The sequence below is a fragment of the Melospiza georgiana genome, chromosome 2 (assembly GCF_028018845.1).
Source record: "Melospiza georgiana isolate bMelGeo1 chromosome 2, bMelGeo1.pri, whole genome shotgun sequence".
NCBI lineage: Eukaryota > Metazoa > Chordata > Aves > Passeriformes > Passerellidae > Melospiza > Melospiza georgiana.
Genome location: NC_080431.1, coordinates 9,251,884 through 10,405,316, shown reverse-complemented (window position 1 = coordinate 10,405,316; position 1,153,433 = coordinate 9,251,884). Strand labels below are relative to the sequence as shown.

General features: G+C 38.2%; 3 protein-coding genes and 1 non-coding gene across 8 annotated transcripts; 3 read left to right on the top strand and 1 right to left on the bottom strand.

Annotated features, from left to right (window-relative positions):
• Nucleotides 1–13,679: 13,679 nt before the first annotated feature.
• Nucleotides 13,680–20,661, top strand: HSPA13 (heat shock protein family A (Hsp70) member 13). The gene is made up of 5 exons (XM_058045419.1): nucleotides 13,680–13,717; nucleotides 15,235–15,575; nucleotides 17,216–17,429; nucleotides 17,993–18,160; nucleotides 19,059–20,661. The coding sequence occupies exons 1-5, from the start codon at nucleotides 13,693–13,695 to the stop codon at nucleotides 19,712–19,714; spliced, it is 1,404 nt and encodes a 467-aa protein (XP_057901402.1). The 5' UTR covers nucleotides 13,680–13,692; the 3' UTR covers nucleotides 19,715–20,661.
• Nucleotides 20,662–32,053: 11,392 nt separating this feature from the next.
• Nucleotides 32,054–48,853, top strand: LIPI (lipase I). The gene is made up of 10 exons (XM_058018362.1): nucleotides 32,054–32,108; nucleotides 35,563–35,939; nucleotides 37,833–37,941; nucleotides 38,807–38,908; nucleotides 39,923–40,012; nucleotides 41,555–41,722; nucleotides 43,138–43,230; nucleotides 44,647–44,758; nucleotides 45,105–45,278; nucleotides 48,766–48,853. Exons 1-10 carry the CDS (start codon nucleotides 32,060–32,062, stop codon nucleotides 48,851–48,853), a joined length of 1,362 nt encoding a protein of 453 aa, XP_057874345.1. The 5' UTR covers nucleotides 32,054–32,059.
• A 200,408-nt stretch (nucleotides 48,854–249,261) lies between these two features.
• On the top strand, nucleotides 249,262–1,115,384 carry ROBO2 (roundabout guidance receptor 2). Of its 5 annotated transcripts, XM_058019190.1 has the most exons (29): nucleotides 675,597–675,738; nucleotides 720,180–720,506; nucleotides 964,753–964,910; nucleotides 966,938–967,058; nucleotides 976,786–976,924; nucleotides 991,093–991,220; nucleotides 994,438–994,449; nucleotides 1,007,891–1,008,015; nucleotides 1,012,404–1,012,575; nucleotides 1,018,504–1,018,709; nucleotides 1,022,853–1,022,934; nucleotides 1,023,613–1,023,778; nucleotides 1,025,799–1,025,965; nucleotides 1,029,792–1,029,913; nucleotides 1,037,589–1,037,820; nucleotides 1,043,566–1,043,690; nucleotides 1,046,438–1,046,609; nucleotides 1,052,138–1,052,320; nucleotides 1,061,459–1,061,501; nucleotides 1,063,041–1,063,168; nucleotides 1,067,271–1,067,552; nucleotides 1,067,931–1,068,056; nucleotides 1,072,356–1,072,512; nucleotides 1,077,498–1,077,758; nucleotides 1,081,010–1,081,224; nucleotides 1,095,047–1,095,217; nucleotides 1,101,546–1,101,809; nucleotides 1,107,526–1,107,726; nucleotides 1,108,717–1,115,384. In XM_058019190.1, coding segments are annotated over exons 1-29 (4,542 nt in total). In that variant the 5' UTR covers nucleotides 675,597–675,683; the 3' UTR covers nucleotides 1,108,719–1,115,384. The 5 variants fall into 5 exon arrangements, with proteins under 5 accessions (XP_057875172.1, XP_057875174.1, XP_057875175.1 ...); XM_058019189.1 differs by lacking the exons at nucleotides 675,597–675,738; nucleotides 994,438–994,449 and adding an exon at nucleotides 249,262–249,875; XM_058019191.1 differs by lacking the exons at nucleotides 675,597–675,738; nucleotides 994,438–994,449; nucleotides 1,067,931–1,068,056 and adding an exon at nucleotides 249,262–249,875.
• On the bottom strand, nucleotides 565,839–565,911 carry TRNAK-CUU (transfer RNA lysine (anticodon CUU)). The gene has a single exon. It is a non-coding gene; the product is annotated as a tRNA-Lys (tRNA).
• Nucleotides 1,115,385–1,153,433: the final 38,049 nt, after the last annotated feature.

The window sequence follows — 1,153,433 nt, the reverse complement described above, 5'->3', positions numbered from 1 at the left end:
GGCTGGCTTTTTTTTTTTTTTTCTTTTTCTCAAGTACAAGAGGATTAAAACCTTCCTGGTCAGGAAGAAAACCCAGAGGAAAAGAAGCCAAAAGTCTAACAGGGCTATGAACCTCACAGCTATAGCAATAATTTTGCAAATGACTAATAATAAGGAGTCGATAATCCAAAGGATGATCTCTGAAGTGAAGAGCACCAAATTGCTTTGGGGAGAAAATCAATTATCTCCTTTTGCTGCTGCACAGCCTACAATATGCAAATGCACAGAAGTTACCATAGTCACAGAAACCTGAATATCAACTTAGAAGAGAAAAAAAACCAAGGAATTTTACAAGGATTGCTCAAAAATATCCTCTTCATGAATGGATGCGTATCTGCTTTACTGACACAGCTGCAGTGTTATTCTGATATTCTCCATCACAAAGGCTGACAGCCGTCTAGAGATGTCAGCATCTGTGAAAGAGATGCTGCACTATGGTGAAAGCAGAATGGGGCAACTGGGTCTGGAAGGCAGCAGAGAAATCAAATTATCATCAAATATTGTGGACAGATTTTTAACATCTCTTCTCTTGCTGAGTGGTGTCTCACTCCATAAGTGGGTCACTGAAATTAATGGAACTACTTGCAAGTAAAACAGTACTCAGCGTGCCTTAGAGCATCAGAGTCTGACCCACAGCACATATTCAAATGTCACCTTGTATTTTAATGTATCTCAGACTTGAGGGGGTTTAAAAAATATTATTAATTTAGAAATAGACTCCTTATTGGGATCAGGCTCTTTTTTTTCCACTAGAAGCACAAATGTCTTTAGAAGAGATGTCTGAACATTTGGCCACTTGTTACTAAAAATCCCATTTCCATGCCTGTGTAATCCACACTCCCTGAAGGTTTTGAGAGCAAGGAGCTTATTGTTGATGAAAAGGGAGAAGTGCAGCCTAAGGGCTGCCTGGGAACTCCAGATGGATGGAGGTCTCCAAGGGGAGGGGTGCTTTCCTCGAGCATCTGCTGGCGAGCCAGGAGGATTCTATGGGACAGAGCTCAGGCACGGTGCAGTTAAGCATCGGGTTTAGGGACTTTGGTTAAAACCTGTTTAACCTCTGGATTTAAGGATAAAATGCCATTATCCCTATTGGGGGATAACTGACAAAAGCACTGTACCAATTGTGCTTGGGACGATGAGTTTCCCTAATTACAAGCGCCGCCTTTACGACCACACCAGGGAAGCCTCTGAAAAGACTCAGGAATGAGACAAGGAAAGTTTTATCCAGAACAGCCTATTTAGGAGCAAAGATTTTTCTCAGCCTCAGCATATCCCTGGTATTTTCTAAAATGGGAACAGAATGGTGTCACTTCTGAGATGCTGAAAAGAGCTGAAAGTACTTGGACTCAAGCCACAGAGAGAGCAACCCAACTGAGGGACATGGATAAGGACCTCCTAGTCCTATTACATGATTTGAGAGAAGGCATGAGAGAGACACTTCACTCAGTGCTCAAAAAAGGAAAGCAAAGCAGTGAGACATCTTTGTGCCCCACAGGTGAATTTCCCCGGTTCTGGACAAAAAAATTCTTAGACTTAACACAGAATATGGAAAAAGTGTTTGTGAATTGCCTCACTACTTAAGTCTCTGAGAGACAGACTGGGGTTAAGGCTTCTCTAGGAGAGGAAAGTCTCACCTAATACCATTTCATTGTTCCTCAAGCTTATTCTGTAACCCCTTTTATATCTGCTTTAATACCTGCTCTTCAGAGACACATGGGGCGATAAACACCATCATAGATAACTTCATTATAGTAGGAGTACTTGTAAAATCTATGTATTGTATAAGTGGCCTTGCCCCAGTCCTAGTTGTTCTAAATGGGCTGCAGCTGTAATGTCTTTAATTAGCTGTGGCTAATGAAGATACCTGGGATAAAAGGGGGTGGGCTCTGGCCGGTCAGGGAGAGCCTTGGAGGAGCCCTGGTGAAGAAGCAGGACACACAACACTGCTGTGAAGAGCTGCTTGTGAGAAAACCAACCAGAAGGTATGGGGCTCTAGAAATATGATAACAACAATAAGAGACCAACACATCATTTAGTGTCCCAAGCTACTGGGATAAGGCACTAAGCTGAAGCTATTTAAATTTTTTTAAGGTAACTCCTAAAGCCTGAATACAGAACTTATTAATACCTGTAGTGCTTCACTGAAAACATGAAGAGGTCAAGAAACTGCAAACTTGTCCTGTCCAAGGTCCACTGAAATATTTGTACTCCACAGGCCACCTGCCTTGAAACCAAAGGTTGCCTCCAAGGATGGTTTAGGTCAGGCCATAAAGTTCTGGGCTTTCAGCCTTCCTCTCTGCTGGGGTGTTGCTGCTGAGTTAATTTTCAGTCCTGAAGTAAAATGACACTGCACCTGCATAAGAACTAAACCTTCAGTGAGCGAACTTTTTTTTTTTTTACATTGGGTGAATACTACAGTTGAGTGGCCCACAAAATCAACATTTATGGTAAAAAAAAAGTCAGTCACAGCTGAGAAAACAAGGAAAGATCTACTGTGCATGTGATGCCTCACCTATAGTCTTCACTCTTTTGGAGCAGTGCTGAATTATGACCTCTTGCCAGCTGTAGGCTACAATGTGCTCTAATATCAAAAATATGTACTTGGAAATAAATAGTAACAGCAAAAGGTACAGGCTGCACACCACCTCCATGCCACTGGGCATTGCTTTGCTTAGGCTCATTCCTTATAGGAATTACATAGAACTAAACTGGTTGTCTAACACAGCAAGTTTCAAGAGCTGTCTCAGAAAAAAGTGCTATAAAATATTTACACACATTAATTCTCTGGAGTCACTTATGGCATGTGTAGGCCTTAGAAAAGTTTTGTCCTGCCACAATTTTGTACAAGTTGGTCATAATTCTGCAACTTGAAAATCATTATCCTCTCCATGAGCTTCTGTTCTTATTCTCAACCTGCAAGACCAGTCTGAGGCACCCACGACATTTAGCCTTTTATAAGACAAACCTCATCAAGAATTCAGTTCAGCAAATCTTGACAAGAATTTTTCTTTGCAAGTAGCAGACAGGCTATGTATATATATTTAAGGATAACATGGGAGTTGGTTGCCTTAGTAACAGGATCTTTCAGCCATTGCATTTAGTATTTACTCAGCACTGGAAACGTACACTGTATTGAGAAAAAATACAGTATTTTTATTAGTCTGCCCCTGTGTATATGCCCATCAGCAGCAAATACACACTGTGTAGTTTGACTTTTCATTTCTGAGTTATGTGAAACCTCTGAGAAGGGAGCATGCAGAAATGAAACCAGGGCACCTGGTGCAATGTATTTTTGTTACAAGTGTTTTGAGAGAGAAAAAAAACCAACCAAACCTGTTGTGAGAGTTTAAAGCTCTGCACTACAGATATTCCTTGTTTCTCGATAACACATCCAGAAGCAGAAAATTATCAAAGCATTTCTATCCCATGGTTTCATACTCTGCTGAAAACAAATATACAGAAAACAGTTATGAAAGAGGATATTTGTAAAGGGGCAGTTTCCCCAACTGCGTTAATGTGCACTACCAGTTAACAAGATGTGTTAAAAGGCTGCTTTACTTGGCATTTAGGGGGATGGAGGAGAGTGTACCTACATTTAAAGTGCTATTTCAAACTCTGCTTCACTCTGGGTGAAACAAGGCACCAGTTACATCTACATCAATTAAAATGCAGGAGAAATTAAACAGAATCGAGCCATTGAATTTTGGGACCAGCCAGCATGCCAAAAAGTTTGAATCTCTTCCTGTGCAAACATGGCATGGGATTTTTCATCCTCCCAGCCAGACAAAGTTTGTCTTCAGGTGCTGAGCACAGACCCACCACCTCGAGCTGCCTGGGACAGAGCGGATGTACCTTGGCACAGAGTCCCTCCTGGCTCTGGCAAGTGCAGAGCAGGGAATTGCTTTGCTCCAAACCCACTGGGTTTTCACACATTTTATCTCAAGAGCCAAGGACAGAACCAGGCTCTTCTGCTTGGAAGTATGAGGGCAGGTCACCCAGACTTTATGGTCCCAAATGTTCAGGGCTCAGGCTGGAGAAGGCTTAAGCACGTGAGCCAACCTAGCAGACTGTTTCTTCTAATAGTCTGTGCATTACCTCTTTCTGTCATGGTAACTCAGCTCTTGCACTGATAAGAAATCCACTCCTAGGCTGTTCTTTCTCATTATAATTTAAGAATGTGTAAAACACTTCTGTATTATAGCAATTTAATATCAGATATGGCCTCTGTCACAGTGCTATATCACATCCTTACAGCATGATGGACTCCAGTCTAATACAGCTTTTCCTTCTCTAACTACTGCAATCTTATATCCATTTTGCAATCCAGATGGAACAGACCCTGCTCAGACAGGAAAGCAGAATGTTATAATCTCATAGAATAACTTAAATGTAATTACAGACAAAACATTTATTCTGCATTAAAAAATAAGAGCTGGAAAATAGCTGTGGAAAAGGCCTAACAGTGGATAGATCAGGCTGAACCAGAGAGTTCTGCTGGTTTAAAGCAGTGCCCAACAAATGCAAGCTTTTTCTTCTATCATGAACAGTTTTTCCCCAGTCCTGACTTTCTCAGTTTTGTTTTTTTTTTTAGCACAAAATATTGTTGCATAGATGGGTTTGCAATGGACTTTTGGGTTAACTGCTGAAAAGAAGACCTGGAGACTCTGCTAATCAGCATTACTGGGCTTTGCACTCCCCCCAGAGGGGCAGCAGTGTGAGCCACTGTGCTCATGTGCAGGGCTCTGGAAAAGCCAGTGGTGCCACACAATGTCACTGCAAGGCGCTGGCAAAGCACCCAGCTGGATGGGGAACAGCAGCAGGAGGAGCAGAGAGGGGGATCCATTACCCAGGTTGATTGAAATCTTTGTGTTTCAAAAGAAAAGTGGCTTTTTTTCCCCATTTATGTTGCCATCCTTCAGTGTAATACAGAGAAAGCTTAGTATTTCTGCAAAAAGTGGAGGGGAAAAAAAAGTAGACAATACACATTGTTTAAAAAAGGCATAGAGATGGCAAGCTGCTTTTCCTGACAGGCCCTCCATGAATTACCTCATTATCACAAGCAGCAAAGTAAGCTGCATTGTCTCAGGACTGTCTTTTACTGCTGCTGTTTATCACACACTTGAACTAAAATCTATCAATTTGTAGTAAAAAAAAAAAAATAAAAAGGAGTTCTGAGAACTGGGAAAAGGTTTCAGCTAGTAGAACTTTTTGTCTAATTAAAAAATAAATCTTTGCTTGTCCTGCTCAGATTTTAGGGTCACAGAATTCGAAACAAAAATACATAAAAGTCACACAGAGAGGTTCATCTGCAGAATTCTTACCACACAATAGTCAGAAAGAAGAAACAAAATGGCAGTGAATTACTAACCCTCAGTGACTGCAGATAACAGACATTTCAATATTATTTTATGGGAGACTCCATGTACAAAATCAAATTACCAAAGAGTTTTAATTATTTGGCTCCCAATCCCATACACTTTGGAACTATCTAGACAAGCCATATTTTCCATGTATTGACCAGAATGTGTAATCCAACTTCAAAAAGCTGTGTATTAGTAGCTGTGACCATACAGAGCATGATATACAAGTATTGTTTTGCTTTCAATTAATGTAGTGGCAACAAGGATGCAGACAGATCTTGCCATTTGAGTTATTCATTACTACTGAAATTGCAACACCTTTTGTTTCCATTTGTTTTATTTTGCTGATAAGCACATTGCAGCTTTTTTAACTCTATTTTTTTTTTTTGATTGGCACAGCACTGTGCATCTGTGTCTATCCTAAAGTGCTTCTGTCATACCTAACTGCTTCTGAAATGAAAGCACAGACGATGGTGACTGCAATAAACAGCAGACAGAAAAGGACAGGTAGTTTGCTGTATTGTTCCTTGGATCCTTTTCAGCAAAGTGAGTGCAAAGTATTGATGTTGCATGATGTGAACTGCATCTACATCTCCTCATGAGAGAGAGGACAGCTACAGGGGGAGTAAACAGGTAAGGAGAAAAAAAAAAGGGTGAGTTTGTTGTTCAGCAGCTGAAGCTGTCAAGGTCCTTAGGAAAGGGAAAATCTGAAAGAATCGACATCTGTCAGCTCTGCTCACTTTGGGACTGACTGACAGCAAGGGAAGAGCATTATACTGAGATGGGAAACATTTGGGACTGCTCCACACCATGAGGGACACATTCTCTGTCCCAACAATTCAGCAGAAATTGATATACTTCTACTGCCTCTTCCTGAGCTTGTGAGATCCCTCCATCACACTGTTTAATTGCAGCTGTGGGTGCTGTGGGAGCACCTGAGTGTGATCACAGCCACAGAGCCCTCTGTGCTGTGTACTGCAAGCAGGAAAAGAAGAAAAAGGCAGTCCAGCCCAATGAGACTGTTTGCACACAGAAATTTTTCTTAGTACCATGACATAAACATACTGTTGCATTTTTATCAGTATTTTGTATTTGGTAAAAATATTCTGAAGCTTAAGGGCTCAGCGCCCACAAATATGCTGGCACAGAGATTTTGCATATCTTGTAAAGTCTCTGCCTGTGCTTGAGCACGTATAAGCAGTGGCTGATTTTTCAAACATTTCATATCTGAGCTGCAGGACCGAGCCAAAAGCAGGGCAATGAATTATGGGCTGCACGAAGGTGTTGGTACAGCCCAGACCTACACACAGTGCAATCATTCAAGAAAGAGAGAGGAAACTGGCATGGGACTTTGATTTTATTGTGATTGCAAAGAAAGCTAACCTCTGCTTCTGTGGATGGATCATTTTCCCTAGCTGCACACACTTCTCCTGGAATGGCTCTAACTCCTCAGTATCTGCTTCCAACAAACTTCTCTCCAGGCTAAACAGACACTTGCTACTCACACCACAGTGCAGGGGGGGTGATGCTGAAAAAAGAAGACGTGGTGTGGCTGACATCTTGGCTTGGCTTGTGGTCTGAGTAACGTCGGAACGATTCCATCAGTGCTGTCAGGAACAGGTTCCCGAGCCCTCCAGGTAGGTTGCGAGCCTTGGCACAGGGAACAACTAATGCAGAGTGGTTGCCAATTGACCAGAGGTTCTGGGAAGGTACAAAGCAACACCAAGGACCTTGACTTAGGCTGATGACACAGTTTTCTTCCTCTGTGTTCTCAACATTTCAGCCCCTGTTTCAGAGGGTATGAGAGAAGCATGGTGGGCTATGCTGTCAAGTGCTATTGGTTTTACATATGGCATTCAGGAATGAGTGACACCAAAACTGAGTTTGTATAATGCTGGATGAGCTTGCTCACATCTCAGTTGTACCTGAACCATGTACCCACTAAACTGAAGTAAGCTGGGCATATTTACACAATAATGGCAACTCTGGTTCCTGCACAAGACATGTGTACTATACAGATCATTAGGAAATGCCATTACCAGGAGAAGTGTCCTCTCCTCTCCCATCAGATCTTTGATGATACTCCTCAATAGAGATTCCTAAAAATAATGGAAGAAGGTTGATGCTTTTGTGAGATCTCTGGAACAGTGTTTCTAACTGTATTGACCCTCCAGGCTTGTTATTTATTCTCGAGTCACTGACCTTCAGTGTTCCTTGGCTTCACACAGTGTAAAGAGGAATACATGCTCTTACCTGTTAATTTTTCCTGGATTGGAAGCAATATGGGCCAGGGAGCTGGGTCTTCTAGGAAAATAGGCAGAGCATAGCTGCTCCTGGAGTACCATAACACTGCTTCTAAGTGATGACTGAAATAGACCTTCTGTGCCAGTCAAAAGATTCACAGTAAAGGCCCAAAAGTTCTTATCCAGTGTACAAACCCACTGAGGTAGTGTAGGCTACACCTCCAGGAAAAGAACAAATGTAATACTTCTGCCTGAGTACTCCACAAAAAAAAAAATTAAAAAAAAAAATTAAAAAAAAAAAAAGAGAACAGAACTTTATCTACACACATTGCAAAACTTCTCTGCCTGGGGAGCTCACTGTTCAGGCAGCTGTATTTGAGTGCATTCTTGTGTTTATCCTTTTGTTGTCATTTACAATAGACCAAATTGACAAGCCTGACTGACATCTGTATGGATTTCATATACACAGCAACAACATGAATGAGGTAAAGTGGCCTCCTGGGAGACTGCTGGAACTCCTATTATTCATTATCATTATCACCATGATGATTGGTGCAGATGATGAGGCTCCCAGCCATCCCATCCTTGAGCTCTGCAGCCCTTCACGCAGCGAGGTGCTGCAAACACTGCTGTGAACGATCACTTTTCCTGTCACCCCGTGCAGTCCCTCTCTCCCTGATCCCACACAGGACACTCAAGCTGAGCACAAGGTGGATGATGTGCTTCAGGCACCAGCATGAGTCCCAGCCAAGCCACGATTCAGACCCACTAGCCCAGGCTGATGTGGCTGGGGAGAATTCAGCCAAGTTCACAGCTGCCTTTTGGCCTTGCAATATTGGCCCACTTTACCATGGTCAAGCAGGAAGGTAAACTCTCAGTTACCAGATCAGGAAGTGCCAAACTGCTTTCCCTCTTCAATCAAATGTCTCTGGTTTTTATTTTTCACACCACAGAAAGCTGCATTGGCATTCAGTCCGACTGAAACTCAAGAATAAAAGTGGAACAGATAAAAAAATCTGTGAAAATCTCTTTTCTCTTCCAAATTGTTTTTCCTAGACACCTACTGGCTTACATTATACTGGTATCACTGCAACTGTATTCATGAAAGGGGAAATAGTAATTTCATTGTTAACCTCAAAATTATTTCACGGGGGTTTGGTGAAATGGGTATTTTAAAGCAATTAAAGAAACTGTAATGAAAATGTGGCACCGTTTTCATGAGTTACGCCTTTACAAGACTTTGGATAACTCCTGCTAAAGGTTAATATGCTTTATATGAATCTGCAGGTATCTGTCAGACACCACAAGCAATCTGGGGAAGGAATGCTGCATGGCAGAGACATCTGCTGGGTGCTGCTTGCACTCCTCCCACACCTCGTGGTTCAGCTCTCTGGGACTGTGGATCCCGGGAGAAGCCCTGATCTGCTCCTGCTGCCTCCAGCTGGGGAGTGAGTCTGTGACTGATGGAGAATGCAGCACACCCCTGCCCAGCCACTCAGCCACTCAACAGGAGCCAGAAATCTTTAGGCTGTGTGCTGGAATTTCAATGGAAACTTTTGCATCTAAATTGAAGGCTGTGCTCCTCTATCCAGCTGCCTGACATTGAACTGTCAGAGGAAGGCTGGTGAAATCCATCCCTTTCCCAAGCATATACAGCAGGAGAAGATCAGCGTTTTAATTAGGGAAAGGAACTATCAGGGACCTCTGCAGTTTTGACGACGTGCTCGCACTAAGGCACTGTTATCCACGTTAAAAATTGAAAATGAGGTTTCAGATTCTAGCATCTCCTAAATACCTTGCACTAATCACCTCCCTTCTCAGAGAGACAGTGATGCTGCTCTCCACCTACAAAGTGGATCTCAATCCCTCTCCCCCTTCCTCCTTCATAGTGGGAAAACATGGATTGATCACCCTGGGTTGATGGGATCACACTGTGCTTTGACTATATCCCAGCACCCGGTGTCTCAGATTTAGGCACTGGCTGAGACAATGCAGAAAGCACTCACTGATTTCATCCTAGAAAGATGAAATCCTGTTTTGCACAACAGCAGAAAAGAGAATGCTTTGCAAACTCGATTCCCTTTTCTCCAAATGCAGGAATCCAGCTGATGCAAAGCATCCTGCAAATGAAAACAAGCTGTATTTGATTCCACGCACACCAAATGCTTGAACTGTGTTTAGCACATCACAGGTGTAGGGTTTGAGTGATAATCCCCAGTGGAGCAGGATTTTTCCTGCAGACACCAGTTCACATCTGATGGGAGACTGTTTTAAAACCAGCCTCTGCTCTTACATTGCAAGTACAATTCTCTCCCTCAAGCTACTTGCAGACAAAAACATGTTTACCTCCACCTATCAAAGCACCAGGGGAAAAGAACAGCCCCTTGAAGGAAATTAATCCCTGAAAAGCGTTTGAAATGTTATAAACAGCTTACTACCAGAGTGAACAGTTGCACTAAGAAGGATAAACAAGCATTTGCCCAGCCCCTCAGAGGGAGCTGGTTCCACGCCCCCTTTACAGTCATGCCAGGTGGGTGTCAGGGTCCCAGTGTGTGGTGGCCAAGGATGTGGCCCAGCCCAGGTGTCCAAGGCAAGCAGCTCAGGTTGTCCTGGCACTGCAGCATCTCACTCAGGGGCACCCAGAGAACCTTTATCACAGCTTTTCCAAGCAGTTGTGCAGGTCTGAACCTGCACTGCCCACCCTCAGGTGAGGGTGCTCACCATGGAGTAGGTGCCCTGCCTGCTGTGGCAGGGAAGTGGGAAAAGCCCAGCACTCCAGGAAAACAAAGAGCAGCCTTTCAGTGTTTGCCCCTAACACATTTATGCTTTTCCCATGAGGAGAAAACATAAATGCCCCCCCACTCTGTGGGGCAGAGGCTCCATAGCTTTCTCTCCCAGTCAAATAAGCCCCTCCCTCATTGCCCAATGAATATTGAATTATTCTGTGCAGAATCAAGCTGTTTTCTCCAGAAACACGGAATGTTCCCTTCTGTTCCTGAACAATCCATGCCTGAGTGTAGCTCTCCCTCAGATAATGGAGGAAAATGGAGACAGACCCAAACAAGAGTAGGTAAGAAAAGGTGATACAGAAGACACAGTGGCAATGCCCAAAAACACACGGGCAAGATCACCAGGATTAGTTCTGCCTATTTTGGGGATGCAAGACAAGTCTGGCATCACTGTGCAGAGTCCAGGAGTATCCATGAGCAGGTCCTAATTAGGTCATGGAGAAGACCTGGAGGGAAACAATTAGGCAGTTGTGGACTTCTTTTAAGCACATTTTTTGGGGTCTCTAGCTTGTCAGAATGACCCCGAGAAATGTTAGAAAGTCTCTTTTCCCAGCCCGGTGCTCAAAGAATGAGTCAGAGCTCTTCATTTCTCGCTGTCAAGGTTGTTTGTTGTATCTTATCTATAAAATTCTTTCTCCTGTCCTGCTGAGGTCCATCCAGCAGGACAGTTCCAGAGACTCTGCCTGCCCCCAGGGCAGTGTTATGTCTTTATACTAAAAACTATGTATGCAATGTTTACAATTACTTTCCAATACACATCAGTTTTGTTAGACAGTGAGCTTCTACTCTAAACCAATCTGTAAGTGCCACCATCACAGCAGAAGATGGAGGCCAAGAAGAAGAAGGAGAAAGGCTGGACACACCCAGTTCCTCCATCTTGCCTCCTGAACCCCCATACGAAAAACCCCAAAATTCTACTTTTCTACCCTGTGATAACTTCACTATTATTCTACCTAAACTGTTGTGGCTTGCTGATCTTCATATAAGGTTGGTAACTTGCTCCACGGGTCATAATCAAAACCACAGGTGCTTTGGGCTCTGTGCCAGGGTCTCTGAGCCCCCTGGCAGGGGTCTTGGCCATCCTGGACAGCCAGAGGGATGTCCTGGGTTCCAACACACATCTGCTGAAGACCATGTGCTCAAGGGACTACAGAATCCTTGTGGTGGACCAAGCCCTCAAACTCTGCAGCAGCCCCAAAGCAGCTACAGGGGAGTCAGTGGCTTCTGCAGAAGCTTCTGGCATGGCAGAGCTTTGCTGCAGGGCAGAAATCCTGCTGAGATGCTCCCCTTGACTTGACTGCCAGGGAACAGCCAGGCCTCCAGGGAGTCAGTCAGCTGGGGAGGCCCTGACTGACACACTGAATTCAGTAAGCTGCTCTGCTAAAGAGAAACAGAACGGAAATTACACAGGAAAAAATAAAAGGGCATTTGAGTTCTGTCCTTGGGCAGGTATGGTAACAAGTGATCCCAATGTCTCTTAGAGGTTTAACCTCAAGGACAAAACCCAAAGCCCTGCCTCTGCTCCAGAAAAGGAAAAAAATCTCTGAAATGAGGGGCTTGTGTCAGTACTTTTTAAAACACATCCCTACATATCTGCACTCTGCAGCATCATATTTCAGATGATCTCTATGTATTAAAAAAAAAGCTGCTATTAAATATCAAAATCATGACCAAAGTCCAGTTTGATTGTACTCCCTGTTTGTGCTAAACCTTTTTTTTTCCTCACCATCCACTGATAGTACCATAAAACACAAGGTGCCTGCTCATGAGATTAGGAAATACTGTAAACAACTATTATGAGTTTCCTCCCACTTAAGAATGAGCAAAATTACAGTGGTCCCACTTCAAGAAAAATGATTAAAGTATCCAAAAGAAATTAATACAAGAAATTAAGTTACCTAAGTAATTAGAAAACAGGCAGATCATGAGCCATTAAGGAGGCTGAATGATTTAACCTTTTCTTCCCTTTCCAAAGAGTTTCCACCTTCTCATGCTGAGAATGAAGCACATCACTATATGTTAACCATAAATGGAGGATGAATGCATTTTTTACTATTAATTTAAAGCAGTGCCACTTTCTTTGCATATGGAAGATTTTAAGAAGTGAGCTCCTGGGAATTACTTTTGTGTTATGTGTCTTTCCGTCACTTAGGAGAAACAGAGATGCTGCAGATGGTAATTGCAGTAAGACTTAGTCTAACTTTTCTTTCACGATACTACTTGCTACCAGCTACTCATTTGAATATTTTTTTTTTATTTAAAAAGCTTCTGACTTAAACTTCTGCCTGAAACAGAAACCTGCTCTGCAAGAATGTGAAAATCCATTATTCCTTATGACGAGAGGGAGGGAAGGGAAGGGAAGGGAAGGGAAGGGAAGGGAAGGGAAGGGAAGGGAAGGGAAGGGAAGGGAAGGGAAGGGAAGGGAAGGGAAGGGAAGGGAAGGGAAGGGAAGGGAAGGGAAGGGAAGGGAAGGGAAGGGAAGGGAAGGGAAGGGAAGGGAAGGGAAGGGAAGGGAAAAGGATAACTGATGAGAAGCAAACCACAGAGTTTGCTTCCCACTGCATTTCTTAGTGTTTGCTAATTCTGCCCCTCCAGGAGGCATTTTGGGTTTCACCTGCATTCTCCTTCCTTCTCTAAGTGCCAGGTGGACAAGAAGCAAATCTCCCCTCACCATTAGTAAGAGAGCTCGTGGCCAGTGAACTGTGATTTGTTTGCTGCAATGAATATATTTATTGTAAAGATTTGAGAACCAGTGTGCTTGATGTGTGGAAAGCTTCTGCCTTGCACACTGAGCAGAATGAACAGTGTCTCCTTTCCGAACCTGGCTCTTGGCCGTGTGAAAGACACCACGGCCAGGCTCTCTCGAAACCCTCGCAGAGAGGGTTTCGGTACTTTCTAGCTGAGAACCGAGGGGGATAAAAGAAGACAGCCGCGGTCTCTGACGCCTCATGGTGGCCGGAGGCCGCAGAGCACCATGGCGCCGGGGCCCGGGACTACCGATCCCAGCAGCCACCGCGACTCCCTGGCTCAGGTTTGCGCATGCGTCCTTGAGACGGCACTCCGCCTCCCCTGCTAACGGGTAACGCGCCTCCCCGCCCATTGGCTGGTACCCGCCGGAACCGGCCGCGCCGCGATGCGCACTGGGAGTTGTGGTTTTCTCGCCCACAGCATCAGTGAGGCTGGCGGGATGCACGTACTACCGTTCCCAGCGTGCCCCGCGCGGCCCGGAAAGAGCCGTCAGCGCCGGAGCCACGGGCAGACATGGCGGGGCAGATAGCTGTGCTGGGTGAGGCGGTGGCGCCGCTGGGCTGCGGGCTTTGGGGGAGTTTTGTTTCTGCTGTCGCGTCTTTCTGCCACCAGTGTCGCCCCGGGCTGGCCCTCCAGGGTGGCACGGACTTCCCGTCCTCGGTGTCTTCCGTGTGTCCGATTCTGGGTTCCTCTGTACCAGAGGAGACATGGGACTCCTTGAGCGGGTCCAGCGGAGGGCAGCAAAGATGAGGAGGGGCTGGAGATTTTAGAAGCAAAGGCTGAGGGGCTGAGGGTGTTGGGCCTGAGAAGAGAGTATTGTATTGTTTCATCAATGTATTGTTTCCATTCCCATCAATGTATTCTTGCAGGGAAAGGTCAGAGCAGGGACCAGGCTGTGCTCGGTGGTGCCCAGCAATGGGACAAGAAGCCATGGGCAGGAATTGATGCACAGGAAGTTTTACCTGAACATGAGGAAGAAATTCTTCACTGTGCAGTGAAAGACTAAAAATTGGAACAGATCCCCCAGAGAGGGTGTGGAGTGTCCCTCACTGGAGATGTTCCAGAAGTGTCTGGACACAATCCTCTGCCGTGTGCTCTGGGATGACCCAGCTTGAGCAGAGAGGTTGGACCCACTGTGGTCCTTTCCAGCCTGACCCACTGTGGGATTCCATGAAAGCCAGAGTGCTCAGTGGCACATTGCTCAGAAATATCTGGGAAGATTTGCAGCCCAGAGCAAGCCAGAGCTTTCCAACCAGTCTGTTTGAAGCACTAAAATGACCACTCTTCCCTGCTGGGAAAAAAAGAGGTCACCCACTCTTTGAAATTTAACTTTATTCTTCTTCAGATTTTGTTTGTTGGGGCTTTTTTTTTAATTTTTTTTGTAATCATTTGAGGCATTACTTGATGCTAGAATTTTGGGTTTCATGTGTTCGTTGATTGTAAGTAAAAGTAAAAGAAAATCAACGAAACAACAAACTCTTCTGCACATAAGCTGGTCTTTTCTTGGGTTTCAAGGTGCAGGAAAGATTCAGAGGTGTGGGAATATGCTTTTTTGGGAGCTGTGGCTGAAACAGAATGAGGTTCTATGGGTTTCTTTCCCCTTATTTTTAGACTTTTGGTGAAGCTGGAGGTGTTAGGATTGTGAGTTTGCCGTTTCACTGTGATTTTGGGTGGCCCCATTAACTCAGTGTCCTTTTGGGGCCATTCATAGGCAGCCTCTGCAGAAGCACTAATTACCCTATGTAGTAATTACCCTGTGTTACTGCAATAACGTGCAGAGAGAAACAGAATTATTACAGCCTGGTGATATTTTTGGCTTGGCTGTCTCTTGGCCTTTATTTTCCTTGATCAGTTTAATATTTAATGCCTTAAATTCTTGACTTCTAGCCGCTCTCTGTTGAGCAGGAAATTAGAAACTAATTAGGCGGCTAACGAGGCTCCGGGGTGTGAAATAAAGCAGCAGGAGGTGCAGTGTGTCACACAGAGTCACCTGTGTAGGTTTGTGGGTTTGCAGAGTGATGCCCTAACCCCGCTGTTCCCATCTCCATGTTTCAGGCTCTGCTGTGCTGGCCCTGCTCTTGGCCAGCTACCTGGCACAGCAGTACCTGCCCATGCCCACGCCCAGGGTGATTGGGATCGACCTGGGCACCACCTACTGCTCCGTGGGCGTGTTCCTGCCGGGCAGCGGGGCTGTGAAAGTCATCCTGGACGAGAGTGGCCACAGCAGCATCCCCAGCGTGGTCTCCTTCACGGACACGGGCGTGCACGTGGGCTACCAGGGCCTGGAGCTGGCTGATGCCAACCCCCAGAACACCATCTACGATGCCAAGAGGTTCATTGGGAAAGTCTTCACTCCAGAGGAGCTGCAGAGTGAAAGCAGCAGGTATCCCTTTAAGGTAGGCAGCCTCCTCCTGCAGTTCCCTCCAAGCAGGATGGAATCCAGGCTGGGCATGGAGACCCAGAGCAGCCCTGGGGGTGCTGTGGGTGAGAGGCTGGCCATTGGGAGCCCAGAGCCCCCCGTGTGCTGGGCTCACCCAGAGCCCGTGGGCAGCAGGGCAGGGAGGGGATTCTGCCCCTCTGCCCCCTGTGCTGAGAGCCCACCTGCAGGGCTGCATCCAGCTCTGGGCTCCCAGCACAGCAAGGACAGGGACCTGCTGCAGCCAGCCCAGAGCAGGCACCGAGGGCATCAGAGGGATGGAGCAGCTCTGCTGGGAGGAAAGGCTGAGAGAACTGGGGTTGGAGAAGGCCTTGGGCTGAACTAACTGTGGCCTTCCGACACCTAAAGGAAGCTTGCAGAAAAGATGGAGAGAGATTATTTACAAGGGCCTGGAGTGACAGGACAAGGGGAAACAGCTTCAAACTGATAAAAGAGTAGGTGTAGATTAGAAGCTAGGAAAAACATTCCTTACTGTGAGGGTGGTGAGGCCCTGGCACAGGTTTCCCAGAGAAATTGCAGATGCTCCATCCTCAAAAATGTTCAATGCCAGGTTGGATGGGACTCTGAGCAACCTGGTCTAGTGGAAGGTGTCACTGCCACTGGCAGGAGATGAGCTGGAAAGTCCCTCCAACCTGATTCTCTGATACCTGAAACGTGGTTGATCATCTTATCAGACCTTGAGTTATATGGCCCAATCTGATGTGCCTGAAAACAAGAAGTATCCGGAGAGCAGAAGGAAACGGTTGTGGAAGTTGTGTACCTCTGCTGAGGTACACCTCATGAGAGCTGATAATGATTTTCCAGAGGACCCTGTGTTTCCCTATTGAGAAATGTGTTTCTGGGTAACCTTCTAGTCCTATCTCTGAAAGGATAAATTTAAATTTGAAATGCTAACTGTGCTTTGCTGAAACTATACTTCTCCCTAAAATTGTAAAATAAAAACACAAAGAAACAAAAATCAACAAACCTCTTCCTCCCCGAAAAAACCAAAAATCCAAAACCCAAAAAAATTTTAAAGCCACATCTTCTCTGTCCCAGTGTGTTTTTTGCTTCAGTACTTTACTACTTACTTGACCAGCAGCAGAACTTGAAAGTTGCTTTAAAAAACACTAACCTGCATTATATGAGCATGGTGCAAAATTGGTTGAAAAAATAATTTAAAAATTGTGTACCGCAAGTGGTCTTTTCCACTTGCAGTGGAAGTGGAGAAGTGGAAGTATTTTTAATTTTTTAATATTGTTAAGAGAAGCTGTTTCAGTAGCAAGCTGTTTGTTTCCTTTCAGAAACCTGAAAGATAATCTAATGATTAAAAATCCACCCCTTCTGTCTTTGAATGAGGTGTTGGAAGTTGACTCCACGGTTTCTAGGTCTTAACTTTTTTTAATGTGTTTTACTAGGGCATAGTGAGTGTCATTTTTTTGGATATACTTTCACCCCTTAAGTGGCATGTTTTGCATAATCCTCCTCATCAAGGAATAAAAGTGGCCCAGAAATGGCAAAAGCACATTTAAACTTTTCCTGAATTAAGAGACTACATGCAAATAAAATATTTGGTGGGAAGATTTCTCACTTGGGGGTTGTGTTGCTTTATCCTTCTAGATTGTCAACAAGAATGGATTAGCTGAATTTTCTGTGACAACTAATGAAACCTTTCACATCACTCCAGAGCGCATTGGCTCTAAGCTGCTGCTGAAACTGAAGAAAATGGCAGAAGCCAACCTTGGCATGTCCATTTCCAAGGCAGTCATCTCCGTGCCTGCGGAGTTTGATGAAAGGCAGAGGAATTCTACCATTGAGGCAGCTAACCTTGCAGGTGATGTCTCTCTGTTCCAGAGTTTTTCTTGGAGAGCTTGACGTCTGTTTCACTAACAGTAAGGTCTTTGTGGAGGATATAGAAACAGTGAATCAGTAACAGAGAAGCTTAGAATGGATTTATTGTGAGGAACAGCTGAGAACTTCTGAGTACCAGCAGGTGCAGCTGGCTAATGCAGACATAGGTGCCTGGAAGTAAGTTTTACTTCAGAGAAAATAGTCTTTCTTATAATCTCCAAATAGGGAGACTATATAGAGCACCCTTGGACAATCATTTGAACAGAATTAGAGTGCCTGGAATAAATCTCCTTAGCAAAGTTTCTCTGGAAGCAGTGTGTCTGGGCACATTATGGTTTGTGATTTTGCTCTGATGCTGAAGCAGCACTATTTTAGGATTTAGTAAGGAAAAGAGTTCATTGGATATTACTGATTAGGAAACTACTTCTTTAGATCTGACACTTAACTTGATTGCGGTTAAAAAAGCCCAACAAGTAATGGCAAATGTCATTGTGATGTAAGAACTGCAGTTTGCTGAGTGTTGCTTGTTGTCTCTGCTCCTCACAGGGCTCAGCGTTCTGCGAGTAATCAACGAGCCCACAGCTGCTGCTATGGCTTATGGGCTGCACAAAGCTGATGTCTTTAATGTCCTGGTGGTGGATCTGGGTGGAGGAACTTTGGATGTGTCTCTTCTGAACAAGATGGGAGGGATGTTCATCACACGAGCCATGGCAGGTGAGAAAAGTGCTTTTGTTTCTCAAGGAGTGGGAGGCAAGGTGCACCTGAAGTCACCGTTGGAGGGACTTTTAAAACATACCATCCATGTCACAGAGTGTTTTCCCAATGCACCCTCTGCTGATTTTCATGCAAAAGTAGGTTTGTGGCTGGTTTCAGCAATTAAGACCATACAGAGTGATAGGTTTTGGCAGTAAGTTGTGGTTTCATTTTATCCATTTCTGTTAACTTTTGTGCCCACTAGTAAAGTGCTGGTGCATGTTACACTTACTGTGACCAAACTTTGGGGGGTTGGGATTGTTTCAAATCTTTCTGTCACCCTTGCCCAAACTGGGAATATTGGCAGATCACTGACCAGTGCTTTGGTGCCTCCTTGCCTGGGGTTTGGTGCCAGTTGAGCTGAGCAGGGTTTGGGAATGTGCAGGCCATTAACCCAGAAGTTTTGGGATTGGTGTGTGAATGGTTCATCCCTGAGCACAGAGCTCTGGCAGCAGTGTTTGGTCACTCTAGTGAAGAGACAGCCATCCTTCAGCTGGCCTGCATGCCCACAGTGCCAGCTGCCTGTGTTGCTTTCAGCAAGCAAGTTCTGATGTGAGCTGCTGCTGCTCAGTCCAGTTAGAGTGGAACAGCATGAAAGATTGAGCAGCTTCGCTCTGATTTAATTAGACAGAGATCCACTAAGTGAGTTACTGTTTTTAGTCAAAACAAAACAGTGGAAATTAGTATCCATCATGTGTGCAGTGGAGAAGCATATTTGTCTATTGTCTCTGTGAGCTCGTGTACTTGTGGTCCTTCTGTGATTGTTCTGGCCCTTGAGCACCATCTCTCAGGAAAAGAGAAGCTGCTTTCTGGGGCTTTGAAGGTGCTCTGTCTGATGCCTTCTATTCTTTTCTTCCAGGTAACAACAAGCTGGGAGGACAGGATTTCAACCAGAGGTTGATGGTGTATTTGTATGATCAGCTCCGTCAAAGGTTTGATTCCCTGCCCACGCAGAAGGAGGAGATTCACCGCATCAGGCAGGCTGTGGAAGCTGCCAAATTAAACCTGACTGTCCATGAGGCAGCTACACTGAGGGTGCTGCTGACTCTGCCAGCAAACCAGCTGACAAGAGAACTTGCAAAAAGCCAGGTAAAAGCAAACAGTGCCTCACAGAACACAGAAGGCCTGAAAAATCTTGGAGACGCTTCCAAAGTAGAGGGCAACTTTGTGGAAGTCGTGTTTGAAACAGAAATCTCTCGGAAGCTGTTTGAGATGTTAAATGAGGACCTTTTTGAGAAGATCCTTGTGCCCATTGAACAGGTGTTGCTGGAAGGGCACCTGCACAAGGCTGAAGTGGATGAAATTGTGTTAGTGGGAGGCTCCACACGGATTCCCAAAATACGTGAAGTTATTCGGGACTTCTTTGGGAAGGAACCCAACACCTCTGTGGATCCTGACCTGGCAGTGGTGACAGGTGTAGCCATCCAAGCAGGAATTCTTGCTGGGTCCTGGCCTCTCCAAGTCAGTGCTATAGAAATCCCCAACAAACATTTACGGAAGACTAATTTTAACTGAAGAGAAACTCTCCTCAGTTGCATTCCAGCTCTCCAAAAGGATCCATACTTATCTGACTGGCAATGGAACCTGATCTTAGCTTCATTCTATTCAATTTTCACCTGTTCCCATTAGGTGTTACTGGACACCTACCTGTGCTAAAGCTTGATGTTACTTTAAAGGTACAAACGAGTTCTGAAGTGTGCTGTGTTTACTTGGAGAGGGGATATTGGATGAAAATGCCAGTGATGACACACCCACATTTTCTTGCTAAATTTTATTAGCAAATCCTGGAGTGGTGTGTATTCAAAGTATCAAGGGAGTGTGACCAAAGGTTTGAGATGATGTGGTACTGAGGTATTCCTGGGTCCAGTGTATTTCCTTGGAAGGACTGTGAAGCAGCATTAATGCACAGAGCACTGGCAGTGTTCAGCTTACACTTATTTATCAGACTGAGCCATTTGAGCATTTAGGCACCTTTCCTAAAGGCATCTTGCAGCTTAAATGAGACTGAGGCATTCACTTGATTCTTCTGCTGTTCATAACAGCATAATGGTATGCTGAGGCTCCATGGCAAATTGTCCCATGATTAGGAAACCTTACTGAAAACGTGGCTCTTGCCAGTGCAGTTTCTTGGTCTCCAAGGGCTTCATTCCTGACCTGGCTGTGATGGTTAAACACAGGTGCTGATGTTCTCCACAGAGAACGAGGGTATATTGCCAAATATTCATACCTGCCCCTGCCTTACTTTAAAACTACAGTGATTTTATGAATCTTGAAGCCACACTTGCCTGTCTTCCCTTGAATTTGACCAACATGAATTTCATCATTCTGCATTTCCAAGTGTGTGACATCTTCTCTGTGAAGCGCCCCAAGCCATACTGTCCTTGTGGAGAAAGTGTGGGACAGAAGGGATGGCCTGGATCAAATGTAATTCCTGTAGCCTTAGTAAATGAAAATTGACCCAACCACTTTGTGCTTTTTAGTTCTTACGTGGTTTAAGTTTTTTCATATCCCTACTCTAAACAGAACAGAGGTTGTTGTCCTGTTGGGAAAGAAACAGTGTTGTGTGCAACTCAGGGTTTGAGGTGGACTCTCTTTTAGGCAAATACATCACTATCCAAATACCTTGAAAATGTGTTGTGAGGAGAACAAAGTCACTGATCTGAAAAAAAAAGAATTGGTGACAGTTCTCTTTGCAGGGATTAAGCAATAATCAAGCACCAGCTGAATTCTGTTATCTGCTTGGAACTTCCTACCAAAAAAAACATGTCTTTCAGCTAAGACTGGTTTCAACATCCATCAGCCCAGTCTTCATCAAGTAAGCTCTACTAACAGGTGATTTTAAGGATTTTCTTGTCTTCTCCAGAATAATGTTGTATTAACCTTGCTAAAATAAAGTGTGGGGCTTAGATTTATTGTTTTAACCTATGACTATATTAAAATAGGCTTATTACTCTCCTGGCAGCAGGCCTGATTTATGGCACTGCCATAAATCAGTTGTGCTGGTTCAGCTGTTTGCATAGCTATTGTCTAAATGCATCTTTGAAGTAATCCAATTAAAAACCTCTTAAATTGAATCATAGTTGCACACAGCCATTCCATCTGCATTGTTTAACTTGACAGAGGATTCCCAAAGTACTGCTGACATCTGCTTAATTTTCCTGCATTGAAAACGAGGAATTTTTTTTTTTTATTTGAGGATTCTTTCCCTCCTCTTTGAAAGTGACCCCAACCAAGTGTGGAGCTTCCAGTAAGTAAAACTCCTGCAGTGAAAGAAGTGCCTCTTCAGTGACACCATGGATGGGTGCAGTACAGTCCTCAGTTGCTGCTTTGTAAATGTGTGTGTGCAACATCTGTACCAACTCTTTAGAGTCACTGTGGCCTTTCCTTCTGCCCTGCTGTAAGTTCATCCCAAAATCCACTGGAGGTACAGTAGGACTTTGGTCTTCATGTCTTTAATGCACTTTGTTAAACAAGCAGACCTATATAAAACAGAACCACTTCACAGAGAAGTTAAACTATTAAAAGCTTTGCAGTTTTGGGACAAGTTAGGTAGGAGCTGTTAAAACTCTCAAAGCAAATAAATGAAGTATTTTTTTCTTTCACATTCTCCTTCACCCTGGGGGAGTTAAATCTCCTTCAGTGTTAATCTGGGAACTGGAAGGGAAGGGCAGGTTGTTTACTTGTAAAAACTAAATCCACAAAAGAGTATTTATTCAGAGATCTCTACAGGTTGGAGTTTTTAGTAGAGAAGTTACTATACACTGGATATCACAATGCATCCTTATTTATTAGATTTTCTGAATTATTTATTTTGTATCTTTTAATACTGTATTTTGGCACAAACAATTAAATTTTAAAGACGAGTCCACTGCACTAAGTGGATATTTCCAGGTATGCACATGGGCTGCTTACCAAAAGTCTCTCTGTAAAAAAGTTGGTACTTGAAGGCTGAAATCTTCCTGTAATCCTTATGATTGCCTGTGGTGGTAGGTGTGTAACCAATTTCTCTAGCTAAGCCTTGTTTGGTGAGTTAAAATTCTGAAAGCATCAAGAGGCCTCAACAATTGTGTGTTCCCTAATTGTTTCCCAGTGCAGATGATGAAATGCATTTTATAAATAACATTTTAGATTTTTAAATAAAAGCAATTTCTACCCCTTGGATCTGTCTTCTTTCACTTTCTCAAGGAAATTGTTCCGCAAATTCCTTTGAAATGTAGAAGATGAAGTTGTGTCAGCTGTGAGAGAGTTTGAACATCAGCTTTGTCTTGGGGAGCTGTAAAGTGTGCAGAGCCTGAACAATTACAGTGTTTCATAAATGTTTCAAAGCTGGCAAAAAGTAGAAGTTACCATCAAATATGAGGGGTACAGCTCACTGAAAGAGAAGGAATGGCTTTGCTGACACTAGTCCAGCATTTGCTTTTCTCTCAGGCTTTGCCATTGTTCAGTCTGCAGCTCTCCCAGCTGCATTCTGAAAATAACTGGAAGTGAAAGGTTATGTTGGCCTGGCAGTAAGCACAGAAAGCTCTCCCCAAAAATTAAATAAAGTAAAAATTACCATGCACTGATGCCTCTCCTCAGACTGTTTTCTCTAGACCTTGCAAAAGGGATTGGTTCCTAAGGTATTGATGGCTACCTCCCCTAGCCTACGTGCACATAACTTTCCCTTGGGCAAGAAATTAAGATTGTACTTGATACACCAGGTGTCAGCATTAAACTAATATAACAGGGCTGTACCCAGGAACTTTATTACTTTTTTTGGGTTTTTTTAAGCAGTTGATGGCGGATCTTAAGACTGATTACATGTCAGTATTAAATTTCAAGAGCTTCAGGAACTGCAAGAAAAATGGAAATAACTATTTATGTGGCCTACAGAAGCAGATACACTCAGCTGACACTTCAGGTAAATGTACATAACCTGTCCTGATTCTGTAATTAGTAGGGAGGTTTACATTAATATTTACCAGCAAAGAGGCAGCTCCACCTGACTGCAATTTTTGGGATTCTTTCACAATGACATTTTGTAATGCTCAGTTAGATATGTGAGATGTGGTTTTCAGTTTTTCAGAAATCACAAACGGAAAACTGACTTAATGGGGCACATTTAATGCCTCAAGAACTACCTAAGTAAAAATGGGAGGATGTATTAAAATTAGCCCCAAGTGACATCTGTATCTGTGTCCACACAACAAGCAGTTTTGTTTTTTCCTGAATGTGTAATCATAATAAGAATTAGTAACTAAATTAGCATAATATCAGTACAACTTAGACGAAGTTAAGAGCAGCATATCAACAGCAGAATTATTTTTCAATCAGTCTTTACTAATGCAACAGTTTTAGCCATGAAAATCCATCCCTGCTTCATTCTGTTGTCCCAGTGCCAATATGATAAAACAAGTGATTTGTATAAAATCTGAATTTTAAGAAACCTTAGCAATACATACAGATTGTAGCTGTAGTAAACAGCAATGCTGCAAGGAGCTCTTGAGTAAGTCAGTTGTTTTATATGGAATATAAAATACTGCACCTATATATATGGAATGCCAGAAATCCTTTGAGTTTCCTTCAGAATTCACTTACTAGTTTTCATCATCTTATCCCAGCCTCTGCAACCATTTCAGAAAAGGCACTTTTTCACTGTAACAAAGTCTGTGGTGTATCATATTCTAGAATCCTTCATGCATCCAGAACAAGCACTTTACAATACAAGACCAGAAAGATTACAGAAGAAAAATTAGCTCTTCAGCCACATTTTCTAGTCCTAGTAAAGATATCTCTGGATTATGGGAACATATTTCAAGAAGTAATTTATTTTTCAAATGGCTTATCAAAACTTACCTCTCTGAATGCATGACTGTGTGTAACCTGTAGTAAACAATGTGCAGTTGTGAAACTCTCTTTTGATGGTGGACTGCACAAAGTTATCTGTTTCCATGTCAACAGAAGCTGTCACCTCCTCTAGAAGCAGATTTTTGTCTTCTGTAGCAAAGCATGGGCCAGACAGACCAGCTGTCTATGCCCAACACTGTCAAAAATACATTTGAGAAGGGCAAGTCAGGCACATGGAGGAAAGGGAGCACAAGATAAAGCTGAGATTACCATGGAGCATGTCTGTACTTCTTTCCTAACAATATTTTATGCTTCTGAAAAGACTACTGAAATATGTTCATCCTGCTTTGGAATTTTATTTCTTCTTGCTCAGCATATCAATTGTAGTTAAGGTAGGACTCTTCAACACCCATGGCTGAATCTTAAAAGAGTCTTCAGTTTTATATTCACATTATAGTGTGCGCTAGGAATGAGCCAGATTGAATGCTGAACCACTTTTCAATAACGTTCAGTGTAACAGTTTGGATACTTGTATATGTTAGCTGTAGCATGCACCTTCCAGAAATGTCCTCCTGAAAATGATCTGTCTGAAAAATTCAGGTTGATACCCAGTACACTATTTAAGACCTGTGCCTTTGCTGCTGAAAGCTGCAATATTTGTCTCCTCAGTTTAGAGTTCTTTTATTTCAAGTGTCACCCTCCTTTCATAACTGGGGGTTAACGTTTCAAATTTAAAATTGAGGTTTTTTGCTTAAGCAAATAGAACAAAAGAATAAGCTCTCTGTACCTTGGTGGGTTTCGAATTTGTTGGGTTTTTCTTGGTTGATTGTTTTTTGTTGTTTTTTTCTTCTTGTTTTATTTTTTAAATTTAAATAAATGAGCACTTTTCTACCCAAATTTAATGAGGTGCTGCATGAGTTGCAACACCACACTCCCCCCTTCTTTACACTTGAGCTGAAAATAGTCTTGGCTTCTCATACAGCACAGGCCATCAGAATTTATACCGCTGTGACCAGTTGGTCACCTCAAAAAAACTTGCACTACCAGAATAGTTCTACTAAGAATGACAGGAGATGTGTCATTTCTATCCTGATACCTTCTGAAGTAAATTTTCTGGAAGGATCACATAGTACTGGAAAATAACAGCATTAGCACTTGCTTGATAATGTACCTGAGATTTTCACCACCTTCTGAAATCTCACGGAGGAGCTTCTTTGGCAGTGACTGGACAAAGTCCTTTAAGTCACATAATTCCAGCACCTCCCACAGTTCAAGATCAGAGTGTTTTCCTAGTGGATCCAGATTTGAAATCTCAGAAAACAAGATTGGGTTCCAAATAGCAGCAGAATGTGAATGCACAATTCCAACATGATCCTAAAATGGGCTGTCCTAAATCCTTACATTAATAGAAGGAATTGAGACAAATAATCTTGGGAATGGAAATTTTAACAGTTTGAAGCTGGTGAATGGAGGACAAAAATTGTGTGCAGACTCTGTGAGCTCAGTTCTTCATTAAGGTGCATCATAAAGGGCAAGAGATTTCTTGTGCATTCTCTGTGCTCTGGTTTTGTGGCTGACTAAAGGCCTGCTGCAGCACATGAATTATTATTAAGGTTTGTGAAGCACTCAAGACTATATTCATGAGCAGTGTTTAGAAAAATTAGAAGGCTATGACTCTAAGTTAAACGTCCTTAATTTCCTATAGGAAAGATTACATGTTCAGCAACAAGAACACCTGCAGAGATTTATAGACTGAATTAATGCTCCCAGAGATGGTGAACTGACACCTTGACCAAATGCAGTCACAGTGGCTGTGACCCAACAGGCATAAGAGGCCAAAAACAGTCACAAGTTACATCCAAACAGAACAGTGACAATTGTGGGGGAGCTCAGTGACCAAACAGTACAGTTGAAGGGGTAGCAGAGCTTGTGCCTGTTCCTCATTTAAACTTCATGTTACTTGCACTAGGACAACATTAAAGTAATTTTCTAATCTGTACTTTAATGTGATTCTTAAAAGCTGTGTGTATGAGGTGTATTTGGCTGATCTGAAGAAGTTACATACACACTGTCAGCTTTGCTATTTGCCATGCCCTTGTTTCTGTCCCAGATTTTTACCTTCCTCCACTCTCCTGACCTGTGCAGGTCAACACTCCAGACTGCACCTACTCCTCACAAGCTTCAGTCTCCCTTTTTTTCACCTCTCAGTTCTATTCTGAGCCCAGCCTGAAAGTTCACTGCACTGTTGAGTTCCTCTCAGTTCAGTTGTCTGGATGTGGACCCAATATATTCCATCCACAGCAAATCAGATTCGCAACTGCAGTTGAGAAAATACTTTGTAATTACATACCTAAAATTCCAGTAAAAACCTTTTGTAAGGTATTACTTTAAACTCAGTAAAGAGATGTAAGAAACTAAAAACTGCAACTGCAAAGGAAGACATTTTTATGAAAAGAAATGTCCAACTTTTTCTATCAGTGATACTTATGTCACCAGCAGCATCTTCCTCTCTATTGCTATTGTGTATGTTCCACTGATCAGAGGAGGAGCTGCAAGCAAGAAACACTTTAAAATATTCTTATAAAAAAAACATGCATATATTGCTAAGCAAAAAAGAACACTCTATAAAATCAGGCAAATTTCTCCTGCTTAACATACTTTGGTTCCCACAGTGAAGCAGCCCATGAACTGAACCCCTTGCACGAGGCACATTCACTGGATTTCTTTTGTATAGAGGGAATCCAGAAGATGGGCTCCAGGCACATATTCCAGCCAGCTGCTAATGGGCATTTGGGCTTAACCCACAGCAAAGCAGGGTGGCACAGCCTTCAGCACTTCGGGCTGCTCTGGCATCACAGTTGAACAGTGGCTCGGGGCTTTTTAATACCTACTTTTTAATATCTACTTTTTGTGTTTCAGCAGCCTTTTCTGTTGCAGACTCCTGCCCAGTTGACCTCCTCCTTTGAAGAACTCACTACATTGGAAAAAAACCAGAAAAATATTTTCAACAATATACCATGAGTAGAAACATACAGCACAGGAAGCCAAAAGTGAAAACATTGTGGTTTTTTGTGTTTTTTTTTTTTTTTTTGTTTTTTTTTTCAGTTTATAGTTACGATTCTGTAGCAAAATTTAGAATGCTCTAAATTTTCCAGCAATTCTTTCCCTCATTTCCGGGAATAGAAGAAGGAATATATTGAGAAGCTGGCATGAAAAGTAAAAATACTTAGCAAACACAGTATACAAATTTTGTCACGTTCCACTGGGCTTGTCTCCTCACTCGTATGCTCTGAACTGAAGACTTGAACAAGCTCAGAAAAATTGCCTCTCCTGAAATGAGTTCTTGGTAGGTTCCTATTTGACTTATTCCTCCCTCTTTCATCACTATTTTTATATCAGTGTGAGGGAGGAGGGTGAGGTTATGGGTCACCAATATACAAGTCTGAAACACAATGTTTTCTATTCATTTAATATAAACATATTCATTTAATATAAACATATACTAAAAGCAGCCATTCCATTATGATAGCTGGAATGTTATAATGGAATTCTCCTGTGATTTTGCTCATGTATTTGTCTACCTTATTTTTATCATTCTTCTTATTATTCTTGTTATTTATTGCCTACTTTGCTACAACACTCTTTTAATTGCTAATTGTAATGTCAAACTATAAGCTTTTAGCTATTTGCTATTATTTATATGTACCTGTTTGTTAATGTTTAATGTTTTTTCACCTGTTTCCTGCTCAGGAATGGCTTAGAGTAGGTTCTACAGAAAAGAATTAGATACTCCAGCTTTTAATACACTACATGAAGTTTGATAGTCTCAATATTAAAATCTGCTTACAAGTTTACCATTACTGGAATTCTTGCTTCTGCCAGACATTTATAAGCCATGGAGGAGATAAATTAAGAACAGGGAGAAGGGAAAGAGGAAAAAGACAATAGTGAAATCACTAATGCTGACCCAATATTAGGTATTTCATGTTAATACATGTGCTTTGCAGGCAGCAGTGGGAATAATCTGTACTAACTCATACTGCTGAGATTTTGACAAGTCTTACCTTCCCACATGAATGGTTTTTAAATGGGAGAATGTATTCCTCCAGATTCCACCTTCCCATAGGAACTTCTTTGCTCAACAAGAACCCTTTCATTCTATAACCTGTACTGGGTGTACCCTGTACTGCTTTTTGTTTAACATCTTTACTCAGAATAATTGTCATCAGCCTGTTAGGTAAGAGACGAGCTTTTGTAGAATGACTGTACAAAGCAGTTTGTACAATTTGAAAGGAAGCCATTGAGGTTACCTTGATTTTTAGGAGATCAGAAGGCTTAGCCTCAATTAGCTTCTCAAAAAGATGCTTTCCAACATGTACATCTACAGCAGGAGAGGGTCATCCAGGAGATGCAAGTCAGCCTTGCTGTGCACAGCTCTAGCAAGGCTCACTCTCTGCAGTGATCACATGTGTGTTTTATGGCACTTCATTCAGTGTTTTATAGCACTTGATTCAGTTTTCCTCTCCGGGGTTTCCCCTGCTGACAGGAGGAAAGGGTTGATGTTGGCAAGCCTTGCCCGGCACAGGAACAAGGCCCTGGGAAGAACTGTGTGTGCCACAGGGTATTTCCTGCTCCTCTGGGTGACACTGCAAGTGAACAGTGAATAACTACTGGGAAAACACATAATTATGTAAAAATTGGGCTAAGAAACTGCACTCCCCAAATGCTGCCCTCATCAGCATGGTAAGGCATTGTAATAATTACTGACAAAATACACATATGAAATATTGGATTTTGTTCACTTCTCAATAAAGATTACTGGAGTATGATTGCTGTCTTTAAAGATGGAGTTACACCTGCATTATAGCCCACAGCTGTCCTGGTTGCTGCAAACAGGTTTCAATCATGTCCACATATTCAGCATTCCAAGTATATTTACAAATTGTAATTTTACAAAGGAACGCATTATCACAAGTCATCCTGATGACAACAGTGTGAAAAATAATCATTAAAGAATTTATTTCCCAAGGCATAAATGGTGTGCATTGCCTCAGAGCCCATATTTTCTAAAGGAGGATTAGTCACCAACTTGTCAAGTCTATTTAGGAAGGGATTATCAATTTACAGGAATTGCCAGCATCAGTGTAGAAGACAGTAAGTCTTACATTTCTTCCAACAAGTCAGAGTTTTTTGTTTGCAATCTTTAGATAACTTATTTTCATAGTTAAACACAGGGCATTGCAAAAGCCTGGTGGGAGTTTCTCTTGCCTGGAAGGGAGCAGTGCTCTTAAGCTTAGTGGTTAGAGAAGAATTTTTCTGTAGAAGAGGCTTGAGACGGAAGAGAAATGAGAGTTGTTCTGAGAATGGGATTTCCCAACACCACGGAATCCCAGGGGTTAGAGAGGGGATTAGAAGGGGAAATAGCATTTGCATATGACCACAGATCAGCATATCAAGGCTTGTGTGAGAATCCCATTTTAATCTTGAGAAACCACACTGTAATGTTTTTAGACGCTATTTTATCCAAAACTTCTGGGTATAAATTCAATTGTAATAACGCCATTCTTTTATTGATAAACCACAGCAATCTTGTACTGTATTAAAATTAAATTTTCATATCTTTCTTCAGCTTGAATACTTAGCCAGCAGTGTGTGGGATCCCCCTAAAATTATCAGGGTGGTGACTCTGGCAGTCCTGAGCACTTTGGGGGTCAAAGTCCTGAAGAGGCAGTGCCAGCATCCTCCTCTGGTTTGCATAAGGCACTGTTGAAGCAGATAACTCTGAATTTCAGTGTGAGGGAGAGTGCATCTTTGTGGGAAAAGATGCATAATGAGTGTGCATAACAACAATGCAGCAAAGTGAGACAGGAAATAGCTGAACTCTGGAGTTTGTGAGAGTGTACCTGGAACTCAGTCTCACCAGGAAGGATTTACCTGGCAGGGAGCTGTCAGTAGAACCTACAGTGTAACCAGTAAGAGGATTTGGGATTTCTGAATTTCTCAGAAGCACAAGTGCCACTGTTGTTGAGCACAGTTCCCTTGTCACAGGACAGAGACATGAGTTCACCCCAGTTCAGCATCCTGATGAATACCACAAAACTTTCTGGGCATTGATTTGGTAAGGGAGTCCTTTCCCATGTTTCAGAGACCTTTGAAACCATTTCAGGGGGGGGGTTATATCAACATTACTGGGAGCTGGGCTTATTTCAGTTTTCAGTTCAAGAGAAACTTAAAATGTCCTTTCTTTTCCTTGTTTCTGTGTAAAAGAATAAATGTTAGTGGTTTATTCACAGCTAGAGGCATTAGGTACATATTGCAGTACCTATGTAAGATGTAGGATTTTCTTCTAAGATCAGGTGGTTGGCTCTTGTATAAACCCAAGAAATGCTTTACTGGGACTGTTGGCAATTTGGTTTTAGTGGTGTTGATCTCTCTATGCTTTAACTTGTATATGAATGAGTACTGTGTACAGAGTGCATCCTGAGGCTCCCTGAAGGTTTCTTGGGGCACTAAGCTTTTGTTGTAACAATAATCTAGATTAAAAAGTTGTGAGAGGAAAGAGCCAGAGTGACACCCTGCCATTACTTGTTCTAAGGAATATGTGATGTCAGCAAAGCTGTGCTTTTATAGCAGTGGTTGGGCAAAGTGTCAAAGATTTGAGATGACAGGGAAGTGCAAAGGAATTCAGGAGCTGCCATAGTGAACTTTACTCCAAACAAAGTGACATATTTGAGAAATGGGAGCAAAAATTATTAAAGGTCATTTGTTGAGCTGAGTTGATTTTCATAACAGCAGACATGCTGCATCTTTTGCTCCTTGTGACTTCATTCAAAGTGAAAAAGACGCCTTTGGTGGCACCTCCTAAAGGCTGTCTGCTGCAAAATCTTGTGCAGCACAGCTTTGAGGAGCTGCTCAGATCCATAAAGCTGAAGACAATGATCACTCAAAATTAAATAATGAAACACATTAACACACACTCACACACAGTTAACTGTAGTGGAAAGAAACAAAGGAAACTAGACCTATGCTTGGAAGCACTGTAAAGCATACTCCATGCAAAAAGACATTCCTAAGGTGCATTTGCATCCTATTTGAATGGTTATGGGATGGTTTTCTTTCTCCTGCACTGGAAATAATTGGGCCAGAGATGTAGGCAAGCTGAGCATCCACAAGTCACACCTGAATAATGTGAGGCTTATCTGCCTTTGCCTCACTTCAAACTTTAAAAATCTGTAGTCTGCACTCCTGTATTTACCCAGTGAGGTGATGTGTAAATAAATGAGCTTAAAAAAAATATTTCTTGATTTGTTTTGCAGCTGGGATACAGAGGGAATGAGGTTAAAAAACACACATGAAATCAATATCTGGGTGAGGTATGTGGGACTCTAAGCTCCACCTCTCTGCCAGAGAAGCTTTTGCATTGCAAAATTCAGATTAGAGAATGAATCCTGGGAAAAGCTCAGATGATAGTTTTATGGAAAAGTAATCTCTGGATACACAGTTCTCAGAACTATTTTCAATTTCTTACAGGGAGATCCTACCATCAGCAGAATGACCTTTTGTTCTAAGCTCCTTTTGCCCATCCATCTCGGTGCTCCTACTTGCAGTTCGGTTAACTGAACTGCAGTTCAGTTAAAACCCCCTCACTATGGATCTTTAATGGCACTTAAACCCCCCTCACTGTGGCTCTTCCGTGGCCTGCATTAGTTACCCCACTTCCCAAGCTCCACACCTGCAGGAGCTGCCAGCAACACATGACATCACTGGCTTGCGTGTAAGTCTGCTGATAGACAGAGAGGGAAATAGATTAAAAATCAGTCCCAACCCTCACAGCCCAGTAACCACCACCCTATCCACTGAAGTCACTCAATAGGAGGAGTCACAAGTGCAGAAGCTTGGCCACAGCTTTATTTTCTGCTTCCTACTCACTCACTTCTTTGGTGTCCCTCAGTTGTGTTAAACATCTGGCATAAGGAAACACTCAATTTGCCATTTGTTTTGGGATATTACACATCACTTTTGCTCCACTTCCACATGCTGAAATTGTGTTTCTTCCTCTGTTTGATATACTGGGTGAGATCAGGTAAGAACCATTAGCTTGCTTGTAATGTGGAATCTTTGCTTTAATCAAACATTAAAAAAAATGAATATTCCTTCATTTAAATTGGCCAAAAGATTAAGCTAAAATCTTGTGAATTATGCCTAAGGGAGCAGATGATTAGTAAAAAGGATTCAATAACTTTGAAACTGAGACATAAGTTTATGTTTTAAAGTAAATAGAACCAAGCCTGGTACTTTATCTGTGGCTGTACTTTGCCCACAGACCTACCAGGTATGTGCACTTTGTACAAAGCAGACGTAATCATTAAATAGTCGTAATATACTCATGTGGGTTTATTGGTTGTTGCTGATGTGATAGGTGCTTAGATTTTCAAGTTATGTGTTACATTTTAAAATTGTTACAAAAAGAACTAAGATTTTCCCCTTTTTCAACCACACAAGATAATTAAAATGCTTACAAATGTGCTCAAGAGTGTTACAATTATACATTAACTTGCTTAAAATGCATACCTAACAGCCCAATGCCTAGGTGTGTGTTTTGATTGCAGAGAAAAGAGTACACCAACAAGAGAGCACAAAGGGCAGCTGGGTATTGCTTCCAGTGTTCAAGGAGAAACAGGAGATTGAAAAAATTCCCCCTATGACTCTTCGCTAAACAATTCGAAGTATTAAATCTATAAAGCCTATTTGCATTACTTATCTAATTCCACAGTAAAAACATCATCATTTCCCTTTTATTCTCTATTTACTTTTGAAAGAATAACTTCTGTCATTTCACAGCCAAGAGTAAACAAGTTGCTTCTCTTTGACATTTGCCAGCTAGTAAATAAGTTTGGCAGTTAAAATAATTTCCTTATGATAAATTTCTCATTCCCATGGAACAGACTCTGTCTGGTTCATCTCACTGTCATTCCACTGATTTTAGAAGAATTATTTCTACCAATCAAATGATTTAAAAAATTCAAAATATTTAAAGGGATACAGAGCGATATCTTAGCATGAATCTTTTATATTTTAGATATGAAGGAGTGAATTTTAATGATCAGTTTAATGACTAAACTTGGATTTAAAGACCAGATCAGGCAAAATGAGAATTTCATGTTGTACCATTGAAACTATAATCAAGTGGCTGGTTTTTATTTTCACTTTGTAGGTGAATTTAGTGTAATGTAATTTATATTCTAGTTTTATCATAATATACAAATATATGAAAACCAGAAATCAAATGTGACACATATTGTTAACATCTCAGGATCATGTCACATGCATGACATTTTACCAGGTTCTTGATTATTATTTTTATAAAATTCAAGTCCACTTCAGCTGAACAGTTTTCAGTTTCAGAACTTCTTGGTAAGTCCAAGTGCTGAAATGAGTTGTCTTCCTGTATCACTTCTTAGTTAATAACCTGTCTAGGAATCTCAGTTAAAGTTATTTATATTATTATGGGTTTAGATGAGGAAAACAATGGTATTTATTTTTCAATATAATTCTGTCTTTTTCTCCAAGTAATAATTGTAGTTACTGTCTTAACACGATGATAGGCATGAAAGTTTTATCTGATTGGTTTGCAGCAGGGAGTTTCAGCTAATTTTTAACACTGTGTAACTTCAATCCTGCTCTTGTTTGGGCTATATCCATTACTTTTTGTGATGTCCAGCCCAGAGGTGACCAATCTAGGCCTTGTAGATGATACATGGTTTGGAATTAGAGGTGACTGGGCTAGTTCCCTAAATTAGTGAATCAGTGTCTTTAGTGCCTTTACTGAACCTTTACTGCACCTTGAATGCCATAAATCGCATTGTTCAGCTTTGCTTAGCCTGACCTGTAGTATTGAACACATATTTCAGATACCTTGTAAGCCACCCACGCTTGCCTTTGGCAGATTTAAGAGAGAATGCAGCCTTGCTGTCCATCTCAGATGTGGTGGATTTGGTTCTGCCTGTGAACTGTCCTCTGGGGAAAGGAGAAGGGCTGGGACTGCTTCTCTTATGCCTCAAAAAATCTGAGAAATTCAGGTTATTTTTTTAAATATTATTTTTACGGAATTAACAAGACACAATTTATTTTCTCACTTTTGCTTTCTTGAAAGTGACTTGTTTTGCAGAGATTTTAATGATGGAAGAGTTGAAAAGGTGCCATCAAGTAATAGAGAGACAAATGTATTGTGTAAAGTAATGTAACCCACTGGAAGTCCAGAGATGGGCCAAAAACCTTGGCCAAAAACCAACTAACAGCACAGCAAAGGTGAAGAGGCCATTGCAGGAGAACTGACAGGTGTTGGTGTTCTGCCCAGAATCCTGGAGTGGTTTATCCACACAATGTGAACTCAGCAGCCAAAAGAGATCTTTAAAGTGTGAACTTTGGATGTTGATAACCAGACAGGGGAAAAATTTAGGGTTTTTAGACTCTTTTGAAAATCTCCATCCTCTTCTTGAGCAGCCTAATCTGGTACACTCTAACTATCCAAGTACAGACAGAAATGCTAAATCCTTCTGTTTGTCATGTGCCATTGTGTACACTGACCTTAATTCTTATTTTTTCAAACTCAGAGCAAGATTTTTTGTTTTTTCTGCTTTTGTTTCTTGGTAACGGTGCCATTATGGTGTTTCAAAGCTAGGAAAGAGTTCTGGATCATTGCTATTTTGTCAGGCAGATATTTCTTATTGCTAGATCAAATAAACAAGGTCTAAGGATTGGCAGCACAGTCACTCTGGCCCAAAGAGGAAGAAACAACCACAACAGCCTTCCTGTTTATCCAGCACGCACTTCTTGTAAAAAAATTCTGAGAACCTGCCTTTGATGGTGAAGTAAAAGATCTTATCAACACTGGCTACTAATTAGTACTTAGAAGGAGAAAATACAGAAACACTGTTCAGGAAAAATTGGGATAATTTCACATTTGAAGAGTTCAGAGGAGCCTTAGAGATATATATATATAGTAGTGGTATATATATATATATAAAAATATAATAGTGGTGTATATATATATATATATATATATATATATATATATATATATATATATGTATGTATATAAATAGTGGTATATACATATATATAATAGTGGTATATATATATAAAATAGTGGTATATATGTATACATATATACCACTATTTTATATATATATATACCGCTATTATATAATATAATAGTGGTATATATAATATATATATATATACATATATATAATAGTGGTATATATATATATATATATACACACACACACACACACATATATATATATATATATATATATATATAATAGTGGTATCTGCAGAGACGTTAGTTAAAGTGTGGTACCTTGTTCAGTGCACGTTTTGATGTTTTGACACCTCTTTCCAAAGGTCAAGAGTAAAGAAAATGGAAGTTCTCCACTTTCAGCAGAAAAAGATATGGAAAGAAAAGTGAAGAAGTGGTATTTCAGGTAGCCCAACTCATCAAATGACTGTCTTAACATTTTCATCTTTTTCAGATGACGAAGAAAAATGTCCCGAATTTACAGACCTTAACCTAGGCCATGCTATTTCTGGAACAGAGCTCCATGTTCAGCTACTCCTGTACACAAGGAAAAATCGAGATTGTGCTGAGAGACTCATTGAACACAATGTTACTGCATCTGAGTACCTGAATACAACCAAGAAAATTGTCTTTGTTATTCATGGCTACAGGCCAACAGGGTCTCCTCCAGCATGGCTGGGTGACATGAAGAGGCTTTTACTGTCTTCAGAGGATATTAATCTCGTTATAGTTGATTGGAATCGTGGTGCTACCACTGTGATTTACAGAAATGCTGTGGAAAACTGCAGAAAAGTTGCAGAAATACTGAAGAATTATATTGACCAGATGCTGGTAAGGCAGAGCATTGAATCTGTTCTGAATGAGTGTGAAGAGCATGGTTTGAGTGGGAATGGATTCTTAAAATGCATCTACAGAGAAGTCCAGTGAACAATATCAAATCACATTTCTTTATAGAGGTATTACTAACTTTACTTGCAGTTATTATTGCATATATTTAACTTCATCTGAGTTCTTAATTCCCTTTCACTGAAATGTGCCTGAAAGTCCATCTGATTTCTTGAACCAGCTGGAGGTTTTAGGTCTTCTGGAAAGAGTGAATTCAGCAGTGGGAAAGTGGAGGGAGAGATGTTCAAATTGTATGTGGCATAAACATGTTACAAAGGCTTTGCACTACTATTTTTACTGTTAATTTACTGTAAATAAAGGTTTTAAATGAGAAATAAGCCACTGACAATGATATAACTATTAATTCAAAGATGATATAAACTTCTTGCTGAAACCATAGTTGATGCCAATGGTCTTAACTGGATGTTAGATTTATTGATTGATCAAATGGACAAAACGTGATGATGTTATTTACACCGTTGTCTGATTTGTCACTTGAATTTTCATCTTTTCTCACCATTTATTTCTCAGCCATTCTCAGAAATTCTGAATGCTGTGTTGTAGGGGGATAGAATATAAGAAAGTAGAGATAGTGTGGAGAGTAATCTCACCCCTAAGGAGTTGCAGCTGGGCCAATTATCAAAGATGAGGAGCAGGTCTGACTTTAACAGGCCACAGCTGTGAGCAATGAGAAGAAGAGTGCTGTAAAAGAGTGGGGTGGCTGGGTGAGAGGGGAGTTGTGGTCCGTGGTTGCTTTGTGAAGAAGAAAGTAAGTGTCAGTGCTCTGAGGAGCTACCCACGAGAAACACCAAGAAGGTATGGAACTTTTTGTGATAAGGAGACAACAGTAGGGAACCCCTGCAATGGCAACACTGTGTAGTAGCAAAGTATTCCTGTGGAATTTCAGAAAAACATCCAACATTTTGAGAAAGGCTTTCTCTCCTTTCATCTCAGCCTATCAGCATCTGTCCTCTGGGACTAGATACAGTGATAGCAGTTTGCAATTGTGCCAGTAGATTTATTGTTATGGAATAAAAAAAAAAATAAATAGGACTATGAGAAGATTAATTAAGCGAATTGCTGTTTACAGATCTGCCTGGCAAACAGTGACAGTGTGTGTGAGTCCTAATAGTGATGGGACAGGAGGGTCTGTAGCGTCCACAGCTATCACTTTCACACTTACAAGCTGCTCTGGGGCCCTTCTAATTCATTTTAAGACATACTAATATTTCAGATCTTGTGTGTCACCCCATCATTTTGCAGGGATTGCAACTAGGTCAACTGATGCTGTTTTAGAGTTCTTCTGTAGATTTTCATTTGGGTTTTTTTGAATACTGCCTGCTTTGTAGAATAAGCATTTTAAGGTGTGTATTTGGCACCATTATTCAGCAGCTGTGTGACAAAAGTACTGGTTAATGGTATTATGTTTTTAATTTCTTTTATTGGAAGGATAAAGCAGGGCAAGATGTTTTTTCCCTCCTTCATTGTTTTGGTTCAACTTTCTTTTATCTGATAAATGTCTTCCTCTTCCCTTACCTGCTTCCCTTCTAACTAATGTGGCATTTCAGGAGAAATGTGACTCAAGCTTCCTTTTTACATTTTTCTAGGTAAAGAATTTCATAATTTCTACACTTGAAAATACTTTCTACACTTTTATAATTTCTAAACTAATATAGAGTTGTAAACTGAAAGGAACTTTGTAATATTTTTTTTTTTTTAGAGCCAGAAAATTAGAAATATAATTTAAAGTACTGACCAAAAATGAGAACTAAATCAGCCTAGTGCTTTCTGTTCCATTAATTCTGTGTGTGACTGGCTTTGGTGTTTTTCCCCCGATAGGTGGGTGGAGCTTCTCTTGACTCCCTACATTTAATTGGAGTGAGTCTTGGTGCTCATATAGCTGGATTTGTTGGCCAGAAGTATAAAGGCAAACTTGGCAGAATTACAGGTAAGGCTTTTAATTCCTGTGCACACATTCTGTTGTACCTTGTATTGTTGTCAGAACTCTGAGACATCGACAAACGAGAACTGAATATTTAATGACATACATGAGGAAAAATATAGCCCTGATAGAAGTTCAGGAAATGGGGCAAGTCTGCCTTCAGGACATAAATTACAGATTAAATTTTTATATATATATAAAGTATATATTATAATATTGTATAAATATATTAGATGTATTATAAATATTAAAATATATATTATATAACTTAGATAATATATTATATACGTTTATTTGTAATAAGTTTTATATACATTTATTTATGATAAATTTATATGTACATTTATTTATATAATATATTTATATAAAATATGTATTATATATATTTCTATATTATATTTATATATAATACAGGTTGCCTCTAGCCTCTCAAACGAAAATTGAGTGCTTCATCCAGGTGACACTTAGGTTAAATGGTGTGCTACCTGAATGTCTGACTAGTTGTGTTGTGGAGGTGAGAGCAGTTATATTGGTCATTTTGGTTTTATAAAATGTATAATAGGTATGGTGTTTTCTGGGGAAAAGGACAAAAAATTTTCCTGACTTGATCCCCAATGCTGTTGGTTTATATTCACCTGAATAAATGGGAGATGAGCACATCTAGTTATGGAAAGAGAGAAATTCAACATATGGGTTGATCAGTCTTGTGGTAGGAATATTTTTTTTTCTTAACAAGTTAAAGAGAAAAATCATGCTTTTTAAAAATTTTTAAAGCAAGAAAATGAAGAGTTACTGCTGATTAAGGCTCAGGTCTTTTATATATCTGCAGAAGGAGCCCAGGGTTCCTGATGCAAATGTTGTTTTTATTCAGGTCTGGATCCAGCAGGCCCTTCATTCACTGGAGAACCGCCAGACCACAGGCTGGATCCTACTGATGCACAGTTTGTGGATGTGATCCATTCAGATATTGATGGTAACAACAGCTTTGACTCTCCTCTTTCAGCTTGAGGAAAGACAGGAAAGCAAAAGGGAAGGAAGAGATTAACTGTTTCAGTAACATCCAAATGGTGCTGCAGGAGAATATTTTCTGTTAACATGAAGGTTCTTTTGCTGTGCAAGTGTGTATGAACACAGAGGCTGTAAGCACGTGGTTATCACTGAATTAATCCCTTCTGAGACAGTCAGACTCTGCTCTATCAACTCAGTACATCACAGAGCCACTGCTTAAAATACTAAATCATGTTACTGTAAGGTTAAAAAGAGGAGCATTGTAAAGCCCTGCTTCAGCTGTGCTTTAATCTCTGGTTTCATTTTTTCCTCAAAACCATAAGTAAACCTTTAGTACCACAATTGTCCCATTATTTGTGTAGTTTCATATCAGTTTCTTAAATATTAAAATTTAAGCCTTTTCCTATATCCATTTCTGTAAAATGGCAATTTTTGTAATGCTCCCATTTTGTGAATAATGTGTGGTAAAAAGGAAGGTAGGTCAGATTGAATTAACTCTTACTCATGGAATTTTGCTTACTTTTACCGGACGGATAGAAATTTTCTTACTTTGATTTACTGCTAATTTTAGTGTAGTTCAGAATCTAACATCTTGCAAAAAATAGAAAAGTTTACTCTAATGAAAATTGCACTGGGAAAGAATTTTGGTTGGAGAAGATATGAATATCATAAATTTGTTTATGCAAATAATATCAGTTACAGCTGTTTCTGCTCTTTCTCTTTGGCAGCAGTAGGAATCTTACACAATTTTGTATACATTTGTGTACAGCATTTTACAGATATATAATTTTCTTAAAAAGAAAAAAATCCTTGACTTTTACATCATAGCATGACCTTGATTTACAGTACAGAAAGAATGGTATAATTGCAAAAATTTTCTTTAAGACCTCCATGATTTTAGGAGTGAATGTGATGATAAATAATTGCCTTCATAATTCTATTTATGGGATTTTTTTCATTCATGATGTTTTTATTTTAGTACTAGGTTTCAAGAAGCCTTTAGGAACCATTGACTTCTATCCAAATGGAGGAATGGATCAGCCTGGTTGTCCAAAAACATTTTTCAGTGGTAAATAAAAATCCGTTTCATTTAATGAGAAGAAAAGTTTGAGATCAAATCAAAAAAGGTTAAATTGAATTGAATTTACACTGCACTTTGTCAGTAATACAGGAGCTGAGACTGCATGCTTTCTTTTCCGTCTCTATGCAGAAAAAGAAAAATAACCAAGATATTTGAAAATAATCTTGCTGTAACATAATTGTCTCATCATATAATTAATATTGGCAATATGAGATTGTTATTGTATTATATATAAAACCTGAATATACTGATGATTATTTTTCCCTGGTTATATGGGTCCAGGCATGGGGGAAGGTGTTTGTGTCCCAGTGGTTTGGGCAAGATCCCTTGCCTGTGACATGGAAGGCAAGGCTTCGACATCCCCACTGCGTTTTGGGTTCCTCCTGGCTGGCAATGATGAACTAGGTTTTGGTGTTGGATATGTCTTTCAGGCTCTAGAATGAAAACAGTTTTATGACATTAACTTTTGATGCAGACTTTTCCTTATTTCAAGTTCCATGAGTGTTAGGTTGTTGGCAATTATTTTTGTGTACTCTTTTGGATATGTTTGTTTCTGTCAGTGCTTCCCACTACTAAATTGCTTTCAGTGCTACCAGTTAGGGCTGCAAAGGCATAAGGCTTCCACTTGTGTGTTTGTGAGTATGGGAGAACCCCTTAAGCCAGGACAATCATCATCTCCACAATTCCCAAAGCTTGCTTTGTCTGGAAAGGAAGGAATTTATTTCCCCAGAAAAGTAGAGAAGAATCTCTGAAGTGTTCCTCATGGTAATTTTCTTTGGCCAAGTTGTCACTGAGAGAGTGGTAAAGCACTGGCACAGGTTTCATGGAGAAGCTGTGGATGTACCACAGGATGAAGCCTGGAAATGTTCATGGCCAGCTTGGATGGGTGTTGAGATGAAGGGAGAACGACCATCCTTTAATGCATCGAGCTCGGGTTTATTGATCAATCAGTCACTTAAAATAACAGTGTTAACGAACTTCATGCATATTCCAAAATCCAAGTTCAGGATAGGCTAACAGAGACAACTCTAACCACTCCTTTTGTTTTACAATACCGATAATTGTTTACACAAAACAAAACCAGTGTTCCCACTGTGATATGAAAGGTTCCCAAAATTTCCACATCTGTTCTCAGGGTGCCATCTTTTCCCAGAGAGGATGTTTTGCTTGTTATGGGAAGACTACCTGAGAACCTTATTGTTTATAAAGTGATGCCTGAGAGAGTCTAATTGTTTATAGAAATCAGGCTGGGTACTGCTTTTGGAACTGCTTTGCAATTACCTTTTACTTTTCTCTCAATTGTATGCCTTCATGGCCTTTTCCTTTAAGCCATGCTTGAACTAAACTCTCCACAGATGGGGCTCTGAGCAACCTGGTGTAGTGGAATGTGTCCCTGCCCAAGGCAGAGGAGTTGGAGCAAGATGATATTTAAGGTCCATTCCAACCCAAACCATTCTATGATTCTACTTATACACAATCCTTTTTTAATTAATAAAAATTAATCTTTTTATATTTTTCCCTTCCTTGAAGGATTGCAATATTTTAAATGTGACCATCAGAGATCTGTCTTCCTCTTCTTAGCATCTTTGAAAAACTGGTGTGACATGATAACATATCCTTGTGACTCTTACTTTGATTACAAGAGAGGAAAATGTATGGATTGTGATGCTTTCCAGCCCATGTCCTGCCCAGTAATGGGTAAGTGTTACCACATCTGTTCTGGGCTGGATGAGATTTCCTGGGAAGTTCAAGTAGTTAAATTATTTAAGTTTCAAGTGTTTAAATAAGGTATTTAAATTTAAAGTTCATGGGTTTGTCTGCTTTATAGTTATCTCTGTTAGGCACAGGTGCTGAATTTTCCTACCCGTTGGTCTTTATGCTTTCCAGCCTGGAATGGATTCAGTGTTTCCCTTTCTAGAGAAAAACTGCTTGTGCTTAGTTCATCACTTCAGGCTTTAAGAGTGTAGTGTGATCCCTAGAGGACGTGTGGTTTTTATTTAAGAGTAATAATATTTAAAGCAATTTCTGGAGGTTTTTTTTTCTCTTCCTTTGGAATAAAGCTTTTATTTGGAGGGTGTTTTAATTGTTTTGGGGGCTTGTTGCTTTTAGAGAGGATTTGGGTGCAGCTTGAAAAGAATGGCAACAGTGTGAGCATTTCCTAGTTGGCAGGGTTTTCTTAAGAATGACATTTAAAATATACATAATTAGAAGTTTAAATTTAATTTTTTATCTTGTTGGGTATTTTTTTCCACCCTTATGCTGGGATGTGTATGTTACATTAGTTGGATCAGGCTAGAAGAAAAAGCATAGATAGATCAGTGTGTTATTTCCTAAAAACCCAACCATAATGAGCCTTTATAGTAGGACAGAAAGACTCCAGGACTTCCCCAGCAGGGTTATTAGCCAAGCCTGATGCACTTGGACAGAATGCCCAAGGTAGAGGTGGAGAAAACTGAGTGGGCAAGCAGCATCCTTGTGCTGCAATCCTTCCTGCTCTGCAGTGGCAGCTCTGCAGTCTGGAATTAACCTTTCTTGTCCAGACTAGGTAGAGAAATTAACAGGGAGAGAACAGGATCATCCATTCCAGAAACAAGGACTGTTGTCAAACCCCAAAAACAATAATCATGGAATTGGGTAAATTTCTTTGTGTTAAATCCATGAGCTTAGGGTGTTTGCAGAGTATCTTATATTTTATTGAACAATAGCTACAAATAGGCTAAAGAATTAAAAGATATTTAATGATTCAAGTGAAGGAAAGGAAAGCTATTCTGTAAGTTCTCTGCAAATATGTGGGCTACATTTTTAGGATTGTTTTTATTACCTCTGTAGGATTTTGTCAGCACTACTTTTTGGAGTTAGTACCCAGACTAAAGAGGTTACTATTACATTATGACAATTTTAGTGATACTAATATATTAGAGGAATTAAATACTTGTATACTACAGTCTGTTTTACTCAGAGGGTTCCTTTTTTCTAGTCAGTTTTCTTTCTCTGAGGCTATTAGAGAAAATTAAAGCCAAATTTGTCATGGTGTGAGATACACAAATGTTTGCACAAAAGTATCACGATTTTGCTAAATGTCTGAAATGAAATATTTCAACTTTGGATTTCAGGTTATCATGCTGATAGATGGAAAAAGATGTTGATACCATATAGTTCACCAACAAAAGCTTACTTTGATACCTCAGGCAAAGACCCATTCTGCAGTGAGTAACTAAATACATACATAAAAGTTTATGACTAATTTTTTAGCTGATCTGGAGTGAAAACACGTTAAAAGTAGAAGTTAGTGTTAGCCACTGTGTAAAATGATGTAAAAAACCATTAACTAAGGGTCAGTTCACTGACTAGAGGAAGAAAAAGTAATACTGTGTGAACAGGGAAAGAAATGTACCTGTAAAAGTAATGGGATGGAGTGCCAAGAGGAGGAAGTAAGCCAGAAAATGAGAATCAAGTGGGAAGGGAAAAGCTGGATTGATGCAACCTGCTTGGATGGGATCAATGCTCCCATTTCCAGAGAGCAGGAAAGGGAAGCAAGACTGCCCTGGGTGGGGGACAACAAGAGAAACCTCTATGTTCTACCCCAGGAGATCACCCTACAGTCAAATAAAGCTTCTCCATTCCTCCCCAGCAGTAAAACAGGCAAGGGAAACCTCAGCTGGCTGCTTCAGAGTTATGTTCCGTGTCAATGAACTCTCATGGCACGGGCTTCAGCTGCAACAGTTTAGATACCTACCTACCCTTGTAGGACCATGCTGGGCTCTCATCCAGTTTCTCTTGGCATTAAAAGGCTCTATCACCCTGATAAAGAGCCACATAATTACATAATTCTAATTAGCTGTGTTTAAGGTTTTATCATTTAGGGTATGGGGACAGGCTTGCTGGGAATTAATGTGAAATTAGGTTTTCCCATTAGTTTTGTCCATCCTCTTGGCAAGTTTTGTGACCGGGATCAGATGGTCCTAGTCATGTTTGCTGACATCCTTGTATCCTCCAAAGGGTTGAGGAGAGGTGAATGAAGTGATGGTTTTTACATAATTGTTTTTAGGTAAAATTTATGTAAAATAACTCTTCTTCCAAGTGTTTTTGAGCTCAACCCAAACCTGTTACTACTGTTCTCCCCTGCCCCTCATTGGTGGTGGTAAAAGGGAGAAAAGAGGAAGAGAAATATATCAAAGATAGGAGGAGGCACATGGAACAGAGTAAGAAATATTGTAATGACAGTGTAAATTTAAAGGAAACTATGCAAGATCAAGAAGAAGAAAAATATGCAAAGTCAGGAAGCAAAGCAAACCAGTCTGAAAAAAGTGTATTCATTAATTAAAGCCTTAGTTATTAGATATTGTAAACTTGAACAAGACAGGACCTCATGAGTCCTGGTCTTTTAGTAGAGAATGATAATAATGATAATTTTTTGGCCACATGCCATGTCAGGGTTTGTGAGGGCACCAGGCAGGTCAGCAGCAGGTCAGCTTTTCATTCTCCTTTGAACAGGGAGGGTGAAAGTAAAGAGTCACTATTCCTATCACCTGCCAGTAAATACATTTAACAGGGTGGGGATATCAACTGTTTGCTGTTGAGATCATTATTTGATTCTCATGATTTCCTATTTCTTCCTGCAGTGTATAACTATGTATTGGAAATTATTACCTGGAATAAAAGCACTAGGAGCGGTTTCATTAAAGTTAAAATAATGGATAATGCTGGAAACACAGTAGAGTCACAGATGAGTAGGTATGTTGTTCTTTGTCTTTAAATCTTTTTTTAAAAATCACTTTATAGGACTAATTTTCTGAGTTTTCTAAACCTTTTAACTTGTTAGCTTGCAAGTTGAAAAAGTATCTTGAGTTTGTTAAGACTTGGCCAAGGCCCCATTCCCTGGATTTGGCTTAGTATCAGGGGCAATGCCCTCACACTGAAATGATCCTTGCTTGGTGCTGGTTTGAATCCTATTCTAGCTGGGCTTGTTTTGAATGCTCAAATTTGATACATCCCACAAGATTTCCCAGTTAAATAATAATACTTAGCAGTAATGAATATTACTCAGCTAACAAAAGCCTGACTAAATATTTTTCTTTAGCGAAGCTTCAACTTTTCAGCAATATAAAAGTGTCAAAATACTGACTGGATTTCCCCGAGACATTGAAAAAATTGTAAAAATGTCCTTGACCTTTACTACGAAGGCTTTAATAGGCCCAAGAAGAAAGCTTAAGGTTCTTCAGATGAAGCTGAAATCTGTCAATAATCCCACAAGGTGAGTGTTTGTCATGTATCACAGCTGGGTATCAACTAAGGTGCTCAGGATGTCTTCTCAGTAACCCTGCATTTATTCTTTTTAATTGCATATTCCCAAGTGTATGAATATTCTTCTCATCATCCTGATGATCAGATTTGTCACATGGAAGAGCTGCTGTGTGCATTAACATTTAGTGCACAGCAGTTTGTACACAGAGGTGTCACACGTGCTGTCACAGCTGTGCTTTCATGGACCAGCCTGACTTGCATGGTCAGCATCCTCATGAGATAAAATTAATCAAGCACTTTTCTGATTTTCTCATGTGTCTGTACACAGTTTTTCACACTCAGGGGTGAAATGGAGCACTTCAGCAGCATGTGTGACTGGAATAGATTTTTGGCCTTACTGATGATGGCAAAAAGTTCTGAGATCAGAGCACAGTCTGTGTCTGCTTACAGCTAAAATGATTATTTGTAATTGAGTTTAATTACTAAGCTTTTATTAATTCTGGTTTAAAATATTTCAGCATTGTTACCATATATTCATTTTTAAATCTCCAATTTTACTCATACAGTAACTCTAGCAGTTAAATTTTGTGTTTACATCTTGTGAAAAGAGCATATTACATGGACTAGGTAAGAAACATCCAGGAGTAGCAGGAGTACTTCATTTGAGTGTTAATTTGTTGCTTATTAATGGCAGATTCAAGAAAGTCAGAATATAAAATAAAATTTAAAATAAAAACCTAAAAATGCATATTAAAAAAGTAATAGTAAATGAGTCATGAATGAAAATAATATTACAATATTTATTAAGTCTTAAGTCAGTATATTTTATTAACTTGAGATGCAACATTTGAGGATTTCTTATACAGTACATGATAATAGCCTAGTAAGAATTGGTTATGATACTTTGCAAAAGTTATGAAACCTTCTTAAATTAATCTACTATTTTAGATTTACTGAGGAAGAGAAAGAGATGGATGGGAGAAACTTAGGAAGAAACAAAACACTCAGTAATTGAAATAGTCCCCTAGAATGTACATACATTTGACTTTATTAACTTATTGAAAGCCGTAAGTCTCAAGCTCTCAGGTGAAAATGGCATGATTGTATTTCAAAGCATTTGGTGATGAGAGAGGGTGAAAAGTTCTAAATCATATTCCAATTTTTTTCTCAGCCCAGTGGTGATAAATCAGAAGGTACATTTTGTGTGAGCCTGTCAGATCTTGGGGCTTTCTCAGATAATGATTTAGCAAGCAACAAAAAAGATTTTCAATGAACAACCCTTATAGGGTTTGAGTTTTCATTCCTGTTAGTCTGACTCTTGTTAGTTTAAAAGTAAGATGCACTTGATGTGTTTTAAAATAAGATCCACTAAAGTCCTTCATGTGGAACCTCATCAGATTGCAGCTGTGGAGGCATGTCAGATACTTTAAGAGAACAGTGAAAAATACTGCATTGAATCAGCATGTGAAGGTAATTTAAATGCAGGTGTTAAAGCACTATTGGTATAATTACCTAATTGCTCTTTGTAATTATATCAACCTATATTTACCTTATTTACATATAATTACAACAATTACTTGAATACAGGATGATCAGCTAGAAGCTATGTTAAAACTATTTGAATTTTTCACAATAAAGTAGTAGATAAAAACCAGGGGACAGATGCAGGGATTAAAGACAATAGGAGTCTGTCTGCCCAGCTCTGGGTTAATGGCAAACTCTGGGAGTTTGGGGAATATCACAGACAATTGTCTGCTGGGCTGATCCACTATTCACAGAGATGGTGTGTGAGTATGGGAGTGTGAGAGATACACAAAATTTTCATACTCTTCTTCTGACCCTTGAGATAAATAATTTCTGCTCACCCATGAAACCGGAGAGCTTTGCTAACTTGTGCATGTCCGGGTGTCAGTTATCCCCAAAATCTTATGAACCTGTCAGTGAATTCAGATGCAGTTAAAGAGGAAGGCGAATGACTCAAAGATATTTAGCCGGACACCTCAGGGTTTTTTTGACCAAAACAAGAACAGAGATAATGTAAAGAAACCTTGCAAATAGCTCTTCTGAGCAAGTGTGGCATGCCCATGATTTTTAGAGACAGCAGAGAAGCCGTTTGGGTTGGGGAGTTAAGGAAGCCTCACCTGACAAAAACATTTTTTGTGTTTTGCTCCTTGTTGGTGAATCTGCTCCCTGCTCAGGGCTGCTCTCCTGTGAGGCATTCCTGTAATCAGTAATCACAAGCTGAGATGGATTGCACTTCAAATGATATAAAATGTGTTGGAAAACATAGCATTTTATTTCTCATATTCATTATGGTTTGGCTAGGTATTTTGGCCCCTGTAGTTAGATATAAATAATATTGCAAAAATACTCTAATAATGAGACATTGAATTTAAATCAAAACAAATTGTTGATGAAGGACTGGATGAAATTCTATGCTTTGCATTGTACAGAACACCAGGATTCATCTTGATATTTTTAATCATAAAATTACTGTCATAACTTTGTGGAGACCTTAAAAGGAGTGATATTTTTAAATAGAAATGACATTCCTTTTGCATACAGGCAGATGGAGCCTTAACTGGTAGGAAATCTTATGAGAATGGGCATCAGTGGAAATGCCTGGTGTGCTGTTCTCTCCTTTTGCTGTTCCACTGTATTCTACTTCCCAGCCAAGGTGAATTGTGTGGTATAGCCGCATCTATGAGTTCAGAGAAATAGAGAAGATAATTTTAAATAAAATTAGTCTTATGGCTTGTGTGCTATGGAGGTTCCATCTGAGAGTGTCTCTCATTTTCCGGTTCATTTCCTGTCATTTTCCTCTCTCCATACATTACAATAGTGCATGAAGAGCAGGACTGTGAGCTGCCTCTGCCCTAAAAGGCAGAGCACTTATGTTGACCTCAAAATGCATGTTTTTCATGTATATGTGGCTGCCTTTGTGACCTCTTTGTGTGTTCATGTGGTATTAGTCAGCTGTGAGTTTTCTAGGTGTTGAGAAGACAAATTGCTTTCTTGCGTTAAAATTTCTTACACATGCTGTCATTGAAAGTGAAATAGAAAATATTATGATGTGGTACTTTACTTTCCTATGTAAAATAAAAGCAGAAATTTCCCTATCTAGGGAACTCAATAAATTATTCAGGCCCTGTGTTAACAGGAATTGTGCAGATTTTGGGTCATGCTGCTAAAGAGTTGATTTGAATGCAGATTAATAGCTGTAATGGATGAAATGCTGCATCTTTGTACTTCAGACCAGTGTGATACACTTGTTTGCATCATCCAGCTGATGTTTGGTTGCTTTTCAGTCCATCAAAGCTACTCTAGGAATGCATGAAATAAGGTATAAACTTATACAAGGAGACACTTCTTGTCCTGAGTACTGTCTCTGAGAGAGCTGGTAAATACGGAAGGTTTAATAATTCAAATACTGGAATATTTTTTCTGTTAAATTTAACTTTTTCTGTTGTGAATTTCTTCTTTCTCTGCTTTTGTAGGCCTCAGCTATGCAGATATGATTTAATACTGGTGGAGAACACTGAAGTGATCTTCAAACCTATTCCTTGCCCTAAGAAGGGTACATGAAAAGAGAGCTCCTACTAACCTAAATTCTCTCAGGGCAGTGACATTTTGATGCTTCCTCAGGATAAAGACTGCAATGAGAAAGGAAATGAGATAAGCTAGATTTATTTTTTTCAAGAGTCTACCTGATAATATGCATTACTTGCTCTGGGTGCCTTAGGCTGAAATTAATTGAAAAGTTCAGACTTGTATGTGCCTGGAAAATTATTTGAGTAAAGTAAATGTATCATGGTGGAGAACATGCAGTGGTGTGTTCATTACTCTTTGTTAGCAATGAAGCAACTGCTGAATTAAATATGAATTATCTGCATAATCCTGGCATGTTATTTGTCATATATATATTTAAATATTTATTACTTGTAATGGCTTTTACATGGAAACATAACTATCAGTCTACTAAATTAATTTAATATACTGTCCATGTGATCTACGGATCTAATACACAACAGTTTTGCTGTGTTCATTGGAGAAATTAATTCATATTTTCTCTTTATGTAACATCTCAGTATGAGGAGTGGAACAATAATATTTTTGAGTACATTTGTAAATTTTCTGGTTTAAGTCTGTTGTCTTTATCATAGATGGATGCTATTGCAGGCATTCAGAATTTTTTTTTTATAACTGCTATGGACAGAGTAGTGTAGCTGAAACAACAAAGTAATCTAATGTCTATTCTGAAAAGAATAACTTAGAAGTGAAATAAATGCATTTTCATGTTGCTTCTGTTGGGGCCTCTTGGAATTAGAGCTGCTGTTCACACTGAGACTGATGAAAGCTTTCCACCTATTGGGATGTGAGCAGGAATAAATGGTACAAAAAGATAAAATGTTTTTCTGAATTGGAGGAGGTATTCTTGTCCCACACTGCCTTTCCTGATGGAGCTGATTGGGGAAGAGATGGGAGAGATGTGTTTATCTTCTGTAAGGCTGTTTTATGTGTTTGATGCTGCTTTCTCATGCAAATGCTTCCTATGTACACTATCCATTTCCTTCCTCTCTCACGTCCCCCTCTGTTCCTACACTTGACTGCAATGCTTGGTTGAACCTATTAACCAATTTCATCTGAATGTCAGTGGAATGGGTTGTCCAAAACCTGTGAATTTTATCTTTTGTTGTGAGTCAAAAGCTGGGTAATTAAGGAACATGGAATAAAGTGACCTTAGGCAGGAAGGTTTTCCCTGCTGGGGACAGCTCCAGCGTGCAGGTCAGTCCATGCAAAGCTCTGAACCAGCCACTGCACAGGCTTTTACTTGTCTGGATAAACCAAAAATACACAGACTTGTTGACAGACATGCTTATGGACTTCACAAGAAAAAATTAATTATTGAGAAATAGTAATTATATTACCATAGGCAATTGCCATAGTTCTAGTCAAGTTCTCAGCTTTAGCATTTTTCTACATAGTTCTTTGTTCCTTTCCTTTGAGGCAGTCATTCGGAGATAGACATTTTTGTCTGCTTATATCCTTGTGTATAAAGAAGTGGATTTTGAAAATTTCTCTTTTTTTCTGTTCTTTGAAACTGCTGTTACTCTCCTCATTTCATTCTGCAGGTATTTGTCCAGACTTTCAGCTACCTAGTCTGACCTTAACAGGTCTGAGTCTCCTTTTCTTCCTCACCTTGCCTCCAAATGCCTGCTACTTATATCCCTTTAAACAAGCACAGAGGCATGAGATTAGATTTCAAATGTCTGGAACTTGAATCTTTCAATGTGTGATATAAATATTATAGGCATTGAATAATATGAAATATTATAAGTATTATATATATAATATTATGTTAAATTATATAAATATTATATATATTTATATAGGTATTATATGAATATAAAATAATAAAAATATTATAGGCATAGAAATATATCAGACTGAGACACCTTCCTAAATTTTTTGTTTTCTGTTGACACAGGAAGGCATACAGACATGACTAAGTGTTGCTCAGTGCTGTGATAAGGGAATGATATTTTATAAAGGGAATGATATTTTCACATGTCCCTATTAAATATGTGGGACAGGAATAATGAGTTTTGCCTTGATTTTCATAAACTTTGGATAAAAAGGAAAGAAGCAGCAGGGTTGGTAACTCTGGAGGTTCCAATAAACAGCATGAGACAAAGAAACTCTTTTCCCAATTTCCAATTTTAGCTGGTGTTTCCTTGTTTAAATTGTTCTAAGCCTTCTGATGTTTGTGTTCTTGTAAAAAATTCTTACTTTATGTAAATAGCTTATTGTTTTGCATTCTTTTATAAAAGAAAAAAATTGATACTGTTATTTTGTCTAGTGTCATTGGGGAAATGACCCTGTCATCCTCCAATCCACTGTCACTTTTAAAAATCTCTAAATGTTAAGTCAAAAATTAAACACCCTGTTTTTTACCATAAAACTTGTATTTGTGTTGTTTTATTTCATGTCCTAAAGCAACAAGCTGGTTAATTCTGTGTTGTAGGAGGGACTGTTCCAGCACAGAATTGCACTTCTCAAGTGGCTGAGCACTTGTGTCTCCCAGCCCCAGCAAAATGGGCTGTAATTGTCTGGGAAAGCTTTCTGTGGCTCGCTGCCACATGCTACTTTGTACTAATTGTGTCAGCTCTCAGACTCAGCAGATGATGCAGAAAATGAAAATCTTGCAGGGAGTTCCCTGTTCTGAAGCAAGTGCTGGTGGCTCAGTGCAGCAAACTTCTGCATCAGAGCTGGAGAGAGGCTGGACTCAATTGCACTTCATTTGTGTGTTTGTGTTCAGAGTGCAGAATACCCACTAACATTGTTCCTTTTAATGCTAAAAGGTGTCACTGGGGAAATTCAGAAAGGGCTGAAAACACCAAATCAGCTTAGAGAAAATCCTAAGTGGTGAATTAGGTAATTTCAGACCAGTTTGATTTAGAAATAAATGTTTGCCTTATAAAACTGCCCTAAATGCCAGTTTTCTCCAGGTTCAGTATTTGGCAATAAACCCTGTTTGGTTGCCATTGTGCTCTGATTTTTCCACATGTAAAATGGAAACCCTTACCAATTTGTGATGATAAATTTGTTAACTTTTTTTTTTAAAAATATGCTTGTATCTAGTTTGTTAAACAGTAAGGCAGAATCTCTATACATGGGAAGGAAGATAGATCCCATGAGTAAATGTAGGCTCTGTAATTAACCACTGTATTGTAGTGATGCCAAAGGGATCTCATTAATGCGTACTTGCAGTAATGAGCTCTAAGTCGGTTTCATCAGATGCAACAAGCTTAGGAAATTTAATGCGGTATTTATATGTAGTGTCTAGACATAAAGAGATTAAATTGTTAAGTGGCCAGTTTAAAAAATTGCTACAAAATTATTTTTCCTGTGTGTGTATAGAACCTGTTTAGTATTTGATAAATTCATTTTTTCTTTTAACTGTACTGTTTAGAATGGCATGACAGGAAGGATAAGTCGAGAAACTCTTTAAGTGCTAGGAGTCACTGGAGCAAGCAGGATGTTACTTGGATGAAAGGCAATAAGACAGGAGATGTTTGCTGCATCATCATCTTAATTCATGATAGGCTGAAATGCTCCAGATCAAAGATCTGCAGGACAAGACCATTTGCTAGTTTAATTTGGGATGGCTGTATTGATTTCAGTGATGCTGTATGGAGTTAAGGCTGTGGTTTATGATCTCTGCCTCAGATAAGGATTGATTACACATTGGAATTACTTATTTGTATAAGGTGAAGTGCAGATATGTGATGGTGGAATTAAGGGCTGGGTTTATATGCAGCTAAGTGGAAAACAATTGAATAAGGAGATGCTGAAAGGAGGTTGGGTATCTTTTTAAGATGAAGAAAGCACTGTAAAAACATCTACTCTTCTCATGCAAGTTTTGTAAATAGAGTTAGAGGTTACTTCTGAAGGAGAATTTCAGGGTAATGAATAATCACATGGGGCATTGATGTCTGGATGGAAGCTGATGGGTCAAAGCTGATATGAGTCAGGAATGAAGGATTCAGACATGGGGTCCTAAACAGGTACTAAACCAGGGTAAGTCCACAGTCACCTTATGCACTTGACAGCTGCCACTGGCAGCACTCTGCTTTTTTTCCACTTTGAAGTTTCTAAGGTTTCTTTTGAGCTTTGGGACAGAGGAAGCACAGGATAGCCCAGAAATTGGATTTCTCAGTCGAGAGGGACTCTTGGGTGAGAAGCCTTACTTCAAGGGCTGTTAATATAATTTTAACACTGAGTGGTCAATGTGTAACTCCTAAAATTCTGTGTTCAGTTGTCAATTTCAGGTGAACTGTCTGTCCTTTCTTTCAAGGTAAGAAGGCAGCCTGTATGGCTGTACCACAGAGCTCTGGATTTGCTGCAGCTGCCAGGAAGGCTCTGCAGTGTGGCATCAAAATCCAGTTTTATTTCAGCCCTTGCATCCTTCTGTGTACTGTAGGAAAGGAATAGCTGACTCCCCAGCACTGGTCAGAGTACATTCATGTGCTCCTGGAAAGCTTCTTTCTATTTAATTTCATTGAAGGCAATGAAATGCTCTACCTGTTCTGAGACCAGTCTGCAATGTGAAGTTGGATGTGGTAAGTCAGGATTCAGACTGAAAGACTTACATAGATACTGCCAAGGTGCTGTGGTAGAGAGATCCATACCATGGGAGTGTCTGAAAAATGGGAAGATGACACCTGTTTAAAAAGTGCAAGTGTGGCAGTTAATATTTTTACCACAGCTCAAAATATTAGACATATACTTGCTTCCTGCTTGACTGAGTATGAAGTGTGGTGATTTTTATCATATTTATCAAATACATGCAGTTTGCACCTTAATTGTTTGGTGTATTTAGCCCTCTCATGTTTTATTATTCTGAATATGAGTATAAGGAGTAGGGATAATGGCCCTATTGATACAATGTACAGAGAAACAAAGGAGAAATTATAAATGGAGAATACAAAAATGAGCAAAGGCTTTTGTAGAAACTGAAAAGTTGTCAGAAGAGGGCAGCCTTTTCCCATAAACTATAAAGCAACAACATAGAGAAAACATCTGAAATTATTCCTTTTGCTAGAGTTAGGCATGCCACTGTGGGGTTAACCTTGTTAACCATGGAACATGCACAAAACTTGATCACAACAAGAATACTTCTCTTTTGTGCTATCTACAAAGGACATAGGCCTGGCTTTGTAGAAATATTTTTTTCCTCTTATGTTCAGACAATAGAGTTAGAAATGATTGGAAGATGAGTCAACAAAGGGAAATGAAATCATCCTCCTTTTTGGTTTTATTTTTAGTTAAAGAGAAATGAACTTTGGATATTAGGGACAAAAGATGGTTGCTTAAATATTGCAAAGAAGTAAGTCAATCTTTAGATTAAGAGTGAACAAAGAACTAGAAAATTAAATGAATGATGGTTTATTAATGTATTCTTAATCACATCAATCTGTCTCAGTATTTATTCAAATACAATATGTGGTTCATGAAGACTGTTTCAAATAGTGTAATTTATGTCATAAACAATTGGCAGACTACACTGGGTTCCTACTGAACTCATTGCTGTCAGTAGGCTCCAGCTACAACTAGTCTGTAACAATTCCAGTGAATTTGTCACTGCCGTGGAAAAAGTGCCAGAATTTGAATGAACATCATTTGTGAACTGATAAAGAGATTACTAAGATATTTTTTATTTTTGTTGTTTTGTTGGGATTTTTTTGATTGTTTTGGTTGTTTGTTTTGGTTTTATTTATTATTCTTTTAATTTTTTGTTCCTGTGTGGAAGGAGCAGCATTTTGTCTGTTTGAATTTTTTTTTTTTTTGTTTTAATTTCTTGTTCCTGAATGGAAGGAGTAACCTTTTGGCTTTTTGTGTTTTTTGTTATTATTTTAATTTATTGTTCCTGAGGGGAAGCGATAACCTTTGGTTGTGTCTCTGTAGGTAAATTGGCTCCTGGTAGGGCTGGACTGTGGAGCAGAACTCTGAATGGAAAACCAGGCCAAATATCTAGCCTGGGAATTTGGGTCTAGACACTGGGCTGAGTGAGGACTCAGCTTCAGTTAATCAAGTTTTTAGATCTTGATTCAGCAAAGAAGTTCAACTCCAGTCATTTAAGTGATTGGTTAAGATAAAAATTAAGCACTTTAACAGAAGTCTAACTATTTGTAATCTCAAGGACTTAAGTGCTTTTTGCTCAGATATTAATGATTACTTCAGTACTTAAAAACATCACAAAATATTTACTTTGTGTGTGATATGCATATTATGCCATTGTTCCAGTTAAGAAACAAACAGCCTATTACCGTACTGCAGGAGAGCTGAATTTTGGATATTTCCCAATGTTTTGACTGGCAAAACACATGGATTCCTGGTAGGTCCCCATTATTGAAGAGACACATATAAATTGGAAATTCTCCAGGAGCAGTATGACTCTGTTTGTTGTGATGTTTCCTCCTGAGCCTGGTTGGAGGCAGCAGCCTTGCATCCTTGTCTCTGTTGGTGTGTGTGTGGTGGCCTAACCCCGGCTGGGTGCCCCCAAAGCTGCTCCATCCCTGCCCTCCTCAGCTGGACATGGGAGAGAAAACACCACCAAAGGCTTGTGGGGGACATCACTCGGCAGTCATTGTCACAGGTAAAGCACACTCACCTGGGGATGTCAGATTAACTTATTGCCAGTCACACTGGAGCAGGGTAATGAGAGAGGGAAAAAAACTTTAAAACCCTTCCCCGCATCTCTCCTTTCTTCCCAGGCTCAGCTTCACTCCTGTGTTCTCTGCCTCCTTCCCCACAGTGGGAGCAGGGGCTCTGTCAGTTCATCCTGGGCTGTCTCTGCTGCTCCCTCATCACACCCTTGCCCTGTAATGGCACAGACTCATCACACAGTCTGTGGCATTCACATTTTCTGAAAAATCCCCTTGCCCAGGATTTTACTCCTGGAAGCTAAGAAGCCTCAGAGAAAAAGCAAAACAATATTATCTCATTTGCTTCTCCTGTGTTTTGCTGCTTTAGAATGTGTTTGGAGATTGTTTATCCAACAGGAGAGTGAGTGTTCCATTGGTTTTCTGTGAGTTGTTTTGACTCATTGGCCAATTATGGCCAAGCTGTGTCAGGGCTCTGGAAAGAGTCATGAGTTTTTCATTATTATCTTTTTAGCCTATTATCTTTTTAGTAATTATCCTTCCTGTATTCTTTAGTATAGTTTAGTTTAGTATTCTTTAATATAATATAGTATCATAAGATAATAAATTAGCCTTCTAAGAACATGGAATCAGATTCACCATTCCTTCCTGTCACGGGGCACCCCATAAATACAATAGTGGGCTCCTCTCTCCACAGGGCCAATGGTCCCATCAGGAGCCTGCTCCAGCACCTGGTCACACAAACCCAGTACACCACAACCAAAGTTTCTCCCCTCACAGACATTATTGTTGCCTTGTTATTAGGATTCCTAGGCCATCCTTTAATTTTCAATACCTGGATTATTTTTTTCCCTCATTTTTCCATTCCTTTCTTTCTGGACAAAGAGGGGAAAAATCAGTTCTGGTCAGCCAAATCACCCACTTTGAAATCAAGTGGCCTTATTGTGGAAAGATGACTTTTAAAAAAATCTTAAGCTAAAATCATTTTAAAAATAAATATAGTAAATATATAATATAATAATGGTGAAGTGTTTATCTCTGTAAAGGGTAGGGCTTATGCTGATTTATATTCAGGTAAATCCATCTGCCTTTCCTGTAAAAGTTATTACTGCTCCATCCACCTCAGTGTGCTCTGGTTGGTGTTAAAGACCTTGTGTCCCAATTGCTTCAGCTAAACTGTGCCAGTCACCTTGATTTGGATAGATAGGAAGCTTGCAGCTTTGAGGACATCTCTCTGTTCTTTAGGACAGGGATGACAAGTCCTAAAGAACAGAACTAAAAAATAACACAAATTATCAACCTGATCAGCTGTGTAAAGTGAGAGAAATAAATGAAAACCAAGTCTTTCAGAAGGAGAAAGTAAAAATAATGACAAAGTCTGGAACCTGTCCAGGGTAAAACAGGGAGATTCCTGGATGCAGTATTACCTGGGAAAAGAACTTTGAATTGCTAAAACCTGGGAGGATTTTGTTGATAGACATAGTTCCATCCCAGGCAGAGCCAGATGGGGTTCATTCTAGTTCAGATGAGTGGGTCTTAAAGCCAGAGCTGGATCCTGAGCTGTCTGTCAGCTGCAAGTGCAGCTCTCCATGCTGGCACCCTTTTTTCTGGGAGCCATGCCACCTAAACTTGGCTCAGCAGAGAGCTCCTCCCTCCCCTGCCCACTCAAGCACAGAACATGGAGTCCTTATCCCTGGAGCTGCCTGTGAGTCTGGCAACTCACCCATTCCTGCACCGCCCTCCAGCAGCAACTTTTCCTCCCAAGAAAAAAAAAACCCTACAGGACCACAAACCCTACTTTACTGCTTGGTTCTTAAAGGTGATGCTCAGTGACAGAGTAACCTTGGTGTTTAACCAAACAGAAATGCCTATTGCATAAAAAGACTCCCAATAAACATTATTGACACTCTTCAAAGCACAAAGGCTGAAAAGAGAAAAAAATGAATGTCTTTTGGGTTTCAATTAAAGGACTGAGGCATGGTCATAGCTAGTGAGTGCCAATACTCCTCACTCCATGCCTTCTCTGCTCCACATTTGTTAAGTTGCAAGGTACTGTACTTCTTTTTTTTTTACTAGCTCTCGAAGTGTTCAGCAGAGTCAGTGGAAAAATTCCTCCTGATGGCAATGAGCTTGGATGAGCCCCCTCCTACCCCTGACCAACAGAAAAAAAATAGGGTGATTAAAAAAAATATCAACATCAAATCTAAAGCCAGTGAAAGGGAAATGAGGTATAATGTCAATGAAACTTCAAAAATTGAATCCATTCTAAAAAATAGATATAACTAGAGCTCTTGCAGCAGTGTTATCCCATTATCTGCAGAGACATAGACATTGCACTTGGTTTCTGTCTCATGCAAGACTTTGAAGAAGAGATAGTGCTTTCAGGCATACAAATCACTGGAAGAAAGATCCAACATTGAATAAAAGAAGCTTGAAATTATTTTCAAGATGGAGATGCAGATTTTGCCGGCAGCGTTAATATATTACAGTTTGGCATCTCTGAAATACAGCTGTGAAGGATGCTGTGAACTTGCTAATTAATAAGACTCCTTTCCTCAGACATTTCATTAACCTAAACTTTTTAGTTTTCTGCAGATGAATGCATGCATGCCTGTTTTTAACCTTTGTACAATGGCTCCTCATGTTATAATTAATTTATTTCCACTAGCAAGATGAGACTATTGGGTTATAGAAGTAATTCAAAATGAGTCATGCATCATTTATACTGATCAATATTGTTGAGTACAGTGTTTTATTTTCCCTTCTGACTTTTCATTTTATAGAAATAATGTATTGTCAAAAATATAGAATTCTAACATTTAATTTATCATCTAGCTTTAAACAATAGACAGGTAGATATTTAGGAGGATGCAGAGACCTTCAAGATCATCTAGTCTGACCATCATCCCAGCACTGCAATAAAGCCCTAAGTGCCACATCCAGATGCCTCCTGAACACTTCCAGAGACAGTGACTGCACCATCTTCCTGGGTAATTATTCCAATGCTAAACCATTCTTTCAGTACATATTTTTTTAATGTATCTAATCTGAACCTCCCCTGGTGCAACCTGTGGCAGTTTCTTCTTATCTTTTCACCTGGGACATGGCAAAAGTGACCAGCACCCACCTTGCTGTTTGTGTGCTTGAAAATTCACCTTGAGGACTACTGCACTCTGCAGGAGATTGAAACTGAGCAAGGGGGAAATTTACTGTTATTAGGAGACTGGGCTGGTCAAGTTTCTTTGGTTTGTTCTGATTTGATTTTTCTTCAGCTGTATCCACGGTAGAAGAAGAACAAGAAGGTCTTGTTATCTGATAAGCCAGGTGGGAAATGGGCTGTCAGGAAGAAGGTGAAAGGCATTAAAATATCTATTTTCTCTGAGGTCACAGGGTAACAAATAACAGTGATCAGCTCGCCTTTGATTTTTAGCCATGGAGGGACTGAAAGATTGCTACCATGTCAGCAGGGTGAGGAGCACCCTCCCAAATGGGCTGGGGCAATCATGGGTGGAACAATTTACTGCTGAGAAATGATCCCAGATTTAATGAAGCTGCAGCCTAATTAAACTATGGCCTTTGTATCTTGTCCTTCTCTTTTACCTTATTTTCTTCCTTCTTGGTGCCATTGCTGATGCCATCACCTTGCAGAGAGGGGAATTTTCAGTGGCTCCCTGCACTCACAGGAATGCAGAGGATAGATGTCAGGCTGCAACAGTGCTGCTTGATGAAATGGAAGGATTTCTGTTCTATAAATAACTCCCCTGTGAAAAGCCACCAGGAAAACTCACATGTTTAAAAGTTTTAAACACTCACGTGGTTAAAGTTTTGTTTCCTGTGACAAGTGCAGCACTAAATGCAGCTACCTGGATACTTCCCCAGGACAGATCCCAACTGATGTGAATTTTACTACTGATGGAGAAAATTCCTTGTGAAATTAGATTTAAGTCCTTGTGAGAATGAGGCCTTCATTTACCAGGCAAAGGGAATAAGAGCTCTCTATGTCTGGGAAAATAAGACACTTCTATAGCTGTAATTGCTTTAGGTACAATAGAGGAGGAATGTGAAGCAGGTGTATTGGTGCTGGTTAGAGAAAGGGTGTTGTAACTTTTATTGATGTAGGCTGTTGCTGTCCATGGTCTGGATGCCTGTGATCAGGTGACTCACAGGAAAAAGACCTTCAGTGAATCTCCATAGGCAAAATAAAACTTTTCCTGTTATTGTATTAAGTTGATATCAAAGTATTTAGGTTCAGTCTTGGCTGTGAGCAGACCTAAACTTATTTTAAACAAATGATTACAGGTAATCCTTCTCTATTTTCTTTTATTTTCCATTTTATTTCCATTTTTTAGTGTCTTTTGTGAAAAAAATTATCGTATGGTGCCTATATGTTAATTTCATCCTAGCTGGAGAAGTTTGTAACAAGATAGGATGTCATAAAAACAACATTCTCCCTCTCTGCACATTTTGGTAATAAATATATTTTCAGGTGTGCAGTCATACAAACTGTTTTGAATTTATCGTATTTTTCAATGTGCAGATAGCATTGGGTTCCCTGCTTTAGTATTCATTTTGTTATTTCCCTTGTAATTATTCTGGCTTTCTTGGTGTTTATTATGCAGCATTCTCATAATTATATGCTTGCACACTCCAAAGTTTAGGTATTTGTGTGTCTGTTATGTGTCTATTCCACAGCTCATCATAAATTTCTTTCAGTGTGCTTTGACACTAGTCATTCCAGAAAATAACATTGAAACTACCCTTAATGTCTTGCTAACTTGAGGGTGGCACTTCAAGTTTGTTTTCTTTCTCATTCTTATTCCATATATTCCTGCCAGGCATTTTGGCAAAGTGAAATGAAAATTGCAGAAAGGCAGGAAGAGTGAGCAAGGCAGTAATTACCTACTTTGTATGCTTACATTGTGAGGTATTCCATCCTGAGTGTTTTGAAGATTTATGGATGTGTGCTTATTCAGAAGCATGTAGGGTTACAAAAATCTTTTCCTCAAGAAATGGTCCTGAGCCTGCATCAATCTGCTTAATTTGGATCTTGTCTCACCTAATTTTTTTGAGTAATTAAAAATGAAAGAAGCTGAAACCCCCGTCTAAGTGCTGCTCAAACTGTGGTTTCACTACATGGGTGAATTCAAAGGGAACAGAAAAGCTTGGAAATAATAGCAACAAAAGCAGGAAAGAGTTTTGGCAGAGCCCAATTCCCAGATATTGTTTGTAGAATGCTCTCATAGCCAGCCATTCTAGCTCAATTGAGTCCCTGGCTGCTGTAGCTCCTGTGGCTTGTGCCAAAGCCAGCTAGTTCTGAGTCTGCCACAGCTGCTGAATGGTCTGCAAACCTTCTGGGATTTGGGAAATTCTTGCTGTGGTTGGAGCAGTTTTCCATCTTACCTGTTGCATCAGGCTTTCTGCACATCAGTTTCTTCACACTTAAACTTTCTGGCTGGCTACTTGTCTTAAATTGAGAAGCTGTTCTGAAACATCCCTTCTCCTCTTTGTTTTTTCCCCCCCCTACCCTCATGGTCTATTGATTTCTAATTTCTGCCAGCACACTTTCAAAAGGGAAAAATCAGCAATGGAAAAATCTGTGTGGTAAAATAACTAAAAGACACTTTTCAAACATTTGTAAACCTGTGAGTTACAGAAATACATCTCACTGTGCTGACCTCCAGCCAATTGTATGAGATAATTCAGGGAAGATAAAATGAGAGCATGAGAATGGTCTGTTTTTACTGCAAGAAAGAAACATGTTTTAAAGCCCTCCTTTAGCCTGCGTTTTAGGTTTTGTTTGAAATCATTACAGCAAGATGGCAAATAGCAGGACTTTGGTGAATCAATGCAAGGGAGCTGAGTATGTGCCAGTGGCAGTGTTTTCATTACAGCAGACACAGGAGGCTTATTTCCAAATAATACAATAAATCTTCTTGTCTTCAGATCTGAAGATAATATTCAACTGTTTGTGTTGGTTTTGGAAAGAGAGCATGACTAACAGAACATTTCAATTATTATGACATGTCAGTAGAAGTTATTGCTGCTCAGATGTCATGTAATGATAGGAAAGAACATAAAAAGAACATGAACCCATAATGGAAACAAAATATGGTTTTTTTTTCAGTCTACTACAACATTTTTAGTATTTTCTGGATCAAATTTTAAAAATCGCCATCAACAAATTCCAATTTAAAACCCCCAAATCTATAGCAGTTCTTATTGAAGCCAATATAAGTAGATAAATATTTGTTTGCTATAAACACTTATTTCTGCAGGTAAACTGCCCCAATATGTATAAGGAAATATCATCATTCAGACATGATATTGGAATTTCTCTCTTCAGTATTGTTCATTGTGCAGGTATCAGTGACCAGCTGGGTTATCTCCTAAAGTGATCTATGCACATTATGGTCTCATGACCTTTTCCAAAGTCAGGGCATTACAGATCATAGAGGTCACAGGAGATCTACTTGTCCCTAAATTTTATCCTTTTCAGTTGGGTTCTTTATGAAGTACTTGTTAAATAAGTGGCCTCCATTCTCATATCCATACTTTTCATATGTAAAAGCTTTCAGTATCAAAGTACTTTAGTCTCCATCAAACTCCAATTAAAACAAGTAGGAATTTTGATTGCAAAGCAGTGGGCAGGACCTTATCTGAATGCTGCATAACAGCTCCTCTTATCTTTCAGACTTCCCAGACTGAATTGCTCTGCAAGAGCATTTGGGGTTTTTCAGTTAAAAATAAGTACACCATTTTCATTATTCAATTATCTGTCATACATTGGAGGAGTTTCAGTTTTTGAAAGAGGAAGAAAGCAGAAAACATGATTTTCTATTTAAAGTAGGCATTCCTTTTATCTTATTAGAGCCATACAGAGTGTTAAAACAAAAGAATTAGAAATTATAAAACAAACTCCAAGAGACTGATCATTATAATCAGATTTTCTCAAAGTTGAAGTGCTAAAATTATCACTGCAGCAATGACTGGCTCTGATTGCATCCACTTGTGTCAAGGATTCATTGGCAATCCAGTTTTTTGAACATGAACAGTTTAACTAAATTTGTATCAGAAGTAATGTGGTTAATTCATTAAATCTATACATTTTTTCTTTATCTAGTAGTAAGACAGGCTTCTGAAAAATAAAGTATTTTAATCTACAGTCAAGGAGACTAGATGAAAAAATACAGAAGAACCAAAGAAGAGTTTAGAATCTGGGAGCATAGGAGAAACATTATCTGTGCAGATACCCTACAAATGTGACTGTATAATTCTGTGGAGAACACAATTCCATAGAAAGTGCTGCAGGAAAAGGCAGTGGTAAAGTCAGCAATATTTTGTTTATCTAATCTTTTTGTATTATTTTCTTCTATAGAGGAAAAAGTTTCATGTAAAATGGACTGAAGTAATGTGAGTCTGGAAGAATGAAAGAATTCAGGCTCCTTTAAGAAAGTCCAGGAAAAAAAGCAGCAGAGGATATATTCTGATTTTCCCTCCTGCTGGTGCCAAGTTTTCATTGATGCTGATGGCTTAGGACAGTTTGGCTACAGAAACTGTAAGTAACTGAGAATTTTAACCATTTATTCTGGCTGCTCCCCAGTACAGTTCTGTGGCAAATCCTGCTGAAGAAATCTGTATAGAATCTGTTCCTTCCTTGTCCACCTGTTGGCAGCCAGAAAATTATGCCTCTGTCTCAGCTCTCCATCTGTAAAATGAAAAATAATGGTCCTCCTCTACCTTCCAGAAATGTTGTAAAAATACACTATAAGTCTTGTGAAGAACTTGCTATTTAGTGATGCAAAAATATAGAGGAAGGAATGCCTTGTGAAAGAAAGCTTTTTTGCTATTGAGGAATTCTCCATAGCATTTATTTAAGATTAAGAATCAGTTTCAGCTGACTAGAGATTTTAGGTCTGGGTTTTTTTTTTTTGTTGGTTTTTTTTTTTTTTTTTTGTTTTTTTGTTTTTTTGGTTTTTTTTTTTTTTGTTTTGTTTTGTTTGTTTTTTAATTGCAAGTGCTGTATTTCCAGGTAAGATTGAGCTGTGCTAGACTTGATGGCAAATTAAGACCTTTACCTTATAAGATTCCTATGTTTTTGTGCCTTTCATTGTGAATGGACATAGTGTCCATTTACAGAGATGAATTGCTTGGAACAAACTTAACCCCAAAAAATGCTTGACCATCACCAGAGTGTGAATTTAACTTCTTTTTACATTATACTGAGGAACTAATGGAAACAGTAGCTTGGGGCTAGCTCTGTGGGCTGCTGGTGTAGCTGCAGTTTTTACAATGAGGAATTTAACCAGCACTGGCAATGGGAAGATCGAGCCTGTGGCCATTCCCACCCTGGAAGAGTGGCTGGACTCAAACCAGCCCTGCTGAGCTGGTGGAAGAGCTCTGCAGTTTGTCCCTGTCTCTGCAAAATCAAAGCTTTAAAAGCCTTGTAAAACCCTACACATCATCTGGTTTCACTTGGGGGAAATATTGGTGTGCAGGCCTTGAGTGTGACCCCATCCCACCCAGGGTGGCTCTGCCTGGGGATGGCCAGGCTGTGGCTGAGCCCAGCCACCTCCCCTGGCCTCTTGGACCTTGCTGAGGAGGTGGCTGGTTAGGGAAGCACCATGACCATGGCCTCCAGGGTGCCTGGCACAGTTTTATCTACTGGATTTGCTACAGTTCCCATTAATTGTAATGGCTCAGACTTATCACAAAGTGTGTGGCACTCAGGTTTTCTGAAAAGTCCCTTTGCCCAGGATTTTTCTCCTGGGAAGGTGAGAAGCCTCAGAGAAAGAGGAAAACAAATTCTTATCTCATTTGCTTCTCCTGTGTTGTGGAATGTGCTTGGAGATTGTTTATTCACAGGTGAGTGTTTCATTGGATTTCTGGTGTGAGTGTTTTGATACAATGGCCAATTGGGGCCAAGCTGTGTCAGGACTCTGGAAAGAGTCATGAGTATTCATTATTATCTTTATAGCCTTCTGTAAGTATCCTTTCTGTATTCTTTAGTATAGTATAGTATTCTGTAATATAATATAGTAACATAAAATAATAAATTAGCCTTCTGAGAACATGGAGTCAGATTCATCATTCCTTCCTGCCACAAGGGTCCCAGCAAATACAATAATACAATAATGATAACTTCCAGAGGATCTATTCAGCCCACTTCCTAGGCAGCAATGACTCGAAGTCCTAGAGTTCTATGGTTTTGATACATCCCCATGTAGGAGCAGGGATGAGCAGCTCCATGTGCCCATAGCTGGTAGGAGCAATGTGTGGGGCTCTAGTGCCAGGAGCAGAATGCCACAGGGTGTGGGTCACCTGGCTGCTGGCTCTGGAGGGATGCAGCAGCAAAAGTGGGGCCATCTCAGCTGCTTGCTGGGACAGCACTTTATGGGACATATATGTCCCAAATCCTTTTGGGAAGAAATATTCTCCATGCAGGATACAAATCGGAAGAACGGACATTTCAGATTCTCCACTCTATTACAGAGCTGGTTCTCTAAACAGGCATAGCAGGAATAATTTCTGGTGCTTGAAGGGTATGATGGGTGCCCTGATGACCTCCCACACAACATCTTTGTGATGGACATTCCCTGTCAGGAATACTTAATGAGTAAAGTTGTCAGGGTTCAGTCTGGGAGCACGTGGATTTAAAAGCTAATTGTACAATCAAATAATGGCCTAAGGCAGGAGGAATGGTTTTGAGAGGATTGCTTTGGGCCATGGAGCCAGCTTTAATTTTGCCTCATGTTTTAGGTTTATTTGGTAAATTATTTCACACACACATGAGGTTTTGTCCTGCAATGGGCACCCAGAATATCATTTGTATGATTAAATGAATAGATCAGAGATCCAAATACACAGAAATGCTTCTCAGAACAATATGCAGTCTAATGCTTCCTATGGAATTAAATAAATATAAGCCTGTCACCTTAAACATATGGAAATGTCTTGACTCTAATGATACAATTGCAAGACGTTCCTGCAGCCACAAAGCACAGGACTAATCTGGAGTGAGTCTTTGAAGTGCAAATTGTACATTTCCCACCAAACACTTGAAGTAAAAGATGGGAAACATCAATTCACACAACTGACAAAAAAAAGACTTCAGTTTGTCAAAGGAAGAAAGGTTTTAAATTTGCAATTTTCATCTATAATATAAGGTGTTAATGAATTTTGTATTTTATCCAGATGGGTATGTAAATTCCTTCTGAACTTTGTTACAGAGCATCTATTGTTCAACTACTAAAAAGGGTAGGGAGTGTAGTCAGTTGAGGGGGAAAACATCTAATTTACCTCGTCCTGATATTTTTTAGTTATTTTATGGATTCTAACACGGTATTTTTCTCAAATGCCGTTATTGAAATCAGGGAAAATATATATATATATATATTTTATTTTTAAATAAATTTCAGATCAGACCAGTTTTGGAAGAGGCAGAAAATTCCTTTTGATTTTTGTCACTGTAGACAATGTCCAACACTCTTACTAATTCAGTTTTGGATTTGTTTGTTTGTTGGTTTGTTTTTTTTTTCCAGATAATAAACCACATTCAATAAATTAAAAGACATTTCTTGGGGAAGAAGTAGAGGCTTCACTGTAGATGACCTTGATCCTGTGATCCACCAATGGCAAACAATGAGTGCTCCTCCAGTTTTTCTGCAGAAGCAAAATAGGAGCTGTAGAGTGAGGCTTCTTTTCCTGAAGACAGATCTGTTTCAACAACAACCCCCAAGCTGTTGAACTGTGAGGTACAGAAAAATTTAAGGTCTTCTGTTGAAGTTGAAAGGCTGCTTTATATCTAGAGTAGCTGAATAACTTGCAACAACTTAATAGGAATTCATAGTTGGAGCATTCCTTTTATGTTTGACTGGAATATTTTGTATTGCAATTTGTGCTCCTTATTGCTTCTTATTCTGTCAGTGGATACTCCTGAGAAGAGTCTGGCTGCATCTTCTTTATGACCCTAATGCCTGTGTAATTCAGATAAAACTGCTTTAAGTGTTTGCAACTCCAAATTAGAGAGGAAGGTGAGCAACAGATTTTTGGTTTGAATTTTTTCCATTTCCTTCTTCAACTCTGTTTCTTAGGTATAGCTTTTGTTTTGGTGTATGAAATTAATTACAGACACAGGAATGCGAAAATATATTAAAAGGTGAGAAGCAATCACCTTTACAGATCTGTTCTCTAAATGTGAGCCCTAAGAACTATTTCATATTTGAAACATGCACTTTCAGTCATAGGTGCCTGCATACATCTGGCCCTTCATAGTAGTTCCATCTCTGACACATTTAAAAGTTTTTTCTCTGGAAACACTCCTTAAACACGAATTCTATGTCCAGTTACTAGGATTTTCTCAACTAAGGACCATTTTCTAAGTGCACAACTGAGTCCAACCTATATCTCTCCTATCTGTGGAATAAATCACTAGGATGAATTTCATGCTTGGCTACAGCAGCATAAATGTAAAGTAGATTCATTGAGGTCCACTGGCTAGCTGCAGATTTATGTTGCCATTAGTGAGACGTGATTTGCTGGAATTGTTTGCTTCTTCACTCTCTCATTTCTACAGTTTATATAGTAGAAAGATGTGGGATAGCTATTATTTAGTCCTAGTGGCATTCTAACAGTTAAATTTTAAAGAGATAAAACTTGCCCAAATCAGGTGTAAAAAATGATGTAACAAAAATGTTTATTTCCTGAAGGCAGTAGGAAACCTGGGTTTCCTAGCATATAGGTTATGATATCAGGCTGCTTTTCCATACAGTCATTCCTTTGAAAAGTCCAGGTCTTCTGTTAATGCAGATACTGTGGTCTTTGAGACAGTCACTTTTGCATTTTCTGTCACTGGGTGCTGAGGACAGACAGACACCATTAACTCCCCTGAGGGAAGGAAAGGCAGTTGGGTGAATTTAGTCCTTACTAAGTACCAGGGAAACCATGAGGGAGAAAGATTTTACCAGTGCCTCACCCACAGGAAGACTTTTCCCAGAATTCAGAGATTTCAACACAATACAACACCTGGTTTCATGAGCTTTGTTGCTCCTGAAAATCAGCAGATTTGTAAATAGGAGCTTCTCCAAGTTAATATTATTTCCCTTGTGTAGCTGGAGGAAAACAAAAGCATACCAGAGAGGTATTGGATCTCTGAAAATTGCAGGAGGACTGTTTGAATAATCCATTCCTGTAAAATTCTCTTTATTCTAATACATTTTAGTAGTAGATTGCCCAGCTGCCAGCAGCACCAGATTTGAGGCTCTGTTGCAGGATGGGTGGTGAGGGAAAAATGCTGAGAAACTTCAGCCTTATTTTTTGAGCTTATGTTTATGGCAATGGCCATTAATGCCAGAGCCCATTGGAAGAAAAAAGGAAAATGTAAAAATATTTTTCAGGCTTATCTGAAATAAGTTGGATATCAGCTTTGTCATGGGCATCTCAAGAACTGCCTTGTTCTTTAGCATTCAGCATGGTTATAGTTATCAAGCCTCATAAAATTGTGCTTTTTCTGTGACAACCCTCTCTATTTCAGCAAATGCAATGGATCAGCCCCTCCCCTGCTTTAATTCAGCAGATTGATAGTGTACTTTAGTTTATTGCAATATTACTGGTCTGCAATGTGTATCTGCCCTTGTGGCTACCTTCTCTTCTTTGGAAAAACACTTTCAATCCAGCATTTTATTGCCCAATGCGCTGCTTAAAATGTCACATAAAATTGGATTTTAATAGACATGGTTGGTAATAATCAATGACCTTTTAGAATATGTTGTGCCAATAAGTGGTTACAGACTGTCTTTCCTGAAATATCTTCAATGAGCCTATTCTTTCTCCAAATATCTGAATAATTCCTCCAGGAATTTAATGAAACTTCACAGGCAAGTGGATAGGTTCTCTAGCAAATAGTCTCTCTTGCCTTGTGATCTGGAAAAAAAAATATTTTTGCAAACAGCAAGTAAGTGGAATAAATGGTATAATTTTCTGTTCTGAAAGTCCATATACAGTGTTATCACATCTGATATAGGTCATGGCTGTTCTGAGATCTTAAAAGTGAAATTTCCCTTAGCCCAGCCACATTGTAGTGGGTTTTTCTGGCTCTGCTGGGCACAGATACAGGTTTGCCTGGCTGAGCACCTCCCCTGAGGTTCCAGGTGAGTTAATAGAAAAGTTTAAACCTGCCCTCCTATGGTTAGGTTGTTTCAAATACCCAAATTAACTAGATCAAAGTTACAGTACAATTACTGTTTGGACTGTGTTTCAAGCAGACACTGGAAGAAGGATTCAGGTATGGGTTTGTGCACTAGAAATATCAGTTTATTTAAGAGGAATTAATTGTGTCAATTGAGCAGTGTGCGACTGCCTTTCTCAAGGAAACAGTTCTGTTAGTTTAAAAACTCTTTACTAAAAAGGTGACACTAGGATGAGTTTACATCATAAACTGCCAGCTGCAAAATGTTCAGCTTCATTAAAAGCTCGCTGTTGTGTGTAGCACATTTCACTTATTTGAATTGTGCCGTGTGAGACAGCTCAAGGGAGGAGGGAATTGCTCTCCATATGGTGTCCTTCAGCTCTGTCCCCAAGCAAGGACCTTGATCAAGACTGGGCAACAGGTTGTTGGGCAGGCAGGAAAGGATACAGGAAAGGATAAAATACACGGAATAACTTTGCAAGTGTTGTGGACTGACCCCAGCTGGCCTCCAAGCACCCACACTGCTGCTCACTCACTATCCTTGTGATGAGAAAGCTCCTGTGTCAAATAGAGACAGTTTGATGGGTGGGGGAAAGAGTCAGACAGTGTTCAGAGGGGTCTTAGGAAGAGGGAAGAGATGAGGATCTGACTCCATGTTGCAGAAGGCTTGGTTTATTATTTTATTATATATATTACATTAAAACTATACTAAAAGAATAGAAGGATTTCATCAGAAGGCTAGCTAAGAATAGAAAAAGAAGGAATGAATAACAAAGGCTTGTGTCTCGGACAGAGAGTCCGAGCCAGCTGGGCTGTGATTGGCCATTAATTAGAAACAATAAACATGGGCCAATCACAGATGCACCTGTTGCATTCCACAGCAGCAGATAACCATTGTTTACATTTTGTTCCTGAGGCCTCCCAGCTTCTCAGGAGGAAAAATCCTAAGGAAAGGATTTTTCATAAAAGATGTCTGTGACAGGTAACAAACAAACCGAAACTGAGGAGAATTAGTCATGAGCTGCCTGTTGCCAGCAAAGTGATGCCAAGAAACCTCTGAGCACCAGCCACCTCCAAAGCTAACTCTCCCTGCCCTCCCCATCCCCTCAAACCACCCAGCCCGTTCTTTCTTTATCCCATAATATTATGGTTCATAGAATCTCCCTTCAGCCAGTTTGGCTCAGCAGTCCCAACTGTGAACCCTCACTGTTCTTCTAACCCATCTTCTTTTCTGCAGGCAAAACAAACAACAAAAAAAAAGGAAAGGCCTTTTTTTACTCCTTTTGAAGGACTGCTCAGCAATAGTCCAAATATTGATGTGTTATCAGCACATTTTTAGTCACAAATCCAAAACATGGCACCACATACAGCTCGCTCTGAAGAAAGTTATCTCCATCTCAGTCAAACCAAGTACAGCAAAAAGACAGCATAATCAGAGCAAAAAGCAAAGATGGCTATCTATGACGAGTTTTTGATGTCCCTTGTGTAGGAGAAACTCAGCAATATTTATCCCTAATTGAGTCTTGTAGGAATAGGAGAAGGTCAAAGCCCAGTTCCTGATGCTTTCTACCCCAAGTGTATGAATCAGACAGAAATTTAATTGTCAAATATTGAAGTGAAGATGATTTATTGAAAAGCATCTTGAAGATGCTTCTGGACAGATTTTCAGAATATTTTCAGGATTTATCTGCAGAGATTGTTTATGAAGGTGTTGAAGAGCACAGGGCTGAGGATGGAACCCCACTGGTGACAGGTCACCAGCCTGATGTCCCCTCATTCACTGTAACCCTTTGTGAGCTGGTCACTCACCCATCCCATGCTGTGTCTGTCCAGCTCTGGGATGGCCATTTCACCCAGAAGGATCCTGGGAGGGACAGGATCAAAACTATACTGAAATCCAGAAAGATCTGGATGTGAATTTTCTTCACTTGGTCAGCTGGGTGTTTTACTTTGGCACAAAAGGAAACCAGGTTTGATAAGCAGGAATTTCCCCATGAAGCTGTGCCAGCTATGACCAATGGCTGTTTTGTCTCCAGGTGTTTTTCAATAATCCCAAAATAATCTCCTCCATAACTTTACCAAGCACTGAAGGGAGACTGACAGCCTGTAGTTTCCAAAGTCCCCCTTTTTGAAAATCAGGACAATGTTCATCAGCTTCCAGTCAGCTGGACTTCTGGTTTTTCAGAACCACAAAAAAATCGTTGACAGAGGTTTTTCTTAGCCAGATCTTTGAGGAGTCTTGGATGAGCCCCATCAGATCCCATAGATTTGTAGGGATCCAAATGGAGCAGCAGATCCTGTACAATTTCTCCTGGGAATTGTTCATTCAAACGGGTGCACACTGTTAAAAAGTATGGCTTTATCTTGCCTTAAGGGTAGAGGTTCTTTGTTCTAACTTACAGTAGTGTGTATGTTCATAAAAATCTGCCTAAACTCCTTTTTATAGGACATGTAGGCTATTTATTTTGGATTGTGCAACAAATTCTTCTTCAAAGATGGTCAGTATCTTTTTTGCTATTCAATTACAAAGTGTGTGCTACATCCACTTCTTATGACTGCCCAGCACAAATAATTATGTGATAATTAATGGCTTGCCAAAAAGCTTTCTTTTTTATAAACTACAATTTATTCAAAAGGAATTTTAAGCAGGCACTTTCAATCCTCAATTGAAGTATATCATGGCAGACACTATATATCTGCGCCAGTATTTGAAATATAATAAACAAAGTTTGATGCACTACAAAGAGAGAATTGAAAAGAAAGTGCAAAACACTTAAAGGAAGTATTGAAATGCACTGAACTCAGCAAAATGCTGTGAAATACATCATATTACCAGTAAGGTGGCAGTGGAGGGAGGGTCATAAACAAGCAGTAATACATTTGTGGCAAATGGAATACTGATTTTCTGTTGCAGCCATTATCTGGAACTTGGGAGAGCAATAGAAAGCCAAATGATGTTATATTTACTAAAAGTGGGTACTTCTGAGTAGGGGAGGGTTGTCTACAAGTACTCTCAAAGTAAGCTTCTTGCAGTTATTTTTAATGAATTTTAATCTTTGTGTAGAGTTGAGGTCTCTTTATGTATTCAGTTATTCATTTTTGTGATCAAATAACATTGATGTTATGGACTCTATCAAGCAACATTTGATATGCACATTAGCCTTGCCTTGACACTACTGGTTTGGTGCTGCAGCCCACAGAGCGGGTAGAATTTCTCTTAGCTTCATTGCAATGGATGATTAAAACAATTAGCAGGATCAATTCTGTGGCTCTTTGCTTATGCAGATAAAAACTTCTTGAATTTTGCCTTTTCAATGAATATCTTTTATACTCTCTGACTGACAATGGGAGAGAGTCCTTATTTTGTGTTCTCCCTTCTTATCCAGATCAATTGCTGTTTCTTGAAGGGCAGATTAGCTGTCAGGAGTTCTGTGTTCTATGAGAGCTTCTGGTATTATTGCTTACATTTGTTTTATTTTTTTTCCATTTGTCTGTTTTGAGTTTTCTGGGTTTTTTTTCCCCTTAACTTTGACTGTAACTCAACAGCTTAGAAATTCACTGTTTCGCATAGTGACAGATATCTGTCAGGGCTGCTTTACTGATGAAATCCTTAACATTCACAGAGCATCATGTTGCATTGGTGAAATAATGGAAATTATTTTACACTACTGTAATAATGAAAATAATGGCATCACAGAAATAACATCTCTAATTATTCATTAGGATTTGGAAAGATTAATTAGCATACCAGTTATGCTCTTTGAATTGAAACATGCGACCTACTTTTCCTATATTCAACCATATGCATGCTGCAGAGCTCAGATGCCTGATTTGAGGCGTGGGCTCCTCATTGTTTGGCAAAATGTAACAGAAATGAGAGGAGGTGTGGATGGAGGGATGTTTCCTGAGGGTTCAGAAAGAGCTCAGGCAGCCTGGATTTGACCCTTTGTACATATGAAATGGAAATGTCACAGTCAGAGGAACTGAAACTGAGTATGGACGTGCTGGGGAAGTTGTTTAACAAACATCTCTCTTTGATCCTGCTCTACTTTAACAGCAGAAAGGCATCAAGGTGGAAAAGGAACAGTTGCTAGAAGTGTAAAACTTAAATTGTGCCGCTCCTTAAGAAAAGCAGCAGAAGCTTTAGCACACCATCATGTTTCCTCTATGAAGAACAGCAACAGGTTCATTCTTCTTAGCATGTAATAAAAAAATAGATGCAATAATAGAAATGATGACTACCTCTTCCTCTGCTGGCTTGATTTTTTTTCATTTTTTAAATTAATAGATCAATGATTAATGTGCACATGAGGGTGTGAGGTGTAGGGGGATCCAGTATGGGTAAATGGAGAATGTAATCTTACCCCCTAAAGAGTTGCAGCTGAGCCAATTACTAAAGATTAGGAACAGGCCTGATGTTAACAGGCCACACCTGTGGCCAATAAGCAGTGTGTTATAAAAGAGTGGAGTGGTTGGTTGAGGGGAACTGGAGTCAGTGGCTGCTGTGAGGACAAGGAGGAGTCAGTGCCAGAGGAGCTGCCTATGGGAAGTATCAAGGAGGTATGAAACTCTAGCAATATGGACCCCTTGCAATGTAATGATAATAGAACTCTTGCACTGTAATAACAACAGTGAGACACTGGAACAAGCTGGCCAGAGAAGCTGTGGGTGTCCCATTCTTGGAAGTGTTCAGGGCCAGGTTTGATGGGGCTCTGAACAACCTGTTGTAGTGGAAGGTGCTCCTGCCCATGGCAGGGGATTTGGAGCTAAATGCTCTTTAAGGTCCCCTCCAACCCAAAGCATTCTACAATTCCATGGTGTGCAATATGGACTGCCATGCCATTCTAGCTAGTGGCAGGTTCTTGCTGAACAGCAATTAATTTGTTCCATCACATTCAGTTGCATTTTCATCCAATGGCCTTATCTTCTGTTTCTCTTGCTATCTGTAGTTTTCAGGTGGTGTTTTCTTTGCATGGCCTTTGCTCCAGTTTTTCAAAACTGGGTAAATGACCTGCAGAAAAGGACTCTTTGTGAGTACTTCCTGTTAAAGCCCATATCTCTTTAAATTTTTTTGTAAAATATAAGCACTGAGAATTAGAGAGCATACTTGAGTTAATGTTGCTTCATAAGAGGCAGGAATTAGTGAAACTGAGGTTTGTCTGTCTATGTAAAATCCTTTTCCTTTACACTGTGATTCTAGTATTACCATTAACCTTGCAGTAAAACTACAGCATACTTAAAACTGAAATATTAATTCCTTACTGGTCATAATAATAGTAAAGCATTTTTAATAATAAGCCATTCCTATCAGTGGAATATAATATCATTACTAGTTTTTCCTTTTGTATGGCTGTGTCTAGGGCAGTGTAGAATGAACAGTGCTTTAAATACAGTTTTTGGGAAGGCTTATTTGTCTTATGTGTGTTTGTCCTACAAAAGGAAGTGCACCTGCCTTCTACGTCTGCTTTTTTCCTGCATTCATTTGAAATAGCCATGTCCATCAATACACACCTGCCATTGCTGCAATTTATAGAGAAATTACTAATTCAGTCACATTTTTAGACACAAATAGCAAAGCTACTCCAGCAGCCTCTATGCAGCTGAGAGAGTTGCATGAACCTGTCTAATCTAATTTCAGAGTTCCAGCAGCTGGGAGGTCAAGGAGGACAGTGAGTGAGATGGAAACAACAACAACAGCAGCAGCAGAGAGTAGGAAACCATTAACTAATTGGGAGAGAGAGGTGTCCGTTCTTTGGTCAGAGAGAAACCCTGATTAAAATATGTCAAGGGTTCAGCTGAGAAGTTGTTGGGAAAAGGAGAGAGAAAAATGCTTTCTCAAACACTGTGATGTGAAAGGGAAGGTTAGAGAGATTGCCTGAGGCAGTGGTACAGAATTCTTTTTGAAACAAGGGGAGGCAGTACTGTAGGCTTAGGCAATTTAGCTGGATACTAGCTATAGATAGATTATTTAGGTAGGAACCAATGTTAAAAGATAAAAAAAAAAAAAAAAAGCTGTGAGAGCAGCATAAAGAATGGATTAAAGAGCTGAGGAAGTAGCATTTGCATTTTTCCTTGTCAGGCTGGAAATCTGTAGCTTTTTTCACAAGGCTTTCATAAAGATTCATCTGACTTCAGTCTTTTGTAAGTATATGCTCCCAAGAAGTAAGGGTAAAGTTTGAAGTTCCTGTGGTACCTCTTCTTGCTTTTCCAGAACTATTTCTTAATGGGATCAGAATGGAATAAGCTCAAAACTCTCAAAAATACAGAGTGGATTGTGAGCTAACAACTGGTTTAAACCTGAGTGGCTGCAGGGTAAGGTTAGCACATGAGCACCAAGAAAGAGCAGAGGGTGAACAAAAATTTTCTGCTTAATTTTCTGAATTTTTCACAAAATGTTGAGTTCTTACCTTTCCCCAAAGCAAAATGTGAACATCCAATTCTGCTTTTTACAAGGATAAAACAGCCAGATGCAAGAAAAAAGGATGTCAGCAAAGCAAGGGAGGATTCAGGAAGAGGAAAATGCAATAATCATGCATGTAAATCATGCATCAGCCACACTGGCATTTTCAAAAAGCCATTTAATTTTTCAGGAATTATAGATAACACAGAGTATGTGATTCTGAGGTGTTTTTCAAGGTGCCTCATTTATCCTTTGGGAGGCTTCCCTGTCCAGTCTAATTTGAGTTGCTCAAATTTCAGTGCATTCTAGCAGTCCCTGAAAGGCTTGTCCCAGGTAAGGATGGCTGGAGAGCAATTAGTTCCAGACTAAAAGTTTCTAGATGCATCATCAGTACCTGGGGAATACCCAGTTAGTTGTTTACTTTTCTGTCTGTCTAATACTGAGACAAAGAACAGGTGCTATGAGACAAAATATAGTTTAAGACATCATTTTTTAGGTGGCCTGTCTGTCAGTCCAGTCACTCCTTTCCTGACAACAGGCCAGTTCAAGGCAAGAAGAACATGCTGCCTTAATTTCTTAACATCAAGGCAAGAGTCAGGACACCACAGCACAAAACCCAAAGCCATTAAAGTTATTTTTACACACATATTAAGGTCCTTTAATATGCTGCAAAGGGAAAATTTCAGAAAATATGTTGCTTGTCTTCTTTTAACATGAACTAGCAAGAATATATAAAAAAGGGTCTTAAGAAGCGAAACAAAAAATATTGCATTAAATCCCATTAGATGAATCTATTGAAACTTCATGGCCAACACATGGTATCTTCTCTTCCATATTAGCTGTATGTCCTATAAAACACAAATGTAATCAGGAACAAGTAGAAAATGAAGGAAAACCCTCCAGAAACTAGTGGTCACTTCACCTTAGGAAACTTTCTTCTGAGCTGTGGAAGGAAGGGTGCATTGCTGAGTCAAATCTAAGCAGAGCCAATGAACTGGCTTCCTCCTTAAGCCAGTGTCGCAGACATCTTTTTTGAAAAAACCTTTCCTTAGGATTTTTTCTCCTGAGAAGCTGAGAGGCCTCAAAAAACAATATGTAAACAATGATTATCTGCTGCTGTGGAATGCAACAGGTGGATCTTTGATTGACCCATGTTGAATGTTTGTAATTAATGGCCAATCACAGTGAGCTGGCTTGTGAGAGCTGGGCTGTGATTGTTATCATCAAGCCTTTGTTATCATTCTTTGCTATTCTATTCTTAGCTAGCCTTCTGAGATGAAACCTTTTCTTCTATTCTTTTAATATAGCTTTAATGTAATATATATCATAAAATAATAAATCAAGCCTTCTGAAACATGGAGTTAGATCCTCATCTCTTCCCCAATCCAAGAACCCCCTGTGAACACCCTCACAAGACAGTTAAGCTTCCTAACCAGTATATTTACACTTGACAGTAGAAATTCCCTTTGGAATTCAAAGAAGATCTATTCATAAAACTTTCTGGGAAGTTGCAGAATAGGAGCAATGCTGAAGTGTCGTTTCCAAATCAGAAACTGTGACTCAATGGCTTTCTTCCCACCTTTGTCTCAATGTGCTGTTTTCAATGATGCACTTCAAGCAGTAAAGAGGCAGCTAACAAATATGAGAATTATAATATTATTATAGTATTATATATATATTATATATTATATAATATATATTAAAAATATTATATATATTATATATATTATTAGTGTATTATATATACTATATATTATAATAGTATTGATTCAGGGTAAGACATGACTTCAGCTTACAAGGAGTTTGTAGGTAACAAGGTGAGGTTAATGTGGCTGGCAGCTCCATGGTATTTGGTTGCTGACTGGTGATAAACCATGACAAGGATCAAGTGGAGGCCTTCAAATCTGCACAAACTCCTGCCAAACTAAGTGAGATGTAACTTCTCAGCAGTTTCTTCCTATCAAGGTCATTACAAAGTGTCATGGGATGTGATGGCATTTTTCCATTTCATGATGGCTGGGTCCATTGCTTTTGTCTGCCATACACAAACCATTCATTTTTCTGGAGAATATATTCATTTATTCCTGTGATACCTTCTTCAGAGTTTTCTATTGATTTTTGCTTTTCATCTGTCATTTATAAGTAACCATTCCAGCCCCTGTGATTTTTTTTAATCTATTCCCTAGATTCCTGTTGCTATTGATTTCTTTTTCTACTTTTGTATGCTATTTTCAGAATTAATCCTTTTTGCAGCTTTACTTTTTTTTTTTTTTTTTCAATACATATGGTAAGAAAACCTGGAGCAATACATTGACTTGGTAATAAAGGACAACCAATAACTGTGGTGCTATATTTCCAACTCCTCATCTTTCAGAGATGTATTAATGATTTTTTAGTACATCCATTACAGAACAGTAGCAAAAGGAATTGAGGTTTCTTTGACTATACTAGCTCATTCTCTTTGTTGCCTTGCCTAAAAGTGCTTTAGAAAAATAATTGAAAAATCTCGTTTCAATTTTGGGAGTGATTTCCACACTGAGTTCTCTTCCCCTTTCTAATTGTCCTTTAAAATTCCTTTTTCTAATTCTTTTAAATTCTGCAAGCAGTCTGGTGGCTTGAGGCATCTGTAATGGAATATCATACATAAAATCTATGCATAATGTGTCAGTAAAAGACAATTGCAGGCCTATAAGGGCTCAAGTGAATTGCAGATGTTTTGATGGTTTAAAAGCCAGCAGACATGCTTCATAAATTGGTATTTTATAAAGTTAGGTAAACTGGGAGCAGTAATTATAATTTTTAGTTTCCGATAAAGCTCAAGCAATGTGGAGCTACTCATCTGTATTTTCACTGTACTCATATGTGCTTTAAAATGCAGTTGGAATTTTTCCCTTCATACATAGCAAATAAAAATATTATTAATTAAAAAAAAAATATGGGATACACAAAACTTTTTACTTTTTGTGTCTGAAAGAAACTAGCCAGCATATGGTACATGACTTGCTTTGCACCAAAGGAAAAAAGTCAATCTTCCCAGCCTAACACAGAAGCCAAAGAACACTCCCTCCACTGGAAACATGATTTGACCTATCTGGAAGTGTAAGCAGTAATAATAGTAACAATAATAGTAAAAAAAAAAAAAAAAAAAAAGTCTATTTTGACTCCTCTTACTGAATCTTGTGGTTGTCCTTATATTCTTGTGTATGGGAATTTGGTCCTAGTGACATTGTTGAGGTTTCAAAATGCCCCTTATGAAGCGTTGAGAAGCAGATTTTTTAATTGTTGTTTTTATATTAAAATTATATGTCAGAATCCTAGCCAGTGAGGTGATAAATTTTTTCCTAGTTCTATTCCAATTGGGTTATCCCATACACAGACGGTAATTGCCCTCATTGAATTCTGCTTACTGGAAAGCATCAGCAAGAGCATGAATTCCTTGATTTTTCTTTATACATCTTCATGTTTTCAGTTCTACTGCAATGTCTAAAACCACTCCACTTTCCTGACAGGAAGGGTGCAGTATTTGCCTCAGCTGCACTTTTCGTGGGAGCAATCATCAGTCATTTCAGCTCTGATTTTCCCCACCAATCCATATGTTCCTTGCAATGTGTTTTCCCAGCCCCAGACCTCCCAGGCTGCAGGGAGCCCTGGAGTTCTCTCCCTCGCACTGGCATTTTCTCCAGCCCTGTGCTCTGTCACCCAGCCTGCAGCAGCCTCACAGGTGACAGCTGTGCCCTGGCCAAGGCATGGGAGAGGTGCTCCCTTCAAAGGAACCAAGGGCTTCCTTTCTTCTTTGCTGCTCAAAGATTTTTTTTTTTTTTTTTTTTTTTGCCTCTCAGTCAGTAGAGGAAGGGTTTGAAGTGTGGGGGGTTTTGGTTGTTTGTTCATTTTAAAGTATCCAAATATTCATGTAGTAACTGTGTAGTTTTGGGGGCAGGTTAGTTGCTGATAAAAAAGCATTGATCTTTGATTTTTGTCTAAAATGAACTTTGCTGCTGAAGAGCTGAAAAGATTAGCAAAGGCTTTCAGTTCAGTCGCTCTAATTGTTTCCAGGGAGTGGGAAGTGAGAAATAGACCTTATTTATGAATGCTACTGATCAAAAGAGATAAAACTAAACCTTAGTTATTTGTGAAATCTAAAAGGACTCCTAAGCACTGATTCATTGTTGTGAACAAAGTGTTCAGAAGCCACAAAAGACAGATAGATGCTCTGATGTCCCCCTGGAAATAAGGCTCCCTCAAACATCAAAATGCTTTTAATGCTCATTGGTGGGGGGTTGCTGTGCAGAATACTTTTTCATTGGGGGGAAAAAAGCCATCCTTCTCAATTTCAAGTTTAACAGCCTTGCTTTTGGTATGAAAGGCATTTGGCAAGTGAACCCATTACAATAATCAGGAGTGCAGCTCTAACAACTGCTGTCAGGCAAAGAGCTCCTGCTCTCTCTCTCTCCTCCCTTCCTACTCCTTTACTTTATTCAGAGAGCAGACCCAAGCTGTAATAAATAACTCTTAAAGACACTGGCACTCAAGGGGATGGCCTTCAACTACTACACTTCCCTGTCTCTTCTGAAAGAAAATGTAAAAAAAAAAAAGAAAATTGACTCTGATTTTGCATTCCAAGAAGTAGTGACATGAATAAAAATGAACATTACTGCTGAACACATGCTTACTGCTTTAATTGCCAGGATATAGCAGGGTGGAAAATGCCCATCCAGCATGACTGCAGCTGTATCACCATGGTTTAATCTTAAAAAGTGATGTACTAACTTATAATTAAAGTGCTCTGTGTATGTTGGGCTTATACAAGACTACTGGTACAACTATTTGGGCAAAACCCCCTGCTCTCAGCAAAATAGTTGGACTATTCTAGTAAATATGTACAAATTCACTTATGTATTGAACTCTGTCCATTTACAGATTTTGAGCTTATTCAACATGTGGTTTTTGGCTAAGCACTGATTCCAAAATTGGTATCTCTGAGACTAATTAAGATCATTAGCATACTATTGAACATTTTCAAAACAATGTAATTGAGACAAAAATTTGATTTCTGTACTCCCTGCAGTTTTATCTGTGGTTTTGCTTTCCATTTGGAAGTGAAGCCAAGGTCACAGAATATTTCAGTAACCTACAGTGGATGGGCTGCTAAATGTCATTGCCTTGAATACAATTACAACTTTAAAAAAAAAAAAAGTGCATTGTCCATTTGCTCTAAATGCATCTTTGATGGATGCTTCTGTATCTTTGTGATAGATTTTCTTCCCTCCCCTCCTCTATAACTCAATTGGATGAAGTCTTACATAGCTGTAATAATCAATGGTGATATAAAATCAATTAGAAATTTGTTTGGCATTATGAAACTGAGATTTTGGGTCAGATCTAGGTAGGAAGTAGCCAAAGAGTGCTTAACCTTCTACACTACAAGGGGTTCAGAGGCTAATTTTCACTCAACAGCATCATTATACTTTATTTTTGACACAACTCAGATCAAATCTTAATTTTAAAGATAAGCAATTGGAAAAAGGTGAATGACTTCTTAGTTCATCCTGATAACTCAATATTTTATTTTGTATTCATATCTGATACCACAATGATGGATTTGCTCTTATTTGTCACATCTCTTTTCTGTTTCAGAAATCCTTCAAATGGGGCAATACCTTTGGGCAAATAGAATGTAAATCTGACTTCTAAGTTGAGGCTGACTGGGGGAAAGAAAGGTGTTAATGGATGTGCTTCTAGTAAGAAAATGTGAATCACAGTAGTGATTTGCTTATATTTCATTACAGTTTTAATTAGGGATGTTACATTTACAGCCTCTTCTCCATCCTCCTCTCATTTTGTTGACACATTCATACCTCATACCTACTAAAATTGTTCAATAAAATCCCAATTCTGCTGAAATCACTTCCAAAATACTAACTAATTTCAATGGTGCTAATACTCATAGATACAGAGAAGAAAGTTGGTTTCTCTAATTGATCTTCCTATCTCAATTACAGGAGGTGATTTCCTGCTATTTTTTGCTGCTTTTCAGTAATATTAATATCTTCAAAATCCCAAACACACATAAGAAAAAAACAAAACCAAAAAGTAAACTAAACCACCACAAATAATTACAATACCCAAACCAAGAAAAACCCCACAGGCTGTCCACAAAGATACACTTTACAACAGGTCTAGGATAACTCTTATATTAATGTTCTTGCATTGGGTCATAGGATGACTGAGTGGTGTGGGTTGGAAGGGAAGATAAAGATCACCTTGTTTCAACCTCCTGACAAGGTTGAGGACGCTTTCCACCAGACCACACTTCCCAGAGCTGTATCTAAGCTGGCCTTGAACACTTCCAGGGATGGAGCACCCACAAATTTTCTGGGCAACCTGTGCCAATGCCTCACTGCCCTCACAGTAAATAATATAGACTATATGTGTTTAAAAAGACTGCATAGCACACAATTATTACATAAAGATGAGCATTTCCTCTTAGCTCTGAACAGTGAGCTGTTGATACCTATCCCATGTAAACCCTCTTCCTTCAAGAAGACCTGAGCAATAAATGCTACTGCTCCCAAGTGGCAGAGCCATAATGATAGTAATTGCCTAGATTTTTTTCCCTTTCTCTCTATGTGTATTTCCAGTTCTATTTTGTTTCAAAACAAATGGATGTGAACCTCAAAAAAAAAAAAAAAAAAAAAAAGAATGAAAGCTATCTACTTATTGCTGTTTTGGTGATATGATTAGAAATGTAGATTTTCTGTATAGTCAACAGAAAGATTTTCTCAGGCATCAGTGGAAGGCATGAATCCCCACTTGCCTGTTTACATTTAATTAGATACTTTGTACTCCCTTATTGAAACACCTGGAGAAGAAAATTCATTGTTCCCTATAGTAACTAATATTTTTGAGCCTGAATTACTCCTTGGAATACACTGTAAATTTGGTGTTGCTTGGAGCATATTTTTGGGAGGGAAGATGATAGTTTGTAATTATGAAAAAATATCTGCAGTAGTTCAGTATCTTTCTCCCTCAGGCTTTTCCTTTTCTTCATATTCAAATCTGTTGTATCTGCTTATATCATCCCAAAACCAGTTCCAAGCCAAGATTTTGAGGCTTTTCCTTGGCTCCCCCACCAATCTGTTTAACTGTTTATTAAGTGTCCATCACAGCAGTCTCTTTCTTACCCTGTGCACGTATTAGGAATCATTAGCTTTGTCACTAGAGGATAAGCATCCACATGGAAAAGCTTGTAATGCACACAAGGTACAGTCTATTGACATTACATCATATGCCTTGTTATATTACCAAAACAATTAAGTTATCTGAGTATCAACACTGCATGTACACATCACATCATTTCTAAATCAAAGCACTTAGCAGCAAAGAAATTAATAATTAAGAACACTTAAAACTTATGCTGCCCACACAGCAGTACAGTAAGTACATTATTCTTCTCAAGACTTTTACCTTAATAGACCATAAGCTCTTCAATGAAGGCAGATTTTTGCTGTTGCTGTCCCATACTTTGTCTGTGTCTGGCGTAAGAGGACTTTGTCTGCTCTACAGCAAAATGGAGGAGGCCAAAGATATCTTTTCTTAAGAATGTGTTCATGCATCTTGTAATTTTAATTACATTCTGAGCTGATCATTATTCAGTCCTTGATAATTTCTGATCATAACTGTTTGGCCTTTGTTTAATTTTGATTTTTCACTGTCTGAAAAAATTTTTGTCTGGTGGACACTGCGCTGAGACCATGGATGCCAAGAACTTGTGCCATGTCAGACACACTGCCAGGTGTCAATCATGAGGATGGTTTTGATTTCCCTGTAAAATGAGCACACCAGACTGGACACTACCCTGAATGAGCTTCCTGACTGGGAATAAGTGTCTAGCCCAGGGCAGCAAAGCAAGTGTTCTCTGCCACAGCAGGATGTCTTACATTGCTTTATGCAGTTGGTCCCAGTCAGTTCATGGCTCCTGCCACCAGCATTTCAGCTCTCTTCTTCCATGCTCCATCTCTCAGGCCATCTGTACAGCGAGGTGACTGCTGGGTGTGAAGCCATAGCAGCCTGAGTTTTGACACAGCCATATCCATAGTCATGGATCAGTACTGGATATGCTCCAAGACACTTCCACTGAAGAGGCCTGTGTCTCTGCTGCACAATCTGTGAGGAGCCTAATTGGCACACCTGCTTTCAGGCTCTTGTTGGGGAAACTTCCACCAGGCAATTTTAAGTGTGTTGCTACTCTAAATCCCTTCTTCTAAACTTATGTTACTGTCTACATCTCAGATTCTGGGATTTCAAAGCCTTCCTTTCTTTCAGTTTTACTCCATTTTGCAAAATGTTGTAAATGCCTGGAACTGGGTTTTGTCGTGTGTGTGTGTATGTACATATATATAGGTAAAATTTTTTCTTAGCTAACAAAAGGAAGCTCAGCAGAAAAAGAAGACATTTTAGAATGTACGGTAAACACCTTGGGAAGGCTGAATAATTTAAAATAAAATACATATATACCAAACAATTATTTAATTACTTTAATTACTTCCATCTGCCCAGCCTTCCATACTCTCTTCCACTTTCACAGCTGTAGCTTGTATTCTCATGCCATACATGTATTTAGAAAAGGCATGCACATGAGTAGATAATATAAATGTTGATGAACTGAAGCGTCATGCATTTTGTTTCTAAGGTCTTTCTTGATCATTGATGAACTTTCCACAAGTCTGTCTTCATTTTTTTTCAATCGCTAAACTATATCTCACAAACAGCAAGTGGTGAGTACTTTATTTCCACTTTGTGTGAATTACTAGTAATGAAAATTTCCTTTCTCAATGTAAAATTCTTTTTTTTTTTTTTTTGGTGGTTTTTTTTTGTTTTTGTTTTTCAAAAATAACTTAGCAGTGCTTTTACAATGATGTTGAACACAGCTTGTTTGTTGTCCTGGAATATTTACTTAATATTTCATGGACTGGAGATAATAAGCATTTAATTTCTGAAAATTTTTTTTTGCTGAGGTTTACAAAAGGCAAATACTCCCCTTTCTGCTTGAGAGTGCCTAAAATGTGAATTCTTACCTGACTTGCTTGATGGCCATCTCTGTGTAGATAAAACATCTGGTTCTGTTCTCATGCTCCTTATTGGTTGTTTCTCACAAAACTGCTTTATTTTGGGGTATTACATTCACAATACCAATTTTCTGGAGAACCTCAAGTCATATTTCTGTACTTGAGGAAGTTCTATAAACAAGTATTGATAACCAAGTTGTAGTGTTACTGGGATGCTACACTTGAAGCTACCCAGAGAAGCTGTGGATGCTCTATCCCTGGGAATGTCCAAGGCCAGGTTGGACTGAGATCTGAGCAACCTGGTCTAGTGGAAGGTGTCCCTGCCCATGGCACACGGGTTGGAATGAGATGATGTTTACGTTCCCTTTAAACCCAAAATGAAAGGGAACTGGGGTTCTCTTGAGTCCATGATTCAACACAAGAAGCAAGGAGGAGGGAAAGAAATGATCTGGAGAGGAAAGCCATCCCACAGGTTAAGTACATGCAGATCTGGATTCATACAGGGATCTGGCTCTGTGCATGAAACATCAGTCATTTCTTAACCTCACTGTCCCAATGTCCTCAGCTGCAGAATAAGGTTAATAATATTTACCAGCCAGTGGTAGTGGATCACTAGTCTGTCAGAGTGCCTGCAATAAAATATAATTTCTGTGTATTGGGGGGGATATCAGTGATGCTTCAGGCTCTCATGACGTGATCCCTATTTTCAGAGAGTGCTGGCAGGAACCGCTTGGCATATTCCCAGGAGGGATAGCATGCCATCTTCAAAGGGTGATAGAAATTTACGGTTGGAGCAGCTTGCCGGGTTTTCCATCAGCGATTCGGCGGGCGGGCTTCCCCTCCATGTGCGGCTGCGGGTGCCCGGGGCCGGTGCCGCTGTCCGCGGTGCTGGAGCTCCGGAGCGCCGCAACTTTCGCGCCCCGCCCGGCCGTGCGCCCACTCGGGCACGTTTCCCTCATTAAACTAACTCCTCCCTTCGCCTGCGGAGCCCGTAGGAACGGGGGCCTTCCTCTCGCTCTCCATCCGCTCCCCTTCTTTTTTTTTCACCCCCTTTAGCAGAGCAAGGGAGCCCGCTCCGCCTGGGCTGTGCTCGCTGCGGACCCCGCACCCCGCACTGGGCTCCAGTTCCAGCGGGATCTGCCCCCGCCCTCCCCGGCAAACTTCGGGCATCTCCCAGGACCGCGTTTCCAGGTAAGAGGGGAGAGGGCAGGAGATGAGAGGTTAAAAAAGGGGATGGGGGGCGGAATCCTGGGGTTTATCCCCAGCACAGCCCGAGCTGGGCCGGGGCTCACCCTGGGGGCGGGGGTGGGCGCGGCGGAGCATCCTCCCCCTTGGGAGCATCCTCCCCTTTGGAGCATCCCCCGGGAGCGCCGGCCCCGGCCCCGCACCGCCCCCGGGAACCCTCTGCTCCCTCGGCTGGTGCCTCCCACCGCCCAGGTAACTTCCCCAAGTTTGGCCGGGGCTGGAGGTGGGAAAGCGGGAGAGGCTGGTGGGCTCTGGGGGCGCGGAGCCCAAGGGCAGCGGGGAAAACCCCTCGTGCTTCCAGCTGGGCTGGTCCTGGGCATCCCTCGGAATCCTAATGGCAAAGCTAAGGGAGGAATCAGTAACGTGCTGGCATGAAGAATGAGCAAAACTCCGATGTTCTTTCATCCTCTTTTACCTACAATTTAATGCATCAAAATGCCGGCTATTTCAAATTATGGATCACAATATAGCAAGCAGTTCAGCTCATAAAAGGTGTTAGAGTGCAGTATGTAAATTGGAAATTGCACACTTCCTTCATTAATTTGGAACTAGCATAATATATTGAATTTGGCTGAAGTTAATAATAAGAAAAAAGTTAGGCAAGAAAGATAGTTGTAATTAGCTTTGGGAGACGTAATACAAATGCAAATGAGTGTGGTGACACCTCAGTACAGACATGTTGCGCCAAAGGAAACCCAACCTGATGAATTTAAGCTCTGTGCAACCAACTCAGAAGGAAGCTTTTTTTTTTTTTTTCTTCTTTCTCTTAAGTTTGGATAATGGGAACTATGTCCACCACATACTTATGTGTATAGGTAAAACATTTATGGTCAAGCAAGAAGGAATAGTAATACTCAAGATGGGTCCAAACGTAGGCCTATAGGATTGCAAAAATAGGCTCTAAATTTTTTCTTAAAAATCTTGGGTCAGGGTTTTACAGCTTGGTACCAGCTGTAAATCTGGGCAAGTAATTTTTCTTCTAGCTTAAGGTACAACCTCCAATTTAAAGCTATTGATACTGGGTTACTTATTTCAGATTTAACCTACATAAAATATACTTAATGAATTAAAATACTTGTGGAAAACCAACCATATTTTATTCCTAATGTCACAGAAATTAATGATGAAAATTAGTTTTGGAGTTACATGTTACTTGTTACATTTCAGGTATTTCATACCTGGTACACATTTCACTATTTCTCTGGCATTTTTTCATACAGCTGGATATAGCAAGAACATAGGTGGTTGTTTCTGGTCATTTCACTTCTGTAAGCCAGAGGCACAGAGGCAAAATTGAGAAAAGCATTAATTCCCTTGCCTCATGTCTCCTGCTGGGTGGTGAGAAATAGGTGCTCTCTACTGCAGCTCAAATTTGGTGCAAGTAGGAGGTGTTTACCTGCATCTTCCCATCCAAGGCTCCATCAACAGTGTCAGAGAAATGGTTGAATGATTAATGGAATGAGAGTGATTAATATGGGCACAGGCTGTTGCTGTAACTCACAGTTACAGTGGGCATTCACGTGACATCTTGGTAACATTAATAACCTTTGTACCATTGTGGAAAACTCAGATTGTAAAATTTCAGATTTACTAGATATAAAATTTCTTTTCAGTTAATATGTAGAAATTGGGTGTAAATATAAGTCTTTCCTCTCTTAAATGACCTTTGCCTGTGTGCAGAGGACTGCCATGTGATCTGCATGTTGCTCTAGCTACTGGAGTTCTTACAGTGCAGTTATGGTGTACTGTTTCTCTGAGTAGTTATGAATTTCTGTTGCACATTTTACTCTGGCTTCAGAATGAATTAAAAAATATCTGTTCTGATATCAAATAGCGTTCTCAAAATCAACAGAAAACAATATAAGTATATATGCTTATACTGGAAGTCCCTTTATTCCAAAATTCCTAAATTAGGTAGGTTGTAAACATGAGAATTAACAGGAAAAAGAATCCCACCAATCCTATTTCTTAAAGAAACAATAAGGAAAAGAAATACCATTATGGATGAAAGCCACTTCTTGATATGTTTTTACTGAAATTTAGCAGGATTGATGTTTCCAATGCAAATTTTTGTGCAGGTTCAAGTACTAGGTGGGTGTTATTACCTTCCTTTCTCCCTCCTTGACTTCTTGTTTGTGCTAAAATTAAGTTTCCCAACAGTGAGACGTCACCAGGCTTTTTCACAAGTAGCAATTGAAATCTCTTAACACGCCTACAAAGCTGAAAGCCAAGTCATCTATTTAAAGAGTGTTTTGAAGTGGTGCTTTTCTTTGTTGGTTATCTGGGCAGTGGAGAGACAGTTTATCTGACACCAATTCCCTTGGAATATTTGGGTTTTTCTGTGGAATACCTGATCTTAATGAATGTGGGGAATTGGCAACAGATTAAATCTTGATCCATGGTTCAGCTCAATGAAAAAATTCAGGAGTGCCTTCAGCTCCAGGGCTTTGTCTTTAAACATTGAATGTAGAGAACCTGTTACAAGGTCAGCTAGAAGTTATAAGCAACAACAAATGGCCACCTATGAAGTCTCTACTGATGAGACATTTTGTGAGAAAGACAAAGCAGTCTGCATCATTTGGAGGGAATAAAATCCCTGGAGCCCAAATACCTGTACCTGAGTATCACAATGTCTGGTCTCTGATCTCCTAGTGCATGTTTAGCTTGCTCTGAGGGAGAGAAAAGTCTTGGCAGAAAACAAAACAGAATCAGCCTTTATGAAAGACAGAAACAAGCTCTGTGCCTGCAATTGGAACTGAGGCAGGAGTCACAGAAAAGCATAAAATGTCATCAGGGGTGAAACTTAAGTGAAAGTGGAAAAATAATGGCAGTCTTTGTCCAAAAAATCCCCTCAGTCAAGGTGTCAAAATGAGATATTGCTTTTATTACACTGCACTGATGCTCAGGCATTGATTTTTCTTTTATCTGCTGGTCTGCTTCTCAATCAGCAGAATTTCTTCATCAGCTCCACCTTGCACCTCACAACTTCATGGGGTTTGCCTGGGAGTCATGACTGGGCTTCTGGAAGGTAGCATGTCCTTGGCTGTGGGAAAAACAATGTTAAATACTATGTTGATTTTCACAGTATAATGTTTTCTTCTTTTCTAACCTGTTTCCAACCATGATTTGTCAAGTAGCTTTACTTTTCTTCTTTAAGGCAGCTTTCAAAGCCCAGGGCCTCCAACAATGCTAGTTTTTCTTTTAAACAGAAGACAAAACTCCCAAAGCAAAAAATCCAAACTAATGGCTGCAGAAGCATTTCCTTCCCTCTTCACCCTGTAAACACGAAGTTTCTGTCACAGAAGTACACTTAGCTAGAGCCTAGAATCAGAGATATAAAATATTGAATGAACAATGGATTTAAGGCGGCACATTCTCAGGAAGCTTCATCAGAATAAGGACCTCTTCAGGTCACAGAGGGCAAGTGTCTGCCCTTAAAAGTAGAAGTTTCTAGCTCCTATAGAGCAAGTCTTTAAAATCAAAAGATGCAACATTGTTATGCATAGGAAAGTTATCCAAATGAATTTCTTGAGGTTTTTAAAATTTATTAGCAACTGTGCTTTTTATCTTATAGAAGCCCAAACAGCTAAACTCTGGAGAGATCCTTTAAAAGAGATGTAACCATAATTCCAATAAATATTAGAAACTGCTAGACTACTCTCAAAAAATTTTTTGGTAAATTATGCACTCTCTGAACATATGAAGGTATGATTGCTTGTATGGGTGGAACACTGACTGTTTTATTCCCCTGGGATTTATGCCTACTTGGATTTTGCATACTCAACATAACAAGAAAAAAAGCCCTAACCAACTGTTTGCATCTCTGTTGGTACTCCCATTCAAAAAAATTAGGTGATTTTTTGACTTTTCCCATTCTTCACAGTTATTCTGTGCCCTGACTTGTTTTTTTTCAAGTCCATCAAAATTAGCTTAGGTCAGGCAGGGGGAGATTTACAAGAATAACTGTGCCAGTGTTCCTTGTCAGTGGTAATAATGTAAAAATATGTAGTACATAGACAACACTGTAATATGAAAACTTATTAAATAATGATCAGATTTCTTAGCTATTTCATCTTAGGTGATGAAATACGTTCACTGGAATGTATTCAATAGATCACCCTCCAGCTAATTTAGTTTTTCTAAACAGTCCTGTACAATATTAGAAGCATCTGTAACAGTACAAAAGAAAAAAAGATAAAAGACAAAAGGCAGCAGGGACTCAAGGAAATAATTTGGAAATTCTGTGCATATGAAATAGCACAACTGGGACTTACTCATTTGTAGGTGGTTAGGAGAGGTGTCAGGCTTTGAACCTACTCAGACTTTACCACCCTGCATGTATGCACCTGAGCAGATGCCCAGGTCAGCCTGGCATCTCCCACTCCTGAGTTGCTCTCCATGAAAACCTGCAAGACTGCTGGCTGCTGTAAATTCTGAATTATTGAGTTCTGCTCCCATGTTGGGGGAGCTGGAACGTCGTGGTGCTTCTTCACTCCCTTGAGAACACAGGACTGCACAGATCCTGAGCAAATTCCAGCAAGTTCAGCATTCCTGTTTGTGTATGAGACATCCAGGTATTCCAGAGTGGTTTCCAGTCATTAAATATACATTTGACACTCATACAGTCCTTATACTCTGTCCTCTGATGGGGGCAGGGATTTTTTTTTCTCCTTGTGTTTTCTTGTCGAGTCAGAGCAAAGGGCCCACCTTGAAAATTCCCCTGCTAAATTCTAGCACTGAAAAAACAAAATTTGGGTTAGAGCTTGTTTGCTGAGCCATAGAAACTTCCTTACTCTTCTAAGCAGCAGGCTGAAATGTGTCAGCACAAGCACACTTGCACTGAAAATTCTTCATGATGCTTTGGTCAGACTTATGGAACTTGCAAGCCTTGCTTCCAGCCTCACCAGACCAAAACACACTGGTGGAAAGTCTCTATTCTAATTTTGCCTCGCCACCCAGCAAAAACAAAAGTGAAGAGGTGCTTTAGGCAAAATGTTTAAAATCCCAGAAGGAAAAAAACAAAAAGTTACATCAACCTCTGTGGACTTCTGATGTGTGTTAGAGACAAATCAGACCACAGCAGCATGTCCAGGAGATGAAAGGTGGGCAAGTGGTACATAAATTCTTTTATTTATTTTTTTTACAGAAATGTAGTTATCTAATGTAGTGCCCCTCTTTCTCCTTTAAAGTGTAACAGAAGAAAATACATCTTAAATATATAATACATCTCACCATTTTGTCATGTAAGTGTAGAGTGGGGAAAAGAGATCAGAATAATGAATGGTTCAGAGAAGTGCAGATGTTTAAGCACTCTGTTATGCTCCTGCTCCTTTTTCTCTGCTATTTTTTTGTTATCTCTATTTTAGACATGAGTGTTTCTCACAGGGTTTTTTTTTTTTGTTGTTTGTTTGTTTTTGTTTTCGTTCTAATCTTTCAATATTATGCTCCACATGTGTTTGAGATCAAAATAGTTATCATCTGAATTTAATTTAGTACACCTTTCTCATTGTGATGGTCTGCTATTTCAGAGAGTACAATGCTACTATTAATCATCATAAAGACAATGCATGAAAACACTCCAAAATATGTGTCAGGTACTTCAAGGTGATGGATGCACAATAGATAGCCCCATTATTATCACTCAGTAACATGAAAACTTTTGGTCCTCACATTTTCTCACTTTAAAACATCATTAACTTGTTCATGGGATCCAATACTTTGTGAAAAATGTATTACTCTCCTACTCACTTTTTCCTCATCCTTCATCTGTATTGACAGAGCCAATTACCTGAAATTTCTTAATGCATTGGAAGTTTACTTCTCAGTGTACAAAATAGCAAAGAAAACCAAAACAAATGGTTTTATGGAAAAAAAAGTCAATTCTATTGATTTTGGTTAATGCAAAAGCAGAAGGTATGAGTGATTGTAATTAGGGAACTTATGTTGATTAGTCACAGTTTTATTTACTCATTTGTTCTCTTTTGTGAATCAGAAAGACTTAAAGGCTAAAATATCCATGTCAACTGAATGTAGCTGATGTTCTTCTTCTTTTAGGATTGTTACAAAAGTTACATAAACAAGTGAGATTGACCAGTGCAGCCCACAGCTATTCCTCAGTCAGAGTATGGACATGATCTAATCTAACCATTTGGGACTAAATTTGTTGCCTTTTCCACAACTGTCTTCTGCTCTCTGTAGTGATAAAGCCAATTCCTGTATCAGAGGCTATAATCTGAACAACTGGATGAAAAATCTTAAAAGCCAAAGTCATGCAATATTTAAACTTTCTATTGCAAAGAAATAGATTTTTTGCAAAGGAATAGATTTTAGAAATTGGGGTTTTTTTGTTTTTTTTTTACATTTGGGAAATAAAACCTTTTTAAATCTTAATGAAATTGCCTTGAAGGTTCATAGTGTTTCAGAAAAGTGAAATTGCTAAGTGTCTATACAAAAAAGAATTTGTAAAGGTCCAGCTTAAAACATATTTGCCTTCATTGAGAAACCATTAATTCAGTTACAATATGTCTGTAAGTAATTTTTATTTCTCCTAACAGTACACGTTACTTTCTTTATAACATTAATCTGATGTTTAAAAAGTTCAATCTTAAAAATATTGCAACTCTTACATTTTTCACTTATATTTTAATCAGAGAGCGTGGAAGAATCAATAGTTACTTAAACTTTGAAAGGTTCTGAAAGCAAACCTGATTATAAGTTAGTGACTTTATGATTTAGTATGTTACTGAATAATCAATAACCGCTATCAGATGTTCTGAATCACTGTTACTAAATATGTTTTGGGAAGTTTGTAATTACACCACAGAAGTTTCAGGCAGGTGTGCTGAACTGAAGAAGACATCATCAATGACACAGAGAATGGACTGAGTGAACCCTCAGCAGGTTTTGCAGATGGCACCAATCTGAGGGGTGTGGGTGACACAGCTGAAGGATGGGATGCCATCCAGAGGGACCTGGACAAGCTCAAGTAGCAGCCCATGGGAATCTCATGAGGTTTAACAGACCAAGTCCAAGCTGCTGCACCTGGGTCAGGGCAGCCCCAGCACCAATCCAGGCTGGGGATGAGCAGCCCCAGAGCAGCCCTGGGAGAAGGCCCTGGGGGTGCTGTGGGTGAGAGGCTGGCCCTGGCCTGGCCATTGGGAGCCCAGAGCCCCCCGTGTGCTGGGCTCACCCAGAGCCCGTGGGCAGCAGGGCAGGGAGGGGATTCTGCCCCTCTGCCCCCTGTGCTGAGAGCCCACCTGCAGGGCTGCATCCAGCTCTGGGCTCCCAGCACAGCAAGGACAGGGACCTGCTGCAGCCAGCCCAGGGCAAAGGCTGAGAGCACTGGGATTGTTCAGCCTGGAACAGAAGAGGCTTCCGGGAGACCTCATTGCGGCCTTCCCGTGCGTGAGGGGAGCCCACAGGAAAGATGGAGAGAGAGTATTTGCAAGGGCCTGGAGTGACAGGACATGGGAGAATGGTGTTAAAATGACAGACAGTGGGTTTAGGTCAGATATTAGGAAGAAGTTCTTTGCTGTGAGGGTGGGGCACTGGCACAGGAAAAGCTGTGGCTGCCCCACCCCTGGAAGCGTTCGAGGCCAGGCTGGATGGGGCTCTGAGCAACCTGGTCTGGTGTCGCGCCCATTGCAGGCCCTTCAAATTCAAATCCTTCTAAGGTTCTGTGATTCCATGATCTGCAGAGGCCCCTTTTCTGATGTCACAAGAATCTGTGCTCCAGCAATGGATTTGCCATCTCAGTTGAGCCATGGCTGCCTCCAGGCTGGCAGGTGTCCCAGGTAATCTGTTCAGCCCATGGCTGCTCGCCTTCTGTGCACAAAGACGGTGTCTGGCAGCTTGGAATGAGGAGCAGGAGAGCTCTGGCCCAGCGAGGGCAGCACTGGAAGCCTCTGGTGTGGTATGAACTCTTGTTTTGCTGCTTTTGTATTGCATCTGGATTTAAACAGGCAAAACAATCCTGATACTGCAGGGAGGTCCTTATCTGATGGTATCTGGTTCCACAGATGGCCCTCTGAGAGACTTTGTATTCATAATGTCTTTGGTAATGCACTAACAGAAATGAGGTTAAAAATACAGTCTTTGTAACAGGCAAAGTTACACATGAGTGATAAATTCAGTTATTTTAAATGAATCAGACCAGGTTCTGGTTTCAGCTCCACAGATATAAAAAGGCCTGCTGGTACCATAGGCTTTTGTTCATGCAAGGATGTAAGGGGATAGAATATAAGAAAGTAAAGATAGTGTAGAAAGTAAGCTTACCCCTAAGGAGTTGCAGCTAGGCCAATTACCAAAGATGAGGAACAGGCCTGACTTTAACAGGCCACAGCTGTGAGCAATGAGAAACAGAGTGCTATAAAAGAGTGGAGTGGCTGGGTGAAGAGGGAACTTGAGTTGGTTTTGCTTTGTGAAGAAGAAAGAGTTGGTGCTGTAAGGAGGTGACCGCGAGAAACACCAAGAAGGTATGGAGCTTTTGTGATAGGAGACAACAGTGTGGAACTCTTGTGATCAGATGACAACACAAAGGAGGTCAGAGTCTTGTCTCAGGGTTGTAAAAATGCATCTACTTTATAATTTGTATTAGAAAAAATTTAGTCTGTCCTTACACTTTCATTAGACATCAACATTCAAAATATTTATAGGATATTTTGTGGGTTTGGTGATCTTTTATCAGTATTTTGGGGGTTGATTTCCCCCTGTTCTCCCTTTTTCCTTTGCAAACTTTTAATGTACCTGCTAGAACTCCTGTGTTATGTTGCCATTTCAGAGAGATCCAGCTGATATGTGAGGCTGGCTGTATTAGCAATGGCCAGAGAACCCATTTATCCCTTCCTACTATCTATACCTGATATTTCATAGATGCTGTGTGGAGAGGGAAACTGTTCTTTAAATATTGTTTTGTGGCCAAATTCTATTTCACCTGCAATGGTAACTTCCACTTTTATGAGGCAAGTGACAATCCCATGATTTACCAGGAAGCTGTTTTTTTTTGTTTGTTTGTTTGTTTTTTTTGTTTTGTTTTTTTGTTTTGTTTTTTTTTTTTGTTATTTGCTAAAGATTTATGAAGTGTGTGCTTGCATAGAATAAATATTTTAAAAATATGCAGTTTGTAGAGCAACTTATAAATTAACTGTACTAAAAAGGATACTTGAGTCTACATAGTTGATGTACTCAGTGATTCAAACGAGACAAAAGCCTATAAAATAATCCAGGCAATAACAGTAAGAAAGCAAAATACATGAAAGTTGTTGCCACCCACAAATCAAAGCCTATGGATTTTAATGGATTGTGCTATTTAGGTGGTAACAAATCTCTGGAAATGCAGCTGAAAGCCTCCCAGCTCTTCATGCCAACACTGCTTCAGCAGAAGTCTCATCTAAAACAAACTTTAGACTTTGTTAGAGTCCTTTATATGACAGATTTATCCACGTTCCATGATTTCCTGCCAACTGACTGCACCTGGTTCACTCTAAATTAGTTGCTGTTAATTGTCAATAAATGTGAAGAAGGTCTTCTTTCCATTTTCTCTTGGCTGTGAAGATGGTGAGTCTCATGGCTATTTATTGGTTAGAGTTATCTACGCAGGTTTAGAGGAGAGAAAAAAAAGACTAAAATAGAATGCAGTGGTAGCTGTTTTAGTATTTTTTTCCCCATGTGTGTTTTAGTGCAGGATATGTGTGAGCACAGCTGCATTAAAGTTGAGATGTTATTTGATTCAGCTGACTCTTGGTTGGATGGGCTATAAAGGGTGTGGGGGAGGAGCTGGGCTTTTTTTCTGCTTGTGTAGGGAGAATTGTTGGATTAGAAGGAGTAGGGTGAAGAAAGATTTACAGGTAATTTTTTATTTCCCCCTTAGACAAGTGTATATTTTTTTCTCTTATAGTGACTTTGGAGGGTAATATAAAAAATAGGTTATTCTCTGTGGAGTTAGAGTAATTAATAATTTTTTTTGTGCCTTTGAGAGGATGTGATTTGTGTATCTCTTGGCTTTCCTTCAGCAGGCCTTGCAACAACAGAAACTTGCTTTAAAAAATTATTTTGTCTAATTGCAATTTCTGTTCACCTCTTTACAAGCTAACTAAAGGAAGGGTGCAAAAAGAGGACTTTTTCCTGCCTTCTGCCTCTCTAGACCTGTTGCACCTGCTGTTCCTGTTGATTTGGCATATTTATGGCTTGCTTCTGTCCTTGGTCATTTTATTCCTGTACTTGAGGGGCTGAAGCAGCACTAATGTAAACCCAGATGCTGTAAAGGTTAATTACAGACTTGCTAGTTAAGTTTTCTTACGGTAATGTACTTCTCTGTTAGAAGAGGTGTTCTTTAATTTAAAAATGTGTTTGTCTGAGATAAACCCGTTTGCCTGCACCTGTGTGAAAAGTGAGACTCAGGAGTCACAGGGGATTAATAGATTTGAATCTGAGGTTTTCTTCTTCTGTAATGAAAGCCTCCTGTTGAATTTTCCTTGGGAAATTGAAGCTCTAGTTTGAATTTTCAATTACACGTTTGTCGGTTGCTGTTCTTTGCTTCTTTCCCTCCACAAATTATCTCACAGAAGACAAGAAATATGACAGGAATAATATCTTTAAGGCTTAGATTCATGACGCAGACATCTTTTCATGAAAATCCTTTCATTAGGGTTTTTCCTACTGAGAAGCTACAGCAACAAAATGTAAACAATGATTATCTGCTGCTGTGGAATGCAACAGGTGGATCTGAGATTGGCCCATCTTGGATGTTTGTAATTAATGGCCAACCACAGCCCAGTTAGCTTAGACTCTCTGTCTGAGACATAAATCTTTATTATTCATTCCTTTCTATTCTTAGCTAGCCTTCTGAGATGAAACTTTTGCTTCTATTCTTTTCACTATAGTTATAATATATATTCTAAAATAACAAATCAAGCCTTCTGAAATATGGAGTCAGATCCTCATCTCCTCCCTCATCCTGAAAACCCCTGTGACCACTGTCACAGCTTCCCTCTCTTTGGAGTTTTGTGATGTTGTGGGGCATGCAGCTTTCACCCAGTCCCTGCAGCCTATTCTGCCTAACTTTTTCTTTTTGGGATGGTTCCTGTGTTATGAAGAAAGTGGTTCTTGGATCCAAAATAAAACCTTACAGTTTTTGCTCTTTTGTTCTTAATTGGAATACTATTGATACAATGTCTAGAGCTATTAAGGTGGCTGTTTTATTCTGTCTACTAGTTATGGACTTTCAAGCCAAAAAAGATTTTCTAAAAGTTAAACATTTCCTGGTGAGCTTCTGATATAATCACAGAGTTGTTTGTGTTGGATGAGACCCTAAAGATCATTTGTTTCCATCATCTCTGTGCCATGGGCAGGGACACTTTCCACTATCCCAGGCTGCTCAGAGCCCCATCCAACCTGGCCTTGGACACTCCCAGGGATGGGGCATCCACAACTTCTCTGGACATCCTGTGCCAGAGCTTCACAAGCCTTAAAGTGGGGAATTTATTCCTAATATCTCATCTCAACCTACTCTCTTAGAGTGTGAAGCCTTTCCCCCTTGTTCTATCCCTATGTGCCCTTGGAAAAAGCCTTTGGATATATTAATGGTTTCTGAGCTGTAATATTTATATTACAGCTAGCAGGGCTGTAGATGCAAATGCCAGCTTTTTGTGCAACTCTAGCTTTCTGTAGACACAGTCAAAACAAAAATTATCTTGGACATTTTAATTAATTGCAAAGTAGGTAAATAACTAATTGAATACCATCTGTTTGCTTGGGCTGAGCATCAAGAATGTGTCTGTTAGTTTGAGGAAAGAATATTCATGAGGCAGAACATCTCTTTTTCAAGATACTGATTTTTACAAAACTGTTTCTTTGACCTTGCAGTGCTAATGTGAATATATTTCAGGACATTTATTTGTATTTATTGTTCTAAATTTTTTGCTTTGTAATTCCCATTTTCAGTCGTTTACTTCTCCTTTCTTGTGGGGGTTAAATAGTCCAAAAAAGGCAAGGCCAAAACAAACAAAGCTTTTTAGCATCCCTTTCTCTCTTCCCTCCCTATGCCTGAGAGGGGACAAAGAGGAGCTGTGTGTGCTGGCTGGGGAGGGCACTGTTTTGCTGAAACAACAGCAGCTTAGGGGACCTCAAACATGCTCTTCACAAGAAAATCAAGGTGTTTGTGACAATGGGGAGGTTCCGTTGTTACCTTCCACCACCAGTTTTAAAGCAAAAGACAATTTTTGTTCTGAACAGCTAAAGGAAGTGCATGGGCAGATGCTTGGTGGTTAGAGCACTGATTAAATGCAAAAGTGGAAGTCTGAGGGTCACAACAAACAGGAAAATTACCCCTTCCCTTTAACCAGTCAACCAAAATCCTCTCTTGCAGGAGCTTTCCCTGCCTGCCTTCCCTCCATAGGTGAGGTGGGTGAGAGAGGGAGAAAATGAAGTGTAGTGTTCTACATGTCTGCTTTTGTAGCCTTCCTTAGGTTCTTATTCTGTAAATAGTCCTATAAATAGGGGTTTTAAGATGCATAAAGCAGAGATTTTTCACTGGAGATTATAGATCAGAATTGAGAATTATGGGTTATAGTTTCAGTTGAATGTTTTCTTATGTATGGATGCTGCATCCACGAGTTTGGAAAGTAACTCTTTATAAAAATTACTGCAGTTGCAATATTAAAAGTATTGGCTTAATCAATATATAAATATACCCATATACCCTTATGTTAGTTTAGTGTTTTCCCTGGGTTTTTTTCCAAGTTGATTTTATTTTTTTAATTGTTCTCTTCACAAAAGATTTAGAGCTCTTAATAGGAAAAAAACACAAGTTTTTACAATGCCACCTTTTTAGATAGTACTTATTGCTGCAGCATTTCCCACATGTTGGATAAATTTCCCAAACATTCATATACCAATTTCTGTAATAGCTGCCTGTGCTTTGGACTAGAAATGAAATTCTGTTTTTTCCCAGCCAGTCTTGTGTAATTGGTGCAGTTGTGACAAATCAGTATTTGATTAAACAGATCTTCTGAAGGAGCAGATCTGAGTCAGAGTGCTATGAGGAGGTGTGGTGTGGAATAATAAATAGGTGAATGTTGCCAATGCCAGTGATGATGCCCAGAGAAGCTGTGGCTGCCCAATCCCTGGAAGTGTTCAAGGCCAGGCTGGAGGGAGCTCTGTGAAACCTGGGATAGTGGGAAATGTCCCTGCCCATGGCAGAGGGTTGGAAAGAGATGAGCTTTAAAACTGCTTCCAACCCAAATAATGCTAAATTATGAAAGTTTGTGGTGGCTGGAAGATATAGTTGGTCCCTAAAAGCCCGCAATGAGAAGCAACTGCTGACACATCTCAATGTTTTAAAGCCCAAAATTAAAAAAGTAAAATCAATTTTAAAGTTAACTGAGGGACTTTGCCTCAAAAAATTTTCTATGCTATACAATAAGACTTCTAAGACACTCAGTGAAGTACTGCTTGTCCTGGTCTTTTAAGCCTGGCTGGATCTGTTTTTGGGTTTTTTTGTTTTTTTGGTTTTTTTTGTTTTTTTTTTTTTTTGTGAAGCTCAGGCTTTCTGTATGAAAGGGAAATTCAAGCATTTTCAAAGCAGCTTATTTTGATTTTCTAGTGGCCTATGAGGTGACAGTCTTGAGCAAACAGTCAGGGAGGTTCTGAATGAAAAAGCATTTTTGCCAGTGAGTATTTATTAAAGTAGAGTTATAGATGTGTACTGAGGAAATTTATGGGAGCTTTTTGCTTTCCTTCACCCAAAGCTATATTTCCCAAGAGTTCTAACTAAAGCATTCAATAATATTTCTTTGTGTAGCTTCCAATAATGCAATGGCTGGAAGACAAGGAAGTGGCAGAGTAGCAGGGAAGATGCACTGGATATTGGCAGTAATTCCCATGCTGTGGGGTCACCAGATCAGTGGACAAGGGCAAGGTAAGTGAAGATCTTTTACTGCAATTTGCTATTGGCATGGCATTGCATGGCACTAGTGAGAGAAAAAGGCTGTGTGATCAAGGGATGAACTTCTGTGAAGAGCTGACAAGAAATAGGGATAGAAAAATCAGAAGGACTTCAGCTGAGAAGTCTAATTCTGTTTGGAAAATGATGTCTTGATGCCTTCAGGGATTATCCAGAATCTGTTTTCATGTGCTCAGTGATCGAAGTGTGCCTTGAAATGCATCTTCCCTTTGTATGTGTTGTTGGCTCTCCAGGTGTGGAGAAGTAGCTGTTTAAGAGATTATAGACATGGGTACTTTGTGTTTTTTGGCTGTGATATCTGCAATATTCAGAAAGGCTTTTGTGGCCATGCTATAAATAATTTCCTTTTTTTCCCCCTGTCTCAGTCACTGATGGTGGTGCATAATAACAGCTGTGGGGAAGCAGACAGGCAAAAGAAAATGTCTTAGTAGGTTTTCAGTTCTGAAAAATGAAGCATTATTGCATGTTTCTGATCTGAGAGCTGCTAACAAGAGAGGTAAAAGCAGGCTATTGTGCTTTTTAATATATGTTTAGAATAAAACATGTTTGTGTGCTGTGTCAAACTGGGAAAGGGGAAAATGTCATTTTGAGGTGCTGAAATTAAAGAGAAGTGGATAGGCATCCCTTTTTGAGGAATTCCTTTATCAGGCCTTCAGGACATACATGCAGGCTGAGATTTCCACATCCTTAATTTACTCCTCAAGTGTGGAAAATGCTGTATGTTTTTTGCTAGAGCCTCTCTGTTCCCTATTACTCCAGTCTCTGGCTACAAGCATGGGGCTGGTCAGTGTGTGATCCATTTCCAGAGGCATTTTTGGGCTGCAGAAAGAGTTCTTGGCTGTTTGGAAGGATAATGGTGTTCAGTCTTGCTTGGTGCAGTTTTAGAGGTTGGAATTGGATGACAACTGTGCACTGCAGTTCTGCTGGGAACTTCTATGGCATTTCTGTGTGTTGTCTCCACAGATCCTAAAAGCCAACCTGGCAGCCTGTGTAGGTCTTGAGCAGCAAAGTGTCATGAGTGTTTTGCAGGTAGTAGCCAATTTTTCTGTGATGTAAATTGTATTTGTACAAAAAGGGGTGTTGCTTTTCTCAAGTGTCCATTTTGACATTGTAGTCACTCAATTGGAAAACCAGATATATTTGAGGACTGGCTATTTTGTGGTATTGTGCTAAAATGTGATGGGAATGGTAAATTTTTCAGTTTTATGAAATCCTGGTTAATGGCATTGGAAAGAAACACAGCTACAACATCTTGAAACAGTTTGTTTTCAAAGTGGGTGATGTGAGGGCTCCTGTGCTGTGACATATTCTTTATGTGGTTCTAAACCCTCTGTGATAACAAGGTAGTCTTGATCTGTGAGCTGACCTTTACTGATGTAGTTCTATGTGTTTCTGTTTTCTAATAATTATCAAATTGTAACCACCTAATAACTACCAGATTGTAGAAAAATGAACCTATTATGCCAAAATAGTCTAGAATGCAAAATGTCTTCCTAAAATTAGGAAAAGGATTATGGACCATGATCATGTTATTTTGCTTTGATTTTAAATAACATTGTGAAGTTGTAATGCAGCTTTTGAATATTAAGTACCTCTAAGCAAGTCTAGTATAATAAAAGTGGCTGTGTTTCAGTCTTTGTAGACTTTGTACTCTAATAGAAGTGTAGTGCAGACTTTTGAGCATACATTTACAGCAACTGCTGTTCATTGCTTGAACCCTCACTTGAGAAATGTGAACTTTTAAGGGCAATGAAATAGTAAATTATAAACAAGGATCAGATTTTTTTTGCATAATTGCATGCACAGGGTATTTAAAAATTGAAAAACCTGGGTTTCTGGACATATCTGTAGTTTTGGTTTCTGTTAACACTTTATTTTTCTAAAGTAAAAAGTAAAGCCCTTTGGGCATGCCTTGCAGGAGCCTGAGAAATATAATTTCTGATTAACTTGAGTAACATTCATATTAATTATAAGTTTTGGTTATTTGGAGACTATCAGGACAATAAAATGAAGAAATAATGATTCTGTATCTGGGCATAGAACCAAAAGTGTTTAAAAGCCATATGGCTGCATTTAAAGAAAACAGCTTCTGAGTCACAATCACTTCAGTGTGAGTGGGTTGCTATGGAAGTTAGAAAGAAATCAACATTTGTTCCACTTCCATTTCCAAGCAGAATAGTAAACTTAAATTGAAAATCCTTTGTTTTCCAACAGCTCTTTCTATCTGTCTCTTTTTACACATTAGCCCATCCCAAGAATTATCTGGTTTTTGAAGTCCATGGGGCTGCATCTTCCTCTATTCATGTGTAGCTTAGGACTAAACACTTCAGTCCATCCAGTGTAAGTGTCCAGTAGAGACTGGAGTAAGGATGAAACTGTTTTAATTTATTTTGCACTCTACCACAACAGGCATATGTGTAGTTTTTAGTGTTTTGCATCCATTCTGCTTTTCTCACATCCCTGAATATTGCAGGTTTACTCCTCAGTCTTCAGAGGAGTAAATGTATTTTGGCCTGTATTTTGTGTACATAAGTAAATTTAGAATACTTATCTCTAACATTGAGCCCTGAGTAATTTGAAGAGTATTTTGAAACAGACTTGTTTTTCTTGGTAAACTTAGAAATCCTATATCTGGAAGTCTGAAGTTACTTGAACAATAAGCAGGCAATTACTGTTCAGTGATACCCACAAATAGTGTTAGTATTGATATTTAAGACAGAAGATGAACAAGGAGTCCTGGAATCTAATAATGTTCAGACTTGTAAAAGAAGGGAATGTTGCTTAATACCTGGAATTTCACTGCTGTAGAGATGAAGCAGGTGCTCCCTTTGAAGCTCTAGAGATGCTGGATAAAACAGTGTCTGCTCTCTGAAGTACACAACAGCAGTGCTGGTGTTCTTGGATGTATCCTTCCTGCCCAAGATGTGCCTTTCAAATCCTTTTTTTTACAGAGCTGCCAGGGTACAGTGTTGACAGGTCGTTTTATTTAATGATCAAGCACAAAGGCTGTGCAATGTGCCACAGCCAAGAGGCTTCAGAGCTCAAACAATGTGCTAGAAAGCAGTGGGTGTTGCTGGCTGGCCAGGCTCTGACCCCCCTGCCTGCAGGAACTTTATTTTTTTTCCCCCAACGCAGGCCTAAAGGGGCAAAAGCACCTTAACTTTTGAATTGAAATAGTATTGTGTGTAAGTATGTAATCCTTTTGGTTTCTTTTTTGCATTTTGTGACTTTAACTGATGATAAAGCAGGCAGCAGCATTATGGCTAACTTGGAATATACAGGAGTAAATATCAATGTGCCTCCAGAAACAGAGAAAAGTGAGTTTTTGCTGGACTTCAGAGTCATGAAGTGAGTGCTTATAGCTGAGGACAAGTGTTCAAACTGCCTCAATTTCACCTCCTTTTGTGTGAGCTGCTGACAAAGCCCAAATGTTCCTCAAAACATACTCCAAAAACAATGAAGTCTTCACTCAGTCCTGAGATTACTGTGGTTTGTAAACAGTGGGAAGGAAGGCAGATTGAGGATACCTAAGATTTCTTCCCAAACCCATCCTTAGTGATGTGTTTTGACTATGAAGACTGAGCTGTGGTGTCTATTTCCATCCACTGCACTTTGCTGTGGGCTAGAGCAGCTGTGTGTCAGTGTCTTTGTCTAGCTCAGCTGTCTCTCTGACCAGGTAAGGAAAAGTATTTTGCATATATGGAGTGTGTATGTGTGCACATGTACAGTTTTATGGTACTAAATGACTGGCAGTGATTTTGGCTTTAAAAAATGTAAAACCCTGAGAAATAACAACTGTGTGTAGAAATCATGAGTCTTGATTCCCAATTTCAGCTAATCCTGAAATGGTACATGGGTGCTGTGGTGCCATGATTTGTGTTCAGCGTTGCCAAATCTACCAAGTGCATGTGTGTAGCCTGGCTTGGGACTCCTGGCTTGGGACTCCCTGTGGGAAGAGGAGCAGCCCCATGGTGACATGGAGTGGCATCTTGGTGGCACTGCTGCCTCAGGGGTGCTGCCCACACCAGCCTTGTGCACATCCAGCTCCCAGGTCACCCAGCCCATCCAGAGCCTGTTGAGGTCTGTTCTGGGTGTCTGATGTGAGTTGACTTGCAGGTTTTTGTTATTATTATAACTTCTGCTGTCTGAAAATCAGTCCTCTTGCATCAGTCTTTCAAACTCACCTTTGTATAAATGAATGTGCAAAGCTGCAGGTAATGTATTAATTGCAAGACCTGTGCTTAGTTCCAAATCTAGATTAAACCCAGGTGACAAGATGAAGCAGTCTTTGCTTGTGTGCTACCACCTGTTATAAATTCAGATGATACAGTAATAATTTTATAGGGCAACCAAAGCTCTCAAGGCTTTGATTGTTGTTGTGTTACCCCTTCTGTTATTCCTTCTGGCTTGGTGCTTCCTCATTGTGGAATTCTAGTGGATATTTGAGTTAAGTGATGAAGAAGCTAAATAATCATGTGGCTAGACCTGTGTTTGTATCCTCACTGTAGGTGTGTGAAGGCACTTAGAGACATTTGAGTGAGTTTTTGGAAATAACAAACCCAAAACATTTGTTTTTGAGGCCAAGGTGTACTGTGCTGGAAATGTGTGTGAATGATACATCTACAACTCATGTTCTCACTGCTGTCTTTGCAAATTGGATGCTGTAGGTGGAAAGGTGGCTTGTATATACCCCTATGCATGGAAAAGATAAAAATTGAACTGCAAAGTCTTGGTTTTGGTTTAGCAGCCTGTATTGAAGCATCAGCCTTAATGCAAAGTGATTGCTGCTTCTCTCATGATCATGTTTCCAAATACATTTGAAAGCACAGTATCAGCATGTACCTTTACCCTATCAAAGTACCAGTAGCTTTTTTATAGCAATTGAACAAGATTTAGTACTTAACCTTTCTCTCTTGTGCATTATGCAGCTTTGCTAATGGATAGCAACACTGTATTTTGAAGGGAGGATTTGTTTTGTTTTTAATGGAATGGTTAATAGTAGCCACTTTAAAATTGGCAAGTAGCTTTTAAAAAAGGGGAAAAAAGGCTGTTAACCAATAATATATTACATTTTTAGAAAAGAGATCTTAATTTGTCGAGGCAGCACCTTTTGCAGGCACTCTTGATGGAAAAGAAAGTCTTTGTTTAAGGTATTCTCACTTCAGGTGCTGGCTAATGAAAAGGTGAAATCTGAAAAAAGGCAGCTGCACATACCACCTTGTAATGCAGCTGAGCTTCTGCATGAGCTGTGGAATTTCAATTTGATCACAAAGCATTTTTTGCTTTCAATCAATTATATTTCCATTTGTCATAAATCCTTTTTCCAGGCAAAGACGCTGCACAGTTAATGCAACCTACAAATACTGTGTTTTTCTTTAGAATTAATCTTCATGGACATTGACAAAAAGTGCAAGTTATTAAGCATGCAGACATTGCTCTTTGTGGCCAATAATAAGAAAACACTTCACGTCTTGCCTATTTCAGATAGATCCAAAGTAACTCAAACAGCAAACAATTAAATATAAGACATCATCATTATAGAATCTACTACAATGTAATTTTCAAATCATGCAACAAAAGGTAAAACTATTTTTAGCTTTTGAGGATATAACTTGAGCAGAATAGCCATTACTAATGAGGAAGTAGAAAATTTGTGGTGAGAGTGCTAAGTAGTCGAGGAAAAAAGGGTTCTTATTACTGAAGTGACAAAAACCCATGAAGTTTTTGTATCAAGTGATAAAGCAATAAAAAGGGCTTGAGAATTCTCATGCAAAATGTGAACTATCTAAGCATAAATTTAGGTTTTCCCCATTAGTAATCTGCAAGATTTTGACTGAGTTTATTTGCATGACTGTCTTATGACTTGAGAAGTATCCCTTTTCTGTGGACTGTGTTTTCTGTTGCTGTTTTCCCCCAGGTTTGTTAGTCTGCACCTGAGGTGAAAATCCAGGTTTTGCTGAAAAGGTTCTATGGGGAGCAGGCAAATAATTGCTCCATACTGGGGAGCAATGCATAGGAAATTAGAGCTGGTGCAGGAGGTGAATGCAATACCTAAAAACAAAAGGTCTCCTGTTCCATGCAAGAAGAGCACAAGTAACACCGTTAGCCTTCTGTTCTCATAGGTTAATCAACCAAAAATCAGTGAAAAAGATGAGAACACGTACTGTGTAGTTTTGCCTTCCTAGTAGAACTTTTGTTGCAAAATTTGTTATATTTTTATTACATGAAAAATTAAGAGACACTGAGATAATGTTAAATGCTTGAATTAATGGCCTAATGCAACTCAAGATGTATGATTTTTTTTCTAACATCATGCTATTTATTGGGCCATAAATAGATATATAGGAAGAATGTTTTTGAGATGAGGTGCATGCTTTATGTGATTCTGTTTTAAGTAGAAGATTCAGCATTTGCAACAGGTGAAATCCTCAAGAATGGCTTTCCAGGAAGCTTTAGCATTGAATAATGAGAACTTTGTAATGAATGTGTGTGTAATTGAGAACCTCAGATGTCATCACCTGGAAACCAGCTTGGATGATGCAGACAATTGGTGGTGCTGCTGTGGCAAGGTGTTGTTGTTTTGTTCCAGGTGGTTTAGGACTCCTTTCCCATTGTGTAGGAATTAATCATTTTCCTGGCACTAACCTGAAACCCAATTTTTATTTTCCTTGCCAAAAATCAAACTTGCTTATTAGATGACAGGATATGAATAAAACCACCACTTCATACAATTTAAAAAATTTCATTTTATATAATATAAAGTCTTTTATTTTGGAAAATATGGTGTTCTTGATGTTTTAATGGAATGTATGAGGCTTCAAAAATGTTCTTGGCAGTCATTGTGGTAGTAGGCTTCATGAAAAATAAAAATTGGCAGTAAGGAGAATGATACAATGCATGTAATATAAAACACTTTATCCTGGAACGTGTACAAGTACTAAGTGTCCTAATGTATATTTATTGAGATAGAGCTTGAAGCTTTATTTATGTTGGATTTTAAATGAAAGTACTTCAGTATTGAGTTGTCTTTGCTCATTTATTTTATCCGCTTCTTAGTAAAAATTACTATAACCATGAACTATCAGAGCTTGGTGATTTGAACTTAACCATTAAAAGGAATATTGCAGGAAACTCATAGTTAAAACAGGTTTTTTTTTGATATCTTGGGCTGAAATATATTTCCTTTTAATCAAGGTTTCTTTTACTGTTCAGTCTTTGTTTGGGCTTCATCTCTTTGAAAAACAAAATTAAAAAGACAAAATAGACAAACCCAACAGCAAAGCCATTTTAGCTTTTCTAAAAACAGATCCCTCTATGAATAAGTGCTGTGAAAGCTTTATTGGATGAGGATGCCAAGCCTGGGTTCCAACATTAATAGTTATTTTCCTGTTAATTCAGCCTTTTCTCATCCTTCAGCTCCTGTGCTGGCTGTGTCATATTTGGGAACAGATACTTATTTTTTTCCTGCTGCCACTTGCTGTTCTGTGTTTAGATCCTCACTTCTTCAGGAGAAATAAATCACCATAAAGGTTTTGGAATGGCAAATGTTAATTGGAATAAAGGCAGTAAAAGTCCTCTCAGGTTGGCTTTACTATTGGTAATTGGGACACCAATTCTCAACTTCCAAAAGAAAAAACCAAAAAATCTGTGGAAAACTGTCAAGATGTGCCAGAACAAGTGATGGTCAGTAACTACTAAATCCTGTGAGGACAGAGAAGGGGCAGGGAGAGGTGGGAGGTGGCATCCTTGGCATGCAGAGTGAAGCAAAGATAAAAGGTCATCAATAACTCTTCTAGCTCTGCTCTGGAGGAACTTGGGAGCACCCCAAGAGCATTTACCTGCTGGTCTGTAGCAATATAAAGGCACAGTGTCCTATGCAGTGCCTTGCATGTGAATCACTTAATTGCAATTTGTGCCTACAACTAAGGAGGCCTTTTCAATGCTCACTCTGGAGGCGAATTATCTGGGGATCTTAAATCTTTCTGTACCTCAACACCAATTCTGGAATCCATCCAGTGAGGGCTAAGAAATATTTTTTTTAAAAAGAAAATTGGTTATACTTATTGGGTGACATTTTATTAAAGTGAGGAACTTCTCATTAACACTCAGTTCACGGAAAGTGGTCTTCAAAGAATTATCTCATGTTTTAGATGAAAGTGTTCAGTGATTTGCAATTTCAGAACAGTTTTTCATTCACAGTTTAAAAATTGCTAGCAAATGCACAATTAATTACATAACAATTTAACTTTGACAGCTCATTTCTGGATCAGATAAAATAAGTCACAGGTTTTTCATCTTGCTAAATGATGTTTCATTGCTTGGTGACTATGGTTCATAGTTATAGGGTCATATGATTAAAAATACATGGGGAAGAATGTTGTTTCCATTATTCTAATAGGTAGTAGAAAATTCAGATTATTTCTTAGCTGTTTAGACCTGTCTAAATGTGAAAATGAATATTTTCAATTTTCTCAGTCTGTGTGGAAAGTAGGGGATAATAATGTGATAGTGGGGGAATAACACGTGATAAGTTTTGTTGTTGTTGCTAGTTTCAGGCAAAAAATACAGAAATGCTTCAACCATAAAAGCAAAACCTTATTGCAATGAACTGAAGTTTTATTTCACTGAAAAGAAATACTGTGTTGCATAGTTAAGAGTCGAAAGCATGCCATGCTCTTTATGATCTTTCTGAAATCTGTTTCTTTCAGAAACTCTGGCATTGATCATTACCAGTAATAAAATCTCTGATGTTTCCCTGTTGTTGAAAAGTAGCCTAGGGCAATTTTTTTTCATGTATATTGTAAGATTGCAGACACAGATATATGTGTATGTGCCAAGCACTTTCCTGCTGGCTTGATTTGCTACATGATTTTATTATTTATTAATTTGAAATGAATGAATAACCCCATTTACACGAGAGATCTGTTCATGAAGTGCACTTTGAAAATTTGTCTTCAATGCTAAGACTCTTAAATCACATGCTATAAAACTTTTAGATGTTTTGATTTAGACTAGGATAAAGTTCCCAAGAGAACTTTGAGAAACGTGGGGCTTCAGGTTTCAGAATGTTTATATTCAGCGCCGTCCACTTGAGTCAAAATCTACAAGTGTCTTGGGTAAAGTCATTTCACTTTTTTTTTTCCTTAAAATCTCAGTTGAAGCAGATAAGGTGAGGTTTTGAGCAGTGTGTAGAAAGAGGTAAGGTGTTCTCCCAATGGCTGAGATTGCAGAGGTCATCTGTGCTAAGCTCCCTGCTCAGGAACATGTGCAGACACCTCTGCAATACAAATATTTGGTAGAACTAGAATTATTATTGCTCTGTAGACCATTTTAAAAATATGAGGGGGAGGGTATTTGCCATTCTAAATGTAACTTTGCATATTAATTTATGCATGTGTGTGACAGGCAAACTGTGATTGTTTCACTGGGCTGTCCATCAACGGCAGAATGAGCTTGACAAATATGTTCATTCTTGTACAGATCAGGAGGCAGATGCTGTGTTTGAAGTGCCACTGTACACAGCATGGGCTCATACATGTCTGTTGAGAAAAATAAACACAAGCATGACAGGCTTCCTGTGAAACTGCTAACTTCATCTGGCAGGTCACTGTCATTATCTCGGATTTGAAATGCAGTGGAAGCTTTAGAATCCCCCACTCCTCCAAATCTTTGTGTTTTGTAGACCCTGTGTTTGGAGTGAGGTATTTGTTGTGAGGAATCCTTTGTTTTAGCTTCCAGTGTGCCTAAACATTCTGAATTCACAGCACATGCAGCTAAACAGGCACGTTGGTGTTCTAGCTCTGTTCAAATCTCTGAAGCTGTGAATATTTTGCCAAGCTGGCCCCCTCTCTGATGGAATTTTATCTTGATCAAAAAGAGCTTTACAACCACAAGTCAGAAAAATTAAATTGTATGCCAAAGGTGTCTTCTCTATTATTGCATGTGGCTTTGTGTTGTTACTGCTTTTTACAGTATAAGTACTAAATTGGCCTTCAGTAGTCATGAATAGTTGTGTGCAGTTGATGCATCTATTTCTTCTATCAAAAACTGCTTTATCATTTTGTCTCCTTGATTTTTTTGGTGCTCTCTTTTGACATAAGAAATTCTTCTTTCTTTCACCCAAACCCTTCTAAAGAGCTAATTTTGACTATTTCCAGCTAAAAGTGAGTGACATGCAGGGTAAATGTGATCAAGGGTGTCATGCACACAGGCTGTGTGTAAGTGAGCACCTGCAAGATTTAACTTTGTAAGCCCTCAAATAAGATGGACAGCTACCCTTTTATTAACAGAGCCTAAATATGTAGAATTTGCTACAATTCTGATAAGAGTATAATTCAATAGCAACACATTTGACCACTTTTGGGCCCTCTGTTGTGTGTAGTTTTTCTTGACATCAGCTCTGAGGGAACGCAGTGATTTATTTTGTCTACCCCAGCTGGGTCCTAAATCAGCTTTTTTGCATCCTGTTAATAGAGTCCTTTGTTCTTTACAAGGCCACTGAAAAGGCCTGTGACTTTCTGATAACAGACTGTGTATCTTTGAATGAATATTTTTTCCCTCTTAAAAAGAAGAAACTCTGCCTACTCCTCAGTGTTTTCTAAATCTGATACATGGAGCACTTCTAGAATCAGCATAAAATTATTAGCTTCTCACACACCTGTTCAAGAGAGTCTGTATTTCAAGGTGTATGGAACTTTCAGTGAGGGATTTTTTGCTAAGGCTGGATACAGATCATCTAAATACATTAATTCTGTGAAAATGTTACCAAGCAGTTGTTGGAAGAGGTGGCTCTTGCTGAGGTGGTGCTGGGGAGTAATGCATTCTAATTAAATTCCACAGTGGAATCCAGAAAGCATTTCACTGAGGATGCTCTGCAAGCTTGCTGAAGGCAGCAGTCTCCTATCACTGTAAAAGCATGAAAACAAATGGCTCTAATTCTTCTTGTTTTTGCAGTAATAACTGTCATAGGTTAAAACAGATATTTCCATTAGAGCACTTGTATTAGGTTAGCTTAGCTTGTGGAGAGGTAATAATGACTTTCCTCCAAGGGTAAGGAGGTAAAAAAAGAAAATCAAATTAATATCAAAGGAAGCTGCAAGTACTTTGTAAGTAAATCAAGACACAAGTTAGTCAGATTTGTAGTAGAAATACATATAAAGGATGGTCATAGGTATTTTAAAACTTTTTTTCACTGTCTTAGAAGTTGCCTTGTGAAATTACACAAATTTTACATCTGTGTGGATGAAGGCAGCCATTATGTTGTGCTAACATCACATCGTTTCTCCAAGGAACTCCTTGGGGGTTTTCCTTTCTTTAGAGGGCAAAAAGAATTCTGTGAGTATGATAATATGGTTTGCTTTGTGTTTGGATTATAAACTGAAAGAAGCAGTGACATAAATTCCCTTGAGAAATGATTGATGCCCCATCTCTGGGAGTGTTCAGGGCCATGCTGGGTGGGCTCTGAGCAACTTGGTCTAGTGAAAGGTCCCTGTCCATAACAGGGGGGTTGGAACTGGATGATCTTTAAGGGCCCTTTAACCCAAACCATTCTATGGCTCTGTTTTGAAGTTGGCTGCAGGCCCCTTCCTCAGGGGAACTTTTCCTTGTATCATGCTGAGAAATTGCACATATAATAAAACTATTCACTTTATTGTATTGCACACATGTGTAAATGGTATTAATAACTCCATGAACAGAAAGAATTTCATTATTTAAATAATCTTAATGTAAATTTTCTATGTTTCTGTCTTCCTCTGTTAATGGGTAATGTGTAGGATGCAGTGGACAGGATGTGAATATTATTTCAATAGAGGGGTAAGAAGGTATTGCTTATGTTTAAAGGAAGTTAGAGTCCTAGAAATGATCTTGTATTTCTGGGAAGATACCAAATGCTCTGTCCTGTCTCCTGAATGTCCAGTATTAGTAGAGCCTGGAGCAATGCCATTGCCTAAGCTGCTCTTTGATCAACTTGGCCAAGTTGTGAATAAGACACAGCACTTGTTTCTCCCCAGGCCCTTGAACCAAATCAGTCTGAAAGTGATGACTCCTGGCCTTGGGTGTTTAGAACACTCTCCTGGAGCAGAAGCACTTGGCTGGTTGCCTTCTGACACTGGGACATCTCCCTGTGCCTGGGCTTTCCCTTGGGGTGGCACAGGGCTGTGGCACTCTAGAACAGGGACACACCTGCACCACTGTTCCACCCTGGAGCTTCCCAAGCTCTCTTGATCACAGGCAAATGTGTCTTGATGTTTAATTGATAACACAAAGCCTGTGATTAGGGCCAAGTGGCTGCCTCAGAGAGGGAGGATCTGCTCCATCCATTTATATCCTGAAGTTGGGCAGGGAGTCACCATGGAGGGTTTTGGCAGGGGACCAGCCAAGCATTTACTGTCACGTTTGATTCTCTGTGAGGCACTGGAAGTGGGTATTGGAGCTCAGAGAAAATGAGATCTAGCATAAATACTGCCCTAATTTTTGTATGTTGACTGGGTTTACACCAGGCTTTGGTTTGTTTACTTTCAATTAGAGATGGTATGGGAAAAGATTTATGTGATAATCCATACCAAAGGGCCAGTTACTAATGAAGACATTGGTAATTTTATGAGTAATTAAATTTCATCTGAGCTAATTACTGAGGTATTCTGATTCAGAAGCCTCTAGCCACAAAGATTCAAAATGCATTTATTTAACTGAGCTTTTACTTAGCTTGTTGCACTAGCTGATAATACACAGTAATTTCTAAAGCATTTCCCTTGGGTGTCCTCTCTCTCTTGCTGTGGTCCATAGATCCTTGCTGTTTGAAATACGGTAGAAAATGGTCTTCTATGCATCCAAGTGCCCAGTAAAGCAGTCCAGTGGAGTTTCTTATCTTTTAGTAGTACAAAAACTATTATTGAGGAGAATTGAATCCATGTATCACATATCTTGTATTATTTTCCCAGTTAGTCTCTCTCCAAACATTAAATCCTGGTGTATCATGCTATGTAAAGCTTGTTTTAGTAGCTGTAATGTGCTCTTGTGAGACTGGAGCTGATAGCAGAAGCTAATGGAAAAGAATTCAACTCATGATGAATTCAGAATATGGCTGCAGTGAACTTACTGAAAAATCTTAAATATCTGAGGATCTGGTTGTACTTGCATTTGAACATAGCTTAAAGAGAGTTTATTGTATTACTTGATGAAAAAATTACACATTTTTTCATGTGTCCTTTTTGCAAAGAAAGGCTTTACAAGTCTTGGGAGCAAAATGCAGAACTTAGTTTGTGTGCCTACTTTTCCAGATAGAGAGCTTTACAAAACTTTTTCACAATAAATACTAAGTGCAGTGTTACAGTAAATTTTAAGCAAGGCCTTTTTTTTCCTTAAATGAATAATGGTATTTTTAGGTAGGAAGTTGCTTGAAAATCTTGTCCTAGAGAGGTGTTACATAAGTAGTATTTCAGAAACTAGAAAGATCCAGTTTTTCAAAAATGCTGAAATAATTTCTAGCAATACTGATTGTTAATTTTCATCAGCAGAGCAAGTGGAGGCCCTGAAAGCTCTGCTAGAAACTATTGCACCTGATATAAACCCCCTAGGATTTTTAGGGAATTTGCTTTCTCCAGTAGCCTGTGATACCTCTTGGGGTTTTCTCTTTTGGTGACTGCAGTGATGCATCCATCCTCTGGCCTTGATTGTAATGTGGGGGACCTCTTTCCCCTTTTCCCCAACTTTAATGCCAAACAAAAGGACATTGTTTTGTGTGAGAGATGGTGTTTTGTTTAGCATCACAGCTGTGGGAAGTTGCTTTGATGGAAAGGTAGGCTTGGACTTGAGTTGTGAAAATTGCCAATGAGATTAATTTTGCAAGTTAGAAAGAAATGCTACTCAAGTTATTTGCTATGCTACTTTCCATAAATAATTCAAAAATTGGAATTTCAATTTTCAGACTTCTCTGTAACACATTTTACCCATTTATTCACCTTGCATCCCCTTTAAAAATCCAATCAGGTTAAGAGCATTTTAATGCACTTCTAATATGTGCATTACCTCAAGTTTTAGATTAAAGTGGAAAATGGGTCTTTATGACTGTAGTGAGTGATGCTCCAGGGTTGCTTTAGGAATGACAAAACTTGTTCCATTTAGTGTGTGTTGTGATCAAAATACTTTGCAATTTAAAAGCACATCCTCTGAAGATCACCTTCAGTGATGGGACAGTTGCACAGCACCTGCTTTGACCCCTGCTCTGGAGACAGTGAAGTGAAACCAAATTTTTTTGCTAATAGTAAACATGATGAGCAGGGCTTGGTGCCTCTGAATGGGTGGCTGGTCCACAGAAGTCACACAGTGAATGTGGCTCTGGGACCCCTGCACTGCTCAGGTGTTGTTGGTTTTGTAGTGCTCAGACTGAAATGATGGGTAAATGTTTAGAAGCCCTTAGAGAAACAGCTACGTAAATCCAGCTGTGCTGGCTAATTGATTGTAAAATGGCTTATGCTTGTTGGAATTAGTTCTTCTGTTTCAAGCAAATACTTTTCTCCTCACACTGGATGAAAAAAAGTGATCTGTAGCGGCACAGTGCTCAGCGTTATGATGCACTGGTTCCTCCTGATGCTGGAAGAAGGTGGAGTTTTTGCTTCCTTTGCAGAAAGAGGGAAAATGGAAAAGATCAGCATTCACGGAACAGCAAGTGGTCCAAACAATTTGGAAAATGAAAACTGATTGTCAGCAAGGAAAGGTGATGCATTATTTGGGGTTGTCATTTACTGAATTAGATATGGACTTCATGAAATGGATGTAGAGTTGAAATAACGCATGGAGGGAGGTTCTATTAACTGGCAAATGCTGTGTTATACTGTGGGTTACTGGATGAATACACCTGTCTGGAAGTTAGCTCTGTTCTTTGTGTTCTGCTGTGTTTCTGGTGGAAAAAGCTACATTGAACGCATCTTTGTTGTACCTTCATTTTTGTCATAGTTGTATGTGCAACAGTGCTTGGAAAGTAAAAAAATGTTATGAAAATGGTGCATTACAAAGGGGTAGGAACTGGAGGGAAAACAAAAAAAATGTTTTCATACCAAAATGTTTTCTTATAAAATTATTATTTTTATTTCAAATGGATCGATTTTTATTTATAGTCATAAAACTGAAGTGACTGATTGGGTCATCTTTATTTTCAAGGCCTCCTTTTACAAAAGGGTGGAATAAGAGAACCACTTTATTGAGAAATCCTAATGATTCTCTGTCAGGTGTGGAAACATCCCATGAAATTGAGTCCTTTTGTTGACTTCACTCAGTTAATAGTCACTTAGAGTCCCTGTAAAATTATTTCAGTATGAAAATGGGGTTACTTTTGTGGCCTTGATTTAAAAGAATTTTGATAGATTGCCACAGTGGCTTCTCTTGCATTTAATGTACATGATTTAGCATATTAAGGCTTAGGATTTATCAGCATAAAATGAATTCAAATTGCAGGCTTATAGGTGAAATACAGCAAGCAGATTTGTGGCTGACCCATGTCAGTGGCACTGATGCACAAGCCCCGTGGCGGGGGGGGTGTTCCTGAGGTGCTGGATTTTTTTTTTTTGCAGGGATTTTTTTTTTTTTTTTAATTCAAGTCCCCTTATTGGATTAATTTTTTGTACAGGAAAATATTATGTGAGGTATACACATCTAAACTTTGTAGTCTTTATTGTGAGACACAATGAATACTAGGAATATTAAAGCGTGTCCATCTTTGTGAAGCTCCAAATATCCTGTATATGCAATAGATGCTGTGGTTTGAGGTTGATGAAGCTGTCATGCATTAACTGAGGAAAAGACCATTCTTCAGTGCTTCCAAGCTTGTCTCCTACATGATGCTTGTAATATCTTCACAGCAGCTACTGACTGTCAGACTTCTTTCTTCCTTTCCCCTCTTAATGTAGAAAGCTTTGAAGGAGTTTCAGCTTTTATTCAAGGCAGTCACAGTTGGGCTTGATCCAGCTCTGCAGTGTCAGGTTGCATTTGGGAAGTACTCTCATGGCACTGCTTATTTTCCTAAAATGTTTGCAGCATTCCACGAAAGCCAGGGAGTGAGGAAAAGCTTTTTTGTTACTTCATTACTGCATATTTTGCTCAGATTTCACTGCTGGATTGGAAAGGTTGGCACTAGCAGCAGAACAGGCTCAATCATAGAAAATATTTCTACAACAGTCATTGTTAAAACTGAAATATGAACATAGCAAAATTGTACTTCTGAATGATAAAATTGTTTGTATAGTCTAATGTGTTTAGTGTTATCCCTAAGAGAGGTCAATGCTTTTCCAGTGGGTAATGCAAATATATAAATAACTACATTGGAAAGGAATAAGGTAATGCACTTTTCAATAGCTGCAATGGTTTTCATACACCTGGGTAACAACTGGTGAGCCACTAGAAATATTTGAACAGAACTGTCCTGATATCAGCATTGGCAATATTCCAGGGACTTCTACTTTAGCATCCAAATTTTATCTGAAAACTGAGCTACTTGTGTTTTGGCTCTTTGAAATGTACAGAGAAGGGAAAATGTAATTGAAAGAAAAACCTTTTGCTTGAATTAGTATTGATAAAGATTAGCAGATAGCGAGTAAGTATGAGTTGTAGTAAGGTTTTCAGACAAAACTCAAGAATGCAGCAGCATGAACTAATAATACATGAGACCTGATCTTTTTCTTATCTCTTTTCATCCTGTTCTATCAAATACATACTTTGTAAGTTCTAGTTTTTTACTAAAATAGGTTTGAATGTCTCAAAGTACGTATTTTATGCATCTTGGGAAGAAAATTAATTTTAACTGACTGAAAAAATAATTAATACTTTTATTTCTCTTTTAATTTAGTTTAATTCCATATTGGTAATCAATTGGTAAAATATATTTCTATAGTAATTTTTTCGGAGTCATCTTAAGATCAAAACTTTCTCCTCTTCCATAAGCAAGTAGTACCTGTACACTTCAAGTCTTGCAAGTTATTTACTTGGAAAATAAGCTTGCCTAGCTATTAGTACAGAAATCAGAATGTCGCCTATTTCTGTGGCTGGAGGATATTACTACCATTCAGGGGCAAAAATATTCACAAAAATAAGTATATTTTGAGATGAAAGGAAATACACTCCTAAAATCAATATCTTAGTGAATCTTGGAACAAACCTGGGTGTCACTGTCTGTTTTGCAGGAATGACTGTGGGCAGCAAGGGATCATATTGTCTCAACCTCCTTTTTAAACATTTTCTCTTTTTTTTCATTTTCTCAACCTTTTAAAATCTATGGTTTAAAACATAGTATTTAGCTGAACTAAGCTGGCATGATTTACTTTGGATGCTTCAGGTATAAGCAGAAGTGAGGAAATGTTGTTTCATGAGCTGTTTGTCCATTTGCTCAGCAAGGAGTGGGGATGGCTGAAAGATTTCACGCCATCAGTCACCTCTGCCATGTTGGCAAGGGAGAGCCTTTGCTTTCCTTGTACATTTACACCATTCAGAGCTCAGAAAAGGCAGAATGGTTAGAGGTTCAGCTGCAATTAACCTTTGAGAGCTGTCTATCTAGTTCCCATACGTGTCTTTCAAAAAGTCTTTATACATCTCATTAATTTGATTCAGTTACTTTTTGAAATGACAAAAATGCATTTGAATGCATGGCTCAAAAAAAATCTGTTGGGCAATTTTATTTTGTATGTGTTTTGCAACCAGCCTGCAATATTTCTCTATAGAAGTCATACAAATTTAGAGCCCTATGAGCATAAAAGTCAATATGCATTAGTTGTGTGGTGGGAGGGTAATGTTAGTTAAGGCATTCATAGAATCTTTGCTTTTTTTTGTTCTGCTTTTCAAGATTTTGGCGTTTGGCTTTGATCAGCAATTCCCAAAGGTTAGCTGTTTAAAGATAAAGCTGTAAAAAGAAAACATGCCTTCTGATGTAAGCAAGACTTAAGTACTTATACTGCATGCAATGCTGCAATACCAAAATCCATCACAAGCATTTAAGGCTTTGTCCCATAACATGGCAAAGTAGAGTGCAACCCATTTTGGAGAGGAGAGCTGAGAAATTGAAGTGCTATTGGTACAGACTTGAGGGGCCTGTCTTCCCTACTGTGGTACAGTGATGCTGTTGGCAGTGCTAAGCTCAAAACTCCTGAAAGTTCCCCTGGATAGTCTGGGGTTTTTTTGAGCCCTTCAGCCCCCTCTTATTATGTTGAGTCATCTTACAAATTATGGTGCTATTTTTTAATTTATTGCAATAGATGTTCTCTTACTGTAGAACATGTTGCTTTATGCTGCGCATTTGTTCAGTCTCTAAATACAGAAGTTGTGGTCTTGAAAATTCTGTTTATGTATAATTGATGTACAGTTAATTTGCCTCTGTTTGAACCCCAGTTTACACAGGACAAGGGGAAGCTTTTTTGTTGCACAAGTATTTAGGAATACATGGAGAATACTTTTGAAGAAGTCGCAGTATTTTTTTCTCTATATTATGAACTCCTTAGGTTGCTTGCAAAATTTCCTTTTTACTCATAACTGTTTCACTTCCTGCCTTCAGATCTGCAAGATCTGTTGCTTACCAACATTTACTGAAGCTGAGGTCTAGAGGTTTCTTAGATATGTAGACAAAAGACAGAAAGCATGTGAGGATCTTTTTTTAAATAAGCACTTGTGTGAAATAGGAAGACTCCCAGTTGAAGTCAGTGAAGTCAGATGTTGACCTTTGGATTTGTTGAGCTGCCAATTATCTGAATCTGTTTCTTTTCTCCCTTCCACTTGTGTGCCATCAAGAGCACAAACATGTTTGAAGTATGAGATTTTGCTTGCGTGAGAGGTATGATGTTGTCAGAAATATAATGATTTTCCTACCCAATTCATATAGAAAATATGCTATAGTTATTAATGTGTTTTGTTCTAGCTACAAATTCCAACACATCAAGTACAGCTTTCTATACCAGCACTCTTGAAACAATAGGTTTTTGTGAAATATCTTGACACCTTTTAGAACAGACACAATTTGATTGAACTATAGTCCTTACCCTTGTTTGTATTAAATATGCAAGGTTTGCTTAAAAAAAAAACTGAAAAACTTCTTTTCCACTTAAAAATAGTTTGTGCTTTATACATCACATAATGAAATGAACTTCAAATGGGTGAAGTTATCTAAAGTTCTGTAACCTGCCTTTTACCCTGCATTATTTCATATTATTTGTCCATGATTGCTAAATTTTTATACAAATTTCAGTGAGTTTGCAAATCATCTGCAATGAATCATTCCTGTTTGAGTTTCAGATGGCATCCAAGCTTGGTAACAGAAGGTACAAGGGATTAATATTTCACTGCAAAACAACAGTTTGAGCAGGTGGTACTTGATGCTATTACACATATAGGTCACTTGGGAGAGTGCTTAATCACTGAACTGAATATTAATTAGGACAGCTTTCTCAGCCAGTTTTTTTAAAACAGGAATATTTCTTGAGGAGGAGGGGAAAAAAGACCAAACCCATCCAAGTCTGGAGTTATGAAAATTGAGGTGCTTGCTGTAAAACCTTGCTATATAAATTGAGTTTGAGATTTTTTCAGGGGAACTAATATTGTGATAAAAGAAGTCCCTGTGGACTTTGAGTACAAGCTGTGTGAACCCAGTCTTTCTTTTTAATTTCTCCTGTTGAAACTTTTCTCTATCTGCCTGGATTTCACACTGTCCTGTTAAATGCCTGACCAAAATTATTTGGTCGCTTGAAGCTGTAGGTTTCCACAGGTACAGAGCAGTACTTTAAAGAGTTTTGGCTTGAGATCCTGAAATGTGGGATTAATGTATCTGAGTTGAAAAAATTAATTCTTTATATAATTTAAAGAGAGAAGCAGCTTAGTTGCATGAGTTGCAGAATGTAAAATCTACTTTCTTTGCCTTTGTTTTCTGTACCAAATCATGCTTTAAATAAGTTCAGAATGATTCTCGGTTTAAAAGAACCATTCTGAAGATTTAAAAGAACAATGGTTCTTGTTTTACAAGGTGTAAAGTTTGTCTGCAAGATGCTACAATTCTCTGAAGCACAATATTAATCTGATTTAGTCATGCCTGATGGTACCATGGATTAAGTCCTCTGAAATTCAGGAATGCTCAGGAAGAGCTGAAGGAGTTTCCTGGAGATGGTGCTTGCTGTTGCCTCTGCAGGACAGCAGCTGGCATTGCCATGCCCTATCAACACTCCTCTGCTGCACTGTCTGAAACTCCTCTGGGAGCTCTGGTTTTCCCCAGTGCTCCCAGGGAGCTGCTGGCTGTCACAGCTGTGTGACAATGATGGGCAGCAGGAATTTTCCCCCACTCCCCAGGCAGGGGCATAGAGAAGGCATAGCTGTCTCCTGGAGTGGATTCCTGGAGGCTTTTCCACTCAAAGGGATGAGGTGTTTCACTTGGAAAATGGGCTTTAGGCATGGGGGAAGTGAAAGATGGTCAGGGGGAGGGCGAGCATGGGGCTGGGATCTCCCAGGACCTTCCTGTTGCCTGCTGAGTTCAAAACCTGCTGCCCCCACCACTTCTAGCACTGAGCTTTCTGTGCCTTAGCAAGAGGTCCTGGCACAGTGTCTTGTGCCTGTGCACATGTAGGCAGAGCAGGGTGCTCTCACCTGGGCTGGCTGCTCCCCTGAACCTCCTCGAGGCACCTCGCACACGGTCAGGTGTGCAGTGACAGCAGGGCACACCAGGGGACATGCTGCAGCATCTTCCTTCTGAGGCCTGGCTTAGCATCATGCAAGGATGGAGTACTGTGAATTCTGCTGCTCTGACATTTCCAGACACATTTGGGATAGCATCAATTTATGGTCTGTGTTCATTAAAACCTATCAGTAAAATTCAGATTTTATATGTATTGGTAACACAGTCCCATGAATTTGAACTTGTTTCCATTGTGGAAGCTTAATTTCTTAGCTTAATATCTTCAACTTTATATCTTATATCTTAATATCTTAGCTTTATATCTTCAGATGTTTGGAAGGGGAGAAATTTTTTTCTGTTCTTTTGTTAGTTGAGAGATGAATTTAAGTATTTTATTAAATATTGAAGATAGTGATGTAATTGTTGATTCAGCACTGAGGTGGAAGATGTTTATCTTTAAGCACCTTGCAGTGTGTGAGTTTTCCACATAAATACAGACTAGAGGAAACATCTAGAGAGGGGAGAAGAAAAGCTGGGTTGGAAATGAATTTGAACTGGACTCTGAATTAGATCCGACATAGAAACAAACAGTGGCAGCCAGATGGCACTGTCAGATAGCTGGGATAAGGAGGTAATGCAGTGGCATAGGACTTGGGGGGAAACAGAAAACATGTCTTGATTTCAAGGTGGATAGATGGAAACACGGGTGACTGAGGCTAGGAGTGTTGATTCTCAGAGCAAGCAACAAAGTGAGCTGGGGATTAGGAAATGAACCAGATCTTGCTGGAGGTTCAAGTGGTGGACATGTGGTGTCTAGCCTGAGGAATGTAAGAGAGGGAACTAAGAATCTTACAGGAGAACTAGGTGATGTAGGTCAAAACATTGGGATAGACTTATATTGAAAGGAGATCCTGAACTTTTAATAGGAAGCATAGGGTTGGAAAACTGAGATTTGAGAAGCAGGGGGTAAAAAACAGCGCAGGACTGATACAGATTTTTGGTAGAAGGCAAAATGTATTTGGGGGAGTTGAGTAGTTTGACAAGTCTGTTGCCACAAGAGCAGGTCGGTTTCCCACAGCAATGCTGCCCATTCTTGACTTTTTATTTGTCAGCAAATGTGTGAAATTGTTGTGGCCAATTCTGTCCCAAAAACCCACAGGGCAGCAACTGCTGCCATTTACTCCCCCAGTCTGTTTGTTGCACATGAGTTTCGAACATTGATAAATGGGCAAACTGGTTGTGAAAGAAGTGGGATTTGGTTTTAATTCTGAAAAAGTAAACGAGGGTATTGCATGCAATAAAAATAATATTCACAGAAAAATGAGGAGTTTATACTCTAGGTATGGTTAATGATTCTTGCAACAGAAGTTTGCCTCCAGTTGTATGCTATACAGTAATTCTTAATTATGTTATCCCATGCTATTTTTGTTCCAAACTATTCTTGCCTTATTCAGGTTTTTGGATGGACAGAGTTTGTTTAATGAACAGATGTTCACTGTTTTGTACAACATGAGGCCTCAGGCCTCATTTCCTGCATGTTATTCAGACCCTTACCATGAAGTCAGAATGATTCTTTTCCTTGGGGGCTTTTCATGATGCTCATCACTGTAATATCTGAATAGCTTCTCTCAAAATAATTAATTTACCTTCACAACACCCTTGAGCTGTGCAAGTTTTATCTATTTTTACAAGCAAGCAATAAAGGAGAAATGAGATCAAGATGAAATATCTCATCTCTTTCCAGAGTGCCAAGTCTGAGATCTCCAAGACACTGCCAGGATTGTCACTTTTTTTTTTTTTTTCAGCTTCTTTTCAGGTACGCAACATTAAATTTTGGACTTTTGTTTCCAAATTTTAGTGCTTGCTTATATGGCATGGAAGGGATAAAGTCAGGTTAAAGTAATAGATTTTGGTGCACTATTGTTTGGGTTTAATAACACTAGTAATGTTAGTTTTGTTTAAAGAATAAAATAATCTAGAATTTCACATTTTCATAGGGAATAAAAATGAGGGCTCCCCAATTGAAGTAGCTTATGAATTTGTAAATCTTTACATGTCAATGTAGTTATAATAAAGAACTCTGCCAATTTCTAAACATTTGTAGGGTGCTTACTCAGGTTTTCATAAGAAGGTAAGACATCATCTGTGGAACTTGTAGTGCCTCTGAACTAGTTAAATCAAACAATTAAGGAGTCAACACACAGCATCAGTATGAATAGAAATTAATTTTCAGTGTCATAACTAGAGCAACTGTCTAGAATAATCCTGACTATAGAGAGAGAATTTTTTACAAAAGTACTTCTCATGATGTTGACAGGAGGATTTTTATTTTATTTAATCCAAGGAAAAAAATTATGGTTCTTGTTGCAGAAAGATTAACTACTCAACTACTCAACCCACTGAATTCCAAGAGCATCTTGGAATACCTGGTCTGCCCTGGATAAGATGGTATCACTTCCTCTGTGATTCTCATTGCCTGATAAATCCAGCTTTTTGCCTTACAGTGCTGATTCATTATTGACTTATCAATAAAAATCATATTTGGAAGACTTTAGTTAGATTTACCAAAACGTAGCTAGTTAAATTTAACATGAAACCATCAACATTTATATGCAGCATCATACCTGGTGAAGCTCCAAGCTTGCTGGTCTTGCCAGCTGGAGCCGAGAGATTTTTTCTCCTGTTATTACTTGTGTGCACCTACACTTATTCTCTGTCATAGGAGGCTGCTTCAGGACAGCCCTTTGGCTTCCCCCTCTGTTAGGCCTATGAAAGCTGTTGTGCTTTATAAAAAACTTAATTTGGAAATACACACTGTGCTGGGAGACAGAGTAAAGATAGTCAGATTTATGGCTTGGGCCTTTTTCATATTAGGAAATACTCAGCTTCAATCCCTGTTTCAAGTTTAGGTCAATGTTTAGTTCATTTTTATTGAATTGCATTCTGTGATAGTGGTAGTATTTAACAAGTTGTGTGTATCCCCTTCCCTCTGCTCTGTTTAAAGGCTTCATGCTTTCTAAGCTTTTGAAGTGTTTGTGTGTCCTGTTTTACAGACAGTCCATGGTTACAGGTAAGGGCTCACTTCTGTGCGGCAGTGTTGCTGAAACAGATGTGCAAGCTGACATCAGGAATGCTGAAACACACTTCCAAGAGGTTCCTGGGAAAATCCTGCTCAGAGAAGTGGTTGCTGAAGTCTCTGTTGCTTTTTGACCATCTCGCTTCAGGGCTGTGTCCAGGTGATTAAACACTTAGACCTGTCAGCTCTGAGCATTTTAATGAGTGTGCCCTTTGTGGATTTTACTTTAGTGTCTCTGTGCCTAATGCTCTGCTTGGCAGCGATGTTTCTGTCACAGGTAGGTGTGAGAGCATAAAACACTCAGAATACTGGGCTGGGGATGCATGCACAAAGATGAGAGATGCAAAGGCTGCTTGATGCCTGGATCCCAGAGCTGTGGGACCCCAGGGGTTTGGATTGAACTAAGAAATGAAGTTTTGGGCCCATGGGAAGCTACTCCTATAGGGATGTGCTACTGGTAGGATCATTTAGGTCCTAAGGTGATGCTGCTGTTTGGAATTTCAAGAATCCACCTGCCCCACCTTGTTGATAGGTTTGTTTTTGTTTGTTTTTTTTTTTTTGCATAAGTATGGTTTTTTATTTATTTCAATCTTAATCAGACTACCCTGGAGCAGACAGCAGTTAGTCATTTTTTAATGGCATTTGCGGTGCAGTTTTTCCTTCAGCAATTCAGCCTCTCTGCCAATTCCCCTGCTGCGCAAGCCTGCGCTGATACACTCCTCCCAGTGGCTGAACTTGGCAAATCTAGATTTTTCAAGCCAAAAAAGTTGCACTGAACTTCAAGTAGCCTTGAGTATTACCTTGTTTTGGTTTGCTGTACCCCAGTGTAAAATCTAGGGTGTAAAATCAGGGATGCAGTGAGCAGCCACGGGCAAAGAGAAGTGTTTGCAGCCCTGTAAGCCAAGCATCTGTTGTCACTGCTCCTGATATGAAAGCAACACTGCCAGGGTTAGGCTGTTTGGGGAAACTTTGCTTGCTGATCTTTGAATAGGGAAATTACTTCTAAGTTAGTGGCAGGGCTTATGTGGAGTAAGGTGTGTGAAAAAAGCTTTGTTCATAATGCATCCTGTGCTTGGATCTTGGGTATTTTGAAGCAGCACAAAAGGGGAGGAAAGATGAGCAGCACCATATGGGCTGCTGGAAGAGAGAAGCCCAGTTGTGGGTGGGAGTATAATGCTTATTTAATAACAAAGACTCTGTGCCTGTCATAGTGCGTAGGGAACGTGAAAATAGCAGCTCACACTCTGCTTTTCCCAAACTGAAGCTGTCTTTTGAATGACTGGATCTGACAAGGTCAAGATCTCTGTCTTGTGAATTTGACTGATCTTAATGACCTGGAACAGGGCGAGCAGAAACCATCACTGTCAGAGGAAGGTTGCTCAGAACAGCAGAAAGAGTTAACAGAATCTAATATTTATGAATGCAGTGGTGAAAGTTGCTAACACAACACCAAAATGTGCAGTGTGCTACCTGAACCTCATTGCCAGCTCCTGCTCTGCCTTTCTCATTTGCAGGCAATTTGGTGAAATTCATTGATGTTTTCTGTGACCATTGTGCGTGTACTCACATGACAAACATTTTCTCTGTCATTGAAGATGTCAAGTGGACTCCACTGACATGTTTGTTCATTTTTTTTCCCTGAGTGCTGAAGGAACAGTGGGTCAGACAGACAATAAGAAAATGTTCTGCCTTTTTTTTCCCCAGTTGTATCTGAGCTACAGAAGTTACTGTCAGTCATCTGTGACCAATACATCTGGAATTGACACTTCCAGCTGAAACATTTGAGGGACATAAACAATGCTGAGAGCTCCTAGGAGAGAGTCTCTTTGTCTGTGCTTTTGTATTTTCTAGCATAGTGAGTTGGATCCTCTGGATGGTGAACGTTAAGAAAATTAGAGAGGACAGGTTTTTGACATGGAGTTACTCAGTAATCTCACACCATGGAAGAAGAAATGTTTATACTAATTAATAAATTAAGTGAAATTGATTTTGTATTATGATTTGGAATTACTTTTAACCAGGTAAATCTGCTTTCAGAGGTGTTGTACAAATAGAATCTATTATATACCTGTGATCTGATCATGCTGATACAATACTAAGCACTCACTGTGTGAGTTCAGTAAGTCACTGCTGCCCTTCCCATTGATGTTTAGGTCATTTTTGCAATTAGTTTGGTGCAAAGATGTCTTTACTTTCTGATCCCTGTCCTGCAATGCTGGGGAAGACCACTGGATGGAACTATTACATTTTATTTAACAGGATGATACAAAACCATGCTGAGAGTGAAATATGTGTTCCTAAAATAAAAAAAAAAGCTTTTATTAAATAAAAGCATTACCATTAATATTTGATTTTTTAAAAAATGTATAAAAGCCATAAAGTGAGCAGATTTTAAATAGTACTTCTATGAATCTCAAATTATCAAGAGACTATATTTTCTCTTTGGCAATCTCTAGTTATTCTATTTGGAAGAATCAGAGTTGAAAAAACCAACAGAACTTTAATTATACTTTTTGAAGTCACAAGGGCTTTTAAGAAAGATACTGTGTACCCTGTGCAGTAGTATTAGCCAGCAGATTATCCAGCCAGAAGTTTTTCAAGACTTAATACTGTTTGGCAGATAGCAAAAATCTTCCACTGTGGGAGATGTAAGGCAAGAGGCTTTTAAGAAGTCATGCTTCAATTATTCTGGTTAATTAGAAAGAAAGAAAGTCTGTAATTAAGGGAGTAGTTATTCCCTATTTTTTCCCTCTCCAAACAAAGTTGAAAGTTAATTTGGAGCTAAGATTATGGGGTTTATTTTCTCCTACCTTTCACTTTGATTGGATGGACATGATAGCTGCTGTCATAATACTGTGGGACCTCCAGAGATGAACATTTTAGCTGATCAGCAGCTTTAATTTAAAGAACTAGTTCCTATATTTGTAAACTTTAACAGATTCATGTAATTTCACTCTTTGTGTGATGATAGCTGCAAAGGTTTACAGTAGAAAGCTGCTTTTGTAATTTTCTAATGAGGCAGTTGCAAAAATAAAAATCATAAATGTCTGTGTATTATCTTAAACCAGACCCCTCTTGAAGATGAAACTATGCTAATAAGAACTCATTGTGGCATCATCCCCTAGGCAGTGACAGCAGGCAGGTCTCATTGCAGCCCAAGCTCTGTGCACTCACACTGGAGTCCTGAAATATTCATTTGTCTCACATGTGTGTCAGGAGGTGCTGCAGAGGGAGACCACATCCATGGGTGGTTAGCAGCTGGCATGGAGCAGGGATGACATGCAGAGATCTTTCCTCCTTTTTTGTCTTATTTGTAGTTTGGAAAAAAAAAAGGAACAAAGCCTCAATGCCCGTAGCACCTTGTAAAGCATGGGATATTCAGGCCTTTAATTAAGGAGAGAAACAGAGTCATTAATTATGCCATACAATATGAACATTTTGTTGGTTTTTGGGTTTTTTTTTTTTTTGAGTAGTTTATACTTAAGGCCAAACAGTCCTGGAACAACAGACTATGGAAAAAGTAGGAGTGCTCATAGCCTTTCTATCAGCACAGCAAGAGAACTTGAGGAGCCCAAACAGAAGTTCAGACAGGTGACTGCAGTCCTGCTCAAGCTGAGGATCCTTTGCAGATGGTGCCAGGGTTCACCAGTGGGGTGGCTCTGATGATCTGCAAGTGAAATACTGAAATTCTGCTTGTGCTGTGGAGTTTGCCAACCTGTAAAGTGATACCAAAGCTAGGATAAATATGTAAACTCATTATTTCTTCTGAAAGGGGAGGAAAGAGTGCCTGAGAGGCAGCCTTCTAAATATGGAGCAAATCTAGTCATGATCAGGGAAGGACATGTCAAAATTGCTTTGTGAAGGAAAGAAACAATTAGAGTAAGCTATTTGCTTCATGGTTTTTGTCTGTCTTTTCATATTGCTAAAACCCAACAGAGAAAATCTGCTTCCTAGGCTGGACTGGCTAAGCCTGCTGCTTTGTCTCCTTTATCATGACTTGGGTAGTGTAGCTGTTCTTCTTCAGTCACCTTAGTTAGTTGTCTTGTAATTGATTTTTTTTTTAAGAGGATAGATTTCACAAACTAAAAAAGGCCTTGCTTTTTGGATATTTGTCAAATATGACTCTTGAAGTTACAAGTAAAACCAAAACCATCTTATTTCTTCTGATAAATTAGCCTTTTTATAATGTTTGCCACTTGCATTCATTTAGCTCTACTCCAACTTCTTGCATAGCAAGAAGCATTGCACCTTAAACATTTCCCTATAGATACTTGGTATTTTGAGGTATTTCAGGCTAAATAACTTCTGATTGTGAAGAATTGTTTTACATGGCTGCTGGTTTAGATGGCTTGTTCCTTTAGATGGATGCTGATTTAATCAATAGAACAAAGCACAGAATGCAGTTGGAATGCTGACCCTGGATGGAGCTTTCCTTTAAGGAAAGGGAAAATTTGTTCTGTTTGATCATTATCAGCTGTGAGGCCAACATCTGCTTCTTGTTTCACAGCACCTCCCAGATGCTGGGCCTCCCAATCTGCCTGGCTTCACAGCTCCTCACCTGCCCTGCTCCCTGCAACTAAACTACCACTGTGTAATTGAGAATTTCAGGCTGCACAAGCATCAAATGATGAGATTTTTTTTTTTTTTTTGGTTTAAGCCTAATTAACTGTTAACTTGTTAATTGGTGGAAATTCCTTCATCAGAGATCAGAAGTTTGTGCTGCTAATTATCATGATCTGGTACATGAAGCTGTGCTGACACTGGCAACATTGGCAGACTGAGATAATTAGAAGTAGAGAGGAGCAAAACCAGAGTACTTATCTAATTGATTTGATGGAATATTCAGTTTTTCATTGCTCCTCCCTGTCTCAACAATAGGAATCAAGTATGAACTGCTAGGCTTTGGAAGCTTGGTTGGCATCTGAGTATATGACCAAGCTCTACCCAGAAAAGCCCTGTCTGAATTGGTACAAAAGACTCTTTAGGAGCGTACATCTGTAGTTTGCATAGCACTCAAAAGGAGAGCCACAGCTGATTGGTTTTCACTTTTGGCTGCTGAGAATCACCTTGTGGCTGGGTCAGCACAGCTGCCATGGGGGGTGATAGCTGTCGTGGTGCTCAAGGCTGGTGGCAGGAGAGGCCAGAACCCCTTGGTTGGTCAGAGATACCCCATGGGCAGAGCTGGCAGAGTAAAAAAATGCATAACGTAGAAAGAGGTCCAAACACCTCTTGGGTTTTGTGTTGCTGAAATGGCTCCTGAGGTACTAAAGAGTCTTTTATCCTAGCCCTGCAACCGAAGAACAAGTCAGGATTCCTCAGCTCTGGTTCTCAAGGCTGTTTATTTTCCATTATCTATTACATTTTTTCTCTGACCTGGCAGGTTGGGTTGAGGCACATTGACTGCCCTCAGGGTGGTGTTATCTTTTTATACTAAAACCTACATGTACTTTATTTAGAAAAATTTTCCAACATCTATCATCCATGTTAGACAGTCTGTCTCTACTCTAAACCAATCCAAAAGTGCCACCATCGCCATCACAGCAGAAGATGGAGGACAAGAAGGAGGAGGACACATTCAGTAGTGTTACAACTTAATTTTAAAATATAAAAATGCTTTTGAATTAATAATTTTTACCATGAATTTTTTTACGTTTTGCTTTTACATACATAGCTGCAGTGTGGGCTTTTTGGTTTTTCTGGTGTTATTTGTTTTTGCTTTAATGTGGAAATGTGTCCTGCTTGTAGGACAATATTGCTAGGCCTGTTATTTTGTATTTCTTGCCTTTCCATTTTGTTCTTTATCATCACTGTTATGCATTTTTCCTTTTTTTGCTTTCTTGGGCTCTTTTATTTGCCAGTGCAGAATCTCCTTGTCATTGCAAGAGGTGGTGGGGAGAAGTTTTCTCCTGCAGTCGTCTGTTTAGACAATGAGCACAGTGAAATGTCAGACCAGTGCTTTGTAGGATAGGGAATGCACTGGAGTGGTAACCAGAACCTGTTTTGGTCATTTTTAGCAATATAAAGAACTAGACAGATGAAGTTAAAGAGTGGCATCTTGGGTGGATATTGAATATAAAGAAAGAACAAAAAAGGGAAACAAAGCATTGAAAGATGAGTTAATGGTTGCCCACTGGTGATGTGTTATGGAGCTGTAACTACAGTGTGGGTAGGAAGGCAGGGGGGAAAAAGCCAAGGGGGATGAACAAGTCCATGAAAAATACAATTGCAGATAAGAGGGGAAAAAAATTGTGTGATGAAAAGATTTAAGGAAAGCCTGGGAGGAATATAGAAATAAGTTAAGGGAATATAAAAATTGATGAGAAAAGCAAAGAGGTTTTTTAAAAAGATCACACTTTTAAAGAAAGAGTTTGAGATGAAATTACTTTTTTTACAGGTAGAAAAAGTGCTTTTCTCTCCTTAGAAATCCTGAAATGCCCAACAGGGCAAGACTAGGCCTGGGGTGCCCCGTGAGAATGGCTCTCTCTGGGAGTCAGGGATGGGAACAGCCATGTCCTGCAGGGAAAGGAGGAGCAAAATCCCTCCCCAGGCTCAGCTTCACCTCTCTGGTCTTCCCACCAATGCTACTGGGAAAATTCCCCCCTCACTTGAGTTACCTGCCTCCACCTTGCAATTATTGGTATCTTGGCACACTTTGGGTTTTTCCTTGAGTAAGCTGCAGTTGCTGCTTTGCCAGGAGCATGGCCAGCAGGCAGCATTTAACCTCTCAGGAAAATGCAGCCACTACTCCTCAAACATCAGCCTGTGCAAAAGAGATTTTTCTGCTTCCTTGGTTGAAAGCAGCATGGATTTTCTCTTTTTTTCTCCAGTAAAAATATCTCTCCTAAGTACTGGAGTTCCTTGGATTTGAAAACAGGTGATGGAATAGAGACCTCAGATGAGTTTTCTGGCTCTCCAAGTCTTGGCAGCTCCTGCAGGGTAAAAACCCAACAAAAGAAGACCCTCCCAGCTCTTCCAAATTCCATCTTTAATTTAGCATTCAAATATTTTCCTGCGAATCCAAGTGCTGAGTTCAAATGCCCATAAATCAGCTGGGAATTTAAAACGCCATGGAAAATACAGTGGTTTAGCAAAGAAAAACCTTGTGGTGCAAATCAGTATGTTTTAACAAGATTTTTTCTTTGTCTGAGTGAGATGGATTTTTCTCAGAAAAACCTGGGGAATGGTGTGAGGGGGAAAGTGCCTGACTACAGCCCATAGCTTGACCAGTGTGGCTTGTGTTGGGGCAGTGAGGTTGAAGTTTCTGCTTTGAACAGAAGTGTGCATTCATCTGGTATGTGTGTTCTGTTCACATGATGTTTAAAAAGAAAGATTTGGATGACCTTAGATCAGTTGTTGTATGGCTCCTATTACACCATATGGAAGATTTACTTTGCCAGGATTCCTGTTTCTTTTAGCTGTTCCTTTTCAAAAATACTTAAGATTTTACCTGCAAATACTTGAAACCTGCATACTGATCCAACAACAACAAAAAATGTTGCATAAAATATATGGTGCATGATCTGGACTGTCAGTTATCTGTCACTTGTTCAGTTTTTCTCTTGGAGGTGGGAGGAGGTTATTTTCCAGTAGTTTGGCTGCACGTTTTCCACTGCACGGATCATGTGCTCATGTATAGTAATGTGACCTGTAACTCTCAGACTTTGGGTCCCCAGGTAGATGAATGCCATGGATTGATGAGCAGGGACATTTCAGTAACATCTTCCCCAGTTAAACTTGACAGGTTAGAGTAGTTCTGTGCTTGTCTTGTCACATAACACCCAGAGAGCATCAGGAGGGTCAAGTAATATCTGAAAATGAACTAATCCCAGTGAAAGTCTGTACAAGCTTTATGTCAATTTTTTTGAGAGCATTTTTTTTTAGCTTCTTACTTTCTATGTCTATTTTCATGGCTGTAGTCCTCTGCTGCTAGAATTAGTTTGTGGCACTGTTGATAGGAGCAAAGACAAAAAGATTAATTCTTCCTCCTGTTTGATTGTATCCTTGTTAATGTGTAGGTGCCTATGCCAACAGTATCCTAGAAGAAATGTGGATTGTGATTTAAAGAGATCCAGGAGAGGAAAGTACAGGAATCAGTGGGATGGTGGCTGCTCTGTTGCAACCTGCTCTCCCTATTTTTTTGCATGGGTCCACCCCCTGCTTAAAAGGGCTACTGGAGTGTGATGGCTGAGATTTGCCAGAAATCAAAGCAATAAATAGAAGGCACCAAATACAGCTGCCAGGGCACTGCTGACTCAGATTCAACTTGCCACTGGTGCTTTTCACCCTCTTGTCCTTCACTGTGTGTGCAAATCCAGGGTTGTCCCATCCCAGGGGCAGAATCCAGCGCTTGACTTTGTTTGAGGGAGTCAACAGCTCCTCCCAATGTAGTATCATTGGCATATTTAGTCTCCTTTTCTGTCCTGAGCCCAGGGAATTTATGAAGGTGTTGAAGAGCACAGGGCTGAATATGGAGCTCTGCAGAACCCCACCAGTGACAGGTCACCAGTCTGATGTCCCCCCTGTCACTGTAGCCCTTTGTGCCCAACCCATGAGCCAGTTCTCACCCATCCCATGGTGTGTTTGTCCAGCTGTGGGTCGGACCTTTCATCCAGAAGGATCCTGGGAGAGACAGCATCAAAAATCAAACAATATTTACTGAAATTCAGAAATTTCATCCACCATCTTCCCTTGATCCCTGGGCAGGTTACCCAGTGCACCTCATCATAAGAGGAAATTCAGTTTTTTAAGGACTTTGCTCTCATGAATCTGGAATGGCTGTGACCAGTGACTGAGATGTCCCTGGAGTGTCTTTGAGCATAAACACAAATGTTGCTTTCAGCTTCTCTTAAAGCTTAATGTGTTTAAGGTGAGCTGGGATGGTGAAGCTTTTTAATCCATCAGGTACACTGACTGACAGTGTGTAAAGCACAGCCACTTGATGGTTTAGTACAGAAAAGGAATCTTGAAAGCTTTGAGAAACATCACAGACAGCATTTCTGTAGTAACACAATGAAATTTACAGGTAAAATTTGTGGAATTACCTGTCACTTTAACCCAGTGCACATATGCAACAGAACAAGCAAAGTAAATTTTAAAGATTTTCAAAGTAGTTTTTAAGTACTTAATAACAAAAATGACAGAATTACATGTGCATTTTTTGAGTATTATTGTATATTTTATCTGAAAACAGTAAAAGTATTTCTAATAGATAGAAGTCATAAAATAGTTACAGTGTGCTATAAAAATGCAATTTATTTTATGCTTGGTAATGCAGGATGGAGTAGAGTAACACTAAATAAAATCTGATGCAGTGAATCTTGCAGACTACTAACTGTACATTTAGATGACTGTGCTATTAACCTCTTTCTTATACCCTCTCTAGTTTGTGGGCTACCTTTTATTACAGCAATAAGTGATAAGGACTACTATTAGCAGTATGAGATGAATACTGGCCCCCAATTCAATTTTCTCATCCAAACTGTTATGACAATGACCTATGATGTCTTTAAGATGAAATTAATTTTTGTTCAGAGGGCCAGCATATGGCTTATGATTCCCTCAAGTCCTACTTAAGCCTGAGCTTGATGTTTTATTTAGAATATCTTGTATAATAATGAAGCACTGACTAGATTATTGTGTTAGTTTTGCCTAGATTGAAGGAATTTTTCCAAGAAAAGAACAATACTTCAGGAAACCACGTGCTTTATATTTGTATAGTTTTGTAGTCATGAGCCAGCTGCTGCAGCTGAAGCTGCCTATTGCATAATCTCCAACTGTGCTCCTTGAGGTGTGCATCAATATTTATCCTTGGATTATATGGTTTTGTTACATAATAAAACATTCTTGTAATTTATATACATTTTTGTGCAATGTGGATCAGAAGGCATTTTTTTAAACTATCATTTCCATTAATATTTTTTTCCCTTTTAAACTTTAATTGTCCTTCTGGATAGTGATGCTTTTGCTGTGAGTGTCTTACAAGTTATGTGAAAATATTTTGTAAAAGGGCATCAATTTTCTCCAAGGTGAAGCTTCAGCTAAAGCTTACATCTTACTAAAACCCACACCATTAATCAGAAAATATTTTTGAATGTATCAAACCACAGAACACCTTTAGAGTTTGTATCCTATGTATGCACCAAGAATCATTCCTCTGTCAATGACTCTCCCTACTTTGTTTCTCCACTAGCTGACATAAAATGAGTTGAGCCTGAAGAATAAATGGGTGCTAATGATAATGGAGCCCTAAAATGTGAATATAATGTGAATAATTTTATAAATCCATTGAAAACCAAGCGGTGGTCTCCTGTAAATTAATGCATGTGTGTCCTTCATGTGAATATAAACTTTGAATTTTTTTTCATTTCTTACTTTATGTGATTTTTTTCCCCTTTTATATACTAGTGCCTTAATTTTAATGCCTCTCTATCTTGGTTAGGTCAAACTTAAATGTCTAATGAATTTCACTCACTTTTTTCTTTAAGGGTATTTAAAGTTTGTGTCTGATTCTTATTATTGTGTTATGATAGCTATAGGGACTCAGCCTTTTTGCATGTCTTCATGTTCAATCCTGTGTCCAGTGCATCTAATGGAATTTTTCTCTGCGTTGTGTAAAAATTGGTGTTTGTGCAAAGATTAAAATCCAGAATGCAGCCATGATTCACATGAATTCTTTTAAAGGATGTCAGAACAATGTGTTCTACTGTAAAATTCCTCATTGCTTTTTCCAAGTGTATTGAGCCTTGAAAGCGGAGATAAACTGAAAAATAAAGTATGTACTTTTGAAGGCAAGGAAACAATAACAGCACAGATCGGAATCCAAATTCCAAAGGCATAACTTAGTCTTAGAAATGCGTTTTAGGAAGATGTGGCACAGACTAATCCTAAATTCTGTCATAGGTCACATGAGACTGTTCTGACATTTAGAATGGTCCTCAGCCTGGCAAGCTTTCAGGGTGACATTTAGATGGAACTTTTTAGAAATATATCACCTACTTGGGGAAGTGCTGTGGAGTGGAGCAGATTTATAGAGCGAAGAGCCTATTATGCAGAACTGTAGATCACTGTCGTCCACCACTAAAGCCAGATTTTTTGCTAATGTTCACCAAGTGTCCTTTGCCTTTCTCCTCTCCTTGCTAAAGTAACAATTCAATTTGATTGCATTCTTTTAAAATATTTTTGCTGGGAACACTAAACCTCTGTCATTTGTCCCATTGCCTGCTCAATCCACCAGATGCTTTTTCTTCCTTTTTCTTCCATTTTGCTTTCAGCTGCTTGTTTGCTCCAAATTTGGTGGTAGCAACATGTTGTACTTTTAATAATGTAGCTGTGTTCTGGATAGGGCATCCATCATATAATTGTGTACTCTATATATACACTGGCAAAAAAAAAAATTAATGAAACAAGTAATTTCCAGAATGCAATCTTATTGTGTGAAAGTGCAGTGCTACCCTGAGACAAATTCACTGTTATGAGAATGGAAGAAAAAACCATTTCAGAAAGAAAGGGGGAAGGGGAGGCATGAAATGACTGCAGTTATTTGTTGTCAAAAATTGTGAAATGACTATTAAGGAACACTTTTGGAATTCTGTAAATTATATGGTATTTTCTGGAATGTTTATAATATTTGGTATAAATTTGTAACTGTAGTGTTTCAGCAATGTCTAATATTTTTTGATAAATCTGTTGTCCTTAATCTGCTGCCAACACAATTGAATTCAGACCATCTGAGTCCAGAGGCTCAAATCCCAAAAGCTTTTACTCATGCACCCTCCTTTTCCCAGTGTGTCCAATTCATCCAGTTCTGTGGAGCAGAGCTTTGGCTGCCTGTTCGTTTGGATTCAGCAATCAGCTTAATCAGCTGTACATGATAGGTACCCGTCATTAGTGTTTGGAATGAGGGTTTCTATTCTCTATCAATGAGAAGGGCTGATAAATAGGTGGAAATGAAGAATGAATTATGTGAATACAATGTGCTAAATAAATTCCAAGACACAGCTGGGTTTGAGTATCAGGAGGCTGTTTTCTGGTGACGTTACAGAAATAAGCAATGGGAATTTTAAAGATTTGATATTGTGAGAATGATGGATTGTTTTGTGTGGTTTTCAGATTAATTAGTTCTTAAAGTCCATTTTACTGTCACATGATCTCATTTTTCTATGCTCTCATTTATATTGCTACTATATTCTACTGCTGTAGAAGTATATTCTAATTAACTTTGTCACAGACTAGTGTAATTGAAGATAGAGCTTGGTAAAGCTGAGGGTCAGTGCACCTTCCTGATGACTGGGGGATTAGGAAGATATTTAAAAACTTACAGTTGATAAAAATGCATGAGAGGAGAGCCAGTTATTAACCTGATTTCAGCTAAAAAGAAACCTGCTATTACTTTTGTGATATTAATAGTCCTTCTGATTTGTAAAAAGCTCACTGCCACCTTCTTTCTATGCAAATTTCCTAAAATTATGTGAACTCTTGATGTTGCAGAATGTAGGATGCTCAATTGGTCTACCTATGCAGATGGAATTAGGTGTTTTTTGTGCTAATGAAGAAAGGGAAGTATCTGACATTTGATTTTTTTTTTAATGATCCACATCCTCATACAGAGATTTACAAATTAAATATGGCAGGCTATCCTTCGCATCAGTCTGTAGAACTTGTGACGATGGGACCAGCAGGAAATATTCTCAGTGTCAAGCTGTAAGAGATTCACTCTTCAGTTAAGCAGGTAGACGGAAAACTTAAAAAATTACCATGTCAAGCCAGGCTGAATTAAATGTATTTGTGTGCAGTGTGAGAGCATCAGCTGTCCTTTTCACACACCCCAAAAATCCTAGGCCTGACATGGTGGCATGTTGCTTCAAATTTCAGAGAAAAACAAAATCCCAAAATGAGTCAGGTTGGAAGGGACCACAGAGTGGGGGTTTTAGGGCTGTTCCTGCTCCCATGTTTAGGAGTGTGCTGGATGTCAAGGAGATAATTTTCTTAATGACTGCACTTGAAGAAGACTTCAAAACTACAAAAGAGCAGAACAGAATTATTGAAATAATCTTTCTGCATTAGACCTTTTAGGGGGATCAGGAGGGTAAAAGGATGTTACTGGTTTAGTTTATTTCTGGTGGGTACACTGCTGTTGGAGTGAAGTGTGGATGTCAGCGTTTGTGGGATGAATTTCCCCTCCTTCCTGTTGCAATCAGGTATCTCAGCAGCTGGAAACAACTATCTCAAATGTTAAACTTGCAAAAGCATGTATGTAATGACAGTAAATAACTTCATGTGAACTACTAAAAATACAAGTGTTAATTGAGTAAGCTTTTTTTTGCACCTAACAAAAAAAATTGCTAACTACAGCTCTTAAATGCATGTTTGTCCCTGTCTAAGTTTTTGCAAAAAGCTGTAAAATAAAACTGATAGCTAGATTGATTAGAAATTGAATTGTTTCTTTATTAAAACAGGACAGAATGTCAATTCTCTTTGCATACAGAAAGGGAAAGCAGCATGTCCATAAAGACTTCATGGCTGAACTTTTGTAGTAAGGCATTTTAGTTTGAAAGAGTAAAAGAAATCAAAGGGTTGAAATAGATTCAGTTTTCTTGGGAGATGGCAAGTTAAGTAAAAGGGATTTTTATTAGTTCATCTGTACCTGTAAATAAATTCGATGGCAAAACTGACAAGTAAAACAACAAACTCTGTGTTGGAAGTAGTGTTTCTGTGAATAACTTATGCTGGCCGTAGCTAAGATGAACAAACAGAAGACTCTGGCTTGACTGGAGTCATCGTGAAACATTTTACAGAACTAAAGAAGATTACTGCTCTTATGTTATTGGTTAGCTCGCATAACATTTCGATAAAGCTTTATCTTTAATCTTGTTCAGCAATGAAGAGTTCTTTGAAATCCCAGCATATTTTTCTGCTTTTCTCGTGGAGAACAACCTTGTCTTTGCCATGAATGACCACAGGGTGGCAACGTTAAGAAACGAAATCCCAGAGCATGAGCTACAGATCCATGGGTGTGGTTGAGTGTTGGGTTGTGTATATTTTAAGGAGAGGGCAAAGACGAGCAGAGGGTATGTCCCAACCTTCCAGTTTTTCATCAACTTCCGCTGTTTGAGACCTCATGGCTGCAATTTCTGACTTCACTTAGGCATGTAGGAAGAGAAACTCTGTTTGGAATAAAACGTTTGTCAGTCTTTGCTCTCATCCAAAAAATTTTGTGATGGGTGGTGATGTTTTATTCTTGAGTGGAGGAGTTACTGCTCTGTTGAAAGCATTGAGGGCAGGGCTGGCTGGTAGTCAGTGTGATGCACAAAAATATGCTGCAGTGTTACCTGGATAAAAGAATAGGACAAAGAGCCAACCTGTTTGCTAGTATTAGTACTCATCTGGAGATTTAGAGTTAATATAATTAATAAATGTAGCAGATAAATTGATTTTTAGAATGCTTAATTGCATATTAAAATGAAAACAACTTTATTTTCTTTCTAGTATGACAAACATATAAAACATGATTTTAAATGCATGATTTCTTGTTTATTGCTAGTTCACAATTGGTTTGTGTTTTTCTGAAAACATTGTGTGTTTTTTTCTCTTTAAGCATGTGAGACTTCAAAAAGCTTGATTCTTGAGGTATCTACAATTAACAGCTGCTTGCAATGAAGAGTATTGCAATGTGCTTATAAATGCATGTGCTACACTCAATTTTAGAAATTAGCTTCCAGAGGTGTGATAGTTTTCTATTCTAATATTCTAATAAAGTGAAGCAGGCTGAGGAGGTGAATTTAGCCTTGTTGTTTAACCAATGAATGGACTGTAAGCTGTTTCTCAAAAGGGGTTTTGTCCATGTAGAATTGGGTTTCTGACTCTTATGGTTTTCTCTCAGCTCCTTTACTGGACTTGATTTGTAATAAGTAGGAAGAGATTCTGAATGACTCACTGGAACTTTGAACTCCTCCAGGAGACAATTAGGAGAACATTTAATAGTAAAAGATTTAGTACTCAGGCTGAATAATGGCAAGACCTATTAAATCATCTTCCTTCATTTATTAAAGCATTTCAGTAAAACTGACACACAATCTACCTTTGCTCATAAAAAACTGAGAAAGAGGGGGAAAAATACCCGCTGCATATCAAAATTGTTATCTTATTGTTAGGCACATTTGAAACAAGTGTGTGCTTGCATGTGAACACATCTACACAAAAAAGTAGCCAGACCACTTAAGCAGTTTCACCAACTCTCATCTAATGTAATACATAAAAATATAAATTCATTCCAGGCTTGTAAGTAAATAGTGGGGATTTTTTTACATACTTTCCATGGGTTTTAGGGGTTTTTTGTTTTTTTTTTTTTTTTTTTTTTTTTACTTTGACTTGTATAACAATAAGTGCTAAGTGATTAGCTTTTTCATTGGTTTTATCTGGCAGAAGAAAATTTAGGAACAATAATAATGAAAAACTATTTGCCAAATCATTAATTTAAAACCTGTTAAACTAAGAAGTCACCCAATAAATTTGTAAATAAATCTCTGATGGGTAAATGCACCCTAACCTATGCTATCAAATATTCATCTATTTGATTTTCATACTAAATGGCATCCAGACAGGATTGGTCCACATTGCTAGAAGGAATAGTAGTGTGTGACTAGACATTTTTATTTAATATTTTGTTGTGTTTTTTCTGTCTTGTAAAGATTTAAACTTCTGCCTTGTGCTAGGAAAATGTGCAGACTTTCCCTTTTAAGGTGGTGACATCCCCTGCAGATGTTGCAATTTATCACTTGGCTCTAACACAAATGTGACATGAACTCATTAAACTTCTGCCACGAGGTTTTATTGCTTTAATAATTTGTTGCAATATTTATAGGATAATGTGATGAATTGAATTGAATTTATCATATTATCCAAAAAATAATGTGGCAGAACAATAAATCAATCACATTTTAGAAAGTGTTAAAATTGTATTGTCTTAACATTCTAGATCCAAGCATAATAAGATCTCCTCTGAAAAGGCAAGCTTATTATCATGAAATATTTCATAGAGACTGATTGATTTGGGTCTTGATCAAAAATCTCTCAAGCTGTTATGTGGTATCTGCTGATGTAACTTTTTAAAAGAGTATTCAAGCAATGACTTGTCTGCTTGTGGAACAGACTGAACTCAGGAGCAGAGAATGAAGACTCACTTGAGGCTCTTAGCTGAGCTGGGTCCTGCCTGATGCTGATTTTCTTTTAATTTTCTTGATAGTAGTGAGACAGTTCCTAGAAGTAAAGGAGCAGCAAAGAGAGCAGAGTAACAGAGAGCAGAGCAATTTGTAACAACTACTGCTTTTTGTCTCAACTGCCTTTTGAAGGAACCAGTTGCTAATTCAAGATATGTGTGAAGCCCCAAGGAGAGCTGGGCTGTGTGAAATACAGGTATTCCTCTGTACCTGAAATTACACACCAATAGGTGTTAGGTAGCAAGAGAATAACATAGTAAAAGAAGGGGAAATAAAAATCTTAAATTAATGATAAAGGCAGTCACTAGATATTTGATCCTCCCGGTTATGATTTTTTTTTTTATTTGAAATATGTTTTGTATTTGTCCAGCCTCCTCCACTCCATGCACTGATTCATTCCAGAGTGATTCTGTGGTTATTTCTAAAATTGCAGTTATTGCTTTTATGAACTTGTGTAAACCAAATAATCCAAATCAGGGAGCAGGACACCAGTGTGATGAGAATTATCTACATGCAGAAATACTCCAGACACCTCTGATGCAAATCCTTGACCTATATTGTCAGCTAAGTATGCAGTGAGAAGAGAAAAGGTTGCAGACAGATGAGAGTTCAAAGAAATAATTAAACAATAATATCTATTTGACTCAGACCATCAGAAGCCTTATTAAATTAAGATTTCTCAGACACAGAAGTAGAATTTTAATGAACATAAGAATTATATTAAGACTGATCTTGTGAGTGCATACAGGATGTCATCTGAGCATAATACATAGTGTTCGCTTTTTATAACAAAAAAATACAGAGACTCCAATTTTGGCTGAGTGACCAGAGTAATAATTGTGATTTCTGTGGTAGCCTGGGTTTAAAAATTAAAATGTCTTTTGGTTTCATAATTCATGTCTCTGTGTATGTCTTCAACATTTCAGATGAGTTAAACTTCCTGGCATTGTCAAAATGAAACATTTGCTCTCTTGTGCATGGAACTGAAGGAGAAGCATGTTGTTGCAGTTCAGTTCCACTTGAAACTCTCTCTGCCTCTGGAATGTGTGCTGTTTTTTTCCTTCAAACCGTTCTGTATGTGTGGCAAGTGCTCTGTTTTCAGTGGGTGCAGGTGTGTGACTTCCATAAAGTGCAGCTTTTTTTTCTGTTTGAACAGACATCATGGGAAATGCATCTCAGCCTGGTCTAGGCAGGGCAGAGATGAGGTCTAACTGTACCTCTCTGAAAACTATTGAAATCCACTAAGTGGAATAAAAGTGATAGGGATTTTTCATCTAACACCATCTTAATGAGATAATTGTCTAGCTTTGTCCATCTTGAAAGTGTCTTATTTTCCCATCCCCCTCACCCCCTGCCTTTTTATTTTTCCTAGCATTATTCCACCTACCTATCTTGGTAGGTACTTAGCAGTTTCCATGAAAGTTTGGTGGAAAGGCTGATGGTATCTTCCAACCTTACCTTCTCTGAGATTTTTTTTTTTTAATTGCTGCAAATACTTTGTGAATGAATGTGTGTGTTTCTGCTGACTGCTTTGAATTTTCCAGGATGTTTAATTTGCCTTAAAACCATCCCCACCTCCAACAAACTCATGGACTGTCTCAGACAACCAAAAGCCCTCTTTCACTATATCACATGTCAGGCTTGGATTTTTTTCTGGAAAATCAAGTGATTTAAAGGGTATAGCAGATTTAAACCTGCTTTTGAATGCATACAAGGGCTTCAGGAGTGTGAGTTGACATACTTGCTTTTAGCTGCTTTCTCTAGGCTGCTGTGTCCAGGTGCTGACCCAGAGCCCCAGCTTTTGAAGTGAGATTTTTTCCACCAATGCTCTCCATCTTTCCCTCATTGGTGCTTTGGAAGCAGGGAAAAAACTGTTGGCATGGCTTTGGGATATGGAGAGGGGCTTCCAATGGATTTGACAGAGAATCAGCAGAGAAAACAAGCCTTCAAGCTCACATTTGAATGATGTTGATGATCTTTCCTTACTAAGTTTAGTGTTGTGTTTTGAAATAGTTTTGGTGGGGTTTTTTTGTAAAGTTAGAGAAATAGGACAGATAATATTTGTGGTACTTTTACAGAAATATCTGACACAAGAACTGCTCACTTTTTTTAGCAATAGGAGCAGAGCTAAAAGTTTGCTTGGACTTTGGAAGTTTTCATGACTTTGTTGTTACTGTGAAACTATTGCTTTTCTCCATTTTTAAAATGTTACATATGTTTATGGCCTTTAAAGGTAAGGTTGCTCACTGTTCATGGGTTTTATTTACCTCAAGTTGGCATAGTTTTGTTTCCTCTTGCACCCTCTTGAACAGCAAATGGGTAATAGCTTTGTGACTCCCCTCTAATACAGCGGCAATTTTAATTTCCACACATTTTTCCTAATGTAGGGATAAATGAGATGTGGTAGCACTAATTTATTGGAAATATAGGAACTCTGAGTTCTAAAGTTTACCATAAAGACTACATTTTCTCATTCATCAAAGACTTCACTGAGACAGACATTCAATGCTGTAGGAGATAAGCATCTATTAGGTATGGCTTTATATTTTGAACATTTTAGTGGCACTGGAAATTATGACACATAAATGAATAATAATAATGATACAGGAAAATGATAATAAAATATCTTGGGTTGTTCTGAAGGATTTTTCTAGGTATGGCTAAATTTCAAGTTCAGATGAAGAAATATGAAAAATCATTAGTGAAATTTTACAATTTGATTGCTAAATTTACAAAGGATGAAGGCAGTGGTTCCCCAATGGTTCTGTTCTCCCAAGGGAGCCAGAAAGGCAAATAACCAATGTCAGCTTCCATTGCAAGCACTAAACCTGGAATTTATAGGTGCACATTTTAGTAATTATCTGCTTATACCTTGAAAAAGAGGATGTTTTAGTGATGTAATCAGAATTGTAAAAACTAAGTTTCTCTTGCATTAAATTAAGTTATACTTGAAAGGCCATTGGAAATGCTTGAATACTTCAAGGAGAGTAAGTTGTACAGATATTTGTAATCTAAGCAGTACTGATTGTGAGGATTTTTATTTTCATAGTGGCCATTTTAGAGACAAATGATTCTGTAAGACCTTGAAAGAAAAAGGTCACTTAATGCAGAATGTACATCTGTACAATTTATATGCCAATTAATATCCTGATTCATGGCAGACAACTGAGTTAAAAATCACTGTGGTTTCATGCCAAAATCCATAATATAGCATTCATTTTCCTCTGCATAATAGAGTTTTATTTGGAGAACATATTTGACTAGATGAAGACATCAGTGTGTCTTGGATAAGAGTCTGACAGCAATCCCATATATTTGCCATCATTATATTGTACAGTTGTCACCATGTCTAGCATTGAGAAAAAAAACCCTCCTTCCTTTGGAAGGCTTCCTTTGCCTTCCTGTGGCTCCCTTGAGGGCATTTTAATGGTTTTGGAAGGATATAAATGCAGTTAAGTTAAAAAATATATATACAACTTGGGAGCTGTTCAGGTAGTTTCCTTAAGGATTCAGTCATTTCCTAGGGCTTCCTATATTTGGATCTGGGATACCATGGACATGAAGTATGTAGGGAAGTGGTGCAGCTCTTGCAAACCTTAAACTGTTGTTTTACACACAGCAGTAATCAAGGATTTTAATTTGATTCTGATTCTTCCCTTATCAGATTGTACATACATTTTCATGTAGCCTTAAAGTACATACATAATATGAAACATAGGAAGAAATAATTACCATTTAAAAAAGCAGTTTACATGGTATTAAAAAGTAGCCATTTGAATTCCCCCTAGATGTTGGTTTAAATTAGAGTTATCCCCCTAAATTATCAAAGGGTTTCTGAAAGTCTAATCCAAACTGCATAAGCTAACAGTATTTTATAAATCTTCCAATTTATTTTTTTTAATGTTCCTGGACTGATCAGTAGCCTAATGCATTTACCCCTGGGAATTGTAGAGTATCAGTTTAAATGATTAAGTAATGGGAAAAGAGCTTAATCTCTTACAGCTTGTCTACAAGTACAGAAGATCAAAGACAGAGCAATCAGGTTTGCCTGCTTTGCTGCTCTTTGGAGACTTGGGAATTTAAAACAGTCCCTCGTAAACTTAGATTTGTAGTCCTGTCCTGAACAAATATTTTCATAAATATATGGGGAGTTCAAGAAGAGGACAATTTGTCATAACTCTAGAGAAAACGATTGCCTTCTTTAAGAACTAATATATCAGCTTACACAAGGTGTGTCAGGTCAGTGAGATCAGCTCCAGGATGGGATCAGCTGGAATTTCTCTTCAGGAGTTGTTCTTCTGTACCTGCTGGAAGCACAGCATGCAGACACTGTGCCATGAGCTTCTGTGGCTCCAAAGCCCTGCAGCTTTATATCTGGAAATATCCCTCCTTGGGCAGTGGTACTCAGGGAAACAGACACTCTTGTCATTCATGGAACTGATGAAAATGGATCTTCTCCCAGGATTTCATGTTTCCTCACCTTTTAGTGTAGTTGAAACAACACCTGAAGCAGATTTCCCTGGGTATGTGGGAAATCAGGCGGCTCTGGCACTGGGTGGGATCCTCACCTGGGGAGCCACTTGGTCATTTTTATATATTTTACACTTTTCCTTCTCTTTCCTTTCCATCTGCATCCAAATTCACGCTTTCTACTGCACATTAGATAAATGTGCTTGGATTTCTTTGTTACCCTGGAAAACCAATTCTTCCATGCACAAGTAAAACAAATTGTAAGCAGCTCATCAGTAATTTATATTTGAAATTATTGGAAGCAAAGCTCCACACAAGTGAAGGCAAATTTTAGCAAAGCAAGCCTGGCAAGCTTGAGGAGTAAGTGCTGGGCACAGTTCTTGGAAACTTTGCAGATCTTCAGAGGGTATAATTTCCTCAGGGATATATGTGAAACCAAGGGCAGTTGTGCTTTAACTGTAACTTCATTCATATTGAGTATGTTTTCCTCCCCTCTGAAGCTGAGTTGTAATGCCTTGAAATGTTTCTGCTTGGAAAAGAGGGGTCAGTGTCTTCAATGAAATAAGAGCTATCTGAGGAGAAGAGAAATTGATTTAAATACTTGGTCAAAAAAATCAGAGCTTAAGCAAGAAATGTATGGGGATAGAAACTTTTTTATTAAATTAAAAACTTTGTGAAGAGAAGGTTTGTGTATGTTTAGAAATGCCTGAGATGTTTTTCATTATGAGTCTTGCACCTGTGAAATTTCATTTGATGGATAGGTTATTCTGGGCAAAGAACCAAAACAAAGTAGCCAATGGACAATGATTTGATAAGGGAATGAGAGTGTATTTCAGCCAAAAGGACTTGGGTGCAGTTTTTCAAATCCTTTGAATGAACAGCAATCTCTTGAAACTTCTCTCATTAAATATGATAGTTATAACAATTTTTAAAACATTTGAGTTTTAACAACTTAATAAAATCATGTACGACTAATATTTCTGAGACAGCTGATAATTTGCAGTACTGTCTGCTGCAATAAACTTTTATTTCATTAGTTTCCAATATAGTAATTTAGTTAAAATTTCAAAACCATTACTTGAAACTTGGGTATTCCACTTTGATTTGATTTAAATTATTGAGAGAAGGCAACCAAAGAAGAAAGAGCTCAAAAGAAGCAATTCTGTAAAAAAAATATTTGAAACCTCTTTTCAAGACAATAGAATGCAATTTTGCATCCTGTGTGTCAAAGGTAATCACAAATTTGACATTGTAAGGAAAATTCATTAGTTTTGCATTTTAAAAGTTTATTTTCTAGGTATAAAAAGGTATAAAAACTTGAAAATGCCTTGAATTTAGACTAGAAGAAAGAAGACATAGGTTTAATTGATTGAAAAAATAAACGCTTGTGCTTGTTCAGTCGTGGCTTTGGGATATTTGTGAGGTGTATTTCCTAGAATGAAGTTTTCATTACAGACTGAGTAGGATTCAGAAACCAGATTTCCTGGTATCTTTGAGTTGGGGCTGTTTTCTTTATTTTTTTTTTTTTTGTAATACCTAGAATACACATAGAAAGTACCATAAGGAATACTGTAAAGAGGCTTGTATTAATTTCTCTGCCATAGAATATTATACATTGACTTAGTTAAGCTACCAATTTAGCTACCAATTTATTAAGTTTGATGGCATAAAAGGAAAGTATTTCCAAAGCTTCTTATAATGAAAGCATTCTGAAATGTTTATTTTTCTGTATAAGATAGTTTGTTTTTTTTTTTTTTCTGTTGACAAAATGCAGTTCAGTTAAATTGAAGAGAACACTAAATGTCAAATTTAACCTGATTCTGAAGTATGGAATCACATTAAAGTTAATATAGGAATATTGTTTTCATAAATCCATTGGTTGAATAATATGCATTGAGTTATGGGCATAAAACTAAAAATATCTGAGAAATTGTAATGGCTAAATTAACCCATAAATCCATTCTTCACGTTCCAGGACCCATCATTGCACAGTTCAATATCATCTGACTTAGATGTGAATTAATACCTGGTTATTGTTTTGGAGGTTAAGGAGCTGAATTGAAAAAAAATAAAATAAATATTAAGTTTAATCCTGACTGAAACAATGTTCTCTTGAAGAGCCTTTTTGTTTTTCAGGGGGAAAAAAATCTTTTAGCCTATACAAATTCTTGTTTTAAGGACTTTAAAAAGGGGCTGTTGTTTCAGGTAACAGCCATCTAAATCATCCAAGGCATAAATGACGCAGAGTTATATTTCTGTTTTTTTGATATAATGGAGAATTTTTTAGTGTTTTGTTTCACATATCAGAAGAACTTTATAACTGTTTTGGTGGGATAAAGTTCTTCTAATGCTGTCTTTGACATGAGACCTGTACATATTCGTGCTAAGTATACAAACATTATTGGGAAAATACCAGTTTTTACAAGCAAAGATTGCTTCTGTCTGAGCTCTAGCTCCTGTTGCAGTGACATTTTGATAACTACATCAAATAATTGCTGTTTATGTGGAACAAAACAGGATTTACAAATAACCACTCATGGTGTGATTCTGGGCCCTGAGCAGGGCCAGGAGTTGGATTTTGATCGTTGTGGTTTTTTCCAGCTCAGGATATTCTTTGATTCTTTATAATGTTGTATTTGAGGGTCCTTGGACGGGTTGTGAGCCTTCCATCCTTAAAATACCCCAAAGCCAACTGGACACAGCCCTGAGGAATCAGGTCCAGTCTCAAAGCCAGTTTTCACACTTCATAGACTGGCAGGTTTGTGGGGGATTTTTTCCTGCCTCTTTCCCCTCAGCCTTGCTCAGGAGTTGATTTTAACAAGGCTGGCAACATTCTGTATTACAGTAGAACATGTAGAAGGCATGCTGTGAAGAACTGTAGAGGCATTTCACGGTATATACATTCTTTTTATAGGTGAATACTCCATTTAAATGTTAAGTTGAACAAAATTTAGGTAGTAATTAAAAGTGTTTAACCCACATAAAAAAATTTTATGTGGGTTATGCAATTAATTTTATTGCCGAAATTGCATTTAACTTAAGAACTGATGACCTTATCTTAATGCAGTAATGTATTTTTCATTAAAATGAAACATCCTGTTAGCCAGGCAATAACCAGCCAGAAAGGAAGAGATGGAAAAGGTCCACAATATACCATGTACAACATCTGTCTGAAAGAAAAAAATAGCCAGTAATGCAGCATTTTTCAATTTATTACTGTGTCATATTGGAAAGTTTAAACTGTAATTAAATGGATGGGAACTACTAATACACTGTCATTTTACAGCTTGGATGGCTTCTACTGCTGAGCTGTCCTACCTCCCTCAGTAAATTACAGCTGTTTCTTGGTCTTTATGCAGGCTTTCACACGTGGGATGTATTAATCATTGAGGAAGATTATTGAATGCATTTCCAGACACAGGAACAGCCAATATTTCTTCTGTCAAAAGCACCTTCCACCTGTTTGCTGCAATGCTCTGTGCATTTTTAGGGGCTTCTTGTCTTTGTTGCATGCTGATGACAACATAGATCTTGCACATGAAGTTTTCTAGGTGACTTAAGATGATAACTCTGAGAGAGTGAATATATTATTATCACTGCTCTTGCTGTCATTAGATTTTTTCCTCAGTACAGCATATTATTAAAAGTGTTTGGTATTAGCAGCAAACAATATTTTAACAATGTTATACTACAAGGAAGAGGGGATTTTTATATCTAACAGGTCATGGCTTGCCTATAGAATTTTACTTGCAGGTGGTGAACAATCTTACCACCTAGGGGGTGCTGGTGGGGTTTGGACTACTTTCCTTCTCTTCAGATTATTAAACTGCTTTTGATGGCAGGTAAAAGTATTTAATTTTATCTTTTTTTTAACCATGCTTTTAGATGCCAGTACTTTGGAAACAGGTCACTTGGGTAGAGCATGTTGTTTAAAAACCCCCCAACTTCCTAAGGTTTGTTTGTATTGTTATTATTGAGAGATATTGTTTTGGATCAGCTAGAGATTCTTCCTAATATCAACACATTGATGGATCTGATTCTGCAGCCTTTGTCAGCAAATAGAAATCAAGAATGAAGAAAAAACCCACCAAGCAAACAGGGAAATATTAAGAGTAGAGGTTGAAATAATGAAACAACTTTCTCTGGTTTTGAGTAAAAAACCAATTTATTGCTTTGGGAGGAAGAAATTCTCAGTTGGCTAATTTTAGGTGTTAGGTCTGTTTTATGGTTGGCTTGAGTAGGGGAAGTTCCCAAGGCAAGTGATGTGTACAGCAAGAATAGTCTTCTTTCTTTATTAGATGGCTTGGTAGGTTTTATGGCTCATGTTTAGCTGCTAATAGTGTTCATTCTTCCTTGAAGTGGTGAGAGACATCTTCTGTAAATCTTTTTGTTCTTGAGCTGGATCAAATGCTGTAATTGTAGAAAACTGAAAGAAAAAAAATACTGATTTTGTTCAGTAGGGAAAGTACCTTTTGCTTGCTTATATTGGCTTTTCAAAGGTGTCAATGGTCAGTGGACTAATTGTAGTAGTTACAGTGCTTGAATAGAAAATTTATTTGACTTAATTTAAGATTTCTTCAATTTCAATGGATTTTACCTTCATTTTGGTTGGTGTTTTTTGGTTTGATTTTTTTTTTTTTTTTGGTTGAGTTTGGGTTTTGGTTGGTTGTTTTATTTGTTTAGGGCGTTATGTTTGTTCTGGTTTTATTGCTCTGGGGTTTTTCTGATTTGTTGGGAGGTTTTTTTGTTTGTTTGGGCTTTTTTTATTGTTTCTTTGTGGTTGTTTCTTGTTTGCTTGTTTTTTTCCTCTGCGGCAATGGTGTGTGCATGTCTGTTTCTTTTCCTTCAGTTGGTGACTATTGTCAGGGCAATAAAAACAGTAAACTGAGATAGATAACCATTTAATGAGTGACTTTTTGAGGAAGGAAGGCACCTCTGGAGACTGTATAATCTAACCCCCTACTCAGGGCTATTTCTCATGAGTTTGGAGTATCTCCAGGGGTGGAGGCTCCACAACTTCTCTACCAGTGGAACTTCTACCAGTGTTTGACCACTTTTGCATGAGGAAGATATTTTCTTGTGCTTAAGTGAAATTGCTTCTGTTTTAGTTAATTTCTCTATCCTGTTTTCCTGTCACTGGGCACCCCTGACAAGAGCCTGTCTGCCTCTTCTTTGCTTCCCCCATCTGGTATTAGCACATCTGGATCAGATCCTTTGCATTTCCCATTGGTACAGTTCCTGTCAGCAGATTTCTCCAGCCTGTTGAGGTGCCCCTGGATGGCAGCACGAGCCTCTGGTGAATCAGCCACTTCCCCAGTTTTGTGTTATCTGCAGAAATGTCATGCTTTGTGTGTAAACACGAAACTTGTTTCACTATGCAGAAATCATGCTTAGAAACAACCCTGAGGCTGAGACAGCTGACTGCTGCTGAGCTCTTGGTTTTTAGAGTAGCTGGATGCCAGCAATAATTTTTTTTTTTACTTTTATTTTCAATAGACATTTTGCAATAAAAATGAATATAGCATTATGGTCGTCCCCTAAGTTTTTTTGGTGATTATTTGATGATGTCTTAGGAACGATGGTCATAAAATTAAACTGATTGTGTTAGCTGTTGTGCTTGTTGTAGCTGATGATCCATTGCCCGCATCAGCATTCCTCAATCCAGATTTTTTTCACTTTGGTATTTGTTATTGGTAGAGGTATTGTATATAGGTTTTATTTCAATATTAATTTTAAAGGGAATTACAGCATGTATGAATAGCAAGTAGGTTATACTTCCAGTTTCTGCAGAGAATTAAGATTCTGCAGAAGTTGAAATCCTGCAATTGCTAAGAAATTAATGGATTGCCTTCAAGGAGCTTGACTTTTCTTGGGTGGGAAAATGGACTGGAACAGACAAATTTACAACTCCTGTTAATGTTTGCACTACCCAATAAATGTAAGCAGGTTTCAGTCAAATGGGCACACAGTACATACAGGATAGCTCTAAGTCCATAATTGAGGCCTTCCTGTGCCTGAAGGGAGGAAAAGATTCTTTGCTGGGAGGGTGGTAAGGATGCTGGAATAGATTTCCCAGAGAATCTTTACTTCCTCCATCCCTGGAAGTGTTCCAGGCCAGGTTGGAGTGAGCTCTGAACAACCTGGTCCAGTGGAAGATGTCCCTGTCCATGGAAACGGGCTTGTAATTGCATGATATTTAGGGTCCCTTCTGTAATCCTAAAATTGGTGTTTTAAATGTTATTATTTCTGCCTCATTGTGAGGCAGCAAATAAAAGGGCAATTGCAAAAAAAATAATTATTATGTACAGTCTTCTCTTTATTGCTGAGGTTCCAAAACCTTTTACTGCTTGCTCTTCTGCCTGCACATGGCGCGTTTGTGTCAGTGCTGTTCCTGAAAGCACAGAAAGATAATTTGAGAGGGTTAATCAGGGTATGCAAAGTTTCTTATTGATAAACATTTCAGACAGGACTGCAAACTTAAGCAGAGCATTAAATTATCTTCTTTTCTCTTATGGATATGTTGCTGAAGGTGCTTTGGCTATAAAAACCTGTCAAGCAAGAAGTCTGTTCAGATATCTGTGCTGACACTCTCGAAGCACTTTACTGGCTCACCTGGCAGCTGAAAAAGGAGAGCAAGTGGGTAAAAGCCTTGGTGGTACAGGAGGTTTTTTGGAGGCAGCAAGGAGGGTTTGCGTGGCTCTGGGGTGTGGCATTTATATTTTCTGAAAAAATCTCTTTGCTCAAGATTTTTCTCCTGGGAAGCTGAGAAGCCTCAGAGAAAAAAGGAAACAATTCTCATCTCATTTGTTTTTCTTGTGTTGCGCTCCCAGGTGGAATGTGGAGATTGTTTACTCACAGGTGATTGTTTCACTGGATTTTGGTGTGAGTTGTTTTGACTCTCTGGCCAACTGGGGCCAAGCTGTGTCCAGATGCTAGAAAGAGTCAAGAGTTTTCATTATTAGCTTTTGAGCAATCTGTTAGTATCCTTTCTGTATTCTTTAATATAGTATAGTATTCTTTACTGTAATATAGTATTATAAAATAATAAATGAGCCTTCTGAGCACATGGAGTCAGATGCATCATTCCTCCCTGCCACGAGGGTCCCTACAAATACAACACTGGGGTGTTGCAGAGGGATGTGTTATTTTAGGTGTGGCCCCAGAGGTTCTTTACCAGCTTCCTGGGCTGTGACTTGGTGTGGGACTTCCTCAGCACCCAAATTGTGAGAGCTGCCTTAGCAAGAGGTGCTTGGTAATTGGGGTGGATTTACACTGGCAGAGAATCTGCAAAGGTGTCCAACAGGCTGCTCCTGCTGCCAGCTGGGAGAGGGAGAGAGGAGCTGAGGGAATCCAAATTTCTCCTCTTGGGTGCAGGAGAGCTTTTTGTGTCTCTTGGAGATCTGGTAAATTGGTATGTGAATACTTAAGGGCCCCTGCAGGACAAAGCCAAGGAAGTTATTTAGAGGTCTGATCTCTTCATCCTGGAAGTAGTTGAAAACACTCTCACCAGGGCTTTTAGGGTGCATGTGAACACAACATTCTTCTTTGCTCACAAGAATTGGGAGTTGTCTGAAGCACCTTTGTAGCTGTCCCTAAGTAAGCACATGCTTCCATTTTTTGCCTTGGAGCAAAGACCAACAACTTCCAGAAGGGGTTTAACCTGGCATGTGTGACTTGGCATTAAAGTAGACTGAAGCACTCATGCTGTAAAGTGCAGATGAGATATAGATGAAGAAAATTTTCTTCAGTGTTTCTTGCAGTCCCTCTGCACATCACTCATTGCAAACACAGCTGGCATGAGCACCTGCAGATCCACCACTTGCGCTCACCTGCCTGGCATGGTGAGAGGAACTTCAAGTGCAGAGGTCAGCAAGTTAAATGTGGGCAGGAAAGTCATCCCTCTGGAAAACAGCCAGGCTAAGGCAGGTTACACTCTGCACTTTAAATTTTAAACTGAGCTTAGAAACACAGCTACTCTCAGCAGTCAGAGCCTGGCAGCAGAGAAAACACCTGGTTTAATGAGACCAGATGTTGGTTTTGGGGATCCTGGCCCAGGACAGACTAATAGACTATTGGGGTGACAGGTTTTCACATGATTGCTATGGCAGATGCAAATGTATCTTACCCACTTTGTGAAAACACAAATGCAAATAATAAACTGTGGGGAAGAGATTAAAAGGTATGTACTGCTTGTTAATTAAGAATGGTTATATTAACAGAATATTAATGAATCTGCTATAAAAGAAGGGCTCATCTGAAATGTTAATGTGAAGCAAGACTTGATCGAAGTTACTAAATATAAACTCTGCATTTGATTAATCACTTTTTATTGTGATGTATTTTTGGATTGTATTTAGCAACTACCTCTGAGAAAGTAATTGTGATGGGAATCAGAGAGGAGTAATTGGAAGGCAGGTGATACAACAGAGATTGTGCAGGAATGGCTGCTCATGTTTTTGCTTTGCTGTGGGGAGACAGGAATTTAGATTTAAGCAGTAGGTCCAGGCAATGGCGGCTGTGAGGCTGTAACTATAGAGGGAGCCTGTACTCCATCCAGGGAAACGTGGCCTGGTGTGCACTGAACTGAGAAGAAATATAGGTGCTTCTTCTGGCATGACAACCTGAACCCCCTGGGTGACATCCAAACTTGTGTAATTGCAGGACCTAGATGACATTAATCACTCAACCACAAATTGAGTTTCAAGCTAAAAAAGTATCTGTCTTTCAGCAAATACACTGTTCTTGAATACATAATAATTTCAAGTGTTTGCTGGGCTTGGGGAGAAAAGATGAGCTCAATGTAGAAATAAAAACCTGCCTGACCAGTTCAGTGTCTTTAATTTTAATAAATAACCCATTTTTTAATGGTTCTAAAAAAAATTCATTTTTTTAAAACACCACAAAGCTATTAATGCTGTTTGTGTTTCTATGCTTAAAAATCCCACAATAGATCTTCCTGTAGTGAAAAGAAACTGATTGTTAATATTTTTGCTGGAATTTAAACATTAAATTCCAAAGCAGTAATACCCAAAAATCCATATGCATTATGAAACGAGAATTTTATCTGTTTGCTGTTCAGAGTACATGTAAAGATGTTTCTTTTAAAAAATGAGCAGCAGCCTTCTTGTGCAACTGCCTGCCTTAGTGTGTGGTGATATAACTGGAGGTAATTAGGAGGTGTGTATGAGGAACAGCATGTAAAATCCTTAAATAGATGCTCATCTTGGAGGATTCAGCGCTCTGTTAGATATATTCAGGAGAGGTGCTTTGATTTCTAAGGGGTTTTTTATAACATTTTGGTATAGGGGTAAGGAACAGCTAAACCATTCTGAGAGTGGGGCAAGCTTGCCAGTCTCCCCTGCCAAGAGAGCAGGCTCTTCCAGAGGAGGTGACTTATTTTATCCTACAGATTGTGTCAATATTCATTCTGTATTTTCAGCTCTGCAGTTAAATACAGGAAGGTGAAGCTTCCATTAGTGTCAAAATTGTTGAGAACAATTTGGAGAGAGAAACTTGAGGCTTCTAGGTTTTAAGCAAACTCTTAAGGATAGAATTTCCTGAATAAAGACACTGAGTATTTTCATAATCCCTCTATGGATGGGTTTTTGGATACAAATTTTTGATATTCCTATTTCTTTTAAAGAAGCTAGGATTCGTTGGTAACAAATTAATAAAGCATGGAGCTAAATTTCATTGCTGCCTGTAGCTTAGCATTCTGAGATTGTGCAGGGTTCTGTCAACTTCACTCTGAAACTGTTCAAACTGAAGTACTGTGAGTAACCATGAGATTATATCTTTCCAATTGGCAGCATTGATTAAATTTCTTAATTTTCACTTTTCCTTTAAGCGGCATATTTCATTAAGTATCTCAAGGAGATTTTTAGACTCTGGTTTTGGATGAGTATTGGCATAATTTGATTTTAGGAACTTATCAGAGTCCTAATTTTATTATTTTTCAGCCATCTGTCATGATGGTCTTTCCTTTTTTTTTAAGGCTCATGAGAAGTACACCAGCCTGCTTCTTCAGCAGAACATGTTTCAAACCATATTTTTACATCATACAGGCTGCATATATTGCAGTCCCAGTCCAGATTCCCACACTCTTCTCTCTTCATTGAAAAATTATTTTCCAACTGGAATTACATCATTTAGTATAAATCTCAGGGAAGGAACAGTTTGGTGAATGTGGGCTCTGTTGGCTTTGCAATGTAATTTTGGTCTCTTGTGAAGCTTCGTGCAACATTTTAGGACTTTGCAAAACTTGAGTAAAATTTTTTTCTCTAGTGTTAACAGAAAGTTTATGCCCCAGGGATTTTGGAGGTAAGTCTAGGATAGATCTGTTGGCAGATAGAGCTGAAGATGAAGCCTTTCAAAGTGTGGAAACAAATGAAATGTTGTAGTCCCTGGATAAAACATTGTTAGCCCCTTGCTTAGCCCCTAATTAAAATCTTTTCTGGTAGGTGTAGAGTTTGCAGAAGGGTGTAGAGAAAGCTGCATTGCCATCTGTGGGAGAGGTGTTTTGAGTAGACATTTGAAGACAGTAGAGGACGTGCTCTGAAACACGTTAATTTCAATGTATTGTTTCTGCTGAAAAGAGGAGTGGGACTGAAATCAGCGTTGCCTGTTCAACACAAAAATTAAATTATAGGTGGTGTTGTGTGCTGATTCAGGTCCATGTTAAAATAATTTGTGGGAGGAACTGACTCTTTCAATGTTCTTTTCAAAAGACATCCTAACTTCTTGACACTGTTATAGCTCAAATGGTAATTAAAGGAAGTCTTGAGGCAGGGAAGAGAGAAAACGTGCGGTGCATTTTTATTCTCTTGCTGGTACACATGTAAATCTCATTTACACCTCTGCAAGTTACTGAGTAAAATCTTCCACTAGTAAGGCAGTGTGTGTGATCTTGCAAGTTCTTTTCAGACCAAAGGTTTTATCTAATAAAAATCACTTTGTGCCTAGAGAAAAATCAAACAGAATTAATTACATGTCAGTTATGTAGGGCGGCATCATCTTCTATGCAAGTTCTTAACAGGATTTTTACTGTAGAGGAACAAGTTTTAACTGCTTATTTTTCCCATCAAAAATCTAATATTCATAATGGATTAAATGCTCATCAGTTAGAGGGATCACTTAGGCTAGTTGATGTCTTCTTACTGTCATTCACTTTGTGGACTGGCATTCTAAGTATGAAAAGAGAAGACAGAAACCTTCTGTTGAAGGTTATTTTTCACAGTTCAATCTACAGTGGGGGTAAGGAGAATGACAAATTAAGATATAAAATGTCCCTGGAAGGTGAAATTACTAAAATATCCATACATTAGTCAACCCTTCTGTGAGATTTTTTAACAGTCTAGAGAGTAGAAAGGTCTTTCTAGAGAGAGAGCAGTGAAATTGATGTTTTATGTGTGCCACTTTACTGGCTCTTTGTTTAGCTGGAATAAATCTGTATGAAATGGCATCATTTAAAGGACTACATAATCTGTGGGAGTTGATGATGAATTTTTAATTTGAGAAAGACTGGCTTTTTACAAAATAAGCCTCATGATCTAAGATGTAATGACTACAAATTGCTGTTTTAAATGCCAAGGCTGTGGCTTCATTATTTTTTGCACATTAAATAATGATTTTAATAAAAGTCTAGAGTTCATGTTCTCTTCTGAAAGCTATTACCTCTCAGCTACTGGCATATACCTCTTTGTCTAGAGGGCAAAGTGAGCAACATCTCATATTTTTCTTAGGCTCTATATGAAAGCATTAATTTCCTTCTGATGCTTTGATGGAGCTCCAGTGCTGTGGGGCAAGTTAATGCAAAATGATCACGTTTTCACTCATAATCAATATAGCTGTATGACAGTGGGCATCTATTTTTCATTTCAGTAAAGCTGAAATGATGTGTGGATTTTGTACAAAAGTCTCCTTTTGAAAAGCAGGGATGGAAATAGCAGTTTTAGCAGGTGGCTGAGTCACTTTTTTGTAGCTGCAGTTGCCTCCCAGCAAAGAAAGCTCTTGATGTTTTTCACCACAAACATTTTCCTTTATTGTTTACCTGTTGCATTTGAATAAATGAGATATTGCCATTTTACTTAAGGAAAGCAAACAACTAGCTATTGATCTCCTAAGGTTTTAGTGGAATTATTTTTTACATTTGAGAATCTCTGTGATCTTGGGCTCCTTACACCAGGGTGCTGAAAGCAGTTCTTGCTGAAGATCCTTGTCCATTATTGAGAGGAGAAGGATGGAAGGAAAGAAGTGTTGTTTTCAAGATGGAAGCTGAAGCATCTGTTTTTTTGATTCTAGAGTTTTTAGGTGCTGAGACTTAGAAATCTGAGTATTTGCATATTATAAAAAGTTTGTGGAGGACTGTGTCCTGTGGGAGGAATTTCACGCTGGAGCAGGGAAATTGTACAAGAAGGAGGAGCAACAGAGAGGTGATGAACTGACCACAGCCTGTCTGTCCTCCTGTGCCTCTGGGGAGGAGGAGGCAGAGAAAATTGTGAGTGAAATTGAGCTTAGGAAGGAGGGCTGAGGGCAAAAGGATTGGTGTTTTTAGATTTGGTTTTATTTCCTATTACCCTACACTGGTAATGAGTTTGCATAAGTTTTCTCTAAGTTGACTTTGTTTTGCCTGTGATGGTGACTGGAGTAGGAGCCTTTGGTAGGCCACTGCATCCACCACAAAATTTTAGTATAATGTTTGAAAAATATAAACTTAAAAATAATCAAAATTTTCTGTGCTTCAGCCCAGTTACTAATATTAATAATGTGTACTAGATTTTTCTTGTTATCAAGCGGTCAAGATTGAGGATATGTTGATATAACATCTTTTGTCTTTCAAGAAAACAAATAGAGGAACTGTGACCGTGTTCACAGGGGTCTTAGGATGAGGGAAGAGACAAGGATCTGACTCCATGTTTCAGAAGGCTTGATTTATTATTTTATTATGTAGTTTATATTAAAACTATACTAAAAGAATAGAAGAAAGGATTTCATCAGCAGGCTGGCTAAGAATAGAATAAGAAGGAATGATCATAAAGGTTTGTGGCTTGGCTCTGTGTCTGAGCCAGCTGACTGTGATTGGCCATTAATTAGAAAAATCCAACATGGGGCAATCACAGATGCACCTGTTGCATTCCACAGCAGCAGATAATCATTGCTTACATTTTGTTGCTGTGGCCTCTCAGCTTCTCAGGAGGAAAAATCCTAAGGAAAGGTTTTTTCATAAAAGATGTCTGTGACAGAGGAACTTTTAAAAGTCTTTCTTAGGGTCTCTTGACGTCACTTTCTTAACCTAATAAACTGTCAAAATATTTTAGTAGAAGATAATTTTTGTTTCATTATTTCAGTAAAGAGTTATAAATGGAAAATATTGACCTCAGAAGCAAATAACAGCAGGTGTCAGAAATCATGTAATTATAAACCTCTGATGAGAACATTGTGAAATGCATTACAGAAGATTAGCTTCACTTTAAAAACTCTTATTTCTGGCAAGAAAATAACAGTGCAAAAATTCTCAGAATTCTTAATTCTTCTCAGTGTTGGTATAGAAGATAATTCTGAATTACAGTATTATGTAAATTTGGGGACAGGCAGATGGAAAAAAAACCCTGTTCAGAGAGGGTTCAGAGAGAAAAATTTTGATATTCTGAGAAAGAGGTGGATAGCTTATCTCACATGATAAAGCAGGTATCAACAGCCCCTTTTTGATTCATGGTGTGTAATTGTGAGCTTTAATTTCTCTTGTAACTGAGTTGGAGAGCTGTAGCTCTGTCTGTGAGTTCTGAGCAGGATTGATGGATTGTCCTGAGCACGCTGCAGCTGATCAACTCAAAGCATGTGATGTTTCTGCCTTGTAAATGTAAGATTTCATAGTTGCATACATTGGTGTGGCTAGGAGGGGGCCAGAGAAACAGAAATGTACAGAGATGTCCACATGAACAAGTCGTGTTTGTAAGCTCTGCCCCTTCTTCAGAATGCTTCCACCTGTCCAGACAGTGTGACCCTCCGGTTATCAGCGCTCTGTGTCAGCCAATTGCCTCCTCTTTTGGCCTCTCTTTCTGCCAAAATAATGAAGTGTCTCCTTTTGAGGCCAGAGAGGTCTTAAAAATTTGTTCTTGTCAGATAGGCTAGAAAACCATCAACTATGTTATAGCAGGCTCTTCATTTGTTTGCTTCATTTAACTAGTAAAGGAATAATTTAACAAGCTTTCAGCCTCATCAGGTAGGACAGATTGGGCACTCTCAGATTTAAAAATAAATAGATTTTAAAAATCTAGTCATCAGGATGTGGAAGTATTTATCTTTTTTTATTCTGCAGTTTTTGGAGGTCTAGCACTCTTAGAAAATGCAGGTGACTGCTGATTTGTCATCCTTAAGACAAATTTTTATCGGATACCATCTGCAAGTTTGGCTAAACTTTTCAAGCTGTGTGAGTCACAATTATCTTGCTACCTACAATTTGAAAGATAACAGATAATTCAATTGTTACAGATTGGCTTCCATGTTCTCATTTATGTTATTATTAGTAGTTTCATAAATTAAGTAGCCAAAAAAGACTGTACCAGCCAGAAGGGAGGAGCTGAAACATTAAACACTGGGTTATCTGGTAATTTGCCTTTTTTTGTTGGTTTCTAAAAGTGATAGACAAACTCTCCAGTCTAGTGTTCTCTAGGATCCAACTTGTAAAACGGAAAGTTTTTTCCTGGTTGTTTTGGGTTTTTTCCCCCCTCTAGAATTCATAAATTCAGTGCATTGAGAGAGCTGCTCTAACCACAAAAAGACTGAACATCATGGGAGCAAATGTAGGTCAGTGAGAGGCTGATACCAAGGCGTGTTTTGAGCAGTCATGTACAGAATCATCAGAGTTTCAGATGCTTTGGGCCGGCAAAAGCAGAGTTATCCTTGGGGAACCAGTGGGAACAGCCCTGGTTCTGTGAACTGGGGGCTGCCTTTGGTCTGCACCATTGCTGAAAGGCAGATCTGTCTTCTTGGATGGCTTTACTTCTGTTTCACAGAGCTCTTTGCCTTCAAACAGCCAGCATGAGAGTGAAAACAGAGCTGTCTGTCTAGGGCAAGGAGAGGAAAAGGCCTTTGGTCACTTGTGATCCTGCTCCTCCATCACAAGGGAGCAGAGGCATTAAATATGGCCAGCTTTTGGTTGGTGCTCCTACTGGCACAGAGCTGCAGGTGTACTTCTGCTCCAGCTGGACTGTGCTGCCAATCTTTCTACACAGGTGGAAAAATAAAAGCACAAGGAAGTCTGCTGGCTCAGTTTTGTGGAGTAATTGTACTTCTTGTTCACGTTTTTGCACACTGGTCGTGATTTGAAGCAGCTTTGTGGGATTTATTTGAGCTCTTAGCTTTTCGAGATTCCTCCCTTGTCCTGTATTTTGATCTCCTCACACTCTCTAGATCTCTGCTCCTTATTTCCAGTAGCAGAGTTCTGTTTGTCCCTATTGCCCCCCAGTCCAGTTCTTTTGGACTGGTAGCACCCTCATAGCTGGGACTCGTATCCTACCTTTATCCTTGACTTGTGGATGTTTCCCTACAGCAGTAAATCACACTTCACAAGTTTTATCCACCACTACCCACAAATCACTCCGTGTTCTGCACAGTGTTATTACTGAATCTATAAATAAGGGAATAAATCATTGGTTTCTGACTGGCAAAGAATATGCCACCACATAGGAAAATACATCAATTTTTAATTCATTTCTGAAGGTGACCCAGAAGCAAAAGATCACCCTGCAAGTAAAATAGAAATACACATATAATACAGTTCCCTGATGAAGAATTATGTTTTAAGAGCACCTGTAAGATTTATGATTTCATATTTATAATTTGCATATGCTCCAAATTTGTTTGGGATTTAATACGCTGTAAATTCGTAGCAATGTAAATAAATTCAGTGGGAACTGCTGCCATCTCCTGGTCAATAGTAAAATTAAATACCAGACTCGAAAATTCAAGCTGGCATTACAGGAAGATTTTCAAGGTTTTCATTGCTAAAACTGAGCTTAAAATTCCCAAACACTTTAACTTGCAATATAGAACCCTAGGTATTTCACAGGGTGGTGTTTAATAGATGCATTTCAAGATTTTTAAATTGAATTTATTATTTGTTTAAAAAAGTTCGTAATTGCAAATATGAAGGGTATCTGATGCCTTATAAAACCTTTCCCAAGTGAGTTTACCATTTCTAGTAATTTTTAATTCTTCCCCAACCAATGAACCTGTTACCTTTTATCTTTCTATAAACAATTGTGCTTAAAGAAATGTCAGAATGGTAAAATCTGTCAAATGGGAATATGAGCTTGTTGAGCTTCCTTGTTAACCTGTTCATGTTCCTGTTTTGTAATTAAATGAGTTATGGCTTCATAGTGAATTCCACCACTCTGAATGGATGTAATAAAAAACTATTTCTCAGCTGTGTGCTTTCAAGCATGCCTAAAACATGTCAAAACTTAGGAAATTTGTATGAAACAGGTAATTTTGTAGTTTTTTTTCCTCAAAGTCTGTAGTGGTACAACATTATGTAAACCAAAGACATCCTCCTTCTTTCTCCTTGTCTTCTTAGTAGATTTATCTCATTCTGAATACAGAATGTGAAAACATCTCATCAAATAATGAAGTCACAGTTCTAACACTATTTTTTTTTGCACATGGCCTCTTTTAAGTTGTGCTCTAGGATAGTGGATGTGTGCAGTGTCTCAGTACTAGCACTGCTATCAACCTTCAATTTCTTGTTCCTGTGAGCTTTTAACAAGTTCATTTTTTACACTTATTGTTGTCGTGCTATTTAGCATCTTCCTTTGCAGCATAGTTAGGTGGACTAATTTTTAATGTTAAGTGATTTTATTGGCTCATGCGTGAAATGAGAGGAGAAAACTTTGAAATACTCTTTGTAGTATCATTTTCAAATTCGGGAGTCAGAGAGTTACATTCTGTTGGCAGATTTATGTAAAAAATTGAGCTCTGTCTAGTCAGTGTGAAACACCTGAAAGAGTCTGGGGACAGAGAGAAGTAACCAGAGGAGGTGCAAATCCCCTGTGATGCTTAGTTGGTTTTCTAGATGTTAATGCAAAGGCACACAATGTAACCAATCTTTATGATTCTATCTCATACAAAAGCTGAACTGGGCAGACAGCCACTAATTTCACTGTTTCATCTTTGTACATTTAGGTATATGACTGGAAAAATAGCTGATAATATAAATAATAGGGAGAAAAGAAAAAGTGAAATTATCCAAAGAAGGGAGTAGAAAAAGGAAAGATGGTAAAGATCTATTCCATGTGAACCTGATTAAATGCAGAACTGGACTCAATCTCATTGAAGGTTTCTGTGCTTTAGATTCTATATAATTGTGTTATTGCCACAGACAGAAAATCACATCATTGTTTTAAAACTCATCTGAGTATGAGTAGTAGAAGCAAAATAAAAAGGTTAAAAGTGTAGTCATTATAATGAATTGGGACAGAGTGGCTTTGTGGTGTTTTGACCTTAGCCTCACTGAAAAACTATGAATTTTTTTCTGTGGTGACAGGAGAGGATATGAGGAATAACTAAAAGAAGACTATAATAGGAATTTTCCACAAATGCAGATCTGTCTTTCTCCAGACAAGTTAAGACAAATCAGTATGTTGCTCAATAAATGCATAATTTATGAAGGTATTGATGTAAACAGCTTAAGGAAAAACATGAAGAGTTGGTATTGTCTCAGAGCTTAGATGATCAGCACCAGTGCCAACCTGACTATCTCAGCTTACTCATTGTGAATTTCTGCCTCTGGATGCAGCATTAATTAGACTTGATGATCTTAAAAGTCTATCTAACCTCAATGATTCTGTGATTCTACGACCTTTTCTGTGGAGAGGTGGTTTGATCACTTAAAAGCTCGAAAAGTTTGTGGTTTTGTGAGGGTGAAGATGATGTCAACAAGGAAAAAATGTCATGAAATTATTTAGTCTAAGTTCTGTAGTGTCATTTAGTTGTGAATCAGGATTTACTCTTTCATCATCTTTTTGTAGTGCTGCTGTACTGCCAAACACAGCTTTTGTTCCTTTATTTTTTTTCTGCAGAGGTTGGATGTGTTTCCTTGCTTGTGAGAGGTAGTTCACTGTTGCACATAATGTGCTTTGTGAAGGTCTGGACATCCTTTCCATTCCCATTTAGGAGGCTCTGTGTGCCAAAATTCCCTGTGTGCAAGGTGTGTCCAAAGACATTTTAACACCATATAAAGCAAGGAGGGAATTGCTGACCCAGCTGATTGGTTATATATAGTCGAGCACTTGTAGTTGGTGTAGTGATGCTACATCAACTGTCTACAAAGTGTCTTGTGTACATAACTTTTAAATTTAATGTTGTAGTAACAAAGTTTCTATTATTTCCTTTAGATAAAGATTTTAATTACACACAACTAAAAATGAGTTCTTGGCTCTATCGAGTATCTTAAAGAATCTTTTCTGACACAAGACCTGCTTTTCTCCAAAGAACTGCCATTGCACTGGAATTTGCAGCAGGTGAAGGAAATAATTATTTAATCAAATATGCAGCTAAAGCTTCTGGTGCCCAAACCCCCCAAACAATCTGTGTTTGAGGAGCTAATTGTATTTACATTCTACAAACAGATCAGATTTGTTAGAAATGAAATTATCAAAAAGCTTAGAGGTAAAGTGGGTAAATTGTTTCATTCCACTGGAGGGAAATACTGTAAACTTCAAGGAATTTCAGATATTTCTGACAAGTAGGACTTTAGCCCATGGTTTTTAATGCTGTTTTCAGTAACACTTGAAGACATCTTGTATGATTGGAGTCTTGCATTTGCACGCCCTGTGGTGGTATGCATAATTGACTAATGATGTCTGTAATTTGCCTGTGTGATTAATTCATTTGAAGCTATAAATATTCTATATTCAATTATGCAGAAAGTCAGCAAGTTTTTATCTGATTTATTGAAATGAAAAATAATTTCTGTATTTCTTTTTTGTTCACTAAACATACCAAGAAAGAGAGGAAATCAAATGGCAAGTTTTAATGACGAAAAATTCTTGCAACACTAAATAAGTACACTGTTTCCTGTAATATGAATAGAAGGAGGAAGTTTGCTCTTTTGCTGATGTTTTTTTAAAAACTTACTCTGTTAATATTTTTACGAAATCATTCCATTAGCTTACGTTTAGTCTTTGGAGAACCCAGTAGAGAAAAGGTTTTATGGAATTTGTATTGGTTATTTTCATGATTTCTTTATGAAACTTTTTCTTTTCTGTTAGACAAAATTTCATGTTTTCTCTTTCTCAGAATGTAAAAGGAAAAAAACCCCTGAAAAATAATGCTGAAATGCTCAAAATTTTTGAAACAAAGTTTTCAATTTTTTATAAAATGGACTAATGCATTTTATTCTTGTTTTATTTTGGGCTTACCAAAGCAGCTTCCTGATGTGTAGAGGTAAAAGTTTAATAGGAAGTCTATTTTTATTTTACATATCTTCAGTGATTTCAGAACACGCTGCCTGATCTGGAAGAACCTATAAATATTCTGGACAACTTGGAATGGGGAGGAGGGACAAAGAAAATAATGATTTATATCTTTCTTTAAAAAAATAAACAGCTGAGAAGACAAATCCTGTTGTGACAGCTTTGAAGAGATGCAGAGGTTAACAAACCAATCTCAGGAAGGGAAATGTGGCCTGATTAAATCTTAAATATTTTCCTGTTGTGCCTCACTGTGTGTTCAATCACACAGTGTATCATCCTTGAAGTGCATGAAGAGAGGGGCATTGGGACTTGTGCTGACTTTTTTCTAGGAAGTTTTAGACTGTTGTTGCTCAAGTAAGTTGGGTGAGAATTTTTTGTAGTTTGTGTTACTGGCATGGTTTCCATGCATAGGTATATGCAGAGCATAGTCAAGATCATTTTCATGTGGTTCAGTTCCTCTTAAAAAAATCTTTGAAACATCCATGCTGTTAGAGTGAGTTATCAATAGAAGTGAGATTTCTGCACTCAATGCTATAGCCTAATTTTTTGTTAGCTAGAACTGTGTTCTAGTATTTGGTGTCTAGTGCTTTGAGTCTCCTGAGGGACAAAAAGATGTGGGAGCAGTACTGAAGTTGAGAATGCTGGTGTTTAGAGAGGCAGTTCCAGGTACCATGTGTGTCTGTGATGAGGGAACATCACCTTGCCCACGGCATTGGAAAGGTTTCAGTGACCAAACCCCAAAGATGCTGGGGCTGACTCCCAACAGAAGGCACTGTGTGAGTGCTGAGGACTTCAGACCAACACCTGGAAGACTGAGAAAGTCTTTGGATGAGGCTGGCCACAAAATCAGGAGTAAGCTGGTGAGCTACTTCTGGTATCTGAAATGCAGAGGAGTCAAGAGCAGCAATATAGGTGAGGGTTCTCTTCCATTTATTTGTAGCTTCCACATTTCAAAAAAACCAAAATGGTCTTGGAGACTTCTTTGGACTAACTGAGCCCTTCTGGGGAAAGGTAGTAAGGAGAAGAGTTAATGTGTTGCTGGAATTACTGCAAAGCTGTGTGGGAATTACATGTATTATGGCTGGATATTGGTGGATAATTCAGCTATGGGAGTTTGCTGTCCATGTACTTAAGAGGCTATCTTTGAACATGCAATTTATAGAAGGATTAGCTAATCTTTGAAAATACAAACTGGAGAAATTGCAGTCAGAAGTATATCAAAGCCCATGATGTTTGCCCTAAAGCTTTCAGGTTAAGCCCATGTCCTATGGAACATGTTAAATGAATGGCACTATTAGGAGCTGCAAAAGTTTGACATTAGAAATATTACAGCACTAATTGGCACTGCTTTTACAGACCTTAATATTGCTACTTTAAGTTCTCATTGTTCGCTTGCATTACAAATCTCGTGATGAATAGCTTTTTGTACAGGATTGTCAGATTCAGCTTTGACAATTCATTTAATTTAATGGGCTGGTAATTCAGACAGGTTAACTCCACAATGAAAGGGTCATCCTGAGAGTGTCTGCAACAGAAAACAAAGTAATCCCTTTCATCTTGAGTCAGAAGATGGTTCACATCTATAGATGCTTAAACAGGAAGTATATGCAAACTGTAGGGTCCAGATCATATGTGTTGTCCATTAAATATAGGAAAAATCTATTTAAGGTAGAAGTAGCCATAGTTACACAGGAAACTAAAAAAGTAAATGGAAAGTAAATTCAAGTATGTAGTCTTGAAAAATTGGAAATGCTATTTGAAATCTTGTTTAATAGACCAGATACTTCATTAGCTGCCATAAAATTCATGCTGTGTTCCTGACTGTATAACCCAATAAAAGATCATGAAACTAAATCAGTAATCTGTCATTCATTGAATGACAATTCTATATAGTGTGATGCCATCATAAACCAAAGCAAGGAAAATGCTCTGAATGTCTAATCAACCTGGAAGTCAAATGGAAAATCTAATTACACTTTTTTTAATAGTGACAGCATAACAGCTTTAACTACAGTAATATCACTCTCCTTCCTGAAGTGTGACTTTTAGCAGATATAGAATATAAAAGTGGCCAGGATACAGCAGTGTATTGGGAAATGACTGAGAAGATGTTGATTCTGTGAGTAGTGATCCTTTTGAGGTGACAACAGCCCCCCTAGAGTGCTTGCCCTGTGCTTAGAGGGGGAGGTATCTCCTATTGCCCTGCTCATCCTCCTCCTGACTGCAGAAGTGGGTTCAGCCCCTGTGATATTATGAGAACTGCAGGTTTGGTTTTTTGAACTCATTAATTCTGCAGGGATGGATCACAGGCTATCCTCAGATAGCCCTAATTACAAGGGACATTTGTACTGTTGCTTCTTTTTTTTTTATTTTCTTTTTAGCACATTTGTATTTTCCTGTCTTTGTCCTTCCCCCATTAAGCTATCCATAATTACTTTTCCCCTGCTGGTGCCAGTTTTAGTAATTCCATACCAAAATTTGGTGTTTCTGACACAGTTGCCCAGGTAACCTTGGCCCTATGGTATCACTGGAATGGTGACTTGGCTGTGGAGGACAACTTCAAATGCTCTCCAGAGCTCTCACTTTGGTTGTCTGTGCAGCTTGTCTTATGTAAGAACCCAATAACCATCCACAAAAGTCACAAACCATCCTGCTGCTGTCTGAGAGGATGAGGACCAAATATCTGAAAGGCAAGTTCTACTCAGGGCAAGAAGATGGAAAAAGTCCAATATATCAGCATTCTCCATTACAGATTCTGTTCTTTAAAGGTGACAAGCCTGGCAGCCATGGAATCTGACAGGGACCTTCAGGCAGCTCCCTATTTTTATTTCATCTGCAGTGCCAGGAGCTGCAGTGGTAGGTTCATGCTACACTTCAATTTCCAGACATGTCTTTGACTTCAGGAACTGAGTTTCATCTGTCAAAACCTAGACACTGAGGTTCTTGAGAAATTCTCTGTAGGAAATGAATGCCCCTGTAAATTGTTTCAGTCCAAGAGCTGCAGTGGACCTGGCCATGCTGGCAGGAGATCATCCCAGAGTAAAGCCAGGTAGTGATGCTGTGCTGTTCCATACTGTATCCCTGCCACTGTTGTCTTCCTCCCTGGAATATTGCTCCTCTTTGGTACTCATTTTAGTGTAGCTAGTTGCTTTAGAAGGGTCTCCTGAGTCCCATTTTGGAATGTTGAACACTCATAACTAATACTCTGAAGGGAAAATAAAATTAGACCTAATAAAGAAATACTTAAAATCTCATGCATGTGAAGGTTTTAAACCTAAATGCATGGTATAGTGAATAATTATTTGTGACCGTGTTCACAGGGGTCTTGGGATGAGGGAAGAGATGAGGATCTGAGTCCATGTTTCAGAAGGTTTGATTTATTATTTAATGATATATATTAAAACTATACTAAAAGAATAGAAGACAAGATTTTATCAGAAAGCTAGCTAAGAATAGAATAGCAAAGAATGATAACAAAGGTTTGTAGCTTGTACTCTGAGCCAGCTGACTGTGATTGGCCATTAATTAGAAACATCCAACATGGGGCAATGACAGATCCACCTGTTGCATTCCACAGCAGCAGGTAACCATTGTTTCCATTTTGTTCCTGAGGCCTCTCAGATTCTCAGGAGCAAAAATCCTAAGGAAAGGATTTTTCATAAAAGATGGCTGTGACAATTATTAATTTCACAGTGGAACTGGAGTTCATTATAAGGTAACCACAAGACTAGGCTCATGTATTGTGCATCTTGGAAGCAATGCACTAAATGCTTTGGTGCCTTTTAAATGTGTTGCCTTTGCTGTCCTTAAGGTGTGTCTGGTAAGGATTGAGTACCTTGCTTCCTACCCTTCAGGCATAGATAACAGATATGTAGGGTAGAATTTAAATTTTAGCTGATGGTCTTCAATTTTTTTAGCTGTTTTCAAGGTATCTTTCATGAATGTTCCCTGAAAAAGAATATTGGTTCCCAGAGCTGCTGTGAGTTCAGGAGGATTGCAGAATCAGGTCATGACTAAAAATTATCGTACATCATTAAGAACAGGTTTTGGTGGTAATGTGTCTTTCTGGAAAGTTCAGTGAATTCATATTGCTTTTGTTAACTTCTTAATTTCAGAATGGAAAACTTGGAAGATGTTTTATTTTTGAAGTTATCATCCTTTCTGTTGTGTTTGGACCTTACATGTGCACATTAACATATGTAAATGTCAGCTTTAAAAGTATGCCTGCTATGAATGTGGTGAAAATTAGCAGAAGAGTGTTCAAGAAAATGCCAATATGTGGCCAATGCATAGGATACTATTTTCTAAGACTAAGCAGATTAGAAAATGCTACTTTATTTTTTGAAATGTAGAGAAATTTCATCAAGTCCTTGCAGAGGTGTTGTGGTAACTTTTGCTAACCCTCTTATGCATTTGTGTTAAGATAATTTTACTAAATAATTCAGAAAAAGTTGGTATATCAGGAAAAAAAAATTCTTCCTAGACATTTGTTATTTAAGACTAAAACAACCACCACTCCCTTCTAACCCACTTATTATGGGGGGAGAGGAATGTAGGTACTCTAGATAAATATTAGATAAGAATTAGAAAAAATGTCAGACACAATAAAAGGATTTCAGTCTCTGGGAAAATTTGTCTATGTTAAAAATTAGAAACTCTCAGGACATAATTTTTGCTGTGTTGCAAAAATCACGTTGTCCGCCATGAAAAATTCCCAGTTACAACATCTGTATGAAACAAAGATACTGAAATGTGAATTCAGATGTCCTAAGGATTTCTCTGCAAAGGTCTGATCATTAGAACCAAACACTGATGCTTTATTTTCACTAAAGATTTTTATTAAATTACTATTTAGAGTGCAAAAAGATAAGTGAGTTCTTGATTCTGCTAGGGAATCTGTGAAAGTCAATTCCATATATTTATGGAATAAGAAATAATTGTTGATATGGCATAGTGCAGTGCTATATATATGAGTAGGTGTAGCTTTTTGAGACTCTAAAGTGGTAAAAAATTCAGGAAATTGGGCTTTTTTCCCCCTTATTTATTATAGCTCAATCAAAATACTGTATGAATTTAAAGTAGCCAAAGAAAAAAAAATAAGGAAATGTATGCAGAAGACAGACATTTTTCTTTAATTTGAGGAAAAGATCCCAACAGAATTAAGGGCCAGGAGAGAAATGTAGCAGTTTAAGTAGCCTTAAGGGTATCAGTCCTTGTAATGTTTCATGTATTAAAGTCAGAGAATTGAGAATTAATTCAAACTAACTGTGGCAAAGTGTGGAAATATTAGAATCTAACTTTACCCTTTACTAATGCTTTATGGTAATTGATGTCTCTGATCTTAGATGAGATGGATTTAAGAAAAATACAGCCCAGTTTTTAAAAAAGATCCCTCATGGTCTTCTTTTTACTACATGTATTTTCCTACTGAAATGGCCTTTAGGCATTGCCAAAATGCAAATAATTAATAACTAGCATTACTAAAATATGAGGCAAAGAAGTGTCTGTCATAGAGTTAATTTTTTGCAAACTATAATTACAAGATTTTAACACTGATTGTAATTACTTGAACATATGGTGAGAAATAGGTAATGAAAGTGTTTTTTAATTGTGGTATAATGAGTTTCTGGATGTTCAATACTATTTCCACTGGGATACCAAAAAATTTAAGAAATGAGAAGAAAGAGAAAAGGGGAAAAAAAACTGTCTGGCTTGGAGTTAGTTCTATCTTTGAAATGAAGGAAAATGAAATTTAAGAGTAATTTGTAGATTTTTTTAAAGTATCTTTAGCTAAGGTTGTTATTGTATAAGCTGGGTATGTTTGGAGAATTCTGAAATCTGTTTTTCTTAACATTTTGCAAGGAAAGTTATAAAGGGTAGCAGATTGCCTTCTATTCAAAATATACATAAATACAAAGAGACTTTCTTCTCTTATGTTTGGCTATGCAGATGAATTCTGCCATAGTTATAACTCTGATGGACCCTTCATACTTGCCTTTTCCTCACTTTTTACAGTTTTTGCACTGCCCAAGCCCATAACTATCCCAGTGATTATTCTCCAAAACCTAGTTACACTCTGCTGTGCTCAGCAAGCGCCTGCCAACTGTGGTAAATCAGAAATAATTACCTGTGGTGTTACTGAAGGGCTTTGATGGTGTGGGCTTGTGATTCGTATTGTTAAATGTTCAACATACAGGACAGAATGAGATCTTATGCCTCAGCATAGCTTTAAAATTTTCTTTTACTTCATTTGGAAGAAATTACAGTTTTTTAGGATGTTTTAGCCGAAATATGAAGGGATGTACAGGATTCATAGCCTGATGTGTGTTTCTTCCCAAACTCTGAAAATGTTGTAGTGGCCCATATCTCAACTCTGTGATAGAGTTCATCTTTATTTTGCCTTTTCTGTCTGAAATATGCAGAGAAACATTGACTGTTGTAGCCTAGGGTGCCCCTCAGTTCCTTCCTGAATCTGTGTTTGCTTCTGGACCCAGGAGTTGCCTGGACCCTGTGGTGCAGAAACCAAATAAATAATTCTAGGCACGTTTTTTTACAACACTCTACCAGAACATTTCATCGTTTTCTGTGACTGCTCTCCTTTGCTAGAGATGGAAAACCTTTTTTTTTTTTTTTTAACTGACTTAACTAGGAATAATATTTCTGTAAAAGCAGAAAAGTAAATGGCTTTTTCTTTTAGTGTATGTCCATAACAAGCTCTTTACATTTCAAAATGGTTGTCAACATATCACTGCCATGCTTGTCACAGCCTCTCTAAAGCTGTTAGAGTCAGACAGTGATTTTTCTGCCAGAGGAGCCTGGCAGTGATTACAAGCCTAGTGATACCTCTGCTGTGCAGAAAATTATTATTGATGGTGATAAGGATAAGCCTGATGAGGAAAAAGATGTTGGGCTGAGTAATGTTAGGGGGAGGCGGGGAGGGTTGGGTTTTAGCCTGGAGCTGCCCCAAGAAAGTAATACCCTTTTGTAGCACACCTGCTACTAGACTGCACAGTCCTAATCTTCCTCTGGTTTTTCCCCACTGTCTTAAATTGCTTTTCCAAACAGTCTATTAAAATTTCTGGGGTATCTTGGTGGTATCAAAAGAGAAATATCAAGTTTGTTTAAGAACAGGGAGTTTTTCAAAGACCATAAGCGGCAGTCTTCATACAATGTAAGGTTAAGTAGTTAAGGTTAGTAGTTAAGATTAAAAATTCCTAATGGTTTTCTCCCAGTAGCCCACTGATAACTTTTCTGTGTACTCATTTTAGTAAAATGCTTGGTTTTCATTCCATTTGGAGTTCTTGGTTTCTCCTCTGTGATTATCTGTAGTGCAACCATCTTCTCAAGTGGTAGTTTTATATTGATCTCCATTTTCAGCAAAGGAAGCTCTAAGATTTTCACTCATGGGAGTTATGGCTGTATGTAGCAGGAAATCAGAGCCAACAATTGAGAGGCTTGTGTGTTTCTTCAAAGCACCTACTTGAAAGTAGCTATTGGTGTGCTTTTAATTGTTGGCAATAAAATTCACCCAGTGCATCAGTTCCTGAATTTACTGCTGAGTGCTTGAAGGGTTTTGGTGAGACATCAGTGCTTTTTACTCCTGTGTACCATAAAAGCCCTGATTATGCTGCAGATAAAAGCACCAGATTCAGTTGTGTTGTTTTCCTTGCCCTCTCTGAATCATACCCTGGAATGAAATAAATAAAATATGGAGGGAACTTAACTGGATGCTCTTCAGTTGTATATATCTGGGATATCTCTGCCTTTAAATATCAGGCTTTGAAGATGGCTGAAATGTGGAAAAGCATTTCTAAATATTAAGAGGAGGAGCAAGAAGGAAAAGAACCCCCAAACTTAGCTTGCCAAAGGGGAATTTGCTGTTATTATGTAGGCATCAAGACAGGTCTTTATTAGCAAAAAAATATGGTTTAAGTATAGTTAGAGCAGTGGCATTTGATTTGTTCACATTAACAACTCTCAGGATGATCCATGGCATGATTTTGGTCCAAGCCTCATGCCTGCAGGTGTCCAAGATGAAGCTGGAGGTAGCTCTTGCGGAAGGTGTCCCTGTCCTTGGCACAATGGGGTTGGCACTAGATGATCTTGAAGATCCTCTCCAAACCAAAGCATTGGATGCTTTTCCAGAGGTGCCTGAGCATGGCTGGGGATGGCACAGCCTGGGGCCAGCCTGGCTGCTGCTCCTGTGCCTTGGGACAGGGGACACAAGAGATCCTGCAGGGGGCTGCAGAGCATGGATGCATGTTCCTGTGGGTGTGGCCCAAGTGCATTTTGCTTTGAGCCTTTGGGGATTTCATGTGGGATTTCATGTTTGGGATGCCATGTGGTAACCCTGAGTGTCTGCAAACAGAAGTTGTGGTAGGAGTCAAAAGCAGCACAACCTTTTTTAGATTTTCAAAATAATCTTTCCTGTAGAGCAGCAATGGTTTTACTGCTGGAGGTGAAGAAAGCTTGCTTTGTGAGGATACATCACAAACAAAATATATCTGAATTTGTTGGTAACCTCTCTGTAGGGAGTTGTGTTCAACACAATGTCCCTGGAGTCTGGGAGATAACATCCATATTCGTAACTGATTTCTTTTAGGTGTGAGTTTCTCCATGCCTTAGCAAAAGTTCAACCAGTACTGGAAGCAAAGGGCATTTACAGAACAAGGAAATAAAAAAATCCAAGATATATTCATAGTAACCTCTTGGACCATCTACTTACACTTACCTACATACTATTTAAAAATCTATTGAACTGCGCTATGAACATCAGATTGGGAGATCATATTCTGATGCAAGGTGTGTTGCTGAAGTTTTTGCACCTATTTTTTTTTGTTTTTTCCCCATTTTTTCCTTTTTTTTTTATTTAAAAGAAAACAAGGGAATGTAACAAACCTGAAACAAAAGCATATCTGAGGAGCAGAGGAGCAGCAATGTTGGGGTGCATCATGTCATGTGTGCTGTGCCATGGGCTCCTCCCATCCTGTGTCACCCCTTGCTATCTGTGTTTGCTTAGGATGTGACCATCACCCCACAAATGGCACAAGCCAAGAATAAGCACTGACCTTTAAGGCAGCCTCTGCTCCTTTCACTCTGTCCTCTTTGACCCTGAATAAGCCATTTCAGTTGACTGAGTGAGCAGAAAAGGAAAACTGAATTCAGTTTTGCGTCAGGAGCTTGGCTTAGCAGACTCAAAGAGCTGCTGACAGATAAGTGCTGGGGACAGAAAGGATCACAGTAGTGACTGGGAGCCTGCCTGTGGCTGCCAGGGAATCACAGCCTGGAAAAAGGCAGTCATGCCTTCCTCTCCCTGCCTATTAGCAGATCTGGGTTTTCACACAGCATGGTGGAACTTTTTTAGTTACTTGTGGTACATTTCTCAGTCTCCTCTCTATGAGAACAGCAGGAAAAACTCATCCCTCCATCTCCAAATGAGAATTTGAGACTAGTCAGTCTCAAACCTGCTAGACAAGAGCAATACAATTTTAGTTAATAGATATATGCATTCACTAGACTGCTTTCTTGAAAGCATAGTTGGAGGGCGAGAGACAGGGATTTTTTAAAAATAAGTTTATTCTGCATCTCTCAGAGTGATAAAGCAACATGACTGATGTGAAATAAATAAAGGTCTACTTAGGATTGCATCCTTTGGAGATAATGGATAAATCTCTCTCAGCCCCATGATATTCTTTCAATTCTCCAGTAAATATTTTCAATTCCAAAATGAGCTTCAGGGGAATCTCTTGCAGCTGCAGTCTCTTGGATGCTTCAAGGATCCAATCAACTAGATACAATGTCTTATTAAAAACTGATCTACAAATATGTTCTTCCAGGAAGAGAGGGAGGATGTTTTTAACAAGACAAAAATCAGATTTTTATGAAAATTTTGGTTTACTCTCTTTTGATTTTTCCATGCCATTACTGCATTTGTGAATAGTTAAGGAGAATAAAAAAGTAGTCACCTAACTCATAGTCATTGCTCTGCTGTTGATAACATTTGTGTGTGTAGGGGACAGGGCAGGTACCACAGGTTGTTCAGGAGGAAAGTTATTGAAAACCCACCTGCAAAATTGGAGTGACTACATCTGTTTGTTGTTTAACAGTCACTAATTAGTATATGCTACAGTGCTTTTTAATATCACATACATATCTGACAAGATATCTTTTAAGTAAATCTTCATTCGAGTTTTCTTTTTGTGATATATATTTTAGAGGAAGCTCAATTGTGTATTCCATGCAGCAGCTGACCTTGCTCCAGTTAAATAAAATCTATTTGAGCAGGAAAAGTGCCAGAAGTCTTTAAAATTTAAGTATCAATGGGAAAACTTAGATTTTAGTTTGCAGTAAAAAACCCAGAAAGTTCTAATATATTTACAGATTTTTTTACAGATGTTTCTTTTTATCAGGTATGGACTGTTGTAGTAGCATATAATTTATCATAGTTTTAGTATTGCATTGTGTAATATAATAGAGGAGGCCTACTGGGGTTTGAGGATCACAAATGAAACTCAGATTTGATTAGCTCTGGTTTCATTAGGCTTTATTTGGTGTTAAGGAAATACCCATACAAATGTGAACTTACGCTAAAAAGTTACTAGCCTTAAAATTCCTCTATCTTGCCTTTTTGTTGACATGACCAGTCACAAAAAGAAGTGTTTAGCTGGAGGATGTTCACAGAAACAGAAAGTTCTTGACTGCTATTTCATGAAGGTCTGCGGGTGGAAGATGTGTTAAAGCTTGTCTTCTTTGCCCTTGCAAGTTGTCATAGAGTAGAGACAGCCACGCCAGCAAAGCTGACAGGGACAGCACAGCACCCCCAACCTCCTGGGGATCTGGATCTGCACCTCTTGTGCTGCAGTGCAGATTTTTGGAGTTGGAGACACCCATGAGTGGGAGCTGGCAGCAGCTCCAGTTTGGCACCCGTGTGTGGGCAAGGCGAGCAGCGTGCTCCCTTCCCTGGCTTACGCTGTGGGGGCAGCAACCTCTTGCAGAAGGGTGGCAAGAAAAGACAGCTGAAGGAGATAATGTGATAATGTCTTTCACTAGCACAGCTAAATTTGGGAGGTGTTGTTGCTCAGCACCCTCATTGCCAAGTACACTGTGCCTTCCACCACGCCTGTGGAACAGCAGGTCCCTTTTTGAGGGAACACCAGGCTCCACGGACACAGAGGAGCAGCAGACGTGGCCTTGGGGGGATTTTTGCCGTCCTGGGTACCCCAAAATGTTGTGGCATTCCATATTTATCTGTGCTTCAAATTGTGGCTCTCTCCTTAAGAGCCTTGTGGCTTGAAAATGGAGCCGGGGCAGAGTGAGTGGAATTCTAGCCCTTGACTAACTTCACTGAGTAACTCCACTGTTTTTCCCTTTTTTCCTAGGGAGTTAATAACATTTAGCATCTTTATACCTTTTTATTTTGTAAACTGCTATTTTTTCACTTATTACTGCTTGTATTTGGTTGGCTTTTTTATTTCTTATTGGTGGAAAGGGATTGGTTAAACTAAACAGTAGGTAACTCATTTTAGTATCCCCCTTAAATTGTCTAAAACTAAAACCTTAGCTTTCATGATTTAGTACTCCAGATAAAGGAGTAGACTTTGTGCTGCTCTGTGAAATACTATTTATGGTGTTTTTCTGTCATATGAAGTCAGTTGTAACTTGACTTGAAAATAATTTTCCTTCTTTTTATTGCATTTTTCATGTTACGAGTAAATTGTGCAGAAGATGAAGTCTCATTCTCACAGGGCTTAGATTTTCTTGTTACAGGGAGCACAATTGCTTCTTTGCATTTAAGTGCTTGGTGTCAGGGTGCTGGGACAGAGATATCCAAAAAGGTGGTATTCTTTGGAAAGTAACTTTGAAATCTAAAAATTGGTAAAATTTTTCAGGTCCTCATAATAAAAAACAATAGGGTGATTCTGAAATTATATTACAGCATTACTCAATTCTAAGTTGATATTAACTAAGTGGAAAAAATTTGATTGGCCAAAAAACCATGGTATTTCAGTCTTTCTGAATGTAAAATTATATTTAAAGGTAATCCTTTAAGACCTGACAGACTGGGGCAGAGTGGTGCATGCTGCTCCAACAGATAAGTGTTGTTTCAGCCTTGGTGAAGGAAAAATGAGTTGTCATTTGAGATAGAGGGTCAGACTCCCTTCTGACTCATCCCAGAGTGGCTTGGTGCAAGAGTCTTTCCTGTTGCCAAGCTCCTCATGAAAGATAGAACAAAGTTTTTTGAAGTTGGAAGAATTTGTAAGGATTTCTAGGGACAAACTTAGTTTTAAATTTAGAATTAGTGAAACTTCATTAGGTTGGCAAACATTTGGCATTTGGAAACAGTTCAAGTAAATAAAAAGAATATATCTGAAGTTTTGAAATATTTTGGCATGATTTTGACATATTCTGTTTAGTGCTTTCCCTACATCTTGAATTATACTTCCAAATGTAGACTTGTAAAATTAATAATTATTTTAAATACCTTGTATTCAGTGGGCTTTCTGTCTTCAGGAGTTCACAAACCCTTTTATTTTCTAAGATACATACTATCACATCTAAATTTCATTCTTAATTCTCTGTAGATTCAAAATTTAAAATGGAGCTAGGTAAAGATACCATACTATGTTTTACTCTCTGTCACTTCATGTGACTCTTGTTTGAAAATCAAATGGGAAAAAACTCTCTACTGTCACAGAATTGGGGCTTGGATTGCTTTGATTCCAACACCTGTGCATGAGGAAGCAATGGATGCAGGTTCTCTTGGTGGTTGTTTAGACAGGTGGATCTGTATGGATGGCAGGCAACTGTTGTGCTTTTCTGGACTTGAGGCCTCAGGTGAAATATCCCCCTGTTTTGTAACTTAACCTGCTAAAAAACAAACACCAATACTAGCAACAAAATCCCACTGAAAAACCCTCTCCAAAAAATACCTCACAGAAAACAAAAAACCAACCTACCAAAACCATTTTAAAAAGCCACAAAAACCCAACCCTAAAAAAACCAAGGATATCAAACCCCTTAATGACCACTGTTTTCTGGATCAAATGTACCTGGAAATGCCTTAAAAAATTAAGCAAGTGACTTAAAAATCAAGACCCACGTGTAGGAAAAGGGAAAAAATAGCATGAGTCAAAATCTCAGTGGAGTATTGGCAGAGGCAGGTGGTAGTGGGGGCTGAAGAAAAGCGGAAGAGCAGGTCATAGTGGGGAATGCTGTTATCCAGCTTGAGCTCTGCTCAAGGTGACTTTTAGAGACACGGAGAAAAGTTTTGGTTTGCCTTCTGAAACAGACCCCAGGGAAATGGTCTGTTGCCAAGTGTTCAGAGGAATTGCTTCTTGTACCACAGAGATTTGCATAATCTTCTTCCTGGGGTGGGGTTATGAACGGTTGAATGCAAGGAAAATCATATCTTCAACCTTGGGCACTTTTCTCCCTGCTAGGTCCTCAAACTATGAAAAGGAAAAGGGTTATCTAGAAAAGCACAGCACAACTGGTGCAGCCCAGGCATTCACAGTTTGTTGAGAGAAATTTTGGGCACATAGGCTGCTAAACATTGTTTAGCAAACACTTAAACAGTAAGAACAATATAAAAATGTAAGACTATTGGGAGAAACCTTGCTGTTAAATGAAGAACATAATTTGATGATTGAAGAGGTCATAAAACTCTTCAAAGAACACTTTATAGCTCTGATTAATATAATTCATTTAATTAAAAAATATAATAGTAAAGGATGGAAAAATAACTTGAAAAAGAAACTAACTTTGAAGAGTTCTCCAAAATGTTAGCAGGAAACATTTTAAAAGAACCTAGAGGTTTATAGCCTGGCAAATGAGTGATACCAGGAGGTCTGTTCAGATCACAGAAAAAGCTGAAAATAACTGGATGCATCCTAGTGCCATGCCTGCTTTCCAGAAAAAGAGAAGAATTTATCCAAAGTGAGGCCAGAACACCAGCCACAGCTATTTCTGATATAGCTGCTTCTAAATCTTTCTTTCATTGGTTTTGGAGCTTAGTTTTCTTGTAGTTGGTAGATGTGTGAAGATGGATTCAGAGATCTAGCATACAATTCATTTGGTTGGGAGGAAGACAAACCTCAAATCCAAACAAGCCCAAACACAAAAGCAAAAACACTCCCACTAGCAAAAAATCACAAAACACAAACACAGCAACAATAATCCTTGCTTTTGTGTATTGTTGTTCTGTGATTTTTTTATTTAAGCAGGATTAATATTATTAATCTGAATATTAAAAGGTGTGGTGTAAAGTGCAGTAGATGTAAAATGGTTTGGGTTTTAACTAAATTTATTCTTGCCATGTGAGCAGTCAGCCTGGTGCACAAGAAGAGATGAGAAGCTGCTGTGTAATGGCCCTTTATGTGAGTCTGGAAATGAGCATGCTCACTGGGAATGGGATCTGTCACCTAAACAGGCAGCTGACTATTTTAGACTATTTGGTTTTTTCCTGAGTGCTTGTGGTGTCCCTTTGTATAGCAAGTGAATATTCAGCAGTGTCTGGAACCCATTTTTCAGGTAACTATACTAAAATCACACCCTGAATAAATTAATTATTATGTATTAGGAAATCATTCTTGAGGTTTAAATGCACTTTGCTTTCATTAAAAAGTGGGCAGGTGAAATGCCTTTTTCAGCAGTGATAGAAGCATGCCGGCATGGGCTATTTTTTCAGTACATTACACCCAACCCTGAAAAAAGGAGTCTTATGTTTAGAACTTGCTTTAGAATCAAAGTCTAAGATATGATCAGCTGAAGAGGGTTTACACTAACCTGAATTTTACCTTCAGAGAGCACAGCATAGTATTTACCCTGCTTTTACTTCACAGAAGGAAGGAGTTGCTTAGCTCAGCTCCTTGTGTCACTTGTGTTGGGAGTGTGAAAGACATTTAAATATCATTTATCTGTAGCTGACGTCCACACTGAAATATGATGAGAAATTCCCTGGCTGATGCTGATTGTCAGTGTTACTTTTTCCAAAGACCTAATGTGGCTGCTCCCATCCATTCCTGTGGAACTTAAATCTGAGCCTTTAAACATATTGGCATAAAAATCAATGGAAAACCAGAATGTAATGTACAGGAAGAGACTAGACTTGAAAAATTCTTCTGTCCAAGGTAGAAACTGAAGATCCTCTTTGTCACTGTAACTACAGGTGCAGCCAAGGCAGGGCTATAGTGTCTTTGGGTAGAAACTGGTTCAGAAGACGTATTAGCTAAAGACACACTAAAAGTGATTTATTACTTCCTGGTGTCATAGTTGCAGAATTTCTTTTCTGCAGGGTGGAGAAACTGAAAAATGGAGTCCTATTCCCACCTGTGCTGCTTCTTGGTGTAACTTAGGAGTTGGCACACATCCACATATGGGGAGGATCATATTATTCTTACATTTAGTAAGTGCATCACTCAGCTGTGCTCTGAAGCTCTTCTGGTTCAGTCCACTTGAATTGCTAGTCTTTTGACCTGCTGGTCTTCACATAGAAAAATTTTAAAAAGAAAAATCATTTTGTAATTAATATTTATAGAACTTGGTGCCTTTTGTCAGGTGCTTCAATTTTTGACTCCTTGACTGTCAAGCTAGCAACATTTCCAATCCTATCCAAGAGTGTCTTAGAACTCCATAATCCAGGCTATTGGTGCAGAGTTGTTCAGAAAAATGATGGAAGTCCAGGAAAAAAAAATCAAGGTGTTCCTTGGGGAATCCTTTAGTTGATGAACAGCACTTTTCCTGTTATGCCTAGGTAAACAGATTTATTCATTCAGCTGGAATTAGCATCATGCATGAACCATGGGACAATGTTTTGGCAAGAAAGGGGCTTGTTGTGAGCATTCCAATAATGAGTTGAGATGAAAGATTGTTTGACCTCTTAATCTTGTTACACATAGCACAAAACAGTAAGTGTATTAGAACAGGTATTTAAATGAGAACAAATCCTGATGTTGGACCTCCTTGAAAACAGTCTTTTCTCCACTCATATGCTGCTCTTAGAAAGAATTTCTTTCCACTTTGGGGCTATTTACTCTTCTCTTTTTTTTAATTAGTATGTTTTGATACGTACTTTCAATTTTTTGGCTTGTAAATGCTTGCATTTGTTTACAAATATATGCAAAGAAAACCACCACAAATCTGTATGAAGTAGAAATCTAGATTACATAACTATACTATATAATATATAAAATCATATAATAATTACAAAATTATGTATTCTATATTTTATGTTGTGTATTACAGGAGTATTCATTATATTCTGTACAACTCATAGGTAGTATCATGAATCAAGTGTTAGAAATATTCACATCCATTACAGGAAAAATCTGCATATATTTTATTGTTTTCAGGGGTGGTTTTGGAGGGGGTTTTACTAGTTTATAAGAGATTTACAGAGTAATACTTATGCTATCGTGAACTTCATGGAGAAGTGTGGAGAGTTTTGTCAAAGAGTGGCTTGAGGAGAGAGGACACAGCCGAATTAATTTGGTAAAGATGTCTTAACTAGGGCAGAAGCCTTTTTGCAGGCAGGGTGTCTGTTGAGAAAGTAGCAGACTAAAGAATGGAAAAGTACAAAGCCGTGGCTAATTCTAAATCTTGCACCTGCAAAGATAACGTGTCCTTGGGCCTAGCGGAGGATGATAAAGAAATGGACAGCGAGACGTGAGAAGTAGAGAACGTAGGCCCAAAGGAATGAGGATGAGTTAATGGTATAGTTTAACCAATAGATTGCTTGGCTTATAGAATATTCATAAGCTTATTATTTGCTGTATAAGTGTTTGATGCTTTCTTCAATAAACTGGACCTGTGATGAACCATCTGGTGTCCTGGTCTCCTTCCTACGACAGAGAAGAGGTGATAGGCAAGGCAGTTTCAGTCAATGGCTGTGACTTCTACTTGCTGCTTAGAAATTACTTCTTGGTTTCAATAGAAAAATTTCACTGAGGCAGGAATTGAAGTTAGGATCTTCTAACCTGTTTTCATAGAATCATGGACTGGTTTGGGTTGGAATGGACCTGAAGCTCACCTAGTTCCAAAATCCCTGTGCCATGAGCACCTTCCACTAAAACAGTTGCTCAGAGCCCCATCCAACCTGGCCTTGAACACTTTGAGAAATGAGTCCACAACTTCTCTGGCCAACCTCTTCCAGCGCCTTGCCACCCACACAGCATGAAATTTCATCCTAGCAGCTGATTTAAACCTACCCTCCTTCAGCTTAAGGCCCTTCCCCCTTCTCCTATCTTTATATACACCCTTGTGAAAAGTTCCTCTTGTGTTCTTTAGAACTGACTTTAAAAATTAAATAAAATCTTGAATTTTGTAGACTTAAATACTCAAATTCAGGTGTAGGGGCCTGAAATGAAATTAAACTCATATAACTGAATGTTAGACATACTGAAAAACACAAAACCTTGTGTTTGGGCTAGTATTTGAGGGTTTTGGTAAATAACTTGAATATTGGCTTTGTATATTTGCTCGATATATACCTGTAGCTGCAAAATTAGTGGATATGTTAGTGGATATTAGCTTATATTAGTGGATATGACTGCATATTCTTTTGGACAAGGTTCACAAAATACAGAATTGTACCACTATGCACATCTCAGCTGCTGCATATTCTCTGGGTACTATTGGTTGTCCTTGTTCATGTCAAGTAGCTCTGTGTACACACATCATCCCTGTAATTTTCATCACATTCATGAGATTCATTAGCTGTTCAGGAGGAGGAGACATGTCAGGCGCTGTAGAGAAGAGGTAGATTAGCTTTGAGGTTTTACTGAAAATGTGAAATAGTGTCCTGCAAAATTCCCTGTCAAGATATGCCTGATGTGTGTATACAAAGTAAATACAAGTGGTGGGTGACTAAAGGCAGGGCTTCCACAGCTGGACACACTTTCCTTTCTGGTTCCAAATGACACTGCTTGGAGCAGTTCCTGTCTATAAGGATAGCCAAACACCAGGGATTTGATAGCTATGAATGAGTAAAATTCCCAAAATCTCAATAAAGGAAGTGCTCACTTGGCATCTCTGGGTGATGGCAGGAGGGGAGAGAGAAAGAAAGAAAGAAAGTAGGTTACAGTATTTCATAATGTAATTACAAGAGGTGATTTGAATTTGATTGTCTGCAAGAAGTGCTGATAAGGCTGAATCTCTGTGCACTTGGAGATCTGAATGCTGAGGCCAGATCAGGTCTCTGCAGACTTGTGTGGAAAAGCACAGCTATTTCATGACCTCCTTCTCTCTCCCATTAGTCTCAGTAAGAGCAGGAGAGATTTTGAAATGCATTTTACAAATGCAGAAATGATCATGTAATTTTCAGGTATGGCTGAACAGAAAAATTTACTTCTGCTCATTGTTTGTGGGAAGAGATTAAAAAAGAAAAAACACTTAGGTAATCCATTTAATTAAAGCAGAGTGAAGATATATACATGCACTCCATTCAAATTTTGTTCTCATATAAGCAGCATACCATGATCCTATTTAGCCTTAATAGCAGGAAGAAGGAAAAAAATTATTGAAAGGATAAGCTGTTGTACGTAAACCAAAAAGTCCTTAATTTCTCACTGTAAACTCTGAGTTTACTTCTTTGATATAAACTTAATTGCATTTTGTAATTTTGTATGTAGGAGCAGTTTGTGATGAGTTGTGGCTTTTGAGTAGGCTTTCCCTGGTTTTTTGTTTTTCATTTCCTTTTTATTTCTAGTGGTATTTCTGACATGTCAGCAACAGCCCAAAGTTGCATAAAACCAAATCACTTCAAGGTCTTCTGTACAATCAGAGTGCCTTGGGTCTTTCACACATACCCTGAGGAATAGCATTACCAACATGCTTCACTATTTCAGCCCATGTTTATTTCAACCTCTTTGGACATTTTTGCCTGATCTCAATTATAAAACGAATGTCTAGGAAGTTGATTGATAAATTATTTGCTCCCTACTCCATCCCTCTCCCTTATTTTCCCTATCTTTTCTTAACACCTGTAATTCCAGTTTATCTTAATGATAGAAATAGCTGTTTTGACAGCTACTTTAAACTCATATGTTCATGTGATTTTTATAGGAAAAGGAAGGGAAGAAGTTATCTTATTGTATCTGAGAGTTTTTGTGAGACCTGGGGAAAAGGTTTGGATTTTGTAGGTTTGGATTTTGTAGGGTTCTTCTTGCTCACAGAGTGTGTACCTAAAATAGGTGAGGTGAATTGGTAGAAGACGCTAGAGAAATGTAGGGAATTGTTTCTGGATCAGCAGTTTAAATCTGCTCCTGCTAAAAAGCCAGACTGATACCCGCTCAGAACAGGAACCTGTATAGAAAGAAGATTATCCTGTTAGACACGTTTCTGATGAATGCCATACAAAAAATTTTGTAGCTCTTGCAGGGAAAAGCTCTCTACTCACCAAGCAGAGAAATGTGGCGCTTATGGCTGATTTGGAAGGGTTTGTAACTCAAACCTCAGTTTATTCATAGCTGGCTTTATTATATTGCATATCTGGGGGATACAGTACAACCTCAGCCATTTGTAGCCAGATAAGTTACTGAGCTGAACTGTTGAGACCCCTCCAATATCATCCTTCCACTGTTCTTTTGGTATTGATCTTATGTATTTTTGATTTTTTTTAACCATTGCAGTTCTATACGTGCTGCTGTCCCTTTCATTATTCTATTGTAGCTTGTCTTCAGGCTGGTTTTCTGATTGTCTGCATGAAGTTCCTCTGTCTCCTGGATCATTTGAATAAGATATTAAAAAAAAAAATGAAACACATCATTCTTCTGCTAGGTGGAGTTGTTGTGTGCAGCAATTATCCTCTTGTGAAATTCTGGTGGTCTTTATTGCTTTAGGTATTACTGCTTTCTTCTTGGTTAGGAACTAGAGCAGGAAATTTTCAAGTTGTAAATATTGCTGTGTTTACCCTATAGTAAAACTCAGGGTTTGCAGTAAATTGTGTGAGATTACACTTTTAATTAAGCACGTGGTTCCTCAGTACCTTAGAGCTACTTTAACCTGCTGCACTTAAAGCTTGCTAAGCAATACAACCTGTGGGGTTTTTTTTCTTTTGCTTGCCATTGCCAACAAGCATTATCTATCCTCATAAGGAAGCAATTTTAAAGGGTTTTTTTTCCCCTCAAAAAAATAGTTTAGGGCTTAAACAATGTGAAAAGCTCCCTACTACATAACAAAGCATGAGCAAACCTATAGGATGGAAAACCACAACAGATACTAACAACACCACTCAGGGAAGTATCAGTAGATCTCAATGGAAAGCTAAGAGAATGCGTTGTTCAAACAATTCTTTTGTGCAGAGGATACTGGGTAAAATATTGTTGACTAAAATGTGTATCTCCCACAAGTACATTTTACAATGCCTAGCAGAAGTTTGTATGAAAATTTAATATTTTTCTTGGCAATATCTTGGTACTAGTGAAATCAGCAATGTAGGGAGATATGAAAAATGAAGCAGCTGCTTCAGGAACAATTTTTTTTATTAGACCACATGAAATGCATATCAGTTGCATGAATAGCTTGAGAATCCCAGAAATATCTCTGAGAGAAGAAAAAGCACTCTTGACACAGTTACTAAATAGGAAGTTAATAAAATTGCTAATATATTTAATTTTCATTTGAATGCTAGTTTATGTCAAAGGAAAAATATGAAGTGACAGATGTTCCCATAATGCCATCCCTATATGATACACACTTTGTGTAATGTTACATTTAATGAGAGAGAAACAGGCCATCTTGGCATATTGTCCTTGATTTTTTTTTCCCTTTAACCAACTCAATAATAAGATACACTTGATATATTCTTTTACCTTTAAACCTGTTGATGCCTTAAACATGTGCAAATCCTAAATAACTTTGAGAGGAAAGCTTAGATGTGTGTTCCATGAAGGCATCCCAACAGTGTGGACTATGCCAGTCACTGAAATAGTGTGATTGGTTTAAATGCATGTACTCAGCCAATAACAGCAGTCAGTTTGGGATTTTTTTGTTAGTTTTTTTAGGCAGTTTTTCAACTTTGGAAGTTTTCAGATTTGGTGGTTTTTGGGGTTTTGTTTTTTTTGTGTGTGTGAGGGGGAAAGTTTTGTAGCTGAAACAGGCCCCAAGCATGTGGTCTGGTCATGTTTTGATTTCCATTGATCAAGTTTTCTGTACAGAAAGAGATAAAAAGCAGAAGTAGCAAAGACTATGTTCAGAAATCAAATGTCTTGCAGTTCTTCACAGAGATCTAAGGCTGAAATCAAGTATAGGAGATGTGGACATACAATTTACAATTCTGTGCATGGACAAACTTGAAGGCTATTAAAGAAGAATGCTTATGGACAACAAAATTAAGGTGAAATGAAATTAGGCATGGTTATGCTATTAGAAATTTAGTTTCTCTAAAACTTGCATTATGACTATTTTTGGAGGAGTATTATGGAGCCTTATTTTAAGATATCTCCTTAATGCATCTCCTACATTATGATGGGTTATTTTTCAGATTCATAGGCTAATGCAACAGGGCAACCCTACATTGAAAGTCTCTGTACTTCTGATGTTCTGCAGGTAATTAGCTATTGCACTTTAGCTCATTACTTCATAGGTGATAAATTTCTTTGGGGAAAAATGCTTTTAAAGACTTTGACAAGTTTAATTAACCTATTAAAACTTTGACTCTTGGATGAATTTACAAGAAACATCATCATGTTTCAAGGGCAGCTCAGCTACCACCCTCTAGCACCATGTCAAAATGGCAATAAGGAGCACAGAAAATTCTAATTTGCCAAAAGAAAAAGGTATTTTGTACCTGGACATCCAGAGTACAGGCACTCCGTGTTTTACTGAACATTCTGTCTTGGTCCTGCCCTTATAAAGTGGCAACAGGCAATTAGTACTCAAAGCAAAATAAATTCCTGCAGTCAGATTCCATCCCTTTTCCACTGGGGATGGTATTATTGAGTCTCAAAATCAAGGAAAAGAATATTAATGTTGTACTTGGAATGCAAATATGAGTATTCAAAAGGCAAAACAGGACTTTAGACTTCCTTAAGTGTTTGCATTCTGAAGTGTTTTAAAGTGGTGTATACTTTTTTCTCTTTTGCCTCACTTGAGGTACAAAAAAGCTTTAAGAAGCAGCCATTTGTCGTTCTTGGTTTTTCTTTCTAGTTTCATATGTTCATTTCAGTTTCTAGGCTACTGTTCAAATCCTGCTCTGAAGGTGGAATTACAATTTTTTTCTGCATTTTTTCCTTACTGCTATATATGTGGTTTCTAATATTTGACTTAAATAAATTATTTCTTTTTTAGAACAAGTTTGTAAGTCAAAGTGGTATAATTACTGGTGTTTTGTGTCACCTATGAGGTGATAACACTGAAAGCCAGTGGGCACCAGTTTGAATCACTAAAAATGTGACCACATCTCAGTGTATTTTGTGTTGTGAAACACTCAGAAATCAGGTGGCATTAACACAAATTACTGATGAGAATGTTCATCAGCTGGACATCAAGCTTTGGCCACAAATCAAATGAAAAAACAGTGATACTTTTTTCCCTGTTCATTTCAGGGACTTTCCTAACATTACACAGCAGTATCTAATTAAAGCATTCAGTTCTTGAGACCTGCCTTAAATGAAGTCATCTTTTTATTTCTTATTTTCATTTTTGCAATTTCTTTTTACTTGTAATCATCATTCTCAACAGGAATAGCCATAATCCTTAATAGGAAAGAAAGCTGTTTATATGACTTTTATAGCTCCACAGCTTTAATTTATTCCAAGACAATATCATTCCCACAGGAAAATGAGTTAGCAGCTAATAATAATAAAAAAAAATCTGTAATTGTATAATTAAAGACTTTAATATCACAAGCATAGAGAAGACTGAAGGTTCAGGGAGAGAAAAAGAAACAGCTGGCAAACTTTTGTCCCACAATCAAATTGCCTTACTAACAGTAGGCATGAAAATAACCAAAGCTGCAGAGTGGAATGTGTCCATTAACTTAATGCATGTGTTTTATCAAGTAGTTTTGTCTGTTTACAAGTTAAATTTAAAAAAAAAGCTCAGCCAAGAGCCAAGCTGCCATCATTTTTTCACTTCTTGGTCCTTGAATGATGGATTTGGTGTGTGCAGGTCAAGGTGAAAATGTCTGTCCATTGAAACTATTGCACCAACCAGAGCCTTGTCAACCCAAATGGATTCATGCATTTGGAGATTTCTGGCTATTGATTGAACTGGATACAAAATGGACAGGGAATCACTTGGTGGCTGTGGGGTTCCTGATGGGTGACTGACTCTACGCTGTTTTCTGGCAGGACACAGCCCCATTGATCCAGCCCTGCAGTGTAGGGCGCAAATGTGTGCATGCAGTGGGGCTTGGGGTGCCATTTGCTGATTTATCAGGAAATGTTTCCACTCTGTGTGGTACAGAGCTCCCATGGATGTAGGCCAGCAGCAGGAGATCAGTGTCCACCCCATGGACACTGGGTGCTAGTGAAAAAGGGTAGAATAGAAGGGTTCCTGCAAGGATTTATTTTATTTGCAATTCAGGAAAGGCCATTTGCTCCAGTTTGAGTAAAGAGTGTTTAACAGCAACATTAGTACTTACATGCACCTCAAGGCAAAATATTTTCTTAGAGCCCTGGGTGTTCACTTTTAATATTACTAAAAATATTTATCACTTCTTTCCCAATATCCTCCTGCATTAGCTGTGTTTTGGAAGAAAGGGTAACCCAGGCAACCCAACACTCAAGCCCTTAGGCAGCCTGCAGGCAGTCAGCCTTCACAGAATGGTAGTAATAATAAAAGACTCCTCACAGTGGTAGCAGCAAATTCAACAGCACTTTTGACAGGGGAAAGTCTGTACCTCTAAGGTAAAGCAGAGAGGAAAATAGGCAGCATGACTAAGTGCTATTTCTGTCAGGCTTATAACAGTGCCTTGGAGATTTAATAAAGCAAGATTTTTAGAAGATTTTGGGGACAGACTAAGCCGTATAAGAGCAGCATCCTGAGATGAAGGGTCAAGGCGAGAGCTGCAGGAAAGGAAATTTCTTTGGGCTCTGCAGCAGCCACAAAGGGCTGAGGACAGCAGTCCATTCCCACTGGCTTAACTTAGTGGTGGGAGAGGCTGACTTGGCTGTGCAGAGCCTATTTGCAGTCCTGAGCTTGTCCTCTCATACCATGGAAAGTTCACAGCCTGCTCTGTGTCTGGAACAGGCTGTGAACAGGATAAATAGTCCTCAGCTGGCTCAGGCAGACAATCCCTCCCCAGCAGGAAGACCCCACTAGTTTGTACATCAAGGCTTTTCTGGACAAATCCATATCCACAGACTGAAAGGTTTCAACACTGTATGATGGATGGAATCTGTTTTATCTATTTCAATTTCCCTTACTAGTTTAAGGAATGTTTTGACTGAATCAACGGGGAGAAGTGATTTCCCAGGAGGGAGGAAACTCTTCTTTGCCTTGGGCAATAACTGATCTGGTGCCAGGAGAGAGGGACAGTGGAGTGTAGGAGGCCAGGGGAGTAGGAGCCTCATGTGAATGGACCTAAAGTACAGAAAGGTTTGAGGAGCAGCCCCTCAGTCCACAGAGGACATGGCAGATTTGTCCTGACCACAGAGGCCTAGGCTGGGTTTGCTGGAACTTGGAAAAAATACATTTAGAAACAAATGCCTGCTCTGGTTTGGTGAATTCTCCCTTCCTCAAATAGTAATTATTCTGATTAATAGCCCAGCAGCCTCTTGTTTGTTGTTTTTATTTTAAAGGCCTTTAGATCTATTTTGATTAGATTGGTTCAGTCTGGGAAAGACTCTAGAACTCAAAGCTTTGGCCAGCTGGGGATCTGGTATAACCAGGAAAAACCATAACATACAGGGCCTGGAATTGCAGAAATCTACAGCTGCTCACAGATTGAGGGTCATGTATTCCTTTGGGCTGGATATGCTTCTTCCAGCCTTACTGTGTAGCATCCATTCTACACAGCTGACGTAAAAATTGTGGTTGGGACCCTGTGATTGTAGGAGTCACTCTAAAAATGCTTTATTTTTGAGAGCCATGAGACTCTGCAAAACTTTGGGGGTGTTGACCTTGACTTACTGAGTGATTTTGTTAAAAGCTTCATGACTTTTGTTCACACCTTGTGGTTCCTGTGTTGGGAGTGGCTGTTCCCTTCTTCCCTTAGGTTTGCTGATGCCAATATATATATGGTAGGTTAGTGGAAGAATATTATAAGTTATTCTTGGCTGTTGGAGTTTTTAAAATTTATTTCAGCTGTTATCAAGTTGTGTTCAGGATCATTAGTTATTTCTTTTGTGAAGCTAGAGAGGAGAAATGCTTGTTTGGGACATCAAGATGGATCAATGTGTGCATTAGATACTCAAATAAGGATAATGAGTTGCAACTATCCCATATCCCAAATTAAAAAGCTTGATAAATATCAATTTGTTCAGTGAGTGGGGCAGAGTACCTTGTTGGAGAGATGCTGCTTTATATGATCTAATTTAACCCTCTGTCGAGGCAGAGGCCTTACGACGATTGACCTATATCAATCATTTGTTATTTGGGTTCCCATATTTTTTGGGTTCTGTTCTTCCCTTTCCCTTTAAGGCAAACCTTACATCTAAGGGATCATCTGGATTTTGTACCTCTTCCTGCTTCTAGAGGGTTAAATTAATTTAACATAACCTTGTCTTCAGACTACTGCTAAGAATGTTGTCACACAGAGGTGTTAGCATGAGTGGATGTGTCATCATCTGCATGTGCAAAGGGAAAACACAATGAGGTCTTCAGATGTAAAACAAAATTTTAAATATTTGATGTTCTTCTTGGTTGTATGTGTATTTGGGTAAAGGTAACTTTTTCTACAAAGGTGCTGTAGAACTCATACCTGCACAGGACTCCAGGACCATTTCTTATGGACCCTTGTAAAGCAAAGATCTCTTCAGAACCTTTAGTGGGTATATCAGTTGTCTGCCCTAGTCACAGTCTTTTATTATAACTGAAATATGCCATGGATCAAGTGAAGTTAAGCAGCTGCATCAGGCACATTGTGGGGTTTTTATGCTTTCCACTGCAAGAGAACTTCTGCAGCTAATGTATAGCAGGTGCACATGGAGCTGTAATTTAGTAGTCTAACTTACATCAGATGATTATTCTTGCAGTGGTTTTTGCTAGATAAACCAAATGGATGACAGTTATATGAAGGTAACATTGTTCAGCCATGACAGATTTTTCTGTTTGCCTTGATGGCTGGCTTATTATTTTTTGAGAAGCTGAAGCTTTGAAGCAACTTCAGATTCCTGATTGATAAAGATCAAATAAAGTACTAAAATAGGTATGAAAACTGACAGAGAATGTGTGAGTGTCATGAATTTCAACCCACCCCCTCCCTGCTTTAAATTGGTCTACATGATGAACAAATGTAAGTTATTAAAAATCTGTGTCTGTGTGAATTTGTGTGTGCAAAAAAAAGAAATGAAGTAACAGCAACCTCAGCTACAAATCACAGCAGATCACACACAAAATCTGCATAGAAACAGGATTTTTTCACTTAGAAAATATTGCCATTATTCATTCTTCTGCCTACAAAGCTGCTTGGAATACATGATTTTGAAAACAATTATATGCTGTGTGAAGACCTGCAGTTAAGCAAGAAATAAAGAAAATACTGATTTGGGTAGTAAGGCTAGGCTATGTTCTTTAACCTCCACCAGCTTGTTGGTACTTTTAGCTCTGAATTTCATATCTGACAATCTTTTTGGCCATATTTTGCAATTTGTTCTAGCCAAGTAAGTCCTTTAGGATTACTCTTTCCGAAGGGTGAACCTAATAGAACCATATCAAGTACTCCCAGAAGTGATGATCTACTTGTTCAGCCCAAAGGAATAGCCAAATTCATGCAATAGACAGGTATAAATGGAGATAATAGCAGTCAGGGTCTGTATAAAGTACTAACCATGAGACACTGCAACAGGGCTGTGAAATGTATTAGTCAGTCAATGATTTTGCAGAGTTTAAAATTCTATGAAGCAAGGATTTTCAAATGTCACTTGTCTAAAGAGTGCATTACTGTAGCAGAAGAGATGATTTAATACTGCTCTTTAATAAATATAATCCTTAATAAAAATACCTTGGATGATTTTTTTCCTTGTCTCTTAGTTAAACTACTCTTCTACATAAGCACCAGAATGAGGGAAACTGTAATCAGTCTTCTCAAGAGTGTCAGCATTATCCTATGCTTTCCTTATGCATGCTACTGAGTTAAACTGAGTGTACATTTTTAGGAATACTGCCTTTAGGAAATGAAATTATTATCATAGATTACTAAAGGAAAAAACAACCCTGAATATTAAATAACTCGATCCCAGATATTTTGGCCACTGTTCTGAAGCTTGCTACAGAAGTAAAAATCTGAGATCTTGTTTTCAAAGGAGGGACCAGAATTCAAAGCAAGTACTCCAGAATCTGATGGTTACAAATCTCAGGTTTTTCCCTAGTGAATACTAATTAGCAGGTGTATTATATCTTCACAGACTTCTATATCACATAAAAATGCATGTAGGATATTATTTCAAGCTGCAAATCTGTGAGCATCCCTGTCCTTGCCACTGTGGGTTGGGGGGGTTTTGTTTTCACTTAGCTGTTCACTTTACCTGTGCTGTCACCTAAGTAAGAACCATCATAGCCCAAAAAGGAGGTAGATAAAACTTCTTTCCAAGCTCATGATGTATTTTAGGTGACAGGTCTGTGGCTGAAACCATCTTACTTTAGTTTTGGGTGCTTTCTGCTCTTTTGTCAGACACTGGGAGTACCAGAACTTACCAAGCAGGTACAGGATTCCTATCTGGCCTCCATGTCTCAAAGAACAGATATTATTTATTAGATTTCTCTATTTGAAATTAATACTGCTTGGAATAATGATACACAGACATGCCATAAACTGCTATACCATAAATTATGAATAATTTGAAATAAATTATTCAGCATTAGCAACTTACATTGGATTTCTTAAGTATCAGATTTAAATATCATTGTAGGAAAACCAATAAATGATACCTTTCTATAGAATTTACTGTGCATGTGTAGATGTGTTGAGATGAGAGTACTATGATTTTAATCATACTGTTAATGAAGAAAATATTTTAATCACTCCTGCATGAAGAAATTGTGGTACAGACCAAATCATGCACACAGTGTTGTTGTGTGTGTGTGCTGGCATTACCCTGTCTTTTTTCAAATGCATCAATGCCAAGAGAAGAATAAAAAGAGGCAAATGGTTTTGGGGGGCATGGATACTTGATTATCTTGAGAAGTAACAGCTGTAGAAAGAATGGTATAAGCAGGTGCCAAATTAGCTCCTTTTGGGTAGAAAACGTAGAGGTGAGAGATAATTACATTATTATTCAATCTGAAGCAGCTTTTCCTATATTTTCAGCCAATACCAAGACAAAAGCTAGGTATGTGAGTTTTGTCCAAGAAAATGATCTGGAAAATATGCAGGTTGTATACAAGTTCTTTCAAATGGACTGAATTATACAACAGTTTAAGCATACAAGTGCATGAAACTTTCTTTTAATGAGGTTACATGAAGTACTTAGCCATGTTATCATGGTAAATGTGAAAGTAATTCCAACATCTGGATTTTGTGTCTGGTAGTTCAGAATTCTCCTTCATTTCATCAGGCTTGACAGAATCACAGAATGGGTTGGAAGAGACCTTGGGGATCATTTTGTTCCAATCCCCTGCCATAGGCAGGGACACCTTCCCTAGACCAGGTTGCTCAGAGCTCCATCCAGCCTGGCCTTAACACTGCCACAATCTCTGGGCTACCTGTTCACAACAATGTTGGATCATTCATACACTGAGACAACCACCTGCTGCAGGAATAACACACCTTTCTGTATCCATCTTTTGTTCCTCCTTCTTTTTTTAGAATTTTATTTTGTTCTTCAGTCTTTGTGCCACTCTTGTATAACACCTAAAATATTAGGGTCTGTCATATATCTAACTGGGAATCTTAGGGCAAGTGGGAATATGAAAATAGCAGCAATCCATCTTGTTGTTAATTTATGTTTTGTGTTTGTGACAGTAGCTAAAACATTGGAACTGTAAAAGATTGCTGACAATCATTGTCTCACCAAAGTCTGTTCCCAGAAAAATAGATTAATATAAAACTGTTTCTAGAGAATAGTTATCAACACTTCAATTTTAAATTGAATGAATTACAAGTGGGATTCAGCATGGTTCATTTTAGGATCTGGTGTTATTGAGTAGCTTTGCTAACAGCTTGAGTAGTTGACTGGGATATATGGTTATTAAGTGAACAAATGGAATAGCTACAGAGTGGCTGTATCTTCTGTAAAAGAGGATTGGGATTTAAAATAATTTTGATAAAAATGATTAAAAGATCTTTAAAAAATAGAGTAAGTTTCAGCTAATAAGAATGAACAGTGCACTGTGTTTGTACTTCCATTATACTTTCTCTCAATCTGACTTCATTTCAAGAGTTCCCTTGTAGCTCCCTGGTCACTTTGTACCCTGGTTGGTGGATCCCTTTCTCCTCAGGAGTATAGATTTAGGGCAAGCATCGTTGGGGTGCTTGATTCCTCTTTAGTATTTTCATTGACTTTACCTTAATTGCTGTTGCTACCCAGGACATTTTGCCAAGGGTGGGTTGTGGGAGTGCCACATGTGTGAAAATGTCAGATTGTTGTATGGAGGAGCAGTACTCTTGTCTCAGGAGAAATAATTTCATGTCTGTTCCGTACTTGTAAGCTGAAACAGCCTTGTGCCAGATGTGGATTCTGCACCTGTGCAAATCAGAGAGCACAAAGAGTCCCAGAATGGGCAGGTTGGAAAGGACCAGAGAGGGTGATCTATGTCCAACTCCCTGCTCAGGCAGGGTCATGCCAGAGCACATGGCACAGGATTGCATCCAGAAACTTCTGGAACATCTCCAGTGGGGGAGACTCCACAGGCTCTCTAAAAAATCAGTTGCAGTTCTCTGTGACTGCACAGGAAAAAAGCTCTTCTTCATGTCCAGGTGGAACTTCCTGTGCCTCCGTTCTTCCTATTGTCTCTTGGCCCATTGCTGGTCATCACTGAATGGAAGTTGGTCTCTTCTCTGACACTGGTAGATGGGGATGAGATCTACTAAGAAATGACAGTTTAAAGAACTGACCATTGGAAGCACTGTAGCAAAGTTGTCTTTTGATGTAGAGAGGTGACTGATATGGAGTTTGTAACCCTTGCTCCTCAGTGGTTACAAGGGGGTGGTAGGAAATAACAGTTTTTTTTTTTTTATAGTAAGCAAGGGTAAGGAGTGTAGTAAGTTTACACTGTATATATAAATATCCATATTAAACATGAGGGACAGTTGAGGATTTTTTACTACCAGTTTGAGGATGTTGAAGGGCTGCCAGTATAGGAGAATTTTAAGAAAAAGTTATGGTTTTCTCTGTCAGGAATAGGTTAGGCAGAGTTGCTCACTTTTTAAAGGAGAGAGACCAACCAGAATATTCAACAAGTTTTCACCCAGTGTTCTTCTTACGCCTTTATTCATGGGTTGACATTCTGGTTTAAATTAGAGGTTTAAAGAGTATATTGGTTGTAGTTAAAGAGTATAAAATTATCATTCATTCTGCATTATGGTCAATGAGATTTTTCCACTGGAAATATATATACATATATATATATATATATTTAATATAGGTGTGTGCTTTTTTTTCCCTCTGTATTTCCATTCTGCAGATGTAGCATAAAGGAATGGCAACATAATTCCCCTTTCTGCATTCACTAACATAGGAGAAAGTAATGCTTACCTAATGTTGTGCTAAAAGGCTTCAACTAGCTTTATAAAAATTTTAAATCCAAGGTGGTTTTGGTTTGGACTAATAAAATCATCAAAGAAATGAAGCAGTGGAACAATGAACAGCTCAGGAAAGAGGGATTTTTATTTTAGAATGTTGAAATCTATGATTTGGCAGTGCTAAAAGAATTCATTTTAAAAATGCTAAATGGAAAGAGAAAACCCCTACCTGCTTTTTTGCCTTTGATACAAAGACTGAACTTCCTGTGCAAACCTACTGATTTTAAAGAGCAGCTATTCCAACTATGATCCAGTTTTTCTGTTGCCAACAGGAGTGTGTTGAATTAAAAATATCATAATTTTTGGTGGGGAAGTTGGCTGCGTTCTGGCAGACACAACACTGCTTGAACACCTCCTAGTGTGACTCCTAATCAAAATTAATGGTTTGTGCATCCTGTATGTGGATGCTCTGACAGGGTTATGCTGAAACTATCCCAGATCTATTTGCAGATAAAACAGCAGCTCATTCTAAATGTACTCCTTTAGCCAGCAGGTCTCCTCCTGAACTCTGTTGGTGTATGGCAAAATCATATTGCAATGCACCAAAATTTATCCAGCTAATTTATCCAGCTACTTTTACCCAGGCAAATAATATCCATATCCTCAGGTCCAATCCCATGCTTTTGTCAGGGTAGATTAATTTAATTAGTGCTATGTTCTCTATGTCTTTGGCACGTGTAGCCTGTAATACCTTTTGTTTTTGTCATTCAGCCAGTTGCTTTTATTGAGTTGGTTGGTTTGTAATTTTCAGTTCTGTGTTATTGTTTGCCATGGATATTACTTCCTTTTCCCACACTCTTGAGTGGCTACAGTGACATGATGGCATACATCTGGGTTTGGATTATGGAAAATTGGTGCATAGCCAGTAAAGCCAGAGAAGTGCTAAGGAAAAGTGTAGGTTTTGTTAAAGAGAGAATTTCTATAGTTTTCATAATAATCTATTTTACATTATGAATGTCAAGTTACTCTAAGTAGAGGGATTGCCAAACAAGCTTTAAAACTATTGACAAAAGAATGTCAGCCTCGTGGCACCAAACCAGCCCCTGATGGACACAGGGTCACATGAGAGGTGAACTTGTAGAATGCTAAGATATGGCCTGGTTTGTGATTTTATAGCTGCTTCCCTCCTTGGTGAGTGTCAGCAAGAGACCTTATTACATGTCTTTTAAATATGGTAATAGAATATAGAGTTTACTTTCTTTTGCTTGCTCAGTGACTCCTTCAGAGAAATATATTTGGGAAGCATGACTTCCCTTCACAGAAGATACTTAGGCTCTTTCTTAATTATCACATCAATCTACATTATTTTATTTAGGGCAGTCCTCATTCTTGGATCTTCCCTAAACCTATTAAAAATTCCTATATGTTTGCCATCAAAGAAATTTAAGTGATAAGTTCCTGATCGAGTTAGCAGCTTAGATATTTTATCCCTGAGTTTTTAAAGACCTTAGGCAAATAATGATTAGTCACTGTACAACCTGTCAGTTTATTCTACAAGAATTTGTACTGATATTTTAATTTCAAAGAGTTCCTCAAACACTTCCTTTAAAAAAAAGTAAAATTTAGCACACAAGCAGTCTTTTTGATAAATCCAAATATGAGAAAATCCTTAAGCTTTCTTACTGTATTTTATTTTATCTGTTCCTCTTCTATTTTTCTTTTAAATATCATCTCTGTTTGCTGTCTGTATCAATGCTGTTTTGCTGAGAAAAAATGGTTGCTTACTAATTTTCATGTCTTCTTCAAATCACTTCCAAATCCCTTTGGGCTAGCCTGGTGTTTACATTTAAGCTGTCAACATTTATAATCCTCTCTATTGCTTGGTTTAGGCATAACTTCACCTTCTGCAAAATATCCTTCTTATTTCCAAAAGCTTTCTAACCTGGTGTTTTAGAGGAAGTGTCTCTTATCCTCATAAACCTTTTTGGACAGGTGAAATGCATTTCCATTGGGACTCCACTACAGGGTCTATAAATACACTCTGCTTTGTGTCTGAATATTTTCATCTTTTAGATGGCTTTTTATCTTTTCAACACAGCTGGGGTTTTTTGTACTCTTCTTTTTTAACTAAGCACCATTACAGTTTATTTTCTGTCCACCTGTTCCTGTAATCTGTGTATGATTTTGGTATCAATATGAATACACATGCAGTATCAGGCACAGAAATTAATCACAAAATTATAGTGGAGTTTGCTTCATATACTGCAATTTCCTCTAATTTCTCAGGAAAAAAGTGCATGTAAGGTTAGTGCTGAGAATTATGAGCAGGTCCAACACTGCTCTAGCTATGAAATTCCTTTTCTGGATTCCTGACTTGGAATTCAGCAGGAATTCTTGCCATAATTTAAGAGAGTGACCTTACATGTGCCAAGAAGAAAAGAAACAACATCCTAAAATGAAACTGTATTTTTATCTTCCTTGGATCTTTGGTGTTTTCCTTAACGTTTATCTTGTTTAATATGCAAAAGATGTTTTGTTCCTCACACATTTCCTATGCTTTGTTCTTTAAGATAGGAATCTCTTCTCACCCATGTTAGAGAGTTTTGTGGAGCTTTTAGTTTATTTTGTTTTCTTTTGGTATTTAATGCATTTCTGATTCCTTTTGAAAACAGTTATTTTTCTGTCTGAGTTCAAATTACTTTAAATGCTTGTTTGATCTGCTAATGACTTCCATGTGTTCCTTTGTTTCTACCATCACTCTTAGAAGTTTTACGAGTGTTTGGAAAGATCTTGCACAACAGGGAATGATCAAAACTCAAAGTCATGGCATAAGAAATAGCACAGCACAGTAGAAATGTGCCAAATTGCCCAGAAGCAATTTGGATGGCTGGCAAACAGGGTCGCCTGCTGCTTTGTGAACAGCGTGGGCAATTTGCCACTCAACTCTCCCCTATTTGCTTCAATAAATTGTAGGGTACTTAGTACCCTACGATCTGTTATCTCTCTCTCTGTACTTCTCTGCTCTGTCAGTGGCTGACAGTGGCTCTGCTTCGTGTTGTTTGTGTCTTTCACTCTCAGCTTGATGGGAAACCTTTAAAAAAGAGGTGTGTGGCATTCGGGGGGCTGGGATCCAAGAGTTTGTACATCATGGGGCATCTGTGCAATATAATCCAAAAAATATAGCTAAAAAGGAATTAAGAATGAAGCTAGAGCATCTAAGATGTAGTTCAGCAAAAGTAGATGAAAATAAACCAGCAAGTTGTCACGATGCAATTAGGAAGAGTATTCAAGTAATAATTGAACAACCAACAGCCTCATAAACAAGGTGTTGTAAAATGGGACCCACATCTGTGCAATGCAAAGTTTATTTAACAGTGTTGGTCAGACATTCTCCTCATGCTAGAATGTCAACCTTTAAATAGAAGAGCAGCAGTTTGGGGGTTTTGATTAAAGGAGAAGAGAAATTGTTAACATGGTGGGTGAGTAGGAGGAAGAAAGGAAAGAGAAATCCTGAGCTCTTTTTTTTTTTTTTTAATGTTCATGCTTCTCCCAAGTCTTCCCTTTTCTATTGGTGTTGTCTGAGTTTAGCACAGACCCTGCACCAAAAACAATTGACACTGCTGCTTACAGAGTCCTGCAAGGGAATGACATTGTTAGAGGAACACATTATTGTGGCCAAGGGTTTTGAAGTCAGAGCCTTTGTTTTCCTATGAAGAGTGAAACAAATCTGTCCTTAGATATTTAAATGTACTAATGTGCAGCCTGGACAGGATTTTCAATATTGGATTCTTATTAGCTATTAGTTATTTATGATTTGTTTTCTGTTATGTGGCTGATATGAGGGTTTATGATTTTTGTTTCTGCAACATTGTGAAGACATACAATATATAACAGAGGAATATTTTGCTATGAATACATTAGAAATAATTTTCCTAAAAATCAATACAATTGATTACAAACGTGAAATAAGGTAATATGACTTCATGCTTTAAAATACATTGGCTTTGTTGGTAATAATTTTGTTGAGATATCCTTAGACCTTGAGTGAAAGGGAGAATTACTTTTTTTTCCTTAACAACCTACTATCCCCTCTAAATGCTGCTGTGTTAGAAACAAGAAATTATGTGAGAAACAGCTGCTTGACTATGAATCAGTAGTGCCATTTGGTGTCAAGTGAGTAACCTAAATGCTAAAAGCCCTCAGAATATATACCTATGTTTAAATGATAGTACAAACACCTAAAAATAGTTTGGGAAAAAAAGAGTAAAAAGCTATATCTGCTTTTCTTTTAGAAAGCTGATACATAAAGGATTATTTTCTTCAAATATAAATATGTATTGGAAATGCACCAAAGAATGGCATTGCAACAGGAAAATAACTTATTGATGTAAACCTAATTCCAAGAGAGGTAGCTTAGGCTGATACAAAATAATATGGGATACAAGATGGAAAATAGCATGTCTTAAAATGAGGGGCTCTGCAGTAAAGAGGGAAGTTTTGAGGGGATGAGAAGGGGATGTGGATGTAACCCTGGTCAGGAGTGCTGACAGAAGGGCAAGGGAGGAGCTGTTTTTCCTCTTCTCAGCTCTGGTGAGGCTCACCTGCAATGCTGGGTCCAGTGCTGGGCTCCCAGGAGAAGAGACAGGGAGATGCTGGAGTGAGCCCAGGGAAGGGCCACAAAGGTGATGGCAGAACAGGAATATCTGTCCCACGAGGAGAGGCCAACAGAGCTGGGACTGCTCAGCACTTCTCTGCTCTGGAGCAGAGGAGGCTAAATAGGCTTATGTTACTTTGAAATCCATATAACAAATGAAAAAAATTGTGTTTCCTCTGATTTTCCTATTTTTAGTGATACATAAAACTTGAGCAGATGCTATTGTCTTTTTGTTAGGTGTTTTTTATTGTATTTGCTTTTAGATAACAGACACAAATCATTAGTGGGAAAGACTGCTGCAGGATAATTAGAAAAATTTTTCTCTTTCAAATGCTGCTTCTGTTTCCTTTCAGTTTTTCTGTGAGTAAGAGACCATTGTCTCATTTGTAGCCTCCCATCTCATTGCTGGGCTCTCCTAATGAAACTGGAATTTCTGCAGGAGCCCAGGGTATGACTAACAAGAGATTCACTGTGCAATAAGATTTCCAGTTTCTGAGTTCTGGACACCTCTTCAAGGACTCTCTTGACAACTGTAAAGTCCTTTAAATAAATATTGACATGCCAGTCTGAAAAGTAATGAAGTCTCTTTTCTTCCTGCAATATGGAGCAGTAAAAGAGATGTGTGGATTTTTTTGGTTACTTTAATAGCTGGAATTGAAGCTAAAACAATGGGTAGTTTGATTATACAAGGACTTTAAAATGCATTACTTTGCTATTATTGGCAACTTGGAATCTAGGTTTGCAATTATCTGGAACTGTAAATTATTTAAAATCAATATGTCGATACCTTGAGTGATATGTGTTTAATATGGGGCTAGACATTTATTTATGATTATAACTCCTTTTTATTGGTCTAGTAAATGTAGCTATTTGGAAGATATTTCCAGATGATCATAATTTTAATAGCACATAGATATTACTGAAAATTATAGATGGCAGCAGCCCAGCATTCCTTCTATTTCTTAAATCATACATGTGCATATGCTGCAAAAGACTTGAATGGGTTCTACTGCAAAATCTTTTATAGCCTCCCCTGGAATGCAAAATTGGTTTTGTTTTGGTTTTTTTTTTTTCAAGAAATTAAATATAAGAACAGCATAGTAAATATATAAATGTGCTTATTAACAAATGTTGGGGTGTCATTCTCAATACAGAATAATACTGAAAAAGTTGGATGATTGTGGTCAGAAACTGGAATCATTTACCCAGTGAGGTGGTGGAGGCATCATCCCTTGAAGAATTTAAAAAAAGACTGGATGTGGCACTTGCTGCCATGATCTAGTTGAACAGTTAGAACATCGGCTGGACTAGATGATCTTATAGGTCTCTTCCAGTCTTGAAAATTCTGTGATTCTGTGATTCTGTCTTCAAAATATTTGTGAAAGTAATTTTCTCTTTACAAGATTGTGTTTTAGACCATTTTAAGTGTATCATCTGAAATACAGATGTCCAGATGTTTCAAACAGATTTTTAGTTTAACTGAAAACTTGGGTTTGCCCTGAAAAAATAAACAGATGAGAAATTCCAGGCTATTCACTTTTTTACTGTTCCCTGCTATGTCTTTTTATAGCATGTTGCTACAATTATAGCACTGGACATTCAGCTGAACTGATTCTTGTAAGGGTTGTGCTCTTGCTTTGCAAGAACAGGAAATCTGGGCTAATAATGTGATCATTTTCTACATTGTTTTTAGCAATAAAGGGATGCAGAGGGCAGTGTTAGGAGATAGGTGTATTAGCACAATTCAATGTAGGTGACAAATATTTTTTACTACAGCACTTCCACAATTCTTGATTTTGCATCTATTCTTTGAAATTCCAGCAGAGCTGAGTGCTCTCCTGCAAGTCTGGCAGAAGAGAGCTCTGCTTCTGACAGAATGCTTTCTCATTATTGCTTCAGGTGATCGCTCCTAGTGAGGCTCCTCAAATCTATTTTTATTTTCCCTCAAGGAAATTAAACTTCAAGTAAATGAAACTTCTTATCAAGTTGAATTTCTTTATGTAGTTTGATCTTTCTTGTCCTTGTCCAGAAGCTTGTTTGTTTAAAGTGATGGAGAAATACAGACCTGGGAATAATTCATAAACCCATAGGAGAAGTTTTCATTGAGTTTATCCAATACATTTGAGGAATATCTTATTTTTGTACTTATCTGTCATAAATCAAACTTCTTTCAGCTTTTTTTGTGATGAGTTCAGGGCTTCAACATCTTTAAAGTTTGAATGATCTATTTCTTGGAGATAATAAAAGGATGGCCAGGGATGTGTTGGTGGGGAAAGTAGAAATCTTTCTTTTTCCTTTTTTTAAAATAGTAATTTAGGAATTATAGCAATATTCTTCCCAAGGGAATAAGTTTCTTTTTCTGTTTTTTCATTTTTGGATGTGCATATGTTCTTAAGTTGGCAAAGGTATGCTAGGAGGAAGTGGTGGCTTTTCTATTTTTAAATTAAAGTTAATTTTGAAAAGTACTTTGGTAGTTACTTTTTGGTACTTGCTTCTTTTTATAGGGACTTTCTGTATATAATCAATATCTCTATGGGGTCTTTTGTTTAAAATAGGAAAATTTCCCAAATTCTGTATTTCATCAAGGAATGTATTTTTAATAATGCTGATGTAATTCTGTGAATCAGATTTCTATGTAAGGCCCAGAAAATCAACAGGAATTACACAGGTGTGAGCACTGAATGCTTAAATGTCTAAATATTGCATTACTGTAGTAGCTGAGTAGGCAAACCTAAAGTTATTTCTCTCTCTCTGAAAATTTAAAAGGGAATTTTCCTTAAAAATCGGTTGTGATCATTCACTTTCCATCCTCATTTATAGTCTGGCCGTTTGAGAGTGCAGTTCTGCAGAAGCAGATTAACTTCAGTAGCCAGTATTGACTTCAGGAGGGAACAACCCTGTGCAGTGGAGAGGGTCAGAGTGAGGGGAACTGGGTTGGAAGATCTGGGCCTCAAGAGACACTCAGCACTTCTTTTGATCTTATAGGCACATACCACATCTTTTCTATCCTACTGCATCAAAACTGCCTGATGGCAGCAGTGGGAAGTGTGTTGGCAGCAGCAATTTCCCCTAAAGACTGTCAAGGATGAGGAGAAAGTTTGTTTAAAAAAAATGGTGGGGGAGGGAACAGAAACAGAGCTTTAAAGAATGACCATTAATTCCCACATTCTGGTCAAAACTCAGAACGGGATCAAATGGTCAGCTATGTAGAATGAAGAAAAATAATTACTTTCTGTTCTCATGTTTTACTGTTGTACTGATGCAGCTACTTCATATCATGGTAAAGGAGGTGACAGACTCCAGCAGTGGGCACTGACCCACTTGGAGACCAACCACACCACCATTCTAACCCAGCATGAACTCTGATTTCAAACAACAAACAAAGTCAGAAAGGTAAAATTAGGCATATTTTGTGTTCAAACTTTTAAATTCTTGAAATTTTGTAGGAATGGATTGCGTGCACACCTCCTAACGCATCACTGAAAAGCAGATGGGCAGTTTCACTGCTGGCTTCAAACCAAGCTCCTGCCCTGAACAGTCACCCCAAATCTGCCTTGTAATTCTTTTGACATTTCAAAATGGGACCACATCAATATTCAGTCCATAACTTTCCTAAGTGTGTATGGCTTTTTCATTAAACTGAATTTCCCAACTGAGGTACCACCCTACAGTCCATTTCACTTTAGATTTGCACCAAGTAGAGCGCACAGAATATGGCCTGGGAAGGTTTTATGAGCAGCACATTGAGGGCAATTAACAGTGGAATTGAGTCTACATCAGGATAACAACAGGCGATAATGCTATTTAACAACTGTTAAATGGTGTTAATGGCCAAGTGTAGACCACAAGCCCCACAGATTAGGATGCAGTGAAATTCAGCAGGCATGTAAATTAACAAAAACCAAATGGATAATTTAGAAATGTATATGCCACTGAAAAACTGCAAATTATTTTAGAATGCTCTAATTACCTAAGGTTTTTTTGTGAGTGAAAACACTGGTGCAGTAAGGAAGGTCATTTTGCTGGAGGCTTTTTAAATTGGAAAAAAATCAATTTGGTTCAAGTGTTTTTTGAAAGTGATGTTTACATGCATTATGTTCCTATTCTATTTTTATGGCCTAGTTTTCTGAGCTGATAACTGTTATTTTGATGTGTTGTGCAGAACTTAACTGGACTTAACTGGATACAGGAACCTAGAGGACAATAGTAGGCAATCAAGTACCCAAATCCTAATTGAATCCTGGACTAGAAGCAGTTTGAAAGTTAGAGTATTTTGGAAATGAAATACTCTGTGGGAAGTTTAACAAACTAAAATATTTTTTTAAGTTGACCTAGCTTATTAGAGTGAGTTGCAATTTCATTCTCATTATAGAATTTTAAATCTATCTAAAGCTTAAATTTCTGCTGCAGAGTCTGTTTCACTGTTCTAAAGACTGCAATGAACACAATTTGAGCATAGTACTCAAGTTTGTCTTGATTTCTACCTATTCTGCCAGCTGCTCCAATTTATTTAGCATTTACCTCAGCATTCAGAAGAGGCAAATCAATACTTTCCCCAAATTTCTTTCTAAATGGAACTTTTCTGAAGGCACTTCAATTTACTCTGTGGGAACAGGAAAAGTTGAACTGGCTCTTTGGACCAGAGCTGCATAGATGTGAGGACGTGGTCCCAGTCCCTCAGGTATTGCACACAGGACAAGACTCTGAGAAATAGCTACTCACTTTGATTAGTTTAGGAAGGTTTATTAAACCTTATCAAAAATACGACAGAAGACTGAATAAAGGAAAAAGGTTACGGGGCCGGGAAAAAAGGATTTTCCCTGCCATGTTCTCAGCCCCCTCACAATGGAGGTTTTTTTCCTTTTTTAACCCTTTAATCCCTCCCAAAGTTGTATCCATCAACCCCTTCTTTGCTGTCCAGTGGTGGAGATCTCTTCCTCAAATCCTGACTGGGGGTCAGGTGTCGCCATAGTGACAAGCCAGCCCTCCCAGATGTCCCAACTCCAGCTGTCCCTTGATAACCACATGAAGGGGTAGAACATAACTATAAATCTATAAAACTTTTCTGAACCTACATACATGATATTTGTCTACTAATTGTAGTGTCAATCATGGCATTACTCGTCTGTCACAAGATGCCAGCGGCTCTGCTGAGCATTTCTTCTTATAGAAGAAATGAAATAAAGGTGTTTTTGTTACAGTAAATACATCTGCTTGCAGATTTTCTTACAATGCTGCCAGGTTTGAAGCCATTTGTTTTGGAAAGGTAGTTGCAGTGTACTGATATATTAGGCTATTTGACCTTTTTTTTTTTCACACAGATAGACATCCACACCCAATTTTGTACTCTTGCTAAAATCTTTGTGCAATTAGTTTTAGAATTTGGCCACAGGGATTTTGCTGAAATTGCCTATTTCAGGCAGCATTCTCATAGTTAATTATCCATTTAGTGTGGGCCAAATCCTTAAAGATCTTCAATTGCCTTTGAATGGCAAGTCCCTTAAGGAGCAAATGAATGGTGATGGGTTATCAGCCCAGATAGATGAGAAGAGAATAATGGAGGGTGTGAATGATTCATTAAAAATATCACTTTTTATGTTATCTTGACACACACACAGTAACATGCTCAGTCTAGGCCTCACTCTCCATCTGTTAATTCCATGTTATTAAGGTTTTGATTTCTTGAGAAAACAGATGGCTATCAACTAAAACAGGTGTTCACATTGCACTTTTTAAAGTTTAAATGCTGAACAGGTATAACTTGAAGTTTGCTTTAGTACAAGGGGAATTAGTGCTTTGAAAGATGTGTGAGTGGAGAATAATTTGTAGGAGGAGGGTCAAGCAATTCACCAGGAGTACACCCACCTACAATTAACTATGGACCTTTGCCATGATGGAACACAAGGAGAGATGACAGCAGAAAGATTTAAAGGAACATTGCTTGTTCTGAACCCATGTCCTGTATCTCTTGTTGAGAAAATACACCAAGAAAATGTGAACCAAGTGCATTGCAGTGGAAGAGGAGGATGTAGGAATTTACTGTTGTTCAGTGCTTCTTCCAGAATATTTGGGTGATCCAATGCACTGCTGCCTCATTAGAATACGAAAATATAGAACTAGACTTCCTCTGGATAAAAGGTAATTTACTTCAAGTTTTCAAATTTGCTGTTCCAGTAAATAATTGTAAAAATATCTCAAGTTCTGAAAAACAAAAATGTTAGGTAAAATAAGGTGACTTATGTCTGTCATAGAACGGCATAACATTACCTGTGAAACTTAAGGTCTGCAGTTTCCCTGCCTCATTTTTCATCCAGTTTTGCTTTGATAATAATACAAAAAAGTGGTTAAATAATGTAGCAAGGTTGAGCTATTCTCACATGCATACAATTTTCTCTACACTTCTTATCAAAGATTCAAGAAGCCCCTACTGTAGTGTGATCTCATGGTGAGTGTCCTGTTATTTTTATGATCTATATTTCAGCATACAAACTAGCATTCAGTGAAAAGGCAAATCATTTAAATTAACTTACAAAATTGAACCAACAACACAAATTTCTGAAGCTAAATCTTTGCTCATTTATTAATTAGCAGACAGAGACATCTCTATGCAAGTTGTAAAATATTTGTTAAATAGCACCCTGATTTACTCACTTGTGTGGACTCTGCCACTTTGTGACAATCAGCAAGGGAGAAGGATCAGTGGGTTACAAATTCTCTGCCCTGCTCTTTCTTCTCCTCTTGATGTGCTCTGAATGACTGAGAGGATGGAATAATTGAAAAAAACCCTTGACTTTCCTTCCTTTCCTTTTAGAAGCACTTTCAGAGTACAGGGTGACATTGCTTTCTACCTTCTGTGGCCATCTGTGTTTTCCCTTAAGAGCAGAGTGAAGCAGAGTTCTGACAAGGATGTTATTTATCCATAAATACAGGAGGCAGAGCAGCACACTGAGGTGCTGAGGATTGCTTCTTTCTCATCTAAGATTCCAGCCTGTAAGGATGGGATGCTGTTGAGCTTATTGAGATGTGTGTCAGCTTGGAATGGAGTTGCAGCTCTGGCAGGTGGTAACCTGAATATGCACACATTTATCCATCTCCTGCATGAGGAACAAACACTGGTCAGCCAAGGTACTAATAAACGTGGAACAGGAGAAGTTATTTACAATGCACTTACTTAAAATGTGCTTACTCCCATAGAAAATATCTTTTACCTTATTTTTGAACAGGTGTAGATAAGAGTAAAGAAATGCTATTATTATTATTGGAAGATGTATTGAATATTTGTAGGGTTGATCTACTATTAAGACTTCTCTTCTGGATTTTACCATTATTATTAGACTTTAATCCATTCCCTGGCTCATGAAGAGTATGGCTACATTAGCAGTTGGTTTTGCTGAAAGGTGCAAATTTGCTTTGCACCTGACCTTGGGGCCTTGCAGCCCTCAGCTGAGCACAGTCTGAGTGCACTCGAGGTGTATTTGCTTCAGGTGGAAAAAGGGTAAAATGAGCACTCTGAACAAGAACATTCTGCAGCTGGAGCACACTTAATTTCCAGAACAGACAAAAAGTGTGCCTGTCATCAGGTTATGATGGAGGAAAGTGAAGCTCTCTCCTTTCCCCTTTGTACCAAAATAGAGATGTACAGTGAGGGTGCTGACACAGTCACACGATGAACTTGGCTCAGTTCTGAGTGTGTAGGAAAGAAAGATTATATGGCATGTTTATATTATATTAAAGCAAAAAACACCTCTTCCTCACTTAAAAAGCTACTTTAGTCTGTTGATGAGGCCATACTGGAATCTGTGGAGCCAAAGGGTCCTTAGAAAATTCTCTGTGCAACTGTACAGATTCCATAGTTTGCATATGGATTTCATTACTCTAGATACAGTTTCTGGCGGTATTCTTGCTGGTTTTCTTTTGCTTTAAGAACTGGGATGAATGTGAATTTAATATTGCAGATATTGCTATGCAGTGAAAGTACAGAGCTGATGGAAAAGAGAGGGTTTGGGAATTATTATGCTCTACTTGTTTTCCAAATGAGTTGTTTTCTTGTGAGCCAGAACAATAGTTAGATACAAGGGGAAGGAAACATAGAAAATCTATTACTCCTCTAGTCAGCTGAACAATGGGATTAGGTGCACAGGAGCAAATACCTTTCAGTTGCTGAGTGATGCAGCTGATATTTTCTATTGAGAACAAGAAGACTTCATCTAAGAGGCCAATGCACTTTTTCATAGGTCAAAGGGAATTTCCCATAGCACAATCAGAGCAAAATCCATTTTTATAGGACTTACAAAGTCATGCTAAGAAATGCATTTGTTGATATGAATCAAGAATTTTTGTCTCAGTTGACCAGCAACAGGGAGCTGTCTAATTCTGTACATGCTGAGTCAAATTTCCAGCTGGTGTAAATCAGGGCTCCCCTACTGACATTTGGTGCTCAAGGATGGGCTGTGCCCTGCTGGAAGAGCCCTTCTCCTTTCTGCTGCTGTTTGCCCTACTAATTGTGGCTTCAAATGAATTTCAGGCATGCTTTTATCTGCCAGAGTGCTGAAGGATGGGATAGATGGAGGTGGTTTTTTAATGTTTCTTTAATTTTTTTAGTGACAGAGCCAAACATATATTTATGCAGCTAAAGTTTTTGATACCATGCTTTTATTGTCACACTAATGAGCACAACAGGGTGGGTGTTAGTAAGCTACTAACAGATGTTTTAGGGATGATTATTTCCTGAATAAATTATATAATATACAAGATATAAGAGTCTATTTGGCTCTTGTGGTGTCCAGCAAGCAAGTATCGTGCTTATACTGGCTGCCTTTCCATGCAATGCTGCATGCAGAACTACCTAAACCAGAAAAGCATTTCTAATTTCTGCCACCCCCTGCTCTTGCTGCCCCCCTCAGTGTATCAGAGTGAAGAGGAGCAGCCCAAGTGGGATATGGAGCTGGCTGAGCTGGCAGCTGGATCCCAGTCTCCTTTCTTTGGCACAGCTGGCATGAGCAGGGTGACCTCTGCCTGCTGCCCTTGCTTTCTCTCTTTTCAGGAATTTGTGTTTATTTGCATTCTTTCTCTCTTTTTAAATTTTTTTTTTATTTTTCCTTAATTAGTATCTATGCTTTGCTTCACTACCTGCTGGTAATTGGAGAACAAATGAGCCAGAAATAAGTATTGATTTGCTTTTTAGCTGTTATGGGGATTTATTAAGGATAGTGCTGAAGCAAATAGTGGATAAAAATTTGAAGGAACAGGGCTAAATCCAGTCCTTGGCATAATGTTGTCACTCTGCATGCAAGCTGAAGTGTTTTGGATGACTCAAGGCTGCAGTTCTGCAGCACAGTGACAGGAAAGCTAGGAAAAGGAAAAGATGAAGTTATAAGAGAAAAATTGAGAGTAACCCTAAAGCCAGTTCAGTGCCTTAAACAGCTTCTGTGCTTCACTTATGCTAATAGAAATATGGTGTGAAATTTAACTATAGCCAATTTTTACTCTCATCTAAAATATTTTTTGCAATTCATCACAGTGATTACTCTTTGATGTTACTGAGCAGTGTATGTGTAAGATGTACGTACAAGAATTCTGTGCTCTAAAAATTAAAGATGGTCAGTAATTAACATAATTTGTTTGACAGCATCACAGTATGCCTGTCTTAAAATATATTGATGATTTTTTATTTTCATGTTTAATATTCATTCTGTTCCGCTTAGTTTACATGCTAAATCTACAGAAAGGAAGGTGCCTTTACATTAGACATTATCTATTTGGGTAAATCCCTTGCACTAGCAATTAAAAATTGGCATTGTGGGGGAAGGGGCCACTTATCTTCCCCCTTTTCCTCAGAAATAGTGAAGTGGCTGACACAGAAAATTGTATCTAGGAATGGTGAATCAGGGCAGTGTAAACACAAAAATGCTATTGTTAATTTATTTGAGTGCTTCAGTGAAATAAATGATCATACTCTTCCTTAACATTTGCAGTATAAGGACTAAACTTGTTGGAATAATCCCATACATATTACCAAATGTATTGTTTCTACAGTGAAGTTGTCTTATGAGTCCTTGACTAATGTTTTGCACTTTTTTCTTTTTTTTTTAATAATAAAATAAAACAGGGATTTAGTTCAGATTTAATGATAATGAATTGCCTTAAATAAATTGCCTTCATGCTAGGGGAAGTAGTGGGTTGGGGCTCCAACTATAAAAATGTAATATAGGTCAATTAATATGAGATTTTTTTTCCCCTACTGGACTTATGATTCATTCTTAAAGTAGAATTTGGGAAGAAAAGAGTATCAATTTTATTTCTTATGTTCTGCTTTCAGTTTGTATAACAAGCCAGTTCAGATTTTTTATCTCCTCTATCTTTAGGAAGCTAATAATTGTTTGCATTTTGTCTTCACTATATTTAATTAACTTGATAAAACATTCACTTATAACTATACAATAAAATAATTAGAAGTATTTATTATATTATTTTATGTTATTTCAAACTTTAATATCTTTCTAGATTATGTTAAATAGAAGGAAATGGAAAACATAACCAAGGTTCATAGAATGAGTCAAAGACTAAGGATAATAGCAAAATTATAACAGTATTTTTTCTCAGACCTGTAGCATTTTCAGCATATATTGGAACAGGTTAAAATATATGTCAATTTAAAAAATTAAAAATAACTTTAATAGGAATTTTTGTCTGTGGCTTATTATGCAGCGTTTAAGGATTGATCATTATAAAGTTAGTTTGTATGTCTAAATGGTCATAGTACCCTTAGGAAAGCTAGACAAATTCAAAGATGATCTGAATGCTCTGTGTTTGAATCTGGAAGGGATTCTGAAATGCAGTGCTTAAAAGGTGATTCACATTTTGAGAAGAGCAGCTGCAAGTTGTCCCTTATAAATACTGAAGTTATGAGCAGTTGTAAAGTGGAAGGAATCTCCAATTTTTTTAAGTAGAGGAAACAGCAAATCCTGCCCCTCCAGGCAGATCTCTATTGTTATGAGCACACAGAAGTTCACAGATTGCTTGTGAGTGACTCCTCTGTCTCAAAAGCTGGTAGAGGATAGAATGGGCTAATATAAAGTTTTGCAATGATGTGAACAGCTATTTAATTTCAGACATGGTGGCTATTGCCCTGAAAGCCACTGGGGGTGTTCTGTGCATAATGTAAGCCATGAAGTAACTACACAGATCTGGAAAGGCCTCACATTGCAAGGTTCATAATGTGATAAATCATCTCCAAATGTAATTGATGTTTGTGTTCTCTCTAAATATTTTGCTGGAGTCCTGGTGAAATTTTACATTTGTATATTTTTTTAACATAAAAAGTTGGTGTCAAATTTTGTTTAAGTCTATCAAGGTGTCATGCAGGATGCCCAATGGTTTCTTTTTCTTTAGTGGAAAACACTGCAAAATGAACGATGAGCCCAATCAGGCAGTTGACGGCCACTCTTCTTTTGCAAGCACTCTGTCTTTAGATCTGTCAATAAAAATAAAATTGCCTTGGTAACTCATGGTGTGGAAGAAAGGCAAATGTTATGATGACATAGCTGCTAAAGCAAGATTTGAGACTTTTCTGAAAGTACAGCTCTAGGAAATGCCTGCAATGCAGTTAGGAATGGTGTTTTATGCCAAATTCCGTGATCTGTTAAAATGTTCTGACCCCAATGGTAGATCAAAAAAGATGCTCACTCCATCAGAAATACAGTGAACAAAATGTTCAACTTTGCTCCATATTAAGTTTGCAGGTGTAAAATTAAGTCCCTTGGATAGCAAAGCTGTTTTTTTGAGAAGAACATCACAAGCTGTGGACCCTGTGTTTTGGATGGGGCCCAGGGCATTCGTTTGTGGCAGAATGGAGCTGAATTAGCATTGTCTCATCCACACCCAGTACTGCAGCCCAGGAAATCTCTCCATAAATCTTTTGTGTCCTGCTAAATTAATTTGCCCTGCTAATCATTTTCCAAGATGCCATGGCAGAGTGATTCCAAGAGGTATTGATTTGAAATTGTGACATTTTGTGAGGGAAAGAAGCAAAAATAACTGCAAAGAAAGAAAGTCAAACTATGCCACTAGTAAGTGACTAGGAGCTTTTAGTATAAATAGTAAAAATTTAATAAATTCAGGTTGTGGTGTGTTTAAAATCACCCAAAGAAATCCCAGCTTGTGTTATTTAGACAAGTAGTCCCTTGGTTTTAACATAATTAGTTAATAAAACAACAACACAAGTGAGACGTTTGTCTAAACAAAACAAAATCAGTCACAACTCTCTCTCTCTAATTTCCTGAGAGAATAAAACATCTAGCTTTGTCCTCTGTGTAACTAAATACATATTTTTGAAGATAAAACAAATATTCCCTGTCTAAACTTATAATACTTGGCAAGATAAGTGACAAAAACATGACAGAATGAGAGCTGATGCCTATCCATCATAATTCCTCCTTAGCCAACTGGCAACACATGCAAGAAATGATGATAATTTATGTCTCTTTTTCATTCTTCAGATGTGATGGTGAATATAAAACCAAGCTTGTGCGTTGAAATCTTTCATGTTGAAACACTTAATATACATGTTAGAGCACTCTTACTGTCAACTTTCTGTGAGCAGCTGTGCAACTCTGGGATGTCACATAATTTTAAAGACTGGATAACGAGGTTCCATTTTCAGTGAGATTTTAGCTCCTAGAAATTGCTCCCTAGGGCAGTGTAATAAAAAAGTAGCATGTGTTTTCTGAGGATCTGTGCTGAACAAATAAGAAATCTACAACAGCCAAGGAATATTCAAAGTCCCAACTAATTTATAAGTTTTAAGAAAAACAAACACACACCTCCCTCCCTCTCCCCCACCCCTACCCACTGACCAAAAAAGCCAAATAAATACCCAAAAACTCAAGCCTGAAACTCTTTGGGAACACAGGGACAGTTATATTGCAAAGTACCTATATTTCCAAAGTATTGACTTTACTTTTAAAATAAGCAAATACTTCAGTTTTAATTTTTCTTCACCTTTATTGAAAAATAAAGCATTAGTTACCTGTAGTAAAATAAAGATTGGAATTATAGTTACTTCTTCAAACTAAAATGTGTTAGTAATTTAATTATATTAATGAACTGCTGAGCATCTTCTTTCATCTTTTTCTTTCCTTATGAAAAAAGCAAGGAAAGCAAAACCTAAGAACTGATGTGGAAGGAACTCTGATTCACTGCCCTGGCTTAATGAAACTTTTACACTAGAGCAATTAGAAAGAAGTAACTGATTTTTATTTTATGCTTAACTTTATGGTTTAACAATCTGCAATCAAATTAGCCCAGAGTATGAATGTCAGGAACATCATATATGTTTACCAAAAAAAAAAAAGGCCATTTTTTGACATGGTCAGAATCAGTGTAGCAATGGCATGGATGTAGCAATGAATTACCATTAGAATGGTAGTAATGAAATAATTTCACTTCTGTATCACACAGCAGAACCCATTTGACTCATTTATATTGTTTTATAAAGCTGTGTGCATTAAATGAACTTCATAAAAACAATACTTGTGGTGGGCTAACTGGAAATTAGGGACAAGTTCTCAAAATCATGATACAATTGCATGGGATTTTGTTTTCAAACTGCCCCACTGGTGATGATAGAAACTCTTGAAAGTTGGTTCTTTGCAGGTGAATCTGAGGTCTCAGCACTGTATCAGTTTTATTTACTCACTCTGTCCTTTGAATCATACTTTTGGGCTAGTCTTCTAAGTCTCAAGAAGAAATCCTGTGGTACCTATCTGTTTTTATTAGCATAGCAATCATACAAAAGCCAGGAAAGCTGAGGAGTTTGCCTTTGAAGAGCACTGAAATATTTGATAAAATACTGGATGATTTGGTGCATATCCTGAGAGATTTTACCCAGAGAATGAAATATCTTTATCTTTCCAACATGGCCACTTTGTGTTTCTTCTGCAAGAGGTAAAGTGCTGGCACTTAGCAGGACAACCTTTGTGCAGCAGTTTGCCACTCAGCCTTTCTGGCAGCCCTTTTTCCAGACTCTTTCCTTCTGCTGGAAGTGGTGTTTTACAGTATTTTACAGCTGTCCCAAAGGCCCCTTGGGACTCCTGGCAGTGAGGTGACCTAAATTTCCAATATGCATAGGGCATACAGTTTGATCCACAGTGAGCTCAAACAATGTGTTTAATGCCCATGTTCATCCTCTAAAGTGATACAAAGAGTAGGGAGGCAAAAATCATGCAAAGCCTCTCAAAAATGAAGAAAATTTTAGCATATTTTGTAAGGGAAAAGGTAGATGAGAGGCCTAATGAAATATGGTAAAAAGGCATGCTTCACAAAAGAGATTGACAGACATTTATAAAATACTATACATGGACAAATGGATGTTATTTTTCAATTTAAAGGTCTAGTCATGATTTCCTTTGAAAATAACATGCTATATATAAAACTAAATCTCAGGAACTAAGATGTAATAAATATGAATCCTTAAAAAGTCCCCAGTCCTTTAACTGCTGCTATGGAGAGTCACATGTTTTGCTACTGTAATATTGTCTCAAATGGCATTTACCCTGTTAACAATTGTGTAGCCTTATTAATACAGTTAATGAATTGATTTTATTGCTAAGACGCTCAAAGCAACCTACAAATAACATCATGAATGTTTAATCAGCCGTGGATCTCACTTAGCAGATCCAAACATCAGTCAGTCACATCAGATCAATTTTCATGGTTTCTTTGCATGCTATCAGTTAGTTGTTGAATTAAAGATATTTTGCCATTCCAAGAAAGCACAGACACTTTGTGTAGGAGGAAGAGTTCCCAGCTCTGCTCTTTGACACCCCTGACTTTCACATCTGTCTGTTCTTGTTTTGGTTGCTTTCAATCTACTTTTCCCTCTCTGAAGAGAAAGACCTGAGAGCTCAGTTTTATATATTTCCAGATTTCTCTGGCTGGCACAGTGTTACCAGTCCAGCTGCCCCTGTAGTATGGGGCCCATTACAGCTCGACTTCAGAGTTACTCCTGATGGTTCAACTGTTCTGCTCTGGGCAAAGCAAATGACTGCTGCCATTCCCTCCATCAGCTGCCACACATTTTTTATCTTGAAGTCCAGAATACATGCGTTATACTCTGCAAGAGATGAGCTTTTTCACAGAATAGGTTATCTCCTTGCAGCCTGGTAGCTGTGTTAATGACTCTGCTGATCCTTTGAATTGGAAAGGCAGGATCCCCTCAGATCCAGCCATTACAACACAAGTCTCCTGTCCTCTCAAGGACCTATTTTATGTCTCAATTACACCTGTTTTGAAAGGAAAAACTGTTTCATACCACCTCCTGCAATTACAGTAGCAAAGTAATAGGAAAAAACCTCAGTATGTCACCCCATTTATGAGTAAGAGATCATAGATAGCCAAGTCCAATCCATTTGAATGAAACACTCTTGCCCTTCTCTAAACAAAGCATAATGTCATGAATTTTTTAACAGAACAACAGAAAACAAAATTCTGTACATGACAATGGAAACATCTTTAAAATATTCAAAAGGAGAGGCGCTTGCTGAGATGCATTCTTAAGCTCCCAGAGATTTTAGCTTACATAATCTTTGGAAAATGAATATGTTAAGCATGAGAAAAAGACACATAGAGTCAAACTCACGGAATGTGAAGCTTTTTCATTAAAAAAGTACTACAGGAGGACTACTTAGGAACTTAGCATTGCACCATAATTTTATGACTGAACACCAGAGATAGTGGTGGTAAATACCACTACCCTCACCTGATACATGGGCTATTTTAAGCTGTTATTTTGAAGAAAGCAGAAGTATAATTTGATTCATTCCCCATATATATATATACACTATATTTTGAGTAGAAGATCACAGTGTTACATGGCCTTGATGACATTTTTGTGAATAGCCTTCCAGAGCCCAGGTGTCTATTGAGTTAATTCATCCTAGAAATTCTTGAATACTGTTGATATTTTTCTCTTCTGCTTCTATTAACCAGAATCACTTAGAAACTCTATTGAGTTAGTTCATCCTAGAAATTCTTGAATACCACTGATATTTTTTCTTCTGCTTCTATCCACCTGAATCACTTAGAAAATTGAGCTGAAATGCACTTTTTCAGGAAATTAAATAGTTTCAAAGGTATGGTGAGGAATTGGCAGAAGCTGTTTTCTCATAATGGGAATATTGTTTGACTTCTAGTTTAGCAGAATTCTATGAGTCCAGAAATGCAGCTTTGAACTTGAAATGAAGTTACTTTACCATTGGATTCACCACCACTTAAGTGCTGTAATCCAAAAAAGTCACAATTCTTGAACATTAAATGCAACCAGTGAAATTTAAAAGGATGATATCCAAGACTTTGACAGAAGCAGTTTTGCTGACAAGAGCTCAGTAGTGCTATGCTAATAAATATGCAAATTCTATTGTCTTTTTTAGCTCATTTTACTGCTTGACTTTCTTTAAAGTATAGATTCAGTAGAGATACCCTTTTCTTAAACTTCGTAAACTTAAGAATACGTTCTGTTCTAAAAATAAAGTGCAGAAGCATCAGTTTTCTAATAAAGGTTGTTCTTTCAATATGTTTTTGAGATTTTTGCCTTTGTTTCTCTATCTCCTTGGAATTGAACTTGATATATTAAAAAAAAGGAGAAACTTTTGACTGAAGGCATGTGTATGCCTTTCTCTGAGGAGGTCATTGAACATAATCAAACCACTGGATTTCTGAAAGCCAAATAGATTAAAAAAAACTATATTAGTAACAATGCTCTCTGCAAGGTGACTGAGAAACTTGGCTCTAAGTAAGGACTGAGATTTGCCCTGTAAACCTTCCAGCATGTTCCACTGAATGAGGAGTCAAACAGGAAAATTAGAATTGGCTTTGCAACTTTGGAAAGCTTTGCTCTATTTAGGGGGTGAGGGAAAGTCTATCTCTTCTGTATTTTTATGGATAAATCTATGACTAGAGTTTTGGGGTTTTTTTTAGTGAAATAGAAAGAGTTGAATTCCATTTAAAATTTTTAATGAAGCCTTTAAAAATACTTTAGGGAAACAGAGATCCCTTCCTACTCAGTATTCATGCATTAATATAACAAGTATGTATCCAGGTACTTTTCTTTACCAATTGACAGCTCTGATAAAGCCATTAAAATTTATTCAAAATTAAAAAAATCTGGTGTTGATCTTCTTTAATAATATCCAGATTGAGCATAAAATCAGTTAAAGTATTTTGTGTTGATGCAAATATAAAAAAGGAACCAAGTATTTTAGTATTTAGTATTTATTTAGTTAGTTTATTTCAGTAATATTGAACTAGCCTTTAAAAATAAGGCAGGAAAATATTTTATCATTCATAAGTTCATTTGGCCTTTTAGAAGTTTTTTATTACTCTTTAGTTAGACTGTCTTTAAAATATAATTTTTCTTCAAAATATGTTTCATAATTGTACAACACACGTAATTTTGAGATTTGGGTCATTAATTTATTTTTGTGTTTTTATTGTTTTTCACCTTGAATGTGGATTTCACTTTTTTTTTTTTTTTTTTATCTTTTCAGACCAAAAGTACTTCAAAATAAACAGAATGGACACTGGGGTCCATAGAAGAAAGTGGCACTATTTTTCAAGATATTTCAGTATAATGATAGGACAAAAATTTTCACAAATCTCTTTTTGCTGTAGTTCTAAGCAAATTTTGAGGTGTATTTCTGAGTGTTTTCTCCAGGAAGGCTGCAGAATTCTACTTTTCTTGCAAATACAAGGCTGCAATTTGTCTGACCTTTTTTCTGTTTTCCATCTGCATACATTAAATGAATGTCTCTCCATTTTGCAGCTGAGGGAAGCACAACTTTGGATGAAAAATGTTGCCATTAAAAAAGAGGGAACAAATTGCATAAATTATAAATGACCTGTAGAAACTGAAATGTGCTACCACATTACCGTGATTATACATGCATGGGGTTTTTGTCATTAATCCAACAAAATAGCATGGTAACCTATGGAACTCATGCAGATACAGATCTTTTGGTAAAGAAACAGCTCCAAATGGATTTAAATTTATAACATTGCATTATGCTTTACAGGGAGGAAAAAGAAAAGACTGACTTAATTCCTGACTTTATACTGTTAATTTTTGCACATCTGCGCAGTTGTGGTTTGCTGTTGCTTTCTAAAAGTTTGCCTTTTACTGAAATATTTTTTAAAAAAAGGATGCTTCTGTAGATCTCTGAGCTAGCACTTGAGACTGCACTAGATTATAAGGATTGCCATAGGAAAAGAAATCTGCTTATTGAAGCCTCACTGTGTCAAAGAATTTGGCTAATCTGAAGCTTAGGAGGTTTTCAATGCCTGCTTGCATGCTGAGGCATTTCGCAATTTCCGATTGCTGAATATTTATGCAACAATAAATCTTGTGAATAAATTATTCCATAGTTATATTAACATTATTATTATTATGGTTTCATTTTTGAGTATTTTTGGGATAATTTAAAGGACACAGATAATACTATGTCAGGCCTCAGACTCATCTGCCATACTGGCCTGCTTCTAGTGTTGTGCTACATGTAGGTAAAAAAAAATCCAGAATTTTCTCAGAATCTCTGTCAATCTACAGCTCAGGAAGTTAAAGGCCTGGATTCTTTTTCCAAGAGCATCTTCAGATACCTTTTAAAAATGTGTGAAATACAATAATATTGGTTAGCTAGCCAGGGTACAGCTGAGCTCTCCAGTGTGTGAACAACTCCACTTCTGGCTTCCAACTTTTTTTTTTTTTGTGGTTTCATATAATGCCCCTGATTCTTATGCTGAAGGATGGAGTCAACAGCTGCTGTCCTCCTCCTTGCCATTCATGGCTTGAGTTGTCTGCTATCAAATCCATATCTCATGATCTGTTTTCCAGGTTTAAGATTCACAGGGATATTTGTTATTCTTCTTCTGTTTGCCTTTATTTTTTTTAATCTTTTCAGTAGGTGCATCCCATTGAGATGCAGAGAAAAGCAAGGTTCCCTGCATCCAAGCTGTGGCTGTGTCCTTGTGCAGGCTGCCCCAGAAGCAGCTCCTCTCTTCTCCTCTGTGCTTTGCTTACAAATCCCAGCACCAGAAATTGCTTTCTTTCATCAAAGGCTGATCAAATAAATGCCCAAACTCAGGCTCCTCCATGCTGAATATATTTTTCTAATGCTTGACTAACCTGGAGCATTCATCTGCAGTGATTGTCCTCTGCCATGTGAATGCTGACTCATCTGGAAATGTGGAAACTTTCTTTTATGTTTTGTAGATAGCCCTTGACTGTCCTGACACTAAATATAATTAAGTAGCCATAACTAACTTTGTAATCTCACTTTTGCTCCATTTTCCAGGTCATTTCTGATGATTTTTGACAGCAGTTCAGGAGGCTTTTATGTACAGTTCAAGGAATGTTAATGAGTAGCATTTTCAAAGAAAAGACTTTTTTTTTCTTTTTTTTTCTTTTTTTTTTTTCACATTATATTTTAACAGATGAAGCATCTCACATTCTGTAAGTGATAGGCACTTAGTTTTTTTTTATTTCTCAAAAATAAATTACTCCCTCACGATTCTTTTAACCAGTAGTATTCTTGACACACTTCTGACATATTTTTTTTGGCAGTGTCTTTCTGAACACTTGAAAGTTGGACCAAAAAAAAAAAAAGCCTTTAAGTTTTTAAAATAGTGCTACCAGGACTATCAAACTAGGATATTTTTCACACCACCCCCAAGCTCTTTATGTCAGAGCAGGGCTCAAGAGTGACCTGAGATGACTTTTGTTCACTCATGTTCTTGAAGTGTGGAGTGTCTCACTGTGCTGTGGGGTGCTGTCAGCTCCTGCTGCTGGAGCCACCAGTCCAAGAGGCTGCTGGACCTTCCCCAGTTTTTGGGATTTCTCAGCTGTTTTCAGCCTCCAGGGGAAACAGCTCTGTTTCTCATTAACAGAGCAGGAGCTGTGCTGCTCAAGTGTAACTGGGGGATAGCAGGATTTTTCACAGTAGTTAGAAGGACGAAATTATTGTGTTTATACTCTTAGAAAAGGCTTATGGTGGTTTAAAGTTTTTGGCTTCTGTTACAACTTCACCTGCTTGTGTTTACACAACAACTTCAGTGGAAACAGCGCTGCATCCTACTCTGACATGTCAATAAATTGGCAAACAGTGACCTCAGGGTAGGGGATATAATGATAACCTCACGTCTTTAACGTGCCTACATAACAAAAATACTTGTTGGTTTGTTTTGTTTTTTTTTTTTTCCCAATCTCTTTTTCATGTAGAAACAAATTCAGAAATCTGGGAAAGGGAAGAGGCAAATTACAGAGCATGAAATCTGAGTTACTAATGAAAACTGAAGGATGTGAAATGTATTCCTGTGTTCATGAGCTGTTGTAATGTGATCATAAAAAGTGAAATCAGCTTTGTCCAAGTGAAATGCGTAATTTTTATTTTTTTTATATATGTACAATGAGTTGTAATCCTCCCCCCCCCACACTGCTGCATATGAAAAAGAACCTTTGGGGAAAAGGAAAACAAACAAATCCACCCAAACTTGTGGTTAGTAAATAATGCCTGCTTTTAATTAATGGTATTACTCTTGGATCCATTGAGTCCACATGTCTCTTGGGAAATACAAAAAGAGAGCTAAAATTACAAGTTCATCACATGAAAGAAACCCTGAAATAACTTCTGTCATTTTAAACTTAATGCTATGTCATTTTTCATAAACTTGATTGAGGATAAGAATTTATAAAATAACATAACATTTAAACTTCCTACAGTTTCAAAGGTAATTGTGGATTTTAATGGTTTTTCTTAATTAAAGGGACGGTTAGTTGTGCCTGTTTTCAGTAAATTAATTAAACTTTTAGTCATTAAGCAAAAAGTTAATTCATTGTTGAAGGATATTGGAAATATACAAAATCTGGTGTTTGAAATGACTCTAATTTGTCACTGATATTCTGGAATGACATATTTGAAACTGTTTTTGAGAGTATAAAATATTATAGGAAGGGCCTGGTGATTAACTAGGGGTGCTTAAAGCATTTTGGTTTGAGTCATCCTCTCCGATATGATAAACTTATGACTGGTTTTAGAAAAATGAATTTTTTTCCATTGGATATGTTAGTGTAAAATTTTGAAAAAGTAAAAGCTAATAAAAATCATGTTCTCATCACTGATTGGGAATGCTAAGATCCTTTTTAATATCAGTAAGAAACACAAAGCATTAGCACTAGAGGAAGGCCAGGTTTTACTACACAAATGAGTAACTTGGTTTTATTTCCCTGCTGGACTTTGCTTCAGATTTTGTTTTGACATGTAATTGCTCTGTTTCTCTTAGTGTAATTTTGTATAAAATACCTTTGTCCAGACTTCCAAAAATGGGATGTAGGGTAACTCTCAGCAGAATTCTTTACCCAGTGTCCTTCTCTTTTCAGAGAGAGGGGCAAGTGAATCTCACATACTTTGCATATTAATAAAAAGTAGAGCAGATCACAATTATGTTCTTCTTGTATCAAAATTCCCAGGGTGTGGTAAAAACCCCTAGAATTATTAGAGGTTTGGGCTTTTTTTTTTTTTTGTCTGGAGGTGTTTTGTTGGGTTTTTTTGGTTGGTTGGTTTGGTTTTTTACTTTGGTGTTTTATGTTTGGATTTTTTTTGATAGAAAATTTGTTTTAGTGAAGGTGATGCAAATCTACTTTCTGCATAGAGTTAAAATTCCTTTTTTAAAATTTCCTAGAAGTATAAAGTCTCTACACTTACATTTGTCTGACATAATGAGAAAAGGTGTTCTGTCCTTAGCTGCAGGAAAGCAGAGTGTGACAATGTGGCAGTACTAACCCTGTCCCTGACATCAGTGTTGTAATTCCTGCAAAAGCTCATGTGAAAGAACACATAAGCATGTGAGAATGTGCTCATGCCCAGTTATCTTTGGTAATGTAATTTTTTTGGTATCTGCTATAGATTCTGGTCGTGTAACACTTCACATTGGCTTTGATCAGGATATGAAAATTGTTATCAGAACTCCATAATCCAATTTATTGGTGTATTTTCCGAAAAGTGGCCGTGTTTGTTGAAATATCCATTTAAGAATTGAAAGGTTCAAAACAAAAATGGAGACTTCTGTAAACATTGCTTTCTGTATTTTCTGCATTTAAGAGAAATGCTTCAGGATGCTTATTAAAGAGCAAGTGCTATCATAAAAAGCAGCTTTCCAAACAGACCACATTCTAAATTTCCTGCTAATCTGTTTTCTGTGACAGCAAATCCTCATAAGGTTGGATGATTACATGATCAGCTCCAATTTTAACCTCTGCATTTTTGTTAATGCAGTGATTCTATAAGATGGGGCTGCTTTCTGCTCAGTGTCAGATAACTATGTGAATTTAAGATAATGATTAAATATCTCCCAGGGAAAAAAATGGTTGCCTGAATAACCATCTCGTAAAATTTAATGGCTTTTCCTTTTACAATATTACATTATTGGCTGTAGTAGATTAGGACAACTTTGATGGAAGAATCACACATAATTAAATTTTCATGTGTGATTCAAAGTGAAAAAAGATTAGAAGGCTATTTAAGAGGTGCTGGAACTGTCACACCATATCAGTAAAGTCTGCAAGATGGAGCACAAAAGTACTGATTTACTGCAACATGTCACATTATTATAGTGATAACCACAAGGAATATTCCATGGATGGGTGGGTACCTATGCATATGAATACTTGTAAAGATATTCTAGAATCCCTATTTCATCTTAGAATGGATGGGGGAAATGGATTTAGAAGATGCATTTAAAAGTTGTAATTTAATAATCTGTTTGTTCTAATAGCATACTAAGGACCCTTTGCTTTGCCTTTCTTTTCTCCAGGCTTATTAAAGCTTCTGTGCCATGGAAATTTGTGAATTTACTTTGGGAAATTTTACATTTTGGAGAGGTTTGACCTATTTTTCAATTCTGAGATGAGGGGCAGGAGTTTGTGCAACTCTGTAAGTGCAGGGTCACACCACTTAGTTCCAGACAAGAGCTGCCTGGCTGTGGTCCAGCTCAAAGGAGCAAAGATAGACCCATACCATGACCACAGCTTTTCAAGTACTTTCATTTTGTATTTCCCTTGCAGGGATAAGCTGATATTTATAGATGGAACATTGGTATGAACATATCTAAATATCTCTTTTTTTTTTTTTGGGAAAAAAGTATTGAAATCCAGCTTAAAATAAATCCTTGAAAAGAGTTACCAACTGTTTTCTTCCAGTGAAAGTTTGCATTGGGTCCAAGTGATAGGAAGGCAGATAATTTAAATACGCTTTAGTTATAACCCATGTATGCTGGAATAACCTGCAGCCAAGAGGCACTAGTGAGATTTGGCTGCCCCTCTCGTGTTTGAGATCACAGAAACACCTTCTAACAGCTGTGAAGCAGCAAATGAAATACTGACCATGTTATTGTGCCATTTAATCCATAATGATGCTGAATGCTTTTGAAAGAGTGGACAAGAGCTGTGGCAAAATCCAATTGTGTCACTCCTTGTAATCTTAGGAAATAAGACAAATCACAACATAATGAGAATATAAAAGGTTAATGTAGTTTTTGAAAACTAATGAACAAGAACATATTGTGCCATAAGACTCTTGTCTCACAGCCTGGCAGAGTTTGTGGATTTTTTTCTGTGTAGCTGGAACCAATATATATGTCCAGCATTAAATAATTTATGAGACTTTTATTATATTGTGCTTTCATAGGATGAGCTAAACTTCATTTCAGAAACACAGATGAAGTTATTAAGGAAAAAAAAATCCAAACCATCATCCCAGTTGGTTTGGACACAGGTGTTTCTCCATTATGTACAATATGTGGGTTCAAGATCATGCTTTGGAATTTCATTTCCTTGATCCTAAATTCAAGGGGGAAGAGTAATCTTTCCACTTGAAAGGTCCAGTGAAAACCAGCAGGAATTTTTGTGTGTGACTTTAAGGGAGTGGAAACTGGACTTTGGAAAGGATCTGAGTCAGAGAAGCATAAATGAGAGAGGGAATTACTCATCCATGTACTTCCCTGCTTAAAGGAAGGCTTTGCATTTTGCATGAAACAAAGCATTTGCCTGGGTTTCAATTCTTGAAATGCAGAGTGAACAATTCTCAATTCTGCTAGAATAGCCAGTGCTATTTCTTCCTATTATTATTTCCAGCTATTTCTTCTTTTTTTCCTTTTTTTTTATTTTTTTTGACATTTATGCTAGAAAAACAACAAAAGGCAATTCTGACTCAGTAACTCAAGTAGCAGGAGTAGAACTGAAATATGAAAAAGTAAAAAACATTGAAATTGAAGTTGTTGATTTGGGATTTATGGGATTTGATGAAGTTTGTTTGTTACCTGTGCTCTAGAAATAAACAAAAACTTGTTTTGATTCTGACCCTGAAGTAACTCTCAAAAAGGGAAAAGCAGAGGAGATTTTTGATATTAATAAAAACTTGCTGGTTCATTTAAATTATTTGGAAGTGGTGTTGATGCAGGGTTTCCTACGGATAAATACCAGTAGATGCAGATGTTGCTGTAGATCTGGGTTCAGTTACTTTATCCAAGCTTCCTCTTCCCCATTCTCTACCCCAGATGGTGGAGAGGTTTTTCTTTTTACGTGACTCTTGTACATGAATTCACCTCCACAAACACACCCACTCTTGTCACCACAGGAACCTTAGGAGCATAAAATTTCCTTGTCTTGTTGCTTCTTACCTGGGAGCAGAGACTGACCCCACCTCACTTCAACCTCCTGTTGGGAGCCCCTGAGCATCCTTTGCTTTCTCCTTGCTGGGAGTGGATCTCCTCTCTGATCCACGCCTGGCATCTTCTCTGTGTCTGTTTGTCACACTTAGAAAAATTCAGAGCAGTACAGAGAGCTACTAATTCTCTTTTATTGGTTCATAATCTGAAATTTTTATTTAAAAGGCCATATTTTTATCATTTAGGTTGCCTTTGCTATTTTAGAATAAAGACTGTGTGTTTTTGTATCAATAATTAGGACAAAAAGTGCCCATGTGTATATTTTCAGTCATATCTCTAATAAATTGAAAGAGTAAGCAAAGCTTGGAAACGAACTAGAAGTTGATCCAAATCTGATTCCAGATTTACTTTTCTCAAACCAAAACAAACAAGCTAAATGTTTTACCAGTTTAAAACCTAGGAAAGGAGTGTTCATTCTTCTGTTTCATCTCTTTTCCTTCAAGATGAATGGCTTCAATTCCTGCTTTTTTCTCAACAAATGGAAAGCTTTTACAGATTTTTTTTTTTTTAATTGGACTGGTACATTTTTTCTCACTAATCTCCCCCTGTGATTTCAAAGTAAGGCACAGTATGTGGAACCTGGGTTCACCTCTTCTCTTGCTTTGTACAGAGAGCACCTTTTGAGTTTTTATGGACCTGTGACCCCAGGGAAAGCAGAAATCACAGCTTTCTGCCACCAGAAAAATGCCTTGTATGGCAGTTGTTGCTTTCCTTCTCTCTCTTAGAAGTATTGTTTAATTAAAACCTTTGTTTGAATGAATGTTTGTTATAAATGTAGATATTTTTTTTATCTGCTGCTTATCAAGGAGTGTCCTGGAGGGATGTCCTCTCCATTACAGCTGCTGTAAACTTGAAATGTTAACAGCAAAAATTCACAACTCAGTGCTAAAAACTCCTGCAACTGAACGTAGCATTGCAATCTCCTCCTACCTTTGCAATTAATTTACATCTCTTGATGCATTAACTTGTGGTGCACCCAACGTGGCCATTGGTTCTCATGACTTTGGGGTGTTGATGTCATGCCATTCAAACTTTAGATTTGGTCTAACACTTGTTCTTGTGGTGCTTGTTGTGGTTTTGTTTGAATAGTGAGACAGTTTCTTAATTGACTGCAATTTGAGCCTTTAACACAAGAATAGGGTGACACTGATGCAGCAGCAGTTTCTCCTGTGTTGTCCCCACAATTGCATTTACACAGGAGAAAAACGTGAGGCATTTTTAATGCTCTTTGAAATGTCACAGTACTATGGCAATCTATAAATTTGGTCAATTCCCCAATATCCATTAAATTGTAGGCATATTTCTGGATCACCTTGTGGTATTTTTGTGATATGATAAGAAATCTTTAACCTCATTCATTCACATTTATCGTGAATTTATATTTAGCTTAGTCCTGTTTGGATCATAAAGGGTATGCCCATGTTGAACAGCTCCATTGTTGTTGCTTCAAACCCAAAAATAAATCAAAATATATATATTATATTCTTTATCCATTCTAGAGCACTTCAGGTCACTTCTTACATGGATTCATTCAGTACATTATTGTTGCTATTTCTGTTGTTGCTGTATTGGCTCCCAGGCTGGTTTTTGTGTCCCTGCAGGCACAAAAGAATTCTCCAGACTCTAATGTGTGTGGGAGAAAGAGCATCTCACCATTGAGAGGAGCATGTGGCAGCCGCTTGAGAGGTCTCTGGTCCCTGAGTAGAGAAAAATAAGGGTAATTTTCTGAGACCACAGCTAGTCTGCTTGGTGGAGGAAAGGAGCAGAGAGATGACAAGGCAGCAGGCCAAGAGCAGCAGGTTGAGAGCTGGCTGGAGAGGGTGATTGATGAGGGGAAAGCTGCCAGAGGCTGATGGCACACAGCTCGTGCTGGGGCTGCAATGAGCAGCACGCGCAGGGCAGCGATGTGTGCTCAGCCCTGGCACCTGCCCGGGCACAACTGGGACTCTGCTGGGACAATGGGGACTCCACAGAGGGGTGGCAAAGTGACACAGCTCCCTCAGGAGGGCTCTGGGGAATTCCAAGGACGTGGCAAGGGCAGGGATCAGGGAGTGCTGCCAGCATCAGCTGTGCTCCCTCCTAAACTGTCGTGGCGCAGAGCATTAGCAGGCAGCTGAGAAGAGGCAGCAGGGATGTCACTGCAGACATTCCTTCCAATCTCCTGCGGCCTGTGCCAGCTCCTCTCACTCAAACACCTGAAGTCTTGGCTCTCAGAAATTGAGCGCTGATCTTTTCCCCAAAAAATTAATTTTGCAATTGAGGATGCAATATGTATGCTGCTGACCTGAACATATGTTACAACCTGATAGTAACACAATCATCACTCAGCATCACTTCACAAATAAGTGTGCTGCTTAATCTTTTTTTGCTAAATCATGGCTTCTTTAGGACTGCCTTATCACTCTGAGGCATTGCCTCTTCCTCTTTTGCCATTAATCGTCCTGAACTACTACATTCCCAAAAAAACAGCTATAGATTCGTGTAGGTGAGATGCTGAAGCTGAATGTTGAGGAAATTGGAATGGCCACCTGTATTGCCACCTTTCCTGAGTGAAGTTTAAGTAAATTTGACACGCCCCTCTCTGAGAGTCCTGCATGAAATGAAATTCCATTAAGACAGTAGAAGAATAAAATATCAATCATAATTGTTTCTCCTATGGATTAGAGTGAAAGGAATAGGTAGATTATTAATATAATTTCAACTGCAAATGCTCATCAGACACTTGGATATCAATCACTCACATAAGAGAGTAAGAAAGATATAATTCAAGTAATTTAAACTACAGGAATGGAGTAGTTTAAACCACCTCATGCTGGTTTTGTGACTTTTTCTATGGTATGTTAGTGACACTTATAAAAGCTATATGATAGCTGAACTTTCAAATTGGTTTCTGATGTAAAGGCTTTAAATTTTAAGGTAAAATAACATTGCTGCAGGATGGAATCGTAGTCAGCAAAAACTGCACAGCCAGATACACAGGCACAGACTTTCATTAGCAGGACAGGAAAATTCCCTTTGTGTCATGGGGATAGGCCACCAGCCAGAGGCAGAAGGCCTTTGGAGCTGCTGCCTCAACATATCTATGGGGATGATGGCTAAAACCTAATCTGAAGCTCATCTCATTTATTTGGACCCTTTCCCCTGTGCAGGAGCACCAAATGTCTTGCACAGAACTGCCTGGCAGCGGGGTTTAAGTCATGTAGGTCTAATGGATCTATCCTGGTTGCTTTTTTTTCATCAGTGCTCCTCTGCAAATATATTGGGGAGCTAATGTAACTTGTCACGGTGCCTGTCCAAGCTGCAGTCACGGCAGTGATGGCAGCACGTTTTAGAACTGTCCAAAATAAACTTTAAATTAGCTAGCTCAGGTAGAAATACTAATCTGTGGCAAGACAGCTCTCAGGACAGAAAAATGTTCCTAGTTCTCAGGCAGAAGCAAATGTATTTTTCTAATACAGTGATTATTATCTTACTGAATATAGGTTTGCACCTAAAAAGGTGGGACTGAGCTGCTGTTTGTTCCTCATGAACTTGTATGCAGCTTTGTACTCTGGCCAAGTATTTTCCTGGATGATTCATAACTTATAATGTGGGACACCATTCCAAGTTAAATTAAGTTGTATTATTGCAGCTTCAATTTAAAAATATGTTAATTTACAAGTGTGGATTTTTATGAGGGAAAAATCCCGGATTTTAGCTGATCTGTTAGTGACTTAAATCTCTCAAACCACTAAGCCCTGCATAATCTTAAGAGCAGTAGCTCTGCATTCAATTTGCTACTTCACAAGTCAGCATCTTCTCAGAATATTTGAGGAGGAATTATTTTAGTGTCAGCTAACATGGAATTGCTGCATGTGTAATCCCCAATCAGTAAAACTCACACATTTGCACACACGTGCCCAGCACACATTTAGTAGGACAGAGCACAATTGCTGTGAAGTTCACAAGATTTTCCAGCAATATTCTAACAGGTTGCCATCATCTTTGAATCATCCTATTCTCCCAATATCTATTAGATTGCCTAGCACTCACCTTGTGATGCTCTATTAGTCAAAACATCTCCTTGCCCATATATTCAAATGAACTGTAGAGGTTATTAACTTGCCCTTGGCAAAAAGATTTAGCTTTCTAGGGCAAATGCTTTTATAAATTCTGTGTGTGACAGTTTTATTACATATTGTAAATAGAATACCCTGCCAGATTTTTATGACAGCCATCACTAAGTCATTCAGAGCTTATTACTTTTCATCCCTTCACATACCTTGAATATCTTTAATTTTTTTTTCTTTTTTTTAATCTTCAACAGGCCTTGCTTTGGTCAAGGCACTCTTATTACTTTGATAGCAAATTTTATTTACTAGCATAACTATTCAAAACATTTTGCATTAAGCCAAATATTTTATCTTGCAGAAAATCAAGGCTGTGTTTTAATTTGGCTCAGACACAAATTAATTTGCACATTCTGCATTTATAGTAATAGACTCATTTAAGCTTGTACAGTCTCTGCTAGCAGTTATTATAATAGTTTCTGTGCTCAGCTGCATACCTATCTTGGGCCTCACTATTTCTAACTAAATAAATATTCTATTGTCATTGACTTCATTTTACATTTTTACATTAGTTCACTTTACATTTTGGCAACACATACAAACAATGTATTTGTTGTGAAAAGGAGATGCACATAATCCATGCTGGTGTGAAGACCTGCTCAGATAATATCCTTTGTCAACTCATTTCTCTGATCCTAAGGATGCTGTCAGAGAAGGAAGAAGCCTTGTTGAAGAGGTTTTGTTTAAACATGTGGTTTATTAGTGATGGAAATGTCACACGTGTAAGGCTTGGTGAACACAGGTGATAAAATCAGCGCTGAAGTTTCTGCTTCAGTTTTGCTTTCTGCTGAGAAGACAAACAAAACAGAAGGAGAAGTGAGACTGGCTGTGGTAAAGATACAGTAAAAGTGAAGAGTAATGACTGCCAGAATGATGTAAGGAGCACAGAAGACTAGGTTCCTAAAACTAAAAATCCTTTGGGAATGTTGCCTTCAGTAGTCATTTAAAGGACAGCAATGAGGTGTCCCGGGAAAGGACATCTCCCCGCCAGGGGTGGCAGTGAGCCTGCCCTCCAGCCCTGGGACAATCCTGTCCTCCTGTGCCTTGGCAAAGCAAGCCTTGTCTCTCCCATGTCTCATGAGGGCAGATTGAAGGTGGGGCATTACCAATCATAGAAGTAGGCACAATTATATTTTAAGTGTATTAGTGCCTTCCATGTGGCACGGGTAATTTGCAATTACAATCACTCCCCCTCAGTTGTTGCACTACAATCTATTGGCAAATTACATTTCCTAAGGCCTAGAAACATTTTTTTAAATCATGCTTTAAACACAAGGGTTTTGGTTTCTTGATGGTTAATTGCTGTTTTACTTTTACACTGACTCTTAAGTTGTTTTTCCTTGTCTCCTATCACCTTTGAAACCAGTGTGCTGATGGTATTACCCAGCCATCCTCACCTTCTTATGCTGGAAAACACAAAAATACCCAGAAAGACACTGAAAAATCACACAGCCATTGAATAGTTGAAAATGAAAATGTTGATGGAGCTTCCACTCCCTGAAGCTGGTAGGAAGGTGGTGTGGTGGGCTGTGAAAGCAGGAAGGAGCTGAGTCCCTTCTGGTTTTCTGCTGCTGCCTGACAGGGCGTGTCTTCTTCCAACCTGCAGTTCTGATGAATCAGAAGAAAAATTCCTTTTAATAGAGAGCATTGAATTGGCTATAATGAGCCCTTATTTGAAAATTCACTGTATGTTGTTCCTTTTTCCTAATGTTTCTGCAAGTGTATGAACTCAGATTCTTATAAAGGAAAGAATCAGGTGATTTGCAGCTTTAAAGTTGTATATTTTGCTGTCTAGGCAACTTACAGTAGTTAGGTCACATTATGATAATTAGCCTATTTATAAGTTAGCTAATGGAGTTCTTTGTTTTAAGCACAATAAATTCTAAAATTAGTGAATAAAGCTAGAAGCTCGTTTTCAGATCCATTTTAGATGAAAGGTGCTATATAATTTTAAAGCTATTAGAAATGATTGAAAGATGTTTTCACAACTGCTGCTAGATTGCATAGGAATGTGGAATAGCATTTCAAAAGATTTCAAAATTAATGTGGCTGTGGGTGTGCTCTGGAGAACTGCTGAACCTTCACTACAGCTTCCTTTTTGCCGGCTGCTGACTATGGCAGTGTTTCAGTAATCAGGTACTCATTTTCATGCTAACTTTCTTCACTTTCAGCCCTGAGTCTCCCAGCCCCTCTGAAAAGGTATTTCATACTTTTTAAAACGTGTGTGTTTTTATATATACCTTCACACACATACACATATATTTCAACACTCCCATTTAATATTGATTTATTCTAAATAATCTGGTTAAAAAAAATTGGTTTGGGGTGGGCATCCAGGTGTATCTTAGACTCCATTGAGTGCAAGGTCTCCAAAACCAAACTATTCTAAAACTTGAAAACAAACCAGACTTCTATATTATGACATGGTAGGAGACACCAGTTATATTGTCATGGTAAAGATTGTGTTTCTCATTGCATTAAAAGCAGTGATTCTGGTTCCTTATTTATGTATGAACAGCATGTTCTTCCGATAATGATGATATTTGATTTAAAAAAAAAAACTGGTAAGGATGCATTTGCTGCTGAATCTCTTAATTATATTGACCTAACATTTACTTTTAAATAAGCACTTTAAGAGATTTTTTTTTTTCCATCTGTCAGACTTTTTTTTAAGTTGTTTTTGAAATGTTTTGCTAGTGGAGAGAGATGCAGTTCTTTAATGTCTCCTCACAATTAAAGCTAATGGAAATATCACATTTGTGCTTAATGTAAAGTAGTAGCTTTAAATAATTAACTCTCTTTGGATGTGTTGTAGATGATAGATATATGGGTCTCTTCTGCCTAAAAAGTTGCTTCAAAGTTTCTATAGAAGGAAAATAACAAGAAACTTTTGAAAGATGTTCTAAGACTAGGGAACAGATTTCAGCAATTCTCCCTATAATAATCCAGGAGTCTCATTTTTCAAAGAAATCCTATTTTTTTTTTAAAAAGACTCTTGACAATATTAGTTAGTAGTAAACTCTTAGATTTTCAAAAACTATCTTGGAGTTAATCCTTCACTTCCTGTTGGCTTTTCTTTATGGAGTGTCTCTCCTTCTGTTGGGTCTCTGTGCATCATTCCTATGCTATGCAAAGAACAGGAGAATGAAATCAAATAACAACCAAGAAACTAAATTGATTGTGTAACCTGCACTTTGAAAACTGGTTAACTGAAAGGTTTCTATTTTTTTTCAAGTTTCATTTCATTAACTCTTCCACTGGGTATGTTTTTATTTCCTTTACATTTCTAGCATAGTGAATACCTAGGGGTGAACCCAATAGAATTGTTACATAGTTTAATAGAATAGGATGTGACATGATGCAACTTGATATAGTGCCTGAAAATAGCAAGATACAATACATTGCAGAAGGCATTTGGAAATTCTGAGCACTGCAGGTAGAAAATAGCCAATTTCAAATCTGACATGTTCATATCTTCATTTTTACTCTCTAATTATGCCATAAACAAGCATAATTCATGATAGCACTTTGAAGTAGTTGGCAATTATTCTTTTCAGACTAAAACATTACCTGAGGCAGCAAGACTTTCCCTTCTTCATACATCAACATGTTATTGTGTTAATGTGCTTATTATTGTACCATTTTGATTGAAAATGCTAATTATGATTGTTCTTGAACTTAATGTGATTTTTCTGGCTGACAGTGACCATTTAATAAATGGGAACAACTTTTCACTACAAGAGCTATTAGTCTTTAAAAGGGAACTGCTCTTCCTTTTCAAAGAATCCTAACATTACTTCTCTGGAACAAAATCTTGCCTCATCATACTTTTAATGACACTATAGGAGGGTGTGGTTATCCCCAAATACTCACACTGGTAGGGATTTAAAGGCATTGTGTTCAAAGAAAAATCAAGGAAAAGAAAAAGTTCATAAATAACAAGTCAAGGGCCAAGGTTAGAACACTCTATTTTTTAATCTGTTTAATGAAACGTGAAAACACCTCTTGTAGTTTGATTTTAAAGTTATATGTCTGCACGTTAGGATAATTTGTGAATAACTGCATCTTTTTATTCTGTTGAATAAAAATATTCTCCATAAAAAAAGAAAAAGGAGCAGTTAATAATCCAACCCACCTGGAAGCAAAACTGGAAGTCAATGTCTGTGTAGAATCAGTGCAGACAAGTCAAATTTTTGCAAAATAAAAACTCAGCTGTGTGAACTGATTTTATTTTTTGCTACTATTCATAAAGCTGAATTTGTGCCTAGACCATTGTTGAGAAGTTGGCCATTGATGTTTGGATTAATTATTTTGCTATGGCAGATTAAATTGTGGCATTTGGCCTTTGTGAGGGCAGGAAGGGTCCTCTGGAGCTACGTTATGCTCTCTGAAATCAGAGAGATACCACCCTAATTAAACACACAGGAAGTATCTTTCCAATCTCATTTAGCATTATTATTTCAGCGTCCCCCTTAACCCACAGCATAATTAATTAGCATTAGAGCCATATGCTCGTGTTGTGTGCTCAGTCCTCTGAACAATGCCCGTGCTTCTGTAGGGCTTCCCAGTGTTCTGCCCTGTCCAGGTGTCTGGAGGGGGATGTGGAGGAGATGCTCTTGGAGGGGAGTGCATTTTTGTGCCTGGGGGAAATGAGTTTGGGGGAAACAACAATGAGAAATGCAGTTACAGCCCTTTGTGGGTAAAACTGTCAGCAGATTCTGCACCTCTGTTTCAATCTGGTGAGATCCCACCCTGGAGTGTTGTGTCCAGCTTTGGAGTCCCCAGCACAGGAAGGACATGGACTTTTGGAGCCAGTCCAGAGAGGCCATCAAGATGATCAGAGGGATGGAGCAGCTCTGCTGGGAGCAAAGGCAGTGAGAACTGGGATTGTTCAGCCTGGAAGAGAGCAGGCTCTGGGGTGACCTAATTGTGGCTTTCCACTACCTGAAGGGAGCCCACGGGAAAGATGGAGAGAGACTCTTTACAAGGGCATGGAGTGATGGGACTCCCAGGGATGGGAGTGGCTTCAAATTGAAAGTAGGTTTAGGTTGGATATCAGGAAGAAATTCTTCCCTGTGAGGATGGTGAGGCCCTGGCACAGGTTGCCCAAAGAAGCTGTGGCTGCCCCATCCCTGGAAGTGTTCAAAGCCAGGTAGGATGGGGCTCTGAGCAACCTGGGATAGTGGAAGATGTCTTGTTCCAACAAAGATGATCATGAAGGTCCATTCCAAACTAGGCCACTGTCTGATTAGCAGGGTAGAGGAAGAATAAATGGAAGAAAATAGCTGCAACCTTTTATGGATGGGCAAGACAGCCTGGTGTTGATCTTACATGGAAAAGACAATGATGAGCAAGAGGTTTTTTGGTCAAAAGTCATTGCTGTAAGGCTAGTGGGAGTTTGGAGACAGAAGGAATTGGTATGAGTATAGAGAAGATGAAAAATATGTTGTTTAGCTAAAAAATAGTACAGGAGCTGCAGCCCCATGATCACAAAGAGACTGAGACGTTCAGGCTGCTGGAGATGTGAGTAGTGCCCCAGCAGGGTCCTCCTCTCAGCATTGATTACAAAAGGAGGTTTGGGCTAGGAGGGTCCTAATTTAGACCTCTCATGCAAATGTTGAAATCTGCCAGGGGTTTGGGGTGGAGTCTTGCTATTTCTGGTTTTGTTCAATCTTTGTGCAATACAGCACCAGTCTGGGTTTCTAAACTGTGATTACTGTTCTAAGTATAAATAATAATAATAGTTCCTGCTGTAATTTAAGATATATTGCAAACAATCTAAGGGCTTCAGTTTCTCCTTGATAGGAAAATGTGCACCATAAAGTAATATCATGCATAGGAATAGAAAATATATTAAAAAATAAATTAATCCCTGTTTAAAATAAATTATGCTGTTACTCAGCAAGTTTTAGATTACTGTGGAAGCAAGATATCTGGGACACTTATGGGATATTTTAACTTTCCTTTATTACAGATTTTCAGTTTAATACTGGTTATCAGTGCTTAATAAATGCACTGCCTTTCGGTCTTGGGTATGTTAATTATTGGCTGCATTTATTGCTACTGGTATTTTCAGATTTGATTGTGAGTGGGGACCTCCTGGGACAGATGGTGTGGTGAAGTCACCAAATGATACCCTAACTCCAGAGGAATTAAGGCTTTCCAGATCTCACCTGGTGAAAACCTTCTCTTTGCTTTGACTTGCTTGAATTCCCTGCTTGCATTTTTTGCCTGGGATTCTTGCCACAAGCGAGTGCTCAGATCAGCAGCCAGACCTTGCCCTCAGCACCTCCTGTGGTGGCCCCTGTGCTGTCACATTTGGTTGTTCTCTGCTGCCGCTGCCCTGAGCAGAGCCCTGGTGGGGTCAGGCAGGGGCAGAGCTGAGCCTGGTACGGCTCATTGCCCTCAGTGCTGCTCAGCTGGGAGGCAAGGAAGGGATGGGGAGGGACAGCTGTTACCTTCATGGCGTCACAGCATCCCCCTGAACCTTGCAGAGCACAAACCCACTTTGTTCACTTGCCTTTTAATGCACAAATTTAGCATCAAGGCCTGGCATTCTTGTGGGCTTTCAAGGAATATTCACTTAAGTATACATTCATTTTTCAGACCTAAAGTGAAGTCAAATGTCCTGTGTGCCACTATACCTAAGTGCACTATGTTGCATTTTAGAGTGATTCAAATGTTTTTACTCTACAAGAATTCAATTCATCTCTGCTCAGAAAAAGACAGAAAATAAAATGAGTGTACAAGGTCTAGGCAAAAATATATGGGATTACAGTGTGTGAAATTTTGCTGCTATTTATAAAAAAATAAATTTAGTCTTTGATACATGGAAATTTTTAATACCACAAAAATTCTCTGGTATTCCCTCCAAAAGTCTTTATATATAAATGTCTATATATGTATATGATTCTATAATAAATGCACAGTGTAGTATTTGTTCTAATTAAACTATAACGATGTTTTAAAATTCCTTTAAATGCAAAAAACACCCTCTTAGTTGGTTAGAGCAGTTGGCACATGATAATAGTTTATCTGATAGATCATATATGTGTCTGCTCCAAAATACATCTTGTGGTATTTTAGTTGTGGAGTATTATTTAAAGGTCTCCTAGGGAGATGGAAGAGTCTGAACACTGTGTTGTGATTTCCCTCTTTGGTTTCCTAGGGGCATATCAGCAGTCATGTTCTCTTCTACCCACCAGTTTTGGAAAAGGTGATGGAAAACACACATTTATTAGGGAGAGGAGACATAGGGAAACCCACAGGTGCATAGTATCTACAGGTGACTCGTGATGGGATTGCTCTGCCATGCTCATAATTTCCTTCTGACTGCAAAGTGCCATCAAATCCCATTTAAGACAATAAAATGGAGCTGTATGCATGAGCATCTGGTTGCTAAAGTTAAGATCATGGGTGACAAACAAGTGTAGTACCAACAATATGGCTTTCTGCAGAGCCTCATCTAACCTGGCCTTGAACAATTCCAGGGGTGGAGCATGCACAGTTTCTCTGGGCAGCCTGTGCCATGGCCTCACCACCCTCACAGGAAATAATTTCTTCCTATTTTTTTTAATGGTAAAACTGGCTCCTTCTATATTAATATCTTATTTTTTGAATTTATACTAAAGCAAGCCCTAAAATTGAAAAATCTCTTAACTACCACTAAAACCAGTATTTTAATGTCATTTTCTTGGAAACTGTACCAGTTACAGTCTTTCTCATGTGGCTGGTATTTCAAACAAGAACATCTCCTCACAATTAACTACAAGTGCTGTGAGGGATGATTCTAAAAGTCCCTTCTTGCCTTAAAATCTATTCATTGGAATAATCAGCACATGGGCCCTTCTAAGCCTTTAGGATTGCTGCAGCAATTTGCATACTTAAAAAATGCTGATAATATGTACTGTAGTGTGAAGATACCAAAGACTTAGATTAACCATTTTAAAAGGTTTTGCATTGTTTGAACACTGTAGTCTGCTGTAAGTCTGCCTGAAATTAGGGCACTCTGCTGTGTAGGATAAGGTGGCAACATCATTTTATCTCAGGCTCTGGGCTGAAGTGAAGCACATATCCTAAAACAGGTCACCTCCAACAGTGAATATAAACTAACTCCTAAATTGTTCATTACAGAGCTGACAGGCTGATTTGCCTTTATCATGCACTTGTTAATCTGGGTCCTTAAATGAAAGCTGTGCATGGCTTTGGGTGAAATGCTTTGCAGCTAATGGCAGGGATTGGTTTCTCAAAGCCCTCCTCTAAATCATGGCTTCAGCTACAAACTGCCCAAGTCTTTAGCTCAGTTTGCATCTCAGCTGCTTCTTTGTAAACTGTCCAGTCTTCTTTCATGTGTGGTGAGAGTGAAGCCTTAAGGAACTAAAAGTTGTGCAGGTACTTTGATAATAAAAGCTACATAAATATGTAGATAGATTAACATATGGAGGAAAATGCCATCTGCTCCGACAGTGATAGGAGTTAAGAGCCAAAATCTGACAAGGTTTTTGTGCTTATTAAAGAATTTCTACCATTACCTTATTGCAAGCTTACAGGAAACATCTGCTTACAATTTTGCATTTTTATTCATCTTACATAATTCTCTGTTTTCTGAAGCGGCCACATGGTACTGTTATTTTATTTACAGTTATGTTAAGCAGACTTTGCAAAGCAAAGGGAAATCAGGTGTTGGGAAGGAGCTGGAGTCTTTGGATGCCATCAAAGGGCTTCTAAAGCAGGTTCCTCTAAGGTTCTTGTTCCTAATTGCATGTACAGATGTGTCCTGAGGAAGCAATAGCTGTCCTTACCTATCTTCAGTCTTTGCATCTGGAAGTCTTATATGTACAGCATAAGAGTTTTTAATCATTATCTCTGGCTTGTGCGCAGTCTGCTCTACAATAGGTGTGGGTTTGTTTTGTTTGGGGGGTTTTTCTTCCCCCATGGAAAGTGGTATTATTATTTTGAAAATTCAGCCATGTTATTTTCCAGTGCTGTCCATACTCTGATATATGATAATAATCTCTTGTAAAGAATTACTGCTAATGCTGAAAAATTAGCAGAATGCCATATTGTAACTATAAATTGTGCTTGACAGGGATATTGATCCAAAGTTTCTGCTTACTTTACTTATGCTTACTTCAGGAAGAGGAAGCCTAGGGATTTACCTAGGATTGCCTGTTGCCTATTTCAACAGAGAAATGCTCTTCCTCACAGAAAAAATGAGTTTTAAGGGGTTTTCATGCTTCATGAGGAGCAGTAGAACAGAGACTGAAATCTCCTCTACAGTACTAGACCATCTACATTGGTCTGGCAGCTCAAATAGGCACTTCAGAGGTGCCACCCATGGGTTTGTGAGGAGCTGTGCCAAGCCCTGGGCCTGACAGCTGGGCTGAGGAACGTGTTCATGTACTTGGTATGAGACCAACACCTGAACTTAATTTTGGACTGCAGGTTTTCAGTGAGGATCCATCAATGAGGGAGCTTAACAGGATGCTAAGAGCACTGCATCAAGAAACTCCGTGGACTTGTGATCTACTCATGAGCAGCCCATGGACCAGATGAAGTCCAGTTATCTATTGCAGTTCATTTCATGAACTGTATTAATCATAGACTTAATTTTGGCTTGTAATTTACTGATCTGATTTGCTCTAGATTATTAGGGCTTGAAGGCCAAGTCAGATGCCATTTGGAAGCAGTTTCCCTTGATTTGCAATTGGATTTCTAAACTGACCTACAACCTTGCTAACATAATGTTAATGAACCACACGTGGCTTGCATAGAGAAAAATGCAGAACTAGAGGTTTTTACAATTTTGCTAGAATAAGATTCTTATCTTTAATTCTTTTTGACATTTAACTTGTACGAATCTTGCATATGTATACCTTTGGGGGAAATTACATCTCTTAATTTATAAATATCTCCAATCATGTAGCATCTCTCATTTGAGAAACTGATAAAATATCAGAGGAAAAAGTAGGCAACTGAACCAATACAACACTGATAAATGTTACCCGTATTTTCTTAGTCCTGTGCCAACTGTTTGAGCTACATGGCACTGGGTATCTGTCATTTGATGTCATTATGGTGAAGAAAGGTATTTTAGTAAAGAAACACACTGTAATATTAAAAAAAAAATAAGTACTCTCTCTACTTTATATAAATGCATTTAATAAATAGCTGCTTTAAGAAGATAAAAATAAATGTCCCCCATGGGGACATGGGGATAGCATAGGATCAATTATGAAACCAAAGAATTAGTCAATGAGCTATAAAAGGAACATAGGCTATTGAGGAATATCTCTTAGAATTCAGAATTACTGCATGCAATCATAATGTATATGCAAATTCTCCAAGCGTATAAGGAATTATGGCAAATCTAGTAATTGTTTCCTATCATTCTTAAACTCTATTTTTATGCTTTTTAAAATTACTTAAAGTTGCAGAAGATGTATTTAAAAAGCCCCACCCTCTGCCAGCTGCACAAAGAGGTCAGAAATACTATATAATTATTGCTGAGCTAATTGCTGGGTGCTAACATACATATAGACATACAGTGTTCAACTCAGACATTATCACAATAGTGGACAATTAGGGCAAATTCAGTGACAGATGAAATGCAAATAGAATTTATAAACCTAGTACTCTACTGGATTTTTAATTTTTTAATAATCTTAGAATAATTGTCACTTCTATCTTTACCATTATGAATGCAATCTAAAAAAGGTGGCTACATCAGAATAACAGTTGCAAAAATTTTTTTTGGAAGACTATGCTTAAACTCAAAACTACTTATTGTAAAAATAGATTTTAGACACAGACCATGTGTTTTCTTCTAATGTTTATTTTTTTGAAACAGAGGATCTGAGGATTAGAAAGAAAAGTGGTTTTTGGAGAATGTTCTGCTGTTTAATTCTTGACTTCAAACTATCTTCTTGAATTACCAGTTTCGGTAAAATATGGAATTCTTTGAAATATGTCTTTTGGTATTTTGTAGAAGTAGATTAATTTCAGAATTACTTATTTTTATGTTGAAATATCTTAAGCTGTAGGAGGGATAGATGAGAAGATAACATAATTAGAAGAAATCTATGGCAACAGTCTGTGCACTTCACGAAGCTTAAGAATATTATGTCCCTTCTCAAACTTCAAAAATGTTCTGTAGCAACACAGCAATAACATGAAAATCCAACAGTCTCACTGCCTTTTTTATTTATGAATGTTGTTTAAAAATGTCAAAACAATGGAAAAAGAATTCTTCTGTGCATGTTTAGATATGGGTTTTTCATGGTCATGAGAAACAAGAACATGGAGTCTCATTTTAGGGGTTTTGATACAGGCAGTGCATGGTCCAGCTATACTTAAGCTTGAAAGAAATTACTGCTCTACAGATATATTCTGTTTGGGGATTAATTACACATATTGGAGTTTCCTTAGAGCTTTAAAAGTCAAAGAATTCACAGGCAGCTAAAATCACTTGAAAACTGGCATGTGTATATTAAGGAGTAAGAAATAATTTTAATTTTCATTTAGAGAGAAGAAGGAGAAAAGTCAGACAAGACAGAGGCTATGTTTAAAATCTGAAGATAGGTAAGGACAGATTTTGTTTCCTCAGGAAACATCTGTACATGAAATTAAGAACAAGAACCTCAGAGGAACCTATTTAAGGAGCCCTTTGGTGGCATCCAAAGTCTCCAGCTCCTTCCCAATACCTGATTTCCCCTTGCTTTGCAAACCACAAGCAATATGTCTTCAAAGTCTTCTACAAACTTCTGTTTGTTTCTTCAAAGTTTATGATTTATTCTTCACTCAATACAGTGGATGTGATTTATTGCCTGTTTCACAGAGGGAATGAGACTTAAATTGCTAAAGGTAGATGTGGGCAAAGCTGGGAGTAAGTGTGTGACGATTGATTTCAGGGATAAAAGGAAGCTTTATGGGGGCTGTGTCTGATAAGGCTAACTCTACCTGGACAAGAAAAACCTTCTCAATATGAGCCCAGAAGGATGGGCTTTGAATTGTACAATTAGCAGTGAAAATGACACTGTGAGTTTTAAGCTTAAGGTTGTAAGGTTGATGTTAATTCCAGAGAAGTTAGTGAGTGTATGCCACTTGCTTTCACTGATTTCATGTGGTTTTCAAGGCTGTCAGCCAGGACAACGACTGGGGCTCTTAGTAAAAGGTGGAAGGTTGATGAAACAGAATAAAGAGGTGAAAAATTGCCCAGCCTCTCAGAGGAGGAGCAGGGCTTGCTTCAGCCTAAATCTGAGACCAGATCAATTGCATGCGTGACTGCTCCCATTAAATGCTCATGCAGGTAGGACCTGATGATTTTGACTGATCAGGAACTGAAAGAATCACAACTCAGCATTTGTGACTTCTTGCCATTATTCAAAATCCAGTTTAAAAGGGAGAAGTGAGTTGGCACAGTATTGCAGTGTCCAGTGCTGATTTAGAGAATCCTTTGCATCCCACTGCCCAAAGGAGAGCTCTTACGGATGTCAGGATTCAGCTCACAGCCCAAAATCCCTCCAGTTCACCTCGAGGCATGTGCAGTACAAGGTCTGCTCATGTCAGCCCCCTGTGTTTGCCCTGGCTTCCTCTGGTGCCTGTCAGGGCACAGGCTTTGACTTTAGCCTTGGCACTGTGCTGGAGAGGCCTCTGGTACTCGGGAGTAGGCTTGTAGTGAAAACACACTTCTCAGGTACAAGAATGATGCTTTTAGCCATTTATGCTGCCCCTGTTGAGACCCTGCACCCCTGACCTGACGGTGGTTTTCTCCTGTTAGGTGTATCTGTAGTGAGCTGTTTGAAGCCAGAGGGACTGGCTCTGCACTGGGCAGAATTTTCTGTGCTGAGGGAGAGTGTGGAATTATTAGCAGTTAAACATATAGGCAATGACCTTATTAAAATCGGTGTACCAGGAAAAGCTACTGAAGTGCACTACCTTATTCATATAATTTAGGTGCCTCAATGAAATATGTATACGTATGCAAATTCCCAGTTGCTTCACTCAACCTGAGCAAGGTGTGGAGAGCAGAGATTTGATGCACTCTGCTGTCTGTGTGTGCAAATGCACGCACACTTGTTTGAACACCTAGGCCGTCCAGGAGAACTTGTTCGGCCTTCCTGGATGGTGGTGGTGGTCTGCTGCTGTGCTGGCTTGTCTTTGGAAGCTGCTCTGTCTTACAGTGCCATGATAAATTACAGCCCTTGCTGATTATCTGCTGTCATCTGGCCCCTGGTCAGCCAAGTGAAACCAATGAAAGATCACATTTCTTCCTACTGTGCTGCTATAACACATCCCTAGGATGCTGTAGGCAAAACCCTCGTTATAAATTGTTTTATTCAGTCATGCTTATAATGCTACCTCTGCTGAGCCTGCAACGCAGGATATCCAGGTAGAGAGGAATAGCCCAACTCTAATTTTGCTCCACATATTTGATCCTCTGATAGCAACAAAAGTTCTTTGCCTCTTTGTTTGATATTTGTTTGTTTGTTTTTGTTTAACCAGGCACTGGTTTTGTACAACTCCTCTGAAAGCCGCTTTCAGTCAAAGGTTTATGTAGTTGTTTAGTAATGCTAATTGTTTGAAGGGAAATTCATTCTTATGTGCTGAATGAGAGTGGAAGGCAGTTAACTCTGATGACAAAAGCCATCATTGGAAGAGATTATGCTTTTATTACAAAACCATGCTTGGAGTGTGGCCTCAGACCAACGTGGGATACTCTGACAATGGCTTGGCAGGGTGGGGTTGGTGATAAGCTTATCTCAGAAGAGGACTTACATATAAATTTTTCTCAATTCATGAATAATAAGTTGTATTTGCTAACATCAGGCTGAACAGACTGAGGCTAGGATTATAGCCTTGCTAAGTTTTTTTTGCCATGTGAATCAGCACTGTTAATAAAGATTTCTGTATGCCAGATGATGCCCTCATTTGTACCCAACTCCAGTGTGTGCACCCTCTGCCCTTGGTTATAGGCCAGTGGGGTTGGCCCTGGCATTGAAATGTAATTATCAAGCAGTACCTGATAATACTACAGTCCAGTTTGTTTCTCTAGTGTGAGCTCTGTAGTGCTAATAGAAGTAAAAAATAAAATCAGTGAATGAATGAGTGAATTCAGGATTGTGGCAGATGAAGTGTCTTGCAGTAGCTGTGCCTGTGTTTCATCTGTGAGCATTTGACCTTTTCCTGCTGCCTGGTGCACAAGCTCCCTTCCTGATAGGCTGTCTTCCAAAAAAAAAAAACAAACCAAGACTGGACCCAACATATGCAGGTAGCTGGATTGTCACATGGTTTGGATTTTCCTCCTACTGTAACACAGCTGGGCAGATGTAGCCCATAATTACTGAAGTGCGAATATCCTTTACCACCAGAACACTGTAAAACAGGGGTTTTGTCTCATTTTACAGAACAGATAAAGATATGTTTCTCAATATCTGCACCTGCAATAGAAATGGGGAAAGAAATAATGAACATGGCACTTGAACATGGCCTCAATCAGCAATTGGTTTTGCATTACTGTAAACAGAAATATTTTGAATACATAAATTGCAATTGTGCAAATATTTTAAAAGCAACAGCAGATACCTGCATAGCAGGCATCTGTATGGTGTTTATTTCAGTATTTCAGACAAATGCTGATTATACAATACTTGCTGTCTCTCAAAAACACAGCCTTAGAGTTAGAGAAATTCTCTAGTTTTTCCTTTATAACCAGAAAATTTAGCAAATAATAGCTATATTTTAATAAGCACTAGAAAAAATAATCTCTTTTTTAAATACTCTCAAAAGTTCCAAACATTTGCACTGTGATTCTTGGGATTGTCCTGTGCAGGACCAGGAGCTGGACTTGGATGATCCTTGTGGGTTCCTTCCAAATCAGGATATTCTAGGATTCCACTATGGAAGCAGGTGTGTCACAGTTGCTATCTTTTGCCATGTACACATTTATTCTTAACTTGAATGTGGTGTACAAACAACCCAGCCAAAACTGCCAAGCCTTCTGCCTTCTTTTGCAAATAGATTGCAAATCTGGGGCTCCACAGAAAATAATCCCAGGGTTTAAAGCTGCAGGTTTTTGAGCACTGTGGCATTTTGGCATGGCTTTCACACTGACACATTGCACCCTTGTCTGGTAAGGATTGGTATTTTTGATTTTTTTACGTGGAATCCCAGCTGACTAATGAGTTTCTTCGCTTGAGCACTGCAGAAGTCATAGGTAGAGCTGTGGAGTCGCTGCTGCACCTTTTGTCTTGAATGTGTCCTCAGGGAAACTTCAATACACCATAAAAGGAAAAGCAAGCTAATGTCTTTAATAACTGCAATTAGTCAGAGTTTCATTGTTTCAAGTCACCTGAAATGTGACACCTAAGCAGCACTGGAGGCATACTCAGCTGGATCAATATGTTTGGAGAAAGCAGATGTATCTCTTGTCACTGGCAGAATTTCTGGATGATCTCTGTAGCATCTTGGTCCTCCTTTCTTTCTGATCTGAACTTTCAGTTCCTATGTAATTCCATTTTCCAGCAGAACTTGTCTTCTTCCCACATCTTTATTATATGGAGATACCAACATTCCATTATTTAGCTTGTCTTCTCCATGTTTAATTTCTGTCGATTACATCCGGAGACGTTTGATTGACTGGTGTTAGTCGATTCTTCCTAATGGGGCTACTGGGTATTCCAGTGCCAAAGCACTTCAAAAATTCATTGGAAGCAGGAGCAGAGAGTCCAGATATTAGTTCTTTGTGGCTTCAAAGCTGTGCATAGTGAAATTTAAAGTAAATATGTCTAAAATACTCCCAAAGACGTCAATAAGCTGGAAAACAAACAAAAATATTTAAAGCTCTCAAATATTAAGACCTGTTTTATAAATGAAATGTGAGCTGGGCGTGTATTTTCTGAATGATAACCTGAATTTGTTTATTGACAAATCAGAGCCTTTAAATGCCATGGAAGGTGGGTTATGATCCCTGCATGTATGAACTGGTACCACCAGCCTTTCTGCTTTGCTCTCCCTTCACCATGGCTGCCAGAAATAGGCCTGCCAAAAGAATTTTTAACAAATTGGTGTGCCACTTGAAAGTATTTGATGAGATATTCTCAAAGTATAACTATTTCTTTACTTACAGTTTCTGAAAGTAAATTTTGGCATCTTTTCAAGCTGCAAGTTTCTTTGCCCTCAATTAATCTCTTTTCCCCGCTCCTGTTGGACAGGTATCATGTGCCACTAATTTCATAGTTGTGTTTATTTTGGATTAATGCTCTATTTCTCAGCAGGAAATAGAGGAAACTAGAACACAATAAGATAACATATAATAGGGTTTTCCAATACTAGAAAAGAAGTAAATCAGACCAGAATTGTTTGCTTTTTCCATTTCCCCTTTGTCAAAACCAGAAATGTATTTTCACTCTGCAGCACAAAACACAGTAAAGTGTCTCATTAGTGCTTTTACCTCCTGTTGTGATTTATGACTTCATATGGTATTTTTCTTACCAAAGCAGCTCCTTGGGAAACAGCATGTGTATATTGCTTAACAATTTGTGTTCTTTTTAAATAAATAATATTTATTACATATTGTTAAATATAATTATATATATATATTAGTATGTTACAATTAAATTGTTTGTAAAGTTTTTTAAACATACACAACATTTTTTGATAGGTCATGTTTAGCAATTACATTTCAAAGTAACACTAATGCACTTGAAAGCATTTAGAATCTTTGTGTTGGACATAGTGAATAAGATTTTTCTGAGTTAATATTTTTATTAAAAATATTTATAAAGCTAGAAGTTGGCTTTTCCCCATTGTTTACCAAGTATCAAAGCAGTTTTTGGTTGCCTACAAGCTCCATCAAGCAAATTTCTACTTTTTGAACTGAAACTCTGCGTGATTAAGACTGGTATATTCAAAGTGAATTATTATAACTCTGTATATACTTAAATATAAACCTCCTATAAATCCTGATTGATGAGGGCAGAATATTATGAAATAAATTTCATGTACTTTTTCATTCTACATAATATAATTTGTGGAGTATCAGAAAGGCCTTAGACCTCTAAGCATAAACAAGAAATAACCCTCAGAATAGAATGTGAATCTTGGACTTATTTTCCTTTTTTTATTGATGTGTTTCTTTTACTGCACTACAGCAATTATTATAGAGTATTGCTATGCATCGAACCTGCATGCTGTCTTATTCAAGAAGCAAAGCTACTGGTAAGTTATGAACCGGAGAGACACCATTTGGTGGGTCTGTATTATCAGCAAAAACCAAAATGAACATAGTATTTGGGGACTGGCATGCAGTGATAGTCAGAACGTCTTATTTGGTTATATTCATAACCAAGTTCTATTCCCTCCATTTGGAAGGGGGAATAGAAATGGTTTTTTCACAATACCTGCAATGATAGTGCAGACTGTGCTCTAGGAAGTCACTGGTGTCTTAATCCCTGAAAATCACGTGAATTGGAAGGAATTTCAAATATGTTTTTGATTTAAGAAGGCTCTGTATTTATTTGGCATGGTAATGTGTTACAAGTATCCTAAAATGTTTCTTCCATTGGTGTCCGTGGCTAACAGAAATCCCCAGGAGCTTTCCACAGATATTTAGAATGCCCTAAGCAGAAAGTATTTAAAATCAAAACAATTTTCATGCCTACAAAGAACTGAATTAATTATGGCCCACAGCAACTTGGACCTCTGTTTGTGGTGAAGGAGACAGCAGAAAAATATCCTTAATGCCTTCAATGAAGGATGTGATATTTCCATCTTGTTGTGTTTGGTGTTGATTATATTCCTTTTGCAAAGTTCATTTATTCATGGGTATTTTCATGCTGCCAGATGTCGGCTGCTTGGGATCTTTAGGATGATGGAGAAGGAGAGAAGTAGGAAAAAATGAAATCTTGGTAACTTCTAAGGAGGAGGGAAGGACATTTCAACTTCTGTCTCCATTCCTTCTCATCTTAGTCGTGACTATCTAAACCGTCATTTCTATCTATTTCTGAAATGTCTGAATTTTTTTTTGATAGTCCAGTGTTCTGAAATTGGAAGAATGAAGGCTGTGAATCTTTCTGAGCTTTTCTGAATGTTAGGACAATTCTATAATTAAAAAGTGCCAGGATATGCAATGAGAAAAGCCCGAATGTTGGGTTGGATGGAAGTGTTATTTCGTGAAGGATCTTGAGGAAGTCCATAACCTTCCCTGTAGTGAAATGGAATCTGGATGCCAAATAAAAGGGTCCAAGAACCTGTCAGTAAGCAAGCAGCCAAGGCTTCTGCCTGTGCCTCCTACAATCTCAAGCAGCAGAGCTCTCCAAAATATAACCTTTGCAAGACCATGTTGCTCAGGGCTCTGATATTCAAGCTTCTGTGAAATTGTTGTTGCTATTTATTCAAGCCTGAGGGTTTTAACCAAGTGCTCATACCAGCAGCCTTTTGTGCCTGATACAGATTAGTAAAAAGAGGGAAAATATGGAAAGGAAGAGTGACCAGATAGCTGGTTATACCAACTACAGATTAAACTAACTTGGACATATTTTTTCCTGAGTGTCTCACTAGTGGTTTGTTATTTAGGTTGTTGGTGTACACTGCCTCTGAGTAAACATCCTACAATTCTGTTAATTAAAAAGAACCTCTGTATTCATTAATGATGTAGACATTTAGAAGCATAACTTCAGCTTAATTGTAGCTGCTGCCCTTTGGCTTCATGAGCAGAATGAGGGAGAGGATATACAACTGCTAATTCGTCCTGAATGCTGCAGGCTTTTCTCTTGACTTCATCTTATAAACACTAAATTAGATCTGGATATACTTAAGGTGAAGGCAGCAAGGACAGCTGTGAGTGTAGGAATCTTTGGTCTGAGAAATTACTTTTTTTACTGGAGTAAGTTGTATGAAGGGTATTTAGAAAACCAGAATATGAGGAAAGGTGAAGAGGATATTTTTATTGATGAAACACTACATTATCTCAATAAATTTGTCAAATATACTTTTCAAAGAAATAAGAGGAAGTAATTAAATGCGTTGGACTCATTGCTAGGACCTAGGGGTGTGGAGAAAAGCATAAATGAATCAAAAAAGGAACTAAACAGTCATCAGGGACATTTACCTGACATGGGATTGTTTTGCCTCTTGTAGCTCTTGGAGAAATGTTTGCTGTAATAGTAACAGATTGCTTTTTAGGTGGTTGCTTTTTAATAGATATAGACTGGTTACTTTTGATTCTGTTTCCACTACTGCATACTGAAAGCATGAAATAGAATTCCAAATCAGTCATTTTACATCTCTAAAACTTAAAAATCATGATAGTTGAAAGAAAAATAAATGTTGGGTTTGTTTTATTTGTCTTTCTGATGTTACATCCCTCTCAAAGTTGGTATAATATTTCTTAAAACCATATCTTTGCTCTGGAGGCATTTCAATTCTGGAAAATTGAAATTCTAATGAACTTGGCATTAAAAAACCCCACTAAATTTCATAAGAACACTTTTTCTATTTTTCCTTGAAGGTTTGCCTGTTCACTCCTAATATAATGCTAAGGATTCAAAACTTACCTTTATAAAATAATGCCGAAAACCATCATCAGAGTGGAAGTGTGGGCACTTCAGGCATTAGACTGAACCAAGCACAGCCGTGGCCAGCAGCAGTGGTGGTCCTGCCCTTCTCCTGCTGTATCACCTGAGCTGCTACTCAGGCAGTACCTGATGCTGCTGAGCTGCTGGAGGCTCATGTCAGAGCTGCCAGAAGGCTGACAGCAACTCATCCTACCTTCCAAAAGCCACTGGTTTCATCAATGCTGAGAACAGAAGGTATTCAGGCTGGGTTGAATTTTTTTGCAGTATAGGGATCCAAGGGGTATTTTTAAGGATGCTTGCCACCATTGGGAACAGTTTTCCCCATAGCAGCTGACTTACTCATGGGTAGAGGTAGAAACGGGATAGTGTGATAAACTTTCAGGGGATTATAAGATTTAAATCAAGACAGAGACTGAAGAAAGTACATGGGAGGTAAAAGTGACATGAGGCTACAGAGAGGGCCAAGATAATCTGTAAAAAGTTTTGAGGTGTGACTGATATTGTCACACATTTTGGACATTGGAAGTGTTTGCTTTCTGATCCAAAACTTTTAAGTTAGTGAATTTTATGGTACCTGAGGAGGGTGGGGCTGTGGGTTGTTTAGTTTAAGGTGTTCTTATTGTCTGGATGCAAAAATCGTCAAACGTCTGTGAGCTCCTAAGTTTTTTTGGTTCTTCAACACATCACATGGTGCTAGCAATCAAAACAAACATGAGTGTTTGCCTGTCTCATTTCAGTAACAGTTGGGACAGAGATACAAGAAATTGTGTTTTAATTATTAGCAATGAGACTGGTGATTAAGAATGGCTTGATGGAGGAATTTAACAGAAGCCACAGCTTAGTGACTCTACGTGACAGATACTGACCTAATTTTTTGGCAACTAAGAGCCATAAACATCATCCTTGATGTATCAGACTCAGCATCTGGTAGGCTGTCTTATAACTTTTAAAAATTAATGCACAGAAGGATAAAGAACTGTACATCAGCATGTGTTTGTTTTCTGTCTAAATGCAAATGTTACATCCTCTCACAAGCCCATAAATATATTGTAGAACTTAAAAATAAAAGATCCTTTATCATTGATATGGTCATGGTGAAATCCCAGTGTTTCCTTGTTTGTGATATTAGATGCTGTTTGTTTAAAAAAAAATATCTCTGAACATATATCAGATGTTCGTGATTGTCTCCACCAGTCAAAATATCATTCTTTATTCAGATGAATAAGCAAGGCTTTAGATTTATTAATACCATCTTTTTAATGTTGCACTGAAAAGGGCATCATGTCTGTGGTTGAAAATGTGATAACTTCAGGGAATTTGTGACCATCATTGCTTTGTCATTCTAAAGGCATTGATTTTTTTATTTATATTAATATACAGCACAAGCTTTGTGGCTCATTGGTTTGAGTACTGCATGCTTATATAGAAACAACAAAATGCCAGACTAGATGAATTCAAGCTATTGGGCACACTTAAGCCAGCACTGGGCATCTCAAAACTGTTTGAGCAGTCTGAATGTCAGGAATCTTTCTCAGAGTACCTTGCATGAAAATCCAAAATTTTTCACAGAAAGTCCTGTGTTTGCTGATCCAGTATCAGCAGAGTCAGTTTGTATCTTAAATACAAATATTTGGAGATGTAGGTAGTAGCTCTGTTATTTCTGTGGCAGCAACACCTATTAAAGGGAAAATTGACTGCAATCTATTATTTTGAGAATGTGTGCACTGCTGAATGTCCCCTTTCTCTTTCCTTCCCTCTCCACCCTGTGCTCCCGCCCCCTGGATTTTGGGGATCCTAAGGATAGGCAGTGTGAAAATATAAAATGCATAGCTGCTCTGTGCAGTGAAAAGCTTGCTGCTACTCCTAAAGATTTGTTCTTCCTGTTTGCTACTTTAAGAAAAAAAAAATTAAAAAATCATGCAGGGCTCTTCCCATGCAATAATTCAGCAACGCTGCAAGCAGTTAGGGTGTTGGAGCTTGCATTTTAGTTTAGAACGTGAAGTAAAGCTTTAAGAAAATGCAGTGCAAAGTCCTGAGCAGTGGCACAGTGCAGAGCAGGAAATCTCCTGCACACAATAGAGATTAAATGCTCCCTGTGCATAGTGTATTCTGCTCAGCCCTCTGCGCTCGGAGCTGGGACCGTGGCAGTCGTTATCTCCAGCAGGTTCCTTGGTGATTTTCAAGCCCTGCACTACCTACCCAAGTGGCAGTGACACCAGCTTTCACTGAAGCCTTATTACTCTTAAAAGAGCAATTTGGTTGGTTGCACAGCTATTAGGATCAGACAGTCAGGCTTAAAGCTGTCAGTACAACTGCTTCTCATCTTTTTTCACAATCCTGACATCTTTTCTCTTTTCTGCTGGACACAAGCATTACTGTATTTATCATTTTCAATCAAGCTCACGCTGCAAGCTGAGGAATATATTCCCACAGAAACCCAAGTGAGGAGCAGAAATTATTTTATAGCTGCTGTAGTAGCAGCGGTGCTGGCTGCATGTTGTGTGGGAGAAATCGGATCAGTGAGAAATGTGGCTTTCCTCAGGGCTACATCATTGAAAAATTACTTCAACGTCTGAGAGGAGCAAAGCTACTCCTTGCTCTAATTTTTCAATGATTAATCACTCTTCCCTAAGTAAATACAAAGTGGGGGAGAAGATGTGAGATTTTTTAAATTTTTTTTTTTTTGTATTTTTTTAAAATAACTTGTGGAAATGTTGTTGTCATTGAAAAAGGGGAAAATCACTATGCTTGAACTTCTTTTCATTTTGATGTTGCTCTTCTCTGGACCAACCCTGAGCAAGCTTAGCAGGACCAAAGGCAAACACTGGAAGGGGGGTAAGTGGAAAGGAAAAGTTTTGTGATGGATGTTTGGGTAAGGTACTGAAAAGCTGCATTAAAAGTAATCTGAGGAGAATACCTGTGCTATTTTGAGTGACTCAGATTTCAGGTTGCTGTGTGGGCTTGCAGTAGGATGCTAAAAAGAGAGCATGGAGTTTAATTTGTTTTCTTGTTAGTTTGCCTGGCTGGCTGTGTGTAAGGTATGTATTCCTTGCAGGAATTTTGCTTTGCTTTGTACCATTAGCAGAATAATGTTTGGGGCCTTGATACAAATAAATGCATGCCATTTAAAAATGTAGTGATTTTTTGGATTGTAAGAATTCAGATTGTTCTTTTAATTATGGAGCCTCTGGGACTCTTGTGGCTTTATTGGAAGTGATGTTACCCCTGTCACAGGGGGCTGCAGTGTTGGAGAAGAAGAGAGAAAGAAAGCCTATTTTGAGTGCAGAATTGTTAGTATATGTGGTAAAAATGACTAGACAGACATTTTTTTTTTTAGAATACATGGATGTTGTGAAATGCACTGCCAGCAGCACTAATTGGCTGACTGGCTATGTCAGTGTTGATGTGTTAATAAAGATAAATTGCATTAACTTTATCAAAAAAAAAATGCTATGTTGAGAAAACACTTATGATTTTTGAAGGCAGCAATCCATTTTCCTCTTCTGTTGAAAAGTGCTGGGAAGATTTACCCTGTGTGTGCTGAGAGCAGTTCACTAAATGTGCCTTTTCATAAAGTTCACTTTGTTTTGCTTCCTTGCATGACATTTGTTTATGGAAAACACAGGTTATTGAGGTCTCCTAATCTAATATAGCTCACTGAGCATAAATGGTATCTCATAAATATTTGGACTGAGGGACTGTGGATTGTAGATAGTTTGATATTTTCTCCCTGGTTGTTTCTTGGTATTAATGATTGGAGGCACCCCCAGGATTTTTTTACTTGTTTTTTTTCCTCCCCTTACAAGTGTTGCCACAGCATGGTGTGTTTATCACAGCTTTAATAGCACTTCCAGCTTTTCTCTGCTGTCAGTATTGTGATCTGAGGTTAAAGAGTAGCATCAACATTAAAAAGAAGTTTTAATAATTTATCACAACATCTCAGCAGGAGACTCCTCCCTCCCCCCCTCGACATTTCCTTTTGTTGCATTTAATCTTCCACCCGCTGCACCTTCAAGGGAAAAGTTGCAGCACACGCTTAACCTGGATTGTCAATGCAGCACATATATCTGAAAATTATTTCCTGGTCCTGTAAATCACATTATCACATGTATCACACAGTGCTGCTGCTGGGTATCCTCGTTGCAAATTACAAGCTGTTATTTACTCTGGGCAGCATGACCTCTCCTCAGAGGTATGTGACTTAGGAATATATGTCACTGTCAAGTTCCTGGGATTTAAGAAATGCTGTTCACTTCTTTTTCTCTTTCTCCCATTTTCAATTAAATCTGGTAAATGAGGGCTGGATTGCTTTGGTCTCTTACCTACTCTCAGGCAGAGGTAAAGAGCTGAATTTTTATCATGGTAGAAAATAACCTGTGAACCTGACTGCAGAAAATATCTTAATATGGGCTTTTGCTGTTCTGAGAAGTGTTTTTTTGCAGCTGAAACAAAACATAAGGAAGATACCTGTTTCAAGGAGGCTAAGAAGCAATTTGTCTTGTTTGCTTGGAGCTCTGAATCAGCAAAAACCTCAGCATCCCTGCTGCCCAGTGGTTTGTTTCATGTGTGATGTTACTGTGAGTGCTGTGTGGCTTGGAGAGGACGCCTGCTTTCTGAGGAGAGCTCCAAGTTCAGGATCTGTCAGAACACAGTTGTAATGTCATGTCATGTAGTCTGAGTGTTTCTGACCTCCAAAACAGGATGTGTGCACCTCCCCTTCCCATTAACCATTAAGGGTCAGCTTTTGCTCCTATCTCAGTGGTGGGGCTTGTTTTTGTTGGTGTGCACATGGAATTCAGGGTGTTGCTTGGTGAGAGGTCAGCATGCAGACTTCTCCAGTGCAGCTCACTGGGAAACCCATCCCAAAATGGCAACAGAGGTTTCTTATATTCTTATTTTTCTGAGATTCCAGACAGCCAGAGATCTGCATACCAACTTCCAGCTCTGTTGCTGGAAATGCATTGGATGGCTCACATTGTATATACTCTCATTGGATTCCCTATGCTGAAGTGAGCTGTGTGATGGGTAGAAACAGCTGATTCAGACCATCCTCTAGTTCTTCTATACCATATTTTGTTTCAAAAGTGCTGCAAAGTGTGGACATTTTGGAAGGTGTTGGTATCTGTGTGGGATTTGTGTCTGTGTAGGTCCTGCTCATGATCAGTTAATGAATCTGGAAAATTTTCTGGTACAATTAATAAAAACTTCAGTCCTGAAGTTACAAGCTCTGAGAAGACATTTTCTATGGTCCTTCTGTATAATTCTGCATTTATGACAAAACCATCTATTTTCACCTGTGTTTTTCTCCTAGGAATTCACTAAAACCAAGAAAAATGGTCACCCACATACAAGTAAAAGAATGGAATTATGGGTAGAAAACTGCTCCTGATTTAGTTGCAAGGTTAGGTGTCAGGGTGTGAAATGAATCCTGCATGTGGGTCCAGAGAAACATAAAGATACAATTTTCTTTTCTAGCCGTTTTTAAGTCTGCATGCCAGAAAACCTTTCAGAATGATTCATTGGAATGCAGTCTCTAAATGTGCTTTAAACTGGGATTTATAAACTAATGATCAAGATAAACTGGAGTCTAAAAGCAAAACCTGGAAGTACAAATCAACTGGAATTTCTTTTTTCGCTTTAAGCTGAAATAACACCCCATGGTTCAAGTTTGAGAAGGATTTATAATAGGGAGACCAAAAAACTAGGAAAAGGAAAAGAAGAATAAGTATTGTTTTGACTTTATATTGAATCAGAAAGCAGATTTGAGGTGTTGCTAATGCCTACCCCCTTCTGAATTCTTCAGTTGAATTTCTTCAATTTCTTCCCTTTGCCATATATCTTGGTTATATGTAAGGGGGGAAGGTTTGAGTGTGGATATGCTTTGTATCTATCCAGTGGCCTCTGGGAGAATTTTTAGACTGGGAAGTAAGCTGCCCATTTGATTTCTGTGTGAAAAGCTGTGTGACAGAACTGTTCAGAGAGAGGGAGAGGGTGACACCATTAGGACAGCCACCACTCCTGGAGGCCATAAACCCCTCCCTCATCCTGGAAACAGCTCAGGCATTCCCCGTGGGGGGAAGCTGTGCCCATCCAGGCTGCTGGGCAGCTTTGAGGAGCCTGACTCTGTGCATGGTGGTCTCTGTGAGAGGCTCTGGTCCTTTGGCCACCCCAGCTGAGGGGTGGCAGCCTGAGCCACTCTGGGATGGTCCTTGGGGCGAGCTGATCCTCAGCAGGGGCACAGAGAGAATCTGTGCACACACCTGGCACAAAAATAATCTGTCAAGAGTGCTGGCAACACCTCCCAAGTGAAGAGAAGACCTTCAGGGCTGGGGAGAGGAGTTGGAGATGAAAAGACTTCAGAGGGAAAGGACCAGGCCTAGGGCTGGGAAATCCAGGTTAAAGAATGCCTTTTTCCCAAAGCCTCACTTATTCACATCATCTTTGTGCTTCACTGAAAGAATTTCCATTTTTAGAACTCACAGTGACTTGATTTACTTAGGATAAAATTGTAGAAGTAAAAATAAAATGCAACCACAGGGCATCACCCCGCAGAACTGTATGAGGGTGGTGCCTGTCCTTACTGTCTACGGGGAAGTGAAGCAATAATGTCTTTAATGACTAAATCAAAGTTTATTATGCAAGTGATCCAGCCTTATATTTCAGTTCCAATTTCAGCTCTACTGCACTTTAATCATTTTTATAGCAAAAGGTACCAGTGTTAGAAATTTTAAGTGTCTCTGGCAAGGCATTGCTGGTGGGGGTGATGCAAAGCTGTGCGCCTCAGATTCAGTCTCCCTACAGATTGATCAGCACATGCATTATTTAGGGTGCATACACCAACACTAGTTTAAATGTTAAATAAATGAAAGTAGATAGGAGGCATTGACATGGAGCCAGGTAGCCTGGATTTCAGTGTAATTGTGAGGCATGAGGGGTCTGGTTGGGTGTGGAGCTTTTGATGTGGTGGTTGAGTTGCAGCACTTGTAGAGCACAGCCAGCTGTGCTGGCATGATTCACTGTTTACTTTATGTGATTTTAAGCATAACACTTTATATAGTTTGCCATTTATCTAATTTAAGTAATTTATTTTATGTAACTTCAAGGATAAACTGCATGAATTATTTTTTAATATCTTACCATGATGTATGACTAACATTATTTCTTAAATATTGAGAGATTAAATATGCTGCTGTGCTCTTTTACATTGGAAAAGCTTATGAAATGCTGACCAAAAGTTTCAGACTCAGGGCCCTAAAAGTATTACCCTGTGTTTCACAGAAGCAACCTGATTTTGAGTAGTAAGAAATTCACAATTTTTTTCACTTCAGAGGAAGCTCGATATATTTGAGGAGGTGGCTTGTGCATAGCTAAGGATCTAAAGGTCTAATTTTAGAAACTGAGTACTGTAAGTGTGGATCTGCAGTTTCAGTTTGACTGCAAGTATATAAAGCATATGACTACACAAAGTATGTCATTTGATGTACCAAATGATGTTCTAATAGTTTTGCTTTCAAAATTCCTAAAAGGGGAAAGAGTATTTATTTGGATGCAGAGTGACTGTGAAAAATAAACTGGGTTTTATTTAGTCTTCTATTTTCTCTTAAGTCTGGATTTGGTCCTTATGCCATGAAGTAAACACATTTTTTGCACTTTCTTTTACACCACTTTATTCAGAGTAAATAACTTCTGCACATGTTTTGTTGAAATAAAAGGAATATATATTATCTGTTTTTCCATCTCTTTGAAGACATTTGAAGTACTTGATAGAAGTTTGGCAACCTCTATTTAGTCTCACACAGGCAGAGGCAATGGAGATGGGACCAGTGGAAAACTGAGCTTGTGAGAGTTTTCTTCTCAGCTGTAAGGGAGGGAAAATGATGTGGCTTTTGCAGTCACAAGGGGAACAATGTGGGGGAAGTGCAACATCTACTTAAGAGCAGAGCAGTGCTGTGACAAAACTAAACAGCAGCCAATAAAACATAGGCTGGGAGAGTGTTTCCAGACAACATGGAGAAGGGGTTGCCGATGGAGTCGGCCTGAGCCAGGTTCTCAGTCTCCTTCAACTTCCAAGAGTCCTGTCTGCAGGATCTCCCTCTGGCTCTTCCACTGGTGCCAGTGCTTCTGCACATCTGCTGGATGCTCAGGGAGCCCATCCAGGTGGGAATTGGCCAGAGAAGAGAGGATGGCATTCCTTTAGCTGATGGCATTCCTTTAGCTGATGATCCCTTTGTTTGGACCTCTCAGGTCACAGGGGAGCTCGGTACAGAAAGGAGCTATGGCCATAAGGGAAGAGAAGAGAATGTGATCATGGTTGGATTTAGGGGAGTTCAAGTTGACACATAGCTTCACCCTGCAGCTCCAGACTATCCAGGGGAAAAAAAAAAAATAATAAGGTGACACCTTCCTTTGAATCCTATGTCCACATCCTGCGCTTGGAGTATTGCTTGAAGTGTTTGCTATCATATTAAAAAGTATGTTGATCAAACAGTTATAAACCAGAAGGAATATTTAAATAACACTTCACCCACCACGCATACAGGTTCCTCTCCTTTGGTTATTTGCAATTTTTTTTTCTGTGTTGAACAGATTTTGGAACAACCATAAAGCATCACTGACATCAGAAAACCAGCAAGCACGAGCATACTCTCTTTACTTTTGTCCACAAATAAAATGAATGCATGTTCATTGCCTTTAGGTGTTGAAAGAGCACAGATCAGATGTGCACTTTCAAACTGATGAATAAGCTTAAACACATACCAGAATGGCTGAAGAAATGTTATTTTGGTTTCCCTTTCTACAAATTTTCAAAGAAAATATTGTTCATCAGTTAAACACTATTGATTTTTCACTTCAAAGCATGATCTAAGGAAGACTCAAGAGCCATTACTAAATAATCTCAGGAAATCTTCTTTTCTTAGTACATTCAAAAGTGGGGGTGCAGGGATGTGTGATGCTTTTACAGATCAGTTAGTTTTGGTAAATGTTGCTTGAACCACCAATAAAGTAATGCTCTTGCTTTAGAGCTTCTGTTAATAGTGAAAGTATCTTCAAATGAAATTATTTTTTCAGTCATTTATATTTGAATCCTGAAGTCTTGTTCTTAGCTGAATTGTGTCATTTTAACTCTCATCCTAGCACTGATTTCATCCTACTGGGTTTGAAACTGCATCAGCCTCACTAGCTAAATAGTAAAACAGCTTCATTGTTGCAGAACTATATGGCACAGAGAAGTGAAGTAAAAAAAAAATAATTTTTTTTCTAAGGTTTTCTGTCAAAATCAGTGGTTTTCCATTACTGTGTTTCCTTGCATGAGCAAACTTAAAATAATGGAAAAAACAAGAGAGAGACAAAAATCCAGCTTTGTTTCCAGAGATGCTGATCACTCAGCAGAAGCTCCCAGTGACAAGGACTCAGCCCTCACAAAAATCAGTTTTGACATGCCTAAGTGCAGCCCTCCTCTTTATCCTGTTTCATTTCAGCTTTAGGTTTCCAAAACCCTGTGGTTTCCACACTCACATAATTTGTGAGGAGGCATCACCAGGGAAATTTCTTCTGTGGCTCCAGGCATGGACAGGTCTGTGGTTGTGCAAATGAAAAGAAAAGTCTTCACTTCTTTCCTATGGAGGAGGCTGGATAAGTGTTCTCCTAAACACCACTAATTGCTTGAGTTAATAATTAACTTTCTACCTGCTGGACTTTGTGTGTTCATTAAAAGTGCAATGGGGGATTTTGGAAAGTTTAGAGGGAGAAAAGTCACAGATTTACCACACTGCTTGAGATTAGTGCCTCTGGCTTGAAAGTTTAACCCAGTTTGTAGGTCCATTGGACTGACAGTGGAAAAACAGAAAAAAATGATCCTTAGCTGTGTAAATAGGAGTAAAGGAGCAAATGGTTTATCCACTGGTTAGAGACTTACTGGGAGAAGAAATGGAAATCTATGTCAAGTTTGGTATAGGAAAACAGAAATGAGGAAAAAAACCCCACAAATATTTTTTGAAAGTTAGAGAAAGTGATTTTGGGAGATATTGAAGGATTTTACTCTGTTTACTTATAGAAAATTTCGGAGACAACTTTCATGCTATTTGAACATGTCACTAGCTTTCTTCTCCCATGAAGGTTAAGGTTCCTTAGAAATTTTAGAGAAATCTGTTGCAGGACTGGATAACTCAAAACCAGTGGCAGACACTCCCTAATAAAAACAATATCAAACCTTAGGTTGTGTATTTCAAAAAGCATTCTTTACTTACATTTTTAAGTTTTACTGACATATTGAAATTTTGAATTCCATTATCATCATTTTAGTATCATTAGTGCTTACTTTAAGAAACCACACATCGTGTTTTTAGTTTCTTTTATCTCCAGAAAAGAGGAAGGGAGAGCCTGTTTTTCACTCACTGTGTTCAGCATTTCTCTGGAAAGCAGTTGAGATACCAAATCTGCTACTTCTGGCTTAAAATATTAGCATATTACACAGAAGATATGCCCCTGGTTAAGAATCTTCTGCAAATGTAAGATTGTGTCTTTTTTCCTTTACTAGCTTGAGAAGAACTGTAGTGTTGTTCTGTATATCAGGGTGTGTCTGGGGCATCTGGAATGTGCTCAGCATCTTTCTTATGGCCAGGAGGAATTTCACTGAAATTTCTAGAATTATGCCACTTCAAATGAGAGGAAAATCTGCCTTTTTGAGTCTCAGCTGGGTATCATCTATTTGATAATCCATCCTGGCAGTTCTTGCTGAGTAGTCCTTGTCTATAAACAGATCAAATCAGTTGGGGAAGAACTGATCTGAAGATGAGAGCATGGAAAAGTCCTCAGGATGATGAGGACAGAAGAAAAATTGTGACACTGATGAAGTTCCCACTAGTTAGGATGATTCCATGCTGCTGGTGATTGTGGTAAAGCTTGAGAATTTTTCTACAGTCTGTATTTGCCATCCATAATTCTGCAAGGGGTCTGGCTGAGCTATTTATTATCTTCCTGATTATCCATGGACTTGAGATAGGTTTGTGCAGTAAGAGAGAATGTGTTTTAATGAATTACTGTTGTTTTGATGTCAAGAATCTCTTAATTCAATACCTTTCAATTTATGTATAAATTTCAATACAACTTAGATTAATAATACATGTTTAATAACAAAAAGAAAAAATACATACTTAAAATAGCTTAAGGTTACAGAGCATGGTGAAGAATAAAAAGTTCATTAAAAATCTGGACAAAAGTTGGTTTTCGACTTTGCAATTTTGGTTTTTTTTTCCCTCACTACTAGACTTTTTGGCTTCTGCTTTAAAAAGTGACAGTCTTAAAATCTGGGTAATGTTCTAGCTGTTTGTAGTCACTGTGGAAAAAAAAAAGAAGAATGACTCTATGCTTTGCTGAATTTTAATTTCTATTTTTATTTTTGAAGTTGCAATCTTCTGCTTTTGAGCGTTGAAGACAGCAGAAGGGAAATAGGAGGAGAGCTGAAGAAATAGCTTTTTTTAATCAAGTCCTTCATGCTGTTGAATATTGTTTTGAATGAAAAATATATATTTTAAAGACCAGGACTGTGGGAGTCTAAGAATGGAATTGCAGTAGTGTTGTGAAGGAACTTCTCTAAAGTTGGAGGTGGATCCTCCTGGGGTAGAGACAGACATACTCTACCATGTACCATGGAAAGGACAGAATTTTTGGTACTCTGAGAAAGAATCGTCATGGATAACAGTGACTAAAAACTGAATTTCAATCTCTCAGTCTTTTAGGAGGAACATCTACTATTTCCACTTCCTTTTTTCTTTTTTTTTTTTCCTAGTTGACTTATTAATGCATTGAGTCTGTGACCGTGAGGAGAATAAATTCTCTATTTAATATGGTCTCACTTCACTCTTTGTACAGCATAGGGCATATTTTAAAATCCAACATTTATGGAACATCACTCTTTGAGCTGTCTTAAGAGCTCATTTTGCATTACAGCTCCTGGGCACCAGTATATGTATGTTGGTTAAGTTGTTTTTCAGCTCCTTTGATTTTCACATTCAGTAAACACTTTTTTCTGTGTGGCAAATGTTTTCTAATCTTTAGAAGACCTTTTACACATGGCTATCTACAGAGGTTATTTATCAGAGAGTTATTAATTTCTTTCAATCAGTTTTAATAGATTTTTCACTGTATTTACATAGAAAAACTGCTAATAAGAAATGTTACCTTGAATTATTCCTATAGGGAGAGATTTAGAGACAATATAACAGATCATGAGGAACATGTAGATATGGTTTTGTTCCTGATAATTTGCTTTTGCTTAATTTATATTCTTGGGAAAATATGGCTCAGTATGAGCCATATTCTTGGGAAAATATGGCTCTTTACTGATTTCCTTTCTGGTGCCCTTTGATGGCATATTATTGCTCTTTAAACTGAAAAGAACACAGTAATTGGTGGGAGTTTTTGTACCATTCAGATTGCAGAAGATGCATTGTCTTTTATGAATTCTACAACATTTATAGCTGCTTCAAAAACTTGCTTAAAGCCTAGTTTAAACAAAATCTATGTTACAAAAGCTTGCATGTGCTCTCAAAAAGTGCATCTCATGTAGAGAAAGTGAGATGTGTTGAGAACACAGGATAATGTAATGTATTATGCATGTAAATTTGCTTGATCTATATTGGTCTTTTCAATTCCCTTTCCAAACAAAGAACATGGTAATTTCATTTTACAGATAATGTAGTTTGAGGCCCTAAATCAGTTTAGCAGCACACATTTTTGATTCATGGCAAGGGCAGTCGCTAGCTCTGAATCTATCTGTTCATAATCTCCCCAGCAGAAATTCAGCAGTGACTGATTTGTTTGGTGGCTCTCACGTTGTCTTTGCACATTGGGAGAGATCACGGGATGAGCTCTGTGATTCATCGATCACCACAGCACCTATGGACAGTCACCACAGGGGGAATTTGCTATGCATTCTGAAAGGAAAATAATTTGAAGAATTTCTTTCTGGCTTTCTGTGACCACTGTCTTCCACAGATGTGATTTCGGGTTAGGTTATTTAATTAGAGGTTTATTATTTTTTATGTGGGCATGTGCACTTGTATCACATTATATTGAGTTCCAGTTTTGCATTATGGTATAAACAATGGCTGGAAGCAAAAACCTTCCTATGAAGATTCCTGATTTATTCCTCTATTCCCGTGTAAGTTGAGCATAGATGGAAAACCAGCTTGAAGAGTGATCCTTTTTTTGCTGCTTGGTCTACAGGATGAATACACACCAGACAACACAACTGCTAATAAGCCACTTGTCATCCTTCTGTAAATTATCCTGTTAGTTTTCAAAACCCCTCTAGACACAGGCTTTTGTAACAGCATTAAATGTGCAGCAATTTCTGCCATTTAACTTGCACAAAATGCAAAGGAGGTGCCATTTGTATTGATTGCTATAGATTTTTGTCTTCTCTAATGGGATTTATATTTTTTCTATGAACTTGTGTTTTAAAAAAAAGTGAAAACAAATAGCGGCCAGACATAGATAACATATTTTAAGTATAGAAGTAACTCAAACCTTTCAATTTCTCGTGCATGCCATGGCATCCCTGGTTTCTAAGGCATCCAATCCCATCTGTCTTTTTGCCAAGACAGAGATGCAAAGGAGCACTGGAAGCAGCCTCCTTTCACTTTGCATTAAAGCAGACAGACCAGCACTCAGCTTTGTGCATTTTGAGCTCGCTGCAATAAAAGTTTTAAGAGATAAGAAGCTTTTTCTATTTCAGGGTTGCCATTAGCCTGAATAATATATAAACATGGGAAAAGGTCTGAAGTCCTTTTGAGGCTCACAGTATAGCTTCAATTAAATTATACATCATTATCACAGCTGCCAAGCCTGGTGTGGGATTTTAGCCCCCTATCTCACTAAGTGTTCTATGTAACTGCCTTGTCCAATTCTTTTTTCTTCCTTTTCTTAAGCAGTAATAGCACTCTTTGAAAAACCAGGCTTAAGGAATAAAGTGGAGGATGAGGTTTGGTTAATCAAGAAAGAACATGGCGATGTCAACAGTCAAGCACCAAGGGAGGATGGAGGTCAACTCTCTAGCCTTAAAAACCACTGGGGAGAAATCAAACACTATTAAGTCATGACACATTATGTTCCTTTTGAACCAGGGCTGTGTGTACTCCCTCTGTCTGCTGAGAGGTTTGCAGAGCTGCTCATGAAACCCCTTTGTGAAAGCTGAATTGCTGGGGATACCCACTGGGGATGTTTTCATTCCACAAAGCTGCCAGTGACAGTGAAACACAACCTAAGCAGATACATTCTTTGTCTCTCTGTCCTTTTATGGTTCTTTCAGGCTTTACCTGAAACCCAAATTTTCATGGTGGCTTGACATATTGCAGATGAGTGGTTTTTTGGATCTCAACAAGATACAGAATTATTCAGCCTTAATAATAAGTATCAGCTAGTTACTACTTTGTGTTGGCTTTGGAATAAATCTAGGATGTACAGAATTATTATCACATACTTAGGAAAATCATAATGGCTTGTCTTTTCTTATTTATTCCTATAATATCATCTGAAAGTGTTAGAAGTGTTTTGACTAATCACACTACCCACACCACTAGAGCCAGTGCAATTGCCATTGATTTTATCAGTTTTCTTGCCTTCTTTGTGCAAGTGTAACATTAATAAATATTTGGCTTGAGTAGCCATACATGAAAGCCTGAAATCAAGGTGGCATCACAGAGTTTTGTGTGTAGAATACTTATTTAGGATTATACCATACCATTGATTTTTTTACATTGAACAGGCTATTGATTTCAGTGGATGCTTAATGTGCAGATCAATGACACATTATAGAGCTTAAATAGTAACATTTGATACTTAAAAATAAATGAGACGGGTATCACTGACTTTCAAGCAGGACTAAGAAATATCTGATAAGAATGTAAACTTCCTTAAAACTTGAGACAGTTAGAATGCTCGGTTTGGGAGAAGCATCAGGTAAAGAATGCGTGAAGAAATGTATTTCAAATGTAAAATTGAGGATTTGCTGGGAAATGTGTTAGTTGAAAATCGTGTGCAGCAGGTTGCACCACAGCCCTGGTACTCACCTGGCAGGGCTTTGCTTGTTTGCTCACAGCCCTGGGCAGCCTGTGCTGGTGCTGCATGTCCTGCCCAGTTTCCCTCAGATGTGTTCTCTGGCTGACACAGCAGCAGTTTGCAGAGTAGCAAAAAAGAATTTAGCATACACTGGTGAGAAATCAGACCATGTAGCTCATTATCCCAGTGATCTGAATTTATGGGATGCAGCTGGAAATCCCTTAAGACAGTTTAGACCAAACTTTATGTGAACTGCATGCTTTCCAGTCCTGTTTGAGAGACAGGAAGAGATGCTTGACTAGGAAATGCGCTACAGATTTTTGGAAGTCTAATAAACAACAAGACTCTTAACTACTTAATCCTCCACTCAGCACAATTTGTTCTGACATAGGTTTCTTAAAAATTGGCTGAAATCCATGTTCTTAAATTTGCATTTTCAGCACTTGGGCATTTTTCTGAAGCGTGGCTTGTCACTTATATCTCTAGGAAGGCATTGAGATGGAGGATGAAGTGCTCATTTTTGGTGGTTTACACTGTTTGATTGATTCTCACACTGGAAAAGAAACTTTTTTTCATATTAGCTATGCTTTAGCACAGACCTTAGATATAAATGCAGGAGTTTTAAGCCTGTGCAGGCTGTCAGTCCAAATATGTAACGAGTTAATTTTTTGCTGTTCTGTGGTAGAATTTTTTTCTAGGCATTTCTGCTGATATTAAAAGAGAAAAGTAGACACACCTTCCTCAATCGCTTCTTCAAAATGAGTTGAAAAATCTGTTCTTCAGCACGTAACATATGCCCTTTAAAACTGCTACTGTGCTGCTGCCTGCTCTTATCAGTATGGGCCATAAATTTTGCATGGATATAGAGAGAACTGCAGCTTGAGGACTTGAAATAGTTAGCAAGATGCTTGCTGCTAAAGTATACAGAGTACACTGGCAAATGGGTCTTTGTAGACAGGCATCATTACCAAGACCCATCTATGCAGAACTGTGCCAGCCTGAGGAGTGTTAAAGGCCAGTGCTCACAGGAACCTAATTTTGGGTGAATGGAGTCCTTAGATTCATTGTGATATCACACATAAATGAAAATACCAAATGTCACTGACTTGTCAGTGAAAAAGTAGCCTGGGCTTTGTAACAAATGGATCAGTGATGTATATTTGGAAGCTGTGTGACATATTAAAGTAGTTTATGAGGCACAATTTGTTTTGGTGGTCTGCTCTGATTGATGGTGTGCTATCTGCCACTGCTTTAGATGTTGTGGTATGTTTGTAATAAATGTTCGTTCTGAGACAGTGCTAAATGTGTTCCATCTAAATCATTCATTACTTATAACAAGTTTCAGTGTATATGAATCAAAGCTTTTTTATACTTGCCTTCAGAAGAATTTATCATGTTGAAGCAGCTCTATCACCTGTGATGGGGCCAGTTGCATGCCTGAGTGCTCAGACCCTTTCAGCAGTGCCTGCTGGAACCAGCACAAAGTTAAATTTGAAGCAATGTTATGTTAAGTGCTACATTTAAAAATTTGTTGCCTTTCCTAATCTAGCATTCCTATTTACTTTTTTTTTTTTTTTTTTTTTTTTTTTTTTTTGTTTCACAAACATAATACCAGAAAATATCAGAAATAAGCACTGAGGGTTGAGGAGGAAACATTGGTGTAACATCTGGACTTGCCAGAGGAAGCTCATCAGTGGGAGGGATTTTTGCTGATGTTTTATAGCATACTCATTCATCAGAAAATGGTAAAAAATGTATGCACTACTCACAGGGGATTTCCTCTTTCTGGAAATTGCAGAATGCATCATCCTTAAGCAAACAGTGTACTTTGTTCCCTCTTGATTGGTAGAAGAAGGATTTCTTTTCCCCCATGGACTTTGTCTGCGTCCTTCCTCCAAAATTCAAGTGACGGTGGAGAAAACCTAAGGACTATCATTCCAGGATGATCAGTGTAGAAATACTACATAAATTTTTATTGTAAAAACATTGATTTTCATTTATATGTAGCATTTGAAGAGATTTAGGTTTCTCCTCTTTCAATAGCCACTAGGAAGTATAGAAAAATCACAGAATTCCACAATGAGTCACAGTGGGTCATCTGGTCCCACCTCCCTGCTCAAGCAGAGTCATTTCAGAGCACATGGCACAAGATTGTGTCCAGATGGTTCTGGAACATCTCCAGTGAGGGACACTCCACAGCCTCTCTGGGTGATCTGTTCTAGTGTTTGGTCGCTGCACAGTGAAAAATTTCTTCCTCATGTTCAGGTGGAACTTCCTGTGCATCAATTCCTGCCCCTTGTCCCATTGCTGGGCACTGAGCAGAGCCTGGTCCAGAACTGGACACAGCACTCCAGAGCAACACAGAGGTGGTTGAAGTAATCTTAAATTCTTAACAAAAAAATTGTGTACCTATTAATTTAGAATTTGAATGCTGTTGTATTTTGACTACTCTTTAAAGGCACTTGTTTTCAGATAACATAGCCAAGTAGACCAAAATGTAGATCAAGAAAATGTGATGAGACTTTTAAAAATTATTTTGGCTAGTGGAAGAAACAGTTAAATCATAACAAATATGTGAATCTCTAAACAAGAGTCCTTGGTCCCTTATAACATAAAAAGAAGCAGACTGTTGCATCAAACAGTTTGTAAAACAGAAACAAATTTGGCAAAGAATGGAAAAGGAAAACAGTACAAAGACTTGCCCAAGCAGTCCAGACTTGATGTAAAAACTGTCCTATTCCTTATTGTCTTTTTTTTTTTTTTTTTCGAATTTTGCATGCAAGACAGTATAAAACACACAAATTATGTGCTGGAGTTAGGAAAGAAGCATGTGGGTGTCTTTTCTCATCATTTTCAGAAAGAAAGAAAGGAAGGAACCCTATTACAGAGTTAAAGGTGCTGTAATGATGGGTTGAGGCTGTACAGCTGCAGCAACATCAAACAGTGGAGAGCATCTGCATGGCATAAATTAGTAACTTCATTCCCCCAGAGGTGTGTATCCATACCTGTGCTAAATTATTGTGGGGTTTTTTTAGCATATAGCCTGTGTAGCTATGGATTGATCCCCTTTCTCTTTTTCTGTTAATGTTCTCTTTCCAGAAGTTCTTAGCATGTTAATAGCATCTTCTAAGCAGCACATTCAGGAGTGTTTATCACAACCTGAAAAGTTATGTAACTACACCCAGAGGAAAAAAAACAAGATGAAACTCAGGAAACATAAGAGAAACTTGTGGCATCAGCAACTCATAATACAGAATAGTTCAGCACTTGCTGCTTTCTAAAGTTAATGAACAGATATGTGGCAGTAGGTGGAAATGAAATCTGCACTTTAAGATCCATCTTATCTACCTCTAACCCCTCTCTTGCCATTTTAATTGGAAATCCTTGCCTCTGCATATTCACATTTCTTTTTGCTCTGTGGATGTCTTTTTCTTTATCACGTAGTAAGCAAACAGTTGTTGCATTCTATAAAGTTTCTTATATGGGCTTGGTGGAAGAAGTGGCTGCTTTGGGAATGTTTGTCTATAAGACTGATTATCCCATCAGTTCACAGAAGCTATGACCATCCATGGGTAGAAAATGGTTTTTACAGATTGCTTGCTTATTTCTCACTTTGGTTTGTGGAAAGATCAAATATGCTTAGGTGTGACATATACAGCAGATATATATGTGTGTGTGTTATATAAATGATGTGTACACAATATCTGAGGTTCTAAATAATTTTGTAAGTCTTGCAACTCAAAAAGTGACTTATGCTTACCTCAAGGGGAAGAAAAAATGGGGAGAGGTGTTTCTACCATCTAATCACACCATGGCTCAGATTTTAGCAACATTAGCTGCTGTTCTGGCTCCTGGCCAGCAGCTGTAATATCTGGCTTCCATTTCTGCCTTTTTCATTTTTGAGAGTATTTAAGGGGCCAAGAGGAAGGGAAGGTGGAAACCCCAAGGTTGTCTTGGTGCTTTTTTGATATACTCTGTACCTTGTGCTTGGAATGAGAAGAGAAGGAAAAAGGAGACCTTGGAAATCACCGTGGTTTATCTGTGAGCACACAGCCACTCAAATCAGGAGCAATCTCAAGACTCCTGCTTTGAACTGTGGCTGCAGGAGTGAGCAGTGGCTTAGTTCATGCACCTTCTCATCCTGCTTCTTCCTCACCTGCTCTTTTCTCTGTTTCTCAGTTACAGTGTTTTGAAGTACAGCTGATGCCCCTATTGGCAAGCTGATTTTCAAGGTACCTGCCAATAACAGGTATTGCTGTGTAACCAACCATTTTTTCTTTTATGTAGTAACTTTTCACACCAGTTTTGCACTCAAGAATTTCATGAGAGTGGTACCAGGGGGTTTATACACCAAGACAAGGTCTTTTATTCAGGCTTTTTGACAGTGATGCATAATACTCACGGTGTCTGGGAGGAAGCAACACATTTGTCTTTTTATCCAGTTCAATAACCTCTCCTGCCTGTGTTTGCTGCTACAGTGGAAGGACTAAGCTGGGAATCAGGGCTTTAATTTTTGACTACCACCTGCTGGTGGAATCCGTTTGACCATGCCGTTTATAAGCCTAGCTTTGTTGAAAGGCAGGAAAAAAAACCACCAGTCTGCAAACTTTTCTACCAGCTTTGATGGAACCTACTGTCCAGACTCGTCTCTGATATTTTTTGCTTGTCCTACTTACAGGGGGATCTGCCCTTCCAAGCGGCTACCAATATAATTTTTTTTATTCTCTTCCTCTGCAAAAGTAAATTTAACCTCGCAGTCCTCTTGCCTGGGGAGAGTTTTATCTAGTAACTACATAGAGATCTGAGAAATGCAGAGGTTAGGTGATGTGCCAGATTGTGCTGCCTCTGTCTCTTACAGCACAATAATATAAAGATCTTTCCTATAATGGCTCTTTATTGCCAATTCCCTAGTTGTTCTTCACCAAAGTACAATTAATTAGTAAAGGGGCTTCCCATACAGAAAATTTTTGATGGAGCATCTGAGAAAAAGCAGTAGAGCATAACCCCATGGAAACATATTGTGGGGGGGGAAATGTATTTCCATCTCAGGCTATGCCCTTTGTTCCTCTCATTTACATTCTGAGGTTTGTGGTGTTTGGATTGTTGGGTCCTGTGAGCCCCCTCTCCTTTACTTGTCCCTGTCTTGATGCTTTGACTTCTGTCATTATCTGTTCTTCATTTCTGAGCAGGTTTAAAATGGTGAATGAGTTGTCTGAATGTTTTGCAGTGCGTTTGCAGTGGTAGCTCCAGGCTCCCACTGTCCCCTTTTAAAATTACATGTCTCCCTCCTGAGCTTACTCCAAAGGCTGAATTTGAATGCTAATCAGATTTTTATTATTATGTTTATTGTGATTCAATTCAGAGATTAGGGATGAAGTAAAGAGCTGGGTTTCTGACTGCTTAGGGACTGCTGAAATGCTACTGTTCCCAATGGTTTATTAGGGAAAAGACACAGTTTGCCAATATTTCCTTTAAATATATGTGAACTCAATCTTGCAGAAGCTGTAAAAATCAATTTCACTAATAATTAGAATTATAGAATTTTCTGCCAGTAAATGTGCTATATATAAGGAGGCATTGGACTCCACAAGGTCAATATACTTGCCTTCAAAATATATCCTGATATCTGTTAATGTAATCCACCAATTAAAAAGTCTATAAATAAGTATTTACTCAATAGATTATAATGTCTCCAAAGGGAGCAATTAGGCTTTTAAGGAGAAGTCTTAAACATTCCCATGAAGGTTTTAGTATTTTCTTTAACACTTTGTCTTACACAAATGTACATTTCAGAAATTATGTTTGAAAATCTATTAATTTATGATAAACTTGTAATTTGCATCCCAACGGTAAATAGTCTTAAGATGAGTGTTGATAATGTATAGTTAATTTATTTCATAAATTATAAAATTATGAAAGCGAGTTTTCTTTCCTGCTATAGTGTTGAATATCTTGCTGTACACTACAACAACCTTTAGTGTAATTACCAATCACATGAGAACATTTTTTGTCCCAAATAGCTCTCTATGTATTTTACATCCTGGAGATAAAGGGATTTAAAATACTGAGGCAGATTCTTGATGTAAATATCAGTGAGCTGAGCTGATTTAAATTAGCTGAGCATCTGGCCCATTCTCTTTGAAAATAGATAATCTACTTCAGTAATTGACTGAGATTTGTGGGTTTCATTTCTTTCATTTTATATTTAATTGTATAAAATAGTGGCATGCAAATCTAGCCAAGATTATTAAAATTATTGATCAATTATGCTGTCCAATCAGCTACAAACTAAGCATGGTTATAAACCATTAGTTTTAGGTTATATTAGAAATTCATCCAATTAGAAAAAATAATAATAATTAAAAGGATCAGGGGTGTGTGTCAAAATATAATTGCACATTGCAGAGATAGTAAATTGTAATAGTAGGACTGGCAGTCATTCTTAGGGGAGAAGGCAAGGGCAAGTTGTGAAAAATTCAAATATGACTGAAATGCCAGTAAATGTCATACTAATAAGAGTATACATTACAACCTACTGTGATTTTTTTTCTCCCATGGGTCACCTTTTTTCTCTTTTTCTTCCAAGGTTCCTGACCATGGAAGACAGCCCTTTCTCAAATCTCTGGCCCATTTTCTTTTTTTTTCTTTTTTAATTTTCACCTAATTCATTAAATTAATAGCTTCTATAATTAATCTACAACCTTTTGCAATAAAAGAGCTGTGAAACAGACACATGCAAAACCAAAATAAATCCCTGGTTTGAAATGACATTGTTTTTATATAATTCCTTAATATGGTTTACCCATAGCAGAACAAGATTCACCATGTTTTTTCTGCAAACTGAAAAATAAAACTATATATGTTGTAGAGCCACCAGTATAGCAGACTGTAAATCATATTTAGATATTTAGTAAGCAGTGGCAAAAGTGACAAAAAAGCAGCTTGCTTCAGTGATTACAAATATAAACCCAAGCTGATTAGCAAAGTGATTTCCTCTCAAGCTGCATCTGAAAGAAAAGCAATATCATTCCTGATATTGCACTGAAAACACCAATTGAAACAGGCACAGCTTGATTCTAGCAGGGATCTTCTCATTCCTGTACCAGAACTTTTCTTCTTATCCTTGGGATGTGTGAGTATTTTGGGTATTTTAGGGCAGTGCTTCAGATATGGAGTTTTCTCTATGCTCATCAGTGCCTCACACTCACCTGCCAAAAAGGCAGTCCCTGCCCTAAAGTAAGTTTGTGTTGTGTGGTTGGCATAGAGAAGTGCTGGAGTAATTTGGAATTTGTAGAAAATAATCTGCTACATTAGAGCTATGAAGTAAATAAAGACTTTCTTTATGGCTGTTTTAAATTGGCAAGTAAAGTTGGATCAGAAATCACCTTCCTAAGGTAACTGAGCTGCAGCCTCTCCAGTTCTTCCCTGGACAAGGACCACAGTCATAACCAAAACCATTAGCAGAGCATTTGGAAGAATTATAACAGCCAAAGGATGCCTTTTAATGCTGAGTGCTTTCAATGACTGAAATTACTGGAAAGCATCCATTTCCCTTAAGTTATTTAAGTGCCCAAAGTGGCAAATGGGTACAATTTTCAGAAGTGTATAGATGAATAATTCTAATTGATCTGAATCACAGAGAAATGACCAGGCTCCCCTACAAAATCCCACTTTGCCTTCATCTGCATCTTTAGATGTCTGCATATTGCAAATATTTTCTTTGGGCACCAAATCAAGGAACCATCTTTGCTTAGTTGCTCAGCTGTGAGTTCATGCTTGAAATGAGCACGTGGTTGTGTGCTTTCCTCAACACAGAAAACTGAAGGATGGGAGGGTCACAGAATCATTGAGGTTGGATCACACTTCCAGGATTATTGAGACCAACCTTTGATTGATCACAACCTTGTCAAACAGACCATGGCACTGAGTGCCACATCCAGTTGGGTTTTTTTGAACAAACCCAGGGATGGTAACTCCACCACCTCCCTGGGCAGCCCTTTGCAAGGCTTGACAACCCTTTCAGTGGAGAAATTCTTCCTGGTGTCCAGCCTGAACCTCCCCTGGTTACAGGTACATCTTGGTGCTGTTTCCTCTAGTCTTCTTGCTGTTTGTCTGGGAGAAGAAATCCTTCTGATCCAAAGTGCATGGAAAAGGTTGGGTGTAATTGCTAATTAGCAGCTGCATTGCTTCCTCCTAACTTCTGTGGCTCTAAAACTTTGACAGCCTGAATTGAGATGCAGTATCTTTTTGTCCAGAGGGAATTTGAAGTCTAATCTGTTAATGTGGAATGGAAAATAGATGGGGGTAGAGGGTGAGGGTGCTCATTGAAAGAAGAAAATGAAGACTTAGAAAAATAATCCTCATTTAAATCCCTTTGGCAGCATTTTGAAAATCTCTGCCTCGAGTATCAGCTGTGCTAGGGATTGATACCAAACAATAGGGAAAGTACTTTGGATAGTCAAAAAGTATTTGATTCTTAGATAAATAAAAAGGGCTATAGAGTGCTCCTTTAGTAGCTTTGCATAATTTTTTATTTTTAAAAGATGTATTCATTGAATAACAGAGATAAAAGATGCCAGACCCTCAAAAGGTTTTCGTGACAATGTACAACACTGAAGTCTTAATTTGTGTAGTTAAAGAATAAGAAATATATATTTCATAGCCTTTCAAAAGAATTGAAGATAAATAAGTGGACTGAGGATTGTCCCGTCTATCATTTGTAACAAATATCTTTAGTCTTGGTTGAAAAAAAAAAAAAAAAACTTAAATCTTGTAACCTATAAAATTACAATCATATAAGAGGGCAGAATTAGTTACTAAATAAGTGCTTTCCTAAGAGATATTTTTCTTTGGGGGGCATTGGGATGATAAATTTCCTGGTGTAGTTTGACTGCAAGTGAAACAGCAAATTGATTTACAGGCTGTGGAAGCTGGAGAAGGCAGGAGTGGCCTCCAGGCACTGTCTTGCTTCTTTTCTGCTCCTCCTTCTCCAGCTGGGAAGCATCAAACTGGCTGTTTGTGGATGCCCCATCCCTGGAAGTGTTCAAGGGCACATTAGATGGGGCTTTGAGCAACTTGATTTTTGTTGTTGTTGTTGTTGTTGTTTGGCAGGAAAGTGTCCCTGCCCACAACAGGGGCGTTGGAATGAGGTGATCTTTAAGGTCGTTTCCAACCCAGGCCATTTTGAAATGCTGTGATCTTACAGAATTGAATCCAATAGCCTTGGGTTTTGAAACTTTTCTCAGGATAGTTAAAAACAGTTGGTGAGTCTGGTAAGTATAATTTTCAACTGATGTTTTAATAGTATTAGAATGTGTAATATGAAAAAAACCCCATTGTGTACAGGTGTTATACTTCAAGCAAAAATCTTTGTTGCCCCATATTTAGTGCTCTAAAAGGAAGTGACAGCCTTTTTTACTGTTCTACATACACATCATTGATCCAGAAAAGTTATGTCAACTTCAGCATAGGTTTTCAGAGCAAGAAACCAACCTCAAGCTAATCATTCAGCCAGAGATAGACTTGTTTTCTTTAAGTAGTATTGCTTTTGCATTGTTTTGCTATGGGATAACATATTTCTTCATGAAATATCTCATATATATATTTTATACCTTATTTGGTTCCACCACACATACTACAGTCAAGGACATTATCCAGATCTGGAACAAGCCCCAAAGGATTTACATCCCTAAAATAACAAGATTTTTTCAGTTTTGCTCCATATATAATCTTGCTTCCTTAAATTAGGAGGCAATCAATAGGAAACTTTCCAGAACTCTCCATTACTCTAAGCTTTAAAAGAGCACCTACCAATCTGAGTAAGTACAGAAATCTTGGATACCTTTTCATATTAATAGCCTAGTGTGCAATTTGTGATCTGCCTGATTATTTTCAGTCTGTGTATTATGGTAGTTAATACAGGGTGTATTTGTTTTCCCAGCTGATGGTTGTGTTTCAGTAATGGAAAAGCAATCCAGCTGAGCAGTTTCCTTAAAAATCCTCTCACTAAATAAATGGCAAGTGTATTATAAATTCCATAATTTAAGCTAGGCTGTAAATTTATGATCTCTTGGGATCTGTGTAAGTTTTTCCTGCAGAGAGATTGACTTAGTCCACATCAGCAGGATTTTTTTTACTAGTAGATCGATGCAGTTATTCTACAGCTCTGCTTATTGTGTCCTGTCTTGCTACTGTAAGATTAGAAAGCTGGCATCAAAGAAGATGAACAGAAAGCTCCATTTATTGGTTTTCAGTTCAGTTTTGCAAAGCACAATAGTAATGGGAACTATGATATTCATGAAAAATGGTGTGGCTGGAAATAATGTGAAACTCGATAGGAATTAAAAATTTTAACCTGATATAAAATGAAGTAAGAAAAGGTTGCAGTTCCCTTTGTTACTGGCCCTTTTTAAGTTTCTATTTGTAAGGCATGAGAATTAGATGTAAAAAGAATGAGACATCAGTGGCATTGTGCACAAACAGTTTTTCTTCTGAAGCTCCAGATAGGGGCTGGAATTAGAGCCACTGCTTCCCTGGACATGTGGGATGCAGCCTTCCCTTGGTCATAGGAGCAGGTGAACGGTGTACCTGAGGGTCCTTGTGATGGTCTGCCTTTCAGCGCTCATGTGTATGGGACAGAGACAACAATTTTCTTCCTGGATGCAGGTTGGAAAGAGAATTTTTCTCCTTTCTGCACATTGTGATGCGTTTCACATGATTTGTATCAGAAGTAAGTTTGGTTTGGGATGGAAGATCCTCTAGTGAAAGGTTAAAATATCAACATCCTTAAAACCTTTGTGGTCTGTGCCTGCTACTTGTAACTAAATAATAATTAAATCTGCAGCAGTCCCTTTTCTGAAATGCTGAGTGACAGCAAAAAAGAAAATGTACTTTGCAAGGAGCTTTCTGGGGACTGCCTTTCGGTCTTCCATTCTGGATTTTCTTGTGGCATTGCCCCAGGACCTTTGCTTGAACACCTTCCTATTTCCCCACCCATCATTCCTTCAGTTTTCCAAAAAGGATGGATTGCTTGTTATATTTTTGCAGTTGGAACTTAGATCTGTCTTGCTTGACAGTAGAGCAAGTCTCTGCCCTGTGGGCTAAGTCCTCAAGGAGCTGGATGGACTCAGACTCCTCGAGGGACCCAAAAAAATGCAACACTGGTACATTCACCAGAGGATGGTCAGGGCATGGTTTGCATCCTTTCGCTTGTGTGAAGGACCTGTCTCTGTAATATGGAAATAATTTTTTTCTTTCTGAACAAAATGAAATTATAAAACAAACTGTTGCCTGTTTAGTCTCACTCATGTATACAAAAATGATTTAATAGATCTAGTGCTTCATGATTAATGATGATGATGTGCTCTAAATTTCTGGTTCCACTAATAAGCCTGTGGCTTGTGTGAAATAAGATTAACTCCTTCAACATGCAATATCAGTAATAAGTTAAAGAACAAAGTGGATTTTTTCTGTTCTGAAAAATTCAGCTGCATGCAATGCAAAGTCTTTTAAAAAAAATTATTTTTAGGGGTCCACCACTTTACTACTTTTTATAAATAATTGATTGAATGAAAATAATGTCTTCTAGAAATATTGGTAGTAATTATTGCAAAAAGAGAGTTTATATTTTTATTTATGGTGATTCATTTTTACAAAATTGTTTTATGTACAAGACTGAATAGATTTGTATGTACACACAACTTAAAAGTCCCATAGAGTGATTTACATTTTAGGTAGTGAGAGAATAACTAGTGCTAGTTGAAAATATCTGTTCATTCTTTAAAAATTAATTGTAACTTCTTGCATAAACAGTAGTGTTTCAAATTTCTTGGGCTAGTGTTTGTATGGAGGAAAACAATTTTAAAAACATGAAAAAGTTAATCTTAGAGCGCCTTTCTGTAGATTTCAGAAAGTTGTTTATGTGACCTCATTTGGCTGTTACTGCTTTTGCTGAGGTGGTTTCTGTGGAGCAAGCCTGCATTTTCAAGTGGGTGAGCTTCTGCTGCTTTTTCATTCAGCTGGCTCATCTGGAGCCCAACTGCACGTTGCTGCAAAGCAAACTGCACAAATAGCATGTAGATGAAGCTGTGACAGTGCAGAAAATCGAAAGGAGGGATTATGTGGTGTAATTATCTGTGTAAAACTCCGAGGGTTTCTGCCAGCAGAGCGAGAGTGGTTCTGTGATGGAGCTCAGCCCATGCACAGCCCACTGAGCTGAGAGCAGGGCTTGGAGCCTTGGCTCAGCGTCCTGGGCACCCAGAGCCACGGCCAGCCCTGCAGCTGTGTCCCTCTGAACCTGCTCGGGGTAGCAAACAGCGCCTCAATTCCATCTGCCTTAGAGACAGCAATATCAGGGCTTGATTTAGGCTTAAGGAAGCGTTTGGTCTCAGCCCTTGCCATCTTGTCTTGGTCGTTTTCAATGACAAAAACTTTAGCTGGACAAAAGTTAGTGGTATCTTGTTAACATTGATAAGCTCTGTAGGAAACGGAAAGGTAAGATATATGATAAAATTATAATTGAGTTCTGGTTAAATGATTTAGGTGCATTTTCATTGCTATAAAGACTACTTCTGTTATGCTTTAGCTGGACACACGTGATCTGAGTGCTCAGAAATTTCTGTGCTGTCTTTAGGATGCAGGTTTCTTAATGTTGTATTTGTCACTGGATCAAGTTCTAAATCCCTTCACACGAAACACAGCTATGAATCCTTCTGGGGTTATTTGGAGTATTTCCTTCATTAAGGTGCTACTCAATATAAAGTGAGGTAATGGAATCCTATCCTCACAAGTAAAAAGGCTTTAACTTGATACTGCAACCCCAACATTTTTAGCACTGTGCTGAGTTGCGCTCTGCAGTATTTACTGGCTAATTTACAAAGCTCTGTAGTGCAGTTTTGGTAATCGGTGCTATTGGTTTTTGATCAAAACTGGCCAGAAGAAAGCCTTACATACTGGAAAAAGCATAAAGCAACTTGAGAAGTATGTTTCATTGTAAATAATAAGCATTTTGTTTATGGATCTAGAATCTGTAGAAGCCTCTTCCATGAAGAATAATGCCAGATAGTCTCATGTGCAAAACAGAACACAAAGTTGAATGCATATTTTCAAGTTTTTTGTAACTTCATCTCTCTTCCTATCAACTTATATTTCTGTCTTTTCCTGCCTTTTTGATCTTGCTTTGTCTTCTGAGATGATGAACTCTTTGGAGTTCATTCTTTGCTAACAATTAACTAACTTCTTACATTTTTTCTCACTGCACTTTTCCTCCGTTTATTAAATTTAGTAATGTATTTATAGATATAATTTATGGTGATTGTTCCTTTTCAGTTTAATCTTCCACATAACTGCTTAGTATTTTTTTAGTTCTAATACAGGTTGTTAAAATATCTTTCAGTAGAGATGGTATAGCACAGTCTGAGGGTAAAACGTTGAAGAAAATCAGTTTTATCTACAAAGAAATGATACACCAAGATCTGGAGAATCTTATTGATCACAAACTTGTGAATTCTTGTGCTTGCTCCTACGTTTCATGATAGTTGCTCAGGACATGAATACCTGATTTTTTCAGCTGCACTGTTTTCTGATATGCATAGTGTCAAATACCTTAGGTAAATATCCTGGTGAAATAAAAGAATAGGTTTGAGTTCATATTTATACAAAAGAATACAGTTTCTGAATGCAATCTAGAAATGTTAATAAAATGAATCATCTCACTCTTTCTTCTCTAATGGAGAAAAACACTTTTGCTCTTAGTTAAAGGCTCATCACCTAACCTGTTTCATACTGCAATCCATCCTCTTTATTTGTTAACACAAATTTACAAACCAAACTTTTGCCATGTAAGGTCAGATTTAGCCTTCCTACCTTGAGTACCTCCAGCATAGATGTCAACACCCTAAACTCTTTACCCTGGAGTCCCTTTTCCAGTCAGCAGGAAGCAGTAGGCATTTTTAACACATTTGACAAGACAGGTATATGAACTGCAACCCAAAATGCCTGTCTACCTCTGATATCTAAGCCTAGGTGAAATAAAGCTCTACTGCAATTTAAAAAAAAAACTTACTATGCTTATTAGTATGGGCAGATAATTAAGTTATTTGAAATCCATCCGAATATTCCAGTTGAGCATGAGGCTCAGGGTGAGAATTGGCATGTTTGGACATGGAATTTCAGGAAGCTCAAGAGCAAAATCATAGCATTCTCAGAAAGGAGAAGATAGGATAAATCTCATTTAAAGTTTTGTTTCTGCAGTATTTTGTGGCTGTCAGTTTGCTTATTCACATATTCAGTCAGGAGTTCATTGTGCCCAGAAACAATGTAATAAGGATTGCTAGCATGGATTTTTAAAAACTTTTTAATACTCTTATTTCCTTTACTCTTATTACCTTTTATTTCAGGTGAAAAAATCCCTTTTATTTTCCTTGTGTTGCTGCTTGCATAAAAATTTGGAATAAAGGAAAATCATGAGTGGAAAGATAAATTGGCATAGTGCCTTGTAATTCTTTATTGCACCTGCTCATACTTCCTAATCCGCTGTCATCCTGACTTTTTGTGCGAAGATTCCAGCACTGATAACAGAGAGATTCTCTTGATGTTGATGGAATTTTGTGTGTAGGAGGATGCAGATAACACACACCTCCCTTCATCTAGGTGACAATTTTTCTGGTCCCAGAATGGCTGAAGTTCTCTGAGCCTGGTGGTGTTTTGCACTGACCAGGCTGGTGGCTTTCCGTGGCCACTGGCTAACCCTGCCTGCCACTGTGTTCAAGGTGCAGGTGACAGGAGAAAAACCAGCACATGGTGTTATTGCCAGAAACCCTGAAAATTTCTCTCATCCTTAAAATGCATGGATGCACAAAGTAACACTAAGCAGTATGAAAATTACCTTCTTTTTCCCCCCTCTTTCTTTCTCTTTTTGTGTGCAATCTTCTCTTTACGGGGCTTTGAAAAGGAAATCCTGAATCTGTTCTTTAACATATAATTTTGGTATCTAAAAACAGCACTTGGGATTAGCAGGCTTGTCAGAAAAACAAGAATTTAGATGTTCAAAAAAACTCAACAATCCACCCCCAGCTTTTCAACTGTGTCATGCATTATTGGCTGTACACAGCTGCTGTAAGATGAAGAGAGGGGAAATGCACTGAAAAGCAAAGGTGTTATTTTAAGGACATGATGAAAATAATGGAATCACCCAATCTGCTTTGTATAAAGTGGTTTACATGTTCTGCAAAGAGATGAAAATGCATGCTGATCTCATATTTGGGGAAGTGTTAATTATAGACTCACTGACAAGATCAAGCCTCTCAGAACTTTTCTTTCTTTTGGTTTTCCCTAAAAGCCAAAGAAACTATGACTTGATCCTCTTCTTCCTCTCCGATCTGCACACAGATACCAGTCTGTTTGTAAATCAGGAATGAAATGAGATACAGCCATCTGACACTAATAAATTATTTTTATGGAGGCATGGAGACTGCAATCATTATTCCTGACAATAGATAAAAAGTTGTCTTCTTCCTGATTCCATTCTTTCAAAAGTGTTTCTGTCTGCCCTTATTTGCTATTTATTGTAGATGTAATTACTGGGTCAGGGTTTTTTCTGTTCTCATAGTCTGTTTGCTTTCAACTTCTGTCCACTTTTAGATTGTATGAAGCTACAAACAAAAGATTAAGTTGTTATACTTTAAAATGGGTTATTACAGTGTATAGATTTATTTCAAGTACTTTGGTTGTGAGTGCCTAATAATGTCCTTTTTTAATGCTGGCAGGTTTTTTAGTACCTGCTGATCATGAAAGCTTAATTTTAAAACTTCTTAAGAAAAATAACCTGCATAATAACAAATTGCAAAATTTACTTCTGGGTTTTGACAAAGTCTGAGTTATTACTTCAGTTTTGCAAACAAAATTTCCTCTTTGTTCTACTTCTCATCCTTGGTCTCCATCAGCCCCAGTCAACTTGGATACCTCCATCCCCCAATGCAGGTTCAGCCACCAACCTCAGGTTATCTCCCTACTGCAGGGCATCTCCTGGAGTCCCCTCAATGAGAAGTTATCTTCATGTATGTGTAGCCACCAGCCCAAGCTCAAGAACAACAAATTTCTCTTTTACTTCTCGTTTCCTTTGTGGGAACTATTTTTAAAACCTCCTGCCTTATTGGTTTGTCTGATGGCCAGCCCCACACACTATTGTTCCCTTTTTTCCTTCATATCTAGGTGTACATCTGGATATGGGTGCACATAAAGGTACACAAACATTAATTGGAATGTTGGGGAGAATCATGGGAATAGCAAGCAAAAGAACACTAGTTTCTGAACTACATTTAAATTTCAAAACAAAACACTCAGGAACTGAGTTGAAATTCAGTGTTGTACATATATAATAATAAAAAGCTCTATTTTCCTACACTGTGCATGGCTTTGGTTGCATTTGCAGTGTGAGGTCTGCTCACAAACCCAAGGCACAGAGATCATCCTTTCTTCCTCCCTCTTCTGTTCAGAAAAATATTATAATGAACATGGTTGGAAAGCAGAGCCTTCTGTGATCACTTGCCTCCAAATTTTGACACTATCATATATAACAGGAAAAGATTTTATTAGAGGAGTGTCAGGATTTCTAGGATGCGTGTTTTCCAAGCACCAAGCAGAGTTTTCTGGAGAATCTGGCACTCTCTTTTGCTGACATGCTGTGATACAAGCTCCAGTGTGACCCATCACTCTGTACCCGAGAGCATCCTCTGCAGGGAATGGTTCAGCTAATGAATGACAGATTATGAGAAGAGCAAAGCACTGGAATAACCAGGAAAGTGAGGGTTCCTGCTGCAGGCCTGTGAGGTGAGGTGATACTGAGGTAAACAAATTAAACCTCTACAGGCAGGACTAATTGTATCACATCCATGGTTCCTCTGGAGTTCTCACTGTTTTTTTGGCTTTGCATGACACGTGTATCAGGTGGGAACTCACAAGGACCTCTGCCTTTGTGAGGCGCCACACCACGCAGCAGGGGAGCAGCACTGCCTCTCCTCTCTGCTCAGGTCCTCACAAGGCAAGAAGAAAAATAAGATTACTGAGAAGAGTAGGTTGTCTGTACTCCTCCGAGGGGAAATATCCTTGTGACATCTGCTCCTTGTGCTGAGACAGTGATGAGGGAGAGGCTGAGGAGGAGGAAGAAGCCTCCCCAAGCCATGTACTGTGTTCACAGGGGTTCTTAGATGAGGGAAGAGACAAAGATTTGACTCCATATTTCAGAAGGCTTGATTTATTATTTTATGATATATATATTACATTAAAACTATACTCAAAGAATAGAAGAAAAGGTTCTCAGAAGGCTAGCTAAGCTAAGAATAGAAAGGAATGAATTGAATAACAAAGGTTTGTGGCTGGGACAGAGAGAGAGCGAGCTGACTGTGATTGGCCATTAATTCCAAACATCCACAGGAGACCAATCCCAGATGCACCTGTTGCATTCCTCACCATTGTTTACATTTTGTCCCTGAGGCCTCACAGCTTCTCAGGAAGAAAAGGTCCCAAGAAAAGGATTTTCATAAAAAGATGTCTGTGACAATGTACCACATGCATCAGCCTTCTAGGTAGTCCCCAAGAGTGTAGCTTTGGAGTAGCTTTTTAATGTTTATTTTTTTCATCTTTAGCAATAAAATTAATTGGCTTAAATTAAATGTTTTAAATGCTGATTATAACTTCTCATATTTTTCTTTTTATTTTAATGGAGTCTATGGGCTATTCATTAGCCCATAAACTATTATGCTTACTATTCTAGGAATAGTATTTAAATAAAATATTTATACTGAATCTCTGCATGTGATACAGAAACGCTGGTGATATAAATTAAAAAATTATACTACATAAACAGTAGCAAAATCTAATATTTGAATCTTGCCTCCCAAAATGTCAAATTTGTCACTGAAACATTTGGTTAAAATTTGAAAGAAAAGCAGTTGTTAATCCCCTATTATTTTACGTAGAAATATTATTTTCATGACAGTGATCTTTTTCCTCAGTTCTTTTTCTACTTAGATTTTTGTGACTTTGGGTAATGTACAACTCTGTGATACTGAAAATAATCTTGTGCAGTTCAGCAGTAACAGACCAGACTTATTTTCTTCTACAAGAAAAGAATGAGTGTACAACTATTTAAAAAACAATTCACTCCAAAATTGAAAATTCCGTCCTATCCCTTTCCAAACATCAAAAACAAATACATGTTTGCAGTGTCTTGTTTATGAAAATAGGAAATATGCAAAGTATGGCAGCAACAAAATGAAATCATGTGGTTTGATATATTTCCATTTCATTTTTCTGCATGGAAATGCAAAATGCCTCCCCCTTCTGCCGTAACCGTTTATAGCTGGTTTCCATCTGTTAAAAAAGTTGTGAAATACATATGGGAAGTCTGCAAGTTTCTGACATTCACGTTTTGATTCTTCATCTTTTGGGATTCATCTGTGTCTAATCTTCCTTGAGTGTTATAGTGGTGCCAAATACTACCTCCCAACCCTATACATTTCAGCATTTATGTAGGAGGCAATCACTGGTAAATTGCAGGCCTTTCTACTCCTTGGAAACATTGTGGATTTTTTTTCCTGGAATATTAGAAGTTCTCTTTTTATTTGCAGTTTTGTTGAGCTGTGTGCCATAAGAGCACCATGTATTTGATTAGAGGTGTATTTATATTAACTGCAGCAATACAGATGCATGTAGACATTTGTAAAATATGGAGTGAGACAGACAAATTTGATAAAATTTATAACTTAAAAAAAAGTGAGATTTCTTTCATTGTATTGTATTGAAAAATTGTATTTCTCTTGGAAAACTATCAAATGGTGTGTTCCTTAATTTCTGGAATTGGGATAAATTGAAACATCCAACCCCTACCTTTGCATTTCGAATTCAAAATTTAGAATTAAATTTCTGGAGGAATCTAATGTAGTAACATTAAAGAAATCCACAATATAGACTTAGAAACTCTCCTGATAAAGGAGGTTAAAAAAAAGGACTTAGAAAATAAGTCATGATAAAGGAAATATATAAAAGAAGGAAACTTATGAGCTTGGATTTTGAAATATTCTGTATATTCTTTCTTATCAGTGCACTTTATTATTCTCTAACGTGTTGAGTATGATGGGTACATAGTAGCTGTGCTCTGACAGGTTTGTTCATCATTGTTCATTTCACAGTTTGTGAACACCATTTGTTTTTCCTGCTGTCCTTAGATGAAACTGCTGACATACAGTGCAGGTATTATTTCAGGACAGCGGCAGGTGAAGCCATCCCAAGCATTATCTGATGCTAAAAGCTAATCCTAAAGCTGGTTTTCTATCTGCTCACTTTTTGTGTGGGCTTATTTTACTGAAAAGCTGCCAGTGCTGGTGCAGGCTGGCTCAGAGAAAGTGTGAGCACTGAGGACACTTTTATAAAAGTGCTGTGGGACTGGGGTTGGGACAGTGCAGACAGGGCAGCAGAGGAGGGTGCAGCTGTCCCAGCCTCACCCTCCCTCAGATATGGACCAGCCCTCACCCGGGAATCTCATTTCCAGTTGTGAATTCTATTTATTTATTATTTTGTGTTGAAGACATTGCAGGACCTCAGCTCTATGGAAAAGATTCTGTGACTCCAGGCAAAATCTTGTTCTAACTTTGGAAGTGTTTTTTGCAGTTTGGAAATAGAACATTTTATGACTGTTCTGAAAATTATAGTAGCATAAGCTGTTCCAAATCCTATCAGATTTGAATTTGTTCTATTTTTTTTCCTTTTCTTTATCTTCTTTTGGATGTTTTAGTCTAGCATCTAAATGCATGCAACAATAAGAAAGGTGATCAGTTACCTCTGTGAGTACATAAATCCTCAATGCAGGCAAGACTACAAAAAAAAAAAGGAAGTTTAGGCGATGAGATTTAAATTATCTCAAGAACAATGTTTTCATATTTGGATGATTGGAGATAATGTACTATCTGGAAAAAAAAGAAGAGGAGAAATAGAACTGTTTTTGCAGTAATTTAAATTTACTTCAAATGCAACTCTACTACCTCTGCCATCAGAGCAGTTGTATTTCCTGAAATTCTTATTGGTGCAGCACTTCAAATAAAGAAATTCACTCTTGAATAAAAAGTATTTTAGGGGAATTTGGAGTGTTTTTTATGTCTGCATAAGTTTTCAGACTGGGAGTTTACTGCAGAAGTTTTTTGTGAGCTCTCTAGGGGGATTTCCAGAGGTTCCTTTGGTGTAGCACATGTGCATTGTATGGCACAGAATGGATAACTCAGTGGGCAGAGCAATCTGAAATGGAGTTTTGGACGTTATGTAAACCATGCAGTTCGGAATGCCAGGTTGCTCTTTCCATTTCTGGCAAGTCAGCAAACAAATAGTTATCATAAAACATTCTCAAAAATGTTTGTTTATAAAGGACAAAAATCTTTAAGGCACGTTGCTATGCATTTATCCTTGAAATGGGTAAGAACTGTGGGGAAGGGAATCAGGGAATCTTCACAGCAATCCTCAGGAACTTCCTGTTAATCAAACAGCCTCATGAGTGGTTTCAAGTGCAGAAGTTTCCTTCCTTGAAGCATTTTTCCCTCTTACTATTAATACTGGTGCTGTAACAATTAAGTTTATTTCTGACAAGTATGGCTTTCAAAGCTGGAGTGCTGAAGACATGAGGAGAACATTAAGCATCAAATGTATCAAATGACTATTGAACGCTATCTGGGGAAATTTGGCACAGCTTAAGAGGGATAATGAACTAAAGGAAATAATTTATTTTTGTCAGAGAAGAAGTTAATTTTGTTTTTGTAATCCCCTCTCTTCTCATTCTCTTGCTTTTCTTGAAATAATTTTTTGAAGTTCTTTTTTATTTTATTTTTACACTGAATTTTGTTCCCATTGACTGCATCAAGGAACAGATCAGCAAAGTGAAATGTTTCTATTACGTTAGCGGGATTTAGGTTAGGATCTGTGTTTATTGTTAGTAAAGAATCCCACTAGGATGCACAAACATCTGTCCAAATTTAAATTATGCAACTCAGTGTGTCTGTAATTTACTCATATATCATCTTCAAGTGAGAATTTGTATGTGCACACCTTCCTGGAGATGTCAAAATGTACTGATTCACCCCTGGTATTTTTTAGTTGACCATGCATGTTTAAGGATGTGCCAGCTGATGAGTTTCTGCAAGCCTCCACCTCTGAATTGAGCAGATTTTATTTCAAAGCTGCTTTTGATTTTATTTATATTACAGCTAGACATGCAGCAGAGGTAGAACAATGAGCCTGGCATAAGTGATATCACACGAATGAGCAAAAGAACCAAGATCATTCATGGAAGATGGAAAGAACATACAGCAGAGAGAGATATAAAGTAAATTTCTCCTATGGATAGCTTAATATGCCTGCTTTATTTATTTAAAGGAATTCAGAGTCCCAACTATAAAAAAAAAAATTGGTTTACTCTATTGAGGAATTTTTCTTAATTTTTCATGCAAACTGTCATAGAAGTTTCAGTTCAAGGTAGTTGAGTCCCCACGCTTGGGAATAGCACAGAGCTGATTTCTGGGATTCACACAGCCACCATTGTTGGGCCCTTTGTGAGCAGTGGGCCGCAATGTTTGTTCTAGACAATGGTCCTTGGTGCACCTTAGGATGAGCATCCTCTTTGGTCTTTCAGGGCTGCATTTTGCAAATGAGTTACATATTAAAAGTTCCTGGAGTATCAGAAGGCTTTCTACTGCAAACTTCTGAAAATTTCAAAAAGAAGGCATTTATTTGGTAATAAAATCAAATGAATGAAATGTTAGATGTGACAGTACACATTAGGCACGTGGAATTTATGACTGTTCCAAACAAAACGAAAAATCTTTGACAAACGTTTGCATTTACAGCAGAAAACTGAATGTGAAAATTAAACTATCTTGTAATTACTGTATTTTAATTTTAATGCTTCAGGAATAGTTTTGCTTTAATATTCCATTCCAGATAAAAAGCTAATTTCAGTTCTGCTGATAATTTAAAAATATAGAAGTAGACTTGTGTCTTGAAGTCAGTAGTATCTAATGCTGATGAGAGTTATATCCAATGAAACCTACAGTAGAAATCACTCAAAAAAAAGAAAAGGATAACTCAAAATGTTTATAGCAGAAAAGATGCATAATAAAAATAATTATATAAAGGTTTTGTTTCTTTAATGTTTTGTTCATCTATCACAAGTTAAAGAGCTCCGGTTTTATTTTAAAAAGCTAAATTTTTAATGGAAAGTGATATAAATATGAAAATGTTCCCCAAGATTTATGATTCAATGAAATTAGGATTTGGGGGAAAATCCTGATTTTTCACAAAAAAATAAAAAATCTCATCATTACTTTCAAAACCAGCAGAGATGTTCATTCTTTCTTAGCCATGAATATGGAAGATTTTAGGGGACAAAGATATGACTGTTTATAAATCTGTAATGTATGCATTACATCAAAAGTTCTCAACCTAAATTATTCTACCTTAGTCCATATTCATTGATTCTTTCCGTAGTGCAGATTATTGCTTACTGCTCCTTAAAAGACTTATTGGTTGTTTCAACTGGGAAAAGTTCTTGGGGAGGCTTGGTCATTATTGCTCTCTGAAGAATCACATGGAAAAAAACTCTGTTTGTGTAAGAAGTTTAGTCATATTTATTTTGGCATTTTGCATGAAAGATGGATAAGAAGTGTTCCTGTCTATCTCCAGTAATCCTATATTAATAGCTCCATGGGGAGTTGAATAACATTTCTGCATGTGTTTGATTTGTGCTAATTCCTGAAGGCTTATCAGTGTAGTACAGCATCATATAACTTTAAATCTCAGTTTATTTTCTTTTTAGCTTTTAAACTACAAGATATTATCTTTTACCTCAGTTCAAACTACTGTTCCCAGGAGAAAAGTCTACTACTGATTTAAATTTTAGAGGCTTATCATCTGGCTGATTTCCTCCTATCAGTTATTTGGCTGTTCTGTACCCAGGGAAGTTAAAGCAAAGCACTAGCACAGAACAGATCAGGTGTGACCTTAAAATACCTGTGCTCAACCAGTGTTTCTGTTTGGAGCTCTGCTTTGATCAGTAAATGAGTCTTCTAGGTGAGATATGAGTGGTTTCTACATATGTATGTCTTTATCAAGCCCTGTGTTATTTTGATTTTATTTCCTTTCAAGTTTTAGGTGAGCATTTTAGATTTTGGCGTGTTTGAAGTTAAGCACTTAAATCCTTGTTCAGGGATATGTGAGTTGATTACATTCCTGAGCACCTGAGGACTTGCACCTATTTACTGCATTTGAAAGTGATTTTTCAGTCTGAAGTGCCAGCTCACTTCTCATGGTGAAAAATACAAAAACCCACCTAAATTTAGGTAGCTGAAATTGCGCAGGTGATCTTTTCAAGACTTCTAGGAGATTAGAGTTACTCTGGGTAAAAACTGCCCAAATGCGTGTACATGAAAGTCTTAACATGAGTGATGTTCATCTGTCAAAACACTTCTCCTAATATACACAATTTATTGATACAGATGTACACTAAATGCGGTTTTATAGGTGAGGATTTAAGGGACACAGCACTGAAGATCCAATTTTGACAGGACTCTCTTCTGCCAACAATAAAAAAGATTACTTAATTCTGTAATTAGCCCTTAGGTGATTTGGCCAAAGCTATGTGGGAATTCTCTGTGCAGTTTCCCAGATCCATGCTGGATCCATTTTCTTTCTCTCACTAATGCAATAAAGAAATGAGAACTGCCCCCTCCTCCTCAACATCCAACCTCTGAAACGTGGGTTCAGCTTGGATTAATCACCACAAGTAATTCCCTTGAGTCTACCCCTCCTTTGTGTGCACAACCACAGCAGAAAGCGTGCCACACCCTCGAAGACCATTACTTTTAATAACTAAGTTGTTTTATTGACCTGAGTAGGGCTGTTTTAAGTAGCCCTGGACACTCCCTTGCACTGGAGGAGCCTCTGATGCAGGTACTGAAGGGCTGTTCCCTGCATTTTATTAAACCCCAGAGAACAAGAGGTGGCCAGTGGATACAACAAATTTCAGATAGTTCATGCCCATGGCCAAGTCCAGGCTTTTTTGGACCTGCTCTTGGGGCCATGCAAAGGGAACTGCCACATCTTTCCTACTGGGAGAAAAACAGAGTTCGTGTCAAAGGCAACAGAGTGCTGAATCCTGCCCCAAACCTATGTATAAACTTATCTAATCCTCATTGAAACAGAAAATTCTTTTCCCTTATCAGAACACTGAAAAAATTAGAATTTTGCTCTTGAAGTAGACTAAGCTTCAATGCCTAATGTAAGAAATATTGAAAAGATAATTTTGAGAATCACTTTTATTCAAGGCCTTTTCGTCTTGGTCATTCACCTTTAATTTTAAACACACCAACCAATTATGGGTTATTGATGTTGGGTTAATTGCTGATGTTTTGTGAAAACTTTCTTAGCTTTTTGATATTTAGTTTAGTAGACAGGCACCACTTCTTTCTTCACTTTTGGCAAAGAAAATATTTTAGTGATGGAAAAGTTGCTCTGTGAAACCATGTTTGCCTGTGCTGTAGTGCACACCCCATTCTGCTCTACAATTTATTGTGTTTAGACATCACTTCTATGAAAACCATATATAAAAACACTGATGGCATAATGGTTTTTTTCTGCTTTTGTGAAATCTCACACACCCTAACTATATAATTTAAAATACAAATCACTACATGTAAATTACTACTACATGTTTACTAATTGGTATTTAAATTGAAATTCTGATGTAAAAAAAGAAAATTGTAGGGTTTTTTTCACTCTTTTGTTTGTGAGTCCAGGCATTTGCTGAGTTAATGATGTTTTGGTCATTTGTAAGTATGTTGACTCTGGAAACACACAGTGATTGAAATCTAAGGAGGAAATTGTTTATAATTGTTGGGAGAAAGAAAGTGTAGGAATTAGCTGAGTACATTTGTTATAATGTGAGTTAGCTACATTTACTAAACTAATGATTCCAGAAAGAAAATACCAAGAAACCAATGTTCCAGTGTAGTAATTTTGCTAAAACAGAGGTGTCATAAATGAAAATAACTTATCACTAAACTATGTTTCATGTAGTCTGTATAAATCGTGAATGGAGAAAATTATTTTTCAGAGCTTGAAGGATTTTTTTTTTCCTTTGGGCTGTTCCCAGAAGAGAGAGGGATTTAAACTTACATTTCATGGTGGTATTGACCACAGCAGACCGGGCAGATTCAAATAAGTGATCAGCCAGTCAAGGCTGAATGGCAGATGAGTACCAGTTTTAACACACAGAGCACCACTGATTTGTCCTAAAGTGGTTAAAATGGATTTTTCATAAATCCACATTCATGCTTTCTCTGTTTAGTGCATGCATTCAGATGCATTCAAGAGGAATTTATTCAAAGTAGAAAATGTTTTCTGTTTTCCCAGTCAAGACTGTTGAAGTCAGGAAAAATAACATATAAGGTTAATAAAACATAAAAGAGCAAAAAAAGCACCCCACCCCCAGTTCAGCAGGCACCTTCTTGTTTTGCTTTCTGGAAAAAAGCTACCTGATCACTGCACAGTACTTTGTTTGCTACTCAGGAAATTGGTATCTGCTCCCTGGTTTACAGGGAGTGAGTTAGACCCTGCTCAGCCCAAGGAAAACCACACGTGCAAATCCTCAGGGAGCATCATGATGGCAGAACATGCTTCCAGACTGAAAGGACTGAAAAGGCAAGCAAATATAAAGTGTATGATATATAATTGATGAAGAAGAAATCTCTAAATGTAAGAGTTTCGTTCAATCATAATAAAGTAGTTGAGGGTGTGCAGACACTGGAATTAAAGATACATGTACTCCATTCAGCAGATCAATATTTATTCTTCAGTCCAAGGCACCAAGCATAAATTTTATATTTTTGCCTAAAAGCAAGAAATTTATTTAAATCTCACAAATATTGAAAAAAAACCCATGCTGACCAGATTTCTGACTAGGGTTTTTTTTCACCTTTGTAACATGAGCAAGTTTCTAAAAGACTGGGGAAAATTGTTCCAATTATAAGTAGATTGCATCAATCACTTGGAAGATCTTAAAGGAAAGTTGCGAGATGCAGAACAGAGAAGAATGTTAGCTGCAGAACACGTGCAAAGCAAGTAAACCACAACAACAACAACAAAAAAAAAAGGGTAATTGTTTTTCCCAGAGGTATTCTGGAATTTGTTGAGAGTCGGTTGTGACAAAAATTGCAATGCACCCTCTTGAATTCACAGTGTCTGGCAGAGTTATGGGTTTGCAAACTTTTCTGTGGGACCAGAGCTGAAAGGTCCAAGAGGGAGTGCTTGTACAAAGAATATACAGAGAATAAAATGAGTGTGTGATTCCAAATCGTGCTCTCTATTTGCCTGTGTTTAGCCAACTAAATCCACCTTGGATTTTTACCTTGTTCTCGTATGAAGATGAGTGGGGTGTGTTTATTTTTAATTTCGCCTGTAGGGTGGAGAATAGTATTTGAAGGGCTCAGTGGTGCTCTTTTAGCCCAGCAGTGAAAGGAACCTCTGCAGTATTCTTGGGTTTCTCAGGCTCAGCTTGGTGGGGATGGGGACAGAAGGAAGGAGCCATAAGAGAGATGAAAAGAGGACAGTCAGGTTTTTTACTTCTTACTCTGGTATGGTCTGCTGCAGTTTGGGAGGTTGTTGGAGGGCTGGAGAGCTTTCAAAAGTGTGTGATCTTTTCATAGAGACAGCATTTATGTAATGACTTTGTGCTTAGGTTTCTGATGGGCGTGATGTGACTGTCATTGTGATGTGGCCAGGGAAAACATCTTTTTTATAATGCATTACATTTGTTCATGACAGAACTCAGTCTGCCTAAGGAGAAACTATTCCTTCAGTGGTGCCCTCATTAGATAAAAGTCTTCAGACTACTGAAAAAAATGCTTGACACTCCCTCTGAAAGTAATGACAGTAGTGTCTGAGGTTCTGTAACACAAACACAAGTATTTGAAGTAAGTTGCTGTATGTAGATGTGTTGCACAATGGTGCTCAGAATGTGCAACTTTTCTGATGAATGTGGGATTAGTTTATACAAATTCAGTGCCTTTCCAAAGAGAATTTAGTGAAGGATGGTGGATGTTAATTTTGTGGGAAGCCAGAGATGTATTCCAAGTTTTGAATGTAAATTGTGTGATGTCTGTGTATCTCCACACTGAGAGGACCTGGAATGGAGTTTCTTCTCTTTTACCTCATGATATTGCTGATATATTGCCAGGCTAACATGGTACCTACACCTGTGCCCATGATATGGCAGAAACAGAAGTTAATAACAGTGCTAAGGATGCTTCTCTCTCAAACTGATTACCAACCAGTTATTGCCAGTCAGAATTTTTATTCACTTGCTACATTTATTTCTCATGAGAGAAAGGTCTATGCAAACACAAAAACTTCTCAGCCTTTTTTTTTTGTCATTGTAACATGAAGCATATTATTCCATCACATCTAAAATGACATTTCATATACTAAAACATAATTTCTTTGTATAAACCATTTGTCACTATGCAACTGAGAGGGTCTTTGCTCCTTCAAAATGGGTGCAGTGAAATCAGTTAATTCCACTTGGGTGTTACTATGGATAATTAATTTGCTTGTGGCCACAATGACTTTGTTCAGTGCTGGACAATAGCCAAAGCTGGAATTTCCACGTTAGGGATCATGATCCTTAGGGACTTGATTAATTGTGTTAGCATGAAGGAAGTTTTGCTGTCCTCTGTAGAAAGGAACAAAAATGAGACCTGATAAAACTTCTATGATAAAAGATGTGAATTCTTACTAGGTTTGAGATAAAGAGGTGGGGATCAAAAGTTTGTTTTTTCAATCATGTAATTTCCATTGTCTTTTTTCCCAAGTTTCATTCAACTAGCAAACACAATGATTAACTGGGCATGTATCAAATAGTGTAGCTTTCAATGACATTTCCTTCCAACGATGATAAAATGGAGTATTCCTGTGCTTAGAAATGGATAATAATGTTACTGCAGAAAGATTGTATCACAGGCAACACTTACTCATTTATTAAGATACTTTTTATTAATGTGATGTTTTATACTATCTGTGCCTTACATCCAGTGTAGTGGCTTTTGCTTCTTCATTTTATATTACTATAGATAAAATATAACCCAATATCTCTTTCCTTTTCTTTTTATTAATCTTGTTTACCAAAGTAATAAATTATTTTTAAGTCAAGGCACTTTGTGATTTGAAGGCTCTGAAGACATGTACAAATAGAAATGTTAAGAGCATTTTTTTCAGAGGAAAGCCTGGTCATTAATCTCCTCTTCTTTCATCTCTGTCCCATATATTTGTATTAAAATTGATGTACTTAGACTGTATCAGGAGACTAAGAAAGAGGATGTAAAATCTACTCTCATTTTGCATGGGTTTAAAGGTTGAAAGAAATTGTCCCTTATGCTTCAAATTGTTCTTTGTCTAAAGGATGCCTAGTGACACTTGAGTTTTTGTGGTACTTCTCGTAGTTTATAGCAAATACTTGATTGCACAGAGTGGCTGCAGCCTGGAAAGGCCACCTGCTTACTTAGGATCCTTGCACCTCAGGGGAGAGCTTGTCTGTCTGGGGGGAGGATGGTCAGTGGTCTAGAAAATGGCTAAGATGGACCACCATATTCCATCTGATTACCACAGAAACAAGCTAATTACCCACACACATCTGTGCATGCTCAGACACCGTGTAGATGTGAAGATTCAAGGCCATTTGCCTTGGGATTCTTCTCTCAAGCTCAGCAACCAGTTAAACTGGTCTTTAGACAAGCAAAAAGCTGTATGATTTCTATGTTCTCTGAGCAGGCATTCCAGGGAGTTTATTCTATCAATTGAATAAGATTGATAAATTTTAAAATCCCTTGCATGCTGGAATAATTATCTACAACCTTGCCTCTTTCTTTGCTCACTTTCACTCAGTTTTGAGGGACAGAGCATATGATACACTTTGTTAAAATTCCAGTGATTTAAGCTGCTTTCATTTCAATTTCCAATGGGTGGCAACCCCACTGCTCCCCATGTTTGTCCATGCACATCCTTTGTAAAATTAGTGAGAGATGCAATAAACTGGGGGATGGGAGGGGAACATAATTTTCCAACCATGCTTTCATTTCACCGAAAACAAGGTTAAATTTTCCCATGTTTGGGTCTCTTTCACTACTACTGGTAGATCTCAGAGCTTGTTTTATTTTTTTTTTCAACTCAGCAATTTGGTACCTAGCTGAAGTAGGTCAGAGTGGGGAAATGCCAGACTGAGTGGAAGGTGGGTAAACTCTGCTTTCATCCAGTATTGACTGGGAGTGACGTGAACCGTCCCTAATTTGTTTAGACTGGTAACATGGTGAGGCAGATGATGTTCCAGAAGTGATTTCAGCACACTTTGGTTTTTAATGGACTAGATTGTGCTTCATCTGAGAAATACATTGTATTGAGCATGGGGTGGAAATTAATCGCCCCAGTTCTACACAACCTTCAGCAGCTGCATTCAATTTATAATTACTAATGATTAAAATTTACCAAGATGGTGAGCTCAGCATTGCTGTTATCTATAGTTTTATTAGAAAGACTTAAAAATGACAGCACTTGTCATTAAATGTTGTGGGTTTTCCTTTTTTTTTTTTTCAAATCTGCATGTATTTAGACATAATTTGCAAGAATATCGGTTGCATTAATAATGCAAATCCTAATTACTTGTTAGAAAATTGATGTTACCCCTCCAAGCTACATTATTGCACAGGCTTTCTCCAGAGTAAGATTATTTGGATAACAGTCTCCCGAGGATCTCAGGTTTTGTGTTGTGTCAATTTTTCTGCAGCTCTGTGCTTGCAAGCTCATTTTTTTTGCACAGCAAGGGTGAATAATAATCTTGACTGGCTTATTAGTAACCCTGTTTAGACACCTGTACAAATCTTATTGTTTGGAAGAGTGATTGATTTATGTGTATTAATAAGGTTGAAAATACATTTCTTAGCTATTATACATTGATGATCTGAATCATTGATTTGAGTCTCGCTCTCTTTTCTCATTAAAAGTATAAAAAACATTCCTGCATATAAATTAACTGAGCATAAGAACCATTAAAACCTTGCTGATATTTTTAGAATTTTTTAATCTGAATTTTCTTACAGCATTCTTGATTCAAAAGCATAAAAAATGTTAGAAATACCAAAAATAACTGTGTTCTGATGTTATTAGTGGCTCTTTGTGAGGTGTTTAGCACAACATTATCATGGTGCTTCAGCTAGTAGTCTAAAAAGTCCTTCGTAGTGAAAATTCAATGGTAAATTTCTTGAAAATAAAGCTTATCTATGTTTTTGAGTCACTGGGCCTGTAAACCTTCAATCCTCCTGTTCTTAAAAGCTGAGGTATTCTCCAACTTTGATTATTCCTAAGTGCATATGAAACTATAAAGTGATTTAGATGTTTGAAAACTACAGCAATATTATATCTTTTTGGGATATCATTAGAGTCCATGCCCATTAGCAGAATTTCACACAGTTCTTGGTTAGCAAAGTGGCCTTTAGCGGTGCCATGAGTATACAGTCAGGAATGTTTTGCTGCAGACTGGAAATGGACCTCTCTGGCTTGTGGAGGTGTTTCAGCTTGCTGAAGAATTTCTGACTAATTTTGAAAAATGCTTTCTGTCGGGAAATGCCACACAGTATCCCTAAAGACCAGAATGAAAGCAAACCTGAATTGGTTGAGTTTCCTGTCAGAGCACACAGACCATGTTTGTACCAACTCCATGGACTTACTCCTCTGCAGTTGATTTCATAGTTCACTTCATGTTCTCTCCAGAGTTTTATGTTTTATGTTTAAGACAACCAAACCACAGGAAAAAAAAATTTAAAAAACACAAAAAACTCAAAAACCAACTCAAAACCCAACAAAAAACCCAACCAAAAATAAACCCAAACCAAAAAAACCCAAGATTTTTTCTTTGTCTCAATCACTATTCCAAATGTCTTGTCAAACACAATTAAAAAAAAAAAAAAACAACTGTTGTAGTACATTTCTGTAGCCCAATTATTCCTGATTGAGATTTGTATTTAAAAATATAGATAATTTCTAATGGAATGTGGGATATTCATTATGTCCTGCTCATAGGTTAATGAAACTAAGAATGATGTTCTTTCCATGGAAACCAATTTATAAAATTTGCAGTTATTTTTCTTTTAATATCTACAAATCTGTGTAATATTAATTTTTATGCAGTGGCCATCATCAAATATTTTCTGATATTTTATCAGCCTTTATTTCTCAACTTCCTCCAGAGGAATACATAGCTGTTATCTGTCCATTACAAAAATCCAGAAAAATGCAGTCATTTTTTATATTTCAGAAGGAACATGCAGTGTGGTATACGAGAAGCTACTAATATTTATATATGCACAGAGAAACTGCAGGAGGTTTATCTAAATTTTTGTACATCCTCCCTGTATTTTTCCTCACAAAAACTCTTTCATGCTGTCAGTGGTTGTGATGTTTTATTGAGCTGGGACAGGGAGGCAGAATGTTTGGCCCGTGGTCATACTGGAGGGGTACCCACTTCAGTCTTTGCTGTCCTCAGCTGCTCCAGCTTCCCTTGGGATTGCCAAGGCAGGAATTTTGTTCCTTGTTTTCTTGGTAGCAATACTTCTGTGTTCATGGAGCTGCTGGAGCTCAGAGCACAGGACGGTTTCCAGTGCTGTGTCCTGTATTTCTTACAGCAAAAAGGAGGAGAAGCTTCAGGTGACAGAATGAGGTGTCCACAATAATTTAAATTGGGCTTTTGGAAAGAGGTCTTTATGCTGCCCTTCAAAGTTCACTGGCAATATGATTAGAGCAATACTGAGCTGGGTCAAAAATTCAATGCAAAACAAAAAGAAAAAATATGGTAATGATTTGCTGATGAAGCAAAATAAAGTAGAAACAAGTAAGCTGTGTTTGAGAAATTTCATTTTAAAGGAGTTGTAAATATCTGCAGTTTATTTTTGATGTGATGAAAACTTTTCTGCCATTTGTCTGTCTCATCTTTAAAAGCACCAGACACATTATATCATTGCACTGAGGTAATATGAGATAATCAAGATTTTCCTACTAGTGATTTAATGAAACTTTCTCTGGCAAAATGTCAAATATCCATTTAACATGAACTACTGAAATATGTAAAGCTTAGAAATTTAGAACTACAAAGAATTCTTATTAGGAGAATATTGATTTAACTTAATCCAGTTTAATTCCTTTGTAATGTTTCAAAACTTAAAAGTGACGAGTTTAGAAGACTGCACAGTATTTCTCAGCAATAAAATTGCCAATTTTTTTTAAGGTAGAACTACTAATGTCACTTACTATTCATGATCTTAAGATTCTGTTTTACTGTGCTGTGTTTATCAGGCTTTTCTTTTTACTTTTAATGCTATAGATTTTTGGAGTGAAGGAATATGTGGTGACAGACTATTTTTTCAAAGCATTGAAAGGAAACAACATGGTAACAAGCTGTTTAATGCTGTTATAGCCGGGGATCTAATAGTGACAGAAATGATGTGACTGGAAGACTAAACTCTTCTAAATAAAATTATGCCCCAACTTCTCTTCAGACACTGTGGAAAGACACAGCTTTTGAAGGCTTGAATTTGGACTAAGTCTGTTTTAATGTCCTTGAACGGATTTTACTGGGGTCACAACCAGCACTCAGAACTTCCCTTTGTCTTTCACGTGGAGAGGGTGTTAACTCAGGAAGGCCAGCAATTAATACGTTAATAAGGAAATGCTGACAAATACACATAATTACTTCACCATCCTGATTATAAATGGAGGGGGGACAGTTTTGAAGTCTGATGCATGTTTTGGTTGCATATCATAGACTTTGCTGTGTTTAACTAATTGTGGAAATGCACATTTAGATGAGCAGATGGAATGCCACTGGGTAGGAAAAAGTATTATCCTCAAACAGCAGTGGGAAATTGGATCTTGAAGTTTCTGTTCTTTTTACTGATCACACCTGTACAATTCAAATTTTAAGAGGTTTTCTTTAAAAAAATTGTGGCTATAGAAAATGAAGTAATTAGATTATTTTGATGGTATATTGGAAATCTCCACACAATTGGGAGGACCCAGTAAAAACCTTCAATTTTGGTATGTTGGGATAGTTTGGTCTGTTGGTTATATTGTACATGGGAGTTATTCAATGCCCAATTATAGAAATTTGAATCCAGCTCTGTTCAGATGTCTTTGGAAAATGTTGACTATAAATTGAGAAAGTGAAGTGAAATGTGGCTTTACAAAAGTGTTGAGCATTTTAGTATTCTTCCTTCCACTTGTGTTTGAACAGGACCCCAAAGCTGTGTTTGTGAGGATTCTGGCTGGGCAGCAGCCCTGGTTATCTCTGGTTATCTCATCCCCCTGCTTTGCTGCCCTCTGCAAACGAGCAGACACACTGGTTCATCCCTGCAGGAGCTGCAGAATGAGCAGCCAGCCTCTCCCAAACTGGGTTCCCAAATAAGCTCAGCTGCCTGCAGTGCTGAGCTAGATTTGAAAATGTGCTTCAGCAAATTCTGTGGAGATCTGGGGTTGTGTGGGGAGATCTCTGTAGCAGATGTCAGGGCCTCAGCAGCTCAGAACTGCCATTTGCAGTTTGACTCGGTGCCTTTTCAGAAGAGATTTTCTTGTGGGAGAACTCTGGTTTTTAAATTAGTGCCTTTAGATCATCTGGAAGAAAATGGTAATTTTCTACTCTTTTCTTCTTCTTTCTCTAGCTCTTTTTTTTTTTTTTTTTTTTTTTTGGAAAATAGATTTTATCCTATAATTCAACTTTTACATAGATGAATCTCTGTCTCTAAAGAAGACCTGAGGGCAGAAGAATTACCAACAGAAATCCCTTTGAGGTCAAAGTCCTGGAACTACAGTTACCTTTTCCATAAGAAGTGAAAATGTACAACCTCCCAGTGGGCATCCTGGTAGCCTGAGGAGGTACAGATAAATTAATTTCTCAGTGGTGATATGCACAGAGCTTTGGTCCTTGCATTATGCCTCTGGTAGTCATAGGCACCTCCATTTGCAACTGGGGAGGACTTGGAAGAGGCAGAGTATGAATTTTTTTAGAGCCTGCCAGATGGCTGTGCTGGCATAGCTTTTCCATGTTGCATAGGGCAATATCTTGTGCCACAGCTCTGCATCAGGCCCTGTTCTCTCCCTTAGATGTAGATAGATCCTTCCTTGTCTGTGATCTGTGCCCATGATCACAGGGGTCTTAGGATGAGGGAAGAGATGAGGATCTGACTCCATGTTTCAGAAGGCTTGATTTATTATTTTATGGTACATATCATATTAAAAATATACTAAAAGAATAGAAAAAAGGATTTCATCAGAAGGCTAGCTAAGAATAGAACAAGAAGGAATGATAACAAAGGTTTGTGGCTCAGACTCTCTGTCCAAGCCAGCTGACTGTGATTGGCCATTAATTAGAAACATCCACGTGAGACCAATCACAGATGCACCTGTTGCATTCCACAGCAGCAGATAATCATTGTTTACATTTTGTTCCTGAGGCCTCTCAGCTTCTCAGGAGGAAAAATCCTAAGGAAAGGATTTTTCATAAAAGATGTCTGTGACAGTGATCCTTCCACTAAACCTATTTCTCCTTTTGTAGCCCCGTCTCTGCTAAACCAGAATAGCTTGGCCAGGAGTGTGGAGGTAGAGACAAGAAGGAGCACGAAACAATAGCTCTACATCAAACCTCCCACATCTCTGCCCAGCTAAAACTGCATCAGTCACTCACTGTAATGGTGGTGATGAAGGATCACATCATTTATACATAAAGCTTTGTCAGTGTGTGTTTTTGCAAGGCAGTAGATAAAATGGCATTAAAAATGGACTCACCCTGAAAAGTATTAGTCTTTTACTTACAATTGCATCCATAAAATGTATTCCAGCTAAAATCTGTAAAGAAGCTTTCAAAAAAATCCCCCAAACTGAGCTTATTGCATCAGGCTAAATATTAAACATCATAACAATTAAAATGTTGACTGCAAGTAAAATGTACTGTGGCCAAAAAAAATTTCTATATATAGACCTCACTTGGAAGCGGTGAGCTCTCTCTAATAAATTACAAACCCTGTGGTTTATGTATTACATTTTCTTCTCCACTGACTTAAAATATATATAGCCCAGTGATTTCAATTAGTTTTATACTTGCTTCTTGCAAAGCTTAACTGGGCTAGAGTCTGGGTTACCATTTATTTTTCTTTCCTCCTACACTAAACAACTCTGTTCAAAGATTGAAAAGCAATTGTACTTCATTTTATCTTTGCTACAGGGAAGAAGTGAGGAAGTTGATGGAAATTGTAGAGCTGTTGTGACACAGGGCTTCCACCTTTGTGGTTTCTCGACTTTCTTCTGAGCACTGTAGAGTCAGGGAGACCAGAAACCAAGAGATGCAGTGGGTTGGAGAAAAAAAAAAAGCAAATCCAAACTCTTCTCTCACTCAGCTTAGTGAATGACAGGTCTTGAGGTGCTCAGTCATCAATTCTGTAATCCACAGGCTGCTTCCTAGCATTCCCAATGTAAACATTTTGCTCTGTGTTCAGCTGCAGAGTCTTAGTTTGGGAGACACTTGGAGGATGCTCTTCCTTATCCCCAGCAATCATCTTTTGAAATGCACCAGGTTTTTTTCCTTCTCTGCTGCAGATATTTTAAAGCCGATTCCATTGCAGAGGAAATCTTTGTCTCCTTAAATCCTTTATGCAAAACCTTTTTTATGCTTGAGAAAGAAGTTTAGTTTGATATAAAATGTGTTCATGCTTCCTGAACAATTATTCTAGCAATTCACAGCCTTTAAAGGGATAGCTGCACTGAAGGTATTCTGTTTTCCTTCCCTGTTTTGGGGAGACCTTTATCCATTGTTCTGCAAGGTAATAGAAAACTAAAACTGCACTGGGAGTGACACAGAAGTCATTTGTTTTCCTCTGTACAGGAAAACGAAACAAAACACAGTGATGTGAAGATGGGAGGAAGTGTCATAACATGGATTTGTGTATAAAATAATAGCATCTCCTCTTCCAGTTTGATTTCAAATAGAACCACCTGCTGATAGCTCAGATTGTGTCCTAAATCACTTGGCTTTTGGTACATAAAAATGTCAAGGATGAATATTTTCATCCTGCTACGTTCTTAAAGTGTTTTATTAGTGAGAATAGCGAGTTTCTCAGAATTTGGAAAATATTATCTTATAACCATGATAAGCTCTAAAGATGTCTAATCTCAGTGAGGTGACTTTCAAGACTAGAGGATGGTTGATACCAGCCTACAATTTGTAGCACATTATTAATTTTTTTTAAATTTTGAAGCACGCTAGTGACATAATTTTTCAAGGTGTTTCATCCTGTAAAACTGAAAGCCTGGGATTCATTGTGCTTTTTTTTTAAGCTGAAGAATAAAAAAATATAGCTCTGTGTAGCATACAGAGCTGACAATGATAGATGTTGGTGTGGCACATGGAAAGAATATTTTATTGGGAGCTTTTCTGAGTCACTGACTGCATCTCTGCTGAGTGACTGGCACCAGGTACATTTCTCATGAGGGGAGGGGGCTTGTGGTGCTTTGAGCATTCACCTTTTGTCTGGCAGTTTGCAACTACTAATGCAGCCAGTGCTAATGCCAGCCTTGTGGGTTTTATCAGACCTAGGGATTATAATTTGGGGTTGTTTCCTATGACATTAAGCACTACATAAAAATGCTCTATGCCAACACTATTCAGGGAAGTGTGTGGCACACAATATGCTCACATATGTTATGTGACACGTGCAAATTTCCCTTCTGAGAGGCAGAGAGGAAGGGTGATCTTAAAAAAAATGAATTCCCCACTTTCACATTTGCCTGCTGAAAGTGGAAATGTGGGAAACAACACTGCAAGTGATACTGGTGGCTCAGAACTTCGAAGGGAAGGGAGCTTCTATACCCGGCATATGTTTCTTTGCAGGGAAATAAAACAGCTCTTGGGTAACTGGTGCAAATACTGGAGCCCTGAAATTGCAGTAGGCAAATCTTGTGTGGCACATGAGATGTGCTAGCTCCAGGTCCTTATCAACTGATCGATTTCAATGTACAGTGGCTGTTGTAGACTGGTGGGGTCGGCAGGACAAGAGGACAAAGGCTCAAGCTGCAAAGGGGAGTTCAGGCTGGACATTGGGAGGAATTTTTTCACAGAAAAGGCTGTTTAGCATTGGAGTGAACTTTCCAGAGAAATGGTGGAGTCACCATCCCTGGAGATGTTGAAGAAACAATTGGATGGAGAACTCAGTGCTGTGGTCTGGTTGGCAAGGTGGAGATCAGTCAAAGGTGGAACTCTTTGCTCTCATAGATCTTCCTAAACCTTGGTGATTCTGGGATTCTCCATGACTGTGATGGTAGGAGTGACACAGTTCAGGCCTTCCTTCCTTCCTTCCTTCCTTCCTTCCTTCCTTCCTTCCTTCCTTCCTTCCTTCCTTCCTTCCTTCCTTCCTTCCTTCCTTCCTTCCTTCCTTCCTTCCTTCCTTCCTTCCTTCCTTCCTTCCTTCCTTCCTTCCTTCCTTCCTTCCTTCCTTCCTTCCTTCCTTCCTTCCTTCCTTCCTTCCTTCCTTCCTTCCTTCCTTCCTTCCTTCCTTCCTTCCTTCCTTCCTTCCTTCCTTCCTTCCTTCCTTCCTTCCTTCCTTCCTTCCTTCCTTCCTTCCTTCCTTCCTTCCTTCCTTCCTTCCTTCCTTCCTTCCTTCCTTCCTTCCTTCCTTCCTTCCTTCCTTCCTTCCTTCCTTCCTTCCTTCCTTCCTTCCTTCCTTCCTTCCTTCCTTCCTTCCTTCCTTCCTTCCTTCCTTCCTTCCTTCCTTCCTTCCTTCCTTCCTTCCTTCCTTCCTTCCTTCCTTCCTTCCTTCCTTCCTTCCTTCCTTCCTTCCTTCCTTCCTTCCTTCCTTCCTTCCTTCCTTCCTTCCTTCCTTCCTTCCTTCCTTCCTTCCTTCCTTCCTTCCTTCCTTCCTTCCTTCCCTCCCTCCCTCCCTCCCTCCCTCCCTCCCTCCCTCCCTCCCTCCCTCCCTCCCTCCCTCCCTCCCTCCCTCCCTCCCTCCCTCCCTCCCTCCCTCCCTCCCTTTCCTTCCTTCCCTCCCTTTCCTTCCTTCCCTCCCTTTCCTTCCCCTCCCTCCCTCCCTGAGGGTGTGAGCTGCTTTGTGCCATGGAGGACTGTGGCTAGGAGAGTGTGTTTGGGGAATATAAATGTGGCCGTGGGCACTGATTGCAGGCTGCTGTCCCAAAAAAACAGTGCTGTGTGACACAGGTGTTTTTCTTTGCCACTACAGCCTATTTTTATATTCCTTTTTATTATATACTGTTTTTTATGGTAGAGTTTAATAGCGGCATTTGATGTGGAGAAGGTAAAAATGGCTGAATCCTTTACCAAGCTATCACAACTTCGGGATTGTAGACATTTCTGTGGTTTTAGGTGTACACATCATAGTTCTTACTGCTTGTGTTTCCAGGGTAAGGGGCAGGCATGACAAGCTCTAGCTCAATTTTGGCATTCTTGTTTTCTAAATAACCAAAGGATTCACAAAGCAGGTAAGGTGAGGCATCTTTGCTAAGCAATGGAACTTCAACACAGGCTTTTTTCACAGTGAAGGATTTCAACAAGGACTGAACAGTTTTGTTTTCAAGCAGGAAAGATATAACAGAATTGTAAAAAAAGGAATGTTCCAGGTAATGTCAGTATTTTTTGAGCTTGTAACCCCAGAATCACCACTAAATTTTAGTTATGCTATGGTATTGGTGAAAATACACCTCATCCTATTGTGTTAGCAAAGATTTTTGGACATAAAAGTTTTAAAGGTCATCTGTGGGTAGTCATGAACAATCATCACAACCATTCTTGATTGTGTATGTGTGATAGGAAATAAAATACAGAAATGAATTAGAAATTATGCTTGTTTCACTGCAGAGTGAAGTAAGGATATGAAATTGATATACTGATACAATCTAACAGTTTCCTGGCAATTATCAGGAATTAGTCTTCTGCTTTTGCAATTAAATTCATGGGTTTCTTTTGGAGAAAGGGATGCTTTATATCTCCCAAAAAGTATATGTCTGTGTTTGTGTGTTGTGGTAGGAGTTATAGGAGTATAATTGAAATGCTCCAGTAGTTTTTTGCATAATTTGGTAGCATATAAGTTATGGGAATCCTTGGAAGCAGAGGCTTAATATACATCATCAGACATCACGGTTTTTTGGTGAAAGTGAGGAAGTCTTGCCAGGGATTTTTCAGTATATTAATAATAGATAATTTTCCTTGCTGTTATAGGAGTAAACTTTCTAATCATTATTTTATTGGTTACATTTCTACCAAACAGTGAAAACAGAAGAAGAGATGGGTAGTTTCCTCCAATAGATATGAATATTGTGGCTTGAAGCAACACAAGTGTCTGTTTAATCTAATCCAGGGAAATGGTGTACCTTTGCAAACAACTTCAGGGTGTCATGTAATGCTTTCTAGAGATGGGTTTGTACAGCTGAGGTGCTTGTGCAAATAATTTGGCAATGAGCTTGCGATATTTTTACCCAGTGCAGTATTTTATTTTAATCCTTATTGTTACAGAAGGTGAATAAACCTGTGCACAAAGATCCAGAACACGCAATGAGATTAACTCCATTCTGCCTTGCATGGAACTCCCCTTCAAACTATTTCCTTTCATGAGGGGATGCAGTGCTATGAATGTACACATCCTGGAAAGTATATTTGATTTGTATTTGGTTTTGGTTTATAATCGTAAGTCTTTGATATTTCATTGCAAGGCTGAAGTCAAATTGCAGAATTATAGAATACTTTGAGTTTTAACATTTCAAAGGTCACCTAGTCCAAAGGTCATCTGGAATGAGCTTGGACATCTTCAGCTAGATCAGGCTGCTCAGAGCCCTGTCCAGCTTGACCTTGAATGTTACCAGGAATGGTGCATCTACCACTTCTCCTGGAGCTTGTTCCAGTGTTTCACCACCCTCACAGTGAAGTGTCTTTCTAACATTGCACATAAACCTCCCCTCCTTCAGTTTAAAGCCTTTACCACTTGTCCTATCCTTGCATGCCCTTGCCAAAAATCCTTCTCCAGCTTCCTTATAGGCTCCTTTCAGGCAGTGGGAGGCTGAAAGCAGTAGCTGATGTGTTTGGTTTCTCTGTGATTACATGAGACCATCCCTTGCAGAGCCTGAGGTCCCAGCATTCCTGAAAATGGGGATAAACTTTGGGAGCTTCCCCTGGAATAGCCAGGGAGTGCTGATATTTTGCTTTCACAAGTTGCTTAGCCTACTCCCGCTTTCCCATCTATAACACATATTTTTTAGCCATATGTTGTTCTCCTTTTTTTAAAAAAGCAGCTAGAGAAAGTTTAGGGTCTGCAGTTATTTCTGTTAGGAGAGATGTGACACGATGCATGTTTGATGCCAGCATTTTTTATTTTTTTTTTAAGGAGGTACAAATTTGTGATGAAGCCATCTTCAATGGGGGAGGGCTGCATTAAAGGGTAGGTTTCTGCCTTGTAGCCCTCTTGTTTCTCAAATAAAACCTTCTCAGAGTGCTGCCCCCTCCCTGATCACATAATGGGGAGGCTTCTAGCTGACCCTGAAGGCTCCCCAGGCACCTGAGTGTGGTGCCAGCTCCAGGAGCAGCAGGGCTACTCCCTGGCACAGGCACACCCTCTCCCCTCCAGCCTGTCAGCATTTGTGAGCAGCCTTCCAGAAACTTCTATTTGAAATTCTTTCCTAATTTCATCCATGTGGTTATTTTGCCCAATTGTCAGCTTTTTGCTGACTTTTTTCCCAGCCTATTTGTACAAATATTTTAACACTGTGAATTTTTTTTAATATCACCCTTTTAACTTCCGGGTCAGCAGGATATAATATATTATATGTCTACACAAGTTAGTTCAGGTTTTTTGTTGTCCTGAGTTTCCAACATTAAAATCTCCTATAGAAAGGAAAAAGCATTATCTGTCTGCCATAAATCCAGGAGAGCAGCAATCCATGTTCTTTCCCTGCTATTTATTATTCACAAATGCCTGTTTTATTTTGCCTCTACACTTTAAAGTCCTTTCTTTGCAAAGTGATCCTGGCTTGGTTGTTTGTTCCTTGTAGGAGAGTTCGTGCATGCCCTGGACTATTATCATTGCCTGCTCTCAGATATTCTCTGTCTGAGAATGCTTTGGTCATGCTTTGCTCCAGTGAAACTTCACCTGCTGGTGGCATCCTGCACTATTGTCTCTGGGGTTCACAACATGGATTTTCATGCAACTTTTCCAAATTCACATTTAGCAGACCCTGTCCTTGTGCTTACCAACTGAAAGACACTTCAATTTCCTTCCCAGCTACGTTAAACTCTAAGGTGAATGAGGGTTTCAGGCTTCTATCTTTAAATACAGATTGTTTTCCCTGTGTTATCTTTTTAGCATTTGAGGTTTAGAGGTGTTTCCAATAATTTTCCTTCTTGATAAATCTTTGCCATTTCTCTAAATGTTTCTACTGTTTGTCAGCAGTTCTCAATTATTAGCTGGCATGTTAATTATTTATATTTATGGCCAGATGATATAATTGTCATCTGACACATAAGCAGAGACTTCAATTGCCAGTGACTTTTCACAAAATATCAAAGAACAAATCCAAATCATGAGAGTTTGCATGTCATTAATACTTCTCTTTTTAATTTACTTTAAATTGAAATGTCCACGAAGCTGTAGTGAATGAAGGCATTCGTTTAATGCTAGACAAATATATTATAAACAAGAGTAAGAGCTTTTTTTTCCAAACTCATTTGTGTGATTCTTATAATAAAATTATAGTAAACATTAAAAGACTAGCTGAAACTTGGTGAAATATAAGAATATGTTTATGTAGTGAAAATAAAAATAGCTTTAAATAGCAAAAGAGTGTTTCATCTAAATGGTAATAATAAAGTATCTTTATATACTAAACACTTTTTAAATGGAATATTTTCCTTTCTGTTTGCTAAGCAGCTTTTGATAATTTCAAATAATTTGCTCTGTTCTCCAGCCACTTAAATTTTCAGTGGTTTTCTATGTGATACTTTTTTCAAAAGGATTTGGAAGTCCAAATAAATTATGTCAACTTGTTCTCTTTTATCCATTTTATCCATTATTATGCTTGTGGAGTATGACCCACTTTGAGAAGTTTATCAGATGAGAAAGAGTGACAGAGTGGTATAATAGAGACCAAGCTACTGTCTAAATGTATCTTCAAGCACCATAATGGAAAGTGGGACTCTTCAGATCACTGTAAATTAAATTGATTAATAATACATCATGATAAAATGAATTTTTCATGGTTTGGGAGCTAATGTTCTCAATTATTCAGCAATGCAAAATGTAGGAAACTTGCATATAAACAGCATGCAAGAGTGATCCATGAAATCTTTATTTAGAATATAACGATATTTTTCTTAATATGCTAGAACAAATTTACTAAAAATACCTTTTGCTTTTGGTGGCAAAAATTCAGAAAGAAATTAAACTGGCCATGTATAGACAGCAAAAGTATCCTGTCTGTTACAGCAACTGCACACACACTTTAATCATTGTATATTCAAAATTTTCCCATTTTTTACTTCTTCAATGCTATGAAATAAAAATTTTGTTCCTCACAGTTAATTTTGCACTTTTTGGAATACGTTTGCAATGTTCATATAGGAAGTTCTATTGTCTTTTGAAAATGTCTTTGTTTAGGAAATTTTTAGAACATTCAATTTATAAACATTGATGTTGTTGATTATGTTTTTCCTGAGCCCTGATTCCAAGTCGTAATCCTATGTGCTTAAACCTTGAAGTTTTTTAGTGGAACTAAATTTTGAGAATATAGAAATTATCTTGAGAAAAATAATGTCCAAAATGGATATTTTATGTTAAGGAGACTTGATTTTTTGGTTGCTTTTAACACATAATTTCAATTAGGATTAATTTTTATTCACAAATATTCTGAATGTGACCAATTATATTGGAAAATAAATTGCTCCTACTCCAAGTTTCTAATCTCAGCAGTACCTACATGGTTTTGTAGTATCCCACTATGAAATATTAGCAGTATAAGCTTCTGTATTGTCCTTTTGGACATTGTTTATTGTAACTTTTCATCACTGAAGACATGTATGGCACTAATAATGCTGAGCACTTGCAACATCTGAGTGCTCCAAAGTATTCAGTATTCAAAGTATTCTACTGTGTAGAAATGAGAAATGGGAAACACTTGTGTGTTTGTCTAAATCCTCTTTATATAAGTCATGGCCAATTCCCTAGTGGGTATTTTTTAAGAATAAATGACATGATCACCTCCTTTGTGGAATAAACTTTAACTTTGGGGGAAGGGTTAAAATGCAGATAGATTGCAAGATTCAACCTCTGGTGTCACTTTAGGTGACTCCAGATTAGGGCCTCCACACATGGTAGCAATGGTGGCAAACTTTTCTGAATTATTCTCTATTCAAACCTTGTATGAAGTAGAGATCTTGATTCTCCTTCTCTACATTGCTAAATAAATTATGTGGCTGAGATTGCAGGTGCACTAAACTGTCACTCCCTAATATATCCCTAACCCCAGACGCACATTCTCGGTGTGATATCTTTGCACCAAAGGAAAGTTCAGCTAAAGTCTGCCAAGCTCTCAGAGAGGTGCCCTGGCATGCAATATTTCATTTAGAAAAAAAAAGAAAAAAAAATCAGTGAAAAAAGTATTGTCTACAGGAGTACTTCTCAACATTAAAAAAAAAAAGAAAATCCAGATAATTCTCCATTTTTTCTACTCTCTTAAATCACTGCTCTCAAACTCATTAAGATGTTTGCTGTGCACCAGTGAGGTGTTTTGTCAGCCAGAAACTATTATGTGCCCAGACAAAGATCACAGTAATTGTCTAGAGGTTTTTGGTACATTTGGTTGCTTTTTCTCCTCAAAAACTGGTTGAATTTTTAGAACAACTGCAGAAAACAAAAATCTATTAATTGTGCTTATGTTTTTCAGCATATAAATGCAGTGACAGATGATTGGGGTTTGGAAGAAATGTGTCTTTCTTTGAAAATAGGAAGACAGGGAACTTATCCTGCATGACCCCTATTCAGTATCAAAGGTTGATGAACAAATTATTGCTAATGGCCTCATCTCTACTTTAGTCAATTAGTTAATTTGCATCTAAAGAGCTCTATTCCATGTAAGTAACCACCATTATGAGCACAAGATTATTATGGGTTGCATTTTGGGTCTGCCATATCTTTCTGTATGGTTGGAAAGAATCACAGTAATTTCCAGCATTTCTCTTCCTTACAAGAATGTTCACCTGGGTCTGGGAAAAAAACACAGTATTTCCCATGAGAATGAGTGGGTTGTTTCCTGGAGAAACAAAGATGAATCTCTTTCTCTCTGGTAGTTTCCTGTGAGCTGCTATCTGGTGTGGAGACCTAGGAACTCACCTGACTCAGCCATTGAGATTTCTCTTCGTGGACTTTCTGATTTGCAAAATATTAGTAGTTCATAATGAGAAGTAAAAAAATGTAAATTTGAGGGGTGGTATTTTTGTCTTTATCTCCTCCTCAAACCTAGTAGCAATGAAAGAAAACTGCTCCTCTTTTTCAGTGTACCTATTTCAGGAATTAATTGCAGATGCATGGGCAGGTGGAGATCCAGGTGTCTGGGCTTCAGTAGCACCATTCTCCAGGAGTCTGTTCAGAAACAGCATTTAAACCACAACAGTTGGGACTCAATTCTAGACACCAGGTTGTTTTCAGCCTTGCTATCATCAATCCTTCTATCATGCTTCCCCATCAAATCCTTCTCCCCTCAATATATTCCTTTGCTGTCCTGTTACCAAAGCTGTTTCTTGAGCGCAGATTTAGAATTGAGATTGCATGAGTGAGAACTAGCCACAGTATTCACTGATACCTATTTATCTTGGGCAAGATCTTTTAGCTGTGCAACATTTGTCAGAGCTCTGTTGGCAATGTAATCTAGAGCAATCATTTCTCTTGTTGTCACTGCAAATTCTGCCTGGGAAACTGTAAACCTAAAGTGGACTTCTTGGAGAGCCGTGCCGAGCGAAAACTGAAAGACTGGGAACTGCTGAATGTCAGCAAAGGTTAGGCAGTCATTCCTCATGGCACTTTGACAGGAGTGCCACTCACACAAGAGCCAGGAGCAAGGGAGAATTGCAGCATGGGGATCCAAGGGTGCACGGGAGGGACGGGAAATGGACCATTAATCACGGGCAGGATATGGGAAAGCTCCGTCTTTCAAAGTGGGGTGACCTTTAGGAAATACCTTGTTAAGCACTATGATTAATGTTCTGTGTTCATTTCTTAATCAGTCGCATTATTTACTGGGAAAGTGGGTGAAAATAAACAAAAACATAGTTAAAAGGAACAGCTTTTTAAAGACAACACTGGGGAAGTTCTGTTCACTTGGTAGTTTTTGATTAGATTTGGTACAATTAATATCCATGCTGCAGACCTTCAGTGAACACCTTTTGATGGTGCTGATAGGCACTGTGTACACAGCAAGATTATATTAAATTGCTCAAAGAGACACTGATGCATATTACTGCCCTATTGATTCATGATGTTTTATTGTAGAAAGTGTAAAATCACTGAACCTCAGGTTAAATATTCAGTGTGACTTGGGGTCTTTTAGTCATAGAAATCCTATTAAAAGAGAAAGAGATCATACAGCTAAACTGCTGTGAATGGCACTGAACAGTTACCTCTAGTGTCCTGTAATGATCTTAATAATGCAGAAGTCATTTGATATTCATTGTCGAGCCATTGATCATAATGGATTCATTCATTATTAATGTGGCTGTAGCACAGTGATGAAAGACCTGTTGCAAAGTGAGCAAGAAGATTAGTTTTGCAGAGGAAATCTTAAAGCAGCTTGAGATCAATAATCTTACCTGCCATGGTGGCAGTATCACTGGAGAGGAAGTTAAAGGACATCAGTGGTTGGTTGACTCTTCAAAAAGCTCAAAGAGGAAGAAAAAAAAATTACTAGCAGGAGATATTGGAGCTGTATCAGGAACCTAAATTTCCTAGGCTCAAATAATGCCATCATAAATTGATGGTTGTTTCCTATCATCACATGTTTGAAGATCACATGCCAGTCCTGGTCACACAGAGCCTGCCAGCTGGAAGCAGCTAGGCCAGGAAATGTAAGAAAACTCTGGGGAGAAAAAATGACCCCTGGACCAATTCTGCAAGTCATCTCTTGATTTTTCCCCTTACGCTTTTCAAGAGTATACAGTGATAGGTAGGTAGGTAGGAAGGAAGAAAGAATGAACATGATGGTTTTAAATAATGCTGAGCTCCAAAATGCCTTAAAAATCAGTGCAAACTCATTGATACACATGTCAAATAGCACTGTATACAGGTAAAAACCTAATGTGAGGTGTTTAGACACAGATACTTTAAAGTGATAAAAATCAAAAATATTCATGTAACACCAAACCACTTCTCTTTCATTCAAATAAGCAATAGTATGTGAAATGTTTGAGTGGTTATCAAAATAACTGAAAGCAAAAATGTCTTTCAAGGAATAACATCTATATCCATTTGAAGCAAGATTGAAGCTAGGCTGATAATGACAGGGTTCTGTAAAATTAGGAGTTGAAATAGTTCTCAAAGAGCTGCTGTTTCAACATTCCTGGACAGGAAAACATGCCCATGCATCAATTCATAGTCTTGTTCTCTTGCATGCCTGCACTTCTGCCATCTGTTAATGTGGCATTTTGCCCACTCTAGGAAGTGGTGTTTCATTTTCTGCCATGTACAAATATCAACTTTCTTTTTGGAGAAACCTTGGAAAAATACAGCTGTTCTTTCTGGCTTTTTTCTTTCCATACATTTCCTCTTTTCATGCTCTCTCATTGTGTCCTTTCCTTGGAGTGATGATGGAGAGTTTGGCTTTTTCTCATTTGCCAATTTGTCTTTTCTGAGCATCCACTGTTCCGCTGCCTCTAGATGACCAAAAATTCCACTGGCTGTTCAGATGGTGTGTTTAGGGTTTAAATATAAGCTCGGCTTATCTTTACCTGGCCACAAATGCATGAGGCACAACCAGTGCCCCTGTGCTCCCTGGAAGTCAGCTGACAATCTGTCCTTCCTAAAGCACCATCAGTGTATCTGAAAAACAAACCCCATGGGCCTTCTCTTCTAGAAACTCCCAGACAGATTTCTTCATCTTGGAATGATAATGAGAAATATTCATGGTGTTTTGTGGAACTTCCAAGCCTTTCTCTTAATCCCCTGATTCAAATTTCTCATATTGTGTAGCCTGGGAAAGCTACACAAAGCAAACTGTTTTGTTCTCAACTAAAAATGTGTTCCTGCATCCTCTAAGTCACTGGCCCCACATTTGTTAGTAAATGTCATGACTTCACGTGAAATGGTTTCCTGAGCACTCATATGAAATTAAAAAATGCAACAGCAAGATAGGTAACTGGCATATGGCTCACATGAGGTCTCTTCATCAGAGTGCTGAACTTGCACTTGAATGAAGAAATGCAGAGAGGGACAGTAATTCCCCTGCAGAAAAGTGACATCTGCAGGAATAATTGCAGGATGTGAGCAATCACCTGGGGCAGTCAAATGGAGGTTTCACAAGTGCCTGAGTGATCTGTGAGTGCAAGGGGAGCTGAGAGGCCCAAGCAGGAATGGGCTCACAGGGAAATATCAGTCAGCTACAGAGCAGCTTTTGTTGTGAATTTAAATCTCAGTGGCATAATTTTCTTGTTTATCACTGAGAATCAGATTTGACTGATGACTTGTGGAGATTTCCTTGAGATCACTGACAGGTATGCTTAATTAGAGGCAAAGATTCAGTGGAAGCTGAGTGAGGAATGACTCCCTCTGTGTCAGTGAATTTCATTTCTTTACACCAGCTGCATTTCACAAAGGGACTGGGAGGGAAATTGCATTAAGGCACAGTGGTTAGACTGGCATTTTCAGGCTCTTAGTTTTAATGTCCATTTCCAGGTAAATATAGCAAGAATATTGTCAAACAACATGGACTGAAAAAGTGGTTTTTATTTTAAAGTACTATGGGAATGTGTTGTGGCTTATGCCCAGAATGGTTGCAGACCAAGGAGTGGTTGGCACACACACCAGACTAGTAAGAATATGGATCTGTTTTTGGGGCTGGCTAGAGTAGAAGTCTATACTTGAGAAAAGGGGGCTGCTAGTAAAGGCAGCTAAGAAGTGTCCTGGGACTGTGACCATCTTGCAAGGTCTTCTCTCCCCTGCATACCCCTCCCTGCTTTTTTCCCACATTAAAGCTGCATGCCCATCCATCAGTCATCCTGCTACTCATGCCTGCTCCTGCCTTTTCCAGCTCCAGACTCATTCTTTCTGCCTGTCATTCCCACACCAGTTTGCCAGAGGTACAGCATTTGCACCTAGGGGAATTGTTATTTGCAGTTGTTAATACAAAGTGTTGTTGGTCCAATAATATATAACAGAAAAGCCCTTTCAAACTGGCTGGTTGCCATAGCTATTTATACTAGCTGTGGTAAAGCTCAATGATCAATATATACCTCATAAAAAGTTAGGCAGAGAAGTGCAGATAGGTGCAACTGATAAACCCTTAGCATCATCACAGTACTGTATACATTTGTACTTGAAGTTGCATTATATATTTATATGCATGTATATATTCTGCATGTAAACACACACATAGAAATGGCTTTGTGTTTACTAAAGGCACATAAACAATTTACAGAGGATATGGTTGGCTGATGCTGTGTCATGGCCTTTTAAAATAACTGTTGGCTGCACTTGGAACAGCTTTTGGATGTCCATTTCCCATAGAACACAATCTAAATAATTTATATTCTGTAAATAAAAAAATATTTAGTATATACTCATGTGTTTACACATCTGCATACACACATGCACATGTGTATGTTTATAAGTGCATCATTAATTCCATCTACGCTTCCAAAGAGGTTTTCCAAACCAGGCTCTGAAATCCCTGTTAGTTCCCTTCTGCCATTTGGCTGGAGAGCACATTTATCCATGGCCATTGTTTATATGGAGGCAGGTGAAAATGCTCATGACAATGGCAAGAAATAATTCCCCAGAGTTCAGGGACAGACTTTCTAGTGGGAAACAAGTACTGCTGAAAAATTTCCAGGGGTCATTTTTGTGGAGGTGACTCCAAGTAGCCATTCCAAACTGCCACCCCTGATTTCCCTCAGTGCACAGCTGGAATGGGAACTTGACTGAGCAATGAGCAACTCTTCTAAAATACATCTAGTGGTCCAAACACATTGTAGTGTTTTTCATATGCTTGCACAGCATGCAGTGGCAGGCATGAAATAGTATCAGTGTTTTGTTCTTCCTCCTCTGACCACATTTCATTTATATGGAAAAAACCCTCAAGCAAGCTGATAAAGAGCACTGAGATCAAAGAAAAGACCTTCATGAGATTCACATGCTTCTCTCATTTTCATTTATATTCCATCCACTGGGGTTGTCAGTATTTAAAATTTAATCCTTACTTCCTTGTCAATAGAATGTCACACTAGTGAGTGTTATGTAAGTAACCATAATGGTAATAAAGTGATTAAGTTCATGTGCTGGGAACGAAGAGCATGAATTGGAAAATGACAACTTGACATGGAGCAACTAGATAGAAGAGAAACATGAGATGGACAGTGATCAGACTATCAGTTTACCACTAGTACAGCCAAGGAAGATGAAGGACCAGATTTATGGAGCAGATGGAATGCTATAGAGATATTAAATGTGTTCTTTGAATAGTTGCTGTGTGAAAAAAAAAGGAATTTCCTAAATGGTCTATATAGTATTGACAGAAATAATTTTAAGTTTGGATGACAATAGTTTTTGGTATAATCTATTTTAATGGTTCAGAGATGATCATAATGTATAATTTTTTCAGATATTTTTTTTATTATTTTAAGGTAGAGAGCAAGTGCAAAGTTGTCCTTATCCAAGTGAGGGTGTCTACATGTGTCTGCATTTTGCTGTCTTGATAATAGTGAGAGTTACAAACCTCTGAGCTAGTGAAGGGCTATAATTTTGTTTCTGATGCAAGAAATTTTCACTGTTGTGTAAGGTGGAAATATATGGGCTTCCACAATCTGCTTCCACTTTCAATGGTGCTATGATATATCAGTATAACTCTGAAAACCAAGAGAAAACTATACCTGGAAATATTTAGCAAGGTATTAATGAGTAACTTAGAGTAGTTTTTCAGACACAATTTAAAAAAAAATCAGATCATGTTAAAGTACATAGCTTTTCTATGAAAGCTTTTCAGATTGCATTGACATATTTTCAATTTATGGATATAATGTGGAGAGATAAAAATCAGTGCATTATGACATATATTTACATGGACTTTCTTTTGGAAGGGAACTTGTACTACTGTTACTTGATAAATGTGGTTTTGCAAAGTCAAAACAATCACCACTGAGAATCTTTTCAATGTGCTCCTTTTGAAGTATATCTATATTATTGATTTTACATAATTTCAATGTGTCTAATATCTAAAGGCACAATAAACAAGACTGTGTTACTGTTGTCTGTTGTACACTGGTACATGGTAGGCTTTAGAGAGTGAACACAAAACATTTTCATATTTGAATAGTCAGGAGCACTGCCCAAAACAGTCATTAAAATATCTAAATCAGATCATCCTTATAAAATCGAGTGTATTCTTCCACACAGAGTCATTCCCTCTTGCATTAATCTAACATTCATGATTTCATTAAGTCTAGAATGTTGAAACATGTTACAGAAGACAATTAGCAGAAGACATTTTCTAAAGAATTATTTGGATAGAAAATCCAAAGATCTGCCCAAAGATGGGTTGTTATCTCTTGCTAGAAAAATAATTGGTTATTAGTATAGAATCTCGCTATAGCTAAAAATATTCCAGTCACTGTTTCAGTGATAAAAAATGGACCAATTTCATTTCATTTAGCTTAAATATGTTAGGCAGTCTGCATTCTGTAACAATTTCCTGACTTTTGATGTAGAGAGGACTGTCCCTTGAGGGTATAAAGGGCACCTTCATGCCCTGGTCTAGGGGGTCGTTAGATTGATTTGAAGAAAACCTGGGGCCAGTTTTCCACCAGCAGACATGGCGAGGAATCCTTTTCATCAGAAGACTTGCCTGTAGAATGGGGAACTGCTTTCTCTTCCCCGGAATGTGTGGAAAAATGTGTTGGGAAGGGTGTATCTCCTTCTCAGTTTCTTCTGAGTAGCTTGGGGTCCTCTTTAAAACAAGATTTTCTTAGATAATTTAAACTAATGTTTCTGGATATATTCTTTTATATAGATCATTATATCTTTAAACACAAGTATTTTCAGGATTATTATTGTGCTTCCTAAGTACTTAACAGGTAATAAACCCTGAATTTTTATGTACTAGGAACAACCATTCAACAACTATACCATCTTATTTTGGTGGACTGGATTTGACCTCAGAGGATTTAGCTGTAAAATGCTGCTAAATCTTTTTAGTTATGGGAGTAGGACCATAAAATTAAAACAAAACGAAAGAAGATTGGCTCTTTTTCAGCAACAACAATTTGTTTCTCTTATAAACAGGAAATATTTTCAAAGTTCCACTGTTCCAGATTTCAGAGTCATCAAATAACGTAAAGAGGTTTTGCTTGGACCTTGAATGTTGCAAATCTTTTGCTGTTAGGATTTCATGGGCTCAAGCCTAGATGTCAGCAGGTATTGAAGTGTCTGTCAATATTAGGTACCGGAATATTTTAAAGGTTACTGTGTCCATACATAACTCTGATGCTTTTTTTTTCTCCTGGACAATATTAACAGGCCATTATAACAGAAGACAGTTCAAATACTACACTTACTACACTTTTAAAAACCACGTGCAGCATATCTAACATGGCACAACTATTTGTGTGGAAACACAATTTTGAGTAAATCCATGATAAAGGCATAGATGAGGACTGCAAGTGTTTTAATTTTAATGTACTCCTTTACCACCAATGCACTGAAACTAAGCCTCAGACTCTTGAATGGTAAATGCTAGAAAATTACTGAGCCTTTGGAGCATTATAAAATACCTTTTGTTTGCATTTTTTTACTGCAGGGGTTTCTTTATAATTTGTAAGGCCATGTATATTTTAAATGGACAGTATCTACATAGCAACAATTTGCAACACTGCAAGGCACGAGTGTCACTGTCCCCTAGGGCTTGTGGGGGTGGACAGGATTATCCTTTCACTTGATGTTTGTTGGGTTTATTTTCAGGAGTACAGCACAATCTTTATGGTTTCTTTTCCATTTTGTTCTCAATCTTATCTGAAAGGCAGTTTTTCAAGATACCAGATGTCCATATCCCCAGTGGCAATTAAGTAGAAAAACAAGTTCCTCTGCTCACATACCTGAACTGGATGACCCCAAAAGAAAAAGTTGGGTATAGATGGAATTCTGTGGACATTTATTTCAATCTGAATTCAGAAATCACCATTTTTCCAGTAAATCAGTGTTGATTAGATGGATATGAGTGTAAACTTAATTATATTAAGAATGTATGTAATTAAAAATCATAGTCAAGCTAATGACTGTAATTAATCTCTCAACAGCATGCTGAGAATTCACACAAGATATTTCTGACACTGAATAGCTGTAGACTTATGAAGTTCACAGATTAGACTTTAGGCACTCACTGTGTACTAAAACTTGAACATTTTAACTGTTTGTAAATGCTGAGAGAATCACTGCAGATTTTTTTTCTCCCATCTTCTTTATTTCCTAAATGATGGTACTGTTCTGTTCCTGTGAAAATTTTGAGGCGTAATGATGTTACGCCTAGATAAGGATAAAGATAACTAGATAAGGATTTTTGTAAAGGTAAGGCAGAGTGCTGTGATGAGGAGTAATCTTCTTTGTAGAATAAAAAGGCAGGCTGACAGCAGTCTAAAGGGAATAAGTGCTGGAAACCAGCACACTGCAGGTGAAGGCTGGAGCTCTGTAGAACGTTGTGGCAGCCAGGTTGGGCACAAACACTGCAATACTCATACTGTGGCTCTGACTCTCAATGCTCTCAGTAAGGGCAATATTAGAAATAATATTCAATATAAGGTACAAATAGTATGTGCTGTCTATGAACATCCACAAGAGATAAGCTTGAAATAAATCCTAAATATTCTTTGGTTGTAGACCTAGAAAGGTGGAGAGAGTTTTTATGAGGGCATGTAGTGACAGGACAAGAAGGAATGGATTCAAAATAAAAGAGAATAGGTTTGGATTAGGTATTAGGAAAAAATTCTTTACTGTGAGGTTGGTGAAGTCCTGTGAGAGACTGTGAGGTTGGTGAAGTCCTGGCAGAGGTTGCCAAGAGAAGCTGTGGCTGCCCCATCCCTGGAAGTGTTGAAGGCCAGGCTGGATGGGGCTCTGAGCAACCTGGTCCAGTGCAAGTTGTCCCTGCCAGTGACAGAGTGTGGGAATGAGGTGATCTTTAAGGACCCTTCCAGCACAAACCATTCTCTTATTCTGTGATCTATTTGTAGTGCTTAGTGATGCCACTGATCCTTCATAGTCCGGATGCTGTAATGACTCATTGCTTTTCATTCCCCCAAAAATCACCCACCCTAAGTTAGCTGAAACCTCCCTGCCCTGAAAGACAATGGCACATCCATGTGCACACTTTCATCACAGAGATCAGCTGAACTGTGGCTCCGTCCAGCTGCATAGAAAACTTATCATTAAAACCTGGGAAAATTGCACATTTCCAATGAGTAGGGAACATTGGTTTTACATTATTTTAGCACCAGGGGAGCTTCAGACCCATGTCTTCCACCATAGACTTCACACTGAATATCAATTCAGGACAGAGTACTCAATGTGTTGGGTCCATGCTAAACATTTCCTGAAATTCCCTGGAACACCAGCTCACATTTGTGGGGTGCCAGACAGTGTCCATGGTAGGAGCAGGAGAATATGGGCACAGAGACTGCTTAATTTAGTGTGGCAGATAAACTGGAAATATGAGAGCTGCCTGTGCCTGACAGAAATGTAAACTCCTATGAAAACAAAATCAAATATTGTCTTTAATTTGGGGAGGGTAAAAAAACACCCTCCCCAAATTACAGCTATTGGAACTGGGTATTTGTAAGTGTTGCTTTAATTGCCCTCATAAGGTGTTTGGGTCCTATATTAAGGAGTATAAACACATCTATCCAAAATTGTTAGTAATTTCCTGTAATTTCTGAGACACTTGAGGCAAATGAGTTGTAAGTACTTGTTTCTATAGCATGCACACAAATGGGACTATACCTAAGGACAATACCTTTCCTTTAGTTATCTTGGTTACACTTTGTATTTTGAAAGACCTGCCCAATGTGCATTGGTATTTATAGTTTTGTATCCTTAAAAAGAATAAAATTATTCTGTTTTCCTAGTGCTTTAAGTGCTATAAAGTGGCTTTTTAGCGCTGGTTTTCAAACATACTCCAAAATACCATTAAACTAAAGAACATTCAGTGGATATAGGTAAACATACAGCTTAAGTAACCCATTCTGCTCCTAATGAATGTCAAAACTCTCTCTAGGTTTCAAAAAATCTAAAATGAGCTGATTATTTATCTTAAGGGGAAACATAAAAATTTGCTAACCCCTTTAAATCAGAGGTTCCACTTTAGCATTATTTGTAAATGCAATTAAATATGACAATCTTAGGGAAGACAAAACTGTCAGAATGATTAATTCCTCAGGTATTTCATTTAGCAGTTTCTTTCCATTATTGAAGTGTAGAAGTAAGAACTTATTCAAATCATAAAAGGTAATACATTTAAAAGTTTAACAAAACTTTTTATTTGAAGTAAATACAAAGCAAGCTTTAAAACTTAGGCACTACTGATTGATAAAATATTCATTTATATTGCAGTAGACTGTAAGCAAACTGATAATTTTAAAATCTTGCTTAAAAAGGCCTTCAGAACAAGGGGTGGTCTTGGATGTTTTTTATGAAGGAGTAAATAATTCATTTGGAGAGTTGCAGATACCTGTGGGGCACTGAGAAAGCTGTTTCTGTTTTTCAAGTCCACTGATTGGGCATGTTTTTCCAGAAGAGACTGAAACCCCAGAAAATGTGTAGAAATTATATTTTCATCTTTCATGGATTAAATAAACCCCATAATAGTCAGTTATAACAAGAGGGTGTCTCTGGCTTTTCAGCTCCATTCCTGCAGGCTTTTCAGCTCCAGTGTCCTGCATTTCTGGTGTTTTGAAATTTCCTATTTTGCTTTAAGGGTCTTTTTTTCCCCTTATTGTTTCCTTGTCTGAATTGCCCTTCCACCTGCCTGGTTGGAAGGACACTATCAAGCTCTCTCATTCTGACCCCATTTCCACATTCCTCAGTTATTCTCAAAAGTCCAGCCCGGTTAAAGGGTTAAAAAAAACTGCCCAAACTAGTTAGTTAATACCAGAATCAGACCCTTTTTCATATACACACATGCAAAAACCTATAAAACCAAAACCCAAAAAAGCCAAAAACTACCACTCCCAAAAAGAAAACCCAACCAAGCAACAAAACAACAATGCACAGTCCTTTATTTTCCTATAATGAAGCTTCCATGGTTTAAAGGCACATTGCCATCTGTCTGGGACTGAACTTGTGAACTTTCTGTAGAAGTTATTCCATGCTCCACAGGCCAGGAATTGTTTCAGTGACACAAATCTTGGGTCTGTAAGCAACTCTGAGACCTTGAAATAAGAGCAGTGAAGCTGAAATACAAATATGTTTTTTCAGAATTTGTGTTTGAATCTATTATTTTTCTATAGACTTCCTGCGCTATGTTTTTTCCTTCCAGTCCTGCTGGGATGAATTTGAGAGACCTCAGACTCTTGCAGACTCTTACCAAGTTGTTGTGGTTGCTTGCCTCTGGCCCCTCAATAGAAGACACAGGGAATTCTTCCCTTCTACACATCATCAGTGGATAAAAACCAGTGGTAGCCATAGTTCTTGGCAAGCATTTCTAAGAATGTTTCTAATATTATAAATGTTACAATATTACAAACACATTGCTAAATTCTGATATATTCATGGCATTACATATAAACCAAGGCAGTGCTCAGTTTCTGCTGTGATTTCAGTTCTGTTTCCAGGTAGTGTAGAAGACAGACAAAAAAAAAAAAAAAAAAGTTTTCTGAATATTAACACTGGTTCTATTGGTACTACACTTAAGAATTTACAGTTATGAGTGAGAGAAATTAAACCATCCCATGCGTTTGGAAACTGGAACAGAAATCAAATAAAATACCATGTCTTTCCTGCTGTTTGATAAATTAGAAGTTTACATTTCCACACATGAATGTAATGTGCCAAGTAAAATTACTTTACCTGCTGTCTGATATTTTGCTTATCTGTAAATACTGAGGTTTTCCATATAAAACTTGCTAAATTTGGCTTCTCTCAAGCTATTGAATATGTTTCTTTTAGGCCAATATTTGCTGTGAAAACACATAATCTGGCTTAACTCAAACTTTGGTAACCACTTTCTGAGCAAAATATATGGTGCAGTAGCTCATATTGACTGTAAACAGCTCTAAAATGTAGTTATATCGATTTTTTCCTTAAGTAATTTTACCAAGAGCAGAGTTGCCTAATATTTTTCCAACTTTTGGATTTTTAAATGTTGGTTCCTTGGTAGCTCATTTGTTCTCATGGCAATAGGCATGATTTTCTTAATTATTTCTGCAGATGCCTAAATCCAAAGTCCCCAAGGAATGAAAACCACAACATCCTCTTAAGCCATGTACCTATTACTAATTTGTTGGTGTTTTTAATCACCTTCCTTTAGAGGTCAGGGTGTGTGATGAGATGACTACTGTAGGTTTGGATATGAACATGAATCCTTTTACAAACTGGCAGATTTCCCTGCTTATGCCTGAGGACTGAGAGAACAGGCAGGTGCCTTGGGAGTGAACTCCTCCTTTGAGACTTATCACCACGGAAATTGCTTGTTTTAGAAACAGCATTTTAGAAAAATTTTAGAAAAATATTTAACATCTGAGTTGCTTGTACTAGGCTTTGTATCTGTTGTGAATCTTGGTTCTGTTTGGTTTTTTTAAAGGACACTACTTAGCTTTCCTAGTCACTGTTTCCTGGCACAGTGTTCTATAGTGCCTGAGAATATGTCACAAGCTCGGGGTGTGCCAGAGGACCATCACATGTTTGAATAAATCAAAAGAAGGATGCCTACTTGAGCTTTAATTACAAATGTCTTCTTCAGGGCACAGTTTAAAAATATTCTGTAGTGAACTGGTTGTGTTTCAGGCAGCGTGCACATGTGTTTGGATGTGCAAGGAAAATCTGTTTGCATTTTATGTATCAGTGCCCTTAAAAGTAGAATCAAAACCTCTAGGAACTTGTTAAACACAGAACAAATAGCATACCTAGTATACCCTTCTACAAAGTTACTCCTAACAATAGCTACTCTCATCCCCATGAATACTACTACTTCAACCTCCAAAAAACTATCCCTTCTCTTTATTTATATTTATCTAGCATTTCAGGTGGTAGCTCCAAATTATACATGCAGTAATTCAGTCTTCGTATTCATATAAAAATGTGTACATTTGGGATCTATTTGCTGTAGATCAAACTCTTCTAAAAATAAGTATTCTAGATCAAACATTTAAAAGTTGGTTTGTGTATTTGTAATAAAACCTGAAGTATGTCTCAGTCAAAATCTTACAGACAGCTTCAGAGCTGATTAATCCTGAATCGTAATACACAGAATCATGGAATGTTAAGGGGTTGGAATGGATCATCCAGTCCCAAACCCCCTGCCATGGGCAGGGACACCTCCCATTCAACCAGGTTTTGAAGACTTTTCCCATTTTGGTGACAACATGAAAATTAATGTATGCAAGCTCTCATGATGCGTGTGGTTATTCTTGAATAGTATTGAATTAACTTGGCACTTGTATGAAATAACTTAGCTGGCAAGGCAACAGATTGCAGCTGTGTCATTTCCCTTTTGGGTAGGTCTAGGTTCCTTTCTTTTCATATTTTTTCTCCAGCAAAACATATTTTTTTAATTTTTTTTTAATTTTTAAAAACCTTTGGGGCACAGTGTGAAGCCACTTAGGGGGTGAAAGGGCTTTTTTAAGGGACAGCTAAAGCTCATGGTATGAGCATGGTGCTGGTCTGCCTCATGTCATACAAAAGCAAGAAACTGTAAATGATGCATAACTTTTTAATGAGTAAATCAAAAGGACAAACTTGTAGTATTTGACAAGGAAGGCCAAATTTCGCTTTAAATCCTTTATACATTTTATTTTATAGCCATTGTTTTCAGCATAAAAATTAAAGATGTGTCATAATTGAAAAATGCAGTTATCTTATTAGTTTAATTGTGTATTTAGTCCATTCCAATGCTGTGCAGAATAAAACATGGAGCATCTCCCCTAAAGAATGTTTATTGTAGCAGTATTTCCAACAAGATGTAACAGAGCAAGCTAGCAAGCCTGAAATGAAACCACAGGCCTCATCCAAGAGATTTTCCTAATTTAGTGCCATGTGCAATGTGCTCTTTTAAGGCAAAACTGAGCCAAATCCACCAAAGAAAATTGGAGACCTTTAATTCAGATGCTACATTTAAGAAAGATATGTTTTAAGTTCATAACAAATACTTTTCTCATCTAAAAAGAAATTCTTCCAGACCATTTCTAATAGACAGGAGAAATACTATAATTGCAACTTTGAGAAATTCATATTTCTGATATCTACACAGTTGTTCAGTAAATACTATTGAAAATGAAGATTACATGTTCATGTGCATTTAGCTAAAGGCCATGGTACTAGGATATAGAAAGTAGATTTTCTGTTTCAAAAAATATGCAGGAAAAAATTGAACATGAATGAAAAACCATTTTGCAAACTTGCCACACTCTCTTGAAAGAAAATTATTCAATGTAGCATCTGAATGGTTGTAATGAAGATAACAAAATAACGTAGTTTTTAAATTAATAGGGTAATTTTATTTCAATGTACTTATTAAAGTGCTCTCAGAAAGCCAACAAGAAATGTTTTTGTCTCTGACTTAGCTATGGATTCACCTGTAATGTTGCTCGAAAGGATGGACACAGCTTGAAACACAAGATGTTGTTTTGAACTTGAGAATGTGGGTTAATGGATGACTGCTACAGAAGAGCTGAGATGTGGAAGTGGGGATTGTATCAGTAGAATGATCATTCCATTTGCAATTAGAAACCTAGTGTTCATCACTGCCTCACTGATTATTTTTTTTTTAATTTTGTCATCCTCAGGTATCCAGGAGAATGAATTTCAGAGCTTTATTTTCAGTGATGTCCTGGTAAATGTTGCTAGGAAGTGTACTGTGCTTTGTGCTGGATGGCTTCTGCAGCTCATGCACCATCCTTTTCAAAGGAAATATTAATGTATCTGTATAAGTTAATCAAGTGGACTCCTCTGTGCATCATAATTTCTTTATGTTTGGGGGAAAACAAGGAATTGTGAAAGGACTTGCATCAAGTTTATCAGGCATAATGCACATGCTTTCTATTTTACTGTGTGCCTAGAGCAGAGCTACCTCTCTGACAGATTCTTCAGGTTGTGTCCTCTTTTATAAAAGTATTGCAATGAATTAAAAATTATCAGTTTCCATTTACAGGGAGAAAAGAGGTTACTAATAAATAATAAATAATTTTTTCAGACGAAACATCTCTCACATAATTAAGAAAACCCAAAAATTTAACTGGTTGATATAAAAACATTTACATGTATACACAGATTCCAAAATTTTCTGTCTGCTTAACATGGGAATTCATTTGTGTGATTTTAAAGCAATTATTTAGAAATCATTGATTTTAAAATAATTATCCTGACTGGTTTTTAATTAGTTATCCTAAGTGGTATAAGCAATCCAAGGAAGATTTACAGTGTGTGTAGCAGATGGCATCTGTTTTCTTTGTGAGCAGGGTATGGTGGTTGCTCCTCATTAAGGGTGGAGGAAAACAGGTTTGTCTGGCTGGTCTGTGCCACATCAGGTGAACCAGGTGCAGGGAAAGGGAATTCTCCTCTCTCCTGGGAGCCACTAGGTGTACAGGAAGAGCATTGAGGCATTTCAGGTGATCTTATATTGCTCCATTCTTTAGCTGAGTTTCTAAATTTGCCTGTTTAAAATATTTAGGGAGGGAAAAAAATAGGAATGTTCCAGCAATGCTTTTAATGAAGGTAAAAGTACAGGAATATGCAGTGTTATAGTAACATATGTTATGTACTGCTATTTGACTGGAAACTTTAGGACAGATCCCCTTTCTGGAAAAAAACCTTCCAAAGTGGCTCTGAAATATTGGTTTATCCTCATGCAAAGACCTCTTAATCCCTGAAGTGTCTTTCTTGTTCTCATTAATCCATTGCCTTCCCCTCTAATGGACAGTGCTGGCTGCTTTGCTGAAGGAAGGAATCCTGCTGCATCCTGCTGCTCCAGCTTTTTCCTTTTTTTCTGTTTTTCTGAGAGCTTGTGGGCAGCTTCCAAGTTCAAATGCCTCAGCACTACAGCTTGTTATCAAAAGTTATTGACAAACTGCAAGATCACAGCAGTGTGACTGGTGGCAGAGCTAATGGGATTCCTTTGAAAGACAAAGGTTCAAAGAGCCTTTAGACAGACACATTTTGGCCAAGATGTGACAAGGCTCGATAAGAGCCAGCACCCGCCTGAGGAGTGCAAACAGGAGAAAGGAGAGGAAATTTCACGTTAGAGAGACTAGTTAATGGTAATAATGACACGAGATAAAGCAATTATAACTCCTGCCTGAATCTTAATGAGCCCCTTTGGATAATTAGATTTGGTGGCTCGCAGAGCTCCCTCTGAAGGGGAGTGTGGGTGGTGCTGCCAGGCTGTTGTCTGAGATTTGGTGCTGCTGTAGGAGCCCTTTGCTGGCTGGGAGCTGGCCTGGATGCCCCACTTTCTGCTCTCTGGCACTGGCAGCCTCTTCTTCCATGGCATTTGTTGAAGACAAAACCTTCAGCCTGAGTAGTTTATCAAGTAAATATGTTACAAAATGTAAAGGGACGTTGTACGTGCAGAGGAGGAAAAGGGAGACAATTTCAAAGTTCAGCTTTGTAAATCCACTGAGATTTATTTGTGTTTCTCTGCATATAATGGATCTGTGAAGTGCATTGTGCCGGTGGTTATTGGTCTGATGGATGACTGACATTATTATTCATTATCCACTTCATGGGTGCGGCTGCCTGACAGACTTTACTAATCCAAGAAATTTTACAGAGCTTTTCTTGGTATGATCACACTGCAAGTTTTATAAATCTGTTTATGGTACAAGGCATTAGACTTGTAGCCATCAATAGCTAACACTACAAAAATACCCAAAACCAACCAAATTTCTGCTTTTTTACAGTTCCCCATTCTGATTTCACAGGTTTTATTTGAAGGTGTGATTCACCATTATTATTATTATTATTATTATTATTATTATTATTATTATTATTATTATTGAGTGTTTGTATTAGTTTTTTCTAGGCTGGTGGTGAATGTGAGGTTGTCTAGGTCTATTGAACAGCTCTGTCATATGGGGTCTGTCATCTGACTCTCAAAATTAAAGGCAGTGATTGAATATGGCAATTACAGGATTTTGATTCCTCTTGCTAATGAAGAGATTTTCAGTATCTACATGTTAAAAGTGTATTTTCAGACTATAAATAAACCTGTATTGAGATTTATTTATAGCACTTCATTAAGGATACAGATTTTTCCCTGAACAAAACCATTCTTGTGTGTTTTTACCCATGTAGTGAAAAGGAAAAAATCTCTCACAACATGTATGCCAATTACAAATTGCTGGAAACAGATGCATAAATTTTCCACAGTAAACATTTCTCAAAAATGACTGTAAGGTAGCTATTAATTCAAATTAGGAAAGTGGAAGGTTTCTTGTCAGAAGTAATCACATTCCAAAAAACAAAACAAAACAAACAAAAAAACCCCCCCAAAAATACTAGCATCCATCCTTCCTCCAAAATAACAAAAAACCCAAACCCCTCTAGCAGTGGAATCATATTTAAGCATATTTTTAAGTCTAGCAAAGATCAGGTTAAAGGGTAAGTGACTGAAATAAAAAGAAACACTATGGATAACTTCCAGAAAATTGTAAGCAGTGGTATACGTTCTTAATATTTTTGTAGAAGAAATATAGATTATGAGGTGATCTGGAGGTATGAAACAGGGTGTGTTTCTAAGAGCTCCAAGTCATGTAGTTTCTGTGGGATCTCAACACAAGTTCAATACTGTACTTGAGTACAGCAACCACTACAGTGCCAACACAAGGACAACATTAGATCTTAGTCTGCTCCTTCCCCTTGAGTGTGACAGTGCCAGTGGGGAGCCACTGATTCCTTAGAGGGCTCAAACAAGGCACAATAAACCACAGCTGCAACTTCTTGTCAGTTCAAATGTATCCTCAGTGACTGCCAGAATTGCTTGGTTTGGCTTCCTTTTTTTTTCTGGTCTGCTGTGATGAAGATGTGTAGGACAATCATATAAAAGTAAGTTTCAAAATAGAAGCAGTTTTCTCTATTGATGCAACTCAGCACATACCCTTCCAATGGAGATATTCCAGGTTTCAGTTGTACTAACTGAAGCAAAGAAAGAAGAAATGTCAAAACTTAGACAAAATTGAAGGACTTCTGGTGTTGTACTAGTACTCACATCCAGTGTTTCATTTATTGTTTCAGACAGTACAAGGGCATGTCATATCATGTGAGAAGATGAGAGAAGGTGAAGAAACCTAATGCTGATTCCTTGCAAGCATTGCAGGGTAATCCAGGTCCCAATTCAGTTATGCCCCACTGATGGCATAAACTGAAATTACTCAGGGAAAATGCATTATTCACAAAGGAGATCCAATAATGCACACAGAGAGGCGTGTGCATTATGCTCAGGGTTTATTTTTAGATTTTTATATAAAGGAATATAAGGTAGTCAAGAATATATCTGTCTTGTAACATCTCTAATACTTGCTGTAATACTGCCCCTCCTTCAAACTGACTTTAAATAGAGTGTGTTAGGACTACTGCTAGTTGTCCTAGTCTGTGAGGAGTGCTTTGCCAGATGCTGTAAGGCACAACCATCCTACTTTGGCTCTATGATCTGTTTCCTCCATTCAGAGGGAAGTGATGTGCTTGGAAGTTTGTTTATTTACACCAGAAAAGGAATATTTAGAGGTCAGCCTTTACCATGTTTATCAATCCTACTTTATCTGGCATCTTATTAGTAACTTCAGCTGCTGCACCACATAAATTAGCTTGTGTCTTTACAAGCATTATATAATAAATAAAACAAATTTGACTCTCCAAAGGTTTTGATTTAGTCTGTGATCTGTTTGCATTCACTATGAGATTTCTGTGGGAATACTGGAAGTCTTTTTTTTCTTTAAAGTGCTTTTTCCATCCCAGTCTTGTGGACTAGTCTAGCTGGTAAAAACTTGTGATGAACTAAATAGAGCATGGCAAGAAATGGGCCTAGTTTGTCACTTCATCTCATTTTGAAAGCAGAAAATGAATTATTTAAGCAATGAGGCAGTATGGACTTTGCATCAGTGCTGATCAACGCCCATTCTGGATGTTTGCCTTGTTTCCCATCACATGCAAACAGTACAAGAATCAGCACTAATTGAAAAGCTAATGTTACTTATAAAGATTTGACAGTATTCTTTCCCTTGATGTTTTTTGAGAGTTTCTTCCACTAAAATTTATAGGTGATGGAAATGCTGCAATCTTATTTCCAAGGTGTGCAATGATCAAATGCATTCAAAACCAGATGTTATTTGCTGGGCTTTTACAGGAATTTCCTTTTATTCCTTGCTAATTACATACCTAAAGCACTTGGGATTTGTATGTTTGCAGTTCAAACTTTCTTTTTCTTGTTGCTTTTGCTTTTCTTTTTCTGGTATCTAATTTGCCAGTTTTTTATTTGCACTGTGCAGTTGTCTCCAGGGCAGGTAAACTAGCATTCCTTTGGATGGAAATGAACTGGACGACACAGTCCTGGAGCACCCCTGATTGCTCCAGTGACTGGGGGTGCTTGGTTTGTGTGACCAGGCTGGAGCCAGTCTTACCATGCCCAGCTGTCAGCACTGCCCTGCACATCTGCTCCCTTGGATTGCACCCCTTGCTGCTGCTGGCAAAGGTTGGGATGCTCTGACAAGGCTGTCAGGTAGACTCACCTGTATATTTTTCCTCCTAACAGAAGCGTTCCAAAAACACCCAAGGAACTTTTTCAAACTCTAGTTAAGATTTTACTTAAAAATAAAATAAACCTGTGAATTTTTCAAACACAGAAATCCAGTTTTGGGTGAAACAAAATAAACTAAAATCAAAGATTTAGCAAAAAACTTGCTCCTTGCTTGCTGTTTCCTTCCTGAGAAAATCCTTTCCTTCAGCTTTACTTTTAGTCCTGTAACTTTTAGCAGCCTTTTAGGTTGTAAAAGCCTATGTGGTCTCTTCTGAAACCCTCAGAAAAGCTTACATTTTCATTGTCTCTGCCACCTGTCTTTGTGTCTGGTTTTCCACTCCCCAGACACCTATGGTCAGTAACTTCTAGCAAGGAAGAATTTTCCTAGGCAGACTGTAAAGGGAATTACACAGTCCACTGTGCTAGGGCAGAAAAAGAAAAGTGTCTCAGTAAGACAATGCATGTGCAATAAAATGTGGTTATACAGATTTTCAAGTTATGTAATTTTCCGTATTTGGGGGTGAAATAAGGAATTCATTAAATCTAGTGTGTTTCATACACTAAAATAGAATTGTTTAAAAAAAAAAGATGAAGATAAAAATATCTGCCTCATTCTATAGAAGCTCAGAAACGACTTTGCTTTTATTGCTTCTCAGTTTATTCCTGGAGGTGCTTGGGGAGGAAGAAGGGGAAGGGTCTGTGCCGAGGGCACAGCACTCACTGATTTTATATCATTTGTGCTGTGTTTTGCACATCATTTGTAAATGGCCCAAGCACATTGAATGGTTTTGGGAACATCAGCTCTTTTATGCATTGGCCTTTGGGCTTACTTAATGGAGTGTTTTAGAAAGTCTTCATGTTATTACTCTCACATGTGGGCTAAGACACTATAAAAGTTAGGTTTTACTTGGAAGGAAGCATAGGAAACAAAGTGTGATATGCATTGCCCTAGGATCACTGTAATCTGTCTGTAAGTGATACAGGCCCCCGGTATCAATACACAAAAGATCCATTTTCTTCTTTCTGGTCTCTGAAAACTAGTTATGCATACTTCATGGCTCCTTTTCATACTGGAAATGACATCGTTTTTGTTTAAGTAAAATTTGGTCCTTTCTGAGTGCAAAATCAGTAATGAACTAAAGCTTAGAAATCTTATGACTATTGTTCACTCTTAGCTTCAGCTCAAATCTCAAGTTGTTCTGCTTGTTTTATCACAACCTCCTGTCATTTTCCCCCTCTCTTATTATTTTATATCTTTGCTGCTGAGATCTCAGCACTTCTTACAGTACATTTTAATTTCTTCTTCACTACTTCAAACATTCTCCCTTTCTGCACATCCAAATTGTTGACATCGTTATCAGCTGCATTGCTCTGATCACAATTCCCGTCTTCCTAAATTATTGATTTGGATTTCCTCTTTCACATACAGTTCATGTTCCTTCTTATGCTTTATATATTTATTCTAAGCTGCTCTCTGGCTCATCCTCTCCACACTTCTCCCTTCTCTTCCCACCTTCTTTTCCCCATAGCACTTGGAGTATGTTCATCTCTGTTAATCTTGCAAAGCACAGCCATCCTCCTCTTTGTAAGCACTTTTGATAATTTGTATGTTTGGCAAAGCCTGTAAGTGTAGGCACCCCTTGAAGAAGCCATTTAGAGCATAAGATGAGGTTTTACTCTGGTTCCCTTCAGCACCTGATGAAACAAGCATTTCTGTCATCTCTCCATGGTAGGTGCCTTAGGGGAATGCAGCTGATGGGACTCTGAGCTCTGGGCACTGTGTTTGGATTCCTTTGAACTTTTAATGTCATCTTTTAAGTCTGCCTCAATTTCAGCTGATGGCCCAAGAAAAAGAAAAAAAGAAAAAAAAAAAAAAAAGCTCCTTCTACCTATCTGTTAATACTGTTTTTTGCAACATTTTGGGACTTTCTTTTGTGAAACCCCAGATGAAGTTCCTAGGTTTGTGTTACAGCTTGAATGTGTTTATTTTCTTTTGTTTTGGGGATTTTGGTTTTTTTTTTGATTGCATTTCTTTTTAAAATCTAAAATTCATCTGAATGTTTCCTCAAGTGATTTCTCTGTCAGTATTAACACTCACCTGGCCTTGGGACCACTTCCAGATGATCAATGACATGAATGTCCTAGGCAATGGTGAATTAGAATTGTAGAACCCTGTATGTCTGTTTGGAATTTACTCCTGCTTCTGTGCCCAGCAGCAGCAAGGCTTCTCTTTGCAGCTGCCCACAAATATCCCTGCTTAAAAATGTCCTCTTCTGCAGTGGAATGTTTTGAATAATGTGGGTTTCTTTTCTCCAAAGACCAACAGCTAATGCACTTTCTAGTAAGTAACAATGATACTTTGTCCTGGCATTTGGTTGATAGTAAAAATCTTGATTTTTTAGTAAATGATTTTTAGATCCTATTTGAGTAATACATTCAAGTTTGAACCTTCACCTCAATTTTCATAATATGAGGAGCAGAGTCTTTGAAGATTTAATATGAGTTTATCAGCCAACTGTTAGAACGGTGTGTTATTGTAGAAATTAGAGAAAAAGTTACCCTGAGAAAGCCTCTGCATTCGGAGAACCTAATTTCATTTTGATATATTTAGAAATATGTAATTACATATTCAGGAGGAGGATAAAGCTTCTGTCATTTCTGAGTTACATATGTGGAGAGCTCTTAAGAAAGTGGAGATGCACTGGAATAGACAAAACCACAAGGTTTCTTTTAACATTGCCACATTAAAGCTTCTTGAAACTTCTCGAAAATACCTGGGCTTTTTTGCAGAAAATATTAGCCTTAGGGGAGCAAAATACTTCTTATAATTGCTAATTTATCTTAAAATATTTCCGATTCCATTAAGTACAGGAAAACTGTGCAGAGGTTGAGATCTCAATTAAGATTATCTTGCAGCAATATTTTGTCATTTAAGTTTTAGAAGTTTCATTGGCTAAGAGCATTTTTATTAAGAAAGACAATCCTACAGGGAAACTTATTTGGCACAGGCTTTTTTGTTGCCGTCGTTGTTGTTTACGAGCTGTGCTTGAATGACTGCAGCGTTCCCAGTGCAAGAATTCAGATTCTTCTGCTTATGGGTTCTTGTCTAAGCAGAGCCTAAAAGTGAGCTATAGCCAAGTTCCCAAACAATATTATCCACATGAGCATGTGTGCAGAGGTCTACAGCAGTTTTCAAGACAATGTATAGATAGATGTTTCTAATTTAAATGGTGCCTTTGAGCAAGTAACGTTTCCACTCTTCGTCAGATTGAAGGGCCATAATTTTAATATAGTCTTCTGTACACTATCACATTCTTTCCAATCCATTTCACAGGGAAATTGTCCACTGTTAGAAGGATATTCTTTGCATGGTTTGGTCCATCATTGTCACACTATTAACCTTCAAGTATTATGCACACAATTGACATAAACTAAAAGAAGCAAATCAAGATGTTTTCCCTTATTTTTGCAGTCTAGATGACAGGCATTATATAACATGCTCTTAATTTGACTGACAACAGACCAGGAACATGATACTTGTCTATTACAGAAATTAGCTATAGGAAGAATTTTGCAGATGTCACTGTTAGAAGAGTGTTTCTTTTCCTCTTTAAGTACCATAACAAATGACTGCCTAGACTTGAGCACTGACCTGTGGGCCAGCCAGCCTTCCATGGGGAGGAAAAGCATGTTCAGGTCTGCTGCCTGTAGTACTAACCCACATCCAAGAAGATCACTGTTTGCTTTGATAATCTACACAGGCTAGGCTTTGTTAGTTCCTTCTCATACTTTTATAATGAAAATTAAATAAAAATTGAAGCGCTGAATACAGTGCTGGAAAGATGTTCAACATATTTAAAAATAGTGGTTATTGTTGTCAAGCTCATCAAACCTTTGAAGTGGATGCTTTAAGATAGAAATCCCAGTTTACTGGAATAATTGAGCAAATTGCTATTTTGCCTGTTCTAAGATCCCTGAAATTGTTGGAAGAGAAATTTTTGTATTGTTGAAACGAAAACATGCGTAGGAACCTAATATTTTCTTCCTGGGTGATTTACAAGAATTTGGTCTTGTCTTAAAATCAAAGATGGCTTTTTCTCTTAGTTTTACAGTTCAAGTGCTCATACAAAGTTTCAAAGGTTACCTACATATTGGAGGGTTAAATTTAGTCTTCATGATCCCATTGGTGATTTTTTCCTTAATTTTGCACCTTAATTTGGTATTGTCAAATTTGGCTTCCCTATTTAAAACTGCATTGCTCTCTTTCCTCCCAACAAAATAGCCTTCCTGGAAATGCCTAATTCCCATGGACTTCTGCAAGTTCTCTTAAGTCTTCTGTCACAACAAGAAGGATTCTGCCACTCTGCCAAATTGCAGGGGGGAAAAAGGTCCTCTTTTCTATTGCTAATGAAGGTGTTGACTCCCTACTTTATCATCCAGGCTGTTTTGTGCTCTGCCCCACTCTGAGTGTGTCTCAGGGAGCAGGGAAACGGGAGATGGGAAGAAACAGGTCTGAGAGGAAGCAGGTCCAGAGTGTTTATTCTCCCCATTCACCCCACCCCATAAATCAGCTTCTCAGGCCATTCTCCACAGAAGGCTTTTCCAAGGACTGCCAAACACTTGTCATCATTTTCCTAATGACTGAAGAAAACTGCTGGCTTTCTTTTCACAAAGTGAGTACAATTTCTGACTGGAAAATCACATCTCAACATTAGATACAGCTGTTTCATAGGCATGTCTAAGGGATCCTGAATGCCAGTGTGTTGTTTGGCAAAAAGATAGGCGAATGTGTCTTGTGCTCATATAAAGTTTCAAAGCAAGTCCTAAACTAATACATTTCCTTTATAAAGTATGTGGGTTTAATGTACATGCTTATCAGTGGGTGGAGACCTGGGAAGGTTGGAAATGTTCCTGCAGTAAAGCATTTTTGCTGGTTTTCATTAAACCATAAAATGTAAGGACTCGCTCTAAATTAGGTTTTGTTGTGCTAAACTACAAAACTTTTGCCATAATGTGAGATTACCAATTTTAATTGTCACCACCTTATTGCAATTAGTGTTATCTCTGATACCTCAAAGAAAAAAATCACTGTGTTTGCTTTCTGGATTTTGTTATAAAGACTTAGCAGTGAGAGAAGTGTTTCTTTTATTTCAGAAATTCATAACAGCTGTTTGTCAATATTTTGAAATGGGAACAGGGAAAGACATGAAATATTAAAAGTGTGCCAAATCCCATCCTTTCTGCAAGCATGCCTTTGATTTCAGTAGTTCTGTTTAGTCTGGGTTATTTATACTTTTTCAAGAAGAATAATTTAAACATTCATATTCCTAGATCTCAGTTAAATATTTATCTAAGTTTATAAAGCTGTTTCTGCTGATTAGTGAGCTACCTGTTATGGGAGAACAAAGAAACTCAAAAGGCAGCAAATTAAGGTCACAGGTCAGTGTTCAGGCAAAATAGAGCTGGGCTACCAAATGATTTTCAGTTATTAAGCCAATAAATCAGGCAGATGTTGATAGATGCAAGCACTGGGGCAGTGTGTCAGCCTCATGAAAAAATTGTTTAACAGATTCAGGTGATCAATGCTGTCAGAATCTTGCATGTGGAAAAATAAGATGACAAATTGAGCTGTAAGGCTGTGACACCAGAGATGATTATGCACCCCTTCTTCCCACTCCCCACCACTGCCACCATTGTTTTACATCTAGCCTGAAAGCAGAAGCACACAAATAAATAAATAAAATTATGTATCTACCCATTTATGTCCCTTGGAAAGCCCACAAGTGAGGCAGAAGGCTAATGGATTTTCAGAGCAAATGCAACCTGCTGCATAAGCCCTGATTGAAGAGCTCTGAAGGGGAAGGGAATGGATAAAGGGGGCATTGAATTATTAATGGGGTCTATGATAGTGGTCTAATTAGAGCTAAAGAGTTAGCACTTTTTATTAATGTCACGATGAAAACAAAAATAGCCCATCAAAAGTCATTAAGACAGAAAAGATCCTAAAGTTGAATACCTTTTGATGGCCAAAAGTACTGCATTGAATTTGTTTACAGGAATTTCTGGGATTTGCATGTTGTAAAACACGTAGCCAAAAATTATGCCATTGTTTGGATTGTTTTGCTTTATTTTGAATGACACCAGCAGAGTAATCCAGTAATTGCTGTTGAAGGCATGACAACTAGATCCAAGAGAAGCTCAGTGCGATTTTCCTGGTCAGATCATTGTTGGGAGGCAGTGACCCCCAGTAAGCTCTGGGCTCACCAGCCCCACCACCCCAGTGCCTGGTACCAGAGATCCAAACTAATGATGTGCTGAGGTGTGAGGGACTCAGTTTTCCTCCTGGGCCAAGCAGGAGCTCTCTCCTGACTTCCCACCTGGTATGAGATAAGCCCATTGTCTTTGTAACAGTGCTGCAAAAGCACGTATACAAGGTGATATACAAATTGCCCAGCATTCAGCTAATTTGCAAGCTGATAAATATCACAGGGCTGCAGGATTGATGACTTTATGGGAAAAATTAGCTGAGGGAGACAACAAAAAGCATTCGTCTCTATCTTAGGAGATACCTGAAAGCCAGCCTGAGCTGTCATCAGGGCGTTTAAGATGTTTTCAGCAGTTACTCTGTCAGAGATATCAGATTACTGCTGTTACCTGTCTCATAGATGGACAGGAAAGAGCTGTGTGTGTGAGTTTTTTGCCTACAAGCTCTTCCAGAGAAAAAGAAATTGTTCTTTGAATGACACCAATTCCCTGTTTGTTTATCTGTCCCTGATTTTTTTCTTTAATGGTCTGGCCTATGCCCTGCCCTCAGCACACTCAGATGTGTGGATGGAATCTCTTTGTAGGTGCCTGGAGACAACTGCCTTTCTCAAACTCAAACGAAGCTGTTGGATGGGAAATATATATATATGCCAAAATATTTTTTTTCCCTAGATTCTCCCTCAGGTCTTTAGTTCAGTTCATAGTGCCAAAGTCATGGTAGATAACAATTGCTAATGATTTGAGATAAGTGAGTGACTGCAATATTCTAGCTCAACTCATATTTTTTTACAAGAAAATATAAATGGGCAAAGAGTGCCTTACTCAAGGGTGCCTTTCTTTCTCCTCTTTATTTAGCACAGGCCAAAACAGCTGCTCTCCTTGAGTCCAAGGCACCCCAGCTGAATTCAGATTGGCAGTGCACATCTTACTGTGCGGTGTTAGGGGTGAGAACAAAACTTTTATTGGCAAACAGGAACACAAATGTCTCTGCTTACCACCCACATGCACAACCACACAGAACATTTTGCTGTCAAAAACCAGCACCGCTATTCAGGAGTGTCTGGGTGGCATAGCTGGTTTGGGGGGCAGTATTTGCTGCAGATGATTACAGGTGTTCTCCCCCAAACATCACCTTTTATTTTTCCTTGGGTTAGGCACAGAAAGGGAGCTCTACATCATTCACACAAGGGCTGTGGCAGAGGTGCTGGCACTGTCAACAGCACTTCTGGCCCTGTGATGTACAAGCTGCTCCATCACACAGCTGTCACACAACTGTCTCTTGGATCTCCTGGATGATGATTTTAGGCTATTTCAGGCAGTTCTATTTCTTCTTGTTTTGTATAGGAGAAAAAAAGGCAAATAAGAAGGGATAGAAAGCAACAATTTACTAATATCATACAGACTTGTGAAATATTGCTTCCTCTGAGATCCTGCAGTAATGTATGAGCAACATAGATCAGTTTGTGAAGTTAATTTCTTTCAAGAAATTCTCTGTGTTGCAGGAAACTGCGTAAATACTCCATAACAGTGCCATTTGCTACACTGAAGCAATAACCATTTATTTTGGTGAGTTCCAAAGTATGAGGGTTTTTATTATTAACCCCAGTGTTTCCTGCTTAGGTTTCTTTCATCTTTGTGGAAACCTCATCAACTTTTAATTTTCATACATAGAGGGAATTGAAAAGAGCCAAGTGGGTACCCTAGGGAGCAAGGCATCACAGGTGATGTATGTTGTCATTTTAATGAAAACACACTAACAACAATTTCTGAATACACAGTGTACTTACCATGTGCACCAGAAGAATCTGCCTTGAAATTTGGGCTGAAAAAGAAAAATGTAAGTCCTTGGTTTATTATGTGTATGGCAAACTGTCAGAAGCCTGCATGTGGTTTTATAATTAAAGGCCACTCTAATTCTACAGCAGTGTTGTTAATGAGTCTTCTTTATTGAGGGTCTCTTCTCAGATAGAACTTAGGGTGCTGTATATTATCATTTTAAAAGAGCATGAGTACAATGGCAATTTATTAAAATATTGTTAATTCTCTCAACACGACCATGAGGCTAATTAAATATAACAAGTTTCCTTCTGGGATTGGTTCCACAGTCTGCAGGCTGTTCTTTCACCAGATCCTTTGGGGTTTTCCATCTGTGTGGGAGACCAAGAGCAGCCCCATGAAACACAATTTTCTGCACTTGGAGAGATTTGCAATTCCCTGTCAGACAGGTGAAAATTACATTTAGCTCTTGATTGCCTCCAAGAATAAGGGGCAAAAATTCTTGATCTAGAAGTTTGACTTAACGCTGTTAAGAATTTTTTTTTTCTTAATGGTGGGGCTCTTTATACTGCTAAGTTAAACATGGCTGCAAAAACATGATGGTCCAGTTCCTGAGGCCAGCTGATGAGAAACTGCTCCTATCCCTTCCTGGTTTAATTCTCTTTATCTATTATACCTCTGTGGTCAGTTGGACTCATCTGTCCCAGCTGTGTCCCCTCCCAACTCCTTGTGTACCTCCAGTCTAACTTGCTGGTGGGGTGGTGTGAGAGGCAGAAAAAGTCTTGTCTCTGTGCAGACGCTGCTCATGATAACAAAAACATCTCTGTGTTATCAGCATGAATCCTAAGCACAGCTGCTCTGGAGAAAATTACCTGCACCCAGCCAAACTGAGCATGGATATTACCACCTGGCCTGGAACATCCACATGTTTCTATCCTTTCACTGGTAGAATATCCACACCATGGATATTCTACCAGTGAAAGGGTAAGAAAGGGTTTTGTCCCAGATCCCATAGTTTCATGAGATGCTGTTTGATTTCTGGGTAACATGTGAATAGCACCATAGGCCAAAACTGCTCAGTTAAAATCCTTTTAATCAGATCAGTACTAAAGCAATTTATTGACTTATTAATGACACATATTTAACCAGCAATGATAAAATTCTAAGTATCAATATCACCAATTCAGCCAATGCACTGCAATATTAAATGCTCAGGCAATGTTAAGTAATGCCTAGAAATTTCTATGCATCCTTTCTGTAGCTAATCCCCAAAAGCTCTCAGCACACCCTCGCCAAGTTAGGGGCTCCCCACACTGTACATGCTTGAAATTGTGGATGCTGAAGTCTCTCACACTCCTGGCACTGTCTGGCCTTTCTTACCCTCTGTTGTCTAGGCCATTTTGTCAGTGGGAGCCGTTCCCACAGAGTGACTTCCATCTCTGGCAGACATGAATGTTGTGTTCAAGTGAACTACACAGCATGGAATGTATGCAGGTCTAACCTTTCTTTAAAAAACAAACAATAGTAATAACACCAATATGACAAGCTTGCATTTTAAATGTTTTTCTTCTGAGTAACAGTAAAACCCCTCACTTTAGAAGGCTCTATCATAAACAACTTTTTTGAAAAAAGCTAGAGAGACTTTCCTTCAGTGTTCTGTATAACAATCGAAATTGCTCATCAAAAGGAGTGAATACAGGCCATACTCACAGGATTTGATTTGCACAAATGAGATTGTGGACAGAGAAAAGCATATTGGTTTGGTTTTTTTTTTAATATGTATTTTCTGTAGACTGCTTTCAGCAAAGCCGTTAGAGTTTATGCCTTTTTTTTTTTGGTCCCCTTTTTCTTTTTCACTCCTTATCTCATACTTTCAAAGGCTGGAAGTAATCACTTCTCTGTTTTGTTGACATAAGAGACATTTCTAAATAATTTAGCTTAAACCCTCAGGACAGGCTTGACTAATGCTCCTTTTTTATAACTGGAATGACTCATTCTAGTGCTTGTGTAGGTATTTTTTGTAGGCTAAATCTATGTCTGTCATCTTCTCTGACATTTCTGCTCCAGAGCTGAATTATCTGTCTCTCTGTAATGCCAGCTCTGGAAGCCCTGGCAAGTGTTCCATGCCAGCTACCAACACATGGCTCAATTTCCTCGTATGTCCCATTGTATTTTTTCATGGGAGTCGAGCTGGTGGACCACGTTACACATTCATGGCTAGAGATAGGTAGGGTGGGCTTCCTGAATCTGAAAGTTTATAAGGTCTGCTTTAACTCAGCAAATTCTTTTTTAAATTATTCTGTTGTCAGGAGCACTTTTATAGCTGGAGTGATGCACTTAATTTAAGACTTTTGGAGATTAAAGAAATAGGGACCTCAAAATTCTGGAAGAACTATTGTCTCCTGGACTGTTTTCCTCTATCTCTGTTTCTAAATGTAATAAAGGTGTGTCACGCTTTCTTGAATATTTCAATCTTTGATCAAAGCATATGTATAGCAAATAACCAGTAAATTGAGTGCACTAGAATAAATTGTGTAACTTCCTTTCAGATTACCCCATCATCTCCAGGCAGTGTGTCTTACTTTGAGTAGCAATTATCCCAAACTTAATTGAGGCACGAATTACCCATAATTATCTATTTTCTGTGGTAAAACAAAACCTATAATTATGCTTTTTTCCATGCCTTGAATTTATACATGGTCTGAACAGAAATTAGGCCAATGTGTACTGAGCTAACAACAAGAGTGATCTTATTCTTTTAGCCCTGAACTTCTTCATAGCTGTGTAATTTGATTTTAAGAAAGGCAGAGATGTCCCCCAGAGCAGAAACAGTCTGTTTCAGGGTGTGGATAGTGGAGGCATAATCTAAAGTGTGTGTTTAATTTTCCTTATACCCTCCACTTAAGCCTGGGTTGAGGTGTGTGGTCAGAGTTCACTGTTTTACTGCTCTTTCCCTCCTACTGTGGCTTTTGGAGATGTGAAATGCATTCCACTGCATTTGTTTACAAAAGGCAGACAGGGCCTTGAACAGCTCCAGGATGGAGTGACCTTTGAAGGTGCTTTAAGTTATCCATCTCTGTCTGAAGCACAGTAATTGAGACTCAACCTCAGCTTTGCCTGAATCAAATCATTAGGCAACCAAAACCAAACCTAAGAGAATATTCCCTGCAGTAGAATAGATACGAATCTTTAGGATAATTCAGTCCTAAACATAATATCCTGAGATTTGGCATCTCATTTTACAAAGGCCAATAGATGACATGCTCTAAAACAAATATAATGCAGGAGAGTCAGAAACCAGATAAAAGGTTTTGAATCACTTCACTCTCTGGTGTGTATCTCTGTTATGTGTCCCATGATGGAGCACCTGCAGCAAGGCTTTCTAGAAATGACATATCACAAAAAGGTCAGATATCATGCAATTCCTCTGCTGAGGCATCTGTCAAGTCATGTTTGCCGTCAAAACAAGGTAATGTCCTGAAAGGAAGCAGCATGTTCAGCAGCCATCTGCAGCATATGGCACTGGAAATGCATGTCAGTGAAGCAAAAGTCATGCCATGTACCTGCTTTTCAGCTGTAACATGTTATTTGTCATAAAAAGCTGCAGTTGTTTAATTTTTCATAAGCAGTTTTCATGTCTTCACGTATTGCTTCATGCACTGGATTAAAAGCAAAGAGCAGGAAGCCTCTTTGTTCAGAATAGAAATGTACAGTGTCAGAAGGCAATGTGTAATAAACACATCATTAGACAAAATATGAGGCTGATTGTCATTTACACAAAGGCCCAGATTCAGCAGTGCACAACAATGTTACTTTCAATAATCCACAGGAAACTGTGAATCAGGCCCAAATACTTGAATTAAATTCTAGCTAACTAGAAGACTTCTTTTGAAAATCCTTTGTGTAAATCTCAAATAAGCTCTTTCAAAGACATGCAATGTCCTTGAATGCTAATATTTTTAGTGGGGAATGTACATGATGAAATGTGATTTGAAATCTGCATGGATACCACAGTGCTAGTAGCACTAGAAATAAGTATGTTGGATGAGCGACTCAAATATCTTCTTATTGGCTCCACACAAAAAAGAGTAAACGAAGTCCGGTGAAATAAAGGCTAAAGCACCTTCTGCCTTTACCTGTTTTAAACATTTGCCAACTAAAAGAAATTTAATTTCCTATTTTATCTCCCCACAGTACAGAAGTTATGTGTCTTATTTATAGGTCAGTGCACCCAAAACTTGACTAGGTCTGGGAGAGGTTATTAAAGGTAATAGGAAGGTGCAATTTCTAGTGAGGATGGCCTTTAAACACTAGCTGCCTTGATTTGGGAAGATAACAATTTATAATTGCTCCATGCCACGTACATTTAAATGCCTTGAGTGACTGCTGCTTTAGAAAAGGAGTTACACTATGTGGAACATTAGTTCCTGTCATTTTGTGCCTTTTTCTTGGTGGGGATAAATAAAAGATTGTTGCATAGAAATAAAGTCATAAAGCTCTGATGTTTGCAAACTTCTCTCCTTGCTATTTTTGCCAGTTCATTGCTATTCAGGATTATATTGGTATTATTGCAGTGTATTATAAAGAGATTTGTGTCTGGTAGAAATTAGAACAGCCTGGCTTCTGTGCTACACTGATGGTTTTAATCAAAGTACGATTACATGCACTGTTGTGAATATGTAAATCAGAAAATGTACAGTGAGATTACTCAGCAGTTTATGACAGCAGAGACTGGAGGTACTGTGTTCCCATCTAGAAATAAAGGCTGGGAATCATTAGGGCTGAATGTTGAATCTGCAAACTTTGTGACAGGCGCAGCCTTGCTTTGTGTATGTGTCAGAAATATCATAACTTGTTTTGCAAAGTGCAGCAGTACATCAGATTTCTGAACTCAGAAAATCTGTCCTATACTAAATCTGCTTTAAAACTAATAAACTTTCCAACCCCAAAGCCCTATAGGAGTAAATTGAGGGAAGTTTTTATAGGAAATTAGAGTTTATACAGAAAAAAAAAAAAAAAAAAAATAGCTGCATTTAACTAGTCTTGAAAGTATATTAAACAGCAGCTGTCTTCTTAGTTAAGAGGATTTTGTTTGGCTGGTCCTTCAAAGATGGCAAGAGCATTTAAAATGAACTGCTGACAATGGTAAAATCCCAATGAATTATGAATGTAGTGAGAAATCCATGAACCTATTTACTTGGATAAATCTAGACAGAGCATTTACTTTTGAATCCTCACTTCTTTAGCTGAAAATTGGGGCACTCCAAACTTTATTTAGGTTCAAGTTCCCTTTGGAGTACAGAAACAGGCTTGTGGTTCACACAACAGCCTGCCCTACCTTGGACAAACATTGATCTCCTCATAGCTGAATTCTTTAAGGTTTACATTCCCTAGGAATTCTCTAGAATTTGGACTGTTTTTCTGTCATTTCCCAAACTCTTATAGTCTTTTAAGCTTTTAGGCTTCTGTCTCTGAAATGCTTGATTTGGGAGTGTTTTAAACAAAGTATGTTTTAAACATAGATAACACAAGGCAATGGAAAATCAGCCATGCTCTTCAAAACATGTATTTCATTGCAAGGAATATTTCCAAGACTCTTATGTGGCAGTGTGAAACAGATCAATACACAGGCTGAGCATGTATGATGTGTTCACTCGTATGTCCTGCCTGGTTGGATTCACATTCTCTGAACCTGAGAGAAGCAGTGAGAGAAGAGAATGATCAAAACAATTCTTATCTCATTTGCTACTCCTGTGTTGTGCCAAAGTGGAATGCAGTATGAGATTGTTTACCCAAAGTGATGGTGTTTTGTTTCCTTGGCCTATCAGGGCCAGGAGTGTGTCCAGACTGTTGGTCAGGAGACAGTCATGAGATTTTGTGCAGTTGAGTTCTTGTTCAGGTTCAGTTTAGATGTAGTGTAATATAGCATAGAATAATATAGTATAATAAAGTAATTAATTAGCCTTCTGATATTAGGGAGTTCTCATCATCATTCCTCTCACCAATCAGGCAAAATCTCACTGATACTGTCTGCTCAGACCCAGCACAAAAAGCTTTGGCAGCAGCGCCATGTCTGTCTTTGAAGAACCCAGCTCAGGATTTGTTCAGGATTGAAACAGCTTTTTCTCAAACTGATATCTATGTTAGATACACTCTCCTGACCCTGCTCCTCATCCCTCTGTCTCTGCCTGTCTCTGTCACCTGCTGTGGTGCCAGCGCCAGCCCTCTTCCCCTTGTGGGATCAATTCCCCAGGGGCAGATGCCAGCCCTGCCGCACATGGAACCACAATCCTTGAGTGCCTGGCATGAAGGGCTAGGGGCTGAGGCAGGTTCAGGCTGTGCAGAGCTTCACCAAGTCCAGCCAGGGCTCCTTGTGCAGGGGAATGCTTTGGGAAAGGCAGCTCCAGGGGCAGAAGCACAGCCATCTTTTGTGCATGAAGGGTACAGGCACCGTGACCCAACATTACCTGGCACATGAAGTCTTGTATTTTGGACACCAGGCTGTTGTAAGGGGTCTGAAAGTTCATCTATTAACATAATTATGTCACAGAAAACAAGACTAGATTGTGCATTTCTCATCAGTGTTACCTCTGGAATCGGTGAGAAGTCTTGTACTTTTAGTCCTTATTCATCAACTTTTGAAAGAATTATGCAGAAATCCTATGTTTCTCCTAATGGTGTCTGCACTTCCAGAGCTGACTGTTTCTTTTTTTTTTCCTTCATAATTTCTCCATATCTCCTCATAATAACAGAGAAATGCAGTGATAAAAAATAAATGTACCTTGTCTTTCACTGCTGGCTCATATTTTAAAATACTTGATGTGAGCCAGAAAACATGTCCTTTAAACTCACTACTTTTTTCTCTCCCTGATGCTGCATCTTGAATCTAAGGGGATGAAAACTAAATTTCCTCATCAGCAAAGAATTCTTGATGAGATGAATTGTTTATGCATCTTTTCATAATTTAATACTCAAAACCTTCAGAATTATGTGGTCTACAGGGATATTAAAAAAATAGATGTATTAAAAAGCTGTTTTTCTTCATAGTGTGGTCTTGAGAATGTTTGAAGATGCGAAAACTATTCCAGTTACATTGTCTATCATGTAAAAAATCTGGTCTACAATATTTTAATTAACTTTATTCTATATATTTATTTGACAGTAGGATTCCTTTTAACACCTTTTAGTATCAAAAAACCCAACCAAGGTCTGAATCAAGTCATACAGGGAAAGTAAAATCGGGGAAAGCACTATTAGGTGGGTTAAATTTTAATAATTTCTATTTTGTTGCTTGTCTGGTGTTAGCCTATAAAGTTTATTGATTATAATAAAGAATCAGTGATTCAATAATGCTAACAGATGGCTTTCAAAATTAAAAATTTATTTCACAATGTTACAAAAGGACCAAATGGTATTTTATCATTAAGCAGAGGGAGCAGGTTAGAAAACTGTCTTGAATGTGCGCAGACTTACCTTTACATTGCATTTTAGTCACTGAAGGGGAAACTGAAGCTTGGATAAAGTAAATTCTATGTGCAGGCAGCAATGAGGTTTGTTTCTGTAGCCAGTTTGAATGTGATTAAACATCTTTATATTTTGGTACACATGAAAATATTAAAATATAAGTAATTTCCTTGTAAATAGTACCTGTCCTATTATTAACTCGCTGAACCTGTACTGGACAGATATTATTTTCTGCTGTTCTCCCTAGCGTTTCACAGATATCTAATTGTTCTACAGTAAGTTCAGCCTTTAAATCTTTCCAGTAGTCACTAAACTCTCTTCTGTCTTGCTTTTTGCCAGCACAAGGGCAAACTCTGTGTTCTCTGGAGACTTCTCTGGTGGTCTGTGATCTGCCTAGTGGTATAATTCTGATTCTTTAATTTCCAGCTTTAAACTTGATTAAAAAAACAGCTTGAAGTATTTCAAATACCCTTCTGTTATCTGTTTTCCGGATAATGAATTGCTGTGGTTGGTCCTGCAATCAGTCACTAGTGGGAAGAGAGGTGATCTGTGCAGAAAAGTACTTTGTTTCCTGTAATAGTGTCTGGAAATGGTGATTCACACTCTCAAGGCTCTAATTGGCTTGGCCGGGCTAGGAAGTAGCTTTTCTGAGATTTGGGATAAGAATTTTATTCTTCATCTGGCATTACTGCTCCTTACTGCAGAGGCACTGATGTGTGAACCTCGATGTGTTTGGTATCCTCACCACAGGATATCCTGGGACAAAGTGAAAAAGTGTTGGTAATGGAATCTCCATAAAATCATAGAATAGCTTGGATTTGAAGGGACCATGAAGATCATCCATTTCCAACCTTCTTCTGTGGGCAGGGACACCATGCACTAGACCAGGCTGCTCAGTAGAACAATCTCAGTCTCAAAGGCAATAATTTTCTCGCTGTGTAGCTGTTTGGTGCTGCTTTGCATTTCTGAGTTGCTCAGAAGTCACAAAACATTAAAATTGGTGGTAAAACACCCTTCTATTTTGTGTTTTGTAAATATTTCTGATTTGACTTTGGAGAACATTGTATACTCTGTGATTCTTTTCTTGTATTAAGCTGAAAAACCATATTCTGTTACTATTATACACTATTACAGCCATTAATTCACTAGATTGTGAGATCTGCTCTGGTGATGATTCTGGATAGAATATGCAGGAAATCATCTCTAAAATGCCCACTTCACTTCTTAGAGCATTTAGGAGCTTTTAGGAAAAGCTTTTTCATTTTCTCTTTTTTGCCTCTTTCCCCTTGTGTACTTTTACAGTTCAGCCTGCTCTGAAATATCGTTTCATGTGGGATTGATGGATTTATGTCTTATTTTATCTGTTTCAGTCAAGAGCAACCAGTCTGGGAGGTGTGGGGATGTCTTTCTAAGGGAGACCAAAGAGCTGTGCAGAATATGTTGAGTAGGCATTCCATACAAATGCATTTTAGAGCATTGCACAGAGCACATTCTAATCCTAAGGGGCCAAAGAAATGATACAATCATCACACAGGCTTTTGATAATTTAGTCAGTGAAAGAAAAATATCTGTAAACATGCTATCAAATTTACAGCTCATTGAAAGTGACAGGGAGATAAAAGAGTGGGCTAAAATGATATAATAGAACATGGAACATTGCAGGAATGTATAGCATTTAATCTTGTATACACAAATGCATGTAACATTTCTGCTCAGTTAATGATCCAGTGCTTAAGTCTGAGCCATAATGCATCATTGCCAGACACATCTATGAAAGTAAAAGATAACATTGTCTAATTAGTTTGGAAGAGGCTTGCTTTTTTTATGTTGGTGTTGGTGATGGAAATCTTCTCTACATCTTACTCTTTTTTACAGATGTTGTTTTCATGAAATTACACGCTTCTAAATTTTTATTGCTATTACATATAACATTCTGCTTTTTGCTGCTTTTATCTAGTTTCATAAATGTAATGGGTATTTCGCTTCCCTTATCCCTTTTATTCCACTTCCCCCTAAGAAAAAGAAGATGGGAGCTGAAAGTATTGTGAAATTGACTTGAAAGTTAAAATCTTTCAAATAACTGGTCCTGTCATTGACCAATCTTTTCCTTCCACTCTGGTGCTTTTCATGGTAATTTAGAACAAGTTTCAGAAATTTTACAATAATAAATACACTTCTGCTGAAAGCATACATTATACAAGCAATAATTTAAAACTGCTCATGACATCAATTATATTTTGTCATGGTGAAATATATAACACATTCCATTTTATCAGCACAATGAAGAGATACATTCCAGAATCATAAAGGTGCAAATCAAAATGGTCTTTCCTTTGCCTAATGGCTTTAATTGCAGGATACAGTAGAACGAGGTTGCTCCTTTTTTTTTAAAATTTCATTTCATCAGCTGTCTGTAACCTGTCACAGTCTGCCCAGTGCATGACGGTTATACCATTCCATTCAGTTCCACCTCAATGGACTTGTGACAATGTGCCACTGGATTGTTTTCTTCCCTTTCTTCAGGAAGGGGCAGGTCCTGCATGCTTCAGATTTATTAAAATGCTGTCTAAGCTCCATTATGGATGAGTACTATCCATTAGCCACTACCTGTCCATCTATGGACTTATCATCCATCCATCCATCCATCCATCCATCCATCCATCCATCCATCCATCCATCCATCCATCCATCCATCCATCGCCCACCATAACTGTAAATTTTTAGCAGAGTTCATGGGGCAAACAGACCTGTTGGAATGTAAGAATGATTGCAGTGCTGTCTGCATGGTGCATGGGCTGGCAGCCACAGAGTGTTTTATTGTCATGCCTCTGTGCCCATATAGATAAGCTTTACAAAAGTTGTTTTGAAAATAAATGCCTTTGGCAAAGCTTCTTTCCCTGCATAAATTAAAGACTGTTTTACTATAGGAGCGTATAGAATCCTAGAGCATTCTGAGTGGGAAGGGACCCACAAGGATCATGAAAGTCCAACTCATGGCCCTGCACAGGATGCCTCAAGAGCCCCACCACACTCCTGAGAGCATTGCCCAAACATTTTTGAACTGTGTCAGGCCTGAGACCATGACCACTCCCCTTGGGAGCCTGTGATATGCAATTACTTTTTCAGTCACGCCTGATGCATATAAATAAACTGTATATATAGAAATCTAACTTAATTCAATAGTTGGCCAAACTGTCCAGTAGCCATACTTCCTAGAGATGACCTGAAATAGAAAGGAAAAGCCCTGTTTTTGCTCTTGCACATGTAATGAAAAATAAAGGGAAAAATGCCATCCACTGTATGAAATGCAAGGTATCAGTGTAGAAATTATATTTAAAAAACCCCAAACAAAACAACCAAATTTAATTATATTTTATCTTATATTTAATATACCAATTATATTAAAAAAAAAAAAAAAACAACAAGTAAACCACCAAATTTCAGGGTTTCCATTTAATTTCCCAACACTTCTTAATCACTTAAGAGCAAAAATCCCTTTTTTTTTTTTTTTTTAATGAGAGATCACTCAGGAATTTAAGTGGATAATGTGGCCTCCTCTGAATTTTTGGAAGGGATTTCCCAGAACACAGACTGGGGCAGCTGTACTCTCCTAGTGCCTTCAGAGGTCAGATATGCTGCCCAGTGGCAATACAGACTCCTCATTTTCACTTGCTCTGCTTTGGTGAGCAGGAACCTGTTAAAGCTATAAAACAAGGAAAAGCCTTGCCATGTTAAATATCCTTCCTATCACAGAAATGCCTTGAATCTATTCAATTTACCAGTGTGGCTATTTCAACACAGCTTTAGAAAAAAAAACACCCTAGGGAGGAAAAAGGATGTTAAAATATAAAAAAGGACAATATGTAGATGTATTTCAATCAGGGAACTGACATCAAAAAAATGCTTATTTTCGTTTTCCTGAAAAGGCTGTCTGTATTTAATGATATTTATGGGCATTTAATAAAGACTAATATCTTCTCTCTCAGGTGCTCCTCATAACCAAAATTCAGAGTAGCTTGTCCTTGTGGTACATCCATTTATCAGCTTTAGCCTTGAGGCTCTCAATGAGTCCATCACTTTCAGCTCAGGGAATCGTCAGGATTTTCAATGAGACACAATATTGCAAAATGTAATGAAACAGAAGAAAACCAGAACCAAAACCACAACAAACATACAGCAAGCAGTGAATAATTACCTGCCATGGAATTAAACAGTCAGTTCCCTTGGGGGACACATGATGGGACTAGATAAAAAAGGAAATTCATTAGCTAAATAGCTCTGGATGAATAAACAGCATAACAGTTCAAGCTTGTCGTCTATGATCTTAGTTATAAAATACAAATATCAGGTATTTAAGAGTGTTGAAAGGGTAATTGAGCAAATCTTTGAAAGCTGGTGTTGCTCTTTGGACCCAGTTTTTTTTCCTTGCATAAACTATTACCAGCAGAGAAAAAATCAACTAGCTTAGCTAGAACACAGAAAGTGTATTAGACAATATGAGAGCTTTGGCAAGTTTATGCTTCTGATCCCTCTTAGACACAAGGTTGTCCACATTCCACTTTTAAAAATTAAAAAGAGAAAAAAAACACCCTAGCAATTTCCATTTATATGAATAGAAATAACAATTAATCATCAGGCCTTGCAATTATCTTTTTGAGTAAGAAGGAGTAGGTCCAACTACTTTGTAAAGAATGACTTTATTACGGCTTCATCCTCATAAACAAATTTGTCAATCAGCCACTTCCTTGTAATGCAGATGGAAATTTGAACAGGCAAGGATGCTGTGCTTTCCATAGGCATGGATTTAAGGACTGGAGTATCTCCATCCTATGAGGAGAGGGTGAGAGCTGGCACTGCTCAGCCTAGGGTGGAGATGAATCAGGATGGAACCCATTGATGTGAATAAATGTGTGAAGGGAATGTGTAGAGGGGATGGAGCCAGGATCTGTCATGGATTGTCAGTGTCGATTTAGGGAACAGATATGTATTTTCCATATTGATAAGAGCTACCTAACCATGGTGGAATAAATATTGACAGGCTTGTAGAAATAGTACCAAAGGACCAGAGCCAGTGGCAGAAACTGGAACACAGGAGGTTCCTTCTGAGCACAAGGAAACACTTCTTCCCTGTGACCAAGAGCTGGCACAGGTTGCCTGGACAGGCTGTGGTGTCTCCATCCTTGGAGACATTGGGAAGGCACCTGGACAAGGTCCTGGGATGTAGGTGGCCCTGCTTGAGCAGGGGGGTTGGATGAGATGACCTTCAGAGGTCCCATCCAGCACCAGCCATTCTTTGATCCTGATTTATGGTTATGAAAGTTTGCAATGATAAATCAATACTCCTTTTTTCCCCCCTTACAACATTGAAAAGGTGGACATTTTGATTGATTTCACATATATGAGAATATTCCTCATTGATTTCTTTTTGTGAATTTAATTTGTGGGCCCACTTCTATGCCTAACAGTTTCAAAATTTTGAATGCAGTACATTTCAAAAGTGTAGTAATCAATCATTTTAAAGGTTTCATAAAAATCTTAATGTATAGTTTGATAAACAATTACTCAAGTATTCACATCCTAGTCAAGCATATATTCAATGCATTAGCAATAGTGTATTGTACTGATGTCTAATATATGCTACTCTTGTCTGTCATATTCTTGTTATGGGGACAAGTAATCTTTATATTCTTTATTTTAAATTTTTAAGTGTGAGCATTAGGTGTTATGAAATTTTGTGTCTTGGGTCCAGAATTCTGTCTTCATCTGCCATATTTTGGGAGCTAAATTTGGTGTAGACACAGTAGTATTTTGATATAAAGTACCTCAAAGGTGTTTGATGTTAGGCCACAAAAGAGAAGAGTGCCTTGAATAGTCAGAAATGCCAAAACTTCTGTATCACTAAATTGTTAACACAAAAGACCAACCTTTTTGGGAGATCTGCTGGCTAGAAAAGTGTAAACCCATAAAAATATGGACCTCACACTTTTATCTTGGTACTGTCCTCCAGGACAAGAGACTCTCTGAGATGTTTCTTTGATGACACAATCTACAGTATCATAGAATAAAAAGCAGAGATTTGAAATGTGCCTTAACGTGATCCCTTCAGAGGAGGGTTGTTTATTATTATTAATTTTTAAAATAAATTATGTATTTTTTATTTGCTATTGCCTCTGACAGTAGCCATATGATAATTAGGGGAGATAGCCTAACTTTTTTCTTTTTTCCATACTCTTGAAATGTCATTGACTCTGAGGTAATCTATATGAACAAAAATCCTTATTCACTAATTACATTCCACCAAAAATATGTGCATCCTAGGCATGAAAAAAGACACTATTTGGAATAAAATCTAGGTCTGAAATGGAGAGAGAGAGCTGGTTATTCCATTGAATGTTTTCCTGCCATGTTATAATTCCTTTTAGGATTTTCATTTAAACAAAATTTGCAAATTCTCAAACCGACTTCTCTATATTTCAAATAACATGAACTGAGCACAAGAGTGTCACTGGTCAGGAGAAGATGAGAGGGATAAGTGATGCTCTGTGTGTTTGGGGAAGACTTTAGCCTGAGATTTGTTTGTGCAAAATGAGTACCCTAAGATGCTATGTAATTCTTGCATGGTGCTCAATGACAGAAACTGCAGTTGACTCAGGAAGATAAAGGCACTGAGAGCACTGAACACACCTCATAGGTGTTATTATGCTTTTCTCACAGAATTAATACCAGACAAATGACATCTCAGTCCATTATTTCCATGAAATTGTAAAGCAAATGCAGTCCCTTGTGAGATTGATGGCACTGAAGAGTGAAGTCCTCTCTTGACCTGCAGTGTAGGTCCATCTCTTCAGCAGCTCCATCCCAAACTATAAATGCTCCGCCATTTCAGCAGAAGAACTATCCTAGAAAAGAGATGCTGTGCCTGAAATTGGCCAACATAATTGTTCTGCTTATATACAATTTGAGATCATATCTGATATATTTCAAAGGAAATGGCTTCTTTGGGAAGGGCGTGCTTGAAATGTACTAGCAGGAGATCTTTACTTCTTGTGTGTGGGATCAAGTGTTACCAAGACTCCAATGCTGTGGTGTAATAAGTATATGAGGCAGGACATAAATAAAGTAAGTGGATTTTTTTTCCCCCAGGATAGTGATACCAAAATCAGGCAGTGGGGGAGATACTTAACAGACAGAAATATAATAGTTAAGGTTTTACATGTTAGTGTTTCTCAACTGTGCTGTCAAGCAAAGCAAACTGAAAACAGAATCTAGGACTAATTGAGACCCTTCTTTACTCCAAGAAACTTGTAATGAGCCCTGTTTCTGTCTTAGTCTAAAAAAGCAGTAGACAAAAGTTGTCTTTTTCAGAAACTTCAAGTCTACCTTCTCCATCCTCTGCAGTGTTAAAAGAAACTTTCTTCTTCCCTTAATCCCCGGTAGCTTCTGCCTCCCTCATTTTCTTGGCATCCTTCTGTGATTGAATAGATATTTTCTCTTCTTTGAAAGCCAGAATCCCATCCCTCTCTGTGTCCACTTCCAGACTAGAAAGTTCGCCCCTCCTTCAGTTGTGCTAATTCAAAATCTGAAGTGATCTGTATAGAAATAGTCCTCTAGACTACGTGTGTGTGTGTGTGTGTGTGTGTGTGTATGTGTGCACAAGTTAGGGGATAGATATTCATTATTCAGCTTTGTGTTCAGCACTGTAAATGGTTAGACACAAGGAAGAATAATTCCAAACCTAGACTGAGAATGGAACAAGAAAGATCTTGGATAGCAGGAACCTCCTAATTTATGATTATGCCCAGAAGCCAATTGTGGATTGTACACAATCCACAGTGTGACAACTGCTGACTCTGCAGTCCAGCAGCTTTAATTTGGCATCACAGAATCATAGAATGTTTTGGGTTGGAAGGGCCTTTAAAAGTCATCTTGTTCCAAGCCCTCTGCTATGGACAGAGACACCTTTCACTGGACCAGGTTATTCAGAACTCCATCCAGCCTGGCCTGGAGCACTTCCAGGGATGTGGCACCCACAGCTTCTCTGGGCAACATGTGCCTGTGCCCCATCACTCTCATCATAAAGAATTCCTGTCTTATATCTAAAACCTCTGAAAGCACTCCATGTTTTGTCTGTTACCTTGATTTACCAGCATTGTTTGCACTTATCAACACCTGTAGACAAGGGGATAAATCCAGGAGCCATAGACAGCAGGGTCCAGCAAGCCCAGTCACTGTTTTATATCACAGTTCTATTGAGCTAGGCAAGGTTACAGGGGGTGGCTGGGACTGCCCCTGCTCCCTTGGCTCCTTGACCCTGTTGGGATGAATTCTGTCTCTTATGAATGAAACAAATTGTACCATTTGCAATACAGATCAGCTGGCACTCCAATTTGCAGGCAGCACCCTAGAGTGACATGAAAATGGAGTTACTTGGAGGGATGCCCAGGTGGGCAGATATTATAGAAAGATCTGTGAGTCCCCACAGGTAATTTTCTGGCTGGCTCATTCCTGAATTCTGCATCACTACTTCTGAAATATGATGGCACAGTAATGAGTTCTAATATAAATAGAGGAGTGAAATGGCAAGAGTAGCTTCATATGCTAATTATCCTGAATCCTGTGCATTCTGCAGCAGGCTCACTGAATACACTATACACTGAAAATGGGTGATGTTAATTCTATTTAAATATTATGGATTGTCAATGTGGATTTAGGGAATGGACATATATTTTCCATATTTATGAGAGGAGCTACCTAACCGTGGCGAAATAAATATTGACAGGCTTGTAGAAATAGTACCAAAGAAATTACTAGACCAGTATCAAACTGCATGTCAAAAAGGCTTTACAAAAATAGTCCCTGATGGATTACAAATTATGAGGATGATTTCTGACATTTTATCAAGGCAGTGTGAAATATCAAATTTCAGTGGTCAAAACATTTTCACCTTTTTTGTGCTGTAGCTCAACCCCTAAAAGAAAAATCTGTTACCATCTGAAGAGGAAGCTAATATGTTTAACAAATAGATGATAAAGATGGCAAAGGAAGAACAGCTTTTACAGTTTTGAAGTTTATGAAAAACTGATGTTTGAGTTGATAAGGATTCTTCAAAGGACAACTCTTTTGAATGCTCAGTGTGAAGAAACCTGCAAGATGCTAAACAGATGCAATATTTTTCAGTTTCAATCAAGGCTGATGCTATACAGACTTTTCATGATGGTGGAACTTTTTTTATTTTTACTATTATGTAGAACAATATCATGTTTTAGGACTTTCTGTCTCCAGCAGGCTCATTCAAGCTGTACTCAAAGCTTTAAATGAAAACAGCAACATATCCCCTGTAAAACTTCCAATTCTTTAACCCAGGAGGTGGGAATAGTGATTGACATGGTCCAGGTTGAGAACAAGAACGTGTGTCTGTCTTGATTGTCCCTTTGCCCTCCTCCTCAGAGCTGCTGCTTTCCTGTTTCACATTGTTTTACACTCCCTGGCTGTGGGGGCTGCATTTGTGTCCTGCAGCCCTGAACCTGCCAGATGTTACCTCAGCACATTACCATTGTTCTCTTAGGCTCTGCCTGTATTTCCCTTAAAAAGCATGACACTGGAGACATTCCCATGGTTCTGAAGCGGCAGAGTGGGAACAGTAGGAGAAATAAAAATCTACAAAACAGGAAACCACAATCTATATCTGCAGTAATTAGATACCATCAGTAGCAGACATGTTTTCATTGCTTTATATATTTATTTTTAATGCATTGTTATTTGAAGTTAAATTTAAGACTTCTTCAGTAATTTACCTTTAAGCAAGTGCTGGCAAACTGGTAGATGAAGCATTTAGCTGTAGCCATAAAAAACCTGACTGACCTAGCTTCAAGCAACACGGCTGCTTTCAGAAAATTATGTTATTTGCTCTTTTAATTTTGAAGTCAAAGTCCCTGGTCATCCTGATGGCTGAGCTGCTCATAAATTCAGAGACCTTTGTAAAACAAGAAGATTGACAGGGACTGTTCTCTTGAAAATAACTCTAAGTGTTGAGTATGGACATAGTAAACAAGACAGAACTGTTACCAAAAGTCTGAACAGAAAAAGAGTTTACAACAATTATATTTGAGTGATAAAGATGGGAGACAGGTTAGGTTTTGCTAGTGTCCCAGTCAGGAATTCATTAATATGCTGAAGTCTCTTGTCACTTTTTCTCCTGGCTAATTTGCAAATTTGTAATGTAGCTGAAGGTACAGAGTACTTTAAGGATAAGTTTCTATGTGTTTGTTGTGTTCTTTCTGATGTCAGCTCAGCCCTCAGCTGACTGGAAATATTTGTAGTAAAACACTAAGTCATCAAACTGAAATGTGTGGAATTAAAAAACAATACATTAGAATCTCTTTGAACTTGTTCTTTTTTGTGCATTTCAGTTATTTCTGTTAGATGCCCATGACCTTCTGAGAGAGTTTATGGTTTTCTCAGTATGGCTATATCATTTGCCATAAACAGACAATCAAAGACCAGTGGTATCATAAGACATTGTAATTTGAGCAATATTAGGACTAGAGCTTAAATCTGAAGTATTTGTGGACTTTACCTCAATTAATTATACTTGCCTTTTCAAGATTTTTTCTGACTTCTGCTCCCTCTCTGTGCTGACTGAAAAGTCAAGATATGCAGTTCTTGACTTTTGTAAGCCAGTCAGTGAGAGGTTCTCTGTGTTCAAACACAGCTAAGATGTGAGCTCTATTTTTTGCAAGCTCTTAGGCCCAATTAATCCCTTACTCAGTTTTAGGCATTTTATTGAGTTGTCTAAAGTGAAGAATGGTCATCTTAGATTCCTTCTGTAGAGATAAATAGGCATGGGTACCGCTGCAGGAAAACCTGCCTCAGTTCTGGAAATCTAGCCCAGCAACTTCCCTCTGCATTCAGGCATCTGAGTCAACCAGAGTTAGCCAAGGTGATTGCAGACTGGTCTGTTCAGCCTGCCCTTCATCCCTGGTTTCTTGCAGCCTGCTCCTTGAGATTAATGGCTGTGTTAGTTCATGTTTATACAGAGCCCAGCTGGCTCCAGCAGGGCACAACAGCCCTGTGCAGGCATGATGGCAGGGAGAGTCCAGAACAGCAGAACTTGTGCAAGCAGCTGCTCATGTAAATGGTGTAAATAAGGATCAAGTCCTTCACTAGAAGGTGCTTCCAGTGCTTTTCCAGCCAATTTGTCCTTCCTGTCTCTGCTATTTTTAGGAACTTGCTGTAAAGGAGCACTTGATTTTTCTTATCTCTTCTATACAGGCTATAATTAGGATTAGCAGAAGTGTTTTACTTAATGTTGCAGCAGTTCTTGTGTACAGCACTCATATCTTAAGTATAATTAACACCGGATAGCTCCCATTAGTGTTTTTAAGCATTTAAAATGTTCTATAATGGCCAAAGCTAAAGTTGTCATTAAAGGCCCATTGCTATTTATTATGCTCATAAAGTAGACACTTTGCTACAGAAAAATATATCATTGGGTTCCATTTAGAAAGCAGTAACAGACAGCAGCATTAGTGATGGCACCCATGGGAATAAAGGACTGGTTCAAATTGATTCCATTCTTATTCTGCACAGGAGTCAATAGGGAAATCTAAAAGCAGGTGACAAATCATTGTGTTGCACAGCATAACTGATTAGCTGAGTTATGCTGTGGGGCAGGTTTGCTGTTTTTTCATGAACATTCCTTTCTGTAAATGCTTGACTTTTAGTTTTCAGTCTGTGTTTTCTTTAAAATTGCAGGTGTATTTCATAATTAATTTTTATTACACTCAGCTGGCATTGCTTTAAGCAATTATAAAAAGGGAAAAAAATTGTACTGTCTTCATTATGTTTTGGGAAAGGAGCCAGGTGCATTATTAACATGAGGATTTTGCAAAAACCTTTGCCTAGAACTCTTGATCAGATGCCCATAGCTGGGAACAGGTCAGGTTTCTTATTGCCACCGCTTCATTTGGTCCACTTGGCGATTGAATTATCAAGTTTTTACGAGTCATATTTTCTCATACACAGTCATAAAATGCTCCCTTACTTTCATAACTCCTTTTCTCTGAAGAAGTTAATCTTCTTTGCCAACACTGCTCTGAGGATACAGTCCAGCCGTTGGAACAAAACATGAGCCATTTATAGCAGTAAACAATTATCACTGAAATGAGATAACAATTTAATGGTTTTGCATGATTAATGTCCTACATAAATTCTTTATGACACAGAATTGAGGGATGATGTTATGAATGTATAATAGAAAGTCAACAGAATGTGTCACCTTTTGGTTAGTTTCTAAGGAAACAGGCCATGCAATCAGTGTTTTCATAATAATCAAAAGTTCATAACAAAATCATCATCTATTGCCCTTACTAAATTAAATTCCCAAAAGTGCAGTTGTTGGCTTTTTTGGCCTTAGTGCCCATTATGAACACAAGAGGTCAATTCACTTAATGGCATCCCTAGAGCCTTTTTCATCTTCATGATCCAGGGCAGGCATTTTCCAGTGTTGGTACCTACATTTAATTGAAATTGTTGTCCATTTCTAGGCATATAAATTAGTGGTCTGCTCTTCATAAATGCTTATTATCCACAGATGATTCTGACTGTCTACAAGGTGAACAGACCTTGGAGTTTAGTGTCTTTTAAAATCAGGGCAACAAACTTTGGAATCCCATACAATTGTCATGGAGAGGATTTTCAAAACTGGAAGTCTAGTATAACTCACCTCTGAGTTATTTTCTGAAGCTTAAAGAGTGTCTAAAAGTCAGTAAAATCTACTAGGCTTGTAGCATTTTTAAGATCAAAGCCTTTTTATTTTTAAGCTAATATTAAGGCAAAGTAAAGCCAACATCCAAAATCATTCGCTTTACTTCATAATTTCAAATATCTCTCTTCTTCCTCCCTATATATGTGTGTATATATATATATATATTTGTATATATACATATGCATGTATACACATAGAAAATAAACATAATACAGGGAGAATTTTTTTTTTAAAGTGTTGGTGTGGACCATCTGGCATCTGACCTCTACTGAAGCAATGCAGAGCCCTCTGCTGACTTTACTTGAGGCTTCCCTCTGTCATGCATGGCAGGAGCAAGGACATTTTGTCTTTCATTTCACTGAAAATTCTTATTTGCTCCAAAGGGTGCACAGAGATGAGAGCAAAATCATGTGCTTGTCCTACTGCCATGCTGTCATTGGAAAGAGAGAGGGAAAAGTAGGATTTCCTCTCCTGATTCTTTTTTTTAGCAGTGGTACCTACTAAACATATGAAAATACCCTTCTGTCAGTTTTATATGTAATTATTTATAAAATATATTCCACTGTTTCATCAGACTATTTAAAGACAGCCTAAAAATTGGTTTAGCTCACTTGTTGATTATTCCTTATGTTGGTCTTTGGGGAAATGGGCAATAGGAGGCAGAGCAAGAGCATTATTGCAATGCAGAAAATTCCCTGCATCTGCAGCAGGCATTTAGGGCCATGGCCAGAAGGCAAGTGTGGAGCTGGTACTCTGAAACTAAGAAAGATGAAAAACCATGTAACATGAATGAGAAAATGGTAGCATCCTAATAAGAGCATAGGTAATGGACACATAGAGTTACAAGGAAAAAAAAAAACAACCACAGGAAGAAAAGTATAAAAATAACGAAACACCTAATTTGTTCCCAGACCCTGTGTGGTTCTGTGGTAAAATATCCCATCATTTCACTGAATTTACTTCAATAAGGTATGTTCCCATAGCTGATACCCTTATATAGGGCATCAGGGTCATTTTCCTTTGGCATTTACAGAGTTCATGTCCTAAATAAACAAAACAAATCACTATGATTGGTTTGATACTTTTACAGTCTTATAGAGATTTGTAGTACATATGCTACAAATCTCAAAATAGCCACGGTACTAGTGTAGGTAGTAATTTATTTTTGCTGGTTCTGCTTGGGTATTTCCTGGTCATTTCTCAAACATAAATTAGAAACAAGGAAAAAATAAGGCTAATTGATCATTTTTAATCACAGCCATGTGAAGGTGTGCTTCCTCAAAGAGAAGAAATAGGGATACCTATTGATAATTAATTTCTAAGATATAAAACTCAATAAACTTTGTTCTACAGTCCCACTAGAAACTAGGACTGCATAAAAGTTCAATAAAAGGTCAGTAGCACATGTATCTGCTGGGATGCAGATACACATGTATTTTTGATGAAGTAAACATAAGTCATAATATTTTACAGGCTTTTTTATTAAGCAAAAGTAAGATATAGTAATTTACAGTTTTATTTATTAATCCATTAGTAATTAGTAAAGCTAATCAGAACTTGTGTTTTCCAACTGTGGATCTGTGGTTTCCTTTTAAAGTTGATATTTTCTGTGGGAAAATGTCAACTTTGACATGATTGTTTTGTTTTGTTTTCTTTGAACCCAAGTTAAAAGTCCTGTCTGAATAGTTTCACTTGTAATTTTTAACTTGTTGGGGGTGCCAGAGTGTCTCCAGTGAGGCACACTCGAATCCATATGATCCTGCATGAGGTTCCTGGCTCTGCTACATCTGTCCTTTGAATGAGGGAAATTAATCTGCTTTAAGATGATGCAGCAGAGATGTCATTCGATCAAAGAGCCCAGCATATGAAGAAACATATGAGCACCAAACTCTGGATGTTCAGTCACTGGTACTAAACTGATTGTGGCATGCAAGGCTTCTGAACTTCTATTAAAAAAAAAAAGAAAACCCAACAAAATAAAACCAAAAACCTTTCTGTTTGGTCTTTTTGCTCCAAATTGGGAGTATAAGAGAGAAATTTCCAGCCTTAGTGAGTTCTTCTTTAAGAAAAATCCAGGAAAGTGCAGTTATATTTGAGATAAAGGATGAAAGTGAGCGTACACAACGGTCAGTTTGCAATTCTTTTTTTTAGCTATTCTTGATAAATAGGAAGATGATACCTTAAAACTGCAATTCACAGGGTGCTGCAGTAAAGACCTGTGCAAGCAACCAGTGCATTTAGAGGTTTTTTTTAGATTCAGGATGGATGCATTGCAGATAATTTGTAAAAATTACTCAGTCCAACTCAATCTCTTTTGTTTGGGAAAATGTATTTGGCTCCATCTGATCTGAAATGAGTTTAAGATACCAGGAGCCACTCTGTCTGTTGATTACTTTGTACTTTTTTTTTTTAAAGGGGTGCTGAAAAGGCCCAGCTTTGCAGCAGTGTCATTGCTTTCCTCTTATGGCAGTTGCTAGCAGACTCCATAGTTTTTAGATATAACTCCAGCCCTTTTAAAATCAAGTGTTGCCCATCTTGTAGAATGCTGGTAGAAGCCCTACTTTACGCAAACAAGTCTTTTTTTCAGTCAGTGACAGATTATCACAGGACAATGAACTCTCTGGTGTTAATGGCACCTCACACCCCCTGCTCCTGCCTGATGAGCCCCACAGGGCTGCATTCCTGGAGATCACCAGTCTGTCACTAGGGCTGTCCCCACATCTTGATGTGTGGAAATCCCTTCTTTCTTTAGTGTACTTTACTGAATACCTTCTCCTAGATGGGCAACTCTGAGCAGGCAGAGTGTCCAGGAGTGTTTTGCAGTCAGACAAGCAGAAGTGTTCTGATGCGTTCTTCGTTATTCTTCTCACCACATCCTACATTGCGACAATTCTATTCAGACAATGAGTCTACCTGCAGTCCCTGTTTGTTAACAGGCCAGGGGTAAAACAGACCCTAAATCAACCATTCAACTATTTCTCCATCCTGTAGTGTAAAAACAACCACAACAACAGCCACCAAACCATGAAACAACCAAACAGGAATAGTAAGTAGGAAAAAAGGCTACACTTCTGTTTTCTTAAATAATTCCATTCAGTCTCCAACACTTTTTGCCCTGATTGTCTTTCTTGAAGAGAGCAATGAATAAGTAGAATAATTGGAGTATCCTCATATTTGTCTCATTTCCATAATGAGCATAAATAGACTATGACAAAAATCATTTTATCTGTGCTGAAATCAGTAGCAAAGTTCCCACAGCATTATAAAGGGTTTCCATTCCCCATGTGTTGGTGGGAGAAGTTAAAAAAGGGTGGTGTAAGGTATTTTTCTAAGGTTTGACCAAACAACCTTCTTATGAAGTCACATGAATTCTCCTGAAGTCTGTTGGGCCACTGCTGAATCCTTTTGAAAATACTCTCCAGGTAATATATTATTTATTTTTCATTGCTCTGTTACTGCATGAAATTCTAATGAGAATTGAGTTTTCTGTTCTTTCAGAAAATAAAATATTCTTACAATAATATTCTTACAATATTCTCACAATAGCTGAATGTTAATATTGCTGGAAAACTAAAAATACAGTTCATCCAAGTCTAAGCCTGATTTATTAGTATTAGTATTAGTATTAGTATTAGTATTAGTATTAGTATTAGTATTAGTATTAGTATTAGTATTAGTATTAGTATTAGTATTAATACAGAGGTTCTGAACATGGAGGAAACCATTTTGCCCCTTCCTGTTTTGCCTTCAAAGTCACATTTAGTAGGGGTTGTTTAGGAATGATTAGAGTCTACGAGGTCCTTGTGCTGTACTATTTCTTTCCTGACAATAATCTCAAAAAATCTAGGTTCACAGATAATTCTTCAATACATAAATCTTAAAAAAAAAAAAAAAATGCCCAGAGTCAGAGAGAACATCTGTTTATGAAAGAACATAGATCCTAAATACTGTGGGAAAATGCAGTGATATTAAGCACTCAAAAGCAACAGGGTTTCATATGCCTTGTCTGATTCTGTTTGAAAATTAATTATTTTGTTTTCCTTTGCTTTTGTCCATGAACTTTGATTTTGCTTTATTAAACTGCCTTTATCTTGACCCGTAAGCTGTTTTATCTCGAGCCCTATCCTATAAAGAGGCTTGGTGGGTACCTGACATTCCAGCAAGGTCAGCCCACCAAAAAAATTAGAAAAAACATTTTGGATGTTTGGTTATCCAGTGTGATAGCAAAGAATGTGATACCTAAAATAAGCATTTTTTCAGTGAATAAGCAGCTAAAAAGTGACATTTATTCTTCGGTGAATAGCCTGGAAATTGCTGAACCACCCCATATAGCCTCACTGGCATATCAAAGGGAAACAATTCAAGCATTTTGGAGACCCAGTTATTTGTCCCTTTGATTATCTCATCATCTGCCTTCCTGGTTTGTTTCCTACGTTAGTCTTAGACACTGAGATTCTCTTTTGATCACTGCAACTGCAGAAAAGTGTAGCTAAAGAAACACATGTGCTGGGGCTCCCATTAGAGATAAAATGAACATTTTGGCATGTACTTAGTAACTGCTGTCAGTTGCTGATGGTGGGAGAGCCTGAGGACCATAAGGATCTTGGGCTGTGCTCTCCTCCTGACAGCAGCTCCAACATCTGCAGAAAGCATTTTAGCAAGAGCTAGAAAAGTGGAATAAATAATAGTGAAATTACACATATGGTGTGAATGTGACACAGAGAAACGTATTTTCAGCTCTAGCTGTGCTATTTCTGACCCACCCTTTTGATGACTTAACTCAAGTGACAAGATACTGAGCAAGAGCATATGTGATTATTATGCACCATGTAGAGTTCAGAACAAAGCATAAATAATTGCCATGCAATATCAATTTGTTTGATCTAGAAATCAAATCTTAACCAGATTGTCTAGTGCCTGAGTGTAACATTGACTGGTTTTATTAGTACATATTATCTGAAAAAGCCTCATCTCTCTGAGAGATCAGCCTTGAGTGGTGCACAGCTGATGCTGCAAGAAGCAGCAGCATGTAGAAATTATTTGGCTGTTATTTGTAAAAATGGACTTAGAGCGAGGCTATTCCTTTTTATTTCATCTCTCTTACTGTAATGGTCTGAAACTTCTACTCTGTCAGTAAGAATTAGTCTCATTTTAGGAATGGGTTTGTAAAATGCACTTAATTTGAAATGATTACCTGTATATAGAAGGTTTTGAGATTTATCTTCTGTTGTGTGTATTTATTGAAAATTGTGCTGTCTTGACAAATTATCTAGTTTTGTTGCTAGATACTCCTGACAGATTTTTTTCCCACCCATTTCATCTGTATCAAGATCAACAATTTACTTTCAGGGTGGTAAGAGAATCAGAACAAAACCCTGAAAGGAAACCTGTCTGGTAAATTTTCATCATCAGTTATATCAGTGCAAAATTGCTGTTTATGATTTCCTGTCCTATTTTTTCACCTGCATTTACGCCTGTCCTACTTTTTTTATCTACATGGGCTTTTCTCTCCCTCTACTGCCAACAAAGCATATTTTTTGTCCCAGAAACCATCTTTTGCAAACATTAACGTTTTATAAATTACGTCTTGACAGCAGTTCACTGACCACCCAGGAAAAAACAGTTCCAGTATCAGACTCACTCAGAACACACACACAGCTTTGAGATGGATTTTCCAAAATTTATTTTTGTTTAATAATTCACTAGCATTTGTTTGGGACACAGACATATTTTCCAGGGTGCAACAGTCTCAGAAAGGATTTGCCAATAAGAACTCCAGCAAAAGTTCTGAGCACTCACTTGAAATGCAAGAGTCTGCCCGAAGCCTTAGTAAAACACAGTCACGTTCTCCTCACAAAATTTATTTACTCTGTCAGTCAGGGCAAATCTCTCATTCTTGTCAAATTACACAGTCCCTCTGGCAGGTCACAATAGCAATGGTGGCATTATCAATATTTTTAAAAGGTCATCTATCAGAAAAAGTGTGTTGTAGGTAATGAAAAGGAGGGAAAGACAACTGCTTTGTATGCTCAGAGAATTGAAAATGCCACAAAAAGATCATATACCTTAACAACAAGAATTTGGTGTATCTGCATTTTGCAAACCATATCAACATCCACATAATTCTAATTTCTAATTTTGCCAAATAAGACGGTTCATCTTTTTGCCACACTCTTCTGTACGATTGGTATTGGTCTCCACATGTCCCCTTCTCACACAGAAGGGGTTCAAATCATAGGAACCATTTGATTCAAACAAATAAATAAACAAACAGAAAACTGGTTTGATTTTCAAAAAACATTTTATTTAAATGGGTACGTGTTGTTGTGAGAACTTGCACATTGTTATCTGGAAGCAACTGAGTTTTTTCTAGCTTTCATTTGTCTTAAGCTGATAGGGAAGAAATTTAACAAAACAAAAACATCCTTGTTAAGTCCTCCAAGAGATCCCACTGCTACTTTGCTGTTTGTAGAAAACTGGGAAGTATGTCTGGTGCTTTACAGATAAATGTGACCAAGTTCTTGGCTCCAAGGAGCTTATAAGTTAAACCTCAGAGCTTGGTTTTATATATCAACTACATAATCTTTTATTTATATGTATTAAGGCTTAAAAATTGAACTTTGGAAAATTTTCTTTTAAGATTAGTAATTACTCTAGTAGATATAAAAAAGTGTTTGGATGTATTTTTCCCCTTAGAAAATGGAAGATAAGCCAGATGAAGGCAAACTTTTTTTTTTAATTTTAATTTTTCATGTCCAGGCAACAGAATCTAAGTTAAAACCTGTGATTTCTTTTGTGTACATGAAAACAGCACAACCTTATCAAAATTTCGGTCCAGAAATTATGGAGCTTCAAAGGAAATACCAAAAGGTCTTTTCATGATTGAAAATCGACATCTGACATCAGCACTGCATGTCAATGCTGTCAAGGTGTTCCAAGTAGTGAGGAAAATGTGGGAGACTTTCTAATTTCTTTATGATGGCTCAAATCTCACCGCACAGCCACTTGGATACACAAAAGATTCCTACCTGAGATATGTATGAATGAAAACCCCCTCACACTCTGCGTTGCTGCTTTAATGGTGGAGAACTGAGTTTCTTGAGACTCCCTGCATGACCCAGGAAGATTGGGAGCAGAGGAAACGTTGAGTTTGAAGCGTGTCGCTGCTGGGCTGGGCAGCGAGGGCTTCAGCTGTATCAGCAGTCATTTGGCACAGCAGGAGCAAAGAAAGCACCACGGGGGCTTTGGCTGGCAGCTCAGGTTTGCTCAGGCAGCAGCTCCAGGGCACTGCTGCTGATGGGGTAATTTCACCGCTGAAGTTTGTGTTTTAAGCTCCAGAGATGGTTCGTTAACAACAAGAAACTCCAGCTCACACTGTGTCTCTGGCTTTCTCAATAGCTTGAGGATGAAAAGCCTTTGGCGCTGCTTTCTTAGACTGAGATTCCCTGCTGAGAGTCAAAATACTGCTGTCCCCATTTTCTGGCATTGTCAGGAGTGCATATTTACATGTTGACTCAATGTCCACTAAAGTTTATGTACAAGCTCCACAGTTCCCTTGGCTTTGCATCAGGGAAAAGACAGCCAACGCTGGGTCTTCATGAGCTAAAAGAAAATCAATTTTAATTCCACAGGACGGAATTATTGGGGTAGAAAAGAGAAGTCATTAAATAGCCTTGCTTGCTCCAAGGCTAACGATATGGAAGAAGAACTGAAAAGAAAAATTTTAACATTGGATTCCTGTAATTGTTATAGGCACCCAACTTACGTTGCATTCCCTTGTTAACCTAACAGCTAGCTGGTGTTGGTATCTGTATTTTCTCATGGAAAGCAGTATAACCATTATTCTGGTAGACTAATAACACTGCTGCTTTCCTTCTCTAATTAAAACTAGTCACCATAAAAGAAGGCAATAGGATACCACAGCATCATATTTTAAAGCTACTGTGAAATACAGGCCTGTAACCTTGATGCAGTAACAATAAATGCATATAAAATAAACACTAACATTTAACTTTAAGGCAGGAATGAAAACTAAAAACAGGGCAGGCAGCCCAGAAGCTGGGCTGGGGTTGGGGAAGGAGCCTTGTTTTGTAGCAGGGCTGCCTGTCGCTATAGGACACGAAAGAAGACAAGAGGGCACTGCTGTTCTCAAGGTGAAGAAAAAAGTAAAGCTTGTTTTCTGACTCTAACATTTATAGTTTTCCCAAAGTGACCGTGGATTGGAGGGTGACAGTGCCATCTCTCCAATGAAACTGGATAGACCAAGTCCATCAACTTTCTCCTCCTCCATAAAAGAATGCAAAACAATGAGTTGTTTACAGAAAATGTGTGAGAAAGTTCAAGAATGTACAAGAATGTCGACATCAGAAGGTTTAGAGAATCTTAACCAGGGCGACAGCTGCCCAGGGGTGCCTCCAGGTAGGCTCCTTCTACAGGATCTCCAGGGCTGGCTGAAGTGCCTCACAGGATCCTTTTCACACCACCATCCCTAGCTGAGGGCGGCCAGCATGCTGAGGGACCTTATTGCCCTCAGCCTGTCTGCATACCTTGGATTTTAGCATTTGAAACAGGTCTGGTTTGAACATTTTGAGCAGTTCATTTCACTTGTCAGTTGTCTCCCAGAGCCCATATTTCTGCTATGGATACCTTTGCTATATATGCAAGTCTGCATCTTCCAGCAGGCTCCTCAGGCTTCTCATGTAAGGTTATATTCACATGTGCAAAGACTTCTCATTATAAAATTTTCTCTAAAGTTTGAAAGTCTTTAACTCAAGGAATAACAAGCACCATGTGAAACTCTGTTCATTCTCTGCTCTTCTAAGCTGACAACTTCCCACCAGAGAAGCTCAGTTCAAAATTCGAAGACTTCTTATGTTGTACTGAAGTCCCACAGGTTTGTACCTTAGTATGTGCAATTTGTGGATCTTACCAAAAGGCACTAGTAGGCATGTTTGGTCTTATTTTATTCTCATTTAAGAAGAGGTGAAGCATTAAAACATAAAGTTATGTTTTCAGATACCGTGTCAGGTTTGTGCCTTTTAAGTAGTTTGGTTTGTGTGCACGCTCTAAATTAACCGCAGTGGGTTATGAAAGGGCAGTAATCAATAAGACAGCTCGTTATCTATGATACTCATAATTATCCTGATGCCGGTACTAATGTATTGGTTTAACTAAAGCCTATTAAAAATAATGTCCTAACAGGACATCTCATTATCACCCTTATTTTTGCTCTGAAGTTTTATTAGAAAATCGTGCTACTCATGTGAACTACCACAACAACAGCATTATCCCTAGGGCGTTTTTTCATATCAAGGTTAATTTAAAGTGATTAGCGTGAGTGCTACAGATGTTGCTATGGGAATAGGAACCTCACATCTCCTGTGATGGACATCACATGACTGCTGTTACAGCTCCAGTATGATTGGATTATTTGTTTTAATGTCATGCAAAGTAAGTCACATGATGAAGATCAGAATCTCTTTAATAGCATTTCATATTCTGGAAATCAATCACCTTTTCTCCATTTCTCAGTGTATAAAGTGCCTGAAGAGCACATTAAACAGATGTCTTCTGTTTACTGCTAGTTGTATCTGACTGTTTGTCTAGTAACGTCTACCACTGGTGACTAAAATATTCACCAATTTGAAAAATGAAAAAAACAAGTAATTATATTTTACCATAATAAGAAGTATTTTCTAATAAGCTGGAATAAGATTTTAGCATGAAAATAATTAGATCACATTTTATAATAAATCCTTACTCTGAATATGTGTCAAGTTATGTTGGGATGGATGATCCCTCTGCCATTAAAGTCAAGGAGAAGCACCTAATTTGCCTCAGTAGGTGCCTCTGGATTCTCTTGTTTCAGCTCAGCCACAGGTATTTTAATATATAATATTACAGTAAAGGGAAAGATAAAAATGTTTTCTAGGGACTCCATATGGACAATAATTGACACATACAAAGTGGCATAGTCAAAATACCAATTTTAATGTTTTACTTAGTACTTTACTCTCACAAATGTGGACAAAAGACTGTGATTAATAGAGTCTTTAGCACTCTCACTGATGGAATGGGATGGCTTTGTCATCTACAGGGGGATGCTTTATAGTCTACGGGGTGCTGTGTGATGCCACTTGGAGGCCCTTTTCTCTCACTGGTGACTGCACAGACAATGAAAGCTCCTAAATTTGGTCTCCTAAATTACATCTAGAACACACTCTAAAGCAAATTCAAGTACAGCTTATTAACCTTTCATTCACATTCCTCTCTTGTGATTATTGCTATGAGTAATGTTTGGATTTTATATCTGCAATTTTCTTATTTCCAATAAAATAGAAGCAGTTAATTGAGAAACTACTCTGAATGCCATCTTTACTTTCCAGATAATTTTATGTCTTTGTTATGTGATGTGGTTTTAAGCATGCTAATGGTATTTTATACAGGATGATGCTATACAGAAAATTCATAAGTAAAAGGAAGAAGTAAAGAGGATTTTTGAACATACTGAGGATAACAAAGAATAGCTCGTACTTCATTTGCTTGAACACCGACTTACAGAACTCGCACTTCTACTTTTAAGGTGGAATAAATTTGTGATTTAGATAGCACCTTTCATCCTTCAGAGAGTGTCAAAGCTAATTAGAGATTGATATGATCCTCTCATAGTGGGTGATAGGTAATCATGAAAGCAGGTCTTGGAGCCCAAGCTAACAATAACACTGATTCATGAAAATGGATTTGTTTGTCAAGGTAGCTGCAATTCTGTGCTTTTACTGCCCTCTCTTCACAGGAAATATTCTGCTCTTTAATTTTCAAAGAATAGTCACCTGGGAGGGACAAGGATAAGGCTTCATGATCACTGAAATTTCAGCAGCTCAGTACTCAGAACCATGCTCAGCAAATAGAACCCAACTGAATAGAAGAAAGAATTTCAGCAGGAAATAGAGGATTATAAACTTGTATCACTGCACAAGCTTTGTGTCAGCTGAGCAGTTCTGTTCCCATTTGAGTAAGGCATGCAATATTTGGTTATACAGGAGGTAAATAGACTATAAAAAGAACAAATTGAGGGGTTTCTTCATGCCTCTGCTGCTTTCCATTCACTCACCACCTGTGTCAGGAGACTTAATGCTCAGTTCTTCACTCAGATTGATATTAATATTAGGGTTTAAGTATAAATAAATAAAATATTCAGAGGCCTTCCTCAGAGATGAGGAAGTTGTGGCTTTCTCAAAGCAGAACAGTTGTTCCTGACTGGAATCTGAAACAACTTCTACTCTGCTTGCAAAACAGAGGAATGAATTTGGGCCCCATCATCCAACTATCCACACAGAATCCAATTCCTCTGCAGGGAAGCTAAGGGTGTGGATCCAAGCTTTTCTCCCATTGGTAAACAATGGTGGAGTATTTGAAGTACCTGGAAACAACCAAAAAATCACGTGCAAGCCATTTTGGATGCTACATCAATGCTACGGTGCTCCACTCATGTAAACCAGACCCATGTCCTTTCTCCTCACAAGTTTAATATATCCTCAATAAACAGGACTCTTAAACACTTATTCCTTATGTGTTTAAGATGTGTTATATGTCCTTAAACATAAATTCCTTATGTGGTGATAGAACTAAAGTTGGTGATAGTTCTAGTTCTGGACTAGAACTAAACAATGCACAAATCCTTCTTTCTTTCTATTCAGTTCCTTCATTTCCAAGTCATTCAGTCTGACAATATTATAATAACATAGAAAATAAGGCAGAATTTTTAAGCACTTTTAAGGATTATTATGATTTTTTTAAATGGAAAATACTTTCAGAATAGTTTACCATGATGATATTACTCTAATAATTTTCAATGGCAATGATGACATAGTGGTGTAAAACCCTGATTGCTAAAATGGTACATCACACACAAAGTATTTTTTATTAAAAATCAAAAATTATTTTAAAAACATAATCTCATCTCTTGAAGCAAGGATAGACACTTAGGATGCTAATTTCATTTATACCAAAGGCATTTCAGAAAATTTCTAAAGACAAAATTTGAAGAGATTCAAATATACTATCCAGTAGTCAAAGGTATTAACAGTTTTATCATTGAAATATTTAGTGAATAAAAACATGAGCCCAACATTTTTAATGCAAAAATAATATTAATTTTCCCTATTTTTATTGTTTCTATACTTCCAGCTGCATGCAGAGAACTGTATTTGATAAAAAAATAGTGGCTAAAAGATTGTTAAGGAATCATCTTACAGTCTTCAGATTAAACAGAGGAGGAAATTGTATAAGAATTTCAACCCCTTGTGCAGACAAAAGCCTTCAGGAAATGTGTTACAATCTCTGACTTTTAGATTTACTGCATATTCCAACCAAGCTCCCAGAAATTCACCTGTCACTATTTAGAGTTACAGTATATGTTGACAATAGATCTTAAAATCACTCTCTCTCCTGCACTTCAATTTGCTATGTTCCACTTTGCTGCCCTACATACATTCTGTGTCTGTGAACAAGTGCTGTTTTTTTGTGGTTTTTATTTCAGTATGAATTTCTAAGTGTAGGATTTTTCACCCAGACTTTCTATGCAAATGCTTTGACTACTTTTTGGTTTTACTTATGTAACAACCTACTAAATTGAGACTCATTATCCTCCTGTGTTAACAAAAGCAATATTTTTGAAAGTTAACAGTTGGTTTATAAGGAAAAGGAACATTTTGTTCTAAATACAAAAAAATCCCTAAAATGGGAGACTTTATTGCTGGTAATTTCTCTTGTTAAAAGTTCTTTTAAATCTTTTAATTGTACCTTAGGCCCATTAAGGATCTTTGGAAAATTTTGTCATACTGGCACATTAAGTGTCATTCTGGCACATATTAAAGCATCTTTATAGCATTGTGAACTTGCAAATGTAAGGTCAATACTTTCCCAAAGCTCATATGTGGTCCCACTTTAATTTTATCACAACCAGTGAGATGCAGTTGTTGTTACCAGAGATCTCCCTGTGTATCTCTTAAAACCAGCAAGTGCCAGCTGTTGTGAATCAGCATAGCTCTGATGAGGTCACAATTTTAAATATGTGCCAGGAAGGGTTAGAAACTGGCATTTGGCACATCTTTCTTGAATGAGAGCTTGCAGCTTCATTCAGCTGATTTCAGAGTGGTTGAGTTTGCATGGGTGACTGGAGCCTCATAGAACACAACTTCACATAATTATTGTTTGAGCACCCAGAATTAACTTCTGAATGGGTTTTGTAAGAACTCCCAGTGCTGGAGTGTGTTCATGTTAAAGAACACAGAGTATTAATGTCAGTGGGAGCATAGCTATGATGAGGTCAGATTTTTAAATATGTGCCAGGAAGGGTTAGGAGCTGGAATTTGGCACCATCTTTCTTGAATGAAGCTTGCAGGTTCAGCTGATTTTCAGGGTGGTTGAGTTTGCATGGGTGGCTGTAGCCTCACAGAACACAGCTTCTCAAAATTATTGTGTTTGAGCATCCAGAATTAACTTCTGTAAAAACTGTCAGTGCTGGAGTGTGTTCATGTTAAAGAACACAGAGTATTAATGTCAGTGAGAGGAGACTTAGTGCTCTCCTCAGACCCACTCTCAACAAAAAATTGTCATTCAATAAGCTCAAAAAGTGCAACATCTCCTTGTAAAGAAGTTCTGCATTTTCATGTACTTAATCTGTGACCCTGATGTGCACCAGCCACTCAGGAGTTTGAAGTTCAAACAGGAATAATAACAACATTTAAAGATGTAAGCCTCTGATAGCTTCTACATTAAGTGTTGAGGGGTGGAGGTTATGGAAATGATTAGAGATTTTGTCAGTCAAAGGATATGTAGTTTTTCAAAGGTGAAGGAAGGAAGGGGAAGATCTGTAGGGTTTCTACTCCAAGGATGTGTGGACAGACAGAACTCTTCCTTTACGCTTTGTAGTGGGATCCTGCCTTTCTTGGTCATAGGTTTGATTCTTACTCTACAGTTTTCCTCATTAAGTGTTGTCCAGGCTTGTAAGAAAACAAATTAATTCCTCACACTCACTGCTGTTAACATGAGAAGAGAGGGCAAGGTTAGGGCAGGGTTTCAGACTGGGGTTTTTATTCATCATCTGTAAGCGCTTTTCAGACAGAATGGGAGCACCTACAAGGAAAGTGGAGAAGTCTTTTACTTCTACAAAGAGAGGGAAAGGATGGTGATGCAGTGAAATGTCGGAAGTGGACACCTGAGCACACACACTTCTCTTCCCCAGATCCCTGTGAATGGTCAAACTCTTTCAGGACTTGTAGACTTAAGGCTTTTTTTTTTTTTTTTTTTTACTTTTTTAAGGTCACAGTTCTGCTTGTTAATATTAACCTCCCAAATGAAGCTTTTAGTGGCCTATTTCATCCCATTTGTGAGAGATGAGAATTTATTAAGAGCTCTCTCTCTTTCTAAATTTCCCATTACTAAATTAAGCATGGAAGTGTGGTTTTCTTTTTCCTCAGATACCATTTGTTTCCCAAAAGTAATTACAATATCAGCTTGATAAAGGCTGCTAGTAATTTTGTTAAGAAATTTTCTGAAAAAGAGCAGGAAAACTTAACAACCTAAGGGAATTGCCTGTGGAATGGGGTGGTCTCTGGAGACCCCTCCCTCCTACCCATTAGGAATTCTAACCACTGTAATTAGCAGCAAATTTCCCTATCTCTGTATGTTAAACAGGGAATTCATCTTCGGTTTGTTTCTGCCTGGGGCAGAGAGAGGCTGAAGGAAGGGAAATGCAGAGATGTGCCTGCCTGGGTTAAGCAGCCGTAGCTGCACTGGAAGGAAGCAAATCCACAAATTACAGCAGCCTCTGATTTATAACATGTGCAACCCTCTCACAGTCAAGGGCCTCACTTCGGTTACAATCCAAGGGAAAATGCAAGTGCACAGGTAGATAGGAAACACCCAGGTAGAGAAATTATGGGGTTATGGATGAGGTTGTTTAAAAAGGAATGAATAAAAGATGAGCATTTGCCTTGTAGAGTTACTGTGCTGAGAAAACCAGTAACTTTTTGTGAGCTCTTTTACTGCCTCTGCAATAGCAAACCTTATCTGAGTAAATATTTTCTGTGTCAGGAGTGGTGAGGAATTGGGAAGGTGATTACTGCAGAAGAAGACTGAGAATATATTGTCTGACAGCCATCCTCTGAGACTCTTGATGAGCTTCCTTCTTGCTGAACAGTAATCCTGCCAGGAAAACAGACTGAAAAAATAAAAGATACAGTCATTGGTGTAATGAGTAGCAAAACTAGATGCTAATAAACCCAACAAATTGCCTTGCCTTGTGCATTATGCTTCATTATTTGTTTATCTATCCACTTTATGAGCAATCGTTCAATTGCTGGTTTAGATGCTAACTTTGTGCATCCCCCACAAAGGGTACTTAAGTAAATGGTCACTAATCTGTTCCTAATGCTCTTGAAATGTGCATAAAAGCCTCTAGAAAGAATTTCTAGTGTTCTCCTAGGGACATCAATGTATTTTATGTCATTATTTCCAGTGCATCGAGAAGGTGCATTATAAAGTTAGTTGTTTTCTTGCATTAAAAAAATGTTGTGTTATAAATATTTGCACAAACTGATGCTGCAATATGACCTATATTTGAAAGTGGACCTGAATTTATAACTATGTTTATATTAGTTTCCCTGGTTTCCAGAAACCAACTGTGACCTTGGACTCCTAAACAAAAAGAATGAGTGATAAATTTTGCAGTTTAGATTGTTTTCTATTTTTCTGGTTCAGCCACTTCTAAAGATAAAAACCGAGATAAATTGTGTTTTGAAATGTCTAAAAATATTATTAATTTAAAATTATTTTCTTTCCTCTAGCTAGGAATCTTTCCTGATGCTAGCTGGAATGACAGAATAGAGAATGAAGAGTGAACAGTGAACTACAGAGCAAACTATCCTGTGTGCCACTTAAAGCACCTTATTTTTAAAATCTGGGATAAATGAAACTATTTTAGATTTGGCTTTGCACTTGCACATTAAAAAAATAGAAGAAGAAATTAATTACTTTGGTGTCAAAAGCTTTCCTAATACAAACTAATTTGCATATTTTCTGTTGTTCACTAAGGTAATTTTGTTCTGTGTTGAAACAGTAATCTAAAAAGAGCTTGACTGTCTTTAGAGAAAAGAACAGATTAGAAAAACATAATCATCCCTTTTTGCTGAATTCACAAAAGGAAAACTGAGCTATCTGATCTTCAGAAGAGTGTACCCTAGATGTTAGTTTCCCAGGTGACCTTTCTTTTAAAATTGTTTATGGTGCTTATGCATCTTAACACTATACTTCAGTCCAGCCACTGAGCCACAGCTAAAACCAAGGGATAAGCTAATTCTAATTCAGAGAAACAGGATAACTTATGGAAAAAACAGCTGAAAAATACAGTGCTTTGAAAAGTAATGTTAGGAGAAAATAATTGCTATTATACACTGAGATTTTAATGCATTTTTACCCCAACAATCTGGACATTATCATAGCTATTCTTTCAATGGAAGTATTATCACAAATACTACATTTCTGACTGAGGTCTGTTTGTTTCACCTGTGGAAGTGTGAGTACCTGGTGAAGCTGGATGGAATTTGTTGCATGGGATTTTTGCCTTTCCATTGCTCTTAGGAACTCGTGACAATCTGACTGCTTTGGGGGAAGCCAGACCTCATCTGCAGCGTGCTTTTTGTGCCATTAATAGATTAGATTAATTACATGCCTCAGAGGCTTCTTTTGGTCACCTCCAGAAGGCAGAAAGCAATTTCTTTTCCCTTGCTGCACAACAGTGGTGGAGGGAAGAATGAAATGGGAAGCAGGTGAAGAGCTGGAACATCAGAGAAGCAGTTGGAGCTGGAGGCAGCATATGTTGCTGCTAAAAATTCTCATCTGCTTTGTGGACATGGTTTTGCTAGACAGAGTGAAACCTAATGATAACAAATTGTATTTATCCACTATTAATTGAGTATAATGGCGTTTATCCTCCCCTGCTTATGTTAACAGTTTTCCAGTCCCTTCCCAATGCCACAGAGTCCACGCTAGACCATCCTATAAGAGACTGAACCAACTCCTACTGCCAGGAGGATCCAAGGGGCTCTGCTCAGGGGTGACAGCAGTTTTGGGCCAAATACTCACCCTTGGAAAGCCAAAGAGAAATCCCTTTTCAAATATTGACAGCACAGGGTGGGTGTTCAGTTTCTTATAATTATCAGTGCTAGACATTTGTCATGGCACTGAGGGAAGGCCAAGGACAGGGGCTGTGTGACAGATGGTATAGAAAAATCTGGAATGTACTTTCCAACTTTATGACTTTTTGGTACTGGCAGCAGAGAAACGTCTCAGGAGGTTTTTAGCAGGGAAGAGAATTCATGTTCAGGGAAGAAATATCTTCTGCTTCTGAGAAAGAAACCAAAGTAACTGCAAAGTCATTATTCTTTGCTAAATCATTTGGGATGGGATATCTTTTTCCTACAGAATTTAAAACAAGTGCTTAAGAGTATGGCATTTGTATGTTTGCACACACGTGTCTGGCATTATTTATTTCTTATAAATAAACATGGCTGTCATAAAATCATTAAATAAAGAGAGTTTAGGCTACACTTGGAATCAGCCCATAATGTTTGCATGCCTGTATATGACTAATATTTATCACTACACGATCTTGAGTATTTCATCAGGATTTTGCATGTTTTGTATAATTACATCATTATTTACCAGAAAAAAGTGGTATTGACAGAAACAGGACAACTGAACTCTGGTGATGCAGTTAATTGCTCCTAGACCTTGGACCTCAGACTGCTTCCCAATTAATTTCTGGTTTGAATCTCTAAGTAGCTAACATCCAGCTGTAAATGTATTCAAGTGTCTTAGACCTGGCTGTTGGAATAGGATCCAAACAAAGAATAACTTGAGGAATTTTTATGCTTAGATACATGACTAAACTTTTTCCTATTTTTTCCTCAGGAAAGTTTTCATTCTAGGGTTTGTCTATTAGACTTTTGGTTCATAGTCTCATCTGATAATTTACATTATACTACAATATTGGAAAAAATTGAAATGGAACTGAAATGGATGTTTTCCTTTTTTTTTTTTTTTTTTTTTTTTCCCTTCTTGATCTCCTTTTTCTCTGCTTGGTTCCAGTTCTTCCTGCATTCGTTTGTCACAGATTTTAATTTTTAAATGCTGGTGGAGCATGGGTGCAGACTGCCAACATCCCTTAGCTCATCACCAGGGTATCTTGTCTGTAGATCAGCCTGTGCATAAATATTATATACCTCAGCTCCCATACTACCTGTGTTTCCATGTGAATGGCTTTATTTCCACCACAGAAGGAACTGTAATGAGGCCATTAAGTGACACAGAGCACACTCCTGTTTAGTCAGAAGGAAGCACACAGCTCTGTGCTGCCTTTGTGTATTTTATTCTGAATGTACAGGAATCTAAAGACTCAGGGTAAAAATACTCAAAAGACCATAGGGTAGCTTGTTCTCTTTCTCCTCTCTTCTTATGCTATTTTTAAAATACTTCTCCTATGTGACCTTAAAAAGGTCATTGCTTTCTGTGTAGGATACTTCTGGTACTCTTGCTTCTCTCTGCAGGACAAATGCTGATGGAAGTTAATTGTTCATAGCTGCATTAGAGTCAAGAAGCTGCCACTGTTTCTCCCAGATTGGTATCTGACTTCTTCTACCTGCCTTGTTAATTTTATCTGTTACTGAAAGCATTGCTTTCTGTGGGTATTTGTGAGTTTACATGTGCCACATGGAGCTGCTTGACTGAGAGATTTTGCCTGAGCACCTGGAAAGCTTTCAAACCTGAATTCCTTGCTTTTCTACTCTAAGCATGTAAATCCCCATTGAAACAGGGCTTGAATTTCTGTATACTTCTTTGTGTCAGGCTTTTACTGCTCTCGATGCACATAACACTCCAATAGGTTGAAACAGCAAAACCCTTACAAAAATTGTAACTAGACCTAGATAGAGCTATTCTGAAATGAAAAGCTCTGTTTCTGAGAGAATGGTTGTATTTCCCAGATGAAATTTATTTCTGAGCTCTGAACAGTTTAGAATCAAAGCAATCAAACCAACCAGGCTACACTGCTGCTTCATATTTTCAAGATATAAATCCTTAGTGTGCCAAATGTGTATCTTCAGGGCAGCAATATGAGGGGGAAAGAAATTGATTCCAGTATTTCTAAAACTATTTGACTAAAGCAGTTGGCATCTTCCACAGCAGGTAGAAAATCAAGAAACATTTAAACCAAACTATCTAAATACCAATTGATTAAAGTAGTTGCATCATCAGATGTACCAAAGGGAAAATAAAACCAAATACCTTTATAAAATGTATTAAACTAATTTATTTTACTGCACCTCAGCAGGAGTTAAAAAATAAAACGAGGACAAGCCTGACACCAGTAATGAAATAAAAACACTCCACAGCAGGAAGGAATAGAAACAGAAGGAGAAAAAAATAAAAGATTGAAGGCAATTCGTCATAGAGTACCATGTGCAACATGACAGCTGAGGTCAAAATAGGTGCACCTTTGTAACTACGTGCTGATGTTCACTCAGACATGACAATTTCATCCTATTATTAGCATTGCCTTACAAAATTGCTCTTGGTGTGCATTAAAAGAAGCTGAAAAGGCATCCCACCAAGATAGCTTAGTCACATTCAGTGTAACACTGCTGATTTCCATGGGGGTGTAAGACAGGGAAAATACACCTACACTGGAAACACTGTTCTCCAGGGCTCTGAGGGTCTTGCTGTCTCTCTCTGGGTAATATCCCAGCTGTTTTCAGAAAGGGATTTGTCTTGCTGTGCTGCCAGCTTGAGCCTCTGTTCCAGTTGGAGCATCCCCAAAGGCTCTGACAGGTCAGTGTCCATCAGCACAGAACAGTGCTCTACACAGAGGGCAGCCCATCAGCTTCTTGTTTCTGGAAAATCTTTCTCTTTGAGAGATAAGAAAGAAAAGGAATGCCAGATAAGCACAACTATTAACAGAATGGGCTTTAAAATGTTGTGTCTGTAGTGTCTGTCTGAGATCTTCTTTGCACTAAACAGGATATAAAAACGTTAAATGTGTATTTCACTTTTTTTTTTCTGTAAACATACTAATCTCATCCATTTCCATTTAATTTAGGTGTCTCTGTTGTGCCTAGAAGCATGTGTTTACTTCTGTACTAACTTCATTAAAGCAATTCTCACTAAATTGTCATCAGCTGTCTCAGTTTAATGTAACATTAAAGGTGTAGCATGGACGATGTGTGTGCACACATACCAGATAGGCACACACACACTCCTGTTCCACAGGGACACAGCTGGCACAGGACCTCTAGGGGGATGGAACATAAGTAAATAAAGGTAGTATAGAAAGTAATCTTATCCCCTAAAGAGCTGCAGCTGAGCCAATTACTAAAGATTAGGAGCAGGCCTGATGTTAACAGGCCACACCTGTGGCCAATAAGCAGAGTGTTATAAAAGAGTGGATTGGTGGGAGCTGCAGTCAGTGGCTGCTGTGAAGACAAGGAATAGTCAGTGCCAGAGGAGCTGCCTGCAAGAAACATCAAGGAGGTGTGAAACTCTTGCAATATAATCATAATGGGACCTACCAGGAATATGGTACTGACGCTGGTGAAGAGAGACCATTTGCACAGGGATGGTGGCATTGACGTAGACCACTGGTAGCACATTTAACCTGGTTTGGGGAGGAAGAAAACTAACCTGAAAATCCTGGTGAATTGAGAGGAACAAGACTGGAAGCTTCCCTGAGAATGCCTTTTTTTTTTTTTTTTTCATTATTTTGGCCACATGGGCTGAAACAATGAAGTCAGCCACAAAAGCAAAATGTGATTGGGTGGGCATTCCTCTTCCTCAGTGTCCATGGAAGAGAGTTTGTGGGTTTCCTTGTGGTTGTACTTGTTACTGTGGAATAACCAATCATTCTCATGTCATCCAATTACTTGTGGATAGTTAGAAATACTCTAACTTTTCATAGAAGCATGGAATGGTTTGGGTTGGAAGAGACCGTAAAGACCATCTTGTTCCAACCCCCTGCCATGGGCAGGGACACCTTCCATTATCCCAGATTGTTCAGAGCCCTATCCAACCTGGCCTTGAACGTTTCCAGGGATGGGACACCCCCAGCCTTTCTGGGCAACCTGTGCCAGGGCCTCACCATCCTTAAAGTGAAGAACTTCTTCCTAATATCCAGTCTAATCCTACTCTCAGTTTGAATCAATTCCCCTTTGTCCTGTCAATGTCTACTTTTCCATTGCTGATAACTTTCCCTCTGTTCTAGAACCCAGCATGGGAACTGGTCCAGTTTTCCAGCCTCCCATTGTCCTCATGTGTGTTCAAATACTGCTTTCATTGTCATCAGTCCAACACATGAAAATGCCTAAGTTTGAGGGATTTTTGTGGCCAGCAAAGAAAGGTTCACCAAGTGTCAGTTAAAAAATTTATGTGAGAGCTCTGTGTCATCTTCCAAAATACTAAAGTTAGAGATGTTCATTTGCTGCTAAGTGCAAAAAGAGGAGCTGATAATAAAGCTTCAAGCCTGCATAGGGGAGGTGTAATGATAAAATTGTGTGAAATCCATGCTGTTCCAAATGAATTCTTCTTAAAGTAAGATATTTTTTAAAGATGACTGATTTTCTTTTTAACTTTGATAAGTAATTTTGCATTAGCTGTAAGCTTTGCAACAACTGCCTATAATGTTTTTGATGCGCTTAAAATTATTTGGGATGGAAAAGTTGTAAAAGCTGAGACTGTCAGTATTCCCCCACAAAAAAAAAACAACCTATTTTTAATTTCCATTGTATTTCAGAGTTTGCAGGTGAAAATATTTGTTTTCCCAGTGAATCCTTAGTAGTACTTAAAAGGAAGATGCAGGGATGCCATTTTATGATTAAAGTTTAAAAAAGGAAGCAAAGGAAAGGTCCTTGGTAAAAATTATTGAAAAATCTTTAAATAAGAGAAAATACTAATGGCTGAACTGCAAGGGTTAGTTTTAGAGCCACTATAAGTTCTTACAAATTACTCATAAAAAGGGATGAAAAGCAGAATATAAGTTTGCTTATGTCATAAAATGAATTTAAGATCAAGCAATCCAAAGGACATTGGTAGAATTCAATAGGATTTGTACAGATTAGAGAGTAAGGGTATAACAGGGAGAGAGACAAAAGAATTGCTGCACAAAGGAAATGCAATACATGACATTGATGTATTTTATCACTTCAGGTCTAAATAGCAAAACTTATAAAGTGGTGTCATGGTCCTACAAATAATCTATTTTTTATAATAAAATTTATCTATCTTTATAGCCCTATGAGCTTGCAAACCTTGTCTACATAACAACCAGGCTGTGTCTCTAATGGAGCCACACCGCAATGCAATGTTTAGTGGGTGGAATTTATGAAATGCATTGTGCTGGGAGAATTACAGCATCCTGCCCCATGTCACCCTTAATGTGTGCAAACAGAATTCTGCTCCCCAAAACCTGCCACCCATTAACGCTCTGCTGCTGAGAGAGATAAAAAATTAAACAGGTCTCACAGGGCTGACTTCACGTGAGACCAGCCAGCCATGGTGAGTGGTGTTAAAGTGATGCTGTGGAGGACCAGTGATTTTTGGATTTAAGGAACTGGAAAGCAGACCTAGTCCTTCTTTCTCACTGGGTCGATGTTATTAAAGTCATCAAGAAGCATCCCCTGGCAGGAGAAGAGGAAGAATCTGTCATGTGTCCCTTCTCAAGGCAGCCCTCTCCGTTAGGCATGACATTGGCAGAAGGATTGAGTGTGCTCCCCTTGCTCTGTTTCCATGGTAAAACATTAAAAATAATGGTGGAAAAGCCATTCATGCTATTGCAAAAAGTGCTTGTTCATTTTGTGGTCTTCATCTTGGGGTTTGGTTTTTTTTTCAAACCAGAGCAATTTTGGGTTGTAATATTTGCCTGTTACATGCCAGAAAGTGCTTGGAAGTGATTTAAAAGTGCAACATGCTAAGGACCTGGTTCTACAAGTACTTCCAAAATCAGTGTTCTCTGAGGAAACTTAAATGCATGCATGCATATTACTAGGAGCAAAATACTGAGGAAAAAGTAGAATTTAAATCTAACCTGAAAACATCTAGGTTGTCACTTTTTGCTATTGTTTAGCACTTTTTTTAGGGATTTTTTTCAAGTAGAGGTTCTACCTTGAGCTTCCAAAGACAAGAGAGCATACATGCTTTCAAGAACTTCCTTTTATTAAAGATTGAAAGCTCTATTTAATCTCCAATCCAGCTGCATTTTGTTTCTTGTGTGATTTTCTCACATGGTCTTTTCCTATGTCACTGGTGTGATTGCAAGCTTAACATGCATAGTCAAAACTAAAGCAGAGCCTGTTGTATGCTTAAAATGTTTCATTTACATGCTTTCCTGAATCCATGAAAAGCCTGTAAATGGAGATGACAGCAGCCTAGCTATGGTCCTGATGTTAGGCAATGTATATGTGCTACTTTTCCTAAGGTATGCAGATATACTTAGGAAAAATGGAGCAACCTTGAGTCAATCACTGTAGAAATCATGTTTCAGTGGATAAAAGCTCAGTTCTCTTTGGTTCTAAGTGTGGTAGTAGGGCTTTGAAGAAGTTATTTGCAATAGTTCACATGAGCACTTGCACTGCTCTGAAATTCTTTTTATCTCTAACATAGAGCAAGAAGCAAGCAGGCAATGTGGTGCCTGCAATTATCTTAGAGAGCTTCTCCCTCTGTAAAAGTTACTGTGAGTGTATCTTGAGACTATGTGCAGATTTTTAGCATTTTTAGCACTCCCATTCCCTTTGTGCTTTCTGGGTATTTCTAGGTCACCAAGGTGCCTACATAAACTCATACAAAATCATCTGAGCCCCACTTACTCCTCTGACATTCTGACAGTGGGTTATTGCTTTCCACTTCTGTTTCCCTGATGTTCGTGTGCTTTCTACTCTGTGGAGTGAGTAATTCAATGCTTGTAGCCCTTCCTGCCCCTGCTTCCCTGTGGATGCTTTTCATGTCACTCTTTTCTTGAGCAAGGGGGAGCTCATCATATTCCTTCAGGACTGCTGCAGGAGGAGGGATGAAGCTTCTGCCTCTGCTGAACATCTGCTCAATGCCTGCAGGCAGAGTATGTGGCAACCAAAGGCCTCTAAGAGGGTGAGGAAGAAGCACGGGGTCATGCTGAGTGTTTTGGGTTTTCCCTGAGAGTGGTGGTAAATGTCTGCACTCAGTTTATTTGGTTCTGTATGAGTGATTTGCTATTTTTGGTCTTTGTTTTTAACTGGGGCAGAGATGCAGGGCATATTGTGTGGGGGAGCTGCATACCTGAGGCCACAGATCAGGGATAACCCAGGCAACAGAATTGATGCCTAACATTTCACCTTGAGAATGAACCCCAAAGGAGAACAAAATAAAATTTCTGTTATCAGGAGACATGCATATCTTGTTGCTTGTGAAAGGTATGGATAAACATAATCATTAGTTACTTTGCACTCATACTGAAACTCTACAGCTTGCTCTTCTCTTGTTCTTCTCTTGCAAAAGGTACAATGATCATGTTTCACATTTAATGTACACAAAATGGTGTTTGATTGAAAGAGTCATTTACATTGCTATAAATCTGTTAATGCAAAATAAAAGCTGAAAGATTCAAGAATGTTATCACATATAATCTTGAAATGCACTTGAAATATCAGTTTTAATCTGATTTTATCATCTCTGCCACTTGCTTCTGAAAGCATGCAGTATAAATATGGTTATGTAGTGGAGGTTTGTTAGAATGTACCTTCGTGTGTGGCTGTGAAAGGAGAGGTCAGGATGGATCACTTTTGCTGTAGTGCCATGTGATGCTCTACTGTGAGCCTTGGGAAGCCTTAAAACAGTTTTTATATTATTCTTACTGAAGATGAGAAACAGAGGAGAATTTATCAGCAAAGTGATGAGATGTTTCTTGTTTGTGTTTGTTTCTTTTATTGAGATTGATGTTGTACAGGCTTCTCCCCTTATGTGACTCACTTGTTCTATCTGATCTACAAAATTAATTAGGTCCATTCCATTTAAGTGGAAAAAAATGCATGGATTAATTTAAATCTCATAACAATATGCAACCAGAAGCAAGAAAAGCAATTAATACTGTAAGTTAGCGATAAGCCACAAAATTCATAACAGAGTTCCTATTGTACATTTACTGTGAGATTACATCTGTATGCAGCCATAAAACATAGTGTTCCAAACATTGTTTGCCCTGAGAAATATCCAAATTTTTTGCATTTAAGAGGAAAACTCTTTTTGTCTTGTCCTCTCCAGACTCAAATTGCTGCATGTATTACTAAACCCCATGCTTTTTCTGGAAAGAAACATCTGCCTGGGCTGGCCCCAGCTGTGCCTTCCTTGCAGAAAACTAGAGGCTGTTTTGGGGGGCTAAAATCACATTTCCTTCATTGCCTGAAAATTCTTCAGCATTGTCCTAAACTTTCTGAAAACTAGAGTTTCTGTAACAACATGGCCATTCTAATTGTATTCAATGTCAGTTTTTGCTTGCAGGACTTCTGCAAGGAAAATTATTGAGGTTCTGAGATGCACCTATTTTTTTGGTTGATTATTTTTTCTCTGTAATAGTGCAACTGCTTAAGGGGATACATTTATTTTAACACTTAACTTACATGTGTGAGGAAAAACTCATTATTTGTGGAAAAAATGCTTTCAGTGGAGTGGACTTAGGTAGCCAGCTCAATTTGAAGGTTTGATAATAACCTTTGAAACTTGATGGAAATGTGAGATCAGGTCTTGATGAGGGTGAAGATATAATGCTACAAAAGCTACATTTTGCTTGGTGTACACAACTGAAAGTCCTTTCTTGTGATGCAAAGATTTTTAAAAGCATTTAAATTTCACAGTGCTTGTGGTTTCTTCATCATGCTGGGGAAAAATGAAAAATTAGTATTGTTTTTGGGGGGAGAATTATGTATTATTGGAGAGTAATATTGTACCACTGTGGATTTTAGACACTCTAGTCAGTAACCAGAACATTGCTTTTTAGGGATTTGCACAAAAACAGAATTAAAGGGTGGCCTTAGTAGGGTTGAAAAAAGAGGAATCTCAATAAATAAAGGAAGTAATTAAAGAGGAAATGAAGGGGGGAAATAGCATAATATTTGTCATTATGATAGGCAGTTTTGTCAGTGGCCATGCTGTTTTCAGAGAGAGTTATAAGGGAGAATTTTAATGAAGCAATCAAGAGGTTTATGGAAAGCTCCTCCCACGGACAACAAAAAATACCTTGAAATTGAGCAGCAAAAATTATTTCCTTAATCCTTCTTTTGTTCATTTTTCCTTCCTTCTCATTTTACAGTTAAATTGCAGATTATCCAACTTGAGCACTGACTACAACAAGCTGTGTATTAACCCAGACATCTTGTACCTGCCTTTGGATGGTCTGGGCAGGTTTTTTTTGTCATGTTAAAAGCTCAATTCAAAAAGCAAAAACATCTTCCTTGGGTTTTTTTTTTTAGCACTGTTGTGTAGTGCCACAGTGGTTCAACCCTTATCTGTGTCTGTTCTGGATAGCACTTGATAAAGATGACTGAGGGAACAATTTTTCCTGACAGTGCAGTGCTCCCTGGAATGATAAGCTCTGGCTAGTGAGACTAAGTGGGTAACTTCAATGAATTCACTTTTACATTACCAGGGAGAATATCCTGCCCTGGAAAATGAGTGAGCTAAATGGTCTAATGAGCATTTTCCATCTGTAATTTCTTGCATATTAAGTACACTTTCCAAGCTTTCCCTTCTTTTTCCAGCTTGGATGAAAGCCTTGGTTTTCCTAAAAGAAAGAGCAGCAAACCTTGCTTTGCTGAAGGTGAAGGGGTACTTCCTGCACAGAGTAAATCTTATTATTGAGGGTCTTATAAATCTTATAATAAATTATATTTATTGAGAGTGCTTTCTTTGGGTGGGAGAAAAAGCTGCTACATGTGGCTTGCTATGGCAGCTGAATGTATGGGAGGAAGGGAGGAAGCAACATTGATTCAAGCCCTGCAGGAAAAAGTTTTCCAAGACACAAACATCCATAGCAGGTTTCGTGTCATCTGGGATTCAATTTCTTTTCTAAATCAAGTGAACTGTGGTACAACAGTTCAGATGTAGTTTAAAAGTATTCTCTCAGGTCAATTTTGGCCCCAGTTGCAAAATTCTTACAAATGTTTATTTTAGTCTTTCCTGTTTCTGTGAGTATTTTCTCACTCTGTCCTTTTGTGAGCTTTTTATTTTCCCTCTGCTGATCTTGAAGTGCAAACACTACTCCAGTAGTGGCTTACATCTACAATCAGGGAGGAAATGGACCTACTCTGAGACCAGTTTTTTAAAAAAGGGTGCATTTTCTTACGTCCATTTCACAAGTGCCATGCAAAGGATAGCAGAGGGCACAGAGAAAAATAGCTGCAATGAGAAAATCTGCAGAGGGCACCTGAGGAATCTGTAGTAGGACCTTTACATGTCCCTGCCACTTTCTTAAATCAGCTGAAAAGAGAGTTTCCTTTATTCTTTTCCCAAGACTGAGGTCATTGGTGGTGTTATATTGCATCTAATGTATTTTGTTTAGCTGCTCTCTCATGAGTGTGTACCAGAAAACATTGTACCTCAACAAAGCAAACTGAGTGTGCAAATATCCCAGTCAGAGGTGTTTAAAAATGCTTCGGGGAACAATTTTCAGTAAAATAAATATTTATTTTTAATTTTAAATCTAATCCAGCCCATTTGCTGACAGTCTAACTAGTCTTTCACATCCTAGTCTTTCATATTTCCATGCAGAGAATAGCTGTCAACATAAAAGTCTTTTGAGATGTGCTGGCTGCCAAATATTAATCTGGTGGTAAAAATGAAAGGAACCCATGCAGGAACACCAGTCAGGCACAGATCCATTAAGGGGGTAGGACTGTCTGTCTGCTTTGCATGCAAGGCCACCTCCTGCATGCATCTGTGTGTGTTTATGGGGGTGTGGATGCACACACCAGCTCAAGATGTGCAGGCTTTTTTTTCCCAGAGGAAAAAGGTGCATTCTCCCTGCTTTCCTCAATAAATCTGGATGTGAGAGAAGATGCTGACAATTAGACACTTGAAGCAGCTGTGGAGCCTCTGGCTATCTGAGGCAGCTTTAACCCCTGACTTACCTGCACAGGGCTCATCCTCTTTGTTTGAGGCTGCTTGAATTGGCCTCTTGTTTTCTCCACAAGCACTCTTCCCTGGATGCATGGAAAATGAGTCCATGTAAACTCCCATTCAGCTTTCTTCAAAGGTCTGGGTCAGGTTTTATTCCATGAGGTAATTGCACATGGATTTGTTTTGGTTTGTAGTTAGACAGTTTTCTCTTTTCATGCACCACCAGGGTGTTTGACTTCCTCTTCCACTGCAGTCACTGCTTATATTTTAAATAAGATTTAACTTGCATTATTTACTCTTTTTTTTAACATCTCTGGAAACAAAAAGGTCAAAACAGGGTTGTAGTTGTTAATGTAGAGACAAACAGGAGGCCATAACCTGTAGGGTTTATTAACAGGGGACAAAGGAAAGACAGCCATTGAGGTGCAGTCAGAATTCATGTCCATCTGGTTTTAATCTCTCGCGTCAACACAGTGAGTAGAGTGGAACAGGAAGAAGAGCACCTTAATATCATGATGGCTGCTGTGATGATTCACTCTCCTGTTTATGGCATGTTCTTGCAGTGCTAGGTACTTCCAGATGTTCAGGAACGCATAGATGCCACCTGTTTCTTCAAGAACAAAGGAAGACTAAGTTTAGGGCAGAAATTCAAGAAATTGAAGATTTTAGAAATGTCTTCATGATGAAGGGGAACTTAGGCTGATGGTAATATATTTGAAAGGTGGATCATAAAAGGAGGCACAGCAAGGTTGATAGACCCTGGGAAGGTCCGCATTGGTAACAACAAAGAAAATATAATGGAGGAGAGCAAGCCAAGATGTGAGGGTAATTTTCTGCTTAATGACATAGGTGTAATTCAGGTCTTTACTAATAGCTTTTTAATTGTGTTGCCTCCTTCCTGGTCATTTATGATCCCCTAAAAATGCTGCATTTTTTAGCTATTTGTGGAATTAGTTGTTGAGAAGCTTTACTATATTTTTACTGTGTAGGTTCTGATCACCCCTTTGATTTTAGATAAGGCATAATTCAAATGGATCCTAAACAAATCTCTTGGATTAGACAGTTTTGTATGCTAAAAGGACTCCAATTCACCTGCAGCTCTAAAGTCAGAGTTATTCAGACCCTGAAGAACTTTCCAATATATTGATGGCCAGGTCCGAGTCCAAATGGATGTGTCTGGGTACAGACCTAGATCCAAAGTTAAATTCAGAGCATTTAGGAACTCTCTCACCATCCAGGTGTTTTGGATTAGTTCATGTTTTGCTAGAAAAGCATCTTGGACTTTCAGTGATAAAAACTCCTTTTGTTCCCTTCTGGGAAGATGATAATTTCATTAGACAGATTACTTCGGCAGTGTCTTTTGGTCTAGCTCTTCTCTCTCCTCTCAGTGTCCTGTGGATCTACTTAAAAATAATTGTTGATTAATAAGATAAATAGATTTATTTCAGAGTGGCTCTTGCAGTGGGGCTCAGCTGACTTTGTTCAGACCAGGTTCCGACTACAAATTCATAAGGAGTAGTGAAAAATTGCCACAGAAAGGAAAATATCAGTTTTACTCTACTGGATTTTAATTTAGTACATAAATGAAGAAGTGATTTTCATCAATAATGCAAACTGCCATTTACTTTCACAAATGAAGTGGAACTTGGATACTAAGTTTTATTAGGACTTTGTGTTCCTGGGAGCTACCAGGCAAGGGAAACTCCTTCAAGCCAAGTGAAGTATTCATGTTTTCTAATAACAGGGAATGATCTCTGTGCATTGCTTACCCAGAGTAATTTCTAATTGCATCTTTGGGATTAGAATCTGGTTGCGTCTCTTCACTTCCCAAGGAAATTAGGTGTGTCAAGTACATGTCTGAAGTGACCTCCTGCAATACTGCAGAGTGTTTGTTAGCATCACAACACCAAACAATATTCTGTAGCTTTAAATTAGATTGTCATTCTCTTAAAATTTGCAATTATATATTTCCCTATTATTTTCCCCTTTCTATTGACTAAGTGTGACTTTTTACAGTTTCCTCTGTCTTTCTAAATGGGAGGTTTCTGCCTGTTCTTTTCTGTCCACAGACCTTCACTAGTAAAAACTGGGAATATAGTGATGTTTGTACTCTTTTCATCCCAAATTCTACCTGTTGTGTACATAAAATAATAAGTTAAAATTAATTTATGTAAACATTAACTTTTTTCTGCTGGATGTAGGGTTTGAGTTTACCTGCTTCTTCTACACTGATTTCAAGTTATCTGAAGAAATATCATTTATTTAGCCAGAGCTCCCTGAAAAACTAGGAACTCAGAGATAGTTATTCCCTGCCCTCCCAAAATGCCATTTTAGACTTGTGCCTCCTGTAGTTTTTATCTCCAAGAGCCAAAATAATGCAATAGATTTCAGTAGTCAGTGGGGCTTCATTCCAAAGTGCCCATCACACAAGAGGAAGCACGAGCAATAGGAAGAGTCACTGAAGTCAGAGCATTTCAGAGAAATACTCCAGAGATTTTTCATCTTGAGCACTTCCACATGGTCACAAATGTTTGGGTGGGTTATTTTTGTGGGACTATTTGTAGAACAAAATGAAAAAATTGGCATGCTGAATATTGTGTGCATGCATGCTTAATTTTTCTTCTAAGTTTTCAAAAATAACTTTTCTAAAGCATGATATTTTAACCACAAAATGTAAAATAATACTCAAAAATTGAGAACTGGATAAAAACTGGTAAACAGTGCAGTAAATACTTTGCAAATCCCTGAATAATCTCCGCAGTTTTGTTGCCTGCAGCCTCGGTGAGCCCTGGTTAAAGTGGTTGTGCTGTCGAGCAGGAGAGTTTGCAGGCAGACACTTGTACATGGAATTATTGGACAATCTTTTCAACAGAAGATAGCACTTAGAAATCTTCCTGCTGTGAAGGGACAGCATGGGCAGTGACCCACAACCATGCCAGTAATCATCTACTAGGGGGTGGGGAGCACTCTGTCAGCTCTGTGGATGCAGAGTTTGCTTCTGACTGTTCCTGGTGCTGATATTCCTGCCAAATAAATTGGGCATAGAGGGAAGAAGCACGATTACTTTTCCTATCCAGAAGAAAAGTCTTAAGGGAAAGCATAAGAATAGGCAGAAAATATATTCCTGTTGTACAATCCGTGAGAGGTGAGACTGCAGCTGTGAGCTGGGCTATAGGAGTACTCGAGTAAAAATTTTGTAAAAAATTAAATTAGTGATATAAAAATTAGCGATATAAAACAATCCCTTTTTCATGATTTTCAACGGACAAGCTACAGTCTGACTGGAAGATTGAATGTGTCCCATGATTTACACAAAGCCTGGGCATGATTCTGCACTTCCTTGGATGCTACAGAATGGTTTGTGTCTTTGTGTTTGAGCACAACCCAAATAATGAGCCCTTTCAGGTGGTGCTTCCGGTAGGTCTGTTTTCAGTTTGGTAATTTGAAATAATAATCCCCATACAATAAAACTAGGGACAGAAGTGTTTCTTGGTTGCATCAGTACCTTTTAAAGCTTTTTATTGGTTAGTGCTGTGCTTGAATGTATCCATGGGCAGGATGGAGAGGGCAGAGATATGGGAGAATGGCTCTGAGGGACTGGCCCTTCAGCACATTGCAGGGAGACCCTTACAATGCATTAAATTTAAATTTATGCACTTTAAATTATTTCTGTCCTGCTAAAGGAGACCTTGCAGGTGGCTCTGCAAGTGTGCTTACAGTCTGCCAGAAGATGCAACATGACACACAGGGCAAACTCCAAAAAGCAGGGCCAGATCTGGAGCTGGTGTAATTCAGTGTAGTTCTGGTGGCTGCAGGTTTGGCTGATCTAGTTCAGCTGTGTGGGGTGTGCTGGTGTGAGTGCTGAAGGCATTTGGTGGTGGTAATTATGAGTGATTGCTATCAGATGACAACATGTGGCGACATTTGGGTTGTTTTCATTCATTCACAGATCCTCTCTGACAGTGTAACCAAGCCTGGGAGTTAGTAACTTAATCACAAAAAAAACCCCAAAAAAACACCTAAGCAAACAACAAAACTAAACACCCCCCCCCCCCAAAAAAAAAAAAAAAAAAAAAAAAACCAACAAAAAAAACCAGGAGGGGACCAGAAAAGTGTGGATGAAATATTTTACTGTCTGCTTAAGCAGCAGAGAGGGATTACAATGGGCTGCTGGGGAAGCTTACTGCTTTCCAGAGCTTCCCAATGCATGGGATAACCAAATAATTCAGGCAATTCTGCACAGATACTTCAGAGAGCTGATGTCAAAAAGGAAAAAGAACTGAACCTGTTTCATCAACTGTGCTCTGTGGTGGTGTTTGCAGGAGTCCCAGGAAGAGATAGTGGGGCCTGTAGACAGCACTGAAGGGAAGCTGGTGGACAGTAGTAGAGTGGAAGTTTTCCTCTCTGGCTGGAAAGCAACAATTTCCAGGCATATTGCTTGAGTGGAGCTTTGGGGTTTAACAGGTACCTGAAAGTTTCAGCAATACAGAGGGAAAGCTTCTCCAGTTCTTTGGTGGCAGTAACTTAAATTCACCTGGTGCAGTATTTATTGAAAGTAATTATTTTTCAGTTCTTATTTCTAATGATGCAGCACAGATGTGGACAGGTCAGCCAACACCTGTGATAATTCACTTGTGGGGAATTTTAAGTAAGTTAGAGTCAGGACCTCTGAGTTCTTTTTGATGATATGATTTATGTTCTTATCTTCTATATAGGTAGGAAGGGTGAGTTCAGTTCACATCTTTGCTGCATGGTTCAGAATGTCACAAGGCCCTTAATTACAAGACCTTTTAAGGGGTTATTGACCAATAAAACACTGCCAACAAGGATATTTTTGGTTTTGACACAGTTCTTAAATATTTCTTCTTATAGACCCATGCTACAGTGTAAGCTTTCCTAGCCAATCATGTTATGACACACAAACCTACAATACTGCATTGAAAGGTCTTTGTTTACCTCTGTAACTACTTTTATTTTTTTCTGTATCTAAACTCTAAAACTGTAAACTCTCCTTTACTTAGCTTAAGGTGTGTCTGCATTAAACTATAAATCCACGTTCTCGCTTCTAGCGCTAAGTTTTGAAGGCTTTTCCAAGGTCTCAGATCAAATCCTGTGTGTAATTCTAAGCTTTGGCTTACAGGCCCAAAGTTCTGAGAGTTCATTGCATTTTGGATTCCAGCTAACACCAAAGCTTTTCTGCACCTTTAGAGTGGTGTCTAGTTGCATATTACGGGAATGAGCTGTGTGGAAATGGTAGCTGGAACCTCTCCAGTCACCAACCTCATGTAAAATCCTGAACCTTGTGAATCCCTGGTAGATATGATATACTGACATGCTATCCAGGTACTGAGTTTGACAGAGCTAATAATACTATTTATATGTATAATTATTGAAATTACCCATACTCTATGGCTTTAATGGTGTTCAGTAAATTGGCATGCATAATTTATACATCGCTGCTGTCAACCGTCAATCCAAATGTGAGGCAGCAACATACAAACTGAATGGCAGAATAAAGTGTTTATGGGTTTATTCAGGACAAGATCACCATAAACTATGACACTGGAAGTTTTCATATCAGTTTTTCAGTATTTGTGGGAAATGGAATGCTATCTATGGGATTTCATTTGTTGCATTACTGTAAAACCTCTTCAGTAAACAATTTAGGAGACAACAACTGCATCACTCTTCAAAAAGGCCCCAGGGACAGGATTTATTGTGGAAGTCAGTGTTACCATTTCTGCTTCAATTTTTGCTATGGTTTAATTTAAGCCTCTTATTGAAATGTCAGTCACTTAATAATGGAATGGAGCCTTAAAAATGTACAAATGCATACACCTTTGAGGCTTAATCAAGACATACAGTAGGCAAACCAAATTCAACTATTATTATGATAATTTAGAATAATAATTAAGACTTTCCAATTCTACATTTAAAGAAGAAATGCTTAAAATAACTATTGTCTTCACAAATCTGAATATGCATCTATGTGCTTGAAATTACTTTGCTTTTCATGATATTAATCAAAATGGCAGGGTACATTACAGAGGATTCAAATGCCCCAATCTCATTACATGGGACTGCTACAAAGTGCTATTAGTATTATGTTTTCATTTTTACTTTGTGAATGCAGTAAACAACTAATAATTCAAGATGTTCTGAAATTTTTTGCAAGGTGCCAAGCGCTGAAAGAAGTGATTACCATGAAATGAGGAAATCTATGAATAGAAACAAAACAAACTGCTGAGTTATTTTTGGCACTCTCTAGTGAATAAATGGATTGTTTTCAATGTCTGTCAATGAGTACAAGTGAATTTACACTGTGAAGTAAAATATACAGCCTCACTTCAACTTGTTTTTAAGCAACAACCTAAATCTAAACAATTAAAAAAATAAGGATTTGATGTTCACAGACTCATGGATCTAAAATTCATGTTTCTCATAGAAGCAAATTATCTGCACTTAATCAGTTAAACAGATTTTCATTAAAAATACATTTTGATTTTATACGTGAATTTCTATGACTGAACACTAGGTCATGGCTAGGGGCTACTTATCAAGTTAAATGTTAGTACAACTTTTTCATTACTTAAAAACACTTCTTTGGCCTCAAGTTAGGGCAGTAAAATAGCTTTTCTTTGATGACTGTTGATTTAAACCATTGAGAGATCAGACAGAATGGCAACTAACCCAAGGAAGAGCATTCAAAGGGTGCTTAAAAAGTAAATATATCAGCCAAATGTGAAAGCAATCATGGTACAAATGCATTTAGGACTAAGGTCATGATGCCACATCAAGCAAGTAGGGTGAGGATAATGCTTACCTACTAAGCAATCTGGATAAAGCAATGTATTTTGTGGCAGTGGCAGCATCCTGCTCTGAAGAGGAGTTTGGACAAGGCTTCCTGAAGTCCCTTCCATTCCAAGTTATCCTGTGGTTCTAACCTTGAAAAGTGTGAATGCAGTTCATGAGCTACAAGTGATGATAGCTAATGACTAGTACCTTGTGAATGTTTTTTCAGAAGTTTACGGGGTCTAGTTTCTTACATCTTGCCATCCTTATTGGTGAAATTTAATTTACTGGGCCATATAAGGTATTTAGAAAATAGTAAAAAAATTGTACAAAAAACATAGTATAAAATATAGTACCTCAGAGACTTTCTGTTGAAACTATTCTCTGCTGTTTTTACAGTCAGAAGAGGGAATCAATCCCTTTTATTTCATGAAGTAGCTGGCTGCTTGCTGGTGTGGTTCCTCCTCTGCCAGAACGGACTCTCCAGACAGGCCTGTGTGTCCCAGTGAATATAAATGGGGTTTGGATGACCTGCTCAGATATTGACACCCACAATGCAGACCCTGTGGACCTCCCTAAGCCTGGACCACCAGGCACAAAATGTCATGCTCAGAACCATGTGTGTTGTTTGTCTCTCTTTGTCTCTGGGCAAAGAGAGTCATGCTGTCAGAAAAGCATTTTAGCAGCAAAGTTTGTGACCTCTTGTTATGCCTCTAAATTATTTCTTGCAGTTTGTGTGAGTGATAGGAAAAGGACAGATTTGTGTGCTAATTAGCTGCTAGTGAAAGAAAGGCAACAGTTTTATCAGAATCCTGTTGAAAATTGTATATAAAGTTACTACAGTGTCCAGCAACATCATTTATAAGTGAAACTCTGCAACACAGGCCATGATGTCAAATCCAAGATGTCAACCAGATCCTACATGTGAAGACCCTTCAGCTGAACTCTTCAAAACCAGAATTTTGTGTGTTCCTGGTGTCAGGAAGAAGCACAAGGACAAAGCAGAAGCTTTGTGACATTTATCTGTCATGTCTAAAGATGCACTTAAAGCATTTTTAAGCATAACTTGAACAGGGAACAAAACCCTGTTCAATTTATGCTAATAAATTGATGATGGAGACTGTGATCAGATGGTAACTTCAAGAAAGATGTTCTTAGGATGCAGTGCCCTTCCTCCCTGACCATCCCAGTCCTGTAGCCCCCAGTGACCACCCCAGGCACAGCTGCAGGCCCTGGGCATGGGATGGAGATGAAGGAGCCCCAGAGGGATGATGTCTGGCTTATTAGGACTCAGTGCAGGGTGGGATGTTGGGCTTGGAGTTTCCTCTATTACCATTTGTGCCCGTTGCCTGTAGTCCTGTCCCTGGGCTCCACTGACAATGAGCCTGGCTGCCTCTTCTTTACTCCTCCCACCAGGAGTTTGGGCACATGGATCAGAGCCCTGAGCCTTCTTTTCTCTTTGTGTTTGTGTGACCATGTTCACAGGGGTCTTAGGATGAGGGAAGAGACAAGGACCTGACTCCATGTTTCAGAAGGCTTGATTTATTATATTAAAACTATACTGAAATAATAGAAGAAAGGATTTCATCAGAAGGCTAGCTAAGAATAGAATAAGAAAGAATGATAACAAAGGTTTGTGGCTCAGACAGAGAGTCTGAGCCAACTCACTGTGATTGGCCATTAATTAGAAACAGCAGCATGACACCGATCTCAGATGCACCTGTTGCATTCCACAGCAGCAGATAATCAAGGTTTACATTTTGTTCATGAGGTCTCTCAGCTTCTCAAGAGGAAAAATCCTAAGGATAGGATTTTTCATAAAAGGTGTCTGTGACATGATTGACTGTTTGTTTCTTTTCCTTTTAAAAAATAAATCTGAAAAGTTTAGTGTTAGCATTGGCGGGTAAACTACATATAAAAGGAGAATGCAAGTCTTGCGCTTGATGAATTCTTGGCCTTTTTCAGACTCTCACCTACACTGTTGTCCTTCATAGCACTCTGAGGGACACCTTTCTAAATTTGTGCATTCTTACTCCTGAGAAATGCACTCAGTGGAGCTGTGGGTGAGAACCTGAGCCAAGAGGCTGTGAGCTGCCACCCTGTGCACAGCAAAGGGCACAGGGAGCTGTGGCACAGCCAGGGCAGGGACACTGAGACATGGCAGGAGCTGATGGCTGGGGAGAAGGAGAGAGATTTTGGCTTGCTTGGAGTTTGAGAGGATAAAAGGAGGTTCCTTTGCTCAGGGTCCCTCCTTGGAGGAACCAGCTCAGGTTGTTTGTGTGTTACTGCACTGTGGATAAAATGGCACCGTGGAATGAGATATTTTAGGCTCTGCTATGGAAATCCTGGCATTGAGCTGGTGAGGAAGCCTGGTCTGAGTGTGAGAGGGTGTGCAGGGAGTCAGGCAGGGACCCACTGGGTCACTGGAGCCACCCCTGTGAAGGGGCCTTGATCCCAGCAGTGAAAATCTGTGACATTCAGAGTGTGGCTGCCTGAGGATCTTGTGAATGGGTGCCTTGGGAAGTTTCCTTAAAGCTGTGGGAAAACAGCTGTAACTCTGTAAACAGTATTGATTTTTATTCTTTAGGGTATGCTGATAGCTCAGAGAGAAACTGTGCTGGCCTTGATCATGTTTGAATGTCTGCACGAAAATGAGACTGAACTGGGGTAGCAGTATGATGCATTTCATTTTTATGACTCTTCCCTCTACCCTTTCTACTGCAGGCATTCTCCTCTCAGCAGCCACAGGAGTGTCACTGTCAAAGCCAGGCTGACAAATCCCTGCTGCCCTTCAAAATGCAAAGGGTTCACCCAGTGTGTGGCACAGGATGAATGGGTTCCCTAGCCCAGTATCAGCACTGCAAGAAATTGTCTTGTCCTTTGAAGTTTCTTTTGCTACTTCCAAGTTTTACCTCTCCAGGAGCATCCTGCCCTTCTGGAAGATGTGTGGGTATCCAAAGGGAGCACTGCCCTCTAAAGGGCGAAGGTGAGATGGAATGCAGCTTCCTATAGATCCTGGGAGGTCCTCTCAGAGTCACCTTTGTAAAGGTGTTTTAGGACATGGGCAGTAATTAAACATCCAGTCTGGACACCCTGAAGCATCACTCCCAAGAGTAATGGTGTAGCCTCGCCAGATTTACTGTCAGAATGAGGAATAGCAATGCAAAAAAAAGTACGCATATGTAATGTTCAAAATGTGATATAATTTAAGTTTATAATCTTAAGGCACATTTAGGGTTTGGTGTTTGTTTTGTTTTTTTTTTTTTTTAAATATAGTAGAAAATACTCAAGTTATATTTTCCATAGCTGCTACCCCAATGTTGTTTGTTTTTGTTTTACTTGCTGCACAGATCTGCAATTTAAAATGTTTAAAAACCCAGCAGTAGGTTCACCAATAGGCAAATGACAGGGGTAAAATTGTAAATGGATTAGTAAGACACCTAGAGGGTGGCATGTGATATTGAAGCAAAAAAATTGTATTAGACCCTGAAATTTTAACTGGTGCATTTTTTCATATATCAATAACTATAAATACTAAGGCAGATAGGCTTAGAAAGTTTTCCTGCATTTCTCTAAGGCATTGTACACTGGAAGGGCTTATTCTAAATAATCCAGTGAAATACAGATTTTTTTGGTATTTCAGGTCAAAAAGTTCAGATCACCTGCTGAAAAGACAAACCTAGGAATACATTTTCACTCTTAAACTATGGATGTAGTCTAGAATGTGAACAAGGTTATCTGAACAAAAAAAAAAATAGGATAGAATCTCCAGTTGGGAATTATGTGCTTAATAAAATATAAATCTAATGACAGAAATTTGTACAGCAAAACTGGAAGATAATGGTAATTGTAGTGATAATATTCTGTAGGTTGGTTTTGGTAAGATTTGGAAATACAAATGTGAATAAAATTTAGAAATCTCAGTATGACTATGCTGGATGTGACTGAGGGCTCAATTCAGAAGTCATCTGAGGATTCTCTGAAGAGGAAGTTCCCACAGTGAGTCAAAATGGATTTAGAGCCAATGTGTGCTGCCAGGATATCATAAAACCATTTTGGTGCCAAGAAGGAACAGGTCCAAAGAATCAGATTCTTGTCAAGTACTGCCTTGTAGAATATTGAGCAGATGCCACTTAGGTTAATGGTTTGATAAATGAAGGAAGAATTCATTTTTTATTTTTTTTCCTGCAAGAAAACTAATCTTGGAGCAGCCAAGGTCTTGCCAGAGTTCAACTCTGTGCACTGAACTTCTCAGCCCTCAAACTGAGAACCAAAGCAGTAGAGCCAAGATTTTTCTCCAACACTGACAAAATTTTTGAGGATGTGAGAGCTTTTCACACCTTTCCACATCACTGCAGCACAGGAAACTGCCAGGGCTCAGTTTTCTATCCATAAAGGAAGTATTTAAAATCACACATGAAATGAAGCCATGTGCAGTTTAGTACTGTCCTCCCAGACAGCTGTCTCTACCCTAAACAGCCAAGTGTCATTTTGGGCCAGTGGTTTCATGGACAATCTTTAGTTGGGAAAATATTATAATTTTATTTTAGTTTGTTTGGAGAAAGTCTGAAAAGTACTCTAAAATTAGAAAAGGAGTTAATAGCAGTTAAGAGACAGGTTATGTATGGCTACTACCAGGATAGAAGGGGGTTTTTTTTCAACATTTTTCTATTTTTAAATGTTTGCTGTTATTTGCAAATTACTTGCTCTTATTAAATAGTGCTGACCTTTGTTTTGCCTTTTTCCATTTTTTTTAGCTTAGCTTTAAACTATAAGAAACAAATACACATTCTGTGGTATTATCTGTAGAAAATCTATCCTCAGATAAAATCACTTAATTTTACCTCAGTTAATTTTACCAAATTTAAGGCAAGCATCAGTAAAAAAGTGTCAAATGCAACTTCTGAATTATTAACTGTATTCCTGGTATTAGAACCTCTCTTTTTAGTTTTCCCAATTTGATCTTCTCTAAAACTTCCATAGAAAGTGAGACAAAAATTACTTTTAAGATCATTGTGTGATCATTTAAAATTTTGGGTAATTTTCTGAGCAGAACATTTTGACAAAGCAATAAACCCATGGGGTTGAAGGAAAGTAATTAATTCTCTTTTCTTTCTACTGTGTTTAATATTTGTATTCTCCACAAAGCCTCCTGCACTGCCCATAGCTTTCTAAAATATGAAGTCTGGCTATATAATAGTGTTATGCATTGCATTAGATTTAATAAATTATGGTAAAACAGAGGAGCAGAGATTTCCTGGCAGGTTTATGCAAGAAAACAGGGATTTGAGGTAATCCCTGAGAAATATTTAACACAGAATCAGGTTTTCATTGCTGGAATGGTGATAGTAAAGCAGGGCTTTCTGTCATTTGGTTTCTGTAAAGAATATTGCTTTCAGTAACCTTCATCAAATTTCATTTGACTTGCATTTTAATAATATTTTCATAACCTTGCCCACTTGCTCGTTTCTTTATGGGAAGGAAGCTCATCATTGTGGCAAAGGGCTTCAAACGTTGTAAGTTCACAGAGCTTCACTGAAACCAATCAAGTTACGCTGTAATTCACCTTTCCTTTTTTCAAAATTTCAAAAGAATATTTAGTTTTTCTTTAGTGAGGGCTCTTGGGAATACCTACTTGGCTGCAGTACCTTGCTGTGCTTGAGTGATTCACAGTGGTTTTCCTATAATATGCAGTGATTTTTAGGGGTCTGCCTGCAGCTAATTTTAATGAGAACTGTAGCTAAATCAAATTTCAAATAACCATATCCATTGAGTCCTTCAATGTGTTCTGGATTTTTTTGATATGGCTTTTTATCAATATGAAATGTGTATCTCCATTAACTACTCCCTGATCATGTTTAAAGCAGGATAAATGCCAAGAAATCAAAGGTTATTTATATTTTCAGCCTCAGAATCAATTACTTAATCTGAGACACAATAAACAAGTAATCTTATGTGGACCAGATGTTGTTCTGGAATTTGAGATATTGGGCCAGAAATACTTATTAAACCTCTTGCTTACCTTGTATCCAAGAATGTTTGGACTCTACTACTGTATCCTTCAAGTGACTTCAAAGGCTTACAGAAGCCCTGCATGTGAAGAAGGGCTACTTTATTTGCCTTTTCACTTTATGTGGTTGCACAGAGACCACATAAAAAGGGTAGAAATTTAAAATACAGTTGTGCAAGTACCTCTAAAAATTTAAGCTAGCACATATTTGCCTGCTGCAATATTGGATCACATTCTGCCAGTCAGCAGTTTCACAGCTGTCTCAAAAACAGACCCAAAACTGAGGCTTTGCCTGTTTAGCTGGGGTGATAACCCAGACTGTGCTTGTTCTGTTGCTTGGTTGTTTTAAAGGAGCATATTTCTAACCCTTCTGGCAATGGAATATTGTCTTTTTCCTCTGTTATGAAACTTTTTCTTGTTCATTGATACCATTTTATTTTTCCAAATAAAAAGTTGAACTTAGTGAATAAAAATCTTCCCAGTGACATAAAATTTTGTAATTTTTTATTGAGTGAAGTAACTATTTACTGTAACTATTATAACTTCAAAGGAAATCATTTTATCCTGGCTCAGATACTGTACAATTTCCCAGTGTAAGTACTTTTTTTGTTTTCCAATAGAGCTAAATATATTTAATAATCATAGCAGCAAATGGTTTGTATGCAGTAAGCTCACTGGGTACCTTCCTCAGTTTATGCCTGCAGTTACCCATTTCAATTCTGTTCATTATTTATACTTCAATTCAATATCCTCTGAAAGCTTAATGCCACAGGAGAAATTCCTTCTCCTTGTCCCAGTGTGAAGAGAAATTGCACCCAAAATTTTAAGAACATGATATTTTTTCTTTTTTTTTTTCTTTCCCCGACCCACTTCATCATCTTGCCTAAGGTGATCAAGTCAGCTTTAAGTGTTTAAAGAATACTTAACTCTGTGTTTGTAGCATCCTCTGTGGCTGCAAAAGCCAAATTAACATGTGTACCAGAGTGCCAAACTTTGTAAGATAAACTTTCTGCTATGAATACACAGGTAATTGGCCTCTTTCTCCAACATCTGTTTCCAAGGCTTGATGCTGATCTCTCCCTGAAAAGTCATGGAGTCTCTGGCTGTCTTCATTCCTGGCTGAATCCTATGGGGATGAATCATTCTCAGCATTTTTCAGGTCTCAGTGCCTAAGGAATGGGCATTTATGGAGACTGATCCTGCTCCAGATGAAAAATGCAAGTCAGATAATGGTGTGGAATGAAACCACAGAGAGATTCCATTCTCCAGTCATTACTTCCTGCACTGTAATTGCTGCAGAGGTCCCTCTGGTTGTTACTGTGTTTTTTTTCTCATTGTAAGAGAGATGCCACAATAGCTAATGTGGTCTTTGGCTTATTAGTCCTCACGAGACATGATTTTCTTTACACTTGAATTCTCTATCTCATTGTTTCTTTGGAGAAAGGAATAGCAAGCAAGTGAGACCCCAAAAATTTTTATTACATGCTTTCCTACTTCTGCTCAAAAGATTTATTAAAGATATTTATTAGCTTCTCTAAATAACATTCTAATCAAGCATTTGGATCACTTCAGTAACTGATGTATATTTTTATAAGCAATACTTTAATTTGACACTTTGCATAATGCATGTGCAATAAGGGTGCCATGTTTGATGGATAAACACCAAGAAAAAATCATATTGCCTAATAAATAATGTTGGATTTAGATATCCCACTCATTTAAAGCAAACTTGTCATGGTTTATTAACTGTATTAACTAGTGGCTTTTTTTTATATCAAGTCATAAATAATCTGAAGCATTTTTGAAAGATGCCCCTTTCAAAGGACATAATATTACCCTTTTATTGTCTCAGATTATTCATGTCTTCTCTGTGGTGGGCAAGCTGCCAGTGCAGCAACACGTATTCGAGCATATCTTCATATACTGAACCTTTGCCTTGTCTCTTGGGATGAAAATTACTGAGGCAGAGGTGGTTGTAGTAAGGAAATTAGTAGGGCAGGACATTTTTAAAGGCAGGGATCTGAATTTACATGGGAGGCACAGGCACTCTCAGAATTATGCAGGTGGTAATGGTTGTGTGTCTCTGGAGTGGCTCCCTCCCAGTGCACAGCCATGGGATCACAGGAGCTGCTGTCCCACACACTTCCTGAGGATTTCTGTGTTGATTAGGATTGCTCCAGCTGGCTAAATGACAGGGAACACCCACTCTCCAGTTCCCTCTGTGACCAGGAATTCATACCTTGCTCTCCCAAGGGTTACCAGGGCATTGCACTGGTTATGTGGACAAAGGATGCCTTCAATAAGACGTGTTTAGGAAAGAGTGTCTGCTTGGGGTGCTGGTAGTGCCGAGCCACCTGCAGTCTCATTTTATCCCAGCACAGTCCATTCATAAAACTGTCTACCTATTCCTATTTCAAGTAGAATATGTTTTAAATATTTGACCCTTCTCAGTCCTCCCCACCTCTTATTTCAGCTGTAGTATCTCAACTACCCTGTGGTGTTCAGTTGGAAGTTGCTTATCTGGATTAAATGTGACTCTTCCTTTATGCATTTTCCAGTGTTCTTTTCCAAAACTGGGTTTTCTAGACCATCCTCAGGTAAACAGTTCAATATAACTGGGCTGTGACTTATCTCAGTAATGGAAACATGTGCTTCTTAATAGAGCTGTGTTCTTGATTATGTCATGGTTACCCCTTATCTAAGCCTCAATTTGCAGCAAAAGGTTTTTAAAATCTTACCACCTTTATGACATTAAAAGCAGCATCAGCAACCTGGTCTAGTGGAAAATGTCCCTGCCCATGGCAGGGGAGTTGGAACTGGAACATTTTTAGCGTCCCTTCCAACCCAGGCCATTCTGTGATTCCATGATTTCCTCTTTTAGATTCTCACTTTTGCTCTCTTTTTCTTTCATTCCTCTACATACCATATCGTCCACTTCAGAAGTTCATCTCAGATTTCTGTCTTTCTTTTTTTCCTCACCTTTATTTTTACTTCGATCTGAGTATTTGTGTTAGCTGATGAACACTGCTACCTGATTTTGTTGTTCTATCCAAATGAGGCTCTCATGCTGCCTCCTACAGCACTTCTTTCCCAGCATCTGCTTTCCACAACCACTCCTGTGCAGAGAAGTGCAAAGGACACAGACCTTTAACATAATCATGGTTATGGCATTTTCTGCAGCTCTGCTCCATGATCCACTTTAATTTGAGATATTGTTGTTGCAATAAATTAGTTGGAATCTGGGGGGGAATGGGAAAGGAAGGGGAATGTGTGTTTTAAAGAAGAAGAGCACATCTATCCTCTGCCCAATACCTTCTTAGTAGGGAAAGTGTTAGTTACTTGAATCAAAAAGAATTCCTAAATTTGAGGACCCTGATAGGGTGGAAAGTGTGATGGTGTTCGCAGGGGTCTTAAGATGAGGGAAGAGATGAGGATCTGACTCCATGTTTCAGAAGGCTTGATTTATTATTTCATGATATATATTATATTAAAACTATACTTAAATAATAGAAGAAAGGATTTCATCAGAAGGCTGGCTAAGAATAGAATAAGAAAAATGATAACAAAGGTTTGTGGCTCAGACAGAGAGTCTGAGCCAGCTCACTGTGATTGGCCATTAATTAGAAACATCAGCATGACACTGATCTCAGATGCACCTGTTGCATTCCACAGCAGCAGATAATCATTATTTACATTTTGTTCCTGAGGCCTCTCAGCTTCTCAGCAGAAAAAATCCTAAGGAAAGGATTTCTCAGAAAATGTGTCTGTGACAGGAAAGCATCATGGTTTTCAGCACAGAGGACAGCTGGGGAAAAAAGTTTGCTTCTTGGCCTTGGTTCCACAATTTGAGCTATGAGTGGAAAGGTTTAGTCTTTATCTGTGCCTGCAGTGGCTGGATTGTCCACTTCCCTGCAAGCTATCCCAAAATGGCACATCTTCCTGCATTCACAGGAACAGTATACAGAGAAAATTGCAACAGGTGTTCCCTTTTTTCTCTGTTCCCCAAACTGTGATAGGTCCCAGTTGTTTTGTATTGCTGCTGTTATTCTAGGTTAATTATTTCCTATACTGGGTAACTCCTTCAGATTGTATCTTTATGCAGCATTATGTATTTACACCCTCATTATGATTTTAATAATGCATTTCATTACAGTTGGCAATTGATGGTTTTCATTACTGAACAAACTGTCAATTTACTGCTAATGCTGCTTTAATTATTGACTTAGTTTGATTTCCTTGGTTTAATTCTTTCCATCTGTGAGGAAAAAGGTCTGTGTATTTGTGGAGCTGGAAATTTTAGAATAAAATTTTAAAGTTTTCTAAGGGGACTTTTAGGAAAATTACTGTTAATTTTCTTAGTTTCTGTCCTGATCTATTTTAGCATGTGTGTGTCAGTCCAGAATAGCTTATGGCTCACTGAAGACCTCAGGATAGGGCAGGAATGTTGGTAACATTACATAATCATGACTGTAAGATTTCAAACATTACTCCTACTCCATGGACAAATCTGACTTGAAGATATTGAATATGATGCCTAAGTATAACCTGCTGTAGAGTTCATTTCTGGAAAGGTAAAGGTTTTGTGGAAGCTACATTGTATTTGCCATAACACACATAACACATATTATTTATATATATATATATATATATAAATAATTGGGAACATGTGCAAATGCAATCTCTTCTTTGTAGTCCTGTCTTCCATGGTCTTTATTGAGAGGAGATTGGAAGAGAGAAAGTAAATTTTGATGACCCTTCAGAATTGTTCTGGTGGCCAGAGTTTTAAGATATGTGTCATTCTTTGGTGGAGGATCTAACCAATTGTTATACATGTACTGCAAATGGGCTGCAACAACTTTGCTTTTCCTTAACCCCAAAAGGCTGCAATACTTGGACATGGAAATCTGGAAATGATGAACATGTTTTAGTGGTGGATTGGTAGTGCTGGATTAACAATTAGACTTGTTGATCTTAAAGGTTTTTTCATGATTCTGTGGATCTATAGCTAAAACTGTTGATATAGTTTGGAACCTGTTTCTAGTCTATTCATATGACAAGTCATGCCTGTTCATGGGATTTGATTTCCCAGTGCTCTGTGCCAATTTTATGTTAGTGTATTTGTGCTGATTTCTGGCAAGTTGCATATGTTTTATTCCTCCCAGTCATATGATGTGAAATACAAATATCAAGAATTACTTTGCAGCACACATAGAAGAAAAAAAGAGGAAAAGGTGTTTTTGGAGTTTTGGTCACTGGAAGGCAAGGGTCAGTGCTGGTATTTGGGAGTAACTTCTCTCTCCATGTTTGTATAGTGACATTTAATCCAGTGGAGAGTCATGTGAGAGAAGTTATTATTTCCTCTCAACTTTTGAAGGGATCTAACCAAACTTGAAGTTAAACAAACAAATCACAAGCCTATGTAGAAATAAATAATTCTTAGTCACTCTAAGGTAGGTGCTGATAGTCTAAGTGGGTTTGCACTAACCCAGGAGGGGATATGTGAATGTAAAAAGGAAGGGAGGAGGGTGCTGTCTGTCACCTGAAAAAAAATTATTAGTTTGGGAACATTCATAGATCAAATCCTTGAAAAGTATTATGTAGATAATTATTGACAGTGGACAGTGATATTTTAAAGACTTCATTCTGTGGAGATATTTTTGAGTTGTATTTATTGCACCAAAATCTAAACCAATATATAAAAACAAGGAGGAGAAATGAGTAATGACATTCCTTAGTAAAAATAATTATAAAATACTACACTTGGTTGGATGTAAAGAAATTAATATACATGACAGAACTTTAGTAAAAATTTAGCTTAGTTTTAACATAATTAACTTATATGTAACCAGTGTACGTGTGCTAACTCAATTAGACGTGTATTTCCATCAGCCCTGGTGGCCTGTAAAATTAAAAGTTTATCACAGATATCTAGGTTTATGTGCTGGCAAACAATAGATTTTATCCTACCTTTCCAGTCCACTGTGTCTAATCTGCCTCAGCTTTCCCAGCTCAATGCTGCTCCTCTGCCTCACTCACAGCAGAAGGTGATTTGTCCTAAAGTGTGAGGAGGGCAAAGCAGTGATTTACTGGAAAATCCTAAAATCCTCTTGGACTTCTGACTAGCTGCATGAAATGTGAGAGCTGAGTTATTCACAGGCTAGGAAGAGGAAGCAGATCCATCCTGAAGAAAAGAAGATTTTTCTCCTACCATGCCCTTGCTGTGACTGCATTACCTCCAGGGAGTTTATGGAAATGCTCTCTGCCACCTCACCCCGCTCACTGTCCTTCTCCAGGGATGGGGAGCATCAGCTGCTGACCTTCATGTGAGCAGCAGGCCTGTGGAAGCAGAAGGAGATAAAGCTCTTTGGCCTTCCTGTGGCAGCCCTGGCCAGCAGCTCTTCCTCTGGAAGTGGGCAAGCAATGAGAGCAAGTGGCCACATGCTCCCCTCCACCTCCCATGGGCATCACAAGCAGGCACCTCTCACAGAGTCAGCTTGCCCCTTGGAAAAGCTAATTTCCATCTCCCTGGAAAAAGCCATCCTTTCAGCAGTACTTTTTTTCACTCATTTTAATAACTGTCAGCACTGATGTAGAGATATCTGCTAAAAACTGGGAAAAACCATTCCACAACTTATATCCTAAAGCACATCTTGGCTCTGACCCAGTGGGAAATGAGACTGAACCTCTGTTCTGCTCAAGAAACACTGGAAGTATTCTGGGACACCAGTTATGTTTCAGAGCATCAAAGCAGTACTAAAATTTTGCAAAATGTAGCTCCCTCTGGTGATGTGCAATAAAATAGGTACTAGGAGGCAACAGCAGAAGACATAAAATTCTTGCTCTGCCAATTCCAATTTTAGAAGCTATTTGCTTACAGCAGCAAAGGCTCATTGTGATGTGTAAGAAGTTTGACACATTTTATGCAGAATTGCTTATAGTGTCTCTTAAAATCTCCAAAATCTGTCAAAATTAGTTGGCATTTGATCACAACAGTTAGTTCTTCAAAATTACATGCAGTTAAGAAACCTGATGTCTTATCTGCTTATTATTGCATCTTCTAAAAATTTTAGAAAATAAGCTATCTAGATAATAAAATCTTCTTTAGAGGATTTCCTGAATAGTTTTCAGTGAATATTGGAGAATACCTCTAACAGAGGAATGTGGTTATACAAAAGTTAGACCAAAAGCAGGGGGAAAATATAATTAAAACAGATTTTATTTACAGTGGGTGTCTAAGTTAAAGTTTCTATGTTGTAGAAATGCTGAAGTTTTGGAATGAGTAATGCTGGGTTTGTTAAAATCTGCTGGTATTTCATTGGTATCAGCTATGCAAAATGACCAAGTTTCATTCTTGGCATCATCAATAAAATCATGTTATTAAATCCTAAAGAGTGAATAAGCAAAATTAAATGATATGCAATTCTTTATCACGAGTTCTTGATTGAATTTGATCAGTTTACAGATATTACTATTGCTTTTCTGACAATCAGATCTACAGTCTTGAAGTAGTCTTAAGGCTATTCTAGTTACAACTATCCTGTACACAGAACATGTTAGCCTCTCACTTGAGCTGAGGTATCAACAGGAAAGAAATTGAAGTTTCAAGTGAATTTCTCATGAGTAAAACAAATTAATTTTAAAAAGAGTGAGAAAATCTGTCTTTTTCAATGGTTGGAGTTATTTGTGTGCTTTTTTTCCTCTTCTGACATGGTTGCTATATGAAAGTTGTTAGTGTAGGCTAAACACTGTCTTTTCGATGCAAAAAAATTTAAACAAACAAAAAAAAAGAAAAATAAAAGAAAGGATGGAGTTGGCATTCATGACTAACTCAGGTGTAGTCATCTTTGATACATGAGTCTAAATTTAAGTGAAATTAATCTTATTTAAGTAAACTAAAAGAAGGAATTACACTGAATATGGAACAGATGTTCCCCGATGCCCAATTTATTTTGGTTTAGCTTGAAAAATTCTTACAGTACCTAGGGTAGTGATTGAATCTTTGCCCATTTCTTTGGTCTCCAGTGTCTGTCTTTTTAATTTCTTATGAAAACATACTACAGTATCTATTTTCAAGGGAGACATATTTTCTCATATGAAAATATATTGTAGTATATTTCCTATAGAGTAAAAGGGAAAATTACATGTTTTTTAGTAATTAGATATGCTGTTTACTTTGAATAAGCAGATAAGGTATTTAAAATATGAAAATCATGTGCACATTGCAATACTGTCTTGGCTGAACTGTGGGATCTATTAGGTTACCTGTATAATTTCTATTGACACTTATGCATATTGAAGGAGTAATCAGAATATTCTTGTTAGAAAAATATTATCATGTAACTGGAATAATGCATGATTGCATGACCACACTATTTCAGCAATGTGTCAGGCACAGGAATTAAGGTCACTTCTTATTTACTTCAGGTAATTTATTTTAAGTACATTGAAGAAGAGGGTTTTTTCTGTATGTAGTTGGTACAGAAATGCTTTTTAACAATCTTTCAGATACCATCACAATTTTTCAGTTTTATGTTGGAGGGAAGACACCTACAAACATTACATGATACAAATTTGAGTGTAGGGAAAATGGGTAGATTTTAGTCTCAGTCCTGATGCTGGATTTTAGAAAAAGCTCAATTGAAATTTTTATTCCATATAATTAACTGTTATGACTTGAATATTGTTTTTTTTTGTTTATAGGCTTCGGAGGGGGATTGGGAGTTTCAGCTGGATTTATCTTTTTCTTTTTTTTTTAATTTAAAATATAATGCTAGAGAATGCATCATGTCATATTAAACACACTTGAAACTCATTGGACTATGCAATCTCTCTCATTGTCATACTGCCTAAAAGTTCTGTTAATTACAATTATTTTGTTCTCTCTGAGACTAGGAATCTACAAAGTAAAGTACTGGAAACTGTTCAGCCTCACTCCACATCTGGCCAAAATGTTCACTGAGCAATGGAGAAGAGAAATCAGCACAAAACATTTCTTGTGTCACTCCATTATTTCCCAACAAACAAAATATCAAGTTTCCAGTGATACTCACTCCTTAAGTACTTTTTGAAGTAGAAGAAGCAAGGAAAACTAGCTTACTATATATATATATATATATATATATATATATATATATATATATATGTATATATGTATGTATGTAGAAAATAAGCTACATATATATATGTGCTATATATATGTGTGTGTGTAGCATATAAATAATAGATAACTATTATATAACTATATAAATATTAATCTCTCTTTTATGGGATATTTTCCCCATATTTGAGGAAGGTTTGTGCCCTCTCACTTGAATTTTATCTTTGCTGTTTGAAGGCCCTTTCTGATGGCAACCCACAGATGAGCAGGCTGCTCACAGAGGTCATGGGCAGGAGTTGTAATGCTTTGAGTATAACCTCCTCAGTAGGGTTGTGAGATTAAAGTCATAGTCTGCCTCCAAGAAGGCCATTATCATTATAAAGTAACACAGATCATTAAAGAGAAGCTCCATGAAGACCATTATCATTAGGTGGTAACACACCATTAGACAGCATCTTCAGCTGCACAGCCCATTGAGGAGGGCACACTCCTAATGTGACAGCTCTCCAGAGTGACATCAGTCAGTCTGCCACTGGCTTTCAGCAGGGGTTACTCGTGTCCCAGGGATGCCTCCTGACATCTTTTCTTAGCCACAAGTTTCTAAATAGAAGGAGTTGCTTCAGGATAAGCCCCAGGGATCTTTTAAAAATAAAATTCCCACTGGAGCTGGAGTATTCCTTTAAGCAGAATTCCTGCTTGGTTGCAAAGGGTTCAGACCTGTCCCTCCATGCCAAGGTGACCAGCTGGAGAGGGAAATACCTCAGGTGGCTGCACATTGCCTGTGGATTTCAAAAGGTGCCTGCACTATGGTAAAAAGTAGGCAGGCAGTGAACATTTGAGCTTACTGCTATAGAAAAAAATCTGTTTCACTGTGCAGTGGATACACCTGGCTTTCCTATTTATGCCATCAGGGAGTGAATTATCCTGACTTACAATAGGCTGGGGAGAAAACTAGATCTGTACTACCTGCAGAAATTGTGTTTTCCTGCTGAAATTGGAAAGTGTAGAAAGGTCATACCTCTATATTTTAGGAATCAAAATTGGTGATTGTTTGATTTGATCCAAACACATTTAGTTTTCTCTTTTGGCTATATAATTCTGTCTTCCTCTCTGCAGGGCTACTGAATGAAAGACAATTTTGTTGTCTATCACAGATACAGCAAGCATTTCTCTTACCAATCAGTTTTCATGGCCATTCTCATTATGCTGTATTCACAATATGGTATGTGCAAGGTATTATTTTGCACCAATATGCTATTCTTCATTAAAACTGTACTTTGTTTTCCTAAAATGCATTCTTCTGCCTTGTGTATTTTCATAAATTCTTATATGTAAAATATCTTTAGCTGGTCTTTTGCAAGAAACCATGCTTTTGTAAGTGAAGTCATTAATTTTCTGCTTTCATATTTTCTGGGAAGATAGTACAGAAAAGTTCCAAACTGTAATTCTAGAACATGTATTTAGGAGCCAGTAGAGGGTGCATTTCCACAGTGTTTTCCACAGCACACTTTAATTGGTGCTCTAATTAAGTATGTGAATAGAAATAGTCCATAACAAATATATTATTTTAGAATTAACATTCAGGAAATGAGAAGGAAATCTTCTCATAAAATGATTAGGCCATTTCTTTTTAATTATTCCATCTAAATTTTTACAATAATGCAGCACAAGTTGAAATATTTTCTTTTCTTCTTTTCTTCCTTTTTGCATCCAATGGCTTAAAATGGCTTCCCTTTATGACATGGCCTGAATACATGAGCATAATATTTATAACATCATTACTTGAGCCACTTTTTCAGTATATATGAATAGTGAATGGGACTGAACAAATGATCCTTTAACAAGGGTCCCCTGGAATGCAGGTTGAACCACAAATGCCTCAGTCGTCCTTGCAGATAATGTGACATTTCTGCTCCCCTTTAGAGGGACAAAATCAAGAACCAGTTCACAATGAGGATGTGGTAGGTGCACTGGGATGAGCAAAAGTCTGTGGAAACAGACAAACTATGTGATCTTCACAGCAACCCCAAATACTGCAGTGACCAGAGGAGATTTGGAGTCAAGTTTGCCAAGGGAAAATCTCCACAAATATGCAATTATTTATCTTGACCATGTTTTTACCTTTTGGGAGCACTGTGGTCTGTGCAGCCACTGTTTATTTTCTAAATATATCAAGCACACCAGTTCCAGCAACTAAATCCAGACTTTCTTTCCATTTTCCATCATATTTACATAGTTATACAGAAGTTTTAGTGCTTGTTTTTATGTTTTTCAAGCCACTTCGAGAATAGGAGTGCATTTCCCTTCCAGATCAGATTGAGATAGGGTTATATTAACTTCACAGCAAAGTGGGTCACTAGGCACCCTTTGAACAAATCCTGAGGCATGGAAATGTAGGTGAAGTTAAATGATATGGTCCTGGATCAGCTCTCTTTTCCTTCCTTGGAAGAGATTTGGCAGAATGCACTTCTGCCACTCACATCAGTGCTGCTGAGGCACCCCTGAGGAGGTCAGGGAAAAGCTGGGTACAAGCAGTGGGGATGTCTTTGTGGAAGCCATTGCCACATCCATATGGAAAATGAGAGGTCCTTGCTGCTCTCAGCAAAGCTGAGCCACATTTACCCAGCACGGGAGATCTTCTCACCTCTGGAGCCATAAATAGGGTGTGGAATTAGCAACCAATATGTTTCTGTGTCACTGTGTGTGTAATGCCTCTCTGTAATGGTTCCATTTGCTAGATGACATGTACTTAACTCTATTTTGAGCAGCACACATTCTCCAGAGGTCATTTGGAATGTAACTTTCAGACACGGTCACTCCTAATATGTTTTCTCCTGGAGATTTCCTTTTAACATATTTCTGAACTTGATGTTTCCTCTTATTCACTTGAGAATTTTTTAGAAAATAATATTTTGGTGTTACTAGGCTTTTTTCAACATAGAAATATAAAGTTTAGGGCTCCCAATGTCATTTGAAACAATTTGTAATGCAATTAATTCTCACTGGTAAATCCCAGTGGCGCTATATTCTTTTAAAAGGTAGTTCTCCTAATCTCTGATTAAACTGATAATTTCTGATGGATGTCTAAAGACTGCTTTACTGCCAAATTGTGTGATGTTCATAAGAGCATCTTTAAATTAAGGAATGAGAGGAGTAATTTAAAAGTGACTGCATAATCTCTGCATCTAGTGTAGGATGCAAGAGATTAAAAAAGTACTGAATTTACTAGATCAATAGCTGGATAAACAAAACAGAGAGTTGTAGAGAGAGTTGTAGTGCTCTACCTATTTTCTCTAGAAAAATGAACCAGAAAAACTTATCATTATGTTCTGCTCAAAGTCTAAAAGCAAAAGGCCAAAACTTGAACCTGGGATGCAGGATTTCAGGTGGGATCAGGAGAGTGAGGTCAACTTTGTGTTGAAGGACTGCTGTCTCTGAATTGTGAGTGAACTTGGGGCTGGGATCTGCTGAGAATGGGAGCATCTCTTTCTCATTTGTCTTTGCACTTTTTTAGTTGGTGTCTGGTCCTCACATGGCAGGCAGTAAAGGAATAGGGGCAAAATAAAAGACAAAACCCTCAAGTAATGGAGCTTATCTGGGTTCTGTTTGTTCCAAGAAGAGATTTCAGCTCTGATAGCCAAAACCAGTCGAATTTGCCCTGTTGTGTTGCATGGTAAGGTTATCTTTAGAGAAAATAAGGTTTCATGTCCTGTTAAGGAAGACAGAAATGAAGAAATGTCTTTGAGTAAAAAAATCTTACATCATTATTGACTGTGGAGTAGTAGGAAGGAAGAATAAAATAGAAGCCCTTTTAGATCAAGTCTGCTTTGGGGAAGCACAATGGCAGGAAAGTTTTTGGTGTTTCTCAGAGGACAGATCTGAATATAGATATGAATCATCTGTAATGTTATTAATCAGATAAATATTGGGAAACATTTAATTTCAATATATCAGTAAAATACCTAGACTTTCCTGCAATACTCTGTATCCTGCTATTATTAAAAGAAATGGTAACACAGTTAAGCTTGCAAGTGGCTACCAACATATTTCTTCACTTAAATTATCGATCAGTTCTAAAGGTTTTATTTTAAAAATATTTTACTTTCTGTAACTGTTGCCACAGTGGTATCTAATTGAGCAATCATTATTTCATTCATCCAAAATTAAATGGAAAGATAAATATTTTCAGAAGGACAAAGTTTGAAAAATTGAGGAAATTAACTTCTGCAAGCAGATGAACCATGAAGAACCAAGGCCTCAACAGGAGAGACATGAAAGCAAACAGACCTGCTGGTTGCTTATCAGTGTAGTTAAGGTTCTGGAACAAAAAAGAGATTAAAATATATGAAATACAAAACACTAAAGGGGAAAGATTGTAAAAGTTGTATAAATTTGTTATACAAAATGATTTTATAAATAGAGTTTTAGTGCAAGCTTTATTTGGATTCACTAAAGCATTTGATATGAAGTAATTAGTGAAGCATGAGAAAACAAGGGTTTAGCAGAGAGACTGTAAAGCAGTTAGAAATGGAATGAAAGCCAAGTAATAATGGGTAAATTAGAAAAATCATACATTCATTAGCAGGATTCTTCAGGAGTTAGGATCAGCCTTATTTATTAATTTCAGTATTAAAAATAAGAATTTACTGGCAAGTTTTACTGTTGACAAAGTTATTACATGGAAGACCCTCATGATCTGTGCTAAGAAGGAAATATCTGAGGAAGGGAAGTTTTTGGTTCCTCTGAGCATCACTAGGATATTTGAACTATCAAAATGAAGTAGCCCTGAGAATGAGACCCCAGGATGTGAATATTTATCATATTACCAATAGGAACAGGAATTCCTGGCATCATGCAGGCCACTGGTGGGCTCTCACTGGAACACAGTGTGCAGTCCTCTTCACCCTGGTTCAGAAAACCTTGACTAGGAGGGATGCAAAATAAAGCTACTACAGTAAATAGAGATCACAAATACTGTAAGAGGAGAAGATGAAAAATATTGTCTTAAAATGTGAAAAATTAAAAAAAAAGTCTTTACAATTGCTCTCTATAACTGCCTCAACAAGAAAAAGACAATGGGAAAAATGAGAAAAGAGCTCAGGGAAAATATCAGTAGAGAAGTTGTAGGTAGGAAATGGTGGCAGATAAACGTGTGTTGAAAATAAAGAAGCTTTAAGTGGCAGAGTCATGAGATGCTGGAAAATAGTCTCCCACTGGGAGTCACGGGGGCAAGAAGTTAATTAGTTTTAAGATGGAGATTAATCCTATTTTTAAACAGACTCTGTGAGATGGCCACCTGCAATAACAGGGGACTGGACTTTGTTCTGCAAGTTTTCTGCACAAGCCAGGTTCCAGCAGTTCTGTCATGAGTCTTCCAGTGCCTTGGCATTTATTTTAAGTCTCTAAGGGATTGTAGCAGTGTGAAAGCCTATTCTTTCAGTAACTGCCTTTCTTGAAATGATTACAGTGAACTTGAAAATGTGAACTTCAAGGGTGCAGTACCTAAGAAAAAAATAAGGTCCCATTTACATATATTTTAATACTTGCTAGATTTATTGCACTAATGTCTAGGAGCCAGAGAGAGTGAATTGAAGACCCTTAATGCTAATCCTTTATTGACTATCAAATACTGTCTATGACATCTTGTTTCAATTCCTAGATATACTTTAGACTGGGTTTTTCACAACTTGAACTTTATATGCCCTCTACTATTTTTTAAAGTGGACTCAGCATACCTTTAATGTTAAAATCTCTTTCAAAACTGAAATATATTGCTCTGCAAACTATTTACACCTTGATCTTGTTCTTGCAAAAACTTAGATGGGTCATGTCTGGTGTATGCCAGTGAAAAATGTCCATGAATGATCAATTATTTCAATAGGGCAGCTGGCAGGGAAATTAACACCTATGCATTTGTATGCAGAATTATGACCCTGATTTGGGAGCTCATGTGAGCTCTGGGTGCTGTGGATGCTCAGGGTGAGACCTTCCAGGGAGGATAGCTGTGAACCAGATCAAGGATCCTCTTTTTTCCACCTGAAAACTGTGTTTGCAAATGCAGTGAAATACTTTTCTACAGTGCCTAAGGGATTTTCTTGGCCTGCTAAATGGGAAATATTGTGCTCCGGTGCGTTTCAAGCCTTGTAAGTGATGTGCAATTGGTACCATATTGAAATGCCTTTTAAAAATCCAATCAAAGCAATTGATTTTTCATAGACAGAGCTCAGATTGTCATTGAGTTGCATTCCTCACAAACCCCAAAGAAATGCAGCATGCCAATAAAATGGACAGAATGATTACAAAATCACTATCAGTTTTGGTTGTGATGTATGCTTTGGCATCCTTACATTGAAAGGTTTTATTTTCTTCCAAGACTCAAGTGCCAAGAAAAAACATTATTTTATTTTGCAGCTGCCCACTAAACCTCCCAAAACTGAATAGGTAAAATTCCAGACTTTAGTGAGTTCCCTTCCCTTTCCTAACTGTGATTCATTTGCAAATAACAGTAAAATATTAAAACAACATTCAAGGCAGATATGTGGTTATACAAATCCAACCATATTTTAAAACGTAAAAGTAGAATTTCTATTTTAAAGATAAACAGATTTAAGGTAAAGCAGTAATTGCAATTTCAGTGGCTTTGGGAGGATGTATTTGGTTTGGATTTTTTTTAAATCTATTTCAGCTGTATAAGAGAGAAATGGAGACAAATAACAGAAGTTTTGCATATGCTAAGGAATGGATATGTAGCAGATGAAAACCAGTGTAGATCCACTGAAACCAGTGAAGTTTTTTAAGATCAAAAAATCAGAGAGAAGCAAGATTTGGCCTATTATTTTTATGGCTTTTCAAAATGGGCTTTCATAGACAGCTCAGTTTTCCGTCTCTTTTTTTTTTTTTTTTCAATAGACCCCATCAATTCACAGATGGTTTGCAGGCATGCTAAATAATAAAAGTGCATTTTTTATTAAATGAGTGTGGCTACAAAAACAGTATACTCATTGAGACATTACCAAGGAATGCTTAAGGCTTGCAGCCCAAACCAGTCTTGCACATCCCTTTGCTCAGAGCCTGCCTGGTTTTGGAGGTTCACAAAAGCAGGCACTGAAGATTCTGCTGTGTGGGCCCAGTTCCAAAGATTAATACTGAATATTAAAGCAGCTTATTAAAGCACTTAGCTACTGTTTTCTGGAGTTTGACCACCAGCACTTGATTGTTTGTTTGATATCAAAATCTGACTTTTTTTTTCACTCATATGAAAATACACAAAGCTGCAGAGGGTAATAAAAGTGTGATCAAGGTGTCTGTGGGCTTTGTGGTAAATGGACTGGTGCCAATTTAACTTTAGAAGCATTCCTATTAGGTGGATTTTTATAAATTTAAATCAGATAAATGTCAGTTCATTCTCATTACAGAACATTATTCTTAGATTTAGCATTTACTTGTATGCCCTTTGCTACAGGAAAAGTATCGTAGATGTTTGCTGGGTGTTTTTTAAATTGAAAAATTTGAATACTTCTTCTTTCTCAAAAAAACCCCAGAACATCAAAAAAGGCATGACAAAAAATCACAAGAGAATACTACTATTGAACTATTTAGGACAATGAAATATAATATTTAATATTAGCTGCAAAGTAGATTGGAATATGTGATGACGTATAAAGTGAAGCCAGCAATAATTTTCTATCTGTTTTAAAATCCACCGAAGTCAAATAGACTATTGGCTCCAGTGGGGCCAGTGAAGTTGTAGCAGGAGAATATGGCAGTAGACAGCAAATTCTCTGAATAGAGAAATTTAAGAACCAGAATTTTCAATTATTTATCAACTTAGATGCTGTACATGATTTTTTAAAATCAGAGATTGGTTTGGCACAGAGAAGGGTTTACCTTAGATTCATAAAAAGTGAAAAAAATTGTGGTGTTAGAGGCACATCCTGAGGTCAGTGACATGGTTACCCCTCGAGATTTTAGGTGAGCTCTGAGCCCTGTGTTCCCCCTGCATCCTCTCTCTCACTTATTTTAAGGGAGGCTGGCACTCAGCACACGCTTCAGCTTCCATTTTTTCCTGCCACAACTGTTTTGATTTAGTTCTGAAATGCTCTGAAAGCTGCAGAACAAAAGCAGAGTTTGAGTCTGGGGAGAGCTCTAGGGTTTGTAAGATTTTAATCATCCATCTCACTAGCATGTGTTCCAGTGAAAGAACATACAAATGGAGCTTGCTGAATAATGCCCAGGATCAGCTGCCCTTTTCCAGCAGGAATTCACTTAATACACAGAAGGATGAATTTTCAGCATGAAGTTTAGAGTCACACTGAAAGTGTCATTGTCATTTTACTCTATTCTTTCTTGTTTCTTTTCTTTTTATAATTTTTTAAGTTAATAAAAACACAAGGAAGAGAAGGTGGAGCATTCACTGAAGAATTATAGCTAGGAAAAAAATAATTGAATCAAGTTACAAAAGGATTGTGTATCCCACGAGACAGTCCTCCTCCTGCCTCATTGTATTAATTACTTTCTCCATAAGGAATGCCAAACAAAGACCAGAGGAAAAAAAAAATCAGTCCTTCTGTTTTGATTGGGATATATTTCAATCCTAGCAGGATATTGTCATACCTATCTTTTATTTGTAAAAGCTGGCAGTCATTCCAGATATTGCCAGTATAGCACACAAACACATGCAGGAATTACTGGTAGATATTAACTGTGTGTATTGAATGCTTCATTGCATCTATTTAGGAGTCTCATGAGAAAAATCTCAGCCTATGCACAGAAATGACATGTGTTGCCACCACCACAGCTGCTACAGTATTTTCACACTTTACTGTGCTGTCTCATGGCAATCAGGAAACTATTATTTTGTGTAAGAAATAAAGAAAACTCAAAATGGTGGCTTTTGTTAGCCCTTAGCACTTTGTAAAAAATCAAACCCCACACCCTAATCCCTGCAATCTACTTCCAAATAAAATCAGCCAGCTATGCATTCTCTGCAGCCTGTCTCCCAGAATATCACTCCTTCTCACTTGACAAAAACACTGCCTTTGGCTTTTTGTGAGAGTGGAGTGTAAGATGTTGTGAAATCTGGGATCCAAATGATACAGGACCAGATTTGCCAATGCAATGCCAAGTTACCATGTTTAACATACATGCTTGGAATATGTTTTCACAAATAAACTTAAAGGAATGCCCAAGCAAAAGTTGCTTTAAGTGTTTCTCCACTACAACTACATGGCCTGACATCCCCAAAAAAGGTCTGACACGGTGATGTTTCCATCAAGGCTTTACCTCCTTGTGTTTGCATATTTAGATTTCAAAATAATGAGCACCATAAATGCATGTACCCTGCAGTTTTCTTGATATACTTACAAAAATAAAATCTTTGTTGCTGTAGAATCTGGTAGTGAGAACAGAAGTTGAGCTGATGATCCGAGGAACAAGATCATTTCTGCAGAGACAAAATTTCTGCATTACTTGTTCCTAACACAGTGGGTCCATAGCTGTTAATCTGCACATGGCAGCTTCCCAGGTAGGAAGCTAAATGCATCTCTGCTCCCATCCCCATTCCCAACTGGAATTTGGCACCAAAATCCTGGTGGCTTTGTTTGTGTGTGTGCAGCAGCCTCCATGTCCCTTGTCAGACCCCCTCTTTTTTGGAAGCTGATTTTCCTTCAGAAAGGGTTTGGGATTTCCCTTGTTGTAACAAGCTATGAATTTTCTATGTGAATATTGAAAATGTCTGTTTTGTATTCTGCTGTGCAGAGCATCAATAAACCACACTGAGAGCAGGGGAGTCTGGAAATGTTCACACAATTAGTGAGAGCAGCATGGGGCAGCTCTTGGTGGGGACTAGAAAAGGACACAAAACGTGCCACAGAAGAGTTAAAAAGGAATGGAAAACCTTCACTGCCTCTGGGTAGACAGAAGAGAAGTTACAAACAACATATTTTTACCCAGAAGAAAGTAGCAGATGTTCCTGGGACAGCACAGAGAGCGTCTGTTGTGCCTGTAGTGATTGCAGTGTAGATTCTGCAGTTTTAACTTCATCTTAGGTGGTTTAGTGTAAGGAGTTAAAATCTTGACATGACTTTCATCAATGAGAAAGACATAAAGCTGCATTTTTAACAACCTATCTTCAAAAAAAAAAAAGATTGCAGGTTTTGGGTTTTGTCTTTGGAAGTGTTTGGAATATGCTGCTTTTCCTCTCTGATCCTTTCTGTCTGTAACAACCAAATGCCTTCATTACCAAAATGGAAATGCCAATGCCCAGCAGGTTAATGGTATCCAGATTTTATGTGAAAATATGTGTCCACAGCCAACTAATAGAGCACTGGGAACATTTCTCTTTTATTTTATTTTTCAAAGACTAAGAGAAATATACACTGTTCCCTGTACATATGGCCCAGTCCAACATAGACTTTGCAGGTTGGAGTGGTGTGATAAGAAGCGTTGTGGATTACAGATTCTGTGCCTTGAAGAAATGGAATGAGAGCCTCGGTTTTTCTGGGAGGTGGTTTACTGCAATGGAAAGTGATACACTCACCCAGGTGTACATGCTGCAGAGTGCTGGAAAAGCAGAAACACAAATGATACTGTGGTATTACTCTATGAATATGAGTGAGGGGGAAAAAGTCACTAAAGAAGGCAAAGTGTGAAAGAAGTTGTACATCCTTGGACCTTCAAGGGACATTTTCCAGCCACTTCTCACTCCAGATACTGATAAGAAAATAAAGTCTTTAGACAAAGTCTTTGCCTGCCATGTTTGTCAGGAGTCTTCCCACAGGTGCAAACTGCTTTTCATGGCCAGTTCTTAAAAATGTTTGAAGAAGATTTAGGAGGTTGCTGTCAGAATTAGAGATGGGGTTTGAAGGAGCCTTAGGTACAACAATATAGATGAGGCTTGACAGAACTGTGTTCCAGCATCTGACTTGGTGTAGCCTTATGCTAATGCCCTTTGTCTTCACCTGCCCAGTACAGCATTATTACTGCAGTGCTGGATGATTAAACCAACAGAATCTTTAATTAAAGAATAAGAAATCCACTGATCATTCCACATATTACAGTGGTACTAGATCTAGTAGCTATCTTATTACTGCTGTTGCTTCTTCTTAATATGTCTCCTAAAAATATTATCAGGAAAATAATTATTTTCCAAGTACATTGCACCATATCTGGTTTTCCTTGGTAAATTCACATGCACAGAAGCTACCTAATGACTTAGTAACCAATTATATGAAATCACATAAAATCACTGAACTATTGGCAAAACTCAACCAACTGCTTTTAAGGTTTGAATTTCTATTCTACGAGCTTATAAACATACAATAGAATTGCTTTTGTGATTATAGCAGAGGAATCACTGATTATTTACCAAGGAGAAGCTTATTATTAGTCTTGTCAAGATGACAACTTCATTAATTATCCAATGGTTTTGTTGATCATTTCATTTTGTCGTATGAATAATTTAAAACTTTGATACATACAGTAATTTTCCTGAAAGGCCTTCATATTGGTCAGCTTGTCAGACACACACAGAAGACTTAAAGCCCAAATTAAATACTCAGTGTCCTTTGCAATTTCAGGGAAGTTAATTGAAACACTGTTCCTTCCTTCATTTGTAATCCTGCTGCAACAGTCAAAAAGAAATTACCAAATAAAATGTCCGATCTTCATAAGCAAAATTTTAATTACCTTTATATTTTATTTCATCACTGCTACATTTTTGTGACACAAATAATATTTCCATGTGCTGCTTCCCATCTCTGCCTTATGGCAAGGCATGTTGAAGAATTAAGAGCAAGGCACAAAGAGACAAGCAATAGAAGAGACAATAAAGCATTAACTGTTGGAAAGTAGATCCAAATTCCCAGTCGAAAAAGAAAGAGAAACATGTCTAATATCATTTTATTATTACTTCTATGATATGGAATTGCTGAGGACCAACCTAAATGAAGTTTCAAATATGAGCTATGGTTTTGAGTTATTGCCTTTGAACAGCATTAATATTTTGTTATTTTGCTGCTTTTATTCTTGTGTTGGGTACTGATACCTTCCTCACATCCACAGTGTCTGAAGATGGAAGCATCACTACATTGCACCTTGGTGCCAACTCATTGACACAGAAATGAGAAAAAAGAAAATGTATTCTTGCTAAATTTGCAGTGTATTTAGAACCAGAGGTTGTTTTCAAAAGTTGATGAATAGAAACAAAGTTTTCCAACAAGGTCTTTTATCCAAATTAAGCACAATAAATATTTACTCTAGGAAATAATTAAATTCTCCCAGAATGTCCCTTCAGAATATAAATAAATATTCACATGCTAAGCATATGAATTGAATGTTTTCCACAAAACTCTTTCCTTAGCCAGTTATAGATCTGATGGGGTACCTGAACTGTGGTTTCTTATTGATTATCTCTCTGTGCATTATCTCTCTGTTTAGGAATGGGCAGCCAAGGGGTTTGGTGAATAACTTTTAGCTAACAAGGGAAAATTTTTCAAAAGTTATCAATAAGTTGCAATACAGAAATCAGGTTTCTTTTTTATAGTTCTACAGAAATCAGTCAAAAATGTGGCAATGGGGTTAAGCCATCTAGAAATGCAACATGCAAAACCAGCAGTTAAAAACATTTCTTCTGTGTTCCAATCTGTGGCATCAGGTGGAGAAAGGCATCAGCACTGCACTGGAATAAGCTTTGAGACTCTGTTCTGCCTTTGGTTGCCTTCCAGTGCAAAGACACCCTGATTCCTGTCATGATGCTCACCCAGATTCTCTCCCAGAGAATTGAGTCTCTTTTGACAGAGATCAGCATTTAAGGGACACCCCACAGAAACACACTTATTTCTGAAGTTGTTCTCAATTAGTGAAGCACCCTTCAAATTGGAGAGACTTTGATATTTTATTTCTAGCTGCCTTTTTGCCTAATGTGCTTTTAATAACAATCTTCATCAGCCATTAATGACTGATGACTTCTAGATCTTTCTCTATTGAGTATAATGCATAATTACCTCAAATTATTAATATCTGAGATAATAGTTGGACTTCAATTGTGTATCCCTATAGAGAAAAGGAAGGTAAAAACACAGCTAAAATGCTTGACATAACTCAAGGGAGATCAGCAGGTCTAAGAGCCAAATCTAGCAAAGTATAAATTCCAGTCAGGAGAAACAGGTAATCTTCATGGAATGTTTCTTTAAGTATCACCTTTTTTTCAGACATCATCCCTACTGTTGGAATGGGTTTTGTACCACATACAGGAGAGTTAGCCTTAAGGTAATGGAGCTCTGGGCACACCCTCTTGATTAACATCACCTGTGGTTTTCACAGGAATCTTATTTAAGCCTTTGTGCCTTGGGTCTTCATGTGTGTCAGTGGGATGAGAATTTGGGCAAGGCTGAACTCCCTCCAGCAGTAAGTGAGTACAAAACTCTTCTATCTCACTGTGCTCAATTCAGTAAATATATTTGGTATTGAGAATATTGATTTACTAGTGAAGCTTATGTGGTCAGATCAATTTCTTCCCTGGGAAAGAGACTTGAGAATTTGAATTTGCCTTTTCACTTCCTGAAGGGTCTGGCAGTGTATCTACTGTTTTGCAGGCTTTGTTCTCTTACAACAAATACACTTCCAGGGTCACTTAGCAATTTATTATCTCTGAAATGGAATTTATGCTCTTGGTACTGGAGGTGCATGGGAAAGCACAGGTGCTGGCCTGGCTTTTTCCTTTCAGATATTCTGTGGTTGAAAATGCTTTCACTCTTGTCCTAAGAAAAAATTCTGGTGCCTTTCATAATGCCTCTTATTAAGCTGTTATGCAGTGTTGATGACAATTATTATCATTCCTCCTACTTTACCAACTGCTAACACTTGGATCACAGGGGCGCTGCTGCTGTCCCTCTGAAGGAATGCAGTGCAGCTGTGCCATTGGTCTAGGGTGGGAATTCATCCTTGTTATCCAGGTGCTAATTAAGCCAATTTTTAATGTCCTACTACATATGCAGATGAGCGTTCAGGTGATGGTTGATAATTACTTTGAGAAAGATGAGGTGCAAAAGGAAATGGCTTCTACCAGTGTGAAATAAGTTCTGGAAGCACATCCAGTTACATACATGATGCAATGTATTTGTGGGGATGTTACAAATGGGGTGTGTGACTTCATACAATTTATCCCTTAACATAAGATTCAAAATAATCCTTTCCAAAGCTATTTGTACTTCAGTGAACTTTAACTTTTTGAGAATGTGAACATCTCATATTGTTCATGAGATTGGAGAAGAAGCAGAACTCTGCTCATCCTGGCATGCCACGCACATAAGATTATTTGTTTACAAGTAAACACAGCTTGCCTATGTATTCTTCTTTAATGGAAAAGATATTAAAAATTTTTGATTACAGACATAAGATACAGTTTCAATGGCAAACGTTCATACCACTTTTGTCTCTGGATAATTTTGGGTTTGTAATTAATTTGCAGAGAAGGCACATACTAGGAACCATTCAATTTGGCTGATCAAGATTAGGTAATGAATAAAGAAAGAAATAATCAAAGCAAACAGTTTGAAAACACTGTTTATGAAAAGTCAGAAGTACGCTAAATGAAGTAAATGTTTCACTGCAGTGAAAGCTTCCAATGATTTCTCCAATTATTTACAGCATTCTGAGCTGTAACACATAATTCCAGACAAAACTTAAAACATGTAGTACTCAATTAATAATAGGAAAAAATAATAAACCAAAAAACTGGGTCTAGAATCTGAATGATTTAAAATATTTGGGAAATAAATTATGTAAACTGAATTGTTTAGGTATTTCCAAAGTTTTCAGAAGAGCAAATGTCACATTTGCAGTTCATGTACCAAAAAATGATTAATTCTGTATTTTTTCTCTTCTAGTATCTGACACTTGTCCTGTTTAGATGCATGTGTGTGTATATATAGATATATATTTCTATTTGTACTATGAGTAGTTTTTTCAGAGTACTCCAGGAGAGAAGAGTTTTTACATGGGCCCACACAAATTCCTCAAGCCCCCACTAAACACAATACCCTTGACAGAGAACAGTATCCCAGGCAGCAAAAGCCAAGATGCAGAATAATGAAAAAATAATTGCATAAATTCAGGAGGGGAGAATGAACTCCCTAGATCAAGTTCTAAATAACAACTGCATTTGCTAAAAAAAATGAGAAGGCAACAAAAGCACTGTGACAAAGTGTTGTTGAAGTGATAATGCTGTCAGAATGAAACAAAAATTTCAGTGCATTAGCATCAAACTAGTCAGCCCTAAATTGTGTGATAAGTATACTTGACATAAATAGTAGTCTGGACAGCAGTAATAAAGTGTTCCTTTTTAAAAATATTTTTTTAAGAAACAAATTTCCTGAGAACACTAGAGTATGAATAGTCAATATCCAAGTTCAATGATGGCCTGCAAATAGGGCAGAATTGGGCCAAACTACTAAATCTATCATTTTGTTGAACTAAATTAGGATTATTTTCCATAACTTGAAAACACTGAGACTTTGAGTTGTACTGCTTGAGCTGGAGTTGCAAAATGTCAGGAATGGTATGACCAACCAATAGATACAAACAAAAATCATATAGAAGGGTGGGGAGGCTTTGAGTGGCTGGAGAGGAAGCATTTGTTCCTAATAAATTAATTATCTGAAGCACAGAGACGGATATCAGAGCTGCTGATTGCCAATCCTCCTTCATGTGCCTCATCCCCTGTTTCCTTTCACACGCTCCCTTCAGTCATTTCCCCCCACTTTTGATTCCTGAATGCAGGACTTTGGAGTGCATGTCCCTGTCAGGGTCTCTAGCGTGCCAGAGTGACCCCAAGATGTGTTAGAAAGTCTCTTTTCCTAGCCCAGTGCTTGAAGAAGGAGTCCGAGCTCTTAATTTCTCAGTCTCAAGGTTGTTTATTGTTCCTTATCTACAAAATTCTTTCTCCTGCCCAGCCGAGGTCCATCCAGCAGGACAGACAGAAACACTCTATCTGTCCCTGGGGCGGTGTTCTGTCTTTATACTAAAAACTACGTGTACAATGTTCACAATTACTTTCCAATACCTATCACCTATGTTAGACAGTGAGCTTCTACTCTAAACCAATCTAAAAGTGCCACCATCACAGCAGAAGATGGAGGCCAAGAAGGAGACAGGCTGGACATGCCCAGATCCCTCCATCTTGCCTCCTGAACCCCCATTCTAAAAAACCCCAAAATCTACTCTTTCACCTTGTGATAAATTCACTATCATTCTACTTAATTTGTAATGGCTTGCAGATCTTCATCTAAGGTTGTTAACTTGCTCCACGGGTCATAATCAGAACCACAGACTTCTTAGGCTCTGTGCCAGGGTCTCTGAGACCACTGCCAGGGGTCTTGGCAGTCCAGGACAGCCAGAGGGATGTTCTGGGTTCCCACATGTCCCCTTGTCCCTTTTCTCATGCCTGGTGCTCCCCTTCAGCTCTGTCTGTCTGCCTTCCTCATTCTCTTTCTTTTCAACTCATGAAATTTTACTCTGCCACGGGGGGGACTCCCCTGACATTGCTGTTATCTGAATGGTTTGTGGTGGGGAAAAGGACTCCTTTTCTGTAAACATTACCGTGGTTCTCCCTTCAGGAGGAATTCCTTTGTTGCCTGTTACTGACTGTGATGCTGTGTTTAAACTTGAGACTAATCCTGAGGACACTTTTTGCCTGCCTGGCTACTCATCCCAGTGATCCTGCTGACTCAAACAGCAGTTTTATGTGATTAAGAGTGAAACCTGGCATTTCCTCTTTTGTACTTAACAAAGATAGTCCTTCTAGGTATACAGCACTTTCAGGAATCTATCAGAGGTAAGAAACACCTAGCAGCAACCATTTCTGATCTACCAGTTTAAAAATAAATAAATAAAATCCATTCCCATCTAGGCCTGATTAAACTTCAATTTGAACTTGTCCTGGCCAGAAAATGAATGGTCTATGGTATCTGGATTTTTGCCTACTTGAAAAAGCTTGTGTGTGTGTGTGAGTGACTGTGTGTGTGGGGGGGGGAATATGATTTATGGAAGTATTGATTTTTTTTTTGTTAAATAATGAATTAGATGTCCTACCACAATATTATTTATCAAACTTTTTTGTCATATAATTAAATTGTCACATAATGGATTGCAGCCATATAGATTCATTAAATATTAAAACCTACATATGACACAGTTCACTTTTCCTTTAGCTAACAACACAATTCCTCTGTTCTTTTCCATTAAATTCAACAATAGCTGTTCTTTAACCTTACCATGGAAGTTGCAGCTTCCTTTTACCAAGTTTAGGAAACAGATGGTAAGCAAAGTTTATTAGTTTACTTATGTTCAGTTTGGAAGCTGATTCTTGATGATCCTAAGTCTGTTCAATAAACTTTAATTGTAAGAACTAATGGAGCTTTTTGCCATGGAGTTGTTCCATCAGTTGCCTCCAGGTGTGAAATGACCAAGTCTGCTGAGCTGTAATGGAATGGCCAGAGTCAAATTGAGCTCCTGTTGGGAAGAGAAATATTTGTTTGAAGTCTCTGTGTGACTAAATTCTTAGTCTGTAAGCAGGGAGCAAGAAAGGAACTTGAGAATAATATTTTCTCAGTAAATTTTGAGTAATACAAGATGAAGAGGGGAAAAAACCAGTGTTCGCCACTACCTCAAATGTACTTCTTAATAGAATTGAAAATATATTAAAATTGAAATATTTTAATCTGCACTGAAAGAGACGTATATAGATAAACTGTCATGTAATAATAACTAGAAATTATGTTTGAGAAAGAGAGGAAGTTGTCAACCATAGTTGCATCCAATGAAAGGCATTAAGACCCTTTCAAGAACAAGTTCTTAGTCAAAAAGGGACTAAACAACCTCTAGTTGAAGACAATGTTTTTAGAATATTTTCTTTGCAGTATAAAGTATATTACAATACTGCACTCAAGTGCAGAATTATCTTCAATTAAAGGTAACCCTAATGATCTCCCAATTGGCAGTAGTATTTCTGAGTAATCATTAGAAACACAACAAAGCAACAACCAAACCAGAAAATGAAAGAAACTCCCAGACCAGACTTTTAAAATATATTTTGTAATAACAAAGGAATTATTTGTTGTGAGGGAGTACTGCACTCTCCAGGTGTAGTCAATATGTTAGAGGTCAAATTTCTTTTTGCTGCTAGTTTGGTGCTGCATGATGTAAGAATTAAGAACACAGTTTTACAAAAAATAGGGATGCTTACAATTTTCACCCCCTTGATGCTGCACTATGGTGTGGGTTTTTTTCTTTTCCCATAAATAAATTTGACAAGCTGTCTGATTATTGCATTCCTAATATTACTTAATTTTCTTCTTCCTTCAAAGTTCATTATCATTTATGAGATTGTGACTTGAACTTTAATTACTTGTAACAGGAGTCTCACTAGGGATTTAAAACAAACTAATTTTGCACTCTACCTTTAGGGAAAGGAGCATGACCAAACTTCAATATACTCTGAGGAGTAGAAAACATATATGGCAAAGCTGACTGCTTCTAAGTGCCTTGGGTGGGATTCCTCTTCATTTTAGGAGCCTACAACCTGTCTGTCTGAACTAGTTACCTAAAGTTCCTTTCTAGTCAAGAAGGATAAATAAGCACCTTCAGGGGCACAAAATCAATATACTTGCCCCCTCTAAAGTGCCTCCATTGATTTTAAATAAAGCTTAGATTAAGAAGTAGTTGTTCTAGATCAAATACATGCATTCCGTGTTTTGTTGTAGATTGGCTATTTTAGCCAAAATAAATCCAGTTTCAGAATATGAGACTGAAGCAGAGTAATCCAGGCAAGGATATAGCCTCCCTCCCACCAATTTAGTATAAAATCTAGTAGTTTAAAAATGATGATTTTAGTTCCATAAACTTAAAATATAGGGGATTGGTAGTAAAAAGCCAGTAAAATTGTAAATGTCAGGTGAGTTTGTGTTGTTTGTGCTTTTTTTTCTGAAAATCCAGGACAGATTTTTCATGAGTTGTATGATTTTCCCAAAAGGGTTCTAAAAAGAGCAATTGTACCCAGAATAGGAATTGTGTGCTTTTGTAAAGGTACATATCTTCATCTGTTTAAGGTTGGAAGATACCTCTAAGACCATTGAGTCCAAACATTATTTTAGCACCATTGTGACTGACTTGGGTCATGAAGAGGCCAGTATTTTGTGGTCAAAATTAGGAACTCATTAGGCACTTCTTAGCTGTAACAGTGAGATAGTGAGATATGTGTCATCTCCTTTCTTGATCTTGTTTATTGAGTGCTTTGTTGTTTCCTGAAGAAAATTACTAATTTTTGGCTAATAGAGTAGTTTCAGTGTATAAGTAATATGTATTACTTATTGCTATGTATTACTCATTTCTATCTAGGGATGCACAGAGACATAAATATTCTGACATATCAAGTCTGCACTTTGTTTTAACATAGTCCCCAGCAAAAGAGTAAGTGGCCTTCTTGAGAAGCATGACAATTGTTTTCCAGTTTCTTTTGCAGTTTTGTTGGATTTTTTGGCTTTTTTATTTTTTTTTTTTAATGCTTATATTTTACATTATCTGTTCTCATTAAGCTTCTGGAAAATCTTGAATCAAAACTGATTCAAGTTTTCCAGTAAATGATTATTCAGATGAGATATAGTCAGTCTAAATGTAAGGAGCTAACATTTTCCCGAAAGATTTCATAATTCTCTTCACTCAGTGATTCAAAAGATATTGCTGCTGCCCATCCTGGTGTGGCTACAAAAGCCTTATGAGTATTTTATTGTATCTGTCTTTTTGTGTTGTTTCTTTTTGATCCATTAACATTCACAACTGCACACCAAAGCAGATTCCCATACGTGAGGAGTGAATTTTTCAGCTGCTAGAAATAAACTTTTTGCCTAGGTTTAAATTAGGTTTTAGGAAAAAAATCTTCATTTTGGGTGTATATACTGGCACAGGTTGCCCAGAGAAGCTGTGGCTGCCCCATCCCTGAAAGTGTTCAAGGCCAGGATGGATGGGGCTCTGAGCAACCTGGGACAGTGGAAGGGGTCCCTGCCCATGGCAGTGGGATTGGAACTGGGTGATCTTCAAGGTCCCTAGTCTGTAATTCTGTGATCTTTGGTGACAGCTGGTTCTTTCCTTGAGAAATAATTGAATGGGAATGGATGAATGGTTGAAGAAAATACAAAATTCTCCTGAATTATCATTCTTGCTTTAGACAGTCTTTTCAGATCCAGATTTGTTCTTCCTCACTTACTTCCTTTTCTAAACATTATGATTCCTTCTCACTTCATGTCCCTCTAACTTCTGACCTAGTGTACATTCCCTTCAAAAAATTACTAGATATATTTTTTTCTAATGTTGCAGTGACATCTTTTTTAACTAAAGGATAACTGGCACCTGCAGCAACTGTTCTCCTACACAACCCCAGAGAGTATGAAGGAAATGCTGCTCTATAAGATTTATATGCCAGCACAGGTGAAATTTGAATTTTCTGGGATGAGTGCCCTAGAGAATTAAGTCATCAGAGGAAGCATGGCAGAATCAGAACCATAATTAAGGCAGTAAAAGAAAGGGAGAACACCACACTTCAGGATGTTTTCAAACTTCTCCTGTGGCCTGTCTTGTTCTGCAGCGCTGAGGAGCTGCGGGGCCTCCTGCAGGCACTGGGAGGGAAAAAGGCAGGCAGAAGCCATGGGCATGGGGTAGTTCTGCTGCCCTCAAATCCTTCTGTGGCTGGGACAAGGGATTCCTGCATCCTGCCTTGGGTGGAAGTGTGCGCTGCAAGCCCTCTATGATTTCCTGCAGGGTTTCCTTACAGAGCCTGGGAAAAGCAGTGCTCATCAGCCAGGCTGGTGAGCTGTGAGCTGCAATTAGCAAACACTCTCTCTAAAAAACAGGATGATAAATAGGGCTGAGGAAGCATTGTAATCTATTGTGGAGACTCCTAAGAGTAAATGGATATTCCCAATTAATCCACAGGACGCTGATGTATGTGCCAGGTTCTGAAATTTTAATTTAATATTTAATTTTAATCTTTGTTTCTGTTCTCTTGAAATATCCTGCTTTAAAGTAAAATGTGTTTTGAGTATATTTTTCATTATATTCCACTACTGGCTGTTCCTTTGGTAAATTAATGTTTGAATTGACTTTTTGATATGTTTACTGCTAAATCGTTAAATAACACACCTTGCCTATTAGGTACCTGGCAAGCTTGGTATTAGATAAATATAAATAGACAAAATTGTTTTCCATTCCCATTAGGGTCTAAAGCATCTACTGAAGTTGCTGTGGTAGATGATGGGGTAGATAATTTTAGCCTTTCTTTCTGTTGGATTTCTTTATCCTGTCACTTTCAATTGATGCTAAGTAGTGTGACATGCATAACCACCAGTTCTTAATACATCTTAAAAAATCTGTAATCTGAATTGCACAGGGAATAAAATTATTAACTTTCTTATATTTTTTGCTGCACCTCATGCATTTTTTTAGAATGTTACACTATGCTGGTGAATGTAGTTTGGGATATTCTCTGTATGCTGCCTATTATCCAATGGTATGCAATGATGTGGAATGTTTGTTGGAAAATACATGTGTAAGAATTACTCTAGGTTTCCTAGACCAGAATTTGCCCTTGGCTTATTGTTTGAGAAATGATGGAAAAACATATGGACATGTATCAGTATGTGCATGGATAATTTCAAGTGTTGCTTCACACTTGAAGTGTGAGTCAATCTATTATGCAAAAAAATGACACTTTTGATGAGGCCAGAAATGCCAGCGGGAGAATAGTGATACTTTATTAATCATTCTCCTTTTCTTGTAATTATTCCTCTAATAAAAATTTGCAAGAGAACATGAAAAAAATAATCTATGAAAGATAATCTTACCCAGAAAATATTTAGAGCATAAAATTAGGATTCATTTATGATAAGTAATTTTAAAACATTTTCAAAAGCATTGTGAGAAACCAGAAAGTTTAAGTACTAAAATACCATTTATAGATCACTAGTGTCGTGCGTGCATAGTTTCCACATTTCCCACCCCATAGTCCCATATTTAATTTTTTTATTTTACTGAAACAGGTAAAACATCCTCTACTGCATTCAAATACAGATAACAGTCCCATATTTAATTTATTTTACTGAAACAGGTAAAACATCCTCTACTGCATTCAAATACAGATAACAATCAACCTTCATTTTTGGTGAGCAGAGAAAGTTTTGTAAGAGGAAAATATTGAAGAGTGCTATTTAAGCCACCCTTTTCCCAGAGCCTCTCCTTCTTTTGGTACTTCAATAATTAGATGTCAAGCTCCAGGTATACAAGCATGATTTCCAGATGTCTCCACAAGTGTTAGAAATGTAAAATACAGAGGTGTGTACCACAGAAATTTGTACTGTTTCCCTGGTTTTCCTCCCTTCCTTATATTTTCAATTTAATTCTGGAATCCCTTTGGTTATAAACAGTTTATTAGATTCCATAATGCTTTCTGACTTGATAATTAATAGGATAGGGAACTTTCCCAAATCCTGACATGGAGGTGGAGGTAGGTGGAGACTCCGCAGGTTATCATGTTTTCAGTGAGATTCTATTTTTACTGTGGGCACATCAGGATGAGATCTGGACTCTTGCCTTCTGAGTAGGCTTTGAGTTTGACATTTAAAAGTCTAGTGCATTAATAAATCATTAAGCTAATTATGGTTTTGAGGTTCCGTGTAAGAAGCAGTATATTCCTGTACCACCCACAGAGATGCACAGTGTAAAAAACATGCCTCAGAACTTGGTTTCTTTTGTTGGTGGTGGTTTTTTTCATCTGCCACATTTTCTCCATCTGCTGGGACCTATCCTGCCTGGCTCTTTGAGTTTGGAGAGGATGTGTCTTGTCTGGTCTATTCAAACTGGGGTGTGTGGTTTTTGGGACCACATATACAACCACATCTTTACTGTTGTTTTTTTACAGAGAATTAAAAACTATCTTTTCTTTTTTTTAATTAATAATTTAAGATAGTTTAAACTATCTTTAAAACTAAATTCTATCTCTAGAAATAAATACCTTATAAATAAGACTCATATAATATACTTACAGCAGCAGCATTTAGTCTTTGTATTGAATTGTACAACTCATTAATGAGATAAAAGACTTTAGCTCAAAAAAAAAGGTGTTGATTATGCAGAGGCTGCTCACAGTTATAAGTTTCTTCCATCATGGGTCTTTTCATGACTGCACAGCCCATCAGGATGTGAGCACAACAACACACGTACAGGGTTATTTGCATCACATTATCCATCTTCCAAATCTTTTGGCAATAATTTTAGTGCTATTTTTGCAATTAATTTTATAATTTTCATTACTCTTCATTAATTTAATTGATATTGCATTTTTCATTTTCTTTCCTCTTTGTTAAATTGGTATTGAATTTTTTTGTTTCTTGTGATTTTTATCTCATTTCGTTTCCTGAACTTCATACTTGGTCACATAAACATCAGCTGATTCTGAAAATTATATTTTGGCTGTGTTACCAAGGTTGATATAGTGTCCCCCTGCCTTTGTCCCAGTCCTCAAACCTTTGGTTATATTTTCTCTCCCCTGTCCAGCTGAGCAGGGGAGAGACAGGACTTGGTGGACACCTGGCAGCCAGCCAGAGTCAAGCCACCACATTTTGAAATCAGACAAATCTTCAAAAGGCATCACTGAGATCTACATCAGTGGACATGTCAGAAATCTTAAAATTGTTTCATTATTCTGTAAGGTCCACAAGTGGTTGAATTATTCCTTTTGAAAATCTAGGCAAAATGTGATTTACAATATCCTGTAATTTTTATCAGGGAAGTATTTCAAAGAGAGAAGATTTCTCTAGTCAGAAAAGGGGGCTGTTCTGCAGATGTGTGGAACAGAGCATTTCTATGTCCCTCACAAAGATATTGCACCAGGACAAGAGGAGTTCATGTCAGCTTAGCAGATCTGAGGCCTCCTCAAAGTTTTCAGAAGTGATCCTAAATTTACATCAGTATAAATGACTAGTACTTGTCTTGTAATGAGGTAGTATTAGCAGGAATTCATGCAAAGTCATATGAGTGGAAAATATTTTAAAAGCCCTAATCTTTAAATTGGGTAGAAGTATTGCTCATAGCCCCATGGCTTTAGTGTCAGAAAACATGGAAAAATATTTCCAATGGACATGGCAGATCCCATCACAAATGTACAGACAATAAATTTTGCATTTTAATTCAAATTTCCAAGCTATACCTTAAACAGAGCTGAGTTCATAGTACCCAGAGATTGAAGCTGGTTTCAGGACTGAGCCTCAAACTTTATGCTGTTTTGATTGGCTCTTGAATAAATGGGGCATTATAATTATGTAGGAAACTAAATTGGAATTACTGTATTATCTAAGCCTTTTCTAATAATGGGAATTGTAATCCGAAATCACCTGATTTCTCTCGAAAATTTTGCTGAGTCCTTCAATAGCTGAAGAGTGGGGGAAGTTAGTTGAGCTTTCTAAGTGCCAGTGCTGTTGGCAAGGTTTTGGAAGCCACCCATGCCTTGTACATGACCACTCTGCTGCATTCTGAGGAAAGGAGAAATAGAATTCTGCTGCTTTAGTGAAGGAACAGAATCTGTAGCTGTCTTGGCAAGAGAGCTCTTGGCTCTTCTGCTATTCTGAAGAACAACCACGCTGCAAGTTTGTGCTTTCTTCAGTCCATCAGGATATAACACTAACTTCATAGCTGATATTTCAAATTGTGAATTCAAATCTCCTTTTTTTTTGCCTGTATATGCAAATAGTCCCTTTTTATTTCTTTTCTTAAAATAATCTTATTCTCGTGCAACTACTGTATAATTCTTGAGTGATGTTAGAATCCCAAATGTATACGTTGAGCTCTTTTTTAGGGGAATAATTTGATTTTGATTGGTTAGAAGGAACTTTGTTTTTTTAAAAATAGGTTTAGATATGCAGAGAGTGGAAGGCTGGTTGCTTGCTATTTGTTGGTGTGTTTTTGGAATAAGGAGGTCAAAATCACTAATCAGAATTTGAGGTTCACTGACATGACTTGTTTTCAAATCTAATCAAATGAAGCTACAGTACAAGTAAAGAAGTTGCATTGCTGTTCTGGTGAAGTGACTAAAGATATTTCTCTATCATTCCAGGGCAGCAATAGAATGGCACTTCTTCTAATTACTAGTGGCACAGAGAAAGGAAAATACACATCTGCAATTTTCTTCCTTAGTTATATGAATTTCCAACATGTCACACAGATGATCAGTGAAAATGCTGGTGTTCAGTAATTATGTTCAGCACTTCAAGGGTTTGCACAGATATGTTAATAATCCCATTAATCTTCTCCCTTTATATGGAAATCTGCAGCCCAGATGTTGCATCATTTGCAAATCTTGCAATTAAAACATTTTATAACTTGCGGTTATGCAAAGGGGCAGCAGACTGGAAAATGGGTAAAATTGCTTGGCTAGGGCATTACCATGGCAACACACTGACCTCTCTTCAATTAGTTACAACTGAAGATCCAGCTATTAATTATAATGGTCAGAAAAGGATATCAACTGAATCTCCTTTTACCTTTTTAATACGGACATTTCTTACTTGCCATAAATCTCTGACTTTAAGCTCCAGACCTGAAGCATTAAAAGTGATAGTGCTGAAATGCTGATGGAAAGTGGAGGACAGTAAAGGAATCCCATTTATCAGCTGTAGTCAAGGTACTACTTTAACTTTTTGTGGTCTAAGCATTCTGTCAGGCAAGCTTCAAAGTGGATATTCGTTATTGCTCATTTTAGCTATTGAAATCTATGTTCTGTGTGCCAGCAATTATCTCTCATTTTAGAAAGCTGCTGTTAATTAGGGCCAAACTAATCACCATGGGTCTTGTGGAAACAGATAGATGCCTCCTTTTGACAGAGTTTTACATTTTGCTGTAGCAAAGTTATTATTTTCTTGGCATGCTATCAAAGATGAGTTATCTGTTAATTATAGGAGGCACTCCACTTTCTGACATGGGATCAGTCCATGTACAGTCAGTCAGAAGCAGCCTGGATGGGCAGTAAATTCCTTGGAGAAGGGTTTTTTGGGGGAGCTTGTGTGAACTACAGTGCCTTCCCACATCACATTCACTCCAAAAATTGCAAATCCTCAGCCTGTGAGGTATTGAAAATTTCAGGAAATTCGTGTCCTTCTAATTTATTTTCTTTTCAGTTTTCTGTTAACCTCTTCACTGCACTAAGCAAACAGAAGACCAGGTACTCTGCACAGTGACTTCTTCCTTCCCCTTGAAGTACAATATGTTCAAGATATATTTAATCAATGCTGATGTATTTAGGGGGGTTGAAATGCTTTCTTTCTATTTTCTTTCTTTTTTTCCTTTTTTTTTTTATACTGCCTTGATAGTTACAAAAGAAAGGGAGAGAGTAAGTAGTAGGATGGCCTGGCTGGGAATAGCATCCTAAAGTCACTCAGCTGGGCAAAAGTTTAGCTAAATGCAAGGGCCTGCAAAATATGGGATCCCTCTTGGACTGACTTCCCGCAGTTCTGGATTAGAACCATATAGATTAAAGTGTGCATTTAAATATGTCTCTTATGCAATAACCACCAAGAAATCTCACTCCAGAAGGTATTTGTGCACTTCTTATGAAAGTCATGCCCTGCACAGATGGCAAGGGTATAAATTGTATCCTGGTTTTTGCAGCCATGTGCAGGACCCCGGTATGGAACAAGAGGCAAAGAGCAGTGTGATACCAAATGGCCACTGAAATCATTTTCAGGTGATTCCTATACAAGATGTGAATTTGTGTCACTTAGCCCCCCAAAAAATGCCAGTGAAATCCTCTCAATAATCATAATTGCTCTACAGTGAGTGGTGGGCAATCACATCAAGCTCAGAACTCCTTTTAGCCCACTGATTATGGAGCTCTGACTGTTTATGGTTGTGGTTGTTTCCCTGTGTCCTCTGCAGCCCTTTCCTGCAATTCCTCAAGGAATTTAACTGTGGGGATAACCTCACTGCCTAGGTCTACTTTGCAATTATTTAAGGAAGCATATCAAGACAGAGATGATAAATTGATAAAGTACCTTTTTTATCACAGGCATTCCTTTATGTATTTGACAGAATACAGTCAGTGTACAGTAGATAGATCCAAGATGCAGATCCAGCATAACTCATTTTTAAACAGTCTTCAGCATATTGATCCAGGAACAAGTACAGGCGCTGAAACTTCCCATTGTTTTCTTGTTCTCCCCCAAATACATTTTGCAGTATGGGCAGGGGATTTTTGTTTTTGTTTTCTAGCTTGTTTTCTTACGTTTTGGTTGTTTTTTTGCCTTTTTAATTCATATTTAACCCCTTCTTCTGCATCAAAACTTGTTCTGTACTCTCTATCAGGATATCTGAACAAAACTGAAGTTCTTAGAAATATTTTGATAGCATACTCCTCCTCAATTGAGCAGGTTTTGGTTTTGTTTTGTTTTGTTTTGTTTTTTTTGTTGTTGTTGTTGTTTTTTTTTATTGGTTGTTGTTTGTTTGGTGGTTGGATTTTGTTTGGGGTTTTTTTTGTTTTTTTTTTGTTTTTTTTTGTTTTTTTTTTTTAAGTAAATAGTAAAATTGAGAAAGAATTTGCATCTGCTCTGGAGAAAAGACACATATCTATTCCCAAATGTAAGTTACTGAGTATATGAGGCACTCATAAAAGAAGAGCTTTAGGCAGTCTGGTAAGATAAGGAAAAAGGGGTCTGGGGGTGGAAGTTTGAGAACAGAAAGAACTTGTTTGTAAAAAAACGCTTTGAACCACAGTAAGGCCATTTCTCTGCTTTCCACCATAATCCTCAGCTTTTCTGTGCAAAAGTACATCTGCACAACTTTCTTTACACTGTGTGAACTCATACACTTGCCATTTGAATGCATTTGGAGAAGAGCTCATGTTCTGAATCACAGCAATAGGTTTCAGAGAGTGGTGTCTGGCAATAAATAAATTTACTATTAAATTTGCAAATTTACCATAATATGTGCATTATTTCTGCCTACTGCTTCTTGAATTGAATTTAAAGTTTTCCACCTTTTCTGTGAGATATATATATATATATATATATATATTTATGTATAAATACACATATATATATATATATATATATAGTGTTTGAACTTATTTTCTCCATGTTCCCTGAAACGTGAGCCCTGGGCTATCTGAACACTTGAGGCCCATCTAGTTTACATTTAATCAATACCTTTTTGAGCATTTAAATGTTTTCCATGATGTCCCTTTCAGCCATCTGTTCAAAGCCAATAAACCTGCCCAGTGTTTCTTTTTCAATGGGTCTTTTTGTAAAACTTGTCTTACACAGGAGAGTAGCTGAGACATAGAATCACAGAGGGGTTTGGGTTGGGAGGGACCTTTAAAGACCCAAACAATGACCAAAAAAAATTGAAGGAAGATGGTCAGATGAAGAAAAATACAGGATAAACAGAAACATCACTAAAAAACAGTGGCTACAACTCAAAAGTATAGACAGTTTAGCATAAAGAATACGCATCACAACAGCTATATGGCCTGACTTATCTCTTTACATCTAGTTCTGTTTACTTCATTTTAAAAGGTTTCAACTTCATATAAAGAACATAGCAGTATATCAAAATAAGGTACATTTGGGATCCAGAAGCAGAATAATGGCTAGGCCCTATAGTTCTCCCACATATCTGCATCTTATTGATTTTCTGTGGCATAATTATATGAGTGTTCACTTGAATAACTGCTTCAAGTATTGTATTTATAAAGATGGAAGTAGTTGTATTGCTGAATCTGTATATTCTTCATAATTTCTCTCTGAATTCTTTGTCAGAGTCTGGTAGGTAGAATTCAGAGGGTCTGTGTTTTGTAGCAAATAGATGGAGAAAATATTGTCATCTGTCCCTGCAGATAGAAGGCACAGCACAGCTTTTTCCATGTGGTTAATTTCCTTCCTCTCCTCCCTTTTCCCCTCTCTCCCCAGACAGAATGGCTTGGTTTCTTCTGCCTGCTGAGAGTGGCTCTTGATCCATGATAGTTCCTCAAATTATCCCTGGGTATTTTCTGGGTGCAGCTGGTTGGCAGAGGGCAAATGTGTGTCAAGAGTGTGTCAGCAATGTGTAGCATTACATCCTAGTGCTGGTTTGTCATCATGGGTGCAGCTAAAAGTTCTATCATCCATATCCATATGGGAGACTGCAGCAGGCACAGCTCTTCTCTAGCCACAGATGAAGTGGCAGGACACCATAAAAGCTGTGTGACAATCCCAGCACAGCCAAAATAGATATATGCTGAATATCCAGAAGGCTTATTATCTCAGGCTCAGAATTGCACTTATATTTTCACAGGACTTCTGGTTTGAAGTTGGCTTGTGTTCTATTAGCTGACGAGGCAGAGCTCTCTTGCATCTGCCTGGAGAATACCATCTGCTGCTGCCTTGTCATTAGCAGATCCAGCAACAATAATCCTGTGTGGTTTTACACAGAGTGAAATCCTTGCCCCAGAAACCTCTTTTTGGAGTGCTGCTTCAATTTAGTGCCAACACAGGTGAATGAGTCTCAGAGGCTGAGTTTCATTAATCACTGGGAATGTGATGTCATAAAGCAATAACTTGATTTTTTTCTCAAGCATTTATCACAAGTATATATTAAGAGATGCTTGCAAGCAGTGTGAATACAGGTATATGCATATGCATGCACACATGCCTGCAAACACGTGTGCATAAATGTAAAAAAAGTACACTGGAGACAGTCTGTATTTTAGAACTCCAGACTGTACCACTTGCAGAGAAGTTATTTGAGGACAAGGGTGGTGAAATCACTTTGACCTGAGGAGAGGGTTTTGGAGAGAACAGAATTCCTTGTGGCATGTGGTAGGTGTGCTTTATAATACCTGCATGACACAGTTTGTCCTGTGGCTGCCCCTGGTGCATGATTCATTAGTGTGCAGGAAATGTTCAGAGTTGGCTCAGAAATACTTCAGAATACTTTTTCTTTCTTTGTCAAGAATATGAGCTTCCATTTTAACTAGCCCTTGGTCCCTGCAGAAGGAGAGGAAGGGCTCTTCTTGCAAGCCTGCAGTGGTGGGGTGGATTCTGGAAGTCTGCAGTTTCAAGTGGTTTCTATCCACAGCTGAACACTATACAGAAGACAGGAAAAAATAACCAGACACATGTGTGTTCATGGGAAAACATTATTAAATTATGCATTGTATAATGCTGTACTATAAAACTTCTCCCTATGGTTTTGATTTTGTTTTTCCTCCCCCAAACAAATTGAAGTTAGGACCTAAAACTTATGTTATGGCAAAGCTAAAATCAGAAGAAACAGTCAACTTTGTTAGGAAAGGTTGACACGCTGTGACCCAAATGTCTAACCTGATATTTCTCTCATTGCTAGAAGTCACCCTACAGGCATTATCAAAGCAATTTAAACTGCTGTATATCTAATTTGCACTGACATAATTAGAACATTAGTAAGCTTGACTATCTAGTCATTGCAAGTCATCATTTGTGAACAAGATGAAGTTAGAGCTGTATGAAGGCTCTGACACTTTAAGGCGCGATAAACTAGAAGTTAATTTTTTAGAACATTTCAATTTACCAAAACAGTTCTCTTTTTTAATTTTTTTTTTAACCTGTGCTGCAGACATCCCTTCAATAAGATCCCATGTCTGCTGAAGCTTTGACATTGAAGCATTGTAAAGTGAACCAAAACGACAACACCGAGCAGGGAGCTGTGTTTGGCATACAAAACAGCCCCCTTGCTAGATCAAACTGCCACACATCATTCCCTGTACATCAGTAGACGTTTCTTAGTCCCATCAATAGTTTACTGACCTGTGCTGTGATAACATTTCCATCTCTGGAGTGCACGTTTTGCCAGTGCAGTTTCTGGGGGAGGGGGGATGATGCTCATGCTGCTTGTCGGTGCGTGCCGGGGCTATCGATCGGGCACAGAGCGCTCCCTCCTCTGCTCGCTGACTGCCACCCCTCCTGCCCGCACAGGCTCTGAACTTGGTGGTGCCTGGATAAATGGAACAGTTTCCAGCGAGATCAGCCAGGTCTCAGGAAAACAAACATCAGCCAAATTGAACAAAAAAAAAAAAAAAATAATGAAAGAAGTCCTTGACATTGCCACAGTGCGCTCGATAGTCACAGACAGGCTTGGTTCTGTTGCAGGCTGTTTGACTAAGAATGTAAAAGGCTGCTTGAGACAATAAAAATTTAAACATCTTGTCAGACACTTCATGCCAGAGCAACTGTCCTTCCTGCTAGCTTCAGGTTAACACTGAAAGTGAAAGGTCAGAATACCAATTAACTTATCTTCCTGACAAAAACTCCAGTCAGTTCGGGAATATTATGTAGCTCAATGTTTTATTAACATATTAATGCTTTGATCTGCATTTACTTTCTGAACCTATACTGATTTTTCTTTAAATTATTTTATTAATTATTCATATAATTGGAAATCAGTCATCAGTTGGAAATAAAGATTTCTGTACTTTGTTTTTATTTTTGTTCATTGTAAAAGGTGATCCAAACCAATGTGAACTGTCAGCCATTAAAGTCAATCTCATTTTTTTTCTTTTGATTTGGTGGCTGAAACGATTATTGTAAAAGTGTACACTACCAAATTATAGGAGAAAAGATTTTAATATTGTACAGCATCATATTCTGAGATTAATTTTCTGAATTAACAGTAATTTGCAAGTTCCAGAAAAAGTTAGCAGGGGGACTAAAGAGCAATGAACATGCAAAAGCACAGTTTGGTTATGCGAAAGTAAAGTGTTTGAATGTTTTCTGCCCCTCAGTTGGAATTTTTCCAGAGGTTCCTAATGGAATATTGTACATAATATCAGTAATTATTCGTCTGAGATTTTCCTTACTCTTCACCTTTTCCTGTATGTTCTCCTCTGATATGGATATCCAAGGCCTGTTGAAGGTCCCTGACTTTGACTATGCAATCTGTAAATTACTTGCACACTGAAGCCATCTACATTCTTGGACACATTCCTGATTTGGGGGAAGTTATTTTTGTTTCTGGGCTTTTTTGGTGCTCATTGGGCTAACTTTTTCAGGAATAAGAAGTGCTTTAAGCAAGTCACTTCATGTTTGGTGCTGAAAAAAAAGATTTTTCCTGGTTCTCTTCCATGCAACATGGGACACCTACACCCATCATGCTGCAAACTCACAGCTTTGCCTATATGGAATTCTTTGTCAGCCATTTCAGCCTCCTCAGGCAGAAAGGGTACCTGAACACACTCTCTGGAGGTGACCACTGCTTCCTAATAAATATTGTCCAATGATCCATTCAGCATGGCAGCCTTAGAGTCTTAAATTCTGTCTTTAAATGTTTTTTTTTTTTTTTTTTTTTTTTGGCATGGATTTTGCTGTTCTTGTGGACAAATCAAAAGCCAAGATGCAGATGAAGCCAAGGGTCCTTGAGCTGCTCCACATTGTTTTCTCAGGCACAGCTTCACAACTGGGTGTAAAGCTTTGAGTACAAAACAGATTGCAAGCATAAGGAGAAAAAGGAAAACCCGAAAACTTTTGGGAGGATATTGCTCTTTATTCACTTCATCTGTTTTTAGCCTGCCTTCTCCCCTTCCCCAGAAGAGACAAGTGCATGTGGCATTCCCTGCCTTGCACACAAGCTCTTTGGGAATCTCCCATGGGGAGAAACATGCAGGCAAACTCTCCACTTGGTTCCTTATGGACACGTGCTCAAGGAATCCCAGCCCTATTTGGTTTTGTCATTTTTGTTCAGCTTCTCGGGTACCAGCTGTCCCTTGGCCTTCCATAAAGGTGACTTGACTGTGGGACCTGTCATGGATTTAAACTGTTTTGATGGGAAGAGTAAAGCTGTTGGAGAAGGGCTTTGAGTAGTTCCTCAGAAACTGCTCTTGTGCAGACAAGGTGTGTCCAGATAAATATTTGAACTGAGATACCAAGGCTCAAATGGCTGAGCTGGAATAGAGAATCCAAGATTGCCCCCAAAAAGAGTCAGTTCCATATCACGTGAAGCGGAATTTCATTGCTCTTGTCTCTCTCTCATTTGAATGAGCTGTCTCCACTATGAAAATATTTTTACATACAAATGAAATTCTGTTGTCCTCTATTATAGAACTCTTGAACTACTTGAGACCTTTAACCTCATGTTTAACTGTTTAGGACTGAATTGGAATATGAAATGAAGTTCTTTGCCATTTGACAGAAACATTGATGTTTAATAAAAATTCACAGATAAGTAGAAACATACAAATATTATCCACCCACAATGCTCAAGGTGTTGGGGAATTAGGGTGTGGTTTAATCCTTTGTGAGCTTCCTGCTGTCTCTTTTGCAAAATAAGTAATGCCATGTTTTTGTTTGTTCAGTCACCAGAAGGGATTTTTGAACACCTAGTGATAGCTCATACTTTATCAAAACTGATTGTTTGTTTGTACACTGAAGTAGATAAAGCTGGTTTGTGAGAGTTTATGCAATCAGGCAAGAACAAGGATTATTTTGTCTCATAGGTGAAGTGTGGTATGTTCTTTGCCCTTCTAGTGGAATTTCTTACTTGTAAAGCTTGTAATTTTCTCTCTTTATTTTATTTTCTTATTGAACTGTGACATTTATTAAAAAAGACTTTAGCTTCATCTCTCTACAGCTTGCTTTCCAGGGAATTCACACTATTCTTTAAACTCTGATTTCAAGAAGATATGAAATATGCGTACATTCTCTGGCAAATCAGTGTTCAATTGCAAAAGCTATCATAGTAACCAAGTGATGGATTGGCTCCATGAAAGAACCAAATTAGATAAAATGACAAGAACTTATGCAAATTTTTTTTAAAACAAAGGATCTTTTTTTGAAACAATAAAAAATTCTTTATCTGAAAATATCATGTGCCCTTAGGATGTGATACTGAATATTGCCACACGATTTAAATTTCAGACTGACAGGATAATTAATGTAATAACTCTCCTCATAAGCAGCTCCAAATGTATGAGGAAGTGTTTATAAGAGAAATGTATTTCCATCAGCTTTATTACTGTAGGGCAAAAACAGGGTTAATATATTTAGGAAGAATTTATTTTCTTTGCTGTCAGCAAAAATATAGTACAGTAACTATTAGCATTGCCTTATTACTTGTAATGAAAACTACACCTGTTGGCACAGTTGGACAGCATTACTAAAAAAAAAAAAAAAACAACTTATTTTAGTGTTCTGGCTCTGTTGTGCTTAATTACATTATTATGTCCTAGACACAGAGTCATCAGTGAGGACCCTGTGGTACTTAGAGCTTTGAAACAGCTACAGCAAAATGAGAGCCTGGTTTATGGTTGCTTGGTTTCCAGCAAGGGAAGACATTTACTGAGCAGGGTGTAATTTCTGGTTTGGAAAAGGGGGTGAATGAAACATGGTTTCAGGTTCTGTCTGAATTCATTGAGTATGTTATGTAGTCAAGAGATAGAAAAGGATAAGGGGGAAAAATCCTGCTTATCATTTCACTCTTTCTTAGATGAAACTTAGAGTTTTTTCTTTATTTACTTGTTCCAAATGATGTTCTTGAAAATAATCCAAATACAGTTTTCCCACCTCCAAAAAGTGAAGTCAACATACAAGCTGCAATTTCAGGTATGTTTCCTCATTTGCCTTTGAAGTAGGAGTAGTGTTTATTTCCAGAAACAAACACAGGTAAGCAAACCTGACTTGTAGGATGTGCATTCTGGTGCTATTTTGTTTTGGTTTTTTGTTTTTTGTTTTTTTTTTTTTTTTTTTTTTTTTTTTTTTTTTTTTTTTTCCTTCAGGATTTTGAACTATTTTCCCAATATAAACTTGGAAAATCCCAAACCAGCAAGGTGGCAAGTTATATTCCTCTGTGAGTGTCTGCAACTGCCCCGGCTGAAGTTCTGCCTTCCAGCCTGGGAGCAAACTGTGGTTTTAGGCTTTTTAGGAACTCCACCAGCTGTGATTGCACAGCTGCAGTTGCAGCATAGGTGTGATGGATTCCTCCTAGCAGGCGAGGCAGAGATGTCTGGATGGGGCACTGCAGCACACTCTTATCACCTGCCAACACACTGGAGCCCAGCAGAAGCTGGCAGCCCAGATATGAGCAAAAAGTAGATTTCCCTATGACTGGGTGAGATGAAAGAAGAATTTGAAATTCCAGGTAGAGCTTCTGTGCCTGGAAAATGAGTTAAACCCATGCGTGTGTCAGGTTCTTTGGCCTGGCCTTCTCTCTGCATGCCCCTCTAAGATCTTGTGGGTCCATAATGGATTGGACAGATGGTTTAGACTGTGGTACCCAACTCATTCCAGGAAAAGCTTCCTTGCCAAAGGCCCAGTAGGCTCAGTTCTCTAGGTAGATACTGCCTGTCTTTGGAAACACGTAAATAATCAGTAAATTTGGAAATTCAATGTCATACATGCAGCAGGCTTCCAAAGTTGTTCAGGTTTTTATTTTAATTTACAGATTGTGCTGATAAGCATCAAATAAAATATTGCAGTTTATACAAGGCATTAATTCTGCTCTCTTAAGATGTTGTTTGCTCAAGAAAGCCCAAATTGGATGCAGCAGCATCTGTTTTTCTGTTCTGCTTTCATCTAATTTTACAGCTGGATTGTCTGAGCCACAAGAAGGTCAAATGATTTGCCCTGACTCTGCCTATGAATTTATGGCATATGTTTGACAATCAGAGCCCATATGCTTGCCAAAAGTGTGTTAAACATTTTAAATGTATGCTTTAAAACAATGCCTTTTTTACTAGGAAAAGGTATGGCTAGTAAAGTGGTTTTGTTGATGTTGTTCTGCTAAATTAGCAGGAATAAACAGGTACCACTAATTGTTCAGACTTTTACTGATAGTAAAAAGTTGACTGCTATTTTCTTCTTTCTACTGTCAGCTTAGAAAAAGGATCTGCATTTTTATTATTATTTATGGCAGATTTTACTGCAGAGCACCAAAAAAAAATCTAATCACTTCACTTGTAGCCATTGTACTTTGAATGCAAACCCAGCACTATTCAACATGGTGAAAACAACTGTGAAATAATTGACATTTCATAGTGTTGCTTTTGGGAACCTTCTTACACAAAAATATGTGGACAGGATAGCAGAATATTTCTTTAACACTTCCTTTCTCTTTGCTTTGATGTTGTTGGGTTTTCTTTTGTGTTTTTTTGGGGTTGTTTTTATTTTTTTCCCCTGCCCCAGATGGTTTTGGCTCGGGTAGAATTTATTTTCTTCCCAATGTCTTGTATGGGGCTGTGTTTTGGATTTGTGCTGGACACGGAGTTGATAATATAGAGATGTTTATTTTATTGCAGAGAGCCAAGGCCTTCTCTGCTTTTCTTGCTGCCACACTGTATGGGAGGTTGGGAGGAGACAGCCAGGACAGGTGACCCAAACTGGCCAAAGGGATTTTCCAGACCACACGGCATCAGGCTCAGTGCATAATCTAGAGGGAAGAAGGAGGAAGGGAGTGACATTTTCAGTGGTGCTGTTTGTCTTCCCAAATCCCTGTTCTCTATGATGGAGCCTTGTGCTCCTGGAGCTGGCTGAACACCTGCCTGCCCATGGGAAGAAGTGAATGAATTCCTTGTTTTGTTTTGATTGTGTGTGCATGGCTTTTACTTTCCCTGTTAAACTGTCTTGATCTCAACCCATGAGTTATTTTACCTTTCTGATTCTCTCCCCCATCCTACTGGTGGGGCGCACTGAGCCAGTGGCTGTGTGTGCTTGGCTGCTGGCTGGCCTTAAACCACAACAGTAAAGAAGAGTAGGAAAGTGCTAAACAGTATTTCCAGCAATCAAATTTAGTCTGAGAGTTAATTAATCCACAATTGTTTTGCATTTATTACAAAAACCTTATTAACTGGGCACAGGGAGAGCCTTGCTGCCTACCCAAGGTCACCGTGGGGATGGGGTGACACAGGGTCCATGGGGCTGGTGGTCACATCCTTTCCTGGTGTGCTGAGAGCAGCAGTATGCAGTCTCTCTCTCTGGACACAGTGGCTGATCAGATGCTAACTGGGAATAATTTAAGCTAAAATCCAGCCATCCTGACCGGGTGGAGCTTGGGTTAGCTGTGACAGTGGTCACAAGGGTTGCAGGTGAAGAGAGAGGCGAGAATGTTGACCTCATGTTCAGAAGGCTTGATTTATTATTTTATTATATATATACTACATTATAACTATACTAAAAGGAATAGAAGGAAAAGTTCTCAGAACGCCAGCTAAGCTAAGAATAGAAAAGAATGAATAACAAAGGTCTGTGTCTCAGCAGAGAGCGAGACCCAGCTCTGCCGTGAGTTGTCAATAAATCCAAACATCCAGAGGAGACCAATCACAGATCCACCTGTTGCATTCCACAGCAGCAGATAACCACTGTTTACATTTTGTTGCTGAGGCCACAGCTTCTCAGAAGTGAGAACAATCCTAAAGAAAGGATTTTTATGAAAAGATGTCTGTGACAGGTTATCCTAGACAACTTGTTCTGAACAACGATTCATAGTCTCGGGAGTCATGATGGTACTGGCGCTGAGCTTTACCTTTCCATAGATATCACTGGCTTAGATTTTCATACCTTATACTCAGTTATGTACACAGGAATTTTTTCTTCTTCAGATTACTGGAAAGCTATTGAATGGATTGCACTCTGTTTAAGAAATTTCTTTCCCCACTAGTTTCAAAAGTGTCCTCAAGCCATTTTAGCATGGCTCCCTTTTTGGAATAACTTGTTTTCCAGCAAATTGAATGAGACAATTTCCCCAGTGTTCAGTAGATGTCCATTCTGGCCCTGTTCCCCATTTCCCTTTGGCCTGAAGACCAGTGGCTTAGGGAGGGTGTTTTAAAGTGCTCTCAGTGTATTTGGTGCCACCGAGAAGTGGTTCACTAAGTCAGACTAACTGGTGTTGATGATGTTTATCATTGTATAGTAAAACACCTCCTGGCCCCCAAAGAAATATTACTGCAAGGATTTGGAAGGTGCTACTGCAGTCAACCTCGTGCCTTAGGCTATGTTCTGCTCTGCTGGGATTGAAGCTCTGGCTGCAAATGGATGTGCCAAATGGTTTCATTCAAAGAAGAGTCATTTAGCTTGTGGTCTTCTATTCACCTCTTTGTGGAGGTAATTGGCAGTTCTTAATTTATAATTTAATAATTTTATATTTCTCTCCACAAAAGAACACTAAGGAGCTCTAAATTGCTCAGTGAACTGCCCCTAAAGCTTCCAAGAACAGTGAGGCTGTACAGACCTGGAGGGCTGCAGGGATCGGAGCTCTGTACGGCCTTGGCTATAAAAAGTGCTTATCCTGCCTCACTGGAAAACACAAAAGCCTTGCACTTCTAATTAGAAGTATAAAACAAATGGGGTGGTGGTTTTATTCCTGTTTGTGTTTTTAATAAGTTTTGAGACTTTTGATTCTGTTTAGCCCTTTTCTAGAAAAAGCAACAATTGCTGATAAAATAGGGTGTATTCTTCAAAAGATGAATGCTATTCTAAAACAGTTAAAAGGAAAACTTACATTTCCTGTTTTTCTTTCTTCAGGCAATCTGTCACCTAGTGTATCCTTCAGAAACCCTTAAATTCCCTCTACTGGTTATTCAGTTTGATAACTTGGTGGTTTGTGAAACTGGATCCTCATTTTAATACTTTGGAGGAGCAACACATTAATTAGTCAGAACACTGTTACTTAGAATATTCAGCATTCCGCTTTATCTCTTTATCATGAAATTCACATTTATATGGTGATTTTAAAAAATCTTACTACAGAATGTTTCCAGTTTTGCTTTCAAAGGTGTTGGCCATTTCCTAGCAATATCAAGTCAAGTTTATTAATGAAGGCTTTCCAGTAAAAAAAAAATGAAGCAATATCAACATGTGTGTTGGGCTAGCCATATTTTTTTGAACTCTAATAGATGTATATTTAAATGCAAATCCTTTGAAATCAAGTGCCTTACATGGGCTGGTCTTTCAAAGGAAGCTGTTGTAGTTCCTGTGAGTACATTTTTAAAAGCTCTGCACGAAGTTTAACTTTTGGTAATCTTACAAAAAAATTCTGTTTGAAGGTGATTTGGGGTCACTTGGTGAGGATGGAGCTATTTTGAGATGTTTGCTTTTTAACCTGCTTGACATGAAGATGTGGAGTGTGGCATTGCTTTGATGGCAGGGCAGACGAATGTCTCTATAACACCTGCTGATCTCACACTGTTCCTTTCAGCTATTTCTGTGTATTTAAAATACAGTGGTTTTCAAAGAGCAGCCTCTGTTTTATAGCAAAATCTGTCCTATTATATAGAAAATAGCTGTACCACGCAACAAATCCAGCCACTTTACATGCTTGTGGACTCTTGAAATGAGAAACAAGACTGACATTAAATGCTTCACGCAGTTTTAAAGAATATCACCAATATATTCTTATTTTCAGATAACACTATTAAAAAAAAAAAAAAAAGAAGAGGCACATTACTTTTTAAAAATTACAATTTAGCTATTACAAACTTGGGTATATTAAGCAATTTAAATGCTTTGGATTTAGAGATGAGGGAAGAGCTTATCATAGAAGTTGCAGTTCTTTAATTCCAAAAGCCAGAGCAATTGAGATACAGGCTCCATTTAATTAGAAATTATGAGATGGATAAAATGAGTAGAATAGAAGGATTTCCTTTCCACTTATCCATTTCTAATAAATACATGTTTTGACAGCAGTAATGCTGTCTTAAATAGTTAATGTTACATGAAACTTCCATCTTATTTATGTGGCTTGTTCTCACTACATTGAGGAGTTTCTGAGATCCCAGACAGAGCAAGGATCTATGCTGGAATAAATCAAGATGGATATGGAAAATTTGTTTTAATACTCTTGTGAGAAAATCCCTACAAGTGTTCTTTTCCTGCAGCCCCCATGAGCTTTCCTTCAAACTTTTCTCCTGCCAATTTTTCAAATCTTTTCTCTGAAAGGCCTCGAGTGCTAATCTCAATCCAGGGATCACCTTACTTTTCTTGGCAAACCTGGCCTTTTTTTTTTTTTTTTTCCCTAATGGGCCACACATCTGAGCAATAAAAGGGAGTTGCAGAAAGGTTATGCAGCATTTCTAACAGTGGGCATCGTATTATTTTTCTGGAAATGTAATTTCTAGTTTGCTCCCTAAAACAGACCCGGTGGATTTGGGCCGTGCCTGAGCACACTTTGAGCCTGCCAACACCTCTCCAGTAGCACAGCAGCAAATATTCTCCTTACAGGAGAGCAATCAGCATCTGTGGGTGCACTGCAAGCCAGTAGCACGCTGAATCCAGCAGATCGTTTGCCTGCATAGCTAAACATGTGACACAAAGAAATCCTGTGTGCCAGAAGCAGCTCTCCAGGAATCTGAGACACTGAGGTGCTCAGCTACCAGTGGTGAATGTCTCTCTGCTAAGTCACCTTTTATCTCTTGTTTGTGATCCTCGAGGAAAATCTGAAAACCATATTCCTTGGGAATTCACAACACAGTGCAAAAAATCATGCCTTCAATTACACAGGTTTTGAGTTATTTTTCATGTTTGTTTTTTAATGGCATATTAATATCTTTTATCTCTTTCCTTCCCAAACCTACTCTGATTTTATTCCCTTTCTTCATCTTGCCAAACTCTTCCTCACCCGTCCCTTGCCAAATGCCTTCTGTAAGACACCTTTATTTCTTCCGTCAGAGCACTGACCTTTTTATTTTAGGAATGAGAAAACCAACAGACATTTAATGAAGTGCTAAGGTTGCCAGAGGACAACCCTTTCTCTCAAGGCGGCTGCAACAAGGAAGACCAGAAAAATTTGCTGTTGCATGCTGGATCCTGGGGTATTTCTAGCACATATAGGCACAGGTGGCAGAGATTTCTCTTAAAAATCTGCAGGTTAGCACAGACCATCTGATTAGAGAGTGTTGAACATGTGCATTCAGTATTTTACTGCAAAAAGAATGAACAATTTTATTTTTATTCATCATTACAAGGCATTAAGAAATATGAACTCTTAATTTAACTCTTAACCAGTGGTGTGAGAAGGGGTACCCTGGACATGTGCATTGGAGGGACACATGCCCTGGCACAGCAATCTACTGTGGAACTGCTCATTCCAGCCTAAGAGAAATCAGTTACAAATACACAACCCAAAATTTATTCACACTGGTTTGACATCCCCTTCCAGTCAGATGTTTGGAGTCGCTGCTTTTTCACCCCAGCCACTTGAATTTGACTGCTGCTACCAGCCAACTTATTCATATAAACCATAATGAGATACCTGTTTTCCTGAAGAAAAGGCAAGGAATCCTCTTCTAGGGCTCTTTAATGAGTCTCTGTGACTTATTTTCTGAACACTTGGATACTTCTGCCTTGTCAGTCTCTGAAAATGAGTGGTAATTAGCCTTCTGGCTTGGCAGGAAATTGCCATATTGATCATCTCTGGAAACATTGGATACAGAAATAAATGTTTATGCGCCTTGTTGGGGGCTTGAGGGGTTTATTTTCTGTTTTTTAGCTTGAAGAAATATTAACACTGGGGCAAATAGAGATGAACAAAGCATATTGCTACTGATTTAGACATTTAGAGATGGCTTTTACTACCACTAGTACAAATCCAATAAAAACTCCTGAAAGAAGCTAATTCTGCTTTTAACTAAGACCACTTAAGGCTTGGTTGTAAAGGAAATATTGCTCTTTAAAAATGTAAAACAAATCCTTCTAACAGGACTTTTCATGTTAAGCTGTCTCTAAATAAAAGATGATGAGATATTTAAAGAGTTTCTGAGTTCGCTTTAAATGCATAATTCAGGAGTGAATGTTGGAAAGGGAGTAAAAATCTAAAAGGCTTTAGAGGAATATATCTCTGATTCTATATGGTTTGTCTGGGAAGTTTAATTGGCACGGAGGAGTTGAGATGTAACCAGGGAAATAGTTTGGATTATACTGATTTTAAGGTCTTAAAAAATTACCAACTCTTCAGAAATGCTTCCAGTATATAACAGCCCCTATTTCAGGATTTGCTGCCCTGTGATATGCAAAAGAGATTATGGTAGCATGAGCTAAAGCAGCTGATGCTTTCCAATGGCCATTCCTGGTGTCACTGCATAATTCTGTAAGCCTGACTTAGTGATGAATTTTAAAAGTCAAATAACCCTGGGTGTCTTCCAGGCTTATGTTGCATATATACCCATATTGGTCTTTGGAATGCAGGAATATATGGAGTAATACCTTATAAAAAAACATTAGAGCCGTGCTATGAGATTAATGGTGGGATTTATGGAGATATTTGAAATCAGAACTGTGCCTATCATTCCTAATATTTCAAACCAAGGGCATGAGTAATGTACATTTTTAGTAGCTGTCACTTCAATGCAGTATTCTTATAATGAGGAAGATGAAAACACTCATATCTTAAGAAAGAATAAAAAATATTATATCAGTATTTTTGTAATCTCAAAGTGCTTTTCTCAACATCTCAGTCATATTTTTTCATAGGGTGAGCCTTCAGCCACTATTTGTTTTAAGGAATGAGATATGTAATATAGAAACTTCTTAAAGGGATACATTTTGCTTCTATAGAACTGCAACAAACACAATTTGTGGTACAATCTCTTCCTGTGGCTGTGGAAAGTCTCAGCATTTAATAAAGGACAGTGGCCTTTTGGGCTGCAGTTCAGTAAATTTGCTTAGAGACTGTGCTTTGGCACCTTTTTAGACAAAATTCATCACAATGGGAATCCTGTTCCTTATTTTGTGCCATGCTCCTTATTTTAGGCTATGTTTCTACTCTTCTTTTTAATAAAGAGGAATTTTTCTGATTGCAGAGAATTAAATGAAGCATGTTAGTGTTTTTCTCCTGTGCACTGGGCTATTTTGCTTTTTCTTGGTAGCGTGAAGGTACAACTGTCAGAATATCCACTGCTATCCTGCAGTTTTTGTGTTGTTCCCAGATTTGTTCCTTTCTTGGTTGGGACAAACTAAGCCAAACTGGAGAAAAGTCTCAATAAAAGTAAAATAACGCAATTTCCAGGTTGCTGGTCATTGATGTGTCAATGTCCAATGTTTTTTATCCATAATTGCAGTCACACTTACCAGAGCATTTGGCAAATGCTTTCATCTTCTATTTGAATACTTATTTGAGCATATAATTTTCCAAGTATTTAATTTCTTTTTAGTGTCAATAATATTTCAAATATCAATGGACAGAGGTCATTAGACAGAATTGAAGTGATTTAGGGTGTTCCTAGAGTGGATGGTCATTACAATCTAAATGGTAGATAGAAGATGCTTTTTCTGAGAAATCATGAAAATTTAATACAAATGGTGTGTTACAGTTCTGTATATAAAACGCACCCTAATGCAAGAGGGAGATGGGAGGATTTGATCTGTTATGAATTTTGTAAAAATTGTTTGGTTATGGAAGTTTAGTGAGACCCCCTGTAGACAAAAGATTGGAACTTAGTATGGTTTAACCTTCCTCTCTTCTTCTACAAAGGGAAGTTATTCTCTGAATTGTGTAGTTTTAGATTAAATTTTGAGCACGTGCTTTAGACCCTTTGTGAGCTCTTTTAAAAATTAATAATAGAACAGTACAAATGCAGCTAAGCATTCAGTGACTTGTACTAGAGAGGTTAGCTGCTCTTTCAAAACTTGAAACGAAAGCAAGAGTTGGAGAGGAGAAACCATGTGATGGCTCTCCCATGAGAAGGGTGAAGGGACATCTTCAGCTACAAAGGGAAAGAAACCAAACTCACTTTTGGGAAGGTGGAGGTGATGTGGAATGTGTTTTTTATTTTTTAAAGGAGACATGAATTAATGGTTAAGATTCTTGATTAAATTAACTTTCTTTATCCTAGTTTTAGTAAGTTTTTCCTTAAGGTTTTAGAACGTGAGTTGGCTTTTAGTTTAGTCCTGTTGTTGTTGACATTGGAAGTCTTTTCTGGTCCTATTAATTTCATGTGCTGAAAGAGTATTTATTATTTCAACTGAGTATGCCTAATAGCTGTCCCTTTTGTCAGAAAGCTGGAACTCACTGAATATCACATTTTCCAAGGATTTCTGTCAGGAAACTGTAAACTGTCTAATGACCATTATGTTTTGCAACACAAATTTTGTAAAAGACAGCAGCAGACATGTTAAACAGATTTTTTGGGATATGATGGATTTTCAGGGTGAAGGATTAAGAAATTTTATGGTGCATTTAGAGATGTGAACATTCTGCCATGTATAGATTACTGATTTCCCACGCCCCTCCATCTTTCAGCTTTGCAGATTAAAACTGCCTGTATAATTGCACATTTCAAAGATCCATAGGAAAGTAAGCTTCCATGGAATTCAGTGCTGAAGCCTCAGACTTAAATTTGTAAAGAATTAGCTTTTGTTGCTATGGGAACATATACTTCATTTACTCCTGAAAGGAAAATATACAAATTTATGGTAAAAAATAACACTATTAGTCCACTTGGTGGGGCAGGAGGCACTAGAAATAACTATGTAATCTGGGCATATAATATCTCCCTGTTGTATACAGCATGAGCACACTGAAAAAAAAAAAGTCTCCTTGTCAGTTTATTGCTCCATCATAATCTTTTTTTCTATAAGTTCACATTTGTTTGCATTGTAAAATCACAAACGGCACATAAATATGTAGTACAGTCATTTTTTGCCTTTATAAGGAATCACTGGGGACATCTATTAATTCTCACATGATTATCTTTATTTCTTTGCCATTCATAAGGTTTTGTATGAAGCCTAGATCTCAGCATATTATTATTCAGCTAACCAGGAGTAAAGTAGAGAAATTTGTTGTTGCAATTGAGCTTATTCCTAGACACTATTAATATGAGTATGAAGTGAGTTCTGCTGCTCAATTCTGTGTTTGCTTCTTTTGAGGCTTTTTCTGACTGTGAAGGAAGTGGTGGCAAATGTCTCACAATTAGACTTTTCTTTTTCATTGGAGAGTGACATAACTGTGGAGAGATTTTCCCTTCTCTTGGCTACTGTCTCCCTGGTTTTTTGAAAGTCTCTATTGCTTCATGGGTAGCCTCAGCTTGAAAATTTATATATGTAGCATTGAAAATACTCTGCTTTTTAAGCCTGAAGAAGTTATAAAATTAAATGAAATGTACTTTTTGCATCAAGTTAATGACCCTTGTGCTTTTGGGTGCTATGACCACCATTCCATCTTTTGTGTGACACACAGCTTGTGTGAATTTATTTGCAAATGCTAGGGGTGCAAATTTATGCTGCTTCTCATGTGCAATATTTGTGCTGTTTTATGCAGATAGTTATTATCCTGTTTCTCTAAAATTTTATTTGCTACTCAGGTTCAAGTGGGCATACAAATGTAAAGAGAAATACAATAGAAACTGCAGCTATCATGTGATCCCCCAGGGAATTCCTTCAGAGATGTGCTTTTTATAATATTTTGATGCAAAGATTCTCTCTAACACTATCTTGGCTGCTTTAGGCATGCTGTAATTAATGCTGGGGAAATCTACCTTTTAGCAAACCCCCAAAAATATCTGCCCCTGTCTATGGCTATATGTATAAAAAGAGATATCAAGAAACAACAAAATCAGTAAGAAATGCAGACAAAAATTAACATTCAAGTGGGAGGATACAGAGGCTAAGTGATGTCTCAATTCATCTCTGCAATGGAGAGGAAGTATGAGTAAAATGTTTTTCATCTTTTAGGAATCTCTAGCATGATCTCCACTCCTGCTTTTGCTCTAAGCAGTTAAGGTTACTTTTGCTGAAATGCTGCCATTATCATTTAATCATCAGGTCTGTAAAGTGCTGTGCCCACTCAGCACAGAGATCATTCCTTGGCCTAGAGACAAACCGTTTAAGCAGTGGCGATGTTTCATTCCTTCAAATAAAATCCTCTTCCAAGAAATGAACTGGTGAAATGTTTCAGCGAAGAAATATTCCCACAGCATTTTATTTGGCTGTGGGTTGTATGGAAACGACCCCAAAATGTCTGATGTGTCTCTGAGTGACACTAATGCGTTCCACCTCTGTTGCCTCTCCCAAAGTTCACCTATTGAACCGCTGTGCTCGGGTCACACGCAACCCTTCACACAGGCAAAAAGCAGTAGCTTAATATTCTGCAGTGAGATATGGCTAAATTGCATTTTGTAAGCATTATGTCAACTAAATGTACATAAAGGCAATTGAAAGAATGATTTTTTGAGAAACCTGTAAACAAACTATGTCATTGCTGTGGAAGAGAGACGAACATCTGCTATTTCTCTTCCATTTGCAATCCAGGATGCAGTGCTGTGTAAAAGCATTTTAGTTCACAATAAAGGCTTCCTCCTGAAAATAAACCCCCTCCCCATTCTTTGTAAATGAACTCTTTGTTTTGCAAAGCAGTCTTAGAGTCCATGGGCTTGGTTCCTTTCAGGGCTCCCAGAAGGTCCACAGGGCCAGACTAGAGCTGATCATAGCAAAAGGCTCTCATGGTGCTCACTTGGGGCATCAACTTCTTTGTTCCCTGAATTCTTTCTGCTGACAACCCTGCTTGCTTTTGTAGGCACCCCTCATGTCATCTGAGATCTACCCCACCTTTCATCCCTCCCAGTCACTCTGTGTAGCTTTTGTACCTGATTTTTAAGGGGTTTAGGTTTACCTCCTTTTTGATGTACTTAAAGGAAACCTTTGTTCTTTTAATAAGTGAGATGGGGGAGTGTTGCCTAAACTTAAGTAGATTTTTCACTTTGAAAACTCATTTTTGTCTGATATCCTGTTGATAGCTTTAGTAAACCTTACTTTATTTATTCCTCTCAACAGGAAAAATATTCAAGAGTTAGCAATATATTCAGGAATTTATGAACAGAATGAAGGCTTATCATTTTGGAAAAGTATTAGTGATGGAGAACTTTACAGTTAGGAAGTGAAATGGCTTTTAAGGTCTGGCTTGATTCAAAGGGCTAAATGACTGCTTCTTACAAAGTCAGCTTTAATAGTGCATTTTTAATTAACCTCTCATGTCCATGTATGTATAGAAAAAAATTAATTTAAATGGTAATGGTTTCTCTAGGCTATTCTCCCCAACTTTGGAACCTGAATGCCTGTGTTCATTTGCATTTATTCATGAACCACAGAGTGAAGAATGTTGCTGGCATTGCTTTTGGGATGCTTATAAAACATGAAGGAAGCTTCATTTTAAATAGTAAAATGGTTTAATGAAACCCATGCTTCACAACTTCACTCAGATACCTGCATTAGCCAGGTAGAAATCTTTTTATCCCTAGGAAATAGTTATGCATAGACTATTTTCATTTCTTCAGAAAGATCAGAAATTGTCTTCAGGTGGAAGCAGTGTTTGATCCGAAGGAACAAGCAGAACCAATAATTGCCTTTCTGAGGTACCTTAGTCCCTCCTGCTCTCTTATGTTTCCTGATGCCCTCAGAGCACCACAAGCTATGCCAAACACTCTTCACCTCAGGACCTTTGTCTACACTACAATTCATTTCATAAAAGATTTGGCAGCAGTATTTCGCATTTATTTGTGTCTTGGCAGCTCCAAGGGATCGTGTAGAGAATAAGATGATGGATAAGGAGAGAGTTGCAGGTACCTTTGTTGGGAAAGACAAGTTCAGGTCCATGTCTGCACCTAACCTATGTATGGACATGAACCTCGTCTTCTGTAATTCAGATTGGAGACCTATCCCCAGCAGGCTGTGATTTGCCTTTTCTCACAGAGGGCAATATATAAATAAAAATAAAGTTACTGATTCTTTGTTTTTAGTAACAATTTTAAGTCCTGTTGGCTTGATTTGGTTTGGTTTGTTCAGGTTTTTTGGGTTTTTGCTGTGGGTCCACTGACTACTAGTTGGAATCTGGATAGCTGAGTAGGTTCAGGAGCTTCTCATGTATCCAAGATATTTCTAGGACTCAACAAAGATAATGATCAAGGGAATTAAAGAAATCATAATTATTATACTGTCAGCTAATTTATTATAAAATTAATTAAGCAAGGATTTGTCTTTTTTATAATGCAAAATGTGTGATAAGCAACAACACAAAACCGTGGGTGTAGAATTAAGTTAACTAAATCAATCAGGTTTTTAATTCAGAGGTCACTAAATGTGAGCTTTTTTTTTTCATGTTCAAAATGTTTGTCTTATGTTTTCTTCATGTACCCAAGAACAATATTTCCAGCCAAGCCTCTAAAGATAAAATATCCTTGATTTTACGTATGCTTTGCTTGTAATAACAATCTCAGTACTGAGCCAGAACTTCAGATGGCTTAAATCAACACAGACTTCAATAAAACTGTGTTGATTTACTTTTTTTTCCTTTTTTTCTTTTTTTTTTACTATTAGATGTTTATGTTGAGCAAGCCAAGAAAAATTACTGGCCTACAGAAACTCAACACATTACCAAGTTACCAATATGTCAGATTATTTCTTTGGAGCAGATTCCTCTGATTAGCAGTAGGATCTAATTAATTTTGCAGCTTTAATTTGTGGTAAATAAAGTGAAAATGACCACTTGGTACAATATTTCTTAAAACCATTTTCTGTGACTAGCACATCAACAACAAGTCATGTAATGACAAGATTTTTGTTCAAATCCTGGCGTTTGTGTCATATGGGAGATGTCTGCACTGGGATATGTCAGTACAATCCAAGATTTTGTTTATTTATCATTTGAATTGATAGTCTCACTGTCCTTTTTGCTCTGCTTCTTGCACATCATGAATGGTCTTTTGCAGGCATCAAATAGGAAAATACCTTATGAAAGGGTGGGTTGGTGTCCCTGAGAAAAAGAGAGAATCACTATCATAGAAGGATATTAAACAGTATCAAAATGAATGGGACCATTTTATTCCCAATGTGTTAAACAGGAAGAGAAATATAAGTATTTGAATTCTCTCACTGGCTTCTTCAGGAGCATAAGATCACATGTCCATGATCCAAGTGTAGCTGCAAACAGCAGTGCAGTACATGTACAGCTTTTCAGGATGCAATTAATTTCTGACTTAATTCATGCTTTATTTGTAATTTACCATTCTGACACTTTTTAGCTACCTCAATTTTGTTTATGCTTTGTTTTTTTTTTTTTTGAGCTTAAAAATTTATCTTGCTTAGAAACTGAAGTATTAACACAAGTAATTAGTTGTTTCCTGAATTCTACTTGAATTAAAGGGTAACTGATAAAGAAGCAAATTACAACAGCCCCTGGACATGTACTGGTAATGATTGTGGGAAGCTGATGTGACTGAAGGTGTGGTGAAAGGTTTAAAATGGGTACGAGAAATAAAACCTGACACAGTGGCATCCTTATGGACCAAAACTGTTGAATTAATGCCTAATTCATCCATTTATTTAATGAATCCGTTTCTAATTTTGGAGAGAAGTAATGTCGTCCAACGGAGAAAGAGGAAATGTTAGTTGGAGCTGGTTTTATTTGTTTGTTGTGATGATGGAGGGGAAATCTTGCTTTTAAAATTTCTTCACTATACCTTACTTTCCCAGGTAATTTGATAACCGGTTCAAACCTCTGCATGTAAAATTATTTTCTTGTGTTTTTTACACCAGGAATTCTGTTCTACTTCATCTGGGAATGCTCAGGTACTTGGGAAAGGAGGCCCTTTCCCTCTGCCCCACTGCCACCACAAAACATTTACATTCAGGGAAAATTAGGTATTCTGAGAGGCCTGCAATTACAGAAGCTGGAGTCTGGCTAGGTCAGTCAGATTACCATGCCTAAACAACCTCACTGATCACAAGTGGTCATTAGTTTAGTTTCTCTTCTTATCTGAAAGACAGAGCCTCCTACAGCACAGTGCCCTCTGCTATCAAACCCCATGTTTAGTCTAAGTTTTGCCCTATCTCTTTGTGGTCTAAACAGAAGTTTGTTTTATGAATCAGTTTTGAATTATCTTAAAATGGCACTAATTACATAACCATTACTAATGTTTTCTCATATGGAAGATGATGTTTAGTGAAGTCTATAGCAAAGAATTTTGGCAAACTTCAAATATTTCCTGTTTAAAAACCTCTCTGTGCAAGAGAGCTTGCTCAGTGTTCATTTTTGCTTCCCAGGATTATATTAAACAGACAGTATGTTTCTTAGAGTTGACTTCAAAACTAATTCAAAATAGTAATAATTGTAGTTTTCAGTTATCTGGGTAGTGTCATCCAGTTGAGATCAAATGTTTTCTGTTAAGAGCTGTGGGTTAACAAATGTGGTGTTTCTCTGAAACTGAGTTGGAGACTTTTTTTCTGCTTCCTTTCGTTTTCCTACTGTCTGGGATTCAGGCTGAATCATGTCACTTCATTTTTTCCTGCTGCTGTTGTCCCAAATGGGAAAACTTTACTTCTACACTTGCACAAACTTGGTTTGTGGAGGGATTGTAAATATGCTGGACTCTGCTGACCTTTTCAGTAGAGTGTCCCTTGATTGGTGGCCAGTCCACCACTCCCCCACAGGTTAATGAAGCTGTAAATAGGGAGAACTGAAATGGCAAGCCAATCAAAAAGGTCAGGGTAGTATAGCGCAGCACCACAGCTGACAAAATATATGAGGCATTAAAATTTGGATACTTCATTCCTAGTGACAAAGATTGTAATGAGAGCAGAAAAGAAGGCTCCATGAATCCCTTCACATCATGGGGAATATAATGTGGATGGGAAACGATGCAAGCCTGCCATAGCTGAACTCCAAGATGAATGTTTTAAATCTCTTCATATATTTCAGGGACCATAGAACAGCCAAGTTAGGTTAAAACCCAAGTTCCTTGCTGTACATTCTTCAATGTTCTTGCTATTTGTATGCACAGAATGTGCAAATATATTATCTCATACCAATATTATTTTTCAAAGGAGGGTGTAGAGTGGGAAGGGTATTAAATAAAAACAGGAATAGAAGGCTACTCAGGCTTTATTAGAATATATGAACATGAGAATGTCAGAGCAGACTCAGTCACATGGAATAACTGAATAAGCTCCTTCCTACTGCACTGGTACAGTATCATATTTCTCCAATTACATTCATAAGTTTTAAACTAATAAAAATCTAGTAAAACACAGAAGGATACTGCATGTAACTGCTGCTTTGCTGAATGGCTTGCTGTAGTTAAACTTAAACCATTGTTGAAAAAAATCCTGTCTTGAATTTTGTCCCTGTGAGGTAGCACACCACAGTGAAGTCAGCAAAGATGGTCATTGAAAATTTTCTTTTAATCCCCAAATAATTTTCTGGATATTGCTGTTATTTATTCTTATCTGATGTAGAGATGTCTCATCCTATGGTGTTACCCAAGAACTGTATTCCCCAGGAATTGTATCCCTGTTGTTTTGAAACATTTCCCTGTCATGCTGGCAGCCTTATCGCTTCAGGAGCATAAAATGTTAAGTGTATTTCCCAAGTAGTTTAAAGCACATTGATACAAAATTCATGCTCCCTGGTGTAAAGCCAACATAGCTGGTGAGAGCTCCTCGTTAGAAGGGCATGAGTGGTTATATGCCCATGGATTATTGCAGCTTTGAGTTTGTGAATCTCTCTCTCTTCTGCAAAGAGTGGCAGAGTATTTGCTCACAGGAGAGGGAGGAACTCACAGTAGCTTGGCCCGGTCCTGGGGCTGATTTACAGTAGATATATTGCTCTGTTCTTGCAGGATAAGCATGTACAGTCAAACGTGGCTTTGACAAATGGCTTGGTTCCTCTGGACTCAGAAGGAGCCTCCAACCCCAGCCTGGGGGACCCCTCTGCTCCACTGGATTTCCAGGCTGGCGGGATGAGTTACAGGGACCTGTGCCAAGAGGTGCCTTCTGTTGCATTTTATCACTGACTCTAATCCAGCTGTCTGAAACAGTGCCAAGCTAATTAGCTGTTTCAGTGCCTGTTCTATCAGGAGCCCAAATAAGCCCAGAGAGGTCACGTTTCGAACGGGAGCGGAGCCTTTTCATTCATCTCTCTGTTTATGCAGGCCCAAGATGACTCCCATATGGGACAAATCCCAATTAATGCCTCCTATTGAAACTTGTCCTGACATATTTTAGAATGTTCACCAATTAACAGTAGCATTAAGTTATGAACTACTTTAGGTGAGGGTGGCAGTGGAGACAAAGACCCCTTGTTTTTCTTAAGATTGTCTAATCTTAGTTTGACTTGGCTAGTACAGGAAAACCAAAGAAAAGATCTGCTGAAACTGCATCACAGCATTATTAATCTGGAGGATTTATTATTGCCCAAACTCACTACATATAAACCCAATCTCTGTCCTAAGGCATCCCTTACTTTCAAATCCCAAGTGCAACCACTGAGGTTAAGAGCAGGCAGGAAAGAAAAATAATATTATGATGATAAATACAAGGGAAAAGAACAGTGAAAATAAATATTATCATTGGTGAATAGCTGCTTTCTCAGTTATGTAAGCGGAACCTAAACAGCAAGGCAGCTGGCTCACACTCATGAGACTGTAGATAATGGAATTACAATGTCTGTCAAGATTTCCATAATATCTACTTAAAATACCTGCAAAAATGAAAACCACAGCATGATAGTTTTAGTGCTCTCAGTTCATGAAGATATTGGCTATGAAAGCCAAGTCCATTTTTTCAGTTGCTCCAATTAACTTTCTTTTGCTGGTGTATTTTGTTTAATTCAAATCTTTCACAAAATTACCAAGGAAGAGCAGTTAGACTGTTCCCTGTGTCCTGTTGATGAAGCAAAGAAACTTAGAAAATAATGATATTTAGGGGTATATGTCTTACCAGGGGTCTCATTTAATGATTTACATGATTTCAGGAGCATGCTACTGATGAATGAGTACAAATCTCAGCCTTACACAATTGGACTGTACCTCTGCATTCCTCCCATGGTGTTCCTGCTTCCACTGCCTGTGCACTTCCTTTTTGCTGTTTAATTTGACCAGCAGGTTTTTAATCACCTATGCCAGTATCTTGTCTTCCTTTCCTGATTTCTTACACCAGGGGATTGAGAGCTCTTGCACACTGTGGAAAATGCCTTTAAGTTTTGCTAGCTCTGTTCCATAGTCCCTGAAGGATGTTTCCCAGGAGATCCTACTGTCTGACTCCTTGAGGAGCTGGAAATTTGTTTTCCTGAGATTCAGAGTCCTGAATTTTATTTTTGCCTGACCCTTAGAAACACAAACTCCAGTTGCTTGAACACAATATGCACTAGGGTCTGTAACTAACTCTGAATAACTAAAGGTGCTGCTTGGATGCTCTTTAAGAAAAGAAAGAATTAATAATCCTGATCTAGGAATTGTTTTTGCCGCACCTGTAGCTGCTGCCATGCTCTGCCCTTCCTGCTCCTCTCTCATTAAGTGCTCTGAGAGCTTGTTTCCTATCTGTGTGCACTTGTCTGGTGATGAGGGTGTTCCTTTTAAGCCTGGTTTTCTCTGTGTATTTTTCTAAACCTTGAGTAAGCCTAAGGTGTGTTATATAACTTTGTGAATAAATTATTTTTGTTTTTTAATTATATGCCCAAAATCAAGGAGTTTTATGAGAGAAGAAGAGACTCTACAACTGAACACTAGTTTGGTATTATTCTCCACACTGATATGCAAGGCAGAGCCTTGTTCCCAGCTCAGAAATTTGATGGGGGGGCTAAGAAATATGTAGTTAAATGTCAACAGGTTTGTCTGTATAGCAAAACAGGTGAAGTGACTACAAAACCTGCAAATTAACAAAAGAATATGTAGTTGCTTTAAAAAAAATCAGTTGTCAAATGTAAGTTTGAAAGTGCAGCTGAACAAATTATGAGGTATCAGAAGTCAGACAAAGCAATTTCTTCCATCCTCAGAGAGGGATTGCTGCTTCAGTCAGGCATGGCATTACAGAAGGTTATCACCACAGCTAGTCAAACTGTACTGTCATTCCACCTTTTTATGGAAAAAGAAAATAAATCAGAGCACTGTGGGCATTGCAGAAGCTATGTAAGCACAAACATGGTTTGTACCACTACCACAGGAAAGGATAACATTGCAAACACAAGGTCATAAGGTGAAACTGCATCTCTTGCATCTCTGCCATCATAGAACATGACATGCTGCAAATCACTTCAGACTTCCCTGAGATTCTTTTCCCAGCTACCTGAGGAAAATGAACATTTCCTTTAAGGCTCTAACAATGTTCTGTAGGGAGACAGAAGATAAGAAAATAAAGATAGTGTAGAAAGTAATCTTACCCCTAAGGAGCTGCAGCTGGGCCAATTATCAAAGATGAGGAGCAGGTCTGACTTTAACAGGCCACAGCTGTGAGCAATGAGAAGAAGAGTGCTGTAAAAGAGTGGGGTGGCTGGATGAGAACGGAGCTGGGGTCAGTGGCTGCTTTGTGAAGAAGAAGGAGTCAGTGCTCTGAGGAGCTGTCCACGAGAAACACCAAGAAGGTATGGAACTTTTGTGATAGGGGACAAGAGTAGGGAACCCCTGCAATAAGATGCAAACAATGTTCTAAGTAAACAACTGCAGATTGAAGTAACTTTCCCAGAGTAGCTTATTTTGCCTGTGGATAAGAACATAGTGAGCTTGCAGAAATTTATTGTATTTCTCTTTCTGAGTCTACCAGCAGAACAGCCAAATATCACAAATTGGATGGGGGTTCTGTAAACTCTTACTTGTATTTTTTATTCTCAGTCTTTCAATGATTTTCCTTTTACTGAGCCCAAGCTACATCTCATGAGCTATTGAGAGGAAATATTTCTGTTCACCATTGCTGATATACAGGTTTGGATATTTTGACCCTCTTTACTTTTGAACCTACTGACTTTTCAACCTGTTTTGAACCTACTTGCTTTTATTCTTGCATATGTGTTGAGAAAATTGTTCACATGTATTGTGAGCATCTCTGCTTCTGCAGGCACCAGTATGAGTCTGCTGCAGCAAATAGCCATATAATTTAGGGTACATCTCTTATGTACCATCTTTGGATTTTAAAAGGCAGCCTTCATTGCAGCTCTTGCAAGAGATGGAAGCACTGATCTATTAGAAGGTTTGACCACAAGATTAAAATTTGACTTTGTACAAAAGAAACTGCTCCACCCATCACTTTTATTGAGAAATGCTCTAAAACTAGAGTTTAAAGAAGTACCTTATAATTAAATTAATGAAGATACTGAATGACTTCATGAGTGTAATTCAATTAATGGCAGTACTGGCAAAAGTAATTTCTAACTGAACTTAAGGGAGCAAAAGAGCATCATTGTAGTTAAAAGTTATCTGCTCATATGTCTAAATACTTGTACAACTTCATGGTAAAAAAGGTTCTTCTACTGATAATAGACACATTAAATTAAAAATCATCTTAATAAATGACACAGAAGACTAAAAGACATCAATTAATGATCATGATAAAATCTTATACTTGAAATTGTGATATAGGGAGTTCTGCTGTTTTTTAAGAGTAGTTCTTCAGCAACTAAAGTATCCAAGTAGAGATCCTGTATTTTAAATAGCTTACCAGGTATATTTGATATGAACACTAGATAAAATACTATCTTCTTGTCACATGAGCTTTCCAGCAGATTTAAATTGTGATCCTCTGGGACAATTTGGTTGTCAAAAATCTTTATTTGACAAACTTTTAGAATTTTGCTGGATTTTGGTTTGTTTTGCTTTTTTCTTATTGTGGTATAAAAAATGTTTTCCTAGCTAATCTGTGTAAGTTCTGGACCAAATTGCTTCATCCCTGAGAAGAAGTGAAAGCCCAGATGCTGGTAGTTTGGGAGCTGGTTAGAACATTATCAATTACTCACAGAACCTGTGTCACCAATGATGGTTATTGATGGCTCATACTTAGACTGTCATCACCCCAAGTCTTTGGAGGAGCAATTTGCACTCTATTGGCACCAGGCAATGAGACAAAGAAATATCTGCTCCTGTACAAACTGCAAGTGAAATGCAAAAGTTGTTTTGGTGCGGGTTTATATTTGTATCAGCACCATTTGATAACGTTATTATGAAAGGAATTGTAGCAGTGGGAATGCAAGAGCCTAACACTATATGGGATGATTTTCCTGTATAAAAACGATTACAAAGTTCATCCTGAGCTTGTGATAGCTGGCAAGTTGGTGTTCTCTGATATTCTAGATGCTCACGTGGAAGCAGCTGAACAGGTCACAAGTGCATTGCTGTATTTTAAATGCAATAAATGTCAGGCTGCTTGCTTCCATGTCTTATTTTAAAATAAATAATAAATACATTGCTGTACTCCCTGACAGCCTAAGAATCCAAACACCATTTTCAGTCAGCTGACAGACTTTTAAGCTAATGCTTCATATTATTATCTATTCTCAGCAATCTATTATTAGAGAGGAACTACAGATTAAAAACAAGTGCCTGGCTCACAGTAACCATCAAGGACATCATGCTTGTGGCTAAATCCAAATGTTAAAGCTGAAGGTGCTCCATGTTTTTTATAACATTCCAGGTTTTTCGTGCAGCAGCATTGTCTCATAAATTACAGTATGATATGTGAATTTATTGGATCCAGCATGAGAGAAGCTTTGTCTTGTCTGCCTGTGCTGTGTTCTTATGCTTAGTGCCCTTACCTTACTCCTCTGTTGTATGGGTACAATTAGCAGAGAGGTTTGGGGGTTTTTTTAATTCCACAAGAGGCAATGTCCTAATTAAGAGATATTGTGTGGGTATGTCCATCAGTATATTTTCCCCAAGCTCAGATTTAAAAATAAGTAAAAATACAAAACACATGCAGTTAAAGATCTTAGATTTGAATATAACTCACCAGTATTTTTTATGAGAAAAAAGGAGAATTGAGAGTCCTTATTGTCTTCTTCAGCTGTACCTTTTATAGGTCCTTTTGCTGTCTTATGGACTATTATAAAAAGTCTTCTGTTTTGAACCAACTTACTAAGTGCAATGTAAGTTTTTTCTGTATTAACTATCTATGAGAGAGCAATAAAATTACTTATCTTCACATTCTTCAAGATATGGCTTGAGCATAGAGCATGATGTTGCTCAATCCATCATATTCCTGAATCCACCTGTTATGAAAGTCCTGGTTTAGGCTGAGTCATTGTCCTCAACCACTAGATTAGCCACAACCTTTTGCTAATTTTATAAAAATATAAAAATATCTCCCTTTATTGCTGTGCCCTTTTAACAGTGTGATTTGTTTGTTTAAGGGTGGGGGATAATGCAGTGTTGGTGCTGGGTGACAGTTCTGATGTTCCTGTTCCAAGGCAAGCAGAGATGCAGAGACTCCCTGCTGAGATGCTCTTTTCCATGTTTTGCCCTGACTCTTCTCTGGGCTGCTACCACAAATTCTTTTTTTATACTTAAAGAATATATTTCTCAAAGCTTGTACTTGTAAAAATATATCACTACTCAAAGCTGGAAAGAGAAACATGTAATTTCAAACGTGCCTTTAAGAATGTCAGAGGAAAGTTTGAACATCATTATTCTATAGCTGATGAGACCCTCTCTACTTGTGATCTTCCCCTGATCTGATCTTCAGGAGGGTCCTGCAGGCACAGGGTGTGTAGAGGAACATCTGCTGGGCAAGGCACTGGAAAGCTGTTAAAAGCAATACAAATACAATCAAAACTCAGATTGCTGCTCAGGAATCTGTAGATTTGTGGGTGTGTCTTGAATTTTTCCCTGGGTGTGGTGGGTGACACATGGACACACAACCTTTACCACCTTGTCCCCACCCTTCCCGTCCACATCAACAGCTGCCTTGCTTTGCATAAAGGAGGCTGAGAGGAAATGTGAGGGAGAGGTGGGATTTGATGGCAATTTAGTTTTAGGATGGCTTCAGCTGACCTTGAGAACACCCTCAGACCTTTCTGAGGAAGTTCCATGAGGAATATCTCAAAGAAATTCTGTATTATGCACTTCTGAGTGATGGATTTCAAAGAGCCTCACAGTCCATTCTTGCTGTGTGTGTTGTGCATCTCTCTGTGTGTGACTGTTGAATAGATTGTATTTCCAGTCATGGGAGAGGGAATATCGGTAGTCAACATGTCTATTAACAGATGTGAAGTTGCTGTTTACATGTCCTCATGTCTACAGAATTGAGTGAAATGCAGCTCTGTTAATTATAATTTCAAAGTGCAGACTTTATTTTGTGGTATCACTGCTTCATGTGAGTTTGAGAGAATTTTTCTTACATTTAGAAAAATTATTTAAGTTTTATAGAGGCTTGACTCTCTGTACTGACTCAAAGCCCACTAATTTGGTTATTAGCATGTGCATCAAGCAATTTCACTGCGCTCATTCAGAAAATAGGAATTAAGATGATTTGACAGCCCTCCAATTTTGCTTTCAATGCTATCGATTCCTTTCATCAAGGCTGTGCTGTTCTGTGCTCAATCTTGCAAAAGGAATGATGGCACACTTGCTCTAATCAAATTTCGTTGTGCATTCACTTCATGTAATAATAAATTTGGCTATCCAGATCAATTTTGGCCCAGTTTCCTCTCATGGGATGCAATCCAATGATTGCTTTTGAGGACCATTGTTTGATACATTTAGGTTATTTTTTTTTTTAATACACAAAATATTGCCTAACATAAGCTTTAGTGGTATTCTAACTTTTGTTTGTGATCACTTTGGATAAGAACATGTGCTTGACTTTGGTAGGTCTCAAGTCACTACAGGGTACATAATGAGAGTGGGATTTGTAATGGATTTTAAAGCAGTCAGTATGTTCACAGAGCCTCCTTGAATTAACAGTTTAAATACAAATACACTGTACAACTCTATAGAACTTGTAAATGCAAAGAGCTTATTGGATAATTTTCTAAGAAGAATTGCAATTGACCTCAATATTTTCTTCAATAACTTCATAACAGGATCATTATTTGACAGCAAATATTGCAAATGAGGTCAGAGAACTTTTTGTAATTTTTTCCCATAGAAATTAGAGGTGAAAGAGGTCTCTTAGGTCAACTAGTTCCTTTCCTGCTTCTTCCTCAGTTCAAAGAACCACATCAGTGTTGCAAACCTGTGCAAGGGAAAAGGCAGTACTGGGCCTGCCTCTTAGCACGTTGAATGTTTTCTTTCATATTGCTGCTAAATGTGCAATGAGAAACAAGATTTTCACTGTCTTGTGGTGACTGAAAAAAGTGTCCAAGATCACTTGGAAGTGAGGAGGGAGAATAATGAAGGGCAAAGGCTTGTTAACTCTGTAGTCAGATCACAGGCTGATCCAAATGGAAAATAATGCAAATAACACCTCTGTGGAGCTGCCAGAGTTGATCTTGGATTAAAGATCTGAGGCTTACAACTAAGCTTCATTTAGCATATAATGACATAACAGTTACATGATCCACAAATGTTTAGTAACTAAGTCCATTAATACAGTTGTTAGGTGAAATCCATTTAAGCATATGGATTGCAAATACATGAGTATGGGAAAGAGTCTCTTAAAGCAGCTGTTCCCAGTGCATTATAGTCCATTTAGAGCCTGCTTAACTGTGACAGGGAAAATATCACTGTAAATTTGCACAGGGCCTATGTAGAACCTGTGGTCTTGTGTTCACTTGGTTATAAATCATTATTATATGATTAGCAAAAAATAATGGGAAATCTGCTCACTTTGTTCCAGTTAGGACCAAATAAATCTATCCAGAATGATAGATCTTGAAGTTTTGCAGGTGTTATGTTGTCTTTTGTTGAACTATAGCTTAACCTTCATCAGTCAGTTCTCAGCAAAAGTGTAATAAAGTTGGAAAGTTTCCTTACTTAATCTCAAATTTTGATAATTTGTTAAAAAGCTATAATACACAACTTTAAACAGTCATGGTTTCTGTATTCATTTTTCTTCTTTCTCTGTAAGCAAAATTTTCTTAAGTTTCCTTTAAGTTTTGTGCTTCTTTATTTTGACCCACTACTTTTTCCTAATTGTGCTGTGGTTGATTTGATTGATTAGATTTTCTAGCTTGAACAGGATTTAGTTAACAAATAGAATATATTTTTAAGTGACTAGGTGAGAACTTAAAAGAATATTTTAAATAAGTAGTCACACAAAATTTGAAATTATATCTTTAAGTCTTCTCAGTTTGATTTTTTGTTTTTCTTCTCAAAGAAGCTTAAACACCATAATCATGTGTCCTAGACATTAAAAAGAAGTTGCAGAAAGGCTTTCTATTATATGTGTCCCCAGTGATGAGTATGAATTAAGGTTCTATAGAGTAACATTATAAGAACCATAGGAACTTGAAAGACTCATACTTTTCTGCCCTCAAAGCACATGGAAAAACCACTTCTCTATAAATGACAGACCTTAAGAAATAATCTGTTTTTTCACTACAGCTGAACAGAAAAGGTGAAAATTAAAAACCTTCCTAGGTGTTTTGGATTAGAAAACACATTTTAAGAAATCTTGGACTTCTTATTACAGTACCTATATGCTTTATCCAAAAAAACACCTCTGTAAGCAAGTTCAAGTATTAGCAGTGACACCTTAGGGCTTTGCAGAACTACTTGTCTGGAAAAGTAAGTTTCCTTTGACAGAATACTCAGCAGCATTTGCTAAGCCACAATGAAAGCTATAAGCTATCATGAAACAGGCTTGGCAAGTCTGTCTGAGGATGAGCTTCCTTCTCTGGGCTGAACTCTATTTCATTGCTCCCATTTATCTCTCCAGCGAATGCAGGCACCCTTCATAGCCTGACAGATCTTCTGTCCTTGCCAGGTAGCTGCTGCTCTTAGGCAGTGGCTGCCAAAACAATTCAGAGATTAATGGGAAAAGGTCCATAAATTACAGTACAACCTCTCCACTTTCGCAGAAAATGTAAGATCTTTGGGATGTTTAAATGCTGTAAAATGTCTTAATTTGTTCAGACACTTGCACAGTTATTAATACAGACAGATGTGGAATACACAGACAACAAGCATCTAAATTAGCTTTGAGGGGAATTAATACAAGAAGCTGGCAAAACATTCCCAGTGAATAAATTAGTGTGACATTTTATTATGATTTCAATGCAAGATTACCAAGTGCTTATCTTAAACATAGGTCTCAAAAACCTGCAAGAAGAAAGCTAATATCAAATGATGCAGCAAGGAAATCCAAATGGAAAGCTATACCTATAAGGCTCATAGACATTCCCAAGGTAGGACAATGCTTGTCAACCTGAATAAGCCATTAAATGTATTGTTTTTTCCAAGTCTTTAATTGCAGCTGGCATTCCTGAATCAGTGCTGGAGGCAACCATCCTGTTGAGGAATATAAACCTTTGTGGGAGGAAACAGCAGAGACCAGCCTAGTTTCTAAAGTGCTTGTAAATCTCATTAGCAGGACAAAAAAGCTGTTCAACGTTGCATGATTTGTACCTGTAGGACCAGCCTCAGCTGAACACTCTGCTCTGTGGGTTTGTAACATGCCCCAGATCCACAGTGTCTGTGGAGTTCAGCTCCTGTCATCACCACCTTGTAGCACCCAGATCTCTAAAAAACTGACTCTGGGGCGCAAATGGAAATTTGCTGATCTCATAGCCCATAGCTTCTTAGCCAAATGGTGATAGCAACAGTTGCCTGAACTGTGGCATCTGATGACTCCAGTACAGAGTCACACCAACTGGATATGACATGTCAGCCCCTAAAATGCGAGTCTAGTCTAATGTAGAATCTAACCTAGATATTGTTTCATCACTGTTACTCAAAGGGAAAATGCTGATTTTCCCATTACTTCAACTGCTCCAGCTCTTTCTTCAGCATGTACTGGTATCTCCCTTTGCTTCTTCTGCTCCTGCACCCACAGCTCCCATCACCTTTGCTGCTGGGTGATGGGAGGCAGACACTTGGGCTGTTTCCTTTCACCAAACAGAAAACCAGAGAGCTGTGGCACACTTTGGACAGCACTGTATGCTGCAATACCCTAGGTCTTGTTTGAATTTTTGTGGTTAAGCCTCCTCTCTGGTTGAAACTCATCACAGCTCCCTTGAAATCCTGAATTAGTTCATGCCTGCACTCAGAGAGCAGCTCTTGTGTTTAATGCCAGCCATGAGTGTGTAACATCTGTAATCTCAGGGCTGTCAGGTGAAAATCACAGGTTGGTGCCGTGTCACCTCCTCAGCCTCAGAAGGGACACGCTGGTCACAGCCTGGCCAAGCCTGGTTCAGTGTCCTTGATCTCTCTAGACAGGCATCATCCAGGCTTTTCCAAAGGAGCCAGCCACTGGGGAATGAGAGCAGGGCTCAGATCTCTATCTGAATGTTGAAATCAGGAAACAGGAGAACAGTGGAGAGGAGGGATGAGAGGAGGCTCTGAGCCAAAAGGAATCTATAGACAATCCCAGTAAAAAACTGTCACAGCAGTACTGACAGGAAATCTTGTCCTCTGTAAGTTGAACTTGTGGAAAATCATATGCTAAGAGTTTGAGTTCCAGTCTAAGGGGGCTTTGTAAATGGTATAGGTTAATGGCTGAAATATATAGCTGATGAGGGTGATCTCTTTTTTAGACTGTAATTAAGCATGATTTTTTTTTCTTTACCATCTCTGTCATAATAGACACGAAAAGACATCACACTTCAATTGTTTCTATGTTTTATGTTGTTTAAATTAAAATAGTAATACTTAATTTTTAGTTGTGCCTTTAACTTAGTTTATGTTAGTGTGTGCTGGATTAAGTAAGGTGTATGAGCACAGAGACCTGTGCACTTCTCAACTTCTCATTTAGCAGAATACTAAGAGTGAGTGGAGTTGTCCAAAAACTAGAATGCTTCAACAGCAAAAGAGAAAAAAAGCCCAAGAGTGTGTCTTATTACTTTGTTGAGTACTCCAGCATAATCTGTGGTAGAAATACATTTTAAAGGCAAATCCATGAACAGCAGGACAAAAAGCCAGTCAAGAGTTGTAGTTTTATATTCCAACTTATATTCAGGTGTTTTAATATTTCAACTCCTACCTTCAGTTCATTTTAAATAAGAAATGTTTCACTGGAGACTGTAGCTTTATTTTATCAAATAATAATTTAGCAAAATTAATTGATACAATGCATTCCAGTGTGAATCTTAATCTAGAAGAATGTCTGTCCTTTTCCCTTGCTCAATATTTTTTTTGTGGCATACTTAATTTTAGATCCATGACCTATGGTCCTTAATAGACTTTCTGACAATAATGATTAGGATCCTGGATATGAGGTATCAAATTATCGATAACCTCCTTCTCTGAGACAACCCTAATGAATCATCATCTGATAGGGATATTCTGCTTAAAACATTGATCGTTAACTGATTTACATTTTCCATTATAAAATCTGTATCTGCCTTTCTGCCATTTTTGTAGAAAATATTTTAAAATATGTGATTTTTTTAAATATGGTGGTTGTTTTTTAGCTTGTGAGGTATTTTCCATGGGATTTTCTTTTTTTGTTTTTCTGAAAACTACAACTAAAAATCCATTGGGTTGCAGTCACTCATTTCTTTTATAGCTTTTGTTGGAATCAAAACTTTCATATGGAACATTCAAAATGTAGCTTAAATAAGCATAAATGAAACCCCTGTGTTGAACTCAGCCTGGCAATGCCTGAGATTTGTACAATTCTCATTATATTCTGGGGACAAATGGACCTCAAGATCACATTGGAAACCTTGATTAAAAAGGTGTGACTAAGGCTCCTTAAGGATTATTGACGTTTAATTTAGCATTTGATATGAACTATCTAAAGCCACATCAGGAGAAACCAAATATTGCTTTACTCGAAGTAGTTTTCAAAGAAAAAGCAGATTTCACAATTGAAACTCTTGTTTGAATTAGTTGCAGTTGTCATCCTGAATGTCTCAATTAGCATATTTTAACAGTCTTTTAAGCCTTGAAACATAATTGGAATTGGAATAAAATATTCCACCTTGAGTACCAAATGAAATAGTTGCTAGCCAAATTTAATTTCAGTGAGAAAGTCTAATTTTGACCAAATTTATCCTCTGCTTCAACCTGCATGGGATGCATATTAAGGCTAGTAACTTTCTGCAAAAAAAAAAAAAAAATCCATGAGAAGCACAGGCCCTGCTGGCATTGTCTTAAAAATTTAATTTTTTGAAGCCAGATAGCGTCTGTAGACATTCTGCTCTTGCACATTTAGGGAGCAGAAGTTTAGCCTGCAAATCATACATGATTTATTGAACCAAACACTGTTTTTGGCTGAGCACTCCTTTCCGCATGTTTCACAGGACTGTGCATCCACATACTTTCTTTGAAAACATCTCATTGTCTCACCACTTCCTTTTTGGCTAAGAATTTGATGATTACCACGAAATAATTACTGTCATTTGCCACCCATTTGTGATTCCCATTGAAGTCGGGTTTCTAAAATATTTCATGTGGTGAGCCTGGAGTTAGGAAGAACAAAGGAAAAGAGCATGTGCACTCGTGGCAGCTTCTGCTCACAGTGATTCCCTGGCGTTGTAACTCTGTCGTAAACCCCACCATAACCACTGGATGGGGATCCATCAATGTTATCACAAGGCAGGAGATTGCAGATAAACTCACTGGCCTGAAACACTTGTCCTTTCTCTCAGGAAAAGAGCTGCATGGGGGGGAATCAAGCAATGTTTCACAAATCACAGAATGGTTTGCGTTGGAAGAGACCCTAAAAATCATTTCATTCCAACCCCCCTGCCATTAGACCAGGTTGCTCAGAAGCCCATCTAATCTGGCCTTGAACACTTCCAGGGATGAGATATCCACATCTGTCTGGGTAACCTGGGCCAGTGTGTAGGGGGATAGAACATAAGTAAATAAAGATGGTATAGAAAGTAATCTTACCCCTTAAAGAGTTGCAGCTGAGCCAATTCCTAAGGATTAGGAGCAGGCCTGATGTTAACAGGCCACACCTGTAGCCAATAAGCAGAGTGTTATAAAAGAGTGCATTGGTGGAACTGGAGTCAGCTGGCTGCTGTGAGGACAAGGAAGAGTCAGTGCCTGGAGGAGATGCCTACAAGAAACCTCAAGGAGGTAGAAAACTCTAGCAATAAGGAACCCTTGCAATGTAATGGCAATAGAACTCTTGCACTATAATGACAACACCAGTGCCTCACCACTTTCACAGTGTTTTTCCTTAATCTCTAATCTAAACCTACGAGTAAACTCTTCTTCAGTGTGTTCTGTTGCTCCTAGACCTTTTAAATAGTCTCTCTCCATCTTTCTTTTGGGATCCCTTCAGGTAATGGAAGGCCACAATTAGGTCATTCCTAAGCCTTCTCTTTTCCAGGATGAGCAAACCAAATTCTCTCAGCCTTTTTTCTGTCATGAGATTGGGAGCAGATGCTCCACAGAGTGGCTCACCTATTAAGTCTTCCCCTAAAGGAATGGATTTGTTCCTGTTAATTACTAACTAGAAAGAGTCACAGAACCCTACCCAAACCCATGCTTAATGCAAAACACCTGTTTGCCTTAAGGTTTGGAAAATAAATGGCCCTAGGCCTGTATCAGAAAAAGAAAATTAGATAGAAAATTTGGAAACAAATCACCCTTCCTCCAGCCATATTCTGTCTCAGTTTGGCACTGTATCCTCAGCAGGCAAGGGGGGGGGGCAGAAAAAGAGAGCTTTTACATAAAGTCAGCTTTCTTAAAAAAATAAAACAATACCAAACAAACTTCTTCAGAAGCTATAACTTTAAACCAAGATATTCTCAAGTGGCATATTGGGAAGTACAAAGATAACATTTTCTTCTCCAAGCCATATGGAAGGGTTTTCAGCAGCAAGGATAGGATAGGAAACAGTGTAGAAGATTCTGACAGGCTAAGTAAAGCAAACTAAATCCTTTGCACTTAAACACCATTAGGAAATGCCTGATGCTGAGTTTGAGGTGTGAAGGTGGGCTGCATGCTGACACAGGTAATAAATGGAATAAAGCATTTAAGGAGTGATGGGATTAATAATGTAATAGCTGACTTCAGAAGGCTTACTGGCTTTTCCTAAGGGGATACTTGTCCCAGATATTGAACCAAGTCAACTTTGGCAACTCCATTATTTTTATCATTATTTATGTTACTGAAAGAAGCCTTTGTTAAAATAAGTTTGTATTTACAGAGGACAGAGTGGCTTTAATTAGAAAAGTACTTATCTTCTCTCTTAAGTTTATCCCAGCACCTGGAGGGGAGGATCTTTGAGCTTGGCTATGCATTCTGAAAGGGAGGAAGCAAACTTTACCATATTGTATCTGTTCAAATAATGTTTTGCCCCATTGTCACAAAGAAAAAATCCAAAAAACTCCTCAGTGTTTTGTTGTACTTCATTAATATTGCATACTGTTACATCATATATTCAACAAAAAACAATATTTTTCTCCAGTCTGGAAAAATAATGCTGTATGAACTGAACAAATAGAAGAGAATATTTTTCCTGTTTCTTTTTGTTTTTTCCTTCCCACTAAGGGCATGCCAAGCAATGTTCAACTTTTATCTATCAACTATAGCAGATATCATGTGTGTTCTAGTTTTGGCCTGATACAGGATCCCTTTTAGGCTAGTGATTTCCAGCAAGTCACTGCTCTTGTGAAGCAAATATACAGAATATATGATGGATTTCAATTATAAAATAAGGTGGTTTTTTAGTTTTCAGGTTTAGGCAAATATTTATTTTCAAGTCAAATAAAATTGCAAGTTAATCAAATAATACAAAGAAAAACATCATCAAAAGACAATTTCCCAAGCAATCATTTATAGAAACACTACACTTTTTATAGTGGACTTACATCCCAAGTAAAATTTTAAATAAGGAAAAAAAATGGGTTTCAGGGTAGCTAAGGAACTAAAAAGCCAAACTGCAGAGGCATTGCTAAGCACACAGAATATTCCTGGGAGAGGTGTGTGTGTGTGTGCACAGCTGCACAGCCACAGAGCCCATATGCCTGTGTGTAAACAGGGAGTATCTGCACATGTGTGTATGCGCATGTGAATGTTCTATAACCACGCTGGCAGGTAGGCAGGAAAACCTGAATACAAATCAGCCAATTTCCAGCACTCCTTACAGTGGCTGAACAGCTCTGGGGCTCGGATTAGAAGGGAAATAAGAGAGTTTGAGTCTTGTCTTAGAAACAAGGGGATTAAAGTTGAGTTTTAAACTGAAGTGGGTTCGGAATAGCTTTCTCCAAACTGCAGTGCCTGCCTACGAGACAGATTGCTACTGAACGTGCCAAGCTGACCTCATTCTCTGCTCTCCTGCAACAACTTAAATACTCTTATTTTAGAGCAGAAGTCCTCATCTAGATAAAGGATTACATTTTTCCAGGGTATCAGCTTTGTACTAATCAAGCTGTTTTGATATTTCTGTCTGTCTCCAAAATGGTTGACAAATCCATTCAAAATTGTTGCCCTGCCCTTCTTTTCCCTTTGTGTTCCCTTCACTTTTCTTTTAAAAAGAAAAAGTGCTTATTTTTTGCACTTTTAGAAGCATGTCACTTCATAGGCTTTGTTCTCCCGGCATAATACTTTTTGTTATACCCATTTACATCCTCAGTTTATGCCATGTGGCAAACCTATGTCCTCTAAGGGGTCCCTAGCAAAGCTTTTTAATTCACTCCCTGTGTCACCATGTCACCTGGGTTTCCTTCTCAACATTGTTCAGAAAGTGCCCATGCATCTCCCTTCCTCCAGCAGAGTGCTCAACTAAGTTCTGAAAAGGTGGACCCAAGCACCAGAGTAACTTCCAACAGAAGTTTTATTGATTATGAACTTTAAATATAAAATACTTTTTCTTCTAAACTCATATTTATCTCCATTAAATTAGAAAAGTCTGTCAAACATGTGAATAACTTTCAGATGATGAAGCTTTAATTTTATGCCTTAAAAATCTATTAATTTAGCTGCATGCAATACTTCAAGGAATGTTTGGTCATTGATTTTTACTAAAACTTTTTATTTTATTGTAATTATTTTTGAAAATGAATTGATTTTTTGTTCTTCAAGTACTTATAATTTCATTTGCTATGAAGAAAGCTGAGTTTTTCAAAATCTAACTAGGACAAAAACAGGAGAGTAGATTTCATTAAGCCATGGCTAAGGAATGCTAAATAAAAACATCTTCATAGGAACTCTGGCAAAACATACTATTCACTTTTAACAAGACCAAATTAAAGTTTGTTTTCCAACTGTATCTCACTGGATGACCTGTTTAAATCTCTGATCTTGAGGTAATCTTATTTTCTAGGTGAGTTCATGTAAATCTAGGTTTATTTCAAGTTAACCAACACTTTTTTTTCCTCCCTCTCTATCAGATGTATGAGATTTATGGCAGTAGTCCAACTGCTATCCTTGAATTCAAACATTTGCTGAGCTATTTCTGTGGATTGGAGTAAGTTGTGTTCTGAGTCTTTAAAAATCTTTCAGGTCATGGTGGTTTATCTCAGTTCCCAGGTAGTATCTGTTCCTACTGCCTTTATAGTAAATAGTTACTGCTCTTTGCTTAGCTAAGGGTTATCCCTGTTATCCTTACCCATGGTTTCCCTGTGCTTGCTGTTTTACTGATCTCCCACATTAATATGGATGTCTCAGTCTCCCCACACATTTTGGTGATGCTCAGAAGGGGCTGCTATCTTTCCCACCCCACACAACCATAGGACCTGATTTTCCTCTTCCACTGTACCTCAAAATGCAGCATCCCAGCCAGGGCAGTACCAGGTGCATGACTGGAGTGGATGCTGCTTAAAACAACCTCTATTCCTTTGACCTGGGGCTGCAGTCGTTCTTGACAGCAGACAGGGTATTTTCTTTCTGGACAAGGAGGAATTTTTATATTCCTCCAGTGCAAGCCCTGAAACCAGAGTGAACCACAGGATCACGGTGACACGCCAACAAAGACACCTGTATGCCTGATAAGCAGAGCTCTGAGTGTGCAGCTGCTGGTTTGTTTCCCAAGCAAGTTGGCAAATTGATTAAGATGGGGTGAATTAGGAGCATAATCTGTTCCAGAAAGGGGACACCCCATAATTAAGATACATTTTTTCCCTCTGCACTATCTCTGCTCTTATGTTGATTTCTGTATTTCAGTTTCATGCTGTATGTCTGGTTTGAATGAGAAATATTCAGTCCACCTGGTGCTGTCAGTTGCAAGTGATGTCTGTTTACTGTGTGCATTAAATTAGGCAATTAACTGCTTGAATGTATTTGTACAGATAGCCATGTGAAATTTTATTAAAATGCCTGGCTGGCTGTAAAGGGCCTTGATTGACTTGGGTTAAGGTTGCTCTGACTCCATACAAGGATCATATTGAATCTTCTGATATGGAAGTCTTTTGGAAAAAAAACCCATGCCAGGGATTAGAGAGCTATTAAAGGAATGTTTATGGGAAAAATTAGACAGCAGAGCTCACAAAGATACCCATAAGTTCTTCCTCTAATGCTTCTGGCTTTGGCCCCTGCAGATTTGAGAATCACTCAAATTAACAGATACAACAAACTGAACCCTCATGCATCTTAACTTAAATCTGAAAGGATCCAAGATCAGGTAATAAGGCTCAGTTCAGGTTAGTCTGGCTGTGTCAATAATTTCTCACACAAAAGTTGCTTGTCACACTGAGCTGGTGCCAGAGCTGACACATGATGTGGAGGAGCGTGAAGCCAAAGCCAAGGCTCCTCTCGAGAAAGGAGAGCAAGATTTGCCAGATTTGCTGCTGTCACAAGTGGCATCATTCCCTTAGTCTCAGCTCCCATAGAAAGTGGGAGAAAAAAGAATCTGTTCCAAGGGGTGGGAAAAATCTGCCATGACACAAGCTTTATTGACTTTATAGTGTAATAATCAAAGCTCCTGTATCCCCCAAATACCTTAAAATATATGTCTTTTAAAACTTTAAAAGTGCTTGACAGAGGAAGATTTAAACACAGAAGTGCAATATTTCTAATTCTTCCCTGGAAGCTGGAGGGATAACTCTCTAATAATTAAACATTTCCAGAAATTAACTACTAATATAACTTTAATGATACAGTTAATTTTTAATTAGAGCAGATGTGTTCTGACATTTACTGGAACCATTGTACTTTTGCAGAGCATTTCATTATTAACAGCATTTACCTATGATTTCTGCATGCACGTGCCAACAACATTTTTATGTTTTTAAAGAAACAAAATCACACCTGAATCCCAGCACATGCTTCATATTTTGCTGGAGGGGATTTTCTCCATTTTTGTTTTCTATTTTGGGTTTTATGATTTGTAGTTAAACATTTCCAGGAGACCTTTATATAATTCAGTGGGGTTTTTTATGAATTCCCCCCAGGAAAAAAAAAAACAACAAACCCTTGAAATTAAAAAAATAATAATCTGGAGAAGGAGGAAGGCGGTTTTGCCAAAATCATACCCTTGTGAGCAAGCCACTTCCTCATCTGAATTCGCAGCCAATTACTTAGTGTTGAGAGGGCTGAATTTGGGTCCTGTTTGCAGCTGTAAGCAGGAGAGTGGAATAGCTTTGCCTTTGTGCTGGGTAACAAAGCTCAGGGTTGGATTCTGAAACAGCATCTCTATCCTCTCCAAAATCAATGGAGATTTAAAAGCCAGCACTCAGGATTACCCATTCCTGGTAATCAGATCATGCTTTCCACCTTCACAATAAAAAAGAAAGAGAGACACTTGTGCATAAAATACAGCAATTGGTTAGAGAATTAAGGGACAGCAATGTTAGATATTGAGAGTTCAGCAATTCTGTGGTCAAGGAGGCCAGTCCGTGGCAATGCTGATATCTTCTCTCTTGATATGGACGCTGACTTTTGGTCCTAAACTCTTCAAAGATTCTCAAAAACCTTTCTTGACAACTGTTTCCTGGACAGAGTTGTCTTTCACAGCTAAGAGTGAGTTCTCTTGCCTATGTGAAGACCAAGTCAATTGCTTCCTAACTTTCTCCTTGTCCATGTGGCAAATAATTTTAGTTGTTTCAGACTTGTTTTGCTTTTCCTCTAAATATTCTGTTTCCTAGACTAAACAACCTCAATCTTTCCCCCTTTTTGTGAGTCATGTTTTCTAAACAATTTATCATTCTTTTTGCTGTTCTCTGGATTGACTCTTCCAGTTTTCCTGAGGAAATGCTAGAAACTCACACAGTTCTCTTGCTGAGGTCTCACCAATGGAATCACCACCTCAGCATCTTTCCCAAACCACTCCTATCAATGTGATCTAACAGAGGAACTGCTTCCCTTTCTTCCTCACACATTGCATTGAGGGTTCCTAATGGATCTGCTGTTTGTCCAGACTTTTTTTCTGCAAGAATGCTTCCTGTTCCTATTTTAGTCCTTTTGTATTTGTGCATTTAACATTGTCTTTCCTAAGAATAGCACTTCATGCATTTGCTGTTGCTGAATTTCATTTTATTGATTTCAGTTATCCAGAGTGCTCCTGACCTACGGGTATCCAGAATCTCTCAATTGTGATGGAAAGTGGAGCATAAATCTGCATCCAGGACAGATATCTGTGGAATCTCAGTAGAATTGCCTTTCACTTTTGAATAAAATACAGAGAAAACTTCTCAAAGTGTGATTTTTGTTCTAAGTTCATGTGTTTTTAGATCATGTTATCCTTGAAAATAAGAAACAGGGAAATTAGTAACATGAAAGCTTTATGTAAAAATGAAGGTTTGATAGCTCAGTTCAGTTACATTACTGTTGCATAATTTAAAATTCCTTGGTTTTCTAAGTGTTGCTTCCCCATCAGACAATCTTTGAGCAGATTTGAAAACTTCACATACTTCTGCTTCCAGTGCCTACAGGATTTCAAGTTTAATAAAAGCAGATGTGATTAGTAATACAGTTTCTTAGTTTAGAAAATTTGGTAGTCTGTAATCTGAGCTGTTCTCATGAATTTTTTTCCCCTGCTGTGTCAAGCAGATTGAGCTCTTACTCCTCACAGTCCATGAGATTAGTGTTGGGGTGTAGATTTTTCATTTTAGCTGAACAGTTCAGGTGTCACCCAAATATGTTATGACAAACACTTAATGGTGCTAAAGCTGAAAAAAAAATTAATTTACGTCTTGTGAACTTGGACAGTGTTGAACTGGTTTTAAAAGCAGCTTCCCACACAGCCCTCTGAAAATTTGGGAATTCTCCTCTAGCAGTGCAATGTAATTGGTCTAAGCCAGATCTGCCCTTTTTCTTTCATTCTTGAAATTTTCACTCTGTTACGCTTTGTAAGCATAGCAGGCTGAGTGTTGAGGGATAGGTATTTATGCCTCTACTTCCTCAAATTAAGAAAATGGCAAATAAAAGGCTTTGGTTGTGGGATGTAGCTTGGTTGAGGCAAATGCTTCCATCACTCAATGGAACACAAAATACTGATTTAAAATAAAGGGCATTTCAAGCACCCTACAGGCCCCTACTGGATCATCATTCTTTAACTCCTTTGTTCTGAGCACTGGGGGTTGGGCTGGAGAAGAAGTATCACTTATTTTTATTGAATTACTGGTGTCCACAATTCCAGTGAAACTGGCTCCATTTGATGTGAACAAACTGTATATGCTAAGATTACTTAGTGTCATAAGAGCAGAACACCAAATAAGAATGTAAAAAAACCAATTTTCTAGAGCCTTTACAGTGTGATCATGTGCTAAAATCAAAACACTGGAAATTCAATACAGCAAAATATCAGTGTGGTGGCTGGTGAATAAGTTTGTTGTCTGTAATGAGGTCAGAAATTACAGAAAACATTTAAATAATCATAATATTTTTCTGGAAAACTTATCTTCAGATGTGGCAGATGTACTGAAAATGGCTCTTGTTGTTTCTCTTGTTTTCACTGAACAAAGTACTGCTTTTAAAAAATGAATGAATGTGTTTTCCCAGAGTTTCCACCTAGCAACACAAGAGGAAGAGTTGAGGATTCATTTTGCCTGGAGACTGCCTCCTTTGGGAGTCTGTAGACTCTGGCAAGGAATCTGAAAGAGCCATCAGTGATACCCACTCCCAAAACTGAAATGATTGTTATTACTTTGACTGCTTTGTTCAGCTCACACTTACCCAAGGCTCTTTCCTTCTAACATTCTCTTTTCTATATTGTACTGGCTTTCAAGCTAGGTTTGAAGTCACAGACACATTTTTTCCCCCCATATTAACTGGCTTTTGAAGGTGGCTACGGTTTGAATCCTGCTTATTTCTGGTCTTCCTGTTTATCTCTGCTTAAATTCCACTTTTCAGTCTTGCAGTGCTCAATCTGCAGCAGTCATTTTTACAGATAGTTGTCAGAAACGCAGGAGTTGAGCTTTTCAGCAGGATAAAACCAAATGAAATGCTTTACTGGAGTGAAAAAGCCACATTATTCAAACAAAATCTCTTGGAATGACAGCAAAAGGATAAAACAAGTTAACTGGGATTTTGCTTTCGAGTTCTATAAGAGGATTGTTGAAATAAATGGTACTGAATTAATACAGCCAAGATTTACTTGTGAAAACTTCCCTTACTCTTAAATATGTTACTGCTTTCTCCTACTGCAAGTTGCTGGAGCAGTTCAGGTGCCTCCTTACCAGAGTGATGGAAGCATTTCAACTCAATTAAGGCATGAGCCCCCAGCTGATATATTGGGTCACAGCACAGGTCCATGGCTGATATCCAGGTGGACATGGGAGAAATGGGAGAGCTCATGGGTCAGAATATAGACTAAGAAATCACCTGCAAAGTATTCCAGCAGCCAAAAGTGATTTGAGTTGAGGAATTTGACATAACTGGTTTTGCCAGTTAGCTTAAATATTAAATTACCTATTCCAGTACTGGGGAACAAAGGAGACAAACATTGAAACACCTTTCCTCCCACATTTACAGCATCTCCTTTACTCTAGGCTCCTTTCCTTCTTCCTTTCTAGTATCTACTTCATTGCTTCACAACCTTGCTAGAGAGAAGTTGCTCTGTCACAAGCAGTGCAGGCAGTGGGGAGTGATTCCTCTCTGCCCACTCCTCATTTCTCCTCCTTTCTGCAATTTGGATGGGTCCTCCACAGGCTGTGGCCCTTTTGCAGTGTGCCTGCTCCAGCATGATCTCATCCACAAGCTCCTAGTTGTTCCAGCACCAGCCAATGATGGGAAAGTAAATTATATGTTGGGATATTAGCAGGTGAAAAGTCATGGATGTAGATAGCTGCCTTTCATTTTTATTCACAGGGAACATTAAAAATACAGCACTTGTACCAGCAATTTTATATTTTGAGGGCAAAGCCTGAATGTCTGCAGTGCTGTAGTTGACACTTGAAGTGCCACATCGCAGAGACATTCTCTTGTAGTGCAGAGCAGTCATTAGTGCTTGGTGTGACGTTCCTGCTGCAGTGAGCAGAAGGGACTCAAGCTGTTTGCCTCTACTTAGTATATAGGAGCTGGAATTCTTTCTATTTCCAGGGCAGTTTTCTTCATCTTCCCTTTCATTCAACATCTTTTTTTAACTGCCACTTTGCTGGATTCAACGATTTGGTAGGGGTTTTGGGGTGGATGTGGAACAATTCTTTTTGAATTTGAGTTAGAAACCTTTTAAAATTGTTGGCCAATTTTTATCAAAGAGGAAGAAGGGAAACATACTTAGATCCTTGTGGGCTTGCAGAAATCTCCTTATCAGGTATTGCAGTCTCCTGCTTCTGTCAAGAGCAAACTCCTCCTTCCTACATTGTTCTTGTCATCAGAAGCCATGTATATTTTTGAGAAAAGCTTTCTGTTTATGTGTTTGTGTTCATTTATTATTTCTGTGTGAGAGGTTTCTTTGTGTGAGTGACATCTTGTTGGTTCATTACCTTTTCTCTGAAGGTCTTGTTGCATTCTGGGTGAAATGCAGTAGCTCCTGTCTCTGTTTTTGGTCCTCTTTAGAGGTAAATTGTTCTCTGTCAAGTCAACATTTGTCTCTCACAGGCATGGTGACACTTCAGGGTTGATAATACAAGGATTGTGCATTATTTAGAGAGAATGAGATGTGGGCTTGATTCAGCCTGCAGCCAAATACTAACTTTAAGACTACCACAACATAGTGAGAAATTCCTAATAAAGGATGCTTATCTATAGGAACAGCCAGAAAAATTAAAATTACCTCCTCTCTAACTGGAAACCCAAGCTCAGCTGGGTTATTCCACCAGGTCTCTATTGAATCTTTGGCCAATTCCATTTCTAAGAAAATAACCTGCCATCCAGCTGGTACTCAGGCTTTGTTAAAGAAAAAAAAAAAAAGAGGAAAGTAAGGGAGGGAAAGCAAAGGGAGAAAAAAAAAATCAATCCTATTATTATCATACAATTCAAAAGGCTGTTCACATCCAAACAGTAGGAGGTGGACAGATTAAACTTTTAGAACTGTAACAACATCTCTCTTGGTGCACTCTAGTTCAGCAAAGTGAACCTTGCAAGACTTGACATCCATCACAACATTTCCTGCAGTTACCACTCTTTTACTTAGACCAAATCCCCAGCTCTGGCTTGCAGACTATAATTTGGAGACATTAAATGACTATACTGTGGAAAGTATCTGATGATGTATTGTGCTTTAGAATAATAAAACTACTAAAATTGCAGCTTCAAGAACTAAATCAAGTATATAATTATCTGTGTTTGTAGGATTTCCTCTAAAATGGTTATGTTGTTTAAGCCGTGCCTTTCTTTGCCTTTTGTTAATAACCCATGTTCTTAGAAAGAGGATCATGCATTTAAAAATGTTCTTGGCACAAAGCCCTACTCCCACCTCCTTTCCTTCCTTCTTGCTGACCCATAACAAATCTTCTGACTTTGATTTCCCTTCACATTCAAATGCAACAACAGAGACTTTAATGAAAAAACTTAATCCAAGTGCTTCATTTTCTTAGCTGCAATTCTCACATTTGGAGAGTGTCTTGGTGCCAAAATTCTTTCCTTTTGTTTTTCCTTAGCCTTCCTTTTCAGATGAGTGCTATCTGGCACTAAGAATAAGCACAGTAATTGAATGTTCAGGAGCTAGTGACTTTAGGGAGCTTGCCAACATACAGAATACAGTTTCTTTTATCACTTTTTCTCCTCATCACCCAAAGGAGTGCTTTGCACGTTTGGAATTGCTGTAGTTGTTTTCTCCTCTAAAGACATTTTACCCCTCCTTTTCTTCACCCTTGACTCACTGTCAGAATGTAGTGGTTGCTTCCCTAGCATATCCCAAGGAGAATTTTGTCAGTATTACAGATCCTTCTCCCTCGGTTTTTAAGGCTGACTGCCCTGCCTGTGCTCTCTCCAGGCAAGGGTCCCTTGAAAGCTGTGATGAATGAACCTTGAAGGCCTGAAATCTTGTGTGCACCTGATATTCATCAGACAGCACTGTTCTCTGGATTTACTGCTCCTGTAAAATTGTCCTGGAAATCTCAGCAGGTGACATTTTGGTAAGGGCATTGTGGAGGTGCTGCTCCTGGCCCTCTTGGGAAGGACAAGAAAATTATGCAGCAGGGCTTCTTCCATAAATTCAAAAGAACAGTGTGGGCCTAGGAGAACTCTTACTGAATCTCAAAAAAAAAAAAAAAAAAGTAATATTTTGCTTGCTCATATATACATAGTAAGGAATGGTTTGAATGAGGTGAATTATCTTATTTTATCCATCCCAGTTTACACATTGGCAGGACAAAAATTGAAGCCCTGTGGATACGTGAACACAGACAATTAATATCTGCAGGCTACCAGACTGGTCTAATGTTAATTCATATTTTCCCAGAAGCTACTTGGTCCTAAATTCTTTAGAATGTGTTTTATTCCTCTTCAGAAAAAGAGCATTTAGATTTCTGGATTTCTTTTTGCCATGTCACATTCAGTCATCTACAAAAATATTATTAACTCAGTTAGAATTTACTTGTATCTTTCTGTGTAAGAAAAACCATAGCAGCTAGGGCAAGTCTCTATTATTCAACATCAGAAATGGATATAGTAATGTTTTTCTTGTGCTGGATTGGGTCATGGCATTACTAGCTTTTCTGCTAGAGAGGATGAGTATTTTATATCTCTTAGGTGGAGGGGAGGATGCTAGATCAGTTTGCTCTAAGAGATACTATTTGGGGAAACATCAGAAGGAAATAAAATTTAGGTTGGCAGGTACACCAGCAAAGCAACAACACCACTGTAGGGTCCAGCTTTGCCTAAGAGCTAAAAGAGACTGCCTTGCACATTTAATTTCCTTTTTCATAAGACATATATATCCTATCATCAGATTGCTTGGACATGTATTTATTTTTATATGGTACTAGATAGAAAATTTAACTTAAATCCAGAGGACTCAGTCAAGTGTGATCAGATTCCTGTAACATGATGAAATCATTCCACAACTGTTTGTTGAAATGTAGAAAGACAATCTACATTTGTTTATGTTTTTTGTTATCACAATAAGGATCAAAACAACTTGTAGTTGAAAAGGTTGACATTATTTATTGTCCTTTTTTATTGTTTAACATTTTTACATGAGCTATCATGACAGGTCTTTATGAGGGGGTCATAATGAATTTACTCCTTGACCATAACCAAAATAAATTTAAGAAAAACAAGCAAATATTATTCCAGGAAAATCTTCCTATAGCCCGAGAAAAAAAAACTGCAAAGCTTAACATCATAGAGAAAGATGTGGATATCATTATGCAAATTTCACTTTTGCTTACTGACAGGCAAATATTACAGTGATAAACAGCTGTCTGTATTCATCTTTTTTAGAGTTTATGATTTTTTCCAAGTATGAATTTTAACATGGAATCCATGACAACTCTGACCAAGTGTGCATTACAGTGCATCTAGCCATTTCCACTTCCATAAAATGATATTTTAGAGTTACATCGGAGTTTTTGAGTGTTACAGATTAAATCATGGGTATAAGGGGAAAGTGTAGCATAGAATTTAAAAATATTTTTGCCCTTTGGCTGGTATATACTTTTTCCAAGAAGGGGAAAGAGTCGTAATCATCATTCTTCCTTTGTAATTGCAAAGATTCCTGCAGCCAGAGGGAATGGTTGGGCAGTTGCCTTTGGGAAGTGAGTGCCAATGCTCTGTTTCAGAGCCTTATAGCCTTACTTCTATTTCCTTCATGGAAACATTGATTATTCTAAGTTTGTGCCTCAAAAAAACATAAAGGAGACAAAATGGCCACTGTAGTGCAATGCAATTTTCTTGCCTTGTTACTTAACTTTGGCCTATATATATATATATATGTATGTGTGTATGTATATATAGATATATAGATATGTATATGTATATACTTATATTTTTTATAAATATTGACTCCCGGAGTTTATCCAAGTTTCCTATATTTTGTTTTCCTCCTACTGCTCCTCATACTGGGAATTTTATTGTAATAAGTAGATCCAACATTGAAGGTGCATTTCTGAAGGAGGAAAGAAACTCAAGTTACCTGAGACTTAACATCTTGTAGTAGAGAGGTTTTCAATGCCATTAAATTAAGATAGCCCTTTTCCCTTTTATGTATGCTTGATAAAAAAGTTTCTCAGTCCCACATAAAAATCCTTTTTATATCTTGGTTCAAACAGTTTCCAATTAGATTTTAATGCCAGCTTGCAATTAGTTAAAGTAATATTTATCAATATGGCAATACCATTATTTCTCTGTTGTCAACTTTAAAAACAATTGTCATAATATTTCAGTGATTTATAGTTATTCACAAGCAGTTATGCAGGCAATCACCTACACCACTATAGGAGAAAATTAAATTAATTTATTTCCCTCTCCTACAGATAGGTATTATTATTTTGTGTACAGGCATTAAACCCCTCCCTCCTGCAGACCTGTGTCACAGGCACTCAGAGATCTGGCTCTGATCTAAGGTGTTTTAGAGTATTAGTTAGGTTCCAGGACAACACCATTTGTCATTTTATATCCAAATCCATGTGCCATTTTGCTGATGAGATGTAGCCTATTCAACAAAACATGTGAGGAACAGTATCAGAGGGGGGGGAAAATGTGAAAGATCTGCTCAAGCTGATGGTATTTGTGTGAAGATTGTTAATCTCTGTAACATGCTGGTAGCACAAAGAGAATACAGTTATTTTCTGGTAAATGAGAGGTTGGGTCCTTAACTGCTATGGGGCAGGTCATACCCCCTTGCTGCTAGTAAAATCCTTGGAAATACTTATGTAGTAAGGGAACTCAGGGTGAGTATAAAGGAGCTTAGCCCGATATTTTCATCATGCATAATTGCATTTTTTCTCATTAAAATCCCACTCTGATTCTAATTAAATTCATAATTGTTCTGCATTTGATGCTATAAACTGTTGTGTAGTGTTGCGGGGTGCTATTTAACAGATGTCATCCTCCCCCCCAGAGGCAGTGCTATTTCATTGCTCTGTGAATTGATCCTTCAATGTGAAACCTGAACAGGTCCCCAGATAGCCAAGCAGGAAGGGGGATATTGTGAACTAGCAAGAACGAATAAATGAGGTAACCAAAGAGTGTCTCTCAGAATGCATGAGCTGTAATTCCTTGCGCTTCAATGTATTTTAAAAGAGTAATCTAATTTTCTCATTTTATCTTCTATTCATAATAAAGTTACAAATTCATAGTGATACTTCAACACATGGTTCTCAGGCTTAGAAACAGTTTTTAGACATTTGCATTAGGGTTCTTATGTTGTTGTTGGGGTTTTTCTTCCAGTACTGCTGTAACCAGTTTGACTCTTACACATCCAGAGCTGAGAAAGTTAGTCTTGGCTTTTTTCAGAATCTCTTTCTTCAACTGTGTTAATTGCATTCACCACCACTTCCCCTCCATCTCTGGCAGATATACAGCTCCTAACACTCTTCATCCCATTTGCTTCAAATTTTCTGTTTGATTGTTTCTGATTTTATTCTATGAGGTTTTCCTGCCACCGCACTCAATATTTACCTGGGGGCTCACCCACATCCATCTCTGATCAGCTTCTTTTAGTACAAATTCTCAGTTCAGCAAATACCACAGAAACCTGCTGGTCTTCAATCAGATCAGAATAACTCAATATTTAATTTCTATAGCCCAGATTTACTATTACTAAGCTGAGTAGAGTCTTTATAAGTTTAAGGACTAAAACACTGGAGTACGCTAAATAATGTAACAATTATGCTTTGCAGAAAAATGGAATTAAGAAACTAAGAGAGAACATTGGGATATCAGTGGGTCAACATTAATTTCTAGTTTGTTTTGCATAGCAATATATTGAGTCGCAAGATGGTTTTAAATTCCTTGAGGATCCTCAAAGATAGTTGTGTTATAAAATGCATTTTACTATTTACCATACAAACTGTTCACCAAAATCATATAATCTCTTCCATTCACATGCAAATTCCAGGGAATTTCAATAGGAGAATAAGGCTGAGCATGTTCTATTCTGAACATGCAGCTCTTCTTAGATATTAAACTTATTCTCTATTTCTTCATGTTAGTCAAAGTCTGACACCCCAGAGGAAAATCTTTTCAAATGGTACATGGAATGGCCTCAAAAGACAGATAAAATTCTTAGACATAGGCTGCTCATCATGAGTGGTATTGGAGGTAATAGTCATTCTTCTAGTAATATTCATTATTCTTAGCTCATTATGAATTATGAATATTGCCCTATGGGTACTGCCATGGTTTTGTTTTTTTGGATGTGAAAATTCGTTTTACAAACAAAGGGATTCCCTTTTGTTTGCAAATGAGGGTTAAAGTTCCCTTGCTTTTCTTTGACACTACCTCTAACCCACTGCTTATTTTAATAGCTATCTCCTGAAATTCCTATTCCTCTCAGAAATTTGTCTGAATCAGACATACAGGTGATTTCAAATTGCAGTGGAGATACATATAACTTGTTTGCTTATAGAAAACCAGACAAAAATGCTTTGTAAAGATGAAAGGGTTAATACTGGTTTACTTAGGCAGGCAAATATGAGGGTGTGGAGTGGATCTCTAACTCCCTCTTTATTGTCTTTTTGTGACTAACCAGCCATGCTAGGTGGTCTTTTGTTGGAAATCTGGAGACCTAGAAGCAATCAGAGGGATGATCCTGCCCTGTTTGTGCATCACAGGCAGAGTCAGGATAGCAGGCTTGTCTAAAATGAATGTTGTTCTTAGTTAGTGGCTGGAATAATACAGTAACATTAACAGAGCTGAGGGACAGGAACAAGGTTTTCTCACACAACTGCCATTTCTTCCCTGTTCTTCATGGAATTGCAGAGCTCACTGCATTTTCTCCTAATAAATAGATTCAATAGATTTAATGCCACAAGTGGGTAAAATGAATATGAGAATTTAGTTACAGTGATGGTCTGTGTTGTGATTTGTATCTGTATAGAGCACAGAGTTCTGCTTTTCACAATTAGTTATACCATTTTTTTTCCTTTGGGACACAGGAGTTAATATTTTATATTCCAATTTGAAGACTAGGTTTCTTTGCTATCAGATTTTATTCAATGAGCCATTCTTGGAAATTTGCCTTAAGCTCTGCAACAAAGTATTGTATCGTTGTATATAGTGAATGAGTTGGAATAAATGCACAGTATTATTTACACAAAAAAGTTTCCCCCACCCCCAGATATTCTGAAGCCCATACAAATAACAGAAAGATACATAACATAATAAATTACAGAAATCAACAATGACACACAAGTGAAATAATCAGTAAATAAATATCCTTGTTTTGAAAATATCTTGTAATTACAAAAGACATGTATGACAGTAACATTAAAATAGCTTGTCAAAACATCATAATACAGACAGTTCTGATTCACTGGAACAATTATCTACTTTGAGCCTGAAAAATAATTTTCAAATAGAAGCCTAGTCACACACAGTGAGGAACACAGGATAGGAGATTTTGTTATCCTGTGATAAATTAGTCTAGTTAAAATTTTTTGCATGGCTGAAATGACCACTTGGGGAAGAAAGGTACCATCAGGAACAAGCCATCAAAACCATTGCCATCATTAGTTTAAAACAAAATGGGAGGGGAAAAAAATTAAATAAAAAAGGAAAAACTAAGAAGAGAAGACCAGCTAAACTATTAGCTCATGTGGCTTTAAGGTAGTCCCCAAATCTAAAAGGCAGAAAGTCTGGATAACAGAATGCTTTACAAAACAGTGCAATCTAAATCATAACATTATGATTCAGAAGCAGCAGAAGATGCTAATTCAGGTACTGAAATGAAATGTTAGAAAACAAATATCACTAGTTCTTGCCCACTTGGCATATTCAGGCATGTGCTCTGAAGTTGGTGAGGAACACATTCAGTGCAGGGAGCTTGGGATGCAGCTGCAGATGGAGCTGCAGGTTCACCTCTGGGTGGGAGCCTGAGCCAAGAGGCTGTGAGCTGCCACCCCTTGCACAGCAAAGGGCACAGGGAGCTGTGGCACAGCCAGGGCAGGGACACTGAGACATGGCAGGAACTGATGGCTGGGGAGGAATGGTGAGACTGCTGTGGTTGGGCTTTGAGGGGATGAGAGCCCAGGAGGGTCTTCCTCAAAACCTGTGGAGGGATAGAATGTAAGAGAATAAAGCTAGTGCAGAAGGCAATCTCACACCTGAGGAGTTGCAGGTGCACTGATCACCAAAGATTAGGAACAGCCCTGCCATTAATGGGCCACAGCTGTTTCCAATAAGACAAGTGCTACAAAAGAGTGGGTTAGCTGGGTGAAGAGAGAGATGGAGTTTGTTGCTTGTGCTGTGAAGAGAGATGGAGTTTGTTGGCTGTACTGTGAAGAAGGAGTCGGTGCTGTGAGGAGGTGCCCATGAGAAATCACCGAGACGGCATGGGACATTTGCAATATGATGACAACAAAACCTAGACATCTGAGGCTCTGCCATAGAGATTGAGCTGGTGAGGGAACCTGATCTGACTGAGATTAGGGTGTGCAGGGAGTCCAGTGGGGACCTGCCAGGCCACTGGAGCCACCTCCATGGCTCAGTCCCAGCAGTGACACTCTGGGACTTTGGGATTACGGCTGCCAGACAGTCTCGTGAATGGTCACACTGGGAAGGTCCCTTAACAAAACTCATACCTTCTGTTCCCAAAATGGATTGGGCATCACAGGATCAATAAGGAGGGACAGGACCTCAGGTTTATCTGGCCCAACCCTGCTCAAAGCAGGCCAAGGCCATGTTCACTGTCAAGGGAGACTGCACAGCTGCTCTGGATCCTGGTCCTGGTGCCTTCCACCATCACAGATACCTCTGTAGGGGGATACAGTGTGGGTAAATGAAAGTGGTACAGAATGTAATCTTACCCCCTAAAGAGTTGCAGCTGAACCAATTACTGAAGATTAGGAGCAGGCCTGATATTAACAGGCCACAGCTGTAGCCAATAAGCAGAGTGTTATAAAAGAGTGCATTGGTGGAACTGGAGTCAGTGGCTGCTGTGAGGACAAGGAACAGTCAGTGCCTGGAGGAGCTGCCTGCAAGAAACATCAAGGAGCTAGGAAACTCTAGCAATATGGAACCCTTGCAATGTAATGATAATCTAACTCTTCCACTGTAACTAGAACAATTTATTTTCTGTAATACCTGGTTCTCTTCATACAACTTGAATCTTCTGCTGCCTCCTATGCTGTGAGGTACCTGTGTGTGGTGTACCTGATGTCAGGGAATAGAGGACACAGAGCCAGGCTCTTCCGACTGGTGGTCAGGGACAGGGCAAGAGGTAAACTGTTCCACTCTCCATCCTTGGGGACATTCAAAACCTGATTGGCCACAGCCCTGAGCAACCTACTCTAGCTGATCTCCAGGTATGCCCTCTGCATCAGCCATTCTATGCCAGTCTGTGATTTAAAAAATCAGTCTGTTACAGTACAAACAAATTCCACAGTTACTGGAACCTTCTCTGGAAGGCCTCTAGTGGAGAGGTTCTCTCCTCCTGTTTTTAATTGCATTTACATGTCTAAGGTTTAACTGCTCAGACTAAGCTTTCCTGAAGTATCTCCCGCAGGCAAGTTGTTTTGTAAAATTCAAGCAAGCATACTTAAATAATTAGAAAATGGATATTTCAGAAATGTTATGCAATGATTTGACTGTATTACATGCTGTGAAACAAGTGGCTGAAGTCTGGTTGAGGCTTGGCTCTGATTGCAAATATATCACTGTTGTTTTATCCCAATTTGTGCCATGGAGGAAAGCCTTTGACAAGGTGAAGTTTAAGCCTTATGTTGGTTTGGATATGATCAGCAGAAGCTGACTGAGAACTGAAGTTTAATAGATGTGTAGAATAGAGATACCTATGTTTAATACAGGTGGTTTTTTCTGCTGAGCATGCTCTGGATAAAAGGCTTGGACAGGTTTTCCAGAGCACTCTCGGAATCTGGTGCTGCAGACTGAGGTGGTCCATGTGCAAATAAACCGAGTAAGGAGGACATTATTGCTGTGCTTCCCATACCTTCATTCAGAAAGTCTGGAGGAGGAGGAAGCAGCAGCCTGAAATCTTGTTCCTTCTGCCTAGCTTAGACTTTTCTTGTAGTTTTCGTTGTTTCTGTGTAATTTCTTATTATGTCACAATAAGGAGTGTCCTCCTTGAGGTCAGCATCCCTCCATGTCATGTCTCTAGCTGTAGTCCCTGTAATTATAATTTCAGGCTTTGTCATTTATTTGAAACGTCATCTGAAAAAATGTTGGTTATTTTCTTTATGTCTTTGGTATGGGCTTTTCTAGGTCATTTTGAAAATTGTGACTTCTCTTTTTTGAGGGAGTAAAACCACCACAGGAATCCTTGTCTGTTTGCTTTTATCAAAACTAGTAATGCTCAAACGTGCTCTAGCCAAGTTTTCCCCCACATTCTACAAGTATTTTCTGTGCTTTTATTTCTCCTCAGAAACCCTGTGCTAGAACCTGCAGTTCATATGAGAACATGGAAAATACCTGGGTGTATCTGCCTAACCAAGAGTTGCTTTCTTCTCCTTAAAATTGCCATTCTCCCTTCCTCTCTATCTAATTTTCTATAACACTTATTTTTTTTCCCCTCGGACTACAGGGTTGCCTTAATCTTACCTGTTTTCTATGTATTGAGGGGGAAAAAACAGAAATATTTACATATGCCATACAGATTAAGTCATGTTGTTTCAACAGTTTCAGATGGGGAATATTGCAGGTGTTTTTGTATTCTGCACAGAAAATTCAGGTTTGGGTTTCCAACAGATTTCCTCTTCATGTGTGAAATCATATCTCAGCCTTTTCAAGTCATTTCATAAGAACTATTGAGAAGTAGTACAACTGGATATTCCTAATTTAAGGCCAGGCTATCCATCATTTCCAGTGACAAGGAAATATAGTATTTCAGTGAAGAATAAAAGCTGTGTGTGTATAGAGAACATGGATTAAAATTGAAACATTTCCTAACTTTGAAGAAACTGTCTTTACTTTAAAGTGTTTATGAATTTGGACATGAAGACACTATGAAATATAAAACACTGAGGTTGAGGCCCCTAGCTCTGGAATTTGTGACTGGCTTCTTGAATCTGCATGAAAGTTTTTTTTGGTTTTTTTTTTTTTTTTTGGTTTTTTTTTTTTTTTTATTTTATTAGTAATATTTGTTACCACACAGTTCTGCAGACTTTGTTGTTTGGAAAACTGGGGGCTTAGTTTCAGTTTTCAATAGAAATTACATTTTATTTTTGAGTTTTGGTTTTGAGACCCAGATAATGGAGCAGACATATGTCAACCACAGCATCAAATTTTAAGAATTCAGTGTATGTTTTCTCAGGATCCTGGTTAATTTCTTAGTTTCTTTGTCCTAGCAGTTCCCTAATAATTGAAATGTTTTACTAAAACAAAGTTTTCCCTGTAGTCCATTAGATGCTTCCTCGTCATTACGTCCTTTGCCCCTTTGACAAAACTTTCTGGCTCCTAATTTTCCATAAAGAAGCTAGACACCGGGCTAAAAGCTCACCAAATGCATTCCAATTTTTTATTTCATCTTAGTGCTCATCATTAGTCATAAGTAGTACCTGCAGATAAGTCTTGATTTCCTTGGTCTTTTATATCTCTCATGTTTTATGGTAAACAAAGCTGTGTGATATCAGCTCAACAGAATGTTCAGCCTTCCTGCCTCTGCTTAATCCCTTTTCCATCATTTACTCTTAAATATTCTCTTCATTTTGTTAGTGCTGTTCTTGCTGGTTTGTTGTCCTGTCTTGTGTTTTTTGAAGCAAATCTCTAAGAGTACTTTAACTGTCATAGTTTATGTTATGAGCATAAATTACAAGTAGTAAATTTTGTTTTCAAAAACTTTAGTTAGTTTGTCATGCACAGCTGTTTGGGGTTTTTTGATTGGTTTGCATATTCCTTTATTCTCTGCCTACACTGAGTTGACTGATGATGAGAAGAGTTAAAAATGGATGCTGAGAATCTTTTCTATCTTGCAGTAACCCAGAAGGGTCTGCATTTTACCTTTCTAAGGGGATTTATTTGGAACAAGCATTTTGGAAGTATACCTTTGAAACTCCATTAAGCAAAAAGAAAAACAAGTTTTGCCTTTTTAAAAATAAAAAGATGAGTGGAAGAGTTTTTTTCTTCAACAGGGTGTCCCTAGAAACAGCAAGTTTTGAATAATTTGATACAAATATCAGAGCAATCTCCTTGAAGTCCATAGTTATGCAAGCAGTAAAAAGAAGGCAGATTTCTTTTTGGAGCTTTTACCAGTCAAAGTAAAATGCTGCAAAAAAAATTGCCATTCAAGGAGGCCATGGGAGGTAAATCGAGCAGATTAAGGTTAATAAGCCTGCCAACAATTAAGGCCTTATCAGAAATAAAATCGGGATTATGAAGTAAGCTAAGTAAAGCCTCTCTCTGGTGAGCAGCAGCCTTATTTCTGTGGCACATTTCACGGGGGGCTGTAAGCAAAGAGCTCTGGTTTAGGAGCCCAGCCTGGGTACCTGTGGTCAGTGGGGCAGGAGCAGCCACTGCCCTGTGCCCTGTGCTGGCTGTGCAATGCCCAGCCATGCTGCAGCACCTCATCCTCACACTCCCAACAGCAGCACCCCCATGAGGAGCCTGCCTGTGATCCAGAGAAAATAATATATATGAGTCCCTAAAAACGACGAATTAAACCCAGGGCAATGATCTTGTAACTTCAGTAGCTGTCTTGGGAATATGAGAATAACCATATTGCTTCTTAGCCAGAGCTGTGACCATGCTGCTCTTTTTGCCAGAAATCTTTCTCTCCTTTCCTCACTCATATCCTAGAAGTCAGCTCCCTAAAAAAATAAAAGCTGTTATTAGGTTTCCATTTATAGTACCAAGTTAAGCTTTTAGCTATTCCTGCTTGGATCAGTGAGCTGCCTTACATTTGCCACAGTATAATCATTTAGCTGAGCAGGGTCCCTATTGTTGCTTCTAACAGTAGAATTTAAATTGTAAAGCATTGGGACTCTTTTCAGAAGGATCCCTGAAGATGGCTATCCATTAGTGCAGATTCCCTGTGACTTGTGAGTAACTCGAGCAGGGCTGGTACTTAATATGGAGATACATTGGACTGTATTAGAATTAAATAGCCATTGAATCAGGATGATAGATAGGAAGTAGAATCTGGTTTTTCATAATTATTCAGGAACTCTGAACTGCTCTGCTGACTCTATACTACATATATATTCATATATATATGTATACAATTCAATTTAGAAAGTTGGAAATGCTGAATGGTTGTTGTCAGACAATTTATCATGCCAGACAAATTCCTAGATGCAAATTTTTCTCTTATGGAACATCTCAGCTGATGTAAATAAATCTTTTGGCTCCACAGAGTATTGATTCAGGTAGTGTAACACCCAGAAGAAACAAAAACATTCACCTCTCTCAAATACTTTACAATAATTGCTGATTTTTCCAAATTAAGAAATGTGCAAGAAGTGGAGACCATATAATCAGACTATCTAGCTGAATCCTTTTCACTCTATTTATATTTTTAAATAAATTGCTTTATATAACTTTCATTGTTTCTTGCTTTACACACAGCTTCATTTTATTAGTTTACTTTTCAACAATATATTGACTGTTTGATGAGTTTCATAAATTATTTTCTATGTCAGAGGAGGAAAATAATTTTTCTTAGTCACCCTGCTCTAATTAGTGCATTAGGAAGTGATGTTGTCAGGATTGTGAACGCTGTAACATAGGAAAAATGGCTACTGACATAATGCCTAGATGCATATATTGAAAATGCTCTTGTGTCTCTGTCATCTAATTAAATATAGTCCTCAGGTCAGAATATGATTTGTTGTCAAGTGACAATTTAAGAGGCTAGAAGAACATGTTTGTGCTGAAACTAGAGCAGGAGCTCTTTGGTGTTACTTGTAGTGCATGGGCGATGATTTTAATGACTTTTTGACAAGGCTTTTGCTTTAACTCAACAATATCATTGCTCTATATAATATCAGAAACTTCACAGTGCAGGCTTAGCGTGTTATAAATTTGTTTTTAGCATGTTGAAACAGAAAATCTCCCATAAATGCATATATTGACAGAGTATCCACAGAGAAAACAAATAAGGATTGTAAAAGGATAAGTAAAATTACCAGGAACAACTGGAGCTATGAAGTTTGGCCTTGCTTGTGTAACACAAAGCTCATTGAAAATGGGGGAAAAAATCAAAGGTTTTTTTATTTTGGTACTTGGTTTTATAAACATGACAAAATTGTCTTCTTTAAAAATGTCATATATTCCATATATTCTACTTTTTAAGTAGCTTTGTTCTGGTTTTTTTTTTTTACTTTCAAAAGTGTTTTCATTAGAAAGAAGACTCTGACACTATTATTAAGGAGGGGGAAAAAAAGCACACCTATGTAGTCTAGTGACCTTTTCACTTAGAGGAATCCATTTTTCAACTTTTTCATTATCCAGGTTTAACCAGGGTAAAATTGGGAGTGTAATGTTAAACCAGGTTATATGCCACAACTCTGTGACACAAAAGAAAAAACTTCAACCTCTTGGCACAAATTTGTTGATTTTTGTAGTCCTCAGGCATTGACAGGAAACAAGCTAAGTCTCACACAAGAAGATTTGTTGCTGGTTTGGTTGTTTTAGTCTTGATATGGGTTGTTGAAGTATATACATAGTACTTTTGCTTGTGAATATAAATGTCTCTCAAAGTGTATGAATCATATTTCTTTTTTCCATGGTTCCCTGAGAGGCTTTATGACTGTTACAGAATTAATCAATATCAATGACCAGATAAAGAATATATTTCCCTCTGACCTGTAAGATTATATGCTTTGTTGGTTTGTTTTCTGCACGGCATGCCAAGTTGTCTTTGCAACCCTTTCAAAATCCCACTTCACAGATTTGGAAATCCTAAGAGTTTTTTCAATTATTGCCAAAACAAATAGAGCTTGATATCAGTGACACTTTTGTATAACTTCATCCCAAAAAGTAAGGCCACCCAAATGCAGAGCAATATTATCCAATTTATAGAGATAAAAATTATTAGGTAAATCTTGGATTTGCATAGACATAGTATGAAAAGCAGCAGCTCCATTGGGGCTGTTTTAATTGTATGAACACAAGGCTTCTCAGAGTGAGTTGATTTACATGATGAGGCAAGAGGCTGAAACCTGTCTAACATCATATGAAAGAGTGTATGAATTCTACACTTTGTGAACATGTTTGTCAGGAGTCAGTGGAGGGGCTGTGAATGGCAGGGTCTCCAAGACCTCACATCTCTGCCATGCTCCTTTCATCTGGGATGTGACTATTTTCTTAAATAGTCATAGAGTTCTGCTTGCTAAGGTTACAGTAAATTTAAACTGAAACCCTGAAACCTAGAATTTTTCTTTTTACATTTTTCCTTTGGTGCTCTGTGCTCAAGAGGAAAAAAAAGGATGCAGTATTCATCACCTTTATACTCATTTGGCTACTCATGACCAGAACTTGTGACATTTCTGTCAAACAGTTTAAGCTAGACATGAAAATAATTTTACACCAAGGTTCTTCTAAACAATGCATTTTTAAAACTCAAAATCTCTGGTCTAGGAGGGAGAAAACCCAGTATATTTGTAGCCAGTTATTGCTATTTAAATACGTCCATTTATCAATTTCAAATATAGTTAGAGTCCCCCCTTTTAAAAATTGGATTGATCTCTCCGTTATCTGTGAAATCTTTCAGACTGAATGAACTTGATGTGTTTCCATGTGCCAGGAGCAGTTTAGCAGATTCAGGACTACAACAACAGCTGAGTAACCTTCTCACTTTGCTGTGGACAAGATGATACATTCTAGTTTTCCCCAAGGATATTTTCAGATTTCTGGCCTTACTCCCTATCTGAAAGGTGTTTATAGCAGAGAAAGGGCACTCAGGCTTTGGGGGAGGTTGTACCAGAAATTGTGCTAGTCCCTAACTCTGGTTGTAGTGCCACCATTGCAGGGCTAGCCAGGGAGAGCAGGAGGGGGACTCCTTCAAATTGGAGTGAAAAAGTATGGCAAGAAGAGTATTTGAGAAGCCAGTGGTGTTATGGGAGCTGGGTGTGTGTCCTGTATGTGTAGAAAATCCATTTGAAGTTCTGTTATTATTATTAATTATTATTATCAGCAGCTGAAGAAACTAGCTGTGCCAGAGGAACTATTGTGTTCATAGATCCTGAAATTCATAGCGAATTTTCTATTCATTTCATGTTATAGTAATTGCATCCTCAATTAGTTTACAAATCTGGATATTAATATATATATATATATATAGAGAGAGAGCAAAGATAGAATAATATCTAAAAGATTAAAGAGAGAAGGAGAGATGAGATGATATATTATTTACTATACAGGACTAATTTTTAGAATAAGAATTCAATCCTTAGTACTTTGTGGTAGCTTATTCACCAGTGCTTCTAGACAGCAAGGGCTAATCTAAAATCTGTGAGGCAGAAACAAGCAGCAATATTTCACAGTTACAGCCCACTACATCCTTGCTTTATGTGCTTTTCTATACCTGTGTGTACCAACTTGCTGGCTATTAGTGGGATTCTGAATGTTCTGAGGAATAATAGTTTGACAATTTATCTGATAAATATCCATCTATCAGAATTTCGTACAATCCTAATTAAAACTACTGATCACATTTTATATGTGAAATACATTTATATGTGGGATAAGTGTAACTGCATTTTGTAAACTGCATTGGGATTATAGATCAAAGAACAGATTTTCCATGTCTAAGGAGTAGTTGCACGATTATTTTTGTATTTTATCATAACAGATATGTAGGACTGCCTCATCAAGTGATGTGTGGTGCTCTGGTTTCACAGCAGGCAACTGAAGCAGTGCCATTTTTAGATCAGGGAGGATCCAGCCCAGCATATATTTTTTTCTTTTCCAGTAATTTATAAAAAGCATGAAGTTCTTAATCCATCATTCAACATGGAGAAAAGAAAAATGGAATACAGAATTACCTTGACCTTTATAGCACTCTGCTAATAAAATTTCCTGAGCACTCATCCTGAGCGCTCAACTTTCAGGAGTTCAGCATCCTGTTCAGTAGCAGAGCAAGGGGCCAGACCCTCAAACCACAGCATGCTCAGTGGTTCCAGCACACATAACATCCTCTGGTGTCCTGCACTGGAACTTACTAGAATTGATGCTTGTGAGTTTTCATTACCTTCATTCCAGTAACATTATTACTTCCTTTTCATAGACCTAGCAAGACTCAAAACCAGCAAAGCCTAAAACCTAGTATTTGTTTCCACTTAGACTTGGCCCAAAAGGCAAAAAAAAACCCCTGTCCTCTGTTTTGCAGCAGAGAAAGAAGTGCCTGCTTGCACACTCAGTTGAGACAGATTTGCTTCTAACACATACATATCTTAAAATTCATGCCTTTAGAGGAGCTCTATAATGTAATTTTGTTGGTGCTGTTCACCATATCAGGGGGTTTGGTGTGTTTTTCAAAGGGTCGGTGGGAATTGCTTTTAGAGTGTTATTCACTGACAAAGTTTAGTGTACTGGCTGTGTTGGACTGCCCAAGAAAAGAGTTATGATGAGTTGTGTTGGCTGCTGAACAAACACTCAAGCAGGAAAGGCCAGATAAGACTCAGGACTTTGGGGTAACTGCAGATATTAAATTACTGTTACAGGACATCTGACCTCTAAATGATTTTCCTCTTATTTACTCTTGATTTTGGAAAGGATATACCCTAATGTAACTTACTTGGTGACTCAAAAGTCAGACAGACTAGAGGTTAGGTGGAACTAAGAAATAATTTGGATTATTACTATTCTGATGTAGAAAATTAGATGACCCTGAATATTAGCAAATAAGGGAAACTTTTCCACAGAAATCAGTGTAGGGTGCTTCCCATCATCTATTCCCCACCTTGTGCATGCTGAATCTGCAGAGCCAGTCACAACTTTTTGAAGGATTCTTACCTCTTTTACACCAGTGAAGTTAAAAAAAATCAATTTTAGTTCCAACCCACTTCATTATATTTATTACATAAAATAAGACACGAAATTTTTTAGATGGTTTACAACATGAGGATGAGAAGGTCTAGATAGGCATAACTAAAGATCATGAATGTTTCAAAATGAAATGCTGGTGAAATCACTATTTGCTATCCTTCATGGGAGGCTGGTATGAACTGCCATAGCTCTGCTGGAGTCAGTCAGTGCCCTGAATTTCCTACCTAATAATGCACAGGATATGCCTTGAAGCGCCTGAATGGAAGAGTGGCAAGTGACTCACCCTCAAAGTTTATTTCTTTATCTCAATCATAAATTTAAAGGCTTATTTCCCCTTGGAGTTCACTGAGGAAGTATTTAATCACAGGACAACAGGGAGAGCTAAAGCCAGTTAAGATGCCTGACATTTATTTCATGAAATATTTAGACAAAGTACATTAAGAAACAGATGACTGAAATGAATGGGAGCGCTAATGCAGTTGGCTGCCTTTAACACAGTGTGCTCACTGAGGATGTGCTCTGAAGGAACTGCACTGCACTGGAGTTCACCTGCATGTACTGTATCACATGTGGTTCTGCAGCTAAAGGAACAGGACTTTATTTTAATTTTAGGGCACTTGCTGGCAAATGGAATATACACTATTCCATGTTATCTACACTGAGCTCAAACTTTCAAGGGAACAAGCAGAATAATGTGATCGTGTTCACAGGGGTCCAAGGTTGAGGGAAGAGACGAGGATCTGACTCCATGTTTCAGAAGGCTGATTTATTATTTTATGATATATATTACATTAAAACTGTACTAAAAGAATAGAAGAAAGGATTTCCTCAGAAGGCTAGCTAAGAATAGAATAGCAAAGAATGATAAAGGTTTCTGGCTTGGACTCTCTGTCCGAGCCAGCTGACTGTGATTGGCCATTAATTAGAAACAACCAACATGGACCAATCACAGATGCACCTGTTGCATTCCACAGCAGCAGATAATCACTGTTTACATTTTGTTCCTGAGGCCTCTCAGCTTCTCAGGAGGAAAAATCCTAAGGAAAGGATTTTTCATAAATGACGTCTGCGACAGAATAATACTGAAGAGCTTTTTTAAAAATGAACTGTTTAGATTTATTTTTTTTTAAGTATAGTGAGTGGTCTGTATGCCACAATATATTTTGAAAAATTTATTCACCTCAGTAGTTTTTTTAATTCCCAGAGCTACTAATTGAACTTGACTTTTCTGGTAAGATTAAATAAAGGAAAAGACAACCCAGAAGAAATTTTAAAGTTAGCTGATGCTGTAACATACATTTACCAGAATTTGAGTTTTTAAATATTTAAACAATAAATGAAAATTCATTGGCAGGTTCAAATTGTAGTTTAGGAGTGGGAAATTTAATTATATGAATTTCTACTTAGCTGCCTGTTGACCTCAGCTTGGGTTCCATGTTGTTTTCCTGTTAAGATCTTAGAGACTTTGTTTACATTTTGACTTTCTATATTCAATCACCTTTGGTTTAAGTTTCATTTGAATCAACAACAACAAGGATTGAAACAATCTGAACTGCCTGATATTGTTACTGATGCAGGCTGCAAAACAGGACACCAGTCAGCAACGTGCCCTTGCCAAAAGCAGACTAATGGTATGCTGGGTGGCATTAGGAAAAGCATTGCCAGCAAGCTGGGAGGATGATCCTTCCCCCTACTCAGCACTGATGGGACCCTTCTGGAGTGCTGGGACCAGTGCTGGGCTCCCCAGCACAAGAGAGATGTGGAAAGAGTGGAGTGAGCTCAGGGAAAGGCCACAAAAACTATCAAGAGGTTTGAGACTGTGATGTAGGAACAGGGACCTAAGAAGTGTTCTCTGGCTTTGTGCCAAATAAACAATTCAGAAACGCTGAGCACCCTCTAAATCTTCACCTTTGAAATTCCATGGACACCTAAGAGCTAATTTGAGCATTTTGTCTTCAAATGTTTTCCATAATATGGGGTTAAAAAGCATGCTTGCCCTTAATTTTTGTGCTATATTACTGTGTGGTTTTTGTTTGGGTTGTTTTTGAAACCCCAAACTTTCAAAACTTGATCCCCCTCCAGTGTTCCTTCCCATTCCCCTCCTCCATTCTTTACCCCATTATGCCCTCACACTATTTTTTTTTTCCTAGCTCTAATTGACATTTATGAATTTGATGGTCAAGTGACAAGGGTTTTGAAAAAAATTAGCTACTGAGCTATCAGGATGATCACGTTTCTGCACGAATTAGTGCTCGGGCATTCTCCCGTCATTTTAATGAGGCACATTCCTTTGAGCTGGCAAGTCACAATTCCACCACCCAGAGCCTCACTCTGAGGTATTTTCATAATGTCACAGTTTTTTGTTATAATCCTTGCTAGCTGGCACCATTTGGCACATGCTTCCCTGCAGGCTCTTTCTAATCCCATTACCGTGCAAGTGACTCAGTTTGTAGCTTTTTTAGCACATTTGAGGGAACATCTGAGAGACACTTTGGTCTCCATCAGAAATGGCTGCGTTTATCTAGAGTTTCCAGCTGTGTTTAGCTGAAATCCAGGGAGAAAATGCTGTTTTAAAGGTAAAGAGTAGATAAAGCAAATTTAAATGTTCACCTTGATAATTAGGAATGCAATGGTGTATGGAAAGCTGCCAGGAGAGTTTCATAGTTTTCAAATAGAAGTATAGATGAGAATAAATCAATTGTTTGGCTTTTTAAATTCCCACTTCTTCTTCAGGAAAAAAAAAAAGGAAATAAACTGCAATTTACATCTACATTCTCCTGCTGATACTAATTAAAAGCAGGATTTTTCTTCTTTAGAAATATCTAAAGTGTGCTTGTTATCACAGAATTGTTGTTAAACTTTATTCTCTTCATTTATCAATCTAATTCACAGTGAACAATCTCAGTGAGAACTTTGGAATGATAAAGGATTTGAAACTGTAGAGAAATAGTTAATTTCTAATTTTAAAGAACAGCTATCCTGGCTCCAGCTGAAGGTGCAGTTATTTTGGCCTTCTGTTTGGCATGTGTCCATTAGCAGATGATTAAGGAAAGAGTATAAAAACAGAATTACATTCCCTGTGCCATACCTTCTGATTTTGGAAGCTACAGCCTTTTCTGAAGCAGAGGTTCATTTGTGATGCTGAGGTATCCATCTTTGTGTTTTATATAACTCACAAACCTTTCTGTGAATTCCTTTAACTGCTTTCCAATGCATTCAGTTTCTGACATATACATCCTGTGCTAAAAGGTTCCACAGCTTAATTACCTACCCTATGGCAAAAAAAACCCTGTACTTGCTCTTTTCCGAACATCTCTGTGATACCTTAAATTGATGCCTCTAGTTGTTGCATTCTGAGGAAGATGCAATTTTTCATATTTACTCACCATATAAATTTTACCAGTTTCTGTGAAATTATGCCAGACATGTCTTTCCCCAGAGTTATCTCTTTCCAAAAAGTGTTAAAAGACTTTAAACTTTGTAACTTCTTTATCCTTTTATTTAGCCCTTCTTTCTATTTCTTATATTAGCTCTGTATCCTTTATTTTTTCCCCATAATTGGGCAACCAGAGCAACATACAGCATTCAAAAGTGATGTGTTTCAGAGATTTATCCATTGGTATGAACTTCTAATTTGTTCTCTATTCTCCTGATATTAACTCTCCATCAGACTGCACCTGAACATTAAATTGATAAGTATAGCCAAATATCCACAAGATCTTCAAAACCGCTTTTTTGGGAGGTGGAAACTTGGTGTTTTCCCTGCACATCTGTTACATTTACAAATAGATTATCTAGGCATCCAGTATCATGAGAAAACTTTGACTTTTAATAGTCCATGTAAATTTCAAACCACCATTAATAAGAACCAGTTTGTTCATCTCCATATCTATTCTCTTTTATAGATTTATGAACATACTAAACATTAAGATGCCTTTACATAACAGCTCTGCAGAGCTGTTTTGGTAGTGAGCTTATCCTCACAGTAAATACTGGCTATTTTGTTTCTTGTTCTTAAACCTTTATTAGTTCATGACCTGGTCATATCTCTTATCTCTTTTGTAGCTTATTTTCTAGAGGAATTTATAGGGAGAGACTTTGTCAACAAAGTGATGTGGAAATCCATGTGCTCTATATTGCCCTCATCACACTCATCTATTTACAGCTACTTTCCCCAAAAAATTCCAGTGGATTTTTAAAGATTTATTTGCTTCCATAAAAGCTGGTGGTTATTGTGTTCCTAATACATGAAATTTATCTTTCCATCCAGCAAGTGTAATCTTTTCCAAGGCCTTTTATTGATCTCCCTGATGTGGAAGTTAGGACATGTAAAATGCTCAGGCATTGCTAAAGCCCTGCTCAAGATCTGCTGTTACTTCCCCATTCTTCTTGACTCTGGCAGAGGGAATAAGCAGAGGAGATGTGGAAAAGGGGCACAACACTGGCCCAGGAGATTGATGAGATTCTCTGAGACCCCAGAGAGGAGGAGTCCCAAGAGGGAGAAGGCAGGTTTTGTGCTTATGAGGCTGTGAAGTAGAAATCCAACCTCTGACAGCAGAGGCTGGAGGGCTTTGGCCACAGAAGGTCGATCAGGTCAGCACCTGAGATGCAGAGGAGGCAGCAGGACCTGCATCCAGCCAAGAACCTGAGCCACAGAGCAGCACTGGGAGAAGGGATGAAGCATCAGGACGGAGACTCTCCGAGGCAGAGCATGGAGAGAAGGATTGCTGCTTGCTGGGAGCCTGGGCATGGTGGAGAGAAGGATTAGGTTCATCCAGCCCTTGGATGGTTCTCCCACAGCCAGGGAAGACCCAAGGCATGTCAGCTGTGATTGGTTTGGGGGAGAGGGTGTAGGGCAAGAGATCTGGGAGTTGGATTTCCATCCTATCCCTGAGAGGGGAGGCTTGAGGATAGGATTGGATGAGCCTTCCCGATCAACACCTAATGGGCAGCTGAACTTTACAGCAGCAATTTGGCTCTAGCAAGCACAGGACCCTCCTTCAGGCTCAAGGATTGGCAGCCACCAGTGTGAGTTGATGCCTCCACAGCCTGACAGCTTTCCACACTGAGGCAGCTGACCTGGGGGGTGAGGGCTGAGTACTGGATGTTGCTTATCTGGAATTTACTTAGGCTTTTAAAACAGATCACTAAGTGATCCCCAGAGGTGCTTTCATCGCTCATTTGTTCTGTGTGAGGCTGTGATTTTTAAAAGTGGCGCAATGCATCACACAGGAGTTCTAAAAGTGTATTTTAAAGTTCCCTTAGAAGTAGTCAATGAGCCCCATTGAGTCCATACAGCTAGTTATTTTGGTTTGCATTTTATTGAAAGCCACTTGTATTGATACTTCTGTTTGAGACCATTTATTCAAATTTTCCTCTGTTAAGAAATATGTAATTGTGAAAATATATCTGTGTTATTCTGTGGTGAAGAACACAATGAGGTTATTTATTTTTTTTTCTGTCATCTCTCAGCCTTACAGGCCCTTGCCAGCTTACTTCTCCAAAAGTATTAGAACTGGCTTTTCTGGGCATTTTTTATGATCTTTGCAAATGTCTCAAAACCTTCTTGGTCTGCCTTTGCTTTGAAATCTAACTTGCCATACTATGCATTCTTTGTTTTCATTTCTTTTGATTCCTATGCTCTTAATTCAGAAGCATGTCTTACTTTTACTCGGGACTGTGTGTGGTTGTCCTAGGTTTTTCTTGGGTTAGATTTTGGTGTTTGATTTTTTGTGGTGGGTTTTCATAGACTGATTTTAGTGGTTAATACCCAGTGCACCGTGAACCTACAATGTGCTGTTTTCAGAGAGACCCCATGCCCCTTACAAGGATAGTATCTAATTAGCCCATTTCAATTTAGTTTTAACAAGATTCCTTATTCTTATGTCCTTCAAATTCTTTGAATTTTAATATTCTATTATGAATTTTTTGCTTGCACAATTCTTTAAATACAGCAGTAGTTGGAGTATTTGAGTATTTTTTTAATAACTTCATCTTGAACCAGAGGCGCTGTTCTTGCTCAGAACTACAAGATTTGCTTTTCCCTTTTTGGTTTCTTTAACCACTTCTGTTATAGACAATCACCTTGGATGCAATTTTAAGTTCTCTGCCACCACCTCTTGTGACAACTACCAGTTTTTGTGAGGCTATTTTCTCAATATTGCCATGAGATTGAGGCACATGGTCCCACATGTGTTAGTAGAAGCAAGGTCAGAAAACATTATCATGCATGTCCAAACAGCTGCCATCTTGCTTAGCAGCTCAGATGCTGCCTTCCTGCACAGCTAATGCAAATTTTAAAGCCTGATAAAAGATATCTTTTCACCTTAAATTTATGGAGAATGTTCTTATTTTTAATGAGCTCTAGTTTACACCAGATTGTGGATCATCCCTTTAATTCTGCCATCACATTACTTGAGCAGAGACAAGTGCTGCTTTGAAGTGTCATTGTGCTGTGGAAAATCTGACATTCAGAGCTGAGTGCAAGATGTAGCACTAAGAAAGTGGAAGATGTAGGCTCCCAGATAAGGACGTTTCTCTGAATTTTAATACACACCTGTATTTATCCTTCCAGTCCCTCTGATTCAAACATCACAATGTCTGTTTTGCATCAGAGAAATTAAGTCTTCTTTCATTTACAAGTTTCACAGGGAAAGTCAAAAGTAGGTCAGAAGACAACTTAATGTTGTGCTGTTTTTTTCCACCAGTAAAAAGGAGTGAAAGAACCACCTTTTATGATCAATATGGTGCCGTTCCCTTTTGTGTTAAAAGCTGGGTGTTGCACTCTGTGTCAACTCTGCACAGCATGTTTCTTTACTTTAAAAGCCAAAACTTTAATTACTGGATGGAGAACCTGAGAGGTTACCAAGACATGCATTATTTGGAACTTGCCTAGGGATGGAAGACAAAGAAGTTGTTTTAAAGAAAGAATAAACAAACATTTAGATCATGCTTGGACAAGAATACCCTAATTCTCTATTTCATACTTATAAATGATGCAGAGACATAAAACAAGGGGATGAAAAGTGGCCTTCTGGTTGCACTCAATATTAAAAAGAATATTTATACTTATAAATATTCTATATTCTATACTTAAATGAATAATTAAAAAAAACCCTAATGATATTGCAATGGAAAAGTTCTTGCTGCATAAGAAAATTTATTTGTACCTTAATGCATACTAAAGGGTACATTGTTGAAAAATAATTAAACCTAATTGTTGAAACTCAGGAGTCTGGCAAAGTGAGGGTTATAGTGTTAGTATGATTAATAGAGCCTTTTTAATTAAAGAAACCCAAGGAACTGCAAACTTGTGCAAAAGTTTTCAAGTAGAAAGACAAAGTACAGATTTTCAGTAGTATTTTCCTAGTGTGGTAATTTACAAGATTTTGATGCGAGTCAAAATGAAAGACTCAGAATTTGCAAACTGATATTATCGATCACTGCATACTATTTTCTCATGGGACCCTCCATAAATACTACCCAAGTTTCAGTTTAAGCTTGAGTATTCTGAAAGACCTAAAAGGGAAGAAATCAGTGTTTGCAGGAATTGTGAGATGATCTCTCCCCTTAGATTATACTAGAATAAAGATCAGAAAGGAATCATAAAACCTTTTAGGCTGAGAAATGCTTCTAAGATTGAGTCCAATTATACACCCAGTGCTGCCAATTTCACCACTTGATTGTGTCCCTCAGTGTCGTATCCATTTCCATTTTAAATAAATACCTCCAGGGATGGTGACTCCTCTCTCCTGGGCAGCCTGTTCACTGGTCCATCTTTACAATATTTTTCATGTAGAATTTTTCCCAATATCCATTCCAAACATCCTCTGTTGCAGTTTGAAGTAATTTCCTGTAATCTGATTGCTTGTTTCCTAGGATAAGAGCCCAATCCCCACCAGACTAACCTCTCCTGTCAGGCACTTGTAGAGAGTGATAATGTCCCCCCCTGAACCTCCTTTTCTCCAGACCAAACACCCCTAGTTCCCTCAGATGCTCCTCATCAGACTTGTGCTCCAGACCCTTCCCCAGCTCCATTGCCCTTCTCTGGACACATTCCAGCCCCTCAGTGTCCTTTGTGCAGTGAGGAGCCCAAAGCTGAGCACAGGATTGAGATGTGCCCTCAGCAGTGCCCAGCACAGGGGCACAGTCACTGCCCTGGTCCTGCTGCCACACTATTCCTGACCCAGGCCAGGTGCCATTGGCCTCTTGGCCACCTGGGCACTGCTGGCTCATGTTCTGTCACTGCTGCCCAGCACCCCCAGGTCCTTTCATCATGATGGGCCTCTGTCCAGTCACTGTGCCCCAATCCTGCAGGGCTGCAGGGGGTTATGGTGACCCAAGTGCAGGACCTGGCCTGTGGCCTTGTTGAACCTCAGCCCATGAGGAGGCCCGACTGACTTATCCCAGGTGGATGTAACTCCATTCACCACCATTCTGTGCTTGACCATCCAGCTAATATTTAGCCAGGGAAGAGTGCGCCCATCCAAGCCACGAGCAGCCAGTTTTTTCAGGAGATTACTCAGTCTTGCACTAGCTAACATAGTGGCATTTCTGTTCATTGCTCTGTTGATAATTATATCATGGTTTTGTAACTATATTGTAATACAGCTCTCTGTTTAGCTGAGAAAGACAGTAACTGTGGTAATTTACAGCTGCAGGATTATTGAATCCTCTCTTGTCTTGGAGTGAACTTTTAAAGACAAAGTAAAAGCCATTGTCATGCCACACTGTGCAACAGAAAGCAGAGAACACAGTATTAATTTCATTTATTCTTAGACTTTTTGTAGATAGAATGGAAGGGTCTACAGACCTGTTTTTGTACTGTACTAATTATTCCTTGTAGGTCATTAGCATTGATGAATCTAAACATGATATCTAATGACATATATCATCAGTACTTAGGAGTCTAAATTTTATATTTAATGGCAGCAAGGTCCAGATTTGAGAGACTTAATTTCAGGTTCTAATTCATAAACTTGGCAGTTGTGACTATGATTTGTGGCACTTGGTGATTCCAATTATTGAAACCTAAAGCTCCCATCTCCCTCTGGAAACCCATATGTGACTACCCCAGCCCATCTCCCTTGTGTTTTGTGAGTAACAACTGGAACTGCCTTCACAGGACTCCTTTATTGACTCAGAGAGCATTAGATTAATTCCTCCTTCTATTCCCTTAAATCCTTATCTGTGTTTGTGTAAATTATTTTGGGGAATATTAAATTATTGACATAAGGAGTGATGTGCATTAATATAGTTTACCTAATCGCTTGAGTTAACTGCCATTAGGTAAAAAACCCATTTACTTAATGGTGCTTTGTTTTTATTTTTATTGTTGTCTAGAAAATATCTTTTTTAAAGTTATTAACCTGAAGAGCTGAACATGTGAAGAGACTGAAGTGCATAAGCATTCTGGGGAGAAACTTATTGGTAATTAATACACTTCATAGTTTTCTTTTCCAAGACACTTAGCCTAATGACTATAGAGATAAGGCAAAAAATGCACTGTAATATTCCACTGTCTTCTGCTTTGTGTTTTAGACTGTGTATAGTGAGCTGTAGGCTGAGGGGCTATCAACTACAAGAAAAATTTACTTGTGATGAAGTATTTTTTTTTAATGTTACCACTGCCTTTTATCAGTCTCATCTGCAGGAACTAGAACAAGAATTGTTGTATTTGATCAATCAAGCAAAGTGCCTGGCTCTGAAATGGGGGTTTCTGCACTAGTACCAGGACCAAATCTCTCAACTGTAAAATGAAATAAATTGAATTAAGAAAAAATTAAAATTACCTGGCTTCCATTTGGAATGTCATGGTTTCAAATATAGTGCTGTCTTTCAGGTAGACTTGTGTTCGAAAAACCTGCTGTTCATATTTACTTTAGTTCTATTTTAAAACAGAAAATAAACTATTTTTAAAGGGAACTCTTTTCTATACCATAGATTTACAGTTATATTTGATGCATTTGACTAGTTTAGACCATATTGAGAATGGTAGGCGTGCTATGCTATCATACCTTGCTCATTCTCAGAGCTTTAGAAACAAATGTTTAAAAGAAAAATTGCTTACAGTCGCTAAGTAGAAAATGCTTCAGAAGGTTCTGTTCTTGTGTCAGTATTTCACAGGCTTCATTCAGAGGTCTGATTGTGTTGTGAACAGGAATGGAATTAGGAATATTCATGGTACCTCAGTTGCCAGAGTTGGTTAGGGCTGACAGTGTTTCTGTCCTAGTGTATTTTTCATCATGCTCTTGTTAGATTAATAAATGTTCAGTCCTATTTGCTTTAAAAATATATTTTTTGATATTTTCAGGAAGTGAGGTGACTATGCCTGACATTAAAATTTGGGAAATATGAGTGACATTTTGACGTTATCAGGAAATTATTTCTACAAATCCCCTGAAAGAGAGGGTTAGTAGAAAAGATGCAAAATTAATTTCAGCTGCGAATATACTGATGAATGTTGTTTGCAGGTTTACAAGCTTATCACAAGTACATGCAGAGATAACGTGGATTTAATATGAATTGTTGAAAGCAGGCATGACCTGGTGCACATTAACGTAAGCAGCAATTCAGGCTCTCTGCTTGTAGGAAAATATTGCATGAGGTGAGGGCTGTACACATCCATTTTGGAAACAAGTATGAAAACTTGCTAAACAATGTTGCACCCAAGACACTGATAAAATTTCTCAAAAGATTATAATTCTATTTTGTAGATTTCTACCAAATGATATTCACTTTGTTTACTTTACCCATTTATGATTTCTAAACAAGTCTGTTTTCCTTTGCCCTCCAACTTAAGTTTGTTATGAATGTTTCAGCATAGGAAATAGTAAAAAATAAAACAACAGATTATTAAGGGGTTTGATTCCTCTTTTCCTAAAAGACTTTGAATAATGAGATTGTAGAAAACAATGAGTTAAGAATCCAAACTGTAACTTTTATTAAAAACATTCATTCTGAGTGCATAAACATGTGTTTATACATAGTTTACCACAAATATAAATAAAGCTGTATGCAAAATACAGTTCACACATGTTATTCTCAAGAAAAATAATAGATGTAAAAATGTGTATTTTATACCATATGTAAGAAATTAATTATTAATGTGACCTGAATATATAATATGTTAGTTTGATATAGCAGCAGATTATATTAGTCTTTTTGCCTAAAGTCTTGTGCTATGAAAATGCAAGAAAGGTTTTCAAGATGTTTGTAGCCTAACTTTTGCATGGGGAAGCCTGAGGCTGTCATTACCACATGTTTTGTCACTGCAGCAGAAGGGGTTTTTGTAGCCCACGTTTTCAGGACTCAGTAAGGAATATTTTTACCACTGACTTAAGGAGGTATGAGGAAATGTTCTGAAATATTACTTTGTGTACATTAGAAGAACAGACTGCAGTAATCTGTTCATTGTCAGCAGAGAGCAAGGAGATGTGAACAGTTATTTTGGAAACATGAACTGGGGATCTGACATCTGAAGTAAAAATTATGGTCCAAAAAACCTGCTCAGATGTTGAGACAAAATGTTTAGAGCTGTCTAATCTTCCTGTGAAGCTCTCTTTTAAGTTTCTTTTAAGTTCTTGTCAGTTAATAAGTTAAATGTCATGTGGCAGGCTTAGATTTGCAGAAACAGAGACTGGGTCAGTTCTAAGTCAGAAACTACACAGATTCACACCTAAATACCCATCTAGTCTGTAAAGTTTGAACATTTCTGGAATATGTTAGATGAAAGAAGTCTCTCATAAAAAAAAAAAAAAAAATTAGACATTTATTCTAAATAATTTTTAAATGTTTTGTTTTAAAAATATGTTGAAATGCTTTTAGAGTAAAGCTGCTGTTACATATTCCTTACCTTCTATATCAGTAGCTTGTTAGGCTGCTTTCCTATGCAGTGGAACACCAAAGTTTGATTTTACTTCTAGTTAAAATTCTTGTCTTATTCTGAAAATGGGCTCTCTTCAGAGTAATAAGTTTTTCAAGATGGATGCTCTCCAAAATTAGGTACAAAAACAGTCCCTCATGACTCATATGCCCTAAGGAGACCAAGTGAAAGAGATGTGAATCTTTAGCATATTACATTTTTCTTGTTTATCAGAGGTTCAACATTTCATTCTAGATCTCAAGTTTGTTTCTGTTTTTACCAATTTAAAATGTCTAGAAGTCCATAAAGCATGGTTTAGAGGCAGATTTCTCTTCTTGGTTATTTACCATAACCAGCAGGTAAATAATCTGTCCCTGTCTTGTGGAGCATTTTGCATTCCCTAGGCTTCAGTGCCCTCATCTCAAAAGCTGGTTGTCTTAGTCTTAGAAAGTCCAAAATTGTTCCTGTTCTGGGGCAAAAGGAGAGAGATCCTTGGAAAGGTCCATGCCCAGGATTAGCACAGAGCTGCTCAGGAAGGTGCTTTGAGGAAGGGTGGGATTGCCAGCCCCAAACAGCAGCTCTGTGCTTCTGCTGAAAGCTCTTTGATCCTTCTTCCCAAGGTGTCACCTCATTACAGCGTCCACAGAATCAAAAAATGGCCCCAGTTGGAAGGGAACTTAAAGGTGATTGTGTTCCAACCCCCTGTCATGCTCAGGGACACCTTCCACTTTCCCAGGTTGTTCAGAGCCCCATCCAACCTGGCCTTGAACACTTCCGGGGATGGGGCAGCCAGAGCTTCTCTGGGGAACCTGTGTCAGGGCCTCACCACCCTCACAGTAAGGAATTTTTTACATTTATTTTCCATAATGGGTTGCATGCAGCCAACACAATGAAGGACAGAAGCAAACAGTCCAGCTGTTTTCTCACACTGTATGGCAGAGGAGTGTAAGCTTCCTGAGTGTCCTGGTAAATCTGCATCTCTCGCACAGTGGCAGGATGCTTTCCCTAGGATTTGGCTTTACACCGAGTTGCAGATAGTAAAATTTTGCCTCTTGCAGTGATCTGTGTAGAGCTATGATGACAAGCACAGATTTCTGAGTCTCAGGGGGAGATGCTCTGGCAACTGGGTTACTCTACCCCATTTCAGACACTGTTTTGTGCTTTAGAGCCTGTACTTTCATTTCTCCGTGACCACATCTTGACTTGGTACTGACATTGCGTCTTCAATTTTTCATGCAGTAGATGGAATCGTTTCTCTTTGAGTGTTTAAAGAATACAGCTGTCCTAAGCAGGAGACTGGTTCAGAGGAAATACAATGCAGCCAGCCACTGCCAGTTTGAGAGATCCTAATGTCAAGCAAGAAGGAGTTAATGTGGACTTAAATATATCTGAAAGCAAACACACTTAATGATAATGACAAATACTTATGCAAATGAACTGCTAATACTCATCCAGCCAGAGGTGATTAAGTCTTTTAGGCCAACTGGAGATTTCACCCAGCAGGGACTATGTGGTAAAAGACAAAGGTTTAAATAACTTGAGGGGTTATAGCTCTAGTGCTGCACTTAAGTCACATTTCTCTGAATTATCCTTCTTTTAATGCCTCTTCCCTTCCCCCAGGAAGGAGGTCACCACTCCAGTTACCTTGTAAATCTTTGAACCTACACATTTTAAGGCCTGTAAGAGCACTGTAACCTATCCCAGAGTGAAATGCTGCTATTAAATAGACTGGAATAATGAACGGACCTAAGGGATTATCTAGTCTGATACTTAATTATGTAGACTAGGATCAAGGGAGAGGAATGAAGGAATTACATCTGTCTCTCACTCTTGTGGTGTTTGTCCACAGAAAACAGTTATTGATACCATTCTATTAAAAGCCTTGCAAAGGCAAAACAGGCTGGAGTGAAATTTAGGTCTGTAAATGGTGAAAAGAGATATTCAAGAAAAATGAACTATTTAATCTGAAACAGAGAAATGGAAAAATTATTACCTGCTGGAATTCTGTTCTTTTTTTTCATTCCCAATACTTCACTCAGCGTATCATGTTTTTGTGGTGTTATCATATGTGGTGTTATCATAGTTAGATGCTATTGAAAGCCCTTTGTTTTGTATTTCATTGGTGAAAAAGTCTGTTCTTCCCTGAACAAGAACATACAAAGGCATCTATAAACAAAATAGAACATTTAGTAATTAAATGGGTTTTTTTTAAGACAAGATGTTGGATATTTTTGCATATATTTAAGGCAGAAAAGAAGTCATACTCCTCAGACATATTTGTTTATATAAACACATATATATGTATTTTAGTATAAATTATCAAAGTTCTGCTTGTCATTGAAGGCTCTATCACTAAATATATTTTCCAGTCAGACAGAAATTGGATGCTTGATACATGCAACTACCTTAAACCTTTAGTCAGAATTATTATTAACTGGTTTGTGCTATTGTGATCAGTATTTCAGGAAAAAATAGTTGTACAGGCTTATGGCTCAACAGCTTCAGGAAAAAGACAGTAGTTAACAGGTGTTATCAATCAGTCCTCAATCTGGTCTTCATAGCTGGGGGAAGAGGATCCAGCTGTCTGGGGTTTTCTGATTAAAAATTCCTCTTTAATAATCTCCCAGTCTTTTGCTTGTGCCCACACATGTTTTATACTTTTCAGTGGGCTCGGGGAAATGAATGGATTAGTAGCATCATGCATCTGAGTCAGCAAGTTAATTAAAGGCTGCATGTGTAAAATGGAACAATGAATTATTTAGTGGATAACAAACATGATCTAAAATTCCATTTACTCACATTTCAGGTCAATTTTTCATTTCAGAATCCATATACCAAAACCTAACACTTTTGCATATTGCTAAAAGTAAATGTTTGCCAACAATACACTTGCTAAAGTTTCAAGTGGAAGTCTGCTAAGGGCTTTGTGACTTTACATTTGGGATGTTTGCTTTTCTTCCCATTTCCCTTCCCTAGAGCAATTTCAGACAGTGCTGAGAAGAGAATTGTTAGTCTGAAAGAAAGCACTAAACATAAAGCAGGTTATAGATTTGGACCCAAATTGCACGCCATGCCTTGTTTGGAGAATCTCTTCTCAGATTTTGCTATGACTTTATAATGAACCATCTGAAACTATAAAGATCAAAGCCCTGATTCAAAGCAAGATCTGAGTTTCACAACACAAAATACATATACACTCACTCACACATCCTTGTTCTTGTTTTTCAAACATCTAATTAAGGCAACTTGAAGGGGTTTTTTACCATGTAGAACCCTACGGCAAAAATATTTCTCTTGATTTCACTGGGACTTTTGCAATGCTATGGTAAATCTTGACAGAATATTTTCCTACAAATGGGCTTCATTTCTGGCCGTTTAACAAAGTACTCTGGACTGGTTTTTCTGTAGCACATACTTTTCTGCACCTTTATTATCATTCTCAATATGAAAGGCCTTGTAAATCTGCAAGACTGACTTTCAGCAGTTCATTTAATGTATGATGTCCTAATTAAAAACAACTCCTCAATGTTTCTTTTATTTAGAGCCAAAAGAGGCCACGGATCTATTGTTCAAAAGGACTGGCATCCATTTGGTGCAGGAGAGTGAAATATCTACTTTCTCAAATCAGTTGATGCTGTGTAGTTTTTATTTGAATCACTGCAATCAGTGGTAGATCTTTATAAAGCAAATGACTGATGTTAGCAGTTTTCTCAATAAGCCATTATTTAAATAAATATCTTGAATTGTCAAAGACTGGAAAGACCATAATATTTTTTCTTCTTCCCCCAATTTTAAGGATTGCGATTTAAAATTTTTTACAAGATTTGAGACCTGCCTTTCTGAATGTCTGAGTTCCCCTTTCTTAAAGCTTTACTTCTTCAAGAAATTTTAAGCTTTGCACTTGTTTCTCACTTCTGAAACTCTCCTACTCAAGCTCCTACCCAAGAATGGCAAAACACTTTCAGAAGCAGAATTCTGTAGTTGTTTCTATACTATTAAGTTATCCAGAATTCAAATTTTAATCCTAAATGAGAATGCTGGGCAAGTTCATGTGCATCTTCCTTATTTTTCTATCCTAGTAATGGTATATCCACCTTGAAGAGAAATTTACGGAACTCTACATCCCTGTCATTTGACACTAGAACAAAATCATCCATCTGACAAAATGCTAGCCTTTTCTCCGCGCCTTTTCTCCGCGCCTTTTCTCCGCGCCTTTTCTCCGCGCCTTTTCTCCGCGCCTTTTCTCCGCGCCTTTTCTCCGCGCCTTTTCTCCGCGCCTTTTCTCCGCGCCTTTTCTCCGCGCCTTTTCTCCGCGCCTTTTCTCCGCGCCTTTTCTCCGCGCCTTTTCTCCGCGCCTTTTCTCCGCGCCTTTTCTCCCCGCCTTTTCTCCCCGCCTTTTCTCCCCGCCTTTTCTCCCCGCCTTTTCTCCCCGCCTTTTCTCCCCGCCTTTTCTCCCCGCCTTTTCTCCCCGCCTTTTCTCCCCGCCTTTTCTCCCCGCCTTTTCTCCCCGCCTTTGCCATTCTAGAAACCAATCTTATTTTGATGATCATTATCTAGATTTTGGGATTTTTTTTCATTTTTATGATCAACCCTTATGGACTCATAGCTCTCATACTCTAAAAACAATTCATAACGCTCCTAATACTGACAATGAGCAAGAAAAATCTATATTCAAGGTTAGAATTCAAAATGTTTCTTTAAATTTACTGAAACTTATATAATAATAGGGACTAGTTCATAGATACTGAATATATTAATATCATGCTTTATTTTTAACAATTTATACTTAACAATTTATTTTCTTTCCTCATTATGCAGGAAAAATGAGCGGAGGCTGAGTGAAACTTTCATAAGGTGGTAGAGTTTTTGTCAGCTTTTATTCTTCCAGAGGAAGTATCTGGGGGAAATGGATAATTACAATGCCAATTTTTATTATCAAAATAATGTGCAAAATTTATGACCTGATAAATCTGTCCTTGGATGGAGATTCTCATTTTGATAATCCCCCTAAAATGACTAATAAAGCACCTCTGATAGTAATAAACCATTTTTCTTTGACATTTCATGATAAGTGTAACAACAAATAAAGGAGGAACTTCAAAGACTGCTTACTTCAAAAGCTCTATAAAGTCCATTTGAATAAAATCCATGACTTTCATAAAAGTGGTGTTGAAAATGTCATGAATTAAATTAATGGTCTAGATCTCCTTGCTTCATATTGCCTGTATTTTAATCATAATTTATTCTTCCGCACATCCTGCATGTTGTTGATTGAAGGAAATATTAAATCCAGCTGAGCTTTAAGCAATTTTAAAAGGAATGACTGAATATAATTATACTTGTTAATAGTCCTGAATCTGCTTTTTTATTTGCTGCTGTCTGTCATATAACAGATCAGTAAGGTTTTCTTTTTATAACTATCATTAATCTTTCACAAAGATTCAAAAAATATCCATTCTATGACTATATTTTGTTAGTGTTCTTACTATAGCCTAGTTTAAAGGTTCGAAGTGTACCAGGACAGTGAACTACTCAGATTTTATCAACTTCTGGGAAGAAAAATAAATCAACTTTTCTTAATAAAACAAATTTTTGAGGTTCCATTTACAAGGAAAAGCTTTTTTTGACAATAGGTTGTACTGATTCTGAAACCAATCATTTTAGAGCACAAGGTTTTTGGTAGTTATGAAGACCAATGATAATGTAGACCACAGTGTCCAGCTCATGATTGTTCTTTTACGCCATGCACATTTTTTGTGTATGATGGGACTTTTTTGGTGTAGTGTCTGCTATACTCATAGGAAAATTAGGGTATCATAGATTATCCTGAGTTGAAAAGGATCCACGTGGACCATCAAAGTCCAATTCCTGGCCCTGTACAGGATACCCCAAGAATCCCACCATGCGCTTGATGGCATTTTCCAAACAGTTCTTGAGCTCTGTCAGGTTTGGTGCTGTGACCGCTTCCTTGGGGAGCCCATTCCTGTGCCCAGTCATCCTCTGGGTGAAGAACCATTTACTAATATCCAGCCCAAACCTCTCACAACACAGCTTCAGGCTATTCCCTGGTCACCAGAAGGACAGGATCAGTTTTACCTCTCCACTTCCCCTTCTGAGGATGTTGAAGACCAACAATTTCCTCCCCTCATTCTCTTCTTCTCCAGGCTGAGCAGACCAAGTGACCTCAGCAGCTCCTTACAGTTCCTTCAAGTTGTCCCCCAAGTTCCTTCACCATCTTTTTAGCCCTCTGTTGTTGGTGTCCTGAGGAAAAAAGGGATCAAGAGTGCCCTGCCAGGGAGCAGGCCCTTTCCTTGGAGCACTTGATCTCTCATGTGCTGGTCAATGTCACCACACACCGTGACTGCCGGGGAACCAGTTTTCTCCCTGTCAAGTTCCTCCAGCATTTTCATTGAAAATTGATCATTAAATTTTCCTTACCTTTCTGTAAGAGTAATGACAAGAGCTAGGAAGAAGCCTAGAGATCCTAGTGAGCTCCACTGGGATGGAGGCAGGACAAGCAGGGAGGTGGAGGATCTTCCTCAGGCTTTTGGCTGAAGTGAGTGAGCCACCAAACCTGACTCACCAAGATCACTGCTTGCTGCTGATAATGAAAAGCAGATTTGCTGGTGCTCTCATGAATAGTGCTGCATCACTTTCTGGGTACTACTGGCTGTGTGACCTACCAGGGAATTTATGAGAGATCTGTATAATATTTCATTATAGATCTACATACTTTTTTTTTGTATTGTTTGTTTGTTCTTTTGTTGAGGGGTTCTCTCTGTGTGTGTAGGATGCATTGCTGTGCATATCACTATATTTTTATAATCTCCTTCCCAATCTGTCCTTTTTTAATATATTTTTTTCTTGCATATCAATGCTTGTTATGATGGTGTTTTTCTTTGTCAAATCTTAATTTTATCTGAGGTGATAAAAGTGGAAGCAAAGTCTCAATTGTATAAGAATATTAAGGCACGCTGCTTCAAAACTAGTACTGTGTTATTTTTCAGTAGCAAATGAGTTTTCTCTCTAAAACTGACCTTGCAATTTATCCACTGGGGAGCTAGATAACACAACTACACCCTTTGAGATTATAATTATTGCTGTAGATATGTTAGACAGATATTTATCTGATTCTTTTCTGAGAAGGAATTGATATTTTAATATAGTATTCCCAGGCTACATTTCTGTTAACAATGTTAACAAATGTCTGCAAAAGTCATATTGAGCCACAGAAGTTCCTTTCAGAAACCTCAGCCACATAAATATGGTAACTGAATCCTTGTGCAGTTCAGCTGCAGAGCAATGATACCCCAATGCCTGAATGTTTCTTTGAGATCACATTAGTTTCCTCTTGGGATAGCTGGAAAAGGTCAAGATGCATAAAGTAAAAGAGGGAATAACAAGGAAACTGATCCCATATGTCACCAAGTAACCTTTCTTATTTTTAAGTGACTGCTTCAAGTTAACGTGGTCAGACGTGAACCTAAACATGCCCATGGTTTTCTGGTAAGGCTGACAGTGCCTGGGAAGGTTTGTAGCACTACACGTCCCCTTTTTTTCTGTGAATTCACTCAGCACCAGGTACTGCTTTGTCTGCCACTGGAAAAGCCTGTCAGCCTTTGTGTTTAGCCTAAACCGTGCTCCAAATATATTTTGGGAGAGATGCAGAGGGGAGGAATGCAGGGAAGAATGCTGGTTTGCAGCATAGCTGCACAAACAATAAGGAAGATTTGTATTCTAGCAATTCTTTAAGAATGTCTCAACCAATATCTCTCACAAAACCTTAGAAACATGATAACCTAAAGAGAACCCATCAGTTTAGATGATATCAATGCCATAATAAAGCTCTACATACTGTCATTTGGGGGGGAGCTGCCTTTTACTTTTTATTTTATAAGATGATGTCTCATTTATGACTTCTATCATTTATTTCTCCTTTCATTACTTAAAACAGTTTCTCTCCAGAAATTTAATTTTTTTATATTTTGCACAAAATACAAGGGTGTAAATGTGAAGCATACTTTTAAATTAAAAAGAGCTTGTAGAGATAATTCACAAGGTATTTTTATGGGGTTTATTTTGAAATTCTATTTGAGTTATGTAGATGCATGAAACATTTATGGGAAAAGTAAGATATTTTGTACAGTCAAGTGCTTCAAGTTAAAGATGTCACCAGTATTAAGCTTTTTTATGCTACTTCATGTTATTCTGCCACCATAATTTTGTATTCAATGGTCCTTTAAATAATCACTTGAGGAAACACTGAAATCAGCTAATGAACTGTGTGCTTTAAAGTGCCAACCGTGCCTTTCTAATAGGTATCCGTGTCATATAAGTCAGATTTTTGTACCATACTCTGACTTTATAAAGCAGAAGGGAATTATGAAATAGTAGTTTTATACTCATATTTCATTGTTTAAAATTAGATGTATTTTAGATGACTGACATTGTGTTTTCATGTGTATGGCTTTGGCTCTACATGTTTACTTTTTGTGGGCTCTGAGTGGAGAGAAAATGAGAAGAAATGTGTGTTCTTTCATGTGCTATTTAGAAGGGGAGTTGTGCCAAGAAAACAAAGAAGGGGAGAAGTATCGTGCGTAAAACCAAGGAATCCAGAAAAGGAGAAATCTGCTATTGTAGGGATTGAGCTCCCAAATGTCATAGACTGACTTGTCATATTTAAATTAAAATAGAAAATTTTGCTCTTCTTTCCTTAGATAACTGAAAAGCTGGGAGGAGAAATCTCAGCCTGAATTGATGTAAATTTTGTGCAACTACCCAGAATCAAGAAGTTCTTGGATTCATTACAAGTAGAATAGCCTAAACATGAGCCAGATTAATACTGTATGTTGAGCCATGTCTGCAAAATGTGCAGCAAGGCTGAAATGTATTGTTGCCAGACAGCAGTAGTTCAGTCCCCACTATTCTTAAACTATTATTAAGAATAGTTAAATAATATTTAACAGTACATCATCAGTACAAACCTGATGTTTATGAGTAAGTGTCTAAGTACAGGAATTGAAATTTCCTTAGTTTAGAGCTCTTTTGTCACTATTATCTTGCTTCTGTGAGAATTGGTATAAAAATATGGCCTTATTAGATGATCAGCTAAAATACCTTCTTTTGCAAAATCCAAAATACATTGTTTCTTTCTTTGTATGTGAGTTTGTTGGGTTTTTTTTTTTCTTTTTATTTAATTAATTTTTTAATTAATTCCAAAGTAACAATCTGTAGAAGTAAAAGCCTGGCCCCAGTGACCCTATGTGACTGTGTTTTCAGCTGTCATTTTTGTGTTTTAGCCCCCATGTAAGGCACTCTGTGTGATATTGCTAAGTAACAAAAGTACCAATCCCCTGATGCCAGTGCTGAGCACTGCCAAGGACTAAACCCCTGTTAATGTGTCTACACACCTCCCCTTAACAAAAGAATTATATATTTTATATTTTTATTTTCATATTTATTATCTATAAAAAACTATTGTGTGCTACCCAGGAAGAAAGTAGGCCCAAAGAAGAGTGTAAAACACAAAGTAAGGACCATTTGAGATTTCTTTTGCTTTGTAATAATCACTGTATTGTTAACCATTCACCAGATCTTAAATTTCCTTTTGACTATTTCACATTTTTCAATCCTGTGTATAGTTAAACCTTGAACACATTTATTCAGCTTTAATTTAGTTCTGCACAACCCCAGGCAAATCCAAGCCCTGACAAACCCTGGGCATGGCAGATGTGTGACAGAGAGAATTCTTTGTTGCCATTTAAGTAGATTTTTACCATGCAGAGTCAGGCATCAATCTTAGGTCCTCAGAATTGTGGTCTGCTGATAGCTTTGTCTTCCTCCATCAGGGTGTTATATTCCTACCCACATGATTGCAATTGTACTTCTAGAAAATACAAAGGAATTTGAAGTCTTTGATAATCTGTACTCACTGAGATCTAATTGCCAATCAGTGTGTCCAGTATATTCCCTCAGATATGGTTTATTTTTCTTTACAAATGAGTTCATGTTTAGTGCTGCTGACTCCTGCTGAGAAGTGATCCATAGGTTCTCATGGGTGACAGGGTCTCAGATCTCAGGAGGGGCTGCTGGCCAGAATAGCAGGACTCAGTAAAGTGACCTGATATACCCTGATAGGTGAGCAGGTTTTGTGCATCACTTTTGAACTGACTCTTCATCATGATAAAATGTATTTTCAAATCCACTGGCATGTGACATCCCCTTTCTGCTAACAGAACAGCAATAGATTTCACTATTCCCCTTTTTCTGTGTCTTATTTAGTACAAACTTCTCCCCCAAAACCACTGTGCTCTGCTTCCCTGTTTGAAATACAATGGGTCTGCTTTTTATTTTTCTTAACAAATGACATGACAAAACAGCTATATATTTTACAATTCCCCTTTTTCTGCTTCTTATTTGGTACAAACTTCTCCCCCAAAACCACTGTGCTCTGCTTCCCTGTTTGAAATACAATGGATTTGCCTTTTTTGCCTTTTTTATTTTTTTTTTTTTTTTTTTTTTTACAAATGACATAACTAATCAGCTTCTGAGGGGAAAAAATGGAGACAGCTAACACATATTCATTACCGAGAGTGTTGTGCAGGCTGCGTTTTTTCCTCGCAAGATTGATTAATTAAATATTTATGAAAGAGAAACACCTGGCATACTTCCATAAACAAATAGGTCTCCTGTGGGTTTGCAACAGCTGAGGAGAGTTTTGAGGGACCACAGGGATCTCAGGGTAAAGACTTCCTCACAGCTTGAGTTCTTACACATTGCTGTTTCTCATAAATATGCACCAACACACAAATAATTTCTATTTTGGAGGCAGAAAGTGCAATATCAACAGATGAAATCTAAAAGGCAGCCAAAGAGAAAGGTAAAGATTAAGCAGAACAGGAGTACTAGATGTGGTGAAAATGGCTCTTTTTTATTTATCTGGGTAGGGTCTAAGGAGGCTCAGACAACTGGGCCCCTTTTTTCAGGTATTTATCTAGGGCTGGTAGTTAAATCCTGAAAGCCTTAGACTGAAGAGATCTGTTGAAATCTAAGGGCAAGGGTTAAGAAATTATGCAAGACACCTAAAAGTGGGAAATTCATTCTGTTCACTATTTCAGCTGCTCTTCCAGATGGATCTGCTTTATAGATACTTCCCAGCCTCTTCATCTTCAGTGGAATGTTTTCACTGGTATGTCACTGCTTTAAAAATAAAAATAATTGTGCCACTGACTTCAGGTACAATTTAGCTGGCATGATTGCTTTTATCGACCACTTTGCTTTACTGTGGCCAGTTTCCTACAAGTGATTGTTTTAGTTCTTGGGAGTGGAAGTAATGTAGCTGTTAGTGTCAAATTCTTGTGCAATATCTTTAACATGTGCTTACATACAATGTGCTTGCTGTGTGTTGTATTGTACTTCATCATTCTCCAGCTATGATTTTTTTGGGGGAGGAAACCTTAGAAACTGCCCAGCTGCACTGAAACTTAGAAGTTTAAGGTTCAGCCTGTATAGGAAATGATCAAGCCATTTTAACTGGTTTGTGTTCCTGAAAACAAAGTCTAAAATTACTTTTTGTGCTGAGAATTTCTGATATTGGGCAAATATTAATTTCACAAACATATAGGTTCACACATGAACCTTTTTATATTTTAACTTGGTTTTGTTCTTTGCCACAGCTGGACAAATATTAGAAGAAAACAAAGCCTTTTTCATTTTTAAATTCTGAAACAGAAAAAGTTGTTTATAAAAAGAAAAAGGTGGTGTTGAAAGTTCAGATTGTTAATCATTGAAATAATACAGATGAAGTTTGGGAAATTTGGGTGTATTATTTGGTTTGGGGGGATAGTGGTGCTGTTGTTTGCTTGGCTTTGGTCAATACATTTTCTACTTGTTAGTATATTGTGTTTGATTGGAGTATTTCCAAGCTGTGAATTGTTTTAAGGATTAAGATTGAGAGGATCATAAGCCTGTCAGTCTACTTAGGGAAAGAAAAAGTGAAGGTTTTCTGATGAAGTTCTGCAAACACAACTGGTTTGTAGTGATAAAGTCCAGTGATTTTTATAATAATGTAGAGATAAAGCAGGACTGTGTGTAGTATAAGAATAGGTGGCACTTTGTCTTCTAGATAACCTCCATAAGGTGAAATGGTTTTATTGCTAATCCTATGATATTTGGTCAAAAAGTTAATGAAAAGAATATGAGCTTTATCATGAGCTGCAGTATATCAGAGCTGAGGTTTTACATGATTTTACTTGTTTTGAGCATAATTTCACCATGAGTTTTTGGGGAAGATTTACTAATACAGAATGCAAAATCACCTTTTACATACCACCACTTTTTGTGAGATTAATCTTTTTTTTTTCCAGTTAGTTTCACACATTTTTCCAGAAATAACAAGCATTAATATGTAGCATACAGCAATGTAATAGATTTTAAAAGGGTGATTACAAAGACTTACTTAATCTCGAGCAAACTTCTTATGCACCTGCAGTTTTCTTTGTTTTCCCTAGGCGTCCATAATAACAGTATAATGCATTCCAGGGTTAACCTGTTCTTTTAACAAATGTGTTGAGCCTGCATTCTGTAAAAATCTAAAATTACTCTTTGAAATTAATGTGCATGCTGGATGTCTGAGGATTGGATAATTCCATCTTTAACCATCAAAAATGCATTGCAATTGTATATTGTGAAGGTCTTAAATGTTCTGACTAGAGAGAATATTAATTCTGAGTGGTAGCAGATAGATCTTGATTTAATGAAATGTCTTTATTTCCTGCTAACAGAAAATGATCACAGGATTGTTTAAAAAGGATGAACCATCGAAATCACCTTGTTAGACATAAATACTTAATAACATTCACTATAATGAGATAAAAAGTGATGGTAGTGAGGTCAAGTGTGAGAGGGAGAGAGTTCAAAGACAGTGTAGACCCTTCAACATAATGTAACCTAGTTTTAAAGGGGAGAGAGGAAATGCATTGCTTGATGAGAAGAAAAGCCTTGTGTAAGCTTGATAAATATTAAGGGTTTGTGTGTAATGAGAAATGGAATCTGATGAATGAAATGTCATGGTAAAATCATTTTAATCAATAATGGAATGTGGCATTATTCAGACCATAGTAATATGTCATCTTTTTATTCTTTTCTAGTAGTATGCTTTCCTTCCTTTTCTTTTTTAATGATTTTGGTGGTTTGGGTTTTTTTTTTTTTTGTTAGCTTGAGATTGGTTATGCTAATGTAGCAAAAATATTGAATGTGTAATGTCACAATTCTATACATAAGCCTAGGAAAACAAAGGTAGTATGTGAAATAACAGCATTTTCTAGGAATATTTATGTATTCAAAATTAATTCACTTGCTTCCCTGCTCCCCAAATGATACTTTTAAATACGAAATTCTGACTGGATTACAGTAGATGTCATGTTTGTAGTGAGTGCTTTTTCAGACTCTTGGGTAATGTAATAATAACCCCAGCGTAAGTAACTGTGGATAAATTATGCTCTATTGCATGCTAGTTGCCATTTACTTTGTTTCAGTGTTTATTTTAGCATAATAAAAATGAGATCTTTATTTTTTCATTATTGAGATCTTGTGGTACAGCAGTGGCAACGATGACTTTATAATGCCTTGTGATGGTAGTGCTTTGTCAGCCTGATGGATTATTGCATATGAAAATGCTGGAGTTCATTTTGAGCATTAAGCAGAGAATCTGTCACGTTACCTTTGTGATCTCATGGAGAAAGTATTGGAGAAGATTCACTTTAGCTCAAAGTTTGTTTCTTGCAAGACCATCAACATCTCCTGACTCCTGCTTTTGGTCACAAGAGTAATTTAACGTGTGAACCTCCCAGCTCAGATTTTGGAGCATGCAGCAGACTCAAATCTACATTTCACATCCCTTTTTAACTGTTTGTGAGCTTTCTAAGTGATGAGCAAAACCATTCAACCAGGAAAAACTGTGGAACGTCTGTACCTGTTGGGAAAAATATTGGAAATAAGTTCCCTCATATTGGAAACTTGCCATGCCTTTGCAGCATCTTGGATGTTGGTTTTAGAAAAATAGATTGAGAGAAAAGCCTTTGATGGCCTTAAGATTTTGTCATATAACAATGAGAACATTCATGCTGAAATCAGACTGGGAGAAGTAATGCAGAAAACAACTAAATCAGGACAGGAAAAAACTTATCCACCTTATCCACCTCTTACTATGTTATTTGTTTGTTTGGGGTTTTTTTTCAATTTGTCTTCCTATATTTGTTCCATGAATTTCTTACATTTTGAAAAAATAAGATTAAAAATCTTCAACGTGGAATTTCACCAAAGCAAACCAGCTGTTGGGTTGGATAAAGGGCATCTTACACATACTCATCTGTTTTTTGTTAATTTGATTCTTAGCAACTTATTATTTGGCAATGCTTGAATTGATCTTTTTCCTTTATTGTAGCAGCAATATGGCCTGAATATACTCAATATATTAATACCAAGTGCTTATTTTTGTTTGGATCAATTTGATTTAATGTCATTCATACCATTAACATTTTGCAGAAATAATATTGACGAAAGTCATTGATCCCTCGTGCAGAAACCATTGTATCAGTTGTACTGAAGACCTGCAAATGTTTGATCTTGTATTAGCCACAAAAAGTGTTTGATATTGTCCTCAGGCTCAACACAGCCAAGTAATCATTGATTGAGACAGAGAGGAACAAAACTCAGAGTCAGGAATGAATTTGGAAACACTGGGCTTCAGTGAGCAGGTCCACTGATCCACTGATCCACTCAGGCACAGGCACCTCATTTCTGCACCAATTTTGCTGTAGAGGGCACAAAAAGAATGTTAACCAGGCTGTTTTGGTAACTACATTTATTATCTTTGTACAAATACTTGTCTCTCCCTGGGATTTTGGAAATGCTAGCACAGGAGACACCATTTCCTTCCCTGTGTTCTGCCATTTCCAGCCCAAATTAACTGTTTCAGTGCATAGGCTGGCATTGGGACAGTTGCGTTTACAAATGTATTTTTTAATGATTTCTGAGTAAAAATATAAATTACATAAACACAAACCCCAAGGAAAAATCCCACTTTCAAAGGCATACAATGCTGTGTAAAGCCTAAGAGGGATAACAATGATGTTATGTGGCTAACATGGGAATTGCACTGTCCATGCTGTAGCAAACTGAAATGTTACCCATTCCTTCAGGGAATGCCCACTAAAAATTTGCCTTGTATTTTCTGACTTTAGACAAAGACTTTAGGATATTTTAGGATGTTTGTAGTTGCATCTCATTAATACTCATGTTGAGATAATGTAGTGGAGTTTTTGGTGGTTTTTTTAAGGTTACAGATTAAAAACAATGTAGCTGGAGATTCCTATCACAAAGCAGGTAGAGCAAAAAAGAGTAAAAGATTCCTCATGCTATTTTGCAATAGGAATATTTTAAAATAAATTAGCTCTGCTGAGGGTCTCAGTACTCCTGAAACTCAGTTATTGATGATCCTGATGTCAAACAGAGCCCATGTTGTCATGATAGAACAATGCTTATAGCTCTATGCTGGTAATAATTTTCTGCTTTCTTGTAGGAAGGCAGGAGAGAAATAAATTAAATAAACTTTTCCTGTTAGGAGGCAAGTAAGATTTTTCCATGCTCTTTTATTTCTGTTACATGAAAGATCTTCTGTGATATTCTAGAAGGATAAAAGTCAAACTTTAAAATGTAATTGTTAAATTTTTTTATAATATGCTTGGTTTTACTGTTGTGGATGTGGCAGTTCTAGGCAGCAGTGCAAATACAGGAATAATTACAGACTTTTTTAAAGTTAGTCTATATGGAAGCTATAAAGTGGTTGAGAAGAGGGGTAGTAAAGTATAAACATGCTCTAAATAGTGTGTGTAGGCATTGAGGAGTGGGGCTTTTTTCCTCTTTTTTTTTTAATTTGAAATCAAATTTCTTAGAGGAGTGCCTGCATTAACTTAAGTAAGTACACGTAGTAAAAAGAAGGGAAGAGTGAAGGGAAAGATGTATTAAGTGTGAGTCTGTGCATTTCAAAATTTGAGTGTTAGGTTTGGTTCAATTAGAATTTTCTACCCATTACCTACCCAAAACAACACCCTTCTTGGAATGCAGTATGAGTTTAGGTTTGCATCATGTTCACAACACAAATGCAGCTGCTGAAATTTCCAGAACTGTTAATTCAGAAAGTTGCTGCTTTGTACAAGGTGTGTCAGCCCCGCATCTTTTCTGTTGTAATTAAATATTTGCAGCCTTACCAAAAATCCTTCAAATAGAAAAATGCATGGCAATTGAGCTCTTTTTTCTTTAAGGTAAGTTGGTGTGCCATTGGGACTTCTAAAGGAAATTTTTAGCACATATAGCACTAAATATCAAAACTACATTGAGTAATGTGTCCAGAATTCTAATGTGTGTTTAACTGTGTTTCAAGGAGTATGAAATGACACTTACTGTACAAAGGACATTGTGGTTACTATATAAAGAATCAGAAAAATCTCTACAGATTCATTATGTGACTTGCCATCTGCTATCAAAAGACTGCTGACTTCTGAGGAGATCTTACAGAGTGCAATAATTGCTAACCAAGGCTATTAGAAACAATTTTGAGATAAGAACTCTAATCATTAATCCCTGTAGGAGCTATATTACTTTTAAGAAACTGGCCTGCATATTGGAAATTTTTGATGAATTTATCAGAAACACATTTCAGGTTTTGAAGTTGAAAATTAACCTGACCATTCATGACTTTTTTAACAAACCTTGAACAAAGCTGTTATCTAAATTTCAAGCGTATATTTAGGCATGGGGGAATCTACTGTGTGTGCAGTCTTGCTGTTAAGAGTGGATGCTGTTAGGAAAATTAGAGCTGAACTCTGTGACCATAAGCTTTTTTTTTGACTTAAAGAATATTTCTAGAGTATCCCCAGTAGTTAACATCCATTCAAGGAAGCCAATTTGAATTAGTCCTGGGATGAGATTCTTATTTTCCCTGTTGATGCCATTTACGTTTTGCAAGTATCCTCTTTGTAATTGCTTCAGCATTTAAGGAGCAGCATGGAGAGAGAAAAGCTTGAAACAATTTTCCTTTTTGAGACAGCTATTGAGATAGAGAAATGGCTTGAGAAGTGAGAATGTGCCTAAAGTTCAGAGGATTAACTGAAGTTGGATGATGTAATTGGGAAAAAGTGAACATTTTTCATGAATACCAACTTGTGTGTTAAAGTTGTAGGTTTTTTTCTGGCTTAGTTCTTCCAAACACAGAAGTGTTCTATAAGGTGGGGTGATAACAGCATCTGTTTGTACTCCTGGAAAATCTGCAGCTGGTTTCACAGGATGTGCCAGAGCAGCCCCTCACCTGGCCACTTAATCAAGGTTCTTGGTGACAATATAATAATAAAGAGAGCCCATTTCAGTTTCTTTCATTTTCCAGTGCATCCATGTTGAGATTAAAATATTGAAGATGGGCCAAAAAGTGTCAGTGTCTAAGGTACTAAAAGCAGTGCTAAAGCATGATGGATATCTAGTAACACATTATTGCTCTCTATTATCTGCTCTTGCCTAGATGAGTGATTTGTTCTTGGCTTCCAAATAAATAATGCAGAGCATCCAAAGAGGCCATCTCACAGTTCCTGAATCCAACTTGAAACTGTGATGAACACAGATATTACTAGTTGTTGTTGTTCTTTTTTAAGTAACAAAAAATAGGGCAGTTGTAGAATTTGGTGCCTCGTTTTGATGAAACTGGAGCAGTTTGGGAAATGTGGATTAGTTCCATCAAGTTCCTCACCAGGGGTACTAAAGAAAGCAGAGCTAATTATGGTATTTTTCAGATTTAATATTATTATAGATTTCAAATGTAAAAATACCTCCTTCTCCCAAAATTTTCTATTTTAAAATATGAACATTAAGAACCTTGCCTTGAACAGAACATAGGTTTTTTTTATGTGACTACAAGAATTCAGTTATTTGCTCTGTTCTGTGCTACATTTTTCCTCTTGTATTCCTGCACTTTGTAAGATATTTTCTGATTTATATGCTCAGTTAACATTGGTGATTTGAGAGAAACAAGGTTTACATTTTGTTATTATTTTCTTCTCCAGCTGACAAACTGATGATGTATGCTAATGTCTGACTTTGAGACAGCTTTTTGATTAAGAAGTGGAATTAGCAGATAAATTAGGCTGCTAATTCAAAGACTAGCCAGACTCCGCAGATAAAATCAAGTTGCTCAGTTTCTTTGTCTCGCCTGTGCTTTGATATTTGTTTACAGATGGGCAAGTAAATTACTATGCCACAGTTTAAAGAAAGAATGCATCTCCCCCCAGAATTACCATGGTGTGCACACATGCGCTTCCCTCCCCTCTCTTCAACCCCCCAAAAAGTTCCAGTGTTTTGGCCAACGATGTTTCTGCTCAGAATATGTGTTTTTCTGTTTGATGGTGGTGAAATTTAAAGGGCAGCAAACTACTTCCCTCAATAACATACAGAGAAGATTTCTGATGTTAAGCAATTTTATACATTTCTTCTCCACTTTTGGTGTGTCTCTTTTAGAAAGACGAAGTATTTAGTGTCACCATTTTGTCTCTCAATGATGCTCTAAATTACAGCTCAGAGGCTGGAAAGGAGATCCATCTTAGCTAGCACTAGGAGTATATAAATTTAATATAAATTACTGCTACCAGGTTAAGAAGTCAGTGTCTGTTAGTAGTTAAAGACAAGTGATGTTAATGAACAAAATAATCTGTTATATCTAGCACAAAGAATACCTACAATTAATTCCAATCTGAAGAGCTTTTCCAGTGTTTAGTTTTAAAACACTGTCTACAAACTGAATAGGGAGAACTCAACAGGATGTAGCATAGACAAAAGAATGCTATCTTTCTTTTTCCCTTGTAACATCAGATTTAGTTCTGGTTCTTTTACATATGTAATACAGATATTGTCATAGTAAACTAGGAATGTGATCAATCTGAGTGATATGGTAGCTTCTTTGCTGTTTTTCTGAACAAAACCAAACAAAACTACAGAGAATTTAGAGAGAGTTTGTAATGGATAAGAGGAGAACATGGTCTAGGAGCAGTCTGTATTTCCAAATAACTCTCTAAAAATATTGTTGTGTGCCAGTCATGATTAATAGGAGGGATAAGGGGATGTAATGTCATGCAACTCTGAGAATCTTGCAACCATCTTTAGAAAATGTTGCTTCTTACCAAAATTTTGGAAAGTTAATGCTCTTAAAACCTTTCAGTCGTTTTCCATATGAACCATACGTGATCCTTTTGTGTGTCACTTTGAAAAATGAATTCAAAGCTGTATCCACTAATCTTGTGTGAGCTTGCACACATGTGGAGCTCTTGAAATGAAACATCACTTTCTGAATGGGGCAGACACATTTTGAAATCATTTGGAGCTTGGAAGAAAGTCAGAAACTGGCAGTAGTTTTCCAGGAAGTAAATAAAGGATGTAGAAATCATAATATAAAAAAACTCACCAGCAATTTCTGTTAGGGTAGTTCTTGAATTAAAATGCATGGAAGTCAGTATGGGTAAAGATGCTTTTTTAAGCTTTCCCAACAGTAAAGTGATGCTGGTGTGTGAGCACCACCTCCCTTCTGCCTTACCTGTGTTATTTATTGTATTACCTGTGAATGAATGTCTGCTTCATTGTCAATATGGCTTTTAGACCTGACTTCTGTTTTCAGGAGAAATTGAAAGCTGATTATCTTCCTTTAATCTCAGAAAGCCTTCTTAATGGTGTAATGAGATATAAATCCTACCTTTTCAGAGGACATATGTACACAAAATCAGTCCCTGAGGAGGGTTTGCTTTTGGTTTGGTTGGGTTTTTTTTAGTAAGATTGCAAGTAGAAACACAGAGTAAATGATTTCTGCTACCTAATCTTTTGTCACTGTTTCTTCCGTTCGATGGAACTTTCAAATACAGAATAATTCTTTTCACAAATATTTTACAAATTTCTGTGGGTTAAATTCACATTTTCTAAAAAAAAAAAAAAAAAGGAAAGTAGTCAGGACCATAGAATCAGTTTTCTCTTTCTCTGTGCTCTTCAAGAAGTTTGGTAGATTTAATTTGCATGTTTGCAATCTGTTTCTTGACAAACTTTATGGAAGTGTTTCTTATGTGAAAAATAGACAAAAATAAAACTATCCAGCTTAGTACAGCTCCCAAGACTCAGTGGGAGTTCTGCTTTAAATGGAGGGAATGCTGGATTCCCATGGATTCCTTTGTCTTGGGGAAGGGTTGTGGGTGGCTGTGTCCCCAACACCGCTTAGGTAGAGTCCTCATCCCAAAATTATGTCCATAATCGGGATGTTGTTTCCTGTGTTCAGAGAAATGGATTGTGCAATCTGTCTTTTGGCTGATTTCCTTGCTTATAATATGACTTTCAACATAGTAATGAGAACTCTTGGTTTTGTTATAGCAGAACTTTTAAATGGAGTATTTTACACCACAACACAAACTAAGAGAGAATCTGTTCTTCATAAAACTCAGAAAAATATAAGTGACATTACCGAACGGTTTTGTGGAATCATAGATTTATTATTCATGTCAGAGTGAGCAATTTGATAATGCTGACAACTTCCTGCAATGCAGAGGCTATATCATTTCAAAGAGGAATTTTTTTTCTTCAGCCAATAACTTCCTGTGTAGTCCAAGCATATCCACAAGAAGATAACGACTCTGGGGATTTCAGTAGCTGTCATGCCTCGAGGAAATTGTTTATTGTGATTTTAACTGTTTTAGAAACTGAGTTTATCTAATTTTCCAGATTGAAGCCACTGGATCTCTGCTAACTTGTTATTTCATATTAAAAATCTTTGCACTGTTAGAAAGGCTGTTTCCTTGCCATCCACCAGTGATTATGGGGATAGAATGAGTCAGGATTTAGGGATTAAAACTGTTCTCCTGGTGTGCTGCTTGGGAGGCTAAAAAGGACTGCTTGATAACGAGTGTATACCTTTGGGATACATTTGAGTCCTTCTCCAGGGAATGGGTCATATGCATGTTTTGACTGGAATGCTTATAAAAATTTTCAAAGGTTTGCTGAGGGAATGCTCCTTGTAAATGGTTGCATGTGGAAAGGACAGGTAGGTGATGTAAAACACTTTGTATGTGTGTATTAAAGGCTGAAAATTTATTCCCAGTCTTTAATACATAGACAGTGCTGAAGTTGATGCCTTAAGTTTTAGCTTTCATATTTTCCAGACTCTGTACTGCATTAGTATATAACTCTGAACTTCATATAAAGTGTTAGCAAGTCCTCACAGTTTAGTAAAACAAATGAATCCTTTTCCAGCCTGAGAATCAAGGACACTGCTGCACCTTCAGGTCCAAAAAGTACGAAAACCATCAAATTGAGGAAGCAGTCTGGGAGGATAGAACTTCATAACCTAAAGCTGTAATTGGACAATTAACCCCAATATGTAAAAGGACCAAAAATTACCAAAGTGTGAAAACTCACTCGTGGCAAGTCATCCATCTTGGGTAGAGCCACAGCCAGGCTCTTGTACTGCCCAAGGTGTGTCATTTGAACACCTTTTAATAAATACCTCCTTTATTCCTTTAACTCTGCCCAGGCTCTGTTCTCAGTAGCCTCCTTAGGCACCAAAATAACCTGCCTGAAATTAGAACAAAATTTGTCTGCTTCTCTATTGTAACCATTTCATGCTGCGTCCACCAGAGAACAGTCATGGTGCAAGAACTGAGGCACAATGAGGTTTCTATCTTCTCTGAGGGCAAACCAGAATTTTTCCCCAAATTAGGTCGCATTCTTAGTGAAACAGAGAGCTTGTGCTGTAGCCATTATTCTAACAACATCCATCTGCAAAGTTGTTTCTCTGTTATAACCATGTCTTGGCGCAGAAGTTTGTGAAAATCACACACTCAAAATAAGTAATAAGGTTATCAGAAGATGGGAGGAGAGGCTGCTTGGAAGGAAACACTTAGAGGAGCTAATCCAATGCTAATGCATCTGTTAAAATGCTGTTGATTTTAGGACAACATTTAGAGGAAAGCAAAGAAAATTATTTCAGCAAATGGTATAAGAATTTTGCTGAAACTTTATTTTCTTAGGAAAGGGTTTCCTTAAAACTAGCACGCTGAGCCTTTACCTCCTATATAAATATTCCCAAATAAGAAAAGGTAGAATGAGTGTAATGTGCAAGCAATAATCATTTCAGCAGGGGACAAAAATGCATGCATCCATGTGCTGTTTTGGAAACTGCCCTGCTCTATTCCATGTTCTTGGCAACATCTGTGATGGCAAATCAACAATTTTTCAGCTGTGGACAAAGTGGATCTTGCAAGGATGGCTGCAGGCAGCCACTCCTCCGCTTCTCCCATGAGTTGGTTTTCAGCACTGAGCTGTTCATGTTTCCTCCAGGTTTGGCTTCCTTCCCAGGCTGGAGCAGGGAGCTCTTTAAAGGAAAGCCCTGCTGCAGCATTCAGGGGAGTACATATCCTTAGCAGCCTGGGTACAGTGATAAGCATATGTGGTTGGGAGATTTTATGGGTTACATGGAAGCAAGTGCTTTTCCTCAGTTTTTATGGCTGAGGAACCAGTGTATCCCTACCTTAGCAGGTAATAGGTTTAGACATTTGCCTTGCCCAGGTTTTCATTGAAGTCTGGATCCTTCCATGTTGGTCTGCCTCAACACACGGAAGTTTAGTCCTGGTCCCAGGAGAGCACAAATAATTTATATCACAGCCAGGAACAGATCCAGGGTCTCTTAATTTCTATTCTGTATTATTAATGTCTTGCAGATATCTGTCATGTCAAACTTTCCAGGAAGCCCAGGAGTTGAGTTTGGTTTTTAATAGCAGCTATTACTCTGATTTCTTAGAATTAGCTTTAATCATTTTAGAAGAGCTGTACAGCAATCTGAAATGTCATCCTAATGCAATATTTTGATATAGCTTTCTCAGGGCATATATGTTAACTCTTAGTTGCAGGCACAAACAAGAACGGCCAAAAAAAGAAAAAAAGAAAAAACCAAACTAATTGGGAAGGGTGAGAGAACAATAGAGAATGTTTCTGCTCTTTCTCACAGTACTAATTTCAGCTTCGTTTCTTGGATGTTTTCAGTTAATTTCTTTCCTGTTCTGATTTCTAGGAATAAATAATGAGAAGTCTCAGTGCACTATTTAATAGTGTATTTGGTTTCTGAGAACAAAGTGAAGTATCTGTCTTAGCCTTCAAATCTCTTCAAATCATGGTTTAATAATGGAGAATTATTAATACAACATAAAAGGTCTGAAGGCTAAAACACATGAATCTTTTTTACTGTTTACCCTAACTCCAAATACTTGTATTTGCCTTTGATCTTACTTCTTAATTGAAATACTAATTTAAAAAAAACAAACATAATTTGAATGAACTCCCTATGCAAGGTGCAATCCCATTTACAAAATGGTATATACTCTATATGCATAAAAAAATAGTGAAACAAAAAGATAAAATTAAAAAATAAGGTACATTCACTCTTCCATAGAGCAATATTTGTAACTTAATCAGCAGTACTTGTAAATTAATAAACATCTTGAATTTATACTGAAATGCATTTGGCCCCTGAATACACTTTGACTTAAAACTCACTTATCTAAAAGCTTGATATGTACTTTCATATAATTTATATCATATTGCAAGAACTTTTATCAGAGTGACAAATGTGTAAGTATACACAAGTAAGTGAGAGCAAAATGCATTGCAAAATTAATTTTCTTTATGTGGGAGGTATGCTGTTGGGCCAATAAAACCACTTTTTGAGACATCTAGCTTATTTTTCTGGTGAAGATTGGGAAGACGCCTTTTATCTGCTATGAAAACTGAATAATTTCTACTTTTGGCTCTCTCTACACCACAGGCTTCTGCTGAAAATTAGTTCTCACTTGTAATGTTTTCAGCCCCAACTGTGCTTGCCCTTGAAATCAGCCTACTGTCTACAAGTATTTGGGATTGAAATACATACATTTCTTCTTACAATTTAATGAAAGATTTCAGCCCTCTTGGTTTATTGATAGACCATCATGCAGGCTTCACAGCTCTGCTCATTGATAAGAACACCTACTGATAAATTTTATTAACCTCCCACTTTGAATTGTTATTGAATAATTAAAATAGTTAGATTGCAAAAGGTTATAAAATGTGTATTTTAAACTGTTCCCTTAGTTCCTGCTGGTGCTGCTTTCACTGCTGCTCTTGGTGATTATTGATGTGTAGAAAATTGTCCAAGTTTGCTTGGAGGAACCCTTTCTTGAGGCCTGAACATTCAGCCTTCTGCAAGTAGTTTTACACTAGCTGTTAGTTTTGTTTATAGTCTTTTGAGGATATAATTAATCCAGGATTGAGGCCTTCAGAAAAAAACTAGAAATGGTGCTCTACTCAATCATCATTGCTTTGTATGAATTGTTTCTCAGTTCAGACCAAATATTTTGTCTCCCCTGCATGGGCATGAAGACAATAGCAATGTCAGACCATTCATAGAAATGAAACTGAGCTGCATGAGACATTCCAGTTGATGGTCTTGGCTTTCCTGGAATGTTTCATAGTTTGTATGTTTCTCAGACTTGAATTAGTGGTTAGGCTGTATTGCCAAGAATATTTGCTGTTTCACTCCCTGTTCCTGTGAAGAATGAGAACTGAATGCAACTCAGGCAGCTTTGGGGTCTGAAGGGGCTGGGATTTTCTTTACTTGGACAGGTGTTGAATCTGGGCTTCAGTCTGTTCAGACCTTTTGTTGTCAGCTAGAGAAATAGAGTTTACTTTTACCTCCTTAAACTGTAGGTGGGTAAGAACTCAATGTTGAAATATTAAACTGTCATTATGATTTGGAGCAACTGTTCTCCAACACAAGAAATGTGTGTCCTATCAAAAAGAGAGCGAGACAGTTGTTTATTACCTGATCATTTTTTTCTAGATATATAAAAATAGTTACCTATTACACATGTCTATTATTTGGCATCATTTATGTAAAATTCTAATCTCAATTGCATTATTCATGAGAGTTGTTTGGCCTAATCTCAACGTGTTGTTCTTAAAATGGATTCTTTAAATCTGGATTCCTCTGATGAGGTATTTCTCTGCAAGGTGGGGGAAGCACACTTGAAATGAGTTACTGCTAAAATATCCTGGCATGTGTGATATTAAGCTAGTGGACAACACATGAGTTACCTCATGTTATTTAGAAAACAATGACATGAATATTAGGTGCTGCATGTTAACATACAGAGAACTTGGCAGTGAGGTCTGTTATCAAACTTTTCTTTGAAATAATCTTTTTTCATATTTAAACAGGAGGGGTGTTAAGACTTCAATATAAAAATCTGTAATTTTTAAAAATATGATTTTTTTAATGGAGTCTGAAGACCCCAGATTGAGATAAATGGATATGTTGGGTAGAATATCTTGAGAGTACTTTGGTTGAAACATCCTTGATATTCCTTGCGTCTACCTTAGTTTATTTTTCATTTGAAACTAGCTAAGATATTTTAAACAAATCTCACTTCCAGCTTGTTTTCAAAAAGCAAACCAGTCTTCCAAAAATAACATGACAAAAGGCATCTGTGCAAAAAGGGTCCATCTCATCTACATATCTATGGATGCATATACAAGATGGCTGGATATGCAAAGGGAAAAATCATGTTTTATCAGCTCAGCTGAAAAATATTTCTCTTAGGCACTGGTTCGGTTTGCTAACTTTCAACCTAATTTCTTTTTAGTTTAAAATCCATGAAATCAGGGGCTAAGAATGAACAAGATAAGACACTTTACTGCAGTAGCAAAACCAGACACCACTGTAATATTTTATGATAACCCAGGAAGAGAATTCACTGTTAACTCAGGACCATACATAATAGAATACAAACACAGATAATGACTCTAACTCCTTTACTTTACAGGGTGGAGATTATAGTAGCAAAGAAAAGGCAGGCTGGACTGATTGTCAGAAAAGCATTCTTTCCAAGTGACCTGGTGACCCATCAATTTAATTTTATTTTGCTTAAATTACATGTATTGAGATTCCAGCCATGAAATTGATTGCATAATGGCACTCCCCCTGAGCCCAGAGGAGTCCTACTGAAGCAGGGATGCTGGAATATGCCCAGGCTTTTGTGGGTTTGGAACCATAAATACAAGTGGAGCTTGCAGCAGTCCCTGCTGCCAAGGAATTTCTGCATCTTGTTCCTACATCTTTGGTTATTTATTGTTATTTTATTTCTGGGGATTGCAGCTCAGGACTCATGTATCTCAGCCAGAGAGGATCCTGAAGGCACAATGGGCCAGCTCTAGTGAGCCTTTATTGATTTAGTTGTTATTGGGGAGGCAATCTAGTGTCTGCTGTCATCAGGTGGTGAGATAGGAGAGCTGTGTGCTTCTAAGTAATGGGGTGGAACAAACTCGAGCTGTTTCTGAGTCTCCTTTCATCTTCTCATGTGTTATAATGCAGTAGCCCAGTGCAGAGAGGATAAGCACATGGATTAGATTGACTGGGTCCACAGTCATTAGAGAAGTGCATATTCCCCTGGCCATTAGCAGATGGAAGAACAATGGATAATCGGTGTGAGGTATTTAGTGTTGCTCATCCTAAAAATCCTCTTAGCCAGGCCTTAATTTGATCACCTTTGAGGATCAAACGAGTTCTCTTCATGTGAGTGCTGCACTTCCCCATTTGTTAAGAAAGCAGAAAGATTGGAGGTAAGAGATACTGCTGGAGCTGGAAGAGAAAGCAGCATTTCATATATGAAATTAGAGATCTATCTATTTTCACTGGAAAAGAGCGACAGAGCAGGAATTTACCTTTTCTTCTCTGCATACTTATGCTTTATGTGTATGGTTATGAAAACCTATCAAATCTAGATTACTTTTGTGCCACTCTCAGGTGAAGTCTATCTGAAAAGATAGAAGTAGTTACTTTTCCCCCATTCATTGCATTACATCTTTTCCCACCTTTAAGAAAGCAAATATTTCTCACAGGTCAGGAAAGGAGACTAGGAGCAGTTTCAGGCATTTCTTCACAGAACAAGGCCACAGAGTCTGATTAACATTACTGATGTCCAGTAAATACAAATATGCTGGGCACTTTTTGAGACTTGCAGATAGAGCTTGGCACTTTGCAGCTGTCCAGGAAGATTCTCGGACAAGAGGGCAAGCAGCTTCTTCTCAGCGAGACTGCTGAAACTAGGTGGCTGCAGTGATTAGTAAGATTTACACAGGCCATTAGTTTAAATCTGATTCACATTGTCCTCTTAAAGCCCTTTTTGGCTGTGGTAGATTAAATGAAGCTGTAGTTTATGCAGTTCCTACTGGAAAAACTGCTCATATCACCAAAAAGAAAAAACAAACCCAACAAAACGTTTAATGTTGTTTGCTGAGGAAAATTCAATGAGCCTTTAAACTCAGACCTCAATTTTCCCTGTCATTCCCTCCCTCTGTCAGCCTCCTTGTTGGTGTTTGAGTAATTATTTTGGTATTCTCTCTGTCTTCCAATGCAGTACATTATAAGTCTGTAGTGTTGAAATGCTTTGTGGTAATACAGTGCTTTACCTTTCAGTAAAGCTCAGTAAGAATGTCAGATATAACCTAAAGAAAAAGGGGGGAAAAAAAGAAAAATGATATTTAAGATTATCAGAAATTTTCACACTCATTTTAGGAGTGAGGAGAAATTTCTGCAAATGAAGCACAACCAATTTGTGGGTTTTGTTTGGTGTGGGTTTGGGGTTTTTACTGTTTTCTTATTTTATATCATATCTGTGTTATATAACATAGGAAATAAGTTGCTCCCACCATCCCAACCAATGAAGAAAATTCCCAGTATCTGCTTAGAATCAATGTCACACACTTGGTTACGGTGCCCAGCAATCCCAAGGGTGAGCAAAATGCCATGGCAGAGGAAGGAGCTTGCCTATGGAGTACCAGGGAAACTCAGCCCTGGCTTTTTGTGCCCCTTTCTGTGTTTTTCAGGGACAACTTTTAGCCAGGACCATTTTTGTTCACTGTCAGAGGTCTGACTAACAATGACTTTTAGCTGGGACCATCTCCCATTTCCCCTTCCTTTCAACTTCTGTATAATTTCTTTGTCTTGCATTAATTTCATCTGGTGAATCCTTACCTCTGTGAAGGGTTTCAACAATACAGTTGTTGAGCTACTCAGTATAGTTTTTTTTTGCATCCCTTGAAATAAAAAAAAAATAATCTTCCAACTTGGCACAGTGTAAATTCACAGACCATATGGCATCTTGTTGAAGTAACTAGATTTGTTTTAGTTTGCAAATACTAACTTGAGTATTAAATGCCAGCCTTTTTTTCTAATGCAACTGTACTTTGGTGATGAGGAAAAAATTAAATTCCACCTTCTGTATTATAGGATTCCTCTAAGTCCCCAGTAGCCTGGAAATTCAGTAAAAGCATTGTTCAGTTTGTCCCATGCTGGGGAGCAGATTGACCTGGCTGGTTTTTCCCTCTTTCCCATCCAAAGAAGTTTCAGTTTTCTGGAAGTTTTTATCCTATTTGATTTGTTCTTAGCATCAATTTTAATTTACATTTTAAATTGAAATGAGCAAAAAAAGGTGAAATTATCTAATCCAAGTTTTAGATGAACTTATAAGAGATAGTTGAATATGAAACAGTCATAGTAGGTCTTTTCTTACATATGGTTGATTGCCTCATTTTTATGCTATCTCTTTTTTCCTGGGTAGCCTAAGGTATCAAAGGAGTGAACTGTGTTTCCCAGACCACTACACAGTTAATACTGCAGTTAATGTCACAGTTAGTAATATATTCCTCGTGAAAAATATATACTTTGGTGCAAAACTTGTTGTAAATATTTCAACTGGCAATCCATTAATCAAACTAGTAAAATTTCTTATTATTAGCCTAGATTTTCTTTTGATTTTACTAATTTGTTAAAAAATGTTCACCATCACCTTAGAGAAGAAATCTGAGAAGGCAGTGACTGAAAGCCCAGCTTTGAAAAGCTTATTGTGAATGCTCTGTTGGCATTTGCAGAGATTCAGTTAGGGCTTGAATGTTAAAAATCCCAGATTAAACATAAATGCCAATGTAATATTGCTGACTGACCTCCCAACATCACATTAGTTTGAATTCTGAAGCTCAATTTTAGCAGGCCAGGTGTTAATATGAAAAGAATCCGAATCTTCTCTCTCACATACTCTTTTCAAAATTACTGTAATGAGCTGCTGGTGAGGAGGAATAACTTGTCTTGTCCTCAATTTTTTCTGTGTATCCAAATGATGGCAATCTTTTAGGTCCTTCTTCAATGATAAATCTTCAAAAAGAATGTCCTCAGCTTCCTATTATGCATGCAAGCCTGTGAGTCCTGACCATCTTATCCCAAGTTGCCTATTTACAGTCTTGATGAAACACTGATTAGCTCTGATTAGCTAATGGATCTCTGATTAAAATGTCTAATTAGGAAAGTAAGTTATTTTATTCATGCAGTCAAATTAACTTCCTTCCACAAAACCAACACGAGACAGTTGTACATGCTGTGCAAGTACTTGATTCTGAAGGTGCACAGTGTTTCCCAAGCAGTGAGAATTTAGAATACTTAAGTTCATTTCATTAGGTATTGCAAGTTATGCAAGCTTATACCACTTTAATGAAAAAGTATTTGTGCAAATAATGTTTTCTTGAAAACACTGGTTCATTTTATAAAGCAATGAATATCTTGTTAGTGCTGTTTTAATCATGAATTTGTGTTTTGTGCTGGTTTAAAATAGTTGAAAAGTTAGATCACTGGGTATTAACTGATGTGGTAGCTTTACTTCAAATATTTTATTGCCAAGAAGAAATTTAGCAATATTTTCAAGTGGTTATTCTGTAACTTTTAGAAATTATGATTTTGGAGTGATTTTTGAGTGGTCTGCTATCCTTTAATGATAGAGTGTGATGAATCAAAATGCACAGGTTTCCATAATTTTTAACAGTGTATTGTAAATTTTAGCTTGGCTGTCCAGTAGTAATGGTGGATCAAGTGGATTGATTGTGCTGTCACAGTTGAAACAAATTAATCTAGTGCAAAATTTAATGAATCAATGGGACAAGTCTGTCCACAAACTGATGTGTCCAGAGCTATGTCAGTATTTCATAAACCTTGCCAAGCTCAAACAAACTAGGACCCAGCTGGGGAAATTTTCTTTGTTTGGAGCTCTGGAGTGATACAGGGGGAGTGCAAAAGTTATAAACAATTTCCAATTCCCAGGAATTTGATATACTTTTAAACAAGTTGCAGGAGTTACATTCCCATTTCCACAAGGAGAATGGGAAATAATGGGGTCTTTGGGAGATGGAAACAAATCAGCTTCTTTTCTTAAGAAGCGCACAGTTAATTGCACTTAAGAAATGGTCTGTACAAATTTAATGAAGGCTTTAAAGATGTGGATTTATGGGGCAAGTGTGGCAGCCAAATTATCTATCCATGGATTTAGGAGTCCCTTAATACTCATAGAGGTGATAGACCATGATGGCTCTGAGGAACTATTAAATCCATCAGGTCGAAAACAACTTCACATGACAACTTTTACACCCACATTAAAAGCTGCCAGACATTTCTCCAACATCCTGGCTGCCAGAACAGCTGCCTTTTTCTGCTAGTCAAACTGCACCATTCACAAACTGTGCTCCTGAACAATTTTTGACATGCTTTTCATTGTCTGACTTTGGTGTCAATAAAAATACTATCTGATATGATCATGAGGGAATTTATCAGTTCTCCACTGAGAATTTTGATTTGCCATTGTGAAAGAGAAAAGGAAATGGAGGAGGAAAAAGTATAGGGCCATTAGGAGTCAAGTTCCTTGAAAAGAAGAGTCTAAGAAAATAAAAACCTGATAACCATGGAACAATAAATTTCCAATGTCTGGAATTTCTTCTGGAAATGAGGAGAGAGAAATGAAAATTCCTGTTACAACACCATCCTTGCTTTTTTTCTATTATGTGCCTACTATATATCACCCCTTAGAGACCCATCCACTCCTACTTCATCTGTCTTTCTGGTAACCCTTGTGCAGAGTAATGTCACAGAAAGAAATAAAGGGGCAAAGTGGAGCACCACTGATAGCACTGCCCAGGGGTAATTTAGTGGGCCATGACAATATTCTTAAAAGAAATATATGGATGCCTTTTGTGGCCAGGGTATAGAGAGATACAAATCACTTCTGCATGAGCTGTTGGTGTGGGAAGCTTCCAATTCCCCCTCATTACATATGTTATTAGAAAGCTGAGGCAGGCTCATAATCACATTGAGCCTTGTTTGGGATGTTAGTCAAATCATTTAACCTTGTCACCTCCCTTTAACCTCCTATCTCAACCCAAGAGTGCTGACAAGATCAAGGAACATAAAACACTTCATATCCTCTTGATGGTGGAATGTGATACTGCAGCAGGAGAATAGCTTTGGATTTAGCTCTGTTCTTTTGTTTCAACTGGCTACAATATAATTTGCAACTCGATGGAGGAGTTAGAAAAGCCCATAATGAATTAAAACTTGTGTAAGATTTTGAGAGAAGATGTGTAGTTACATATGGAAATATCTGCTAGTGAAAAAATGGCAAATATCAACAAAGTATTGAAAAAAATAAATACAACAAAACCAACAAAACACAAATCAAAACCAAACAAAACCAAAACAAGAAAACAAACAACCCAAAACAAGCGTGATAAATTGCTAAACTACTTCTGTGAAGCAGAAGAGGCTCGAGAAGCAGGAGAATATCTAGTAAAATACCAGGTTCTAAAAAAAGAAAATACCAGATTGAGGAAGTGAGAGAGAATACTTAAATACTTAAATTATGTGATTTTAGAAGATACAGCTTGACAGGCACAAGCTTTCACTGGACTGGATGTACCAAGTGTGAGAGAAAGTCTTTATTGGCACTGTTGAGTATCCATAAGACTCTTCCAAATCATACTGTGAAAAGAGGCTGGAAATAGTCAGGGATGACTTGTTCCTAGGAGACTCATTTTGGTGCTCTAAATCCAGCAGCCACTCTTGTGTCAGGAAAAAAGCACTGAATTTGCATTGCCTTTGTCCAGCAGTTGGAAGTGCAGGCTCAAGCAAATGACTGTGGAGGATACTCATTACAAACTAACTTTGGTGGTTTTGCCACATAGTTTGTTTTGAGAGATTTGATTTCATCTTTGTTTCACAAACTGATCCTAGCTGCTTCCACAAAAGCTGCTTTGTAAGCAGCAGCTCTGGCTGGGCTGAGTTCATGCAAGTTGTAAAGAGTCTCAGAATGGTTTGGGTCAAAGGAATTTAGAGATCACCTTGCTCCACCCCCCTGCCATGGGCAGGAACACCTTGCACCATCCCAGGTCGCTCAGAGCTCATCCAGCCTGGCCCTGGACCCTCCCAGGGATGGAGCATCCACAGCCCCTCTGGGCAACCTGTGCCAGGGCCTCACCACCCTTCTGGTAAAGAATTTCTTTCTAATACCTAATAGAAAAAAACCTATTCTCTCAATTTGAAATAATTCCCCATTAGTACAATTCTCACTAACATTAGGAGTAGAAATTTTTGTTCAAGACTATTTTTTGGAAGACAACTTGAGAATTTGGGGTTTGTTTTGTTGGTTAGGGGTTTTTTGTTTGTTTTGTTGCTTCTTTTAATTACATTGTTCTGCTTCTAGGATTCATCTCCTAGACAGTGTTTTCAGGAATTGAATATACACAATTGAAAATAGCATTAAAATTTTGAAGAAAAATATATTTTGAAGTTAGATCTCTGGGAAATTATGGGAGCCACAGTTTAGCTGATTGCTGCCTTCTTTCTCCCACAGAAATTTGGTTCTTTTCAGAAACTCAAGGTACCACAACAGCATTAGAGGGGAAAAAAAAAAGAAAAACCATATGTAAGCAGGATTTATTAAATTTTCCATGTTACCACTTCCAGGTTCTGGTCTAACACTACAAAAATATGGTTTTTCTTTACAATTTTACTGTTTTCTCTATATGGAAATGTATATTCTTAAATAATACATCTTATAATGAACCTTTTCTGCAGCATGGCCAGGGCAGCATTTGGTCAGCTGTAGCTGCTGCTGCAATATGCCTGGAACAGCTCTTAGCAGTGTGGTGTCTCAGAGGGCAGAGGAATAAAGATCAATTGAGTATTACTCTTTGATTTTGATAAATATTCAGCTAAAACAAGGACTATGAACAGCAACAGCTCTACCAATATAAGCTCTTTTTTGTTGTTGTTTTGTTTTCGTCTTGTCCTTCTTTGTATCCAACATTATATTTTGTCCTTTGTAGTCAGAATTACCTACCATTCCTCTTGCAGAAGAATTTTACTATCTGTTAAGAAAAACAAAAGAAAAAAACTGGTGCTCAATGGGTTGATTATAAGTCCTCCAGGAAAACATATTTATTAGATACTCATGTTGCAGAATTGTGTCTGGGAAATATCTGCAAGGGGTTCTTTAAGTGCATTGTATTGAAAGCCAAAAAACCAATCTGCATCAACTTTTTCCATTTTGCATTAGAGGTGCAAAGAAATTCAATATTTAAAGCTAAATACCACCACAGGCTTCATATATCTCTTTGTAATCACTTAACCACAAAAGTAATGACCCATAAGGAAAAAATCTATCATGATATTTACCATTTCAGCTGGGTACAATTAAATTATATAAGTTAATGAGTTCTCTTAGTGACTGAGACTACAAAAATAATTTCTTTATTTTTCTTTTGCTTTTTAAAGCAAGGATTATGATTACTTCCCCCCGCCTTCTTCATTTGATGGTCCTTTGTAAAATCACTGCCCTGAAAATGTCAGCTTTGATTTAAAAGGAATGCAGATGTTAAGTCTCCTTTCCTCAGTGGAAGTACAGATCTGTACAGGTTTTTTAAAATCCATTTGGAATCAAGGTACAGTTCTCTGTTCTCCTCTAGTGATGCTTAGTTTTGGCAATTTCTCCTTGAAATCTTCTGGAACAGCTAGATGATTTCTAGCCCACCTTAGAGTGGAAAAAATGTGGAATGTTTTCTTAAAATACATTAAACTATTTTTAATTCAGTGTATTTCTCATAGGTTGGGAGCAATAGAGAGGCACTAAGGAGCTAGGAGCTTTTTAAAGTCAATTGAGAGCATTACATAAGCCCTGGTGTTTTGCTCTGTTTTCAGTGATTCTGATCCCTTTTGGTTTTCCTCTCTGCCTGCCCCAAGCCCTTCTTTTTGCCTTTGGAGAATTTCCTTGGAAGAACAATTATCTGAGCCTAAAGTCTAGGGTTGGTGTGGCTGCCTACTTTACAAACCAAGAGACAGAATGGAGTTGGAGCTGTGCTGCCAGCAGACAATGGTCTTTGGTAGTGGAATTCCATATTCCATTACATTCCACCAAGGCCATGATGAGAAAGGTGTTTGGAAATAGTACCCCATATTTCAATGAAAATCTGCCACAAACTGAAGGAAAAGCAGCATCCTGGTACTCACTAGACATTTAGGTAAATAACCAAATCCAAGGATTTTGTGAGGATGGGGGGGGGGATTCTTTAGTAAAATGTAATCAATCTGCATTTACCTGTGTTATGGCACGGGAAAGGAGGGAACCCTTGTGATTTGTGGTTTTGCCATGTCTCTTTCATGGGAGGCATGCAGGAACTCAGGGTCTGTCCTTTGTAATTTTACACATTCTGGCAAAGTGGAAGGTGGGCTCCAATGGCAGGCAGGGTTTGCAAATATGTGCTGAGGATGCTGCAGCTTCTCTGTGCGAGTATGGAAGTTCAACAGCCTTCTGGGCAGATACAGAACTGTCAAAGGGGGAAAGAGGGTAGTGGTTCATTTGGGGTTGTTTGTTTGTTTTTTGTACAAGGGGTTTTTTTTTTACATCCTCACAAAGTGAGGTGGATGAGTCGAGAACATCACAAGGCCTTAAAGGCTGAGGATTACTTTATAATATCAGAAAGCAGCAGAAATGCATCTGGACTCCATTATTAATTTTATCAGATTTGTTCAGCTACATTTAAACAATAGTAGAAAAAGAGACATAAGTACTCTGCCTTGACAGTATATTCAGGGGAAGGCAACCTGAAGTCCCTGAGACTTTCTTATATTCTGCTTATTCCCTGGATAGTTCCTAAACAGTGTTTTCTTCCCATAATTTTTCTCTCACAGGACTCATAATGAATTAAAAGCTTCTTGAGGAGAACTGTGCATGAGAAATGTGCCTTGTGGTCTGCTTGTTAATAGAAATGTTTTGGTAAAATACTGTAAATTATTAGCTTCAGATTTGATGTTGGAGATAATCAAAGCATTTATAGAGGTTAATTCTGCATTCATTGTGAAGAAAGGAAGGAAATAATAACAATCTGTGGTATTAATGGTTAGCTTTCCAAACTGGAAGACAGTGAGATCTGAGGCTTTAAACTTGGCTGCACAACTGACAGAGCAAAATGAGTCCATCTATCTTACAGTGTGGAATGGTAGAGGATGGGTAACTGATTTTGATGGAAATCCCCAGGTTATAGCCTTGTAACAGAGATAATGTTGGGCTTGTGAGTATGTAGATGCATTTGACTTTCCTATTTCTCCATTCTTCCAGCATAAAAACTTGTTGTAAGGCTAACTGGAGGGTTTTGTTTAGCTTCAGCATTAACTTCAAGCTGAATTTTTCCTTTTTTATTTATTTGAGGCCAATTTTTAGCTTTATTTTATTCCTTTATTTCTTTCCCAAGAACCTCACAATTACTTTTTCTTCCACTCACTTTGGACCTTCTCCAAAACTTATTAAAATTGATGGGGTCTTTTTTATGTCTGCTATTAAAGAGAACTGAAAGAAAGCATAAAACTGTCACAACATTATATCAGCTTTACATATTTATGAAAGGATAGTAAACTTATTATGCATGATAGCTGTATTCAGTGGAGATCTGTGTTGTAAATGAGTTTAACTACAGTTTCTTATCACTGAACAGTTACTACTGATCTTTAATCTGTCTTTAGGATAGACAAATTATGCTCAGTATTATTATTCTTGCTCTCCATCTTGAACTCTTTGCATGTAACATTATCCCTTCTGGAATGATTTACTTAGATTTTATATGATTGTGATTCTTGAATAGCATTGTAGAGGTTAAACAAAACTAGAAGTTAGACTTCAGGCAGTAACAGTTGTGTGATATCTGCTTTAACCTGGTGGTTATTTCAATAATGAAATCTTCCTCAGCAAAACATGCAATATTTCATAATATTTAACGTTTTAAAATGTACAACACGTTTCACAACAATAGAAACGGGAACATATAATAAGAGAGTGTGAAATATTAAGCCTGTTCTGACTACGGTACACTAAGTGTGCTAATGTCCAAACTAAGGAGTATAAAGATAATAAATTAAATTTTCTCCATGGATACAGAGATATTTTTCCAGTTTATGCAAAGTAGGAGAGGACTGGTAGATGATCAGCAGGAGGTAGACAAACTCCCTTGGGCAATCAGTGTCATCTCTGGGGGAACCAAAGAGCTTCTGCTTCAGCCTCCTTCCCTTTGCTTCTGCCTCTCATCTGTAACCCATCTTATTCCAATTACCCCAACAGCCAAAATACTGCCCTTGACCCTGTTTGGTTTGACCTGAAGTCTGGTGGGGTTACACATCTGCGGTTTTGCCTAGCAGGGGTTCATGCTACTTCTTTGAGCACTTTGGGAATAAGCACATTTGCAACACCTGAATTTCACCTGGGGACTTGAGCCAACTGCAGACATCGAGTTGAGAACCTTCCTCTGGAGAAATTCCTGAGGCTCAGAAGCTCTCAGGGAACACTTGTTCTAAAATGAGAGCATGCTTCCTTTTCCCATTGCAAGGACTATTGGTTGGAGTCTCTATTTGAAATGGACATATCCTCAGTTGGTAATGGATTTTCATTTTAATGTGCCTATTTATGTATACCTATTCATTCTTCTGTGACCAGACTGACTGTCCACAGCACAATATCTCAATATAATTTTAGCAGTAAAACACCAGGCTACTTCTTACTTCAAGAAAGTTTTTTGCTAAGAATTTTCAGTTCTCATAACAATTGGGCAGAAGCAACAGAGAAACAGATTATATTCCCCCATTTCCTAATCTTCCACCCTATTAATTAAATGAGTATGTAATTACTGTTTCCAAGGAATAGCAACATTTGTGTCCAAAAAATAACCCATATACAGTGTGACTTATTGCCACATGGTAAATTTATATTTTTGTTTTAAATATCCTATAATTTCATTTTTTGTAGTCATGGGCACAGATGTTTCTTTGCTCATCAGTATTTGAATGCTTTGCATAGATACAGGTGACTATGTATCATTTTCTCCTATCTTAGGCCTTAGTTTTAAACAGTATTAATTATAGCCTTCTGCAATCAATTTTATAATTTAATTTTTCAATTAATACAGAGCCCCTGAAGTATATATTTTGCTGGTCCATATTCTTCATGTTTTGACTGTGGTAATTACAAGATTTGCCTGCATATTTACAATTTGCCTTGGTTAGAAATCTTTTAAGGGATTTAAATTATTGTTCAGGAATTTGCTAACCTTAGCCTAAGGTCAGGAGGAAAATTCACTTACATTCTTCCACACATGGTGCTGCTCACTGTGTGACTTGCAAAGATCTGGTCCTGGCTGACACCATCTCACTGCATCTAAAATTAATTTCAACTCAATCAATCCTCCAGTTCCTCATACTTATCTGTATCTAATCCATTCTCCTCTTTTCATGCGGGCACACGCATGTGGAGTTTCTGTGAGCATGAGGCAGGGAAACAGATGGCTTTAACAGCAAGATTTTCCACTGACTCCTAGTTAATACAATATTTTCTCAGGAAAATAATCTCTCACATGATTTATTAGGTATTTCTTGAACAGGAAGCCTAGTAAGTATCCAAGTCATCTTCATTTCTCCCCCAAATATGTATTAAGCCATCCAAACATAACACTTGGTAATTTTCTGAGGAAATTACCTTTCTTGTAGTTCTCGCCTTAATAAGCACATTGTTTTTACTTTTCAAGGCATAGTTGGGAGTTAACCATAGGCAGAAATTGGTTTGAAAATACCTAAATTGTATGGAACGGGGGTTTGGCCTAACCAGCAAGACTTTGTCTAGAGCAAGCAGTTTCAGAGGGTCAGGGTTCACTGGGGATGACCCCTGTCCAATGCCAGTTTTCCTTCTTGGACACACACTTGTGAGGAAGTGAAGGAATGCCTGAGCACAAATGATTTATAATGGTGCTTATATTGAGAAGCATACACACTGCTAACTGCTGCTAATGGCTTCATAAAGCTGCAATTCCAGCCTGTGCTTCCACTGATTTAAAACAAACTAGTCCCAGCATTCTCATCTTTGCTTTCACGGCTGGTGGAAGACACCAAAGCCATTAAAACCCAGTCTTTACACATTAAAATAGAAGGATAAACCCTATGGAAACTCCTCTCCCAGAGGGACAAAGAGGTTTGGCACGTTCAGTTGATGGAAGCAGGTCTAGAGATGAGCACAAGTGTTACTCTGAAGAATCACTCCTTCTGGCATGTTTCCATGGTCTCCCAAAGGAAAGGCAATCAAATGTTTAACAGGAGTTAATCCCTTCCCCAATTACCATTGCAGGCTGAAGCTGCAGCAACAGCCAGGAACAGCAGAGAGGTTTCTTTCCTCCAGTCCATGGAGAAAGGGGCTTGACACACACTCCATGGAAACCTCAGCAGCTCTGAAACTTCTATTAGCACTCAGAATTGCTGTTACCAGTGATGCAAAAATGCCTTTCCCCTGGCCAACAGTAGCAGCAAGAAAACACACTCTGACTGTGTGTATTTGTGTATGAGACAGAGCATTTTGCTGGTGAAGGGTAATAGAAAAAAAAATATTTAAAGGACAAAGTTCTCCCAGGGTAACTCACTCTGTATAGTCCAAGTCATGCTGGTGATATCACTGCTGAGAATAAGATGCACATGAGAGTTGAATGTCTAAGTTTTGGGTTGATTTTGTTCAACTGAAAGGGCAATGCAGTGGAATTCTTGCAGAGACTTGTGATCTCTAGCATTTGTTTTGTGTTTTTTACATATCTCATGCGAATTGAAATAAGAACCTAGAATAAGCACTGTTCAATTTTAATGACTTAGTTAAACAAATGCATTTTATCATTTCATCAGGCTTATGGATTATTTTTTTCCTCCATCATTGAGCTGTACAACACAAATATTGGTTTTGCAGATAAGGAATTCAATTAGCATTTCAAAGGTGTCAGACTCCCTCCCTCTTCTAGCAAGTTGTTAATAGCTTATTTGGGATGATTGGGAGCTTCAATGAAATTAGGCAGCCTTACAAAATTAAAGGACATACATAAGGAAAGAGAATCTAATGTTTAATTTTTATATAATGCAAAAATAATTCCAGAAGCTTTTGAAAATCTGGGGAAGAGAGTAGCCATAAATATCAGGAGTAGTACCTTCTCTAAGTTAGGTAAACAAATGCATTGATATCTAGAATTTTCGGATTTTAGGAAAACTTTTGAACTCGGAAAAGTATCTGTATATGCTTTAACTTCTCTGCTACTACTTAGAATTAGAATTTTATTTGCAGTGCATTTATTAGGAGAGCTAAATATGCCCTGCACAAAGGAGCAGAGTGGTCCTGCTGTATATTCCAGCCTAAGAACCTTCCTGGCCTTTTGCTACCCTGCTGATGGAGGAGTGCCCAGAGTGCAGGCTGGGAAAGAGGCCAGGAAAGCAGGGTGCTGCTGGAGTTATCTGTTCTGGGAGAGAGCTGCAGATGCAGTGGCATCTCCCCTGGCACGTGCTCACAGAGGATGCACAACTGCAGCCACCTGCCCTGCAGTGCCCAGCTGGGAGTAGGAGCCGCACCAAGCCCAGAGAGGTTTCCCTTCCTCCTTCTAGCAAGGCTTAGGCTAGAAACTGCTAGCACTGGGGCATCCATGTGGTGCAGTGGATCAAGCTTCCAGTTTTATCTGTGCTGCCAGAAAAAGATACAGGATCCAAAAGTGCCTTGGGCAAAGCTGCATTCTGAGGAGTGAATCCGTTCTAGCGGAAAAGACAAATTCGGCTTTTCTTGACGAAGATGTTCTGTTTGTTTCTTTTAAGGCTGCTTTTTATAAAAAGGAGGAAGAAGTGGGTTCTGTTCCTGCTAAAATTTCTGAAAAGGTGAATATAAATGAAAATGAGAAATAATACTACTCAGAGTGGCCCATAGTGCTGTAAGAGGCAGTAAGTGCAAACTCAAGCACTTGTCACAACTTGTGCTTGTCCAGGTGGAGATTAGAAATCATGGAGCACAGGCTCCCAAGGCTCTTTCACAATTTGTCTCCTCATATTCCAATGCATATTTTGCATGTAGTTAATGGATGTCTGGCTTCACCCCCACCCTGCCCTCATTAATATAAATCAGTATTTTATACTCACATGGTTCTGATGTTTATGTCTGAGATGTCTTTCAATCACCTCCCAGTATTATCTTAAATGAGAAACTTCTCTTAAGGAAAAAAAAAAACGCCAAAAAACAACAAACAAAATTATAATGTGTAGCGTGAATGAGATTTTGAATGATTTTCAGGGATGGTGACTTTGCTGAAGATTAGTGCAAAATATACAGAATTGCTAGCTGACATAAAGATTTATGTAACCACCACTTATCTTAGCATGTGTGAGGACTGGCTTCTGCCTTAGTGGTGACCTACCTTCCCAGCCTTGCATTTAGTTAGTAACAGCATGATAACCCTGTTAAAATGCAAAATATTGCAGCCTGTCTTTGATGCTGACTTCAGATTAAATTCAACTTCTGTGTAGGAGGATACAACTCTTACAGACTACAAAGCAAATGTAGCCCTACTGGTTCTTGACTGCTCTATAATAGGAGTTAATGTCCCAAGTTTGCTTCAGAAGTTCTGCCTTGAAGACAGCAGATGTGTTGCTAAAGCCATCTGGCTCTTTTTTGAATATAATTTGTATGCCTATAAATAATCACTATGCATATGGGCTGCATTTCAACCGTGTGTTCCTCAAACTATGTAAGTTAAGATAATTTATTTCTTCTTGTCTTACAAAGAACTTCTGCCATACATTGCTGTCCTCTTGTTAATATTCTTGCAAACTATCAGAGGAAAAAAACAACTTATGTGTACTAAGAAGCCAGAAAAGTTGATTAGACAAGGAAAACTAAAATACCCCTCTAGGCATAAGCAATCACAGAGCTCTTTTCAGTATTTTCCAGCATTTGAAGTAGCAATTTAGAGTCCCAGAGCTGATTCCAATCTCTAGGCTTGCACGTGTGGCATTAACAAGAACAGTGTTAGAGAAGGGATGCAAACAACCTCAGTCAGAGATAATATTCTTCTGAAATTATTTCTGCTTAGTGTGCAAAAACTTGATGTGTGAACTCTTGTTCACCTTTCCATTCAGGATTCTCTTACTGATCAGCTGCACAGTTATGAGTCATATGCAAAGAAGATTTCCTAAGCTAGCACTATATTTGGCTTTTCTCTAAAATGAAAAAAAAAATAATCTGACAAATTTACAGAAAAGATATTTAAATCAATCCCTACTTCTTGCATCCTACTGTATGAAGTAGTGTAATTTTGCTGCAGAACTTTCCAATCTGTGTTCCTTAGCATAAAAAAGATAAATTGAATATCATTTGCTCACATTTGAGATTACCCACTCTGATACCAAAAATAAGGAAATAAAGATGGATGCCATTGCATTCTAAGCAAAAAGAAACTCAGTTTTTGCACTTGTTAGCATCAGGAGAATAAAGAATTCACACAACCTTTTTAGATGACAGTTTGAAAATGCCTGTTATTTATTAGAAAATAGCAAAAGGCCTTGTTACATGATTACTTATGAAGGAGCAAACTATTTATAGTCTGCTTAGCTACATATAACCCACAATTAATTGCAGTAAAAAATCTAACATTTTTCCAAGTTTTAGGATAAGGGAACATAGAACTATCACTGCAGACCTGCTTAGGCTCTCTGTGAGGAAAGGACAGGAGTTTGTTGTTACTGTAGATCCCAAGTGTCTACAATTCTGTTGGGGGGCTTCAGCTCAAGATCAATTAATATGCTTTCTTAGGTTAAGTGTGTGAGCAGCCTTTTGGTTTAAAAAAATGCATTTACAAACTCAAAGACAACTTAGATATAAGATTTTTGTGGAAATGTAAGTGTGAAAGTATATTTAGATGATTCAGATGTTGAGCTCAAGAACTTCAGTTATGTTATTTGGCTTTGCTTAGGTGTGGTATAGAAAAAAGTCTTGTAGGTCCATTCAGATTTAGAAATTCAAGTGCAAACTATTTTTTAAAGAAGATTATTAAGTAAATATACACTAAAAGCTCATATATGTAATGCAAAAGAATGTAATACTCAGCTTATCATTTCACTTTCCTTACACTTATTAATTTTGATCAATTAACACTGGTTTCCAACCTTCTGAACAAATGGTGACAAAATGACAAAGATTGATTCTAATGAAGTTAAACGCTTTTGTGTGCCTCTGTATATTTTTCTCTCTCTGCAAGGTTTTTGGAATGAAAAATATTCTGAAATGCATGGTGGCACTGCTTTTGGTAATCACTTAAAGGCTGTCCTGGTTGTGAGCTTTGGTTTTCCACAGTGATGCTGAACTTGAGGCCTTTTAGGATATTAATGAAACAGAAGTCAACTCAGCACTTATTTTGGAGCTCCAGAATGATCTCCTCTATCTGAATACACCACAGACTGCCTTTGCATAAAAGTTGGAGGCCTTGACGGGTGGTGGTGCATCCACTAAACAACAATTTTCAAATATAAATTGAAAATAGCTGTCTCCTTGATACTAGCTCAATGATCAAAGCTAGAATTCCCATCTCCTTCCACTTTCTTCCCATGACTATAAACTGCCTGAAAATGTTTGTTTGATTAGACTTCGTGGTTTTATTTGCTGAACATCTGTAAAACACTTGTGTCTAAAACCCTTTGAAACTTTTTGCCTCCTTCTCAGATTCTCTCATACTTGCCTCAGTTTTGTTGTGTTGTTGGTTTCTGTTTGAAACAAAGAGAAATAAGCGTTTTGAAAACCATAAAATGGTGTGTGACCATATTTTTAAGTGCATCTCTCCACCTCCACCACTCAGGATGCAAGAATGGTGCAATATAGACTGTCAGTGTAGCACACAATTGAATTGTAAAACACCACTAGGACAACAGCTAGAGATGCTGATGGGGAGAATGGCTGCATGTCCCAGGAAACAAGGATTGGCTCTAAAAAAAGCATATCTCATGTAGCTGCAGAATGCTTTCCTCTAGCTAGGAGGTTTTTTTTCCTAGTTTTCTATCTACTGCTCCAATAAAAAGACAAGGCTGGTGTGTTCGGTGATGGAAACATTCTCCAAGATGCTTATGTCTGAAGCTGACAGGGTTTTCTTTCCTCCTTCATCCACTTCTGCCCTCTCTCTTGCTGCCCATTTGCACACATCCTCTGAGGAGACTGAATTCCCTTGTGTGGAGCTGTGCTCATCTTGATTTTCTCAAATTGCTCAGCATCGTAATTGTGAGCATTCATTGCACAGTCCAAAAAAATGAATTTTATATAACACACAGATTGCTTGCATCCTATATTAATTAGTCTCTATTAGGCAGTGCTCTTGAGGCTTAAAACATAGCCCCGGATTGGAGAAATTCAGTGTATGAGTGAATGATACTTTTACTGTCATGCATGGCAGTCTGACCATTTGAGTCTTGCTTTGGAGTAAAGGTCCTCAAAGACCACACATAAAAGCAGCATTTCCATTTGGACATTCCATAACTAAATAATTTCAGTGCACTAGTTATCCAGGTAATATACAACAAATTTAATAGCACCCTGTCATCCTTGTTAGGACTGTACAACACAGAAGGGTCTGTGTTGGTGCTGTGTTTGTTGTTACCAGCAGCAGCTACTGCAAGGTAAGTGGCAGACAGGTATCCCACCACCCTGAACCCTGCAGGCTGCTGCATCAACCCCCAGGGCTGTGCTTGAGCACACACTTGTCCTCTCACCTGTGAGATGGGGTTCCTGTGACAGGAGAAGCAGAGCTGCTGTTTCAGGGAGCATAAATGCCCAGTCCCTGTCAGGACTGTGGGTAGAGTGTGGTTCGCCTCCTGATGTTTTCAATCACTGGAATGGCCATGCCGTAACCTCCATTTTAGTCTCTACCTGAAAGTGTTCTGTTACGTTCCTATTTTTAACACTTTTCCTGCTGGTTTTATTTTGGCCCCTTTTATTCCTGTTGCTTCCTAGTTCAGTGAATGTTTGAAAGGCTGTTTTCCTTATTGAAGGAGGCTACACAAAGCTCTTCCCATGTGGCACAATCTTATTTTTTTTCAAACTGTAAGGTAGCATCTTTTGCTTGCTTAAGTTACATGACAAAGTTGAGAATCAGAAAGTTAGGGTAAGGAATTAAAATGTGCCTTCATAGTGCACCAAGTTCAGTAACTGATCTTTTTGTCTTCACAATTTCACGAGCTTAGTAACACATTTTAATAATCATAAGAGATCTATAAGCCAGCTTGTGAAGTGACATTAGCACAAAGACCATATGGATGATTGTGAAATATCTTGTTGAATTTTTAGGAGTGTGAATTTGTCTAGAGTCATGTCTCCCTGAATACAAAAATAATTCCTCTTCTGTTCACTGTGAAGTCTTAGTTTCTAACAACACAAAGCTTTGCAAACTCTGTTTTGTGGATTTTTAATTCTCTCAAGATCAACCTTAGTTATCACATACAGTTCTTTTTGTAAAAGGCCTGAATATCCACAGTAATCTACATGCAGTGTTATTGGTGCAATAAAAGTAATAAATTAATAGGAATATAGGGGCTGTGTTACAGAGCAGTTCTCAAAGAGCTGCTTTAGTTGTTGTTACTAAAGCAATTCTATCAGCAATCCACCCATCTACCTTTCAGACTTTCTTTATGAGCACACAAATTTCCACTTTTATGTACATATGCCCTTTTCGCTATGTGCCACTTTCAGCTGTTGATGAATTATTGATTTCTCCTGTCACAATTCTTTTGAGTTACAGTACTCATGATGCCGAAAAAGAAACAGGATTCATTATTGTACTTTTTTTTAAAATGTGTTCCACTCTCTTTAGATTTTCTTAATTTCCTGCAAGGCTGTATGAAAGGGGCATTGAAATGACCCCAAGGACAGGGCATCAACCTGCACCCAGATGGGATGGTTCTTCATAAATTTCAAATAAATTGAAGAAGACAGCAACAGAGTTTAGGAGTAAATTTTCTCTATCAGAAATCAGTTTTATTCCCATTGAGTTTGGAAAAAGAAGCTATATATTTTTAAGAAGATAATTATTTTGGTTTTACTTTGGCTTTTCTGTTAGCATTTTGGAGGCTATAATGTTTTACAAACCAGCTATGAGCTGCGGGTGTGCTTACCTTTCTTTTACAGATAGCATGCCGTTAATGGCAGCAGAGAGAGGTTAAGAAAACAAGCCAAGATATGTAAAAAAGTGTACAGCCTAATAGTTTAAAATTGCAGTGTTAAATATCAGGTTTGATTAGACTTCCAAGACCAAGGAATTTGGTTTAAATAACTTGCCTTTTGCTGTTGTGGATTTATTCATCCCAAGGAGTCCCTGGCTGCTCTTGGACCTGTGTTTCTGCCCAGGAGCTCCATCCAAGGCACCAGCACTGGGAGCCCTGCCCCAGGTCAGCTCTGGCAGCCTGGGCTTGGCAGAGCCAGGAACAGAGTTCAGAAAAGCACATGGGATTGTCACAGCAAGCAGGTGGGAGATGTGTTTGGTCTTTTTCTCTGTTTACTGGAGGCTGATCTCAAACTTAGAACATGAAATTTAATTTAAACTCTACATTTGTACTATGAGTACTATAGACTGGGAGCTTGGTATCTAAACGCAGTTTTATAAATATTTATATCTTGCCTCAAATACTCTGCATCACAGAGTTCTGTGGTGTATTTTCAGGCTGGGGAGAAACACAGAAATTCTTAACCAGTTTTGTCATTTTAAATGGAGTTGAATGTTCCTGTTAAGTTTTGGTAAAAAGTATTTCTTGCTCTAAGTCTATGTTGATTCATATTGATACTAGGCAACATAAATACACATTTCCTAGCAGGAGTAACATAATGCAAAGGACTACAGTCTGTGCCAATAAGTGGATTGAATAATGGATACATTTTAAAAAAACCAAGGGATGCACATTGATTATTATATGTAAATCAATACTGAAATTTTAGCCCAGAAGCATTTTCTGACAAAACTTGCAAAGTTTTGTTTCCATGAGATACTAAATGCCAATTAATATCTGCAAGCAGAATAAAATTTCTCTCTGCCGTACAGTCTGAAAACCTCTTGTCAGAGAAGTAAATTGTTTGACAATCAACTGCAGGATGTGCTGGAGACTTCAGTCCAAGTTTATTGTTGTTTATGTATACTGCAAATCAAATGATTCCTGGCATAACAAAGCAAGAAACTTCAGTAAAGATCATAATATATGAGCAGATGACATATGTTTGTGTTAGTAACCATGTAGCCTTGCAAGTTATCTTCAAAACAATTCAGTTTTCTGATTGGAGACAATGGAATGAAAGATAGTGGCATACTTCTTTCCCTTTTATTTGAATCAAACTCAAATATATCATTGAGTAGGAAGCATTTTCATTTCTTGTTCATAGATCATTTATATTTCGATAATGCACAGGCTATTTTGGAGTAATATTTAGTGGGTTATATTTTAGGATTCATAGAAAATAGGACAGCAGAGGTAAGGAGATTGCTAATCCTTCACTTGACTCAAAACAGTCATGGCTGTTTGTCAGATCCATTCTTTAAAACTGCTCCAGGAAATTTATTCCAGTGCTTACTCTTCTTTCAATTAAAAAGGTTTTCCTACCTTCAATTCACCACAGTTCAGTTTAGCTCTACTGCTTCTTATATTGTCTGCTGTAAATCTTGAAGCAGTATAAACATCCTCTTGAATTTCAAACCTGGTTTTCGAGGAGTTTGTTAACCTCTTCAAGCCTGATGCAAATTTAATGCCAGTTTTCCTTTCCATCCTTCTGGACATCTGTGAAATATCAAATTATGTGAGATTGGGGTAAATTCAAAGAAACCCAGATTGATAATGTTTCTTTCTAATTTAAAGTGAAACCTTGACAATCAGTCACTTGAGTAGATGTTTAACAGAAATCTGGTCTAGTTCCCATTTTCTGTTGACTTGTTTTGTTGTGCAGCTATTTCACAGTGGTTTCCTCTAGACACAGTTGTGTAAGTTGTTTATGAGATGGGCATGTCAGATACTGCTTTACTGAACTCCAGGCATATGGCATTTACTGCTTTTTCCCCAAGGAAAGAATATTATGGAGTCATAAAAGAAAAAGGGATTGTGTTTTGGCAAAATTTATTCTTGACAAATACCTGTTGGCTGTTGCTCACTTTATTTCTTTTCTTAATTTGCAGGTCATCTTTTTACTGGTGCAGGCAATCTCTTTCTCAGCTTATGTCATTAACTATAAATATTTTTTGTTGTCCTTTCAAAGATGGTTTTATGTCCAGCTGTAGGAATGATTTATACAGAATAACAGCATTCTCAGTGTTTTAGGAACACTCAGTATGATGTTTGGAAATTATGGTTAATGCCAAAGTTGAACCATTTTTTGCTCAATGAACTAAAATTTGTGTGTTTGGACTTTTAAATTCCATCCTAGGTATGCTTGGATTCAGGCAAGGAGAGTTTATATTGGTCATCTCCTGGAACCATTTTAGACACAGGGTTTGTTTAATTTAAGTCCAGCAGGAATATGTCCCTCTTTAGTTATTTATTTTTTTACTTTAGGCAGATCCTTCCAGTGTCCTTGATTCTTGGTTGAGTTGGGCAGGTTGTCTGCCCTACTCTTCACAGCTGCTGAACTATTTCTCTTAGATGATAGTTTCTTGAAATATTACATAAACTTGATGGATTGCAAGACACAGAAATGGATGAATGAGAAACACAAACCTATGGGGTTTTGTGTGAGATGATTTTCCGTTTTTCTTCTTTTTTTGATATTAAAATAATTTTAAACTAAAAGGCTATCACCTCTGATGAGTAAGATTCTTTGGTCCAAGAATCTGTTTGGTAACAATATAGCTTATTTCCACCAAGATTTCTTATCAAGTCCTAACTCAGAGAGTGCCTCAGCTCTTTCTCTTTGCTTGGACAACAGGTCTTCTCTTGTCTCTCCTTCATTCTCACTGATTTGAAAAATATTGTGATACCAGATAGGGAATGACAGCACCATGCTATAGAACATGTCATCTCCAGATTAGGTGTGGGTGTTTTTAATCAGGAATGCTTCAAGTATTTTAGTTGAATAGCATGATTTATTGCAATAGTGTCCTCTATGAAGATTTTTTTGGTAAATATTTAGGTAAAAATTAATAAATGTGGAACTCAGCTAGAAGATGTGTATCAGTATCTAAACCAAAAATTTGAGCAAAGACAACTGAGGTCTGAGCCTATTCTGGTTTTAATGCATTGGAACAATCACGACCCTGTGCACTTGAGAAATTCAGCGAAAGCAGTAGAATGGCACTCCACCTCTTTCATTAATATCTGCAATTGGTGCAGCCATGTCATTCTCTCTGAAAGGTGATCCATTCTTCAGTGTTTTTCTACTGATGTTGTATTTGATATAATTCAAAAAACCTTTTCTACTTTGAGTGATCATTTTTCCTCTGGCCAAAGAAATAATTTATTTTTTTTTTTAATTGGTAAAACTGAGCAACAGGGAAATCCAGCAGCAATTTTCCTCTCTTACAAGCAAAGGGCATTATAGCTGTACTCCAGTGCAATCTTGCACTACCAATTTACTTCCTCTCCCACTTTGCCTGCAAATGTCAGTCATTTTGTTATGGAAGCTGAAAATCTAGCATGCAAAACCCAGCAGCAGTAAAAGTCCACCAGGACTCGAGGCTCAAGCAGAGCTTGAAACTGGACATAAGAATGGATACGAGTAAATTTGTGTGTGGAACTTTGTTTTCAGATAAGACACAAACAAGCACAAGAGCATTATTTCCTGAACTGTGTAAATGTATCTTAAGCATGTGCACGAGGGAAGGAGTGAAAGCAGCCAGCACTGAAAACTGAACACTTTCCTTTTCACTCTTCCTACTTCTTTCTATTCCAAATCCCAGTGCCTTAATGTGTTACAATGGGAAACAGTGGGATTTCCTCCTCCAAAATCATCATAAATGTTGAGCTGGTTATTCTTTGTCCACTCAAAACAGCTTTTACACCACTCAGTTGATGCCACTCTCACTTAGACTTTTCTCCAACTGTGAATTTCTGTGGTTATCTGAGGGGTCTTTCTCAAAGAAAACAAACACACAAAGAACAACTCCACACAGGAATTCACATTCTCCCTGTTTCTTCATGTAGTAGTTCATGCTCAATAATATGTACAAAGAGCAGTAGCTAGCCTTAAAATTATGTCTTGAAATCTTTTTCAAGTTTTTATGACTCTTCCAATATTTAAAAGCTAGTTTGTAATCCATTGTTTATGAAATAACATGTTTCTTACTGCTATATAATATTGGCATTTTAACAGTATGTAGAATTATTTTTATAACGAAAAAGGCCAAAAAGATTAACATTTTTTTTCTTATTTCTGAAAGAATATTTGCCCAGAAGAATGTTAACCCTGCTGTTAGAAATATGGCTTTTACTCACAGTTTATTTTTTCAGTTTTCTCTGGCCAGAGTTATTTATGGAAGTAATGTGGGGGAGGTTTTTATGTCCCTCATTAGGTTTCTTGCCAATCTGTGGTCATTTTCACTTGTCCAATATGCATTCCCACCATTTTCTTTGTACCTATCTCATCTGTGTTGCAGGAGTTTTACTTTGAAAACTAAAATGATTTTTTGGTACAGTAACTGAGTTTCTTTGTCTGAAAATGTCAAAGAGCCAGGCTTTCTGTTGCTGTATATTATCATATTGTCAATCCCCTTGCTCCTCCTTTCTCCAGCTATGCAGCTTAAATTCTCAGGCTTTGTTCATTTAGTCACAAGGGAACCTTTTCTTTCCCTTTCTCCCCTTATAATTATTATTTTCCTCTGTGTTCTGGCTCCAGCCTCATTGCAACAGCACGCAGCAGTGGTGGCAGCTGTGACAGGTGCTGCTTTGAAGCCTGGGAGGAAAATGCATCTAATGAAAGGGCTTGAACACCCTCTCCAAAGGTGCTCGTGGATCGATCCCAACCATTTCATACCTTTCCCATCCCTGTGCTGCCCAGTGTGCATCCTGAGCTTAGTTTGACTTAGCTGCACAACTTCCCTCCCTCAAGAGATTCTGGCTCATGCAGAGGTCAAAGCATCCTTTGTGAGAGCAATGCTTCAGACCTGCTGTGTGTGGGGTTTGATTTTTTTTTTGACAGACTTCAAATGCGGCATCTCTGGAAGTGCCCTAATATCAGACCTTCCCCAGACAATGGGAAAGGCAACCAGAAGTTTGTTGGGCAAGCTGAATTATAATTTGTGCTTTGTGTTGTTGTTGTGTTTGTTGCTATTTTTCCTTCCACAATGATGACTTATGGAATTTCAGTTTCTTTTGTTGATGGTGTAGAAAACCCATCAAAGGCTTGAATCTGCCATGGTCAGTGACTTGTCTATAAGTAAGATTTCTTATTTATTTCTATATAGTTCTCATCGTTGCATAATCAAAGTACATAAAAGGAAGAAAAGCACCCTGGTCCCACAACATTTCAGTGCATTTGTTCATTGGTTTTAGTTTGGAGTTTTTTGCTGGTTCAGGCTGACAGCAGCACAAGCTGCATCAAGCCTTGGACCTGTTTGCAGCCAGGTTCTGATCCTTTCTGAGCCTTCACAGGTTCAGAGATCTCCTCCCAGCTCAGCTCAGTTATTTGTTCAACCCATCTCTCCTTGGGGCCTGGAATTGCCAAACTGGTAAATGAGATATTTAGGTAGTAGTAAGTGTTTTGTGTAAGGTAACAGGGAAAATGGGCAAGATTAGCCAAAAAAAAAGTACACTTCTTAAATTATTTTGTATTTTGCTACATCCTGTCTACCATGCCCAAAGTGTGAGCTTCATATGTGTTGGTGGGTTTCTTTTTATCCTAAGTTGATATTTTCAAGCATAAGAAAAATAAAATAGAATATACTTTTCATTCTCTTGCTCTTTGTCTTGTATAATGTGACACAAAAATCATCAGACATCTTATTTTGTTTAATACTTTATCTTTACTATTACTTATTGCAAGAATGCTATGCCTTTGCCCTCCTTTTCTCAGATTATTTTCTGTGTGTTTTTGCATTCTAGAGGTTTCTGAAATGTTTTTTGCTCAGTATCCCTAGTGCATCCCTGAGATTATTGCAATTATCCTAATTTTCTTCACATGTAGTGTGTGTATGTGTTTGTGTGTATAAATATTAACTGAAAATATTTTCATGCTCACCTCTGGGGAATTAAGTGTTACCCTGAAAAAAGGGTTATTTTAAGATGCTTTGGCTTTCATTTCTGGTTTCCTTAAAAAAAAAAAAAAAAAAAAAATTAAAAATTATTCAGCAACATCCAGAGTGCCAGCATGAGCTCCATTGGGAGAGTTTTATCCAGAAATGCACTTTTGTTACATACTTGTTGATTTTATCTAGATTAGTAATTCACATAATTAGTTCCATAGGTAAATACTTTAATTTTTTCTTAACTAACTTAAAATTTATCACAGTTGTGGCTAGTTAGGCAAACTTGCTCCCTTTATACTCTTGTATTTATTGAGAAGGTACCCCCAAGCGGTAAATAAGGAATGGGATGCAAAAAAGGAGCGAAATTTAAAAGTGCAGGTTACGATGCACAAAGCACGTAAAGGAATTTCCTGGGGAGAAATGAGGGAATTTGAAAAACTTACCTGAGACTGCTGTGCCAGAATATTTGACACAACCCAAGGAATGAGTTCTTACTGAAACAGATGAAGTTTCATCTTGTGAAACTGGGAGGAACCTGTGTCAGGTGAAGCAGTGACAAAACTGTGCCTCAGCTCTCAGCTGGGTAAATGCAGTAAATAATTTCCTAGCAGAGACAAACAGGCACTGGACCTGTGAACAAAAGAACAGGGGTTTATTTTTCTTGAGCTACATTGCTTTGCTCAGTGAGGTCTTATTCAAGCTGTAAAACCAGGTGAAAATTACTTCTGGGGTGAACTTGGCAAATTCTTCCATTATGATGAGGATTTTTTCTGCTCTTCCGAGAATTTAGGGGAAAACTGTAACTTGTCAAGTTTTGATCTACCACTAAGGCACCCAGAAAGATTATTGCCCTGATCCTCAAAAGCTAATGCAAACAGCAAAGAAGTTTAGGATATAGTTACTGTTCAGTTAAAATATAATTTTAAAAGCCCATAATTATATAAATATGAAGTCTGAAAATAAAGTTGGTTTCATGTATTTCAGTTAATTTGTATCAAAACCTTTTATAGTGTTGCAGTGATTGAAGTTGAATTCAGAAGTTCAGAAATGGATAAAAAAGTAATAAATCCTATTCTTTCTAATGTAGGAAGCCACTAATAAATATGTATCATAAAAATGCTGAATCCATTTTTGTTGAACCAGTTTTCTGAGCAAAGTGGAAGTTGTAACTAGCATTTGGATTGTTTCTGCATAAATAGAAAAAAAATGTTTTGTCCTTCTTTTGAGATGGATTTCTGTTTCAGGCAGAGGAATATAGGTTGATTTCCTCATCCTACATCCCTATGCCTGAAACAGAAATCCATCTCAATCATCCTATTCCCCAGAATACACAGATCTTTTGTATATTCTATTCATTCTGTATTACTTGGCTTTAGCCTGGAAAGCCAGGCCACACCTGCTGGGGAGAAAATATGCTGGCTTGAAAAGCTTTAAAGACCTCTAAAATCCATACATCAGGCCTTTAAATTATTTTTATGTTCTTCTGTGGCGAGGTGCATGTTTGAGGCCAGCAGAAAAAGCATTAAAGTGTATTTCATGCAGTAGTGGATGTCATGGTGGGGATATTCAAAGTGTGTGTCATGATAGTGTAGCCTTGGATAATGAACATTGGAAACACAAGGATATATTTTACAAACTTCTGAATTCTGAAAACCCACAGAAAGGGGGCTTTCACATCCCTCTGCTTTTTTTCTCAACTGATTATCTGTCTGTATGAAATGGTTGTGAAATGGGGAAAGGTCAGTAGTAGAGAGGGAGTCCTGGCACCACAGGATGAATGGTTTCTCAGTGGTTACAGGATGAATATGTTGTTAATCTAGTGTTCATTTAATCTGACTCTTGTAACTTTTCTGTTCCTGTACATTAACTACTCACTGCTTTGTGAACCTTAGGAATCAGCTTGAATGTATTGTTTAGAGAGAGACTATTATGCCTCTCTAAAGCCATTTTTCTCCCTGCTGATATGAAACCTATGCAGATGGTAAAAAGTAGAATTTTCAGAAAGTTTTCACTCAAAAAAACACTTGGAAAAAATTAGCAAAATATTTTATATATCTGCTTCATTGAAGAAAAATATTACTTAGGCCAGAAAAACCACTGGAGTGGTTTACACTGGTAACACCAGTTGGGTCCATGCACTTCAGGATTCCACTTTAAATAATGCTGACAGATGAAGGTGCCTTATAAAGCTGCTCCCAAATACTGTCCAGTATGACCAAGTAAGTGCTATCAGAACAATAAATTCTATTTCCAGCCTAAAATACTCTTTTCCATTTTCTTTGTAACATACAAAATGTAATTCAGGTAGATTTCATCCTAGATATAAAAATGGAAACATCATTTAGATTGCAACAATTCATTGCATTATGTTTTCCATTTAATAATTTTAAGTGTCTTTTGCTCCTGTGTCATCAAACTTTGTCCACTTAATAAGTGTATTCTCTAGACTCTTTCCAAAGGGTTTTTTTCCTGACCCAAAAGGAGAAAAAAAAGTGGTGGATTATAATGACCGGATAGAAAATGCTGGCATAGTTTAAATCTGAGTGGCTTTTTTCAAGTGTATAATGCTTTAAAATATTTCTTGGATTTTTATCTATTAGTCCAAGTATCTCAGTGCTTCAAAACTGCCTCAAAAAAATCCATATTTTCCTGAACTTTTTCCTTGTCAGGAGGTTTTCAGGGTCTCTGAATGACTTTTGTCCAACAGTCTGTAATTGAACCTGCTACAAAGACAATTCTGCTGTTCCTATACATGGTACAGGCATTGTGATTTGAGATGCTCTAACACTGCTTTATTTTTACTTTTTTTATGAATACCATAAAAATAGTTATTTTCATGATTCCATTTTAGAATCTCTGCCTTTCTTTGTTATAAGATATAAAAATACATACAAGCAGTGTGTACTTTCCATATGTAGGACACACTTCCTCTCTCCTGTTGTTCCTATTCAGAAAATCACACCTATCCCTTCATCTGTGTTACCTTGATCTCGGGGACACTCTGCTTTGTTTTGTTTGGATTTCATGGGAACTATCATTAAATTCTTCAGTCAACTAATCAAATTGATTACTCACATGAAATGAAAATTATTGCATTTGACAATAAGGTAGAGTAGATGGTTCTCCTGTCGTAGTGCACAACTAAATGCATAATAAAAAAATGTAAATAAAATTTAAGTTAGGATGTGAAAGTTCTATTCATGGCAGAGAGACAATTTGTGCACATGGTATCTAATTCTATATCTATATCTAATTCTTGAGTCACAATCAAATGAACTTGAGAAAGGCTGAGCAACAGCATTATCTTTCTAAAATAGAAAATAACTTTTTTGCTTCATCCAGACTCAGACTTAGCTTTCAATCCCTAAGAGTACCTTTTCTGTTTCCAGGCAGAGCTTCTCCTTTCCTCCAAATGTTATCTATTTTTACAATGCCTTAAGCTCAGAAATAGACACTGCCATTTTAACACCAAAATAGAATTTTAAAATGCAACAACTGTATGAGGTATGACTGACAAGTCTGGGCCCTGCATAGTTTTAAATTCAGTTCTTTACCTTTTAGGAATGACATGATACATAGTTCTTAAATTATATTAGCAATTTTTTTTTTTTTTAACTTACATGATGGCAATGATACCACTATAATATGAATTTTCACTGTGTCTGACTGCTTGTATTTTAACATCAGAGTCACAGCAGTGAAGTAACTCCAGCTATTGAAAAGCAAAAAATAATGCTTAAGGATTCTGATCATACCATGATATGAGGAAGTTGAGACAAAATTTGGAAGTGTTAATAGGCATCTTTGCCATTCAAAAATGCACACATTTAGAAACAGAAGATAAAAATGAGTTGTGGCAAATGCCTATTTCTATTAATCATATTTTTTTTAATACAAATTTAGTGCTTTTTACTAGGTGTGAAAAAGCTTAACAATGCCACAGTACAAAATTCATATTCCAGGCTAATTAACATACTCCTTGTGCCTTTATCTTTGCAAAAACAAAAAAAGGATATTGCTAATGCTGGTTCATGGAGAGATTACAGAGGAGAAAAAATTAAAAAAAAAAAAATTAAAAAAAGAGATACTGAGCGTTCTTTGCCCAGTGGTGTCCTGCACAGCTCAAAGGTATACAACTCCAGCATCTGATAGAAAGGACTGAGGATGGGTAAGATCAAAACAGCCACATCATCAAAGAGCAGGCAAAGCAGGAGCAGCTAATTGCTGCACTGCAATTAGTGACAGCAGCAGTGGCTCCCCCAGCCTCATCTCACTCGGGGGATGCATCCAGCACTCAGCCAAGGCAGAGCTGGGGGCAGGAAGATGTGCAAGAAGCTTGCAGGAGCCTGTGGCTCTGAAGGGATTATTCATGCTTCCTAAACAAAGTTTGTTAGCTTGGCGCATCCACTGTGGGGTGTAAGTTGTAAATGCAAATCTGCATCTACAGCTGCTGGTTTGGTTTTGAAAGCTCTATACTGGTATTTACATATGATAGTTGCATTTATTCAGTCATTTACTGCCACAGCCTTTACCTTGTGCAATGCTAAATGTTGTTCTTTGCCACTCAATAAATTGCATATTTTTAGAGATTATTGTGGGTATTTTATTAATACAATTTTGATTGACTCTAGTGGGAGCCTTTGGACAAGGCCAGTGTTTCCAAGGCTGATTTTTCACTTTACTCACTACCAGGAGCAGGAATTGATAGCATCATATAAGCAACATAGCTACCAGAACCTCTGGAAGCATTTACCCAGAAATATTCCTTGCCCTGCACCCAAAGAGACCATCCCAGGAAGCCTCCTCAACCATCCTTCCCCACAGCAGCTTTTTATTGATCCTCCAGCACTTGCACCCTGTGCAGGCAGTGGGGTTGGCAGAGCTGGTGTGCTGTAGTGTGTTTTTAAGTTTCTTGTTTTGTTCCCCCATTATATGTATTGTGTCCCCCCTATTTTCTGTAAATGGTTCCCTCCTCTCCAGTTTTCCCGCCACTGTTGGCCTGACAGTTCAGTTGCCATGGTTACCCCTTCTCCCTCAGTTGCCAATCTCCTAAGTTATGTAACTTCCCCTCCCCTGTCCTTCCTTATAAGTAGAGTCTTTCTCCTCCCTGGGCCCAGTCAATCACCCCCCACTCCTCCCAGGCTTCTGGAACCTTCTTCCAGCTGGGGGCTGTGGTTGGCTGTGGTCCCGGGGCCCCTCCTATAGTTCGTATTCACTGGTTGTTTCTGTATGGCAGTTATGTTCGGTACTTCCCCTAATGATTTCTTATTGGATAGCTGGGCCTCCCTCCCTTCCCTTTAAAACCTTGGTTCTCCCCCTACTCTGTGCCATTTGCTGCTGGGTTTTTCCCCTCCGTTGGTCACCTCAAACCTACCCCCAGCAAGTGGTCTCCTCTTCTCTCGTCTCATTCTGCGCTATATCCAAGTCCGCAATCCAGCCCAGCCCGAGGCCCGGACGCCAAGGGGGGCTGGCTTCTGATGCGTGGAGGGTGTCAGCCATTCTCCCTCACAGCTAGCTGGACTTAGGGCCACATATGCCCTCGCGCAGCTGGCGCCCAACGTGGGGCTCGAACCCACGACCCTGAGATTAAGAGTCTCATGCTCTACCGACTGAGCTAGCCGGGCTTAGGGCCACATAGGCCCTCGTGCAGTCGTGGGGTGATCTGATTGAGGCCTTGCAGTACCTGAACTTCTGCTGCACGACAGCTGGAGATGGATTTTTTACAAGACCATGCAGTGATAATCAAGGGTGAATGGCTCTAAGTGGAAGCAGGAGAGTTTCAGATTGGATATTAAAGAAGAAATTCTTTATTTTGAGAGTGGTGAGGCACTGGAACAGGATGCTCAGAGAGGCTGTGGATGCCCATCCATGCAAATGTTTAAGGCCAGGCTGGATGGGGCTCTGAGCAAGCTGGTCTAGTGAAAAGTGATCCTGTCTCTGCCAAAGGGGTGGAACAAATGATCTCTAAGGTCCCTTCCACCCCAAACCTATTACTTTCAGTACGTGTCTCATTGGATCCAAGCAGCCCTGGTACAGCTTCATGATGTGCTGAGCCCTATCTACGGATCCCCTCAAGAGGCTCTGTAGATAGAGAAATAGAATTCTCCTATAGAGGCTTTCATGTTCATCTGATATGCAGGATATGCCTCTGAAAGGAACTGTTCATTAGAAAATGGTAGCCATAGGTTTTCAAGTGGACTCTGGGCAGGCAAATGCTTCCCCTGCTCAGTCAAAAATACAGATAGTGATTAAAAAAGTCCAGCAGAGTTTTGAGCTCCTGCCTTCATAGCCTAAATATGTCCAGTCAATTCTTTGAACAAAAGTAAGCAGTCTTTGACTCTCTCTCCTACATCTCAATTTTGTATCCCCTCTGACTCTCTTGTGTTTGTGCACTCAGCAGCAGCAGCATTAAGGATCCAGCATGTAGGAGAGAGAAAGTCTCACAAGTTTTGCTCATGTAAATCATGTCAGTAGCTCGAGGATTAATGCTGTGCATGCTGAAGACAGAATTAGGCTTAGCAAAGGAGATGTGCATGTGTAGGGGCTTGAAAGCCTTTTCCTAATCAATACCTGCAGCCCATGGTCAGGGAGAAACACTTGCATGCTGTGGTGTCACGGAGACTACCTTAAGCACATGTCATAAGTTTAAAGAACTGATGCAGGCAGAACACTGTTTGACAAACCAAAATGACTTTTTGAGACATAGGAAGCTGAGAATTTGGTGTGTTAAGGTAACAAAGCAGAAGTTCAGATCCATCACCCTTATAGCAACATGATCCCTTTGGCAGAAAGCTTAGTTACACTGCAACTATTTTTGTACATAATAATGTTATTCTTGGACTGCACACATCAGTTCTGCTTCTGTACATGGATTATCTCTTGAATCCTTCAATTTAATCCTCTGGCAGTAGCTGAGAGAGCCATGGTGCATCAAGGCTGCAATTGCTCTGAGCAGCTTGTTGGTGTGCCCCTTGACTTTTCCAAATATGTCACCAGTGTCACTGACCACCTCCCTCTCAACAGGCTCTGCAGAGACTCTGTAACTCCTCGAACCAACCAGTCCAATCAACCCACAGCTCCTCACTGCAGCTCTCCAGAATGTTACTCTTTATTAGTGTAATGATCATTCTCTAATCTTTTATCACTACAAGAACTTATTTTATTTTATTACTTCACAGTTGGAAGCAAGATATGCACGTAATGCAAGACACATAATGATTTTACATCAAATAAAAGGTTTTATTTTGAATGTATGATATTGCAGCTTCGTCTATTTTGTGAACAGTAGTAAATGAAATATCTTTGCTGACTCAAAAGGGGGATGGTATCCTCATTAAAAGAACTTTTTAATATGTATTTTAGTATCTTACTTAAGGCTGAGGGGAGCAGAGATGAGTTCAAAGTGTACTGTTGTGACTAATACTCCAAACAGTTATAAGTAGTGCTCTGCTCTCATAGATATGGGATTTCTGCAGCAATTTCCATTTCCAGAATAGAAACCACGAGACAAGGAGATGCTATCAAAGGCAAGAGCAGACCCTGGGCCTTTTGAGTGCCAACAATGCACTTTATTTACAATAGTATGCTGCTTCAATAGAAATATATTCATTATGATCATCTCTGCAAGTATTCACACCTACTTGGTTGCTCATTACACATTGCACTTGACCAAATATGCATTTTAACTTTTTCTCTCATGTTCCTCCAAAAAAATACTGAAATGTTGTGTGGTATTTCTGACTTAAGAAAACAATGGGCTCCTTTGTTTAACAGATAAATATTTGGACTGACAACAGTCTCAAGAGATTTTATACTGATTTTGTATAAGGGCTGAATTTGGCTATGTGATTAAAATTCTTTTACCTCTGACATGAAAGTTACTGGCAATGGCATGTCTTAAAAGAAAAGGGGAAAATATTACATTTTAAAACCTAAAATTTGCTTTATTTCTTCTTCAGCACATGATTAAATATTCACCCTAATCAAACTAGCACAAATTATATGTCTATAAAGAAAAATATAAAATTTTAATATCAGGCTTATTCATCTGTGTTGCGGAGAAGTCACAAAAGGACAGTTTTCTCTTGTCTGTAGATACTTTGGGAATTTCTAGGCACATATAGCATTATTCTCAGATGTTTTCACTACACTTGGGAAGAGAATAATGCCTCTCCACCCCTTTTATATTTATTGTAAACTGATTAACCGTTGTAGAAATAAGAGTGACACTGAACATGTCCATTTAGAACAATTTCCCTGGAGCTTTTTTCTCCATGTTTTATATTCCCCAACTTCAACTACATCTGTAAATACTTACCTTGATGACCAACATATCTCTGCATGTGCTCTTGCTTTCACTGTAATCTTTCTTCTTTTCTGTAATTAAGTAGGTCATCATTCAACACACAAAAGTCTTACTTTTTCCTGCCCTGATTCTTTTCAAGTTGTTTTGAATTTGCAAGAAAATTTCTGCCTTTCTAAATAAATTCCATATAAAATATAGATTTCTTGTGGAGAAAAAAGAAATCCTTTTTTTTTTCTTTTCCTTTTTTGTTTTTTTATTATATATAGTAAGGAAAATCCTTTAAGGACAGGATGCGAAGGTACTCTTTTTGTGAATAAATGAAATTTGGGAGGAGAGTGGAAAGGAAAGTAAGTTTGCTTTTATTTTCAGAAAATAGGAAGACAAATTTTCTTCCATGTTTCTCATGGAAACAAAGAAAATCAGAATTAACCTCTATAACTGGATAGAATGGATGTGGTCAGTCTGTTCTCATCATTCAATGACTGTTCTTTTCTAGTTTTCTTTAACCATAATGTATTCTGTGAGCAAGTGGTTCTTTAATAAACTTACTTTACTGAGCAAAGGTACAAACTTATTTATTTTGTATCTACTGCTGTGGCAGATCACTTCATAAGGCAAAAATCTTAAAATAGCCTCGATATAAATTTGACTGTTTATGTTTGGATACATTTTATTACTGATAAAATACATTGTGAACTTTCTGAAAGCTACACAACCATAGAAACTTGTAAGAATGTGCTTTGACTTTTAAAAGTAAACTTGAAGAAAGTGTGGGTAGTGTTAGAGTTTTTACAGCCTCTTGCTACAAGGGCATGCCTAGATACATACTGACACATTATGCAAATTTGTCATTGTGATTTACATTCCTTAATGACCTCAAGATGCTCCAGATTTACTTTTAGATGCATACAGACAATAAAGGAAGAACAGTACAAGGATGAAATTAGGCCAAAAGTCAAGATATATCAAAGCAACATGAGTGACAAATATGAAACAGTCAGGCAGCATCAGTCTTCCTTGATGTCCAGCTATGTTGAACCAATATAAATATTTGATGTGATAGAAAAAAACAAATGCCCAGCAGCAGCAATATTTTCCTTAAGGAGGTAAAGTCCAGCTGTTGTTTCTTTCTGTCTCCCAAACATAATGTGCAGTGGCTTGGTGTGGTCTGGATGAAAGAAAGCACAGAAATGTCTAGAACAGGCAGGAAAGAATGGAGATGTTTCAGCCCATTGAAATTAGAGCTTTCTTATGTCATTTTTATACTTCAATAAGAAAAGGTTGCTGTTCCATATTTAAGTAATATGCTTGCTCTATCTGTAATGCAGTAATCCTTGCTTAAATGATCTTATAATAGGAGACAACTTCCAAATATCAGAGATGTAAAGCAGTTTTCTGGCCATCAATTTTTTACCAGTATTAGGTTTTTAAATGATTATGAATGAAGACTGGAGGATAAACTCTCCATGTGAAGTAGTTAAAATGCTGGAGAACAGTGTGCATAACCAGGTTACTTATCAAAATACAAATAATCAGCTATAAGTATAATATTCTTTGAAACAGGAGCTGTTTTTAAAATAAGTCCTTTGAAGCAGAAGATGGTTTCCTATTAAATTATATATTACATTTGTTAAATCAGGCAGTTTAGGCAGAAATTATGGCTTTAGTTTTACCTGGACCATTCTCGGGTCCTGTTGAGGTGTTGGGTCATAACCTGGAGAAGGAAGAGTGAAAGAAAGGACCCTCAGTTCAAGAAGCTTTCACGTTCACCTGAGCAGAAAATTCCAGTTTCCACATAACCATTGCACAAACCCAAGTTCAAACTAGGTCAGGACTATAATAATTGATCTTTGTTTTCTCTGTAATTGTTCATCAATAGCAGTAGAACAGCATGAGGAAGCTGCTACCTGCAGCTCCTCTGTTTTGTGGCTAGAAGAAATCCATTCTCATGACTAACCAGAAAGTACCTTTGGGCATCTCTAAATTCATTTGGGATTCCTCACTGAACCTCACTTTAAATGCAAAGCTTTTCTGATATTCTGTGAGCCTGGGACTGTCCTTACACAAATGAGCTGATTGAGTTTTAGGATGTGAAGTGGAAGCTGACACAGTAGCTATGTTTTTATTTCTATTCCATACACATGAGCATTACCTGAAATGTAGCAACAAAAAGGTGCTGCAAAAATAAAATTACATTGTTTGATTCCTACTGCTGTCCTTAAAACAGGATCTCTGTCACTCTCTGAACAACCTCAAGCTTGACCTCCTATTGTACAGCTTATCCCCCTTTGTCAGGTCAAGAAGAATATTTTTAATTTCTCCTTTGATCTCTCTATCCCTATGGTTATGCATGATGGAGGAACTGATAACTCATGAGATAGAATCATTACTGTCAATAGAAGGACATGGGCAAGTTTCTTTAGATTTTTTATGATGCAATTGGTAGGGATATGTGTTTTAGTTTTACTTTTGAGCCCATGGTTGTCATTTTTCAGTTTGGAAAATGGCATGAAGCAAAAGAGTGCTGAAATATTTTTCCCAAAGATATAAATGGACAAGAAGGAAATAAGTTCGGGCTTAAAAGCTTCATAAGTGACAATTGTGTTACACTACATAAAAATAGATTAATTGCATTCCTACTGAGTAACAGGGGTTTATGGGGGCCACAACCTTATTCAGGATCAGCTCAGTTGGGTTCTGTGAGCCTTGGTTCAGCAGCATGATGAACTCAAACCCAACTCTTCTGTGCTTCTGTTGCTAAGCATTCTGTTCTGTTTTGCTTACTGTTTTTCCTCAGCCTTAATTCAATGAAAACAGCCTTGCTCATTTTCAACAGCACATTGAACAGCTTTTGTCAATATTAATTCTCCTTTATAAAAGCCAATTCCCAGTTTGATTTCTTTGCTGAAATAGTAGCTTTCACCTGACCCCATTGCCTTCTCCTTTTTTAGCAATCACTTCTCCAGTGCAAAGTATCGAAACCTGGGTGATTTCCTTTCATCCATATTCTCTCCTTTTCCTGTGGAGGGTGGTTGTATGCTCGTGGAAAAAGAGCATCATGCCCACCCATTCTGCCTCAGCTGCACAAAGCAGAAATTGGGTTAAGGAATATTTGGGCTAAGACTTCAGGGTGGTCCTTCACAGTTTATGGGCTCTGCAGTCCAATCGCTGCCTTTATGTACCTTGTGTGTATGTGTATGTAAGACCAAGCAATCAGGAAGATGTAAAAAAAGAAGGGACTTGGTGTAAAAAAAGATACAGATATACAGATCATAGCTCAGTGAACAATGAAAACAATTTCTTTGGGAACTGCTGTTGAAAAGGGGATATTAACTTTGAAATTCCTGAGAGTTGTTGTAAGTGTCATAACAAAGCAGTTCTAAGTAGTAGAAATAAATCTGGGTTTGTTTGTTTGTCTGTAATGCTGCTTATCTCTAGACAACTAACTTTACTTGGGAGAGGTGATATATCATATGTTGAATCAGCAGTGTCTCAAGTACATTTTTAAATTCATATATCCACCTATAGCATGGCACATCTGAAAATCATCCAGGCTGTGAATGGCATGGCAAATAGAGCTTTAATGAGATGTGTCAGAGCTGCTATCACATAGCCTGGTTGGAGAATGAGCACATTCAGCACACATACAATTACACACCATATTGTTCTGCAGTAACACATTATCCATGTTTCTGCATGAGAGTGTTTTGGCTGGGGAAAAAAAAAAGGTCTGGAATGGTGTCCTGTTCCTTTCTTAAATCTGTCATGTGGATGTTTGCTGTATTTTGGTAAAAGGCAGAAGAGGTAAAAAAAAAAAAGGTCTGTTAATGAGATGTTTTTGAAACTCATTTAGATGTATTAAGCAAAAAGGCCTGAACATGTACAAAGTTCTACCCTATGACTAACACAGAACAAATTTCATGTTAAAAGCTATTGGCCATTTTGATAAACTCTGGTCTCTTAATAAACCTAATACAGTGAGAAATTATTCTACAGATGATTTTTTATTTAATTTTTTTTTATAGAGAGAGTCAGGGATATGCTGGGATATGTGAGAACCGAGTTTAATTTCTGGCTTTTTGACAGTCTTGAATAATAATGGGAAAGATAATTAGAACAAGAACCTAAAGTCAATGAAAATATTGCCTGTGATTATAATGGGACCAGAATTCAGTCTGTTTCCCTTTCACAAAATGAAGATATAACAGTGCTCACAGGTCTCACATGGGAGTCACAAGAATGAAAACATTACAGTAAAAATAATGTGGGTCAAGTTATTACTAAGATATGTATTATGTACCTGGTTATGACTGAGATTCAACAATCAGATCAAGTTACCAAAATCTTTTCTTCTATGAATAAAACAAGGGAAATCTCTGGGGTTTCCCTCAGAGTATAATTTTTAAATTGTCGAAAACCAGTGCTCATTCAGGGTAAAATCATAATAACAAAGGCAGCACAGTGACTACTGCAAAACCACAGTGTGAATGCAGAACAGGCCCTTGCATTTAAAACTTGGTCATGACAGCCAATGGAAACTTTTGTCCTTCAGTTTCCAGAGCTGGTATTTCTTTGTCATTCTCAAGCCATCTAAAAGTTTTATCTCTATTTTACACACATACAAAGAAGAAAATTTCTTCAAGAAACGAAGAAAACTAAAAAAAAACCCCACCTTCTACAATGTTTTCTTGATTATTTGATTAAAACTCCAAAGACAAAACATAAGATCATGACCTGAATTAAGCAGTATCCCTTTGTCCTTCTTCAAATTACCATGAAAGAAGAAAGACAACATTATCATGTTAATTTGGAGGAACAAAATATGAACATGGAGGCATTTACCACAACTGCTTTTTGTTGTGAGGGGAAAAAAAATGACAACATCTGGGACTAAATGTTTTCAATTACAGTGGATTGGAGTTACAGTCAAATTGAATTCAATAAAATGGAAAACAGGTTTCATGACAGCAGAAATGAGTGAAAGGGAGAAATCTCAACTGAAAAGCATAGAATATGGCAAAGCAATCATTCCTAAACAATTTTTTTTTAAAAAAAAGTAATGTTCATGCAGTCTGTGAAGAAGTTTTAGAGCTGGCATACTATTAAGAGAGTCTAGAATGCATTAAGAATGCATTTTACACACCCTGAATAACTTTTCTTCTTAGGTTACCATGGTGTTCCTTTACCTCTTTAGTATAAAGTAATAACCACATTAATTCCTAATTAGAGAGGGAGCAAGTGGGGTTTTTTTCTGTTTCTCCTTTTTAAAAGCCTATCTTCACACTGCCTGCAGGAAACAAGTGTGGAGAATATGGATAAGATAGAATTCTACCACAGTGTATTTGTTAATATGCCTAAAGAAATAAAAACAAAAAAAAACCCCAATTTTCCCCTTCCAATTCATCTCTCAAGGGGTTTTGTGACTTCTTTGGTTTCATTTTGGTTTTCCTTTTGAAAGCAAGCTCAGTGAATATCTCATAATACTGCAGTAAGATTTAATTAAGTATTTACATAAAATTAAGGAATGGCAAATGAAACAAGAATGGTCATCCAGGCTTTAAGTCCTTTGCCAATATTTGACCAAGTTCAGGTGGCCAGCTGTTCTGTATTTTCTAATATTGTAGCTGAAAAAATGTAATTACAGACACTGTTTCTGCCTTCATCAGAATGCAAAATGTCGTTTTAGAAGGATGTCTGTACTTTCTGTATTTAAAAGTCTTGTAGAGTGCTGTATGTCCCTGGAATGTTTAGGCCAGGGTCCCTCTGGGGAAGCCACCTGGGACTAAGGGTCCCTCCTCACAGGCAGGATCCTTGGAAGCTCAGCAGGGAAAAAATACAGAATCATGAGTTGGTCTTACTCATAACATCTTGCTGACACCTGGTTGAATTACTGAGTAGCTTATTTAAACCAGAAGGAAATGCCTTTTTTTTTTTTCTTTTTTTAAACTTCTGTGACTTAAAATATGTGAACTATTACTGGAGGATGTTGTTGATGCTAAGTGCATGGGCTCAAAAAGGGATTGGGGGGGGGGAAAACTCCCAAAAATGACAAACTGGTGGAAGGTTCCCCTTTAGAATACAGGTCAGATTTCTGATTGTCAAAAAATGCAAAGAGTGCTTTAGGATTGCATCCCATGTTGTTTCCACAGTTTAGAAGCTGGGCAGCACATTTTTGTCCCTTTTTAGTGCCTCTGAGTACATCTTTCTAGCAAATGTCATATTTTCCTTCCAGGACATTAAATAGATCATTTAGGGTAAGAGGACCTTCTCTGTTAGCCAGGCAGGTTAACTTGTCTGTCCTCACTCTCTGTGACAGCTTTGGGTGTTTTTTTAACCAGAGAACAGAAGAGCAGCAAGCTACTAAAACATGTTAATAATATGAGTTTGTGAAAGGCAATGCAATCTTTCCTTTCACACACAGATACAGATAAATCTTTGAAGCAAAGAAAAAACTTCTCCAAAAATTTAGTTTCAGGAAAGAGTGAACCTTCATTTTTTGGATCTTGGCATTCACTCCTGGTCCCTGTTTCTATGGCAGTCTCAGATATAATTTTTGTTAAGATACTGACCCAAACTTGCTTCTTGATTAAACTAATCTATTTCTAATTATTGCATTTCTTTCTATTTCAGAGATGAATAAGCCTGGCCACTGCAGCAGGGCTTGGTTCTTCCCCATTTAGTAGGCTGTTCTTTGTTACTTCATTAAGAACTCTTTTATGATCCCTTATCTCTTCTACTTTCTTTTGATTTTATCTTTATGAAGCTGTGTCAGGTAGTATCACACAAATTCACTTAGATTAGCCTGGTATTTATGGGTATTGCTACAAACACTTTTTTAACCACCTCTACCAGCTCATTAAAATAATCTGAATTTTGACATATTTCACTTGTGTTTGCAACAAAATAAAAATGAAATGAGGCCTGTGGAGTCAAATTCACAAAATTTTAGAGAGGAATGCAAAGAATGCACAGCAAAATCTCCTATGAAACAAATGATAAAACAAACCCATACTTTTTTACATACCTTTTAACCAGCTTCAGCTCATGATGGTTCTCAAGCATAAATCATTCAAAAAGTGCTTTAACTCACAGAAAATGTTAAATCCATCAATAAAATACTGAATTAGTTTATTTGCCGCTAACCTCTGTGTAATGCTTTGTTTTTTTTAATTGAACTAATCAGTTATCCTCGGTGTTCATCACTTTCCCCATCACTAAAGTGGGGCTAATGCTTTCCTCTTAAAAATCTCAAGACTTAATTTATTAAAAGTAATTTCAGATCCTCAGGCTGAAAGCACTCTAGCAGTGCTATGCATTTTTATTGTTACAATATTTGTAATCAAGCCTTTTATCCTGGGCGACAAAATGCTCTTCTCTTAATGGAGATTTCCTCTTTTGTTAAGACAGTTTAGGAAAATAGCAGCCAAAATCCTTAAAGAATTTCCATTACATGTGTTTCTGCCACAAGGTGGTGATGGGACAGCTGAGCCCATCATTCCACGCTTGGTGAACGTTGTGTGATGACAGTGAGTTAAATGCTAAGACCTTGACAATCTGCATATATAAAACAAATGTTTTCATAATATGAAAATTAGGACCATTCTTTTCTCTCAAGATTGCATAATTCCAAGATCATCATCCATCTGTGTATATCCTTTATTTTTTCTTTTCACTTACTTTAATAGCTTTATTTTGCAACTTAATGTTTTTCCACCAGCAGGTGAAAGCATTCATAAATCTGTCACAAACAGTTGCCAATGAATATTCATATCTGAACTGTCTGACTGCAGTGCTGTGACATTTTTATTTGATTCTAGAGGGAGAGCAAACTTAGATGTGTTTCTTATTTCCTAATGTATCCTGATTGATACTCTGCATTGTACTGCTGAGTAAGTTAATGTAATTAGTAACCTTAAACTGCTAATTTGGAATACAGGCATACATGAAATTGTTTAAGAATAAAATGCCTGACTAGTAAATAATAAAAACTGTTGCTCACATACTTTTATCTAGGTTTGGCAAATAACTGGGATCTTTTAAAGCCAAGAGCTCCTCCTGTTCAGTCACAATACTTGCCCAATTATTGGATTGTTTGCCTGTAACATGGAAGAAGAGAGGCAGTCAAATATTTCTATTCAGTGTGTCTCAATTATCATGCTAGAGGGTTTTTTATTCTCTCCTGGCTTTCTTATTCAGCCATCAGAAAAAAAAGTTAGGGTTTTTAGTAGCTCCTTATAAACCAATGTTTGGCTGCTGTATTTAAGAAGTAGCTCTTTTGTCCTTAAAATCTATTATGCCCCTGATCTAATATGTTGCTTTTGCTTTTTAAAGCCAGTGTTCTTTCTGTAAGTTCAGTCACATATGACAAGAAAAAAGGGTAATTTTCTTTTTTTTTTTCATTTCCTTGCCCCAACACCAGTCTCTAACCTGTGCTTACTTACAAGGAAGCAAAAATGTTCATAATTTTTTTCACTCTTTCCTCTTTGGATAGTTTACACATTAGTGCCACTTCCACTTTTTTCTTTGTCAGACTTTATGGTAGGAGTCAAGGGAGAATTTTAGAGACCATGGTTTTTGCATCCCATAAAAATCAATATTTGAACACCTACCTTCCAGTAGGTGTCTTTGGAAATCTAAGCATCCATACTTTCTCTTAATTAGGCAAAAAAACAAACTTACTGTAAAGGTAGGCAAGAAAAATATTCTAGTGCTGTTTCCCTTCAAGCAGTCCTGTGAAATCACCATAAAAATATGCACTGCCATTAATCTGTGGAGAGATAAGATCAAAATTAATTCTTCCACGCACTTGAATGAAAGACACAGTTTGTAGGCAATTAATTGTGTTTGAGTGTGGTTTGAGTCCCTCACAGAGGAAACATTGTGTAGCCCAGGCCGTGGGATTTACATCACTGACAAAGGGTACAAATTAGCCTTTAATAGTAACCATACCTAGAAATGGCTGGCAGCCTACTGAGATCTTCAGTGGTGAGTTATTATTGCAAAACCATGGAAGTATTTTGACTCTGGAGCTGATGCAATCCAAGTTCTGGTTCTGTTTTTCAAGGAAGTCTTCCAGCTGTGCTGCAGGATGTGTTAGCTCTAGTTAAAGAGGTGTGACATACACCTTGAATGGCAAATATCCTAGGCCAAATCTCAGAATTTATCAGTCACAGGTAATTTAGAGGTTGGGAATCATTTATTGAGCTCATCTCAACACGAGTAACATCACTTAGCTCTAAATAAGCTTGAAATTAAAAAAAGAAAAATTAAGAAGATTTCTTTGTGTCTCACTGGCAGGTCCTCATCATCTTGGAGAACCTGGCAGCTGGTGAATGAAACTCATGTTATTCATTAGCTGTTTGGAAGGCTAAGTCAGTTTTAAAAACAGAATTATAGCTACTGGGTCAGTTAGGCATCACTGAAAATTAGGTCTAAAATTAAATCTGTAAAATCAAAACTACTTTCATGAAACAAGAAAATGGGATTTGAAAGCTTCTAGTGAAAGAGGCAAATCAATCCAGCTGATGTTGCATTAATGCTCGGTAGCAATTTTGTGTAACTTCACTGGGAATGCACATGTGCCTACATTAGATTTCAGGTTTCAGTCATGAAGAATAACAATGTGTTTTCTAGAAACAGCTATGAATGAATGCAGAACGTGCAGTTCTGCTCATGCCGATGGGGATGGGGAATATGTAATTTACCCAGAACTGGAAGCACAGGGTTAGAGGAAACAGATTGACACCAGCATCTGATTTGATGGATCTCTTTTGTTCAGTCAGGTATCCAGTGCTGCCACTTACACAGCAATACCAAGAATCATAAGGAACTCAAGTTATTTGGGGAATGTTTATCTGAATGACATGTATTTTGAAGTTTGAAGGTAGATTTACTAATAAATGTAATTTGACACCAACTGAGCACTATTTGCTGGTGATAAAGTTATTTTCTGCAGGACTTTTCTGAGGAATTGTGGTGCAAGGTGGTATTTTAGGAAGGTTATGATCTTTGTGTTGTTCCATGCAGCTTTTCAAGGCAATTGGAGATTTGTGTTATCTTAGTAAAATAAGACCGTTAGTGAGTGTGTTGGAGAGGTTTTTTGTTTGTTTGTTTTGTGTTTTGTTGGGGCTTTTTAATTGGTTTTGTTTTACTTTTTGTTAAATTGGTTTTTTTACCATCAGCAGGGTGGAATTTTATTTTTAAATAATCATGAACAAAAGAAGTTTCACCCAGAGAAAAGTCTGGGGCAGGGTGTCTTTAGCAATCAAATCTGTTTTTCCAATTAGCCTGTAAAAATCTCAAACCTGGATCTTCCTGTCCTTTTATTCTCTAGTAGACTCAGTTAAAATCTGAGGCTTGTAGAATATCTCCCAAGTTATTGGCATTTTCTATAGAATTAAAGCATATTTTGTTGACTCTTGCATTAACACTCTGAAAGAGTAACAGTATTGTTTATTTAATAAGTATTTAAATTTTCAGGAGCAATGGACCAAATTAATGCTTTGCATATCACACTGTAAAAGCTGATTTCTTAGAACTATCCAGATTATTATACATAGAGAATTAAAAGTCTGTAGGAGACCAGGGAAAAATGCTGTCATTTCCAATTCAAACTTGTAAGGACTGCCAAATTCCAGTGAATTCCAAATGCAGCTCTGTCCTATATTAAATTCATATATGAAAATTTGGGATGCCACTCTTGATTGGATAATTACTAGTCTTATGTTAACTCCATTTTTTCTGTAACAAAACAAGCCAAGCATGGCAAACAAAGTATGATGAGGGAATATTTTTATAAATGAGTTTCTAGGGTTTTTCTCCTGTGCAGCTATCTGGAACTTTGCCATTTTGTTCAAGAAAATGTTTGTGAATCCTAAACACTCACTGAATGGTTATTTGTGTAGAGCAGCAAATCTCTAGGAAAGCAGAGACAAGACAAAAATGAAATTAGAGGAGTGAGATCAAAGTCATGGCAATACTTAATTCATAAGTATACATGCAGGGAAAACTGGACTTGTTTATTGACAAATACAAGATGCAGATTGAACACAGAATTCTATTGTGATGGACCATTTAAAGACACCTATTCCTTTAATTTAAAAATAAAAAAAGCAAAACAAAAAACCAACCAATCAAAACAAAGAAAACACCAAAAACAACCAAAAAGAGCATGCAAACATTTTGACTCAAACCCTCTCTAATTAGCCATTGTGTTATGCACAATGCAAGGCTAGGTGGAATTCCAGAGCGATTCTTGGCCAAATCTTGAACCTTACCAGTGCTAGTAAGCAATGGTTTTTTTTCAACAGTACAAATGTACTATAATTTCAGTTTGGTAGCCTTTTCCTCTTCCATGTGTTCTGCAAAGTGCAGGGTAAGTTTTGAGCAGATCCATTCTGTTAGGCTCCACCAAGCAAATTGCACTGTAATAGCATCTATTTGATCTTTCAGGACCTAAAAACTGCCTAGAGGCTACATGTTTCACTTCATTTCATTGGATCAAAGAGAGGGAAGTCTAGGGTTTTGAAAGCACATCCAGACTCCAAGTGGTGAAAAGTGTTCTTTTGATTTCAGCCATCCAGAACAAGCAGTGCAGATTTAGTGTGAGCCCCATTAGTCACCACACTCTGTTCCATTTAGTAGTCAATGATTTTCTTTCCAAAGTAGTAGGGTTATAAATTTGGCACAGACAGCTCACTATTACGCTCTGTAGATGTTTAACAAGGTTCATATAAATATAGGTTGGATTTTAATTACATCCTGGGTTTATGCACAAATTTTTTCCCAATTAAGAAACAGCCTTCAGTGCGTGGAAGATGGGTTCATGATGTGCTCTCTGCCTGGTGCTGTTAGTTAGAGATGATTGAGAGTCTCAGTATAGCAGAAGTCCAACTTAAATATTATCATGTAAAGCTTCTTTGCCCTAGCAATGGGAGCAGTAGCATTCACTCTCTTTCCTCTGGTGTCTATCCATCTTTAGAAATCAACCTTGGGAAAGCTCTAACTGTGGCAATATAGGAGCTGTGGTGTTTGAATCTGAGTCTAAAACAAAAAAGCCTTTTTAACCCAATATCATTTTTGCAAGGAGAAGCTTTAAGATGCTTGAGTGAAGAACATTAGAAAATGGCCCTCCCTCTGTTTAGCTCCAACCTTCTAAAAATTCACCTATTAATGCTAAGAAATGTTTAGCGTTAATAGGTGAATTTTCAGTGAATCTATGGTGATTTTTAAATTAAAACTATATTTCAAACTGTAACTCTCTGCTGAAAAGTTGAGCCAACAATATTGTCCTTTACAAACACAAACAAATCATCAGAAATTAAACTCGTTTAAACAGCTCTGCTTTGTCAGAAAGATGACCTGAATGATCTAATATAGTTTGAGCACAATTGCATCTACTGTTCTTTGAGTACATTCTCTTGACCTTTTACACTTTAAGGTTGCTTAAACTGCATAAGATCCAAAACTGACCAGTAGCTTTTAGGAAAATTTAAAATCCAATAAGTTTTTGTCATCGAGGTCAAGGAAATATTAATATTATGTTGTAACCATCAATAGTTTTTCATTTAAATCAGTTTAAAATAGCTGCTGAATTTTTAGTTTTTTATTCTTTGAGCATTTGCAAAAGTTCATCTCTCAGACAGTTACTTTGAGCTGTATGCTACATTTCCTGTCTGGGTTTAACCTAATTCTATTCAACAGGTATGTGGGATAGACATGCAGCATAGCCCTTACAAACCTTTACTTTGGAAAATGAGTGGTGTATAAGAAAAGTAACAGAATTTTGCATATGTAATTAGACTGAATTAAATAGCTGCCTGGAGAGGATAATTTCCAGGCACTGAGTAGTAGCACCTGCACATCTGAACTACTCTTCATCCCATGAATTTCTTGAGAGTCTGATCTAGTTCAGTCATTTAGCAAATGAGTTAATCACTCAGCCATTCCTAGTGGTTTTACAACAGAGGATGACTCAACTGACCTCAGCTATGTAGTGAGAGCAACATCTCGTTAACAACTTATTTCTTTGTGAACTGTGTTCCCTTGGCTTCCTTTTAATCCATCACTCCAACACTCTGAATTCTCTAGGAATTAAAAACTGCTGCTGAACAATCATAAGAAAAAAAAATCAATAAAATAATTTTCCAGAAATAAAAAAAATAAATCTGTGCTTCACTATCTCCCACCTCATCTTGGTTGACTGGCTCTGAATTGCAGCTCTGGTACCATGTAATGTGAAGACACAAGGTGGCCTCTAATCCAGGCATGGAATTGAGATAAAATCTGCCCTTGTGTTTTCCTAGTTTCATGTATCTCTACTCCTTTTGAGCCAGTACATATCCATTTACATACTTGAAAACTGTGCTATCTATTTGCTGGACATTTATACAAGATAAAATGCCCCCACAAGGTATGCAAGCACATGTGAAAGTGCTCAGCTCAATGTTCATGTTTAAAGAGTTTATAGATATCCTCAAATGAGCTTCAGGTTTTTTCCTTAGATGCTCATAAGTGACTTTCTTGGAGGTGTTGGAATTCTTGGGGGCAATGAGCTGAGTTTCAGTATTAGTTCTTTGCAGACTGCCTGGCTTAACCTAAAATGCTACTGGAAGTTTTGCATAGCATAATAGACTGAGCAATTTGCTTCTTCCCCCTACCCTACACAAAATATGAATGCTGAGATAAAAATGTTGGGGGTTTTAGTTTTTTTTTTTTTAATTTTTTTTATTTTTATGGTATCCAGGACACCTTTCTTGATCTCTCTTTTCCAATATCAGCTGGATATGTGTTACAGCAGACTCTTTACTAGAGTAACCATATACCACAAAGATCTAAAGGTTAAAAGGAAAAAAAGAAATAAAAAGATAATATTGGATTTCAAAAATGTGAAAGGTAATATCTCTCTCTTTATCAAACTTCAGTTTCATGTTAAATGAAAGCAGATGTACTCTCACAGTCCAATCTAAAGGTCAGTAAGGTCAGCAGGGCCTTGTGTGGTTTCTGTGAGATTTTTTTCATAGTTTGTCCATTAGGCCATCCCTACTGGGCTATATCCAGGGACCTAGAAAGCATTTTGGACCAGAGGACTGTGACAAATATATTTTATACCACTAAGAATAAACAAGCTGTGAAATCACTAAACTCTGCATCTGTGCAGCAATTTAAGCAAGTTCTCCCAGCATCATGGTGTCTGCTTATCCTCCCAGACTCAAATCCCAGCATCTCATTCAAATGTTCAGACTTGCACTAATAATAAATTACTAACATACAAAAAACTTACATTGTAATTAGAGTTAGGGTCTGTGACAGGAGGGGTGTTCCACAAGCTGATGCAATGCAATATTTTATCAAACTATCCACCTTCTTATAAACATTATGCATTTGATTACCACAAAGTATTAGCCTTCCAGTCTAATCTGTTTTCTGTATCTAATTGGCCAAGCCAATGACAAGTCTTTATGGTACTTTCTTTGTCTCCTTTATTTTGATCTCCTGGAAAAGCGTTGTGTTCTGGAGAAGCAGCATGTGTCTATACAGGCTTCTTTATATATTCAACTTTAGGCTTATTTTAAATTTTAACCCATCTTCTCCTTCTCTTTTCAAGCTGCCACACCTTTTGTTGCATAGAAGGCTCCATTAAGTTAATTTAAGGGATTATAATTTTGGAATATTAGGTCAATGCAAATGAGAAAGGCAAACTAATCTTAGAAAACAGCAATAGAGGGATGCAGGTCCAGAGGACTGGACATGCCAGACCTTCCTGGGAAATGCCTGGAGGTGGGATTAGAATAGAAATAGCGTGGTCAGAGTTTCAGCTAACAGCAAACATTTCCAGCACTGAAATCCTGAACGAGGAGGAGACTCTGTGCAGTCTGAGCCATGACAGAGATTTTCTCAAGGCGCTGCAATGTACAGTTCATAGCACAAATCTTGATAAAAGATTCATGTGTTGACTAAGATCAATTTGATCTTGGTTTTTCCCTCACGGAATACATTTAGTTTTGATTTTATTGAAAACATTTCAATCTATGAGGATTATATTGTTGTTATAATTAGCTTGATCATACATGGTGTTCAATAAATGTTTGGTGTTAAACCTGATTTACTTAATTGCATTTAGTCAGGAATTGCTTTTGTTATCCCAGTGGTCATAATCTCTCCCAGTGAAAATGTTTGTGAGTAGTGACATGTCTGACAGTCATTTTCCATCCCAACATGTGAAAGTAGGACTCAAATACATGTTTCTCACACAACTGATTAACCAAAAAGTCTGAGAAATATCTGTGTATTTTGACAGGAATGTTAAATACTCCTCTAAAACACAGAACAATTCCCAGGGCTGACACAGATAAAATAAGGTTATGTTTACATACATTAATTATTTTTTTATTTCCAAAGATATTTTCACTTCATCTGAAAAATAATCTTCACAAAACCAAAATACAAGTTGATTTTATAGATTTTCTGTATATAAAGAATAGAATTTGACAATATCTTGGAATATGGCAAGAGAAAGAAAAGAGTTTTGAAACATTTAAGAAATTTGTATAACAAAAGAAAAGCCAGGTGTAATGATTGTAGGATCCTGGCTTGGTCATACTTATTACAGAAAAATTGATAAAAAGAAGAAGTTTTTTCATTAAGCTGGACATTAAATTTATCTTCTTGCTGAGGCATGATGGGTACATGAAAGGTGAATTTCCACATTAAAATTTGAACTTTTGTTGAATTTCAGATACATGCGTTGACTTTCAAAATAATCACCTTGACATGAAAAAAATCTCTTTCAAAAGTATCTTAATTTTTAATCTAAGAGTTAAGTGAATAGTGTCACAAGAGGATAAGAGTGATGAAAAGTCCCAGCCTTATATTAGTTTTGAAAGTTAATTGTTGAATAACTGAATTTCAGTCTTCCATTTGACATACCAAGATTGCAGAACTGGTTTTGTGTTTTTCTGGTAGGCATGCATCCCTAGCAGCATCCCACAAAGCAAAAGAATATTTCTATTTTTTTCCTTCAGGTTGCAGGTTCAGATTAACAGGTTACTTAAAAAATTAGCACCTAGCTGGTTTAATGAGTGTATAAATGATCAACTTTTCTACTCTGAGAACTCTTTGCAAATAGTGCATGGGAGTAAACTCATGTCATAAACCCACAGGTGCCTTTCATGGCCTCAATTTGATATTGCCTCCAATATTTCACATCCTGTAGCTGGCTGCAAAGGTGGGTTGGGTATCAGGAAAAGGTTTTCCACCCGGAGGGTGGCTGGGCACAGGATCAGGCTCCCCAGGGCAGTGGGCACAGCACCAAACCTGACAGAGCTCAGGAAATGGTTGGGCAGTGCCCTCAAGCACACGTGGGATATTCCTGGGGTGCTCTGAACAGCACCAGGAGATGGATTTGATGATCCTTGTGGGTCCTTCCCAGCTCAGGACATTCTGTGATTCTGCAATCCAGAAGTGTGATATTAGACAAAATTTCCTTGAGGCCCACACTGAGCACTAGAAACACCATTCAATATCCATTGCTGATGAGTCACTTAATAAATCTTAAAACATATGCTGAGATTAAGTTTGTGTTTCCCAGGATGATGAAAAACACTTTATAAATATTTTAATTTTCTTAAAGGCTTGCTCCAAGCTACAGAATGTTTAGGTTTGAAGCAAAAGGGTATTGTATTTTTACTTTTTCAAATAGTCCTGTAGTTTTCAGAGTTGGAAGAGAGAATGTGTAATAAAGTTTACTTTAGAATTTGGATGCATTCTCTAGAGACCTATGATGCTGGCTTATTGAGAAATATATAGGTTATCCAGGAAGATATTTGTACTTTAAAGTTATTTTGCTTGCCAACATCAGTTTTTAGGGCTCTATAAATTTTAATTTTTAAAGCTCTTACTCCTGATCCTGTTATTAGGAGTAAATAGGCCATTCTTTCAAGTTTAAGATTTCTGGGTTATAATTTCTTTGCAGATTTTGAGAATTTGGCAAAAAATATTGATAGAAAGTCATTGAAATTTTGTTGTTAAGCGGTTAATTATATTAAGATCAGACTCCAAATTTGTTATTTTGTTTGTTTTTTGAAGGTGGAATTGATGTAGAATAGCAAAACAAAGTCATGTTAAAACAGTAAGGCAGGTGGCTATATATAATTTGTAGAGAATAAGAGGGATTCCGTTTATCTGCATATGTGTGTAGTATGGTACTAAAAAATCCTTAGTAAAGTGGAATGTGAACTATTGTCAGGCAGAGATACCTGTTGTCTGATACCTGCTGTTTAACTGAATTTTGGCTGGTTGTGTGTGGCTCTCAAAATACAGATTCTTCCTGTTTGTGAACTGTCTAGAAGCTCACTCAGTGTGCTTATATTCTGATTTACTGATTGCATGGGGAGGGGGCTTGTGAGAGGTGGATTCCTTCTAGATTTTAGCTGATGTTCACAGGGCAGAGGCTCTGCACTTTTTCCATTCTTTTCATTGAGAACTTTATGGTTCAGACAGAGCTGAAGGTTCTGAGGAGACTGATCTCAGAGATGGATGTGTAACTCAAATAATTTTGGTGGCCATGACAGAGAGAATTCTTGAAAAAGCATTTGTCTTTAAACCTCTCAAGTCACACAAGTTACCCCAGAATTTACATAACTCCTAAACTATGCAGTGTGTGAAACAACATTGTTTATTGCAGTGTATGAAACAATACCATTATTGTTACAATGGTAACAAGGTCTTGAGGACCATGAGCAGTTTCCAATCAAATCACTTGGATGAGCAACACCTTAGAGATTTCCTTTGAGAAAGCAATAAGATTTCTCTTACATTTTTAATGTTCCTGTGTTGCATTTGTGCCAAAATTAAAGGAAAACCCTAACCTTGCCGTAAGGACTAATGCCTCATTGTAATCTTCCTCCATGTGTTTTGTCCTGGACAAACCACTTAGTTTCCACTTGCCATCTGTAACTCAACTTCTCATGTAGTTAGAATTGTAAGAAAATTGTAAATTAAGAACTTGGGTGCTAAAGGTTTTAGGCAATTAAACGTATAGAAACATTTGATAGAAAACTTCACCGTTCCAGCACTGCGCCGAGTGATTTGTGTCATGGAGCTCCTTTGTGTTCTTAAACAAAGCCAAATGGCAGAGCTCAGCTGAGTGGAAAAATCTCTGCTATGGTCTGTGCTCATCCATCATCCCTAAGGGGGATAGGAGAACAAACTGCACCCCCAAAAATGTTGCCACATCTTTTCCAATCCTTCACCCCCACACCCCCATAGGCAGGGTGGGGGCATGTGAAAGCACTTACACAGGCCACTGCCCTCAGTCAGCTTGCCCCAACCTCATGGCCATAATACAATTCAGATTTTTGAGTTCAGAAGATCACTATTCCTACCTTCTGGGTCATATTATTCATACATTCACATTCATTTTATTAGGTAGCTATATATATATATATATATATATATATATAGTGGTTTGCATTCTCAGTAATGTCTATATTACAGATATATTACAGAGAGAATTACATTTACCTTTATAAACCCTAAAATTTATAGACTAGAGAACCAGCTAATTGTCCTTTATTTTGCTTTTAACTATTGCTTCTCACTCTGTTAAGCATTGTAAATAAGAATTATATTGTTTACCAACAAACACAATGAAGAAATTAGTGGAGAAAAGTCATTTTGCCAAGAGAACTCTTAGGGAAGAATACAAATGGGCCCTAACTGCCATTTCTGTTGCACATCTTCCATGTCTCTGGGTGAATTCATATGTCTTTTCTCTCTTTCTTTATAACTTATTTTTACATGGAAAATGCTTACCCTAGGGGACATTTATACATAAATTATCCTGTTTGAGTTCTGGCTTTCTGTAAACACAAAAATTACAAGTAGAATTAGAAATTCTACTCCCGAATACACAACACAGATGCACCACACAAGAATGTTGCTTAATAAATTGACATTAAAGGCAATTATCTCTGGTATTTCTCTGAAGATTTTGGAGCACAATGCAATAATAGCTTATCTTCTCCTTTAAATTCAGTGTGGCCCACTTAATCTGACAATGTCTGGAACAAAAATGAGCAAGTTATATGAAATAAATGACTTGCCCTTCTTCTCAGAAAGACCTTCCTTCCTTCCTTCCTTCCTTCCTTCCTTCCTTCCTTCCTTCCTTCCTTCCTTCCTTCCTTCCTTCCTACACTTCCGACACTTCCGACACTTCCTTCCGACACTTCCTTCCGACACTTCCTTCCGACACTTCCTTCCGACACTTCCTTCCTTCCTTCCGACACTTCCTTCCTTCCTTCCGACACTTCCTTCCGACACTTACTTCCTTCCTTCCTTCCTTCCTTCCTTCCTTCCTTCCTTCCTTCCTTCCTTCCTTCCTTCCTTCCTTCCTTCCTTCCTTCCTTCCTTCCTTCCTACCTTCCTTCCTTCCTTCCTTCCTTCCTTCCTTCCTTCCTTCCTTCCTTCCTTCCTTCCTTCCTTCCTTCCTTCCTTCCTTCCTTCCTTCCTTCCTTCCTTCCGACACTTCCTTCCGACACTTCCTTCCTTCCGACACTTCCTTCCTTCCTTCCTTCCGACACTTCCTTCCGACACTTCCTTCCGACACTTCCTTCCGACACTTCCTTCCGACACTTCCTTCCTTCCTTCCGACACTTCCTTCCGACACTTCCTTCCGACACTTCCTTCCTTCCTTCCGACACTTCCTTCCGACACTTCCTTCCGACACTTCCTTCCTTCCTTCCTTGTTTCCTTGTTTCCTTCCTTCCTTGTTTCCTTCCTTGTTTCATTTTTTCCTTCCTTGTTTCATTTTTTCCTTCCTTGTCTCCTTCCTTCCTTTTTGTTACCTTACCGTGTTTCTCTCATTATTTCAGACCCTCCTCAGTCCCAAAAATGTAAGAACTCTACAGAGTCCTTTTCTGACCAGAATACTGAGCAAGCACTAGATAATTTAGATGCCTGTTTTCAGGCCAAAATCAGCCAAGGAAAATGTAGCAAGATTGAAGCAAGTTATTTATTCATTAGAAGTCAAGGAAAAGCAACAGGAATAGTTCTTAAACTGAATCATTTAAGGGCAAATTTTGTACGTTTCCTGGAGACCCTTATGTCTATAAATAATTCATGCCCTTGCATGGTTTTGATTCCTTTCTCTGAAAATGCTTTTTTTTTATGACCAGGTCACATGGTCAGAGTTATCCTTTAATGTCCTTTAATGTATTTTTTCACTTTATCATTTTTCCATTTTGCTGAGGAATACATTAGCCTTTGCTACTTACCCTTGAAACATCTACTTTAGCAGCAGGCTTTGAAGAGAAAATGAGTAGTGAAATATTAGTAGCATCATGCATACTTGGGTGAGAAATTTTACCTGAAAGATTGAAAATGTCCAGGAAAAAAATATTATCTCTTCTGGTTTACAAGTAATTTCTTAAAATGCCAACTATTTTAACTTCATATGTTAAAAACAAAGTTCAGTAAGTAATACATCCCAAATCATTCATAGATCTGTGGATTCAGACATGTAAACTATCCCTCAGCTCCAAAGTCTAAATTTTGACTTATTTCCTATGCTATGTAAAAGGCATAAAAATGCCTTTGAAATTAATGTGAACTTTCTACAGAGAAACTTCAAAGTTGGGACTAAAACTGAATTTCAAAATATGTATCCAAATTGAACGCTTTTAGAGGCTAATAAACTTTTGAAAGGAGATCAAAATCTTTATTCCAGCCATTTTTCTGGGACAAGACTTCTACTGATATTGAAGGATGCCCCAGTGATGACTCCGTCTCTAGTCCCTGTAGGAAGGTAGACTATTCAGAGGAATAAAAAAGTATTCCCTTTTATGTATGCATGCAAATTCATTTATTTATTTATTTAAACAGTGCTGCCTTTCCAACCTCAGGAGAGTTTTCCTACATTAATTGCCTCTGTGCTTAGATGCCTCCAATTATTAACCTGCAGGTGTCTCTAATCACTGCATATTCCCATTGGAGTCAGGTTGAGGGCTATTAGCTGTGGTGGTTAAATACAACACACATTATCTGGGTTTTGTTTACTCTTTTATCCCTGAATTTGGCCTCAAAGATGTCAGAAAACAGTGGAAATCAGCAACCACTTCTTTCCATTCCTGCAGTGCCTTGGATCCCAATTTCCTCCTTCCCTTCTTTCTCAGGGAAACATTTGAAGACAGTGTGTAGGCTAAAGTGAGAAGAGTTTTCCAAGCACTATTCCATATTATTGAACTTGGAACACAGTCTCCCCTTCAACACTTCTGCTTTCCAAAGCCATAAAAATCCCACTTGGGAAACCTACATAGTTTTGCTAAAACTGCGGAGCTGGGATATTTGGAAATGTGAGGAGCAGTGGACTCTGTCTTCATTTGTATGGGGTTATCGTGGCTTATTCAGCAGTAAAATTGTATCTAATTATGTTGGTACTAGACTGAATCTCCTTTAATTGATTAATTATAATTCACGTGCAGATTAACAGCTTTTAAAGGTCAAAACCTTTCAAATTGCACTGAGTACTTGTTTATCTCTCCCTGTGCTGTGTAAACCTGGTATTCTATTGCAGCCTGAAAGCGACACCATAATTACAGATTTGGAGGCCGAGAAAAATTGATTAGCAACCAAGGCTGGGTAGGAACAAAGGAACTGGGTCTGGTTATTCCTCTGCTCTCCCTCCTGAAAAGCACAAGCCTTCAGTGTATTTTAGACCATGAGATTTTAACAGCCTAAGGTGTTTCAGAAGTGAATGAGCACTGTTTAAATAAAAGGCGTTGTTGCCTATGAAGCTGGCACACTGCATACAAATATATATTCTTCCTTTAAATTCTGAGTAGCATGAGCTACTGTTATTATCACTTTTTAAAGAAGAAGCAGACTGATGCAAAAGTAGCTAAACTTTTAAGCTAGCACTCCATTATACTTTGTTTTTCCTCTCACTCAGTTGCTAACACAGAACAAAATTTTTGTGCATGACACCCCAAGGGCCTCAAAGTGCTTGAAAAAAACATGTTATTTTCACCTACTGGTGATATCCCCAATATTTTCTATACTCTACAAGCAGCATATTATTGTTACCACATGTTTTAAAGTGTGAGAGATAAAAGTGAAAAATACAAAAGTTTTCATTTGTGGTGGAAGCAAAAATATATTTTTCACAATAGGAAATTTGCCCTTGTTTCTAAGAGAAAAGGAATACTTATTCTTTCTAATTTTGAGGTTTGGAATACTTATTCTTTATATTTTTGAGATTTTATATTGGAAGACAGCAGCTCATTGTCACTAACTGTTTGATATGTCTCATGATAAAATTGACATTTTGGATTTTTGTGGGATTGTTTGTCTGACTCTTGATATTATGTTGAAATAGAGAAAATTTAAAGCTGAATAACATTATTCTCTTTAAGCACAATGAAAAGCCTATTTGGAGCACTATTTCTTTTTTGCTAACTTGCCAACAGAAACTGAGTAATACTCATTCCTAAAATATGCTGTTTTGAAACGAAGCAGAAATTAAGTGTAAGTCATTGGATTTTGGGTGTGAAATTAAGAGCACAGTGCAATTTCTGAGAGAAAAGCGAAAATGAAGACCAAACTGACAGTGCAGTTGGCTAGAGAAATCTGACCTGGAGGGAAGAGCTGTCTCAAGTGTATATATATCTATATACAGATATAGATAACTGTATCTTCACTCTGGTAGTCAAGTAAAACACTTCAGGACAGGAATGGAAACATATCAAGAGTGATCCCTGCTGAGTCAGGTTTATTCCAGATGGGTGTCCTTACCATAACTTAGATTCTGCTGCTAAAAACCACCTTTTGATGATATTTTAATTTTTCTGAACTTGGTGTAATTTTCCAAATTAAAAAAAAAATTTTCATCTGGAGCGATGTTAGCGGGAAGGAGGAATGGAAAGTATAAATACATCTGGTAAGATCAAGGAGTAGGAGAGGCTGGGAAAAACACAATAACAGTGAAGTCTATTTTAAGGTGAAGTTAATATTCAAAGCAGGATATATTGTGAATACTCTTTATCTCTCAGAAACTGAGTGAAGATGAAGTATTAAAAACAGAGGATGTGTTGAATATCAAAGTGAATTTTGGTGTGGTGTGAATTGTGGCCAGTTTCAGAGTCAGAAGGATGCTACTTGGAAGAAATCCATAAACATACAGGAGAAAAATATTTCAAAAAATTAACTACACATATTTGCATCCACTGTATAGAGAGAGAAAAAGACGAGTTTGAACCACTCATATCTCACAAGTTTGTACTCCATTTATTTCTTAATGCTATTAGAATAGTCAGCATAGCGTTGTCAGCCCTTTCTTTGGAGGGAGAAGAGACAGCCAACTCACCAAGGTATCAAAAACCAACCAACCAAAATAAAAAAAAAAACAAACCAAAACAAAAACAACTCACAACAACAACAAAACCCCAAACAATCAAAAAGCCCCTAAGGCTGGGGTGCTTTCCCTGCAAGTTCATGGCTGCTCCCCAGCACAATTCCCATCCTGCCTGCAAACACCACAAACTGAGGCATAGTACAAAGTTTGTGCTGAGGGACAGGAGACACCATTATTTCTGACAGTCATACTGATTATATAGTAACTAAATCTAATTTTCATTCATCCAGCTGTTCTAACAATGAAATCAACTTAAAAGTCACAATTGTCAGCAGCTTGGCGGAACAACAGTAAACATCTAAGCAAGATTGGCAAGGAGCTTTGAGATATTAAGAAAATGTGCATTTAAACAACATTAATCCTCACTTTCCTTATAAGCTCTTCCCCTTCTAGGCTCCTTGGAATTTAATTTGGCTCTGGCTTAAAGGAGTTATGAATGGAAGTAATTTAAAGATGGATGGATGTTAATTTAAAGATGCCGTCATTTTCTGACAGAGCCGGGTACTGAAGTGTAAGAAAATGCATAAAGAAGATAGTGTGTAATCAGGAAATGCCAGTCAGACAACAATTTGATAAATTGATGGGAGAGACATGATGCTTCTAATGGCCTTTAGTCTCTACCAAATACAACATATTTGATGTGCTAATTTCTGCTATGGCACACAAAGCAGGTTTCCTAAATTATGCTACACAATTGTGTATGTTTATACCATAAATGGAGACACTTTTTTTTTTTTTAAATAAGAGTAATATCAATATTACCTCCACTAAGCAATAATGTAAATTGTTTAATATATAAACATTAGTGTGAATTGGAAAATTAATTAAAAGAACAAGTCACTATAATTATGATAAATAAAGCTTATCTTTATTGCTAGCATGCTTCTCAAGCAATCTGTCTAAATGAGAGGAAATTATATGCCATCAACTTCGCCAAGAGCTAAAGTCTCATTTTAAGGATCAGGTATGCTACACTGAAATTAGAAAAATATCTGCTTAATCGGTATCACATCCCAAGGAGGACTAGAGAGAGGCAGGCCCTGTTTTGCCACCTGTTCTGCACATACAGAACACAACTTTTGCCCCCAGGTTTCACTCATTGTGGCAAATTTAGTCAGATTTTGATGCCAGAGAAGCTGGTCATTTAATGATAAAGTACATATAACTATTAAATATGCAATGGTTTTGAAATTGCACTGCTGAAATTTGTTCACTGCCGTGGTGTTTTCTTACACTAGCCTTCCTCGTCTCCAGTATATTTTCCTATTCACCTATTTCCATCTCCAGTATATTTTCCTATTCACCAGATGCTAGTCCCTGCTTTGAAAGGAAAAAAAGTCAACAGAAAGTCCTTTCAACTTTGCTGAGCTATTAGAAAATATATCATCAATCTGTCTCTTTTCTGGCTGGTCTTGTATTTGTCTTCTTGGTAATTTGTTAAAATATATAATTGCCTCTCAATATATTGAGCAATCATTATTGAACAAGGGAATATTGTGTTGAAATACACTTGTATGTTGTTTAGTACTTCAGCATTGCTTTAACTTAAATAGCACCTTCTTCAGCTTCTGAAAGTCATCTTCTGAATTCAAACATAGAGAAAAAAATAGAGAGGGGGAATTGTTGGGATTCATAAAATTAGAGGGTTTGGGGATATGTGGGATAAGAAGAGAGGAAGTATTAATAAGCAAAGCAATCTCTGGCCTCTTTTCAGTACGGTCCAAGTCTGGTACAGTGATGAACAACTCCTCTTCCTCCTCCTCCTCCTCATTAGCCTGGACTGGGTCAGTCTGGATGTTCTTGGTCAGGATCTCAGGCTGTGATGGTGCCCTGGCACCATGGCACACAACTGCTGCCAGAGAAACTAGCAATAAATGCAAATGAGGTTCAGGTTGTTACTTCTTACGTTGTCTCTGTTGCATAATCATGTGAAAAAATTACGTGTGAAGTTAACCAGAACTCGTGCTTGCAGTTATCCTTGCATAGCAGAGCAGCTGCATCAGCCAGGATGCAGTTGAATTTTCAAAATTACATCAAGCTTCCTATAGTTTATAAAGCACCTAGGATGTGCCCCTAGAAAAATGGCTTTATCTCGTGTTCCTGGAAAAAATCTTGGCTTCAAGTTTTAATCAGGGCCGTAAATAGAGGAGGATGTAGGTTTATTATTTACTTGTCTCGTCTGAATGTTCACACATAGACCTGTGGCATGCTGAAAATCTTGCCATTCCTGGTTTTTGAAACCAGTCAAGCTTATTTTTTTCTAATTTTATATTATTTTTTCTAATATTCAACTATTTACACTACTCAAAAAAAAAAGTCACTTTAATTGCAAGGCATATTCCCAGCTAGCTTTAATGAGAAGAATGTGAATTTCCTCCTAAAATCACTTGCAGAACATACACTATAATATTAATCATAAGCATTTTACTTCTTGTCTCATTTCACTGTACAAATGAGGTACTGAACATACATAAAATTCTTGTATTAGGGCCTGCAAAACTTTATTGGACAGAAGTTGCATTACTGACAGAAAAACAGTCTCTTTCTTAATCTTCATTGCAGCAGTATGGAAGTTGGTCAAGCAAGACTTGCTAATTATCTGTCTAAACCCCACTGTGCCTAAATTGATAATGTGCCACAGTGTTAAAGATTTTTTTTATCTGGGCGAATTTTTAGCAGCTACTGTTTTTATTCTGACTTCTGCTAATTGCAGTATTCCTACCAAAAAATATACAAGACATACCAACTTTAAAAAAAAAAAAAGAAAAAACCCTCCTACAAATTAACTCTAATTACTAAGCAAAGACTTATACAGGATGGTCTCTGTATTTAACCTACAAATTCTCTTCCCTTTGAAGTTTTTTGTGATTTTAGTTTATTTTTAAGTACCGGAGGACTGTTTAAAAAAAAAAAAAAAAAAAAAAAAAAGAGCAGATTGTTTTTATTTTTCCTGCAAAAATTAATAAGCCTCTGTAAGATTTGGGTCATTTGCTTTTGAATTCACTTCATAGGTAAGATATGCTTGGCTTAATTGGTTCTTGCAATGAATTCCCAGTAAAGCCTTCAGGAAAAAATTTTGTTTACCACCAGATTCTATGCATGAGGGTTGTGATTTTGTTACATTAATGAAATAAGAACCAAAGGCCAAATTCCCACCTGAACTAATAAAGAATCAGCTTCTCACCAGATCTTTTCCACTGGGGAGACAATCCTTTAAAGGGGAGGTGAAATCTGAGGTCCTCATAAAATTTGTGGTCATTTAAAAATCTTGCATGTGCCAAGTTAAAGGTGTTAGCCCCAGTGCCTTGGTGAAATTCCAAATTAAATATTTATGTTCTGTGTGCCTGAGATCTCTGTCTAATTTCATTTAAATATTATTTCTTTCCCTAGTGGCACCATTCCAGTGTAGTTGCTGAATTTCACTTGTGCTTTCTGCTTCATGATGGCAGTCTCACCTTTTGTGAATATACAGAATGTGCAAGTGTATTTAAAGGGATTAAGTTATTTCTATCTCCTTTGACAAGTTCTTTGCATCCAATCAAACTGTTACATAAAGGAACAGAGAGGATCAAAAAGAGAGATGAAGTCTGTTATAATCTCTGATCCCTGTGGTTGTTCAGCCTGGAGCAGAGGTTTCGGGGACACCTCATTAGAGCTTTCCACTAACTTAAGGGAGAGTATAAAATTAGGAAGGGGGACATTTTGTATGGGCAAAACGTGACAGGATAAGGGACAATGGTTTTTAACTGATAGGGAGTGAGTTTAGATTAGATGTTAGGAAGAAATTCATCCCTGTGAGGGTGGTGAGGCCCTGGCACAGGGTGCCCAGAGAAGCTGTGCCTGCCCCATCCCTGGGAGTGTTCAAAGCCAGGCTGGATGGGGCCCTGAGCAACCTGGAGTAGGGAAAGGTGTCCCTGACCACGGCAGGGTTGGATGAGATGATCTTTAATGCCCCTTCCAGCCTAAACCACTCTAAGATTTTGTTTCATGGAGGCACAACTACCTATGTGAGTTTCTGGAAATACTACCACCAGCATGAACAGCGACAGCAGGACAGAACCACTTATTAAGATTTCTTGGGAGAAAAAAAATCTGTGATTTGGGCTACAGGAATTAACCTCTTTATGGATTTTAGCCACATCCCACCAGAGAGAGCCCAGTGGCAGATTTTTCCAGGTGCATGGCTGTACATGTCCATGTACAGGAGAGAAGGCAGCAGGCCATGTTTCCAGTGATGTGTGGGTTCTGTCATGTTCCCTCAGAGACCTGTGCTCTGTTTGAGCTCCAGTGGATGCACATTTCTGCCACTCATGTGTTTGTAGGCTTCTACATGTGTTTGTAGGATCAAAGGCTGGAGCCTCCAGCTGCACTGCATGAGCAGTGCCATGAGCATCTGGGACAGAGTGGGTTCACATCCTCATCCCAGCCCCAGCAGCTCTTCTGGGCAGTGCATGGCATGACTTAGTTAGATACCTACTTTTGGGTTTGCCACCTTTAAGATCAATGTAATAAATATAATAATACTTTCTTTTCCCCCTTGTCACTTAAAACTTTGAGGTGGCTCTTATATGGAATTCTTGCAAATCTTCCTATGACCAAGAATAGTGATTTTCAGTTGTGGCTGCACTTGGGACTTTCTGAGTAGTTACAGTAACATTATATGTCTAAATTGTTGAAGGATCATTCCTCTAAGCTAACCAGGGGGGATTCTGAGCTACTTTATCTTTTCAAAGCACATGCCTTAACAGCCTGGACCATTCTCTCCTGGAATTATATGGAGAAATGCTTCCCTTGATCCCAAACCCTCCAGACACGAACACAAATGAACTTCCTAAGTAGAGACATATAGGAGGATGATCAGAGCAAAGAAGAATGAAGGCAATTAATAAATTTTTGCTCAAAACAATTCTCATCTTCCCCATTTTTTTCCAGAAGTCACATATTAACAGGCAGTAAAAAGCTGTTATAACTGGTTACCTCCTTAGATTTCTGTTGTGCTGAAGAAAATCTGCCAAAATACAGACAAGGAAATAAATGTATTAACTTCAGATTTATACCAGCTTAACAATGAGGAAAATTTTAATTCTGCTCTCACAATTCAGCCATCTTAGCAGGAATGTCTTATAAAATCTTCATTTTATAAAGATACTATAGGTGTTCTTACAGCAAGATAAGTCCTACTCATTAGGAACAATGTTCCCCTTGAATACAGTAAGATAGTGCTGGCTCATTTTGGCTCAACCTAAAACAGAAAGAAAAATAATACTTGTTAAACTGAAAAAAACAGTTGCTAATTGTACAATAAATGTCGGGAATATGGAGTTTTATTATTTTGAATTCTTTTTAGTAGTATAAATATATATGAGCCTGGAAAATAATCTCAATAAATTAATCATTTTGAATGTGAGGAGACTTCAAAAAGGGTTTAGATGAAAGTGTGCAGAAATACAATTCATTCCTGAAGACAATTTAATACAAATATTGCAATTTTATATTTCTCCATAGTTAATATGTAATTTTCTTCAAACTCTCCAGCTTAGAAGCAGAATCTCTTGAATACTAATAGGCTATTGTTTATACTGTCTTAGAAACAACAGTATGAGATTAGGCAAGACAAAGACCTCAGCACTTTCTATTTCCTGCTCTGAATTTCTGAGCATGCTGAAGTGGCTCATCTGCAGCGCAGAGCAATGTGATCTCGGTGGCCCAGAAACAGCCCAAGATCAGGGACTGAAGGAAAGGAGGCATGTGGGATCTAAAAATGAAAAGCACCTAAAATGAAAAAAAAAAAAAAAAAAAAAAAGAGAAAGATCCCCTTTCAGAATAAATTATATTTTATATTTTGCAGTGAATAAAAATTTTGTCTTGGAGTTGCAATAATTACTTTTTCTTCACTGCAATATTAGTAAGGTATGTAGCTGAAATATGGTGCAGGCCCTACCACACTTTAAGTAGCAAAAGATTCTTTGGGAGAGTGTTACTGCATGTAATTTGTGGAGCAGTGCCAGGAAATGTGCTGTGGAAACTTTAAAACGGTGCCTTTTCCCTTCATGTGTTATTTCCGCTGCCTAGAAGAGCACAACTCATAGTAATTCTAAAAAGGGCAACAGGGATAATTGGGTTCCTGCTGCTACACGTGTTTATCAGGGAGCTACTGCCAGATGTAGGACATATGCTACAAATGGTCTCCTTATCCCCAAAGAAATAAAAAACCCACCCAAACCAAGCCCCCTCAGCTTTCCCCATCGCTGTGCAGACATAGAGCACTGGGAGTAAAGCCAGGGAGGTTTTTTTAGCTTTGATACCCCTACCTCTTAAATTAATGCTTTTAGTCAGCTGATGGTTACAGATGAGGGATTGTTATAATTTTGAACAAATAATAAAAAGCCAAAGCTTTCCTTGAGAAATTTCAAGGCTGTGTGCGGTTTTGGATGTGTACATAAAAGTTTATACAGCTCATGCTTTGTATGTGGCTAGTGAGGATTGGGTTATGGCTCAAATTTCAGTATTGGGTATTTTTTACATTGGGAGGTGTTGTTTGACTGGATGCTTTTGCTCGACATGTGAAAATCAAAGCTTACTTTTGACTTTGCTCAAAATGAAAACAGTTGCAAAGAGAGCCATGGACTCATGTTTAATTCAGATTGTTTTGGGTAAAGAAGTTCACCAGACTCAAAGGAGAAAGAAAAGGCTCCTTTATTTTTGTTTTTTATTAATGGTATTCTGTGAAACTTTAAAATAAATTTAAGTTTTCAATCATTAAAATTTAGTAAAATGCTTTAATTTCTTTAAAACATACATTTAGAAATTACTGTCTTCTAAGAAACTCATTGAGCTGGAACATAGAATCTCTATCTACCAATCCAGGGACTCTACAAAAGTTATTTCATCTCACCATGAGCCTTTCTTCTTCATCTGCAGAAGAAAAAATCCTGTTGTGCTGTGAAATTAGTGAAGCAGCCCAACATTATTACAAGACTTTTGCAACAGATGCAAAACACGTGATGGCAAATAGGAAACTCTCAGATTCATGTATGTGGACCAGCACAAGAAACCCACCAGGTTTTCTCCCTGTTAGCAGACTGTAGACAATACTCAACTCTCACCTGAAAAAAAAAAAAAAAAAAAAAACCAAAAAAAACCCAAAAAACATGGATAATATGATTTTTTTAAGCACAGGTCTCTGAATAGCCTCAGGGGTGATGCTGAACTTTTGTAGAAAGAAAAATTATATTCCAGGCTAGAAATGCTTGCAGTCTGTGGACTGATATGTGGGGAAAAGCTGAGGCAAAAGTAGTCAGTGGTGATTGGCAAGTGAGGAATGAGAGTTTTGAAAAAAGATATGAACAGCCAGAGAGAAATGTAAGTTGGAAGGTAATGCTGCAATAAAATGGAGCTGTTGGAGGTCAGGAAGAACGTACTGGGAGATACACCCTATATAGCTCCAGGGCAATGGGATAATGCAACAAGAAATGTTGCTTCATTTTTTTTTTGTTTTATTATCATTTGCCTCTAGATGACATTCTGAATAGATCGTTTGTGATTCAAGTGCTCTGAAATATTATTTTTGTTAACGCAAGTGCTAGACAAAATAATGTTTTGAAAATGTCAAGCCATTTTTAAATGGCATGTACTGTATAGACACAATTTATCTCTCAAAATGCATGAAACTTGCAAATATAGACCTGATTCATACATATGCATTGGGAGGGCAAAAAGGTGTTCTTTAAAGACCAAATGAAGCTTATTTAGAGAATCACAGAATTAAAGAAGGATTTGGGTTGGAAGGGATCTTTTAAAGGCTGTCTAGTGCAAGCCCCCTGCAATGAGCAGGGTCACCTTCAACTACATCAGGTTACTCAGACCTTGAATGTTACCCAGAATGGGGCATCCATCCCCTTTCTGGGCAACCCATTCCAGTGTCTCACAAGCCTCATCATGAAAAATGTCCTCCTTATAGCCAATCTAAATGTGCCATTTTAATTTAAAACCTTTATCTCTTGTCCTATTGCAGCAGGCCCTATCCCAAAAAGTTTGCACCTATCTTTCCTATAGATGCTCTTTAAATACGGAAAGGCTTCAATAATGTCACCCCAGAGCCTTCTCTGCTGCCCTCTGTTATCCAGTGGGGTATCTGTACAGTGAGGGATTTATTTTCACTTTAAATTTCCTATTTTAGAATACTGTGTTTAAAGCAACACAAAGAACTTGTTGTCTAAGAACAACACGGCTCTGGGAAGAATGTTGATTTATCAATTGTAACTGAGACGAGAGGTTGAAAACCCAAAAAGCAGCGTTTTCCTGCAAAAGCCTGCTTTGTTGATAATTGCATATCCATTCTTTTCAATATTAGAAAGAGTCTAGGAAAGGCTATTTTTAAAGCTCTGACAGCATAGAATTAATTTGACTACCAAAGAAAAATAATTTTAGCATCAGGAATGTTCCCCTGCACTTTTCCTTTTGCCAGTATGAATGACTACATGGAAACCTTGTCAAGAGCTTGAACTGTGTCCAGAAACAAGTAGGAAGTGAGTGCTGTTCCTGGAACAATTATATCCTGCAAGTAGCACCACTCACCAAGGAGAAAAAGTGCACCTGGCACAAAATAATGGCTCCTTTTCTTCTGGGCAAATGAAGTGCCTCAATGAATATCCTGGATTTTTGTTGGTAATTCAGCACATGATTTCTGGCAGTTGATAAGAAATCGAGAGGATTGAGGAATGTTTGTGCTTCAGAAAACCAATCCTGGGGCCTTCTAGATTTTCAGAAACACAACATGAAGTCATACCACCACAGTGTTGAGATAAAATAGCAGAGCAATGTTACAGACCTGCAATTGGTTCAGACAAAATTATTGGCCATAATTTGTTGTTATGGTGCATTGGTAGCAGGCTTTGTGTTGTGCTCAAGGTTCCTCATCTTCATACTTTGTATTTTGTCTCTGTGTTGCCAGAATTGCTCACTTTGAGATTATCATGGGGTATCTGCTGGGCTGTTTCTCTGTTTCTCTGGTGTTCTTTTCTGGAGGATCTATTAATTCACAGACAAGCTCATAAGCTCTGTAAGACAAAAAATGCTGAGGCACAGCGAGAGACCTGAGTATAATCTTCATCTAAACTGAAAACTAAACTTAAACCTTGGATTTTTAGTCTGATATTGGGAGGACCTTGAGGCCAATGACGCCGTTCTCACTGCTCCCCCAGGAAGATTAGATGAGACTCCCTCAAAAGAAAAGTGAATGCATGCTATGGGTATGCTGAAGATAAGGCAAAATGTTCCACCTATAGGTAGAGGTTCCCTTTTGATCTACCCAAACTCTCTAGTGGTACATGAGTATATAAGTCATTAGCAGTGACAAAATTTGTCAAAGACAGAGCATGCCACCTTGAACAAGCACCCCAAAGGTTGAAGAGGCTTAGAAAAAGAATGGATTAGGTCCAAAAAACCCCAACCCCAAATATAAAGATTGATTTGTTTGTCCCCAAGTGATGAATGGTGTGGGTCACTATGCATTAGTTACAAACTTTCTCTGCTGGCTGGCACTAGAACTTGCAAATACTTTTTCTCATCAGCATATTTAATACAACATGGAAATTTTGCTATTTATTATCTGTACAGAACCAGTGGCCACCTCAACACAAAACACCAAATTACCCTTTTGGATAAAAACGAAAAAAAGGCTATATTTCTTGTGAGTTTGGATAAAATGTTTTTAGCAAAGTGTAAGTAGAAAATTCTCTTTGAAGTGACTTGTATTTTGACAACATGACATACAATTTAATGCCAAGAAATACTGTGCAGATTTCTTCTTGGAACATGTCATAATTTCTATATCCATGTTTGGAGTCTTAAAATAAATGACTAGGAAGTACATTTACAATTCTACATCTGAGTTAATTCTAGAGGAATGCTTTGATTTTTGATCCTTTGTGCTCTATTGATGACAATTTTTTGACTGCCCAGAAAGGACCACGCTACCTAAAATGCAGGAAAGTTGCTGGAATCCATTTTAGTTGCCTTCTCTTGCTTGCTCTGAGCAGTAATTTCCAGATAAGCACTCTAATAAATTCTTATATGTTTTGTAGTGTGAACTGCCATCAATTAGGAACTAGGCTGAGACCATCAAACTCATTTTAATTAGAACCTCTGATTGGATTCATGCCAAGATCCCAAAGGTAAAAAACTACAGTTCAGACATTCACCATCTTTTCCAAGACAAAATTTGAATTCTAGTCAGCTTTCCTTTCGCAGTTTAGCATTTGCCTTCTTGGTGTATGAGCTTGTGTGTGAGGTTAAATTTTATTTTCCTTGGCAGGAAGTGGAGATGTTCCTGCAAAGACTGAGCTGAGAGCATCCCATTATTCCATCCCTGTCATACACCATTCCATTTATACTGGCAGGCAGAAAAGCAATTTTATCTCTCACACTTTCATTCTATATATTTAATTTCTAATGAGTTTCAGGCATGCTCCATTCCCAAGGCACATTACCTTCCATTATAACCACAACACACTACAATATTTAAAATAATAATAGCGAACAATAACAATAGCTAATGTGTAATCATCAGGCTCATTCTGCCTTGAATCTGTTCTTACATAGTCTGACAATTGTAGCCTGGTAAGAGGTAGATCTGGCCTCTGGATGTTTGAGCTTGGAAAGATAATTTTCTTGTTGTTGTTGTTGTTGTTGTTGTTGTTATTATTATTATTATTATTATTATTATTATTATTATTATTATTATTATTATTATTATTATTATTATTATTATTATTTTAACCTTTACAATCTGTGATTTGAAATTCATGCTCAGAATTCCGTAAGCCTCAACCAGCTATCTGAAATGGAAAATTGTTTCCTGTGTGGCCAGGAAAAGGCACAAATGAGCTTTTCCTGACACTGAAATATCTGTGCATTGAATGCATTTGTATGTATAGAGAACTCCACACATAATGTTCTCCAGAACAGCCTTTGTAGTGAATAGATTTGAGAGCAGTGAACCTTACAAACAGAATGATAGCTGAGGGATAGTTTTGGAGTTCATACACACAAAAAAATCTATAGGGTCCTATGTAAATAGCTGGAGGCTGGAGGAATTAGACAGAGAAAAATTATGTCTGCTCAGGGAATAGACAGCTCAGACCAAGTTGTTGACCCATTAAGTCACCTATGACAGTACTGAGACAGAAGCCAGGGGACTTCAGCTCAATCCGCAATTAGGTCATCCAATCACAACGTGGTTAGGAACATAACTAACCAGATGAGTTGCAGGATGTCTCAACTCCTGCCCTTTCTGTGTCCCACAACTGAATTTCAGTCAGCTACATCAGGAATAAAATAAAGATGAGACCACTGCTGCACCAACAGCTTGTGGTTGCACTAAAACATCACTCAGGTATAAATAAATGCTCATATTGATGTGATCTTTCAAGCCTTTGTTGAGACTTAAGCTTATTTACAACCCAATAAGTTAAAGATTTATTGAAACAGTGTTAGGTACATTATTTCTTTATCCATGGCTTAACTTTTTGGTTTGATTTTTAGGCCAGAATCCAATTTTAGAAGTATTTTGGAGAAGTGCTTCCCAAGTTAGATGTCATGATAGGGGCAAGCCAAATCCCCTGAAACAAGAATTAATAGTCCTCAATGACATTTCAAGGAGATTTGGGGGGTTTGGTGATACTAAATACATTTCGGGATAAGTAACCATCACAGTTCAGAAACAATTTTAAAATCTTAAGTTAATTCTCTCTTGGGAAAAAGCTGATATTTGGACAAGTAATTTTTGTACATTACATGCAAATTCTGATAACCTGGTAGTTCCAGGTTCTTTGAAAAGAAAATAATTTGGAAGGATCCAAATATTCACTGCTAAAATGATGAAGAGAGAGTTTTAAATTCATAATTCTTTTGTGAGGTTATGTTTAGAAGTAAGCTAAAAAATTAGTCTTCTTGTTTCCTGAAGTCTTTCCAGTTATTGCCGTCTTAATCTCTATGGATGAGTTCCTTTTCTAGGGAAGGATTTCTTTTAACCTTTATGTATGACATTTAAGTTGAAGTATATTGTGATAGCTGCTAATGAAAATCATTTTCCCTGCAGTTTTTGTGATTTAAAATAATGCTTTTTGTTTCATTTCCTTGTGGGTTTTTAATATTATGATCACAATTTTTGATCGTTGGGGGAAAGCCAATAACTCAAATGGGCACTGAGTCATTGCAGATCCAAAAGTTAATAACTTCCTTCACTAAACTAACTCCATATTCTTCCTGAATCAAATGTCCTGTGCCCAGCCTCTTTTTTTTTAATTAGATGTGCAATCATAGCAGGTTTTGATTAGCGTAAAACAGGTAAAGCTGTCATGAGACCAGCTTGTGTCTAGTCATAAGGATATGGTAGGAGGTGGAAAAAAGACCTGAGGGACTGTGGTTCTCACTCAGGATTAGACATCCTTTACATGTGAAATTTGCAGGGGGAGAACCACTCGCTGGAAGCCTCATCATCCAATTCCTATCTATACTGATTCTTTTAGACAAAATTTTACTGGTTTTTCTAGACAAAATTTTAGAGCGGTCCCGAGCAAAAAAACTTTCTCAGACAACGCAGTTCTTCTCTGGAGAGCATATCCTCTTCGTTTTCCAGCCTTTATTTAGCAAAAGCATTTTTCTCCACTGCAGCTTGTGAATCTTTAACCGAGTCTAGGAAATAATGTGATGTTCAGCAGACTCCAGTCAACTAAGATTACATTCTTTGTACCATGAGAGTAAGGGGGAAAAAACACATTTGTTGAGACCAAAGGGCTCACAGAGGCAGCCCCGGAGTAATTCAAACATAAACAGGAAAGAAACTTGATAGAAAAGCCTGGCACTGGTCCATGTCAAGGCTAATTACTGCCACTTTGTTCATGCAAAGTTCTGAATTAATAAGGTAGAAGAAAAAGGGAATAGAGAGTGTGTACTTCTCTTCAAGGGCACAGCTTCATCCTCACAATTCTTTGCTTGCTCTTGAATTAGGAAGAAGACATAAGAGCTGTTTCACAAAATATATGCTGGTTGAAACACACTGTCAAAAAAAAAAAAAAGGCAATTCTGATTTTGTTGACATTAGAATCAAACTTGTTAGGTAGTATTTAACAGTTATTGTGGCCTGATATTTGATTAGTCAGAAACAGGGGCAGGTCTGTTTTATAGTAGGTCAATTTATCTGTCTAGCATTATGCTACTAAGCAGTCAATTTGTTTTCTCCTACATATATCAGTAATTTAAAGTGCATTTTCTTTGTTTAGCATTCAAACATGTTGAATGCTGTAATTATTTCAGTAAAATGGCAGCTGTAGGATTTAAATGGATAAGATAAAATATGTTTCATTTTTTAAATATAAACATGGATATAAAACAATCTTCCTTTTCAGAAATTTTGGCATGGCCCTGAAAATCCTGCTGCAAAGGATGGGTGCCTGGCCTTGGAAACAATCCTTCTGTGGGAAAAAGACTACCCACTTGGGTGATGAATTCTAGGAGGGAAGAGAGAGTTTTTTACCAATGGAAGGCTTTTCCAGAAATGCAAGTCCATCATTTCCATTTGATGCTTTAGAGGACATAACCACTGAAGTGAAAAACAATGAAACTGGTTGAGCAAATGGCCAAACTCTGAGATTTTCACAAAATGGAGAAAAAAATTCATGAACCAAACAGCTTTTTCATGAGTGTAGTCCAAAATAAGCTGTTTCTATTAAGGCTATTCCTGTAATTCTGTAAAACAGAGATGTGTGTCTGTGTGCACACACAGACATTATCTCTGAAAAGAAAAAAGCAGTCCTGAGAGTTGACAGACCATTGATAACCATTATCTGTTTATTTTTTCCTTGAACTTAAGGCCAAACAAGTAAGGGTTCATGTTTTCCACACATCCCTTTGATGTTTCATTGACTGCTTTTGTCAAAGTGAAATGTTTGAAAGCTGGGAACTAGAAAGATGCAATAACTTTGCATAATGTGTGTGATATCCCTTTCTGCTATTTGTAGGTAAAAAACATGCATTGTTTGCTGATGGCTTGAAATAGCCATAAGATGATTTTATGTGTGCAGCCTCACACACCCTACATATCTGGTCAGTGCCAAGCATGCAGTATTCTCAGAGTTCAAAAATACATGTAGCTTGGAATTGTTGCTCAAGTGACATCATTCAAGCCACTTTAGCACATTTTATGTAGGCTATAAGAATACCACATTTTAAATTTGCCCAGGCCTTCTTGCCATTTTTATGTCAAAAGCTGGAAAGTACTCGAAATTAGATCCTTTAGTTTCAGTCCTGCTTGCTCTTCTGCATGCATGGAAAATTTAGTTACTCTACAAACTGCACTTTTTAGTGTGTGCACAAGTTTGTGTTTCTCAAGGCCAAGAGTATTTGATACTTCCAGGCAGATTAAGAGCCATTCTAACAGCATAAATGCAGGACACAGTATGAAGGCAAAGACAAATCTACTGTTTCGCTGAAGGCCATTAAAAACTGTGATTTTTGGCAAACCTATCCATTACTGTGTTAAACTATAACAGAGATATGTTCAGAGGGGAAACAGTATCCCCTTTGTTGAGCAAGAGAAAAAAAAAATCCTGATTCCAAGCTGCCCTTATAAATTCTCACTGAACCCTTTCAAGTAGCTTGCCAAGACATTAGGCAGTTTTAGGAGAACACTGGGGTGCAGATTAATTCTTAATAAATTGATTGATATCCCTACAAGTCAGCAAGCAAGCTGTGTGCTCAGATGCCATTTGGGTCCCGTGCATCTGACACTCCTTGTGTAAATGATGGTTTCATTCTTTAAAAGACCAGTGTGTCGTCTGTATTAAAAGTCTTCAAGAGCTTACAGTTGTTTCACATTATAGCTTATTGTATTACAGTTCTGGTGTATTCTTTCTATAAGTAATCTTCTGGGAGCCAGGGAAATAGGAGCCCTTCAGAGTGCAGCGACAATGACTTTTCCATGTTTCCGTTCTGCGCCGGGCTGCTGGGGGAGCGACTGGAAGAGACTCATGGAAACTTCCTGGGCACCCAGGTTTCTTAACATTTTATTCAATTTTCACTAGGTTTTGATTTTCACCTTGAAAAGAGAGCTGGGGGAAACTGGTGATTCCACACAAACAGTAAATATTCACCTCTCGGCCATCGTTAACTCCAGAAACCTAAAACTCAGTTTCAGTCTGTCTGGTTGGGTCTGGGGGGTGGTGGTGTCTGACCAGTACTCCCAAAGTGACTGAAAATTATCAGACATATTTTTAAAACAAACAAACAAAATTTAAAACAAAAAGCCCCCCAAAAAAACAAACCCCAGAACAAACATTAAACAAAAAGCCCAAAACAAAGAAACAAACAAAAAACCCCTCGGATGTAAAACAGCTTCTGGGGTAAATTACTCTACAGGTAAAAATGTGTTATCATACACATTTCTAGCAGAAAATTGTGAAGAACCTGTATGTATATTTCAATAGCATTAATTCAATCCCTTTGAAAGTTGTCCATGTATGTGTTACAGATGTTTGATAAGGAACTCTAAGAAAAGTGATATTTCATTTGTTTCAGCCATGCTTTTCTTAGGAATAAGGGTATTTTTTTTACAGTAACTACAACAGGAGAAATCACTGAATACAGTAACTACAACAGGAGAAATCACTGAATTTTGACTGGGTTTGGGTTTTATAATCAGTGTTTGGGTTTTATAATCACTGTGATCTTTTTCCATTTTTCAACCTATAATTTTTCACGCACATGAAACAGATAAATCGTCAAATGAAGGCCTAAACTGCATCTATGCATATGCACAATTAAAAATATAGTCACTTTAAAGGAAAATGTCCTGTAGGCACCATTAGGAGCCTATCACACTATCATACATTAAAAATGAGAACAATTATTACATTTTGGTGGGGGTTTGACCATGGCTGGGCACCAAGTGTCCACCAAAACTGTCCCTTCTCAGCTGGACAGGGGAGAGAAAATACAATGAAAGGCTTGCGGATGGAGGTAAGGACTGGGAGAGATCTGTCACAGGTAAAACAGACTTTACTTGGGGCAGAATTGGTTTAATATATCATCAATCAAATCACAGTAAGAGAACTAAATATTAAAACCTTTCACCCACACCTCCCTTATTTCCAAGCTCAACTTCACTCCCAGTTTTGTGCATGTAATATCTCTGCTGCTTCTTCCTCCTGTAGCTCTTGCTCACCCACAAACACTTTGCCATAAAATCTCAATAAAAATTTAATTTTTTACACCATATCTTTATATAATAAAATTTCTATTATTTAACTTTCTCTGAGTTAAATATTTCCATGGCTATTTTCATCTTTTCAGTGTAAGTGTGAAAATGTTTTTTTCCAACTTAAAGGTTTAAAATGAAGCTCCCGTAAAACATTTCTGGGTATTTGGGATGAGAAATTGCCAAGTGCTCTACATTATTTAGGTGTATACAGTGGAGATGCACCCAGAATTACTTCATTTAAATTTCTCTGCTGATTTTGCTCCAGGCCAAATCTCAAGCTGATCCTGTTTGTAATAAAGAAATAGCAGCACTCTAGGGATGCCAGGGATGTGAGTGAATTCACACCTGAGTTTTATTTTGCAGATTGCCTGTCAGTACCATTATTCCAATGGCTGGAATAATGGCAAGTGCAAAGCCAAGGCACTACACTGTGTGTGCAGCACCAAGCTTCTGAAACCTGAGACTGTATCTGGTGTCTTAATCTACTCTAGCATCTGAAATAATTCTCTTATCTCTCTGGAAAGAAGTGAGCTTCTGAAAGGCATGATGCTAGAGTGTTGAAAATAACTGACATGAGTGGGCAAGGAAGAACTGTACTGAACAATAAGATGTTAAGCATTTCTTTATTAAAAGAAGTGTTTGAAAATATCCTACAAGTCAGGTTTTGCAGAAAAGACATTAATGCTCTTATATACTAACACTTCACTGGATATTTTGCATATTTCTCATTAATCTATCCTGTTAGAACTACTAATTTTGCTTTCAAATATTCTTAAATTATACTTTTACTTTACTTTTTACATATCTGGGAATGCCTCTTATTATTGCAAGTGTAGGCTTCTTCTGTTTTGGGAAAGCTTCTCATTATTGTAGGCTTCTTTTTTTCTTTAGTTTTTAACCTTTCTGCAGATGAAAATAAAATTATTTTGTAACACCCAGAAAATCATACCTCAACTATTCACATCCAGGCTTCATGTACACTGAAAAACCTCTGTGCTGACATCTAATTCAAAATTGTGAGCGCTGTGGCATCACACTGTTCTTTTCCAGCCTGTTAAAATGCACCCTCCTATTGAAATATATCTTTCCTGTATAGAGAATCCAAATAGTTTATATATGAACATTATTTTTTTTCCATTTTCTTAATAGGAGCCTATAATAAGTATGGGATACCATAGGGGCTATTTTATGGCTTGTTAGAATGCAGTACATTGATCCCAACTGCTAAATCATTTTATGGCACATTAACAGTATCATGGACATCAGGAAACATATCTCTCAGCTTGAGGGACCTCTTCCAAACCAAATGCATCCCACATGAACACCTGAAAACAAATGGTATCAGTCCTTCTACAGTGGAGTAATAGAGGCCATTTTCAGCCTTAAAAGTGCTTGCTCAAATGAGTCTCTTTGCTCAGACTTGGGATTACATTTAAAGGTTTGGAAATACCTGAGGTTTTATCTAAGCTTTGTGTTACTCCCTTAGTATAAAAATATTTGTTTTGTTGAGATTTTTTGTTAGGGGTTTTTGTTGTGTGGGTTTTTTTTTTTATTTGGTTTGGTTTTTTGGGGTTTTTGGGGGGAGTTTTTTGGGTTTTTTTTGGTGGAATGCATTGGGTTATCTAATTATATGTTGATGAAAAGGACTTTTGTTCTGGAGTAAATTTTTACTACTTCTGGTGCCTGATATCACTGTGCAGAAAAGGAAGGTGCAGAAAGCAGTGGATGGGTTTGGCCTTCCTGTATTTCAGAATATGCGTGGCATTCTCTTATTCAGATCATTGATATAAGGGAAATAAGTATTGTACTAACTGTGTTTTGACTGTATCCCAAATGTTTTTGTAATAAATATTTCTCAAGCAGGAAAGTGAGCATCTGATTCTGATGTTAGATTTGCAGGATGCTTCATTTCATATTGGGAGAGGTTCTCTACTCATCATTTACACACAGGTTTGCCTCTCAAAGAAAAGCCTTGCTCTGTTTATCTTTTTTTCTTTTTTTGTATAATTTCTTCTACTGTTTGCTAATCATGACAGTTGCCCTCTATTTCAGGAATCAAAACAGTAACTACTGAACAGCAAACATTTGCAGCATTCATTATTGCCTGCAGCCTTCCTTTGATATGCAGCCTCTGTCTCCAAATTAACAAATTAATATGAAAATGGCTGGGATGGGGAAGGCTGAAGAAAATAATCTGAATATACTTTTAATATATTCTCTTATGCTCTATAAATCAGACCTGATGTCACCTTTGTAAAAGCAAAATGAATCCTACGAAATCTGAGCCAGGGAACCGAATCCAATTTCTAAGAGAAACCTCAGACATCTTCTCAGAAAGGATATAGCGCCTGAAAATACCCAAATTTGTCTCCATTTCAGCCACAGCTTGTCATTACAAATTATGACCTCCTTTAATCTGAGAGAAATACTTGGGAGAGTTCTGTAGCTGTTAGTAACTACCAAATTTTATATTAACCAATTGCATTAAGTAAAGCATGAGAACCTTCCACCATTTTTTAGGGTGAAAAGGGTCCTCCTTCTTTCTTCAAATAACTTCATTCTTAGCACCATGTAGGATAATTTCTCATCTGTTTCCTATTCTGCAGGGAGAACCTGGCTCCTGTACAAAAGAAAGTGGAATTATTGTTTCCTACTTGTTTTCCCAGGCTCCTGGTTCCCCATATCTCCTGATGTTAGATATGTAATGACCATCCCATTGAACAAGAGACTCAAAGAATTAACTTTTAATGATGATGATTATTATTATTTAGTGATGATTATTATTATTTAGTGATGATTATTACATGATAAAATAGATGAAAATAGTCTGATCAGTAGGTAATCATTCACTAGGTACATTCTTTCTTCTTCTTTCTTTCTTTCTTTCTTTCTTCTTTCTTTCTTTCTTTCTTTCTTTCTTCTTTCTTTCTTTCTTTCTTTCTTTCTTCTTTCTTTCTTTCTTTCTTTCTTTGCTTTCTTTCTTTCTTTCTTTCTTTCTTTCTTTCTTTCTTTCTTTCTTTCTTTCTTTCTTTCTTTCTTTCTTTCTTTCTTTCTTTTCTTTCTTTCTTTCTTTCTTTCTTTCTTTCTTTCTTTTCTTTCTTCTTTCTTTCTTTCTTTCTTTCTTTCTTTCTTTCTTTCTTTCTTTCTTTCTTTCTTTCTTTCTTTCTTTCTTTCTTTCTTTCTTTCTTCTTTCTTTCTTTCTTTCTTTCTTTCTTTCTTTCTTTCTTTCTTTCTTTCTTCTTTTCTTTCTTTCTTTCTTTCTTTCTTTCTTTTTTCTTTCTTTCTTTCTTTCTTTCTTCTTTCTTTCTTTCTTTCTTTCTTTCTTTCTTTCTTTCTTTTCTTTCTTTCTTTCTTTCTTTCTTTCTTTCTTTCTTTCTTTCTTTCTTTCTTTCTTTCTTTCTTTCTTTCTTTCTTTCTTCTTTCTTTCTTTCTTTCTTTCTTTCTTTCTTTCTTCCCTTCCTTTCTCCCTTCCTCCCAGGCAAAAAAAAAACCAAACCAAAACCACAACAAAAACCAATGGCATTATGGAAGTAACACTAGACAAAATGAACACTATATTTATGCCAATATATGAAGACAAGTATATATGAAATCTGTGTGACTACACAGAGGTATATGGCAAAGTGTATTTTTGCTGAGAAAAACACTAAACTTGTATATTTTGGCAACTGATTCTTTATACAATTTTTAATGGGTTTTCACAGTAACATCTGGTTTGGCTTTTTTTTAAGTCTTAGTCACAGTCATAGAGCATTATTAATGGGTTCTGTGAGTGTTTGTGGAGCATGGTTGTAAAACATTTAAAAAATAAAAGATACACTACCTGCCTGTAGGAGTAAGGGGTGTGCTTGTCTCATCCCATGGATGAGCTCCCCTTCCCATGTAAATGCATTCACATCTTATTTTTCTCTCTCTTCCTTTTAACACCTTCTAGATGCACAATGGATTCTGTGCTGTCAACCTTTTTAATTTACCAAGGACTGGGTTTTGCTCTTTGTACCTAACTGTGGGAATGAAGTGATTGGCACTTAATCACTCCTGGAGATGTTGTCCCCAAAGAGATGCTCCTCTTGTCCTGGCAGGAAATGGTTCACTTGATGTGCATCCTTCATTTCAGTGACTCTGAGCATGCACAGCACAGAAACATGGCGAGGAGAGCAGTTTTATTTCTCAGTTTCATGAGATAAGGGCTCCATAGGTAGATCTGGTTGCTCATCTCCATAATCAGTCAGGAGGAAGGAATGAATCTTGCAAGTGAACACAAATCTGATGCAGAGCAAAGGAAGCTTTGGCAACATCTCATGTAAAATTTCAAGGGCCAAGCAAAGACTGAAAATAAGGGGCTAATTTTAAATTCCTGTTGTGCTCTGGGGCTCCTCAGAGAACTGATTTCAGTTCTGTGTGTATGTTTCTCCGGTGTTGACTGCCCATCTGCTGGGAATGTAACTGAGTGTTTGAAAGCATTTGATTTCCTGTCAGCTATAAGATATTGATCAGGTAGTAATCAAATGTTGCTATCAGAGCCACCCCCTGGTACAGGTTAATGCTGTGAGCCCCCTGCCCAGTGCCACTTGGCCTTCTCCAAGTCCTCAGTCTCCTCTGGAACGTTTTTGCCAAGTAAACCCTTGTGACCACAGACTGGATCCATGTCCCACAAGAAATCATAACCTCAGGGTTTCTTTGTGTCTTTATCAGACCTATGACCAGAGAAATACTTGGGCTGGATGTTCTAATAGATGCTCCCTGCATATTTAGCTGCATTGTAGAGCATAATTACCCTACCAGAAAAAGAAGAATTTTAAGACCCCAGCACTGCACGAATTGCAATGAAAACTTTATGGGAAGCAATGAATGGGAAAATTTATTATCACCTGATTTTCAAAGTTAGGTTTTCTTTTTCTTTTGGAGGGTGGGGTGTGTGAGTGCAGTAGGATTTTTTATTCTGTTTTGGTATTTTTTTTTTGTTTGCTTGGGGTTTTTTTTAAACATATTTTTAGAATTCAGCACTGAGGCACAGCATAACTCTAATCGTGCAAGGCATTAAGTATGGAAAGAAGTAATTGTTTGCTGGTTAGTTGTAGCTGTGACTTGTGTTCCTGTTGGAATAATAACTTAGAAACTCTTACAGAAAGCAGCTATTTGGTACATTCCTAAAAAGCATTTGTGTAAGTTTGGTGTGCTTGCCTCATACATAATGCATACTCCTTAATCACCTGCATAGCCAAAGGATGGCACTTTAAATTGATGACTGTGATATATTCATACGTAGAACAAATTAGTTTAAGGACAGATGAAGAATAGATGTGCACTCTAGCTAGCATGAACTGTTACAATTATAGAGATTATTACAACCACAGTCTAATACCTTCCAGACATCAGAAATCATTAAGTGCCAGAGTTACACAGATCTACAAGCTAGTTCTATCACAAAAATTTTGCTGCATTACAGCAGTTTCAATTGTGCTATTAGATTTGAGATTAGAATATTTCTACTAAAAATATTTATTTTCACAGGTTCCAAATTTAACCGTAGGAAAGCATGATAAAAATATCCCCAAGGGGAAAACAGAGGATTATAGGGTGGTAAATTTTGTCTTGAAGCATTTTGTTTCCAATACATAAGAGGAAGAAGTTGTTTAAAAGTCAGTGAAAATCAAGGTGAAACTGTTGACCTGAGCAAAGCCTGGCCATCAGACAACTGTGGAACTGAAAAGAGTTATCCTCATTTGCTTGAGGATAACTTAGAAAGTAATGAATTAGTCATATCTGTTAGAATAATCTATGGAAATATTGCAAAATCTAAACTCACTGCAGGCTGCACTTAGGTTTAGAAGTGAGCATGAACCAGAGCAATACATCCTAATACCTGCAGGTTTGTGTGACCTCTATTTGAATAAGGATAACTTTCATGGCTTGAACTACTCCCAAAATTTACACTGAAACAGGAAATGGAAAGAAAAATATATTAGAGATTACATTTTTCCTGTTGCAAACACAATGAAATAATGACATGCCTACTTGTCAGATTATTCTCTACTCTTACCATAGAGAGCATTTGTAGTTTCATTGGTGCTTAAATTCTTTACTCACAAAGACCTTTTATCTCCAAGAGGTAAAAAAGGCATGTGCACATGATAGGCAGCCCAGAAAGTCATGGAAATAGTCAGGAAAAAGGTTTGTACCAAAAAAAAGTCAATGAAAGTTAACGGTTAATTATATATATTTTTTTGTTTTGTTTTGTTGGTCATAAATCCAGTGGTTTTGTCTTTCTAAGTTACCATTTTTATATATGCAATTTCCTACATAACCCCAGGCATTACATATATGTATATGTGTGTATGTATATGTATATATCCTTCCCCCAGGTCATACTTACTCTCTTACTGACAAGTGGAAACATTTTTAAACTAAAATTAGTTTAGTTTAAAAATAGATATAAGGAAGAGATATTAGGAAGAAATAAGAGATATTAGGAAGAAATTATTTACTGTGAGGGTGGTGAGGCACTGGAAAAAAATGCCCAGAGAAGCAATGGATTCCCCATTCATGGGATGGACCAACCTGGTCTAGTAAGGTACACATCATCTTTAAGGTCCTTCTCAACCCAGGCCATTCTATGATTCCCCTTAGGACAGGAATTGCATGGTGGCTCTGTGAAAATGTAGTGGAAAGAACAGAATATTCATTTTTTTGTTTATTCCTGATTTTTGCTTGTTTCTGTGTCTTTACACTGGCTTGGATCTATCTGGGAAAGTGAACCCAAAGGAGAGAATGCCAGCACTGCTCTTCACCAGGGCTGGATGCAAAATTCCACAATTTTTTCCTATTACCACATCTCTTTATTTTAGGTGACAGGCACAGAAATGCTCATGTAGTCAAGCAAGGAACAGAAAGGAGGTTCAGAAAGTGAAACAATTCCCATCATCCATCCTGCCCTAGTAAAATGTGAATCCCATAAAATAGGGAAAATCACCCTTCTCCACCCCTCACCAATCACTACCACATGCTCTTTTATTAAGACGTGAGAACTGACATTCTTTTCAAGAGAAAGAGGTGGATTAATGTGATTTTTTTTTTCAGCAAGCCAGCCCTTGGTATGTTTATGCACATCACCAAAATGCTATGAAATTTCACTGTGGAAGTCTCTTGGTTAAAATGAGGTTTGTACCTGATTTTTTTTGGGCCAGTTGCTGCATCTGCTCTAGATTAGGCACCATATGGAATGAACAAAGTGAAACTAGAAGCTAGGAGGAGAGTATTTTGAGGTTGGACTGACAAGAAACAGGTATTTTCTGGATATTTGAGTCTAAATTCTAAGTTTTCAAAAAGAAATTGACCTAGGTAGTTAATAGCTAACTGCTGTGTGACTGCAGTGGACATTAGGCCTTGAAATTTGTCTAAAATTCTGAAAACAACAAAAAATGTGCTCACGCTGAAACGGATGCAATTCAAACTCAGATGGTGATGGAAACAAAAAAAACACCAGGAAGAAGAAATCATTATTTTTATACTCCTGTCATTGTTAGGCAAATCTTGCACACATTCTGCTTATAACAGGGGGCACACTATTACTTAAACCCCCTCAAAGAAAGCAACGTTATTCAGGAATAAGTAGATGGGAGAGCAGAAGCTCTGTAACTTAGATAAGCTGATGCATGAATCAATGTGAATTCAGAGGAAGGTAGGCTGGTTTGTTTTGTTTGGTTTCTTTGGTTTGGTTTGGGTTTGCTTTTTTTTTGTAAAAAAGGATTGTCCCTGTAAAAACATTTAGAGTGAAACCATGAGTGATTGTTCAGATCCTTAAGACTTATTTTAAACTTTTTTTATATAACTCCGCAGTCCACTTTTGTAATTGTAGGTCTTTTGTACAGCATGTGTCTTTGTTTACATGTAAATTGATTAAATAATCCTCAAAAAAATTAAAATTTTGGGTAGAAGAGCAAATGGAAATTTGCATAAAAAAGACCCATGTTAAGATTTCAACTATAACAATACACAGCATTTAATTTTCAAACTCCAACTAAGGTCTGCACCCATCCCACACTTAAAATGTTTCTGGTTTTTCCTGGGGGAAGCTATCATTTACATCCACCATACATTTTCAAGTTTGTTGTAGTGCTGCATTCTGGTAATTTAAGGGAAAAAATCTGAAGGTGTGCACTGGTCAAATCGCCAAGAAAAATATCTCTTCCAGGTGCAAAGTAGATTCCACAGCAGTGGCCATGGCCAGTCACCTCAACTTCCTTGGTTCCTGGTGCACAAGGCTTATTTTTGGGTAGGGGCTGTTCATCCATGCAGGCCCTTGAGGTGGATTCCCAGGTGAGAGGTGGTGGTCAGAAGAGGTCCCATCTATGAGGTCCTTCCAGTGCAGGGCTGTAGCAGAGGTCATGTCCTCCTGCCTCCTGTTACTGCACCTTGCAAGTACAAGGAAAGGTGATTTGGTTTTGGCACAGCAGCAGGTGACTGAAGTACATGTATCCCAGATACCTGTGGACTGGTGTGCAAAAAGGACAGAAAATAACAGTTTCTCCTATAGATGAGGTTGGGTTTAGTTCACTGACAGAACTACAGATTTGTTAGAAACTTTTCCATAATTTTGGTTTGTTTTTTTTTAATCTGTCTATACAAAGACCAGAAGAGCAAAGTAATCATAAATTTTTCCACTTCTACTCTACATTAAAGAGCATCCAAACTATTCTCAACAGAGGCAGAAATTTAAATGTAACTTGTAAGCATGACTGTAGGCTCCTTTTTTTTTTCTTTTTTTACATATTCTGTCAATAACTTATTAATGCAATTTTCTGCCATTTAGTCACCAGGACGTCAGCGAGGTCTGTACTGCAAAGCTTCACCTTCACTTTGCTGCCACAGGGGCCAAATGCAGGGGATTCCACTGCACAGTGTTGCAACCTCTTTATCTCGAGCTGACCTTGCTCACCACTCGTCTCTGTAGGTGGCAGAAGCTTTATCAGCACCTCCAGCAAGCAGCACCACTCTCTGGTTGGAAAACATCTGTGTTTACACTCAGAAATGTCAATCATCTTGTCCTTTTAATTCTCACTATTGCTTACTGCCATGCCTGTCAGCAAGCAGCAAGCTTCCTGACTTTACCAAAAGCTCATCTATGCTGAAAAAAAGGAGCAAGGAACATTCTATAAAAGTGCAGCATGTGGGGTTAGGGTTTTTTTAAAAGCCATACTAGTGTGTGAAATGAATTTACCAATCTGTTGATATTCTTTTGTTGTTTAAGTCCCTTGTCACTTCAGAAAAACTTAGGAAGGACACAGTAATAAACGATGCTGTCCGTTTTGAGATATTTCTCCTCACCTTTGATTTGGGGTTGGGACACACTTATGCAGTAAAAATGTACACCTTTACAGAATAAAGTTTATCCATACCATTGCAGTGCCCAGCAGCACATCTGCCTTCCCACTGCATGCCAAAATATCCAGTAAGCTGAGCCCACTTAATCCCTGGGCCATCCACAATTCCAGTGTTATGTGTAGTTTTCAGACTGTGTTTAAGTTGCACACAAATCATGGTCAAATAATTCACTCAAGACCAAACACTGCAGGATCTGGTTTCACTGGCAGGAAAAGGCATTATGGAAAACTTAAGGAAACCATAGAATCCTTGTGCACAGGGTCTGCTGCTCATTGCCATTAGCATGAAGCAGCCTTAGCAAGTGAAAGAATCTGACTGTGCAGCTTCAGAAAACCACTTATTTTTCTCCTCCAGTCATTTGTAAGCTCTCAAAGAAAGCAGAAAGTCTGTACTCACATGCCCACCTAATCCAATATCTCTTATTCCTCTGGGTCAAGGTTACCCAGTTCTGTCAGATGGAATATAAATTTCCTGTGAAACATTGACATTTGAGGGCAAGAAGGTCAAATATAGGATTGCTCCTTTGTTGTGGTCAGTTTGTTCTGTGCAAAGTACGTAATGTGACATAAAGAACTCAGTGGAACTAACATTTAGTTCATTTCCAAGTCCTGGCTGCAAAGTGTACCCTCAATTTCCAGGCAGTAAGGATTTCTATATCATATATCATGTGCCATACATCATAGACCTTGTACATTCTAAACTGTTCTCTGTCAGTGATCACAAAGTTTTGTTTCTCTGCTGAGTTCTACAGCAAATGCAACCCAGTGTTCCTAAACCAGGACATTCACTATTATAATTTGTGTGGTGGCAAATTGTTTTCCTCCTACTTTTTTTACCAATTTTACAGGTCACTACTAGTTGACTAAAATGGGTGCAATTTGCCTCTGCCAGCTGATGTTTAATAATAGCTGTCAATCCTGCCTAGACCATGCATCAGTAATTTCTGAAAGTACATAGCACACAACACATATGTGGCTTGACTACCTTACACTCTTCTGACAAGCCATTTAATTAACTGATAAAAATCAAAGAATGAGTGGATGGACCCTGGAAGGAAGCTAATTTGTGTGTTTATTGGGCATTCAATACTATGTTGGACTCTATTAATTGTAAAAGTTTTGCTCTGCACGTAGCTTGTTCGGACGTTAAGGCTGGGAAATGGATTCACTTCACCCTTGGCACAAGTTCTTCAGTGCCAAAGATCTCAAGCAGTGTGCACTGGATATCAAACCACATTCTCAGGTTTTGTGGTGCTGAAATGGCTCCCAAGGTATTAAAATCTTTTTCCCCAGCCCCTAGACCGAAGAAGAAGTCAGGATTCCTCATTTCTGGTTCTCAAGGTTGTTTATTTTCTCTTATCTATAACATTCTTTCTCTGACCTGCTGAGGTCTGTCCAGCAGGTCAGGTTGAGGCACTGACTGCCCTTGGAGTGGTGTTAGCTTTTTATACTAAAAACTACATGTAATTTACTTACAATAATTTTCCAATACCTATCACCTATGTTAGACAGTCCATCTCTACCCTAAACCAATCCAAAAGTGCCACCACCACAGCAGAAGATGGAGGACAAGAAGAAGAAGAACAGAACACACCCAGATTCCTCCATCTTGCCTCTTGAACCCCCATTCTAAAAACCCCAAAATTCTACTTTTTCATCCTGTGATAAATTCACTATCATTCTATTCAAACCCCTGTGGCTTGTAATTCTTCACACAAAGTTGGTAATTGTTCCCATGGGTTAAAATAGAAGGCACAGGTGTCTTTGACTCCATGCCAAGGTCTTGAGTCCTCCAGGGCAGCCCGAGGGATGTCCTGGGTTCTGACACACAGAAAAACTGAGATGTGGTGGGGCTTTCCTGACCGTGAAACCGAGGGCAGCTGCTTTATTTGCTTTATTTGGTTTAATCTCCTTGCAAACAAACTTTAAACGAGGAACTGCTGAGATTTATGGTTCCTTACAGGCCCCTAAGTGCTGCGTGTAGTGGAAAAGCTGGAGTGCAAACATGTGGTTCACTTCCCCAGGAGAAGGAGTATTTCATGGAGGCAGGTCAGAGAGCCATGTCTGGATCTTTGCTGACTTAATATGTGACCTGGACAAGTTATATAAGCCCACTGTTTCTGCTTTCTCAAGTGTAAAATAGGTAAAATATTTCAGTGCACCTTAATTGGTTGACTGTTTCCTATATACTGGATAAAAGGAGATTACTGTATGTTTAAGCATCACATTTCCCTTTTATATTTTGTTTTAACCACAGCATGACAAGATTTTCTCATTCTGTCTCTTACACTTAGCTCGTGTGCTTGGCAATTGTTTTTCTCCCATTTTTCTCCACTGGTTTTCCTCACTCTGTGCTTTAGTTCTCCTTCTTTCCTATTTTATTCTGCTTCTCTTTCTTCCTGCTCTGTTTCACCATAATCATGACATGAATAATTTCCATGCAGGGGTCTCACTGAGTGTTTGATACACTGAGGCACGTTTTTGCTGCTTGCTGCACACACTCTCTGTGGAGCATCAGTCCCTGGGTACATGGTTCTTATTCTCAAGCACTTTTTCCTCCTGCATGCAAATGTTTAAGGGTCTGCAGGAGTAAAATATACTCTGAGAAGCTCAGTTTTACCTTGATTCTGGTCTGGAGTCTCCCAAGGAATGTCCCTTTATATAAAAAAAAAAAAAAAGAGCTATTGCTGAGTCATAGCTGGTGACTTGAAGGGGCCTGAGAAGCAAATCTGTGACCCAGCTATTGATTGCACTGTCACTTTGTCATGTATGGTAAATACCCAGAGGCACTGGAAGGAAAAGAGGAAGAAAGCGAGTTGCCAGACCAGAAAAGCAAGGAATAAGCTTGCAAGGCTGGGAGGCTGAATTTTCTTAGGTGAACCCTGTGCTGAGAGGCAAAATTTATATCAATAAAGTCATTCAATCTGCATACTTTTATTGTAACTATAGAAATTATTTTAATTTAGTAAAACTTTGTTGCATGACAGTGAAGGTATTTCCTCAGTGTAGACAATGTGAAATAATACACAGCCAGCACATCTAGCTATAGCACCACAGTGGTACATTTGCTATTCCATGATATAGCAAATACCAAATATTTCAAGAGGGAACTGAAGGCAGTCTTGAAACAGACCATTATTGTCTTTTTTAGCTGTCTAGTCTCTCTCTTTTTAGTCTTTGCTTTGTTAGCTGGTAAATCACTCATTTCTCCTCAAAGCTAGAACTCACTGCTCTCCTTGGACATCACAAAACCAGATAAGGTTAGGACATTAGTTTACATCAAGTTCTCACCACCACTGCCCTCTACAATCCCAAGAGTTTTAGTGTACTGTCCTGGTTATGCATCGTTTTCTTGGGTATTTGGGTATTTTTGTTGCTTGTTTTGGGTTTTTTTTTAATTTGGGGGTCTAGAAAACTATCACTGTGGCATCTGTTAAAGGTGGCCTGATTAGGAATTTAAGGATGCCAAAAGGAATATAAAAAGTAATCTTCCACTTAATGAAATTGGAAAATATCAGTAGTTTTCTTTTGCATTGCATTTACCACAGAGAACAATACCCAAAGGAAGCATCCATTGTATGCTGGCATATGCTAGCTCCCACAAATCATGTGTTCAGTGGAACTGTACTGGCAGTTTGTTGCTCACTTTAATTTCTTCAGATTTATCTGTTGAATTCTGAATTCTGTGAGTTTTAATCTCTGGGTAATTACCCATATTAGAGTAGTTTCACCCCTGCCCTCCCAGCCAGACCCAGGTGCAGAAGGTAAGGGCTGGTTATTGGGTGCAGGTGTAAAGAAAGCTCAAGGTACCTTCACTAACAGCTCTGAGGGGAGAGGCATCAGAGGGAGGGACCAAGAGGAGCAAGGCAAGTAGATTTGAATATTTATATATATATATATATATATATATATATATATATATATATATATATATTATATATATATATATATATATATATATATATATATATATATATGTGTATATAAAAGAGATTTGCCTTTGTTCTGTCAAGGACTGCTTGAACATAAATACTTTGTGCTGTAGTTGTTCTGGTTTTAAAATGCTAGAATGTTTTGGTCTGATACAGCCAGACAAGAATATTCTTGGGTAGTTCTTCTTCATTATCATGAAAAAAAAATCAAACTAATCTTCTTGGCTTATAGTTCCAGTGGATTCTTTACATTTCTCTAGCTTTTCCATAGAGAAAATGAAAAGCACATTTATAAGTGACCTTTAGTTTTTGCCATCTAGCAAAGTGTTCCTTGCACCAGCTCAGTAATACCATTATCTTGACCTTTGTCTCCCTCGTACAGTTTCTCTTTGTGCCTGTCACTAGCCCTGGCTCAGCTAGTAAGAAGGAGGAAAAAAAGATACAAAGGGAAAAACTGCAGTCTTATTCAAATTGTTAGGCCATGTAAGCTTCTGTTTGTTCCAGCTATGCTTGATTTTGTTCTGTTTATTTTTTACCTTTTCAGCTGGAGTTTTCTATTTCTTTCCCATATTTTTTTTATTCCTCACTCGAAGTCTATTTAGCCAAGTATATATGTGTGGAGAAACAAAGTTTAGGAGAACTTTAATGCGAGATTTTTCTGGTCTGAGTCATATTTGTGGTTTGCCTTGATGTAAAACCTTCCCCAATACCATGCTGTTGCCCTTCCATGTGCAAACCAGTTGTATTTCTTTGAAGTTAAAATAAAAGTGCTTCACTGTTTTCTCTGACTTCAACATAATCAAGCAGCAAGCATCTATGTCTAAATCCTACGTTTAACTTTCAATCTGACCTTGGATTAATCCCTTTACCTCACCATGCCTCTGTTTCTTTTCCTGCCCCAGATCAGCATGCAGGCAGTGCAGAGAGGGCTGGGGAGCTCAGTCTTAATTCTTTAATACAGCTGGAAAAAATCCCTCAAGACATAAACTAACAGATTTCAAGCCATGCTTGTTGGCTACTTTCCAGTCTGAGTGAAGTGCAGAGCTACAGGACGACTAATATGGCTTGAAAATATCACTTGAAAGCCTTTATCTCAATAGTGTTTTGACTGATGCATAACTTGCAGAAAGACATTCAGTTTCCATCTGAAAACATCAAGAGATTTACAGCGTGCCAGGCCAATCTGTAATTTTGTCCTTTGTTCTGTGATTTATTTCCAAGCACATTGCACCCTGTTATAGCACATAAATTTATTAAGAAATGTAATCTACTCTGTTTCCTTCCTTTCCTGATGTGTAGGAAAGAACTATGGAGGATATACATTTAAGAACAAGTGGCAGGGCTTCACTCTCTCTCTGTTTCAGTGACAAGGACTCCTGGAGCAGGGCTGATGTGCACACAGATAGATGGTTTCCTGTTGTTTGTTTTTAGCCTAATCAAGCTGATTGGGATGAATGGTAATGGTGATGTCTTTAGCACATACCAGAAATTTTCTTTGCTTGTGAGCTGGAAAGCATTTGCAGTTTGCAGCAGCAATAGCAGTTGACTGAAGATGGGATATTTGATCATTACCCTCATAATGGGAGCTGCTGTTTTTCCACATATGCGTCTGCTTATGAGCTTAGAAATTAAGAGCATGTCTCATCCATTGATCGGAAAAAGCTCTTTGTAAAAAGGGTTCCTATCGAGCAGATGATGAAATGGATGAGCAGACAGAGGGAAACTAGCTCAAGGTGACGAGCAGAGGGCTGGCAGAGGACTTGGGTCCTTCTGTGGTGTGAGCCCCAGGGACTGCATGACTCCCCTGAGCTGATTTACCCCTCTAGACTCAGCAGAAATGCACCATTGTGGTGATCCTAAGCATAGATCCCATGGCCAGACTTCCATGAAGTCTATTTCTGTTCTGATCCTTGAGGTTTGATAGCTCAAAACCTATAGTTAATTTTATCTGCTGACACAGTCTACTTCCCTCTTCAGTACCAAAACACGAGATACAAAACATTAATTAATTATAAAAAGCCTTCTGTGAGCAAGTCTTTCATAGGGATGCTTTTTATGGATGGGCTTTGTGGAAAAGGCAAAGCACTGTAATTTTGGGTGCTGTCTGTCCCCAAAGGTAACTGAGGATGCATTCCATGTGAAAATAAAAGTGCTAATTATACAGTACATCATATGGTATCCAAGATCCGTGCATAATTTTTTAATTTCCTATCACCTTTTTGTTATCTTCCCATTCATTGGCCTAATTGATACACTACCTATCCTCTTTTGTGCCAAATACATTTGTTTTCTTCCTTCTAGGTCACAGTTTTACAATTATCACCATAGCAACATTCCAGCTATAATAAGAAGATACATCTTCTGAATGGCTGGTGATACAACATTAACTGTTAGAACATAACATTTTTCATGTTGGAAACATCTGGAGTTCACAACCAGCAAAGATCTGTAAAAATGTCTGTAGCTCTTTAATAATCACCCAAGGCTGCACTTGCAAGCTTTATTAGGATGCATTACAAACACTCTTTAGTCTGCAGGCAGGGAATGTGATAAAAATAAGCTTTAGTCCAGCACCAAAAGAAGAAGGGAAAAAATAGTTCAGTTTAAGTCATGTGACTTAGGAAAAAAAAAAGAGAATTTGAATTGGCCTTCATGTCAAGCCCTTTATTTCTGAGTTGGGCCAGACTCCTTTCCTCTGCTGTTCCCAGCCTATTACCTACAGCACTAATATTGCTATTTACTGGCTGATTATATCCTCTGGCAAGATTCGGACTGTGTCTACTTCCCTGCTGCAAACTAATCAGTTTTCAAAATTAGTTATTGATCTCAGGCTCATTGTGGAGGACAAATTTAGTGGCTGGTTCATTGAGTATCAGCAGTGCCACTCTTTGTGTGAGCTGCATAGAAGTGAAAACAAACAACATATTCAGGCCCACGTACATATATAATCATCTAATAAAAGGAGGTACAAGACAAGTACAAATGCACTGGCAAATGAAATAGAGCTTTTTTTGTGAGAAAGTTGATGTAAAGAAATTCAAGACTATTCCTCTCTTAAAGTACACATATATTTCTTACTATCTGCTGTGGAGAGTTAATCTGAGAGAAAACACTTATCAGCACTATTACTGGAAAATATTACTGTTACTTAACCTGAAGTAATTTGGGGTGCTGAATTTGTTTAGGGTTTTTAAATTGTTGCAGTTGTTTGAAGTTTGAAAACAAAAGGTTTTCAAATAATAAGTACTTGAGCTTTGGATTTACATTTTAGTGGCTAATAATGTGCTACCATGACCCCTTGCAGAGTTCTGTTGAGCTACATACACTCTTTTCAGTGATTATATTGCCATCCCTTTGGTTTTAATGGGAGCTTATCAGATGCAAGAAAATTTAAGTGAAAAGTTTTCCTCTAAAACACTGAGACAAAGATATAATCAGCAACGCAGCATTTTCCTGGGGATGGAAGGCCCATACCCAAGCTGTTTCTCTGCTTGAATGGAAGTACATCAACACTAGGTTTCATGGTTCTAAATTTCATCCCCAGGTGGACCTATAAAAATTTCGAAACCTAATTCTTTTTCTGAGAAAAGAGATTCCCATATAGGTTCAGCTGCAAGAATGCTTTTTCTGGTCCCTTTAGGAAAATTCCTGGTCCAGGCAAGCATATTGAAAATGTCCAAAATATTTTTAATAATAGTCTACTCCCATCCAACTGCAACAATGTCATTATTTATGATACAAATAAAAAAAATGGTACAATTTTTTTTCTCTTTCTTAAACATTATTTTTAGGCTTTGTACTGAAAAAAAAAACCTCAATCTTTTACACATTTCACTGTTGAAACAATATAAAGAGAATCTGCCAAGTGTGTGTGTATAAACATATATTTTCAAATTAATTTAATATGTTCAGTAAGTCTTTTATTTTGTTATGATCTCCTGAATTTTATTTCAAAGTTAGCATTTTAAAAGTGTCCAAAAGATGAGAATGTCAAAAACATTATTTGCATGGATTTTTCATTAAAAACTATAATTTTCCAAAATTCACTCAAAACTTGGCTCAAATTTCCCAAAAGGTTTATGGATCTGGACTCTATTCCTGATTTATGAAAAACCACACACCAGGTCCTTGGCTTTGTCTGAGTTTTGAGGCTTTCATGGTGTGGTTTATTTTTGATGTACAGAAAAGCTGGAACCTGGATAAACAGTTGGTGGTCTGTGACTGTGCTCCTTGTTCCAATGATACACATGCACACAAACAAGCTTCCAAAACAAAACTTTTTGATTCATACTGAGGCAAATTAGAAATCACTGAGAGTTTTATGACAAGGTTCATTTTAAGTTGAAAGTTTGACCCTGCATTCCTGTATGTTTTAAGTTTCCATAGAACTCAATAAGAGCTGGAGTAGACAAAGAGTACAAATTAGTGTATAATGGGAAGTACAAGTTAGTGTATAATGGAAATTGAATCTTAGAGGAGAATAATGAGACAATGGAGTCACCTGTGTATTTCACCACTATTTCACAGAAACTCTGTTACATTGTGATGGATTTGAAACATGGTGCTGGTTTTCCACAGTTCTTGAATGAAGCTGGGGTGTTAAAACATCCTTCTCACTTTTGCCTCTCAGCTTATTAAGAATCATAAGAAACATATCTTTCACTACAAAATCTGAGGTACAGCCTTCTGTGGTTAGCATGTACTTTAAACTAAACACTCCTTAGTCACCTACATCCCTGAACTGATGCACCTGAAATGATTAAGATTTAAAATCCAGTTGTACCTACAAATCAAAGAAATATTTTAAGAGATATGAATAAATTAAAGGTGCATTCAATTTAATTTGAAGATGGGCACCCAGGTCTAAAAATCGTAACATTTACTTGTTTCAGTGAAGCAATCGCTGAACAAAGAACTTGTATACAATTGATCTATAAATACAAGTAAATCAATAAAATATTTTAGACCTCCATTTCTAGCCTATCTAGGTCATTTAAATGCTCTATCCTCGAGAGAATTAATGAAATTAAAAACTATATTACTTTTTTATTTGAGCATGCTCTGTCTGCCTGCAATTTCTCTGCTTTCGAGTGAATGGTTCCACTAGAGTTAACACAACCATGTTTTGCCCTAGATTTTTATTCAACTAAAACTAAACTGAAAACCAATATGCTTAAAAGTGTTTTGGTGCACTCAAAGATAGTACTAGGCAACTCAAAAAACCCATACTAAAATGCAAATGTAAGGGTTTATACTCAAGATAAAATTTTAAATGAAACAAGCTCTCCTATGAAATTCAAGCTATATTTTAATGAGATTTACTTAAGAAAGAGGTGATAAAAATTTAAATTGTGAACAATTCAGAAATCAAGGTGTAATATTTATACACTGAAAGCCAGTATTGAGGTAAAATTAATAAGTTTTTTGAAACACAATTAATGAGAATTACCTGTGTCACTGAAATGCTGGCAGACCAAACAGTCCTATGCTAAAATGGAGTAAGCTTTAGATTTGCATCTCTAGTTCTTATACGTTTTGGAACTGGTTTACTTCCAAGATGGTTTTTTAGCAACTTTGTGTGGCTGTATGCCAGATGAAAGTGTTTCAATATCTTTTAATTATTTTTCTTCATATGAAAATTATGGTAATTTCATAGGGATTTGTGTTTTCAGAATAGAATTCTTGTTTGCTATTTTGCTTATCTCACATGCCAACAGTTGATAAATAGTTAATATCTGTTAATGGAATGAGAGATACCTGGTTCAGGTATTTAAGATTTCTGGAGCTTGAGTACTGGTTTGAAAACTTTTAAAGTTTATTTTTATGCCCTGTGCAGTCTCCTGAGAGGTAGTGAGAATTGTGAGATTAACATGATCTTGAGAGAAGTGAGCAAAGTTAGTGCATCCACATGCTCCCTTTTTGTTGGATTGCTAAACAGGCCACCAGCTGTGGTTACAGCTACATCTCCAGTGTTGCTGAGTTGTAAGGGAAAAACAAAGTCAACAATAAACTGTTTAATATAATTTCCATCTATCTTTGGTGCCACAAATTAAGATTAATTTAATATTATAATTTATATGGAATTAATTGAAAGCATGCCATCTCTGTTCCCACACTCAGGGCATGTTTATCATTCAACAGTAAGATAAGTTACAGATGTAAAATCTCAGGAGAAGAACAAATCCCTGTGATTTTGAGTGCTTCAAATTGTTTGTGGGTTGGTTTTGGTCTTTTTTTTTTCATTTTAATCAGTAGCTGCTAATAAGGCTAACCAAATTACTACAGATTTATTGCCTTATGTAAGTGAATTTATCATCTGTGAAAAGCCATATGACAGAATTTGGGGTCCATTTGAAGATGCTTAGCAATGCAGAAGCTGTCCTCATGCAGGAGTGGTGATGGCATTCACTACCAATAGCAGGTTTGGTTTTTGAGTTGGATATGTGGTTTTTCAGTGCAGAAGGGATTCATCCACTTTTATACTTGATCCAAGCATGATTGCACCAAAACTTTTATGGCTGATTAGGGTAGAAACACAGTTTCTCCTCAGTGTAGCATTATTTTCTTTACTGTATATTTTCTTCCAGTAAAAAGTGAAGGACCTAATGTGTGCAACCCACCTTTATTCTATCCCAAGAACTACCAAAATGAGAAAAATCCAAATGTTGTTAAGCAGGTTGGTATCGTGCAGCACTTGATAGATTCCTACCACTTAAAATATTCAGGTTTGCTTATGCACTGCCATCGAAGTTCAGAGCAGAGTATTTGGTTCATTTAACAACTGCAGACACTCCATTAGCCTTTTTCCCCACCAGCCTCACATCTCATATGCCTGCCTGATCCATCTGTCACGTTTTGTCAAACCTAAGCACTCTCAGGGAGCAGCCATGATTTCACAGCGCATCGCAAAGTGGGGCTCCAACCTGAATATCCACTGAAGCACAGACTGAAATTTTAATAATAGAAGAGCAAATGGAAGCTCTGTAATCAGGAGGACTGTGAGCAAGGAGGGATGGTTGCATTAATGCAGATGTGTGGCGGGCAGTAAGACATGTAAATCTTCACTGAACGGATAATGGAGGGATGGAAATATCAGGTTAGATTACACAGTCAGGCTTCTGCCTCTGAAAGCACCAGTTAAAGATGCTGAGAAGAAAGCTGAATAAGCCAAGTACCCAGAATCCTTTCCTGATGTTCCTTGGCTCAAAACAAAAGAGCACACACCACCTCACAGATCTGGCTTTTCAGAGTAGAAATGGATGGTGGGGAGTTAATTGCAATCTAAATACAATATACTTCAACAATCTGGCCACTGACATTTGCATACTCAATTAATGTGCAGTGTGATTATGGGATGATGAAAAAGATTTTTCATTCTAAACAAAAGGTGTTTTAGTATGTTATTGTAGAGACTTGTGTGTTTTATATATATATATATATATGTACATAAATCCCTTTCTGTCTCTGCACATGCAGTCATACTGACACACATACAGATATAAAGAGCATACATCTATAGCAGAAATCTGTTACACTGACTTCTTACTGTCATTCTGACAGAAATTGTGACTTATGTTGGGTGCAGAATATCTAATTTTGTAGCAACATCTGTATCATTGTGCAATTAACTTCTTCCCTGTCTACATGTACTATATATATTCTTTCCTATTCTTACATGCAAATTGCACACTGAAAATAAGTCGTAAGTCTTGCCCTGTAAAATTGTAAAAAAAATTAATATTAAGGAACTAAAAATTTAGCGTGTGGGAGGACATTCTTTGCTGCTGGAGTTATTTAGATGCTCTTCATACCCAGCCAGTGCATCGTGATATAAGAACAGCTGTACTAGTTAAGTTATGCAGTCACTGTCCTCCTTGGGGAGTAGTCAGCAAAGTGCTTAGGAAAAGAGTTTCATAAAAGGCTAAACACTGAGCATTTTCTTAGTACATTCCCTCATTTTCAGACAATCTGTGGCACTGAGATTTTCTGAGCCAGAGGCTGCATGCACATCTTTGTGCTTAATGGCCCTTAATGGATTTTTTTTTTCCTAATCATTTGCCTAATTATTTTTTTAACTCATTTATCCTTTTGGCCTTCGCAACATCCTGTGGCCATGAGTTCCACAATTTAATTACGTGTTATGTGAATAAGCACTTCCTTTTGACCCTGGATGCATTAAGAATACTTTATCTATATTTTTTCTTTTCTTTCCTTCTTAAATTCCTTTTACTTTTATGCCAATGCCCGTGCAGTAGGAGCTAACTGCTTGGAAACTTTGTTCTTTAGACTTTACCTCAGTGTTCTTTGAATCAGAAATGGCCCTTTTGATGTTGGCATAAGCAAGTATATGAACTATAAACTGCACATAAAATACTGGCTAGATCTTGAAGAGTGAAAGAAATGTGTTTCTAGTCCAGCTCTTTTTCTGGTTCTTTCCTATAGTTTTAGAGACTGAGTCCTTGATAAACTTTTGTGGTCTCCTACTTTATGAATCCTGACCTCTAAGGACTGTGAACAATGAAGGACTTAAAAAAGAACCCAATCAACCATCAACAACAAAAACACACAAAAAACACCAGCAAAACCCCATAAACCAAACCCAAACAACACTGTAAGTTTTAAATTGAATCTAGAAAAAGACTAAATTTGGTCTTAAAAGGATGTGAGGAAAAGAAGGTTAATCTTCATGTTTCCTAAGTTAAATTCCCTCTGGCCGCTGAAGATCTGATTTTATGATGTATTTGCTCTTGCATTTGTCATTGATGATTTTGACCCAAATAAATGAGGCATCATTTAAAATGAAGATTTTATCATTAAAAATCAAGAAATCAGCTTCTTTAATGTAAGGAGTGGAAGGAAAAAGGACTTTTAGATGGGTATAACACCACTCCCAACTGAGTTATTTTTCACCAAGTAACTAAATGTGGATTTGTGGCCACACCTGAGGTGCAGCGCTCTAAAAATGTCAGCATTACAACTTTTGATTTAGAGGTAGAAGAAATCAAGCAGAGAATAAATCTGATGAGCTCTCTGAAGCTGAGGTTGTATTTCAGGATAACTGAATCCCTTTTGTGGAGAATGTGCTTTATTTTAATCTGGCTGCCAGTGTTTTTGTGGCAGTTTTATTTCGAATTTTTACTTCACAGTTCTCAGGCAAATGTTCTTCCCATGGCCTTGAGTCAGCCACTGCTGTCCAGAAGACAATAAATAATAACACATGATGTGCATAATATCCTTCCTAGAGAGATTATCACAAATTATTTTGCACCCTGTTGAGCATATCATGACTCCTGGTGTGATGCTTGGCAGTTCACTGCCCTCCAAATGCACTGCCTGGTCGTTTCCTATATCCCACAGTTTCTGACTGTCGTGTAGATTATCTTTCCTCTTGTTTTGCCACCAGCAGGGATATAAAACTCTATTTGTAATACTGAACTTACCAAGTGATATTTCAGAACCTTAAGTGTAAATGTACAAACAGCCTTCATGGAGGCTGTTTAATGCATTTCCTGCAAATTCTTAAAATGGCTACAGCACAGCCTGGCAGCTCAGCTATGTGTACGTTCAATATTTTTATATTATAGCAACTGGAGATGTAAGGTGTGCTTAAATAGGAAAGGTATTAAAGTTTGATTACTTGATACAGACAGGAGGCTGTTTTTCAGCCAGTTAGGCCTAGTCATAAAGCATGTCTTATGTTTTAGCTGAAGGAAAACACAGTAAAACTGCAGGAATGTGCTTCAGATGCCTCTTGTGCTGAATGGAGACAATCACTGTGATTTGAACCCTGCTGATTCATCTCCAGGGTTTTAAAAGGACAGCTGAAACAGTCTGATGATTCTTCAGTTAGAAAATAAAGGACTTATTAATATGAAAATAAATGTTGTAGCTGATTTGATATCACTAACAGTCCAGCAACAATAAAGGCCCATTTCCTGGAATCAAAGGGTTCCTGGACTGATGCCACATCCATAAGTGAAGGAGTAGGTGGAGGCATCTGCTTGTTTGCTTTCTCTTGCATGACCAGGGTTTCACAACCCAGTCTTCCATTTCTTGGATATTTTCCTTTTCATTTTTAACATTTTTGAGCATTGGAATGCACAAGGATTTCAAAATTAAAACCAAGGCAGCCTGAAGATGCAGCTGACAGAAATGTTCATATGTCTCACAATGGCATTGAGAGGCAATGCCTCCTATTGTCACAGCCAAACTTCAAGGAACAGATGATTCCTGCTGGAGAAAACTGCATTATGAAAATCTGGAAGGCTCTCAGTGCTCTGAGTAGTTCTGACTTCTTAAATTGTGCTGTTTAGCCTAAGGCATGAGGATAGAGTTATTTTTCAAGGAAATAACTAGCAGCTTGCTATTTCAACCCAAAAGATGGTTCAAACATGAGAGTATTAAAAACAGTAACATCTTTCCCATTCAGAATTCCCACTACAATACACTTTTCAGGTTTCTGTGAGGAAAAAAAAATAAAAGTTAAGCAATCTTGTTTTTCTTAGCTTTTAAAGTTTTAGCTTGTGACTGATTTTAAATGTCAGTCATATACAGAATAATTCTCATCTAAATATTTTATTCATCTAATAAATAATTTATTTTGCGTTTATCTTTAGTATTTCAAAGGTGTTGTAGAGTTTGGGGAGCTAATCTCTACTTTTTCCTTGCAACCATGCAGAATGATTTCTACAATCATATGTTGGGGGAGGCCAGGCTTTAACTCAAGGAGTCATTTATTGCAGGGCTTGGTAAAAATGGAAATACTGCTCTGTGCTGTTCTGTATTGTCTGAACAAGCAGCAGTGGCTGTCACCATGATATGTTAGAAAAAGAAAAGAAATGCCTGTGGAGGATGTCAGAATGATAAGTCTTGGTCACAGAGGCCTCTCAGGTTCCACTGAGCTCTGCCAAACCTCAAATTCAATCAGTTTTAGGGAAGGCAAACTCTCAGTACCTGCTCTGCCTGCAGTGTGTGAGTTATAGCTTTCCCTTGGGGTAGAAAAACTCACATGTAAACACCCACACCCACATATATATATATATATATATATATATATATATATATATATATATATATATATATATATATAAAAATGGATATTTGTATGTATATGGATGGGCAACTGCTACTTTGCAAGGTAAATGGACAGCAAGTCTTTATCTTACTGCCAGGAAAGAACATAATTTCTGATCTCATCGGGTTTTTTCTCCCAATTTTCGTTCTTGTCCCTTTTAATCTTGGTGTCATAGCTCAATCCTACTATCTCAAGTTTTTGTATTTTTGCCGCTGCTAATACTTTGATGTTTCTTGAACTATATAGAGCTGACATAGAACGTGTGGCTGATTACTGACCACAGAAATTATCAGCTAGGATTTCTACAGAGATCCTGTCCATGCCACCACTCAGGGTATCATAAAAATTCAAATAGATTTTGAGCATTTATTTAGATACAATAATAATAAAAGCAATTGCTCTCCCCCCCCCAAAAAAAACCTACTGAAGCCTACATCAGATGTTCTTCTGCCAGAGTCTGAATGCTTTATTGTTTGTATTTGTTAGAAGAACTGAAAAGCAGCAAGATTTACCTAATCAGTGCTTACTCTTAAGGGGTTTTACTGATGCTGAATGTTTGCTGTTTGAAAATAAACACTTTAGTTTGGTCTGACAAACACTGCTTGGTGGAGAGTAAAAGCATATCTAGAATTATTCTAGCAATGCCTAAGTGTCAGAAAAAATGTGGCCAGAAGGACTAAGGATGTGATCATTCCTCTGTGCTCAGCAACTTGAATCCTGCATTTGGTTTTGAAAGAAATTGAGGGGCTGGAACACAAGTCCAGAGAAGGGCGATGGAGCTGGGGAAGGCTCTGGAGCACAAGGCTGGTGAGGAGCAGCTGAGGGAGCTGGGGATGTTTAGCTGGAGAAAAGGAGGCTCAGGGGAGAGCTGATCACTCTCTACAGCTCCCTGACAGGAGGGCGCAGCCAGGTGGGATCAGCCTCTTCTCCCAGGTAGCAAGTGACAGGACAAGAGGGAATGGCCTGAAGTTGTGTAAGGAGAGGTTTAGGTTGGAGATTCAGAAATAATTCTTCACAGGAAGTGTTATCAAGTATTGGAACAGGCTGCTGAGAGGAGTGGAGTGGTGGAGTCAACCCTCCCTGGAGGTGTTTAAAAGATGTTGTTGATGTGGATGTGCACTGAGGGACGTGGTTTAGTGGGGACTAGGCAGTGCTTTCCTCTCCCTTCTGAGATCCACTGGATTTCTGGCTCCTTTATTTAAACATCCCTCAGGTACCTGGGCATGATGTGCTTCTCTAGGCTCTCATCAGCTGCCTTCACAAACCAAACAACTCCTCCTTCAAGGGGGCAGAAGGGAAAGACAGTGAGTTCTGGATATACTTGCCTATAATTGGTGCTCTTCCCCCAGATTACACTTGAGTAAACCCAGAAACGTAGGAGAATAAAGCTGAGAACATGCACTCAGCCATCAATCTGAAGGAAAAATAGAATCCAAGTCCAGACTCCATCCTGTTTCACTCTGGTACACAAGTAAATAAAAATCAGATCCATCCCAGAATTTTCAAACAATTCATAGTACAAACACATAGATATTTCGTTTATTTTTGAAGTAATCTCTTATTGCATTTATGCAAATCTTTGACCCCACTTCTCCCTTAGAACATCACTGTCATGGCATGCAAGGTCAGCTAGAATTTCAGGTACAGGAAGGGTCAAATAGCATAGCTAATTGCACTTTTATGAAAGACAACAGAACACAAGTTCACTCATTTAAGCCTGCAGTGCAATCACATTTAAATGCTGAATACCCATTTGAACCACAACATATTTTTTGCCTGTACACATTGAAAATCCAAGCATAAAATATCCCCAGAGAGATGATAAGCACTTTTTAGTTGGGTTTCCTCCACATTTTAAAATAAGCACAAGTAAAGTGTGTAAGTAATTTGGGGATTTCTTGGGTCTTAGCACTGTTTGAGTTTCTGAGTGGATTTTCTCATCTTTTTAGCTCTTCAGCTACAGGTCTTCTATGAAAACATTTTTTCATTTTTCCGTGGTGTTCTCAGTAAGTTTGGTCTTCATGTAACTCCTCTTCTGTAGATTTCCACTACTCTGGTGTTTTTTGCCAGCTGGGTCTCATAATGTGTAACCAGATCTGATGCCACAGAATTGTTTAAAATAAGAATTTTACATTAAAACTTTGTTTACCCTTTCCTTATTCTGAAGAAGACTACAGAAGGCTTCTTCTAGTCTTTATGTGTGTTAAAAGATGTTCAAGATGTTTTTAAAATTTTATCTTTTAAATGCTAGATTTGCCTCATTTATGACAATCCTTGGCAACTAAGGATGTTTAGGTTTTCTATCTTTAGTTTTTATACCTCTATGAAAATACAGATTCTTTAAAAGACAGATTAGACCACATACACCCTTTGGAATGGTAGGTGACATATTTTTCAGGAGGTTATAGAAGTACAAGCTTGGCAGTGTTGGAAATGTTCTGTGTTAGCAGTAGGAGAATTAAACATATGAAGAAACCGATGTGATTTGCATTAATGGTAAATGAAGCTCTAAGAAATCACAGCACTCACTGCCCAGCCTGTGTTTCCTGATCTGCCATCAATCTTAAGAGCTGGAATAAATTCCTGTTAAAAGGTATGGAGCTACTGATGCACTGCAGAGGACAGAAAGCTGGGCGATAACATTGGCTGGGTGCAAACACGCTCAGGACAACTGCAGCCATCTCCTGTTCCCCCTGAAAATATGACAAGGGCAGGGCTGTGTGCAGTGGCTGAATGTCCAGTTGTCATTTTAGCTCACCTAAACCCACTTGATCAAACCAGGAGAGCTAAATTCAAGCTGGCAGTCACTCTTCCTTCGAGGAAGCAAGTCGATATTGGCTCTGTGTGCAGCAGATGCATGGCTAATGCAATAAATACGGTTCTTAAATCCTGTACACAGGAAAGTGAAAGCTGCTCATATTTTTTAGCTCTTTTTATTTTGCATTTTGCAAAGAAGGGTTTATCCTGTATTTCACATTTGAAAGGCAGACAATTGCTGTAAGTGATTCAGAATATTTTTGGATGCTTGTTTATCAGCATAAAAGATTAAAGCTTTATGAATAAATATAGAAAATTCTTCACAGCTTTCTAACTTCAGAAATCCTCTTGTGGTAGCTTCTTGAACTAATATATTTATAATCTATACATTGGAGGCATTCAGCAGATTTATAATGTTTTATAAAGACTGGTAAGCATATTAATCAGCAAGCTTTTGTGATTTCATTCAAATTGAGTCCAGTAGGATTCCTCTGACTTTGTAATGTCAATCTTTTATTTTTTTTTTCTATACTGTTTTAGGGGCTGTCTACTTAGTTAATTTCTCCAGAGCTTTATTATCACCTTTCTCCAAAGCTTACAAGCAGCAAAGAAAAGACAACAGACACTGAGGAAAAGCAAGAAGCAAGATGGGTGCTCAAAAATACCTCAGCAGTTCCAGTCAGGTCTTTTGTGGAAGAATGGAGTATCTTGTTGCACATAAACTGGATTACTCAGCACTTGTGTAAACTAACCTTATACCCTTTCCTTCAAGTGTATCCAAACATTGCTCATGCCTCAGTTTAATTAGGGTAAGGGTTTCTACGTAACGTGATGCGATATTAAGTGCACACAAATATTTGGCTAGACAAACATCTGCATTTTCACTTCTGAAATTAATCACAGTCTGAAAAATGCTGGAAATGAATGACCCAATGTATAGGAGCAAAGTTTCTACAGTGGTTTAAAGAACAGTGCCTGCTTTGTTATGTACAGACAGATTATTTGCTCAGAAAAATAAAGGGTTAGGCCAAAGGGTATCGAATCCTCTCACATCTTTTGTTATTTACCACTTGGTAGAGTAGCACTTTCTCAGCAGACATTCCTTGTGGAAGTAGACAAGTTTGACAGGACTGGACAATAATTAATCTGTTGAGGTCATTAGGGAAAATATGAGATATCAGTGGAAATTGCCCTGTGTGTTCTGAAAGCGTGGGGAGAAGGACCAGTGAGGGACAAGCCATAGGCACAGGAGATGCCAAACAGACAGGAAACTTATTGCAAAAGAATTTTTCTTCTCCTCCTTTCTCTTTTCACGTGCAAAGATTCCTCTTGCAGTAGGTGGGATAGGACTGCACCTATTTCAGAAGCCAAGCACCAGCACTAGAGGTTTCACAAGTTGCTTTTCACACTAATGTTCCCTTCCCAGGCTTAACAGGCATTTTACTGGAGAAGTAAAGTTTAGCCAAGCCCTGTAGATCTGATATACTCAGGTTCCTCTGCCCGTGCCCTTTTCCATGGCTTAGCTCACTATTGTATATTCTTTATTATCTAAGCAAGCCGATTTTCAAGAGCATTTTTTCTTCTCTTGGAGGGTATTTTTTTGGGGATTTTCACTCTCAAAAGGCTGTCCCTGATTAGCTCAGTGGATGTGGAATAAGATTGTTTTGCTGTTTTCTCTAGAAGTTGTCACTGCAAACCCAGATGAAGCAAAAGCACTTGTCAGCTTGGCACATTGTGTGTATTTTGCAACTAACAGGAACAGTTTAGCTTTTTTGTCCTCTTTTGAAAATCCAAGAGACCTTGATTCTGCACATAAAAGCTCTGGCAACAGGCCCACAGATCTCTCTTCTAAGTGGATGCCGAGAGTTTGAGTTAAAAAATTCAAACAGGAAAGATTGGGGGCAATATGGATAAAAATTCTGTCCTTTCTTTTCATCAACTTTAAAACTCTTTCCCTTTACAGTATCATAATCTCTAAAATATATGCAATATTCTGCAAAGCATGCCTTCACTTTAGCAGCTGCTCTGAGTAACAAAATAAAAACAAAAGAGATCTTTGGAAAAGCCTTCTCTCTTAGCAGAAAAGATCCATATTTTCCTGCTCTCCTTTAAAAGACCATGTGTGTGATATCTAATTTTATTTACCTGGGGCTCTTATCATTATGTTTTTTTGCTTTCTGCAGTTTAGTTCCTGAGGTAGGTGTCGAAGCAGCTGCCATGGCAGGGGGGTGGTGTGCCAGAGCTGGCAGTGCTTCCCTCTGTTTTGGGAAGAGCAGTGCCTCCAGTGCTTTCAGTGCTGCCCCAATGACCATCACTGCCAAAAACAGCCCTTTCATTCTTACCTTTCTTACAATTGCAGTTTCCATGCTGAAGTTTTAATTAAGAGATTGAAAACAGCTTCAAATGTGCCCTGTGGGTCTTGTGAAGTATTAAAAGCAGGTGTTACCTGTTTAAAGACAGGAGGGAAAGGGAATTGATATCTAGACACCTTATAGATAAGATTTACAGGGTGAAAATTCAGCACATTTTCTTCAGAAATGTATTATTGGAATTATTGGAGAAAAGTAGAGTTTTCTATGTAAAATTCTCTCATTTAGAAGTACACATCTTCACTCTTGCTTTTCACTTTTAAAATACCTTAATTATACAGGTGGGTTTGTTTCTTTGCTTTGTTTGGCTATACAGGCATGTGCATACTGAGAATTTTCTTCTTGTGATTAGTGCATCCCAGGTGGATGGCAAAGGGCTGTTCAACTACACTCAGGAAAAATACTGTGTGTAAAACAGTGTGGAAATGCACACTTTTTTTTTCTGTTTTATACAGAAGTGCAGTATTTTATGTTATTAATGGGGTATTTTGGTTTAATAGACAATGCTGCTATGTTTTAACACTTTAATATTGTTCAAAAGTAGATCCTGGGAAAAAAAAAAAAATCATTCACTTAAATAGCTTATATGGCAGGCAAGTGTATGAGAGTCAATGGAAATCAATATCAAAATAGACATTTCTACTACCAGGCTTTTGAAAGAGATGTATAGACAAGGCTGTTAATTGGTTTTCAATGGAATAATTTTCAGTGGAGTTCATAATTATTCAGTTGTATGTATCCTCAGACCACTGTAATTTCCTTTAATTTCCAAACTCTCCACTTTCTATGGAGCATTTATAAAAGAATACCATGAATTTGCCACTTTCAGGAAGACTGTGTTCTATAGGCCTCCTTTCTCAAGTGTCAAATGACTTTGTGTTTCTTGTGTCACTTGAAATCCAAGAAATGTGTCACAAACAAATTTAAGAAATAATTTATAATATTTCTATTCTCGAGCTCTAAATATTTTAGTGCTCTTAATTCTCCAGGCTGGTTTTCAATATTCTGGCTCTGAAGCTGTTGCCTGATTCCTTCTCAAACAATCCCATGGGAATAAGCCCTGATATGTGTGTGCCTCTCCTTGTGTCTGCTCCTCCCTGATCAAAGTTACTTATAATTAATTTTCTGAAGTTTGGTCAACATTTTGCTGTACCTACAACTCATTAGCTAGGACTGATAACATTCTGCTTGGCCAGAGAATGAAATTCCCATGGAATATGGCACACTTGCATTGTGCTCCAGGGATTATGCCCACTCTGAACACAGTTTAAATTAAGAGGCATAAAACTGTAGAGGTGCCTAAAATGTATCTGCCAACTTCAGGCATGTCAGTTCGACCTCCACCACCCTGACAACCTAGTGCATGCTTTAAATAACCACAGTATGGGATAGGGAGTCCTGTGGCATGGGAGAGATTTTCACTGGAAACAATTCTGGGAGAGCTTTCAGGAAAACAAGCTGGAAACAGCCCTAGACAGAAGAAAAGATGAATAAAAACCAACTTAGAAGCCAGAAAAGATATCCTAATTTTGAAGAATGCTTCATACCTTAAATAATGTGGTGTAAAAACCCCATAAAATTGAGATGAAGAATTTTAGCATATGAAAAACCCAGCCCACCCGAATTTTGGGTGCATAGAAGTTTTGGGTGCTATCATTAATTATATACAACCCACGTATAACTAATATTTTATAACAATTCATGAGGATATTAAAGTAAATAATTATTTTAAATATGATGGCTATAATATTTACTTAGAACTGTGTTTGCTCAGGTTTGGAATATTAAGAAAACAGGAATGTGGCATTCAATCCAACTCCCTTCTTAGTGAACAGACTTGTTTAGCCCAGTGTTCTGTCTCGTCAGTAACTAATCAAGGTACTTCCAGAGAGACTTTAAAATTAAGTCATACTTAAGTCATACCAAATTAAGTCTTTTGCTAGCACATCCTCTCAATCCAGCAGCATCAGAACTTCCTGTTTTTATCATAATCTGCATGGTCATGTTTAAGAGCCATTAGTCTATCTTTTCTTGATTAATTCATCTAAGTGTGTTGTATTTATTTTGCATTTTTAATATAGTATGGCCATCAGTTTGACATTGCTCTGCAAAAATAAAAAATTGGTTTCTTTCATTTGCTTTAAAACTATTATCTAATTTTTTAAGCTGGACTCGACTTTTGCATTGTGAAAAAATGCTTCTTGACTGGTCAGTTTCACACCATTTAGGATTTCCTTTTCCTTAATTTCAAATTCCCTTCCAGTTGCCCCTTTATTCACTGGAGACTATCGAGTCTTTTCTCTTTGCAGAACTTGTTCTGCACCCCCTGCTCACACTTGTCAGCCTTCTATGTTTTTATTACTTGGACCATATGATTTTTTCAGACAGCCTAGCCAGCAATGCATGCAGCAATTACAGTGTGGGCACACCAGAGATCCACAAGCAGTTTAATACGTCTCTGTTTATACCCAGACTCCTTTCCCAATAACTCCCAACAATCTGTTTGCCATCCTGACTGCTTTGGGTAACAGCTAAATCAAATCCAGCATTGTGTACTTTTTTTTTTATTAGCCTTCATATTTATTGATAATGAATTGTAATTGCTATTTTAACAAATGCACTCCCTAAATGCATTTGGTCTTTCTGCACCCTTCAAGGTTTTTTTTTTACAATTTTTGACCACGAGGAATAATTTTGTATCATCTGCATGCTTCGGCATCTTTCTGCTGGTTATTTTCTCAGGCAGATGAATGGAATGGAATAAAGCTTGTGGAATGAAGTGAATGGGACAGATAGCCACAACAAAGTGAAGGTGATGGCTATTAGATATGAACACTTTTTTCTGAAGCAGTCATCTTAAATCACCCCTTGCAAAGCTCACTAGCACATGGCATTTTCTTGCCTGTGTTTGAGCAGTGTAGTTCTGAGGATTTATCACGGCAGTAGGGACTTTACAGAATTACATTTTAAAAGTCCTTCTTTTTCAGCTTGAAAAGGTGGCATGAAAGAAACTGTTACCTACAAAAAGAAAGAGTCAACCTTGTAGTGGATGATCCTAAAATAACAGTATATCCTACAGACCACTCAGGGCTGCTGTTTATGTTATGCCACTCCCAGCGATTATTTTGGTTTATGATCAATCCCTTGTTGTCCTATAAAGGTTTGTGATCATATCTAAATGTGGCCATACCTATGTGAGGCTATGCTAGATAACATGTGGTGGTGTATGCTGAAGTGCAGTGAAGTAATATTTAAACTTAGTATTTCTGATGCAAGGGAAAAAATAACAGCCCGATTGCTTGCTGATGTTCCCCTTTTAGGCTTCAACCTGTTGCCTCTTTATGACTTTTATTTGCTTCTTTAAATAATTTTAAATACATGAGAAGCAGAAATCCTTGCTGCCTTAGACTGGCATGCTTACATAGCTTTCAGGAAAATTTAATTTTTTTAATTCTAAGGAAATTTCTGTGAAAAGTTTGAAAGGGTATCTCTCGCTATTGACAAACATAAATACCAATATTTCTGTGCTGTGCTGAGGTATAAGGAAAGAGAACATGGAATCGATGAATTTTTGTTTTCAGGTGGGATAGATAATATTTCTACTATTTATCAATTCCCGTTAAAATAAGTTTTCATTGCTCATTGATGACCTTTCCTAAAGTGACCCTTACAGATCCATCCTAATAGATGCTTCTGTTTAATGATGACCTTTCCCAACATGACCCTTACAGATCCATCCTCATACATAGATGGTTCTGTTGACTTTTGCAAATGGGGCTTCTCCATTCTGTAATTATTTTAGGAACTCGGTGTCTTTCCAGGAATTCCATTTCTCCCAGAAATGTGTGGTTGTGTTCCCTCAGGGCGCACGGTGAGGAGCGACGGCCTCACTTCAGAGAGTTCTGCACGAGTGTAGGAATAGGAATACTGGCTCACATCCAAGCTCCTTCTCTTCTGGCAATACCCTATGTAAAATGCTTTTAAGGAAGATTATAATAACCTAACAGATGGCTTGTGTAGGATAATCTGACACTGATCGCTTATACTTAAAGGTTGTTTTAAACCCAGAAGGGTAATTTATTTCCACATTTTTATTACGAGTATTTATCATAGCAAAATATTTTCTGTAGAGATGTCTCTGAATCTTGTGTTCCTGATGGCAGCACTAATCAGTTCTTCAGTCAGATAATATGTCTTTATGAAAAAACAATTTTGTTTTGCTTTTTTTATTCTCAGGCTACCATGTGAGAAACTTTATGTGTCATCATTATTTCATACACGATTACTGTGACAGCTGTTATTCCTCTTTCCTCAGCAGTAAACAATCTCACACCTTTTCAATCTTGACATGTCTTCCAGATTCATGATCATTCTTATCATTTTTCTCCAAGTTCATGATCTATCCCTAAATACCTGATTTCAAAAAAGTTTTCAGATGAACTTTAACTCCTGCTGGTAAATATAAAACTGCTTTTCTGTCCTCCGTATTCACATCTTTCATCCATCCCAGGCATACCTTTAAGCAATATTAAATGAAGCTGAATTAGTGTGAAAAGAATAGCTGTTGGGAATTAGGAGGCCTAAATTTGATTATTTCTTCTTGATCAAATCATAAACTCTCCTACATTCCTACCTGCAAATAGGGATAATAGCAGTTCCTTGCTTACAAAATGGAATACAGGCACAAGAACTCACATGATGTAAATACCTCAGGAAATGTTCTCAAATATATATAATGCTATAGAAGTGCAGGTTATCTGTATTCAGCCAGCCCAGTGGCTTGAATCTAATTGTTTCCTGAGAAAATGTAAAATATAATAGATTTTGACATGTAAAATTTCCAAGTATGTGACTATATTCTCTTCATTAGAGGAATATTAAAAAAAAAACCCCTTTGAAGTTAAAGTAGGAGAAATAATAATTCTACCTGACAAGAATAGCTGGAGCATTAAGAATATTACTTAAAGATTAGCTAGACAATAAGATACAATACTGGCCTCTTTCTCACCTCATAGGAGCTTCTTCAAAAGGAAGTCACAGATAATGAAGTTATAAACAGGAGCTTTTGGTAAAAAGATAAAAAAAACCTCAAAACCTTTATTCATTGGTAATCTCCACACTTTCTCCTAAGGGGATCCTCTGGGCCACACAGGGCTGCTGGTGCTGGAGTAGGCACTGAGTATTATTAGTTTTATTACAGTATCCATGTGTTGTTTAGAAAAAGAGGGCCTTTCCTGGTCAGGATAATGTTTTGGGGTTGGTGAAGTTTTTTTTGTTTGTTTGTTTGTTTTTTTGGGGGGGAGGGAGGTGTTGGTTTCTTTTTTTTTTTTTTTTTTTTTTTTTTTTTTTTTTTTTTGTGGATGACCAGATTAGCTGTCATAGTTGATCCTTTCTTTAACTTGTGATTTTATAATCATCATCCTCTGTATTGGTCACTTAGTACTGTAGGTTTAGCCTACTCTGGTTCTTTGTGAGCCAAAATGTCACTACAATTTTTCTAAGCAGTTATTGTCTTAAGCTCTAAAAAAGATTCATTTTCTCATACCTGTGCATGGGTGTTCACTTCATTTGGAAATCCAAATGTATTTCCAAACCTCAGCAACACTTCAGATTTGAGTTATCCAAATCTGTTAGTTTTGGCTTGGAGGGAGTTTGTGCATCACTGTTAAGCAGATGTAACCTGTTTTTTTCCAGAAATGTAAGCCAAGGTTCCACAATACCAGTTGTCTTTATTTTGCTGGTATTTTATTCTGGGCTCTTCCTCTTATAGGAGCTGATTCTTAAGTTACGCTTGGACAAAGTTGGTCAGACTGCAGCAATAAAAGGCACTTTGGGCTGGATCTTGGCAAAAGGGTGGCTTAGTCTGTAGAAAGAGGAAATGGAAGTTTAGGGAAGTCTCATGATTCCCATGAATTCTCCTTAGCTTTGGGATCAGGTGTTTTAGCCTTATTGTTTTGCCCTTTCTTTTCCCTATCAAGCCATCAGAAATGTTCCTCAACTAAATTTAATTAATGATTTTTATTTTTTTAATATAATGGGCATGGTTATCAATAAAAATGAATTCTATGAGGTGGCCTTGAGCACTTCAACACCACAAAGCTTCTACCAGTCAAAGGAAAGACTAAAAGGCCAATGCTTGAAAGTTACAAGCAGCTGAAAAAAAAAGAGTCTTTACATTAGAAAATTACTTATCCAGGCTTAACTATAGCTCGCATTGTGTGACTCAGCTACAATTCTATTAGCAATAAGACACTGCAGGGAGTGTATTTCCAAGCAATTATTATACTTGGGTGATTAAAGTAATTCTAGATATGACCTTGTCCCGTATAACACCGCCAGAGGCAGGTTGTAATCTTGCAGAAGTGTATTGCTTGTCTCATCTCATTGCTTAATTATAAAATGTACACAGTAAATATTCTGGAGATAGGAAATGGAACCAATGCTATAAAACCCCCAGGTATTACCTTATAAAATAAAATGTAAAGTACGACTCCTTTTTTTGCCAGTCATCTTCAATTTTATAACAAAATAAGCAAGTAATCAATTACAATCATAGATGAGCTTATTTTGAAGCCACACAAGATGGAAAGATTATTACATTGCATGAAAATACACCTTTTCTCTTTTTTACTACTTCCTTCCTGTGTTACTGGAAGCTTTTCATGTCAATGTAAAGCAGTTCAATCCATAACCAATGGTCTTCCTCAAGCTTTTTTTTTTTTCTCCACATAGCAAAGCTTCTATCTGATTCAGAACAGGTACATGAACTTCACCTCTATTTCCTGTGAGTTTTTTTCAGAACTGAGATCCAAACTCATTCTCTCAAAAGGAAAAAAAAAGGTTTATGTAGACATAGGTATGATAGTCTTGCTGCTGGGCTTCTTTATTCTGAGGATAAGATTATTACCAAAATTCACTGCTAGGGAAGAAAGAAAGAGAAAACACTGAATTCTGAAGGAAACACATAGACTGGTAATCACTGTTGAAGGATATCTGTATGCAAGAAATTTCAATTATAACATAATAAAATCTGTAGTCATAGAAGTACTTCTTGGGCCTGATCAAAAGGTGACAGGATTAAATAGAGCCACAATGAGTCAGTTCAGATGAGTCATAAAGTATTGTGAATTTATTTAGCAATATAAAAATATATTTTGCCACTATTTTTTCAGTCTTGCACTTCACATGATTTTGAGTCTTCTATTTGCTTAAAAATTGTGGAACAAAGCAAGAATTTGCCTACAGAAAACTTGAGACATTAATAATTGACATACAGAACATTTTCTAGGGATTAATAACCAGTTGGGAGAGCTGATGGCCTGAGGCAAAGCCAAGGGCCATTACCCCCTGGCTGGTTATTAAATCCCCAGGAAATTCCCAATGCTAAGGTCATGATTGCTATTACAATCCTTTTTTCTAAAGTAAAAAAAAAAAAAAAAAGCCTTGCTTCACTTTATTTCATCCTTTTTAATAATTTATTTTAAAATACTGCATGTAATATAGACACACTGACACTAGTGTTTGGGCATTTCTAGGTACCTAAAACCCCCTCAGTATCAACAGAAAGCCTCCTGTTTTTTCCTGTGGATCAGGCCCTGTTTACAGGCACAATCAAAATGCTTTTTGGGTACCTAGTAAAACATCAGGGTTAATTCATACTAAAGAAAAAAAAAACATTTCCATTTTAAGTTAGTGATGAAGAAAAATGGCAAATCCCAGTATTGGCTGGGAAAACAGCAGATAAGTAAGAATCATTAAATTGTATCATTTATATTGTAAAATGATGGGTAGTGGTGCAGTCAGATGTCTATTCAGGCCATTACTGTATCTTCTGTACAAAATGTCAATTTTTATTGTGACTGGACATGCTCTACAGTGCAGCCCACAGCAACCAAGTCTATGATAGTCAGAAAGAGAATGCAATCAGTGCCCTGTATGCAAATGCTGTTAGGAAAATCAGCTGCTTGGTAAAACAAGTCTGGCATCAGAGAAGGAAAGGAGAAACAGTCATATTTTATTGTCAATAGGAGTGATGAAACCATGTAGATCAGATTAGAACAGACCTAATTGGAGATATGGGTGGTTTGCAGTACAGTATGGGGAGCAGGCGTTAATTTGTGTCATGCTACGCCATGTCACTGCCACTTGAAATTCCATTGGGCAATATTAATTCCAACAGAGGTCTAGGCGGCTAATAAATGAGGTAAATTGAGTCAATTACTAATTTCATGCTTTTCTGATTTTTGGTTTGGATAGATAATATCCACAATTTAATGCACTGTCCTCTAGAGATCTTTGCTGCTTATGAAGAACATGTGTTCATAGAATTATTTATACTATTCCTGTTGATAAACGTTGCTCCTGTACCCACAGCAACAGGACAAAGGGCACGAGGGGAGCCAGGTTTTGTCTGCTTTTTCCTCTTGATTGAACTATTTCATTAGTTGTGATATGACTTTCTTGCCTCCAGGCAGATCTTCACTTTTTCCTTGTCATTTGCTTCCTTATCAGCGGCACAACAAAGTCTTCATTCATGTGCCTGCATTGACATTTCCCTATCAATATCTTAGCACTGCTTTAAGCAGTCAGGAAGGATATTTTGTACCAGTTAAGGCAGAGGGGAGCAGCTTTTACACCCCTCTCTCACAGGAGAGACCCCAAAGCTCAGCTTGAATTCCACTGACAAGTGTAAATTTTCTCGATTGCTCTTATTTTTTCTGAGACAGAGCTTTTAATAACACACTGCCTCTCCCACTCTGCTCTTGCTCCACTCCTACCTGTGGCTGATAAGGCAGGAGCTGTGCAATCAGCTGCAGCAGCTCACCTCCTGCACTGCCCAGGGAGAGATCTCTGATCCACTGGCTCACTTTCAAGTCTTGGATGCTGTGCCAGAAAACCCACTTCTAACAGAACCTCTCTTACTCTAGCAGCATAATGTAAAACTCAATACTTTTGCTTGGGAAAGACAAAGCAGAATAAATGTCATGGAAGGGTTTTGATCTCTCTGGCAGAATTATTTGTCTTCTCTGCCATATCTACTTACTGAAATAGCACATTATTTATTTTTGCTAATTGAACTCACCACCTTAGTTCAAGACGTGTATCACCTACTGCCATTTCTTTCCCTTTCTCATAAACACGTGCCAATCACTTATAAAAGTTAAAATAAATGACAAGGACATAAAGAAACTCTACCCCTCAAAGAAAAAAAAAAAAAAAATAAGGAAGAGAAACTCTAACATAAACTACTTAATTTGAAGACTCATTGGGGAGAAATAATGGTTCAGAAAACACTTATACCAAGATATCTTCCTTCTTGCTTCTATGAAGCAACCTCAGCATTTCTCCTTCCCATTTATCATTCTATTTTTTAAAATATATCTTTTAAAATATAATTTTACATGTTGGTCTTTGATTATTGTTACATCTTCCTCTGTGGGATGTGGTACTCTTGTTTTAGTGTGTACGGAAGTTCATTGTTTTTTAAAACCTTTGATGTTTTACGCAGAGAATAAATTGTGAGAGACAGTAAGAATAAATTAAATAGAAAAAACCTTCTATAAACACACAAATATTGTGATCAGGCTGATAGAAAAGGAAGTGCAGAAAAGTGCAGAGGCAGCTAAATTACATAAAATGATCTGATGCCAAATGATCTGAAGCCACAGTCCCATCTTTCATGGTTCAGTACAGGTCATTGGGTGAATTTTTATTTTTCACACTAACCTTTGTCTGTATTTGTATAATGAGTATTCATGACTACATCTTGAGGAGATGTTTAAGTCCCTACATCTTGTGGATATAAATGCAGCTATCAAAGCTACAGATCAATTCCTTTCAGACAGAACCTAGATTCATTTAGTGCTGCCATTTCATGACTACAGATATTTTTGATTGAGCTTTTCATCTTTATTTTTTAGGTTAAAAAGTAATAAAGAATTTTCACCTCAAATACTGGCTTTTTTGTGAATATGCATAGGTTATTCAGATCCTATCAATATTTGGTATTTCCCTTCTTGAGTCTTTTCAGGAAAAGTCTTTTTCCTCAGATTTTTTCCACAGCATTCAAACCCACCATTTCTGAGATGTCTTAATGTCTAATAATTTCTTTAGAACAATAATTTGCTTTATGACTTGCTGAAGTGCACTGTATGCAAACATATTTTTACATCATGGCATAGGGCAAGGGAGAAAAAGGGAGAAAAAAAAAGCCTCGACTTTTGGGTGAAATATTAGTCTTCAAATCCAGATGAAAATGAATGTGGCAACTTAGTAATATTAATACTAGCCTATTAGTATGTATAACATGAATATCTCAACAACTCCTCATTCTCTAAGTTGATAAACCAACAATGAGCATATCATTCTGTGGAACACTGTAAGCCTTTAAGTGCAGGGGAGAGACACTGCAGCTGAATTATGAAACAGATTGGTTCTCTGCTAGATTTGTACTTTGCATGTTTGTGAGGATATTAACCTCAGGATGGGAGCTGTGTGCCCCCTAATTACACACTCAGGTTATTTTGAAAAGCTTTTAATCGGACTTTCACATAACAGTGAACATGAAAAACATACAGATAAAAAGGGGCCATGCCTTTGAATTTACATGGGCAAATAGTACTTTCATGTCTTCAGCAGTAATTTTTTCTGTTGACATTGTAGATGTGAGGTTTATGCCATCTGGGTCAATAACCTCCTTGTTTCAAGAAAAATGGCTTCTTTTTCTGGAATGTTTAACAGACAGTGGAGGAGATTAAACAGAAGCTCTTACATAATCTTTTCATTTGTATGTTAAGAAGAGATGGATAGGATGCATATAGAATGGTATTTGTGGAATTTTTACCAAAGCTATCATTGCAATCGAAATCTGAAAATAAATTACTTTTCCATTACCATCATTCACAATTTTTTTTCTTAAGTTTAGCAGGATAAAGTCCTGGCTTAAGCCTTTTCAATGAACTAAAAGCATTAGGAGGAGATAAATACAATGAGTGCAAATCCATTTTACTGCTGAAATTATTGTCTTACTCTCTCAGTAGGAAATACTCTCCTGCCATTGCTGCAGGACTTGTCAGAGGAAATTCTGGCTCTACTGAAATTAAGAGAAAAGCTTCCTTTGATGTCAGTGGGGACAGGATTACATCTTGGTGTTTGCCACCATGGATGCTAATTTTGACCCTCAGGAGAAATGTATTCACCAGTGTCCTCAAAGCAGAGCTTTGCAGTATTTATTACAGACTGTCTGCTCTCCAGCAGAGCACTACCTTTTATTTTTCTGCCAATTCTGACTGCAAATAAATAAAATCTACTCGAGGAATCATGAAATCTGTCATCTTTCTGGCTTCTCCTGTACTTTTAGTAGAAGAATAATGTTAGCTGGTCAGTTTTTTATTAGGCTGTGAGCACTTAGATAAAATAAGATTCACCATAAGATCTCACAATGAATAGATTTCTAAGAAAGTAAATTTAGCACCTTCATAAGAAAAGAAACCCAAATAGGCATGACCAACAAATAGATGTCATTTTTATTTGAGAAATATTATATGAGACTATATTATTTGAGACTCATAACCAAAAATTTGCTGTTCTGAAGTGCAAATGTAGATTTTAATATCCAATAGCACATGTGAAAAGGAAATTGGATGTTTGACTCTTAGAAGACTGGTGCATGATCATATGTTGCAGTCTAAAAAAACTTGTAATGGTGCATGAACACCTGCTGCCATCAGGCTCCTAGTGGAGCTTTCACAAAGGAGTGCAACTGCAACATTTAGTGAATAGTGTCTTCAAAATCTGCCTATTTAACTGCTTTAAATTGCAAGCTGCTCCCATAACAAAAACTTGAGTAGTGTATTCTGTCCATCTACTGTTTTTCTTGTCTTGGAAAGTGTGTCTTTGCCCTAGAGTAAACCTGGTCTGCTCAGCAAATGTATTAAGGACTGCATTTTTAAAATATCATAGAAAGGTTTGAGTTAGAAGGCACCTTCAAAGGTGATCTAGCACAACCCCTCTGCCATGGGCAAGGGAATCTTTCACTAGATCAGGTTGCTCATGTTGGCTCATGCTTGCTATGGAGATGTTGATTAATGTCACACATAAAGCATGTGTACAGATGCCCTTCCCTGACTGGAATAAGAAGGAAACAAAAGCTGGATAAAATAGTGAATAAGTAAAACGTTAGCAGTGATATTGGCTACTCCTCCTTTTTTAGTCTGTGCATTGGACATAAATAGTCTCATAAATTCATTTAAACAAAGCTCTCAGAGCTAAGAGGGAACTTTCCTCCCTCCAGTAATTAAAAGAGAACCGCTGGCCCAGTAGATTTGGTGATGTGAGTCATAACTTCAGCTCAGGCAGTTTTGTGGCCAGCCTGGATATGCAGATGGCCTTGGCATATGACTGTGAAAGTGATGTAAATCATTTCTCATTGAATCGTAGCATCCCAAGCTGTTGCCATTTAATTGTTCAGTTTATACAAAAGTAAATGCCAGTAGAATAATTTGAACTACTGTCTGTGAGGTGCTGCCTGTTTATCAGCTGTAGATTGTTTCAACAGTGAACTTCTGCCCCAGAAGGTCACGCACTATTTCACCACCTCATTTGACATGCTTCTGTCAGTTTTGGTGTCTTCACAGTTTTTTGGTTTGTGCAATTCTCTTTTATCTCTTTGATCCAAAATGAATAAAATATTTAAATTTCCTGTTCCATACGGAAATAGTGTTTATTTTACTTAATGTAGGCCTCTGCTATCCTAGTGTGACAGGTCAAAATAATTTCCTAACATTCTACCCAATACATTAAAGCAGGTTTGAAAATTTATATGTCTGTAAGCTGGGAGTTATCCTATGAAGTATTAAGAAAAAATATTAGAATATCTTCTTGCCATAGCAAAGGCGAGGTAAATACGTTTGTGCAGATAAGTGAGTGTTCATAGTTTCTACTATAAACTAAAAACCTTACCTTTTCTAAAAACATGGTTTTCTGCATGGCTGTCTTCCTTTATTCTCATCTTCCATTTTCCCAGCTGTACTTTCCCTCTTAGAGTAGAATATTCTTTTTATTTCATATTTTATTCCATATTTTCCTGTGTGTTTGTACCATGCATGCTCTACATATTTTAGATTTAATCCAGCTGCACTATAAAATATGTCTTTGTATTCAGTGACACTTCACTGTAAGTCACACAAGTGGATCATAAGGAATATGCTGGCTAACATGCCTTTAGTGTGGAGCTAACATAAAAGTATATGATGCAATTAATTAGGAACATATTGGAAATATCTTTGTGACTGGTGGATTTAAATGGCAATGAAAAGATTAGCTCCTTGGTCAAGCATCTTAATGACAAATGTTGCAATGGGACTGTTAAACTCTCTGACAAGCACGCAGCAGTGCTAGAATAATGCTTTAGGTGCCTTTAAAAATGCAGTGGATGGACTGCAGGAAAGTGAGGCCTGGAAGAAACAGAACACATGGAAATTCAAGTAAAAATGAAGAGCTGTTTTAGATTTTCCACTTGACTCCTACCACCAGAGGAACAGGCAACACTACTGCTAGTCTAGCTCTGATAGCATAGTTCATAACTGGCTGAATTTTAGAAACAGAATTATGGTCATTATTCTGTTTATAGCAGTTATAAAAAAGCCTTAATAAACAGAATATTACAGCAGCACTTTGTCATCCCATATTTCCTCTCACAGTTCTGTCATCCCATTTGGTCTATTTGTGTATGTCTTCATTTCCAGGCCTTCATATGCTTCCAGCTGTGCTCATCCTACTGGTACCTAAAAGAATCCTGGCTTTAGCTGGGGAGATGGGAATTTGGTGGAGTGAAATTTATGAATTTCAGATTAAAAATGCTTAATTTGAGAAATTCAGAGTTAGCAGACAAAAAACTTGTGGATAGATGAGGAACTGGATAAACAGCAAACAGCAGTGAGAAGTACCAAGGAACTAAGTGTCAGGGGAAAAACTCAAAAAAGGGTAAAGAGCTGTTTAAGGTCTTTAAAGATAGGCAGAGCTCATGCATATTTTTATATGGCTGGGAATAAAGGAGAAATATCCCTCAACATTAGAGCTCTGAAATTTTGGGGACTGTCTTACTGTCTTACAGTCCAGCTACATCTAAAATTGAGCTTGTAAAGTTTATGAAGAGGATTATGTGATGCGGTTGTGATATTAAATAGGTGATGCTGAATAGACTCATAGTCTCATAACTTTCTACAATATCAATAAACATACCTTGGGGTTCTCATTCAACTGAGTATTTCTTCTTAAAACACAAGACTCAAGTATGAAAAAAAAAAAAAATGAAAGAAATAGAACCAAAATTTGGAACAGAACTTCCTTCTCCATAAGAAATCCAGATTGGAATGTTGGACAATGTCAGTAGTAACAGGGTTCTGGCTGCAAAGCAGTCAATTTATTGACTCATTAACAGTTCATAAAATTTAGCACATTCCTCTGTTTCTTGTCACTGGTAAACATATGCTCCGAATTTATAGTGGGATCTGCAGTACCATTCCATAAATATTAAAAATAGTTTTGTGATCACTACAATGAATGATCATTACAATGTGCTTCAAACCACAGCGGAATTCTGATCTTAAATAAAAGAATTGCAAATTGTGGCGGACAAGTTCACATGATTCACGACCTACTGAACTCACTGAAACAGTCCAGCAGCTCAATGAAAGCCTCCAAGAACACTTTTTCCTCCCAGAATCTAAAAGCAATTTCTGATCATAAACATAATTCTGGAGGTGTGGATGAAATATACTGTTTCTCAGTATAGTGAATCACAAATGGAACCAGTAAAAAGGCATTCCCAGGACATTGCTAAACAAATGTGATGATTATAGATCTTTTGAGTACAAAATAGAGTTAAGACATAAGAACCATTTTAACTTGTATTAAATAGGGTCTGTTATACCTGTTACTGCCAGATTCCTCTAATTTTACTCATGTTGGTCCCTAGTACTTATTTTGAGTGAGGGAACAAGACTTTGACACACAAGTTTTAAAAGTCTGTCATAAGTAAATATTGTCAAGGAAGTGAAAGAATGGGCTGAACTGAACTAATTACTGTGATATTTCTGTTCTTTTTTTTTAATGTAAGGAAATACATGAAAACAGCTCAACAATTAACACAAGAAGCAAATAAATTCCACAGTGTGATCTTTTTATTTTCTCTCTTCATCAGAAACGTGGTATAGAAATTGTTGACCAGAGAATCTCCTTATTTCTCCTGCTCCTGTGAACTTGTCTTTTCCAATACTCTTTGGCTGGTAGTGTCTTCAACAATTTTTAGAATAGCATCAAATGTAGCTGACAGTAGACTCCTCTATATGTGGGGTATGTCTCAGTTGAAAGCAGTCTATATGTAAAGTATGTGGTATGTCTCAGTTGAAAGCATTTATTTTGGCTGTCCACTTTAAATTTGATTTGACTTGATGCAGTTAAAAAGGAAAAAAAAAGCCATTTTATTTGCAGACATGACATTTGTCATGTTATAACCTCATCCAGAAATGAGGTACCTTGCAGCCCTTTGCTCTGACCCCCACCACCAGTGGAATGGGGAGGAGAATCAGAAACAAAATTAAACCTGTGGGTTGAAGTAAGAACAGTTTAATAATTGAAATAATAATAATTTGTAAAAAAAAATTTCTAATGAGAAGGGAGACAACAAAGAGAGAGGAATAAAATCAAAGACAGATCATTGATGCATTATACAATTACTTTAATTTTATGTGTAAAGTAGTGGAAAATTAATTAAAAATATTAAAAATTAATTAAAAATAAAAATTCCTCCCTGTATTTGTATAGGGAGAAATTCTACCTCACTGATTGCATATGATACAAGATAATACAATGTTTTTGCTGCTCAGTAAATAGCTTTTTGTGAATGAACATGCTTTTTTTCTACTTCTAAGAGGTCCACCTAAGATATACAAGCAACAAAACTGTCCCCAAATAGGTTACAAAAAAAAGAATTTAAATTTTCCAGTCCAGAGTAAAAGGGGAGTTGCATGTGGAAACATGCAACTTGCATTTTGTCCTTATGCATCTCCTTTCAGAGAGCTCTGCTACAGGCTTGGGATAACTGAGAGCATATGCAACCAATAAAAGAGGCAAGATCACAGTGGTTGAGATTTTTTCCATAGCAGACCTGCTGCTTTTGATTGGACTTTTCATGAGATACAGCAGGATACAAATATGAGATCGTACACATTTGCAATCAAGATATATTCTAAGCACCTGATGTATCTAATTAAAACTTCCTGTGTGAAGTGGAATACCACAGTTCAAATTTCCTTTCAGCTAAAGGGACACTTCCATAAACACAAGGACTGATGCCCAAATAACATTTTCTATTTTGATTTCCTTTAATGAACTAGATATTATGCATCCTTCATTAATCTCTACAGACAATTACTATGATTACTTTTTTTTTCCTGATCTGATGAGGTGTGTCATAGAAGAACATTCAATCTCAGTTCTAGATGGTGTGGAATAACATACACTTGTGGGTAATAGCTGAGTGTTTGGGACTGGCTTTTTAACAAATGGAGTAGAAGCATACCACAACTTTTCCTCAGCTCCTGTGTACAAAGATTTAAAAATGAATACTAATATGTACGTCTTTTTTTAATTCTTTACATTCAAGTTTGCTAGATTATTCCCTGAGCAAAATATTTGGCAATTTTCACTGAATCATTCTTAGTCAGGAATGCAGAAACCAAAGCCTGATGCAGAATTCTACTGTTTGACGTGAGATGAAACAATGCTCTCATCTTTACTTTCTTGTCTTTATAAGCATCTTTGTGAGTGATCATGCCACTTATGTGTGATTCTCAGGTCACACATAGAAAAAAATATCCCAACCTCTCAGTAATTTCCTCCTTCTGCAAGTGATTTGCCACTTTAATTTTTTTGTTTTGGTTTTTGTTTTTTTTTTTTTTTTTATATAAGAATTGATCACATGGACCACTAAGGCATCATATATGTGAAGTATTATTAGGTAGTACATAACTGAAAATTATATAACAAGATAATTTGAATGAAAATTATCTAACACATAATTTGACATTTTTAATGTAAAAATATTTTTAATGTTTAATTTGTTTGTTTACATACAGTAGTACTGTAGTATGGTTTTGACAAAGACCTGAAATGATAAAAAGTTTTAGCATATCTGACAGCATCTTGATAGTGAAAGAAATCTCATTAAAATGTAATAATTGGGATTGAAGCCAACAAGTTGAGTAAGAGGCAGGGTGTTAAAAAGCACAGGTACAGAGTAAGTCTTGGCAAAGCTGTTGGTTCAGGCCAACAATAGGCAGATATACACACCAAGCATGTAATAGTGCCCAAGAAATTAAATTCAGACTATTCAGATCCTTCAAATATACTGCCATCTATTAGCAGTAGCTCCTTTTCTGAAAGTGTATTACACACGACAGATTATAATAGTGAACAATTGCTTGAAACTGTGCCTGAACAAATAATAACTCAGTGTATGGTAGTATTGTTCTGTTCATCCAAACATGCTGCCTGAAAAGCCACTGAGCATGTAGGTGACATCTCTTTTGTTTTCCTCCCACTTTACTTCCACATCCCAGCTCTCAGCTTCCAGCCTTGCATATGTAGTCTAATTACCCAAAACTTACAGCTCTTTTATTTCAAAAAGTTGTATGGAGTTTGGAGATAAAACAAAAGCTATTTCTGAAACCAGAAATCAACATAATTAAAGCAATCTTATGTCTTTGCTTTGACTTTTCTTTTTTAATACTGTGAGAAAAATGGAAATATATCCTTTCTGTGTTTTGGATGTTTTTAACACCATCTTGATACCATGCATGGTGCGACCAAGTGCATGAAGTGATCTATACCTACTATTGCTATAGCAGGTATAGCAATAGTATTTGCTATTGCTATACCTGTTATTGCTTTCTGAAGCAATATACCTATTATTGCTTTCTAAATAAGTAAATTAATTGCTTATTATGCATCAGATGTAAACATTTTGACTTGTCACACTGCACTTAGTGTAGGGGGATAGAATATAAGTAAATAAAGGTAGTATAGAAAGTATTCTTACCTCCTAAAGAGTTGCAGCTGGGTTCATTATTGAAGATTAGGAGCAGGCCTGATGTTAACAGGCCACACTTGTAGCCAATAAGCAGAGTGTTATAAAAGAGTGCATTGGTGGGAACTGGAGTCAGTTGGCTGCTGTGAGAAGAGGGAAGAGTCAGTGCCTGGAGGAGCTGCCTATGAGAAACATAAAGGACGTATGAAATTCTAGAGATGTGGAACCTTTGCAATATAACGACAACAACTTAGTGCCTTTATAATATATAGCACTGTCATTCACAGCAGTAATACTAAAAACTCAGCTTTTATTGAAATTTGTCTATAAATGCATAGCTGAAATAATAACAGAAAAAGTTGATAGTATTGTCTGTTAAAACTAGAATGTAATTGTGGTCTTTATTCTCTCAGCAGACATCTAGGACTAACTTCTTTGAAGTTCTCTGCTTCATTATTTGATGGATAGTTAGTCATATAGTATGCCAGTTGTGGGAATTCATTAAAGAAGCAGGACTGACCCTCTGATATTCTCCACAGAGGCAAGAGTCTGTTCTGCAGCCAGGAATTGCCAGTGCTCAGGGTCACACTCTCTGTACTCCCGTTACAGCGAGCAAACCTGCAATAGGAGGCTTGTGGCACTTCTGAAAATATGCCAGTAAAGCAATCCAAACAAATTCCAGAACACAGAGCACTGCTATTTGCTGTTTGTATCCCACATTTTTCAGGCAGTCAACAAACCTCTTATCTCCCACAAGAGGTTACACACATTGCCAACAAAGAATTACCCGTTACCTCCACCCTAACAGGCACTACAACCTCAGCCTTTATGTAAGAGTATGAGCTCAGATTTCCTCACTTTCTTTTTTTATGTGTGTGTGATTTGTGCAGTGAAAAGGACTGCCTGTTCATTCAGCTTACAAGACTTTTGAAGAACTATGTTCTATCCATGAAAAACTGGAAAAATGCCTTGTAGGAGAGGGTCAGTTTCTTCAAAAGAAAGCAGGATGAGTAAACTTAACCTGGCCATACTCAATAAGCAACTTTGGGTTGGGGTGTTTTTTTCTTAGAGTTTCTGCCTTCAAAATAAAGATTAGTACTTGAAAATTGTGCTAATAATCCCCCTGGTATATTTCAAGTAGCTTCTCAAGTAAATACAGCATTTTAGAGATTAATTCCTTAAGGAATTTTAATGCAGAAGTACTTTCAGACACATAAAGTAACAAAACTCTGTAAGAGTTTAGGAAAAATGAAGCACAATGGAATCTGAAAAGGACAGGAGCTGGCATGGCAAGACAAGAGGTATTTTTTAGTTGAGGAGAAGTTTTCTTAGAACCTCAGCACAAGAATTTCAGGTTATTCTGGTAAACTCCAAGAACACTGGCAAAGCTGTTCCCTGTTTTCTCAGGATCTCAAGAACCCTACTTTGCAGCTCAGTATTGTCATATATCTGTACCCACATTCCTGCTAAATTGTGTTTCACTACTAGAGAAGTATCTGTTCAATATTTTTTTCCTCCTCTGAAAAATCACTGTTATCCACTGAACAGATGACAGAGCTAGGTGAAATTAATTCCCTCTTCTAAATGCCAAAACTCATCTATTCTTGAAGACATCTACAGGCAATAAGAGCTGTTTATTTCCCATGCACATATACTTTCTTGAGAATTCATATTTATAATATAAAATGTAAGTAGAAGGTTATCATGTGAATAATAGACACCTGTCTTTTTAATTATTTTTTCCTCTCCTATCATAGCCTTTTATACTGAACCCAACAGAATGGGTGATCCAAGAAATCCTTCTGTTTATTTAATTTAATAATTTCTTTTTCTATTCTCTTTCTCAAACCTGAAAAAATTGGAGAAATGCCAGTTATAAAAATAAACAACAATATATACAATTTCTTATATACTTCTAAACCTGGGAGAGTATTAAAAAGGCAACAAAAAGGAAATTCATAAAATCCCTTAAGTTTCTGACTGAGAGATGCGGAGATTATGCATCTTCATTGCACTTACTGAATAACATGGAAGGTAGAGGGGAAAAAAGTTTTCTGAAAAATAAAGTTCTTCCCCAAAATATATAGTTAAAGAAAAGGCTTATCTGAGTTAAAGCAAAGGGGAAAAGACCCCAAACAAATCTGAAAAACCCAGCTCTACAAACCCAAAAGCCCCAAAAGGGGAAAAAATGCTTAATCAGTTGTTTATGGTGCATAGACAGAAATACTGATTCCAGTGAAGAGAGAAAGCAGGATAAGGATGGGATAAACTGAAGCTGGTTTGAGGTGTTTGCGACAGATCTACAGGGCAGCTTTGGCTAGGAATCTAATCCATCTTCCCTTTGCCTTTGCTGCTAATTTTCTTGGCCATCTGCAAGCCTGTTTAATTCACTAAAATCACAGAAAATTACCCAACCATAAAGAAACAAAAGTTGCTTGCTTTTTATTTTCTCCCTTAGATTTCAGTGATTTACATTTGTTCAGTTAAGGGGAGAGGAAGTAAGGCTGTGTAGCTAGAAGGAAAGGGAAAAATGATGAGGAATTAAGAGCTGGGAAAGGGAAAGAACGTTGCTAGACTGTTCTGTGTAGGAACAAGATGTTAATCAGCTCATGTCCTGTGGAGTGTAGGCTCAGGGTGGATAAGGTCATGTGAACTTAAACTCAAGCTTAAGAGCTTGTTGAGGTTTAATGCCAGCCAGCAACTGAGTCCCACCCAGTTTCTCACTCATTCCATCACCTGCAGGATCCAGGAGAGAATTGGAAGAGTAAAAGGGAGAACTCCTGGGCTGAGACAAAGGCAGTTTAATGGGGAGTGCAAAATCAAAGCAAAACAAGAAATCAATTCACTGCTTCCCATGGGCAGGTGTGTGTTCAGCAATGCTAAATTGGCAAAAAAATAACCCAGATTAAAAACCCATGCCTTAGCTAGGTAAGGAAAGCTGGGGACTGTGTGATCAGGGTCAGGTTCCTAGAAGACAAAAGCCTGGGAAAGAGGAGGAAGATCCTTCACCTGCAGCAGTGCTAAGGAAGCAGATCTGATCCCTCATACCATGTAACATCACCCTCAAAGTAACAAAGGAATTCTAAATAGAAACAAACAGACTCTTAGTTGAATAGCCCTGAGCTAAGACCATTGTATTGTGCATTAATATATATATATTCTCCAATCTGGTTTTTTTTCTTTTTTTGTAAAACCAGTTATTCATACATGATGAACTGCTAACAACGGTTGCTGTTCAGTTTGAAAATGCAAGCTAGGATACTTTTACAAAAACATTTTTAGACATATAACAGATAGACATAAGGATTTAAAGAACAGCTTAAATATGTATTGCTGCTACTCACAGCAGTTTGTAACTGAGCAAGTAAAGGACAATTTATGCCCATTTCCTAAAATGCAGGAATTTTTCCCCCCAGCATTTTGGTCTTTTAAATGAATTTATCATGAAGTACAGGATAAATGTCATTAACATTCACTTTCAACAAAGAAATGAGTTCATTGTTGTCTACATTCATTTAATTTATCACTCCAAGCAGAGACTGCACCATACTGATTCCTGGTAGACACAGCGATTTCTCCACACTAAGAAAGTGTTGTGCCCTTAAGAAATGATGTGTGGCTATTATTACAGAAAAAAAAAAAAAAAAAAGTTTTGATGTTGGTCTTTAGAGCAGCAATCTTCATACAGGAAAAAAAAAAAGCCTTCTAGGGTGACAGAATAACTACTAGCTGTGAAGAACTTCACCTTGTGTACAGCCTCCTAAGCCCATTTAGGGGAATGGTGAAGGGTGAGTGTCCATAGGCTCTGAGAGCTATCCTGAAATAGAATTATCCCACAAATGTAAAATAAAATAATTTAAGACCAGCATCTGGGATAATGATAGGAATTTACTACAGTATGTGACAGTAACAATCCTTTAGAAAAACATTTGTGAATTCTTATATGTTTTTTGAATAATATACCTTAATTTTTAGATCACATGCAACACTTCTTTTGCAGGGTTCTCAGGAAGTACAGAGTACAGAACAAGCAGTAGAAAAAAAATGTATTAGGTGCACCTCTAATGAAATCAGTCAATAACACCATAGCTTTCTTAAAAATATCATTTTCACTGCTCTTTTCTTTGTATGCACTAGTTGACAGCCTGGGGCAGCTAAAGAGGGGAGAGGGGAACTTTGGCACAATTCAAACTATGCAGGCAAAACATTATTTTTGTTTTCTATGGGTTTAGAATTTTAACTTCCCTTTTTTTGATGGGCTGGCTTTTTAAAAAAAAAATTGGTCATGTGACTATACAAGAAAAATGAAAGAGGTTTTAAGTACATAGCAGAAAACAGCCAAGGTATGCCATTTTTTTTCGTTCCAGTTCAGCTGATCATGAAGGCATTGAGCAAATAACTTTTAAAAGAAATTAATCAGGAATCCAAAATCAGTTTGAAAGGTGTGACACTTATTTTATCAAAGCCGTCTGCTTTTTAGTTTAGCCGTGGTTAATTCTATTTAAGTGAGGTGTTTAAATATGTACATGTATGCAGAGAGTGAGGGGATAACTTCACCAGTAATAGTGTGTAACTAATTTCTGAGTTAGGGACCTTTGTATGTTTGTCTCAAATTTATAAGATGCACACCCTGAAAATTACAATATATTAGAGATTACATCTCTTCATTGTCTGTGAATGATATATTAACAGCACACTCTATTTTCATTCACTGTCTCCTTGGAACCTCTCAGAGGTTGCTACAGGATCATTAAATATTGAAGTTTTCCTTCTATCCATGAATCAAAGCCAGACTATGCAAATTTTGTTTTTCAGGTCCATCCTACAGTCAGATTATAATATATTTATGAAATGTAAGACCTATTTTTAGCTGGATTTTTCATGTTTACATATTATAGAGAACAAAGTGCACTGAAGTTAGAGGATGCTATTCAAAACTTGGAATCCCAAGCCACAATTTCCTAGCAACTTTTCCTTCTTGCTAAGCAGACTTGCCTCACATGTTTAGACTAGGCTAGGAGTTCTTAAGTAGATTTTAATTTTTATTTAATAGTATTACTTTAAATTCAGTGAGAGTAATGGTGCAAAAAGAAAAGGGCTTTGTGTTCAAACCTTTATCATTGATTTAGGGGAGACACTGTGGTGTAGAACTTTCTCATGAGGGACAGGCTTCTCTCTGGTACCCAGTGACAGGACCTGAGGGAACAGCTTGGAGCTCTGTCAGGGGAGGTTCAGGTTGGATATGAGGAAAAGATTCTCTATCCAGAGGGAGGTTGGGCTCCCCAGGGAAGTGGCCACAGCATCAAGTCTGACAGAATTCAAGAAGTGATTGGGCAATGCTGCAATGCTTTTGCACCTGGTGGCACGTGGTGAGACTCTTGAGGCTGTCCTGTGTGAGGCTAGGAGTCGCACATTGATGTTCATTGTGGTCCTTTCCAACTCAGCATATTCTGTAGTTCTATGATTCCACGATGACTATGTTTTAATTCATATTACAGTCAATGTTTGGACTTCCCCACAGCTTTCTGTGAGATATAACACATGGCTTAACAATGATGTATCTTCCTTTCAATATGCAATGGGAGTAAAAGAGCTTTGGAGATCTATTTTAGGGTTGCTATCTGCAGTCTGGTAGAAGCTTCATGTTTTATAGTATTTTGTTAATACAGAATGAGTGCTTTGCTTTACACAAACTATCCTAGCCAAGAGTTATTGTGCTTGCTTATCTTGAGGTAGTTGCTTCTTGTTGAAAACAAGATGAATCATATCTGATGGTGCACTAGAGTTTGTATCTGTTAAAAGTAAATGCTTTACTTCTTTCAGGACCTAACAGGGCCAAGTGCAGGATGCTACACCTGGGTTAGAGCAACCCCTGGCACCAATCCAGGCTGGGGACGAGCAGCCCCAGAGCAGCCCTGGGAGAAGGCCCTGGGGGTGCTGTGGGTGAGAGGCTGGCCATGGCCTGGCCATTGGGAGCCCAGAGCCCCCCGTGTGCTGGGCTCACCCAGAGCCCGTGGGCAGCAGGGCAGGGAGGGGATTCTGCCCCTCTGCCCCCTGTGCTGAGAGCCCACCTGCAGGGCTGCATCCAGCTCTGGGCTCCCAGCACAGCAAGGACAGGGACCTGCTGCAGCCAGCCCAGAGGAAAGGCTGAGAGCACTGGGATTGTTCAGCCTGGAACAGAGGAGGCTTCCGGGAGACCTCATTGCGGCCTTTACAGCGCCTGAAGGGAGCTCTCAAGAGAGCTGGAGAGGGACTTTTAAAAAGAGCCTGGAGTGACAGAACAAGGGGGAATGGCTTCAATGTGAACAAAGACAGCTTTAGATTGGATATTGGGCAGAAACTCTTCCCTGTGAGGGTGGTGAGGCACTGGCACAGGTTGCCCAGAGAAGCTGTGGATGCCCCATCCTCGCTCAAGGCCAGGTTGGATGGGGCTCTGAGCAACCTGGGATAGGGGAAGGTGTCCCTGCCTCTGGCAGGGGGTTGGAATTAAATGGTCTTTAAAGTCCTTTTCAACCCAAGCCATGCTATGATTCTGTGCTTATCAAATTACATAGACAATTTTTTTAGCTAGCAGTTTTCATCTTGACCAGACTAGGAAAAAAAATAAAACTGATCAATCAGATAGCTGTCCCTCTTCAAGAGTAAAATTGGAAACTTTTCTTTTAGTGTGTAGATGTGTCCACTAAAATCTTACTTTGTTTTGATTATTCTTTTAAAATACATATATTTTCTGTAAACTAAAAAGGAAGGAGTTAAATGCAAGCTGAAAAGAGCTTACATGAAAACAAGAGATGACTCTATTGCAGTGGAATTAATCAAACAGAGATAAGACAGACGTATCTAATTTCAGATAGAAAGAATATCTTATCACAATGGTTTCAGTGACCTCACTTTTTAACTTTAGGAGGAAATGCCTCCAGTATGCAACCTTACACTGAGGAAAAGGAGCCAAAATAAGTAGAAAAGACAATATTATTGAGATTGCCAAAGGATTTTTTTTAACAATGTTTTTTTTATTTTACAGCCTCTGTGTCTTATAAAAACAAATCCAAATCACCAATTAGACAAATTTTAGACTGTTTTTATTGGGGAAAAAAGTTCAATGAGCCTAAATGAATCTGGTGTGGCTACGAGTTTCAGTTCAAAAGCCTGATCATAGGAGAAATGGCAGCAACAGCTCTAAATCATACACAGGAGTACAAACACAAAATTGTGGATGCTTGCATGAATATAAATGGCACTACTACTACACTTTTAAGATGCAATAGTAAAGAAATAGTGAAGTTTTGACAAGAATAGAAAAATAGTAGGATATTTTATCTTGAAGCTCCTTAGTAGTCTCAGCAAACCCTATGGCCAAACGTCCCAAGCAGTAGAGTCATTCAGCTGAACTCTTTTCTCAGTGGATCTCAACAAAGAAAGGGAGGAAGAGACAGAAAAATCCAGCTCAGTTCTAGGAACCAAAACATGTTGTCATGGCACTCAGATTTAATGTGGCAGTGAGATTTAGCTGCTATTCATATTACAATTTTGGCATCTGTATAAATAGGGAAAAAATGGTGAAGGTACTGATCTACAAATAGACTCTTTGAACAGATTTTATAATGATACTTCCTGAGAAAACAAGAGAAAAAACAGAACGGTTTTATCAGCTACTGTTGTAACTTAGGAGTAGAGATCTAATATTCTGATATAATATTTGCTAAAATCTGTATTACTTTCTTGCCTTATTGAAAATATGAAAGAACAATGTGTGGCCAATAGTTGAATTTCTCGACATGTATTTTGCGGGTTCTTTTTTTTAGGGAGTAGTGGTAGGAGTAATTTCTTTCCTCAGATGTCTGCTAAATTACCTTTGTGTTCCTACTTTCCTCCTGGAATTGCCTTACTGCTCCTGCTCATGTCAGTTTTTATCCATTACATTTTTATTCCCTGTCTCCTGGCCTTTGTCTTTGCTTTCTTCACCAGTAATCACAAAATACAGCTTCTGACCCAGCCTAGCCAGGCTGCTTGAGGAATCCTGTGTTAATTCCTATTTAATACCAGGTGTCTTACTACTCAAAAGATTTGTACTTGCACTTTTTATTTGATGTGAAAGAAGAGTACTTAGCAATCCAAACTCCCTTTAAAAAGTCTTTGATTAATTTTCTAGATCTACAGATCAAGGATGATCTTGATGAGGGAAGCTTCTATACATGGGCAGAATAAAGATGTTTAGATAGGTACTCGTTAAGAACCTTCAAAAGAAACTAACAGCTAGAAGCTGAACTCACACTGACTTGCAGCACTAATGAGGCTTCCACACAATTCCTTACAGCACTGTGAAGCACCTCTATATGATTTTGATAAGCTTGGCCTCAAAGAAACATTTTTTCTGCAAAATGGTTTTGCTCTTAACGTTGAATAAAATTTGTTAAGTATTTTTAATGCATTAAAATTATATAGACCAAATGGGACTTAGTACACAGTGGTATCAATCTGACCACCTACAGCTGCAGTAGAATATTCTTTAATATTGACAGGCAGAAATTACTGGAAATTATGAATGGCTTAAAGAAAAAGAGGGGTAACTACTATACCAAAGCTGTTGCTGTCACTACTGTTTTGCTTAAATACTTCAGAATGTAAAAGACCACCAAAATAAAGTTGAGATGCCGAACACACAGTAATGCCTCTCAAATAAAAGAAGTACAGTTACAGTTCCTAATGATAAAAGTTTCCCTTTAAACATTTGGAATTAAAAATAGAAAATTTCCTACTGTCAGTGCCTGAAGTGCATATGACAGCAATCCTACTGTTCAGCTTAATGAGCCTGTCAATCTAGAATATTAAGCAGTTTGATTTAAGCATCTTAAATATGATGTAGATCTAAAACGTTAATGGTAAGCAAGACTTTTGAAAATGTAATAAGGGACACTTTTTCTATATAAAAGAACCATCTATCATCTACTATTTTCCTAGATTATGAAAGGTGGTTATTAATTATTACAGCTTTGATTTCTAGGGACTTAAAGAATTCAAATCCAAAATTTCCATGTATTTTAAGATGCTTCAAGACATCCATATAAGATAAGAGAGGTTCTTCACATTTATTTGCAGTCACTCAGCATTCATTTTTTTTCCCATTTTGACACTCTTTTACGGAGTATTTTACTCAATTGTTTGGTCCACCACTGTGATTTCACTTGGCAGTATTTGAATTAAGTCATTGCCTAGAAATCCAGGATTTAGCACCTCAGATGCCGTAGCCTTCTTGTGGCACTCTTGCATCTGTAATGTTATTTCTGGTGGAAGAGATATCTCGGTGTGACACCAGCTCCCTTCCTTTTGTTGTGTTGGTGTTATGAAAGGCTTATATCAGTTTTCTACATATTCCTTGTCCAAGACATGACTTAAGGAACTGGAAACTTTTCTGCAAATATGCTGATCACTGACGTGTTCTGGCCTCCACAAAATTTTAGAAATATAATCCTTTGTATTTTCACGTTAAGTAGTTTAAGGGTAGACACTGCAGATTATTGATGGCTAAGAATTAAGCTCCTCCTTGACTCAGAAGACATTTTACATTTCATTTGGGCAATGTGGATTTATGTTCATTTGTAAATTAATAGATTGAAACTTCTACCAGAGCACATGTGGAATCACTGACCAACTTCCAGGCCATGTGTTAAGGAAATTAAGTAGAATCACAGAATGGTTTGGGTTGGAAGGGACACCCTCCACTAGACCAAGCTGCTCAGATCCCCATCCAACCTAGTCTTGAACAGGGTAGGGGCACCTACCACTTCTCTGGGAAACCTATTCCAGTGCCTCACCACTCTCACAGTGAAGAATTTCCTTCCTAATATCCAACCCAAACCTGTCCTTTTTCTGCTTGAAGCCATTCCCCCTTGTCCTATCACTACAGCTTGTGATGAAAGGGAAAAATGGATTTATGGAGGGGAAAAAAGAAAAGAAGTGGTACTCAGATTTCTAAGCCAGTACTCCTTGTGATGACAGTACCAGCTCTATCCTATGCCTGCTGAAGCACTAAAGAGCAGTGGTGGCCAACAGTAAAAGAACAGTGGATTTTAAGCCAATTTTCTTTGAAATAGAGGTCACTTGAAAGGTTCTCTACAGTTCCCAGAGGGAAAATTTCTCAGGTGGTCTGCTGCATTATTTAAATTATTTGAGATCAGCTGTGCTACTTCTTCCAAAGGATATTGGAAAAGACAGTGGTTTTTGTTATATAAGAATTCAAGTCCTGTAAGCACTTGTGGAAGTTTTTGAAGTAAATTCTGGGCAAACTTAGATGAGATTATCTCCTTCCTTCTGTTCTTCAGGCTGTACTGTTGGTTTTTTTTTAAACAGCATAATAATAAATCCTGCACATTTCTTCATTATTTGATGCCACCTACATATCTATAAGCTTTATTATAAAATTTTGAATTTAGTGTGTAGTGGTATTTACCCCTTTTTTACTTAAAAATAATCTTGTGGCTTCCCTTATTGGCTCATATACTTTAAATCTGACATTTCAGTAGATATATCACTTACAGATTAAAGAGCATGTTGTTTTGTTGGGTTTTGTTTTGGTTTTTTTTCCCTTGGGAAATGATAAAAAGTAAATTTTTTACATAACTTTTTGCCAGTATCGTGGACAACACATTTCTTTTAGAAAATCTTTTGGCAGGTAACGGGGCAGTGGGATTTAATTACTATTTATATTGCAGAAGTCCACAGATACACAGTTCTGGTAACAGGATCTCATTGTGGTAGATGCTGTTGAAACCCGATTCTTTCCTCATTCTCGAGATAAGAACCTTCTGGGCCATGGCAGTGCAAAATGCCCTATTCTTCTCCAGGTTGTCCTAGAGTGCTGAGCTATTGCTGATTGTCTGGGTGAGATAAGCTTACAATGTGTTTCTCTTGTCTACAAGGAGCTGACTGTAAAATAATTCAAGTGGGAATCAAGTAATAACTTTTGGTCACCATCATCGTGGGCAAGGTTTGAACTGGTGCCTGAGATTGAAATGTGCTAAATTCCACCATCAGCCCAGTAATGCAAGCCAGACAATGAATATAAAAAAAGAAAGAAACCCCTATTTTTTGTTGTGTGGGTAGTGTGCTTTACATGTGAGAGTGTTCCTAGCTGTGGCAGCAAGCAGCTCTGAGGTAATTGCTATTTTGTGTTTCAGTTCAGAGACAGACGTTCAAATGAATCATTGGCTTCTGCTTCTGTGCTCTGAGCTGGCCCCTTTGCATGTTCAGTTTTATTGGTTTTAAAGGGGCTGTGTACTGGCACAGCTGCTCCCAGGATAATGGGATATCAGCATAGAGAAAAACATTCCCACGTATTTTTTCTGGTAAAAGTTTGGTGATTTTATATACAATTTAGGCAATCAAATCCTATAATGGCTTAGCTGCAGTATATACAAAATATGATAGCTCCTCTAGTGAGTCCACAAGATACTTGATGTTTACATTTGTCTGCATTCAACATTTTGATTAAATGCATACTTTTTAAGGAGTTGTCTTGCTCTGAGGTTTCAAGTTTTTTCTTGTTTTATTTCTCTTCCACTTACTTTTGAAATTTATATGAGTCTTGACCACCCTTCTAGTCTGCCATGCATGGGAAAGATATTAGCCCAAATTCTGCTGTGGGAACTCTCTATATTTCAGCTGTATTTAATAGGATCACACCTCTAAAAAATAAGTCATATACTCATATAAAAATTTAGATAGAAAACTAAATTACATCAGCAGTGAAAAATCATACAACTGAAACATCAATTCCAATTTAAAAGCATTTCTTGAGACAATGTAAAATCTAATTCTATTGCTGAAGGGAGGCAAAGCTGTTGTGGGACAATAATATAGAAGTCTGACAAATATTGTTAATAATCCACTGATATGTATAACTGATGAGAACAGTGTTGACAGCACCATATTGCAAAAAAAGAATCATAACCTGCTGGGAACATCACAAATCCACGGGTAGGCACAAGCACAACCCTCTAATGCTGTTAGGGGTGCCACCACAACAATGGGCCAGATTCTTGGGAGCTGACATCTTCATAAATCAGAAGTTCTCTGGTACCACAACTGGTCCTTGCTTTGACTAATGTATGATTAGAGTTGAGGACTGTAATAAAGCAGAAATTATGCTAAGCCTAAGCTACCTGTCCCAATGGCATTTTGGAGGCCAGAGGTAACAAAGGGAACACGCTAAGTCTGTCTTCTACAGGACAATCACTATGAAATCCAGCTAAATTCAAAAGCCATTTAAGATTGAACAACAATGCTGGATGTGTCTATTAGAATTTCCAAGTAAATTGACTTGTTAATGACACAATAAATCTTGTTTCCTACCTTATTAAATTAAACACTGCCTATTATAAGAATATTTGCCCATCTACAAATGGGTATCCACATAATGGACATTTACACATGGATCTACTTTTATGAATTTTGGCCCTGCTAACATATCATATAATAAAATCACAGAATTTTTAAGGTTGGAAAAGACCTCTAAGATATCAAGCCCAACTGTTAACTTATGTACATATTATAGTTACATATTTCCATTTTAAAAGCTGTAATTAAAGTGTAAATATTGTTGGCTAATCTGGTTGGCTGTCAATAAGCACTTGTTATGGAAAGTGTGACATATGTCACTTAATAAGAGAGCATAACATGCTATTTCTAATATAATTATGTAGGAATATGGAGCTCAGTTTAAGGCTTATTTGTGTATAGTTGTGTACAGTTAGAAATGTGTTGAGGTATAACCAGATTTTCTGATCCTGATTTTCTGTTAAAGTATAACCTGATTTTTCTGATCCTTGAAAGTCAGGGTGCAGTAGCTACACTTGATTTCATGTGAATCCATCTGACTGCACTATGAAAAAATAATTTTTTCTAGTGAGAATTTTACTTTTGCATTTCTCCTGTAGACAGGGTAAGATTTTATCACCTTCCAGTTATTAATTTTAAATGCTCATTCTTTTTTGGAATGATACAATGACCACCTTATGTTATGTCCCCTGGAAAGCCAAACTGTCTTTGGAAATTAAGTTTACCTTGTCACTTAAGGAATGATTTTGGGTTTTTGTGTCAATTAGGACGGAGTGCATTTTTGTTATTTTTTAATTAAAATTAATGTCCAGATAGAGGACACGCTATTAAGAGAATAAACTAAATTACTCTTGGAGTCTTATTTTAGTTTCAGTTGATGGAATGTGGTTTTGATGTTCTTATTTACACAGATCATAATTGGTGCCTTCATCTTATTAAGTAATTGACTTTTACTTCATTAGATAAAGAAATGCCTAACTTACACAGAGTTCTGGGCATAGGAGAAGGAATAGAAGTTCCTGATGCAGCAGACAGGCACACTGACAGCTCTTACAAACAGGAGATGTTCTAAGACTGACCAATATGAAAATATTAGTGTGTAAGAGAAAGTTCTTGATGTGAGGATGCAGTCAGGGGAAGGACTGGAAGGGATGCAGAGTGACCTGCTGCAAATAATGAATTCATGCTGCAGTCTAGTGTGGAGACAGCCATAAGCCGGATGTGCAACTTACTTGGCAGAAAGGCTATTAATTCTATATATTGCAGTTCCAAAGGAAAGTGTTTCCAATCAAAAGAGAGCAAGGAATGCACTTCTACTCCTGTAATGTTCACTCTTCAGTCTGCACAGGAATCTCTCAGCAAAGGCTCCTATTATTTCTACAGGCTTGAATATGTGGAATATTAAGCAATTCTTCTATTTATAGCTTGTATGTGCAGTTTTATAATTTTGGTGATAGAAGTGATACTGAACACTTGAGTACACAATTCTCTACAAAGAAACATTGGTGTTTGGTGTAAAACAAAGTACACTTGCATGATTGGAGCTTTGTCAGAATTGCCAGCCACAAAATCATGGAACCATGGAAAAATGTGGGTTAGAAGAGACCCCTGGAGATCCTCTAGTCCATCTCAAAGCAGGTTCACCTTCAATGGCTGGGACATTGCCCAACTGAACTCTGAGTATCCCCAGGGACAGTGATTCCACAGCCCCCTCAGGCACCTGTTTGCAAATCCTGTTTCCTGACACCTGACTAAAACTTCCCACATTGCAGCTGAGTATTTGTGCGTATTACTTGCTCTGAATCTCACTCTAAAATAGTCAAGTTGCACTTATTTTAGGTGAGGCTGTTTTAATGATTATCAAGAATTAATCTTTCTTTTACCAGTTTTGGCACATTTAATGAGCTGTGGATGTAAACCCTAAATTGAGCATAAGATGTATATGAAAAACTTGCAACGATTTAATTTGCCAAATATTTATCTTACCAATGCTGTGGATCATTCTTATAATTGTGGTGAGCACTGCAGCTGTACTAGTAACTAAAAATAGTGCAGACATACTGACTGAGTCTAGCAAAGTAAGGATATTTCAAAATAGGGTTTTTGGTGTTGCTTGATTGGTACTTCCAGAGAAAAACTCTGAAGTCAGATGCCACAACTCAGGAATTTTTAATGTTGTAGCAGAAGGTGACACTCTGTGCTGCAAGAGACACCTGTGAGACAGAGAAAAAAAGCAAATGCTTCTGGCACATTTTAAAATTATTTTTATTTTTTTTTAATCCACAAGGGTGGATTTTAGAAAAGCAGATTAGTCAGAGTTATCTGAGTTATTGTATGCAGGGACAACAGGAAAACTGTTTTTCAGGGGCTTTCTGAGACATCTAGCCGCAGTACCTGCACTGTTTCAACATGTCTTCTTTTCCTGGACCCAGCTCCTGATTTACCTCTCATGGCCAATCTTCCTGTGGAAGACCTTATTGATTGTAGCAGGAATAATAATCATGCTTCAGCATTTATAAGGATTAAAATCTATAAATTCTGTTCTCTCATCATGTATTCAATAGTCAGATGGCATCAGAAGCCAGTGACCTGGAACAGAAAAGCAGAGAGGAAGACAAAAGTCTGTTCTCTGGGAAGGTCCGTGCTCACTGTGTCATTTTTCTTCCTTTCACTTTTTGTGTTTCTGATGGTGCCTAACATTACATGCTCTGAATTAGTCTCTGGATCTGCCTTTTGCTCTATTCCAGAGTCCAGAAGGACCAGGCTCTTAACTTAGTTGCTTACATTTAAATTAGGCATCATGTGCATTTTTTTGATATTTAAGATCTATATTCACTTTCAGTTATTGCCTGGGTGAATAGCTCTGGTATCCACAAGAAATTCTGTATGATGCACCTCAACTTAAATCTTTCTTCTTTGAGATGATAACAAGAGGATTTTATGGCAACCAGAAAATAGAGTATTGTAATTTTGGTTTAGAAGAAAAATTCTATGAATAGTTGAAAATAGAGGGCCATGCTTAGAACACTGGTTCCTTTAAGCACTGGATCCAATCTTTCATACACTAAATATATGTTTTAATGCAGATGTATAGGTCTAGGAATCAATTATATGAAATATCAGACTGAAACTATGACTTGTAACACTGACAAATCTGATCTCACTGATGCTTTACCAAATCAGTCCTGCCTGACTTGATGGCTGACCTGAGTATGAATTAGTGCAGTCTTACTGTGCCATTTCCCTGTTCTAAAGTCCCCTCTCAACAACACCCTTTGAACTGAAGCTTTACGTGCATTGCTCCTGACAAGTCTTTTCCTCATCCTGCCCGCACAAGTATTTAATCAGGTGGCATATTGCTCGTGGCCAAACAAATAGTTGGCACACTCAGCTGCTCTGTACAGACTTTGCTATTCAAGCAGAGAACATCTGTCCTGTTGGCCGTGCTCACTGGAGGTTATTGAAAGACCAGAGAGACAAGCATATGTTTTTTTATTCCAGTATTGGACCACATCTCAGAGTGGGAGCACACACTGTTCCTAGCAAACCTTGCTCACAGGCCAGTGATTTTGACCTGTGACTTGTCCTGTGCTTGTAAACCATAACACATTTGTACCTCTGCTGCACTGATCCTGCACATCTTTGGATGACCTTTGATTTTATTTTGGGGAACTGCTAAATCTTCTCAAAAGAAAAAAAAAAATGGGGGATACACACATGAGCAAAATCTGTGCATGAAAAAGCTTGGTTGAATTTGGCTGAAGCTTTTCAAAGTTTTGGAAAGTGTTTAATAGTTGAAAAGTGGTATTCTCTGGAAGTGAATGAATAAAATAGGAGCTATAATGGATAATACACTGATTTCACTGGGAATGTTTGTATAAGTCATTACATGGGTAATGTAATGGGTACCTCTGTACCTAAAGGTTTTGAAGACTGTATATATCTACAAAGTGTTCTGGCCTACATCAGCTATTATTAAATTTATTTGAGAAGCAGGAAAGGAACTGTACACTGTTAACCTATTTACAATTTAAAACTTTGCTTTTAACAAGTCAGCATTTTCACTAACACCATTGTATTTCAAATGTCCACTAAAAAGGGAAATATTCTTCAATATTGCACATATTTTATACAGACTGGCATCGGGTAGGTTATGGTCCTTTTGTTTTGCCAGTTCACAGACACAATGACAAAGAGCAACTTTTCTGATGACTTTAGCCTAATTAGTCTTACCTAGAGCTTTCTTCATGAGGTAATCTTCAGGTATAGTAATATATGACCAGCATGGGAGGGAGTGAATTTTTCTCCTCTCCTCTGCTTTGGTGAGACCCCACCTGCAGGGCTGCTCCCAGCACAGCAAGGACAGGGAGCTGTTGGAACCAGTCCAAGGTGATCAGAGGGATGGAGCAGGCACATTAAAGGCTGAGAGAATTTGGATTGTTCTGCCTGAGAAAGAGAAGGCTCTGGGGTGACCTCATTGGGACCTCCCAGTACCTGAAGGGAGCCCACAGGAAAGATGGAAAGAGACTTTTGACAAGAGGATGGAGTGACAGGACAAGGGGGAAGAGCTCCAAACTGAGAGAGTAGGTTTATATTAGACATTAAAAAAAAAAAAAGCTTTATTGTGAGGGTGGTGATGCCCTGGCCCAGGTTGTCCAGAGGAGCTGTGGATGCCCCATTCCTGAAAGTGTTCAAGGCCAGGTTGGATGAAGGAAGGTGTTCCTGCCCATGGCAGGGGGTTCAGAACTGACCTTTAAAGTCCCTTCCAGCCCAAACCATTCTGTGATTCTATGGTATTTATCTGCAGGGCATATTATGAGCATAAGGGGACACCATTCCTGATTAGCACCAAGAGGCTTTGGAGTTATGTGGCTTTTTATGAAATCTCTATAATAATTTCAAAAACTTAAAAACCCTGACACTGCAACGTTTGGGTAAGGTAAAATAGCTGTCACTGATTGCACGCAAGAATTAAGGAAGAATTAACTTGTGGATCATTTATGGGAGTGTGTGTGGGCAGCGCACATTATGCACGGATACGGTTCGGATCCTTTACGTGAAGAAATTATTAAATGAATAAATCTCTAGCATATCCAAAATAAATATGCGGTAAAAAATAAAAAAGAAGAAAGCAGGGCGAGATGACACCTTTAGGACCCCAGAGCCGCGGCGACAAAGGCAGCGCCGGGCGCGGGGGCGGCCCTGCCCTCAGCCCGGCAGTAGGGGGCGCTCGGGCTTCACCGTGAGGCGCGGCCGCCGGCCCGGCCGGACGGGACAGCGGGGCCGCCCCGGCCCTGTGTGTGTGTGACCCCGAACGGGGCATCGGTGTCCCACCGCGGCGTGTGTGCGACCCCTCAACGGAGTTCGTGTGTCCCCTTAACGGGGTTTGTATCACCACTGTGACCCCTGGCGTGTGTGCGACCCCGTAACAGGGTGTCCGTTCCTCCTTAACGGGCTGCCTGTGTCCCTTTAATGGGGTGTCTGTGACCATTCGTTTGGTGGTTATGCGCCTCTAACGCGGTGTCTGAGCCCCCTCGGGGTGTCTGTGCCCCCTCGGGGTGTCTGTGCCCCCCCGGGGTGTCTGCGCATCCCCAGCGGGCCGTCCGTGTCCCCTCTGGGGTGTGTGTGACCCCTCAGGAGTGTCTGTCATCCCCGGGGTGTGTGAGACCCCTTTTAGGGGCGTCTGATGCCCCCATCACCGGCCGGCTGTGACCCCTCACATGGTGTGTGTCCCCATCACAGGGTGTGTGTCCCCATCACGCGGTATCAGTGCTCCCCCTCACTGGGTATCTTTGTCTCTCTCACGGGATATCTGTGTCCCCTCTCGGGGTCTGCCTCGCTCCGGCACCGGGAGCCGCTCACAACCCGCTTTCCTCCGCGTGGCTCCTTCCCCCGTGTCCCTCCCTCTCTGTGCTGTGGCGCTTCGGGGTTTGTTCCGAGCGTCTGTGGGAGAGGAGCTGTTCTCCCGGCTCCATCACTGCCGCCTCCGGGGACCTCCAAACTTTCCCTCTGGCGGGAGCTGCGCTGCATCCGAGGGGCCCAAGGGAGGCTGGAGGCTCCTGGTTTTCGGCAGAGCCCGCCGGCTCTGTGGGACACGTGCGACCTTTTGTTTTGTGTTTTATTTTATTTGCCACATTCCCTTCCTTTTCCACAGAGCGGGCCAGCAGAGAAATCCCTGGGGAATATCCTTTCAAGGGGTCTCACTCCCGAGCGCCTGCGTGCGCGCGAGAGAGGGAAAATGAATAATTAGAGAACAGTTCCATGAAAATCACTTACCGAAAAATTAGCTGCCCATTAAAGAGGAAGCAGTGAGGAGCAATCATGTAAATCCTACCTACACCCAACTGCAGAGGGGAGGCAGCGATCCTGATTCCCAGCCCTGCGGCTGCCTGCCTGCTGGCATCGCCGTCCCCATCTCCCTAGCCCGGGAGGAGAGAGAGAGAGAAAGAGAGAGAGAGAGAGGGACGCGTGGGTGTGGAGCGCAGTGGTTTAGTCCACACCCCGCAGCCTCCCTTCCCCAGGCAGCCTCGGGAGCCGCGCTCATTCTCCTCCCTCTCCCTGCCAGCCGGTGTGTCCGCGGCGGCGGGAGGCGGAGGCGGCGGGAGAGGAGGGGAGAGAGGAGCGGAGCGAGGAGAGAGAGGAGCGGCGGAGTCCGGGGCCGCCCGGGAGAGCCGCGGCGGCGGGAGAGCCCCCAAGTCCGCGCAGCCCCCGCCAGCGCTCGGCACCGCGCCGGGCTCCTGCCCTCCTACAGTTCCCGCTCCGCTGCCACTGAGGAGGGAGGTTCAGGGGACACGGCTTTAATTTTTTATTTTTTTTCATTATCTTTTTTTCTTTTGAGGGGATGCTGAGAAAGCAAGCCGTTCCCCTCCCGTGTAGCACATTGCCTGGGCGTTCCTATTATGGAAGTTAAGTGAGAAACTCTGCAGCTTGAACTGATTTGGGGAGAGAAAGGGAGAGAGAAAGGGGGTAGGGGGAGGGCGAGAGCGAGAGGAAGGCAAAATAGCCGAACCAAACCAATGGTTTTCCTGCAAAGTGCCGGGAAGTTTGTGGAGCACTTTCTAGGAACCAGGTCCTTTCTCAGAGTCTCTCCTTGTCTTCCGAAGAAAGAGCTTGTTTTTGGATTGCCATGGATCCTAAAGAGAGTCTTAGACACACTTGAATAATTCCCCTGCTTGGGCTGGATTGGTGGGAATTTAGGAAGGAGCGTGTGTGCAAAGCAGAAGCCTTCGGAGCTCACTCGCTGCTTCTCTAATCTGTATGGATCTAAAAGTGTCACATTCAAGACCTTTGCATCTCCAGCTTTTGAATTGAAGATTTCCCTTTCCACTTTAAGTAGCTGCTAGGAAACTGAAAACTTTTGGACCTACCTCTTACTGGCTTTGGATACTTTTTTCTTTTTTTATCTTTGTTTTTTTCTTTTTTTTTAAAAAAAAAATCTCTGTGGAATTGGTCTCGCAAGCGATCGGGATTGTTTTTAATATGTCAAAATGGGTCTGCTGACGCCACTCCTGCTCTTCGGATTTGCGTTTTTACAAGTCTATGGTAAGTTCGTTTATTTTAGATATGTCATTTCTGTGCAGGAATCCCCTTCATCTGAATTTGATTTGGGACAGCACATGGATGGCATTATAAGCTTTAACGTTACAGAGCCCTAAGTTTGTTTCTGGTATAAAAATGGAATTTGGGGAGGGAGGGATCGGAAGAGGGAGCATGTATGTTTCCAATAAGCAGCCCTTCCCGTCTCCTAACTTAATGGAAAAGCAGCTTATGAATGGAATAATGTCAGCTTGAGGTGGCGAGCAAAGAGTAAAAAAAACTACCGTGATAAATCTTTTATTTGGGGGTGGGGAGCGGGAAGGAGAAAGGAGAAGCAGAGCGCTGTTGTATTACTGGCGTTACTTTGCCGCCTTCTATTGTTAAACTTTGCACGGGTAGCGCCAGCTGATGAAATAAATAGGTTAGCCCTGCCTGGGCTCCAGGTGAGGCGGACTGGCGGATTTCCAGAGTCCCTCAGCGCCTCGCTCGGCGCTGGCGAGCGGCGGGAAGGGAGGGAATGGAGGGAAGGGAATGAAGGGAGGGAGGGAGGGAGGCGGGCAGGGAGCGCGGGGCGGCGGCGGCCCCGAGCACCCCGCTCCGCCTCTCTCCGCCGAGCCGGGCAGGGCTGGGCAGGGCTGGGCAGGGCAGGTGGGGCGGCAGCGTCCCCCGGCAGCTCCGCGCTCATGCCGAGCTCCCCCGAGGGAGGGTTTGCGTGAAGCTGTAGCGACGTCTGGGGAAAGGGTGGGATTCCTCATGAACGCCCTCCCCTTTGGGTGTGCTCTGCAACGTTTCTTGTGGTTTCGAGTTTAAGTGCTGGATGGGGAGCTGTAAATTACCATCTCGGGGAAGCACGGTTTGGCAGGGCGAGAACTTGAGTGCAAGGGCAAATTGCCTTTCAGAGGAGGGGTGGGCGCTGTGCTGCTGCTCGGGCCGTGGGTGCACCAGAGCAGCTCAAGCACACGATGGGGAGCGAGCATCCCGCTCTACAGAGGGTGTGCTGGCCCCAGTGCTCCACAGCCCGGCCAGCACTGGGTGTCAGCAGCGCTAAACAGCCCTTTGCCTTTGGGGTGAATGCGGTGTCTGGGACCCTGGATGTTTCTGCTGTCTGTCAGAGCAAACTTTGTTCCAAGAGGCTGTTCACAGCATTCGCTACATCAGTCCCGAGGCAAGGGCTCCGGGTTTATTGTTTGCAGTCACAGAACGCTTTGGGTGTTTCTCCACCACCCCCTAGCAAGAAAGGAGGCAGAACAGGAGAGGGACAGATTCAAGTGCAGTTTTACCTTGGGTGCATGATATGCTCTGCAGTTCAATCTTAGGCTTTGTCAGTCGATAAGAAAATTTCTGCATAATGTATGCACATGCTAAACTAAACAGGAGAAGTTTTAACTGTGAAAGGATTTAATGGAACATTTATGTCTGTCAGTGCAATCATAGTTCTGAAGGGATTTGGTTTTATGTTTTGTTCTATTTTTCTTGCTGTAACAAAAGATCCTTAACTTTAAGGCCACTGATACTGGAGGTATCTTTGTGTACAAATTGCAAACATCAGATTATAGAAATGTAATTATTAGTAAGTGTTCAAAATTGTATGTAGCTAGAAGGAATACAATTAAAGTGCTCAGTGGAAGTGACAGAGTGAATCAGAGGAGCTTGGTGTTACAGAATGTAATTAAAGTACCAGTCTGTTTGGAGATATATGAAACAAATGCAATTAACCAGCTTGCTGGAACGACAGGAGCACGACATAATTTATTCGAGTTTTGTCATGGGGAACACGTGTAGAACGTTTGTTCTGGCTCAGCTTTGTGCGGGTGGGGCGGTGCAGGTGAAGCACGCAGCTAATTCAGAGCCGGACCATTAGGTAAAAAAGGCCAAGCAGCTCCCGGAATTAGATGTGATACTCCCCTTTTGTGGGAAGGTATTGCAGAGACTGTCAAGTTTGCCTGCATTAACAACTCTCTGAAATAAATAAATAAAGAGCTTTGTGGATAGCACTTCATGACCAAGTAGATATAAGCTGTTATTGTCGAAATGACTAACAAGTAGCTTTGAAGAAATACTGGCAGGCAGGCTTGGCACACAGTGCTTTTGTCTCTTTAGAAGCATAGTAATTACAATCACATCTTAGGCTGACATATACCACTAGTTGCTTTGAAAAGAACTCTATCAACATCAGCACCATTTGTGATGCTTTAGTTTAAGAATAAAAGACAAAACCCGACAGACTTCTTGTTTATAGGTCCTTTGTTTGTTTTCTGTGTTTGAAAGTTACCTATTAGTGCATTTCTGGGTTTGAGGGGGTTTTGTTGTTAGGCTTGACTGGATGTTTTTGTTTTTATTCTTGGCAAGAGGTCCAGACATTGACACTGTACCATTTGAGGCATGTTAACCATCCTTTTCTCTCTGAGTTTCCTTTTATTTAGTTGTTGAAAAGTGGTATAGATCAAAATGATAATATTTTTCTTCTAAAGTTATTTTTGCTGTCCATGGTTTTAGAACACCTGAAAATTACACAGCTCAATGAAAGTGGCAGAGAACATGTGCTACATACACATAGTTGGTTTTAGGGGTTTTATTATTGTACTTTTGATTTTCCCGTAACCCTGCCCATGTTCTTGCACTCTGATGAGTGAATAACTTCCATTACCTTTTTCTTTAGCTATCAGTCTTGGTTATTGTTCTTGACACAAAGCAAACAAAGAAAAAATCAGACACAAAAAATCTCAAATACCAAAACACACACAACAGACAGCAGAACACCTCACTAGACAGAGTCTGCACCATAAAGTAAGCCACCTGCTACTGGAGTTGAGCTGATTACATGTGGATTTTTAGTAGTGTTCAATTGATTGCTCTTTCATTGTTCTGTGTTTTGTTGTCCTATTTCCAATAATTAATAAAGTTTAGAAGAACAAATATTAAAAGGTAACAACTGATGTGAACAAGACCATGGCCTGGAAGGACTCATAAGTACTTTCAATGAAAATGACAACTTTTTATGTCAGAGCTGGCTTTTAATCCCTTGAAAACTGCAAGTGTGATGCTCTTGGATGGGAGAAGGTGTTAAAGATATATGAGAATAATTCTGAAAAAACAGCATTTTATCACCATATTAATATATTTCAAAAGCACTTGTTAATGGAAGTTGTGCATCTGAAATGGTGTGATGGCTGCAACATTCTGTATGTCTTTTCCTTTTTATTTTTTAATAATTCATTTTATTTCTTCATGCCAATGATCTACACATCTGTGGCCTTGCGCAGTCCCTGTTGCCTGTTGGAGAACATGGCTTACATATAAAGCTGGAGTATGTTGTTCCAGGGAATATTTGAGCTGACAGGGTCTTGATCTCTCATGTGAGTTTTGCTGTTGATGGATAACCTTTGCTTCTGTGGAATGTGTGCATTTTAATGCCTTAAGAGTAAAATTCTGGAGAGTTTGCAGTTTTGTTTCTGTTACCTTGGTCTTCCATAGGAACCAATTCTGCAGAGCATTTCAGTGCTTCCACCTCTTAGCCACAGTCTTGCTGAAGTTAATAAGAATTTAAACACGTTTCAAGTTAATCACAGGCTTTACAACTTTGCTAAGTAAGGATGAATGTATGCCTATGATGACAAGTTTTGCTGAATTAGTCTTAAGATTTTGCTTTCTTTACTTCCTGTCTTGTAAATCACCATTGGAACAATAAGTTTTCATGTGCAGAAGATAAGCAATGAGGGAACCCTGTCCTTGTACTTGCAGAAATGGATTTGCTTGAAAAGCAAATGATAATCCAGGTTCTTTGGTTTGTGTCTTTGCTAATTTGGAGCTCTGCAAAAGGTCTGATACTCCACAAATCTTCCTGAAAAGTTGAAATTAGGGGGCTTAAGCCTTTATCTGAGTTGCACTGACTTCAATAATCCTTCCATTAGCAACTCTTTGTAATGATGGGATTGATATTGCTCAGGGAAATTGAGTTTTAGCAATGCAGGCTAAAGATATGCAACCTTAAAAGTAGAGAAAAGAATTAAAGTACATTTTTAAGGATGCTTAAAAAGTATCAAGGAGATGTGCCAAAAGTGTGATGGGAGAAAAAGGAGGGAGGCTTTGGCTGGTCTGTCCAGTCAGCTCCATTTGCAGGAATCTCTTTTCCACAGCAATGCTATGTGGGCTCATAGCCCTGAATTCAAGACGTGCTCTGTCCACTGCTGAACCATTTAGTGGAAATTACTGAAGAGTATGCAATGGCTTTTTAGCCATTTGCTACCCTCGAATTGCTATTCAAATATTGATCTGGGCTAAATAGATTGCTAACAGGTCCTGTGCATTCTGTTTCAGCCACCTAAGAGGACGCTGCTGTCAGGTTTTATCTGTTATCTCAGCTGGCATGGCTGAGCGTGCTCTTCCCGTGGCTGCCATCTGGCTCTCACTTCTCACACCAACCTTGGGGAGGGTTCTTAGTGATCATATTGATGCTGTCTCTTGCCAAGAGGCTCCCTTACTGGTGTGCTTTTCTACTTTGCTGTAGAAATCTCTTTATTTCGCAAGAAGGTAGCGGAATACAGCAAGTACTTGCTTTTGCCAAATAAATAAATAAATAAATGTGTTGGCTTTTTGGTTTCTTACATGGAACTGAATTTTTAAAGTTCCCTTTTATTGTTGCCTGAGGATTCTGGTACTTATGTTTTGACACTACACATGCCATGTATGTTCAAAACTATTTGTTTTGGTATGTAGACGGGTACAGGATCTTATCCTAAATCACTACTTCAGAGAGAATGCTGAGGGTACCTTTTATGCAGGATGGTCATGTGGACTGTTAGTTATGAGATCTTTGAATGCAAAATATTTGTATAGAAATAGAGGTTTGCAGATGTGTATTTTAGTGCCACCATCTTTACTCTCACAACTGACTTCTGTTATAAATTGTGCACAACAGTTGAACAATTATAAGTTATAAGCTCATTAATAAGATTGAGTTTAGTGTTGTCCTCACCTTAAACCTTTTCCTTAACAAAATAACTGCTAATCACCTGTGGTTAATAACTTTTGTTGTTATGGTGGATAATTAAATAAGGCCCATTAATTTAGGTGCTGATTCTGCACCACTGAAATCTGTTGAGTTCACAGAACTCTGAGAAAGCAGGCAATGTTATCTTAGCTTGCTGATAACAGGATGATTGCCACAGGATGAAGTTGGCTTCTTCTTACATGCAACACTACAACAACTACAAACATACCAGAGGGTACAAGCGTGTATTGGTGCCTCAGTTCTGCTCACTCCTTTCCACAGTGCTCTCTTTACTAGAGTTGCCCTTTGTAGCAGAAAAGCTAATTCTTGTGCTATGTGGTGTAGGTGCACAGTTTGTGGTGATTGGGAGTGGGGCTGTGGCTGAGCCTCATCCCCAATGAGCTGCAGCTGTGAAAAACAGGTGAAGAGCGTTGAAGGTAACGAGCCATGGAGTGCCCAGGGGCACTGGCCAACCACAAAGGGAACAGAGGGCACACAGGTGCAGTGCATCAGCAGGAGGGGATAAAAGGCTGGGCTAAAGAACGAGAGGGGCAGATATTTGCAGCCTTCTGAAGCAGTAAGATGTTGCTCTATCCTGAAGCCTTCTGATACAGTATGGTGTTACTCTGTATGGGTTGAAGCTTTCTGAAATTCTGTGATGATACTCAGTGTATTTTGGCCATCTCCACTGCAGTGTATGTTGCGACAATGTCTTGTATATAAAGATATGCATTCTTAATGCTTTTTCATGCCAAAAGTTCATGAAGTAAAAAAATCGCTTTTTAATTTCATCTCTGCAGCTTTTCTTGGCATTGCTGCCATGGAAGAGATCAAAGATGCTCTCTTAATTTTATTAAAATGATAGCCTTCATCAATTAATACATGAGCAGCAGTGGACAAACTAACCAGTAGTACCCATGTAAGAACTTGCTGATACTTATATTGAGCTGCTGTGCTCTGATGGCCAAGACTTGCTGAGATTCATCTCTGGGTTCTGGGCAAATATTAAGTGAGGTTATTCATCTGAATGTTGTTCTGGCAGAAGTATCTTGTGCATGTGCTTTGAACTTTAAGCTCTTTACCACTCTCCCCCAGTCATTTTTGATGTAATTTTTTTCTGAGCAATTTTTTTTCCTGTAAACTAACTAAAGAACTGTTATTATCTGTATATCCCTGAGTTAATACATCTGTTTAACTGGGTTGTGAGAGAGCTTTCTGCTTATGTACTAGATAGGTTGGCAAACATGATTGCTTGTTTGCATTGTTGTTTCTACCAGGAACCGTCATGTCTCTGGCTTGCTGATAACTGAAGGTCACCCTTATCTGGTGATTCCAGTGTGTGTTTTGTAACCCATCGAGATTGTGTGCATGCAGGTGCTATTGCAGGCTTCCAGTCCTGTTATTTGTCGTGGCTGTGGGGATGCTCCTTCAGTTCTGCCTCCCTGAATGATGACTGGAAGAGCACAAAATGTCTTTGGGTTCATTCCTTATCATTTTCAGTTGCTCAGTGCACAAGCATTGTTTGGAGCATCCTTAGTGCTATGTGGTATTTGCTTGCAGAATGACCCTTGTCAGTGAGTCTTCATTGTACCATTCAGTTCCAGCAGGATTCTTGAATCTGATGACAGTGAAGGACCTGCCATTGTGCTGCTTTATACTTTGTTATATCCTGCTTTTAGGTTTTTTCCTCACTTTTCCTCACATTAGCTCGGAGAACAGTTAATTTGGTCTGGTATATGGAAATGAACTGGTAGGATGAGTGGGGATGCCAGGAGCTGAGTATGGTGTGACTCATTAGAGACTACCTAGATGGTTGTGCCACCCTGTCTGTTGCAGCATATGGTCCTTTCGTTTGTATTTAGGCATTGCCTCTATAGCTTCAGTGCAGTGTGCCAAGGAGACTAGAGCATCTCTGTGATGTGCCTGTCACAAATGCAGATTGGACAAATAAGTAAGGAATGAAGGGCCAGCAGCAAGGTGTAAAACACAGAGAGCTGTGGTTCACTCACATTAATCACTTGCCATTGATTACAAGAGAAACTGAGTGGAAAAAATGTAACCTTTTGAAACCAAAATGTCAGGTAACTGACATCAGTCAACTTGTTTCTCATTTATTGTGAATGGAGGGACAGTTCGTGCCAGGGTACCAGAGGTACTTTTTTTTACTGCTGTGAAAATGTCAAAGAGTTAAAAAGCAGTTGTGAAGAGTATTCAGTGCTGGAGGAGCTTTATAATCATGGGTTCTCAGGCTGTCATTCTGTGCAGTTTTCAAGGTCTTCATGTTCTGTAGCCCAGATGATTTCATCCTGACAAATGGAATGGCCAGTTTTAACAGTTCATTTGATCCTGAATTCTGCAACTAAAAGATGGACAATAGTTAATTTCAGCAGTAAGAAAAATTCAAATGGCATTGCAAAGCTGTTGGACCAAACTAGTTGGAAAAGTGTGTTTTCTTCATCTGGCTTGCCTTTCCCTGGAGAACTTGGTCTCTTTGGGACTGTCACTCCATAGTAGAAGCCTGCAGGTAAAAAAGGTCTGTGGGTGCATCCTCCTTCTCCTTTTCCAGAGTATATTGTGTCACCTTTGAGACCTGGAGCTGCTTATTGTTCCTGTGTGTACAGGAGCACTGCCACACTCTGACAGTTTTCTGGAGAGAGAAATTGCACTGTCAGCTGGGAGAAAGAGTGGAACAGTAGCCTGGTTCCAGGTCCGTGGCTTGATGGAGAGAGACACCCAAGAGAAGAGCAGGGTTTTAGACGGTGTAGGGAATGATCAGGGGAGCAAAGCACCTCAGTCATGCTTACCAGGGGAGTGCTGGCCCTGAGCACTGCAGGCTTGTTTCATGCTCAGTATGTTTAGGCTTTTATCATTGCTGTGTTGTTTGTACATCACTTAGCCATGAAGTGAATAAGCTTTCCTGTTAAATTGTTTTAGTCCAGGTTTGGTTGGAGTGACTTCAAGAAAATGCTTATTTGTAGTTTGATGCAGTGAAGCAAGATCTGAGCTGGCTTTAACCTGATGCACTGCAGAAGTACTATGATAAATTGGCTGGAGCTTTTTGTATGTGTGTTTTTATGATATGAAAGAAGAATTCAGTGGACTGACTAAAATGGTTGTTTATATCAAGGCAGCAGTTATTAAACAAGGGGCTTCTAGTGGGGAAAAAAATTAACTATCAGAAGTATTGCAGGCTTCATTTTATCCTTGATCTATGCATCTGTTCTGTCATCAAACTGGATTTTAAATTATAATGCTTTAAAATACAATGGTTTGGTTAGTCAGCGTGACTTTGCTATTCAGATGTATGTCTGAGTTCTCTGTTTGGTTTTTTTCTTCTGCTTGAACTTGTTTCATCATCTTAAATTGTACAGTGGTCTTTACCAAATGAGATCAGACAATGTGTTCTGTAACATGTAAATCTTATGTATGGGGTAAAAGCTCAGCATTTAGAATAGGAGGTTCCTATGATAAAATTGTCTCTTTTAGTGCTGTTGTGTTTAAATCCCTAAGAGTAGTTTTCTCTGTGTATAGAACTAGATTAAAATAAGCCAAAACAACTGTATGGGGAGATCATTAGAAGTGAATGTAGATGTAAATATAGAAAATAACTTCAGAAACTGTACGGGATAGAATTTATATCCCTGAAAGCAAAACTCTGAACAGTAGTAGGAACTATTAAAGCACTGAATTAAAGGCAAGCGAAATGTGACAAGTAAGCAAACAGATATTTAAGTAAATATGAATCAGTGTAAACCAGTTTCACCAGAACTGCTTATTATTGTTATTATTTACTGAGTCTTTTTTGACAACTGCTCAATTTAGAATCAAATGCAAAAGAACATATGTCTGTCTTTGTATGACCCCAAATATCTCTGTTCCCCCTTTCAGCAGACAACATGCCTTTTTCCCTCCTAAGTGATTTTTGGTTGCTAGGAGAAGTGCAATGGTCTGCCCTGCTCTTTATCCAGCAGTAAAACTGAGAAGTGCATTGAGGTAAAGAGAGGGGCAAAGCACAGTGTGGGCCATGAATCACAACTTGTCTCTAATATGTCCACTTTGTTCCCACTTTTTCTTTGAGAACTTTTGTTTTTACTAATGGTGGTTCTTTCCAGCTGATCTCTTGAAGCTATTCAGAAAGTTAAAAAAAAAGAAAGAAGAAAATTGTGCTGTTAAGAGTCCACTCAGAGGAACAAAAAAAGGAGGGGGAGACTTTGAGACTTATTCATGGAGGCACAGTGGTAGCAATGCACAACTCAGTGAATGGCTCCAGTCAGCTGCTGTTAAACCTGGGTGATTGATCCTTCTGGTTTTTGCTGGAGCTAGAAAAGCGTGCAAAAAGTCTTCTAGTGCTCCTGCCAGTTTTAGGGCAAGATATTGAAGTTGTTTACAAACTATTTCAAACAGCAGAATCCTCAGTGTTCTTGAAGCATTCAAGTGGCAGTGTTGCATTATGTGTGCTAAAATCAGAAAGGATTGTTAATAACTGTGGTACTCTTGTTCTAATTTGTGAAATCCTTTATTCGGTTTTTTAAATAATGCTTTTTTCAAATAATTGTGTGCTGTGGCACAAGAATCACTTGACCATCACCTCCTGCAGTGATCTAAAAGTGGCCTTATCTAAATGTCATTGGCTGCTTATAAACCTTGTCTATTAGAAATGGTTGTATGTGGTGATGTAACGGGTATAAATTATTTGGCAATATTGTCTATATTAATAGACTATCAAAATCATGAGAGCTATGGCAGATTTCACTTGAAATTGATTGCAGGATGAATGTATAGACAATATATTTTTTTCCTCAAGTGCTTAATGAAACAGCCTGGAGAACAGTCTTAAAGTAATAATTATATCTCTCAAGAAAGATTGCTCAAGAGGCTGGCTGTGAGTCCTGTGAATGAGGAAACTGAACTTGTGGCTGCAGAGATCTGGGGTTTGGGCTGTGGAAACAGCAGACTGCCTGTGGACAGCACAGGCCCCTGTATCATTCCTTACCAGGACTAAATGCTGAGCGGCCAAGGGCCTCATTAGCAATGTAAAATGTTGTGTTGACTCAATTTAGTGACATGCAGATAATGGAGAAATTCAATGATGATGTACTTGGAAAAATAGTGCAGCAACTTGTAACGATTTGTTATTCCCATAGGGACAAAACTGGCTTCACCCATATTTTCAAGGCTGTTGGGTGACCTGGCAGAACTGGGTTGAGTCCCAGTGCAGTTTAATGGAATTTGTGTCTGTTTAGGTCAGGCCTGAATTTGCCCCCAGGGAGAAATGAAGATGGAAGAGTTGTAAGTTCAATTACAGGGAACTGGCTCTATCTTACAGGCTGCTAATGGGGGTGGGGGTGTGTGTGGTTCTTTTATGTGTGGTGGGTTTTTTTATTTTCCTTCCTGATCCATGCAGACTCTAGGAGTATTTTAAATACCATCCAAAGTACAGCTGAGTTTTCAGTTACTTCCATGAAAGCTGCAAGTGCTGAGACTTAGAAATTTCCCTCCATAAATCACAGCAGATGTTGCTTGAGTTGTTCTTCAGTGCTACCCCCAAAGCACTCTTGTCCTTCTTCCTGCTGAGACCTACAACTGTTTTGTTGCTGAATGTGGATATTGGTTAAAGAATCTGGATTAGCTGTTCATATGTCAATATAAAGGATGTGCCCAGTGCCACTTGGGAACTCCATGGCAGAAAGAATAGTGAGGTTTGGTCTCCTGAAACACAGCTGATGGTGGGAGAGGTGTGCTGTTGTTTGTAGCTGAGGAAGAAGGGCAGCTTGAACTGTTTCTGCTGCTGCTACATCTGTTTGTCTGACATCTAAAACAAGGCAACTTTTGAGGTTCAGGAGAATCAAAATGGAATAATCATAGACCATTAAATAGGCATCCTAGTGAAAATATTCCTTGCTGTTACTTAATAGTCCTGCTACACTGAATTAAGAAGGAGAAAAGAGGGAGAGGGAGATTCAGCACTGCTGGCTTGGGACAGGGGTTGTGGGGGGAACAGGCACTGCTAAGGTGCACGGAGCGATGCTTATCCTTCCTTGTGCCTCTGGGAGCCTAAATATGCTAGGGAAGGAGTCAGGAAACAAGTGGTAGCTGTGGGCTTGTCTGAAATTAGACAAAACCTCTTGTAGATGGTGACATTTAGCTGAATGTCTCTGCTGTTTCCTTTCCTTATTAGTGCAACTCAACATGCTGAAGGAAGGACCATTTTCCAGAGATCTCGTGTGTTTCCCAGATCCCGATGCCTTTGTAGGATAAACTTCTTTCAGATTGAGTAGCCTACATCTATTTAAATAAGGAACAGTTTATAGCTATGATATTGAAGTGGAAAAGCAAGCAAGGAAAGCAGGTTTGCCTGCACTTCTCCTTTCATAGGAGATAAATCTTTGACCATCTCTTACACTTTCTTACTGCCCTCCTCCTAAGTCTGTTTCCTAGCATTTTGATGTGATGAAGGATGTGTGACTTTCTTGTCAGGTTTCAAATGTGAAATCTCCTCACTCTGAGTGCTTTACATTTCTAATTGTAGAACACTTTCCTCTGCATAGGCCAGAAAATGCGAAATGTCTTAGCTCACTACACAGAAATCAGTGAAGTTGAAACTTCTAGGTTTATTCTAGGCCAGGGATAAAAATGTGCTCTTGTGTTTATGGATTTTCATTCTCTGTGCTCTTCATCTGCTTCATCTTCTGTGTTTTATTCATGTCACTTGCTTCCTTATATTTCATAGTTGAAGAGTTCGTTGTATCTTGTTTTCTTGTCAATTGCTTTAGTTTATTTTCCAGCTCCTTTCTGTTCTGTTCATTCTCCTCTGGCTGCTGTTTTCCTACCATGTTGCTTGAATTTGAAGAATTAAAGGACAGCAAAGGTTGGGGCAAGGGGGAAGGCAGTGTTGGTGAGGGAGGTACTGTTATGAGAAACTTTGTCCTTTGGCAGGGTTACTTGATGAATTCTCTGCATAGGTAAAGTTCTGTGGAGGCATAATCTTCTGCCATACTTAACTAGTGCCTTGAGGAAGTTAAAATAAACTTACAAAATTTTCATGTGCAAGCCAAATTTTATGTGAAGTTGGAAAAATTCCTGAAAGTTAAATGGTGTCTTAAGTCTTCCATTTAGTTTTAAACATATGAATTTCTCCTCTGTCATGGAGAATTGTCTCTTTCAGTGTGGTGAGAACTACAGATAACTATGTTTATACATGATTTGTTAAGCTTACTGTTCTTGCAAATGGTTAACTTTATTTATGAAATATTGAGACATGGAAGGATAATAAACTTGAAGTATAGGTGGCTGGGGTTTTTTAGTATTCTACAAAGGTGTTAGGAAAAAAATAACATTAAAAGCTTAGAGATACTGGGTAGGCATAAACTTATTAGTAATAACACGAGTAAATTATTGTGCTGATACTGCTCTTGGAATAATTGCTATTACTTGAGGACTTAATTTCTGTTATGTTTATATAATCTCTGCATTATATATGTGTATAAGAGAAGAGAAGACTGAGAGGAGATCTCATTTGAGTGCTCAACATCCTCATGAGGGGCAGTGGAGGGGCAGACATTGATCTCTGTGACCAGTGACAGGACCCAGGGGAATGGACCAAAGCTGTGTCAGGGGAAGGTTTAGGGTGGATAGCAGGGAAAGGTTCTTTCCCCAGAGGGTGATTGGGCACTGGAACAGGTTTCCCAGGGCAGTGGTCACAGCTCCATCCTCACAGAGCTCAAGAAGCTTTTGGACAACTCTGTCAGGAACATGGTGGGGCTCTTGAGGCTGTCCTGTGCCTAGTTTACTTTCTTATATATAAGCTTTTTTATAAATTGGTATTATATATAGCAAAGTAAACTGGGATGGACTTTGATCCTTGTGGGTCCCTTCTGACTGAGAATATTCTGTGATTCTATGATAATGCAGCAAGTGCTACATATGTGCTATACAAAACATCTTGTGAGAGAATTCTCTCAGTTTACTAGGTAAGCTGGATGAAATATTTCTGGATGAAAGTTTGTTTGTTGTGAGTTTTCTGTTTTGTGGTGGGGTTTTTTTGTTTTTTCTTTTTTTAATTCACAGTTGATTGTAATCTTACTGAAGAACAAATTTTTCTTTTTGTAGTGCAATGTAGATGAAACCCTGACTCAGCAGAAGATGCTGGGAATTTTGTCATCAGCATCAGTGGGGCCACAGTTTTGGTTTTGTTGCGGTTGTCAATGTGGGAGGTTAATGCTGAGAAGGAGATTTTGTTTGTTGGTTTGGTTTTGGTTTGTTTTGTATGATTATACAAAGCTTAAGAGAGTGAATTAAAACTAAGTATGAAGTTGTGATCAGGGAAAAAAAGAGAAAATTGTGCTGTTCAAGAGTCCACTCAGAGGAACAAAAAAAGGAGGTTAACAGATACCAGAAGCTTCACTTGTGCTCTGTTAAAAAAACAGTGGGAAGCCAAGACAATGATGTACAACAGATGAAGCAGTAAGAGGTGCAGTCAGCAGCTTGAGAAAGAAGTCTGTAATACCATGAAAAAAAAAACTGCATTTATATAATAGAGGCTGGCTGTTGACTTATGGTAGCCACCTTTAGCTGCATCCGTTCTCAGGACTAAAACTTTTTACTACTAGAGCAGCCAAAAATCTATTTTAAAACCAATTTGCAAATTAGAAAAGCAGGGGCATTATCTGACAACCAATTCCCTTCATGCCTCTTCGTATGTGTGTCTGGCTGTCTTACTAGACTTGTTGGTATTCCCAAAACAGGGATGAGGGTAGAATAAATTCGGTCACTCTTTGCATGAGGAGTTATAACTCTTGTGAGCAATTATATTATGAGTTATAATTGTCCTGGCAACAGGAGATACCAGACATTTAAAGGAAATGGAATCATTCAGGTTGATAAAGAGCTCTAAGGTCAGCAAGTCCAACCTTTAACCGATCACCCCCTAGCCAAGTGAACCATAGCACTCAGTGCCATCTCCAGTCATTTCTTGAACACTTTTAGGAACAGTCATTCCACCTCTTCCCTGATCACCCATTCCAATGTTTATCAACCCTTTCAGTAAAGAAATTGCTCAGCCTGTATACTGAGTACCTGAGAGAAAATATCTTCTTTAATGTTCTCTGCTGTGTCAGAAGACTTTTCAGAGCACAAGTTACTTTCCTATGTATAGGCTTTTTTACAAATCAATATGAATTGGTTGCATATGCATATGATATAAATAAAACCTAACTGGATGTTATAAGCCAAAGAAATAAATCAGGGAATTATTCTATTGCACGTTGTATTCTTGGTGCAGCTGTCTTGGAGAGCTATAAATAGATATTGCTTATTACTTTCACTTGCATTTATTTTTGCTTTAAATGGCAAATGCAGCTATTGTTAAAAGACCTTAAAATCACTTGGAGGATATGTACTTATATAATTTTGAGAAAATTATGAATGTCCGTGTTAAAATATTTGTTAAAATTGTCAGAATGTTGGAACAAGTAGATAAATTGTCATTAAAAATTACTATTTTTTTCATGTCTTCAAGGAAGAAGTTTTATAGAGGGTTTTTATGTACTTTTCTGAGTGCTTATACTGTGATTTTTTTAGTGAGAAAAGACATATCCAAGAGGGAGCAAAAAAAAGAATGCAAATCATAGTAGCAGTTTCAAGAAGTGACAAAGTAAAACAAACATAATAGAAAAATAAATACTGTCTTAAAGACCTTCTTTTGCTCCTTTCCAAATATATCAAAATCAGCAAAAATACTGCTGTAGTTTCAGTAACGTCTTCTTTAAAAGTAGCTCTTTCTGGTTTTGTTTTACTTTTCCAGTAATAGAAGAGCTTTTGCTTTGTAAGGATTTTTGGAAGCTTTACTCACTGCCAGTAAATATGGCAAAAATAAGCCAGATCAGTGCACTGAAGTGTTGGAGTGTTCATGGAATATGTATCTAATGTAATGTAGATGTCACTGGCTCTTGTTCCCCTTTCTGCTCAGGGGGGAGAATTGATGCCTTTGCTTCAGAATCCTTCCCCTGATAAAATGAGGTGGACAGTGATGATAGACCTGGCTGGGTGGCACTGTGGCTGTCCCTTTGATAAACCAAATACTCAGAATTTTAGAGAAATATTGTTAAACAAGGTGTTCCTGACACCTGGCACTTCTTGCCCACACGAGTGAGACGCTTTGGAGGCGAGTGAGATGACAATTCAGGAGATTGAGATTTAGTGAGATTCCTTTATTATATAATAGGAAATTTATTAAATGAAAATGTTGTTTTGTATATATCTGTTGTTATATAAAATTATTAATAAAATTAGTAAATGGAGAGCATTACACTTGCTGAATTTTTTGCTAGGGAGTTTTAACTTTTGTTTGTGTAAGCAGAGATTCACAGTGTACCTTACAATCTATATTTATGTTTAGTTTTAATCTTCCAAGTGGTGGGAGCAATTGAATTAGCTTTGCTGTAGAAACTGGAGAGTGCCTCCCAACTACACAGTGGGAAGGATTAATGAAACAAATCCCTCTGCAAAGTTAAGTTTCATCTCAGCCTAGGTATATAAAGCTTTTCCTTTCAAGGAAAGAAGTTATTTATTTCTTTATTTATCTCCAATGCCGATTTTACAGTATAAGATAGAATTTCATGTTTAGAGATCCAAGTGAAAACAGAGACCAAAAAATAAGAATCTCTTCAGGCAGGAAATAGATTTCAAAATCCCTTCCAAAAATACTGAGAGATTCTATGCCTGCAAATAACAGACCTTGTGTTTTGTAATAACTTAAAGTGAGTGGAATGGAGTTTATGTATTATACATCTTAACTGCAGTTCTGAGAGCTATTACATAACCAATGCAAATAATCTTTTGGACCATAGATAAGCTAGTCACTTGAACAATACAAAATTAAAATTCCCTGAATATTTATCTGTCTTTATATTGAAAATGAGAGGGTGCAAGTCTTGACAGCTGTAGCAAAACTGGGCTCGTGTCTAGGCACACAGTTATAGCCTGTTCACTTGCTGGGTGTTCATGTAATGCTAAAACACAAAGTGCTAATAGAAGGATCACTGTTGTATCTCAAAACTAGCACTTAACAAAAAGAGGAATTAAATCTTTGCTCTGCCTGCACTCTGTTCATTGAGAGGCCTCTGAAAATAGAGATATAGTAACTACTTGGTGCCTTAACTCTATTGGTGTTTCAACTTTATACTTCATGAATTGCTGGTCCCCAGTTATAAAATATTGGTAATTCTAATTAAGTTGGTTTATAAGGCCCTATATTTTGATGTCCTACCTTGGATTTCATAGGCCAGCACTCCTCCAGCCATACCTTGTCACATTCATTTGTGTGTCACATTTCATTTGTACAAAGATTGATGGGCAATGAGCTGCGCCAGCTCTTGAGTGGTGTGAGGACCACATACATGAAGGAGGCAATTTTCCATTTTCCACTTGTGCAGTGGAGGGAGTTCACGGTGCCTGTGTGACACAGGATGTGCCAGACTGTCTCCTTCTGCAGTCTTTATTACTGGGTCTTGGTCAAAACCTTGGGGAATACTGTGGGCTCCAAACGGACAGAACTGCGTGATGTTCCTGCACAGGGTTTGCCTGACTGTTGGATGACACATTGGTAGGGCTGAAACAGCAGGGAATGCCAGGTTCATAAATTTGGGTGGATTTATGAACCTTTATATTACAGACAGCTCTTGTCTGTGGGACTATTCTTTTGAGGAATTGATTCTTTCATTCACTAATCTTTGTACCTTCATTTACTATTACATTCTATTGTGTTTGTTTCAAAATGTTTTGCAATTGCAGCAGCTCTTGGGTGGGTGGGAATCTGATGTCACCTATTAGTGTTATTTGTAAGCTAGATCTCCTAATTTGAGGAATTTCAATTATTGTCATGCCTCCTATTGATTAGGTTTTGTTATTTTAGGGCAATTAGCCATCTTTTCAAACCATAAAAGGACTTTTGAAACTCAGCCACTGAGAAAATGGCACTAGACTTTTTATTTTGTACAAGGCATAGAAGGCATAGAGTTGTGAGGGTAAAGATATAATCTGAAATACATAACTTTAAAAATGAAGGAGTGAGATTTATATGTGTTGTAAATAAGAGGTATGGGTGGATAGTTGAATCAAGTGGTGGCCTTTCACCTTTAAGGCAACAGCTTAAATTAATCCTTGGATCCTAAGTTAATTGAGATAAATGGTTTTAGCTTTGTCCCTGGTGTAAAGTAGTCCATATTACAAAATTGCTGTACATCTGTTTGTGCAAACTTGGCATAATTGGTGTTCTCTCAGGACTGAGTTTTCACTGAGAGTGGACTGTTTCCTATTGCTTAGGAAGGTGCTCCCTGTAGGTCAGGGTAAATGGCCTTGTTGGGTCTGTGAAGGAAATCTGCTCCTGCCTCTCTCAATAATCCCTAGCTGACAGATTTGTCAGAAATGTTCTAAGTGCTATAGCCGTTCTTTTAAATAAAGTTAAAAAAAAAAACAAAACAAAACAAAACAAAACAAAAACCTTTTAGTATAAAGAAATTAAGTCAGTAGGAGACTGGATCTTATTTTCTTACATCTAGTAGGAATCCAGATGCTCAGAGTTGTTAAAATCACCTAACTTAACATTTGCTCATGACATATAGCCTTCAGTGATGGTCTTGAACTTCATGGAAGATAAATTAATGTAGTATATGTTATTATTTATTTAGGACTAGGTTGAACTTCAGTGAAGGAAGGCATGTGGCTTTCCTTCCCCATCTTCCTTGGAGGTTCTGTAGGAATTGCAATTCATCCTCTTTTCTGTAATTTGTGAGGCCCTGGCACAGGTTGGCTGCCCCATCCCTGGGAGTGTTCAAGGCCAGGCTGGATGGGGCTCTGAGCAGCCTGGCCTAGTGGAAAGTTTCTCTGTCCATGACAATAGGTTTGGAACACGATGGTGTTTAAGGTTCCTTCAAATCCAAACTGTTCTATGAATCTATTATGTGTAGATTTGGGATTCAGGGACATGGTAAAAAAATGTGGTTGACTTTGCAGTGTTAGGTTTGTTATTGGACTCAGTGATCTAAAAAGTATTTTTCAATTCAAATGATTCCATAATTCTTTCTCCAAGGGAAAAGCAATTTCTGTCATACTGCTCTTGGCTGAAGGGGTTTTTTTGTTGTTTTTGCTGCTCTTACTCTGTTATCTTCAGGGCTGAACCTCTGGAGCTACAGGAGTCCTGTACCTCACTCTCATAGCAGTCAGATGATCTGGAGGAGTGAAGGATCAAATCCACAGCTTTACTCAGTGCCTCCTCTTTCACCTCAGGTGGGATGGGAAGTGTTGGGAGGCAGTGAAGGAAGCTGCATCCACATTTTGACCAATATTCTGTGTGGCGTTATCCAAGGCAATGTTCCAGGTGTCAGTGTGCTGAGTGTTGGCATACTTGGAGGACGTGTTTTCCCAAAATATTTAGATTTAGATAAGAAAAGGATTGCAAAATATATTTATGTAGTACAGGAATTGGGGAAAAACTTTCAGAATGACAATGGGTATGCACTAAGTTCTGCTTGTTGTGTTGTGTTTCCAGGAAGAGAAGCAACTTCAGAATGGAATGTTGTCAAACTGCATGTATTTATTTACATCTCTGAGCTAGTGAGGGAATAATTTTCTAATAGTAAGGGAAGATTACAGCATTTTTCTAGTGTGCATATGTTATGTTTGAAAGTAGAACACAAATCTTTTTTTTTTTTGTATATTAAAAAGAAAAAAGGATTTTGAAAAAATATTTGCAAAACATTTCTAGCTTGTCAGATGTCATTTTATATGAAGAATTTGAAAACTACAAGACACAGTACTATTTGGTTCATGTTTATAACATATAGAGATGTACAACTGTAAAGGGATCAGAGAAACTGCCTCATACGTGTCCATAGCAGGATTATGTACAAGAAGTTAGGTGAGATGTGTTAAGTCAGTAAAGTTTGGGGGTACATATTTGGTCAAATTTAACCCATGTTTAAAGTGAGCACCTTTTGTTTCAAGAGCTGGTGTTTGGGTGAACAGGTGGGGAGGAGAGAGGAGTGGGAAAAAAAAAGAAAACAAAATACTTGTCTCCAGTTACCTAAATCCCTTCTGAAACACAGAATGAACTGTCTTACAATATTCATGCTGCTTAGTTTCTGTGATTTCTAAGGATATAGAAAGAAATTTCTAAATTTTCTGTGATTTCTAAGGAGATAGAAATTTGTGGTAAAATTCCTTGAATGAAGCAGGCATCTCATTTAGTCTTTTGCTGCATCATGTGTGGAACTGACTGGCAGGAATGGGAGATGTGAGCTGTTCTAAGCCTTAAGTAGCTGAAAGGGATTAACCTTACACAGGATTTCCTAATGAAGACATCACACTTAGACACACAGAAGGAAAGGAAAGTGAATTGTTGATCCAGAAATTATTCCGTCTTGTTGGCCTAAATGCTTTTTTCCCCTTTTATTCTACTTGTAAATTTAGTTTATTTTATAAAAGTAATTGGATCTTACTCTCCTGTGGCGTGTCCATGCTTTTGTAGTACTTTCACAGTAGCTGACAGTCAGTAAAGTACAGTCTATGGACATGGTAGTCAAACTGTAGGCTGTGACGACAACTTTTGGGTTTTTTTGTTCTAATACTTCATTCCATATGCTTAGGACTAGATCCTGCTACTTAAGTCACTATATAATTTATTTTCAGAGGCTGATGCAGGTTATTTTAATCTTCTCTGGGATTTGTTTGCAGGGGAAAAAAATTAATTGAATTCCCCTGTTTTGCTTCTATTCTGTAAACAACCCATTAGTTTGGTAGATGGAGGCCAGGTGAGCATGATCAAGGTTTAAAAAGGGAACAAGAAATCAAAGGCCAAGCAGGAGCAAGAAGATTCTCCACTGAAATGTAGGAAGATGTGTGGGCAGCTGCTTTCATGGTCAGTCTGTCTTTGAGTGCTGGGTTGTGCCAGTATTATTTGGGAAGGGCAGGAGCTGCACATGGGTGGGTAGCCCCTTTCATGAAATTATGGAGTTTTTCCTGGAGGATTTGTGATTCTGTCAGAACAGACTGAATTTGTAGGCTGAGATTTAGCAGCTTTCCAAAGTTAAGAAATGTGCCTGTTTGCCTCTGATTCCTTCCCTTGCATTTTTGCTGTATCAGCTGCAGGGTCTGTACTGGGACAGCTCTGGTAGAGCTCTATTTCACAAGCAACTTTTGCTGTAAAAGATTAAAGCAGATTTTAAGGTGTTTTAGACCAGATTTTGACTAATATAGCATGAGGTAACTTTTTGTCCTCTTCAAAATACACTGATTTTGTTACTTGTTTTAATATATTTATGCACATGGAAGTATTTAATTGTAATTAATAAATGAACTGTTGTGATATATGTGTTCTATTTTACTTGTAGGAAAAGATAAAAATATTGCTTTAACAAGGAATTCTGTTTTCAGGAGATTGAGTATAAAAATGGGGAGTAATTTAAGAAGCAGTTCTTAAATAAGGAATGGTAAAGCTATTGCTCTGGGAGACCAGAGCATGATCTATAAAGCTTTGTAAGCTATTAAGAGTGTGGTATTCAGAAAGAAGTTTATTCACGTTTTCCAGTGTGTTAAATGACTTTGGTCTTTCTGCTGTTATGCACTCTCCTGTATACATTGTATGTAAGTTATTTTACAGATTATTACTATAGATTTTGTGTTTTGTAGACTATTGTTATTATTTCAACTTAATTTATAGTAATGGTTGAGAATTTTTATTATTAATTTTTTTTCAAAATCATTACTGTGTGGCTTGTGTTGCAGCCTAAAAGACCCTTGTTTTTTGTCTCATTGTAGATAAACAATGCATTTTGGAAAACAAACAAGTGGGACAAGCACTTTGAGTCTTCCCAGCTTCTAAGTGTTTGTGGCTTATTGACTTCCTGAGGTGCTGTTTTTGTGGTGAATGCAGCCAGTTGTTTGGGTTTGGGCGTTTTTTTTAACCCAACACTTACTACTTCTTTGCTTTTTGAGGTTTTCCTGATTAGAAAGAACAGAAGTGTTCCAGCAAACCATTTCCTGTATTATGAGCTGATATCTGTCCCTACATCAGTTCTTTTGCCCAGTGTCATTAAAGAATGCTGACAGAGTTCAAAGAATCACTGGAGGCATGGTTTTCTTTTCTTGCTGCAGTCAAATGAAGTGATATTAACCAAAATACATAAGCAGGGCACCTGATGAGCAGGGAACCAAAATGGTTTTAAAGTGCAGCCATTTCTGAAGTTTATTGCACCACCATAGTGATTTTTCTGTAAAAAGTCAGTGATACAATCATGTGAGGTTCTTGCATTTGATATTGATGTTAACCTTTAGCATAGCTGATAAACTGACTTTCTACTGGCAGGCATCATTAATAGGAGGCTCTGTGCTGTCCTGAATAATTTTCCTCACAATTAGCAGCATTGATCTTCTAGGTGCAGCAGCAGCTGAACTTCCTTGAGGCAATCTGGGAGGAAGAGTGGTTCAAACTCACCCTGAGCTACATCAGTTGTTCCCACTTGACCATTACAGCAATTACATTTTTCTACTCCTGCTGTGTTGATTCCTAAAAGCAGTTTATTTCTCATGCTTAGATGTATTCACATGCTTTCAAGGTAAGAAGTGAAAAGCAAGGTTCATCAAGCTGTTCTGGGTAATATCATCTCTACTTGGTAGATCATTCTGGATATAATCTGTAAATGACTTTTGGACACAGTGTCCTGATATCTCAAATATAGTGAAAGCTGTGGGGTTTTTGTTGGGGAGCAGGGCAGGGGGAAAAAGGATGAAATCATTTCTAGTTGAAAAGCTGCCTTTATGCAATTTTAAATTAATATTGATTAGTACTAATGGAGTGGGCTCTGGGAGAGGCTTTACATACCTCTTGTGCCTACTAATAAGGTCTCATCTCAGATGCACAAAATCTCTTAAGGAAGTGAGTCATTTTTATCAAAGTTAGAAAAATCACTCTGAGCTTTTTGAGTGAGAATAACTGGACAAGCTTCAAAGTAAAAGCTTGATACTGATGTGGGGGAATAGCCTGGAGCTGCTGAGGAGCACAGATGGGCAGTGGGGATAGAGTGTGCTGTGTGAGTCCACCCTGTGTTAAATGCAGGTTGTGATATGACTCTTGATGTGAACCTTTCTTCATTGCCTTTATTATCTAGGGTAAGAATTGGTGGTGATTCGTTTTGTCAAAAATCCAATCTTGAGTTTTGGTGAAAAACAGCATCCTACCTGGAATGCATTTCAACTTGTATCCACCTTTCTGTTTGGTGTAACATTCTATCAAATCATTATCTTCATATTACTATTAAGAAGGGTTTCAACAGTTGGACAGTGCTGGTGATAAGCTTCTATGGGGTGAGCTGTAGAACATCATGGAAGTTTTAAAAGAAGAGGTGAAAGACTACAAAGTACACAGATGGGTTACACTGCTGAGTGCCTTGAGACTGGTAGGACTCGCACTCTGCTGTGAGGAGGAGTGCTGGAGGAAGCATGTTTGGGACAGCAGTTTTTTCAGTGCTGTGGTTCAGCCCAGTGGTTGCTGGGCTTTATTTGCCTTTGAGGGGACATCTCACATGACAGCAGCTTCTATTTGTTGCTTTTTAATCAACTTGTTTAATATTAAGGATGCTTGAAACGTAATTAGATGGCTTTTTTTTGTTACTGTATTAGTGGGGTTCCCCGTGGCAGGAAGGAACGATGAATTTCACTCCATATTCTTAGAAGGCTAATTTATTATTTCATTATACTATATTATATTAAAGAATACTAAACTATACTAAAGAATACAGAAAGCATACTTACAGAAGGCTAAAAAGATAATAATGTGAATTTGTGACTCCACCAGAGTCCAGACGCAGCTTGGTTGTGACTGGTCATTGGGTCAAAACAATTCACATGAAACCAATGAAACAATCTCCAAACACATTCCACATGTGAGCACAACACAGGAGAAGCAAATGAGATAAGAATTTGTTTTCTTTTTTCTCTGAGGCTTCTCCAGATTCCCAGGAGAAAATCCTGGGCCAAGGGATTTTTCAGAAAATATGACTGCCACAATTTGTTTGTTTGAGAAATAGAATGCAAGCAGTAAAGTAACATTTGACTGTTTTGGTAAAGGTGACTGGAACAGAAATGTCAAGTCCTGTAAGCAAACATAAATTACAGAGTCCCTGTGAGTCCTTCAATATGGAAGGTTCTGTTGGTTTTTCTAGTGCCTCCTACAATCTCAAGTGTGGTTGGAGGCAGTGCACTTGTGTTTGCAACACACAGCAAAGCCTTAAATTGTCTAAACTTTGTCCTTCTCTGACACAGTGGGGAAAGCTTCTCAGATTGTTTTAACTTTTCACCAATATACAATGAAAAGTGCTACTGCTTTGCTACTTTTACTGCTACATTCCTGTTGAAATCAGTGGTGAAACCGATAAATTTATTCAAGTGTAAGAAAAGAGCAATTATTTCCAGAGTAACTGTTTCAGTAAATAAAATAACTGTTGATACTGTCAGCATTTTGCTTATTCTGTGTGATAAAAATTGGGGCATTATCCCTCTAGTTTGAGGGGAATATAACATGCAGATCCTGATTGAATGCTAGGTTTATTTTTTGGTGTAAACCCTGCTCTGAAACATCATATACCCCAATTTCTCAATTAGTTTACATCTGCTGCATCAATACTCTTTTACAGTTATGTTGTTTTTCTCTTGGTGTTTTAGGAAACAAACCTCTTGTTTATCCAGAAATGAATTTTTGTATTGCTCTATATATGTGCATGCATCATGTAAAAAAACAGTGAATAGATATAGTTGTTAAACGGGCTTTTTGCATCTCCAAAGATGTAAATTGGTGTAATATATTATCGTATTAAAAGCTAGTACTCTGGGAATTTACATGTCATGCATGTAAAGTTAGTTTGAAACTCTGAAACAGTTCTGTTTTATGACTAAAGTAAAATTAGAGAAATCAGCTTGACAAACTAAAATTGTCCCTGAATGGCTCTAGAAACCTGGAGCTCCCAGACAGAGGGTAAAACTCAAGCAGAGCAGATCAAGAAGTTGCAGCTTTATCTTGCCCATGACTGTTCGGTGGCATAGCAGGGGACAGTGACATTGGTCACACACTCTTGTAAGCCATCTGTGCATGCAGGGCACAGGTCAGGAAGTCACCTTGGTAAGCTGGCAGTGCTGTTTGTTCCATGGGATTTCCATCAGTGGATCTCAAAATGCTTCACAAAGGAGTTGTGGCCACATCTGCATTTTTAAAGTAGCAAAACTGAGGTTAGTGAAATATCTCCAGGTATCACAATGATGGTAGAATCTGGAGTTTAACTCCTATCTCGTGTGCTCAGGAGCCCACGTGGGTGCTGGAGCAGTATTTGTGCCCTGACAAAAACAATGTGGCTTGGAAGAATTTATGAGCTTGGAATCCAAGTGAATAAATGTGTTGTCATCCACGGGGAGAACAAAAGCGTGACAGAAATAGAGAAGGCTGTTTTGTAGCTCCCACTGTTTGGCTGTCCTAATAGATGGTACCCTGTCTCAAAGTGACAGAATTTCATGTTTCTTTGATCCATAGGATAGCAAATCTGTGTGTATGGTGCTGTGCCACAAGCATGGACATTTGGTGCTATTCTGTTTCCACTCTCTTTCAGTGAGGAAGTGTCCAGCTTATTCTTGAACGCCAGTAAGATTAATGAAAATTGTATCTAATGCCAGTTTAAGTCTGAAAATACTTGCAGGGGAGAACTTTAAAGGAAAATGATACATGAGATGGTCAAGGAAGTCACACTTTTTATAACAGCAGAAGAGCAAACACTCCATTCATGTTGCTCTGTAAATGCATCTTGCTTTTTTTGTTAGGAAGAGAATCACATGTTGAATTTTGGGGCAAAATTTTACTTGTTTTAATACATTTTAATGTAGCCTTTGAAAATCAGAGTCATCAATTCTGGTTTGAAAGAGCAAATTCTGCAGATTGTGAAAATACTCTTTCTTTTAGGGAGCAGAAGCAGGAAAAAGCAAAGACTAATGGTAGATATGGGTGAGTTTAGTCTGGATGGAAATGTTCTTGGCAAAGATAATATTAAATGGAAAATTTTACACTAAAATAAGCAAGAAAATTTTGATTTGGGCTCTGAGATCTGAAGAGAGGGAAGTTACAGAGTTATCAATACAAAAGGACTTCAGGAAGTTTGTAATGGAGTTAGGGAAGAAGATGGGTTGCAATAAAGAAAAATCAGTAGTCAAATCATATGTCACAAGGGAGATCAGTGATGTGGCTTAGGAGATCATTTTTGGGAATGATAAGCTTTTCAAAAAAATACCAGCTTTGCAAGAGAATAGAGTGAAGCTGAAACTTCAAAGGAATGGAAAGTTTGTGCCAGCTTTCTGCAGATGGCCAGGGGAGAAATTGAGCTTTTTAGCATGTGGAGTTCTAGGTCACATAATTTAAAACTGTGTCAGCAAAGTAGAGACAACTCAAAGGTGATGACAAGAGTTTAGTGGGAACTTGGAAGAAGTTTTATGAGCAACTGAAAGAGAATATACCACAGGAGACAAAAAAAGAATCAGGAGGGCTGTAGCTGTTTTGAAAGGTTTCTACTAAATTTTTACCCATTTCATCCTTTGTTTGGTCAAAATATTTTAGATGATGGATGAAATTTTAGATGTGTCTGTATCCTACAAAAATTATGATGTTATGTTGCAAGTATTTAACTAAACCTTGAAATTTATAATGGGAGGTAACACAATAAGGAAATGCTTAGTTAAATGTTAACTGTAGAGCTATAGTGATTACAAATCTTTGAGAAGAATAACTGGCCCAAGTGGATATGATGCACTGGCATTATGTACATGATGTTATCCAGTGTGGAACCTTCTTTCTGGTACATCAATGGAAAATACCTGCTATTTAAGTAATTTTAAAGTTGACAAAATAAAACTAGAGATCAGTCTGCAGGTGATGGATCAAGATGTTTACTAGTAAAAGAAAACATGCTGATTTCATCCTCAGTTGGTTACATGCACAAAAGTCCACTGTATTTTGAAACATTATTCTAGGGCCAATGTTTTAGTCATTTAATACTGAGAACAAAGTAGTGTTGTACTATAATGATTGCTATACTTTGATTTGTTATGTAATTGTTAATATTTTTCGAGAAGATGGAGATTGTGGAAAGGTCACAAAGAAACAGGAGGAGATTTGCAAAGCATCATTTAGGCTTGGCCTGATTATTTTGAGAGACATTATTGTATTAATTATACAATGTTTTGTGTTTTTACTTTGTGATGGTAATTATAAAGCCTACATGTTGTACTTGTTTCAGTTAATTGTTACTCCGTTTTTCTCTGTGTTAGGTAATTGGAGGGGTGATTTTTTTAAATAATTGTGTAATATAAGAGATGGCTTGAAATAAGCACAGATGTGACACAGTTTGAGAAATGATAGTGCATGGTGACACTTTAAAGCTGTGAGGTGAAAATACTTAGGTGATGTCCTTTCAATTGAGACCGTTTTTTCCCAATAGAATTGAAATATAATTAGTTTTCTTTACTACACATTAATTAAAAACTATTAATTTTTTTTAAATGTTCAGAACACACATTCAGGCATGGAGAGATGGAGGGGGCTGCATGATGAATCTGAGGTAAAAATAAAGAAGTCTTTCATTATTCATCTCTTAATGACAGTTAGGAGCAAGCTGCAATGTTTCGATAAATGAGAGATGAAAAATGCTGGTGTGAAGCTGTTGTCTTTCTCTCAAAGTGGAACACAAGACTCAACCAAGCTCCTCAATGAAAATGCTAATTCCACATGATTATTCCTTTCTTCTTTTCTGTCAACATGAATATTAAGTAACTTCCTTTCCAGGGTCACTGGGAAGTTGTAACTCTTTTACTTCAGGTTCCCTACCCTGAAACATAAAGCCTGACCTTAGGGCCTAAAATGACCCTTATTGTTTGTTTCTGCCTCTTTGAACTATTGCTCTTATTCCTCATTCTGGTGGAGGGAGGCAAGTGGTGGAACAAGCAGCCAGTGGCAATTGCTGGTACACCAGGAATAGTTTTTTTCCCAAGTGCCCAGGAGGTTGACTTGGGGATGGTTCCCTGTTGCCAGCATCAGCCTGCTCTCACCTTCCTTTAAGTAAAGCATTAACCTTAAGCTGGTTGTCTCTGTATTTTTACAAGAGTGTCTATGAGTATTTCATCTGCCATGTCTGTGTAATTTATAGTGCCTACTTATTCTTGAAAACTTGTCTTCGTAGGCCTGGCACTCCAAATTGTTGTATTGCCCACTGTGATGCAGCCATACTTCTAAGTGGATGTTCTCCCTCCATTCCATTTCACCTTTATGTGTATAATAATATAGGCTTAAAGGTAGAAGACTCAATATTTCATTTGCCATGTGCACAGAGGCATATCAGCCACTTTGATTTAAAAGTAAAATTTAATTTTTGGGGTGTTTGTATTATTTAACTTAAAGACTTGTAATTGAAAGTCTTGATGATGTTTGGATGACAGAGTATAGCCTTTTTGTAGGAAACATGGCTAATAAAACATTAAAAATAGATCAAATGGAGGCTTTCAAGGTAGGACACATGCTCCTTACCTTGTGTAAGGGACAGAAACAAGCCTTGGTTTCACAACTCAGTCTTTGATGCAGTTTTTCACGGTGTGCTCAGTAAATCCGTAGCATAAAGATATTATTAAATCAATACAGGGATAGCTATTATAAAAACTGATTTAAAAGATTGCTGTGCCCTGTGGATGCATTCCAGATAATAACTTGACCCTCTCTTTCCTTTATACTGTCCCTCAGTGACCTCTGCCACCTGCATACACTTTTGTTGCATTCCTCTCAGCTCCCAGTCGTGCATTAGCACCAACTGCTTCTTTGGTGTGGAGGAGGCAGCAGATGTGGCACTGGTGCTTTGTACGTTCTTTGACTCATTTTTATGGTTAGACATAGTGGCCCTTTTATTTTTTTTTTTTTTTTTTTTTGTGAATATCTGCTATATCTTCAGGTTGACCTGGCTTAGTGTGTAGTGGTGTCTGTTTTGAAGGGTGGAAGACTCACAATATGGCCATAGGTCACCAGTGTCTGAGGTTTTTCCTGTTTATGGTAAGCCATGATGTATGTAAAAGTGTGATAACTTCCAGGCAGATGAAGTTATATGTGATTTATTTGAAATGAGCATAAACAGCTGAGTTCTGAAAGCAAGTGTCAGTTTGCATTGTTTAGGTAATATGAAAGAAAATAACTCTTTCTACTTCACTCCTTATAGAGTGCATTAGGTCTCTTGAGATAGGCTATGTAAAATTAGGTTCTTCTTAAGTGTATATCTGTGAGTAAACTGACTTGAGAATTACATTAGCATGCAAAAATTACTCTTCTAATATTTTTCTAAGCATTTTCACAGTGTTATGTATTCTCCCTTCTGCTAGGTTTCTGTTACTACTATATTGCTTGAAATATGTCTTTAAAGTAAATTATGTTCCTGTCCGTGAGTTTGTAAAAACACAGTGTGTATGATAGCATTATGTGGAGCATTTTGTTTAGGAGCTGCTAAGGGGTGCTGCTGGTCAGTAAGAGAAGCTTGCAGACCTCTGCTTAAGTTTCATTGTTAGTTCAGCATAAACTGAATTTATAGATTTGTGAATTTATTTTAGTCTCTGCGTAGGCTATTTGCATTCTGTCATAAGATAGCTTTGGAAACCTGTTGTGCTTCTTGTATTATTTTCTCCACTTGTAATGTATTATCTTGGAAGAGCAGAATGTCTTGCTTTTTGCTGACAATTGGAAGGCTCAACGGAAGGGCCAGAGCTCTCCTGTTAGCTCCTTGTAACGTTCATAGGGAGGCTGTAATGTTTTAATTAAGGTTCACTGGAACTGCTTTGAGGCAAATTTTTTGTGATTACTCGGCAGAAAAGAATCACAGAATGTTTTGGGTGGGAAGGGACACTAAAGGTCCTCCAGTTCCAACATCCCTGCTATGGACAGGGATGCTTTCCTTCAGACCAGGTTGCTCTCTTCATCCAACCTGGATTTGAGCACTTCCATGGATGGGGCGTCCATAGCTCCTCCAGGCAGCAAGGTCTATAGGAACAACAAGTACTCCATGGATAAGCTCAGAGGGAACTTTTGTGACTCTGGTATGTGTGGCCAGCTGCTTTAGAGAGAATTTGCATTTGGCTTTGAATGTCCAAATGCTCCTGTGTTTCTTGTATCACAATACTTTTGCAAGGGGGAGGATTCTGCCTAATGTTATAAGCTATGAGTGGGTTTGGTTTATGAGCAAAACGGTATGTTTGTCTGTAATATATATTTATTTTTTTTTAATGTGTGTAAGTTCAGTGATACGTTCTGTGAGGTTTTTTCAATTTGTCTTCAGTTGTATGGAGGGTTCTCTCTGCCATTCTTGTTTGTCTTTTTCCCAAATGTGATTTGCTTTATGGGTGAAATGCCATGACATATATTTTAATTTCAAAACCTAAATATCATTATCCAGACATTACACTGTAGTTTTGCTCATCTGATGAGTAAAATTGTAATAATGCCGTTATTGAAACTAGTGACTCAGAGTAGTGCTCTTGCATTCTTTTTCATAAATAAAACTTATGTTGTTTTTTTTTTTTTTTTTGCTTTACATATTCCTTGCATAGTTCCCACTTTCATTTGAAATCCAGGTTATAAAACTGGGAGAGATTCAATGTATTTAACAATCTTACTTTTCCTTATGATTGTCTCCCTCTGCCAGATTCCCATGGACTGGTTTTAGATTGACACTAGAAATGATCACAAATGGTGTGATTTTTCCTGACCATCATTTAGCACTGATTCTGTGCACATGGCTGAGGAGTGACAGATGAACCAGGAGAAGCAAGGGGCTACAAATCTTAATGTGATGAAATGATATGTGTTGTAGATGAGACACAGGATTTGGGAAATGGGAATTATTATGTCTGATTCTGCTATATACAGTGTATCACGGCCTGTTAGCTGGGAAAACAAAAGGTAGATTTTCTTCATTGTCCAAGCTATCATGTAGATGAATCATGGGTTGACATCTGTAAATAAAGGGTTACAATAGATAGCAAGAAACTGATGTAAAGAAAGGCATCAATTGGTTTGCCACAGGGATCTTTTTATTTGGATTGTGTCTTGTTTAACATCTTCGTTAATAATCTGAACGAGTGGGTAAACTGCATGCTAATTAAATTCACAGATGATACTAAGTGGGGAGGTGTTGCAAACATAGGGTGGCCAGATTTTCCAAGTGAAAATCTGGACCACCTGTCATGGCAGGCAGAGAGAGGAAGGTTTTTAGCAGGGATGAGGGAGGGGGTGTGCACAGAAGGACTTGACAGCTTGTGGGAGGGGAAGAAAGACTGCCCACCCCACCCCCTCCTTAGCCAAGCACACCCTCTCTTTCCTTCTCCAGCATCCTCTGGCTTGCATCCATTGTGTTTATGCTGTTTGCTATCCCTAGGTTATAAAAAATTTACTAGGTACCTATTAGCTGTTAAGTGAAACCTCTTATTCAGGTGTAGATGGGAAGGATTGAGAGGAGGGGAAGAAGCAGTAGTGAGCTCCAGGCAAATCATTCTGGTAAGCTCACTTTTCAGCTACTGAAAATTTGGATGACACAAGGGTTTTTTAACCCTTGCATATTAGTCTGATTTATATTTTTCTAAAACATGGGAAGCAACAAATTTTATATATAATATAATCTGTAATGGCAAAAGGGCATTACACCTCTCTCTGAATTTGAGGACTGTTAATGGCTGATCTTGTGTAAGTGGTTGTGGGCCAACAAGAGTGTAGCTCATGATGCAAGGGATTGAATGCCAGGTGGAAGTTTTCTTTGCTCCTTTTGTTGCTGCTTGTGTGTGATAGAAGCTACTCTTGTTCCTCCTCCTCTGGCCCAGCTTGTTCTTTCTTATGCTTCCCTCACTATTTATTAAGTGTCTGTTGTGTTTTCATCATTTCTCTTCACTGAACTTTGCTTGGGGAATACAAGTGCCTCATTTTATGTTCTCCTTTCTGCTCTCCCAGGATTCTGAATAACAGACTTTAAAAAGATTCCTAACTTTGGCAGTCCGTGATCACATGAACACCTGAATGATGAAATCCACTTTTTGCTGAACGCACCATCAACTTTTTGGAAATGTTGTAGCATTGATCAAGAGGAAAGATTAATGTTGTGTTCTTAGTGAGGTACCCAGTTTTAAAGCAGTGGCACTTCTTTCTGCATTTTGCTTAGGGCTCAGAATTTTACCTGTCCTTGGCTGAGGAGGTTATCTTCATCCTTTTACTCCTCCTACTTGTGATGTTTTGGATAACCTGTGGCTCATGCCGCCCTGGGAAGTTTTTTGCAGTCAGCAAGTTTGGCTTTGTTTGCATGTGTAGTTGTAGCATCATGAGAGTTAATTTACTTGAGAGAGGATTGGAAGTTTTGGCAAAACAATGCTTTCTAATTTTCTCAGCATCCTGCAATTTTCTTGGAGTTTTGTTTGGACAGCCCCTGTGTTCTCTGCAAATTCAGTGGCAGCAGTGCCAAAACTCATGCAGTCCAGTATCGTGTGTAGATGTTTGTTATGTATTTATCTGTAATGCAGTTTGGGGTTTGTTACCTCAAACAATAGATGGTTCAAAGTGTAATGGCCATGTGACTAACGAGGAGCATGTCATGCTGCCTTCTTGAAGCGTTTCCACTCTTGGCTTTTGTTTCCCAGGCATCTTTCCCTGGCAGTGTTATGCAAATTAACCAATTAATGACAGACAAAATGGCCTTCCTGCATCGCCATGCTCGTAATAAGAAGGGCAATGCTGTAAGTCACGTACCTATTCAGCGAGCTCTGTAGGCCACTGCCAGGGCATGATTAGCCTGACTGGGGAAGACAATTGCAGAGGCATCTGCTCGGTTAATTTTGAGAGAAAATTTACCAGATGGAGGCTGAAGATTTAAGTGATTAGAAGGTAGTAGATTGGAATACAAATTGGATTAAAAGAAATTAGATTGATATAAATCGAATTGAGTCACAACAGTTTGTGTTGTTTGTACCAAGGGGCAGTGGATTATGGGAGAAGCAGATGCTCCAATGAGATAGGAATTAATGTGGCTTTGACGGTCCATCTGTGAAGGCCTGAATATCGAGTACATCCCTAACCTCTCTCTCCATTTATCAATGCCATAATGTTAATTAGTACTTCATTCATTAAGTTACTTACAGAGGAAAAAATCTCACCCCTGTAGCCCCTCTCTGCCTGAGGATTTGTTACCGCGCCAAGAAATGGAAATCTCTCTTTAGCTGAGCTAGTTACAGTTGACTGTTACACTAGACCACTAGACCTGTGTCATTTTCCTAAAGCTTGCTGCTGCTTTTAGCCTAAATGAAATTTATTGGGCTTTGTTTTACAATAAACCCATCTTCGTAAATCCAGCAGCATAGTTTTTGAAGTCCTGCCTTGATCTCTACAGCTAGCTATCACTAACAAGCCTCCTTCTCACATATTTAAAAAGGTACAATATGTTTTATTTCATGTGGTTGCATGGCATTGTGGCTAATGACCAAACTTTGGCTATGACATAAACAGTGGGAGAAAACTAAGAAAGTTTTTGTGTGTGCACCTCTAAGATCTTGGTGGAGAAATGTGTGTGGAAGAAGAGTGCTGTACTTGAAACTCCTGATGTGGGGCATGGCCTCAGGTGGCTGATGACACAAGTGTTGGGTTTTAAGCACGTTTCTCTTACTCCAGAAGAAAAATATTTGGGGTGTTTTTAACTCTGAAAGGTGACCTAAAATAATAGCTTGAGTTGTTTCACCGAATAGGAATAAACACAAAAGGAAAAAAAAAATGCATGTAGAATAGTTAACGAATATACCAGGACTGTGAAGGAATGGAGTTAGATTCCCTTTTAGCTACATTTGTCTGGAAATTAACATGAGGTAATGCAAGGACTTTTCACTCTCTCCTTGCCCAGGTGCACACAGAGGTGTGGGGCAGAAAGGCTGTGTTAGGATAGTCACACACAGAGTGCAGACACTGGCAAATGCTCCACTTGAGCACCTCTGTAGTGTCAACCTTAAACTTTTCCTTGCATTTTCCCATATATATTTGATTTGTTGTCCTTCATGGCAAGGAAGCGTTGATTCTACTTCACTTAGAAAGCTGACTGTAGCTGTAGTCCTTTAGTTATTAATCAGAGAAATGTTAGATGTAAAAATATGCTCGTGCTCTGTTTTTGGAACGTAAAATGACAAAGGCATCTGCAAGGGTGTCTCACATTATGCTTATATGTTCTGGAGGAAATAGATTCACTGCAAGCTAGTTTTGCAGAAGAAAAGTTTTAGAAGAAAAGTTGTTTTTTACCATGTTATGAGCATTTTATATCTTTTAAAAATAAGTCATTAAAAAACAAGATCCTGTCTCTTGAAAATTTGGATTTGTACCTCTAAGCAGAGAGTGTAGTAGGCATGGGCTGGCAAGAGGTTGGAATAGAGCAGAGCTGGGACAGCTGAATCAAGATGATCAAAGGGATATTCTGTGCCATATGTCATCATATGCCCAGCAATAAAAACTCATGGAAAGGAAGATAAAGGAGGGACATTGATGGTTTTGGCATTTGTGTTCTCAAGCAACAGTCCTGCATGCTGAGGCCCTGCTTGCCAGGAAGTGCCTGGACATCTGTTTGCTGATGAGTAGTGAATGAGTTCCTCTTTTTTGCTTTGCTTGTATCCACAGTGTTTTCCTTCCCTTTTAGCTGCCATTATTTCTATCCACAAGTCTCTTGCTTTCCTTCTACGTTCTCCCCATCCCATGGGAGAGGGTGGTGAGTGAGCAGCTGGATTTGGCTGTCATTTGGGCCAACCTACCACTGTTAAAAGGTGGAATTTTATTTATCAAGTTTGTCTAGACAGCATTTGTTATATTTGCTAAATATAGTGATTTAGAAATCTGAGGTTGAAAAGGTGGAATCTGTTTCCTGTATATTTTCTATTTACTTCCTCTACTCCTATTTTCAACAATTTTCTTGCTTACAGTAAACACTTTGAGAACTGCCTGGGAATTTTTGTTTGTTTTGCCTACTGTGCTGCCAGACACTGTTATTTCTGTGCTTCTGCATAGTGCTGTGTGATGTAGGAAAACACAGAGTAAATAAGTTACACACTGGAAAAAAGCTCTCAGAAGGTCACAGCAGTCCCCTTGCCATTCCACAGCTCTGAGAGGTTGTTGTTTATCAGTAATACATGCTTCATTAATAAAATCAGCTGATCTCTCTAAAAGGATAGACAACAGAGGTTTCTGAAACAGTGTCTGCAACTTTACTGTTTCAAAAAATCTCCCTCATTTTAATTTAGAAAGGGTAAAATAGAGCTGCAGAAAAATTCTGTGAAATGCATATTCCCTGAAAGGCAAGACTTCCACTACTAATAGCAAGGGCCAATAAAGCCTCTCACTGGACCTGTGCCTTCAGCCTAAAGTACTAGAAAACATTTCCCTAATTTTTGCCATCTTTAGCTGTAAATATGCGGAACAGAAAAGGTGAGAGAAAAATCACTGAGGGCTGCTTAAAAAAAAAATAGGTCCGTAAGTTGGCACAGATACTGGAGCGTTTGTTTGTTTTTTGTCACCAGGCCCAAGAACATTAAATCCCATTTTGGCTGCAGAAGTTGCAGAATTGTGTTTTGTTATCTAATGGGACAGATAACTGGATGGCTTCTGAAACGAAGAATGAAAAGAGGAAAGATTCACCTTGTAAATGGAGTTGATGAACTTTATTGGATTAAAAAAATGTAATTTTATTAGCTACAGGTATAATAGTAGCAAAGTAGAAAAATCATCTTAAAATACAAATGATGAGATGAGTAAGGAATTATGAAACATGTATGGAGAGCAAACAAAAAAGAAAGGGACAAGGAAAAAAGTATTTGTTTTGTTGTGTTGTTTTTTTTTTTCTGGGGTGTGGGAGAGACACACACAGAGGAGAGGATCTTGGGGCAGAGGAGCTCCAAATATTCTCCTAAAAGAAGATGCTCTCTTTAATTTTATATATATATATATATAAAAGTATATATAATTGTGCTATCCATACATCAGGAGAAGCTAGAGTTAGGACATGTAGATCTTTGTGCACAAATTTGAATTTTGTGTCAAGTTTCCCTTCTTAGCAGTGAGAATTCCTTATACAAAGAGAGTCAATAGTATGACCTTCAGATATCGGTGTGATAACCATTGAAAACCTGGTGACATTTTGGTGATCAAACAAAACAAAATGCAATATTTGCAGTAAAGTATTTACTTTTTAAACATGAGAAAACCAACCAAACAGAAAACCCAAACACCAAACTTCTAAATGTATAAAAAGACAAATGTATGCTGTAAAGCACCAATATAAAAATTGTGATCTTTTGTACTTGGGATATGTGAGGTGTTTATAAACCTCACCTATATTGGCAGAAATTGCATGTGACTGAATTTTCTGTAGAAGTTGTTTGTTTTCAGGCATTGGGGAGCTGAATGAGTTTTTAAAATGCTAGCTAGCAAAAAGGTGAAATGAAGGGTCAATTATAAACATACCCTAAAGTCTTGGAGTGCCTGTACTTGTTCACCTGTTTCTTTTTTGTTGACATAGGTAGGAGAGAGAGAGCTTGTGAGAAGTTCATGTTAATTCCAAAAGCCTTCCACCTCTGAGCATGTTTGCTTTTGAGCTTATTTATTCAATATGGGGTTAGAAAAAGTAGGATTAGAGTGTTTTTTCACAGAGCTTGATCTATATTTTCATCCATGGATATTTGGAAAAAAGTTTTCCAAACTAGTTGAAGCTTCCAAAGAGAGTCTTTGACAAATAATGAAGATGTAATTTCTAGATTTCTAAACCAAGATATTACAATGTGTTTTGATATGTCATACTACTACAAATTTTACTGAGAGCTTGGCTGTGAAATTAATATTAATTGGCTAGCAGTTACTTGGAACTTTGTGAAAGGTTTCTTTAGGATGTTTGGGTCAAGTTTTAAGTCAAGTATTGATGTTGTGTACCTATAATTCCCTAGACATTCACAACTGGTGTGGTTCAGGGAATCTTTGTGACCAGTGTCAGCAGACAACATAGTGCCTGCAGGATAAAATTCAGAACGTTAAAGTATCTGCTGTGCTTATAGTAGAAATCATGTTGTCCTCAAAATATTATTTTAAGACTGCTTTAGATGGGTGAATTTATTTACAAATGTAGTCTGATTTCACAGATTGTAGTGATTTTATTCTACTCTGAGAACTCTGACTCATGGTTTGTGGAGGGATCTGGACCTGGTTGTCATTTAAAAGCTTTTTTATAGCTGCTTTAGCTTAACACTGTTAGAATTGATGTGCATTTCTAATTGCTCCTTTTTAAACCTTTTAAATGTATCTTTTAATGTTGCCTGGGATGGTCATTATCATCTATCAGTAGAAAGCTTTAGACTTTGGAGAGCCTGTGGTTATCAACCCTTCTATGCAAAAGCCAAGTTTACTTTTCTAATGGGCCATTGGTTTCTCCAGTGGTATCAGGGAAGCTGCAAAGTTTCCCTTTGCCTCACTGATAAGGACCCATTGCCAGCGCTATGATAACATGCCCCTTGTGCCATGCTGTCTGTATGCAATATCTGCTTTTTTACCTTCCATCCTTGACCCAAAAATAGCTGAAAGATGTTTTTAGAGTCAGGTGTACACTTATGCTTTGCTTTGTTAAATTCCAGAGTGATTTGGGAAAGTTCCCAAGGGAAGAGCTGTTGTGCTTGAGCTCTTCTGGATGAAAAAGAGTTTTTGTTTTTATTTTTGGGGTTTTTTTTTGTCTTTGATGCTTTTGTTATATGCTGTGTATGTACCATAGAATAATTTGGATTAGAAGAGACTTCTGGAGGTCACCTGGCACTTGCAGGTGTGTGTGTGTACATTGTGTAAATATAGATGAGGTATGTATCTACACACAGCATATAAATGCAGAGACATATACACACACATGGACATAAACATTGTCCTTTTTGCTTTCACAAGTGGAAGTGCTCCTCTTCTCTACTTATCTTCTTCATTTCATGAAGTCATTTTTATAATCTTATTTGGAGTCAGTGAACATTAATGAAATCCACGCTCAAGTTGGAACAACTACTCTAATTTCAAAACCTAGAGCTTTTTTGAAAAAGAACCTTGAAGTGAAGCTGGTTTGGGTTTGCTGGGTTTTTTGTGTGTTTTTTTGTGTGTATGTGCGTTGGTGGTGGTGTGTTATTAAGAATTGGTGTGTTATTAAGCAAATAATTGTCTCATCTTCTTTCAGGGAGCTTAGCTCTGGTAAATATCTTATTTCTTGACTTGAACTCTAAACCATTATGCTTTGCAATAAACAAATCGATGCAACTTTCTCATTGAAGCAGTTACTTGTATTTATAACATCGCTTTTCACCTGGGGAAAAAAAGATTAATCATTTGCCTGCAAATCTATATTCCAGTTTTCAGGGTTATTGTGCTCACTCCTACTCTCTTGACTGCATCCCTAACATGCTGCTCCATCCCAGGCAGTGTGCTGGAAATAAATTTTAAGGTGTGGTAAGGCTCTTCAAAAAAAAATGAAATGTGACACTCAAATGCTTGTAGGTGATGAGAAACCAATTGAAGAAAAGTGAAATAGAGTAAAATACTATTAAGCCTTTGTGTCAATTTTGGAATGCTTCCCCTGAAATAATTTTATATAAGGAAAAGGATGCTTATACTGTGGCACTGGATTATTATCCACATTGATTAAAAAAAAGGAATTTTGTTTACAGTGTTTCTTTAGTAGTAGACTTGATCACACCTTGTTTAGCAAAGTCAGAGTTCCATACAAGTAAAACTTAATGACATCAACCTTCCAGTAAGATTTGGTCAATGTTTTTAATGACAGTTATTGATCTCTCTTGTCAGCATTTCCTGCTCTCCCTCCTGGCAGACACACTCTATAGGAAAGGTGACTTATCTGCAGGCACACGTCCTGGGGAAGTTAGGATATGTTGTTTAATGGATTAATTTTGCTCAAGGAAAAGCTTTCAGAGGACCTTGTCATAGCTGACACAGCTTTGAACAAAAAACTTTACCTTGGAAACAGTTCTATCACTGGAGTCTTTTCCCATCTGCCAAATCTCAGAAGGGGGGAGAGACTGTAAAGTATAAATTTTCAAAATCCTGTCCTTGCCATGTCACTTTGACTAGAGGAATGCACGTTGAATAATCAGCCTGGTGCCAGTGCATCAGCCTGTATTCCAGTTGAGTTTTCTCATTATCTTGACTTTTTTTCCATGTTACATTTTGTTTGAACTAAGATGTGGCTGACTGGCTCTCTTCCTGAGATCTCTGCTTGCCTTCAGTCAATTCTGTGCCTAAAAGGGTGGTGAAAGCAACAGACTTATTCATTGCATCAAACAAATGTGTGCAATAAGTGTTTCTGATGAGTACTTCTCTTGTGAAACGAGGCATACGAAGAAGAGGGAAAATGAGCAGTGACTGTCCTTCAGTAGATTTAACTAAGTAGCTGTAGGATTGTCTTTGTAGAGTCCGCATAAGTCAAAACAAGAGCTGAGGCCTGGCCAGGTGACAGATCTGATGTAGCCAGAGGAGGTTCTGCAGACACTTCTGTAGCTGTCCATCCATTTAAAGCACATCATTCTTTTAATCTGATTTTAATACCTTGCTTTCAGTTTCATTTTTTCTTTATTGTTGCAGGGAAAATAAACCAAGATTCTAGCATTAAAGAAGGTTCTTTGCCATTAAATATAATTTTGGAGCTGTCCTTTGTGTAGAATCAAAGGGCCTTTTCTTCCTGCATCTCTATCTTTCTCTCGTAGGAGATTTATTTTTTCCTATCACACTTTTGCTGTTTGCCTCCTTGATAAACAGTCCTTTTGCTCTGTCTCAGGGAGAACATGTGTTGTTGGCAAACTCTTGGAGGGAATGCATTCAAAATGCTATCAGAGGCATGAAATAACTAATAACTCATGTGAGGAGCAGCTGAGGGAGCTGGGGCTGTTTATGCTGGAGAAAAGGAGGCTCAGAGTGACTTTGTGAATCTCTGCAACTCGCTGAAAGGAAGGTGCAGCCAGGTGGGAGTCAAGTCTCTTCTTGCAGATACCCAGCAATAGGAGAAGAGGACACAGGCTTAAGCTGTGCCAGGGGAGATTCAGGCTGGACAGGAGACATTTCTTTACAGGAGGGGTGTTAAACATTGGAATGGGCTGCCCAGGGGCGTGGTGGAGTCATCATCCCTAGAGATGTTCAAGAAATGACTGGATGTGGCACCGCGATCTAGTTGGTAAAAGGTTGGACTTGATTATCCTGGAGGTCTTTTCCAGCCTAAAGGATTTTGTGGCTGTGATATATTATGAGTTTGTCTTTCCAGTCCATTGTTGCAACAACTTCTGTGGCTCTTGTTGGCAATGCTTACTTTCTGAACTTAATATACAACACACATGTTCAGTGTGACCTGTTAGAACTCCTGAACTGGGAATATTTCGAATATATGAGACAATGTAAAACATCGCATCCCATTTTAAGCATCCCTTTTACAGCAGTAGCATGAGAACAGTAGGGCAGATTGGAGAGTAGGTAAATATCCAAGTATATTAAAGATATGTGTTTGGAATGTTAAAGGAATCATATTGAGAGCCTTGAGGAAGGATATAAAAGGATTAGTAGTCTTGGAGGTCAGCTGAGGAAGAACTTTTCTATATATAGAAAGTCAGGTAGGTAAAAGTTGGAAAAGAGTTAGAGATGCAAATAAATGTGATGTCAGATGGTGACAGGTGCTGATAATGTCAGAGGGGGGAAAGAGAATTTTGAGGAGGCTCTTGAAGGCATTTTGGAAATCTGTATTATGAAATACCAGATCAGAGTGTTAACATGTAAACTAATGCAGTATTGTTTTTTCTTTGAAATTGTTCAGTGGTTATAATGCAATTGCTAGCCTGTCTCTTAGCCACTGCTGGCCCAGTAGCCATGAATAAACATTCATGTTGATTTGAGAAATGAGTTAAATGTCTCTGAATTTAGTCTGTACCATTGCTTTTCTGGTATGACACATCATTAGCTTATTTAGAGAGTAGATTTAATAGATTAGATCAACATTTGGTCTTTATGTGAAGTAAATTAAAACTAGAAGAATATGAAGCGCAATAAATGAAAGTCTCTTCCTAGAAATTTGAAAGATAGTGGACTAGGAGGACTAAAAAGTGAATTGCCAAATGCCTTTTTCTGTGGTGATTCTTGTGTTAGACAGAGAGCACATAACCCAACTGAAGCCTTCCAGGCCCTCCCATCTGAAGGGAGCCTGCAAGAAAGATGGACAGAGACTTTTCAAGGACATGGAGTGACAGGATAAGGGGGAATGGCTTGAAACTGACAGGGAGTGGGTTTGGATTAGATATTAGGAAGAAATTCTTAACTGGGAGGGTGGTGAGGCACTGGAACAGGTTATCCAGAGAAGTTGTGGATGCCCCATCCCATGAAGGTTGGACAGAGCTCTGAGCAACCTGGTCAAGTCATAACAGGGGGTTTGGAATTGGATGATATTTAGGCACCCAGACCATTCTGTGATTGCTCTTAGGACAGGGATTGCATAGTGACTCTGAGGAAATGCACTAAAAAGGAATACAGTATTGACTCCTTGCTTTTGTCTCTTTTCCTACTTGCACCTGCGTGCCTACAGCAAATCTATTTCATTTATTAATAAAAATTCTTGTATCAAAATAATTTTTTAGGGTTATTTGACTGTAGGATCAGCCAGACTAAACTGAAAATAATAGGCTTTCTGCTAATAATGCTACCAGTGTAGCTGTAACCATATTGTACACTGGTTCCCTGAGGAGACTTGTGAGGAAGTCTGAGCATATGAAAGCAAATCTGTGAGGCTCGGTGGTAGTTATGGGGAAAACCTGCCTTAGTTGGCACCCTGGTGTTGAAGTGGTTGAAATGAATGAGTGATTGTTGTCTTTTACACTTCCCAAAGGAGTAGTCTTGGAGGTGATTCTCCAGGAATTTCCTGTCCAACACATCTGAATTAAGTTAAAGTAGGGGAGTGGAAGAGCAGTGTGTTGACACCTGACGTACAATATACAGGTTACATTTTTTTTTTCCTTTTGTTGATTTTCCTCACTTTTCTTACTTTCTTTCCCTACCTTGATTAGATAATATAAATATATAAATTCATAATACAGGGAGGAGAGTGTAAGAAGTTTGGTGAATATATATAACACAGTACATGTGTTGCCCAGGGACAGACAAATAACTTGAGCATTCTTTTGCTTTTTGGTAACAAGATGTGTCCCACAGCAGTTTATTTTTTTTTTGGTTCCAATATGAGGCTGAGCTGCTTCTGTTCAGTGTCCTGACCTCAAAGGGCATTAGCAGTGATTGCTGCAGAAATGATTCACATAAAAGTAGATATGAATGCAAATGCTCTTTACTTATGAAGTGACAGTTTACGACAAATCTATAATGTCACCAGTTATTATGAGAACTACAGCGTTTCCCATCAGTCAGCATTTATCAGGTCAGCAATTGTCAGTAGTTAGCAGGCTCTGGTATCTGAAAATGAAAGCTGTGTTTGTTAGAGTGACAAAACATTATATTGCAGGATCCTAGGCAGTGTAAGTTCAGAACTTGATGTTCAATTTAAAGTGAAGATTAATTTAATCACACATAAACAATTCTAATATTGTAGAAATGTTGGTTTTGCTCACCAGCATATAGAAGCTTATGTGAAATCATTGCAGCCTATTATAGTCAAACTTAAGGGCTCCTAAATTCTGGGGTTGTTCATATGCTATATGCATGCCCCAGATGGAAATCCTGGGGGCAGGAATAGAAAAGGAAGCTGTATGGGTAGCCCAGGATATACCACAGCTGCCTGCTTAAAGTCATGCTTGCACCTTGCTCTGCAGTAAAAGCATCTTCTGCCCAGACAGCTCATGGGCTGATTAGAATTTCTGTTCTTTCTAAATGAGGTTGTATCATAAGAGAATTGGGAGGGGGACCATAGCGAAACAATCAAAACTAGAATCAAAGACCACTTGTGTCTGTCTCTTTCTGATATGTAGATAGTGTCTGGAGACTGGCAGTGGAGCCAAATTTCTGGTTTATTTCTAAATCAGCACAACCTTTGGGAATGCATGTTGGTGCTCAGTTCACTTTGGAAGGAGGGAGTTCAGTGTGCTCTGTGAATGATCCTGTGTGTGTTTTGCTTCTCCCCTCCTCTAAGTGCAGGATGAGGGGAATTCCTTGTAGCCCTGGATAGCTGAAGGTGCACCCAGCCATCGGGAATGTGTGGTGTGATCCCCCCTTGAAACACCTCCTGAGCTTTTCTCCTTGTACATTAACGTCGTCCTGGCTGCTCACATCTATGCCCTCTCTTGTGCACAAATTGCTTCATTAGGATGGAATGAGTAAACACCAGATTTGTGATAAACATCAGTACTGAAAAGGAAGAATCAGCCCTATTGGTACCTTGGGAGGCATTTTTAATTGTGTTGTATAATGTATAAGGTTAAATCTTTATGGGAGAAAGCTTTTGCACAGCTTTAAGCATGGCCTCTGAGTCTGTGTAGGATATACTTCTAGGAGTTCTGAACACTACCAACCTTTGTGTACAAGAAAACTAATATTTTGGATTTGTTTCGCATTTGTTGCAACTGATTTTGTTACCCTGTGTTAAGCATTTATCAAAATTCAGTTGTATCTGTTCTCTGCCGTAAGTCTCTCTCATGTTGCAGAAACACCTCAGCTTTCCTTTTCTTCCTGATACTGTTAATAGAAATTTCTTAAAACAACTAGAGGGGTTTTGTTTGCTTTTTGAGAATAAACAATGAATTAAGTTGTTAGACATGTCTGGACATACAAATGTTCCTAATCAGAGTGTGAAGTTGGCCTTTTAGTCCCATGTGCTGTCTGATATGTACCTTTTACTTTAATGGTGATTTCAGTCTTTTTTTGATGTTTTGTATGGGGTCATGGACTAGGATTGTTTTTTAGCTGGAGATGCTCCTATTAGATTTTTATTTTTTTATTCTGGTCAGTAGAAGTGAGAATAAAATACATAATTCTCCTCCAAATGTCCCGTAAGTCCATCTGTGCTTAGCTATAGATTATGGGTTTTTTTCATGTACAGGCATTGCAGATTATGGATTTCTTTGCTGTTCTGGTAATAGAATCTGGAAGCCACTGAAAGAGCCAATTTGTGCAACAGCAATGTAACACTTAACTGCAGTGGCAAGCCTTAGCTTAATGACCTGAGTGTTAGTAAAACAGAAGTCCAAAGGTGGATTCACTCTGTTGAATGGATCCTTATGCCTTTCCTCATAACTTTTGCAGTAAATGAGGCATTGAAAATATTTTAAAGTACGTAGAGCCTAGACTATAATTAAGACATTTGCTTTTCTACCACTCAGCAAAACTGCTGATCAGAAAATTGAGACAAATGTTTCACTAACCTGCAGAGGCTGGTTTACCTTGTATTTAAGAAGTGCAGACCAATTGTAGCAGTGTTGGCAGCTCCACTCAAAGGATTTTCAGGATCCATGCTAGAAAAATTATTTTTGAGGCGCCAACTGCCGTGGCTGTTGCAGAAATGTTTTTCCAGTCTCATGTAGTCTAACTAGACATGCAAGAGTGGAAAGTGTCTGTGGAATTAATTCCACCATTAATGTTGTAGAAGGAAGTGTTCAAGGTAAGGTTGCATTGGGCTCTGAGCAGCCTGGTCCAGTGGAACGTGTCCCTGCCCATGGTAGGGGGCTGGAATGAGATGAGCTTAAAAGCCCCTTTAACCCAGGCCTTTCTATGATTCTCTGCTTATATCGTATTTATGTGTGTGTATACGTGCAATCCTGAAACTGAAAATTTCTAAAGTGAGCTGACATTTCAGATTTCCCTTCTGGCTTTCTTTTTTCTCCTTCATACTGGGGCTGTTTGTGGAAAAGGGCTACGAAGCATATATGTTAAACTGCAAAGAACTGTTAACTAATAGGGGGTGGTAAGAGACTGTGGTTTTGGATGTCCTCCTATTGAATCTGGCGGATGAAAGGATGAGAAAGCAGTTGCTATGAGGGGAATCTGGAACCACACAGTGATCTAGAAATTAATGTAAATAGGAAGATGATCAGGGAAAAAAAAAAGATGTCATACATGTACGTGTAAGGGATCCACCTCTAAGCACAGTCTGCATCTGGTATGGGTTTGATAACACTACAGAGGATTATCTCTGTTAGTTCATCTCAGATTTTTAGATAGAGGAGTAACTGATACAGTCTCTGATAGCAGACAAAGTAACCTCAGATGTTGTAAAGGGTTTTGTTTTCTCTTTTTGTGAAGTTTTGTGACATTAAAAGAGTAACTTGCGAGAGCTCTTCATGACGCCTAAAGCACAACTAAATTGTTCTCCCTTCCCTCTGCTCTTTTCCTCAGGATCCCGTCTCCGCCAGGAGGACTTTCCACCGCGGATTGTTGAGCATCCCTCAGATGTGATTGTTTCCAAAGGAGAGCCGACCACCCTGAACTGCAAGGCCGAGGGAAGGCCCACGCCCACCATCGAGTGGTACAAGGACGGCGAGCGGGTGGAGACGGACAAGGACGACCCGCGCTCCCACCGCATGCTGCTGCCCAGCGGATCTTTGTTCTTCCTGCGCATCGTGCACGGGCGCAGGAGCAAACCCGACGAGGGCAGCTACGTTTGTGTAGCCAGGAACTACCTTGGAGAGGCTGTGAGCCGCAACGCGTCCCTGGAAGTGGCATGTGAGTAGTTTTTTTTTTCTAGTGTTCTTTAAAACTTCATGGTGGCTTTTATGCTGTCACCCCAGCACTTGCACACACTTCTGGGAGATAACAAATGGGGATATGCGCAGCATTTTGTCATTAGCTGTTGCTTTTAGTGAAGGCATTTTCACTTGTGTTTGCTCAGTAGCAGTGACCGCACAGAATAAGAGATTTATACTGAAATGAGGTTCTAGCCAGAGTATAATCATGGTTGGCACAAATGTGGACAAAAGATAATCTTCCTCTGAAGAATAACATGGACAAAGGATAATCTTCTTCTGAAGAATAATCTAATTTTTAAATGATGTCTAGAGTTGGTTATACTGGAACTAATGTGGAAAAAATACCTATCATTTAATCTAAGGTGCGCTGTCTGTTTCTCTTTATCTCATAATCTGTTATGAGATAAACAGAAGCAGACAGCATCTTGGTGACTCATGTCCTGTACTGCTGGAAACCTCAATATATGCTCCTCAATCATAAATTTGACCCTGGCCTCATTCATTATGTGAATGGCAAGTGAAATTGTTGGCCATTTCTCATATCATCCGCAGCAGTCTTGGTCTTTATTGATTCTCTTTGTCTTAACAGAGAAGTCAACAGGGCTCTTTCCGAGCCCACCTGGCATGAGTAGTCTGCTTCCAGTAGAGTTAGCAGATACATTCATTATATTCACAGCAAACAAGCTCATCAGACATAAAATATAATCAGTTGCACATGGGTTTTTTTTGCTGCTTAGTTATATGGGTTGACTCAACATGGTTCTTTTTATTCAGAATGTGCATCTTTGCCTATAATTGTATTTTAATACATTTATGAGTCCTCTCTTCTTGCTGGGCTTGAGTTTTTCACCTACAGCTCTTCATCTGAAAGTAGTTTGCCTAAAATGTGTTTGAAGTAGGGCTCTAGAACAAATTTGTGTTCTTAGTTGATAAAGAATATATTTAAGTCCAGTAGATGGTATGTTTAAAGGGAGGAAGCATCGAAGAGAAATTGTGTTCCTAATGCAGTCTTCAGACTTTCTTAGCTAATATGGTGTGATCTTGAGGATTCTGTTTTCTCAGAAATTGCAGAAAATGTCATTTTTGAAATATTTAAATGGCAGAATAAGGCAAGTAGAACAGACCTTTTCACTGCATTTCACCTGTTGTAACCTAGATTCAAAACTGAGTCAAACAAAAAATGAAAACAGTTTTGGCACACTATCAAAGCAGAAGTAAATGTGCCAGTGAACGCATCACAGAAAGCTTTTCAGTTTTGGTTGGTATTTGAGAGTAGAGGAGAAACCAGCTTAAGGAAGGCTGAAATCTGGGTGAGTATTACTAGATAAATTTACTGGATTACTTGTGTCTTTCTGCATGTGTTTTAACTGTTGAGAAATTTTAAGAGAGTGACCTAAACACTTGAAATATTTATTGTAATCCTGTTGAGATTCAGGCTTTCCTGTTGAAGGTCAAAGGATTGTTCCAGTTGTACCTTAAGTCATCAAATTGAAGTCAATGATTATTTTGAAATTTAAATGTGCTCTATATCTTGTCAGTTTTCACTCACCCTTACTTTATTGACTGCTGCAAATTCTTGTTACACCATCCTCCATCTTTGGAGTTTAAATGCTGTAGCTGGTGGCAGGTCAGGCATGAATCACATGGGAGATAGTAGAAAATTTTAAAAACAATAGAGCTGTTCTACTTTGTCAGCTGTTTTATGGCAGGAGCAATGCAAATGTGAAACTGAGATCTGAAACCATGGCTGATGTTTTGTGATAACATTATACTTTTACTGTTTCCATAGCTTTGAAATTTAACTTCCTGAACCCCCCAATTAAAGAGTGTAGTCTAAAGCAGGTTCTCCTATTTCACTTCAACAGTGCTTTATCCTTCCTTGAACAGTACCGTGGCTGCAATTACAGAATGGTGTTCACCAAAGAAGAAACATGTAAATTATTACATACATTGCTTGTTTACTTAATTTTAGCGATTCTGCTGTGATTTTTAAAAGCACATGGCAGTTTTTGGTGTGTATCAAAGGCATCCTTTGGAAGGTGATAGCAAAACTACAATTTTGCTGGGGTTTGAAATAACTTTTGGTTGTAAGTCAGGTTTTCAAGTGGCATTCAGGGAACAGTGGCAGTCTCTTAGTTGTGTTTCTGGTATCAGCATTTCTGGGCTGAGGAAGATGGGCAGGTCTGTAGCAGCCTGCTTGCAGGCTCAGGAGATGAGGTCCTGGTGGCAGGCTGCTGTCAGCAGTGAGTCCCCGTTCCCCTGTGCTCAGCTCCTGCCTGGATGCTGCAGCCCTGTCCGTGGGAATGCACACGATCCAGCCTGGCTCGTGCTCTCTGTCGGGGTGGTGAAAACTCTCCTTTCCACACCCAGCCAAGCTCTTTTCATCACCAGAAACAGGGAGGCTGTCTTTTGCTGTCAACAGGGTTCTGGATTCTTATCTGGCTGTAGGAGGCCTCAAAGAGTGCCATGACAGCCAAACTGCTGATTTTCACAGGTTTGAAATGCTTGAGTGTGTTGTTTTACAGTAAAAAACTGTAATTGTTTTACTTAGCTTATTAAATTGGCAGTTACGAATAATGTGTTCTTGCAACTTTTGAATGATTTATGAAGAAATATCTACTGGGTTTCTATGTAAGTTAGATGTGTTTGTGTTTCTGCAATAATATGATAAACAGTGTTTATTATGGTTCATTTTCTTTCATTTCTTTTTCTTTTTACCTCCATGAGCACCTGCCGTAAAAGCAGTGGGATTGAAAGTCTTCTGATGTATCCGTATTTACGTGTAAAGACAGAAGTTAAATTCAGCTGTGACGCAGAGAGGTTCAAACCATCTTGAACACAGTCATTTTGCCCTTTGGGGTTTTTTTTTGGAGTGAGTTTTTTCAAATTGCTGAAATCTCTAAGCTCTTTTTGGTTGAGTAACTGTTTACACCTTTCCCAGACCTGAATTTAGGTACCAGCCCCTATAAAGCACACAAAGTATACTTCTACATCCATGCCTCTTCAGAGCACATGCATACAGGCCAGGGCAGGTATTTTTGTACTAATGTCTATCCTCAGAAAAAATTGTCCATGCCAGTAAAACTGTGGTGAACTGTGATTTGGAAAGTTACTTTAAAAACTATCATTAATATACTAAATATGCCTTTAGAATATTTTTGCTTTTAATTAGAATATCTTCATTCCTGAAGACATTTAAGAAGAAATTGTTGGTATTTAGAAGAAAGTGTTATTATTTGAAGGCACATTTTAGGATAGATATGACTTATTCTATTTGTTTTAAGACACTAATTCATGGTGTGCTTTGTGAAGATTAATTCTTCTGTAGGAGCTTCCTCAGAAGGAAAAAATAATCCTGATACTACCAGTCAAAGAGGTCTTCCAAATTGTACATGGCAAATTCTCATGTAGTGTTTTTGTTTTATGGTTAAATCATTAAAAACAGATGTTCCAGCTCTAAAACCTCTGTGTGAAGAGTTGTATTCAAAAGAGCAAAATATCTTTCTTTAGATTTTGTCCTTAAGAATTTTTTAATTGAAATTGAACATGGGTTGGCATTATTTAGATGTATGTTGACGTTCAGATTTTCTTGGGAGAATTTAGAAGTAGGCTTGAAATAGCTTGATCCTTCACCAAACTGTTTCACATTCAAACACCAGAAATCTTAAAAGCACATTTATTTTTTTTTAATGCTGTGGTTGAGGTGATCGAAGCCGCGCGGTGGAGTTTTCCGGCGGGAATATCGGGAAGCACATGTGCAGCAGCCGTGGTGAGGGTGGCTGGGGTTCCAGCTGGGAGCCCCGGGGAGCCCCTGGTGAGCTGGGCAAGGGGCTCCGGGGTCCCTGCGCGGGCCGGGGCCGCTCTGACCCAGCCGCGGTCAGCGGCAGCCCCCAGGGAGAGCAGCTGGAGCTCCAGGTGTTAAATATGTGACAGCAGCTTGATCTATCGACCACTGTTACAGGGGGCTCTGGCCTAAATGAAAATTCATGAAAAATTGATGAAGTCCCCAGATTATTTTTTTTCCCTTTCCCTTTTGCAGCGCTGTGCCGGTGCGGCGAGGAGAGATTAAATGAGGTGTTGAACGCTTTAGTGGCGAGGAGGTTGTGGTTCAGAGGTCAGGGGGGAGGGGAAATAAGACCCATTTTCTACCTTACTTTCCTTTAAAAGCAAACATGAAGCTTTTCAGACTAGTTGGGATTTGCTGCCATTTTAATGTAATAATAATAAAGCTCAGGAATACTCACAAATAGGATTCTTTTCTGCATGGGTTGGGAGCATATGGGTTGGTGCGGAAAATAGTGGAAGCCTCTGAGTCATAATTCAATTGAAGAACCAGAAATAGATTGAATTTTGTAATGGCAGTATAAATTTGGGCTTCCATCTTTCTGAGTCTCTGCTTGAACTGAAGTCATTTGGAGAAAGAAGAGGTCTTGCATTATTTATATGCCATAGATTGCTTGGATAGCAGGCTTTGGAACACTCTCTAAACATAATGATCCTGTTTGTCTTAGAGTCAACACTGAATTATGTTTTTATCTGTAACAAAAGAGGTCTTAGAAGTACACTGAGTTTAGTGTGAAGTCATAGGTGTTCTGCAAAGCAAGTCTAAGCCACGTCTTAAACGTGGGAGACAGTAATTTTACAAATAAACGAGATATATTGAAGCATTCAGTGAATGAAGGCTGAGAGATATAAAATATATGCTATGCAATGACCTTTGCATCATAATGCTAATGGCTATTTGCTGGAGCATGTGCAAGAGGCTGCAATGTGTTCATAATAATGGAGTTAATAATTTCCTATGAGATACTCAGAGTGAAAGAAGAGCACAGTGTGTGTGACTGTAAAATGGGTGGATGGTTTTTTCCATCTAGTTTCTGTTTGATGTATGATAGTAACACATTATTAATTTTGTTATTGGTAATTTTGAAGTCTGATTTGGTCTGAGGTGTTACTTTCACATGTGGAGAACATGTCCTGTTACTTATATCTCTCTCCCTCATCCTTCTAAGCAGAGTATGAAAGGTTTTCTGTCTGAATTGGCACTCTTCTGCTCTCATCACAACAGAATAATCATTGTAGGAATTGGAATGCTGGAGACTGTGGTCTGGTCTATGAGCAATAGCAGGATGCTGAAAAGCATCATGATTTGTCTTATCATGCTTTTTCTCTAGGAAGAAATTTAACAAATCATGGCCTTGCACTTGCTGTTATTCCACTTCAGTTAGTGTCTTCTATACTAATTTTCAGTATGCTTCAGGAAAAGTCAATTCTTCTTGTGGAAGAGAGCAAATAAAATTCTGTCTGATTACATAATCTGGGGAAAGGTAGGTTTTGTAAGGTGATGTGAATACCTTAAAACTTTTCTGTACTTTTGAAGCTTGCAATAAGCAATTTCTGTGGACTTTTCTCTGAATTAGGATGAAGCCAGTGGGAACACCATTATTTGAAAACATTACATAAAATTGCATTTCTGTATAGGGCAGTAGTTCTCAGTCACTTTTAGAAATTTAAGAGATTACTAAATATAAATGAGTGAAGACACATCAGATAAACCAAAGCCTGACTTGATATCTTATTGCAAAGTTTTTTTTGAGCAAAAAAACAGAAATAGTTCTGCTTATTTACTTTATTAATCTAGGTTTTAATTGAGTGTTTTTATTTCTTCTGAATTCACCTGAGACAAGAAAGCTACATATTTAAGAGTGTGTGCTTTTTGTTTCAATAGCCAGAATGAGATAGAATTTTTATGGGAGAGGTGCTCTTCATCAGGACAACCTAGATTCTGTTGTTAACAGAATTTAGTTAGCAACTAAATTCTCACAAACTGTTTAAGTTTGTGCTGCAGCATTGATGCCTTCCATGTGGGCAGAAGCAGTACTTCCCACCATCATCCATTAGGATTTAGACAAGTCATCACATCGTTACATTTTCACTTCTTAGCCATTGAACTCCACCTGGGTTTGCAGATTTAAAAGCTAAAAGAGGTAAGGACTCCTTACATTTTAATTAAATCCAAGATATTTAAAATTCTATCACTCATAATATCAAGCTGTACAATGCTTGTAGGTTTCTCTAGGCCTTGTTTTTCTTCTCCTTTTTATCATTTTTTCATGCTGTGGTCTTCTTATAATTCATTTTTAGGAGGTATTTGAAGTTGATCTGATTCTGCTTCTAATAATTTCTTGCCCATTCCTCACTTGATTTTTATCGGCTTCTTTCTTCCCCTTAACTTTGATTTGATTTTATTTTTTTTTTTTGCACTATTTACATCTCTCTGAATGGACTACCTGAGAAAATGTTGACAGCTAAGGAACAACTTCACAGAAGACTTCACAGAAACCTTGAAAGAAATCAGCTCCTGATTGATCTGTTAGTGGGTGCATCTTCATGTGCTGATTTTTTTTTTTTTTTTGGGTTGACATTTCTCTGATTTTTAGTTCATATGGGAAGTGAAGGAGAACAAGATAACACTGAATTTTTACAACTCTGTTCTATTTGCTTAGGAGCCAATAAGCACTCTTTGAATGTTAATTGAAATATTAGATATTGGCATATGCTTCATCCATGATGTATTATTCTTTAGTGTCAGGTTTAAAAAAGTATTTATTTGAAGCAGTGCTCAGACTATGACTTGGCAAATTTTTTGTGATCTTAATTCTAACAAGGTTCAGTACTGTGGTAATTAACAGTAATTATCAGGATGAGATTGATGGATGTTTTACATATACACATCTTTGTCTCTATGTATATATATTGATATAGATTTTTTATTCTGATAATCACCCTATTTTTTTGAAGAAATCCTTAACCGCCTCTTTTTTTTTTTCACCCTCTCTTTGTTCAGACATGAGCTTCCCTTGCTCTTATGCTTAAAGGACTAAAATTTCATCATAGCTTTGGTGCTACTTCATAAGTTCCCACAGATTTTATGCTTCATATAAGTTTCTAATACATGGAATTTATGTGGGAAATGAAGTGGTGGTTTTGTTCCACTCTTCTTGCTTGAATATTTCAAGTGGCAGTGATGTGAATGTGTACTGATAGTTGGGAAATGGCTTCATTGTGGTAGAGAAGGGAGGCGTGCGCTGTCACTTTCTGCTGTCTCACAGATCTGTTTGCCCCTGTACAAAGGGATGGGGAGCTGTAAAGAACTGGGAGTCCTGGATCGCTGAGCTCCTGTGTTCTACCCAGCTGTACTTTGTAATTCTGTTCAGAAACATTTCAAGCTGCAGTCTGAAAAGCAGTTTGATTGCCTTCCCCTTCATCCTCGAGCTCGCTTCTTTCCGTTTCTGTTGAAAGCCTCACTTGGAACTTAGGTGTTCTAACAGTAAGAAAAATAATTTTCATGTTTCCAGTGTAAATAGGAACATGTTTGACTTATGCTAGTTCTTGTGATTTTGGAGCACCTCTCTTATGAGGAAAGGCTGAGAAAATTAGGATTGGTCAGCCTGGGGAAGAGAAGGCTCTGCGGATGTCTCAGAGCAGCCTTTTGTTGCTTAAAAGGGACTTATAAGCAACATGGGGAAAGATTTTTTAAGAGTGCCTGCTGCATTAGGACAAGGATTAATGGTTTTAAATGGGAGGGTCGATCAAGAGTAGGTAAAAGGAAGAAGTTTTTTGCTGTGGATGTGGTAAAACCCTGAACCAGGTCAGGTTCAGATTCAAGGTCAGGTTGGATGGAGCTCTGAGCAGCCTGATAAAGTTGAAGATGTCCCTGCTCATTGCAGAGGGGTTGGACTAGATGACATTTGAAAGGTTAATTTCTTCTCAAACTATTCTATGATCTTATTTTTCTGTAGTTGTTTTCTCTCCTTTGTATTTACAGACCACCGTGGTATCACTTCTCATCTCCATTATTTCTAAGTTAAACAAAAAAAGCTCCTGAGTTTATTTGTAAAATATTTGCTTGATCCTAGTAGTCATTCATCACCTGTTCTAGTCTGCATATGCTTTCTGAGACATGAGTGGGTAGATTGCATGTGCTATTTCAAGACTTGCATGCTGTGCATGATGAACTGATAGTTATTAACAAATGACTATCTTCATTGTTCCCTGATCGATCAGTCCTGTGATCATGTTTAACTTTTTATAAGCATTTGGTAACTCATAGTGATTCCATACTAATCAGACACAGATCTTTCTCTTCCTCTGTGATGTGTGACAGATGAGCTCTACTGTGCCATGAGCTTCCCTGGGATGGGTTTGAAAGAACATGGCCTTGCACTTGCTGTTATTCCAGTTCAATTAGTGTCTCCTATACTAATTTTCAGTGTCATCCCATTCTTCCCATCTAATGATCCTCCTGTTGGGCCCTGCTGGGTTCAGTGACTGATCTTGTATGCCAAAATAGATCTTGGCCTTGGTGTTCAAAATTGGCAGTTCCTTAAACCACCTGCATCCTGCTGGAGGACTTGTCTTCTACTAATTGGACTCAAACCTGCCTGTTGCTCACTTCATATGCAAAATCATTTGATGAAATAAATGAGAAGGAAACGAGGTTTCTGTCAGCCTATGAAGAGATTACCAACCCAGCAAGGCTGGGAACATGTACACAATAATTGTGGGAAGGAACTTCTTTCTATTCCATCTCAAAACAAACCATTCATGAGAACCAGAGGAAAAATACCCCCAGTTTAAAGGGGATAAATTGAGCAACAATCTTGCAAAAGAAATTGTACTGGCTGAGCTTGGAATTATTTTTCAGGTCATAATGTATACAGAAATTCCCCATCTGCTGACTGTTACCATCTCATAAAGCTGACAGATAGCAGGGCGATCATTTTTATGTTTGAGCAGTGATGAATGCCAAATCTTTGGGTGTGTTTAGAATGTGAGAATTCCTGTGTTTTCTCCAGAGCAGCACTGTTGAGGTAGTCACATATCATGTCTTCTTTTTCCCATGGGAAGCAGTGGCATAATGACCCACTGGGTCTCACCAGCTGGTCCATCTAGTGCAATGGTCTGTCTTGGACAGTAAAAAACCACTAATTTAGAGAACACACAAGGTGTTTAAGCTCATATGTTTGAAGTTTAAGCACTTTAAATGGCTCATTCACCTCATGGATGCTGGACAAGTATAGTTATTTTTCTTGGCTGGAATCCAGAAAAGGCACAGGTGGTGGAAAACCTGGAGTAGTTGATGGCATCTGGGTGGAACACTGTCACCTCAGCCACTGAGGTGTGTGTTGTCTTTACTGTAAGATTGTCTTTATGAGACAGATGCTTGCATAGAGTTAAGCTTCCTTTGGTTTTGTGCACCTTGCTTTTCTCTTGAAGTACAGAGTGTTTAGAATGTTTTAAAATTATGTCAATAACAAAGCCCACAGGAAAGCACAGTCTGGGTGTTGTTTGCGGTTGAAGCAAACTGGAAAGTTAAAGCTTTACAGTGTTTGTCAGAATGGTTTTTCTTTTAGCAAAGCATCAGTAAATGGCAAAAAAAATTAAGTTGAATTCGTTTTCAGAAAGTATTTAGTTTTGTGTTCCACTTAGATTTTTTTCTAACTCTGTCTTCTCATTTTTATATTTTATGCTTCAAACTTAGAATCAGCAACTAGAGTCACATTTTCCTCAAGTAGTCTAAATCTTGTTCATTCAGATTGTTGGAGGAGAAGTTAAGTAGCCTGCAGTCTGGAGACTCAGCTGGGAAAAGTGATTGAAAACACTGAAGATTTCTAGCTTAGAGCTCCAAGTCCCTCCTTTAGCATATATACAATTCCTATTGCACTGCAGAAGTAACTTAATTACCTGCTGCAGACCTGTAAATTCCTCTCCCACAGATGCCCGTGTGGAAGTCTGTGGTGGCAATACTGAACATCAGTCATGTTTTCTTTGAGACTCGGAGCCATCTCTTTGAAGCCATGTATCATGTTGGTTGCTCAATCACAGACAGAAGCCAAATGTTTTGATTGGTAGTATGATATCTTAAAAATATGAGGGATATTCTTCATTTTATTTGCCTTCTTCTGCCTGCTGTAAAAAAGACAGGTGACTTTCTTCATGCTTTTATTAAGATTGTGTTCCCATTGGAGCAGTATCTGATTCTGAATGTATCAGTTACTCCAAATTTTGGACTTTATTAATAGATATTTATATGGGTTATATAAACCTTGATTGTATCAGTCTTATTGAAAATTGTGGAAATATGACTCCCTTCTTCTCACCCTTCTCCTTGGGAGCACTTAATAGACATAAACTTTGCTGAAAATGCACCGTAGGGAAAGAAGTTGCAGCAATCCTCACAAAAAGTTTCCTTCTGTCTTTAAGAAATTGGTATCTTAGAGAAATGCTTCAAAAAGCAAACCAACCATCTGAAAAAAAATACCTTTTGATCACTAATAACTACTGTTCCACTGCCCTCCCTCAAAGAAAAGAAAGGCATAAAAAATGGATCTGCAAATTTTTGTGGAACTACTTCTTTCCCTGCCAGTGTCATTAGTCTAAGTGATGTCTACACTGCAGCCTATGGTTTTACATTTTTTGGAGAGACTGGGACTGAGCCCTGTTACTGTTTCTCTTATTTATCTGGATTTTCTTCTCAAATAGCTTGGTCAGATTATAAGGGCTTGTTTTCTCTTCCTAGAATAAAGACATGTCTTTGACTATTCTTTATATAATTCACCTGCGTATTTTCCTATTCATCAAAGTATTTTGACTGGCTATCATAAATACGCTGGGTGCATATGTGCAGATCTGAGTTTATATGTCACTTTTCTCATTATACACCTGCATTCTGAACAAATGAGAACTTGGTTGGGTCAGATTTATGCTTTTAATTGCAGTGCTGCACATGTGCTTAAAGGTAGCTAGTAATACTCATTTCCACCTCTCTTGGAAATAATTTCACTTTTGCAGGGTGGATTATTATGAGGTTATTGTAGAAAGCACAAGTTCAGAGCTATAAGAAAAGAATGTTTTTGTATCAGTGTGTGATGAAGTTCCTGCCAGTGACAAACAGAACAGGTGAACAAACACAATATAGTGTGCAGTATAGTTATGAAAAGCATAATTATTTGCTAAAGTTATGGGAATAAAACTCTCAAATTATGCTGAATATTGTTTAGGACCTGAGCAGTATACAGCTATTTAACTACCGTATGTTTTATATATATATAAAAAAATATGTGTATATATGCATGAAATATGTATATATATGAAACACATATATTCTACACATAAAGCTTTTAAAAATTAGGATTTAGCATTGGTGCACATTAAAATTCCTGAGCATTGGACACAGTAGGAGTTTGTGTCATCTGTGCTGTCTGTGCTTCAAAGAAGCTTCTTTGTCAGGCACAGTGTGTCACAATGCAAGTGGGATGAAATGCATTGCCCTCCACTGTCACTGTGTACTAGAGCTAGTCTGCAACATCAGGTGCTCTTTTTACTTCTTTCCCTTAGTTACAGCAGAAATATTAAACTGGCAAATTTATTTTCTGATTTTTTTTTAGCAGTTCTTCCTTTTGCCTGTGTGCTGCTGCTTGATACCCACCAGATGTTTTTAAACAAACTTTTTTCCTTTTTTTCTTTTTCTTATTACAACCAAATAGACTAAAACCAGCTCAAGGCACCATGAGAGTAAGGATTTATCCTTGCTTCCATGTGTAGCATCAACTGCAGGGAATCTGTGTGTGTGCTTGTGCCAGCTGTTTTGCACATCCATCCCAAACTCCTCGGCTGAGGTGACCTCTGAAGTGCCTGCTGCAGTGAGTGATGGAGTTATTGAGATTCAGAGACAACCCTGACCCTGACCCCCTCGTGGCCTTGGTTTCACTCATCCATCTTCCAAGCCCCACAGGCTGTGATGTGCTGTGTGGAGACAGGATTAAACAAGTGTGAATAAACAAGTTCAAAGCCTTCTGTCATGGCTGCCAACACAGAACATCAGGAGAATGAGGCATTAATAACCCAGTGCTGGGCAGGCATGTTGTTTTGCCATAGGAACACCTGGGGAAAGCACCACTTTGCATGCAATCACGTTTTTGTGTGCCAAGAAAAGTTTGCTTAAGACTTCTGTGAAGGGTGTGGGATTTGTCCTGCCATTCTTCTTAGTCACGAAGCTGGCAACAGTGAGACCAGAAAGGTGCTGAAAAACCTTCTGTGGAAGCAGCATCCTTTGCTTGTATTGTTATCTGGGCTGTGATTCATCAGAAGTGATTGGTGGGTTGGGGGTTTTTTGTGGTTTTAATCTAATCTCTTTACAAGAAGAGAGTCTGGAACATGTTGCCAGAATTATTTTCTTAAGGATAATGTTAGGAAATCAGTTTTATATTTTGTTATAAACAAAAATTTTATTCTGTAGTACGGTTTAAGGTTGAATCTGTGTGTGTGGGTAAACAGGGCTGAGATAAGAGATGCTTGTTGTGGCAGTGGTTTGGGTAGTGCCTGTCTTCCCTTTGTCAAGACACTCATTTCACCCTGTGGCACCTTCTGATCAGTTGACTAGTCAGTGATTAAATACATTTATTTAGTTCAATGGGTCAGAGATGTTGGGGTGGTTAGAAAATTACTGATGGATTATCAGTTTCATCACCTCTGACATGCAGCCTTAGCACAGTTCATCATCTGAGAATTCATACCACATTTGCCTGAGCAGTAACATGCTCGGCTACCTGTGTGATCGTGGCTCTAGGAGCTGGCACTGTTGTGCTCAGGATTGATAGGACAGATGTCACAGGAGTTAGAAGGGCATCATCTCTTTTGCTGATAAACACACTTACTAAAAAACTACTGAAGAGTGTTCTCAGGCCAGTGTCAAACATAGTAAATTCCAAAGCTGTAATGCACTGATATTTGTTTTTTCTTGGAGCATTTCAAGAAATAAAAGTGCTTTTCAGAAGGAAAGAAGCTTTGGCTTTAGTGCTACTGGACACTTGTAAGACAGAAAATATGCAGTGATTTTTGAAGTCTGAACCTGGAAAATTCATATCAAAGCAGGTGTCTTTTTAGAGATCTATTTTCATCTCTGTTACACAGTAAATTTCATTATTATTGTCTGATAGCCTATCTAAGATTAGGGGGATTTTTATGGAGTCTAGTCCTGGTGCAAACCCAGTTGGAGGTGGCACATTACTGTACTTCCAGGTTACAAAACATTTATTTATGAATTAGTCAGTTGTTGGTCCTCCTACATTAACATTTTTATTTTCAAAAACCTGTGTGTACCTACAAGGAAAAAAAATTTTGTGTCAGAAAGTGAGGTATGAAATCCAGTCCTTCCTTGCTTCCCTCCTTGCTTGATTTAAAGCAGGTGAAAATGTCTAAGTGATTTCAATCTTATGGTAAGAACTTTAATAAAGGAAGTGAAAACATTGTTCATTAATACTAGAAATAGCACCAGCTTCTTAGCCCAAATATCAAACACGTATCATCTACTATATAAGAAATATGAAGGGAATAATGGACAGGATTTACTGAGAAAACAGGTGAAATAAACCCTGGATTCTAATGTTTAGGAAAATTCTGAAAATTAAAAGGGGAAAAAAAGCCCAAAGAAAAATTTCAAACGTGCTTTGTTTTTTTGCTGGGGTTTTTCTTTTGGTTTTTCCCCTCCCTGTGACACTTGTAATATGATTCTTACATTGAGGTTGAAGCAAGTTTATTTAATACTCTTGGGTTCTTGACATCAAAGATGAGAATAATGCTGTTTGCAGTAGTGAAGTGAAATCTAACACAGCAAAGATGTTTCAAGTTTATTTGTTGTCATTATTTTTAAGGCACAAAGTGGTCCAGACAACAGAGCCAGAACGGGGGTTGACTGTGTGTAGATTTTTGCAAATATGACTTGTAATCTATAATCTATTGGACGTGATGAAATGTGATGAGGGAGTTTGGAGGGAAACCTTGCTTTTATCAATTGAACTCTAATAAAGATTCTATGTTGGCATTATACCAGCCTGTAACAAATATCTTGATGGAAGCAAATTGTTAATGTTGGCACTTGTAGTGGATGTAATGTTTAAGGTTCAGGGAGTTGTAATCCTTAATTCTTACAGTTCTTTATCTAGTGAGTTTTATGTCTGGAATGCTTAAGAGCCTGTTTCTTTTCCTTTTTTACTTTTTTAGGTTTTACTAGTACTTAATTCCTATCATTCTTTTGAATCATAAACCGCTTTAAGATCCATTTAATGTAGCAGTTCCATAGAGACATCTTTTAATTCCACATAGTTTACAAGTATGACATTTGAAACCTTTAATGTCATGTTCAGCCAAGGGGAAAAGATGCTTTGAGAGGAGGTAAATTGATTGATTTTTTTTTTTTTTTTCCAGAGGATTAAACTACAGTTTTATTACTAGTGCTGAAATTAAAATCAGGCCCAAGCTTTACATTCAGAGCTTGTATCAGTCAAACAATGAGTGGATCTTGTTTCAAGATCTAAGTTTTTTCATGAGTTTAAAACTGGATCTGATCAGTGTTCATCCACAGGCAGGGTTTTATGCACAAGTTGTTCTTTTAGCCCTGAGAGGCTTCGTGCTGTGGCTGCTCATTTTCTTACTGCAAAAGCACCTTGGCTTTTACTGCCTGCTTGATTTTTCATTTGGTAAGTGTTTTGAATAAACTGAGAGGGGAAAATGATAAGAAGGCATTAATCTAGAGGGATTATCCCAAGGTGTGGAAGAATGTATGCAGTACTTCAAATGACTTTTAGCCTGAGTTTGACATTTGACTTGCTTAAGAGTTGATAATATCCTTTTGAGATCTGACTTATAATCAGCCTCATTAATTCTTGTGACTGCTCTTGTTTCTTTTTATTGACACATAAGATGTGTTATTTTAGAAAATGAATTCCAGTTCTTTGTCAGAATCCCCTGTTATAAAAACCAAGTAAGGTTAAACTACACATATGCTCAGAATATGACAATAGTTCTGCTCTTTCACTGGGGGAAGCATGCAGGAATTATCAAGTTAGACCCTAGAATTTGCATCAATTGTTATGATGTCAAAGCTGCCATATTAATATTCTTAGTTTTCCATTTCAGTGGTTAAGGATAATACAGATCAATCTAATGAGGTTCTAGGTACACTAAGTACTTCTTGCTTTTGCAGCAGTATGGTCTTGAGTTAAAAATAAGCTTTGTAAAACACGTAGTCATAACTGATAGAAACTTCTGACTTTAAATAAAAAGGGAATTTAAACAGGAGGGAAATTAGGTATGTAAGTTTTGTCTGCTTTTCTTAAAACTGAATATGCTCATTGTATTGAGAAGTAGTTTTTAAATCCTTATGAATTTGTAGAGTTTGTTTTGAGAAAGTTTTTAGGTAGCCTTAGGTGGGCTTAAGAGTGAATACTGTTTTCAAGAAGAGAATGATCTGTAACAATTATTTCTTGGGGTCAATGATGCTTATTACTCTAATACCTAGGTGTGTTAATGTATTTTCCTAACTAAATACTGAGAAAAAAATACAGAAAGCTTCATAAAAGCAGATGCAGTGCTTACATTGTTAGATTCAGAGCTGAGAAAACAAAGACAACTCAAATTTATGCCACGAGTGTGAAAGCTTTACGGTCTGACTCATGTTTTTGTTCAGCATACTGTGTTTTATTAACACTGCAAGCCTTAAAGTAGATTCAAGAAATTCTTGTGATCTCTTATCCTGACAGCACAATGGTCTGGTGAAATAATGTCACAAACCATGTCTGACAGGTTTAAAGTTGGACACAGGTGGCCTGTATTTCCTTTTTCCTAGCCCTGCTCCCTGTTTCAGGCTCGGAGGCTGGGATGAACACTACTGCCGGTGTTCTATGTGGACACTTTGGTGGCGGCCAGCCAGGAGCCACAGGGAATTGTGCACTCAGAAATGGTGGGATTTTGAGTGTAATTAAATCTGAAGAGAAACCAGGAATGGAGACTCAAACCATATCTCCTTAAATGTAAACTATGAGCAGTTTAATGAAAAAAATGGCCTAATCTATCCTATCTATTTTTTAAGGAATTAAACCATTCTGTTTCCTTAAGAATCCCTGTGGAAATGCTTTCAAACAGAAGAGCCAATTTACTACATGAAATTGTCATTTTTAGACAATAGATGTACGTTTATTATATTATTTTACATACATTTTCCTATTTTCTTTAGAGATTTAAATGTTCTAGTGTAGAAGATAATTACCTTGCTACTACATGTTTTTATTAGTGGGTAAAGATTTTTTTTTTTTTTGAACTCTTTAAAATTTTTAAAGGCTCTTTCCCAAACTTCATAACAGAAAAGAAATATGTGTAATGATTAGCCAGAAGTTATTTTCGTTCCTTATGGCACATGGGTTTGGAAGTTAATGCAGTGTGCTTTCTACCAACTGATATTTCTTCCATAGCATCCAAGAAATGAGCTAGTTCAAGATTCCTGGGCTGTCCTGTACAAATTTTCTTTTGGGTGAAAGGTCAGTTAAAGGTGAGAGATGTGTGGAAGCAGGAAGGAGGGTGATTTGTCCTTCTGATTTTCTATTTCTGGCTCTTTGTGGCTTTTGGTTGCCATGCATGTTTGAGAGGCACTCATGATTCCTGTCATGACAGATCCACGTTGCTCATAGAAATATCAAGTCTTGATTCATTTTCTGGGATACTTGAGAATGTCTTAGGCTGCAAGCCTCCGTTTAAATTCTCTAAGTTAGCAGAACAAAAAGCAGGGCAGATTCACTTCCTATGTTACAGTCTTATGTAGATCTGGTATTTGGGTATGGCAGGGGTAGGTTTGTAATAAACCTGTTCCTGTCTGTAATAATTTACTTAACAAGGTTTCTTTCTCTTTATGCAAAATTTTCTGTGTTTGCAAGGAAGAAATAAAATCAAAACTGATGACTCCATGCCTTTCTAGCAAGTGGGCTACCTAATTGCTTTTTTTCTGTAGCATCTAAGTATGATTTGAGGCACCTTGTTAGACATGGTGTCTCTATACAGGCATTTTTCGCCTGTTTTGCACCTTTCACCTCCATCTCAGCAATGAATGGCCTGTTATTTGTGTCTGTGCTCACAGTTTCACCTAAGCAGCCAGTAAAAGCTGATAAATTATCCTCAGATCTTGCCAGAGAATCCAATGTATGCTAACAACCCTGCAGAACTCTGCAGACTCCCATTTAATAATGGACAAACCACAAAGGAATGTATGGCTATTTCTGAGCCTTCGTCTTAGGAAAGTTCCCTTTTCCACTGAAACTTCTGATCTTTTTTCAGTCCTCAGATGGGAAAGTACCTTTAGCTTCAGGCACTGAAGGTAAAAAAAAGTGCATTTTACCCTAATACAGTTTCATTCTTGAATTTTTAAACTTAGATTTTTTTCTCAAATTTCAAATTTTGTGTGTTATGTCAAAAATTTGTAGAAGCTAATCCCTTAAAACAAAAATGCAATTAAGCTCTTCCTTGATTTTTTGTGGTGTATGTGTGGCTATGTATTCAACATGAATGCATTTGTGTTTGTACAGCTGTGTTGGCAAAATGCTGGACTGTAGTCATCTATGAAAACTGCTTAGGTGATTTCTTCTTAACCATACTCTATACTGTTTGGAGTTGTTGTAGTTCAGCAAATACAGAGTACTTAAACCACAGTGAAAGAAATACTTAAATTTTTTTTTTAGAAAACAAATGCCTTTTGCTTTTTTCCCCCTACCTCAAGATACTGATGAATCAAACCACATTGGTTAGGATCACTGAATATTGCTTGATCCTCACATCCTTGGCATGGATTTCAACAGCTCTAAAGAAAACCAAAAAGAAAGATGTATAATCCTTTGAAAACTTACCCAATGGCAAATTACTTTTATGAAGCCTTATCAGGGCCATAAAACTGGCAGTGTGACCCCTGTGTGTCATCAATGAAGAACCTTGGTCACATTCAGCCACATGGTTCAACCTCAGCACAGCAAACAAAGTGTTCCTTTAAAAAAATCGGCTGCAGTCTCTGGAGAAGGGAAATCCTGGAGACCACCGTGGAGTTGGAGCAAGGCTTCCTATTGTGCATTCAGCTTCCAGCCATTGTACACATTTGACCCCCAAACGACAAAATAAATGAAAGCTGCTCTTCAAAGTAATGCAATCAGTTCAAAAATATTGTGCTAATAAAGTTATAAATTCTAATGGAAAGATTTATGGCAATCCATTTAGTTGTTACTAGGTTATTTGTGGCAGACAGATGCAGAGTAACCTGATTAGAGTCAGCATTGTGATGACTTGTAGCTGCAGAGGGGATAAAAGCTTCAAACCATTGTCATGGCCCATTCTCTGAGATGCATTTGGAAGCTGATTTAAAAGAAAATATATGACCCTTAAATGTAGTTTTGCAGCTGCCTCAGATAAGTTGGCCCGAAGAAAGTGCCAAAATGACTGACAGGTCTTTCTTTACTTAAATTTTAATTTGTAACTCAATTTTGCAGATGAATTTAGAAGAAATTAAATTGAAACACTCTTTTCAATATATTTTTTCTTCCCCTTCATTCTATATTTAATGTCTTATGTTGGGAAAAATAATCTTAATTCAGTTAATAATAGAAATGCTATTAAGCAGTTTATTCTTTTGGACTTGATGAGCAAGCTTTATGAAAATATGCTTCCTATACGAACATTCCCCTGAAAAATGTAAAAGCAGGACTTTTTTTCATGTGTAGCTATGTAGTTTTAGTTGAGGGAGAACTTAGATTTACTGGAGTCAAATAATAGTTTCATAGAAGCTGCAAAGAGGAGGAGTTGCTTGCTGGTCTTGCATTCCTACATTTAGTATTTGAAAAATGAACATGGTTTTCTCATTTCTTTAATATATATTATATATTATAATATATATATATAATATATATATAATAATATATATTATATATTATAATATACATATATTATAGTTGCACCCTTCAAATTATTCTACAAGTGAGAATCAGTTCAGTACAATTTGTTTGATCTATTTATTGTAAACAGTATTAATTGGTGACAAGGATACATTTTTGTATAATCAGTAATAAAATGTATCAATTTTTTGAGTAATCCCATAATAATGTGCATTGCAAATCAGTTTTTGCTCCCAACTTCAGTCACTTGAAGAATTTGGCACAATAAGGCAATAAGATGATCCAAGTTCAGGCTTATTGGTGAGTGCTGGTCTTGGCCATTCTGATTAATACAGAACTTTTTCTGTAATATGTCAATTTATGTTATATTTGAAGTTATAATCAAAATAGATTTAGTCGTTAACAGCTGTCAAAGGGAAGTACATTGACAGAACTGGTTCTGTGTTGAGAGTTAAATGATTCTCATGGCTCCAACCTTACAGGAAAAAGTACACTTATTCCTTACAGAATGGTACAGTTGCTGGCATTCATTCAACAATAGGGGGGAGCTCTTATTTACTGTAACATCTAACAACGGAGAGTGAACTGTAAATATGATCAGTGAATGGATTATTAAATTTTGTGTTTATGTAGAGTAGGAAGATCTTTGACAAATTACAATAGTGTTAAATTTTCTGTTAGCATTAACTAGTAAGTGTATTAAAATAGTAGGGAATATTAAAGAGGAAGAATTACAAAAGTATTTGTCTTAGTACATTTTTGTAAATTTGTGTATGTATGTGTGTGGTACATATGTATCTGTTATAGTCCAGATAATTGTTATTGATATCTTAACACTGTCTGCTGTCTTTTTCCCAAGGTAAGAGTAGTTTCTGTTGTCTGTCAGGTCACTGAGCTGTGATCACTTCACCTGAAGAGCCATGTTTGGCTCTGCCTTCAGGATGGTTTCTTGTGAGTGCAGGGATGGGAAAGCAAAGGAAGCAATCAAGGCAGAAACTTTGCCCCTTTCTAAACATGAGCGTTTTATGAGCCAGAATCCTTTGAATACCTCTTACCAAATTCTTCCTAAGGAAGGATTTTGGAGCAGGTGGAAGTACCTAGATGCTTAGGACCAGTAACTTCCCTTTCACTTTGCTGTCAAAATCCATCCAAGACATCCATTTTTACAGGGTTGAACTACCAGCCTGAGCTCCTAAGCAGTAACATACCCTGAGGATTTCATCAGTGTTACTTGTGTTCAGTCCCCGGTGAACAAGCTATTCCCAGAAATTTTAAGTTTGTTCTCAGGGTGGCCATTTGGAGCTCAGGGGCCTGGAATGGTTGAATAATTCCCAGAGTGATGGATTAGCATGCAGGCAGCAGTTGAGGTGGTCGAAGGTGCGTGACAAAATATAATTCATCACGTGGATGTTACTGCTGTTTCTGGAGTTCCTAGGGGACAAATGTAAGGACATTTTGGGAACTGGCAGAACTTCTGTTTTTAATCTCTGAATCCTTATTCAATAATATTTCTTTAATAGTAAGTAGCAAAATCATTGTGATTAAAGCCACCAGTACAACTTTGTGGAAGGTATTAGTACTGGTTTTCTACTGTCTGGGAACACCAATGCTAGGCACAAGCTGTTGTGGTATGGGAGCAAAAGAAGTTCCAGAGCTTGTCATCTCTTTTCAGTTAACTTTTATTCTGCTAGAATAGGATCAATGCACAAAACTTAAAACTCCAAAAAGACTGTTTTAAGAAGTGCAAGAATGAAATTTTATATTTCCTGAAGCTTTTCCCCTTTGGAATTTGTCTGTTGAAAGAACTTCAGGATTAGTGAGGCAGACCATTAGCTGATGTGCATGGACTCTGTATCATTTGCTTCGCATAGAATTTTGCTGTAGGAATGCACTGTGGATGGCCTGGCCTACTGCTGGTAATAAAATCTATGGTGCACCTTCCCTCCATCTGTAGCAGTAATCCTAGAGATTGCTGGCACAGAACTTCCATTAACTCCAGTGATTCTCACTTTGAAAAGTGGAAGGAAGGATCATTTCTATGCATCTGCCATGATTTAGGAGTAGTACTCCCCAATTCAGTGACCCAAAAGAGATTTTCCCAAACAAGACACTGCTCGCTCGCTTCCCTTTCCCTTTTCTGCTCTGGGGATGGAGTTGAGAATTGGAGACTCAAAGGTAAAAATGAAGGGGGTGAGATAAGAGGAATTTATTGGAAACAGCAATGAGATAAGAAAACAAACACTAACAGTAAAAAGTAGTCCCTACGACTCCCTAGTCCCAGGTTTCCTATTAGGGTTTGTTAGATCTTACTCTATACTTAAGAGCCAGCAGTAGGCTCCAAATAGCAGGATAACCATCTGCTCTTTTAGAGGGAAAGAGAAACTATTTTTTGCCAGTTCTCATCTTAAATATTTGTTTTCCAGCTCTATTCTACCTTTACATTGTCTCAGTAGCATTTGTAAAGCCTTGTGTTTGATTAACCAATTACACAATCTGGAAAAAAAAAAAAAACTAAATGAAGAAGAAGTTGTTGTAAACTGGGTTTTGAGACAGTTTTAATTTACAGTAGCAGTATGTCACAATCAAAGCAATTCCTTATCAATGTGTCAAGTGGCTGAGGCAGTACTGGATTGAAGAGGGTTTTTCTGGGAAGTCTCAAGTGTTTGTCTCAGGTACCATTGCTGTGCTCTTTCAATCAAGAGTCAGGAATGCTGCGAGGGGCATATTTTGTTTGTTCACATCCCTGTGTGTCAACACTTCAGGAGCCTTTTCAGTCCCCTTTTTCCTGCTCTTCTCCCTGATCAGAGCATGACTTGCTTACTGAGATTCTCATAAGATAATAATTTAATAGCAGCTCTGAGCCAGAAGACCAAAGGAAAGAGAGTTCAAGAGCTCATTGCTAATTTCTCTCCCAGCATAATCCAATCAGTAGAGCTCTCCAGCTAGGACTTATAACCCTTAATAAGTCATTCTATTCGATTAAGAGGAATTGATTTTCTTCTCCTGTGTATCATAGTGATTATGATGAGTGTGGTATCTGCTGCTCCCTTCCCTGTCCTCCCTCCCAGTCTCCATTTGTTTGCAGGGTGGGCAGGTAAACGAGCCAGGGAGGTGGCACAGCATCATTAACTGGGGCTGGTGTCAGCTCTGTGACAGCTCTGGAATTGAGGTGTCCCACAGATCAGAGGAGATGCCACTTGTGAGGGTCTCACACAGCAATTCCATGCTTTTGACAACTCTGCTGACAGCCTCAAAAGCAGCAATTGATGGGACAATCATTTGCAATCGTGACTAGAAGAGCAACTTGGAATTGGTGATGGTAGCAAATTTACCATAATTTAGTTGTTAACTAACACTAAAGCAGATGGGAGAGGAGGGGAAAGGCAGTTTTTATATTTCACAAGTAAAGCAATATTTAATTTTCTTCAATCAGAGGATACTGGTGTAAACATATTTTGATGCTGTTACCTATTTGTTTGGTTCCCACAATTTATTGTCAGTAGAAAACTTAATTGACTTGAATTAATTGAATTTTTGGGGAGGAAAAATAGGAGTAGAGAAGGGAATTAGCCAAGTTTCACTGCTGTTCAAGATAGTTTTGGGAATGTTGATATAAGGACACATAAACATTTGTTCATATATGTTTAATTTATCATGAGTGCAGCCAAACAGCAAAACAAGACATTATAACTGTCTGGGATTTTTTCCCCACCATGGGAGTAGCACCCTTTACCTGGACAGCTTTCCTTCTGGATGCCTTCAAGCTGTAAACAACATGGCAGGTGCAGGTGAGCTTTGGGAAAAAATGAGCCAGTCACTTGATTCAACTCTTCTAAATTTATATTTCTCTCTCAAAACTGTAGAAAAAGTTAAAATGGTAGCACACTTTATTATTATTTTCCAGAACTATTGCCTACCCTGTATGTGGATGTCCACTTAAGAAACTGTATTTTCGAAGTATTTAATTACATTCTTGCGGAGCAAGGGAAATTGGATTGCCATTTTGGTGTTGAATTATATAATTTGAAGAAATTAAGTCAATGTATTCAAAATCATGTAGTTTGACTTTCTGCATAACCCAAGCCACTATTTCTTTAGCAGGATCAATAATGTGTGGCTGGAAAAAAACATGCCATTTTTTTTAGGACCTGAATTTTTTATATGTTGTTTTGAATAAATATCAAAGATTTCAGGTGAGGGAAATCACATCTCCCTTAGTATGTTTTAATATTGAGATGACCCAAAGGTAAAACTTCATTTTTAGTGAATTTTAGTTGTTCTATTCCTGTTGGTCTTCAGATCACATTTCTTTATAAATTATACAAACTGAGTATTGTGCAGAGAAAAAAGTTTTGCTGCCCGCACCACATTCTGAGGTATTTCTGAGAAGTCATATGTCTTAAGTATTGCAGCTGTTTCATGCAGTTGACATTTACTTTCCCTGCATAGCTGTGTGGGATGCCTGTAAAATGGGATCCACATTGCCAGGTGCTTTCAAGCACTGATTAGATGGCACTCTGATGGGTTTGGAGTGCCTGAAATCCTCAGTCTTTGGATCCAGAGGCAGTTTTGAGGGAAGTAAGATAGAGATTAATTTTTTTCAGATTTCAGAATACTTTGACAAGTGTGCTTCATTTACACAGAAGGAATCCCCCAAAAGACCCAAACCCTCAATCCGTTAACTTGCAATTTGAATTTTCTTAGTCTCAACTTCTCATGATGAAATACTGAAATGCTGGAATGGGAATGTCACCACCTAATGTTTTCTAATGCCTTGGAAAATACAACTTGCGTAAATATTTACCATCTTAGATAGTTTTAGCATGTTGAATTTTTTTGAGTATCAAATTATAAATTGGGATTTTCAAACTTGACAAAAACGACATAGGAATAATTTGAAAACTGTGGGGCTTTTAGTGTACTTTAAAAGTGTGGAGTAATGGGCAAAATGTCACAGGAATAGCCTAATCACTGGCAGTTGCTCACTGAGTAAACATCTTTGCTGCTATTTTCTTACATCCAGATATCATTTCAGCAGTTTTTATCTGCTTTGTTAAATCAGGAGGTTGTGTTCCCTGGGTTATTTCCCTTTTCTTCTATGATATAATATGATGTTCTGTTATTGTGGGGTTTTTTTTGTTTGTTTTGAAACGTGACCTCACCATAAATCTTGAACTGTGCCCAGTTTACAAAGCAATGTTTATTTGTATGGATTGCTTGCCACTTCATTATCCAGCAATGTGTGTTGTCTGAAAATTGGATTAGTAATGACCTTATATTTTCTTCTCGATTACTGGCAGGTATTGAATTGTTTTGAGGGTGTGAACCAATTCCATCATGACTCCTCTAGGAACTTGCTTTTTCATTGGTGATTCCCCAGTGATATCTCTTTTTCTGGATTTATCAATTACCAGTTTCAAATCCACTTAGTACGTGCCAAGTTTAATTTGTGGGATGCTAATTTCCTAATGCAAATATCATGTGGTCAGATGCTTCAGTGAGTGTATAACCTCTTTCCTGTGAATGTGTTGATCATAATACAGTGAGATGTGATATAGTCATCAGCATCCTTCTGAGCAGCAGGTTTAGAGCTTTTATTCTGGATTATTTGACACTTTGATTTCTCTTTTGGGAAAGCAGTCTTGTCTGTGTGGTGCAGCCTTGGTTTAAAAGGTGTTCCCTGTTGGTGTTGCTGTTTAGTGTGCATACTGCTTATGCTGTGAGAGACACTAAAATGTACCAGTGCTGTTTACTTGATGAAACTGCCTTAAAGGATATAAAACCTGGTTGTTGTGGACTAGAAAGTGGAATAATCTGCTCTTATGCAGTTTATAACAGATGGAAATTCTTCAGCAACTTCCTTCGTATGCCTTTATCTATCTGTTGTATATTTTTTGTTATTTTAGCAGCAATGGATGCTGACAAAAAATACTTGATAATTAAATTACTATTTTGACCCTAAAATGACCTATTTGAGTAAAACTTTCTTATGCACACTTCTTTCTCTTTAGAGCTATAAAATATTCTCATTCAGGTCCTCTGGACATTGTTTTGGCTTGTGCAATTTGGAGATGTTGGAATGCACTCGGGGCCCTGGGAAACCCAAGGTTAGAGTAACAGAGAGGGCTCTTGTTCTGTCCTTGGCTGAATATCTCCCTAAACAGCACTTAGGGGATACAGAATGTCCCTGGGCCAAACTGTTTTCCATCTAGGAAATCTACATGACCTCACTTGTCACCTACTTTGTATAAATTATAACCTTTGTGCATGAGAAGCAGAGAAATATACTAATATTTCTCTGCTTCTCATCCTCACTTGAAACTTTGAAGTTTCTGATATAAAGAGAATTGACATATTATTTACTTACTAGAATTTCTGTAATAATGTAGAGTTAACAGCACCTGATAACACAGAGATGATTGTATTACTAATACCCTGTTTAATTTTTTTTCCATGAAAATATTAATGGAAACATAAGATTCATCTCAGAGTTCAAGTTCCAATATCTTTTGATAAAATTGATGTTTAGTTGCTCTGTCAATACTTAGTGCTGGTTTTACATTGTAGAGTCTAAAAGGTTCACTGACAGTTTTTCCCCAGCTAGAATCAGTATCCAAAATCAACATTCCTCCCTCTCCTCTTGGCCTCTCCACTGGGAGGACAATAGTGTAAGCATCACAGGAGAAATAGCTAGGAGGCACTGGCTTAGATTTGAGAGAGAATGCTTTAATCCCCAGAGCTCCAGGGTATGCTGAAGAGTTGTGAATACCTCCATTTTTGTACTCCTGCAAAGCTTCTTTTGTAGGAAGTTGTATTTGTGTCAGGAAACAATTTCCAACATATGAATGCTAGAAATTATAACCAGTATAGATTACAGAAGCAGTAACTCTAGAATATCCTTGACTCTTCGAGAAGGTTCTGTGGTTTGGCTTTGGTTTGTGGTTTTTAAAGTTTTTTTTGTAATCTTGAGTCTGATTTGAATCAAGGTTGAGCATTTCTTTACTATTTGATGTTTTTTAAGCAAAACACTATGCTTGAGTTGCAAGCTCTTAATAAATGAGTTCACAGTAGTGATGCATCCTTCAGTCCAATAAAAAAAATGCTGCTATTGAAATTAGTCATGTGCCCAACAGGATTACACAGAGGAGCTGAAGGAATGGTAGAAAAACATAACTGGGTGATGCAAATAAACAAAAATCTTTTTGGATTTCCTGGCTGCTTTCTATGAGCTCATCTGATGCTGTAAGTCAAGCACAGAAGTCTCAGTGGGCATTTGCTGAGTGCTCATGATACTTACTACATCATTAGAATTTTGAATTGAAACATTTGAGGATATAATTAATTAGTTTATGTTAGTAAAGTGCTCTGTAAATACTAGCTATTATAAGGTAAACTGACAGATATTCTGGAAAAATGGTGCAAGCATCCTTATTACTGTAAATCAATAGGTTTTATACCAGAGTTCCGCTTATTATTAAGGGCAATTTATAACTGATGAAGGGTTCAAAAGTGACCTGCAGCCTTGAGTCCTTAATTTATCACAGGAGCAGGACGTTGTTGACAGAAAAAAATAAATGCTGTGGTGCTTCCAGTACACCCTAACCTTGACCTGGAGGAAACGACTCCGGGCAGGATTGGGGAATTCTTGCTCCATGCCCTGTAATTTGTGGCCTTTCTGTTATGATTGCCAATAAGGAGATCCATTACTCTCTCCTAAAAGTTGGATTTTATTAGTATTAACTATAATTTATTCTCCACTGAAGCCCAGAGAAATGGCTTCCCAATGTTATAAACAATGTCAAAGCACAACAATAAGACCGTCTCTGTCCCAGAGAACTTGCATTTGAGCTCTTAGGAAGCTGGCACTCTTACAGATGACTGTCCATCAGATTTCCATGTGAGGCACTCACATTACTGTGGGTTGAATTATTTGAGTTGCTCTGTGTGGGTTGAATTGTTTGAGCACTTGGGAACTTTGGTTAGTGTGGGTTTTATGATTTTCTTTTTCCTCTTTTAAATCAGGTTTTACATTTCAGTTTAAACTATTCTTGCATAGCAAGTCACCAATATAATGTAAATAGAAACAAATCTGTAGCTGATTAGTCTCCATGTGCAATCACAGGGAATAGAATTCTTAAGCTTTCCTTTTGCTGTGGTGAGTTTAAAAATCTTTGCAGTTTTCTTAGTTATCACAAAGTTTGATAGGAGCAGCAGCCTTTCTCAAATCACTTTTTTCTCTCTGTATTTTTTTATAAATAGGAACTAAGTTCAATTACTTTCCAATCAAGGAAGATTCTGACAGCCTCTTATGTGAGTAAATAAACGTACAGGTGTTATACTTGTTATACAGTTATACATTTATACTGTTATACATTTAATTAAGAAAAAAAAATTAGGGCACAACTTCACTTCCTTGTGGCTATATATAAGTCCAAACCAAACAGAAAAGAATTGGGAAGGGAGGAGTTCTTCAGATACATTGCCTTTGTCAGCAAAATATATGTTAGGTTGTGAGATATTTCCCAGTTTAAGTTCCAGGAATGAACACTAATATCGAGGTTATTAAACTTGTACTTTTAGTGTATTTGTCACTCTCTAAGAGTGCAAATGCCTCAGTTAACACAAATCCTTACAGAGATCTTTCTTTGAATACTGTTAAATAAAATGCATACCTAATTCAGAGGCTAGCTCTGATAAAAGCAAACAAAACAAACTTTATTCAATATTCCTCTCCCCCTACTTGGACCTCTCCCAGATATTGACCAGTGAAGTTGGCAGTGTGGTGGGGGAAAGAGCAAATGGTTATTACAGGAGTTCTTAAACCTACTGAGTTCCGTCATCCTCTTACCCTCTTGAGAGAATTGCTTTGATCCTGTTTGTAAATCAGTTTAATCCCTGTAAACAAGTGTGAGGGACTGAAAATGTTTGGTGTTTCCAGGTGATTGTTTAACTTAGTGAGCTTTTAGTGACAAAGATGTGCTGCTTTCTTGTTTTTGAAATGGATAACACTGGAAATGCAGTTTATCAGAATAGAGAACTCAGTGAAATCTTGGAAGCACAGGCAACGTAACAATGTGGTTTGTGTTTAATGCTTTCACTCTTAATGTTCCTAGGCTGTATTCAATAAATAATTCCCCTTTCAACTGGCTCCTACACTAGAGTGTTTCTCAAGCTATTGGTGACACATGGAAAAAACTTATTTTCCAGAGGTCAAGAGTAGAAATGTATGGCTGTATGTATGGGCTGTATTTATGGATTGATGCGCCTGAATCAGAGGACTGAAAGCAAATTCCTCTTTCAAGTTTTGAACTTGATTAATTTAATTGCTAAAAGACTGCATGTGTGATTCTTCATAAGCTCCAAAGACATTGAGATAGAAAAAAAGCAATAGATATTGGTGTATTAATGATAGCCATCTTCACAAATCATCTTGAAGACCAATGCACATTCAGAGATATAAGAAAAAAAAAAAAAAAGCAGAGAAGTCTATGTTTGTAGAAATGTATGCAATATCAGCTTTTGTGAAAAATTCAAGGTGTTCCTGAATTTCATAGTCTTTGATTTCCATCCTTCCTGTAATTATAAATAACCCTTTCCCTCATTCACCTGCTCTAGAGTGCAAAGAAATACAGTCAGACACTTGCCTGGAAATACAGAAGCATTTTTGACACTTTTTTCCGTGGGAGTTATTCATTATGGTAATGGTAGTGTGTGATGTGCAGTTTCTGGATTTATGACCCGTTCTCGATAAGCGTGAATCCAGCCTGCATGTGCATCTTTGATAAGGTTCTAATTGGATAGCAGTGACCTTTCTGAATGTAATTCTAGGAGGAAGATTAAAAAGCAGTCCAGAAAGTGACAGGTTTGGGACAATAACATATGAATTCAGCTCTGCTGGCAGGCATGAGATGTAAGCCATGATAAATTAGAGGCAGGCCAAGCAGGCTTGTGAGTGATTGCTCATTTCTGCTGCATCCTTGGGTAAAATCCCGTGAGTAACACCAGTGCTGCCATAATTCTGCCATATTCAGTGTTTACTGATTTTGCATGCTATGGAATTACACAGCAGGGAAAGTTTTGGGGGACACCAAGGAGAGCCTGCTGATGTTGTCCCCTTGTGTGCTAGGGGAGTCTTAGATTTGTTATCCTCATAACTACTTTCTAATAGCTTGCTTCTGCTGCCTTCCTGCTCTAATTAAACTACTTTCACAAAAGTGATCTTTATCCAGTGTAGAATTAAACAGATTACACATTGAAACTAAAATAATTCAACCTGACTCTGCACAGATATATATAAATATTTTCCTTTGAAAAGAAGATAACCATGAAGTTGGGTTGTGGAACTTTTTCTGCATTTGTACTTAGACACTTAAGTTAATGTAAGAATGCACTGGAAATAAAAACTGAAAAAAAAAATCATAAAATCATATTGAAAGTTCAGTTCAATAACAGTTTTATAGTTTGGTTATGTTGCCAATTGTCCAGAAGAGTCACCAGATGCTTCCTGTGTTGACACACAAAAATATGGACTTTCAAGTCACTTTCTAATTTAGGTGAAATTCTTGCTATGCTCTATGAAAAGCCATTACTTTTCAACCTCCAAAGTGGAGAATTCAAATAGTCGTGAGTTTTAGCCTTTGAAGTAAAATGGTGATGAAGGCAGAAAGATGTTATGAATGTAAATGGGGTTCTGGGTAACTGAGTGTCATAGAGGTTACTGGAGTTGTAAACAGGGATTTGTACTTTTATTTAAGTTTGTAAATTTAGCCACATGGGAAATAAAAACTGATTTTGTATTTTGATGTGTAAGCTTATGACAAACATATTTAAATCAAATCCCATGGTACTGGTGATATTTGTGAGAGAGGGATGTAATTATTTATTAATGCCTTGGTTTATTGGAGCATGCTGATAAAATGAGCTGTCGCTACCTCCTGATAGTTTGTTTTGTTTTACCCTAATCTGTCTTGAAACATTTAGAAATAGGTCATAGTAAGAAAGTCAGAGTTTGCAGGGCATGGCTGTCATTTAAATCTTAATAGTCTGCCTCACGGAGATACCTAAAAGCAGATAGAAAATTAAATAATTTGCTGTAATAATTTGACAGCAGGAGTTTGGCAGATAAGTTTTTCAAGTGAAAAGCCATATTTTGGTAATTCTCATATGAGTGTTTTAGAAGAAGGTTGAAAAAAGGGAGGAGTTCTTGCTGTTAGCAAAACTTGCCAGCACAAATGTCCATTAATCAGTCCAAATTTGACTTCAGAACTGTGCACTTCACAACCAACTCCATGTGAGAGACACAGGGCTGAAAACATTCCTGGGACCAGCAGCAGCCCCCCTGGGTGTGTGTTTTAATAGTGCCAGGTAATTCAGGGCTGGTCTTACAGGTGAGGTGAGAACTGTTCAACATGTGAACAAGAGTTAGACTTTCTGAAAGCAGAATTGTCAAATATGATTACTTAATGTTAAATAAGGTTCAGCACTTACATTTAAGATCTTATCTACCCGATTTTCGTAAATTCTTTGGTGCTGCTAAATTCAGTGTCCCATTCTCGGGTTCATAGAGGATTTGGCATTTAGAGGATCTGGGTGCTTTTGTATTATGCCCTATACCAATATATGGGGTGTTTTTGTCATGTGAGGTATAGGTGTTTATTTTGTTTTAAAGTTTTGAATATTTTAATTAAGTGATCTAGGTTTTCAGAGTTCTGACTGAACAGTTTGAAATAAAGGAGTGCAGTAGCCAAGGAATGTCTTAGTCTACCCACATAATACAACTGCATCTCTGCTGTTATTCTTAAACTGATAATTTAGAATATAACTGGAATATGTGCTATGATGCCATGTAAATTTTGGTAACTATTTCATAGTCATTCAGAACAATGAGTTAAAAATGGCTGTTCATTTCTGAACAGTGGATAATTAAAAGGTTAGATGAAGAAAAAAAAAGCAGGTGTGCAAAAAAAAAATAGTAGTGATTCTTGCTGTTGTAAATTGGCATTGTGGCATTTAAGCTGGTGGGCTTGGTGTGGTTTCTGTAGTTATTTTGTTCAGGCATTTCATTCAATTTTCCTTGTTACGATACCGAACCAGTTGTCTTGCATGGTTGCTTTGGTTTTTAAATCCTAATGAAGTTGTGATCTTAATATAAAAAGAATCTCTGAAAGTGGGCATGTGCTTTGAGATGGAGGTAATGTTGGCTTACAAAATCAAAATGCAAACAATACTTTTGAGACAGCACAATCTTCAATGTTTGTTGAAGTTGTTTGTAATGTCTTAACATCACATCTAGTAGGATTGAAGAAAAAACCCAAAAAGACTGTAAAAGGAGTCATGGCAATGTTGATGAGGTAGGATGATAGTTGGAATTTTCTTCTGGAGATGGAAAAGACTGCAATAACCGAAACGTAAAAACGGACTCTCTCATTTTATGAGAGAAACTCATAATACACACAGAGCTATTTATTTTATTACCAAATTTTCACTGTTAATTATCTCCTCCCAAGCAGATGAGGCTGGTGGGTGAATACATCTTGATTTGCGTTAGCAATTTTCCCGATAGGAGCCCAAGTCCGGCGCTGCAGACGCTCCTCGGTTTTGTCGCCCCAGCCCTCTCATGTTTTCCATGGAAAGGCGACGTTTGTCCCCCACAGGCAAACTCCCAAGCTGCTGTTGTGTGGAGAGCCAGGGAAATCAAAGAGCCACCTACTGACCCCACCTATTGTCTGGCCTTGTCGCCTTCTATCAGCAGCACGCCGCAATCAGCGCGCTACACGTGTACCTCGCGCCTGCCCGGGCTCTGGCAGAGCCCTGCCTTGCACCTGTTTGCTTATGCATGAGCTGGGCACGTTTGAATCCAAAGAGCTGACAGGGAGGCAAGGAAAAGGGGGAGGGAGAGGAGGGAATCGCCACCAGGCGCTTTTCATTATGCTGCTTGGAGGAGCCAGGGCGCAGCGATGCTGGGGAGGCAGAGGAGGCGTTGGCAGAGCCCACCGGTGTGTTATCAGATTGGGGGTTTTAGCAGATGTGGAGAGTTGATCATGGCATATGAAAGGCATCTGTTTTGTTTTTTTTTTTTTTTCTGTTTATTTTATTTCTTGGCTTTGATCTTTGATGCAGAAAGATGGCCTCCTTTGAGGGCGATGGGGGGAATCTGTACTTTTCTTGAATGGAACCTTGCTTTGCACTTTTACCAGCTTTTATTCTATTCAGCATAAGTAAGGATGACAGAAATCCACTCTGATATCAGCTAAGAAATCTAATCTATCCAGTCTGCTGGGTCTTGTAGGCATATGTTTGCAATTGTTACGGAGGAGGGTCCTCTGATTTTTCCGTGTTATGTGTAGGAGCCGCATTTAACCTTGTTCATCAAAGGCTTTTTAATTTTTTTGTTAGGCATTTCTCCTACTAAATCTCCAGTAAGAGCGTGTGGGAGCAGAAGCATAAGAAAATAGATTCCATGTGCTACTGTGTATTTCTTGTCCTTTCAGTGTTTTGAATAAGGTATAGGAAACACTTATTCCAGGTCAACCTGATAAATGTAGGTGCAGGGCCACATTCTTGATTTCTTGTTTGCACCTGCCCAGGGAATATTGATTATTGTCCTCTAGGCACAGAGGTATCAAATACCTTCAGTCATTTCCAACTTTTTTGGTTCTTCCATGTGTTTCTTTCCTTCTTGCTGTTGGCTGTCCTTTGGAAATCTCACTTTTTCTCAAAGCACTGTATAATGTCTAATTTGGGTATTCTTACTCATAATGTGGCTTTCTTGAGGTTCTTTGCAGAGAATAGGAACCTAATGCCCATTCTAGAGTTAAATTACAAAGTTCTCTGGGATTTTGATTCCCAAAATTGATGCATTTTGTATTGATATTTAGGCTTTATTAATGCCAACAGGTTTTAAATTCCTAAAGCTTGGGTCTTTTATGTGTAGTCCTTCAGAAGGTGATTGAACATCTGAATGCCTTTGAGAACATGGACCCTGTGTGACTGTTGCATTTGAAAGTGGGGCTTGGGTTATCAAAGGATCCAAGGATACTCTTGCAGTATTGCAACTCTAACTCAACAGATGCTTTCATACACAGAATTACAGGAGAGTAAATTAAATAACAAGTTGCCAAATGTTGTGAACTTAGAGCTACTATAAATCTTACTTGCCTTGCCAATGGAATTTTCTGCCAAATGCACACCTAACTACAAGTGTTACACTGATCCCTCCTTTCTCCCTCGTCTTTTTTAGTGTTACCTTTATATCTTGATGAGAACCAACAAAAATTTAAGATGGTGGAAAGTTTTATGTTCCTCTGCAACAGGAATGTTGGCTTCTTTTATGTGGAGAAGGGTCTTAAATGTGATTTTCAAAAGGAACTCCTGTTATTAAATTCATATTGTGCTTCAAGTATTCCTGTAAAATCTTTCCATAAGGTAAAATTTTCATGCTATGAAATGTAATTTTAGTATTTTAGCATATTACAGGGGATTTATTTTATATGATTCATTACTGTATCAGAAGTAGTGTTTTTTTTTTTCCTAGTGCAAATGAGCCAGTGCTTCTAATAAGCTTCTTCCAACATTTCACCTCTAGTCTGTTGTCCCATACAGCTGTTATCTGACAAAAGGGGAAATAAAAACAAAGAACAAGACACATTCCTGAGGTCTAATTTGCCCATTCATCTATGGTAGATAAAGCATGGTCAGTCCTGTAGTAAGTAGAGCAGCATTTGCAGTTGAATACGTGTAATAAATTCTGGGAAGGCTCCACCTCTTGTGTTGCACAGGGAAGTCTTGGGGCTGTTGTGTCTCTGTGCCCCACACAGCCTGAGCACATGAACACTTTTTGCATTCAGAGTTTTAGTGCTTGGGCAGAGGGATGTACATCTGCAGGCCCTTGCATGACTAATTTCATGTCAGCAATGGGTTTTACTGCCATTTGAATAAGAATTTGTAGTAATAGCTGTAAAGTTTCCAGATGGTTAGACTGGTAAGTTTTAAGGCCACTAAGTCTTAAAATATTTAGTTTTTTTTTTTTTTTGAACTGCCTAGCTTTCGTGAGCACAAACATATTTAGTTGTTTTTTCCATCAGCATTTACTAGAAATATTCTCTATTCCTCACATTAACCCATGTATTGTAAAGCAACTGCCTTTCAGTAGATTTTTTTTTTTCTTTGACGGCTGTTTTGATCAGATTGACTGTGTACCTAAGGATCAGCAATGACTCCAAGGCATGGGTATAGAACCCCTTTTGAATTCAAGGGCAGTAATGGGAATTTACCCATACTGTGACTCCTTCCCAGTGGAACCACTACACACAAAACCATTTCCTTGCCTTTGGGAGTTTATACCCTGTTTAAATCCTGGTGGGTTTAAAAATTTCCAGAGGTAACTTTTGCCTTCTCTGCAGCTTTGCTGCACGTATCCCTCAGAGAGCCATGGATTTAGCTCTGGGACATCCCTGCCAGGCTGCAAAGACCTGGGACCCGTTGCTGGTAGTTAGACCATGAACACATCCATGAGTTTCTATTCTGAGCATGGTTAAGTTCAGTGAGCTTCAGAGCTGGAGAAGAGTCTCCATATCCCTGTCTTATCTGTTCCTCTGCTTCTGGTGTAAAATTGCAAAGAACATTTCAGCTTCAGACGATACTGCTGCTACAGATGGAAATTTCAAGTTGAGGAATAAAGTAATTCCCATTGGATGCTTCTATAGGACTGATTAATGTTTTATTTTTTTCTGTATGCTTTGGGGTTTTCCTTCAAGCTTTTAAAATTAGAGTAAGCTCATTTTCTCTCTTTGGCACTGGAAATTTGTGTGTCAATTTGGATTTTGGAAAGTTCTTTAAACCATCAAATCTATAAGATGCAAATGAGTGTTTGGGAGTCCTGTGAGTTTTACAGGTCTTATGAACATTTTTGTGTTGACATTAGTATTTATTACGAGTTAGCCATTGTACCATGGTGGATGACTTTTCCTGTGAGAGTTTTGGTATTTATGGACACGTGCAGGACATACAGCAATGCACTGGTGATTGCCAGCATGTTTGTCAGGAGTCCAGTACTAGCCATGGGGATATATTCCCACAGGTCCCTGTTGTTTTCCATATCTTCAATAGATTTAGGTCCTTTACTAACATTACTCAGTCTCCAGCATCCCTCTCATCCAATTCACAGCTTGAACCTCCTTACCTACTCATACATGTCCTTGCTGCCTGAAAAATGTACTTTGGAAGGAATACTTAAAGAGGAATAGATTACTGGATTGGTTACATCCAGATTTGTCACAGACATGATCTGTATAAAATATTTTCATGACAGAATATTTCATTTCTAGTTTATCTTTTCTGTGCTCTTGTTTTGGCTGTCAGTTAGTGATCTCTTCTCTCAATTTTTTTTTCCTTTAAATTTTGCATATTTTCTTTTTAGCTTAATCACTTCTAACTATGGTTACAGATAATTTGTGAAATAACAGGGAACCACATAAAAAGCAGAAAAGCTAGAGGAAAATGCTTTTCCAGGAAAATGTCAAAATTGGATAATTTCTTTTCTCTCTCTCATTTGTCTGCTTTTTTTTCCTCCCCCCTTCACTGGATGTATAATTACCTCATTGTTTCAGTAATGTGAAACAAAAATTAGATGCAAGAGGAAAATCTAAATAGAAGGACTCTAAAATGCTTTTTCAAAATGAAGAATTTAACTAAACCACTCTAAAGTCCCCTGCTGGGCTCAGGCAAGCTGAAATTAATTCAAGAAGGCAGATAAAAATTTTAACCAGCCCGAGTGGAGATGACGGATGTGACAGCTCTCAGTTAAAATGTCTTTTAGTGGCAAATGCATGCATATTAGTCAAGTGATGTGACATAACCGTCCTGGGTGAAAGAAGATGAACCAATGACCATTTGCATCGAGAACAAAAGAAAATTTAGAAGATTGCAACGTAGAAGAGAAGGAAAAAATAAGTTAACATTCTGTTTCTGTGTGTAAACCTGTACCTTTGAATATATATGCATGTGTGTATGAAAGAGGCAGCTTAAAAGATTGTGTGGGTGGCAGGAAGGAACTTTTAAGTTTAATATTTTTGAGTTTTCTTTTTACAGAAGAATTCAAAAGCAACTGTAGGCTTGTTTGAAGGGGGTCTATGAAAATTAATGGCTATTCTTTAGTCTGTGCAATAATGGCAAAAAAAGGAAAAGGCTGAGTTGTGTGCTGTTAATGCATTCACTTAGATTTAGAAGTATTTCTCTTTTGGAAGAGGTTTTTGGCTCCTTCAGGGTCTTCTCAGACTGAGAAGATGTCCAGGATGAATGGGAGCAGATTTTAATCAGGGATTAAGTGAGGATGCAGCCCATTGTGAAACACTACAACAGAAATAAGTAACATCTGGAATAGACCTTGAAGAAAAGAAATTACCTGCAAAGAAAACACACTGAGAAATATTGATCAGTTTTCCACATGATTTTTAAATTTTTTTTAGTTATGCTTTACAAGCATACGCTACCAAGTCACGGTAGCTCCCAGTTAGAGCTGCCTGGATAATTTCATTCTGGTATTATTCTTATTTTTCCCCACCATAATCAAATTGCATTATCATAATTTTGTTATTCAGCTGCACCTCTCACTGTGTACCTCAATAACATTCAAGGCCACATCTGGAACTTCCTGCCCTTAAAAGCTGTGGGGAGAGCGGGAGCAGGGGCATGGGAATATCTTTCTAGGAACACTCGGTTGCAAAATAAGTCATACTTCCAAACTCTGCTACAGAGGGAATTCTCTCTAAAGGTTAATGACTGAAATCTAAAATCTAATTGGGCATTTGGGATATGGCTACTTTTGGTATCTTTCTGTGTGAGATTGTGAATAAATTGATCCTTAACATCTTAATTTTAATACCCAGTTAAAAAAAAAAAAATCCATTTGTTTTGTTTCCAGTGGTGACATTTTCAAATATGCCCTTGTGCAGCATGCTCTGTGATTCCATTTCACTTGAAAGAAGCAGCATTCATTAAGGGAGTTTTAACTATTGAACAAAGTACTCTAAAACAGGGTCAGAGGGGTAGGGACTGTAAAATGCTGACCTGTTCAGAAATAAACTGCAATTCAGCAAGCCTATGGCAAGCTACTCATTAACATTTTAACAAGGGTAGCTAATGGTACAACAACCTGATTACAGCAATGTGTCTGTATACATTTGTTCTGTGGATTTTTTAAATCCCTGTTCATGGTTTTTTTGAAAATAATGTTTATCATGTTTAAAAAGGTGATCTTAGTTATTATAAAGATTTGCTGGAGAGACCAAGTCAAAAGAGGAATGTTTTCTGCATTTATTTTCATTAAAATCATGTAAACAAACATAGGTTTGTTTTTTTTCTGTCTCTGATGCTTATTGCCGGCGTGTGTGTTGAGAACATCAGAGTGTAAATCAATTCCTCTAAACCTGCCAATGTTCAGGTTTTCTCTGTGTCTTCATCAGGGTCTGTCTTGTCACACTTTGGTAGATCTGAGCTTGAAATGGCCATAATTCCAGTTTCCTAGCTATTCCCCTGACCTTGAGCAAGGCTTCTCTACCCTTTTTGTGCTTCAGTGACCAATCTGTAAGATAAAAGACTTTTAGCTTTTCCCAGCATCACGTGGACACTAAATATTAACTGCTTTTTTGAGTTATAGTGTGCATACAGTTAATGTACACCCTTATGGACAGTGTGCAGCCTCTCTGGGGGAAGAGACCAAGGTGATTTCCATAGGTTCATGCCTGTGAGCCCAGAGTTTCCTGTTGTGTACCTGGAGATCACAGAATTGCTTAGGTTGGAAAAGACCACTGAGATCAGCAATGATTGATGCATCTGGAATCCAGTAAAAGTATCTGAACAATCTCACAGCTTCATGTTGCTGCCCCATTCAGTAAACTAAAATAGTGAAGAAGGGGTATAAAATAAAATATGTGGAGTATATTGCACTAGAATAAACCTTGTATGAATAAAAGTGTCTCTGCTTAAGAGTTTGATTGTTTTAAGTGAAGTCACTCTTAATTGGTGTGCTTAGCATGTTGCCTACCAGGATATTGTCTGCCTCTCTCAGTAGGGAATAGATTAATATTTCAGGAGGAGGGATGTTGACCACAGAGGAAATTTCTGCTTGGCTGGCTTTCCAAATTATGTCCAGTTGAGGCATATCTAGATTATTTCTCTGTCCCCATAGTAAGGTTATTTCAAACACTAAAAATTATATTATATTATTATTATTTTGTGTATTTAAAATCCAAATGACACTTTCAAGTGACTTAGTCTCTATTGAGATTAAAATTGCCATTTTATGACCTTTGAGGCATGTGTACCTCACAAGACAACAGTGCTGCTTCAACTGTTACATCTGTTTGTACTTGGTGGATTCTATCTCAAAAATAAAGCATCAAATGCTGCCAGGGTATTTTCTGTAAATAAATCAATAAAATTTATTAAAAAAAAAAAAGAGAGAGAAAACACAACTTCTAGAAAGGAATACAGCAGAATGCTTGCCATGACTATGGTGTCTTCAGAAAGGCTAAGAAGCTTACTGGAATGCAGAGAACAAGAACTTTACTGCAAGCCAGAGTTTGAAGTTTTTTGTCCAAATGTCTTTTCTGTCATGCTTTTTACTGTTATTTCTGGTTTCTCTCAGTGTCAGGTGTTTTTTATGGAACTTAACATTATTAATATTATATTGGAAGGTTTGAAGACATCATGTTGATACAAATGAACGGTCTGGTCTCTCAGTAATTAGGATCTTGGAAAGGGAGGCATGCTAATACAGAGATCGCTTTAGAGATTTGATTTAGGCTGTTCTGGAGGTCCATTTACTTTCACATATGGTTTCAAAGGCAAAATATGTATTAAGATAATGTGGGAAAAATAGTATAGTTAAACTCAGTGCAAGATCCTATGGAAGGGGAAGGTGATATTTACTTATCAAATGTTGAAGCAAGTTGTTTGTATGCACTCCAAAGATGTTCTCAGATGAAGATGTTTGTGTCTGCATGGTCAGATCCAGGTCACTTGTGCAAGACACAGGAGACAAGGGATAAAAGTTCCTCTTGACTGACAATACGAGCACAGATATTTGGTCTTGACATAAACATTATTATGTTTATGCTAAGATCAAAGATCTGTCCTGTTACTGTATTCCTGTGTGCCCTGCAACTGTATTCCTGGCAGTGACATCCTTCAGCATCAATATATGCCATTATTTCAAACTTTTGTACTGTTCTTATTCTGGTGTTAACACACAGGTTTTAATTTATATTTTATTCTTACTAGTCTTGTCTTTTTTTTCCCCCTTGATAAAAATCTGTACAATAACCTTTTAGGAAGGGTATATACGATTCTCTCCACAGTAACTTTAATTTTAGCTCATTGGAAACCATGGGAAATATTATCTTCTGTAATTTTGTGATACATACACAGCTAGAAATGTATGCAAGTTATGATTATGAGTATAAGACATTCAGGTGAAATGATGAAGGGGCTGTAATTCAGTGTACTTTTATCAGAGTGTATCCTTTCAGCAATGAAGAATTTCTCAGGGTTTTTAACAGTTACCTTGATCATGAATTTGCTTTTCCCTCTCACTTTGCACCTCTATGCTCATAGGGCTGGTTTACTTCTGACTGCTAAGTAACATTTTTTGCTTTTTCTTATACACACATCCTGCTTTGTAACCATCCTGTCAGGTCTTTCTGCAGCTTACCCATACACAGCTGTTACAACTTCTCCACTGGTGAAGATGTACTTTGTTTATGAATATAATTATTTATCACTATTTGTTCTTATTTTTATGAATTTTGTTAGCAGTGCTTTATCAAGATGTAAATGCTGATGCTTTGATTCTGAGCTCCATGTGTAAAAGGCTTGGAGGAGCTGGACATGGAGCATGAGCTCTGTGGCTCAGAGTTCCTTGTGAGGTGTTAACCCTGGGATTCATTGAATTTGCAGCCACTTTCTCTGAACACATCTAGCACATGGAATAACTCTGCCATGTGTCTTTTTTATTCCACAATCTGTTCTCCCTCCCTTTGCTGTAATTTTGGCTCTGTGCTGTACTCAGAGGTTCCATGCTGCAGAATGCTTCAAGGGAGGATGTTTCCACTTCACGTGGAAAACTCTCCCAGACCTTTGAAGCATTCTCCAGAAGGATGACACACTAAGTGCTTTATTCCCAAGTGTTTGTAGATGAGCTGCCTCAAGGCTATGGTTTAGCATTTATTATTACTGGATCTGTATTCAGAGTCTAAAGATGAGAGCTCTGTGCTGTTTGGGGGGAGGCAGATGGTATAAATTTAATGAGTTGTTACTGGTTAAGCACTAATGTGTAAATGTTATCTATGTCTTGCTTCATGATTCTGTGACCTCATACCAAATGTACTCCTGTTATGGAGCCACTACTGGAATTTGCCTCAAAAATCTCAACATATTGATTAAAATAATAGCATCAAGTGAGATTAGTTCCTACAGGGAGGATTTGAGGCTGTTAGGAGGGAGGTGCAAGTTAGAATCTTATAGACACTGGGGTGAGGCACACTTATGCAATTGTGCTAATTTTGAAAATCTTATTGATATGTAAAATTTTACATCTTCTAAAATATATTAGTATGAAGAGATTTAAACCTTATTTTCCCCAAAGTATGTAAACCAGCATAAACAGACAAAGGTGCCTTAACTTGCTTTTTCCTTGTTCCCTGACATTTATACTCAGTTATCCCTTCTTGTGTCAGAAGGAGTTGTAGCCAGAGAGTTCCTCCAGATGGGGGATCTAATCTAGGTTTAAAAAAATCCTCTGTAGTAAGTGCGCATGTGTGTTTAGCCAAATTTTAAAGTTTGTCCAGATCCCTTTTAAACTGGATTACTCCCCAGGCCACTTCAGAATAGGTCACACAAGTGCTTGCAGTGGTCCAGCACAAGGGAGGATGTGGAGCTGAGAAACTGGAGAATGCAGGATGGAGAATTCCACCAGGACTGGGGTGAATGAGACCTGCATTTGGCAGTAGATTTAACATGGGCCTTGATAAAACCCTGTTCTTAGGCAGGAATGTAGAAAAAGGCTCTCAGAGAGGAGTCTCTTAGCATAAAAATGTGCCCAGTGTGGCCTGAGGGACAGAGACACAAACGATGCTGTAATGCTAAATGTGACTTAGGTTATTAAAAGAAGATAAAGTAATAATAAGTATTTTATGGAAGAACTGCATTACAGTGAGAGGGGAAGAATGTCATTCTGAAATGCACTGCAAATTATTTCTATATCTAATCAAAGGTTTAGTGCTGGTTCATCACCATTTTCCACCTGCTGCTTATTCACAGCTTACCATTTGTTGAGTCCTATAAATGTCATGAATTCATCAACTTCCCTGTTAAGCCTTTCAAATGCCAGAGAAAGGCAGCAGGTATTACTGAGGGGCCCTTTCTTCTCTCCTTCCCAGTCATCTTTGCATCTTCAGTAATTTCTTTGAATTTTCTTCTGCTTCCCAATGCTTTTGCTGTTAATCATCCCTCGGTGGTCACTCTAATGAGTCTTCTGTGGAAGTGCTGGGCAGCCCTGTCTCCTACCCAGCCTGTTGGCAAACAGGGAATATTCTGGGAGCTGCCAACACTGACGTCTCAGCCTCTCCATTGAGGATGAAAGCAAATCTGGGTTAGCAGGAGTTTATAGATTTAATTGCTTAGATGCCAAAATAAAATGTCCCAATCCCAGTGAAACCCTACAGATTAATTATACCTGAGTTTTTCTTCAGGCTGATGTTAGTGGTTGCAGGAATGTGCTCTGCCAGAAATTTGTTGGTGTTGATATGCACTAAATCTCCCTTTTAGTATTAACCTTAAGTTTCTTTATGTTGTGGCAATACCTACAGGTCTACAATACCTACAAGAATCATAAACTCCTGTGTACTGCTCAAACAGTAATGAAAGCACTAATGAAAAATGTACTCTCTAGTGTTTACTGTTATACTTAATATTATATTCCTCATTTCTTTTGAAACTTAAAATAATTATTACCTTCAAAACATCCACACTTATTTGTTTTGCAGGTGCTGTTTAGATAGTGGGATAAATACAGATAATGCTTAAGAAAACATTTAAAAGCTCATGCAGTATTTTGCATAAAATATTGTGTTCTACAATATGTACTACAATATGATTTGTGGTATTATTTGAAATTGTTTATATTTATATAATTAAAAAAAAAAACATGTTACAGAAAGGAGGGACTGTTTAGGTAGCACTGGAGAGAGCCTAATGTGGAGCTAAAGAAAGCAGTTGATTTTAAGGGAGATTTGGAATAAGAAAAAGTATGTGGGGGATAGATATATTGAGCTTTTTTTCTCTTAAGCTCTCAGGAGCAGCATTCTAAAGGATACATTGCAGGTAGTCATCTGAGAATGAAAGTTCTATTTCTGTGAAAAATCATTTAGAACCCACCTGTTTATATTTCACAGAAGTGGTGAATGCAAGATGTATAAGTGATTGAAGATTGTGTGACTTGTAAGGGCAGAAGTGTGAATGAGGCTGTCTGTTTTACTTCTCCTGGGAAGAGGGTTGCATTTTACAACCCTAAGCCTAAAACTGCTTCATTTCCTGCCAGAAAAATCATTTAGAATTAACACACATGCAATGCTCACTCTAGAGGCAAGATTTTTAAAGCAGTTTAGGCGAGGGAAATAAGGGGAACTTTGTTAAAAATTGGAGTACTAAGGACTTTGAGCTCTTAAAAGCATCTGGTTTTAAATGCTGAGGAGTGAGGTTTTCCTGATAGGCTTCCTATGAAAGAGGAGGAATGAGAAAACAAAAAGGTGCTCTGTAATCCACTGTATAGGGACTGCCTTAGGCCTGGCACAGGAGCAGGAGAAGGAACCAAAATGTATCTAAAGCTGCCATTTCGTACTTGGCCCATTTCTTACCACACTAGGTGGGTATGGAATATTCTTGTAGGCATTAAATCCCTTCTCTTTTATTATAGCAAGAGGCTACAGAGACTCACTACTTAAAGAAGCAAAGAAAAAATCCAAACACAGTTAGTAGTGACATTCATCCAAGTCCACTACATCATCTTATATTCTGATGGTTTTGTAGACTCATTTTAATCTGTTTTAGTGAGGACAGTAAGTTTTTAGTATTCTCTTTAAAACACTTCATAAGCCAAAACCAACAAAATTATCTCAGAATTGAATATAGTTAGATAAAAATGTTCCTCTGAGTTCCCATAAAACTGTCTGTTGTATTATTTTCTTATTTATCAATTGTTGCTTAAATCCTTTAACAGAAATATGCTTTAAAAGTGACCCTTGCAATAAGGACAGATTAAATGGGATGACATTGCTAAAACCTGTCTGCACCAACAATGTTCCAGTTCATTGCCTGCAATGAAAGGGTGATTCTGGATATAATATCAGTGTTACCTTTCTTGGATAAGTGCTAATCAAGGAGTAAAAATATTTCCTATGTGAAAATTTAACTTTTTAAGAAGTTGTTTGTGGTTTAAATGTCATGGGAACTTTAATGTCAGGGCTTTAGAAGGGTTTATGGACAAGTCAAGAGCATTGCTAAGAGAACAGATGTTGGAAACAGATGCCATATCCTTGTGTGTTTAGCAACACCTCTTTCAGAGCCTTGCTTCTCTGCAGCTCTGTATCATAAATCATGTGTTGACTCACTCTTAGTCCTTCTGCTGTTGTACTGAAAGCCAGGCTATGTTTGGATCCTGTAAAGTGCATTATTGTATCCAAGGGTTAAAGTGGAGACACTGAATACCCACTGAGAATTTCTATCATTTCCATCCTTTCTTGGAAGGGGCAGAGAAGGTGGACTTCAAATTTTTGTTTCTGGGCTCAATCTAATCTCAATCTATTCAGTCACAATGGTTTTTTATGAAAAGTAGTTTTCTTGATGGGTTTTTAGTGCAGCTAAGTGGGTGATATTCCCAGGAAATCTGCAGGAGTTTCAATAGTGATGCTGATTTTTAGCTTTTTATTTCATTTTAATGTAAAAATGTAAAGAAAGGCAGATTTGTTTATAAGCAAAACTCAGTTGGATCTTAATTCAACTATAGAATGATCTTAAACCCTTTTAAGGATTAACTTGTAGAATATTCAACTCAAGGCATCAAAGAAGTTGACTTTCTTAATGGTGATACTTTTCTGTCTTTCCCCTTTTTCCTGTTTGTTTATATGGATTCATACAGGTCTTAAATATCTAGCAAAAGTTTGTTGATTTAACTTAAAGGAGTTTCAAAAGTAATTTAATCTATATAGATGTTCCTGTCTAGACTTAAAAACTTTTTTTGGTTTATCTTCATGCCTCATAGACTGAAAACAACTACAGCAAGCCTTTTTTAACTGAATTGATAAATACATTCTTTCAGTTATTGAAGTAGTACAGAAAAGGAACCATATTAGTCCTGGGAGCAAAATAAAGTAAATTAGATATTAACAATTATGCTATTCCTGATTTTTCCAAGAGGAATAAACATTAAAACATAACAGCAGCTCTAAATGAGGGATTTTTTCACTGACACACACACATGCATGATCCAGTGGAAGGTGTCCCTGCCCATGGCAGTTGGGTTGGAACTAGGTGATCTTTTTAAGGCCCTTGCAACTCAAGCTGTTCTATAATTGCATGAAACAACCACCTCTATTTGATATTATGGATCCACAGTGCTAAATACCCAGAAGCTCCATAGGGAAAAAATAATTGTTCTCTGTACATCTACTCTTAGTTTGGAATTCACTTTTTCAGCCAGTACATTTGGAAGACTGCTTAGCCTGAAGGGATTCATCTGCAGTAGAAAATGACAAACATGTGCATTAGAAATGGAGATCACACCACAGATGAAGCTGAACAAAGCTCTGTATGTTTTTAATTTTCTAAACAGTTCGAGTGCAGAACCTGATCCACCAATCTTTAGGTACTTTTCAAACAACGCACAGGCAAAACTGAAAGAAAATCCTCCTGTTCTAATTAGAAACCCAAAATCTAGACAGACTGGGTTCCAATCATCCAATGATGATTGGAAATGCTGCGTGATGGAAAAGGGAAGCCAAAGCGTGCAGTGCCAGTCCATTCCTGTGAAACTGTCAGTGAAGTCCATCAGAAGCCTCTTAGAGTAATCAACAGATTGTGCATGTGTTACATCCCAAATGAAGGCAGGAAAGCCGATCAGCAGAGAGATAAAGACACTTCCCAGAGCTCTCATCTCCCTGTGCCCCTCTTTGCATGGAAATCCTGCTAGCAGCAGACATCACATGGCCCTAATGAGAGCAGGTGTGTTCCCTCATGGATCCCAGCCAGTTGTGGGTGGTAATGAAACCAATCTGCAAATGAGATTTTAAAGGGTGCAATATTTCATCACTGGCAATACTGTCAATGTGCAGAAGGCCCTTCCCTCTCTGCAGAGAGGAATGTGATTAGTTGCAGATTAAGAGGGATGACAGCAGAGGGTTCAAAGCACACCCTCCACAGTGTCAACAGGCCTTAATGATAACATAGTGCCACTTCCCTGAAGGAGTTTCATGTCTTATTCAATGGAAATGGCAAAAATGTGGCGTTTTAGAACCAATGATGTGTTTTTCTATTGATGCTGTCATAGAACCCAGCTGCTGAAAGAGGGGCTGTTTGTCAGATCCCATTTTCCTCAGTGATTCATCAAACAGGGGCAGTTCATGCATGCAGTATCAGAATGGGAATAAATAACTTGCAGCAATGCATTGGACCATCTCCTGCCTGCTTTGATGCTGTCTGATGTGTCAGAGATTTTGGGTAGGTTCATTTGGTATTTTGCAAGCTGCATGTCTACTTTTCAGGGGCAGGATTTAGAAAAAAGCAGAACTATGCATTTAAATTCTTCCTACTATGGGAGTTTTACTCTCCTTGGAAGTGCCATTAATGCAATCTTTTCTCTCTCTTAAATTCTGTAGTTTTGTCCAATTACACTCATTCTAAGAAGGAAGAAAAATTGGTTTAATAAAACTCAAAATTTATTAAAATCTAATTTGCTCACATAGCACTTGCTATCACCTACAGCATGCAAATGCATGACCTGACATTATTTAGTGATAATAAAATAAATGTTTCTGTTTCAAAAGAGTATAGGCACTAACAACCACGAGTTCTTAATAAGTTATGGGCATTTCTGGCTGGCACAGTGTGACCTGGATGTAAATTAAGATATTGGATGTTTTTTCATTGCTAACATGGGAGAGCCACATGGTGTGTGGCTTTAAGTCTTAAAATATCTGAGGATTAGTTTTCATTATTGTGGGATTTTGACAGTTTAGAATTTGATGTGAAATTGTTAGAAAAGGGGAGAGGGGGAAGACATGCATAAGGAAAGCCAAGTGAAAAACTTGACATATAAGAGGCTTCTCTTTTGGAAAGTAGATGTTGATCAGTGTTCTGAGAGCTGGGCTGATTTTCTAAAGGGAAATACTATAAAAGTTTCACACAGTCTGACTTTGAGTGCCTGAATTAATACACTAATGCCCAGAGAATAGACAGAGTGGTTTGGGTTGGAAGGGACCTTGCACATCACCTACTCCCAACAAAAATTCCTACTTAATGTCTGCCTAAAGAAAGGAGAGCAAATATTGTAAAATATGCAAATTGTACACCCAAGCTTGAGGTTTTGAGTAAGAGAAAGTTTCAGTCTGTACTTGCTACTTGGGATGTAGTTTAATTTTCTATTAAAATCTGCTTTTATTCACTGAGTTCAAGGGATTCTGATAAATTCTTCCATGTGCAGTGTGTTCTCCTGGGTCTGCTGGAAAGACAGGCAGAAATAAATCTCTCTTCTTTTGAATCCCTCTTATTCCATAGTAGCTAACCCTCACAGAAGTTGTTCTAAGGAACAGCCTTTATGTGGTCTTAAAGGATAAAAGGCTTCTAAAGCGTGGTTTAATAGTAATTAATTTGGCATAATGGTAATAGTATACAGTTGACATTTTTATGATTGTTTTGTTGCTTCATATTCCAATCTTTCAGCCCACCTGACTGATCAGTTGGATGGCAGAATTCTCCCCAATGTCCAACTATTTTCTTCAGCCAAATCACAGGAGAAATGCAAAAAAAAAAAAAAAAACCAAAAACCAAACCAAAAATCTGTTCAGGATAGTCAGGCTAGGCACAGTAGTTTAACTATTCCTGTGATAAAAATGAGAGTATCCAGCAGGAGTCTTTCTCTCCCTAGAGATGTATAAATTAGCATAATATGAGTACAACCAATGTAAGACCATTATTAATTAGTTTTAAAAACAATTATACACAGGTATGTGTGTAATCATAATTTCCACTTGTATTACATTTGTATGTACCAACATATGTAGATCCCCACACAGAGTTTACATTACTCATAAAGTGTCACAGCAGGGTAAGTAATTTTTCATTGGTTAAGTAATTTTTCATTGGTGTATGGGAAGGTGTGATCGGGATTTTTTCCATTCTTCTCCACCTGAGAGCTCATTTACACATCAGTTAGAGGAACTAAGGAAACTGTGATATTCTTTTCAGTGTGGATTTAGTAACTGCTTTCATTAAAAACTTGCTGGTAGTTTTCTGTCATGTTCTGATCAAAATCCCCAGCAGTGTTCTGCTCTGGTGCATTCTCCTAACATGAGTAGTGGGCTAGAAAATGTCACTAGAGTTAAGATAATGATTTATCAGTTCATGAACAGAATTAATGGATGAGCCTGTGAGCATGAGAAACCAAAATCCACTAGGCATCTTTAGCATTGCCTTCAGGAGAAAAATGGGCAAAGTAAAGGCATATCAGCAGTTTATCCAGTGGTGGGAGAAACAGATAATACTGAGGAATTCTGGGGCTGCTGGATGGGTGATAGCAGGATGCAGAGAAAGTGGCTTTCTGCTTAGAGAGTGGCAGGTGTATATTGAGAGTGAAACATGGGATCCTCTGTCTTCCTAACTACAGCTCCAGCTTGTATGTGGTGTGTAGTCCATCAACATAAATCCCTGAGAATTTCTGTGTAAGACTCCTTCTCCCAGAGTAAATCTTCCAATATTCCCATTCGAGGGGCATCAAGGGCAGAAATTCTAAGAAATGAATGTATAGAGAGGAATTAATCTTCAGAAATGTGAAATGAATGCTCTTGGCAGGTATTTATGATGTAGTTGCACAGCAGCAGCATGTTGGAAACAGCTAAAAAGTGTGAGTTAGAATTCTCTTCTGGGCTGAAATCACCACAGCATATGCCTTTTTTAGAAGGTGATGAAATTTATGGATTTCTCAGTTCCACAAAGAATTATGGCCATGTCAAATACTATTAAAGCCTCTTATATGACTGAATGGTTAACAGTTACACCAGTAAAAAGAGTACTCTGGACTGGGAAGCCTGGCAATTGCAAGTCTAATTCAGCAGTGTAGATTGTGGTCTTTGAATGAGGCTGGATTGATAAAGGTCTGTCTGGGGCATGAAGGTCCCAGAGGCTTTGAACTGTTTATTTAAGATTTGAAAAAAAACTAGAACACATCACATGATGGTAATAATAATAGTAATAATAATAATAGCAGTAACAATAATAATAATGTATTTTGAATTGAATATTTGTATCCATATCACAGAGTCATTCTGCACGTGAAAATGCACACCCAGCATAATTTCATAGTGCTTCATTTGCTAATGGAGCAGTGTAAACCATCTGAAATACAGGCACACAATCGACAAGCAGTGCTATTACAGCTCATTTATCAAACATGTTAGGCTTATGAATGCAGTTTTACATTGTGTATTAGTTGCATTAGTTACAGCAGTGCATGGCTTGCCTTCCATGGTCTCAATTGGCTCAACACAGGTATCTGGTGGTTTGAGGATGATGTAACAGTCAGTATTTTCCTCTTCTCTCCAGAGTAAGCTTGGATCTTTTCCTGCACAAAAGATAATCTGTGTTATTGTCCAGTCCTGGCCCTGAACTCTGTTTTAAAGGCTCAAGTGCGCCAGAAAAGTGCTCATGCATTTTGCCTTGTAGCTCAGGTAAATTGTTAGTGCATATTTTTGTATAATGGCATTGAAAAGGACCATGCATTTCCTTTTGTGGGACCCACTTGTTGAGTACATTACATGCTACTACGAATGTTTCATTCATAGTATTTTGAAATTCACTGCTAATTCCTGAAGGGGTTTATTATTGGAGGGTTTGGCCTTTTCATGGGGAGTTAGAAACAAGAGTGCAAAAAGTCTAAGCAAATTTCAAACGGAAGCAATTCAAAAGTAGTGTTGTTTCTGGTGTTTGGTAGTTTGTTTAACAGAAGAAGAAGAATACAATATCTTCAGAATAATGGAATATTCATTTATTTCTGAAAAATCTCACGTGCACCTACCTTCATGAAGAAAAGAGGAGGCTCCACCACAGTGCAGCTTCCTCAAGAGGAGGAACAGGAGGGGCAGGCTCTGACCTCTTCTCTGCCGTGACCATTGAAAGGACCTCAGGGAACAGCCTGAAGCTGTGTCAGGGGAGGTTTACAATGAATACCAGGGAAAGGTTCTTCCCCAGAGGGTGGCTGGGCACTGGAACCGTGTCCCCAGGGCTCCAGAGCCTGCCAGAGTTCAAGCAGTGTTTGGACAACGCTCCCAGGCACAGGGGAATTGATGGGACTCTCCTGTGCAGGGCCAGGAATTGGACTTTGACGGTCCTTTTGTGTCCTTTCACACTCAGGATATTCTGTGATTCCTATAATAGTTTGTTCATGTGGCTTTTGTTGCAGATTTTTTTTAAAGGATTCCAGATATACATGACAACAAAACTCATAATCAGCTCCTATAGTTCTTCTCTTGAGGTTTAAATATTTTCCAAATCCTTTTGCAAACAAATGCAAGTTAGTTATTATTAAGGATTTTCAATAATTTATTTTAGTGCGAAAGATCCTTCATATTAAATTATTTACAGAATTGAATTAATTTAGACTTTGTGTAGTGAAGGTGATCCTTTTTAGCATACCTGTAATGGAAAGAAAGAGGATTTGGAAAGGTGGAATGGAAATGTTACTTCTACATCATTCTACTTACAACTTTGATGCCAGGGTATGTCTGGTATTTTGTATCATCCCATTTGTAAAACAAAACACTTACCTGAGCAGCCCTCCTTAAGCAGTGTGCATAGCTGTAACTGGGTAGGAGAACACTGGTAATGTTATAGGTAGGTAACTATTCAGATTTACAGTAAATATCCTTTTAATCCTTGTCCTCATGCCCTGTATTTCTGTTATATATGTTCCCTTCATCATAGCTGTTTTAAAGGCATCCAGAGGTTTTTCTCTGTCTACAAGGGAATGAGGAACCTGCACAAAACCCTGTAAATGCAACTCCCCATTAAAAATCAAGCCCCTGTGAATATTGTATGAGTGAGAATTAACCATTCCCACTAGTCAGAAAATAGAATAAAAACTAGCTGAGGTCTCAAGCAGAGGATTTTCATCACTTATTAAACCTCCAGCTTTAAGTAGAAAAAGTGTAACAGTGAAGTTATATTGCAGTGCAATGCCCTATGCTCTGTATTTTATAATGCCATTTATTTTTAAAAAAAATCTGTAATCAGTTAACAAAGGTCATTCATTCCTACTGAAATTCTGATTTTGAACAGTATGCAGTCCCATGTACATTAATTTCCACTGACATTTGTCTCTCCCCCTTTGCTGCCATGCATCTGTGTAAGGGAGCTAAAGTTTATTAGTCACAAGAGGAGATGATCTTAAATACCTCTTGCTTTGAATTTAAATGGGGCCAGTCTAGCTACTTTGAAATTAAAATTAAACTCAAAATTAGCACCCTTGATTATGAAAGAGAGTGTGAGAGAGCAGTCAAGTGTGATTTTTCTGAAAAAATTATCCTTCTGTGATACTGCTATAGACAGTATTTGGTAGTTACTGACACTAGGCTAGATTGTGACAGACCTTTTATATACATGGACATATGTGAAAAAATATCTACTTCATATCAGGCCTCATCATAGGCTGCCTGAAATTCACAGTGCTTAACTTCAGGAGAGTGCACTGGCAGATTCTCCACTGATATCTGGGAAACAGGTTTTGCATGTGGTCTTCGGATGTACAAGAAGAAGAGAGCTATGAATTTGAATGTAAGAGGATCCTCTTATTGCTTCAAAAATCCCAAAAGTGCCACATGACATAAAAGTGCAGGTTAGTTATAAATTTATGCTGCTAATTCCAATTCCCCCAAACATTTTTGATCGGTGAACATGACAGCAGCAGGCTCTTTGCCATGCTGTCAGTCTTCCCACATGGCCAGCACTGAGTTCATATTGAGTGCTGTAGTGGAGTGTGCAGCAATCTGCCCGTGTGTCTGTGCTGATCAGAGGCAACTGCGAGCAGGAACACGCATCTGCTGTCAGTAATTATGGTGTTGCAGCCTCAGTGGCAGCATTGAAAAGAGTTAGAGAATTATTGGGGTATTTTTGGGAGGTAATGTTGCAGCTGCCATTGGTTCAGTACGATTGAATAATGCCGTGTTGTTAGGGCATGGTTGTGGGGAGGAAGATGTACACTTCCTGAGGTGAGAAGTGAATGCTGGAATTGTACAGCGTTTTGTATTTTCTGCCTCTGAAGGAAAACCTAAAATGTAACTCCAAGTGCCTGGATGTCACTTATATCATTATTTCCAAGTCCCTGAGAAACACTTTGTAGTGGTTTAATACCTGCTCTTGTTTTAATAATTCCTGAATTCATAAATGGTTGCGTGCACAGACTTTGCCCTGGCTTATTTCTTGAATAGCTGAATTCAAGGTGAAAAACATAGAAGTTTTTTCCTTTGATTATTAGAAGAATATTAGATGATTTTTTTGATTCTTAACTGAAATATTTTAAAACGTTCTCAAAAGACTGTTTAAAACTTTCTTGGAAGAAATGCGCTGTGCCTTGGTGCAGAACCCTATATTTTATCTGAACTGGTGAAGTTAGAAGGAAGTTTTGGTAAGACAAAATTCCCTCCCAAAGCTTTATTAACCCTCCTAAGTACAGTATCATAAAATTAGAGAAGTGTGTTTCACTTAAAACCTTTCTAAAAGGTTTTAATTAGCAGTTTAATGGTCAGTGCAAAGGTGAATGGGACTGTGTTTGTCCATTAAAGGAAATTAAATTAAATAACGCATTTTGGTTTTGTAGAGCGTGCTCTTGTTGTGACAAGCATGAATATATTTCTGAGAGGGTGGATTAGCCTTTTGGCCTCTCTGCTTAATATTTTTGTCATTCTCCTGTGGAAGTTCCCGTGTGCCTCCCATCAGGATTATTGGAATTTGGAACCTTATCTATAATTGTCTAACGATGGGGGTGACATGATGTCTCTTCGCTGCATTAACTTTATCGTTCCGTGTAAAACATTAACGCAGCAAAAATCTGATCTTGTAAATGAGACCCATGTCTTCATCTTGATCAGAGAAATGAAATTTGTAATTCAAATTAGAAAAGTTAATGAACTTAATGCACAGGCTAGGAAAAGTGTTGTAATGTGCCAATTTGGTGTGCCTATGGATGCTTCCAAACATTCCCATTAAGGTATTGATTGTGTCCATTTAGCAAAGTGAAGGGGACACTGAACTCCCTAATGGTTTACACATTACACCAATAGTGTCTAGACCCCCAAACAAAGAAAACCCATTGTTAAGCCTTAAATTTCCTTAAAAATGGAATTTAACAATGTAATTATTAATGCCAGTAAGCTTCTTTTGAAGACCAAAAGCTGTTGCAGGCAGAATATGCAGCCTTTTGTGTTTATTGATATCTATGACGAATTTAATGTTCCCAAGCAGAAATAATGGTGCAGAGTCTTAGCACTACAAATAATACCTAAGGTCTCCCATCACATAATTGACTGATGTGGTTTTATAGTGACACTTTATATAGAGACATAATGTTGTGATCGTGGTTGCAGTTCGGACATTCAAATTCTACTCTTTGTACTTTCAGAGAAAAATATTTCTGCATTGATTACCAACAGCTGTGATTTTATCTTCCATCAGTTGTTGTTGGTAGTTCACAAAGGGTGTCAAGGCACATGATCAGATGATGTTACACAAAGCTTTATTAGAAGAGTTTGGAGTTGATGGCATCTGAAAACTTTTGTTGTCTTGGGAAAAAAAAAAAACAAAAAACCAAAGCCCCCCAGGGAAAAGAAACCCAAACCAATAAACTGAGGACAAAATGAAGACCTTTTCCTAGTGGCTGCCTGTGAAAAGTAATAAAGTATATCCTTGGACAAGTGTCCTCTGCAATGCACTAGGAGGTTTCCCCAGGGACTTTTTGGTGAAGATCCCTTGGCCTTGACTTGCAGGTTAAAAGCCGAGAGACAAAGAGTGATCCAGGCACGTCTGTGTCACAGAACCCACTGTGGCAGTGGTCACAATGTGCCAGTGCAGGGCTGTGGGTCAGTAGGAGAAGCGCTGCCTCAGTATCCTCGGGGTGTGTGCTGATGAAAAGTCACAAGGATACAAGGGACAGTCAGATTGCAAAGTTAGAAATGGAGGGCCTTGGGAATGTGAAGGAAGTGGGCAGTGCTTTGTGCAGGAGATTTGATACTCTGCTAGCCCCGGGTGATTTCTAGATTGTTTGATTGTGTGTAGAAGAGTTGTTCATGAGCGAAACCATAACAGCTGCTGCCTTAGCTCTTGTGCCAAGCAGTGAAGTGAAAGTAATAATCTGCAACTGCACTTGAAGATTCTTTAATTCTTTTGTGAGTTTTGAAGTGAGATTCTACATCAGTATTTTCCTCCTCCTGTGTTAAGGACTTTTGTTCCGAAAGATTCATGTTCCATGAGTTGTGAATGACTGGTTTTCATGTCTTAAGACATTGTACGTGGCAGCTTGGGATCATTTTACTGTTTTACCAGGCTAATTGTCTACTGTTTTAGGTTACTGGGTGATGTATAAATGTTTGTGGACTTGGTGTTTTAACAAACTGTTCTGATTGCCAGACAGCGTTTTTAGTGTGTATACACGTGGTAGTTCATTTTAACTAAGGTCTGCTTTTGCACGATATGCATCTGTTTCCTCTAAAGCAGGGTTATATATAAATGCAAGCCTACAAGGGATAAGCAGTAACACAATGCAGTGATTTTGTATACTGTGGTTAAAGAAAAATAATGTAATTGAGAAAATAAACCTTGTGTGAACTGAAGTAAATAAGTGAAATTGATGGGAGCAAGATATTTTAAAATTGAAATAGAGGACATTGCAAAGACCCCAAAAGCTGCTTCCTACATTTAAGTTTGAAAGAAATACCTGGAAAGTGTTTGAAAAGTACCCTGTGCTAAATGGAGACCTTGAGCAGCCTTGTGCTTGAAGGCAGAACAAGTCAGTGCACTATTGATTGAATACAGGGGGATAAATGTGTGGCTTCTGCCCTTAATGGAAGCTGATTGTTCAGGGACGAACCGGCAAGGCTGGTCGATTCTTTAGCTGTTGTTTACTGGGGAGGACGATATCAATTTTCCAGGGGGATGATTGGTGGGATGTCAAGGCTGTCACCCTCTTCTTCTCATCACTGACAGACAGTTGAGTGACAATTACAGTGATGGGACATTGTCTGCATTGGCATATACACCAGAGGATAACTGGCAAACAGAAAAAGGCAGCAGCACTTTAAAAAAGATATAATCAGCAGTTGTCAGGACTAGTTACATATATGATGTCTGAATAACAAGGCCAGAGTGTCCTGCCTCAGACACTGACATAAACTGTGCTGTGTATTCTCAACCCACACAGAAGTTAGCACTGGGAAAGTTACTGACTGTTGCTAGAAGTCACTGGCAATCTACTTGGGAATTAAGCATCAAGGGAGTGTATTTCCATGTTGCTCTCCCCAAAATAAGTGAGCTTTTCTGCAGAACATGGAGAGGGGAGCAGTGTTCTGAAGTGTGTGCTCAGCTCTTTCAGCAGTCCTGTTTTGGAATTCCTTCTGACTACCCTGACAGTTCATCAGGTGGCAACAATGTGGACTTTGTGTTACATATTTATTCTGCCAGGCCAGAACACACAGACCAAGCTAAACTTTACATCTTGAAAGCCTGATTTTACACTACCTAGATCTGTAGTAGGTGTATATAAGTACTTCTTGTGAATGAATATCTTGTAATAGTTACAAATCATTGTGTAATAGACCTGATCATGTGAAACCATAGATGAAATTTAACATTTCAGTGGTGCATGCTGAGAATGGTGAATCCAGTTGTGTGTTACCTTAACAGCTGTCATTTCCTCTGGCTTCTGGAAGCTGAGGCGAGAGTGGGACTATCAGGAAAGCAGAGACCCAAGAAATTACTTCAAAGTTAGATTTACAGCACAGAGCACATCTGGCTTATCTGCAATCATCTGTATTCTCCTCTCTACTGCTCTTCTTGCCACTCCTGCTCTAGATTGAGCAGAGCTTTTCTAAGAGTGTTTTAGAGCTACTCTCTTCAAACCTCAATTATTGTTTCGACAGTGTACTTAAACTTTCTTCAGACTTTTCCCTGGAATACACATCCTGCTGAGGCTTTCCTCTGGTGTGCTTCCCAAGATCTGCTGCAGCAAGCTCAGGAGAAGGCAGAGCACCCAGCTCCTTGCATGCCACTAATTCTGAAACTAGGAGAGAAAAGGAGGCAGTGATTTAGGAATTATCCTATTCTTTCCCACAGGCCTCTATCTCTGGTTCTGGATTAAGAATAAAATGAAGCAGTGGTCAGTAATTCAATGAAGTTGTGCCTCTCCAAAGATAAATGTGTGAATACACGAAGAGAATGTGAATGATGCCTCTGTCACATATGATCCCCACATGTAATCAGTGGAAAAAATGGTGCAGAGAGGAATTGACAGATGGAATGCTTTTCATGCAAAGTGGCACAGTTACTCCAACCCCATTTCTGAAATGTTTGCACCTTCCACTCCTACTGAAATTCCAGTGCTGGTTACTTTCTCTACCTTTTACAATAAGTTTTTCACAGATGTAGGTAGTGTATGGAATGAAGGGCACACATGCTAATTTTCCTCAGTTTAGTTCCCTTTTTCTCTTTCTTTGCTTTTTGACCTCTTTTCACATGGTAGCTAACTTGCTTTGATATATTATTTCCTTTGTATTCTCTATTCCATTTTTTCCTACACATTTTATATACATGCATGTTTTTTGTAGTTTTCTGTAGAGTGTATTTGTTTGCTACCTGTGTTTTTCTTACCTACTACTTTGTCATTTTCTGTTGACACTGCTGTTTGTGGAAGTTCAAGTTTATTTTGTTTACTTGATTTTTTAATTTTTAGTGTTCCTCCCCACCAGGACGAGGTTGTATTGGGGAGCTTAGAAAAATCTCTACAAGCAGAGGTCATGATGTGTGACCTGTTGGCTTCCAGGTACAAAAAATTCAAGGTGCACCTAGAATTGCCTGGTGCAGCACAGATACAATATGACATATGAAGTTGGCTGTCACCCAGCTGAATGGCATTAGAGAATTACATCATACACTTATCTTCCCTTTTTCTGTTTTTTTTTTTTTTTTCTGAAATTATATTTTCCTTGAGTGCTTTTTTTTGGCTCTGCTGTGGCATTTTTCAGGTTAGTGCTGTGAAAAACTATGATGTAGCAATATAGGGACTTATTTTGTATTTTTAACAAACATTTTTAAACAAATGGTTTTATTTTAAACATTGGTTGGCATAAAAAACCAATGCATACAATTAATACGGAAGTTTATTTTTGATGGGTCTCATGAAAACGCCAAATAAATATGATTATTAATTTCTTTTTTTTCTAAGCCACCAGCTAATTGATTTTGCAGTGTGCTCATTAAAAATAGATACTTTGCCTTTCAGAGGGCTGTCTGGGAAACCTAAGGCAGGGCACGACTCCTCTGGGACACCATCAACTGACCATTCCATCAGGCAGGGAGAGAGTGGCCATGGTGCTTGTCAGGGCTGAAGTATATTTACTTCATCTCCCAGCAGATAAACATTTGCAAGGCAAATAATAAATTAGCCATTAATCAGGAGAGTGGCTGTGTTTGATGAACCCTGAATAGAGTGGAGATGTCAGGTAACGAGACAGAGCAAACTGACATTGTAGACTGAGCCGTGTGGAAATGAGCGCCAGCAGCTCTGAAAGCTTTTGTGCTGCCTTTTCAAGAGGCTTCCAAGGTTAAAGTAAAGAGACAGAAGACATGAGGCTACCAGCAGTTTCTAGTTTTCAAAATGGTAGCATTATGCAGTCTTTCACCTCAATTAGATCTGCAGCATTATTGCAGCTAGATGTGATACAGAGAAAAAAAAAAAAAAAGAGGATTTTACAGACAAGATACAGAATGCCCTATTATTACCAAATTATTCAAGGCATACATTTGTTCAGACTTAATGATCTCAATACATCTTCAGGTGAAAGTTCAGATTTCTGATTGACAGCGTTTTTAAATATTAATTTCTGCTACATTAAGTAGAGGGCTTTTTACAGCATTTACAGTGTAAATATATGTTTTTTCTCCAAACGGTGGGGGAATGCTACTCTGTTATTATCCAGGCAATTTTATTAAAGATTGGGTGTGTGCTTTAATGGCCATACTTGTAAACAGAAAATAATGGCAGTTTTGGAACTGCCTTTTGTGGGTGCTTAATTTGAGCACCATTCTAGAATTACTGAATAGTCTAAGGAAGCTTTAGATGGTCAAACTACTGAAAACTGGGTAGTTGGTGTCTCAAAAAAATTAATCCTAATGAGTTTTGGTGTAAGCTTGTAAATAATTTGAAAAGTAAGCTATGTAGGGATTCTGTAAGATTTCCCAAACTGAAATAGGGCTTGTAATGCTCTTCTTGTTAACTGACAGGCAAAATTGCCATCCTTGCAAATTGTACATCACTTGTTTAGTGTCACAGTACAATCTCTGTGTTAGACATGCTCTTGGCCTTTGGGTGTCACAAAACACTGCTTGAAAAACAGATCTGCACCTTTTTTTCCTCAATGCAAGCGTATATGTAATCTACCTTAGAAAAAAATGCAAGTTTTTGAAGTAATCAGAGCATTCAAGACCTTTCATTTTCATCTTCACTCATTCAGCACAGCATAGCTTCTACAAATGAGTTTGCAGGCTCTCAAAGGAACACGTTTAGTTTCTAAGATCATCTGTGTCATTCTTCATCTCAGCGCTTCCCATGGCTCTTGAAATCCTTTAAATGAGTAATTTTGAATTAACATTTGTTCAGTTTGTTAGCAGGACTTGAGGCAAACACCATAAGAAAAAAATAAGTTATTGTGCACGACAAGCTGCTTTTTCACAAAAGTAATAGATTTCAGACGAAAAGATTGCTGGTTACTTGTTTATTGCTTGTTCATTGCAGATGAATATTACCTGGGGTGACTTTGGTTTAAAAGTGCCCCTCCCTGCCATTATTCCAGTTTCAGAAAGGAGGAGTGTTTTTCTTGGCATGATATTCAGAGAGGAGGGGTTTTTTTCATGTGCATGATTTTCTTTTTTTAGTTTGAAAAGGAACAAGAGTTTTCTACAGGAATGTTGGAGTCTTTTTTATTTATTTTTTTCAAAGAACATTATAACTAGCCAGAGATCATCTCTGTCTCTAAAACATTCATATCGCAACCCATTTTATGTGTTAGGAAGCATCATTTTACTACTGCTGGAAATTGTGCTGCAGGTGAATGTCTCAGCAGGAGAAAGCTTTGCTTCCTACAATTCTAATTCTCTTGAAAATTGAAAATAGAGGCTTCACGAGAAAGAAATCTCTGAGCACAAAAGGTTTCTAATCTAGGCATATATAGTAAGAGTAAATTTGAGGGGTTTAGAAACAAGGCAACAAAAATTCAATAAAAATATTTTCCATCTACATCATCTGTGAGAGCTGCTCAAAGGTGCCTTTTGTTTGTTCTGGGTTTGTTTTTAAGCTAACTGTTGTTTAATAATATAGTTGCCTGAAGTTTTCTTGCTGGTTTTTGTAGGTCACAGAAGATCTTTCAGTTTTTTAATCTGCCTCTATAAAGGAAAGAAAACCCACAGAGAGTGGAAGCGAGAGGAATAATTCTCAAATCTGGATGCTTTCCCCTATCTCTTGTGATCACAGCAAATCTCAACAGTCATTTATAATATAATAACACACTGTTCATTTTTACTCAGCACTATGATTCCAAAATTAATGGTGACCCTTCAGGTTTCAATTTTCTAAATTTAACAGAGCCTCCAAATGTGAAACCAGCCTTCAATACCTGTTTGAAATACAGGCTACCTGTGAAGTACAAGTATGTACCTGTAAGAATGGTGGTATTGTTTTGGAGTGAAATGGTGCCTCCAGTGCTTTCAATAATGCTGTTTTGTCATAAAGTTGTTTTTCTTCACAGTGTGTGGGAGCTAATATATTATTTGGGCAGAAACAGCCAAGGCTGCAGAATGTGTATGAGAACCTCCTCATCAGATCACGGTCATAAAATTGATCTTGAAAAGCTAAGTTTGAAGATGAGTGGCCAGAAGTGACTCATGACAGAGGTGTTTTGGGCTCCCTGGAATTTTGTCTTTGGGAAGGACTTGAGTTTGCTCTATCCATCCAGGGAGATCAGACATTACATATTCTGACACAATGTTATTGCACATTGATATCAAAAGATAATGCATTTACTTTTTTTCATTTTTTAGCACCAGATTATTTCTCAAAAAACCTTCAAATAGAGTAATTACAAGATGTGTTCATTATGATGCTCTTTTTAAAAAAAAATTATATTGTGGCAGAAGCAGACATCAGTAGACTGAAAAAACCCCTTTGTTTTGCATGTGTAGTTTTAAAAGTATTTAGAGATAAACTTTTCCTGGCTTTTTGTTGTTTTTGTTCAATTGTTAGTGGTTTAGACACTAAATGGAATGGCTGTTTCAGGCTTTTTTAATTGAATTTTTAAATCCTTCTTAAATTTACTGCAGCAGCCTTGTGCTTAGCTTTCCACAAACCCCTATGCTCAACACAACAGAGCAGTGTATTCATATGTAGATAACATGCCAAGTATTCCTGCCTGACTTGGTTAGGTTTTGGAAAATGGCCTTTAGGTTTTCTATTGTTCCCTTGATTAGCCAAGTTAATAGGGATTCATGTCAGAGAGATCTGAATGCCCAGCCTTGTCATTTACAGAAAGATATTTTAATGCTTTGCAGATTAGAAATTCGTCACTAAATGGAAAAGCAAGATTTCTTAATATATATACCAGTATAATGAAAACAGTACATGCATTATGGAGCAAAATAGGATTAACCCTGGTGTATTTGCACTGAGCCTGATGGAGGGAATGTTGTGCTTAGCTCCCCAAAAATGCATGTGTGTCTTGCTCTCAAGGTACTTTGGACTGGTGTTAGTGTCTCAGGATCACTAGCTTGTATATATCAGGTAACAAGGTGGTTTAAATGTCAGTTCCTTCATTTCAGACCTTTTATATTTCTCAGTCTTTGGCTTTGTCACTCATCTATTCTGATTGCATAATGGTAAAACATGATAATTTTCACTCTGTAATCAGTAGAGGACAAAGGACTATATTACACTGCATTGTGCAGAAAGCATCTATTTGGTTTTTTTTTTCCAGCAATATTGTGGGTAAACAAGAGAGAGTTATGATAATGAACAATATCCTTTTTTAAATCTTGGTTATCCAAGTAACAGGGAAACTGTGCTGATGTGAAGTCATAGCCATTAAAGTAGAAAACCATAGTATAAATGTAGAAAGGTAAGTTTTACAGTTACTTTGCTATCAGAATCTCAAAATATTTCACACTTTATTAAGTGGTTTCCCACAGACATCTTGGTGTTAGGCTGACTGAGCACATCATAAACTCTGTTCAACCCAACTGTGGCTAGATCTCAGTTCTGGAATCTTGGGCTCTGTACCTGCCCTTGCCATCTATAATTTCCCTTTGCTCCTTTCTTGCCTCTCATCCTTTGCTTGTAAATAAGAGTCCTGGTGAGTTCAAGGTCTGCTAAATTTGTTATCTTCCTTCCTTCCTTCTTATTCATGTTGCAAGTATAGTGGCACAGAATGCAGGGGCATGTTACATTACCTGAAAAATTACTCTGCCAGACACAAACACAAACGTTGGGAAAAGGCAGAAATGGAGTCTCTTGTGCTTTCTGAATTGGTTAATCAAAGTCTATATTCCACTGCCTTTGTTTCTGGTCAGCCTTAGGAGAAGAGAGGCCACTATATGTTTGGCGTGGATTGAAATCATAATTCAGCAAATGAACTTCACATCTCAGGTTCACTGAGTTTATTAGGAAATCTCCACAGCCAGTACTGCTTGTTTTCTTGGTTTAAATACTAGCTCATAATATTGAGGTAGTTATTTCTACTTAGCCTTTTCACTGACTAATCTCTAAGCTTCAGTAATGTTTAAAAAGGCAGAGATGGCATGGAACTTTCCAAACTAATTCTGGTGTATTTTTAAATTTAATTTTTGTTTTTGTTTGTTTTTTTTTTTTCCTGATAAGCCAGTAACATGATATAATTATGCATATTGCAAAACAGGGCTCTGGACAACAAACTCAGTAGCTTTGGATTCTCTGATGATTCACCATGATTTTGCTTTCCTAGCAGTGAGTTGTCACAAACCCCAGTAGGATTAGTGGAAAATACTCATACTGATTGTAAGAGCCTTATCGTACTTTTTCTTCTGTTTTATCTCTGTTGTGTCTGCTTCTTCACTGGAGTGCTCTAATACAAGCAGTTTCCTTTGTACCTGTCACCATTACATGTAGAAAAAGATCAGTAAAGCATGTTAGTTGCTAGATTACTTTTTCATTCTCAAAGCCAGCTGATTACACAGTAAAACTCACAGTTAAAACTTTCACAGTTAAAACTTTAACACTGGAAATTTTTTGCTGTTTGGCTTCCCCATAGAAGACTTCTCAGCTTCATCACTAGTTTTTGGTCTTTTCCCCTGTACATTAAGGACTTTGGAATCATCCATGTTTAGGGGAAATAAGCAATTTCCTACATCCCCTTGGCAGCTCAGCTGCAGGTTTGAAATCTCTCCTCCTCTCTGCAAACAGAGGGCTCCTGTCTCCCATGTGAGAGCTCCAAATGCTGAGTGCCCTCTGCTCAGGCTGGGTTAAGTTACTCATCTTCATTTTGTAAACAGGTTTGCTTCCCTTTCTGTTTTGAAAGGAATTTGCAGCTCCGGTTTATTTGTTGAAAGAAGAGACCTAAGTGCCAGTCTATGGGAGGCAGTTCAGTGTTATCTTCTCATCGAGGCAAATGGATTGCAGTAGTGGGAAAACAAAAAGAAAAAGAAAAAAAAAGAAAAGTTGTGTGGAGACTGGACAAAAGGTTGTTTTAAAGAGCTTTGTGCTTATAGAGACTTTGTTCCATCCACTCTGATTCCTGTTTTCCTTCACTTGGTTTTAGGGCAGACCTTCCCCTAATGCAGGGCAATAGCTTCTACCTGTGGGGAACATCAAACATCAGTCAAAGAAATGCTCAACACTGTGATACAATTTTTGGCTTTGAATCTTATCCTTGTTTGAAATCACATTTAGAATATGCAATTTGAGACATGCTTTTGTGGCTGGGAGGCAGCTAAAAGTGTGTGACATTTATATGTGGCAGTTCTGTGTGGTTGGCTTTACCCATACCAAATATACCATATACCATGCAGTTATACAGCAAACCAAAACCTTGCTATTTGTTCCTATTTCAGCTTCTCCAAACTGGATCAGTAGCTGCTTTGCTTATAATTTGGACAGTATGAATTGTCCATATACCATGCAGTTAAAAACATATATACCATATACCATGCAGTTAGAAAGCAAACCAAAATGCATACCTTGCTAATTGTCCTTATTTCAGCTTCTCCAAACTGGATCAATGGCTGCTTTGCTTATAATTTGGACAATATGAACTGTCCATCCAAACTGGATGTTTCCAGAGGTTTATAAACTGTAATTTTCCTTCGCTGTTACTGAAATGGTGGTTTTGAAAGACTGCATATTTTGCACAAAAATAGAGCAGAAAGAGTAGCAGGAGGAGAGTTTTTAGAAGGAGCAGGCTCAGCTGCAGGGCAGCAGCCTGTGCAGGCCAGCCCTGCTGAAAGTTGCAGCTGAGGAGATAGAGCTGTTCTAAGTGCAGCCCATTTGTAACGAGATAAGGGATACTGACAGGAACACTGAGTTAGTGGCTCCCCTCCAAGGAGAGCTATTGACCGAACATTAGGTTTTGCATGAGATGGTGATGCAGTCGATAAAAGCATCAGCCCTTGTTTGGAGTTACACCACCGATTACTCCCTAATTTGCTGCCTGGAAGTGAGCCACGGGCATTTCAGCCTTGTGTTTAGTGTTGATGAGATCTGGAGTGAACATTTAATCTTATGTTTACTAGAAAGCCGCTTGTAAGGAGGATGCAGCACCACAAAAGGGTAACTCTCTGATGGCTCTCCAGCAGTAGCTTTGTTTTAGCAGTAACCCAGTTCAAAGCTGCAACTTGATAAGGGTTGTTCACTCTGTAAGCTGTAGCTCAGGGCAATCTGTTAAAGCTTTGATGAGTGACTTTTCTTTTTTTTTTTCCCCCTTCAAGGTATGTGTGATGTTTACCTGGTGACTAAATCAAAGTGTTCTTTTTTCCAAATTACAGCAGTCCCAATTCTTCAATGTGTTCTAGATGGAAAGGGACATCTATTCACTTGTGTAGTCTCACTGCTAGAGCAGTTTGCAGAGCTCTTCTGCCAGCCTCCTCCTCTTTGCTTTGACAGATTTCTTATCAATAGAGCTTTATCAGCACTGTTTGATTTTTTAGATTTATTCATGTGGTGAATTAGTTTGAATTCTTTTTTGTTGTTGTGTCCAGAAAGTTACTGAGCACATACAGGAGATATGTGCTTTGCCTTGCATCAGGGCTACAGGCTGATAATGTTTAGCTGAAATACAGCTTCAAGTGTAAGCCAGCAAATGGGAAAGGAAAAAAGTACAGGAGAGGAGAGAGAACAGTAACTGAAGTAATCTTTAAACATCTTTCAGGAATGCATTTGTTAGATTTCAGCGTAGTTCTGCTCGTAAGAAATTGATTCATTCAGGTGCCTGCCTAAAAGGGAAATCTTGGCCACACGGAAAAAATAGAGCCAAGAGATTTGGTGCAGAAATTAAGTTACTTTAAGAGATTGGGAATATGAGGTTTTTCATTTCTTGGTTTTTCATGCATTCATAACATGTGCTTTTCCTCTCAAGTGGTGATTTGGATCCTCTGTATGAAAAATGTAAACTTTAAATAATTACAGTAGGGAAGAGTCATACCACAAAGAAAAAAGAATTCCCTGAATTATCACTAACCCTGACTGTGGTTTAAATCCTTCAGAAGAGGTCAAGTAACATCTGTTTAGGAACCTTACCAGTTTCATTACAGTTGGCCAGTCTCCCTAAAGACACCCTCCCTTATCATTAGGCATATGAGAAGATGCTTTTTCCCATTTTGTAATTCCTGCTGCATGAAAATTGAGTTTCTATTCCTGTTCCGTTAGAAAGTTGAGCAATCTGTGTGCAACCTATGAATTCTGACTAATTGCACATACTGTTTAGCACAGTGGGATTTGTGTTTGTTGTTGCTTTAGCTAAAGTCAGTCTGGATGAGAAAGTATTTGTAACATTGCATAGCTGCTCCAAGGCTCTGCTGATAGTCTCTGTCTGCCTTTAGAAATGCTCCAGCCCTTTCAGCACGGGAAAACAGTCACACTCTGTCCATTGGCACAACTTTGTAATGTCTTTTTCTGTATTTATCTGAAAAAAGGAAGTTTGTGTATCCCATAAGCCTTTGGTCTTTCATTTTTGGTCATGCTGGAACCATTCTAACACAGTGACAGTCGTGTTTTATGAAGGGTGGTGCTCGTTTTCGTGTTTTGTGTTAATTGTGACTAATAGGGGGTTTCCAGAGTTACATTCAAAGACGTGTAAACCAGGAGAGGCTCCCAGCAGCTGCAGAGTAGGGCATAAAGTAAAGAGCAAAATGGCATAGGTTTAAAGCAGGAGGTTTCTTTAGGTTGTTGAACACTCGTCAGAGGTGGAAAGCTGCAAAGGATGTATTTTGAAGACCATAAACTCGAGAACAAAAGTCCTGAACTGTGCTGGAGATGCTGATGGAGGAAAAGGAATGTTTTGTGGGGAAAAAAAAGGGACATCAATTTAAGGAAATACATACTGGTTTTATGTTATCTGCTTGTGGAATATGCTCTGATGTGAAAGCAAGAACATTATTTGTAGTGTTTAATTCCCTATATTTCTGTGTTCGTTGCATGAGAGTATAAACTGCAACCTGGCTCTGGCAAAGCCCACCCAGAGGCGGGAGAAACTGAACTCCTGGGAGAAAGTGCCTTTAATTTTCCCATTTACTGCAGAGGTTCACCATAGTTTGGATACCTCCTCTAATGTTCCTGGGAGCTGCCTGAGTGGGCTGTATGTGCTTATTTCTGTTGATGGTTGGCTCTAATTAAAAGAGGGCTTGTGCCCAGCAATACACCAGAGGAGCCCTGGACTGGAGCAGCACCACCATGCTGCTGCTGAGATTAAGTGATCCTGTTCTTCCTTTTGCTGGAGGGCAATGTTTTCCTCGGAACAGAATACCCCCGAGCTAGTGTAGGGGATATTAAACTCATGCAGATGTATTCAGGCTCTTATAGCTGTTCAGTGTAATGATTTAATTAAATTAATTAAGCCAGAACAGTACTTGAGCACTGAATAATTTATCAAAATAGATTTAAGGGGAGAGTCAAAACAGTGTGTCTCTCCAGATTTTATCTGGTGTATGGGAAACTTTGTTGTGCTGTGATCATCCTGTGTAAACAGGCAGGCCCTGGAATAAAGTCCTGAAAGCAGCTGAGGCGCATGGAAATCTCTGCCCAGTGCGTGTAGTATGGCACAGAATTTAGAGGCAAGTTTCTAGGCAATAAATGTGTAAGGAGAGGGCTTGTGAAGAGATGTGGCACTGCACAGGGCTGTGGGGATCACACCCAGGCTGAGATTTCCCATGAGTAAATGACAGAGCTGGATTCAGAACGCCCATGGTCTAGGGAGGAAGATAGGGGAACATTTGCTGTGGTACACTCTAAGAAGATTGGCAACATCAGGAGTGACACCAAGGGTTGGCAGGGACAACTAGTCTTTGTTGACCTTTTCAGGCCACTGCCAGCATGAGTGATGTGTGATGGATTATTGGATTTTCTTGAGGCTCAAAAGTCCCAGACTGAAACATCAGTTTAGATGAAGCTCTTGCTTCCAGCTTGCTGCATTCTGTTGGTGTAGGGTTTTTCATTTTATCAAATGGGTAATTTTGTGTCCTTTATAATGGTTGATGCTTGTAAAAATACTTAATTGAATGTCTAAGCATTAATTACATGCGCAGTTTTTGAAATGTTACTTGGTAGGGCCTGTAGGAAGGAGGAGTTAAGTGCTGCAAGAAACAATCATATTTTTCTTGAAATGGATTGAAGCTTGGTTTTTGTTCTATAAATTTTAAGCCTAGTGTACTTATTCTGCTTTTGACATTTTCTGTGTTGTTTTTGTTACCATGCTGTGCTCTGGTCAGTGCCCTGCTTTTTTCCTGGGGGAAACTTAAGCTGTCTTTCAAAATGAAGTTGTATGTCCTCAGAGTGAAAGGTAACTCTTAATAGCACCAACATCACAAAGGAAGTTAATATGTGTACCCAATAAACTGAACCTATAGGAGATCCTTTCTTAAGAAGGCAGACAGTAGTTGGATAATTTAGAATTTGGATCCTACAACATGAGGAGTACTTTACCAAAACCCCCAGGGCTCGTAGCAGTGCAGTGCTGTCTCCCTCCAGCCCTGAGGTGCAGACTGAACATTACATTGGCTCTAGTTCAGGCTCTGCTGAAGTTCATGGGAGAAAGGAATCCCCCGCTTTTAATCTGTCCCTGAGAGGGATCAGTGTCAGCTTTGAACCATGAAATTGCTTCGTGGTGCACCTGTGTTTTCCTTGGAGTGCTCCCATGCAAACGTGGTCTTGCTCACAACTGCGGGATGTGAGATCAAAGCCCAGGGCAGAACAGCTCTGGAGGCAGGAGCTGAACAGAACCAGCCCCAGAGCAGTGGCTGGCACTGGGGTTTCCTGTGGGAACCTCATCAGTCCTCCAGAGACAATGGCTATGAGGAAAACCACAGCTGAGGAGAGAGCTCAGGTGATGCTGGGCTGGGTGCAGCTGTGCTGTTTTTCAGGGAAGGGATGCACATCTGTGTTTGTGACTCTCGCACTGCAAAACCAGCAGCTTGCAGGCTGGGCTGGCAGTGGTACCAAAAGTACAGCCTTCACACCTTCCTGACTTTGCCATGTAAAGCTGTCAGAGAGGTGGTTTTTTGTTTTATTTGGGGTTTTTTGGTGGTGTCTATGTAAATAAAGACCAGTAGAATTAGTTACCTTCACCAAGTAATTCTGCAAGAAACCTTGCTAAAATTTCTGACTTCTAAGGAACAAACATTGGAAACTAGTAACCATGATGGGCTGTGCAATCTCTAGCACAGATCCTGTCAATTTTATTTTAATCTTTTATAACTGTGGCTTAGCTTGTGATCTAAGGGTAACTGCTGATCTAGGAGGCTACTTTTTGTAGACCTGTGATAGTGAACTGTGTTACATTTGTCTGATTCTTTGCCCAGAATGCCTATAGGTAATTACCATCCTGTTCATTAAGGTGTAAGGATTAATTACTCTAGAGGCGTCCCTATCACTGGACAACACACCTGCCTCTCAAGAGACAATGGCATTAATTGTCAAGTGTGTATTTTTAACTTCCTGCACATCTTACATCAGCCTGCTTTGCAAAATCTAAAATCAGCAAGTAATTTAGCTTGCTTTCAGTGCTTGGAAAGCATGAGGATTTTAATTTCCTGAAAGAGCTAAAAAAACCCCCAAAAAGCAGCCATCAATGATCACTCTAAATCTAGTGAAGTGTGGAAGCAGCATGTTCACTGAAGATAGCCTCTTCTTGTCCTGTGTACACCCTATATTATTTTTGGTGATGAGTTTGCATTATTCATACCAGATGGCATATTTGTTTTACTGTCCATCAGATCTCATAGTGTATTAATTTGAAATATTTTCATCAGTAAATACTGAGCTGTTGCATTTTGATCAATGCCACAACTCTGTATCAGCCTTTTGATACAGAAGGGGAAACATGACCCTTGTTGTCATCATCATCTTTGCTATTATGGGAATTTTCATGTGAAAGAGTACAAAAATGCTATCAGAGATGTTCATAATGTTGGTTACAGTACAAAATCATAGGACTGGAACTGTGCAATTGTACAGTGTTTCTAAGAGTTATTTTATTCTTGATTCCTCCAGGGCACTGCTTTATTAGAGTGGTTTATATAATGATTTGTTTTGTTTACAGTGCACTAAGGTAGTGTCTCATGAGTACAAAGTTAGGAGCACATTAAAGGTTTAAAATATGTGTGAGAATATGACCTACAAATGAAGACTTTGACCATTTTGCACATTTTGCAATAAGATTATCAGCTAGATAGTTCACCTGGAAAAAAGGCACCTGAAGTTCCTAAACTGCAGAACCCTTATGGTTTATAGGTGAGCCTGCAGAGGAGAGTGACTTTGTATTTACAATTTTAATTGTTTTTACTTCAATTAACAAGTAAGTTCATAGTTCCAAGAGCAAAGCCTCTGGCATGGCAGTAGTTTCTAGCTGTAATGAGTGTAACAAGGACTAAAATTGAAACTAGATTATAACTGTAGTCTTTAATAATTTATTGGGAAGACCAAAAGCCAGCTGAAGATTAATCATAAAAATTTTACCAAATCTGTCTTCCCCTTTTGAGTTCAATTATGGGATTAATAATCAACAGGTAGAGTCACTGATATTTGAAACATAATTCTGGCTTCCCCTGATCAATAATGTGGGATATAATTTTCTTTTATATGCAAACTGACATGTTGGAATTACAGAATGTGTTCTGAATCATGCCCATCTGTGAACATGCCCAAATGTGAGGCAATATAGTGATGAAGATGAAATTGTCATTGACTTGGTTTACCTGGGAAGAAAAGGGCTGCTCTGTGCTCAGTAGTATGTTACTGCAGATTTAATTCTTACAGTAGTCTGTAAGTCTTCATTGGAGAAGAGGTTTGTAGAATTAAAAATAATAAAAAATAACTTGTTTCAATGAAAAACAAAGAATAATGATATTGTAGATTTTCAATTACTTAAATGAGGCCAAAATAAAGATAATAGTAGATTTAGAATACAAAAGTTTGGTAAAATTTGTCCGAAGCTACAATAAAAGATTGTAGATGTTTTTAACTTGCTTTACTATAAGATGATATGAGACTATAGAAATTTTTACAGGGTAAATTACTGTACTGTTGCAAAGGTTTAAAATCATGCTTTATGCCTTAAGAACTATAGTAGTCTAAACCTTTCTCACAAATTCTTGTGTTGTAAACAATTACTTTGTTTACCCACAAAATTTCTGAGTGATTTCAGTATAAACTGGTGCATCTCAGTGTGGCTCCTCTGAGGTTCAGTTCTCCTTTGTAGATTTAGATTAATTTATATATAATTACTTCTGTCAAGTCCAAATAAACTTTGTTTGGAGTGATTTCAGTGTGTCCACAGGAGCTTTTTAACTCTTTAGTAGGCTTATTTATCATACCTTTGGGCACTTCAGTTAAGGGAAGTAGAAGAAGATACCGTTCATCTGCCTGGATATTCAAGGTGTCAGATTAGGTAGCAGTACCAGACACTTCTTGCTGTGCACTCTCTGCATATTGCTGGCTGGTTTTATTATCTTTGACCATAAAAAGTTACTAGTGTTTATTTTTTGTAATGGTAGTTGTAGTACTTTAATTTTTGTCTCTAGGCAAAATCTTGTTCCCTGTGAATTATGTAGGATTTTTTGCCTGTGAAGTTTGAATTTCGTATTTAGCAGTTTTGATTTAATATTGTGTCACCTGCAGTGGTATAAAACTTCCTCCTTTGGTGATGATGCAGGATACTTGCCTTCTTAAAAGACAGCTTAGCCACAAGTGCCCTTAGCTTTACTTTTCCCAGGCTGAAGTTGTGCAGGGAGAGGGAACAGACTGAAAATGGCACAGCTGGAGCAGCTGCTGGGGCACCTCTCCTGCCTGCACTGCTGCCCTCCTTGGGCTCTCAGGTGTGTGGCTGCTCTCACACCTCTGGGAGGGCTCTTGGGGTAAAATTAAAACCCTTCTGAACACAGATATGATGAGTTTTGATAGCTGGTGAGTGAGCAGTGTGACAGAAGGTTCCTCGTTTGCTTTGTCCTGGCTGTTTGTGGCAACATTAAGCAAGTTTGAGGCAAATGGCCTGCTCTTAGAGACACAGTTAATAGATTTCAAACAAATGAAACCCCACTTTATGTCTAGCTTGCTCTTTCAGTCATCCAGGTTTTGGTGGGTTTTAAAAGTTACTTGTTCTGGTAGCTAACCCAATGAAAATTGGACTTGGGTTTCAAAAACCCTTTTGGTATTTTCAGGGAGCTTTCTGTGAGAAAAAAAAACATGACAAATGCAGGCAGTGCTTCTTGAAAGCCCTGGCAGACAGAGGGTCCCATTGGAAAAGGGCTTTTCACATAATTGATCTTATCAGCAGTGTATTTTTAAAAAATCAAAAACTCTTCCCTCATATTTCATGTTACTAGTGTTTTGAGGAGCTGTGAGAAGGGAAATGTGGCTGTATTGCAAGCCTTGGGCTTTGCATTTTCTAGTTTTCATGTCTTTAAATAACTACCTTAGCTGTAGGCGCTTCCTCTTTTCTTTTTCCTCTCTCTCTCATAAAAAACTATTATTTTTCTAGCTCCCCTAGACCAACAGCAGAAAGAGGTACTGGTATTACTGTTGCTGCAAGTAATTCCATGATCTTTGCTAGTAGATTAGCAAGTGACCTTATGCATGGAAAAAGGTTGCTCACAGGCTGTTTTCTTCTCTCACTACAAGCCTTCAGGGCTGCTTGTCGCTATTATTTCTTCCTGGATGTGCAAATTCTTTTAGAAAGCCAGTAACTGTCATAAGAAAATGCAAAATTCTTCTGTGCAGTGTGAATTTTTCAGGGTTCTACTTCTCCATTTCTTGATTTGCTTGTAATAAATAAAATTAATAATTCAAGTTTGTTTTTCAAGTCCAATGCGTTTTCAAGCACTTGTGACTTAGTGTGTTTTGAATACAACAATATGAGATTGAAGTTATAATTTGTTCAACAATTTCACCAACTGTTTCCCACAATCTTTGTGTTGTAGTTTTATAAGTAAATCAGACCATATAATACATAACTTTCATAAATGAGGTCCAAGCTCTTATCCTCTGTTTACATTACAGAAAACACTTTACACTTCTCTAGAGTAGTGGTATAAATGCAAAAGGTGAGCGATTGAACACAAACTCACTTTTATGATGAACTTGAAATGGAAGAAAGCATCCTAGAAACTGAAGATATATGTCATAGTGCAGCTCTGAAAGCTACTTAATGTTTCATTTGCAGCAGGTGAAGTAACACGTCCAGGAGCGTGACTACCCAGCCATACAATGTTCCCTTAAAGAGCTGTGATTTGTAGCTTATTCAACCAGAAATTTCCTAAGACAAGGATAATCATTCTGAAAGCAGAGTACACAAAACCTGACCTACTAGCCTCTTTTTTTTTTTTTTTTTTCTTTGAGCTTTTATCTCACAATTCATCTGGGGAGTGGGAGGGAGAGAATTCTATCTACTCCTCAGACAGACTGTCATAATTTCTGCTCAGAGTGCAGCAGGGATGTGCTGCCACGTTTGCTGTAGCACACAAGCCCATCCTCAAGGGGTACAAATCTCAATAGAAAGGAAGACTGTTATTGCCAGATGTGCCTTTGGTCTCTGCCCTGCCTGAAACCTGCCAGGGAAGGCATCATGGGGAAGGGAGACAGAGGAGATGATTGCTGGACAGCTCCTGCTTTTGTCCTTTCCTAGCAGTTATGTAGACACTGTGCAGTAGGGATAAATTGGAGAAGGGGAACAGACCACTGACACCAAGCAAATGGTTTTATTTTACCACCTTTCCTGGACTATCCATCCTCCTGAAACGTATCTGAAAGTGGTAAGGTGGTCATGCCCACCTCCTGCCTAGAGTTGGATAGTATTTACTGTAAAAATAGTAATCTTTAATTCCTCAGATATATTGATGTTAAAAAAAAACCCAAACCAAACTCTCATTGTGGAAGGGCAGTAAAGAAGTAAAATGAAGCTCTGATTAAAGATTCCATTTCCATTTGGAAGCCAAGGAGGTATTTTTTATGGAGCTGTCTAACTATTGTGCTTATCCCTTACCTCCTTGGTAGGTGTGAGATGCTTGGAACAAGTATAGGTGAGGTGCAGAGTTACAACTTCAGGTAACCTTCAGAATGCCTTTCTAGGAAGCACAGTGTCCTTTTTTGTGCCTGTCAACTTAACACTGTTTGTAACATTGTAACCTGGATAATTGGTATAAGTATGAAGGAAAAAAAAAAAAAAACCAGCAAAACCAACAAAGCAGGGAGAAGAAATAACAAAAGCAGTAGTATGGGACACATCTGGATTCACAGTCCTGTGTGCTAGACCAGGTAAGATTTATTTTTGCTTTAGTCTCACAGAAAGGCATTGCCTCTTATCCTGGAAAAAACACAGGCTTTTCATTACTGCTCCTTTGTTCTCTCACCATCTCCTGTGTAGTTGTGTGGCCACAACTCATTTTCAGATCTCTTCACACAACTGACTTATATGAACAGACAGATTTGCCTGTCCTGGACATCCTGAATCCTTTAGTTGCCTGAGCCTGCTTGTGTCCCAGGCAGGGGCTCTGTTGGAGTGTTAGGAGGTCTTGTGTAGTTTCTTTTCACAAATGGACAACCAGGTTTATGCTTTCTCAGGTCTCTTCTCCAGTGTTCCTTCATCCAAAGCCTTGATGCTTCTCATTTTAAGTTCAAGATTTACCAGTTTTTTTCTTGTAGTAATGTTAATTAAGGATGCTCTTTACCTAGTGCTACTAACCCCTAATGGAGTTTTACTGGACAGAAAAATAACCACTAATCCAAACTTGTTTCCATTTGACCAGGGAATAACTTGACTGTGGAACAAACTTAGTCAAAAGAAATTGCAATAGCCAAATCCAAAGGCAGTTTTTGATCAGACCCTTTGTACTTTGCCATAAAGCTAAATTGCACTTTTCATCTGCAGTTGCCCTGTCTTCAGCACTGGGCATGGCGCTTGCTACTTTAAACAATCCATTATTTTTCTTTATAAAAAACCCCAAATATATACCGATTGATGATGCTATCAATGAAAATTTCATCCAACAGTCCTTGGGGGCAAAAAAAGAAAATGAGACGCCTTTCAATGCAACTTTACTATGTGAATTTCTGAATAAAGAAATAGAGTTAGAATTCAATTTTACACCTTGAGGGAAGGTGGTTTTTGAGAAAGCTTATTAGTTCCTTTTTCCTTACACATGTATTTAACAAACAAAGCAAGTTTATAGGAAGGAATGCAGAATGCCTCATGAACCTTTACTCTGACTTTCAAACCACCATGTTTCAGTCTCAACTTGAGCAGAAATCACTAGTTGTAGAGTTGTTTCATGGTGCTGCCAAAAGTCCACTGGGGATTAAGGTGAGATCACAAATCTGTTAGCTCGTGACCTCAGACAGGAACTCCAGAGATGAAAGGCTAATCCACAACTCCACCACTGCCATCTCCCCATCCTGGGCTCATTCCCACTAAAATCAAGGATTATCAGTGCTTTGTGGGCTTTAATATTTGATAGGTGTGAATACAGAGTAGCTGCATGGCAAACAAAACTAAGAAAATGTGGACCAAAACAAGTGGTACAGGGAATAAAGAAAATTTATAAAATCCAGTTATCGAAACACAGGGCATTTGTCTGTTTCTTGCCATTCTACATACTCAGGTGAATCTAAGGAGATCCAGAAAATGACCATTGCCTTTTATGGCTAACAATCATAATGAAAACAACCAAGCAAAAATTCTTTTTAGAATCTTTGTTCCTATTAATTAGAATTCCAGTGGATCTTTCAATTTCTTCCAGTGTGATACCAGCAAAAGTCGCTGGTAAAATGTGCTAAACAAAACCAGGAAAGTTACATTTTCCTATTTGAAAGATGATGACCTGATGATTCAAAGCACAGCTGTGGACATGACTAAGGTCTTTGCTTAAATGGAGATGGTGCTACTGCTCCGAGCAAAGAGTTGCATGAAAGATTTGGGAATTTTTCCACATTACATAAATTTACCAAACTTTACAAAATCTATTTTGTAAGGCTTATTTGAGGACAACCTCTATAGTATGAAAAGAACAATGAACAGAGGAGAGAAGATTTTAGGTGATGGATTTAATTTTGCAGCTAATTTATTGTTCCCCTTTTTATGAAACAATAATTTTAAAGTGTTATATGTTTCAAGCAAAAGTAATTGCTGTGCTAATTTTGAAGATGATTATTCTTCATTTTAAATTTCACAGTGAGCTAAACAAAAAGGACCATTTATCAGGACTGCTGGGTGGGAGATGATGGATCACTTTGTGTGGAATGATATTCCACTGCATTGAAATCTATGAGAGTGTTTTCACTCTGTGTGTGTTTTCCATGGTGGGGTGAGATCACAGAAATCCCTTCTTGTGTTTTCCCATCAATTTGTGGCTGTCCTGGGAGGGGAGGCCTGTGAGAGCCCAATCTGATCCCAAATATTGTTTGGCATGAGGTGGGGCTGCCATTAGAACCAAAATATTGGGCATGCCTCCTTTGTTTTTGCATTTGGAATGGCTGTCAGGAGAAAGACTGCTAAGAATAGTAGAGGAGGTTTAAGGTAGCTATTAAAGATTTTGGTACTGTTAGGTTGAACAAGCTCTTTTGTAACTTAATAATGTTACTAATCTTGTAAATTAGTTTTTTGGTTTTTTTTTGTTTTTTTTTTTTTTCTTGATAAGCATGACTGCAATTTGAACCTTAATTTATGATTTAGGAATTTTCTGTATGTCTAGTAGTATGGCAGAGCAAATAACTTCGTTAAATATGAAGAGATCTTCCTGAAACATTCAAAACATAATAACCGGTTTTGTAGGGCCTTTAGGACATTTGCCAAACCAAAGCTTTTCATCAGATCTGATTGCCATGGAAAGCAAGATTACAAGCAAGATTTACATACAAGCAAGATTACATACAAAGCAAGATTTCCTTTTTAATGGACTTCAGTATAACTTTTAAATATACTTTTTTTTTAACGAAAACGTCAGTTAAGATAATAGCGTGTTTTCTTGTCAAGTACTGAAAACTGTTTGAATGGATGGTAAATTCTTCATAAGGAAACATTGCTTTTTTTTTTCCAAGGCTGTACGATCCCTTAAAGTTACAATTTTTTAAAAAACCCCAGTGTAGTTGCATTTACAGTTTCTTAATGAAGACCAAGGCTGACATTTCCTCGTAAAAATGAGATGAGCCTTGAGCAAGCTTGCTAGATGTGCTAACAAGTCCATTTTGTTAATTCTTTTTCTTGACAGGACATTCTTTGAAGATTGTGAAAATAGATCGATACAGAATGGATAGAGAGGTATCAGGCCTCAACAGAAAAGCATTTAACCACATGATTAAGTATTTTTTTGCATACTAGAACATCACTCATCCACCCCATGCTTAATTTCAGGTCTATGATTTAATTTTTTTCGAAAAATTCGTCATATGGTTATTGCTTTTAATTGGGCCTCTAGTAGAAGCTTCTGATGTATATATTTTGGCAGTGCTTCATTTCCCCTGTGCTGCTGTTTATGAAAATGCACATTTTGCCAACACTTCTTTAGTTTCTGCTTACCGTGTTCACAAATCTCATCACCCTTTTTTATGACAACTGGAAGGATAACTTTTGAGGGTGAATTCACACAGTGGCTGGCGCATCTGTATTTTGATGTGAGTTATGCCACTGCCTGTTGTAGGCCGCCCTTCCTGCCATCGGAAGTTTAGAGGAAGATGTTTATAATGTATGATGCAGGTTCCGCTGCTTTAATGAGATACTGCTCCTCTGGTATGTAAAACCGACATGAATATTTATGAGCCAGGCACAAAATCTACTTGCCCACCTTTCATTATGTTGATGAAATTGTAATGAGGCTTCACTCGCCTGTCAGAAAGTTGCTTCCCTTGGATGGATTAGCAAAGAGGAAATTTGCAGCGCAGTTTGTGTCAGGGTTTTCTCTCTGAATAAGAAACTCCTCGCTTTCCAGTGCGACTTGGCGTTGAATTTGGAAGGATCCAGTGTAGTTGCTGTGCTCTGCCTGCAAGGTGGGTGCTGGGAAGGGAGGGCAGTCCAGGCTGCAGGATGGAGATGCTGCCTCTCGCCTCACCCTGGGCTCATTAAGGCGCATCCCAGCTCCAAGGCAGCGTGGGTGTCTGTCCTGATGAGTCGGGGGCAGCCCACCCCTCGGCAGACCCGGTGTGTGATGAATGTCCAGGGCCCTCCAGGCTGACTACACATTTTTCATCATTAATCCAGCCCATTGTGAGCCGGTCACTCACATTGATTCCAACTAGAGGGCATCATCTGCTGTTTAAGAGGGTGATGACTCGCTAAAAATGAAGGCCTGAAACTAATCAAATATAGTCAGAGCCTTTGCTGGCAGCTAGCTTGGATTGCTCTAGGGCATGGACAGGGAAGCTGCAGACGTGTGGGCAGATCCCTCCAGGCACTCGCGGCCCTTTGTATCGGAATGCGATGGCTTCCTTTGGCAGCGCCTTGTGCTATCACAGCTATTACTATCAGAGTTATTACATACCTGTTTGACTCATAGCTATCAGAGCTATGAGTCAAATGCTGTTAGGAGGAATTCTGTTTCTTTTTGCATTTTCTCCCTTGTTGTTTAGCAAGAAAAAAAAAAAAGCCCAAAAGCGGGGTGAATTTGGAACCATAATGTAACACCCACGCTGTCAAGTCAAGATCAGACTAAATGATGGTTCTACAAAGAGGAAATAATTCCCTCTGCAGCAATCTTTGTCTGCCTATCGAAATCATCTGCCTGTCTTTTCTTCCATTTAGCTACTTATTTATCTATTTATCTAAAGGCTTAATTTCTTTTGTTTAAAAGTAACGCATATGCCCGGCTTGGTGCCTAATTCTGTGTTTGTCTTTGAATAGTTGTAATTTGCTTGCATGGAATGAGTCCAGCTGAGAAGCAAAGGCTGAAGATCTGTGTAAATCACAGCCTCAAGTGAAATTACAGATTTTACAGAAATTATAGAAATTACTGAGTTAATGTGTTTGTAAGCAAATTGTCCCCTGTGGTTCTTCTTCTTCACCTCACTGAGCATGTCCCTCTTCTAAAAGTTCCCAGTTTCCCATGGAGAAATTTAACAGTGCCCATTTCAAGAGAGAGATCTCTTTTGAAGAATGTGCCCATTGTTGGCAGGAGGCTTTCCAAGAATCTGCGTTGCTGGGGGGCCTCCCCATCCCTCCTGGGATTGTTTTCTGGGGTTCTCCTACTGAGAGATCATGCTGGAGAAAACCAGAATGTTTAATTGGTAGCTCGTAAAGCTCTCTCCTTGTGAAATGCCTTGCCCACAGTAAAAGGTCTGTAAATACATCACACAGCATTCTACTTTGTTTTTATTACAAGATGTGCAAATGATGCCTAGTGGCAACTTTCAGAATGTGAAGCTGTTGCTCTTTTTGAGCGTTGATTTAGTCCTCTTGTAAGCAAGTTCAACTTCCAGGTCATGTTGTCTTAGAAAGCTGTTTATGCTACAGGAGTAACCACTTTATGTTGGGAAGAATTGCTGAGAGTGCTGGTCTTGGCCATTCATTTCAGCATAATGCATTGATGAAGTGGTCTCCTAAAAAAGAATCCAAACAACAAAAAGGCCCCCACCCCCAAAAATAAAAAAAAAAACCCTCCAACACAAAACAAAACAAAACAGGGCTGGTTTCCTCAAAAAAAAGGGGACAGCTGTTGTTTGGAGCTGAGGAGGGAGAGGAAATTCCCTGCTGCAGACTTTCTTAGCCTCAAACAATCTCATTGAAAGCAAGCTAATTGAGGGGCTCCAAGCCGGCTTTGTGCCCGGGATCGGGGCACGCTGGGGAGGAGCCGGCGGGAATTTGCCTCACAAATGCCCTCCTGCTCTAAGGCAAAACATGACTATAGAGGCACCCTCGGGGTCACAGTTTTGTAAGGGTAAGATGGGCTTAGACAGCCCCCACTGAACCCATCTAGGATCCCAATTTTTCAGTGCCTTTACCTGTGCTGCTGCTGCTGCTGCACTGGGAACTTCCCACACCTGAAGGGGTAGAGAGTGAAAATGCCTTCTGTGGAGGCTTTGCCACAATTATGGACTTTACCCAAGAAAATGCAACATAGTTCAATTACGTATGGGGCTGTTCATGTTTTCAAAGTATAAGTACTGTCTTTTGAACTTTGGATTGTTTAGTTTAGTCTTGGCCATTCAGGGAACTTCACGATGAAAAAGGTGAAAATACTTGGGTGTTGGATATCAATTTCAGTCTTTTCTTTTGGAATACCAGACCTGCCTTTTATGCAAATACTTATTTACATAACAGATGCCCTGATAAACTATATAGACACTTGCCCAGATTTTCCAAGACTTTCATTTTCCTCCATCAAATCCAGATATTGTCCAGAACAAAGAATATTCATATTCTTCAATATTAGATTTCTCTTAGATTTTGTTTCCCATTTATATTGTTCTAGAGTTGTATCATTGTAGCTGGTTGAGTATTTTTTAACATAATTTATGACATCTTGATAATGTGATTCAGAGAATGTTATAAGTATTTCTTGTCTATTCAGCATCTTCAATAATGTGAGCTATTTTAATTTCTCCTACCCACAAGTAAATGAATGAATTATTACATTGCTCACACATTCAGAGTCCAAGGAAAGATTTTACAAATAATATCAAAGAGGAGAGAAGGCAGCCAACTGTGAAATTAGTGATTATCTGGATTTTCCCTCCAGTTTTGACTGCATATAGTGAACTGGAATAAATGCATTTTCTGCAGTATACAGCACTTCTGCCATATAGTAGTTTATACCAATTTGCTTCTTTTGATTACATGTCCATCTTACTAGAGCAGAAGTAGTGTACTGGAAGGTTTGTAGCTTATTTTCTAGTGAACCTTCAAAAGAGGTTATATAGGGCTGGGAAGGGAGGAAGAGTCTTATTAATGTGTATTTGCCCTTAATGTCCTTAAGAAAAGTACTCTGAGTTGAGATTTCCTTTCTAAAAATGGAAATAGCCTTTCTTCATAGTGTTTTAATGCAAAGAGACAATGTAAAATAACTGATGTGTAATAATCCTTTTGCAGTATAAAATGAAGTGAAACAACCTTTTGTTGAGTGTTTGTGAGTACACTGCATGTATTAGACCTCAGTTTCAGTTGCTGCTTGGGAAGGAATGAGCTCATTCACTGAATAAAATCTGCAGCCCCGCTCCTCAATCAGATAAGCAGGGCTAAGCCTGTCTTAAAGGAGTTGGGCTTTAGGAAGTTACAAATGAGGGACCCTCAGGACCAACCTGTCTCATGCTTATGGCAGGTTTTATGTGCCCTGCATTACATATGCAAAGGGTGATTGTCTATATGATGAAAGGGAAGTTTATCAAAATATCAGGGATCCTGCGACAACAAATACTTCAAGGCTAATTTTAGAGTGAGAGTGGCATATTTTTAATGAAATGGGCGAGATACTGTCTATAATCTCAGTTAGCAGAGCCCTTAAGAAACAAAACTCAAATACTGACAGGACATCAGCATTTTGTAGGTGGGAAGCTGCATTCATTGTACATGCTATGTGCTTAGTGGGAAAGCTGCTTCAAAAACCCCCTGTTGCTGATGCTGAGAGAGCATAACCTGGGGGTGTGTTGGGAGATTGCTTTGCTGCTGGACTGCTCCAGCAAACCAGAATTGAGAGCACAGCCTCATCATGGCCCCAAACAGCTCCACTGGCAAAACTGGGGAAGCCAGAAAATCGCACAACAGGTGACAGGAGGACATTGCTGGGATGAGGTGTAACTTTGGAAACTGGCACTGTGAGCAGAGAAAAACAGAAAGTCAAATTGCACTCTGGTACACTTCAAGATAAGTATGTGATCAAATATTTTGCTATTCTGGAGCTTGTTTTGAATCACTTGGTACATGCTGCTGCTTGAAACAGCAAGGAACTGGTGACTGCAGTGTGTCACAATGCTGTGTTTGTTTGGAGCATGTTTAGATTAGATTTGGAAGTTAAATTGAGTTAAATGATACATGAGTTATATTATAATCTCCTTAAGCAAGCCTCATCTTTCTTGCCTTCTTTCCAGTTCTGTGACATGCAGCAGATTCTCCTCAGGCTCTCTGCAGTGTTGTGCACTTGTAATTTGTTTTGCATGGAGAAAGGGAGATTGTACAAACACCAAGGATACTCGTGTGCTTACACAGAGCATCTGTGTCTCTTTTGTGGTGCTGGTGGGCCCCTCTGTTGCTGAGGAGTTGAGGTGTGATTTCACAGCTCCCCAGTGACACTTAGAGGCTGTGTCAGACTCTGTTGCCCAAATTGCTCCATGGCATCTCTTCACAAGCCTTCCATTTGCTTGGGTCTCCTGATGCTGCTGATTCTGTAGCTGTGTCTGAGGTAAAATGAGCGATCTTTGGTAGGATAACTCAATTTGACTGAAATTGCTTAGAAAACCAAGAAATTGGAGCTCTATTGAGAAGTGTAAGCTGTTCACAATTCTGTCTTTTGGCTCCCAGAGCCATTGGCAGGAAAGGATACAAGAACAGCTGCAGAAGTAATCCTTAAAGGCTGTTCAGTGCAGCAGAAGTGTTGGATATTACAGAGAATCTCTTTTGCATTCTTTTCTTCTAAAGTAGCAATATTCTGTGGTAAAGAAAGTAACTTTTTTTCCTATAGAAGAGAGAGGGTATAGCTTTTGTCATGTGTGTTTTGCCTGTGGGAAATAACAGCATTCATTGGGACCTATTACAAGTGTTGCAAAGTACTGAGGACACATCGGCCACAGTATCCAACTGAAACTATCTATTCAGAAGAGAAAATGTGGCATCTAGGTGGACTAATTAGTCAGATCAATGCGCTTGGAGGTGGGGATGTGCCAGGACCTCATGCCAGCAGTTATTGCCTCATGTGGTCTTAAACCAGCTTTATTATCTGCATGATTTGAAGGATGAATTTTTCCTGTCTGTCAGGGGCAGGCAGAAAGATGCTCTGTGACTCCAGAGGAAATGACAGATTTCCCTCTGGCTGCACATACACATCACATTCTATGATATTTGAAAGTGATAGATTTTCTCAGAAAGTCACTTTTCAGGGACCTAGGTAAATGTAGCACCAAACCAGCAGGAGAGAAGAAAAAAAGTGTTACCTTTTTCCATCCTGTATTATCAACATGCTGATGCTTGGGTTTTGAGAAGTGCCATTTGTGCACAAGATATTAATGTGTCAGGTAAAGTTGTTGTGTTTTAATCTGTTTTGGTGTGTTTGCAGTAGAACATCAAAAGCTGGTAATGGATAGCAGTGATTCCTAGGGGAGTGAGTGATAGGCTATCATAATCTTCCATTTTCTCACAACAGGTGTTTTAATTATGTTTTTAGAGGTTCAGTATTTAGATATTGGTTGTGTTAAAACTGCTTTTTTTCCAGTTGTGTCTTTACATGACCACAGCACTCAGAAGCAGCATGCAGGCCCAAGGCCATACATCTTGTAAAGCTTATCTGTGTCTGGGCATAGTGAGAAGTATGGAAGGTCAATACATACTTGCAGCTTTTCAGTAGGCATGTAGTGTGCCTGCTGAGCCAAAACATCAGGGCTAGGGAGGAAATTTTATTAAGATTTTCCTGCAGCAGTGGCATGTTCAGGCTGTGTGATTAACAGTGTGTTCTGCAGCAGTAAGTGCAGAGCACTGGCACACAAACCCCTGGGGTGGGGAGGTGGTACAGTTCCCATCACCTTGTGAAAGGATTCCCCATCCTGCCTGGCCTTTCATATTGATCAGGAACACACCAGGACTGTGCAAGTTGCCTTTTTTGAATGTTCTTGCATTGCGACTTTGAATAATGACCACATGTGCTTAGAAACTCTAAAGACACAGAGAGTGTGAAACTCTAAAGCCTCAGCATCTTGCAAGATCTACACATTTCATCTTTGTGTTACTTACTGTCCTTGCCCACTGCTTTTCTGCTAAAGATAAGATTTTCAAAACTGTTCTGTCTCTTTGCCTTGTTCAGTTGACTCAGATGTATCTTGTTCCAGGGAGCTCAGTTTGTGCGTGTGAGCCTGAGGACCAACACCTGCACCTTCACATCCTTCCTGCCCTTGATCCCTGCCAAGCATTGCAGGCAGGCAAGTCATGGCACAGGGTGAAAAGGAGGATTTAGTCAGTTTTATATGGGCAATAATGAGATGAAATAGTTCCTTTAGAATTAATGCATTATGAAAAGATAAAATCAGCTTGAAGTAAAACCTTGCGGGCAAGACTTTCAGAATTGCCCTTTTTTTTTTTTTTTTTTTTTGAGGAATCTCAATTCTTTCGTGTCTGAATTGAGGCAATTCTAAAGTATTTGCTTTACAAAGGGAACTCACTAGTGCTTCTGGAAAATTATGCCCTTTGAGAAAAAGAGGAGAACAACAGGTGGGGGATCCTGATGTAAAAACATTCAATATCACAGGTAAATTAAAAATAAGAAGTATTCCCAATGTGAACCACTCCCATCTGTCTGTGTTACAGACTTTCCCTGTTATTCTTGCCAGCGGTTGAAATTGATCCCTCTGGAAAGAGCCCACCCTTGGCCTCTGCTGTTCTTCCCTTCCACTTGAATGCTATTTTGAGATTTCAAGTGGAACTTAAGAGGTAGGGGTGAATTGGGCAGGCCTCCTGCACAGTTTTGAGTTCAATAGTGGCAATAGGGAGAGTTTCATAACACAGCACAAGGACAGGAATTTAGTCTATGGAAGGAGCTTGTGTTGTCTTTGTGAGTAATACAAATAAAGAAAGGAATCTAAATGTAGAACATTTTCTAAAAACTTTTCTAAATACTGTTATGTTCAGGCAAGTGCAAATGTCCTGTCATGAAAATTATTAAATGAAATATTTAAATTTACTCCACTTATGAGAATAAAGTAATAGAATTATTTTTAATGCACATCAACATTCCCATGTACTTGTGTCAAGATATTTGTCACAAAGTCCATGTGCTCTTTGTATGACTGTTCTTTACATTTCTATTTTGGGTTTTTTTATTGATCAAAATGTGTTTCCATGCAGTTAGGAAAGCGTTGAACTTAATCTTTGAGCAATAGGTGATCTCCTTAATTGGATGCACGTCCGTGTTCAGGTTGTACTGCCCAGGAAACATCTAAAGTGGTAGCAAATGACAAGCCAAGCAATGAATGTGGAGGGTGAGCTATGAGTGTCCTTTCTTCCTCTGAGGGTGCACTCTGCAGGAGGAGCTGGAGTGTTCTGCCTGGAGGGATGTGAAAAGCCATGGCCACTGATGGATGCTCCCCAGTTCCTCCTGCCTCAAAACCCCCAGCCTTCTGTTCTCAGAGTCTTCAGTCCACACTGAAAGTGCTACTTGGCTGGAATTTGGAGTGTTTTTAGTGAAAACATTTTAGTTAAAAATAAATTTGGTGTTTCACACGTTACCTGAGTAGGCAAGTAGTCTGGCCAGCTTTTAGCAATCTGACTTTGAGTGAAGTGCTTAGTTACAGTGGTAGAGACGTGTGCCATGTGCCTGCAAACTTCATTATGCAGTAAATTGTTTACCACCTTTTCATTGCCTCTGACCTGCTAAACAGCCCACTCATGAGAGCCTATTAGTCTTGACCTAATTAATATTAATGTACTGGAGCTACTTATAATTCGGGTTTAAATGGGCCATCAATCTTATGTTGGCTTCTGAGTGGTGCAGACCTCATAGTTTTGTTCCTTGCCCTGTGTCAGTATCTTCAGTCTTCTGGAATTGCTGCTATAATTAAAAATAAACACCTGCTGTGCTTGCCAGTGTATAATTTTAGCACTATAGAGAAGTTTGAAACCAGATGGAAAAGAAATACCAGGGTAAAAAAACAGCTCGTTTTTTCCAGTTGTGGCATGCCTGAAGTTTGGCAGCAAAGTCATCAAGCAGCAATGCCATGGTGTTGTCTTCACATCCTGGTCTGTGACAGTCACTGGAGCTGTCCTCATACACTTGGGAGGTTTGTGCTCAATGCCTGATATATTACATAAATAATCAAATATTTAGTTTTGAATGAGAACTGGAGAACTGAGAAGCCATGCAGTAGCAAGACAAGAAAAGAAATAAATTAAGATTCTTTTGTCTTTCTAGTCCATGTTGTACAATCAATTTCTAATGTGTAACAATTGCGTGAGCAGTATACCTAATGTGTATGTTGTTGTTTTCTAATGATTATTTCTTTCATTTCATGTCAAGAGCAGAAGTTAGAATTTCTTCAGCTCCAAAATGCTATTGGAAGCTGGCACTCCTCCACCTGAAATTCACATAATGAAAGACTCTTTGCAATGCACATACTAGAGGACATTATCTCTTGTTCAGTCTCATACAACCTAATCAAAAGAAAGAATGAGTATTATTTAGCAGTTATGAAATACTAAATTTTTGTTGTTTTAGGAGAATTATTTACTTCTATACTATTTTATTGCACACAGCAATAGAATCTGTTCAATTGGTTGTGCTTAGGGTACTTGATAATAGGATACACTCATATACTGGTCAAAATTTTGCATTCTGTAATTTACAGAAGGTGATTGTAATTCTGATCAGGGACTAAAATTTTCATTCTTTTCCCTTCAAACATTACAGTGAAAGCTGGATCGATAGGAAAAAAAAAAACCTTTTGAATTAGTAAACAACAATAAAATGATAGAGATATTTTTAACATAATCATTACTTAAATGGGATAGTATTTTAACACTATAGAGAATACCCTGACCCAATGGGATTTTTGTTTTTCTTTACCTATGTTATGTTTTAAAAGCATCTCACTCCATCATCACGTTCATTTAAATATAATTCAGTTCCTGTGTAATGCATTATATCATCAGATATTCTGCATGGCATTCTGGAGAGTATGCTATTTATATACTGCAACCATTTAGTCATGTAAGAGATACATTAGAATAATTTTCCTGAACACAATGCATGATTAAAGGACAATGTCAAAGTAATTTTTCAAATTATTTTCCCCTTTCTGTGTTGTTTATAATAGCTTTTTGGAAGAGCAGTACTTGAGGCATATTCATTTGAAATCGAATAATGTCTCAGAACATTTTCTAACTTGCCTTGGTTCATTTTGGTGAGCTAATGAAGAGAGATTAATATCTGTTTCACTATTAAGACATTAATGAATTTTAAGTCCTGGGCACCCAACTTTGCCATTCATCTTTCCTAAGAGACAAATTATTGCATAACTTTCAGTAGTGCTTCAGAGTTTTATTACATCTGTAATGAGAATACTTGTCTAAACAGCAGCATTTTTATTCTAAATGGCTAAGGGGCATAATCTGGTTGAAGTATAAATAACTCTGCAACTCAGTGATGAGCAAGTTCTTAGCATATTTTGATTAATAAATGTCTTGAGTCACATTCAGAACAGCAGCCTACCTCTGCTTCTGGCTTGATAGAAGGGGAGTAAGGACAAACTTTTTTTTCAAGTCGTGCTTTGGGGTGTTTCATTCACGTTTTTTGTGTTTTATCTGGTTTTATATCATCTGCCACCCTGGTATGAAATGCTGAACTTGTATACCCAAAATGAAAGGTATATTTGTCTAAGGTTCCTTCCCTCAGGGTTGCTGGATTTTTTTGCCATCTCTGGTTCCTAAATGGCGTGTCTCCCATCACAATTTTGCTACTGGGGTAGTATTAAGGGTTAGACTCTTCAGAGATGTCATAGCTTAGTAAATGTAAAGGTGGAGTGAGAGTGAGCTTTAGATTTCTTCTATGTGTGTAGTCTCTTGCATGAAGGATCTTGGCCCTTAATAGATGCCTGCAAGTTGTTCTTGCAGGTGCTGCAGAAATACTGATTGCATTGCTGTGAGCTGGGGAGAGTGGGAGAGCCCGCCTGGATCTGCTTCTCTCTTCCAGCATTCTCTGTGACAGCGGGGGTGAGGGGATTACTCAGGATCCTCCTAGGCTGGGAGGGATTCATGTGACTCGGATTATATAGTTAATGTGTGTATTTTGTCTCTTCTGCTGAGATCCTTGGTCCCAGGCTTTTGTCCTCCTGTACACCAATTGCATTTGGCTCAGGCTTTGTTCAAGTGGCTTGGAGAATTTATTTTTTTTTTAAAGAAAAGACCTAATATGCATAGTTCACCTATTTCCACAATATGATTCATTAACATTATTTTTCTATTGTTATCAGTGTTTCTTTTATTTAATTTTTTAATGTCTGTCTTCATCTAGCTGGGTTCTGCAGAACTCAGGCATACTATGATCAAAGATTAATCTGTTGTAGAATTGGCACTGATCTCAGCGATAAGACAGTTGAGTCCCAATTTATTTTCTTTTCTGAATATGAAGGTCTATTGCACTGCAGACATCTGGTGTTTTGGGCACTTAAAGCTGCAGCTCCCTGACAACTCTGTTATTTCTGTTAAAATACGCATGAGCTGTTGTTTAGGTAATCCACCCTGTCAAAATAGCATTAAGTGTAACATATCACTGACCTTCTCTTTTGTGTAGTGTAAAGGACTGGAGTAGTTACTTATGCTTGCAGCTACAGTGGCTGTATTGCATTTCTTATACATTCAAATCTTTGGAAATGTGAAGATTTCAGAGGATATAATATTTGTAATAGGTAGCTTTATTTATTCATACATTTTACTCATTTAGCCCTAAACAGGATATGACATTTATCTTTTAAAACAATGTCTTGGTCTTGGGGATAAAGGAATGTAATGAGGTAACTTGGCAAGATACAATCCTTATTCTGCAGGTTGTGTAAAATATACCATGAATGTAGTACCTGTCTGGAGGGCCTGAAATCTCTGTAGTTGTAATTTGGTTTTTGGTCTTGAAGGAAGCAAGCTTGCATCACCCTGGAGGTCATTTTAACAGTGATAATCAGAGCAGCACTTCAGTCTTCACAGTTTCTCCCCGACCAAGAGGGTCTGCAAGCATGTGGCAAGAGGCCACTCCTCCATGAGACAGATAAGGGAGTTTTGTGTTTGAATTGCTTCTGGAGTCCTGTGTAACAGAAGCTTCTGGGGATGGCATTGCACATTATTGGTATTTCAAGGAAAACAGGCTTTGGGTTTATAGTCAAGCCATGGCAGTTTACTTGCCATGTAAACATACCTTTTTCAGTGGAAATTACAGTGTGTGTCAAAATGAATCATCTCCTTTGATCTGTTTTTTTTTTTTTTTCCTTGTGGACAAGCTAAAGTGGAAAGTGGTTTCTAAAGGGTGTTCTGAAATCAGTCTCTGCAAGTATTTTGAGTTGTTGACCTTGACTATTGAGAATTGGCCTTGACCTGTCTTGATATGTTTATGGATTTCTCTGCCACAGTTGGAGGAGGAAGACAGCTTGCAGAATACGTAAAACTCAGAATTGTTTATAAGCTTTGCAATTTGGTTTTCGAAGGCTGAAAAAGTACCTGCTATAGTTGTTCTGTTGTTTTTGCTTGGTCTTAACTTTACAGTGTAAAGTATTGCTATAACAGTAGGTGTGATTTAAAAGGTACAGCCTTGTCTTGCTGCAGATGAATGTATTTTTTTAATGGGCACTTAATCCTTGTGAAAGGTGCTGGGGTGTGACAGCACTTGAAGATGAATTCCTGCGTTTTTCTGCAGTTGTACAGCAGGAGACAATGGCAAGGCATGCTTCCCTCACAAATGTGTCTGAACCCTGACCTAGACAGATCACCTTTTGAGATGAGTCTCTGTGCCCATTCAATCCTTGACCTCCCTGCCAAGACTCTCTGAGTGTTGCCAATTTATGATGTGGACCTTGGGCCGAGAGGACCAGCTCATTTCAAGTTGACTACCAACCCATTTGTGACTGATGGCAACTCGATAATGACCTGGAGGTGGTTTCAAGCCAGTGGTCACTGAGGAAATTCTCCCATCCTATTACAGATCTTCTAGCTTGTGGGGCAGGTGCTCTTCATTGTTGGAAGGGATTTTCTTTGTCCATATTCTGTGTTCGTTTTCATTAGGTCTTCAATGCATTGCTTTTACGTATCTCGGAAGGAAAAACAAAAAAATGGGCATTGCTTTTACACCAGGAGTTGGGAATTTAAAATGTATGTGCAAAAAATTCTAGGAAGAGAACTGTATTTAACTGTGACAGGTATTCCAGGTTTTCCAGGTTTTTTTTTTCTTGCTGAACCCTGCTTGTGAGCTTCCCAGTGAGTTTCCCAAAGGAAGAGGGAAGTGTGTGCATGAATGTGGCAGCCATGGCAGTGTTGGCTCTCCCCGTTCTTTAGCAGGTCATGCACAAACTGATGCCCAAGCAGATGCTTCCCATCTCCATCAAGGAAAAGACCGGAAATCTTATTATTTTCCCCAGGTTTTTAAAACAATATTTATGTGTTACTATGCAATTAAATGTATGTGCATGCATGTATGTTCTAACTAGGCACACGTTTAGACATCTTCAGTTGAAGTATTCTGTAAATAATTTATGAAATGCTGACTATAGATTGGTAGGCCCTATTCTGAATCTTTGCTAGGCTTTATCCTATACTTGCTGGGTAACAGAAAAAAGCTCACTGAAGCATTAATTTAGTTCCTTGTCCTTGTTAGTATTTTCAGTAAAGTTTGTAGGCATACAGGAAAAGAGAGCTTTGGAGTGATTATTAGGCCTCTATTTCTTGTTTTATTGTAATTGTCCTCCTTTACATTAGGAGGAATGAGAGCCAACTAATGCATTTTGTGAGATTTTTCTCTCCCTTATCTTTTCTTTAATAATTGACTCAAACTCATCCTTTTTTTTTTTTTTGTACAAACCATAATGGTGTCAGAGCCCTTTTTGTCTTTCCTGTTCTGAAACATTTGAATAACATTGCTCATTTGGAGCCTGTGTTAACCTCAGCAATATTCTTAGGCTATCTGAATTCTTGTTCTCTTTTCCCTCTTTGTTATTCACTGTACAATTTGTTTAATGCTGCTGTAGCCATGCATTACTAGTCAACCTTAGATATAAATTCCATAATAAATTAAATAAAGCTCTGTATGGGTCAGCCCAGACTAGCCCGATTAAAAAGTGATTTACTAAAGAGATAGAGGTAGCAGGGTGGTAGAACATGCTTCTAAATCAATTATGAGTCCATTCACTGCCAGCCTATTGTGTGTAATAGTGTATTAAAATGCATTCTATATTGTTAAAAAAATTGACTCTTTCATTGAAACTGAATTAACATTTGCAAGCGCATAATAGTGTTTGGAAAGCTATAAACATTTAAATTCAATCCCTTATTGCAGGCTAAGTGTATACAGCTAGAATTGTAATATCCAGATAAGTCTTTATGTTGTGCTCATTTCATTATTGCAGCAAGATGCTGAAGGTAAGATTGGGTGGATGCTTGCATTTATAAGCCCATAATTACAGGGAGAAAGCAGGACTGCAGGATTATGAAAGTGAAGTTCATTTTTGAACTGAAAAGTAGTGTCTGTATGTACTTGGGCATTTATACACATATATAAAATATATATACGATACCCATTGCTAAATGTGTACTGGGGCATATCTTGATTCTGCCCCACCCATCTTTTCCACCCCAAAGCCTGTAATCTCTCTTTTCCTTGTGAGGGAGCAGAGGCAGGGAGCAATCCAACAGGCTCCACATGGGCTGTGCCCACTGAGGGCTGTGCCCATGCCTGCAGCTTGGCACAGAGCTTGTCATCCATCAGAGAGAGAGAGAGCTGCCTTCCTCCTCTCCCCAGGGACTGCAGAAGGTCTCAGTGCTCACCAGGGACTGCCTGCCTGCAAGGATCCACCCAGGCATTGGTGACCTGGATGCTCTGAATCCACAGGCAGCACGCTTGGATCCTGCTGCTCCCGTGGTAGCGCTCAGACAGGGGATGCAGTGGAGTTCTCTGCCTCTGGAGCATTCCTCTGCTGGGAGTAATGCTGTCTTTAGTGGGATTTGCTTACTTCAAATTCAGCTAATTAATTTTTGTGGGATAAGTTCAAAAGGAGCTGAAAGTACAGCTTTCATTTCAGTTTAACTTATATTTGTAGTTGCTTCTGTGGTTCCAGTGTACTGAAATGATATGAGGGGTTCTGCAGGAACAGAACAAGCAATGAAACCTGCAGAGTTGGAAAGTTTTAAACAAGTGTTAGTCTATTTTGTTTCATGAAATAGAAATACTGTGAGTGGTGTTGAGCCCTTTTTTTTTTTTTTTTAATAGACCATATTTGCTTCCATTGTGTCCTAAGCTGTGAATGAGGACCTCTCTGCAGACACTCGTGCACTGAAGTGCATAAATCCATAACAAGAAGCTGTTTGTACCTTAAGCAGATCAGTTTAAAGCTGTTCTTTCTGTCAGCATTGATCTGGGGTAGCCCCAGTGCAAGAGCTGAGCTGGTGTGTTTGTAAAACATTTGGTGAAGAGGCACAAGCAGTGGATGAAAATGATTTGTGACTTGAGAGCAGGTAGTGAGCATCTTCTCTGAAGTTTGGCAGTCTGTGTTGCAAGAACAATTCTTTCAGCAAGAACAGTTGTTTTGCAGGAACAATTCTTTCAGCCTGTAGAGTTTGCCTGAATTTGTTCTGAAAGTGTGTGTGTAATGCAGGTTGACATGCAGGATGTTTGCAGAAACCTCTGAGAATTACCTGAGCACTTTTCTTACACCCGTGAGGGACACAGAGCTGAGCTGGCATGAAGACTGATTTATTTCTCATCTCTGAAGAAATTTAGCCTTTTGCTGCTCTGAAATGAGCAGGTGAAGCATGAATTCACTGGTGTATTATTTCCAAAGCAAAGAGAAACATGTATGGCTTTAGGTATTGTGCTTTTCCAAAAAAATAGAGATCTACAGGTACCATTATAGTTGTGCTCGTCTTTTAAACCAGGTATAGGTTTAAATGGCTTTTGATATATTTTCTTAGGACTGGGACAAATTAATGCAGAGAAGAATATATCAGCCTTCCAAAGGCTTCATACTGTGGAAGAGTATGTTAGGGTTTCAGGTTAATTTTCTGTCATTTTGTTAAGCATGATGTGGTTTATTTTTTTTTTAATGTATAGGACAATTTTAAAAGTATTGTCTTTGTTACATATCTGTTTGTTTTTTTCTTATAAAAATGACAAATTTTGTGTGTTACTTTCTACCTGATACTCAAGTAAATATGTGAATGTTTAACCTCACTTCAGCCTCGAGGTTCATAGTGCAATGCAGGGACTATCCAAATGAAATAATTGCTTTGTCTGGCAAATAGATTGTCTCATAAGAGGACTGAACTGTATTAAGTGATTTTCCCCTGGTGATTGGAAGTATCTCTCTCCACTGGTTCAGGTAATTCTAAGGTTGTGCCTTCACTCTTTCATGCTAGACTGCTTTTCCAATAAAATAAAAAATGTAGAACCTGCTACACAAATGTAATGTTAACCTAGATTTCTCTGAGGACAAAGGTGAATGCTATAGGGCTTGCTGAAGGCTGAGGAGGAAATGATATTAAAAGGTTATTAGAGATAGAATTGGATGCATGGGACTGTACAAAGCTGAAAGGTGCATATTGGGGTGTATGAATTTTATATTAGTTTACATTTCTCTGGGACTCCTTAAGGCAAATCCTAACAGATTTTTTAAATACTTGAATACTACTTTATTTTCCCTACCAGGTATAAATTTGTATTAATGTGTTTCTGGGTTAGAAGAATGGTCACATGCAGAAGAGGAAGAACTACTGGGAAAAGAAAACCATAAGGATCATTACAGAGCAGGCTTGCACATCTCTTTGCATTGTTTCTGCTCAGTGCTTGACCAGGGTTGGGGCTGGCCAGACTAGGGATGTCCAGTGAAAAAAAATGGAAAGAAGGAGGAGTTCTGGTGCAAGGAAAAATTCCATTTCTGATTCAAATCCTCGTGGGAACTGTCAGGACCTGCAGTTTTTTGATATGGATGAACTAGGAATGCCCAAAGACACAGCTGGCTTTTTCCATAGTACTGTACATAGGTTGAAATTACATATGCAAATGCTGAAATGCATTTTATGCCTAGCAAACCATCATATTCAGCAGGGAAGCTGCTTTCATTGTGGCTAAATGGGTGCAATCTGGGTGTATATTTGCTGCTACAGTGGAATAAAAGTACACATCTGGAGGGATGTTGGGGTAGAGTACTGGTGGGAAGGAGGGAGGGAGTGCTCAGTATCTGTTTTATGAACATCTTGTTCATCTGCAATTATGCAACTTGTGCTCATTGCATTCCAGCTTGAATGTGACCTGGTGCTGGGAGTACTCAGGGCTTCAGTTCTCTACAGGGGATTTGTGTGTGGGGTCTCTGTTACAGAAAGGTGCCCAAAAACCTATATCTCATTACATTGTGCATGAGTACTTAAAGAAAAACAAAACCAGAAAACCAACAAAACTTTAATTCTGAATAGAAAATATGTTTAAAAGCATGTATTTCAAAACTGCCACAGAAAATGTTTTAAAAGAGAGAAAGGGAGTTATTATTGCTGCAGTATGCCTTATAAAATAAATTTTTTCTCTGTAAATTTGGTAATTTACTGGAGCTCAAAGGCAGTGTCTAAAGAAGAACTTTATAATGAAAAATATTCCCTATTTCTATGACCCCTATTCATTCTTAGTCCTCGGGAAAGCAAACTAATTCTGTGTTGTCCTAAATAAAATATCATACACTGATGTGACTGTGTGGGACCCAGTGAAGTTTCTCTAGGTCTAGTAATTCAAAGTCAGAAGTGAGTGATAAAAAGGGCTGCTCAGATGATAAAGCCAAATCTAGCAATGGCAGCTGGCATTAGGTTTTTGGAAATAATTAGGCTTTGGGGAAATAATTTTTGCCTTGATGGTTTCTCTTTGTCAGAAAAGCTTGCCTGGCTCCTCTGCCCATCAGCTGGTGACCCATAAGGCAGGTTCAGTTTGGAGAAAAGCTGTAGCTCTCTCTCTTTCCTACTCCTATGTCTGTGTCCACTCAGAAAGTGAAAGGGAGCCTGAATACTGAGCTCTCCCGTCCATGATCCAGGCCCATGGAAGAGGACGTGACCACTCTCCACTCTTGTGACACCAAGCATCTGAGTCCTGTTTGCCTGAATTACTGTTGCTGTCAAGAAAATCTTGACATCCCCTGCAGGTAGCAGGTGAACAAGCTGAAATAATCATCTCCTCAATCCCAGTATGGAGAACATTTTAAATCTTTTGGCCAGGAAAGCAATCAAAGCAAATCCAGAGCAATTTCCAGAGTATAACACAGTGCAGAGCTTTTAGTCAGATGTTGGCAAATGCCATGACCCACACTGCACACAGAGTAACTGAATATTATTTAATAGTAGCAACCTGCAGGAAAAGGAGAAAAAACAAAGAAAATTTTCTTTTATTGCCAAGCACCTTTTTATTTGGCTGAAGACCTTAATGACAGCTACTGTGTCTGGTGGAGTGGGCACCAGTATAAGGGCAGACTATCTGCACTGCATTTTGTCCATTATCTTACAAGAGTTACTCTCAGAAACTGGATCATCCTTTTAGCAGAGCAATCAGTTTCCAGTCTACCAGGCAGCTGTTGCCCAAGGATGATTTAAAACAAATGCCTGTGAATTCCAGTGGTTCCCATCAGGCAGGCCTTCCCCTCATTTCCAGTGGGTGGACAAGCAGGATCAGCACACGGGTCACTGGTGTCTGGGGTTCCTGGAGGAGATGGAGGATCCTCACCCAAGGTGATGTTGTGTTCTTAGGCTTGCTCAGGAGAATTAATGGGATTTGGAGAAATACCTGTCTGGACTCTGGCAGTAAGGAGTGTGTTCACAGGACAAAGCCTGCAGGGAAGAAATGGAGGGAGAAAAGGCCTGAAAAATTCTTCTTGTAAGGCATATGTAGAAATGCAAAGAGACTTCCTCTCTCAGCAGCTGTGTGTCCTTTTTGATTGTATACCAGAGGGTCTGCAGTCATCTCAATGTTTGTGCTTCAGTATTTCTTCTTCTGATGCAAATGATGACCAGGCATTGCTGTTATGGGCCAGCTGTAACATTGTCTTTATTGCCTTTATTGCTATGTGAATATGGAGATCTGCCATTCTAGATGTGATGTTGTAGAATAGAAGAAAGTTTCATAAACTGAGCAGAAGGTTTAAGTAGAATGTCTGATATGACTTGGACAAATACATGGCTTTACAGCCATAAAATATGCAAATACTATCAGTTCTGTGAACCAGGAACCATTTTCATTCTCTCTAAAGAAATTTCGATATCTTAGTGCACAGAAACTTGTTTATTTTAAGTTTCTATTTATGCCCCTGCTAAATAGAAACTTAAGGTTTTTTTCAGCATCACAGATGATGTTGTTGCTCAGCAGCCATTAATACAGCTTTATCTATAATTAGGGAAAGTCTAACACCTTTCTGGCCATATGGAAAATGATAAGTTAGCACCTGCCATAACAGGAAAATAATTATTGGGTAAAGTATGAATATCAAAACATGATAAATAGTGACTACCCCAGCAATCCTCAGCTGGATAAAAGTAGCATCTGCCTTCAGTTTCTGAAAATCACACATGATTAATCTGGAGACAGTGAGGTGCTTTCTCAGCTGTGCTGTTTCTGCTGGGCAGTGAAGGCAAGATGTCTTAGGCCTTCTTTTAACCCTTAAGCACTGTGAATCAAAAGGTTTCATCCAGATGGTTTTTAAGGAAAAGTGGGAAATAAGGGCAGAGATGAGGTGAAAATTTAGCATTGGCTGAAACTATTCTGTTTGCTTTCAGAGTTTTGTTTATGGAAAGTGCATCTGAACAGGGCTCTGTTTTGTTCTTCTCAGAATTTATACTCTGTGTGTGCTGGGAGAGATTCTGCCAGCCCCTTGCATCAGAGAGCTTGACTCTCATGTGTTGTCAGGTCACCCACACAAATACTCTCAACATCCAGTTTCATTCAGAGATGGGACCTGACAAAACTCTTCCAATCTGAATTGAAATTCCAAAGCTGGTGGTGGGTGTTAGGCACTGTGCAAAGCACATCACAGGTAGAACCAAAGCCCTGATGGATGATGGTGGTGTTCCTAGGCCAGCAGTGCCCCCAGACATTTGCCTTTATGGCTATTTATTGGATAAGAAAAAGGCGAAAATAAAGATCTGTGTGTGTGTGTGTGTGTGTGCACATGTTAAACAGGAGAAAACAGGGGAATGGCCACCAGTCTGAAGTAAATTCACTGATAGAAAACTGAAGTCCTCCTTTCACTGTTCCTGTGGAGGCTTTTGAATAAAATGAACTGTCACTGACTTTCTTAAAATCGTGAAGTATTTGTAAAATCTTTACTCCTGTTTGAAATGAACAGCAATGGCCTAATGCTCCAGAGTGTGCTGAAATTGCTCCTGTAAGCTTAGTGCTGTTAATCCACCCTGCTTTGAGAGTCAAAAGGAGGACTGTATCAGAGGAGAATTAGAATGGATTGTCTGTTTTTTTTTTTTTAATTTAGTATGATCTCAAATGTCTGCACATACGTAGAATTTCTCAGTAAAGTATCTTTCCTCTTCCCCTAATAAAACTTTTGAGTTTGCTGTAGATTCTGCATTGGCATTTAATACTTAAAATCATCTTATGTACCTTGAGGTCCATTAGCTTCCCAGGGCTCTGGGACTCTGCCCTTTGCCTTGGGAAATTAAATATTTAATGTTGCTTTGTCTGTGCTTGCTTTGAGGAGCATTCATCCTTCATTTGGGTACCAGATCAGAATTCATTGGGAAGCAGGAGCTGATGTTGCCAGATGGAATCAGACCTTGTCCCTCTCCTTCCCCTTCAGCCATCAGGGGTTGTGTCAGTGTTCCACCTCAGGAGCCCTTGGGGCTGATCATGATGGAATTAAAGGAAATGAGGACCAGGCTGATATCCCAGGTAGTAATGAAGAAAAAGACCCAGTTTGCTGGCAGGGATATGCTTCTTTCTTGAACAAACACTGCAGGATGTATTTGTGTGGGAGTACAAGCCATATGAAATGTGGATCAGTCAAACTAAATATATGGACTTACTTTTCTGAAGAGTTTTGCTTGAAATGGACATTGAACATAAACAGAGTTTACCTTTCCCAGTTAAGAACATGTTTCTTGCAAGAAGAATATGATGTGAAATGGAAATAGGCATGATGAGTGTCATTTCTGTATTGTATTTTCATTACATTTTTTACTATTTTTATTTCTTTTTTTCTCTCCTGTTTTTATGGTGGCCTGAGTGCTTTGGGCATGAAGTGTGTTTCCTGGGATGAATTAATTTCAAAAGATGCACAGTCAGTAGGCAGTGTGCATATAATATGGTGGAGATTCAGTTCATATGAACACTGAGCACACCTTTCTTGTAAACTATAGTGCTTTAAATTGAGAATTCTTTGAACAGGCTCTCCAAATGCTTTGCTGTATGATTTAACTGCTATAAAGGCAGCTGTCCCAGTTTTTAGGTGTTTCATCTTGCTCAAGTTTTGTTCAGAGATTTTAACAGTACAGGCTACATAACTCTGTAGACAGGTTCTTACATTTCATGAGGCCTTGTTGTAACTTATTAAAAAAATAACATTGAGTTTGGAGGTTTTTTTGCTTCAATAGTTGAAAAAATGCTACTGTACCTATTCAATAAGAATGTGAATGTTTTTTGCTTCAGTAGTTGAAAAAATGCCACTGTATCCACTCAATAAGTTGGTGAATATTTTAGAATTGAAGACAAAAATAGAAACAAAGTAGAACACTTTTCATTTTTGTTCTTAAATAATTAAGTTATTGTTTGATTAAATTCAGTTACACAAACTAAGACTGCTGAAGACATCAGCTTCTCTATTACATGAAATAAATATGAAGGAACTTCTTTTTTCCGGTAACTTCAGAAGAGTGCTTACTGATATAATGTTAATATTTTCTCAAAGCTCATAATGAGGTTTTAGCAAGTATTTTATATGACCTAAGGCACTCCTGAGAAACAAGGAGGAGATAGTGTGTGATCAGAGGTGGACACTTTGCACTTCTGTAGTTGCAGTTTAATTCAGCTGTCCCTGAACTACTGCGTGATGAGTGCTATTGTTATTTAAGACTGTGGGAATATTTTCAAGATATTAGGTTCTTTGCTTGTTTCTATTTTAAGGTTAATATATTACAGGTAGCTACATAGTTAAAACTGGAGTTTTTTTGTGTTGATTTTACTGGTTCACCTGGATGTACATTTTTTGTTAAATTATGTCAATATTTAATAGTGGAAGGATAAGTTTTCTTTCAAAGTATTTACCTTCTCCTTTACTGAATATGAAAGAGGAAGGACTATAGCATGTTTTTATCCCGGCCTGGAAACAGTAGCTGAAAGATGCAAGGAGATTTCTTCCCCTCAGCATTTTCAGTACAAGGGAAGGCTTTGCCTGGTGATGGTGGCACCACAAGAACTGAGCCCCTCTCATGCCCTGTGGGGATCAGCAGAGTGCAGCCCAGGACCTCTCTGACTTCTGTGCTCACCAGCAAAGACTGTAGAGTGGAAGCATAACCCACATTTCTTATTAATCTCTCCGGATCTTCCTCTTGTGTCCCTGCAGTGTTGTCACTTTTTCAGGAAAAAGCCCCCTCTGCACTTTATCCATCTACTCATGTTGTCCTACCTTTTGTGTCTCAGGCAAGGTGTAATGGCCAATTTGGAGATTTAAACTTCTTGGGCATTGCATGTTTTCTACAGGGCTGAATATTTTATCTGTTTTGAATGATGGCTCTTTAATAAAACCATGAAAAAATTAATTGATCCACAAACACCTGCAGCAGTTGTTCTTGGAAGTGGAATCTTTGTTTTGTCCTCCTGTGAGAATGAAAATATTATACTAAAGCTTAGTATTGCTAATGCAGGCTGCTTAGGTACCTAAATCCTGCTCTTGAAAGACAGTATTTGTAATAAATTTAGTATGGCTGCTGCTTCCATACAACTTGTTATGATTATGATGTTTTCAGTACCTGGTGATTGCTGCTCAGTTGATACAGAGTGGTGCATTCAGTGGAAACGTGTCCAAGCTCCAAGAGACCTGGCTCTAAGGGCTTTTCTCAGGGGGCCAGAATCCTGGGCAGATGACAGCAAAGCGTTGGATGGAATGCTCTTAGTGGCACTCTCAGTCTTTTACTGAAGTTTTCCTGGCAGGGCAGCCCTCACCTTTTCTCCTAGAGATTCTGTGGGCACAGAAGTTGGTCTGTGACTGAACTTCTGAACTCCTACTGAGCAGCTATCAAATATCAGTTCTATTCAAGTGCCTGTTTTTGAAATGGTCCTGGCCCCCCAATATGCCTTTCTGCTTAATTTCTCATTGCTTATTCATATTTGATTGTGATGTGTGGTTGAAATATCAGCATCCTCATCTTGAGCAAGCTTGTAGTTAATTACATGTAACCCTTGTGAGTTATGGAGCTGAACAGGAATATTAACCCATGGTGACATTTGAGATTACAAATTAAAATAAGAAATGGGGTATGATGAGGTTTTCTTAGTAGTGCTTTAGGTCTGGTGGATTACTGCAGTAAATTCCATTCAAGTAAGAAAAAAAAATAAATATTAAAATTAGTAAGTGAAGAAGAATAGCCTATTTTCTTCTCAAAAAAATGCATCAAGATAAATTTGGGGAAAATGAGATCATGACTTTAAGCAGCATAATGTTTCTATTTTATTAATATGCCAAGTAACATGTCAAAACAAGAAATCAAAAGCAATTTGCCAATTTCTTCCTGCAAAAACCCAAATATAGTGCTCCACACAATGTAGTAGGAATTTTAATTTGATCTTGTCCCTCTAGATTGAAGTCAGCCATCAAGTTTTCAAATAAATTTAATACCTTATAAATGTGATTGATTACTGATGTGGTAATCCAGTTAGCTGGGAGTTTTAATAGCTGGAGAATCCATTTAGAGAAGAATAAGGATCTTGAGGTTAGGATTCTGGAGTGTTTTCAAGAGGTCTAATCTCACTTTTTGTCTTTGACACAAATTTGGCACAAATCCCCTTCTCTGTGCCTGTCTTTATGAAATGGGCATTTCTGGCTCTGCCTGGTGGGTGTAAACAGAATGGTCCCATAACACAGATGCAGACATCAGGTTCTGCTGTGGGATTTTCTGTATGTTTCTCAAAGATCAAGCAGACAAATGTTACATGCAGCTCATGTGTTGTTTTTAAATATTGTAACCTACTGAGGAGAAAAAGGAAGAAGCTCTTGAGAAGCTCTTCCCAAGCTGATGTCTCAGCTCACAAATCTGTCTCTTCAGGATGATGGTAATTGTACTTTTGAGTATAGTCAGAGCTTTAGCAGCTGTTGGTACTGCTGGTTTCATGCTGAAGTTGCAGCATCTCATTAGGATGTCACTCCCTCAATAGCAACATAGCTTAACATCTAAAATGTTCTTTTGCTTGTACTCATACAGGACACTTAATGATTTTAGCTTTTGTCCTTTTCTCCTGAAAATGGTGAATGTCAAATGACTCTTTTTTTTTTTTTTTTTTTTTTTTTTTTTTTTTTTTTTTTTTTGTGATACTTTATGTCAGAGTTGTGCCTTTCTTCTTTTTCCCATTAGGGAAATCCATCCTGCTTATCATTACCTATGTTAGAAGAAAAATCATAGGTAGTGTGATGTGGGTGCATAAAAGCATGCAAGGACAATGATGGTGTGACAGCTAATTAAAACCAGGTACTTTAATGCTGAGAAACAAAGATCTTTAATATTACTGGAAACTAAATGTTATGAAGGCAGAACAGAATCGCAGAAGAAGGCTTGTTCAACAGACAGCTCAAAAGATTTATGGAGTACAAAGGAAATATGAATTATTTCTGGAGGAAGGCTGTATTATTGTGGGCTCCAAATAACATGCCATTTTTGCTTTGGTGCTTTAGTTGCAAAGGAACTGTAGATGATTTTTCAGTACTGGATACCAACAAAACAGAGTATTTTAGATCTGTCAGATTCCCCCCAGGCTCCTTTGCAGATGATCCTTTGACCTGATCCATGATTAAGTCCTTCAAAGCTCTTTTTAACCTCACCACAAAACTGCAGTATCATTCATGTTTGTGTATTAAAAAATATAATGTGTAATTTTTATCTTAGGCTTCTTTTAGCCCCAGCATTAATATTAAAAGCTATGTAAAAGTAGTGTTGGGAAGAGGCTGTACTTTGCTGTAATTCTTTACTCTGATCTGAATGCAGGTTGGAAGTCTGTTTTTATGCAGACTTCAGATGCATTCCTACTACAGATGCATTCCAACTACAGATGCATTCCAACTACAGATGCATTCCTCTAAAGCCATTATCCCACTAGGTTACCTTCCATTATTATGAGGAGATCTTATGATAAACAGATATTTTACAAAGCCCTGTGATATGCTGGTGACTAATTTGTAGAGCTGTTTTACTTAATATTATGAACATGAGGCAGTCTCACTGTTCTTTGAGGTGTGCAGCAGAAGGGCTGGAGGCAATGGCCACAGGTTGCAGCAAGGAATGTTTCAGCTAGATTAGGGAAAAAATCCTTCATAGTGAGAAGTGTGATTGCTGGCATGGACACTGATGCCTAGAGAGGGGTTGGAATCACCATTCCTGGGTTAGTCAGAATCTGTCTGGGAAAGATTGTGAGCAAAATGACTCCTACTTTGAAGCTATTGCTGCTTGGGGAAGAGGGTCTCACCTTCCACAAGGACTTACAACACAATCTTTTCTGCAGTTCTATGAGATTATATATATATATATATATATATATATATATATATATATATATATATATATATATGTATATAAATATACACACACACATATAAAAGTGATGGAGAATGTATTTCCTTATGGTTTGCTATTGGCACAGCCTTCCAAGGTGTTAAACACACAGGTTAAGTAGAATTTGGAAGAAGCATCACTTTGCTTCAGGAAAAAATAGAAGTAGCATCATACAAGAAATGCTTTGAAGTGGCAGCAAGGTGTCATGTGTTTGGCAGTCAGAGATAACAACATTTAGGCCTTGTGGGAATAGATTCCCTTTCCCCCTCCTCCTGCTCTGTATTGCTTATAGAGCATGCTTTTGGCAATAGAAAATGTCATTCTATGCATCATGCAACACTTTGGTTACGTTTCCTAAAATAGGATACAGTCGGCATTTGAAACCAACTCCTGTACATGGAGAGCAGGCATAAAAGACTTGCGCTGAAAAAGATGAACCCATTCCTGTTTCATTTTCAGAGCATGTTGGCAAGAGTTGCAATTGCTGACATTTTGGGGGCAGCTCCTGAGAAGTGCAGCACTCAGTTGTCTTGCTCTGTTATTGCTACATCAACGTTTACACAGTTTGTTTGTGCAAATGTGTTGTCAAAATGAAAGCATTTGTTTTAAATCAGTCCTGTTTTATTTCAAAAGTGAAAGAAGATTTTTGGCATGTATTTTGCAAAGCCATAGAATTTTATGTCTAGGAGGCAAAGCAGTGGAAAAATGTGGTATAGTGTGTCACAGACATGAAGAAGCTGTTTGTATAATACATACAAAAGTTTGGGAATGAATAGAGACTCTTGTCAGTAAGTTCATGACCACCTAAACCTCACTTGACTTTAAAAATTAAGTGTGGCACAAACTAGAACAGAGACTGTGTTCATTACAGTCATCCATTTGTCCACAGAAGCAAGATGTGACTTTGGCATGAATATCATGTATTTTTGTGTGTGTGTTTGAAGGACGTGGAATATTGAGACACAGAAAACATCAGTGCAGGAGGTTTAGTTAGGCATGAATGAGCTTTCTTTGGAGATTTGCAGAGAATGAAATAACCTTTAGGCAATAAGTCCTGGAAAGGAAACAAAATCAGCCTCACCCTGAATCCTACAAAATTTCAACAGATGCATGACTTGGGCTACTTGAAAAGATGCCAAATTTCTGGTGGAATTGCCCCTCTGCTCAGATGATTATTGTGAGCCTGTACTCCAGAGGGTAGGAGAAGTTTTTATGGACTCATGTATTATTTAAGAAATAAATGTATTGGAGGCCAACTCTGATTGACTTCGCAGCACCCAGGATTCCACCTTACGTTAGGGAATTTTAAACCAACTTATGTGACTTACAGGTCTGAATTTTGTGGGAAGCTGTCCTTTCTCAACTGTCTTTCAATTAATCTTAAAAGATTTTTGAATTAGATTATATTAGCTTTTATTTGCTGTTCTAATAGGTTGGAGAACACGATACATAAAGGCCAATTGTCATGGTTGTGCAAAAGTTTTCCTGATTTAGTGATGCTCCTGTTTAACAGCATAGTTACTTTCCATGCCTTTTGTACTGACTGGGATCAATAATGATGCAACACAATCACTGAACATAGAACAGTGAATAGGAATCCCAGCTTTTATTTTCATAAAAATAACCAAAATATCTGTGCAACGCCTATAAAGGCTTTTAACGACTTTGAAGTATAAGGCATGACATGTTGTTTTAATTTATATACAACAAACACCACATTTCTAAAGTTGCTATTTGGGTTTTTTAAAAGATGAAACTGATGATAGCTGAAATGAAATGAAGTAAGTTTTATGCATGTTGCATTTTAACAAGTCTGCTGTCTCATTGGAATGCACTGCCTTCTTGTGCTACATTTTATTTTTGGAATTTAATAAGGCGCCTGTCATATCTGCCTCAAGGCTAAAGAATATCATGAGGGAGAAATCCAAAGTACTGTCATGTTTGACTGACAGGGGGCCAATTTTAATTTTTTTATGGGAGGTGGCTGGTATTAACAGGCTGTAGTGCTGAAGATGCACTGCTCTACCATCTGCTTTAAACACCCTGTGTTGATGAGCCAGTAATGACGTTGCTCAGTGACATTTATCAGGTGAATTTGGCTCAGACACTCAGTAGAGGATTTTCATTAAAAAATTAATTCCGTGCATTTTGCAGTGAAGCCCATTGTGATGATAGATTCTGGTACGGTGCCATGTATCTCCAGAAGCTGTTCTAATTACCTGAGAAACTTGGGAAAGCAATAAACTACTACTTTCTATTTCTTGTGTGTGCTCCCTTAGCATATAATTAACACACTGACTCACTTAGCCTAAATCTCTGAAGATCTATGTCTATGTGATGATTACTAGCTCTTCAAAGTAATAAGCAAATGCACCTGAGTGGCTCAGAGGTTGGATGGCAGCAGGCTCAGCAGCCTTTGTGAAGTGCAGCCTGATGGTGGCATTCCCTAAATGGTCACTGGAAAAGTGAGCAGGATACAGGAATAGTGGAAATCCTGCAACTTAGGCAAACGTTTTAAAAACCCACCCAACTTCTAAGAGAAGATCTAATAAAATATTCCATCAACCTCTTGGATACGATGGGAGAAAAAAAATTATTCACCAAAGTATTTTTTCAACATTTATTATAACATTCTTCCATCTTGGTTAACTTTAATTCTCATTAGCTAAACATTAGGAAAAAAATATTTTTGAAGAAATTAACTCAGGTTCCTTATGAAGCAGAATCCCTCAATTATGTTTGGCATTTTATCTAGCATCTATTCCTGTTCTTGGATGTGTCAGAACTGCATGTATCCTTCATTTCAGGATGAGTTTCAGGTGACCTGGGAGAGACAAGCAGCCTTGCCATAGCTTTTCAAGCCCCTACAAGTGCACCCTGGCAGGTGGTGGCACTTCCACTTTACAATCTTGGTAAAAGAGGAGGGACTTAGCAGAACACAGTAAGAGGGGTTGTGGCTCAGTGTTCCTTAATTCTCATCTCTGTTAAGCCAGATTATTTTGCAGTGACTATTTGCTTTGAATCAAGGCTGAGCACGAGTTCTCCTGAATTTATTGTAGCACATGATAAGGGGGTTTGTGCCAAGTTTGTGTACCTAACTAAGAAAGATGATGCTTCCCTCAGCCTATAGCTAAAGTGCCATACACAGAGCATTGCAGGTGCAGCATGAAGCCTACCAAGGCCAGATTTATTACTCTATCATGGCATATGATGATATCACCTCAGATAATTGGGGATATGATATCTGAGCAGAGCAGCTGAAGGAACAACTGCATTGAGAAAACAGATCAGGCAGATTGCATAGCATTATGCTGCTGATCATCAAAATACTTAAGAACAGCTTAATGCAAACCAGGTGAGTTACCCATTAATGTCTCTGGAGATGATTTGATTAGCCATTTCATCAAATCAGATGATTTTGGATTACAAACATTCTATATAAAGTATTAAGACTTCTTTTTTTTTGTTTTTCAAGTAATCGTTTGTGTTTTACAGTGATTGGAGTGTTTTATTATTTAGAAACAGAGTATAAAATTCTCATCAGCTTTTTTACAGAAAATTTATAAGGAGTTTTCAAACAGATTTCTGGACCTTCTGGAGGGAGAAGTGTGTTAATTTTTTGATATTCTGAAGTGTTTCTCCATCTTGTGTTACACACCAATACTTCTTTATTGCCTGGTTTAGTAACATGAATGCTTACACGTGTATTTGGCTCAGGAAATAATTTGCTGCTGATGGCCTATACCTGGCTTGGGAGTCATATGCTAGTGAGAGAGGGAGGAAAACAATACTCACTCAATGGCAGTGCTGAAAGAAGCAGTTTTGTGACCTTTTAAGAAAGGGCTGTTTTGGGGGCATTTTCACAGCAGGCAGGTGCCCTGTGCATGTATCACTTCCCATCCTGGTCAACTAGCCAGGTAACCAGCAGCTTTTTTGATCAGAGCCCCTGCTAAGCACCCCCTTGGTGTCCCCTGGCTGCCATCCCATCTCCCTGACCCCTCTGGTTTCCCTGAAGTGAAACCAGCCCAAGGAAGTGCAGGATAGCTGGGAGATGGCAGAAGGGGCTTGCTCAAATGCAGTATCTCCTCTGGAGATACTCAGTTTCCACCCCTTCCTTCCCCTGCCCTTCTCAAGTGGTGATTTTCCCAGCTGGCTGCCCTGTCCAGGTGTGGTGCTGCTGTCACCTCTGGCCCTCATGCTGGGGGTGCAGGCAGAGTTAAATAAGCCTGTGGCTGCCTGCTGCTGAGCTCAGCCAGCTCATCCCAACCTGAGCAGATGGTTCTGCTGCTCAGCCTTCAGAGACAGGCTCTTTCTCTTCTAAGAGCAAATTAACCCATGGCTGGAGGCTTGTGGAAATGTTGGTTGGTTTGGTTTTTTTTTTTTTTTTTTTTTTTTTTTTTTTTTTTTTTTTTTTGCTAGCTTTTTGTTTCTTGCTTTTTTTCCCACTTAAAGGTCTGTGAGGCCTAAAAGGAATCTGTCAATATGAAAATTTAGCAAAATAGCGGATGACTGTCACAACAGGAACTGTAATTTAAATATTAGTATAAACTCTAAGCAAACCTTTTTGTTGTTGTTGTTCATTTTCAGCTGTTTCCTGTTCTCTTACTCATCCACTTCTCAAGGCTCTGATTGTTTCAGGTTTGCAGCACACTGGGGCAAATGTCATTGTTCTTTACATGGAAGCATCTTTCAAGTCATAGAGTTTTTTTAATCCCTAGCTGCTTGTTATGAATGAAAAACCATGACAGAGAATGTCTTGTTTGCCTGTGTCTGTCACTTAAAAGGAAAAAAGAAAAACCACCTCTGCTGCTGGTTTCTTGCCTTTTTCCTTCCACCTTGTGAAAGAAGTCTGGGACATCCTAAACCTTTTTGACAAATTCAGAATTAATTGCTGTTCATTTCAGCCACACTTCTGGAACAATTCCATACTTGTAGAAACAGAAGGGTAGATTAGGTACATCCCTGGAGTTCTGCAGTAGGAGTAAAGAGCAAGAGAAACATTACTGTCTGTAGGCAAAAAGTGTGAAGTAGGTGCCTTCCTCTTCTTCTCCCCCCTTTCCCTCGTTTTCCTTTCCCTGCTTATTTTCTCTGTGAGTATGCACCACCAGCAGCTGCCTGAGACCAGACCTTCAAAAGAACAGGGATTCTGAGGAGAAGAAAGAGCCAGAGAAATAGAAGGAGGAATATATTTTCCTTTGATCAGAAGAGAGCATGTCTGACTTAGCAGAAATGCTACTCTGGTCGTCAGCAGGTTAATGTAAGAACTAATGATTTCATGATATTAATAGTTGAAGCAGTGGTGTTGCAATCATATAAAATAAATTAAGGGGTTTTAAACTATTGTCATCAGGCCAAGACTGTCTGTTTGTGTCCAGTTTTTAAGCATTTTCAGCTGATGAAATGAAGGATACTTCCTTCTCTTTTTAATCATATATTTTCTATGATCTTGAACTTTGAAAGAAATCTTGTATCTTAAAACCTGGTGTTTCTGCAACAAAAAATCAACAAACCATTGCCTCTGCTGCTCAATTTTTGTATCCTTCACTTGGTAGGGCATTATAATGGTGTCAGAGGGTACAAATATGCATGAAGAGAGGCAGGAAAATTCCTGCTTCAGTCCAAAGGCAATCATGCCGTTGTAAAAGGACTACAGGAGAAGGGACAGAGTGCCCTGAAATGGAGCAGCAGAGTCCAGAGGAATTCCTTGTGCAGCTCTCTGCTGTATAGTGGAAAAAACATGCATGAAGTAGAGGAATTGCACAAGGAACAAGATTTTATAAGATCAGCAAGGTAATTATATAGGCTTTAGAGTTTGGCATGACGGCTCATGACAATTTGTGGGATGAAGCATCCAGACCATTTGGATTTGGAAGCATCTAGAAGAATGTTAGTTTGTGTTTGGACACAGCAGAAAGAACTGTCTTGTGAGTACTGTCGTATGCAAAAAGCAGCAGTTTGGCTTCAGTGAGTAAGTACTTGTGATTCCCTCCTTTTTCCCCTTAGGATGCAAAGGGATGAAAATGATTGTTAGCAGAGATAATAAGCTACATAGTAGTACTGGAAAGAGTGCACTGAATAAATAAAGGCTGCTCTAGATGCTAAGAAAGCTGTGTAAAAGATGCTGAAATGCAATATCTCTCTGGGTGAAGCAGGCAGACTAACCAGATGCATTTATCAGACCCTGCTGCCAGCAATTTCCTTGTTTTCTTTTCTCTAAGCGCTGAAAGATCTAATTCTTTTTGAATAACAATTCCAGTGACATATATCCTTTTCTCCTTTTTCTTCCCCCCCCCCCCCAGTTCAATTTGGTTTTTAATTCCAGTTGTGTAACTTTATCAATCTACAAATCAAGCAACAACTTTTTCCTTTTAATAAGTGAATAGGAAAGAAATGGAAAGGCCCTGAAAACACAAATATTTGACAAGACAAACCAATTGGCATTTATGCCAGAGAAACTAAGGTTGCACTGGTGCCTCATCGTTAATTTCTCTCCACAGGAGATATTTCCAGATTAGACTCCATGGACTCAGAACTGTGGTTGATATAAGGGGTGTAACCTCTAATAATAATGTGTTTGTGGTCCTTTTTTTGCCATGAACAAGTGATGCTCCAGCAACTTCTGGCTGTGTTTTCTACATTTGGACTGAACTTAAAGAATAAAAATATTACAAAGAGATTTTCTTAATACCTCAAAAAGTTAATGCCTTTTCAATTACAATCCTGATGTGCTCAGGAAGAAGAGTAGTGTTATTAACTTGGTTATGTCAGAATGGTGTTACACCTTTCTTAAATGCATAAGGGTGAACACTGTGTGGATATGAGGCATATGCATATAATTTAGTAGAAAGTTTGTCTCTTTTATACTGCAAACTATATGAAATCACTGTCCTGTGAAGTTCTGCTGCGTTCATATGTTCCTGAGTAGAATTCCAAAACTAATCTGTCCTTTTTGAAATAGTACCACGCTCTGCAACACCTAATGAGGAACTTTTCCTAGTTAAGCCAATTTTCAGCTTTTTCTGGAATGACAGTGATTTACATCTAGATAAAAAAGTCTCAAAATTTTGATATATTTATTGTCATGACATTTAAGTAATAGTATCTTGATGTTACTTAAATTCATAAGCAAAAAGTACATACACCACTCAAATAGTGAAAATAGGGAATAAACTTTAATGAGTTTTTTGTAAAACTGGAAACTTCAGAGACTAAAATGAGTAACAAATCCCCTGAAATAAAAAGAGATCTTATCTTCTTTGGTATAAGAAACTTTACTTGCCTCTCTCATTTGTTCAGTTTCATAACCAAAACCTTTGTTTGGCTTCTGATTCTTCATCTTAAAGGTCACACTGGGTTCTCATGATTAAATGCATCCCATAATTGCCCAGAGCTGGACAGCAATAATGGAGATATTGCAAGAAGGGATAAATGTGATCCACTGAGAAGTCAGGATCCACTAAAGTATGAATCCAGTTTCCTAAGCACTGTAGAAGTGATTGCACAAGAATGAGAGGATCTGCTGGGAGCTGCAGGTATTTCTGTCTGCACAACAGGACACCAGCCTTTTGAAATCTATTAGCTGACTTCAGTGGACACTGTCTTCAAACTTCTTTTTCAGTTTCATTTTTTTAAATGGGAGGTAATTTCAGTAGACATAGCTTCAATCATAAAAGAAAATATAGTATCACAGTGAGAGTAGACTGAAATCTGCAGGAACCTGAGGTCTCCCACTAGCAGCTGTGGCCGCTGCTGAATTTTTTATTTCTATTTTGTGATTTTTTTAAAAAAAGTTTTTGGTTTTTTTAGGTAAAATTCCTCTGAAGCAGCAGTTAAAATAATGCAAAATGTCAAATGGAAGTCCAAGTCAATTTATAATAATTTACTCTGGCAGTACAAGTGTAATTTCATATATAGAACATGATCTGATGATTGGTTCAGCATTTTTCTATCATTCTATAAAAAGTTTTGGAACAGTTACTTGTAACTACAAACATCTGTGTAATTTTCTTCCCTTTTCTGTTGCCTCATTTGATCCACTTTGCACATGCTAGGAAGGGTAACTGTAGATTCTGGATTATAACAGAGGAAAATGGGAGATGGTGAAAAAGCTGAAAATATTCTTGGTCAACATTGAGAGTGCCCAAGTTTTTTTTTGTCTTTAAAAAGAATGAGCCCAATTTACAGCTCTTGAGATCTGCAGATATTTTGTGAGATAAATTTGCTGCTATCTGTTGTGCGTAGCAAGTACAAATGTACACTTAGACATTAGATGGGTTGTGAGCATGTTTTTGTCTGTAAAAACCCATGATGCTTGATCACATCAAAAAGACTGAATCTTTGGTTCAGTCCCCTTTGTCTTTGTGTGCCAGAGCTCCTTTTTTAAGCCGCTCTAGGGTGTGGTTGTCACCTGTTCAGTTGCCTCATGTGTGGGCTTTTCTCTCTGCCATACATTTTCTTTATGACATGGATGAAAGTCACACAATACTTGGGAAAAAAATGTGTATTTCAAATTAAAGAGGTATCACTGGCCTACTTGCTAACAGACACCTAGGCATTAGCAGGCAAAACTAGGATAATATTGTTGTTTATTTAATAAGCTAGAGGCTGTGCCTTCTTGCTTTGAAAGCAGATAGAAAATTATAAGTGTAATTTGTTTTCTTATTTTTTTTTCCCCAAGGGTAGTTGCTCTTAGAAATTAAGAGTTTTACCCTACAAAAATAGGATCCTGAGGTTGAAAGCAACTAGGTGAATGTATGCATCTAATGTTAATAAATTGGACAGCACTCTGTTCGTGGAAATCTGTTATTTTGTGCTTAGCTCTGGCATCACTCTTTTGAGTGCCAAAGAGATTCCTGTTTGACCTCTGCCTGTGACCTTCCAGAGCCAGCAGTGATGGACATGTGTGGAATAACAGCTGGTGGTGGCTGCAAAACCCAGGTGCAGGTGTCAGGAACGCATTTTTCCAGCTGTGCCATCTAGATATTTTCTTTTTTTTGTGTCTTAGCTGTCTTTACTTCTGCTTTTGGTGGACAGGGGAACAGCCCATGGGATGTTTGCTGGGCCAAACCATTTAAGACAGTCCCTTGTCACTCTCACTGCTTTTTTGCATCAAATCACTTAAGTGAGAATGATTTAACTCCATTTGTGCTTCCTTTGAAAGAAACAGAACAGTTGGTCTTGAAATTTGGGAAGGCCACTGGGTACATTAAATATTACATAGACAAGGTCTGCTCTAGGTTTTTGTTCTGAAGATCATTTCTAGGTCAGAAATAAAGTTACTATCTTCTTGTCTCAAAGCACTTCACATAATTGCTTTATTTTATCTCTTCATGATTTGATAGTATCTCTGAAGCTTTTCCCAGAGCAGGTGGCAGTGTTTCCTTAGCACCAAGTGTTAGATCAGAAGAATAAAGATGTACTGGATTGTAATGAAAAATTAAGTGGTATATAAAAAACACCTTCTAATATGATAAAAAGAAATGCTCATCAGTTTGTTCATTATTAAAGTTCTTTAAAAAAAAAAAAAAAAAACAAAAAAAAAAAACCAAAAACCAAGAGCAAGGTATAGTGAATTTATTGCTTTCTGGTTTTTCCCCTACTATGTTGGGGGATGTAGTTGCAATGTACATAAATGGCTTCATAATTAATCAGGCTTCTATGACATGGACTTGTAAAATGCCCAGAAATTCAGTGTTATAGTTCAAGTGTATTCTGTCCAGAAAATACATAATTGGGAGGGTTGGACCAATTTGACAAGTAAAAGTGATTGAGGACTTGTCTCAGAGGAGAGCTCTCTTTTAGAGCTCTGGAAAGCTGCCCGTGTAACATGAGTTAACACAAAGTTACGTGTAGTGAGCTGTGCAGACCCAGGCCTGCAGAGGGTCACAGAGAAAAGCAGGGCACGATTCTTCCCAAAAATATTTCTGGGTTTCACATTCTCTGAACCTCAGAGAAAGGAAAACCAGTTCTTATCATTTGCTGTGCCTGTGTTTGTGCCAAAGCAGAATGCAATATGGAGATTGTTTACCCAAAGTGATGGAGTTTTGTTTCCTTGGCCTGTCAGGCCCAGGTGTGTGTGTGTGTGTTGGGACTGTGGGGTGACAGTCATGAGATTCTGTGTAGTGGTGTGCAGAGTTGCAATTTAGATTGAAGGTAATATAGTGTAAAATAATACAGAATAATGTAGTATAATAAAGGAATTAATTAGCCTCCTGATAAGATGGGCCTTCTGATAAGATGGAGTCAGATGCATCATTCTCTCCCCTTATTGGGGATGCCTGCAAATACCATACAGGCCCTCTTGGAAATTTTATGCTGCCCTGTAAAAAAAAAATACCAAAGCTGGCCATGAGTGGAGCCAGGGTCCTGCTTGGACCCTGCCCCAGGCTCAGGGACAGGAGGGCACAATCTGCCTCTGACAGAGCCGTGGACAAAGGCTTTGTGAGCCCAGCCCAGCGAGGCTGCCCCAGCCTGACCTGCAGGACACTTCCTCGGGGTGAGGACGAGGTCACTTCATTCTTTTTGTGAGCTCACCAAGCCATGCAATCCACAAGTGGTGCCGGGGGTGCCAATTAGCAGCAGCTGTGCTGGTGGGGCTGCGATGGGGACAGCTGGGAGCTGGACCAGACAGACCTCTCCTGGAAGCAGAAATTACAGGGGTGCACAGCAACTTCGTGCTTTCTGGATGATTAATTTGTTTTTATTTTCTCAATCACCTTGTAGTAGTTGGTTTGTTTGTTTATTTCCATTCTGTTCCATTTCCCCTTTCTCTGTTTATTTCCATTCTGTTCTGTTCCTTCCTATTCAGTGCTTACTTCAGCTCAGTGTTCAAGATCATCCTCTCTAGCCAGGGCTTGCTCATTACCTAAGAGGATGTGAAAGCAGGCTAGACTAAAGAAGAAACTGGTAATCCTGTGTTAGATACTAAAGACTGGGTGAACCTAGAAAAAACTTCTGTTATTTTATTATATTGTATTATCCCAACACTAATAATAAGCAAAATACTTAATTTTCCTACAGTATACACCTTAATTAAAAAGAAAATTAAATTACTTCAACCACTAATCAAATAAAGCAGAAAAACAAACACTTTATAATATAACTACGCAAATGCCACACTTTTACTGAACCACAGTAAAGCTTGAGGAAATACTTCAGTTAAAAACTTTTGAGCATATTTTGGGAAGTGTGAGCTTAGCCAATAATTGGGTTCAAATCCTATTGACAGCATGAGAGCACAATTAAAATATCTGAAGTCATCTTCATGCTCAAAAGAGAGGGCAGAGGATGTAAGCTGAGTTACTGTCCCATCCTTAGACAAAGTCTGTCTGGGTCATGTTTTAGGAAGCTGTTGTGGACAGGCTTCTTTTACTGTCTCCCTTCTCTAAATTGGAATTATTTTATCATTTCCTGTGCGAAGAACTGGAAAGTCTGATGCATAACAAGATGCCTAAGCCTTAATGACTATGATTTTTCCTGAAACCTCTGCATTTCAGATTTCAAAAGTTGTTTTTTTTTTAAAAATCTTTGACACCTTCTGAAGGTGTTCCTTTTTCAAAAGGAACCTTAACTGAAGGAAAAAGAACACCATCTCAAACCTGTTTTCTCAAGTAAAGAGTAAAGGGAACTGGATCATCACACTTGTTTTAGTCTCTACAGCAACATAGCTTAAGTGAAACCTTGAAGTGCTTCCTTCTGGAACTTGGCAACCACACATACAAAAAAAAAAGTAATAAGTAAAAACTACATATTACCTCATCTGTAGGAAAACCTATAAAGTGTAGCAGCTCCTTTATGTAACTCTGATGCCAAAGAACACATTTCAGACTTCATCTTCTGTACAAGTAAGATTTGCAAAGAGTTTACTGGTGTTCAGTGAAATACTGCTTGACTGGATTCAACTCAGCCCTACTGAAATATAGTGCTGTGAGGCTGCTTTATGTGCTAGTTTTCACTGCTTCAGTTTTGTACAGTGTGTCTTTAGCTGGAAAAAAATTATATGTCATTGAACACTTTTTACAGGTACATTCACTAACTTTTGTAATGCAGAGAGCAGCTCTGCCATGGAAACAAGTCCTGCATAAATAGGAATGGCAGCAAGAAAAATGACCTTTTCATGTCTGCTTCAGCCTTTCTGTGTTTGGCACTCAAAGGGAAGACCCTGTGAAGGACATGATATCATCCAGAAATCCCTTTCTGTGTATCTGCTTGTATATGTCTTTGTCTATAGACAGGGACATTAAGAAATTAGAATTTACATCCATAATCCTAACAAAGGAGACTTACATGCTTCAGATCCTCACTCATCACCTCACTTGTGTCTTGTTTGAAGCCATTGGCCCAAGTTCTGTATGGTTTTCTGGTTGGACCTTGAAAGACATGAGCAAGTTTTTCAACATGCCAAGTCTCACACTAAAAAAAAAAAAAAGCCCGTTGTCTAGGAGCTTGAAGGCAATAAAGGTCTGTCTTCTGGCTCCTCATTGTCACCTTGGTGGTGGAGATGAAATTAATTTCCATTTAGAAATACTGCCTATGTCAATTCAATAGTCATATTGTCTGCTTTAGCTAGAGAGGGTTAAATAAATGCCTTCCATTTTTTTATGATGTGGGACACTGTCATGCTTCTGCATCTAAAATGAACATTAAAATGATGTTGCTTGGTTGTTTTTGTTTTGTTTGAATAATTTTTGTGGAATAGCAGCAGTGTCTAACCAGTGTTCACATGACTGTTTTAAGTAAGCTAAGAAAGTTAAATCTATTTTCAGTTGTATATTTGGTAAAGGAGAAGTCTGCAGGTGCATTTCACAGGGGAAAGTTAGATGTCTATAAATTAAAGAATGCTGAAAATCACTGCATGAGGATAGTGTGCTTACTTTTTCATTGTCTTCTGCATCCAAGACAGAGACTGTAGCAAAGAAAGGACAGAAAAAAATGCTTGCAGCAAGACAACTTTTGAAAGTGTGGCTTTTGAATAGTTATATTATGAAGTGTTTTTCCTACTTTATTTGGTTAGTGGTTGAAGTAATTTAATTTTCTTTTTAATTAAGGTGTATACTGTAGGAAAATTAAGTATTTTGCTTATTATTAGTGTTGGGTTAATACAGCCTCAAACTGCCCACAGAAGTTTTTTCTAGGTTCATCCCATCTTTAGCATTCTTCTCGGGGCAGTGTGGTGATTAATACCTGATATAATGGGAAATGTTTGTCCTGTAGAAAGCTACTTGGGAGAATCTGATTGAAAATACAAATTACACATAGTTGACTAAGCAGGGGTTATTAAAAGCTTTACTTATCTAATGTGGGTAGATAGAAGATGTGAAAGTTAATACCTCTCTGTTCAGTGATGCTGTGTCTCTCTCTTGATACTGATAAGAAATGAAGTCATCTGAAAAATTAACAAATGCATGTTAAAATTTGATCCAATAAGATTAATGGAAACTGGAAAAAATTAGTAAATCTTAGGAAGTGCAACATTGATTTTAAACATAGTCTGGTTTAGGAATGAGGGGCAGAAACCTGTTAGATGGTTACTCTAAATTACCTTTGACGTCTAGATAGTTGAGGAAGTGGCATATCAGCCGCAAAGGGAAAATTTTGGATTCAAAATAAGCTCTTTTGTACAGCTGACGACACCTAAAATCTGTTGATGTAGGTGTTATTGCATTCTTTAGATAAACAGATCTAAAGGCTGTGGTGTGAGCAGAAGTGTGAAAGATGGAATTGATGAGGTCCTTCTGCAGGCAGCAGTGTCAACATCATTGGCTGGCAATAGAAGATTGAGCATTTGTATAAATGCACACACAGGAAAATAAGACTGTTAAAATAAGAAAATAAGGAAAATAAGACTGAAACTGACATATTTTCACCATATGACTTGCTGTGTCTCATCCTGGCAGGAGATTGTATATTCTTGGGAAGGAAATAAGGCAGGCAGAACAGGCTCAGGTGTGTTTGTTAGTACATCTGTCCATAACAAAACCCCATTGTGGGAAGGGCTAGACCAGTGTACATGGATAAAGTGAACAACAACAATAATAATAATAATAATGAAATTTATTTTAGAGTGGGGTGGTCCCTTCAGCTCATGCATTAGTGCTGGTGCTTCACAAGAGTAGTAATTTATTGATGCAGATGGCTATGTAAAGTGCATGCAATTTGTGAGGGGGCTTGACCCTTGACTGATGGGCCATATGTTGCAAAGCCCCAGAGGCATCATTTGACTGAGTTCTTTTCCTCTCTCTGTCTCTGCACCTCTGGTCCTTGTTCAATCACTACATATTGAGCTATAGACTTCCCAACTCCCACAATAAATCTCCAACTAATGGCTCACCAAGGCCATAACTTAACCCTTTGCATGCAAAAGAGCACATCATTTTACATTAGGATTTTCACACTCATTGAAATAAGTAATTCATGACCTAGCCTAGTTACCAAGGACCAGGATGTCACAAAACAGGACCACCTGCAGGCTTGTCATTATGTGCATACACCAAATTCACTTGGAGCATTCTCTAATGTGTGTGTGACGTTGTTGAGGGCTGGGCTCTAAATGCACATGTGGGTTGTAAAAATTACTGCTGTATTTCTCAAATACCATAAGTGAAACACAGTAAAGTACCTCAAGTACCTAATGTCTTGGCTGCTACTCTTGTATTCTAACAGGGTTAACAGCAAGTTCTCCATGACCTAGGCACATCTTCAGTTGCACAGAGGTTTGGCAGACAGTTATCCCCATTGACAATCTCTCCATAATCTTGTAAAATGGAACAATAGTTTTCTCTCACAGAAACCCTTGTATGTATTCATTATTGTGTTCGTGGGCAGTAAAATTACAGCTGCAATTCACTTCATGCACTCTCCTTAAAGTGTGCAGTGCTGCAAGTTGCTCCTCAGCTGGGCTGGCAGGAGATTCTGCAGTGGTGGCTGCATCAGCAAAGTTGCCCTGTAAGACAGTCACTTATTGCCATTAAACTGTTTTAATATAAGAAGCTGAACAAGCTAAGCAAAGCAAAAAACAGTGATAAAGTCTGTGTGAGACAAGTACTGATACAGCTCTCTTAAATATTAACCCCAAACACTTGGTAATGTAGGTAAAGGGATTCAGCTTTAAAAAGTTGACTTGAAATTGGAAAGGCTGAAATTTTTCGTGAGATTAAAAAAATCTGAGGAAAAAAACCATCCCAGGGAAATAATGACCATTCCTCTTTCTCCACAAAGTGGTGTGAAGTGGTGGTTTAGTTGGGAAAATGTTTTAGCCTTGGCTAGGGGGTTGTGACTTTCCTAGAGAGAGCTGAGGCATTTTACACTATTTTTAGAAATTTCTCTTACTGTGGTGTAGTTTGGTATAGTAGTTTAGTGCAAGAAACTTTTAATGATTGTCCCGAGTTTATTCTGGCAAAACTTACTGTTAATGGGATTTTGTGTGAATAAAAAGTGTGAAAGCACTCAGTTTTTATATATACTTATATACATTTTATACTTAGAAAATGTCTAAAAACTGTAGTTCATTGTTCTGTAGTTTGAAGTCTGTGCATAGGTGATGCCTTTGTTATATGCATGTTATCTGGGGGGAGAAAATGGAAAAAATACCAGAGCAATTTGGAGTTCTTCAATGAATCTGAGCTAGTTATTATGGCATGAAAAAAGGGAGCTCATGGCAAGCTGATGCAAATGAACAAATTCATAACTTGCTCTCTTAGAACTGCTTCCTTAGTAGCTTGTGGTGTGATGCAGTCAGGGAGGGAGGTTATTTCAGCACAAATCATGCGCATTAATCACGCACATTGTTGTGTATAGGCACGTGCATTAAGGCCCGTGGGCTTGCCAGTTTTATTCATGTGAATCCTATTTCTGTGCTGTGGCCTCTGCACCATCATTCTGTTACAAGTCTTCAGGCTTGAAGTATTCCATGTCACCAGGAGCCAGTGATAAGCATTCCCTCCTGAGGTGGTTATTTCACAATTAAAGTGATGATATTGGAAACATTGATGGCAGTGGGATTTACAAGGGCAGAGGTCTTCACCATTGACTAGAATACCAGAAGCAATTGAAAACCTAATTTTTTAAAATTTCCTGCATGCATTATTCCCCATGTAAGGGCTGTATATGGGTTTCAGTACATGTTCTGAATGACTTGGGCCATCCTATAATTTAATGTGTATTTTATTGAGCTTTGATCAGAATTTCATCTGCATTTCAGCACCATTATCCCAGGTGTGATTCCATATTACACCCAGTTCTGTTTCTGTAGTGACCATTAAGGTTCAGATTGAGTGGGCTTTTTCCCCCTAAGTGTCCCCACTCAAGTCAGGCAGACCCCATTCAAAAGAGAAAAGCAGACCAATATAAAAAAATTACTGAATGTTTTACAGCTAAAACAAACTGACAAAACTGCAGGGAAGTGTTCTGGTATCATGCAGATTGATCGTCTATCATATTACAGCAGTATTTCTGAAAAATGTGAGTGTCAACAAAAGTCTGGAACTGGCTGATGTGAAATACTAGGAGGTAGAGAAAGACATTTGTTCCCACTGATCATAAAAGAAGCTGTAGAAAGCTGCCTGGAAGAAATTGTGTTAGTGAGCAGGCACGCTGCTGAAAGCCATTACCCTGGTGGGTTCCAGGTGTCAGTTTGGATATTATCACTGCCGTGCTGCACGCAGTGAAACGCGCCGTCCTTGATGAGTTTGGGGTTTTGAGAGGCACTAACAGATTATCTCTCCTGTCAACCACAGTTCTAGCAACTGCTCAATTTTCTGAGCTTTGGCCTGGGCATTAGAAATAATGGTTCAAAATAACGATTTTTAATTACTTTTTTTAAAGATTTTTATTTTTACAAGCTTTATGTAGACTAGATATGTTTATTGCATACTCTTCCCAGGTGAATATAAATTAGGGAAACAGAAAAGGTGAAGCAGATTCCAGTTCATGGTGGTGCAGTTTTCAGAAGCTCCTGCCCAGCTTTTCCAGCTTGGGTGCTGGATGCAGCATTTGAATTGTTACACACCAATCATATGGACCACTGCCTGGAATTGTGCCACTTGTACTGATCTTTGGAGGAAAAAAAAAGGAAAAAAAACAAAGTAGTTTGCGCCAAAGTGGGCGCTGGAAATTTTGAATTATCTTCATATTTTTACCCCAGTATACAGTATAATCCTGAGCAATTTGTTGTTCTTGGGAATGCCTCAGTTTTTAATGTGAGTTTTATCAGTTTTTGCTAGCTTGATTGGTGAAGTTTGAGGTCTACTTCTCATCTCCTAAGCAAACATACAAATGAACAAAAAATCCCCATGGAATTCTGACACAGCAAAGTGTAGATCTAGCAATCAGGTTTATTGCTAGGAACATCTTGAAACACAGTCTGATAGAAGTAAAAGTTTGTTGTTGCCTGATATAACAAAGCTTCATTTAGTTTTATGCTTTGCTAGGGTTTATTTGTCTTTGGAGAAGACAAAAAAGGGAATAGGTCAAGCTGCTCTATCCTGCAGATTAAACCACTTTTAAAATCAGATCAGCTGAATAATTGGAAAAAAAAAAAAACAGATAAGGGAATTTTCAGTTATGCGGTTTTAGATTTAGAGTTACTTCATTGATGCCATCATCAGTGTCTAAATCATACTGTCTAAAGCTGATGTAGCCATCATCAAATTTTATGAGTTTTAAGGGAAAGGGACTATGTGAACAGATCTTGGAGCTGCAGAAGACAGATCATAAAGTCTAAAGCTGCCCAGACCCTTTTGTTTTAAGGGGCTTTTTTAGTCAGAGTAGAAATCTACTGTACAAAAACGTGGCTTTTAGTAAAACTGGTAAACCAAGAACAGTAAAAAGATCTCAGTCTTGCAGAACTATGATTTATTTTTGTTGTTCTTCATTTCTGAGTATAGTTCATTCATGGTAAGCTTTTATCTTGAAGACAGAGTAATTGAATTGGTGTTGAAGAGAAAGTTGACACACATAAATAACAAAAGAGGACAGCTTAGGTCTCTATATATTTCAGATGCATTTTCATTGTGGCCGAAGGCTCTAAAGACACTAATAGTAAATTTCAGCTACTTCCTTCCAGATTAATTTATTGTACCATAATCTTTGTTTATGATACAGGCAGAATAGCTAAGTAATACCAAATAAATCAGAGTATTTTACCATTATAACATGAAGCACTTTATGATATTGTATTTTCTCTCCCTCCATGAAATTTAGTACACAATTTAGTACACTTGAGATACACATAATGAAAATAAGACTTCTTTGTTGGTAAAGCAAGCTAGGAAAAAAACAAGTATTTACTTCCTTTACTGAGAGATGGTGAGGATTGTTTGGGGTTATTCTAACTGCAGTAATGATACCCCATGGTTTCTTCCTGAAAAGACATCTTCACATTTATGGACAAATTACCAGGGCCATCACCTGTGCTGTATTTGCTCACTCATGAGCTATTAAGTACACTTAATGGGGTGACACTAATATGGACACTGCTAGGGCACTAGGGGTGATTGTGTTAACACTTTAGTATTTAAGCTTTATTTTAATTCAGTGCACACAGCCTGATCCCCCTTGCCATTTATTTCAGGAAGAATATGACTGAGACCCATCGTCATCTCTTTCTCTGATTTCAGAGTCCCCTTCTTTTGCTGATTAGAGCAGAGATTTTAAGCTTCAATTTTATTTGCAACAGCCAGAGCCATCTCAGTGGAATAGAGGAAGCTCAGGGGGACTGAGCAGGTTCTGCAAAGTTGTTGCTGCATATACTTTAACTTGTGCTACAATTCATTTTTTGGTTAAAATACTGATAGCACATAAACCACCTACTGCTGTCCTCATCAATGCTGTGATGCTTGTGACAGTGTAAATATGGAGAAGTTTGTTTTCCTTCATGGTTAAGTCACTTCCCAGGATATTTTTCTTGGGTGAAATATAAAAGAAGAGTCCTGCGTGTATTTGTTTGTGTATTGGTTTCAAAACAGAGCCTTCTCCCTAGACAGAAATTAATGTGTCAGGCATTACCCAGAAGAGTATTTATAAGAAGCAGCTGAAGAACTAAGGGAACAGCAGAGTTGTGTAAAGCAAACAAAGGAACACTCTATGATTAAATCACTGCTTGATTTAGGCTACTCTTAGACAGTTTGTTCACCCCAGCAATCCACTCATTATCTTCCTGGTTTTTATTTGCCTGATTTTAGTGTTGCCGTGAAAATCTGATGGCTTTAGCAAATATTGGATACCAATGCAATAGGAAAGCAAAGTAGCAAATTCATTATCTGTATGTCAAAAGCTGTTTCATGGATATGTGTGGTTTCTATATCAAGTAATAGAAGCTCAGGAATATAGGATAATGTTCGAGCAAAAATGTGGTTTTCCCCATTACTTTCCCAGTACATTTTTCTCATTGATTCTTCATACAATGAATATATTCATGCAATCTTCTACCCAGGTTTGAGGGACATCTGTTTTACCTTCTGAATGCCTTTATTAGCTAATGTAATGCAATGCTACAGTCTTGTTTTCTATGACCTTTCTAAGTATGTAGTTCTGAGCTTCAGTTTTTTGTTTCGTTTTTTCCTCATTTGATGGACTCATACATTCCCCTGCAGGTAGCTTGACGGAGCATTTAATTTTTAGCATTTTTTGGATTAATTATAGCACTGATACAGAAGAAGGAGTAGGTAGCTATCGTTTCATTCTGAGTGAAAATGTTTCATTTCTGCCAACTGCTCTACATTGTCAAGTTAGGTTATTATATAAATACTTTTAAATAAGTTCTGAGGATGGGGGCAAGAAAGGAAGAGCAACTGTTGATAAGAGATGGGTTTTTGCCTCCTCCAGAATATTATGAATTTTTCTTCAAAGGATTAAAGGATTATTGTGTTACAATAACAAAGAGCAAGAGGCATTGTCTTTGCTAATGTGTAGAAATGATGAAAGGAAAAGTAGGAAACCAGCTTAGGGTTTCTGTTGGGTTGCTATCCAGATGATCTATGCTTTGGGAAAAGATGTGAAGATTTCAGTTGTGGTTCTGCAATTATTTTTTATTGTGCTGTCTTTTCAAGACCTCAAAGGAATGACCTATAAAATGATTAGAAAATCATAGCTAGAGGCAGCAGACAACCTCACAATAAAATGAAACAGAACATTCCCTTGCTGGTGTTGTTTCTTGCCTTATGACTTGGCTGATGGAAGATGGGGCCATTCTGGATATTTTGCTTTAAGTGACCTTGAGGAAGCTGTGAAAGTTGTGCTCTAAGGTGCTGACATGATACTGAGTTTGTGTGTGGAACTAACAAGGGAGTGCATATCCAGGTTTGTTAGAAATTCTATTTCCCATATAGATAAACTGAGGCACAGACCAATTCACCTGCCAGTTTTCAAATGGGGAAAAAAGCTTCATATAAGAATTAAAAGTGTGGAATCTCTACCCTCTGCTTCTCTGTGTAAGCAGTTGATAGGCCATGTTTACTGAAAGATTAAAAATTTATAATTGCCTGCATTAAGAATGGCTGTGCAGTTTGTGTATAGCTATGTGATTCAGATAAGTTGTTTCATTGTTGACAATTTACTTGCTGCCCTCAAAATAATCCTTTTTAATTTACCAAACAAAACAACTTTCAGGATACTCAGTCATCAGTTTCCAAGTCTGTTTGCTTACCTAAGCACATATCCATAACCATTTTGTTTTGGTATTAAGTTGGAAATCTCAGAAGAATAAACTTCTCTGTGGGTATTTCTGATTTAATTTACATTCAAAATGAGCTGACTATTGTGTTGCATAGAATTGCTGTTTTCTCCATGTCTGGATTTTATGTGGGAATTGTGAAGTTAAAACAGAATTTTGTAATTACCATGCTAGTTTAGCCCTAAAAGTAAAGCTTTCATTTCTGCTGAGGATATTTATTTCTAAATGGGCTCTGGAAAGAGAATTCTGTTTTATTTTGGTGGTGCTGCAAAAAAAGGAGCATTATTTGCATTTAGGATAATCCACAGGCAATGGTATTTTTGCATTGATCCTAATGAAGTACAAAGGTTTTTACTAACTATGGGATTACTAGTGAAAGCCAGAAGTTTGCCTTTCTCAATGCAATCCCAAAAATTGCCTTGCAAAGGATGTTCTTCAGAAAGCAATCCCTGCCAAATTGCACTTCAAAGCTTAGCAGCGTGTTTCATGTTTTGTTTGTGGTTTGGGAGGTGCTCCCTCACTGTTATACTCAAATTTCTCTGTGCTATTCATGCTGTAAGCACCTGGCTGCCACTTAACATTTAAAACTTTATACTTTACAATTAACCAAAAGTGTAAATTATATATAAATTTGCTCTTCTTCTAACTCAGCCATCTAATTAGTCTTTAGTGAGCAAAGAAAGCAAAGGGACCATGTCTGAAATTGTACTGAACTGGGGGAAATGAGATACACTTTAGCAGCTCAGAAGAAAGCTAAAACAGCTTGATGGAGGAAAAAGCAGCCACTTTGGATGGTGGTTCAGCTGAGAAAGCAGAATCAGAAAATGACAATTGATTCACTAACTATCACAGCATCAGTCCATTCAGGAGGCTTGTGGAGATCCCATTGCAGGTCTGGATCAAAGGAGCTAAATTAAAGTAGGCTTCCTGGAAAGGGCTGAAAGAGAAAAGTAGCATTAGGGAAAGCAGGAGGGCATCTGTGTCTAAGAGGAGCATTGATTTTGAATTTTTCATCAGTCACGTGAATTTAAAATCAAATAACACACCTATTGTGGCTTTGTAGTTCTGCATATTCCTTTATGACTCTCTTTCCAAATTGCAACATTCTCTTGCTGAATGTGCTCTTTAATGACAGGTTCCTAATGCTATGCACCCACTTTATCATTTCTTCTGTGAAAATTGTAAGTAGTTCCTTATTCTAAATAAAGCAATGTACAGTGGTTGCTCTTCGGTAACAAAACCACCAATTACATCAAATATATCATCTGCTATCCTAAGAAAAGGGAAATATCATGGTATCATGAATAACAATTATGTCCTAACACGTGGTAAATGGCAAATTTTTAATGGGAGTCACATTATGCCTTAATGTGAGCCAATTTTACAGTGCATATAACTGTAAAATCTTTTACCTCTTTCCAAATAAATTGTCTCTTCTGTTTCATGAGTACCAGTGTGATAATAGCTCTTGCAGTGAAGATGGCAAAAGTGCAATTTTATATTGAATAAATGCATGTCTTAGGATTCTTTGGGAAAGTTACATTTTATATTTTCCCCCCGAAAATTATTTTATTTTTTTGCCTGTAATGTACTTTATTTTAGAGACAGTAATTTCAGACCATCTGTGTGGATTTTCCCAGACTTCAGCATATGCATATTAGAAAGTCTTTATAATGAAGAGATAAAAATGTTTTTATGCTAAGCTATGCAGAACTGTGTAAACTGTTGAACTTGAGCTATGCAGTCATTCTGTCAAAAATGTAAATTTATTAAGACTACATAATTCTCTTGCTCACCTTTTCCAATTTAACTGTGTTTTTGTGATGGAGCATGCTCTTTTTGGTCTTATAGGAAGAAGCACAGCTTTTTTGGGTTTATTGAGATTTTTTAGGGGGATTTGTGCAGACTGCCAGTCTTTAGTTACTGAAGAAATGTGTAAAAATCAGCCAAAGAGGAGAGAAGCATCATGTCCTTCTGTAACTATTAGAAACCTTTGTAGTGGTTTGTGGTTGATACTCTTGCTTTTCTCCCTTTAAGAAATTGATCAGTGTTAGTGGTAGGTAGAGAAACTAATGAAATAAAGTTGCTGTGTTCAGTATGAAAGGGATTGTCAGTGCCATAGGAAATCTATAGCTTGGTGCACAGAAACTTGAGATGTTTCTCCATCACTAATATAATTGATCAGGTGTAACCCATTATTAAATTCAGAGTTCTTCAGAGTAAAGGCCTTGTGTAGTGCAAAGAACTTAGATTATACCAAAGTATAATTAAAATGAAAAAAGGTAAAACATAGATTTCATCCACTTCTGGCATCTTGTCAAGTATTTTGTTCTCAAAGAGAAAGGAAGTTTGGGGGGGGGTTTAATTTTTTTTTTTTTCTCCTACTTCTTGCTGGTACCAAACAAAGTTGCCAGTTCTGTGCAGGTCTAGTAAATTCTATCCTCATGTTGTTGTTTGGAGAGTATATGTAAAAAGACCAAAGATCAAACCAGAGATTTCACATTTATGTGGGTGAACTTCTAATGTAGGGCATTTCCATCTTGATTTTGAAGAAATGGAAGTTTACTGCCTCTTCCTGTTTTGAGTTTTAACATTTGGAGAAAATATTAGTTTAAAATGTTACAAAAGGTATTTTAATTTAATTTGTTTAAAAAAGATGATAAAAAAAGTCCCATCATTGGTGGTCATAATGTTGCAGGAATTAGTTAGATCCCTTTTGCGGGTGGCGAGGTATTGGCACTGGTTGCCCAGAGAAGCTGTGGATGCTCCATCCATGGCAGAGTTCAAGGCCAGGCTGGATGGAGATCTCAGCAACCTGGGATAGTGGGAAGTGTTCTTGCTTATGGCAGGGGGCTGGAGTTATGATTTTTAAGGTTCCTTCCAACCCAAACCATTCTGTTATTCCATGTTTGTTTGGTAGAACCATTCTTGTGCATACTTGCTTCTCATAGTGCTTCATAGAATATGCAATGCTCAGTAGAGAAAAACGTGGAGAGCAGAATAAGCTAAAACATAAAATAAAGCTATGTAATGGAAAAAAAAAAAGGAAAAAGAATAATAAACCCGTGCTCAGAACAAGCTGATAAGAATGAAGTTAAATCCTTAGGGAGTACTTGGAGAACTACCAAAAGGCTTCAGAGAAACACTGATTTTGATTTGCACTCTGGTGGAAATATCCAAAATTGGTGTCAGCTGAGTTGTGTGATGGGCTAACAGAAGCAGTTGTGGTGTGCAGATGTGTTATGACAGAATTTCTTGCAGTAGTAGCAATCAGCTCTGCACTCCTTGGAGGCTGTACTGCTGCTGATTTGAAAACTTGCTCTATCATTCTGAGCCTGCCTGAAATCACAGGGGTCAGGATTCTTCAGGAGAGTAACCTCAAGGACAGCTGAAGAAAAAAGGCAGTGAAAAGTTAAAAATCTCTTTCAGTGGAGTGGGACTTTCCTGAACTTAAAGAAAACTAAAGGATGAAATAGGAAGTTTAAAATACAATAATATTGGATTTGGAAAGGAGACAATGCTCAATCAGGAAGCAGCACAACCAACTAATTGGTGTGTACTAAATGTACTTAAGCATTTCATATTTGTGGTTAAAAAACACACAGTATCTTCTTTTGTCACAAGAAAAGTCATTCTTCTTTTAAAAGGTAATATACAATCCCCAGAGGAAGAAAAGAAATATCTGGAGGGGAAAAAAATAGTTGGATAAGTCAAACAAAGAGCATGAAAAGATTTATTGCCTGTGAAAAGAAAATTGGGTTTTATTGTTAGTAGTATTATGAAGCATCTGAAATGACTGTATCGGTACAGTGTTTCTTTTCTGAACTTGTTTTCTTTCCTTTTTCCCCCCTCATTCTACCTGTGACAAATTCTCACACTGGTGGTGTGGTCTTGTTTTGTTTGCTTTGCACTTAGTCTTGTTTTCTTTACTTTACATTCAATTTTTTCTTCATTATCATCTAGTCTGAGTAAAAAAATTGGAGTTCAAACAGGATATGCATGATTAAGTGTAAGTTTATAAACCAGATAATTAATATGCACAATCACTGTAATTAACAAGAGCCAACATTTAATGCATCATATTCTTGTAATAACATATGATATGTGCATAGCACGTGGCTGTGTTCTCTTGTTGAACCATAACATATATGCCCAAATTTCCTGTAAATCAAGATCCATTGTGATTAAATTACTTAACATATTCTTAATCCAATAGCTCAAACACTGACAAAATTGGTACCTCATTCTTGACTAAGTGGTAAATCAGATTCCACAAGCATGAGAAAGAGATTGCTATGGTTATGCAAGAAATTAGTACTGGGATTCAATTTTGTAAATTGAATTTTCTTTGGATAAGGACAGGTTTTCAAACTGCAAAATTTCACTGCCTTTGGCACTTTTTTATTTTTTGGTTGTAGGCTTTGAGTCTGCTAAAAGGTCACTGTTGTGTTGTGGGGAAGGACCATAGAATGTAAAGAGTGTATATTCAACCCAGCTGCCTAAAACTTCCTTGGGTGTCTGTAAATTTCACTAAATCCCACTTGTGGTTCAGTATCAGTGTGGAAGTGCTGCCTTGTAAACCCTGACCCACATTTGGGAATACCTTTGCTGATTTCAGTGCCCTTCATTTGTCAGTTTTGTTTTTCTGATTTGGTTCAAGGGTGGGTTTAGACATTGCACTTTTGTTCACAGGAGTCCTCTTCTGTATCCAGTCATAGCTGAAAAAACACTTGAGGTTAAGGAAACCACTAGAACCAAAAGACTAAAGCAGTGAAAAAAACATTTAAAAATTAAAATGCACTGACAGTGTGAGGCAACCATGAACAGCAGGTTTATTCTTTGTAACTTGGACACTTAAAGTCCATCTGTCTGGAGTTTGGATTGCACAACTGTCACACTAAAGGGCATTTTCCCATTTATTGCTTTGCTCCAGGCCACCCAGGGATTTCCAGTTATTTTAAAAGAGGAGTTACTGTGGAATTGACAGTGGGAAGAATGCAGGGATGCTATTCTTTTCAAACCTCCCCTCCCCACCACCAAATCAAAGACAATGGTTTTACTGTGAACTACTCATTGAATTGTCTTAAATGTGCACAGAAGCAGTCAGAAGCTTCTAAAAACCTTTCAGTTATTCATGGCCTCTCCTATGAGTTATAAATTTTACTTTTGATTGTGATAAGATGCTCTAGCATATATTTAAAACCCCCAAACCTGCTGATCAATTAATGTCAGGATTAGGGGAATCACTCAATATATGCGCAGCTACAAAGGCTTCACAGTTTTTGGGATGCTATCTTCTAGGAACATCACTATGACAGAGCTCTGAACTTGGTCTTGAAGAAATGTGTGTCATTTGAGCTGCTGGAGAATCCTTATTAGCTGCATAAAGCCTGCAAGAAAGAGTTAGGCAGGTCCAATTCCAGCTGAGAGAGGAGTCAACCCCATATCCAGTAGCTTATTATAGAGCAGTGTGAAACATAAGGGTTCATTCAGGAACTCACCAAATTTGTTGTGTATCTGTTACATGGTAAGGGTAATTTTTTGTTTTGTTTGATTGTTTATTCAGTTTTTATTTCTGGGGTAAAGCAGCATCTGCTTTTTTTAAAAAATTATTTTGAACCGTCATCCTGACCATTCCAAGATGTAGTTGGATTACATTCAGCAGCTTTGTATTAAAACACTTAATGCATGTATTTATTGAAAGAAATGTGAAAATATCTGTGAATACTGTTTGGATGGGAAATTCAAGATGCTAACCCTTCTTAACCATTCAAAAGGGTGTGAAAGAGCAAGAGAGATTTAAGAACTTCATTAATTGCTGTAGCATGACGTTATGAGCCACCTGCACTTCAAAGAATTTAGAGTGAAGCAGATGGATTGATGAATATGCCATTAAAGATTTGAGAATGTTTGTTTTAAAAATAAACTGCTTTCTAACTCATTGACAATCAAAGCACACAATTTACAAAAATGTCACTGCTCTTTTTTTCTTGTATCCTGCATTTCGAAGCATATCTTTGTCTTTGGGAGTGGGGTGCAGAGATGATGTGTTTCCATGTGGAATAGATTTGAAATTATCTTTGTATCCTAAGATTTATATCTCTGGTGTGTAATGCATGTCTAATAACTGAGGGCAGGTCAGTGGTTTTTAATTTGGTTGTGTGGATCCGGGGCTCGTAGAGGTGCAGAATTATTCCTCTTGAGTAAACTGGCTAGGAGACAACAGGATACAGTATGAGTATAGATAACAAAATAATGCACACTGACAGATTTACAAGAACCTCTATTTGTATTCTCTTTTTAACAGAAAGGGTGCTAATCTCTGCCTCAATGAGTGGATTTATGATTACTAAAGTCTTGCTCATCAAAGGACCCAGGAAACAGGAGTCTTGAACCAAAGTAAATGAACTGCAGAGTTGTGGTTGGCATCCTCAGTCCAATCATTCCAATAGCAAAAGTGTTACTATTTGTGTGTGTTGGGGAGATGTTATTGTTCAGAACTAAATATCAGATACCAGGGACAAAACAAAGGAAAAATAGTAAAATGTTCACCCTCTTTTGAGTGAGTGCTGACATTGCTACAAGTTCTGTTTCTTGATTCATCAAAACTTCTTTCCATGGCTAATATCAGAAACTTGCTATTAAGTTACTTTTGGAGCCACTCGTAGTTTGAATCTCACTTTGATCATCCGCATTTCCTAAAACCATTAGAAATAGCAAAAATTCTAATTTTTAAATCTATTTTGGTATCAATTTATACTGCTTGCTCAGTGAGCTCTTTTGAGGGAAAAACTGAAATGTACATTCTCAATTTAAAAAAAAAAATCTAATTCTGCAGCTTGATTAGATGTTGATTGCTTCACAAAGTTACCTTTCCTTGCAGAGGGAGAGTGATTGAATATCTTGCCTTTAGTTAAAAGAAAGCAGAATTAAGTTTATTTCTTCAAGTATCTGATTTTGAAAAATAGTAAAAATTATTTAAATCTATTAGAAATAATAAAATGTCGAAAAGGAAATTAGAGAAACCAAAAAAATCTTTATTATATAATATAATATTTTCTATGAGCTGCTTGGAACATTTGAAAATTGATATCAAGGGAAGAAAAAGCAGTGGAGAAGGCGCATAAAAGATCCAGCACTTAAATTTAAATCTTTATTAATATTTAGTATAAGATGCTTTAAGAACATCAATCAGTCTTCCTTTTTTTTTTTTTTTTTTTGTGCAATCAGGTAGTGGTATTCTCATCTAGATCTCCACTTTGGGAGGGAACATTCTGATGTGAAAGGATTGATGTGTCTGCGGATAACAGGGCAATTTAGTCTACAGGCTGAGCCACTTACTTGCTTTAGGAAGAAAGAGAAAAATGAAAGACAAAGATTCAAAGATGAGGAAAATGGAAATACAGCCGTGTTGTGTCAGATTTGAGTTGTCCAAAGTTTTAAATGTATGATTTCACTGTGTCCTTCCAAGTGGTTTCATTTGACCTTCGTACATGGAACACTAAGCATAATAGACTAAATATTTACTGAAGTCTTCAGTGATGAGTATTTGAACAATGCTGCCTTTTTTTTTTTCTTTCAATACCAAAGAAGAAGAAATAGTATGATAAGTACTGGTAGTGTGTATAAAAAACAGTATAGGAAATGTCTGAGAAGACATCCTTTTTTTGTTTTTTTTGAGACTTATTCCTTGTTTTACATTTGGTAGCTCTGTTTGGGTGTTGAGAGGGGAAAATGAAATAAGGAATAAAAACATAATAGCTTAAAGAGACCTTTAAAAACAGAAATAAAGCAAGTTAGTTTCATTAGGTTAACATTTGCTGAGCAAGGATTTGCACCCTCACTGGAAAAGAAAATGAAGCATCTAGAAATGAAAAAGACAGGAATCCATTCCCTTCCCCTTCATGAAATACAGAACTTTGTTTGTAGGACATCACTGTCCAGAGCAATCCCTGTCCTTGAGAGCCTCGTGGGACTGTTGGATTGTGGATTTACAGCTAAGTGTTTTTACCTGGTGTTTAGCCTTATTCTGGCTGTGTCAGCCTCAGCTGTGATTCCTTTTTTCTGGCAGAGCTACTCATCCTTCTAGGACACTAGGTGGAATGGTAACTGTAGTAAAATATTAGATTTCTACTTTAATGGGAAATATGTGCTGCTTTACAACTCTCTTCTAGAAGCTACAGCCTCTCTTACTGTTTTTTCCTCCTTTTTCTTAAGGATATGAAAGTAAAATAAGCTTTGTTGAGCTGTTACTGTCTTTGCTCTTTCTGAAAAATGATATAGATGTTATCACTGAGTATTTGTTGGTTTTATAATGTGTAAAATTTGTCATCTGCATTTGGCTGGGTTTCATTAGTATTATTCAGTGTAGGTCAAAGTAGATTTTAAGGTGATGTTTGTTTTTTAAATACCTAACCTACAAAGACTTTGGTGAAATAAACATCTTTACATAGGATAGCACTTTTATTATCCCTTGATTCTTAGTACATGGAATAATAATACACATTAAAACATGCCTTTATGCAATTGCAGGAAAGCTGAGGTTCTAAACACCAGTGAAATCCCTTTGTGATGCAGATGTGATTAGAAAGGTTGGAAGGCACATAATACAGGTCGTGGGGGTGGCAAAGTGTGTTATTTTCCTCTTCAGAAAGAGGGATTTGCAGTGTTTCAGATTGCAACTTGCCCAGATTTCACTGGCCTGTCAGTACTTTGGAGTGTCATCCTAAAAGATGACTGCAGTTCAGATGTGGTAACTGAGTGCTTTGATGTCTCTCTCCATCCTTTGCACATCATAATCCATTTTCCTCCTCAGATCACCTCAGACTGTGATGTTATACAGCAGAATTTATATTCACTGTTTAGAAGAGTCTGGGTGATATCATAAATGTAATGGAATCTGCTTAAGCAATGTCTGATCTTTTTGTTTGGCATTTATTTCAAAGGCTTGCTTGCAAGAATGTAACATTTTGAGAAAAGATATTGTCATCTCAGCAGTTTATCAAAATGAGATTAAAAATACTGTTACTATTTTGGTGTTTGGCTACATTTTGTAACTACCCATTAGCATCTGTTGAATTCAGTTGTCCTTCAGGGCTTAGAACAAACTTTGGTTTGTTTTTCCTACTTCTTTTTTCCTTTATAGTACTGAGATCAAGTATGTGGCTAAAAAAACTGGTCAGGCTTTTTTTGTTTCTCAGTATTGTGGGTGATGGTTCAAATGGCCAGGAAATCAGAATTGTGAAAAATTTGGTTTTATTTTTCTTCAAGCGATGCTCGGAAACATAAGAGCGCTAAATATTAAGGATAACACATACAAATATATGTGATAAACTGTTAATAAACAGTGTCTAACTGGGGCATGTGTTTAGCTTTGGCAATACCTGTAGTCACAGCCACAAGTGCAAGAACTGGTGTGGATCTTGCACCTTATGGCAACTGCCACTGACAAGCAATTAGAGTCCATTATGATGGTGCTGATGCTGTACTAATTAACGTTCTGTTGTGCTGTTTTCCTTGTGTGACCGTGTGGCAGCCCCAGGCCCCATGGCCTCGGTGGATAATCAGCTGAGGAATTGCTAGCTGCTGTTCAAAATGCATTTGAAGTGGGTGTGATCCTCTCTTCCTGCACTCAGGATAAACGGGACCAGACTTTGGCAGGAGGTCCTGGAAAAGAATAGCAGTACATGCACAGGGAAGGGTAAAAGAATAATCTTGAGCTTGTCCACACCCATAATAATTTATTGCATTTCAATCTACAAAGGCAAGTTATGATGATCAGATTGAATCTTACGTATGTGATTCCATATTTGATTAGGGTTGTTTAAGGTTTGGTGAACTAAGCAAGCTTTCCAAGTCATAGGCTCTCTGATCTCCTCTTCAGACTACAAGAAAAGTGCTGGTAAACTAAATGCTTTTGTCTCAAGTCAAAACCAAACTGATTTTCCTGTTTTGGGATTTGTTACTTCCCGTTTGGAATTGGGACCTTGGGAGTCATAAAACTGTCCCAGTGAGCTATGGCCAGGCTGTGCTGCAGTTCTTCTCTAATGAATCCTTGGGAACATAACACTTTTACAGCTTGTAAAGGTCTGGAAGGCAGACAGTGTTAAAGGCTTGGGGGGTGAAAATATTAGATGAACGAACAGAGCAGGTAGATGGACACAATTTGAATAATTTATTCTCCAGTGTTATGTTTTTATACATTTAATGAGATAGAACTGTATTTAGGTAAACATTTTACAATTTTTGTTTGTTTTTTTCAAGAGTTTGATGAAATTAGATGTTTGCTGTGGCCAAGGAAGGGATAGGTGGTGTGACTGAGCCATGGCAAAGTCAGGTGGTGGACAATTGTGCTGATATCCAGGGGCAGGGGCTCTCAGATGTGAGAGGCATTTCCCAGGCAGGGTTATGTGCTGCCTGTTGCTCATGACTGATAGTTTGCCAGGTTTATGGCCAGTACCAAATTGAATGCATTAGGTCCTGAAAACACATTTTCATTTGAGTTCCTGCAAAGGCAGAAGATAGTGGATGGTTCTGACAGAGAAGAAAAGACCCATTATATTAGGATCTTATTTGCCTCATGTACTGCCTTTCTTCATTATTCATGTTTGTATTAGAGACAAATAAGTTGAGGTGGAAGTTACCTGTCTTTATTTTTACTTTTTGTTCAGTTGCTAAGTGCCAGGTCTCTGGCAAAGGACAGTGGAATGAATAATGCATGAGAAACAACCAGAGGACGGGGATGTTATCCTTAGAAACACCTGTAGTGGAAGGACTGTGGATCACTGAAAGCACAGTATCTTTGCCATATGAAACCCCAAGCAGTGTGCTGTATGTGTAATTAGGGATGAGAAGAAATTCTTTAATACATCTGCTCTCCTGCAAAAGTAATGGAGGAAGTGTGAAATGCAAGTGATGACAACTTTTTTTCCTCTTTTCTCTCTGACTTCCCTCCTTAAACTGGAAGTAGAGTTAGTTTGGAATATTCTGGCAGAACAGCAGTTTTTCTGTTCTGCACAGCTGGCTTGCATATCAGAAGTTAGCAGCTTCTGTGGCTGAAAGTGGAAGCATGGATAGCTGAAGTCCTTGTGACAGTCACCACCAAGGTTTAAAATTTGGAGCAGAGAGCTCATACATATTCCAAAATCCAGGCTGAGTCTGGGGCACTCTGTGTTTCTGGAGCCTTGACTTGATATTTGGAGGCAGAGGGCAATGGAAATGCATCCCGAGTCTTGGGCAGCAGAAACATCAGCAGCTTTCTTCTGGGAAAATGAAAATCTTCTGATTTAATGCTAGTGGGAGGTTAAGGTATCATAAGTTCTAAAGACAGAAGATGAGCTTCGCCTTGTATCATATGATTGTGCTGTGCTGGCTGTATCACCTGATCTTGTGGTCCTGTTCAGCCAGTTGTGATAACAGTTGCATATAGAAAATTCACTTTCATAATATCATAGAATATCCTGATATTGGTACATTAAAAAAAAAAAACAAACAAACCAACAAATGGTTGATGGTCTGAAAGAAATTTTGTTTAGATATCAATATACTAAATCTAAAAGATAGCACAAACTATCTGCACTTTAGTGAAGCAGGAACGTGTGTTTAAATCTTGCCCCAAATGAGGAAAACCTCATTTGAATTTAATTGAAATGCTATCTAGGTAGGTAATAATATAACCATCTCACCTTGAGTGCATCTCAGATTTTACAGCAGTATATCTTACAAACTTCTTGAGATGCCTTTCAATATGGAACCTCAAGCTTAATTAAAAAAAAAAAATAAAATCCTCCCCAGTTCACAGCACAGACTAATTAATAAATGTATGAAATGGTCAGCTATGTAAGGTAGTTGGGTCACTGCCAATAAAACATTTAGGTAAATCTGCTTTAAGCTCCTTTGATAATTCAGGTATAGATGCATTAATTAAATGAGGTTTTATAATACAGTTTGATCTTTCTTGTGATACAATATTTGTCCAGGTGAATGACTGCTGAAAGAAGGGAGAAAATTTGCCCTCCCACTCCTTCCTTGTCCACATTTAAATAAGGTTTCTCCAGTTAGACCCATAAATTGTGTACCTCATTAAGCACAGGAACCAACAATGCACATATGCCACCAGTGTCCACTTTCCTTCAGAGATTTGGAGTGATGAAAAGATAAAAGGTCTGCCTACCAGATGGAGCTTGTCAGATTAGCAATCGGAGCAGTGTAGAGAGCACTGTCATACTGGGGTTTTTTCTTTTCCTTTCCTTTTTTTTTTCTCCTGAGACACAAAGCAATCCCTTTATAACACATGTGCATATTTCATGGGGCTTTTTTTTTTTCTTTTTTTTAGGAAGGGGAGGAAAAAAAAGGTCTCAGCAGAAGGTTGCTGGTGGTTGTACCACTAGCAGAGTGGCCCTTCTTGCCTTTGGGCACTTTCCTCATAATAAGGAACATTAGCAACCAGTGGCTCAGGAAAGGCAGAGTCAAATAAGTCTCTTGGGGACAAGTAGGCCACATGAAGTGAGAAGCATTAGACAAAGCAATGAGATTACTGCTCCAGAAAGGGTTTACTACATGTATTACCACATAGATTTTACAGGGTTGCCAGCTCACCCAGCTTACAAATGTCAAGCATGATTTAAATGGTTATTGTGCTATCAAAAGAGGATGATTTTATATCACTGAAATTTCTATTTTATTCTGTTTCACCCACTGCATCTTGCAGAGTCCAGTATAGCCAAATAACCTTTTTCCCTCTTTAATAAGTGTTTTATGGCCCTAAGATTGAAAAAAGATAAAACACATTTTCACTTTATTTGTATTACAAAATGTGTCTCTTATCACCACAAAACATTGTGATACTGTGTGTAAGTCAGATATTGAGAATTTGGAGACTTGTCTTTTACACTGACCATATTTGTATATTATGTGTTGAAAAGGGCATCCTTAATTACTGTGAAATTGGAGTGATATGTTTTAAACACAATATGTGTTTTCTCAATGCACTCTAAAGAGCAGCACTGTTTAAATACAGAAACTTAGGTACTACCTCAGTAAATTATCTGAAGATTTTATTGTAACTGATTTTTAAAACAGAACCATGGGGGTAAAAAAAAAAGTTTTATTCATTTCTTACCCCCTGGGTATTTTTTTATAGCTTAACAGGGACTTCTGTGGGGCAGTATGCTTAATTGTATTTTACAGCCAAACATAATTTCAGGCAGTAGTTTAAGTATTAGCGACCCTGGTATCATATTTTGCTTCCCAATTAGAATTAAAATTGAAGCTTATTAAGTACTGGCTGGTTTGTACCTAGTTACTATATGGCTTCCAGCAGAGTTCCTAAATTACACAACACAAAGCATTCTTACTTCAATTTTTTACCCACCTAGGATCCATTGCAATATAGAGCAGAAGCTGTTTTGTGTGATCTGGATATTTTCTTGTTCTGGGGACTCTTATTTCAGTTTCTCTAAAATAGTAACTATTTCTCTAGACTTGCTTTGCACATGTACAAATCACACCCTTTTCCACAGTGAATGGAATTTTTTCTTTATTTGTATAAATCTGTAAAATCTTAATATTTCTAGTTTTTAATCTTTGGCTGACTCTAAGTACAGTGGTCCGTTGGAGCTTGTCAAGAATGATGCCATTCACTGGAGTTTGGGGTTAATTTTTGATAGTCAGGTAATTCAGATGTTTTTTTCTTTTGTCTTACCTATAAAGCCTCTAATTTGTACCCTGGATTCATATAGGTGGTATATGTGTTGTGTATCAAGATTAAATTAAAACATTTGGAGAAAACTTACTGCTGAAATAGCAGGGCTGAATTGTTCCAAAATCAGTGCATCTTTTGTCTTCATTTGTCACTGGAAATTTGAGAATCTTCTTGTTGCAGTGGGCAAAGCACCTAAGTTAGGAAAGAAGCAATCCTGAAAGAAACAAGAAAAAATCACTACGTTGCCTATAGAGGCAAGAAAGAGTAACATTTAATTTAGAGTAACAGTTGATCTTTCCCATCAATGTTTTCCTAAAAATGTTATTAAAAAGTATGTTTCAGGTTTTTAAAAGTGTGTTTCAGGTGGAGAGAAATATGTTGTCTTTATGAACAAAATGTTTTACATTATCCAGGGTGTCAGCCTGAGGTGAAAAAACCATGTACTTAATTCTTGTTAGACATTGATACAAAACCATAAACCAGCAAGATGAACAAAAGTTGGAGCTGAGGGAGTGCTCTATTTGACCCTGCTCCACTGATGTCCAATTCTAGTGGCATAAACATGGAAACATATTTAAAAGATTCCTTGCTAAGTAAAAATTGCTTTCTTGGTTGTCCTTGGGTGCAGAGGCCATCACCACTTGAATAATAACAGTATTTTTGCACTTGTATAACAGTTTTTGTCTGAGTATTTCAAAGCACATTGCAAGCATGCCCACATGAACTTTTTTCCCTTGTAAATAAGATCTCAGCTCCACAAACTGTGATAGCAAGACAAATTAGGGAAGTGCCAGTTGTGTCTCATGGCAGAGCATGGGAAGGAGCCCAGGAATCCTGATCTGCAGGATCCTGTTGAACCATTGGAAATCATGCAGATTATAACTGTTTTTAGCAACACAGAGCTCCCCCATGTGAGATATTACGTTTGAAGAATAAAGGGAAATATTTTTCTTAAAGATGGGTTTCTAGTGTTGTTTACATTTACCAACTTATAAGTGGAAGTATTTTCCCAACATTGTGTATAAGCATTTTCTTGTTTCAAGGGAAAGCACTGAATAAATGGTTTATATATTCTCAGAAGGCCAAGAGATTTCTTATTCATTTTTCTCTGGGAAAAGAGCTAAAACCACCTGACTTATAAAACTAGTTCATGCTGATTTTAAGTGAGGAGAATTCTTAGGTTTTTCATTATTATAGAGCAACCATGTCTAATGAAAATTTGCACGTTGATAGAAAAAATTAGTCATTTATGCAAACAGTATTAAAAAAAAAAACAAACAACCCTTGATAGTCTATCATTCCTTCATATTCCCAAATAAAGTTGTGAGAAACAGCCAATCATTCTCCCAAATTAAAGGATAGAGCAGCAGGATTACCTCGGTGGTGGTGATGCAGACTCTGCAGAGACTTCTTGAGCCCTCTCGGGGAGAACATGTGTGCTATTCCACTGGAAGGAAAAAATAATGAAATTAGAAAAAGAACATGGCATGAAGGACCTTGTTGAATTTTAGATAGGGTCTCTAAATTGGAAGCTATCTGATATTTTTCTGCTATTTGTTTGGTTTTGGTTGGGGGGTGAGAGATTCTCTTGGATTTTTCTATGAGAAAAAGAAAGTTAAGTAGAACAGTCTGGTTCAAGTCCTTGGATATGCATGAAGATGCAACAGTGTCTATTTAGTACATTTTAAAAACCCTGTTTCCTGCTACCTTGTAGTTTTAAATGAACACCTAATCTGAGTGGCTTGTAGCTGTTTGCATAATACTGGAGCCTGACTCTACTTGAAACCCTTGGGTGCTGCCACAACAGAAACAATAAAGAGGAATTGTTTGTCAGCTTTTCCTTTGTTTTTAGTTTGATTTGTCAACCCCCTTTTAACTGGAATAGCTTCAGAAATATTGTAGTTAGGTAACTTTCTATGATCAGTCATTGATGTAAGGGTTAGATTCTTCTGTGAAGGCTGGTAACGTTCATTGCTTGGAATTTTGGCTTAGCACCCACTCCTGCAAATAGAATTAAAATTTACTGTTGGTGTGTTCTGTTCTTTTTGAAATCTATTTTTGTGTTTGTCTGTGCATCTGGGCTGAATCACTGGGATTTGTTTTGGTTTATTTTTTACATTACTAATGTAGTCTTTTAGCTCATGTTAAAAAAACCAATAAAAACCAAAACCACAAAAAACTATGGTCAGACCCTGATTTCACTGAAAGAAATCACAAAACTCTGACCAGCTCCAGTTAAGCTTGGCATTTTAACTCTCATTGTGAATCCCCACCACACCAGCTTCTGTGGTGAGGATTTTTGTTGAGCCTTCTTGCCCCATCACCTCAGGTCCCTGGTTTCTATAGCACCACCATGTTTGTTTAGTGGTCAGTGCAGTAAACCAGTTCTGTAAAATTCTTTACTTTATAAGTTGCCTTTAAAGAAAGAATTAGCAATTGCTGTCAAGAATCTCTATAAGCAGCAAGGCAGGTGAGAATAGGTTAGTCCTTCCTAGGGTTTTTTAGATGTCTGACATCTCTGTGATTAGGGACTCAGGTAGGAGATGAATGTGGGATGGGTTCTGGGGATGTTTCCCTAATTTAGGGCTGTGGAGGGATAGAAAGTAAGAAAATAAAGATGGTGCAGAAGGCAGTCTCACACCTGAGGAGCTGCAGCTGTACCAATCACCAAAGATTAGGAACAGGCCTGACCTTAACAGGCCACAGCTGTTTCCAGTTAGAAGAGTGCTGTAAAAGGGTGGGTTAGGTGGGTGAGGTGAGAGTTGGAGGTTGTTGGCTGTGCTGTGAGGAGCTGAACATGAGAAATCACCAAGAAGGTATGGGAACCTTTGAAATAAGTTGACAACATAGGGCTGCTTTATAGTGTATTTCTCTGTCTCTGAAAAGACAGTCAGGGTAGGGATTCAGTTTCCTGAACATAGACACCTGCTGACATTTGGAATACCTGGAATACCCCAGAATGTTGTTTTCCAGTTGCTGATCCTGCAGCACAAGGGTGTTTTGCAAATCCTCTTTTCTTTTCAGCCAGCTTTATCCTCTGGAATACATTGCTTGTCCAAGAACACCCACCTCGTGTGCTGCCACCTCTTATATTTAGGAGGACATAATGGGAAGCTTAATACCATCAATTACTTCAATACCTTTGGCAGAGTGGAAATCACACAGCTGCATCAGGCAATCTCAACTGGTTTGGGAAAGCTCTTGTCATGAATGGTGAAGTGAGATAAGAAAAGAAAAACTACAAGGAGAACTTTCAGATTTCAAATTAAATTTGAAGAACTACTCATTAGGAGTCAAAGTATTGTCTTCTGCACTGACGCTGTCAGGTAGAGAGGTAAATATCAATATGGGACTTCCACTGGCATTTTTGTGTGCAGCTTTTAGTTCAGCTTAAGCTTTAGAGTTATTTTGGAATTGTGAACACGAGAGAGGACTAGAGAGAAGCCTGATGGGCTTTTTGGATGTACTGGAAACATTTCACAGTGGTCCAGAGAAATTCAGAAAGATACTGACATTGGAGAGAGCTCAGCTAAAAATAGAATAAATTAGAAGGCTAAAGGGTCCAATTTAGTAAGGATGTTAAATTTGAAAAGTTTGATAAAGTGATAACTAAGAGGGATCTGATAGCTGTCTGTAACTATTAATAGTGCTTTTTTGCCAAGAAGGAGAGATTAATTAGCCTGAAGGAACTGGAAGTAAAATACACCTATAGGATAAAGAGAATAAATGGACGAGTTAAGTGATACACTTCCCATGTCCTAATTATGGGAATGTTCTCTGCTTATGTTCTCTGCCACTACTTAAAGCTCATATTTTCCTTTCTAGTTTGTCAGAAAAGATGACTGCCAGGTTAGCATGTTACCCTTCTTTGCAATTACATCCACTGTCTTTCTAGCACCCCTAACATGAAACGCTTCCATCTTCTCACTTTTGCTTTCAGTGCCTGCCTTGTGCCTCTCTAACCTAGATATTGACCCTGAACATCTGACCACTGGGACTTAGGTTTGTAAAACCCTTTCAGCAGGGGGAAATGGGTGCCAAAGTAACCTAGAAAATGGTACCTTTAGCTTTCATACCCCTGCTTGCCTGTCTTCCACCTCTGTAAGTGTAAATGCCTCATTGTTGACTGCTTTTTCTCATTTCTGCCTCTGTACCTCTTTCTGTGCTGCTTTTCTTGTATCTGTATCAAACCAGAGCTTTCAGAAAAAGCTTGGAAGGTTGTAAGAGACAAGAGAAAAACATGATTTCTGTTGGTAGAAATGACGAGGGACACAGTTAAACACTGTCAGCAGGTTTATCAACAGTGATTAGTTAAGTTGCTGTGATTCAGCTGTTACCTGCACTCAGCATTTCTCCCCATGTGCTTGACACCAGCATGCAGGGCTTTACAGGTAAATTCAGAGGAATGCAGCAGTGGTAGTCCTGCATTAGGAGACAGAGTGTGTGAAATACACCAAAATATGAAAAATCTTAAAAATCAGAAGCAATGTGGTCTGCTGGATGCATGTATTTATTTTTTTTTTCACTACTCAAAGTATAAGATTTCAAGAAGAGTTAACTTTTTTCTGCATAGAGTAGTACATTCCTCTCTTGAACCAAGGAAATAATAACAGTCAAATCTGAGTTTCACAGCTGCTAAGCCCATCAGATTTCACTTGCTTTACATAGCTCCCCATGTGTTCTCTTTTTCTGCTCTGAATTTGCTGAGCACATGAGGGGGGCTTCAAATCTTTTTGCAGTCTTGGCTGAGTTACTTTTGGAAAGTTCCAGTAAACTCTCATAATTACCTCACTCGCTGTTTGTAGTCAATGCATTGATGTTATTGCTGTGTTTTCAAGCTAAAAAAAAATTAGGCCCCATGATGCAACCTGATGGCATTCATACATATGTTAAATATATTTTAATACAACACTAGCTAAGCCCGTAAATATAAAATATGTTCTGATTATAAATTATTCATGAATGCATTTGAAAAATGTCAAGCTGTTATGAAATAGTTTGTTTGAAATCTTTTTTTTCTTGTCAAGAGTAGGGCAAGACAGCAAAATACCACATTTGTCTAATGGGCCCAAGGAAAAACTCCTATAAAGTAAAGTACGTGCTTGAATTGATAAAGAAAGTGGAAGAAAAAATCAAGCTTTTGGCACAGCCAAGTGATGGGGTTTGTTACAGGGCTCTGTTCTTCTTTTCCACACAAACAGGGGATTTTAAATAGGTCTTACTGGCAAAGAAAAACAGGAGGGTGAAGGAAAGCCATGAAGAACTCTGGCATCCTTTAGCTGAAAGAGGAGAAAATTCATAGAAAGCTTAGCTATAATACTTGACCACCTAAACTATGTCTGGAAAATGGTCATGGCTTCTCACTTTGGGCACAGGTGGTATGAATAACAAGGGCAGGATCAGGCAGTCTTACTGCATGAACTCTTTTACATGAAAATTCACCTTTAGACAAAAAATAGAACAGGTGTGTTTTTAGACTTTACAATGTTCTTTTGGATGCTGAACTTCCAAAATATGCCTTTAAACTATAGGCAGTGAGTGGTAATGTAAACAGAGCTTTAGCTCCTGAAAACTTATAAAGCAGTTGTGAAGGTTATTCTAAAGGGAATTATTGTTGTGAAGGATGGGCAGCATTATTGTTGTGAGTTGGGCAGCAGGATGGTGAGACTGCACAGCACTGCACGCTGCTCTGTGTCCTCCCCCCAGCTCCAGGAGAGCAGCAGTGAAATATTTCACCATTTATAATGATGAACTGCTTGCCCATGTCTCAGCAGGTTGCCAGGAAAAAAAAAAAAAAAAAAGAAAAAGTAGCAGCACAGACCAACTTGATAGGAGAGCTCATCCAAGCATTCTGAGCCAGAAATTCAGAAGTTGTGATGCACGTGATGTCTCTGAGGTGGTGCTGACAGATGAGTTGTAAAGGAAAACCTACTAACTGGTCATTAAGGTGCTGGGTTGAGCAGGAATAGAGGAGAGCTGCTTTTGTAAATAAATCCCTGTGTTTTGTTTAGACAGCATAATTTCTCTCCTTGAGTGAGCAACTACTGCTGGGCAATCATAGCAGAAAGACCTGCAGGTTTTAATTTCATACTAGGAAACAGAACAATACCCAGAACTCAGTTGTATGTAAAATAATGATTTCCCTTGATAGAAAGCAATGCACATAGACATGAGTCTTTGTTGGAACAGGCTTGTGAGTGTATCAGTCAGTATGGAAACTGTTTTTTCCTGAACATAAGGAATGTAAAATACTGTCCCTGAAGAAGGCGTTTGTTTGTGATTGTTGGCTTGACACTACATCAAACTCACAGTAATATCTTTTCACAAGTAGTACATACCATCCTTTGCCCATCAAAAAAAGAGGAAAGAAAAAACATTTCTTCTTCCTATTTGATGGAGTGGAAAATTTTTAAGTTGAAAAAGTGACTAACATAGGATGATAATATCTAAACTCCACAACCACTTATTCCTGGGCAAGATCAGGTCTTCATTTCAATCCACTGGGAAGTACTTTTCCATTTGAATAACCATCTGTAATTTTATGTATAGAGTCCAGTGGAAGAACAGGAGATTTCTTTAAATGGCACTGTGGATTTTGTGTGTGCTAACTGGCCAAAATGCTGATTGAGGTTCAAAAGAGAAGAATGGAGTTTTAAGGAAGCAACCATTGTGTATGCTAAACTGCTTCTAAAGGTAACAGCAAAGTGATCTTTCCAAAGTCAGGGAAGGACAGCACCCTTGCCACGTGTATCTCATCCCTTCTGTGGAATTTTACTTTTGAGGGTTATCAGTGTTTAGATTCTTGTTGTTATTATCATTAATGTTCAATACACATATATTACTAAGGTAGTGGTTTCAGTTATTATTACAGTTATTCATTAAATGATAAGAAGGAGTCTGTTTAACAGATGTTTTTAAATTTTCAGGCACACACATGTTTAGGGTAGGTGTTGCTTCTGCTGAGATGCTTCTGGCACGTTGGATTAGCATGGAAATCTGAGATGCTGAATTTTATGTACTGAAAGATACGTCTTGGTGTCCTGCCAAGTAATCTGTAAAAGCCAGGCAGCAGGTACTGAATCATTACAGGATTGCAAAAAACAAGTGTTCATGTAAAGGAACTGCTCAAGTTTTCACAGTAAAATGGTCACATTATAGGTTACACTGCTTACTGACTTTATTCCCTTGGGTGCATTCACTTAGTTGCCAAGGAATTTTTGGAGTGAATTTATGGAACTCTTATTGGACAACATTCAGATTTGAATCTATTTGCATGTTTATTTTATACATTCTGTTTTGGAGCCCAATATTGAAGATGTATTCGAAGAGATGCAGACATTTATATTTATATCTTTTATCAGGAGTGCAGGCATGAGTTTGTCTCCCACTGCCTGCATGCTTTGTAACTATGTCAGAACTTAATTCTGATTTTAAGTCTACATGTTTAGCTGGGGTCTCTCCAGACATGTGAATCTGTCAGAGGATATGGAGCATCTCATCTCACAATAGTCTTCAGGGTTATGACATTTAAGCAGTAAGCTTTTGGGGATAGAAAACTAGGACAGAGAGAAAGGAGAAGTTGCTCTGTGTCTGTCTATGCAATACTCTGTGTTAAGATAAAATCTTAGTTTATTCTTCAGGCATTAACGTTCAGTTGAAAAATGTAAAGAATAGAAATTAAGAGGCTTTTTTTTAAACTTGATATGTTTTACAAAATGCATCTCTTCATCTAAGCAAAGGAATTGTTAGAGATAATTTAGGGTAAAAGGTGAAGAAATCAGTAGGGATTTGTTTGAGGCCAACATATCGTTTCTGGACTTGTTTTATAGAGGAGAAAAATCTCCAGGTCCTTTAAAATTGCTTCAACATCTACCACTACTCTAAATATAATAATAACAGCAAAAATTATGTTTTCTGTGGATAAATATGTTTATAAGTATGTACATATATGTGTAACATGTACATATGCATACAAATGTAGATTATATATATATGGTACTTATAAAGCTAAATGTTTTCTAGGCGGAGGATTTACTGTTCTGCTGCCTTGCAAGTAGAATTCCTGTGGGAAGCCTTGCGTCAGTGAAGTTCCAGCTTCAGCTGGCCAAGGCAACCTTTGGCAGATGGATCTTTGGGGGTTTTACAGCCCTTGGGAAGGGTGGGAGGGGAAGGAGGTGGTGGCTGTTCCCACAGAGCCAGCCTTTTGGCTCCTCCTGCCCCTGTTTTTGTGGCTCATACACACAGTGTTCCTTGGAGTTTCTCACTTTTTCAGCTGTCAAAGCTGGCAGATTGCTGCAGGGTTTCCCCTACACCATGGAACACACTTTCCTTTTGACTCTGAGCTGCATTAATGCTGGTCAGATGGCATTGCTGTGTGTGACTTGCTGACTTGGAATAATGTGGGAGCCCCTTGAGCAGGAGGAGGATTCAGGAGCAAATGCTTTGCAGGAGAGAAGCTGCCATATACTTTCATTAGACATCATACAGCCATATGGAACTATAAGCAGAGAAAGATTCAGCTTTGAAATTAAATTGGCTCGAGCCTTCTGTTGGTATTTAAAATGCAACATCTCCTTTCTCCTTTCCATTTCTGTCAAATCTTAAATTGTTTTTTAAGACCATTGGGTGCAAGCTGTGGTCCACCACACAAACACCTTAGTGACTTTTCATGTGCATTTGGTGCTGAGAACCCCTAAAGGTGTCGGCTTGCATCCAAAGACTTGCTCTGGTTGGGATTTGGAGCTTTTCTTCTGTGATAATGTTTTGTTTTCAGACAGTTGCTTCCTTCTTGGAGATTTGTGGGCTCTGAGCTGTGGCATTTCTTTGAAAGCCTCACTCTGTTAGGAAGGTTTGAACGAGGTAAATTAAGTTTCTCAGGAATATATTGCAATAATTTAATCTCAAAATTGTGGACACTAGGAAAGCAAGCTTGAATTGCAGTTCTTGAGATGAAAAGTATCATTGACTTGAAGTTCCTTCTACCTAGGAATGTGAGGATTAAAGCACTGTCATCACTGGATGAGACAAAGTCTGTTCAAGTCTTTCTGTCACACTTAGTGGGCTTAAGATCAGATTTTCATAGTTATAGATGTTCATTATAGCAAAAAGTAATGTAGTTCCTGAAATAAAAGAGAGAGGTCTCAGGCAATATTCCCTCTCCATATAGACAGCTGAACCAAGTATTCCTGTATTAAGATTCGAGCATCATGTTCTGTTTTGATAATGATTCTAATTTCCATAACCTTTTGATAATGGTCCAAAACCAGCATTTCATTTTTTCTTAATATAATCTCAAAAAGAGAGCACACCAGCTCCCTGATACTTGTCATTTTCCTCTTACAAGCAGAGGAAAAAAATAAATCCATAAGTTAATATTCTGAAGTCAGAAATGCTGAAATTTCTATTAAAAACCCATCTTAAAATATTGACTAGATAAATTAGTATTGCAGGCAATGAAAATGTATGATTTCTGTTGCTATATGCTGTGGTTTGGGGTTTTATTTTCAGTGCTACAAGCTGTAGCATACTTCATTCATCAAAAAACAAATAAAAGTGTAAAATAATAAAAAGAAAAAAAGAACTAATCAAACCCCAGGATAAGAGTTATTCTCCTTAACTACATGTGCATCTCTTAAGGGTTAGTGTGAGCTCCAGCAAGCCACCACTGGGACCAATAGTGCTAGACCTTTGTCATGCTGCATTGAGGGTTTATTAAGAGCTTTGCCTGCTTTATTTGGCTTTTTGATGTTTATATGTAGCTTGATTCAGGATTCCACCTTTCTGCAGTGCTCATTAGTTGTAGTGGCCTTTCCAAACCAGGTCTTCTGGGACTGGTGGTGATTGTGACAGATGGCAGAGGAGCAGAATTGCTCTGGGACACTGCTGCTCGCTCTGTCTCTGTCCTTCTCTTGCCTTCTTCCCTCTTATTTCAGGGCTGATGTTGGATTCCCATGCATTTGCCCCTGGAGAGACACAAATTACAGTAGTTACTTATGCAGCACTTCAGACTACTTGTAAGAATAAACTCTCGTGCTTCCCTTTGTCAAATAGAAAGCAATTATGTTTTCCTCTTTTACAATTGGATTTCTTTTTCCTTCTTGTAGAAAGAGTTGAGAGTGTTGAAGCCTAAAGACAGAGCTCTGTAGAAAAGCATGTTACAGTTGAGCTAAAGCATTTTTAAGCTGCTTTCCTGGACTTATTTTTAATTAGACATGCTCTGATGGAGAAAACTGGTATTTTAATTCTGGCGTCTAAAGGGCCGACATTACTTACAGCAATATTCTCCTAATTTGTATGATCAATATGTCCTCCATGTTTGTCCAGGACAAATGGGAATGGTGTGTCATTGCCATTAATTCTGTGGAGGAAAAAAAAAACAAAAGGTGTTTTGCCTAAAGAAGAAGAGCAAAACTCAGAAAAATTTGAAGCTGGCAAAAAGGGAAGAAAACGAGGAGGGGAAAAAATGAGATGATGGGGGAAAAAATGAAGGAATAGAATAGATACTAAGCTATATTATTTCTTTTTTTTTTTTATTCCTCCTGGTTGGTAAGGTAAAACTTTAGCTCTTGAAGTCAGTCACAGTGTGGGAGATTTTCCTCAAGACACTGTAGAGAACACAAAATCCCAGGATTTAGCATGAGAATGGCACCCACTAATAGTTCTATAAATTCCAATACATGCTGGAAAACCTACTAGGACATACCAGGGTAATGTAGAAACACTTACAATACAATGTCACAAATGTTAGTGCCATTCATCATTATAAACCCAATCCCATTTGTTGCTCTCTTGTTTGCCCAGCACTAAAGGCCAGATTTCTTTCTTTATTCAAAATAAAAATGTCACACAAGGAATACTGTATTGTCTCCAGTCTTGCTGAGGTGACAGGCATCTTCCTCCTCTTCTGTGTCCTCACAAAGATTAATTGCCTCTTCAAACCCCTGTGCCTTTTGCCTTCAAAGCACTCTCCCTTTGATCCCTCTCCTCCTCAGCTGCCCATCATCACTGGGCTCAGACATGGGGAAGCCTAAACTGGATTTGCCTGTGTGTTTGTGAAATTCTCTGCTGAGGGGAGCAGCTTGCACGTCCTCCGTTGCTCATGGAGTATTACTGGATTAACTCTAACAGTGAGCTGTAGTGTGTCCTGCAGAGGACCTTGGAAAAATGGGAATATTTCTGTTATTTCAGGATCAGTGCTCTGTCTTGGTGTACTCATTTCTTAGTTGGGAAATAAAGCCTACTTTTATGGTCTTGTGGTTTTTAGGGAGTGATCACTTAAACTATTTTGATCAGTGTACAGTGCTATGGTAGATAATAATAAATTCATAGAAGTAAATACTGCATGTAAATGAGCTACAAAAAGAAGGTAAAAGAATTGCAAATACTAAATTGTACATACCTATTGGAAAACACAGTGCTCTCTATTTGTCCTTTTTCCTACTTTGTATAACCCGGGGACTTAAAGTGTTACTGGCTGTGTTTAAAATGGAGTTGCAAAAGGTATTGTCATATACTTAATTATTAAGCAAATCCTGCCTTCTGCTGCAGATGTACCCCCTTGTTAAAGCTAAATAAAATTTTATAATTCTTAGAATCTTCTTCCATGTACTAGGATTTTGAAAACTGAAATTTTGCCGTAGTACGACTGAACTCAAATCTGTCTCCTTTTTTCTTTGTTAGATTTTCGGATTTGTGTAGCGTTGCAAGATGTTTCAGGAGTTATTCAAGTGGAAGCAGGCATGTGCTGTGCACGCCACAGCATACAATTTTAATTTCATGGAGGGCAATGGGGTTTTTTTGTTCTTTGCCAGGCCTTTTATGAGCATGCTGCTAGATCCCCTGTCTAATAGCACCTGCTGTGCTAGTGATGGGGAGATGTGTAATGGTATGTCTACCTTGGGAGATTATGGCCATGGTGAGGGCAGGGCACCAACAGGGAGGCCGATGCGTGTGTCTATACTTTCCAAATTTCCAGCTACGCCCCTGGCTAGGTCGCAGTGATGAAAGTGGCCTGCTGTTAACACTGGAATATAGAAAGTGAGGATTAAAAAATAGCCTGTCCCCTGCATGTTAATGGCTGTCTGTTCTCTGCACTTTGTAGCAAAAGCAGCAGCAGAATAACAGGATAACAGCCTCTCCAGAGCCCAGTTTGCCAGACTGGCAGCCATTCCTTGGCCTTGGAAAGCCGTGCTATCTGTGCCAGCCTCTGTCACCCTGGGTTTCAGGCCACGCCGTGGTGGCTTTATGAATTTCACCTTATAGGGAACTGGTTATTAGGGCAGATGCAACCAGGGAGTTGACAACCTCCTCCACACATTGACTGGGCTGACATTTGCTGAGCGGTAACAAGCTGCCATAGCGTGGTGCCATGGGGGCCCTTGGGCTTGATTTAAGAGTGCTGACACCAACTGCTTGTTATTTCGTGTTTTAGAGCTGTCAGGGAGGCAACTGATGTCAGCATAAAATTATTTGATAGCTCTAAATCATGAGCAGAGTATGAATCTATTGACAGCAATAAGCAAACAGTCAAATTGTCGGGCCCTTCAATTGGGAGAAAATTGACAATGGAATGGTGTGCATACACTTACATGGGTAGGAAATATGACTGTAGCCCATCTGTGCCTTCACTCTGACATCCATGTGGATGATTCAGGCTTTTAATATCATGGCAGAACTGCTGCTGTTACTCCCCAGCAGGTTTTCTAGGAAAACACTGCACTGAAATTTTCAATGTGTTCCCACTGAACTTTTTGTATGCTGAATTTGATAATGGTAACATTTGCTTGTTGTACATGTAATCACAATTACATCTATATTCAGTAATGGCCTTCTTGAAAGTTTTATGTGGAGATGAGACTCTTGAAGTAGGAAGATAATATGGCTGTTGTACTCACAGTGAATATTTATGAAGCATCCAGCATTCCAACCCCCAAAGCTGTATCAGTTACTTTACCTATGTCTCACTTAATTTTCTTAGCTTTATTCTGGTGTAACTCCATTACTATACATTAAATCAAACATGTAAGCTTCAATTATGGAGTAACAATTTTAATTTTTTTTTTAATCTCTAGTGTTTCTTTTTTTCTTTTCTGTCCCACTGCCCTAAGCCCATCACATGGATTTTGGGAGCTTCTGATTCTCTAATTCTGTCCCAGAACATACCAATTGAAAGCGTTTAGTTGTGATTAAAGCAGATTGAATGAGATAATCCCTCTGAGTGAGCAGCTTCAAAAAGCTCAAACACAACTCTTTGGGGACATGAACTAACTCAACACAAGCTAATTCCTGCAGCATCTCTCATGTGATACGGTAGGCACACTACTTGTTTTGCTTACCAGATCCCATTAGAATTTTTTTTTGTTCTTTGGAACTGAATTTTCATGTAAATTTTAGTAGTCATACGGCATGGAATTGTACAGTTTAGACTTCTTTAGAATGTGCAATAGCATGAATATTTCTATGTTAGAGGTGGAAGCAGATATTTCTAATGGAAGCAGTGATGCATTGAGTGGTGACCTGCAGAGGAAGGGTAATAATATGCAAAGCAGGGGAAATAGGATTGCTTCACTTTCAGCTGCATAATGCTTTGGTTAGAAAGCATCCCACTGCCTGGCCTCATGCTTAACACTTTGCACTCTTTCCAAGTCACAGTAGAATGGTAGCCAAGATTGTGAAGCTGAGGCCTTGTGAGTGCAGCTGGAGTTGTGAATGTTGTAATGTTGACAGCTTTTTCCAGTAAAGTATTTTCAGTTGAGGTTATGGCAATTGTTACTCGTTTGTATTTGAATTCCTTTCCTCAAATGTATTATTTTAGAGGACCTAAAAATTGAGATCTGTGATTTCTGTAGATATTAAAATATCTGATTTTTTTTTTGTTTCACCTTTGAATTTTTGGAAGGGGCTTTATTTGCCAAGATCCACAGCTGAACTGATTGTGCTGGTCACTGTCCTCTACTGTTTACTGTGGAGGAGAGGCTCAAAATTAAAATGTTTGAAAATATGAAATGCTTTAGTTATGGGCATGAACCAAAATCAGTCTTGGCTGAATGGTCAGTGGAGTTCTGTCTTCAAAAGCAATGAAGTAATTGCTTCCTTCTGGTCTTCTCAAAAGTTCTAAGGTAGTTATTATGTTTTATTTTGAATGAATTAATGTCCCACTTTTTTTTAAGCCTGATTTCTTTTTTTTTTTTTTTTGTGTTTATTTGTGTTTATTTTGATTGTTTGTTTGTTTTTTTTTTTAACTTGAGTGTAGTCTTGCCATGTAAGTGATGGTAGAGAGCTGCTCTTCAGAAATCTTAGCTCATTGGTTTTAGTTTGAGACAATGAATTAATGAATTAATTAATCTCCCACTTTTTTTTTAAACCTGTGTGTACTGATTTCTTTGGAGTTTTCGGGTTTTTTTTTTGTGTTTGTGATTTTTTTTTTGAGTGTAGTCTTGCCATGTAAGTGGTGGTAGAGAGCTGTTCTTCAGAAATCTTACCTTGTTGGTTTTATTTTGAGACAGGTGCAGAAAGTCAGCCCATCACCTCAGGCAAAAACTTAAGAGAAATGAAAGGGTTCCTCTACTTCATTATTTTAGGGTAGATCAGAAGTGCTGTTTTGGAAAAGTGAATGTTGTGATTATCCCATTACTGTCCTCTGGCTCCTTGTCAAGGGGGATGTTGGGCCAGGGGAGCTTTGCTCCTTTCAGGAGGAACTAAATCAAAATGTGTGTTCCAGAAGAAACTGATGTGTTCCAGCAGCCTGTGAGCCTTCAGTTTGGCAGTGACTTAGGTCCAGTCTGAAATGACTTTACTAAAACCATGGATGGTATGGACATCACATTGTGGGTGCCAAGCCCTTTATTCCACAGATCTACTTCTGTCGCTCTACAGTTCTTAAAAGCAGGGACATGACATGAACTGAGGTGGCATGAAACTCTGAAAGGAGAAACAAGGTGACAGAAGGAGCTGAGCTGTTTTCAGCACATCCAGGTTTCTGAGTGTTGAATAAAAACCACTGCCATTCTGGTAATTGTATATATATTTTTGAAATTATTCTGCTGTGGCAAAAATGTGATTGAAATCTGAAACATGATCACCACACAGTCTCTGTCAAGGACTTCTTTGCCATGCTTAATTTGGATTGGGGAAAGATTACAAGCTAAAATTCGAAGCAATTGGAAAGATTGTTGGCCTGTGCCCAGCTGGCAGCTCCTACCTTGTGTTAGCTCAGCTCAGTCCCCAGGCCTAGAGCAGAGAGGTGGCTGCTGAATCTGGGGCAACTTGCACATGTGGCAGATCATAAATATCTTGGCCAAGTGCCACCTACCGCAGTGATTTTACAGAATGAAAACTAATGCATTACTGCTGGGGCACGTTCTGCTGCATTTTGCTGTTGTTCACCAACAAAGAAGAAACAAGGGATTAACTTTAAAAGTTGTTACTGAAAGTGAAGGGACTTTGATGTGCCTGAGAACATTTCTTTTAGCAATCTTGTGTACTAATTGAGGGTTCCAGTCATGTGTTAAGTGTGCTGTGTGTCCAAATATAATTTGCCAATTATTACCAGCTCCGGTTGTAACTAAAGGAACACTCTGTTTTAAATCTGGGGCTGACCTACTGGACTTATTTTCCTGTAGATCATATTCTAGAACAGAGATGGCTCCAGTGTTGTGTTGCATAAGGAAAAGGAAAATAAATTTTTTCCAAGCAGGGAAGGAGATGTTGATACTTGACCTGATACCAAGCTCCTTTTGCAACAGGAAAGGGAAGAGTCAGACTGGGGCCAGACTTTGTTTCTTTCAGTAATGAGGGAAGAGTGAAGAAGCAGAGCAGTTGTAGCCACTTGAGCAAACCTGACTTCAGGATTCAGTGATAGGAAATGTTCATTATTCCTGGCAATTTTGTCTTAACTTGAAGTCACCTTTGACTCAGTTCAAAACTCTTCATGGTTTTGAGACAAATGTGGGAGGTAGGAAGAATAAATAAGAGGTGGGAAAGGATTATTTGAAAAGGAGAAGCGCCTTGGCTGTATCACTGATGTAAACCAGATAATAATTCCCATTACACAGCTGAACTAGTAGTGAGAAAGGAATGAGGGAATGGTGGTTTTAAACCATTTCTCTCCTTTTTACTTAAAAAGCAGCACAATTCTCTGTCTTTATCTTTGGTATATTTTAGGACCATTAAGGAATGGGATTACTTGTCACTTGGAGGTATCAGAACTATCCACATTTGACAGACAATGGTCACTGTTTCAAAGACATTAACAGTTTTCCATTGGAAAAGACATTATGACTTTTACCTTGGAATTTACCAGTAAGATTATCATAGGTTGGATGAATGGATGCGTGGAGCATGAGATGAAACACTGGGGGAACTGAGAATGGGAATGGGCAGACAAAAGAGAAAGGACAGCACTTGCCTGGAGAGGAAGCAATTATCCATGTAACTCCATGTATGAAGCTTTCATACTTGTCTTTGGGTTTTGAAAAGTCTTGCTTGTTTTAGTAGCAAAATACTAATGTACTTTACCTTTTTTTAAAATTTATTTGATAGTCAGTTACCAGATTGCTTAAGAATTTTCTATTCTTGGCCTGGGCATGCTGAATTTGATGCATTTTTAGGCAAGGAATTAATACTACACATAGAGCATTCATCTATAACAAGCAAAAACACTTTCAATGTCTTAGGGAAATTAGGTTACCTTTGAAAAAATTCTTGGTTTTTTTTGTCAATATTTTATCTCTTCATGTAGTCTAGATACTCTGTAAAGAAAGAAGACGAGGAATAGTGATTGTTATTTTCTTGAGAGACAAAATCATTTCCATTTGTCTCAGCTTGAGGAAAGTACCCATAAATCTGTCAGGTTGGTTGTTATCATTTCAGGACTGCAGGAAGATGAGGCAGAGATCAGAAGTCGCTCATTTTCACGTAACACATCTGGAAAAATTACACTGCTATGTCCAAGCTGAGGGCCCTTCCCTTTGTGGGAGAAATCTGGTACTGTTCTCAGTCCCATGGGCTACATGAACAATGACTGGGGGGGCAAATGGTTGGCTTTTTTTTTTTGTTTTTAAGTGTTTTGTGTTGCCCTCTGATCAAGTACCACATGTTGAAGTAACCCAACTTTAGGCCTTCAACCAGCCTCTCCCATCCCTGTTTTTTCCCTCTGGCTATAACTGGGCTTCTGGAAGAATTCTTTTGTTCAGGTGTCTGTACTGAGGTGTGGTTACATCACCTTCTTGGCTTTTGAAGGTGGCTTTTTGTTTTGACAGTATGGAATTCAAAGGAAAGGACCTCTCTTCCATCGTCACAATTTTTTCTTTTATTGTAATATATGAAAAGAGATTTGCAGTTGTGGAAGTTTAATTAGGTGAAGCTATTGAATGTCACTAGGCTTTTTGAGCTGTTGTCAATAAGTGGACTGTAATATTACATGCATTTACCTGTAATATCTATCCTTGTAAAACTGAACTTTTTTATTATCATTTTTATTGTGTCAAGTTTTTTTTTTTTTTGCCTGACAGATCTTGATAAAGGCTCTACATGCATTGTTTAGGGAAAGGTTCTGTTTGGGGCTCCATTAATAATGGATATCATCCATCTGTCTCTCAAAAATGAATTTTCATGATCTCATTGTTTTGAATGTTAGGGCTAAAGCTCACAGTTGTCATATGTAGGAAGAAGAATTTGCCTTCGTAGATTAGACCATTGGTCCATGAAATCAGGAATCCTGCCTTCACTGGCAGCCAGTTCATTGCTCTACATATTAAGGACACTGTTCTGATCCTTCAGGATACAGAATTTTCTCTAATTTAAATGAAAAAGCAGCATGATAGGGCTCTTTCATTTCCCTCCAGGATATTAGGGCACATTCATGGAAACGCATCAGGGACAATACCACATGCTGTGGATATCCTAAAGGGGGAAGGAGAAATCTGTACAAGAGTAGTGAACAGTACAGACTGTCATGTTCCACTCATGTTTTTCTTCATATTTCTTTGAAATCTTTTAGTAATTGTGTAAGTGGCAGAAGCCCTTGGGCAGCTCTGACTTTTGGGGCATCAGTTCAGCCTTAGCACAGTCTGTGCATTAGGGGTCTTGGCAGGATTACATAAACCATATTTTCACCTGAGTGAAATGGTCCTCAACAGTTTTTCTTTTGCTTTAGGCATAAATAGTGTTTTCTGCAGCGTCACATTGGCATGCTCAGTTTTGATTTCTGCAGTGCTGATCATGAGGAAATGTCTCTGTTCTCTGTCTATGGAAGGCGTGCCCTGCTCTGCTTTTTGCATTATTAAAGGACTGACAGAGGGTGCCTTGTACTCCTGTCTCCCTTCTCTCATTCTGGATGATATCACTTGGAAGATTTTGTAGAAATCACTTCATATTCTCAAACTTTGCCTCCGCTGAAGTCAACAAAATCTTTATAATTTGCTTTTGCAGGGTTAGGTTAGGAAATAAGAAATTTTATCCCCTAAAGCAGGTTATTTCTGATGGTTTTACTAAAGAATCATCCTCCAGCAAAACAGGACCTGACAGATCTCTCCAGAATTTCTAAGCCAAATCTCTCTCTCTGGAAGCTGCAGATATCATGGTAGCTGGGGCAAGAGGTATCTCTGTGGTGGTTGTGAGAGGAAAGTTTGGCAGACACTTTGCCCTTCTTGTCCTAACTGGCATGTCATGCTGAAAGAAAATAGTAAAAAAATACCAATGCAAAGAAAAATGTTGCAAACATTCATGGCACGTGCACATTTTCATAGCCGTTCCTAAAGGAAACTTTTTGGGTTTGAAAGCCCCTCAGGTGGAGACCCAGCAAGATACTGTCAGACTTATTCATGCCACAAAGAGTGAATTACCTAAGGTCAAAAAAAACTGGCAGAGAAGCAGGCAAATTGGAAAGTCTGTGTAACTGATACATGTTCATTTATGTGTGATCAAGTCATTAATTTTTGATAAAGGAGTGTTGCAATAGGAAGGACTATCCACATTTTAACTGTGACCATAGGCAGTATTTATATTTTGTTCTTCTAGTAAAATGACAATAATCGTATTTTTTAAATCAGAGAAATATTTTGTAAATAAGGATTATAACTCTCCCAGCACTAGGATCTCAGTGCCAACTTTGTTTAGTAGATAAACAACACAAATTGAGACTGAAATAATCAGAAATGCTCCTCTTTTTGAATATTTTGTTTTGTGCTGTCCTTGACTACCCTATTCCATTGACCTGCTTCCTTTGAAGAACATTTTTAAATGCAGCTGTAACTCTGACATTATTTCTTCTTTTTGATGGATTTAATGTGTTGGTAACATGACCCCAAACCTGTACATGGGAACTTCTCAGGGAAAGATAATAGAGAAAAAAAAAGTAAATAGTGGTGTTTTCAAAAATTGGTCAACGACAGTCTTCCTTTCCCTCCCTTCATTGGATTCAAAAAGTAGATTTTTGGATTAGGACATCAGCTGGTGTGTATCACTAGGTTTACCTGCACTGATGAAAGGAATTATGACAGACAATCTCTTTATTGAAATCTCTGCAGAGATCACCTTCCACATACCATCCCTGTGCCATGATGTACACTTAATCTGCATTTTTTGATTTTTTTGACCAAGTTGTGTAGGACTAGTTAAACAGACAAGAAAGACTAGTAAAAAAAAAAAAAAACAGCAATTTTCAACACTGGGGTTCACAACAAGTGATAACTCAGTGAAGAATGTCCAAAGGCTTTAGAAAAATAAACAGCAGTGTAATATAAACTCAAATAGAAAACACCAGTTCTTTATCAAGGAACATCAGATCTCATATTGATGGAGTTTTCAGTAGCAAGTACCATCCTGTGGAATTTTTCTGTGTATTGAAGTATCAAAATTAGAGATATTACTTGCTTTGGATCAGAGGCTATGTGGGGCCCTGAGGCTGCACTGACATTTCTCTATGGGTTTGTGGTCGGAAATGGCAGTGTCAGGTGATTGTCTCATACCTGGAATTCCAGCTCGTTGCCTTGGAAGTTGGCTTAACTTTAAAAACTGCATCTAATCCATAATTGCTTGTCAATTGATTTGGGAACCTGAACCCAGTTAGAACCTTTGCAGTTCGTGTTGAGATACGAACAGAATCTAAAAAAAAAAAAACAAAACAATTAAACTCATTTCAAAATGAGATATTGTATAAAAAAAGGGGACTTGATGTTGTTTTCTTTCAAGTAGTATGGGTCTTTTTCCCTCTTCTCAGCTTTGTTTTTGCAGCCTTCTGTAGCTCTGATGTTTCTGATGGATCGTATCCTAATTTGCTCTGGAGAAAGCCAGAGGAGATTTCAGGTCATTGGGTAGAAGCTGTCCTTTGTTTACCAGGGTGTTTGTAGCTGGGTGGTGCTTCTGTTTGATTATCAGCGCTGAGTTCTCAGAGACAGCACGCGATCTCTTTGGGAGGGAGGGAGGGAGCAGCAGTGGCCAGGGCAGGTATGCCTGAGCCCAGGCTGTCCCTCGCTGTCACACCCAGTGGCGTGGCTGTCACTCCGCTCCTGGCTGCCGGCAGTGACAGGTGCCTGTCCCCGGGGGCCTCGCCAGGAGTATTCCAAGGATGATCACTCTGTGCTGCAAAACCCAGCCCAGTGATTAAATAAACATCATTTCCTCCGCTGGAATTAAATACACTCGCATTGTATGGAAATGTGTGTTCCATAAAAAAGGCTGCCAAGCTGCCGTGCCTAGGTGGGCCAAATGTGTAAATAAGGTACAATTTCAGTTTGTGGCCTCTAGCCTTAGGGGAGGGTCTTTTAATGACTTGATGTGATGCCTTTTACAGTTTATCGCTGGTGACATTTTGAGGACACACACAGTTCGTGGAACAAAGAACAATAAAGCTGGGGTATGTTCCTGGATGTGGTTTGTGTGCCCTCCAAGTTCCAGCAAACACAAGTAAAGGGCTACTGTATATTATTTTCCCTGAAGGTAGGAAAAAAAGGCTTTGTTAAGGAGAATAATGTCAGCTGTGTGACAATAAACGGGTAGTAACCTAACAAGTAGAAGTTCATTTTAATAAAGTATTGTTTTATTACTGATATTAATACCTTTTTAAAATTCTATTCCTATTTATAGCCTATATTTTGTGTTTTCTGATCTTTAGGATATCATAGTGATCCAAGTTGCCTGTATATATGTTTATGTATTAGAAAGCCACAGTGTCACTTATGCAGTGATCCTGACTTGGAGCTCCAATTAGTCGTAGATGCACTCAGCCCTCAGGTCAGTGAGTGCCTAGAGAGCACAAAGATCCTGAACTTGGCACCTTTGCTTGTTCAAGGGACAAGGATCCCAGGTGCTTTGGGAGGGTGCTGTTGTTATCTCAGCTAGTCTGCATTTCCTCAGGACTTGCTTCTCACTCGTGTTATTTGTGTCTCTAGCTCTGAAAAGGAAAGTGGTTTTTCTTGTCTCTCTAATGAAGAAAGGGGAGTCCAGCTGAAATATATATGCAAGTGTGTGTATATACAAGTACACATGATTTTCTCTACATGAATCATCCCAGGATAATATATTTAGATTATCTATAGATACAGTTTCAACAGAAATACAGCAAGCAGTCTGCAAGATATTAAGTAAATGAACTTTTGTGATCACATTTGAGTCCATACCACACCTGCTACATTGTATGATATATTCAAAAACTATTTGGATAGTCCTGGTATTTTCAAATTGTTTTGTACTGTGTTACTTTGCATACAGCTTCAGTTGCCTCCCATTTGGGATTCTCTTATAGCAGACTTGCCAGTCTTTGTTCCAAAGAATTTTGCTATTTTTTTTGATGGGTAGAAAATGAAACTGAAACCTAAAATGTTCCTTTGGTCTTGGTGTGGTCAGGAACTGATGATGGCAGTAGGCAACTTCTGGACGAGGATTTTCCAGCTTGGTCTGACTCAGTCACAATGGAGATGCTTAATCACCAGAACTGAGATCAATGTAGAATCCATTCAATGCAGTCATTGACTACTTGGCCAAAACCTATTTGTGTTATTAAGGGTTACAAATAGATACCAAAATGCACCTTTGGTAACCTTAACAGCTGCTAGGTGTATATAATTTTTAATTAGGCAGGTATAAATATTCTGCTGTCCTAAATGTGAATGTCTGGTCCAAAAAGAAAATACAAAAAACTATCCTCAATTCAGTCATAAAGCAATTTAATGAAAAAAGTGTGCTCCCACTGGTAAGACTGTTTTCTTTCACATTTTCTAGTTTACCTTTGCCAAAGCCAATGACTCCCAGAGTCAGTCACAGTAAATGAGATGATGGTTTCTGCTTGGAATTAAGGTCTCCATAATGGTTTCCCAAATCCTGGTTGCTCTTCTACCCTTGTTGCTCCAACTTAATATGTGATTAATTAGTTAGGACTGACATGGCAAACCGAGTATTGTGGTGGGAATTTTGTGTGATTATCCCTGCCGCAATTGTTAATGGTAAATATTTTGTCCTGTTTAGTCTGTACATTTGGCTGCAACCCCTGGTAATGTTCAGTGTCACAGCAGTTTCAGTCACTGGCAGCTGCCACTGGGTTTGTGCTCCTCTTCAGGTGCTGCTCCTTGCTCCACTGTGTCCTGGCACCTCTGGAAGGAAAATGGCTAAAGCCAGTCCAGGGGAGGCACTGCTTTCTTCCTTAACCCTGGTGCAGCTGTTAAACACAACATTTTGGCAGGGCTGTGGAGAATATTGGTGGATATATCGAGCACATCTCTGTTCTGAGAGTTTCCATCTTTTGCAAAGTCTGATATTTTGGAAACAGGTCTGTTGCAGGCTGTGGCTATGCCAGGGAGGCGGGAGCTCGAATTTCACATAGATACAGTATGTAAAAACATATCAGAAATGCATGATATCGCAAGTGCATTAACCAGAAGTTAGTTGTGAAGATTGTCTCCATATCACAGCTAATGTAGAGTAACAGGTTTAAAAGAAATACGCATATGTTACAGTTTCCACAAGTAAATTAAAAGTGTATGAGAAAGGAAGGAAGGAATCAAAACGTTTATATTCATGTTGCACTGATATTCAATATCATGTGTCTCATGCTTACTTTAACTGCAACCTGAAAATGAATTTTGTCAGCATCTTCAGACAAGCTGAGCAGTCATTAAAAATAACAGCAATCATAAACTCCATGTATTGCACCAGCTGCATTTCTCCAAGTTCTGTAAGGGAGTACAAATTTTCTCAGTGGGAGATGGGATCCTGCATCAAACCCCATTTCAGCAAGCAGCAATCAAAAGTGGTAATTCGATGTGGTTTATTACAGTTTGTTTCTCCACTTTTGATTCAGATGGCAGAATGACAGGACCTCAAAATAACTACTGCAATAAGTTTTGCTTGTTCCCTCCATAAGTAGATTTGCTGATCCTTCTGATCTCATAGCTTTAAGGTCTAGAGGATCCTGATTCTTTTTCCCATTTGCTCTTTCTATGATAATTCTTATTTTAGTTTCACTTCAGTTTCTTTTTTTTTTTTTTTTTTCCCTCAGGACTCAGTTTGCTGTTAGTGTAACTCCTCTTGTTCCTGATAATCTTTTTAGTCATGGAAAATACATAGATAGACTTCTTCTCATGGACCAACCAGGGAATTTCAGTTAAGTGAAATAGAAAAGCTGGTCAGACACAGGCTAGCAGAAGGACTGTTCCAAAAATTAAAGGCTTGAGTGTATAAGGTACAGAAAGTGATGCAGTAACTTTGAGATCAATCTAGTGGGTTAGATTGTGCCTCAGTTGTGCCTTTTTACCATGTATCCCCGTGCCTGGCATAGCATCTGGGGCATCACATCTATCAGTGCTGTATTTTAAATTTGCTTTATAAATAATATTAATTCCAAAGGTAAGGGTGGAAGGGGGTGAGAGGAATAATGTATAGCTCCATGTGTCCATATCAAGGGTTTTCCCTCTTTCACAGATCAAGTCACATTAGTCAAGTGGCTCTTTTCCAGTCAGCAAAGGCTGGCTGAACTCTAGCCTTGGAGCATAGATCCAAACAAATCAAATGGTTTGCATTATGCAATAAATCTATAGGCATTTGCTGAAATCTAATTCCACTGTCCTTGAAATGCTCCACTGAACTTTTAGGATTTTAATAACCTCTCATTATTAGGAATATTAATGTCTCTGTGTGGAAGGTGGAATGTGGAGGGTTAATTTCTGTCCAGGTCAAAGATCAAGGGTTCAGTCAATTGTCATGAGAATATGAAAGAGAACAGTAGAGACCTCTGAATGACCCCCTTGAAAGCAGATAAACTTGCAAAAATGTTTCAGCAGTAATTTTCTGTCAAAAACTAGAGAAGATAATGTAATTTTTCCCTGGGAAACAATGACAGCACCATTTCTCTGTGCATCTCTCCCTGCTGCTTGATCCTCACTGAGGTGTTATACAGGTTATCAGAGAAATGGATGAACAAATGCAGTGTTCTTTGCCATGAATGCCCTTTATTGCACTTTAAATGTGCACACAACAGCCAGCAAGAAGGTGGTTTCATATATCTTCTAGTCCTCAGGAAAGCAGCCACAGTTTCCTGAATATCTGGGCTGTGATAGGCAGAATAATTTCCATAACAAACATTTCCAGTGTCATGTACATGACTCGAGGGAAGCTGAAGCTTCACCACTGATTTCAGCTGAGCTGTGGCTTTTTACACAGACCAAGGAATGGGTGGTCTATGACTGCCAAAAAAAAATCAAAAGTCCACAAAATGTGATGCTTTTCTTGTTGTTTGTAACCATTGTGGGATGAGAGAGAGAAAAAATACTGCTAAAGGATTCTAGGGAAAAGGTTGAAGTATTTTATTCTATTTAGCCTGTCACAGGAGTTCATAGAAAGAATAATTAGAAGTATCACTCAAACCGTGGGAGACATGGAATGTTCAGACTTTCTGTGGGAGATAAGTGTTTTCATATTAAAGTGTTGGGGTTTTTTTGCTGTTTTGTAACAACAGTGTTTTCCAATTTATGTCATTGTTGTCTTTTTATCTTTGTGCTTTTAAAAGAAGTGGGAGGTTATGAAAAAATGTTTTGTTTCTTTGGCTTGCTTATTTTATTTTTGAAAACAGGAAGTTTATTCAAACTGTTTTCTGAGCATCAGCATGCTCACAGTGATTCTCTGCTTTTGGTAAAACACATGAATATACACATTGATGAATTGTGATGTGCATACACTAGAATAGAATAGAAAAGGCCACAATTAATAAAACCAATAGAATATATAATAATATATTCTCCCAACCCTACTTTGGTATTCTCCCTGAATGATGAGATTGCTGAAGGAAATTCTCTTTTCCTGATATTTCCAGAGGTTGACCTCTCAGCTTCAAGGTTGTAGGCTCATATTTGGCACATTATTAGGCATGGAAGAGCAAAGCACATTTCACTTAATAATGCCTTTTGTTTGCATTGCTCATGATAGCAAAGGCTGAACTGCACACAAACAATGAAGCAATGTGAATACAAGGGCTCTCCCTTGATCTCCCCAATTAAATGAATTGAAGCAGCCTGTGTCTGTGTGACACATCTAAAGAGATCACCACACTTCTCAGCTTAGAGGCCTCTGGGTAGGCTGAGTGTTTGAAATACAGAAGCTGCAAAGGAGCTAAAACACTGTCGGGCAAAAGGAATCTTTGAGAAGTGAAGTAACCCTTTTATCACAGGTGTTGTTTTAAGGTCCATCTTTAATGCAGAATAAACTCAAATAGTCTTCCTTCTCACTTCCTTCCTTGAGTATTTGTTCCTCCAGTCTTGTAAATAAATTTTGACGTGTTTGAATCAATAAAAAAATTTATTCAGTGCTGATTTTGATCTCTTTTAAAAAGCACTTACTACAGGAAGAATGACAACAAAGAAAGGTGCTTTCTCTTTCATATATTAGCTATTTGAGTCAAAAGTAAAGTCAGCTATTTGATAGGTACCAAAGTTCATTCAAAATTTTAGGATTCTAATGACAACTTCTATAAACCATATTAAATGGCTTTTTAGCACATTGATCTACAAGATGAAATCTAATTTGACTAAATGAGACTAAATTAATAGATAATTAGTCTAAATCTAATACATGAAATCTGAAGAACAGGGCACACCATGAAATGCATCAGAATCCAGCTGTGGGAGCTGTTGTAGTCACTGTAGCCCAGGAAATGTTCGTGGAAGTTCCTGTGAAGAGATGCTCTTTGCAAATCAGTGTTTTCAGGAGTGCTGGGGAACTCCTGTACTTATTTATTTAACTCAGAGATGAAGTTTTTTGGTTGGGATCATCAGACCATATCTAAGAAATGTTGTTGAAGGAAAAAGTGTGCCAATAAATCACTTGGTTTGATTTCAGCAGTCACAGATACTCACCATCATGCTTGTGGTGCAGTGGTTATTGCCATATCTTTATGACAATCACAGAACATTGAGTTGTGAGAGACCCATCAGGATCATCAATTCCAGCTCCTGGCCTTGCACAGGACACCCCAAACCTTTATTTTTTCTGCTGAGAAATCATTTCCTTTAGCTCGTACTGCTGTGGCTACACTTTACAGCAGAGAACAGCTTTCCCTTTTGTAGCTGCACATCATGAATAAGAGCTTTATTTGGTGCCAAATGAGATGCCTTGATTTGTGAGCTTTCCATAAACATATCTGAATTGTTCAATTTCCTTCTCATTCCATAATTTCCATCTTGGCCTTCTGCCTGCTGATATTCAGATAAAGAGTGCGTTCAAGTCATTTACAAAAATGCTGTGAAACTGACTGTAGCCTGCTATCAAGCTTAACAGGATTGTTTGAATTTTGTTTATGTGTAGTGTAAGTACCATTCAACATTTTCTTTTAACAGCTACTTTAACAGCCCACTTGCTGTAATGGATGGTAACAGGAAAAAACCAGCATTAGCAGGTACCTGCTAAAATGAATATATTCCATGTTCATGGCAGAGGGTAACACTGATTGTTATTTATAGGTTTGTTTTAATGCTTTTTTCATTTGAAAAAAGGAGCAAGATAGCTTACTGCTTTCTTTTTTCTTACTTTTCTTTCATGTCCTTTCCATGTGGTGATGTGTTTCTAACGTGGATAACTGAACTGCTGTGCAAATCTCTTCAATTTCGTATAACTTCAATAGGTAAGTGAATGATTCAGTACTTTTGAAAAATATATATTTAAATTTTAATATGTAAAAAAAATCTTAATTTCCAAAGAAACAGTAAAAACATGTTTGGTATTGAGTCCAGCAAGCAGCAAACTGGACTGATAAAGGTTGGGATCAGCCTGATTCTTCCTTTTCCCAAAGGAACATGTATTTACCATTTTTTGGCCTTGGTATTAGGATAAATAAATGCAACGTGCTTGCATTATAGAATGTATTTAATCTTCATGGATAAACATAAAGAAAGAATTACAGTGGAAAAGGAAGTCCTTGAGAATGAATTCTATACTCAGATATTTGGAGGAAAAATTCTAAGAGAAGAAATCTTGTCTTCAGCCACTGAATTACTGTGGTTTTTCAATATCTGAAAATATATACTGAGCTAGGAAACTCTTGATGAGGAAGGTGATTGGGAAGGGGGAGTAAAGCAAGGTACAGGGATGTGAAAAACTGTTTTGTGAGATCACTCTATCCAGTGGGTGAGTATCCACTGGGATACCATGTTGTCAGTGTCTGCTGGCTGTTATTCACAGCAGTAATTGTGACTTGCATAGATAACAGCAAGTTGCTTTACCTGAGCATGGAGATACTCACTAGAGGTCAAGGCAATTCTTGGGGTTGCCTTTCTAACATCTATGGCAGAAGGTTGTGACTATATAGATTAAAAATAATAATGCTGCACTTCATGCCACAGCCAAGCAATGGAAAGTTGTGAAGTATGGTAATTAGTGTTACAGCATGTACAGATCTGGCAAAGCTTTTTTATTAATTTTTTTTTCCCTTAAATATGGAGTTTCTGTGTATTTGTGTCGTTTTATTCTGGCTCTTGTAGAGGCAGGGAAAGTGTGTTGTGGCTATCCATCTGGCATTTGAACCTGGATGTGTACAGGAATCCTCACCCTCGATGCCCAGGCTCTGTCCTGTCCTTGCCATCTCAGGGTACCTGGCTGTGCCCAGGTGAGACAGACTGGGACAGAACCCTCTCATGACCAGACAGAACCTGGCAGAACCATCTAGAAGCATGACCTGCCAGAAGAGCATGTGTGTGCTGTTAAAACTGAGCTTAACTGATTGTTAAAACTGTCTTTCTTTGACATTTCTTCACTGTTGCTGCCACTTATTAGCTGAGATCAAGGATTGATTCAATTCAAACACAGGAGCAGCAGCTCTGGTGGTTCCCTCATTTGTTCTCCAGACATGGAGTGTGGATATGTCCCCATGATGACACTTAGAGCAGCATTTCTGCAGCTGGAAATCATTCCTCTGCAATACAGATCTTGTAGCAGTCTCTTGAATTTTTTAGACCACAGCAAGAAGGAAGATGGGGAAATGAAGCAGTCCTGAGATTGTGGTCTCAAAAATATCAGTGCTGGCTGTTGTTGCCAAGAGCAAAACTTGGCCTGTGATGTTGGAGGGTCTCTTAATTAGCACACTTAGTGTACAATATTTGCTTTGGCTGTTTCAGGAGGCAGCCAGCATTTGGCAGAACAGATATGTCAGTTTGCATTACTGCAATAGGTGCTTGAGAGATGTCGGGAAGGAATGGATATACTGTATGATACTGTGAGAGGGGGAACCAAGAAACTATGCAAAACCTGCTGGCTGTTAAGCAGGTGATTATTTTGCTGGTTTATATCTGTCCACTCTGAATTTTTTTTTCTGTGTGCTTGATATATGTAGACAGTAAAAAGAGCTGAGTGTATTGTACTCGCCCAGGTACAGTGCAATTACTCCACATTTTTTCCTCAGAAATCCCGCATTCAGGCTGGAGTTTCAGGGGGTTCACCAGGGAAGGAACAGCTGGTTTCTTTATTAGATTTTATGTCGTACATAAGGAGACCATGTTTCCCATTGTCAGAGCGTAAAAGAAAATGAAAGCTCTGGGCATCATTAAAATCTTGGAAGTGTAGTGTGTGTCAGTTCCATTCCCACAACACCTGGATCAAAAGCTTAGTGTGAGGCCACTTAGCAAACAAAACCAGACTGTTTTCCACACTTCAGATTTTTTGCATTGTTTCCAGTTAGTTTCTATTTAAATGATGCTCAGCCATATTGTCTGGGGTATTGTACTGTTGGATGGTACTGAAAAAGGAAAGTAAACAGCTGTAGAAAACCCCTTTTGTGTGCATTTTGAAGATCGTTTTTACTACACACTGTGTATTAAAAAAATGGAAACTAGAAAATTGAATTAAAAAAATGAATTAGAAAAATATTTGGTTTCTTCCCAAAATGTTATAGAGAGACGCCTCTGGGTTTGCTATTTAGAATTTTTTGCGTTTTCACATTTTCTGTAATGCAGTTCATGTTACAGATTTTGAGCTGCTCAGTTCTACCCTCATCACAAGATTTGCTGAACTGGTGGCTCAAAAAAAGAGCAAGAGAGAACTTGATAGGCCTTCTTTTGAGTTTAGTAGTTTTTAAAGATTGCACGTTACAGAGGATAAATTCCAATTAATTCTTAGTGGGTTTTGAGCAAAATGATAACACATCATGTTGTTATGACAAGTTGTGGTAAGGTGAGCATTTCAGGAGAAATCAGTGACTTCCATTGGAGTTCAGAATGTTCAGTGAGTGTATATTAAAAAAAATTAGTTTCCAAAATTGTCTATAATTCCTATCAACACAACAAATTATCTGTGCAAATAGAGAAAAGGTTAGCAAGAATAAGAGTGTTTTATCTTTCTACATCTTGGAATAATATTTAGGATCTGCTTTTGCAGAAAATGTAGGATTGTGAGTAACGGTTAGGAAAACAAAATGAGGCTATTCTTTCGAAACGTGCATAAAACAGAGCTGAAATATGTAATCCATTTCAAAAGGGAAGTTAACACTGCAACAGATGTTTGCAAGAAGAACCTTTATTTGTTCAGTGTGGTGTTTGGAGGCATCATTCTGAAAATATAATACATAGGAAATAATTAGAAAATTGGGGGGAAAAATGAATTTTTATATTAAGAAGAGTATGAATAGATTATTTATCTTTCAAATGTGACCAGAGGACTGTTTCTCTTAGTCTTGAGAAACTGGTTGGACAGTCAGGGACAGCAAGTCAGAAGTACTGTCAGGACTAATTGTGGTTGGAGAGAATTTGTGGTGCCAGTTAAATCTTCCTGAAGAGAGCTTGGAAAGTGTTCAAGATGTTTGATGTTCATTGACATGATTTTTTTCAAGCAGATATTTTTTACCTTCTGTACTCCTCCTGTTTCCTTCCATTCAGCACACAGAACAAATTGAAGGATTATTGTTGTTCTTGTTACTACTACTGCTTTAGGTAGGAGTAGTGGGACAATTTCCATCTTTCTCTTCATAGTGCATTCCAGCTCCTGTCAGGACCCAGCAGTTCAATCCCATAATAACCTTGTGGCTGGAGCAGAACTTATGAGCTGACAGTATTCACATGCTGCTGTTTGATTCGTGTGTCATTGAACTTAAGATGAGATGCCATTTCTTCCTGGCTATTTCTCTCCTTTCCCATGGCTTGAAGTTGTACTGGATGTAGTCTTACATGCTGGAATTGTGTGATTCACTGTTTTCATTATAGATGTGTATATTAATACAGGTGTATGTGTGCACACATATATATGTTTGCTTTCCCAGCAAAGTCTGTCACACTTTACTGGGATGTGTTGCAGAGAGAAACTGAAATATTAAGAATGATGTGCCTTGAGATCACCTGTTGTTTTTACCTTACAGCTGAGTCCCCTCTCTCTCCTTTTCTGCACACATCATGTTGTTTTGTCTTCCAAATAGCATTTTAGATAGATTATTACTGAGCAGACTGGCTGCTTGGTACCTGAAGTCTTAATAAATAATTTGTGAGAAGCCAGAATATTTATTAGTAAATGCATTGAAACCCATTTGCTCCTTGCAGCAGTCTTAGGTGATATTTCTTTCCAGAGGCACACATGATTAATACCATGAAAATTCAGTTGAGGAACATGTAATTATACCCTTCAATGATAAGCATCAGATTTTTAAAAGTTTGAGCAATGTTGCAGCTTTAGAAGGCAGTGAAGAATGTTTCATGTCCTCACATGAGAAGTTATGATGCTGAGACTGAGTGCTTAATATGAGGGATTTCCTCTGGATCAGCACTTTAAGCGCATCAGTGTTACCTGGACACTCAGAGAAGCAGAAAGAGCAGTACATAATGGATTAGTTTTCAGGATTTGATGCATGTGTGCACCTACTATCTTTCTCACCATTTCCCTCCAATCCTGTGTGCACATCTGTGTTCATCATAGCAAGGAGCTGTCACGAGAGCTGCGTAGACTTCAATTCCTAATTAAGGAAATATTGGTTTGCAATAAGCTGTGCTGGCATTTATAGCATTCCAGCTAATCCACACAGTGTCTGCCTCTGACCCTCGTGCAATTCCAGACACGTGGCAAGGGGAATCTTAGTCAGTGTCACCAGCCTGAGTGCAGCCTGTGCAGGCCTGGAGTCACCAGTGTGCTGTAAATTCACAGCCAAGTCTTGTGGGCTGGAATGCCTTCATTTAGAATAGCTCTTTGTCACAAATGGGGAGGCTGTATGAGTTATTTTGATCAATCCCTCCTATCAGAATTTCCTCTGCTCTGTTCCTCATTAGTGGTCTATTACGAGCTGTATCAGCGCTGCACATCTCTGCACACCCCCACTATGGGCCATTATTTGCTGTGTATTTTATTGACATCTATGTTTAAACACTTAATGCTCTTCATTATGCTCTCAGGATCAGTAACAGCAGGCCATCAACATAAAGCAGCTCAGTGCCATTAAAACTAAGCTACTAACTTATGTTGATCTAAAATAGACTGGAAGATGCAGATGTTGCTGTTGCTTTACTCCCTCTGTATGCTTTTCGTTCTGTTTCTTTTCAACAGTGCAAGTTTTTAAAAGCAATGAATTAAAGTTCAAACATTTTGTTAAGCATAAGCTGTTACAGTGTGCTTAAGTGTCAGGTTAAAGTTGGAAAGTAAAGGAATGGAAGCTGACTTTTCTGAAATATTTTCTTTCAGGCGAGAAATCAAATTATATTTTGATAGTAGGTGAAATTTAGGAAAGGTTTGAAGTATCTGCTTAGGAAGACCACTGCATGGCAAGGAATATTGGAGTGTCAAAATGTATAAACAGAATCTGAATTTCAGTCTATTCTACATCTGCAGCTTTCATTCTGTTTAAGGAAAATGAACAGGGAATGGAAAAAAATATCGGGAAAGTTTTGACTAACTCAGGATGTAAATTTGAAAGATAAATACTTTTACACATCACTTTTTTTTGAGCACAGTTATACTGTGGTGAAAGATACAGAGAGACTTAAAGGACAAAGTCTGTTTCAAAAAGCCAGAAAACAGAGGTAGCAGGAAATAATTTTGTGTCTGCCTCCTGAAGAATAATTAGTTTGGTTTCTTTGGTGATAGTGATGTTGGTATAGAGGGGAACCACTGGTTACATAAGGTATGCAAAAGTATACAAAGATAATAGATCTAGACTTAAAAACCTCAAAAAGAGCAAAACAAACCCAAAACCCTGATCATCATTGCATTGATTTTGGGATGTTCTTCTGTTTAAATATTAGGGAGAGAGGAGCTAATGTGATGAGCTATTTCCTTGGTTGCATTTCTAGGCATTACAGTGCTCAGCTCAGCAGTAGAGCTGTAGCATGGAAAAAGAACACAGTTCTGCCCTGTTTGTGCATTTTTTGCCTCTTGGGGCTGTTCTGGTTTGTTATTTTTCCACTGCCCTCCACCATTTAAAATGTGGGAAAATCTGGGTTTCTGAACTAACATAGGGATCCATGGGTCTGGTGACCTAGCACGTATTCTTTGGAATATGTTATTCCATAAGACAATGAATTTTGTTATTGATTTTTCCCTGTAAAACCATTAACTTTTAGCTTGTTGGATTTTTGGGGAGGGGTTTTTTGGTTGTTTTTTGTTTTGTTTTCATTCTGTGGGAACTGAACTCTTGCATCAACATCATCCTTCCTCTCAGTATTTTTCTCATTAAAAATTTCTTATATTTCACCATCCACAGAAGTTACTGAGAATGCAATCAGTGATTTAAATGCATGTTTTCATCTCACCGTTTTGGTTTTTTTGGAAGGAAAACTTGACATTTGCATTCAATTTGATGACACCAAATCAAATTAAGTGCATATATAGGCTCTTGGACTAATGCGAACCTGTGTTACACATCTTGTTCAGCTCCTTCTCCAAACCCTTTTTGAAAGAAAAGAGTGATGGGCTGAAATGTACGTAGTAGTTTGCAAAGCAAACAGCTGGAGAATGGAAGCACCATATTTTTAAAAAGTAATAAACTGGTATGGACTCATAGGTAATAACTGTGATTTTGGCACCTTTCTTAGGTGAGCAATAAAAAGAACATTCAGCAGGAAAAATTAAAGGTGTTATGGAGATTTTGAAAGTGATTTTCTGTTTCCTACTGAGGGATTATGAGAAAGATGAAGGATTTCAGTCTTTGAGAACTGGAGACAGTAATTTCTCCAGCTCTATGGGACATACAATGCTTAGGAATGAAACAGAGTCTAATAAAATCTGAGGCTGAAATATTACCTCTGGCTCCCAGAACTTTATTCTTTTTTATCCTCTCAAAGGAATGCTGCATTCCAGTTAACCCTTGGACTTCCAGAGTTCACCAGGGCTTGACAGCTCCTATGATAAATCATCTGTGTTTCTGTGTATGTGTGCATCTCTCCAGGATTTTTCTGAGAGCAGGGATAGAGACGGAGAAATGTTTCTTATCTCTAAAGTTGAATGATAATCTGATTAATAAGTTGCAACACAGAAGAGCCTTAATATATGTGTTAAGTGTTGTATTTTCTCCTCAGTAATTTGTTAATGAGAGTATTTAATCACTATAGTAGAATGCTTCTTGCATGACATGGGTTAAAGGGTCAGGTGAATGTCAGAAAATGCTTTGGGTTGGGAGAGACCTTAAAAATCATCTGGTCCCCTCTCACCAGGCTTGGACAGGGAAATCTTCTACTAGATCAGGTTGCTTAAAGCCCCATCCAACCTTTCCTTGAATGCTTCCAGGGATGAGCCTTGCACAACTTCTCTATGAAATCTGTTCCATGACCTCACCATCCTCACAGTGAACACTTTCTTCCAAATATCCAATCTAAACCTACCATCCTTAAGTTTAAAGTCATTCCTTTTGTCCTGTCATTACATGCCCATGGCAAAGTCCCTTTCCAGGTCTTTGTGGGTCCATAGTACCTGAAGGTACCAGAAGGCTGCTAGATCTCCCTGGAACTTTCTCTTGTCCAGGCTGAACAACCCCAACTCTGTTTGCCTTTGTAGCAGAGCTTTTTGAGCATTTTTGTGGCTCCTCTGTACTCTCTCCAGCAGGACTTCACCTGTCAGGTCCCTCTGGATGGCATCCCTTCCCCCCAGAGTATTGATCACACCACACAACTCGGTGGTTTTGACTAACTTGCATTCAGTCCCACAGTCTGTGCCAGAAAAAAAAAACACTCTTGAGATTTTCCTTTGTGCACCCAAACTATTTCTAATAGGTTCACACAAATTTCAGCCTCTCCCTTGTTACCAGAAAAGCAGGAATCCAGCACAGATTACATCAAGAACACAGAATGTTAAGGCTGCAGTCCATTTGATATGGGTATGTTCTTCCTGACTTTGCCTGCTTTGTGTAAAATAACATAATTTGACGTAATCATTATTGGTCTTTCTAAAATGTGAATATAATAGTTTAATTCTAGAAAAAAAAATGAACACCTGTCGCAGATATTTTTTTCATAGAAATCCTTTCTTTCAGATTTCTGCATTTTCTGGGAAGCTGAGGGCCCCCAGAAAGGGAATGTAAACAATTGTTATCAGCTGCTGTGAATGCAATGGGATGCACCTTGATTGGCTCATGTTCCCATGTTTATAATTAAAGGCCAATCACAGGAGCAAGCTGGGGACAGAGTCCCTGGACACAACTTTGTTATAGATTCTTTCTTCTTATTCTTAGCTTAGGAAGCCTCTGCAACTTCTCTCTTTATTCTATTTAGTATAGTCATAGTCATAATGTATAATATATCATATATCAATAAATCCAGCCCTCTGATCAAGAAACAAGATTCTCGTCCATCTCTCACCTACAGCGACCCCATGCAGGGCGCTGTAATAAACACCTTTATTGACAATTGATGTTTGTTTTTTGTCTTTCCCTTGCAGATTTTTTTCCCTTTACCTTCCTACATATCCTTTCTAGCTTTATTTCTTTTCTGAAATGTTGTTAGAAATAACTTGCATGAGGGTTTATTGTCATGTATTTTTAAGGTGAGCTCACTAGAATAGTGTTTTACAATTAGAGAACCCTCTTCTGTAAACATTTTAAAGGTGTATTGGCTGTGGAATTACAGAAACACATTATTGACATCTCTGAAGGACTACAAATTACACTCCTTATTTTTGGAGCATCATCCAAATCTCATTAAATTCAACTAAAATATATGCCTGTAGGTCAGCTTCCCTGAGGCCAGTTGCTTTAGGCAATCTTAGCTGAGGACACACTTGAGAGAATTGCAAAATCACAGTCTCAGTTAAGTGTTTCTGGTTCTTTGTGTCAGTGAAAGCTTTTTACTTAAATGGATTATGAATAAGTTAAAAACATAACATGGAGCAGACAGAAACAAAAGTAGGGATGGAGTCTTTAAAGCTGAATATATAGACTTTAACCAGCTGCTGGTTTGGTTTAATCATTATTGTAAGGGCAGCAACCATAATTTGCTGTCCCTTAAGGTTCTCATTCCATTGCTGGACATGCTGCTCTAACATAGTGATATTCTTTGCTTGGTCTGGATTCTTGGTTTTGCTTCAGATGAATTTGTCTCAGTAAATTGCACAAGAAAAAGACAGTGGCACCCAAGAACCATTTTACAGTCACTTTTCACAGCTGAAAATGCTCATTAACATCACAATGGTAGGAAAGGAAAGAATCAAGCCCTCTTTAACTCCTTATTTATCAATCCTGGGTAGTGTAGACCAGCCTTTGTCTCTGAGCCTGTCCTCTTAGGGTTTAGAGCTGAGGAAAACAACATTTAGGTAATAATCCTAACTGCAGAAGCTTGTTTTTCAGAAGTTAATTTAAAATTTCTAAATGGAAGAGAGCATTTTCTTATTTTGCCACTTCCTTCTCTCCTGGCGTTGTAGATGTTGCTTTAAGGACACTTCAGCTACATGGTTTCTTTTTCTGTAGACAGCTAAGTGGATATTTTTTATCCCATGAAGAAAAGAACCTTTCAAAAGAGAACCTAAAAAAATCCCCTCAAAAAACTCACACATCTTGCATGAGTTTAATTTGTGGTAATGTTCTGAGAAAGGAAGGGAAAGAAATGGTGGAAAAGGAGGTCTGGGCTTAGTTTTCTTCAAAGATTTAAAGTAAGGCATGATGTCTCCCTAAACTTTCCATAGTTCAACTGACAAAAAAAGTTATTAGAAAAGAGGTGAAAGCTCTCCAACTTTTTGTTAGTGTCTTGGATAAATACCATATATATTTAGAAATTGGATTAATTAAGAAAGATTGTTACACTTTCTTGATGCTCAACATGCAATTGAGATTTTTCTGCAGTAATTGTATTTAGTTATTGCACAGTACCTAAATCATGAGTCACATATGGCATGTCATTGGAGTAAGTGCATAATTAAAGTGCAGTATGTAATAAACCTAGGACTTTTTCAGTGGAAAAAAATAATAATCCACACATTTGTCTTAATTATAAGATGAAAGAAATGAACACAGCTAACTCTCCTAATTAGACCTTTCCAATGCTCTTTTACAAATTTTTATTTTTAAATAAACATGTACAAGCTACTGACTTATTTCTTTAATTCTTTGTTTTATATATTATAGAAATTGCTTCTCTTGCAACAGAAATAATAGTCATGTGAGACATCATCATTATGGAACTTTATAACTCGATTACAGAATTCTTAATTAGAGCCATAGTTTAATGGGTATTAAACAGTGACAGTTACTTTCTTTACTGACAGTTTTAAGAGCAAAATTGCAGGGCATTATAAAGGGCATTTTGCAAATGAATTATATCCCTCCTGCTCAGCTACGCCTGCAGAAAGGGAGTAGCAGAGACACGTGTTTGATGGGGTAAGCTGCAGAAATTACAGCTTTGAGCAGTGCCACTGCAGGGACAAATTGGCAGGCAAGGAGGAAGCAGAGGTGACCCCTGGCCAGCTGGACCCTCCCAGGGTCTCAGCCAAACCCCTTTTCCAGGAGGGGCCAGTGCAGAGCCAGGCTGGGAGCAGGCAGAGGATGCTCGGGAACATCCCAATCACCATTCCCAACGCCTCTGCAGTATGGTGATAACTGTGCCCTTATCAAGGGCACAGTGAGGAGGGAAAGCACAGATTTCATCTAGGCAAGGGCTGGGTGGTGGCTGTCTGAGGCATGGGCTGGGTGCACAGACAGCTGGGGAGGCTCGGGCTGAGGTGAAGTTTGTGTGTGAAGTCCTTGTAAAATCAATAAAACCAACAGAGCCAAGAAAATGCCATAAAGCAGGCAGCCCAGGCTGGCTTACAGAATCCTTCTAAACCTTTGTGACTGTATTGAGGAGATCTTTACTAACTGGGACACTGATCTTGCACGTTGTCCTCAACTTTTCACTGTGTGCATTTTGTATTGGATCCCATCATGTGCCTTTAACATCTTATTCAGTCACCTCAGCAATAGGTTAATATCCATTGGTAGCATTCTGTTTTAGTAGCCATCACTTATTCTTCTCTTCCACAACTTTCACCTGTGCAGGAGTAGATTTCCCTTACATCAAATCTGCCAGCCCTGTGCGGGTGTCTTAGGTACACCCGGGTAGCTAAAATGGTACAAGGCACCCATATTTTAGGGAATTGTATGCCAACCTCATTCTTTTAACAGTTGTAGCAGAGAAGTTATGGGAAAGTAAAACTTGACTTGTCATTTTCTTTTTTCAAAGTTACAAAGTTGGGTCCAACTCTCTTCTTTTGGTAAAAGACCATGTCTTTAGTAAAAGTCACTTTTACTAAAGTGACTTTTATATAAGACAGATATTTGTAGACATATAAATTTTTAAAAAAGTAATCATAGGAAATATTTATTCTTTTAACTGAAGTTGCTGCTCCAGCACACCATTACTCTTAATCTACCTAGCTGGGAAACAAGCAGCTGAGAAACAAGAGTAGCATTATCTCCCCATATTGTCCTTCAGCATCATTCATCTGCAATGAAAAGGCTACAGTCATGAGTTCTCCTAACAAAAGATTAATGGCATCCTAGGCTAAATCATAAAGTGTGATAATCAGGGCAGCAGGAAGAATTAGAGTAGGTTTCCCTCTCCAATTAATGGCTACCCCAAATGGTATGTTAATCCTGCTTTTGTCTTCATGTGTATAGTTCCTAACTCAAAGTAAAGGCAGTGCTGGTTGTGCCTCTAAATGTAGGCAGTACATCGCTACTGCATGCAGCCCTGAACAACTTGGGGCTATAAAGAAATGCAAATCAGGAAAATGTTTGCAGGAGGAGTGTAGAAATAAGTGAATTGCCCCATACATGCAGGGACTGAGCTCTGCTGAAGGTTGAAACTCTGAGCTCACAGTGTGTTTGAATGGGAAGAGGCTACAGATGTATTTATTCACAGTGAATAGATATGTAAAAGGAGATCCTAAAGTCATTTCTGTCAGTTCTGTTCCAGCTAAGCCAGAGCAAGGGGATATCTGAGTGCTGAATCACTTACACCAAGGGCTGTTTTGCTCCTTCTCAAAGGGTAATAAGAATTCAGAAGTCAGATTCTGTAGCACTCAGGAAGAAGCTGCTGCCAACTGTTTGGACTCTTAGCAACTTGACAGAGGGAGGGTTTGACATCTAGACAGTCTTCATGTATTTCACTCACATTGAGGTAGGTTGATTAAAAAAAAATGTTTTTTTTATTTTATACATGCTTGTAGCACCTCTGACTTTTCACCTTTTTCTGGAGCACCACCTGGATTGGTTTGGTGTTGATGCAACTATTAGCCAAACTCTCAGAACACACACAGGTTCTGGCATTTCTGTGTACTTTTCTGGTGTTTTTTAATGCTGTACAATGCATAAAGAACCTTCTGTTCTCCTGAAGATCTTTTCTAAACTCTTCAGCTTTAGTACAAGTGTTTCAGAGATGGAGAGAGATTTAAATAGTCATTCTGATGCTGAATACTCATTTAACATGTTGCAGCTGATCCTGGTGGAGTGGTGTGTACAACTTAAGTATCAACAGTGGGGTTTCAACAGAGCTCAGAGTTGCTGCAAATTTCAGTTCTTGGCAAGAATGTCAATTTTGTATGTGCCAAGTGTCTGTTATTTAACCAAGCAGAGGATATTGAGTTACTGTAGCAGAAGCAAGATGTATGATTCATGTTTGCATATCCTTCTTCAAAACAGCAACAAAGAGATTTCACTTTTAACACAACATGCTTCTCTCACTGGTCTTTTACCATTCACGTTACCATAATTTGGCAGTAAAAATAGAAATATTAGGTATTTATTCAGTTTTTTAGTGAGATGGGTAGCAGAGCAGGCTGTCAGGTAGTAAACGAAACTAGGTAAGACAAAGACCTGCAGCAGCATAGTGTTCATTTAAAAGTTCTAGAGTGACACTGTATCATTTAAATTTTGTCACTATCAAATACAGTTTATTTTGAATAAAAGCTTAAAAAAATCATATTTGCAAAGTAATAGTGACTTCAAATAAAAAGTTTTCTGTTAGGCACTTGTGCTGGTTTGATGGTGATGAGTTTTGATATGCTTAGGGTTGGGGTTTTTGATACTTCCACCTCCTATTCCTTTAGGAAGGATAGCTTTATCAAAACAATTTATTTGGGGGCAATTTGGATCTGATGCTGTTCCTTTAACACTTGGTCTGGAGGCTGTGGCTGCTGTCAGAAGGGATCAGCTCAGAGCCCTGTTTAACCCAGTTTTGTCACCGTGCCGCTGCCCGGCACCGAGGGCAGCCGCACGCGGGGCAGGGAGCGCTCCCATCTGTGCCAGCTCCCTCTGGGACACCCAGCAGCTCCCCTGCCAGCTCTGCCTGCTCCCAGCCCTCGGCTGCTGGTGCTGACAAGCTTCTGAGGACCTGCTGAAGGCTTCCCCAGAATGATACCCAGGTTTTCCCGATTCAGCTTCCCTGGCTGAGGATGCTTAAGGCTATTCGGCACGTAATGAAGTGGATTTACAAGTAATTAACTTTGGGATGGAGATTATTTTTTTCCATAAGAAAACCCAGCTGCAAAGCAGCTTCAGAGTTTGATTCATTTTTGGTTCCAGATTAATTTCCACTGGTGGCAGCTGACATGAATTCAGCGTTGAATCTCTGGATTGAAGGTTGGACAGTAACAGCACGATCTTGTCCTGTCTCTCCCCACTCGTGGGTTGTGCTTGCAGAAATAGCTGTGGAGCCTGCCTTGAAACCCTGGCAGCTCTGTGTGAGCAGGGGACGATGCAGTTCCTGCACTGCCTTGGCAGGTGCCAGTCCATGTCACACACAGAGAGCTCCTGGACAGGTCATCTCTGCGTGGGTCTGCCATGCACCACCAAAACATGTTAAAAAATCATGTGTACAGGCTCCTCTCATCTTCTCTATCTCTACTATATATCTATTATCTACACTACTTATATCCATCTGTACTACATTACTATATATATATTCATTTTTACTACTTTGAATTCAGGCCCCAAAGACATTGCAAGGATTATTAGTGGATCAACAAGGTGAAAAGTGTAATCATCTTAGATCTGTGTGACAAGAAGAGACCTAAGATGATTTCCAGCACTCTGTCTAGAACAGGGTGGTGTTTTGTTTTGTTAGGGCTTTTTGTTTTGTGTTTTTTTTGTTGGTTTTTTTTTTTTTTTTTTTTTTTTTTAAGAAACAATTCTGAATAATTTGCAACTCCTGGATAATTGGAAATTAAAATGTAAATTAATTAAAATGGTTGTAACTGTTGTGAGCAAACAATAGGGTTTAACAAAATTTCCATTTTATCAAAACTTTACAGTGTTTAACACAGGGCTTTATAGCTCACCTTAGTGCCCTACTTAGCAGGCAGAAGTGAATGGGAAAGTTTGCATTTTGGCAACACCAAGGAAAACTACGTTTGGGTTTGTTGCCTAATTCAGATAGGTAGCAAATACATATATTTGCTTTTTTTTTCATTTTTCTTTTGAGAAGCTTTCTTTACCTAATTTCTTTGCCTAATTTAGGGAGCAAATAGATATATTTGCATTTTTTCATTCTTCTTGTGAGAAGCTTTCTTTACCGAATTTGAACCTTACTCCCCACCCCCCGTTTTAAGAGTGGACCTCAGGTTCTGTACCATTTTATCATAATATTCAGTATAGTTAAATGAATAATTTCTGAGATTAGGTTTTCAGTGTGAGTGAAGTCCTGATTTGAATCTGTGTCCTTGAATCTGTCATGAAATTACAGCTACAAGACATAATTTTTCTTGAATGTATCACTTCAGGGGAAAACAGCTAATTATATATGTCAGAATTGAGATGTTTGGGTTCTTTCAGAGGAGGAAGAGGTATCGTTTTAGTGATCAGAGCTGCAGAAGTAAAGAGAAAATAAGGGAAAATGGTTTCAGTAATGCATAAAATTGAGGAATTGAAAAATGAAGGAACACAAAGAAAGCAAGGGTTGAAAGAAAAAAAAAATGATAAAGAAAAACAGCAGATGGGGATTTTGGGGAAACCAAAGAAGTAACAGAAATAACCGTGCTTTGTTTTCATGTGCTGCTTGGCCCTAAAGCTTTGTTAGGCTAAAGTGTCCTTTTTATCAGAGCAGTGGGTGTTGCAGAGATTATTTCAGTGGCGAGTCTGTGCAAAGATGAATGTGCTTCTGTTTCCCTCTGCTGATTAGCACAGTCCCAAATGGCAAGTGTGATAAACTCTGGTCTTTTGATGCCTCTTTTTTCCCTTCAGCTCAAAGACTCTGAGATCACAGGGTAATTTTTTTTCCCTAACAAGACACCGGTGTTTTCTCCTGAATTCTTCATAAATCAGACTTTTAAAATGCTTAAGACGGTATCCTTACATTTCCTGTTTCCATGGAATCTATAGGAGGTTTAAAGTATTCCGGGGTGCTCTGCCAGCCCTTAAAGCCATTATCAGATTTTCAGTCTCTTGTGTCTCACTTAGATCTTCTGAGGATATCGCATTGCTGTTTTCAGCTGAGCAACTCTGCATGAGAAGCTCTTAAATGACACCTTCTAAACTTCCTGTATTCCTTTGATTTCACACTGGGTCTATTTTTTTCATCTTACTGACATTTGTCATTCCCTTGAGGCAAGTACTACAGCGTCTACAACACCCACAGCTACATAATCACAAACTTGGACTTGTGACTGCTTAAAGTAAAATCTTTTTAAAGAAAAAAAAAACCAAACTGAAGAAAGTGTTCTTGTCATGAGTGCACTGAGATAGCATCAGAGGGAAGGCAGCTGCACAGCCACTTTACATAAAGAATATCTTTCAGAACTTCTGTTTCCACATCTTTGGTTTTTTAGATAGCTTTTTTCCAAACCTGCCTCTCCTAACCTTTCCCTCAACTTGCTGCAGTGCAGCATCCAGGCTACTGAGTAGTGGTCTGACATCTCTGCTCTCTTGCCACGCACAAAGATGGAACTGGTCATGTTTAAGGCAGGACTTGTGCCACATTTTTAGTGGAGCCAGGCTTTGAACATGAGGGCAGAAAAGTCTGTGCACTATAATGCCAATGCTCTTTTTTATTTTATTTTTTCTTTTACACACCACCTTTGAATGTAATTACTGGAAAGGTTTTGGTTTTCAGGCTCCTTTTCAGCAGCCTTGTGTTTCAAGTGTTCCCTTGTGAGTTGCAAAATTGAGGTACCATTAAGTTGCTTTGATTGTTACACAGTGCTAAAGCGTGACATAGTTTCTGTGCACAAATGTAATTGTTCTGCTTATTTCATTGAAAATGTTCATGTAAAATTTAAAAGGAGGATAAAACATAGTAAATAAAAGAACACAGGAGACCAGAGGGTAAGGAAGAGATGATTAGAGTCTGTAACTATAGGACTAGAGAGTAGAGATTTCACTTCTGGGAGAACAGGCAAATTGCAGTTTGGGTCGGTGCTGCTGGAGAAAGAGCTATGACAAAAGCAATTTGTGATGAAATATGGAAAGGCTATGCTAGGCAGCCTGTAATTATGAGCCAGGTTCCATGTTTGGCAGCAGTATCCCTGAAAACATTGATGGATCCATTGTTTGTTGCCAGGCTATGGCACACTGGCTCTGTCAGGTGTGCTGGCAGACGCGGCCCCGTGCTGGGAACCACAGTTCAGCTCCAATGAGCAGTCACTCAGCATATTTTTTAGGAAGGACACAAGGGAAGATTTGTTAGATCAGGTTTCCTGAGCTGTGTCATGATGTGGCCCTACAAACTATTGTGCTGGCACAGCTGTGGGAGCAGTGAGAGCAGGCATCAGGGGGAGCAGCACTTGTGGCACCAGCTCTGTAGCTGACCTGTAGGTATTTGGTACTTTAGTGTCACGATGGCCTGAAGTGGTCAGAGTTCCATATTATGCACTAATTTCCAAAATCCTTTTAATCTTCAGCACAGCAGATTGCCAGCCTTACTGTTGGTTGGCACAAGGTCTGGTCACAGGAGCAAGCAGAGATTTACCGAGACAAAAATTAACGTTCCCTTTTGCTGTCCTTCTCTCACCCCCTTCCTTCTGCCGTGCCAGGGCCTCTCTTTGGGGCTGGGCTTGTGGGCAGCAGGACCAGGGCTTCCGTGGCATGGGCCAGAGGCAGCAAGGGGGCCCAGCCTGGCCACCAGGTCCTGGCAGCTCCTTCCTGATGTGGTTTGGATGCTTCTCTTTCTGCCTTTGCAGCCTGCTGCGGCCATATGGTGTAGAAGGGATCTGGAACATGAATGCATCCATAGATGTTGTTCTTTTCAATTTTTCCTCTTCAGCTCCCTTTCTGAAAGCACTTCCAGGGCTTTCAGGAAGTTCCAGTAATTCCCTGAATTGATTCCCACCATTTCTGAGAAAGGTTGGTTTCTTTTTCTTGTGAGTCTCATTGCAGGAACTTCACCAGAGTAAGTCTGTACTTGCTGTTAAAATCAAGGCATAAGTGCCTTGACTGTCACCCAGCATTCAGCCAGGAAGCCTCTGAAAGGCATGCACCATTCTGCTGCTGTGCTTTGGGAAATCTCCAGAGTAGCAGCCACAGATTTTGCCAGATGAGTGGTTTTGCTGCTTGAGAAAAGGACAGATAATTGTATGATAAGGTCATACGTTTTGCACTAAATCCTGCCCAAGCAGTAACTTGGCTGTGAAGTGTAAACAAAAGTTCTGCTGTTTTTCACTAGAATAAATTTTGATTTCCACTGAAGTAAAGGAAAGCAAAGCTGAAGCAAAACCAGCAAGAACCAGAGATTTTTTAGGTAAAGCTATGCTCTTAAAGAACAATAAGAAAGACACCAGAACAGAAAAAGGATAACTATAATTAAATAGCGTTAAAACACTGTTAAATATTTATGTTCTGGGTTTTTTTTAACTTTTTACAGTTTGGTAGAGTTAAAAGGAGTAAGAGGTATTGTTCACTTACAGTGGGTGAAATTCAGCCCTGTTGGAGTCAGTAGGAGTTCAGTTATTTAATTCAGTCTGGTCAGGTTTCTACTGTTTATAATGACCTGCTGTATGTTTGGACACCCTCTAAGGACAGGAATTAGCCTCCCCTGCTTAAATGTTTGTAATACTTTTGAAGATCAAGTGTAATCATAGAGCAGCTCTTGGTATGTGCTGAACATTCATTCTGTTTCCCAAATTACATTATTTTCTGGTAACCAGCAACTGAAGGCAGCAGTAAGGTAAACTAATTGAAAGCAACAATGTTAACTGTCTCCAGTATAGGCTTTCCTTATGGTTTATATTTTATAAAGAATAAACGGGACTATTTTTCAAAACTGCATGAGGAAGACTGGGTTCCTTTTAGTTTTGTGGAAGATACTTGCCTGTGAATAATCTTTCTTACTGTGTTGAACATAAATGCCAAATTCCAGTTTGAGCTGGGACGTTATCACAGCTCTTCAGTTTATGTCCTTTTACAGCCAGCCCTTTACAGTAAATTGACTGTAAATCAGGAAAAACCTCTCTCAGTACACCAAATGGAAACTGTAAAACTCTTCATGAAGGAGTAAAATTCTTGAAAAATAACTCTTAAATGGAAAGGGGATTTAGCAGCTTTAGGTCTCCATTAAAACCATGGAAGTGAGTGTGGATTGACAGTACCATGTTTAGAAAGCTGCCAAAGAGTTGCTCTTGGCAGAATTATGCCTTGCAGGGTTTAAAGTCCACTACCCCAGGAACTTGTCTGCATTTGTCATTACCTTGGGCTTCCTCACAGTCAAATCCCTCAGTGATGCGTTTCATTTCCTTCATACTAATTTTCCAATTTCCTTTTTTTTTTTCCCCCAAGTCTAGTGAGAAGTAGTTTTGCAGCATCTCAGATGTAATTTCTACACGTATTCTGTGAATTGCCAACTTTAATTTCACTTGACTGTCTCTTTGATGGAATTTTCCCTACACCACAATTGTTTTTATAATTCCAGATGGGTAATTATGGGCTAGATGGTAATACTTTGGGGAAGGCAGGAGAAGTAGGTAGTGTGCACAGTGAGAAGGGATTTGAAAAATGCTGTTGGGATTGGCAGGGAAATGGAGGAAAGCAGAAGCTTTTGACAAGAAGTTTCTGTGCCTTTAGCTTTAATTCAAATACACAAATCACTCTATGTTGCTTTTTTAACGTGATATAGTACAGCTAAAAATAAACCAGTGATGTGTACAAGAGAAAAAAAAAAATTCCAGAGGGATATAAAGACTCCCAAGTGTTCCCATTTTCCTAGATTCTTGTCATCTGTGCACTCCAAATTAAATTGGAATAATAAATAAAAAATCCAGCGTATATCAGGGCAAAGGTTCCTTCTGTAGATCGGTCTTGTTAGCAATTGTTACACTTCTCTGTGGAGATGCTTACTGGTTCCTGCTGATTCATTATGGCAGGAGTGGCTCGTTAACTCTTGCCAGAAAGGACGAGTGACAAGTGTGGCTTTCTGGTGGAAAAGAGCACAAGGGCTGAGCCTGACCTCAGTGAATTTTGTTCAGAGCAGTGTGGGATGCTGACGTGGGAAGTAGATTTGGATTTTATCAAGCCAAAAATTGTGCTTTTAAAATCTCTTCAAGCCAGCTGCTCAAACATCCTGATCTGATGAGATACGGGCAGAGAAACTGCTGGTTCAGCTGGCACGGGGAGAGGAGAGAGAGCAGGACCTGGAGCAGGGATTTGCACCAGGAGAGCTTTGTCCTCCTTTTGGCAGCCTGTGATGGGATCATTCACTCCCTAAATCAGGGTGATTTATATGGCTGAGATCTATGGCACAAAGCTGGCTGGATGGAAACTTGGTGGGCAGAGCAGGCACACAGTTTGTAAGGTAAACTGTGGCAGCAGCTCCAGTTCTGTTCTACTTACCTAAATCTCTGTATCTCTATAATTGTATATGTATATATTGCAGTGTACACCTGTGAAACCCACACTTCTCACCCCCAGTCTGCTGTTCCTGCCTCCTGTTCTATGGCAGTTGTGTGCATGATGCACAGTGAAAATGTATTCTCAAAGGGTACAAGAGAAACCTCTCAGGGCTGAATTTGTGTCTTGTTCTCATGCTTGGGGCTTGAAAGGAGGTTTTTTTCTGACAGCAAAAGGGAAGTTTCTGGTTCCCTTGGCTGTGTGAGCATTGGTTTGTTTTCATGGTCTCATCAAGGTGCTTTTCAAGTAATAAGTTTACTGTTTAAGTGTCCATATATACTCAATCTTTCTGCTGTTTTTCTGTAACACACACTTGGAATGCTTCACTGGCTGAAATATTTTAAGTAACATTTGTAAGTCTGGGAAGTATAGGAGGGTTTTTTCCTATCCTACGATAGGAAATATATATCCTATATATAAAGAATAATATATTTTATATATATAAAACCTATATATCCTGTATCCTATGATATAAAGAAGGTCAAACTAAATGGCATAGCAAAAGTCCCTTTCATGGATAGTCCTTTTTATTGATAGTCACTGTAAAAGTGTAAATGAAGTAAAAATTAAATCAAACCAGGATATGTGACATTTCAAAGTTGTTATTCCAAACTTCGCTTATTGAGACAGCAAGTAGGGCAGATGTTAATTTCAGTGATAAAAGTGGATGTTTATTTTAAGTTTTAGCATAGCTTTTAGGTGTGATGGCACATTTTGCTGTGTTCTAATAGTGTCTGAACAGATAATGCAAAAGCATTGGCTATTGTTAATCCTGTGCACAGGGGGAGAAAGGAAAAAAATAGTTGCTTTAGCCACATATCTGATGGCTACTATTAAAAAAAGTCCATTAGCCCAGCAAATTGCAATGTAATTCCTCTCTTATGCTTTCCTTGCTCTGTTTAATGACAAAGGAAGCTATCAAAAATAGGCTGTTTAGAGAAAGGGATTCAGCCTTCAATTACTCTGCATGTTATAACATCACCTAGGAGTTAGTTAAGGTTTCAATTAAAGTTCATGTAAAGTATTTGTGTAGCTACATGTAATACCTAATTAGCACTATGCTAAATGGTTTATTTCTCTTCTGAATGCTACAGTATACCCTGAAAATTGCTCTTTTCTTTTAGTTTGTCATTTGTTTCAGAGTGCCTCTTGCACATGTGCGCTTCCAGTTACAGTAATTTGTACATTTTGTACACAGTTTTAATCACTTGAAAGTATTTTAATTATTAATAAGGAGAAATCCATTGATTTTCTCCAGTTGTTCAAACACAAGTCTGGCCTAATCCTGCCTCAGGCTTGAGGGGCACTGAGATGAACAGCAAATCCTTGAGCTAAACATTCATTTCATGGGATTTAAAGTGCGTGGGGGAAGGTGGGGAGGAGAACACCTCCTCTTTTTTTCCTTCTTTGACCTTTTCTTTTAGCTTTTTCCATTTTCTCATATGCAAACACATATTTGAAAGGTGTAATTTTGTGATGACGAAAATCAGTAAAAGTAGAGTAGCTTGAAAAAAACCATAAAGAGAAGGTTATTGCTCAGTTTAATCTACACAATTTATGTGGCTGCACAAGTGATGAAGGTAGAACTGTGGTGCAGCAAGCTTTGCTGCTGAGATGAAGTAGTGATGTAACTAATAAGCAAACCTGTGAGTGTTCTAGCACATAAAAGTGCATAAAATAATGCAGGACTTGTGTTAATGCACATGTGTGTGTGAGGTTTATCCTACGATTAGTGTCAGATCGTCCCTTTTGTGTGAAGAACTCTTTTCACTTAAGCCTCTGGCTCAGCTGCAGGTCGGTGGTTTGATGCAATTTTGTCTCAGTTTATTTCTTTAATTGATTTCATCCTCCTTTTTTCTTTACTTACAGCCCTAATTACTGAAACCTGGCACAAATCCATCCTACAGGAGTCAAATAATTTGTTTTTCTCCTTTATCAGTTTAGTTCTGTTTCGCCTCATACTCCCTCGTGTTGTATTAACCATATGTAGTCTCTCCTATGAGCTCTGAATCCAAACAGTTTTAAAACAAGAGGGGGAAGGGTTTGTTGTGTGTGCATAAAATTGAGCAAGCACAGAGGCTAAAAATCTTCACAATTTATTAATTTCAAAATACATAATTTAAAGTTTTCCTCAGTTATTCTGGAAATCAGTCAGTGTTATTCTGGAAATCAGTGCTGCGCTTCTGAGCTTGACTCCATTTTTTCCCCACAATTTTTTAGCCCTTGAACAGGCCCTTTTCAACTGCTCAGCATCCCTTATCTCGGGGACTTAATTCCCAAAATGAATATAAGAATTTCAGAGAGCATCCATGAATAGAAGGAGTTCAAAGTGGCAAGTACCAGTCCCTCAGTCGTGCACGGGAAGGCAGTATCCATCCCCTCTGAAGGGAAATGGTGTTTTTCAGTGCTGCCACTAAAGGGAAGCCTCCCCTGGGACCTTGTTAGATGCTTTCATGTGAGGACCATTTGACCCACTGCTGGCTAGCGAGCAGGCTCAGAAGGCAGGAGGTGTTGGGATGCCTTGGGCCCATCTCCTCCCCCTCTCTGCAGGGAGAGCAAACCCTCAGTGGAATATATTAGGGATAATAACAGGGTAAAAATGTCACTTAGAGAAGGGTGATGGATGGAAGCCCTAGTCAAAAATAATAATAATAATAGTAATAATAATAACAATCTTCAGAAGGTGTCCTCTATTTACAAATACAGCATCAAAATAACATCAGCTGTTATTTTAAAACAAATTTTAAAAGAATGCTATAGAACTAATACTTGTTTTTAATAATAAATAGTATTAGTTGCTGAATGTCACTCAGTGTGGACTTTTAAATTAAGCCAAATTTTCCTTTAATGTGGTGAAATCAATTTAGTGAAAATTAAATATATGTTGGCTGGTAGAAAATTGATTGTTTTTTGACTGCTTGTGACCAGCAAAGAAGGAAGGAGGAGGACTGCTAATGAAAGGTGTATCTAAGTTATCTGGAAAACAGGTGGTATAAAAAATTAGTTTTATGGTAAGGGAAACCTTCAGAAAATGATCCAAAATATGTACATGTAATAGATCCATTTTATCTGATATCTAAGATAAAAGAAAAAAAATCTTTCAACCATAATGCTGTTTCTTAGGCAAAACAAAGTACCTGTTATTTTCCTTTGCTAAATACAGTCATTTTGGTGTTTATCAATTAGATAAGGCATTCATTGTAAGGTAGCCAGTTTGAAACTGGTAATATCTGGTTTCTTTTAATATATTATTGATGATCTACAAAGCCCCTTCAGTTTTTTTTTTATGCCAAGGCAGGCCTTCATGCAGGTGTCAGTGTGGCCTGGATTAGGAGATTATTGCATTTGTGTCCCTGGGAGAGCCAGTTTTGATCTATGATTTCCTCCCAAATCAACTCTAAATATGCAAGACTGAATCTATGGCAGTGCATGTGGAAGAGATCAGAAATAAGTAACTTTTGAAAAAGTGATGAATGTTAAGCCATATATTACTACATGAAATATGGAATATTCTCCTTTCCTGCCGCTGGGGTTCCTCATAAATAATCTGTCTGACTGTACAGAACAAAGTAATCACTGTATCAAGAGAGAAGCCAGAGAAACCAATTAAATTGTTGTGGAAAGCAGAAACAAACATTAGGGAACACTCTTTATACACCAGAAAATTTCTGCTATTGCTTTGTACTTGGAAGCCCACTTTAGGTGGTTTTTCATTTATATCTTTAGAAAGAAACTGTAAACCAACAGATGAATGGAATGTCTAAAAAAAAAAAAAAAAAAAAAAAATTCTTCCCTAGCACATCTTCTGAATGCTTGTCAGTACCTTTCAAGTGAGGCAGTGACTGAGAAGCTGACCCAAAGGGGTAAAAGCAGAGTACAGAGGCAGTGTTAGGCCTGAGGATCCAGCAGGATGTGAGATGAAGACATCTGTAGCTGAATAAAGACGCCGCCTTTAGGAGATTATCCTGAAAATGATTGCAGCTGCCACCAGAGAGCTGCAGAGCCAGATGCTGCCGTGGCCCCCGGGAACCTGCTCCCTGTGATGGGCTGGAGGAACAGACATCCTTCTCCAGATCCTACAGTAAAACATCACACTGTGACAGCTCTACCCTTAGCCTTTGTCACCAGTAAGGGAAAAATTGCTACAGGCCTCTTGCCATCAATTTTCTTCTCTCTTTCTCTCTTTCTCTCTTTCTCTCTTTCTCTCTTTCTCTCTTTCTCTCTTCTCTCCTCTTTCTCTCTTTCTCTCTTTCTCTCTTTCTCTCTTTCCTCTCTTTCTCCTTCTTTCTCTCTTCTCTCTCTCTTTCTCTCTTTCTCTCTTTCTCTCTTTCTCTCTTCTCTCTTCTTTCTCTCTTTCTCTCTTTCTCTCTTTCTCTCTTTCTCCTCTTTCTCTCTCTTTCTCTCTTTCTCTCTCTCTCTCTCTTTCTCTCTTTCTCTCTCTCTCTCTCTCTCTCTCTCTTTCTTTCTCTCTTTCTTTCTTTCTCTCTTTCTTTCTCTCTTTCTCTCTCTCTCTCTTTCTCGCTCTCTTTCTTTCTCTCTTTCTTTCTCTCTTTCTTTCTCTCTTTCTTTCTCTCTTTCTTTCTCTCTTTCTTCTCTTCTTCTCTCTTTCTTTCTCTCTTTCTTTCTCTCTTTCTCTCTCTCTTTCTCTCTCTCTTTCTCTCTCTCTTTCTCTCTCTCTTTCTCTCTCTCTTTCTCTCTCTCTTTCTCTCTCTTTCTTTCTCCCTCTCTTTCTCTCTCTCTTTCTCTCTCTTTCTTCCTCCCTTCCTCCCTTCCTTTTCTCTCCCTCTCCCTTTTTTTCCTCCCTTCCTCTCTTTCTTTCTTTCTCTCCCTTTCTTTCTTTTTAATGGAAATAACTCCAGTGGTACTCTGCATGAATGGTAAATGCTCTTTAAGTAGACTTTGAACCAGAATGTGTGCTGCTCCATGAAGTCTTAGGATTTTTAATTTGCTAATAATATATTTCATGTCTTTGGAGGTGAAGTAGCACCTCTGTTTTATAATAGAGGCGGCATCTCATGGCAGAGAAAAAGAATATTTTTGTTTCATTAATTAAGTTCAGCGCTGTTCGCTTTAAATACAAGAAGGATGAAGCCGCATGTGCTCTGTGAAACATTAAAATGAGACCTGAAGAAGCTCTTCAGCAGTTTTAGAAATGGAGAAGTCAAAGACAGCCTTCCTCATGCAGGAACAATCTGCTGAGATGCAAGTTAAGACAATTTCATGTTTGCTCTGGCAAGGTTTTGGCCAAGTTTTCAAATGAACTTTTTTTACCTCTGCACACGTCTCACATGTATCCTTTCATTTTGAGTGCAACAAATAGCATGGAAGCAAGTTAGCCCAATTGATTCATTACCATTCCAGAAATACGCCAAAAATTATTGCTACTGCGAAGAAACAGCAGGTTTTTTTGATTACTTCCTCAAATCTTTGAAGAAAAGGTATTTATGACAGTCTTTGCTTTTGTGTCAATATCTATTTCATCTCTTTACTAGCTGACTCTGAGAAATTGTAGTTTAATGTTTGTCTATTAGGGCAAGTAGTAGAATACTGAATTTACTGCCCCTAAAACAGTTTGACATCCTTTTGTTTTTAATGCTAAGTCTTTAAAAACAAAGAAAGAAGCAAAAAGAACTCCAAACACCCAAAGCTATGAAGAAAAGCCTGAAAATGTGAACTCAAAGGCGTAGAAAAGACAAAGTTTTATTCATTCTTATCTTTGTCATGGATGGAACTTTTATACATAATTTTCAAACAGATTATGTGACTTTGGCAGGAATTATATGATTTTGGAATGCTCACATTGACAATGAAGTGCTGGTTGGTAAAGAAGACTTTGTTACCTAACTCATATAACCAGAATGTTCAGTACTGTTTCAGTAATACTTACCAAGACTGAATTTCCACCTCAGTATCTTTAAGTCATTCTTGGTCATGAGAATGTCATTGGCAAAAGTCTAAGCATCCTATTTTTAACCCAGTTATTTGATTAGTATTTCTCATCAGCTGACAAAATCTTTTTTGTTACTGTATGTATATTTGTTTTTCAGGTCTGTGTTTGTAGGTAGTTACATTTATTTCCTCATTGCTGTGTAGATAGGTTCCCATGTGAATGGCTTCTAAAATTATTCAACCTACCTTAAACATTTTGGTACCTTATCTCAGTTGTACATAACTGGGGAATTCAGAGACCACAAGTGTGAATTAGTGCTTTCAGATTTATACCAGCATTTTTTTGAATTGCAGAACAAGTGAAAGGAGTTTAATGATAATATCATTCAGAAATTCCAAAGGATACCAAAATTATTCAGGCCTGCATGTCTGTAGTCTGATGTATTTTTTTATTAAAGATAAGCTTTATAAATTCATAGGAAGTGCCACTAATTGTTTTTTTCTTGTTTTGTCAGTTGTCCCCCCTCTATTTACATTGGTGTCAAACCTTGACTCTGGCATTACTAATTCTCTCTATTATTATTGTGTTCACATCAATTATTTTACCACACAGGCACTTAATTATGCTCTGAGTAGCTCTTTGCTCCCTTGCTCAGCTCTCTCAGCACGTGGAGCTGCAGGGTTTGATATCTCTCTCAGAGCTCACCACATGCCCTGTGTGGCACAGAGCGGACATCCCACATGTCAGATAACATCGTGGCCATCCTGTCCTGCTGACCTCAGCCTCTGACCCCTGAGGGACAGATTGCTGTCCTGCACAGTCACAGTTGCTAAAGGGTTCTGTCCACTGCCTATGAGGATGGATGCCCTGAATTTTCCAGCACGTACAAAATGCTTTAGCCAATCAGCAGTCGGCAATTGTGCCATTTGTCTTCATCTTGCCAACTTCATTTCAGGCTTGAGGCAAACAAGGGGAATGCAGGTGCTTTTCTGGTCAAAGCCATGTTGCAATGCTGTGGGAGCTAAATGATGAGGATTGTCCTGTCTATTCTATAACTAATTAGTAATTAGGTCGACATAATGATGGCAGATCTCAACCACCAAGCTTTAAAGGGATGAAAACAAGAAACAGGTTTATGTGTTAATTATATTCACCTAGATGTACCCTGGAAATTGTAAATGGGAAAAATCATAACTCAGTGTTATTTGTATAGAATTTAAAGAGCATCCAGGTTTTTTATGTGTGTGGCTTTTTTACTTAATAACATTGATGTTAATTGCATAGATTGTATTTGTTCAGTGACAAAACACAAACACAAATTTGAACTTGGTAATTTCTGAGTTGATAGATGTAGTGATAATTAGCTAAGAAGAAAGTACTTTTGTATATTTTCTGCAGGCTGATTTTATTAGAAATTTTGGAAGAGGAAATACAGTGTTTATCTATTCAGACAAAAGAGTTGCCTAACTCCAAAGTGAAAATATCTATGGAAATGTTCTATAAATGATGCTGGCCTTAAATTATTTTATAATTATCCTGGCATCCATCCCAAAAGCAAATGAGATGATAATGCAGTTCACCTGTAGATGCAATAAAAACTGAATAGTTTCTAGCAGTTTTTGTCCACAGCCTCGTTCATGATAAGCTTCTAAATGAACTTGAAGAGCAATTGTGAAAAGACTGTACTGCAGCATGGAGTATTTGAGCTGAGAGAAGTCTGAATTTGCTTTGATTAGAATCTATCACCAAGGAAAACTTAGAGTTCCTTTGCAAAGAGCAGATGAAGGCAACATTTTAAACTATGGCGAGTTTCCTGCTGCCGTTTTTGAACAACATCTGTTCTCTGTTTTCTGGGCTTCAAATTTCTTCCATTCACGTGTGTCTCGTGGCTAATTACTGGCAAAGTCTGCCAATTCTCTCTTGAGGCAATTCTGGACTCTGGAGTTAGATTTCTTTGTAGTGTGAAGTCTTTGTCTTGCCACCAGTTACGGCGATATAGCACTGTCCGTATCAGAGCTGCCAAAAAAGAACGTGGGCTTGTTTTCTGTCAGTTTAATGTGTGTTTAATCTAAACTCTTCTCAGCCTTGGCTGTGTCCTTCAAGCCTCAGTTTGTCTGTGGGATGCTGCATTAGGAGACCCTGGGTGCCTTTCTGGCAGCTGAGTCTGCCCGGTCCCTCTCTAGTGAGTCAGCAATCACTCAGGAATGCTCAGCATCAGAAACTGATAGCTCTCACAGACACGTGGGCATCTGACCTGTGCTGATCTCCAGAAAGACTTTATTGACCAAAGATAAAAATGTTGTCTCTGTGGAGAGATGTGCAAGTAAAATCTTGCCAGGGATGCAAAACGCAGCTAATCTCTGTGTGGGTAAACTCTGCTATGCAGCTCCGTTCTTTTTGATATCTGTGCCCACCCCTCTGCAGCATTCCCAACCAAGCAATGGTTTAGATCAGTTTCTGGGGACAGCACTAAGTGGTATGGAATCAATGCTGGGAAGTCAGGGCAGAACTGGAAAACCTCTGTTGGTGTGCTCCCCATCTCATTACCTGTGAAGGATTGCTCCCTGTTGTATGTTTTCTAGTGATTTGTCCATTCTGCTCTTAAAACTTTCAGGGCCTGGGTTCCTACCACATCCCTTGAGAGACTGGTCTAATGTATCTTCCTGTCAAGAGTTTTGATCGGTCTTTCTTCCTCCTAAGACTCTTTTTTTCCTTTCCTTTTTATTTCTATTCTAAATACCCTCAGTTATGTTATATAAATGTAACTACTCTTTGAACATGCTTTATAATGAACAGTTGAGCATTTCTTTTACAGCATATATTTAGAGCTTTATTTGTATTTGCAGCTTCTAAATCAGGATTTTTAAAAATCTTTTTGCAATTATTTTAAAGGTCCCAAATAATATTGGGTGTCTTATTTAAAATGGCTATCAAGTTTAACAGTATGGGTTTTTCCTAAAAATAATTAAAAATAATGTAGTTTTGTTAGTGGTGTCCCAGGACAAGAGTAAAAGAAGATTTATAACCATCTTCATTTGCCTCTTGACACATCTTCATGTAAAACAAACTGCTTTAGACTTTCTGTTGATATTTCTTCAATTGTATGTCTAAATCACATTAATACACAAAAAGATGATAATTTTTCACCCTTGTACCTACTTATTTTAGATTATATCCCCTGCAGTGTGTTATTTGCTATTAAAATAGGATTTTTTCCCTTGTATTTCTAGGAAATACTCACTCTTTGTATGATTTCTTCTATGCTAAGAGACCAAGCCAAATGTTCAAGGAATTTTGGATTTCTGTGACTTGCCTTTGAATTTGCTGTTAAAGAAATTAGAAAAAATATAGGTCTCTTATTGTTGACTAAGTAGAGTTGTTAATGGAGAGGCTTGTGTAAAATTGCTTGTGTAATAATTCAGGCCCTGGAAAGATAAGGTTTTACAAAGTATTTCTAGCACAGAAACAGCAGCAAAGTGGTTGTATTAATTCTTAATTTGGTCACCAAGTTAGTGCGATCAGTAAGCAGGCCTTTTGTTTATTGGCATAAAAGAAACCATGTTTTGGCCTTCAGGATGTGTGGGTTTAGTTTTTATAAAGAAGTACAATTTAAAATTCATCAGCAGGATTTAGATTTCCATTTCTCTTGCTTCATCTGTTTATTTTTATAAATTTATGTTATAGTGGTAGTAGAATTACCCAGTCAGTAATGTCACTAATTTTTACTCCAGAATCCAATTTGAAGCCATACATTTCCATAGTATTGGCTGGATATTGCCTGCTGCAAATCCTGCCCATTCTCCAAAAATCCATTATTGCATGCACATTTCAAATTGTTTATAATCTCAGCAGTGCAGGTTTTGCATCGGTTAACAGCCAGGAATACAAAATTCCAACAGACATGTAGTCATTTGTGCAAATGCCACATACTTAAATATCACATCTGCTATCCACAGAAAAGGAAATACAAAATCTGACTTTCCTAAACCTGATTTAATGCAAAGAAGGAAGAACTGGCTGAAATAATTCAGCCTAGTTGTATGCCTCTCTACTTAGTATTCTCTTAACCACCTAAATATTTCCTTGCACCTGTTTAAACTTCTTCTCTAGCTCTTGCTATATAGGAGAGAAGAGTCCTGTGGCCAATGAGGTGATGAAAAATCCGTGCTTGGATGCCTTGGACACTCCCTGGCACAGGGAAAATGCATTTCCAATGGTGTGTGGTGTAAACATAATCTGGTGGAGGAACAGCCTAATTGTGCATGGAGGAGTAAATTGTGTTTTGAGCAGAGATACAAATTAAGCTCTTCTTACAAGCCAAGATACTGGCAAAGTAAGAACATTTGTAAAGATTGAAGGCAGATTAGCAAAATGCACCGTATGTGCCCCATCTTGCCTATGTTATTTTTATCCAGGTCTTTTAGAACATGTTAAAAATAGCTCATTTTAGGAAGAAAAAACAAAACCAAGACAGCACCTGGAGGTATACCTCTGTCTTAGTGCTATTTCAATTCACTTTTGTTTATTTCCTCCTAATTTTCTGTCATTAAATTACAAAGTGGCACCTATAAAAGTGAGACCAGAATACCAAAAGCTGAAAGATGCAATAAAGGTTCCATGTAGAGTTCTGCCACTGGCTTCAGTGGGAGCAAAAGGGACCATAAAACCTTCATTTGAATTCACCAGAGACTTATAGAAAGCATTCAGATTTTCAATGGCTTGATTCAATTTGCTAGTGCAATTTGGTATTTTGGTTCTGACGTTTCTTCACATGTGTCCTGATAAAAGTCAGCTCTCAATTTCTCTGGATCTATTAATGAGCATACCCTGTACCTATCCATGCCATTGACTGTACAGGGTAGAGAATCTAACTCGTCATGCCAAAGTTATTCCAAGTTTCATACTTAAAGGTGAATTTCTATCCTTTGGCTAATGAAAACCATTTTTTTCCCCCTCTGTGAATTTCCTTATTTTGTTTTTTAACTCCGAGCTGATCCTTTCCAAATGTCATTGTGCTATGTGAAGATCTTGGATTCATTAAAAACGTTCCGTTGAGAGCTGGTAGATATTTTACAAATGTTCCACTTGTTTCCAGGTGACTGAGAAATCCAGGCAGGCAGCTTTTTGTGAAACAGCCAGCCAGACAGGTTTTTAGTAAAGCAGTGATTTAAATAGTTGAGGGCTTGTTTGATTGGTTTTCTTTTCCTACTCCTATGTTGAAGTATTTTCACTCAAATAGTAAAGCAGAGCTTGGGGCGAGAGAAGGAAAATAATGATAATCAAACCCCCTTGGTCTATCTGAAAATACAACTGAGTTTTTAAGATGTGCTCTTTGTGTTGGCTCATGCATATGCTGAACTATCAAGCATTTTATTTTCTTACAAATAGCACATTTTGCAAATAGTAGTTGACCCACGAAATGCACAGCTCTGCTTGTCTTAGAAAAGATTAGAACTGCAAAGAGGTTTCTGCCAATGCAATTACCTCAATTCTCTGAAAGAACAAAAAAAAAAAAATGCCTGCATGTTCAATTTAGGAAATACTTTATTTCTCCAAATCCACATAGTGAGATCATTAGTTTGCCTTTCATTTGTGCCAGTGACCCTCTGGTGGCATGTGGGCATCGTTGTGTGGCACTGGGTCAGTCCTCCTGCCAAAGGAAAACATTCAGCAGCTGAAACACCTCCCTCCATAGCTGCAGTGAGTGCCCTCAGGGTGCTTTGAGAGATCTCACATTGAAGTATTTTCTTAGCCCCTCCCTGCTGAGTGTGTGAGAGCTGATGAGATCACAGCTTGATATCAGATAACTGCAGGCCAAATATTCTCTAAGAAGATAAATAACCCTGCTATATAGGTCGCTGGAAGAAAGCCCTGCTTCTCCAAATCCAATGAAGGCAAGGTTTCACCTTATAGGTATGTAAGTAATCAATTCACTGTCAAGATCTATTACAAAAAAAAAAAAGGAGAAAAAAAGGTTGCTTTATTTGAAAAGGTACTTTGTTTTCCCTGCTTGCTGGTGAAACTTTCCTTCGGCATTTTCAAACAAGTTTTTAATGTGTTAAAAGTAGATTATAATTAAGCTCAGTAATTAGTGAAATAATAAATATTCAGAGAGCAGACCATCATAAAGGCCTGATTATGCTGTGCATAAATATATATGCATAAGCTACAGCCATTCTCTCCTTTTATATAAAATAGGATACTTGCATTCAGATTAAGAGAATCTGAAAAATTGTTACATTTTTTGACATATGAGGAACAAACCAAAGCACAGAGGGAAAATGAAGTACTTAAGAGAGAAATCTATGGTGTTTTTAACATATAGATTGAGATGGTCATTTGGGGAAAAGAAAACCTTCCACTGTGTTAATTTACAATAGAAAGGCAAGGACTTTACTTCCATTCACTGCATGTCTCACAGTATTAATTTTTTGAGACTCTTATTTGTGGTTTGGTTATAAAATCAATTACAGTAGGACACACTGTATGAATAGATTGAACTTTTTCTGCCTTCTGCTGTTGTCTCTGACCACCAAACAGAAATGTTTCTAAAGTCTGGAAAGTCCCTCAGAGCCATTATAGCTTAAATATATTTTTTAAAAACAACCAGTGGTTTGCAGCCTTTATCTCTTTCACTTTGCCTTCTGCAGAAGTGAAGGGGTTTGTCAAACAGCTTTTGACAAACTTCTATTATATATCCAATTTTATTTTTCATTTGAAAGTTTTTCCAAACCTTATCGGTCAAGTAGGCAGTTACAAATTTTTGCTCAGAGCATGAGATGACACCTCAAGTGAAATGAAGCAGTGATCTGGAATAGGCACCAGTCACCAGTGAAATTACACTGTCCTGACCTCAGTGGCAGCTTTTCATCCTTGCAAGGAAAGTGAGATCCCAGGGAAAGTTCTCAGTTCTTCAGCCACCTCCAATGAGGAGCAAGTGGTTCGTGAGCATTTTCAAACAAGCAGTGTGCATTTCCTGGCCACTGTAGGAAAAAAGCAAATAAAAAATTGCATTAAGAAATTAGGGAAACTCTCCGGACTATCTCTTAAGAAGCTAGGGCATCTTTGGATGTTAGTTAAGGATGCAGATATTGTAAAAGGTTGTGTAGAAAAATGGCCATGACAAAAGCAATTCCACAAAAACTTGTTGGTTTTGGGGGTTTTGGTTTTGTTTTGTTTTTTTTAATGGCCTTCTGTCATTAAGGTTGCGTAAAATCCTTGCACTGAAAACTTTATTTTATAATTTTAAGTGACACTTGCAGTAGAGATCTCAGGTCTTGAACTTAAAAGATAAATGAAGGCCTCAGTGAATGCATTTGATGTAGAATTCCAGAGTTTTGACAGAAATATTTCCTATTCCTTTATGCTGCACTATAATTTGGTGCCAAGTTTAGTTATGATCGGTTTATGTCTTACATTAGATCAAGGTTACCATCCTAAGGAAACATATTCCTAATTTTTCAAAGAGCTTTAGGTCAGAGGAGCTCTGGAAATCCATATTTTATTTTGCTTTGATTAATAAAGCACAAAACAACTGAAAAGGTGTATTTTTAATTGGTTTCTCTGCCAGCAGACAGAGCAACAAGACACGGCAAAAAACTTTCTTCCTTGGTTTGAATGTTAAATTTTATGCAGGTTCTGTAATCACTTAGTGCTTATACTTGCACAAAATCTGACTGCCCAGTAATTTTCAAGGCCTGCTAAGAGCAGATGAGAACTGATAAAAAAAGAAAGCAGAGTCTGAGTAATGAAGAGTGAATGGGGCAAGAGAGAAGGCAACCCTGTGATCTATTTTTAAAATAGATATTATATTCTGCCTGCTTTATTGATGCTCCCCCTGTGCTCTGAGCAGGGATGCATGTGGGAGGGGATTACCCCTCACAATGGAGGAGCACAATGGCATCTCTAGAACTGAGCAAGAATCCTTTTTTTTTAATGTATTTTCCTCCTTCCATTCATGTTACCAAAGGCTGGGGCTTTTCTTCTGCTTCATGATTGATGTTGTCATAACCAAAGTTAAATGTTGATGCTTTGACAAAAGAATGTGCCTCTAAAACTGCCAGGCTGCAGTTTTGGAGCCCACACAAAAACTGTACAGTTTCTAGTTAGCATTGCTAATCAATACATAATGCATATCCTTCAGCTAATCTTTTTGAGCAATTAAAGCGAATTCAAAAGAGAGATTATCATGTGTAAACAATGAGGGCTTAGATATCTTGCCTACTGGCCTAAGGTCTTGCCACAGATCCTGCAGAGTTTACCTTCTGTATCAGTAGTTAATTAAGGTGAAACATGAGGTAATTAGGGCTAATCCCAGTGCTATCCTGCTGGCCTATTGCCTCTCAGGCCATGCCCTAAACCAAAGCGTTTTCACAGTTTGTGAAACGTTGCCATTTTCAGAGCAGATTTTAAAAATTGATGCCCGTGTTTATTGCAGACAGTGTTCCTAATCCTTTCAGGGAGCTACAGTCCAAGTGGAAAAAGGGAAAGGATGGCTTCATTTATTTTTCTATGGGTTTGAAAACTGCACTGTTGATACAACTTTACTCTAGGACATTCCTTGTAATTGACAAGGGATTAGGGGGATTAAATTTGTACTCTACACTTGTTTCCAACTGCTTGTGTGAAGCTTCTTTTTTTCCTTTTAATGCATTACATTTGTCAACACAGAAGAGGGATGCACACTCATGGAGGATGAGTTCGTGCACAGACATGCCAGTGTGATATAAATTAAAAGATGTATGGTGGTACGTGGAATAGCTGTCTCAGACTAACATGGCTTTTTTTGCCTCAGAAAAAAAAAACAAAAACCCATGCCTTTCCTCAGAAACAGTTTGGCCTTCAAGAAGCAGTAAAGAGCTGAGTTATGTCTGATCTCTGTCCTTCAGGATGCATTTTCTCTTTGCAAAAGGAATATTTCAGATGCTCAAGACTATTATTGAAAGAATGGGTTTAACTGCTTATTAGATATATATAACTACACAGAAAGGCTCACCTTTTTAATAGGAAATACAACAGATTTTTTTTAATCAATAATAGAGTAAGTATTCATCCCAGAAGGCATTTTATTGGGCTTTTAAATTTTTAGCTTTGCTGTATGATCTTGAGTCATGTATCAAATGAAATGACATAGTTTTTCTAATTAGCTGCAAATTAGTATGAGTACATGTGAACCAATGATCGTTGTTCCTTTTGTACTTCCTGAACTTGATCCATCAGCTTCTGGCTGGTGTCCTTTGCCAGGGAGGAATTTAGTCTTCTACTCGAGGTCTAAATGTTCTATAGGCTTGGTTCCATGCAACTCCCAAATTTAAAAAATACATTGAAAGAGAATAGGAAGAGGTAGTCAAAATGTAACATTCAGAATTTAGGGAAGGATTATTTTTTTTCTCTCGGTTGACGTGCATTTTGTTAATTGTAAGACTGACATAGGTGTTGACGATTACACTTTGGTCACTCATCCCTGTTTTTCCAGGAATAGCATTTTGCTCAACTCTGCCATGAAGTTTTAAGTGCCTGACAGAGCATTTTAATGAGCCAAAGAGCTGCCACTTTCAGACTCTGAATTTACAACTTGTTTGTTTTGTTCTTAATAATGCCCGCTTCAGTTTTCAGAAGCCAGGGAAACTGAGACTGTCAGCACTCAATTTGATATCACTTCCCTGCCTGCAGGGCTTTTTTAATTGCCAGAAGACAGTGGATAGATACATTTCCTTAATTCCTCAACATCCTTTTTTTGTTTGTTTTTCTCTGGTTGCAGTCTTTATCTTTCTGACTGTTACAATCCTTGTGGTTTTTAAGAATAGGCGTTAAAATCACAGGCTTAAGAGTAAAAGCTTCTCCCTTAGATTTACTGCTTTTTAGACATTTAATATGCTTTTTACTTGATTCCAGCTTCTAAAACTAGAGGAGGGTCTTTTCCCTCTGCATAAATGCAAAGAGGATTTGCAGCATGACATTTAGGAGTATATTGTATGAGGTTTGCTATTGATCCCTCTGGTGGGGACGAGTGCTCAGAGGGAATAAATGGGCTGCTTTTATGAGGCTCTCTGTCATCATGGATTTAGCTGTTTCATTTGCAGATTCCTGTAAATGTTTGCCTGATTTATGGCCAGTAATTTTCGACGGAGAAAGAATCGACGTATCGTCAGCGAATGATTGCGAGTTGTTAATACTTTCAAGTGGCATCTGAAAATGTTCATGCACTTGCATTGATCCAGACTGCTTCCCACTTTACAGCTCCAAATGTTTTAGTGTTTTGTTAATATGGCATAGACGAGGCTTGGGATGCGTTTCATTCAGTGGGGTGTGGGAAAGTGTTACAAGAATAAATCATAATTCAGATTCATCGTGTCAAGCAAAGTTTAAGCAAAAAAGGGAGAGACTCAACTTCAGCATGCAGCAGCTCCTCCTGGGAGCCTGAAATTATTTTTGTGGTGTTTCACAGAGTTGCTGGAGGTACTGTCCTGTGCCTGTGTTATCCTAGTGTGAAAATACCAGCTTTGAATCTTTACACTTAGAGTGAGATTTGTTCTTCAGGGAGTTATTGATATAAATGTGATGGCATTCCTTTATTTTGTTTAATCTACTAGTGATAGCCTTTATTTTTATTTGCTGATAATGCCACAGTAGTTGTTGGGCAGGTGATTTTATTTTTTATTTTTTCTGTATATGGAATGCTAGTGAACTGGTGATTGAACTATGGTTGCTAGCTACACAAAGAACAGTGGACAATATTTTATTTTTTGGTACAGGCTAGGCTATGTCTGCTTGGTGTAGCTATTCATTCCCAAAAAATCTGAAGTCCAAGGTAAATGTGCTTTACACAGTGTGTTTATAAAAGTGCCAACTGCTTAGCTTGCTAGCACAGAGCTGTAATACTCTTTCCTATTCTGTATAATCTCTAGAGTCTCTGATACCCATGCAGAGCAATGGAGTATTTTAATATTAAAAATTGAGATATCAAGTACAAAAAGGCTTTAGGGAAGCCCAGTAAAATTGTGAATGGGTGCAAGCGTAACAAATAACAATAAAAGGCATCTGTATCCGTGGGAAGTCCTACACTGGCCTCATTCTGTGCATACATATTTAAATTGGAAGTTCTTGCCCTGCTTCCAGAATAAAAGACAGCATCTAAATTCACATCCCTTTTTGTCGTTATCATTGAATATGCATGGAGTAATAGAGGAATTAATTGCTCTGTGAACAACTGTTAGAGATGGATACATCAAGTGAATCACAGCTTTTTCTGTAAGTAGAGTTTTTCTCAAACTTGGCTGTAATATTTGTGGTAACATTTATTTTTAATATCCAAATAAGTTAGGGAGAAAGCAGATGACTCAGGCAGTCTTTCGCTTCCAGGTTTTCTGCTTAAATCCGATTCAGCATCAAGGTTTTTAAAAAACTAGGCCTTCAGCAAGTAGGATCTGTCCTCTTGCTGGAACACAAGGGTGCACAAACTTTTTCTGAGCCCTCACCAATTCTGTGAAGATCCAGGAGGTGCCACAGAACAAATGAGAAGAAATGGGGAGGTAGACTTTCATTTCCTGAATTAGTTAAGGCATCCAAGTCATACTGACTTGTGATTCTTGGAGGGGTCACATTATCTGAGACTTGTGGATGTTAATATTCTTACTCTGAATGGTGTTTCATGAGCAGAAGACAGGCCTCCTTTTTGCAGCCAAACCAGCTTTTCTTTCTGCTTTGTGTGGCCAGTTTTGATCATCCTTTATTTAGTCTCGGAAATAATAGCCTCATGTGGAACATCAGTGTGTGGAATTACATATGGCAACTAAGCGGTAGTAAGGAGGAATTTTTGTTGTGAATTTGAAGGGAAATGTATCTTGTTTACTCTTCTGTTCAAGTATTCGTCTTGCATAGCCAGTGCTCCTGTGGAGATATCACTTAATTAGTCAGAAATTTGCTGCGCGTTGCCTTTATTATTCCTCACCGTGAGTGCTCCACCTCTTTCTCACCACCAGCCTTCAGCAAAACAAACCCCCTAGAAAGATGAGCTGCAGGAAGCAAAGGAGAAGATTATTCATTATTAGCAATTGTTATACAGAGAAAATGTGTTCTCTTTCAGGCCAGCCAGCTGCCTTGTGCGTTAGGAGCTCTGTTTAAGAGTATTTTAACCTGTCTTTAGAAAAATTAGCGAGAACTTAAAATTTTCAGAATAAAAGTACAGCTGGTTTCTGTGCAGATGAAATTGTTGTCAAAGTCTGTGCATTTCTTTAACAAGGTATTCCTTCCAGTTGTATTATGGAAATGCTGTAGGAGGATATAAATATTCATTCCCAAACAGTGACCCTTCAAGCACTTTTCAAGAAGTTAGTGTCTTTTTTTCCTATTTTATTAATAGGAATACTCAAACACTGGTACATAAATCTTTCCAGTGCCCAATTAGCAGGTGATCTGGTAGAAACAAGTTAGCATCCATAGTTCATCATTCACAGTCTACCCATGTCCTGTTATGCACAAAAAGATAAAATATATTAGTAATGTTTTATACTTAGCAGGTATTGGAGGATCTCAAAGTTCTTTGGTATTGCAAAGGAAAAATGGCTCACAGTGCTTCTGACAAAATGCCCATAGCAGTTTGTGAATCTGGATGGACAGTGAAATTGTTTTTCCAGATCATTGGATCATAACATCCTTTAGGTTGGAAAAGACCTTTTAGATCGAGTCCAGCCATTAGTGCAGCTCTGCCAAACCCACACCCCCAGCTGCTCCTCACCAGGCTTGTGCTCCAGACCCTTCCCCAACTCTGTTCCCTTCTCTGGACACACTCCAGACCCTCCAGGTCCTTCTGGCAGTGAGGAGCCCAAAACTCAGCACAAGATTTGAGGTGTGGCCTCAGCAGTGACAAATACAGGGGGGACAATCCCTGCTCTGGTTCTGCTGCCACACCACTGCTGATCCAGGCCAGGTGCCACTGGTTTTTTGGCCACATCTGGCTCATGGTCAGCCACTGCCAACCACCATCCCCAGGTCCTTTCTGGCTGGGCAGGACCCAGCACTTGACCTTGCTGAACCTCATCCCATGGATCCAGATTCCCTCTGCAGAGCCCTCCTGTCCTCACACAGCCAGGTACAGCATCTCCTTCATGTCCGCTGGGAAAGTGAATGAAAGAGCAGCAATTCCCAAAGCAACTTATCTTCCTGTTTCTTTTTCAGTATTTCTCACAGTCTTGATTATCTGAAGAGGCTTTAATTTTCAGAGCCATATATGTAGCCATATATGACAGGGATTTTATTAATGCCTGATGAAAATATAAAAAAGGAGTGTAATTAAGCTATGCTGAGTTATAGCTGATATGAGAATCTTATGTTTATATTCTCCCTAATTAAGGTTCTGGCCTTGTTCTTACTCATAATTTCTCCTAATATATGAAATTAATCTTGTGAAACCTAGCCTTAAAATGGTAGACAAAAGAAAATGTAATTTTATTAAATTTACATATGTTTTTAATTGTTCAGTGAGGATGGGAGTATTTACTTGGTGGACTGGATGCATCAGTGATGTTTTAAAAGTAATTGTCATGTAAGATTTTGAATACACCAGAATCACAATTTGAGAGGAAAGGGAATGAATGTATGAATGCTCCTGGGGTGAATGATTAAGCTGTACAGCTAACACATGTTTTCAAATGTAATAGAACCTGTTCACATCCTGCCCATCCTGGGCAATCACTGTCACCATGGACAGACAATAAAACAGGTCAGTGTTTCAACCAGTATTACTCAGCCCTACCACAGAAATATTTCAGTTCTGCAATACCTGGAGTTATGTTATTTTTAGTAAGTAGGTGGTAATCATTTTGGTAGGAATTTGTGATGATTTATTTTTAATAATAATTTTGGAGTGTCTCTTTGTCAGTGCCTCTGGTCCTGAATAGTTTCTTCCAAGCACCATTTTAAGGGAGAAAGCATTTTTGGAAGGCTGAGTTTGGAGCAGAGTTGCTAAAAACTGCATTTGAATCTAACCCCGGAAATAGCACTGAGGTATTTGAGCCTTAACTGATGCATTAAACCAAACTTATTGAGATTGCTTTCTGGAGAGTAGACCTTGGATTACTCTAAATTTTCAGTTTTCCTGCTATTCTTTTCATTTTGTGTCTGTCCATGCCTATTTCAGCACTCTTAAAGGCTGATTAATGAACCCCCATTGCTGGCAGCCATGAAATATGTTGCATGCAGCATCCCCCCAGCAGGAGGAAATGTTGCTTGTTGATGGTTGGCTGCACGTGAGGGAAAGCAGCTACCCAAGGCTGAAAACGTGGGCATTTCCTGCAGATAAAAGCTGGATGGTGAGCACTGGCAGAAAGAAGAATAGACAAAAAAGCACAGCAGGGTTTTGGATCCATAAAACATTTGCTCCCTGACTGTCACACTCGCAGTCCCTGCATCTGGTGTTGTGTTGACTCACCTCACCTGAATCAGCCAGCCAGCTTATATCTGTTTAAGTTTTGAGTCTGAACAGAGAACCTGAAATCCTTTTCCACAATACATCTGTACTGCACCAAATTCATCATTTTTATAGGCAAAAATTAACTCACTTTCTCTGTTTTACAAACCTGAACTATGAGTTTCGTATTTCATCTGTTTTTTGGCGATCTGTGCTTACATTTGGGCAGACAACTTTTTAACACCTTTAACGCCAATAAATAGTTTAAAGAATTATAAAAACAATTTAAGTTGCTTAAGCTATTCTTTTTGTTGTTAGTGCCCTATATTTCTCCAGAATTATTATTATGCAGGGTTATGTGCTTTAGTCTCATAACACTGGAAGATCTGTACAGACTAAATAAAAGAGGATGATTTAATCTGTAAGGTTTAAGGAGAAAATAAGTATTGGCTTTTTCTCTTGACTTTTTAAAATTTAATTTTGCATTTGCTTTTAATGGACAGAAGCTTGAATTGTTTTCAGTTTGATAATATTAGAGGTCACTCCAGGAAGCATAAACATAGTAAAGGGAGGAATGGTGAAGACAGAGTTGCATGCACACATGAGCTCTGTTACTCATCTCATTTATTAAACCAAGCTCAATGGCTGTTTGCTCATTCCTGCTGGGGACAGGCAAGATGCACAATCTGCCTCAAATGCTCCAGAAGGGAAATTAGATTATTGTGCTGTGTTATTTCATTGCCTGTGGTTGGCCAAAACCACCTTGTAGCTATTTAGGCAGCTTCATACCTGACTATTCTGGAGTTAGTGGCATTAAATACAGGGGTAGAAATGTAGAGGAAATGCAGAGTGAGGAGGAAGAGTAGAAAAAACACATTTATTACCCACTTGCCCGTGGCATGGTCCCTCCCAAGGGAACAGGGTGACAGATAAAGGTAGAGGAGGATGCAAAAAGTATCACAGAACAGCAGGCAGTGGTGGGGCCTTGAATTTGTATTTTGCTGGAAATACACGATGCGTTTGACTGGACTGGAGTTAATGCTTCACAAGAGAATTATGCTGTGTAATGCATAAAGTAGCACATGCAGTTCAGATTTTCCTTTTGTTGACAAGTGAGACTGAATATTGGTTAGACACATGGAGAGGATGAGAAAAGATGGGGTTATACAGGAAATAAACATTCTTACATGCACAGAGTCACAGTTCTTGGATTTAGAATGAAGTGGAAGAGTTGCTGTGCTGCCTTGCCTTTCTTTGAACCTAGAACTTCACACCCACGCCGTGTGGGTGTACATTCCTTGTCATTTTCACAGGAAGGAATTAAAAATTAACAGCTTTCACAGGCATCTAGTTCAATGTCTTTCAAGTTCTCTCGCAGTGTGAAAAGTAGTTCCCTTGCAGGATTAAATGAAACCAAGAGTATTTCACTTGTGAAATGTTTAAGGAGAATCATATCACATATGTTATTTCTGAATCTAAACTGAAGTAAAAATCAAACCAATAAATTATCTTTTGCAATTTCTGACAGAAGCTAATTAGAACTTAAGGAAAATAGATCTCAGAATATTGTGCAGACATGAGTTCTTCTGGACAGAGATCCAAAATAACAAAAAAAATTGGTTATTTTTTTTTTCAAACATAGAGATGCAAAGGATTGTAGTCTTATCTGTTTTTTTTTTTTTCCCCTCCCACAATGAAAAGATTAGAGATATAATCAATGGTGTAATTTCCACTGATGCATGGAACTTTCAAAGCATAAGACTGAATGAAAAAAGCAGATTGTCTATATTTGATCTATTGTTGGAGTGATAGACTGCCAATAACCAAAACAAGAGGAACAGTAACTGAAAAATGTGTAATTTTTGCTAATGGTGTGAGAAACAAAAAAAGAATTTGAAAACTCCATATATTTTAATCATGCTTTAGAAAAGATTTTTTTAAATTAATAATTTTTAGACCTAGAAGTACATTGAAACAAATAAAAGTTACCTCAAATTTATAAGGTTCCAGAGTGGAAAAGTCTTGGCAGGATACCCAAAACTTTCAGTTTTTTTGTAGAACAGTGTACTCAGTCAATGCACTTTCACTAGTTCTGCTGACTTTTTTCTTCCTTTCCCTAAGTATTATCTTGCTTTATCCCCCCTTGAGCTTGCACAGCCAAGATCCTTTGAAATGGCAGTGAGTCTGCAATGCCTCGTGCCCCACAAAATCTCCCAGAGATGAATAGCCCCAACCCAAAACCCTGCAGCTCCTGTGCTAATGGAGCTTGGGCACTCTCCTGTTGGATTGAAATGAATTGAAATTGAATTGAAAACTGCACTTTGCAGGGAACACTCTGACGAAGGAGGAATGATGCATCTGACTCCATCTTATCAGAAGGCTGATTAATTACTTTATTATGCTATATTATTCTATATTACACTGAATATTTTATAATATATATTATATCATATTATATTACATCTAAACTGAATCTGCCAAGCACTCAACTGCACTCTCACAGAATCTCATGAGTGTCACCCGATACACACACATGTTTGGCCCTGACAGGCCAAGGAAACAAAACCCCATCACTCTGGGTAAACAATCTCCATATTGCATTCTACTTTTGCACAAACACAGGCAGAGCAAATAAGATAAGAATTGTGTTTTCTTTCTCTGATGTTCAGAGAAATATTCCTGGGAGGAATCGTGCCCTGCTTTTCTCTGTGAAATGTGGCAACACTCTCCCAGCTCCGGGATGAGAGCTTTGGGAGCACTGGGAGAAAGAACCCTTCTTGCTAAAGAAAAATACGTGGGTTTGAACAAATTCCTTTAAATTCCAAACCCAGCATAGCTGTGGGGGTAAGAGGAATGTCCTGGCTCCTTGGGCTGACACCTGCCTCCCAGGGCAGGGGCTGCTCCTGCTCATGGAGCGATCCTGAGACTCTCCAGGTGTGGGCACAGCCGCAGCCCCGAAGCCCCGCGCAGGGACGGGGACTCAGAGCCCTGCTGCTCCAGGGCTGCTGGCCTGGCCATCTGCAGGAGAGCAGCAGATGCCATCCTGAGCACTATGGGCACAGCGGGACCTGTGCTGCTGCCTGCTCACCTTCAGACATCTGTCACTGCCTCCGCAGGATCCAGCATCCTCGGGCAGCCCCGGCACACGGCTGCCTTCCCACCACGCCGGTGGGAATGCTCACACGTTGGCCGCTTGCAGTTCGTGCAGTTGAACCTAAATGGAAAATTAGTGCTCAGCTCTCTTGTGTATGCCTGTTGTCTGATGGAAAGAGGCTCTTTTGCAGTTTTCCCTTCAATTTGTGTTAATTTAAAGAATAGTAAAAAAGTGGAGTCACTGATTTGCTTACAGCTTTTTTGGGGTTTTTTTACACGACTTTTATCCTCTCTATTCGGGTGACTTATGTTTTTCTTTCTTCCTCAACAGTTACTGAAGAGTTATGCTTTCAGTGTGACTGGAGAGTCTGATGTAATTACAGGACTCACAGATTAGCATTTTACTACATTAACTGTGCCTCTTAGGCAGCCTTTCCTAGACTTCAGTAAAAACTGTGGGCTTGGGACCTGAATTCACGTGAAACTAGGAGATCAGTTCATAATGACGAGTGATAGAAAGAACAGACAACCCATTCAAGACATCTCTGGGATCAGGTGTGCACTCGCACTAAAGCAGAATATATGAGTTTACTTTGGAATTTCAGCAGTGAGCGGTGGTGTGGTGCAATCTTCTTCTGGGCACTGAGCATGTTGGGTTCAGACTGTTCCTGTGGTGCTGCTGAGCCTGGGCTTCTCTCCATAAAGGATTTAGAGTTGGGTTCCTCAAACCAGTGGTTTCTAGGGAGAAATTCCATGGGTTTATTTAAGGAACCTGAGAAAGAACAGTGTGGAGGAATGACATAGTCAGAGGTGAGGAAATGAGAGGTCTCAGGGGATGTTTAAAGAAAGTTTCTGGGTAAGTGTAGGAGCAGGACACTAGGGAAACAGTCAGCAGGATAGTTTTGGTTTTAGATGAGAGAGGGAAATACCAAAAAGGAGACATGCCAGGATGGAAGAGAAGAAGCAACAGAGAATAATACATAACACCTTGACATCAGGTTTTGTCTGAATAAAAGTTCAGTAACCATAATCTCCATGAACAGCCCTAGAGGTTTTGAACACGGCACTCATAACTGAGAGCTGTTGCAAAGGGTTTGTGGTTCTGCAGAGTCTCTGCTTTTTCAGTGAGAAACTTGATCTGGAAAAGTGATAGACCAGCAAGGAAACTTAAGTTTTACTGCTTTTCTGTTATCCTTTTTCAGAAACACACAAGTACTGCTCAGCATCTTCTATGTCCCTGATGTAGTGATGCTTATAGATTTTAGCAAACCTGTTTTGCTGTAAATGCCTGTAGTGGTAGATCATCTTAATTTTACTTTTAATGAGTCAGAATTAGTGTATTGGAATTGTAATTTTGCACAGGACAGCATCAATCATATCTGATTTATAATTGAGGTGGTGATGTCAGTAACTTAAGAGTATTATACAGGCTTAGCAATATAATGAAATTTCAGTATAAAATTGTTACTCAAAATTATCTTAAATGAAAGGAAGGGTGAGTTTTATTCACAGGAGAGATTCAGGTTTGATGATTTAATTTCATTGTGTGTTTTGTTTTAATCATTGTGTCTATTCATTACCAATACAGGGTGAAAACTTTCTGTGTAACCATTGGGAGCATGGTTTTTATGGAATCTGTCCTCTGCATTTCTTTAAAATAGCCACCTATTAAAAGCTGAAAAGAGTTTTAATTGTTCAGTTTAACTAAAAGAGTATGCATAATATTTTAGCAGCTTGTTAACAGGCCTGCAGACAGGTACTAATTACACCCCAATTTACAATACATCAGTTTAGCACTATTGATCTGTTAAAAAAAAAAAAAAAAAAAGAAAGTAAACTGAGCAAAAGCCAGTCTTGTTGCTGAAGGAATGATGTATTGATTCCATCTGACAGTGCTTTGTCTACAGATCAATGGAGATGTGTGGTATAGACCAGAAGAATGAGACAGGGTCATCAAAGGTCAGCAAAAGAACAGGGTGTCCCAGATTATTGGAGACAATGAAATGAACATATCATAAAGTAGACCTGATTGGCATTTGTAAAGGAATCCACCAGTAACAGGTTTTCTCATGTCAGAGAGGAAGAACATATTCTATTTTACAATTAGCTTTAGTTCCTCTCTTAAGAGATTTAAGGGGGATTCAGTGTCAACTCAGTAACGTGCTGATTGCAAAAAGTCCTGCAAGTTTGAAATAATTAACTGCTTACAGCTCTTCATGTTTGTAATAGTGGAGGCTGCACTTCTGAGACTTGTTCTTCTTTGTCCAACATAACAGAACATTCTTAAATTCAAATCTCCAAAAATTCTTAATCCCTTAAAATCTTCAGCCCCTTATTTCGATGGTTGCAATTTCTATTTTGCAGTGCACAGAGGTTCTAACTCTGTTACATTTCAGCTTTGCACACTGAAGAAGCAGGTAGGTATGTTCTGGTTTAATTCAACAACAGCCCTGAAGTGTACTTGTACCACAATGTGTTATTCATCCACGGATTTCTTGTGTCCTCAATGTCCTCTGAGACTAAGGGCTTTATATTTTAAATAAGGAGAAACACTACTATAATATGATTAATCCCTTACAGCTTTCATGCCTTCTAAATCCTTCCTCGTTCTGCTTTAGAAATTTAACTTTTATGATGAGGGAGATGTCTGTTCCACACAAGTATTATAATTTAGGACTTAATCCCAAAAATTAATGTTTAATCTTCACTGCTGCCTTGTTTTAAGAGCTGCTGAATAGGTGTCATTCAAAAAAATTACTTCCAGAGCTTTCTAATCCACATTTTTGCATCACTGCTATGATTTCCTTAGGTTTTACCATGTTTTGTAGCTAATTGCCTAACACTGGATGATAAAAGGTTGAGGGTGCATGTTCTTCTGACATAATCACAGAGGAACAATTCACCACAGTGCCACTTTGGGCTCCCCTCTAAGGAGTCAGATTTAGCACAGTTTAGAGTTATAGATGCATAGTCACTGTGTCTCTTCAAAGCACATCAGCTGGTTTGGTTCTGAGGGGCTTTGCAGCAAGGGAAACAATATCCACATCTTTTACCTCAATCCCTCTTTTCTGCCTTTTGGGACAGGATAGGTTTTATGGAATATGTTCTACACCAGCATTTAGCACAACTGCATTTAGGAATAAAACTGTTCATAATGTGAATTATTCACAGTAGAATGCCCTGGTGACTTCAAGTCTTTAAGGTGGCCAGGTGTGGTGTGTCAAGACAGTGTAAAGAGAATTTTAAGTTTTAATGGAAAATGCTTCTTGGGATAGTGCTAGGTAACAACAGTGATAATCTATCTAAATTAAAAATTGCTTAATATAATGCACATATTTCTGGGAAAAAAAAAAATTCCTGTTCCTAGAATGTGTTCTACCTCTGCCATAAAGAAATAGATATGGAATAAATAGGTAAATTCTTCAAAGAGACATTGCATTAGTTTTGTGTTGAGTTTTTCAGCCTAGTCATAATTGGAAAATCAGTTCTTACTTTAAAAGTCCTGCAAAGGTTTCAGGAAAGCAGACAAGGATGTTGAAATCACTGCTTTGACCAGCAGTCAGTTTTGAAGTTCACTGCCTATGAAAAGTCAGGCGTGGGGCTTATTCTTTGTTTTAGTGATGTTCTCTATCTGCCTTTGGAATAAACACAGAATTTCAATTTTTCTGTATGATTAATCCTTTTTCATTTGTATGCACAGCATTCATAACAATTTGTCCAAGCATATAAGGTAGGCTAGAAATACCATCCATTTTTCTGTTTTATGAGCATTACCTTATTAACCATGTCGGAAATATCCCAAATAATGCATTCATTAGAGGTACACACCGTCTGAAATCATTTCAAAATCAATCTCTCCAGGGGTTTGGATTTGTACATACTGAGTTAAATGATTAGTGAAACTGTGGCACATTAAGTGTTCAGTATTGCAAGTTACTAGGAAGTTTTCATAATAATTAAGATTTTGATTTAAAACACCACAGTCAAAATTTCTGTGTTTCCATTTGTAATTTCCTCTTTCATTTTGTTGCAGTCTTGAATGACATTAACTAAATTCCATTTTGCAAGGTGCTGACCCTCCTGAAAATCACTGTCTTAGGAGTTCATGATCTCACTCTATTCACAGGGAGTCTTGATTAGGTTCAGGTTTTAATCAGCTGAGATAAAGAAAACTTGACTAAACAGCACAAAAATGGGAGTGCTGCATTTTTAATTTTGTTTTTGAGGGAGAACTCAAAAAATCTGATCTATGCTGTATAACATAACAGACGCCTATTTAAAATAATACTTGTGTCCCTTCCTGTGAGGTGAAAGCACTTTGGAGTTTTTTGTCCTTAAGATTCATAGCAATATTTCTATGGCTGTAAGAGAAAGAAAGAAGAGAGGCTTGACTTGACTGTGAAGGGGCGCTGGAAGTGCTAAGTGATAAATGCTGGATGAACACGACCTAGTGACACACTCTGACACGGCTTTGAGCTCACGCCACACTGATATTTCTGTAGGTCTTGAACTTCTGCGCACCTGGGAAGATCTCTCAGAGCTTTTGAGAACTCAAATCCAAAATAGCAAATTTCCCAAAGCAATTGCTTTCATATGGAAAGCATGAGTGGACCAAAGCTAATTCATGCTAGCTGCAGGAAGCAGAACATATTTCCAAATAATTTCACAGTCCTTTCTAGGAGGGTTTCTTATTGATAAATACTGCCATTACTGATATATCATCTTGATAATCTGCAGAATTACTAAATGTTTCCTCTGTATGTAAAATGAGGTAATGTTCTACTGAAGTTGATGTCTCTTTTGGTATTTAATATCTTTTTATAGTATTTTAAAAAAACAATTATTAGATGAGTGTTTTGATAATTTCTTTTGGAAAATGAGGCTTGTGTGTTCAATGTTAGTCACTGTGTTTGTCTGCTTACTGACCTTCTTGCTCTCTAATTATCATAATTTCAGTGAAATTTGACAGAGGTAGGAAAATTTTCATAGTATTATGTTTACGTTTGGAGAGTAAATGCCAGATTGAAATGATGTATTCTATGCTAAAGAGGGAGAGGAAGTTTCTTGTGTCTGCACAGAAATCTGCAGAATTAATTGTCCTTTTGAGAGGATGGAAATTAGACAATGTGGGAACTCCAATCAGTGACCTGCTGAAACTGTAACCTGATAAACAAATTCCCAAGCCCTCATATTATCCTGATGCAGTTTATCAGCTTATATGGTAATTGCTACAAGAAAAAAAAAATTCTTGTGGCTTTACTGTGGCCATTGCTGTTACTCCCTCAGGGAATATTGTCAAGTGGTTTGGGTAGAAGAAGACATTTAGGAATGGTACATCCCTTAAGTGTAAAGGACGAGGAGTACCTTACACCATCTACAGCTGCCTGAGAATCATTTACTTTAATAATGACAAATTAGTCAAACCTTGTAAATCATTAACAAGCAATTAACTTTCTTTCTAGAGTTTCAGCAGACGGAGCTGTTCTTATCACTGTAACTGCTTAGGAACTTTATCTGCCTCCCAAAGCAGCTGACTCTGGTAGATGGCAGAGTGTGATAAAGGGCTTTGCTGTGTCACAGGTGCCTTGGGAAAGGAGGCACTGGCTTTCTCACCTGCTGCTCAGAGACTCCTGAGTTGTTGCTGAAGTCTCTCCCAAATGCAGGTTGTTGGTACGAGTTAATTTGTGCAGCTTCAGTGGGAACTGTACAATCAATGCAGAGCAGTTGGCCACTGCATTTCCAGGCAGGGAGGACAACCAGACCTTTTAATTCATTTTATACCAGTCTAAAAAACATGTGCAGCAGGCAGACTGCTAATATAGTATGGTATTTTTACATGCAGACCTGGACTAAGGTTCATCTTGCATAAGAGGTAATAGCAATGTTGATAAAAGGTCTTCACAGCTTCTTACCTAAAAGTAAGGTGCTACACATCCCTTAGCTGGGTGAATTTAAAAGGTTCTAGTTAGCAGTGCAAAGTGTTCAAACATTTATTTATATGTGTCATGAGGATGTATTTAGTGAATTACATCTAGACTTGTCTCAACTCCTGGTTTATGCAATCTTATGTAACAAAATGCTATATTTCATTTTGAAAAATGTTACATTTAAAAGAAGCTACTGTTCTAAGTTAATTACTGACTTGTAAGTAAAATGAATGTGTGTACAATGCAAAATGAGTTTGTTTAAGGAATTATATTAGCTATTTAATGATGAAAATCTTTTAAAATAGCAATAGATACAGGTGAATCTTTTCCAAATCATGCTTTCCAAGATAGAGCTAAAATAGATCTCTTTAGGACAAGCTTATTTCTGCATGGAGGATTACTATATGCTGTGTCTTGTATTAAAATGTTTGTTTTGTTATAACTTCTTAATTAGTTTGCCCTTCTTATGAGAGACTCCCACTACATTATTAAGGAAATATTATCAATCTTGGCATAATTTCTAACTTCTGCCACGGCCTTGGGATTCAAAATCCCTAGAATGCAGATTAAATTAAGTACACCTTTCCCAGAGAACATAGATAACCTTTCTGAGGTGTAAGACAAACACACATCCTTGTTTTCTGTTTAATCTCATCTGGGCTGTCTAATCCAGCCCAGGTCTAAGGAGTCAAGCCTCCACTGTGCCTAACAACCACCTCGGAGCAGTTTCTCTGGAGAAAATAAATGGGTTTCTTGTCAGGGCCATTGTAACAGAAGAGCTGAGGGCATTGATACTGAAGGGGTCATTTTTTTCCTGTTGTGCACTAATTTGAGGGTGACATGTTGTAAATGTTGCAGTTCCATAAGTTGCACGAGACATCACTTTGTCTTTTCCCTTCCAGATATTTTCTAAATGTGTCAGCATCAGTCATGTATAAAGCACATAATCTTTTATCATCACTATGCACATTCTGACACTCTGGTGATTTAGTCTTAATACCACCCTTATTACTCAGTAAATGAAAATCCCATATTGTATTAGACACACAGTACCTTGTTTTCCTACCTCATCATTTCCACTGTTTCTCTTCTCCATCATCCAGTGCTGCTTGTTTTTGTGTACTGAGGCTTGTTGGTCAGCTGTTCCAAGCAGTAATTCAAGATGTTAATTTAACTGAAACAAAACATCAATGAAAGTATTTCATGCTCAAAAGTAAGAGTTGGGCCAGGGGTTTTCCCATGGAGGAGAGTTGTGAGTGGGAACTATTCCCTGGAGAAGTCATTGAGAATGAGTTGAACAATTGGACAGCCTTTATGGAGTCAGATCCTGTGGGTATTCCTCCAGCAAAGTAACTATTGAAATACCAGCCCCTGAGGCTGAAGTCCTGTGTGTGTGTGTAGCTTTATGCACTGTGAGTATTCCTATTGACTTCAGAGGGATTGCTGGCAATGAATATAGCTGAACATGTGCATAAATCTTTGGGACACACAGGTCTGTAGAGTTTTCCCTGTTTATGAGCATTTCTGAGCTTATTTTGGAGGAGCTCATTTTTATCCTCCTGGTCTGAGGGTTCAGAATGAAGCAGGAGCCCAGCCATTTCTGATTCCAGTTTCAACAGTTGCTTTCTGTTGACTTTGTTGTGTATTTTTTAAATATTTAAGAGAAGATTTATTTTGCAGATGTAGGTGTATCAATTAACGTGTGATTTTAGCCTTCATAGGAAAAATAGGCAGCCCCTGATGGTTCAATTGGCATTTTGAGAGAGAAAAATTTAACATCATATAGTTATAGAGTTTGGATTTAAAATATACCATTACACCCAGGTATAGAATCCCACACAGGCACACATGCCCACATGTACAATATTTATATAATTTCCATGTGGAATTGGGAGGGTTTTTTTTTAATGTATTGGTTTTTACCTCTTTCCACATTTACTAAATGGGCTAAGTAAATACAAGTAAAATGTCACTTATCAATTCTCCTGTGTTCTTTTCAAATTTTGGATGGAACAAGGTCACTGTGCAGCCATTTTAGGAGAAGAACTTTTTTAGAATGCAAGTGTGAATTACCATAAAAGTGGCTTTGCCTAAATACTAAAGGTGACTTTTAACTGAAAAAAACTATAAAGTACTTTGCTTCAATACTAAAGATAGCTTTTAATTGAAAACTGTAAGTGAACCTACAAAGCAAGGTTAACGCTTAGTGGTATAATTTTATACATGCACTTTGGCAGTCACAACGGCTTTGATTCAACCTTGACTTCCTACAAGATCATAAAAAGGCACAGAATAATTTGTTATAAAAGAAATGAGAAGTGGAGTACAAATATGAGTCGCATAACAAATTCTGAAGATGAAATGGTAACGTGCAAAGGAAATGTAGCATTTTATGCCAGTGCCATAATTCTCAGGCAACATTACAAAGACAGAAGTATGGCCTGCAATTTGACCTTCCTCCTCCTCCTCCCCACTTCAGCTCCATAATGATGTTTAGAACTTTATAGCTCATTTTAAAAAGGTTTTAAGGGAACACAGTGTCCTGTTCCCTTCCACAGGATACTGCATTCCTAATCACCCTAAATTCTGTCCATAGCTGGGCTGCTTCTTGCCAAGGACACCGCTAAGCAATTGCTATTTTCATCCTCAGATTGAGGATGAAATCACACTATTTGATTTTTTGGGTAATCTTACATCCCAGGCAGCTTAAGATGACTGCTCACATCCACTCTTGCCCCTTTTCATTTCTGCACTAAAACACTGGAAAGTTTTAGAGAGTGCAGATAAGATCTAATGGTCCAGTGAAACCAGCAGAAGACACCGTCCCTGTAAAAAACTTGCTGAAGGCCTTTCACAGATTTTCCTTCACCAGCTGGCATAACTACTGCTTTATTCTTGCTTGATATTGCACTGCCAAGGAACAGAGAAAATCTGCAGGATCAGGACAGTTTTTGAATAACAAAAAAAAGGGAAGATGCTATCTGAAGGGTATAACATCCACATGGGTTCTGGAATTACTGAGTAGGACTTGGCATAATCAGGTCTGTATCTCAGTTACCCCAAGCTGTTGGTTTTTTCTGGAGATATGTCTTGAATTTGTCAAGTTCTTGAGATAAGCTTTTTATTAAAGTAGGTCTAGAGGATCTTTGCCTCAACTGGAAGATACCATAACCTTTCTTTCTGAAGGCCAAAAAGAGATCACTGAATTATTTGCTAATTGTGAGAGAAATCTGTATTGATTCTGTGCGTGTGCCTGTGTCTGAGAGTAGGCTACCAGCTATTTCTCAGCAGCATCATGTACTGAAGAATCTCTTGGGAAGACAAGAATGAAAAAAGTGGGAGTAAAAGCCAAAAAAAACCAGTACAAAACCCCCCAGCCATCCTCTGGTGACATACAACTGGCAGACTGCATGTTTTCATGGCTTGTGCTTTCTCTCATAAAGGGCTGTGAGGGAGGATGTAATGTATAATATATTTAGGTAATAGCCCAAGCTGGAGACAAATTCATCTCTTACATGCAGTCTATGTGCTTATAAAATTTATTGTAATTTTTTTGTTTTTTGCATCTAAGGGAAATTTTAGCTTGTGGTCTAGAAATTTAAGCTGTTTCCACGTTTCTTTGGGAAAAAATAGAAGGTAATAGCTTCTCAAGAATAAGTAATGTACACAGAGTATAATGTGTTTCTGTTGCAGTGAGATATGTTACTTAATAATTCATTTAAGAATCTACCCTAAAAAGCTACACAGTTCTGACTTTTTAAGCAGCTTTAACATTTGGTTAATTATAACAATGACTTTCATTTGTCATTGAGCTTTTTTAATGTTTGAAGTGGAAAGTCGTATATGTGTATGTGCATATGAGTTCCCCTTTTGTTTTTAATGCGTTTCACTCCAGAAACAGAAGTGGTTGCTCTTGACGAATGGCTTTGTCTGCCCAGAGTTGTGGTGGTTATAAAGTTGTGACAGTTTCACTCTTGATATCTGACTGATACTGCCACAATGAAGTGCTTTCAGAAAATAATGAGTGAGCCATAGTGCTTTAGTAAACAACAGTGACTCAGTAACTCTGCAAAAATTTAAGAGGATATGAACATGGCAAAGAATTGCTGGATGACTGCTGTGGACTTTTTACACAGGGAAAAACCTATTCCCATATGTCCCCAAATAGGTATTAAAACCAATGTACCTCTTCTTTGACATCTGTTAGAACAGAATGAGTCCATTTGAAATCCCCCAAACACTCACACAGTGACAAAGTGTAGTAAATGAAGCAAAATAGTTTGGGGAAATGAGGATGTGTAAACAAGCCAGTCAGATGTCATTTACTTTCTTGGATCACACTGGCATTTTTTGTGCAGGTCTGGCTGTATTGAGTCTTTGTGCACAAAGCTGTATTTACTGCGCTGAATGTAGATTTTCCACCTTAAAGAACAAAGTTGTTTGAGTTATGTCTGATTTGAATCTGGTTCTCCAATTTTTTTTTCATTTTTTTATGTTAATAGGCAGTGCAGCCAGAAAGGTTCTTTGCTGTTTTCACTAGAGACTAGTGGAGGTCTTTCATGTATGCTCTAAAAATTGTAGTTGTCCTCTGTTAGCACACACCAGCTTGCTGCATGTATGTCAGGAGCTCACCACATGCATTTTGGCTTTGCATGCTTAGGAATGATATTTATGTTGTTTTATATTCATAAACCACTTGACTACAGTGTAGCTGAAAGTGTCAGAAGAGTTACAAATAAGAACACACATAAGACTGTTTAGTAAACTCTAACTGTTTGCAGTAATTGAGGACCTTTCTTTATTTTTAGAATATTGATTCCTTATGCAGTAGCACTGCTCTTTGTTTTGAAGGAAATGATGGGGAAAGAGCTTGACTGGATGGTAGATCTATTTTATCTTTTCATGGTACGTTTTTGCCCATGTTGTAGTTTATATTTTGGGGGACATTGGCCAGGAAAGAAGTCAGATATTGGGGCATTTACAAGCCTGTTTGTCTTCTAAAGGAATTAAAATGTCACTCAGCAGAACCTGTGACTTACTTGTTGTTGACTGTCCTAACTCACAGTGCAGCTGAGAGTCAATCAATACAATGTAATTTACCTCTGACTTGAGTGCAGAAAAGAGTTTCACCAAATTTTGTGAATGTTTTTCTTCTTTAATCCTTTCCCTCTCATAGATTAACACAACATAAATTAAAGTGCATTAGGGGAGGTTATAGACAATGTTTATATACAGAACCCTTCCCCAAAATGATACTTTGTGGGTTTAAGGAAAGTGTCTTCACATTGGTGATTTCACATGTATTTATAGTTGTCAACAATGTTTTCAGCATGCTTTGAACTTTTCTGAGGGCACACCATTTTTTAAACTGATAGACACTTCTTGGTAGCTCTAAATGTGCTTTTTTAGCAACAGAGGATGGAGGAAGCAGCATCCAAATCCAGCTCTGTCTGATGCCATTCTCCTCTGCACTCTCTGCTCCAAGGAACTGCTAGTTTTGTTTATTGCAGTCATTAATGATGTATGTGTGCATGCAGACTTTAAATAAACAAAACCCCAAGCACAGAAACAGTAAGTTTTATATTTAAAATTTATGTAATAATTCCTCTCACCTAAATTTTCTCCCTTCATTTGCATTTAAATTTAAAAAAATCTGACATGTCACCCAAAAAATTTTACAAGCATGGAAAAGAAGGGTATAACAGTGAAAAAAAAAATCTTACAGATGCCCCTATAAGGAATTATTCAAGTATATATTTTCTTTAGCATTCTGAACTTTGATTTTAACTCGGGACTTGACAGAATCACCATGTTAAATTGTAATTTCTTCATTATTTCCATTGAAATAATAGTTCTCCTTGTAAGGAAAACATTTCTGAACATGGCTAAAAGCTGAGGATTCAGACTGCTTGGTACATTTAAAGGATATTGGAGAAAAACAGTGGAGAAGGTGGAACAGGTGGGTGGGCTGAGGCTCTGGGGGTGGCTCTGCCACTCACAGGATGTACAACCATGGACAAGTGATTTAGTCTTTTATTAAGTTTCTTATACAGAAAAGCAGTGAGAGCTCAGAGATGTTAAACAGTTTAAGTTACCCAGGCTTTGCTGTGAAGATGATACTGGTAATGATAATGTTAATTACTAATCTTACTAGCTGACAGTTTTACCAATTCTATCTAAAAATGGACTGTGTTTTGACTAAACCAGTTTACTTTGGAAAATATCCTAAGGATAAATCAATCCCATATGAGAATCTTCATAATTTGAGTGATTTCCTTTGCACAAATCTATGCTGATTTCCATAGGAGCTGTGAGAACAGACAAGTGTTAAGATAGCCTTTTAGGGTTTCAGGATGAATTACAACTGTGGATTTTAGAGTATTTCCAAATAGAATTATTTTTTTAATGGTTCTTTAAAAGCTTAATAACTTTGCTAAAAGGGTGTTTGATTCTAAGGCATGGCACAGTGGGAAGCTGGGAGATCCTTAAAAAACCCAACCCTTTGGAGTGCTGTAATCAATGAGAACTGAGTCCCGTAACAGATGATGTCTGCACTGATGATCAGTGTTTAAGAGAGACAAATTTTATACAGAATAGGCATATGTTATAATTACTGAAATGCATATAATAAGAAAAATAATGTGCTGACTAGGAAGTTTGTTTATGTAGGCCCAAGGTATGGTCTGCAAGTGGATTAAAAAAGGCTATTTTTACCCCCCAGTTGGGAACCCTACAGTTCAGGTTTGGAGTGGAAAATTGGGTATTTTATCCATCTGGCAATGGTATATTGCAAACAGTAAAATACATGTGTATTTTTTTTAAATTCTCTTTAATGGTAGGTCTGTAACTTTTAATAAAATTGTGGTTTAATCACATGTCTATCACAGCTCAGTGAGAAGCCTCATAAAACCACTTTGCTGGTACCTTTTAACACTAACAGCTTTGCAACTTCTTTTTTTTTGTTGTATTAAATTTCAAATGCATATACCCTGTGGTTACAAGTGTTTAGTACAGCATCCATGTGCTTAGCTTGCAACATTTCAATTTATTTATATCAAGTCACTGCTGTGGAAAAAATTGTGAGATTTTGTATTCCACTGATTAGCTAGACTCTAGGACAAGAAAAGTAGGACTGCTGGTAATCTAGAAATAATTCAGTATTGAAAGGATGCTGTCAGTTTCTTTGAGACAGTGGTGTCACTAAGTTGAATTAAAGATCGTTTATTTTGCTTTGTCTGATGTCTTTACCCTTGTATTGAACATGTTTTTAGGAAAATAGGATTGAGACCCATATTCTGATCAATAAATTGATTCTCCAGCTGTTTTGGACATTACATTATATCATCTCTTTCACAAAGTTGTTCAATGAGATCCATCTGAAAATGTTTTGTTCCTCCCCTATGCTTGTTATAAAATAATTTGAAGATCAGGTAGCTGTATTGGTAGGGACTTTCTAGTTCTTTAACATAAAGTTATTTATGGGAAACCTGTGGCTTTTTTCCTCCTTGATATAAGTCCTAGTTTAAGTTGGTTTTTTCCTCCATATTTTTATTTTTACATGCACAGTTATAGATTATGTATTAGAAAAAACCACAATATTCCAGATTGTCTTAAAGACCACCTCATATAGTAAAGCAAGAGCTGTAGTTAATTTAAATGCAGGAGAAGAATGTCCACAATTTCCATGTCCTTATTACATTTCTGAAGATATCTTTTTAAAGAACTGTAGAATATTCCTGTTCCATTTGAACAGGAATACTTCTGAAAGGAAGTCCTGCTGCAGAGCACAGTGGTGCTGGAAGGGGCTGAGCTGAACTCAGCTTGAATCTGATTCTGTCTCTGGAAAACTTCCATTAGCATCATGCTATTAGATAAGTCTGTAATGATAAGAGAAGCCAATATTTTGGCTGGGTGCTGTGGCTCATGCAGTGACAAACCCTTGCCTCGTGTGGTTGACCCTGCATTTAGCACAGAAGGGACAAACTCAGAGGAACAGGTGGTGGTGGATATATTTCTTCTGCATTTATAGCTGTTATGGAAGGGAAAATGGATAGAAGTACCATGAGATTGAGACATACAAAAGACTTAAGTGCCACTCAATTGCCTTAAGGCATCCCCATTAAACATAATTACCCTACTTACTAAGCACCAATCGCAGCTATTAAGTATCATCGGGTTTAAATGAGTTCCCTGGGAGACATCCCGTTTAAGCAGATCTCCCAGTTAAGCGCAGGAAACTTCTTTTTTAATCAGTCCTTCCTCTTCTTCTCCTCCTCTTCACTTCACCTGCTCTAGAGGTGGCTGTTTCATAGCTATCCAAACAAAAGAACTCGCAGTGTGTTTCTAGGGGCACTAAGGAATAAGAAACCTCTGGTGTAAGAGTGCAGAGGGATCAATTCCTTCTGCATTCAGAGGATGCTGCTGTGGGGATGACTGGAAGTGTTCCGGCTGCCCTTGTTCCTCCACATCCATTTATCCTCCATTCATTCTCTTCCTGTCTTTAAGACTCTTTGGGATGTCAGTGTCCACACAGAATGCTTATTCCTTTGAAGTAGCCATGGGCTGTTATAACACAAATTCTTCCAGAAGTTCATCAGATGTGATTATTCTAATTTGTCTGTCCTTATGTAAGTCAGTTCTTTAACAGAAAATCACAGCATAAATAAGCTTTAGGGGACGTTCAGAGTTCTCTAGTCCAGTCTGCTGCTCAAAGCAAGACTCAACAGGTCTAGTTACTCAAGGGATATGACTAGCTGAATCTTGAAGCCCTCAAAATACTTCTATAACTGCTCTATCTTCTTGTTTCTCTTCTGAACAATGTTTTTTGAAACCATTAGGTATGTTTTTCTTGGTTATTTCTGCTAATAAAGATGTGGGAGGGTTTCTTATATTTTCCAGTTGAGGGAAACCACTCTTTTTTCAATATTTTCAACATTTTTTAAAGCTTTCTTATGTTCTTTTCCATTTTTTTGTGCTTAACATCATGCTGTAAAAGTCTTCTACAGCGTCTGATAAATCTGTTTGTGTCCTAGAGCAACACAACATCTGGAGGGGCTTGTCTGCCAAAGTGTTATTGTCTAAGTAGTGGCTTGCTGCAATTCTAGATTTTCCTCTTCATCTCCTCCTTGTGGATGCACAACAGTTTAAACAGCAAATCTCTAAGGAGTCCTTTAATTTAAAGAGCTTATTTTCAGTGGAATATGTTTTATATGCCAATTTTCCCACCATGTATAATGAAAATGGAAGAAAAGCAGTGACTGTTTTATGCCTGGCACATTGGATATGTTACTGATTCAGATATGGATTAAACCTTCACCTGTTTAGTACATCTATTACTTAAATATTACATGGAAGTTGACTGGTATGACTGTCATTAAAGTTATAAGAAGATAACTGCATTCTAATTATGATGTGATTATGGTTTCTGAATGAGTCACCAGCACTTGTAGTTTACATACAGGAACAGATTTCAGGTGCAAGCTGCAAGTGGGGTATTAAGGTGAGAGCTGAGGGAAAAAAAAGGGGTGAATTTTAGAATTTGGAAAGCTTTCTGAAATGCTGCCATGCCCTGGGATATCTGAGGTGTGTTCTGTCATGCACCTGCAGCATTTTAGCACACCTGGGGTGTTTAGAAGAAAATACGAAATCCTGTGACTGTCAGTAATATTGGGTTTGGAACAGTCTTGGGTAACAGCTGTCCTTAACTCAGTACTAACAAAGTAAATTTAGTAGCAAACAAAAAAGAACATCCAAAGAAGAATCTGCAAATGACAACATAGGCACAACTTTTCTTGAGGAGAACCCTGCCTCTCTAATTTACTCGTAAGTGGCAGAGGAAAATTTTTAATTTAAATTTCGTGTCAGGCTTTAAACATATGCACGTAAAAGAAAATAATACTGTCCTAGATTGCAAACTAGGAAAAATAACCAAAAGTAGGAGATTAAAATAGAAATAAGGAGTTATTTTTCATCACAATAACAAGATTTTTTAAAAATTGTCTTGAGTTGCATACTAGATTCAGCAATGTTTAACATAAATATTAAAGAACTCTGAAGGAGGAAGATGAGTGGGGCAAAATAATAATTTGCAAAAGATTTAGGTGCTTGAAAGGTGAGAACAAATGATGAACTTTAGGAAAACATAACTGGATGAAAGGCATTTATATTTTAGTATCTATTGAGAGGATCCTACAGTAAGTGTTTCCAAACTTTTTTTTTAATGTCAAGTCTTTGCAAATGTTCCAGAGTAGGTAAAGATATGCACAGGGTAAATATAGGTCTGCTGATATACAGTGAGTACACACAGAAAGTCCAAAGTTAAGATCCTGTAAATAAATGGATTTTCTTTATAGAGAATTAGGACTTGGGGGGAAAAGGGAAGGTTGATATAACTCTCCTGTTAGCAAGACAATGTCTTTAGTTACATTTAGTGGGTAAGAAGGCTGGTCCTTGGAATAGCATCTGTGGAGGTTCTGCTGTGTGTGTTGGTACATATTTTATTATATAAATAAAGGAAGGAGCTTTCCACTTCTCCAAACACAGCCTTGCTGTTTAAATTGCATCACTGGAACGTTGGAACTTGCTCAGCTCCTGAACCTGCCTAGTCTTCTCTCACTTCTCACCTTCCTCACTCCCATTTTTGATCATTTTCCGTTCCTGCACTGTCCTGTCCTCCTGTTGTCTGAATCACAGGGATAACAGAGGTCCAAGTGGGGATGGGAGCACTCCTAGCAGAGTTTTTCTGGCCCCCATTTTGTGTCTGCACATCCAGGCAGCTGTGTTCAAGTCACAAGGTGAAGGGATGAAAGGAAGGGAGCACTGCAGCAGTTTGCACATTGCTTCCATCCTACCTGGCATCTCCAGGGAGCATTGAAGGCTGAGAAAAAGGGGAAAAGAAAGAGAAAGGAAGAAAGAAATAAAGAGAATCCATATTTATTTAATATGTATTTCTCAGGAGGCTGGCAGGTCTGATTACAAGATGTACCAGGTACACCCTCAGATTCAGTGTCTCAGGAGTTGTGACCTAGGTGCAGGGGAGCATCTTTTATACAGATGGAGAAAACTCAAGCATCTCAAATCCCTTAGTGGGGTGACAGTTGGCAAAGAATAAATTTTTAATTTCACTCTGGATGTGTTTAGTGAACCATTATTTTTTTTCTTCCCATTTGCTCTGTGTCTTTAATGTTCTCTTTTCTGGTGACTAGAGAAGACAGGTTTTCAAGTGTTTTTGTGCAATGGAAATTATACTTTTCCTCCATATACAACAAAATTTACAAAATTTCAGGTCACATGTGGGCTAATATGCAGAACATCCCTGTGTTGCTGTAGTACCACATAAGAGAACAAAGCACACACACAAAGCTCCTGTGCCCTGTTCTCCTTTGAACTTATGTCCCTTTTATAAAGGATTGTTCCTCTCCTTTTGGTACAAGACTATTGTATTTCAGTTTAGTAAAAGGAAAATTGTGTGCCTTCCCTGATAAATTAAGTGCTGTTAGTCCACTGTGCATTATTTTATTTAGTTGGACAACACCTTCCAGTGTTAACATCAACACACATGAGTGTATGTTTGACTGGTTTTAGCTCACTGCTGTTCACTCCTGCAAAATGAGCACAAAAGTGAATAAATCCAATATACTCCTGCATATTTGTACATGCTGAAAAGCTTTTCTATACTTACAATTTTCTAATTATTAGGAACAAAATAGTAATTACACCACTGTTTCCTTGGCCATGGGAACACCCCCAGTTAAAAAGAGTGCTTTGGAGGATAACAGATGTTTTATCTCTTGGCCTCTGACTTCAAAGGAAAACAGTTATCTGGAAGGCACAAAAAAAAAGAGGCAGTAATCAATTGTTCTGTCATATTTTGTGAGCATGGTAATTGCTGACTCAGCTGCTTAATACAAAGCATCTCAGACTACCCATTTAGGCAGGCTTAAAATCTTTTAGGTAGTGGCAAGGAGCTTGAAATGAAATGCTAAAATTAATGACTTTGTAACTTCTAATCATGGTGGGGGTTTTTTTTGGTTTTTTTTAAGTCATTTGTACTGTTTATGACTTCTCAAAAGTAGAGACTGAATGCCTCTCACACTAAATTTCACAGTACCAGCTCATCATGCAGAAAGATATTTGTTTACAGCAAAGAGTTTAATTAAATAGGTCATTACAGGTAGATAAGAAAACTTAATGTTGATGTAAAGCAAGGCTAAGGGTTTTTTCTCTTAATGTCAAGTTTTGGTAAGTGTTAAAACAGGTGTTTCCTACCCCAAAAATCCACAGCAGCTTTCAATCTTTTCATTTGCTCTTTCTCTTTTTCCCTGGAGATTTCTCAAGGGCAAAGTAGATATTATGATATCTGAATGATTATACTAAATATGGAGAAAGAATTTAATTCTCAGACAGTACAAGAGACAATCTGTAGTCTATGGTCAAAGGCCCTTGTGATGTAAAGGTAAGATACAAAAGATTATGTGTTTCTTTAAACTGACCAGAAATAATATACAATTAAAAAATAACATACTCAGAGCCATTCATACAACTGAAACAGTTAAAAATCAGAAAGAAAAAAATACTAATTTCAAGCTCCATTGGAAACTGCAAAAATAGTATTTGCTAAACCATACAAGAAAAAAAAGGTATTTAAATATTTCATTTCAATGCTTTTTAAAACATTAAGAAAAAAATACTAGGAAGGTGGTGTGTTAAGCTAATTGGAAATGGTCTGTACAAACATACATGTTGATTCTTCATTCCTGTATAAATGGATCACGCCAGGACAGCAGATGCTGTTCCCACTGTGTTCACATGAGAACCTGGACAAAACCAGGATGGATTTTCTCCACTTCCACATTGTCACTAGGTCATTGAATCAGCCTTTTCAAGAAAGGTTGATCTTCTGGCTCTGGCCTAGGATCCAAGTGATGGAGGGTGAGGATGAGACCCACTTCACTGGAATTTTGGGTGCACATGTTGTAATGGAGAGCAGAAGAGTAGTAAGGTTAGCCTGTAGTGAAGGTTGGAGTGTGGAGTTGTGACATCAGGCATGGAAATGGGGCAGTGGGAAGGAAGAGCATGTGAGCACTGAGCTACCAGAGGTGATGAGGGTAACCTAAATGGATGGAAAAATGCTGAATTTTAATTTTTGTTGAAACATATATAACCGGATGTATGATTTCTGAAGGGGGAGCTTTCTTTGGAAAAGAACTTAAATAGAAATAATATTTTTACATATGTTTTAAACCAAGTCTTACTCAGTCCTCCCATGTTGAAGACACAGCTGGAGAGCATTGCCAGTCTTGCTTTAGGAAGTGCTCTGCTCTTTCAGATACCTTCCTTGGGCACATAGAACAAGCAGGTTTTTTGCATGACCCCATCTGATCAATGCTGCCAATCTAACTGAGTCTTTCCCAACTCTTATTTGAGATTACTCATTGGGTAGGTGTGCTGTCAGGATTACTTGTATGACCATAGAGAGGTGCAGTGGAGAAATTATGCATGTATTATGGATTAAAGAATAGTATTGTACCATGTTTTTTAATGAGTGAATATTTAGTAATGTATTTTGGGTAAGAGTAGATGAAAATCTGCTCAGATTAAGCTTTGGTCATCACTCCAAGTAGCCATAAAACTGAAATGTTAATCAAAAAAGTTATTAGCATTGCCAGTTGGATGTTCTGCCCACTTGGTACTCTAACTCCATTAACTGTCTACACTAATTTTTAAACAAGCAGCCTCAGTCCAGCTGTCCTATTTGAGTATGTCTGCATGACAAAGGCATCAGTTGATGCAAACTCGCTCAGGATTCCTGGCAAATACTCCAGGGCTGCTACTGAGTGCTAAAACTCACATAGTTTATCTTGACTGTAGAGTTGCCTCAGCCTGCTGGATGGGACTGATGTAAATACTTGGGGTGGATCACTCTCAGTTTTAATGTGCCTCTGTAGCTGTCCCTGCAGCTGCAGCTGGTGTTTGACAGATTCTTTGTTTGGGCTGCTTTTTATTCTTTCTATATTTGGATTCAAGACAGGAGACAGAAGTACATGCTTTTGGAATCAAATTTGGAAAGCACTTCTAACAGATGTTGATAATTGTATGGCACTTTTGGTAATGCTAGACATAAGGATGAACACAGCTGGTTGAACTGTATTTATTGAAAATAAAATGCTGTGAAAAGCTCTCATTTTAGTATAGTGATTAGGCTGGGAAAATGCAGAAGTATTTGAACTAAAAAAACAATTGAAATTTTGTGTGTCAATTGTAAAATACTATTTTGGAGTTCAGAAATAATCTAAATTGACTGCAAGTCATACTGCCACAGTTCATTTCTTTTATCTTCCGTGAATTTTTCACCCCTTTATCTCCAGTTAGATTGTTATTCCAAATGCATTTGGAGCACAGAGGTGACCTTCAGTAACCCTCCCAAATGTATATACCTTCATCTTTGTATAAAATTAAATGTTGCCTGCTGCTTCAGTATTGTATCTCAAATTCTATGGATCCTTGTATGGATCCTGAGATCCTTGGATATCTGCAATATTTATCCTTTGGAGTACAGTTTTGGGTTGTTCACTGCTTTGCTTTTACTTTCAATGTATTTTTCACTTTGACCCCATTAATTGTATGTATTGAACACCTGTCCTGCTTCAGATCCCTGAGGTACCCAGCTCTTCACTTCTCTCTACTTGGAGAAGCAGCCATTAATTGCCACTCTTTGTTTCCTCTCACTTAGCTAATTTTTAATCCACAACAAGAATTTACCTCTTACCCTGTGGTTATTTATTTTCCTTAATAGTTTCTTGTCAAGAATCTTGTCACAGGCCTTTGTCAAGCCAAGTAAGTTATATCTGCCAAATCTCCACCATTCTCCCTGTTTCATTAACAATGTCCAACAATTCAAATAAGGCAGGGGCAGTGTTTTCCATTAGGGAGGTCCAGCTTTATCAATGTCTGTTTCTATGCTATCAACCACTCTACAGCTAAATGAAGACATCATGTCTACAATATCTTTAGTTTCTTTTACATAAAAGTCAACTTTAGTCTGCTTTACTTTGCCTTTTTTTTTTTTTTTGTAAAATTTTAAATAGATATCTGTGACAGCATCCTGCCTTTTTATTTAGATCCACTCTTTAGCATTCATGAATCACTACCTTCACAGTGGGGCAATCAAGTTGAAATCACAGTTGATTTTCCATTTTTCCTAATCTTCCTTAAAAATATTTTTGACATGTTGTTTTAAAGGTACTTTAATAATTAAACATATTTTAGGAGTTCCTAGAGGATAAAAATATGCCTGTTGCATAGTGAAAATTAATGTAAAGAAATTTTGTAGGTTTTTTTGTAGTAATCATCAAATTTCCCACTGCAACCTGAATTAGCAGCATTGCAATACCTGTTTTAGACTCCCAGGTAGTATTTCTGAATTTTTAAATATATTTTGTACAATTTTATTTTAGTGAAGCAACATTTGAATATTTCTTCATTCCTCTTAGTCATCAGTGAGGCTATTTCAGAGTTTATGAAGTGCTTCAGAGTCCCAAGTATGAAAATATTTTAGATTTTCGAAGGTTGCCAGTGTTAGCAAAAATACGACATTCAAAGGTCTTACTGAAGTTATTGGAGAAATGCTGATAGAAAAGAAAGTCTTAAAAGTAAAGTCTTAAAAGTCTCTCTGTAACTACCATTGTTGATCTCCCTGTGAAAGTGTTCAGTCACAGGTGAAAACTAGAAGCTCTCATTTCTATGTGAGATGGGCTTATTCCTTTCAGTACTGACTGTCACACGCTCTGAAATAATGCACTATTGTGCTCAGGAAATTCCATAATAGCAGATTCCATGGTTGGGTACCAGCTTCATCTTCATTTCCCACCTCCCTTCCATCTGGGGAAGAATACTTTCTAATTACTTGTGTTTTCCAGATCACTCGTGGTCTTTGCCTCCATGCTGAGTGGAGATTACACTCTCCTATTAGCCCTTTTAAGGCCCAAGGCATGCCAGCCATGCCATGTGTGAGCAGTCTGCAGGCACCATTAGCACTGCTCCAGTGCCTCTTGATAACACTCGCCAGGAAGGCAATTAAAGACGTCAGGGGGTGGGCTGGGCCACTTCTTGTTACTAACATCTCTCATTAGGGGGTGGGGAATGGGGGTTTGAACAGGTGATCCTTACTGGTTTCAATAAGAAATGGGAAAATACCCAGACTGGCTTTCTCCTTTTTTCCCCCCCATTTGTTCTTTTCTCTTCCCTTTCTTTATGTTTTTCCCTATTTCTAAAAAGATTTCTAAAGTCTTTGGCAGATATGCCATTTTACAAAGTCTGAAATCAGCAAGACGTACAAATCCCAACAGAAGAAATCTGTAGAAATGATAAAGACAACAGAAATCAAATCAGTGTTTCAGAAGTTAAAGGAAATCTCTGGCAGTAATTTTTCAGAGCATCCTCTGATCACAGGCAGCCCCTCTAGTCATGATTTGGGCTGAATTGAGGGCACTTTCCCTTTTATAGAAGTTTTTAGTACTGTGTAGGTCGGGAAGCTTGAGAACTACTAAATATTCAGGAATATAAAGAATTTTAAAGAATTAAGCGGAAGGGGATGTGATTGTCCCTGTTGTGATAAATAGGTATGATCCGTGCTGATAAAAATTGAAACAGTAATCAATATTGATACAGTGATTAATATTTGAGAATAATAAATAGTTAAATGTTGTAATGCCAAAGGAGAGAGAGAGAAGAGAGGCTCCACCCCCCCTTCCCAGCAGATGTTCTCAAAGTCCACAAAAAAGAAGCTGAAAATACAGTTGCTAAAAATGACCAAAGAACCTAGTTGAGTCCAAGAAAATGCTAATCATAAGAGACTTATATGTAGATATGTAGATGCAGTGATACGTTAGTCTTAGCTTACATTGTACTAGCTTAGTGCGCGTGTGTAGCCCAAAAGTGAATTAAAAAACAACGAAGAAAACCACAGAGCCTTCATCAGTGACGACCCCCAAAGACTTGTGCGACAACCAAACACTACTTTTAATATTGTTTCGGGTTTTTTTGTGATGAAATAATTGAGCAAACATAACAGTGTGTTCATATAAAAGTCTCTAGCAGCTGTGACAGAGTGTATTGCTGGGGAGGAGGACACCAGCGGGGCTGGTGTGTGGCCTTGAGCAGACGTGGTTTCAGTGGTGATGCTAAATGCCTCTGACAGTTAAGTACTGAGGTGGAAGAATTGGTATTTCATAAAAGAAATGTAAAATACAGACTAAGGTACACAGAAGCCGTGGTAATTAAAAAATTTGAAACAAGTTCATACTTCTGGATGTGTTTTAGAACCTGAGGGTGATTATTGTTAGCAATGAACCTCATTTTTTGACTATGGCAGAAAATATTAGGAAAACAGAAATGTAACCCAGTTCTGTTTTCCATAGCAAGAGATACAGTTTGTGATTCTTTCTGATGTTTGGGTTTGGCTTTTTTTAGAGGGAGCCTCCTCTCCTCTCTCCTCTCCCCCTTTTTTCCATTATTACTTTATAGATTTTCCAACAGTATGTGGTAGTATACTGTTCAGCTTTCCTTGTCAAAGGTTTTGCTTTGAGTAAAGACAGTAAAAAGTTGAGTCTTGAACTGAGTCAGGATGAACAGATCCACTCTAGGAACCATCATTATGATTGAGATTAATTCCAAGCAGGCAATGGAAGGATTTCCAATGTTTTTGAATGAATGTTTTCCATCAGCATGGAGGTTGTATGACTCAAGTGTCTTTAGTCTCGATAGGGAGAAAAAGTGGAAATCCCCATTCAAGTCTTCCATTTTTCTTATATGACCGACAAGGTGTTCTGTGGTCATTTTGAGATAACTTGCTAATTTTTCAGTTTACATAGTGCTTACATTGAGAAAAACTAATAGACAAAATGTGTAATTCCTTCTTTTTTTCTTTTTTTTTCTCTCTTCTCAGTGTACCATCCATCTTCTGGTTTATATTTATGGTATATCATTTATTTTTGCTTAATAGAAGAGAATATAATGGAGAGGGTTTTCAGCATTAATTCTTATTATGCCAGTTACTTATTTTCAGAATTATTTATTTCCATCTTGCTGAGTGTTTGGGAGAAATGACTTATCTGCTAGTGTGTGCAATAAAGATAAAATGAGAGATTGTTTACTCCTCTAAAAAGACATGTTATTTGTTTTCTTTTGAAACAACTGACAACATGAGGTGTAAATTAGTGTAGAAATAGTAATCTCCGTGAGAAAAGTTAGATTTATCAAGGAGTATCAAAAGCAAAATTAAGAAATATGACCTGATTTATTGTATTGTATTTTCAGCCCACATACTGATATCTCACAAAAAAATTGTCCCAGATTTGTTTTTATAAATTTTATTAAGTTAGGCATGACAGAATTGTCATTTGGACCACTGTGTGAGGAACTCTAGAAAGTACAGAGAGGAGATTTTAAAGCTCAACGAGACTGATGTATTTAAATAATCAGCAAAAGAAGTCTGATCATCCATCTGCATCTGGGGTCTGAGATCAGTTAATTGTCCAGACTCACCCAGGAAAGCTGTGGTAAGCCAGATAACTGGGTTGCATTTTGTAAATTCCAGCATGGTACCACAGAAATGCTGTCCTATTACATACAATAATTTCAGCTGTTGAAATTGCTAAATCTGGCTAGTGCTTCACTTTTTTTTTTCTTTAAATTATTTTTGTTCTAATCTGTTATTCTCTACTAATGGTATAGAGATTGAAAGCTCACAGACTACTTTTCTCTTTTGTTCCCCTTACACTAATGTGTCTAACGTGCTGCATCTATATTTAAGTTTAATTGTGTCTTTGGCATGCTAATCAACTTCCACAAGTCATAGAAATGCATATTGATTGCATTGTGATATCTGTACATTAAAGAATTTTATAGAATAGAATGATTATTTGAAAGCCATAGAAAAGAACAGTGATTGACATTAAATTAATGCTTCAAGACATCTTAAATGCTGTTGCATTAGACAGTTCCTTGAATGACTCAAGGCTTCCAAGTTGTGTTTTTCTCATCTAACAGTCTGGGCTGTGTACCCTGGCAAGGTGTGCCAGCTTTTCTATCAGTTTCAGGAGTTAAAATAAAAGTTAGCAAAATATCTCCTACCCTAATGTCAAATAATGGACCCCAGACACTTAGTGTTTACCAAGATGTAACTTCTATTCTTTCTTTTTACCTGTTTTATCACTACATTTTCACTCATTACTATGAATTAACACATTGAATTTTACTAAACCAGCACAGCAATTTATTCCAATAGAAAGTTAAAGTAAGTCTGATTGGATTTTCATGTTTAGTATGGATCTCTGAACCACATACCTATCCATAATAATATCCACCATTACAGGACAGGAAATTCTACTCCTGAGGCACGCTTTTGGCCAGAATTTTATTACAAGCCAAGTCCTGGCCAAGTCCAGGGCCCAGCCAACCTCTGCTTGGGGATTCTATCATGTGCAAACCTATGGTAGCAATAAATTATGAAAATGAGAGTAAGGCTTTGCAACTGAAAGCCCCCTGCATAATTCCTGGTGGTCCCTGGTGTTGAAAAAGTGATTGGAGGGATATAAAATGACTTAGGAAGTCTGAATTGTAATATATATTTGTGGCAGTTTTACCTTATTATTTTGAAACAGGAATTTACCAAGGGGTTTAATGGTTATCTTTTTTATTGAATGTCAGTTCAGGTATCTCTGTTTCTCCGTTCTTTAAACTGTATCAACATGAACACTTCTCCCAATTGCAAAAAACAACAGGGAGTAAGCAAGAACATAAAATTATTTTTAGAAAATGCATTTTTAATTACTGAGCTGCTTAATTATTGAGCACTACTGAAAATATCCTGTGAACCTCATCACTATGCAAATGCATTCAGTTTTGGAAACAATTAAATGATAATAAAGCATTCTTTTTTCTTTTACAACATATTACTGCAATGAAGCTGTTACCTCTCAGTGTGCATTTTAATGAGTTTTAAGTAACATTTTAATGAGCTCAACATTACCATAAACCCAAGGATTAGACAAAATTGAATTTACTGGGAAAAGGAAAGGGTTCATTAAGAGTTAATTATATAGTTTAAGAAGAAATATAACTCATTTTATGATGTCACTTCAACCATGAATTCAGCAGTAGATCTATACTTTATTAATAGGCGTAGAAATGCCATTATTATATTGACATAAAAACATGGGTTTGCACACTACTGCTCAGGCTTCCAATGAAACTTTCTGTATTGAAATCCCTGGGTCAACTTTGTTCTTATCCAGTTCATTATTACATCTGAGGAGAAAAAATACCAAGCTTTGTATTGCTGGTTTGTAATTCCACCTACTATTTTTATAAACATCGTGAACAGTGAAAGCAAAGTTTAATGGATTTACCACTGCCAGTAGGATCTGAAGGCAGGTTCTGAATAAATGTCTTGGATTTATTATTTTAAAAAGGACTGGTAGGGATTTGAGTCCAAGCTACCAGCTCTCCTGACATGCCCAGTGTAACAGTGATGAATGGCTGCAGTCCAGGCTCCTGGATGCCCAGAAATCCCAGGTAAAATCCCACATAACAGCTCTAGGCTGCCTGCATTTAAATTCAAATGTATATTCAGGTGTTGTTGAGATCCTGCATGATGTGGATTTAAAGTGCTCATGTTCAGTAATTTCAGGTATTGATTGAATTTACTGCTTTGCCAAAGTTGTCATTTCTGTTTAGCCATTTGACAAAGGAGGGAGGGTTGTAGCTCAGTGCCCCTAGATGTTTGATTAGAAAAGAAGAGGAAGAAAAATCTTAAAATCTTAAGCACAGTATTAGTTTTGCTGATTTAGTATAGTCTTTTGTTCATAGGATAGCTCTGTGATCTACTATTTAAAAATAAATTATTTCATTGATGTCACCACCTTTTAGTGGAGTGAGGTGTTGAAAACTTTGGTGAGTTGCAGTAAAATGGAGCTGATGTAAAACCTGCCCTTGAGGGGGATAGAACATTCCAGCCAGATGTCTCCCTGAAGGAGAAAAGCCATGAACTGTGGCCAGCAATTCGACCTGTAGCAGGAGTTCTGTCACTCCTGCTTGAGCCAGACCCAAAAGTGTCTCCCAAGGTTGGCAGTTCTGGTCTCTGAGCTTCACAGTGTTAAGGTGAACCTGCAGACCCTCTCTAGAAGGATGATTCCTTGCAACAGAAGTCAGGGTACTGCTGGCATTTGAAAAGGAAGCCTGATTAGTACCTTGGATTGAATAGGTGAAAGGAAGAGCAAAGAAGAACTCTTAAGCAGGTAATGAATTCTGGAAAACCAAGTGCCACTTGGCATGCACATGAGCCACACAGTACTAGATTTCCATTTCTTCGCAGCAGAAGTGTTTCCATCTCTTCTGAGTTGTTTCCAGCAGATCTGTCTGTTCCTAAGGAAGGAAGGAAGCACCTCTGAACAGAATTAAGTTGTAAAATCAGACGTGTAGCAGCTATTGACTGATCATTGTTTAGCGCCCCATGTCTTCTCCCACAAAAGTTCACCTCTTTGTATGATTGTGAGCACAGCCAGGCATGTGGAATTCTTCAGAGAGAAACTGAAAATGTGCTACACCTACATCTGGAATTGTTCAGAAAAGGAGGAGCAGAGCTACAGAGGTCCTCCTCGAGGGAGAGTTTAATTCAATTTGCCTTAATTGAAGCTGCACAAGTGAACTACAGAATGTTTCCAGTTCTCCTGATCTCAGAGAAATCCCATAGCATTCACTGGTTATATGAGCTATTGCATTTTATATATTCCTTTTTCTAAATTCCTTAGTCTAAATAAGGGGAAGCATACTGCATAGTTTAACAACATATTTTCCTTGCTGGAAAATCTGCTTTAAGTAGTACTATTCTCTCCTGGCCACTTATTTCCTCTGCTTCTAATAGCTTGTCATTCTCTCAGTTGTTTATGAATCTGGGCTGTGAACTGGGTCAGTAGAGTGATCTGGGTTAAAGATCCTCAGCAACAGGAGTTGTTGCTTTTTTTTTCCCCTTTCCTAATTGGCATGGAAGGAAATGTTTGTAGTATTTGGCCTAAAGTCTATCCCAGGTGAATACTGTGGTGGAGGCTAAAAACTCCCTCCATCCAATCCTGTCGAGTCTAATAATCTAATCTGCCTCTTTCAATATTGTGCTTTGCCTATCATATGGTGCTTGAATATTTTATCTAGTTGGTATAGCCTCTTGCTTTCCAGTGCAATCAAAGAATGACAGTTTCTCTATAAATGTACACAGATTAGCTGGTTTGTGGAAACTACAGACCCAGGTACTGTGTGTCTAGTTAAAATCCATGCTAAGGAGGGAAACGAGTGACTTAAATGTGCTGGGAGGTTTCTGTTTACCATTTTAAACAGAAACCTGCTTTAAATGTGAAACCTGTTTAACATTTAGTTGTGGAATATTGCCTGAGCTGGATCAGAGTCTTTGTTACACTTGCAGTTGGAAGGGAGGTAAGAGGAAGAGGATAGATTGTAAAATGGATTTTGTATTCTAACGTGGGATTAACAGAGGTCTGTCAGACCCTTCAGAGGAATGTGAGCCCTTCCTAGGAAGGGCTGTTCCAGCTGTTGAGTAACTTCAAGGCTGTTTCACAGGCATATCTCAGGTTGCTGCTTTCCTGCTGTGGGGTACACAGTTGTGGTGTGCTCTTTGTCAGTTTTCTCTTAGTTTAAAGGAGTCAGCAGGTCTGTGGTTATCCTGATTTTCTCTTGTACTGAACTGCCAGAGGAATATTCAGCACCAAGGGTTTATAAGGATCTTTGGCATGTGGGGTCTTTATTTTATTACTCTAGTTTCTTGTACTCATAGTTTATTTTTATTGTGTAAATTTTGTTGTACATGAAGTAGCACTTTGGGACAGTGATATTAGTTTAAAAAAAAGGGGAAAAAAAGTTTCACATTTACTGCAATCCCAGCTATTATACTGCTGTATTTTCAAGAGTGTGTCTGAGTCTAAGCCCTCAGTTGAAGGTCGTTTGCAATCTCAGGAACAGCACAGGGTGACTGGAGGCTGGAGCTGGACATCCAGGTTCTGGTTTCTCTCTGGGTGCTTAAGCTCCCCTTTCAAAATTGTTGCTTCAGGCTATTACAGTTGGCCTTTGCTTCTGCTTCTTTATTTTTTTTTTCTTTTCTTTCCTCTTGCATGGTGTTGTGAATAATAATGAGGGAAATGTGAACTCTTGCATTCTTTTTTTACTTTTGAAAATAAGTGGGAGAGTAAGTGGGAGAGTGGAATATTTCCTATTGTATTGGAGTAATTCCTTGTGCTGTTTGAACAGATCAAAACTGCAAAAAGTTACTGGTAAATTACACTAGTTTCTGCTTTGTTTTGAATAAAATCTGAAAACTGAGGCTTTCATTTCATGTTTAGACCATAGAAAACTACTTTTTTATCTAGATGTTTGTGGATTATTTCTAGTTGATAATGTGTTGACAGAACTGAAATTACTTCATCCAAAGAGCACTTTAATGTAGATTCTACATATCACATTGCTCCTTCTGTTTTTAGAGCTCTGGAAACTTAAATTTATTATGAAGAATGATACAATAATAATTGACAGATAAATTCTTTAGCATTTGTCAAGATAATACAGAAAACATGTCCTCTAACTTTTTTTGTCCATTCTTATATTTCAAAAATTTTGAAATTCCTTTTTTGAAGGAAGAATCCAATGACAAAGCTTCAAAAATGACCCTAACATAGGAAAAAGAAAAAGTTTTTATTGTGTTAAGAGGTGACAGAGTGGATGCTCTAAAGAACAGTTTCTCTAGGCCATGCATCCCTACTTCTTTAATTTATTGAATGTTATTAAATAATATTGAATTAAAATAATAAGTAGTGATATATATAGACAAGTGATAGAGGAATTTTAAGAGGTGGGGCTTTGTTGTAAATTCTTTCAGAGGGGGCCGTGTGACGGTGTTCACAGGGGTCCGAGGATGAGGGAAGAGATGAGGATCTGACTCCATGTTTCAGAAGTCTTGATTTATTATTTTATGATATATATTATATTAAAATTATACTAAAAGAATAGAAGAAAGGATTTCATCAGAAGGCTAGCTAAGAATAGAAAAAGAAGGAATGAATAACAAAGGCTTGTGTCTCACACAGAGTCTGAGCCAGCTGACTGTGATTGGCCATTAATTAGAAACAAGCACATGAGACCAATCACAGATGCACCTGTTGCATTCCACAGCAGCAGATAATCATTGTTTACATTTTGTTCCTGAGGCCTCCCAGCTTCTCAGGAGGAAAAATCCTAAGGAAAGGATTTTCCATAAAAGATGTTTGTGACAGGGCCTGGACATGCTGACTGGACATGCCTCAGTAACAGCCATGTGAGCACTTTTTGTGCTTTTCCAGTTTTCATTCTGTATTTGCTGGGACAAATTCTATAAAAAGTGGAAACCATTGAGCCTTTCAGAAGGTTGGTGACTGAAGGTCAGATCCAGAAGGAGATGCTGCTGCTGAGCCTGTGTGCTGTGACATGCCTGTTTGTGGGACAGAGCACATGAGGCCAGCCAGCCTTATGGAGCCTGTTGAAATGGCATCTGGCAAGCACCCCAAAATTGACATGGGGACAGTTTGCAGGATGGGCAGGGAAGTATTTGAGGAGCAGCAGGCAGCTCCCACTGGTGTTGTGTACCAGCTGTGGGCATATCTCACGCTCCATGTCTGATGAAGTGTGGCTGCACAGTCCCCTCGTGATGGAGTTACAAAAGCTTATCGAGGAATACATGCCTTGCTATGTCTGCTCAAATATCTCATTTCCAGTCCTGACTTCTGAAGGGAGCAGCACAAAAAAAAATAATTCCTGTTCACAGAAAATTGAGTAGATGAGTTTAAGCTTATAATTAAAAGATAGAGACCATGGTTGGGCATGGGGAAATGGAGGATGGATGGAGGAGGATTCCTGTGTTGGGCAATGGCCTATTTTGTTTGATGCTTTGCCTAATGTGTCTGAAGTATAGCAGTAATGTGGCAGTGCCCCCTGCCAAGATGGGAAAGCATCCCAGCTGTTGTGTATGTGTTGTGCATGTGTACACAAGAAGTTTATTAGAGGCTATTCACACTTCAGTGGAGCACTGAGATTGCAGTCTGTATTATATTGGCTAAATGAAGCATGTAACATTCTATATTTCTCATAGAAGAAATATTCATTCATTTGTATTCATTTTCATGATTCTCAGCTGCTCTTATTCCTTTGTTTTACTGAGGGCACATGTACATTTTAGGTGTTTTGGCTTGGCTGGAACTGGAAGCTCAGGGGACTGATGGAGTTGAAGTGGTTGTAGGAGAACCAGCTTCAGTTTGGAGACAGAAAAAAATGCAATTGGTCAATGTCTCAAACTCTAGGTAACTTTCATTAGGTTGAGCTAATGAAGTGCTACAGGTACCTGGCAGTGCAACTTTTGTACTCACAACAGCAAACCTGAATGTTAATATACCGGTTTTTCTGAACCTCACTAATGAAATCTGCCCTTTCTGGGGAGTCTTTCTGCTGCACACACAGACTCAAAATGTACAGTGCAGTTTTATGTGTGCTCTTCTCAACCACATGGTGAAAATCTCCTACCAGAGTTTTGTTTGTATATCAGTAACATCTGAGGTTTTCTGAATGATGGTGCTTTTGAAAATTTTTATGTATTTATAATTCCTTTAAGTTTCTTTTTTTTGATTGGTTGACAACCAAAGTCAAATGGGCAAAGTCCAAACTATCCTTTTATAACAGTAGCCTAGGACATTGTGGAGGATTTCTGCTTTTCCTAAACCTTCCCTACTGTGTTGTTGTTGGGAGGGAAGCATCATTGATGGGATTTTAAGAGTCTCTAGTGCTTTTGGTGAAACTTGTCCCATATTCCTGCTGTAAAGAAGACATTCTGACATAAAAGTGACAGAAAAAGTGTCAGTTCAAATTTCATCTGGTGTTTCCTAAAGTTATGTTTGCTTCCACAGCTCATAGTCACATAAGTTGCTAAAAAAATAAATAAGTAATTTTTTTGTGTCGGTAGTGCCCATGATTTTCTGAATATGTAGTCCATTAAAAGTGAAGATCATGTAAAAGCTATCTTCAGATCTGAGATAAACTACTAAATGTCTGATCCTTGTTAAATTTTAAGACTTACAGCAGACCATGCACTTTTAAAAGTTTCTTGCCTATAATTATGGTAGCAGTTCTTCTAGAAAAGTCTCTGAACTTTAAGCAAGTAGTTGGGCTTTCAGTTTCAGTGAAATAAAACTCCTAGTAATGTGCCTCTTGTTCACATTAGCAATCTGTGCAGTGCATTCATCAAGACTGATTATGCTTTAAGAATAAGAAAAAAGAAATCTGTTCTGTATCCTAGGGAAAATTTTTCAACGTATTACGTTGTATAGCTTTAGATTTCTGAAATTACTTCAATGTGGTCTTCAGGATATTTGCATTCATAAAGAATACTTGGTTATGCTTATTGCTTCCCTTTGCCTTTCTTGACTGTCAAAACACAGTGATGCTTTTGAAGATTTATAGCAGATGGGTAATGAGATTGCTGACTGTTAACTGCAGCATTCAGAATTTGCTGGTGGAAGGAGGTGGGAGTTTAAAAAAGAGGGAGAAGGTTACCGGGGATTCATTGCAAGGAAGACAGGTGATAGAACTTTGTTTTCAATCAGGAGGCTTAAACATAAATATGTTATGTTCTAAATTAGAAAATTCTCCTCTCTTCATGCGATCTAGTAGTCATATAAAGTCTTTCAGGAAAAAAAAAAATATAGAGGTGTCAGATTGCATTCAAGTGATCATAGTGAATCACAAGAAAGGCAAGGATATTATACAATTTTGCAGTAAGTATATTCAGGCTATGTTGCATATGCTTAATTCAGCCAAATAGCAGCCTTTAAAAAATCAGAAAGAAATCCTAAACTAAAGTCTGCAATATCTATCACTTGTGTACCTGTGTAAAAAGGGAAAATAGGTCAGCAGTGTCCTTAACTGCGCTAGAAAGATTTCAAAGTCTGACTCCTGGCAGTGTGTGCTGTAAATAAGAAAGGAAAAAGTTGGTCTTCTTTTCTGACCTTTATAAAGTCAGCAAGTTGGGGTACACCTCAGAGTACAATTATGAGGAGAGGCAAAAAGCCAGCTATCTCCTACTGATTCCATTTGGAATGTCTCCGTCTGTTCACCCACCTCAACACTGTAATTCTCTGTTCACCTCGTTTAATATATTCTGTCTTTAGAAGCAACACTTTTCCATCTAAATATTAATGTTCATCATAATATTTTGTATGTCTATATCTGTGTATATGAACCATTAGAAGTTGTAGAGGATGTGTCAGGGTTTTCTCCACATTTTTGTCTTTACTGAGGCCTACAAAGTTACCCTGATCTGTAAATACTGGTTAAGCACATGAAATACTGAGTGAGAAAAAGGGACGAAGCCAAAGAAAATTGCTGAATTGGCAAGGAAAAAGATTCTTCTTTTGTTCCTTGATGCAGGTGTCTCTGTGCTGGTCGTTACTTTGATTTCTAGGAACCTTACGAATCAAACATTGTTGAAGCTGCTAGACTCTTTGAAAATATCCTAACGCTTTGAAAATCACTCTCATGGACTTGGGATGTCATTTCACTGAACATATTTGAATCATGGTGTATTAACTAACATTTGTGTCTGTTAGGGAGTATCAGTATCAGGAGATAGGCAGATGATGGGAAAAACAGGAGGAGAAAATGTATAGCTTCTTATAATATAGGTTTTTAGAGGTGGCAGCTTTTTCATAGCTGCAGCTTTTTCCTCTGCACATGCAGAGGGAGCTCAAGAACTCCCTGAGAGTCTTGCCTACGACTATTACCAAGGTTGGGTGTTTTTTGTTACATTTTTTCTTGCAAAATGAGGCAGAGACAGCTGCTGAAACAAAGAGGTTGGGCAGCAGCATCTTCAAACAAAGTGTGTTGTTATTATTCTTCACAAGGGAAGTTGTCTGTGACCCCTTGTTTGTTTTTTTTTTCTTTCACCCTCTTTCAGCAGGTAGTGCTGGCTTGCTCAGGGACCATTTCAGCAGATCATACACATTAGTCAAGATCTAAAATACCTCCCTGCACCATATGCTACCTAAAGTATAATAATCCTTTAATCTGTCCACTGCATGACATCTGGGCACTTATTTGACTTAATAACTCATGTCGATTGTTCATATCAGTATGTATCAGAGGGGGGAAGTGCCAAAGCAGTGGTGGAGAGATGAGGATTTAGGAAAATGCCTGTGGGGAAGTGCCTTGGAGCAGGAGAGACCTACCTGTGGTGTGGCAGGTGACCAAACCATCACTGATGTGGCTGTGTAAAATCTTTTTATGAGAATAACATAATTCTGAGATAAGCACAAAACAGGACAGGAGGGGGAAGATGAGCTGCCAGGACCCAAGTTACAGAAGTGCATTAATATTTACTCGATATCTCTTTATACCCTCTAGTCAGCACAACAGATGTAGCTGTGTTTTAAGACATTATAATTCATTGAAAAGGGCAACAAAGATACTCTTTCCCTCCCTCCTGTCCCTGGTAATTTCAGATGTTCGCCATGCACACAGAGGGGGAGGAGGTAGAGAGACAAGCGCTGGTGGGAGAAGAATGCAATTATCCCAAAGCCTCCTGACGGGCATCCACTTCTTCCTTCCAGCTTAGCTGCTCTGACCACAGGCTGGGGGCTCGTGGGACATGGACCTGATTGAAAAAGTGGAAGCAGACAGATGGTTATTTGTAATCATCATGTAAATGTAAATCCTATAAAAATGTTTTCTTTCTAAGGGCCTAAAAGCTGGAAAGAAGGATTAAGGCATGGATATCTAGCCTAGAATAATTTTGACCCCGCCACCTTCCCTCCTACCCCATAAACATCGTGCCTTTGTCTCCACTTCCTTTAAACAAATTGCTGGAACCTCAGCTGAGGAAATTAATTCAGTTTCCATGTAATTCCCTGTGTTTATGAGCCTCGGTTTGACCGAGGCCTGGATTTGGGCCTGAGCTGGCAGGTGCTGGTTAGCAGCTGCCTTGGGAGCAGGGCTTCTTTCTGCTCCTTCCCCTCATCCCTCTCTCTGGCAGGTGCATGTCTGTGTGTTTATCCCCTTGCTGGATGTGCTCCCTTTCCCTGGTTACACTCCTGGCTACCTGGAAATGGCTGTGCAGGGCTTTGCTTGCCTTAAAGACAGCCATGACTGCTTGCAGCCATCTCTCTTGTTTGAGCAGCATCAGCTTGTGTGAGCCACAAAGAGACCGATCAAACTTTAATTAACTTTTGTCCGCAGCGCCGTTGTAGACTCTGTGCAGGCTTTAGCTGCTCTTTGCAGCTCTCCTGTCCCTCGGTGCCTTTCCAGACAGTGGGGCTCAGCCATCTGGAAGCTTTTGCCCTTGCAAGGTTTTGCCTTTTGAAACGTGAGGGTGTTTGTGCTGTTGTTGGGCTGGTGGGGGGAGCAGTCCCTGGGATACGGCTGTGCTGCACTCCCAGGGCTGGGGGGCCATCTTCCCCTTTGACACCCCTTGTTTAGTCATAAAATAGGAGAAAAGTTTGGCCTGGAAGGGTCTTAAAGATCACCCAGTACCCCATGGGCAGGGACACCTTTCCTAGACCAGGTTTCTCAGAGATCCGCCCAGGCTGGCCTTGAACATTTCCAGAGATCGGACATCCAGAACTTTTTTGGGCCTCGCTGCCCTCACAGCAAAGAATGTGAGGCAACACCCAAAAATATAGGGAAACTCCCATGCAAGCACCAAAATTGGAATAAAGCAAAGCAAGAACATCCAACAAAAAATGAGGAAGAGGCAGGGACACCTTTCCTAGACCAGGTTGCTCAGAGATCCACCCAGACTGGCCTTGGACATTTCCAGGGATGGCGCATCCAGAATTTCTTTGGGCCTCGCCACCCTCACAGTAAAGAATGTGAGGTAACACCCAAAAATATAGGGAAACACCCATGCAAGCACCAAAACTGGAATAAAGCAAAGCAAGAACATCCAAGAAAGAATGAGGAAGAGGAGGCTGATGGCAACATGTTGCTGCTTGTGTTCAATTTATAAAGCACTAGTGTTTGTGCCCTGCCAAAAGGGCCCTGAGGAGGGCTGGCATCTCAGGTGAACAAAAGCCTTGTGCCTGTGTGGGGAGAGGGTCTTCTCAGGCACACTAATAGTCATTTGGAACTACCTAGCAATTGTCGATAATTGGCTGAGGAATATTCTGCAGCTCTCAATCAGTTTTCTGTTTTCACAGATGGTTGTACCATTAGGTGTGGTGAGTGCACCAAGATGTGCTGCAGCTTTTCCATTTACTGTGCTAGTACATGCGAACTCAGCTCCCAGCTGATGGTTCTTCCTTCTGTGGCTTACTGTGCCACCCCAGGAGAACAGCCAAGCTCACCAGCTCATGCTCTGCCCTCCTCTTCCCTGCTCCCTCTCTCTTGGGGTGGTATTTGGATGTTCTGGGGTGATTAGGCTGATCAGATGAACGTCTGTGCTTTATTTCATTGTTGTTAGATTGCATTAAAATACTGAATCACAGGAATGGCTGCCTTTGCTCTTTACCTTGTTTTTCTCTCTGCTTTTATTCTTCTTTTTCCCTTCCTTTACCTGGCTTTTTCTTTTTTTGTTTCCCTAAAGTTAGTCTTCCCCCTCTTCCTCTCAGAGTTATTTTCTCACTTTAATTTCTATTTCATGCATTTTTCTCTTATCTTTTCCTTTCTGTCACTGCTTTATTTTTTTCCCTCTTTCTTTTTTCTCCAACCTTTTTTTTTTCCCCTCCAAAACACAGAATTCTTTAGATGGAAATGGTGAGATATACCTATTCAAGATTCAGGTATGTGCTGAGGTACAGAGCAAGATTAAGCAAAGCCTGTAGCATCAATTTTGTCTTCTATTCAAGCCAGTTTTGCAGTGCGGCTTTGGGTAAAGGAATGTGATAAAATCAAATCACCTCTTAGCCTCATTCTGGGGCTGATTGGAGCCTTACACAGTTGCTGGGATGATTCAGAGAAAGTTAATGTAATTTGCTGTGTATCACTGCAAGAAACTGTGTTTGTCAGGTTCATACAGCAGTGTGAAATGTTCAAGGAAAATGCTTTCCTTAATATTGCTGCCAGGAGTTAGGAGTCAGGAATATAAAGCCATTATGTGGTGGGATCTGCTGATTTTTCTGGGGATTTGCCACTAATGGATCTGCATTGAAGTTCTGTAATTACATGTAGAACCAAGACAGTACAAATAATATTTATTTTGTGTGTAATAATAGTAGCAGAAATTAATTTTTTCATCTATTTACCATTTATACAAATGTGGGCATTGCATTGTCTAGAAGTACTTGTTCTTCCTGTGTATCATGGGGATCACAGAGACATACGAAACTGCTTTCCTAACAAACATGGTTTTTTAAGACTTTTTTTCTGGTTCTTTCTCTGACATTCCCATGATATTGACTTTCTTGGCTTTCCAAAGTATTGTACTGCCAATAGTCAGCAGCCCATGATCTTCATCGCACTAAGTTACTTCATCATATAAGTTACTTCTTCCGTTTGATCTTGAAGTTGTATAAATTCCATTTCTGCCAATTTGCTTATTGTGCATCAGAAGGTTTGGATTTCTCAGAAATATTTGGGGATTGAGGTTTTTGTTGTCTGTTGGGTGTGTCACCTCAGAAGACTACGGGTTCTTGCCAGAGCTGCATTTGTTGCCAGCTGCCTCCTGTCACTTTTATTTTATGCTTCAAGAGCGAGACCTAAATAGTCACTCTTTTTGTGTGTGTGTTAGAAAAGGAATTAACTTCCAATTAATTCCCTCCTTCCTCTGGGATCTACCTGTGTATCCCAAAATGGAGAACAATAAAAGTTACCTCCATGTCATTTCGAGTGCCAAATACATACAGCCCACTCACCTCAGACTATTCAGGGACCAATTCTTCTATGTATTAATCATATTTTTCTTCTGGCTTATTACAGAAGAGAAAAATATTCAGTTCCAAATGTTAAAATGGGGCACGTTTTATTAACATTGAAAGCAGTAAATTATCTCTGCTTATGAAATGAGACTGAGCAATTTCTGCTGAACTCTTCCTGACTTGCCCCTTCACTAGGATACAGTGTTTTCTAATTTCTCAGAGGGCCCTGGTTCCATTAAGGGCGAGAACTGTTTTAAAGCTGTAATGAAAGCCATGCTTAGCTGGAATTCAAGGAGGGGCAATGCCCTAAATTCTATTTCAGTAGCTCATCTAGAGCTATTTTCAGTTTTATGTTTATAAGAATGTCAATTAACCTAGAGACTAGGACACACACGGAAGAATAAGGATGAAGTGGATATCATTCTAACACACTGAAGCCAGCTAGTTGGACCTAATCCTTTACAGAAGCTTGATTTACATAAGAAGCCAGTCTGTGTAGCCTAATTTAGTTCTCAAACAGCTTGGTGATTTAAATGCTCTTTCTTTTCAATGTAGTAGGATAGGGCTGGTCAAGGTGGCAGAAATATTAGAACTAAAAATATAGAAGGAAGAAATAAATATGCTGGAAGTGTATTACTATCAGTTTTATTTCTCTTGACACCTTTCAGAACTGGTGACCATTTTAGCATCCATGAGCCAGAAATACAATAGTAACAGTAATAATGGCAATGCCCTTGGCCAAGGTATAACTCTGCAGTTCAGTATTAATTCTGTCCCTTTGTTACCTTGTGCTGGAATCGGAGACCCGCACAAGGCAGATATTCAGCAGGTTGTTTTCTGTCGTGAAAAGTACTCAACTCCCAACCTACAGAACTGCTTTTCTAATGATGGAAAGTGATCCTGTCAAAGTTAAGAGGAGTAATGGGTGCTACACATCTTTGTAACTTAAATACAGAGCAGTGTTCTTATCTGGAAGGAAAAAAAAAGGAAAACAAAAGCCAATTTGCCTGTGTGTGAAGTCTGACTCCAATGGACAAAAAGGCATATCTTCCCAGCTTCATTTTTGAGATCTTTTACAGTCAATATAAGAAGCAAAGTCATCCACTAATAATAGTTGAGACTTGTTTGTTTAATACTATGTGTTTCTACATTCTTTTTCCTCCACTTACAATGCCATCACTTCTGTTAATTATTTTTTTTCCCCCTTTTCCTTCATTTATTGCTGCAGTGCTGCGGGATGACTTCCGGCAGAACCCAACGGACGTGGTGGTGGCAGCGGGGGAGCCTGCGATCCTGGAGTGCCAGCCGCCCCGGGGGCACCCCGAGCCCACCATCTACTGGAAGAAGGACAAAGTCCGCATTGACGACAGGGAGGAGCGCATCAGTGTGAGTACAGCTCGGGGGGCTCCTCACCCGTGGGCTCAGGGCTCACAGCTGGGTGCAGCAGAACTTACACAGCCTTACAGCCTTGCCCACGGAAATTGGTCGTTGTTCTCAGCAGTTTGCCTCTCTGAACTTGCCCAAATGAGGGGGGCAGGCTGTTTACTGTTCCTAGTCTGGCTCTCCAGCTTGAGCTTCTTTGAGGCTTGGTTTGTAAATCCAGTGTGATGGAGGTCTGTTAGAGCTGGAGATTCAGCCATAGAAGATGCTCAGTTAGATGAATGACTTAGTGCATGTCTTTGACCAGTTTGGTTTTACCTTTTCTACATCTCAGTTCTCCAAACGGAGAATATCAGAGAGGCGTTTATAAGTAAATTCAGTCAAGTCTATGAGGTGCACTGTGACTGTATTCGCAGGGGTCTTTGGATGAGAGAAGAGACGAGGATCTGATTCCATGTTTCAGAAGGCTTGATTTCTTATTTTATGATATATATTACAGTAAAACTATACTAAAAGAATAGAAGAATGGTTTCATCAGAAGGCTGGCTAAGAATAGAATAAGAAAGAATGATAACAAAAGCTTCTGTCTCAGACAGAGAGTCTGAGCCAGCTCACTGTGATTGGCCATTAATTAGAAACAACCACGTAAGACCAATCACAGATCCACCTGTTGCATTCTACAGTAGCAGATAACCATTGTTTACATTTTGTTCCTGAAGCTTCTCAGCTTCTCAGTAGAAAAAAATCTAAGGAAAGGATTTTTAATAAAAGATATCAGGGACAGGGCACAAATAATCTCTGGGAGAAACCCAACATCTTAAAATGATACCAGTGATTTTATAGTTATTGCAGTAATTTGGATGTGTCTAAATGTAGGTTGAAGTCATACTCTAAAGAATTATGGTTCCTGAAAAGGAATAAATGTTGAGCAAATGAATAACACTGGTTGAGTTCTGTGGCCGTTCATTTCTTGTACTGTATGGAAAAGGATCCAGCAGAAATATTGAACTTATCAAGTGATTAGACATAAATCATGGCCCATGCAAGCAAATCAGATAAATTAAGGGGTTGAGAACATGTTTCATTCCTAATTTTTAAATGCTTAGCTTTTCACCATTAATATTTCTTCAATAAAGTTTTATGTTGTATGGAATGATTCAGTGCTGACCTTATTCAACATGGAAGTACTATCAGGAAGCTTTTTAGTGGCTCTGGATCCCTAAGGAATTATTCCAAGCCAAAGAATCTGAGCTGTTGCTGTTTGTGAACCAGGCTCTCTGTGCTAGGGTCTACTCAAGAGTAGAAGAGCAAAGAGTGGCAGAGAGCTGGCTGTCATCTCCTGACTCTCAAGTTTCTTCAGTTAAATCCCCAGCTTATTTTGAAGAATCCCATTGTCTAACCTTTGACACTTTGACACTGTGACTTCACAAGCCACAAATTTTTATTTTATTTCTTTCATCTATCCTGCTCTTTCTCTCTGTAAGTGCCCTTTACAGCCAAGAAAATATGAACTGTCAGGTGAATTCCCAGTTTGGGCCAGATTCAGTCCATTTGCCTCAACAAAAAGAAAATCTGCCTTTGTTAGTGATCAAGGAAACTGCTCAGACACCAGTAAAATAAAATCATCTGAATAAAACTAAGTCAAATTGCCTTGTTTTTTCAGAGAGATGTCAAGAGTGCTTTACACATTACCATGCAAGAAATAAAAGTACTCTGCTGCCAAGAGACAGCAAGAAATGTAGTCTTTGAAATGTAAAGAATCTAATGAAAGCCAAAGGAACAAGATCAAATGCAGTTGAAATTAGTTGCAAAGTGAAATTAGTCAGTAGGATAAAAATAGAACAGCGTAAAGATATTTAAATATATAAGTACATAATTTTGAAACTATACATATATTTACAAACAAAAGTTTAGAATGTCTTGGTTGTGGAACTTGTCTCCCAAGAAGGTAGCACTTTTTCTGATGTATTTTGTTTACCTGAAGCTACCTGTATTTTGTTTAACCTGAAGTTCTATTCCTTGATTTGAAACAGATCCGTGGTGGGAAGCTGATGATCTCCAACACCAGAAAAAGTGATGCAGGGATGTACACGTGTGTGGGAACCAACATGGTGGGGGAGCGCGACAGCGACCCTGCAGAGCTGACTGTCTTTGGTAAGGACATCCCTGCTTTCATTGTTTTTGCCCTACAAATGTGTAGGCTGAATTACCCTGGGTGGCTCCTCAAAACACAAGACAAAGCAAGCTTAACAAAACACAGCAGTGCAAGATGCACTTCACGGCTTCAGAAGGAGACCAGGTTTTAAAAGCTGCAGTTTATAATGATGGAGCTGTGGTGGCTCAAGGTTTTCCTTCTAAGCACATAGTTTCAGTGTGATTGGAGGTCCACAGTGGTGTGCATAACCAGAGATGTTATTGCAGGACAGTGCTCTCCCTCACAAAGTGGCCAAATGTAATTAAGCTACTTCTAATACAGTTGACAATGCCTGCTTACCAGAGATTTAGACCAGGATTGCCTATTTAAATAATTCCATCTTCCTGAGGGGTTGTGAAATAAAATCTTTGTAGGAAAGCACAAAAAAACCCCACACTTGATCAGTAAAACATCATTAGAGACAATTCCAAAACCAAATTTTTGACTATGTATAGCAGTAACTTTTAGCATTCATTTTTAAGACGACCTGAAACAGCTTTTCCTCCTGTAAGCCAGGACAGCATTTAGATTTTTGGTGCTGCTGTATTAATTAAAAATGAATAAGCTTCCTGTGTGAAAGAGCTTTTAGACCTGATGGGCAAGGCAAGAAGTTGGTTGTTAGGAGCACTTGGACCATAGTTAGGGTCCAGAGCAAGAACAGACTAATAACCCAACCTAGAGCTGGATCCATCCTACTAACAACTGGATAAGAAGCAAAGCCACAAACTCATGCTGAGGTACATCCTACAGTCATGGGTTTGTAGGAATTAGTCAAGAGGTTCTAAGCAAACAAAGGAAAATCAATAAGGAAAAAAACCTCGCTGCTAAGGAAAACATGTCTGTGCTGACAAAAGAGAGAGAAATAATGTTAATGTTCCATCCTGCTGCACCTCTTTGATACAGTACTGGAATTCCAAACAAGACCTTTTGTAACCCCTGAGAGATGTTTAATAGAAATCCTGAGGTCCTTTGTGAAGCAGATGCTCGAGAGGTTTTTCACCTTTTGTCTAAGATGGTGCACTGGAAAACCTAGTCACTCATATTGCCACCTCTGAGTTTGCATGTATGTGCAATTCAACATTTTTTTATCCACTTGAAAAGAATATATATATATTATGTGATTCACAAAAGGCAGAGAAAGATTTTTGCTAGAAAGATCCACAAATTTATGAGAATATGCAGCTTTCCAGCTTTTCTGAAGTGAAAAGGTTTCCACCCCAACTGGTTTGTTGTGGATTCATGGCAACATGTGGCTTTTAAAGGCAGAACTATTATACCTTGCCAAAAAACACCCCAGAGAAAGGATCCCTGTCAAATTATTATGCCCTTTGCAGCCAATCTGTTAGAGTTGTAGCTTTATACAGATGCAAAAGAGACATGACATATCTCCTTCATCAGTTTAAGTACTGCTAATCTCTGGTAATACTCCCTGTGGATAGCAAGCAGATTGCAGTCCTAAACTACAAAGCCTTAAGAAATCCTTAAGAAAATAATTTGTTAAAAAGCATTGAACTGTAGGAATGAAAACTGAAATGTGCATGTAATTTCATATCCTGCAGAGCCATGAAGCATATTAGGTTCGTCTTGATATGTAAAATAATACATAACCAATTACAATATTCTGATTTTTTTTACAGGGTATAATCATAGCAATCAACTTGCAAAAATACAATCTAAAACTATTTGGTGAATACCAAACAAAATCAGCAATAAATGAAATTAGATATTTTAATCCTTCTTAATTGCGTTAGACTACCTGAGGAAAATTGTATTTGAAATTCCCTACTGCAGTATCTTCCTGTCTACATTTTTCCTTCTCTCTGGGTATTCCCAGACACCTCCCCACCTTCCTTTCTGCTGTGCAAGGATGGCATGCAGGAGGTGCTCAGGTTATGGCCTGCTGTCTCACAAGGTGGTTTGGCTGCCCCGTGCCCATTTCCTGGGCACCTCCTGGCCCTGAAGCTCTGTGCTGGTGCACTGGGCTTGTGTAACATCATGTCCAGGCTAGTCCTGGTCCTCTCCATTCCAAAGGAGGGGACTTGCCTGTGCTATCCAGCAGTTACATTCCATTCCTGGGCTCCAGGCAGCAGCCCATGTGTGAGTAGGGATGTGCACAGAGACTGGAGAGCATTATCCATGATGTTTCCAGGAAGCAATGTATCTACTAGACAGTCCAGTCACTCCAAGCACTCAATAAATCCAATAAATCCAACGACTCTGGGAAACATCAGATTGGCTCTGCATGTTTAAATTGGCTGCACTGAACACAGGCAAAACCACCAGGACTGTATGTTAGGTCCACAGCCTTCCTCTAATATGACTCACAGGTCTGAGGAACATGGGAATACTGCAAATGTTGATGAAAAATATACTAGAAACACTTATATGCAGTTCATGTGCCAAACTTTAACTGCTTTGAAGATATTTGAAAATGGACAATAAAAACAAGGAGATCTTGACTGAATGACTTGGAGAATTTTAATAGGGGACTGGCAAGCCTATAGCTGGTGCTATTTCTGGAAAGGAATGTATATTAATTATGTCTTCATTCCTTTCCCAAATAACAACCCTCCAAACCCTTTCCACAGTGTGAAGGGAGCCTTAGTAAACATATTATGTAGGAAAAGGAGCTGTTCATACTAGCTCTCTCTTTCCAGAAACCATCTACTTGTTACTTTGGGCTTTGCAAGTTTTTCTGTAATACCTGAAGTTAACTTCTGCATGTGACTTGTGACAGATCTCTGGCTCCCTGTACAGTAAATTTAGCTTGAGGCATTGCCTCTGGAAAAACTGAGTCAGTGTGGTGGGAACTGGTGGCCCAAGAGGAACAGCATGGAAGCCTAGACTGAAAGATTACACTTTTCTTGAGTTTAAAGACAGTAAAATAAAATGGGTCATAAGAACCTTGGGAAGCAGTAGGGGGAGAAAATAAATTTTTCCCATGTGCAGAATATGTCCACTTGGCTAGGTACCCATTCAATAACCTTTACTGACAGATAGTTATGAATAATACATGTAGAACTTTCACTTTTTTCCCCTAAGTTATCTGCATAGGAAACATTGTTTTCAACATTCAGGCACTCTAAACAGTAAACTGGTAGTGTCTCTGCAGATTGCATTAGTTTTGTTCCCAAGTCTTGATTCTTCTATTAGCAGAAAAATTGGCAAGTTTTCATAGTAAAATACCATAAAGATCATAAAAGCAGTGCTATCCAAAACTGTGTTTTGAATACTGACCAAGATGCCCTACATTTTGTTAGTCTTCTTTTTCAAGCATTACTGCTAGTTTTTGCCTTTATGAGGCTCCAAGGTGTAATCTTGGAGCAAAGCAGAAAGACAGGGTCTGTCACAGTCTTAAGTTGCACTTTAAAGGAAGTTAATAACCTCAGTCCTAATAATCACAAAAAGAGGCAGCGTGGGACTTGATTATGCTGTGCACACTATTCTGAAGGCCAATTTCTGAAGTGTAGTGATACAAATTAGGTTGCATTGCTTGTGTTTGGGCTCGTAGCCCTTGGCTGAACAGAATTAAAGCAAGATGCAAAACAGAAACAGTTTAATTCCAATTTGTATGAAAGCTTTGTTTGTAAATACATAATATGGAGCCAGAAATCAAATAAAGAAGGAATTACTCTTTATGATAACCTTTATCATTTTGTCATGCTACTTCACCATTCTGAGCTAAGTGTTCAAGTTAACTGTTTCATGTTCTTTTATTTCCCTTTGCACTTAAAATGGCAATGTTTGAAGAGAATGTACAAAGGTATATCTTGTATATTGATTCTCAAGTTCAGTGAAATCAATGAAAGCCTTAGTCTATCAACTTCAAGAGGCTGGCATCAAGCAGTGGAAAAAGATATATTTAGAAGAGCCTCAAAAGAATATAAAGCATAAGTAAGAAGAGTAAAAAATATCTTTAAAAGATGTGTCAATTTGGACATATTAAAGATTGTTTTGGATGAATCTTTGATTTTATCTTTGGTATCTGAACCTTTTTTCAGCTAATAAGGTCCTGTGGGATGAAGAGGTATTCTTGTCTGATGCTTGAGGAAGTATTTGTGTTTGATGTTCTGTAGATATTGTCAGGCTGAAAGAGAAACCCTAGTTTTAGAAAAAGAATGACTATGATGACATGGTGTTAGAAGAAAAAAATCCCCAAAATCCCTTTAATGAAGACACCGTGCCCCGTTTTACTTTTTTGACCTCTGCCTATGTGGAAGACCTTAGCAGAGTCTTGACCCATTGTATCCTGGAAAGCTTTCTCAGGCACATGGAAAAATCTTCCAAAACCAGATATACATTCATAGGTCAAGACAGAGAAATCAGCAGTGTGTATTTTGTCCTTCAGATCAAATCTCCTCCTGATTTTCTTTAAATCCCTGTATTTTCCACTTGCAGTCTACCTGTGGCAGTTTGCAAAAAGCCATTTTAGCTTTAGATTATTTGTTATCCACAGATACCAAGAAGTTGTTATAGAATAACAATACAGCTCTGAAAAAAGTCTCTGATTTGGTCCCCAAAGTGTGTATGTAACAGTCAGTAAAAACTGTAATTAATATGATTGTAGATATATATAAAAGAAGAAAACCACTACCAACTGAAAACATTAATTTTACTGCATTTGCCTCTTATTAGTGTTCCATGCATTTACTGTGCAAGCTCATCATGCCTTGGGTGCTGCTTAGAGTGTAGGAGTTTGTGATGTCTACACAAGTGCCTATTTCTCAAATGAAGAAGGGAATAATGTAGATAGAATAATGCCTATAAATATAAAACCACCTTCTTTTGCAGTTTTCTTTTCATTTATTTGGGCAGCATAGGTAAATTTAGTGAGGTCGTAATATCCTGTCTTCTTCCACTTGTTCTTTTTTTGGCAGAGAGCTTTACTTCATCCAGATCAGGTTGCATTTAATGAAATAATCTATGCTATTGACAGCATTCTGAAGTGAAACTTACTTCCAACCATCTAATGTTTCCTTTTTTTTCCCTTTTGAATCAGAATGCTAAAGTGCAAACAGCTTTTAAATGTAACTATTTGCTATTAAATCCCTCTCCAAAGCCTTTTGTGTTTTAATGTTCTTTTTAGAGCACAAAAACATTTTAAGAAAATGTTGCCTTCCATTCAGCAAAGAGACAGAAAACAAGAGCAATTCTAAATCAGATTGAGGCTCTACATTATGAAGACCATCAAATCCTTCACTCTAGCAGTTGCCTCAGCAGAGAAAATATATTAAGGTAGTTAGGATCATTTTAATTAGATTGAGGCCCCATATATGGCTGTCTAACTTTTTGAGGAACAGGGAAAGGGCAATAATACATCTGAAGGTCATCTGAGTCTCTCTAATAGACTGTGATACTCAGACCAATTGTTAAATGTGGGAGAAATTGAGTTCTGAGGTTAACTTGTGTCAGCACCCAGAGTAAGAAAATTATTTTGCTGTTTCTGGCTCAGATCTGTGGGTTTCCTTGCAACACATACCTCAAGCTCTGCAACAGATTGTAGGTGTGTGTCCAGATTGCATTAACAATCCCCTTTTATAACTGCAAGCAAAGCTTATTCTGAAGTTATAAAGGTCACCCTAGTAATAGCATGACTGGTTGACATGACATATAACCATGACCTATTTTATAGTTCTCCTCAAAGATTTTTAATATTCATCAGAGAAAGTCTGGGAAGTGGGTACTTTATTTACTCGGTGAAAGCTTATAAAATAGCTATATTAAAATTTTTATATATGCCTATGATTTTAATTTATCACCCTTTCTTGTTGTTTCTCAAATATATTGTGCTCTGGATGCTGTTGACAGAGTAACAATATTTAATTATACCACAAGGCTTTATTTATGGGCAAACCATTTCAGAGGAAAAAAATATGATTTTTTTTTCCCCCCCCAAGACTAGCTCTGAAACTAAATTTGACCTGGCTGTGCAAAGAAACCTTCTTTATTTAGCATGCTTGGGCAAGCAGTGCTCTGTCTCCTGAGAGATTAACATTGTAAGCAAGTTATGCAGGTGACTCAAATCCAGTTAATCTCACATAAAGAATGTTAATTGCATTGGCAATGGCATTCACTCTGATCACTTTATAGCTGTATAATTAGCTATTGGACATATTCAAGGGGCTTTCTGAGTGATACAAATACAGGAAGCAACATAGTAGATAACTTGTTCTTTCCTGATTCCTGCTGTGCAAAATGCAGAGATGATGCAAAAATGGAAACAGCAGTTGTTGGTATTTACATGTCCTTGCTAACTGGGCTCTGTCCTTACGTAGCTATTAATTTTCTGGCAACTTCTTAAATGTTTTTGAAAATACACAGTTTTAGAAGCTGATATGAAACAAATATGTGTGTATTCTCACAAATTGCCTTGTTGTGGAATCCAGTGATTTATCTAATGACCTCAGGGCCATTTACTTTCTCCTCAGCTGGGTTCTCCTCAAAATGAGACAGGAATTTATTTTCTCATCTCCTGTACAGGAGAATTTACAGCCACAAGTAGCAATTTCATAAGTATGCACATTCTAATTTCTAAGATGTTTACATGCAGCTTTTGTAAACCTGGTCTAAAATGATTTTTGTATGCAGACCAAGCCAGTGTACAGAGTTGTTTAAATTCAATGGGAATTAACCAGGGCCTCTAAATCACCAATCAGAAAGCTGATATAGATCTGAATTTCTTAGTTTAGAGAAATTTAAAGCATCATGTCTTGAAAAACAAATGCCAAAATGAAGAGTATTGTGTATGAGCTGAGAGCTGGAGTTGGTCTAAGCTCTTCTTAGGAGAGAAGTTGTAAAAACCATGCTGTTGCAAATTTGCAGAAAGTGTCATTAAAATACTCCCATCCAGATTCAGATAGTTACAGATAGGCCAAGTACATTGCTTAGCATTGGGATTAAAATGGGGTGTTTTTTGCTTTGTCCAGTTGTAATAAGATTATCAAATTAAAATGGCTTTATCCAAAATTTTCCATGCCTAACTAGAAAACCAATTTTGGTTGACAAAATTAAATTGACAAAATAATTCACTCTTCTCTAAGAATGTTGAAGTTCTTGCAGTTTGGAGGCAAAGGGGATAATTGGAGTAAAATGGGCAGCAATGAGAGGAATGGAGGAAGCTTTTTGTCCTGAGAAGTGCATGTGCCTCATACTGAATATCAGGTACCTAAAATATGTTGGGAAATAGCTACACTGTGCCAGAGATGTACTCTTTTTTTGGCTTGTCCAGAGGATTTTCAGTAAATTTAGCCAAACATGCACCTGCTGAAAAGAAAAAGAAAATGTAATAGAGTCATCAATTCATACACCAGAGAACCCATGAATGCAGATCTGGGCAGCATTTTCCTTTATCTACACTGTGTTCCTGCTGCTATCACTCTTCTGGAAGGGTCCTTGGGTACTTCAGCTGATTTTTCTTAAATTTGTGGATGGTCTGTATTTGTGTGACCTGGGTAACAGGAGCTCCAGTTCAAGTGCAGACCAAACACTCAGTGGAGAAGAGACCATTTGCTGTGATGTACAAAAAGGGAGAGGCATGGATAGTTGGAAGAGGAATTGGATTTGAGAACTTGCTGGGCTCCAGGTGTGAAAAGTTATATCTCTGGGCTAAAAAAAAAGATAAAATTACTAAGGAAACTGTCAGCAGCTGGATAGGGCTTGTATGCAGGCTTGAAATAGGAAATTACAAAGAACTGGATATGACTTGTACACTGACTTAAACTGGGAAATCATAAAGATTTCAATATAAGCAGAGAGGCTAGAAATGAATTTACTTGCCCAAACATTGCTGCAATCTGAAGATCCTGGGCAGGAATAGGAATAGGACCAAAGCCATGGCTTGGGGAGAAGAATCTTTGCCCGTTAGCCATGCTTTTATCTCTATCATCTGGAAAGGTGCTATAGATTCTTGAGCATGTCTATTCTTCTGCTGACAAAATATGTTTTCCCCTGCCAATAGGTTCCCCTGCTAATAAGGAATTCCTGTGTGATGCTGTCATTCATTTACATAATTACTAACAGGTGGTTTTGTGTTCCTCATTTTCTCACTGATATGCCGATTTGTAAAAGTGATGAACACTTTTTGTCAGCAGTTGAATTAAAGGAAGCTGAGCTTTAAACACACAAAATTAAAACTTCATTTCCATCCAACCCCTCCCCATCCCCTAAAAAAAAAAAATAAAATTGTCAGTTTTGTGGCTCAGGTTAAACACCAAAATTTAGCAGATAGTTCTAACCTTGTTTTCTGAGATCTCTATCATAGCCCAGAGAGGAGCTATAATAATAAGTGAGGTGATTATAAAGCATTAAGATAGGTGTAATAGAGGCCATGAGGAAATTAATAATTCTGTCTTTGAAGTGCATCTTGAGTAGAAAGACAGGAGGCCACCCTCTAAACAGTACCACTAAAACAAAATATTAAACACCTGCTCATTAAGTGAATACCAACAATCTGGAGATGTTTGGGGGAAAAATAGTATATGATCATATAACTGCTGCCAGTCCCATAAGGCATCATAAACAGAAAGGAAGTGATCAAAAGACATGCAGAAAGCTTTAATTCTCTCAGTAAATGTGGCCTGCTTGATTTTTCAACCTTAATAATGTTCTTTTAACTTTAAAAAAAAAAATATTTGCATATAATGATTGTGCATAACAAACCTGTAAAATTAGCACTGTAGTTATCAAGAAAAATTACCTGAGTCAGAATCTGGTATTGCTTGCATCTGTGTGAATTCTGAGTAATTTTTTTAAGTGACATCATATCCCTTAACTTGCTGAGAGTGAAATATGAAACATAGTGTGTAACCAGTTTTACATGTCCTTATGATAAATCCCTGTCTTGAGTGAAAATACTGTTTCATATAAACTCAGCCTTATAATGGTTTGACTAGCATAAATAATTGATGACAATAAAAGTGTGGTGTGGCTGAGAGGACAGAACAAAATTTGTGCCTTCCAAAGGCAACTTGGAAACTAACCCCAGTGACATCCTTTCAAATGAAATTACCGGTGCTTGGACTTTGTAGCAGTATAACTGAGATCAGATTGTGGCTCTGCATCTGGATTTTAGAGCAGGCCTGTGCAACATTATGGTGATTAATACTGTTTGTAGCCGTGCAGCCTAACATAACAAGGGTAAACAGAAGTTATTATTCAGACCTTAATTTGGTTTTCCATGGTGAAGTTGGCAATGGGGATCAGGGAATCTCTTCAGGATCGTGCAGGACAGTTCACAATTGCCTGAGGTGCATAACGCGGAGTTTAAATTTTCCTCACAAGTATCAAGATATTGATCTCTGCCAAGGGCTAGCTGGCTCCTGCTGGGAGCTCCTGCTCCAGCTCATACATTGCTGCAGCAGGAGCACGGCAGCTTTTCCAGGGAAGGGCACGGCCTCAGAGGGCTATCCACTGTCTGGAAGGCAGCTGGTCAGTCCTGGCGCAGGCTGCCCTCTGGTCCTCCTTCCCATCCTCTTCTTGCTGGAGGATGGGATGGGACAGCCCCTGCCTCTCCAGCCTGGCAGCCCTCTCACTGGCTCTTTATGCACATCATCAGTTCCACTTGTCTGAATTTGTGGAGCTCAGCCTCCTTTCTGTTTGATGGATGGGTAAGCAGCGAGATGCTGAAAAGTCAAAAAGTGTTCATTTCAGCCCTGTGACTCACTGTGGAATTTTAATGTCTCTTTCAAGAGCGGCCCACGTTTCTCAGGCGACCGATTAACCAAGTGGTGCTGGAGGAGGAGGCCGTGGATTTCCGGTGCCAGGTGCAGGGGGATCCCACTCCCACAGTGCGGTGGAAGAAAGATGACGCAGACTTACCGAGAGGAAGGTGAGAGCCACGTTCACTCCCAGTTTTCAATTGCTGCACAATGCTGGAATCCATCCCTGCTACCAAGAGTTTGTTCTTTGGCATTGTGTCCAAGATTTATTTCCCACATTGCTGCTCTTTTGGCACTACAAATCTTCTTCCAGGGGCAGCTGTGCAGGGAAGCCCAGCCTGGGTGAATTGTCCAGGTAATGGATTCCTGTGGAGGGAAGAAAAGTGATCTGTAGGTGTTGTGAGCACATGGGTATTCAGTGAATTTATTGGAGACAGTAAAGATGTTTTAGGACTGTAATGGTGATAGTAGCCCTCAGAATGATGTGCTGATACCAAGAGGGAATGAACTTGGCAGGAAATTGCTCTGTTGCACTGGCAAGGTGAATTACAAGCAGAGCATGGTGGGCTTTGCTGGCTCCTCGGTTCATGTCTGTTAAGTCTTGGAGAGAAACCTTCCTCTTGAGGAAACAAAAAGCCAGACTAGCAGAAGTGTAAAGCAGAGTTGAAATCTGGAACAGGCCCCCTGTGTTCAAAAAAGATTAATTTAGTCTGGAACAAACAAGGAGAAAATTTTAGTGAGCAGGGGAAGGGAGTCTCTCCTGCAAAAGGGTTTTTAATTAGTTTGGCTCCTTTCAACCTAAAAGAGCAGTGTTTGGTCCTAATTTTCTGGAACTCTTTCTTGTTTTGATGCTGAAACATTATTTCATTAAAAAATCCTCAACATGGAACTAGCTCTGGGAACAGGAATTAGAACCCAGGTCTCCACAACCCAACAAGTCTTTCTGGCACTATGAGTCCTGATTTATTTTTGCACAGTTTTAATTTTAGCAGTAGACATGAATAGTGCCTCTTTTTCCCCCCCCCCACTATAACTGACATTTTCCATCAGTTGAATATACCAATGGAAAAATACATAATCTAGAAAAAAAATTTCTATGTAGGATTGATATGAATGCTTGTGTATATATATATATATATATATATATATGTATGTATATTTTCTGGCAATTAGAAAAAATATAAAAGTCACATAGCTGTTTTGCTTATTATAGTGACAGATGTGTATGAATGTAATAAGCAAAATATTTTTTTCAGGAGAAGCCTTTTTGATGTCAGGATGGATTTTTCTCTTTGCTTGCTCTTTAGCTATGTATTGTGGTGTAGTCCACAGTAAATACATTGTGTTTCTGTGATTTATTCTTGCTTTTGTGCTACTTCTGTTGTTTTAAATCATGTCTGCTTCTAGTTCTCATAAGCAGCAGAAGTAATAGATGATGAGCCTACAGTGACTTTGGTTAGATTGCATTTCTGTTAGATATTTTTTAGTGACTGTATCTCTTCTTTTTCTCCAGCATCTGCAAATGCCTCTAATAATTAGCATTGTATACTTTCTATTCTATGATTTTCGTTTATATAGCACAATATGTGAGCATATCTTCACTGTCCAAAAAGTGGACATTTCCAAGCCATCCTTAATCATGGAAGATGAGCTTGGAATCTCTTAAACAAAAGTTATTGTGTTTTTCTGCTTTTTTTTTAATACCAGCAAAGAAATTTGCCCAGGTATAGTCTGAATGAATGGATGGATGAGAAAATTACCATATCAAAATTTTATAAATTAGGGAAGATAGTCAAAATGATTCCTCATTTCTGAAATTGAGGGAGGTTTTTTTGAGGTTAAAGATAAACTGAGCTCCTGTATTTTAAGCGTTTTAACATCTACAATGAAATATAAAGCCCTCAAGGTTTTCCCTTTGTCTTTCTTCTCATATGCATAAATACTTCTGAGCAGATCTCTGAGCTATTTCTCTTATAAATTTCAATATAAATTTCCTGTTTCTATAGCTAACAATGTTCTTTGCACATCTGTCTTTGTTTTTTTCAATAATTTCATTTTGGCTTCATCCCTAGATTGCAAGACAATTACAGTAGGTACCCGTTTCAACAAATACAGCAGATTTTTAAATGTGTCTGTTGTTGATTCAGCTTTTCAGCTTTCAAAATTGTCTAATTCGCAACAAAGTGGAACAAACTGGTTTTCTGTATGCATTTTGTTTCTGTAATTTGCTCCTGGTGAATGCCAGAATCAGTGACAGTGGATCCATAGTTTTTCAGAAATTCTAATCTGTTTTTCCACCTTACCTTGTTTAATATTTTTTAGTGACCCATGAGAAAGCAAAGAGGAAAGTAAGGCCAGTGATTTCTGGTGACAAATGTGAGCAGTATTGCTACACTGAGTGGTGTGTTGTGTAGTAATTGGAAAATAATTTCAGGCTGTTAAAGCCCTAATTATAAAGGTCCCAGATGGACTCTAAGCATCTCCAGTTGCAATTGGATTAAATGAGAAAAAAACCCCAACTTCTAAAGAAATTAAGATGTTTGAAAACATGACTCTTTATAAAAAAAATAATTTAGCTATTTGTCAAATTGTCTGTGTAATTGCTCAGGAGTATATAAATAACCATGCTTCAAATCTGAGAATAAACAGTTTATTCTGATGGTGCAAAACTTCATTCCCAATTTCAGTTGTTTTGAACTGATGATCTAAATCAACTCTGATAGTCTGTATCTCTGAGAAGCAGATTTTAAAATGCCTGGGAAACACTGGTCTCACTAGTGGTCAAAGGAAGTTACTTATCCAACATCCTGTAGACCTGACTTGAGATTTCAAACTATGATATATGTCATGGAGCTCCTCTGTGTGTAACTGGGCAGGAATTTAAAAAAATGATAAATACTAGGTGAAAACAGTAGTGTGAGTAATGTATGAAAGCTGTTTTCATAGTTCTTTTGTGCCACTGTGATAAAGAATTATTTATGTTCTTAAATTTATTTATGTTCTTTCAGTGCTTAAAATTCTTGTTAGACCCCAAATTGATCCCAGCAAATTAATATCTTGTTGATCTAAATGTTGCTACTGCACCAACAGGGAGACTCAAAATCCAGTGTGAAGTCTGGGGTATGTAAAGCCTTTTTCCAGAAGCTGTCCACTTCAAATCAGTGACCCAAGACTGAAATGCATTGTGAATCAAATGTAGAGGCACATGGTGTATATTTTATTTTAATTGCTCCAAAAAATTCAGCCTCACACCACAGCCTCCACAGTACACAAAGGGTGGGGAATAGTTAATCAAGTATGACTCATGTCAAACTACTGGAGGTGAACAGGATGTTGTGGGGCCAGTCCTGTGCCTTTGGCTGCAATATGAGGTTCACTATTCCATGAATAGAGTTTTTTCTCATTAGAAGTGACACAAGGAAGTGGCACAAAGATTGTGTCAAAGTGACTCGCACAATTGTGGCCATGCATAATGATTAAAACCTACTGAAAATTCAATAAAATTTGTCTTTATGCATTGAAATTTTTTTTCCAGATATGTGTTCAGGTATCTTTCCCTTTGATGTCTGCTCAGCAGAAATAGAGATTATACTTTCCTTCCAAGGAGCTGATGGTCTCCTGTGTGGTAGAGAACTCAATCTGGCCTGGATCTAATTTTCATTCATCTACATTTTAGCCCTGGTAACAGGAAGAAAATGACATTATTTGAGAGCCTACAGTATGAGAGTGGCAGATCTATGACTAGCAATTTAATAACATTTGAATAAGGTTTGTACAGTGTTTCATGTCTTCAAATTTTCTAGTGAAGCTGAGGAGAGCAGCTGCATGGTCTGTAATTATATAGCAAGTAATAAGTACTTCTTTTTTTTTTTTTAGGAAGTGAAGAGATTTTCAATTACAAGTCAGAATTTATGACACACTATAATAACTGTTTAAACCTTTTATACAGAAGAAGTTAGCAGTGCCAGCTCTTCGGGAGAGTGAGGTTAGCTCAGCAAATGTATTTTTCAGTTGCCTTAAAAATGACTGAGTTGCAATCACATAGGCCTTTTTTTGCATTCCAGCCCAGAACAGCTGTTTTAGCTCAGTAAATACATCTTTAATGAAATTACAACCTGCTCTTTTAAGTTGCATTTACAGGCACTGTCTGATTAGATGGATATTGTTCTAGAGATGAAAAGTGGCAACTGCCCCAACAGGGAGAGGTATTTGTTTTATGTGCCACCCACACAATGGGAGTGTGGGCAGAAAAACCAAGAGTGATGCTTCAGAAGGAAAGTGGTGTGTAGTTTACACAAGGTGTATTGCTAAGTGTTAAGAGATTGTAGGTTATTAAATGAAACAGAGTTGTAACACTCAGCAGTGAAAATCATAAACAGCACAGTAAGCTTTCTTATTTGCTGGAGATTAGGAATGTTCATTGAAAATTATTTGGGAATGAGCATTCTTAGAGCACAGAGTTAATATATTGTAAGATATGTGTTAGCTGCAACAGCACAAGCCCGTGTAGGTGTTAGTTTTGCTATGTTTTTAAAACTGACTTTTTTAATGCATATGCATGGTCTGGGCAGAAATGCTGTCTGTCACACTTCTGATAGAGCTGAATGAAAAAGCACACCTATAATTTCTCTGCTTTCCTCCATGGTTTCTCATGAGCCCAAAACTAGGAGTATAACACGACATTTTAAAAATATCTCACGGTCTTCCAGATGCAAATCTTTGAAATGGATTTAAACACAACTGACAGCAAACCTAATGAACTAAGAAAAGCTGAATTTTTTAAGAGGAGATCCAAAAAGAGCCTGATAGCCTGAGAAATTTTGCATTTTTATTTCTCCATTGTGCTGGGTTGACCCTGGCTGGATGTCAAGTGTCCCCCAAAGCCTTTCTGTTATTCCCTTCCCAGCTGGACAGGGGGCAGAAAATATAATGAAAGGCTCATGGGTCAAGATATGAATGAGGAGATCACTCATTAGTTAGTGTCAGGGGCAAAACAGACTCAACCTGGAGAAAAATTAGTTCAATTTTTTATCCATCTAATCAGAAAAGGGAAAATGAGGAATAGAACCAAATCTTAAAAACAGCCTCCTCCCACCTATTTCCTTGGCAGGGATAGGGGCTTGTGGTCAGTTCATCACACCTTGTCTCTGCCACTGCTTCCTCCTCAGGGAGAGGAGTTTGTGCCTGTGCCCTGGAGTTCCTCCTTCCCTCCTTCTTCATGACCTTGATGTCTGCAGAGCTGTTGCTCTCTCATGAGAGCTTTGGTGGGCACCTTGCACCTACTCACCACATCATGACCACAGGATGAGGCTCTGTAAGCAAGAGAGACAGTGATTTTTAAGAATAAACAGTGGTGCTCTGTAATTTCATTAATATTCTGTGGATAGGATATTGAGGTATTTAACTCCAGCCCCCTCTAGATACAACCAAGGAAAGAATGACCTTTCAATGAAATATGAGTTAATAACACTACAGCTCTGTGTGCTTTCTTTGAGCTAATATCTGTGCAACAAAATGCAGTCTAATGTGTATTGAAAATTAATTAGAATAAAGAGTGTGTTTTAGTAATGTAATGAATATAATCTTTGGTTACATCAGCAAATTTCTATTGCAATTAATAACAATTAACAGTTTTAAATGAAGGGTCTGGGGAAAAGGATGTTTTTCATATTAGCTATATCACATGTACTATTTGTCATCTCTGGTTAGATCCTGTATGATTTGCATGCCCATCTTCTTTTTTTTTCCTTAAGCTAAAGCATTAAAGAGAGATTAGTCCCTTTATGAGGAGCATAGGGGGAAGATTGGATGTTCTTAATAGCTTGTCAAAAAGAGACAGTGAAAGAAAGAGGTTTAGCATGGTATTTGTATCCTTGCATATATCTGGAGGCATGAGAGGAGGTTTGCAGAGGATGTTGCTGTTGCTGTCTGGCACAGAGGGAGCTGCTCTGTAACTTCCAGAGTCCGTGGGGCACGAGTGAACACTGGCAGATCTCAGGCAAGTGCAGCATAAGCATCTTTTCAGCTGTTATGTTGAACCATGTGAGGAAACTTCTGTGAAATCAGATGCCATTTAGAGATAGAGAGGTGGTGAGAGGTAAAATAGATGCAGGGGTTGGTTAATTTTTGTGTATATAGCATCAAGATGATGTACCCCAGTGATGGTGGGGTGCCCCCTCGTGTGGCACTTTTGGTTGAGTATCCCTTTTCTCTGATTGCTATTTTGCCTGTCACTGATCCCTTCCTGCTCTGCAAGTGGAAATATATTCCTTAGAGTTGTATGAGGAGTACATGCCCAAGTGAATGTGTAAATGACAGCACTTTTTTACGTTTTAAATCCCTCAAAACTTGACATTGAGTAAAGTCCTATAATTGCATCGTCCCACAGTTACCCCAGGGGTTTATAGTCTAACCCAGGAGCTGCCTGCCATTCCATTTGTCTGAAGTATTAAATGCTGTGAGCAAAAGCGGTAGATGTGTGCCTCTGCTAGACTGATCAGCAGAGAAACAGTTAATAACGTTGACATTTAAATTGGCTTCATGTTAAGTGTCACTTCTCACCACAGAGCTGAAGAAGAGCTATTGTTTCAGCCAGTCTGTTTGCAGATTCATGGAAATACTCTCCAGTTGCTTACATAAGGGTCAAGGTTGGAAAAATAGCTTTACAACTCCATGGACAGCAGCCATAAAGGAATTGTGTCAACTAGCACTCCTGCCTGCATGTTTTCTCTTTATGCTGTGTGAACTCTTGGTGATCTATGAAGTGATCACTGACACTGCACTAGAAACAGTATTGTCACAGGAGAATGTTGTTATTTCTTTTTATTCCTCCTTCTTCTGCAGCCTAAAATAATTAAATTTCAGAGCGCTAATGAAGTCAGTAGAAGAGTTCAGAAACAAAATTTAATGCCAGTTGTAGTAGCCTCAAACATGGGTTTATCTGAATTTTCCACTCGCAGCAGAAGGCTGCAGTAAAAAGTAGTCTTGCAGGAAGAGGACACAGTGAAATTTAATGCAGAATTTCATTCAAAATACTCCTACTAATGCTTAAAGTATACTCCATAAAAGCTTAGTAACCATATGGTTTGTATACTATATTTATAAATTTTAGAATATTAAAGTAGCCTTCTTTCTATCAGTTTAATTACCATCAAAAACATAGAATTAAAAAGTAAAGATCATTTACTGTGCATTTTTTTTCCATGAAAGACTCAGGAAAACAGAGAGCATGAAGCTCTTAGATATATTCAAGTGGGAGTAAGATTCAAGAGCTCTAACCACTGATGCTACTGGAATGTCTGGCCTGCAGGGATTTCTTCTCCTTTAACACATTCCATCTCTTTATGGGATACAAAACTTGTCATCTAAGCTAAAAACAAATTAACTTACCCTGTCATTGAAAACACTTTCATGGTAAAGTTTTAAGCCTAAAAATTATTTCAAGTTCCTATCAGTAAGTTCTGTGTTGGTAATTGCTTAACTAGCAAAATGTACTTTTTAGAATATGACTTGTGGCTCAACTGCAGTACTGAAGGCACTTTCATTACAACATTAACATGACTTCATCTTTAATTGCCACTTCAAGGTTAGTTACTGATTCAAAATACAGATTAGGAAATATTTCATTTCTCTGACAAGTTTATTGTAATCTTCCATGTGCTTTAGGCAAATAATAATAAATAGGCAAACACAAATTTAGTTTATCGCAAACTATTCATGAGCTGCATGTTCATGTTAAAAAAATGCATCAAGCCAAGTTTAGTGGGTGCATGATGCCAGTCTGGGCTCACATCTTCTTACTTTGTTCCAGTCCATGCAGTAACATTTCAATTTTTCAAAAGCTGAAATGGACAAAACCAAATAACTCTGAGCATCAAGGGTGCTTTTCTAAGAGATGAATTTATGACATAGGCATTAATAATATAAATCTCCCTGATGCCTGACAAATGTGTCTCATGTGTGAGGGAAAGGACTACTCCTGGTGATGGGGGATAGGTCTCCATGCCAAGTGATTACAAAGTCTCTTAGATCATACTTCCACCAAAGCTCCAGTTTCTGAAATGTGGAGCTCTGTCTGGAACTAAAATCAAATCAGAAGCCCATTTGGGGTAATTACCATGTGGTAATTCCCTATGAGTATAATTCCATGTGCAAAGGGAGATGTAAAGGATCTCTGCATAAGTTTAGATAGGATTTACTGAGTCACTGATTCCCAGACATATGTTTTGTTCTTAACTGCTGCTTGTTTCCAAATTATTTCAAAGAGAACCAAAAACCAGTCTCAATTTGCTTCCTTGGTTCTCTTCTGAGCACATGGCTCCTGATGTTGTAAGAGACTATGCATTTTTGTGTTCAGTCACACCTGTCTGTTTGCATGTCAGAGCAGTGCTGTGCAGTGTAATGCTTCCAGATAATTTGGAAAACACTATTTCCTTGGAAACAGGTATGGTTTCCCAGTGTTGGCCCAGTAACTGTAACAGCTGTACACATATTTTATGAGACTTAGACCACTTTGTTGAATGCCTTGCTTTATAACACAGTGCAGTGTGGGTTTCTGTTGTATATTATTGCAATTGAGAATGTCTACTCTATCAGATAGAAATAATCTGCTGATCACAACCCATAAGAGGTTTTGGACTGAAGCAGAACCTGAGTCAGCATAATTGAGGAAAAATCACAATAGTGAATAGCAGCTTGTGTCACACAACTCTTTTTCCTTGTTTGTTGTATAGAGTAAGGAACTATGGAATATAGAAACCCTTTATATGACAGCTTGCAAACATGCATCACACAAAGAAATTCAAAGTAATATAGCATTGTCTTCTACCTTTCTCTGGCATGAATGGCAGAGCTAAAAAATAAAAGGATATCTGGACATGTAGATGTGAGGAGTAGCCATGCTGTCAGCACCTTGGAGATAGCTCCCTGGTAGCTCAATTTATCATGGCTCTGAGCACTGTCTTGGAGCCACCCAGCAAACAGCAGCTTTTGATTTCAGGGGCACCACAGAGTAATTTGTGACCAGTGCACACAAATATATCCATAACTGTCACTGATTTATGTTTTGTTAGAGGAAAAAACCTGACACTCCCATATCTTTCCCCAGAAAGCTGTTACCCATGTATGTTTGGGCTTCTTTTTTCTTCCACTTATCAGTGAGTGGGATGGAAGTGAAAATAACTCAGCTTGTGTCAGATATGCATTGCCAGTGGGCATGGAGGCTCTCCCTTCTGCTGCTGGATCACACAAGGCTGAAGCAGGTAACAGCTCACACTTCCCATCTCGCTGCAGCTTCCCTCTGGCTCCCTCCATCTGGCACAGGGATGCAGGAGCCAGTGGAAAGCTGTGGCACTGTGCTGGGAGCTGAAGTGCCAGCACCACAAAGCAGAAGTGGAGACAGAAGCTTAAGCCTCCTTAACTACCTCCTGTTTACCCTGGTTTTGGCCAGTAGCATCTCTCTATTTGGCCTCCCTAATCATGGATGTTGTGAGCAATCTTGAAGCTTTGTGCGTGTTCTGCAAAATAGTCTGGCAAACAGGCAAAAGAAAATACAGTAAAGTCATTTGTGTGCCATCTCTTAAAAAAAAAAAAAAAAAAGGTAAGCTTATAATGTGTACATACAAATTCTAATTTATTATCTAATATTTTTTTATTTAGAAGAATGTTTTAGATTAAAATATATACCTGGTATAAATTGATGCAAATTTTTTAACAGCCTTTAACACTTTAGATGTGACTTTTTCCTCTTGCAATATCCTTTTAGCAAGAAATAAGACTTCTTGAGTTGGGTTTCTTGAGTTCACAAAGCATTCTGTGAAGTTTAAAATGCACCACTAAAGCAAGTACATCCTTGTATTCCCACTTAGGCTGCTTGGATATTTAGGAAGGAAATTACCCCAGCTGCAGATGTGGTTTTGCTATCTGTGCATGTTAAAAACAAAAGAGGTGCATTTTTTTTTTTAATACATAGCTGCATGCACATTTTTGAAAATGTGGAAACTAGGGTTTCTGCAAAACACTGTGAAAATTTTATATCAAATGCAAAAAACCCCAAATATTATTGTTAAATATCTCTAACTTCCGTAATTTTTTCGCTCTTTATTTTTTTATTTGATAATCATGAGGAAGATTGATGGCTGAGTGTGAACAGATACACTTCCAAATGTGGGGAAAAAAATTCCAACTGTGACAAAACTAGTTCAATTCAAGTTTATTCTTAGATGCTTAAGTTAACACATGAATTCAACCTCAGTACATTAATTTGCGATACTTAAAAATAGTTAATGTGTTTTGTTTTATTTGCTATTTGGCTGAGCAGATGGTAATGGTTTTGACACAATTCAGTTTTTTATTTTTCTTCTTTTCTTTTCTTGAAAAAGACAAGGCTCTTTTTCCCACTTTGTCACAGCTGGTTACCAATCAATCTCAATTCACAGTGCAGTGATGATAGCACATGTTGTTCAGGGGCCAAATCTGATTGGGTTGCATTTTCAGCAGTGTTTCATATCAAAAAAAAATTGTGTCTGTATGGCAGTGACTGTCAGCACACTATTGTACAACTGTCATTAATCAGAACTAGCAACAATGAACGCATTCATATGTGCCAGGACTGCCAGATTTCACTCAAAATCACCCAATTTCTATTAGAATTTCCTCACCAGCAGTGTTTTCTCATGTGCCTCTTGTTTCTCTTTCTTCTTTCCTTGCCTGTCCCCTGCCAGCCGCTTCCTTTTCGCTTAATTAAAGGCAGACCTGCTCTATTACTTGTAGAACAGAAATTATGTAAGGTGGTGCCCAAAAGTGGCTGGTTTGTATCTGGCACAGACTGCCTGGCTGTTTGAAAGACCTCTCCCAGCTCAGCCTGATGGCTGAAGTCTAAGCTGAACCGAAAGGTTAAGCACCTCTGAATGTTTAACAAAGAGAAGTACTTAAAATCAATTAGATGTCCATAAACACGTGAAACTGATGTCTGACACCCTCTGGTTTTAGCTCAATGCTGCATTAATTGGCTAGGAGTCAGCAATATTTGGGCAATGTGTCACAAGTTGTTTCTTGACACTGCACATATTTTGAAGACATGGCCTTCTTCGTGTACTGGCAGTGTTAAGGAGCAATTTAACCACTGCACCCTGGTTTTCTGCCATTCCGTTGTCAGTCCAGGAGCCTGGTTAACACTCGCTGTGATTGGTATTAGCAGAGAGGACCCTGATCCTCATTCCAAGTGTTCAGAAGCACTAATCCAGATGAGAGTGGACTTCCACAGAAAATGAGGTGAAAACGTCTTGTTATGGGGATTTGAGGCCCTGGGACAGAGAGGAGACTAGGCACTGCTCAAGCCTCCCGGTGGATGCTTGACAAATTCAAAAGACCTTCAGTCTCCATACCTTGTTGTTTTGTTTGTGCTGCTGTGGGTCAGGCTAAAAGCCAGTTTCCCTCCTTTCTCCTTCCTGTCTGCTTCATGTGCCAAAGCTCCTCACTGAGCTGTGGTGACTTCTGGGGACAGTGCTGGTGGAGCAGATGACTGACGGGCAGCATATCAGTACTGCAGGACAGCAGATGGTTCTGACACCCCGCGGGTCCATCCACACATGGATCTAATTGCTGGATGGCACATTCTGTCAGGGTGGTCCAAAAGCATGGGAGAGATGAACCTGTCCTTGCAGCAATTGTGAACTGGACTGTGACAGTGACATGTTTACGCCACCCTCCGCTTGGTGACCCAAGTGGGAGCTGGTGGCTGTTGCCACCACCCAGCGTCCTGGCATGCCATGCAGCTGGCTCCTCCACCCAGCAGCCTTGGCACAGCGTGCAGGATTGGCAGGTGCAGGGATAAAGGCTGCCGGAGCCTCGGAGGCAGCTGGCTGGCATGCCGGCACCAGCACATCCCTGACAGGAAGCAGAGTGAGTCAGCTGCAGCCCACAGCACGCCGCAGCTCCCTGTCCCAGCCTGCCTGCATCCCAGTTCAGGCAGCATCTCTCTCAGATACAGCCTTGCTGCCTGCCTGTTTTGCTCTCAGCAGCATTAAGTGAAACACAGGGACGTTATCTGTTCTATGAAGAAAAACCCCATCAACTGTTGCCCAGCATTATAGCCCTGATTCTGATATTCAATTCATATTTATATTACAACTGATCTTAGTTTCCTCATCATACAGGAGCTGAATACAGATTTGTATTTTCAGCCTCCTAGAGCTGGCCCCATGTCAAGAAAATAAGCATTTGCTCTTGTCTGCAACTCTGCAATCACCAAAGACAAATAACTGCTCCATCGTTGTAGGATAATGTTGTCATATTCTTGAGGTTTTTAAGGGGGACAATTTGCCCTTTCTGTCTTATGAAAACAGTGATTTTTATTTGCCATTGACTAATGCAGCACAGCATGCAAAATGACATAATTTGTGAGCAGTCTAGAGGAAATGTTCTTTAGCTGCATGTGGCTGTTGAATGTAGTTGTAATAGATGTGGAGCTCTCCAGAAGGTGCATATTAAGTTCTCTAACATCATACCTGCCCCCTCACCACTACCAATGGCACTATGCTGGTAAAAAAAATTCTTCCTGTAAGTTTCTAAAGTTTGCCATGACATCTATTTACTTATTTTTCCCCTTGGTATATCTGTTTTTAATCAGTTAAATCTGTGGTACTGCATTTACATACAATTAAATGTAACTCCCATAGAAATAGCTATTATATGTGTTTATGTTAACTCTAACAGAATGGTTAGCCTCACATTCATCTTTATTAAATTATTTCTTGCTAATTGATAGAATGGACCTACTGAATAGAGAAAGGAGTTTTGGTGAGTGTGAAAAGATTTCTTGACTGCTCTTAGTTCTTGGAATTGCTAGGAATGCTCTAATTGATGTTGTGAGCTTTAGTTAGACCTAATAGGAATTTAAATGTTTCACCATATGGGATCTTTGAGCTAAGATGCTTTGAAGTCTGTTAGCACACGGTGCTCTCTCTACAAACCTATACTAAAGGAACCAATAGCAGTGTATGTTATGTACACCAAAAAAAGTTATGTTTCACGTTCCCAAAGGATCTAAAAATGCTCACAGAGCCTGACAACGTTCATCTGACTTCTTGCATTGCGTCCTTATTTATCCAAACATTTAAGGGTGCTTCTCCATATGATTTCAGTGTGTTTCCTGTACAAGTCTATAAGGCCTCTCCTGCGTAACAAAAAGAAAGTAAATGAGTCCTTCTAAAATTATGTCATGACTGTGTATACAGTAAGAATTAGTACTGACCCCTCCTGAAGCCTAGATCTGTCTTTAGTTTCGTGTTCCTGTTTCACTGATACATGTGAATCTGAAGTCAAGTCTAGATTGAAGGTGATTAATGTATCCTATCAAGGAGAGATGTTGTTGAAAATAATTTAACAAAATAATATTTAAAGGGTAAAGTATCTATGCTGATAACCAGCGTTTTCCTGATTTGGCAAGCAAAGATATTTTATACAACATGAAGTCTCCTGCTGACTTTAATGAGCATTGGATCAGAGCCTAAAAAAGTTTGTTAAGCATGACTTCTGCAGATAATAACAATTTAGCTGAAAATATTTTTTCTGGATATAATCAGTCTAAATGCCTTGAGATTAAATGTTCACTACATACTGGAGTATGTTGCATAAGCAAGTTTTATACATCCTCATGTATAAAAGTTTTAGTATTTTTTCAACAGTAGAAACAAAGAAATGGACAAAGCACAATTGATTTTTTTCTAAGTTTTTTTTAAGAAAGAGAAAATGTCATTGTCCACCCTTATTGAATTGTTTTGTTGTATTTCTGTGAAATTGATAAATCTGCTTTAATGTGCCTCTTCAATAAATGTCACCTTCCAGAGCTTGAATATATTTTTTATTGTTTGCAATTGGGTAGTGTGAGATCCTTCCAACATGCTCACCTTTCCCTAGGGAATTGCTGCTGTAGGGAAAAACTGTATATAAAAGGAAATTTCCAAATCAGCAAAAGGTAAAACGTGTAGCTCACACAGTTAAAGGCATGATAAACCTGAGCTGTCATGTATTGATAACTGATGTCTGATACCTTAATTTTATCTTATTGCTGTAGATCAAGGACAAAGTGAATGCTGTTATTAATAAAGCCCTAATACTGAACATAGCAATACTAATTTTATGTAAAGTTTCTAACTAATGCAGAGCGCAATAAAAATGTCACGGAGATTAATGCTTCGTGGAATTATCTAATGCTGGATAATAATTTATCTTCCCAAGCTGGCTCCAGGATGGATTCAGGCTGGCATTTTCCAGGTGATAGCTTTTGTCCGTTTCTGCTGCCCACAAAAGGAGTTCTCACTCTCTTGCTGTGACACAGGTACGACATCAAGGACGACTACACGCTGCGCATCAAGAAGGCCGCGAGCAGCGACGAGGGAACCTACACCTGCATCGCCGAGAACCGCGTGGGGAAGGTGGAGGCCTCTGCCACGCTCACCGTGCGAGGTGAGTGCTCCCTCAGGGCAGCCTCTGTGCCCTGCAGGGGTGATTGCTTTCTGATGAGATGGGCCACATCCTCCCCTGCCTTTGTTCGGGCTCCACACACCCTTTGCTGCCGCACTGGTTTACAGCACAGGTGAAATCCTGGTCCTGTTGATATCTGTGAGAAATTTTAATTGATTTCAGCGGGATAGGATCACCCTGCAGTTAAAGTCCTGTCCCAGTGTGTTTTTATTGAAGAGCAGATGCATATATGCATAAGCAAGCACTACATAACCATGGGCGTAGACATGAATATGTGAGCCATCAGCTCAGGCTATTAGTCACGTTTCTTTCTCTAAGAACTATAACAAGTAGACTAACTATATTTATTAATGACAAACATAATACAGATAATATTATTATGGGATTAGCTGTGCCATAATTAAGCTCTCTACCACTACCCTTTATCCAAAAAATAAACCATAGCCAAAGGAAAGAGAATATCCTAGTTAAATTGTGTAAGTATTACAAGGTAAAGACTAATTATTCGCTCCTAAAATATTTGTGGTCTCTAGTATCCACTCACTGTTTATGTGCTGCTCTTTGATTTGGTAAGGAGGTTTTAAGGCTGGTGGAATAATGAGTGCCCAAAATACCTTTCGTGACAGTACATATAGACATGCTAAAGATTATGGGGAGAGAAAAAGTTTGTAAGCTAATATTTCTATTTGAGTAAATAGAATATGATGGTTATTACTTCATTCCAAAAGATAAGCAGCAATTTGGCACAATGGATATCAGGCAGACACTATTTCACAGTTTAGTGATGCATGCTGATGGTTTTCAGTAGAGCTGTGAAAGGTTAATAAAAACATTTTTAGCTTTATCTGTCCTCCTCTTTTCATACACATTAAATCAAATGTTCAAAGTCTCAATGGATTGCTTTATTAGAACTGGGGTCAACTGACCCAAGAGGCCAGCTTCCATTTCCATCCATTTAATGCATGGACACAGTTCAGTTTAATTTGCTGAATTCAAAGGAAAAAAAAAAAAGCCACTGAGTGGCTTTGTAGGGTAGTATGTAACAAAGAAAAGAGAGCATTGTGATAATCTGTTGAAATATTACCTCAGTGTTCACTTTAGACTGTAAGTGACAATATGGCTCTTCCCATTTTGAGTTGAAGAAATAGGGGTGTAAGAGATTGTTCTTCCCTTTTGTAATATGGGAAAATTAGTCACCACAGCCAACTCCCAGAAACAGTCTCACTCTGTTCCTTTGTCACAGGCACTATTGCAGTGTCCAGTTATTCTAGTAACCAATTCCTGGCTTTTAAACACTCCTAGAACTGTATCCACTCTGCACATTACTGGAGCAAGCCTTTTGGATTTGCTACCCTGACTTTTAATGTAAACAATAGCTAGAACCCAGCAAAAAAATCCTTTGAGATCACTGAAGCTTGAACCCAATGAAATAAAAGGGAAAAAAATTCGAGGAAATGTGTAATTTAATCAATTTTCTTACAGTAAAGGCATGTTTTCATTATCTTGTGTATTTTTCCCTCTGGGTTTGTCATTTACAGTACAATACATAATGTTTATTCAATACAAAGAAGGCCATGATATAAGAACCATTTTATATGTTCAGAGTATGGCAGAAAATTAAAAAAAACCAAGAAATTCATTGGAGAAAGCTGTTACTCTGAATTTTGTGAAAACAAAGGACTGGGAAATCTCCCATTAACTTTAAAAGGGTGATGAACAATGGGCTTCTTAATTAAGGATAGCCTTAATTGTGAATTCTTAATGAACACTGTTGTCTGACACTGGTTTTACCATGTCATGTAAAGGAGTAAAACCACTTAGCATTTCAAAATTTACTTTGAGCTTGTCTTGGACCTTGCAGGTGTCACGCAGTTCCACCTGCACACCTGACAACAACCATGTGATCCTTAGCTCCCTCATTCTCAGCTCCACCTTCTGAAACCAGAGAAGGGGGATGCCGTCAGGAAAGTTGCATTACACTGTCACAAACAACAGCAGAACCTGAGTTCTGTGGCCCAGACTCCATGTTCTGTCTTGGAAAGATGTGTATTTTGTATTCTGCAGAAGAAGGAATATGTCCATAATTCTGGAAGCCAAAAAATGTTCCATCAGAGGATGGGTGAGAATGGCAGCAGACTAGACAAAGTTAAATGAAATGGGGACAGAGCTATGGAAAGGCTGAGAACTAAGAAGACCCTAGCAAGCTCTGTTACTTCTGAATTTGCATGTCTTACATTTGGCCCTAGCCTGCCCATTAGTGCACAGGGCTGGTAATCTTCTTAAAAATAAGTTTAAAAGAAAAAATCATGCCGTTGCCTAGAAATATGTAATTATTGCTGCTGATAAAATAAGGGAAGCTTTGCCTACACGGATGCAACCTGGAGTCAGTTTTATGTCCAAATTTTCAGCTCTTCTGAAAGAGATGTCTGTATTTTATTAGCAGAGGGACTGACAGCTCTCTTCCCCAGCACAAGTATAATGAAGGGCTGTTCTATAACCAAGAAATCACTTGTTGCAGCGGCAACTTTCAATCTCTGTATCAGCCTGAAACAGTATTAACCTGTCAATCATTTAACAGCATTTTTTTAGGAAGTAGAAGTTACCTAAGCAGTGATTTGGGAGGTTCTGGGGTTGAAGTCCCTGTGGCCATTTCAGCCCATTTGTTATATTTTCATCAGCACTGTCAGTGATGAAAAAGCACTGTGCTGTAAGCTTTCATGCCCATTATTGAATAAGAAAAACTGTCCTGGGCTTTCTGTAGCCCTTACTGCTGTACTGACTGGTCATGCTTAAAATTCATTTGGTATTTGACTCAGAAAGCAAGTGCCTTGCATGACATTAGGCAGCGTGAGACTTAAAATGATGTGTTCATTGGGATCTCAAAGTTTGTGCTAATGCAATGCAATTTTTCTTTTATCAGGCATTAACAATGATACTTGATGATGGCATGCGAAGATAATAAAAATGTTTCTCAGAGAATGGTTCCAGTCAGCTGTGCTCAAGTAAATGGGATGATAGTGGCACGTGACTAAGCAATAACAGCAGGGAACATTTGACTTAGGCTGCCATTTGAGGGGTTAGCAATCATGGTAGTATCCATAGTGGAAAGTAACATTACACGTCATGCATTCTGACAGATATTCTTTTCTTTTTTTAATTTCCTTTTTATGTTCTCACTACACCATTGTAATGTCAACAGCTCGCCCCGTTGGTAAGTAACCATCCTTCTATCCATTTTGGCATGGCTTCATGCAGTGCTTCATCTTTCATTTGCAGCAGCATTTCACTGGCTGGAATGAGCAGCCAGAGCTTAACAGCTGTACCTGTCTAACACCAGGCAAGCGGTTTTGTGTGCCAAAGTGCTTTTCCCAAACGTTGTATTTCCTGCTGTGTCGTGTACAAGCACATTTGCCAAATCACCAGCAAGTCCCGGTCGGGGAAACCGGGTGGGAGTGCCGATACCGAGCCGCAATCACCCATTTAGATGTTTCTATTGGTCAGGTTTGGGCCTGGTGTGAAAGCCACTGAAATCGGCAGAAAGGGTTGTGTTGTCTTTGGTGAGCTTCTCCCAGGCCCTAAACAATCAGCTCATCCTGCTTTTCCTGCACAGCAGAAAAAGCACAGGCTTTGCATGTCCCGTCTTTCTTGTATCGTATCGTTCAAAGAGCTCTGAAATGAAGAAGTCCTGAAGTTGAGGAGGGGATGGAGTAGATTTCCGTGCTTGCTGAGGGAGTTCATCACTGATTTCTGCCCTTGGGTGCATTTTGGAGTGCACTGTATAGGATGCAGGCTGTTTTGAATAACAAGTCCTAAGGAAGACAACCTCTAGGTTTGAAATCCCTCCAATGAAAATTTTATTATTTCCTGTGCCTTTGAAATTCTGTAAATGCATAAAAATCTTGCTGAGGATAATGGAAAATTTGCAACTGTCAGTAGCTGAAATTCACTTCTGGTGTTCAGAAGTATCCCAAATGTACGATTCAATTTTCTTTCATGAATATTTACTCTGTGCCTATAAGGATTTCGTTTAATGAGCTGCATTGCTCCTCTGATATTTGTAGTTTGTATTTAAATGTATCTTTTAGAATAATAATATGGTAACTCTGCTTTTTTTGGATTAGTGTAAAAAGTGAGTACTGGTGTTTATGGAGCCTGATGAGGGGTTCAGTCTATATTTACCTAGTCAAAACTTTTGTTAGATATGTGTTTGACTGAAGTTTAGGAGTTTGAATTCATCTCTTCACTGTTCTAAGTTTGGAGGAAGAAAGATTGGAGTAATTTAAAGATAAAATCCAGGTTAGGCCTCTGCTTCCAGTGCTAGGGTGATCCCATCTTATTAACTTGCTTGAACTGACATCCATGGAACCAAGCCAAATACCTCCACAGTCACAGCATGGCTTATCCACACCTGGAGAATTCCCTGTGCAGAATAGAAATTTAGTCTTCTCCATCTGGGATTTTGATAGCAAGCTTTAAACCCAAATCACTACTGTGTTGTTTTGACATTAGGCTCGTTCTCAAGGAATTCACTCCCAGGAGCTGCAGAAGTGTAAAACTGCAGCAAACTCAGGACAAAATTCACCAGTGCTTAGAAAATGTGGTGGGAATTTAATGTGCTTCTTCATTTACTAAGAAATGCCGAAAGATTACAAGTTGCTTGTAGATACTTTTTTTTTACTTTACTGACTCTTGAAAGACAGGCAAGGAAAAAAAATCATAAAATGAAGACTATTTCAAGCTCTGTGAAAACTGCATAAAATAAATGACTGGAGATTCACAAGAAAATGATAGGTTTCAGCAGTGCTGATAGTGTCTCATTTCAGAGCACTGATTCTTTTTCAAATTTTTTCAGACCATTGAGTCATTCCTGATTCCATCTCCAAAGCTTATATAGCAGGTCTTGGTCTCAAGTTACTTTATGTCCCAGTATATGATTGTGTGATCATGCAGGGGTCAATTCCACATATTCCCTGCCTAGGCTATTTTATGTTGTTGAAAGAGAACAACAGCAAATACAAGAAATTTATTCTTCTACAGAATTTATTTAGGAAACTGAAATTAGAATGGTTGATCTTGAAATAATTACTATATGGGCATATGGTCCTTATCAAATTATTTAATTTAGTGATTATCTTTGTGAATTTTGAAAGGAATATTGAGTAAAAAAGTCTAATCCTGAAGATGTTTCACACAGAACCCCCATACAAGTGTATGTAGGGATTGCTGTGCATAAGCAGATCAGAGTCAGTCACTTTTATCTGATCCTGTACTTGTAGAAAGACAGTGATAGTGTGTACCTGTATTGGGTTTTTTTGCTTAAGTACCTCAAATAAAACTAATTTCTGCAGTTCACAGCTCTGTTTCATTTAAGCCTAGGCAAAGAAGGTTGCTACCCATCCTGTTTTTTTTTTTAAATTTAAAGTCTGGTAACACAAACCAAAGCAATGTTCCTCTCCACCAAGAATCCCAAGTAGTCTTCTGTTAAAATTGTCATTTAACAAGCACAGGGAGTCAAATCCTGTAGCATCTTTTTGTTAAGGAATTTAACTGTAATGCAGAGCAAAAATACATCTCCTTACCTAAAGGAAGCTAAAGAAAACATGGCTTTGTGTAATTAGCTTACAGCTGTCTAGGAGGATGACATTTTAACAGAAGTCTATTTGTATATTTATGTATATGCTAGCAGGGGAGCACTTAGAAGTTTAATTTTTTTTCATGACTCCAGAGAGTTATCTAGGTACTTCCATCTTCCATCACTGCCTCCGATTCAATGTTTTGTCTTTATTAGGTTTTAAATCAGACCAAACTTTTTTTTTTTTCCAATGAAGAGTGGAGAAATATATTTTTAATTATTTAGATTTGTATTAATTGTTGCAGACAGAATAATCTTTATTTTCTCGTCAGTTTTTGCCTGTTTCAAATATTTGTATTCTGTCAGGTATGATATTTTCATTCTAATTTCAGCTTGAATGGAAAATTTAGGAGTGGGATTACCAATGACCATCTTGATTCAAGCACTTATTAACAAATGGTTCATACTACACAGATAAAATGGGGTATGGTGCTGCCTGAGGTGGGGGGCAGCTGGTGAATTTAGAAGCTCTGTGCCAGATTACACATCATGTTTGAATTTGCTGCTAGGAATAAATGTGTTGCCTGTTTCTAAAATAGATTATTTATAACCTTTTGAAAATATTTCTGACAGGATTTACAACAGATGGGTTTGGGAAACAAGATATTTATCCCTATTTAGACCATTTCTGTAGAATTGTTTCACTCATTAGGTAGATTTTCCAGATGAGCAAGTTAGAATTCTCTCATTTTTGCATTCTGCTGTTTTTCTTATGGCAGTTGGGCAGGAGACTAGAAGCACAATAGTTGGGAAGAGCCCAAAAGTTTCAGTACCCTCTTTTCAAAGGCAGTTGCTTTACTGCTTTGAGATGGAGGAGCTTCAAATGGAATATCTGTGAAGATCTGTCTGATATCCTTTTTTATTAATAATAGTTACTTTTTTATTAATAATAGTTATTTTTTTATTAATAATACAAAAAGTCAGGTGACCAAGTACCACTCAGTTTGCAAAATAATTTCAACTAAGTCCAAGTGAAAATACAGTTCTTTGTAGGTCAGTTGCTTTGCAGTAAGTTTACTTAATTTTTTGTCATGTGCTGTGGCACATATTTCCAAAAAGAAAAGACTTGCAGCAAATGCCTGGATTTTTTTGCCACCAGGATAGAAATGAAGTATTTGAACTTAGCTAAGGGACTAAAGGGAGACTAAGTACAAAACCTAAACTCTGGCATGATGGTGAAGAGACAACTAAAACACCTGCCATGAATTTTCCAAATTTCCCATTAGTTAAATGCAGTCTGTTGGCATTTAAGTGCAAAATGACTGTATGATGCATTTCAATCTGCACTGGGAAGTTTTCATTACATAAATCAGCGTGGCATGACTTAATGGTCTGTTAAGAGTGGTGCAGCATGAAAAACAATACAAAGGGCTGTATTTTACAGAAAGTTGTATTGGGTTTTGTGACATTGCTCAGATAGTTCAGATTGGTAAGTGAGAAAGAATTCTCTTTATTCTTCTTCATTCTGACTCTTGCAGATAAATCTATATACAGTGAATGCTTTTATTTTTTTTACATTCATGAACATACCACCTTCACCTGAGACACTGAGGATTTATAAAATATCAGTAATGTGGACTGGTGTGTGACAGAGAGATGAGATCATGCTTGGTGCTGCAATGCCATCTTTCAGTGGCAGAAATCTCAAATTTATCTCAAAATGTGCTCTCTTGCCTGTCTGGTACCACTTAGAGAAAATTTTGGGAGAGGGTAAGGACAACAGTGGACACTGGGATTTTTGGACTTGTTAAATAAAAGAGTAAGACATCATTATTTTTTAAAAAGTCAGAAACTCTTCAGATTTAAAAGGTTGCTATAGAATGAAATTCAGATTGCTTTTTATGCCAGTAAGAGAATAAAATATGGAGCTGACATGTTACAATATTTTTGTAGCCTATAAATGCCACTCTAAAAATCTTCAATTTCTTAGCATCTTTATATTGCCTTAAGTTCAATCACTGAAGTATAGGAAGTGATCAAGAGTCCCATTATTTGATTTTTTTTAATTGCTGAGCTCTAGCTTGGGGAAGTTTTAGGAAGTTTAATGCATAACTTATTTTTTAACTTTCAAAGTTTCTCAAATCAGTGGGAATTGTTTTCCTATTTCTTTGGCTTCTCAGTTCTGAGTATACCCATAAGCCTTTGAAGATTAGTGTATAAAAAAGGTCTGTTGATGTGTTGCTCTCCCCAAGCTTTTCCCTTCCCTTCAGTAAAAGGAGTAATTGGTTGCCTTTCCTTCAAGAGGAACGTGGAAATCAATACATTAATCTATTCACTTCTCCCTTTACTTTCTTTGCTCTATTGCTGCCAGCCAATTTACAGCTTGGATGTGATCTCAGTATTACTCAACAGCAAAACTACTGTGTGCCCTATTCCTTCAGTGTTAACATTGTCAGTCAGAATAAATAGTCATTTTTCTTCCTCTCTCCTTTTTCTCCTTTCGTTTAACAGTGTCCCAAATTGAGCAGAGTATCTCCTTTCAGCCTTCTTTATTCTCAAGGGTGAACAAACCAGGAATTTGTCACCTTCCACACTGTATATGTAGCCTGTGAGCCTGTCTGGGCTCTTTACCCTTCTCATCAACTCCTTAGCCCTTCCCTGCAGCATGTGAGTTTATGTCTCTTTGAAGGAGCTAACCAGATTACACTCATTATTTTGATGAAATCCTACTGTATCAGCAAGAGCTGTGCTTTTCCTTTTTAAACATATTGCCAACAAACCATCCTCCTGTCTCCCCTGAAAAGAGGAATCAAGGCATATTGCGTGTCTTTTTGTTGGCATAATCTGTTTTGTTTGGTAAACTCAGTAAGAGCAGCACCAGCCATCCCCTGAGGGTACAGTTTAAAAAAAGAAATTAAGCAGGCTAAAGTGTTAAGATTCTAGAAGAGCACCTCTTTTTTATGTGATCTGAGTGAAAGGTATGTCCTGAATCTCAGGCACTTGGGAAAAAGCAAAAACATTACAAAGCATTGTCTAAAGTAGAGCAAGTCCTGACTAATGGAAGTTATTGGGCAGAACCATTGCTCCCTTCCTTTATGTGCACCAAAACTAAATGAAAAACTTTCTAGATGGGATTTTTCAGTAGCATCTGTAAAATTCCAGGGCTGCTTAAAAGAGGTGATTGGAGAAGGTATAAAATAAAACAGAGCTGTATGACTGGATAAGAATAGGGTACAGTCTAATGCTGGGATAAAATTAGGACTGATATTTAAACTGAATATTTAAATGCACTGTAAAACAAAGAGGAGGAGGAATCCAGGAAAAGTGCTGTTTCTGAAGTCAGAGCACTGAAAAACAGGTTGGGAAGTGGAAAGTAGATACCTTTCTTTTTGGCTATGTAGGAGGCAGACTTGAAATTTTTTAATAGTTATTCTCAGTGTATTTTTTAATTGACATTAGTCCTAGGGAAGAATGAAGAAAAAATCTTTTTCCCCACCATGCAGATTTATCCCACTTCATTCTTTTGGGTCATGCAAGGATAAAAGAGAGATTCTGTGTATCAAAATATTTAGGACAGTAAGCAGTTTTTATTTATTGATTCTCTAGACTTCTCTCACCTCTTGCAAAGAAGGAAAAAATGCTTATGCTTCCATGCTTTAAGAGATTATCTGCTTCAGTGTTTCAGAGCAACTGAAGGATAAAAATGTTGTTATATGTGAAATTCAGAACCTGAATTTAAATGGAAAATTAGAACAATTAGCATGAAAGGAGGTTTAGCATTCTCAAATGATCAAAGTGTGCTCTTTTCACAATGCTGTGTTTACACATGGTTCATCTGAAAACAGCAACAAACCAGAACAAAAGGAGTTTCTCAGTTTCCATGAGACAACAGCACGGTGAAGGACACTTAGAGAAGAACTGGCCCTGCTAATAATTCCCCCTGCTCTCTCCCTCTTGCTCTAATTCTTCTTCCCCAGCGTTTCCTCTCCTTCAACCTGCCAGAAGTTCTCCCCACTTGTGCTTCTGCCTTTGTGTGTTTGACCTCTTGTTGCAGGACACATGAGAGCTAATTTGGAGGCAGTGTCAGTGTTAAAGGTGGTATCCAAGCCATGGATTATCCATGCTTCCCTAGGTTATGGAAAGCTGCTTTCCAAAAGACTCCAAACTGAGCATCCCCCACATGTGATTTTAAAATAATATAATGGGTGTAGCAAAGGGCTTCATAAATCTCTTGTTATCCCCACAACCTACCCATTCTTCATTTTTGTGATTTCTTCCTGAAGAAGAAATCATGGAAGACAGAGAACACTATAAATGGACAAGCAAGAAGACATAGTTAAAAAAAAACCAAACAAACCAACAAAACAAAACAAAAATAATCTACCAAATGAGGTTTGTGCATCTGTTTCAAAGGCTTCTCCTCTCATACAGCCTAGGGAATGGCAGAATAAGAGAGGAGACTCATTTTCCAGGTAACTCAATTGTAACTTGAGTGCTAAAAAGTTACTGCCTTCCCTGTGTGTGAGCACACCTAATCATTGGAGCACAATAAGATTGAGATATCTTTTATCTTTAAAGAGAATTATTATCCTTAGCTTCCATTAGTATATCCTTGATAAGAAAGATCTGATTTAGTAATAGGCCTAAGCTGTCATCCTCTCTGTCTTCTATAATGGCTCCTGTGTCAGAGGCTACACCCTTGATTTATCAATAGTCACAGCTAATAATGCACTAATAACTTTGTGTCCTAACAACCACACATCACTTTCAGTACCCATTAAGAAGATCTGATCATTTGAGGGAAGAACTACTGAATCAGCCCAGGTTTCTGGAGTTTGAGGCCACACTTTTTTTGTTTTCCTCTATTTACTCCATCAGCAATAATGGCTTTTCAAAAGATCTTTCAAATTTTCTAGACTTTCGTATCTGCACTTCTTGGCAGCTCATGCTAAATATCATTACAAGGTGTATAAATAAGATCTTACAGTGTTATTGTGTATTTGTATCACAAAATCATCTACAATTTCGATATCCACCAGCAAATTTAACCAATGACACAGAAATGTAGAAGGTAATTTCCTTTTTCATTAGAGTTCCTCTACTGCCTTCAATTGTCTAAGCTGGTATTAGGAACCAGCAAAGCAGTCCTACAGATAAGTAGTTCTGTTCCATAGGTGGTGTCAAGGGTTACCTCCCTTTTGAAAATACTTTAATATTTTGAAAATATTACTTTACATGGAGCTCTATGGGCTTCTCCTGTTCTCTGTGTAAGTTTCTTAGAGGCAAGTCTTGATTTGTACTTGTAAGAGTGGAATTGAGTTTGATCTCTTAAAATATCCATATGCATCAAGTGCAGCTGAGGGTGCCACAGGAATATTGTCACTGCAGTAAGGATTTGAGGAGAGCACTGAGATACCAGCTCCAAGCCTTTGCAAAAGAAGATTTGATGGGTATTCCAAAGTCAAAAAGCAGTCTGGGGAAGGTGACATTATCTTGTCACCCAGATGACTCTCCTAGTTCCAGACAGCGTGGCTGATTATTGTACCAGGTGTAACATTGATTGTTCAAATGAAATTAATTGATTGCTGTAGGTGTACGATGCTGAAAAAGAGTGTGTAGGTGGAATTCTTAGGTTTGCCTGCTGTCTCTTCCCTGCTGGAAGCAGAGCTGAGTATTAAAGAATCCTGCTACGTTACTAGCCAGTGTGTTTCTACTTGTTCCTCAGAGCCTTTTTCCCCTACCATTATCTGAATTTTGCTTAGAATATTTACAAGTCAGTGTCTTTCCCCTTGCCCCCTTTGAACCAGTCACAGAAATATATCAATGGATGATAAACAATTCCAGTTTAAAATGAAGCCCTCATCTTTATCACTTTAGCTTGCCTAAATAATCTCCATGATGAATTTCATGTGCAGTTCACTATCAACTGAAATTAGTTGTAATTAAAGGTTGTCAAATCTGTAATTTAAGCCCTTGAAATTTGTTGCTGTCACTCATTTCCTGTAATACTTTTTTTTTTCCCAATGGATTGGATCCAAAGTCCACATAAGCCACAAGGAGAATTTCTACCAGCTTTAGTGAGGTTTGAATAAATTCTCATTTCCCTGGTAGAATTATAGAATTGTTTTGGTTTGATAAGACATTCAAGGTCTTTTAAATATTTCCAGGGATAGTGGTTCCACCACCTCCCTGGACAGCCTGCTCCACTGCTTGACAGTCTTTTTGATGAAGAAATTTTTCCTAAAACCCAATCTAAAGCTCCTCCAGCATGACTGAAGGCCATTTCCTTTAGGCCTATCATTTATTACCTGGGAGAAGAGACCAACCCCACCTGGCTACACCCTCCTGTCAGGGAGCTGGAGAGAAAAGTATCTCCCCTAACCCCCTTTTCTCCAGGCTAAACACCTCCACTTCCCTCAGCTGCTCCTCATCAGCCTTGTGCTCCAGACCCTTCCCATAGGATCACTTAATTCCATGTCAACTCCAAATCACAAGATCAGTGGAGAAATCTAACACTGGGAAAAATATTCCTAGTACTTGATATGGGATAAATGTACTTTTTTGCTATTAATTCACATTTTTATGTATTAAATTTCCCCTCCCCTTCTGAGTCTTCTGCCACATTGCTTATCAGATGACCAGAGTTCACCTACAAGGGATGAACTTTCTGTCTCAGTTAAGCTTTTCTGCATCAGCAGCTTTATCAGCTCCTGTTGACTCAGTGTGACCTTTAGTATTCAGCAGCAATACTAAGAAATGCATTAAATCCATCCTGTCAGATTAGAGATTCTGCTAAATATTAAGATTGGAGTAGAATTGAGAAATCCCTTTGAAGTAATATGCAGCTTTTTTCCAGCTTTTTTAGTTTTTTGTTTTGTTTTAAAGCTCTTCAACACCAGAGCAGGGGCTACGTTCATATACATTTATTAACAGCATAAAATACCAATTCAAAATATCATGCACAAACCACCAGCATTCTAAAAGAGTGCATTCTTCCCATTTTGAACAACATAACTGCTGCTCATGCTTTTTTATCTCCATTTTAGCTCCTGCAGTTGAACACTGTTCTGTGCTGTAAAAACAGTTCAGAACATGATGTGATTAACCTTAGGGTCCCCCCATCCCCTCATCTCAAAGCCCCCTCGAACATGGCCTGTGCTTTCTATTCATGTTCAGCCATCTGATTTCCATATCATCTATTAGCATAACAGAGCTCCAGTGTGACATTGATTGAAGCCAGCGCTTGCTGAATGCAGTATCAAAGCATAATTTGCCAAAAATCAAATCTAATTTACTGTGTACTATTTAAATTTCTCAAAAAAAAAAAAAAAAAAAAAGGAAAGGAATTTTCAATACAAGTATATTGGGTCTGTAGTCTTAATTGTTCTTTTTCTTCCCATGTTTTTGCTAGTCTGCTGGAATCCAAGCAATATGTTTCATTTTGGAGACACTGTCTTTGACTTTCAGATGTCAGTTAAGCAGGAGGTTTTCCACTCTGCTTCTTCCAATCTAGTTTATGTTATATCTGAAATAGTAAAAAGTAATAGTCTGATAGGCACAACACTCAGTTTGCTGCTTCATAAGTTTTTTCAACAGATCCTCCTAATGATCTTAATGTTTAGCTTGAACTGAGCATTAAAGTACCCCATAACTTTAACAGCTGAAGCATATCAAGCCTGCTGTTACTTCTCTAACTGTGCATTTTCAGAATGTTTTAGAAATTCACCTACTTTGAAAGGAGCAATAATGGCCTGAATAAATTTTGCCCAGTGTTCCACTGAAGCCACAGTTGGAGCAAGTCATGATCTCACTTAACCCTTCTGCAGAATGGAAGTAATAATATTTGTCTGTATCTATAAACAGCATCCATATGTGAACATACTGAGCCCTTTTTTTAGGAAAATTGAGGAACACAAGTGCTTATTCTGTCAAAGAAGCCTGGCTGTCTCTGAGCAGGGTCATGCTGCATTCTCTGGGGATAATGACAGTCACAGTGTTTGGGTAGTTACATCTGACCAAGAATTACTCCTGCAATTATTAGCTGTTACTTTCAGTTTTCAAGTTCAACTAGAAATTGACAGATGATAAAACTGATATGGTGAAAACAGTCTTTAAATACTGTAAACAATGGCATTTTTACCAGAGGCTGTCTGTAAACAGAGCTATAGCTGAATATGACAACAAACTATGACAAAATGAAGATTTCCTTCATTATATAACTCCATCTTTGAATAATTTTTTTAAATGCATGCAAAATTTTAGTTTTGAAAAATAATGGTTTTCATGTCTTTTTAAATTATGGTCCTAAATAGTTTGGCTGAAGGAGCTTGTTTTGTGCTCTATTTAATGTGAGCAAAAGCTCTGATTAATTTATTTTATAGTGAATTTCTGGTAATTGAGGCTGCAGAGCAAAGCTAGAAAAGATATTGTTGCATAACTATAGGTGATTGTTTGCTGGAGGCTTTAGAAAGCTTGACATAGTAACTGTGAGGCCAAATATCTTCTCATGTAGTGTGGTCAAATGGTGGAGAGGACTTGGTGTGTGGCAGGGAGAGAATAGAGCAGCAAGGTCAGTCCATGTCAGAGCTACAGTTTTATTTTCCTTGTCTGATTGGGGGAAAAAAAAGGGACTCTTTTCTTTGTGCTTTTAGGAAAGTGAGAGATATTGAAAACTAGGAAACTAGGAACAGGTCAAAAACTGGAAACTAGGTAGAAACCAGGGTGTGTTTTTTTCTCTTTTCGTTGTTCCTTGACTACCAAATTACCTTAATTTGATCCTTGGAAGGTCTGCTGCAGTGACAAATTCAGTTGTGTGGTGTCTGTTTAGAGCTCTGAGTTATGGATTTACAGGAGAGATCTGTGTGTGTGAGAGTGTTTCAGATGAACCTTTAAACTTGCCTCCCTTGTATTTACTCAGTTACATGATTTGAAGGACAGGCTCATGGAAATGCCGTGCCCTTCCTGCTCCTGTTGAGCTGTCAGAGAGCACTGTCTGTGCATCCCCCAGGGCACCAAGCAAGCCTGAGAAGGGAATTTTGCCATCCATCCTGCTTAGGATAGATCCATGGGATGGGCTCCTGACTCCAGCTTTTTACAACCATAGGAAGATTGTGGTCTTGGGGCCACCCAAACACTGCACTGAATTGCACATTGACGTTTCCTGGCACCTGGGGGAATTGCATGGGGATATGCTGGGTGAAACAAGGTGGGGGAAACCCACCTTGAGGAGTGGTGTAGCATGAGTTCAGCTCCTAGAGTATGTTTAGCAACACCTTATACAAACCTCAAATCACATGGCTGTAAACAGGCAGCAAGAGGGCACCTCACCCTTAGTCCTGCCTGTTCATGAGATTAACACCTCCTAAGGTGGAAGAAGAGGTGGACATTTCTCTCCAGAGAGGCCCAAAGATCTCTTTAGGAGTGTGAGGCAGAAGAAAATACCCTCTACCTTCTGAACTGAATGTGATTCGTGTTTATTAAGTGATTTACAGTTCTTGTTTTAAGAGTGCCAGCACTACTCGACTGATGCTCTTTAGACCCCTGCTGATCTGTAAAGCCTTGAGAAGTACCTCATGAGATAACTGCCAAGTGTGTTTCAAGAGAATCAGGTCTGCTCACATTTCTATGCAGTTCGCAGGTTTGTGTCTGTGCTGCCAGCAGGTGTAATCGGAAGCTGGGTCTTGATTGCTCTTCGTGCCTAATTAAATAGTTTGTAATTATAATGCTGAAAATACGGTTTTCTAAAACACTTAAATTCTGTTTACCTGAAAGCTTAGTGTTCCTAAACCATCCCTCTGCACACCCACAAAACCAGCCGTGGAATAGAAGGAAACAAGGGTGGATGGAAGGGTTTGAGTTTCTTTTGTTCTTTTTTTTCCCTGCTTCAGCCTGCCCCAGAAATTAGCTAGTCTTTTGATAAGAATATTTGGAGATGCTGCTTACATTTTTAAAATATGTAAAAGAGTACAAATCCCAGTGAATTCCGGTGATGAACCAAGAGAGTTTTCATGTCCCTCATAGAAAAATCATTTGCTTTACTTCTGCATCATTCTCAACATAGTTACTGATTTCAAGTTTATCTCAAATCCTCCAGCACTTCTTCCCCACTCTCTTTCTACTCATTAGCACCTTTTCTCTACCTTCACATTCCCAAGCATTGACTCTATTCTCCACTATTACCCTCCAGACAAGTCAAACTATGCCCCTCTCTTAGAAATTGTTCACTTCTGGCTGTGCTTCCTGGTCCCCTGTGACTGAATACTGTTAATGCCAGTGACTTGAAAACATAGCCAGCCCTGCTTCTTCTTTGTTGTTTTAACTCCAGTCTCCATTTTTCTTTCTCTTATGTCTTCCTTACCTCCTGAAATACCTATTCCTTCTTACTCACCACTCACCTCTCCCCATCAACTTTTCAACTTTTGCTTCTCTCTGCTCTTTAAACTAGCTGAAACCTGGATTTGCCAAGTTCATGCTCTTGTAGCAACAATTCTTTTTACAGCAAGTCGTCCTCCCCACACCATTCTTGACCACACTGCTTCTAAGAGGAGTAAGGGAGCTCTTGAACTTGGGTTCTTTTGCTGTCATCCAGACCTTCCTCTCCTTTCTCAATCATTTTTAAAAGTCCAGAAGGGCAGATTAAAGAAAGGCAGTCTGTTTATCCTAATTCATACCTTGCAATACACGACAGCTCCAGCAAGCTCTGTGAAGTGTGAGAGGATCTGAGGGTGCTGCTGCCTTGCCAGAGCAAAGGTAGAATACATCCAGGCTCAGCAATATAAACACCTGACTCCTGCTCTTTAGCATTTAATGTTGTCAGAATTGACTCTAGCATGTATGGTTGTAATGTTTCTTTCCTTTTTTAATTTTTTTTAATACCTGGGGATGTCACATACATATATTGCTGCTCTCTGTCGCTGTTGTTGTTTCTGTTTATATATTAATTCTGTCTATACTAATGAATGTTTCTGGTGTCATGTCCTCTGGCATAAATCTCCATAATGTTGTCTTTTTCCTTCAATATTCCCTTTCTCTCCCTTGCAAAATAAGCTGAACTTACACCATGGTTTTTCTTACTTTGTAGCTCCCCCACAGTTTGTGGTGAGACCACGAGACCAGATTGTAGCCCAGGGTCGAACTGTGACTTTTCCTTGTGAAACTAAAGGAAATCCCCAGCCAGCTGTTTTCTGGCAAAAAGAAGGAAGTCAGGTAAGTTGCAAGCACCTTTAAGTCTTTCAAGACTTTCTAAATATTTATATTGCTAAATCAAATATGGAAAATTATTTACATTATCTTTCACAGTTCTTTTCATCTTTCACAGAAATTTGTCTTTTTAAACTATCATTATTCTCTACTGAAATTTGTGTCAGTTTTTTTTTTTAATATTTTGAAGAACACAAAGGCCATTTAAATTGTTGAAACCTGTGCCAGGCACTGTATTGATGTGTAGAAAGAAACAAATTTATTTTGTTCTGAAGCCCCCAACAAACAGGTGGGTGAGACAGGCACAGCAGATAAAAAAAGGTATGACTCAATTTTGAACTAATCAGAGCCAGTAATTACAGTTCACAACCTGTCTAGACATGATCAAGCAAAATGTATCCAGCAAGCTGATTTGCATTGGCATTTTCTCATAGAGCATACAGATAAAGGTTTTGAACACACAGATGCTTTCTTCAGTAAAATTGTCTCAAGAAATTTCCAAATCTGGCTTGGAAATATTTACCTGGTCCTTTTTAAAGGCAAAATTTGTGAGGCAGCAATTAGCACTGCCATCAGCCCATACTAACTTTATAGATTAGTATCTGAATGTGATGCCACAACATTTCTTTACAGGAGACATTGCGTGTATCAGCTCAGGTAAAACATGAAATAAGAGCTGAACCACTGATCTCCTGCTTCACCTTCTCAGGAGATCAGAAAACTGGTCCAGAATGCCAGGACCAGGCTGACAGCATTTTGTGCTCTGCTGTCTTGGTGGCTTACCAAGACACAAAATGATTACTTTATGGGTGTGATTATTTTATTGTCTGAGTGCAAGCTTAACCTTCAGTGGGTATCTCTCAGTGTAATATTTAGAGAAATTTAGATCCAGCCTCCAAGGATCACATCCTGGAAAGCACAGTATTGTGAGTCTCAGTAAGGTGACAGTTTTTCCAAGGGGAAGGTAGAATAGCATATTGAAATTAAAGTAGGAAGTACTGATGTGCCAGCAAACATTTCAAACCCCTTCCTTGTAGAGCATTTTAATAACATGGTAATGTTTATGTAAAGTGAGCTTATAGTGTCACACTTGAATCTAATAAAGTGGACATCCATCATGCTGTAATAAAGAGAAGAGCTTCTAATTAAAGTAGGACATTATTTTCAGGATTAAAGTCATTTAGCGTAATTGAAAAGTGTTAATACTCTATTTTATCCTCTTCCATTGGTATCTCTTCAAGGGTAAAAACATTTTAAGGTGAAAATGCATCTTGTGTCTTTAATTGAATGTTATTACCTACTGATTGTACAGTGTTGAAGCTGCTTAATTACAAACCTGGAAAATTAATTACCATATTGAGAACCGGATCCCTGAGGGTTAGAATAGACTTTTTTGGCAAATAAATGCAACATAAAAATTGATACTTTCATGGTTTATAATCAAACCTTGAAACGTGGCTCAATGTAGTTTACAACATTCTCATGTTCATCTTAATTGATCATCAGTGAAGTAACACAGGTTAGGGTTGCCATCTCAGTGTATAACTTGTCAGATTTTGCAGTGAGATGCCACAGAGTGAGTGAGTTTCCACATAGTGTACATCATCATAGCGATGGAGAGTGGAATTTTTGCCAAATCACAGGCTTTTCCACCTTTGCCTCCCAGCTATAAATTGTTGCTTGTCTCTGCAATGCTGTTTCTGCCTTTAGGATGACTGTTTGCAGCATCACTTCCAGTGTTCAAAGTAATGTTATATAGTCACGTTATCCCACTCCAGTAGTTGGAGAGCATTTCTGGTTGTGAATCCATTTCTCGATCCTGCATTTTTGAGCACAACCAGCTGGAAGGGAGGGGAGCTGTTCCCTCCTGAGTAATTTTTTGTGCCAGCCTGTGTATAAACAGCTGGTCCTTTGTGCTTGGTAGCCTTTTCCCCAGAGCCCAACAGCCGCTTGCCGATGACATGTGCAAGGGCAGGGCATGTGTAACCTTTAAACTCCCTGGATTAAATTCTTCCTTGAGATAAATTCAGTGGCACTATATCAGAGATGGCTCTGGTCCCTCTGTTTGCAGCTCAGCATGCCACCACTGTGCCCAGATGAGCAGCCCAACAGCTAATTAAAACCAGTGAAAATGTGGAAAGCGTTTAAAAAGGGGTTGTACTGTAATTTAGGACAAGTTATAGTTCATAGTTTTCTGGTCTTTGAAGGGACGAGTCCTGAGACTGGTGAACTCCTCCTGATGTGTGGAATATTGACTGGGACATGGTACCTTTCCAGAACAGAGAAGCCCATACTGAAGATAAAAACAAGGATTGATTCCCCTTTCTAATGAAATTATAAAGAGGGTTCTCGACTATTTTTTCCTCTCAAGAATTAGCAGCTTAATCCTTGCACTGTCTTTTACATTCAGCTTATTTTTACACTTTACATAATGAGTGATAGATGAAGTCAAGGTCAGCTAAGTCAAATTTCTCCTCTTTGTCATAATATTTACATAATACCCTCATGCAGTAGGTATCTTATGCCAGGTAAAAATTATTCAAGGCAGAAAATTATTCAGAATTATTCAGAAAACAGGGCAATTATTTGAGACCCACTTAGTCCTATAACCTCAAATTGTTTCAGAATTTTAACACTTTTTTTTCCTATTATCTGGCATGTTTACTGGGTGAATATTGATTTTTGAGGAAAAATTTGCTGTTATAAATTTCTTAAAGATTGCTATTGAAAGGCAGTAAAAGAAAAGCCTAGTGTGATGAGTAACCCAGTAGGTTAATACCATCATAAGGATACTTGGAATGTTGGATCTTATTTAAAGCATATCTCTTTCCTTTTGCTGCCAAAACCATAGAGATAAAGGCATTGAGTTTCAATTAAAAATAGAATTTGTTTCTTATTTGAATTCTTACTTGTTTCTTAAGCAGTTTGTTGCTTATCAGTTCCAAATAATTTTTGTAAACCATCAAGGCCTGCTTCAGAAGAAACAGATCTGCAGAAAATTCATTTAATACCCTACTCCACACTTTTAGATATTTTTTTTTAGTCAATACAGACAAGTTTAAAAGTTAATAGGGAGTCATCATTAGAAAGCACAGCAGAGCTAGACAGGGCTGCAGTAATGACTGAAAGCTTATCACAGCATGACAACAGTGTTTTGAGGTATTCCTGATGCAAACTGTACTTTTCATAGAGGCTTGTTGAGTTGGCAAAAAATCCAGACCCTATTTTACTGAAATTACTGTTGCTTAATTATTGTTTAAGCTGTTCTCCTTTCTGTCTCATTGGGCAATGCTGCTACCCTTTCTCTTCACATTACCTTCCTTTTCCTGTTCTTATTTATTCACAAGGGCTGTGCCAGAGGGTATAAGTTTTTCCTTGAAAACACAGCTCTCACCACTAAAACCTTTTTGGGTCTGTAGTATTGATTCACTCAGTCCTTCATCATATGCAATGACTACTAGAGCCATTCCAGTTATTATTATTGACGTCTCTCTTTTCTCCAATCCAGCCCAAAGGCAAAAACTAATCTCCCTGTTTTGTGCTAACTGATATCTTATCCTACATGAAATTATTTTTTTCTCTCTGATGATTTCCACATCAGATTAGTACCCTTTCTATTCACCCTCCAGGCTCTATGCTGCATTTCTCCTTTGGTTTATCACAGTTTTAATTTCCTTTTACTTCTCCTTTAAACTCTCATGCTCTGCCAGCTTCTCCTACTTTATGACATGCTTGTATCTTCCTCCCAGCTCTACTTGTGTGCCATGCTCTCACTTTCTCCTTTTCTCAGAACATTTTCATAGCCAGATAATAGTGCTCTGCTCCCTCAGGTCTCCAGGATTCAATGCTTGCTGCTAGTTTTCTAGTGTTTGCTGTGGTGTGATGTCCTTCTGGTTTGATAGCTGAGTATATTATTACAATTGCATTCAGACTGAAGATGAATGTGTCACAAATATAAATCACTCCAGTGTGATTGTTGGGAAATGTCTCCTTGCCTACACCCCAGTCAGAACACAGCACTGTGAGCTGTCAAAAGGCTGTTTCTAATTTAAACTGTGAGTTGATAGCTGAGTATATTATTACAATTGCATTCAGACTGAAGATGAATGTGTCACAAATATAAATCACTCCAGTGTGATTGTTGGGAAATGTCTCCTTGCCTACACCCCAGTCAGAACACAGCACTGTGAGCTGTCAAAAGGCTGTTTCTAATTTAAACTGTGAGTTGCCCAAGGCAGGAAAAGCAGCTCTATGTGTTCATAAAGTCAGAAGCACACTTACTTTTTGTCCTCGATTATTTATAGTACTTCTACGGAAAAATCATTGTCTGTGTAGCTGAAAGAAAAGTGGTGCTTTTGTGTTTTGAATTGATGTGAGATGAATTGTCTTTGCAGAACCTACTCTTCCCAAACCAGCCTCTGCAGCCCAACAGCAGATATTCAGTGTCACCAACTGGGGACCTCACCATTACCAACATCCAGAGGTCTGATGCAGGCTACTACATCTGTCAAGCTCTGACGGTTGCTGGAAGCATTTTAGCAAAGGCTCAGCTGGAGGTTACTGATGGTGAGCTCTTAGAAATTCCTATTGTTTTCTTTCCTGTCAAAAGTACATTAAAAGCAGTGTAAATAAAGGCATGTGAGATCACATAAATCATACAATAAAATGGACAGTTTTCTGTAGAAAATACAGTGAGAAAAGGTCTCTGTATTTGCCTATGGAGTGAAAAAGGCATCAAAGTCTAGTTTGCCTCTTACTTGCTTTCTGGAGGTTTGTTAACAGTGGAAAAAAGGGACAAACAAGTTTAGAATAGGTTTGGTGAGAAATGAAGCTGCTTGGTTTGCTAGAGCTAAGATAGGACTGCAAAAAAATTACCCCCCAAGAAATGGAGAATGAATAGGTTTGTAATTAAAGCAGTGAACTGAAGTGGAAAGAAATTTTCACCAGTCTTCAGTCCTATCTTAGACATGTAGAGGATGTGTCCTTAGCTCAATTAAACCAACACAGTTGCTCTGGAGGTGGTGGAGTTTAGGTTTACACTGCCTACAACATGTAGCCCTTTAGTCCCTCCATGAATAGAGCACCTGGCTCAGAGCTGTGTTCCAAGAATGCCTCAGGAGGGGTAGGTGTGAAAAAAGTCATGAAAATCCATAGGTAGAGAAGACTTTTCAAAAAAGGAAAAGAATAACATGGTCTGTCTTGATGCCTTTCATTTCAAATTTTTGGGTTTGATATTCATCCTGCCTTGAGGTTTCCCATCTACAAGCATGAATCCTTTTCATATGTCAGGAATCCTGTTGATATCCCTCTTCATCTTATTGTGGATAGAAGGCAGTTTGCATCCTTTCATGTTAGCGAGGAAAACAAGAGAATCCCTCTTATGGCATTCCCCAGCATCATTATTCCTTATCTTAACTGACACATTAAATATCTCCTGACAGACTTTGATGAATTTTTGCCATTAAAACTGTTGTTATATGCAGAGGTCTACTTTTACTGTTCCCTTAGAGACCTGCCTGCACCATGAAAGTTTGAAAAGATGTCTAATTTTGAATAATCTGCCTTTTCACAAGAGCATATTCATCACAAGTGACAGATAGAGAGGTTCGGGCTCGTATTATAGAGGTTTGAGCATTAATATGATGCCTTTTCTTTGTTTTCCAAAAGCTGCCTATATTTTTATGACAAGGGGAAATAATTTCTGCCTTATCCTTGCATCTCTTCAAGCACATTGCTTTTCTATAATTTCTGGGTACTAAAGACTTGGCTTTGCTCTGCAATCTCTTTAAGTCCTTCCTCTCATGGTCTATGACAAAATGATGCATTTTCATTCAATTTGAATTTAAATGTAGATTAAAAGGTCGTTTAAAAGAATGGAAAGGCAATATTTTTTAATATCTGTCCATAGTGCTGCCTGATTCAGGGCCATGACTGTGATTGGAATAAATACAATAAACACAAACATTGTCTGGGAGGACATTGAGCTGTTAAATGGTCACACCTGCTGATGCTGCACAGATTTACAGCAACAGGCGCTGAGCGGATCAAATCAGGTTCAAGGATGCTAGTGATGAGAAATTCTTCCTTTTGACAGCCAAGGGCTTTGATCCACCTTTATCTATTTCTTGTGTGGGGAAAAAAATAAATCCTAATTGATCTCTTTGGAATTTTCATTAGTTTGTTTGGAAAGCCAAGGGAAGGTGTCCCTGCTGAAAGTCAAGCTCATCTCCGGGTAATTCTGATTAAAGGCAGCATGCATTCCACATTGCTCAAGAGAGCATTAGCTGGTGGCTCTGCTGCTCAAGGAGTGCAGGGCCTGCCTTCCTCAAATGCTTTCCAGAGCCCACTGTCAGCATGATCATTATGAAATAATACAAGATTGCTTTATAGAAATACCATTTCATCCCCGAGTCAAAGGGCGGGTGAGGTCAGAAGAGAAGTGCCAAAACAACATTATGGAGCTGAGATTATGTGAATAAATGTACCATTAGATCACAGATATTTCTTTTAATTGCTTTTAGTTAGGAAGTTAACCATAAATGTCTAAATAATCTGTTTTGGTTGATGCTGAACAGAAGTTATGGGAGCTAATGACTTTTATCAGCAGGGAAATCTAATTTAATAGTTTTAAGAATATAATAGAAGATAAGCACTGTGCATGCTAGCTATATGCTTAAGCATTAGTGTTCTAGTTTTTGGCTGGTGATTTCAGTTTTACTTCCTAGCCCAGAATTTTTCTGTTTGGTTAATGATTTAATAATAGTGGCGAGCCATCTTTTTCATTTTGAACACATTTTTGTTTGATCCAGAGTAATTTAGATCCAATTGAAGTTCCAATACAGAATGAAAACATGTCATGTGCAGAAAAACAAGTGCTTAATTATACCATATATAGCAGTGTTTCAGTTGTTACATTTTTGAACTTACAAGTCTTTACTGGAAATATTTTTAACACAAGTGTTCACATGAGAAGAGATTACTAGCTGTGATGAAATGTGCTGAGTTGAGTGATAATTTTGCTGATTATGGACTGTGCTAAGAGCTTTCAGCGTATTTGAAATTCAAATCTTGTGTTTTCTTGAAAGGCTATCATGTAATTCACTGTCTAATGCACATCTGGAAAAGCAAAATCAATTTAAAAATTGAAGAATCTTTGCAATCCTTTCAAACACAAGAAATAAATATGCAGTTCACCATCTTACAATGACAGATCATGCAAATAAACCAAGTGCTTCCATCTCTGTCTATGTTCAACATAAAAGGAATAGTTTCCAATTAGTATTTGCCAATCATGCACAGAATATTTTGGAGAAAATCTTAATTTCTCCTCAATAATTATTAAATTTATTAATAAATGTTTCACAGTTTCCTTGTCTACAAATCTGACCACCGTGATTCTTAACCCTCATCCAAAGTATATTGTATGTTTTATAGCAAGTGTGACAGTTTGAAACAGGAGAAAATCAGAACAACTTCACAGCTTCCTGTGAAGCTCTTCTGAAAAAAATAAAGAGACAGGTGAGGGATTGGTCTCTGCTTTTCTACCTTTCAGACAGAACCCTGCCCTATCACGAGTGTTCATTTGTCTGATTGCCTTTGTCTGATTTTACCTATCATTTCACCAGGAAAATTGTTTTAAATTTTGATTTTGGAACTGCCGAAGTAAAGACTTCATTTTGTCTTTCTCTTAATTTCCATTGTAATTTGACCACATATCCCCCAAATTTAAATATGGTTTCAGTTGATCCAAACTGCATTTATAGTGAATAAACTGTTAATGAACAAATATAATTTGTCCTTTTCCTATAATCTCTTCAAAAATTAAGATGCATTTTAACATGAAAGGAATCTCTTAATTTTTCAGTTACCAGAATATGCAGATGTAGGAATATTGGCAAATAGTTTCAAAACCATTTTGAAAATTAAAGTAATTTTGAAATCAACTTCTGTTTTACCACGCAAATATGTTTGTGGGCACACAAAATGTTTTTGTGGAACACAGAAGTTTTCAGCTAGGAGAAAACTATGAAAAGAAACTAATTAAAATGTAAAATTTGATTTTAAAATTAAAATGTTTTAAAAGCAACTATTAATACCCATACCATTTTGTGGCTATTTATCACTAGCCCTCTGTTCTTCATAATGCTTCTGACACATATTATTTTAAACTCTAACCTAGTTTTGGATCCTTACTAATGAGGACCTGAGTACTAGGAATGCAAGCACACACATGTTTTAGAGAAGATTTACAAGTCATAGTTGTGAAGACAATACAGCCATTCACAGATCAGTGGAAAATCTAAGTGTTCATTTAACCTTTAGCCTTAGTGTCATGGAAACCTGTCGTGGTCTTTCACCCATAACACCCTTGAAAATGAAGATTCCTTCTGGCCAGGAGGCTTTCAATTACACTATTGATCAGAGCCATTTAAAGGATTATGAGCTCCTCATTTGGGCTGTAAAAAAAATCTAATTACATGGCAAAGAACAATATCTGTAATGCAGTAGGTTTTGAAAATACCTGCATTGCTACACATATGAAAGGCACTTAGATGAAGCAAATAACCACAGTGGAATAGCTAGCAACTTAAATAGTTATTCTTCCTTAATTTTGGCTACCTAGAATACTGGGATTTGCTGGTTTACATTAAATCTAAAGGATAACTTGCACAGCTAAGTTTTAATTTGAATATACTCAGCTACCCTGGTGGGAGCTAAGATCCATTTTTATTTTGCCAAATGGCTGAACTAGGTAGTCAGAAGGAACCTTAATGAGATTAAACATTTTGTATCAAGGTTAAAATGTATTACATTTTTCTTGTTATATAGTGTTTCCTGTCCTGTCTCTTAAGTTCAGTGGGTGATATTTCAGAATTTCCAAAATAACTTTCACATTCTGGTGTTAAGAAATAACATATTGGCTGCATTTGGCTTTCTATTTTCTGTTCAAAATATGTATTGGCTTTCTATTTTCAGTTTCAATTTCAATGAATGTAATGAGCTCACACTCCAAGGTGTGATTCTGACAATATTAATGATTCTGATCTTTGTGAATCTTGTTAACAAATAAAAAAGTAGGTAGTATTTTTGCAACACTAAAATTTCAGAAACAATTATTTCAGGCATAAAATGTGCCACTAACATATCCCTGATATGTTTTATTTAATAAATAACACAATGAAAGAACTTTGAATCTATTGAAGGTTCCAGAGGTTTGCATCTCAAACAGCTCAAATACAACAGAAGCCATATTGCTTCATAATAAATTGTTTTCACTTCATTGTTAGAGTCAGGTGTTTTGTATGGACTACAATAAACAGATTCTCAGCTAGAATAAATGATTCAAACTCAGTTGACATCAGCAGAGGCAGGCTAACTTGCACCAGTTTAGAATTTAATCCTGCCTGCTACAATATTTAATACCTGTCACATAATTGTTCAGTTGTTCAAAATTTAAAACAGCAGCAGTATGGCTGGTAAATATATAAAAATACATTAAAAGAAAAAAGAATTCCTAATTCTGTTAACCTGATTTTTGCATCAGTTCCAGCCTTGTGTATATTCAAGTATTTCACATTCAGTTTGTATAAACACATTCTTTAGAAAAAAAGATGGCTTAACAGATGGCTCAGAGAAAAGATTCAACAAAAGAATTATTTGGGATAAAATGATCTTTCAAGGAAAGTGAGCATGAGCATTTTACATATTCTTCACAATATCCCACTGGTCATGGAATGAGGCTTATGCACAGCCATGCACTGTCTCACTAGTTGCAGGGTTCTTTATTCAGTATTGCAAGCATGCAGATGTAAATTATCAGGGAAAAAAAAAAGAGAGTTCATGGCTTTAAAAGGTGAGGAAATTATCTGATAAGTAAGCTGTTAAATGGTGTGATTGAGTTTGAGCTTTTCTCTGCTGGAAAGAATGGTACTGTCATTTAGATCACTCAGATTATGAAAATGTTTTGTATAACTGTTAGATATTTTTGCTGGTGAAAACTTGCAAATAGAGTAGGAATGGGGGATGTGGTTGGTACCCAGGCTAGAATAGCTGAAGTGTTTCACTTTTAACTCAACAGATTTCTCTATTAGACCATTAATTGGGTAAGCCATTAAACACATTTTGATGTGACATCAAAGGTGTGTTTTAATTTGTGCTTTCCCAAATTGGAAGAAAAGAGTGATGCACTTCAATTCTTCACTGAATCAAGGTCTTAATTTTCCTCCCATGTTAACCAAATCAGCCTGATGGTCTTTGCTAATAGATGTTTTTCTATCTGCATGTTATCTTGCAGTGGTGAAATGAAACTCTTACTGAAATGCTTTTCAGATTTGACAACTAATTGATAACCTGTATCCATGACTCCTCCAAAAGTAATGGTTTTAGCCTCTTAGAGGCTGGCTTCTTAAAACTTGTCCTGCATGGTGGAATAGGGCTCGCAGCAGCAGGGGATGGTTAAAGGTGTGGATGCCAATGCCTGTGCCACTGTTTTAGTCCTGACAGATCGGCCTCCGCCCATCATCCTCCAGGGCCCCGTCAACCAGACCCTGGCTGTGGATGGCACAGCTCTGCTCAAGTGCAAGGCCACCGGCGACCCCCTTCCAGTCATCAGCTGGCTCAAGGAGGGCTTCACCTTCCTGGGCCGGGACCCTCGGACATCCATACAGGACCAGGGCACGCTCCAGATCAAAGCCCTGCGGGTGAGTGATGGCAGCACCATGAGCGTGACGGGTTTGTGTGTCCACTTTGGGGCTCCTGGTGTTGCCTCAGGCAGCCCTGCTGCCTTCCTGCTGTCTTCAGAATTAACCTGTCTTTCCTACTGTGCAGTTCTCACCGAGTCGATATCCATTCTTTGATGTTGTGTAGGAAAGGGCAGGGAAAGAAGAGCAAAACTAGCTTCAGCTATTTCTATGAGAGTTCCCTAAAAATGGAATTGGTGTTTATAACCTTGTGTGGGTTGCAATAGAACATATGAGTTGGGGGTAGATGGAAATGTGAAAGAGCAGTCCTTCCTTTTCATTGGTCTTACCCTGAAGCCATTGGCCTCTCTGTCAAAACTTAGAGCAGTTCCCTGGCAGTAATTTTCTGAGTACTTGTGCTAGCACGTGATCTGGAGCTCATCAGGGCTTGACCATGCTCTTTCTCCATCAACAGCTCATCAGTCCCGAGCTGGCTGATTTATTCCAGTGTTATGCTTCCTGGAAATGTTCCACCAGGCTGCAAATGGGAAAAGACAACTAATACTGTAGCATACATGCAGTCATATGCAGAGGGATTTCTGTTAAAAATTAAATACCTATTGTAATATTTACATTTTTGCACATGAGATAATACAATATTATCTAATACTTCAAATAGGATAATGTCATATGTTTTTGATAAATATTGCATCATTAATCTCTGTTTTGGCTTTTAATTTTTCCCTGTTCAAAGATAAATGTGTATTTGCTTGAGTGTATTTGGACAAGCATGCATATGGAAAAATAGCAAGTTAAATATACTTATTTGTCAGGAACTTGAAGATAATTTCAGGAACCATTTAATTTAGTCAGCAGAAATGTCTGCACTTAATTTTTCCATCCAAAAAAATGTCAATAAGCATAGTACTAATGACAAGAAATAAAGAGCAGTTATGTTTTCTGATGCCATCTCATCAGTGATCATAGATGAATTGTGAACTGCCTTGGAACAAAATAGAATTTATTAAAAAATTTATGCTAGCTTGCCTTGAGTAAACAATTTGTCGTTCCTCCCTGGGCTGAAGGCAGGTTTAGGCCATGGAGGTTAATGCATTTTTCCTGTAGAGCTGGATTAAAGGGTGCGCTTGAATAGCCAAGATTCCCCAGTAGTGTTAGAAAGCAGCAATTAAAGGTGGAAGCTTAGTGATTTCAAACAAACTTTCAGGCATTGATGATGGGCTTCTGTGGAGTGTCCATGAGGCAGAAGCTCTTGGGATACCTGTCTGCATGCTGCTATGCAAACAATGAAATTGCTTCTGAATCGTGCCAGAGCATTAATCTCACTGTTAAAGGCTGTGTCTGTAAACTAAAGGAAAATAAAATTGCTTGCAAGGGGAGAAGAAAACTGTATTAGTAGTGAGTGTGATTCTGAAAGACATGAGGCTTTTATTGATCCTTAAGTGGCTCATTCACTAGTAACCAATTTTCCTTAAAGGCTCAGAAAGGCATTTTTTAGAAAATCCTCCATAGCAGTAATGTGCAGTTTGTTTGTAATGTGCATTGTTTCTTTGACTTAGGTTTAAGAACAAAAACTACACAGAAGCATAGACATATTTTTTCTCTTGTGCCTTACAAATTTTAATTTAACATGGATTTAAATGAGAAATGCTTAACTTTTCTCTCAGGTCTCCCTAAACAAGGAATGCTTAACTTTTCTCTCAGGTCTACCTAAACAAGGACTAGGAGCACTTCCTAAAGAAAAAAAGGGCCATGAAAATGTCCAAGTATGTTTACATCCCCAAGTTCAAAATGAATTAATAATTTCCACTCATATGTCCTCAGCCTTCTAGATTTAGATTAGGTATCAGGAAGAAATCTTCCCTGTGAGGGTGGTGAGGTGCTGAACCAGGTTTCCCAGTGAATTTGTGGATTCCCCATCCCTGTCCAAGGCCAGGTTGGATGGGACTGTGAGAATCCTGGTTTAGTTGGATGGAATTTTGAGCAACCATGGCAGGGAAGAGGTGGAATGAGAGGATATTTAAGGCCCTTTCCAACACAAATCATTTTCTGATCCTTTTCTGCTGTTTCTGTTGCAGCACAGTCAAATGATTCATGAGCCTGCAACAGTCACATGGGCCGCAGTCATAGCATGAACATAGAGATTTTTCTGATCAGCCAATCTCTCAGTTGCCCTGAGGAAAACAACTAAAAACTCACACATGTCACTCATTCAGTTCCCCTTCAGACAGTTCAGGACTGATGGAAAACTCCCTCCTGCACAAGAAATGTGCCACACCAGGATTAGTCTACCTAAGAAACAAAACTTAATTTTACTGAATAGTAAAGATTTTTCTGTTCACCTACCCTGTTTGTTTTCTTTTTTTCCATAGCACAAAAAAGTATAAATAATCGAATTACCAACACACTAAATCTGTATCTAATCCATCCACAACCCAGAAGTTAGATAATTTGCCATAGCTTGCAAAAAGGAGTGTACTTCCAGCGTGCTTTGTTTGCCTTCTACAAGTTACTCTGTTGTGTACACCACATACCTCACTGAGTGCACCATCTGTCACAGTAGCACACCAATGAAGCTGAGAACCATAGCCTTGAGAAATATTCCCTATTACCACATAAGAAGAATTATATATTTAATAAAATCTCTGAGGAAGCAAAATAAAACACTGCTTCAGAATGCTACAAGGCCCTCTCCTGTGGAAAATCTCTCCTTTCAAGGGTCTTTCTCATTTCAGTAGCAGCACTGCTGTATTTTGAGTCTTTGAGCCATTGTCAGAGGGGTTTTCATTATTTATTGTATTTCACACAAATAGCCATCTCCTGAAATGCAAGTTATGCTCATTCAGGAAATTGAGCTGGCATTAATGAGTTGCTTCCTCACCTAAGAGTGGTACACTGCATTCTCAGTGTATCTGAAGAAAAATAGCAACAAAATTTGTGTATAACAAAGCTAAAAATCAATTAAAGTATATATCTACAAGTAATCTAAAGAGCAACTTGCTTTTTTGTCTTGACTTTCCTTTTGAAGAGTGACATATAAGGACATATGCTACAGTGCCAATCTGTATTTAACAGAAAACTCATTACAATTCCTTGAAGCCCAATAAAGCTTCTTGGATGCAAGTTCTCTTTCCATCCAGTCATGTGATGGTGAATAAAATTCTTCTTAATCACTAGAGTCAGCACTCTCCCTTTTCTGCTTCCACCTCCATATTACCATGCTTTAGTCATCATGGAAGGAGAGTTCCTCCATATATTTTGTCCTTTGTAAACTTAACCATTTTCCATCTATCCCTGTAGTCTTCACTTGTTCTTGACTCAGAAATCTTTATTTTAAATTTAAACAGGAAATAGGAAAACCCTTGGCAAATTTACTAGTAAAACAGCTTATACAGCGATGAGATTAATATTGACAACCTAATTCAAAGCAGTTTCCCCAAATAAATCTAAAACATTTAAACTGACAAGGGAATCACAATAATTTTATACAAATGCAATATTTTTTTGCTACCAAATGGCCTTGCAGCCTGAAATAAAATCCCATGTGAGATGGAAGAAAGGTAAGCATGGTGTAGGATCTAATTTAATGCTGCTCTTTGGAAATTGCTTGGAGGACTGTCTATGCAGAGAGAACCACTGTTAAGAGAGAACTGTTAAGTTTTAGCAGCATTTGTATGTAGGGTGTATAGAAATTATATCATCTGTCAAAAGTTTAAGGTGATGTAACATCCTTTCTGGCACTGGAAACTGAACCTATGGGTCATCTTGGGATAATAAATGCTGATATTTCACCTTCTAAGAAGTTAATTGCTGTTATATTGTTACCTGATTTCACCTGTGTTTTTTGTAACCAATGCAAACACTGACACTGTCAGTGCTCCTTTCTGGAGCATTTACAGTACTGGTACCATTAACAATATGAAAATTTGAATTAGTAAAGTATTAGAAGCAAGTAATCTTATTATAGTTCTCTAAATGAAAGCCACCATTAAATGATTGCTTAAAAATGTCTGGTGCCTTCTAGTCTGGTGCAAAATGTAGGCTAAGTCCTTCTTAGCAAGGAGCATTTAGAAAAAGAAAATAAGAGTAAACTCAGCTGATTCTAAAAGGTTGTTAAAGCTGCCCTTGTGCCCTTTTCACGTGCAGCTCTCTGATACTGGGACTTACACTTGCGTTGCTACAAGTTCCAGTGGGGAGACGTCCTGGAGTGCTGTGCTGGAGGTGACAGGTAAGAGATGCCCAGGGATGGGCTCCACTTGGCACACGTGGAAATACAGCATCAGTCTGACTCAAATGATTCGAGAACTTCTAGGGCTTGACGTGGAGAAATTTTGGATGAGGAGTCTGTGTTCCTTCTCACACATCTTGCATTTCATTGCTGCTGTCTTGTAATGCCCGTTGCCATCACATCATATCTGTGTCCAGTGACTGCAGTATGCTTTAATTCTTCTAACAGCAGCATTAATAAAACATGGATTTATCCAGTAATAGGCTTGGGCAAGAAAAATCCAGAGTGCTCTCTGTGAGTACTGCAGTTGATTTATATACAGGAAATTTCTCAGCAGCTAAGTTTTTGGTACTTTCTGTACATTTCAGCAAGCTGGGCTTTTTTGCTATTCTTTCTTTTCCTTCTTTTCTTTATACATATATATATATATATATATATTTATATATAAACTTTTGAGTTTTGCTCTCTTTTTTCTTTATTATGTACTTAAAGAATGACAGCCCTTCATCCCAAAACATGTGGTAGTAATGCATTTGTTGACTTAGTTGTTTATAGATTAAGAACATCCGTTATGCTGATTTTGCAGATGTTTGCCCTGTTTTTCATTTTAATCTCCTGCTTTGATCAAATTATATAACCAAGGATAAAAAGTAATCGTTTTGTGTTTGCCCTTCACAGAATCTGGTGGAGCAACAGTCAGTAAAAATTATGATATAAATGACCTCCCTGGGCCACCATCCAAACCTCAGGTCACTGATGTTACTAAGAACAGTGTCACCCTGTCCTGGCAGCCAGGGACCCCTGGAAGCCTACCAGCTAGTGCATATATCATTGAGGCTTTCAGGTATGTGAATTATACCACTTTTAAGCTCTTTTCTTTCTAATTTTGCTTAAACTCTGATACCAGGGTTTTGTGGTGTTCTTTTGGACTCTACACATATCATTAGAAGCTCATTAACTGACTTAACTCCATAGAAGGCATTGATTCATATTCTTTACATTGATTTTTTTATAATTTATCACTTTTTTCTAAGTGATTAATTGGAGGACATCTAACTATTTCTTCAGGTCAACAAGAGTATAACAGAATGGTGCAGTAATTATTTGTCTCTTTTTCTTTAACATTGATGATCAGTGGGACTGTCCTGTGGGAATGCTGCAGGTCCTTGGCTATCATAGTACAAACAATATGGAAATATATGGGTAATCCTGAAGCCTCTCTGCAAACTTTAATTCCTGCTCTTGTTAAAGCAGTCAGTATTAACGGGTCAAAGTGCTTTAAATTTCTATTTTTAGGTGTTTTAGATAGATAAAAACTTCTAACTGAAAAGACCAGTATTGATAATTTAGGCTTTTATCCTGCAGCCTGAGGCTTTAAAGAATCCAGGTGCTCCCCTGCACGCAGCAGCAATTATTGTGTGGTGCAAAAGAACTCCTGGGCTCCAATTCAGCAAGTTTGTTTGAGCAAAGGCCATACTCTGACATATGTCTCTAAAACATATTTCATCTTAAAAACCTGCACCTTCTTAAATGTGTTTCTTAATCCAGATATTACAAAAATGACAAATGCTTCCTCTCTAAGTTAAAATTCATGCAAGACTTTTTCATAGTCATATGCATGCAGATTCTTGCTCAAATGTTATGTATGTAAAGAACATTAAAGTATTTGCAGTATGTTGGTTTTGTTCTAGAGCTTTATGCATTGTATGAATGAAGTGATTCAAGTAACATAAACCTTGTACCTTTCCATTTCCTTTTTCCTTTTCATATATTCAAAGATTTTTTTATCAATGCTATACAACAAAGCATAGTAAAATAAAATTTTCTCTTTAAACTTTTCTGATGTTTCACCCTAGATAAGCTTTAATGGCATCCCATCAATAACTTTTTAAAAAGCCAGAGATTTTTATTAAAAGTTGTTTTAACAATCGCATTTGAAATCTTTTTATATTGTGGATTGTAATCTAATTATTATAATGTTGAATTGAAAATTCAATGGCAGAAAAAATATTCATATAATTTCCTCCATTTCAAAGAATGTTTTCAATTTTTTTTTAACTTACAGAGTGAATTTAATTCAAGAACACTTTTCTTCCAATGACAGTTTATTAGAATAGTTTACTTAGCAGTATAGAAAATTATTCTTTCAAGAGAATTTTCCTTTCTAAGCTTTTTGTTCAAGAGTAGCCTGTTTATCATTCAAATTTACTTTACAGCTTTCTACCTTTCCCTTTTGCAGGTAATGTAGAGAAATGGCAAAAAGTTTTATTGCAAAGAGAAGTACTTTTGACAGCTGCATTATGATTTTTAGCCCATCTCGATAAGCTAACTGAAAAAAAAAATTAATTTCACCCTGCTTGTGACAGTGTTCACAGGGGTCTCAGGTTGAGAGAAGAGATGAGGATCTGACTTCATGTTTCAGAAGGCTTGATTTATTATTTTATGATATATATTATATTAAAACTATATTAAAAGAACAGAAGAAAGGATTTCTTCAGAAGACTAGCTAAGAATAGAATAGCAAAGAATGATAACAAAGGCTTCTGTCTCTAAATCTCTGTCCAAGCCAGCTGGGCTGTGGTTGGCCATTAATTAGAAACATCCAACATGGGCCAATCAGAGATGCACCTGTTGCATTCCACAGCAGCAGATAATCATTGTTTCCATTTTGTGCCTGAGGCCTCCCAGCTTCTCAGGAGGAAAAATCCTAAGGAAAGGATTTTTCATAAAAGATGTCTGTGACACCCTGCTTTTACTACTTTTTTCTGCACCACGAGTTGATCCAGAGTTATGAGACAGTTCCTTTCTCATCTTTATTTTTCTCTGGTATTGGTTTATAATCTCCCACACTGTTGTTGTTGCAGTCAGTCTGTGAGCAACAGCTGGCAGACGGTGGCCAACCACGTGAAGAGCACGCTGTACACCGTGCGGGGCCTGCGCCCCAACACCATCTACCTGTTCATGGTCAGGGCCATCAACCCCCAGGGCCTGAGCGACCCCAGCCCCATGTCAGACCCTGTCAGAACCCAAGGTAAGGGGAACTTCCAACTTTCATGTGCTTGGGCTAAACTGGAGAGAAGGGACTGAGGGTTCACCAAGAGGTCAGTCTGGCCATTTGGTTTCAGCACACTCACTGACAGAATCGTGATTTGAGCTTCACCAGGAAAGATGAGAGTGGTTCAGTGTTTGCTGCATCAGTCTGGGGCTTAGGAGAGAAAGGTTACATCCTTAATCCTCTGTACAGTGTAGAACTTTTGGTTTGCAGTTCACTTAGACTCCATTTCCCCCTGGTTACTATTGAAAGCAATGTGAGTTACCCAAGCTTTTCTGGACAGCACTCTGAATACTCTCCTTTCCTTACTACATGGAGTGTATCTTTCCTCTCCATGTCCTTTCTTCCTCTCCATTAGTAGGGATATACTATGATAACAAGTGTTTATAACAGGCAAGACACTGTTTAGAATTCTGTTTAATCAAAAGAAATGCACAACACATGCTGATTAATCTGAGCCAACATTTAGGCAGAGAATTCACATAAATTAAGGCATCTGCATGCTAAGAATATATTGAAGTTATTCTGAGAAAGGTATGGGCCTTCTATTTATGTACCTATATTTCTGAATTCTTTGTATTAATCCATTGCAAGAGAGAAGGCTGAAGTGAAATTGCTCATTTGTAGCGTGGTGATAGGATTGGTGGCTGCGATCCTCCATTGCTACTGAATCACCTACTGAAGTCTGTTCACTTTGCATCAAGCTCTAACTGAATATAACTGCCACAAACAGATTTCCCTTCACAGCATAGATGTTTTTTTTTTCTTTTGACAAGACATTACTTGAATACTTAATTCAAGAGTGTAGTTCTGTGTTAAACATGTTGTAATACAGAAATTCATAATTCTTTGGAATCATAATTTTTTGAATCCAAAGTAATAGCTCCTGTCACAGTCAATTTGAAATTAAATCTTCTGTCTCTGTTTATTTTTATTCAGAGACTTTTGTCTCTGAAGGTGCCCATGGGGAGCACATCCTGAATCAGTCTCCAGCATGTGTGTTCTAAGTTGTTTAGGTCCTTTGCTAAATGGAAAGAGATAAACAAGAGTAGGGTGGTGTTTCTTTATCACATAACCATCCAGCCTCCCTTATGCCAGCCTAATCCTGAATAAATCTGTCCTGAATAGTTATACCCTCAAAATAGTAATTATGGCTGGAAGAGGGAAAACAGAGCTGCTTTCTCAAAAGCTGGAGGAGTGAGTTGTGCAGGGATTTCATGGCCTGATTATCCGTGGAGTATCACAAGTTTCCTTCTTTCTTATTTTCCCATTATTATAGGGTGAGTCATGCTTTTTATTGCAACAGCCTTTTAGTCTGCATAACTTATCACCTAGCTAAAAAAAAAAACCCAACAACTTTGTTTGGCATTTGAGTGTCAAGTATAGACTTTTTATCTGACATACTGACAAGCAATTTGATTTCAGTAAAAACATGTCTTTTAATTAGCTACAGCATGTGTTGCAGCTTCCATTTCCAGAAGCTGTTTAGCAGTCAAGCACACTGAGACATGTACAGGATTTATAGCTTCTTTGCAAGCCTGCAGTTTAATAGAATTAAATCATAAAATCAATTGAAAATTAACATAATGTTTTGATGTGATTTCTAATTATGCCTGAATTCAATTCAGGCTCACAGAAGAAGCTGCCACACAGTGGAAAGCCTATTCACAGTGGCCATGGAGAAATAACAAAGCAGCTATGGCAGTGCTATAAAATAATAATTTGCAACAGGTGTCTGTGATAGCTTTCATAGCTGAACATTTAATGATCTGATATTCAGCACAGAAAATACAAGTAATAGGATTTAATGTAAATTTCACCAGTGAACTGCGAGTAGATAATCAGGTACTTTTAAAAGGTTTGTCTTATATGACTTATGTGAAACAAGGACAAAGAAATCAGTAACTACTCTAATGAAGGACTTGATTTCTTGTTGGATTATTAACAGATGAAACCATATACTAAAAAAACTCTCCCAAAAATGATACGTATTCCTGTCCCTGAAATCAAAATAATAATAAATAATAGTATATTTGCTGAACACTGATAAAAGAGGTCTTAGAGAAAATATCTAACCAATTTAATTGTGATCATGATGTAGCTTCTTTCACCAGTTTTGTTTGAGTCATGATTCTATTATTCCAATATTTAATCATACCCTTAGAGACAGATGAGCTGCTTTTCCACCAGGAGCCTCCTAGGCTTGTGAAAATGACTTTACACTGGGAGCATCACGCATGTTTTCAAGTGTACATACCAGAAAACTAATTCCACATGAACATCTTGGCAAATACTTCTCACTGTTATTAGTCCATGTTATTCTGTTACTTCTGACATATGAGCCATGAAAATGATGAAATGCTGTTCACACAAAATACTTTGTGGAAATATCTTTTCCTCTGAGGGAATGCACAGGTACCTTGTTGGCTGTATACCACAGCATAACTTAAAGTGTAACCATGGATAACTGTAGGTTTATTGTAGCAACAATCGTAGCTTTTGTGGATAGAAGCATAAATGATCATCCTCTAGACCAGTATGAGTTGCAGTTTTATTTTATAATATCTCTGATTCTTGACTGCTTCAAATAAACATAATTTGATAGACCACCACCTTCACTGACACTCATATTTGGATTATATTCCCTTTGGAGATCCATGGAGCCATTTTAATTTGGATATCAATAGAAGCCTGTGGCAATATTGTTTATTGGTGGCTCAGAACCCATAACAACCCAGAATTAGGAATGTGAATTATTGATCATCAAAAACTACTTAGTTTCAAGACCTGGAGATCCATGATTACAGTTGTTATATTTAAAGGCTTCATTTTAAGACAAGTGTTATTTCTTTTAAATAGCATTTAAAAGATAAAAAGAAATCATGTGATGTCTATTCCCATATCTAAGTCCATCAGAAAGGGTAAAAACTCTTACATATTTATCTTTTTCACAAGGACATGATGTTGATCCAAAAAATGAGGAACTGTGACTATAAATTTGACTATTGAATCCCTAGGGAAGACCAAGCAGAATTCAGAGATGCCAAAGAGATGCCAGAGATTCACAGGCATGACCACAATTTATCAGTCCTTTTTTGAATATCTCTATAATCAGATTTTGACTAAAAGAAACAATTCCCCCACACACTTTGAAGGACACATCATCTTGAAGAGAAAATTTTTGTGGTAGATTGTTTTTGCTGGCCTTTTACTAGATGGGAATCAGTTTGGCTTCCTAAATTAAATCTTTTTTTTTTTCATGTTTGCACTAGATTTCATTAGCTATGTCTGTTAAGGGAAAATTTGCTTTGCAGGGGAAAATGCTATTTTTAGTGTTGGATTTCTTGTGTGCATGGCATGTGGGGAGAGGAAGCTCAGTGAAAGTTTGGAAACATATAATGACTTAATGTCATGTGTGCGCTAGCAAAATAAAAAAAGCACTGTTCATTTTCTTCAATTATACTAACCAATTTGGTTCCAGACATCTGTGCAGCATTATTATTATCTGAGTACTTTGGAGCTAGTGAGCATTGCATCTCTCTCGCCATTTACCCAAGCTGAGAAAACTTTGCCATCTAGTCAGAACACTCCTTTAATCATGTTTATATTTCATGATTTCCTAAGTGGCTAGAGGTGGATGGTTTGTTTGCATTATTTGGTATTTGTCTGGGTTTCAACCTGAGTGCTGTATTTTTTTAAAAGCAGAGGATTTTCAAGTCAGGTCATTAGGCTACTCAGTAAATTTTTTTGATGCCATATATAGCTCTTCTCATTAAAGTGATGCTTTCATATGTGTGCCTGGCAGATATCAGCCCCCCAGCACAAGGTGTGGATCACAGGCAAGTCCAGAAGGAGCTGGGAGATGTCATTGTACGGCTGCACAACCCTGTTGTGCTGACACCCACCACAGTGCAAGTCACCTGGACGGTAAAGTTTCTCTGTTCTTACCTCAACAGTGCTTTCAGTCTGCTTTTTTTGCCTATTTATCCCTTCAGTGTTTCAACACCCTGAAAAGACCCAGTCTTGACCCCAACATGAGTGCTCTGACAATCTAACATACAGCAGTGTGTGTACATATATATGTGTGTGTCTATAAATATGGCAATGAAATAGTCATCTTCTCTTTCAAGTCAGGCAGGTTCAATGTCTTCAGTCTTCTGCTTGAAACAAATTAACTGTCTGACTAGAAAAACACTATAAAAATGAGTATGTTTCAAGGGTAATTGATCTGTGGATTCATTATGCTGTATGTTAGGAAATAATCAAAGTAAAATATCAACAAGAAATTGCTGTGTGAAAAAGTACTGTCTGCTTCAAGTCATAGTGACCTCTGACAATACCCTATTATTTAGTGACCTGAAAATCAAAATTATCTTTCCTACAGAGCACTTGTAGTGAAGTCAGAAGCATGTGGTGCTAGTGCCTGACACACTGTCTGTCATCTGGTTTGCCAGCACAAACCTTACCCACAATGAGTGAATATCCTTTCATTAGAGAAGACCAGAGACTTTTGGGCAGTGCTTAACAACATTTCTATTTGAGGGGTCAAACTACTGGGTAGAATTTCTAATATAGTGTTTGGCTTTCAAATTGCTCTGTTTCCCTTCCTGAGGCTTGATGGAAAGGATCTGTAGGGGCAGGAGAGCATTCTCAGGGCACTGCAGACCAGAAAAGAGTGCTTTGCTCTTGGGGCATCTGCCCAGAGGAAGAAGAGCCAAGAGTTGAAGAGTGAGAGGAAAACTGCCCTGCACAACATCAAAACAGTTGTATTTTACGGGATGAATTCTGCTAAGGGGGCATTCACAATGCTCAGGGTTTTTCTTCTGCATGTCATATTGCTGAGAGCTTAATGTGTGCAGGGGATTACGCAAGAGGAGATAAGAAGTGTGGTGATAGATTGTGTATTATAAGGATTACAGTTGTTTTTGCACAACACAGCCATTATTACGGGAGCCTATGCACCATCCTTGTTCTGACAGATCTCAGTGGTCAGGGTACAGATTAGAATAAATAGAGAAACCCACAATTTTTTCTTCTGTGGAAGATTATTTAGAGTATGTGTCACTGCATTTTGCCATCAGTGATGTCAGCACACAGCTTGGCTTTCTTAAAATGCTGCATATTTCATATTCAATTTGTCCAGAACAGGCTGACTAACCTTTGTGGCAAACCCTTTTGCCCAAGCAGATGGATCAGTAGTAGAAAATTTGGATGTTAGCAGAGAGTAATTGTAAACCTGGATCACATCCATGTGGTGCTCCAAGTCCTTTTTTTTTGGTGTGGCATCTATCAGAAATACAGATTCATAGGCTGGCACTTGCTTTAGCATGTACTGCAAAAGGAAGCTACAATATAAACAGAATTCAGTTTTATACCATGTAACCAATGTCATTATATTTTTAATTATATATATGTGTGTGTGTGTCTGTATGTATATTTGTGTGTGTGACATATATTCCTCTAAAAGACTTTCCTGGTGTCCCTACTGAACAATGAGTGAAGAAATGGTAACATAAAGACAAATTGCTGGAAATGCTATGGATCCCAGCTTATTGGGAAGATCCCTCAAAGCAGTGACCCTGTGCCACCTGACAAGCACAGAGACCTCTGTAGAGGCAGTTTGGAATTGCCCAGGGGAAGAAAGACATAAAGAAAGATCTCTGAAGCAGCTAATTAGAAACTACCCAGCAACCAGAACAAAAACAATTAATTAACCATAGTCTCTAGGAAAAAACCTCACTCTATCCAGAGAATAAAGTCCACACTATTAACAAAATGGAGAGATAGTGTAGCTATCATACAAAAGGACAGAAGTGCCATGAGAGTCATAAGACTCTTTGTGTGGGTTTTATGCAGTTCAAAGGGTGAATGCCAAGGAATGTCCTTGGTCACTGAATTTCTGGCATGGTGTCCTGACTCACAGCAAATTAATACCACTTTATTCTCTCCTTCATGAGACTCTTTTGGTTTTGCTTTTTCTTTTTTTTTTTATTTTTGTTCAAATTTGAGTTTAAATTTTTGGGAATAGTTCCCTGTGGCTGTGTTGCAATTTTAAAATATGCACATACATATACACACATATTTTGAAAAGAACGTCAGGCTTACAATGTCAATGTTAAAAAATAAGAAGAGGAATGTCAAAAGTTAAATTTTCATTGCCACTTAAATTTATTCCTCTTGTGTATAGATATTAAAATATAGCTGTAATTATCTGGTCACATAGAGGATCTCTTCTTCATGGAGCTATTAAACATTTCTTTTTATCTTCTTTATTCTCTGTGTGGTGCCAGGTCTTATTAAATTCATAGCATTGAAACCTTGCATTGAATAAAAATTATTATTTTGTCTCACATGCTTGCTTATCTGTCATGCTCTCAACCGTAACATTTGTGTGCTTCACAAATAATACTGAATTTAACATCACAATGATAAAAATGTGTCATTATCCTAACTTTACACATAGAGAGGTGAGGTGCAGAGATAGTTATTGCTGATGAGACACATGGAGGCAGATATGCTCACTGTTATCAAATGGCTAATTTTAAACCTTGAGCATGATTTATTTTTACTTTTATTAAAACATTTCGCATTGCAAGAGCGTATTCTGTACTCCAAGAGCTTTTTTAGCTGACCTCAGCTATGGGTCAGCACTTCTAGCCTCAGTGGGCATTAAACTGAAAGTTTCATTAGTGACCAGATATGAAATGTTTCCCAGCATTATAAAGAAGCCCTGTGGCACAAGCAGGAATAAAAAAATCAGTCCTTCAACATGGCAGAAGAATTGCTGCTTTGAAATCCTTACTGCCTTTTTGGAGGCTTGCAGGCAGAAGGATAATTTACCTCTGTTTTTTTTATTTGTTATAGATTTTAAATGAATGTACTTCACTGGAAGCTTCAGAAGTCAGGTCCAGATTATCATCCTCATTTGCCTTGTTCCTATAGGATACTAAATGCTAGTGCAGTTTGAATTTCCAGAGATTCCTCTGAGTCTGTGCCAGGGAGCTCAGCACAGCATGCAAACTACTCTGCCCAGCTGGAGAATTGCTGTGGGTATTGCAGTGGGAGCAGAGGATTCCTTAGGATATTTTGGGATAAAAATTTGCATGCTACACAGTATATTGCAAAATGTATTTAGGGTGCAGATTAGCAGGTTTGCTTGAAAGGAGTTTATATCTGCAGCAGAAGCTGCATTGTGAGTTTCTTGCCTTTGTTTTAACAACCTAATAGCCATTGAACCTGTCTGGTGTTCAGCTGTGGCATGTGCAGGGAAAATGAGCTTCCTGCTCTGCAGAAATGGTTTTGTAGATGCCTCCTGCACCATGGGCTCTTAAAGGGGGTGAGAAGGAGCACACAGGACAAATTCTGCTGGTGGATCACATTAGGTCAGTGCTGAGAACCACCCACCCAGGATCTGCCCTATATCTATATCTCTATATCTATATCTATATCTATATCTATATCTATCTATATCTATATCTATATCTATATCTATATCTATATCTATATCTATATCTATATCTATATCTATATCTATATCTATATCTATATCTATATCTACATCTGATTACAGTGGTCTCTTTAGGTTTGATTTAGTGCTGATCCAAGAGCATCTACATGTTCTCCCTTGTTCTTTGAGGGAGCAAATGTGTCTTTATATCAGCAACAGTTGCAGATCTTTTGAGCTGATATCACCCACTAGAAATATTCTCTGCTCCCAGCATTCAACCCAGAGAATTCCTGCAATTGCTGAAGTCATGCTGAGTAATTTGTGTAAGGAAATTGCAACCATTTACATTCTTTATCCTTTCATCAAGCCAGAGTGCATGTTTCTGCAGCTCTGCCTGCGTGTGAGTGTGTGCCAAACTTGGAGTTTGAATTAATGTCTTAGCTGAATTAATGTCTTTAATCATATAGGGATATTTTTAGTAGTCTGCTCGTGGCATGACACATCATTACCACAGAAATGGAGAAAATTGTGAAGTCACTGTCACTTTGTATTATATATGACTGTGTAACTGGAGATAAACATACACATATGTATGCACGTGTGTCTATATATATGTGAAATGTACCTGTCCTACCTCTCACAAATATTTCTGGTTAATCCATGTAATTATCCAAGAGTAACTTTTTAATTAGTTTTGAAACTCTGAACAAAATCTAAAAATCCACCTTTCTCAGTAAGTAAAGTGCCCTCTGAGTAGCTTCCCAACATTTTGACCTTATAGAAGGCCCTGTTCATACAGACTAGCTTTATTTGGGTATGAGAGATAGCTTTGTATCCTCTCCTTGATACTGAATGTGACTGAATGTTTATAGAAAACATAAAAATGTCTAATATTTTCTTTTGTCAGTACCCTCCCAGACTCTGAATGATGAAATCACTGTCAATAATCTGCTATTTGGGCAGATCACTCTGCCCTGCTGTAATCAAGTTACTAATTGAAAGCTCTGTGAGATTCAAGCAAGCCTCAAATCAAGCTAGTTTATAGCACCCATAAATGTGACAGCCTTGTGGTACTGCTGCATTCTGCTTTCATATTCCTTCTATTGTTTAGTCTTTCAATTTAAGATCTTAGAGGTCTGGGAGGAAAAGATGTGTAGGGACAATTTGTCTGGGAGTAGACACAAAAGTATGAGGAACTGAAAATTGGTATTCTTTAGATTTTATCTTCTCAGGGAGTTGGGGGGGTGTGTTTCTGTTTGTGCCATGCTGTACAAAATTCCTTCCACTCTGTGTTGTAGCAACACCATGCTACTGTTCAGTCAGGTCAGTTCTGAATTTTCAGTTTTCTCCACTAGGCAGCAGTCAATAAAGCTTAAAAATAGAGCAAAGACCAAAATGGAAAGTTCCAACAAAGTTATGCCATCTTTCAGTATAGCTTCTAACTAAGAAGTATAGCAAGAATCAAACTCAGTGTTTGATTATTAAACAGCATAGTCTTATATTGTAATTTAGGTTAAAAATCTCTATTGCAAAGTGGATAAAAGCATTATTTTTGCTGAATTTTGTAGTAAATGTGAGGGTCATAAAGTCTTTATATCCATAAAACATTTAGTTAATCAAAGTCAAACATGGATAAAAACAGTTTACTCTGATTTACAGACTCCCTTCATCTGGAAACAGCTGCTTAATGTTCTTCTTAAAAACACAGCTTGATTCTTTCGGTATTAACAAGCTATTATTGTGAGTTATATCCCTCTTTCAGTGCATAAATTCACTTAAAGTGAATGCAGAGAAGTTTATAAAATGCAAGCTTAATGTTGTTGTAACATATGTTGCAAGGTTTTTAACAGTGACAGTTTTGATGAAAGACATTTCTGCCTTGCTTTCATAAATAAAGCTTTCTTCTTGCTTGCCTTGCTTTTTAATGTCTAAGAATCTGTGTCCCCTCTGAATGCCTCAATAAACTGTAACAAGATTATCGGAGGAGCATAATAGAGCATGGTTTGTGTTTTCAGCCTTAAATTCATTTATTCTTAAGAGAAGTCAAACAAATGTTTCTCTAATTCTGGAATATCTTTGAGCAAGCAAATTGACAAGAACATAAGAAATACACTACTTGTTGAGTCTAAGTTATAATACAGAATTACCAAACAGCCTGCTCTATGGTCTTGTTATTTGTGCTGCACTTTCTTTGCTCCTTATTTGGCAGCTACAGAAGCAGTTAGGTTTGCTTTACTTTTAGCAATCAAATTGGTTTTGATTTTTTGGTGGTTTTTTCTCAGGAAAATTTATACAAGAATCATAATGCCTTGATTTTTGGCTTTTTTTTTTTTTTTGGAAGATAAATCGATGCATGCAACCTCTCCAAGATAAAACACATAGAAAGCTTTTCTTCAAATAAAAATCCTATTTATAGGATAAAATTGTTAAACTTCCATGGTCCAGTCTTGAATTCTGCTTGCCTAGCAACAAATAAAATATAAACAAAAACAAACATTCCATCTCCATCTGATGGCCTGAGAGCATCACAACCCCTGGATGCAAAGGGGCTGCACAGGCTGTGAACACAAGAAACAGCACATGTCTTTGGAAGTTGTTTTCTCTGCATCTGTCTTATGTTTATTTTAATTTGCTGTGCATTTCATGAGCTGTGAGCCAAGTAATGGACTAATTGTAAGCATGTAGGATATCTTCAAAGACTTGTCCTTTTCTGAAAGAATTTGTTTTTCTTTTCTTCTCCTATTTCAGCACATCAGTAGCCAAGATGTGCTTAGTAAGTTTACATGCAGCAAGCCTTATGCCAGAGTTTTCTTTTCATGATTTATTGCAGGGGTGGGGGCCTTGTTTTATGATTTAAGGTGGTATTTGTCATGATGTATAGAGCCGGAGAAAGCAAAGCAGAAAGAAACATTCTGTAACCAGTAATGTGAGACAAATACTCTTTGTAGACAATTAATCAACAGCGACTTACAAGATGTTGTGGGAACCCAGAACACCCCTCTGGCTGTCCAGGATGGCCAAGACCCCTCCCAGGAGGCTCAGAAGCCCTGGCACAGAGCCCAAAGCACCTGTGGTTTTGATTATGACCCATGGAGCAAATTACCAACCTTATATGAAGATCAGCAAGCCACAACAGTTTAGGTAGAATAATAGTGAATTTATCACGGGGTGGAAAAGTAGAATTTTGGGGTTTTTGGTATGGGGGTTCAGGAGGCAAGATGGAGGAACTGGGTGTGTCCAGCCTTTCTCCTTCTTCTTCTTGGCCTCCATCTTCTGCTGTGATGGTGGCACTTACAGATTCGTTTAGAGTAGAAGCTCACTGTCTAACATAGGTGATAGGTATTGGAAAGCAATTGTAAACATTGTTTTAGTATAAGGACATAACACCTCCCCCGGGGCAGAGTGCCTGGAACTGTCCTGCTGGATGGACCTTGGCATGGCAGGAGAAAATTTTTTATAGATAGGACTCAATAAACAACCTTGAGACCAAGAACTGAAGAGCCTTGACTCCTTCTTCAAGCCCTCGTGCTGGGCAAAGAGACTTTTAACAATCTCAGGGTCGCAGCGACCACCATAAGATCCTGAGAAGAATGTAGTTAGAGTAATAAATTCAGCATTGTAACTGTGAATTTTCTCTTTTTGATGAGGGGAGAATTGTTCTAGGCAACTTTTTGTTTTCTTTTTGCGCAGTTTGTTGTGGTTTTTTATGACGGTGTTCGCAGGGGGTCTTGGATGAGGAAAGAGACGAGGATCTGACTCCATGTTTCAGAAGGCTTGATTTAGTATTTTATGATATATATTACATTAAAACTATACTAAAAGAATAGAAGAAAGGATTTCATCAGAAGGCTAGCTAAGAATAGAATAAGAAAGAATGATAACAAAGGTTTGTGGCTCAGCTTTCTGTCCGAGCCAGCTGACTGTGATTGGCCATTAATTAGAAACATCCAACCTGGGCCAATCCCAGATGCACCTGTTGCATTCCACAGCAGCAGATAATCAATGTTTCCATTTTGTTCCTGAGGCCTCCCAGCTTCTCAGGAGGAAAAATCCTAAGGACAGGATTTTCCATAAAAGATGTCTGCGACAGGTTTTTATTTGTTTCTTTGTTTACTTTGGTGTGTTTATTGATGTGTTATTTGCTGTGGTTGCCAGGTGGACCGGCAGTCCCAGTTTATCCAGGGCTACCGCGTGCTGTACCGCCAGACCTCGGGCCTGCCCGCCCCGGCCACGTGGCAGAACCTGGAGGTGAAGGTGCCCACCGAGCGCAGCGCCGTCCTCGTCAGCCTCAAAAAGGGGGTCACCTATGAGATCAAGGTGCGCCCTTACTTCAATGAGTTCCAGGGCATGGACAGTGAATCCAAGTCTGCTCGTACCACTGAGGAAGGTTGGTAAAAGGGGCACCCCTTGGGTGATTAAATTAGCTACTTCCACAAGAAAATTAAGGCATTCAGTAGGTGCAATTCTACAGATATTTCTTAATTCTTCTTAATTCCTCATATTATCTTTGCAATTATATTGGTGTTCATGTATTCAAAAAAAAGCAATGACCTTTCATAGTTGGCACTGGAGGTTTTTCTGTGCATGCATGTGTTCATCTCTGTTTCCTCCCCATGATTTCTGTTTGTTACACACTGAGGTGATGTTAAAATTTGATATAATATTCAACTTTGTGCTGTAAATATCCCCTGAGAAAGCACTGTGCTGGTCTTATATTCTTCTAGCTGATACATCCTTCTAAGGTGCAGGTGGCTTTTGGTCTTCCAAAAAGTGTTCACTGCAGCCCTTCTTTTGTAACCACTGCTGTTGCAATGAAAGACCTTGGTCTGCACTTTGAGAATAAAATAAATGCAAGCTCTCACAGATGAGTGTTTGATACTAAGCACATCCTTCTGAATGGGTAATAATGTAGATGAACAGTTGGCTGGGAAACGAGGAGTAGTGAAGGACATGTATTTAACTAGTCTGGAGAAACTCCAGTCTCAAGGGCACAGCACTTCACAGTTTCTGTTAGCACAGTGTTCATGAAATTGCCCTGTTCAGTACTGCAGAGGATTCCCCTGAGCACCTTTGAAGCCTCTCTGAAACAGTCAGGATTCAGACAGAGTGAACAGTTTATACTTCTGAAATGCTCAAGCTTTTATATCTATAGCATTTAGCCTTGTGTATAGTTGTGCTAAAGCATGTGCACTCCAGGGCTGCTGGGATTTTTTTTTTTTGAAAAGTAAAGACACTGGGGTGAGATGTAAGTAAGTTTAATCATTTGCTGTTAGAAACCCACCTTTCTACCCATGTAATGCAGTCTTTGCCTGATGAATCTCTCCTGGAAAAGTAGGATGGTCCTGACAGTGAGGGTTCATCTTCTCCCTGTGTCACTGATTTTTTTGATTTTTTTTTAAACATGAGAAAGAAATACTGGTGAAGTTTTAAGATGTTCATATGGTTTCAATGGGTTTTGAGTGCACTCTTTCCTTCCTATTGAAAGTGCATCTTAATCATTTACAGTGGTCTCCTGAGGTTTAATTTAGTGCTGATTGCCAAGTACTCTTTAATTCTGGAACAGACTTGCTTATTACTCACTTTTCTCTTTGATTTGTTATGAATATTACCCAACATGTAAGTAAAACTGAAGATAACTTGGATGCACTTTGCACTTTGTGGATGAGGAAATTCAGTGTCCTGCAACATGTAGAAGAGTGTGCAGGAAGGCAGTTTTCAAGTCTGATTTGGAATTTGGAAATTTATGGTCCCCAGTTCTTTGATCAAACTACAAAACCTATATCAGTTGGTGAAGAATATGTTTGCAGCCCTCTGAACAAAGATTTTTTTTTTAATTAAAATGAAATTTTTTTAAATATTTAAAAATATTTCTACAGATTTTCCTCTTGTCTAATTTCAGTTGATTTTTAGTGTTTATTTAGATCATCTAACTGTTTCTTGCTAAAGGTAAATTAAGAACTACTGAAAAAGAGAGAAGGTCTTATACCTCCTGTCTTTTTCTATAAAATACTTGAGGAATGACATTCTCTTTCATAAACCTTAGCTCCCAGCAGAGCCTGTCAGGTAATTTCCTACCTTAAAGGACACTTTGTTCATGTGGAATAGCTTTCCACATAGTGAAGATTTAAAAAAAAAATTCCTGCCTGCAGATATGTATAACTCACAGCCTAGGATCTGCTTTGTAGATTAATATAACCTTCAAGGAGTCTGTTTACAAGAATCTCCTCTGAAAAAACGTCAGCACAGGATCTGTAATATTATCACCACAAAAATGTCAGCTCCTGTAACAAAATTCTTCCTCTTTCTTGGGTGATAAAATTAGGTACTTCCATGAGAAAATTAAGACATTCAGTAGATGTAGTTCTACAGATATTTCCCTTAATTCCTCATATTATCTTTGCAATTATATTGGTGTTCTTATATTCAAAAATAGTATCAACTAAAGGTTTAATGACAGTGGTTTACGCCCCTTCCACTGAAGAAAGATGGCAGTCTGTTTAAAGGTGCTCTGTTGCCTGTCATTCCATTTCAAAAATGAGCTATTCTTAGACTTGACTTTTAAAAAATGTTAGCTATTCTATTTTTAGAAAATAATTTGTAAAGTGATATGAGTGTTGGAAGTTTTCTTTGCAACATCAAAGCAAAGTATCCCTAGTAAAGGCAAAGTACAACGGAAAGCTAGTGGCAACTTTCTGCTGGATTGGATTTTATGTGCAATGTAACTTCTGAGGCCTACCTCTAAAAATCAATTTTGCTGCAGTTAGACTTTTCCTCTAGATCAGACATTTGTAACAGTTCAGTATCCATCCATCTCCTGCCTCTTTGGCCTTGTGAAGGTAACAAATGGAATTCTGTTTGGCTGCGTCTGGAAAAGATGAGCAGCGATTTGGGTTCTTTCATATCTGTAAGAAGGAGCTGAGCACTGGAATAATTGACCTGTCAAGAAGCAGGCAAGGTGTTCTCCACAAGCCAGCAGCAAGGGAAATGAGAAAACGGTTTTAAAAATGTTATTTTTCAATGTGATCTGTTTAATAACTGCAGCAGTGTCAGACAAGTGGCTTAATTTATATCACGGTGCCAGCTTACAGAGTGATTTTATCAGAGAGAGGAAGCTGAACTGCTACATTCTAACATGTTTACACACATACAGTGGGAACTAAATCAAAGATTTTATTTTATAATTTTCACTATTTCTTTCATAGTTTCTCTAGAGACAGATAATTTTTTTTTTCTCAGTTGCACCCACTGTTAAATGTCCTTTGGAATAACATTATGGAGTAGTACTTGCCCTGCATCTTGTTTGTCACCACAAAAATATGACAGGAATGGAAGTCCCCTTAGCTTTTATCAGCTGCTCTCTGTCAGATGATGCTCACTTTAATGCAACTCTTAAAATGATATTTCCACAGCTGCATTCATTAGCTGCAATTTTAATTTTACTTTAAATTTATCCTATGTCCTCAAAAAACCTCAAAAACACCAACACACCCTGGTAGAATATTAACTAGAATGTTCATGCAGTTTAAATGTAAAGACAAATGAATACAGTATGGGGTTTTTTTTAAATTTTAGAGTATGCTATTCATTTTACATTTCTTTTGCATTCACACTCCCTTTTCCCCCCAGGTATGCATATATAAGATGTATTTCTGAATGCCCTTTTTGTTTTAGTAGGGAAAGTAAATATGTGTGAGCGAGTTGTTCCATTGTACTTAAAACCAGAAAGAGTTATGAAGCGTTAAGCTTTGCCATTTTTATGATTATTATTTTCACGTAAAATATTCTAATTAATATCACACCCATACGTTTATTCACGGTTTTATTGTTATTGAATAACTTGAAGACTTTTAAAATGCTAATTTTTCACTGTGTGGCAAATTATTTCACTTGCCATAAAATACACAATGCAACTATTTATTTCACCAATTCTATGCTTTGCACGATTGCAAGGAAGTAGCCCAAGGCAACCTTTCCATGCTTCACTCGAGCTGGCTGAGAGTCAAATTGTCCACAATTCAGCTCCATTTCTCCCCTCCAGTTCCCTGTTTCTCTGCACCAGGCAAGGTCACAAGGACTCTACCAAGCATTATTAGCTTTGCAGCTGAACCAGCATCTGAAAATGTAGTTGTCGAAATGTGAAGCCTCCCAGGACTGTAATATGTGTTTCATTTTTCATCTAAAATATTTTTATTTCTGCTGTAATCCTGTGTGGCTCCTTGTCCTCACCTCTGATACCCTAGTTTGAAGTTGTGTGATTCCTGCAGCAGAGCACTCCAATTTTTCAGGGTTATCAGGGTAAAGGTTTGAGCTCGGCTCCATGAGCCTGTGCCAGGTCAAGTGCTGAGGAGCTTCCAACGTGGGAACACAGCCAGCCTCAAAGAAGCTGTGGAGAACAATAGAAATATCTGAATTGGCTCAGGAGGCTTGAACACTTCTGATATCTGTAGCTGTGCTTCTTTGTGTTAAACATGCCAGACTTTAATACAAAGGATGCCAGGGGCTCTTGGCTTTTCTGGGAAGCATGGTCCAAGGATGGCCATGGATATCTGTTAAAGATAAGACTAGAGTTCTTTTGCCATAAAGTTTAGCAGTGAAGAAGTCACTCTGGCCAGGGGGCTGGAGTCAGGGAGCCTTGACACATGATATGAGATACCCCAAACCACATTGTTATCTAGGGTTGAAGTTGGGACAGGAGAGTAATAAATATTTTAGGTTCTGGTATGATGTCTACCATAAGTTTTTAAAATCAGCTTTCATATTTCATATTAAATATTTTAAGATCAGATTAAAAGCAGTGAAAAATATGTGGAAGACAAATTCCACAAGTATTTATTAAAGACAAAGATACCTCCCTAGAACAGAAGGTGTCTGAGCAACAGCCTCCTGTGAACTGGAAAATTGTCCTGGAGAGGTATCACTTTATTAGAACTTTATTAGTTCTCACTTTTCTGGCCTCTTTCTATTAGTTTCATTGAAGAATGGGTAGGTGGACTGGGAGAGATGGAATAAATAAATTCTAGGACCAGTTCCAAGCAGCTGCTATCCATCAGCTCTTCCCCCCAGGGACTATACCTTAATATAATACAGCCAACCTCGGTGGCCTCGCTTGCCACTGTGGTGGAGTTTCAACACTTGCCTGGGAGCAAGGGAAGGATGAGGGGGGCTGCAAGAAGTTTTAGGTGGCTGAGCAGAGCCATATTGACAGTCCTCTGTCCTGGCAGCCACAGCCACGCTAGGAGAGCCCAGGATGGATATGGTAGATGCTCACAGAGGAGAGCTTTCCATAGCAGAGCTCCTGCACCACTTCCCTGAGCCAACAGAAGCACCCTGCTGCTGGTGTAGCTGCAAGAGGGGCTTTGTCAGCATAGCTGTGGTCACTAATAACTATGTTTTTAATTTTTTTTGGCGTTTCTAGACAACAAGCAGGGCTGGCAAGCAAAGCAGTTGTCTTGTAAAATTGGCCTCGATGTGCAGTGACCAGCCAAACAGCTGTGAATGGTTGAACTGAACATGACTCTGAAGAGAAAGCAATTTGCCTGGGGGCAGAAAAGGACAGAAGTATATATGTGACCTAACTTAGCACCTGCTCTATTCACTGGTTTTTGATGTAAAGCCATGAACATTTTAAGCCTTTTCCAGTTCGGACATGCAGTTCTATGTTTAAACCTGGCATCGTCTTCCTGGAGAGCAAACAAAAAAGGATAATTAAATGTTGGCTGCTCACATCATTATTAGACCATGTAAAAATAGAAGAACCAAGCATCTTTCAGGCCAGGTGAAGCAGCCTCAAATGTGACTTAGTTGATACATCCATAGTTATTCATGCATATTATGGAAAACAAAAGCAAATGTGAGAGCAATTCCAATGCAAACTTAAAAAAAATGCCAAATATGAATAAATGTGGAGTGATTTGTATTGATTCTCCATTGCCACAAATTCCACATTGTCATTCATCCCTGTGCTTCTCTTCAGAAGGGCATTTTTCAGCATTGTCAGTGCCTGACAAAAGTGCATCCCTAGGAGTGTGAGTTTTCTATACTGCCTGCTTGATCTTGCACTGCTTCAACAAAATACATGTCCTAGCAAATGGATTAATGCTTTGCTTCTGTTTGCTCCCTCTCCTTGGTGCAGCTCCAAGTGCTCCTCCTCAGTCTGTCACTGTCCTGACAGTTGGAAATCACAACAGCACAAGCATCAGCATCTCTTGGGATCCTCCCCCTCCAGATCACCAAAACGGAGTCATCCAGGAGTACAAGGTACACACCATGGCTGATGGGAGGGCTGTGTGTTTAGGGAAACAGCCTGCTTGAATTACAGAACAAAACACTGTTTATGGGATTTAGAATCTGACAGCTTTTACAGCTGCCCATGTAATTATATGGAGAAAGAGGACTGACTGCTTATGGATTTCTTTATTATTATTACTAATTTTATTACTACTGTTATTTTAAAAAGCAAAAACACCATGAGATTGATATGAAAGAGAGCTATAATTTCTAGCCAGTTTACAGTTATTATCCTTCTAGCTTTTCCCTGCTGTGGAACAAGAAGAAGAGGGGATATTTTTTGTAAGGGGCTTCTGCACTCCAAAGCCAGGCAGTGAAGTCCCTGTGTTGGAGTACCTTCAATCTGTCAGCAAAGCTAGCAGTAAAGTTACTTCTTATTTCCTCTGCAAAAATGCTAATCCTAACACTTCAAGGTCAAAGTCAAGGACTGTGGTTCTGGAAGAATTAAAGACTTTTTCTAAGTACTATCTCTGTCAATATTCATAACTTAGAGTGCCAAGTTGTTTGCTCTGAAAAACAGGTTGAACACAGCTCATATATCCAAAGTTTGCTTCATGAGAGTTTCTTGCATTGGTTCTATTTTCTTCCTTTTTGTTGCTATAATGGCTCAAAATATCCACTCCTTATACATTAAATGTTCTTGTAGTCTGTAATTTCATACTAAGATCACTTTTGCACAAGGATATTTTCACGACATTAAAAAAAATGCACTCTGTTATTCAGGTGGAGAAAACATTTGGGCAAGGTTCAGCCTTGTCGCAGCATGGAGCACAGTTTGGTAAATTAACCTTGCTGTGGCTGGCCTATATGCACCAAATGTGAAATGTTTAATTGAAATGGATCACGGCAGCTTTCTTGACAGTCCCACAAAGGGTGGAAGTGGTGACTGCAGCTTGTTTCACTTAAACAGATTTTTTTCCCCTGCTGTATCTTGAGGGAGCACAGCATGAAGAAGGGAGAAAGTGCTTGGCTTCTAAATCAGATAAAGGTTCAACCTCTTCCAGCTTTTCACTTGGTCAGAGGGATGCAGTAAATGCTCACAATGTTTATGTGTAGCATAGCACTTCTTTTGTTTTGCTTTTAGTCAATATCAAGATTTATTAATCCCAGGATTTTATTGATCTGATTTTCATATCAATTAATAATTATCCTTTGCCTTAATTAATCTTGATCCTGACTCCAGTGTAAGTCAATATAAACCATCCAGGGCTTATAGGCAAATGAGTAAAGCACGCTCCTAATCTACAAAACATGTAGATATGGAACAAAGTGGGCTGATGTCTAATAAAAGCCATGTTCCAGGTGAGTGCTCAGGCCTCTGGGCTGTGTATAAAACCAGCTGGAGTCACTGCCTATTACAGCCCTCCTGAGTTAGATTAGCTGGCTGCCTGAGTAGTGAACTGGCTACAGTGAATGGTGCAGGGAGCCTAATATTTGCTTGAGTATTAAATAATTGCTGAAGTTCCACAGTGCATTTTCTAACAAATTGAAAGTAGATATGTTGATTCTGCTTCAAGCACCAGAATGGCAGTTAATTCATTTATTAATTAAATGCTTTTAATTAGGGGCAGCTCATAGCTATTGTAACCTAAGACCAGGACAGACAAGGAGTGAAGGAATGAATGCAACAGTTACTCACCTTAATGCATTCTGGCTGGCAAATAGGATCTCACCTTAGGTTTAGGAAAACAAGATAATTTTTTTTTTCTCTTCAAATCTTTCTCAGCATTTCACAGGAAAAAAAGATAAGGTGTGGTAAAACACTGAGCAGGGTCAAAGTAAGTGTAAAGATATTATTGCTGTTGCTTAGATGCATTAGTTTGTCACTGATAGTGGTTCCACCAATAGTGTTTTCTTCTGCTGTTATTTTTATGTAAGTGTACCTGTGATATATTTATGCATTGATTTTCTTGTGTGATTGTAGATGCTTTCTTTAGTAATACAGAAGCAGTATTTGCAGATAGCATTAAACTGAAGAAACATGCCTAAAAGTTAGTTTCAAAATCTCTTGGGAGAATCCTATAAAAACTGCAAGAGGGAGACCTAACACTGAACTCATAGACTGTTCTCATCACAAAATGCCAGTTGTGATTATAGGGTGGATTTTCTGTTTAATTACATAATATTTGAGGGAGAAACTGATGTCTTGATTCCTGAATAATGTAACTAATCACAAAAGCAGCAGTAAATATGAGTCTGCTTATTCCATTTCAGAAATTTCAAGTATCCCTCTTGTGCAATGAAAGGAAGTTGAAAAAAATTTTGAAAATTGTTTATTTTTTAATGCTTTAAGAAGTGTTTCACCCTATGCTCATATCCTTTTGCTATTCAGCAGGAAATTTAGAAGGAAAAAAATGTGGGTTTTTTTACACAAAAGGTTTGATAAACAAGATTTTGATTAATGTATAACACATCTTTGTTACTCGGATGATCTGGTCTGTGCTTGTAAGAAGTGTAAGCACAGAATTTGCACTCCATGGAGAGCCAGAGTCCATAGAGGTATTTTCAAGCAGTCTTTGCAGCTGCCTTGGTCCTGTGCTAATCTGGGATACCTTGCTGAGCTAAATCATCCCAATTTCAGCAATTCCTGGACAGTAAGATTGTCAAGAAGTCCCAAATAAGCGATTGCCATGAAATACCTTGATATGTCGTACCTATTTGCGATTGTGTGAGTGTGAAGAATTTCATCTCTTTTAACACATCAACTTTTGTCCCAGATCTGGTGCCTAGGTAATGAGACTCGATTTCATATCAACAAAACAGTAGATGCAGCCATTCGGTCTGTAGTAATAGGTGGCCTATATCCAGGTATCCAGTACCGCGTGGAAGTCGCTGCAAGCACCAGTGCAGGTGTGGGAGTAAAAAGTGACCCACAACCCATAATAATAGGTAAGTTATTGTCTGTTCTGTTGTTTTGTTTTGCCTGGGCTTTTTTTGTGGATTTTTTGGTTTTCTTTTTTTTCTCTCAGAAATACTTTCATATATAACTTCTGGAAGCGTAAAAATCTGTGGAGGAAAAGACGAGGTTTGGCTAGGGCTGGTTAGTTGCTTTTACATTCCACTGCCTGATGATCTTTTCTTCTCTTCCTGCAGACAGGGAAGGGAAGTATGTTCCCAAGATATATGAGAAATTGAAACTGATTTAATGTTTTGGGGTTTTTTTAAATGAATTTACCACTTCTGGAGGTTGGCAGATGCGGGGAGCCCAACCTCCCTTTTCCTTCTGTTAAGATGGCTGGAATATTGCCTTACTCATTCCACTATTTACCATTGTTTTCTGAATGTCTAAAGTCAGTGTTTCTCAGGTATCCCAAGACAAGCCTCCTCTGTCAAAGCAAAAGTTGTCTTTAGACCAATTAGAAAGCAAAGGTATCATTATCATTCCAGCCTTTTTAATAGTTGTTTCTTGGTAGTAGTCTCCACGCAGAGCTAATTTCCTGACCTGAGGGAAATACAGGCTTTGTTTCTTCTGAAATTTTTCCTGAGTATAAAATATAAAGATGGGAACAATATGGAAGGCTAGAAGTAATTATGTTTAGCAAACCTGAAATGACCTGTGCAAAGCAGAACCTCTTTTTAGTGCACGATACAGAAATTTTGTTGCTTTTATCTGTATGATCTAACTTAGTTATTACTTAATGGACATTTGTTTGTTTGTTTATTTGGGGGACTTCTGTTGTTACTAAATATTTTCTTTCTAGAAAATGTTGTCAATACACTGTCCCAAACATGGACTAGTCTATTATGTGTAGACCCTTGGAAAAGGCCATCTCATTTGCTGAAATGTTTACTGGTATTCAGATTCTCCACTCATCAAAACAGAACCTAGGATACTTCACCTTTGAAGTCTCACTGGAGACAGAAATAAGAGTGGAAGTGAAGGTAGCACTTGGTTTAGAAAAGGCAGCCACAGAAACACCAAAGGGAAAAATAGATATTCAGAAGAGAAAACAAAACATTGATATTTGAAAATGCAAGAAACCCAGGACCTTTTTTCAAAAATTATTTTACCAAGGGGTCCATCTAACTAGGCAGGAAATACACTGCACTTATTCCAGCAAAGCACAGTAAGTGTATTGCATTTCAAGTACATGGGTAGCCTTGTGTCACTTAATGTGTTGTGAGTTATACTTGCACCAAAGGTCTTTGCTGGATGATTCCCAGAATTCTTAGTGATATTTATTTGTTCCTTAAATGATCCCCGAATGTCTGCTTCAACAAGTTTGTTTGGTGACATCTTTGCACATTTGAGAATCATTTGCATGAAAAGTAACAAAGGGTAGTTTCTGTTTGGGCTATATTCTGTTGTCAGTTCTGTTTGTCTTTTGGGAGCCTGAAATTGGGTGTGTTTATTACATATATGGTCTGTATCTCGCTTCTCTTTAGGCCCAATTTTGCTATTATTATGAATTGCTAGCAGTTATTTCTCAGACTATAAATTTACTTGATAAATGTAACAATGTTAGGTGATTCCATTTTGGAAAAACCTGAGTTAGCACCGTTCAATGTTTGAATGGGAATCAAAATCATAAAATATAAAAATTATTTTTAAAGTAAATTAAAAAAAAATAGTTACATGAATTTAGAATGAGCTAATGAATAAACCTCAAAACATCATAATGAATGGGACAGCATTATTGAGTTATTATAACAGAGTTCTATATGGTCTGGTGCTTATCTATACCATTTAACAACTTGGAAGCAGAATGAAGAGCTCCAGAAATGCTGAATTATGGAGAGAACAGGTCAGTGTTGCAGGAGAGTTAAGCTGTATTTCTAAGCAGTAAAAACTTTTAATAGTCATGAAATACAGAGTACACTGTATAAAAAGAGGTGTTATTTTTAAATACAGGATTCATACTTCTAAAAATGTTTCAGGCCTTTTTTTTCTGAAAATAACTGGTTTTCATGGTGGATAATCAACTACTGACCTCCCAGAGTAATTTTAGATAACAGACCTGTGACAATCCAGAAAGCAAAAAAAGTAGAATAGGTAGCAGTAGGAAGTATAAGATTCCTTTAGTTGGAAATTGTCTCACTATTACAGGAATCTTGTGCCCATACTTGAAGCAGGATGTTGAAAAATTTTACAGAAGACTCAAAGAGAATCAAGAATAAAACTTTTCTGAGCACTAATGATATGCTAAAAAACATTCACTTGGAAAACCAGAAGTAAAATTGGAATAAGGGCAATGCTGGTTAATGCTATAGCTATTATTTCTCCTCATCAGTTGGCCTGGTCCCTCTTACATTCCATCATTGGCATAATGATATGAGGAACAGCTGCAAACTTTCACAGTAATAGGTACAATCGAATCTGATGTGTCTAATTAATTTTTGGTCCGACAAATTAGTTTTGTTCTTCATTACTCTCCAATGGGAGGAAGACATTATATTTCATTATGGTTTTGTCTTCAGGAACAATGGAGCGTTGCAGGTCGCACACTTCCCTTGTCTATGTTCTAATTAGTTGAACTGACAGCATTGTTACAGAACCACCTGCAGTACATGAAATAGTGCACTGGTACCTTGGATGACATATTTATTACTTCTTCTTAAATATTATATGAAGAAGTACAAGACTAATGCTATTTGTTTCCCCAACCCCCAACAATTATATTAATTTTATCAAAAGTCAGTGGGTAGCATTCATCTGTCTCCATTTATTCTTCCATCATCAAATTCACAAAGCATATGTTATTTTGACATTTAAAGGAATTATTACTTTTGCAGTTGTAATTGCTAGGCACAAAAGGGTAAGAGCAGACAGCCAGGCTGCAAACTTTAGAAGGTAATTTGGAGACAGATTGTATCTTCCCCTAGAAGAGAGGCAAAGCCTGCAATCCACTGAAACCTCTTCCCAGGCACTTTGCAGTTTGCTCTCACATCCTCCCTTTTCAAAGGACTGTTTTCTGGTCTTAGAGAAGACAGGATCCTCAGATGTTTTTGGAAGCTTTAGTGAAAAGAACTCATTCTTGAATCCAGGAGCATTCTTGAATCTACTCCCAAAGCTGGTGTCACCAGCCCTTCCCTGCCTTGGTAGCACGGCTGTGTCTGAAGCAGTGCCAAGCCTACCTGTTTCCTCACTGTCCCACTACTTTGGCCTCTCCTCCAAAGGGCACAGAAATTAACTGCAAGTTAATGGCAATTAGAGCAACTCCAACTCCCATGCTGATTTCTACTAGAAAATTGATTTTGTGTCTGGAAGAGCATGCCATGGAGAGCCCCTTCCTATTAGTTTTACTGTCAGCCCTTCCTCTTTCAGCGCTGGGGTGCTCCTATGGATTGGTTCCATGGGCAGAAAACAACATGGAAAATCAGATAAAGCAGCCAATGCTGCCTGCTTTCTTTCCTTGCCACAGCTGCTCAGTGAGTTTCATTCTCACTTACTTAATCAGGCCTGGAAGCCATTGGGCCTTTGGCAGTGGCAAGACAAAAGATGCAAGCCTGGCAAAGGACAGCTGCAGCTCCCAGAGCCTGATGTTGGTAAAGCTTCCCAGCATGGCCAGTACAGACTGGTGCATGACACCTGTACTGGTGCACTTCTTGTACATCTGGCAGCATTTTTCTGTGGGACCTATTCTGCTTGCTGGGAGCCTGTTTTGCTCCTTGCCCAGAGTGACTGAAAGCAAGCCAGGCTCTAGCACAGCTCCCACAGTCTGATTGCCAAAGCAGGCAGCCATCAGCACTAAATATTGCCGTGGTGCTGAAAGAGAGGAAGCCTATTAAACTCATCAGCAGTGTGATAGCAGTGGCATGCAGGACACTGCATTTCTCCCTGATTAACCCAGCCCAGCTCTGGGGGCCTGAAGCTGCATCTTGGCAGGGGCAGTGCTGGGCAGAGTCAGTCCCAGAGGGACCTTCTCAAAGGATCCCCTTCTATAAAACATGGCTCTGTGAAATGTGGGTCACCTGCAAAGAGGTGTCTGTGGAAGTGGGGCTGGAAGTGTCACACTTCTCAGATCTGCCCCAGCCAGAGACCCTGAGTGCTGCCTTTAGGCTGGAGCCAGCGAGCTGCTCTGCTGGAAGAAGTAAATCTCAGCATTGCTGAATTATAGAAAAGGAATATGTACATTTTCACAGCATGGCTCAGTGATACAATACTTCTAATAATTTCCTCCAAGTGACCATTTCAGTGTTTTACTGCAATGTTCAACTACCTTTATGTGTGTGATAGGCTCTCATAATTGAGAATCATATTGTTTACATCTTCTTTGTCTCAATAGAGTAGCTACTCCTGCAGCTCTTCAGCGTGCATGCAGGCATCTGGTAATATTGCATAAACATTTCAAGGATTGAGCTGTATAAATGCTTTTACTGGAAATGGTGGATAATCTTTCATGAATTTCAAAACTGCAGATGTGGGCAGTTTATGTAAAATATGCATAGAATAAAATTCAGGGTTTTTTTTTAGAAAAATATGTTCTGCATTTCCTAATTTTAAAAGTAACTATTTTTGACAATTTGAAAGTGCTGGCCCTGGATCTATATGCTTTAGCATTTCCTGGATTTCCATTCAGATTTTTATGAACATTTGTTTTCAAGCTAAATGCCAAGCTTTTTCTTTTAGAAAAGTTCCCTTTTAGAGAAAGAGGGGCAAAAAACCAACAGGAACACTTACTGGAATTTGCAGTTTTCTGCTTTAATATACAATTTAAGATCCTATATAGCAATTTTTTGATGCATGTCACTTTAATTGGTACTCCAAGTAATAATTATTTCTTGCAGGTTGATATTAAGAATTTGCATGCATATTCTAGGTGAAAAAAATAGCATCTGTTGCTGTGATTGTTCAGTGCTTACAGTTAACTGTGTCAAAGATGGCACACTTAGAATTTGTATGACCTGCTTTTCCCTTGAAATAATTGCTGGAAAATGCATCTTTGCCCCAGTAGAAAGTGTATTTATTTTATTCTTCATTTCAAATTTGGAAGCTAGCATTCAGGGAAAAAAAATGAGTTGAGTAAGACTTTTTGGCCTTCTTCTAATGTAGCATATTTTGTATCTGGATTACTCATTTGGAAAAAGCTATTAATTGATTGCTTGATTTATATTTTTATCAGTTTCCTGTGATCCATTTTCTCATTATTGAATTCTGTCTACAATTATGGAAAAACAAACTAACAAATATGTGTATTTAAAAGAAAAAAAGCTCTGGATTGGCATCTGTTAGATTACTTGGGAGTGTGCTATGGGTCTGTCTTTCCAAATATATATCTGCAAAATGGGTATGGATTTACTCTAGAAACACTGAGATTGTGGTGTGCATTGCTACTTCCTACAGTTCCTCTGCTGTGGGTAATTCTTTTGAGATCCATTACTATTTTTTAGAAGACTTTAATTTGTGTGTTTAATTTGTTCCACTATGCATTGCAGAGTCCAGAATAACCACGTTCTGTTCAATTTCTCTTGTGCAGGAGGTCGTAATGAAGTTGTCATCACTGAAAATAACAACAGCATAACTGAGCAAATCACTGATGTGGTGAAGCAGCCTGCCTTCATAGCTGGCATTGGTGGTGCCTGTTGGGTCATCCTCATGGGTTTCAGCATCTGGCTCTACTGGAGGAGAAAGAAGAGGAAGGGGCTCAGCAATTATGCTGGTAAGAGCAGTGACTTTATTGCCATCTCAGCAGGTGCTAGCAGAAAAAGAACAGGGGCTACTAAACCTACCTAAAAACCACATTGAACTTACAGCAAAAGTGTCCTGGGTGAATTCTGTATGCTTGTTTTAAATGTATGCTGTGAAATTGCTGGTGTATGAGAAGCTTTAAATGCATTGCTCCGTACCACATTCCATCATTATCATAAGGCAGTATTTTTACATCTCCAGCACATCTAGCATCAAAAAAGTACAAAGAGGATTAGCTGCTCCTCTTCCCCCTTGCTCAGAAGGCACTCTGTTGACAGTGCAGCCTCATTTGTGTGTTCAAATATGAGTTAGACTAGACACTTACAAGGAAAGTTAAAGAGTTTTTGTCTTCTTTCCTGTGCATTTCCATGTCTCTGAAGCCATGTGCATGGCAAATAAATGAAGGTATTTAATCAGTGACTTCATACCTGTAGCTGGAAGAGTGATGTATTAGATAGGGAAGTGTTGTCAAAATTTACCTAAGGCAGAAGCCATAAACAGTTTTGTCTCGGAGGCAGAACATCTTCAAATGTTCTCTTTCATTTAATGTTTGTTCCAGTTATAAATTAGTTTTCAAAACCTACATTTTTAAAATTAAATACTCTTGCCAAATGAAATATTTTCATCTTTCCCCAACATTTGTTTTGCATATTATTCTGTTTTCAGGATTCTTATGGATTTTTGGGAAGTCAGGTGATGTGTCATAAAATGGGTTACTCTGAAGCCTAACACACAAAAACCCCAATTCTTCAAATATTGCAGCAGATTCTCTTGTAGTTCTTATTAACACTTAAAAAGAGAAAATATTTGCCCAGTTCAAAACAGAAGATATTTAATGATGACATTATATCACATGTAAGTTACACAAGTGCCCTTCTATTTACAAGTCATCAAATGTGAAACCAAGGGCTCAGGTTTGCTAAATGGCTGAGCAACAACTTGCCAAAAACCAACAATCAGTCACAGCCAAATTGTTCCCAGTTCAGCTCTGCCGCAGTCAGACTCCTCAGTGTTCTGACTGGGCTCACTAAACCAGCAGGAAACTATTCCATGTTGATTTTCAATCCTTCCTGCTGCATTTGTTTTCCACTGCCTTTGTGAAAGGACAAGAGGGTGAGCAGTGGAAAGAGAGGAAGGAGAGACCAGTGGCTTTTGGACCTTCTTGGTTTTAGTGGAACCTCACTTTGTGTCACCACGTGATCTCTGTTATTCATGGGTTGTGCTTTGTCCCAAGGTGGTTTTTCTTTCTTTCATTTAATAGCAGTAACTTCTACTCTCTGAGAGGTGGGGTGGTTTTCACTGAGAAATTAATATATATCTCAAACACTTATACATGAAATATTGTTCTAGATACCAAGATTTTTTCATTCTAGAGACAGCTGTGCTGTTATTTTTCTTAGGAAGTAGTCCTACCTAAAGCTTTGGACACAAGCTGAGACTAGATATTTCTTAAAAGGAGGATTATTAGTCCTGCATGTGAGTTGGCATATTGGGATGAGGGAGAATTGAGAGCAGTCTGTTATAACTTGGAGAGCATAGCTGTAAATAATTATGAACAGCATGTCTCGTGCAACTCATTCCTTCTCACGGCGTTTGCTGCATCTAAGTGTGATGTGAACATGGATTGCATCATGACATTGTGGATAACAGATCATGCTTCGGAGCTCATCCTAATGTTTACAGCTTGGAGTACAGCATGTCCTCACGGAGACTCTTCAGATGTGACTGTCAAACTTCACTGCTCATCTTCCCAACCATCATTTCTCATTGGCTGCTGGCTGGTTGGTGCTTTAAGCTCAGCTGTTATGTCCTGCTTATGATATTCAACCCCACCTGAGTGATTTCCAGAGGAAACTCGTGCCCTGCAATTGGCTCTTTGTGTCAGGGTGTGTAACTCACAATGTGTTTGCTTTCTTGTTTTGCAGTTCAGTCCTTCACCTTCACCCCTGCAGGTACTGTCCATTAGTCTGTCTGTTACCTCACCAACACACCATTTCAAGCATTAGCTGTCAAAGTGTTTATGAACATGTGAGATATGAGGAATTAAAACCAAACACAAGGAGAAATACTCTGGCTGCCTATCTGTGATAAAAATGTAGCCTTCATTCTCCTCTGGATTCCAGGGAAAAGTAAAATCTACCACCATCAATGTCTCTGTCACTATAAATCTGCATACTTTACTTGCCTAACTCTCTGAAATGCAGTTTTGAAAGTAATTTTCAGGACCAGATGCTTGAATTAACTTAACATAAACAAGCATTATTCATATATAACTGAATTTTGATTTTAAAGCTCAAACAGTTTAGCAGATCCAAGAGGAGAAAAGAAACTTTCTTCTACTTCAGCTCTCAATTATGTACGTTTGCCTTACTGTGAGGTGTTTAGCCCTTCAAGCAATCTAGTCACTAATTGATGCTTTCATTGACTTTACAGGGTTTTTGGAATTGAAATATTTGGGTTTTTTTCTTACTACTCAGCTCAGAGCTGGTATCCTAGTTTTTCTTATCTTTAAAAAGATAGCATGCAATAGACTATTATAAGCATGATTAAAATATGTGAAGGATAAATGAAGAGTGGCTGAAGCAGCAGGTTGCAAACACTTTATTCAACATATGAATAGTCAAGAAAAATAGAGTATACAATTAAAAATAATAATTACTACAAACAATTTGTTTCTGCTCTCATACCTAATCTCAAGATGTAGAAACTCAAAAATAATTGTACCTCAGCGTTACAGCGTTAAAGGATGATAAATCTTGGTGTTTTCCAGCAGAAGCCTGTCAATTTTTTGGGTGTAGCTTGGCCCCTCAGTTGCCTTTACCAGAGCAGTCTCCTCATGCTCAGCAGCTGCTTTCTCTCTCTTGCTTGTCTTCAGCCACAGCTTGTGTTCAGCTTAGCAGGACAGAGCAGATGACCAAGGTGGTGCTGTGTGCCCCAGGAGCCCAGGACATTCTGAGGGAGAAACATCCTTGTGGAAAAGCTCTGGGGGCTCAGGATTGCTCCCCTGGCTTCCAGGCAGGTTTGGTCAGGTTACTGTAAGCTATGGCACAACACATCCCACTCTAAAGACATTGCTGCCTTTTCTTTGACACACAGCATAGGGTTTTTTCCAAAACTAAATACATCTTTGCATTTGGTTCCTATGACTGTGCCTCTGTCAGCTGTCTTGAACTGTGGTGCACTTTTAGTGTTCTGTTTGTGGCATGAATTGGCATGACACAGGGCTGTGCTGGAGCCACAGGGTCTGAGCATGATTTCATGCTGCTGCTCCACATCTGCTGGGCAACTGGGATATATCAGAGGTACTGCCAAAAATGTTCTTTTTTAAAAGCAATTTTGACATCTTGTGGACTTTTTAGAACTATTCTGTTTCCTGGCTTGTACTAACTTCTGGAGGAATTGAGGACCTAAGTCCTCCAGTAATCGAGTCCAAATTTTTTTTTTAAATTTAAAAAAGTACTTTCCTTATGGAAGAACATAATGCATGTTTCCTATCTTTAGACTCCAAGTTCCATAAAAAACTTTGATAATTCTCTAATATTTGAATTTGCCCTTGATAGTATTGTTTAGAAAGACATGCTTGTGGAGGTTTGACACTCACAACTGTATGTTGTTCCCTTCAAAGGTTTATGGTTTATAAATAGTTTGGGTTTAGATACAATTATTTAGACAGTGGTGTGTAGCTTTCAGAGTCTCCTCAGAGACAGCTGTCAGTGAAGTTTTACTAAAGATTTATACGAATTTATATGAATATACTTAAATTTAGAAGGTACACATTTTTTGTTCTGACATCTGCTTTAAATTCTTCCTTCAGAGAGTTGCAGAACACACAGATTTAACTGTGTGGTGGGGAATTGAATCTATTAGGTAGAGAATTGAATCTATTAGTGTAACAATTATATACTTACTTCATTTCACACTCAGGAAAAAATCCCCTGTTATTTCTGATGTGAATATTTTTATTTTTCTTCATCTGTATTCGCATGTGTGTAGAACATAGAACACTAAAAATAGTTGTTTAAAAGTCCAAATCTGTGCAGTTTTTTAATTACTTGCTTAAAATGTCCTTTTGGGTCATTTGCAGATTATGGGTCATTCACTAAGACCACTTGTTATTTCTATCCTGTTATTGATAGTGGAAAAAGTTAAAGATAGAATCTGAAATGTTAGGCTTTGTGCTTTCCCACATCAACTGCACCTGCGTAAGCAGTATGATAAATTATATAATTGTTAGATGTGATGACTGTTTAGTAATTAAATGTAATTATTATATAACCATAAGAAGAATAGTGAGAAACTATGTTGGAAATTCAGAGAGGGGCTAAATTTATGTATACAATAGAACAATTGTAAAAAACACAATTATGTGTTTTTGAATGCTAACATTATTAGGCTCCTGAGATGTACAATTCCTGCTTTGAGACTATACCACTGGAGCATGTGTGGGAGAAGAGCAAACAGCAAATGTCAGGCAGTTTGTAAAGATTTGTGTCAGGACAGAATAACTGATTGAGTTCAATACTTTCAGCTTTCTGTCTTGTGAATATTTTCATAAGCAGTGATCAATGGCTCAGATGGTCACAAATAAAGTGACATTGATAATCACAGCTAAATCTTTTTAGTTATTTTCAGTTGAACTGACTCCAGTAGTTACTGAGCCACAATTCTGTATGTCACTGTTCTTCCACTTCCCTTTGCACCATGACTCTCCAGCCCTTGATTCTCAGTAATATTAGTGCTACAAAATATAAAATTTAGCTAACAGGTTTGTTATATTAGTGTTGGTAAGTAGTAATGTCACCATCTGTACAAGGACTTTGCATCTTTGTGACCATGACATGCTCTCAGCAAAACCAAATCTTCCACAAGGATACTAAACACAGCTGTAATCCCTTTTCAAACATTTCTCCTGTAATATAAAGGATGGATTGGTCTCACTTTTATGAGTTTGTGTGAAAGCTAAAGTACTGCTGCAGTGTTTGGGTAGGGTATCTTTTGTGTTTGTTTGCTTGTTTGGATTTTTTGTTTGTTTGGTTTTTTTAATGCTTATCTTTCCTGTGCCCTCAAACTTGTTGTGCCAGTACCCACTCACCACAGTATTCAGGTATTTTCAAGTGTCTAGGCCATCAGTCATGAAAAAAAAAAAAGTAAATATGTATTTTAACTTATGAATAGGTAAGCTTATTTAGTGACTAGTGCTTCTTGGGATTAAAGATTTTTTGAAACCCAGTAAATAGAAAATGAATTAAAATTAGATAGAGAATCATGGAATGTTACACATATTATGTGCAACTCCTGAAACTGTTAAATGAGGATAAACTATGTGACAGAATCATCCAAAGGTAGACAGAAGATTTGATGGAATTTTTATGTGCTGATTATCTGTTCTGAGTTAATGCTTATTAAAAGAGGATTAATCTACATTCATATTTGAGGAACAGCTTATCAGTAAAAGGAATGAGACTTGGCTGGCAACATTAAAGTTTTCATTTGCAGTAGGAAAATGTGGCCTGCTAGAGATAGGCATACAGAAAGCTTTCTAAAGCTTTCTAAAGCTTTCTTGCCTCAGAATGTCGACTTACTATACATTCATATTTTTCCAGTTCTAGCAGGCATGAAGATTAAGTTTAACCTTGTCAGAATAATATTAGTAAATGGTTTTGGTACCTCCTTATATATTTAATAAAAAGCATGTGAAAAGCTCCTTAACAAATGCTGGTTTTCATACAAATATATACAATATAATTTCCTGAAATATTTATGCATTTCAAATGCACTTTGGATTATATTTCTGCATTTTTGCAGTCCTTGAAGTATAGGCTGGTGGGGATTCCTTCAAAATCTCTCAATGCAGAGGTTATTTTTTCATCTTCTTTTGAAAACCAATCTCATCCCTGCAGGTCTTCAGCCTTTCTAAGAACATGTATCAGATGCAAAGACTGCTGAAAGAGCTTTTTTGCTTCCTTGGTGATAAAAAGCAAGGAAGATAGGTGGGTCAGTGATAGGGACATCCTTCCCTCCCTCCTCTTACATTGCCCCTTGAAATTGCTCTGCTGCTTTTTGAAGTGGAGACAGGATGAATAAAGCCAGCTGTCTGTGTTTTATTTTTACAGTGACATCTACAAGCCTGCATTGCATTAAGTATGCTCCTATTCAGGCGTTTAGACTTGTTTTGTAATTGCAGAAATCAAACTGCAGGAAAAAATGCTGACAAAATGTATGGCAGGAATGATAAACATAGTGCTTTTTTTGGCAGCCTGACCATATCTTCTGTTGTTAGCTGTCTTGCCTTTCACAACATTGATGCTAAAAAAAGACACCTTCACTATCCAGCCTCAGGTAGCCCACTTATGGATGGCATCAGGAATATGAGGAGTTTTTGCAGCATCCCAGTGACATGGCCACACTTCAAGAAGAATTTTGGCAAGCTTAATTGGTATTTCAAAGCATTTTACACCAAGCACATTAAATAAATAGAATGCTTTCTGGTTTATTTTCTCATTGAGATTATGACCATGAATACATTGGTGTACAGGGTGAAGGGTAAACAAAAAAAACTGTTTTCCTTCCTAGCACCATACACATCACATCAACAAGACTGACTCTTCCCTAGGAAAAACAATGTCACTGCAAGCTGAACCTTTCTTCTATAGATGATGCATATATTGGGAGGGTGTAAGATAACGCAGGATATAAAAACAAACAAAACAAAACAGGAAACAGTTCCTACCACACAGAAGAAAAAGGAGCAAATTCTGTGATCCTTGTTTTTTCTCAGCAATATCTTGTGCCACAGCCAACCTGCAGCAATTATGGCTCTAGCAAAGAGGTTTCTATGTCACGTCTTCTTGATGAAGTTCTCATGGCATGCCTGGGAGTTTTTCCATACCTGCCTACACAGAAAATAAAATATGTCAGGCAAACATTGCTGCTAGTAATGGCAGCATGCAATAGCATTCAATCTCCTGCTAGTTCCTCAGTTTTAGCTTTGCTTTATAAAGGTACACACGGATATAAATATTATATAGACCACAAATATTATTGGGGTTTTTTTTTCTTCATACGACATGCACATTTAAAAGCTCACACACCTGTACATGCTATATGAGTGGCAGCAAAATTACCTCAAAATAATTTCTGGCAGATGACAGTCTAAACAAGAGCATTAATCCAAGCAGTTTTCAGAAAATACTGCCATTCCCTTAGATCTGTAAACTTTATTTATAAGGGTTGTTATCAAAACAACAATCAAAGCCTTTGTTTCTCGTTTTCCTTATTTCTTGTCACTTTGGCAAATGCAGAAAGTTGGAGAAATCAGGTATTAAATTTGGAGAAGAGGAGGAGAAAGGAAACAGCAGTTAATGTACTGTTGACCAAGATACTTGGAAAAAAAGCCAGGCAGTCTCCACATCTTTGCATAATCACATATGATATGCATAGCACTTCAGATTATTCACTTTTAAGCAGTGAGTGGAAGTCATTTGACAGCCTGTTAGATACCACGTGAATGAAAGTAGCAGTGCCTCTAAAATTAATTACCCACAATGTTTTACCATGTCTTGTTTTTCAAAGCAGACCTTTATTTAGTACTTTCCATACTTGCATTTTGATTTTCTTTCCATTAATTGGTTTGATTACACCCTTTCAAAATTCAGCTATTAACCATTTTGATGTGACATCTGACTGCAGTGATTTTTTGATATTGGTATTAGTCTGCTGTGCAGTGAAGGGTAATTAATCACCCCACTATTCTTCCAGCAGAGCTTCCAGAGGGGCCAGTTTTGTCCCCTTTGCTGCATGTACACTGTGAAATTACCCTAGGAGTTAATAAAGTAACGAGGATTCTATAAGGTATCAGAAGAGTTTTCCCAGTGGCTTTATGTCATTACTTATTTTTTTTTAATGAGCACAGAATTTCTATTGGCTGTAGTAATTTTGTCTGATTAGAATAGTGTGTAAGAAAAAGCCTAATCCTGAGTTAGTGTAGTTTGGACTAATACTTGGAAAATCTTGCAAATACTCTTTGAGCTATAATTTACTGATGGGACCACCTGTCTTACAAAGGCAAATAGTATTTCTAAATGAAGGTCTATTTTAAATTAAGCTGGTCACAACTCTTCCATTCTTCACTGAAATTCAAACCCTGATCCAGTCAGAGGCCTTTAAGGCTGCAGGTGTCCAGGACATTGGCATAATTTAATAGTCTGCCTTATCTATGCCTGACAATAAATAATGGGATATTGCCACTGAGAACCAGAGTAGTCTGTTGGCCTGGATTCAAAATATTTTTTCAGTGTTTCAGAAAAGATCATCAAATGTTGTCAATTAGCATCTCACCAGTAATGTGGGTTTACATATATTGCCCTGAAATGTAATCCTGTTAATAGATAGATAAGGGAGAGGCTGGTTTTTGTCAAACACCCATGAAAGGAGAGATAAAAACAATTGTCTCCCTCTGATTATGTCCTTGGCATCCCCCATGGATGGAAGGCTGGAAACACTTTTTCCTCCCAGTGGCACTGGCTTGTGTGCATTTACGTGTGGGTGCTGGTTCTTAAACTGTACTTCCAATGGAAAAGGTGCAGCTGGATGCTTTTTTTCCATCCCTTCAGCTGTAATAGAGCTGCCACCTCTTTGTGTTTGTCCTGGGAAATGACATATTTGTGTGGTGACATTATATTACTGCATTACGACATGATGTTATTAACTCACTGCTGCAATGTCATGATGTACTGAGGCAGAGGCATGCCAAGGAAACAATTTGATCACATGGCTCAGGCTTGCAATGCAAAGTCTGCATATGAAGGGGCCTGGGGTGGATTCAGGCCTTTTGCCCAGGTGGCTGCTTTGCCTTGCAAGGTGCAGAGCAATCAGTAATGTGCTGTCAATCAGCAATGTGCAGTGAAATCCTAAATGAACTGTGGCCCCAGTGTGCTTGAGCCTCTTCTTGTCATTTCTGGACTTTATTATGGGATGATGCCAAGAGACCTCCCACCTCGGACACTGAGCAGTTTGAATTGTTACTTTTAATTATTACTAATTGATTTTTCCCTCTCTTATATGTGTGTGTGTATGTTTGTTTGTTTTGTTTTTTCCAACCAAAACACAGTCACCTTCCAAAGAGGAGATGGAGGACTAATGAGCAATGGAAGGTATGTTTCTTTGTATTAAGCTGTTTCCACTGTGTTTATTTTTAAAGTAAGGGATCTGAAAAATGCTATAGGTGATGCACTTGGGTCATAGCACATCATTGGGAAGACTGATAGCTCTAGGAGGAGTTAAATAGCCTACCACAAGGTTTAATGACCTATCTGCTGTGCACTTTGGAAGAAACAAGCCCAGATGTTTCATATCTCCCAGATGTCCCGGAAGAAATTAGTAGTAAATATCAAAAAGAATGTGTTCATTTGTTACTGGGATGTTTATTGCATTAATTAGACATTAGCAAATGAAGTTGCTGTTGTTTAAGACTCCTTATTGGCTCCCCCTAAATTGCTGTGAGTGAACAATTACACTTAATCGATCACAAAATAAATGATTCATGGATGATGAATAGGCTGTAGATTGATAGGACTGGATTCCACAACTTTGGCTACTCAATTGAAATTGATAAAAGCTGATAACGGGCCCATATATCCTCATCTATTTTCCCTTTGCCAATATGGAGATTGTAATTAGGCCCTGGTAATAACTTCCAATCTCCTGTTTAATCAATATTTTAGCAAAAAGAGATTAGGCCTAATGAGAGCGAGTGGATGTGGCGAGAATGCGGCTGGGCCGTCTTATTGCCGTTGCCATAGGAACGGATGTTTCTCTTAGGGATTGTTCCAGGCAGGGGTCTGGAATGCTCAGGGATGGGAGATGCTGCTCCAACTTCACCAGTGCTTTAATAACCCAGGGAAGCTTTTTGTTTTCATGTGGCAGGAAAGGGTGTGTGCAGCAAATGATTTGTTTCCCCCACTGAACAGGAACACAAACAATCCACCTGCCTTGCTAAATTTGGGTTTATCCTGGGGTGAGAGAGGCACGATGCCTCGTGGCCCAAACGTGCCTCCTCTTTCCCCATGCTCCCTGTTTAACACTGCTCTTAGAGTGGGAATTACAGGGATGTGAAAGCTGTGCAGCAGCAGCAGCACGCAGAGATAGCTGTGGACTTGCCATTAATCCTCCTCAATCCTGTGTGCCTCTAAACCATCCAAGAGTGCTCGAAGAAAGAGTTACCAGCCTGTAGATGACAGGCATGCATTTGGGATGCGAGGGAAGGAAGAAATAGTAGCCCAAAGTCCTGGAAATGGCTGATATGGAGCAATCAGTTTGAGTGATGGCTCCCTTGAGGTGGTAATTTATCATTCAGCCCTGGCGTAGGATCCCATGATGGTGCTGCCTAACTCCTGTTTCACACAGACAACGGAGTTCATTTGGATTCTGGCAGAGTCACGACGGATGCCTAGTCCCTCTTCTACTGACAAAGTTGATTTGTATATAACCTTAATTAACTGCTCAAGGTCTTTAAATCATCAAAGGCTATACAGTTGTAATTTGAAATAAATTAAAGTCTCCTAAAGTGTTAGTTACCTATGGTGTTAGAAGAACAGTAATATGCCCTTTTCCATCACTACTTATCTCACAGGTACTGTAATTTTATATGTATATATTTGTGTGTATATCTCTTTTTTCTTATTCTGCTTCAGTCGACCAGGTCTGTTGAATGCCAGTGACCCCAGTTATCCTTGGCTTGCAGACTCTTGGCCTGCCACAAGTCTGCCAGTAAATAACAGCACTAGTGGACCCAATGATCTTGGGAATTTTGGTCGTGGAGGTAAGTTTCCTTTTATTATTCCATATTATCAAATGGACTTCCATTTGTTAACATCTATGATGAATGCTGTATAATATTTTTATCATTATAGTTCTGTGTGTTTCTTCCTTTCTAGATTTGATTGAAAATTGACTTTAAAATGTTCCTTTCGCTTTATCTCTTTTTGCTTTTTAAAAATGTAGGTCTGGTTTGTAATTTGTCCCACAGTGGTGAGACAGGGTCTGCTTATGGTATCAAGGGAAATCTGTTTGTGTCTCAACCTCCTTCCCTTTTTTGTGGAGATGAGCAGTGTGCCATGCAGGGCAGTGTAGCCAGGGATGGAGGATGTCCATAAGAGCAGAGGAGAACACTAGAGATGCAGGAAAGATGTTCCTTCAGCAGAAGGACACCAGAACTTTGTTGCTGTCACCTTACCCATCCTCTTCCTGCTGAGGGCCTGCTCTCAGTCCCAACCATAATCTGTGAAGAAAATCTCAAAGATTTTAAGCAACTTTCTTTTTCATTTGAGGAAAGGATACATAAAGGGGAACTATTAAGATCTTTTAGGGTTTTGTTTCCATTTTGACTTGAGAGAGCACCTTTGAGGAGTGAGCTAAAGATGTATTGTTACAATGAGGAAGGAATCTTTAGAGGGCTTATTTCATTTCAAACATTTATCTCAAATGGGAATTTTAAGATGTAGGATTGGGATTTTTAAAAGTCATAGTAATATTCACCTCTCTCTGTTACTTCCTTGGTTTCTGTGATAACACAGCTAATTCTGCATGCTGGTCAGAATCTGCTTCTGAAGACCATTCATCATACCGGTTATACATTCCTGTGAAAAGCCTCTTGCCTGTGGTTTGACTACTGTGACTTAAAATTACAACAAAACACACTAGATTTATATTCTGTATAAAAATGCTGTAAAGTTCTTGTCAAAAATATTTAAGAGCAAGCAAAACTTTTGATAATATTTACAAGGCAACTGAATTTCTGCCAGCTTCTTTGTTGTGAATAGCTTGAAAATAAAACCCTTCAGTACTTTTCCATCTTCTCTTAAGCCCACATAATACAGAAAAATTACTATTTTCTTTTAGTATTTGGCTCTATACAACTGAAATTGGAAGCATTAGTTTTTAATTTTTGGCCTCAATATGCATGAGGCATAGGTCCAAGTTCATGCAAGAGATACAACAGTTGCATTTTAAAATTCAGCAGCTTAATTCCACCCATGATCTTTACAGTTGAGCTGCAACTTTTATTCTGGGTGGTTTGGGATCACTTATCCCTATCTGTTTCAGAAGCTGAGATTAGATGTTTCTGCATTAAAGATGGATTGGAAGATTTTAACATGTAGAGATGGAATATTAACTATGGAGATGGAGCTTGGGCCTCTTTTACTGGTTGAAAGGTCTCTAAGAACATAAAAGTTCTTTAAGAATTTTAAAAAAGAGTTGGGTGATATCACTCACCCTGGAAACTCAGAAGCTGAGGCAGGCAGTCCTAAAATTTCCTTCAAGAGTGAGATCCACTGTCCTAGACGGGTATTTGAGAGCAAGGCTGTGAGTGGGAAGCACAGCTGAGAGGCTTGGAGTCATGCAAGGCACAAAATGGTGTTGCATCTCCAAGGCAGCAAGGAAGAGCTTCCCTGCACAAGTATTTCAGCACTGTTTCATTTATCTCAAGAGTTACAAACAAAAGTTGGATTTTGGAGAATTTTGGCAAAAGTTTCCAGTGGGAAGAGCATCTTCATCTTTGGTCTGAAATGTACAGTGTGGTGTTTTTGCTATGACAGCTTGCTGGAGAAATCACACTTGACTTTTACTTGGTGACTATGGCACTTTATAAAATCTCTGCTTAAGAGTTCTTTGAGTGCTTAAATGTATACATCTCACTGAGGTCAAAAAAGTAATCCGTGCTTGTACTGAAAATTCCCAGAATGTCTGGAGAACCTCAGCTTATCAGTAAGGATGACCGAAAGTCCTTGGCTGGTGGGCAGCTCTGCAACTTTCCTTTCAAGTGTGTACACAGGAATAGTTCTCATTTTTAAATGACTATATAGAGATGATACCTCTTCAGTTGCCAGAAATATGCACTAAAAGACAGATGTATGTCTGAGCACTTCAGTGATGAGCATTTTGCTAGTTTTTATTTCCTTGAGTCTTGAAATCCAACACAGACAGGTTGAGCTGGATTTACTTCACTTTATACATCAACAACAGAATTTATTTACTAAACTTCAAGGCATTATACTTTGATGGAACTGATTGTAAAAAGGAGAAATATTCATATTGTGGATGAAATGCAAGAAAAATAGGACTGCATTTGTCTCTCATATCTCATGCTGTATTTGCACATAGGTGCATTTTTTGTTTGTGTACTGCCCCTAGAAAGCACATTGCATATATGCAGGTAGGAACAACATGATTTTTAAATATGGGCTATAGCTTGCATTAATTGTAATTTTTTTGTACTTGCAATTTATCTGCAGATAGAAGTTAATACAATTAAGATCTTTTAAATACTTGATTGTGCCCATTTCCCTGCTGTACACAGAACCAGATCATGCTGACAGACCCAAATTTAATCTCTCTTTCTGCAGTGTTTCTGCTGAGCATTTGCTATTGCCATATTTATTGTTAATATTATGTTGCTGCCCTGAGACTGAAGATGTTATTAGGGCAATGTTAAAATGTTCACTGTAGCACACCTGAATGCAAAAGAAAGTAGTTTTATGATCTAAATGTTCATCCCAGGAAAAGAGAAAAATGCTAAACCCCAAAAAACTAAAGTAAATAAAAAATACCAAATCAGTGTGAGGAGATCATGGTGTCACATGTCACTGCTGGATAAGTCTTTGAGACAGTGAGAGAACAAATGTATTCCCGGAGGTTGCACAAAACCCACATCTGAGTTTGGAACTGAGCCTAAAGCCTTGAATAAGTGCAAGAATCATCTTTTCTTTCTGGGGCTTAAGGTACATAAAAATGGCTGTTATCCCTAGAATAGGATCTGAACATCCTCACTATAGGAGTATGCATTATCTCAAGAATGATCTAACAGTTGGAACCTGTATCTGCCATCTGGCTGTAGAAAGAAAATGGCATATAAATGAAGGATTTTTTAAAGTACATTCTGGAATTGATTCAACTTTTCAGAGTCTAAATAAATTGTAAAAATAGTACCATTTGAGATATTGACTTCTGAGAGAGCAGGAAGGAGGGTTGTCTGCTAAGCTGTGGTTCTCCTTGGGACATCCTGTTAGTCATCATTAGATTCTTCACACTTCCCTAGTCTCAGTTTCTAGAGCTAGTATTCCACCAGCAAAGGTCACTTCAGTGTTTAGTAAGGAGAGAGACTGCCAGTCTAACTGATCAAAGATACAAATAGCAGTGTGGGATAGGATTCAAAATATTGGGAAAACTCATCAGATATTTAGTTAAATATGCTGTAATGGTTTTTGGGTAAATGTACTGGAGATTTTATACAAGTTGTTCTCCATTATAAACATTGTTCTGCCATTTTGAGAGACTGATCACCTAAATCCCTTCAAATATCAAATTTTCTTTCACGTATTAGAAATAACTTTTTTTGGTCAGGTTTTTCTTTTGTTGAAAAGAAGAAATGTACTGGCTAATGTCAAAAAGAAAATTAGATAAGCTGATGGAGAAAGTTTTAAGGAAATCAAGGTGATGCCCTTAAAAAATTACTTTGAGAGTTTTTCTACATAGTTGCTGGGCAAGTTCCCTCCGTGATTTGTAAATTCTCTCCTTTCATCATTTCCCTGAAGCCCAGACAGTTTCATTGGTTCTGACATAGAGTGAACAATTGAAAACATTCTTCAGTAGAGAAATATTCCAAACTTCACTTTCACAGTTGAAGGTATGAAGAAGGAAAAAAAAAAAAAAAGATGGTTTTAGGCAGCGAGACGTGAAGGACAAGTGGTAGGGCTGTCACAGATGCTGATAGCTTGGCCATGGTTGTACATCATCTTCCCTTCGTTGGCTCATGGGCCTGTCTCAGCTGAAATGCAAACGTGCAAAATGACACGTTTATTTCTCAGCTTAAACCTTGGTACTTTCAGGCTTCCCGTGCCTCAGTGATTTGTTTCATTCCTCAGATGTGCTGCCACCAGTGCCAGGGCAAGGAGATAAAACTGCTACCATGCTTTCTGATGGAGCCATTTACAGCAGCATCGACTTCACCACCAAAACCAGTTACAACAGCTCCAGCCAAATAACCCAGGCTACGCCATATGCCACCACCCAGATCCTGCATTCCAACAGCATCCACGAGCTGGCCGTCGATTTACCAGACCCGCAGTGGAAAAGCTCAATTCAGCAAAAAAATGACCTCATGGGATTTGGTTACTCTCTCCCAGACCAAGGCAAAGGCAACAATGGTAATTACAGCTCTTATTTTCCTGAGCCCTTGGCTTTGTATCGCGTATCATCTGTGCATGAATTAGAAAATTCTTTTTAGCTCTGTGAGACACTGTTCATGTTGACCTGAACTAATGCCTGCACACCTTGCATGTGTGCTGAACCTCACCTGATCACAAAATACATTGCACTGTGCTTTTAATGCTCTTTGTCCTGTGCTAGTCACCAAGCCATCTGTCTTCCATTAGACTAGGGTAGGTGTACCTTTAAAAACAACCAAGTTAAACCCTGCCTCCCCCACCCCATCTGCCCCGACTCGCTAACTGCATGTGTCGCATGTGCTTGTGCTGTCGACTAATCCCACGATGCCACTGTGACCTCTGCCGTTTAACCCTTAGCCTTGCTTTACATCCCTGACTACCGGGTGGCTGAGGGACTGGCTAATAGATTGCCACACAACCAGTCACAGGATTTCAGCACCACCAGCTCCCACAACAGCTCCGAAAGGAGTGGCAGCCTCTCAGGTTGGTTCTGTCGCCGTGCGCAGGGGAGCGAGGGACGGAGGGGTGTTGGCCAGCGGCTCGCCAGGGAGGCAGAACACCTCCCAGGCACCAGTGGAGGATAGCCATGAGAGTCCCTGCCCATCAGCAAACAGTGCCACACAGGACTCTGCTGGAACAAAAAAGCCTTTTGCAGGACCTACTTGGAGATAACTGGAGAGTCCTTCCATGTGCGCGCTTGTCGGCGCAGCTGCCAGCCTCGCCTTGTCACATCATTTCCCTGACACAATCTGTGGAGCAAATATATTTCTGCATCCATCCTCAGTTTATAGGTCTCCCCACACTGAACTTAATGAGGGGATTCTTATTTTTGTTGAGTTGTAGCAGATACCCCATTCCCACCAGCTGTTCCTCAATGAAGCAGGTTGGAAATACTTGTAGGGCCCTGAAAGGTGACTGGGGTTTCAACAAATGGTGCCAAGTTTGCATACAAACAGGATGTAAATTTTATGTTTGTGCTGCATGTTCTATTGGAAACATGATGCATTTTCATCAGATGAAAATGATCATAGTACATGTGGTTATGTGTTATATCTGAGCACACCTTGTTTCTTGATTTCTTTAATTTTGCTTACTTGTTGCTTATGTTATGTATAGTTGTCTTTTTTTCTTTCTGTCAAGACAAAAACTGAAAAGGCAACAGTTAAGATGAAAATCTGTGATTTCACCCAGCTGAAATATGAGAGCACTGAAAGGACTTTTTGATATTTTTCAGAATATACCCACAGTTTTTTGAATTTCCACTTTAAGCTGGAAGAGTCCTCCCAGTAACAGACCAAACATAGAAATAACTTCTTTATGTCAATTTAAATGACTATTCAAACTGAATCTTGAGATAAGAAGCCTATTATCATTGGCCCATGACTCAAATAGCCAAATGTGTTTGAAAGTCTTGTGTTCTCAAGGGGTGGCATTAGCTGATTTCACTGAGACCAAAAAATAGGCTTTTGGCATTGTCAGAGAGGTATCTGGAAGCTGAAATACTTCAAGAAAGCTTCTTGTTCCTTGCATGTGAGATATATTGACAAGTAGCTTAGGAAATCAGCTTGCTCCCCAGGCTGCATGAAAATGCAGAAATTGATGTACTGAGGCACATATATGTCAGGTATCAGAGGGCAGTATCACACTTTAGATATGTTGACAGCTAAGGCTGCCTGAGAATTTTCTCAGAAAATAGGAAGTGTCACTGGAAAGCGCCCTTTTTGATCAAAGGCTGGACTTTGATCAAATATTTCAAATGCAACATATTCTGTGTAGTGTTTCTCAGCCAGAAGTGAATTTTCTGATGACACTAGGGAACTTTGGGATATAGTCAGTCATATGGCCAGGGCACTCTTGTTGTGATCAAGGCAGCTCAAAACTGGATGCCCCAGCGCTCAGATGAGTGCCAGACTATTGGACTGCAGAGTCAGTGTTTTGCTCTCCCTTGCCCACTAATTATGCCTTTGATACAGGATAATTATGTCTGTAATACTGAAGAAACTGGGGAAGACTTTCAAATAGTTTGATAATTAGAGCATCACTGGAGTCAGAGACCAGCTTTGATTATGTAGTCCCCATCAGGGGGAGCAGGGATTTGTTCTCTCACTTCCTTGGTTAGCACTTTAGGTACTACTTATTATTCTGACTAAGTTTCTGCCTCTCTTACATGAATATCATGAGAATCCCTGTCCCACTGTGGAATGGAAAGCAGCTAAAACCTCAACTGCTTTATGAGGCAGGGAAATTTTGTAGCTATAGTTTGCACAGATTATATCTGTACTAGGATCAGCAGCCCAGCTGGCAAAATCTTTCTCCAGTACCGATTCACCTAGAGATTTAAACAATATAATTGAATTTCAGTGTGAGGAGACATTGAAGCATCAGGCTTTGTTGCTATGGGGAAACAAAGATTTGGTGCATCAGTTTTCAAACACAAATCAGGCTTTATGTGCTCAGTGTCTGTCCCACCAGTCTGACAGTGGAATAACTCTGTCCATGGGGACAGAAAAGAAATCTCCTGCCCAACTGCACAGTGTAGACTGCTTTCCTCAACCATTAATGACCTTGGAGTTCTCTTCTTTCATTTCTTCATCTGAACAAGTCCCTTGTCTCTCTGCTTCACTCCTTCTAATATCTCCATTATCTCTAATTTCTTTCTTTGAAATTCCCAAAATCCAAGTGACTCCACATGTCAACCTACATTTTACCAGTCTCCTAAGATCATCAAGATGCTACACTTCTAAAATCTTCCTCTCCACCTCAACTAATCTCTAAGCTGAAGTTGTTCTTTGCATTTCCCTTCTCTGTGTGTTCCTAGTTTAAATCCTCCTGCAATATAAAAATATGTGCATGTGCTTTTCTCCTAAAGCAGCCCCTCCTGCCCTAGTTCTTGTTGGTTCCTACTCCTGCTGACTTTTAAAAATTTTCTCCATGTCCCACAAACTAAAATTAACCTACTTTCTTTGCACTGTTCAGTGACCCTATTTCTAACTCCACTTTTTTAGCCTTACCTGTGCTTTGAAAGCTTCACTTTCCCTCCAGAAGGTTCATGTATTTGTTCCTCTATCTCCACTGTCACTGGGGTTTCTTTTCACTGGTTAAAATGTTCTTTCCCTTTTCAAGAAAGCTGTCCTTTCTGCCAGGCTACAAACGGAAGGAAGAGCCTGTTTTCCATCCTAATAGAAGTAATATCAGCTCAGTTCACACATAGTGAATCACAGGATCTTGGCTGGACTTACTGTAAATACTCCAAAACAAGGAAGGAAGAGCTTTGGTCTGGAATTGAGTAGTGGAAAGTCTCGCTTCCAATGTGCTGCCAGCCAGGTCGATTAGAAATATTGCTGGGCTTGTTGCCTGTCTCTATAGCAGGAGGTGAAAAGAGAAGTCTTGGCTACTTCTGAGTTACAGAATCACCTTTTTCTTCCCTCTCCATTTGTCCCTGTTTTCATCCAGCTGACATTTGGAGATAACAGAAGAAAGCCTGTGAGCCACCATCTAAAGGACAAACAGTCCCATGATAGGGCCTTGTCTCTATTGCTAGAATTGCACCTCCTTCTGTGTTTCTCTGTGCCTAAAGTTAAAGCCATGGCACAGAAGGCATTGCCTGCCAGTGCACATTGTGCCACCCTCCCTGACCAGTCAGTTGTGGCTTTCTTGATTCATTGGTTCATTTTTACATGAGGGTTTTTTGGCTGATCCTTATAAATCATCAAGAGACATCAGTGGGTAAGATGGATTAGACTGTGCTTTCTGCAACAGGCCAGGGATGAGTGAGAGCAGCTGGGTACCCCACTGAAAAGGCATCTGACAAACCATTCCTCCATCCAACAAAGAGTTTGAAAGCCACAACAAAGCTCCAAAAAATAGATGAGTCCCCAAGCAGTCAAGGGATTCGAAATGTTGAGCCATTCTTCCTCTTAATGAATTCCAGACAAGAAAAAGAAGTCAGGGAAAAATAAAAGAAGCAAACCAAGTGGGATGAGAGCTTTCTCTGTAAGATCACTCTCCGACAAATGGAAGTGTCTCAGCTGGAGAAGTGGATCCAAGGACAATAAGAGCAGAGGGTTTAACCAAAATGCATTGCTCACTGCATTTCTGCCTTATCCATTAGAGCTATATATCAGAAAAAGAACCTCTTCTCCACAGTGGCACAAGGCATTTGAATCTTGTGAAACAGTCAGTCCTAAAATATCACACATGACTTCCCACTCTTTAAAAAAAAGCCCAGAAATTAGGAAATTTCCAACAACAAAACCCTGTTCCTTTTGTTTTGACAATTTACTATTGTCTTAAAAGTTCTTGACTCCAATGACAGTTTTTTTGGATGGTGTCCTTAACCTCTGTGTTTTCCACAGAAATTGATTTTGCAAACTGTGTTACAATCACAGTAAATTTTTGACATTTGCTATGTTTTATTATAATTTTATCTAAGAGTGAATTTAAGAAGTTATAAAGTGCACATGAATAAAACAGGAAATACATTTCTTATACAAGAAAACCTGTCTTTCCTTGTTTCTGCAGTACTCAGGTACAAATGTAAAGAGGTTTAAAAAGAAGTGTTTTTCAGTAAATATTCAGAATATTCCTCATTCCATTCTTTTATTACTTATAACCTTGTGACAGCATTAGCACGTTGATGCTGATTCTGCTGAGATATAAATACATCATCTTTTTTGGGACATGTGCTCTGGAATCAGAATTCTGTCAAAGAAATGTAAATAGCTGGCCTTTTTTTTCCACATTATAGCTCTAACATTTTGTTTTTCTTTTTTGGATTTGCAGGTGGCAAAGGAGGGAAAAAGAAGAAAAACAAAAATACTGCCAAGCCCCAGAAAAATAATGGTTCAACCTGGGCCAGTGTTCCCCTGCCACCCCCTCCTGTGCAGCCACTTCCAGGCACAGAGCTGGAGCACTATGGGGTGGATCAGCAAGAAGCAGGGTAAATTTTTTTTTCTTTTTCTTTTGAAGAAAAATCTGTGATTTGCAGAAATGAGTCCTTTTTTTTTATTTTTTTTTTATTTTTTGATAAGTGACAATATTATTCTGTTTTGTTAAAAAAAAAAAAAAAAGAGAGAGAACAACTTATCCTGTAGACTGATTCAAGGCTGTGGAGGAGGAATGTTTGAATAGCTTCTCTGGATAGTGACTGAAGATGGAAACAAAAGTGACCTTGCTTCATCACCATGTAGGGCTTCAGTGCTTTCTCATGCTGAGAAGTGTCTCACTTCACAGGTAGCTTAATTGAATTCTGGGATTGCATGCAGCTGATGGGACTCAGAGTGAGTAAGGATGACATAATCTGGCTCTGTGTATTTTTTCACTGCTTTGATGTTTAAAAATATTAGAGCCAACAGAACAAAAAAAAAAACCCCAACAAATTGGATTAATTTTTGAAGATCAACCAATGGATAATAATCTTCTCATCGGTTTTTAGAAGAAATTTCACAGTTGAGGAAGGCATGCTAATTATAGGCTTTTTTTGTTATTATTCAAACAACTTTCAAGTTTCTGGAACCTTCAGCATAATTTTGCATAGCTCAAACTTGTTCTCAAGGACACAAAATCAGACAAGAAGTGCTAAAGAGAGGAAAGAGACATTTCCGACACAGACAACAGTTACTAATTGCTTTTTATAAAGTGTAATTATGTGATATACCAGGTTATCAAACTCTGGAGGTAAATCAGAGTATATAAAAACATAGTTTACTGTGGGTGGCTCTGTTTGAGTCTTTGAGAATAATTGTTCTGTCTGGGACAAATTTCTGTCTGTTTCAGTACATGGATTAATCAATATTTCCCAAGGATGAGATATTTTTAAGAATCCTTTGTAATAGCTTTGCTGAATAAAAATATTTCAACTGTTATCTCAATTGTAAGAGGGAATTGATCATTACTACTTTCATAATTAAAGTTAGAAAAATTCCATATTGTTTCAGTTTATACCAACTCCTTTGACTCTTATAATGAGCCATAAATGACTGTGTTAGTCAGTGAAGTTCTTCTGAAAATTAAGGCCCATTCAGGCTGTACAGTTAAAATTTCAAAGTAATGGAAAATTAATAACCTTACTGATTGTGAGTGTTGTTTAAATCTCAAAACAAAAAGTTAATTTAATCATTGTCTTCTGTATTCTGTTATAAGAGGCTAAAATAAATTTTAAATTGTTTCACCGTATAATAATTTTGTCTTTATCAGTTTATATCCTTAAAACACATGTGCAACCATTTCACTAAAACAATTCTGCAGTAGAAGGCAAACCACTTGGATTTTCTTCAGAATAATGAAATAGCATTAAAGGTAAATGAAAATACCTTATCGAGAACTCCCTTGTGGCACAGAGCTTGACTCCTCAGTTGCATAAAGCATCTGTAATTTAGCTGGAAGGAATGATGTTGGTCACCAAGACAACATTGGTTATTTAAGGAGAAGGTAATCACCAGCCTCCAGGTTCACAACCATCCAGACTTAGTGTTTTCCTCTGATTATGCTTTGAATTACTCTTTTCTGCTTTTTTAATGTCTCATTAGCAATGGTGGTAGCAAGACCTTGTAACATGCATTTCACCCAACACAGAAAAAATCTGAAGGTTGGACTTAGAGCCTCAGTCTGGAGCTACAGTAATTTGCAACCACCTTTGATGAAGATGGAATCTGCAATGCCTGTACTTTCTGAGGATGCTTCCAATACTAATAACCCTTCTGTATTTAGGGATTGGTCTTGTTTTTGATACTTGTTTATTTGATACTTATTGTCTGTCTCTAGGAAAAGTTAAGGAAGTAGTACCATTTACTTGAAAAAGTCCTTTCTAATGAGTTCCAGGGAGGGAAACTTCATTTGTTGCAACAATGTGTGTAATGAAACACAGTTTTTACAGAATGGGCTCTGTATCTATCACTTTTATTTTCTATTTTAAAGGAACAAATCTATTAATGTAATGGATCAGAGATTTTAATAGTAAAAGATTACTATAGAATAGAAGTGCTGACAGTACAATAAAACTTATTAGAAAAATAGAAGCTCATGTTTGTTAACCAGAACTTATTAGGGTCTTAATTATAATGAAATTACAATCAGAGGTTGCTAATGAAGTTAAGGGACTTAGATTTCAATAAGTGTACTTGAAAAAGTGGCTTTTTCACAACATTAGATTTACTCAAAAAACTAAAAAGAACATGGATGTTACCAATAATCACTATGGGGATAGCAGATGTTTCTATCACTTATGTGACCTGTACTTACTATGTAGTCTGTTAGGTTTACTTTTTCCTTTTTTTTTTTTCTTTGTTGGTTTTGGAGGGTTGTTGTTTATGGGGATTTTTGTTTTGTTTTTCTCTATAATGAAGGTTAAGGCTTGTGGCTTTGCAGATATCTTATGTTAAGAAGACAAAGGTTCTTGTACCTGAAATCTTGACTCTCAATGTCCTGAACTTCAGGCTTAGGCTGCTTTCCATTTCAAACAAAACTGGGGTAAAGGTACAGTACTTTTGCAGAATCTTTTCACTGAGAAACCTCTTTTCTAAGAAACCTTTTTGCTACCAAGTTGAACATTTGGAGATTTGAAGCGAGTAGGGTCAGAAGGCGAGGACATCCAAAGCTCGTTTATTCATCATGGCAGAGTCACCAGGGAGTGACTTTTTCCCCTGTCCCTTTTAAAGAAAAAGGCATTATAGCAAAGCATGAGGTTGAGAGAGCAGAAGGAAGCAAGAGATCTGTTTCACTGCACAGTTTTCACATCTTGATTTAGGATGGTCCCTTCAGACTTGGTTGCAAATGTCCTGAGTAAATATTGTTTGGAAGGACAAATTACAGCTGGTCATATCTTAATTGTTTCCTTAGGATGAATATGTATCATGTAACATTTTGTTAAATCTCTGTGTTATGAAAATGGTAATGATCAATCACCCAACCTTTCCTAGAGGCCAGATGTTAAGAAGCAGCCTTTATTTTCACTTTTGTACTCATATGTGTTAGTATATCTTTTTATGGTTATATCTACACATATAGAGATTTAAATTTATGTCAGTGTGAATTACCAGATATATCTTCCATTACTTTTGGATTACTAAGTCAGCTGTCCTGAATCTGTGTGTTTAAATGCTGACTGAAGACTTCTGAATAAGGAAAAAGTAGTTTAGTTAGTTTAAGAAATCTTTGGGTTTTGCTGAAAGTAAATGTTCTGTTCATAATACAGGTTTTGCAGCTTCTCCATCTCAGTGTTCCCAGCCTTTTCATAACCGGGCTTCACACTTGAGAAAATTGACAGTAATTCATTTTTCTTTGGGAAATTGGTAAATCTTTCCTTCCAAATCAGAAGCTTTAGAGGAGTATTTTTAAGCTGGTTTGAGAAATTAACTCTATCGTGCAATGCACTGCCTGCCTGCATTGCAGAAAAAAGGACCTTGTCAGCAGTCCTTGAAGGTGGAAAGAAGATAAAGTGGCTTAGATGATGCTTGGGAAATGGCCTTTAAAGTGTGTGATGGTTTGACAGTGAAGGAGCTGTGAGCTTGTGGCTGTCTGGTTGTGTTTTGAGGGGAAAAAAAAAAGCAACTGTGTATCCTGAGTTATTTTGGAATATACCAGAAGTTAAGAAGAAATGTGTGCTGATGCTCAAGGGACTGATGCCTGACTGGATGTTTTGAAGATGGGAAAAGTAGACAGTTGAGATTTGAGTGGTGTGATTGTCAGCAAAGCTGGATACAACTGAAGTTGTGTTCAGATTAGGGAATTACTCTGGGGAGGTAATGCACAGGGAATGGCCACAGTCACTAAGGCCTATCCACCTGGAATGATGCCGGAGTCTCGAAGGGACAGTATCCCAGGATGATACTGTCATACAACACTGAATTGAAAGATCCTCTGATGAGTGCAGAGACTGAAAAGAATTGACTTGCTGGCAAAACTTGTGTAAGAAGTGGTAATAAAATAAAAAGGTTATGTTTCTAGCCCTGATCAGATATAGCACCAGGCCTTACACTTTGGTATAAGGCAACAAAACCCACAAGCTCCAAACACCCTTTATGTCTGAAGGAAGAAAAATTTGTTATTATTCAAGAATACTCCTAGTGGTTAATCTTTCCATTTGCTTTGGGCAGATGTGTTGAAAGTGTTCAGAAATGTAGCACTGTCTAGGTAAGTCCCAGTACAGATTGGTTAGGAGGTGGGGGTGCTGGCAGAGCTGTCAACATGTGTGCTAATGTACTTTATCAGCTGGTGCTGTGACACAGCATACGCTTGGGGTCAGTGCTGCTGTGACATGGATGTATTGCATGTCATAGGAGATAGCCGTGTGCAGGGTGGGAAGACCAGAATTTATGAGCAAAGTGTAGCTTTTTATTTAAGCTCCAAACCAGAAAAAAATGTTAAATTTATAAAGAGATAAAGGGGAGGATGGAAGTAAATGGATAATGCTCTTGGGCTCGTGGTGTGACTCTTGGGGATGGTGCTGTGCAGGGCCAGGAGTTGGACTTGGTGATCTTTGTGGATCAATTTCAACTCAGCTTTATCTGGAATTCTGTGAAATAAGTGGTACTACATAAAGCTTGCTCTGCCTTTTAAGAATGCTGCTATTTTCCTGTCCAGGTCAATATTCATTCTGCTACATTAACGATCCTGGAAGCGTGTTAGTTCATTTTTGTTGTTGATTGTGGTGTAACATTATCTAATCACCATTAATGAATGTGATAATGGGTCAGTAATTTTTCTGTTGCATATCTTGTTCAAGTTGCTTAGGTGTTGTGGGAAAAATTAAACTGACTCAGTAAGGACAATCTAGGCAATTAAGACCCTATTTTTATTAAATTTTAGGACTCACACTGTGTGCAAGGTTTCCAACTGAATCAGTATTCCTGTATACCCTCTACACCCTGTACTGTGCAGCAGAGATGAGTTCTGATATACACTAAGTTTATTTGGTTTTTATTGTAGATATGACAGTGATGGTTGGTGTCCACCTTTGCCAGTTCAGACCTACCTGCATCAGGGCATGGAAGATGAGCTTGAGGAAGATGATGATCGTGTCCCCACACCTCCTGTCCGGGGAGTAGCTTCATCTCCCGCCATCTCCTTTGGGCAGCAGTCGACTGCAACTCTCACGCCTTCCCCACGAGAGGAGATGCAGCCAATGCTTCAAGCTCACCTTGATGAGTTAACAAGGGCTTACCAGTTCGATATAGCAAAGCAGACATGGTAAATGTTTGAGGGGGTCACCTGTGATCAGGGAAATTAAATATTAATATTAATAACAACAATAATACTACTTTCCTTTTTGACATAAATAATGACCTTGTTCAACAGCGTTTCAATTGTGTTTCCAAAGAAGTAAAATGGAAGAAGAAATAGAAAAACTCTACCCACAGCTGGAAGGCCTTATACATCTATATATGCTTTTTAAATCATAATACTTGGTAATATGCTAAATTTTGTCTGAAAACATATAAAAACAGTATTCCTCCAAAATTTTGCATGTGTTCGGCTAAGTAGTTAATACCCACCTCCTGACAGCTTTTATGCAGTTGTGAGTGCTCTCTTTTCAGGCTAGCAGAAGACAGGAATTTTTTAGGATTTTCAAAAATAATAAGATTCTAAATTGCTGGTTAAAAATCATGATAGTTTCTTGAAATAGCAATGTGGCAACTATTACACGGTGTCGCATGAGAATGAATTATTTGCATCTCTGTACTTTGAGCTACCATGAGAATTTCTGATTCGTAGGAAAAACCCGGAAACAGCAGAAAGCAAGTCGTTAGTATTTATAGGATGGATCTAGTGTTTCAGAGTGCTTTATGCCTCTTTAAAGGAAGAGCAAGCAAATACCACAGTAACATTTCCCCTGCAAAACAAACAGAAGCAATCTCTTCAGGGACTGAGAAAGAACTTGTCAGCTGCACCAGGCTGGGGACGCGGTGAAGGTCAGTTGGTTCCTGGATGTTCCCTGAGCAGCAGTTGTCCTTTTACAGCTCCTCTACCCAGACAAAGCCCGCGACTCTCGGCGGAGCGGAGCAGAGCTAGTTACCGAATGGCACGCTGCCAGCAGAGGAGCAGCCTTTCTTTCTTCCCTGCTAAATAAAGCCACAAAGTTATTCAGCTTGAGCTCCCATAAATACATCAGGCAGGTAGGCAGGCGGTGCCAAACCAAAGCCAGCTGTTTTCCCTGGGCACCGTGGAAGCCTCGGGGCTTGTCTGCAATCTGCACTCCATCAACAGGGTACCTCTGTCCCGCTGCAGCGCCGCGCCGCCAAGCTCCGACCCCAGCCTGCCTGTGGGACCCACCCAAATCCCAGGCAGCAGCCAGACCTGGCCTCTTGAAGGCACTGCCTTCTGAGCCAGATGCTCACCCTGCCAGCACAGGCAGTGGCTGCTGCATTGTGCAGCTGGTACCCTTCCTGCGCCCTCCAAACCCCCAAAGCAGCACAGGAGCAGATAACGGAGCAGCACACCACACCAAAGACTCGTGCAACTGGCAGGAAAGGTCCTGCTCCCTTTTGGGGGAATGAAAATTGATTGGGAAGTTTCATAATGTGCTTAGGATTATACAGATTTTAATGTCACTTTTGTGTAAAGTCGCAGTAACTGAGCCTGAAACTCTGGGAAAAAAAAAAAAACAAAACAAGGACATAACCTTTTTTTTTTTTTTAACACCTTCTGGATATTGGGCTAAATGCTTTATCTACAAGTGATTTTCATTACATGGAATTTTTTAATATATTTTTGTTCTTTGTCTGGATATTTATCTTGCTAGTCAAAGTTAGTAGAAAGTCTTCCATTGTTTTAACTGGGAAGGAATATTTTTTCAGTCTTCTTTTCACAAAGTTCACCTGTCCATTGTAGAGACAGGGGAAAACTAAACAGCAAAATGAGACCTGTCAGGGTACTATGGGAGTAGCAACTGAGAAATACAGACATCAGCCAACTAGGAATTTAAGAAAGAGCCCATTAGAGATTACTGGAAAAGTACATAATCATTATGGCCTTGATCCAGCAAATCACTTAAGTATATGCTTAACTGTGAGTACATAAGAAATTGACTTCAATTGTTCTATCACAAGCTGAACATTAAACATATACTTAAGCATTTTGCTTGATTAGGAGCTAATCACACTGTTTATTGAGGGTTAGTTAGATGGTAGTGCCCTTTAGTGCCCCAGTGTTTTGAACACAGTGTAGAACACTAAAAACCTGGTGTCCAGGCAGAAAAGTGTTCAATAACTGTTAATCAGAAGGAGGTTGTATGTCAGAAAGGAAGCACTTGTTCTGGAAATTAGATTCAGAATAAGCAATAAGTTAAAACCTACACTGAAGTGGAGAAAGTTACCAGTGGTACATAACATTTACCATGATATTCTCATATCTGATCAATTTACATGATGAAAATAAAAAAAAAGGCTTATTGAATAAAGAGAATTCATTCATGCAGACAATAATTCAGTGCAAGGTTTCCACTGAAAATGTATTATAACTGGGAGCCAAACAGGTGACAATTGTAATTTCTTCAGTTTTACTGATGTCCAAGCAAGAGTCCAGCAGAATCCTGGATCCCATCCAGAGTGCTGCCGATTCAAATCAGGTCATGGCACCTCATGTGGAGCCACCCAAGGATTCCCACGTGCCCAAGTTAGCAATTTCAAGTGTGGTACATGCTCTTGTGCCAAGGCCAGTCGTGCCTGGGTCCCTTGGCACAGCTTGCTGTGTACCTGTTGTGCTGTGGGGAATGCTGAAACTGATGGTGTTCTTTTCTCTCAGAGACCAGGCACATCAAACTCTGAATCCCATCCTTGCCTATGGCCATTTAGTTATCCTGTGGGTGCTTTTTTGTCTTCTTTTTTCTTTTTTCTTTGTAATTGCTGCATGGAGTAATTTCACACACGCATGCCCTAATACTACTGCAATTAAATCAATTAAACTTCTTGGAATAAAGCAAAATGAAAAGGCCTCGCTGATGATGCATTCATTGGACTTGAAAATTTCTTCTGTCCTACTGGCCATTTCCCCCTCTTTAGGGTGACTTTTGCTTCAGGCTCTGCATCTGTTTAGGCAGAAGGAGTGAGATTTAACTTTGGTTCAATGTGTGATTTGCAAAGGGGAATATTGGGTGAGACACTTATGTGCTAGGCTGGGATTCAGAATTGTGCTTTTCCATGGGTTTCCTACCTGATTTATGCAGCCTCTGTGTCTATCGCTGTTTGTCTGTGAGAAGACACTCCTCACCTTCCCCATCCTAGAGGATTTTGTCTTGATTCTTTTTATTTTAGACTGCAAAGTGTGCAAGCACCCTGGTATTAGAAGCTGCAGTGAATAATTGAACTGACTTTTCTTGAGTTTGGCCTGACCAAGCACATTTTGTAAATATACTTCAGGACTTGTTGAAAGGCTTATGTTTTATTGACCATGGGCTGAAAAGTCTCATCAATTCTGATAACTTCTCCTGTTTGTTTGTGTAGGCACATCCAAAGCAATACACAACCTCCTCAGGCTCCAGTTCCTCCCCTAGGATACGTATCTGGAAACCTCATTTCAGATTTGGAAACAGATGTTCCAGATGACGACGACGATGAGGATGACATTGAAGAAGAAACTGTAGAACTCAGCAGGCCACTAAGAGGTCTAGAGCATACTCCAGGCTCCAGTATGGACAATCTAGACAGCTCTGTAACAGGTAACCAAGCAGACTGGCACCAACTTGTTACTACCGGTTAAATACATCACCATTTGGACACTTTCTAAGTGAAAATTTATTCCACTCGATTTCTGTAGCATTTAAAATGTTAATGCTAAACACTAAAGTTAAAGAAGGATTTGGAAATACTTTGCTTTGCTAAAAATGATAAGAAAATTCATGAATTTTAAAAAGCTTTAAAGACTGGCTTTCATGAAAGGTTCATTCTAGTAGAGAAGCAAGGCAGTTACATAAAAAGGAGGGGGAAGACCTCAGCTTAGCAATATATATTTCATAAATCAGGAGCAGCATAAAAATGTTATCTTAAAACACTTTTAGATATTCTGTTGGGCATATGCTTTCTGAGATGAACACAAGGAAGTAAAGGACTTCAGAGTAAGTGTAGCTAGATTGGCACAACATTTATTTCTAGAGTAAATACAACATTTATGTAGGAAAATGTGTATTTTGAACATACTTTGTATTGCTGAATTTAGCAATTGTTCCCTTTTAGAAAATCTGTTTAATAATTCTGACCCTCCTTCCCTCACTTCTTCCTGTCCTTTGCATGCCTTGGAAAGCCACATCATCATCAAAGGGCACCTAGAAAGGGAACCTGCTATAATACATTAATGCATGGAATCTGAATGAATTAAAGTGCTGTGGGTGAAATTTAGGCAGTGAAAGGCATTGTTTTTTAAAACCATGGATTTTATGTGGACATTATGCACTTTTTTGGAAGCATCAGTGTAGCTCTCTTGAGGTTGAACCAGGGCCTCTGTATGATGTACTGTGTCCGTAGCGTGAAGGTGTGCTGGAGACCCAAATACCCCCAGTGCCACAGTGTTAGTGGGTGCTGCTTCAGTTTTTGATTTCAGCAGACAAACACTCATTGCTGGTTTTACCTTAAGGGAGACTTGTTCAAAACAACTTTCTACCATAGCACTACTGAGTTCCTTCTTTGTCTGGACCTCTGAAATTCCAAGGCTTTTGCACTCATGCTAAAGATTGCTGTTCTGAAAACACTGCAGGAATATGACACTGATGGAGCATCAATACTATAATTTTCCTCCTTTCCCTTCTTTAATGAAATAGTGTGTAGCTTAATCCCACCTTCCATGTTTTCCTTCACCCTAGAGCCAGACTGCTTGCCAATCTAATTAAGATTTAAGAATTGTATCCCTGCTGCTGCAATTTAAAATCCAGATGCAACTGAAGGACATAGCGTTAAAGTTTAAATCTCTGAATTGAGAAGGTTAACTTTTTAGTGCATGCATATGTTAACTCACTTTGCTTGAATTTCTAGAGTAATCTCCTTCAGGCTATAATTCTGCATATTTTTGCATATCTCACTAATGGCTCAGAAGCTTTTCTGTTAGGAATTCACTAAGAGTTTTAGACTGGTAGAACAGGAATAAATAAATTTTAAAAAAACAGGTTGGTATACATTTTTCTTTTGGTAGATATTAATATGTCAAAGCTTATGTATCTGTAAATCAGAAAATGAATGTTTCCACATTTGCATCTTCACGTTATAGTTTGGATCACCCTCCCTAGAGCAAATAAGGGATAGTTGTATTCCTGCTTCAATTTGAAACTTTAGTGCTTATCAAAATTTATACTTTTATTAATAACTTCCAAAATCTTGTTTAGTTTTTGGAGTTTTAAATGTCCAATTGCTCGATTGTTAAAGGCTTCTTGATATTTTGGAAGAAATTGGTCAGAACTTCATAATGTATACTTATGGTATACTTATGGTGATCTAAATATGCTTCCACTCACCACCACTAACTTCATGTGGCCTCATCCAGCTGAAATTTAAGGTTTTTCTTTTGCTGTTTCTTTTACTTGTTTAATTACTAGCTGGATCATTCCTTGCCTCTGGTTAGCTGCATGGCAAGGTGTGTGCTGGCATTGCAGGAAGGGAATGTGCAGCTGGAGGGGAAGGAAAATTACAGACTGCCCCTATAGCACTTAGCCAACATTTAGACTGACTTAATTAAGGAATGATAGCCTTACAGGAGTGCACCTAGAGTGTTAGCATAAAGGGTCTGTTAGATGGCAAAATCTCCAGATAACAAAACTACTTCTCCTCAGTTACTATATGGGTAAAACCTTGATTTTAGAAGAGTTTGTATTGGGCTTGTTTTTTGTTTTTTTGGGTTTTGTTTCTAATGGTGGAAAGGAATCGCCTATTATACTTGGGCAAGATTTGGTTTTCAAAAGATAATTTTAATTTTTCTTTGTATGTTTCTCTTAACTCTTCCAGGCTGTGTTTAATGGTGTTAAGGAGTGTATAGCAAATTGCTTCAGTTGTTCCCAAGCTGTTTCTCATTCTTCAGTTTGATTGCTTTTAAAATACTGTAGAACAACTAAATTGTTCTTTCATGTGCTGAGAATCTATAAGCTACTTCTTTCCACAGAGTCTTTGGTGACTTCAGCCAGAATTTTTCTAGGAATTTATAGATCACGTTTTCACTTCTCTAAACGTATTTGAAAATGGAGGCAGATGAGAACAGCTGACCCAGATGAAGCAGTAATTCTGTTCATTCTGAAGTGCCCTGGGAGTTCAGTGTTTGTGAGAAATCTAAATTGACATCCCCTGGTCCTGACTTCCTGCAAACAGAGTTGCTGTGGCGGGAGCAGGGCGAAGTTCCTCACCCTGTAGTGTTAGCAATGCCTCAAAGGTGCCCACTCTTGGACTGAAATGGGGCTTTGTTCTTCATGGCTGAGCTGAGAACAAGGATTTCCTGCAGTGCCAAGCGTGGGATTCTCTGAGGGGAAGCACTGGCTCACTGTTTGTGAGCCAAAGCACAAACTGCTGAATCCCTCTGACACCACGGCGCTGCTCCTTTAAACTGTTTAAAAGTCAAGTTGTCTTCCAGGCCCTTGAGTTTTAGTCACAGCTAACTGAAGATGCAGACAAGGATTTAATCTGCACTATTAAGCTTTTCTCTTTGCAGGTGGCAGAGACATAATGTTGACATGTATAATAAAGTGAAAAGAAAGGAGGAGTGCACAGGAGCTGTGTCTTAACATTCTCCAGATATCACAAAGAGAATTCAAGGAGGGAGGTTTAAATTTGCACATTTGTGGGATGTAATATGAAACTAAAGCCAAGGTTTTGCTTCATTCCCAGTATGGTTTGTTAGGATATTGAGTCACTGAATCTGCCCAAAAAAATAGAAAGAACCACAAAACACTGGTAAATTTTTTCCTCACTTGACTTAATTCCTAATTATTTAGGGATATTTTTTGCTTTTAGAGACACAATGAAATATGTTTTTTCTTTCTCTTATGTTTAATGTTTGCCTTTATAATGAATTGCTGTGCAGAGTTATGGAATGAGTGGCCACAAAGAGTATGTTGCATTATTCTACTTTAATACACTTAATTAATTGCATATGATGGTTTTAGAAGAAATTAATTTGCTTCTCACTGAAGTCACTGAGAGCAAGCCTAGGTTTTTTCAGGTCAAAGTGTTATGCTTTGGGGGTTTTCTTTGCTCTTTCCTTGCCTTCTCCTCCTCCTGCAGCCCCAGTGAAGCTGATTGTGAGAGCTGTGTATCTTCAGTCCTGGTGCATTTTGACTGAGGGAAGAGTTTGACTCATTAACTAGCATGGAAATTAGAGCAAGACCTCTTCTATCTAACTGATAAAAACTGATATAAACAGAGAGTTATTCTTGCAAACAGTGCCTCAACAAATAGGTTACTTTTTTTTCCGATAGAATTATGTAGATCTAAATCATAAAAATCTCTTCAGATTGTGTAGCTCAGCAAGGAAGAATATCCCTGATTTGACATGTTTTGGTCTCGATTAAAAGACTCACTGATCACTGTCTGTATGGAAAAAGTTGATCATTCACTGTGTCTGAGCACAAATGGAATAATTCTTGAAAACTGCACAATATCATTTTCATGAGCCATATTTTACCATGGCTCAGCTCAATATTTGTATTGATTTGCTTAGGGATACCTATTGCAAAAGATTCTGGTTTATAAGCAGTTAGACAGATTGCATTTAATAGGAAGAATGTGCTTCATGGATTAAATATGTGCTCAGAAAATAGGAAACTGCTACTTTTTGTATCTCATAAAAATGGTAATGCAACAATTAGCAGGGTCATATTATAAAGCACAGACTTTACTCTAGCTTAATGGATCTAGGGATATGCATTCATCAGCAACGATAGATTTAGCATAAAATGACATGTAAATGAATTGATGACTGATCATAAATTAATTTTAGTGCTGAAGAAGTAATAGAGACACAGCAAGTTGCCACTTTATCATAGTATTTTACTGCTCAGCAACATTTGAGCAACTACTTAATGTTCTGTGCGCATTTCTTTTCTAACAGCTTGAATAAATTTGAGATTTTTTTGTGCCTTTCAGCAATATGGAAACAAAAAAAATCTAAAAGGATGGAATGCAAACAGAAATAAATTTGGCTAAGTGACATAAATTCATTTTTCATTAGACGTTTGTGAAGGTCATTAATTATCATTGGACCTGTGAAGTGCTGAATATCTACGTGTGGTTTTTCCTCCTTTCTTTTAGTGTTTTCTGCCCAAAAATCAAACATTTAAAACTTAGAGGTTTATTCCATTTAAATATATGGGCATTTATGGTGGAGGAAAATAAAAAACAAAGTCTAGTTTTTGGAAGTGTGATCATATTTAGATTCTGCATTCAAACGCTTCTAATATTCTTCCTTATTTTGATGTTACAATGACTATTGTCCCTTCTATTCCATCACTTCCACCAAAATCAGTGGGCATTCTTGTGTAATCATGACAGTGGTCAGATATATCCAAGAGAAGATAACATTTTTCTCCTGTACAAAGGCTGAAAGAATTCTGTAACTGATTTCAGCTGAAGTAGCATCAGTCCCCAAGAATATTGCCCACACTTCAGAAACCTAAGCAGCCTATCCCTATTCCATTAAAAAGCTGCAGAGGAGCAGGGGCTTAGCATTAATATGTGCTGGATGGTCTTGTAAAGAAAAACATCTCTACAACACATAGAGGCTGGTAGATGCAGAAAAGTATCTAATGGAATTCTCAGAAGTGCCAGGTTTGTTGTGAGCAGCTTTTATTTCACAGGTGCATTAGACTTTTTTTATTATTATTTTTAAGTAAAGCAACAGTACACTTTACCAAAAAACAAAACAAAAAAAAGAATTTTTATTGCCAGCAAAATGCCACTAAAAGCAGTAGCAGGCAGTCTACTGGAAGCTGGCACCTCTGTTCTCCTCACCTTTCCCTGAGAGCAAAGAAGCTTTCTGTTTGCATTAGCACCAAGAGATATTTTATGGAGCAAGAAAACAGAGTTCAACTTTTCACAGAGCTGATTTTGTTCTGCATAAAGCATTTACTGCTGCTGTCAGCAAGAGTAAAATTTACAGTTGCCAGAAAGCGTAAAAACTCAAATGTACTCTTGGAAAACACATAGTGAGCTGCATGTAAAGGAGACACTAAAAGCCTGTTTCATCCCATTTCAAAATGCACAGTTGATCTGAAAGGAACATCAGCATCTCTTATTCTGCCTTTATTCAGAGAAAAACAAATGTGCATCTGATTTGGAAAGCAGGAGGCCAGTGGATGCCTTTAAACAAGCTGTGTTAACACAGCTGTGTGGTGGCCTGAGGTACCCAGGCTGGGCTCCAGCACTCCCATGCCTTCTGGGCAATGTCTACACCTCTGCAGGTCAGAGCAAAATGGGATTTACTGGGGAAAAGAAATTGTTGATGCAGGGAAACTGAATAGCTCAGGAATCAGTAGAAATAATGTAGAGGTTTTGCCTTGAGCTCCCTGGTCACACACAGCTGTGGGTGCTGAACGTACTCAGGGTGTTTTGCTGACTTCAGCAGTTAGAAATTTATATATAAAAAGTTGCTTCCAGCAGCCAGAAGTAACATAGAATGGTTTGGACCAGGAGGGACTTTTAGAAGTCATCTTGTTCTAAGCCCCCTACCGTGGACAGGGACGCTTCCTACTGGACCAGGTTGCTCAGAGCCCCATGAAAACTTCCAGGATTGGGACATCCACAGCTTCTTTGGGCAATCTGTTCCAGTACTTATCACCCTCATGGTAAAGAATTTCTTCCTTGTACATAATCTAAACCTTCTCTCAGTTTGAAAACATTGCTTCTTTGTCCTGTCACTGCAGGCCTTATCAGAAAGCTTTCTGCCTTTATATTGACCCCACTTTATGTATTGAAATGCTGCAGGAAGATCTTCCCAGAGCCCTGTCTTCTTCAGGCTGCAGAGAACAATCCCAGTTGTCTCAGCCTGTCCTCACAGAAGAAGGGTTCCAACACTCTAAGCATTGTTGTGGCCCCTCTCTGGGCACACTTGAACAGGTCCCTGTCTGCCTTGTGCCAGGGACCCCAGAAATGGATGCAGAACTCCAGCTGGGATTGTGACATCTCAGTAAAACTCATGTCCCTGAAGGAACAGAACTACACTGCCGTCATGACAGGTCCCTCCTAGAACAGCTGCTGGAAGAGAGAGGAAGGAGGAGTGATCCATAGCCAGAGCACACTATTCCCAGCCTTACTAACGCTTGCTGTCTGTGGGAATGTGGAGGAGTTTGGGAACAGAGCTTTTTTATAGGGTTAACCTAGAAAACTGGCAGTCTGATCATAAAAATGTAGGTAATTTTGGAAAAACTGGCATGTCTATGAATGTGTAGAACAATAGCTGTATTCACACACTATGGCCTTGTGCAGATTTTCAGTATATTTCATACCTAGAACGAGATTTTTTTTGACTAATTAACAAAGCAAATGAAAACCAGCTACTACACATACCTTGAAATTGTCACACCCAAATTTCCATGTGCATTGTATGTTGTGTAACAGCTGAAGTTAGCAAATGGACAAAGCTATGTGAGCAAATAGAAACTGAAAATTCTTTTAAAACATCCATAGTCTCACAGACCATGGCACTGAAAACAAAAAGTGTTCTGTATATGGTTTTATATGTCTCTATATAGACAATAGAATATATAACACAAAACCCTTGGGCCCTGAAATTAATGGCACACATGTTGAATTTTTAGCATCTAAGTATCATCCTTTGATATGTGTAGCTCTGGTTGCATTTTTATGTTTCAGCTTGTGCTCATATATTTTGTGGAATGTGTCTATAAGTGATTGTCTGAAAATGTCCTCTGTTATAGCATTTCATTTTCTTACATCTTCATTAGGTGTTTTATCTGTAGTATCTCTTTTCATACATCATCAATAACTGTTGCTAAGTGTCTTTGCTCTCCATTCTCTACGATGTCCTATTGCTCTTTGACTGTTAGTTCAGAAAATGTCTTCTCAGAGGAAATTCAATTTTAGCCTTCCCTTGCTGTTATCTGGGCTCCCTCACATCTGTCTGCATCAGGTCGAGTCTGCTTGGAAAATAACAATTTTATGTGTGCTTTTGGCAAGCAGAATCAAACTCTGTCACTCTCTCTTGCACTTAACACACTTCCTGCCTGTCAGGCCTCCACAGCCCTCTTTGGTTTCTTTTCTTGTATCTGAGGAGTGCACGGGTTTTTGTTATTATAGCCTGCCACTTCTGTGACACTAAAACGTTTGGTCACTGCAGCATCACAAAATAATCCACTGTTCTTGGGCTTTGTGGTGCAGCATGCTACTGAATTCCAGGATTCATTAATTGCACTCATGACCTATTTTTGCAGGACATTTTTAATATTTGACACCACCATTAGTTAATTAGCCTATCAATTAACTAATAAGCAGGTCGTTATTGATTTACTACTTAACAATTTTAAACACAGCAATGCTTTCTTGGACATGGATTGAAAAAAGGCTACTGTACTGCTACACATTTTATGTGCATTTACAGAAATTCAGCTCAGCTGAATTTCCATCAGGGCCATGATGGATCCCTCAAAACGTGTCTTCATACCTTTGAAAAACAGTTCTCTTCAGATTTTGAAAAAAAAAATTAACCAAGAAATTGATGGGTAGTTGATTGATGCTTGATTGGTGCTTCAGAAAAAATTTTAAAAAATATAAGTGAATGGCAAATAAGATTTATCTTTCCTTCTCTATTTTGTTCTTTATATTTTAGTTATGTCAAGATTTCTACATTTCTTTCATGTGGTTTTTCTGGTATCTGGTTCTCTGGCTGCATTTTTATGATGTTATCACTTTCCTCTCCTGCAGTGGTTGTAATCCATAGTTAGAAGGAACCATGGGGCCAACACTGGTCTAGCAACTGATTCACTGTTAAATCTGAGCATATATTTGGTTTCTTCTTCAATCTTAATTATTTCTAACCTTTTTTAAAAAGCTAATTTAATCCAGTACTATGAACTACTTTAGATCAGCTATGTTCAGCCCATTACATCTGCTCATTTATTTTAAGGTTTTGATTGATAAAATTACACAGGGCCAATCCTGTTCAGAATAGCCCTTGAAGCCCAGGTCTGACTTTAGCCATATCTACTGAGACTTACATATATGCAGTCCAAAATTAAGACTTGCTTTTGCAAATATCAAACTAGATATTTGCCAATCCTGATTTGTAACAAGATCCTGAGTTGTAACGAGTCAAGTAAAACAGAAATTACAAAACCAGCCACATTCAATTCAACTGCAGGGAAAAAAACATTAATTTTGGAAAGGATTTATTGTGTAGCCTTTGAATTTGTAGAGAAAATGTATTATTTTATTTACAGGAGCATAGCTACATGGAGCCAGCTATGAGTGAGATCTCACCTAGCTCTGATAGTGCTCTGTTGTACCAAACTCTGGCTGATAAACGTTGGGGTTTGTGTTGTGAAAGGATATAATAAATGTGTCTTTAAGCTTTAGATTAATTTTAATTTAGATTAATTTTTAATTAAAATTGCTCTTCTCTACCAAGCTCTGTCAAGTGAATTTTGGGTATCCTGTTGAGAGAGAACATACTTAGTGGGTCTTTAAGCTTTAGATGAACAAAGACTATGAGATGTGCACCACTCACTGGCGCCCTACATTTGTTTTTAGGTTCAATGGTAAATGGATGGGGTTCTGCGTCTGATGAGGACCGTAACTTTTCTAGCCATAGATCTAGTGTAGGTAGCTCCTCAGATGACTCCATCTTTACCAGCGGCACTTTTGCACAAGCACTGGTTGCAGCAGCAGATAAAGCTGGGTTTAGGCTGCATGGAACCAGCCTGACAAGAACAGGTTTGTAGACTCCAAGGTGATGCTTTCTGCATGGAGGGTGACTCTGCCTATCCTTCTCTCAGTGAAATTGTGTATCACACTTGTCTAACATGCATGGGATAAGGTGGATGGAGATACTTCTTTGGGTATATCTTAAATCAAACCTTGCATTGTGTTTCACTTTCAGTGGTTTGAAGTAGTGAATAGCACAAGCTTTTAATCTGCACCTTTGGTCTGCTGCAGCTCCCCTCAATGCTGACTATGCTCTGGATTTACTGACATATGCTCATTTAATATTTCAGTGAAGAAATTACTAATTCTGCCCTGCAGCCTTTGATGATTTCATTTTCTGAAAAATATCCTCACAATCACTCACATTTCCAGTGATGAACAACACCTTTAAACCTCCATCACTGCTCTTCTGTTGCATTTCATCCTGCAAAAGTGTGTTTTTCTGTGAAGTTTTTCTGAGCATGGGGTGAATTGTGTGCTTTGATTGTTAACAATACAAACTGTTTAAAGTTTAATTGATAGCTGGTTTTAAAAATCCTTAATTCAATAAGTTAATGCCTTTTGATACCATTTAATTTTGGTTATGACAACTGAATCTGCCAAGTAAAATATAACACAGGTAAAGTAGATATTGCATTTGAAAATAGCCAATCTTCTGAATTTAATTAATGAAAAGTAAATATAATTTAGTTATTTTTAAAGCTCTGTATGTTTTATTTCTATTTAAAAATATAAAGAAATATTATCTTTATTCTGGTAAGAAAAGGATACATTTGCATTTCCTTAGTCTTGTGAAAATAGCAACAATAACTAATTATTTAAATCCACAAATCTAATTTAGTGGAGTATGAACTTAGGTCATATTTTTTGTTATGTTTCCTCAGCTAATTCTGGATGACAGGTAATAATATTCCTATCATTTAAATTTTTTAGACTATTGGTCTGGTATGAAGTCTCTCCTTCAGTAAAATGTGTTCATTTAGGAGAAAGTCTCACATGTTGTGGCTGAAAACTGTTGGCTTTCAGCATGCAATAACTTCATGGCAAGGATTGCCTTTTAGGAACATTAGGAATAAAGCAAAGAGTTGATGGCAAAGTCCTAAAATCCAGCTTTTTTTCAAATCACTAGAGTTTTTACCACTGGCTTTGGTCAGACATAATCATCCTTGAAAGATTATTTCACCATAGCTCAGTTGTTTCCCTCTATTAATGGAAAATTGAGTAAATCTATCTTATCACTTAAAAAAAAAAAAAAGGGGGGGAGGTAAACCAAAACAAGAAAACTCACAAACTCATGTAATTTATGTTGTATGGACACATCTGGCCAAACTATAACTTCAAATATACTGTTTTCCTTGAAGAGTCTCTCGGGTTCTGAGTGAAAGGAGTGAATCTTTTCCAAACTTTTTTTTTCCTCCAGTAAAAATCAATGCAAAGATTCACCAAAATTACTGTCACTTGTATCAAATATTTGAGAAGTGCACTTTCCACCACAAACACACTCAGAACAGAACAGAAGTAAATGAATACACAAACACAGAATAAATATGACACACTTCAAAATAAATAGGATTTTTTTATTGTAGCTATGTGAATGGAAACTACAATGAAAGGATGAGAGCCCCCTTGTCAGTTGTATTTTCCTAGCTTGATTAGGTCAGAAATGCACTTAAAGTGAGTATGTGTGTAAATCCTCACAGGCCATTAGAACACAGGGTGCAAAAAAGGATCCAGCAGTCATGGTAGAGACTTTATGATTATTACCCTCTTAATGATCCAGCAGGCAAAATGGAAATAAAATAAAAACCCACACGTAAGCAAACAGCCCTCCCTCCTTTTCCTCACAGAAACATCAGCAAATGGTTGTTTTGCTCACTGCAAAAGTCTCCCCCTGTTCCCTGTGGCGCCATCAGGATGTGTCCCCTCTCAGGGCAGGGTGGCTCTGTCAGACATCCCTGTTCCAGCCCCCAGAGTGCCTGGCAGTGCAGAAACAGCAGGGTTATCCTGCTCGTTGCCCTGAAGGGAGCCTGCAGGCCCTGACTCTTTATTCCTCTGCAGTCTGGACAGTCATTTCCACCCATTTAGAGCAGCTGTGAAATGCTCTCAGCGTAGATGCTGAAGGAGGTGTCCAGCCTGATAGCCTCACGTGGGAATGTTTGATTGCCAAGCAGGAGAGGCACTGGTGAATCCAGATGCAATGTGTCTCTCCTGCCAGACACTTTGATTCCAGTTTCCAGAAGCCATCATGTGATTTGCCACAAAGTTAAAACAGCTTTCCTTTCTAACACCCTTGGGAAATTAAATCAAGAATTAGTGAATTCATCCTTGTCTCCACTTAAACACACTAAATCTGCTGCAGAAAGTCTGACACTGCTCAGCAGTTCTTACTGGCAGGGCTGCCCACAAATACAACATGCTGTAATAAGTTATTAAGTGCATTGAAAAATGTGCTATGGGGGTCTGCACATCATTTGTGTTTGCCCCATGTATGATTTAAGTCAGTGCTATTTATTTTAGCTCATTTTCATGAGGGGATAAAAGAGAATGTTTGGTGTCTATTTCTTTTTAAAACCAGCATTCTGAATGAATAATCACTTTTCTTTAGTCAAAAGAGTAAGTGTGAAGAATCTGTGTCCTGCACTCACTAGTTGTGAGTTTATTTTTGCAAAACATCTGTGCAGCGTGCTGTGAGCTGGAATGGAATTTCAGGCTCACATCTGAATTTCTTTGCATTAGGAGTCTTTTTTTATTTTTTAAATGAAATCTTAATATTTCTTCTGTGTTCATCTGCTGTGTTATCCTTATCTGTGAAAAAAGGGCTTGATCACTTGTCTTTGTCTGGCTGCAGCTGTGCCAGCTATATAGGTTCGTGTTCCCAAATGCTTATTCCTTGCTTTCTCCCAGCTCCAGAATTAGCTGCTTGGGCAGGGGTTCTGTAACCCAATTTCAGTTAAAATGAGTTAGGTTAGCAAAGGCATTGCTTTCAGACTATATAAATTCAATTGGACTTTTTCTTTTTTTTTTTTTTTTTTTTTTTTTTTTTTTTTTTTTTTTTTTTTGGTAGAGGAGGGTTGGGAAATGTCCACATGAGGGCTTCAAATGTGGTGACCTCTGATAGCTGGCACAGATGGGCAGCTGGGGACAAGCCTGCCTGAGAGCAGTGCCCTCCTCAGGGTGAAAAACAGTCAGAAGGTAGAAGATCAAGCCTGAGACAGTCACAAAATCTCAGAAGTCAAATAGAGAAATGTTATCCTAACATGTATGTGTTAATGTGAAACAGCATGTTAGAGAGATTATGGCCACTTTTTCACTTTGCCCTCTTGGCACTGAGAATATTTCAAGTAGGATGCTGGGCTGCATATTACTCCCAGCTAGGCTTTTCTAGATCAGGTTGTATGTGAGAGCATGTTGGAAGTGAGCACATCTGTTGGAAGGTTTACTAGAAAACATAACCCACTGCAGGGTAGACCATGGTCTAAGTTAACCAGAGGATAAAAAGACCTCCTTCCTATCATGGGCTCACTTGAGCAGAAAAATAGAAATCACCCATTTTCCACTTTCTATCATCTCTTACACCATTTGGGGCCACAGCAGCACTGAAAGAGCAGAATTTTGCTTATGCATTTTCCACTGCAGATAGCATTAAAATATGTAAGAGTTTTAATTACCAAGTCTAAATGAATTAAGATGTTAGCATCTCCAAAATTTTGCAGGAATGACATACACATGAACAAAAGAAAGTCAAAGATGGTGATTTTTACTTTTCATCAGTTATCATTAAATATTGTCTAGTTAACAGAATAAAAATATCAGAATAACAGAAAGTGAATGTGCTCTTTAAATTCCAAGGCTTTTAATCATCTGTTCCATAGAACAGCATCGAAGATATTTCTTTTAAGAAAAATCACTCAGCTTGAATAGTGTGCATATACATATATATATATATATATATATATATATATATATATACATACACATATATCTATATCTATATATATGAGATATAAAACAATATATAAATAAATCTGAGGTCACAATAGATATTTTTAACAAATAAAAGTACTGAAAATTAACTGGAAATGTTAGCATTTAAATATACCCCCATTTTTATTTCTTGAGAAAAGAGACCCTTTAAGTATACAGTGCTACAAAGCTACATAGCTTGCAAAATCAGTTATGTTTATCTTACTGGAGTTACTCCAGATATACAGTGCATATGGGAGGCCCTAAAATGAGAATCTGGCTCAGAAAACATGAAAGTGGAAGGCAGGAGGAGATAAATTTGATATGATTGCAGAACTGTTTTCCTTCCCTGTCCAAGGCTGAGGAGTTGTTATGACACATCTGTTCAGCACACAGAGCAGGTAGGAGTTACATGGCATACAGTAGTTTTATCGCAACAGATGGAATAATTATAATTATAGAAGTTAAAGACAAAAGAATGCCAAGTTTCCCTACTTCACTTGTTGTGGTGTGTCTCAAAGCAGTTGTTATCAGTTGGTACCTTGGGGGGACACTTGCCTGCCTCTGAGAATTAGGCCTGATTTAATGTTTCAGAGCAGACATTAATAGAACAGCCCATTTCAAGGCAATAACATTTTTTCTTCTGGTTTCTCCCTTTTTTTTTTTCTTTAGGCAAAGCATATTCTTCCTCTCAGAGGCCTCGGCCAGGCAGTCCTTTCTCTACTGACAGCAACACGAGCGCAGCTGTCAGTCAGGGTCAGAGGCAGAGGCCCACAAAGAAACACAAGGGCGGGCGTTTGGAGCAGCCCCCTCTGCCTCACCGCCGCGAGGGAATCACGGACGGTGAGTGCTGGGCAGGGAAACCTGCAACAGGAGCTGTGCACAGCAGCACAAGGCACAGCCATCTTGCCAGGAATATCAATTCAGCAATATCAATTGCTGCTCTGGTGGAGCTGGGGTCCCCAGGTTGCTGTGTGAGCAGTGTTGGAGCTCTGGCAGTGCGGGGCTTGGGTGAGGGTTGGAGGAGCTTCTTCCCATTTCTGCTCTGGACATGTTGTCATCTCTTAGGGTTTGTCAGATCTGAGTATAAATCTTACCCCAAAATGACTGCATTGCGCAAGAGTTGACATTGAAAAATGGCCTGTAGTTTTACATTTTATGAAAGTAGCCACCACTAGTATTACTTGTATGCCATGAATTCCTAAAGAGAAGCGGAGAGCGGCTCCCACAAGACTTGTTTGGTTTGTGCTGGTTTTGACAGACACCCAACAGCTACAGCAACACGTGCCATGTTTTCCCATGATTCTGCCTCACCTCTTGTCTGTGCTGCTCCAGTCCTGACATCCACTGACCTCAGTGACTGTGTCTCCCTCTTTTACATCTCCACTTCTCTCTTACGACTACTTCCCATCTGGAAATTTCAGGCGTGTCTGTTCTGCTCTTCTAATAATTAAGATCAGCTCTTTCTTCCATTTTCTTTGTCTACCCTTCTTGAGCCTGGCAAAAGTCACAAGTTAGTTTTTGAGTAAGACTGGATAGGAAGGTGGCCAGCTGCTACCTCCCCCTCATTTCTTCTGATCCCTGGCCTTGCACCTGTAGGTGTTGAAATGATCGGAGTGTTCACCAAAGGGGTTATTGTTACATCTCTTGCTCTGTGGCTAATTCTACCTGTGATACTATTTGTGGAATCTGCTTAAAGTAGCTTAGCTTCTGCTCCTGTGGATCCAAGTTCCTTTAAATATTATTTCCCTCCCCTTGTGGATATATTGCAGAGGCCTCTCTATTACACAGATCCATTGAATAGATTAACTGCAAAGTTATGGATGTCACTTTCAGAGGTGGCCATACTCTTGTTGTATGTGTTTTGTTAACCCTTCTGAATGCCATATCCTGTCACCCTGAACTGTGAGCATCTTAGGCCACAAATTCTGTGTACATGTGAGTTTGTAGTGCACTCAGTGTGGTGGACACTAATTCTTCTGCTTCTGAATACTGTTGCTACAGAAGCGTTTTACAATAGTGTGGATAGCAGAAAATTAATGGAGATCCAGTTCAGGTCATGAGACAGATGGAATTGGGGCTCCTCAGAGAGTGACTCCTTCATAAAATTTGGCATTGTTTTAAATAAGTGAAAGATATCCAATTTTAAGATTAATTTTAAAAGACGAAACTCCTATTACTTTATATTTATCCTTAATAAAATACTAATCTTACTGGAGTTTTTTTCATGTATTTAAATCAGAATACCAATGATCTATTATTTCCTTCAACCTCTCAGACATGGGCAATAACCATAACAGCTTTCAGATGCCATGAGATTAATATTTGTCTTTTATAAACCTAGTTAAAATTCTTGCTTTATGTTGCAAAAATTTATAATGTCCTAGAGCAATAGAGGAACAGTTCCCAGCCTGTATTAACACAGGAACAAACAAACAAACACAAATGGTACAGTTTTCTGCTTCAACTCCTACTGAATATGAGTCATTAAAGTGTAATGTCAAGTCTGAGTCATAGTTAAATTTGCAAAAGATCATTTGTCAATTAAGGAAGCTTGAAGTTGCTGCTGCCACCTGCATGTATGTAAACAATTGAATTTAGGAATCTCTGGTTCACAGAAATGAAAAATGGCAACTGGGTGCTTTCTGGGGAATATTGCAATGAACTTTACAAAGACAGACTATATCACTGTGCTTAGGCTATAACTAGAAAGAGGAAGGAGGAGAGCCTCGGATAGATCCAGCCCTAAATATCCAAGCCCTAATCCAGGCCAGCCCATTCAGCCCTGGGCCATCCTGAATTCTGTGAAAAGCATCACTATACATTTTCTCTGTTTTTTCTGATGTCTCAAATCCATTGCCTTATAACTGCTTCCTCTTGGATTTGTCTTGTGAGAATAAACTTGGTTTGCCGGTTGTTTTCAAATTCCCAAGCTGGATGAGTCCTGGTATCCTGTGTTTAAGTCTCATCACATGCCGGATGTCTGTCATTTTCAATTTTCATTGACTAAGAAAGCTCCAGCTTTCTCTGCCCATTCCCATACACATCCTGAGTGCTTCCTTCTTGTTAACTGTAACCATGTGGGACAGTGCAAAAGACCTAAGAAACTGTAATATTTAACACATAGCACACACATCTCAGACCGTGTAAGCATTTGAGGGCTCAACTTCATGCTTAGTTTTGACAGCAATCCACACAAATCCCCTAAAACCCTGCTTCTTCATTTCCTTCAGCTGCAGGTCAGAAGCCCCTAGAGACTGACTCTAGATGGAGTCTTCATATTTGTCTTGCTGTACAACTTGTATTTTCACTTCCACATCCTGAAAGACTGTGGAGACAGCAGCAAATCCACAGAGGAAGAATATGTTACGAATGCCTCAGATGGTCAAAACTTTCAATCTGAGCTCACAGTCCACCATAAAACAAAGACAAAAATGGAAAAAAAAAAAACCAAACAAAACCCTGAGAGGTTTTAGTGTTAGTGCTCTAGGAATAATTTGTTTTCCTAGCAACAATGAATAGCAAAACAGTGGAATCTGTCATATAGTTTGCAACACAGTAACTGTGTGACTGAAGTTAAAAGCCCTTCCTTAACTGAGCAGGATATGCAAAAAAAAAACAAAAACAAAGAGGAGGCAGAAGGGAATTATGCTTAGGGTTTGAAAAGGAAAACTGGAACATAAGACTTATGTTAGCATGCCTTGCTACTAACTTCCTACTGTGTGTTAAAAATCATTTCTAATGTTGAGAAAATACTTACTTCTGATGGTACAAGGTGTTTCAGGGGCTTATTAAATGTCACAGTAATTATCTCTCCTATGAGAAGAAATCACTGACACAGGTAGAAAGGTGTGTCCTTATAGGTTCTTTAACTTGCTGCTTTTTCCAGTTAATAATGAGAAGCTGTGCCAAACCTTGACTGCTGCCTGAATCATTTAGCCAGTGCTCTGCCTTCTAAAGAAGGGCTGGAGTAATCCCAGACTGAAAATCCATCTCCCCCTTATCAGGCACTCTGGTGTCCTACAGCTCCTCAATCACAATCCCTCCATTACTGAATCAATAAGACCATCACCTCCCCACCAATGTACTTATGAATTGCCTTGCAGGTTTGATAATCCTGCCATTAGAGGCTTCAAAATGAAAGTCTGGATGACATCCTACTGACCTAGAAAGTTACTGGCTCAGTGCAGGCTTTCAGGTATTTTCCCTGCCACCTGAAGGATAAATGAGATTTAGGTGGAAGTAGGGTGAATCAGTGTTACCACTCTGGGTATCCTCACTCAAAATCCCACTGAAGTCCCTACATTTCTAAATTCAGAACTTCTCTGAAGGGATTGACATGATGGAATGCTTGACATGATTGCCTTTATGTGGTAATCTGTCTTCCTGTGAGGATCTGGGGCTTCTAACTCAGCTGACATCTGTTACTCCTTTATCAGGGTTAGGAAAGCCAAGGCAAGGCAAGACTGCTCTCAATGGTGTCTCAAACTCATGACTCCAGATGGGATCTTTCTATCAATCCAGGCAAGGGAGCAGAAAATGCTTAGTTATTTACTAAGGCACAAGATTTACAATGCAGGATGTGAGTTGTAGAGCAAATCGAAAGCCACCTTTCCAAATGAAGCTCCCTTCCAGCTTCTTTTATTAAAAAGGACAGGTAGGTGTTGCTGTGGCTGTCAACTTGAGTAAGGAGGTGAAGAAACAAACAGTTTAGTCAGGTGATGTTTCGCTACAATTAGCGAGTGTTCTTACAGATCTTCTGAGACACTTGTAACGCAGTTCAGTAAGTTTGTACTCAGGCCAGAGCCAGTTTATGTTAATGCCAAAGTACCTGTAGTTATAGAATTCTGTGAAGCCTCATTACAAGATAGATTTTTTCTCTTCAGCTCATCCATAGGTTTAAAGCACCCAAGGAAATTAAAAAAACATGGTGTTTCATTTCACTTCTATGCATAAGTCAGTCTTTATGCTTGTTTTGTGGATGGATAAAAGCAATAATCAGGTTAGCAGTAGATGAACACCATAACTCTGCGGTAATTCCAGGAGTTGCAGCCAGCTCTAGAACATGCAGTATAGTTTAAGTACAAGCCTTCTTTCCTTTTAAGTATCTAATTAATAACAACTATTAGACAGCAATTTCTGAAGTAGGGTAGTCTTTTTAAAGTTTAATACTGCAATAATTTTAACTTTTTTTTTTCCTATGTTACTACTCGAAAATTTTGCTTATATTGAACAGTAAATATTTTATCTGGGAAAATTGCATAGTCCCATGTCATGTTATGGCTGTGTTTATTGGATTCAATGCATCTCCACAAAGTGCTTATAAATCACAACTTCAGTGATCTCTATTTCAGATTGCATAAGCAGATGCCAGTGTTGTGGTTCTGTACATTAACTGGTTATGATGGCAATAAAATCAATTATAAGAAATGCCACTTTGGAAGCCAGCACTATAAAGCAATTTTAACATTGGCAAGCTCCCATACCCTCCTGCTTCCACCTCCAGTAACTCAAGTGCAGTCATTGTCATGAAAGGTCGCATCTATATTCATAACGAAAAATTTCTCAAATAAATTAGTGCTGAACATAAAGCATGCACCAAGCTCTCTGACAGATTATTAAAAGGCTGCTCTCGCCAGAGGGTGCTTATCTTAATCTGGGGCACAGCACTGAAGCTGTGAGCAAAGGCACAGGAGCATCACAACTTTTTTCTCTTGAAAACACAAATAACCTGCACATCTCATATTTCTGTAATGGATGGTGTTGACTGGAATGACATCCCAGCAACTTTGGAAGCATTTCTGTTCCATATGTGAGGTATAAGTATCACCTCTTACAGCAAGGACACGAAAAAAATTCTGTGTAGCGTTATATAAAGCTTTATATAAAGCTGGATTAGAGACTTTGAAATAAACTCCCTCCAAAGGCCTCCTGACCAATTTATAAAATGAATTTCAGTTGCACTACAGGTATAAACATCAGACTTCCCTGCAGGCAAAACAGAGGTTTACTTTTCCATGCCTGTTACTGAGCCAAGTTCAATTCCTTGATAAACCTTCACAACACAGTAAGGTAGAAAGGACTAAAAAACAGGTCAGATCCAAATCTACTGTAAGCTAACACAGGTTTTTGTGAAGTTGATGTGGCTGCAGAGATTTACTTGGGCTATCCATTGCCCCAAAACAGAAATATCAAAAACTGTTCCCTGTAAAAAATGTGTATATTATATAGAAGAATTTTCATAATGATACTAAAGGTGCTTCTATTTTCTGATTTTTTTTCTTTTAAATAATCTGGACTATTGAGCCTATTATATCATTAACATGAAAAGTTGCATTTAGAATTAGAATTGTCCTGAATCTATAATTACCTTGGGTTGTGGACTCATAAAAAAGTGCACTTTTTGCCCCCACAAATGTATTTAGAAGGTTGACCTTCAATTCTAAACATCTTAGTAGTCCAAGTCACAAACTTGAAAAGGACAGAAGTTGTTAGAGACCAGGAAAGTGTCTTTCTGTTAGCTGAAATTGTGTTTTAATTGGTAATATTTGCAGGACTGCTAAACTTCAGAGTGGCCATCCTCTAGTCTCTGAAAAGTCCAGCTCTTCATTTCATTGACTGAAATGCTCACCCATTGTTTGGTGGTTCCATTTAAACACATTGGTCAGAGAGGTACTGATGCTTTTTCAATGCCAGTAGGTTTCACAGTCAAATTTTCCCAATATTTATGGCATCTTATTCATTTTGATCTATGTTACATGTTGAGTTTACACCTCGAGCTGAAAGTGTAGCCCAAAACCAGGATGAAGCGAGCCCCAGTAGGGTGGAGGGAAATTGTCAACTGGCATGGACAGATCAGTTTTCCACAGCCTTTCGTAATTCCTTGTTGTTACTGAACAACAAGGAGTTGTTCAGTCCCATGCTTGGAAGTGTCAGTCAGGGCTCAGAGCCTATGGATTTTTATGGAAGTCAGAAAGACGTGGAAACACAGCAACCAGAATAAAGAGCTAGCAGAAGTCAAAACCCTGTTCTGATTAACATGGAATTTCCTCCTTTTAAAACCAGCTTAGTGGCTCATACCGTTTATGAGGCGCTTTTCAGTGTCGAAAACAGACCTGTTTCAGTTGAAAGGAAAAAATCAGTTCACCTGAATGTTATTCACGTTTTTTAGATCTTCCACCACCACCCGACCCGCCCCCCGGTCAGGGTTTAAGGCAGCCCATAGTGCCCGGCCAGCGCGGAGGCTCTGCCGAGAGGAAGGGGAGCTCTCTGGAGAGGCAGCACGCCGCAGCCAACGTAGATGACACAAAGAGCTCCCTGGACCGGCCTGCTAGGACATCACTAGAGTGGCAGCGGCAAGCCCAGGAGTGGATAAGCTCTGCAGACCGCCAAGAGGATTTCAGGAAAGCCCAACACAAAGCAGCCTTCGGATCAGGTGTGTGCGCGCCGCACCAGCCGAGGCCAGGCAGGGGCTGTGTCGGGAGCCAGGACATCCCTCTGGCTGTCTGGATGGCTCCAGCCCCTGCCAGGGGGCTCTGAGACCCTGGCACAGAGCCCAAGACCCCTGTGACTTTGAATTTCACCACCTTTATATGAAGGATAACAAGTCAAGAGAGTTTTAGAATGGTAGTTATTTTGTCACAGGGTGCAAAGTATATTTTTTGGGGTTTTTAGAATGGGGGCTCAGGGTCTCAAGATGGAGGAATTTGGGCGTGTTTTGTCCTTCTTTCTCCTTCTTCCTAGCCTCCATGTTCTGTGCGATGCTGGCATGTTTGGATTGGTTGAAGGTAGTGTAGGAGTGTCGGGGTCTAGGATGGTCAGGACAGAGAGAGATGAGAGATCTCTGCAGCCAGGTCGTGGAATTTGGGGTTTGTTGCAAAGGGCCTGGGTGCAGGGCCCTGCTGGGAGCTGCCAGCCACAGCTCAGAGCAGGCCCGAGAGAAGAGAGGGGGAGAGAGGATGAGAAGGTAAGAGAGTAAGAGGGTAAGAGAGTCAAAGTGTAAGAGAGTGAAAGTGTAAGAGAGTGAGGTTCTCCTTACAATACAATAAATCTTCTTCTGTGTTGAATGTTCTAATTCTCACTCACCAATATAGTACAATATACAAATCTTATAGCGTTTACATACAGCCTATAGGAATCACTACATTACCATACTGTGATATATTTTAAACCTTAAAAATGACTTTTTGGACCCCTTCTGCTAAGCTAGTAGGGTTTGCTCTGACCCTTGGACCTGTCTGCAGGCAGAGGGTATTGTTTCATCAAAAGGGGATTACTTTCAGCCAGCCACATCATTGTTTTCCAGTTGTTCAGTAACTGAGGTATCTCAAAACTTGCTTTCATTTCAATCTCACTTGTAGTTTCTATATTGTCATAATCTTTTGCCAGACAATCATATTTGTAAGGCTTTCCTGTTTCATCTTCCCCAACAGGTAGGAACACACTGTCTCATATAGGTGATAGATATTGGGAAATTATTGTAAATAATGTGCATGTAGTTTTTAGTACAAAAAGACAACACCGCCTCTGGGGGTGGTCAGTGTGCCACTGACTGACCTGCTGAACGGACCTCAGCAGGCCAGGGAAAGAATGTTATAGATAAGAAATTATAAACAACCTTGAAAGCCACAGCTGAGGAGTCCTGACTCCTTCTTTGACTCCCAGGCTGGGAGAAGAGACTTGTACGTATGTCAGGGTCACTCTGACCAGCAGAGATTCCCAGAGGGCTGCTCCACCCCTCTGCCAAGGGGTTCTGTGCCTGGCAGGGCTCTGGGATCACCTCACGCCTCTCTGGGAGAGTGCTGGCAAGGGTCAGGCTGGAAAATAAGGAAAGGCAAAGTGAAATGGGAGCTTGTGATTGAGCTATCTTCCCTCCTGCATCAATGAAATCTCATTAGTGCCTGACTCGGTGTGCTCTTTGCAGTGTTTTGGAAATTAATAATGTTCTCAAACGTAGCGATGGAGAAAATAGGAACAGTTTCAGACCAGCAGGGAAGGAGAGAGATATTTAGAGTATCTTTTGTTAGATGTATTTATTTATACATACAGGGCCATATTTTCCAGTTCTTTCAACCTGCTTCCAGGTTGGCAGCAGTTTTTACGTGTCTGCAAGATGGCTGATCCCTCTGAGCTACTGACATTCCTTTCAGCTGCATTAAAAACCCTCTCTTCTCTTTATTCCAGGCTATGGCAAAGTAGCATTCATCTCTTAAGGCCAGCAAGATGACAGAGCAGGTTTTCACTTTCATGCAGGACCTGCACCTTGCCCCAAGCTGACTTTAGCACCTAAATGGATTTCAAGTCTGCACAAATGTGCACAGGTGGTGATGCTAGGCTGGACTTGGATTTCTACAATATTCACAGTTTCCCTCTCTCAGCCTGACCTCAAGTAAAAGCTGCTCTTTTATCCTAGGGCGTTCTCTTTAACCCATTAATCACCTCATCCCAGGGCAGTGCTGATTAGAGTGATACAATAGGACAAATAAGATTTAAACAAAAAGTTATACTGCGTGTGAAGTTTTTTTGTAGGGTTATACTGTTTCTTCTCTTATCTATGTAGCTCCCACAGTCACACTAGAGGTACTCTTATCATCCATATTTTTCTTGATTTTATGCACTCTCAAAGCTCCTTGTTAATCTAACACACTAGTGCCTTTGACATACTATAAAGAGAAGAGGAGTGTGCAGACAAATCTGTCATGGGGACAGGATTTACTGAGTGAAGTCCTCCTAGAGAAAATACTGCTACCTGTATTAAAAAATACTGCTACCTGTATTGTTGGCTGCATAAACAAATGAGTGGCTGTTCATGTTCTGAAATCACAATGTGAAGTCACAGTTTAAAAATAGTGTGTGAAATTCATGCTGCTTGGTGAAATGGCAGCATGAATTTCACATTTTCAATGTGTTTGTATATCTTCTAAACTGCAGTTTTAATTGCAGTTTAGAAGATATACAAACACATTGAAAATAACCCAAATATACCTTACACCTCTTATTTCCTTGGAAATTGTTATTAAAGATGCTTCTCTGACCTTTCTTACAAAGAAGTCCCTTCTTTTCCCTCTGTATCACAAGTCTGTAAATAGAATTTGTCATTTATTCTGAGATGCAGAGCTCATACAGCAGTAAAATTCCCATCCTGCAGGGCATGCATTTATCTGTCCATAAACAAAGAGAACTTGATCCTTACACTTGCAGTGCTCTAAACTGAAGTGGTTACAGGTATCCTGTTCTTGTCAAATTCAGGATGCCGAGGGCAAGTGCATATCCTTTATGCATAAAAAAGGATGCCTCTAGCAGATGCTATGAGTTTATCCTGGTGTGAGGAGTTCACAAAGTTTGTACACAAGACAGGCCAGGGCTTCATATCTCTCTGTCTGCATTGTCATTCCAGCCTCTTGCACTGCAGCTTTCTTGCTCTGCACTCTTGTCTGTGGTAGATTTTAAAAAGGCTACTCTTGTGAGTGATGCTGGTTTATATCACTGAATTTGAGTGGTTTAATAATATTAATCGTGCTTCTTCCCTTTTCCTTTATTAATGGCATAGTTCTTTGGAAATCCATTCTGTCCCAGTTTTCAATGCATTTCCAAGAAAGAGTTGTTAGTATTAGTTAACAGCTTCCAGAACAGTTGATTAACTTCCAGAACAGTTAATTAGCTTCCAGAAAATAGATAATTCGCAACTTAGGGGGTTTCATTCAGATGTTACCAAGCTGTGACTTGAAATTTTGAAAGCAAGACCTTTAGTTTGAAGTTGAATAAAATAAAAATACCTAAGTCTGGGATCTCTGTTTCCACTGGTTGCTTTCAGTATAAACAAGATCACTGAGTTCCTGGCAGTGGTTTCATTGTAGAACTGGAGTTAAAGCACGTCAAATATGACATTCTCAGCTCCAAAGTGGTGCTATATCAAGTTACAATGATTTTGATAGCAGGAAAACCCTTTTGTTTATTTTCTGAAGTATAAAAACATTTTTACACACACATCCTGATTTCACAGGGGCTAGAATTATATCTTCAAATTAATTGTTTAATTAAGGCACCAGCAAAACCTCCCCATATTATTTGCAGGCTTGGACATAGAGCACTGTTTGGAGAGTTTAATAAATGTGAGCCCATTCTCAGGACTGGAGACAACTACTTTTCGTGTGCTAGAATGTTGTGTAAAACCTAGCCTTTGTTTATGTCATAATTCCTTATTTTATGGATTATGTTTATTTCTGAGGGCACAACAGATAATTTAACATACCATATGCTCTATAATGATAATGCACTTTATATTTATTCATGGTCGTTTTACCTCAATATTTCATTGAACCCAAAGGAGGCCTTATCCTGAGTCCACCAGCTAGAAAAACAAATCAATTGACTATATATGTCATCTTCCAACTCTTTTGGTCTGCTAGTGACTTTTGTTTTCATCCTTTAAAAATGTATCCAGCTTTCTGCTAAACTGATTTATGCCACTTGCTTTATTGCTGCCTTAATGCAAACTGTTCCGTATTTTAGCCAGCCTTTGGAAACCAGGTTTGCATCTGACTCTATTGTTAGGTCTTGATATATAAAAAAACAAGCAACATAATTTAGGAGAGACTGTGGCTGTTAAATGCCATTTTACAGAGTCTTTCAAGAATTTCTTTTTTTTCAGCAAGGACAGCACACAGTCATAGCACAAAACACTGATAATGCTCTCACATCCTGCAGCACAATTTTGGTCCCTTGGCAGGACCAGAGGGAGATACTTTGGCAGGGAAAGAAGTCAGCTGCCTGCCCTCTTCTGCAACAGATTTAACTTAAAATCAGGCTCAGTTCACTGGCAGCTCACGTGGGGAATCCCCACATCCTACTCTCTTGTAGGCAAACAACAAAATCCTGCGTTTCTTCCACAAATTCGTTCTCATTTTGCACTTCTCTAAGTTAATTATGCCTGTCCTGCAGTCTTTGCAAAGGCTTCAAGCTTGTGAATAAAAGCGTTTTTATCTCCTCTTTCTTTCCAACCATGCCCACCTACTCTTCTTTCTGCGTTCCTGCCCTCTGTCAAAGAAAGTCCATTTCTCCTCAAAAGGTTGTTTAAGAGTGAAGACAATTGGAAAACCAAAAAAAGAAAACCCTTTGGACCTAAATTCCCTTTGAAAAAAGGCAGGATTCAAGCAGTAGAAATCCCACTGATTTCAGAAGGGACAATGCTGTGTTTGAGGTTAGGCATATATACTCATATTCTTTCTTGACTCAAACTATATTTAGCAAGATCTCTTTCTTCAGCTTCTGAGAGGGCAAAAGTGGATCATACACAGCAAAGAAATAAAATAGTGCTTCTATTTCAGTGTTAAATCAGTTCTGCTGTTATGCTTCTTAGATTTGGGTTATTACAACAATATTTCCAGGAAACACTAATCAGAAGTGATGTCTTGTTTTACTTCATGCTATATGAAGACTTACAATCTTATGCCTTATTGCCATTAATCCTGCTTTAGAAAGCAGTTCATTATTACAGGTCTTCACAGAAAAAGAATCCAAGTGAGCAAAAGTAGGCCTTTTGCTCATAATGAAACATGAAACAAGCTGCAGGATTATTTATCCGCCCCAAATATTACAACTGCAATGTATAATATAATATTTTCCAATGTAATTCAACACCAGTTGCAAAAAAAAATTGTCAGTGTACTTTGCATCGTTAGAAATTACTGAGTTGCTGGAAGCTAATTAAATTAGCTGATATTGTCGTTCTTTATCTAAACTGATTGGGGTAATGTTGCCATAATTTAAGCTAAAGAAAAGGAAAAAGCACATTTATGTAGGCTTGAAGCAAAAATCTAATCATAGCTTCATTGTTTTGGAAATTGCGTGTTCACCTATTTTTATTAAAGTATCTATGATTCATGATCTCTTATTCATAATGAATCTAGACTTCTTATAATTAATACAAACTGACTTAGGAGTTCACAAGGAAGCGAGATTTAAATTCATGCTGGCTTCTCTGTCCTTGGGATACAACTCTTAGTTGTGTATTTTCTTATGTAAAATTGTTATGCTATAAAGCAAGAGAAAAGACAGATATGAATGGATATGACGTGCATAAATGAATAGCTTGTTTATTCCTGCTTCTAGGACTTCATTGGTATTTATTTTGCTTTGTTTTGCTTTTCTAGAAGAGGCACTCGTACCATATAGTAAACCCAACTTCCCATCCCCTGGTGGCCACAGCTCTTCAGGAACATCTTCTTCTAAAGGATCGACTGGACCCAGAAAAGGTGAAGTCTTGCGAGGGGGTCACCAACGCAATGCCAGTGACCTTCTCGATATGGGCTATGTGGGAGCAAACAGTCAAGGACAGTTTACTGGTGAATTATGTAAGTTTACCTCCAGCTCCAGTTAAAACTCTCAAATAGATAAAAGAAAAAAAATTATAAAGCTCTTGTGAAGAGAGTAGGAAGTTGTGTGTGATAGATAAATCTTTGTCCACGTCTTTTTGCCTTCTGAAGCGTATTGCATGTGATGGCAAACAAATGTCGTCCTTCTGTTCCCGGCTTTGGACCAGTTCAAATCTGTGTAAGCCGTGCCAAAGTTATCTACATGGTACATCTCTGGGTGTATAATGCTAGTGAAGCATGGGGAAAATTGAGAAGGAATTCTAGTAACTTGGAATTTTTTTTGGGCAAAGTATAGAGTGCTTGTCTTGGAAATGCCAGTGACAGATTTCCTCAGCCTTCTCCTTAATTTCCTGTTGCTTAATGAGAAGTATTCTCTCAGATGGAGGTCCTCTTTTGTTGATTGTGTACCCCAGTTTTTCAGTTTCATATCTCCACTTTTTTCCTCAGTATCCCAGAACAGGAAAATTGTTTTCCAAATTTGTTTTATATTATCATTCAATACCTGTTAAAGTTTTTATGAAACCATGTTGATGCTATGTATGTGCCGGCAGTACCAGCTGCCCAAAGGCTTGACTCTGTTGTTTGAGAAAGAACATCAAAACCTCAGCATATTCAGCATACTGGTGTGTTTAATAAACTTATTAATGGTCGTAAAAGCAGTGGAGCTGCTGGCATGTCTGCCTCCTCTTGCTGCAGCCAAACCCTCAGCAGCTCCTGGCAGTCACTGCCCTGTAGCTGTAAGAGAGCTAATGGTGACCCAGGAGCCCTGAAATGTGCACTCTCAGATATGGTGTTGGTAAGTGCTAAATTTTAGCATCCCTCGCTTTTCATCTTAGAAGCAATTAACCCTGCTCTCACAACCTATTGAATATTCATCCTTTGCTGCAGTAATATTGCCATAGGCTTTATTTTGTGTGGTTTTTTCTCCTTATTACAACCTCTTTCTCTCTCTTTTGTTTCTCTCTATAGAGTAGTTGAGAAGACACATTGCAAGCTGCTCTGATGGACCATCAGGTCTGAACTCATGGAAGTGATGACACTAAACAGTGCAATGAACATTTTCTTTATTTATGTACTATTAAAAGAACTGTAAATGCAATGTAAAGACACACAGCCACACATATCCCACAGATACTTTACTTGTGTTCTTCTCTTTAATACACCATCCACCTTAAACTATTCCTTGTCAGGAGTATATAAAAAAAAGAAAGAAAAAAAAAAATCACCCTCCAGGATTAAAAGGATTTCCTTCTGTATATAATTTCTTTTGTTGCATTGCTATGCAAGCTCACCTTCTTTTTAGCTATGTTCATATTCATGTCTGTTTTTACTGGTCTGTTGTACTATATGTGAATTAATAGGCTGTGGTGCCATATATTAACTTTTAATTGTGTAACTTTTATGTTTAAAGTTTGCACTGCAATTTTATTTGGTGATAAGCACAAAACTCTACTCCTCATGACATGAAGAAAAAAAGAGACTGAATGTGTGAAGAAGGTTTGCATCCTGTAAGCTACTTTGGATGTAAAGGAGTGTGTTAGGTGGTTTTCCATTGGGGTGTAGAAATGAGAAAGTGACAGGCAAAACTGATGTCAGTGAAGACATTAGAGACAGATTTAAACCTTTTAAAAGCAAGCAACATAGTTGCTCTTCCTATTTAAGAAGGGGTCAGAAGTTGGAAGTGTGAGATTAAAGAGTGAAAATGAAACTAAAGGTAGCATGAGATGGCCTAGACCCTTTCACTAGAGTGATACCCTTAGTATCTGCTTTTAGCCATCCCATGCCACTAAGGGGAAGAAAAAACAAACCTTGCTACAAATAAAAGAACTTAAGGTGTTTCACTAAAGCTGTTTTTATTTTGCAGTTTTAAAGGAATTATTGCCATTAATTTTTCCAGCCCAAACTATAGGACAGAGATTTTTCAGGAGAATCAAACCACATAAACACAAGGTATACCTAGTAAGAAGATAAGAATGCAATTTATTACTAAGACATATTCAGGCTGCTTCCAAAAAATTGAAATGTCAGAGTATCTTATTTCATCTTTCCAATACGTGTACAGTGCGATAGAGGATAAAGCTGCACCACTGAAATTCATGACATTAATTGTTTTGATGCAGTCTACACAACCCTTTCTGTTCCATACCTGAAGCCTGCAAGAGCTGAAGTTGGATCCACTAAATTTGTAGTAAAATGTTCAGTTTTTGGAAGGAAAGCAATGGTCAAATTATTTTTGACTTGCATTAAGTATATTTCTGGCAATACAATACATCCAAAAAGTTGGATATAAGCAAAGGAGATCTTTGACCTGTGTTTTAGTGAGTGGCTTCAAACTCTACTATGATGAGGAAATTATGCACGTTTATACACTTTTTGAATCAACCAGACTCTGTAAGTGGACATTAATGACAGCATCCTGTCTCTTCATTAATTTTCATGATTTTGTCCAAGTCTTCTTTACCTCTCAAATCTCAAAGAATAAATTCTCAAGCTTTTCTTAGAATATTGTGTGTGGCTAACCCACCCATTACTTTGATGCTTAATTTAAATATCGCATCTTACAGCTTATTTCTGTTAGTTATCTGACCATGAACACAAGTTTCCATTGAATACCTTTCTCATATAACCAGTCTATGTTGTTTTATATTTTGCCTTGGAGCTCACCAGTATTAAGAACACTTTTTGTCATGGCAGAATTTTAGAAAAGTAAATTACGATGCTAAATATGTGTTGCTTTTCATTTCATTAACTTGTTCCATGATAAGATAAAACACGACAGCCATCAACTACAACTCAGCACTATTGAATATTGAAAAATGCTAGTTAGCTCCCTTAAGGTCAAGATGTGTTATTTAGCAAGTTGCAAACAAAAAAAAGTTGAGGAAAAAAAGTATGAATTTATTTACTTATGTGACCAATGAGTATATGCAATTTTCCTGCTTGTTAAAACACTATAGTTAAAAACACAACTTAAAAATGTGCAAAAAATGTTCAAGTAAGATAAATAATGCAGCATAATTACATGTGCATGGTTTTTATTTTGGTATATATTATATGAAGAGAAGACTATTCAGAGTACAATTCCAATCTAATTCTCTGGAAGATGTTTAGCTCAGTCACTGATAGTTTTTTTTTCCCCATTTAATTCAAAAGCTTGTGCTGAGCTTTGGTGGAACACCTTACTCACTCTGTTCTATTCAAAATTCAGTATCTTTAGAGGTTGATAAAGCCATTCCAATTCCTTTCAAATATGTGTTTTATCTCTTCCACTGGAAAGTAAATGTGTGTCAGTATTAAAGCTGTTCAGTACCATGATATTCACTAACTTGTCCATCTGCTTCTGTACATTTTTGTTCATTAATAATTTGCTTACAATATTACATGAGGTGTTGTTGTGTATGGCAAAGTGTCTCCATTATCTTACAGGTGATGTCTCTTCTTTTTTTTTCTCTCTCTCTTTTCTATACAATGTACTTCCAATGAACCACAGTACATATTTTTTAAAATGCCATTTAATTTACTATTTTAAAAGAAGTATTCTTCTTTTTTTAAAAAAAATGAAAACATTTATTGTGAATAATGTGTTTAAAGAAAAGGGATGTTGTGGCAGCACTTAGAATTGTTTTTTAATTTGTTTTTTTTAAAAAAACTGTTTATTGGCTACAGTTTGTTCACGAAAAAGTATGACCTCTTAATGTGTTTCATTGGTATTGTTAGTGCAGCAAAGTTTAATTGGCATAAGAAGTTGGTTAATAGTACTGTTGAAGTGTGTATTGTATATTTACTGGGGAAAAATAAAACATATTCACATTTCAAATCTATGTTAAAAGACCTTGAGTAAGGAGTCAATATATGAAAACCCAAACAGGGAAAATCAGGCAATAATAACATAGACTGAGCTATAATCATCACTGTCCACTTACAGGTGACAAGGAACATTTTATACACTGTTTTTTGAACTAAGCCAGTGGCAAACATTGCCTGTCCTAGGGGTTTCTGTTTAATGTCCTGTCTCTCCTGGAGCAGTTGTACCTCTGTCATGGCACTGATACAGCTATTCCAGTGAATATTCTGCTTGTGGCTGTTCCCTCAGTGTGGGCAGGCCCTGAGGAGGCACAGCTGGCTCTGCCTGAAGCCCACAGAGCAGTGGATGTGTAAAACCTGGTCTGAACCTTCAGACCTGGGGCTTGTTACTGGTGGGGCTACAGCCAGCCCAGTACAGAATACCCCAAAATGTACGGATAGGTCAATTTTTCTTGATCTTTGTGCTCAATTTTAAATGCAGGAGGGCTGAAGGACCAAATAATGAATTGTTCCATGTGCTTCAGTGGTGTATTGCTGTATGGGCAGCCATTTCAGTGATGCAAGAAACAGACATTTCCTTTTTTGATGTTTCTTTTTTTTTTTTTTTCCCCTTTATTTCTCAAGCACATACCCAAGTCAGTAAACCTTTAGGATACCTTTTGGTTGTCACCTGAGATGCAACAGAAACACCATTCCTTGGGAAAAGTACTAAAGATAAGGTGCATGGAATGTTTTTAAGTATGTTAATTTAACTGCACACCAGTGCAAAAGGAAGACATGACTGTTTGAAATAATTATATGCTGGTTTATGCTTGCCTCAGCCCATGCATTGCCAGCCACGAGAAGAGGTGTGCGCTGAGGCTGAGAAAGAGTCCTCACAACTGAAAGAGGAAAGGGAATAGGGCTCGGGGAGATTTTGGCAGGAACTTCAATTTAAAAAAAGAAAAAATTACAGGCAGCTCCTTTGGCTTGTCTACAATTTATGCAGTTTGGGGTTTTTTTATGGTTAACGGCCTTGTGGAGTCTTAGCAGGGGAACTAGAAAGAAAAAAGTTGACCTTTTGTAAAAATTGGGGGGTACTTCTTTGCTGAGGGAGGATTTTTTAATTTAATTTTTTTAACACATGTTTTGTGTTCCATCTATCTGGAACGCATTAGCTAAAAAATAAATTGTTTTTAAAAACCATGTGGGGAGCGGACAATTCATTTAGGAGGCAAATTCAAATAGCAGGAAAAAGGGAAAAAGTAATACTAAAATAAATAACACATACTGGTTTAGAAACAGCCAAGTCCACCACAGTTTCACATGCAATTTTGAACAGTACAAGCAATGATGTGTATAAATTTCATTGCTTTTGCTTTGCATACCAAAACAAATTACCCAAAGTCCATAGGAGGCCTAGGTCCTGGGGACCCTGAATCTGGTGCTTTGTGTTAGATGTGTGGTTAATGCAAGCTGGTGAGAGTGGAGAATGCTCAGGGTTGAGCAGCCCTGGTGGCTCCAGGCTCGGTGGGGTCAGTGCATCCCAGGCAGGTCAGCACCTGGAGGAAGGTCACTTCTCTGAGGATGGAGATTTCAGGGCAGGGAAAGTTTTCAATGCCTGAGGCACCACGGGGGTTTGCACTGAGCTCTCTTTGGTGTGTCTCACATTTTGAGACTGCCGTCCCTCAGTGCTCTCCTGTGCACTCAGTGCTGATGCTGTTCCCTGGATCTGGGGTGTTTGGCATGGGGGCTGCAAGAGCAGAAGAGCCATGGAGGTGCTCTGCATGCATTGAGTGGCTGGATATATGGATAAAAGCTTTATTAATTCAGGGGGACACAGGAGAGCAGTGGCAGCAGACATCTACTCTGCTGTGTCTAGCTTGTTCCCCTCTTCCCTTCAGGACTGAGCTCTTTCCTGCCAACTCTCCTCCACCCAAATTAACAGAAACAGCTCACAGATGTCTCATGGGACCCACAGGAGATGTAGGGCCATGCCTACATGCAGAGTGGGTATTTGAGGAGAGGTAGCTCTGAGTTCTACAGCTGATGTGAGGACCGGATTCCTCTTTGGCCTGACTGTATTTAGCTGTGTAGCTGCATCCAGGAAGACCTGAGCAGAAAATAAGTTCCTAGAGCAGAGCTCAGCATTGCAGCAGCTCTTCTGGTATGTGGCTCCTTATTCAGTCTGTTGTAGGCAGTCCTGAGTTCACTGCTGAGTTCTCAGCACATCCTGAGCACTCAGATGGTTTATGCTGGAGAGTGAGGTTGTTCCTCTTGCTGTAGGAGAATGGAAGAAAAAAATCAAAAACAAAAAATGCCCAAACTTAAACCTTTCACTTTAATACAAAGCTTTTAAAACAATGTTCAAAAATCACAGAAAACAGCATTTCAGATGTATGTTTGACAATTCTTTTGTTTTCTTGGTATTTTGTTTTGGCTACCATTGAAATGATCCATTTGGTTTTTTTTCAGAGCTGTAACACTGTCCCTGCACCCCCTCACCCCCTCCCCTTGCATTTTCCAGTACTTTCATCTGTAAAGAAGTTATGGTAAAGAATAATGGCATTTGTGTACTTACATTGTTCTAACTTTAAGCAACAAGGTGCACAGTTGCATTCAGTTCAATTGATCAAAGCCAGATGGGCACAAATGTTTGTGGGGGTTTTTTTTCTAAAAAGGCCTGCTATTTGTGCTGATATTTGTTCCACATTCATGCTGATCAGTGCATCTTTTGCCTTCAAGGATGCCATTAGTAGTTCTCCTTTGTGTTCAAAAGCAGGAATCCATTGTGCAGCACTTGGAGAGCCACTCGGATGCAGGTAAAGAATATAACAGCTTGAGCAAGTGCTAATTAGAACCAATTAAAGTTAATTGACCTCCTTTGGCAGTAAAATGCATAATAGAACTTGCTCTGTCCTTGCAAAATGGAGATCTTGCCTCTAAGCATAAGAGTGAAGCAGGGTTTCATGTAGCAGCCCGTGGTAATTATGTGGGTATAACAACCAGGAAGCTGCTTGCTACAATTTGTTCTAATAACTGAGCTCTCCTGTATCAGGGCAATACAAAAAAAGTGAGATTTCTTCTCCAGTCTATTTTAAAATCCCAATTTTTACAGAGTAAATGAGCATCCCAAGATACCGATACTAATCTCTAGGAATGAGTTGGCAGAAAAATAGAGTCCCTTTTCTAGGTAAGTAATGGTGTGAGCATAAAAAACAGGCAGTTTTACACCTGCTGGTTGGCAGTAGCCCTGATGCTCAGAGGTTGCATCTGTCCTGGTCAGTGGGGGAAGCTCTGGCAGGCCTGCACTGGTGCTTTATTTCTGGGTGAAGGATCTGCCCACAGTTCAGAGGGGCTCCCCACTGAACCTTGCCGTGAGGGTTCCTTTGGCAGACTTCTGTTGGAAAAGGGGCATTGGCATCCATCCAGCTGAGGTTTGTGGTGCTGCAGGACTACACCCCTGCCATGGGCAACACATGGTCAGAGGTACCCAAATAAAAGAGAGAGAAAGAGTGAAGGGTAGGAAATGCAAAATTGTATGAATCCAAAAGCATCAGTGGTGGGTGCTAAACTATATACATCGCTGTGAAAAGTTGAAAAGCCATTTTTATTAGTAAACCAGAACTGATCCAGTTTCCATGACCATGCTTTGATGACTTTTTGCTTGGCAGGAACTGAATGCGACTGATTTTGCTGCTAACTTGGCCTTACTATGAACAGCAATAAAGGTGTTAGTCAGGTGGGGACTTTGATGTGACCAGTAACATCACTCTCCCTTCAGGGAATGTTCTGTGCTGGCTTGTTAATGAATTTCTTTCCTAATGAGTATCATTAAAAACCCTTTGATTAGCTATTTGTGTGAATGCCCTTCCTTTTTCCTCTTGCACGAGTGGCAGCAGGATTTTGCCCTAGGCAGAAAGTGTGCAGCTCTATCCTCACCTCATGAATACAAGTCTGAGGCAAACAGCAACAGGAAAGAGGGTGAAAAGAAAAATAAGAAAAATGAAAAAAGACCTCACAGATGAGTTGAAGTTATTTTCTACACGTGTACAACCTGAGCAGGCACCAGCATTCAGATGGGACTGTCATTAGGGGAAATGAAGAGCAATAGGTGGTGATGCTGAAGCATGCAACAATAATTTACATACACCTCGAGTGCCAACAGGCAGAGAAACAAATAAAGCTATAACCTGGGGAAAGGGAATGCCAGAGACTAAATGGACCGCAACAAGCAAACAAAAAATGCCATGTCATAAAATGCAGCAAAAAGCCTGGAAAACAAAATTAAAAACAAAGCAAGGCATTTCAGATCCCAGGCACCTTAATGAGATATTGATGGCACAGAAATTGCCTACTCCTATGCACAACAAAAGAAGACTGAGAAACACAAAAACAATTAGGAAACAGATTTGGCCATCTAAGGTTTAATAGAAGGAGATGTGGCATAGCAGAGTACAATTAATCACCAATTGCCTGAAACACATTGCTCTCCTAAGCTACTGCAGACCTGTCTCCCCTGCTCCCAATCTTAAAATGACAGTCACCCACTCCAGTTTGTACTTAAAATAAACCTCTGCCATTCCTTTCCCAGTCCCTCAAATCTCCCAGTGAGTTGCAGACACTGATAAATAAATATTTTGTATTTACTCTGCTGTCACAGGCTTCAAACTACCTTCAGTCTACCCACCCCCTTCTTCCTTCTCTTTTCCCACCAGGCATAAACTTCATCTGCATATTTTCCACCTTGTTGTTAGGCACATAATGAGGCTTTTCTATTTTTGTCCCTCTTTGCCCAGAAATCTCTCTTAGCCACGTCACACTCGGGGATGTATAAAAGTTCACTTCATATTATATCTATGTGGAGTATGAGGTTTAAGTTTAAACTAGGTCACTGGGTGCCTTTAGAGCATTTGTAACTAAGGGAGAGCCACTGATTGATGAGTCCTGATTTGAGAGGCTCAGCCCTGCATCCAGAGCCTGGGAAATCCAGGGGGATGATCACAGTTGCAGAAGGATTTTGGCCACGTGTCTGCTGTGCCACATGTGATTCCCTGCCTCAGTGTGAGCACAGAAATGCACCTTAAAACAGCTGGAACAGTAAGGCACTCTGAGCAGTGATGGCGTGTAAGTACACCATGGGTCTGGTGAAATCTGTGGGAAAATTTTAGTCTTTCCCTTAATCAAGATGAAGGATTTGTTTCTGTCATGCATGGGCAGATTTTTTCCTCCCATGGACTCCCTTTCTATTCTGTGCACTTTGCAGCCCTGGGACATGCAAACACATTCTGATTGTCTCAACACAAATGTCTGGGTACATTAAAAACCTGTTTCCAAACATGGGCTTTGAATTCCTTTTTATTATAGTTCATATGTTCCTTTAGATCTTTTGAGGGTTACCCAAACCCCAAGTGATTTCACAAACTCTATCACTAAAAATATTCAAAGAATAACCTTTTCCATATTTTCATATATTTTGCAGTCTCCTCTAGACCCATAAGGGAGAAGAGGTATGATTTTCAGCTTTTCATTGCTGATATGTTCCACTTCTGATTTCATGGAGGGATTTAGGAGGCATGATTTTAATAGAAACTGATGTCAATTAGTTAATTGGAAACTTAAGAGTAAAAGTACCAGACCTCTGAGATCTGGTAAGTACCCTTGTACTCTAGCTGAGAGTAAAACCTTTCAGTACTTGTACAACTCCTTTTTCCATAATTAATTGGATCACAGAATTACAGCATTTGGTAATATTTCTGATAGAGTTTTCTGGGTGAAGAAACTTTACTTTGAAACTGAGTTGCTCTGATAAGAAACTCCTGCTTGGGCCAATATATGGAATTTTGTGGGACAAGGGAGACTCACATGCCTTTATAGCTGTAATAACACTCTTGGGAAAAAAAAATAAAGAAAAAAGAAAAAAATTCAGGTAAACTCAGTGCCCTTTCATGAAAACATGTCATAAGCCAGGAAATATTTGTTTTGGCTTATGACATAAAGGGGTGTCTTTGTGCCTGCCCTGGCACCTCACTGGTGACACTCAGAGCTGGAGCAGCCATGGGAGTAGAGGGCAAGGAGAAGAAAAGGAAAGTGAGGGGAGAATAAAAGGACATGCAGTATTTCAACAAACATTTTCACAACAAAAATTAATTCTTCTTTATGTTCCTAGACAGTTCTGTAGCACATCATGGATGAGCACACAGAAATTCTCCTTCTGCCCACAGCCCATTCTCTTTCTTTAGATTTGGATAAATTTAAATACTTGCTCAGAAAAGAAAATTATAAAAAAAAAACCCCATACATTAAAACCCAAAACAATGTGGGTCTGTTCTCAGTGCAGGCCTCTAACTATCAATTTTAGGATGTGTCAGTGAATTGATTATCGTTTGTAAACTGTTCCTAGTGCTGACAATAAAAATGACAGGATGCTCTTAATTGGTCCCAGGGAATAAAAAAAGACACAAAATTCCCTTTTTTTTTTTTTTTTTTTTTTTTTTTTTTTTTTTTTTTTTTTGGTGGTAAATACATGCTTTTTTCCCTTCTGCTACTCAATATTTTTGCTGTAGTCTTAAGGGTGTTTTGAAGCATCTTATGCTGTTCACTTTCTGAAATGCGTTTATTAAACTGAGTGTGGCTGAGCACGAGGCTGACATTTGGTGGTTCTCACGCAGTTTCTAATAGCTGCAGGGTGCTCATTTTTGGAAGCAGTTTCATGATGCCTTCTCTGCTTTTGCTGGCACATATCATGCCACATAGCTGAAGCTGGAGCTGTCAGGACAGCGTGTCTCTATTTAGCAGACCATTGTTTGTCATCGAACAGATATTCTTGGAGTTTTTTCAGCTATAACATTGTTGCCAATGGTTAAAATTTCAAAGCTTCATAAATGACTGTGCACAGGAAGATGAATCCAGCTGGCAAACTTTCTACTTTTACGATTTTCGTAGAAGTCATCAACAGGGGAGCCAGTAATTTTCACTCTCTGATGAAGCCTTCATTATGGAGCATCTGAAACCCTGTTGTAATGTGGATGACTTTGACATAATATCTGCAGTTATGTGCTTGCACATCTCTTAGCAGTCATACAATGAGAATTGAGCGTCACAAAGAGCTCCTGAAAATAGAGCAGCTAAATTTTCCTCTGCTTTTATACAGTGTGCAGGTGTAGGGAGGTTCTCTCATGTTATTTACAATGTCTTTGTCAGATTCTTTTAATTTCCAGGTATATAAAACCTGCCAAATGTCAGCACTTGTAACTATCAGCTCTCAATAAACACAATCTACAGGGAAGGTGAGTCATATTGGGCACAAAAAGGAGTAGGTAATGAACAAATGCATAATGAACAACTGCAAAGGAAGGTCAAGTTAGCCCAAGACACTTTCTGTGTTTGTCAGATTTAATTTGAGGTTTTGTCTGTGCACAGATTCAGGAACACTTGTCACAGGTGCTCAAGGCATGCAAAGAACAACCACAGTGAATAATAAGGTTATTGTGCTATAATGGTATCATAACACCTGAAGCAGCCATGTTAGTTGTTGTTTCATCCTTCTTCAGCATTGATTTTTTTATTCTGAAATGAAATTGTTACAACTTTGACCTGCTAGTGGATTCTGTGATACTGAGGAAATGTTAATAACTTTTTTCCTCTGTTACTTGTCTTCCTTTTTTTTCTTTTTTTTTTTCTTCTACTTCCCCGCAATAGACTCACATTGATCTTACTTGAGGTGTAGCCTATTATCAGCAGAATCCTGCTGATAAAGCACTCCTGGATGGCTGCACTGGGAAAAAACAAAACAAAACAAAACAAAAAACAATAATGATTGGCCAGTGCTACTAAAAGAATCTGTATCTCCTGGTTCTCTTTACAGAACTTGAACTTTTGTCAGTTTTCACATCTCTTCAGAAAGGAATAGGAATTTCTTATTCAGAAAAACAAATAAAGCTTTCCTTCAGAGATGTAGTTTGATCCAGGCATTAATTCACTGCCAGACAGGATCTTACCCTTATCTTTTCATACACTTTAGCAGCATCTGACCTACAAAACTTCCAAACCATAAGTGGGGTTTGCTCAGAGTGCAATGCCTGTCTCATCCTGCTCATACAAGCCACCTGGACCTTCCTTACTCATGTAATTCATTTTTCACACCACTGTTCTTCAATTTATTATTTCCTACCATCTGGACTGTAGCATTTAAATGTATTCTGGCTTCAGTATTCTTAATTTTCTTATCTTCAGTTTTCCTTATATTTTTTAAAGTATATGATTTTGTTCTTTGATCCCCCTCTGCTTAAGGAAAATCAGAGCCTAATGTTCATCTACAGCAGATTAATTTACAACTTGCCTGCACCTATGTACCTGTTAAGATACCTGTTGCCATTTTTACAGGTGTGTCTGGTGTATGTTCAGATGCTCCTTCCTTAGGTAACTTGTGTGATGTGAAAAATGCTGGCCAAATAAAATTATAACTTTGAGAAACTTTTTCACACCTCCTAGATAAGCCTATCTCCCTTTGTGGTATGTTGTATTTACAAAGTGTAATCAGTGTACAGCTTCAAACTGTTTCACATTTTCTCCTGCAAAATTTTCCTTCAAGTACAAAAGTTATCCCTGGAAATTCAATAAACAGCTTCAGCCTCTCTGAGCATGCATCCACACAGCCTGCAAGGGATTTGAGATGGCTTGGGTTCAACACAGCTAGTTAGGGAGAGACAGAACACAGCCAGCATCCTCACTCAGCTGTGGTCATAAATCATCATACAACCTGGCATTGACAAATTGATCTTGGCCTGGAGCATCCAGGAGCTTTGTGAGAAACCTGTTTGAGCCGCAGGGCAGGGGCTCAAACATTAGCAGCAGGCATCCTGGGACATGCCTTCAAACTTCTGTGTGGAGGGGGATATGTAAACAGCATGCTTTGTGGGCAAATTTCCGGGAAAAATCTACTGAAATTTTAAATTTCTCTTCAGTTACTTTTCCTGGAATTTTCTTTCCGTCCAGTTGCTTTGTTGCCCAAATGAGCAGGAGCAAGGTGGATTTTGGATGATAATCAGGCTCATCTGTCAGCACTGATATGAGAAAAATAGCAGGCCAGTTGCAGCTGAGTGCACCCAACGTGGCTGTTAACCATGGGTATCCAGCTCATCAAACTTTGCTGTAAATTAAGAGGCTTTTGGGGGGCAGTTTAGACTGCTGGTAGGTGGAAAACTGCTCTAATCGGGCTCCCAGGCTGAGTAGCTGTCACATATGGTAAATCTCCACAGAGACTGAAAATAAGCTGAGAATTAATGAGCTGCTAATTTCAAGACTGATGTCTCTTGAATGTCTTCGTCTTTTTTTTTTTTTCCTGAGATTTTTTCCTTATCCCTTCTCTCCCCCTCCCCAGATTTACCCTTTCCTTTATACAAATTCCTTATCTCCCCAGCAGCCATTGCAGCACTTTTCTGTTCATCTGCCTGTGTGTGTACAACGGAGCTTAACCTGAATGGCACAAGGAGGCATTTTGGTATCTTAATCTACCAGCAAGTGATTGGCAAAACTGGAGGGCTGGAGGCCAGAGCCCCGGTAATCTATTCTGTGAGAAAATGGAACCAACTTTGTCCATAATACATTTCTTATTAATTAGTGCCATTGAAATGCTGCTTTCTGAATGTTTTAATGTTTCTGCTAGCTGCTAATCTCTGTCTGTTAACTCCAGCTTTCCCCCAGATTCTTTATTATGTCTTCCAGTCTTCTTTTCTATGGCAGTTTTTCCTTCTTTTTCTAATTCTATGGTTTTGCTTTTATCATTCTTCCTGCCCTCTACTAACCTTTTTCTCTGATTTATCTAGGATTTCCAACTCTCATCCTACTCTCCAACGCCAGCCTTCCCACCATTTAATTTTCCAAGATTATTCTTTCTTCCATCTGCATTGCTAATGTGAAATTCACTACTTTAAAGATGTCATTCTAATACATGAATAGCTAAATCTCTGAGCATGCACAGAGAAACTAGATGTCTTCAGAAAAAATGAGGAGAATCAAAGTCACTTGACTGCTAATGTGACTGATGGCCCTGTTTTATCATCTACCTGATTTCTGCTTGCTACAAAACCTTAAAGGATTTTATGACACCTTGTATGTAGGTGTACAACCAGAGGAGAGGGTTTAAGAACTTGCTAAAATCATACCAGTTCTTAAAAAAGGTCCTTTTGGAAAACATCAATCTTTTTGAGGGGTGGGGGGCAGAGCATGCTGGTAATGCCTATTTCTTTTTTCTAATCTCCATGGTGCTGTTCCAGAAAGATTTAAAATTGCTTGCAGGCCTATTGGCTGGGTAGTGTAAGATGTGAGTACAGTAAAATAGTATTCTTTTTCCTCATTAAAGTATTATGAGTCCACTTTGACATAAAATCCATAAAACATATGGATTTGGGGAACTCTGAATCATTAATAGCACAATGCCTTGTTTGTGGAATAAATATAAAGGAGAGATGAAGTGGAAATTAAATGTAATTGAAAAGGAAGTGAATTTTTGCTAAGATAATATACCTTACCAGTATGGTTTAGTCTGCTGGTTTTAGGGGAGACCGAGAGGCTGTCAGGGTGTTGGGAACAAGGAAGCTGGATCTCCTTCTCGTTGTCCCATGTGCCAGATCTTTCTTCATTCCCACTGCCTCCCCTTCCAGGTCCTGTGGGGTTTGTGCCAATTGGTGTAAGTTATGGAAATGTTTCATCTTCTGATATTTGCTGCTTGGATGCTGAAGGTAAGTAAGCCTCCTTGGTACAAAGATAAACAAAATCAATCACAGTATAGAGGTACTGCGTTCTCATTTTTCCTTTTCCAGCATGAGATAACGGGTTTTGTGTAGACTGGAACCACAAAATTGCATTGACAGTTTCTGGGGTGCTCTTCTCCTCTGGCACTGCTGGCTGGGAGCACGGAGATTTCACAAGCAAGTCTTCATTTCCACGAGGTATTTAAATAATCTGCTAAAATATTTATATATAAGTAGGTAATGGGATTTTTTGACCATTTGTTTTCTTGAAAGCTGCACTGCTGAAGCTGAAGATTGGATGGATTTGTTGCTGGTGCTTGTTGTTACATCAATTGCCTTATTCCAGCCCTTCTGGAAAGTCCAAACTTCTGCAAACTGCTGGGCAAGTGTTTTCTATTGACACCAGGCTAGTGAAAAGGCAGGTGAATTTTTTCACTGAGCAGAGTACAGACTGGCAGCAGTCTATGGAAGTGCCAGCTGATATTCACAGCATCATTTACCAGTAATGGGATCAGGTTACACTAGGTCCCTCAAACTGGCTTTGGTCAAGGTTATAACATGAATTTATAACAAATCATGAAGATAAAAGAATATTATATAGCTAAAAATACTGTATTACTTATCAAAAACATGTATTCTATCTAATAGATCTCTGAAAAATATAATATATGAATACACCAGCATTTTAAAAAGATTCACAGATAAAATTTGCAACAAAAATTGTTGTTATCTGTTGCTGTGCTGTCAAGATCATAATTAACAAACACATGTTGAAAAGAGCCCTCACAACCTGAGTAAAATTTATGTTTTGACAAAATAATGCTCCTTGAAGCAGGTTTCATGAACCAAGAAAGCAATGCTTGGATGTGTGAATTATAGAATTACCTATTAAATGAAAAAATAAATGCCAGAGGTTTGGGGGAACATTATGTTTGGTGTCATTGTCTGACAAATCTGTTTTAAAATGTAAAAGGATTAAAAGAGATCATTACTTAGGCTAGGATTAGTAATAAATAAGCAGAAGCTTTTTTGCTAAAGCCCTAGGTGAACAATGGCACTTGAAAATAAAACACTGGCAAGATGCCCATCTCCTCTGGGAGAAGAAGGGAGAGGCAGCAGCTCCTCTTTGTAAGCAAAGAGCTCCACAGAACACCAGCATCTTCCTGGTGTGCTAAGAGCGTGTCAGCAGGGCACGCTTTTTGTGTGGTTTTGTGATTACCTGTTTAATCACAAGTGATGGTTAAATTCAGAGGCAAACACAGGGCTGCTGTGTTTTTTCCATCTGCTCTTTGAGGGTCGTATGTTTACATCCAAGCTCATTCTTCCCTCATCTGTGTGTGTTTGGTTTTGGTTTCTTAATTTCCTCTTCCAAGTGTGCCTCGCAAGAATGAAAATATTGAAATGTGACCACAGATTTCAAGAACTGATTTTTCTCTCACATGTTTTTAATTTTTTTTTTAAATATATGTCTTACTGGAACCAGACACATTCCAGCACAAACACACACACACACAGAGGGCAGAATTTTCCTACTGCAGTAGTTCTGGCACAAGACATTTGCACAGCTCCTCATAGTGCTCTCTGCCTGAGCGAATGGAGTGAGGAGGATTCACACATTAAAAAAAAATACAATGCCAAATTCAGCATTTTGAGTATGAAATATTTAATATTAGGAGAAAAATTCTCTACTGGGAGTCAGAGGAAGAGGTTGCCCATAGGAATTGTGGATGCCCTATTCCTGGAAGTGTTCAAGGCCAGGTTGGATGGGGTTCTGAGCAACCTGGTCTGGTGGAAGGTGCCTTCACCATGGCAGGGGAATTGGAACTAGATGGTCTTTAAGGTCCCCTCCAACCCAAACCCTTCTAGGATTCTATGAAATGGAGAAAAGTTGATCATCTTGTGTTTTTTGGCAAAACATAACTTTAACTGTTACTTGCATCCATAACTCAAGGTTAAGATTTCATGCAAAAGTTTTTTAAGATCATGTATTTAAGTTTTTGATGAAAACAGCTAAAAGGCTGTTTGATCCACCTCCTTAAAAAGATCAGTGGCGCCACAGCATGTATAAACATGACAACAAATTCCTGAAATTCTCCCATATGGAATACAAACAGCCCCATTCCACCAGTGTATGTCACTGCCATAAAATTCAAGGCATCGGTTGCACCCATCATCTATTATTTATGCCTGATACTATTTAAAAGAAAAACACAATTGAGAACTTAAGAACCAGGTCCCTCAGGGAGCTGAACACCAGAGAAAGGAGCCTGAGAGCCTGAGGAAGGCAATGGCACAGGGGTTTTGGCAGCCCTGGCCATTGGGCCAGAGCAGACTAGAAGCAGCAGCAAGAGGAATTCTCTCCACCATCCCTAAGGATTGTAGGGCAGGAGGAGCTGGTTTGTCCTGGCCTGCCTAATCCATCATCCTGGGGCAAGGACTGCTCTGCTCAGGCCAGGAGTGAATCTGAGGGGAAGCACCCCCATGAGCACAAATCCCACACAGAATAAGTTGACAAAAACCTGTGGTTCTTCTCAGAGCAGGAGCTCTCTGGTTTCTTACATGGAAATCTGAGTAAGAGTTTTCAACCTTGTGTAGCTTTTCAATAAACAAGTGTGTTTGTTTCCACTTCCTGCAGGATTCTGAGCATCTGCTGGTGGTGTAGAATCACCTTTACAAGGATAACCAAAGAAGTATTGCTGTAATGCTTGGGATCTGGTTTGGGGAAAGGCTGCATTTATTTCTATACAGAAAAGGTTTTTGGGAGGCTCATGCATACAAAATGCATACAAAATGAATGCATACAAAACAGAGGATATTCTACCTTGGTGTAAAAGTGGCTTGTACTGAGCACCTTCACTGGGCACATCAGCACTGGGAATGGCATCCAAGACCAGCAATTCCCTGTCCTCAGGGCCAAGTGATGCAGAACAGTTGGATTTGTGCTGCTCTGCACCAGCCTCCCACTGACCGCTCCGCTTGGCTTATCTCTACTGCTGAAACACAATTGTTTTCTGCAGGTTTCTCCTTGAGTTTGCAGTGTCTGAAATACTGTGAGAATTGTGCTGTACCATGGATGTCTTGATAGCCCAAAATTCAGGTATTTGGTGGGAGCCATGAGACCTGCAAGGCAGCAGGAGCACTTGGGACAGTGGTGAGAAAGCAAGTTTGTTTCAGAGGGAATTTTGTTTATATTGCTTAACCCTGATATGGAACAGAGTAGCAGTAGATTTAGATTTCCCCTACAGCAAATAAACCAACAATTTTAAACCTCCCTGAAATCAAAATGCATTTTTTTCTAAATTTCGAGTGACAGATGGGAGGCTGTGTTACCCTCCTGGCTTTGAGGGGGCCTCTGAGGGTGTCCAGGCTCTGCAGTAATGAGGCTCTGAGCAGCCTCAGAGGGGAGTCTGGCTCTGCAATAAAGTCTGAATGCAACAGTGCTTTGGTCACCATTGCTCCAGCTCCCCAAAATTGCTCCTATTTTAAGCTGTCAATTTACAGACTTAAAGCATGCTGGCTTTGAAATGGATATATATACTCCCCAAGTAGATAATGTTTTCAGATAGGAGATCTCATCCAGTTTCTGAGCCCAATGCACCTGAGTGACTGCAGTGTGACAATGCATAACAGCAGATTTTGGATTGCCCCTAATAACTTCTTCTGTAACTGGGTGCTTCTGCTACCCCAAACCAAGGAACAAGCACAGGGCTTTTTGCATTCCCTGAAAATGGGTAGATTTTCTTATTTTGTGTTTGTGTGTGGCATGTTTGTAGTTTCTAAGGAACAAGTCAGTGGAATGCTGCTATTATGCTCATGGAAACAAATTTATATTTTCCACATGCCTCTGTTCCTATGGATTAAGAGAATGTTTTGACATATTATTTTTTTTTTCCGTAAAATTCAAACAGTTAGTTGTTTGTTGTGCTGTTTGTTGTTTTTTTTTTTTTTTTTTTTATGGAAGAGAATAATTTCCATATTTATATTCTGCATTTTGTATCTGAAGCTTTTGGTGTTAAGTATGCGTGTTGTGTGTGTTTTACAATGACTGCCCCAACACACACACTCCACATATGTTTCCTCTCCTGATTTGAATAGAAATCTAACACTGCAAGTGAAGTACACTGAACTACTGTTTCACAAGCTGTCATTTAAGTCATAGATGGTAAATTGGAATTTTGCCATGCAAATTAGTTAATGCTCAGATGAAGCCAGTGTTTAACTATTCAAATAAGATCTCAGTCTTGATCAGCTGTTGCAGCTTATATCTCCAGTGAAGCAGGCAACTAGCTTTCAGCTGGAGCAGACAACTAGAACTCCACAAAACCATCAGCTCTGCTCACTTAGAGCCATCTCAGTAGATCAAAGGATGCTCAAACAGCACTGATCTGTAGCTATCAGCTGGAAACAGCCAAAGATGCTGTTTCTTCAGGCAAAAAATTGTGATGGTTGGTAGTATTTCGAAGGGAAAATTTACATCTCTGGAACCCGCTACATCCAGAAATGTAAAAATACAACAAACTCACAGTGTGACCTTTCTTTTCACAAGAACATATGTAAAATTCACACACAAAGAATGGTATATTTAGAATCTTAGTGGGAGCCAGGAATAGCTCCTATACCAAAGTTCCCTAAGCCTACATTTTAAATGCATGTAACCTTTCTTTCAGCAGTTTGCTACTGCTTTTGTGCACAGGAGACCTTTGAAATCTGGGAGGAAGAAAGCCCCTTGGCTATACAAAATGCCCTGTCTTTACCTGAGAAAAAGCCACGCTGTTTCACATTTATAGCACTTCATTTCAACTTATTTTTCTTGGATTCCTTAGGGAAATTTCAACCTGTCAAGCAACTGAGAAGGAGACATCTACAGAGCCAGTCCTGCTCCCTCACCTGGAGACCTGCAGCAGCCTTGCTTGTCCCTGAGAGGTACCAAGGTCTTAATAAGGATGGAGGGAAGGAAAACTTCTTTCCCACTGCAGATCTTCCTCATGGAGTCTCCTGGAATGAATTTCCACAGTCTGTTGGAGGTGAGGAATAGCTGCAGCTGGATTTGGCTGCTCCTGGCTCCTCACAGTTATTCTCAGCAGTGCCAGTGTTTGCCTTTCTCAGGGTCAGAGTGGCAGCTGCTTTTCCAGCTAAGGCACTTGATCTGCAGTGCAGGTGGCAGTGATCTGTGCTGGGAGTTCACAGCACGCTGCAGGTGATGGTGGGAGATTGGAGTACAGCAAAAGTGTTGTGCTATTTCAAGAAAAGAGGGCACAGGAAAAATGGAGTTTCTCTCCACTGCAAAAAAAATGAAATCTCATCACCTCTGCCTCCAACAGTGTGAGTGCCACTATGCATGTGACAGTAAGGGTGACATTTTGTCATCAGTGCTGCTTTTCTCAACCTCCTCAGAAAACATCCAAACTTTCTCTGGAGAGGTTGTAGCACACATCTTCTAACATTTTGAAAATATTATGCAGAGTAGAGACAAACCTGGTCTTCTCTTAAGTTCCTCAAGAGAACATCAAAAAGTTGGACATCTAACTAATGTTAGTGGGTGGGATTGGTCCTTCTGTCCCACAGAGCCTGGCAGGGACAGAAGGACCAGTCCCACTCACTTGTTCTTCCTGAAGTGATGCATGTGCTGCCTGCCTCAGCTGCTGTCAGCAGGGACAAGCCAAACAAGTTTCTGAGGAAAAACAGAATGCTGGATTTTCCAAAAGAAACTACTTTCCAAAGAAACTACTGTGGGAAACTGGGTTTGAGGTGTCCATGGAAGATAAGTCAGAGAAGGAAGCCAAAGAGTGGGAGAAGCACCAGAAGAAAGGACTTATGGAGTGTGGCGTTGCAGGAATCAGCTCCAGGCTTTGTAAGATTCCAAGGGGAGGGAAGAGACAGAGCAAATGATGCTTGGAAGGGAACACTGAACTCAATTTAAAAAGCAGGGCTGGTAGTTTATACAGTTAGCAGCCCTAGCAAAGTCCTTTGGACAATTATTTTTTATGTAGTTTTATGTGTGTATGTATGGAAGGGGCCATTTTCCTCTTCATAATGTGCATTCCCATCACATCCCATTCTTTATAGGCATCTTAGCAGCATCCACACTCTGAAGACATCTGCTGAAAGTGATGTGGGTACCCAAATCAGTTTGGGCTAGCCTGGCATTTCTCCCAGAGCTCTGAATCAAAGATGAAATGTGTTGCTATCGTGTGCAAGATGTTCACAAAGTAACTCTATACAAAAGGAGACTGCACAGAGTGCCACCATTAGAAATCTCTTTACAGTGTTTTTCCATTAAAACAACAAACCTTGGCAGCTACCATCTACCCTTTTCTGATTTGCAGCCAGCCGATTACATCACTTAGAATGCACTCAATTAACAAGGATGCAAGGTCAAGGCACTGCCTTTGTGTAGTTCTGGTTGTGCCTCAGGAAAAACTTACTTTTGTTTTCCCTTCTGTGTGTTTATTTCCTCCACTGTTTTTGTTAATCCCTCCTACATGCAATAGCTCTCTTGCAAACATTATTTCAGCAGTGACCTCAGAGTGTTCTGAGTGCCTTCTAAAAGCCAGATATTAAAAGAATTCAGTTGCCTCAATCTCTTGGTGTGACCTCCAGTCACCAGAACAGCTCTGATGGTTTGAGTGGGAAGGTCCCCAAGAGTGGAAATTGCTCCAGTGAATCTGGGCCTGACAAACCATGTTCTGTTTTTGTGGATTACCAGATTGCAGAGCCCCTGTGAGGTCTGCAATCAGAAGGGCAGACATGCTGGCTGCAGAGGGGATGGCAACACTGGGATGGCCTTCGGCAGGGTCTGACCATCCGAGCACACCCAAATGACCTTGCTGAGCATTTATGATGCACTGAGCCCACAGCAGCAGCCTGGCTTTGTTCTCAAACCATAACTGCTCTGTCTGGTGGGGTGTGTCACCCTCTAAAGCTCAGTGAAGAGGAGGCTCACTGGGATTTCGGTGGCTCTGCCCAAAATATACACAGAAACACACGAGCATCTCGTGAGCTGTTTTAGAATTGATGCCTGACAGAGTTAGTCACAATGTTTACAGAAACTCGGCTGTGGTTCAAGATTGTGATGCAAATATCACAGTTTCAGGGTGGCTCTAGATGAAAGGCTTTCCCACTGTAATGTATTTTCTCCTGGTGAAGACATAATAGTGATAAATTTCTTATGGCACAGACATTTTTTTACTTAACAAAGTGAGTGCCACAAAGCACGAGTATGGAACTTCATTTTCCTGTAGTTTCAGTAAAAGCAAGATCATAGATTGTGAAGAACAAAGCACAGATACATGTGGTGACTGCTAACAAAATTTAGGGAAGCAATGAAAGTTTCAATTTAGTATTATTCAATACGATTTATAGAATCAAGGGGTTTAAGATTTTGCATTGAGTCCTACAGATAAATTAATACAGGTATTCAGGTTTGCTCTTTATCTATCTGTTTTACAAAAAATAATTTTTTCCTCTCAAAATGTTTGTAAATACGTGCTTTCCTGTTCTACTGTATTGTCTGACACATCTGACATCCATGTCACATGAGATTTCAATTTTGCAGCAGGAATTCCACTTTTAACTTTGCCTGAGTATGCTCAAGACTTTCTGATTTAAACCTAATTCTCTTGCCTCTAAATAAGATTTAAGTATTAAACACTCTTAATCAAAACTGTATTTTCCACAGGGGGTCCCTGGCCAACTTTTTCTTTATGCCTGTTCAGATTGTATCACAGTGGCCCCAGGCCCTGTCTGGTGACTGCCATAGGAAAATATGATCACAGTAATAAATTTCAGCTCTGCATTTAATCCCCCATGAAACCTTTCATTAGCCCCTCTCCCTGCTGCAGCACTGCAATGGGAATGCCAGAATGAGAGCTGCCAAGAGGAGGAGAAACTCAAGTCTTGGCAAGGGCCACAGAAGTGCTTGACAGTGCATGGTATGTGGGGTGAGGGCGTAGGTTGTAGGGGATACAGTATGGGTAAATGAAGGTGGTATAGAATGTTATATAATGTAATGTAATGTAATATAATGTAATGTAATATAATGTAATATAATGTAATGTAATATAATGTAATATAATGTAATATAATATAATATAATATATATAATATAATATAATATAATATAATATAATATAATATAATATAATATAATATAATATAATATAATATAATATAATATAATATAATATAATATAATATAATATAATATAATATAATATCTCTTATTCCCTAAAGAGTTGCAGCTGAGCCAATTATTAAGGATTAGGAGCAGGCCTGATGTTAACAGGCCACACCTGTAGCCAATAAGCAGAGTGTTATAAAAGAGTGGATTGGTGGGAGCTGGAGTCAGAGCTGCTGGAGTTGGTTGGCTGCTGTGAGGACAAGGGAGAGTCAGTGCCTAGAGGAGCTGCCTGTGAGAAACATTGAGGAGGTATGAAACTCTGGCAGTATGGAATCCTTGCACTGTAATAATAATAGAACTCTTGATATATAAGACAACAATAGGTGGTTGGCAGTGGTGCTGCCTCCTGTAAAACTCCTTTGCAGTCTGGAGTAACTGCAAAGCAAAAGTGGAGTTTGCTTTGCTCTCACTCCAGCCAGCGACCACAGACACACTGCCTGACCCTCGTGGTTGTGCATTCTCCCCCCGTGCCCCACAGCAGTGAGTACAATATTCACTGAATGGTTGTGCATTCTCCCCCCCCGTGCCCCACAGCAGTGAGTACAATGTTCACTGACTCCACTCTGTCACAGGATGGGTAAGGCTGGAAGGGAACCCTGCCCAGCTCCCCTGCTCAGGCAGGATCATCCCAGACCTCATTGCGCAGGACTGTGACCAATGGTTCTTGAATATTTCCAGTGAAGGAGACTCCACACCCTTTCTAGATAACCTGTTCCAGTGTTTGCTCACTGCACAGTAAAATCCTTCCTCATATTCAGGTGGAACTTCCTGGCCCTCAGTTCCTGCCTGGATGGAGCAGAGCCTGGCTCCATCCTCTTGACACCCTGCCTTCAGATTCTGGTAAAATTCTGCCTCTTTTTGTGCTGCTCATCCTCTTCAGCTGATGTGCCTTAGGAAAGAGCAATGTGAGTTTGAAAATGTTGCTTTCATGAAAGATGTTAACAACACTGTTAAAGATACCATTGAGCTTTCAGATAGAAAGTGAAAGCTGCATGAAAAGCATATCCTGAAAACAATTCAGGTGCTGGTTTCTTTCTTTGTTCATGACACCTTTCTTTTGTCTTCAGCAGCAAGAACACTCTGCAGTGTGAAGTTTTCTTTGTTTGTGGCTGTCTTTTGCACCATTTTTCTTTCATGTTGCCATACCCAAGCAGAACAAATCTGTTTGCAAGTAAAGGAGGGAAATAGACTGGATGGTTTTGGTTTCAAGCTAAATGTTTTCATAAGTCCAAGTATTATAAAAAGTGCAATTTTAGGATCAAATCTGACTTGATTTTATCTCATTAAAAGGTTCAATCAATAGATTTAGGGTGTCTTCTTCTACACTTGCTTTAGAAGTATTTTCTCAACAGATGGACATGACACTTTTCCATTTTATCTAATGTTTCTTATGAAAACTGTGGTGGCATGATCAATTGTCACTAGAAATAACTTTGAATTTTCTCATTACTGCAAGACATTAAGATGTCAGGATATGATTTACTACAGCAAGTGACTTTTATGTCATCTATTTTTCAGAAATCCTGTGACTAGTTTAAATCTCCATTTCCCTGCCATTGTATCTATGCGTGTAGTGAAACAAAGAAAGACTTGACTAACACACTGAAAGCATTAAGCATTTGAAGCTGCCCTGCTACACAAATACAAAAGCAGCACAGTGCACCACGTGAAACTGAAGCAACCACCTGGAAGAGAAGGAGAGAAGAGCTCAGGCTATTAGCACAGTCTTTGAAACCATTTTGTCAGCAAAATACTGCTCTTTAGTCTGACTGCAAAGATAAGGAATGACATGAAAGTGGAAAAATTAGAATATGCAGACATTTTAAAATTCTGAAAATATGCAATGTAGTTCTTCTGGTCTTTTGCATCTGATAAAACTTTTGTTGACTTCTGGCAACAGGGATTTTCCCTTATACAGCTTGATTAATAGAAATGCAGTGAATGGCCATGAAGGAGTCAAACCATACCCATGGCTTAGCACACACCATACATTCATTCTTCTGGAGTGGCTGCACTGCAGATTCCTCATGCTGCTGTTTGCTGGGGAAGGGCTCTGAAAGATGAGGCTGGTGGTAATTGGTGTGTCTACCACACCAGGTACATGATATTTAGCTGAGTTCACACAGGTGAAATGCAGAGGTGTGGCAGGAGTTAGGTGGGATTGGTATTGTTCATATCCACAAATTTCTTTGAGGAGAAAAAGTTTAAATAAGAGAGTTGTTTCTTGCCGTAGACCCAGACCTCAATATCTGCAAAATCTCTTGCTAATTTGCAAACCAAGTATACACTCTCTTGCTTGACAGTCTGCTATGTTCCAATGGGCACCTTCCTCAGCATCCCAGCCATGGAGCAGTTGTGCTTGGCTGCCTGCAAGAGGCGTCCCTCCTGTCTGGGCACGTGTGGAGAGCTGCTCTGCCAGTGGCACTGCTGCCATCCCTCCTGGAAGGGGACTCAGCCTTTTCAGTCACTGGGCAGGACAGAGGTGGCTGTGGCAGGAGCAGAGAGAACAGTGCTTGCTGTTCCTGGCACCCAAATTATTTTATCGGGGGGGTTCATTTAAGAAATAGGCAGGGGCACTGGTGTGTGGTGGGGTATTGCATTGGTGTGAAACAAATAAACAGAATTTCTCTTCAGGGTGACTTTCAGAAAGAGGAGCTCAAGTGCTGTGTTTTTTCTGTGACTATTTTGCAATTAACTGAGCAGTGAATTTTCATAGCTACCTCTGTGACTTGCATGTCTGCTTTATTTTACCAGCCAAAGAATTTAAGTCTAAAACCACAGGCAGGACCTTCAGAACCTGAGCAAAGCATTATTTAAAACCATTTAACAGTTTCCCAGTTGAAAAATAGACTTAATAGCATTTAGGATTAATAGGGAAGCCAGCTTTGTCACCAAAATATAAAGCAACTATAATAGCACAGAAATGTCCTGGAACACAGAACATTGTACCCTTAATTGGGTTGCAGGTGTACCTCAGTGACAAATGGATTGCTCTGGATGCTGCTTGCATAGCAAGTTTCCCCTGTAGCTGGTGAAGAAAATGGTTTTCTGTCCTTAGTTTCTGTTTTGGTGAGACTGCAGAGCTGCATGTGCAAACAGACACATAAACCAAGGTGGAAATGATGAAGGGATAAGCCCCAGTGTAGCTCATCCAGGAGAAAGGCTGGGCCAGATCTTTTCTCTCTGACAAATAAGGCATCATTAGCAATTGGAAAAAATTATTCTGAAACAGAAGTGAGCATGAAGGGCACTTTCAGGTTTCTTCTGTCCATCAGATTCTCACCCAAGAATGGTGACTGTAGAATTTGTCATGGAGCAGCACCTCCTGCAGAGCATGGAGAGAGAACATTTGTGGTCTTCTTGGGGCTGCACAAATTGGCCTGCCAAAAGAACACCTGTGGTTGTGAATGCTTTAATATGTTTCACTTGCTCTTTATTGTCTGCCTGACACTTAACTTTTTCACATAAATACCACATAGAAAATGAAAGCTCTCTCTTTACATAATTTTAGTGTTAATATGGCCTTGTACAATTATTTTGCAATGTACATTTCAAAATGTTTAAACAGTCTGAAATACTGTGATACTTTGATGACCCTCTAGATATATTTAGTTTGCCTGAAATATGGCCAAATGAACAACTGAGACATATTTGGGGGAAAAATCAGCTATTAAAAGATAATTAGATTGTTACCAAAGTAAATATGAAAGTCTCACAGAATATCAAAGCAGTGCCTAGATTTCATATATTGTTCATAAGGAGTTCTGTGTGCTGTAAAAATGCAGGGCAGTGAGTCTGTCACCTAGAGAATTTAATGGGAAATGCTGCTCTTGGATATGACATAGTTAATGCACACTTGAAATATCCCACAGAGGCTGGGTGAAAGTCTCTCCTTTCTAAAACCAGTGAGGAATTAGGACTATGTTGTCAGCACTGGTGTGGGTGCTCTTTTTGTATGGTCTCTGGCTGATAAGGACGCTCAGGATGCTGTTCAGCATCCTTTATCTGAGAGGATTTGAGCTGAAACCTCCCAGGGGAGTGCCCTAATTAGCACTCTGAGGGCTGGGCTGGGGCTTCACACTCATTTCCTTTTGTTGGAGCTGCTCTGACACCTGGCAGGTTTCATGTTTACAGAATTTATGTTTAAGCACCTGTACATGTCCTGGCCATCAGGCCAGATGGTTCAGGTGTGGTGTGAGACTGCTGCCTCATATCAAGCTATGGAGGGGATTGTTCTGCTGGAAAGTTTGGGTTGCATGGCTGTGCAGTGTTATAAAGAATAGAAATCAGGCATCTAATCGATAACTTTAGATGCCCAAATATCTTTCAATTCCCTGTGGGACATATTCTTGAGGTTTTCCCAAGAAAGACCTTATTTTTTCAGCTGAATAAGAAAATTATGCAGAAAAACATTACCTACAGGCTTATTATAAAATCCTGACTGTGCACTACAGATGCAGCTGCTTGCAATTTATCATCTAACTTTCCTGAAGGTCTGTTGGTGGATGGCTTTAGTAGACACATTTCTGCCAGTAGATGTAATACTGCTTGAATTTATATGCAGTATTTAAAAAAATACCTGTGTACCTGCATGAAGCACACAGGGTCTGTGTCTGTTGTGCTTTGTTTGGAGGTTTTTGGTTGCTTTGTTGGTCTGGATGTGTTTATTTTTAATCTAAAAACTAGCATATAATGGCGCATTTTTGTCCACTTACAAAATGAAGCTTAATTTTGTGATCTACATGGAGAACCTGATTGGCATCAGTGAGATTTCTTGCTAGTGAAGCCTGACTCTGTTTGATTTCATGTTCCCTCACTGTTATCCTTATACGTGATAAATGTTGTGTTTATTCTAGTTGAGGTGAGCAAAGGCTTCCTATTAGCCTTATACTAAAGTGCTTTTTTGGTTAGAACAGACTAAGCAGATGACAAAAAAAATTATTTCATTGATAGGGGAAAAAAACTTTCTACTGATACACCACACCTTGGTGGCTGGTTTTGAAATTTGAAAAAAATTCATTAACTATTAGATAATGTTAGTTACAATTTGTTAAGATTTTAAAAGAACTTTTCTGCTGAATGATAGCAACTTAAATGAGACATAATAATTCCTACATTTGCCTCTGTGACTTAGATGATTTGCAAAAAACTCCCATGCTATGCTTCAAAATGGTTTCTCTCTGCATGTGCTGAGCCAAGAGACTCTGTTGCTCAGTCAGCTGAAAATAAAGTGGAGAAACCATTCTTTTCCTTACAGTAAATCTGATCCTCTGACTGTAGTAGTATCTTCTACAAATGATGACCTAAATGCTTGTTTTGATTTGGTAGGAAAAGGAAGTGTCTGTGAATGTGGAATTGGGCATATTTTTCTGTTAAGAAATACGCTATTTAGTTATGTTATATGTTATTTCCTCTTGCAGCCCTTGCTCATTTAGCACAGCTACAAGGTGAAGTAAAATGGAGATGATGACAAATAACTTACATGAGCAAGCTTCCTTTTTTCTTTTAGCACAGTTCACACTGTGCAGACAGATGCAAACTGGAGATTCAGAGGATAAAGGACTTCATCTTGACCAGAAAAGAATGATTTGGTGATGAAGCTAGGAAATATTCTTACTGTTCATGGCCTTTCACTTCCACATTTAATTAAAAAAAAAAAAAAGAAATTGCCAATTATCTTTGGATGAAGCATTCTCAGCATAGATTACGATTTACTCAGAAATCAACCCCAAACTTAATTTCAGTGATTAATCCTTTATGGATTTGCTTTTGTTATTCAATGCAACTGGCTAATGATTAATACCACCTGGGAGAAGGAGATTATGCAACACCAGAGTGGCATGGAGTCCATGTACTGGGTCTGGGTTAATTCACCATGCAGCTGTCCAGCAAAAAGGCATATGGAAGGGAGGAGGGGAATAATGATAATTGTTTTGACAAGAAATAAAGTAAACCTTTTAAAATCTATATAGGTTTCTGCTGGGTAGGCAAGTACTGCATGTCGTCTTGGTATGGAGGAGCATTTGCACTCTTCAAATACCTGCAGCATTTGTTCTTACACTGACTGTGTAACAGGCATCTTACCCCACAACTTTCCTACAAAATAAAACCACAATTCAGCCACAACTTCTACAGTAGCCAACGTACAATAAGCAATAAGCATTGTACAGCATTGCTATTGTAGGAAAAACCACTTATTGTCACACAGCCTTAGTTTAAAAATCTCAGAACAGATGGCCATACTTCGAAATCATGAGTATTCTCCACAGACAAAGGGCTTTTGTCCAAATGGATCTGAGTGCCTATATATATGGAAATACAAACTTGTGCAATATTGCACAACAGGGTCTGCTGGTACACAGAGAGTGTAAGAACAGTGTACAGTCTAGGTGGCAGTGTATGTGCCTTGAAGACTGTGCAAATCTTATTTCTGTTTCAATATAAACTCTCTTCATCCAGGGAAAAGTCTTATTGTGAGTTAAAAACTAGGGAAGAAGTCTTGCTGAGGAATTTTCTCCTCTCAAAACCAATTCAATTATGCCAGGATTTGACTTACAAAATTAAGTCTATAGCAATTATGAAGAATAAAAGGGAATCTTGAGATTAGAAATATGAAGGTTTTATGCAAAAATGAATACCATTGTTTTTCACATTCATATATTCCAGACTTCAGTCCCTTGAGTGGAAATGATATAAAGGCCTTAGGTGGTTTTTTTTTTGTTATCACCTTTTCATTTTGATCAAAGGAGTCATTATTCACCACAAATGTCAAGTTTTGCTCAGTGTGGTTTTTGCAGAGTTATTGGGGAATTAGAAAATACCTCGACTGTTAAATGTACATAGAAACCTGCCCAGATGTTTGGTGGGGTTTTGTTTGTTTGTGTTCCTTCATATAACAGGGATCATGAAGGACATGTGAAGGAGGTATTTGGAAAGTAGAGGGAAAAGGTGTTGGTGAATAATCAATTAAGGAGAGTAAACCAAGCTGACCAATCTGTGACTCTGAGGCAAGTGCATGGTTAACATGGTTATTACAGTTGGACTCTTTTTCTCCCCTTGTTTTCTCTTAAGCATATCATAAACCAGTGAAATTTTGGGAGAACAGTTCATATCCATGATAGGAAGTGCTTAAAAATTTCTAAGCAAAACCACATAAAACTTACTTGATCTGTGATTCTTGTTAAATTAGTAATGAACATCAAAATGAAAAGTAGAAAGTGTAACTAATGAAATGTTTGAAGGTCTCATAGGGCAAACATCTTCTGATAGATGAAAAAATGAGTTGTCTTGTCAGTAAGTTTGTTTCCGTTAGTTGTGGAACTGTAAGACACAGAATGACAGGTCAGTTTAAAGATTTAGACAGCTTCACAAAGTGTTTCCAAAGAGCAGGCTACATGCTTGTGCCCATTCTTACCAAGAAAATCATATAAGTACCTGACAATATTTTTTCCATGTTCATAATTCTGAGAAATCCATGCATGCTTCAAATACTGGCCTTTAGTGGTATGTGAATTTGTGATGAACTTCCGATTTGGGACTCCTAAAAGGAAAAATGTGCCATGAACAACAATTATTTGACTTTATTTTTGTTATTCTTTATTATCAATAGTCCAACACCATCAACATAACTTTTTATGTCCCTTCTAGTCCCTAATAGCCTGTGCAGTCAGACCTGCCCAAGCTTGTCACATGATACTGTAGAACTTTACAGATATTTAGCAAAAAATAGTTTATAGACAGTGAAAGGAAGACAATGAACACTTACAGTTATTTTTATAGCACAGAGAACAGTGTTCACACTTTTGGGAAATTACTGGAATATTCTGTTATGATCCCCCAGTAGAACAGCATTTTGTAGAGTTTTAATTCTTTGTCAAAATAACTGAAGTTCTTTCTTGTCCCATGAAAACCGTCTGAGAATTTGCTGCTTTTTAGCAATGACAATCTAAATAGGATCTGCTAGTTTTATTTCAGGAACACAGTCCTTAAAATGTCAATTCACTAGATGTCTTACTGAAAAAAAAGAATAAAAATGAGTATGGGATACAAGTTAGTGGGTATTCAGCATCAGGCAAGTAATTTGATTGAAAGCTATTAATATTATCTCATTAGAAGCATTAGAAGCAACAACTCCCATTATCAGACTTCTAGTTTCTCAAAAGGACTATGGCTAGGCAAGAGACACGCTTTCCCACTCTTGCATTCATTAAAACCTTCACTGAATACCTATTTCTATATTTAGGTGATGATATCACAGCTCATTACCAGTGAACAAATTAGTTTGAATCAGAATCCAATCTACCTGTCGTTCAGGGGAATAGCGTGCGTGGGAAGTGTTCTCAGAGGTGCTCTGCATGGGACCACCTGCATTTTTGCTCACCAGAAGTCAGTAAGGGACAGGAAAGCACCAGTGGGGAACTGTTTTTCCCTCCAACCTGGGATGGGGACATTTCGAACAGAAAAAGTGTTTTTATTCGCATCAGCATGAACTTTTTCTCTTTGAACTCTTTCCCTTAACATTTTCTGGATTGATCAAATCCATTCTCAGAGCAAATATATTGGTGCTGTTTGGTGAATCTTTAATTATTGCTAACAAGTAGAGGTAGAGACATGGCTATAGGTGCAGTGCCAAAGCTGTAGGAGGTTTGGTCAGCCTAGAGCTGAAGTTGCTAAAAAGTAGGAGACCCAAATTCATTGGGGCACTGACATTTCAGCAACTCCAGCACTGGAGTCACTTGTCCTTGCTGAGAGAGTTATTTTAATTCCTCTGGGCCCCAGTGAATATGTTGTCACCCCCACACCCTGTAGGAAAGCTGTAAGCAGGGGATATTGTGAGAAATCATGGAAATCATGGAGCCTGATGGCTTGGGCCTGCCAGGAGCAGCAGATCTGGGTCTAAGCAGAAGAGCAAAATAAACTTTGGTGCCTTCCACTTTCTCCACAATTGTGCCAACCACAGCACTAATAAAACTGAGTCAAAGGCCTTTCACAGGGAATGTGAATGTGTATCTGTGTGTGTGAGAGAGAGGGAAATCCAGTAGAAAGGTTTTGATGGATTTCACCCAGTTTTGCAACTATTTTTCAGGTCAGCTGAACCTGTTCCTTTTTGATGAATAAATCATTTGTCTATATTTTTCTACTCTGCTCTAATGGGGTGAACAATTGATGGTGGTGAGGTGATGTATAACATTCATCCATCTTGCTGGATGGTCACAATAACTGAGCTAAGTAGTTAATTAAGGTGGAGGTACCTCAGCCAGTTCAGCTTCACCCTGAGCAAAGGGACATGAAGGGATGGTTGAGGGCTGCTAAATGCTTTGAAGATTTTGAAAGTTTCTTAAAGACTGATTGACCATAGTTACTGGGATTTTCCCAGTCTAAGTCAGTTGTCAGATATCACACCAGAAAACACTCCTGTCCCACTTTTCCTGAGCAATTGATTATTTGCAATCAAAGGCAATTTCTCTTTGGAACTATGCTTCTCTCTTAATTTATGAAAAAAACCCCAAAACATATTTCAGTCATGCAATGAGCAAGGCGTATGCTAAAAGTTGACCGAAATTTAAACATTTTGTTCTTTGGGTAAGTCACTGTGCATTGATCATCTCAACTGAGTCACTGATTTCCACTTTTGAGTTTTTGCATATCTCTGACCTTGAAGTTTTGGGATGAAAAAATCCTGGGAAGAAAAGTTGCAGAAAAATGCTGAATTTTTTCTCCACTTATTACCAAGTAACTATAACTGGAATAAGTTTTGCACCAAAAGCTGATGCAAAAATCCAAAAGAAACTGGAAAGTAGGAACAATCAGTGTTTGGGGCTTTTTTCTAACAATCTATTATTTAAAGTGAATATGTATTGCAATTGACATCTTACATATCCACACAAACTTGTTGAATTTGTTATGAAACTTGAAATTGTTATGAAGATATTTAGGCCTTATTACACCTTAATCTTCCTTTTTACAGTTACAGTGTAATGATGCATATAATGCAGTGATGCGCAGTGCAGATGGATTAGTCTTAAAATTGATGGAGTAGTATTGTGAGAACACAGTGGGTTTTATATGCCAAGCAAGTTATGAAAATATCATGATAAAGATGACTTATGAATTTATTACTTTTTTTTCAAGTACTGTATTGTCAAAATAGACTTGTAAAATGAAAATAACAACAGCAATCTTGGCAATAAGACTTGTCTTAGAAGAGTAAAGGTACTTTGTTGACTAAACCAAGTTGTCTACCCATATTGTATTGGATTGCTCTTGGTTCATGCCCTTTCTTTGCCAAGGAGGGATTAGACTAACTGCTCAAAACAAAGGGAATGTGTATTTGAATCTTCACTTCCATATCTTTTAAGTTTCATTAATCTGTTCCTGTAGTAAAAAAAACTTGATTTTCTTTTTTGTGCTCTCCTTACACAAAAATGTAAGTGGGTTTAGGCCCAAATCATAACACAGAATATTTTCAAGCCACACAGAAAGAAAATAATGACAATTAATTTTGATAACAATATTACTGAATTTTTTATGTCATGATGGTTTATATTTGTACTTAATTAGCATCCAGAGATCTGATTTAAGGACAGCACTCAGGAAAGTACAGTATGAACACATGGCACTGTCCAAAAAGAGGTTATTAGCAAATAAAAATGTCAGTAAAGGGTGAAATGAGTAGCCATAGGCCAGCTACCAGGGTTTTTGATTTCCATTTGTGCACTCTGACTCACGCCACCTTTTGCAGCACACACCTCAAATCTGCTCTCACTAATTTCTTCTGGGGAGGCAGGGGTGGCCTGAAATAATCTGTGATTACACAAGTGATCCAACCATGGCTCATTTCTCTGATTTCCCTCAAAATAATTCTGATGTGATTACCCAAGCATGTAAAATGGTCAATAAGTAGAACACAGAAAATGTAGTTTCAGATACCAAATTCAGTTGTTCCAGTGATTATGAATAAACTTCTGAGTGAAATGAAATTATTTCGGTTTCTCCTGAGAACAGAACTAAAGCAAAACAATTAGCAGCATTCCAGAGAATGCAGAATTTGGAACATGTGAAGAATGGGAATTAGATGTTGATGTTCCAGGAGCAATTGCTCCCAGGGACCCCATACCTCTTAAATCAGCTAGAAGACCATCTGCTCCAAAAGATTTATCAATTACTATATTTCTTTTTAAAGCAGTTTAAAGTATACAGTTATACCTCTCTGTCTCCTTTCTGTTGAAAAGCTTTATAGCTTTCATGAAAGTTTTTAATGAAAAACTTTCATGATGAACATCCAGCTGAAATGTGACTTGATGTGTCATCACCCACACAGAGGCAGGCTCCATTTATAATGATTCCAAAATCTGCAGTGTCTGAAACATAAAATATAAATATATCAAATTTATAACTGTTGTGAACTAAAAAAATACCACATTCCTTTTGCATCTTATCTTGTGTCAGGCAATAGTGCAAGGAAAACAGGGCCAGCTTCTTGATTGGGTGCCTGGCTTGCGATTTTTAAATACACAGGAAAATCTATGTTTTCAAGCATCTGCTATTAAAATAATCTTGGAAACTTTTCCACAAAACTTCTCCCCCAAAATGATTTCAGCTCGCAGTTATAAGATTTATACATTCTTACAAACTTACTTAAGCTGGACTCCTGGCCTCTTGTCAGAATTGAATATTATAGGTCATATAACTGGATTATAAAGGAGATCTTTACATCCTATCATTAAGATCTCAGGGAACTAGGGAATAATGAAAGCACTAAAGTCCTAAAAGTATTTATTATATAAAACATATATTTTGGACTTACAGATCTGTTGTTTCTGCCTGTAATCGTTACATCAAAATCTTTGCTATAAACACTTCATCTTTAGGATATTTCTCTTTCATCAAAGTTTTTGTGCTTGATCTAACTTCTTGCTTTAGCAGAGCAGCAAAGGCTTGTTTCCCTCCCTTCTGCTTGGGGCTGGGCTCTGGACTGCACCAGGAAATCCAGAGCCATCTGGGTCTGTCTGGCACTTGGATGATTTCATCCCCAACCCATGCTGCTGGTTGTTTTCTTCCTGTTAAAGAAAATATTTCTATTTATTAGGAAATGCGTGTTAGAGAGTTTGACACCAGGATTTGGAGCATGCCTTTGGGTTAACTTGGCCAAGGTGATTTATAGCTGTTTGTCCATGACCAGCATCCATTAGTGGAAAATGTAAAATCCCATGGGAGAGGAGCACAAGGGGCATTGTTAGGAGCTGTCTGCACAGCCAGCACCCCAGCCACCACAGAGTGCAGGCACAATTACCTGATGGATTTGCTCTAGACATGCAACCATACTGCTAGGGACCCTTTAAATTCTGTTCCTACTCTTATTTTGCTTTCCTGAGTTTTCAGAGAAGGCTACAATTCAGTTATCAGCACTGAATAGCTCTGCAGAAGGAGAGAGCCAAATTATGGACTGCAATCTGATGCTGTTCCAGCCATTAGCACCTGATCCTCCTGTAGTCCCATTAAAACTTCCTAACGTAGTAAGCATGAGCAAGCATATCATTATCCAATCCTGGCTGAACATGCACCCTTCACATCTGATGGCATCTCTCATTTAGCACAAATGAATGCTCTGTCCTGCACATTAAATATGAGATGAGGGAGGGAGGAAGAGGGGCAGTAAATGGTCTTCCCCAGGCTGAAGAGAATGGTTGGATCACAGCCTCCTTATCCTGTGCTAAAGCACTTTGTCAATAATACGGGAGCTCAAGTACACTGCAGGAAATTGAGGAGTTAAGAATGAAAATGGACCCCCTGAATAGATGCACATTACAGTAAACGCTGACTGCCAATTTTGAGACAAGCTGGGTCATGGCTGCCTTTATACTTTCACCCAGTTTCATGACTAGGGAAAAGATTCCAGCAACACTGGAATTCATTCACTATATTATAATGCAGTTTTCTCCTTCAAAATTGTGAAAGCAAGGAGATTGATGCCTTGTCTACATCAAGGGGAAAATTCTGATGTGACAGGGCCCTTTACATCCAGGATTATAAGCCTGTTGGGATAGCTATTGGGCCTTGGAAATAAACAGGCATAAGGGAAACACTGGCACCACCATTTTCAGTTCTTTGACAAGTTATCAGTCTGAAAATGAGGGTACTAAGGTCCAACTCTGTAAAATTCAACAATTTATGAAACCCGTGGGTTTGGGATTTTGGGGTTCTTTTTGTTAGGTTCATTGGGTTTTAGTTTTTTGTGTTCTTAAACTTGTTTGGGAATTTCTTAGCCAAAAAATAATTTTTATCCCAATGCCTATAACCCTCTTCTCTGTTTAACTCCCCTTCTAATCAATACTAAGATGGTTTCCAATTAACTTTCTGGAGCTACAGAAGTATTTGAAACCATGGTACCTGTGGTGGTACCCAAGACACAGAATTTAAAACCAGACTTAAAAGATTAAACAAAATAGGGTGTTTCAAGGAAGAAAAAACCCAATAACCTTCTATTACCCTTCTCTCCTGGGCTAAACTTTCATGCCATAAGACTGGCCAGCTTACCTTCCAATCAGACATTCTATAAGCATTAAAACATATCTGTGCATAATAATAATGAGATATTTTAATAAGGAAAACAATTTATAAGTTGAGTAAAGAGAACCACTTAAATATCTATATTTCAATCTTTTTCTACAGTTCAGTTATATTTAAGAAAGTGCTCCATACTTGAAAAATAATTTATAAGGGTTTTTTAATGTCTTTAGCCTCAGTTCAAGGAAGAATATATTTGTATGGTAGTTTCTTAATTGGTAAACTCTCTCTCACTTGTGATCTAATACAATAAGAAAAGCATACAGAAAAATACTAAAAATTATTATTGTGGTCAAAGAAGCCCTCTCCATGTTATATTATATATTTGTGTTTGATGCATGGAAAGGTTTCTTTCTCCAATGTCTCTCTCTTCCCTTGCTCTCTCCTCACACCTGAAACTAAACATTGCCAATAATTTGTCTTGGTGTTCATTTTAAAAGCAACAGAATTTTTTTTCCTTTTTTGGCTTTGTAGAACAAAGTTTAATTAAAAGGAGAAAAAAAACCCCAGTTTTGACACTACCGAGTAAACACCTGGGGCACACAATAAATACCTCTCATGTGCGCAGGCAAAAGGGAGAGAACAACTGGAATGGTTTCAAAAGGCCACCACATGAATAAAGGTGTCATCAAGGAATAGCAAATCACTGTTGAGCCCATTACGGGAATACTTCACCTTTCTCAGAATCACTAAGCACAGACCATTTTCAACAACCTCACCAGAACTTGTTGTTAATCTTAATTATGTGCCTCAGCCTTCTTGCTAGGAAGATGGAGCCTTCAGAAATGCTTGCAGCTGGTGGCAATCACAAAACAGGAGCACCTTGCACACAAATGCTGTGGAGCCTCGCTGTGTGTGCAAGGCTCTGATGATTTCAGTGGAAAATTAATCTTTATTTTCAAATAATCTCAAGAAAGCTGTTATTGTTATTATTACACACACTTGCTGACTATGTGACAGCATAAAAATTGCATGGGAGTTTTATGGTATGTTGTGGCAGAAAACATAAAATTCAGCACAATGGATGACCAGTGTGTGTGTATCCTATTACTTTGGTATGCAATTAATAGAAAACCTTGTGCTGTGTGTTTGATTTAGTGAGTTGTAATGTTTTGCAGTAGATAACTGGTGCACAAAGCCTTCTCCATGAAGTCCTGCCAGAAGTAGGTGCAGTGGTAAATCTCACTTTTGTCAATGAAACCTATTTAGGAGGAAAGATTTATGTTAAATTGCCTTGAAGTGCTCGTAGCCCTTCTCAAAACTGTAACCAGGTTTCTCTCATTACCTGCTTTCCACGTCAGAGTAGCTGTTGCTATCATAACCCCCCATTCCTGCCCCTTCCCCTCTGCTGTCTATTGTCTGTTTCCACACTCCTCCCTGCTTTATAATCGCTCACTCGCACTCATTTATCACCGGCTCACCCTGTCCTGCCTACACTATCTCCCATTTTTGTCATGGTGCACTGGTACATTACAAATACAATTAAACCTTTTACGATACCGCAGCTTTTGGCTAATGCATCCCAGCTTCAAGGTTGAAGGATTTCTGATCTTACCACTGATATCAGTTCTTCCCCATTTATCGGCACTGTCCGGACTAATGCAGAAGTGTTGCATTAATTAAAGGAAGCATCCAGTAATGCTGCTGGTTTTGCCAGTCTGACACTGAATTGGAGCTTGATGCCTGCTCATGTTTTAAGAGCCATTCATCACACATGTCATCCCAAAGCAGCCAGCTGTCTGAGAAAAGCCTCATTTGCATTTCATCAGCTACACTCTCACTCTTCTCCCTACCTTTTGTATGGAGCTTTGGCTTTTTTTTTTAAAGAGCGTAGTCTTCAAAAGCAGCTTAGCTAAAATTAGTATTCCATTTAGAAAGATTATTTTCTTTAGTTCAGAGGTCTTAGAATTGATCTGAGTGGGAAAAAAGTGTCACACAAACATAGCCATGCAATCTGTCTGTATAAAGAAATTAATGCATTGTGGGAGAAGACAAAGATTTTTATGATGAATGGACTACACCTCTATTAGTTCTGTACATTAAGCTGTTAGAATTAATAAAACATTTCATTTATTTTGGAAATTTCTCAAAGGGCATGGGATTTTTAAATCCCAGCAGCTCTGAATGATTCCGCATTATGTATTTTGATTTCCTGTATTGTTAGACTGAATTGTCTGTGTCAGGTTATATTGAAGCCATTTTTGGAGTCCAAAGAACACGTGAAACTCCCTCAGTGTGCTGAAACCAGCTGGAGAAAAGAGAAAAAAGTGAAATTATATGCTCACACTTTCATTCAGCGACTGACTTGACAAACTAATTTTTTGCTTTTGTTGCCTTAGTGAATAGTGCAGCATCTGTAAGCAAACATATCTACCACATAGCAAACTGACCAAAATGCAAATATATCTGAATGTATTTTATATTTTAAATACAAAATATTGTGTACACTGTGTATGGTCATGTGTCTTCAACTTTTGTGCACTATCAGGACTTTCTTAGGGGAAAAAACAGTTCAAATTTGGTTCCTATGTCCCTTTAATTAAACAGCAATTACAGAGAGGTTGTACTTCAATATGGTGTAGTTTCCCACTTAAAAATAAAGGTATACCTGTTTCTGCAGTGTTTAAGATTTCCAAATATTATTTTCCTTTTCAGAAGCATTAAAAATTTGTTCTTCCACCCAGCAGAGGAGGTGCACTGTCCACAACCATTGTGGCTGAAGTTGTTATCTGTCACCAGTGGAGACAGACAGGGCTGTGTATGCACAATGGATGTCAACAACTGAACCTAATTGTGGGGTTGGAACTAGATGATATTTAAAGTTTCTTCCTACCCAAACCATTCTGTGATTCTTTAATTCTAGGGGCAGGGGCTTTAGGAAGTGCTGGTCTCCCTAAAGTGAGATGTGCCTTCCAGTTTGTCTGACCAGAATTCATCTCCAATCAAAACTAGCATGCAGAGGAATATCTTAGTTCATTTGGATCTTATTCTACCTGCCTCTGGAAATGGCTGCAGTATGCATTTAGAAAGATCCTTAAATTTTTACATAACTTGGGATATATGCTGAATTCTTAAAGAACTCAAGATTCATTGTGTGTCATGTGTATGTTTTATGCTGAGTTATTGGCCAAAACCCAATACTTACCTCAATCTATGTTTAGCCAACTAATATGTGTACTTTACATGTGTATACTCAAGCCCTGTTCATCTCCATGAGGTTTAGGAAGTGTTTTGTTACATAAGCTGTATGGCTGAACTGTTAAAGAGAAAATGAGTGTTTGCATTGTCAGTACAAATGTTAACTTCTATTTATTCTCATTTTTCTTATTTTAGCTGCCACGTTTGACACCAAATTTTAAATACTTGCTGTTAATTTAAATCCTAGCAAAACTTACTGTAAATCAATATCTAATCCCAGCAGAAGTGAAGGAAAAGTGAACATCTCAGAAGTCTGGCTTGTAACAGTAAGTGTGGAAGGGATCCACAGTTCAGAGCAGCTTTGTGCTGGGATTCCCTGTGCTTGCTTGGTCACACAGCAAATACAGGATATGGCATCTTGCTTCTCTCTCCTCCACAAACATGGCTTATTTAATTAATTCTTCTCCATCTTGACCAGTCAAACACTGGGACTGCCCTCAGGGAGCCAGAGGAGAGACTGGCAATGAAGTGAGGTGTGGAAACAGCCAGGAGCCTGTGCTGTTTCTCCTTTCTGGGAATCAAGGTTGTGATCTCAGCTGGTGTCTCCTTTTCAGAGATATGTTCATGATGCGTTTAGGCAGAGAGTTGCAGCAGGGACTTAGTTTTGTATGGAGCTGGTTTAACTGTGTGTTTTGACAGCCATTGGAAAAGGTTTCCACCTCAGAGTCAGGTGAGCACTGGGTTTTATCTCTGTTCCTAAGTATATTCCAGGTTATAGGTCATGGGAGTATATTGCCTGTAATTCCAGGAGAAATTTAATTAAATCAAAAAAAAAAAAAAAAAACCAAACCAAAAAAACCCCAAGAAATATGTCTATACAAAGCTATAAGATGTGCTCTGCTTATATTTCAGACTGAGCAGGCTGGAAAGAAACATAAGTCTCACATATATTTTTTTTATAGCTTCTGATTTCTTTAAAGAATCATTTATCATTTTTAGTCAATAGGAAAAGAGACCTTCAGAGATATAATCTTTCTATGATACATTTGGTTGCAGCCACTCCCTGTCCTATTCTTTCTTTTGTACAGTACCACAGCTGATCTTTGTGTGACACTGTAGCTGCTCCTGCTGTTTCTACCACAGACCTGGAAAAAACAGCCATAGTTGGCTTAGGTTTTGTACATGGTTAAAATTGCATACATTTGTATCTGTTGTTCCTTATATAGCTCCTCCACAAAGTTATTTTATATCACGTTTGGGAGTGTGAAGGGCAAAAAATTGAGCATGCACTATAATACTTTAATGTTTCTTGTAATTTTTCAAATTACTGTCTTTTAAGTAGTATAGAGATAAAGATTTTTAAATAAAATTGATTTCAGTTTCCTGGTTTTAGCATGTTAGGGAGTATCTCACCAATACCTTTTAACTAACCATGTGTATATCTTTATTGTAAAATAGTAAAACATATCATAAGGTCATCTTTGGGTTTTGACACCTGCTGTGAATTTAGAGCTTTTTCTGGTTTCTTTTGTTGTTATTTTTGTTTTAACCCAATTGTCTCACTGGGTAATCACTTATATATCCCCCAAAATATACAACTTCTCCCTTGCTCTTACATGCACTTCATTTGCTTTACTCTTTACAGATTATTTTCTACTAATGTGATTAGTGGGTTTTTTTTAGGGATTATTAACGGAATCAGATCTGCTTTTAAATTCTTTAAAAGTTGTCTTCTCTCTTTTGTCCAATTTATCAGATACATAATTATAGAACCTTTCTTTTTTTCACTCTCAGAGCAAAATATATATACACACAAGCTTATCTCTATTTCCAGCTGGAAAATGGGAATTATTTGTAAAAGTAATTAAGAGGGATTGATTCCTAATCAAATTAAAATACTTGGGAGCCATATTCTGTGAACCCTATTGTCATTTAAATAGCTGCTGAACTGGTACCTGAATAGACTAATAGCTCTGAAGGCAAAGCAGTGACTTTGGTCCTTTATAAAGCAATGACTTCTAGGCCTGAGCAAATAGGTGACAGCAGCAGCACATATGAAGAATATATGAAGAGTTCACAGCCCATGTGCAGACAAAGCGTGGGGGATTAGGGTCTGTCTGAGGCTGGAGACAGCCTGGTGGCAGAAAATGAGCAGCAACTCCAGGATAATGTGTGGGGAAGCCACTTTCCATATAAAAGGCAGTCTGGAGAGGAGAGAGGGGGGTCCAGGGGGAGCGTGTCTGGCACAGTCCAGCTGGGGGGACAGGGGTGACCTGGGGTGGGAGGAGAGGCAGACCAAGGTGGTAAGGAGAGGAGAAGAGTCAGGAAGAGGCACAGAACTCTCATGGGTGTTCCTGAACAGGTTTCAGCATGGGGTGATGATGTTTGTGTATTTATTGCAGTATTTGTGTATTTATTGTGTTTACTGCAGTAAACTAGCACTTGCTTATCGTGTGCATCATGAAGATGTGATGATCTATGTCCTTAAGTCCCATTTCTCCCTTCCTCTCACCAGCCTGTCAGCATCAGGAAATTCAAAGCATAGCAATTATGAAAATTAGCATCAAAACCATTTGGCCATGACCCTGCTATTGGCCATGAGCACTGCCTAAAAGGACAGTGTTCCCTCCCAAAGAACGGATGCAGGGCAGCAGGGGAAGGTCACAGGCACTCGGTGCCTCGTGTCACAGAGGAAACTCTGGGTAGCCCCTGAAAGGAGACCTGGATCCTGATCACAACAGCTCATGTGTTTGCAAGCCTGGAGAAATTTGCTGTGTTTCTCTCCAAGCAACTTTGTGGTGAGATTCTGAGGGGGAATTTCCCCACTGAAGATGTCAATAAAAGAATCAAATGGTGTGGAAATGGCAGCAGGTGATACAGCAACAGAGTGAGGGTGAGGCACAGGCAGAGGAGGGGAAGAGAAGTGTCAGAAGCACCAGAAGAGCATCAGGGAATTGTGCAAGGAGTTCAGTAGCCCTTTCTTCCCGCCTTCATGCAGATTTTGGGGTTTTTTCCTCTCTCTAGCTTTGCCTGTGCTCCATCTCTTTGCTGAGGAATGAGAATAGCCTGGACAATCTGGCAACACATGGAAAGTCTGACTGAGGGAGGCTGAGCTGGGGTAAGAAGAGCCCCTCCACTATGACAAGAAAACACAGAAAATACACTATGACAGAAAATCACAGGTGCCAGGAATCTTACACTCAGCTTTATGCAGCTGTTTCTCTTGCCCCACCCCGAGGATGCTGTTTGGCCCAAATCTGCAAGTTCTTTGTATGTCTCCATGCTTACCAGCTTCTCACCTCCACTCTTCTGTTATCCTTCTTTCTTTGTATTTCCATAATCATATTTTTCTTGTTCTCCTCGATATTTATTTTTTTCTGATTCTTCAAAAAGAGGTAAGCAGAAATACATAAAAAGGTTTCCTGATTTTGGCCTTAGTCAATTGCCCTTGGGTATATCCTCTTCTAAGTTTTCTTTCTAAGGAAAAGATTTTAGATTTCAGATTCCTGATTCTGCGATATGTAAGTGTAAAAGAGACTGTTGACAAAGAAGATTGGAAAGAATTAATTTTTGTGAACAGAAAATTTCCGGATTAAATTGCCTTAAGAGCTTCTATTTTTGTTTACATTTATATTTCACTCAGAATAAATTTTAGAAATTCAAACTTGTATTAAACCTTTAGGAATTAAACTACAGCTCTGAAGGATTGTCATGGAAATTTATTTTCTTCATAATTATATTTGTTTCAGTAAGAGACACAAAAATAAAAGTTGGAAAAAAGCTCTTTCATTTGACAAAACAACACAGTTGCTGTGATTGCTATAGGATAGTGTCCCAGACTGGTTAAAGCTCTGGAATAGTGAGATAATTTCCAAAGTAAAATGCATATGCAAATTAGTTGATCAAATCAGTACACTGTTTTTCCTGGTGTTTCAAATGAAAAAGGAAAAGGCAAGACAAACAGCAGCAGGATGACATAATACACGTTATTATTGTTAACATAATGTAATAAATGTAATAAACACAAGGAAAATGAAATCTCCAGCCCTCAGGGGTTATGGACAGCAGCAATTTCAGTGACAATGCAGTGTATAGCTGAGATTGCATCTGATGCACAAGCAGCTAGGGATGGCATTTATTCCATCTGACTTACATTATCTGCACTGTTGTCATCTGGACTTCTCTTACAGGCAGCAGAGGGAAAATAGCTTGGACAGGACAACAGTTCAGGCTGCTCATGGCAGGTTGGTCCTCACAACTCTTGCTGTTTCTCCCTAGAGTATTGGTAAGTAGATTATTTCCAGCAAATGTTTGGTGTTAATTATTTTTATTATTATTATTATATATTTAATATATTTTATATAATATATTTTATATAATATATTTTATATAATACATAATATAGAATATAGAATATATATAATATAACATATATTATATAGTATATTATAATATATGATAATATATTATAATAATGTTGTAATAATTGTTAAAATGTGTATTTTATATATTATTTATATAATATATATAATATATGTTATATATATTATATATTATATGCCCCCATCAGTCTTACCAAATTATTTTTAAATTTTTTTCTCTCTCATGAAAATTATAATAACGTATATTATATATTATATATATTATAATATATATTTTATATATAATAATATAATAATGTTGTTATTTCACACCTTTATATGTAATGTTATGGAGGTTTTTCTGCATAGTTCTATAAGGAAAACTTTCAGTGAGCAGAAGGCCTATAATCATGTGATATTTCCATCTGCAATGAGCAAGTCATTACTGAGAGTAAGTACTGTCAGTTTTCATTTTGCAACAAATGCCTGTATTTCATGGGATTAAAAGCATATCTGGAGTTCTAAAATTTGCTAAAATCAATTAATGTTTGGCTATATATTAAGAAAATGAGATTTTTGATTTTTGTTAGGTCAAAAAGATGTTGGGTATTTTATTGAAGTAGCTTTGGCTTGACTAGTATGTGTGCTGAGGTATCTCATGGTGAAATTAAAATTGGTACTGGAGAGTGATAGTTGGGGAACAATGAAAATGCCCATTTTCAGTAACACACATGTTGATTTTTTTATCTAGTGTCTGTTCTCCACAGCAGAAGTGGAATATAGCAAGGGAATTTTTATCCTTTCTTTGAGGACTTAAATAGCTACCAGGACAAAATTAAATAAAGAGTAATACAGTATTAATTTAAAAGACAGTAGACAGTGGTTGTTGCAATTTGGAATGATAATCCTTCTGCTCCACTGTTTACTCAATACATTGTATCAGCTGCTTAGAAAAAGCTCTTTGGAGTTGAACTTAAAATCTCTGGAAATCATCATATGTGTATGGGATTCTATAAACAGGATAAGATAATTTCTTATGCTGAATGCGTGCCAAACAAATTAGCATTACTGACCAAAAAATTTTAATGGCACAAAAGGATGAGGTTCAGTTCCCTCGAGAAAACCCAGGGAAGGAAGTGACCATCAAGCCAGACTTCATCACAGAACGACTCTCATTAATTTTAAAAATCTGCTGACTTTTTGGAACGGTTACAGCAAATGACTTATGAAATGAAAAATTCTTTCCCAACCCAGTGAGCTTTTCAATCAATGTTCTTCATGATGTGCTGTTTGCTAGCTGTCTCAACTCAGCAGCCCTAAAAATATTTAGCAATATAAATGTACATTTTAATAGCTTGCTCTGATCTCTCTTTTGATATCTGGCTTTCATGATCTGCCTCCATTCATCCACAATCTCTGGTGCCATCAGCCGAAAAGTCACTTTTCTCTCCAGGGTTCACCTGAAGGCTTCTGAACGACTCAGCTCCCCCAGCCCCCACCTCAGCACTGCTCCCCATCCCCATCAGTCTCACCAAATATTTTTATTTTTTTTCTCTCTCATGAAAAATATAATAACAGTTTCTTCCTGTGCATACTCCATGCCCTGAGGAGAAGATTAAATTAAATTAAAAGTTAAAAGAGGCTTTACCGAGGGCTTAAATTACTGGTTAAACTGCCTAAGCTACAAATAAGTTTTATGGAGGTTATTGTTCTTTAGCTAAAGCACCATTACTGTAAGGCTTTGTAGCAGACAGACTAATCACTGCTGAGGGAGAGAGGCCATAATGCTCCTTGCTGACCAACTTTCCCACTATTTTTTGACTATTTATTCTGTTTTTTTCTCAGTGGCCAAACAAGTAAGGTCTGGGAAGCCATCAGGTACTGTCACTGTGGGGAAGGAGGGCA

Bases quoted from the DNA above. Each gene is read 5' to 3' on its own strand.
- HSPA13 (XM_058045419.1), top strand. From the start codon at position 13,693: ATGGCGGGGCAGATAGCTGTGCTGG. The intron at 17,430-17,992 runs GTGATGTCTCTC...TGCTCCTCACAG, and splicing joins TGAGGCAGCTAACCTTGCAG to GGCTCAGCGTTCTGCGAGTA. The intron at 18,161-19,058 runs GTGAGAAAAGTG...CTTTTCTTCCAG, and splicing joins CATCACACGAGCCATGGCAG to GTAACAACAAGCTGGGAGGA.
- LIPI (XM_058018362.1), top strand. From the start codon at position 32,060: ATGCTGAAATTGTGTTTCTTCCTCTGTTTGATATACTGGGTGAGATCA. The intron at 43,231-44,646 runs GTGAGTAACTAA...TTCTTCCTGCAG, and splicing joins AGGCAAAGACCCATTCTGCA to TGTATAACTATGTATTGGAA. The intron at 45,279-48,765 runs GTGAGTGTTTGT...CTGCTTTTGTAG, and splicing joins TCTGTCAATAATCCCACAAG to GCCTCAGCTATGCAGATATG.
- ROBO2 (XM_058019189.1), top strand. From the start codon at position 249,752: ATGTTGTTGTCATTGAAAAAGGGGAAAATCACTATGCTTGAACTTCTT. The intron at 1,068,057-1,072,355 runs GTTGGTTCTGTC...TTGGATTTGCAG, and splicing joins AAGGAGTGGCAGCCTCTCAG to GTGGCAAAGGAGGGAAAAAG. The intron at 1,095,218-1,101,545 runs GTGAGTGCTGGG...CACGTTTTTTAG, and splicing joins CCGCGAGGGAATCACGGACG to ATCTTCCACCACCACCCGAC.